Source organism: Canis lupus, chromosome 22 (assembly GCF_048164855.1).
Source record: "Canis lupus baileyi chromosome 22, mCanLup2.hap1, whole genome shotgun sequence".
Taxonomy (NCBI): Eukaryota; Metazoa; Chordata; class Mammalia; order Carnivora; family Canidae; genus Canis; species Canis lupus.
In genome coordinates, this window is record NC_132859.1 from 41,427,004 (window position 1) to 42,580,436 (window position 1,153,433).

Consider the following 1,153,433-nt stretch of genomic DNA (forward strand, 5'->3'; position numbering starts at 1 on the left):
TCTGCATAGGGCTTCCTGTAGGGAGCCTGCCTCTCCCTCTATGTCTCTGCCTTTCTCTTTGTGTCTATAAATAAATAAATAAATAAATAAATAAATAAATAAATAAATAAATAAATAAATAAATAAATAAATAAATAAATAAATAAATAAATAAATAAATAAATAAATAAATAAATAAATAAATAAATAAATAAATAAATAAATAACTTTTTAAAAAAAAACTTTAAAAAGTACAAGTAAAACTGGGGAAATCTGAGTAATAAGATAGGTGGATCGTATCAATGTCGATATTCTAATTGTAATAACATTAAGGTTTTGCGGGATCCCTGGGTGGCGCAGCGGTTTGGCGCCTGCCTTTGGCCCAGGGCGCGATCCTGGAGACCCAGGATTGAATCCCACGTCGGGCTCCCGGTGCATGGAGCCTGCTTCTCCCTCGGCCTGTGTCTCTGCCTCTCTCTCTCTCTCTGTGACTATCATAAATAAAAAAAAAACAAAAACATTAAGGTTTTGCAAAGTGTGATCATTGGGTAAACTGAGTGAAGTATATTATTTCTTATGACTAAAGTAAATCTACAATTATCTCAATAAAAATTTCAGTTACACAGCATCTGGCTGGCTCAGTTGCTAGAGAATGCGACTCTTGATCTCAGGGTTATGAGTTTGAGCCCCACACTGGATGCAACGATTACTTAACACATTTCTTAAATCTTTTAAAAAATTTCAATTACAAAAAACAATCAAGTAAATGCCAAGTAGGAATGTAGAGAAGTACAACCACCTGGGAATATGCAAGAGCAAATGTGCTGGTGCTATCTCCTTGTGGGTTTAGAGTAGACATGGAGCTGTTAGCAACATGTTTCTCTAAGTAAGAAGGAAGGAAGGAAGGAAGGAAGGAAGGAAGGAAGGAAGGAAGGAAGGAAGGAAGGAAGGAAGGAAGGAAGGAAGGAAAGAAAGGAAGGAAGGAAGGAAGGAAGGAAGGAAGGAAGGAAGGAAGGAAGGAAGAAAGAAAGAAAGAAAGAAAGAAAGAAAAATGAAGTATAACTGACAGATCAGATTTCTTCTAATTCTGTAATTTAAGAATCCTAGAGCTGTGGGATCTTTGACATCATCTAGTCCAACCTTCTCATTTTCAGGAAGCCGTGGGCAGAAAAGTGGTACATGACCAAAGGAGCATCAAATTAGTGGTAGACCTATCACTACAATTCTTGTCTGCCGAATATGTCCAATGCTCTTTGCACCTTTACTGGCTACCTGTCACTTTCTATGTCCGTGAGGTCTAGTCAAGGTTGGTGCCAAATTTTAAAGTCATCCATTCATTCATTTTGAATCCCTCACTGTGGTCCCATGGGCACAGGGTCCTGACATCCTGTTTCCAGCACCAGATGACAGACAAGTGCATCCCACTCCTGAGGAGGAGGGGCTGGTTTCCCTCTGGCATTCCCAGCCTGGATGGAGCAGGTGGCAGGCAGGGCCCTTTGAGTGAGCCCCTAGTGGTGGGCCCTGAACTACTTCAGCAGCTGGAGACCTGCTGCTCCTGGAAGTCAAGGGTGCAGCGACCTGGGAGGGAAGCCAGATGGGTATGCAGAAAAGAAAGCACTAATTTCTTGGCAGGTCCCAGCCTTACCTAACATCAGGCACAGGTCTCTATACCAGAAGTGACTCTGGCCTCCCTTGGGGCACAGATAGCCACTGTTATTCTTTCCTTCTGTCAAATCAAATCAGAATCAGCATATGTTCACTGATATCTGCCAAGCCCTGAATAAATAGCTATGAGAAAATACAAAAAAGGAATATCTGATGCCCGCCCTTTAGAAACCTAAAATACAGCCAGGGACCCAAGATGGAAATGTAGAAAATGACCTGACAGGGATGCCTGGGTAGCTCAGTGGTTGAGCTTCTGCCTTTGGTTCAGGTCATGATCCTGAGATCCTGGGATCAAGTCCCATATCAGGTTCTCTGTGAGAAGCCTGCTTCTCCCTCTGCCTGTGTCTCTGCCTCTGTGTGTGTGTGTGTGTGTGTGTGTGTGTGTCTTTCATGAATAAATAAATAAAATCTTTTAAAAAATTTAGAAAGTGACCTGACAAAAGAATTAAAATGCTAGCTTTGTTGGCTTGGGTTCTCCTCAAAAGCAGTGTTAGAGAAGGATTGAAGGGCAAGTACTTTCTTTTGGGAAGTGATCTCATGGAACAGGGGTGGGAAAATGAATCAGGACCAGAAAGAATGAAACAAGGAGGGAGAGAAAACCCATTCAAAGGTGTTTGATCTAGGCAGTCTCCTCTGTGAACAAGTAGAGCTCAGTCCTACTGGGACCCTCTGAGGAATTGCATAGAATCAAGATAGGGTGCACCTGAGGGGTGCAGTCAGTTAAGCATCTGACTCTTGGTTTCAGCTCAGGTTGTGATCTCAGGTTTGTGAGATCAAGTCCTGCATCAGCCTCTGCATTCAGCACAGAGTCTGCTTGGGGTTCTCTCTCCCTCTTCCTCTGCCCCTCCCCTTTGTGCTCTTTCTAAAATAAATCTTTACATCTTTTAAAATTGAATCTTTATTTTAAAAAATCAAGATGGAAGGAGGGAGCATTTAACCACCAGCTCCTAGCTCCCATCAATAAAGTGGGTACTGAGCAAACAAGTGAACTGAAAGGGTATCACAGGGGACATACATATATAAAATACCAGATTCACCAGCAAAAAAAGCAGCCTATTGGCAGATGTTTTTGCTTGCTTTATTCATTGCTTGCATTCCAACACCAACAACAGGGCTTGATTCATAGTAGATGCTCAAACAATAGATACAGAATGTAGAGGAAATTATTAAAAGTATATAAATAAGGGATCAGTTAAGTGTCTGCCTTCAGCTCCGATCATGATCCCAGAGTCCTGGAATGGAGTCTCACATCAGTTTCCTTGCTCAGTGGGGAGCCTGCTTCTCCCTCTGCCTGCCACTTCCTCTGCTTGTGCTCTCTCTCTCTGACAAACAAATGAATAAAATCTTGAAAAAAATAAACGAAAGTATGTAAATAAGTAATTTATCAACAATGTGTGTGTGTGTGTGTGTGTGTGTGTGTGCGCGCGCGCGCACTGGGTATTGGATAGGCTGGAGTGATAGTGAACAGTGATAGTGAAAAAGGTACAGTCTTGGCCCTCTGAACCTTTCAGTCCAGGAGAAGAGTCAGATAATATGCTACACGTGCATATCCAATTAGTTTGTGACACATTCTGGGAAGAAAAGCGTGCAAACACTAGAAATAGATTAAGAGGAGGATTTATGATAGACTAGTTGGTAAGGGAGGATCTAAGAAGGTGACCCAGAGGTGGAACCAGAACCAATCATGCATAGGGCAGGGGGCAGCATCAGAAAAGGACCTAGAAGCAAGAAAGACACTCAGTAGCTGGATCCCTGGGGGTTTTTCAGGGAAGATCTAGGCTATGGCCCCATGTCAGTTTGAGGAGAATCGGAGACCACTTCAGGGTCAGTTGGAGGGCTCACTCACAACCTCCCCCTCCACCACAACCACCACTACTGCCACCAGTAATACTTTAGGAATATGATAAAACTCCAGTGTAACATAAGTGGGCCCCCAAATTGACTGGCGGAGTGTAGCATGGGGTTACAAAACTGAAGGTTAATTAAAATCAATATTTCTAGTAACTATTGCACAGTTACTATGTGAAGAAGGAAAAATTTTTATAAATAAAACATCAGCTTAACTGAACGTAGAGCACCCCCAAATGATCATGGGCTACTCACCTATAAACACCTCCCACACACACATCCTCTAAGAAAAGAGCTGGAACCTGCCACCATTGCAGAACAAGAACAGAAGTCTAATCACATTATATCCACACTTGTGTTGTTACCGATGTCTTATTCCAAGGTCTCAGTTTGTTGTTTTGTTTTAATTAATTTATTTATTTCATAGAGAGAGAGAGAGGCAGGGGGAGAGGAAGAAGAGAAGCCCAAATAAACTCCATGCTCATGCTCTCTCTCTTTCTCTCTCAAATAAGTAAAATATTTTTAAAAATAATAAAATATTGACCAGTTGCTCACAGGTTCCTTAGAAGTAAGAAAAAAAATAGATTACTACCAATACCTTCTTTAATACCTGGTATTAATCCCAAGGCTTTATATGCATGGATAACTTCCAGCTTTATACTTCCAGCCCTGACTCTCCCTCCTGAACTCCAGACTCATGTAAACAAACTGCCTAATTAACACTGTTGTCTGGATGTCTCATAGGCATCTCAATGATGATGCACTTATGATGCACTAACCTGAACTGCTGTCTCGCCCCAAGTAGTTTGACTCTTCTAGTCTTTTCGATTTCAGTTGCCTGGGCCAAAAACCTTATAATCATTTTAACTTCTCTCTTTGTTCCCAACCTATCAAGGACTCTGTTGATTCTACCTTTAAAATAAAATCCAGAATCTACTTCTCACTGCCTTCATTGCTTCCAACCTACTCCAAAACCACCATCATGTCCCCAGGATCCCTGCAAGAATGTCCTTAACCCTTGCTTGCTTGCCTCTTCCTCTATCTTCCCTAGAGTCCATCATCAACACAGGAGCCAATGTCCCTGTAAAATGTGACTCATTTCATGGTCCTTCTCCCTTAAAGCCCTCTAATGGCTCTCCATTTCCCCCAGAAAATAAGCAGAAATCCTTCCAATTGCCTATTAGACCTACATGGTCTGCTCCCTGCTCCCTCACCTCATTTTCCTCTTCTCTCCAACTCACTCACTTCACTGGACAAGCATAACAATCTCCTTGCTATTCCTTGAACATCCACAGATACTCTTACCTCAGCACTGTGCGCTGTTCCCTTCACTCGGAATTCCTTTCTTCCACATGGCCCTTCCCCTCACCTTCCCAGCAAGGCCCTTAGGCACCCCAATTCCCTTTGCCCTCCTCTATTTTCTCTTATTTAGCCCATTATAAAATGTACTCATTACTGTTTATTTTCTGCCTTCTCTCTCTTGATTTACAAGGTAGTTTTATTCCTAGGCGCAATCTTGACACAATGCCTAGAACATAGTAGTTGCTCAATAATTATTTGTCAAAAGGTCAATCCTTCCGAATCTTAACAAAAAGCCATCTGACCCAGTATAATACACTTACTGATTGACATTTTATTGTCTTGTCAGAGGTGGAGAATGTAGTAACTTTTGTTTTTCTTATATCAGTATTAAAAGATCTTGTGAATAAGTCCTGACGATATATCCTTCTCTTCCACAATCCATTATGAAGAGACCATCTTTTTTTAAAATATTTTATTTATTTATTCATGAGAGACAGAGAGAGAGAGGCAGAGACACAGGCAGAGGGAGAAGCAGGCTCCATGCAGGGAGCCTGATGTGGGACTCGATCATGAAGGGACCATCTATAAAAACCCTGCTAGGGCACCTGGCTAGTTCAGTCGGTTAAGCATCTGCCTTCAGTTCAGGTCATGATCCTGGAGTCCCAGGATAGAGTCCCACATCAGGCTCCCTGCTGGGCGGGAAGTCTGCTTCTCCTCCTCCTCCCTCCCCACCCCTACTCATGTGCAATTATGCTCAGGCTCTCTCGCTCTCTTGCTCTCTCTCTCAAATAAAGAAATAAAATCTTAAAAACAAAAACCCTGTGAGATCCTATTTGTTCTCAAGAACTACAGTATTATTCTCAATAAGGAGTGTTCATATTGGCTAATATGAAAATTATCATAAAATAAAGTTGTCATAAAACTTATCTCTAAGTCCTAGGATTCTACATTTCATTGGATGACTCTGTTGACACCAGCTAAACCTCAGGCTTGCATGGTTGCTTATCTAATTCCCTTTCCAAACTAAAGAGTCTCACTCTCAGTTTATCCTGATAGGAAACTACCTCTGCTATTTTAATTCTTTACTTACTTCCATCTGAGTCTTTTCAAATTCATATGCCTTGAAGACTTTCTGGTACATGATATTTTACATGTGGCCAATGTTTTCCTAGTGGTACATATTCATGTTTTGTTTTATTTTCCCCTGAGCATGGATTCTTCATCCCAGGTTCATGGAGGCACAAGGGGGGATATCAGGGAGCGTATTAGTTAGAGTGAGCTAAACTGATGTTATAAGTAAATGTAAAATGTAATGGTTCAACATAGGGGTTTGTCTTTTGCTCAAGTAACAATCTAGAGTAATTCCAGATGGGTAGAGGAGCTCTTTTCCACATATTTCACTAATGGACTGATTGTGGACTGAATGGGCAATGCCATTCAGATGCCATTCTGGCTCTGCCATCTTGGGTCACCCTGGGCATGACCAACTCAGTGAGGAGCTGAGGGATAGAGCATGGAGGAGCCTGTAGGGGAGGTTCCATGAGCCGGGCCTGGCAGGAACACACAAACCACTTCCACTCAAGTTTCACTGGATAGAGGTCTTAGTTACATGGCCATAGTCACTAGAGGGAAGCTGGGAAATGTCTATCTAAGCAACCAGGAAGAAGGGGAGAACAGATTTTGGTGCTCGGCTAGCATTTTCTGCCACAGGGGATCTGAGAAACAGGCACACACACAAAAGATATATTTTTATTCAATTTATTTTGTAAAGGATAAAGAAAAATTGCTTTATCATTCAAATTATAAGCTTATTGTTTTACTTTACTTTATGCTTCAAGAAAAAGCATGAGGTTATCTGATTGGCCCGGCAAGGTCATCTGACTATAGGGAATTAGGGGTGGTGTCTGTTGCCAAGAAAAGATGCCAGTACTTATGGTCAGGCAAGGTACAAGGACCATCACACCATCGCAGCATGTTAGGACATATGAATTAACTTGAGGAAAACCTGTTGTGAGGGACACAGCTGGGACTCTACCTTTATCTCCCGTGGCCTTACAGCCAGTGCCAGCTGCCAGCACCTGCATCTCCTTCACCTCTTCAGGCAACTGAAGGCTGCCCTGCTCAGTACAGTGGCCGGGAAGTTCTGGGGAGTATTGAAGACCTGGTCCCAGAAGTTTCTGCTGCCTTTCCCCTTAGGACAATGTAAATTTTATGCTGGCTGCCCAACTTCCTCCATGTGATTAAGTTCCAGTTCTTTTTGCTTGATAAAAACACCCTTCCTTGGCTATCTTTTCTTTCCCTATCTCACTTATCTGCTCTCCTCCCCATGTCTTGTGGGATCACCAAACAGAGCTTGAAATATCTGGGGCTTCCTTTAGGTGGAGACCAAAACTAAAACCCTTACCCTGCCATGACTGTTATGCATATTGGTCAGTGTTTGTGCTTAGCATATATTCTGTTGGAAACTGTCAAAGCAAAGCAAAGAGCCTCGTTGGAAACTTCTCTAGACACTCTGATTATGTCACACTGGGAATAAGGAGAAGCAGGGTCAGCGGGTTCTGCACTGCCAGGGCTGTGAAAAGAAAACAATAGTAACAATCTCACAGTGCTCAGCATCAGCAAGTAGAACATTTTCCCCCTGCTGTTACTAAATTTATCACGGTTAGCAACATAAAGTCGTTGACCCAGTAAGAACAGGCTCCCGTTCCTCTGACTGGAGCTTCATAATAAAGAAGCTGGTAAGAAATAACCTCCAGGTAGGGTATAAGACCTTGGCACAGATGAAGCCGAGTTAGCTAAGGGAATATGGCAGGGCAGAAACAGTTTACTCTATTCCTCCCAAGCCCACCCAACATGGAACAATTATACTGATGGCATACAGCAGCTCTTAAAAAAATGGTACTCAGTTTGTTAGTTGAGGTGACAAAGAAGGACTTTCAGGAACAGGAATGAAGCTCTCATGGCTTTCGTTTAACTTGAATCATCCAGAGGGACAGGACACAAAGCCTCCCCATACCACATGGGATGACGTTCTTGCGGACAAGAGCAAAAAGGCAAGGGCAGAAGGCAGGAGCAGCCATAGCTCATCATCTTGGATGTGCTGCAGAGAGGGTAGGTCTTCTTCCTGAAAAGGACACAAACTGGAGTCGGCTTCCATTCGGAAGCCTCCTGTGAAGAATGCTTCAGGGTTGCACATCCCAGTGCCAGATGGAAGAAATGGCACACTTTTTTTTTTAAAGATTTTATTTATTCATGAGAGACACAGAGAGAAGCAGAGACATAGGCAGAGGGAAAAGCAGGCTCCCTCTGGGGAGCCTGACGCAGGACTCAATCCCATGACCATGGGATTATGACCTGTGCCAAAGGCAGATGCTCAACCCACTGGGCCACCCAGGCTTCTCCAAATGGCACACAGCTTGAGGAAACCTGATCAAGTCCTTGTTTCCTCTATTCCCCTCCATTTCAAAAGTTTGCTAAGAAGAACACATTTTATTGAGTCTTTTCCTCCCTGTCTCAATTGGTTTGAAAGGTTTTACAGTCTGTTTCTATTTCTTTCAGATTTACCTTTAAAATTTTAAGAGATAGATATTTATTTATTATAAAAAAAAGACATCAATCCTACTTGAGGATGTACTCTAGGAAAACAAACATCAATGCAAATGAAGAAGCTAAAAGATAACATGCAAAACAATAATGATAAAGTGTAATGTGTGTTTGGGGCACCTGAGTACTGCAGTGGGTTAAGTGACGAACTCTTGATTTCAGCTCAGGTCATGATCTCAAGATTGTAGGATTGAGCTGAGCGTAGGGCTCTGTGCTCAGCAGGGAGTCTGCTGGAGATTCTCTCTCCTTCTCCCTCTCCCTCTGCAACCCTATACCCTGCATCCCTGCTCTCTCTGTCTAAAATAAATAAAACTTAAAAAAAGAAAAGAGAACAAAAGGAAAAGAAATGCTCTAAAAACAAAACCAAAAGTGATGGGTTATGTCAATGGGACACAGGGGTCAACTAAAAGAATTCCCAATGGCTAAAGCAAAACAATTTGAGCGAAAAATGAAGTGGTATTGAGTGATTTGGATTATAACCCAAAGTACAAATTAAATATCCATGAATACACACTAACATAAATAAATGATTGAATAAATAAATACATGAAGAGGAAGAGAAAAATCTCCCATGCAGAAGAATTCCAAATAAAGTATATAGATCTCCATTCTCAAGGGGGTGACACAGAACTTCCCACTCTAGAAGTTTGGGTTAAATATAGAAACTTCCTTCCAGAAAGTTCAGTATAGAAAGGGGGAAAAAGAGTCACTTTACAGTGTAGAAACCTGGTAAGCACCACCTCTGCCAGGTGATCAAGGCTTTTGTCAACAGTGACGTCGTGTTGACATCAGGTACCCCTGATATGACGTGATGAGAAGGACACTTCACCTCTGTGGTCCTCCTGCCCCAACCCATAATCCCAGTCTAATAATGAGAAATACATCAGACAAATCTCAATTGAGTGACATTCTAAAAATACCCAACCCATATCTGAATAAAACATGCACGTTAGTTCTGTATCAATATTTGTGACAAGAGGGCCATACTAAGATAAGATGTTAACAGAGAAAAATGGGTATGGGGCATGAGAAGTCTTTGTGCTATCTTGGTAATTTTTCTAACAATCTAAAACAATTCTAAAGTAAGTTTATTTAAAAAATAATGGTAAACATTGAAACTGGCATAAAGTCGAAATAACTTTTAAAAAATATTTTATTTATTTGAGAGAGCTATATTGAGTACACACTCAATAGAGCGCAAGAGAGAGAACCCAATGTGGGGCTCCATCCCAGGACCCTGGGACCACGATCTGAACCTGAGGCAGGTGCTTAACTGACTGAGCTACCCAAGTGCCCCCTTAAGTTGAAATAACTTTTAATAATATGATGAGAATGTTTAATTCACTGGTCATGAACAAAGTATTTAAATATAAATAAAACTAGTAACTTGAAGTGAAAGTGCAATTTCCACAAAATCCCTGCAGAGGAAAGAAGTTGGAGAAGGAAATTAAGTCTGGGGGTTGAGGGTAAGGGAATGGGCAAATGTGTGAAGGGGAGGGGGAGGTGTAGGCTTCCAGTTACTGAATGAAAAAGTCATGGGGATGAACGGTATAGCCCAGGGAATAAAGGCAGTGATACTGTGTGTGTATCAGACACTTATACACACACAATAGTGTGTGGTGACAGACACTTGTGGTGAGCACAGCATAACATATAGAGAAGGTGAATCATCCTGTCATATATGCCTGCAACTAATGAATATCGAATATCAACTATACTACAATAAAAATTTTTTTTAAATTTTACAAAAGAAGGTAAGTCTGAAGATATTGTCTTGGGTAATGTGTGATTTTGATGGAGAGATAGACATATTTGTAGATGTTAGGGCTTATTGCTAAAGGAATTAAAACAGTTGGAGCATAGGCAATATGCTCAATAGAGGGGAACAATGATAAAGCATAATAAAGTCAAACATAGAGCATGACAAGAATAAGGCCAATGTGTAATTGGTGATCATAGGAAGCTTCAAAAAGTTAAATCCTGCTTCAGAAAGAGAAGACTCTCAGACTGGGTAAAAGAAAAGTCTAGTTTACTGGGGTTTACAAAAGACACCCAAAATAATATGATTTTTTAAAAGATTTTATTTATTATTTGAAAGAGTGAGTGTGAAATGGCACAAGCAGAGGGAATGAAAGAGGGAGCTGTAGAAGTAGGCTCTCCACTGAGCAGGGCAACCAACATGAGACTCGAACCCAGGACCCCAGGATCATGACCTAAGCTGAAGGCAGACATTCAACCAACTGAGCCACCCAGGCGCCCAGAACATGATTTTTAAAACACTGAAAGTCATAGGAAGGACAAAAATATAAAAATAGAAGGCACAATAAATTAGGAAAAGAAAGTGTAGACAGAAAGCATAGGTGACACAACTAATAGAGCAGCAGTGTCCTCAATTGTTTGCACGTGCCTTTCTTGGTTCACTCACACCCAGCCTGAGTCCACATCAAACCTGACTACAGGAAGTTCTGACCTTTTCCCTGGTAAATCCGAGTGTTTACATTTTCCAAAAATCTATCCTTGTTGTTCTTGTCATCTCTTGTGCTCAGCCTGCAAATGGTTCACTCAGGCCTCTGGCCTCTGCAGAACTCTCTGGGCAAGGCCACCTGGAGGCCCCCACGTCTGCCTGAGTGCAGCTAATGCAGGGCTGTCATGTTTAATTAGAGTTCACTAAAACCCAAGGATGGTCATTACATGTTAGCCAAGTTCACCAGAAGGAAAAACTGTTGTTGTGATATGTCATTTATCCCCCAAATTAATCAGTCGATTGTATATAACACCAATCAAATGCCAAAGAAATTTTATTTTAAGGAAATGACAGTGTCCTGCAGTTCATATGTAAGGATAAATACATAAGAATACATAAGATGTTTCGGGACGCCTGGGTGGCTCAGTCTGTTAAGCATCTGCCTTCAGCTCAGGTCATGATCTCACTATCCTGAGGTCCAGCCCTGTGTTTGGCTCCCTGCTCAGTGAGGAGTCTGCTTCTCCCTCTCCCTGCTGGTCATGCTCTCTCTCTCTCTTTTTCAAATAGATACATCATATCTTTAAAATAAATAAATAAATAAATAAACAAACAAATAAATAAATTAAATAAATTAAATAAAAAATAAAAAAAATAAAATATAAAAAGAATATGTGAGACAATCGAAAAAACCATCAAGGGGTACAAATTCTGACCAGAAAGCAAAATATGAAGTGACAGTCATTAAAGGGGTTTTTCTGTCCTAGAAATAGGTAAGTACAGGAATTGCACAGAACTGAGGGTTGAAAAACAGAATAATGCACCTGTGAGAATTGAGTTTTTTAGCTGGCAGGACACTGTTTTCCCCTCATTTTAGTAGTAAAAATTCTCTGGGGTCTTGAATAATTAAACAAAAACTGTGCTACTGGAAGAAAACTATAAACTGTTTTATTAGTCACATTGTGTCCACTGTGACAGGGGTTTCAGGTAAAACCTGGAACAATTCAGAGAAAACACTTCTTAAAAAGATTCTCTAAGTATGCCATTTTCTCTAATTTCTTCTTAGTTTCTCTTCCTCTTTTCATATATTTTTATGCTTTTAAAAGGTCTTATTTTTTAAATTATTTTTTAAAGATTTTGTTTATTCATGAGTCACATAGAGAGAGAGGCAGAGACATAGGCGGAGGGAGAAGGGAGCTCCCTGCGGGGAGCCTGATGTGGAACTCCATCCCAGGACTCCGGAATCACGACCTGAGCCAAAGGCAGATGCTCAGTCACTGAGCCACCCAGGTGTCCGAGAAAGTTTTTATTTTTAAGTAATTTCTACATCCAAAGTGGAACTCGAACTCATGACCCAGGGGTCAGGAGTCACATGCTCCACTGACTAAGCCAGCCAGGTCCCCCTCTTCTTCCTCTTTTTAAAGAGATGATCTGGATAATGTGTATCTAGAGGCTGTGCCTCATCCTTTGATATTCCAAGATTAACAGCCATGACCAACATAGTCAGCAGGTTTTTTAAAAGAAACTATAAAAAATTTCAAACATGAAAATAAAATCATATAATGGGCTCCGTTTATTCATCCCCAACTTCAACAATGACCAGAGCAGAGCACATCTATCTCCATCCTCACTCAGTTCCCTCATCCCTTCAATTATCTTGAAGCAAATCCCAATCCCAGACAACATATAATTTCATTCATAAATACTTCAGTGTGTATCTCTAAAAGACAAGAAGGCCTTTTCTGACAAGTTACCTAAAATGTACACGGTTCTGCTATTATGCTAAGTGAAATTAGAGAAAGGCCAACGCCATATGATTTCACTGACATGTAGAATCTAAAAAATAAAGGAAAGAATCAAAGCAGAAACAGACCTATAAATACAGAGAACAAATTGGTGACTGCCAGAGGCGAGGAGGGAGGAGGGATGGGCAAAAAGGGAGGCACAGGCTTCCAGTTATAGAATGAATAAGACACAGAAATAAAAGGCACAGCAGAGGGAGTCTAGTCAATGGTACTGTAATAGTGCTGTGTGGTGACAGGTGGGAGCTACACTTGTGAGCACAGCATAATGAATAGAGTTGTGGAATTACTATGCTGTATACCTGAAACTAATGTAACATGGTGTGCAAACTATACTTCAATTTAAAAGTACATATTATTGGGGCACCTCAGTGACTCAGTTGGTTAAGCATCTGCCTTCAGCTCAGGTCATGATCCTGGGGTTCTGGGATTGAGCCCCGCATCGGGCTCCCTGCTCAGTGGGAAGTCTAGTTCTCCCTCTCCCTCTACTGCCCCGCTGCAATCATGTTCTCTCTCTCAAATGCATAAAATAAAATCTTTACAAAAATTAAAAAGACATATTATTAATGAAGTTGGGTTCCTAAAAATTACCTTGACTTAGCTTTCTGAGGGACTGGGACTCTTTCATAAATTTTTCAATTTCTTTGGTTATTGTTTTATTGAAATTTTTTCTATTTGAAGCTATTGCTATTAGTCTGAATTTTGCTAAAAATAAATCAATTTCATCAAATTTCCTAATTTCTTTTCATGAAATTGTATCTAGCAAGAGAAAAAAATTGGAACATATCAAGTTAATGCTGGAGGGCCAATTGATGATGCAGGAGAGGATGGATCCAGAAAACATGTGTGTGTGTGTGTGTGTGTGTGTGTGTGTGGTGGGGGTGCTGCCCATTCACTGTATAAGAGGGGAGACAGGGTTCATGGATTCAGATAGATGTAAATGGGTTGATTCAGTGCTTCCATTGTGAGTGAGGGTAGTGGTGAGAATATCAGATGTTGCAGGAGAGAGAAACTGAAATAGTTAGCTCAAAGAGGGAAACAGTGAATTATCTAAGAAAATGTAGGATTTCCTGGACGCCTGAGAGACCATTTTAGGAGTGTGGGTTTTAAAATTAAAGCAGGGCTCGATCAGCATGATTGCATATTTTTGGCCAACCACAATCCTCTGCTCCATGTTGGCATAACAGGGAGGAAGAAAGTTGGATTTAACCAGAGTTGGTTTTTCCAGTTGAGTTTAATGAGGAAAGACAGGTAGGTTGAGGGTAGAGTATACACAGGAGAGTATTTTAGTGATTGGGAAAGTAAAAATATGATGAGAGTGGTAGACAATGACAAAAGCATTTGAGGTGTGGGACAAAAAAGTAACCAGGAGAGGGTTGTAGGAGCAGCCAAGTGTTCAGGGAATAGTCAGGGGATTTGGTTGATGACAGACTGTAAGTCCAGAGGGCATAGCAGAAGGACCAAGAGGGGGCACAGTAGAAGAGTGTGTGGGAGACCGTTGCGTTAAATGTATCAGGATAAGATTACGAAAGGAATGATGTCCTAGGAGGCTTTCACTTCTTGTGGCCTTTAGGTACTGCCTGTGAATCCTGTTGCTCTTTACTTCTGGGCCTTTCTCTATCTAGAAAAGTGGATTTGCTATTTAAAAGTTCCCCCACTGAAAAAAAAAAAAAAAAAAAAAAAAAAAAAAAAAATAAAAGTTCCCCCACTGGGAGGATTTCCTTTCATTTAGTTTTCAAAGCCATCTTTCTTTGTCTTTCATATCTATAATGACAAAGCAGTCCACTTTTGGTTGGTTCCAAGAAACCTTGGAAAAAGTTGTAAGCCAGGTTTGACTTTTTCTTCAATAGTCAACTGGTCAAAAGGAGCTCCCCAAGAGGAAAAAGCTGTGGGTTAAAAGGGGGTTTCTACGGGCACCTGGCTGTCTCAGTGGGCAGAGCACTCTTGATCTCAGAGTCACGAGTTTGAGCCCCATATTGGGTATAGAGATTACTTTAAAAAATAAAGCAGTTTCTTTCTTTCTTTAAAAGGAGAGTTTCTATGCATCAAGAGTAGGTGTGTTGGGAGTGTAACCAACCTGCTCAGGCAGCTTGCTAATGCCTTCAGGACACACAATTAACAAGGTGGTAATAACACTGTACACACCCATCTTAATGGTTTGGTGGATTATAAAACTCAGTTCATGATAAGCAGCTCATATCCCAAGGCTACTTAATATCTAATGGTATTTACCAGCAGCTTCTAAGAACTGTTTCTCAAAGGTAGTTACTTGATAAAAAGAGGGTGCCGTGTTTCAAGTTTATGGGTACCACCCCTGAGCTAGTGGTGTCAGGACTGATCACAGGATCCACAAGTATCTGACACAGACACTTAGAGTAGCATTGCATCCATTGGAGTATATGGACCAAATCACAAAGCTTTTTGCTCATTAGCCACTCAAATTTGCCATCCTTTTCATATGATTTAGGAGACTCAGAGTAACACATCTGAATATTTTGCTTAGAAAATACAAAGAGGTCCAGCAAACATTGTGGATCTTTCTTAGTGGTAGAGATACAAGAAATGGTAATTTCCTCTTTGCTTTGAAGTAGGGACCACTGGCTAGTCAGATAATTCAACCAAATAAAAGGTATCTGAATTTTCTTAGGATTTCTTAAATCTTATATCCTATCCTCACAGGGGTAAGTATATATTATTAGGGAATCTAGAGGGCTTGTTACTTCTGTCTTTTCTGATTGTATCAGCATTATGGCCTCAATATAATGAATCTGTGTGATATCCTATAGGATGATGAAAGGGTCAATGTCACCATGAACTAAAGTGGCACAGAGCCAGAGTGGATATAATCCTGGTGCAAAATTTAAAAGTGCGCTAATTACTTTAGGAGGTGAAAAAAAAATGATTTTTTTCCCTTTTATATCCTGAGCTAAAGAAAAATGCATTAGCCAAATAACAAGTTTGTACCAAATGTTGAGGTTGATTTACTCCAATAAGGAAACCACATCTGGAAGAGCAACTGTGATATTTAAGACATCAACTGATGAAGCCTATGGCAATCTGTTGTCATTTTGCAAGATCTCTTGGTCAAATCAGTTTGGGTTTGCTATTTCAAAGCCGGTGCCAAGCATTCCCCTGCCAGTCCAGGAATTTCCCTTTCCCTGGTGCACTGTTTCTATAATCAATGATTTCAAGTCTTTGGAAAATACTAGGAGGAAGATGCAAAGTATGTTTCTGTGCGTGGTGGAAGTATTTTTTCTCACAGGCACTTGGGCCTCCCATTCATTCAAAGACTCCTAATGCGTCTTAGGTGTGGCACTTGGGTGAGGGTCATGATTTTCCATCACCGTGTTTCAAATTATACCTCTGTTTTCCAGACCTAAACTTTTTTGGGGGTGGGTGGGAGGGAAGGGAGTCATACAAATCAAATAGCATCTTAGTACACGGTTATCTATTTTAGTAGTAGATATTACATGATCAATTAGCTCCACTTTAATATCCCTGTGGGGGAGCACATTGTTTATCTCTCCATCCCTGCTGGCTATTATGGTAACCATTCCCATTTTGTTTCTCCCTTAAAGTGAGCTAGATTTCATTGCCGTAGTCCCCAGGCAGACCAGATATCCACTCCACATGTGCTCTGAAATTTTAGGGTCTTTCTTTAGTTTGCATCTATTCTTGGGGACCCGTTTCCACATTAGCCAGGGCTCTTAACTAGAAGCAACAGAAATGGACTTTGATTAAATAAAATGGGACTATATTGATAAGATACAGGGCAGTGCACAGAAATATTGGAAAGACTGGGGATTTGGGCTCAAAAAAAAAAAAAAAAGAACCTCAGGAAAGAATAAAGAGAACTAAAGGACTATGACTAGGGTTAGGGTCAGAGCTATAACTGCAGTTAAGGTTAGGGTTAGGATCAGGGCTCAGATTGGGGCAAAGGATAGGGCTCAAGCTAATCTAGTGCTAGAATTATGTTTGGGATAAGTCTAAAGTCAGGGTTACAATTGGGACTAGGATTAGATTTAGGGCTGATGTAGGTCTAGGGTTGAAACAGTAGATTTAGGGTTTTATGGTTTGGGCTAGGATTTTATGGCTTTTGCTAACTTTAGGACAAAGAAAACTATAGGACTGGAGCTGGGATTACTTCTAGTGCACTAGTTAGAATTACAGGTAAGGCTAGGGTCAGGCTCATTTGGTGAATGTAGTTCATGCTCCTGACTTTTCACCAAGGTTTTCGCTACCTTGCCAGCGTACTCATCCTCCATTTACTTCCTTCTGCTGAAATTGACTCTTATGTGACCAGTAACCACCTTAACCTTGGAAATTAGGCTGCTCATCCCTAGTAGCCTTCCACCAATATTTGACTGCTACTAGCATTCGAAAGTAAGTCATCTTCAAGGTGGAACCAACTCTGGGTTGTGATTTATGGTTCAGAGCTGCCAGTGGGTTCAGGACAGATCTTGTTGCCAGGCAGACTACATCTGCTTAGCCGTTCCTATGCCCTGTTTTAGTTTCCTCACTACCCTCTAGGAACACTTCCCAATAAATCACATGCACAAGAATCCATTCTCCGGTTCTACTTATAGGCAACCTAACCCAAGACAGCAAGCAATACATAACTCAAATATAAGGAGATTCATGTTCTGCCTGCCAAAAATTGACAATCACCCACAATGCATATCTTAAAAGGAAATCAAGATGCATAACCCCCATTGACTATGTATTCTACTATTTTTCTCTCTAGTTCCAGTAGATTCTGTGAGACAGGATGCTACCTTTTTGTTCACTGCTTTGGACTCTGGAGCCAATGTTTTTCTTGACGTACAGTAGACTGAGTATATATTTGTTGAATGAATGCATGGTTAATACATGTGATTCCTCTGATCCTGCTCCCAGACTGCTGTGAACTCCAGAGGGTCACCATGCCAGACTTTTTCTCTCATAATTTGATATTCTGCAGCCACAAGCTGGCTATTAGCATAGCTCAGAGCCTCAACTCTAAATGACTACCCATCACACATGGTGCACTGCCTTGTCTTAATCATCCCCCTCCCTAGGTTCTCATTGTCATCTTGCCCCTTCATTCTCTGCAGGTAATTTTTCTTTCTTTCGTGTTATAAAAATTTAAAACCAAATTATTCAGAATAATCTCCAATTACTTCACAAATAGAGATCTAAAATACATAAGCTAGAAATAGACCTTCATGTGCATATTTTAAAAAAGTGGTCTGGAGGCACCTGGGTGGCTTAGTTGGTTAAGTGCCTTTGGCTCAGGTTATGATCCCAGAGTCCTGGGGTCGAGACCCGCATTGGGCTCCCTGCTCAGTGGAGAGTCTGCTTCTCCCTCTGTCTCTCACCCTGCTTGTGCTCACCCTCTCACTCTCAAATAAAGAAATAAAATCTTAAAAAGAAAAAAAAAAAACTAAACAACATTGGTCTACAATGAAAGAAGCATCACAAGTGCCCGAGGAAAAGGAGAATGTTAGTGCTGGGATAACTGGTTAATTATTCTGAAGCATAATAAACTTAGAACCTAATTCCCCAATGTTCACCAAAATCAATTCCAAATGGACTAAATAATCTGATGCAAAAACTGAACAATTAACAGTAGAAAAATAGGTGAATGGCTAATTTCCACATGGGAAATGTCTTCCTAAGCTTACAAATAATTTTTTACAAATCGCAAAGGAAATGTTAAACATTTGACATCACCCTATCACATGTGAATATATCCTCAGGCAGATAATCAGAGCTGCTTGCTGAGTTGGATGGATAAGAATATTCAGTGTTAACTGTGTACTAGGAAAGAGGAAAGGGAACCAGCCCTTCCCCTTTCAGAGACTGTTAAGGAGGTTGGCTTAATAACTTGGCTTGAGATTTGTTAAGAGAAAACTCAAAATTCAAATAATCTACAGACTCTTTGCATTCCTAAAAGTAACAATCAGAAGCAGACAGTATTTGTTTCAGGAAATTCCTTAACAACCTTCCTGCTGATGAAAGATTAGATCAGTTCCTCCAGAGGACGTGAGTAATGGGTCCATCAGATAAGATGATGGGACTGAGACAATACTCCCCTGAAGACAAAGAAGGAAGAACATCAGTCCTGGACTGAGTAGAAGAGGAGGGAGGGGTAAAATGGAGCTACAGGGAAAGTCTGAGAGAGGAGGGTGGCACATAGCTGGGAGGCTTGCAGAATGCAGATGAGTCACACTCCGTTTTGTCCATTTATGGGGATATGTATATATGTGTGTATGTATAAAACATATGTATATGTTATATATAATTTAAAATATATATTCATTTAAATTATGTGATGTGTGGGTAGAATAGGTAGTACAGTCTTGTGGTTTCAATTTGAACTGTACAAAGTATGCCTCTTCTACCCAGCCCTGCACCCACTCAGGGCCCCTCCAACAGTCAGTCAGTAGCTACTGGCTTCTTGTCTTTCCTTCAAGAGGTGTTGGAGCTATTCCTTGAATATATGGACAAATATCTACATGCATTCTTGTTCCTTTTTTTTCTCTTTACAAATGTTAATATATTATGCTCAACGTTAGGCATCTTTTCTTCTTCACTAACTAGTCTTGGAGTAGTTTTTGTTATCAATACACAAAGAGAAATTCATTTCTAACTTAATCAGTATTTTGCTGATAGACATTTGAGTTATCAGTTTTTAAAAATTATAGATGAGGCTGTACTGAATAGTTTTTTGCATATGTTATTTTTCTTTTTTTTGTAAAAATTTTTATTTATTTATTCATGAGAGACAGAGAGAGGCAGAGACACAGGCAGAGAGAGAAGCAGGCTCCATGCAGGGAGCCCGAAATGGGACTCGATCTTGGGACTCCAGGATCATGCCCTGGGCGTGAAGGCAGGCGCTAAACTGCTGAGCCACACAGGGATCCCTGCATATGTTATTTTTCAAATGTCATAATATATATGATTTGGACAAATTTTTAGAAGCACTGCTGGGCCAGTACAGATGGACATTTGTTATTTCAATATATATGGCCAAACCGCTCTGCCACCAGCAGTGTGCAAGTGCCTGCTTTCTAACACCCTTACTATGACTATATCTAATACTTTTAAGTTATTTCCTTTCAATGTTGTAACCTCTGTTATTGCCACACCATCAGTAAAATATGTTTTACACAGTAACATGGGCTTTGGGGAAGGAAGAAGAAGAAAGCACCATCAGGTGCATGAAGGGGAGCAGGGTCAGAGGTGAATAGGATGTGCTGGAGATAAGATGGTGAGAAAGGAACAATTATTAAGGAATTTGTTGCAAGAAGTGACCAAAAAATGTAATTTCCCTGGAAATCTAGCCCATTCTGGAGTTGCCACAGTATGTGTAATAGACTTTAGAGTGATTACTTTTGTTATTAAAGGGAAAATACATCCCAGGAGGCTAGAAATTTTAAAGACTATATATAGGTTAATATTGGAAGGTTGAAAACCTCCCATACATAAGGGAGGTGGCATCTGGGTTTTTCAGTGTATTTACACTTTTAACCTGGTGCTAGAAGAATGATGATGCTCTCTCCCAGGCCTTCAGAGTGATGGAGTAAACTTCTTAAGGCTCCCAGATTTCAGCTTGGGTCTCCAGGATAGTTGATTCCCTGAGTTGGTAACCTGAGCATGGAACATATCATATCTTAGGGAGAGCTGGAGACCATAGGGCACCAGGGTCAGTTTCTGCGTCTAGTTCTCTGGGGGAAATTACAACCCAGAAGAGAACCACGGAAACCATCTCCCGCCCTCTGAATTTATACCTCCTGGTTAGATTTTTCCCTCCTTCTGTTTCATTCATTTCTGTTTTTATCTTTAATAATGTTTTTTTCTATATTTATTTCCACTGGGATCATTTTGTTGTTATTTTTCTAAGCTCACTGTCCCTGAACAAAACCTAGAAACAATTAATTGCCAAATCCACAATCATAATGAATAACTCCAAAACACCTTTCCCATGAAGTGGCAATCAGGATAAAGCAACATAAAAAGGTGTGGAAGATTCAGACATGTCAGTTAATAAGCTTGAAAATATGCATATGAAATTTTGAACACAACAAACAGATCTTCTTTCCAAACTCCTGTGGAACATTTAAAAATATTAACCATTTATTAGGCCACAAAGGAAATTTCAGTAGCTCCCCGAAACCAAAAACGTGCAGGCCAAAAGTAACAGCAGAATCTATCCAGTTGTTAATTAAACAAAGACCCAACTCTTAAATATCTCTTGGATTAAAGAAAAGAGAATGCAAACTATAGATGCTATACATTATACACTATAATGACATTAATAATTTTTAAGTTTTAGTCTGGTTTCTGTATCAATTGTTTCCTCCAAGTTACTTTCATTGATTTGCTATTTTAATTTCCTTCATGTTAGGGTCTTTCCTCACACATCTTGCTATTTCTGGCTATGTATTCACATGCAAGAGTAAGGCACTAAAAGGCTCATTCGGTGTTTATTGAACATTTTTGGGGATTATTAATCAGTGAAATTTATGTAGTAGAAATAAGGCACTGGGATAGCTCTTTTATTAGGAGATCTTCCTGTCTGCCAGGTATTAGGTAAATCTCTTTCCCCAACAGGAAATCTTGTCCATTATCCCACCAAAGATCAGAACACCAGCTGCAGCCATCATTTTGGGCAGAAAAAGCCACCGATTAGAAGGCATTCTTCATTCTCCACTGCTTTTGGCCTTTTACTTATGTCATTTGGAAAGTACTTCCAGGTTTTATCCTGAAAGCGGAAGCCACTGAGACAGGTTCCTGAGATTGTAAGAAAGGTTAGAACCAAAAAAAAAAAAAAAAAAAAAATTGTGATTCACTTGAGATCAAAGCGATGCACAGGTCCTCTGCATACAGGTTCGCAAAGCACGGTCCCTGATAACATCTACATCACCTGATGGCTTGATAGACTTGCGCAATTTTGGGCCTCATCCAGAGCCACAGAACCAGAAGTTCTCTAGGTGGGGCTCAGAAGTGCGTTTCCACAAGCGTTCCACGCAATTCTGATGCTTCAAGTTTGAGAACCACTGAGCTAACTTGATGGAAGGAAGAGAGGAGCTGCTGTTAATGTGTCTGATGGTTGGAAATTGAGGACTTGGGAGTCTTAAAAGCCATAAGCAATCACCTCGAGATGGAGGATCTGGTCTGTTTTCTTACGTGCAAGAAGCACGGTGATCTATAGTCCTCTTTTCTAAAGGGTGAGGAACTCGAGAAACCCGCTTCTTTCTGAGCCATTAGTTACCCAGACTCCGTCGCCACGTCCTTGAGCTCGGCTAGCTTCAGAAAACGGAAGGAAGGAAACTGGGGACAGTATGGGACGGGGAGAAAGGACAAGGGCCCACGGTTTCAGTGCCTCCAGCTGCGCACCTACCGCCCCCGCTGGTCCCCTCTCCGCCCGCCCCCACACTTCCGGGCCCCAGCCAATAGCAGCCCAAACTGCTCAGCCAGTCAGCGCCGCGCGCTGCTTCCGGCGTTCTGCGTGCTGCCATGGAGACGGGATGGGCAAGTCCAAACGCAGAGGGGTGCTGGACCGCACCACCTGAAACTGCGCCTGCGCATTCCACTCTACTCCGTTGCTTCACCCCTAGCTTTGGCCAGTGGACCTATCCCGAAGGACTAGAGCCCAGGCGCGCGCCGTGGCGGGAGCGGTACCCTGGGTGGGCGGCTTCTTCCCGCTGTGCGTTCAGGTGAGTGGCACTGGCAGTTTTGGGGTCCACGAATTTGGGTTCGTGTCTTTCCGTGCGGGGGACACTATAGGCCTGAAGGGGCGCCATCCACCTGCCCTCCCTCCGTGAGCCCTGTGCCTCTCGCGTCTTGTTTCTTCGGGCTCTGCTTTGTTACCGTGTTACTAAAAACTTTATTATCTCGAGGCTTTGGTTTAGGGCATACGGGACAGCTCTTCGAGGACTTAGGTGTAGGGGGGTCGGGAGGCGCGTTCTATGGACGCCCCAGACTCGGAGTTTCCCCCATAAAACCTTGGCGACGCTTCCCGAGTTCTAAGCCGGCTGTGTAGACAGATGTCGCTGGAGGTAGGGAGGCAGTGAAAGCCGCCAGCTCGCTGGTCTTGAGCCTCTTGGAGTAGGGGAGCCGCGATTCAGCGCCTGGACTTTCGAGGTCAGACTAAGCTGAAAGCCTGTAGTTAATTCAGTTGTTAAGGAGGAGCACCTGTTGAATGCTTGGCACGGTGCCTGCCACCTTTTATGCCCTCGAAAAAGGTTGTTTTGGCCTGTGGTTAGCGAAGTTGGCGTGCACTACCCTTAACTTGAGGGTTAGTTAAACCATAGATTACTGGGCTCTGCTTCCAGAGTTTCTGATTAAATAGATCTGGGCTGGGGCAGCTGCTGCTAGTTGAGTTAATGATCTGAAGGCAGAGTGAAGTGGAGGGAGGGTTCTGGTCTTTATCCGCGTATCTCTAACACCTGGTCAGTTTCAGAGTTTGTTGAATGTAGGCCCGACTCCTGAATATTAGATGCCTCATTTGCTCATATATATGATTCGTTCTGGCTTCTTTGATAATACCTCGGTGAACTTGTAGATTGAAAGAGTCTTAAAAGACGCACCACGCCTTTAGAAGATGTGAAAGACTAAACTGTGGTGCCTGGAAATGCACACCCAATGAGAAAACGATAAAGGAACGCTAGGAAGTGATAACTGTGAAAGTCCGGAGAGTGATTGCTTTTGGAAAGGAGGAGGAGTTGTGATGACCATAGGCTCAGGAAGGGACTTCTGGAGTGGGAGGCAAAGTGATATTCTTCATCTGGGTGGTGATCACAAGGGTGTCCCTCTTAAAATAATTCATTAACCTATACATTTATTTTGTGGGTTTTCCCTGTATTTGTGTTTTATTTCTCAATTGAAGAGGTTATGCATTAAAAAATGCATGTTAATAAGTGTAAGGTGAGAATGGCCTTGGAGTGAGCCAAAAAGAATCTTAAAGTCCTGGAGTTTCAAACTTGAAAGATAACTTAGAAGATCATCTGATCCAGTTCTTATTTTACTCTAAGGAAACTGAGCCGGGTAGAGGGGAAGTGCTTGCAGAGTAAGCTACCCTTATCTAAAGCAGACTTTGTAATTGATGCCTTTTGTTAATTTCAGGCTGTAGGGTCTGCTCAGATGCCACTACTCAGTAAAAGATTGAGGGAAAGAATTTGGCGTGAATCAAATTCAAAATTTGAAGATTTAACTTTTTTCCCTTATGGCTTAAAACTTTATTTTCAAGGAACCAATTATTTATCTTATATAAAAACTTCAACACCTTATCATGGCATAACCTAATGTAGTCAATTAGCGAACATTAATTGTTCGCAATTGTTAATTAAAGGTTTTTGGTTATTTTTTTTTTCTAGCTAGATTGCTTTTCCATCTTAATATATTGTCAATTTAATCTTACTTTGGCTATATTACATACTATGTAATGTAATGTTGACCTGTTGCCCCAAAATTACTGCTGTCTGGGCTGCATTTTGGTGGTCATGGGTCACTATTTTTTAATGAATGGGTTTTAGGAGGAAAGGAACATAGAGGGAACTTAGTAAAAGTGTTCATTAAAGTAAATAGATACTATCTGTGACACTTCTAGGTTTTCACTGATTTAAATTCAGATTTCTCCTGCATCTTTTCTACTTAGAATTCAAAGAATTTCACTGTCAATGATATAAGTTCTTCTGATTTGATAGACTAGGTTTGTTTTTTTAATTTTTTAATTTTTATTTATTTATGATAGTCACAGAGAGAGAGAGAGGGAGAGAGAGAGGCAGAGACACAGACACAGGCAGAGGGAGAAGCAGGCTCCATGCACCGGGAGCCCAACGTGGGACTCGATCCCGGGTCTCCAGGATCGCGCCCTGGGCCAAAGGCAGGCGCCAAACCGCTGCGCCACCCAGGGATCCCCGATAGACTAGGTTTGTAATCCAAATAACTAAGTGTAATTACTAGCCTATACATTTTTATAGTAGAATTTTTCCCATTTTGTAGTAAGTTTTAATTTCTTTGGAAGATGGAATTATAGAATTAGTTATTCCTAGATTCTTACATCACTGGTTCCCTGTACTAGAACAGGACAAACTGCTGCCTATTGGCCAAACTTGGCTTTCAGGCTGTTTTTGTAATAGCCTATGACATAAAATACGTTTTGGGGATCTGATGTAATCATAGTGATTATGCTAAAAAATAATGTATTATGTACTTCAAAGTTATTACACGATTAGATCTTACATATTCTTATCACAAAAATGATAATTATGTGACATAGAGGCATTAACTAATGCTATGATAGTAATCATATTCTTATATATAAATGTATCAAATCACAACATATGCTTTAAACTTAATGTACATGTGAATTATATCAACAAAAATTGAACTATACAGTTCACCCCTTTAAAATGTACAACTGTGATTTTTTAAAAAAAGATTTTATTTATTTGAAAGAGAAAGGGTCAGAGGGAGAGGGAAAAGCAGACTCTCGGCTGAGCAGAGAGCACACAAAGGGTCCATCTCAGGACCCTGAAATCATGACCTGAGCTGAAGGCAGATGCTTAACCAACTGAGCCACCTAGGTGCCCCAGTTCAGTGATTTTCTTTTTTTTTTTAGTGTATTCACAAAGTTGAACAACCATCAGTAATAATTCCTGAACATTTTCATCTGCCCCCAAAGAAATGCCATACTAATTAACTTCTCTTTTACATTCTATTTCAAAGGATTTTTCTTTAGGTTCTAACTTATTGAATACCATGTAGAAACAGCTGCTTTTATTTTTATTTTTTTTAAAGATTGATATATTTATTGAGAGAGAGCGAGAGCAAGAGAGAGAGAGAGAGAGGGGGTGGGGGCAGAGAGGCAGAGACACAGGCAGAGGGAGAAGCAGACTCCACGCAGGAAGCCCGATATGGGACTCGATCCTGGGTCTCCAGGATCACACCCCAGGCTGCAGGCGGCGCTAAACCATTGCACCACCAGGGCTGCCCAAAACAGCTGCTTTGAAAGAGTATATTTTACAACTTACTGGATAATTTTTAGAAAATTTTCTATAGCATGTGAAATCCTTCCAAAGAGATACCAATTTAAAATATATTTTGCCAATCAAATAAATACTTTGATTATATTGTAAATGTATTGTTTAAAATACTGAATCCACTAATGTACTTAAATTCTCAATAAAAAAAAATCTAAATAAAATCTAATTGATAAAAGAGTAACATCAATTCCTAATTAGGACATTGCAATTAGGACATTCTGTTGGCTAAGAAAATGAACTCTCTTAACTGCTTATATCCTGGATGATAAAGTGGTTAAAAGTATTTTTTAAAATTTAAAACAGGAGTTGGCAGACTTTTTCTGTAAAGGGACAGGTAGGAGGTATTTTAGAATATGTGCAGGTATTTTAGAATGTGTGCAGGCCATTACTCTGTCATAACTCTGCAGCTGTAGCCTAAAAGGAGCCTTAGACAATATGTAAATAAATGGGTGTGGCTATGTTCCAGTTAAACTTTACAGAAGCAGGCAGCAGGCTGGATTTGGCCCAGAACCCAGTAGTTTGGTGACAGCTGACTTCATTTACTTATGACAGGCACACAGTGAGAGAGAGAGAGAGGCAGAGACACAGAGGGAGAAGTAGGCTCCATGCACCGGGAGCCCGATGTGGGATTCGATCCCAGATCTCCAGGATCGCGCCCTGGGCCAAAGGCAGGCACTAAACCGCTGCGCCACCCAGGGATCCCTTTTTTTTTTTTTTTTTTTTTTAATTTTTATTTACTTAGACAGCTGACTTCAAATAATATTTGGATTGACTCTTAGAATCTTTGTGGATTAGATGGGAATATTATTATTCCAAATTTGTTTATAACCTATTTTAATTTACATTGTCTCATTTGCTTCTCATAATTTGAGATTTAGGTGGGTCATATATTGCTACATTCTATACAAATGTTGACACAATGTGCCTTTTGTAAGAAGAATGTTAGAAAAGTGCAAACTATGTTAGCGCACATCTCATTCATCCCTCATTTTGTTATATGTGTTGGAAATAGCTGTCATTTTCATCATTTTTGTTGAGATTTTGTTGAAGGAAGTTGAGTATTGGTTTGTCAATTGTTTTATTTTCCCCTTAGCTTTTTTTTTTTTTTTTTCACCCTGCAAAAGGGTGAAAATTCATCTTTCACTTGTAGGTGAATTTTCTGAGTTTATAGAATTACTAGGTTTACATATTAAATATCCTAGGCTAATTATGTAACTAGCTTATATTTATAAGTGTTATTTTTGTTTACCTTTTAGGAGCTAGAAATGCCATTAGGCTGCCCTTTAATCCAATGTGAGAATTCGACCCAGAGATGGAAAACTTCATTCTGTATGAGGAGATTGGCAGAGGAAGCAACACTGTTGTTTATAAAGGGCGTCGGAAGGGAACAATCAATTTTGTAGCTATTCTTTGTACTGATAAGTGCAAAAGGCCTGAAATAACCAATTGGGTAAGTCAATTATATTTCCTTTTCTCTGGGAAAACACAGAGCTATGATCAGGGAGAGGTAGCAGCATATAAACAAGCCGCTGAACTCACTATAGCAAATGCCGTATTTTCAACCTGGAATGGGTGGCCTTCTGTTTGTTTAGTGCCTGCAATTCTGAATAATGCCTAATAAACATACCTAAGTAGCAACTTAGTGTTTTTTTGAGAATGGTCAAGGAAAATATAGTCTATATTAGGTCATTTGCTTTTAAATTTAGTATGTCAAAAAAAATAAATTTAGTATGTCATTTATAAAGCTAGCTGGCCAAAGGAAGAATGTTGAGTGAGACTGCTGACTTGGGTTTGAAATTTATAGCCTAGGCTCCTGGACCAAACTTAGCTCCCCCGCCCCCCACATTGTGGTAAAATACATGTATCAAAAAGTTTACCATCTTAACCATTTTTAAGTGTATAGTTGGTGATATTAAGCCCATTCATTATTGCTGTACGACCATCACCATCTCTAGAATTGATTTTTTTAAAGTTAATGTGTTTTTTTAAAGTAGGCTCTGTGCCCAACATGAAGCCCAATCTGAACTCATGACTCTGAGATGAAGATCTCAGCTGAGATCAAGAGTTGGACACTTAATCAACTGAGCCATCTAGGTGCCCCTAAAAAGTTAATTTTTTAAGAGCAGTTTCAGATTCACAACAAAATCAAAGTGTAGCAATTTCCCATTTATTCTCTGGCCCCATGCATGCATAGTATTCCCCATTGTCAGCATCCCTATCAGAGTGGCACATACATTATAATTGATGATCCCACATTGATCTATCCTAATCATCCAAAAGCCATACTTCATATTAGGATGTATCCTTGGTGTTGGACTTTCCATAGTTGTGGACAAATGAGTAATGACCTGTATCTATCCTAGTAGATACAGTATCACACAGAAGAGTTTCCCTGCTCTAAAAATCCTTTGTGCTCCACCTATTCATCCCTCCCCCTTCCTCTCAACCCTGGGCATCAGCTGACTTTTTTTTTTTTTTTTTAATTTTTATTTATTTATGATAGTCACACAGAGAGAGAGAGAGAGAGAGAGAGAGAGAGAGAGAGAGAGGCAGAGACATAGGCAGAAGGAGAAGCAGGCTCCATGCACCGGGAGCCCGACGTGGGATTCGATCCCGGGTCTCCAGGATCGCGCCCTGGGCCAAAGGCAGGCGCCAAACCGCTGCGCCACCCAGGGATCCCTTTTTTTTGTTTTTTAATTATGTCCATAGTTTGGTCTTTTCTAGAATGTAATATAGTTGGAATTGTATAGAATGTAGCCTTTTCAGATTGACGTCATTAATTTAGCAGTATGTATTTATCTGTGTCTGTTGGTGGCTGATAACTCATTTCTTTTTATTGATGAGCAGCATTGCATAGATGTACCAGTTTGTTTATTCATTGGCCTATTGAAGGGCATCTTGTTTTCAGTTGTGAATAAAGCTGCTATAAACATCTGTACAGATTTTTGTGTGGATGTTAAGTTTTCAACTCTTGGGTAAATACGTGGAGTGCGACTGATAGATTGTTCAGAACTCTTGTCATCTTACAAAACTGAAACTCTTTAGACATTAAACAATAATTCCTCATTTCTCCTTCCCCAGTCCTAGGCAGCCACCATTCTGCTTTGTCTGTGAATAGTACCTTATGCAATTGGAATCGTACCTCTTTTGTCTTTTTTGACTGACTTATTTCACTTAGCATGCTGTCCTCAGAATTCATCTATGTTGTAGCACATGTCAGAATTTCTTTCATAAGACTGTATAATATTCCACTGTATGTATATGCCACATTTTGCTTATCTATTTACCTAAGGACACTTGGGTTGCTTCTACCTTTTGGCTATGTGAATAAAATGCTGCTATGAATATGAGTGTACACATGTATCTTCAGGACGTCTTTTGCTTTAAATCCTTCGGATATATACCCAGAAAGTGGAATTCTATGTTTATTATTATAATTTTTTAAGGAACTGCTGTACTGTTTTCCACAGAGGCTGTACCATTTATTTATTTATTTATTTATTTATTTATTTATTTATTTATTTTTTAATTTTTATTTATTTATGATAGTCACAGAGAGAGAGAGGCAGAGACATAGGCAGAGGGAGAAGCAGGCTCCATGCACCGGGAGCCTGATGTGGGATTCGATCCTGGGTCTCCAGTGTCGCGCCCTGGGCCAAAGGCAGGCGCCAAACCGCTGCGCCACCCAGGGATCCCGAGGCTGTACCATTTAACACTCTACCAGCAGTCCACGAGGGATTCTATTTCCCCACAACTTTGCCAACACTTGTTAGTCTGTTTTTGTTTTTGTTTTGAAGGTAGCTATTCTAATGGGTATGGGGAAGTGTTGGCTTTTGTAAAGAGTGTGGATAGTTCCAGAAAGAGAGGTATATGGGACAAGATGCAGATTTGGTGCTAGGACCACAAGGGATTTTTCTTCCAATGAAGTTTTCTCTGGGATGAGAAGCTAAGTCTTCAGTTAGGAAGTGGTGGGGGGTGTGGGGAAGGCAGTGTTTTAGGCAAGAGGAAAGCAAACGTGTGAATAGTGACTTGGAGGACAGACTGACTGGCTGGGGCCATTTGAGTTTGGGATCCTAAATTGAAGGTGGATCAGTCAGCATGTCTTGTCTGCTTCAGTTGCTTGTATATATGTGGAGTGTGGATGTTTGAACTGAACCAGAATTGAAGTACTAGAGTGAACGAGCTGGAAAGTGCAGGAGTGGTGGTCAAGAGCTAGGATGTATGAAAGAGTTTGGAGATGATGCAGTTCTTAGTCAAAACCTAACAATGCTGTCCACAGAAATGTAAAGGGGGCTTACAAATCTAACTTTAAAGTTCATAGTGGTCACATGGAAATACACTTTGAGTGATAGGGAGTGCAGGAAGCTGGGCTGTGGCCTGATTTCTGTTGGAGTTTCCATACCTTTATTTTGTCATTAGGTCCTCCCCCCCCGCCCCCCGAATCAGTGGGGATCCATTGAAACATGCTCACCCTGTGTCTTCCATTCTCTACTGGCTCTTTATTAAGAGTTTATTACAAGATGCTCCTCAAATTCCCTTTGCCACTCTGATTTTTGTTTTTCTCCTAACCTGTCTTCTAAATTATGTGGATTCACTTCCCTTTCTTTGCATTAGAATATGAGCCCATCTAGTCATTCTGAGCGTGTACCACATATCCATTTTTAAAATAGGGAACTCTATATTATTATGGAGCAATGGGCCCATTAGCCTGTGCTGAGTGTGAGGGATAGTCGAGTGTGTGTGTGTGTGTGTGTCTGTAAGAGAACCGAAACAAGGATCCAAAGCAATTGGGTAATTGTCACCAATTGAGTCTGGAAGGTTTGTTAGTAAAGCACATGTTTTTGGGGTTTTAGTTTCCATATTTAATGGGATTTTGAAGGGAGAAAGCAAAAAAAAAAAAAAAATCCCTAAGACAACTTAGTTTTTTTTTTTTTTTTTTAAAACAGGCTCTTGCATCTTTATTATTGGTTTTTTTTTAAAGTAAACATTTTTTTTTTAAGATTTTATTTATTGATTGATGAGAGACAGAGAGAAAGAAAGAGGTAGAGACAGAGACAGAGGCAGAGGGAGAAGCAGGCTCCAGGCAGGGAGCCCGATGTGGGACTCGATCCCTGGTCTCCAGGATCACGCCCCTGGCTGAAGGTGGCGCTAAACCTCTGAGCCACCGGGGCTGCCCTATTATTGGGTTTTGAATTCACTCTTGTTTTTCTTTTCTTTTTCTTTCTTTCTTTTTTTTTTTTTTGTGCACAGGTATTTTTATCTAATGGAAATGTACATTTTAAGATCAGTGTGTTCACTGTAACGATTCTTCTTTTAATAACCCGAGTGAATTGATATTAGGATTCACTAAGGATATTTTTAAAAAGAAAATTATAGGGATCCCTGGGTGGCGCAGCGGTTTGGCGCCTGCCTTTGGCCCAGGGCGCGATCCTGGAGACCCGGGATCGAGTCCCACGTCGGGCTCCCGGTGCATGGAGCCTGCTTCTCCCTCTGCCTGTGTCTCTGCCTCTCTCTCTCTCTGTGACTATCATAAATAAATAAAAAAAAAAAATTAAAAAAAAAAGAAAATTATAGAATCCTTTGAGCATTCTTTTAAATATTTTAAAAGTAATACATCATCATCATAGAAAACTTAAACATCTAGAAAAATGGGTAGAAGGAAAAAAAAAAGCATTGTTTTATCACCTGAGACATGATGACCTGAGGCAGTCCCTGTTTATCTTTGTTCTAGTCTTTTTTATTATGAATTTTATTTATTTTTTTAAAAAAATATTTATTTATTTATAAATAAATAGAGGCAGAGACACAGGCAGAGGGAGAAGCAGGCTCCATGCAGGGAGCCCGATGTGGGACTCAATCCTGGGTCCCCAGGATCACAACCCAGGTTGCAGGCGGTGCTACACCGCTGCGCCAGGGGCTGCCCATGCTGAGTTTAAAAAAAAAAAAATTTAAGTCACGGTATTACATAATTTTGTTTCTTGCCTTTTTCACTTAACGTCATTATACTGTCATTTTTTATGATACAAAATGAAATGTTTTAATGTTGGGCTAATGTTTTGTCAGTTGATATGTAATTTAGTTATTGTATTATTGAACCTTGAGGTTATTTTTACTTAGTACAGGTTTTTTCTTCCTTGAAAATTATTTCCTTCCTGATTATAAAAGTACTGTGTACTTAATGTAGAAAATAGAAAAAGTAGAAAAAAAATCACTAGCAGTTCTGATCATAACAGCAGCTATTTTGATATATTCCTTTTGTTCATTTTCCTATGAACATTTCTTTTGCAATGTTTACACAAATATACAAAACTGGATTGTGCAAAGTTTTTTTTTTTTTTAAGGATTGTACATTAAATTAGCATTTTCCATGTCACCAGTCTTCATAACCATCACTTTTATTATCTGTATAGAATTCCACTAAATTCCACTATTTTCTTACCCACTTCCCAATTGTGTATTTAGGTTTTTCTTAATAGATGTAGGCATTTTAAGAACTTTCTTTTGGGGATCCCTGGGTGGCTCAGTGGTTTCGCGCCTGCCTTTGGCCCAGGGCGCGATCCTGGAGTCCCGGGATCAAGTCCCACTTCTGGCTCCTGGCATGGAGCCTGCTTCTCCCTCTCCTCTGCCTGTGTCTCTGCCTCTCTCTCTCTCTATGTCTATCATAAATAAATAAAAATAAGTTTTCAAAAAAAAATTTCTTTTGTGTGCGAATGTTGTGTTTTTATAGGTCCGTCTCACCCATGAAATTAAACACAAGAATATCGTAACTTTTCATGAATGGTATGAAACCAGCAATCATCTCTGGCTAGTGGTGGAACTCTGCACAGGTGAGTATGTGCCAGAAGTGCTACAAATATATCCACCTTAAGTAGTTTTGAAGAAGCCTATATTGTAAGTTGTTATTTTCCTTTTGTATTGCAAATATAAGTATTTGATACTATTGACTATGTTCACTTGTAGCAATGTAGTTTGAGGGTTATTAGGATAAAAAAGCAAAGATAGTTGGTAAGAGGAAGACAAGTAAAATTTGGGCTTAACTTTGGTATAAAATATTACTAAATCACCTGCATAAAAATTTAGAAATATTTTTTTAGTGATTAACTTTTCCAACAAGTTTTCCTAGTTAAAAAAAAAAAAAAAAAACCAAGTATTTTTAGGTCAAGTAGCTCTTAGTAAGCTAATTAGTTTATAATGTGAGCATCTTTTTGTTTTTATAAAGAGAATACTTAACAGTTTATAGAAACGTAAGCAATGTGAAAAAGTACAAAGATGAACCAACAATAGGACCATCTGACAATAATTAGAGATAACCTGTTATAGCTCTTGCTTGTTACAACTTTCTGGGACTATATATAGGGAGGAGAATGACTGAATATATTGGTATTTTCTGGGCTTTTAATTTCTGTGTCTTCAGGGAAAAAGTACCACTGTTAGCTTCTATTTATACATTGAGTAATAATAAAGAGTCGTTAAATATTAAGACTCATTGTAATTTCTAACTTTGTAAGTCTTACCCATTATGTTGGCACTTATAATTTATAAAACTGAATCAAGAAAGAAGTTATTTGGAATAATAATTCATTTGCATTTTGTTTTTTTCTGAATCAATAGGAAAGGACTATGGTTTAATTACTTCCACAGTCATACACACTTTTGTGGTGATCGGGGGACTTTCCCTGTGTTACTTTTTGCTTTAGCTGTTATTTCTGCTCCCTGACCATTGTCATAGCCTTACTAATTTATGCCTGTGTTTTGTTTCAATGGATTGGAAACTGCTCCAAATAAACTTCAAAATACCCCCTACTTTTACCATAGTATTCTGATTGAACTTTCAGATGACAGCTAATAGTATCTATTGATTTATTTTAGGAATGAGAGGGTGAGGGTGGGGATGCTGGGGGATGAGGTGGGGCAGAGAGAGAATCTTAAGTAGGCTCCACTCCCAGCACAGAGCCTGCCACAGGGCTCTATCTCACAACCTTGAGATTGTGACCTGAGCTGAAATTAAGAGTAGGGTGCTTAACCGACTAAGCCATCCAGGTGCCCCAAGGTTTTTTTTTTTTTTTTTTTTTTTAAGAGTTTTATTTGAACCCCAGTTAGGACAGCTGCCTGGGACATACAATCTTCAGAAAGAAGAGTGCTCTGAGGAAGGAACATTATGTTTAGGGTTATATGTGTTTCTCTGAACTTTGCTCCTATTGGCTTTTTATAAAGCCAGGATGCTTTATTTTATTTTTTATTTTTTTAAAGAATTTTTTTTAAACATTTTATTTATTCATAGACACACACACACACACACACAGAGGCAGAGACACAGGCAGAGGGAGAAGCAGGCTCCATGCAGGGAGCCCGATGTGGGACTCGATCCCGGGTTTCCTGGATCACGCCCTGGGCTGGAGGCAGCGCTAAACCCGCTGAGCCACCAGGCTGCCCCAAGATGCTTTAAAAACAAAACAAAACTGTTCCTGGCACTTAAGATGGTAGACATGTGACTGGGACTTTATTTAGACTTCAGAAGAGTATAGAAATAGAATTCACAGTATATCTGCTTTTGCTGTTTCATTTCTTCAGTAATGTATACTAAGTTATGATTTTCTCTTAAGAAAAGACCTCTTTTCTGCCATCCAGTACTTTGTAGAATGTGATCTAACTTTGCACAGAGTAAATGTAGCTATACTTCGCATGATGTGTTCAAATGCAGTTTGGATTATTTACCACTAATTTTAGCAGCTGTTCAATTTTTGAGGAATCTGGAGTTAGAAATCCTAGCACCATAGGGATTCTCCTTTCATCCCACCTGCTTGCTTACTGACTAGTCTCTGAGCCTGAGCAGTATTTCTCTGGGAGCTGGCTCTGGAGTGTGCACACAGATTCCTCTTAGAGTGCTTGAATCATTCACATGTGTATTTTCCCTGCCAGGCTGTCTGTGTGTATGGATTTGATAATTTTTTTAAAATTTTTAAAATTTTTTTATTTTTTTAAATTTTTATTTATTTATGATAGTCACAGGGAGAGAAAGAGAGAGAGGTAGAGACATAGGCAGAGGGAGAAGCAGGCTCCATGCACCGGGAGCCTGATGTGGGATTTGATCCCGGGTCTCCAGGATCGCGCCCTGGGCCAAAGGCAGGCGCCAAACCGCTGCGCCACCCAGGGATCCCTGGATTTGATAATTTTTAAAAGCTCAGCATCCCCCAGCATGGAAGGTCCCAGAGGCACTGTGTTATGCTGGTGTGTTAAAATGGGTGATTTTAATCAACTTACAGGTGGTTCCTTGGAAATGGTTATTGCTCAAGATGAAAACCTCCCAGAAGATGTTGTGAGAGAATTTGGGGTTGATATCATTACTGGATTACATCATCTTCATCACCTTGGCATTCTTTTTTGTGACATTTCTCCTGGCAAGGTAATTCATGACAAGTTTGATTTCTTAACTGCTTCTATTTTAAGTTACAATGCGTTCTCACAGGTGTTTCTATTTTTTAGATAAAATTTAGATAAAATATAGAACATCTTGAAAATTTTATTCTTTTACAGAATTAATTTATGAGAGAGAGAGAGAAAGAGAGAGGATGAGAATGAGAGAGTGAGCCAGCACGATCAGGGGAAGGAGTTAGAAGGACAGGGAGAGAGAATTTCCAGCAGATTCTGTGCTGAGCATTGAGCCTATCCCCTGGAGATCATCACCTGCCAAAACCAAGAGTTGACACCCAACTGACTGAGTCACACAGATACCCCTCGAGTTAATATTAAAAAAAATTATATATATATATATATATATATATATATATATATATATATATATAGCTGTATTTTAGCTATCTGCCGAAGTAGCTTTAGAATGAGAAATCTCCCCTTCTTTCAGAGTTTTTGAGTAAGTGTTATTGCTGCTGAGATATATTGTGAATGAGGAGCTTAGTAGATCTATAAAATAAGACTAAGCTCTTAAATTATATGATTATGAGCCATTGTTTTAGTTTGATAATGCCATTTTTGGCTTTATTGTTTGATTACTATCATTATGAGTCAAAGAACTTATTCTTTGATAAAATCAATGGTCCATAAATAGATGTGTTTCAGTGTAGTAGAGGCATGAAACCTGCTTAGTTTCAGAGTTGCAGGTGATACTGACATTTAGAAGTTGTGTGACCCTGGACAAGTTATCCTTTTTCTCTCTGTGCCTTTGCTTCCTTGTCTATGATATGAAGATGGATTCTATACTATATTTAGGTTGAGCTTCTAGGACACTTTCTGGTGTTTTCAATCAATGGTTTCTATTATTTATAAGTACATATTTTTAGAGATTGTACTTATTACTGGTTTGAGTTGCTACTTTGTTAAAGTGTGCATGATGAAATAAAAAGTTGAATATTGTTAAACATTATTATTGTAGGCCCTCCATAGGAGAATATGATTATTTCTAAAAAATCCCATAAAAACTATATAATGAAGAGAAGTTCTTGTTTGAAATATCTCTATACTTGTGCCAAGTCTACAACCATTTCACTGTCATTATAGCCCTGAAAGCAGCTGTAGATAATATGTAAATGCAGGAGTATGGGTTTGTTTCAATAAAGCTTTATAGACCCTAACATATCAGTTTCATATAATTTACACATGTCAAGATACATTTTTATTTTTATTTTTTGAAAAACCATTTAGAAATGTAAAAACCACTCTTCGCTTATGCTTAAATAAAAACAGGTACTGGCTGGGATTTGCCCAAGCGACTGTATGTCTGCCAACTCCTGTGAGGGAGTTGTTTTAAAGAAGTCTAACATTATATGTTTACAATTTAGGAAATTCATGATGATTGTACTATAACCTTTTCTCTTGAAAAGGGGTTGGCAGGGTTGGGCAGCATGACCGTTTCTGTAACTGAAGTTTTATTGAGACACACCTTTTTTATGTATTGTCGATTGGCTGCAGAGTTGAGTCATCAGGACAGAGACCTTATGGCTTGCAAAGTCTAAAATATTTACTAACTTAAAAAAAAATTGCTGGCCCCTGCCAGTGGTTCTCAAAGTGTGTTCCCTAGACCAGGAGTATCAGCACTGCTTGGGACTCATTAGAAATGCAGAGTCTTGGGCCTCACCTAGACCCATTGAATCAGAAACTCGGGGTAGGGACTAGAAGTTTATCTTAACAGAATCCAGGGGATTCTGGTGCTCAAAAATTTTTTTATTTTTATTTTATTTTTTTTTTCAAAAAATTTTTAAAAGTCACTGTTGTAGGTTGTAGACATGCTCAGTATTTGTGACTAGAGATTAAGGGTAAACCTTAAATTGCTTTTATTTTTTTATTTAAAAAAAAAACTTTAAGTTGCTTTTAAAACCAAAGATTCACTTGATACAAAAGTAACAGAAAAGATAATAACTGTGAAAAGATAAAAGTAACAGAACACTGGCAGGGGGTTCAACAATCACCGAATAATAACTTCCAGTCACAAATTCTGTTAACTGACTTGAGCTGGTCATTGTCAAAAGCCCTTTGCATGTATAACCTCAGGTAATCGTATAACAGTCTGCACAGTTCAGTATTATTTTTCTCACTTTATAGGTGAAGAGACTGAGATTTAGAAAAGTTAAGTAAATTCTCCAGGTCAGACTGCCAATAAGTGGTGGACCTAGGGCTAGATCTCTAACTTCAAAACCCTAGTTTTGAACCTGTGAGTAAATTATGCGTTGGACAGGTGGATTTTCAACTTCTCCTTGAGCTGTCACGGAGGATTGGCAAGGAAAGATTGATTGTTCTATATACGTTGTTCTTCATCTTTCCCAGAGGCATGTGGTTTTTATCTGTGGTTATGATGTGTTCATTTTATACCTCTGAGAAAAGACAGTTTTATATTTGATTCTATTATTAAAATGTTGGGTTTATTTTTCTTCAGCTGCTTTTATTTTTTATTTTATTTTATTTTTTTTTTCAGCTGCTTTTAAAAACTTGTATGCATTTAATTTTTTGAGTAGGATGAAGCAAGAAAACCAGTGCTTAGAGTTCTTCAATGGGATTTGAAGAGGTGCTGATGGAAGTGCAAATGGAACTGGTTTCTGAACATGTTTATTTTTGAATCTTCTTAGATACTCTTGGAAGGGCCCGGCACATTGAAATTTAGTAATTTTTGCTTGGCTAAAGTAGAAGGTGAAAATTTGGAGGAATTCTTTGCTTTGGTGGCAGCAGAAGAAGGAGGAGGTGATAGCGGGGAGAATGTACTGAAGAAAACCGTAAAAAGTAGAGTCAAAGGTATGTGGAGAGCTTATAGATCAGAACCCTGCACTGCTCAAGTCATGTGTTTAGGAGATGATAGACCTTATATTTTTGTCAGTCAAAATAATATATTGGAAATAACAGTGAGTAGAAGTCTGGATATGGAGATGGCTTTGTCCATAGCCTAAAGGTTTTTGTATAGATCCAATACTGTGTAAAGTACAGAGCATCTCTAATAAAGCCTGTATTCTATCCTTGCTTTCTATGTCTCTGACTATTCATGAGAACATAAGGATGGCCATTTTGTCCTGCTTCCTTCTGTATCCTCAGCACTTAGAACAGTGCCTGGCACTCATGAGTGGCTCTGTAGATATTTTTTCAACATTGATGAGTTGCTGATATTCTGAAAGTAAGGGAGATTGTTAGGGTGCATTCTTGAAAGGTGGTTTTGCCAGTGAGATGGGGCCTGGGGTGTTAAGAGTCACTGTACTTGAGGGGAGATTGTGAAGTGATACCTTTTTTTGTAATTTTTTAAAAAATATTTATTAATTTTGAGAGAGAAAAAGCACAAGCAAGGGAGAGGGGCATAGGAAGAGGGAGAGTCCTTGCTGAGGGAGCCCAATGTGGGGTTTGATCCCAGGACCCCAGGATCAAGACCTGAGCCAAAGGCAGACACCCCTGTAATATTCTTTAGAGAGAGCGAGCATACAAGTGGGGCTGTGGGCAGGAGGGGCTCAGGGAGAGAGAATCTTAAGCAGGCTCTATGCCCAGTGTGGGGCTCAATCTTAGGTTGCTGAGGTTGTGACCTGAGCTGAAATCAAAAGTTGGATGCTTTAATGACTGAGCCACCCAGGCATCCCTCTTCTGTGATATTCTATGTGTAAATGGATGGTCAAACCTAACATACGTAATCATTTTTCTATGTTGTCTTTTCTGATGCACTTGTGAACATAGGGACATCATATTCATTTGTTCCTTAGGACATTTATTAAATTAATGTAGAAAGAAATAAAGTACAGAAATCAACAGAAATTTAGACATGTTCTAGATACTGGAAATATCGATGTGAACAAAATGCAAAAATCCTTGGCCTAACTGAACTTGCGTTATAATCGGGGAAGACATTCACTTTCAACACCTATCAGTGATATGCCTGGGCAGGGTGCCTGGGCATCTTGCAGGTCTTATTTATGTTTGCTTTCTGAGGATCTGGGAAAGTAAGGCAAATAGGTCCTCTATAAGTGTTTGCTGCATGAGCATGTATGAAATATGATAGTATAGCAAAAATGTCACATAGGAGAACTTTAAAACTTGAGACCACATGAGACTGCCGCTCTGGCTGTAATAGGTCCTGAAGATATTTGCTGGAAAGTTTACCTCAGTGGAATTTTATTTTCCAAATGATTGATGATTACTCCATGAAAAGAACATTCTCATTGGAAGATGGGAGGCTTTTAGGTGGAATTTTGGTGGGTACTCTGCAACTGCTTAGCTGTGTGACTTAGATATTAGGCGACCCTCTAAGGTTTAGTTTAAACAGTAAATAAGAGAACTTGCTAGCTCAAGAATGTGTTGCTACTTTTTCTTTCTTTTTTTTAAAGATTTTATTCATGAGAGAGAGAGAAAGGCAGAGACCTAGGCAGAGGGGGACGCAGGCTCTCTGCAGGGAACCTGATGCGGAACTCGATCCCAGGACCCTGGGCTGAAGGCAGATGCTCAACCACTGAGCCACCCAGAGGTCCCGAGAATGTGCTACTTCTATATAATGTTAAACTTTGTAGAAAGTATATGTAGCACATCTTAGTGCTATTCACTAAATATTTCCTGTTCTTCTGGATTGCATCTTCTCCCGGCCAAAGCTAAGGAAATATGAGCAGAAGTGATGTGAGTTACTTTGAGGTTGGAATTTTCAGAGCCAGTTTACAGTTTACTACGTTTTTACCCCCCTGTCCTGGTGATGGAGGAACCATGAATTGAGATGGGCCCTCGATCAGCCTGGCTCTTTGAGTGACTCTAAGGATCCGGGCCGCTGGGCTAACATGCAGTAGAAGTGTAGTTGGAGTAATAAATAAACCTTTGTTGGTAAGCTGGTGGGAATTTGGGGTATTACTGCTATATAACTTAATCTATTCTAATGAGAATATTATAATCAAAGGTTCTTTTGATTATTTAAATTGTTAAATTAAAAAGAATATACCTAATTGTGCCACACCACTAACTCAATTGGATTTTCAAAACCTGTTTGTATTCATACGTATCCTTGTAAATGAAACCTGAAAATTAAAAAACATTAAAAAATGTGGGGTACAGATGAAGGCATGTATTTATGGGTGTATTTTCCTCCATTCTTTTTTCACCTTACCAGATCCCTCGTAGGTAGATTGTTTTTGGGATTGATACAAATGCCTAACAGAGTTGTTCTTTATACTTTTAGGATCTCTTACATATACAGCGCCAGAAGTTTTGAGGGGTACAGACTTCTCCATCACCAGTGATCTCTGGTCTTTGGGCTGTCTGCTTTATGAAATGTTTTCAGGTAATTACTTTCTGGTACAGTTTAAATTTTTTTTTTTTTTTTTTTTTTTTTTTTTATTTATGATAGTCACAGAGAGAGAGAGAGGCAGAGACACAGGCAGAGGGAGAAGCAGGCTCCATGTACCAGGAGCCCGACGTGGGATTCGATCCTGGGTCTCCAGAATCGCACCCTGGGCCAAAGGCAGGCGCTAAACCGCTGCGCCACCCAGGGATCCCTCTGGTACAGTTTAAAATCAGAGCTGGGCACACACAAACATTAAATTTGTAGTTTGAAAGAATTTTGCCTGGAAAATGTGAAAAAAGCTGCTTTTCTATATTTTTATGTAACTCATTTCATCTTGCTTCCCTCTGTATTCCTCCTGTATGCTTGGTGTCTAGGCATATGTCTAGAACCTTTGACATATAGGACAAGGGACTTTTGACATACAGATATTTTTAATGATCGTTTGCAAAAATGTGGGTACTTATTAAAAAACTGTGATTATTAGTGGAAATTGTTGTAAAGGTACCTTGTGCCTGTGAATTATTCAGATGTGTCCAGCGACTCATGCAACCCTTGGATCATGGTAATGGTCCATATATGCATTAGCAAATTTGTTAGGATGATAAGTTTTAAATTACAGAAATACAAAAATATCCAGTGTGCCTGATCTGGGCACTTAGTAAGAAGTTATTACTATATATTTTTTCCTGTATATTGCATAATTTTATATCTGTAGGTGAGATTTATTTAGAATTATTGGTGATAGCAAGCTATTGTCTAATTTTGCAGTTTTTCTTATGATTTCAGGAAAACCTCCATTCTTCTCAGAAACTTTTTCAGAATTAATTGAAAAGATTTTTTATGAAGATCCTTTGCCACCAATTCCAAAAGGTAGGGTTTTTAAAAATTATAAATGCAGTTAATTTATAATTGATACTAATGGGACACTTTTGTCCAAAGTTTGTTTTTGATTCCTAACTTCCAAATTTAATTTTTATATATAGTCACAGATTGATATTTTTAGAAATGTTAGCTTTCCTTTTGCTTATTTTAAATTGTTTTTTTCAGACCCTGAAATGAAGAACAAAGTACTACTAATAGATTCCCTCATTTAAAAACACAAATTATTTTGTGCTTCTATATCAACAGAAGTCTGGTTTAAAGATTTTAAAAGCTCAAACTTTTGTGTTTTTTTTTCCCCTTGTGTATCTACCACTTCCTACTTTGTACTCATGTTCCTTGTAGTTATTTCTGTTTAGTGTTCAAATAGGGACAAGTCTGGCATTTGTCAGTGCTTATTTTGAATCAGAATGCCCCTGACAAGTTTTTAAACTAAACTAGGCATAGTTCCAGTGTTTTAAAAGTATTGGAACTTTAATCATATGAATTTTAATGAATGTAACAATCTACCACTAACAGCTTTAAGGCAAGGGGAAAAAAAACCCAAAGGTACAAACATAATAAAGTACTTTGTTGTACACCACACACACACAAAAAAGTGAATCTCAAGACACACAAATTAAAACAGGACTTTACCAAGAAAATTTACATTTTTAAAAGAAAAAAAACTTTTAGAAGTAATTAATGGAAGAACTGGAATATAGAATTCCTTTAGGATTTCAAAGTCATCCTAAGTGGGGAAAAAAAACCCAAAACACGGTTTTGAAAATAGTCCATACTTATTAAAATAAAACTGCATTTCTTCCATTAACTTTTATATTAAAAATGATTTCTACAAAAACTATCTTGTCATGATGACTTCTGATTTTTGTTTGGTTTTGAATACTCATAGTATTGATTATTCTTGTGTCCTGTAAGTTAAGGATTTTTATGCAGGGAAGAGAAATATGAAAATGCAGGTGTCAGAGGTATGGTCAGGATACTTTTGGTGGCCCAGGCTTACCTGGGGATCTTCCTTCGACTGTGGCTGTGGTTGCTGTAAAACCTTCTGTGATGTTTTTGTCCATTGCCCTCATGGCCACTTTAACCAAAGACTGATCATTTGGCTATGGTATATTCTAATTAAAAAAAGCCTAACATTTGGAGAATACTGGAATTGACCAATATCATGATATTGTCATGTATATTATTTTCCTGTTAAAAATCTTTAAAATAAAAAAGGAAGAAAAGAAGGATTGCAAGTATTCTTATCATTTTACATTATAAAGTCAAGTTGGTCAAATTAAGAATGCCTCAGAAAATGAGGCATAATTAAAAGTTGAAGACCAGGGGTAGGAGTTTGTCAGGTTGGTGATCTTTACTGGGCTTATTCAGTAAAGAGAAAGTTTAGAGGTAGTCCAGTCTTAGTTTTTGAGATTCATGTTTTTTTATGGTACAGTAAAAATAGTGTACTTTTATGCCCACACCTCACCCCCCATTAAATGGAAGCTGTAATTGTTAATAATGGATTCAGTGTTCTCTTAAAAATTATATGTGCTTTCAAAATACTATTATTCTAAGTGTTTATGAAGAGTATGTATTCATATACTTACCACTGGTTTTTCTTTTGGGAATCTGTATAGATGGTTCTCTTCCTAAAGCTTCTTCAGATTTTATTAATTTGCTTGATGGTTTACTTCAAAAAGATCCTCAGAAAAGGTATGTATGGATAGCGTTTTAATATGAATGAAGAAGAGGAATCTTTTTCTCATTTCATGTATGCTAAAATGGTACTATTCTTAATATACAGAGAGCTAGTCAGATAACTCTTAAAAAAAAAAAAGCTGAGTTTATGTTGAGTGTTTTCTGTCTGTGGGTTTTTTTTTTTAATTCTAATTAGTTAACACACTGTGTAATATTAAAGATTTATCTATTTTAGAGTGAGAGAGGGTAAATGAGAAGAGGAGCAGAGGGAAAGGGAGAGAGAACCAATCCTCAAGCAGGCTCCTTGCTGAGCAGGGAGCCCAATGTGGGGCTTGATCCCAGTACCCTGAAATCATGAACTTGAGCTGAAATCAAGAGGCTGCTGCTTAACCGACTAAGCCACCCAGGGGCCCCTAACATACATGGTGATAATTAGTTTCATATGTGCAGTACAGTGATTGAACAATTCTGTACATCATCTGGTGCTCATCACAGGTGCACTCCTTCATCCCTATCACCCATTTGACCGCTCGCCCTCCCTGCACCCCCCTCTGGTAACCATCAGTTCTCTAGTTAAGAATCTGTTGCTTGGTTTGTCTCTCTTTCTCTTTCTCTCTCTCTGTTTGCAGGGTTTTTAATCATGAGGAAGTGTTAAAGTCCATTTCTCCTTTTATATATTAAATAGTTGCCTAGTAGGTTGACAGATTTTCTTGTAACTCCCGAATCCAAGAGGGGCATTCCCCGACACCCCCCCCCCCCCCCCCGCCATTGGGGATTTTAGGCTAAAACTGTCTTACACTATTGAACTGGGGATGATGCTATCAAGACAGTTAATGTAGTTATACTGAGTGGTATTTTAATGTGCTATGCTTTTTTGATAATCCTGTCGTAATGAGGGTATCAGGTGAGAAGGTAATAGGCGCAGTATGAATTTTCTGGGTTATAGTAATAGCAGAAAGTTAGAAATCACTGGAATGGGATAGCAGAGGGCAGGAGGGAGGTGGGGAGTCTGGAGGGTGTTTCCCTGGAGTGGCGGACAAGAGCAACTGCTCTCTGGTTTGGATTCTGCCACTAGGTAACTGGGAGGTGGGGGAGTTAGGCAAGTGTTTGGGATCTCTGCTTCAGGGTGTAAATTTCATATAGCATATAAAAAAAAACTTCTCTAGCTTCATTAACATAGAGAAAAATTGCAGAAGGAAATGCTAATTCTCATGTAAGTTTTAGGACAAACCCCTTGTGCTTGAAATGGATGCCTTTAGGATCAGTATTATTTTGCTATGTCTTCCAGAAACCTTTTGATGGGATTCAAATATACTTCATTTAGAATTTGCATCCACATTTCTACATATTTACATCCCTGTACTGTATACTTCATTGCATAAATGATACCGCTCTATCACCTAGTTCTTTCTCTATGTCCAAGTCTTTTCAAATGGCTGCAGAATGTACACATGATAACCATAAGCCCAATAAACATTTAAGTGCTTCTTGATTCAGAATATTATATAGGCTGTTACAGTAAAAATCCTTTTGTGTATTTGTTAGTGTCCACTTAAGCAGTTAGCTCCTTTGGAGTTATTTCTGACAGTGGGGTTGGTGGCCAGAGGCTAAGAACATGAAAACAGTTTGATGCATTTGCTACATTCTTGGAATGTGTGCTGGTTTAGCAACCCTAGAGAGCCCTTTTCCTCCCAGTGTTACAATGGATTTTATTGACCTTATAAATATTTGCCAAACTGCCTGACAAAAAAGAAATTCCAATTTTTATTTCTCTGTTAGTGAGTTTTAAGAGCCCTTTATATAAAACGGATATTATAGGTGATTGCAGATTCTTTTTATTAATCATGTTTTAATTTTTATCAAAGTAGTTTTTAATTCTTTTTCTCTTTTCTTTTTTTTAAGTAGGCTCCATGCCCAGCATGGATCTCCACAACTCTGAAATCAAGACCTGAGCTGAGATGGAGAGTCAGATGCTTAACTGATTGAGCCACCCAGGCACCCCAAAGTTGTTTTTATTTCAATAGAGATCTTTTGAATCATCAAATTTTCTCTTTTGTTTTGAAATTTCAGTCAGGCTTAACCATTCTGAGTCTGATGATTATAACTAGAAGCATACTCTATTAGTAGTAAAAACTAATGCATTGAAAGTGTGGGTTTTAGATACAGCCTAAAGTCATTTTAATGTGGACAATCTAGCTAGATAACATTTTAGCTCCTGCACAGAAGTGTGACTCTGTAAAATCATGAGGCTAATTTTCTTATTTCTGAATGAAGTTCTAAAAATGAAGTCCCAAAAATGAAATGTATGAAGCAGGGAAGGTATGTAGACTAAAGGATGACAGAATTATAGATTGATAATATCTGATGTGTTTGCTTTAAAATTTTAAGCTAATTATAGATTCCTTTTATAGGCTACGTTTGAGAACCCAAAATGTTTTCATCAGGCTCTGTGGAATATGAACCCTGAGACTTCTAATATTTAGTTGTCAGACTCTTTAGTTCTGTACCATTTAAGGCTTCTGAATTATTTTTTTGTTGTTGCTAAGAGATTAATTGTATACTAAAATGAAAATAGGGACACTGGGATGACTCAGTTGGTCAAGCATCTGACATTTGGTTTCCGCTTAGGTCATGATCTCAAAGTCGTGGGATCAGGCTCTGAGTGGGTCTCCATGCCCAGTGGATAGTCTGCTTGAGATTCTCTTCCTCATTCTCTGTACCCATACACGCAGTCTCTTTCTCTCTAATAAATAAATTAAAAAGAAAGTATGAAAGAATTGCTGAGGTACATTCATATAGAGAAATTTATAAATCATAAAACCTAGTAGATGTATTTGGGACATGACTTGGCAATTATGCATGGTGAATCATGTTAAAATAGAACTTTAACATTTGTATTTTATTTAGATTAACTTGGGCGGGCCTACTGCAACATTCATTTTGGAAGAGTGCTTTCACTAGGAAAGATCGGGAATCAAGCACCGAGGATTCCAATGTCAGGTAGTATATAAGCTTATCTTTGTGTGGGGGCATGGTTATTAAATGATTGCACTGACTACTGTTCTGTCAATGCAGCATCAATGATATGACTTTCTCTGCTTACTAGGAGAAAATCAAACATTTGATTAAGCATTGCTTAAAGAGTTTATCCATGAATTTGATGTTCTCAATTTTGTTCATTTTCTGATCAGTTGTTTATTATCCAGTGAGTGATTTTAGTATGGTGGTCATTAGCTCTAAAAATGTAACACTTTCCACCTTGCCAAGCACACGGTAGGATCTCATTTACTCCTTTTGAGTTAGGTGTGGTTACACGATTTGCTTTGGCTAATGAAATGTGAACAGAAGTGATGTTCATTCTGTATAAAAAATTTATGAGCCCCTGAGATTTGACACATTTCTTCCTCCTGATGAGGCACCTGCGACGAAAATGTCCAAATGGGGTTGCTGTCAAGCTAGGTCTTCAGTGACTGTGATGAGCGTAGCTTCCCTGCCAAGCCTTCAATGGCTGTGTATGTGATTGCGACAAAGTTAAGAGATTCTAAGCCACTGGGATTTGTGGGTTGTATATTACCAGAGCATACCCTAGTTCCTGTCTGATTCTGACTAATACATCTCATTTTTATTATGAAATCTTCTTAGCCCAGGACACCTACACAAGTGACCATATTAAGAACAAGGTGAGGGGGATCCTTGGGTGGCTCAGCGGTTTAGCGCCTGCCTTTGGCCCAGGGCGCGATCCTGGAGTCCCGGGATCGAGTCCCACATCGGGCTCCCGGCATGGAGCCTACTTCTCCTTCCTCCTTTGTCTCTGCCTCTCTCTCTCTCTCTCTCTCTCTATGTCTATCATAAATAAATAAATGTTAAAAAAAAAAAAAAAGAGCAAGGTGAAAAGTGGTCGAATAAAGTTCTGCTAATTGACTTGGCTCCCCCTCCACTTATTTAGTGGTGAATAGTTGTCTGATTCTTGATTTTGATCTTGGCAAATTCGGTATATAGGAGAGAGAAGTCTGAATTCTATTTAAGGTCTCTCCCAAACTTGGGTTTCTCTGATGCAGTAAGTTTCAGCCCTGTTCTCACCATTGTGTTAGGCTCTGTGGGGACTACAGAAAGCAGGGCTCTGGTCTCACTCCTCCAGCATCAGCAAGTCATAGAACACCTCTGACCTTAGTTTGTCATCTTCCTTTTTAAATCTATATGCCTTTGATTTCTTTTCTTGCCTTATTGCCCTTACTAAGACTTTTTCAGTAAGATGTTGAATGAGGAGTGATGCAAGTGAACATCTTGCCCTGGTTTCTGTGTCTAGGATGAAAGCATTCAGCCTTTCACCATTAAGTATAATGCGCTGGAGGTTTGTGTAGCTGTTCCTTTTCACTTTGTTGTTTTTTTTTTTTTTTAATTTTTTTTTATTTATTTATGATAGTCACAGAGAGAGAGAGAGGCAGAGACACAGGCAGAGGGAGAAGCAGGCTCCATGCACCGGGAGCCCGATGTGGGACTCGATCCCGGGTCTCCAGGATCGCGCCCTGGGCCAAAGGCAGGCGCCAAACCGCTGCGCCACCCAGGGATCCCCTCCTTTTCACTTTGAATGAACATTCAATTTTGTCAAATGCCTTTTTGTATCAGTTGATAAGATCATATTGGTTTTCTTTAGCCTGATTATGGACTCCTACATAAATTGGTGGTATTCAAATATTGAGCCAGCCCTGCAATCCTGCAATAAACCCCACCTAGTCATGCTGTGTTATAATTTTTATGTTTTGCTGCAAGTGTTTGGGGCCAAGTGGCAGGAGGACAGCGAGATAGGAGAAAAAAGAACAACAGGGATTTGCCTCCTGTTCTTGAGATCATAGCTGTTTGATTTTTTTTTTAAGATTTTATTTTTTATTTATTCATAGTGAGAGAGGCAGAGTCACAGGCAGAGGAGAAGCAGGCTCCATGCAGGGAGCCTGACATGGGACTCGATCCTGGGTCTCCAGGATCACACCCCTGGCTGCAGGCGGCGCGAAACCACTGTGCCACCATGGCTGCCCTCATAGCTGTCTGATTAGAGAAGATACCCCTCCCGCAGTTTTAGGCACTGGCTAGAAGCTGCTGCTCTCCTAGCTAGCTGCTGCAGGATTACCTGGAGGCTGGGACAGAGTAAAATGGAAAAAAGAAACAAAAACAAAAACAAAAGCCCCACCCAAACCAGGAGATTTCCCCTGCTTTGACCCTTAGAGATTCCCTTTCCTATTTCTTAGAACAGAAGTAAGTAGGAAGCTTCTCTTGGTGGCTCCTTTGGTCTGTACTTACTGCTTTTGAACTCAGGCCAGGCAATACTCGAAGAGGGGGAGAAAAGGGAGACTCATTGTTGGTTTATTGGTACTTTGAATTCTGGTTTCCTTCTTCAACCTAAGTGCTGCTGTTTATTTTTCAGGGATAAGGTCTATAAATTCAGTAGAATGCCTTAGATATAGTAAGTGCTCATTTTAGCTGCCTAATGACAATACTTTCCAACTCCATGGCTTTGCAAAATGTTATGTGTAATTTAATGATCTTTTCCCACCTCTTGGTCTACATAGAAAATTATAGAAAACTCAAAATAAATTTGACTGTGTTGGTTTTCTCTGGTTGAACAGCAAAAAAGTGATGGAGCATTCTGGGACGCGAGATTCCAAGGAGTTTTTGAAGCCTCCGAGTGGACAAGCCAAGGGGGAGAAGAGTGGTCAGCGACTAAGTCACTCTTTTAGACTAGGTGAGCTCTTGCTGGAGCATGTTTGTGCCCTTTAGGGTGCTGTTTCTGAGTGCTTCTAGTTTTTGTTACCATTCTCTTGAAATTCTGTCTGCATCCTCCTCTGCTCATGATATTTTTTATCCTTTATGGATAATATTTTTCTTTCTTGCCACAGAAAATCCATCTGAATTGCGGCCCAAAAGTACTGTTGGGGGTCAACCGAATGAATCCATGTTTCTACTCAGGTAGGTAAGATGACAGAGCCTAAGGAATCCATGGGACATGACAGCGAGGTCATCCCAAAGCATCTGTTATCCAGGTGCCAAACTATGTTAGAGATGAAGGATAGTGATGTGAATGTCAAATTTCGGGTTCAATCTCTGCTTTCAAAGTTACTGTTAAGTGCTGGCCAATGAAATGTTGATTTGGCTGTGCATTTTTTAAAAGTTTTTAACCAAACCACAATCTTTCCTATTCACAAGGTTTAAAACCTTTTCATTTTATACTTTCCCTTCAAATAGAATTGAATTTGAAATTTTAGCAGTTCAGCTTCTTTATTGGATAAAGACTTACAGGAAAGAGCAGATTATGTTTTTTTTTTTTTTTTACATGTTTTATGTGTAGGCTTAAGTAATATTTGTTTAATGTAGTCATTGAAATAATTTTAAAAAGATCAGAATGGTATTTTAATATGATTAAGGCCAACGTGTTTAAAATTTTAGTAATGTGTGTTGTGTTTATAGTTTTAGTCGTATACACAAATAGTTTTAATGACATAGGGGTTATAACAGTGAACTATAATTTCTTGACTTGTTTTACCCTACTTAAAGTATGTTAAATTTATCTACATAGATTCTAGATGTTTTAAGTTCAGTTTTAAAAAAACCTTTTTATAATCTTTGGCATGTTAAATAAGTACTTGTTCAATGAATGAATAAACAGATAAGTGAGAGGGAAGAATCCTGATATTTAGGAATTTGAAGGAATTCATTGAAAAAGACTCTAATGATCTGAGTCAAAGATTTTTTTTTTTTTTAATGTTAAAAAAAAATCAGAGACCCAAGAGTAATGGATTGACCCACAGAGTATGAGACCATTTTAAAGGGTAGGAGAAATCATTAAAAATAGACGCAGATTGGGAACCCTGGGTGGCGCAGCGGTTTAGCACCTGCCTTTGGCCCGGGGCGTGATCCTGGAGACCCGGGATCGAATCCCACGTCGGGCTCCCGGTGCATGGAGCCTGCTTCTCCCTCTGCCTGTGTCTCTGCCTCTCTCTCTCTCTCTCTGTGTGTGTGACTATCATAAAAAAAAAAAAAAAACATAGACGCAGATTATTACTTGTTTCTTAAATAGGTACCAAGATAATATTCCATTTAAAACGTTTTCTGGGGACACCTGGGTGGCTGAGTGGTTGAGCATCTGCCTTCGGCTCAGGTCATGATCCCGGGGTCCTGGGATAGAGTCCCACATCGGGCTCCCTTTGAGGAGCTTCTTCCTCTGTGTATGTCTCTGCCTCTCTGATTCTCATGATTAAATAAATAAAATCTTAAAAAAAGTTTTCTGAAATAAAATTGTAAATCTTTTCCATCCTTTGTAGAATGTCCAATCTATTTTATTATGTCAATCCTGATACCAGCAGACATTTAAAAAAATAATAAAATCAATGTTTTAAGGTTTCTAGTTAAAATAGAAGGTACTGTATATAACATAGGTTCTATAAATACAAGAAATAATAAATTAGCCAGGAAATTGCTTTAAAGACATTTACTGAAAAAGTGTTGGATAAACACAAATTTAGAGTTTAAATATATGAGATCATGTAGAATCTTTATATTCGACCAGTTTTTCTGTGAGATAGATGTCCGTCCCCCCCCTCCCCCCCCCGCCCCGTAATAGTAAACAGTTTCTAAAATCTGAGTAGTATTGACTGGTCTGTATTTTCCAGTTCTCGTCCAACTCCAAGAACGAGCACTGCAGTGGGATTAAGTCCTGGTGAGGATATGATTCAACATTCACCACAGAAAACTTCTCCTTCAACCAAGGTGAGCAGAGAGGGGATTTTCCCTTTTTTTTTTTTCCCCCACATAAGATATAGAGAGGCAGAAGAATAATTGCCACGTTGATCTCCAAACTATTATTGAAACAACAAATTTTACAATTAAGTCCTCTTTGATCACTGGTTTTTCTGGTAAGTACTCTTAAGAGAGAATTGTTTCATAATTATTTCTTTGATAACAGCTTTCCTGAGATATGATTGACAACCCATGTAATTCACCCATTTGAAGTGTACAATTCAGGGCCTTTGAGCATATTCTGAGTCCTGCAGCCATCACCATGGTCAGTTTGAGAACACTCATCATCCCACAAAGAAACCCCACACCTATGAACAGTCACTCCTGTTTTCCCTCAATTAATTTCTCTTGCCTCTCACCTGGGAACCACTAATCTCTCTGTCTTTATAAATTTGTCTATTCTGGATATTGCATATAAATGAAATAACACAGTATGTGTTCTTTTGTGACTGGCTTTTTTCACCTAACATAATGTTTTCAAGATTCATCGAAATCATAGCATATATCAATCCATGTTCTTTTTTATTGCCAAAAGATAATCTGTTGTATATACTACATTTTATGTTTCCATTCACTGGTTGGTGGACATCTGGGTTGTTTCCACCTTGCGGCTATTGTGAATGGTGCTGCTGGGAATGTTGGTGTACATTATTTTGAGTGGATGTGTGTTTAATTTCTCTTTAACCCTGCAGGAGTGTAATTGGGGCATCCTGTGGTAACTCTGTTTAATCTTTGAAGAACTGCCAAACTGTGTTCCAACATGGCTGGGCCATTTTATATTGTCTCCAGCAGTGTGTGAAGACTCTAGTTTTTATTCATCCCTAACAAGACTTGTTATTGTCTTTTTTCTAATTGTGATAAAATCTAATTTAGGTAAAATTTATCATTTAACTATTTTTAAGTGTACAGTTCTGTGGCATTAAGTGTATTCCCGTTTTTGTGCAGCTGTTACCACCATCCAGAACATTTTCATCATCCCAAACTGAGACTGTGTTTAGTGTACCCACTAAACAATCATTCCCCATATCCCTTTCCTCCCAGCCCCAGTAGCCATGATTCTCCTTTCTGTCTCTGTTTATTTGCCTAGTAGTCTCATAAAAGTGGAACCGTAAAATATTTGCTCTTTTGTGTCTGGCTTATTATACTCAGCATATCTTCAAGGTCTATCCATGTTGTAGCATGTGTCAGAATTTCATTCCTTTTTAAGGCTGAATAATATTCCATTGTGTGTGTAATACCACATTTTGTTTATCCATTCATCCATCTTTGGACATTCTGTTTGCTTTAATGTTTGGGCTGTTGTGAGTAATGCTGCATTATAGCCATACTGGGGTGTGTGAAAATATATCTAGTTTTGATTTGTATTTCTTTTTTTTTTTTTTTTAAATCTTTATTTATTTATGACAGTCACACACACACACAGAGAGGCAGAGACATAGGCAGAGGGAGAAGCAGACTCCATGCACCGGGAGCCCGACGTGGGATTCGATCCCGGGTCTCCAGGATCGCGCCCCGGGCCAAAGGCAGGCGCCAAACCGCTGCGCCACCCAGGGATCCCCTTGATTTGTATTTCTGATGGTTAATTACATTGAGCATCTTTACATATGCTTTCGGACCATTTGTATATTTCCTTTGAAAGAATTCAAATCTTTACCTGGTTTTTGAGTTGTAGGAATTCTTTATGTATTCTGGGTATGTGACTTGGTGGTGGTGTCCTTTGAAGTACAATTTTAATTGTGACGTAGTTCATATTTGTGTGTGCGTGTTTGTTGTTGCATTGTAGTTGTCTTGGCATTCTTGTTGACTAGCAATTTAAAGGTGAGGTTTATTTCTGGATTCTCTAGTCTGTTGATCTATGCATCTTTTCTCATGGTGGTAGTATAGTAACTGGTTAGTTTGTGTGTGTGTGTGTGTGTGTGTGTGTGTGTTTTAAAGAGAGGTCACGAGGAGGGGGAAGGCAGGAGATGGGGGGAGGGTGGAAGGGAGAGAGAGAATCCCAAGCAGGCTTCATGCCCAGCACAGAGTTCAGCGCAGGGCTTGATTTTATAACTCTGAGATCATGACATGAGCTGAAATCAAGAGTTGGACACTTAACCAACTGAGCCACACAGATGCCCTGATAATTTTTTTTAAAAGTAGATTCCACACCCAACATGGAGCCCAATGTGGGGCTTGAACTCATGACCCAGAGATCAAGACCTGAGCTGAGATCAGGAGTCAGGTGCTTAACCAACTGTGCCACTCAGGCACCCCTAGCTAGCCATTCTTGATCCTTGCAGTTTTAAGTAAGTTTTGAAGTTAGGAGGTATGATTCTCCCAACTTTGTTCTTTTTCAAGATGGTTTTGGCCATCCTGGATCCCTTGCATTTCCATGTGAATTTTAGGATCAGTTTGCATGCTTCTGTAAAGAAGCCAATTGGGGATCCCTGGGTGGCGCAGCGGTTTGGCGCCTGCCTTTGGCCCAGGGCGCGATCCTGGAGACCCGGGATCGAATCCCATATCAGGCTCCCGATGCATGGAGCCTGCTTCTCCCTCTGCCTGTGTCTCTGCCTCTCTCTCTCTCTCTCTCTCTGTGACTATCATAAGTAAATAAATAAAAAAATTAAAAAAAAAACTATTAAAAAAAATAAAGAAGCCAATTGGATTGTGATAGCAATGATGTTGAATCTATGGGTCAATTTGAGAGGAGTATTGCTATTTTAACAATGGAAAGTTTTCCTCCATGAATGTGGAATGTCTTTCTATTTGTTTAGGTCTTTAATTTTTTTCAGTCATTTGTTTTTGAATGCAGAGATATTTTGAATTAAAGTTTTTCCAAGTTACTATATTTAGTCTTGAGAGAGAGAATTGCTTTCATTTGTTTCTGTAACTTTTATGTAATGTGAAATGCATTTAGGTTGCATGAAACTTATTTCTGCATTGAAATATAAATGTGTTATAATAAAATCTCATTCTAATTAGTTCTATGTGAGATAGAAAATCAATATAAAAGTAAAAAATGCATTTTGAAATGTTAGAGATATTAAATCTCTTCTGGCACGTGGTTATTGTAGATGAGTGCACTTAATAATTTTATTGAGAATATTCAAGCAGTAATGATAGAAGTACTACATAAGAGTTTATCTTTTATAATTTAAGTGATACCTTTTAATTCAATTACAATTTTTTTTAAAGATTTGACAGCAGAAGCAGGGGCTGGGTGGCAGGCAGGAGGAGAGGGAAAGGGAGAAGCACGCTCTCCATTGAGCAAGGAACCGGAGGTGGGGTTCAATCTCAGGATTATGACCTGAGCTGAAGGCAGATGCTTAACTGAACCACACAGATGCCCTACAGAACTTTTATATTAATTGTAGGAAACTTGGAAACTGTACAAGAGAACAAAAAATAAAAACTACTTCTAATTTAATTACCCAAAGGAACCACTGGTTACTTTTTTTTTTTTTTTTTTTAAGATTTTATGTATTTATTTATGAGAGTCAGAGAGACAGGCAGAGACAAAGGCAGAGGGAGAAGCAGGCTCCATGCAGGGAGCCTGATGCGAGACTCCATCCCAGGACTTCCGGATCGCACCCTGGGCCAAAGGCAGATGCTAAACCGCTGAGCCACCCAGGAATCCCCGTATTTCATTTTTATAATCTGTTATCTATGCATGCATTTTGTTTATATATAGGAAATTAATTTTCACCTATAAATTTCTGATTGGTCTACTTGATTCTTTTTTTGTGTATTTTTTTAATTGGGGTCTACTTGATTCTTATACTAGTTTAATGTAAGAATATAATTTAAGTCATTCATGTTGGCCTTTCTTTGAAGTTTTTCTATCTTGAATATCTATGCCTTTAAGCATTAAAATTTTTCTTTTACAATGTTGCCCTGTACTTTTAATGTATTTTTTCCTATGTCCATTTTCTAAGTTGTGAAGGGGGTGGTCTTGGTTTCCAGGAACTTTATTAGCTAATTATTTTAATCCTTTATTCATGCTTCTGCCTCAGTTTTGGATAATTTCCTCATTTTTTATTTCACTGATTTGTTTTTTTGTTTTGTTCAGTCTGCTGGTCAGTGTTTCAATGGAAATTCCTAATGCATAAATCCGTTTTTTTTTTTTTTTTTTTTTTTTTTTGTCTAATGTGAAATCCTGAGGCATACTACTAGGAATGAGAGTTCTGTTTGCTGTTCAAGTAGAGCACAAAGAAACATCTCAAAGGAGTAACTGATGGTAAATATCTGGTTACTCATTTTCATTATGTGTTAACTCTAGCTTTATAAAGATGGAAGTGTGGAACACTTAGGTAACAGGTTAGTACTTAACCCTGAAATTCTTCTATGGTGTAATTTTAACTTTGTATTGAATATTCTATAAAGGAGAATAAAGGAATGACCAAAACCATGCTGGTAATTGAAAAACCAGTTTGCCTCATCATAGCTTAGAACTCAGACTATAGAAGACCTGTTTTCTGGTTCTACCTGCCCTCTGTGGTAAACACGAATAAGTCAGTTACTTTGAGCTTTGTGTTTTCCTTCTGTAAAAACAGGAATGATGATACATATGACTGAGGATTTTTGTGAAGATCAAAGAAGACTGTGAAAGTGTATCGAATAGCAAAATGAGGTGCACTGATCTAGGTGACCCTTCCAGTACTGTTCTACTCAACATCTTATTATCTCAATTTAATTTAAAAGCTCTTCACTAATCATAGAAACAAAGCCTCATTTTTGTTCTTGTTTCAGATTACAAGTGAACACCTGAGTCAGCAGGACCTGGAATCCCAGATGAGAAAGCTTATCTACATGGACTCTGATCTTGTTGTCACCCCAATTATCGATAACCCAAAGGTGTGGAAAGATGCTCTGACAGATGAGGGCTGAGCTTTAGACTTCGCTGAGAGCCGAAATCCTGATGGTTTTTTTCATTCCAAATCTTCTTTGCTGTTCCTCATGTCTGCTTTTATGTCATTTGTGCCACAGTGTCTACATTTCTCATGCCCATCCTGTCTGCACCCTTCTCCTCTTCCTGCATTGTTTTCTGCTTCACTGAGTGGTGAGTTTCTTCCTCTCCTGCATCAGCTCTGCCTCCTCTCCATGCATGGGCTTCTAGACCTCAGACCTTAGTCCTTAGTCCCTTCGTTTCTTCATACATACTTGAGTGAATTTCTCCAAACACTCTTGTTGTGGATGTGTTATGAAAGCACATGTGAGTGAGGACTGCTCCCCTGGCTGGGGTGGGTAGGCAGGCACACAGAGACCATACCCTCTCACAGTGCTTGCACCACAGGCCAGATGGTGGAGAGACACTGGGAGGTTGGGGAGGCATGATTCACAGGTGCATTTCATATCCAGGGAGATTTTTGTGGCTTCATGTCATTTGGAATGTACTACTGTATTACTAGGGGATGATGAGTAGTCTCTTTAAGAAGAAGTAATTTCTCAGTTCCTCTGTACTACCTATTCTGTATTTTAATTTTCTTTTTTTAAATGTCTTTTTCTGTTTTAAATTATGCCCATTTTTACTCATCTCATTGGGGAACATTACTATAATTTAGAACAAATGGGTTTTTGGATGCATATTTACTAGATAGACAAAATTTTACAATAGATTACCCAGCTATTTTTCATAATGGAGCTAATTCTTTTTATGAGTTCAGATATCTGGCAGAGTAATTGTATATCATGCCAATTTAATGTGTAAACTGTCATTTACCCAGTGGATCTTCTAAGAACAGTTGGTAAGATCTTTTGACCATATTCTTTTCTGTTTCTTTTATGACCATACTTAATTGTTTTAAGGAAGCCTTATTAGAAATTTTTTTTAACTTCTAATTTTAGACCTACAGAGAAGGTTAAAAAATAGTAGAGTTCCTGTATGGTTTTTACCCAGCTTCTCTTAATGTTAGCATCTTATAGGACCATAGAATGGTTAGCAGAGTCAGGGCATTAACACTGGTACAGTGCAATTAACTAAATTACCAAATTTATTGGAATTTTACCAGTTGTACCACTGATGTCCTTTATCTGTTCTAGGGTTTCTTGTTACAGTTTGCTAGTAGGCCTCCTTTTTCTCCTACCAGCTATCCTTTTCTTTCATGGCCTTGTTGTAATTTTTCAGTCTTTTCTTGGCTTTCATGACCTTGACATTTTGAAGAGTACTGGTCAGGTATTCTGGGGAATGTCACTCAAGCTGGGTTTGCTAAGTGTTTCTTATGATTAGTATGTATGAGGTTATGCATTTTTGGCAAGAATACTACTAAGCTTTTTAAAAATGCTCTGTAGAGAGGTTTTGGAGAATTTAGATATAAATATCATAGTTGATCTTTTAAACTAAAAGTCTCAGGATGAAGGTACCCTGGCTGTTCCAAACTTAGGGATCCAACTACCTGTTTTTTTCCCCCACTTTCTTAAAAAAAAAAAAAAAAAAAAAAAAAAACAACAAAACAATTGTGTGCTTTCCTGTTCATGCCTTTTTACAGCTTCCTGAAGTGGTGTGTTTTCTAATTCAACTTGAGTGAAGTTCTTACCATTCTTTCTTTATTTATTTTTTAAAAATTTTTATTTATTTATGATAGAGAGAGAGAGAGAGAGAGAGAGAGAGAGAGAGAGACAGGCAGAGACACAGGCAGAGGGAGAAGCAGGCTCCATGCACCGGGAGCCCGACATGGGACTTGATCCCGGGTCTCCAGGATTGGGCCCTGGGCCAAAGGCAGGCGCTAAACCACTGTGCCACCCAGAGAACCCCCTTACCATTCTTTAAAACTTCAATCTCCTTCTAGCTCTTCTGTAAACCATGTTAGCCTCAAGTGCTTGCCACATTCAAATTTTTTAGAAAAATTTCTCTTTGTAAAATGTTCCATCTATAATTATATCCTGCCCATTTTGTATTGCTCAGTATTGGTGTTTTTGTTTTGCTGTTTAACACCTTTTGTTTTATCTTTCCAACCAGAGTATCAGCTCTCTGACCATTGGATTGTGTCTTATATCTTGGTATTCCCCCTTAGCACTTAGCATACTGCCTCACCCTCTCAGGTATCCAATAAGTATTTGGTAAATGACTAAATTTCTAACCTAGAGATTGGTTAAGGTTAAGAGTAAACCAGGATCCCTGGGTGGCGCAGCGGTTTGGCGCCTGCCTTTGGCTCAGGGCGCGATCCTGGAGACCCGGGATCGAATCCCACGTCGGGCTCCCGGTGCGTGGAGCCTGCTTCTCCCTCTGCCTGTGTCTCTGCCTCTCTCTCTCTCTCTCTGTGACTATCATAAATTAAAAAAAAAAAAAAGTAAACCAAGGTAAAGCGCTGCTGCTTCTTTTTTTTTTTTTTTTTTTTTTTAAGATTTTTATTTATTTGACAGAGAGCGTGAGAGCACAAGCAGGAGGAGCAGCAGGGAGAGGGAGAAGTAGGTTCCCTGCTGAGAAGACAGCCCATGGGGGGTGGGGGGCTTGATCCCAGGACTCTGGGATCATGGCCTGAGCTGAAGGCAGATGCTTAACCAACTAAACCACCCAGGTGCCCCTTTTTCAGGGGTGAAAAAGTGCTTCTTTTTCAATGACACTTTATTTTATTGCAGATATCACTTGAAATTATTTTTTAAAAATTTATTTATTTAAAGTAAACTCTACCCCCAGTGTGGGGTTTGAACTCATGACCCAGAGATCAAGAGTCTGCTTTACTGCCTGAGCCAGCCAGGTGCCCTGAAATGATTTTTATAAATTATTTTCTGTGTTTGTTTGTTTGTTTATTTATTTATTTAGAAAAAATTTTATTTATTTATTTGAGAGAGTGACAGAGCAAGCATGAACAAGGTGGTGGGGAGATGGGCAGAGGGAGAGGGAGAAGCAGACTCCCCTCTGAGCAGGAAGCTGATGCGGGGCTTGATCCCAGGACCCTGGGATCATGACCTGAGCTGAAGGCAGATGCTCAACCACCTGAGCCACCCAGGTGCCCCGAGTGTGTATTTTATTTTATTTTTTAATTTTAACTTTTTAAAACTTTTTTAAAAAAATTTATTTATGATAGAGAGAGAGAGAGAAAGAGAGAGAGAGGCAGAGACATAGGCAGAGGGAGAAGCAGGCTCCACGCACCGGGAGCCCGACGTGGGATTCGATCTCGGGTCTCCAGGATCGCGCCCCGGGCCAAAGGCAGGCACTAAACCACTGCGCCACCCAGGGATCCCTGTTTGTGTATTTTAATCTGAAGGGCAGTGTTTAATTCTTTTTAGTGACAAATTTTCAGTGATTTTTTTTTTTTTTTCTGTCCCAATGGATTTATAATCTGGAAATAGGAAATTTTATCAGGAGATCGGTATCTGTCTCAAAAGGTGTCTTAAAAGATTTTGTTGTTTTTTTCAACCACAGATAATGAAACAACCACCAATTAAATTTGATCCAAAGATACTGCATCTACCGGCACATTCAGGTAGGATTCTAGAAGCCTTGTCAAACACATAGACTCTTGGAAGGTACATACAAATAAGAAATTTAATAGCAAATGGAATATCTCACTTATTGAACAGCTGAGGTCCTGTTTTCTTGCAAATTGGCTATATCCTTGGGGAGGTGCTGTGCACAATATAAATGACCGGTAATCCATTTATGCCAGCCTTTCACCTTAGCTGCGCCTGGGCTGCCCTGTACCCTTAGGGGAGTGAAAGTTCCTGTAAAGCTGGATGGGCTCTTCTCTTGCCCTTCCCCCTTGTAGAGTCCATTGAATTTCCAACATTTATGGTGCTCCTATAGGTAAAGAGGGCTGGAGACCATAATGAAGAAATGAGATTCTACTCCAGGAGTGGGGCAGTTGACATTGGGGGTCAGATGGTTCTTTTGTGGGGATGGTGTGGGAATGGAGACACTTCAAGGATAATTGTTATGTTTCCTTTCGCCTAATGGGAAGTCGTATTTGGGACAAACAGAAATTGTTTTATGCCTTAAATTTTGATGTATTTTCTTTGATAAAATCTATTTTGTGCTGTTAAGCTAGATCCAGAAAAACTTTGTCATCGTAGCTAGACTATAATCTAGGATTTAAAATCAAATCAAAGTAAATTCAAAATAAAATATACTCAAATTTAAACAAACTGTGCCAAGTAGAACCACTATTCATGAAAACCTTAGAGGATTATTTATCTCAAAATAAACTTTCCGATTTTCCCTTTACTTTGAGTTATTTTAGGAAATTATTATTACAGCTTATTTTGTTTAAAGATAGAAATTAGATGAAACTGTTATTTTTGGATGGCATCTCATTGCCCAGTTTTTGTTTTCTATTTGTAGAGGGTTGAACTTGGACCTCCCACATGACTTCAGCTGCCACATTAACCTGTTACACTTAACAATAATTTCATTGGAACCTTTGAACAACTGCATGATTCTTGGCTTTTCCAATATCCTAAGGCTAGATAGCTTTATACAGTGGCTCTCTTGCTTTTTTGTAATATGATTTTATTTAGCTTGATATTTTGTTAGATTCTAGGTTGTAGGCTGATTCTCCTGTAGGCGTCTTTTTTGTGTATAGTATTCCATCACATAGAGAAAAAGTTTCCATGAATAGAAAAAGAGGAATCCAGAAGAGTAAGTAAAAGTAGTGTCATCTTTGGAGGACTTTTTGGTTTTGATGTTGTAAAGTTAGGATTTTCTTTGTCCTCCTCTCAGCTATTGAAATTCTCTGTTCTGTTTTATTTCTTTTGTAATGTTTTTGGCTTTTTTTTTTTTTTTTAACATGATACCCACTTTTAATATTTTCTTTCCTCTCCAGTAGATAAATTAGTATTTCTGAAAGACCAAGATTGGAATGAGTTTTTGCAGCAGGTGTGCTCACAGATTGATTCCACTGAGAAGAGCACGGGGGCCTCTCGAGCCAAGCTGAATCTCCTTTGCTATCTGTGTGTTTTGGCTGGACACCGGGAGGTGGCCACCCGGCTCCTTCATTCCCCACTGGTAGGAAGTTCAGTTGTAAAGTCTCATTTCGTGGTCCTTGCAGCATGCCTTTTGCACGTGACTCTTGTACTTCTGCTGAGATTAGAACATTAGTGCAAAAATACTAATTTGATGTAATTACCGTGGAAAAAAATGTATCAAGATAATAGGTTTACCAAAATTATTCTGTTTAATCCTTGTGTCCAAAAGCAGTTGAGTACACAGTGATTTTGAACTTATTTTGTTGTTTCCTCATAAAGGAGTCACATTTCAGTTGTAGACAGGTCAGATGTGTTAATCACTTTCTATGTCATTTCATGAATGAAATGTACATCTTATTGTTTTATTTTAGTTCCAATTGCTAATCCAGCACTTGCGAATAGCTCCAAACTGGGATATGTAAGTAACATTTATATTTTAATAAATTATTATTTGTTGAATAATTACAACATACATATTTATAAAACACATTATTCTGAATACTTCTATACTTAAATAATAATTACTCTGAGTCTGAGGCAATCAGGCAAGTCATAGGCATCCCAACTGTAAATTTAAAAAGATTTCAAAATAGGCCTTATAGTATTATTATGAATATAAGTCTAGGATTATATAAACTATATCTGGAAACTTTGTTACTGTGCTTCTTTTGAGTATTCTTGACCAAACAATCCCTGTCTTCTAGTTTTGCCTCCTATGTTTTCTCTTGCGATTACTTCTTTCCCTTAGGTGATACTTGAATAAAATAACATCCTTCTGATGTTATTTAAAATCTAATGGGATTATGCTGTGTAAATTCCTGATGGAAGGATGTGTACTTGCTTCTTATACAGGCAGTGTACCATGGTGAAAAGCACATTAGATGAAGTGTTAGAAGGCTCTGGGTGCCAGTGAGACCAGGCCAGAAGATTACTTCTTTTTGAGTCTCAGCTTCCTGGGGAGTCTGTGTAGGATGATAAAATTCAATGGATTTCTGATTCAGACATCTGCCTGCTGGGCAAATTGCCTTAAGTGCTGAGCCTCAGTTTCCTCAACTGTAAAATGGGAATGGTGTATCTACCTCATAGATGTTTGTTAATAAAATTTGAGCAAGATAAGTGTATCAAATACCTGCTTGGTGCCTGATTCTTACTGGTAGGTAGTATATGTTGGGCCAGGGAGATTATAGTGGTTGTACTTGGTATTATCAAGCCTGCTTATCTTGTATTATTGTTAGGGAAGCATATGGCAACATAAAGGTGAAAGGGTTTTTGTGAAATGTGGGAATGGCAATTATTCTTCACTGGCAACATTTGGGAGAAATGAGGTATTCACAAAATGCTCTTTTGAATAATTTTTGTTATAGATCTCCTAAGATATATAATTTTGTTATATATCTTCTTTACTTCCCCAAGATAAAACCTGGCATTGCAAATAGGGTTTTTAAGTAATTTTTGGGCATGTAAAACTTTGAGAAGTTTTATGGTGTGCTCAATAAAAAGAAAGCAACAAAACCTAACACTTCAGCTGGAATTTATATCCTTGAATGGGGTGCCCCCTGCTGACTTGTAAAAATAGATATTTTTAGATTAAAGTTTAACTGTAAAATAGCTTGTGTTTGAGGAAAATGATAAGTAATAAGGTAGACAAATCCTCTGCTTGGAACCTTCTTTTATTGTCTTCTCCATTCAAATACTATTTCTTCCAGTGAGGCCATCTCTGACCCAGGTCATATCATCTTAATAGCATGTAATGGTTCTCAATTTAGCTGGGGGATAGTCACTGTTGAAATTTTTGTTTCTTTTCCCCTTATATGTTTTTAACATGTACTTTAATTTTTTTTTTTTTTTTTTTAGTGGCAGAGGGGGAGGCAGAGGGAAAGGGAGAGGGAGAATCTTAAGCAGGCACTATGTTCAGTGTTGAGCCCGTTGTGAAGCTGGATCTCAACCCTGAGCTGAAATCAAGAATTGAACACTTACCCTACTGAGTCACCCAGGTGCCTCATATGTTATGTATTTTTTAATATCATTAACTGTCCAAAATTTTTTCAAGGTCTGTCTTCTGTACTATGAATGTCTGATTATTTAATTTACCTTGTTCCCTATTTTTGGATAATATTATAACATTGTAAAAATATGCTGATGAACATTTTTGCATTTAAGTCTTGGTTCCTGTTTTTTTCTTTCTCTCCTTAGGGCAGATTCATAGAATTAGAATGAATAAATACAGGCAATAGATAGTTTTGAGACTTCTGTTAAATTGCTAAAACATTCTTTAGAAACATTGTATTTTAACATACATTCTTGTTGGTGTTTATAAAAATGCCCTTTTGTTAGAACTTTAAATAGTGGATATTTATGAAATTTTGTATCTTTTGCCAATCAACTTTATTGAGATGTATAATCCACATGTAATGTGTAATATTTTATTAAGAAATTGTATTAACTGTGGGCATAAATGTAATATGAAATTGACCATTTTAGTAAGTGCACAATTCAGTGTTATCAAGTATATTCACAATGCTGTGCAACCATCACCACTCTGTTTCCAGAACTTTTTTATCATCCCAAACAGAAGCCATTACCCATTAAACTTTAGCTCCCCTCCCCCTTCCTCACAGTCCTGGTAACCTCTATTCTACTTTTTGTTTCTATGAATTTGCCCATTCTATACCTAATATAATTGGTATCATATGATATATGTCTTTTTGCACCTGGCTTAATTCACCTACTGTTTTCACACTTCAGCCATGTTGTAGCATGTATGAGAATGACATCCCTTTTTAAGATTGATTTAATATACCATAGATGTATATGCCACATTTTATCTTTTTATCTGTTGATGGATACTTGGATTGCTTCTAACTTTGGCTATGGCAAATAATGCTGCTGTGAACATTGGTGTACAAATATCTTTTTTTTTAAATTTATTTTTTATCGGTGTTCAATTTACCAACATACAGAATAACCCCCAGTGCCCGTCACCCATTCACTCCCACCCTCCGCCCTCCTCCCCTTCTACCACCCCTAGTTCGTTTCCCAGAGTTAGCAGTCTTTACGTTCTGTCTCCCTTTCTGATATTTCCCACACATTTCTTCTCCCTTCCCTTATATTCCCTTTCACTATTATTTATATTCCCCACATGAATGAGAACATACAATGTTTGTCCTTCTCTGACTGGCTTACTTCACAAAGCATAATACACTCCAGTTCCATCCATGTCAAAGCAAATGGTGGGTATTTGTCATTTCTAATGGCTGAGGAATATTCCATTGTATACATAGACCACATCTTCTTTATCCACTCATCTTTTGATGGACACCGAGGCTCCTTCCACAGTTTGGCTATTGTGGCCATTGCTGCTATAAACATTGGGGTGCAGGTGTCCCGGCGTTTCATTGCATCTGTATCTTTGGGTCGTAGGGCAGGTCTATTTTTAACTCTTTGAGGAACCTCCACACAGTTTTCCAGAGTGGCTGCACCAGTTCACATTCCCACCAACAGTGTAAGAGGGTTCCCATTTCTCTGCATCCTCTCCAACATTTGTGGTTTCCTGCCTTGTTAACTTTCACCATTCTCACTGGTGTCAGGTGGTATCTCATTGTGGTTTTGATTTGTATTTCCCTGATGGCAAGTGATGCAGAGCATTTTCTCATGTGCATGTTGGCCATGTCTATGTCTTCCTCTGTGAGATTTCTCTTCATGTCTTTTGCCCATTTCATGATTGGATTGTTTGTTTCTTTGGTGTTGAGTTTAAGAAGCTCTTTATAGATCTTGGAAACTAGCCCTTTATCTGATAGGTCATTTGCAAATATCTTCTCCCATTCTGTAGGTTGTCTTTGAGTTTTGTTGACTGTATCCTTTGCTGTGCAAAAGCTTCTTATCTTGATGAAGTCCCAATAGTTCATTTTTGCTTTTGTTTCTTTTGCCTTCGTGGATGTATCTTGCAAGAAGTTACTGTGGCCGAGTTCAAAAAGGGTGTTGCCTGTGTTCTCCTCTAGGATTTTGATGGAATCTTGTCTCACATTTAGATCTTTCATCCATTTTGAGTTTATCTTCGTGTATGGTGAAAGAGAGTGGTCTAGTTTCATTCTTCTGCACGTGGATGTCCAATTTTCCCAGCACCATTTATTGAAGAGGCTGTCTTTCTTCCAGTGGATAGTCTTTCCTCCTTTATCGAATATTAGTTGCCCATAAAGTTCAGGGTCCACTTCTGGGTTCTCTATTCTGTTCCACTGATCTATGTGTCTGTTTTTGTGCCAGTACCACACTGTCTTGATGACCACAGCCTTGTAGTACAACCTGAAATCTGGCATTGTGATGCCCCCAGATATGGTTTTCTTTTTTAAAATTCCACTGGCTATTCGGGGTCTTTTCTGATTCCACACAAATCTTAAAATAATTTGTTCTAACTTTCTGAAGAAAGTCCATGGTATTTTGATAGGGATTGCATTAAACGTGTAAATTGTCCTGGGTAACATTGACATTTTCACAATATTAATTCTGCCAATCCATGAGCATGGAATATTTTTCCATCTCTTTGTGTCTTCCTCAATTTCTTTCAGAAGTGTTCTATAGTTTTTAGGGTATAGATCCTTTACCTCTTTGGTTAGGTTTATTCCTAGGTATCTTATGCTTTTGGGTGCAATTGTAAATGGGATTGATTCCTTAATTTCTCTTTCTTCAGTCTCATTGTTAGTGTATAGAAATGCCACTGACTTCTGGGCATTGATTTTGTATCCTGCCACGCTACCGAGTTGCTGTATGAGTTCTAGCAATCTTGGGATGGAGGCTTTTGGGTTTTCTATGTAGAGTATCATGTCATCGGCGAAGAGGGAGAGTTTGACTTCTTCTTTGCCAATTTGAATGCCTTTAATGTCTTTTTGTTGTCTGATTGCTGAGGCTAGGACTTCCAGTACTATGTTGAATAGCAGTGGTGAGAGTGGACATCCCTGTCTTGTTCCTGATCTTAGGGGAAAGGCTCCCAGTGCTTCCCCATTGAGAATGATATTTGCTGTGGGCTTTTCATAGATGGCTTTTAAGATGTCGAGGAATGTTCCCTCTAACCCTACACTCTGAAGAGTTTTGATCAGGAATGGATGCTGTATTTTGTCAAATGCTTTCTCTGCATCTAATGAGAGGATCATATGGTTCTTGGTTTTTCTCTTGCTGATATGATGAATCACATTGATTGTTTTACGAGTGTTGAACCAGCCTTGTGTCCTGGGGATAAATCCTACTTGGTCATGGTGAATAATTTTCTTAATGTACTGTTGGATCCTATTGGCCAGTATCTTGTTGAGAATTTTTGCATCCATGTTTATCAGGGATATTGGTCTGTAATTCTCCTTTTTGGTGGGGTCTTTGTCTGGTTTTGGAATTAAGGTGATGCTGGCCTCCTAGAACGAATTTGGAAGTACTCCATCTCTTTCTATCTTTCCAAACAGCTTTAGGAGAATAGGTATGATTTCTTCTTTAAACGTTTGATAGAATTCCCCTGGGAAGCCATCTGGCCCTGGACTCTTGTGTCTTGGGAGGTTTTTGATGACTGCTTCAATTTCCTCCCTGGTTATTGGCCTGTTCAGGTTTCCTATTTCTTCCTGTTCCAGTTTTGGTAGTTTGTGGCTTTGCAGGAATGCGTCCATTTCTTCTAGATTGCCTAATTTATTGGCGTATAGCTGTTCATAATATGTTTTTAAAATCGTTTGTATTTCCTTGGTGTTGGTAGTGATCTCTCCTTTCTCATTCATGATTTTATTAATTTGAGTCTTCTCTCCCTTCTTTTTCATAAGGCTGGCTAATGGTTTATCTATCTTATTAATTCTTTCAAAGAACCAACTCTTGGTTTTATTAATCTGTTCCACAGTTCTTCTGGTCTCGATTTCGTTGAGTTCTGCTCGAATCTTTATTAACTCTCTTCTTCTGCTGGGTGTAGGATCTATTTGCCGTTTTTTCTCTAGCTCCTTTAGGTGTCAGGTTAGCTTTTGTATTTCAGTTCTTTCCAGTTTTTGAATTGATGCTTGTTGCGATGTATTTTCTCCCTCAGGACTGCTTTTGCTGCATCCCAAAGATTTTGAACGGTTGTATCTTTATTCTCATTAGTTTCCATGAATCTTTTTAATTCTTCCTTAATTTCCTGGTTGACCCTTTCATCTTTTAGCAGGATGGTCCTTCACCTCCACGTGTTTGAGGTCCTTCCAAACTTCTTGTTGTGATTTAGTTCTAATTTCAAGGCATTATGGTCTGAGAATATGCAGGGGACGATCCCAATCTTTTGGTATCGGTTCAGACCCGATTTGTGACCCAGTATGTGGTCTATTCTGGAGAAAGTTCCATGTGCGCTTGAGAAGAATGTGTATTCAGTTGAGTTTGGATGTAAAGTTCTGTAGATATTTGTGAAATCCATCTGGTCCAGTGTATCATTTAAAGCTCTCGTTTCTTTGGAGATGTTGTGCTTAGAAGACCTATCGAGTATAGAAAGAGCTAGATTGAAGTCACCAAGTATAAGTGTATTATTATCTAAGTATTTCTTCACTTTGGTTATTAATTGATTTATATATTTGGAAGCTCCCACATTCGGGGCATATATATTGAAGATTGTTAAGTCCTCTTGTTGGATAGATCCTTTAAGTATGATATAGTGTCCCTCTTCATCTCTCACTACAGTCTTCGGGGTAAATTTTAGTTTATCTGATATAAGGATGGCTACCCCTGCTTTCTTTTGAGGACCATTCGAATGGTAAATGGTTCTCCAACCTTTTATTTTCAGGCTGTAGGTGTCCTTCTGTCTAAAATGAGTCTCTTGTAGACAGCAAATAGATGGGTCCTGCTTTTTTATCCAGTCTGAAACCCTGAGCCTTTTGATGGGGTCATTAAGCCCGTTCACGTTCAGAGTTACTATTGAGAGATATGAGTTTAGTGTCATCATGATATCTATTCAGTCCTTGTTTTTGTGGATTCTTCCACTGAACTTCTTAAAGGGGAATTTTAAGAGTCCCCCTTAAAATTTCTTGCAGAGGTGGTTTGGAGGTCACATATCCTTTCAGTTCCTGCCTGTCTTGGAAACTCTTTATCTCTCCTTCCATTTTGAATGAGAGCCTTGCTGGATAAAGTATTCTTGGTTGCATGTTCTTCTCATTTAGGACCCTGAATATATCCTGCCAGACTTTCTGGCCTGCTAGGTCTCTGTGGAGAGGTCTGCTGTTATCCTAATACTCCTCCCCATAAAAGTCAGGGATTTCTTGTCTCTTGCTGATTTAAGGATCTTCTCTTTATCTTTGGAATTTGCAAGCTTCACTATTAAATGTTGAGGTGTTGAATGGTTTTTATTGATTTTAGGGGGGGATCTCTCTATGTCCTGGATCTGAATGCCTGTTTCCCTTCCCAGATTAGGAAAGTTTTCAGCTATGATTTGTTCAAATACATATTCTGGCCCTCTGTCCCTTTCGGTGCCCTCGGGAACCCCAATTAAACGTAGGTTTTTCTTCCTCGGGCTGTCGTTTATTTCCCTTAATCTATCTTCATGGTCTTTTAATTGTTTGTGTCTTTTTCCCTCAGTTTGCCTCTTTGCCATCAACTTGTCTTCTATGTCACTCAGTCGTTCTTCCACCTTGTTAACCCTCGTCGTTAGGACTTCTAGTTTGGATTGCATCTCATTCAATTGATTTTTAATTTCTGCCTGATTAGCTCTAAATTCTGCAGTCATGAAGTCTCTTGAGTCCTTTATGCTTTTTTCTAGAGCCACCAGTAGCTTTATAATAGTGCTTCTGAATTGGCTTTCCGACATTGAATTGTAATCCAGATTTTGTAACTCTGTGGGAGAGAGGACTGTTTCTGATTCTTTCTTTTGAGGTGAGGTTTTCCTTCTAGTCATTTTGCTTAGTGTAGAGTGGCCAAAAGCGAGTTGTATTGGGAAAAGGAGAAAAAGAAGGAAAGAAAAGAGAAAGAGAAAAAAGAAAAAAGGAAGAAAGAAAGAAAAAAGAGAAAAAGTAAAAGAAAGAAAAAAAAAACGTGGGGAAGGAAACAAATCAAAAAGCAAAGCAAAACGAAACAAAACAAAACAAAAAACAAAACAAAACAAAAACCACGGGAGTATCCTCTGATTCTGTATACTAGAAGTCCCTTGACTTCCCTGGAACTCGTCCGTCTAGCTGGTCTTCTGGGGGAGGGGCCTGTTGTGCTGATTTTCAGGTGTTAGCACTTGGGGGAGCTGCTGTGCCCCTGCCTGGTGCAGGACTCAGGGGGGTTGTTTACCCCGTGAGGCCCCAGGAGGAACAACCGCAGTGGCGGGGCCAGCTCTGGTGCCCTGGAGTCAGCTCCCGCAGTAGCTCGAGAGCTCTCGGTCTGCAGGGCCTGGAGGCTCTGGGGCGGGGCCGCTGATCTGCTCAGCTTTGGGCAGAAGAGTCTTTGCTGTCCTGGGCCCTCCCGGCCTCTGCCTGTCACGGGGGAGGCCGGATCCTGGGCTGTGTCCCGGTGCCTACACTGTTGGATTGGCGCTCCCGCCCCGCAGCCCCCTCCGCGGAGCCGCCCCCGAGCCCCCCTGAGCTGCTCCCGCCCCGCAGCCCCCTCTGCGGAGCCTCCCCCGAGCCCCCCCCAGCTGCTCCCGCCCCGCAGCCCCCTCTGCGGAGCCTCCCCCGAGCCCCCCCCGAGCTGCTCCCGCCCCGCAGCCCCCTCCGCGGAGCCTCCCCCGAGCCCCCCCGAGCTTCTCCCGCCCCGCAGCCCCCTCCGCGGAGCCGCCCCCGAGCCCCCCGAGCTGCTCCCGCCCCGCAGCCCCCTCCGGGGAGCCGCCCCGAGCCCCCCGAGCTGCTCCCGCCCCGCAGCCCCCTCCGCGGAGCCGCCCCCGAGCCCCCCCCGCCCGCAGCCCCCTCCGCGGAGCCTCCCCCGAGCCCCCCCGAGCTTCTCCCGCCCCGCAGCCCCCTCTGCGGAGCCTCCCCCGAGCCCCCCCCGAGCTGCTCCCGCCCCGCAGCCCCCTCCGCGGAGCCGCCCCCGAGCCCCCTGAGCTGCTCCCGCCCCGCAGCCCCCTCCGCGGAGCCTGCCCCGAGCCCCCCCGAGCTTCTCCCGCCCCGCAGCCCCCTCTGCGGAGCCTCCCCCGAGCCCCCCGAGCTGCTCCGGGTCCCGCCGTGCGCGCTGCAGCCCTTAGGGAGCTCGGCGCACTCTCCCGGGGCGCAGGTGTCTGTTAGTGTCCCCGGGAGCCCGAGGGCATCCCCGCCCTCCTGGGTCCTGCTCCACCTCCCCGCGAGCCCCTTTCCGCCGGGAAGGTCGGTGCAGCTCCTGCTCCTCCGGGACGGGGCTCTCCTGTCCTGGGGACACTCGCCCCGGCCTCAGCCCGGCTCCTCGCGGGGCCCCTCCCCCTTGGAGGCCTTTTGTTTCTTTATTTCTTTTTTCCCGTCTTCCTACCTTGATAGAAGCGCGAACTCTTCTCACTGTAGCATTCCAGCTGGTCTCTCTTTAAATCTCAGGCCGAATTCATAGATTTTCAGGATAATTTGAAGGTTGTCTAGGTAATTTGGTGGAGACAGGTGATTTGGGGACCCTACTCTTCCGCCGTCTTGCCCCTCCCCCCGGTGTACAAATATCTGTTCCAAGTCCCTGCTATCAGTTATTTTGGGTATATTCTAGGAGTGGAATTGTTGAATGTTTAGTAATTCTACCTTTTCATTTACTGAGGAGACATCATATTGTTTTCCACAGAGGCTGGACTATTTTACTTTCCCTCTAGCAGAGCATAAAGGTTCCAATGTCTCCACATCCTCTTTATCATTTTTTTAAATAGTAGCTCTTCTCATGGGTGTGAAACTGTGTATCATTGTGATTTTGATTTACTAGTCATTTCACCAATAACTAGTAATGTTGAGCATCTTTTTATGTACTTATTGGCTATTTGTTTACCTTTGGAGAAATGTCCATTCATGTCCTTTGCCTATTTTCTATTTTCTAATTGGGTTATTTTATGTTGTTGATTTGGAAAAGGTTAATATCCAGGAGATATATATATATATATATATATATATATATATATATATATATATATATATATATATATATATATATAAATAAAAATAACTCTTATCAGATTGTATGATTTACAAATATTTTCTCCCATTCTGTGGGTTGCCTTTTCACTCTTGATAGTATCCTTTGAAACTCAGATTTTCCTTTTTTTTTTTCCTTGGTCTGTGCTTTTAATGTTCTATGCAAGAAATCATTGCAAAATTCAATATCTTAAAGCTTTTCATCTCTTCTAAGAGTTTTACAGTTTTATATTTAGGCTTTTGATCCATTTTGAGTTAATTTTTGCATGTAGTGTTAGGTTAGGGTCTAACTCCATTCTTTTGCTTGTGCATATATGCAGTTTTCCTAGCACTGTTTGTTGAAAAGGCTGTTCTTTCCCCATTGAATGGTATTGGCAACCTTGTTGATAATCTTATGATCAGATATGTGAGGGTTAATTTTGGGGCTATCTGTTCTATTCCATTAGTTTAAATATCAGTTTTGATGCCAGTACCACAATGTCTTGATTACCACAGCTTTGTAGTAGTTGAGTTTTACAATCAGAAAGTATGAGACCTCCAACTTGTTTCTCTTCCTCAAGATTATTTTGCCTATTTGGGGGTCCCTTGGGATTCATATAAATTTTAGGAGGGACTTTGCTAATTTTTGGTATAAGTTTGACACTTGAGTAAGGTAAAGTGTTCATCAATTTTTTAAATACAGTGTCTCCACTTGTAAATTCTTTATTTCACCTCTTGGTTGATTTGACTTCGTTTTTTTTCAGTAGTTTTCCTTTTTCTTTTTTTAATTAAAGATCTCTTGGAGGCTCTGCTTCTGTAGTTGTTGCCTCCTCCAGGCTTTCTCTCAGGCTTTAGGGCTCAGGCTTAGGAGGCCGAGTGAGACCTTCTAGGGTCCTCAGGCTGGCTCACCCTGTGCCATGCTTCGGAGTTTGCATACTTTCGTCGTGTCAGCACAGCTCTGGAAGACTTGGAGCCAACTGTCTTTTTCTTCTTCATTTTAAAGATTTTATTTATTTATTCATGTGACACAGAGAGAGAGAGAGAGAGGCAGAGACACAGGCAGAGGGAGAAGCAGGCTCCCTGCAGGAAGCCCTACACGGGACTCGATCCTGGGACTCCAGGATCATGCCCTGGGCCGAAGGCTGGGGCTAAACCGCTGAGCCACCCAGGCTGCCCTTTTTTTCTTCTTTATATGTGACTGGTTTGAGTTTTGCTTTTCAGTGTCTGGATTTTTCTTTTTATCCTCAGCCTGTGAAATTTTACTGTAACGTGCGTAGGTATTTTTTTTTTTTTTTTTTTTTTTACTAATTTGCTTTGGAAAATTAAGTCTGTGAAGTGCTACAGGCTTTCTTTAGCTTCCTTATTTCCTGAGGATCTCTTCCTCAGTGTTTCATCCTTTTTCTGAAAGTCCTATAGAATGGGCATGGGATTTCCTATTTCTCTCTTTTCTAAACATTTATTAGTTAGAGAGCAAGTGAGCAGTAGGGGCAGAGAGAGAAGCAGAGAGAATCTCAAGTAGACTATGCGCTGAGCATGGAGCCTGACGGAGGCTCAATCTCGTGACCCTGAGATCATGACCTGAGCAGAAACCAAGAGTCAGATGCTTAACCGAATGCACCATCGAGGTGCCTTTCCTGTCTCTTGACTTCATTTTCTTTTGCTTTCTCTCTTTTATTGAGATATAACTCACCTATCATAAAATTCACCTTTTCTTTTGGTTTGTATTAATAGTTTATTTTTTGAAGCCGTTTTAAGTTCACAGCAAAATTCAGAGGAAGGTACAGAGATTTCTCCTCTACTTCCCGCTCCCACACAGGCTAGCCTCCCCCATTATTGCCATCCCCTGCCAGAGCAGTATATTTATTACGACTGATAAACCTGCACTGGCACATTATAATCACCCAAAGTTCATAGTGCACACTACAATTCACTCCTGGTTTTATACATTCCATGGATTTAGACAAATCTATAATGACATATATAACCTTTATGGTATCATATAGAGTATTTTCAGTCCTCTAAAGATCTGTGCTCTGTCTTGTCATCCCTCTGACAATCACTGAACTTTTTACTTTCTCCATAGTTTCACCTTTTCCAGAATGCCTTACTTGGAACCCTACAATATTGGAATCCTGTGATATGTAGCCTCCTCAGATTGGCTTCTTTTACTTAGTAATATGTGTTTAAGGTTCCTCTCTCTCTCTTTTCATAGCTTGACAGCTCGTTTCTTTTTAGTGCCACATATCTGATTGTCTGCACGTATCACAGTTTTCACATACTGAAAGACACCCTGGTTGCTTCCAAGTTTAACATTTATGAATAAAAAAAAAAACAAAAAAGCCCGGAGGAGGCAACAACTACAGAAGCAGAACCTCCGAGAGATCTTTAATTAAAAAGAAAAGAAATAAATACCATGTGGACATATGTTTTCACCTCCTTTGGGTAAGTACCAAGGAGCGTGATTGCTGGATCGTGTGGAAAGAATATGTTTAGTTTTATAAGAAACTTCCAAATTGTCTTCCAAAGTGGCTGTGCTATTTTGTATTCACATCAATGATGAATGAGAGTTCCTGTTGCTTCATAGCCTTCCTAACATTTGGTGTTGTCAGTGTTTTGGATTTTGGCCATTCTTATTTGAGTATGGTAGTATATTGTTTTAATTTGCATTTCCCTGATGACATATGATGTGGAGTGTTTTCTTATATGTTTATTTGCCATCTGTTTATCTTTTTTTGCTGAGGTATCTGTTAAGATCTTTGGCTTCTTTTTTCATTGGATTATTTTCTTACTGTTGAGTTTTAAGAGGTCTTTGTGCGTTTTGAAAAACAGTTATATCTGGTATGCCTTTTGCAAATATTTTCTTCAGTCTGTGGCTTGTCTTCTCATTCTCTTGACATTATCTTTCACAGAATAACTTTTATTTCAAAGAATAGCTTATTAATTATTTCTTTCATGGATGTGCCTTTGGTGGTTGTATCTAAAAAGTCAGTGCCACACCCAAGGTTATGTGGGGTTTTTTTTTTTTTTTTTTCCCTATGTTACCTTCTACCAGTTTTAAACCTTGACATCTTACTCTTCAGTCTTTGATCTGTTTGGAATTTTTGTCAAATGAGTAAGAACTGTTTCTAGAGTTTTTTTTTTTATGTGGTTGTGTATTGATGCTAGCACCATTTGTTGAAAAGACCATCTTTGTATTGCCTTTGCTTTTTTTGTCAAAGATCCTTTGAGTATTTTTATGCAAATCTTTCTCTGTTTGGTTTCATTCACCTTTCTATTTATTCTTTTGTTAATAGCACAGTCTTGATTACTATAACTTTAGAGTGAGTCTTGAAGTCAGGTAGCATCAGTCCTCCAACTCTGTTCTTCTCCTTCAGTATTGTGTTGGCTATTCTGGATCTTTCGCCTCTCCATATAAACCTTAGAATCAGGGTGTCAATATCCATGAAATAAGTTGCTGGGATTTTTATTTGGAATTCCATTGAATCTCAAGATCATGTTGGGAAGAACTGACATCTGGATAATAGAGTCACCTTATCCATGAACATGTAATACCTCTCTATTTCCTTAGTTTTTTAATTTCATTAATCATAGTTTTATAGTATCTCATATAGGTCCTTTACATATTTTGTTAGATATATTCCTAAGTATTTCATTTTTGAGTGTTAATGTTAATAGTGTTGTATTTAAATTCCATTTGTTAATTGCTGGTATAAAGGGAAGTGGTTGACTTTTATATGTTTGTATGCTGCACCTTGCCATAATCACTGATTCCTGGAGGATTTTTTTTTTTTTGGGGGGGGGGGGGCGTCAGGGAGTCAATTCTTTAGGATTTTCTATAGTCATGTACTATGTGAACAAAGACAGCTTTCTTTCTTTTTTTTTTTTTTTTTAATCTGTCTACCTCTTGTTTTCTTGTCTTACTGCAATAACTAGAGGTTTAGTATGATACTGAAGAGTGGTGGTGAGAGGCAACAGCCTTGTACCTAATCTTAGTGGGAAATTGAGTTTCTCAATTAAAAAATTAAAAAAGATTTTGAGAAAGAGAGCATAGGCAGAGGGAGGGGGAGAGGGAGAGGCAGACTCCCAACTGAGCAGGAAGCCTGACATGGGCCTTAATCCCAGGACCCTGGGATCATGACCAAAGCCAAAGGCAGACACTTTTTTTTTAAAATTTCTTTTTATTGGAGTTCAATTTGCCAACACATAGCATAACACCCAGTGCTCATCCCATCAAGTGCTCCCCTCAGTGGCCGTCACCGTCCCCCCAACGCCCCACCCACCTCCCTTTCCACCACCCCTTCTTCATTTCCCAGAGTTAGGAGTCTCTCATGTTCTGTCACCCTCTCTGATATTTCCCACTCATTTTCTCTCCTTTCCCCTTTATTCCTTTTCACCATTTTTTATATTCCCCAAATGAATGAGACCATATAATGTTTGTCCTTCTCTGATTGACTTATTTCACTCAGCATGTGAAATTTGCTCCAGGACCTCCAGGTCCGTCCACATAGAAGCGAATGATGGGTATTTGTCATATCTAATGGTTGAGTAACATTCCATTGTATACATATACCACATCTTCTTTATCAAAGGCAGACACTTTAATCAACTGAGCCACTCAGGTGCTCCTGAGTTTCTAATTATTAAGTAGGATGTTGGCTGTAGGTGTTTTCTAGATAGTCTTTATCAAGTTGAATATTTCTGGTTTACTGAGAGTCTTTTTTGTACATGGGTCTAAATTTTGTAAAATGCTTTTTCTTCATCTATTGATAAGATTCTGTGATTTAAGTCTGTAGATGTGATGGAATTCTTTTGAAAAATTTAATGGTTTTAGCATATTCACAAAGTTATGTGACCATCACTACTATATAATTTCAGAACATTTTTTACCACCCAATGAAACCTCATATATATTGCCCCGTCACCTCTGTCTCTGCAAACCACTAATCTACTTTGTCTATAGATTTACCTATTTTGAATATCTCATATAAGTGAAATATACAAAATGTGATTTGTGTGTGTTTGGGTGTGCATGCATGCGCATCTGGTCTCTTCCACTTAGCATAATGTTTTCAGGGTTTATGTTGTAGCATGTATCAGTACTTCATTCTTTTTATGACTGGATAGTATTCCATTGTACAGATAGTACCACATTTTTGTTTATCCATTCTTGTTGAACACTTGAGTTGTTTCCAAATTTGGCTATTATGAATGATGCTGCTGTGAACATTTGTGTGTAAGGTTTTATGTGAAGATATATTTTCATTTCATTTGGATATAAACCTAGTGGAATTGTTGGGTCATGTAGTAATTCTTTGTTCAGTCTTTTGAAGAGCTTCCAGACTTTCAGTGATCTCCCTTAATTTTATCTTTGAGCTTTCAAGTTTGATATCTATCCCTGCTTATTTTATTCTTGAGTATCTCTGTTTTATTTCAACAATCATATTAATCAACTTTTTATGTTCTGATTCTTTAGCTGCCTGAATTTGGTCTATAATGTACTTTTGAATTTGAGGATAAAATGTAGGATTATAAAAATCCTATTTTGGAACAGAATTTAGGGTTATAAATGTTATGACTAAAATTTAGGATTAAACATTAGGATTATACGAGTTCTATTCTTATCTCCTTAGCCTGTGAGTCACTTCTTTTTCATCATGGTCTTGCTTTTTAGGGCTGTTGGTTCCTCAAATTCTTGGTGGTCTTAGGTACTTAATTTATATTATGAATAAATGGTTGAATTGATCAGTTGGCAATACAGATTTCCTGCTTCTCTAAGTCTGTTTCTCCAACTTCTTTAAGGGAAAGGGCTGGCATGTGAATGGTGATGTCTGTTAGCTAGTTGACTTATATGTTGGGAGCTCAGCTGGCTAAAGACCTGGTAGGCAGGCTGGAAGCCTACTCAAGTGTTGCCAGGATGGGTTTTTCTTTGGGATGGAGTTGGGTTTCCTCCATTAACCCCCCTTTTCTACTCTAGTATCTGGTGTGGAGGACCACAGTCTCTGGTCCCCACATCCACATCTGAATCCTGCCTTAGGAAAGATTGCTTACTGTAGGAATAATTTTCCATTTTTATGCTGGAGGCCAGGACTGCAGGGTTTATTTTGCATACCAGGGAGGGAGATAGGAAGGCAGCAAGACCTGGTTGGCTCACTTGTTCATTGTACAGTTCTGTAATCTGGTGGTCATCCAGTGGCTCATCCTCACCTTCTGTTTTAGTTTACTGAGTCTCTATGGGGCTTCCTTGGGAAAATCTGCCTTTATCTTTGGTTCTTAGGGATCTCTTCTGTTCATTTTCTGTCAATATGATTTCATCTATGCTGATCATCTGGGATTTTCTTAAACATTTTGGTCTACTTTCAGCGCTTCTTTCTGTTTCTAGTTATCATTTAATTATAAATTATGTTTTCTTTGAGCAGACCCTTAAGGGAACAGAAAGGTAGATGTCAGTGTCCAGTCTTCTCCATAAAGCAGCAGAATGCTCCTAGGTTGCAACTGGTATTATTTGTGTTGATTGTGGTTGTGACTGATGGACATTTGTATATTTCATGCATCAAATGAAAATTGAAAAAGTACTTCTGAATTTATATATGTTTGTTTTCTTCATTTTTGTTATTTCACTTTTATAATGTAACGTGTTCTATATAATTTCTGCATTTAGGGATTCTGTGCATTTATTTTTGTGGTCCAGTATAAAATCATTTTAAAAAATGTTATTAATGTAGTAAATGATGTAATAATAGCTAACTCCTACAACACATATTAAATGCCAGATGATATGGTAATTGCTTCACATGAATTCTCTTTTGATTCTTTGAACAACTTGTGGAGGTACATATTGTAGTTCTATTTAACATAAAAGTAACCAGGCACACAAAGTATGAGTAACTAGCCAAGGAGCTGTCCCCCCGTCTCTCTTACGGTGGGGACAAAACTGGGCCCAGGATATTTAATTTCAGAGTAATAAATGTTGCCTCTCACTGAGTGAGTGTGGTCACTGTTGGTAGATGGTAGTAAGTTTGGTATATACATCTGTTATTTTGACCTTGCTAATTTTATTATGGGTTTCATTTTGGCCTTCTTACTGTACTTGGAAGAGAAGTAGGTTGAAGTTTCCCACTACTCTTGGTTTTACTTATAATTCTTTGTTATATGATGTATAACAATACCCTTTATTAGGTTATCCTGCTTTTAATTTACGAGGAATCTTTTTCTCATTTAGCGGTGTTAGCCTTAAATTTTTGTTTGAGGTTTATGTTGGAAACCCTGTTCCACATTTGTTTACCTCATGCAATCATATGTTTATCTACTCCTACTGATCATTTAGTTATCTTTTTTTGATGTCAATGTACTGTTCATTCAACAAACATTTATTGAGGGCCTGCTAAATGCAAGGTACTGTCTTGGTTTTTGCATTGTTGAGCACTACCAGGTCTTATATTCATGACCTTCTGGGCCAGTTGGAGGACACAAATTATAAACAGGTAAACACATGAAGAAGGAACTACAACATTTTAGATCTACTCTCATGTGGTAGCCATTAGCTGCATGTGGTTATTAAAATTTAAATTTAGAAGTAATTCCACAAAAAAATTAGTTCTTCACTTGGACCAGCTATATTTTAAGTGCTTGATAGTCACATGTGACTGATGGATATATTCTATATAGCATGAACAATTTAGATTTGGAACATATCTGTCATTGCACAAAGGTTATTGGCCAGTGCAATTTTCTGTGCTGTCATGAATACCTGAATATGTCATATGTCAAGTATATGAATATACTTCTGAGATACAGTGTAAAGGGATATTAGGGGCACCCAAAGTGGTGAAATTTAGTAATTTAGTAAGAAAACTGATAAGCCTGATTTTTGACAGCATCACATATAAGATATAGTTATATGAAGTGTTTGGTATAAACTGAGAAATGTTTTTATTACTTTAAATAGTTTATAATTTAAAACTAGAAGGATGTTAAGATAGTGTGTTTTCTCTTATCCTAAAAAGAATTGTTTCTGATGAGATTCGGGAAATATTAATGATCATGTTATAGTACATGTTTCTAGGCATTATTTGTAGGCATTATTTGTGTAGATTGAAAAAAATAAGGTTTCTTAAGTACTTTGGGCTTGTCCTTGAGCCAAGATAAGTTAGTTTTTGCTTTGCATTCTCTAATTCATTAGTCCAGTTTTTAAACAATTGATTTTTAATTAATTGATTTTAAATTTAATTTTTAAATTTTTAGAGGTAGTTTAGTGATTTATCAATTACATACAATACCCAGTGCTCATTATGAGTGCCCTCCTTAATGCCCATCACCCAGTTACCTCATTCCTTCTACCCCAATCAACTCTCAGTTTGTTTCCTATAGTCTCTTATGGTCTTATGGTTTGCCTCCCTCTGTTTTCCCTTCCCTTCCCCTGTGTTTATCTGTTTTCTTTCTTAAATTCCACATACGAGTGAAATCATATGGTATTTGTCTTTCTCTGATTGACTTATTTTACTTAGCATAATACCCTCTAGTTTCATTCATGTCCTTGCAAATGGTAAGATTTTTTTTTTTTTTTTTGGATGGCCAAGTAATGTTCCATTGTATATATATACACCACATCTTTTTTTTATTCATTCCTCTTGTCAGTGGACATCTGGACTCTTTCCATAGTTTGGCTTGTGGATATTGCTTCTATAAACATTGGGGTGCAGGTGCCCCTTTGAATCACTATGTCTGTATCCTTGGGATAAATACCTAGTAGTGCAATTGCTGGGTGGTAGGGTAGCTCTATTCTCAACTTTTTGAGGAACCTCCCTACTGTTTTCCATAGTGGCTGTACCAGTTTACATACCCACCAGCAGTGTAAGATGGTTCCCCTTAATCTGCATCCTTACCAACATCTATTGTTTCCTGACTTGTTAATTTTAGTCATTCTGTCATTAGTCAGTTTTTGATAATAAGCATTTGTTTCTTCATTGTAAAAAAAAAAAATTAGAAGTTAATCCATCTATCCCTCAAAATTGCACACGTGTGAAAATTGAAACCTAATCAACTTGGCTGTGGTCAGAAAATGAGGTAGTGGCAGAGCAGTGACTAGATGCTTTTTCTTGTAACTTTTGATCCAATGTCCTACCAAATCTTTTTCAAATGGTTACTTTTAAAGTATAATCTTTTTAAGCCTGTCGTTTCAACACACACTGTTGGGAAAACTGGACCACTTCTTACACCATACACATAAATAACCTCAAAATGGATCAAGTGCTTAAATGTGAGACCTGAAACCATGAAAATCCTAAAAGAGAGCACAGGCAGTAATGTCTCTGACATCGGCCATAGCAACATTTTCTTTAGATAGGTGTCCTGAGGCAAAGGGAATCAAAGCCAAAAAAACTTTGGAGACTACATCAAAATAAAAAGCTTCTGCACAGTGAAGGAAGTAATCAACAAAACTAAAAGATAGCCTACTGAATGGGAGAAGATATTTGCAAATGAACTATCAATAAAAGGGTTAGTATCCAAAATATATACAGAACTTTTATATAATTCAACATCCAGAAAACAAATCCAGTTAAAAAGTGGGCAGAAGACATGAACAGACATTTCTCCAAAGAAGACCTCCAGATGGCCAATGATCCTTAAAAAGATGCTTAGCATCAATCATCATTGGGGAAATGCAAATCAGAACTACAATGAGCTATCCCCTCACACCTGTCAGAATGGCTAAAATAAAAACAGAAGAAATAACAAGTATTGGTGAGGATGTGGTGGTGCACTGTTGGTAGAAATACAAACTGGTGTAGCCACTGTGGAAAACAGTGTGGAGCTTCCTCAAAAAATTAAAAATAGAGCTACCCTATGATTCAGTAATTGCACTACTGAGTATTTAATACAAAAAACAGTTCAGAGGGATGCATACACCTTTATGTATTTTGTAGCATTATTTACAATATCCAAACTATGGAAGCAGTCCAAGTGTTCATTGATAGATGATTGGATAAAGAAGATATATATACACAACAGTGGATCATTCAGCCATAAAAAAGAATGGAATCCTGCCATTTGCAACAATCGGGATGGAGCTGGAGAGTATAATATTAAGTACAATAAGTCAGCCGGAGAAAGGCAAAAGCCATATGATTTCACTTTTATGTGGAATTTAAGAAACAAAACAAATAAGCAAAAAAACCAAAAAGGAGCAATGGAAAAAAAAAAAAAAAAAAAAAGAGAGAGAGAGACAAACCAAGGAACAGACTCTTAAAAGAACAAACTGGTTACCAGAGGAAAGGTGGGTGAGAGGATAGGTGTAATAGGTGATAGGGATTAAGGAGGGCACTTGTATAAGCACTGGGTGATGTATGGAAGTGTTGAGTCACTATATTGTACACTTACATAACACTGTACAGTGAATAAACAGTATAATCTTTATTTAGAGGCAAGATGCTAGTCATACAAATGCCTAGGACTTCTTTAACTTGTTGAGAGACTTGAATGGTTAATTCAAGAAGTGTTGAAATCCCTAAGAATTATGTCTGTATGTTAGAGTTCTGACAGCATGAACACTTCCCTATGATACTTCTCTAATTATTTTCCCTCCTGTGTAAATAACTGGAAAAGTAGAGGTCTCTGGCTGATGTACACACTGATTAGCTCAGAGAATATGTAAGCATCAATGAGAATACAGTTCTCAAGGGAAAAAAAATACGGTTCTCATCAACTCATATATTCAATCATTTCCAATTAAATAAAATCTTAGGACCAAACTTATGCAAACCATCTGAAAATGATATTTAATAATTTTTCAACCTTATTTTCTGTTGGATAATGAAACAAATTCCTCACTAAAACTAGTAGTTTTTAGAACAATATTTGTAAGATCTACCATTGTAAAAATTTCTATAAAAGTAGATATGTAAATATATGTTTAACTGTTCTGATATTTTTTACCTTTTATGTATAAAATTACTGGTCTATTAATAAGTAGGACATAACTTTTAGCCAAATAGTGCTGTACTTAGAAGTAAAAGGGTTAAATACATTTTCCTTCTCCTCTTTGGTTAGGCCTTGCCAAAATTTTATTTTGCATTTAATACTAAAGCACAACTTGTTCAACCTTAGTCATTAACAGAGGGTCCTGCAGAGGGCATTGCTGTTCATGTCTCTTCGCGTATGGAAGGACCATATAGGTGGGAGAGTAAATGCTCACCCTGGCACATCTCATTTTTATCTTTTGTTAATGCTCACATTGTGTAACGTAATTAACCAGGGTTGGTTACTTGGGTCCCTAATTTTCCTCTTCAGAGCTTATTTTTCTTCATTTACAGACGGGCCAAGGTTGCTCGGGTGATTGGTTTACTGGCCTTGCATACAACTGAGCTCCAGGAAAATACACCTGTTACCGAGGTAATTCTCTTTTATTACTGAACTGTTACAAATGACAAAAAAATGGTTGTTCCTGATTTTGTAATTTAGAACGTGCAGCGTACATTGACTTTCACTTAAGTTTTCTTTGTGGAATTGTGGCAATTAGAAAATAACCTCAGTAGACCCTTAGGTGTAAACATAGCTGCACATTTACAACGTATTCTGTTATTAAAGGTGATATGGCAGAGTTAAAAGGCTTGTGGGCTCTGTTCAGTATTATTTCAAGAATTTTTGGGTAGGTCTTTTATTATGAGTTTTCTTGTAGTCTAGCAACATTTTATTATACCTAATTTATTTCCTAGTTGAAGCTCAGTTCATACTTCAGATTAAAATCCTTTTCACCTAGAATTTAGTGTTTTCATCCTCACCAATTGTCGGTTATTTCTGACAATGATCCCAGTATTAAATGGCCATGCATGCTTGAAAGATACTTAGAAATATCAGGCATTTTTTTTTTTTTTCAAGTACTGATACTGGGAAGCATTTCCAAGTTAATCAGTACATCTAAGTTCCATCAAGTGAATGCTATCATTGTACTGCCTTTTTGAGTGTCCTTTATCCCTTGGACTAGAGGAGTGTCAGGAGTTGAAATAGGCGAAAAGAACCAAGGCTTTTAGGGGCAAGAGCAAGAACAACTGAAGGAAGGAGAAAGTGGGAAGAAGGGATTTTTGGAGAGCCAGAACCTGTGATGTGGTATTTGGGGCTTTAAGAGGAATCATCTAGCCAAGTATTGCCCAATAGAACTTTATGTAGTGGTGGAAAATATTCTGTAACTCTCAGTATCTCAACCGGTTCCTGGGATGGCATCTCAGTTAGCCCTGGTCTCTCTAAGTGGACATGAAATGGACAGTTAATTTAAGGATTTCCTTTGTTTTTTAACTCTATCCCCATTTCCTACAAACTGAGATTTCTGAGCCACTACAGGAAATGTCACTAAGTCTAACCTTTTTATTGTTTTTTGGACCAAGAAGAGTGAATTGTGGCCTCTGTGACCCCTGGTGGTACCCAATTTGGCTATTGGAGATACATAGATTAGATTTTTTTAAAAGACCCAGCACGTAGGGCAGTGTCACTAAGCAGAGAGGCTTTAGTAGCTCAAAAGTGGGGACTTTTTCCGATGACTCAGAGCAAGATTTTTCAATACAAGTGTGGCTGTCGGAGATAGAAGAAGTTAAAATTCTAAGACCAAGTCCTGACGTTCTAGAGGGCATTCCTAGATAATCAGGAGCAGTGGGCCATGAAGTGAGGCCCTGGAGGTGTAAAGCATGACTGTTGAATTAAAATGTTCAATAGGGGGGGATCCCTGGGTGGCTCAGCGGTTTGGCGACTTCCTTTGACCCAGGCATGATCCTGGAGTCCAGGGATCGAGTCCTGCATCGGGCTCCCTGTGTGGAGCCTGCTTCTCCCTCTGCCCCCCTCTCTCTCTCTCTCTCTCTCTCTCTCTCTGTTTCTCATGAATAAATAAATAAAATCTTAAAAAAAAATGTTCAATAGGCACCATCATGAGTAGGGTAAATATTTTAGGAAGCTAAGTTAGTGGATTTAAAGATCAGCTGGATGCTTTCTCTTAGGATTCAGAAGAAAAGGAAAGGTTAAAAATTATTAAGTAAAAAATAAAAAAGCTTGGAAAAGAGTTCCAGAAGATCTGTTCTGCTGAGCAATATGGCACACACTAGCCCAAAATGGCTATCAAACCTTTGAAAAGCAGATAGTCTGAATTGAGATGAGCTTCAAGTAGAGAACACATATCAGATTTTGAAGACTCCGTATTGGGGGAGAAGAGGAGGAAAGCATCTCACCTGGAAATTTTTTACAGACTACATTTTCAGATGATAATATTTTGGACATATTTGGATATTTTCATTAATTTCACTTTTTATTTTTTTCTATGTGGCTCCTGGAAAATTTTAAATTACCTTTGTGGCTTGAATTGTATTTCTGTTGGACAGCACTTATCTAAGATAAACATAATGGGATTTCAAGAAGGAGAGATCAAAGCAAACATTCATGAAAGAAATAATAGAAGAAAATTTCACCCTGAGCTAAAGAAAGACTCAATCTTTAGATGAAAGGTTTCATCAAATGTCAGGCAAGACATTGAAAAAAATGCACATTCAGACCTATCCTGGTGAAATTTGTAATTACAAGAGAAAAAACCAAAACTCAGATTATAAACAAAGGCAAATTAGACTTGCATATGATTTATTTGTAACACTACAAACTGAGGATACAGAAAACAATAGTAATAGAACATTTAAGGGATCATGTGACCTTGAATTTCTCTGTACAGCCATCCTATTGCCTACTTGTCAGGACAGGAAGAAGACTTGTTCAGAAAATCAGAGACTCAGTCTTAATATCAGTCTTTTTAAAAATTTCTTAATATCAGTCTTAATTTCACCAACTTTTTAAAAAATTTGCGCTTGAGCAAGCTACTTGAGTAGCTGCCTCTAACCAAATTTTCAGGTATCGTAAAGAAGCAAATATAGGGATCCCTGAGTGGTGCAGCGGTTTGGTGCCTGCCTTTGGCCCAGGGCGCGATCCCGGAGACCCGGGATCGAATCCCACATCGGGCTCCCGGTGCATGGAGCTTGCTTCTCCCTCTGCCTGTGTCTCTGCCTCTCTCTCTCTCTCTGTGACTATCATAAGTAAATAAAAAATGAAAAAAAAAAAAAAAAAAGAAGCAAATATAAACAATGAATCCGGGGCACCAGGTGGCTCAGTTGGTTAAGCATCTGCCTTTAGCTTAGGTCATGATCTGAGGGTACTGGAATCAAGCTCCGTGTCAGGCTCTCTCCTCAGTGGGGAGTCTATTTCTATGTTTCCCTCTGCCTCTGCCCCGACTACTCATGCTTGCTTTCACTCACACTATCTCTCAAATAAATAAATAAAATCTTAAAGCAAACAATGAATCCATTAGCATTTAAGTCCAAATAGTAGCTGTTAAATGAAGTATAACCTGGAAAGAATGGATTCGTAAAAAAGAATACATATACTATGAAAAAATTAATGGTAATATGGAAGTAAATTCTGCATTGTTTTAGAAGATCTGGTAGGGTAGGAGAGAAGGGAATAGCAAAGGAAAAGGCAAATTTGTTCTTTTACTAATTGAAGCATTTATTATCTGTTCTGGGCATGGTAGTGTGTTACATGCGGAAAGACCATTATTACTCCAGGCAAATTCTTATCTTGTTCTAGAAGAAATTCATAGATAACATTTTATTTTGTGTATTGATACTCTTTTGTTCCTTAACAAATATGTGTCAGTGGCTGTGTATATACAAGGTATTGTCTTGTACACTGGGGTACAGTGCTGAGCAGAGAGATAAAAATCCCCATTCTGATAGGGTCTATGTTCTAGTGTGAGGAGAGAGCAGATATCTAGTGTGAGGTGGCGATAGATGCAATGAAAAAGATAAAGTAGGCTGGTAGGGTTTGGGAAGGATGAGGTGGTACTATTTTAGCACTATTTTAGATGGGTTGGTCATGGAAAGCCTTAGAGAAGAACCTCTAAGCAGAAACCTGAAGGGAAGGTTTCCTCACTTGGAAGGGTGAGCAGCAGGTGCCAAGGACGGGTGATAGAAGAGTGGTTAGCATGCTTTGAGGAGCAACATGGAGGTAATGTAGCTGGAACTAAATGAGAGAGAGACTCAAGAGGAGAATACAGGAGATGATGTTAGTGAGGTAGCCAGGGCTAGGTCATCGATGCCAAGCTTGTCGTAAGCCCTAGTCAGAATTGGGACTGTATTCTGAATGAGATGGGAAGCCATTGGAGGAATTTGGTCAGAGGAGAGCCTTGATGTGGCTTACATTTGAAGAGGATTACTGTGTTACGAGGACAGGGGCAAAGTAGAGAGACCACTTTAAGAGCCTATGGTATGTGGTAGTTCAGATGAGGGGTGATGGTGACTTGGACCAGGTTTGTAGTGGTAGAGGCAGTAAAAAATTATTTTATTCTGGATATAGGCTTTCTTTCTGGATAGATTTCAAAGTGTTGACAGATTGGCTTATTACTGTTATATTTGAAGGCAGGCTTTAATAACCAGGTCTCGCCAATATAAATTCTAATATTCAATATGGAACATCCTAAGGTATCAGGGAAATGCAAATCAAAACCAAAATGAAATAGCAAAACAGTCACCAGTTTGGCAAAAATGAAGTCTCACAGTCCCAAATGTTAGTGAAAGTACTGAGCAGAAGACAGGCTTGTATGCTGCTGTTGGGAATGGCCCTGGGCACAGCCACACTGGAAAACTGAGCACATCTCTACTCTGTAAGCCGGCATCCCCTACCTTGCAACCTAGTGTACCAAGTGACATGTACAAGACATGTAATGCTGGTGTATCACCAGCATTATCTGCAACAGCCCTATATTTGAAATAACCTGTTTGTGTATCAACAGTAGAATGGATGAAGTGTGTCACAGTCACACAATGGCATACTAAATAGCATTGTGAATGATGAACCCCAGCACAGGGCAGCAAGCCTGAATGAATCACCTGGTTGTCCTAGACATCAGTAGGACATTTCCTGGGAAAGATTGATCTCTATATTTCAGAAGTGTCAGGGCTGTGAAGGCTCTTGTGGGGAGGGTCAGTTCCCTCTTGATGCTGGACATGATGAAGGAGAGGTGGATGTAGGCAGAAGCCATGGAAGGTGTGGAGATAAGAGGTGCCCTGTGTCTGAATCTGGGAAGATGGGCTGGAGGCCAGGGCTGGAACTAAGAGGTTGTCTGAACCCACGGGGTGTCCTTATGTTTGGGGGCTCCGTGTGCTGTGACTGCAGACAGTATATTCTGTTGTCCACTGCTGGAGGAATTCCTGTGGGTCTGGGCAGAAGCCCTCTGGGGACCTGTCAGTCACCCTGAATGACATGCTTAGCTCAGCCCCTGACTCCATGCCCATGGTCTGTCCCCCTGGCAGTTGCTGTTGCTGCTGCCACCGAGTGTGTGTGGTTGGACAGTTCTTGAACCATACTTGTCTCTGTGTGCCCTCCAGTTTGTTTACTACCCAATGCTTCCCTCTGTTCAGAGACTGTGTACCTCCTGTTCTCAAAATACTGCCTAGGTCCTGTTGCTCTTCCTTATGAAACACTGTGTTCTTGATGCTGCCTCCATCAAGGGGGGAGGAATGGGTGTTAATTCCTGAGGTTCTTATGTCCTTCATTCATGCACTGTTGATGTTTTATTTGAAATAAAACTTGGAAAACATTATACTTACTTAAAAAATGCAATAGTGTGTAAGGAGTTATCTGTGGGAACTTCTGAATTATGCATATTGTGAACTAAGTTCCTGTGGAGAATGAGAAATTCACAGAGTAACTTGAAATTGTGCCACGTGTTCCTGATGATTCCATCTTTTATTCCTCACACTCACTCTGAATTCCTATGAACAGTTGGTTGTGATAATTAGGGCAGCCAGTAGAGGGCACTCAAACACTGGAAACAAAGTTTTACAAGTTTAAGAATTTATCTTTCAACTTCAAGAAGCTGGTTTAACAGGTATACAGTACAGTGTTTCATCTTTTCCCAGGTTTTTGGAGTTTTTACTGCATGGCATGTAGTTTTATTCCATTGTCCGTTATTACCATTTGAGATCAACAAACACCGTGGCAGCCTGTACAGAAAAATGCAGTCGTTTCAGGGGATTTGTGAGGCGGGAGTCCATAGATGAATCTTAGCTTCAGATTTTTGGAGACCAGGTTTCTGTAATACTCATAATTGTAAGTGTTCGTAGATAGTTCTTCAGGAAATCATATAAAATTTCAAGTGTGAGATAGGACAGATTTCAATAGTAGGTTTACTACTGGTAGATGAAAAAAAATGTGGTTGAAGATCTTACAGGCATTTAAGGTGTACAACTTTTTTTTTTTTTTTTTTTTTAATAATTTATCTTTGTATCCCACAGTGCCTGGCCAGCAGAGCAATGAGTATTTTAGGTACTGAGTCAGTGTTGAAGGATTTAATAAATGATTAAAAGAATGGTAGGAAAGTATGGCAGTATAATTTGTTACAAAGAGAAGAGATGGAGAAAAAGCTATTTTGCTATCTTGGTATAATTTAAGTCTCTTTCATCTAACTCTTTCACCAGTGCCACAGGAAAGAGCTGTCATGATCTCTTGTATGTATTTAGAAGCATTTATTACATTCTTCATTTTTTTTTCTACAAAAGAGATAGTCAGCTTCTTAAGCCTTTCTTCCTAGACAACATACTTACCACCCTGTAATGATTATGATTCTTATATGTAATAATTTTTAAGAAGTATTCCTGATGTTCTGGCTCATAGATTTGGTTGTACTTTATGAAGTTGAATATAGAATCTAATAGAATCTATTTAGAGCTGGAAGGAAAATTAGCAGACATTCTAGTTTGATCCTTTCATTAAACATTTTTATTGTGGAAAATTTCAACATACATAAAAATAGACCAGAATCAGGGGATACCGTTCACTTCTAGTATTCACCAGCACTTTGCCAATGTTGTCATCTCTCTCTACCTTCTACCCTCCTCCTCCCCATCTCATTCCCTCTCCTTTCCCCCCCTTCCTATGGTAGAATGTTTTTTTGTTTGTTTGTTTGTTTTGTTTGTTTTTTTTCTTTAAATCCCAGATGTCAGGGTACCTGGGTGGCTCAGTGGTTGAATGTCTGCCTTTGGCTCAGATTGTGACCCCAGAGTCCTGAGATTGAGTTCCGCATTGGGCCTGCTTCTCCCTCTGCCTATGTCTTTGCCGCTCCCTGTGTCTGTCATAAATAAATAAATCTTAAAAAAATACCAGATGCCATATTTAATTCATAAACATTTCAGTGTATTTGTCTAACAGAAAAGAATTTAAAAAAAAATCACAACACTGTTATCATGCCCAACAAAATCAGTAGTGTTTTCTGAATATCCTGTCAGTCAGTATTCAGATGGTTTTTTATTTTTTTAATTTTTTTGAAGTAGTAATTAGTAAAAGTTTATTGTGCACATACCAAAGGGATAGTTTGTAAACTAGGAGCACTCAGAACATGGAATGAGGATCAGAAGTAGTCTGTGGTAAAAAGCAGCTTATATACGTGAAGGCAGGGAGTATTTAGTCTTTACGGTGATTGGTTATAATACTGGAATTTTCTTAAAGGGAATTGGTTAGTGGTTACCTCCTACTGATTTTGGAGAACTGTTTACATTTTACTTATAGTATCCAGAAGAAAAGCAAGAAGTGACCTAGGTCAAGTTATCCTTGCTTGTTCTTCAAAATAAGTTAAATTAAGCTTTGTTTGTATGACTAACTGGTTTTATCTGCTCAGGGAGTTTTTAAGTCTGGTCTCTGTGTTTGATTTTAATAATTCCCTCGTTTTGGTCATGCTCTCAGCAGGCCCAAGAATCCCATGTTCACTGTTTTCCATTAAGGGTTGTCAGGCTGGAAGGCCACGTAGTCCCTGTCTTCATCATTTATGTGGTTGTTGTTGATTTTAACCAGTTGTCTGATTTTTCAGGATGTCATTTGGTGTCCATGTGGTTGCCAAGTAGACATTTGAAATCCCGGAGAGTGTACAACCCTGTAAGGAGGTTCATCTGATGACTCTAAGGAGAACAGTGGCCAAGGATTGAAAAATCCCACAGACCAGGGATTCCTAGGAGCCAAAATTTGACCAATTAGATGGATCTATGGAAGATGTGTCACTGCTTTTTTAAAAAAATTTTTTCCATTTGTTTTTATTTCAATTCACTTGCCAATATATAGTATAATACCCAATGCTCATCCCATCAAGTGCCCTCCTTAGTGCCCATCCCCCTACCCACCTCCCCTTCCATAACCCTTTGTTTCCCAGAGTTAGGATTCCTCATGGTTTGTTTCCATCTCTAATTTTTCCCATTCAGTTCCTCTCCTTTTCCTTATAATCCCTTTCCCTATTTTTTTTCTCATTTAAATTTAAAAACTTTAATTCTCTGGGTCTGTTGTAAATTATCCATAGCAGTCTTTCACATTATATGCATAAAGCCTCCTACTTCTTTCTTGGGCATGTTTTATTTCCCCTTTTCAATTGCAGGGTCCCAAATGGACAGAGATCATCTCTTACACAGGACTTATTTTGTACCCCCAATAAAACCGAGGAAGGAAACTAATATGTATAAGCCCTTCCTGTGTGGGAAACACTACTCAGGAAAGAAACAAGAAGACCCACTGAGAAAAGCCATGGTGCTGAGGATGGCCAGCTTTTCCTTGCTTGTCTAGCCAGCCTTGTCTCTATCCATACCCAAAAACAACAGTTTTCTCTCTCCGGGAGTGTCAGTGATTTATGCAGCCCTACAGAAGACAACCTGGTGCTATATCCCTAGGTTATTTCAGGAGCCTGTTATCTTCATGTATCTTCATGGTTTTTTTTTTAAATAATAAATTTATTTTTTAATGGTGTTCAATTTGCCAACATACAGAATAACTCCCAGTGCTCATCCCGTCAAGTGCCCCCCACACACTCACCCCCACCCCCGTCGTCCTCCCCTTCCACCACCCGCAGTTCGTTTCCCAGAGTTAGGAGTCTTTATGTTCTGTCTCCCTTTCTGATATTTCCTACCCATTTCTTCTCCCTTCCCTTCTATTCCCTTTCACTATTATTTATATTCCCCAAATGAATGAGAACATACAATGTTTGTCCTTCTCCGATTGACTTATTTCACTCAGCATAATACCCTCCAGTTCCATCCACGTTGAAAAAATGGTGGGTATTTGTCATTTCTAATGGCTGAGTAATATTCCATTGTATACATAGACCACATCTTCTTTATCCATTCATCTTTCGATGGACACCGAGGCTCCTTCCACAGTTTGGCTATTGTGGACATTGCTGCTAGAAACATCGGGGTGCAGGTGTCCTGGCATTTCACTGCATCTGTATCTTTGGGGTAAATCCCCAGCAGTGCAATTGCTGGGTCGTAGGGCAGGTCTATTTTTAACTCTTTGAGGAACCTCCACACAGTTTTCCAGAGTGGCTGCACCAGTTCACATTCCCACCAACAGTGTAAGAGGGTTCCCCTTTCTCCACATCCTCTCCAACATTTGTTGTTTCCTGCCTTGTTAATTTTCCTCATTCTCACTGGTGTGAGGTGGTATCTCATTGTGGTTTTGATTTGTATTTCCCTGATGGCAAGTGATGCAGAGCATTTTCTCATGTGCGTGTTGGCCATGTCTATGTCTTCCTCTGTGAGATTTCTGTTCATGTCTTTTGCCCATTTCATGATTGGATTGTTTGTTTCTTTGGTGTTGAGTTTAAGAAGTTCTTTATAGATCTTGGAAACTAGCCCTTTGTCTGATACGTCATTTGCAAATATCTTCTCCCATTCTGTAGGTTGTCTTTGAGTTTTGTTGACTGTATCCTTTGCTGTGCAAAAGCTTCTTATCTTGATGAAGTCCCAATAGTTCATTTTTGCTTTTGTTTCTTTTGCCTTCGTGGATGTATCTTGCAAGAAGTTACTGTGGCCGAGTTCAAAAAGGGTGTTGCCTGTGTTCCCTTCTAGGATATAGATCGAATCTTGTCTCACATTTAGATCTTTCATCCATTTTGAGTTTATCTTTGTGTATGGTGCAAGGGAGTGGTCTAGTTTCATTCTTCTGCATGTGGATGTCCAATTTTCCCAGCACCATTTATTGAAGAGGCTGTCTTTCTTCCAGTGGATAGTCTTTCCTCCTTTATCGAATATTAGTTGACCATAAAGTTCAGGGTCCACTTCTGGGTTCTCTATTCTGTTCCATTGATCTATGTGTCTGTTTTTGTGCCAGTACCACACTGTCTTGACCACAGCTTTGTAGTACAACCTGAAAACTGGCATTGTGATGCCCCCAGATATGTTTTTCTTCTTTTTTTTTTTTAATTTTTATTTATTTATGATAGTCACAGAGAGAGAGAGAGAGAGAGAGAGAGAGAGAGAGGCAGAGACACAGGCAGAGGGAGAAGCAGGCTCTATGCACCGGGAGCCCGACGTGGGACTCGATCCCGGGTCTCCAGGATTGCGCCCTGGGCCAAAGGCAGGCGCTAAACCGCTGCGCCACCCAGGGATCCCTATGGTTTTCTTTTTTAAAATTCCCCTGGCTATTCGAGGTCTTTTCTGATTCCACACAAATCTTAAAATAATTTGTTCTAACTCTCTGAAGAAAGTCCATGGTATTTTGATAGGGATTGCATTAAACGTGTATATTGCCCTGGGTAACATTGACATTTTCACAATATTAATTCTGCCAATCCATGAGCATGGAATATTTTTCCATCTCTTTGTGTCTTCCTCAATTTCTTTCAGAAGTGTTCTATAGTTTTTAGGGTATAGATCCTTTACCTCTTTGGTTAGGTTTATTCCTAGGTATCTTATGCTTTTGGGTGCAATTGTCAATGGGATTGACTCCTTAATTTCTCTTTCTTCAGTCTCATTGTTAGTGTATAGAAATGCCACTGACTTCTGGGCATTGATTTTGTATCCTGCCACGCTACCGAGTTGCTGTATGAGTTATAGCAATCTTGGGGTGGAGGCTTTTGGGTTTTCTATGTAGAGTATCATGTCATCGGCGAAGAGGGAGAGTTTGGCTTCTTCTTTGCCAATTTGAATGCCTTTAATGTGTTTTTGTTCCCTATTTGCTGCGGCGAGGACCATGTTGAATAGCAGTGGTGAGAGTGGACATCCCTGTCTTGTTCCTGATCTTAGGGGAAAGGCTCCCAGTGCTTCCCCATTGAGAATGATATTTGCTGTGGGCTTTTTGTAGATGGCTTTTAAGATGTCGAGGAATGTTCCCTCTATCCCTACACTCTGAAGAGTTTTGATCAGGAATGGATGCTGTATTTTGTCAAATGCTTTCTCTGCATCTAATGAGAGGATCATATGGTTCTTGGTTTTTCTCTTGCTGATATGATGAATCACATTGATTGTTTTACGGGTGTTGAACCAGCCTTGTGTCCCGGGGATAAATCCTACTTGGTCATGGTGAATAATTTTCTTAATGTATTGTTGGATCCTATTTGCCAGTATCTTGTTGAGAATTTTTGCATCCATGTTCATCAGGGATATTGGTCTGTAATTCTCCTTTTTGGTGGGGTCTTTGTCTGGTTTTGGAATTAAGGTGATGCTGGCCTCCTAGAACGAATTTGGAAGTACTCCATCTCTTTCTATCTTTCCAAACAGCTTTAGGAGAATAGGTATGGTTTCTTCTTTAAACGTTTGATAGAATTCCCCTGGGAAGCCATCTGGCCCTGGACTCTTGTGTCTTGGGAGGTTTTTGATGACTGCTTCAATTTCCTCCCTGGTTATTGGCCTGTTCAGGTTTCCTATTTCTTCCTGTTCCAGTTTTGGTAGTTTGTGGCTTTGCAGGAATGCGTCCATTTCTTCTAGATTGCCTAATTTATTGGCGTATAGCTGTTCATAATGTTTTTAAAATCATCTGTATTTCCTTGGTGTTGGTAGTGATCTCTCCTTTCTCATTCATGATTTTATTAATTTGAGTCTTCTCTCTCTTCTTTTTAATAAGGCTGGCTAATGGTTTATCTATCTTATTAATTCTTTCAAAGAACCAACTCCTGGTTCTGTTGATCTGTTCCACAGTTTTTCTGGTCTCGATTTCGTTGAGTTCTGCTCAAATCTTTATTAACTCTCTTCTTCTGCTGGATGTAGGATCTATTTGCTGTTTTTTCTCTAGCTCCTTTATGTGTAAGGTTAGCTTTTGTATTTGAGTTCTTTCCAGTTTTTGGATGGATGCTTTTATTGCGATGTATTTCCCCCTTAGGACTGCTTTTGCTTCATCCCAAAGATTTTGAACGGTTGTATCTTCATTCTCATTAGTTTCCATGGATCTTTTTAATTCTTCCTTAATTTCCTGGTTGACCCTTTCATCTTTTAGCAGGATGGTCCTTAACCTCCACGTGTTTGAGGTCCTTCCAAACTTCTTGTTGTGATTTAGTTCTAATTTCAAGGCATTATGGTCTGAGAATATGCAGGGGACGATCCCGATATTTGGTATCGGTTCAGACCTGATTTGTGACCCAGTATGTGGTCTATTCTGGAGAAAGTTCCATGTGCACTTGAGAAGAATGTGTATTCAGTTGAATTTGGATGTAAAGTTATGTAGATATCTGTGAAATCCATCTGGTCCAGTGTATCATTTAAAGCTCTCGTTTCTTTGGAGATGTTGTGTTTAGAAGACCTTCGAGTATAGAAAGAGCTAGATTGAAGTCCCTAAGTATAAGTGTATAATTATCTAAGTATGCCTTAACTTTGGCTATTAATTGATATATTTGGCAGCTCCCACATTTGGGGCATATATATTGAGGATTGTTAAGTCCTCTTGTTGGATAGATTCTTTAAGTATGAGATAGTGTCCCTCTTCATCTCTCACTACAATCTTCGGGGTAAATTTTAGTTTATCTGATATAAGGATGGCTACCCCTGCTTTCTTTTGAGGACCATTCGAATGGTAAATGGTTCTCCAACCTTTTATTTTCAGGCTGTAGGTGTCCTTCTGTGTAAAATGAGTCTCTTGTAGATAGAAAATAGATGGGTCCTGCTTTTTTATCCAGTCTGAAACCCTGAGCCTTTTGATGGGGTCATTAAGCCCGTTCACGTTCAGAGTTACTATTGAGAGATAGGAGTTTAGTGTCATCATGATATCTATTCAGTCCTTGTTTTTGTGGATTGTTCCACTGAACTTCTTCTTAAAGGGGAATTTTAAGAGTCCCCCTTAAAATTTCTTGCAGAGGTGGTTTGGAGGTCACATATCCTTTCAGTTCCTGCCTGTCTTGGAAGCTCTTTATCTCTCCTTCCATTCTGAATGAGAGCCTTGCTGGATAAAGTATTCTTGGTTGCATGTTCTTCTCATTTAGGACCCTGAATATATCCTACCAGCCCTTTCTGGCCTGCCTGGTCTTTGTGGAGAGGTCTGCTGTTACCCTAATACTCCTCCCCATAAAAGTCAGGGATTTCTTGTGTCTTGCTGCTTTAAGGATCTTCTCTTTATCTTTGGAATTTGCAAGCTTAACTATTAAATGTTGAGGTGTTGAACAGTTTTTATTGATTTTAGGGGGGGATCTCTCTATTTCCTGGATCTGAATGCCTGTTTCCCTTCCCAGATTAGGAAAGTTTTCAGCTATGATTTGTTCAAATACATATTCTGGCCCTCTGTCCCTTTCGGCACCCTCGGGAACCCCAATTAAACGTAGGTTTTTCTTCCGCAGGCTTCGTTCATTTCCCTTAATCTATCTTCATGGTCTTTTAATTGTTTGTGTCTTTTTCCTCAGTTTCCCTCTATGCCATCAACTTGTCTTCTATGTCACTCAGTCGTTCTTCCACCTCGTTAACCCTCGTCGTTAGGACTTCTAGTTTGGATTGCATGTCATTCAATTGAGTTTTAATTTCTGCTTGATTAGATCTAAATTCTGCAGTCATGAAGTCTCTTGAGTCCTTTATGCTTTTTTCTAGAGCCACCAGTAGCTTTATAATAGTGCTTCTGAATTGGCTTTCTGACATTGAATTGTAATCCAGATTTTGTAACTCTGTGGGAGAGAGGAGTGTTTCTGATTCTTTCTTTTGAGGTGATGTTTTCCTTCTAGTCATTTTGCTCAGTGCAGAGTGGCCAAAAACTAGTTGTATTGGGAAAAGGAGAAAAAGAGAGGAGAGAAGGAAAGAAAAGAGGACAAAATAAGAAAAGAGATGAAAAAAAGAGAAAGAAAAAGAAAGAAGGGAAAAAGAAGGGTGGGGGAAGCACACAGAAATCAAAAAGCAAAAAAAAAAAACAAAAAACAAAAGAAAACAAGGGAGAGTATCCTCTGATTCTGTATACTGTAAGTCCCTTGATTTCCCCTGGAACTTTCCAGTGCTGCTTGGTCAATAATTTGTTTTTCCCCTGACCGTCTAGCTGGTCTTCTGGGGGAGGGGCCTGTTGTGCTGATTTTCAGGTGTTAGCACTTGGGGGAGCTGCTCCGCCCCCTGCCTGGTGCAGGGCTCAGTGAGTGTTGTTTATCCTGTTTATCCCATGAGGCGACTGTGAGGCTCAGTGGGGGTTGTTTTCCCCTTGAGGCCCCAGGAGGAACAACCACAGTGGCAGTGGACAGCTCTGGAGCCCTGGATTCAGCTCCCGCAGTAACTATGGAGCTCTCGGTCTGCAGGGGCCTGGATGCTCTGGGGGCGGGACCGCTGATCTGCTCAGCTCTGGGCAGGTGCGTCCTTGATGTCCTGGGCCCTCCTGGCCTCTGCCTGTCCTGGGGGGAGGCCAGATCCTGGGCTGTGTCCCCGGTGCCCTGTGCTCCCGGGCCTGCACTGTTGGATTTGCAGTCCTGGCTGGGAAGCCTCATCTCCGCGGAGCCACCACCTGAGCCTCTCCGAGCTGCTCCTGGGGCCGCGCAGCCCCCTGCTGGAATCTTTATTAGCTCTCTTCTTCTGCTGGGTGTAGGATCTATTTGGTTAGCTTTTGTATTGGAGTTCTTTGCAGTTTTTGGATGGATGCTTGTATTGCAGTGTATTTTCCCCTCAGGAGGCAGCTCTATTTTTAACTCTGTGAGGAACCTCCACACAGTTTCCAGAGTGGCTGCACCAGTTCACATTCCCACCAACAGTGCAAGAGGGTTCCCCTTTCTCCACATCCTCTCCAACGTTTGTTGTTTCCTGTCTTGTTAATTTTCGCCATTCTCACTGGTGTGAGGTGGTATCACATTGTGGTTTTAATTTGTATTTCCCTGATGGCAAGTGATGCAGAGCATTTTCTCATGTGCATGTTGGCCATGTCTATGTCTTTGTCTGTGAGATTTATGTTCATGTCTCCTGCCCATTTTATGATTGGATTTTTTGTTTCTTGGGTGTTGAGTTTGATAAGTTCTTTATAGAATTTGGATACTAGCCCTTTATCTGATACGTCATTTGCAAATATCTCCTCCCATTCTGTAGTTTGTGTTTTAGTTTTTTACTGTTTATTTTGCTGTGCAGAAGCATTTTATCTTAAGTCCCAATAGTTCATTTTTCCTTTTGTTTCCCTTGCCTTCATAGATGTATCTTGCAAGAAGTTACTGTGGCCAAGTTCAGAAAGGGTGTTGCCTGGTTCTCCTCTAGGATTTTGATGGAATCTTGTCTCACAACTAGATCTTTCATCCATTTTGAGTTTATCTTTGTGTATGGTGTTAGAGAATGGACTAGTTTCATTCTTCTGCACATGGCTGTCCAATTTTCCCAGCACCATTTATTGAAGAGACTGTCCTTTTTCCAGTGGATATTCTTAAGTGCTTCATTGGATATTAGTTGGCCATAGAATTGAGGGCCCATTTCTGGGTTCTCTGTTCTGTTACATTGATCTATGTGTCTGCTTTTGTGCCAGTACCACACTGTCTTGATGACCACAGCTTTGTAGTAGAGCTTGAAATCCGGTATTGTGATGTCCCCAGCTTTGGTTTTCTTTTTCAATATTCCTCTGGCTATTCGGGGTATTCTCTGAATTCAAATCTCAATATTATTTGTTTCAACCTTGTGAAGAAAGTCTATGATATTTTGATAGGGATTGAGTTGAATGTGCAAATTGCCCTCGGTAGCACAGATATTTTCACAAAATTTATTCTTCCAATCCATGAGCATGGGATGTTTTTTCATCTCCTTGTGTCTTCCTCAAGTTCTTTCAGAAGTGTTCTGTAGTTTTTAGGGTATAGATCCTTTACCTTTTGGTTAGGTTCATTCCTAGGTATCTTATGGTTTTGGGTGCAATTGTAAATGGGACTGATTCCCCAATTTCTCTTTCTTCAGTCTCATTGTTAGTGCATGGAAATGCCACTGATTTCTGTACATTGATTTTGTATCCTGCCACATGCTGAATTCTGTAGGAGTTCTAGCAATCTTGGGGTGGAGTCTTTGGGTTTTCTATATACAGTATCATGTCATCTGCAAAGAGGCAGAGTTTGACTTCTTTGCCAATTTGAATACCTTTTATTTCTTTTGGTTGTCTGATTGCTGAGGCTAGGACTTTCTAGTACTATGTTGAATAGCAGTGGTGAGAGTGGACATCCCTATTGTGTTCCTGATCTTAGGGGAAATGCTCTGTTTTTCCCCATTGAGAATGATATTTGCTGTGGAGTTTTCATAAATGGCTTTTAAGATATTGAGGAATGTTCCTCTATCCCTACAGTTTGAAGAGTTTTAATCAGGAATGGATGCTGTGTTTTGTCAAATGCTTTCTCTGCATCTATTGAGAGGATCATATGGTTCTTGTTTTTTTTCTTGTTGATGTGATCTATCATGCTGATTGTTTTATGAGTGTTGAACCACGCTTGCGTCCCGAGGATAAATCCCACTTGGTCCTGGTGAAAAACCTCTTCATGTACTGTTGGATATTGGCTAGTATCTTGGTGAGAATTTTTGCATCTGTGTTCATCCAGGGATATTGGCGTATAAGTCTCCTTTTTGGTGGGGTCTTTTTCTGGTTTTGGAATTAAGGTGATGCTTGCCTCATAAAACAAGTTTGGAAGTATTCCGTCCCTTTCCATCCTTCAGAACAGCTTTAGTAGAATAGGTATTATTTCTTCTTTAAACGTTTGATAGAATTCCCCAGGGAAGCCATCTGACCCTGGACTTTTGTGTCTTGGGAAGTTTTTGATGACTGCTTCAACTTCCTTGCTGGTTATTGGCCTGTTTAGGTTTTCCATTTCTTCCTGTTCCAGTTTTGGTAATTTGTAGCTTTCCAGAAATGCATCCATTTCTTCTCGATTGCCTAATTTGTTGGCAGCTAGCTGCTCATAATGTTTTTAAAATTGTTTGTATTTCCTTGGTATTTGTTGTGTTTGCTCCTGTTTCTTTTTGTAAATGTATGTATGTATTTTTTATATAAATTCACTTTTATTGGTGTTCAATTTGCCAACATATAGAATAATACCCAGTGCTCATCCCATCAAGTGACCCCTCTGTGCCCTTCACCCAGTCACCCCCACCCCCCACCCACCTCCTCTTCCACCCCCCCTAGTTTGTTTCCCAGAGTTAGGAGCCTCTCATGTTCTGTCTCCCTTTCTGATATTTCTCACTCATTTTTTCTCCTTTCCCCTTTATTCTCTTTCACTACTTTTTATATTCCCCAATGAATGAGGCCATATAATGTTTGTCCTTCTCCAGTGGACTTATTTCACTCAGCACAGTACCCTCCAGTTCCACCATGTCGATGTTTGCTCCTCTTTCATTCGTGATTTTATTAAGTCCTTTTTCTTTTTAATAAAGCTGGCTAGGGATTTATCTATCTTATTAATTTTTTGAAAGAGCGAACTCTCCTGGTTTTGTGGATCTGTTGTACAGTTCTTCTAGTCTCTATTTCATTGAGTTCTGCTCAAATCTTATCTCTCTTCTTCTGCTTGGTGTAGGCTTGACTGTTCTTTCTCCAGTTCCTTTAGGTGTGAGGTTAGCTTGTGTATTTGAGTTTTTTTTCCAGTTTTTTGAGAGTGGTTTGTATTGCAGTGTTTCCCTCTTAGGACTGCTTTTGCTTTATCCCAAAGATTTTGAATGGTTTTATCTTCATTCTGATTAGTTTCCACGAATCTTGTTAATTTTTCTCTAATTTCCTGGTTGACCCATTCATCTTTTAGTAGGATGCTCTTTAACCTCCGTGTGTTTGAGTTTCTTCCAGGTTTCTTCTTGTGATTGAGTTCTAGTTTCAAAGCATTGTGGTCTGAACATATGCAGGGACAATCCCAATCTTTTGGTATCGGTTGAGACCTGATTTGTGACCCAGCATGTGGTCTCTTCTGGAGAAAGTTCCATGTGCACTTGAGAAGAATGTGTATTCAGTTACGTTTGGATGGAAAGTTGTTTATATATCTGTGAAATCTATTTGGTCCAGTGTATCATTTAAGGCCCTTGTTTCTTTGGAGATGTTGTGCTTAGAAGATCTGTCATTTGCTGAAAGTGCCGTGTTGAAGTTTCGTATTAGTGTATTATTAAGTTTCTCTTTACTTTGGTTATTAATTGATTGATCTACTTGGCAGTTCCTACATTAGAGGGATAAATATTTATGATTCTTAGGTGTTCTTGTTGGATAGACCCTTTAAGTATGATATAGTGTCCCTCGTCATCTCTTACTACAGTCTTTGATATGAACTCTGTAATTTATCTGATATGAGGATTGCTATCCCAGCTCTCTTTTGAGGACCATTTGAATAGTAAATGGCTCTCCACTCCATCATTTTCGGCTGGAGGTGTCCTTAGGTCTAAAATGAGTCCCTTGTAGACAGTGTATAGATGGGTCTTGCTTTTTTATCCAGTCTGATAACCTGGCATCTTTTGATGGGATCATTTATCCCTTTCACGTTCAGAGTAACTATTGAAAGATATGAATTTAGTGTCATAATATTACCTATTCAGTCTCTGTTTTTGTGGATTGTTTCTTTGGGCTCCCTCTTTCTTTCTCTCCCACCCTTTCCTATTAAGGGTGCCCCCTTAATACAGAGCTGGTTTCGTGGTCACGTATTCTTTCAGTTTCTACGTATCCTGGAAGCTCTTTATCTCTCTTTCTATTCTGAATGACAGCCACGCTGGATAAAGTATTCTTGGCTGCATGTTCTTTTCATTTAGTACCCTGTATATATTATGCCAGCCCTTTTTGGCCTGCTAGGTCTCTGTGGAGAGGTCTGCTGTTAATCTGCTATTTCTCCCCATATAAGTTAAGAATCTCTTGTCTCACACTGCTTTAAGAATTTTCTCTTTATCCTTGAATTTTGCAAGTTTCACTATTAAATGTTGAGGTGTTGAATTTTTTTTATTGATTTTTCGGGGAGTCTTCTCTATCTCTTGGATCTGAATGCCTGTTTTCTTCCCCAGATTTGGGAAATTCTCAGCTATGATTTGTTCAAACATACTTTGTGGTCCTCTTTTTGTCTCAGCCTATTCTTGAATCCCAATTAGACGTATATTCTTCCTTCTCCAGCTATCATTTATTTCCCTAAGCCTTTCCTCATGGGCTGTTAATTGTTTTTCTCTTTTTTTCCCCTCAGCTTCCTTCCTTTCCATCAACTTGTCTTTTATGTCATTCACTCTCTCTTCTACCTTATTAACCCTAGCAGTTAGAACATCCAGTTTGGATTGCATCTCATTTAATGTATTTTTACTTTCAGCCTGATTAGATCTAAATTCTGAATTAATGAAACCTCTAGAGTCCTTTGTGCTTTTTTCCAGGGCCGCCAATAGCTTTATAATTGTACTTCTGAGTTGAATTTCTGACATTGTATTGAAATCCAGATTCTGTAACTCTGTGGCAGAGAGTACTGTTTCTGGTTCTTTCTTTTGTGGTGAATTCTTCCTTCTAGTCATCTTGTCCAGTGCAGAGTGGTTGAATGAGTGGGTTGAGTCAAAAACACCAACCACGACCTAAGTAAAATATACCCTAGATGATTCTAAAGAGGTCATAGACTAGAAAATAAAAAGAACAGAATAAAATAAAACAAAAGGACCACTAAAGTGAAAAAAAAATTTAAATGAAGTAGTAAAAATAAAAAGCCAAAAACCAAAACAAAGAGAAGAAAAAAGAAAAAGAAAAAGTGGAAAAGGGGAGGATGGTGGTAGTGAGGCACAGTGATGGTGGAGATAGAATGTAGTCTACCTGAGGGGTCCTAGAGGGTAATCTTGGTTTTGAGTATATTTTGTTCTGTATGTTAGAAGATGCTTAATCCAAATTTATATAAACCAGCAATAGTTATAGAAAGCCCCAACATTGACCACCAAAACATAAAGAAGATAAAAGGGGGGGGGGGCACAATAGGAAGGAAGAGATAATATAATCTCACAGAATGAACCAGTAAGGTGTTCGCCTTGATTCTGTATGTATTTTGGTCCTGTTATAGAGGGTACTAATTTCCACTATTGTAAAACAGAATGAGGCAGAAAAAACAAATACCCATATCTTGTATATCTATCAAAATTAAATTATGTTGAAGGGAATCCAGAAGTGAAAAATATATCTGAGACATGTAATTGTAGAATATGAAAGTCAAAAAGGAAAAAAACTTAGAGTTGATATAATATTGTAGTTAAGGTGGAAAAGAGAAAAAATATTGGAAATTTTTAGTTTGTATAAAAACAAGTTGTAATGGAAAAAAAACAAAAAACAAAAAAGGACCATCTAGTTTTATGTACTATTTTCTCTCAGTGCTGGGGCTTTCAAGTGCTGCTTGTTCAATAAACTTGCTTTTCCCCTGTTCTTCCAGGAGTTCTTCTGGGAGAGGGGCCTGTTGTACTGATTCTCAGGTGTCTGTGCCTGGGTGGAGATGCCCTGCCCCTTGCCAGGTTTATCCTGTGAGGCCTTTGTTCCCTAGAGGCCCTGCTTCTCCTAGGCAAAAGGTGAAATAAAGAGGAAAAAAAGTGGTGGTAGCCATGTTCCAGCTCTGGAGTTGAGCTTCCCACAAGTAACTAACCGCATTCTTCCAGTCAACTGTGGCCTAGATGCTCCTGGGGGTAGGCACATGTGCATTGATATGCACAGCTTTTGGGGGCCCAGTGGCAGGAGAGTTCTCGCTGTCTTGTGCTCTCCCCACTTCTGCCTATCCCAGGGGGACTGGAAAATAGACAGCTTTGTCCGCTTAGGCGCCTTGGGATCTGGGGCCCTGTGCCCCTGAACCCATGCTCCCAGGGACTGCCTCTCCCAAAGGGGACAGAGGACAGCCACCTCTGTCTGTGGTTGGGCTGTAACGTAAAGGCCACTCTGGAGCTGGCCCACCTTACTGACTGGTTTCTCCAAAATGCCCGGGAGAGCTGCAGCTGTCAATATTGAACTAAGATTGGCAGTGAGCTTTCCCCCCAGGTGCCCCTCCTCTTCTAGTGACTCCAGGAATCTTGAGGCTTCACTGCCCCTCCTTGATTCTGCTCAATTTCCCTACTAAGCACCTTTCCATCAGGGAAAACTCCAGCTCGGATTTGTAAAGTTCCTGCCTCTTCAGAGCTGGGCTTTTGTGCCCTGGAGACTTTGCCACTCCACTTTAGCCCTGCTAGTTGTGGTCCTCCTCCCCCCCTTTATTCTTTCAGATTTGTTTTTTGCCTTCCTACCTTGTTAGAAGCAGAAGGTTTTCTCTCTCTAGCATTCCAGCTGTTCTCTTTATTTTTTATTTTTATTTTTTTAAAACATTTTATTTATTTATTCATGAGAGACACAGAGAGGCAGAGACACAGGCAGAGGGAGAAGCAGGCTCCATGCAGGGAGCCTGACGTGGGACTTGATCCCGGGTTTCCAGGATCACGCCCTGGGCTGAAGGCGGTGCTAAACCGCTGGGCCACTGGAGCTGTCCTTTTTTTTAAGATTTTGTTTATGTAAAAAAAAAAAAAAGATTTAATTTATGTTCTCTCTTTAAACCTCAGGTCAGATGTTCAGGTTGTTTTGAAAGTTATCTAGGTATGTTTGTGGGATCAGATGAATTGAGGACTCCTACTCTTCCGCTATCTTGCCCAACCCACTGAGATGTCACTTATTTGATGAAAAAATTTTATCTGGTCTTTAGGATCTTTTAGATTTTTGAGTAATAATTCAGGATTTGTTGACAAACATTTCACCCATGACAGGACGTGCACCTCCTTGTTGAGTAGTCAGGGCGTCCGGACCCTCTCATTTTAGAGTACCACTGGTACTCAGTTCATACTGCTTGAGGAGCATTTAGGCTATCATTAAAAACCTTTTTCAATAATTACAGAGAAATTAGTGAGTTTTTTGAATTCATTAACTCCCCAGTTGAAGAAGTATTTTGACAAATCTATAGAAATCAGATCTTTTTCGAATAATAAGATTAGAAGTTTATAGGAAGCTCACCTATAGGAAGCTCAGGAGTTAGTCACTTTATGTATAAATGATCATACATTTCAATCTGGCTGGCATTCAAGGAGTCTTATTTCATCATTTTTGGGTGCAAGATATCCTAACCGGTAGTATACAGACCATTTGGATGGGAAACCTTTGTATATCTTATTATCATAGAGAATGAATAATCTGGTATTACTAAGAGACAGAGCTAGAGTGCACCCCAGAACCCACCAGTCAGGGGCAGTGTGGACATCATAGTTATTTTTTGTCATGTAGGCATCGGCCCGTACCCATCTTGAATGGCTGTGGTTTAAATGTGGAACAAAAAACATTCCTGTGAATTTGGTTTAGCAGTCTGTGTATTGTATATTATTGTTGATAAATGATTGGTTTCCTTTCTAATGGTCCCCTGAATATTCATCTATCCAGTAAGTGAAACTTATTTATTTTATGTAATGGGATTATGGAGACATTCCATTTACCTACAGAGTTTTCATTGAACTAGAACATAGAACAGCTTCACTAATTTCCTTGACAATGTAATTAAAGGTATCCTTGTCATTATGTAATTCAAAATCTATCATATATAGAAGTGCAGTCTCCTCTAAGTCAAACTGGAGGGTTTGATTATAGAGTAAGTCTGGAACATGTCCCAAATCAGGTCTCATACCATTAAGATTCTATCTATTTATTTTTTTTAATTGGAGTTCAATTTGCCAACATATAGCATATCACTCAGTGCTCATCCTGTCAAGTGCCCCCCCTTCAGTGCCTGTCACCCAGTCACCCCCAACCCCCGCCCACCTCCCTTTCCACTACCCTTTGTTCATTTCCCAGAGTTAGGAGTCTCTCATGTTCTGTCACCCTCACTGATATTTCCCACTCATTTTCTCTCCTTTCTCCTTTATTCCCTTTCACTATTTTTTATATTCCCCAAATGAATGAGACCATATAATGTTTGTCCTTCTGATTGACTTATTTCACTCAGCGTAATACCCTCCAGTTCCATCCACGTCCATCCACAAATGGTGGGTATTTGTCGTTTCTAATGGCTGAGTAATATTCCATTGTATACATAGACCACATCTTCTTTATCCATTCACCTTTCGATGGACACCGAGGCTCCTTCCACAGTTTGGCTATTGTGGACATTGCTGCTATAAACATTGGGGTGCAGGTGTCTACCATTAAGATTCTTTATGCACAGGGACAGGTTATCAGCAATGAGGTTTATAGTGGTTATGGGCCACCTCTTGGACTGTAAGGCTTCTTCTCACTCAGATTAATTGCTCCAAGCTCAGCCTGGGCTGAGTGGAGGTGTCCTGGCCTTTGAACATGGGTAGTTTGGGCTGATGGTGCCCTGAGCTTCATGGCGGCCAGAGGACAGGCGCTCCTTTGTGTGCTTCTGCCATTCTAGTTCTTCCCAGGGAGTCATGGGGTAATAGCCACTCCCCAGATTTCCTTGATGGTCCCATACATCTCATTTTGTGACTTTTCATTGAGCCAGGATTGAAATAGGGTCTTGTGTTCCATTTAGATAAGGTAGACTCTTACGTCTTTTAATTTCAAACATTTCCCCATTGTGTTTTAGTGCCATCTATTAAAGATAAATTGTCATTTGTCTTAGCCAAAGCTGGAATGTCAGAAATTCTATTCTACCCTTTTGATGTCATTTAATATAGTCCTTAATCTCCTACATTTCCTGTGAACTGTTGTTTTTGATACAGACCCTTGATTAGATTCAAGTTCAGTTTTTTTGGAGGGGGATAGGAATTCTTCATAATTGTTGCTGTGTATTTCCTATTGCCTCACACGGGGAGGTGGGGAATGTCTGGTTGCCTCACTGGCTCCAAGTGTTGTTAGCCTTGTTGCAAGTTATCTATTGCTCTTTTACTTAGCTATTAGCATCCGTTGATGATCATTGCTTAAATGCCTTACTTTCTCACTTGGAGTTCAGAGTTTTTCTTATTGAAGAACTTTCTTATATCAACTAAATTATTATCCTAAAGTATAGTTTGTTTAGCAAAGGCAGGATAAGTGATTGTTTCCTTTATAGGCCATTTTCCAGAACAATGAGTTGGTACCTTTGAAATCTTGATGCATCCAATGATTTCTTTTGTATTAAGAACTTATGGATTTATATATATATGTTTATATATTTCATTATTTTGAAATAGTAGTCTTTATTGATGCTTAAACTGTAATAAGTCTAATGGGAGCCCTTTTGAGTTTGCCTCTTGCTTTTGAACATGACCCTGCTACTGTCTCTAATAATGTTCTTGCATTTTGTCAACAAGATTTCTCAGGCTTATCTTGGGAATAATCAGCCCTAGTTTCTTCAGGAAACTTTGATTTTAGTTGGAAATGGTACTTAGAGAAGAACACAGTCTGGGAAGGGGTGTTCACTGCTACGGAGATTGTCATTTCTTCTAGAACTTTTCAAGGGTCAGAATTAGGAAGTTTTACTTCCTAAAGTGAAAATAAGTTTGTTCATATGGACACCTCTAATTCAACTTTAAATTCAGAGTTTTTACCTTGCTGATTTAAAATTTTTATTGTTGGGGATGCCTGAGTGGCTCAGCATTTGAGTGTCTGCCTTTGGCTAAGGGCATGATCCTGGGATGCAGGATCAAGTCTCGCATTGGGCTCCTTGCAGGGAACCCGCTTCTGCCTCTGCCTGTGTCTCTGCCTCTCTCTCTCTCTGTGTCTCTTATGAATAAATAAATAAAACGTTTAAAAATAAATTTTTTTCTTTTAAGCTGAAAACCTTGGCTGCTAATTATGCCTTTGAACTACAGTTTAGAATAATAGTTTAAAAATAATACAAATATTATTGCTAACAAAACTGCAAAGTGCAGCTTAAGGTATCTTTGTGCGTTTTATTTTGGTTCTTGGGATATAATTCACTGGATGATATGTATAGCCAAAATACTGAGTTTCTTTACTTCTTACTTCCATCACTGATATGATATAAAAATATAAATTACATAATTAAAAAATGTATTTTTAATATATCATTTTATATATAATTACATATTTTTTCAATTTGTGTTACCTACTTAGGGATATAGGGATTACTTTGTGCTTTTTGAATTAAAAATTATAATGCTTTTTATTTAATTGAAGAGTTACAAATATACAGAAATGTGTACAAAACACATGTGTCATGCTCAATGACTTGTCACAAAATGAAAACCCCAAAACTCCAACTGGGTCAAGAAATAGAACATTATCAGCACAACAGGAGACCCCTTTCCCTATTACTTGTCTCTCTCTTTGCTCTACAGGTGACTACTGTTGTGATATCTAATACAGGATTGTTTTGCCTGCTTTTGAATTGTATTTAAAGTGTATCATATAACCTGTGTTTTTGGCTTATTTTGTTCCATGTTATGTTTGGGAAATCCTTGTTTGTTTAGGTACCTGTAGTTCATTTTCAGTAAATGAATATAGTATACCACTGATGATGGACATTTGGGTAGTTTTCCATATTTGACTGCTATAAGTAATTCTTGGACATGCATTTTGATACATAGATTTAGAATTGCTAGTCACAGTGTTGGCATATGTTCAATTTTAGAGGATTATCTAAAAGATTTTCTAAAGTTGTGTAAAATGAAAATCCTTACACCAATGAAAGAGAATTTTCCATGTTCTGTATTCTCATAAATACTCACTTTTGGTATAAAATCTTGTTAAATAAGGATCTACCAAGTTCTACTTTATTTTTATTATGAATGAGTGTTGAGTTTGGTTATAGGACATGTACAGAGCTAATGGCAAAGTTTTTCTATCTATCTCTATTAACAAGTATTGTTGGTATTACTAAAATTAAGTCACCCTTGTGTTTTTAGAAGAAACTCCACTTGCTTTGTGATGTATTATTACTCTTTGATAATCTGTTGGTTTGTTTTGTGCTAATTCTTGTAGATTTTTTGCCATCCTCCTCCAATGACATCTATTTCTTGAAGAATTCAAGCCACTTGTAGAATGTTCTACATTTTGGATTTGTCTATTCTGTTTTCTTGGTCCTTTAGTCTCTCAATTTCCTGTAAATTGTAAGTTAGGTTGAGAGCCTTGATTAGATTCAGATTAAATTTTGTTTTTGGGTAAGAATTTATCATAGGTAATGGTGGGTACTTCATATTTCATCATACTGAGAAGCATATAGTGTCAGAGTTCCCCTATTGGTTTTACTTGCTTTGATCACTTGATTAAAGAGGTGATACCAAATATCTGCATTGTGGAAGTACATGTTTTTCCTTTGCAGTGTCACTTTAACCACCATGTTAAATATACAATAAGGAAATAATTATATGGATTATAACTTTTGTTTTAACCTTTTTCTAAATTAAAATGCAGTTTTGGTTTATGATCTGTTGATCTATTGTCATTGATTGCTGTTATTTTTTTCTTTTCATTTTTAACATATTCACTAAGTTCATTATGCTCTGCAACATTATTGTCATTGTTTTGAAATTTAATTTTCAAACTTTTTATGGCATAATTTTTTTGGAGGATAATCACATTTTGTGATTTAGTTGCTCAAAAGAATGATAGCTCCTAAGAATTCTTGACTTAGGAATATCAACACTGTTATTCAGCCTCCTACTGAATGGGTTTTAGAATTAAACTTTATGTTAAGCAGTAGATGGAGATTGGAAGCATTATTTAACTTACATAGTTTTCTCTGAACATTGTGTGCTTTTGGAACTCTAGGTAGGGGATGTGATGGACTGCATTCATTTAGAGACAGATCCCATGTATATTTTAGAGATTGTAGTATAGAGTGTATACTTCAAGTGCTTGGTTCAGTATTAAGCTACATAATTGCACCACTTCCTCTGCTGTCCTTGGTGGTGTCAGTACTGTAGCATTTCATTGCTAGCACAACTGCACATAGTCTATTCTGTCATAGGTCTTATTTTCCACAGTCCTAGTATTCAACTTACACCTTTAAAAATTCTTTTTAATTTTATTTTTTAAAAAAGATTTTATTTATTTATTAGAGAATGAGAGGGAGAAGAGACTACCCACTGGGTGGGAGAGCTCAATGTGGACTCAACCCCAAGACCCTGAGATCATGACCTGAGCTGAAAGCAGACACTTGACCAACTGAGCCACCCAGGTGCCCTCCCCCTTTTAAATTTATTTATGAGAGAGAGAGAGTGTGTGTGTGTATGTGCAAGCATAGGCAAGGGGAAGCATAGGCAAGGGAAGGGGGAAGCAGAAGCAGACTCCCCACCGAGCATGAAGTCCAGTGTGGGACTTCATCCCAGGACCCCAGGATCATGGCCTGAGCCCAAAGCAGATGCTTAACTGACTGAGCCACCCAGGCGCCCAACTTAAATTTTTTTATTTTTAATTTTATGTATTTATTAGAGAGAGAGAGAGAGAGAGAGAGAGAGAGAGAGAAGGCAGAGACACAGGCAAAGGGAGAAGCAGGCTCCATGTAGGGAGCCTGATGTGGGACTTGATCCTGGGACTCAGGCAGGGGCTATACCACTGAGCCACCCAGGGATCCCCTAAATTTTTTTTGAAGAACAAATGATACTTGTACTTTTTGGCTGTACTTTTGAGTGTGTTTTATGCATAGATGTGAAATTGTTTTCCCTAGAGTTTTTCCATGTAACATTGATTCTCATTTTTCTCATTATAAAAATATGACCTTCTAAGTATGGCAGTGTAGCTACTTAGATAATCTGAAAATAGTTCAATAGTAAAAAAAAATTTAGAAATGCAGATTAAAATATAACAGAACTTTAAAATACTTAGCTGAATGTACAAGAAGATAAGGGAAATTATGAAAAGTCCAAGAGAAGAACTGAAACCTGAAATGGTAAGATAATAAGGCTGTTTAGGGTAGGTGGGCTGGTGGTTATTGCTATTACGGTTTTGAGATTTAGCACAATTTAGAATAGAAGATGAAATTTGAGGTTTCCCTGAAGCAATTAGTTGGGAATAAGACTCTTGACAGTCTACTGCTACTAGTAAAAGGGACATTTGGAAGAGGGGAAATAAAGAGCAACCTACCTGTCTACACAGGAGGTAACAAGGAAGTTTGTTGATTTTTATTTTTAACTATAGAAAGGAAAAAAGTATCTTCCATATAAATTTATAGCTACATGTAAGAGGGAGGAGCAGAGGGAGAGGGAGAATTTTTTTTTTTCCTTGTGATGCTAGCCAATCTTTTTTTATTAAGGTTTAAGGAATCATCAGCTAGAATGAGTTACAGGTGCACATGGAACACACCTCAAACAGCCAACAATAATCTGCCTTCCCTCTTTGTTCCCAACCCACCGAGTCCCTTCACTCTACAGAATCCAGTATCATCATTCTTTCAGAAGGATCGTTGGATATACAAGCATTGGATGTATGTATCCATTTATTTTAATCAGACTGTTCAGTACTTTGTTTTCACTTGGAGAGAGAGAGAAGCTAAAGCAGGCTCCACACTCAGTGCAGAGCCCGATGCAGGGCTGGATCTACGATCCAAGATCATGACTTGAACTGAAACCAAGAGTTGATGCTTAACTGAGCTGCCCAGGTGCCCCTGTAACCAGTTTTTTGTTTGTTCATGTTTGGAATATACTTCTTCCAAACTGAAACATTAACATAAAAATCAGACTTGGGTTGGAGTTCTGGTTCTGACAATGGTTGAGAAGCTGTATTGGCAAACCCTTTGGCCAATAACAATAACGAATCAGACAGAATATAAGAATAGAAATACATAGAAGCTAATGAAGACACACTATTCAAAAGAAGGAGGCAGTCTAGGGGAGATGTACTTTTAATTGGCTTACTCCTTGTAGGAGCTCCGAATTCATGCAGGGGGACAGAGTTCAGGTAGAACATAATGGTCTTGCTGGGCCAAAGGACTGTGGTTGGAATTTGGCATTACTAGACAGGGTAGAAAAGGAGTAGGGAGGAATCTTTCAAGAGCAAAGTCACAGAATGTGTGTACCAGGTACTCTGCAGTCCTTGGCTAACTTGAAAGCTGTGCATGTGCTGAGTGATATTGCATGGAAATGGGTGGAAAGCAGCAGCTGGGAGATTGAAGAGTTGTGCAGAAGTTTTAGCAATTGCCCAGTGCTGGGAAGATAGATTTTTGGGATCAGGTCCCACTAGGTTAAGAGGGGCTTGATGAAGACCATGGACTTTCCATTGAGGTTTCAGGAGGTCAAAACTAGATCTGAGGATCACGCCTTCATAGGAAGGAGGTTATTGGCCATATTTTAAGTGCTTGACAACAAAACTCCACACTCTGGATTATCTTATTTTCCTGTAAAGTATTCAGAGGAAAAGCTCTTTGTGACCCTCAGAGATTTCTTAGACTTAACGCCAAAAGCATAATCCATAAAAGACAAAAGAAATCAATAAATTGGACTTCATCAAAATGAGAAACTTTTGCTCTGGCAAAGATCCTGTTAAGAGATTATGAAAAAACAAACTGCACATGGAAGGAAAATATTTGCAGACTACATATCTGACAAAGGACTCATATTTACAGTAGTAAAGAACTCTCAAAACTCAGCAGTAAACAAATAAAAAAATTAGAAGATGGGCAAAAGACTTGAGAGACATTTCACCAAAGAGGTTATATATGGTAAATAAGTACATGAAAAGATGGTTAGCATTTTTATTCATTAGAGAAAAGCAACCTAAGACTGCGTCTACACGTATATTAAAACAATCAGCATAATAAGTAGTGACAAGATCACGTGCTTGCAAAGATGCTGATAACTGGATCTTTTTACATTGCTGGTAGGAGTCTAAAATGGTATGTCTAGAAGACGTTTTGGCAGTTTTGTGAAAAATGAAACCTACATTTACCATATGGCTCAGCAGTTTTGCTCTCGGGCTCCCTTTCAGATAAAAGAAATCCTATATTCATACAAAAGTCTATATTTGACTGTCATACCAGCTTTATTTACAATAGCCCAAACCTGAAAATACTAAAATATCCTTCAATTTGTGAGTTATTACACAAATCTTGGTACATCCTTATCATGGAATAGTACTTCACAGTAAAGAGGAAGGAACTACTTATACACATGATAATTTGGGTGGATATCAAGGGTGTTGTGCTGAAAGTCATATGTTATTCTTGAAATGACAAAATGAAATGACAAAATTATAGAGCTAGACAACAGACCACTGGGTTGTTGGGATTAGGGATACTGAGAGTGAGAGTTTTACGGTAAAGGGATAGCAAGATCTTGGTGATATCGAATAGTTCTGTATTACGGTTGTGATGGTGGTTACATGAATCTACACATGTGATATGTCCATATTGTACCAATGCCAAATTTTTGCTTTTTGATACTGTACTATAATTGTGTAGGATATTAATCATTCTGGGAGCCTGGAAGAAGAGAGTATGGGATCTGGGATCTCTCTGTACTACTTTTGTGGCTCCCTGTGAATTTATGATTAAGAAAAAGAATTTTATATTTTCTTACATATTTACCTCTATAGGTTTTTTTTTTTGTTTTTTGTTTTGTTTTTTTTTTTTAGAGAAAGTTGTAGGGGGAGAGAGAATCTTAAGCAGGCTCCATGCTCAGTGCGGAGACTGAGATCATGACCTGAGCTGAAATCAAGAGTTGGATAAGCCACCTGGATGCTCTACTCTATAGCATTTTTTGTTCTTTTTTTAAAAAAATATTTATTTATTCATGAGAGTCACACACACACACACACACAGAGACAGAGAGAGACAGAGAAGCAGAGACACGGGCAGAGGGAGAAGCAGGCTCCATGCAAGGAGCCCGATGTGGGACTTGATTCCAGGACTCCAGGATCGTGCCCTGGGCTGAAGGCAGGTGCTAAACTGCTGAGCCACCCAGGGATCCCGGCATTCTTTATCCACCCCCGCCCCCCCGGCATTCTTTATTCTTAACCCAGGTTTGTATCTAGGCCTATTTCCCTTTAGCCTGAAAGATTTACTTTAACATTTTCTGTTAAATTCTCTGTTTGGAAATGAATTTACCCATTTCCTCTTTATTTCTTTATTTTGGAGAGTCTTTTCGTAGATACAGAGTTCTGAGATAGCTTTTTTTTTTTTTTTCCCCAACACTTTAAAAATATCATTCTAGCATCTAGCATGGATGGTTTCTGATAAGTCAGCATTCATTCATGTGATTGTTTCTTAACATGAAATATATAGTATTTCTCTAATTGCTCTCAAGATTTTCTCTTTAGTTTTGATTTTAAGCAGTTTGAGTATGATATGCCTAGTGTCCTCAATGTATATATATCTTGGTCCAGGTTCAAGATTCTTGGTAGTGTGAGCTGATATCTATCATGAATTTTGGAAAAAAATCTCAACAATTAACAAATATTTCTTCTGTCTCTGTTTTGTGTGTATTATATACATAGTTTATGTTGCACTGTATATGAAAATAGTGTAATGTTGATTTAAGGTGAATTGTGGTAACTTACAATTGCTTTTATAATCTGCAGAGTATCTAGTAAAAAAAATGAAACAGCTGTCACTAAATAGCTAATAGAAGAGATTAAATAGAATACTAAACGAATAGTTCATTCAAAAGAAGTCAGGGAAGAAGGAAGAAAGATCAAATGAGTCAAAGAGAAAGCAAATAGTAAGATGATAGACTTAAACTTCTCCACATTGGTAATTACATTCAATGTCAATGGCTTAAGTTGTCTATTCAAAAGGGGAGAGATTATCATATTAGATAAAGGAGAGAAACCTAGCTGTGTACAGTTTATATGAGACCTCTTTTAGGTATAAAGATAAGCTAAAAAATGTGGGAAAAGATATACCATGGATATCTAATAACAAGAAAGCTTGTGTAGATATATTAATAACAAAGTAGACAGTAAGGAAATTTTGCCAGAGATGGAGATGAGTATTTTAGAGTGAGAGTTTCAGTTCGAGGGGTCTGGGTGGCTTCAGTTGGTTAAGTGTCTGACTCTTGATTTTGGCTCAGGTTGCTGTGTTGGGCTCCACACTCAGTGTGGAGTCTGTTTGAGATTCTTCCCCCTCTCTCTGCTCCTTCTACCTGCTCATTTTCTCATTCTTGTTCTCTCAAATACATGAAATAAAATCTTTAAAAAAAAAAAACCTCATTAAGTAGTATTAACAATCCTTAATTTGTATGTATCAACTAATAGCATTTTAAAATAGATGAAGAAACATTTGCTGGAACTACAGGTAGAAGTAGACCAATTCATTATTGTTGTTGAATATGTTTTAAACAAGGAGACAAAATCAGATCAAAATCAGAGATTTGAATGATACAAATGAAACTGAACTAGTTGATGTTCACAGAACACTAACTCCAACAACTGTAAAACACATTCATTTTAAGTGCACACTGAATATCCACTAAGGCATTTTCAGCCACAAAACATATCTTAACAAAGGATTAAAATAAACGGAATTAATGACATTAATTAAAATTTAGAATAAATTCTCTGACTACAATGGAATTAAATTAGAAATAGATAAGAGGAAATCTGGAAAATCCCTGCAAATATTTGGAAATTAAAAAAAATACTTCTAAGCAACTCATGTGCCAGTGAAGAATGTGCAAGAGGATTAAAGTATTTTAAACTAAATGATAATGAACATCTAATACATCGAAATTTTTGTGATATGCTAAAGGGAGATGATTTCTGATGAATTTAGTCCTTCTCTAAGATAGTGTAGATAGTAGTATACTACTCTACCATGTAGTATATACATTAATATGTTTATATTTATTTACATTTACTTTCATTCAACATCAAGTTTATGTAGCTTTATGAGAAAGTACAAGTAAGGTAGTATGAATGATAACAGCATGGAAGAAGTCTCATGATGTAGTAGGTATAACTAGTGATGATCCAAATCACTTTGCCATTGGGAAGTATGTGACTGAAAGAGATCAAGCTGGATGGGCATAGAACAATTCATTTTGGGGAAATCATAATCTTCAAAGTTAAAGTTTTCTTATTACTGAGCTTTGCTATCTGTATTCCTATTATCCATCCATTTACCAATGCTCACTACTCAGTGATCTGTATCTGTATCTAAATATCTATATCTGAGAGTGCTTTATATATTCTGGATATAAATCCTTTATCAGATGTGGTTTGCAATCCCCCTCAATGCTGTGGCTTGTCATTTTATTCTCTTTATAGTGTTATCTAAAAGTTAATTTTGATCAAGTCAAATTTATCAGATTTTCTCTTTCATGGATCATGCTTTTGATATCTTAAGGGTCCTTGTCTAGTCCAAGGTCACAAAACATTTTTCTTAGGTTTCTTTGTAAAATTTTGCAGTTTTGGATTTTATATTTGGGCCTATGATTTAATTTCATATAAGATATGAGTATGATGATATAAGATAAGGTATGGATAAAGGGATTTTTGGACAAGTAATGGAGTAGGCACTGAATGTACAACAGTGAACAAAAAAGATGTCCCTGTCCTCATGAAGCTTTATAATGGACAAAGGATATTAAATAGAGAAAGAGGAAGTCATAAAGGAGCCTGAAAAGGGAGAGTGGTTAAGTAGAAACTCTCTAGTTGCTTTAGTAGATAGGAAGAGATGACCATGTGTCATCGTCATCATTTTTATTGCTTCTCATTTTTATTGCTGTTAATTTGAAAACAGACATTAGGTTAATTTGAAAACAGGACTTGACAGTTTATTAGTAACTCATAAGAACAGTTTATATGCGGTAGAAGTCAGATGGGAATGATTGTGAGCAAGTGGGACATAGTATCAAGATAAAGAAGTTGCCCAGAAGTGAGCAAGTGGGACATAGTATCAAGATAAAGAAGTTTAGCTACCAGTGTGGAGATTTACTCCAGAGGGAGACCTTGAAGAAAGAGGCTAGTGAGGGGCTAGCTGAAGGTATATAATCCTTTAGATAGGTAGAAGGGAATGTGATGCAGGAGGGTGACTAGCCTTAGGTCAGAGAAGAGACACTTTATCTTCTATAATAGGAAGAGAGGATTAATGAAGGTAAGTGGATCAGGGAGAGCGTTAAGATTGGGTGGTGGGAGGATGTGCAAGATCTTGCATCTGCTGGCTTCTGACAATGGACTATGTCAAGGTCAACATCAGAAAGAGGGGAATGCGTGCCCAGGGGATTTGAAGTAGATAAGTTCAGAAGCTGTCCTCTCCCTGGATGAGAAAGCTGGCTCACTAGGGAAAGAGAACATTCCACAGAAACTAAGCTTGCGATAAAGAATTTAAGGTGAAAGAAACGAGTCTGCCTTCTTGTATGATGTTCTCCAAAAGACCGTTGGGTTTCCAGTCAAAGGAGTGGTTGAGTCCATTGGAGGGAGAGAGTGGCCACTTTCAAACCCTTTTACATAAGATCCTATGGTTTTGAGTCTTATTATACCCCAGGACTCAGTCCACGTAGGGAAGCAAGTAAAGAAGGCTGAAAAGAAGGTAATGTTTGGATGGTATTATTGCATTATTATTGCATTATTGCATTTAAAACATCATCATGGAAAGGTTTTGAGAAAGGATTTTTTTAAAAAAATATAATTTATTTATTCCTGAGAGAGAGAGGCAGAGACACAGGCAGAGGGAGAAGCAGGCTCCTTGTAGTGAGCCCAACGTGGGACTCGATGCCAGGTCTCCAGGATCAGGCTCTGGGCCAAAGGCAGTGCTAAACCTCTGAGCCACCAGGGCTGCCCGAGAAAGGATCTTAAAAAAGATGAGAGTGGAGATTAGAGAGTATTTGAATTTAAGAAGTACTGGAGGTACTGTCAGGGTCCAGGAGATGACTGTGGGTGAGTGGCTGAATTGGGATGGAAACAGGCTAACGAACTGAGCAATGAGAACTATGTGGTTGGGGTTCTGGGTGTGTCTTCCACATGGATGTCCACTTTGCTGAAGATATGGACATGACTGCAGATGGGAAGGAAGGTGAGGAGCAAGGAATCAGTAGAGAGGAGGAGTGAGCCAGGGGGTCAGTAGTCTAGGGCACCCAGGAGGCTGGTGCATTATTATTATGTGAGACTCAGTCAGGGGTCCTTTTTTTTTTTTTTTTCCTAATTTAAATTCAATTTGCCAACGTATAGTATAACATCCAGTGCTCATCCCATCATGTGCCCTCCTTAATGCCCATCATCCAGTTACCCTATCCCCCCACCCGCCTCCCCTTTGCAACCCAGCATTTATTTCCCAGAGTTAAGGATCTCTTATGGTTTGTTTTCCTCTCTAATTCTTCCGCATTTAGTTTCCCCTCCTTCCCTTATGGTTCCTTTTACTATTTCTTATATTCCACATGTGAGTGAAACCATTTGATAATGATCTTTCTCTGATTGACTTATTTCACTCAGCATAATACCTTCCAGTTCCATCTACGTTGATGTAAATGGTAGGTATTCATTCTTTCTGATGGCTGAGTAATATTCCATTGTGTATATATAGACCACATCTTCCTTATCTATTCATTTATTGAAGGACATCCTGGCTCCTTTCACTGTTTGGCTGCTGTGAACATTGCTGCCATGAACATTAGGGTGCAGGTGTCCTGCCATTTCACTACATCTGTATATTTGGGGTGAATACCCAGCAGTGTGATTACTGGGTCATAGGGTAGCTCTATTTATAATTTCTTGAGGAACCTCCATACTGCTTTCCAGAGTGGTGCACCAGCTTCCATTCCCAACAGTACAAGAGGGTTCCCTTTTCAACACATCCTTGCCAACACCTGTTGTTTCCTGTCTTGTTCATTTTAGCCATTCTCACTGGTGTAAAGTGGTATCTCATTGTGGTTTTGACTTGTATTTCCCTGAATGCAAGTGATGTGGAACATTTTTTCATCTGTCTGTTGGCCATGTGTGTGTCTTCAGTGGAGAAATGTCTGTTCATGTCTTCTGCTTGTTTCTTGACTGATTGGTTTTTACCTGTTGAGTTTGAAAAGTTCTTTATAGATCTTGATACTAGCCTTTTATATGTCATTTGCAAATATCTTCTCCCATTCTGTGGGTTGCCGTTTAGTTTTTTAATCGGGTGTCCTTTGGCATGACAAAAAGTTTGGGAATGTTAGCAGGAGTGTGAAGGACACTAGCCTCATCTCACCTCTAGATATACTTTGAGTTAGGTTCAGTATCACCTTTGCTGCATGCCAGGGCAACAGCAAACAGAGAGAGACATAAATTTTTGACCAGGATCTCAGAGAAAATGATTTCTCTCTTCTTCGGATATGATATTTAAATTTGGCCCATCACTGGGACTTGGTTAACAAAAGTGTTGTATGTCTGCCAGTATATGTGTCACAGCTCAAGACATAGTATTATTCAATTGTGGTGGGTGGGAAGAACTTCTAAGAAAAAAAAAATTAGCCATGTTTCTGGTAATACTTTTCTGTCTAAAGCCTGCAGTTAAGCCAGTTCTTCTTGTTGATAGCAATTTGTAAAAATGGTGTTTAGATGCTTTCCTGGGGGGAAAAAAAAAAAAAAAAGACTTCTACCTTGTTGGTAGAAATTTTCCCCCCTTTTGTAGTTATTGAAAAGCCCCACAAAGTGGTTTGTTGTGCCCCATTGTTGTGTCATTGTAGTCTTCTCAGGAGTTTTGTGTTGAGGGCCTGGGAGATGCCATCTTTAACATTAGATACGGTGAAACCATATCTGGCTCCTGTATAGCCCAAGCTGAGACTGTTTTCAATTACTGTGCTCCACATTGTTAGTTTTAGCAACTCTGCCCTGTACCTCCCTGCTAAACAAACCTGTTTTACTGTTACTTTTTAGACAGCATCAGAAACAAATTTGTTAAAAAATGATAAAGAGTTGAATAGTATTCAGGTCTTTGTGTAGGATAAAGTGAAACATTCTGGATTTGTTGTATTAAGCCATGATGCCTAAAGTACATATCATCTGGGGGAATTGCCATATTTGCATCACTTTTGCATTAAACACACATTAAACAGCTCACATCAAAGAATTCTTAAAAGGCATGTTTCCTAATTTCTTATAGTGGTAGAATTCATTTAATTTCTTACCTAACATGTTGTAGAACGATTTTTAGCTTCTGTGTTTTCTGCTGTAATTTTTATGCTCATTTTACATAGGCCATGCATATACCTTTGTTATAATATTTTAAGAGCAGCAATTGTGAGGCTTATATATTTTAATGTGATATAATTTAGTAATCCTTGGGAGCCTAGCAGAGCATCACATTTAATTTTCTATTAGATGAAAGAAACCTGGAAAGAGAATTGGTGATGGAGAGAATTGCACAAAACAAAACTAATCAGAGCTGATCCCTGAGGCAGAAAACTGCAATTTAAAATGAGCTTCCTTTGTATTTGAGGAATGTTGACAGACAACTATTAAGAGCATAGTAACAAGTAAATAATAGTAGTTATATATAGTAAGCTCCAACCACACTATTGAGGTTATATTCTTTGTGCCATAACTTTTAAATTATTCCAGACCCTAAACGACTCAATATTAGTGAAGGACAATGGTAACTTGGTTTCTTAAGAAAACATTTATGTAGCAGGCATAATTGTGTTCTGTTGATCCCAAATAAAAATGTCATTTGACCCTCGATAAAGGTGTGTGTGTGTGTGTGTGTATGTCATCTACACCCTACTCCCTCCTTCATTAGGTACAGAAGAAGGGGTTTACCACGACAGTGTGGCATTACCTGGAATATGTGCCTGGCTTTGCTTTTTCTGTCTAGAATGACTTCTCCTTCCCTCTTGGTCAGATTTAGTTTGTGGTTGCCAGGAGGAGGTGGAGGAGGGTGGAAATAAAGGGTATGTATCTCTTTCCAGTATAGCTACCAAAGAGTCCTGGCTGCAGTACCTGACATTGGTAAGAAAGCACTTGTTAGAACAGCATGACTTTTTTTTGTCATGGTAGGTTGATACTAGATTGAGGCCTCTGGAGACTGCCAATGTCCTACTTTGTTTTACCCTCCCTTAGCCACTGCCACACATTTGCCAATGGTGAACATTGTTGCTTGAGGAGTAGTCAAGAAGCCACATACAGGGGCTGATTCTCTGATACCAAGATGACATATGAATTCAGTGTCCCTGGCAATTCTAACAGTTCCTTTTTTTTTTTAAAATTTGACTAAAACTAACTCAAAACTATAAAATCAATAGTTTGTGAAGGCTTCGAAAGCTATTACTCAAAATGAAACCTGCCAACTTAATTATTGGTCAGTCTAAGTGTATAATAATATTGATATGATTTTCCAAGAAGGAAAATATGAATCTAGCTCATGGGGACAGAGGAAGGTAGGGAATGTCATCATTTTAATGATAATTGGTTTCAGAAACCAATATGGGAAAAACTGGAAAGTGAAGCTTGCAGAGGGAATTATATCATTCATACTTCCTCACACATGGTGCCCTCAAATTGGGATAATTCACTGATGGTTCATTTACAAAGGGATGATTAACTACAAGAGATGGTGCAGTTATCCGGGGTTAGTAATAGCAGGGTTGCTCTTACCTCTTAGTCCAAAGAGAAGAAGGGAGGTACATGCCATTCCTGCCACAACATTTGGGAGTTGCATTGGGAGGCTGACTTAAAGGGGCAGTACTATTGATGGTAGAGATGGCTGAAGTGCAGGGGCAGATATGGTTAATTAATACATGGAATAGGCATCTGTCCCTGTGAGGACAAAACATTCCCTTCATGATCAGAGTTCCAGTGTAATCAGTCTGCCACTGGGTGACCACTTGGGTCCTCTAGAGAATGGAGTTACATCAAGACTCAGTGTTGGCTTTTGTTCATGACAGGTTGGGAACTTGGCAGTGGCAATGGCCAAGTTATCCCTAGTGAGCGGAAGTCCATGTTGTTGGGCTCTTGCATAGCCTCCAGCCTTGGCCTCCATGCTGTTTTGTTTGTACATGGGCTCATTGAGCAAGTACCAAGGAAAATGGTGAAAGATGTTGATTGGCATCCCCAGGTGGTTCTGCTTTTCCAGCTGACTATTGATGCCTGCTGGTGGGGCATTTCTGGAAGTGAATTATGAATGTATTTACAGTCTATTGCCATTCAAGAGGCTTCCATCTATACCTCTCTCCCTACAGTTTAAAGTTTTCTTTTTTTTTTTTTTTCTGTCTCTTTTTTTGGGGGGGGGGCATGATTTTGTTCTTTCTAGGTTTTTGATCCCCTTTAGCTACTGCCTCTGAGTTGGTGTAGATCCATCTCTTAGTCCATCTCTCTTTGTTAATAGGTGTACCACACAAAGTTTTGCAGACTCAGAGTATTTTCTTTCATCATTGTCTTTGTGGGCCGAGTTGAGTGAGGTTACAGTGAAGTGGCCATCCACTTTCTGTTGATGCAGATCCATATGTGAACTGGAGAGGGAGGAAATACAGAACTCCCTAGGAAGTCATGAAAATGGGTCAAGGAAGGGAGAGGCAGCTGAGCAGTGGGAGCAGATAACCATAGGAGTCTGAATCCACCTGCATTTGGAGTGAATGAAACTGCTTGGCTTGGGCCCATTCTTACCACTGTAATTTAAAAATAAAATGCTATTGTGTGCAACCAATGTTACAGTAACATGCAGCTCATGATGGGTAGGTCAGGTCTCCTATTATTCCAGGGTCAGGCATTCAGTCTCCACCAGGGTCCAGCAACAAGCCTGGAGCTGCTTTTCAAATGGAGTGTGATTGTTGACAGACGGCAGGATAAGACCTTATTCCAAAATCCTAGAGGGTCTGTGTTATGATTCTGCTGCTAGGGCTTGCCACAGGCTTTGTATAGCATCCCTATCTGCCACAGTCAGTTCCAAGGGCATTAAGTCTGCTGAGTCTTAAGACTCAGCTGAGGGCAGCCCCGGTGGCTCAGCGGTTTAGCGCTGCCTATGGCCCAGGGTGTGATCTTGGAGACCCGGGATCGAGTCCCATGTCGGGGTCCATGCATGGAGCCTGCTTCTCCCTCTACTTGTGTCTCTGCCTCTCTCTCTATCTCCTCTCTGTGTATTCTCATGAATAAATAAATAAAATCTAAAAAAAAAAAAAAAAGACTCAGCTGACAGAGTAGCTTTTACTTTAGCTTGGACTGGTTGTAGAACCCTTTCTTGGACCCCTCTCAAAACTAGCAGCCTTGTCAATGATCAGTAAATGGGTTGGAGCCTCCAAAATCCAAGCAGACTCACCCATTATTGAGCCTCCTTATTTGGGTGAGTAATGCAAGGTACAGCAATCTTCTCTCTTACTTTAGAGGGAATATTATCACATGCCCCAAGACCGCTGGATTCCTAGGTACTTCACCAGTGTAATAGGCCATGAATTTTTGCAGGACTTATCTCCTACCCTCTGACATACAAATTAGGGTGCTACTTACCAGGTCTATTTAGCATGTCACCAGTATAAAGAAACAGTATGATATCCTGAAGATTATCAAGATGAGGGGGTCCCTCTGGACTATATTATGACAGAGCAGGAGACTTGATATAGGGGCAATTTGGCAAGCAGAAACTGCTTCTGATTTTATTCACTGATTGGAATGGAAAAGAAAGCGGAACAAGTGCCAGGAGCTATGGCTATGTTAATTTACTTCAGCAGAGATACAGTTACAATAGGCATCATCAGCTGATTAAACCTGCAGTCATCTGTATCTGAACCCCTGTGGCTTCTGTACTGGCCTAAAGAGCAAGTTAAATGTGGATGTGTTAGAAGTAACCATCCCTGTGCTTTTCAAGTCTTTGGTGACACTGGTTCCTAATCACTGATCTAGTGGATATGGCTTGCTTTTGGTTTATTGTCATTGGGTGGACAGACAAGGCAGGTGTTGTAGTTCTAGGAGCTTCCACTTTGTCTCTTTGTACTCAGTCTTCAGTCCGCTGGGTGGGAATCCATTGTGGGGATCCTACTAGTTACTATATCTTTTCTCATTGAAGTTCTAGGACTAGGGAAATAACCAAAGATAGGTCCATGGGCCCATTGGACCGATGTGAAATGGATTTAGTAAGATCCTATGTGGCACCAGGCCTCGATGAGCTCTTTCTTGATCTGACTACTGGAGTATATTGGCTTCTTACATCTCCAGAGATCAGCCCAAGTTCAGAGCCAGTATCTAAGAAGTTCAAAGGGTCTGGGAATTTTCCCAGTGCTAAGTCCCATGGTAAAAAAAGTCTGAGGACTTTCTGGGGGAAGGAAAGTGGTGGGGAAGATCCACAGCATTCACTGTGGCCATTTTTTAGAGGTCCTTGTGGAAGGGACCTTTGGCTTAGTGAATGAGCTCTGGATCTTGAACTGTCTTGGGCATTGGATCTGGATGAGAAGCTGTGAATCCTTGGTATGGTTGTGTTTTTTTTTTTTTTTTTTAGGGTTCTGCCCAATAGACCTAGAAATTTTATTATATGTCAAACATCAAATTAGTAGGCTGATTTGATGGCAGTTTACCATTGTCTTGGATTCTAGTGGGTCAGAGTACTTTGATCACCAGATTGCCATGTGACTCACTGTGGCACTTGTGCCTATGGTTAAGTGCTCATCGGCCTCTATCATTGCTAGATTCCATTATTCCCATTGTGACCAGAGAACCCAGTTCTGTTGTATTTTCCACTCTCCCCTCTGGCCTGTCAAGGATAGCCAAGGGCTTCTCAAAGGTGCTGGTGCCCTACTCGCTAACTCATGTTTTTCAGGCCCACCTGGGATTGGTAGTTTAGGGTGGGTGGGCAGGTTGCATTTGTAGAACCATTCCAACATTTTCAGTTCTGAGTGTTCAGACTCTGTTCTCTGTAATTCTGATGTCCAGGCTATGCCCCAGACCAATTAAATTAGACTTTTCTGGGGCTGGATTCAGGTATCTATAGTTTTTAAAGCTCTGCAAATGATTCCAATATGGGGGCAATGTTGAGTCCCACAGTACTGATTTCAGTGTTGTTCTAGACCTTAAGCATCACTGGGCAACTTGTCGGATATACAAATTCTCAGGCCCCCACCCCAGACATACTGAATGAGAAACTCTGGGGGTGGAGTCTAGCACTGTGTTTTTACAAATTCTTTAGTAAAATTGAGAATCACTGTTCTACAGTCTGCTGGGGGAAATCCTAGCATTTTGACCTCATTAACTATAGACTATCATTAAGGTCATGTTATCACTAGTCAGCCTCAAAAACTCCCAGGTATTTGAGTCTTTGGCCTCCCAGGTGAGAGGCAATGTGAATGTGACCTGTAGACATGCTTTTCAGACTTGGTTCAGCTCTCAGGAAGATTTCCCACTGCTTCATTTAGTACCAAGATCTCAGGATTCCTTTCTGTCCTCTCTTGTAGGCTGGTTCATTTTTTATTCCTACATCCTTGGGATTACAACTGAATGTAAATGATCTCCTATATTTGATGCCACACTATGGATAGGGCCTAAGGTTTGTCTTTTGTTCCATTTCAAAAGGTTATTTCAAGGTCACCAAGATTTAGCACATGCCACTGAGGTTAAAGTATCCTTTTTTTTAAAAAAGGTTTATTTATTTTGAGAGAGAGAGCGAGAGAGAAAGGGAGAAAGATCACGTGTGCGCAGGGGGAGAGGGAGAAACTCTCAAGCAGACTCCCTGTTGAGCATGAAGTCCAATATGGGGTTCAATCCCATGACCCTGAAATCAGGATCTGAGGCAAAATCAAGAGTCAGTTGCTTAACTGACAGAGCCACCCAGGTGTCCAGGGTTAAAGTATCTTGAGTGCTTGCTTATTTTTCTGTTTTCTTCTTTTCTATTTTTTGGTCTTTCAGGTTTCCTTAATTTCTTTCCAATTTAGCTGTACATTTTTATTAAGATACTTAAAAATATTTTGCCTGACGTTTCTTTTTATTTTCAATGTAAGGAATATTCAGGATATGTTGTATGCCATCCATCTGAAAGGACAAAAAGTTTTAATGGTTACTCAGATTTCAAACTACAGATTCATTACAGATTTTATTGCATTGTGACATCTAATTTCTTAACTTAATCTGCATAGCAAGATTTATTCATATACTTGTAATACACTGCTTTTTCTGGTGGTTGGTGCTTCGCAGCTGGGGTGCAGATTCATGATATAAATGTTGATGGCAGATCTTAGCTGCCACACAAATGATCTTTCACCCTTAGATATATGTGTGATAGTTTACTGAGTGTTTTTTTAATGATTATTTTAAAGTATGAAAACTCCTTTATTTCTGTGTATAACTCGAGTGGTCTCCTTACATTGAACAAGGGTTCAGTCTCATGATAGACTAGTTTATGTTGTGGTAATGGAGACTATCAACATCTCGGGCTCACCTTTGTTCTTACAGGGCCTACGTGGCTCTGAGGGCAGCTGACCTCTGCCTTCTAAGCTGCTTCTGTCCTATATGGCATCTCCATGCAGTGTAATGCTTTAAAGTTTCCTGGGGCAAGGAAGAGAGACTGGAAAATTGCACATGGGCATATGCACATCATTTCCACTTTTAGCCAGTCACCAGAACTAGTCATATTGCCTCATCCAACTCCAAAGGGGGCTGAGAAATCTTTTTATGTGTCCAGGAAAGAAGAGGTACTGGTCAGCTTGGTACTATCTACTGCTTTTCCAGATTGAGTCTGCCTCATGTAAGCATATGCGTTATTTATTAAGAGGGAATGAGCAAGGTCAGAGGCTCCAAGAAAAAGTTTCAAGCATGGGATCCCTGGGTGGCGCAGCGGTTTGGCGCCTGCCTTTGGCCCGGGGCGCGATCCTGGAGACCTGAGATCTAATCCCATGTCGGGCTCCCTGCATGGAGCCTGCTTCTCCCTCTGCCTGTGTCTCTGCCTCTCTGTCTCTCTCTGTGTGACTATCATGAATAAATAAATAAAATCTTTAAAAAAAAAAAAGTTTCAAGCAGTCGGGATCTGGCAGCTCTAGAAGGCCTTTGGAGCAGGACCCTCTTGGGGTCTTGCTTGTGGCCCCCGCCAGAATGGTGAATGAAGTTCAGTTTCTTTACTCTGTGTCACGCCGCTCAAGATTCAGATTTCTGAGCAAGAACCCTGCTGGTTGAGTTTGAATTGTGGCCTTCCCTTGACAGTACCAGTCCATGGGAGGAAAGATGTTTCTGAAGGGAGTCAGGGACCCTTTCAGGTTCCATATTTGGAGTGTAGAACGTCTGTTTTGTTATCCCACAGACTAAGCGCAGTATAGGAGAGGTACTTCCCCAGAAGGAAGCTGAGGGATGTTAGGAAGAGGGACTGGTGACCAAAAAATGACAAATTTCTTTTGCAGTCTAGAGTTGTTGACACCTAATTTAAAAACAAAACCCCGAAACAACCCTGGGAAGTTGATAAATCTTGTGTGCCTAGTGCTTCTGAACTTACTATAGGACTGTAAAAGACTGTAAGAAATCTACTTATATGTTTTATTTGTTTTTCCTGATAGTTTATTATCTTTAAGAGAAGGAATCCAGTTATAGATTGTTTATTTATATTTAGGCCTCAACAGGGAAGTGACGTGTTAGCAGTCCTTGCCGCATCTTCCCATTATCTGATTTTAGAAGTTAGGTGCCAATTTAAATGCAGTTGCCCAACCAATATACTGAGATTTAGAGATTAAGGGTTACATCCACAGAAGATAATGTGAAAACTTTAATGTCAAGGTGTTGCCAGGAGAGCATCGTGCGGACAATGCTGCTTCATTACAATAACATTTTCAGTTATTAAATACAGAACAGAATCTTATTTTATTCAAACAGGTTTTCTATCTTTCTCTTGCATCATTGGCCTGTCTTTGTGTCAAGACTTCATTCTCTCTCTCACTTTTTTAAACCAGTACTTGTGAAAAAGAGGGTTTGGAGTTTCAAGTCTACAAGTGTGATTTTACTTGGCAAGACTTAATCAGAAATGCAAGATCCAAAGGAATCTAAGATTTAATATGAATAATATTTAAGAAAGGACTATGAGGCTTATCATGTTCTTACTTTATGCTACCCTAGCTATGTTCAGGACATTGAAAGCAGGGTTCTAAGGAAAAAAAAAAAAAACAGCCTGGGCAGATTGGTATCAATTAGAATTCTCTGTTCTCCTGAAATGTTGGGGATACCTCTTACTTCAAAGGTCAGGGGAGAATGCTAAACAATATCTAATTTAAAAGATTATGTTATAGTTGTTAGGATGACTGTTGCTGTATCTCCCACTAGGAGTAGTTACGTAGGACTTAAAAAAGAGGTCTCTTTGGCTTAAAAATGCTGACCAAATAGGAAATGCTAGATATTTTCTGGATCTGGAGTTTCAGTTTCTTTTTGTAGTTGTTAATTGTATACCCTTGAATAGAAACATTTACGAACTATTTTGAGAGTCAGGAGCAAGTAAATTTATTACTGTGCAAGTGTCAGAATATTTTATAACTGTAGAACTTCCATGCTTTGGTATTCTTAATTCATCTTCCTGTCTTTTTGCCTTTGACCTAAGAGACTCAGTCCAGGGTAGGTAAGAGTGACACACATTTGACCATTTAATTCAACCAGGTGACTTCAGAATAAAGCCAAAAGAGGCCTTATTCCACCTTGTCAAAGTAGGTATAAAATAGGTTTGGATTTCAAAGTAGTTTAGGAACTAGTATAATCTTAAGTTATTATTTGTAGTGGTCAACCAATCATGCCTGTGGTTGCAGAAAGATAGTTTCCATTAATGATGGTGTAGATATGCTAAAAGCATAATGATACTGGAAATAAGACTCCTTTCATCTCCTCATTTTTCTTAGGTTTTTTAAAAAATGAATGTAATAGTAGCATAATATTTGAATATCTTATTTTTCTTTTTCTTAAAAAAATTTTTTTTAAAAGAGAGATAGCATGTGTTTGTGGTGGGGGTGGGGGAAAGGGGCAGAGGGAGAGAGAGAGAGAATCTTAAGCATGGAGCCTGACCCAGGGCCCAATCTCATAAGGTAATGACCTGAACTGAAATCAGGAGTTGACCCTTAACCCCAGTGAGCCACTCTGATGCCCAGTATTTTTAGCTCTCTTAGTTTCAGTGTTTACAGAATACAGGAAAATATGCATAAGAACAGTATCTACACATTATTTGGATTTTTGAGTTCGATGAACTAAACAAATGTATTTTTAACTTTTTTGTTCTGTTTCATATCAGCATTTTCCAATGTCCTTGTACCTAGGTCAACAAAAACTTTTCTTCTTGGTGTTTGTCATTTATGTGGCATCTTTGTTTATTAATCTTATGCTTTTCCTTTTTAATATTAAAATTTCTTTCGAAATTTAAAAATAGCAAGTGGAAAAATCTCAAAAAACATTATCTGTTGTGTACTGTTTAGTGCTATCCAAAGTTAGCTTTTGCAAGAGACATGTCAGGTTGCTGTGGTATTACTAGGGTAGATTATATGATGTGTGCCTGTTTACAAGACACCAAGGGCTGAAGCAATTTCTGTTATGCTGCAGGCAGTTCAGACAGTTTTATCTCTTTTAAAGATTTGCAGTGTTGAAATGTTTTTAATTTCAAGTGATACTTACTGATAAAAAATGCCAGTGGATTATAAAATGGAGAAATATTATAAATCCCTGCCACTAACTTTGTGAAGTAGAGAGTGGGATCCAGGTTTCACATTTAGTATAAGGTTGACTTTTTAAAAGAATTAAACCATTTATTTTGAGATTATTTTAGATCGTATGCAGTTATAAAAAATAATACAGAATGCTATGGATGTATACTTCATCCAGTTTTTCACAATGGTAACATCTTGGAGAACAGTGTTACAATATTACAGTCAGGATATTGGCATTGAAACAGTTAAGAAACAAAACAGTTTCATCTCCAGGGATCCCTCATCTTGCTGTTTTATAACCACACATATTTGCTGTATCACATGTCTCATTCCCACCCCAACCACTGACAACCAGTAATTTACTCTATTTCTATACTCGTGTAATTTTGAGAATGCATAAATGCAATCATATGGTATGGAACCTTTTGGGACCGACTTCTAAAATTTAACATAATTCTTTGGAGATTTATCTAGGATGTTGCTTGTGTCAGTTCCTTTTTTTTTTTGCTTATTGGTATTCCATGTTATCAGTTGTATCACAGTTTATTTAACCCCATTTACCCATTGAAAGATACCTGGGTCATTCCAAGTGTTAACAATTATTTGTAAAGCTGCACATTGATGTGCAGGTTTTTGTGTGGATTAAAGTCTTCATTTCTGTGGGATAAGTTCCTAAGATCTGAAGTTAGGTAAAGAGTAAACTTATCACCAAGTCATAGTTTTTCTGGGATATATGGCCAGGGGTACAGTTTTCTGGGTAATCATATGTTTAGTTGAGTTTTTTTTTTTCCCCCCCAGGAACTGCTACCCTATTTTCCAGAGTGGCTATACCATTTTGTAGCCTACCAGCACTGTATGAGTGCTCTAGTTACTTTCCATCCTCAGCAGCAATTGGTGTTGTCACTATTTTGTGCATTTGCCCTTCTGAAAAGTGTATAGTGATCTCCCATTATGGTTTTAATTTGCATTTCCCAAATTGCTTATCATATTGAACATATTTTCCTGTGCTTATTTGTCAACTGCACATCTTGTTTGATACAGCGTCTCTGTGCTTTTGGTGTCAAGTCTACTGTTTTACCTACATCCTATCCCATTCTCCCCCCCACCCCCCAGTTTTATAGTTTCATGTTTTACATTTGAATTCATGGTCTATTTTAAGTTAATGTTTTGTATAAAGTGTTAGACTTAGGTCGAGGCTTACTTTTTCTTTGTCTTTTGTATAGCCAGTTGCTCCAGCATCATTTGTTGAAAAGGCTGACTTTCCTCCATTGGATTGCCTTTGTACCCTTGTTAAAAAATACTAGGCTCTACTTGTGTGGAGCCGTTTTTTGGATTCTCTGTTCCATTGATCAATATGTCTGTCTCTTTGACAGTGCCACACAGTTTTGATTACATATCTATATAATAAGTGTTGAAATCAGGTAGAATAATTTCAACCACTTTTCTTTTTCAAAATTGTTTTGGCTATTCTAATTCTTTTGCCTTTCCACATAAATTTTAGAATAATCTTGTTGATAGCTACAAAAAATTTTGCTGGGATTTTGATAGGAATTGCATTAAACTGGGCTATCAGATTGGGGAAAATTGACATCTTTACTATGTTGTCTTCCTCTCTCTGCACATGGTATATCTCTTGTTTTGTATTTGTTTAGAAGATGGTCAATCAGGACTGGCCACCAGAGGAGACAGAGGGGAGGCTCAGGAAAACAAAGTTTATTATACTCACAGGTCCTAGAGACAGGCAGGGTGTGCCATACAGGGCCACATGGAAGAATAACACAGTGATTAGGAGGCAGAAGATAGCAGCAAGGGGAATGCCTAAGCCGTTGCCTTTATTGGGGTTTCCACAGGAAAGGCAAAGGAAGACAAGGGAAGGGTAAATAGTTTAGTATTGGGTTGTTTGATTGACTTCAGCAGGCTTTGGGATATAGGGGTAGTCTCTAGTTGGATGGTAACTGGCTTTGAGATGATGAAGGCAGAAGAATATTACCTCTTGGAGTGTATGGGCCAGATAGAGGATTGGCTAGTTTGCATATCAAAGAGATAATTATTTGGGTCTTTGATGTCTCTAAGAATTGGCTACCCTTGGGAAGGCCAGTTTCTCCCCAGTCAGAAAGATTTTTTTAAGATGTCAGTACATCATAATTACAGAAAATACAACACACACATACACATGCACACAAATTCATTTTTCCATTTATTTAGATCTTCTTTGATTTCTTTTAAACAATATTGTGTGGTTTTAGCATATAGTTCCTATACATGTTTTATTAGACTTATACCATTTAACATTTGCAGTGATTGTAAATGGCATTTTTAATTTAAGTTTCCATGTGTTCATTACTTATATGAAAAAATGCAGTTAGTTTTTGAATGCTAATATTTTATCCTGTCACCTTGCTAGCCTCATAAGTTGTAAGGAGTTTGTTTCTGTAGATTTTTTGGTATTTTCTGTAAAGACAATCATGTCATTTGCAAATAGCTTTCTATTTCATATTGAGTGAATTGTGATAGTCTGTGTTTTCCAAGGGGTTGGCCCATTTTGTCTAAGTTGCCAAATTTGTATGTGTAATGTCCTTTTGATATGTCTTGTTTTTTGCCCACTTGTTTTATCAATTATTGAGAGGAAGATGTTGGAGTCTACAAGTATAATTCGAGGTTCATTTCTTTTTATAACTTTGTCAGTTTTTGGTTCACATATTTTACAACTGTTTGGTACATGCACATTTAGGATTGGTATATTTCATTGGTGGATTGTCTCTTTTATTATTATGTAATATTTCTCTTGGTCTCCGGTGATTTTCTTTGCTCTGAAATCTGTTGTGTGATATTAACATAGCCATTCCTCTTTTGCTTTGATTACTGCTGTATATATATGTATATATATACACACACACAAACATATATATTTGCTTTCAATTTGTCTATATCACCATCTTTGATATTTCTTGTAGATAGCATAAAGTTGGGTGATATTTTAAATGAACTCTTTAAATTGTTGTATTTAGACCATTTACATTTAATATAATTATATATTTGATACTAAGTCTACCATTTTGCTCTTCTTGTTCTTGCTATTTTTCATTTTTACTTTTATAGGAATTACTGAACATTTTTTATAATTTTGATTTTTTTTATAGTATTTGAGTGTATCTGTATAGATTTTACTGGTTCTAGATATTAGATATACAACATACATATATATGTGTAGACTTTTGCGTACCTGTTGTTTTACCAGTTTAAGTGAAGTATAGAAAACTTACCTCCTTTTCAACCTTTTAATTTCCCTCATTTTAAAAAAATATTTATTTATTCATAAGAGAGACAGAGAGTGAGAGAGGCAGAGACACACAGGCAGAGGGAGAAGCAGGCTCCATGCGGGGAGCCCGGTGGGGACTTGATCCCGGGTCTCCAGGATCACGCTCTGGGCAGAAGGTGGTGCTAAACCACTGAGCCACCCAGGCTGCCCCAATTTCCCTCATTTTTAAATAATTGTAAATATGTCCTCTAAATATTTAGAGCCAAAGCAGACATTATTATAATATTTGCTTCAACCAACAAACATAGTTTAGGAAACCTAAAAAGAGAAGAAAAGCCTGTTATATTTACTTATATTTTTGCTTCTCATGTTCTTGTTTCCTTCTTGATAATTCCAAGGTTCTTTCCTCTATCATTTTTCTCTTTGGAATGCTTCCTCTAGCATTCCTTTGGGGTAGGTATGCTGGTAATGAATTGCTGTTTTTTGTAGGTTACAAAATAAAACCCCCCAAAGTCTGAATATTGTTAATATCAGATAATTTGATGTAATGCTAGTGTATGATTAGTTAAGGTCAAGGAAAAGGAAGACTGTAGAAGTGACCTGGTGCAAGCACTAATGTGATTTTACATGTTTCCCTTTCCTTCTCACTCACTTCACATAGAGGGTTCATTCTGTGTGAGGCAGTAAGTGGTGGGGGATACTCATTGCAATATATCTGTTCAGGGGACTACTGCTCAATAATAAAAAGAACTAACTATCGATATATGCTACAACATGGGTAACTCCCCAAAGCATTATGCTAAGTGAACAGAGCAAGAGCAAAAAGAATACATCGTATATGATCCCATTTACATGAACTCTAGAAAATGTGAATAACAGAAAGTAAATCAATAGCTGTCCAGGGAAAGGAAGAAAGGGAGCAAAATGGAGGGATTACCAAGGGAACTTGAGGTAACATGTGGAGCTATTATCTTGTCTGCGGTGGTGATTTCATAGATGTATACATATGTTAGATGTACCTAATTGTACATTTTAAATATATGTGATTTATTCTGTGTCAGTTATAACTTAATAAAACTGTTTAAAAAATACCACATCTGGGCAGCCCCGGTGGCGCAGTGGTTTAGTGCCGCCTGCAGCCTGGGGTGTGATCCTGGAGACCGGGGATCGAGTCCCACATCGGGCTTCCTGCATGGAGCCTGCTTCTCCCTCTGCCTGTGTCTCTGCCTCTCTCTTCGCTCTCTCTGAATGAATGAATAAATAAATCTTTAAAAAAAAAAAAATACCACATCAACAAGTGTTCCTCCAGTGCATGGCTATTGTGCAGTAATCCCACATGCAGGTCCAACTCATCCACAATCTTGTTTACAGAGTGAGGCCCATGATCACGTGCTTGGAAGTTGTGGCATTGTCAAATTCTTCTGGAAGTTTTTAAATGCTTACTTTCAGTTTCTGTACTTAAATCTTTGTTGACAGTGAGAAACAGTTTTATCTGTGCACTGTACTTTGAATCACACTGTTTAGGGTGCACTATTTTATATACATTTTTTTCCATCTCAGAATGGGGCCATTCTACATGTATCATTTTGAATCTACCTTATTCTACTTTATGGTCACACTGTGATTTGACTAATTTGTGTTCTGGTGTATGAATTCTGGCAATGAGCATATGTATGTGATTTTCTTAGCATGACTCCCATGAACTTAACTGGATCTGATAAAATATCCTGCTGAATTTCAAAGTGGATTATCTCAAAACTTTGGTATAACATTTCCTTCTCTCAGATTTTTAGAAGAATCATTTAAAAGTTTCATGCAGTGTAAGAATTTTTCAAACTGGGGTGTGCTGGAGGATGGTAGGCTCTAGCCTAGTAAAATCTGTGCTCAGATCTTGGCTGTCCAAGTGAACTGGATAGAGACCTGCTGTTTGTCTTTCAGCCTCCCTTTCCTGTCTTTAGAGATGGAGCAATAGTTGCCTTGTAGGATCAGTAATACATTGAAAGTGCTTGGTAACTGAAAAGTGCTATATGTATGTGCCTTCTTTTACTGAAAATATTTTTACCTTCATCTGGGATAGTTACTAATTTTTTTCAGGAATAAGTCTCATTTTGAAAATAATTTGGACACTAGTTCTTAAAAATGGAGGGCAAATTTTGTAGAGTGTCAGGTCTTTTACATACAGGTTAAAGATCTGAGAAATACATGTGAACTAATACACCTTTTTTCCTTTTCAGGCAATTACTGTCTTAACTGAATTAATTAGGGAAAACTTCAGGAATAGCAAACTAAAACAGTGCCTCTTACCAACGCTTGGGGAGCTGATCTACCTTGTAGCCACCCAGGTGAGACCATCTGAGGAACTCTACTGCTGTTTGATGTGTTCTGACATATTCTGGCTGACAAGTGTTAATGTCCTATAAAAGTTGTTTTGACTTTGTCCCTTAGAGCATACCTAATGAACCTTGGGGAAATTTTACCTTTGAAAGAGAAAGGCTTTCAGTGTCTGTCTGTCTGTCTGTCTCCTTGTCTGCCATGGTCCCTCTCCCAGTGCATTCCACAAAGTATAGGAAATTCTCACACCATATTTTAAAACCAATCGACCAAATGTCCCTCAAACTACTTTTTTTTAGGTTGCTGCCATCTTTGACTCTTTGAAGATGAGGCCATTGGTTTTCTGAGTATAAAAGCTTCATTTCAGTTAAAAATACTGCTTTGTGCAAATAGAGCTCAACTTGTCCATGAGAGTTTGTGACTATAGAATTTAACTTCTTATTTCTTAAGTTACAATATGAGGTGCTATCAAATTCAACAAAGAAAAATTAATGTTTCATTAGTGTTTTTATGAATGTTGATAATGATAAATTATAAGATATTTGATACTGAGGGTTTGTTTTTTTAAAAATTAATTTCAGAGGTAGAATTTAGTGACTCATCAATTGGATACAACAACCACTGCTCATGACTTCAAGTGCCCTCCTTATTGCCCAGCACCCAATTATCCTTTCCCTTCACTCACCTCCCCTCCAGCAACCCTCAGTTTGTTTCCTAGAGTTGAGCTTCTCTTATAGTTTCTCTCAATTTTCATCTTTTTTTTTCCTTTTCTTCTTCTATGTTCATGTGTTTTGTTTCTTAAATCCCACATATGAGTGAAATTATATGGTGTTTATCTTTCTGACTTATTTCACTTAGCATAATACCTTCTGGTTTCATCCATGTCATTGCAAATGGCAAGACTTCATTCTTTTTCATGGCTGAGTAATATTCCATTGTATATGTATACTACATCTTTTTTATCTATTCATCTGTCAATGGATACTTGGGTTCTTTCCATGTTTTGGCTCTTGTGTGCATTGCTGCTATAAACATTGGTAATACTGAGTTTTTTTTTTTTAATTTTTATTTATTTATGATAGTCACAGAGAGAGAGAGAGAGAGAGAGAGAGAGGCAGAGACACAGGCAGAGGGAGAAGCAGGCTCAATGCACCCAGGAGCCTGACGTGGGATTCGATCCCGGGTCTCCAGGATTGTGCCCTGGGCCAAAGGCAGGCATTAAACTGCTGCACCACCCAGGGATCCCCGGTAATACTGAGTTTTAAGGAAGTACTGGTAAGTAGTAGTTGATCAGGAAGTTCTCTCACTACATTTGTGATGTTTTGGGTCCTAGATCTTGTTCAAATATTGTATAACCTGAGATTTTGCTCAAATGTTGTGTAATCTGAGTATCCTTAGTATCGAAGCTTAGCTGACTTCCTAGGCAATCATCATTTTAAGGCAATTATCATAATTATTATAAAACATCAGTATTTAAAATCATTTAGCTCCACAATTAATAATGGTAGCTGATACAGCAAACTGTCCTCTTTTTTTTCCCCCCATTATTGTCTTGGCTATTCTTGGCCCTTTGCATGTTGGAATCAGCTTGCCCAATTCCGCAAATCATTTAAAAAATTGCATTGATCTATGCAGATCAAATTGGGAGGTACTGTTACCTCGATAATTTTGAGTCTTCTGCATATTTGGAATTCTACTGAACAAAATAATTATTAGCATGTGCACGGAGGAAGAGCAAAGTGTCAATTAGGAAAGTATCAGTATATTGTTGGTGTTTTGTCCTCCAGTGCACAAAAATGGTATTTCTATATATTTCTATTTTAAGAAATACTTTCATTTGAGTTAGTTCATTCTGTTCATAAAACTTTTGTACATCTAGTTTTGTATGAATTTGTTCTTAGGTAGTTTTATATTTTGAAGAGACTACACATTCAGGAAGCTAGAAAACTAGGAAGTCAAGAAGGGTATATGGGGGACTGTGGCTTTCCTATTTTTGTTCCCTATGTGCCTTATTCCCTGGTAAATAATTGTTCTAATTGCATCCCTACATGTTTCTCCACACACTTGGTAATCTTTCCCTCCCGTCCCTCTTTCTGCTCCCAGGCAAACACTGATTCACTTTCTGTCATATGGATTAGTTTGCATTTTCTAAAATCTTATAAATGGAATCATACAGAATCCTATTTCTATTTGTTTTAAAAAGTAGATCTAGAGAATTGTTTTCTTTGGTATGTGCTTTAATTGATATAAACTAAGGCTACTTTAATAAAGGGATGATTTGTGGCATTTGACTACAACTTAGGATAGCAAACTAGAAAAGGAAGTTATATCCCTGGATCCAAAAAATCAATAACTTTTCATAAGATGAGGGCTTTTGTGGAATTGTCCCTTTGGATATATGTGAACCTTAAGATCTCAGATCAGTGCTGACCTGAAGGGATAATATATACTATGTATAATACAGAGACCTAAGCCCTGTCCTATTGGTTCTCTTTGTGCAAATAGTGCAAAGCCCTGTCCTATTGGTTCTCTTTGTGCAAATAGTGCAAAGGTGACAAGTTTGAGGATGGAAGACCAGAGTAGATTCTACAGAGGACATTAGGAGGCAACATACTACAGTTTATGTATTTCTTTTTTTTTTAATCGAGGATACCTCCTACCTTGAGCCCAGTTATTTCTATTCTGCTTTTTTTTTTTTTTTTTTGTCTAGCTGTTAATGATCTTTCACCTGGACTGTTGTGATGGTCTCCTTGCTTTATTCTTGTGTCCATTACAGAGAGTACAGTGTCCTTCATCAGAGCCCTCCATTGCTTCTTGTCTTGCTTTGGTCACAGCCAAATCCCATCACTTGCATCGTTGGCCTTGTGGGCTGTTGTCCCAGTGCCTACGTGACCTCAGGTCTCACTGCTGTTCTGCCTTCTGCCTCTTCGCACCACACTGACATTCCTCCTCCCTCTCATACTGCACAGTGCAGTATGAGAGGGAGCCACCCTGTCTGTGGCCTTCCTCTAGCTCCTTCCTCTGCTCTGGCTTTCTTTATAGCAGTCCTCACCATCTGGACTGACTTGTCTTGTTTGCTGCTGCTCCTCCTCCTCCTCCTCCTCTACCTACTTCTCTTTCTCCCTTCCCTTCCACTCCTCTTCCTCTTGTTTCTCCACTAAGCATGATTCAAGCAGAATATTTGTCTTACTCAAGGCTCTGTGGCCATTGTTTAGAAGAATTCCTGGTACTTCGCAGGTGCTTTTATAATGTGTTACCCAGCACTAAGACCAGGGGGATGAGACGGAAGTGAGCAAGGGGGCGGGGCTCAATCCCAGGACCCCAAGATCATGACCCCAGGAAAGACTCCTTGACTGAGTCAGTCAGATGTCTTTGTCTTGATGCTGTGAGAAAGGGGAAGTCACAACGGCTCTCAAGAAGGGTAATGATGAATGGATAAAGAAGATATGGTTTATGTATACAATGGAATATTACTCAGCCATTAGAAACGGCAAATACCCACCTTTTGCTTCAACGTGGATGGAACTGGAGGGTATTATGCTGAGTGAAATAAGTCAATTGAAGAAGGACAAACATTATATGGTCTCATTCATTTGGGGAATATAAAAAATAGTGAAAGGAAATAAAGGAGAAAGGAGAAAAAATAAGTGGGAAATATCAGAAAGGGAGACAGAGCATGAAAGACTCCTAACTCTGGGAAAAGAACTAGGGGTGGTGGAAGGGGAGTGGAGGGGGGTGACTGGGTAGCGGGCACTGAGGTGGGCACTTGACGGGATGAGCACTGGATGTTACTCTTTTTTTTTTTTGGGGTGTTATTCTGTACGTTGACAAATTGAATATCAATAAAAAATAAATTTATTAAAAGAGAAAAAAAGGGTAATGATGTCATCTGGTTTAAATGCCAAAAAAGATGACTCTGGTTTAAAGGTGGCAAATACACTGGAGAATGATAAGAAAAGATTCTGAACCTGAATGGGAGTAAGCAAAGTAGGAGCAAAGTTAGGAGTGAGAAGAGGGTGTTTCAGGGAAGAGAAAGCAAGAGGCCGAATATATTTTATGGTCCCTGAAAGAGTATGGAAATGAGCCTGCTGGGTTGAGTGACATGGAAGTCACTGGAAACTCAACAAGAGCTCTTTTTTCTTTTTCTTTATTTTTTTTTTAAAGACTTTAATTATTTTTTCATGAGAGACACACACAGAAAGGCAGAGACATGTAGGACTTGATCCCAGAACCCTGGGATCATGACCTAAGTCAAAGGCAGATGCTCAACCACTAAGCCACCCAGGCATCTCAACAAGAGTTCTTTTATGTACTTATTTACTTAACTTTGAATTGAGTCAGAAGGCATGCTGGACTGTGCTGAGGGTTTAGCAGGAGATGAGGAAGCTGGGAGAGGTGACACGAAGCCAGAATGTTGGTGTAAAATTGTGGAGGCTGTAAGGCCCCTGTTTGGAAGATGGGGATAGTTAGCCTATTCTAATGGAAATGAAAGGGCCCAGTGGGCTTTGAATACGTAGGGGTGGTACAGAATAGTCCCTAACCTAATGACCCTGAAGGATGCAGGTTGGGAATGGGATCCTGAGCCCACATAGAAGGGGTGGAGGAGCCTCTCTGGTTATAACCACTGAGGGTAATCAGCAGATGGGTTCAGGTGTAGGAATGCTGGGAGCTCCGTTCTTAGGACTTCCATGATCTCAGAGGAGGAGGAAGGTAGGTTCAGTGCTGAGAGGATTATAGGTGCGAAGTTGTCCTTTCGAACAGGGAATTGGTCATAGAGGAATGGGAGGCTGCAGAGTGGTATTGAGGGTCCCTGGACTTGGTGATCCTGAGTCATTCATGGTCTCTCTGTGAGCCCAGCTGCCTGAGCACATGCCTAGAGAAAACAAGCCACTGGCGCCCCCCAGGGTTGGTTTACTCCGAGAATGGAAAAGGGCATGTCAGAGAGGAAAGTGTTCAGGCTTTTGGCTGGAGTGACTAAATAATAGACTCTAGGGAGTCTTAAGTGGCTGGAGGGGGAGGGTAGGTGATAAATTACAGAAAGAATGTGATAGAAGTTTTGAATAAGTGAGCTGGGAGGGAGGTAAATTGTGCTTGGAAATTGAATGCTGAATTAGTGATTTTTAAGCTGGAGCAGCAGTTTGGGATAATTTCTAGACTATTACTGTGTGGATTTTTAAAAAGATTTTATTAGCAAGCGAATGAGTGGGGGAGGGGCAGAGGGAGAGGGAAGAGGTTGATTCCCCACCGAGCAGGGAGCCTGACCTGGGGCTCCATCCCAGCGCCCGGAGATTGTGACCTAAGCTGAAGGCAGATGCTTGGCCAACTGATCCACTCAGGGGCCCTGACTGTGTGTAGAATTCTGTGATTAATCAAGGACATGGTTTTAATGGGCCATAATTCTCATCATAGGTGGAAAAAAACATTTGGATCAGTTAAGGTACCAGTTCTAAAATTTAGACAGTCTTAAATATTTCTTTAACAATGGCCAAAACCTAATTTCTTTTGCTGTAAAGAGATTAATTTTTCTCACCTTTCTGTGTGGTACCTGATTTATATTTTGATTTTATTTGATACATTGCAGGAGGGTTTTAGTGGTTATTACTGTAATTTGGTTCTTCTGTGAGAGAATCATTGCCAATATCATTAAAATCAGTGTACCTGCTAATTACATTTGCTTATTTTTATTTAGCATTTTGTCCTACTAGGTAATATGCTCTCTTTCACTTGTACTTATGGGTTATCCTGAGATATTCCCCAGAGCTGTGTATTCTGTGCTTTCAAATCATTTCAGATAATGTACTACCTTTTAGGTAGGAATATCTGTATTATCATCTAAAATTATCAATAGAGTAGTTTCTCTACCAACTGGATCATATTGTCAGTTTTCACTTCTTTTTGTCTGGCTTTTGATGAGGGGGTCTCATGAACATCATAGAATATGATGAGAAAGAGGAGAAATACTTTGTATGTACAATGTAGTAAAAAGACCCCTAACTGGGTCAGAATTGTCAGGTAGTAATACTTTAAATAGAATATTTAGAAGTTTTAGGTAGTTTGTGTATTTGAAACTGTCTTTTTCTTGAACGGGTTAATAATATCTTGTGCTGTTAGCTTCACTGCTTTCTCTTCCACTTCGTTTTAGGAAGAAAAAAAAAAGAACCCTAGAGAATGCTGGGCTGTTCCCTTGGCTGCGTACACAGTGCTAATGAGGTGCCTTCGGGAAGGGGTAAGGCTCCTTTGTTGTCCTCTGTAGACACCCTCAATTGTAATAACCCTTCAGGCACTGTGTGCGGTTTGTAGCCTGCAGCAGTGCAGGAGCTTGTCAACCAAGTATTGCTCCTGAATTTAAATAATCCCGACAAGCCACCATGAGCAAGTGACCTACAATGGAGCAAGTGTAAAAATGAAGTAGCTTTCTCCTTCACTTTTTAAATGTCTTGCCTTTTAAAAGATGATAGCAAACACAAACATAAGTAGCTTTTTAATAGCATATTCTTCATCCTCCCCTGTTTCTAAACTTACTGATATACCAGCTTAGTGAGCAAGGTGTGTGCAGAGGATTTTCTGTGAGCCTCAAAGCCCCATGATTATCTTGTCAGGTTGCCATTTTGTGGTTCAGAAACAGGAAGCTTCCACTAGTATCCATTCATTTTAATATTAAATGGTATTTATTATGTGACTACCCTCCCCCCCCCCCCCCCCCCCCCCAGTTTATTCACAGTCTTTCTCATGCTGAAAACCAGCCAGCTGGCTAACTAACCAACTGGTGTAAGTAGCTCCTGTGTGTTACTATGTAAAGGATGTAGTAGCTGACCTAAAAGGTTTGCAATTTCTGTTTGCTTTAAACCATTTGACATTGTTTCACCCAAGGCAAAGCCATAGGCAAAAGACATTCCTTAAGGAATGAAAAAATATGTCACAATAAACATCTTCCTTTTGAGTTCATTACTTGCTGCGTGGTATGGAAATGGAATGATGTTCCAGGTATAAAAGAGCTCTGCAAGGGTTTCCCCCTAGTGATCCAGAAATGAAGTTTGAACACTTCCTAGCCTGTAGGGTTGAATGCGTTGTCAGCTGTTATTATGGGCTATGAATAAAGCTGGTAAATTGTACTTTACCAATAATCCAAGAATTAAGGCCTGTTTATCTGTAGTCAAAAGACATGTTTCAGTTTATCATTCAAGGCCTCAAGCCAGGCACACTTGGGGGCACAGAGATGAAGAAGGTGACTATTCATATATACATACATCTCACCTATTGTAGGAGATAAGATAAAGATACAAAGTGGAAGATGTCAAGCATTTAAGTGTGAAAGAACAAAATACAGGAGCTCAAGGGAGAAAAGAGTCTTCTAGAAACTTTCTCAACAGTGTAAAGAAATTTTAAAAACTTTGTACTTTAATTTTTAGAAGTTAGCTTAATGTGTAATAAAAGATGATTGATTCTAGACCATCGGTTGTATCCTTGATTGAATATCTTCTTCCTGTCCCCTCCTGTGTTTATCATTGTACATGTAATAGGAAGAAGAATGTCTTTTATCCATGTATATTGTTTGTTTTTTTCCATGTATATTATTATTTTTTAAAGATTTAAAAAATTTATTTATTCATGAGAGACACAGAGAGAGAAGCAGACCCCATGCAGGAAGCCTGATGTGGGAGTCGATCCCAGGACTCCAGGATCATGACCTGAGCCAAAGGCAGATGCTTAACTGCTGAGCCGCCCAGGTGTCCCATGTATATTGTTATTAAATAATTATTTTTAATAATTCTATTTTGTATTTTAGTAGCATGTGTACCTTTTATTGCCTTTGTATGTATGACAGGTCTTGTGTATTTTTCATAAAGAGGGAGGGAAGTCCAGGACTCTCTAATTTATGAAAATTTTGTTGTATATCTGAAAGGCAGTTAAGTATGTGCTTGGACAGCACAAACAGGTGTCCCTCACTTCTTAAAAGTTCACGTTACATCACTTGACTTTTACAAAAGACCCATAGTACTTCCTTTCTCTAATTGAAAGAAATGGGAAGAGTATCTCTGCTTCTACAAAAAAGGGCAAAAAGCAAAAATAGCATTCAGGGTTTGTTTTGCAGTGAGTTGTTACCCAGGCAAGCCTCCCCCTGCCCCTACCAAGGTCCTTCCTTCCCCTGGAACTACTATACTTAGCATCTTAACATCAAGTCACCATGGGTTTCAGTCATATCTTTGAGTGACTGTGCTTTGTCATGATATATTTTCTACATCTGTTAACAAGATGTGTGCTAAGTATCAGAGAAGCTGGAGAGGTTATTTTTGGAGTCTAGGAATGCTCAAAATCTTGACTGTTTAACTTAATGGTAATTGCTCTTTGCTTTACCCGGTTGGGGCTTAGGAAAGGTTTCACAGGAACACGTTACTTTTGGATAGTGGGGGAAACCTGAACTCTAACATTGTTTCTGTAGGACAGATAAATTAGGGGTGATTATATTCCCCCTAAAAAAGGGTTTCTGTCTTTACAAAAATAACTCAGTTGTAGCAGTTCTTTAACATATATGTCTAATGTATTTAGGACATAGTTGAAAGTAAATGATTTTTAAGCCTCTTCAAAAATTAAAAATTTTTTTCCAGGTAGGAAAACTTTTCCCAGCACCTACTGGTATTTCTGAATGTAGGTTCTTTTTTTCGTGAAATTTATGTGTATGCTTATATGTATGGTTAAAAGCACACACTTTGATATACCCACTTTCTTGAAAATAAAAAATAAAAAAGGGGCTGGGGTCTTTGTCTCTCTTGGATTGTAGCTTGCTCTTTCAAGGAGTACCACTATTCTGACTTCATAATAAACATTCCCAAGTTTTTCTTTATTGTGTTTCCATCTTTGTATTTCTAGATATTTCTTCCCTTCCTTCCCCGTTTCCTTTTTGAGAGGACGGGGCAGAGGGAGATGGAGAGAGAGAATCCTAAGCAGGCTCCATGCCCAGCCCAACGTGGAGGTCGACCCAAGATTGTGATCTAAGCTGAAATCAAGAGTTGGATTCTTAACCAACTGAGCTACCCAGGTGCCCCTGTATTGCAAGATATTTCATTGACTGGTTCTTAAGGCTAAACTTCATATAAATAAATGGCACCAAATCCTGTGGAGACTTAATTCTTCTGCTCCAAAGTTAAATTGAAATTGATACATGCTCATTGTGAAAACAGTCATTCATTTATGCTACTGTGTAGTATGTTGTTTCAATATGTGTCAGTACACACAGATACATGTGTATATCAGTACACTCCCAGGAGTAGGGTATGGGAGTACCCCTTAACCTACATCTTGAACATTTAATATGGTCAGACTTTAAATTTTTGTCAATTTCATGGACATTAATTATTTTCTCAATAATGTTAATATTCATTTTTGTTATTACTAATAGGATCACCATCCTTTTCTATTTATCTTTTTTTTTTTTGGTCTTTGTTTCCCATTGCTTTATAGGAATTTGGTACACTGCCTCCCTTATTGTTATAAAATATTTGAAATATTAGAAAAGGAAAGAAAACTATAATGATGACCTTTATTTCCATCAGTTTCAGTAGTTTTTAACATTTTTTTCTCCTTGGTTGTAATATGGCTGTATATATTCATGTTACATACATTTATTATTTACTTATTCCTCTATTTTCTGAACTGTTTGAACAAATTGCAGAGGTCATGGCAGTCCATGCACTGGAATTTTTATGTATCTGGATATTAATCTTCTGTTGTTTATATGTGTTACAGATATTTTGTGATTTGTGGTTGGGCTTTTCATTTTCTTAAAATATATTCTTAAAAAATATATGGGTAATAAGTTCTCCCAGCATTATTTATTTTTTAAGATTTTATTTATTCATGAGAGACTGAGAGAGAGAGAGGCAGAGACATAGGCAGAGGGAGAAGCAGGCTCTCTGTGAGGAGCCTGATGTGGGACTCGATCCCGGGACCTGGGATCACACCCTGAGCCGAAGGCAGACTCTCAACCCCTGAGCCACCAAGGGGCACCAATGCCCCTCTCCCAGCATTATTTAATGAGAAGGGTACCCTCTCCCCACTGCTCTGCAGTGTCCCCTGTCACATCAGTGTCTTTTGGACTCTGTTTGATTCTGTTGGTGTATTATCTGTCTGTGCCATACTATCCAAATTAATACTTTATATTATTTAATGATTTTTTAAGTACATGGGGAGTTTTCCCTTACTAACCTCTTTTTCAAGAGTTTCTTATATATCTTTGTTCCTTTTACTTGTGTATTTTACATTCACCTCTTCAGGTTCACCTATTTGGGTGTTAAGAATACATCTGTAAATAAATTTGAAGAGAATTAGTTCATAGTAATAGAAAATGGAAGGCCTACTCAATGAGAAGACTAATAGAATGACACATTTAATTAAAAAAACTGAATTAAAGTAACAGGTTCTTTTGAATTCTTGGTGACATTCAGCTAATGTATTTATTAAGTTAACTCTTTCAGCTGTAGGTCTCATTCTTTATGAGACATTTATGAAACATATATTATGTACTAGCTGGATACAGGAAAGGTAAAGATGAATTAAGATACTGCCTTCAGTTTTTAGGAGAGATTTTTTTTTTTTAATCCTTTGTTCTTTGAACCAGACTTTTATTGTTGTTTTTGTAACTTCATTTGCTTTGGTTTCATTGTGTAGTCATTAAGACATTTCAGGCTATTAATTTTTCTCTCCCTCTAATGTTAGCTGTATCTCATTAGTTTTGACATGTAGCGTTTCATTGTTGCTATTTCATTGATAATCCCTAGTTCTCGTTTTAAATTTGTCCTGGATCCAGGGTTATGAGATGGTTAAAACTTTTTCAGGTGGGTGGGATTTAATTGCCCTTTTTTCTTTGTTAAAATAACGAAGTTGCATTACCTTATCGTCAAGAATTCGGTTTGTCCTATTTCTCTTTGGATGTTAAAAAAAAAAAAATTTTTTTTTTTTTTTTTTTTGTAAAATACATGTAACATAAAACTTAACCACTTTAACCACTAAGTATATAGTTCTGTGGTATTGAGTATATTCACATTGCTGTGCTATTTCTGTTGTTTTAAATATAGTGAGATGTTGTTTTGCTTTGCCTACTGAATTTTTTTTTCCCCTGCATCAAAACTTAGTAATGTGTCTTGTTGATTTATGGGCCTGGTAAAAACCGGTTTTTACCTCTTTTCTTTCTTTCTCTTAATTTCTGCATTGGGAAGAAAGCAGTACAGATTTTACTTCATTTTAATTTGATATGTAGACTTCTTAGAAGCCAACTTTAGTTTTAAATTATAAACTCTTTTGTTCATTATGTGTAGAAAATTGGCTTTGCCATGAGATACTTATGTTATAAAAATAAAATATTTTCTAGTCAAATATATTGAGACACTGGATTAAACAAGGTTGAACAGGTGTTTATGTGTGTGTGTGTGTGTGTGTGTGTGTGTGTGCGCGCGCTTTTCAGAGCTTGTAACTGTGACTCTACTTGGGGGTGGGGCAGATTGTGTATGCAACATTTTCAAAGTAATTTGCCCACATACCAACCTTATCTTATGCCATGTTGTGGGATGCACTTTGGGAGAAGTTACGGACTTACATGGAGATTGTCAGGAGTTCAAGATAGCTTTTAGTAGGTTTTCTTTTTTTAAAGTTACATAAGGTATGATGACAATGTTTTCTGAACAGTCAGCCTATTTTCTGAACACAGTTTCTGTAACTTTAACAATGTTGATAGAGATGCAAATCAGAGGTTTTTGTCCTTGTTACAGATATCAAAGCTTAGGTGGAGAGAGGGCAAGTATTTAGAGAGTAGGAGACATATGGTGGATCCCCCAAACAGTAGGAAGATCTGGTGTGACTGTTGAAAATGGAGTGTGATAGTATGGAAGAAGAGGTATTTAAGGGGATACTGACATCTGTCAGAATTGGGGCTGGCTTTTCAGAGGCCTTGAACTGGGACCAGAGGATGTGAATTTCAATCCAAATGTGTTATTCTTTCGTGGTTTGGTGTTGGCTAAGGTCTGGGCATCCCCACCTGGTGATATTTCTTATATAGGCGGGTAGTTGTTCTTGATGGTCTTCCATGAGCTTCTCAATTGGGCTCCTCTGAGTCTTTATTAGAAAGAGTGCAGAGAGAGAGCACAAGTGAGGGGAGGGTCAGAGGAAGAGGGAGAAGAAGCCAGGCATCCCCCAAATGGTCTAGTTTCATTCTTCTGCATGTTGGCTGTCCTATTATATTATTTCTAAATAATAGCTTATTCAGTAATTTTGAAGTAACAAAATTAGTTTAAGAAGAAATTTCTTTTTCTTTTTTTTTTCTTTTAAAGATTTTACTTATTTATTTGACAAAGCACAAGCAGAGGGAGTGGCAGGCAGAGGGAGGGGGAGAAGCAGGCTCCCCACTGAGCAAGGAGCCCGATGTGGGGCTCGATCTCCGGACCTTGGGATCATGACTTGATTTGAAGGCAGATGCTTAACCAACTGAGCCACCTAGGTGCCCCTAGGAGAAAATTACATTTTCTTTTTTTTTTTTAATTAGAGCGCGCTCTCTCTTTTTTAAACAAAGAAAACTAGTAGTAAAATTGTTTATGTGTTTAATTAGAAAAGACTGGGATTGAATTAGAAGTACTAGAGATGTTAGCCATATATATTATCTTTGAAATCTTTCAGACAATAGGGTACCTAAAACAAGGAGAAAAAGGAGTTAAAATTCTTGGCTTTTGATAAAAAAATTTAAAATGTACGGTTATATTTTCTGATTTTGTAATTTTAACAGTTTAATTTTAATCTCCTTATTAAGAAATGTGTGTGCTTCAACGTCAGGTTCTTTCTGGGTACTCACTACTAATAGAGGACCAGGTTGGAGGTGGGGACATGGAAGGCCATGTCCGTGAGCTTCTCATTTAGCTCAAGGATGACCTTGCCTATAGCTATTTCAGTGCCAGTAGAAGCAGGAATGATGCTCTGGGCAGCCCCTTGGCCATCATGCCACAGCTTCCCAAGGTCTTCTGGGTAGTAGTGATGGCATGGAGTCATGAATCTCTCCATGATGTCAAAGTTGTCATGGATGACATTGGCTAGAGGGGCTAAGCATTTGGTGGTGCAGGAAGCATTGCTGGCAATCTTCAGGGAATTGCCATACTTCTCATGGTTCATGCCCATCACAAGCTTGGGGGCATCAGTAGAAGGGGGAGGGATGATGACCCTTTTGGCACCACCTTTCAAGTGAGCCTCAGCCTTCTCCGTGATGGTGAAGACTCCTGTGGACTCCACAACATAACCAGCACCAGCATCACTCCATTTGATATTGGCTGGGTCTTCCTCCTAGAAGATGGAGATGGGCTTTCCATTGACGATAAGTTTCCTGTTTCAGCCTTGACTATCCCATTGAATTTGCTGTGGGTGGAATTTTACTGGAACATGTAGACCATGTAGTTGAGGTCAATGGGAGGGTTCACTAATTGGAACAATATCTGTTTTGCCAGTTAAAAGCAGCCCTGGTGACCAGGCATCCAATACTGCCAAATCCATTTACTCTGGCCTTCACCAGAAGGTGAAGTGTCTTGGGAGTGTGGCTAGCACTGTACCAGAAGATGTGACCATCTGTCCAACAGGGAGGAGTAGAGAGCCACTCTCTATAATGTTTTGAATGCTATTCAGTAAGATGCAAAAGGGCATAGTAAGTAAGGATGGAGTTACCTAATATGTCTTAAAGTGAACCTTTGAGAATGGCATGAGGAAGTGATCCTGAGTTAGTATCAAGTGGGACAGACGGCTTTCAGAGATGTGGTGTAGGATAAGAAGCACAAAGCATGGCATTTTCCATGCAAGGGTGAAGTTGCATCTCCTCTCCTCCTGTGGCAGGTAACTTCACAGGGGAGGCTTCAGAGTTTGGCTTTGCTGAATTCAGTATGGAAGAACTGGTGAAATACCATTTATAATACCTTTCAAGGATTTATGTTGGTTTGATTTCTGTGCAAATATTCATATTTGACTTATTTTTATCCCATTACATGTTTTGTACTTTTAAATCCTATAGCTCTTCTGTATCTTACTCGTTTAATGCCTGTGCTTATAGTTTTTCTATTTATCTTTTTTTTTTTCTTAGCTTATGGTATTATGCTTAGAGGAAATGGTGTATGATTTCAGTTCTTTAGAATTTGTGAGACTTTTTTCATGACTCAATATTTGTATACCCAGGGGAAAAAAAAAAAGGCAAACTCTACCATTGTTGGAATAATGTGTTTTTTCCTTTACATTGGGTCAAGCTTGTTAATCTGATAGATAGGGATATAAATCTTCTATATCTATACTGATTGCTTTTTGTCTGTTTATTTTATCAGCTACTGAGATAGATGTTTGAAATGCTTGCTTTCTTTGATATGATTGCAATTTTATATTTTGCTTTTATGTATTTTGAATGTTAGTTATTAGATATATAAAAAAATTAGATCGTATTTTCCTTGCTTATTGAAATTTTGATCATTATGTTGTTACTTTAAAAATTTACCAGTAGGTGCCTGGCTGATTCAGTTGGTAGAGCACATGACTCTTGATCTTGGGGTAGTGAGTTTGAGTCCCATGTGGGGTGTAGAGATTAAATAAATAAAACTTAAAAATCACCAGTAATGCCTTTTTTTTTTTTTTTCAAAGCCTATTCTGTCTTATAATTTAGTTATACCATCCTTTGTTGGGCTAGATATGACTGGTGTATCTTTTTCCATTCTGTTATTTTTAGCTTTTCTAGGTAAATAACTTTATTTAAAAATTTTTTTTAAACGATTTTATGTATTTGAGAGAGAGACACACACAGAGACAGAGCACAGCTGGGACAGCAGCAGGGGCAGCGGCAGCAGAGGGAGAGGGAAAAGCAGCCTCCTTGCTGAGCAGGGAGCCCAGTGTGGGGCTCAGTCCCAGGACCCTGGTTCATGACCAGAGCCAAAGGCAGATGCTTTTTTTTTTTTTTTTTCTCCAAAGGCAGATGCTTAAATGAATGAGCCACTCAGGCACCCCAAATAACTTTATTTTTGATGTTTCTCTTAATATTGTATTAAAAAATTCTGCTTTACAGTTTTTCTGTAGTATTTAGCCCATTTATGTTTTTTGTAGTTGGTGTAGCTGTATTCATAGCTGCTATCTTATTTTGTGCTTTTGTTCTTTGTTTTTTTTTTTTTTTTCTTCATGTCTTTCTGGTTTGATTGCTTTATGAAATAATTCCTTTTAATCTTTTGGTGGTTATTCTGTTGCTGCTCTTATTGTTGAAATCTATTTTTTCCATGAATACAGTTGTAGGTTGAAAGTATTTTTAATAATTAAAGATAGCGTTTTAGTGTCTTCTGATTGCACTTGTGCTGTTAAGAAATTAGCTTGTTAGAACAACTGTGGCTCTTCTGAAGGAGATACTCTGTAAATCAAGTGAGGGACTACTTATACCTTTTGCTTCCCCTCCTGTAATCTCCTCTTCCTAACACACACCTTCATCTCCCAACTCAGATCAATGAGGAGTCAGGGAGATGGGAGAATTACTTTTTGTTCATCTCTATTATACTTGGTTGTAGGCACCGGAAGCTCTGGCTTTAATTGGAGCTGGGTCTTCATCTAACTTCCAATATGTGTGGGCTCTCATCTTCCCTCACATTCCTTTTGTTCATTTTGTTGGACAAATGCTCTCAGGGTGAACATCAGCTTAAGAGCTCTGGGTACCTCTGAGGATTCTTGCCTGACAGTCACTGGCCTAAGAATTTGGTGCTAGTTCATTGATACTTTTAAGGTTTGTTTATTTTCTTATTTTGTATCTAGCATTTTTAGTTGCTTTTAGAGGGAGAGAGTTGTCTAGATATCTAGCCTACTATATTTAAAGAAAGAGAAATCCATTTTCTTGGTTGAATGAGTTACTGAAACAGTAAACCAGACAAACTCCAGGTACCTTGAGATCTTTAGAAGAAAGATTATAGTTTTACTAAATCAACACATGTGAAAATAATGTCAATATTTTAGATGTTAATTTTGGTACTTTTCTTTTTGAAAAGTTGGCACATAGGCTAACATTGGCAGCAAAACTTTTTTGTTAAATCTATCCACAACACATTAGAATTACTTAACACTGTTAAAAAAAATCGTATAACTCTTCATTGATAGCCTAATCATCATAGGCTTATTTTCACAGGATAATTTACTAATCATCATAGCTTTTATCCTCATAATATGATGAAATAGGTCTTTGATTTAAGTGACAGTATTAGTTCAGTCCAGTTATCCCTTCCAAAGAGTTAATTAAGTGGAAAATAGCACCAATCTTATTGCTTGTATCGTGTCCCACAGGGGATTTCAGAGGGACTAGGATAGCTCATTTCAGGTAGTAGCAAGTTGAATTGGCCTGACAGCCTCACTGAGTTTATAGAGCACGGGGATGACACATGGCTCCCTTCCAACCTGTGTGCTAAAGTAGTCGTGGTTTTCCAGTACTGGGAATGAGTTCTCTAGGAATTGACAGACAGTTGTGATGTAAAGCATATGTTAAGGTATTTGAAAAGGTCCTTCCCCCTCTCAAATTGCACTCCCCCCTGCCCTATATGCAGGCCAAAGGTTCAGAACCTAATGAGAAGACACAGAACAAGGCATATGGGACAAAAATGTCATATGTGTATGTACTGAGAGCTAGGGAGGATGGAGGGCATAGCTTAATATTTGTGGGCAAGTAGACTTCCTTATTTTGCACTCCCACATTAATGAATCTTTGTACCACCCAGGTATGACTGTGCTCTCAAGTGGAGTACCCATCTAGGTAAGACTTAAGATGGGGAAATATGGTTGGTTGTGCCTGGGCTCAAAGAGAAAGGGGCAGGAGGTGAGCTGAGCAGTTAGGCATGCTCAGTTTATTCTTTTCAAATTTGCCAACTAGATGGAGCATTTTATTTTCTCTTGGGTAGAATGGATAAAGGAACAGAGAGAGGATGAAAAGATTATATTAATCTTGCCACATAGTAGGAAACATCAGGAATGGGGAGGAAGCATTGAAGAAGTTCAGGTATCTTTAAAACTGTTTTTTTCTAGCAGCCTTACAATTCATACTTTATGATATTAATAATAGGAAGAAAAGCTAACATAAAAAATTTACTACTTAAAAATACTACTTTTTATGACCTAGGTTAAGTGTCCACGTATGTTATTTAATTTCCAAACTGCCTTGTGTTTTATTGTTTTTATAGGTGATAAAACTGAAGCACGGAGGTGAAAAATGCCAAGGATATATAGCTAGTAGAATGTAAAACAATGGCTTGAACCTAGGTCTAACTCAGCTTCTTATTTTTTTTACATTTTCATGAAAAATACATAACTTTTTGATTGAAAAAGTAATGTGTATTTTAACAATGCAAATAATGTAAAAATGTCTGAAGTAGAATTAGTGGACCTCACTCCTCATAACTCAACACCTACTATACTGACTATTAACAAGTGTTGTATCTTTATGACCTTCCTTTACTTATATATTTATATTTCTATATTTTCTTGTTAAACAGACATGGGATATATTCACATAATTTTTAATGTAGTTTTCAATATTTCAACTGACATATAACTTATATAAACTGCTCAGGTATTTAGTGTGTATGTATTTCAAATATTTTTTCCCAATGTAGACACTATGAGGCATAATTGTGTCATTATGAGCAGAAATTTACAATTTTTATGGGGGTTACTTTACCGATTTTTTCCTTTATGCTTAGTGCTCTTTTTCCTAAGAAAGCTTTGCCTACCTCAAAATAGCCAAGATGTTCTTTATGATCTTGTCTAGAAGCTTTTTTATTTTAGCTTTTGCGTTTAAGTCTGTGACTCATCTCAAATTAATTTGTGAATATGGAGTTTCCTGGGCTGTTTTAGGATTCAGAATATAGTCTAACATAGTAATGGTTTGTGTGATCTTGAAAAAGACATTTATTTTGCTTTTGTTGACAAGAATGTTCTATCAGTATCAAAGTTGGTTGATGGTTTTACCTTTTCTTATATTCTTACTAACTTTCTGGCTACTTGTCCTGTCACTTCCTGAGAAAAAATATTGAATTTCCTAGCTAAAATTGTGAATTTGTCTGTTTATTCTCTCAGTTTTATTAATTTTTGCTTTAGATATTTTGAAGTTCTGTTGTTAAGAGGCATAAATAGGATTGTTATATCTTCTGTTTGAATGACTGTGAAGTGACCTTTACCTTTGGAGATACTTTTTGCTCTGGAATCTACTTTCCTGAAGACATATAGCCACTCTGGCTTTCTTTTGATTACATTAGTGTGATACATATTTTCCATTCTTTTAACCTGTGAATTTATTTATACAGGGATTTCCTGTAGATAGTCTGTATGCGAGTCCTGTTTTCTAAAAATCTGAGAATCTCTACCTTTTCATTAGTATGTTTAGGCTTTTATATTTAGTGTGATTGTTGAATAGGTTTAAACTACCATCTTGCAATTTGTGTTCACCCATTGCTTTGTTTCCTTTTTCTTTTTTTCAAATTAATTGACTTTTTTTTTTTTTTTAAATTTTTTTTTTAATTTTTATTTATTTATGATAGTTACAGAGAGAGAGAGAGAGGCAGAGACACAGGCAGAGGGAGAAGCAGGCTCCATGCACCGGGAGCCCGATGTGGGATTCGATCCCGGGTCTCCAGGATCGCGCCCTGGGCCAAAGGCAGGCGCCAAACCGCTGCACCACCCAGGGATCCCAAATTAATTGACTTTTAAATGATTCCATTGTATATCTTTTATTGAGTTATTATGCTTTTTTTTTTTTTTTTTTTTTTTACAATATATACCTCTAACTTATCACAGTTGACCTTCAGGTAATGGCATATAGATTTATACATAATATAGGAGAACTTTTATAAGAACCTTATATCAGAACTTCGTGTATAATGATATACAAACATATACACCCAATACATCTAGTACTGCTTTTCTAGACATTCTATTATTATTGCACAATGTACTTCTACGTGTTTTTTTTTTTTTAAGATTTTATTTTTTATTTGAGAGAGAGAGAGTACATGCATGAGCAGGGGTGCGGTGGGGTGGGGTGAGCGGCAAAGGGAGAGGGAGAAGCAGACTCCCCACTGAGCAGGGAGTCTGACTCTGGTCTTGATCCTAGCATTCTGAGATCATGACCTGAGCCAAAGGCAGACACTTAACTGAGCCACCCAGGCTCCCCTGTTGTTCTGTTTTGTTTTTCATTTTTATTGATGTATGATTCACAAAATTGTAAGATAATTAAATATACAAAGTGATATTTTAATGTGTTTGTGTACACACATACAGTGTGAAAGGATTTCCTTGCTAAGTTAACTAAAACATCAATCACCTCACGTATTTACCTCTCTCCTCTTTTTTGGATGAGAACATTCATATTCTACTCTTTAAGCAAATTTCAATTGTACAGTACAGTGTTATCAAGTCTAGTTACAATATTTTACATTAGATCCTCCAATTTTATTTATTTTATAACTGAAAGTTTGTACCCATCACAAACGTCTCCCTATTTTCCCCACCTTAATCTTTGTTTTTGAAAAGTATTATTGTTGGATATACATTTGTAGATTGAGAGTTCCCAGTCTTTTTTTTTTTTTTCCTTTTAATACTTTAAAGGTATTGCTCCGTTGTCTTCTGGCTTGCATCATTTCTGATGAGAAGTTTCTTGTCATCCTTATCTTTGTTCCCCTCTACATAATGTCTTCTTACTCTAGCTGCTTTTAAATGTTTCTCATTAGTACTGGCTTTTAACAGTTTATGATGTGCCTTAGTGTGATTGATTGATTGATTTCTTTCTTTTTTTGCTTGGTTCCTTTCCATTTGAGGTTCATTGAATTTCTTGAGAATTACTAGTTTTTATGAATTTAAAAATTTTCAGTCAATATTTCAACCTTCCACTGCCCCCCGCCCCACCACCTTTGGGATTTCATTGTGTATACACTAAGTTGTTTGAAGTTTCCCTATAGTTCACTGATGCTTTGATGCCCTATTCTGTCCCCCCACCAGTCTTCCCGTGTTTATTTTATTGCTAATTGCTATGTCTTAAAGTTCAGTAATTATGAAGTCTCCAGAATCTAATCTGTCAACTCAATGTATTTTTCATATAACACTCTGTAATCTCTAGCCTTTTGATTTGAGCCATTTTTATATCTTCTATATCACTTTTTATTGTACTTATGCTTCCTTCTTCCTTCTTAGTGTATAGACAATATTTATAGTAGCCATTTTAATATATTTTTTTCTAAGTCCACCTTCTATGTGTCATTTCTACTGACGGAATTTTCCTTTTAGGAGTCATTATTTTTCTGCTGCTTTGTATGTGTGGCAACATTAAATGGATGCCAGACATTGTGCTTTTTATATTGTTTTGTGCTAGAGTTTTTTTTTTGTTTGTTTGTTTTTTTAATTTTTTTATTTTGAGGGTGCCTGGCTGGCTCAGTTGGAGGAGCATGTGACTCTTGATCTCAGGGTCATGAATTCAAGCCCACATTGGAGCCTACTTAAAAATTTTTTTTTAATTTATAAATTTCTCAAAAATTCACATTCCTTTAAGTACTTTTGTATTTTTTCTTGAACTCACTTAAGTTATGTGGAAACAGTTTGATCTTTTTTGAGGCTATCTTTTAAGCATGGTTAGGACAATCCAGAACAACCTTTAGTGTTAATTTGGTGATGCTGCTCAGGTAATACCTTTCTTGGGACATTGCCTTGTAATTTAGGTGGTGTTTGGCTGATTGGCATGCTAATTATTCCCAGCCCTGAGTGATTCCTAAGGATTGTTCTTCTTGCTCCTTTTGATTTTAAAATCCTCTTCCATTTTTATGTTCTTACTACATATTTTTCAGATTATTTCATCCCTTTAATTTTTTAAGTTTATTTTTCTTTTTCCAGTTTTTATACAAATTCCAGTTGGTTAATATACAGTGTGTTTCAAGTATGGAATTTAGTGAGTCATTACATGTAACATCTAGTGCTTATCACAAGTGCTTTCCTTAATATCGATCATCCATATAACCCATCCCCCCAGCTCTCCTCCAGTTAACCTCAATTTGTTCTAAGAGTTTTTTTTTTATGGTTTGCCTTCTTTTTCCTCCCCATGTTCTTCTGTTTCAGTCCTTAAATTCCATGAGTGAAATCATATAATTGTCTTTCTCTGACTTATTTTACTATTTTATTTATTTCTTTTATTATCTTAAGCATAATACCTGTCATTGCAAATGGCAAGATTTCATTCTTTTTGATGGCTGATTAATATTCCTTGTGTATGTGTGTATACTACATCTTTATGCATTCATCAGTCGATGAACATTTGAGCTCTTTCCATAATTTGGCTGTTATAGATAATGCTGTCCCTTCAAATCAGTATTTTGTATCCTTTAGGTAAATACTTAGTAGTGTAATTGCTAGATCATAGAATAGGTTTTTTTTTTTTTTTTTTTTAAGATTTTATTAATTTGAGAGAGAGCAAGCATGAGAGAGGGGAAGGGCAGAGGGAGAGAGAGAGAAGCGTATTCCTCAATTAGCAGGGAACCTGAGGTGGGACTTGATCCCAGGACCCTGAGATCATGCCCTGAGCTGAAGGCAGGCACATAACCAGCTGAGCCACCCAGACACTCTGTAGTGTAGTTCTGTTTTTAACTTTCTGAGGAACCTCCATACTATTTTCTAGAGTCTGTCATTTTATTTTTATTAAAATATATTAAGATTATGTTATGCTAAGTTTTAGCGATTAAAAGATTAAACTGATTTAGTGATTAAATTGTCATAATTTCATAATGGCCTGAAAGAATGATCACACCTCCTAATTACCTAATGCACACAGGGGCAGATGGTATACTCTTGGTATCAGGCCTTTATTTTCACTGGTTATATGTATGTATTTCTCCTATTAAATAACTACCTTTTACTCTTCTCCCTTTCTCTAGGAAGAGCGTGTTGTGAATCACATGGCAGCAAAGATTATTGAAAACGTCTGCACTACCTTTTCTGCTCAGGCTCAGGGCTTTATTACAGGAGAAATTGGACCCGTTTTATGGTACCTATTCAGACATTCCACTATTGATTCTCTCAGGATAACAGCAATCTCGGTAAGATGGAGCATCTTTTGGGAACATATCTGAGTATATTTAAACACCAAGTTTGAAGAACTGTCCTGGAAATAGAGTAAATTTCATTGGATAAGTAGGACACAGAAATGGTGAGAACAATAATTTTAAGGCAAAATTTTCAAAACTGGGACTGGTAAACCTTGGGATTGTGGGAAATTGTGGTAGGATCTTATGGGACCATACATATCATTTCAGAAATGATTGGGAATTGATAGTGGAAAGCTGTGCTCGTGGGTAGGGTACAGCATTTGGTTTGGTTTATGTTTAGTGTTGCCTGACTTTTTCTTTTAGCTCCTTCTTTCAGATTTTATGCTAAATACACTTATCATGAATTAATTATAAAGTGAATTCACGTTATGTTCAGGCATCTGTGGTTTTGCAGCTTTTGTATTTTGATTGGCTGTCTACTACTTTGCTCACATGGTTATAGTGACTTGGTGTAAAAGATAATTATGTATGAAGATGTGTTAACATGGTTTGTATCCATTTAATACTCTGTTGAACAAATACAACCCTTACTCATATGATTTATTAAAATGGTCTTTTTGATCACTAGTCTCCTCTGTACTCAACATTATATGGCAGCCTTGCTGTCTTTCTTTTGCTTGATCATTCTTGTGCTTCTCCCTTGTCCTTCATTCTCTTTCCTTAAACCTCCAACCTTCATTTTCCTGTTACAGTTGATGAACTGTCCCTTCTGGCAGAGACAAACCTCTCCATGTTTCTTCACATCTTCTTTCTGTTCCCTTCTTGGGAATCTAACTCAAATGGTTACTTTTGCTTTTTCCTGAATCTTTAACCCTTTCTCTACTAGATCCTGCTAATTAGCATTCAAGTATTCTTTACCTCATTAAAAAAAAGAAAAGCACACATGCAACCGTATCAAAGGGTGTCTGGGCTGTACATCCCTCTTCACAGCCATACTTCTTTAAAGAGTTATTGTCACCAGCTGTTACTCCTTTCTGGTCTATTTTCTCTTTAACCTAGTGTAGTATCTGTCCTAAAATGATACTGGAGATGATCTTGCTCAGATCTTCACTGACTTTCATATTGCTAAATCCTGGGGATATTTATTGATATTTTCCACTTTTTTTTTTAAGATTTTATTTATTTATTCATGAGAGACACAGGGAGAGAGAGGCAGAGACACAGGCAGAGGGAAAAGCAGGCTTCCTGCCGGGGAGCCTGATGCAGGCCTCGATCCTAGGACCCTGGGATCATAACCTGAGCCAAAGGCAGATGCTTAACCTCTGAGCGACCCAGGCACCCTTCTTATCTTAAATTTAGCTATGTAATTTTGAAGATCAAGTGCTAACCATTCTGCTTGCTGAATATCATGAAGCAAAGGATATGTAACATCTGTCTCTGTCTCTGTCACATACACGCACACACACACACAAATGCTTCTGGAGCCACATGATTTCAAAGTGGCCAAAAAACCCCCTAATTATGGTGTTAGTAATTCCAGAAAGACTGTCTGGAAGAGTTACAAAGTATACCAGTGACTGTTCTCAAGGAATCTTGGAATTCTATCTTAGAATATCCATTTTATACCACATCTTGTCTATATATAATGGAATATTACTCAGCCATCAAAAAGAATAAAATCTTGCCATTTGCAATGATGTGGTTGGAACTAGAGGGTATTATGCTAAGTGAAGTAAGTCAGAGAAAGACAAATACCATCTGATTTCACTCATGTGGAATTTAAGAAACAAAACAGGTGAAAATAGAGGAAGGAAATGAAAAATAAAATAAGATAAAAACAGGAAGACAAACCATCAGAGACTCTTAACTATAGGAAACAAACTGAGGGTTGTTGGAGGGGATGGGAGAGGGGAGGTGGGTGGGGGTAACTGGGTGATGGACATTAGGAGGCACTTAATGTAATGAGCACTGGGTATTCTCTGCAACTGATGAATTACTAAATTCTACCTCTGAAACTAATAATACAGTGCATGTTAATTAAATTGAATTTAAAAAATTTAAAGAACATCCATTTTAATGCTGGGCCTTTAAAAAAATCTGTCTTGTTTTAATTGGGTTTATGTTATTTTTATCTTTATATTCAAACATGATTTCTTTCCTTGGCAAAGTTTTTTTCCAGTTCCCACCAAAGTTGTGTACCTTTTATCCCTTGCTTCACCTAGCATTAAGCTTTACCCTTTCATCTTGGGGTTTTTATATTTTGTTCTTAGCATTTACCTGAATCATTCATTTTTTACTGAAATTTTGCCCATTGTCCCAAAAAAGTCTCTCCTTTCTTTGCTCCAAAATCCCATTCAGTATCATATGTTCTAGATCGTTTTTCTATTTCTTTAGTTTCCTTCCATTATGAAATAGTTCCTCAGTCTTCCTGTGTAGTTCATGTCCTTTACAATTTTAAAGAATGTAGATCTTTTATTTTGTAGGGAGTCTGTCTGGTGCTTTCTCATGAGATTTTCTTAGCACCTTTGAGGACTCCTGCCTGTAACCAGTCTGTGATGGTAGCCATAGGAGGATCATCTATTTTTATTATTCCTTCTCTATCAGAGGTTGGTAAATGTTTGCTATAAAGGCCCAGGTTATAAACATCTGGGGCCTTGTAGACCATGTGTAGTTTCTGTTGCACATCTTTTTTGTTTCGTTCTCTACTGCCCCCTTTAAAAATGTAAAAAACATTAAAAAAATAATTCATTTATTTGAGAGAGAGAGAAACAGAGTGAGAGCATGCATGAGTGGTGGGGGGTGGGAGGAGAAGGAAAAGCAGACTCTGTTGAGTAGGGAGCCAGATGTGGGACTCCATCCCAGGATCCTGAGATCATGACCTGTGTGGAAGGCAGACACTAAACTGACTGAGCCATTCAAGCACCTCTCTTTTTTCTTTTTTAAAAGATTTTGTTTATTTGAGAGAGTGAGCACAAGTGGAGGTGGGGGGCAGTGTAAGGCAGATGGAGAAGCAGACTCCTTCACTGAATGAGGAGCCAGATGCAGAGTTCAGTCTCAGGACCACGAGGTCATGACTTGAGCCAAAAGCAGATGCTTAACTGACTGAGCCACCCAGGCGCCCCCACAACCATTCTTATTATATACCTCATGAGTTGTGGAAAAATAGGCCTTTGGTATTGCTTGGTATTCTATTGTAAGGAAGCTCTTTCCCTTCTCCCATGTGTATATGTGTATTTATATCATTACTTTGATGAATAATTACTTTGTGCAATGGGTCATAATTTGATATTACTGCCAATATCCTTCTTTGTTGGGATGCCAAAGTCATCCTAGATTTATCCAATGTGGTCCCTTCAAGCTAGCTTCTGTGTTCTGTGGACCTATCTCTATCATGTTTGAGCATTTCATTATTTTCTGACAGCACATGGGTGTTCTGGGTTATTTTGTGCTTTTTCTCTGCCAGCTCTGGAACCAATCATTTCTCTGGGGAACCTTTGGTATTTAGAAGCCAAGATCTGGACATTCTTTGTGCTTATTGCTATGGGGCATCATTGTTTCTAGGCCTTCTTAATATTCAGAGTTAGAAAAAAATATATCCATTCATACACATACATTTATAATTGCTTTTATATATATTATACATATTTGGAACAAAATTCATGCATTCATATCAATACTTCCAATTTTATTTTTTTTATTTTTATTTTTTTTAAATTTTTATTTATTTATGATAGTCATATATATATAGAGAGAGGCAGAGACATAGGCAGAGGGAGAAGCAGGCTCCATGCACTGGGAGCCCGACGTGGAATTCGATCCCGGGTCTCCAGGATCGTGCCCTGGGCCAAAGGCAGGTGCCAAACCGCTGCACCACCCAGGGATCCCAGTACTTCCAATTTTAATTCAATACCTTAAGATTCTTTCAAGCCTTCCCACTTCCCATGTTTGTAAATCCCTTCTCAGGTAGAGACAGACCTGGTTACCATTACTCTCCATACTTCTACTGATTTGTTTAGTCAGTCAAACTTACTTCTTTGTAACAGACTCTGTCAACTCTGGCCACCTCTGCTATGTCATCCTCTGTCTTCCTTGCCATTGCCACTCTTCCTCCTTCACCCCTGTGCTTGGTTCCTCCTCTCCCCAATGCCCCCTTTCCTCAAATGCAGACATATTGACTTTGGGAGAAGGGAAGGTGAGAGGAGATGGATTAAGAAAAATGAAGGGTTAGGTATTCTTTTTTATACATTCTCTTCCCTTAACTTCTCCCACCTCACTGTTCACACTCAGGTACTTAACCTGTCTTGGGAGGCTCATTCCTGAGTGTCTTTCAGGTCTGTCTTACCTCTCTCTGCTATGTTTCTACCTCCACTGTCTAGGAATTGGTGAGCACTTTTTACTTTCAGTGCAATATTATTTAATGCATTTAGCACCTTTTGCTTAGTAAATCAGTTGTATTAGCGTATTATACTATAAATCCTTATTGGTTACAAACTCCTTTAAAACCAAGACACTATATATATACATATAAAGATTTTATTTATTCATGAGAGACAGTCAGAGACACAGGCAGAGGGAGAAGCAGGCTCCACGCAGGGAGCCCGACGTGGCACTTGATCCCGGGACTCCAGGATCATGCCTTGGGCCAAAGGCAGGTGCCAAACCACTGAGCCCGCAAGGGGGATAGTCAGGGATCCCCCCAAGACTATATTTTTTCATCTCTCTCTTTCTCTGTTTGAAGCCAGGTCTTTGATTACAAGTTAGAATTTTTCCTGCAAAGATTGAGAGAGAGGGATCTTTCTGTCCCACATTATGAATGGGGGGGGAGGGATCATGAGTAGTTTAATAACATTTAACATCCCTCATTATTGGGGAGATGAGGAAAAAAATAGTAAATAAAAATAAATAATAAAAAGGTAGGGTGATCATTTTTATTATATAAAATATAAATATATTACATATATTTTATTATGTAAAAGTATGAAATCATTGTTGGGATCCTAAAATAAAGTTATTCTAATCTTAAGAAAATTGTTTCTGTCTTGTAAACAGGTTTACATGAGGATTTATTAAAGATTGAGGTGGCAGAAACTGAAAATAGGCATTCTGAAGACACTTGATGGAAATTCCTAGCAGGGAATGACAATTGCTTCCTCCCTAGCATGCCTTACAGAGCTGAACTTCCTTTTTTTTCTTTTTCCAAATTCTTCTCTCAGGAATGTGTACCAGAGGTTAATGTGCCCATTTGGTGATAAAGATGGGAATTCTTATCACAGCCTTCAAGATCTCAGGTGGTTTGGCACCTGCCTACCTTTTTTATAATGTCTCCTAAAGCTCATTGTCTCACTCTTTGTATTTCAACCACACTTTGTTCTGACATTTTATAGAATTTGCAAGCACTTCCCTGCCTCAGGATTTACCCCCTTATTGTTCCCTATGCCTGGATACTCTTTTCACATGGCTGAGTCTTCATCTTTCAGGTATCAGTTTAAATGTTACCTCCTCTGGTGACATCCCCTGGCTCCTCAAATCTCTTTGTATTTTTGCGCATAGCAACGACCACAGCTCTATTAATATAATGTATATAAGCATGGTTTTCCCTATTCGTGTCAGTTCTAGGAGGGTAGGAGCCCTTTGTCTTGTTCACATCCTAAGCACACATGGTAGGTGTTTGGCAGGTCTCTGTTAACCAGATGAAGTTCTGCATGAGTTCTCCTGGAAAAGAGTGGTGTTCAGAGTGGGGCACTGAGCTGCTTCTTGTTTTGTTTGTAATGGTCTGTGCTGTCTCTGCCATTGATTTCCTGGTCATATCTTGGTCCCATAGATTCCCCTGTATCAGCGTGGTCCTCAGCCCAGCAGCATCAGCAGCACCTGGGAATTTGTTAGACATACCGGTTGTTGGCCCTTGACTTAGACCTGCTGAATTGGAGTCTCTAGGGGAGGGGCTCAGTAATCTGCATGTTAATAAGCCTCCAGCTGATTCTAATACCTGCTGAAGTGGGAGAACCATTGCCCTAGTCCTTGTAGCTTTTGGAAATACTGGCATGGCATGAAGTGAAAGACAGTGAATTTTTCCTTCCCATGTGGTGATGGCTTTATGGCTTATGGATTGGTTTTTGGGAGGAGTGGACCTGATTTAGGAATATACTGGATGAATAAAAGATTACTAGAATTATTAGGATTACAAGGAATCTCTATGAACCATCGTGGGGGACCAGAGAAACCTGTAGAGTTAAATTGAGTAGGATGGTGCCGATGAGGAAGATAAGTGGAGTAAACATAATTGCTGATGGGCTGAGATGAAGGGGATAAAAAGTGAAGAATTTTGCAACATTGTGGTTCCCTCTGGGGTTGGCGAGGAGCCTTTCAAGGAACATTGACTACTACTTCCACTTTACACACCCCCCCCAACCCCTATTCTGATGTATTTTAATATGTCTCAGGAGTCATATGAGAGTGTGTATAATTTAAAAAAGCTCCCAAGGTAATTTTGATAGGATGAAAAAAAAATATTCAAAGGACAAAATACAAATGGTTTTTAAGGTTATTATTCCATGGTGATTCTGTCCATGTTTCTAATAGATATGCGTCCTCCATTTTGACTTAGTCTGTTTCTTAGAAATTGCTTTTGTTATGTAGACCGTCAGGACTTCTGGAGGTAACACAATGTTCTTTTTGAAGCAAATTTTGAAGTGAATTTTAGACTAGAAGTGGGTTTTTTTCCCCCCAGTTTTAAAATGTAGTTTCAAGCTCTTTTTTATTAAGTAAATATTTCAAAACCAGTGCACTGGAGATCTGACTTGAGATTTGATTTTTTTTTTTTTTTTTGGTTCAGAAAATACAAGCCACTAATGTGCTCTTGAGCCTCCATGAAGCTCTCAACTGTTTGATATCCAGAAGTGGGTTAAAGGTTATTTTCTGCATGAGCTTTTTAAAATGGAAAGTCTGTTAGGCTTTTGAGCAGTATTCTGAAGATGAGACACTCCAGTTGCCCTCATATTGGTTTGAACACATTTGGAAGTAGTCTGGACAAATCTTTGATCAAGAAATATCCCTATTACGATCATTATGATCAGGTAGGGATTTTATATTGTTAGAAAGTCAGTTTTGCTGTGAGAGCTGCCCCAACAATTGTTAAAATGCCAACGACAGTGTTTCGCGTCTTGAGGTCACTATTGGAAGAACCCTTAATTTGTTCAAAAAGTTCTTTTTTTTTTTAATTTTTAAAATTTATTTATGATAGTCACACACAGAGAGAGAGAGAGGCAGAGACACAGGCAGAGGGAGAAGCAGGCTCCATGCACCAGGAGCCTGACGTGGGATTCAATCCTGGGTCTCCAGAATCGTGCCCTAGGCCAAAGGCAGGTGCTAAACCGCTGCACCACCCAGGGATCCCTGTTCAAAAAGTTCTGATTGAAGCATGACCTTTAGGGACTCTGTTTAAAATGCTGTTTTTAAAAAAATTTTTTGGATTAAAATAATAATTCTGTTTTGACTTCATACACAGCAATTTTCTTAGATCCACTATAAATGAGGTTTAAAAACTTTCACATTCTAGAATAGAGCTAGCTTTGTTTTTAGTAAATTTATTTTTCATATTCTTATTTTCAGATATTAGTTGCTACTTTTCTACTGAAACATATACAGTTTGGGCATTAGACTTGAAGAATCCTACTTTCATGGTTTCCAAGCCATCATCATCATGTCTAACTTAGCCAACTGTAACTCCCATGGAAGGGAGAGGAGAGACTGAAATAGGATTCTATTCAAAATAGAGCAATATTTTTTTTCCTGTAATTTCATTCTGCTATGGCTATCTAAATGAATAGAGATCCCTGGTGTATGTTTGACACAGAGTCAGTGATTATTGTTATATTTTCTAGCTTTATTGAGATGTCATTGATATAACATTGTGTAAGTTTAAGATGTACTACATGTTGATTTGATACATGTATATATTGCAAAATGATTACTACCACAGTGTTAGGTAACCTCTGCATCATATCACATACTTAACTTTCTTTTTTGTAGTGAGAACATTTACAATTTATTCTCTCAACAACTTTCAAACATCTACTGCAATATTATTAACTATAATCACCATGCTGTACATTAGATTCTTAGAACTTATTCACTATAAAATTGGAAGTTTGTATGCTTTGACCAACATTTACCCATCTCCCTCCCTCATCCCCCCCAGCCTCTGGGAACCACCATTTTAGTTTGTTTCTATGAGCTTAGCTTTTTTAGATTCCACATGTAAGTACTTAGATATCATATAGTATCCGTCTTTCTTAGTCTTATCCCACTTAACATAATGACTTAAAGGTCGACTACCCCATGTTGTTGCAAATAGCTGAGTTTCCTTTTCTCTTGTGGCTGAATAATATTCCATTATGTATATGTGTAACATATATACCACATCTTCTTTATCAATTCATCCATTGATTGACTCTTAAGTTATTTTCATATCTTGGCTATTGTGAATAATGCTGCAGTGAGCATGGGGGTACAGATATATCTTTGAGATCCTATTTTCATTTGTCAGTGACTATTGAGACAAGATTATACATCCCATATGATAATCAGTTCCATGAGGAAAGGGACTCTTTGTTTTGGCAGAAGGGTGTATATGTAGTGCTTTGCAAATGCTTAGTTTTCAGTGTGTTTGTTCAGTAATTTCGGATATGGTAGCAAATATATACACTATTAATAATGTAAATTTTCCTGGGATGCCTGGATGGGCTCATTTGGTGAAGCGTCTGACTCTTGATTTTGGCTCAGATCATGATCTCAGGGTTATAGGTTTGGGCCCCATGTTAGGCTCCACACTCAGCAGATTCTGCTTGATATTCCCTCTCCCTCCCCTTGCTTGCTCTCTCAAATAAATCTTAAAAAAAATAATGTAAATTTTCTTTAAATATTTATTTCCACCTAATTAAAAATGTGTAATATAGTCATGGCATCAGAATGTAATTTAAAAATTATTATAAAAGTGCATTTTTTGAAAACTTTGAACAGGACATATGTAAAAGGGTGAAGACTTCCTTGTCTTTTCTCTACCCCTCACCTTTTGGTCCCACCCCAGGAGACAGCAATTTGAGAGGGTCATTCTAGATTTTCATTGTTACTAGTTGCATTATCTTTTCCTTTTGGGTTATAATAAGGTCACATCAGCATTTTCATAAGGATTGGAACTAAAGTTTTAGCATTGAGTAAATATATGTACTTTAAATGTTCATTTTGGTAGAAGATTGAGTTTATACCAATCAACATTTGTTTTCCTTATTTTATCGATAGGAATAACTTTTAAAGGAAGTTCATCTTTGGAGATAGAAAAAAATATTTAATTTTTTTCCTGAGATTTTTAAGAAGATGAAAATATTTTTTGAAATCTTTATCTTTCCCCTTTCCTTACAATTCTTTTTTCTTTTCTTTTCTTTTCTTTTTTTTTTTTAGAGTACATGCTTATGCTGAGAGGTGGGAGGAGGGGCAGAAGGAGAGGGAGAGACAGTTTTAAGCAGAATTGTACTGAACCAGGAGCCCTGCAGCAGGCTCGATCTCATGACCCCAATATCATGGCCTGATGCAAAATCAATAGTCTGATGCTTAACTGAGCCACCGAGGTGCCCCTTACAATTCATCTTATGTTTGATTGTTTAACTATTGATCAAGGTTATAGATCTGTTAAAAATATAAATCAGAAAGAATGAGGTTATAGGACATTAACTATAATGAATGTTTTTGTAAAACTCTTTCTTTCTTTGTAGTCTCTTATATATGCACAGAATTTGACCATCTCCCATACCCGCCTACCCCCCCCCCCCTTTTTTTTTTTGCTTTAAATCTTTTGAGGTTTTTCCATTGCTTATGGCATAAAATTCAAAAGTCCTGGTTTGGTAGACCAACTGTGGCTCCAGCATATTTCCTACTCTCTGTTTTTCCTCCTACACCTGAAATGTGTTTTCATTGCATCAACTTCCCCTTCTTAAAACATGCTCTTCATCTTCATGTCTTTGTGTGAACACTTGTTCTCTGCTTTCTGGCTGGATTTTTTAAATTCAATTTTTAAAAATTCCAGTATACATTCAATTAACATACAATGTTTTATTAGTTTCAGGTATACAATAGAGTGATTCAGCAATTCTATACATTACTCAGTGCTCATTATAAGTGTATTCTTCCTCCCCTTCACCTGTTTCACCTCATTCCCCCCCACCTACTGCCCCTCTGGTAACCATCAGTTCTCTATTGTTGAGTCTATTTTTTTCATCTTTATTTTAAAAATTCATTTTGTTACTTAAATTTCACATATGAGTGAAATTGTGTACTGTTTTTCTTTGACTGGTTTATTTCACTTAGTATAATATTCTTAGACTTGATCCAGGTTGTTGGAAATGGCAAGATTTCGTCCCCCCAACCCCCATATCTTGGCTGTTTTTTTTCCTTTTTTGTTTTGGAAGTTCAATTTGCCAACATATAGTATAACACCCAGTGCTCATCCATCAAGTGCCCTCCTCAGTGCCCATCACCCAATTACCCCAACCTCCCACCCACCTCCCCTTCTGCAACCCTTTGTTTCCCAGAGTTGGGAGTCTCTCATGGTTTGTCTCCCTCTCTAATTTTTCCCACTCAGTTACCCTCCATTCCCTTAGAATCCCTTTAATATTTCTTATATTCCCCGTATGAGTGAAACCATACCATATAATGATTGTCCTTCACTGATAGACTTATTTCATTCAGCATAATACCCTCCAGTTCCATCCACGTTGAGGCAAGTGGTGGGTACTTGTCGTTTCTGATGGCTGAGTAATATTCCGTTGTGTGTGTGTGTATATATATACATATATACACACCACATCCTTTATCCATTCATCTGTTGAAGGACATTGTGGCTCCTTCTGCAGTTTGGCTATTGTGGACATTGCTGCTGTAAACATTGGGGTGCAGGTGTCCTGGCGTTTCATTACATCTGTATCTTTGGGGTAAATACCCAGTAGTGCAAATGCTGGGTCATAGGGTAGCTCTATTTTTAACTTCTTGAAGAACCTCCACACTGTTTTCCGGAGTGGCTGTACCAGTTTGCACTCCCACCAACAGTGCAAGAGGGTTTCTCTCCAACATTTATTGTTTCCTGTCTTGTTAATTTTCTCCATTCTCACTGGTGTGAGGTGGTATCTCATTGTGGTTTTGATTTGTATTTCCCTGATGGCAAGTGGTGCAGAGCATTTTCTCATGTGCTTGTTGGCCATGTGTAAGTCGTCTTTGGAGAAATTTTTGTTCATGTCTTTTGCCCATTTTATGATTGGATTGTTTGTTTCTTGGGTGTTGAGTTTGATAAGTTCTTTATAGAATTTGGATACTAGTTCTTTATCTGATATGTCATTTGCAAATATCTCCTCCCATTCTGTAGGTTGTATTTTAGTTTTTTTGACTGTTTATTTTGCTGTGCAGAAGCATTTTATCTTAAGTCCCAGTAGTTCATTTTTCCTTTTGTTTCCCTTGCCTTCATAGATGTATCTTGCAAGAAGTTACTGTGGCCAAGTTCAAAAAGGGTGTTGCCTGGTTCTCCTCTAGGATTTTGATGGATTCTTGTCTCACAACTAGATCTTTCATCCATTTTGAGTTTATCTTTGTGTATGGTGTAAGAGAATGGACTAGATTCATTCTTCTGCACATGGCTGTCCAATTTCCCCAGCACCATTTATTGAGGAAACTGTCCTTTTTCTAGTGGATATTCTTTCCTGCTCTGTCAAATATTAGTTGACCATAAGTTGTCTGGATTCTTTATTTTATTCTATTGATCTGTCTGTTTTGTGCCAGTACCATACTGTCTTGATGATCACAGCTTTGTAGTACAGCTTGAAATCTGGCATTGTGATGACCCCAGCATTGGTTTTCTTTTTCAAAATTCCTCTGGGTATTCAAGGTCTTCTCTGATTGAATACAAATCTCAAGATTATTCCAACCTTGGGAAGAAAGTCCATGGTATTTTTATAGGGATTGAGTTGAATGTGTAAATTGCTCTGGGTAGCATAGATATTTTCACAATATTTATTATTCCAATCCATGAACATGGAATGCTTTTCCATCTCTTTGTGTCTTCCTCAAGTTCTTTCAGAAGTGTTCTGTAGTTTTTAGGGTATAGGTCCTTTACCTGTTTGGTTAGGTTTATTCCTAGGTATCTTATGGTTTTGGGAGCAATTGTAAATGGGATTGATTCCCTAACTTCTCTTTCTTCAGTGTCATTGTTAGTGCATAGAAATGCCACTGATTTCTGTACATTGATTTTTGTATACTGCCACATTGCTGAATTGCTGTATGAGTTCTGGCAAACTTGGGGTGGAGTCTTTTGGGTTTTCTATATACAGTATCATGTCATATGCAAAGAGGTAGAGTTTGACTTCTTTGCCAATTTGAATGCTTTTTGTTTCTTTTTGTTGTCTGCTGAGGCTAGGACTTTCTAGTACTATGTTGAATAGCGGTGGAGAGAGTGGACATCCTGATTGTGTTCCTGATCTTAGGGGAAAGGCTCTGTTTTTCCCCATTGAGAATGATATTTGCTGTGGACTTTTCATAAATGGCTTTTAAGATATTGAGGAATGTTCCTCTATCCCTACAGTGTGAAGAGTTTTAATCAGGAATGGATGCTGTATTTCATCAAGTGCTTTCTCTGCATCTATTGAGAGGATCATATGGTTCTTCTTTTTTCCTCTTTGTTGATGTGATCTATCATGCTGATTGTTTTATGAGTGTTGAACCACACTTGCATCCCGGGGATAAATCTCACTTGGTCATGGTGAATAAACTTCTTCATGTTCTGTTGGATATTGACTAGTATCTTTTTTTTTAATTTATTATTTTTTTATTGACTAGTATCTTGGTGAGAATTACTGCATCCATGTTCATCAGGGATATTGGTGTATAAGTCTCCTTTTGGTGGGGTCTTAGTCTGGTTTTGGAATTAAGGTGATGCTGGCCTCATAAAACGAGTTTGGAAGTATTCCATCCCTTTCTATCCTTCAGAACAGTTTTAGTAGAATAGGTATTATTTCTTCTTTAAACGTTTGATAGAATTCCCCTGGGAAGCCATCTGGCCCTGGACTTTTGTGTCTTGGGAAGTTTTTGATGACTGCCTCAATTTCATCACTGGTTATTGGCCTGTTTAGGTATTTCATTTCTTCCTGTTCCACTTTTGTTAATTTGTAGCTTTCCAGAAATGCATCCATTTCTTCTAGATTGCCTAATTTGTTGGCAGATAGCTGCTCATAATATGTTCTTAAAATCGTTTGTATTTCCTTGGTATTGGTTGTGTTTGCTCCTCTTTCATTTGTGATTTTATTAAGTCCTTTTTCTTTTTAATAAAGCTGGCTAGGGATTTATCTATCTTATTTTTTGAAAGAGTGAACTCTCCTGGTTTTATCGGTTGTACAGTTCTTCTAGTCTCTATTTCATTGAGTTCTGCTCAAATCTTATCTCTCTTCTTCTGCTTGGTGTAGGCTTTACTTGCTGTTCTTTCTCCAGTTCCTTTAGGTGTGAGGTTAGCTTGTGTATTTGAGTTTTTTTGAGAGTGGTTTGTATTGCAGTGTTTCCCTCTTAGGACTGCTTTTGCTTTATCCCAAAGATTCTGAACAGTTGTATCTTCATCCTCATTAGTTTCCATGAATCTCTTTAATTCTTCTCTAATTTCCTGGTTGACCCATTCATCTTTTAGGAGGATGCTCTTTAACCTCCATGTGTTTGAGTTTCTTCCAGGTTTCTTCTTGTGATTGAGTTCTAGTTTCAAAGCATTGTGGTCTGAACATATGCAGGGACAATCCCAATCTTTTGGTATCCGTTGAGACCTGATTTGTGACCCAGTATGTGGTCTCTTCTGGAGAAAGTTCCATGTGCACTTGAGAAGAATGTGTATTCAGTTACGTTTGGATGGAAAGTTGTGTATATATCTGTGAAATCTATTTGGTCCAGTGTATCATTTAAGGCCCTTGTTTCTTTGGAGATGTTGTGCTTAGAAGATCTGTCATTTGCTGAAAGTGCCATGTTGAAGTTTTCTATTAGTGTATTATTAAGTTTCTCTTTACTTTGGTTATTAATTGATTGATCTACTTGGCAGTTCCTACGTTAGAGGGATAAATTTTTTTTTTAATTTTTTAATTTTTAATTTTTATTTATTTATGATAGTCACACAGAGAGAGAGGCAGAGACATAGGCAGAGGGAGAAGCAGGCTCCATGCACCGGGAGCCCGACATGGGATTCGATCCCAGGTCTCCAGGATCGTGCCCTGGGCCAAAGGCAGGCGCTAAACCGCTGCGCCACTCAGGGATCCCTAGAGGGATAAATATTTATGATTCTTAGGTGTTCTTGTTGGATAGACCCTTTAAGTATGATGTAGTGTCCCTCGTCATCTCTTACTACAGTCTTTGATATGAACTCTGTAATTTATCTGATATGAGGATTGCTATCCCAGCTCTCTTTTAAGGACCATTTGAATGGTAAATGGCTCTCCACTCCATCATTTTCAGCTGGAGGTGTCCTTAGGTCTAAAATGAGTCCCTTGTAGACAGCGGATAGATGGGTCTTGCTTTTTTATCCAGTCTGATAACCTGGCATCTTTTGATGGGATCATTTATCCCTTTCACGTTCAGAGTAACTATTGAAAGATATGAATTTAGTGTCATAATATTACCTATTCAGTCTCTGTTTTTGTGGATTGTTTCTTTGGGCTCCCTCTTTCTTTCTCTCCCACCCTTTCCTATTAAGGGTGCCCCCTTAATACAGAGCCGGTTTCGTGGTCACGTATTCTTTCAGTTTCTACGTATCCTGGAAGCTCTTTATCTCTCTTTCTATTCTGAATGACAGCCACGCTGGATAAAGTATTCTTGGCTGCATGTTCTTTTCATTTAGTACCCTGTATATATTATGCCAGCCCTTTCTGGCCTGCTAGGTCTCTGTGGAGAGGTCTGCTGTTAATCTGCTATTTCTCCCCATATAAGTTAAGAATCTCTTGTCTCACACTGCTTTAAGAATTTTCTCTTTATCCTTGAATTTTGCAAGTTTCACTATTAAATGTTGAGGTGTTGAATGGTTTTTATTGATTTTTCGGGGGGTCCTCTCTTTCTCTTGGATCTGAATGCCTGTTTCCTTCCCCAGATTTGGGAAATTCTCAGCTAGGATTTGTTCAAACATACTTTGTGGTCCTCTTTTTGTCTCAGCCTTTTCTGGAATCCCAATTAGACATATATTCTTCCTTCTCCAGCTATCATTTATTTCCCTAAGCCTTTCCTCATGGGCTGTTAATTGTTTTTCTCTTTTTTTTCCCTCAGCTTCCTTCCTTTCCATCAACTTGTCTTTTATGTCATTCACTCTCTTTTCTACCTTATTAACCCTAGAAGTTAGAACATCCAGTTTGGATTGCATCTCATTTAGTATATTTTTAATTTTGGCCTGATTAGACTTCAGTACTGCAGTAATGAAACCTCTAGAGTCCTTTGTGCTTTTTTCCAGGGCCGCCAATAGCTTTATAATTGTACTTCTGAGTTGAATTTCTGACATTGTATTGAAATCCAGATTCTGTAACTCTGTGGCAGAGAGTACTGTTTCTGGTTCTTTCTTGTGTGGTGAATTCTTCCTTCTGGTCATTTTTGTCCAGTGCAGAGTGGTTGTATGAGTGGGCTGAGTCAAAAATATCAACCATGACCTAAGTAAAATACACCCTAGGTGACTCTGAAAACGTCAGAGACTAGAAAATAAAAGAAAAAGATGAACAGAACAAAATAAAACATTGACCTCTAAGGTCAAAATCAAATTTTAAAACAAAGTAGTAAAAATAAAAAGCAAAAACTCAAAAACAAAGAAGAAGAAAAAAATATTAGAGAAATAAAGAAAAAAGAAAGAAAAGGTGGGGATGCCTTGGGGGTGAGGCAGTGGTAGTGAAGAGAGAATATCATCTGAGGGATCCTAGAAAGGTGATCTTGGTTCTGAGTGTATTTGCTTCTGTATGTTAGAAGATGCTCAATCTCAAGTTTATGTAAACCAGCAGCACTTATAGACAGCCCCAACATTGACCCCCAAAGCATAAACAAGATAAAAGAGGGAGACAGAATGGGAAGGAAGAGAGAATATAATCTCACAGAATGAACCAGCACAGTGTTCCACTTGATTCTGGGTCTATGTTTGTTATGTTTTAGAAAGTACTAATTTCTTGCATTGTAATACAAAACAAGGCAGAAAAAATAAAAAAAAATACCCATATCTTGAATATGTACGAAAATTAAATTGAATATGTTGAAGGGAATCCAGAAGTGAAAAGTATATCTAAAACATGTAACTGTAGGAATATGAAAGTCAAAAAGGAAAAACTTAAAAATGAAGAGCTGGTAAAATATTGTAGGATATTTATATTAAGGTGGGAAAAGAGAAGATATTGGAAAGTTTTAGTCTGTTATAAAAATGAGTTGTAATGGATAAAGGAAAGAAAAATGAAAAAAAGGACCGTCTAGTTCTATATACTATTTTCCCTCAGTCTTGGAGCTTTCTAGTGCTGCTTTGTCAGTAAACTTGTTCTTCCCATGTTCTTCCAGTAGTTCTTCTGCGGGAGGGGTCTGCTGTGCTGATTGTCAGGTGTCTGTGCCTGGCGGTGATGTCCTGCTCCTTGCCAGGTGTTGGGCTGTGTGTGAGCTGTTTATGCTGTGAGGCCTTCATTTCCTAGAGGCCCTGCCTCTCCCAGGCACAAGGTGACACAAGGAAGAAAACAAAAATGATGGCGGCCAGATTTCCAGCTCTGGAGTCGAGCTCCCGTGAGTAACTAATGCAGTCTCCCAGTCCACGCTGGCCTAGATGTTCCCAAGGGCAGATGGAGGTGCACTGATTGCGCAGCTTGCAAGGCGCCTGGTTGCAGGAGAGTTTTCGCTGTCCTGTGCTCTCTGCGCTTCTGCCTGTCCAGGGGGAACGCAAGATCTCCGGCTTTGTCCGCTTGGGATCTGGGGCCCTGTTCCGCTGGACCAGTGCTCCTGGGGACTGCCTCTCCTGAAGGGAACCGAGCACAGCCAACTCTGTCTGGAGCCCGTCTGACTGGCTTCTCCAAAATGCCGTGGAGGGCTGCGGCGCTCCAGCCCTTTATCGATATTGGACTCTTGTTTTATGGTGAGCTTTCCCCCCAGGCGTCCCTCCTCGTATAGTGACTCCAGGAATCTTGAGGCTTCACTGCTCCTCCTGTGGTTCAGCCCGATTTCCCTGCTAAGTACTTTTCTGTCAGGGAAAACTCCTGCGCAGATTTATGAAGTTCCCGCTTCTCCAGGGCTTGGCTTTCATGGCCTGGAGGCTTTCGCAGCTCCGCTTTAGCCTGGCTACTCCAGGTTCCCTTCCCCTACTTTATTATTTATATATTTTTTTTCACCTTCCTACCTTGTTAGAAGTGAAAACTTTTCTCCCTGTAGCATTCCAGCTGTTCTCTCTTTAAATCTTAGGTCGAATATGTAGGTGTTCAGGATGTTTTGAAAATTATCTAGGTAAGTTATTGGGGCCAGGTGAGTTGAGGACCCCTACTCTTCTACCATCTTGCCCCATCTCCGATTTTGTTCTTTTTTATGACTGAATGATATTCCAGTGTGTGTGTGATATTCCACTATATACACATAAACACGCATATACACGCTCACACACCACCTCTTCTTTATCCATTCATCAGTCAGTGGAAACTTGGGCTGCCTCCATAATTTGGCGTGGTAAATAATCCTGCAATAAACAATAATAAATAAGGGTGCACGTATTCCTTTGAATTAGTGTTTTTGTATTTTTGGAGTAAACACTGAGTTATGATTACTAGATTATAAGTAAACACTGAGTAATATGATTACTAGATTATAAGATAGTTGTCTTTTTAACTTTTCGAGGAACCTCTTTACTTTTTTCCACAGTGGCTGTACCAGTTTGCATTCCTACCAACAGTGCATGAAGGCCCATTTTTCTCTACATCTTCATGAACACTTGTTTCTTCTGTTTTTGACTTTAGCCATTCTTACAGGAATGAGGTGATATCTTATTGTGGTTTTGATTTTCATTTCCATGATGATGAGTGATGTTCAGCATCTTTTGATGTGTCTGTTGGCCATCTGGATGTCTTCTTTGGAGAAATGTCCGTTCATGTCTTCAGCCCATTTTTTAAATTGGATTATTTAGTTTTTGGGTGTTGAGTTGTGAACATTTTTATATATTTCAGATACTAATTCTTACAGAGTTATCATTTGCAAATATCTTTTCCCATTCTGTGCATGGTCATTTTGTTCTGTTGATTGTTTCCTTTTCTGTGCAGAAGCTTTTTGTTTTGGTGTGGTCCCAATAGTTTATTTTTGCTTTTCCCCCCTTGCTTCAGGAGACATATCTAGAAAACAGTTGCCATGTCTGATACGAGATAAATTACTCCCTATGTTATCTTCCAGGATTTTTATAGTTCTAGGTCTCACATTTAGGTCCAGGCTAGAATTTTCTTTACTTACTTTTCTGCCTGTCCACTTCCCACCTTCCCGTCAGCCAGCTCAAGGTCATCTTCCTGTGTTGTTGACGTGCTTTACTTTCTTTTCCAAGCATAATTCAGTGAACTCATTTCTGTTATAACATTTGTTCCATTCTATTACTTTATTAATTATGTTTTATCTCCGATAGTTTGTGAGCAAGTTAGGAAAAGCTCAGATGTCTGATTATCTTGGTTTGAATTCTAGCTTTGCCACTCAGTAGGTATATGCCTTTTGGCAAGTAACTTAAGTATTCTATGACTTAGCTCTATTGTCTATAAAATAGGTTAATACCAATACCTTTTTTATATGTTATTGGGAGAATTAAATGTGATCGTCTTCAGATACTCTGAGATAACATTTTTCACATGCTAAACAGTAAATGTTAGATATTTATTTTTATGGTTGTTTATTCAGTCCTTATTAGTGTCTCCAAAAAAAGAAGACACTTGATGGTTTTTATTACTTAAAGGGAAGTTTTCTATACAGACTTATAAATTAGTTTATCATTTTCGGTAATGCTTTAAAATATTTATGCTTATCACAGAAGTTTTGTTGTCTTTAGTTTTTACTGGTGGCTGGATTGTTTCATTTTTAAATATGCTGAAAATTTCCACCTTTCTTATGCCAAAATAAGTAATTAAGGAGCCAGGTAAGCACCCTCTATTTCTTTACACAGTAATATGTGTTATCTTTCTGAGGCATGGTTAATGCCCTTGGGTTGTCTGACCTTGTTCTTCTGTCTATGCAGGCCTTGTGTCGAATCACCCGTCATTCTCCTACTGCCTTCCAGAATGTTATTGAGAAGGTGGGACTGAACTCAGTAATAAACTCCCTGGCCACAGCCATCTGCAAAGTTCAGCAGTACATGTTGACCTTGTTTACTGCAATGCTGTCTTGTGGGATTCATCTTCAGAGGCTAATCCAAGAAAAGGTTTGACTTAGATTTCACCTATTACTGTACTTTAAAAATTGTTGTTGAGCTACTACAATTGCAGGAGAAAACAAGTAATGCCATTTCTGCAGAATGTAGTTTTCATCAGGGGACCTTTTTGAACTTTGCCAAATGTCTGTACCCCAGGCCATTCATCTGAAGATGTTGTGGAGTCTTTTAGTGATTAAAATAGAAATCCAGTAAATGGCTTTGCTGGCATGTTCCATTTCATTAATGAAAAGTTGGAAGATTTATGAGTCCTTTCTATATGATGATATTCCTTATGCCTCTTCCTCCTCAGCCCCCATCTCAACCCCCATATGCTTTGTCTTTTGTTTGGAGGGTCCCTTTATATTCTCTGCTTACTTGGACTCATTTTTACCCCTTTCCTTGTCTAATATTTGGCTAACACAAAGCACCTTGACAACTCCTTTTCTCTTGTTTTTAATTTAGTTTCCTTCTAATCCTAGGATATTCCTTTATTTTATATATAGTAGAATTTAAAAATATTCAGTTCTGATTACAAAACTTGCACAGCTATGAAGAAGTCTCTGTAGTAGCCTTCCTCAACATTCCTCTCCAGTTGCCTGATAGTGATCTGCAGACGAGAAGCAATGGGTATCACCTGGGAGAGGGTTGGAAATGCATCTTCTTAAGCCCCACCTCGAGCCTGCTGAATCTCAATCTACGTTTTAATGAGATCTCTAGGTGGTTTGTTTGAAGTCTATAATTTGAGAAGCCCTTTCCTAGAGTATTAGTATTGGGTGAGGTGTTGCCAGGTAGAAAAAGTGGACCATGTTTATATATACATGTTTGGAAAGCTATGTGTCAAAGTGAAAGAGATAGTTTTAATTGTACAGCTTTTCCCAGTGTTTTGTATGCTCCTGCATATTATGTATCTTCACTAGGGGAATGTAGTGTGTGGTGTTCTTTAAACTTACTGGACAAGTTATCCTTATTTTAGAGGGGAGATGCCTGTCAAATTGGAGTTTTGAGAACTTGGTTAAGGTAATGCTACTAATAAGTGTAGAATGGAACCACTTTCTTACAGTTTTTGCCTTGGTTCTTCTGTGTTAGGGTCCACACACTAAATTCTGGTTTTTATAATAAAAGTTAACATTTCAGTAATTATGAATAATTTATTTACCTAGTAAACCTGATCTGTCAAACTCAAGATGGAGAGTAAATCATTTCTTGCCTTTACTCTGATTAGTCTGATTTAGACTGCCAAGAAGTTTGAGCCTCAGAGAAACAAATTTTTTCCTCAAAAGTCTGTGTATCTAATTTTTGCTATTAAATTTTCTAAGTCATTAAATATTGTTACATTGTATTAGAAAAAGCACCATTTGAATAGTTTTACGGTATAAATTGTGATAAGAGAGGCTGAGTCTTTTTTTCACCCTCAGAACAGATACAGATTTTGTTCCAATATGGTATTTTACAAAGGGAGTAAAATGAGATGCATTGATTAATATGATTTTTGTAATTGTTTTATAATGTATATTCCATATTAAAATAATAATCGAACGCTGAAAGGTATTGAATAAGTAATCTTTTGATTTTGATTAATATTGGTGCTGAAAAAAATTATGGTAGAAAAGATATACAAAATTTACTATCTTCACCATTTTTAAGTTTATAGTTAGTAGCGGTAAGTTTATTCACATTGTTTTGGGACAGATCTCTAGAACACTTTCATCTTTCGAAACCGACACCCTGTGCCCATTAAACATTTAGGATGCTGTGTTTTAAGGCTTTGGATTTTATTTGAATCTGTTTTAGTAGGCCTCCTCTGACATGGAACTGGCAGAGAAAGGGGGCCTACCTGTGCCTACCATATTGGAGTGGAAGTTCAGGTTCCCCAGTGGGCTTCTGTTGGCGCTCCAGGGGTACAGAGAGCCCCTGTTTACTGCTGTACTGGGGTGGAAGTCCACACTTTCCATAGGCCTCCTTTGATGCCCATCCCCCCCACGCCGGGAGTGGGGAGGGCTCCTCATTTACTATCTCCCCTGGCACCAAAGAGTGGGAGTGGGAGTGTGAGCCTCATCATATCTGGTGGAAGGTGCTCAAGGTGCAGGCTTCCCGCTCGCCTTTTCTGCTGCCATCTTGACAGGGAAAGGAGTCTTATTACTGCTATATATGGACAGTGGCCCAGGCTCTCCATGTGGTCTGTACTGATACCAGAGTTAGGGCGAATGGCTACTGTTACTGCTAGGGTGAGATGTTATTGCCAGCTCTCCACTTGCTTTTTTCTGGTATTGTTCTCATGGGGAGAGTGTCGACAGTTGACTATTGAGGCTAGGAGTCTAGGCTCTCTACTTGCCCTTTGCTGATGGGGCTGGGATCATGATTTTTCCATGATGTTTGGTTGGAGTAGAGTAGCTATGGTTTGAAAGTTTTCAATCTCTCTGAGCTGCCCCTTTCTTGGTCCTTGGCTCTAGAGAGCTGACCTTTCTTGTGTTTTGTTCCTATTGGTGTTCCTAGGTTTCTATCTTATCCAACACTCAATCCAGGATATCTGAGGCAAAACAAACAAACAAACAAAAAAACAAAGCAGTGAGCTCACTGCCAAGTGGATGCTCAGGTGCTGAGGTTCCTACTGGTTCTTCTTCTCTCTACTTTTCAGAGGTGTCTTATATTTGTTTATATCCAATGTCCAGGGTTTTTAGTTGTGCTTAGTGAGAAGAATAGGAAACAGTGCATCATCTTCTCTCTTATCCTTTATTTTTTAAAATGTTTCTATGACAGGTCAATAATATAGAGTGAATTCTCATTTAAAATGGAGGATTCTATTTTTTAATTAAAAAGAATTACAATTTATTGAACATTTACTATGGGAAGTTAGTGACTTGCCATCCTGGGGTTTTCATGGATGAAACTTAGTGTGTTGAGTAATTTTGTCAAGTTCGTGAGGATGTCAGTGCTAGAGCTAATGCTCATGCCAGACAAATGAGGATGCAGAAAAATTTTGGATAGTGTTGATGCTCTGAAGAACAGAAAACAGTAATGTGATAGAGTGCAATAGGCAGTTGTGCAGGGAGTAGAGCCATATATCATTATCTGGGTGGGCAGGGCAGGGTGAATGTCAGGGAAGGCCTCTCTGAGGAGGTGTCATTCCATCTGAGCCCTGAATGACAAGAAGGAGTTTGCCCTGTGAAATCTCTGGAGAAAGAACTTTGTAGTTTAGCTTCCCCTGAGGCATGAGAGATCTTGGGAAGATCTAGAAAGAGAAAAAAGGCCCACAGAACTAAACCTAGTGAGCAAGAGGAAAGAAGCCATTGGGAAGAAGCTGGGATGGGGTGGAGGGAGAGAGACCTAGATCATGTGGGGTTGTGGTCTTCCTCACAGGTTTTATTTTACTTAAAAGTGCATTTAAAAAATATACATGTATGTTTCGGGGGCATGTTTAGCAACCTTCTTATTGCTAAGTTGAGTTACTTTTCTGAGTGTTTGGTTATTGACAGGTTAGAATGAATGGAAGAGGAGAGGACCTAGGAACAAATACCAGGTTTACTCTTTCCTATTGGACAGAAGAAGAACTGCGTGTGTACTTTTGGGGAATCATGGCCTGTATATCATGATCTTTTTAAAATGGAAAATCAGTCCCCTAAAGAAGTTCATGGTATTCCTTTTAAATAAGAGAAATTACTGTTCAGTTCTGAGAAATTAGAAGCTAAAGAATAATACAGAATCAGCTATAATCTTACTGCCCAGAAATAATGACTATTAACACGTGGGTCTGTCTCCTTTTAGTCTTTTGTCTGTGTGTCTATGTATTTTATGCACACATTTATAAAATTAAGATCAAAAGTGTAGGTTTATCTTTTTTTAAGATTTGGAGACAGAGCATGCATATGCATGTGTGTGTGTGTGGGGCAGGCGGGGAAGAAGGGCAGAGGGGTAGGGAGAGGGACAAGCAGACTCTGTACCCAGTGCAGGTCCCATGACCCTGAGACCTCAGACCATGACCCAAGCCTAAACCAAGAGTCAGATGCTCAAGCAACTGAGCCACCCAGGTGCCCCAATGTGTAGAGCTATACACATTGTTCATCCTGATGATATTTTGTCATTAAATATTCCCTAAGAACATTTAAAAATAATATACAATTTTTCATTGTGTGGTACTGCAATAATTTAATTCTTTCACTACTACTGAAGCACTTCTCATTTTTTGATTTCCATGGGTTGATGCAGTGAACATTGTGTTGCATACATCTTTGTGTTCACTCCTAATAGATTACCACAGCTGTTAATAGCAGGTCTGCATGGATACAGCTAGACTATCCTCTAGAAAGATAGATGATGAGAGTACTAGTGACTTGAAATTTGACCAGCAATCATTAAACATGTGCTGTCTCTTATAATGAAACACGGAGTAAGGGATTATTAGCAGCATACTGCATGTTTTCATAGTCACTTGCAGTTAGCAGCTAACCTGGGTCTCCATTGGAACTATGTGACAGTAGCCAGGTTTTCACTTTAAACTACATCATCCCCATTATTATTCCCTTCTGAATCCTGCTCATGTTCTCAAGCTGTAGTGAAGGAATTTGCTCAGTTTGCTTATCACCTGCAGGAGCTACTTGCATGTCAGTGCCCTTCGATGACTGTTACCCAGCACTGATGTGCATCTGTGTTGTTTATTTTGTGTTGTCATCTTTAAAAGGATCTGCTTTCTCATAAATATGCTAAATGGTGGAATATTCCTTTATCCAGAAACAAACGTTAGTTCTATACCCTGGAATGGGAAAAGTGAGTGATAACAGCCATGGTGTCAGGGGACTCTGAGTCACAAATCATGTGTTCTCAATATTCTAGTAACTGGAGAATTGAGCCATACAACAAATGACAAGTTGTCCATTTTCTTCTCTCCAAATACTCAACAGGATACTTTTTGAACCACTGGGAAATGGTACTTTATATGTAATCCTTGTGTCATTGCTAGTTTGGGAATTGATAACTTTCATAGTTCACATACGTGAGTGGTTGTGAATAAAGGGCTTATGGAACATGTGACCAGATGTAAGAGAAAACCATGTAGCTGCGGTGTGAGTTTATTTACTAGTCTTTGTCCTATACTTTTTTTTTTGGGTTTTCGTTGCTGTTTTAGCTTTATTTTTGTGGTTCTTCCAAGCTGTTAATGTGTCCTACAAATATTCAATCTTTAATACTTGGGGCTGGATTAGTTTGGGAGTTTGTAAATGTATTTCCTGTTGTTTTATTGAGGAGAGAGATGTTGGATGAGGTCATTGCAATTTCCCTTAATTATAAGAGCAAGAAACTTAAAGTAGGTAATACTCATCTAATTTATTTTTATCAGGTTATATTTATAACTTTTGTGAACTTTGGAGTTTTCATGTTTAGTACAGAAAATTCAGAATGTACTGAATACAGAAGACCAAAGTGTTTACCTCCTTGAGGTAATCTCTGTAAAAATTGTTATTATATCCCTTTCAAATTCATATTTGCTGTACATGGACACAACATATACACATATACATGTGTATACTTGTGTTTCCATATTCTTACCTCTTTGCTGCCACACACATTTTGTTAGAATCTTTTTGTAGAAATTGGATCAACTTATATATATATTGTTTGGTAATCCATATTTTTCTATTGCATGACATGTGAGGAATGTGTGTCTAAGTCAGTATAACTCTTCTTCTTCTTCTTTTTTTTTTTTTTTTAAGATTTTATTTATTCATTCATGAGAAACAGAGAGAGGCAGAGGTAGAAGCTGGCTCCTCGCAGGGAGCCTGATGCGTGACTTGATCCCTGGACTGAGGATCATGCCCTGAGCCAAAGGCAGACGCTCAACCACTGAGCCACCAAGGCATCCCAGTATAACTCTTCAATATTATTTTTAAAGGGTAATGACATTCCATCACCGTTTATGAAATGCTTCCATGGAAGTATCACCATTTATCCTAGCAGCTCACTATTTATTGCCCCTCTAAGAATTATTTTTGCCATTGTTTTCCCAGGGAGAGCATTCTTATTGCTAAATTCTTTTGCATGGCCATCCTGAATTATTCCTTTAAGCTAAAAGTTTTAAGTAAAATTGGTAGGTTACGTTCATTTTTAGAAAGTTATTTTCCCTTCCTAGTTTGTAGATAAAAAACCACTATGATTGCATATATGTTTGCAAATAGACTCAGTTCCAGTAAAAAGTGTGGAAGCATTGCATCCAGATTATGTGTCTCACATCTGCCAAAATATTTTGGTTTCAGACAGTATTAAATGCATGGCTACAGCCCTATCATCCCATCATCCCTTTCGCTTTACTTTTCTCTATCATTGAAAATTTCAGCCACGATACTTAGATGTCACATGGTAAATTCTTTTTCTTCCTTTTTTTTTTTTTTCCATAATCTTTGTCTTTTATTTCACTGAACCACAGTGAGTTATTTACGGGTTATTGGAAGTTTTGACTTTGGTCAGAAATCATGCTAGTTATGAAATTTATGATGTGATTTGTGATGTCAGGGTGACTGGTAGAAGGTGATTGGTTATGGAATATAGAACATCTGGTGAGAACAAGAACAGATTCTTCTATCTGTTTTTGCCAATATGGCTGAGTAGATACAAACTCTCGCTATAAAAAAACTTGAAAATGCTGGATAGTCCTGGAAGAGATAAGACTTTCAGGAAAATAACAAAGATGAAGAATCTAACAGTGAAGATGAAATGGAAATTGGAAGGGCTACTGTGAGAGTGATGGGGCCAAAGCCTGGTTATCAGTCAGGGCACTGGAGTGTGTGTGTGTGTATAGCATATATGTGTGTGGAGGTGGGGATATGTGTGTTTGTTCAGGGTTTGTGCATATGGGTGGGGTGTGTGTGTTGTGTTTGTGGAGGTATATGTATGGGGTATGGAGTAGGATTTATGTATATGTACAGGGTGTGTGTGCTAGCTGTGTGTGTGGTTTGTGTGTTTATGTGTAGGGTTTGTGTATGTGTACAGGGTGGGGGTGTGTGGGGGGTGGGGGTGTGTGTGGGGTGGGGGTATGTGTGCATTCCTGGGGTTTGTGTGTGGGCAGGGTGTGCAGGTTGTGGGTGGGGGTGTGGGTATATGTGAATGGGTGTGTTCAGTAAGAAGACTGAAACCTAAAAATTGTTGAGAGAACAATGTAATTGGGCCACATTTACCCATCATCCTCATCATCAATTTTCAGTACATGCTAATGTTGCCTCATCTCTGCTCTCTCTTCACTTGTATTTCATGTCTACATGCTTCTCTTACCTCTGAATTGTTTTGAAGTAAAACACAGACATTGTATCATTTGTAATTATTTCAGCTATATCTATAGAAGATAAGCAATATTTTAAAATAGATATATTAATAATATTATTAAACCCCAACCAATTAATAAGCTCTCTGTTTTGTTTTTCTGTTTTAAATAAGTTCCATTCAGAGTTCATTTGGCTTATTAATGATTATTTTCTAGATTATTTGAATCAGGATCAAATCAAGGTCTGTATGTCCCCTTTCTAATTCAGGTTGATTTGTCTTTTCATTGTCTTTAAATCTATAGATTCCCTTATCTTTTAAAAAATATTTATGTATTTAGTCTTTGAAATGAACCTGTTGGGCAGCCCCCGTGGCTCAGTGGTTTAGCGCCGCCTTCAGCCCAGGGTGTGATCCTGGAGACCTAGGAGCAAGTCCCACGTCAGGCTCCCTGCATGGAGCCTGCTTCTCCCTCTGCCTGGGTCTCTGCCCACCCCTCCCCCCCCCCCCCCCGCCCTTTCTCTCTCTCTGTGTCTCTCATGAATAAATAAATAAATATCTTAAAAAAAAATGAAATGAACCTGTTAAGGAAAACAGTCATAGTTCATGGGCCTTTCCATGTTTGGGTTTTGCTGATTGAATCTAGCAAACAACTTAGTGTGGTGTCCTTTAAAATGCTGGTCCTATATTTCTCATACAAGTTTATAGGTTTGATCAGATCCAAATTAGTTTTTTTTCCCCCCTGAAGATGTTTCATTGGTGGTGTATGTGTTTTTTTTTTTTTTTCTTTTAAAGATTTTATTTATTTATTTGACAGAATGAGAAAGCACAAGCTGGTGGAGCAGCAGTGGCAGAGGAGAAGCAGACTCCCTCCTGAGCAAGGGATCCTGATGTGGGACTCGATCCCAGGACTCTGGGATCATGACCTGAGCAGAAGGCAAATGCTTAATTGACTGAGCCACCTAGGTGCCCAGGTGGTGTGTGTTTTTCATAACAGAATACATACACCGATAACTTGACTCTGCCTTTTCCCATACAAAGAGTGAGCAGTGGCTTCAGTTCCAATCTACCATACTGGTTATAAGTTTCCTCATCTGCTCTCCTCGTAGTGGTTTTAGCAGCCATTAACGATAATTGTTGAGATACATTGTTTTGTTATGGGTGAAAATATCCCGATATTTTAATATTATTGTTCTGACCTCCTGTCTTAATCAAAATTGCTCCATTTTCAAAGAACTCTTATCAATTCTGGTTACCCTGAGGAATGGTTTACATAATAAAAGGCAGGGTAGGTGCTTGATTCACTTATTTACTGGTTTTTAGAATCATGAGTTGGTTTTCCTAGCAGTTTCCAAAGACTCTTTAGGATTGGGACTTTAAAGGATACTTTAGTTCCCTTATGAACTCACAGATTTTAATATTCTGATATGTTTCCATTGTGGGTGATGTTTTCTTCAGTACTGAGAGTGTTACTTCTTTAGCCAGTGGAAGCCTCCACAAGTAGCCTCCTGGGGCTTTTTGTCAGAAATCCAACAGTCTTTACCTTCTTGCGTTCTATTTAGGCTTCTCTTCCATGTTCTCTGCTCTGCATCTGGAACCAGTCATCCCTCCAAAGAGCCCCAGTTCCTCTAGTAGGAAATGGTATTTAGAGACTGTGATATAGGATAGGAGTACTTACTGCTACTGGGTTGGATATTGTTTCTAGACATTCCCAGCAGCTTGAGCTAGGAAATAACTATTTTAAAAATTACATCTACTGTTCATACTGGTATTTCCAATTTCACTATTTTGCCTAGCTTATTTTATATTGTAATTTTTTCTCAAGTTGAAAATCTTGTTTTCTATTGACATTAACTTAATTTCTTACTTGTTTTATAATATTTATATGTCTCAGAATAACAGTGATATGATTAACAATATGGTTTCTTTTTTTTTTTTTTTAATATTATGGTTTCTGAATACAACCTAAGACTTTTGCGCAATTGTTTTAGTGCTTAGGGTATGTCCAACTAGATGTATAGTCAGATTAGTACGTTGTAAATTCTTTTCAAATAATTCTTTTTTTGTCTTCTTAAGTCACCAACATGATATACCCTTAAGTATCAGTTTCTTTTTGAATCTTTTTAAAAAAAAATTTTTTTTAATTTATTTATGATAGTTACACAGAGAGAGAGAGAGAGGCAGAGACACTGGCAGAGGGAGAAGCAGGCTCCATGCACCGGGAGCCCGACGTGGGATTCAATCCCGGGTCTCCAGGATCGTGCCCTGGGCCAAAGGCAGGCGCCAAACTGCTGCACCACCCAGGGATCCCCAATCAGTTTCTTTTTGATTTGAAGGGATTGCTTTTGAAAAGTTTAATTTTTTTATTATCATGTAAAATGTCCGTATGATTTTATTTATTTATTTATTTTTTAATTTTTAATTTTTTATTTTTGTTCGTATGGTTTTAATGGCAGTTTACAAAGAATCAATTCAGAGGAAACTATTTTCCATATCTGTCCTCTCTACTTGTTTCTTCCTTCCACACTGAATGCAAACATTTTTATTAGTACCTGTTTAAATCTTCTATTTAAAAAAAATCAAATGTAAACAACTATGTCTCTCTCCCTATATCTGTTTATCTTTATATCCATGTATTATATCTATGTATTTATCCCTCTCTATTTATCTCTGTAAGGTTTTTATTAATGTGTTATTTATTTTATAGATATACTGTTTATATTTATCTCTTCATTTTATCTATCTGCCTTCTCCCCAACCACCCCAATGGTTTACATAATAAACCATATATTTGTCTGTGGGTAAAGGGTTAAGAATTATACTTTCATTTAGCTTTCCAGCTTTGTGTTTCTGGAAACCTAAGACCAACCTGTCACCTGTGAAGTTTTTACAGGAGAAATTGGTGCTTGTGGGGTACGAAGTTTCTAATTCAGAGTGACTCCCATACCCACCCAGTGTGGCTCTTTTCTTAGTATGCCTGAGCTGTGGTCATCAGGCTGCAGCCAGAGCAACATCTGAGGCTGCCTTGCCAGCAAGCTCTGTTCCTGAGCAAACTGGTTGAAAATGTGATCTATGGTCCTCTTTTGCATTGATACATCTAATAGACTCTAATGTGACCTCTGGTGGGTGTTGTAGTAGTCTCTCCCTTCTTTAGACTAAAGGACAGCATATGCCATTTTGCACCTTGTGAGTTTTTTTTTTTTTTAGTAATATATTTCAGAGATCATTTCATTGTTCATAGATGGGTTTTGTACATGCCCCTCTCCCTTTTAAAAACCATACTTTGTAGTGGATGCACCACATTTTAGTCAGCTGTTCTCTTGAAAGATGTTCATGTGTTAGGTCTCTTTTCTTACATTATTAGACTAAAATATGTAAAGGGAAACTTGAACAAATTTTAAAAGAAAATATAAGTGGCTATCTTTGTGATCTTGCTGTAGGGAAAGTTTTCTTAAGGCTTAGTATCCAGCATATAAATAATAGCCTGCGTATAAAAAGGAAAAGACAAGACAAAATGAACATAGGATATAAAGAGTTACTTCATAGAAGAAGAAACTAGAATGGTCAATAATGGAAAAGATGCTCACAATGAATGTTGATGAATCAAATGAAGGTTAAAATCAGTTTCATACATTTCAGGTTGACAGAAATGTAAGTCCGACGGTAAGAATTGTTGGTGGAGGTATACCAGTGGAACCCTCCTAAGTAAAGTGATATAATCACTTTGGAGTACAATTTCATACTTTGTAGTAAGGTTGGTTTGCCTCCTCTGTTTTTATCTTATTTTTCTTTCCCTTTGAAGCTCTATGTTCATGTGTTTTGTTTCTTAAATTCCACACATGAGTGTAATTGTGTGGCATTTGTCTTTCTCTGACTGATTTATTTCACTTAGCATAATACCCTCTAGTTCCATCCAGATCATTGCAAATGGCAAGATTTCATTCTTTTTGATGGCTGAGTAATATTCCTGTGTGTGTGTGTGTGTGTGTGTGTGTGTGTGTGTGTGCGCGCGCGCGCACACACACACACACACACAAAACTTCTTCTTTATCCATTCATCTGTTGATGGACATCTGGGGTCTTTCCATAGTTTGGCTCTTGTGGACATTGCTGCTATAAACGTTGGGGTACATGTGCCCCTTCGAATCACTATGTTTGTATCCTTGTGATAAATACCTAGTAGTACAATTGCTGGGTTGTAGGGTCATACTATTTTTAACTTTTTGAGGAACCTCCATACTGTTTTCCTGAGTGGCTGTACCAGTTTGCATTCCCACCAACAGTGTAAGGGAGTTCCCCTTTCTCTGGATCCTTGCTGACATCTGTTTCCTGTCTTCTGCCCATTTCTTGATTTTTTTTTTTCTTTTTGTTCTTAAAGTTTACAGTCTCAGAATTTAGAGGGTTTTAGGAACCCTATCACCTTATTGAAAATAGTATATGGATTATTAAGTCAACAAACTTTGAACATTACCACCTGTGTTTAATGGAAATATTCTGGCAGGTTGGTAACGTGGTACTTTATGATAGACAAGATAGAACGTGATGTAGGACTTCATGGGAGCCGGGGAGTGAGTATCTTCTCTGGTGACAGGCTATGTTATTAGTTGAATTATTGCTTGTTTTGGATTTAAGAAAAAGTGTTCTTATTCTTTTTTATTCTGTCTTAAACATCCCAAAATTAGTCATCTTCTTCAACTTACAGGCCTTCTTGGATGACTGTAGGCATACTGTTTTAGTTAAGAGGTGATTTTGAAGTTAATTAAAAAAACATTTCTTTAAGGAAGTTTAACTTTCAAAAATAATGTTTGCTATCTAAAAGCCTACCAGATATCCCTCTGCCTTTGATTCAGGAAGTATCATTCTATTAAATTCACATATGAATTACACAACTTTCAGTGACAACGTACTCTAGCATTGGGAAAATTATTCTGATTGGAAAGAGTGCTCTGAAAGAAGAGTTGTATTGCTTATATGGATTATTTGTGGAATTTAACACTGGATCTTTTGGTATACTGATGAGATTGGGAAGTTGGCCATAGCTTTTGTGTACACCTTCTTGTTTGTTTGTTTTTTTAAAGATTATTTATTTATTCAGAGAGGAGGGGGGGCAGAGGCAGGGAGAGACACAGGCAGAGGGAGAAGCAGGCTCCATGTAGGGAGCCCGATGTGGGACTCGATCCCAGGTCTCCAGGATCATAACCTGGGCTGCAGGCGGTGCTAAACCCCACCAGGGCTGCCCATGTTTTGGGCTTTTGGCTGAGGTTCATGTTTTGTACTGATGTTTAGGAAGGCCTTAGTGCTTTATTTTGTGGTATAAAAGATATATCAGATTGCTGGTCATTTTGTGCTTATTCAGAGTGGTGCCAACCTGATGCAAGGAGTAGATTTTTAATAAGAGTGTGTGTGTGTGTGTGTGTGTGTAGTTTTTTTTGACTTAAAGTATTTAGCTAAAAATATTTATATGTTTTTTGGCTTGTCCAGATATTCCATATTTGAAACTGTCATTCTGTGATTGATTTTAGATTATAATGTCTTACTGACAGGATATTCAGATGACAGAATCAACATCATAGCCCCTTGCTTATGAATTTTGTAGAAACAGAAAAACTCAAGGGTAAACAGTATTGGGGTAGATTTGGGGAGGAAGAATGCTGCTGCTGTTGTACAGAATTTTCTACCTACTCAGATCTCCTTAAAAAAGGTTTCAAATTATGCCACAAATGCCAGAATATGAATGGGTGCGGTGAAATTGTGAATGGTGGTGTGGGGTCAGCAGCTGTTTGGGAGGTTGTGGAGAGGAGAAGGTGAATTCTGACAGCCCCAGAAACTGGAGAATCCAAGTACTCACCCTCTAATAGAAAAATTCCCCACTCAAAATAGAAAACCTGGCATGCAGTTCTTAGATTAGTCATTGAAAGTTGGGGAGACTTAGGTTCTATTGTGCAGTTGAATATAGAAAGACTAAGGAGACCAGGATGGGAAGAGTAATGTAAGCCCTTTAAGATATTCAGAAATACCCAGGAAAACTCTGTCCTAGGACAGCACTCCATGCTGGACAGACCAGGACTAGAATGCACATTAAATATGGCAAGAACCCTCAGAGAAAAGATGTGGAGGATATCAGGATCAGGTAAAGCAGATCTGGGGAGGCGCTGTGGAGTTTGCTCCAAGAGGCCATATGTGTGAACATTTCAGTTACAACAGGGGAAAGAGCTCTCACATCACAAAAATAACAGTTATCCTGGCCTATCTTCACTGTCCACAGTAGACTGTCCTTCTCAAAAGTATGAGAAAATCCATATAATTCAGACACCATCAAAGCAAAGAGTTTGTGGTAAAAAAAATCCATGAAAAATATAGTGTTAAGAGAGTGTAAAAATATAAGAATAAATGATAATAATATTCCCCTGAGGATCATTAATAAAAACATGACCACATTAGAGGATCATTAATAAAAACATGACCACAAAGCATATGAAAACTTCAAAACTTGACGTTTTAAAAAACTGAAACATACTAGGAAATTTGGAATGGAGGCTATAGAAGAACTGCACATATCAGAAATAGAGTGGAAAACAGAAATGGGCTATAGGAAAGTACAAAAAGGTGACATTATCTCAGCAAAGATTGCAAAAATAAAAGTAGTCATGAAGGTAGTTGAAGACAATTTATAAAGGAACACAAAGGGAAATAGGTACTAACACTTTTGTCATAAAGATAATAGGAATAGAAAAGAGAAAAGTGGAAAAAACAAATTAAAGATGAAAAGCATCTTGCTGAATGTCTTAGATCTAGAGAAGACAAAGATAATCCAACAAACAAAAAAGTGAAAAAAAATCAAATTAAGGGAAAGATGAAAAGCATCTCACTGAAGGTCTTAGGTCTATAGAATACAAAGATACTCTAACACACAAAGAAGAAAATTAAGTCATCGAAACAGAAAAAAATACTAAAAGCTACAATCCAGACCATGTTTTCTTGAATACAAAGAGTACTTAAATGGACAAATCAAAAGGACACACAGTGTATCTAGGAAAATCATTCTACAATAGCAATCAGATGACATTTGAAAGAAAAGTCATTTGAGCATCTAGGCAAAAGGACCTTATATCTCAGCAAGTCACTTATAAGGAAATGACAATTATACTGGCATCGGACATTCCCATAGTGGTGCCACAATTCAGTGGAGAAAGGTATTTAAGATTTTTAAGAAAAGATATTAACCAAGGATTTTATATTCAGTTACATTGGGTCTTTGTTATAAAAACCACAGATAGATGTATGAACATGGAAGAGATTAGTTCCTGTGAGCTCTTCCTGAGGCTTCCGTCAGAGAATGAACTGCAGACAACCAAACAATGTTTGAATAAGCTAAGGCCAAGTGATGAAATGCAGGCTGATAGAATAGTATGTCATTCTAAACCTGTAGTGACTGTCTGCATCCATCCATATGCACACATATGTGTAACTACATGTCTATGTGTGTATATAAATGCATATAAGGATAAAGGGGAAGTATGTGAAAGTTACAGTAAACTAGACATCTGCTTTGTAAATAAATCACGGCTGTGACTTAAAAAAAAAAAAGAAAAGAAGCTTATCATAAAAATTCAGTGTCGTTGTCAGAAAATTGAAAGCATATAAAATTCCTAGAACTCTACTCTGCTGTATTTCAGCTAATCAAGCTTCGAAAACTCACATCAACTTGTTTAAGCTATATAGGTTCAAACATCCGCCTCAGTTATGTTTTTCCTAAGGTACATGACCTCGAATGTACTTCCTAGCTGGATAATCAGTAATGCATCTTTTGGATTTTATATATACTTTGGGGGTTAAAGATTTACACATTAATTTTTAAAGGCATATCATATTTCACAGGTGAGTTTGTTCATACTCACTGGTAAAGAACAGCTTCCTTCTGAGTGTTATTGATTAGAAATACTGCCTTCTGAAAGTTTTTTGCCTTATTAATTTTGACAATAGCCGCTGCCCATCTTTATTTTAGCAATCCAGTTTGAAGTTGTTGTTTCAGATTTCATGTTTTGCCCAAGTAGTACAATAGCAATTAATAATAAGCCAGAAGCTGTAGACCACTGTTATTTGGAAGTACCAAGAAAGATCACTGAGAAATTTTGTGCATGTAAATTTAGAAAAATTTGAATACTAAGCCTACTCAGGTTTTTTTTCTCCTCAGAGTTACTAGGCATACTAACTCAATGGCCTTTAATTAAGCATTTAAAATATGGTAATTTATGCACATCCGTCAGACCATGAGTTTGTATTGTGATATTTTTAGTCCATCTACATTAATAAATGTATTTTGTGAGACATTTTAGTTAGATTCTTGGCTAAACTTTAAGAAAAGTGTAATTCAAAAAAATTTTGAGATTTAATCAGTACATTTTTAATTTCCATCTCTATCAAACAGGAGAAAATTGCGTCAGTGATTTCTCATTGTTTTCCTTGAGGCTATTATCCATTGATGGCCAGGCTGTCCTCATTGATTTTTTTTTTTTTTTTTTTTTAACCTGTGACAGTTGATTGAAGCAGATCAATTTTCTCTCTTGAGATTTTGCAGGAGATAATTTTGAAGTTCTTGACCTCATCATTATTTTTATTCATTTAATAGTTTTTTGTCTTTATGGGATGTATTAGAGGGATGTTTTATCTTTTTGCTGAATTTTGATGGTTTCATTTTGTTTGCTCTGGAAGCTTCATATATTTGGACCAATTTCTATGTTCTGAATATTTCGTCATCTCATCTTCGTTAGATAGATCTGTCCACTGCGAAATCACTGCCGAATACCATTTGATTGTTGGACATAAACTCGTCATGCTGTGGTTGGTTTATAGACCTACACAGCTTTTGCTTTTTTTCCCCCCCCACATGTAATATTTAGGTATGTTGAGCTGAATGTCAAGATGAATTTAAATCAAAGCTGAATACATAGTGGACTGCAAACTGAAATGACCTGAGGTCATTTTTGGTTCTCTAAAGGTAGTTTTGATTATTCATTCTTGGCACTGAATCTTTGCCTGCAGCCTATAATCTTCCCTCCTCAAGTGTTGTAAGACTAATACTGTTCCAGAGGTATGCTGCATGTTGCTCAAGATTAATTATGAAGTCCTGGGCAATTAGTTGTAGGCAGTTCATTCAGACTGCTCATTTTTTCAGAAATGACTAAATGAGAATTTATTTAGGGCATAAGATGTTTTTAGGCCTAGATCCAAAACTGTAGTCTGTAATATATTGCATCTTCTCAAGGGACTCAGAGTTACTATGTTACAAACAAATCTAGTATACAATTTCTTTTGTTTTTGGTGTTATAGTTTGTCTAGTTTTTTCCCCCCGATTAAAATCATAAATTATTTTAGTTTTGCAAGATTGTCAGTAATGGCTGCATCTACTACATCAAGAAGAAATACAATAGATCTCATCACTTACTTGTGGACGTTTCTCTGTTTTAAAATTATGGCTATTACTGTATGAATTTTTTTTTTGTGCCTGGAAAGTTTCATCTTTCATTATATACTTAAGCCATATTTCACTCATCTTTCCTCTGTAACAAACTACTTCAAAACGTAGTGGCTTACACAAGGACAGTAATTCATTTTGCTCACAAATCTGTAATTCCGGCAAGGCTGTGTTAGCTGGAAAGATTGAGTGGGGTTGGAGAATAAATTTTCCAGATGGCTTATTCATATGAGCAGCAAGTTGGTGCTAGCCATTCAGTGGGCACCCACTGGGGCTGTGGGCTGAGAGCCTCGTTTGCTTTCCATGTGGGCCTCTGAAGGTTGGTTGGGCTTCCTCACAGTGTGGTGGCTGGGTTCCAAGAGTGTTCTGAGAGAGGTGCTTGGGTGGCACAATGGGTTGAACATCCAACTCTTGATTTCAGCTTGGGTTATAATCTTGGGGTCATGGGGTTGAGTGTCATGTTGGACCCTACACCCAACATGGCATCTGCTTGAGTTTCTCCTCTCTCACTCTGCCTGCACCACCCACCCCTAAAATAAATAAAAACAAACAAACATCTCCTGAGAGAACCATGTGGAGGCCACATGGCCTTTTCTGCAGTCAAATGCTCTACCTCAGAGCTATACCCCCTCTCACATTGCCTTTTCTGACCTGGCTCTGGAAGTCATGTAGTACCACTTTTACCACCTCCTCTGCCCGAGCGCATTGCTAGCATTTGCCATGAAAGAAGACGATGAAACTGGATATAGTCTTTGCTACAGTTATGATTTACTTAAGAAATCCCCTGTTTGGGGATGTTACAATTGTTTCTTGTTATTGTGTCAGGTAAACAATACCACCAATGAACATTCTTGTACTTAAAGCTCATTTGTTCATCACTTTGTTAGGATAAACTTTTTGAGTTGTAAGAGTTGTGTCAGAAAAAAGAACATTTTTAAGGGCTTTGAGAAATAACTCACTTTTCTCCCAGTTGAAGTAAAGGTTGAACACTTATTTTCATATGGGCTATATTTAAGGTTTATCCATTTATCCATGACCAACACTAGCTGCCATCCATTTTCATCTTTGCTGGTTTGCTTTGCAATAAAATGGAATCTTATTCTTCTGAAATTTGCATTTCTTTCCCTACTAGTGAGAGTAGATGATTTATTTCTTTGTTAGGCAGATTAGAGTTCTTTTATCAGTTGTTTGCTAGTTCATGTGTTTTTTAACTGGAGTGTTCATGAATTTTTTATTGATAAGTGATTTATACATATTTGACATACTTTTCCAAAGATTATGCATTTATTTTGACAGATGTATAGTATTGTAAGGCTGTTCTCCCCCTTTACTTAAATTTAAATTTTTAATGACACTTTTGGAGTCTTTCTAATGTTAAGTAGAAAAGTAAGAATTTCAATAAATGAATTGTCTGTTCTTTATCTTTTATTTGCTAAAGTCTTAAATATACCTCTGGTTGTTTTTCCCTTTCTATTGTTTTATTTATATTTCCCATACACATTTCAAAAATTTAGTTCTTGCAGCACTTTAGGATATGTTTTAGTAATTGTATGGAAAATACATTTAGTGTTTTTAGTTATTTTAGTATTTTTAAGTGGACAAAAGCCTTCAATCATTGAGTGTAATCATCTCCATTTTATTTTGAAGTTGAGGAAACAGAATCCTAAAGAGGTTATTATGTCAAGGAATGTGGCATTTGTAGTCAGTTTTGTTTGGCTCCAGATTTCAAGTTCTTTCCCAGTTAGTATATTATGCTGCCATTCCAGTTTTTCAAGATTTTTGTTATTACTCAATCAAAAGCTTTGGCTTTCTTTGGTAGGTCATACATTTCTCTCAAGTTTTTTCTTAAATGGTTTGTATTTTTACTGTTCTTTATCAAAGGGTCATGACCTAGTTATTGAAGCTTTTTCATGACCTAGTAGAGTGAAAACTATGGCGTTTTCAGTTTTATCTAGCTCCTTTACTAGGTACTTGGAAAAGAAAAGGAAAACACTAATTAGATTTTTGGCATAATGCTTTTGGATTTGAATGCATAAATGCTAAATCTATGAGTATGCATGGGTGGCTCAGTAGTTGAATGTCTGTCTTCAGCTCAAGGTGTGATCCCTGGGTCCCAGGATCAAGTCCCACATCAGGCTCTCTGCAAGGAGCCTACTTCTCCCTCTGCCTTTGTCTCTGTTTCTCTCTCTGTCTCTCATGAATGAATAAATAAAATCTTTAAAAAAAAAATTAAATGTTTAAAATATAAGGAGATGCATTTTAATATACATAAAAGTCTTTAGGAAGAGTTTTCATCACTTGTAATGTTGTATTTTCTTTAAGTTAATACACATTTTCATTTTCTTGATTTCTTACTATTTATAATAAAGTCTTATGTTATATTCTTTGTCAGGGAGTTAAATCTACCTAAATATAGATTTCCTTTGTTCATTGCCATGAATCCTTTTTAGTTCCTAAAGTTAGAATAAGGGATGTGGTATCTTGTTCCTTTAAGTTAGAATAAGGGATGTGGTATCTTGTTCATAAAACTTTGGATAGCTTTAAAGTAATACTAGACTGTTTAGAAAGGTTCTCCTAAATTGTCATTTGTGTTCATTTTATTTGCTCTAAACTCAGAGTTAGAAATTTAGATACAATGAAAAGATGAATAATAACAAGTGTTGGGAAGGATATGGAAATGCAACTTTCTTTATTAGTGATGAATAAATTAGTACAACCACTGTGGAAAATAATTTAACAGCCTCTATTTAAAGCTAAAGAGGTGCCTAGTTCTTAGCTGTTCTGCTCTCAGGTTCATATCCAAGAGAAGTAGATACGTATGTTATTTGTTCACAAAAAGCCACATGAGAATGTCCATAGCAGCTTTTTAAAAAAATATATTATTTAAAAAAATTTTTTTAAAGATTTTATTTATTCATGAGAGACACACAGAGAGTGAGAGAGGCAGAGAACACAGGCAGAGGGAGGAGCAGGCTCCACGCAGGGAGCCCGATGTGGGACTCGATCCTGGGACTCCTGGGCATGACCGCTGAGTCACCCGGGCTGCCCCCATAGCAGCTTTACTCCAGTAGTCCCAAACGCCAAACAATGTAAATGTTTAACAATAGAATGGATTTGTATATTATTCTGTGTTCACATAGAATATTATACATCAGTAAAATATGAACTGCTACTCAATATGTGCACGTAACACAACTTTTGTACCATCACATCAAAGCCAGGCAATGGGAATTTTTTTACTTTTTTTGTGTATCTTTGCTGTATCCCTTTTTTCTTTATTTTGTTTTTCAGAAAGCCAGCATTTTGACTTATTTATATTTTACCATTTTTCTCAATTTTCTAACTCACTACCCCTCTGCTTGCATCTTTATTCTCTTTGATTTTCTTCATTTTTATTTTTTTTTTGTTCACATATTTTTTGTTCTTTCATTTTCATTTACAAATGTATGTACTGATTGTTATTTTCTTCTGACAACTATTCTAAATGTATCCATCCCATAAGTTCTGATACATAGTGTTTTTAGCATATATTTAAGTTTTTCAATTTTGGCTTATATTTTTCTATTACCTCAGGGCTTTTTAAAATAGTGTTTTAAAAATTTCCAGGTGCAAGGATCTTTTGGATTATTGGTGCTTTTATTAATGTCTAGTTTTATCATGTGATGCTAATAAAAATTACCTTTTCTTCTTGAGCTATTCCAAAAAATAGAGAAAAGAAATTTCCAAATTCATTCTATGAGTTTCAACATTACCCTTAAAACAAAACCGGATAAAAACATTACAAAAAAAGAACTACAGGCCAATATACCTGATGAACATAGATGTAAAAATCTCAACAAAATATTAGCAACTGAATCTAACAATACAATAAAAAAATCATTCCCCACAAACAAATGGGATTTATTCCAGGGATGCAAGGATGGTTTATTATTCACAAATCAATCAACATGATACATCACATTAACAAGAAAAAGGATAAAACCATATGCTCATCTAATAGACACAGAAAAAGCCCTTGACAGAGCATGACATTCATTCATGATTAAAAACCTTCAACAGAATAGATTTAGAAGAAACAGCTCAATATAAAAGCCCTGAGGTATATATGAAAAACCCATGGCTAACATCATACTCAATGGTGAGAAGCCAAGACCTTTTCCTCTAAGATCAGGAACAAGACAGGATGTCACTCTCACCACTTATATTCAGCATAGTACTGGAAATCCTAGCCATAGCAATCAGACAAGCAAAAGAAGTAAAAGACATACAAATCAGTAAGTAAGAAGTAAAACTTTCACTATTGTAGATGACATGGTACTATATATAGAAAACCTCAGGGTTCTACTAAGAAACTACTAGAACTAGTAAATGAACTCAGTAAGGTCACTGGATACAAAATATGCTAATAATAAAGTAGCAGAGAAATTAAGAAAAATCCCATTTTCAGGTGCACTCAAAATCATAAAATACCTAGAAGAAACTTACCTAAAGAGGTAAAAGACTTTCACTTAAAACACAAAGAAATGGAAAGAAAGATATTCCATGCTCATGAATTAGAAGAATTAATATTTTAAAAATGAAGGAGCCTCGGTGTCCATCGAAAGATGAATGGATCAAGAAGATGTGGTCTATGTATACACTGGAATATTCCTCAGCCATTAGAAACGACAAATACCCACCATTTGCTTCAACGTGGATGGAAATGGAGGGTATTATGCTGAGTGAAGTAAGTCAATCGGAGAAGGACAAACATTATATGTTCTCATTCATTTGGGGAATATAAATAATAGTGAAAGGGAATAGAAGGGAAGGGGGAAGAAATGTGTGGGAAATATCAGAAAGGGAGACAGAACATAAAGACTCCTAACTCTGGGAAACGAACTAGGGGTGGTAGAAGGGGAGGAGGGCGAGGGGTGGGGGTGAATGGGTGACGGGCACTGAGGGGGGCACTTGATGGGATGAGCACTGGGTGTTATTTTGTATGTTAGCAAATTGAACACCAATAAAAAATAAATTTATTAAAAAATAATAAAAATGCCCATATTACCCAAAGTAATGCACAGATTTATTGCAATCCATATAAAAATACCAACACACTTTTCACAGAACTAGAACAAATAATCCTAAAATTTGTATGGAATTACAGAAGACCCCCAAAAGCCCAAGGCAATCTTGAAAAAGAAGAACAAAAATGGTGGTATCGCAATCCCAGATTTCAAGATATACTACAAAGCTGTAGTAATCCAACCAGTGTGGTACTGACACAAAAATAAGCACACAGATCAATGGAACAGAATAAAGAGTCCAGAAATAAACTTGTGCTTTCATGGTCAATCTATGACAGCAGAGGCAAGAATATACAATGGGGAAAGAGAGTCTCTAACAAATGGTGCTGGGAAAACTGGAGCACTTTCTTACACCATACACAAAAATAAACTCAAAATGGATTAAGAATCTGTGAGATCTGAAACCATAAGAGTCCTAAAAGAAAACAGTAATTTTTATGATATTGGCCATAGAAACATGCTTTTAAGATCTGTCTCTTCAAACAAGGGAAACAAAAGCAAAGTAAATTATTGGGATTACACCAAAATAAGAAGCTTTTTCACGGCAAAAGATACCATCAACAAAACAAAAAGGCAACTTACTGAATAATGGAAGATATTTGCAAATGTTGTAGTCAGTAAGGGGATAATATAAAAAAATATATAAAGAACTTATGTAACTCAACACCCAAACCTCCAAATCTAATTAAAAATGGCAGAGGACCTAAAAAAGACATTTTTTCAAGGAATACCTACAGATGGCTAACAGTCCCATGAAAAGATGGCTCATTACTCATCATCAGGGAAATGGAAATCAAAACCACGATGAGATATCACCATTTGCCTGTCATAATGACTAGAATAGAAAAGACTAGATAACAAATGTTGGTGGGGATGTGAAGAAAAAGGAATCCTTGTGCACTGTTGGTGAGGATGTAAACTGGAGCAGCCACTGTGGAAAACAGTAAAGAGATTCCTCAAAAAGTTAAATATAAAATTAACATCTCATAATTTCACACCTGGATATTTACCCAAAGAAAATGAAAATACTAATTCAAATGATAATGCATCTTTGTTTATTGAAGCATTTTTTACTACAGCTAAGATATGGGAGCACCCCAAGTATCCATTGATAGATGAATGGATAAAGATGATGTCACACACACAGAAATATTACTCAGCCATAAAAAAGGAATGAGATCTTGCCATTTGTAACAACATGGATGGATTTTAGAGTGAAATAAGTCAGAGAAAGACAAATACCATCTGATTTCACTCATATGTGGAATTTAAGAAAAGAAACAAATGAAGAAACAGACACAAATATTCTTTTTTCTTAATAATTTTTTTTTGGTGTTCAATTTGCCAACATACAGAATAACACCCAGTGCTTGTCAAGAGCCCCCCTCAGTGCCCACCAACCAGTCACCCCCACCCCCCCTGCCCTCCTCCCCTTCCACCACCTCTAGTTCGTTTCCCAGAGTTAGGAGTCTTCCATGTTCTGTCTCCCTTTCTGATATTTCCCGACTCATTTTTTTTCCTTTCCCCTTTATTCCCTTTCACTATTATTTACATTCCCCAAATGAATGAGACCATACAATATTTGTCCTTCTCCGATTGACTTGTTTCACTCAGCATAATACCCTCCAGTTCCATCCACGTCGAAGCAAATGGTGGGTATTTGTCATTTCTAATGGCTGAGGAATATTCCATTGTATACATAGACCACATCTTCTTTATCCATTCATCTTTCGATGGACACCGAGGCTCCTTCCACAGTTTGGCTATTGTGGACATTGCTGCTAGAAACATCGGGGTGCAGGTGTCCCGGCGTTTCATTGCATCTGTATCTTTGGGGTAAATCCCCAGCAGTACAATTGCTGGGTCGTAGGGCAGGTCTATTTTTAACTCTTTGAGGAACTTCCACACAGTTTTCCAGAGTGGCTGCACCAGTTCACATTCCCACCAAAAGTGCAAGAGGGTTCCCCTTTCTCCACATCCTCTCCAACATTTGTGGTTTCCTGCCTTGTTAATTTGCCCCATTCTCATTGGTGTGAGGTGGTATCTCATTGTGGTTTTGATTTGTGTTTCCCTGATGGCAAGTGATGCAGAGCATTTTCTCATGTGCTTGTTGGCCAGAGATACAAATATTCTTAAATATAGAAAACAAACTGGTGGTTGTCAGAGGGGAGGTTGGTGGGGGAGAGGTGAAATCTAGAAACAGTGTATTTTATGGTTTAAAATAATCTGACTTTTTATATGGTCAGTTTAAAGAAGCATTTTATGTTTAAGGAAAAGGTACATTTTCTGTTAGCTAAGTGTAAAGTTGGATATATACCCATAACATCTAATCTGTTGTTTACGTCATTAAGTCTTTTATATTCTCACTTATTTTTGCTCTCTTGACAGTCTTGGGCAGAGAGTCGTGTGATAAACTCTGTTGCTTCTTGCATCTTCTATAGTTACCACTTTGTAAGAGTGGTTATGTTATTTAAGGCATAGCATTCATTATTCATTACTGTCAAGTGTTTGTTTCGAATGGTGGCCTTTAGCATTAAAAAGTATTCCTCCTCTTATTCTTTTTGGCCTAAATTCTGCCTTGTGTATTGGGAAGAGTCATTATCCAATTCTTTGTGTAATAGGAACACAAACACATTTTCTGCTATTTTTATTTGCCTGATATCTCTCTCTCTCTCTGTCTCTGTCTCTCTGTCTCTCACTTTTTATCATTTCTAACATTTATATACAATGCAATTTACATTTTGGAGTACTTCTGTGAATTAACACATGCATAGACCCTTTCACTACCACCACAAGAAGGATACAGAACAGCTGTAGCATCTGAAAAAATAACTTTGTGATACTCCATTTTTATGCAAACCACCTCCCACCCCATTCCCTGGCAATTACTGATGTCTTCTCTGCCCCAAAGCTTTACCTTTTCTAAAATGTTATGTACATAGAACTATATCGTATGTAGTTTTTGAGAGGTCTTTTTTTACTTAATGCTGTTGAAATTCATCCATGTTGTGATTATCAGGTCGTTTGTTTGTTTAAGCTTTTGATGTGATGGGCATTATCATTATCTTTTGAAATTTTATTTTTAATTTTATTTCTTAAAGATTTTATTTATTCATGAGAGACACACAGAGAGAGGCAGAGACCTAGGCAGAGGGAGAAGCAGGCTCCCTGTGGGGAGCCTGACTGGGAACTCAATCCCAGGACCCCAGGATCATGACCTGAGCTGAAGGCAGATGCTCAACCACTGAGCCACCCAGGCGTCCCTTCATGATCTTTTTTTAAAATTTAAATTCAATTAAAATATAATGTATTATTAGCTTCAGAGGTAGGGGTCACTGATTCATCAGTCTTTTTTTTTTATTTTAAAGATTTATTTATTTATTTATGATAGAGAGAGAGAAGCAGAGACACAAGCAGAGGGAGAAGCAGGCTCCATCCTGGGAGCCTGACGTGGGATTCGATCCCGAGTCTCCAGGATTGTGCCCTGGGCCAAAGGCAGGCGCTAAACCGCTGCGCCACCCAGGGATCCCCTCATCAGTCTTATATAACACCTAGTGCTCATTACATCATGTATCCTCCTCATTGCCCATCATCCAGTTATCCCATCTCTCAACCCCGTTCCCTTCAGCAATTCTCAGTTTATTTCCTATGATTAAGAGTCTTTTATGGTTTGTCTTCCTCTCTGATTTTGTCTCGTTTTTCCTTTTTATTTTATTTTATTTTTTTTTAGTCTTTTTTTTCAATTTTCACTTATTTATGATAGAGAGAGAGAGAGAGGCAGAGACACAGGCAGAGGGATAAGCAGGCTCCATGCACCGGGATGCCCGATGTGGGATTCGATCCCGGGTCTCCAGGATCGCGCCCTGGGCCAAAGGCAGGCGCCAAACCGCTGCGCCACCCAGGGATCCCTCGTTTTTCCTTTTTAATACTGAGTACTATTCCATTATGTAGATATACCATGGTGTATATACCCATGTACCCATTCAAGGACATATGGGTCATTTCCATTTCTTGACTGTTATGAAAAATGTTGCTGTCAACTTTCATGTGTAAGTTTTTCTGTGAACATATATTTTTGTTTCGCTAGAATAAATACTTAGAAGTGCAAGTGCAATAGGGATGCCTGGGTGGCTCAGCAGTTAAGTGTCTGCCTTCTGGCTCAGGGTGTGATCCTGGAGTACTGGGATTGAGTCCTACATCGGGCTTCCTGCATGGATCCTGCTTCTCCCTTTGCCTGTGTCTCTGCCTCTCTCTCTCTCTCTCTGTTTTTCATGAATAAATAAATAAAAAAATTTTAAAGTGCAATATCTGCATTATATATGATTAGGTGTGTGTTTAACAATTTTTTATTAAACTGCCAAGCTATTTTCAAGAGTAACTGTACCATTTTCTACCAGCAATGTATATAGAATTCTAGTTCCACACGCTAGTCATTTTTCAGTTAGTCATTCTAATAATTGCGCAGTGTCTCCTTGTGATTTTAATTTGCATTATTGTAATGATTGTGACATTGAGCATCCTCTCGTGTTTATGTAAATCTCTGTATGTGTTCTTTGGTGAAATATTGGTTTAAATATTTTGTCTATTAAAAATATTTTTTCTTAACATTGAGTTTTAAGAATTCTTTGTGTATTCCGGTTACAAATATTTTATGCTACTATCTGGCTTGTCTTTTCTTACATTGTCTTCTATAGAGGATAATTTTAATATTCATGAAGTTCAGTTCACCAGTCATTTCTTTTATTAATTGTGCTTTGGTGTTATATCTAAAACTTTTTCTAACCTAAGGTCATGAAGATTTTCTGTTCTGTTTTCTTTTAAGAACTTTATAGTTTGACATTTTCTATTCAGTTGTATGATTCATTTGTATGATTGTAATTTTTGTATATGGTGCATAGTATGGAATGAAGTAAAAAAAAATTTTTTTATTTGTGGACATCCAGTCATTACAGCACTACTTATGGAAAAGACTGTACTTTATCCTAAGTTCCCTTTGCAACTATTTTGTTTTAAAAGATTTTATTTACTTATTCATAAGAGACACACAGAGAGAGGCAGAGATACAGGCAGAGGGAGAAGCAGACTCCCTGCAGGGAGCCTGATATGGGATTCGATCCCAGGACCCTGGGATCATGACATGAGCCAAAGGCAGATGCTCAACCAGGTTCTACCTCCCCACCCCCCGCCTTTACAGCTTTGTCCTAAACTAATTGACTCTTTCTGAATTCTCTTTCCTTGGTCTTTGTATCTGTCATTTTGTCAATACCACATTGTTTTGATCACTGTAGGTTTTTTAAATGTGTTAAAATAATTGCGTGATTCTATCATCCCTCCCCCTCAAACTGTTTTGCTCATGAGTTCCTTTGTCTTTCCATATAAATTTTATGATCAGCTTGTTTATATCTACAAAAAAATCCTGCTGAGATTTTTTTGATTGGAATTGCATTAAATCTGTAGGTCAGTTTAGGGGAAAATTGGCATATTAACTATCTTGAGTTTTTTAATAGATGAACATGAAATGCCTCCATTTATTTATGTCTTTAATGTTTTTTCTTTTATAATTGTTGTATAGTTTTCAGTTTGCTGATTATCCACAAATTTTATTAGGTTTATACCTGTATTTCTTTTGTTGTTGTTGTTAGAGTTATTGAAAAGTGATACTTAAAAAAAAATTTGTTTTCTAAAATTGTTCCTTGTGGGTGTATAGAAATACACCAGATCTTGCTAAACTTATTTGTAAGATGTAGAAGCCTTTTTGTAGCTTCCTTAGGATTTTCTACATAGATAATCATAACCTCTGAGAATATTTCTTCTATTACAGTATGAATGATTTTTTTCTTATTTTTCTTCCTCAACCATGGCAATGACTTTCGGTCAAATACTGAATTATGAGTCCTGGGAATGGACATGCTTGTTTAATTCCCAGTCTTACTGGGGAAGCATCAAATGTTTCCCTATAGTATGATGTTAGCTGCAATTTTTCTCTAGATAGTCTTTTATAGTTGGAAGTTCCCTTCTATCCTTTGGTGGGTTTTAATCATGAATGGATGTTGGATTTTGTCAAATGCTTTTTCATTATCTATTAATATGATCATGTGTTTTTTTTATTTAATCTGCTGAATTACATTGGTCAATATTGAACCAGTCTTGGATTTCTGCAATAAACTCTACTTGATGGTGATCTTTTTAAAATACTTTTTATGTATTGTTGGACTCAATTTTGGTTAGCTCAAAATTCAGCAGACTTTAATTACATTACTGTCTGTTTTTAGATTGTATTCCAATGCATCAGGTATTCTGTTCATTTTTTTCTCATAAAAGAGTTCTCTGCTGGAGTCTTCTGACCAACTCCATTATGGTTAGGCTCTCTCTGTACTTGGTTATAGCTATCATCTGGAACATGATTCCCTTTATCTCTTTCCTGCGTTCAGTATTTTCTATTTTCTTGGTTTATTTTTTCAGGGTGAGTGTTGGGGGCTATATAGAGGAGTGGTGGTATGATAAGTGATTTTGGAAAGATAATAAATAGCCAGATCATGAAGGGTCTTGTAAGTCATGATAAGGGTTCATTTCAGGGGTTGCAGCAACTACTGAGAATATTTGGTAGGTGAATAACATAATCTTCTTTGCTGTTGGAGAAGATCACTGTGGCTATGACTTGTGGGATAGATAGAAGAAAGCAAAGTGAGCTAAAACATGTTATAGTAATTCTGGGAAAAATATAATGGTGCTTTTAAATATAAGGCAACATTAGTGGGATATTACTTTCACAGTAATTGGGGATCAATTGGACATGGGAGGAGGGAGGAGTCGAGGAAGGTGCTCAGGTTTTTTAAGTTTGGTCTTAAACTGATGATCCTCAGAGGGTGAGTATCATATATATATAGGGTAGGTTCTGAGTTGAGTGTTGGACATGCAGTTGAAAGGCTTGCAATATACCCCTTCACTCACATTTAGCAAATGTTGCATTTTACCATGGTTGATTTATAGTGTCTTTCTTTTATGGTGTGTGTGTGTCCAATTTGAGAAGAGTTTGCAGACCTGATGCCCCTTTACTTTTTTTTTTTTTTATATGCCCCTTTACTTATAATTACTTCACTGAATATTCCCGAAAAAAGCCATGGGTTTAAAAAGCTAACATTTATTTAACATTAGTAATTACTCTACAGACCTTATTCAGGTTTTGCAATTGTCCTGGTAATGTTCTTTTATGTGACACAAAGTTGCCAGATCTTGAATTGCAGTCGGTTATCATGACTTTTTAGTTTTCTGTAATCAGAAAAGTTTCTCAGTCTAAGGCTAGCGGATCTTTGAGTGGTTTTGTAATTACATCTTTGTATGTGTGGTGGTTGGTGTTAGTGTGGGAAACAGATTTGTAATCATCATGGTCCTTGGGTCCAGGGTATAAATTAGAATGGGAATTGATTGTGGAGAAATGGGTTTCTACTGTCTACGTACTGGAAAGGTGGAAACAGATCTATTACTCAAAGATCCTGTAGTGTTGATTCATTTTTTAAAATCCAGGTGATGAATTAGCTTGATAATTTAGTTCCAGGAACTAGATGAGACTCCTGCATAAATGGATGTATATAGATATATCTCCATCCTTAATAAAAAGCATATGCCTGATGATGTAAATTCTTCCTGTTTGGCAACTTAGCACCCAGTGTAAAAGGACTGTGACGTGGCCAAAAATTTGAACTGCTTACATTTGCCTTGAACATAACTGTGTCACTCTTCGGTGCTTGCTTCTCTTAAGGACTGTTGAGAACTTCTACTCTTGCTCTCTGTAGCTATCTTGCTAACAATACAGTTGTCTATTCCTGCCTGCTTACATTCATTGACTCTGTGTGTGTATGTGTATGTGTTGCATTTCCTTTTTGCATATCAATAGGCACCTGAAACAATGTCCAGTCTGTTAGAAGGGAACATAATGCTAATCTTATTATGCATTCCTCTGTGTTGTATTATGCCTCTAGTTAAAGAACGTTATAGAAATATAGGTTTTTCTTTTAAGTCATATTGAGTATTCTTATATCAGTAGACCTTAGATGTGTAAACTAGAGACGTGTTTTCTGTATAATACACAGGTTTGTGCAGAGGTTCATGTGTACCTGCAGTTGTTACTTCCAGTTCCAGTTATTTATTGTCACATTTTAATTGTGACAATAGGTTGTTAGTGGGTTAGGTTGTTGAGTGGTTAAGAAGCAGGCTTTGTTGTTCCACTGACCTTGATTTCAGTCCAACTTTTTGAATTGGTTAACTTTTCAAAATAGTAATAATATTGGGGCTCCTGTGTGGCTCAGCTGATTAAACATCTGCCTTCGGCTCAGGTTGTAATCCTGGGGTTCTGGGATCAAGCTCTTCATCAGGTTCCCTGCTCAGCAAGAAGTCTGCTTCTCCTTCTCCCTCTATACCCACCCCTGCCCCCGTTCATGTGCTCTTTCTCTCAAATGGATGAATAAAATCTTTTAAAAAAGTGAGATAATATTGTCCACTTGTTACAGCTAGTTTTCAGGTTTAAGTGAGATAATACATACTAAATTTTAGTATAGAGTCTGGCACAAATTAAGAATGCAAAGACAGTATCTGGTATTATTATTTTTTTTGCTACCTGTGTAGTTATTATACACGACTAACCCTGATAGTTGACTGCTCTATTCATTTCATGTTTTCTCAAAATATATTTTCATATCTTACAGGATTTTGTCTCTACAATTATCCGTTTACTTGACAGCCCCTCAACTTCCATTAGAGCAAAAGCCTTCCTGGTTCTTTTATATATTTTGATTCATAACCACGAGATGTTGCTGCTCAGCTGCCAAGCAAGGTATGATTTTCTCTGATATGATTTCATCAATAACATCAGTTTGGAACCTGTTTTATTAGTAGTATTTCTTGGCTTCTGTGTACCTAACATTGAAATTTTTTCCCCTAGACTTTTCTAAGGGTTTAATTTTCCACATAAAACCTCAGCTGAGAAGTACTGAGGACCTGGAGAAGACTTCTGGAGCTGAAGCAGGGTAGTGGGAAATAGCCAGAGGTCCCTAGATCTGATGACAGTCCAAGGCAGGGTATTAAAGTTCTGGTTTGCATTCTTTGGGAGGCATTTGGGAGGCATTCTTGACTGGTGGTTTGGCCATAGTTTTCACTTTTGTAAGATTCTGGAATGAGCAGCTAGAAGCCCAGCAGAACAGTCTAGTGAAGTGTAGAGGAAGAAGCAGGGAGAAGTTTCTGGACTGGTTGTAGGTTGGGAAGGTTTCACTCTCCGTGGGTTCCACCTACCTTCTCTAAAAGGAGAAGCTGTCTGACACACCACAGATTCTCTTCATGCTCTGGTGCTTTTGATTAACATCTGGACTGTCTGGTCCATGTGAAATTACAACCCAGAGGAGCCTTGAGTATATGGTTGACTGTCTCTTGATCTAGTTTTTTACTTATTGAAGAATACTGAGGAGACCCTAGAATTGCTGAGATTATCTAGATTACAGATTGGAAGACTTTTTCCTGTAAATAGAGAGTGAATATTTTAGGATTTATGGGTTAAGAGGCAAAATGTGGCTGTTTATACATGTGTAACCAAGAAAAAAACAAATTTCCACAATTTTTTTATTGATGAATGTGCTTCTATAAAGAGAGAAAACAAACATACAGAGTTTTAAAATGACCATAGTAAAAATATACTAATAAATGAGGACTTTTTTTTTTTTTTTTGGTAATACAGGTCTGAAAATGAGAAGAACAGAATTTTTTTTTTCTGAGGGAGAGATAACATTTTGCTTAAATAGGGGTCAAAATTTGTGTCATCCTCATCAAATCAGTTGTAAATGTCTATGTCAGTGCTGATTCCTAGCTTAATTTTGTGTATCTGATCTTTGAAAATGTCTTTTCTTATAGATAGGTACTGTCATATACCAATATTAGTTCATGAGCGTGTGATCTTAGTTGAACATATTCATTACTTGGAAGGCATTTGTGGGATTCTATTAGATTCTTCCTTGATTTTTGCCTTTTAGCATGTCGTTATGTCACAGGCTAATCAGAACTAAGTGAAGGGTATATAGAAGCTCCTACAGAGCCTTCTTTCTTTTCACATCTTAGGGATCATTGTCGAGCTTTGTTTTATATCCAGTGTCTTGAAAACTGATGTTTCATGTATTTTGTAGTTGTGTTTTTTTAGCTTTTTATTTAAATTCTATTTAGTTAACATATAGTGTGTTATTAGTTTCAGGGGTAAAATTTAGTGTTTTATCAGTTGCATACAACACCCAGTGCTCATTACTTAAAGTGCCCTCCGTAGTGCCCATCAGCTAATTCATCCCCCCTCCCCACCCTCCCCTCTAGCAACCTTCAGTTTGTTTCCCAGATTTAAGAGTCTCTGATGATTTGTCTCCATCTCTGTTTTCTTCTTACTTCATTTTTCCTTCCCTTCCCCTATGTTCATGTGTTTTGTTTCTTAAATTCTACATATAAGTGAAATCATATGATATTTGTGTCTCTGACTTATTTCACTTAGCATAATGCCCTCTAGTTCCACCCACATTGTTGCAAATGGCAAGATTTCATTCTTTTTTGATGGTTGAGTAATATTCCATTGTATATAGACACCATGTTTTCTTTATCCATTCATCTGTTGATGGACATCTGGGCTCTTGCCATAGTTTGGCTCTTGTGGATGTTGCTGCTATGAACATTGGGGTACATGTGTGCCTTTGAATCACTACATCTATAACTTTGGGGTAAATGCCCAGTAGAGAAATTGCTGGGTCATAGGGTAGCTCTATTTTTAACTTTCTGAGGAACCTCCACATTGTCTTCCAGACTGGCTGTACCAGCTTACATTTCCACCAACAGCATAAGAGTGTTCCCTTTCTCCACATCCTTGTCAACATCTGTTGTTTTCTGAGTTGTTCATTTTAGCCATTTGACAGGTGTGAGGTGTATCTCTATGTCATTTTTATTTGTATTTCCCTGATGCTGAGGGATGTTGAGCATTTTTTCATGTGTCTGTTGGCCATGTGTAGGTCTTCTTTGGAGAAACGTCTGTTCATGCCTTCTGCCCATTTCTTAATTGGATTGTTTGCTTTCTGGGTGTTGAGTTTGGTAAGTTCTTTATAGATTTTGGATACTAGACCATTATCTGATAAGACATTTGCAAATATCTTTTCCCATTCCATAGGTTGTTTTTTAGTTTTAAAATTGAAATTTAAAAACTTCAATATTACACTGTGTCCTTTGGTGTGCAAAAGCTTTTTACCCTGATGAAGTCTCAAGAATTCATTTTTTACTTTTGTTTCCCTTGCCTTGGGAGATGTGTCTAGCAAGAAGTTGCTGTGGCTGAGTTCAAAGAGGTTGTTGCCTGTGTTCTCCTTTAGGATTTTGAGGGTTCCTGTCTCCCATTTAGGTCTTTTGTTCAGTTTGAGTTTATTTTTGCATATGGTGTAAGAAAGCAGTCCAGTTCTGCTCTTTTACATGTGGCTGTCCAATTTTCCTAACACCATGTGTTTAAGAGACTGTCTTTTCCTATTGGATATTCTCTCCTGCTTTGTTGAAGAATAATTGACCATAGAGTTTTGAGGGTCCGTTTCTGGATTCTCTATGCTGTTCCATTGATCTGTGTGTCTGTTTTTATGCCAGTGCCATACTGTCTTGATGATATATTTTACAGTTGTTTCAAATGGGAGCATGTATCCTGTCCATTAGTCTATTAGAAATGGAAGCAGAAGTTGTTCTTGTCTGTTTGTAAAGGCTTCTCTCCATTCGCTTTGCTGCCTCTACTCTGTGTATCTACCATTATTTTCACCAGGACAAATAATATAGTTTTCTCAACAGATGTTTTTACATCATTTCTTGGACTCATAGTTTGGTCTCCATGTAGCAACTAGAGAATCTCTTACACAGTGTCGATCAGCTTTTGTTTCTTCCCCACTCAGACTCTTCTAAAACATCCTGTCATGTTGAAATGATAGGCTTCCTCTTTACCATGGCCTCCTCTTCCTTACTTCACCTAGCTTCTGCCCACTTTTAGCCTGTCTTCTATGACTCTTGACTTTCACTCCATTCCATCCACATAGTTTTTCTTATTGCTTTTTGAACACAGTAAGCCTACTAGACTCACTTCAGAGCCTTTCCCAAGTACTGTTCCTTGTACCTGTAATGCTCATCCTCCCAGGTGTTTTCATGGCTGGCTTCCTCAGGTCATTCAGGTTTCTGGTCAGTTTAAGGGTCTCTTCTTCTGAGAGCCACTCTGATCATCCTGTCTCAAATACCCCTCTTAACTCCAACTGCAGAAACGGGAAAGAACTAAACCATTCAGACCATCAAAGCTTGGATATAAAATCTTTGGTCCTCCTAGGAAATTGCTGTGATATCTGTGTGTCTGAACGAATATTTAGAAACTTTAGCAGTGGTGGGAAAATGGTGGCCTGAAAGCATACCCTGGCTCTAACTTCTACTGTGGTATCTCTCTGGAGCAATACAGTGAGTAGAATGCATGTAGAGTAGGAGCCTGGAAGATGAGGCCTAGCCTTGCTGGAGAAGTAAGGACAGGCTCCACTCTCCCCATGCTGTGTGGCAGAGTTGACTTGCTATCCTCCAAACCTTGGTGAATAGCAGACCTTGGGACTTCTGCAGGATCTTAGATGCAGATGCTTTCTGGATGTGGTTGATGGGGCCAGCATGCCTGTTTCCAGGAGGTCAGGAGCAAGACTGAAAGGGGGGCAGTCTGCCCCTGGTCAGTGAAGCTGCAGGCAGATGACCTCATTTCTTTGCACTTGAAGAGAACAGCTCTGTCTCACCACCTGCTTCTTTGCCACAACCTGTCCTGGTCCAGTACTGAGTAGGTAAAGTCATGAGTAAGCAGATTTGTCATAGTCCATTGAAAGAGACACGGTACTGGATGGAGGAGGAGAAAGAAGAACAGGCAGCTCTTACTGGGGCAGAACAGATGGGATGGACAGAATTTTAAGAAGTAATGGAAACTATGGAGAGGAAGTATTTTGAAATTCAGCAGAGGAAGAAAAAGAGCATGGCCTCTGCTGAGGATGGTGTTAGTGCTTTGAAAGGCAGTATGAAAGTTCACACCTACCACACAGAACTTATGGCAGAGACCTGGACAGTCCATGTGAAAACAATAGGAAAGATGGAGTATGGTTCTAGGACCCCTCACATGCCCCGAATGCCAGGGGGAGGAAAGGAACTGATGGAAGATTTCTAAATGAAGAAATGTTAGCAATTGTCTTCTGCTTGGACATGTCCTCTTGTGATCCTGTACAGACCTGTGAGTAAAGGAGTGAGAAAGTCACAAAACTATAAAGGCAAAGGGAAAGATGGCTAAAGCTGATGAGCGCTGTCACCTCATCTTTGTATTTTGGAAGCTGGAAAGCTGGTGGGTAAATGCTTGCTCATTTAGCAGAATGGAGATTGCTGACATCCCTTTTTGTCTGCAAGGGGAAAGCTGTGAGGAGACCTGATGACTGTGTGACAGAATTCTGGAAAGGTTGGGAATTTAGGGGTGCCTGCTACCTTTGATGGCGGTGGTGAGGAGGGGAGACTCAAGACAGGATTGATAGGGAACCTGCATGAAGAGTTGATTCCCACCTTCCTCCTCCAACACAAATAGTCAGGAGACTCCACCTCTTCTGCCATAGTGGGAGACTTGAAAATGCATTCTGGATCGTGTGAACTGGAAACGCTGCCAATTTGGGTATTTCCACATATAGATAAGAGGGAGATGAGGTGCCTTGTGAGAAATCTGAGGTTTGTACGCAAGTCTACATACTCTGAAGGGTGAGGACTTCCACCCCCTATCCTACTGCACTTGCAGATTGTTAGCAGCCTGGCTATGTACTGTTGGCCAGAATTTGGAGATTCATCTCTGGGAAGCTGACCAAAACCCAATAAAAGTACCATAGGGGCTGCCATTTGGATGTCCCCTTCTGCAGCTAGTGACACCTTGCCGGACATTCTTGGAGTGGCCTACTCCTGTACACACACCTCCCTTCAGTGCATCATTTAAAAATATAAATGGGCCTCAAGAATCACCAGATATTTAAGGGAAGCCTCTAACATGGGATGTAGAAGCCAAAACTCGTCAACAGATAAAAGGGATGTGGCAGAAACAGAATAAGATTATGAACAGACACTTCATGGAGAGGGGAATGAGGAGGACCTTTAAACCTATGAGTAGATGTGAAAGCTTCCTTGTAAGAGGAATGCACTTCACTACTTATTCTAAGGGAAACCAGCAGAGATAGCATTTCTGGCTCAGTGCATGGGCAGGGTCTGAAAACATATTCTCTTGGTGAGGACATGGGGAAACTGGCCTTGTCATACGTTGCTGGTGGGAATATAAAGTATAGTAGCTACTCTGAAGAGGAATTTGACAATATTTAGAAAAATTACATGTTTTCACCTTTTGCCCAGCCATCTCACTTCTAGGATAGAACGTGCAAAGATCTGTTATTAGCAAAGAAGTGAAGTGACATATCCACTAAGCATTGCTTGTTACGGCAGAAGATTATAAACAATGCAAATATGCAGAAGCAGGAGATTGGCTAGAGAACTGTGGGCAACCTTGTGTTAGTTTTCTTTCTTTCTTTCTTCCTTTCCTTCCTTTCCTTCTTTCTTCCTTCCTTTCCTTCCTTCCTTTCCTTTCCTTCCTTTCCTTCCTTCCCTCCCTCCCTCCCTCCCTCCCTCCCTCCCTCCCTCCCTCCCTCCCTCCCTTCCTTCCTTCCTTCCTTCCTTCCTTCCTTCCTTCCTTCCTTCCTTCCGTTTTCTATTTATGCTGTAACAAATTACTGCAAACTCCATGGTTTGAGACAATGCACATAATTAATCCAGTAGTTTCCCTGGGTCAAGAGTCAGGGCTCTGGGTAGTGAGACTCTCTGCTCATGTCTCACAAGCTTGAAGGGAAGGTGTTGGCTGCTGCTGCAATCTTCATCCGAGGCTCAGGGTCCTCTTCCAAGCTCACTAATTGTTGGTGGAATTTATTTCCTTGCAGCAGTAGGACTGAAGTCCCTGTCTCCTTCATGGCTTTTGGCTGGGGATCGCACTAAGCTTCTAGAGACCGACCTTTCTCTCTGTCAGCAGTTCACAGCAGAGCTGTCTCCTTTCCCCCCTGGATGCCAGCAGGAAGGCTACTTATTCCTTGAATCCCTTCCATCCTCCTCAATGTCTCTGACCTCCCTCTTCTGCCACCAGCCATAAAAAACTCTGCTTTTACTGGTTTCACCTGATTGGGTTAGATGCATAGAGATAATCTGTATTTTTAGCTTAATTGAATTGGGATTTTAATTACTTCTTCAAATTCTCTCCACCCTAGTATCTACATTAGTGTCTGATGCCAGAGGGGTGGGAATCTTGGGAGAGGCACATCTTTAGGATTCTGCCAACAACAATTCCCATAACGGAGGACTTGGCAGCTATGGAAAAGGGACCAGGAGGAACTAGATACACGCACAACCATGGAGTGGTCCCCAAGATATATTATTATCCCGAAAATAAGCAAGGTGCAGAACAGTACTTATAAGAAAGGGGGTGAGAACAGAAAAGATACATGTATTTACTAATATTTTCAAAAAGAGAATGGAAAGATAAATGAAAAATTAAGAAAAAATGACAATTTATAGAGGAAGAGAATAGGGAGAAAGGGTAGGGATGAAAGCTCTTCTCTGAATATAATTGGTTTATGACTTTGATGATTGATTTTAAAGATTGTATTTATTTATTCATGAGAGGCAGAGACATGGGCAGAGAGAGAAGCAGGCCCCATACAGGGAGCCCCATGTGGGACTTGGTTCTAGGACTCCAGGATCACGCCCTGGGCCAAAGGTAGATGCTTAACTACTGAGCCACCCAGGCATCCCTATGAATTAGACTTAAAAACCATGTAAATGTACATGAATAAAAATAAAAATGATAAAAAGAAATTAGTGTGTAAAAATGGAAAAATAACTTTACGGTATAATTCCCCAGAGAAGAGATGTAAACGTGTTTTTAAATCAAAATACTTGGTAGTGTATTTCCATTGGTATATATTTTAGGGACCACAAAACCCCATTATGAAACTTTCAGCTGTATTTTGTTCTTGTTGTTGGTGTTAATAATTATATTGCTGGCTTGAAACTACTGCATATACATACATGTACAGGAAGAGAAAGCTAATAATTATGCCAGTTGTAACAGGAACCAAGATTTTCATCATAAAAGAAAACATACAATTATGAAATAAAAAGTAAAATCCTATCATCCTTAATTTAAATCAAAATTATCAGGATGAACTCATGATTTAGTTTTTTAAAATTTTTGTTTTGTTTATTTGATTTAGTCTCTCTCTCTCTCTCTCTCTTTCTCTATCTTTCTCTCTCTTATTAAGACTTTATTCATGAAAGACAGAGAGAGAGAGGCGGAGACATTGGCAGAGGGAGAGGGATAAGGGCTCCCTAAGGGGACCCAGGAAGCCTAGGATCACAACCTGAGCCAAAGGTGGATGCTCAACCACTGAGCCACCCAGATGTCACTGATTTAGTCTCTTTTGAAAGAAATTACTTATTTTATAGTTTTATATCTACTAAAAATCCATCACAAATTTTAATCCCTAAAATGCTGTTTTCCACTAGAAGGAACCAAGCCTTTTTTGCAAATGGCCTCTGTATTTGGCACAGCTTTACATTCATGCAGGAGATAAGCAAAATAGAGCCCAGGACATGTCATTCCTGAAAGCAAGAAAATTATTAAAAACTGCTTGAGGTCATGTCAAAAGAACATAAGATCCAACTTGAACGACATTCTCTTGGGCCAATATGGCATTTTGAGCATTAAAAAGAATAATCATTGCAATATATTAAAATACTAATGTAAAAAATTTTTTGAGGTCATGATTTTTTTTTTATAAATTTATTTTTTATTGGTGTTCAATTTACCAACATACAGAATAACACCAGTGCTCATCCCGTCAAGTGCCCCCCTCAGTGCCCGTCACTCATTCACCCTCACCCCCACCCTACTCCCCTTCTACCACCCCTAGTTCGTTTCCCAGAGTTAGGAGTCTTTATGTTCTGTCTCCCTCTCTGATATTTCCCACTCATTTTCTCTCCTTTCCCCTTGATTCCCTTTCATTATTTTTTATATTCCCCAAATGAATGAGACCATATAATGTTTGTCCTTCTCCGATTGACTTACTTCACTCAGCATAGTACCCTCCAGTTCTATCCACGTTGAAGCAAATGGTGGGTATTTGTCGTTTCTAATGGCTGAGGAATATTCCATTGTATACATAGACCACAGCTTCTTTATCCATTCATCTTTCGATGGAAACCCAGGCTCCTTCCACAGTTTGGCTATTGTGGCCATTGCTGCTAGAAACATCGGGGTGCAGGTGTCCCGGCGTTTCATTGCATCTGTATCTTTGGGGTAAATCCCCAACAGTGTAATTGCTGGGTTGTAGGACAGGCCTATTTTTAACTCTTTGAGGAACCTCCACACAGTTTTCCAGAGTGGCTGCACCAGTTCACATTCCCACCAACAGTGTAAGAGGGTTCCCTTTTCTCCGCATCCTCTCCAACATTTGTGGTTTCCTGCCTTGTTAATTTTCCCCTTTCTCACTGGTGTGAGGTGGTATCTCATTGTGGTTTTGATTTGTATTTCCCTGATGGCAAGTGATGCAGAACATTTTCTCATATGCATGTTGGCCATGTCTATGTCTTCCTCTGTGAGATTTCTGTTCATGTCTTTTGCCCATTTCATGATTGGATTGTTTGTTTCTTTGGTGTTGAGTTTAAGAAGTTCTTTATAGATCTTGGAAACTAGCCCTTTGTCTGATACGTCATTTGCAAATATCTTCTCCCATTCTGTAGGTTGTCTTTGAGTTTTGTTGACTGTATCCTTTGCTGTGCAAAAGCTTCTTATCTTGATGAAGTCCCAATAGTTCATTTTTGCTTTTGTTTCTTTTGCCTTCGTGGATGTATCTTGCAAGAAGTTACTGTGGCCGAGTTCAAAAAGGGTGTTGCCTGTGTTCTCCTCTAGGATTTTGATGGAATCTTGTCTCACATTTAGATCTTTCATCCATTTTGAGTTTATTTTTGTGTATGGTGCAAGAGAGTGGTCTAGTTTCATTCTTCTGCATGTGGATGTCCAATTATCCCAGCACCATTTATTGAAGAGACTGTCTTTCTTCCAGTGGATAGTCTTTCCTCCTTTGTCGAATATTAGTTGACCATAAAGTTCAGGGTCCACTTCTGGGTTCTCTATTCTGTTCCATTGATCTATGTGTCTGTTTTGTGCCAGTATCACACTGTCTTGATGACCACAGCTTTGTAGTACAACCTGAAATCTGGCATTGTGATGCCCCCAGATATGGTTTTCTTTTTTAAAATTCCCCTGGCTATTCGGGATCTTTTCTGATTCCACACAAATCTTAAAATAATTTGTTCTAACTCTCTGAAGAAAGTCCATGGTTTTTTGATAGGGATTGCATTAAACGTGTAAATTGCCCTGGGTAACATTGACATTTTCACAATATTAATTCTGCCAATCCATGAGCATGGAATATTTTTCCATCTCTTTGTGTCTTCCTCAATTTCTTTCAGAAGTATTCTATAGTTTTTAGGGTATAGATCCTTTACCTCTTTGGTGAGGTTTATTCCTAGGTATCTTATGCTTTTGGGTGCAATTGTAAATGGGATTGACTCCTTAATTTCTCTTTCTTCAGTCATATTGTTAGTGTATAGAAATGCCACTGACTTCTGGGCATTGATTTTGTATCCTGCCACGCTACCAATTTGCTGTATGAGTTCTAGCAATCATGGGGTGGAGGCTTTTGGGTTTTCTATGTAGAGTATCATATCATAGGCGAAGAGGGAGAGTTTGACTTCTTCTTTGCCAATTTGAATGCCTTTAATGTCTTTTTGTTGTCTGATTGCTGAGGCTAGGACTTCCAGTACTATGTTGAATAGCAGTGGTGAGAGTGGACATCCCTGTCTTGTTCCTGATCTTAGGGGAAAGGCTCCCAGTGCTTCCCCATTGAGAATGATATTTGCTGTGGGCTTTTTGTAGATGGCTTTTAAGATGTCGAGGAATGTTCCCTCTATCCCTACACTCTGAAGAGTTTTGATCAGAAATGGATGCTGTATTTTGTCAAATGCTTTCTCTGCATCTAATCAGAGGATCATATGGTTCTTGGTTCTTGCTGATATGATGAATCACATTGATTGTTTTACGAGTGTTGAACCAGCCTTGTGTCCCGGGGATAAATCCTACTTGGTCATGGTGAATAATTTTCTTAATGTATTGTTGGATCCTATTGGCTAGTATCTTGTTGAGAATTTTTGCATCCATGTTCATCAGGGATATTGGTCTATAATTCTCCTTTTTGGGGGGGTCTTTGTCTGGTTTTGGAATTAAGGTGATGCTGGCCTCATAGAACGAATTTGGAAGTACTCCATCTCCTTCTATCTTTCCAAACAGCTTTAGGAGAATAGGTATGATTTCTTCTTTAAACGTTTGATAGAATTCCCCTGGGAAGCCATCTGGCCCTGGCTTTGTGTCTTGGGAGGTTTTTGATGACTGCTTCAATTTCCTCAGGTTTTCTATTTCTTCCTGTTCCGGTTTTGGTAGTTTGTGGCTTTCTAGGAATGCGTCCCATTTCTCCTAGATTGCCTAATTTATTGGCGTATAGCTGTTCATAATATGTTTTTAAAATCGTGTGTATTTCCTTGGTGTTGGTAGTGATCTCTCCTTTCTCATTCATGATTTTATTAATTTGAGTCTTCTCTCTCTTCTTTTTAATAAGGCTGGCTAATGGTTTATCTATCTTATTAATTCTTTCAAAGAACCAACTCCTGGTTCTGTTGATCTGTTCCACAGTTCTTCTGGTCTCAATTTCGTTGAGTTCTGCTCAAATCTATATTAACTCTCTTCTTCTCCTGGATGTAGGATCTATTTGCTGTTTTTTCTCTTGCTCCTTTATGTGTAAGGTTAGCTTTTGTATTTGAGTTCTTTCCAGTTTTTGGATGGATGCTTGTATTGCAATCTATTTCCCCCTTAGGACTGCTTTTGCTGCATTCCAAAGATTTTGAAGGGTTGTATCTTCATTCTCCTTAGTTTCCATGAATCTTTTTAATTCCTCCTTAATTTCCTGGTTGACCCTTTCATCTTTTAGCAGGATGGTCCTTCACCTCCATGTGTTTGAGGTCCTTCCAAACTTCTTGTGATTTAGTTCTAATTTCAAGGCATTATGGTCTGAGAATATGCAGGGGATGATCCCGATCTTTTGGTATCGGTTCAGACCTGATTTGTGACCCAGTATGTGGTCTATTCTGGAGAAAGTTCCATGTGCACTTGAGAAGAATGTATATTCAGTTGAGTTTGGATGTAAAGTTCTGTAGATATCTGTGAAATCCATCTGGTCCAGTGTATCGTTTAAAGCTCTCTTTTCTTTGGAGACGTTGTGCTTAGAAGACCTATCGAGTGTAGAAAGCGCTAGATTGAAGTCACCAAGTATAAGTGTATTATTATCTAAGTATTTCTTCACTTTGGTTATTAGTTAATTGATATATTTGGCAGCTCCCACATTCGGGGCATATATATAGAGGATTGTTAAGTCCTCTTGTTGGATAGATCCTTTAAGTATGAGATAGTGTCCCTCTTCATCTCTCACTACAGTCTTCGGGGTAAATTTTAGTTTATCTGATATAAGGATGGCTACCCCTGCTTTCTTTTGGGGACCATTCGAATGGTAAATGGTTCTCCAACCTTTTATTTTCAGGCTGTGGGTGTCCTTCTGTGTAAAATGAGTCTCTTGTAGACAGCAGATAGATGGGTCCTGCTTTTTTATCCAATCTGTGAAACCCTGCACCTTTTGATGGGGTCATTAAGCCCGTTCACGTTCAGAGTTACTATTGAGAGATATGAGTTTAGTGTCATCATGATATCTATTCAGTCCTTGTTTTTGTGGATTGTTCCACTGGACTTCTTCTTAAAGGGGAATTTTAAGAGTCCCCGTTAAAATTTCTTGCAGAGCTGGTTTGGAGGTCACATATTCTTTCAGTTCCTGCCTGTCTTGGAAGCTCTTTACCTCTCCTTCCATTTTGAATGAGAGCCTTGCTGGATAAAGTATTCTTGGTTGCATGTTCTTCTCATTTAGGACCCTGAATATATCCTGCCAGCCCTTTCTGGCCTGCCAGGTCTCTGTGGAGAGGTCTGCTGTTACCCTAATACTCCTCCCCATAAAAGTCAGGGATTTCTTGTCTCTTGCTGCTTTAAGGATCTTCTCTTTATCTTTGGAATTTGCAAGCTTAACTATTAAATGTCGAGGTGTTGAACAGTTTTTATTGATTTTAGGGGGGGATCTCTCTATTTCCTGGATCTGAATGCCTGTTTCCCTTCCCAGATTAGGAAAGTTTTCAGCTATGATTTGTTCAAATACATATTCTGGCCCTCTGTCCCTTTCGGCACCCTCGGGAACCCCAATTAAACGTAGGTTTTTCGGGATCCCTGGGTGGCGCAGCGGTTTGGCGCCTGCCTTTGGCCCAGGGTGCGATCCTGGAGACCCGGGATCGAATCCCACATCAGGCTCCCGGTGCATGGAGCCTGCTTCTCCCTGTGCCTGTGTCTCTGCCTCTCTCTCTCTCTCTGTGACTATCATAAATAAATAAAAATTAAAAAAAAAAAAAGTAGGTTTTTCTTCCTCAGGCTGTCGTTTATTTCCCTTAATCTATCTTCATGGTCTTTTAATTGTTTGTGTCTTTTTCCTCAGTTTCCCTCTTTGCCATCAACTTGTCTTCTATGTCACTCACTCGTTCCTCCACCTCGTTAACCCTCGTTGTTAGGACTTCTAGTTTGGATTGCATGTCATTCAATTGAGTTTTGATTTCTGCTTGATCTAAATTCTGCAGTCATGAAGTCTCTTGAGTCCTTTATGCTTTTTTCTAGAGCCACCAGTAGCTTTATAATAGTGCTTCTGAATTGGCTTTCTGACATTGAATTGTAATCCAGATTTTGTAAGTCTGTGGGAGAGAGGACCGTTTCTGATTCTTTCTTTTGAGGTGAGGTTTTCCTTCTAGTCATTTTGCTCAGTGCAGAGTGGCCAAAAACAAGTTGTATTGGGAAAAGTTGAAAGAGAGAGAGAAGGAAAGAAAAGAGAAAAAGAAAAAAAAAAAAAGGAAGAAAAAAAAAGGAAAAAAGAGAAGAAAAAGAAAGAAAAAGAAAGGTGAAAAATAAAAAGGGTGGGGGAAGCAATCAGAAATCAAAAAGAAAAAAAAAAAAACCACGGAGGATTATCTTCTGATTCTGTATACGTTAAGTCCCTTGACTTCCCTGGAACTGGTCCGTCTAGCTGGTCTTCTGGGGGAGGGGCCTGTTGTGCTGATTTTCAGGTGTTAGCACTTGGGGGAGCTGCTCTGCCCGCTGCCTGGTGCAGGGCTCAGTGGGGGCTGTTTACCCCGTGAGGCCCCAGGAGGAACAACAGCAGTGGCGGGGCCAGCTCTGCAGCCCTGGAGTCAGCTCCCGCAGTAATCACGGAGCTCTCCGTCTGCAGGGCCTGGAGGCTCCGGGCGGGGCCGGTGATCTGCTCAGCTCGGGGCAGGAGCGTCCTCGCTGCCCTGGGCCCTCCCGTCCTCTGCCTGTCCCGGGGGAGGCCGGGTCCTGGGCTGTGTCCCCGGCGCCCTGTGCTCTGGGGCCTGTGCTGTTGGATTCGCTCCCGCCCCGCAGCCCCCTCCGCGGAGCCGCCCCCGAGCCCCCCGAGCTGCTCCCGCCCCGCAGCCCCCTCCGCGGAGCCGCCCCCGAGCCCCCCCAGCTGCTCCCGCCCCGCAGCCCCCTCCGCTGAGCCGCCCCCGAGCCCCCCCCAGCTGCTCCGGGTCCGCCGTGCGCGCTGCAGCCCTTAGGGAGCTCGGCGCACTCTCCCGGGGCTCAAGTGTCTGTTAGTGTCCCTGGGAGCCCGAGGGCATCCCCGCCCTCCCGGGTCCTGCTCCACCTCCCTGCGAGCCCCTTTCCGCCCGGGAAGGTCAGTGCAGCTCCTGCTCCTCCGGGACGGGGCTCTCCTGTCCTGGGGACACTCGCCCCGGCCTCAGCCCGGCTCCTCGCGGGGCCCCTCCCCCTTGGAGGCCTTTTGTTTCTTTATTTCTTTTTCCCCGTCTTCCCACCTTGATAGAAGCTCGAACTCTTCTCACTGCAGCATTCCAGCTGGTCTCTCTTTAAATCTCAGGCCGCATTCGTAGATTTTCAGGATGATTTGAAGGTCATCTAGGTAATTTGGTGGGGATAGGTGACTTGGGGACCCTACTCTTCCGCCATCCTGCCCCTCCTCCTGAGGTCATGATTATAATAAATAACCTTTATTAGGATGGGTGACCATTATCCTGAAAATTGTTCAGTCAGGGGCCAAAATCAGTATTTACCTAGCATTTAACAGACAGTCATTCAGAATAACCAAATAGTTGATTTGGCAAAGTTTTTCCTTATAAAAGTTTCATAGCTAATCAATATAGGAGAAATGATAGAATTTTTAATTCTATCCTAATTCTATCATTTTGGAAATCTTTATTTTGTAATCCTTTAACTCGTAAATGAATTAACTTAAAAAATGAACATTTTTGGATAAATCTTTGGATATACTTTTTAACATTTCGAGTAACTTTCTAAAAGTGAAATTGCTGGGTCTTATGATTTTTAAAATATATTTTATTTTTATTCATTAGAGAGAGGGGGAGGGAGGGAGAGAAAGAGAGAGGCAGAGACATAGGCAGAGGGAGAGGCATCCTCCCTGCAGGGAGCCTTCTGAGGGACTCAATCCCAGGACCCCAGGATCATGATCTGAGCCAAAGGCAGATGCTCAACCACTGAGTCACCCAGGTGTCCCAGTTGGTCTTATGTTTTTAAGAAATAGACAAGCTATTTTCCAAAGTAATTGCACCGTTTTACATTTTCCCCACAGTGTTTGAAAATTCCAGTTTTTCTGCATCCTTGCCAACAATTCCTTATAATTGGTTAGTTTTTTTTTTTTTTAACATTACCCATTCAACTGGGTGTGTAGTTCTATCTCACTGGGGTTTTTATTTGCATTTCCCTAGTGACTTATGATTTAGAGCACCTTTTCATGTACCTGTTTGCCATTTCTATATCTTCTTTGTTGATCCATCTATGCATATCTTCTATTATAAAATGGGTTATTTTCTTATTTTTAAAATATATATTTATGATAGAATTTATTTATCAGATTGTGATTTGCAAGTATTGTTTCTCCATCAGTGACTTGCCTGTTTAATCTTTTAAGAGTGCCTTTCAAAGAGCAGAAATGTCTAAATGTAAATGGATAAATAAATTGTGGCATATTTATACAAGGGACTCCTTATTTTACAATAACTACTTAGCAATAAATAGTTTTTAAGAACTGAAAGGTTTCATCCTACTTGTAAGCTAATATGTAAACCTGCTGGTTTTCATAGATGCAGGCAGAAGACATAGACTCCTGGGTCAGAGACAGGACTTGATTAACCAAGGCACAGTGGTCAGCGTGAGGATTATATTTGAATTGGTTCCCTCTTGACTCCCAGGTTCCATGCTGGAGGGAACAATGTGCAAGCAGGACCAGGTGGATGCTGTGTGAACCAGGAGGTGGTTTGTATCTTTGCCAAGGAGCTCCAGGATTTGGAAGCCCCCATTTTTTTTTTAAATTTTATTTATTTATACAGAGAGAGAGAGAGAGAGGCAGAGAGAGAAGCTGGCTCCATGCAGGGAGCCCGACGTGGGACTCGATCCAGGGTCTCCAGGATCACCCCTGGGCCACAGGCGACGCCAACCACTGCTCTACCGGGGCTGCCCAGGAAGCCCCTATTTTATGGGGTGCTGCAGACCTGCCCAACTTTTACCCTCAGAAGGAGACAGTATCTTCATTATCCTGATCAGAAAATAAATCTGCCCTCTTCCTGGGTGGACAGTGTGTGTGTGGGCCAGGGGGCATCTCTTGGTCCCCCCCCCCTTTTAAAACAATTTATTTATTTATTCATGAGAAAGAGAGGGAGATGGAAAGGGAGGAGGCAGAGACACAGGCAGAGGGAGAAACAGGCTCCATGGAGGGAGCCTGACGTGGAACTCGATCTCAGGTCTCTAGGATCACACCCTGGGCTGAAGACGGCGCTAAACCACTGGGCCACCGGTGCTGCCCCTCTCTCTTTCTTTCATTTAATACTGGCCTCATAAAGGGAGGGTTGGATATGTTCCTTCCTCCTCTATTTTCTGGAAGAGATTGTATAAAATTGGTGTTAAGTTTCCTTTAAATGTTTAGTAGACTGCTCCAATGGATTCATCTAGGCCTGAAGATTCATTTTAAATATTTTTGGAGCATTTTACCCAAATCCATTTTTTTTAAATTATTGCAGGAACATTCAGATTATTAATTTTGTCTTAGTTGGGTTTTGGTAATTTATGGTGTTTAAAGAATTGGCCCATTTCTTCTAGGTTGTTGAATTAATGAAAATAAAGTTTTTTTTCTGGCATTATTTTTTAACTGCTGAAGGATCTGTAATAATATCCCTTTTTCATTCCTGATACTGGTAATTTGTGCCCTGTTTTTGATCTGTTGTAGTAGAAATTATTGTAAAAGTAACTAGCTTTTTGTTTCATTCATTTTCTTTATTATTTTTCTGTTTTCAATGTCATTACTTCTCTGATTCTTATCATTTCTTTCTTTCCTGCTTATTGTTTTGGTCCTATTTTGCTCTTTTATTTTTTTCATTTCTTAAAGTAGAGACTAAGATTATTGATTTGAGACCTTTCTCTATAAAAGTTCTCATGTAGATCGAGTTTTATAAGTCTCCTTTACAGCAATACTTTTGCTGCTTTTGTACATACTTTATGTTGTTCTTAAAAATTTCTTTGATTCAGTTCTCTGCATCTTTACTTCCTTTAAAACTTCCTCTTTGATCCATGGATTATTTAGAAATGTGTTGTTTAATTTTCACATGCTGAGAGATTTTCTGTTGTTATTTTGTTATTGATTTCTAGTTGGATTTTGTTATGGTCAGAGAAAATAGTCTGAATGATTCCAGTTCTTAAAAATTTGAGGTTTATTTTATAATTTAGTAAGTTATGCATTTTAGTGAATGTTCCATGGGTGCTTAAAACGGTTATGAATTCTGCTACTCGTTGGGTGGAGTGTTCTTTCTGTCTGTTAGATTCTCTTATTTTGTTGTGTTTTTTAGATATTTTGTACTTAAAGTTTTTATTTCTAGCAATACTGAAAATGGAATTATGAAGTCTGCATTATAATTGTGGATATGTCTTTCTCTTTTCAGCTCTAACAATTTTTACTACATGTATTTGGAGACTCCATTGTTTAGTGCATACATACTTAGGGTTATTATGTCTTCCTGGTAGATAGATGCTTTTATCGTTATTTAAGTTCCTCTTTGTCTCTGATAGTTTTATTTTCTGTGACATCTACTTCATTGTGTCAGTAAAGCCACTCTGCCTTTAATATAGGCTAGACTATTATGTATACTCCTGGACTTACTCATTCTGATGTTCTTCTTTACTTTTTTTGATATTCTTAGATTGATATTATAGTTTCCTTTATGTTTAGAGAACTTTCTTAGCCCATTGTTTAAAGATAGGTTTGTTATAAAGGAACTATTACTTTATCTTTTTCTGAGCAATCTTTATTTCTCTTGCATTCCTAAAGCATATTTCTCTGCAGTTAAAACTTTGGTGGATGAATTTTTTAAAGTCACCCCCAAAATATTACACTTCATTCAGATCTTCATAGTTTCATATGAAAATATCTGTTATTATAATTGGTATTCTTTATAGGTAATGGGCCAGTTCTCTCTGGTTGTTTTAAAGATAATTTCTTTGTCTTTTAGGATTTAGAAGTTTAATTATAATTTATCTTTGTGAATTTCTTTGAGTGTCTTCTGTTTTGAGTTTGTTCAGCTCCTTAAATCTGTAGGTATATTTCTTCTACTAAATGTGGGAATTTTCTAAGCCTTATTCCTTCAAATACTTGTTCAGTTCCATTCTTTCTTTCCTCTGAGAATACAAATATAGGTGACCTTAGAGATATTGCACATTCAGTTCCAGACCACTCATAATAAAGCAAATATATACAATATTAGAATCAAGTGAGTCAAATTAATTTTTTATTTCCCAGTGCATATAAAAGTTATGTTTAAACTTTTAAGTCTTAAGTTAAAAGTCTATAAAATGTGAAATAGCATTACTGTGAGAAAAAAAAACCCAATGTACATATCTTAATTTTAAAATACCTTATTGCAAAAAAAAAAATGCTAACCATCATCTGAGCTTTCAGCAAGCTGTAACCTTTTTGTTCATGGAGGGTCTTACCTTGATATTGATGGCCACTGACTGGTCAGGGTGGTAGTTGCTGAAGGGTGCAGTGGCTATACCAATTTCCTAAAGTAATCCAACAATGAAGTTTGCCTCAATGATTGACTTTTCCTTTCATGAATGATTTCTCTGTAGTATGTAATTTTGTTTGATAGCATTTTAACGAAGTAGAACTTCTTTCAAAATTGGAGTCAGTTTTCTCAAATCCTGTTGTATCAGCTAAGTTTATGTAATATTCTAAATGCTTTGTTGTCATTTCAACAATCTTCATAGCATCTTTACCAGAAATAGATTTCCATCTCAAGAAATTGCTTTGTTTGGGCCCATGGGTGGCTCAGTGGTTGAGCATCTGCCTTTGGCTCATGTTGTGATCCTGGGGTCCTGGGACTGAGTCCTACATCAGGCTCCCTCCCTCTGCCTATGTCTCTGCCTCTCTTTGTGTCTCTCATGAATAAATAAATAAAATCTTAAAAAAGAAATTGCTTTGTTTGCTTTCATAAAAGCAACTCCTCATTCACTAAAGTTTTATCATGAGATTGTGGGAATTCAAATATAATAAAGAATATGAAAAAGTTTAAATATTATGAGAATTACCCAAATGTGACAGAGACATCAGTGAGCAAATGCAGTTGAAAAAATGGTACTGATAGACTTGACCTATGCAGACTTGCCACAAAACTTCAATTTGGAAAAATGCAATATCTGCAAGCTCAATAAAATGAGGTATCCTCGTGTAAAGTATTTTGTAATTCTTCTACAAGTCATGAGACTCTGCCTTTTTTTTTTTTTTTTTTTCTTTTGTGGGGGTAGATGAGGAGGAGAGGGAGAGTCTTAGGCAGGCTCCACCCACATCCATCATGGGGCTCAATCTCACAACCCTGAGATCATGATGTGAGTTGAAGTCAAGAGTTGGGTGCTTAACTGGCTGAACCATCTAGGAGCCCTGCTGCTTTTTTTTTTTTTTAAGTATTTTTTAAAATCAGTTTTTCAGATTTTGTAAATATAATTAATCTGTTTGTAATTCCCTGATTATGTTCTCTCTCTCGTGCATTCTATTATTGAGCCCATCCAGTGAGTTTTTTATATTGCTTATTATATTTTTCAGTTCTGTATTTTACATTTTCTTTTATAGCTTTTATTTTCCCTGAAATTTTCAGTTCTTTCATTGGTTTTAAGAGAATTTGAATCATTTTTATTATGACTTTTAAAATTCTTATGAGGTCATTCTGGCATCTGATTCATATTGGTATTAGATCTATTGATTGTCTTTTTGATTCCAGTTGTGTTATTCCTGGTTCTTACTGCCATTAATGATTTTTGATTGTGTCTTGGACATTTTGCCTATTTATCTTAGATTCTGTGTCTTCACCTTACTCTATTATTAAGTCTTGTTGCTTATTAAGAAATGGACACTCAGCTCATCATTGGACCCCACTGACACTAACTAATGGGGGAATCAGATTGCATCCTGCTTCTGCTGGTTGGGGAAGAGAAGAATACCTTCCTGCTGAGATATGCTGATGCTATCCTCTGGGAAATTGGAGAGTGGCTTGCTTTGGTTGAGCAGGGGGTGGAGGATCAGTTGCCTGCTCATCTCAAGGATGCTATTCCCAGGGTGGGGCACTGGGTGGTAGGATCAGATCATTGCTGTCTGCTCCTACCAGGCAGAGGATGGAAGATTAGCTCCCTGTTGGCCTTGTTCACACCTTTCAGTTGGGGAATCAGAGTGGACCACCTGCTGCTTGGGGTGGTCCACTACCTGGCTCCACTGAAACTGTAGAGGAGGGAGAGAGGGCTGTATGCAGTTTTCTGTTGGTGTTTTGCCAAAGTAGGGCAGGTATTCTAAAAAATAAGCAAACAAACAAACAAACAAAAAAAAAACAAACCCCCAAAACCCCCACCAAATTGGCCCTTAGGCCACCATCTTTCTACTGGTGCTTTGGGTAAAGGAAGCAGGCCTTTTCTTTTTCTGGATAGTTCTGGTTTGAAATCTTCTATAGCATCCTTTTCTGAATATGTGAGCAGCAATAAGGAAACTGAAGAGACTCACGGCTGTATTGTTCATCAAGTTCTTTATTCTTTAGGCAACTCGCATATTTTAAAGTCATCTTATGCTTGTTCTTTATATTATGTCCAGGAATTTTTAGTTATAAGAGGGAAGATCTGGGAGGGATGGGGCATAACTCCATCTTGGCATAATTGGAAATCCGAAGTCACTTTTAAGTACTGCTCATGGAAATACAAATTGGTGCAACTTTTTGGAAAGTAATTTAAAAACATCTATGACTGTTAACAATACAGATCACTTTGGTTCTAACAGGCCTGCATTTGGTGTTAGAAATAGAAGTATGAATTATTCAGGATGTATGCCTGCGGGTGCCAATGTAGCATTGTTTCTAGTGGTTAATGTCTGGAAATACAGTTACTCTCCATTGATATTGAAATGATGGTAAAGCTATAATATAAGTAAGTGATTCATTTCATTAACTCAGAGGTATGTTTATTATATATAGATAAGTGGCAAAATGAAAGGGCAGAACCACATATAATGAAGTTATTTTTATAAAACATAAAAATGGCAAAAAGTCTTCTATTTGTATAAAAATTTGTTTTAAGAAAAACCAGTGAAGTATAATACCAAGTGGGTTATATCAGGGGGAAGGGTGTGGGATAGGGAGATTGTTATTTTTATTCAGGAAATTGTTTCTTATTTTTATTCATTTTTATTTTAACCTTATTATAGTAAGAATGTTTCAGTCCTGTAATTAAAATCTAAGGAAGAAAAAAAAAATGTTAGCAATAGGCTCCAGGTGATTTTGAAGGATTAAGGGAATCTTTAAGGTAGTCAAAGCTCAAATTTTGTTTCAACTTTGTAAATTAAGTTTATGAATGTGTTACTCCCAGAAACACAGCCAAAGTATGGAAAATAGTTGGTATTTATTGCTTTGTGCTTTGCAGCCTAGGTATTCTATTAGGGTGTCTATAAAATGCAAGGTTAAATATAAACGTATGCAAAAGGTTAGGTATTAAAATTCTTAGAGATGAGTTTATATGCAAAATTGTTCTTCCTTCCTTACCTGTCGCCTGGAACTCCACTAGCAGCTAGAATTCTGAACTAACCAAGATGCTGCCCATCTGAGAACTGGAAACCTCACATCAAGAACCCATGATAAGGGGGGCACTTGATGGGATGAGCACTGGGTGTCATACTATATGTTGGCAAATCGAACTCCAATAAAAAAATATACAAAAAAGAAATATCCCATGATAACCTTTGCTACATTATGTAGATATTTTTTCCTGCTTACTGTCATCACCATTGGCCTTTTATGGATTAAATATCAGCACATTTTCTATGATGTCAGCTTTCAAATCTATCTAGCATGACAGGCAGTGAAATGAGCTGTCAGGATCAGATGAAAATTATATGATGGCCCCAAACTGTTCACCTATTTCTCCAAATGGTTTCATACTTATATTGAATATGACAGGTGATAAAATAGGGTCTTATGTGTCTCTAGAAATGATAACCCTTTCAGAGGATGAAGAGTCTTGTAAGCTCATTGTATAGATTTGCTCTGTGAGCCTGAAATTTCAGTGGCTCCTGATGGATCATATTTTCTTCAAGGTTTTCTTTTTTTCCCCTCCCCTTTCCTCAGAGCTTACTATTAATATGGTAATTAGTAAAATGAAGAAAAAGTCTACTTTGATCTTGAAGGCTTTTTTTTTTTTTTTTAAAGAAACATTTATTCTGTATAATTGGTTAACTGTGTGGGAAAAATTTTCTTTGCTCACCCCATACAAAAGCCAATTCCAGATGGATTAAAGAATTATATACCAAAAAGGAACTATAAACAGCTGGAAGAAAATATGTTTAAATATGGACAAAAATAACTTCTGAGTAGAAAAGCAATGAAAGAAACCATAAAAGGAAATACTGATGGTTTGACTATATATAGATTAGAAACTTTTATATACTCCCCAAATTACAGATTTTGTTAGCACAAAATTTTATTTATAAATTTTTAAATCTTAAATGCAGCATCATATATAACAAAGAGTTAACCCATATACTGTAAAGAGATTCATAAAGATACAGATAGTTGGCCTCAAGGAATCAAAGAAATACAAATTAAAATGATAACCAAACACTATTTCTACCTATCATAATGTCATATTAAGGGAAAGAATACACCACTGTCTTATATTGAAAGTACAGATTAAAGGACAACTTTTAACCAGTTGTTGAAGCTACCTTTTTGAGGGCATTTAAAATGTGTGTCAGGAATCCCTTTGAATCAGTAGTTACACTGTTATAAATAAGCTTGCATCACAGGTTTGTACTTTTCTGACCATGTCAACTACCTGAAAGATATGAATCCTCAGTGAGCCTACCTTTTCTTGCTTGCTGAGATTTTCATTAACTTTAGTTATTATGGAATTGCCTAGAGGCTCTTTACAGAATCCCCTGGTTCTAGTTGCCCCTGTCTACAATGTAATCATGACCACTCACTTTTAACCAATAGAGTAACCCTCTTTATTACCTAAAATGGATTGTTGTGTCCTCTGGTGGGAACTTTCCTTCTTTGGAACCAATCTAGCAGAGCCTCAGGGTCATAGAGATGAGAAGTAAGAAATCCTGTGAAATGCTGTAAGACAGGACACAGGCTAGCTTGTTTTCTTTTTCTTTCTTTCTTTCTTTCTTTCTTTCTTTCTTTCTTTCTTTCTTTCTTTCTTTCTTTCTTTCTTTCTTCATTCATTCACTCTTTTTTTCTTTTTTTTTTGGTAAAGATTTTATTTATTTGAGATAGCACAAGCTGGGTGAGGAGCAGAGGGAGAAGCAGACTTGCCACTGAGCAGGGAGCCTGATGCAGGTCTTGATCCTGGGACTCTGGGATCACGACCTGAGCTAAAGGCAGACGCTTAACCAACTGAGCCACCCAGGCACCCCCAGAACATAATTTTTTATTGCATTATTTCCCAGCTGCACCATGATGAGTTGCCAGTAGGCCGTTCCTCCTTTTAGCCAAGCCAGGGGCTCCTGGCTAGAGGGGTGCTTGCTGAGATGAGTGAATTAAACTTGAACACATTACCACACTTCTTTTGCTCTTAATAAGTTCCCAGGTCAGATGTAGTATTATATTGATTATCAGTATGGTAAATAAGGCATTTCTTAAATTCATGCTTGGTGCCACTGGCAGACACTTATGGGCAGAGAAAGCAAATCTGTATCCAGGATATGTAACTATTCCATTAAGGAGAGTTCACTGCCTCTGCCATAAACCTACTTGTTGCTAGATGACTGGTTGGTCTCCCCAGGAAATGGGGCCAATCTGGTGGCTGAGCATTGGCTTCTCTTGTTGGCCGGAGTGGCAATATCCAGGTCATGGTTGATGAGGAGCATTTCTTTTGCTGAGCCCATGCATAGCCTCCACTGTTGCCATCTTGGCCATTTTGCATGTGGGCCTTGCATGAGCGAGTCCTGGGGTGGCTGGAGAGTCATGAATGACATTTGCAGAACAAGTTATCTTGTCTACCTGATTATTGAGAGCCTCTTCTGACATGGATGCCCATTGAAGGCATCTACATGGTACAGAGATGTCTTCATGTGTTATGCCTATTCAGAGACATCTCCCCACATACCCCTTTCTCAGCACTTGTTAATCAGTCTTTATATCTTGTTCTAAGTCCCTGACTATCCTCCTAAGCTGTTAGCCAGTGCCTATGAATCAGTGTGCATCTGTACTTGTAGCTATATCTCAATTTAAAAATGTAATACAACAAAATGTATTTGAAGCTCTACCAACTGGGGAGGATTTCCTTTTTAGGAACTCCTGCAATTCGGTTTATAAACTGCAGCAGTGTACTTCAGTTTGGTGCCAGCATGTTGTACCAAACCATTGAGTGGCTCAATGCTTTTTCTCTTCTGTCAGTTGGTCATAGATAATTCTTAATCAAGATTAAGAAGCAGGGGTAAGGCGGGAATCAGAAGAGTGTGTGTCAGAGGAATCTCAGCTACCTAATTATGCAGCTTACTAGTACATTCTGACCCCGTTCCAGCTCAGTCTCTTATACTGATCAATCTACTTGATTACTGCTCTGCATGCCCAACCTAGTGGCTTGGTGTTTCAGGTTAATGATACAGGTAGTGAAAGGTAACTCAGATGACGTGATAATTTGGTGTCAGTAGTCATGCATTCATTCTCTATCAGGAGCTGTTTCTCAAAAGAATAGTAATCTGCAGGTGAGCATGTGGCTTTGCTCTAAAACTCCTTAGTCTGTTTGGGTTGCTATAACAAGATACCAAAGTCTGGGTAGCTTATTAACAACAGAAACATGGTTGTGGAGGCTAGAAGTGTGACAGCAGGGTGCCAGCATGGTTGGATGAGGCTTCCAGTCACAGACTTTGTATCCTCACATGGAGGAAGGAACTAAGGACCTCTTTGGGATCTTTTATAAGGGAATTCCATTCATGAGGGCTCTACCTTCATGACCTAATCACCTCCCAAAGATGACCTAGTCACTTTCTAACACCATCACATTGGGTGTTAGGATTCCAACATGTGTATTTTGGTTGTATACAACCCTTCAGACCATAGAATCCCTAAATATGTGTGTTGTAATCCATGCATATTGTTGGTGCTTCCCTGGGGCTCCCTCTATCACCACTGTGTACCACAGACACTCAGAGTATCACTTGCTGTGTTAGGTCATGAGGCCTGAGTGGCAGAGTAGCTCACACTGCAGGTTGGAAGTGCAGCACAGCCCTTATTCACACCAACCCTGCTCAAAACTAGCAAGTTTTTAAATAGATTGCTCAGAAAATTAGTTATGAAGAACACATTCAAAGATGGTATATTTTGCTTTCTAAGTTCACAAAAGCCCACTCTTTTGGTCATAGTCCGTAGAAGACGCAATAACTTGTTTTTGACTTGGAGGGATTCCCCAACATGCTCTAGACCAGTGAGCCCCAGAAACTTTACTGAGGACTATTAGGCCCATGGATTTTTTATGGGATTTAGCCATCTCTCATATGTCTTACTAAGCCAACAGAAGTCCCTGCTGCTAACTGTTCCTCAGGTCCAATCAGCTTCATGTCCACAAAGTAGCATACAAGTGTGGTGTTGGGTAGACATCAAGATGATCTAGGTCTTTGCAAACTGTTTAATGGCATAACTCAAAGGCAAGGCAGTGAACATTTACTGTTTACTCTGATAAGTAAAAGCAGATGCATGCTGGTGGTTCTTCCACACTGATAACAGAAAAGAGCCTTTGTCAGGGCAGTAGCAACTACAATTCCAGGGCTGTGTTGATTTGTTCCAGGACGGATACTAAATCTTAAATCCCAGCTGCAGCTGGAGTCACAGCCGGTTCATATTTTGGATAACCTTGAGTCATTCAAGATCTATCATAGTCATTTTCTAAGATTCTGCACTGGCCCACTAGGAAGTTTAAATGGGGACATAATAGATTTTATCACCTCTGCACCTTTCAGTTTTTTGCTATTGGTATAATTTCTGTGGTTTGGTTTTCTGCTGGTATGGCTTACTATCTTGTTAGAGGACATGCCAGACACTGCCATGTATCCCTTCTGATCATAATAGCACTCACAGCACAGATCAGATAGCCAGTGAATGGATTCTGCTAGTTGCTGAGTTTGTCCCAGTTATAAATTTAGGAACTGAAGAAATAATCACTGATTAGGTTTGTAGATATGTTTGGTGAATGCAATTTGAATTTGGGCCAAAACACCATTTATTACCTGGCTACCCTAAACTGAGAGACAGTAGCTTTAATTATGAACAGAAGTTTTAAATTGGATGCTTTGCTGAGTGTTCAGACAAGGAGATGGGAGAAAAATGCATCTCCTATTTAAAATACAAATTTTTGCTGTATGGGGGAACATACCAATTATGAGTTCAAGAATGTACAGTATATAGGTAAAAAATGGGCTTAGTGTGTAGTGAAGCAACGTAAAGTGTTTTGGTTCTCTGGAAATACTATACAGCTGCAGCAAGGAACCAATTGTGAAGTTGTCTAGGATGAATCTGAATGAGATGGATATCCCCAGTTTGCAACATATGGCAGTAGTGTGGGAAGATCCACAGTAGAAACAGACAATGGAGCAATGCTTTTGATGGGCACAGTGAATTCAGCAGAACTTGAAGGGAGTGGAGATGTCCCAGGGCTGGGAGGTTCTAAAGATGGTCAGGGAGTGCAGGCATCTTCAAGGAAGGGCATGGATTAAATTAAAACAAGGTGTGTGTCTTCTCCATTTTTAAAACCTATCTAATCACCTTCCCACAGTGTGTAGGTGCCATTCTCTCAGGAATAGATTATGGGAATCTTGTCTCCTATTTGCACCATTTCCAGGCAGTCTGTTCTTCTTGAGTTCCTTTCTGTTTATCTTCCACTCGTACACATGTCACATCTAATTGCCTGTCTGGTTTACTCCCTTTCTCATCCTTCCTGCCACTACCAGATTAATAGTCTTTAATATGCCACTTTTCATCGAGTCATTCCTTTGCTTTAAAAAATTTCCTTCCCACAATCTTGTGCTCCTTCTCCTTTTAGTTAGCATGGCCCTTGTACCAGGTTTGCTGGTATGTGGTTCCTTTAAGAATTGTTCATAGGACATAGCTGATAAACAGTATCCAAGATATAAAAAGAACTAATACAGCTCAAAACAATACCCCCAAAACAAATAATCCAATTAAAAAGTGGATGAAAGACATGAACAGACATTTCTCCAAAGAAGATATCCAAATGAGCAATAGTCACGTGAAAAGATGCTCACCATTGCCCATCATTAGGGAAATGCAATCAAAACTACAGTGAACAAATACTACAATGAACTGTCACTTCACTCCTGTCTGTCAGAATGGCTAAAATCAAGAGCACAATAAACAACAGGTGTTATTGAGAATGTGCAGAAAAAGAAAACTTTGTGCACTGTTGGTGGGGATGCAACCACAGTATAGCCACTGTGGGAAATGGTATGGAGGTTCCTCAAAAAATTAAAAATAGAATTACCCTACAATCGAATAATCACACTACTGGCTATTTACCCAAAAAATGCAAAAACACTGATATGGATGCATGCACCCCCGTATTTATTGTACCATTATTTATAATAGCCAAACTGTGGAAGCAGCCCAAGTGTCCGTCGACTGATGATGGATAAAGATGATGTGGTGTACACACACACACTGGAATATTATTCAGCCATAAAAAGAATGAAGTATCACCATTTGCTACAGTGTAGATGATGCTAGAAAGTATAATGCTGAGTCAAGTCAGCCAGTGAAAGACAAATACCATATGATTTCACTCATGGAATTTAAGAACAACAAAGGAGCAAATTAAAAAAGACAAACCAAGAAACCAGACTCCTAACTATAGAGAACAAACTGCTGGTTACTAGAGGGGAGGGAGGTGGGGAGATGTGGGAAACAGGTGAGCAGGTTAAAGAGTACACTTACCTTGATGGAAAGACAAAGATAAATGTTTCCTTCCTTTTTACAAAACTCTGTGTTCCTTCTCCTTTTAGTTAGCATGGCCTTTGTGCCAAGTTGGCTGGTATGCAGTTCCTTTAAGAGTCATTCATAGGGTTGAGAAACTTACTTCCCCTTGTCAGCCTCTATGTCTTTTTCCCCTGCCATTTAGAATTTAGTGTACTACTGGGGTTTTCCCCACTTCCCCAGGCAGGTTTTCTATTCTGGGCACTTGGGCCTTCCCTTGCTGCACTTGTACCTGCACCATCATCTTTAGGAAATTCTTTCAAGGCTCTGGCTGTGAATGGTGATACAGTTTCCTGTTTTTAGGGCTACAGTGGACTTCCTGTGGGAAGATGAAAACATGGGAAGTAAAATACTTGGGTTCAACTTGCCACCTGGACTTAGAATTTACCTTTGTAGTTATGGAGCTCACAGTATGAACTTAACAGACAATCCTTGTTTTCTTTTCACCTCAGGCTCTCTTAGCTGATTCTCCCCACTCTGCTTCATTCCTGGCCCTCCTTGTTTCCCTCTCATTATTGTCCTGAGGTGATCATCCAATCCAGTGGCTTCAAAACCTTTTATCTGCAGATAGGCACCTTAAATGACCTCTTCCCACTCCCGGCTTATACGATCGCCAAGTGTTCAATGTTCAGTGGCATGCCTAAGAGGAATCTTCAAGTTAATATGTACCAACCAGACCTGCTTTCCAACTCCATCTCCACTCCCAGACTCTACCATCTCAATAACACTCAACACGCTCAGTAGTATTATCTAGTTATTCCATCCCAAATCTCTGAGTAACATATGTTTTTGTTGATATCTACACTTGTCCAGACTTGCAATTCCATTAGTCTCTACCCCTCTCAATAAGTGGCAGCTCTGCTATTCTCAGTTGTTTAATTACATAGAGTTATTCCCAGTTGTTTAGTTACATGGAGTTATTCCTGGCTTCTCTCTTTCACATCTTGCATCTAAGCAATAGCAAGTCTAATTATTTGTACCTTAAAATACCTAGAATCTCATCAATTGACACCATTTATACACTACCATCCCCATAAAAGCCAACACAATTTCTCATTTGAGCAATTACAGTTGCCTCTTAACTGGTATTTCTTCTTTACATTTGAGTAATCTGTCCTTCCCACAGTATCCAGAGCGCTGTCTTTAACCCACAATCAGATAATGCCATTCCTTCTCATTGAGAGTGAAATTCAAGTTTCTTACCATGGCCTCTAATGTCTTACAAGATCTAGAGTCTGTCTCTCTGATCTTTTCTTTCGCTGTACTCCAGCCACATCAGAACACACTAAGCACATGCTTGCTTTTGGGATGTTGCATGTGCCTTCCCAACGGCCTGGAACATTTTGTGCTGGCCTCCATGTTGCTCATTTCTTCACTCCTTCTGCTCTCTGCTTAAATGTCATCCTGTCAGAGACGCCTTCTCTGGCAAGGAACCAATTGTTTTACTCTTCTTTAACTTTCTTTTAGGACTTATCACCTTGTAAAGTATCTTGTAGTTATTTATTTGTTAATTGTCTTCTTCCCACTCAAATGTATATTCCACGATCCATATCCTCACCATCTAGAAAAATGCTGAGCACGTAGTGGACACTGTAATGAATGTGAATAAATTGAATAAATAAATGAATATCATTATCCTTGTACTCATTGAGCTCATTTTACTGAAGGTACTGCACTGATGTAAGTACAGGAGATATGAATGAATTTAGGGCATGTCAAGTTTAGCTATAGAAGCCTAGTGGTACAGCATGAGGCAGATGAGGGAAGCATAAAGGTGGAAGTGTGTGTGGAATGAGCATAAAGATTCCTTGGGAGATGGGAGTAAAATTGTGGTCACATTAGTGGGAATGAATCATAGTGGTAAATAGAAGGAAATGGGGGGCAGGCAGTAGATTGGGAAGCAGACATGTCCTGGGCAGAAATAATTCTATTAAAGGTAGTGGGGGAGGGGAAGAGAAGTGGATCTTACTTATTTGTGGTTTACTTGGATTATAGTTCAGAGTGTTGATCCTTTAAACTTGATCTCTTTGTAGAATGCCTAAGAAATACCATTTACAGTTTTGTTGTAGAGCAACTGTAAAGTGTTTATGGACACTACACTCAAATGTTCCCACATTTTATTTTCTTCATAGAATGTGAATTCTTTTAGGAGCTAATGTTCCATTGTCAGTAAAGTCAGTCTATCCTACTATAGCCTGTGTAAACACATCCTGTAATGGGAAGGCGCTGGGGAGAGCACAAAGAAATGGAGTGTCATTTTAGAGTTAGTTTGATATTGTTATGGATCCCATCAGTTTTTTATTTCTCCCAGCAGAGGGAATGGATATTTTCTTATGTGTTAAAAGTCTGTGCTAGTGTTGAGAAACTATTTGAGTAGTTTTTGCCTTATAAAAAGAGATTTTTCAAGCTATGATAGGTAAAACATAATTACATTTTGTAACAGAATTTAAATGCTGAGGAAAAATCAGTTGCTTACAGACAAGAGTTAATTTGCTTTTTTGATACTCTGTGAATTTTGGCAGGATTTCTTTTTGCTCTCCTGATTTCCAGTAGATAAACATTTATACCTTCTCTGTTTTCTGTCTCTGGACTGCTTGTTATTTATATAAAGGATTTCCTGGAACAAGGAAAGAAGCCCACTTTTGAATCATCTCAATCTCTGAGTGGTTTCAGGTGATCCAGGCTCATTGATACACCAGCTGCCTTCCAGATGCAAGCTTAAATCCTGTCTGGTGAAGTCTAATCCTAGGCCTCAAAATATTCTTCCAGTTTTCATGTATAGAATCTAACTCTCAATAGAAAGTAATCAGGCCTATGAGGAGATAAGATAATATGACAAAAACAAAAAACAAAAACCACAAGATAACAGTGAATAAAAATGGAGATTCCAGAACTGAAAAATAAAATAACTGAAAGTAGGAGCTCAGTGGATTAGGCACAGCTGAAGAGAGAATTAATCTGCTGAAGTGAAGGGGGATCAGGATAGAGAGATAGGATAGAAAACATGGAGAAGAACAGAAGAGATAGGGGGAAGGCAGTGGGAGATGGTTTTTACATAGATGGTGCTGGATTATTTTGGATATCAGTTTATAGAGAGTGTATTAAGTTACACTGTACAAAAATGTCAATTCTGGTAGATTGCATGTATAATATAAAAATGTTACTTAAACAATAAAGCTTCCAATAGATAGCAAATATCTTCATGACCTTGGAGTAGACCAAGATTTTTTAATAGGACACAAAAGCACTATCAGGAAGGAAAACACTGGTAGATTAAATTACCTTAAAATTAGGAACTTCTGTTCATCAAAAGACATCATTAAGAGAATAACAAGATAAGACATAGGGTACAGGGAGGTATTTGTCATACATATAATCAACAATGGGCTCTTTTTTTTTTTTTTTACTTTTTTTTAAATTTATTTTTTATTGGTGTTCAATTTACCAACATACAGAATAACCCCCAGTGCCCGTCACCCATTCACTCCCACCCCCCACCCTCCTCCCCTTCTACCACCCCTAGTTCGTTTCCCAGAGTTAGCAGTCTTTACGTTCTGTCTCCCTTTCTGATATTTCCCACCCATTTCTTCTCCCTTCCCTTATATTCCCTTTCACTATTGTTTATATTCCCCACATGAATGAGAACATATAATGTTTGTCCTTCTCCGACTGACTTCACTCGGCATAATACCCTCCAGTTCCATCCATGTTGAAGCAAATGGTGGGTATTTGTCATTTCTAATAGCTGAGTAATATTCCATTGTATACATAAACCACATCTTCTTTATCCACTCATCTTTCGATGGACACCGAGGCTCCTTCCACAGTTTGGCTATCGTGGCCATTGCTGCTATAAACATCGGGGTGCAGGTGTCCCGGTGTTTCATTGCATCTGAATCTTTGGGGTAAATCCCCAGCAGTGCAATTGCTGGGTCGTAGGGCAGGTCTATTTTTAACTGTTTGAGGAACCTCCACACAGTTTTCCAGAGTGGCTGCACCAGTTCACATTCCCACCAACAGTGTAAGAGAGTTCCCTTTTCTCCGCATCCTCTCCAACATTTGTGGTTTCCTGCCTTGTTAATTTTCCCCTTTCTCACTGGTGTGAGGTGGTATCTCATTGTGGTTTTGATTTATATTTCCCTGATGGCCAGTGATGCGGAGCATTTTCTCATGTGCGTGTTGGCCATGTGTTTGTCTTCCTCTGTGAGATTTCTCTTCATGTCTTTTGCCCATTTCATGATTGGATTATTTGTTTCTTTGGTGTTGAGTTTAATAAGTTCTTTATAGATCTTGGAAACTAGCCCTTTATCTGATACGTCATTTGCTAACAATGAGACTGAAGAAAGAGAAATTAAGGAGTCAATCCCATTTACAATTGCACCCAAAAGCATAAGATACCTAGGAATAAACCTAACCAAAGATGTAAAGGATCTATACCTTCAAAACTATAGAATACTTCTGAAAGAAATTGAGGAAGACACAAAGAGATGGAAAAATATTCCATGCTCATGGATTGGCAGAATTAATATTGTGAAAATGTCAATGTTACCCAGGGCAATATACACGTTTAATGCAATCCCTATCAAAATACCATGGACTTTCTTCAGAGAGTTAGAACAAATTATTTTAAGATTTGTGTGGAATCAGAAAAGACCCCGAATAGCCAGGGGAATTTTAAAAAAGAAAACCATACCTGGGGGCATCACAATGCCAGATTTCCGGTTGTACTACAAAGCTGTGGTCATCAAGACAGTGTGGTACTGGCACAAAAACAGACACATAGATCAATGGAACAGAATAGAGAACCCAGAAGTGGACCCTGAACTTTATGGTCAACTAATATTCGATAAAGGAGGAAAGACTATCCATTGGAAGAAAGACAGTCTCTTCAATAAATGGTGCTGGGAAAATTGGACATCCACATGCAGAAGAATGAAACTAGACCACTCTCTTTCACCATACACAAAGATAAACTCAAAATGGATGAAAGATCTAAATGTGAGACACGAGTCCATCAAAATCCTAGAGAAGAACACAGGCAACACCCTTTTTGAACTCGGCCACAGTAACTTCTTGCAAGATACATCCACGAATGCAAAAGAAACAAAAGCAAAAATGAACTATTGGGACTTCATCAAGATAAGCTTTTGCACAGCAAAGGATACAGTCAACAAAACTAAAAGACAACCTACAGAATGGGAGAAGATATTAACAATGGGCTCTTAATTACAATATCTAAAGAACTGAAAGAGGATTACCCAATAGGAAAATGAACACAGAGGGTACCTGGGTGGCTCAGTTAAGTGTCTGCCTTTGGCTGGGGTAGTGATCTCCACCTGGGATGGAGCCCCACATCACACTCCCTGCTCAGCGGGGAGCCTGCTTCTCCCTCTCCCTCTGATCGTCCTCCCTGCTTGTTTTCTGTCTGTCTCAAATAATAATAAAAAAATCTTTTTAAAAAAAGGGCTCTCTTTTCCGGTTACTGTGGCGTGAGCTACCATGAGCAGCGAAGTCTCCCACGACACCCTGTACAAGGCAGTGCGGGAGGTCCTGCCCGGGAACCAGTGCAAGTGCCGGAAGTTTCTGGAGATGGTGGAGCTGCAGATCAGCCTGAAGAACTATGACCCTCAGAAGGACAAACGCTTCTCAGGCACCGTGAGGCTTAAGTCCACCCCCTGCCCTAAGTTCTCCATGTGTGTTTTGGGGGAGCAGCAGCACTGTGATGAGGCCAAGGCAGTGGATGTTCCCCACATGGACATTGAGGTGCTGAAGAAACTCAACAAGAATAAAAAAAAAAAAAAAAAAAAAAAACTAGTCAAGAAGTTGGCCAGGAAGTATGTTGCCTTTTTGGCTTCAGAATCTCTGATCAAGCAGATCCCACAAATCCTAGGTCCAGGCCTGAATAAATCTGGCAAGTTCTCTTCCTTGCTTACCCACAGTGAGAACATGGTGGCCAAAGTGGATGAAGTGAAGTCCACCATCAAATTCCCGATGAAGAAGGTGCTATGTCTGGCAGTGGCTGTTGGCCACGTGAAGATGATAGATGATGAGCTCATGTACAACATCCACTTAGCTGTCAATTTCCTAGTATCATTGCTCAAGAAGAATTGGCAAAATGTCTGGGCTTTATACATCAAGACCACCATGGGCAAGCCCCAGCACCTTTACTAAGACACAGTTTAATAGATCCTAGTCCTACCGTTAAAAATTAATTAATTAAAATAATAAAATTAAAAAATTAATTTAATTAAAATGAACACAAGACTTAAACAGGAAGTTTACAAAAGTCATTTCCAAGTGGCCGTTTAACACACAAAAAGATGCATAACCTTGTTAGTCATCAGGAAAATTCAGTTGGATTGTGATGACATATCAGTGGATACCCACCAGAATGGCTCTAATTATAGAGCCTGATCATGCAGATTTTGACAAAAATGTAGAGAAACTATAATTCTTATATTTGCCTCTTGGAGTGTAAATTTTCCTAATAATCACTTTGGGAAAACTGATCATCAGCTGTGTCTACTGAACTGAATCTAGGAATGCTTTGTGATCCAGCAATTTTGCTTACAGGTGTAGATACAATAGAAATGCTTACATGTGCCAGCATAAGATATTCTTAGCACTATTCATAAATTAAAACAGCTCCAACATCCATCGGCAATGAATAAATTGTGGTAGGTCCATATACTGGAATACTATACAACAATGAAAAAGAGTACATACAGATGAATATCAGCAAATATATAATGTCAAGCAAAATCATACCTGCAGATAAGTGGCAGTGTTTGGTCTGGTCATAGTTAAGAGTTGAAGGAATGACAGCCTGTTTTAGAAGTTGTCAGTGCATGGACAAATTTTCTTGACTTTGAGTGTCACACTAAGATCATCTGTGTAGGCATTTTTAAATGTGAAACTTCAGCATTAATATTTCTGATATGTTTGTTTTGGGCTAGTTTTGCTAAAGAGCATAAAGAACATTCTAGTCGTCAGCTGGAAAGCAGGGACCTGGCTGACAGAATCCTAGGAGCCTGTTTGTGGAAGGGGGCTGGAAGCCCTAGTGGGAACTCATTTAGTCTCTCCGTTTGCACTTAGGCAGTGGTCTTGTTGCTTTGGTCTACTTTCTCCCAGTCTAGAAATATCCTGTTTTACTTTCTCTGGAGAATAAACCTCCAGATTTCAGTAAGTGCCTGGGTACAAGTTCAGTGACAGTCACCTAGATTCATTGGGTAGGGGAGGTAATTTAGGGATCAGTTGCTTTTGAATCATATTTTGCCACATATTTGTTATTTTACTCTTCCTCTTTCACACTTAGTTTTAGAAGTGCCTTTTTAGTTAGTACCAGGCAAGTGGTTATCTACCTGAAAGAGTAATGGATTTGGATTCCTTCCCAATCCATATGATAAATCAGTTTCCAATGAATTGAAGACTCCAGTGGGAAAGACCAAAAGAAGGAGAAGAAAGAAAAAGAAGAAAAAAGAAGGGGAAGAGGGTAAATCTAAACCATATAAATAATGCCTCTAAGTCAGTAACAAAAGATTGAAAACTCAGTGGGAAAATGAGCAAAACACCTGAACAGGTATTTCACAAAAGAGGAAGTATGAATAAAGAAATACAAAAATATGCTTACTGTGTTAATTAGGATGAAAATTCAAATGAAAACCACAAGATATAGATCGGTAAAGGTGAAATCTGTCACCAGTAGATATCGATGAGCTTGTAACTCAGAGGCAACTCCTACCTGGCTGTTGGGAGTACATTAGGACAGCCACTTTGGGAAGCAGTGGGGCAGTGCAGTGATGTGGAACTTTCATGCTTCTGTTCCTATATACATACCTCAGCTACTCTTGCCCCTGTACTCCAGGAGATAGATGCAGCAGTGTTCACAGCAGAATGGTCTGTAAGAAAAAAAGCTGACAGCAGCCATAATGTCTTTTAGTAAAAGAGTGGGTAAATAAATAGCAGTACGTTCTGTATGTTCATTTAAAACAAAACGGACCTGATAGCTATTTTATTCCTTACAGAAAATGTTTACATTTTTTCTTAGATCAAAAGGAGTAGTAAAGTTTTAATGACCTGTATTTCCACATCTTCTACAGAAAGACAGTACACTCTCTCTTATTGTAATCACTTGAGGCAGGGTTCCAAATGCAGAGGAAGCTAGAGGCAAGATTTTCTAACATGATGATTTGTGAGTAAGGGAGTAGGATGAGTAGTAATTTGCCCTCTGGGTTCCTTCTCTTAAGACCCATGCACTCAAGAAAGCAGTTTTTTGAGTTTGGTGGTAGGGGTAGTAATAATTATTAATATTAGTAATAACAATAATTAGTAGTACTGGCTACCATTTCTTGAGAATTGACTGTGTGTCCTACTCCAGGCTACTAGCTCATTGAATCCTCACAGCAGTCTCTTACAACACAGGCAGTATTATCTTATTTATAATTAAAGAACTGAAGCTTTTAAGAGTTTAATAAATTTGTTGAGGATCACAGTTTTAGATAGTGCTGCAGGGAAATATATACAGGTTTGGGTGATACCTCCATCTTAATATTGTTAGATGAAATAACCCTCCTGAAGGAAAGGAGAAAAAAAATCTAGAAATCATAATGGGCCAGGGACTATAATAAACTTTTGGGGTACTGCTGTGGTACTATTGTTGGTCTACTATTTTAAAAGTTATCTTGATGCTTGGCACTATGAGAAAGCATATCTCTATAGATCTTACCAAGAGGAGTAGTCTCTTTGCCTGTACTTAGCATTATTTATCATTTGGTAGAGTATCTTGTGTATTGAGAATTACATTACCTAAACAACTTTTCTGTCTGTCTGTCTTTTTTTTTTTTTTTTTTTTTTCTGAGTATAGTTGGCAAACAATGTTACATTAGTTTCAGGTAAACGACATAGTGATTCAGTAGCTCTGTACATTATCCTGTGCTCATCACAAGTGTAGCTCCCATCCGTTGCCATACAACACTTTTATGGCATCAGTGGCTATGTTCCCCATGCTGTGCTTTTTATTCCTGTGACTTAAAAAAATGGACTCTGTAGGATAATGATATTACTTCATGTTTTGAGTAGATAACTTGTGTCCATGGTTCAAAAACCAAAAAAAAAAAAAAAAAAAAAATCAAAAGTGAGAGATACATTCCACCTCATGTTCCATAGCCCCAGAGCACCATCATGCAAAATTAAGCATTATTATTAGTTGCTTATGGCTTATGTTTCCTTCCAGAGTAGTTTCTATCCAAGCAAATGTGATGATAGATCTTATTTTTCTCTTTTCACACGCAAAAAAACACTGTTTTGAACTTTGCTTGTTTTACTCAACAATGAATGTATCTTATATGTAGTTCTTTCCCTGTAGTATATAGAGAGCTTCCTTGGCTTTTTTGATAGTTACAGTATAATGATGGACCATATTTTATTCAATCAGCCCTCTTTTGTTTGGCATCTTCCTCCTCAGTATCTTCCTATTAAAGGCAGGAAAATATAAGTGTGTCACATGTATACAAGTATATATGTAATAATTTCTTCCTAGAGGTAGATTTGCTAGATTTTTAATTTTGAAGGTACTACCAACCTGCTCTCTATGGGATTTGTGTTGTTATACTTCCACCAGTAGTAGTACTAGGGTGTTAGTGTTCTCAAGTCTTGATGGTAGTCTTTGCTATCAAACTTTCTGCATTTGGCCATTTGAGGGCAAAAAAAGAGTTATTTTAATATACAGTTGACCCTTGACCAACATGAGTTTGAACTGTATGAGTCCACTTATATGAAGATTTTTTTCAATAAGACTGGAAATTTTTTTTGAGATTTGTGACAACTTGAAAAAACAGATGAAGCACATAGCATAGGAATATTGAAAAAAATTGAGTATGTCATGAATGTATAAAATATATGTAGATACTAGTCTGTTTTATTATTTACTGCCATAAAATACATATAAATCTATCATAAAAAGTAGAAAAATTTGGGGCACTTGGTGGCTTCGTTGGTTAAGTATCCAACTCCAGGTTTTGGTTCAAGTTGTGATCTTGGTCCTAGGATTGAGCTCCTCTTAGAGCTGTGTGCTCAGCAGGGAGTCTGCTTCCCCTTTTCTCCTGCCCTCTGCCCTTCCTCCCACTCATGTGTGCGCTCGCTCGCTCTCTAAAATAAGTAGATAAATATTTTTAAAAATATTAAAATTTATCAAAACTTAGTATACAGATTATACAGGGTGCCATTTGTAGTTGAGAGAAACAAATGTAATGATGCAGTATTAAATCATAGTGACATAAAATTAACTGTAGCACATACTGTATTACTGTAAGAATTTTGTGGCTACTTCCTTTTGCAGTTGCAATGAGTTGAGGTGTTGAGAGTATCTGCTTAATGTCATGTGACACTAGTCTTCCGTGTTTGAGCAGCAGTTCACCTCTGAGGTAAATTGCATATCACAGTAAAGAGTGATTTATTGTGGTTCCAATATTAGTAATTTAGTTTTTTCAGGTGAGGGGATCAAAAATTTTATGTGGATTTTCAACTATGCCAGGGGCACCCCTACCTTGTTCAAAGGCCAACTGTACATTTCTCTTATTATAGGCAAAGTGTAACATCTCTTTGCTTGGGATATTTATATTATTTTCTCTGTGTACTACCTTTTCCTATCCTTCATTTTTTTTCTCTTGGCTACTTTTATTCTAATTGATACCTGGGAGGCATATATATATATATATATATATATATATATATATATATACACACACACACACACACACACACACACATACACACATACATACATACATACATATAGGGATATAGATATATATCTGTATATAGATATATATATCTGTGTGTATGTATGTGTAAAATAGCCTTTTGTGATATGAATTAGAAATATTTTCCCCTAATTTATCTTTTTAAAAGAAATTCAGCTTTATTGAGGTATAAATGACATATAAAATTATATGATATTTAAAGTATAGATTGTGGTAATTTGATACATTGTGAAAGGACTCCCTCATCTAGCTAATTAACACATTCACCACCTCACAGATTTGCCTTTTTTTTTTTGAGAGCATTTAAGTTCTACTCTCTTAGTAAATTTCAGTTATACAAGATAGTGTTCTCAACTATAGTCACCGTGTTTTACATTAGATCCCCTGACCTTATTGCTCTCATAGAGGAAAGCTGGTACCCTCTTACCTACCTCTCCTTATTTCCCCCCACCTCCAGCATCTGGCAACTACATTTTTACTCTCAGTTTCTATGAGTGTGACTTTTTTTTTGTTTTTGTTTTTTTAGATTCCACATAAAAGTGTTACCATGCAGTATTTTCTTTCTCTGTCTGGCTTATTTCACTTAGCACAGTACCCTCAAAATCCATCCATGTTGTCTCAGATGTCAGGATTTCCTTCTTATGCTTCATAATGTTCTATTGTATTTGTATACCACATCTTCTTTATCCATTCATCCTTTGATGAATCAAATGGGAGAATATTTTTCCTTCCTTTGTCTTTTGATTTTACTTATGGTATCTCTTCCTGAGAAAAAGCTCTTCTTAAAAATATTCATTTCCTACTTCTTATGTAAGCCAGCAATATAAATGTCAAACACATCAAACAGTAGAATTAAGAAAAAGATCTTGAGAAAAATAAAGACCAAAGAATTGCTTCAGAGAACTAGGTAAAGTCTTAGAGTACTTTCAACAGCAATATGTGTCTAGTCAGCTTAATACTTATGGGGCACTGATTTCATATCAGGAACTGTGCCTAGAAGTAGAAAGATGTGGTGAGCAAAATCAGATATAGTTCTTGCCCTAAGGTATTTTTGAATTTTCTGGGATGACAAACATTATCAGATAATCAAAAATACATTATAAAATTGTACTTGAGTAAGAGCCTTCATGTATTCTGTGTTCTGAGACTATATTGTTGAGAGATTTAATTTAAGGGAAACATCATTGCAGTGAATAATGAAGTATGTGTAGGAGTTCACTGGCAAGGAGAGAATAGAAGGGCCCTGGAGGCAGAGAGGCAATACCTTGTTGCTGGGGAAGGGGAGAGGGGCTGGAAGAAGACCAGTGTAACTGGAGGGGAAGAAAGTAAGCCAAACCTGGAGATGTAGTCGGGGGCCAGACCTTACAGGTCTTGAAGATCATGATAGAGAGTTGTAAGAACACCCGTGTTAAGGACAGTGGGATTCCATTGAAAGGCTTTACATGCAGGAGCAACTTGATGGGCAAGATCCACATAGATGTAGGGTGTATAAGGGTTAGAAGGATATATGGTAGCTCAGAGGCTACTATAGATGCCCAGGAGAAGGCAGTATGGAAGCTTGCACATGACTGGGAGTGGAATAGTGTAAGGGAGCATTTAATGATTGACTTGGTGTGGGAAGTAAGAGGAAGGGAGGTAATAAGGATGACTCTTAGGTTTCTGGTTTGTTTGATAAGGTAGAGAGTGATGCCTTACATAATGGGACATTATGTTCTGAAAGACAACCAGGTTTGTTGGGATGATCATCATGTTTATCTGGGATATGTAGATTTTGAAATGCCTTTGAGACAAGAGCAAAAGTCAAATCAGCAGTGGGCTATATAAGTCTGTAGCTTAGAGATCAGGTTTAGGCTGCAGATATGTAATTGGAAGATCAAATCATTGGTGGGGATGAGATTACCTGGGTCAAATGGTACTAAGAAAAGAGCAGTGGATCTAGAATTGAATCTTTTTTTTTGTTTGTTTGTTTTTTAGATTTTATTTATTCATTAGAGAGGGAAAGAGGCATAGACATAGGCAGAGGGAGAAGCAGGCTCCCTACGGGGAGCCTGATGTGGGACTCAATCCCAGGACCCCAGGATCATGACCTGAAGCAAAGGCAGATGCTTGACCACTGAGCCGCCCAGGGTCCCATAGAACTGAGTCTTGATAAACTTGAGCATTTAGGAGCATGGGTCAACCAAAGACATAGAGAAGGACCAACTAAAGAAGTTAGAGAAGAAAACTAGGAAAGTATGGTGTCATGATATATGGAGGAACAGGAAGAGTGACAACAGTGTTGAATGTTGTTGACAGGTGTTCCCTGGATTTGATCTCATGGAGGTTGTCAGTGACCTTTAAGCAAGTGATGAGTAGTGCCCTTTTGAGTCAGACTTGGGTGGGTTGAATAATAAGTAGAAGGAGCTATGGAAGTGTTAGGTAGAGATTTCTCTTTAGAGGTTTGATAAGAAGGGGTTTAGAGAGGCAATGAGGAAGTTGCTAGAAGAACATGAAAAGTATTTTGTTAAATGAGAGAGAGTAAATATATAAAAGGGAAAATGAGTAATTGGCAGTTTTAAGGTTCTGAGAGGGTGAGAGAGAATGAAATCTAAAGCCTAGGGGGAAGAAGAGATAGGGCCATTGTTGGAATGGGAGGAAATGTGGTTATGATGGAATGCACAGTAGGCGCACTTATTGAGAATTAGGAAGGAGAGTTCCTTCATGATGCTTTCTATTTTCTTTGTACAATAGGAGGTAAAATCACTCGCTTAGAGTCTCATGAGAGAGTGAACACTTGGGGATTTGAAGAAAAGAAAAATTTGAAAATAGACTGAGAATATATTGACCAATGAAATGTAGTCAGATTGCTGATACTGCTCTGTGCCATTCAGTAGTGGTGCCACACATTTATCGTAGAGTTTAGCTTCAGTAGCCTTCTCTCAGGCATCCAGAAAGCAGATCATTGGATTGATCCAGAGTTCATTTGGCTAGGTGGCTGCAAAGGAAAGAGGACAAAAGAGTAATGAAATGATAGATGATGGGATATAGTCGAAGTTGGAAGTAAGTGAAGAAAAGAGGAAGCTGATGGATTGGAAGAAAATGTCATGGATTCATTTAGAAGTTTCCCTGAAGTTGAGGAATGGTCACAGTGGAAGAATGTGCAAGTAGGATCAAGAGAGATTATGATTAGAGGGTATGTTTGAAATACTCATCTTGGAGAAGACGCCATAATCTTTCACTTCGGAAAAGCTGTTGGACAGATGGTAAGGCTGGGCAGAGAGATGTCAGGCAACCCCTCTTGCTGGCAGAAAAGGAAGATGAGTTTCCCCATCCTTGGTATTTTCAGGTCTCACTCCTTGGATTGGGCTGAGGGAACAGTGCCAAGTAATTAAGAAGTTCTTGGAGTTGCTACTCTTGTCTTGGAAGCTCCCAGCCACAGTGATTGTGTGTTGCCTGTTCCTGGGAGCTCCAGGCTGACTGGCTGAGCAGGCTGCTCCCAGGCATTGTAGCACATCTCCTGAAGCTCTTAGATTCTACTTATCATGAAGTCACGGGGTCTCATTTCTGTGGTTTACTTACCATCAAGAAGTTTTGTGCTGTGAATTCTTTAAGTAGCATTGATACATTTCTGCTACATTGATTCATGAGTATTTTCCCTGCATTTTGATTAGTGCCTTGTATTTGTTAAAGTGTGGCTAGGATGGAAATCAAGGACTTGAACAGAAGATATTAACTGGCTGGTGGAAACCTAAACTTGATTTGGTATTGGCCATGTGTGTTCACTAGTAGAGCTCCAAGTAATAGTGAGTAAAAATAGCAAAATGCATGACCAGATCTACGAAGAGAGCCACATGAATGCTAAGCATTATGATTTCAGTATTCTTTGTGTGTATGTGTGTGTGTGTGTGTGTATATATATATATATATATATTTGTGTGTGTTGTGTGCAAAACCACCTCTTTCCAGTTGAGAGTAGGAGTTGGTTGGAAATCCTGAGAAGTAGGAGTTGTGTGGTATGAGTGAGGCCAATGAAGCTGGGAATGGGAAGAAGGATGATGACATGGGAGATATTAAGGGACTTTTATGTGATGAAATCAGTGAAATCACTGCCCTTTTGAGAATTGAAGTCAGTGGGCATTTGGGAAGGTACCTGGTGGATCCAGTAAAGCAGATGAAATGTGAACCTAAAAGTTTTTGGGCACACCCTCAGTGTCTAGGGTGATGGTCCAATATGTTCCCAGGGTGTGGGCTAGGCACAGTTGGTCAGAGATTGATTTACTGAATGCCAGTGGGTTGAAGAAGTCATGTTTGTTAAATGTCAGAGATCATAAAACTAGGAGACAAAGGGACATGTGAAATCCAGATGTTTCGATATAGTGTGTGCTCTCTGTATCGCTCAGTATTGAAATGAAACTTTTTCTTTGGATTTACGTATACAATTTACCGAAGGAACTGGAATTCATGTGACTTGCCTGAGGTTCCAAGGAAGTTTAGTACTGATGACCAACAGAAGTGCAGACAACTTGTGGTTCTACTTTGAATCTTTGAAACTTGAAGAGCACTCTTCTGCCCAGATGCCTTTTTCTGCCTTTCATCTGTCATCTGAAGAATGTGGTTTCTTTTCACGGGCCAAGGCTAAATGAAATCAGGGCATTATTTTGTAATACACTGGCAGATACATCCAAAGTTGCCTTATTTTCTTACTGCATAAACGTTTAGATTTTTCTAAGGCAGAAATAGATTGTGCCTGACAAATCGCAACAATTCCAAATGTCAGCATGATTGGGACTGTGCCCCCTGGAAACACTTGCCTTGGCGGCATTTTCAGACAGATGCTATCAACTGTTTTATCATGAGAGGTAATCTTTTGCACTTTCCTGTATGTAGACTGGTGATGTACATCGAGAGAGACAGCAGAAAGACCACTCCAGGCAAGGAGCAGCAAAGCAGCAATGAATACCTGTCCAGATGCCTGGACCTTCTCATCCGTCACATCGTGCAGGAACTGCCACGGATCCTGGGTAAATCAGAGGCTCATCCTTAGGCCCCTTGCTGCTTGCCTTTCTGTGCATGGGCTTTTAGGTTTTGCCTCTTTTTTTTTTTCTTGCTTCTTATCACAGGTGAGCATAGTGACACCTTTCCTTGATTGTGTAGTTTTAAGATATCAAGATTTGCTTTATCTGTTTTTGCAATTATTTTGCATCGGTGGCATGACTCAGGCAACAAGCAGGCTAAAGGTTACCCTGAGGTGTTATCTGTGGTGAACTGGCAATTTTGGAAAATAAACACAAGGAAGGCACTCTAAGAGCTTGGAATTGGACTGATGCTTCTTATTTTGGGTAACTTTTCTCAAGATTTCTCTCTGCCTATTCTGAAGAAAAAAATTTTTCCTTCGGGTTACAGCCACACACTTATTTACCGTTAAAAGAGTTTAAAAATGCCATAGGCATTAGAGTTTAAATATTAAAGAATTTTTATATTCAATTCAAAGTTTACACATTGCTTTGGTTTGAAAAAATTTAAATAAAATTTCTAATAATGATTTACAAAAGACATTTATTCCAGATAATCTCTTGTTTTCATTGTTATTTGGAGAAATTAAAATAATCTAAGGAATGCATACATTTTGTTTAAATCCCATTCCATGCTTTTCCAGCAGATGTAGCTATATACCAGAAATGTTAAAAATGTTAAATTTGGTCCAAGCTCTTGTGGTAAAATATCTTTAGACTCAGAAATTTAGAGTATAAATCTGGATAATGAAAATATCTTCATGGCTGATTGACAGTATCTTTTTCCTCCTTACTAATATTTTGAGAGTTTTTTTTGTGTGTGTGTGTGTGTGTGTGTGTGTTAATGATTGAAAATAGAGCTTTTTTTTTTCTTTTCTTTTAATTGTAACCTTTTATAAAACTTTGAATTGAAGGCTACAGTCTGGTCAAATGGTAGTTGAGTTTCTTTGTGCCAGACTCATCCTGTTTTAGGATGTGATGCTAAGATTCAGATGTCTACATCACAAGTTTTATTTATGATTGGACTTATCATCCAGTGGGAAGTTTTGGGAATTGATCTTTGTTTTGCTATCATCCTATTCTATTATTAAAAATTGCAATCTGTAATCTGTTCACTTATAATTTTTTTTTAAAGTAGACTGGAACTATAGTCCAATGTGGGGCTTAAACTCATGATCCTGAGATCAAGATCTGTGCTGAGATTTCAGAGTCGGATGCTTAACCAACTGAGCCACCAAGACACCCCTCACTTATAATTTTTTAAATAACTTTTTTCTGTTTATAGAAATGAGAAGTGCTCGTGGTTAAAATTTGGAAAAGACAAAAAAGGAAAAGGAAGAATAATATCTAAAACCATTACTATCAAATTGATTTAAAATTGCTAGATACTCCATTGCTAGATGGAGGATCCAGCTTGTATTCATTGTGTTCTCAGAGGCCACAGTTTTCTATTATAATCTTTCTGTGAATAAAATAACACAGCCCCTACCCACTTCTTTCATTTGGAGAGTAATTACCACAGCAGTCCCATAAGTGTTCAGGCAGTGACTGGTGGTCCCTAAGTATTTGTGGTCTGTAATCTTCACATATGCTCTGGGATCTGCTTTGCAGGTGACATTCTTAATGCCTTGGCCAATGTTTCTGGTCGTAAACACCCTTCGACGGTCCAAGCAAAACAGCTGAAGATGTATCTACCTCTGATGACTATAGTGCTTCATCTCGTAACTTCTCAGGTACTGTCTTATTAGGAAGAAAAACATATAAATGTGACTACCTTTTTGGTACACTGAATCTAAGAGACATCAACTCAGACAAAACATTTTCTTTCTCTTTATTTTTTTTTCTTTTAAAGATTTATTTATTTATTCATGAGAAAGAGAGAGAGAGAGAGAGAGAGAGAGGCAGAGACACAGGCAGAGGGAGAAGCAGGCTCCATGTAGGGAGCCTGATGCGGGACTTGATCCCGGGACTCCAGGGTCATGCCCTGGGCTGAAGGCAGGGACTAAACCGCTGAGCCACCCAGGGATCCCTCTCAGATAAAACATTTTCATTTTGTTTTCTTATACCTGGCTTTCAGGATTTAATCTATGGAAACTCTCATCACACAGGTATTTCGACCTCAAGTTGTAACAGAAGAATTCCTTTTCAGTTATGGAACTCTCCTTGTGAGTAACACTGAATTTTTCACGTTCTTAATAAAAATGTGGCTGTCTCTGCTGTTTGTGGAATTTGGTGTCAGAATGAAGTAATTTTAAAATCCTTGTGGTATTTATTTGTCTCTAGGGATGTGACCTTTTTATATTTTTATCTGTTGACTGTAATAAAATTTGACATTTGGAGAAAAAATACATTCTCTCCTGATAATGTATTTTGTTCAGATACTGCCCAAGTAGGGTAAATAAGTCCATAGAAAACACTCTCATAGGTTTTGGTACTAAACGTTATGAAAAAATTTAAAATCATAAACCTGTTGAGAATGGAATGCTGGGAATATATTATCATCATTATTTACTTTGGCTTATGTTGTCCAGTTATACGTAGTGTCTCTTTTCGTGGCATTTTCATGGCATTTCTCTCAGTTAAGCTTAATTTAACTTTTTCTTTAATTTTGATGAGATGAGTAGCAATGAAAAACAAATCATTATCCTATCTTTCACTTCATTTTTGCTTGCAAAAAATAATCTCTTTGTGGCTCATGAATTGTATTATTTTTTTCCTTGTCTGGAATAGTTGCACTATATATCATTGATAAAATAGGGTGCTACACAGAGAGGGAGTTAAGACATCTGTCATACGATATCTCCAGTCTTACCTTGATATTAATAACACTTAACTGAGATTTTCAAAACGCCATAGAGGTTTCTAGTTAAGATGAAGTCAACATCTCCATGTTGTTGTAAATGTGGAATACAAAAAAAATGATTGTCCTCCACAAGTGAGAATGTAGTGTTCTAGAAGATTCATCATAGAGTAAAATATGAATTTTTGAAGTACAAATGTTGAGTGGAGGTCACTGATTTTTTAAGAAATGTGTTCAGACAATGCAGTTAGGGTCCTTTTGTATCTCATACCAAATCTTTATCATCCTAAGTGCCTTGAATTCCAAGGTCTGCAAAGTACATAATTTCATTATTGTGCATTCATGGATTTGCAATTAGTAGAATTTCACTTACTACCTTATTTAATTTGCTTTTTAATCTGTTTTTAAGTCCAATATAGGTATCATCTTGGCATGACTGTAATTAATCCACTGCACTAAATTATTGTTGCCTGGAAATGGTAATTTTGCCCTAGTGGCCATCTTGGAATCTTTTGGCACAGTGTTTGTTTTTTTGGGATGTGGATAATTGTCCTTGCTTGTTCTTTTATTTTTTTCTTCTGTGGCGTACTTTCCTCTTCCTACATTAACTGAGTACACTTTAGGTTTTCAAGGAACCAGCAAGTGTCTACAACCAGAAGTCTTTATGGACCTTCAGGAATTATATGTTTGTATTTTAGGGAGAACACATCTGCTCCATCTAATGCAATGCTCTGGACGAGGGAGGAGGCCACATTAAGGGGGAATCTCCTCATCTTCACTCATTGGGCAAACTCTTTGTGAGTGGAGAGGTAGTCTGTAGGGTCTCCTTAATAAGCCCTTTTAGGGAGTGGAAAATAACTTGCCTGATTGAAAGATAATTAGTATATTAAAAAATCTCTAACAGTTTTTTTCCTTGATAATGTCACTCAGGTAGATGGAATTTAGGCAAATAAAATGGAAAATATCTTTTGGCTTTTTTCAGGCTATTTTCCTAGTTTGGATCATGGCCAGTCCCAGAATTTTTTCATTATTTTTCTCATCACATCTGTTATTTGGCCTTAGCTATGTGTGCATTGTTCTTTTACTCAGTGTTGAAGGCTTTGATGAAAAACTAGTAAAAGGAAAGAGGTATTGACTAAAATGAGGAACCTGGATTTAGTTATCTCCAGACTTCTTGTGCATTTATTATCAACTGTTGAGTTGGTTGTACTTCTGTGAATTGATTCGTAATCTATCCAGAAGATGCCAAAGGTATCATGGAAGTCACAGTGCCCTACTGATGCCACCAGGCAAAGTCAACTCATCCAACAGTCTACTGCTTCTTAGAAATTCACAGTGCAGATTGGCATATTAAAGCCTCTTGAGTTTTGTGCTTTGAAATAATCTTTTTAAATTTTGCTTAGGCAAAAGTTTCCTGACCTTATTTGAGAGGGTTTGTTTTGTTTTGGCTTTTTGTGAGGAGAGAAGGGGGCTGCACAGGTCTATGTGTTCTATAGAGCAGTCTAAACAATGGCTTCGTGAAACTGTCCAGAGCACAGGGCACCTTCTATCCTGGTGGCCTGAGAGGCCAGATCATTCTTGTGTATGTATTTACCACTGTGGGCTTTTTTTTTTTTTTTTTTTTAAGATTTACTTTTTATTTATTCATGAGAGACACACACAGAGGGGCAGAGACACAGGCAGAGGGAGAAGCAGGCTCCCTATGGGGAGCTCAATGTAGGACTCAATCCCAGGATTCTGGGATCATGACCTGAGTCAGAGGCAGACACTCAACTGCTGAGTCATCCAGGCGCCCCAGCACTGTGTTTTGAAAGCCTTATTGTTCTATCTGGAGATAAATATTATTTTCAACATTTTTCAAAATGTATCTGGTAGAGTAGCTTAATTTGCCTTAATTTGAGGTATTCAAGTGTGGCTCATCTTTATTTTTTTTTATTTTATTTTTAAAAAACATTTTATTTATTTATTCCTGAGAGAGAGAGAGAGAGAGAGAGAGAAAGAAAGAGAAAGAGAGAGAGAGAAGCAGAGACACAGGCAGAGGGAGGAGCAGGCTCCATGCAGGGAGCCCGACAAGGGACTCAATCCTGGGACCCCAGGGTCACACCCTGGGCCAAAGGTGGCCCTAAACCGCCGAGTCACTCAGGGCTGCCCGTGGCTCATCTTTAATAGTTGTGTACAGTGGCAGCAAGTTGTTGCCCAGAACTTTTTGGGCTTCCTCTACAGTGGCTGTCCGGGAACTGCTGGCCTGCCTTGAACAGGTACGGAGACCATAGGTGGGCTGGTGTGATGGCTGCTCATTAGAAGAGTCCCAAAGAGGCCAGGCTGGAGGGAGCGGTGGAATTGCACTTCCTGTTGGCTTTGCTTTTCAGGCTGGCACTAGGCAATTGTTTGCCAGTTTTGACCCATAGACATCTTTTATATTTTTGGTAGAAAACTTCAGGATACTTCTTACATATGGACACAGGAGTATCAGAATTAACATTTTGTAAACATATTTTTTAACTACCTAAAACAAAATTTTGGTCGTCTTATATTTTAAAGAAGCAAGTATTTGGAAATGATTTAGCAGGGCACCTTTAAACCATTATGAAGCTTTCAAAGGGTCTAGGCAAAAGAGGATTACATAGCTGATAATAGCTATTTTTCCTTCTTATTAACAGAAGCACTGTGTCATCATACTTGCCTCTTTCTCTCCAGTTAAAAAAAAAAAAAGGATCTAGGGATAGTGTGAGCCTCTGGGGAAGCACTATGGGGAAATCCTGCGGTAAATACCATAGTTCTCTGGGGCCTCTGTTGAACTGGGCTGGGAAATAGGAAGCAGTGACATTAAGGAAATACGCTCGGGAACTCGTGATGTGGAATAACCTAATGTTCACTGTGTTTCTTATGTCCTTTTGAAAATGCTCTTGATTAATGAGCTGAGGAAGAGGATTTTGTTGTGTTTTTTTTTTTTTTTTCCTTAAGCCCTGGCCTCATTTAGTTTATTAAAGTGCATTAATGGCAGTGCAATGGCTATATAGTTTTCTACAAAAAAAGACCTCAACGATTTTCATTTTCAAAGGCAAGAAATGATAAAATTATTCTGATAGGTTTGTATACAAAAATGTAATCATAATCTCCATTACTTCATAAATGTTTACTTATCCTGGGCATTGAGATAATTATTTTACAAGGGATGTATTTCCTGCCTTATGCAGATTTTTGTTTTCAGCGAATGTTGGTTTGTGGATAGGTATTGACTTCAGTTGCAGTAGTTACAGCAAAGAGAGTGCACTCTTACATTTTAAAAAATATGATGCTATGTACTTGTTTACTGCCATACAGGTATTCCTGCTATGAGCTCCCCCTTCCTTTTAGGAACAGCAAATTAATTCATATACATAGTTTGCTGTAGGAGCTCATTCCGGACTTCTCTGTAGTATTGAATGATATTGCAGAGCCCTGGCCTGCACTCATGGCACAGCCTCTCCCTCTAGATAGGACCATTTTCTGCCTCACACTCCTCTACCCAGGAAGCCTGGCTGTGGAGCAGGTGGCCATCCTTTCAGCTTCTCTGCTAAAATTTCCAGTGTTGAAGCTTGCACCCTCAGAAGATAGCCTGTGTTACTCCTCTGCTGTGCTCACACAGATTCCTGGATCATTGCCCCTCATTCCTCAGAATTTTCCAGCATTGATCTCATTGTTAGTGTCTCCATGCTGCGTCTGTCCACGTTCTCGGAAAACCAGATTTCACTACGGACCATGCTTCCAGCATCTCAGCCTCTTACCCTCTCCACCACCTCTTTCCTCAGGAGCTTGTAACCCTCTCTCAGCTGCCTGCACCTAAGACATTTCCAGTGCCACAGTTTGGCCACCATCCCCGATTTTCACCTTACTTCCCCTCTGCTCCCCATAGATTCCTCTGAGACTGAAACTGGTCTTAGCACTTTCTGATCACCATCCTGCCCTCCTGAGGGCCAGTGACTTCACTTTTCTCTTCACTCAGCCTCGAGTCCCTATTCAGCTGACATTCTTGCTTGACACAAACCTGTAACTCCCTTTGCTTCCCTCCTTTGGTGTCCTCCTCTGGCAAACCCTAATTCTGGTGCAATATAATTCCCTACTTCTTGCTTTGAGTGGCTGAATATGGAGAGACAAAAACTCAATGAAATAACTGGTCTCACTTTGTTTTTTTTTTTATAACTGGTCTCACTTTAAATTCATGATTGCTCATCTCAAGCGAGACCTCTCTCTGCACACTGGTGCATCTGGCTTCTTTTCCTAATTTATATGCCTTCATGCTTAGTAGAAGAAGAAATGTATCAAAAGATATTAAAATTTGTAAATCAATGAAACATTCAGTAGGGATTTTTTTTAATTAAACAGAAAGTATAAGGAGGAAAATAAGTTAAAAGAAGTCCATAATTTCACTATATAGAGAACCCTTCTTGACATTAAAAAAGGAAAAAATTAATACACATATATGGCTAGAAAATTCCAACAGTGCAAATGGTGCAAAAGCCCACCTCCCAGGCCAGCATTCTGTCTTCCTAAAGAAAACCTCTGCTGGTGGTTTCCTGTGATGTCTTCCTCCAAAATTTTTGTCCTCATCTATGTTTGTGTAATATCTATATTTAAAAATATATACACAGGAAAGATGGTAGTATAAAAACTGTACCTTCTTTCTTTGCTTAGTAATCCATAGATCTTTAAGTAGACTTATTTAAGTCAAAAGACATCTTTCTCTGAATATTTTACTCAACATCAAATCCATATATTTACTCAGTAAAAGTTATGTGCCCATTTTGGAATTTTGTGAAATTATATCAACCAAATTATGACAGGCTTATGTTGCCTTTTTAAAAAATTATTATTTATTACATTTTTTCTTTTTTAGTAATCATAGACTGAAAAAAACGATTTAAAGAGTCTTGTATGTTCAGCTTTCAAAGAATGTATGTCTTTGAGATTTTCTCTTAAACTTGTACTTATTTAAGTTATGAAAATATGCTTATTAAAGAAAATGTAGAAAATTAGATATGAAGAAAAAATCATCCATAACTCCTCTACTCTCAGAAACAACCATGTGTTAACCTATTGTTGTTTACATAGTGTTTTCAATTTGCATATGTGCATTGTGTGTGTAGAAAACTGTGTTTGTAACATATATATACATACGTATAAAACTTATGCTGATGCATGTAGTTGAGATTGAGCTGTATGTGTATATACATATGTATATATATGTATTCTGTGTTTTTTCTATTTAACATTTAAAGATTTTATTAGGGAGAGAGAGACAGCAAGCAGGGGGAGGGGTTCAGGAAGAGGGGAAGTAGACGCACTGCTGAGCACGGAGCTTCACATGAGGCTAGATGACCCTGAGATCACAACCTAAGCCAAAACCAAGAGTCAATGCTTAACTGACTGAGCCACCCAGGCACCCCAATATTTTTCTATTTAACTTTGACTAAGTATTTTCCCATAACTCTACAATTTTCTTTTTTTCCACATTTTAATGGCTATATACTGTCCTGTTTGTATAAACTGTATACAGTTTGATACCATTTCAGTGAAGACCAAAAATACACAAACAGTATACTATTTAGGGACATATGTATATCTAGTAAAACTATTAAAAAATGTCAAGGAAATGATAAATTCATGACAGTAGTTATCTCCAAATAAATGACATGGGGTGGAGGAAACTCATGCAAAAAAAATGGGACTGTCTTAGTTCTTTCTTTCTTTCTTTTTTTTTTTTAAGTAGGCTCCATGCCCAGCATGGAGCCCAGCATGGGGCTTGAACTCAGGATCAAGACCTAAACTGAGATCAAGAGTTGGATGCTCAACTGACTAAGCCACCCAGGTGCCCCTGGAATGTCTTAGTTCTTAAGTCAAATATGGATTTAAGGATTTTCTTTATTCTTTATAGCACAAAAGCCTAAACAGATGTTCACTATATATGTGATATATAGTCATTTATATTTATCAAGTATTTTGAGAAGAACCATTGGGTCATAGTAGACTCATTTTCCCTCTAGATTAATTGCTCACTTTTTTTTTATATACCAGAGTAATCTTACATTTTAATTGCTGCTTGTTATATATAAAATATTATATACGTATTATTTTGTAAGCCAGGAGCCAGAACTCAGTATTGTGCTTCCATACATCACTAACATGGCCATGCTGCTTATTATTATTGTTTCATTCAGCTCATGTTCACAGAATACCTCTTCTGTGTGGTGCATTCAGCTTCAGACTGGGAAATTCACCCAGGGAGCTCATAGCTGTGCTGCTCAGGCCTGCTTCTAAAACAGTGTTGGGAGTCATCTTGCATGGAGGCATGGCGTTGGTGTTGGTGTTGGGGTTAATGGTAGGACATATAGAAGAGGGACTAATAACAGTGGTGAACTTTGAAGGCAGGCCTTGCTTTGCTGCATTCGGATGCAGTGTACACTCAGGGCAGATAAGGCCCAACCTTCCTTTGAGAGGACTGTTTCACCTGATTAGGTGCATCCGTACTAACTTCCAAGGAGTGAGTAAGTGTAGCACATTGGACATGGTTATGTATTAATTGGATTATCTTCACTTTTATAGAGTGACCTTTCTGTGCTTTCATTGCTATTGAATTTATTCCAGTATTAAATCTCATGGATAGTGATCTCTATGTTTAAAAAATGACTATGGTTTATAAGATATATATTATTTCATATCATATTTTAAGACCATGATTATAGTGTTTATAATATGTACGTAGTATTTAATACCTTTCGGGAATTATTTCAGTAAGAATGATAGGTACAGTTTTGGGGAAAACATATTTTCTTTCAGACTTATTTTGAAATCTTCACTTAATACTTTTTATTTTTTACAGAGTCATATTAAATCTGTAGACTCAGGAGAAACTAACATAGATGGAGCCATAGGTGAGTAAATCATGGGACATTTTACGTCTTTGTTTGAGGTACTTTGATATGGTGATTTTGCACATGAAAATAAACACCTATAATAATTAACTGTATTCCTAGGACTGATGGCATCAGAAGAATTTATCAAGATCACGTTGTCGGCTTTTGAAGCAATAATACAGTATCCTATTTTGTTGAAAGACTATTGCTCTACGGTCAGTTCTGGCAGCTTGTGAGAAAGATTTTTTTTGTTTATTCAGTAATTCTATAAGTAAAGAGACTAGTTTGCATATATTTGGTTCATATGTGTTCCTCACATGAAATAACCATTCAGAAAAGCTGGCCCCCCGCCCCCCAAAATGAACATAAGTGTCTTCTCTCCCTGTTGAGTTCTTTGGGATTTCCTTTTAAAAAAGATTTTATTTATTTATTTGACAGTGAGAGAGCGAATACAAGTAGGGGTAATGGCAGAGGGAGAGGGAGAAGCAGATTCCCTGCAGGGCAGGGAGCCTGATGGTGGAACTCGATTCTAGGACCCTGGGATCATGACCTGAGCTGAAGGCAGACACTTAACTGACTGAGCCACCCAGGCACCCTTTTGGGATTTCCTATGCTTGTTATTCTTTTTCCCTTCTGGCCCAAACTTAGCCCAGCTTGCTGCTTCTTTCCTGGTTATTTGTTGTACCCAACCAACTGCATAAACTCTTAGAACGGTGTTTCTCAGTGTTTGCACTATGGGCGTTTAGGGGACAGACCATTCCTTTTTGTGTTGGCTGTCCTGGGCATTGTAAGATGTTTAGCTGTATTCCTGGCCTCTACCCACTAGATATGGGTAGCACCCACTCCTACCTTGCCCCGTGACAAACAGGAAGGTCTTTACACATTGGCACGTGTCTTCTGGGCAGTGAAACTGCATGCATTTCATTCAGGACCTCTGCCTTAAAGCTATCCTTAGGCGAGCTGAGTGCTGACTTTAGAGGAGGGAGGAGAGGCTATGTGATTTCATTCTCAGCCACAGAAAGCCTCAAGAAAAGAAGCCAGGTAAGATGAGTCCCCTAGTTATCACTTTCTATTTTCTCTAATGGTTCTAGGGGTTGACTGAACTCAACAAGGCAGTTTGAACTTGGGATCTTTCAAGTACTTTAGTCAGTGGTGCCTGGGGCTGGAATCATCTGAAGACTCATTCACTCACATATCTGCCTCCAGCTGGGACTCTTCAGGCACCTCTCTCCATCCTCTATGTGGTCTCTCCAGCAGAGTGACTTCAGGGTGGCCTGACTTCTTACATGGCATCTGGGGATTCTGAGGACACATGTTTCAAGAGAGAGAGAATAATTATTTTTTAGGGTTAGAAACTTTCTACCAATTTTTTATGGATATTTTCTTCTCCTCCTCCTCCTCCCCCCCTTTAAAAGTGCCTTAGAACTTGTATAGTTTAACAAATAGTTGCAAAGCCAGTGCTCAAGAAATTGCCACTCAGTTAAAAAACCATGAGTGTAGCTTTGAATTCCCCTCAATCATGATTCCTTTCCTCCTGGGAGAGGGGCCACTATCCTGACTTTCATCGTAATCATTCCTATGCATTCCTTGGTAGGCCTGTCTATGCATTCCTAAACAATATAGATTGGTTTTGCCTGCTTTTGTACTTTGTATCTGTACTCTATGTGTTCATTTGTGACTTGTTTTGCTCAGTGTCTGTAGGACATCCGTGTTGTAAGTATCTCTATGGTTTGTGTTGTAAGTATCTCTATGGTTTAATTTTTCATTAGTGTATTGTATCCTAATGTTGAGTATATGCAGATACCACAATTTACTTATATTTTCTGGATAGACATTAGGCTCTTTCTGGTTTTTGGCATTTACAAAATATTGCTCTGGAGATTCTTGTGAATATATTTTGCACCACATAAACATGCAATCTTTCTAGGATACATACATAGGAATGGAATTAGTGGTTATAGAATATTTATAAACTCATTTTGTCTAGAAAATGCCATAGTGTTTTCCAAAGAGGTGGTACTAGTTTATATTTATACCAGCAGTGCAGTATCTGATTCCCACATCCTTCTCAACTCCTATTATTTCAAGCTTTATAATGAATGAATATATAATGATATTTCACCATAGTTTTAAATGGTAGGATCAAGACTACTAATGTGACTAAGTCATTTTTCAAACATTTATTGGCTGTTTGAGAATTTTTTTAAAAAATTTTTAAATTTATTTATGATAGTCACACAGGGAGAGAGAGAGAGAGGCAGAGACACAGACAGAGGGAGAAGCAGGCTCCATGCACCGGGAGCCCGACGTGGGACTCGATCCTGGGTCTCCAGGATCGCGCCCTGGGCCAAAGGCAGGCGCTAAACCGCTGCGGCACCCAGGGATCCCGAGAATATTTTAAATGAAATGCTTGTCCAGCTGTTTCTGTGATTTTGATTTTGACTTCTGTGTCATTTTTCTATAACTTACTAAGTATGTATAAATCTCCTTTAAGGCAATTATGAATTTATATCGCCCTATATAATTCAGTTTTTGTTTTATGTATTTTGATGCCATGTTATTAGGTGCATGAAAATTTAAAGTTATATCATTTTATGAAACTGATCTTTGTTTCATTGTGAAGTGACCTTTATTTCTAGTAATGCTTTTTACCTTAAGGCCTCTTTTGTCTCATTTAGTATAATCACACATACTATCTTTTGTTTAATATTTGCTGATGTATCTCTTTCATTTTTTTCCTTCCAACATCTCTCTATCCTTATGTTTTAGATCTGTGTCATGTAAATATCATATAGTATTTAAAAAAATCTTATCTGACCCATACTTAACTTTCACTGGAGCATGTACTCCATTTACATTTACTGTAATTGTTAGTATATTGGCTATCATTTTACCGTATTCTTTCAGACTTTGTCATATATATTTTCTCTTTTCCCACATCTAATTTATCTTTCTTCCTAATGACTTACATTTTTTTCATTAATTTTTTCTCTGCAGAAGATTGGCATTTAGGTACTCCTTGTTCTTTTACTGCTTATCCTAAAATTACATTATCCATATTAACTCTTTACAAGCTGAACTTAAAAGAAGTTCTCTTTTCTTTAAGTAAAATACAGACCTTTAAATAAAATACAGATGATAGGTCTGAGATCATAACTTTCCAGGGGAGCCTCCTCAGCAGTTCCCAGGAGTATTAATGTATGTGGAGGGGTTGGTGACTAGATCTGATTGCTCCTTTACTCTGAGAGTGTAATCCTCAGTTCCCAGCCCAGGGTAAGAGACTATACAAAACTGCATCTGCTGGGGAGTCCTGGACTCACATCTCTCTCTCTGGCCCTCGTGGCCTCACTGGAGCTTGTGCTTGTCTTATTGGTAGGCGCCTCCAGGGCACAATCAGGTATGCACTCATGTGTTCTACTCCACTCTGTAGTTAAGGCTTTCATTCAAGAAATTGGTCTGAAAGTTCCCCCACTGTCTTTTTCAGATCTTAAATACTTTTAAGATTTTGTTCTTTTATATTTTATCTGACATTTTGCACTGTTTTCAGTGAGAGGGTTAATTCAAATAACCATACTCACTATTACCAGAAACTGTTGTTATGGTCACTTTCTCAGCAGTGATTTCTCAATTTTTCATTGAGCTCTTACTTGCTCCATTGTTGCTTATTGATATTTTATCCTACTGAACAATAACCCCATGGATAATTTGTTAAGATCCAATATTTTTAAGTATCTGTGCTTATATGTATGCAGACATTTAATTAGTCTATTTACTAAACATGAAATGTCATCATAATAGCTACAGCCCATATTATGATAGGAAAGGCACCACTGCAATTCATGGTCTTCATAAAAAATATTTTTTAATGCTATAACCCATGGGAAATCTTCTAATTACCACTTCCTGAGCATGACTGGAATACATGAAATTGAAGATCCAGCACTCCAAGGAGCATTACATTGTTTGAAATGTTAGCACAAACTGTGTTCAAGGCTGCTGATCAATACTTTATTATATGGAAGTGATTACATGCATTTAATTCTTGATGAGCACAATTGCTAAACTCCGATTCTTTCCGGAGTTTAGACCATTTGGTTCTTTGGAGTTGGAAATCAACAGTGTGGCCTACAGAGCAGTAAAAAATATACAATGATTTGATTGTATAAAGAATTTGTTCCCATTCATGGGGGTTTCAAAAAAATTTACTAATAGCAAAGGGAAAAATAAAAGTGATTATTAGAAAGTTCTGGCAATAATATACATAAGTTGCTAAAATATATTTCAGTTTCTTTAAAAATCTAAACTAAATGGGCATCACTTTTTTAAATGGAGTCCTGCCCTTTTGTAAATTTTTAGGCTAAAGCCTGGAGGCTAATAAATATTGAATAATTTATCTTTAATTAAACCAGATTTTTGAATTAAGAGTTGGTGAGGATGTAAGGTGTGGAACTCTCAAAAACTTCTAGTGGGAATGTAAGTTGGTACAAATACTTTGGAAAACTGGTGGTGGCTATTGAAGCCGAATGTAGTATATACCATGAGTCAGCAATTTCACCTCTAAATTATACATTCAATGGAAATGTGAATGTATGTTCTCTGAAATACACATAGAAGGCTGGTTATAACTCCAAACAGGAAACTATTCAAATGTCCATCATCAACAGTCTAATGGGTAAACAATTTATGGACTAGTCATATGATGGAATGCTATGAAGCAAAGAATATGATTTATAAGTATGCTTAAGAAAATGGATAAATCTCACAAAGTTAATTCTGAGACAAAGATGGCAAATACAAAATATCATAATACAGTTGCATTAAATTTAAAAACAGGGTTGTTTCATCTATTACAAGTTAGGATAGTGGTTATTCCTGGGGCAGGTAGTAACTGGAAGGGGGAGCTATAAGGGAGCTCTGCAATGTTATTACAAAGTCTTTTTTTGATCTGGGTGCTAGTTACATGAGTCTGTCCATCTTGTGAAAGTTAACTGAGACATATGCCTAGAATTAGTATACCTTTATATATGTATGTTATATTGAATAAAAAGGTTGCATAATATAAAAGTATTTTTCAAAAATAAGTTAAAAAGTGTTTAGATCTTGGTAAATATAAGCCTTTTTTTTTTTTTTGCAAAGTAACTGATATGAATTAGCATATCTCTTAATCAGTCACTGGTATGGACTTATATTCTGTATTAGTTTCTTATTGCTTCTGTAACAAATTATCAAAACTTCAGTGACTTAAAACAACACAAATTTATTATGTTGGAGTTTTGGAGGTCAGAAGTACAAAATGGGTCTTTGGGAGTAAAATCAAGGTATCAGCATACCTGTGTTCCTTTTGGAAGCTGTAAGGGAAATATTCTTTTTCTTTGCCTTTTCCAGCTTCTAGGGGCTGCCTGTATTCCTTGGCTTATGGCCCCTTCTTACATCTTCAAAGGTGGCAGTGTAGCTAGCATCTTCAAGTATTCTCTCTCTCTGACTTCTGCTTTTTTTTTTTTTTTTTCTTTTTTCTAGAGAGAATCTTAAGTAGGCTCTATGCCCAGCATGGACTGCAACACGGGGCTTGATCTCACAATCCTGAGATCATGACCTGAGCTGAAATCAAGAGTCGAATGCTTAGCCAACTGAGCTACCCAGCAGCCCCCCTGACCTCTGCTTTTGTCGACACATCTCCTTCTCTGATTCTTACCCTCCTTTCTCCCTCTTAAGGAAATCTTTTTATTATATTCAGCCCATCTGTCTAATCCAGGATAAACATCTCAAGATCCTTGACTTAATCACATCTACAAAACCACTTTGCTGTGTAAGATTAGAAATGATCAGGTTTCAGGGATAAGGATGGTGGGCATTTTTCTGTCTACCATCATTCTGTGTACCACAAATTCCTGTTTTTATCAATGACTTCATTACAGAAATTATTTTGGTGCTCATGTTATACCAGACTTGGTCAGTGTAAAGCCTTTCAAGTTGGCTCCTACGTGCCTGTGCCATTCCCCATCATTTTTTTGAGTTAATTTTTTTTTTTTTAACTTTCTGACATAGCAAGATATTCTTGCCTCAGCTCTTAGCTTCCCTGCTCTGAGCTAGTCATTTCCACGTCAATTCTCTGAGGAACCCTATTCCTTTTCATGGAAAATGACATTAGTTGGTTAGGGCCCTATGTGTGATCCTCCTTCCTAGGATGTCTTAGCTTTTGGGAAATGTCTACATAAAACAGAGCTAGGAAATGGATACATATATATACACATATGAACGACACACTCATATGCATGCTTGCATATGCTTGTATGGACACACACACATATCCATATTTTGAAATCATGAGTTCACATTAATACTTTCAAATCCAGTCCATGTCCACATGATTCTTTCTTGCCTTCCCCCATTTCATATTTGTGTGTCCCTTCTTCCTCTGTAAAAATTCTGGCCTCCAACAGCATCATATTCCCTCATTTGCTTAATTGTATAGTGCATCTAAAATTGTTACAGAATGGCTTTACCCTCGCCAATACAAAAACAAACCTAATGAAGTCAAGGAATCAGGGAGGGAATTCCTCCCTCTCCTCTGCCTCCCAGTTGTCAGCCAGGCATGACTGGGGCTGTGTACTCTGTGCTATGTGCATAAGGTACTTGGATTGGTTCCCTTCCTCCCCTTTTAGAGTAGTTCTAATACTCACCTGCAATGCAGTTGATTTGTTTTCAATCTGCTTTTAATTATAGGTTTTCTTTACCCCTTCCTATCATTTTTTTGGCTTTATTTTTTTGAGTATGTGTAAGATAATAGCGTTAATAGCATTTCCAAAAGCCTAAGCTCTAGAAAAAGATCTGTTCAGAGCAGTGTCACTTTCTTCCCCTGGGTGGATATTCCCTCCACTCACCTCATGGCTCCATCATACCTTCCCTATGCTTACAGGTAGCTGGCTTCATTGTTTTCTGGTTTCTCATTCAGTGTTTCTGTTTTGTGAAGAGGACAGATATCTTATTTCCGCTCTTTCCTGTACAAAAGGTAACATACTATATTTTTTGCACTTTTTCGTTTCATAATGGATGTTAGAAATTACTCCATTTCAGTTCATAGAGCTCTTCCTGTTTCTTCATTGAAGTAGCATAGTGCTTCACTGTGTGTATGTGGGTCATAAGTTATTCAACCCATCTCCTGTGTTGGGATGTTTAGGTAGTAGCTAATATTTTTCAGTTCTAAACAAATAACCTCGTGCATATATGGTTTCCTATGACTAGAGGCGTATCTTCAGGGCCCATTTCCAGAGTGGTGGTTGTAGGATCAAAGGGTAAATGCATAGGGCTCACTATTTTGCCTTCCCCTCAGTAGTGTACGAAGTACACAGTAGTGCCTGTGTCTCCCAGTCCCAGTAACTGCCAATGGCAGGTGCCAGTCTTCTGAAATTTTGCCAATATCTTATGCCTTGGGAATTCTTTACCATCTTTTTAGGTATTTAATGTTGTAAAGAGGATTTAAGCAAGTTGTGTCTAGTTTTCTTAGTCGTTCTCCTCAAAAAGGGTGCTGTGCATGACCCACTCTGCCATTAGCAGAGGTGGAATTCATGTCTTTGGCATGTTTTCCCTGTATGTCCAATATTACTTTGTGTGGAGGAAAGGGGACTGGCAGTTGGTGTGAACATGTTAATTATTGTGCTGTCAGATGTACTAGATTTTCCAAGGCCTGCTGCAATGAAGGAAGTGGTGATTAATTTTCAAATGTAGGATAAGAATTTTAATTGAGTGCCTAGAATAGTAGACTTCACTTTTCAAATGATATACTTTCATCTATAAAATAAAAAATAGGAAAACCACCCCTCTACAGAAATAACAGTATAAAGCATACTTTCATCATAGATGATTATTTCAGAAATATACTTTCCACAGGTTAGATTGTTGCTTTCTTTCTTTGTGAAGAGAAAAAAATCTGAATATGGTTACATGATTATTTAAAACTATTGAACTTAATGTTCTTCATTTCTTAAAATGGAAAATCAGTCTGTTAAATGATGAAGTATCATCTCAGGCATCAGTGGCTTTAAGAACAAACAAAAGTAAGGTTTAGCCATGTGAGTGTTATTTACATATTTCAATGCCTTTGTGCTTGTCTAGCTTATGTGTCCCAGAGCTATCAGCATTTCTAAGTCAAAGACTTTCATTTCTTTTGGGACATTGAGGTTCATTAGCAACAAGCAATATACATACATATGCACACTTAGTTTTTGAGTGGGGGGGTCCAGTTTTTGAGCAAAGAAATAAAAAGTCCCTAGACTTTGGAATGTGCATTTTTTTAAAAAGGTGAACTACAACTCTTTTTTATTTTTTTTTTTTCTGGACATGTCCTTAAATGATTTTTACCACGGATTAATTTCTTTGTTGAAGAAAACAATGCTGCAAGCATCAATTAAATATTAAAATTCCTTGGATTGCTCTATACACAGGTATATTATCCTCACAACTAAAATAAGTAATGAATGATGCAATTTTATGATAGAAATCATTAGTGCAGGGGAGATTGATTAGAGTTGCAATGGTATTTACTTAAATGGTGTCTATGTTGTTTATACATTTTGTGGAAGATTCTAGAAGAGGAAAGCACTGATGAACAAACCATCTAACTTCACAGCAGCAAAAGGTACTCACTATGTATTGTCTCTGATGGTTCAGTTTCTTGTTATTTATTTACTTATTTAAAATTTTATTTATTCATGAGAGATGCACAGAGAAAAAAAAAAGAGATGCACAGAGAGAGGCAGAGACAGAGGCAGAGGGAGAAGCAGGCTCACTCTAGGGAGCCTGATGTGGGACTCGACCTCAGGATCATGCCCTGAGCTAAAGGCAGACACTCAGCCACTAAGCCACCCAGGCATCCCAGTTTCTTGTTTTTAATAGGGAGACCTAGTACCAGTGAGCAAAGCCATGCTAGTCAAAGGTGTATAGGGATGCTTGGGTGGAGTACTGGGATCAAGTCTCACATCGGGTTCCCTGCACAGAGCCTGCTTCTCCCTCTGCCTGTGTCTCTGCCTTTCTCTCTCTCTCATGAGTAAATAAATAAAATCTTTAAAAAAAAAATCAAAGGTGTAGAACACTGTCTTTGTCATATGCAATGTTGGATATTGTCATGGTTTCCTCATTGTGACTTAAAAGTAATTTGATGGGAATCCCTGGGTGGCTCAGCGGTTTAGCACCTGCCTTCGGCCCAGGGCATGATCCTGGAGACTCGGGATCGAGTCCCACATCGGGCTCCCTGTATGGAGCCTGCTTCTTCCTCTGCTTGTCTCTCTCTCTCTCTCTCTCTTTCATGAATAAATAAATAAAATCTTTAAAAAAAATAAAAGTGATTTGATAAAGGGGGTTTTTAGGTTTTTGCCTTTTTTTTTTCTTTATTACTACTTCATTGTTTCCATTTGGATTGGGTTGTCATGAAACACAGATTGAGTTCTATCCTGAGTCAGAGTGCACTCCCCATTTATGATTTTAAAATCAAGAAGCATTCTGTAACATGATTAATCAGCAATCATTCTTTGTGTCAGTATGATACAGGATTTGAATCTCTCTGGGTCTATGGCAACCAGCCCCAAGTTTAGATAAAAATCAAGGGGTGTTATGTATAGAATTGTTGAATCATCATTTCGTACACCTGAAACTAATATGACACTGTATGTTAACAACACTGGAATTAAAATTAAAAACTTAGTAAAAAATTCGTGGGTGTTAAGGAAGAAAATAATGAACGCTGTTTAAAAGTGTATTTGGAAGAGAGAATGGACAGATCTCTGGGAGGGGTGTGGGTCTCAGATTATGTGGAGGAGGACATCCTCTTTGTGTGTCAGGCAGTATGGTCTGCTGGGAGACAGAGAAAACCTGTTTCCTCGAAACATCTTCCTGGCCTTTTTATAACCATTAGGCCATAGATGGATCTGTACTGGACTTATGCTTCCTTTGTAAGTAGGGTTCTAGGTGTGGCCTTGAAGCCTGGATGCACAAAGCGGCCATGGGCAGAGGGGTAGGAAGGATAAGTAAAATTTGTGTAAATAATGAACAGGCATTGGGTGGGGGCAGGTGAGAGGAAAAACAAAGAGGAAAGAAGGCAGGAACAAAGGGGGGGGCCTAGAAGAGGCAGGCAATAGGGCAGGAGCCCCAGAGCTTGTATGGGGAGGTTGATGGGGGGAAAAAAGGTGCAGGTGATTCAAACACAACTAAAAACCAGATGTTTAATGTTTAATTGCAAATTGTTGCTGTTGCTGTTAAACAATCTGCATCACTGCAAACCCTCAGTGAAGTCTGGTGTACGTATTGACAACTTGTGAGATTTTAAATTCCGTCCTTTAAAAGGGACTACTTTCTGTCTCGGTGTTCATATGGTACCTTGAGAAAGTTGGAGATCAGGGAAGACCACCTGAATGACGACAACAGGCAGAAGCTGTTGATTTGGAGCCTGCTGTAGCAAGAAGTCAGCACCATTGCCTGCGTTTGGCAGAGACTCAAAGGCAGGCAGAGGGTGTAAAATCTTCAGTGTTAAAATAAAAAAGGGGGAAGACCTAAAGCCTATTTTTGTTGCCATAGGGGAGCTGCAGACAGACTAATGAGAAACAGGGCCTCCTATGGGATTGGTTAGGGGAGCATAATTGTCATTTGGTGGCCGGTCTTGAGTTGGAAGGGGCAGAGTACAAAAAAGCATGAAGCTGGCAGTCAGCCACCAAACCCTGACCATCCTGAGCTGCTGGCAGCAGGTGGGATTTGGCTTCCCTGCTTGCTTCCTGTAGAGGCTAGGGGACAGAGTCCTAACTGTCATAGACAGTTGGACCACCGTTCATTTGTATAATCAGTTCTGAAGCAAACAGCAATAGAAGGTGAGAAGATAATAAAATCCTAGAGTATATAAAAACGCAGAGTCACCAATGAACCATGGGGAAAGTAAATAAACCACTGCGCCTTCCCAGAAATCTGGGAGAGGACTCGAGATTTCTTATAGTGTGCAGGCCAGAGAATTTTATTTAGAACTGGAAGTTTGGGGTGACCTCAGCTGACAACTAGGATACAAAAGCAAATTAGGTCAGTCTTTCTTTCTTTTCTTTTTTTTTTTTAAGATAAATTGCCATTGTGTAGAACAAATACCTTTTAGGTTTCAAAACTTTTTTTTTTTAATATTTTATTCGTTTATTCATGAGAGACACACACAGAGAGAAAAGCAGAGGGAGAAGCAGCCTCCATGCAAGGAGCCCGATGTGGGACTAGATCCTGGGACTCCAGGATCATGCCCTGGGCCGAAGGCAGGCGCCAAACCACTGAGCCACTCAGGGATCCCTCAAAACTTTTCTTACACCCTATTCATATTAATAAGATGAATAGAGTTATAGCAGTGATATAATGAGTAGACCCCCCAAAATTTTGGGTCTTTGATTTATGTATTTATTACTCACGTATTTTTATAAGTACCTTTTGTAAACCACTTCTTTAGAACAAAGCACTGAGGGGTGCCTGGGTGGCTCAGTCAGTTAAACATCTGCCTTTGGCTCACGTCATGGTCCTGGGGTCCTGGGATCTGGCTACCTGCTCAGTAGACAGCCTGGTTCTCCTGCTCCCTCTGCTCCTAACCACCCTCCCCCAGCCTCTCCTCGTGCATACTCTTGCTCTGCAGTCTTTCTCTCAGATACATAAGATCTTTTAAAAAAACTCAAAAAACCTCACAAAGCACTGAAAATACACTAGTGAGCTGGAATAAGCCCCTGCTCTGAATAGGTTCAGTACTGGTTGGGAGGAAGAAACCAATGTAATAAAGATTGGACCATGCATGGTTTGAAAAGTGCTGTATTGGTGGTTTGCATGGGGTGTAGCCAGGAGCCCTACTCAGTCTGACAGGATCTGGTGATGATTTTTAGGGATGATTTTATTCTTGAATTAAATCTTGAAGACAGGTGGGAATTAACTCCTGATTGGGCTCCTGGGTGAGCCGTGGGGTTTAGAGGCAGATAGAATCTGGTATGCGAAGGGAGAGAAGTGTGAAATAATTTCATGAGTCATTTTAAGGTTTCTCTCCATATTATTTGAGATACTTAGTGTAATTTACTTGAAAATACTTAATCACAGAGGTATAAAATACATGCACCAGTCGGTTTTAATGTCTGCCCTCGGAAAGGTTAGTTTGTATGCTATCAGGAATACATCCTCAAGAGATGGTTGGTTAGCATTTGAAAGACTCTAATCAGAAGTTCACACCTGTGAAGTGTCTTCATCTTGATGCTTTTGTTAGAAGGATTATTTTCTTTGGTGAAATGAGTCCATTTTTAAAGCTCTCTGGATTGACTGGAAATATCGGGCAAGTAGCCCACCCTTGGAAGGGTACAAGAATCCAGTGAGCCCAATGAGATGGTACTCTTGGCAACAGACCATGATTTGTTGCTACGTTTTGTACATTGGAAGCCTTTGGCATTCTGATGAATTCCATAAACTCATTCTCGGAAACATGTTTTTAAATGCATAAGGCAAAATAAACTGCATAGGGATATAGAAGAAATCATTTGTCCTTAAATACAGATATCAAGATACTTTTTTAAAAAAAGAACAAATTTGCCCTGATGCTGGGCCTTAGGTAATCATCAATCCTGTGCTTCTTTCCCCCCTGCCCCGCATGCCCCATGATCTGCTGCCTCACCTTGAGCACCCTCTCTGCCTCTGTGTGTGAGTGACTGTATGATTTCCAGGGATTTGGGGCCAGAGGCTAGAATTTTGCTGAGTTTGTCATCATGAGCCAATCTGCTCTCTCAGTGTAGAGTTACTTTCTCCTCTCTGACTGGTATCTTGTAGTTTATATATCCAGGTAATTGTTTTAAGGTTCATCTGGATGTTTTCAAAATAAATTCAGAGTAAATTACTCTAAATATCTCAAAAAATAGGAAAAAAAAAGGCCTAAGTCCTTCTATAGATGAATCTCAAGGACTTTAACTCTTAGCAGCTAGTTACGTCAAGGACAGTGACAACAATAAAATACATCTCCCTCTCTGCCAGGAAACTCTGGCTCACCCACACATTCCAATTTACATAATGTTAATTATTTCACATTTGTGTCCATTTCCCTTCTATCCCTTAGTTGCTATTAAATTTTGATGGTGGTGGTAAAATCCCCATACCTACCTACTGCGAGCTCATCAAAATCATTTGTGTGTGTGTGTGTGTATGTATATATGTAGGTCTTCTGTAGGTCTACTTACACTTAATATTTGTGTAAATGTTGAGATGTATCAGTTATACAAATTTTTTTCTTGCATTTTTTGAAAGTAGATTTATTAAGCCTTCTGATTTGTATGGGAATATATTGAAATGTTTCACTTTCTTAAATTTCTTTTGTTAAATTTTCTTTGAAATTTCTGCTAAAATTCTACTCCAAGAACTGTTTCTTTGCTCTACACTCCCAAATAACTAACATTTTAAAACTTTAATTTTCATCTGTTCTTTTTTGCTCAAATCATTGTATGTTTAATTCTAAGCGAACATTTTTCCCAAAGATATGTGGTCTTTTTCCTTGTTAGGATTTTAAAACCAGCGATCTTTCCCTGAAAACCATATATTATTTTGATTTATGTAGTTATTGAATAGAATATAATTAAAATGGATGAAATTGTTTTTCAGTTTTTATCTCCCTTGCCTTGCTTGAATTGCTAAGCATCCAGACATTTTCAGTGTAATTTTATTTCTATTTTTCACTCTGTGTTTTTATGGGTAGTTTTCATTTGATAATGTAATCAACAGTCATTGTTCAGCAAAAATATGAATTAAAGGTGAATAGTCGAATAATCTTCTGAATTGTCTTGTAGTCTTCATTTACATATTGTAGCAAGCATTTTATTTCTCCATTACTATCTTGTACCTGTTTACTTCTAAAGGATCATTCTCAGTTGGAAGGATTGAATTTGTATCATCCTGAGATACAACAATAATTGCCTTCAGTCATTCAAAGGAAAACTGTTAATTAAAAAATTAAATGATTTTATAATGAACTAGATTTCTTCTTTTAAAACTGATGAAATATATTTTTATTTTTTTAAGATATTATTTATTCATGAGAGACACAGAGAGAGAGAGGCAGAGACACAGGCAGAGGGAGAAGCAGGCTCCCTCTGGGGAGTCTGATGCGACCCCGGGATCACAATCTGAGCCAAAGGCAGACACTCAACCACTGAGTCACCCAGGTGCCCCATGAAATATATTTTTAATACTGAAATTTACATTTAATATGTATTTAAGGCTATATTGTTTCAGGCTACAGAGTGTCATGCTGTCAGATCTTTTTACAAGTTGATTGCTTTCATGAAATACAATGATAAGAAATTTACACATTCCACTTTTGAACTCTTGAAGTCAGATCTTCAATGAGTATCTTTGAACATGTCACATAGACATGGAATTGCTGGGTTGCAGGGTGTGTTCATCTTCAGCTTTGGTTGTTGTGAAATTCTTTATCCAAGTTATATTGGTTTACTGATTTATTGTGGTATGCGAGTACCTATTTTCCCCTAGTTTTGCAAGTTCTTGATATTAATATGATTTCTTAACTGGGTATATGTATCTCATTGACACGCATTTTCATTTCTCTGACGATTAGTGGGTTTGAGTAGTTTTCACATGTTTGTTTGTTGGCTATTTGTGTATTCTCTTTGGGGAACTACTTGTTCCTATCTTTTATCCAGTTTTGAGAGTTGTCTTTTTCCATTGATTTCTTTTATTCAGCATATTAATCCATTGTCAAATATGGAGATTGTAGAACTTCTTTGAAGTCAGTGGCTTTTCTTCTCATTTTGTTTATGGGGACTCATCTGATACAAATGTTTTTTAAATTTTCGATTGCACTTTTTAAATGTTATTTAAGAAGCCCTTTCCTACTTTATATTACAAAACTATGCTATCATATTTTCCTTTAAAAGCCATTTTTTTTAAACTGGTAGATATTTAATCCTCCTGTAATCTTTTTTTTTTATTTTTATTTATTTATGATAGTCACAGAGAGAGAGAGAGAGAGAGAGGCAGAGACACAGGCAGAGGGAGAAGCAGGCTCCATGCACCGGGAGCCCGACGTGGGATTCGATCCCGGGTCTCCAGGATCACGCCCTGGGCCAAAGGCAGGCGCCAAACCGCTGCGCCACCCAGGGATCCCTAATCTTTTTTTTTTTTTTTAAGTGTTCTCTGGTGGTATTTTTTTTTACCAAACAGATAGCTAATTATACCTATAACTTTAAATGAATAGTCTATATGTTTTTGCACTATATGTTTTTGTTTATGTTGATAATGCTCTTATATGCCTCTTGCTGAGTTCCCATATGTGTCTATTTCTAGGCTCTCTGTTGCATTCCTTAAATCTCTTTATCTAACCCTATGCTTGTACCACTTTATTTCCATCTGTTACGATAAACCTGGAAACTTGGGAGAGTAAATCATTCCTGCCCACAATTTGTTGAAAATTCTTTATTCTTGTTTTTTTTTTTTTTTTTTTCCCATTGTTGAAAACTAACCTCTGTGCTCTAGAGCCAAAATGTAACAGAATGACAGCATTAGGGTATAAAGATGGGAGACACTTTATTACTTTGCCAGGCACGGGAGGCTGTAGCAAGCTAATGGCTCCAAGACTGTAAGCCTACCCAGAGTATGAGACTGAGGGGTTTTATAGGAAGATACAGGGTCTGAATGGTTTTGATAGGAATCTGGTACATGTCCTGCTGGCTGTCTCCATCATGTCTTTAAGGTGTTCTCATGACTAACACTGGTATGGCCATCTGAATCTTGTTAAGTATATATTGAAGTGACATCAGTGAGATGTCGGGGTCAGCTCAATGTCAATATTGATACTGAGTTCCTGGAACCAAGGATTCTACAAAAAAAACAAGTGAGGGGAGGGAGCAGCTTCAAAAATGAGGAAGAGAAAAATTTATTCAAAGTTAAGCCTTGTTCACCCACTAGTGTGTCCCTTTTGATTTACATCCATCTTTCTGTTTCTATAACAGTATCACTACTTTCCAAATACATTGTGGAATCGATATGAAGAGTTTATGAAAACCTCCTTGGAATATACATTAGAATTATGGGTTAATTTGAGGAGAGGTGACCTCTCGGAGTCTTCTCATCAATGACTATGTGTTACCTTCATTTATTCCTTCTCTGATAAGGAAAAATGAGTTTCTGCCCTAATATCATTTTTCTTCTCTGAAGAACTGCCATAAAATTTTTTTTTTATTTTCAAGTAATCTCTATATCCAATGTGGGGCTTGAACTGACAATCCCAAGATCAAGAGTCACATGTTCCTCTGACTGAGCTGGCCAAGTCCCCCTCTCTGAAGACCTTTTTAAAACATCTCTTGCAAGGCAGGTCTCCTGGCAGACTTTGTCTTCTGTTTTTGTTCATGAGAAAATCTTTATTTCTTCCTTTACTTTTGAGGGATAGTTTCACTCAGAATTCTAAGCTGGTGTTTTTCTCTCTCAACACTTTGAATATTTCACTTCCATATGATCTATCAGGTAAAATGAACTGATAAATGAATCATTAGTGTGAGGTTTTACGTGTGTGAAGCTTGAAGCCACATCGTGTTCATGGTTTGCTGAACCTGTGGTTTCAGAGGCTGCAATTCCCTCCAGAGTCCTTGTTTTCATCTCTTCTATTGTTTTGGGTTTCTCTAATAACTCCTTCTGACATAAAGCCCGTGTCTTGCAACTCTCAGTTGTCATCTGTGTTATCATACAGGAGCCATGTCAATGTCATGGTAAGCTGTGGCGGGAGAGGAAGTGTCCCACAGTCCTACAGAATTCTTTCTGTGAGCCTGTGCATTTGACCTCGACAAGTCCTTCTCAATTGTTTCCCTCCACAGGGGAGAGAGGAAGGCTTAGAGGATGCCAGAGTTGGGTCTGTCCTTCCCGTGTCAGTTAGGTTCTGGTAAAATAATGACCCCTGTGTCCAGGCCTTAGTTAAGGAGAAAAGAATGCTCTGAGCATGTTTCACAATGGTTAATTTTTTCCTCCTTCTGCTGGAATCGTGAGAGGTTCGCCTCTGATCTTTACCCTGAGCATCTAGTGAGGATTCTGGAAAGTAAACTCCTGGGTGTGTGGAAGATCCACTAAGACTGGGTTCAGGCTCTGACAATTTCTCAGTGACTTTTGCAGTTCTTGTACCAGTTGCTGGCTCCCGTGACGATTTATGTGCCTACTAAGCTATGATTCTCTGTATTTGCCTGGCTCTTTGGTTTGTAGGACAATTGTTTGTTCCATGACCTCAGTTCTCTGAGGTGTCTGAGAAGAGTTGTTGATTTTGTTTGTTTGGCATTTTTCTTGCTTTAAAGATGATTGTGACAACTCTGAAGCTTTTTTTCAGAAGTCTATCGATGATCATACCTGTAAATGTTTTCTGCATTTTTTCCTGTAAAAGTCATAATATCATAGATTCCTTAGAATTTTATTGTAGTTGTAGATCGTATCTTATTTCTGTTATTTAATTGGTCAATGTAGGCTTATAGGAATACTGATGATTTTTGTCTCTTCATCTTCTCTCTGATGATCTTGCTTTTTGGCCATGCTTAACAGTTTTTCAAACTTGAATTGGAAACTTAGATCACATATCAGTCCTACTTATCCAAAATCTTTAAGATAGGTGTTGATCATGTTAATAGGTGTTAATAGTAGGATACATTTCTTTCCTTGGCATGGTTTTTGCTTTTGATATAACTGCAAGTTTAGAACTGTCCAGATTCCTTAGTGCAGCATGATGTCTATGCTTTGAGTGATGTGACATCACTTAATGGAAGAGGGTAAACAAAACATCTCTAGTTCTTAGGGTTCTTGCATAAATATCTAGATACAATATTATACATAAGCTTATTATATAAGGTGGAGCTAGAATAGGTTGACATTGATGGGCTATTATCCATGTTGTGGAGATCTTTACCTGTGGAGGGCTTCCTTTCATTGGTTTAGACCGCAAGATGGTATTGTTGGGCTGTGATCCGTTTCTCCTGCCCTTTTATCAGTGTAGAGAGAACAAGTACATGTACATATTTCAGGATCAGGAATAAATTCAAATGTAAACAACACGAATTTTGTTTATTGTCACCAAACGTTAAATGGGGGAGTAGGTTTCCAAATCAGACTGTGGAAACAATTTGTCCTTTTTTTATTGTTTATTTTCATCCAGGGGAATAAATTGGTTATTTTAGAGTAGATTTCAAACCATATATGATTGTGCTCTGAGTGAGGAAATCCTAGAAGTAGTTTGTGTAGTAGATTTACATCTTTGAATCTCTTTAGCACCCAAGATTAATTTGTCATGGCTCTTTGATGTATTTAATAAAGCGTGAGGATTGAGTGTCTCCTTTTCCCCCAATATTTTGATTATGTAGTTTAAACTAGAGTAATGATCACCAGCTTATATATATTAATTTGGTGGTTTAATGTCAACCCATGCCAACCAGATTTTGTGTTATATACTAAAGTTCCTTTATAAATTATGAAGGTTTGATGAATTACTGTTTTGATGATCATACTGTCATTTTGACCTGAGGACTTTTTCAGAGTTAAATGAGCTTGGTGGTTTATTAAATGTCATGCAGAACTTAAATCCAGGATAAATTCAGCTATTGATTCTCCCCCCTCTTTTGATTAGTGATTCTGTCAGTGCAAAAAGCACAGATAGTAGTTAATACCAGTGTTGTGATCAGAAAGATTTGAACCAGGTCTTTTACATCTTTTCTTTAAGGTTGTTGACTACATCCTGCCACCCTTGGTCTCCTTGGTTCAGAGCCAAAATGGTAAGTGTGACCATGTCAACAAGAATGCCTTGGGTACACTTCTGTCTTCATTCTGTCTCCACGTACTCACATTCTTAGCATTTTTTTTTTCTTTCAAGTGGAGTGGAGGCTCTTCAGCTTGCGGTTGCTCTCAGAGACCACATCTTTACTCGTGAACCAGGAGGTTGGGGATGGCAAGAAGGAAGCGAATGTCAACTTTGACAGCAGTCTGCTGGCTCTCATTAGAGATGTCTTACTTCCCCAGTAAGTCCCATGTGCTGCATTCATGCAGAGAAGTGTAGGATGTTCAGGATGCTTCCTTCAAACTAGGTCTAATGATGGAATTGGAGGCTCGATGTCCTTATTTTTTTGTACATATGCTTATGTACTCACTGTAAAAGAGGTCCAGAAACAGAAGCAGCAGTGCCTACACTGCATAGAACCCAGGAGAATCCATTTAGAGCCTTACCTGTTTTCCCAAAGGCACATGACTCTGAGGCTATGCAGATTTAAAGGGGTTTGTGGCCAGAGAGGTAAAGTTTATTATTCAGGGTCAACATTACAAGACTACTGGAACATGGAATTGGGATGTTTCCTAGTTCTACTCTGAAATAATAGAGATGGAAAGAAATCTTCCTTCACCCCAAACTCTTGGAATGGAAAAAAAGCTTATTTATAAACAGGATATTTTGGTGGGGCGGGGAGAGTTGGTGGTGGTGCTAGAACACCACATAATAATGACTATTAATTAATACAATGGGATCATATTTTTCCTTGACTCCACTATGCACATACCAAACATTTAGTAGGGTGATGACTGAGAGGACCCAGTCTAAATGCATGAAACTCTAAAATGACATAATTGAAGCACATTGAATTTTTTTCTACCTCACTATGAGTCTTGTCAAACAAAAGTACAGGGCTACCTTGTTTTATTATGCTTTGCTTTATTGTGCTTCAGAAGGTCTGTGGCAACCCTCCATCGAGCAAGTCTATTGGTACCATTTATCCAATAGTATTTGCTCACTTCACGTCTTTAGGTTACATTTTGGTAATTCTCCACAACGTTTCAAACTTTAGTTTTTTAGTAATAAAATTTTTTTAAAATCAACGTATGTGCATTTTTTTAGACCTAATGCTGTTGTACACTTAATAGAGTATACAGTATAGTGCAAATTAACTTTTATATATGAGCTGGAAAACCAAAAAGTTCATTTGACCTGTTCTTATTGCCACATTTGCTTTACCCTGGTGGTCTGGAATGGAACTCAAAAACTTTAATGGAATTAAAGTTGAAAAACGTATGCCAGATATCACTATTAAAGGAAATTTTACAAATGCTGGATTGCATTGCACTGGTGCCTGCCTGATCATGGCTTCCTTCAGGGCCTGGGCTGCAGGTTTTAGGAGTGACAGTTTCGCCAAATGCTCCCCTCAGTTTGTTCAACTTCTCCAGATCACTGGTTCTCTTTAAAAAAAAAAAAATTAATTTCCACAATATGTAACAACCAGATCTTATTATGTTCCAAAGCGCTCATCGTCGGTTTAAGAAGGTTCATTTTATGAAGTGTGTGGCCAGTGTGTATCAGCCCTCCTCCTGGCAGAGGGGACTTGTCTTGACTGATTAGCGCTTGGAACTTGATCTGTGATGGCTCAGTTTATAGAGCCAGACCCTTGTTTCTTTTCATGTCTACACTGCTGCAGTTGGTTTCAGGGAGACTCCTGATAACGAATATATACTATAAGAATACTTCTGATACCCAAAGCAAGAAAGTGGTTATCTCTATGGAACAAAATTTAAAACTTTGTTATGTGGAGCTTTCTCAGTGAGAAACTATCAGTAAATGTATTTTTGGTTCCATTTATTATCTCTGAGTGTGTATGTTTGTACTAATATGGGTAAATATAAGATTAGAACCTTCTCTCTGAGATTAATTCATGCTTTCAGAGCCATCTTACACTTCTAAACTATATGTAATTATATGCATCTTTCTGATAAGAAAATGCCTAAAAATAGATTTTCTTTTTTTTGTGAAAATGTAATTTTTGAGATGTACATTGGATATCTGCTAACAGCTTGTAGGGAAGCATTTCTCAGGACCTGAGAGGTGCCCCCATGGTAGGGACAGGATTTCCTTTAACAGGACTTTACAGTTTACTAATCACTGGTAACACCTATGCAAATTTGAAATAAAATTTCTTATTATCTGAAGTTTGCCCACTTTTGGAGGAGTTTGCAAAATGAAAAATGTTAAATCTATAATCCAGTGCTTTTGTTTTACTTATTTGAGATGGAATAAATAATATGTAGTCCCTGTAATATATATCTTTACCTTTTCCAGTGATGAGGAATTACAGAGGAAAATACAAATGAAACCACATGCAGTTGAAAAATAGAAGTATATGTTTTCCAATCTGTAGAATGGGGACAATAGTATATAATTCAGAAGATACTTGTGGGCAATTAAATGGGATACCACTTGTAAAATAGTATAGTGCATAGGGCATGGCACACTCTTCATAGTAGTAACACTGCTACTATTATTTTTAGGTACATTATTTTCTATTAACCTTTAAAAGGAAGATTGTAATTGTACAAAAGTAGTAGTAATAGTACATCGGAGGTATGAAGTGGCTGTTAAAATAGATATTGCTGATTGTGCCTACCTGGTATATATAGTAAGGGCTCAGTAAATGTTCATAAAACTTAAAAATGAAATCTACCTAATGCATTCATTTAACTTTGATTCTAGAAAACTAGAAATCTTGGCAAGGAGTTTAGTCTTTGGTGATAACTCTTGGTGATTATAAGTTTAGAAATGTTAATCATAAAAAATTCATGTTCTTCTCTGAGTAGGTAAATATATGGTTTAAGAATTATGAGAAATCTTGCCGTTTGGACAATATGAATGGGCCTAGAGGATATTATGCTAAGTGAAATATGGCAGACAGAGAAAGACAAATACCATATGGTTTCACTTATATGTGAAATCTTAAAAAAATACCCAAACAATTAAACAAATGAAACAAAAACAGGCTGGTAGATACAGGAAATAAACTGTTGGTTACCCAAAGGGGGGTGGGGTGGGCAGACAAAATAGGTGAAGGGAGTTAAGAAATACAAACTTGCAGTTATAAAATAAATGAGTTATAGGGATGTCATGTACAGTTTACAGAATGCCAGCAGTGATATTGTAATAACTCTGTGGTGACAGGTAGTAATAATTAGACATCACAGGGATCATTTTGTAATGTATAAAAATACCGAATCTCCATGATGTATTCCTGAAACTAAGAAAATATTGTATGTCAGTTGTACTTTAATAAAAGAATTGTGAAGTTTCTGCAGTTTATAAGAGTGACATGACATTGGCTTTAGTTTGGCAAATATGCATATTAACATCCATACTTTTAATTTTGTTAAAGTTTTAATCTTTCTTTGACTTTAAGCAAGACTTTGGCTAAAGCTGAGAGGTTAGGCTTTTCATGCACATATATATAGTAGGCTTCTCAGTTTTCACTCAAAAGTGTTGTATTAGTTAAAACTATTTTATTTCCAAGTGGTAACACTCAAAACTAATCTGGAAAATAATTATGTGCTCACATTATGAGCTCTGCTGGCATTAAATATAGCTGGATTCAGGGGTGTGAGTGATGCGTACAGTCCTGTGTGTTTGTTGTGTCTTTCTCACCATCTCTGCTTTGCCTGCAGCTATGTGGCATTGTTCTCAGAGAGGCTCTTTTTATTTGGTGGTTAAATAGCTCCTGGGTGTTGATCCTAGGGAAAGAGTGGATGTCTTTTCTAAAAGCTTTAATGAAATTTTCAGGGAGGATAGTAATTTAATCTTGTTAAATACCATGTAATACCTGTGTTCCAGGTGCTTATCAGAACTGCTAGAGATATGAATGAAAACTCAGTTGTAAGAGTAAATATCTTACTAAATATTAGTTATGGGTCTCAGAGAAATAGAACCAATAAGATGGGGACACCTGGGTGGCTCAGAGGTTGAGTGTCTGCCTTTGGCTCAGGGCATGATCCTGGGGTCCTGGGATCAAATCCCACATCAGGCTCCCTGCAGGGAGTCTGCTTCTCACTATGTTTCTGCCTCTCTCTCTGTGTCTCTCATGAATAAATAAATAAAATCTTAAAAAAAAAAAAAGAACCAATAGGGTTATATATAGAGAGAAGGAGATTTACAATAAGGAAATTTGCTCACATGACTATGGAGGTTGAGAAGTCCTGAGATGGATGGTCAGCAAGCTGGAGACCCAGGAGTGCCGATGGGGTAGTTCTGGTTTGAGACTAGAGGCCTGAGAATCAGGACAGCTGATAGAGTACAGAGCAGTCTGAAAACTGACAGGCTGGAGACTCAAGAAGAGCTGGTATTTCCAGCCTGAAGCCAGCCAACGAACAGTGCCCCAGCTCAAGGCAGTAGGACAGAGAAATTCACTTTCACTTGGCCTTTTTGTTTTACTCAGGTCTTGAACGGCTTGGATGAGCCCACCCACCTTCGGAAGGGCAATCTGGTTTACTTAGTCTACTGACTCAAATGTTACCCTCATCCAGACCTAGAATAATGTTTGATCAAGTGTCGCTGTCTCTGCCCCTGTGGCCCTGTTAAGTTAGCACTTAAAATTAACCATAACCTCATCTATCATAAATATCATGGATGGATTGCTTTCTATATAAATTAATAAATTAATGTAAAAGAATTGTCACCTCTTCACAGTATACATGCTTTGCTTTCTGAAGAGATGAACTTTAGTTGTAAGTATTTGTTTAGTGCCTTTTCTATGTGGAGAATTATTACACCGTTGATAGGTGGTATTTCAGTTAGACTTTGAAATGTAGGTAGGGTTGCATAGAAAAGGAGTAGATCTTCTAGGCAAGAATGGGGTAAGCAAAGGTGTGGAAGGGGCAGACTAGTGAACAGTAAACAGGCCAAGTTATTTCCAGGGGATACCTGCATGTGATAGTTACGTGAAGTGAGCTGGGGAGAGAATGTTTTTTCTCCTTTTTTTAAATTTAAATTTAAATTTTATTTATTTTTTTGTTTTTTTCTCTTAACCAGCTTATTTGTTCACCGATCCTAATTGAGTACATCTTACTATATCCACATAGTTTTAGTTTCTGGGGATATAATAATGACCAAGATAGGCACAGCCCTTATGGAACATAAGGCTGTCTGGTAGAGCCAAATATTTCAGAAATTACTATTTTTTAACTGAAGAAGTCTGTAAGTCCTGTAAATAGAAAGGTTTAGTTAAGTATAAATTAAATATTGAAGCCAACTTCCTTCAACAGTGTGCCTGTGTAATGTTCATAAACCTGCCACAGAACACATGTTCTTTCTGAAATGTTCTGTGTGTTTACTATCCCTTGGCTTTTGAATTCCACAATTCACCCATTTAACTTTCTGAAGCTCAGTGTTTCTCAACATTTTATGATGTTGAGACACTATTTCCTATGGCTTATCCTAGTAACATCTCCCAGAACTCTTCTGATCACAGTTTTGAAATACTACTCAAGGGCTTTTCTGTTAAGATCAGGAACAAAAAGATGCTCACCATCAAAACTTTTATGTAACTTTGCATTTTGAGTATTAACAAATATAATAATTATAAGAATATTAAACTCTTAACTGTTCCATTAGATGCATATTGATGCATAATGAATTATCACACACTTAGTGGCTTAAATCAACATGTGCTTAGCTATGTAGGTTGGAAGTCTGACACAGTGTGACTGGGTTCTCTATTCAGGATCTCATGCCACTGAGGTCAGGTGTCTGCTGGTCTGAGTCCTTGCTTGAAGACTATGGGAGGAAGCTGCTTCTAGGCTCAGTCATGTTATTGGCAGAATCAGTTTCTTGTAGTCTGCATCAGTAAGGCTGAATTACCACACACCGACTGGCTTAAAACAACAGAAATTTATTCTTTGACAGTTCAGGAGGTCAGAAGTTCAAAGTCTTGGCAGTGTTGGTTCCTTTGGGAGGCTCTGAGGGAAAAACCATGCCTCTCTTCTGGCTTCTGATGACTGCCTGCATTCTTGGGTTTATAGCAGTGTCCACCCCAATCTCTGTCTTCACATGGCCTTCTCTCCTGTGTCTGCCTCGAATTTGCCTGTAAGGACATCTGTCGTTATGTTTAAGACCTACCCTAAATTATCCACATCTATAAAGCCTCTTCAAAATAAGGTCCCATTCACAGGTCTTGGGGGTTAGGACTTGGACATATATATCACTTGGGGCCATTATTCACCCCAGTACATAATTGTAGGTCCAAAGTTCCTGTTTCTGTGCCACCCTACATCCCATTAGGTGCCTACATATCTTTTCACGGGTCCCTCCATCTTTATATCAGACCTCCCTCATGCTTGCAACCTTTTTGAGTTCCTCTTCTGATACCAGCTTGAGAAAACTCTGCATGCTCAATTTGGTGGTGTTGGCACTTCGCAGTCTGCTTCTTGGGATTAGTATATACTTATAATGAAATCTTGGCTCTGTGGCACTTGGTGCACATGTTCTCACTTCTCCTCTCCTTGCCTCCTTCAGCTTCTCTTCCCTAAGGTAGTTGCAATACCACTAATATAACCAAGTTATCTGGATGATTCATGGGAAAAAGTTTTTTTCTGGAAGATAACCATATATACTCAGGAAATTGCTATGATTTCCTTCAGCAGAGAGACAAAATTTTCTTTGAAAGGTTCATACAGACGAGGCAATGTTTACTGGAACTTAAGTCCAGAGTGATTACATCAATTAAAATTGGCACCTCTCAAAAGTTAAATATCAAAGTCATTATCAATGAACTCGTAGTCTCGAAAGTAGTCTTCTCCTGACTGAATGTTTTTTTTTGGAGACTTGTTTCATAAAGTGAGGGCATTTCTCTTTCCGTATTTAACCATAAGTGGGAACTAGATCCTTCACTTGGGAAAGACACCATTGCTTTCTTGGGAAAGAGGAAATTTTAATATTCATACAAAAGTAAATGATGTCATTTATACTAGATTGTATGACTATGCCTACAAAGTTTAAAGCCCTCCTGCCTTCCCTCTTTCCTTCATTTGTTCCTTCTTTCTTTCAACAAATATATATTGAGTGATCTCCATGTGCCAGGCACTGAGGATTATATGGTGAGCAAGACTGGATCCCTGCCCCTCAGTGCAATTACATTCTAGTGGGTGAGACAAAGCAGTAAGCAGATAAATATGTAAGGTGGATTCAGTTAATTATAAAACGTAAAACAGTGTCAGGGGTTAGAGAATGGTAGTAAGAGGGACATGGAAGGGGTTGATACAGGTAAGATAGTCCAGAAAGGCTTTACGGGAGGTCGTAAGCCATGGAGAAAATCTCTATAGGAATTTGCCTTTGCTAGGCTGGAATTACTTTGCCAACATGTATTTTAGTTTTCATATTTTCTTTTAGCCTTGTGTGTTTTGAAAAGAGATCATGCTGATATAAATGTGCTTACAGTGTTTTTATGACAATATGGCATTTGGCATTTCTCTCCTGGGGAAAATGAGCATTGCCTTTCTTCTTTATAATTCTCTTGTGACCTGTGCAATCATCAGGGCCATAATGACTTCATAAATTATTAAGGCTTTGTTTTTTAGAATCTCAGAGATGGCTATGTTTTTGACAAATTAGAATTGTATTTTCTCTTAGAAATTGGAATTTGTAAGTGAATTCCATTAGTGGCAATACACCATAGAGATGTTTATCTGGCTTTGAAATAATATCCAGTAAAAGTCATGAGTTTGACTACCTGGCTTATATGTTGGTGGCTTAGAGGACATCCAGATGATTCTTTATTGCATCTTTGTACCCCTTAACCACAAATAGCCTATGTTAAAATAGACATGAACTTGGCATTCTCTGATGGAAATCAGGATAGACAGAGTATTTTGACTTTATCTTTTCCTTAGATAATTTTATTTTGCAGATAAATTTAAATCACAAATGTTTTTATATAGCAGAAGCATCATAATGTTTTACTTTGTTCCTTTTATTTGATCATTTTATGATTTGAGTGTCTATCTAAATTAGTACCTTTAAGTACAGATCACTCTTTCTTGTCCAATGTGTATCACTTTTCTGTTTTTTTAATTTATATGTATATTCCTGATCCCACAACACTTAATACTTATTGTGATTTTGTAAAGTAATTCAGCTTTTCATTTAGCTTTTCATTTAGGGATCTTCCTCATTATACTTCCCTCTAAAGTTCCTTGGGAGTTCTAGAATCCTTCTCTCCCTCCCCCCGACCCAAATTCTCAGAGCACACTCCATTGCGATGTAGAAATGTGCATTTGTGGCTAACTCCAAACAGAGTGGACCTCTTCAAGATATGGGCCTCTCCTTTCCCCCAGCAGAATAGATACTTCTTTCCACTTGGCCAGTTCTTTGCTCACTTCCCCAGAGTAGCTTCTCCCAGTAACGCAGAGTTATTTTGATAGCCTGTTTCCACTTCCTGCTAGTTTACCTAACTGGGCACCAGTTTCACTAGGCGCTTAGCAAGATAGGGAGGAGACCATCCCTTCGATTCCTGAATGTGTGGTTTTTAGAAGTTTTCTCTCATTTGGGATAGATGTGGATTGATTGACTACGAATGGTTTTTCCTGCCTGGGTTCTAGCTGTTTGGGACCTGGAAAAGACTCCTTATGTGGGAGGATTCTAGAAGGACAAGAGTGGTGGGGGGCGGGTTATGTTGTCCATGATCTCAGTCTGTATCCTGGCTCAGGGCACTTGGAATGTTCCTCTCCAGCCTCTGTCCATCAGAATGGACCAGTTCTTCCTCTGGTCACTCTCCTTCCAAACCTTTTCAGGAGTCTAGACTTATCACTGTTTTTTTTCCTGCCAAGTCACATTCAAAAGAGTGTGAGATCCAATTAGTATCAGCTCAGCTGCTTTATCTCTGTTCAGAAGACAAGCTTAATAAATCACAGCATTCTTCTGGCTAGTTCTCGCTGACCATTACAAACCTATCTTTGATGAAATGGAAGTATATTCAATATATTCAATATTAGTATTCTAAACATATCTATTATGAATCTTACCCTTTTTTTCAAGGGGGAGAAAAACATAATATTCTTTGGGAAAATCCTCATGCACAGGCTGGTACGGGCTTCATCTTTACATCCCATTTCAAGGTCGGATGATCTCATCCCACAACATTTGAATTTTAGGCAGTTAAGCTTTCATCCGTGTGTTCTTTTTAAATGTAGGTTCTACACATTCCTGTTAATTCTATGTTAAAATATTTTGTATTTTCTCAGTCTTATTGAGATTGTCTATTACATTCCTAACCAGTTGTCCATATTTTTTCTTGTTCTTGACACAAGAAAAGTACAGATTACATAGGAAGCTGTTTAAAATTCTTTTTTTTTTTTTTTTTTGAAGCTGTTTAAAATTCATGTAGGTTTGGGGTCCTTTCCTCTGTGATTTAGCTAAGTCTGGGAATGGAGACAAGGGGTGCCCAGCATCTAGAGTGTGTGTGTATGTGTGACTTGTTGGAAGCCTCCCATCCTCACTTGAATAGAAAGTCTCTGGCTGATAGTTTCTGAATACTGGTAGGCAGCAGAAGAGTGCATCTTTCTCCTATCCAACTCAATGCCTCAGGATGTGTGTCATGAAGAGTTAACTTAGCAAGTGTGGGATGTTTAAGCCCTACATTGTTACAAAGAGACTGGCCCTTAACCTTTTTCTGGGAGATAACTTCTGAGCCTTTGGAATATCCTGCCTGTTAAGAGAGTCTGTATACATGGGGCCTTGAGCCATGCTAGATACTTTATGCTAACAATGTGAATTTTGGTGGGGGCCTTGGGCCATGACATATCAGCTTGACCTCTGGAGGGGCTGGAGGCTCCACACAGACCCTTCCTGCCCATGTGCCTTACCCATAATGAAACTCTGGACACCGGTGCTCCAGGGAGCTTCCCTGGCTGGCAGTATTTACCTGTGTTGTCCACAGTGTTGCTTGGAGGGTAAGCTCTGTCCACATACCTCCGCTGGGAAAGGACAAATGACAGCTTGCTCCGAGTCCTGCCTGGACTCTGCCCTATGTGCCTTTCATATATGCTGATTTTCACTGTAACAAATCTTAATTGTTAGTGTAACAGCTTTTCTGTGAGTCTTTCTAGCAAACCACTAAATTGCCTTGGGTGCCCCAAACTTAGGATATGAGAGCTTTTTATTTTACAAGACTCTTATAGAAAGGAATAATGATATCTGTCTGATATGCTGAGTTGCTCATTTTTTAAAAAGAGTTCAAACTGGATGTTAAAATTTTATGACTACATTTTTATTACCTTTAAAGTTGTTTCCTTGTTTTTTTTTATTCATAAGGTAAAATGTATTGTTTTCCTAAATTTGATTTTTTTTCATTCCTAAAATTAGGCTTAGGTTGTATTGTATTTTTTAACATGACATTCTCTTTGACTCATTAACATTTATGATCTTGTATATGAATGATGGGTATTTTGACTTTTATCTTTGTCATAAGTAGGCAAAACTCTTAATTGCTAAAATTTAAAAATGTTTTATGAGAAACCTTTGTAAAATATGGTGCTTCCTGCCTTCTTAAACAGAGCACTCTACCCAATTTAACATTTTCTTGACTCACTACCCCCATTTTGAGCATTATGGTGTGTAATGGGCCCTGTGGTCCCATTGAGGTATGAACAGCTGCTGCTGCTCTGTTAAATGCTCCCCAGGCTTCTCTCTGTTTGGAGTTCTTGGGTTTGCTTCTTTTTTTTTTTCTTATGCCTTCAAGTCCCACTCTTTCTGTCATAGTCCCTCTCCTCCCTTTACTTGGCTCCTTTTTAATGGCTGTGGGATTAGAGGCTGCATAATTAAGCTTGTTATAGAATGATTTCCAAAATGGGAGTAAGTAGGCTCTGAGTAAGAGCCTGGGGCCCTATTCTCAAGATGAAAAGCATCCGCTTCATGTCATGGATTTTTAAATATACATTTTGGGTTTGGGGGGATATTTTACTCCCTTTTTAGTTGGTGATTGTTCTAGAGTTGAGTCATAAACTCAAATTCGTTTATCTGCTTGTGTGTCCATTTCTCTGTTTGTTCATTCCTTTGCCTGACAGTTGTTTCCTGAGCACCTCCATGGTGCTGTGTACTGGATAGCTGAACCTGAACAGGTTACAACATAGTCTGCCTCACAGATCACATGGGGGGTGCAGTCTGAACTGTGTTGTGGAAAGTTTTAATAATAAAGAACTTTTATTTATTTATTTTTATTCTTTCTGGGAATTTTCTTTTTTAAAAAAAGGATTTTATTTATTTATTAGAGAGAGAGAGAGCGAGAGAGTGAGCACGAGCACACAAGCAGGGGGAGAGGCAGAGGGCGAGGAAGAAGCAGGTTCCCTGTGGAACAGGGAGCCGGGTGCCGGCTGACCTGAGCCAAAGGCAGATGCTTAACCAATTGAGCCCCCAGGGGCCCCAGTGATTTTCGTTTCAGATTTTTAAGTTTTAATTAGAATAATACTGTGCAGAGAAGAGTTCATGGAGCAGGCCTGAGACTGCTCTCCTTAGAAAGGACTGCTTCCTGGGCTATCAGCTGGCCCTTGGCAGGCTGGCATCTTAGAACTTGGTGCCCAGAGTGTTTCCAGACTCCGTTTAACTGCTAAAGGGAGGTCAGGCTACCTGGGCTGTTGTGTAGACAGCAGGGTTGATGCTGAATGCCTGCTTTCTTCCTGGGAGGGGTTTTGATTCCTGTTAGAGGTTGCTGGTGTGTCCAGCCCCAGTAAAAACCATGATCACTTGAGTCTCTCATAGGCAGAAACACCCCATGCATGCACTGCATTTTCATTGCTGGAGAAGATTGTGCTCTGTCTGACCTTGCTCGGGTGGAAGAGAGCCTAAGGAAGCCTGTCCACCCCTCCTCCTTCATGATTCATCTGTATCTGGTGGGGTAGCTCTCCTGAGTCTCCACCATGAGCACCTCTCTGAACTTGAGGGTGCTCTTGGGGACCCTGCCACAAATGCCTAATTTTAATTGGTCTCTTACTATGCGTGCAGCCCAATACCCATCTTTTCCTGGATTGTCTTATTGAATCTTCCCCAAAACAGACCTCTGTGAGGCAGGTCAGTGTCCTCACTGCCATTGTCGGGTGAAGCTCTTTGAAGTTTCAGGACATGAAGCATCCTGTGTGGGTCCTGTACCTTATACATTTATTTCAGTGTCTTTATGTTTGACCATATGGCATATTTCTTCTGTTGTTTGGAGGAAAGGTTCAGTGACAAACCTGTTATTTTTTAAAATCACTTTATCCTTGCAGGTATGAGCACATCCTCACGGAGCCTGACCCAGTACCAGCATATGCTCTGAAGCTGCTAGTTGCCATGACTGAACACAACCCAACTTTTACCAGGTAGTGTAACTCCAGGTTTCTTTTTCTTGTCTTTCATCTATAAAATGAGTTTCATATATTCTAAAAATGTTAAAGATGATGAGATCCTGGGAGACCAAGGTTTGAGTTACCGAAGCAGTTCATTTGTCAAGGTTGGTGACTTGTGCGATCTCATGTTGATGCAATTTTGGGTCTCTATTTGTATCTCTTACTGGACTTTTTGTACTGTGAGACTCATGATTGCTTCAGAATGGTAAAGTCTTTAAAGAGGAAAAAAAAAACCCTCACACACGTACTTTAAGAAATGTCAATTAGTGCTTCCTATTGTACTGAGCAGTTTATTAAATCTGTGTAATGTCTATAGACTTATTTTCTACCATTTTGTTAAGTTGACATAGTTTCATTTAGCAGAGGAGAGCTTTGGCCTCTATTGAAGTTACTATGTGTGATGATCCCAAATATCTTAGAACTAGTTCCTAGGATGCTGGCAATTGCTTTCAGGCAGGTGCAGGATAGTTTGTCAGAGAGAGAGCCCCAGGTCTACAGATGGGGCAAAGAGGAGGCCCTAGGAGAAAGCTAGTTTTAGTTGTTAGGTGATGTCTGAGAACCTTTGGGTTCAGATACCATCTGCAGGTGTAATGCACTTCTGTGGTTGGTCTTTAGGAAAGAACTAAGTCACACAGCCCCAAACCCCTTGTTTTTTCATCTGCTCTGCCACAGAAGGTCTTGCATAATGATGAGCCACCAGCAGTATTACTAGGGAGCAGGAAAGTCTGTTTGTAGATACTCTCTGAATTTAGCTGGGCCAGGGCACAGAGGTATGCCATGACTGAGGTACAGGGGTGCCAAGGTGCTCTTGGGCTTTGGGGCATCTGTAGTGCTGAGGCTGCTGTAGATTCCAGGCCTATTGCCTTCTGCTGTGAGTGGCCTCACTTATTTCTAGAGAGTGACATATAAATGCTACCCTGTACTCTCTGTGCCATGTTGCAAAAGAAATTGGGGACCATTTACCCTTCCTAGTTCTAAATCCTGTGTCTCTCTAGCCTTTTAAAAGTTTGACCAATGAGCTTTCTGCACTCATCACTCAATGGCACTGTTCTCTCTTCCTACAGAAGATATTTCATTCTAAAGAATGTATCTGTATTAGAAGTCAAATATAAAGTCATACAATTACTTCTTTCCTGGAATTTTGATACCAGATGCCAATACTGTATACTGATGATATCCTCTCATTAGATTGGGTAGATTGCATTTACTTTTTTAATGTTGACTCTTGATCAGTCATGTTCATGTTTTCTAGGCTCTTTCTTCTTCTTGCCAACTCTATGAAATTCATCTGAATTGCCTCATACTGAGGGGAAGAACCTAGTGAAATTGATGACCTATATATACAGTCTTTTTATTTTAAAAATGAATACACTTGGGAGACACTTTATTCTTTTTTAATGTTAACACGCAGAATTCAATAAACTAATTTTTTTATAAATATTTTATTTATTAGAGAAAGAGGGAAAACATGAGCACGGGGAGGGGCAGGAGGAGAAGCAGGTTCCCCGTTAAGCAGGATCCCTGGATCATGACCTGAACTGAAGGCAGACGCTTAACTGACTGAGCCACCCAGGCGCCCTTCAATGAACTAATTTTTAAAAATGTTTTTCCTTGCTTTAGTGTGACAAGTCACATCTGAATATATTGTATGTGTATTACAATCCAGCAGTAAAATCAAGTGGTCCTCCAGGCTTCCTCATTTCCCTCCCACACTGCCATACACAGGTCTCTGTCCCAGGGGTAATACTTGCTGTTGCTTTGGTGTGTGTCTCTTCTGAATCTTTTCTGGCTGTTTAAATTCAATATGCATATACAGAAATAAATGGCTTTGCTTTCTGGCTGTTGATTTTTTAAAAAATCGTATAGTATCACTATATTTTTCTGAAATTTGTCTTTTTATTTGTCAAAATTATTGGGAGATTTTTTTATATAAGTATTTATTCATACCTTTGGCAATATCTTTGCCAAAATGAGATTTCATTTTGCATTTACTATCTACTGATAACGTTGAACCTTTTAATATTTATTTACTATATTTAATTTAAAAAAAAAAAAAATTTTAAAAGGTGCACAACCTTCAATCTTCAGTTCTTCTTCAAAGTATCTCTTGTAGAGAAAAACTCCATATATATATATATGCAAAGATTTCTACTTAGGCGAATAGTTTTTAAAATGAGAAAAATAATTTTTGAATTATATAATACAGTGTAACAGTTTGAATGGGCAAGATAAATTTGAGTGCAAAGATATCCAAATAATTTTGTTAATTAAAACTACTTTTGACTCTCCAGCACCCATTTAAAAAGCACCTCTGCTGTATGTAAGGTCTCTTTCTGGATTCATTCTTCTGTTCTCTTTGTTTTCTTTTCCTATGAAAGAGGCAAACAGTCTTGACAGAGGCTCCAGGGATCAAGAACAAAGCATTAAAAGCCTACTGCTGTCTCCCCAACCTCTCCCCACCCCATACTTTAAATGGGAAAGTCCTAGGCCCAGAGGCTGTAGCAACCTATGAGTAGCTTGCAAAGTCTACTCACACGCCTTGGAGGAGGGATGAAGACGGAAAAGTTATATGTAATTAGACCTCAGAGTTTGTATTTATTTCTCTAGCTGGAGTTTAAAAAACAGTGTAACATTTTGGAATTGGCAATAGATTTCCTTGGAGGAAAAAATATAGATAGATAGATAGATAAACAGATACAGATATATCAAAAGATAGATACTGAGAAGTCTTATTCCTCCCTCTATCCATTCTATTTTTCCTTCACTTCCCCATGATCACAAATGGCTAACTACCTTTGTTTATGTAGTGCCCTACTATAAGCTAATGTGAATATGTACTTTTTCCAGTTCTCCCTTTTATGCCCAAGTAGCATATTATGTATGTTTTCCTGACCCTTGTTTTTCTCACTTAACCCCAACATTTGCTTCTGTAGCAATATATAGAGAGCTTATGTTTTACAGTTACAGAATCTTCCATTGTATGGATATACTATAATTTATCTAATTAGTGTCCAGTGGATAGACTTGAGTTCTAATCTTGTGATATTGCAAACAATGAATAATCTTCTGTATCATCTTGTATGTATGCTTGTACATCTTATGGGATGAATTCCTAAAAATGGATTTAGGTTTCAAAGGATAAATGCAGAGGATCCCTGGGTGGCGCAGCGGTTTGGCGCCTGCCTTTGGCCCAGGGCACGATCCTGGAGACCCAGGATCAAATCCTACGTCGGGCTCCCGGTGCATGGAGCCTGCTTCTCCCTCTGCCTGTGTCTCTGCCTCTCTCTCTCTCTCTCTGTGTGTGTGACTATCATAAATAAAGCAAAACAAAACAAAACAAAAAAAAACAAAGGATGAATGCATTTGAAAACTTTTTTTTAGATATGGCCAAATTTTCCAACATAGGGATTTTACCATCTTGCGTCTCCAAGAGACATGTTTGAGGATGCCTGTTTTCCTGCAGCTTTCCCATCAGAATTTGTCATTAAACTTTGGAATTTTTCCAGCATGATGAAATAGATTATTTCAGAGTAATTTTAATTCACATTTCTCTTATCATGAGTGAGGTTAACTAACTCATTTTATTGTTGGGGCATTTGTATTTTTTTCTGCTCACGCTCTTTGCCAACAGTTCCTTGGTCTTGGCAGTGCCACTCCTCAAACTGAATCACTTCCTACTTGGCTTTCCATTGAGCAAATAAACCATAGTCTGCTAATCCATTTTACTTTAAACAACTTTCCTATTTTTTTGCTGTCTTGAATGGTTTGGCAATAAGTTTTCCTTTGAATGTTCCTTGGTGAATCTGTACACGTCTTTTTTGGGCACCGATGCTGGAGTAGAAGTACTAGCTCATAGAGCTTGTGCTTGCCCAGATTGAGTAGATATTGCTGAGGAATTTTCCAGATTCATTGTACCAATTTGCATTCCTACTGGCATTGTTTGGTTGTCATATAAGCTTTAAAAATGTTTTTTTAAAGTCAGGTTTATTGAGGAATAATTTACATAGGCTACAACTTATTCATTTTAGGTATACAGTTTTCTGAGTTTTGAGAAGTGTGTATAATTGTGCAACCACCACCTCTATCAAGATAGAGAATTTTCATCACACCAAAATGTTCTCTCATGCCCCTTTGAATGTTAGCTTATACAGATTCTGTTTGCTTATATAGATTCTGTTTGCTTGGAGAAGGATATGACCAGATTGATTTTATATTTCATTTTAACTTTTAAAATTTATTTTTTAAGAGGTGCCTGGGTAGCTCAGTTGGCTAAGTGTGACTCTTGGTTTCAGCTCAGGTCATGATCTCAGGGTTATGAGAGTGAGAAGATTGTCTCTATTCTTCCCCTTCCCCTACATGCATGTGTGCTGACTTGCATGCTCCCTCTCAAATAAATCTTAAAAAAAAAGAAAAAAATATTTTTTAGGAGTTAATGAATAACATATTACAGATTTCAGTATTTGAAAGAGTATACAGAGAAAGGCATATTTTCACTCAAGGTGAAAGCCACTCTTACCTGTGTGTGTGTGTGTGGTTTTTCATAGAGTTGGTAGTATGCTGAATGCACCATTCTGCACTTCTTTTTAAAAATACATACAACAGCTTATTGGGATATAATTCACATACCATCTGTACTTCTTTTTAACAGATACATAAGAATTGCATTTTATAAATACTCCATATTTATTTAACAAGTTCCATTTTGGTGAACATTTATGTTTTTCTAAACTTCTGATATCATAAAACAAAGCTATGATTAATGACATAGGCCATTCATTGCATGTGTGAATATATATGTGTAGAATAAGTAATGAAAAGTAGAATTACTTAATCAAAGGGTACATAAACCAGTGATTTCCAAATTTATCTGTACATTAGTGTCATCAGGGGAATCCTTTAAAAAAATCTAAAGACTGGCCACATCCCAGGCAAACTTAATAAAAATCTCCAGGGCTAGACACAGGCATAGTAATGTTAACCCTCTCCAAGTAATTACAGTATGCAGACAAGCTTGGGAACTACTAGTCTAACATTTGTATTTTGAAAAATGTTGTTCAATGCCCCCAATCTAGGTTGTGCCAGCTTATTCTCCACCAGCAGTGTATGAGAATATCTATTTGTGCCAAACCTTTACCACATTAATGTGTATCTGTGTTTGAAATTTGCCATTGTGTAGGTGAATATTGCCTCTTTGTTACTAATTTCTAGTTTTATTGCTTTGTGATTAGATAATATTTTTGTTTTTGCTAATTTTTATTTGATTCTATGGTCTAACATGTCAGTTTTTGTGAATGTATTATATTTAGTTGCTTACTGTAACTAAAACAAAGTTAGCTCTAGCCCTAAGAAGAGTGTTACCTATACTTTACTTTGACCTGTGTCTTAGAATGGTAACTCATTAACCTAGGAGGTTGTCCCGTCACCTGGTAGCAGTGACTTTTAGGCAAAATGCTGATCTTAAGTGTATATCAAGAGTAGAATGCCTTAATTTTCATATACAGATTTCTAGTAATATAAAATAAATCATTTATTATAAATCTAACTTCTTAGCTTCATCTGCATCATGTTCTTTGAAATATAGTCAGTGTAGCTTGCATATATAATTAACCCTTAACAATGTAGGAGTTAGAGGCATGGTCAAAACTCTGCATAACTTTTGACTCCCCTAAAACTTAAGTACTAGAAGCCTAGTATTGACTGGAGGTCTTATTGATAACATAAATTTTCGATCAACACATATTTTGTATGTTATATGTATTATATACATACATAAAGTAAGCTAGAGAAAAGAAAATGTTAAGAAGGTTGTAAGGAGAAGAGATGACATTTATAGTATTGTACTATATTTATTTTTTTAAAAATCCTTGTATAAGTAGACCCAAGCAGTTCAAACCAGTGTTGTTCTAGGGTCATCTGCATTAAGAGTTTAGAGTACCAAATAATAACCACTGGAACATTAAATCATTCTATGCCAAGTGCAACATTGTTTCATTGTTTTTTCTTATTTTGTAGGATTCTTAGTGGTAAAGAAGTCTTCAAAAACTTAGAGTACAATTGAGAATTTATTGTTCCTTCAAATAAGGGACAAGAGCATGATCAAATCTGCATTGTATCTGACCAGGATTTTTTTTTTTTTTTTTTTTTTTTTTTTAAAGCACCACTGCCCTGGTAAATCTAGTTTCTTGGGTTTATAACAGAAAGGTAAATTGTTTCCCATGTTGTTCCAATTTTACTATCAGAAGGGATGTGTTAATTCCTCTGAGCTCTGCCCTTTTCTCTCTCAATTTTACAGTAGGTTGCACCAAACCGTTGCTCTTAGGGAGAACAGTAGTAACCAGAAGCTTGTTTTCATTAAGAGCTAATTAGCTTTCAGCAAATCTTCCTTAACAAACAAATTGAATTTTAACTTCTTGAGCTCTTTTGGAACAAAATTTACCTCTTATCTCGAATTGCAAAAGGTGGTTTCTATTGTGTATCTAAGAATTACCATTTTAGTTTGCTCAAAAAATGTTAGAGCTGTTTGTTTTATGACAAGATTCACAGAAATGCCTTTAGAAGAATAAAATTTTAGTGATCTCTTAAATGAAATTCATGGTGAATCCATGCTATAGCTTTCAGTGAAAAATACTCCTGCCTTTATAGTCACCATGCTTCAGCTGACTTCCCTCATTGGTTTTTGGTTCACTTATTCATCCATCCATCCATCCATCCATCCAATCAGCAACTACTGAATGATACAGAAATAAGGGACCCTAAGGTTATAGGAGACCCTAAGGGAATTTAACTCAAATAGTTGTATGATTTTGGCCAAGTTTCTTAACCTGTTTGTACCTAAGTTCCCTCATCTGGAAAATAGGGTTAATATTAGCATCCAGTCCACAGAAAATGCTATGCAAGTATTCCCCTTCTTCCTCCTCCCCCTTCCCCTTTCTCCTTTTCATATGATTAATGGAAGAACTAGTAAAAGAAGTACTCCTAGAGAAGGTATCCTCCTTGAGAGTAGAAAGAAATGTTTCATGACGCTGATCAAAACCAGAGCTCCAATGCCCTACGAAGAATTGGGGGAAAAAATTTTAATAACAGAAACAAATTGCATGCCTTTTGATTTATATTCCTCTTTTTTTGTTTTTTAGATTTCATTTATATGAAGAGAGAGAGAGTGCACTAGTAGGGCAGAGGGGAGGGACAGAGGAGAGGAAGAAGCAGGCTCCCCGCTGAGCAGGGAGCTCAATTCAGGATTCAGGGCCTGGGGCTCAATCCCAGGACTCCAGGATCATGACCTGAGCAGAAGGCAGACATTTAACTGACTGAGCCACCAAGATGCCCCTAATTTATATTAATAAATTAAATAAATATATTTTTTTGCCATATCTGATATATTTTAACTTAAATTTTATAGTTTGATAAAACTAAAAACCCCAATTATGAGAAATATCAGAGAGGTTTGAGAGGTTTCCCTGTAGTTAAAATAAGCCAGTTAGGTGTTTTGGCTCTTCTCAGTTAGCTGAATTTACCCAGCTAAATATTTCCTCTGATGAAATCTGTGAGTAAGATAACTATGTAATCAGTAACACTTTATTGTTAAAATGAGAATGAGTTGATTTCTCCAGAAATAATTGGCTGCTTCTCAAGTTGCCTATGGATATCAAAAAGCATCATCATGAGAAGCAAGTCAATCTGAGTCTTGGCAGCTCCCATTTCCATTCTAGGGTCACTCCTCTGTGGCTTTCCCATTTATTCTTTACTAGCACTCGCAGCATAAAACCCAGGGGTTTTGCAATAGGCACCGAGCCTTTGAGTGTCTATTTTTACCTTATCTTTCCTCCTTCGTGGACATAGCCCATTCCCCAGTGCTCCTAGCCACTTGTTGAAATTGGGTACATCTCTGCACTTCTTACAGAAGTATAGTCATTTCAGGGGATAGAGCAAATATAAAAGATTGAAAATACTGGGCAATTTTGAGTTTCCTCCTTTCATCAGCTCCTTAAACCAAAAACTTTATTTTCCTTTCTCTCCACCTCAATTTGGGATTAGAGTGCTGCACACTTGCGTAACACGCATATTGTTGGTCCTTAAATATTAGTTGAGAAGAATTTGGAAATTAAATGAAAATTACCCTAATGATCAACCTTGCTGGGATATTTTGTGTACTTCCACTGAGATGGTCCCTTTAACAGTTATAAGCATTGTTTTGCTCTTAGCACAGCATTTTACTTTTTTCAGGAAAATTCTTTTTCTTGAACCTCCAGTGGTTGGTAACTGTCTTTGAAAACTGTTAATAGAATAGCGCCTCACAATCAATCGAAGGCCATTTCTAGGTCAGAGTGGATGGTTTCAGTTTACTTTTTTGGTGTGACATTAACATTTAAGGAAAGCACTTAGAGTTTATTGTATACCTTTGCAAATAGTGCTTTCCTGATTGTGTATGGCAGAGGCCTACTCAATCTGAGAGGGAATTCAGTAAAGCTTTTGGTATTTTGCAAGATGTCCTTAGGTCTGTTGGAGAAAACTGGAGAAACAGGAGAAAACTGCCCTGGGAAAGATAGCTTGTTATACTCACAGATCCAAAGAGGAGGTGTGTACTGCACCAAAGGCAGCCCTGTGAAGAAGCAATAGGATTAGTCAAGAGGCAGGGGAAGTGACAGCAAAGTGTAGACAAGAGCCCTTATTGTAGTTTACGAATGAAGGAGGCAGGGAGCAAGTGTAGGCTTGACTAGTTTGAGTAATTTCACTGGATTGTGGGAGTGTAGGGGCTATCTCTGGTCACTTGGTACCTGGCCCCAGGGTGAATAGGGGCCAGCTCTGGTTCAGTACCTGGCCTTGGGGAACATCAGCTTGACCGGGAGTGGCCAAGGAGGCCATTGGGGTTATGGCTCTGGATTGGTTGATCTGCATAAGAAAGGAGAGCTTCAAGAAGAGTTGTTTGCTGTCTCTTGAGAATTAGTCAGCCCTGGGAAGGGCATTCCTTCCAGAATTGGCAAGACCTCAAGATGTGAAAAAAACAAAAATACAGAATAAAAAGGACATGATTAATACCCTGGGCTCAGGTCTTCGTTTTATACATGAGGAAACGAGGCCCCAGAGGGAATTTGTGTACTCCAAAGTTCAAGTCAATTTGAAGAAGATCAGATTTTGGATCAGACTTCCTGGTCCATTGTTCTTTGTACTATGCAGCAGAGCCACTTTTAAAAACAAACCCAAGTGAATATCACAGTGGACTTTGGAGTCTTATTTTTTTTTAAGTTTCATTGCATCACATTTATTGTAAGAGTGGTCCAGTACCTTAACACAGTCATCTTTATTGTCGTGTGGATCTATTAACAGCAAATGCATAATTCTCTGTTGTTTCCCTTCGCAATCATCACTAGGTGCTGGCACCATCTTTCTTTGATTTTTATCAATGTGGCAGCTCCTGGCACCATTCTGGTTAATAATATGATCCTGGTTCCTGGTTCAGTGGAACCTCTTCCTTCTCTTATCCTCCTAGGTTTGGGACACTCCTGTGCTGATGACTTTAAGCACATCAACGGAGTTGAAATCACTCTTTATTATGTTAATCATGCTATAATTCATCGCTGTATCTCCTATGTCGCAAATGTAGGTGTTTACATAAGCACTCATGGAGTAAGTATTAAATTAATTTTCTCATTCCACCCCTGCATTCTGATACTGATAGAGTTACAGAAGGGTATGAGCCTAAAACCTTAGGAACTGATTCAGGGCATTCTCTTTTCCTTAATGACGTGTGAGGAAAATCAACAGCAATTGAAATCTGTTTCGACATTGTGTTTTCAGAAAGGAAAAACTCTTAACAGGTTTTTTGCCTGCTACTGGTAGATGTATATATTTCTGCTTATTTTCTTCTATTATCTTGTTACTATCACAGAGCTTTTCCCTAAGTTCATGGTGAGCTGATAAACATTTCATTGCCTATCCTTACCATATGGTCTTCAGCTGGGTCCATTGAGATAGTTTGGCTCTCTCATCAGAAATAATCTTTGGGGGGGAGGGGGCAAGATGGCGGAGGAGTAGGGTCCCAGAGTCACCTGTCCTCATCAAATTACCTAGATAACTTTCAAATCATCCTGAAAACCAACGAATTCAGCCTGAGATTTAAGAGAGAACAGCTGCAATGCAACAGTGAGAAGAGTTTGCGCTGCTATCAAGTACAACTTGTTTTTGGCCACTCTTCACTGAGCAAAATGACTAGAAGGAAAAACTCACCTCAAAAGAAAGAATCAGAAACAGACCTCTCTCCCACAGAGTTACAAAATTTGGAGTACAATTCAATGTCAGAAAGCCAAATCAGAAGCACAATTATAAAGCTACTGGTGGCTCTAGAAAAAAGCATAAAGGATTCAAGAGACTTCATGACTCTAGAATTTAGATCTAATCAGGCAGAAATTAAAAAATCAATTAAATGAGATGCAATCCAAACTAGAGGTCCTAACAATGAGGGTTAATGAGGTAGAAAAAAGAGCAGGTGACACAGAAGACAAGTTGATGGCAAGGAAGGAAACTGAGGAAAAAAGAGAAAAACAAAAGATCATGAGGAGAGGTTAAGGGAAATAAATGACAGCCTCAGAAGGAAAAATCTACATTTAATTGGGGTTCCTGAGGGCGCCGAAAGGGACAGAGGTCCAGAATATGTATTTGAACAAATCATAGCTGAGAACTTCCCTAACATGGGAAGGGAAACAGGCATTCAGATCCAGGAGATAGAGAGGTTCCCCGCTAAAATCAATAAAAACTGTTCAACACTTCGACATTTAATAGTGAAACTTGCAAATTCCAAAGATAAAGAGAAGATCCTTAAAGCAGTAAGAAACAAGAAATCTCTAACTTTTATGGGGAGAAATAATAGATTAACAGCAGACCTCTCCACAGAGACCTGGCAGGCTAGAAAGGGTTGGGAGGATATATTTAGGGTCCTAAATGAGAAGAACATGAAGCCAATAATACATTATCCAGCAAGGCTCTCATTCAGAATAGAAGGAGAGATAAAGAGCTTCCAAGGTAGGCAAAAACGGAAAGAATATGTGACCACCAAGCCAGCTCTGCAAGAAATACTAAGGGGGATTCTGTAATAGAAAGACGAAGTCCAAGGGAACAATCCACAAAAACAGGGACTGAATAGGTGTCATGATGACACTAAATTCATATCTTTCAATAGTAACTCTGAACGTGAATGGGCTTAATGACCTCATCAAAAGGCGCAGGGTTTCAGACTAGATAAAAAAGCAAGACCCATCTATTTGCTGTCTAAAGAGACTCATTTTAGACATAAGGACATCTACAACCTGAAAATAAAAGGTCAGAGAACCATTTACCATTCAAATGGTCCTCAAAAGAAAGCAGGAGTAGCGATCCTTATATCAGATAAACTAAAGTTTATCCCGAAGACTGTAGTGAGAGATGAAGAGGGACACTATATCATACTTAAAGGATCTATCCAACAAGAAGACCTAACAATCCTCAATATTTATGCCCCGAATGTGGGAGCTGTCAAGTTTACCAATCAATTAATAACCAAAGTTAAGACATACTTAGATAATAATACACTTATACTTGGTGACTTGAATGCAGCACTTTCTACAATTGACAGGTATTCTAAGCACAACATCTCCAAAGAAACAAGAGCTTTAAGTGATACCCTGGACCAGATGGATTTCACAGATATTTACAGTACTTTACATCCAAATGCAACTGAATACACATTATTCTCAAGTGCACATGGAACTTTCTCCATAATAGACCACATACTGGGTCACAAATCAGGTCTTAACCGATACCAAAAGATTGGGATCCTCGGCTGCATATTTTCAGACCATAATGCTTTGAAATAAGAACTAAATTACAAGAAGAAATTTGGAAGGATTTCAAGCATGTGGAGGTTAAGGACCATCCTGCTAAAAGATGAAAGGGTCAACCAGGAAATTAAGGAAGAATTAAAAAGATTCATGGAAACTAATGAGAATGTAGATATAACCATTAAAAATCTTTGGGATACAGCAAAGGCAGTCCGGAGGGGGAAATACATCACAATACAAGCATCCATCCAAAAACTGGAAAGAACTCAAATACAAAAGTTAACCTTGCACCTCAAGGAGCTGGAGAAGAAACAGCAAATAGATCCTACACCCAGCAGAAGAAGAGAGTTAATAAAGATTCGAGCAGAACTCAATGAAATCGAGACCAGAAGAACTGTGGAACAGATAACAAAACCAGGAGTTTGTTCTTTGAAAGAATTAATAAGATAGATAAACCATTAGCCAGCCTTATTAAAAAGAAGAGAGAAAAGACTCAATAAAATCATGAAAGAGAAAGGAGAGATCACCACCAACACCAAGGAAATACAAACAATTTTAAAAACATACTATGAGCAGCTATACGCCAATAAATTAGGCAACCTAGAAGAAATGGACGCATTTCTGGAAAACCACAAACTACCAAAACTGGAACAGGAAGAAATAGAAAACCTGAACAGGCCAATAACCAGGGAGGAAATTGAAACAGTCATCAAAAACCTCTCAAGACACAAAATCCCAGGGCCAGCTGGCTTCCCAGGGGAATTCTATCAAACGATTAAGAAGAAACCATACCTATTCTACTAAAGCTGTTCCAAAAGATAGAAAGAGATGGAGTACTTCCAAACTCGTTCTATGAGGCCAGCATCACCTTAATTCCAAAACCAGACAAAGACCCCACCAAAAAGGAGAATTATAGACCAATATCCCTGATGAACATGGATGCAAAAATTCTCAACAAGATACTAGCCAATAGGATCCAACAACACATTAAGAAGATTATTCATCATGACCAAGTGGGATTTATCCCTGGGATGCAGGGTTGCTTCAACACTCGTAAAGCAATCAATGTGATTGATCATATCAGCAAAAGCAAAAACAAGAACCATATGATCCTCTCAATAGATGCAGAGAAAGCATTTGACAAAATACAGCATCCATTCCTGATCAAAACTCTTCAGAGTGTAGGGATAGAGGGAACATTCCTCAGCATCTTAAAAACCATCTATGGAAAGCTCACAGCAAATATCATTCTCCGTGGGGAAACACTGGGAGCCTTTCCCCTAAGATCAGGAACAAGACAGGGATGTCCACTCTCACCACTGCTATTCAACATAGTACTGGAAGTCCTAGCCTCAGCAATCAGGCAACAAAAAGAAATAAAAGGTATTCAAATTGGCAAAGAGGAAGTCAAACTCTCCCTCTTCGCAGATGACATGATACTGTACATAGAAAACCCAAAAGACTCCACCCCAAGATTGCTGGAACTCATACAGCAATTTGGCAGTGTGGCAGGATACAAAATCACTGCCCAAAAGTCAGTGGCATTTCTATACACTAAAAATGTGACTGAAGAAAGAGAAATTAAGGAGTCAATCCCATTGACAATTGCACCCAAAAGCATAAGATACCTAGGAATAAACCTCACCAAAGAGATAAAGGATCTATACCCGAAAAACTACATAATACTTCTGAAAGAAATTGAGGAAGACACAAAGAGATGGAAAAATATTCCATGCTCATGGATTGGCAGAATTAATATTGTGAAAATGTCAATGTTACCCAGGGCAATGTACACGTTTAATGCAATCCCTATCAAAATACCATCGACTTTCTTCAGAGAGTTAGAACAAATTATTTTAAGATTTGTATGGAATCAGAAAAGACCCTGAATAGCCAGGGGAATATTAAAAAAGAAAACCATATCTGGGGGCATCACAATGCCAGGTTTCAGGTTGTACTACAAAGCTGTGGTCATCAAGACAGTGTGGTACTGGCACAAAAACAGACACATAGATCAAATGGAACAGAATAGAGAATCCAGAAGTGGACCGGACCCTCAACTTTATGGTCAACTAATACTCGACAAAGGAGGAAAGACTCTCCACTGGAGAAAAGACAGTCTCTTCAATAAATGGTGCTGGGAAAATTGGACAGCATGCAGAAGAATGAAACTGGACCATTCTCTTACACCATACACAAAGATAAACTCAAAATGGATGAAAGATCTAAATATGAGACAAGATTCCATCAAAATCCTAGAGGAGAACTCCAGCAACATCCTTTTTGAACTTGGCCACAGCAACTTCTTGCAAGATACATCCATGAAGGCAAGAGAAACAAAAGCAAAAATGAACTATTGGGACTTCATCAAGATAAGAAGCTTTTACAAAGCAAAAGAAAAAGTCAATAAAACTGAAAGAAAACCTACAGAATGGGAGAAGATATTTGCAAATGATGTATCAGATAAAAGACTAATATCCAAAATCTATAAAGAACTTATTAAAGTCAACAGCAAAGAAACAAACAATCCAATCATGAAATGAGCAAAGGCATAAACAGAAATTTCAGAGAGGAAGACATAGACATGGCCAAGAAGCCAATGAGAAAATGCTCCGCATCACTTGCCATCAGGGAAATACAAATCAAAACCACAATGAGATACCACCTCACAACAGTGCGAATGGGGAAAATTAACAAGGCAGGAAACCACAAATGTTGGAGAGGATGTGGAGAAAAGGGAACCCTCTTGAACTGTTGGTGGGGATGTGAACTGGTGCAGCCACTCTGGAAAACTTCGTGGAGTTTCCTCAAAGAGTTAAAAATAGACCTGCCCTACGACCCAGCAATTGCACTGCTGGGGATTTACTCCAAAGATACAGATGCAGTGAAACGCCAGGACACCTGCACCCCGATGTTTAAACAGCAATGTCCACAATAGCCAAACTGTGGAAGGAGCCTCGGTGTCCATCGAAAGATTAATGGCTAAAGAAGATGTGGTCTATGTATACAATGGAATATTCCTCAGCCATTAGAAACGACAAATACCCACCATTTGCTTCGACGTGGATGGAACTGGAGGGTATTATGCTGAGTCAAATAAGTCAATCGGAGAAGGACAAACATTATATGGTCTCATTCATTTGGGGAATATAAAAAATAGTGAAAGGGAATCAAGGGGAAAGGAGAAAAAGTGAGTGGGAAATAGGGAGACAGAACATGAGAGACTCTTAACTCTCGGAAACGAACAAGGGGTGGTGGAAAGGGAGGTGGATGGGGGTGGGGGTGACTGTGACGGGCACTGAGGGGGGCACTTGATGGGATGAGCACTGAGTGTTATGCTATATGTTGGCAAATTGAACTCCAATAAAAAAAAAAAAAGAAATAATCTTTGGGGCTCCTGGGTGGCTCAATTGGCTAAGTGTCTGCCAGGGTCCTAGGATTGAGCCCTGCATCTGGCTGCCTGCTCAGTGGGGAGTCTGCTTCTCCTTCTCCTTCTGCTCCCCCCCCCCCATCAAATAAATAAAATCTTACAAAACAAAACAAAAAACCCAAATTAATCTTCGAACTTTCTCATTGCCTATATGCTTGGTCATTTCAGTTTTTCTCTTTTGACTCCTGTGGGCTCAATGATAGTTTATGGTGTAACAGGCAGTGGCTGGCTAAAAGTCCGACATGGTAATGTCTCTAGCCACATGGTGCCCAGGTTTGAGCCACTCACTGCATGTCATGTCAGAAGCCAGCATTTAGTTGTTTAGTCAGAGTGGCCCTTGGTATTTTGGGGGCTACAATCAACAATAATTCACAGTTCCTTCCTTCTGTGTCTAAATAGATGTTCAGGGATATCACCACCTTTAACAAAATGATACCTAACATTTTCCCCTGAAGTATTTCCTTACTTGCCCACAGGAAAATTCATTTGCTTCTTTTTGGTTCTCCACAGAAGCTCTTGAAGTTTTGCAGTTTATTTCTGTCATAGGATTATGGACCTTCAGAAGAGAGTCAGTTTTGATAGTTTTCTACCTGCAAGAAAAATTAATATTCTTCATTCATTCCTTGCATCACCCCACAAATAGTTGTGTTCACTGAGATAGAACAGACATTTCCCTGGTTTTCATGAAGATTATGATTTCATGGGGATCATAGACAATAAACAAGGAAATTGATTGAAAAAAAACTTAATTTTAGTTAGTGGTGCAAAGAACAGAAAGCAGCATTTGAGAATGGGGAGTGTGAGGTTGAGGCCAGCTATTTTTGAGCCGGTGCTCAGGGCTTCCCTGGGAAAATAGTAGAGTTGACTGGCTGCCTGAATGCTTGCGTCAGAAATAAAGCAGCAAGCCTCTGATTTTCAGGGACTCCCAGAGGAAGGGAATACTCACAATGTTTGATGCTCCTGTGAGTGTCTGTAAGATGAGGATGGAGAAGTAAACATTATTGTGGCAGTAGGAGTAACTTCCTTAGGGGTTATTTTCACTGGCATGTGGGGCAAAAGCTTGGTATAGTTCATTGAGGAGGGAATTATGAGGTGGTGCCTCAGTAATTCTGGAGAAAGTTTGGCTCTAAAGGAGAGCTGAAAATGGGGAGCTGGGAGGAGATAGGGCATTTCTTGTTTCTTTTTAGAATGAGCAATAGTTTAGAGACATTTCTATGTTGATGAGAATGATCTAGTACAGAGGTTGATTAACTACAGTTTATGGGCCGAATCCAGCCCACCTGCTTTTGTAAAGATAATATTATCAGAGCACAACCACATGGATTTGCTTATTGTCTGTAGTTGCTTTTGCATTACAGTGGCACAGCTGAGTAGTTTTGAAAGAGATCATATGGCTTGCAAAGCCAAAAGTATTTACTTTCTGATCCTTTATTAGAAAAGTTGCCCAACTTAATCTTGGAGGAAGGCTAAAACCAATGAAGCAAGAGGGTAAGAAGTGGCTTGCTAGACTGACATCCTGTCTCCCAGGAGGTGTCCCCTGGTAGACTGACATCCTGTCCCCTGCAGTGTTCCCTAATGGAGAAGTGTTGGAACCCCTGCATGCGTGGAAAGATCATTGAGCTGGGATGTTAGGAAGTGGTGTTGTGCCTTTGGGAAGCTTGTAAGTGAGACTTTTGAAGTGAAAGTTGCCATTAGGGCCCTAAAACTGTAGAAACTGGATGCGTGAGGATGGGATAAGAAAAGTGTTTGGAAGCAATGAAGTCAATGAATTGTGAGGTCAAGGTATTGCATTTCTATTTAGATAATTGGAAACTAGATCATAGATTCCCATTTGTAGAATATTTATGAAAACAATACTAACACTGTATGAAAGACTTGTTTATGCATTTCTGTTTGGGACTGTTATCATTTGTTATTATCCATTGTTTCCTATTATAAGACACATAGTAAAAATGGTATTTTGGTCACTGAAAAGTGGTGGTGATTGTGGTGATCATTATTTTTATGAGGTCCTCTTTTTATACTTGCCTTTAAAAATAAGTAATAATTATTTTCCCTGTGGAAAAAAGTATTACATTTTTCTTAATAAACCATTAAAGTATGTTCAGGATTACTGTTATTATTATTATTATTATTACTGTGTACCTAATTACTTCCTAATTACTGTTATTTTTAACCCTTTCAGATAAAACAGAGGGACTCACCTTTTTGGGGGTCTCCGTCTAGAACCCTTCTTAGAGAGGTAGGGCTTAGCCTGGGCATTCTAGGTTTTAGGGGTAGTGGTTTTTATGAGTTGAGGATTGTATAGGTTTTCGGAGCATTCCTACACATTCTCTTTGAACTCCTGCTTAAAGTGAGTGTCATCCAAGTTCCTTGCTACATATATACCTAGAATGTGGGTTAAATCTCAGGTGTGCCATGCCCTTGGTCATATCTTATCACCCACTCATTATTTGCACAGACTTAACACCTTTAGGGCCATACTTTGGGGCTGTGATTCTTCAGGTGTTTACTAGTGAAACTTGGTGGAGCCCTGGACAAGTGGGCAGTGCACTACAGCCCACACATCCCTAATCATCTTCTCATTTCCTCGCTGTCAACGGCCCTAGGCTTGCTGGACCTCCAGACAGAGCCAGCGACTGTTCTGCAAACTCTGGCCATTGTCAAGGCAACATGGAAGCATTGCAAAGATCATAGTGCTCAAGTACCATGGTTACTTGACTGCAGGAGGTCTAACCTGGGTTGTCAGGATGTGATGTAAATTCCAGTGCTAGATCATACACCTGAGCAGTTAAGTGTTGGGCTTAAGTTAAGTGTTCAGTGGCAGGCTCTTCAATTGTGTAGGAATTACTGAGAAATGACTTGAGTTGTATAGAGGAACCTTTCTGTGGGGTTTGTGCAGACATTGTTGTGTTTGTTAGTGAACAGTGAACTTTCCCAGCTAATTTAGTGAAGAGGTGAAAGCTCAAGATGGTCTGTGTGCCAGTAGAAGTGATGGTGCAGGGTGGGAGTGGCAGTGCCCATGAGTAGATGGCTGTTATGGTGGCATTGGGAAAAGCCAACCTTCACAAGCTCTCAAGGCCATTAGCCATCTAAGCATTGTTACCTTCAGTGCAATACTTGGTTTTCATGTACACTTTGGTGTGGCATCAAAGCAATCGACTTTATTTTCTCCCATTATCAACAGGTTTCCTTTTCTCCAGCCACCATCGGCATCGTTATCTTCAGGATTTAAAAGGAATAGTCTTTAAATTACTTGTCTTTTCAATATCAGGCTAACATCTTTATTTTATAGGCTCATTAAGGAATGTGTAGAGATGACAGTTGAACCAATCTATATATAAAGATATATAGATATAAAGATAAATATATATATTTATCTTTACTTGGTGGGAGTTTCCAGCTTTCCTTATTGGCTTCTTTGATTTTTGACTCATCAGTTAATGCCTTTTGGTTATTTTGTACTTGTAAAACAAATTTATTTTGCTTCCAATGGTGTTAAAATGTGCAGCATTGAGAACAGTGGCAAAGAGGGATGATACCGTTGTCTTTCTATAAAGCATTTCTATGGTGCCCTTACATTTTGTGTTTATATGGTTATTGGGTCTCTTTTTGATTCATACAGTTAATTTATAAGCCTTTATTTCTTTGGTTTTTACAGCTAGAAAATGGTATGATCATTGTACCTTCTAAAGTCTGAAAGAATAGATCCTTTGGTACCATTTGGCCGATTTTAGCATCAGAGTTCTTTTTTAATATTTGTACTCTCTTTTGGTGATTTACCAAGAAAATTTACCATTTCAGAAATAGTACAGTACTTTTGCTACAGACTCATTTTTGTTGTTGTTTATCTACTTTTGATAAAGCCATGCATTGTCTGTGAGCATATTGTGTAGACCTGTCACTGTCAACTCCATAGAACAAAGTGAAGCCCAAAGGAATGGAATGTAACATGAAGCATAAAATACAGACTCCCAATTTATTTCTCATGTCTCAACACCATATCCTCCTCCTTATCAAGTCTTCTGATTTTGTGTGATAACAGTTATTGGTCAGAATATATTACAGTGTCTGCTGTCTGCTGTACAGACGGGGCCTCTGTGATATAATTAAAGAGCATGAGAGCTGCCAGACTAAACAGTGGTCTGAGTTTCAAATGTTCTGTGACTTTCCTGGCACAGTTTTATTACCATCTTGAACATGTGTTATCACTTAGGATTCCTTGCCATAGAGTATAACATTGGAAAAAAACCTCAGGCAGTGAAGGAGACTAACCATGGGTCTTCATTGAGGTAAATGCCTCTGAGACACTTCATACCCTCAAAATGTACTATTTTGTGTGTGTGTGTGTGTCTTCTGTCTACTTGCAGTTATAAATTCAACTGTTACAAAGTAAACAAAACCGTCAGCTTTTAGAGACAGACTTCATTAGTTATTTTGAAATTCTAAAGTAGGATAGTCCAAAGGGAAAATGGACAAAGGGTATGAAAAGGGCCTTCCTAACAATAAATATGAAAGAGAGTAACCCTAAATTAGTAATCAAGAAAATTCCATTAAGATAATAAAAATGTCAAATTGGCAGTTTTTTTTTTTTTAACAGCACCTTGTTGAGAAGCTAGTGAAACTTAGTTTTATAAATTAGCACATCTTTTGCGACATGCAAGGTGTCAATATGTGTTAAACTTTAAATGTCCTTTGATTCAACTTCTAGGAATATTTCTTAAGAGAATAGTAAAAGATATGCACAAATATTTGTATATGAGAATGTCCATTAATACATTATTTAAGACAGCAATAAAAGCTGGGGCCCTGGGGTGGCTCGCTCAGTTAAGCATCTGACTCCAGGTTTCAGCTCAGGTCATGGTCTCAGGGTCCTGGGATCGAGCCCTATGTTGAACCCCATGTCAAGCCCCATGTCAGGCTCCACACTGGGAATGGAACCTGCTTCAGATTCTCTTTCCTTCTCCCTCTGCCCCACCCCCTCACTCCCTCTCACACTTTCTCTTTCTCTCTCTCTAATAAAAAACAGCAATCACAATGAAAGTAAAGATAGGTAGTATCTGTCTTCAAAGAGAGCTTAATATGTTCCAGACAGTGTTGTATGCTTCATGCGCACAATCTTACTTACTCTTCAACCTCACAAAATGAAGTAGGCGGTGGTATTACATACAAAGAAAATAAGCTTGTGCTCACCCAGGAGCACAGAGCTAGGACAATTGAGTGAGGATTAGAACTCCTTTGAAGTGATCCCTTAACTACTATGTTTTTTTTTCCTAGTGAGTAATAGTAAAAAGTGGAAAACAAGGATCCCTCAATAGAGGGTTAGCTACCTTATAGGTTAGAAAACTATGAAGGTACAAGAACTCATATTTTAAATGAGTATTTAATGGCATGGGAAAATATTTTTATTTTTATTTTTTTAAATATTTTATTTATTTGTTCATGAGAGAGACAGAGAGAGGCAGAGACACAGGCAGAGGGAGAAGCAGGCTCAATGCAGGGAGCCTGACGTGGAACTAGATCCGGGGTCTCTGGGATCACGCCCTGGGCTGAAGGTGGCGCTAAACCGCTGAGCCACCTGGGCTGCCCAGGAAAATATTTTTAATAAGCCCCAGTATATATGGTATGAGTTGACTGTTTTCTCCCACCCTCTATTCTGATGTAATATAGTTTAAATTAGGCAGATTCCAGTTCTAATTCCAGAATCATTACTGGCTTGTGAGTGGTTGTGAGAAAATTGCTTTACTAGCCTGTGCTTCAGTGTCTTCTTCTATAAGTGTCATTAGACATTAAATGAGATGTGGCTGTGCAAGGGTTAGAGTAACATGCACAAGAAATGGTAGCTGTTATTTTCCAGATGAGGTGGATCCTATGCCTTATATAAATAGAAGACAAGTAAATAATACTTCAGAATTTCCTGATTTTTTTTTAAAGATTTTATTTATTAGAGACAGAACGAGCAAGGTTAGAGACAGGGGGAGAGGGAGAAGCAGACTCCTCTCCCTCCCAACATCGGGCTCAATCCCAGGACCTTGGGAACATGGCCTGAGCCGAGGGCAGATACTTAACCAGCTGAGCCACCCAGCTGATTTTGATTAACAAAATCAATTATTAATGATTTTGTTACAGCCCTGGGATTGTGATATTTTCTTTGTACAGTTTTTCTACTTTTCCCAAAGGCAATATGCTATATTTCATGCTTCTGTATTTCCATATTTTATATAAATAGGTATTACAAAATAAGATTTTTTCTCTCCATCTAATTTGATTTGTCAGAGGTTATAAAGTAATACCATACTCTGTTATATTGCAGTTTTATAATAAACTTTGGTATCTGGTAGAGTATATCTGCCTGCCTTGTTCTTTTTTCATTTGTTTATTTATATTCAATTTATTTAAACTATAAGAAAAAAATCAAAACAGTTCACACATTTCTTCCATACCCACTCAGACCTAGCTTCTAGTAACTATAAGTCTTTCCTTTGTATATGTGAGCTGGATTTTGTTTGGGTTGTTTATTTGTTTTGTTTAGATTCTACATATAAGGGAGATCATATAGTAATTGTCTTTATCTGACTTACTGCACTTACCATAATGCCCTCAGGGTCCATCCGTATTGTCAGAAATGGCAAGGTTTTTAGTTTTTTTTTTTAAATGGCTGCATAATATATCACTCTGTGTGTGTGTATGTGTATGTGTATGTGTATGTGTACATACACCACATCTTCTTTCTCCATCCACTCATCGATGGATGCTTGGGCTTCTTTCTGTATCTTGGCTATAATAAAGAATACTGCAGTGAACATGAGGGTGCCTATGCCTTTTCAAATTAATGTTTTTGTTTTCTTTGGATAAATACCTATAAGTGGAATTGTTGGATCGTATGATAGTCCTGTTTTTAATTTTCAAGGAACCTCCATATTGTTTTCCACAATGGCTGCATTAATTTATATTCTGATCAACAGGGCACAAGGGTGCTCTTTTCTTCTACATATTCACCAACGTTTGTTATTTCTAGTCTTTTCGATAAGTCATTCGAACAGGTATGAAGTGATAACTCATTGTGGTTTTGATTTATGTTTCCATAATGATTAATGATGTTGAGCATCTTTTCATGTACCTGTTGACCATCTGTATGTTTTTTTTTGGAAAAATATCTATTCAGATCTTGCCTATTTTTAGTGTGATTTCTAATAATTATTTTCTATAATCAGGAAAAAACTCTTATTTGTTAAAAACACACCTACTCATTTGGGCTAGTGGTTCTTATCAAACATTAGCATTAATGATAATCCATCACTCATCTTGGTGGTTTTGAGAGTCTGCGAGGTAGCCTGCAGTTCAGTGGCTTCAAGTTAATCATCATTCTATATTGTTTGTTAGTACCATAGTATCACATATTGATCTTAGAAATAACTCCTGAAATAAGCTTGGAGAGTTACTCAGTGTAATACAAGTATAACTTATAGAAAGTGGAACTGAACCTAAGGTCAAAACATCCAGGAGGTTGAGTAGGGTGTTAAGGTGTTCTTTCTAATTTTCTTCCATTCCATTCACTGACATCTTTGCTTCCTGCATTCTGTGAACATTGACACCACTGGGTGTTTTTTTTTTTTTTTTTTCCTGTCAACCCTCTAAATGTTGGTGTGCTTTGGGTTTCTACCCTCAGTCTACTTCTACTTGTCGCTCATTTTTCAGAACTTAATTCATTTTCTAATCCAAAGCAAGTTTACCCTCTATATATTATAGTGCCTTAGAGCAGTTAACATTATGAACTCAGAAATTAATTAGCTATGTTACTTGGATAAGGTTCAATCTTAGTTTCCGTCTCTATAGAACGAGGTGACTCATTCCTACATCATGGTAAGGATTGGGTGAGAGGTAAGGTGCTGATTATACCCAGTGTGTGATGTGTAGTAGTTTCCATGAGATTGCTTGTTGTGATGGGAATTGTTCCGGTGGTGGTCATCGTGGTGGCCCCAGGTAGGACAGATCAAGCACCTGGAGTCATTCTGTATTTCTTGTATCCTCTTTCTCTCCTGCATCCAGTAGATTTTGAAATCCTATTGATACAACCTCATTGATCTCTCTTATTTTTCTTTTCCAATTTACACCTGCTTTGGTGCTTATCTCTTCTTATTTTGAGAGTAGTCATTATCAGCTAACTGATCTTCCTGTTCCCAGTCCTTTTTGTTTCCAGTCCATCCTCCTCACTGTAACCTGAATAACCATTGTAAAAATATAAAACTGGAAATGACCTAATTTTGCCTAATCAGGCTCATAGTAGCAGCTAGTCACCCAGAGTAGGGCTTGGCAAACTTTCTCTAAAAGGCCAGATAGTAAATATTTTAGGCATTGCCGGCCACATGGGCCATGTGGCAACTACTCAGCCCTAGTGTTGCATTGTAAAAGCAGCCTGAGATAATATATAAATGAATGAGCATGGCTGTGTTTTAAGAAAACTTTATGAACACTGAAAATTGAAATTCATGCAGTTTCAAATGTCATGAAACATTCTTTTGATTTTTTTCTGCAAGCATTTAGAAATGTAACAACCATGTGTATGTTTTGGGCCATAGAAATGATGGTGACCAGCAAGATTTGGCTTGCAGGCTGGAGTTGACCAACCCACATCCAGGGGATAAGTTTTAAGCTCCTCAGCATGGCTGACAAGATCTTTTGTGATCTGCTCTGGTTTATTCCTCCAGCCTGATTTTTAATTCTCTTCTCTTCACTCCTTCTACTACTGCAACAAATGTGCCTGTTCACTTGCTTTTCACTTCCTATAATGAGCTCTTTGTTATGCTGTTCTCTTTGCTCAGGGCATAATTCATCCCTACCTGTCCTCCTCCTCTCCCTGCATCTATTCTCTGCCTGTCAATAACCTACTCCTCCTTTAGGGTTCAACTCAAGAAGTACCTGTACTGTGGGGTGTGATCTAAGCCGCCCCGGTCAATATCTCTGCCTACCTCCTTGTCACTTGACCAATTTACTTCCTCGTATCTCAGTTTCTCATGTGAAAAAATTCATCATCATCATCATATTACCTGACTCTTAGGATTTTTTGTTGTTGTTGTTGTTAGGATCCAGTGAGTTACCACATGTACACCTGTGGGAACCAAGTTCCACATGGTAACTGTGTGTACTGTTGTCATTGTTGATTCACTTAGAAGCCTTTGTTAGGCTTCTTAGGCAGAAAAGACTATAGCTGACCCCTGAACAACATGGGTTTGAACTGTGTAGGCCTACTCAGGTGGATTGTTTCCTATAAACACAGTACAGTACTGTAAATGTATTTTTCCATCCTTATGATCTCCTTAACATTTTTTTCTCTAGCTTACTTTATTGTAAGAATGTAGTGTATAATCATATAATATACAAAGTATGTGCTAATGGGCTGTTTATGTTATTGGTAAGGCTTCAGATCAACTGTAGGCTATTAGTAGTTAAGTTTTGGGGGAGTCAGAAGTTACACATGGATTTTTTTTTTTTAACTGCAGGGAGTCAGCGCCCCTACCCCATGTGTTACTCAAGGGTCAGTTGTATTTCTGTTGTCACTCCTGTACTTTTTTTTTTAAAAGATTTTAGGTAATCTCTACACCCATCGTGGGGCTGGAACTTACAACTCCTGATCAAGAGTCGCTTGCTTTACTGACTGAGCCAGCCAGGCGCACCCCTTCTATACCCTTTATAGACATCTCTCCTAGCATTTATAATACCTGATATAACTCTAACTTAGCTTAATGCATGGCACCTAATGGATACTCAGTACATTAATGAGTGTGTGAAAGAAAAGAGAGACAGATCTTAACCTGACTTTAAGTAGATTCCAAAAAAAACCTCTTACATTTCATTAAGTAACAGGACAAAAAAGGACCATGGAAAATAGGTAGGTTCATTAAATTGAAAAGAATTTAAGGACTTTTATACAATTTTTTTTTTCTTTTTTATAGTGCTAGGCTCACATCTGTAGCAGAAAAGAGATGCTGGCCACATGTGAAATCTGGTGGTCCCCTTAGGGACTTGTCTCTGGTTTGTGCCCTTGCCAGTCCTTTATCTCACTTATCTTACTGATAGTGGTTTTTTCGATTAGTCCCCTCCCTGCTCTGGTGCAAGAAGCCACATGCTTCTTATCTGGAGTGCAGATCTAGAGCTATGTGACCAGACAACCATGTCTTGGGAAGAGTGCCAAGGATTCAAAGGATTATTAGAGAAAAGGAACCAGCTGCAGAGCCACAGTCTTCAGAAAGACAAAGGGTCAGGGCCCAGGACCCAGGCAGAGCAGAAAGGATGTGGGGACAAAGGAACCAAAGCCCTGGGCTGGTGAACAAGAATGTTGTTGCCTGTGTGGGGACAGTTAGTGTAAGGCCCTGGACAAACTGTGACCTTCGGGCACTGGTAGCACCTGGAGTTAGAGGGAGGCAGGGAGATTTTTGCACATGGGGTCCACATACCGTGTGGAGGTCCTTTGGGGCACAGCTCTTCCATCTCACCTTCTGTACTTTCTGTGGTGGAGGTAGGCTGGGGCCTTGTTCAACAGATGTGGGGCATCACAGGCTTATATTGTGTATCCACTGAGGTAATGGATGAAAAGCATTTGGCACAGTGGTTGATATAATGTACAGTTTTAAATGTATATAAATCTCCTTTCTATTGGAAAATATTTGCTTTGTGCTTAACCACAGTTTCTTACTGAAATTCCTATCTTTTTCATGCTCTTTGAGGCAATGGGAGGTTCTGCATGTGGGAGGTACATTCTGGAATAGCTTTGTATTTTAACTTAATTTTGAGACTTTCTCAGCAAAAGAAGCAGTCAGCTTTATAAGTTGAATTAAGTTATTTTTATGTTGTAGATGTTTTTTGCCCACTGGGGTATAAACTTCTTCAAGGAAGAGGTATAATGCTTGTCCCTACGAAGGACTCTTTGGGTCTTTGTAAAATGACCAGATCTAAAAATGTTTTGGCCAGAGATGCTAAAATTTCAACCCTGCCCCTTTCTTGTGAAAAATACCTCCTTAGATGTGTACCCTTGGTAAGACTTCTGCAATTCTGTGCAAGAGGATTAGCAAGCATTGCAGGCAAGGGCAAACATTTCAAGGAGAAACATTACAAATATTCCTGCTTTCAGGCTAGACATAATATCATGCCATAGCTACACATTATAAAACCATTTCTTTTTGAAGCTGATTCACTGGACCAATAATTTGAAATTCAGCTTGATGTTAAAGATGGTCTAACATCTTTTTTTTTTTTTTAATTTAAAATGATTGCTGTTGGTCCACTAGGCTGGCAAATTATGTAAGTCATAAGAAATGAAAAAGCTTTGTTTGTAGTCTAGTCCTCAGTTATAAACAAATAGTAACTCTTAAACTCCTAACCAGCATTGTTGAAGTTTTAAAAAGTCCAGCATCTATTTAGGGTTTCTAGATAAGTTGACCAGAAACAGCTTATTCAAAGAACTCAATATGAATTATTCCTTTAAAAAGGAGGTAAGAGGATGCCTGGGTGGCTTTGTGGTTGAGCATCTGTCTTTGGTTCAGGTCATGATCCCAGGATCCTGAGATCGAGTCCCTCAACTCTCTGCCTGTGTCTCTGCCTCTGTGTGTCTCTCATGAATAAATGAATAAAATCTTTAAAAAAAAAAAAAAAAAAAAAAAAAGATGAGGCGAGTGGAATGGATGGAATTTCCAGGTGGCCTTCCAGATTCCCAGAAGGTGTTACTCAGTGGAGCAGTAATTTAGTGCTGCTGTGAAGGAACATTTCAGATGTAATTAAGGTCCCAAACTAATGGACCTTAAAATATGAAGATCATCCAGATGAGCTTACTAATCATAGGAGTGATTAGGAGTGGCCTAGAGGTCAGAGACTGGGGTGTCAAAGAGATTTGAAGCTCAAGGATTTTACATGAAGGAGAGTCCGCTTGCTGGCTTTACAGATGGAAGAATCCATTTACCAAGGAATGTGAGCAGCCTGTAGGGTCTGAGAGGGACCCATGGCTGGTAGCCAACAAGGAAAGACAGCCCACAGTCCTACAGCTGCAAGGAACTGCATTCTGTCAACAAAAGAATGTGATTAAAAACATATCCCATTGTCACCCAGCCTCCAAAGAGGAAGTTGGCATCACTGACACCTTAGTTCCAGATTTATGGTCCTCTGAGCAGGTAACCCAGCCATGCAGAGCTAGATTTCTGACCAACAGGACTTTGAATTAATGAAGGAATGGGTATCACTTCACAACACTGAGTTTGTGCTAATTTGTTATTCAGCAATAGAAAACAAATATGAGGCCTGAGTTATGACTCCTTTGGATTGCTGTAGTAGCCTATTAACTGTTACTATTAACTGTTAACCAGTCTCTCTGGTTCTAAACTAACTTACACTAACTGTGGAGAAGAAACAGTTTTTAAAATTTCATTGTGCTGTGGACCAGTGCTGTGGCAGATTGAGTCTTACAAAAAATGATTACAAAAAAATCTCCCATCCTTCATGCTCTTTGTCTACTTCCCCATCAGGAGATGACTGTTTCTCCTCCACTCCAGGCTGAGCTGACCTTAAAGACTGGCTTGTTAGCCATTTAGAATGCAGTGGAAGTGATACTGTGTGTCCCAAGGCTGAGGGTGAAAAGCCCAGGCAGTTTCCACCTGGTTGTCTAGGAATGCTCCCTCTTGGCACCCAGCTGCTATGCTTGAGAGGCCAGGCCATTTGGAGAGGGTGGCAGCAGGTGGTCTCTGGGCAGAATTAATTGAGCCTTTTCTGAGTCACCCCATATGACATGTGAGCAAAGAAACCTACAGATCAACTGATGAATTACTGAACTCCACATCTGAAACTAATGATGTATTATATGTTGGCTAGTTGAATTTAAATAAATAAAAAAGTCTGCAGATGCCTCCAGCCCCCCTACTGTTCTAGCCAACGCCAACCTTTGTGTCTTCACAGCTGCCATCAGCAAATGAGGACAGGTCATCCTCAGCATGCCCTGTCCAAATCCATGACCCAAATAATTCACTAGCATCATAAAGTAGTCATTGCTTTATGACACTAAGTTTAGAATAGTTTGTTATGCCACAAAAGATAACCAGGAAACATATTTTTATAAAATATTATAAAAGTCAAATCTGAAGAAGATACTCAGAATATAAGCAGAAGTCATACAGTGTCACTTTTGCACTACACTGTTGGTCAAAACCATTACAAACCTGCCCAGCCTCACGGAGAGATGACACAGATCCCACAACTCAGAGAGGGGAGTCAAAGAATTTGGGAGCCATAAAGCAAAACCAAACCAAACCAAACAAAAAGCCCCAAAACAAACAAAAACCAAAACTTTCAATATTGAAATAATTTTATCCCTACAGAAAAGTTATAAAGGTAGTACAAAGAATTTCCATATGCCTTTCACCCTGCTTCCACGAATGTTAACAACTTGTTATCAAAACCAAGAAATTAACATTGATACAATAATATTAACTAAGCTGCAGATCTTATTCTGATTTTGTCAGTTTTCCCACTAATGTCTTTTCTCTAGTCTGGGGTCTGATCTAGGGTTCTACACTGCATTTAGTCTTCTTACCTAATAGGAATCCCTCTGAGTTAGGGACAGCTCCTCATTCTTCCCTTGCCTTTTATAGCATTAACACTGTTGAAGTGCACTGGGTAGTTACTTTGTAAGATGCCGCTCAATTTGAGTTTGGTGGTTTTTTTTTTCATGATTAGATTGAGGTTTGTAGTTTTGGCAAAAGTACCTCCAAAGCAATGGTGTGTCCTCCTCAGTGCATGATATCAGGGTGTGTGTGATGTCATTGTCTTATTTCTGGTGATGTGAAACATGCTCCCTTGGTTAAGATGGTGTCTGCCATGTTTCTCCACTGTAAATTTCTTTGTGGGGAACTATTTTGCAGCTATATGCAAATATCCCATGTTTCATCATATTTTGGTGGAGTCATGTTTTAAACTGCTGCAAAGTTCAAATTTCTTATCATCAGACCCAACAGACAGAAACAATCTTTCCAGTTTGGGTAGTTGTCTTGTCACAGACCTGTGAGAGTGTGCAGGCTGGTTCTGGTCTGCAGACCATCCTTTGAGTAGGAATGTTCTGGACTGTACTCCTTCCCCTGCTCATTTTACACATTACTGTCTGATTGGAGCTTGAACAGTAAATCCTACTGTGTCATTCTCTGCTTAAAATCTTTCATCAGATCCCTGTAACCTGTGGGTAAAACCTAGACTTCTTGGTATGGCTTCCAAGGTTACATCATTCTGCTCCATCTTTCACGTCATCCTTTTACTACTCAGGCTGTGCCATTCCCCTGCTCACCCTCTCAGTATAGGGCCAATTCTTTCAACGCTTGTGAACACCTCTTCTTCCTGGTCTAGGCTTGTTGGTTTTTCTCCGGATTGGTTCCCTTATCACCTGTTATCTCTGCTAGAACTTACTTCTGTTTGTACAGTCTTCAGAGTCTCTTAAGCTATTTGACTCCCAAGTTTGAAGGTATGGATTTTGAGTTTATAAGATTAGCCCATGGCAAATACTTAATAGGGTTAGTAATAGTTTGAGTGCTGAGATAGATTTCAGGAAAAAAAATCTCCAGGGCTAAGTAAGATTTATATGACAACATGAATTGTTGAAATGCAGGGACAGTAGATGGAGAAGCCCTTTGGAGGGATGAACAGTGTCCCCAATGGATAGGGCTGACTGCGGAGATGGAGGATCTTGGTTTCTGGTGCTTGCTTGCTACATGGGCAGGTAAAAACCAGAAGCAGGCAAGCAAACCTGACACTGCAGTGCCATGACCAAACCTGGTGTCTCCTTAGACCCATTTAATCACTGTTGGGGCTGCTTTCCTTGTCTTCCAAACCTGAGCCCAAGGCAGGCAGAGACTTTCCTTTCCCTCCCTGTACCTCCTCCTGGCTCCTCTTTTCCCTGAATAAATAGCAGTATGGTAGCATTTTATTTAGTTATTTTTAATTCTTATTCTTGGTTCAACTCAAGATAGTCTTTATGTTTCAAAGGAAAGTTTAAAAAATGTTAACAGTGGTTTGAAATGAAGCCCAACTCACTTCTGAACAGAAACAGAGGAATCTCCCTGTTCCTACTTTTCCTACCTAAATTGCATCTAGTTATTTGTATCTGTCACTAGATATACTTTATATTTAGACTGAATTATGAAGCATCAGTAAATAAAACTTTTAGAAAGTTTCCCAACACTGGGGCACTTGGGTGGCTCAGTCGGCTAAGCATCTGCCTTCAGCTCAGGTTATTATCCGGGGATCCTGGGACCAGAACTCCTTGTCCTGCTTCCTGCTCAGTGGGGAGCCCGCTTCTCCCTCTCCCTCTGCTCCTTGTCTCCGACCCCGTTCTACTCACTGGTACTTGTTCTCTCTTTCAAATAAATAATTGTTTAAAAAATCTTAAAAAAGAAGTTTCCCAACACTGAGAGCAACGATTACTTTAGGCACAGGAGGGAGTTAGAATGCCAATAGTGTCTCCTAAAGACATTTCTAAGTGTATTCAATTCTAATTCAAACAACACCCTTTTTGTTAATAATATAAACCACAGATATATAAAATCCCAGTGAATCTTATGAATCAAAATTTTGTAAGGAAGACTCCTTAGCAGCATACAATCGATTATTAAATTGTATCATTAAAGGAAAGAAAAAATCAAGACCCCCTCCTGCCAAATGTCAAGTGGTCCTATGTTGGGGAGTGCAGGGTATTTCAGTTTCCATCTGGAATTACTTAAAAACAGTGTGCTTAGATGGCTAACAAAGAATAGTATACTGTGATGTAGTTAATATCTTCATAGTCCTTTGAAGTTGAGGGATAATTTCAGAAAGGTCTCTTGTTGGTTTTGGTTTAAAAAAAAAAATCCAGAAAAATCCAGATAAATCTTTTTACTTCTTGTCCTCAGGCTGTCCATAAACACGTAGACATTTTATATTATTTTAGAGTGTAGGGTATAACAGGCTGATGTAGTAAAATGATGCTGGTGATTTAAAATCATGGTGGCCAGCCACTGAAGAGAGCCCAAAAATAAGATAGTCTTTTGCAAAAGTCTACTCCAATAATTTAAGACTTACTGCCTGAATAATTCCCTGAGACTCAGCCACATCAGCTTTCTTTGGAGGTAAGCCTTGTCCTCCCTGCTCTACAGAGGCCTGAGCACTGGGGCTGCTCTCCAGAGTACAAATCAAAGGAAGAGAGCTCTGAGAAGATTGTTCTGTTACTCAGAGCACATCAAGGGTTTGATCATCGGAAACCCGAGCCACTAATTGGGCCAACTGTGGTATGAGAGGAGGTGGTTAAAAGAAGGAGAGAGATTTTTAAAAATCAAAGTTTAAGAGCATATTGAAGGCAAATATTGTCTCCAAAGCAATCTAAAATTGGGGATTTCAGATATCTTTGACCCATGTAAGAAAAATGCATTTTATATCAGCACCCAGTATGAATCTATAAACCTAAAACCAAAACAAAAATGTCGTGGAACCATACTGCGTGTGACAGGACAGTTTTGGATATTCTCTATTTCATTATTTTAATTAAGAAAATGCTAGTCAATACCCAGTGAATTCATGTCATTGTGCACTTATTGGTCATTTCCCAGTCTGAAAAAACACTGCCTTAACTCATTGTAAACATTTGCAGTTGTCCTTGTACCATACTTGCTTTAGAGGTTGGTTTGTTTGGTTTTTGAATTTGCACTTAGTTTATGAATCATTGAAAATGTCATAGAAATGCTGTTTTTTTTTTTTTTAACTGAAATTGCTTTTACTTAGCTCGAGTTCCCTTTTCATTTACCAGATGTAGTTCTGAATTATGTCCTGTCAAAGGACATTCACAGTTTTAGAAAATTGTGAAGCCTGGCATGCTAGAGCTGAGAGTTGAAGGGGCCTGAAGAGGTAGTCCAAGCCAGCCTGCTCATCATGCAGAAGCCCTGGATAAGGATTAGTTGTAATTCATAAGAATGAATTATAGAAGTTTCTACAGTCATGTCCTAGCAGTAGAGTTTATTTAAAAATACTGTCACGAGGGTGCTGGTGTTGTGAGTGGGTGCTTCTGGATCTGAATGTTGAGGGAGAGTGTAGAAGAAGCAGCTCTCATTTCTAGGTACCATGGGAGAAGAAGTGGAGCCCATGTCCTGGGAACTTTCTTGGCTGGGGTGCCAAGAACTAGGGCAACTCTCAGATGTCATTTCCGTCCGGACCTAGTAAGAGTATATATCGTAAAATTTTAGAGAGCCAATTTAGGGAAAGAGATGGTCAACATCTTGGGAGCTGAGGAAGATGACTGGGAATGTGCTGGCCTGAGCTTGTACTATGTTTTTAGTCTGTACTTTTCTGGTCCTGCCCTAGGCCTGTGGTGTAAGGAGCTTCAGCCTCTCATTTGAACCTTCAAGTTGCCCAGGAAAGTGAGAGACTGTAAATAAATTTAATATTTGTAGTCAAAACCTTATCCCCTAATATATTGGAACTACAGAAATAATCATATTTATTTCTGCTAGATACTGAGGGGCTTTCTAAGCACTCCCTGCAGTCTTTGAGACTTCTTGCCATACCTCACTTTCTCTTAACACATATTTATTAACACTGTGATCTATTTTTGGCAAGTCTCATAGGCTTTTCTTTTATCAGTGTATTATCATAGACAAACAAGCTCTAGAGAGGCCCGATGACAAATTCCCTTCCTATCCATCTGGCATTTTCTGTGAAATAGACAAACTGTACATACCCGCAATGAAGGCAGCATGCTTAAGTGCTATTGTTTATCATACAAAGTAAATGCTAATAAAATGAAGGAATCTGATTTATTTTTAAAACAGACCAGGAATCAGCAAATTATAACTTATGGGTCAGATATAGCACATCCTTGATTTTGTAAATAAAATTTTATTAGAACCACTGCCATGCTTTTCAATTATGTATTATTTATGCCTGCTTTTACAAGGTAGTGACAGAGTTAAGTGGTTGCTGTAGAGACTGTGTAGCCCAGGAAAGCCTAAAATCTTTGCCATCTGACCCTTTACAGAAAAAGGTTTACTGCCCTGGACTGAAAGGATATCTAGGGACTGAAGTATTGTTTTTAGTAAGAATTGTTGAGGCTATTTTCTCTTAAGTTGGATGAAAACAATCTTCTGTCACAATAAATAATAATTCATAACTAATGTGGATGAGAGAAAGTTCCCAAAGTCTATTGGGTGATTGGGGTCTACTGTTTTTTTAAAAATATAAAAGATTAGAAATCATTTTACATTCATTCATTAATACTGAGAAGATAGCTAATGAGGCATATATGAGAGATTACAGTGTGGCACGCTTCTAATTTAACTGTGCAGTGAAGGCTGGTCACATGATTTCAGCTGGCATTGTCTAGTCTCATAGTCTTTATAATAATTGTGAATTTTAATTAATTTTTACATTTATAAATGTCAATCTACTTAAGATTATACTTGCTACAGATCAGTAAGGCTAAGCTAATAGTCACTTGAAAGAGCCCCATATTTCTTGTATTTAATAGATGTAGTTCAGTGTATTAAAAATGAGTATTTAATCATCTGGTTTTTAGTTCACAGAATTTAAGTAATAAAACATGGGGCTGCGGTGCTCCTTGATCAGGGTAGTTTAAAGAGTTATCTAATGTGTGGTTATCTTTTTATTTCTTTTTAACAGACTTGTGGAAGAGAGCAAACTGATCCCACTCATTTTTGAAGTAATTCTGGTAAGAAGGGAAATGTGTATCTGGAATTCAAGTGACACTTAAAAAACTTTAAGGTTTTGACCATGTTGTGGGGTTGGGTTCTAACCCTAACTCTGTCCAGAAGGATTCTGTGCCCTTTATCATCTTACTTCACCTTATCAGGTCCCTGTTTCTCTATCTGAGCTCTCATCCAGCTCTGAAATTGTATAGAAACACTGTTTAATGGCCTGCCCTCTTTTCACAAACTCTTTATCTGAGGTTGGTTTGTGCAGAAGGGCAGAAGGATGACTGCTGCACTTCAGTATGAATTTTCTGATGAAGCCCTCTGACTTGGTAGTCACTGGGTCACATCAGCAGTTTTGTGCTTATGGTCAGAAAGTTATGTTCTTTAGAATGTAGAAGAGCTTAACTTCCATACATCATTTTTTCCCCTATGTATAGAATGCTATGCAATTGAAAACCGTCTGTTAAAGAAAACCTTTCTTCTATGGTTCCTATGTATAGAGGGTAAAATGGGATTGCAGAGTTGACTTTTCTCCCTTCTGATGAATCCCTGCTTATAGCAAAGGCAGGTTTGAGAAGTAGGCTAGAAATTAAGTTGGTATTTAAAGCAACAGAGTGCCCTTAGCTGAAGAACTGTTCTCTTGTACCTGGGTCAGCTATTTCCCTTCACTAAAAGCTTTCTGTATATAGCTAACTTAGAGCACAAGGGACAGAGGAGGGGACACTTCCCCAGCCAGATTGGCCTAACCTACCTTGGTCTTCAGTGGAGCAGTAACCCTAGTCTGATAATTGTACCCATGGAAAATTAGCTTTACTTAATCATCCTGAAATATTATTAATCTACAGGTTGCTTGTGTGTTGATATGGCTAAATGGTGCAGGTGAATCTTTTCCTTCCAGGAGTGTGGGTTGGGTTTGCAGAGCTATATGGTTTGGATGGATGCAGGGGTGGGGGTGGGTGGTATTCCCAAGGCATGCTCTGGTGACAACAAGATGACACAGAGCTGCTGTGCTGGTGAAATGTGCAAGGTTTGAGCCTGGATTGAATTGCTTCAAATAGTAAGGGAATTTTATGAGCAGTATCAGAAGAAGAAATAGAGAAAATGAGAGGAAGACACATGGAGTTGGAGAGCTATCTGATAGGGATTTTCAGCTTTGCCAAGTGGCCTGTGTGTCTCCCCGTTTTCATAGGGTATATGTGACTTGTGACATTGCATTTGTTTTAGAGGACAGTGGGTACAGTAAACTGCCTGGTTTGGGATTGGTTGGGCATGGGGCAAGAGTGAAAGCTGGCCAAACCCAGCCACATCAGGCTTGCATTTGTAGAGACCAGTGCTGAAGACATGGAGAGCACTTGAGCTAGAACAGGCCTTAAGAGGGGGCCCCTTGCTGTGTCGGGGTGTTTTTAACCTATTCAGGTCAGTACAGCTCCTTTTATAACTGATGAAAAATTCTCATCCTACCTTTGGCAATCACCTTGGAGTCTCAAATCTGCATATAGGAAATTCCTTCTTGAGGGTTACCAAGATTCCTCTGTGCTTCATTAATCTTTGTATAATGACTACCTTCATATTTTACAAACCATGGTAAATGTTTAATTTAATTGGTTAATGCCATGATATAGACCTTTGTCATGTGTTGGAGCTGTCAGAGAGAGTGGGTAGAGGTGACAACTACTCTCCAGGTGAGGATCTCAGCCAGTCCTGAGCCCTATGACCTCCCAGGCATGACTGGGATGATACTTGCCCTCTAACCAGAACAGCTCGACACTCAAGTTTCTTGTAGGATAAAATTTTTTTTAAAAAGGTCCTGCTGCAAAAAAAAAAAAAAAAGTTAATAAAACAGTTGGAAATCACTGCTTTTGGGAACAAATCTTTGGTGTCCTTGAAGAACATTATTAAATCCCTTTTCTTCTTTTGTCTTTCTTGAGTTGAATAATCTCAACTTTCCCCTCTGTATAAATACATTTTTTAATCAATTGAATCTGTTATCCTGTGAACAATTACCTTGTCCTTTCTAAATTTTTGTCACTGAGCAAGGCATGAAACAGCATTTTAGTAATTCTGTGATGCACTTTTTTTTTTTTTTTTTTTTTCAGATTTTACCATTTCTGAAACTGGGATGTACTTTTCAAATCACTGGCATTTTACAATTGCTTTCAGCCAGGTGACCTGCTTGTCATTGCCTTAACTGATTCATTTCACTTTTCTTTTTCTTTTTATAAATACCCAAGAGTGATGCATTATAAAAATATATGTCTGAATATGTCTAAAAGGGCTCTTTCAATAAAAATAAAATGAACTTTCTGAGTAACAAGAAATCATGTCATAGTTTAATTGGCAGCATTTTTCTTTCTTAGGGCTTAATAAAATAATGATGCATCTTAGAACTGAAGGATTCCTAGTTTCAGGGAAATACAGTATATACTTCAGTTAGGTTTGGTTCCTATGCTCAAGGCCCTATGTGGTATCTACATACATGTAGCAGCTTCTTGGCAGCAGTTTGATCAGAAAAGACATAATGAAAAGATTGTTCGGGGTCCTGCATATTGGCTACTGCTTGTTTTCTAGCCACCCATTAAAAAAAGCAAAAGCTGGTGGTCCATTGTGATCTCCTGATGACTTTTTTTCTCTCCTCTTAGCCCATAACTGTTTTCCAGCTTCTTTTGATGTACTTAAAGCCTGATATGGGCTTTATAACTTCCTCCTTTTCTAGAGTTCCTCAAAGAATGTTCTCTTACCAGCAGTGCATTCTTTCTTACATGTTTTGCAGTAAGAAAGTAAATGTTTCTCATCTGATGGGTAGGAATTGCAGGCAGCTTCTGTCTTTTCTGTAGGCCTGGAGGGAAGTGAAGCTGTAAGAAGCAGAACTGTGAATTTGATATCCTATTTATATAAAAATAACCATGTGCAAACCTTAAGCATGTAGAGCAAAGAACTTTAAGTATGGATCAAACTGGTCAAGATACTGTACAGAGCTATAGTGATTAGAACAGTATGGTACTGACCTAAGAATAGACAGACAGTACTGATGGAACAGAATAGGAAGCCCTTATAGGGCTTCCTATAAGGATACTCTTATGGTCAATCTATGACAAAGGAGGCAAGAACATACAGTGGGAAAGAAACAATCTCTTCAGTGAATGGCGTTGGGAGAACTGGACAGCTACATGCAAAAGAATGAAACTGGACTACTTTCTCACACCATACACAAAAATAAAATGGAATCAAGACCTGTGAGACTTGAAACCACAAAAGTCTTAGAAGAGAACACAGGCACTAATTTCTTTGACATCAGCCATAGCAACATTTTTCTAGATATGTCTTATCAGGCAAGTGAAACAAAAGCAAAAATAAACTACTGGGACTGTACCAAAATAAAAAGCTTTGCACAGCAAAAGAAACCACCAACAAAACAGAAAGACAAAGCTACTGAAAGGGAGAGTACATCTGAAAACATATATCTGGTAAGCGGTTAATACTCAAAATATGTAAAGAACCCATACAACTCAACACCAAAAACCCAAACAATCCAATTAAAAAAATGAGGAGAAGACCTGAGCAGACATTTCTCCACAGAAGACATACAGATGGCCAACAGACACGTGAAAAGATGCTCAACATCATTAATAATCAGGGAAATGCGAGTGAAAACCACAATGAAATACCACCTCACACCTGTCAGAACAGCGAGAATGAAAAGAAATAACAAGTGTTGGCAAGGATGTGGAGAAAACAGAACCTTCATGCACTCGGTGGAAATGTAAATTGATGCAGCCACTGTGGAAAACAGTATAGAGATTCCTCAAAAAATTAACAATAGAAATACCATATGATCCAGTAATTCCACTAATTGGAATTTACCCAAAGAAAAAGAAAACACTTTGAAAAGATACATGCATCCCTACGTTTATCCAAGTGTTATACAGTAGCCAGGATATGGAAGCAACCCTAGTGATAGATGAATGGATGATGAACATATATAAACACACACACACAGGAATATTAACTATAGAAAGGATAAGATCTTGCCATTTGCAACAACATGGGTGGGGTCTAGACAATATTATGTTAAGTGAGATAAGTTAGAGAAAGACAAAGATCACATGATTTCACTTCTTTGTGGAATCTAGAAAACAAATAGACAAAAAGCCGAATCAGATCTATAAATACAGAAGACAAACTGATAGTTGCCAGGGTTGAGGAGGATGGGCAAAATGGGTAAAGGGATGTGGGTGGTATGGGCTTCCAATTATGGAATGAAAAAGTCATGAGAATAAAAGGCACCGACAGCATAAGGAGTATAGTCCGTGGCATTGCATTGTCATTGTATGGTGAAGAGCAGAGGATAATGTATAGATTGGTCAAATCACTGTGTTGTACACCTGAAACTAACACTGTGTGTCAACTATACTAAAAATTAAAAAACAGAACAACTTGTTAAAGACATAACCAACTGAAAGTAGTTTTTATTATATATAAAAAAAAAATCTCTAGTCATAACCGCCTCTTCAGAAGGCACAGTGCTCCCTCCTGTCTGGATAGCTAACTGGCCCCCTGGATTCATCATGCAGGAAGAGCGATGTACAAGCACATAATTGGACAGGAGTGGTGTGGGAGCTTCAGAGAAGGAGGTTGAGAATGCTGTGGACTCCAGGAGTGGGAGGGAGCCCCTGCTCACTGCAAGGAAAGGAGTCTCCCAAAAGAAGTAACCTTTGAATGTGGCCTTGAGAGAATTGCCATGAGGAGAATGGGCATTCCAGCATGGGGGATGGTGAGTTCTTAGATGTGCCTGGACCAGAGACCATGGAGAATTGCAGGGAGTGAGGCTGGAGCATAGTTTGGGCATGGATCCTACAGGCTTTATATTGTGGTGGTTTCATATTTGTTTGGCTTTGTGAATAATTGATGCTTTTCAAAATCAGATAGTATCTTCCACTTAAAAATCTTTTTGAGCCTCTAGCTCAGGGGCTGTGTGTGCTGAGGAGGTTAGGCTGCTCAGCCAGACGTTGGGACTCATAGAGAATCAGGTTTAGGGTCCTGGGATTATATTGAAAACTTGAGACTGGTTGAGGGCTGGATTCTGTGAGTTCTCTGGAAATCTCCATCAGTGAGGCTTTTGAAATCAGCCATAGGGCGAGGGACATAAAACACAGGGCTGGTCTCAGAGGTTTGATCCAAGGGCCCAGGAGTTCTAACACCACATTCAGGCCAGAAAGCAAGCAGAATGGTTTTAATCCTGAGACCGAGTGGCAAGTGTCCCAGCTCTTGGCAGGCCAAGTGATGAGGAAAGCCAGGTTAGCTGATTGCTTATAAAAAAGGAGCTGTCACAGCAGCTTCCCTGGCAGGGCCCACTTGGTTGAGGGCACTGCCTTTTCCTTCACCTTGCAAGGCAAATGTGTTGGGTGGAGTCTGGAGGCTCAGGTAGTGTGTGCTGGGTTAAGCTGAATGGATTCCTCTGCACAGTCTTCAGGTCTAGCATGCTGAGGCAGTCTGAATCTGTGTTACAAATGCAGGTTCCCAAGAATGGGAACCATCAGAAGGACCCAGTGGCTTGGTTGGGAGTGCAGAGTTGCCTGTGGAGCAGGATAGAAGGCATTCTTCTTCCCCCTTTGCCACTTTCCAAAGTGTAGAAGTTGCTTTTAAATGTGTCTTAAGTATGAATTTGGATGAATCAGCCTTTGGATTTTGCTATAACTCTAATCTCTCTTCATTTTATTTTAGTGGTTTATGCTTTGGCCTACTTCAGTAAATCATTTTGATACCAAGTAATATAGGCAAACTGTATTTTATTGGAAAATAATCTTTATTCATGGCAGATTTTCCAATATGTGCCAAAATATTGCTGTCATGATATTTTATGTGTCTGTTCCAAAACAAACAATTAAAGAGCAATTTGGATGGCAAATGTTAACAATAAAAATGGGATTAACAATACACTAGTTTGACAATTATATTGTTTTAACAATCTTGAGGATAGCAGCCGAAGCAGGCTTGAGTAAATCTTTCAAGTCAATGGTATCTTTAGAAAAGAGTCTCTTTATGGACCCTCGGAGCCTGAAGGATTTAATCATGGAGACACCAACATAGTACAGACTGGCAGCCACATTACATTTAAGGAATGTTTTCAGTCCTGAGCATTCATCAGGCTTTTAAAATTACTTTGCTCTTTTCTAGTTGCAACCCATCTGATGTGAATTGGTTCTTTTAGGTATGTGAAAAAGACAAGTTCTTTATAAGATTAAGAATCTGCACACTTGTGTCCAATATGCCATTAATATAATTCTGCTGTGCACATGGGTGTGAATTTCTAAAGTAGAAGACAAGATTCCATTAAAATTTCAAAATGCTTGACTTAGGAAGAGCCTTTCAAAGTTATACAGAGTACTTGATATAAGAGAAATCTGTTTCTTTAATCTATGTGAATACCTATTCAGGATTTCTGTAGTTCGCAGAATGGAGCTGTATAACCCAACTGCTGTTGTATAAAGATGACTTTACACACTACTCACATACTGTCATTAGAATATGTGCTTTGAGGTGGGTTTTTTGTGTGTGTATGTGAGGGGGAGGAAATAGATATGCATAGATCTGTTCTTGGTAGCTTATGTCATCAATTTGTATTTGTAAAACAGCTCTCTAGGGATGGAGCGTAATCTATTGATGCCAGATTGAATGAAGTTGCCCGTATAGCTACTGAACAAATGGCTGATCTGCTCAGTATCCTGTTACCTGGTTAGCCGAATAAATGGGTCGAAGCTAAACAAAATAAACTTGTATCAGCAAACGTGGCATAAAGCATAACTAGTTTCTGCATAATTAGCCCAACTGGTTTCAAGGAAGATGGACTTTATTAAGATAAAAACCACATATTAGGTCCACTGCAAAAAATGCTAAAGTAGAGCTTAAGATATCTCTGGCCAGTTACAAGGGTACATATTGGGAATGTGTTACATATGGCCTCTCCTGAGCCGGTGGAATCCTGAGTTTTATCATCATTCTTCTTTCTAGTTAGTTCTGCCCTAGGCCCTGGGCTTCACTTTGAGGAAACAGTATTCCTTCTCCCTTCTCTCTGAGGAGACGGTCTAGTTAAAAAGCATAGAAACAGACAAGTGATATATACTTCACAAGGGTGTAGCTTTTAGAGTTTTTGGTTTTTACTCCTAATTGGTTATGGAATTAGACTTGCAAACAGAGGGTAAACTAGGGCACACTGTACTTCTCAGTGTGGTAACCAGTAGCCACGCAGAGCATTGAATTGAGTTGTGTTCTAAGTGTCAAATACCAGATTTCAAAAAAAAAAAAAAAGTGTTAAGTGGGTGACTACTTTTCTTGTATTGATTATATGTTAAAATAATAATTTTCGGGATCCCTGGGTGGTGCAGCGGTTTGGCGCCTGCCTTTGGCCCGGGGCGCGATCCTGGAGATCCGGGATCGAATCCCACGTCGGGCTCCCGGCGCATGGAGCCTGCTTCTCCCTCTGCCTGTGTCTCTGCCTCTCTCTCTCTCTCTCTGTGTGACTATCATAAATAAATAAAAATTTAAAAAACAATAATAATTTTGGCTACATCAGGCTAAGTGAAGTATCATTAAATTAATTTTATCTTTTCATTTATTGCAGCTTCCAGAACATTTAAAACATGTGGTTTGCAATCTTTTTCTTTTGGATGGTGCTGTACTAGGTGATTTGCTACATCTTGTATCCTCAGTGACATTGTGAATTCCACTTAGGGAAGAAACCCTGCTGTGTATAACCTTATTTGTGCCGAGCACATTTCCCTCCTGATTTTTGCCTCTCAGTATGTATTGATTTGTTCATGAACAAGTGAGAGAGGTAAGGCATGGCTGTTATATTTAGATCCTTCTTCCCTAGACTGCAGTCACCAGCCGATCTTTGTCTCCTTGATGGTGGGGGGACGATGAAATAGTAAGATGGGCCAAGTGATGTACCCATGAAAGGTAATTTGGTCATAGCTCCCCTGAATTTTGTTCATGGCTGGTTGATACCATTTGATTTTACTGGTTTCCTTACTCTGGAGTGTCTGGGGATGTCCATTCATTGGCCATTGACCACCTTTGGCTTCAGGCTGTGTTAAAAAATAAAATGCCCATTGTGGTCATCAGGCATTGCCAGTCTCATGACTCCAAAACTTTTGTGTTTCGGCCCCTTTGATAGATGGGAACAGAGTAGAATGACTCGTGGTAAATACAAAGACTCACTGGAAGGACCTAGTGTAAAATCAGTGATTACCCATTCTTCATATGTAACCACTGAATGTTACTTTTTCTTAAACTTCTTTGGTAATGTAGGATTCGATAAAGTTTATTCATGAACAAAACTATTGAGAATACACTTTTTAAGAAAGTAGAAATGTCAGCAAAAAGTTACTAGTTTCAATTAAAGCCACAAATATCTATTAGCATTTGCTTTTGATGCTCTTTTGTGTTTGTTTTCTTGGATGAGCAAGAAAAAGCAGAATTTATATGCTTACCCAGAGCTGCAAAGGATTTTCAGAATGAGCTAGGAAAGCTGATGGACTGAAGCAGTTTACAGATTTATGGGGAAAGGAAAGCTTTTTAAATAGCACTAGCAAGTGAAATTGCATTTTGGATTTATTAAAGGTACCAAATTGGAGAAAGACTGTGAGAAGAAGCCAGTAAGGGCAAATTATTACATAGGATTTTTAGATTTATTTATCTCTGGTAACAAAATCAGTGCCTACTTGTAAAGAGTTCAAATGGTACAAAAATGTCTAACATGGGGGCCTCTGGATGAATCAGTCAGTTAAGCATCTGCCTTCTGTTCAGGTCATGATCTCTGGGTCCTGGGATAGAGCCTTGAGTTGGGCTTTTTGCTCTGCAAGGAATCCGCTTTTCTCTCCTCCCTCTGCCTGTCACTCCCCCTTCTTGTGTACTTGCTTACTTTGTTAAATAATAAAAATAAAATCTTAAAAAAAAATGTCTAACATAGAATGTAAAGATCTTCTATAGTATCACATTGCACTGCACAGCTTAATTCATATTCTTATCTTCCACCCATGTATTATATCTGTATCTTTTTAAAGTATAAAACAGAACCATAATAAATATTCTATTTTGTATCTGCCTTACTGTATAGTGTCCACAACACGTGTGTGTGTGTGTGTGCGCGCGCGTGTGCATGTGCACATATGTATTATTTAGTCTATCTCATGGCCATATAATATTTCATTATTAACACCATTTATTTAGCCAATCTTCACTGATGAATACTTAAAGTTTTTTTCCCTTTACCTTTTTTGCTAATATGAGCAACACCAACAGAAGAATATCTTTGCCATATCTTTGTATCTCTGTGAGTTTCTCTAAATTTTTAACAGTTGAATTAGTGTGCCAAAGTATATGCATCTTTTGTATTTTATATTACTCTCAAAAGTGTTAATATAAAATTTCTCACATAGCAGTAGTATAAAATAGTACCAACTGTGCCATACTTACAATGGGTATCATTCACTTGTCAGTTGTTTTTTCGACCAGTTTGCTTTTTGATATCTGTCAAATACATCTTTTTAAAAAAGATTTTATTTATTTATTTATTTGAGAGAGAGAAAGAGAAAGGCAGAGAGCCCAGGCTAGCACAAGCAGGGGGAGGGACAGAGGGAGAAGCCGACTCCTCACTGAGCGGGGAGCTCCATGGAGGGGGATAGACCCAGGAATTACTACCAGAGCTAAAGGCAGGCACTTTACCAGCTAAGCCACCCAGGCACCCCTCTTTTATATTTTATTTTATTTTTTATTTAAAGCTTCTATGTTTTTCAGCATGCTTGGGCAAGGACTTCTCCTCAACAAGTTTATATGATATTAATCTTGTATTCTGTCCATTTATAGTGTCATGATTACATTTTAAATCTTTGCCCTACGATAACTTTGTTGTATGGAATGAGTTCAAATCCAGCTTTTCTCTTCCCCACACCTCCTTTTCTCTATCACTGAGTTGTTCCGACACTGTTTGCTGTTGTAATTGTCATTATGGTGACTTGAAATATATTTCTCATTCACTCACTGGATCTCCACTTATTGTTTACTGTCTATGGGCATACAATATGCTGTATGTATTTAGAATGCATAATTTGATGGGTTTTTACATATGTATGTGTGATTAGGATAATGAACATTTCCAACATCCCCCTAAAATTTCCATTCTTATTTGTAATCCATCTCTCTAGATGCCTTTCTTGTCCCAGGCAACTATTAATTGGCTTTCAGCCCCTCTAAATTAGCTTTCACATGATAGTTTTGCATATAGAATTTTATATAGATGAGTAATAAGATATGAACTTTTTTTTTTTTTAATGGACTCCTTCTTTCACTGGGCAAACTTATTTTGAATTCATTAGTGATGTAGTACATATCAGTAGTTCATTTGTTTTTGTTGCTGAGTATTGTTCCATTGCAAAGAATAAGAATATGCAGTAAGCTGTGTGGTGTGATATTATGGAAGATAACATTCTATGTTAGACATTTCTGTACCATTTGAACTCTTCACATTGCGTGGAAACTCTTTATCCATTGCATGGATATACTGCAGTTTAGCGATCCATTCATCTGTAGATGGACATTTGGGTTGTTTCCACTTTGGGACTATTATGAATAATGCTATGAATATTGGTCTATAAGTTTTTGTGTGGAAACACTGTAAATGCCTAGGAATGGAGTGGGTGGCATATAGAATAGGTAATGTTTAACCTTTTAAGAAACTGCAAAGCCATTTTGGAACATGGCTTACTCTTTTAAATTCCCATTGCTAAGGAGATGAGAGTTGTGGTTATTCCACATTTTCATTAACACTTGGTATGATTAATCTTTTTTTGTTTTAGACGTTCTAATGGATTTGTAGTAGCATATCAGTGTGGCTTAATTTGTATTCCCCTGATTATTACTTTTGTTGGGCTTATTTTCCATCTGTATATGTATGTATTCAAATCTTCTGCCCTTTGTTTTTATTGTTTGTTTTCTTGTTACTGAGTTGTAAGAGTTCTTTTTTATATCTACCTACAAGTACTTTGTCAGCTGTATATTCTGAGTATTTTTATGGCAGTGTGTTTTGTTTTTTTATTTTCATGGTAGTGTTCTGAATACTTAAAGTTTCTGAAGACTGAAAGTTTTCAATTTTGATGAAGTTCAAGTAGTTTTATTTTTAATACTAGATACTTCTTTGTATCCTACTTAACAAATACTTGCCAAAACCAAGTTCATAAAATTTGATCATGTGCTTTCTTTTACTTTGTTTTTTTTTTTTTTTGTTTTTAAATTCATTTAGTAAACATATAGTGTATTATTAATTTCAGGGTTGAATTTATTGATTTATCAGTTGCATATACCACGCAGTGCTCATCATATCAAGCGCCTTCCTTAAAGCCCATCACACAGGTTACCTCAACCTCCCACCCACCACTTCTCCAGCAACCCTCAGTTTGTTCCCTAGAGTTAAGAGAGTCTCTGATGGTTTGCCTCCCTCTCTGATAGTTTTAGCTCTTACACTGAGATCTGAAATATAGTTGAGTATATGGTGTGAAGTGAGATTTGGGTTTATTTTCTTTCTTGAGGTATCCAATTGTTCCAGCACCATTTGCTGAAAAAAAATTATCTTTTCTCTGTTGAATTACTTTGATACCTTTGGTCAAAAATTAATTGATCATTTATGTGTGACTCTATCTCTGGACTTTCCCTTCTCCATTATTTTACATGTGTAGTCTTCTGCATTTCCATAGATTTTAGTATCAGCTTTTCAATTTCTCTCCCAAAATGCCTGTTGATTTATCGACTCCGTACATGATTTGAGGGAGAACTGACATCTTTATAACTCTGTGTCTTTTGATCCATGAACATGGTATGTTTCTATTATTTGGGTATTCTGTGGTATCTGTCAGCAATGTTTTGTAGTTTTCATTGTATAGAAAGGTAATACACAACCTTTCTCAAATTTAATTCTAGGTATTTAATATTTTTGATGCTCTTGTAAGTGGCATTCTTTAACTTCTGTTTCTGGTTATTTATTGCTAGCATTTAAAAATACAATTGAGGGACACCTGGGTGGCTCACGGATAAAGTGTCTGCCTTCAGCCTAGGGCATGATCCTGAGGTTCCAGATTGAGTCCTACATTGGGCTCCCTGCATGGAGCCTGCTTCTCCCTCTGCCTATGTCTCTGCCTCTCTCTCTGTCTCTCATGAATAAATAAATAAAATATTTAAAAATAAATAAATAAATAAATAAATAAATAAATAAATAAATAAATAAATAAATATAAAATAAAAATACAATTGATTTTTGCATAATGACCTTGTATCCTGCCACCTAACCAAACTTACTTTTTATTTCTAATAGCTTTATGATAGAATCTTTTGAATTTTCTACATAAATGATCATGACATTTATAAATAGAACTATTATTTTTCCTTTTACAATCTGTATGCCTTTTGTTTTCTTTCCCTTTTTGCACTGGCTAGGACCTCCAGTGCAGTATTGTACAGAGTGGTAAAAGCAGATATCCTAGGCTCTTTCCAAATCCTAGGGAGAAAGGATTATGTCTGAAGTGTGTGGTATGTTTTTCATAGAGTCCTTTCATAGGCTGAGAAGTTCTCTTTCATTCCTAATATGCTGAGATTTTACTGTGATGGGTTTTTTTTTCTGCATCTGTTGAAATGATCATATAGTTCTTTAAAAAATTATTTTAATATAGTAAATTTATTGATGTTTATATTAAACCAAACTTGCCACCTAGATCTAAACTACATGTGACTATGCTCTATTAATTTCTTTTATATAATGTTGGCTTTTTATTTAGCAAAAATGTTATGAAGTTTTGTGACTATGTCTATGAAGGATAGTGCTCTGAAATTTTATTTTCTCTTAATCTTTTTCTGATTTTTATAGCAGAGAAATGTTGGACTCAAGGAATGTGTTGAAACGTCTTCTGTTCTCTTTAGTTTTTTGGAATAGATTCTTTTTTTTTTTTTTAATAGAATTGGTGCTATTTTCTGCTTAAATTTTTACTAATCACCAGTGAAACAATTTAGGTCTAGAATTATCTTTATAGCATGGGTTCAAAGTGTAAGTTGATTTTCACTATGTTATTCAGTTTATTTCTTCTTGATATCTTTAAGGAAATTTGTATATTTCATTTACATTGTCAGATTTATTGGCATGAAGTTGTTTATGATATTCCCATAACCCTTTAGTGTCTTAAGAATCTGTAGTGGTGCCCCGTCATTTCCGATGTTGCTTATTTGAACAGCAATGAGAAATTGAGGTTTTATTTTCTTGATCCACTCGAGTTTTACTTAATTTTTTCTGCTTTGAGAACTAGCTTTGGTTTTATTGATTTTTCTTTTTTTCCCCCTATTTCATTAATTTCTGCTCTTATATCCTTCTCTCTCCTTTGGATTTCATTTCTTGCTCTTACTCTCATTTTTTAAGGTAGAAGCTGAAGTTGTTGGTTTATGTCTTGTCTGTTTTTGTAATATAATCATTTGATACTATAAATTTCCCTCTAAGCACTGCTGTAGTTCCGTTCCACAAATTTTGATGTTTTGTTTCCATTTTCATTTAGTTCTCTGTAATTTCTAATTTCCTTTGTGATGTCTTTTTTGATTCATGGATTATTTAGAAGTGTCTTATATAACTGCAGTATTTGGGACTTACTAAATATATTTTTTAATGATTTCAATTTAATTTGATTGTAGCTAGAAAATATACATTGTATGATTTGCATGCTATATAATTTCTTTAGACTTGTTTTATGGCCCAGTATATGGTCTATTTTGGTAAATGGTCCCTGCATACTTGTAAAGATTGTATATTCTGCTGCTGTTGACTGGAGTGTTCTATGAATGTCAGGTCAAGTTAGTTGTTAGTGTTGTTCAGTCTTACATCTTTACTCATTTTTCTGGCTACTGGTCTGTTACTTATTGAGAGAAAGGTAAGAGAGTGTCTTGTGGCTTTGGCTATTTTGCTTTTAGTTATATCAGTTTTGTTTTCTGTTTTGAAGCTCTGTTATTCTATGTAAAAATAAAATTTAAATTATTTGTGATACTGAGGAATAGAACTCTATCATTAGGAGATGCCGCTCTTTCTTCTTGGTAAGGTTATTTATCCTGAGATCTACTTTTTCTGAGGTTACCATCATCACTGTAGCTTTCCATGATCAGTGTTATTAGTAAGGCAGGTGTGCTTTTCTATCCCTTAACTTCTAACGTATCTATGCCTTTATATTTAAAGAGGTGTTTTCTTGAAGGAAGATGTACTTAGGGCTTGCCTTTTTATTCAATCTTATAATATTAGTTTTCCGTTTGAGACGTTTAGAACATTTTCATAAGTGTAATTAGCAATGGTAATATATTTAAATCTATAATATTACTAGTTTTCTATTGTTCCTTCTTTCTTATTTCTGTCTTTTGTAGCCATCTTTTGGATCAATTGAATATTTTCCTTTTAGTGATTGCTGTAGGGTTTTCAGTACACATCTTTGTGTAACCCACTTTGTGTAATTTATATAATGGTCACCTCCGAATGTACTAGTAAACAAAGCAGCCAAGAGTTTATTGGACATAAAAGATCACAGGGCAAATAGAAAAATTCACATCACACAATTTGCTGCGTCAGTTAAGCACACAGTGAGAGCAAGGGCTAAGGTAAATTAACATACTTTAAGTAGAGTACAAGCAAGATGAAATATATACCCAAGTCCCAGGTAAGAGTGTATTCATATCTCACACCTGTCTGTTGCATCAGCCTCCTCAGAGTTGAAATGTGAGAAAGACGGCCCATCAACAGAAAATATCTCAGACCAACAGTATGTATTTGCTGTAGAAGAGGGACACTGAGATGTGTGCAGTTGTCCCTGGCTGTAGTTTTGACAAACTTACAGTCAAAGCTGGATTTTATGTCTCTTATTTGTGTTTTTCAGCAAAGAACACACAGGACTTGAATAGATGTCACCAGTGTGTGGCTTAACTAAAACTGCAGGTTATAGTGAATATTTGGTGCTTCCAAATATGGTTTTGTATTTAGTTTTATATTTAGTGTATCATGAATATTTAGGGTCTGATATCTCATGCATGTTTAATGAATCCTGAATCCTTTGGTGCTCTCATCCATTTCCATTCGTGTTCAGCACATATATTCTCTACCTGTACATGTCACACACATCCCATTTTCTTTTTCTTTTTTTTTTCTGTATCAGAATTAACTACTCTCAAGTGATCCAGAAATATACTTTATGTCGCTTGATGATGTCTTATGTAAGGACAGTCAGCAGTGTACTTCTATTCTTAGTGACTTCCCAGTATGTGTGTCATAAAATCAAACTCCTTCAGAACCCTATGGGATGTGCTATGGCTACTGCATCCACTTCATTTCTTCTCTTTCCCTTCCTGACTTTGCTTTCACCATATTGACCCCTCAGTTTACTGAATAGGCTATGCATAGGGCTACTTTCTCTTACCACAGGACCTTTGCTTTTACTAGTCTCTCCCCAGAATATTCTTCTCCCATCTCTTTGCATGGCAGAGTGCATTCCATCCTGCAGATTTCAGAGAGACCTTTGTTCTCTTCCTCATCTGAAATAGTGCTGTGAGAATAAGAAGCCATACCTCATCAGAAGTCTCTAGCCTCATCTAGCATCTGCCACAAAATAGCCTTAGGTGTTAGGTAGCCACACAAAAAAATCTATTTAACTAGGTAAGGGTATAGTGCATTATTATTCTCAATGTACTTCTGGGTTTTATATGCAGACAACATTTTAGGATTTTTGTACAAGTATTTATAAATAAAATTAATCTCTAGTTTTTATTTCAAGTCCACTACTGATTTTTTTACCTTTATATTTTGAAATATTTATAGTTTTGCAAGGAAATACCAAGAGGTCCCATGCATGTCACCTGGTTTCCTGCAGTGGTTATGTCTTATATAACTATAGTACAGTATCAAAACCAGAAGACCTTCATTGCCACACTGTGTTTGCATAACTCAGTTGATGTGCATTTGGTGAGGTTTGTTTTACATCTCGGGATGGGGTTTCTCTTGGCTTAGGTTCTGTGGACCTCTGAAAGGAATGTGTATTCTGCTCTTACTCCGTGGAGTGTATTGTATAAACGTGATGAAATCTTGTTGGCTGATGGTGTTAAGTTCTCCTATAACCTTACTGATTTTCTCTCCAGTTATACTGTCAACTGCAGAGGTGTGGAAGCCTTCAACTGTAGTTGTAGCTTTGTCATTTCTCTTTTCTTATCTCACAGTTGGTAGTGCTTTGGTGTTTCACAGCTGTGTTGTTTCATTCATGCATATATGGGATGTTCACGACTTCTTGGTGGTTTGCATCATGTAATTTTATCATTATTTATTTATTGTTTATTATTATGTGATATCTCTCAATGTTCCTTCTAATTTTCTTTCCCCTGAAGTCTTTTTTCCTAGTATCAGTACAGCCACACCTGCTTTCTTTTGATAGATTTTTGCATGCATATCTTTTTCCATCCTTTTAAGATTCAACCAACCTTTATCTTTATATCTTAAATAAGTTACTTGTAGATAGCATATAGTTGGGTCCTCCCCCTCATCCACTCTACAAGTCTGTCTTTTCAGTGATGTGTTTATATGTTTAATATTTCATATAACTATTCATGTGTTCATAAGTTTGCCTTTTGTTTTTTCCTTTTTTTTTTTTTTTTTTTGTTTCTCTGTTTTCTTTTTTTCTGCTGTCCTGTGGACTAATTGGACTTTTTTTTAAGAATTCCATTTTGCTTTGTCTATAGTGCTTTTGAGATTATCTCTTTGAATACTTTTGTTAGTGGTTTTACTCTTGGTATCATACATAATTTATATGCATAGCTATAAGTTATAATGATCTAATAGTGTCACTGTCTTTTACTAGTTTGAATAAAGCATAGAAATTTTTTCTCATTCATAAAATTTGTTTATAGAATTCACCTCTGAAGTTGTCTGGTCATGATTCTTTTTTCCCCCCAAGTTTATTTAAATTCTTTTTAGTTAACATATAGTGTAAAATATTAGTTTCAGGAATAGAATATTAGTTTCAGGAATAGAATAGTGTAGTGATTCATCACTTACATATAGCACCCAGTGCTCATCACAACAAGTGCCCTCCTTAATACTTATCACCCATTTAGCCTTCCTCTATCTCCCCTCCCCTCCAGCAACCCTCAGTTGTTTATCTATATTTAAGAGTCTGTTTTATGATTTACCATCTCTTCCTCCCTGTTCATCTGTTTTGTTTCTTAAATTTCACATTCCAGTGAAATCATACGGTGTGTGTCTTTCTCTGACTGATTGATTTCAGTTAGCATATACACTCTAGTTCCATCCACATCATTGCAAATGGCAAGATTTCATTCTTTTTTTATGGCTGAGTAGCATTCCATTACACACACACACACACCCCACATCTTTTTTATCCATTCATCTGTTGATGGACACTTGGGCTGTTTCTGTAATTTGGCTTGTGTTGATAATGCTGCTCTAAAGATCAGGGTTCCCTCTTGCACTGTTGGTGGGAATGTGAACTGGTGCAGCCACTCTGGAAAACTGTGTGGAGGTTCCTCAAAGAGTTAAAAATAGACCTGCCCTACGACCCAGTAATTGCACTGTTGGGGATTTACCCCAAAGATACAGATGCAGTGAAATGCTGGGACACCTGCACCCTGATGTTTCTAGCAGCAATGTCCACAATAGCCAAACTGTGGAAGGAGTCTCGGTGTCCATCGAAAGATGAGTGGATAAAGAAGATGTGGTTTATGTATACAATGGAATATTACTCAGCCATTAGAAACGACAAATACCCTCCATTTGCTTCAACGTGGATGGAACTGGAGGGTATTATGCTGAGTGAAATAAGTCAATCGGAGAAGGACAAACATTATATGGTCTCATTCATTTGGGGAATATAAAAAATAGTGAAAAGGAATAAAGGGGAAAGGAGAGAAAATGAGTAGGAAATACCAGAGAGGGAGACAGAACATGAGAGACTCCTAACTCTGGGATACGAACAAGGGGTAGTGGAAAGGGAGGTGGGCGGTGGGTGGGGGTGAGTGTGTGACGGGCACTGAGGGGGGCACTTGATGGGATGAGCACTGGGTGTTATGCTATATGTTGGCAAATTGAACTCCAATAAAAAAAAATAAAAGACAAAAAAATTAAAAATAAAAAGAATTAAATATCAGGGTTCCTATGTCCCTTCAAATCACTATTTTTGTATCTTTTGAGTAAATACCTAGTAGTACTGTTCTCCAGAATGGCGTTTGCATTTCCATCAACAGTGTAAGAGAGCTGCCCTTTCTCCACATCCTCACCAACATCTCTTGTTTCCTGTGTTGTTAATTTTAGCCATTCTCATAGGTCTGAAATAATATCTCATCATGGTTTTGATTTGTATTTCCCTGATAATGGGTGATGTTGAGCATCTCTGCCTGTGTCTGTTAGCCATTTGTATGTCTTCTTTGGAGAAATGTCTGTTCATGTCTTCTGCCCATTTCTCAACTGGATTATTTGTTTTTTGGGTATTGAGTTTGATAAATTCTTTAGAGGTTTTGGATACTAACTAACCCTTTATCAGGTATGATATTTACAGAAATCTTCTGTCATTCCAAAGGCTGCATTTTAGTTTGTTGATTGTTTCCTTTGCTGTGCAGAAGAAGCTTTTTATCTTGATGAAGTTCTAATAGTTCACTTTTGCTTTTGTTTCCCTTGCCTCTGGAGATGTATCTAGGAAGAAGTTGCTATGGCTAATGTCAAAGAGGTTGCTGCCTGTGTTCTCCTCTAGGACTTTGATGGGTTCCTATCTCACATTTAGGTCTTTCATCCCTTTTGAATTTATTTTTTGTGTATGATGTAAGAAAGTGGTCTAGATTCATTCTTCTGCATGTCACTGTCCAATTCTCCCAACACCATTTGTTGAAGAAACTGTCTTTTTCCACAGGATATTCTTTCCTGCTTTTTGGTGGCGTCTCTGGGTTTTCTACAGAGTATCATGCATTCTGCGAATAGTGAGTTTGACTTCTTCCTTCCTGATTTGGATGCCTTTCATTTCTTCTTCTTGTCTGATTGCTGTGGCTTTGACTTCCAGTACTGTGTTAAATAGCAATGGTAAAAGTGGATATCTGTCTTTTTCATGACAGTAGAGGGAAAAGCTCTCAGTTTCTCCCCATTGAAGATGATATTAGCTGTGGGTCTTTTGTATATGGCCTTTGTGAGGTATGTTCCCTCTGTCCCTACTTTATTGAGGGTTTTTATCACGAATGGATGCTATACTTTGTCAAATGCTTTCTCTGTATTTATTGAGAGGATCATATAGTTCTTATCCTTTCTTTTTATTTTTTTAAAATATTTTATTTATTCATGAGAGACACAGAGAGAGGCAGAGATATAGGCAGAGAGAGAGGCAGGCTCCCTGAGGGGAGCCTGATGTGGGACTTAATCCCAGGACCCTGGGATCATGACCTGAGCCGCCCAGGTACCCTCCTTTTTTTTTTTTTTTTTTATTATTAAGTCTGGTGTATCACATTGATTGATTTGTGAATATTGAACCATCCTTGCAGCCCAGGAATAAATCCCATTTGTATGATTCTTTTAGTGTACTGTTTGATTTGATTTGCTAGTATTTTGCTGAGAACCTTTGTATCCATGTTCATCAGGGATATTGGCCTGTGCTTCTTTTTATTAGTGGGATCTTTGGTTTTGGAATCAAAGTAATGCTGACCTCATAGAATGAGTTTGGAGGTTTTCCTTCCATTTCTGTTTTTTGGAACAGTTTGAGAAGAATAGGTATTAACTCTTCTTGAATTGATTGGTAGAATTCCCCTGGGAAGCCATCTGGCCGTAGATTTTTGTTGGGAGATTTTTGATTACTGATTCAGCTGCTTTGCTGTTTATCAGTCTGTCCAAGTTTTTTATTTCTTCCTGTTTCAATTTTGGTAGTTTTTATGTTTCTAAGAATTTATCCATTTTTTTCAGCTTGCCCAATTTGCTGGCATATAATTTTTCATAATATTCTCCTGTAATTGTATTTTTGTGGTGTTGGTTGTGATCTCTCTTCTGTCATTCATGATTTTATTTATTCAGGTCCTTTCTCTTCTCTTTTGGGTGTGTCTGGCTAGGGGTTTATCAGTTTTATTAATTTTTTCAAAGAACCTGCTTCTGTTTTCATTGATCTGTCCTACTGTTTTTGTTTCTTTCTAGATCATTTATTTCTGCTCAAATCTTTATTATATTCTTTCTTCTACTGACTTTAGGCTTCATTTGTTGTTCTTTTTCTAGCTCCTTTAGGTGTAAGGTTAGGTTGTTTATTTGAGATTTTTCTTGTTTCTTGAGGTAGGCCTGTATTGCTATATACTTACCTCTTATCGCTGCTTTTCTGCATCCCAAAGATTTTGTACTATTGTGTTTTCATTTTCTTTGGTTTCCATGTATTTTTTATTTCTCCTTTAATTTTTTGCTTGAGCCATGTATTCTTTAGTAGGAGGTTGTTTAACCTCTATGTATTTATGATATTTCCAAATTTTTTCTTGTGGTTGACTTCATGTTTCACGGCATTGTGATCTGAAACTATGCCTGGTATGTTCTCAATCTTTTTGTACTCATTGAGACCTGATTTGTGACCTAGTGTGTGATCTCTTCTGGAGAATCCCGTGTACATTCAAAAAGAATATGTATTCTGCTGCTCTAGGATGAAATGTTCTGAATATACCTGTTAAGTCCGTCTACTCCAGCATGTCACTCAAAGCCATTGTTTGTTGTTCATTTTCTGGTGTGTTATTGTATCTAGGGTGTTCAATTCCTCTCTATTACTGTATTATTATCAATGAATTCCTTTATGTTTGTTATTGTTTTATATATTCATGTGCTCCCAAATTGAGGGCATAAATATTTATTATTATTATTATTATATCTTCTTGTTGGATAAATCCTTATATTGTGATATAGTGCCCTACTTTATCTCTTGTTACAGTCTTTGGTTTAAAATCTGGTTTGTCTGATAGAAGTATTGCTACTCCAGCTTTCTTTTGATGTTTATTAGCATGATAAATATTTCTCTATCCCCTCATTTTCAATCTGCAGTTGTCTTTATTTCTAAAATGAGTGTCTTGTATGCAACATGTAGATGGATCTTGCTTTTTTATCCATTCTCACACCCTATGACTTTTGATTGGAGCACTTAGTCCATTTACATTCAGAGTGATTATTGATAAGGTATGAATTTAGTGCCATTTTATTACTTGCACTGTCATTGTTTCTGGAGACTTTCTCTTCTTTTCTAGTCTTTGTTACTTTTGGTCTTTCTTTCTCAAAGAATCCCCTTTAATACATTTTTTAAAGATTTTATTTATTTATTCATGAAAGACTGCATCATGCAGGACTCGATCCCAGGATCCCAGGATCATGACTTGAGTCAAAGGCAGACAGATGCTGAACCACTGAACAACCCAGGTGCCCCCTTGCCCCCCATAACATTTCTTGCAGGGCTTGTTTAGTGGTCATGAACTCCTTTAGTTTTTGGTCGACTGGGAAACTCTTTATCTCTCCTTTTATTCTGAATGACAGTCTTGCTGGATTGAGTATTCTTGGCTGCATATTTTTCCCATTCAGCCCATTGAATATATCTTGCCACTGTCTTCTGGCCTGCCAAGTTTCTATGGAGAGATCTGCTGCTAGCCTTATTTGTCTTCCCTCATAAGTTAGGAGCTTCTTTTGCCTTGCTGCTATTAGGATTTTTTCTTTTTCTCTATATTTTGCAAATTTAATTATGATATGTCTTGGTGTTGGCCTGCTTGTGTTCATTTTGATGAGAGTTCTCTGTGCCCTCTGGATTTGGATGTCTGTTTTCTTCCCCAGATTAGGGCAACTTTCAGCTGTAATTTCCTCGAATAAACGTTCTGCCTCTTTTTCCACTCTCTTCTTCCTCTGGGACTCCTATGATATGAATGTTATTGTGCTTTATGGAGTCACTGAGTTCCCTAAGTCTGTATTTGTGATCCAATATTTTTCTTCCTTCTTATTTTCAGCTTCATTATTTTCCATAATTTTATCTTCTATATCACTTATTTGTTTCTCTGCTTCTTCCATTGTTGTGGTCATTATTATCAAGTTGGTATTGCATTTTGTAGCATTTTTTTCAGCCCCACTAGTTTAGAATTTTTGTCTCTGCAATAAACATCTCCCTGGTGTCTTCTATGCTTTTCTCAAGTCCAGCTAGTGTCCTTATGATTGTTGCTTTCAATTCTGGACTAGGCATATTAGTCATATCTGTTTCAATTAGATCCCTCACCATGACCTTTTCTTCTTCTTTCTTTTGGGATAGATTCTTCCATCTTGGCATTTTATCTAGGTCTCTGCCTTTTCTCTGTATTAGGAAAGCCTGTTACATTTCCTCTTCTTAAGAGTAATGGCTTTATGAAGAAGAGCTCTACACTGTTCAGGGCCTGGCTCTTCAGGAAGTGTTTCTGGTATATGCTGTGTGTATACTCTGCTGCTATCTTTTGACTGCTCTTTCCCTCAGGTCAGTCCTCTGCAGAGTTTCTCCTTGCCTGCTGTGGGGAGTATTTGGAACCTGACCACAGTGTGAGGAGTTTGAACTAGGTGTACTTTGGACTGCTTGTTAAAACAGATCTGATGCTATTTCTCCTATAGCTGAAGCTTTGTAGACCTCTATGGTCAGTAGGCATGGTACATGTGGAGAGGTGGGGATGGTTTTGTGCTGGTCTTCTGGGGGAGGGGCCTGCTGTTCTGGTTCTCTGGCATACTTTCCCAGAAAAGCAGCACCTACAGAGTGCAGGGTAGCAGGGCTTGTTGCAAGCAGTTTAGGCTGCCACTGTTGGTGCTGTGCTGCTTACTGAATTGAGTTTATGCTGAGGGGCAGGGGAGAGAAATGGCAGCAGCCCCTTACCCTACTCCTTAGAGAGGGGAGTTCACACCCACTGCTGTCCAGGAAGCCCTCCCAGAAGAACAGATAATCTCCCCTAATTTGTCTTAGGCATCCCTCAGATCCCTGCTTTTGCCTTGTCAGTGTCTGGGCAGTCTGCATGCCTGGAGCATGGTATACCTGTGTTCTATCCCAGGCAAGTCAGCTGAGTCTTAAACCTACATAAAATTTAGGGCCCTGGCTGGAGTGGACCCACACTGGTCCTCTGGAGGAGGGTGTCACTGTGTCAGGACTGATGCAGGTTTGTTCCAGAATGTGGGTCATGCCCAAGTACAAGGGCATGGAGTTTGGAGTAAAGTGCAGCAAAGAGCCAGTGTCCAGGGTAGCTGCCCTCAGCAGGTGTCTCTGCACCTGTTCTGTAGGGCAAAGGAAGGAGATGGTGCCTACTGGCTTTCTTGTCCCAGGAGAGGCAATGCCACCTCTCCCAGATATTTCTGAGAAGGGGAGACCATCTCTCCCAGTGTGCCTCCTTCCCAGGGGGATCCTCAGATCTGCTCCCAGGTATCTGTCCTTTCTCCACAGGAGCACTGCTCTGCCCACCAGGCTCCATGTTGGCCATGCTGTAGAACTCTAAAACTGGTCTTTGAGCCCCAGTGGTGGTAAAAACTCTAAAAAATCAGCCCCTCTTGTTTTCCCAGTCAGTGGCTTTGCGAAAGTGTTTTCCTTGCATTCCTCTTTCTGTTGCCTCTCTCTCTGATCAAGGCTCCCCCCCGCCCCCCCCATGCAGCATCTGTGATCCGTTTCTCCCCCAAATTAAGCTCCGCACCTCCTACCTCCTACCTTATATGATGTGACCTCCTCTCTGTCTAGTTGTGCATCTTGTTCTGTCAGGTGTCAGATCGATTTCTTGGATATTCAGAATGATCTGATACTTACCTACCTGTATTAGAGGGACAAGGCAAGCTAGGGCCCTCCTCCTATTCCTCCTCCGTCTTAGCTCCTCCCTGGTATGGTTCTTTTTAAGGAGATTCTAGCTCACTGACCACTTTAAAAATAAAACCTTTTTGTCTTAGTGTAGTTTCAGATTTACAGAAATGCTGTGAAGGTAGAACAGAGAGTTCCTTGTACTTACCCCCTTGCAAGTTCTTATCTTACCATGCTACATTTGTCACAGTTAGCAATCCTACACATGACTCAGAGTTCCCTAGCTGTTCATGGTTCCTTTTTCTTTTCTCAGCATCACCCAGTACAATACACTGAGTCTCCTTAATCTCCTCCTCAAACTTCCTTTCTTTTTGATGGCCTTGGTGGTTTTGAGTAGCCCTGGCATTTTGAAAAATGTCTCATAATCTGAATGTGCCCTGTTTTGTTTTTTGTTTTCCTCAGGATAAGACAGTCGTGGGTTTGGGGTAGGAATACCACAGAGGTGAAGTGTTTTTGAATCACATCACATGAAGGGTTCAGGCAGTCAACATGCTCTGTCACTGAGTGTGGCTGAGGTTTATCAGCTTTCTCCTGTGTGATGTTACTCCCCCGCCCCCCACTTCCATGTTTTACTCTTTGGAAGCAGGTCAGATAAAGCTCATCTGACACTCAAAGGACACAGAATTCAGTTCCGTCTTTTCGAGGGCACAGTATCTACATAAATTATTTGTAATTTTGCTATATGGGAGATCTGTCTCTTCATGTATTTTTTTTATTAGTATTTGATGACTTTAACAACTGCTTCCCTAGTTAGTTCCTCTTAACATTTTTTTTTCCTTTATTCTGGAAATGTGAATAATTCTAAAGTATCATCCAAATCCATCATTTTTTGAGAGGAGTTTTATAACTATTTCTTTAGCATATATGGTTATTTACTGGATCATCTTCCTAATTTGGTGTATTTGTGACTATTTCCATTTTGTCTATATTTTGATAGCTAGTGTTTCATGATTTTTTCCTCCTTAAGTCACTAGCTGTTTTACCAACTCTACTGATTTTATCCATTATATTAATTCCCTTTAAAAACATCATTAATCATTCCTTTCTCCTTTCATTAGAATATTTTGTTCACTTCCTTATCTCTTGATTTCAGTGCTGCTCTGCACTTACCGATTGTCCTTGTGAGAAATAATGGGTGCTAACCAGAGTTATGTCTGTTTCGTGAGAGCATCAAGGAGAGACATGGGAAGTGTTATGATGTAGAAGTTGGTGTGTGACTTGTGATGGTCACTGTTATTCATTCGATCAGTCCCATCAGGCACTGCTGGGGGGCTTGGTCTCAGAGAGCTCATGGTTTACTATGGGGGCCAACAGAAATCAGCAGGTTCATTATCATGTAAGTTATAACAGGTAACAGCAGGCCAGCTCTCTGGCTTGGGGTGACTAGAGCCCCTTCCACAAGTGGGGCACACTTGTGAGCAGGAAGTGCTGCAGTTTGCCTGATGGAGTGTGTTGTGCACCAGCAGAAGTGTGTGCTTGCTCTATCCCCTTCCTCCAAGGGTGCATTCCCCCCCACCCCCACCTTCCTTTACCCACATGACTGCTGCTCTCCTGGCAAGGGTAACTTCCAACAGTGCCTCTTGAGCCGCCTCCTGAGGATCATGGGGGCTCTTTGGACCAGGTGAGATGCTTGTCCCAGGTGCTCACAGCACTCCAGACTTCTCTACAGCACTTGTCATTGTTGCAGTTTTATGTTTGCTTTGTGTGATTAGTTGATTAAAGTCTATCACTGAATGCCTGACTTCAGACAGCAGGAGTTGGGTTAGATTTGGTTACTATTCTATCCCTGCACCTCCATCAGGCAATGGCACATGGCAGGTGCTCAGTAAAGGCCTGCATTGAATGAGTGAGGCCTAAGGGGGAGCAGTGGTTGGTGTCAGGTGCATTGGGCCCATACTGTGAAGACCTTTGTCCCTGCCAAAGGGTTCTCCACCCTGTGTCCTCTGATGAGTCTTGGAAGGACATTAAGCAAGGATTTGACATGACTGATTACATTTAATTGAGGAAGATCTGCAGGGAACCATTTATGTGAAAAGTACATTTTAGAATATGTCAGTAAAGCAGTGCTAACAAATAGAGATTTCTTATTTTTGTAGATATTAACCAGTAGTTATTATTCACAATGTTGCCATTTTAAAAAATACCTTTAATGAGTAATCTTTTTTCTGCATTTATGTAGATTCTCTGCTATAGTTAGGAATGTTTTTTAGAGTTTCCACCTGTGGTAAGCAGAATATTGCCTCCACCTACTAAGATGTCCCTGTGTTAATCCCTGAAACCTGTGAATTTTAAGTTGTTTTGCAAGCGGGAAATTAAGGTTGCAGATGGAATTAAGGTTGTTAATCAACTGACCTTAGGGAGATTATCCTGGATTATTCAGGGGACCTAGTGTAATCACAAGTACCTCTAAATGTGGAAGGAGGAGGCACAAGGAGCTCTCAAAGTGGTGGAATGAAATGCAGGAGACTAATTGCTAGCTTTGGCACTGCAAAGGGGCCACAGGCCAAAGCATGCCATGAGGCTCTATAAGCTGGAAAAGGCTGGCCTCCAGAAAGGAATGCAGCCTTACCAACATCTTGGTTTTTAGTTCAATGAGATCCATCTCAGACTTCTGACCTCCAGGACTATAAGGTAATAAATTTCTGTTGTTTTAAGCCACTAAGTTTGTGGTAATTTGTTACAGCAATAATGGGATCTTAACAGAAAACCACTTAACTATATTTTATAATAAGTCTACCAGGGATGCAATCATGAGAACAATACAGAGCAGTCTTTGTAGAAGCAGGAAATGAAATTAACTATGATATTCTGCTTGGGTCTTTTTGTGCTTGTGTATTTGATGGGTGATAAACATACCCACATATATTGGCTGTTTTTTTAGATTAAAATTCACGTTAATATTTCTTGATCTGTATTGGTCAAAGCAGAAATAATGTTCTTTTTTTATTCTGATGCTGCCCCCAATGATTCACATGTGAATAATTCCTGCTGTGCCAAATAACTATGGCAATTTCTATGTCTCATTATAAAAATAATTCATTTTGCTCTCCATGACAGGTTTTCCTTTGAAATATATTACTCATGTGCTCTGGGAGATTGCTCACATATGTCTCTCTCTCTGTCTGGTCTCCTGAGATGCTCTGTGTCTGTTGAAGCACTGGATTTTTATTTTTATTTCACTATAAAATGTTTTATAGTTTTCCATAGCTCCAGTTGAGCCATATTTTAGCAATTAATATTTTAGGGGGTTAGAAGATATGTGTGTTGTAAAGCTGTTTAGATAGATGGCAGGAATGGCAGACTGGAGCAAGGTCAGGTGCTTCCACTCTTGCTTGCAATGGAGCCTGCTCTGGGGGAGTGAGGGACTGGTTGGCTCCAACTTGGATGTCTCTGCATTGGTCAGTTTTGCATATAGGAAATTCTTGTGATGTTCAGTGGGTCCACTCATCTCTAAGGTGCCTTAAAACTCTTGAGGTTTATTAGCTTGAGCCCTTTGGGAAGTCAGGGACTGCCAGTAGTGAAAAGCATGCTTAGAAATGAAATTTTTTAAGATTTTATTTGTTTATGAGAGAGAGAGGGAGAGAGAGAAATAGAGAGAGGAAACATGAGTGGGGGTAGGGAAGTGGCAAGTAGAGGGAGAGAGAGAAGTAGACTCCCCGCTGAGCAGGGAGCCCATGTTAAGAGAACGCAGTGCAGTTGCTGCACTTAGGAGTTTTGTTTTTCACTTTTTTTCCATGTGCTTTGTGATGAATTGTACATTTACCTTGGAGCTCATCTGCTATGCAGAGCTGGTTCCCACCCAAATCTCTAAGTTTGTATTTTGAGGAGTATATCTCTTTCTGGCCTTTAAAAAAATTTGTCCATTGGTAACTCCGTTGGCTCAGGATGGTAATCAGAGATTACCTCTCTGAATGTGGGAGTTACTGCCTCTTTAGGACCTGCCCAGAAACCTGTCCCTTTCCCATGAATACCCTCAATACTCTGTTCCTCTGTGGGGAGTGAGCCCAGACAATAATACAAAGTAGTCCTACACTGAATTCATTGTTTGGTGTTACCAGGGTCTTGATTGTGCAAGATGTTAGACAATCTGCCTAGAACATTCAGCCTGGAGTGTGCTATGAGGGAAGGGGAAGGGAAAGCCACATTTTCTTTAAGATATAAAAGATAAATGCACAATTCACCATGTCCTGATGAATGCAAATCCATACAAGTTTTAAGCCTAAAAAAGAAAAGCCTCTGTGTATCTTCCTTGGTCTACATAGGGAAAAGTTCTTTGGAGCCAGTTCCGTTTCCCCAAGAATCCTTTGGGATGGCCCTGTGTCAAGAGAACATGTAAGAGGTAGCTTTTGGGTTGCCATGTGAATGGCACGTGGGACTTGCCCTGAGACCGTTACATTATGCCCCACTGTGGAGTGGGAAGACAGCAGAATATCTGAGTATCCATTCTGGGTGGGATTTGCCTTCTCAGTTATCTCCATGCTGCATGAGATCACGGTCCTGAGTGGACTTTACCTTGACTGCTGCATGAGGAGTCTGCAGGGCCAGCCTGTTCTCCACCCAAGGGAACTGTAACAGACTCAGAGGAGGATGCTATTTTGGCCTGGAAGGCAGAGGTTAGAGATGTACTAATAAATAGGATGGCCACCACACGAAGGAATTTCCTGGCCCAGAATATTGGTAGCATCTGTGTCGCTCTGGAGTCTGGCACATTCTCCTCCTTTCTATGACTACTGCTGTCCTCATTCTGGGTGACTGCAGTCTTCATGTTGAGGACTGTTTTCACCCGTTTTCTGTTATTCTTTTCCATCACCTGCACAACCTGTCCTCCCTGTGGACACATTTCTGACATTGTCACTCTCATAAGTACATTGCCTTCGCAGTCCATCTTTGAGCAGCCGCCTCTCTGACTGCCCTCCTCTTCTAGCACACCACACCCATAGTAGTTCTCTCAGAAGTTCTTCAAAGGAGTTGTCCAGGTCACTGATCCAGCCACCCTCAGTCAGTCTGCCAGCCTCTTTATGTCATCCCTGCCTTTCCTTGGCTCCATAATCTATCCACCTCCAGCCCTTGAAAGCTCCCATATGCCCTCACCCTGTCACCTGTCCCTTACCTGTCAGACCTCCAGCTTTCATTAAGCCCAGCTGTCTTCCTCTTCTTCACTAGCATCTGATCAATTAAAATCTCCTGGAGAAAAACATGCCATTATACCAACTAGTTTCTCTTTAAATTAACAGATTCAGTCTCAGCTGGGAATCCCTGATGGCAGTCCACGCATGCTTTATGTGTTTGATTCCCACTCTCCAGTTGAAAAACCTTCCTTGTCTTGACATCCTGTTGAAAAATAAAACGAAACCTCTTTACATGGACTTCCAGTGGTCCCCATCATCCGCCCCCTGGACCTCTCTTTCCCCATCTCCTACCACAGGCCCCTTCACCCATGTACTCTGGGCACCCTGGCCGTTCCTGTTGCTCCAGCTTGTCAAACTGGATTCCACTTTGGATCTTCACAGTTTCATTTGCCTAGAATGCCCACTCCTCACCTTGGTATGACTGGTTTTCCTTGTCATTTAACTTAAAATCTCAATCTTAATTCCTTTGGGAGGCCTCTCTCTGCTCCCATTCTAGCTAAAGTACTTACTTACTTGCTATCAGAACACCCAGGTTTATTTTTTAATGTGGCCCTTAACACTTTTTGATGTTTTTCCTGCTTATTTGTCCACTTCATGTCTCTGCTCACTATGATTTTAGCTCCATGAAGGTAGAGCGATACCTGGAATGTGGCATATGGAAGTGGCCTATGTGTAGTGTTGATTAAATAATGAATGAATGAATAAACATCTCTTGAGCCATTTCCTTCTCAAATACATACATGTTTCTGGTTTCAAATTTTTCATTAAAAAATTTAGATGCTGAAATATGAAAGAAGGAAATAAAAATCAACTTTTCCCAACTAGCAAGGGATAGTCATATTAACAGGTGTGTTGCCTTCCAATCTTGCATATGCTCCTATTCTAAGTATTAATACAGTTTTCTAATTTGCATTTATCACACATCTCTTTTACTTTTTAATAAGCATAATTCTATTTCATTGCTTTTAAGCAATCATTGGGCACTTAGCTCTTTTCCATTCTCTTCTCATTTCTCCTAATTTGAAAACTTTGTGAGGGATGAACTATATCTATTTAACTGCTAGATTCACAAAACTTATCTCAACATAGCATTTAATAAATACTTATGAGTGCTTTGAATGAATTTTATTTTTATAGGTGACTATTGATTAAAATATTCATACATTTCTGTCTTTATACATATTCTTAATCTTCAGGAGAAATTTGTAAAGGTAGAATTTCCAAAAGAGGTGTATCAATTTATATCCCTTAGAACAGTTTATAAAATCATCTATTTTCTAGATTCATGCCAATAGTAATAAATGCATACACATGCATTTATAAATCTTTGCTATATAAATCTATATTTTATAGGCAGATCTCATAATTTTCATTTGCAATTCTCTGAATACCAATAAAGTTTTCAGTGAAGACATTTACTAGAAATTTTATTTACTCTTCTGTCAATTGCCTATTTATGGCCATTTTTCTGTATACATGTTTGCCATTTTCTTAGTGATTTATATATATATTTTTAAAGATTTTATTTATTTATTCATGAGAGACACACACAGAGAGAGAGAGAGAGAGAGAGAGAGGCAGACACACAGGCAGAGGAAGAAGCAGGCTCTATGCAGGGAGCCCGATGTGGGACTCGATCCGGGATCTCCAGAATCAGACCCTGGGCCGAAGACAGTGCTAACCCCCTAAGCCACCCGGGCGGCCCGTTCTTAGTGATTTATAGAACTCTTTACATATTACACTAAACTTATTGTATATGACTCCCATATTTTCTTAGTTTGTCATTTGATTTTTAGTTGCATTTATGGTGATTTGAGACAAAGACATTTTTATTAATTTTGAACTCCTTATCTACATGCTTTGTAGATTTGGTCTTTGATATTAATCTTTAACATGCTTTTCCTCCTCCTGATTTGAAAAGCATCTCTCTTTCTCTCTCTCATGATTGTGGTTTTATTTTTTGACATTGAACTTTCAAATCTACTTAAAATTTGCTGTAAATTGTACTTTGACATAAAGATCTAAGTTTGGTTTTCTCTAATATTTACTTTATTTAAAATAAGCTTAGGGTGTTTAGTATATACCAGTTGCTGCTTTATACACACTAACTTGTAATCCCCATAGTGACCTTATGAAGTTTTTCTCCTCCTCCCCTCCCCCATTTTACAGCTGAAGGATGCAGAGGCACAGGGAGGTTAGTAACTTGCTGAGGTCAGGCTGGTAAGAGTTGGTACTGTCTTGATCCAGAGTTGGTACCTTGAACTACTCCAGTCTACTGCCTCTGCTCTTGTTAAGTACTCCTCTCTGCACTGTTTTGTAAATAGCCTATCTGTCCCCATTTTTAACATGATGTGAAGACATATACATGTTTAAATCTCTTTCCAAGCTTCATTGTCTGCTCCATTTAACCTCTGTTCTAGAGAAAGTCCCACATCTTTAAAAATTGTTTTTAATTTCATCTTTTCCTCCTTACTCTTCTTCAAGTGGTTCAGTACTTCTATATATTTTTACCCAAATCCTACTTCTAGAAAAGTAAAGACCTGGATCTTTTCTATTAAGGTGTGTTTCAGTTCCATAAATATTTGATTTATTATAAGGGATGATGTACAGACTCAATGGTTATGAGAATGTTTCCCACCATGATGATGCAACCCTGCAAGCCACTGCACATCCAGTCACTGGGTGTGTGAGAATGTGGGGTGGACAGGAGCACAGTGCTGGGACAGAGTAGATGCTCAGTAAGTGCATATTTATAAACTTAGAAAGGAGGATAATGTGTTGATGTCTACATTCTGTTTTTAGTTTTCATTTGTATCCTCTCTGTCAGGCTTGTATATTTAACAAGTAATAATAATTTTAACTTAAATAAGAGGAGGCTTTGAAATCCCTCCCCTTACCTGTGCCAGTTTCAGTTAGGGAGAAGAAGATGCTGAATTTCCAGTGTCTTCCTTCATTGCCATTGAAGCACTACTGAGATGAATCAAGAGAGGCACCAGGGACTTTCAGAGGATTTGTTTTCACTTTTCATCCTTAGAGCCAAGTGATTTTGGACTACTTGGAAAAAGCCCAACAACATAAACCCACTGTCTGCTCTTTCCTTTCCTCTTGCTTTCCCCCTTCCCTTTCTCTTCCCTTCTTGTAAAATATTTTGCAATGATGACATTGGTTATGATAATCTAGAGAAAATAAAGGTAAATTCAATGCAGTTGTCTGTCTCTATCCCCCACCCCCGAATCCTGTTCTACAGGTGACACATTGACAATCTGAAATAGGAAATTAATTCTTTAGATTTTTATTCTCTAATCCCTAGGTTTTGCTAATTATAGCTAATTTAATATGTTTAAATTTAAGAGAATGTATACTTTTTTCTTAATATTAAGCATTTGAATATAAAGGCAAACCCATTGTTTCTTATAAGAGTTCTTACTGATCACAGGCCATACTTACTGGCTTGGATGATCCTTTGACTATAATGGTCTCACTTCTGAGAGGGATGGAAGCATCCGTTATATTATATTAAATTCTAGTCATTGAAAACCAAAATAAACGGGGGGATAGAAAGAATATCATTGGGTAACTTTTTATTGTGAAATTGACATTTTGTTTTTAAGATTTTTCACTTGGTTTTTTGTTTTCTACAGTTTTGCTATAATATGTTTCTGTGTTTTTTTTTAATCTATTTTGAATTAACTGAGCTTCTTGAATCTGTGGGTTAAGATTTTTTGTTAATTAGAAATATTTTTTAATCAGTTGCAGAAAGTACATGGCTATTACCTCTTTAAATATTTCTTCTGCTTCATTCCTTCATTCTTGCTCATTCCCTCTTCATTCTGGGCTCAAATTACACCTGTTAAATCTTTTGTGTCCTACATGTTTCTTATAGTCTTATTTTCCATCATTTCTTTCCCCTTCTGCTTAGTTTTTACTTTCTTAACCTGTCTTCCAGAACACAAAAGCAAGTGTTGTATGTAAATTACTTTTCAAGCCTATCCATTGTATTGTTAATATATTTAATTGTTCAGTCCTAGAATGCCTGTTTGATATTTTTTAAAATAGATTACAGTGTTCTGTTGAATTTATCCATTATTTCATCTATTTTCTCACTATTTTCTTCATTATTCATAATTATTTTAAAATCTTTTTTTGATAACTCTAGCATTTTTTTCCCTCTTAATATTGGTCAAATTTTCTTGCCTCTTTTCATGTCTAGCAATTTTTCATTGTATATTATGCAAAAACAGTAGAGATTACTGATTGTATATCTTCTATCAGAGAGCAGCCCCACCTTTTTTTTTCTTGGAGAGAGAAAGCGGAGGTGGGAGAGAGGCACAGAGGGAGAGAAGAGAGAATCTTAAGCAGGCTCGGTGTGCGGAGCCTGATGTAGGGCTCACTCTAACAACTCTGAGATCATGACCTGAGCTGAAATCAAGAGGTGGACATTTAACTGACTGAGCCACCCATGTGCCACCACCCCCGCCTTTTTTTCCTTGATCATTTAGGGATAGAGGCTGACCATCTTAATACAATTAGAAATAAGCTGGGTCAGGGCTATTTTATCATGATTTGGCTTTAACTCTGGTATAGTCCTGTTCTTTTGATTTGGCTTTCCTGGACTTTTTATTAACACCTGATAGTTCTGTGTCCCCTCAGCCCTGCAAGACCATGGGATTCAACTCTATATTTCAGAATGTCCCAGCCTCATTCTCAAACTTAATGCCTCATGTACTTTCAGAATCTGACAAATACCTTAAGGGAGAACTATTTGAGTACTTGTATTGGAGTCCTTTTCCTGACTAGCCATCTCTTCTTTCTTTTTTAAATATACTTTTTAAATTGAAGTACAATTAACATACAGTGTTATATTAGTTTCAGGTGTACAATAGAATGATTCAACAATTTTATACATTACTCAGTGCTTATCAAGATAAGTGTGCTTTTTTAAAAAAAGTTTTTATTCAAATCCCAGTTAGTTAAGAGTGCAATATTAGTCTCAGGTGTATAATATAGTGATTCAACACTTCCACACAACACCCAGTGCTCATCACAAGTGCACTCCTTCTTCCCCATCACCTACTTCACCCATCCTCCCCACCCTGCTGCCCCACTGATACCCAGCAGTTCTCTATAGTTAAGAGTCTGTTTCTTTATTTTCTTCTCTTTGTTCCTTTGTTTTGTTTCTTAAATTCCACATAAGTAAAATCACATGGTATTTGTCTTTCTCTGACTGACTTATTTCACTTAGCATAGTACTCTCTAGTTCCATCCATATCATTGCAAATGGCAAAATTTCATTTTTTCCCCAAGGGTGAATGTTATTTCTGTATGTGTGTGTTTGTGTGTATATTACATCTTTTTCCTTTTTCTCAGATCTAGGGTTAGAGTTAGACTTAGGCCTAGAGCTAGGGTTAGAGTCCATGTTAAGATATGTGCCTGGCATCCTGCAGTTCAGAGACCTCTCCAGAGAATAAAACTCCAGTCTTCTGCTGGGGTGAAAATAGATGTAGCCATCTACTGAGTTGAAGCAAGGAAGGACTTGGGGCTCTAAATATTCTTTAAATAGATATTCAATTATTCCTTCTGTTTTTAATCTCTACCTTCAGACCCATTTTCAGAAATATTACCAATTCTTAAATGTTTGGGTCTCCTCCAGAATAACTAAACTGTTTCTCAGATCTTCTTATTTTATGTTCAGGAACCTGCTTTCTCAGACCTAGGTTCAGGGTTGGAGTTAAAGCTTATGCCTGGCATCCTACAGTTCAGAGACCTCCCCAGAGGGTTAGGGTTAGGGGTTAGAACTAGGCTATGTTTAGTGTTCAGGTTAGGGGCATGTGCCTGGTACCTGGCAAGATTTCAGTCTTTATATGGCTGAGTAACATTCTATTGTATATATACATCACATTTTCTTTATCCATTCATCTATGGATGGACACTTGGTTGCTTTTGTGTCTTGGCTATTGTAAGTAATGCTGCAGTAAACATGGGGTTGCATATATCTTTTTGAAATTTTTTTCCTTGGGTAAATACCCAGTAGTGGAATTACTCGATCATATGATATTTCTGTTTTTAATTTTGTGAGGTAACTTCATACTGTTTTCTACAGTGGCTGCACCAATTTACATTCTTACCACCAATGCACAACGGTTCCTATTTCTCTACGTCTTTTTCAACACTTGCTCTTCCTTGTCTTTTTGATTCTAGCCATTCTGACAGGGGTGAGGTGATACCTCATTGTGGTTTTGATTTGAATTTCCCTGATGAGTGATGTTGAGCATCACTTCATGTGTCTGTTGTCCATTTATATGTTATCTTTAGAAAAATGTCTGTTCAGATCTTCTGCCCATTTTTTTTAAAGATTTTATTCATTCATGAGAGACACACACACAGAGGCAGAGACACAGGCAGGGGGAGAAGCAGGCTACATGCGGGGAGCCCAACGTGGGACTCGACCCTGGGTCTCCAGGATCATGCCCTGGGCTGAAGGCGGCACTAAACTACTGAGCCACCCAGTCTGCCCCTTCTGCCCATTTTTAAAATGAATTTTTTCACTCAGCATAATACCCTCCAGTTCCATCCACGTTGAAGCAAATGGTGGGTATTTGTCATCTCTGGGAAACGAACTAGGGGTGGTAGAAGGGGAGGAGGGCGGGGGGTGGGAGTGAATGGGTGACGGGCACTGGGTGTTATTCTGTATGTTAGTAAATTGAACACCAATAAAAAAAAATAATTAAAAAAAAAAAAAGATTCTGATATCAAAAAAAAAAAAATAAAGTTTTATTGGAACACAGCCCCCCAAAAAAAAAAAAAAAAGAATTAACATAAAAAAATCCTTAAATCTTAATTGTTACATTAAAAGTTATGCTATGAATAAAAAGTTATCAATAAAAAAAAAATAAAATGAATTTTTTGGTGTTGTATAAGTTTTTAATGTTTTGGACATTATCCTTATTGGATATATCATTTGCAAATGTCTTCTCCTATTCAATGGGTTGCCTTCCTGTTTTCTTGATGGTTTTCTTTGCTATGCAAGGCTTTTTATTTTGATGCAGTCCGAATAGTTTATTTCCACTTTTATTTCTCTTGCCTCAGGAGACATATCTAGAAAAATGTTGCTAAGGCAACATTGTCAAAGCAATTACTGCTTATGTTTTCTTCTAAGAGTTTTATGGTCATGTCTCACATTTAAGTTTAATTCATTTTTAGTCTGTTTTTGTGTATTGTGTAAGAAAGTGGCCCAGTTTGATTCTTTTGCATTTAACTGTCCGCTTTTGCCAGCACCATTTGTTGAAGAGACTGTCTTTTCCCCATTGTACATTCTTGCCTCCTTTGTCATAGATTAATTAACCCACAAAAGCCTCTTAGGTTAGTATAGGGAGAGCACCCTGCAATGTTGTGTGACTGCAGCCCCAGCAGATGGACTAGGGGCCAGCATTTGATCTGGGTGCTTACATCACCCAACTTTAAGTCTGTGGCAGCCCCAGACAGTCCCCTTGATAGCACAGGGATGAAGCTTTGCTTAGTGTACCCATAGCAGGGAAAGTGAGTCATTACAGCCAATTGTACTGAAGGCAAACATGGCTCAGCCACAACAGCAGGGTATACACAGTCCACATAAGAAGAAACCCCAAGAATGCCTGTTTCACCAGAGGGCATTCTGCTCTGGAGCACCACAGGGCTGCTTTTTTATAAGGATACTACTTTCAGGATGAGGAGACCAGTTGACCTTCCTAAAATGTAGTAACAAACACAGAGAGCTAGACAAAAGGAGGTGACAGAGGAGTATGTTCCAAATGAAAGAAGAGGGCAAAACCACAGCAAAAGCCTGAAATGAAATAAGCAATATGACTGACAGAGAATTCAAAGTTCTGGTCGTAAAGATAGTCACTGCATTGGAGAAAAGAGAGGAGGATTCTCAGTGAGACCTTCAACAAAGAGACAGAAAATATAAAAAAGAACCAGTCAGAGACAAGGAAGTCAGTAACCAAAAAACAAATGAAAAACAAACAAACATACAAAAAAACACTAGATAAAATCGGTAGTGGAATAGAGGTTACAGAAGAACAGATCTGTGAGCTGGAAGACAGCAATGGAAAGTAACCAAAGTGAACAGCCAAAGATAAAAGAAAACTAAAAATGAGAAGCCCATGATATCAAGAATTAACTTTTACACTATAGGGATCTCAGAAACAGAAAAGAGACAGATGGAGGCAGAAAATTCATTTGAAGAAATAATAGCTGAAAACTTCTCTATCTGGTGAAGGAAAGAGACATCTAGATCCAGGAGGCACAGAGATCCCCCTGCAAAGTCAGCTCAAGGAAGTCCACAACAAATCACATAATAATTAAAGTGCCAAAAATAGTGTTAAAAGACATTTTAAAAGTAGGAAGAGAAAAGAAAACCGTTCCATACAAGAGAAACCCCATAAAGGTATCAGCTTATTCTTCAGTGGAACCTTTGCAGGCCAGAAGGGAGTGGCATGCTATATTTAGAGTACTGAAATGAAGAAACCTGTGAACAAGAATACCCTACCTGGCAAGGTACAGAATAGAAGGAGAGAGAGTTTCCTAGACAAACAAAAGTTAAAGAAGGTCATCACCACTAAACCAACCTTACAAGAAATGTTAATGGAAATTCTTTAAGTGGAAAGAAAGGCCATAATTAGGGGTAAAAAAAAAATTGTGGGAGGGAGGAATTCCACAGATAAATGCAAACATATAATAAAAGTTGTAGATTGATTACTTATAAAACCACTATGGTAGTTAAAGCAGAAAAACAGTAAAATCAATTATATCTACAAAAATCAGTCAAGGGATTCAAAGAATAAAAGGATGTAAAGTATCACACCGTATATATAAAATGGAGAGTGGGAGCAAAAAGTCAGTGCTTTTAGAATAGATTTAAACTTAAGCATCCATTAACTTAATATAGTGTTATGTATATAAGATGTTATATACGAACCTATTGGTAACCACACAAAAGAAAGAGAAGAATCTAAGCATGATACTCAGGAAAGTCATAAAGCCACAAGGGAAGAGAGCAAGAAGAAGAACAAAGAAGAATTATGAAAACAACCATGAAACAAGTAACAAATTGAATTAAGTACTTTGTAACCTAACATATCCTAATAGAAGCAGAATTCTCCAGATTGATTAAATTTTGCTTTTATCTTTCTAAATTTCATCCTGTTGCTTGCTTTCACTAACTTCATTTTTTTCTAGAACTTAAAAATTGAATACTTCCTTTATTTTAGTATTTTTATTGTTATATCTAATGCTATATGTTTTCATCTTATAAGCTGCTTTAGCAGTACCTCCTGAATTCTAATGTTTTCATTATATTTATTTTCTTAAAGGTTTTCAATCTTGATCTGTATTTCCCTCAAGAATTTTAAAAGTGCAGTTAATAAAAACTTGTCTGGTTTTAAAATTTATAGTATTGGTACAATGAGTAGATTTCTATTTTGGGGGAAATTTGATGTCTGTATATGCTATGGTACATTTCATGAATTTTCTGTGCATTTGAAAACTGTCTATAGGGTTCAGAATTTGGCATATATATATATATTTGTATCCTGTATGTATAAGATATATCCTACTGATTTTTTTCCTTAATCTTAATTAATTTTCCTTAAATTGAGGGAAGTGAATATAGTGTCCCATTATTAGTATGTCTTTGTGTATTTCTCTTTGCTTCTCCAAATTGGAGGGTTGTCATATTACTGGGTGTAGACATGTCAATAATTATATCCTTGCTTAGTTTAATGGTCTATAGTTGGAATTTGTTTCATAAGTTCATTCTTTATTGCGTTTTGTGTTCTTCAGTCCTTAATATAGAATTACAATAGCAGACAGTCAATACAATAGAATTAGAATAGAAAGTAGGTGTGGACTTATGCCTGGTCATGAGTTGGTGTGATGGGTCTCCCAGCCTTTCCTTCCATAGTTATCATTCCTGCTGAATGTGAATTTTCCCTCCTAAATCCTCTAATTCTTGATAGAAGTCATCAAGATTTGGCCTAGAGACCCCTCTAATTCACAAATTGTGATTCCCAGTTATACTTCATACCTTATTCATCGTTATACTTTTTGGAAGTAAGTGTGCTTTGGAAAAATTTAAAACCCCACCTGCATATTCTGACAGGTGGTTCTGTTCTTTGCCGAGCCTAGAATTAAAGAGCCACTCCTGTTATCCTTTGCTGTGTTCCATGTTTGCCCGTCCCTGGACCAAGTGCCTGATGACTTACAATTCACCATTCTGTGCTTTAGGACTCATATCTAGGTGGCTGTCCTGGGGCATCCTTCTGGAAGCAAACACTCCAGCAGTTCTGGCCAATAGTAACAAAGCACTCCAAACATGATAAAAGTCCATTAAAGAGTGGATGGAGGAAGATGAGCTTGAGGATTAAGTTTTGAGGAGGTGAGATGACCCTCCAGCACAGGAAGTGGGGATGACTCTGGCTCCCTTTCAAGGCTGGTATGGAAGCCAAGGCTGTTGAAGATGGTCCCTCTAGCAGGTGAAACGTTGTCGTTGAATGAGACCCTAATTATAGTGTAATGCTTTCCTCATGGATATAAATATAAAATATTAGACAAAGTATCCATCTCTCTGAATGGCTACTTCCTGATTGCAGAATGGCTAGGATTTTTGATGATCCATCTCTTCTTATTAATCCCACAGGGTTTCATAGTGAAAAATAAATGAGACTTATTTATGCTTGCAAATCAAATTGCCATAAAAGGTTATTTCAATAGACAGAGGCAAAATCATACTAAAATAATTTAGTAAAAATGGGAGCTAAGAGCATGCTTAATGGAACATGATGAGATTTAATTTTCTTACTATTTCCATCATTAAAGCTCCATTATCTTTTCTGAGACTTCATTTAGGTTTTCATCCACATGGCAACTTTGAGGCATTTGTGGGGAGCACACAGAAGCCTGTGAGTTCCATTAAAAAACAAAAACAGCTAATAATATACTGTTCTTTCATTTTTGCTATTTGATATCACTGTCTTACATCCAAAGTATCTTACATTCTCTTCCTAACCTGATCTCTTTAAACTTATAAGTATCATTATCTAAGAGCTTTCATACAAAAGAAGTTTGATTCTAGAGTTGAAAACAAAACTAAGACTTACCGATAAGGGTCTCTGAAGTGCAGAAGCTCTGAGGATTTTTAAGAATTCCTAATAAATTTATAATTTATTTATTTATAAGTTATAATTCCTTTGGCTCCAAGTATATACTCATCCCTCTGTACATACCCAATCTGGCTTTCAGTCATCACCCAGAACCAGCCCCTACAAGGGTGAGATAATTGGCCCTCAAGCATATCCACAGCTAAATCCTATTTGTAGATAGTAACACAATCAGAAACAGTATTAGCTTTTTACAGACTGTACAACTTCATAGGTAGGGATAGGTAAGAATCCATATATCGGAAAAGTCCCTAGAAAGTAGTGCAGCTTCTGTTTGGTATTACTAAAAAGACAGAGTGTTGGTCTTTCCATCCAGAGGTGGACTTTGGTTACTTTAGGTTCTGTCTGAATTCCATCCAATAGGGGCGAGTACAAGCAGAAGATGACACACTGAGGTCAGGTGATGAAGACTGGCCATGGATAAGGTGAGGAGCTGAGAGAAGCTAGCAGGGAGTGGGCCCTGGGGAGCTGACCTAAAAAATGACACAGAGCCACTCCTGCCCACTCTGTGCAGAGGTGATGTAACTGATTTATTCCTGTGAGTTATAGTGACAATGTACTTCCAGCTTTTAGGGATTTTTTAAAAATTTTATTTATTTATTTATTTGAGAATAAGAAAGTGGCAGAGGGAGAGGAAGAAGCAGGCTCCCTGCTGAGTAGGGAATAGGACATGAGGCTTCATCCCAGAACCCTGAGATCATGACCTGAGCCAAAGGCAGATGTTTAACCCACTGAGCCACCCAGGCACCCCTTTAGATTTTTTTCTTAATTGAAGTATATCTAGGTTGTTTTTAACTCCACTGAATCCAAAAGAAATTACTCTCCCAGGCACTTATTATTAGCTGAGATTTAGTATGGATTCCAAAAGTCTTAGACAGCTGTTCAGAGTAGTCAGCTTCAGGGTGCCTTTGGAATGTACCATTTCTGTCAACCTCAGGTTCCCAAGTCCCATGGTTGGTGCCCTTCCTCAAGTCCTAGACCTTTCCAAGCCTGCTGGTTGTTCCTGCCCAGCTCCATTCCCATCTCCCTAAAACCTTTTCTGGTCTTCTTAGCTTGCCAGGGTCTCACGCCCCCTGTATGTAAGCATAGTCAGCACACCATGCTCCCCTCAGCCCATTCTATTTCCTTGCCTTCCCGCTGGATGATCAGCTTCCCAAAGGAAGGTGTCTGGTGTGGGTTGGGGCATGTCATCATGATCTAGGGTGGGCCTGACATGGGCTGGTCTTTAGTAGACCAGGAATTGATATTCAAGGAATGACTAGGAATATCGAAGGAATGACATTCAATTGTGTGCAGTGATCATTCATTTTTTTTACCTTCAAAGTAGTATATACTATTTTCTGTAACACAAAAGGATATCAACTGGGCAAACTACTCAACATAATGAATAGTCAGATTGTTCACATATTTATAAAGGTTTTCAGGTCTGTTTGTGTGTGTGTGTGTGTGTATATATATATTCATATATATGTATATATACATGTATGTATTTGTGTTTTAAAACTTATGCAAATTCACATTCAAACTACTTTAAAAAAATGAGAGCTTACATTCATTCCGTCTGAGGCAGTTCTGTTTTCTGTATTGTAAAATCCTGTGATTAAGAGGATAATAATTCCTAAGCCTTCTTTTCTGCTTCCCTCTCACAATACTTATGTGATGAAGTTGGACTTCATGGTAACTCAGGTGGCATGTAGTATTTAGGATTCTTCTAGGGGCTGAGGAAAGGCAGGATTCTGAGGACATTGTTTCACCCAACAACCTTTTGTTCTTAGGTTGATTAGGTGCTTGTTGAAAAGATGGGGATAGGGGATACCTGTCTTGTGCTAAAACTCATATTTGAGTGATCTTTGCTACAATCCACAAGCAAATATTTGAGACTGCAGAACTGTTCTGTTTGACTATAAGAAAGCATAGAGATTTGATATTATTTAACCTCACTTTGAAATATTCATTTAAAAAGCGTCAGAGACAAAACTTGCGAGCTGCAAAATAAAATATGTGCTTTAATTGGGAGTTTTTGGGATTACAATCCAGGAGACAGAGGTTTGATTGAAATAAAAAATGTGCTGTGGAGAGACAAAGGAGGTTAGAGTTTTTAAAGTGGAAACAGGGATCCCTGGGTGTCTCAGCATTTTGGCGCTGGCCTTTGGCCTAGGGTGGGATCCTGGAGACCCAGGATTGAGTCCCATGTCGGGAGCCTGCTTCTCCCTCTGCCTGTGTCTCTGCCTCTCTCTCTCTCTCTCTCTTTCTCTCTCCCCCTCTCTCTCTACGTCTCATAAATAAATAAATAAATAAAATCTTAAAAAAAAATGGAAACAGAGGAGGTGCTTGGGTGGCTCAGTCTGATAAGTGGCTGACTCCTGATTTTGGCTCAGGTCATGATCTCAGGGTCCTGGGATTGAGCCCCATCTCAGGCTCCCTGCTCATGTGCTCCCTGCTCATGGGCTAGTCCTTCTGCTCCTCTCCCTGCTTGCACCCTATCTCTCTCTCTCTTTCAAATAAATATATAAAATCTTTTTTTTAAAAAAAAGTAAAGTGGAAAGAGAGGATTTACATAAGTTATATTGAAGAAAAGGTGATTGATGCTGATTATCTACAGTTACATTAATCTACATGTGATTGGTTGCTAGGGCTAATGTTAGACAGAAAATCCATTTATGTCCATTATAAACTAAGTAGATTCTTTGACTTTTAGCTGAGTTTAGAGAAAAAGAATCTGAGAATTTGAGACAAGATGTGCATGAGCCCCACCTCCTCAATATCCTCCTGGTTGCATTATAAACAACTCTCAGCAGTGCTTACTCCATTGTCTTCTCTCCATTGCCGGAAGACACAGCATTGGGTTTAGCATGGAAGGATGTTAAAAGAGAGGAGGACCTTGGAGGTCAGCCTGAAACTCCAGCAGGGGACTTCTCACTGGTTGCCCACTTCTGCAGGTGTCAGGGGAAGGGCTTGCCCTTCTGCGTGACCCTGCTAGAACTCTCAACCCTGCATCTGGATGTGGCAGCTTGTGCAAAATAATGAGTTGGGTGCTCTGTCTTGCTCAGTTGCTGGCAGGGAAGGGCTCCCTATCCTCTGTGTGGCTTTAAATGACATTTCCAACTGTCTGAGGTTTTGCCTCTTGCCCTGCCCTTGGACCTGGTGACGATGACTTGGCTCAAAGTCATTGCAGTTGGAGTTGTTCTGATGGAGCAGAGCCTACATTGTGTTGAACTTCAGAGCATAGTGACGTGAAGTATTTCAGAATTGAAGCTGTAGTGATTATTTCTTCTGCTTTTGGTTCACAACTGTCTACAACTCTCTACAACCATGAAACCAACGCTGGTACTAGAAGGGCAGAGAGAGATTAAAGAAACAGGCAGGTCACTCCAGGGTGGAAGGTGGCAATTTAATAAGCAAAGGGAACTTACATACGTGGCTTATCTTGGATGGCAGCAAGGCAGTGGATCTCTGCACCTGTCTGCCAAACATTAAAAGTTTATAAATAGAGGCCTTAACTGGGTTCAGTCATCTATACCGTGCAGGTGTTCTCAACACCACATCACTATCTCGAGGCTATGTCTCTGAAGCAACCTCTGGGAGCTGGGTAGGCCAGCAGAACCCACATTCCAAGGACGGGGAGTTGGTGAGGAGCCTCCAGTTGCCTGGAGTCAACTGGCAGTCACATCTTTATGATGACTTTCCCTAACAGTTTTCAAGGTATGTTTTTGTGTATGTACACGTGTGTGTTTGGTTTGGTTGTTTAATGTGCCACTTGTGCCCTGAGAGATGAAATTCTAAGATTAGCCAATAAGATTGGTGATGAATAGACTCCAGTCCTTCTTGAGTGGCATATGCATGTCTCAGAAACCCAGGGACAGCTCAGGGAAGCTGCCCTAAAGATCAGCTCCCCCTCTCTGTGCACCCCACACAAACAAACTTGACATGCCCATCCATTTTGTCACGCAAGTCAACAGAATGGAGAATCCCATGTCAGCTGGTCTGTGCAAGGGGACTGCACATCTTTTCATTTGCAGCTAATCAAAATTCACACCCAGGAGGGGCTGTGACACTATTATTCCATATACTCATGGGGACTGTTGGGGGGGGGGCTAGGTGAGAGTGTGGCAGCAAGAAAACAATCCTAACACATGTGATCCATGAATTGAGAAATAGCTTGAAGGGCTTGGCATGAAACTGAATCCTTTGTTCCTCTCCTCCCTGTCTGTTGAGAATGGCATGAATTACCTGGGGGCTGATACTAGGCAGTGCTGATAGGCAGGGCCCTGAGTTGTCTCTGTGCATCTCCCATTGACATGTTGGTCAGCATTTATTTGGAGGCACCCAGTGGCCAGATACATACTGGGTCACTTGGCTGACCTTTAGTTCCTATTTGAGGTGACCAGCTGCCCTGTGATGCAGAGACTTTGTGTTTTAGCATCTGGAGACTTGGGCTGGCACCCTGAGCTTATCCTTTCTGGGCTCATTTTTCTTTCTTGAGGAAATCCAGTAGTCCCTCCTTTCTTCCTTCCCATCCTCCCCAGTCTCTCTCCCTTCTATCCTTTGTCCTTCCCTATTTAGCACTCATTCTAATTTCTGATCTTCTCTTTGACCTGCTTGAAGAAAACTTATTGAAGCTATCTTGATATGTAATTTCTTGAGGCTAAAGCTCATTTATTGAGATACAAGAATTAAAAATATGAAAGTCCCATACCCTTCCCTGTCTCTTCCTCCCTTCTCCCTCATTCCTAAACTTAAGGGACTTCCCAGGGACTGGTGGGACTGTTGCTTTGATCCAGAGGCAGTGAGTATGAACAAATGGACACTCCATAGATGAATCTTGGTTGTCCAGCATACAGCCAAGACCCCCATAGAGGTTTGTCCCAGAACAGATGTCAAAGAAGGGTATCTGGTTTCGGCTGATATCTCAAGGTCCTTATGAGATGCCCAGACTGGCTTGGTCTAAGAAATTAATTTAAGCTCTCAGTAGCCCCCTTCTAGGTTCCAAAAATGTAAATGGCTACGTTCTTCCTTGGTCATGCTGGCCAATCTTCTGACTCCTTTGGAATCTCCTTATTTTTCTTGTGTTCCCAGCACATGCCCTGCTGTCTGCTCAGTATCTGTTTTTTTGATCCCTTCTTCCAAACCTTTTTCCAATACAAGACCCCTTTACCCTGCCCATAATTGTCCAGCATGACCCATATTAATACTTTTATACTTGTACTCAGTTTATGCTTGTATTAGAGTATCTTCAATTCCAGTTAATATTTTGGGTCTTTGCTGAAATTTTTTTATTATCTAGGAGATGAAAAATTTCTCAGGTGATTTTTATCCCATTATGACCAATTTATTCCCCAAGATGGTATACTTTCTATCATTGTGTGGCCAAAAATGAGTGTATTGAATATTCCAAATGATTATACAAATATTATACAAATATGATTGTTGTTATCTAAGTAGAGTCTAAGAAAAGGAAAGCTGATTGCCCTCGGTTATAGAGATTGAGAACAGAACTGTGATCATACATAAAATACCAAGTGTACCAAATTCCAGGGTGAGTGACAAAGGTCTAGGCCGCCTTATGCTGCTGGTTTGTAAATATCCAATGTATGTATTTGCAGTTCCCTGACGTCTGATTTGTTACCTGCTCAGAATAATTTATTGGAAAACGGTGTTCCTTTAAAATTTCAACTCAGGTAGTGAGATGGCTAGGCCTTCATTGCCACCTTAGAGACAGCCCTGTGCAACAAAAGCTAGTTGAAATATCCAGTGTGATCCAGACATTGTGTGCTTTTGGAGTGTGGGAGGTCAGTAGGTATTATGTTGAGGCATTCCTATGTCCTCAGAAATAGCCCACCTACCACTAGCAGAGAGATGTTAAAGGCAACTGAATCCATAGCTCCTGGGAACAGTGCCTATATTATTACTCCAGTGTTTGCAACCAGTTTGCAACCATATATATATATGTCATGCTGTATACACACACACACACACATATATATATATATAAGTAAAAAAGTAAAAAATAAAAATCAGTTTTTAAAGTTGCCTACTTGACTCTGCATTCCCTGATGTGATTTTTAGAACTGTGAGGACAAAGTTAGGTGATGGGGAAGGAAGAGGCACTTCTGAGTTGAAGTCCTGGTCTACTCCTCATATTCTCTAATGGGGCCTCAATTTCCTTACCTTTAAAATCAAGAGATTGAACTCGAAAGTTCTCTAAGATTCTTCCAAAGTCTGTTAGTATGATTCTTGCTTCACTTCAGCTTAGCCTACTGGTTTGAGGCAGGCCAAGGGTTCTTACTTTCCTCAGGCTGGTTTCCTTTCTGCTTTACTACGCTATCTGTTTATGTGCACTGAAAACCTGGGTTCAAATAAACTTGCCAATCACCACTGTCTTTCTCCTGCAGACTTTGCTGGTACTCCTTTGAGACAGGAGTCGTGATTACTAATACTTGGTAAACTCCCAGTGTGGGCACATTGCAAACTGCCATTGCAGAAGACAGCTGTTAATTGAAAACTGTCTTGTGATAATTGAATGTATTGATATTATCATTCGCCCTATGTAATATTTTCTTTCTTTAAGATGGGACACTTCTTTATATTCGTGAGCAGTCATTTTTAATGGAGGAGTGCCATTAAAATTGTGTCAGCATCAGGGCACCTCGGTGGCTCAGTCAATTAGGCATCTTGCCTTTTGCTCAGGTCATGGTCTCGGGGTTCTGGGATTTAGCCCTGCATCGGGCTCCCTGCTCAGCAGGGAGTCTGCTTCTCCCTCTGCTCCTCTCTCATCTCGTGCTCTTTATCTCTCAATAAATAAAAAAATCTTATAAAAATTGTGTCAACACCTTTCAGAATTTTTGGAGTATGTATTTTCCATGCTGATGCAAGTGCTTCATGAGTTCTTGACAACTATTTCACATGGGAGAGATTTTATGTATTTTATTTAAAGTAGAAAGGTCTGAATTTATCATTTATTGCAAATATTCAAAAGTAAGTATGTACCTATTAAACTTCTTGAGGAAGATGATTTTTGTTGCTCAAGAAATATTTATCAATTATTTAATTGAAGGCAATTTCTATTCAGTGACAAGTTAATTCCCTGACGGAGAATCCCATGAGCTACCTGTCCCTTCCCCAGCTGTATTCCCCTGAGCAACTCTGAGCCAGTTTGTTTTCCCGTTAATTTACCAGAAGCCTCCACCTATCAGGCACTGCACCTAGCACTGGGGACATGATTAAAAATCTCAGTCCTGCCCTCCAAGGGCTCGGTGTTAGGCAAGGACTGGATGAGCCACCAGTCATGCAGTAGGCTGTGATGAAGTCAGGCACAGGAAGGTGACGATGGCACTTTCCAACAAGAAGGGCAGCCATCCCCACAGCTCCTGGCTTCAGCAAACATCTAGACTGAATTTTTTAAGAGTGAAAATTAGTTTGTCAAGGCTTTATTTTTGTAACATTTTACAATTATCTATTATTTTGTCAGTGCCAGGGATGTGACAGGGGGCGGAAGGAGTTGTGTGTCTGGAGGCACGCTTGTATTTTCTTATCCCCCCCCCACTTCGGGCCTGGGTTAGCTCAGTTGGGGCATTGTGGAGCAGTTGGGCCTGTCAACACCCCCGGCGGGCAAATGACAGGGGCACAGTCTCCCCCTGGGGACACGGGTCCCTGCTGCTTCCCTCCATCCCCATTGCCCGGGCTCTCCTGCTTGAGCAGCATTGGCTTTGACCCAGTGTGCCTGCCTTGAGGCGTAGAGTCTTAACAGGAGCCCAGAGGATAGAAGTTTCCTCTAGAAGCTTTTAAATAATGTGAAAGAGCAGGAGGGCTGAGCAAGCCAAGTGATCACAGTTAACCTGCCAGGAGGGTATCCACAGCACTCTGCCACTGGGGTTGAGTGAGGACTGGAATTCTCAAGCTGAGCTCAGCAAACTGATTGGCAAGTGGTACCATTTGGTCCCACAGCCTCCCTTCTGTGCCAGCTGGAATGTATTGCTAATAGGAACTTGTATTTGCTGCTGCTAGAGGGCCTCTATAATAATCTGTCAGTCAAATTAAAAAATTTAAATTCTTTTCTCTCTTATCTTTAATCAGAAATATGATGACCCAAATAAAAGAAGGGACTTAACTCAATACCTCCAGGCTTTTAGGGCCAGAGTCCCACGTCTTTGGCTACGGATGGGGAAGAGCATGCTTGAGGTGCTCCCTCAGCCTCCAGAGAGCCTGCTAAGGCCCCAGCAGCCCTGACCGCAGGGCAGAGGGGCTATTTGGCTCTTGCACAACTGCTAGAGCAAATGCCCAGTGGTAGTGACTGCAGTACCAACTTCATACCCCAAGCATTCCCCCTTCGGATGCCCAAATCCTGGCCTTGCTCCCCAGGACCCAGGAAATCCCGTGTATATATATATTTATGAGGGAAATGAGAGAAATTGATTTTAAATTTGTGCTCCTTCCAGCTTGTTCTCTTTCCTGTTTCTTACCTCCAGGAGTCAGAATTTGGCTCAATAAGTCACGAGGATATTTCGAAAATCCACGATCCAGAATCCACGATTCTTCTCTGGGATTGAGAGCACTGGAGTTACAGGCCCCTCACTAATGCCATCCCCTGGTTCTGGTGGCCTCCCCACCCTTCCAGCCTTTGAATCCCCCAGGCTCTGGACAAACTGGATGGTGGGAGGCCATGACTCTCCCCCTTGGGCTACAGTGGACTCTAGTATGCTCCTCGGGCCTGCAGGCCCCAGGTTTAGGCCCTAGGAATGGGGATGAGTCCTACCACTTGAGAAATAAGAGCCTGGTTAGCAGTGGAGCACAGGAAGTGAGAAGCAGAGACTCTACTGGGAGCTTGTGGCAGTCCCAGACAAAGATGCCAAGCACCCTATCTTTGGCAGAGGAGAGCTTAAAGAGGGGGGTGGGGGAGAATCAAGGGGCATTTATCGCTGATGGGGTGTGGGAGGCGGGAGAGAGGCGGTAGCTCCAGGTGATTCTAGGATTTATGGCTGCTTGGTCGACAGATGGTAGAGCCCTCATTGAGATCGGAAACCAAAGAGGGATGTGTGACAGGGAAGGACAGGATGAGTTCAGTTTAGATGCTGTTGAGTTTGAGCTGTGTGTGGTACAGCCCTGTGAAAAAAAATCAATAATATGAAAAAGTGTCCTCTTCTCCAATACATTTATTTCATCTAAATGCTCCGAAGCGTCTTTTATGGGCTCCAGATGTCTTGGGATCTAGCTGTATGGGAGAAGGTATAAAAAGGAAAGTGAGTGGACACCCCACTCTGTCCTGGAGCAGCATCTTTGCACCCTGTGAGCACGTGCACAGTACACCAGCATCCTGTAGTACAACGTGCAAACACTTTTTTCCCTGAAATGTGATCTCACTGTGTGTTGAATAGGATAGGCCCGTGTTTCTTCCCAAGAGATTATAAATTTCACGTGCATAACACTGGAATGTGCTTCTGCTTTTCAGCCTCCCCTTGGATTCTAACCTCCCAGGGGACCAGTGATTGTCTTTTAATTTGCTGTCTTTGGAATTCTGACCCCACACCAAGGGCAAGAGAGTGTGACTGTGGTTCATCATTACTTTCAATTGCTAAAGGTGTTTCCTGCCTTGACTCTTGAGACCCCTGCCAATCTGTTGAGTCTGGCCATCTGAAGTCTTCTAGTGCCACTTCCGTCCTCAGATATTAGAATAAAGTATAATGCTTTGTTTACAATGAGACCGCTTTGGGAAGGCTGATCATTCTTCAGTAGTGTTTCCTTGCCTTGCCCTTGGCAGTTCAGAGCTGTCCTCTTTAAGAACTGAAGCAATTAGTTTCGAGAAGGCTGATTCTTCAGGGTCCAGTGCTCCCCTGCCTTTCATTTGCTGAAGCTGTACATTTTAATGAAGTTGTTTCATCTATGTTGCCAAACACTAGAATTTTGCTGCTTCAATTCTAATTATCTCTACTGGCAAACGCTACGTTTTATTAGAACTCTCAAGTGCTCTGTTTATTAAATGTCCATACATGATGGCATTAGGCACACAAATTAGGTCAGCCGTGCTTATTGATGGGTTATGTATAAAGGAGTTAAATACTTTCGTCATAATCCTAAAATGCAGTGGGATTGCCTTTTGTGGCTTTGTGCACCATCAGTGATGCCTTCTCTGATGAGCTCAGCTGCCTTTCTTACCCATCTGCCAGGGCTAATGCTGGTGTCTGAGCAATGGGGCTGTGGTCGGGAGCTTAAGTTACATATTTCCAGCCTTTGGAGTAATATTCTTTTCTTTCTTATAGTTGCCTACCACTTCCATCTTCCTTTGTGGGTTGTAGGTCTTACAACATTGTGGTATATATGGAGGGCTCTCACAAAGCTGGGAGATGCCAGTGGTGGTGGCCCAGAGAGGGCGGTGCTACCATAGCAGCCCCAGCTCAGTATTTCTCTGCTTCTTTCTACCCCCTAACCTGGGCCCCTTTAGATTCCCCCCACCTCACCCTGTGGGTCTTCAGGTGGTATGGGTTTACCTGGGATGCGCTGGTGGCTCTGATACTGTCTCTCCTCCCTTGTAGCCCATCACTGTGGTCACCAGGCAGTGCTGTAGGGTGATTAGGTGCATGGCTTCTGCCATCCCACGGACAGTCTCAGCTTCACTGTCGAAGTGTCGGGTGATTATTGGCAAGTGACACTTCACCTCGCTAACCTCAATATCCTTATCTGTAGATAAAGGAGAACTGTAGCCACTTCAGTGTCTCCCTGAGGATTAAATGAGATGCATTGCAGGTTACGTGCCTGGGATACAGGCCATGGCACAGAGTGCCGATCTACAAATTGTCAGCACTGCCTTGTCACTCGCCTTGGGCCCACATGGCTGCTTTACCCTCAAGGGCCAAGATCAGCACAGAGGCTGCTGGTGCCTAGGCCCCCTGACTCTGTGCCAAAGGTCCTGTTGCAAGTCCTCAGCCACTTCTTTCTCTGCTTGCACTGCTTTACTTGCATGCATTGAGACGCCAGTGGTGTGGACTCCTTTTATTCATAAGCCATGAGGATTAAAAAAAAAAAAAAAGACATCAGGACTTTATCCAGCCTTCTATTACCATCTTTTTACTCTGGAACTCAGTCCTAGCTTTCTGGGCAGAAGGGCTGCCCTAGAGGAGCATCTAATGGGGAATCCAGTGTTTAATCAGGATCATCCCTCCCCTCTGACTCTGACCTAGCATCTTTGAACCAAATTTGAGTTTCCCTTTTGTCTTTACACCAGGCTTGCAGAGTGCCTGAGAACAACCATGGCCCCACATATGTACCCCCCTGTTTTCTCCCTTCCTATAATCCTTTACTCTGACTTTCAGTTACTGTGGTGTTTTCCAATGCATCATTTACCCCTATAGGCTAATAGGGTTGTGAACAGCAAGAACAAATCTTATTAAAGTTGCTAAGAGAAATGAAATAACTCAATTTGATAGAAGTTAATGGAAGTGTGTTTAACTCATTTCTATACCTTCTCAACCACTCTTTGCATGTATTTCATTCTTCCTGGGAGAAATGATGACATGGGCCACAGTAGTAGCTATGTTAGCTCCCCCCCCCCCCCCCCACCTCCCCACCGCTGAGAACTACAGCATCCTCTGGAGCAGGAGCAGGGACTCCTTCTCCCCAGCACTATGGAGGAAGCATATTTATATACAAGAGAGAAGAGTACCTAAATAGAATTCTCTACTCTTTACAAAGCCTTCACTTTATATTAAAGGCCATAGTGGGGATCCCTGGGTGGCGCAGTGGTTTGGCGCCTGCCTTTGGCCCAGGGCGCGATCCTGGAGACCCGGGATCGAATCCCACGTCGGGCTCCCGGTGCATGGAGCCTGCTTCTCCCTCTGCCTGTGTCTCTGCCTCTCTCTCTCTCTGTGTGTGACTATCATAAATAAATAAAGAAAAAAATATTTTAAAAAAGGCCATAGTGTATGAATGGTTTGAAAAACCAACAACAAAAAACAATAATGTTTTTGATAATGGCTAGAAAAGAAAAGAAACCATTTCTCCCAGTCTGGCTATAGGATTATTGGTCTCTTTTTTATTTCTTGCATCAAATATCTTATCCTAGAGACCGTCAATGAATATAGTTCATTTTAATTATCAGAGCACACCTTGGCTTTATGCCCCTCTGCAAACTGAATTGTGGGGCTGGCAGAGGCCTTTATTTTGCAGGGACTCTGGAGTCCAGGAACCTGGTTGGCCAGGGTACAGTCCTGGGTTCATAGTGTTCAGGGGTAGTGAGGATTTGGATAGTTATCTTTCATACTAAAGAAAATGCCTATACCAACAAGTGGTACCCACCCTATGAGTATAAGGGAAAACTGAAGCATTGGCTTCACAAGGAGGCAAAAATATTACCACGAACATCATAGAAAAGGTGCATTTAATTGTAAGAAATGTGTATATCGGAGGAACAATGGATTTCTCGCCAATGAAACTGACCTATATTTGCTGACAGGCTAGTCTTTGAAAAAGGAACATAAGTGTTATTTTATCGAATGGGACCAAAAAAAAGTGAGGAAAAAAAACCCCAAAGATTTATTAGCTTCTCTTTTCTTGACTAGAATAGGTTTCCTATGTATCATTAGTTACTTTATCATGAGTAACATGTTGTGTCATCTTGTGCTTATTAATCACCCTTTCCTTCCAGCCAACTATATGAATAATTAGATGAAATTGATGGCAGACCATTGCTTCCATATTCATCTTCTTAAACTGGTGTCAGTGGACCATTCAGACATTAACATCTACTCTTAAGTGTGTGTTTCTAAAGAAATGTAGAAATTTTTAGGCACCAGTATTTGAAAAGCAAACCCCTTTAATATCAAGCAGACCTAGATGGTGAGACCAGTAACATCAAGTGACTGTCATTACTGGGAGGCACACATTTGGTGGCAGAGCAGCTTCAGAGCTAGATGCAAAGTTGGTGTCTCTGTAAGCTTTGGAAACCATGTGTCCATCAAGGGTCCCCTGGTCACTCTGATGCATGTCATCACTCTGTGACCTGGTAGCTTTATTTTGTAACCTCAGTTACTTTCAGGTGTGGTCTCCTAAGCTCTACCTAGTTGATTCTAGTCACTCTGACTCTTCTGTCACCCATCTAAAGCACAGAGGGCTGTGTGGTTGTCACTTAGCTTGTAGGTAGGGACTGCATGCAGTAGTACTGGTGCTCTGAATGATTCGTGCTGCCTCCCAGCTGACTTAACTCACTGATGGGGAGTGCCTTACCGCAGGAGGATCTGCTTCATTAGAGCGCAGAATGATAATCATTTAACCTTGTGCAAAGAATGAAGGGATGGAGGTCACTTGATCATTTGTCTCTATCATGATGTAATTGCAATTCTGTATAGTTATGATGAAAATTGTGATCTATTGCAGGAGCATCAGGAGAACATCCTGGGTAACACCATGCAAAGTGTGATTGCATTGCTCAACAATCTGGTTGCCTGCAAAGATTCAAATATGAAGCTGCTTTATGAACAAGGTACATGCTTCTTAGAATTCATTTTGAGTCTTGATTTTTGCCTATTTGTTATTTTCCTCATCATACATAGCAGGGACTCGGGAAGTGCTATTCAAAGTTGACAAAGTAGATATTTGAGAATCTATAAATAATATTAATGTTATCAGAAAAAATAGGAAATGTGGTGAGATTGTGGTAGTTTCTCTAAGTTCATTTATTTTCCTTTAGGGCTCAAAGTTTCCTTCCTCCTGTAGGAATGTTATAGATGAGAAACCAAGAAGTATAAGCATGGTAGTTAGGCTTATTGCTATCAATCAGAATAAAAACATATATAGTTAGTCCAAGGCATCTTGGAAAATGAGATTGGAGGAGTTGAAGATGGCATTATGTTGCATCTTATGCATACCTATAACATTAAAATTAAGAATTTTAAAGACTTTATTTTTTTAGACCAGTTTTTTCTAATTTTTTAAAAAAAGATTTTAGTTATTTATTCGTGAGAGATACAGAGAGAGAGAGGCAGAGACATAGATAGAGGGAGAAGCAGGCTCCTCACAGGGAGCCTAATGCAGGACTCGATCCCCAGACCTGGAATCACACCCTGAGCCAAAGGGAGACGATGCTCAACCACTGAGCCACCCAGGAGTCCCAGACCAGTTTTAGTTTTAAAACCACATTGAGAGGGAGAGACAGATTTCCCATGTAACCCTTGCCCCCATTTATGGCCTCTCCTTTTAATTGTCTTTTTATTCTCTATAGTTTTGTCTTTTCCAGAATGGCATAGTCAGAATACTACAGTATGTAGCTTTTTAAGACTGGTGGCTTTCACTTAGCTATATGCATTTCTGGTTCCCGCATGTCTTTTCATGTCTTGTTAGCACATTTCTTTCCAGCACTGAATAATACTCTATTTGTCTGGGTATACCACAGGTTTTTGTTTCGTTTTGTTTTGTTTTTAATCCATCCCCCAGTCGAAGGACATTTTGGTTTCTTCTAGACTTCATAGCAAGGATGTTGTCATCTAAATTAAGTCTAGATATACATGAGACCTGTTGGGGAAATTTTTGTCTGGTGTAGCTCCTTTAATTTTGGTCCTCTCAAACTCAAAGACCTGTGAACTGAGGATGCAAGTTGTCTTCTATGCCACATTTCTAGACTACAATGAGGAGACATGGAAAGAAGGACCATCATAGGAACTCTCATTTAAATGGAAAAACCAAAAGTACATAGCTGTCACTGATGCATGACAGTTCAAATTTTGGGCAGACACATTTCCTGAGTCATCTTTGTTCCACAGCGGGAAAAAAAAATCCCTTGCTTTGAGAGTAGTTCTCCCTGCAAATGCTTCTCTATGGTTCTTGCCTCTAAATTCTGGATTCTGGTTCTTTTTCTATAAGAATGGCTCATATTTGGGCAGCCTGGGTGGCTCAGTGGTTTAAGCGCCTGCCTTTGGCCCAGGGCGTGATCCTGGGGTCCTGGGATCGAGTCCCACATCGGGCTCCTGGCATGGAGCCTGCTTCTCCCTCTGCCTGTGTCTCTGCCTCTCTCTCTCTCTCGCTCTATCGTATATAAATAAATAAAATAAAAAAAAAGATATTTGTAGCTGAGTAAGATTCTAAGCCTGATTCCTATCTGTAGATGTTTGGGGTCCTACAACCTCTTTTCATTCTAAAAGCAATTACCCCTGTTCTTTTTAGTATACATCAGTGGTGCTTCTTACAATATAAGTCTAGCAAAATCTTTGTTAGTTTCTTATAAGCATTTTTTCCAGTTTTATTGAGAAATAATTGGCATAACATCACTGTATAAGTTTAAGGCATATGGCATGCTGGTCTTTTTTTGCATATATTGAGAAATGATTACCATGATAAGTTCAGCTAACATCCATCTTCTACGGATAGGATAAAAAGAAAAGAAAGAAGAAATGCAAATTTTTTTCCTTATAACACAAACTCTTAGCATTTACTCTTAACAATTTTCCTATATATCGTACAGCAGCATTAGCTATAGTCATCAGGTTGTATATTACATCCCTAGTACTTACGGGGGGGGGGGGGGGGCTTGTACCTTTTGACTATCCTCCCCCCAACCTCCACCTTTAAGTAATTGTAAATAATGCTGCAATGAACATGAGGGTACAGCTATCTTTTTCATTTAGTATTTTCATTTCCTTTGGAAATATTCCCAGAAATAGAATTGCTGAATTATATGGTAGGTCCATTTTTAATGTCTTGAGGATCCTTCATCCTATCTTCCATAGTGACTGCACCAATTTACTTTCTCACCAACAGTGTACCAGGGTCCTTTTTCTCATCCATGCCAGCATTTGTTATTCCTTGTCTTTATTGAAGGTGGCCATTCTAATAAGCATTAAGATGGTATCTCATTGTGGTTTTAATTTTCATTTTTCTAATGAGCATCTTTTCACTAACCTTTTGACCTTTTCTGTACCTTCTTTGGAGACATGTGTATTCAGGTCCTTTACTCATTTTTTTATTGGGTTACTTTTTTTGCTATTGAGTTGTATGGTTTCTTTTTATATTTTGGATATTAGCCTCTTATCAGATGTATGGTTTGAAAAAATTTTCTCTCATTTCATATGCCTTTTCACTTTCTTGATGGGTTCTTTTGCTATATAGTTTTTTAGTTTGATGTAATCCCACTTGTTTATTTTTGGTTTTGTTGCCTATGCTTTAGGTATCACATAAAAAAAGTCATAACCAAGACTCATGTCAAGAAGCTTTACTCCTATATTTTCTTGTAGGATTTTCTTGACTTCAAGTCTTAAATTTAAATATCTAATCCATTTTGAATTAATTTTCATGAGAGGTATAAAATATTGGTCCAGTTTCATTCTATCTCTCAAGTATTTTTAGCTTTCTTGTCAAATATTAATTGACTATATGTGCTTGGATTTATTTCTGAGCCCCTCATTCTTTTCCATTGATCTATTTGTCTGGGTTATTTTTGTTAGTATCATAGTGTTTTGATGACAACAGATTTATATTCATGATTGAAATCAGGAACTGTGATGCCTCCTGCTTTATTCTTCTTTCTCAGGATTTCTTTGGGTATTCAGGTTCTTTTATGGGTCCATGTAGATTTTAGGAGTGTTTTTTCTACTTCTGTAAAAAAAAAATGTCATTGGCATCTTGATAGGGATTGCATTGAATATATAGATGGCTTTTGATAGTTTTGACATTTTAACACTATTAATTCTGCCAATCCATGAAGATAGGATACCTTTCCATTTCTTCCTTTCTTCTTCAACTTCTTTTATTAATATCTTGCACTTGTCAGAGTAGAGATCTTTCACTTCCTTACTTAAATTTATTCCTAAGCGTTTTGTTGCTTTTGATGCTATTGGAATTGGGATTGACTTCTTTCTTTTTCAGAAAATTCATTGTTAATATATAGAAATGCTACTGATTTTTAAATTTTGTTTCCTACAATTTTACTGAATTTACTGATTAAATCTGACAGTTTTTCGGTTAAGTCTTTAGAGTTTCCATATATAAAATAATGTCATTTACAGATAGAGATAGTTTTATTTCTTCGTTTGCAATTCCTTTAGTATTTCTTGTAAGGCGGTTCTGACGGTAATGATCTCCTTTTTTTTTTTTTTTTTGAGAAAAGTTTATTCTTCCTTTGTTTCTGAAAGACAGATTTTTTGGATGTAGAATTCTTGATTGACAGCTATTCTCTTTGAATATTTTAAATATGCTATCCCATTCTCTCCTTGCTTAAATGTTTCTGCTTATAAATTCGTCAGTAGTCTTGTGGGGGTGCCCTTGTATGTAACTTCCTTCTTTTACTGTTCTTTATTTCTTTGTGTTTGACTTTTGACTATTAGACTGTGTCTCTGTAATTGTTCAAGTTCAAATGATTTGGTGTCCTATGGGTCTCATGCGTGTAGATATCCATTTTTCTCCCCGTTTTTCTGGACATTTTCAGCCATTGTTGCTTTAAATATACTTCCTATTCCTTTCTCTTCTTATTCTGGAACCTCCATAATGTGAATATTGTTTCTTTTCATAGTGTCCCCCATATTTCATGTAGACTTTTTCACTCTTCTGTCTCTTTTTCTTTTTGCTTCTGTGACTGTGTAATTACCTTGTCCTACACTCCATGTCACTGGTTTGTTCTTCTGTATTGCTGGGTCTACTTTGGAAACTATTGAATTCATCAGTTTGGTTATTGTATATTTCAACTCTAGGATTTCTGTTTTATTGGTTTTTGATGGCTGCTATTTCCTTGTTCAACTTCTTGTTTTGTTCATACTTTGTTTTCCTGATTCATTTACATGCCTGTGTTTTCTTGTAGTTCACTAAGCTTCCTTAAAAGGATTATTCTGAATTCTTTACCAGTATGTAGATCTCCATTTTGGCGGGGTGGGGGTTGGGGCAGCGGTTAGAACTTTATTAGTTTACTTTGGTTGTGTGCTATTTACCTGACTTTTCATGATTCTGATTTTTTTTGGTTGATATCCACACATTTGAGTAATCAAGACCCTCAAGTTTACAGCTTTGCTTTGGCAGAGATGATTCTTCACCAGTTAGCTCAGTTTGGGTTTCTGAGTGTGTCTGCTGGGTTTCTGAGTGTGTCTACCTTGAGCAGGTAGAATGGGCTATTTTGGTCTATTTTGTGGTAAGGCAGCTATTTGTCCCCTGAGGACAGTGATGGAGATGTGCTTGAATAGTTGGATAGGACTGCTGGCTCCGTTCCCTACCTGAGTTGAGGCAGTGGGATGAGCTCCATGGTTGCTTGGGTTCTCTGATTAGGTTTACTAGATGGTTAAGACTGGGTTACTTTATTCAGTAGTAGATTGGAGCTATGAATTAGCTTCCCTGTCCTGGGAGGGCAGCAGGATGGCACAGAGCATCTGTCTAACTCATTTGAGAATGTGAATTAGGTCACAGTGTATACTGAACTCCGTGGTCAGATGAGGCTTCCAGTTTGGCTCTACAGATGGGAGAAACCATAACCTGTGCTCTTTGTTGTATATTGGGTTATTGAATGGGCCATATAATTTCCTGCATGCTCTGGTTAGGTTCCCTGGTCAGATTGGCTGAAGGCTATATTCAGCAATCAGCAGGGCTCTGAATTAGATTTCTTGGGTGGGCACAGTAGGAGAAGCAGCTCTAAAGCTGGTAAAGCTTTTTGTTGTCTTAAGTGAAGCCAACTTACAGTCTGACTTCTCTGACTGAACAGAGCCACTGGATTTGCTCTGCAAACTTTTGGCTCTGCTTGCCCATCTCTTGGCTCAAGTGCCGTCAGGTTGCACAGCTTCTGGGATTTGTCACTAGCTCTTCTGGTCAGATGGGGCCAGATGATACTCTCACGGTGGGTGGAGCTGTGTCGCCACTCCCATGCCTGAATCCCCCTGTTGTGTGTAGTACAGGGATGCTCCATACCCAGTTCTGGCATTCCTCTGGGGGTGATCAGCTCTTCCTGCTCACCTGCCTATTGGCTCAAGTGCTACTGGGCCACACTGCTTCCAGTTTTCCCCAGCCCTTCTGGTCAGATTATGTTGGAATTCACTCTGCATAGCAGCCCAGGCAGTGATTCAGCTTCTTGCTTGGGTGTGGCAAACTGGGCACTAGGGAGGCAAAACTGGTTCAAAGATCCAAATCAGATAGATCTGCACCCTGCACTGAGTCCTCTTGTCACAGTGTACCCCCAACGTGAATCTACAGATGAGAAAGCTATTCATTGAGATTATGACTTGGGCTCCCCAGGTATAAGTCCAGTCTGCCAAGATCCCTGTGCTGGATGTCATTAGCCCCTCCCCACTTCACTGTTAGACATCCAGCCTTTGAGCCCCACAGATTCCCCTTGTGATCCCTGTGGTGCAAGATGAGATTCGGGGCTCCTGCATAGCCACCCACAATGTTGGGGGGTTGCTGGCCATCCCTGTGGGTTCCCTTTTCCCTGCTGGAGGAATTGATGGCTCAGAGGGACTTTCCTTATGGCTGACTGGTGACCTGGGGGAGGGACAATGTGGCCAACACATAGCTGCTTCTCTTATCCTTCTAATGTGGTCTGTCTCAGTGTCTTCCATACAGGGGTATGCTTCAGCATCACCTCTGTGTTCTAGAATTCTCTCAATGGTGTCTGGTTCCTGAGTAGCTGTGACTTGTTTTGAGAGGAGCAAAGTCAGGAACAATCTGTATCACCACCTTGGTGATATCACTTGGTTTCCTGTAAATCTTACTGGCATTTATTCCATTAAACAAAAAGCCCACCCAGGGGGCACCTGGGTGGCTCAATGGTTGAACATCTGCCTTTGGCTCAGGTCAGGATCCTGACCTGGAATCGAGTCCTGCATCAGGCTCACCGCAGGAAGCCTGCTTCTCCCTCTGACAATGTCTCTGCCTCTCTCTGTATGTCTCTCATGAATAAATAAATAAAATGTTTTTTTTTTAAAACCCACCCATGAACCCCTTCAAAGCATTCTAACTTGGACTGAGCATTAGGATACTGTGAAGTAGTGCTTGTAGGATTCTTAGTAGCCCTATTGGCTGGCCGAGAGAGTGGGTAAGGAGTCAAGACGTCTGAAATTGAGATTAGAGAGGTTGCAGCTACGGGTTCGTGAATGCATGGAAATACATGGCTGAGGTGGGATGAAGGACAAAATGCTAGAGGACAGGAACTTAGGGAAATGAGAGATCAGGCATAGAAGGATTGTTTATGAGGTGACCCCGATGGCTACAGAGATTTTGTGTTTAATGGGCTGTTAGAGCCGGAGCACCTGAAGAAGCACAGACAGATTTACCAGGAAGCTAATGAAGCTTATGTGTCAAGGCCCTCTTTCACAGAGGGGAAATTTTACATTTATATATATATTTTTCCCTCTTGTAGTCTGTCCTCACCCCCAACCATATAAGCTTCAGTTCTCATGGTATCTGGCCCCATTCCAGGATTTGTGGAGTGAACTGAAATCACAAAAATAATTATGGCAAGAGTAGCGTTAGTTAATGGTAATAATATTAGTAATGTTTGTGTTAATATTGTGCTCAGGGAATAAGTGGAAGTGATTTAGTGGTCTGAGGGTGTTGGGAGAGAGGAAGCAGGTGGTAGAGACTGTTGATCTGAGATTTAGTGGACTATAGCCTGCTGGCTGGCAGTTTGCTTTTACAAATAAAGTTTTGTTGGAACATAGACATGTCCATTCATTTACATGCATCTTTGGCTGGTTTTGTTATATAATGACAGTGTCTATAGTTGAGATACAGACTGCGTGGCCCCTAAAGCCTGAAATATTTACCATACTGCCATTTAAGAAAAATGTTTGCCAATCTTTGGTCTAGAAGCAGCAGTATGTAATAAGGTGACACCACCCAGATAGAAAGGGGTGGACAATTTGAGAGATTTTGCTGATGAGTCTGTGTTCCAAAGGTCACTGTGGAAGGGGTTTGGGGGTTGAGAATGGGTAGGCTGTTGCCTTTGAAAGATGATGTGCCAAATTGTCTTTCTGTCTTGATGGCAGGAGATCGTGGATGAATGATTTGGGATCATAAGCTGTTTGTGGCAGCTGAAGTAGAAATAGATAGTGGGCCTGGTGAGTCCACACAGTCGTAAGTCTGAGGAGAGGTGTCAGGTAGCAAAGATGGCAGGATGAGGAAGGGTAGTGGAATTCCCAGAGTACAGACTTTGGGAACTCCTTGCCGGCCCCTGCTAGCAGAGGATAGAAAGGAGGGGTAGGAAGGAGCTCCTGTGGCCTGCAGAAGAGTCTGCTTCCAGTCTCTGGAGAGGAGCACCAGGTCTGATTTTCTATCATTGCTCTGCTGCTTTCCAAACTGCTTGGCTACTCAATGTGTGGGTTGATTTTTCCAGGGCTGGGTGAAGACCCGATGCATGTTTGCAAACCCAGAGTGTATTAAGATTCACTGGAGTGTGGCCACATGAAGAGTCATTGGCAACCTGCCACCATACAGCTTTGAATGTACGTGGTTGCTTTGAATTTAGTGTTGGTAATCTTTATTTCAGATCAGTTCTGGCTCAGTTACTGGTTTACATATTTATTACAATTCACACAGAATTAAATTCCCTCTTCCAAACAGAGATGTTTCCAACATTGATCCTTAAAAATCATCTCCATATAAGGTAGAAGAAGAAATAATTATTCTTGCTTTCAAGTGCCTCATATTAGCACTGTATTAGGCCAGTGTCAGCTGAGTTTCATCCTCAGACTGTGCACTTACAATGGTAAGAGTGCTGTGTGGGCATGCTCCGGCTATGCTCTCTTGTATCCGTGCTCTGATGGTACAGAGCGTGTGGAACAAAATGGACATCCATGGTTCTGAGTTGAAAAATGACAAGAGTCCTCCTCCAAAGGGGAAGAACTTTTTAGAAGAACTTAACCAATCAGTTTTACTTATATATTCCTTTTTATATCCATATAAAGGTAATCTGTGAGAAACTCCACATCAGAAGTCTCAGAGCACTTACACTGAGTGTAGGATGGGGTTCTAAGTGATAAAGTGTGTGCCATGATGCAGTTGGCAGCATTTTTTTTTTCTTAGTGGTATATAATAAAAGGTTGTTTCTTCTGATCAGTGGCATCTTAGATTCAAATAAGTATGTAGCGGTACAGTGTCTGCTACTTGGTAGCCATGCCACAAAGCACACAAACTCTGGTAAGTAGAGCCACTACATATCACCAGCATGCAACTGCATTGTGTAATTCAGGGTTTTTTTGCTTAAACATTTTCATTTGTAAATGAACCATTTAGGGGAGAGAATTACAAAATAAAGTAAGACCTTTTGTTTACATTTGAAAAATATCAGAGTTATTAACATTTTAAAACTGGCTGCTAGCTTATCCCTGTGCAGTGACCTTTCAATAATGGATATTAATTCCAGCTCAGTTTTACCAGCAGAGCTGTCAGAAAGATGTATTTACATGACAGACTGCAGCAGCCAAAAAACTGTAGCACCTTGAAAGAAGCATTTAAAGAAATTATGTTTGTCTCCATTGGTTTATGGTGTGTCAGAAATCAAAATATTCATTTCTTACTAGGTTTATTATAAGACTCCCTGGATTGGTGTTTACTTAAGAAACCAGAAAATCACTGAGAGTTGTTTGGGCTTTGAAGGTGTACTTGATAGCTGTCTTATATTCTTCTACTTTTATGACTAAGATTCAAAATAATGTACAGTAGAGGTTGGCAAACATTTCCTATAGGCCCCATAGTCTTTGTCATTACTACTCAGTACTGTTAATATAGCAGGAAATCAGCCTTTGAAATCCATAAATGAGTGGACACGACCTAGTTTCGATAAAATTTTATTTCCAAAATTAGGTGGCCATCCCACTGGCCATGGTTTGCCAACCTCTGTTATACAATAACTAACCCAAAGTTTCTCAAAACTACTCTTAAATCTTTATAAGTCAACATCTATAAAATTTAGTTATTAAGAAATAACAAAAAAGAAATAACAAAAAAAAAAGAAATAACAGAAAATTGGATATAAATTAGTATGTTAAGGAAGAGCCTGCTGCCCTTATAATAGTATGAAGGTATATGAAGAAAAGTAGACATCTGTCCTAAGGGTTTAATCTAAAAATGATAATTAATAAATTTTATAGTCAGTTAGCCTTTGCTAGATAATAAACCACCCCAGAACTAAGTCACTTATAATAAGTCATTTATTTTCTCCCCACCCCGTGGGTTGGCAGCCTGGGCTGGGCTCAATTGTATGCCTGGATCCTCGAGGAGGGCTCCCTCAGGCTTCCTAACAAGGCAGCCACATTCAGGAAGAGCCTGCATGGAAGCTGCAAAGCCCCTCAGAGATCTCATGCCCCCTCCATCACATGCTGTAGGTTGAGGGAAATCACTAAGTCAGGCTGGTTTAGAAGGGAGGTTCCAGGAGCTGCAAAGAACATAGGGCCATCTCAAATCTATTTCAGTTACCTAGACATTTAGAACCACAACTTCATACAGCACCACAACCAGTGCACTAGGGGTCGGCAGACTATTCTAGAAAAGAGCTGGATGGTATCTATTTTGGCTTTGTGGCCACAGCCTCTGTGGCAGCTACTCACTTCCACTCTTAGAGCTCCAAAACAACCATAGACCGTGCATAAAGAAATGAATAGGGTGTTTCAATAAAAATTTATTTACAAAAGCAGATAATTTGATACCCCCTCCCCATCTAGTTCTTTCAGTTTTTCAACAGATACATGCATGCCAGGGATTGTTCTAGTGCAAGGAACACAGCAATGAATAAAACTGATAAATATCTCTGCCTTCCTGAAACTCATGTTCCAGTCGAGAAGATAAACAGCAAATAAATGAAGAGGTTTATGTTAGATAACATTAGATGTTACATGGTGAGGAGTACTGAGGGAAAAATAAAAGGAGGAAAGGGATGGGAAATGCCTGGATCAGTGTGGGATAGAAACTCTACTTTGGGTAGCCAAAGATGGCCTTGCTTTGAAGATGATAAAGTAAAAACGTGAAAGAAGTGAAGAAGTGAGTCCTGCAGGTGACTGGGTGTTGGTGGGCAACTGAACAAGCAAGTGCAGAACCAAAGCGGGTATGTGGTTGGCCTGTCAGAAGAATGGCAGGGAGGTGGACATGGCTGTAGTACAGGGAACACTAGCAAAGAGCAGCAGGAAAAGTCAGCAGAACTGGTTGGTCTGTTTGGGTTGCATAGGGCCGTTATTTTTGTCTAAAGCCATTGAAAGCTATAAAATCAATTGGAAACTTGTGACTAGACTGATGTTCAGTGTTGTATGGTTTTTTTTTTTTAAGATTATTTATTTCAGAGAAAGAGGGAGAGTGCATGAGCAAGCAAGCATGGGAATATAGGGGGTGGGGAAGGAGCAGAGGGAGAAGGAGAAGCAGACTCCCACTGAGCAGGGAACCTGATGGGGTTCCGGGATCATGACCTGAGCCAAAGTCAGAGGCTTCACCCACTGAACCATCCAGGCACCCCTGCAGTTCAGTTTTAATGGAGAATTAAGTAATTGGTTGGTAGACTACCTACCTACCTGCCTCCCTCAGCTAACTTGTAAAGATCAGCCCAGTGTTTTAGGTGAGGCTGATGATGATCCAGTTTAGAAAAAATCCTGCAGTGACTTAGCTCCTATCTGGGGCTGGAATCTCTTATTGGCTGTCACCTTGAGAGATTACTGTGTGAGTGGCTCTGGCATTAGAGAGCCCTTTTTTTTTTGTACAAAGCAGCACACTCCACCTTTGAAAAATTCTAATTGTTAGGAAGATTTTCTTTATATTGAGCTGAAACTGGCTTCTCTGTAATTTCTACCCTAGTTGATTCTAGTTTCCCCTTTCAGAGCTACTCAGACAACATTGATTATTTCAGTTCCCTGCAGGGGGAATACCATACTTGGCCAAATTAAGTGTGCAGGTACAGTTTAGATGATGGTGATATCACAATTTGTTTTATAATATCTCACTGTTTAAGATGCCAGAAATACATTATGATTTTTTTTCACAGCTGTTGAGACCTATTTATTTCTTTACTACCCTGTGTAGCTATTTATAGTAGCCCTTCTTAACGTATCTCTCAAAATGCATGGTGTTCCTTGATTTTGACATTCATTTTACTTCATCCGTTATTGAGAATTTATTCAGTTATACCAATTTATTTTAGATGGTGTTTATTTTCAGGTTCTACTGGCTGTTGTCAGATTACAAACCACCCCATAAATCAGCAAATTAAAACAAAAATCCTGTTATTTTGACTCTTGTGTCCGTAGGTTGGCTGGAGCTCACTCCAGGCTAAGCTGTGCCTTAACATGAACAGATTGCCTAAGTAGCATCAACTCTAATGGACCTGATGATACTGGGGTCTTCTACAGTTCTGGTTAGTTCTGGATGCAGTCCAGCTGGTCCGTCAAGCATTAATGGCCATGCTAGTCTTTCAGGAAACAAAGGGCCCAGTGTGACTCCCTGACTGCTGAGGCCTAATTTCCTTAGTGGCCCAAGCATTCCACCTCAGTTTTCTGAACCCCCAGCTTTCTAAATGCCCTGTTGTACCTAACAGCAGTTTCTGTGCACTTATGCTTAGGGATTCCATGATGTGGGAGGAAAAACTTAGATTTTAAGGATTGATGTGTTAAAGTTTCTCAAGATGGTTCTAAAAAATACTTTAATGTATTTAGTGAAATTTTAGTTGTTTATAGTTTTAAAAATTGAAATCAAATTCATATACCACAAAGTTCAACATTTTAAAATTCCTATTTCAGTGGTTTTAGTATGGTCACAAGTTTATACAACTATATCCACTGTCTAATTCTAGAATGTTGTCATGACTTCAAAAAAACCCCAAAACAAACTCCATGTTCCCCTTCCAGTTATTCCCATTTACTTCTTCTCCAGTCCCCAGAAACCACTGATCTATTTTCTATCTCTATGGATTTACTTATCCGGACATTTCTATAAATGGAATCCTATATATGTGGTCTTTGTGTTTGACGTCTTTCACTTAATATGTAAATGTTAATGTTTAAAAAAACACAAATAATCTAGTTTAAAGTATTGTTATCCAAAAACGTGTATATGTTTAACACTTTTATCAGTGAGAGTGACAGAACGTGAGAGACTCCTAACTCTGGGAAACAAACAAGGGGTGGTGGAAAGGGAGGTGGGTGGGGGGTTGGGGTGACTGGGTGATGGGCACTGAGGGGGGCACTTGACAGGATGGATGAGCGCTGGGTGTTATGCTATATGTTAGCAAATCGAACTCCAGTAAAAAATATATAAATATAAATAAATAAATAACACTTTCATTACATATTTGAATTTTTCTAACTTCTTACTATCTTGATATCACTAAACCTTTTGCATTAACAGATTGCCCTTATTTGCCTCAAAGAGTTTTTAAACATTTCTACATAAATCTAAAGTAAATGCCTATATGAAGAATACATTTAATTCAGTAGCTTTTCTCTGTTAGAAATTACCCTCATCTTAAATGTGCAAAATGGTATTGTAGCAGTGTAAAGAGTGCTTTCAAAAAAAGTTGAAGTTTAACTGGACATAGAATGGGCACTGCTCAAATTGACATGAAATTATTCATTAGGATAATGGTACCAAACTTACGTGAGCTATAAGGTGGATGCTAAACGGGCTTTTCTTTTTCAAAGATGCTTTGACAACCCTTTTCTGTTAAGCTAATATTTGGATAAAGGTAGACTTGTAATAAAACTTGGAGACAACAAAGATCCCAGCTTAAATCTTAGGATATATCTTTTTCTTGGACTAGAACACACTGCAGCCTCAGTTTTCAAAGATGTGTGTGGGGATGAGATAAAAGTAAGTATCTGGAGGGGTGCATGGGTGGCTTAGTCTCTGACTCTTGATTTCAGCACAGGCCATGGTTTTCAGAGTCATGGGATCAAGCCCCGAGTCAGGCTCTGTGTTCAGTGTGGAGTCTGCTTGTCCTCCCTCTGCTCCTCTTCCCACTTGCTGTCATGCTCATTCTCTCTCTAAAATAAATAAAACCTTATAAAAGGAAAAAAAAAACTAAGTATCTGGGAAATCTTTAACTGAGCTTGATCTGTATCGGACAGTATTTTCCTTTAGTGGAATTCTGAGGTAAGTCACAAGGTTCTCTTTCAGCTTATATTGTGACAAAGTTTATCTTTTCTTGCTTTGCCACTCATACTAACCAATAGCTTACTGTACTTAATGAATCAGAGGAAAATCCAGTATTCTCCCCTTTACCCCATTTCCTTGGTTGCCTACTTGTAAGGTGGCAGTCATATTTATCTAGGCATTCTGCAGGTGAATGAATTATAAGAGACTTTTGAAACCCCTCAGGAGAGATGCCTTAGTTAACAAAATACTCCCTGGCCAGAAAGCTATAAAATGAAATTCTTATATATAAATGTCTGTATCTGTAAATTTCCAATGATAAATTCATGTATGCAGTTAGATTGAGGTTCTAACAGAAAACAATAAAAAACACTGACCTGTGGAAGGCAGGATTTTGGAGAGTGGTTTCAGGACATAGGAGTTATTAGGCAAACTCAAGCTTGGACTGTCAAGTCTTTGCTTCTTGAGGGCATGTCTGCCTATGAGCTGTGGCCAGTCCCCTGTCTTACCATGTTATTTATATGTCCAACTCTCAGAGGGAGTACATTATTTGAGCTTTTCTTCCATGAAATGAAAAATCTAGAGATCTGAAATTCCATCATCCTATTCTGTCCTCCCAGTGGGGCCATGAAATTGGTTTTCTCGTTGATAAAGTAGAGCTTAAATCTTCTTTGCAGGGTTGGGAAGATTTAAATGAGATCATGTATGTAAAGCACTTGACAAATAATAGAGTTCCAACAAATAATAGCTATTATTATTACTACATTTTAGTGCTATGCTTGGTAAAAAACTACTTGCTAGATGAATTGCAGATTCGATTTTTTTTTTTTTTTAAGGAACTTCTGAATGTTTCTGGATAATGTAACAGGGGAAAAAAAACACTTAATTTTGTTTCTACATCCCCAAGTCCACATAAAACAGAAGCCCAACTGCATCTTCAGTGGGAAAGAAAAAAACCCTGCAAAACTTCCAGCCAAAACCTTTGAGGCATACCTGCCAAATAACATGAATTCTGTACAAAAATGAGCAGTATACACCTCATTTAGACTTTAAACAAGGTGTATATTTTCCTCAAATATGTGCCACAGCCCTGAATGATACATCTAATGAGTCTGTGACTGGCGTGACAAGATACAAGTCAGCCAGGTGGTGATGTCCCTAAAAAGATAACTGTTCCCAACCACAGGGGCATTAGGGCACCCAGGGGAAGTGGAGGGCTGCAGGGGAGACCACACTCATGTACCATTTCTGTCATCTCTGAACTTGCCTTCCAGCTGAAGGCAGTGACCTCAAAAAACGTGGCAAGGTGGGATGTTGGCAAGAGCTTTGTCCAGATTGACTTAGCCATGGCCACACTGGTCTCTTGAATGTTGAAGAGATGTATATGGAGGCTGCAGACTGACTCCACTCACGCTGCCCACCACACTGGCCATGGCCCTGGCCCTGGCCCTGTCCATATTTCTTCAGCAGGTACCTGTTATTTTTCAAAGCTGAGTAACCTTCAGGAAGGAACCATTCATAAAACCTGGAGGAAGGGAACTTATGTGAAAGGTAAAGAAAGGACACACATTTTCTAAGTCTGAGGGATGTAATAGACTCACTCTAGAAGAAGGACCTCAAGGAGAGATGCAGGAGCTCAGGGGGAGACGTGGAACAGAGAAAGAGATGAACAGCAAACTGGGAGAGCTTGGGAAGAAATGGAAGAAGGGAACTTTAGCCTGTTACACTGGAAATGACCTGTCAACAGACATGAAAGCCACACCAGGAGCTGCAAAAAACCGAGTCAACACAACGGAAAGTATCAGGTAGCAGGAAGTCTTCATAAGGACACAAAAGAAACCGGCGATTTAAAAATACAAGTAGAGGAAGTGGTCAATATCATGGGCAAAGGAGATAGAACATAATAAGGATGATTGGTGCTCTAAAAAGAGAGAGAGAGAGAGAGAGAGAGACCTGGGCAAATTGAACAGATAAATACTTTAAAACTATAGAAAATGCTTCATAAATAAGTAAGTGTGCAGATTAAAAAGGCATGTCATATCTTAGAAAAAATGATGCAGAGTGACCTATTCTGGTTGGTAGGATTAGCCATCAAGAACAAAGAAGAGATTATTTGTGTCTTTTTTATATGACCATCCTAATGGTGTGAAGTGATAGCTCTCATAATTTTTGACATGAATATCCCTCATGGCTAATGATGTTGAGCATTCTTTCTTGGGCTTAGTGACTGTTCTTTGGTACAATGTCTATTCGGGTTGTCTATTTTGAAATTCAGGAATTCTTTTGCTCTGAATTTTAAAATTTCATGTGCCCCTGGGGGGCTCAGTCAGTTAACCGTCCACCTTTGGCTCAGGTTGTGGTCCCTGGGTCCCGGGATGGAGTCCCACATCTGGCTTACTGCAGTGGGGAGCATGCATTTCCCTCTTCCTCTGTCCCTCTGCTCCCTGCTCATGTGTGTGTTTTCTTGTTCTCGCTCTCTCTCTGTCTCAAATACATAAAATCTTAAAAAAAATTTTTTTTTAAATTTCAAATGTTTTAATTGTGTTCCTGACTCCTAAGGATATCAGGTCTGTTTTTCATATAGCAACAGGCAGAATGATCATTTCAAGGGCAGATCTTATATTGCTCCCTACATTAACTTTATGCTGTTTGTAGGAACAAGAATGGAATCATTAACATAGCATAGAGCTCCTCTTCCATCTACTTCATCTCCAGCCACTTTTCCATCTGCCGCCTGTGTTTTGGCTTCCTTCACCCCATCTCAATTTCTGTTGTGTATCATGCTTCTTTCTACCCCACACCTTCCACCTTCCCATGTGCCATTCCACATCCTTCTTCCCTCCTTATTGCCTTCAGATCTCTGTTCAAATACCATTTTCTCAAAGAATCCTTCCCTGATATTCCCTCAGGGAGACTGTTGTGCTTTCTACAGCTTTAATTAAAATAGGAAGTAGCAGTTAATTGCTTAATGTCCCTGTCATCTGCTAGAAAGAAATCCCCATGAAGCCCAGAACCTGCCTTTGCCATGCACGACTGACTTCCCCTCCACAGTTCATGATGCATGGGAGTTGCTAAGTAAATATGCACTGACTGAATGAAAGTGGACCACCTAGTATAGTGCTCATATTCCATTTCTGGAGTAAGGGCTTTGAGACTTTGCTCATGAGCTCAGCCACAGAATGCCCTGACCCTGTGTTTTCCATCTGTTGACCTCATCTGTAGTGATGTACCTTGTATCTTTCTCCCCTCCACATATGTTTACATGAGGCATTGTGTGCTGGATTCTTTTAAGGCCACCAAATTGAATACAATTTGAGCTGCTGACTGATTTTTTTCTTCAGTTCTTATCTAATTCCTCACTTTTGGGATCCTGCTCGCTGATCTCCTAAGGGCAGATCCTTTCTGGAGCACACTGAAAATCACTGGCAGAAGCTGAGACCATAATCTTGGATTTAGCAGAGCAATTTTGAGCAGTGATCTCGTTTTTCATCTTTTATTGTATTTGATTTTAAAATATGGACTAGGTGTTAGATGCAACTGTCCACTTATCTCTCTTTTCAGGTTTCTTTGAATTAGAAGGGCCTGTGCACCATTACTCTCCTTCCCAGGAATATCTTTACCAGCTCTCACTTAGGCTTCGTAATGCCAGAAACACCCAGAAATATCAAAGCCATATTATCATTTATCCAAAAAGTTTTCTTCAGTAAAAGGAAAAAAGACATTTAACAAGTTTTTTGATTGAATGAAATTAAAAATATGTTAAAGAGGAGGGAGGGGCGTATAATAGAAGGTGTGAATCTATAGGCCTCCTCTCAATATTTTTTTTTAAATTTTTTATTGGTGTTCAATTTGCCAACATATAGAATAACACCCAGTGCTCATCCCATCAAGTGCCCCCCTCAGTGCCCGTCACCCAGTCACCCCCACCCCCCGCCCACCTCCTTTTCTACCGCCCCTTGTTCATTTCCCAGAGTTGCCTCCTCTCAATATTTCAAAGCTCTCCTGAGAGATTTTTTGAAACACTTAAAAAAAAAAAAAAAAAAAAAAAAAAGGCAAACCTATTATTTAGGGAAGAATTTGAGAAGTTAGCATGCAAGTAAAAGAGGGTCACATGATATGGCAATTGAAATAGCTGAGTTAGAATCATGAGTCTGTGACTTAATCTGTGAGATACTTTGGGTTTTAATCTCTTTAGGATAATGGTACCTATTTTGTATGTTTGGAGGATTAAATGATAATATATGTAAAACTTTCATGTATAATTAATAAAATTAGCTTAAGTATTTAAAAGTAAGCACTAAAACTAGCTAAGTGTTCCTCACATGGGACCATATAAGCAGATCATTGGAATGAGAGACGTGAAGCCCAAGATAAATTATTTGATTCCAAGACAGTGTCAGCCATTTAAAATAAGTTAAGCTTTATCATTTCAAATAGGTTATAATGCAGTATACTGAAAAATAGCTCCAAGCCATTTTTATTTTTTGTAATTATTTATTTGTGAATTCTTTCTTTTCTTTCTGAGATAATTAACATATAACAGTGTGTAATATCTAAGATGTATAAATGTTTGAATTTAGTATACATATAATGCAGTTATATCAATGATTACCTTTTTTCGTGGTGAGAACATATAAGTTCTATTCTTTTAGCAATTTTCAAGTATACAATACAGGATTGTTAACCATAATCACCATGCTGTGCATTAGATCCCCACACCTTACTCATCTTATAACTGCAAGTTTATATTCAGTCATTGTTCTTAAAAAGTTACAGAGAAATAGGGGTGCTAAGTTCATAGGATGGAAAGTATGTCATTTACAAAAAGAGTAATAGATTTCAGAACTCCAGATAAGTCTGTCTCAACAAAATGATGATGCTGTTAGTTTGTGCTAATTTTAAAAAAAGGAGGGTTGATCAAGGAATGCCTGAGACCATATTTAAGAGGCATTAATGGCCATGTGATCTAGGGGATGGAAATCATGAACTCCTAGATCATACAATCAGGAGGACTGTGAACATTTGGTAAAAGGACTGTGTTGGGTTGGGGAAAAGGAACCAAAATTTTAGTAGATTAATACAAAGGAAGTTCCTCAGTTGTATAAATAGTAGAATACGTGGCCTTTCTGGTAGTGGGTGGCTTTCTTCCATGTGGTGTCCATCTCCTTCCATTTCATAGCTCTATTATTCCCCTGAGACTTAGCGTCTTTCGTTATCCAGCAGACAGAAGAGTAAAACAGTGAAGAAGGCACACCTTCTTAAGAATCCCAGCTTAGAAGTGAAAACACTTGCAAATCATTTATCTGATAAGGGATTAATTTCCAGAATACATAAAGAATGCCTACAACTCAACAACAAAAACACAAACGACCTAATTCAAAAATGGGCAAAGGACGTGAATAGACATTTTTCAAAAGAAGCCATGGAAATAGCCACTAAGCACATGAAAAGATGCACAATATTATTTGTTATTAGGGAACTGCAAATCAAAGCCATAATAAGATACTACTTCACACCTATTAGGATGACAATTAGTTTTGTTTTTTTTTTTTTTTAAGAGGGAAATGTTGATAAGGATATGGAGAAATGGGAATACTTACATTGATGGCAATGTAAAATGGTGCAGCTGCTGTGGAAAACAGTATGGTGATTCCTCACAAAGTTAAACACATGGAATTAACATATGACCTAGCAATCCACCTCTGAGGTGTATGCCCAGAAGAATTGAAAACAAGTACTCAAAGAGATACTTAAACACAAATGTTAGTTGCAGTATTACTCACAATAGCCAAAGGGCAGAAACTACCCATGTGCTCATCAACAGATGAATAGATAACAAAATACGGAGTACCTAACAAAATATACATACAATATAATATTCAGTGATAAAAAGAAATAAAATTCTGATATATACTACAACATGGATGAACTTTGTAAACAACACCCTAAATGAAAGAAGCCAGCACAAGAGGACAAATAACAGTGTGACTCCACTTTATATGTGGTACCTAAAATAGACAAATTCATGGAGTCAGAAAGAATAGCAGTTACCAAGGCCTAGGAAGAAGGGGATGGGGGGTTACTGTTTAATGGATACAAAATCTTTTGGGGATGATATAAGTGGTCTGGATACAGTGACAATGGTTACATGACATTGTAAAAGTATTTAATGTCACTCAGTTGTACACTGTGAGATAAAGGTAGATTTTATGTTATACGTATTTTACCATAACTGAGAAAGAATCCTAACTGGAAGGAACACACATACCCTTGCTCACATTCCATGGGTGAGAGCCAGTGTCACAGCCATGATAGATTTCAGAGAGTTCAGGCAGTGGGGTACAAGACCGAACAGTCACTTCCCAGTGATGATTGCCCAGTTTGGAAAGACAGCCGTGAATATTTTGTGGCCAGCCAGCTACTTTGGACACAAGAGACCAAGTTTCAACATATATTTTTCATATACATGTATTTTGCAAGACAGTAAATCTAGTTTAGAAGCAACTTCTTGAAACTGTAGGATCAAAAGATCCTGAAAATTTCTTACCACACATCAACCAAGTAAAAAGAAATAATTCAAGTTATTATTTTACTAATTATAAGTGTGTGAAATGTTCAAAATGAATAAAATGTTTCTTGTGTTAGTTTCTCATGACGGCAGTTATGAATTTACTCCTATCCATATCTCCCCTACATGGTCATATGTACTTTGAACTCCAAATCCCTACCCCACTGCGTTTCAGTAGGGTCACACTTGATATCTCAGCCTTGGGGCTTCTTGATGTCTCCTGGTGTGAGGAAGAATGTTGAGTTTACTTCTGGATGAAACACTAAAGAAACATTGCAGATGAAACTGGAGGCTGCTTGGCTTAAGGCACCCATGATGGTGAGGCAGTTTTTTCTGGAGTGGAATGATTGGAAGCCGTTCATCCTAAAGAGTGACAGAAGATGCTGGGATGTTGGCTTGTAGGCCTGATGAGCTCCCAGCGCTGTGTTCAGATAGGTGTCCACCTCTGCCATGAAACGTGAGGGGGTTTATTTATTTATTTATTTATTTATTTATTTATTTATTTATTATTATTTTATTTTATTTATTTTATTTATTTTATTTTATTTATTTTACTTTATTTTATTTTATTTTATTTTTTTTCGTGAGGGGTTTATGCTGTGAGTCGCTCCAAAAGGCAGGACCTCGAGCCCTAGTGAAGGTTCCAGGGTACCCACTTCCTGTTCAACATAAGAAAGATCTTTCCAGTGATTTGAAGACCAGTGTGGAGAGGTCAGCTTCTGGGCAAAGTGATTGCCACATGTCTGGAAGGGAGATGAGCCAGAGAAGCGATTCCAACACTAGTGGGAAGCTGGCTTACGGCCTCTAGAGCTTCCTCACCACTCTGAAGAGTCTGTGATTCTTTCCTATCCTTGCCAATGTTTGCAAACATTCCTGCAGTCTCCAAGATGAAAAGCAGAGGAGGAGTTAATGTAATGAAAGGAAGCTATTAAGATGTAAATTGTTTTCTCCCTAAGTGGTTTCACAATGTGCTGAAACACACATTCACTTTTATTTCCTTCTGTCTAGGCTGCAAATGCTCAGAAACTAAAGACAGAAATGTGGAATCAAGCAGGTTATCCCCATACAAAGAGAGACCGCTAACATCTGGCTCTTTCCTTTTTTCCTTTAAAGGACATAATCAGTGTTGCGTGGTGTCTCTAACGCCTGCTCTCTTATATCTTTAGTTTTAGAGGGAGAAAAATCTAATGTCAGGCAGCAATTACTGCAGCACTTCGCTGGCATATTCAGCAAACAGTAGGCCATTTAAACCGAGGACAGTTATTAATGGGATTAGAACAGTAATAAAACTTTATAGAGGAGTTTAATAACTCATTTACAGACCATGAAACGAAGCTAATAGTCAACCTTCATGGGTGAAGTGTTCTATTTGTCCTGTGGTCCACTGCTTTGACTTTTAGTCAAATGTCAAGAGATGACTTAGATTTCAAACATCAGTATATGCATCTTATTGTAAAAGCAGGTAGAATTTTACACGCTTAAAAAAATGAGTCCCCAGAGAGCAATGATGTAACATTAACATTTTTGATAAAATGTAAGGTATCATCTTTTTCCACCTACAGATAATATAAAGGGGTGATTGGCAAACAATAAAGTGATCTTCCGTATATATAAGCACCAAACTTTGGACTTAATCCAGTCTTTTTCTGGGGTATCTCTTGGATATTAGCTATAAATGGCTATCTCCCATTCTCTTAACAACTTGTACCACAAAGGAATCTGTCTAAGCATCATAGTTTGTCCTCACCTCCTTCCTAACACCTATCTTTCACTGCCCCATGCCCAAAAGATCTCCTTTCCGGTTGGACACAGTTGTCTGATTTGGATTTTGTTTCCTTCCATTTCATTCAGTAACCCTTTTTCGAATCCCATTGTCTAGAGTTGGGATATTCCTAAAAGTCACTTATTTGAACCCCTTGTTGTGCAAATGAGGGAAGCAAGGCCAACAAGGTGCAGAAACTTGAGGATGGGACCCCCACAGTGGGAAAGCAGCTGGGATGACCCCAAGATGCAGAGGTTCTAAACCTTAGCTCCCTTTACCCCCTATGCCTTGAGCAATGGCTGGCTCACCTCTGTTTCCAGAACACCAAGTATTTGATACAAAGTGCTTACTACCAACTGTTCAGCACTTTCTGCCTCTCATTTGGAACCAAGATTTTGCTTTAGTTCTGTTTGCTGTGAGAAATGGACTGGAACAGTGCCCTCTGTCTTTGAGGCAAGAATTACTGATGACTTGAGGTCCCTCCTTTGTAGACACGGTGTAGCATCTTCTCGATGTCCCTGGTGGCCAGTGGCTTGCATTTTCTTTCTGTTTGAGACATGGCCAGTGTTTAGAAAAGGCATCTCTGCCTAGGGAATAAAGACATGCATTCCTTTATCTTGGGCTTCCACCAGCTGCACTCTACAGCTAGAAATGGCATTCACTCTGGCATTCTGACAAAGAAAAAAGAAAGGATAATTGTTTGGGCACAAGTCTATCTTATGAAATTGAAGCACTAAACAGATTGGTGACATGACCATTCAGTGTTCAGTCCTCCGAATCATGTCTTGACAGAATGGCCAATCCAGAGGGTTTTACTAAGACCCTAATCAGGTGTTTGATATTGGATAAAAGGATGCTTATCCGGATTTTTTTCTGGTACAACATCAAGCTTGTCATTTTTGTTCTAAATATTTGATTGAATGAAGGAACAAATGAACTTGAAAAATTATATTAATTAAAGATAATTGCATTTGGTATGTGCTTGTGAGGCCATCAGATGAGGAGAGAACAGTTCCTATAATAATAAGAGCAACAGCAGCAGTTGTAAGAAGTAGAATCCCAAATGGCATTCATCTTTCAAAGACGCAGCCATCTAGCATTGAACACTGTCAATGGGGTTTGCCTCTGAGTCTGGCAAGGTGGCTGTCTCTTTAAGGAAAACCAGCCACCCAAATCTGGAGAGCCCACCGAGGTGCTATCAGAATACCAGCATGGAAATAGAAACCCGGTTTTGACCTTGTGGGTTATGTTACTTTAAAGGTGATATGTCTGATATATGTTGCTTATGATGTAGACTCATATATTGTTGAGGGGCAGAAATGTACGTATGTACAGATGAAAACCTCTCACAAGCTGCATCTCAACTGCATAGCAAAGTCCAAATGAAAAAAAACAGAAGAACCAAAAAAAAAAAAAAAAAAACCAAAAAAACAATCTTAAACTTTTCTCCCAAACATGAACTTTCCAGTTAAATGAGTCTAATTCTTGTCTAATTCTTTTCTGGTTGAAAATAGCCTGATTGCAAGTCTATTTATAGTCTCTTCAAAATCTATCTCTCTCTCCTCCCTAAAGCAGAGTCTGGATCTATAGCAGTGTTTTGTGTGTCCTTGTGGAGATGGGGGAAGGCAGGGGCTCTTTGGCTCCCTTTATGATGATACACAAATGAAATAAGGTTTTTTTTTTTAAAACTAATTTTATTTATTTTAATGTGTGAAATACTTTAGTTTTTAATCAGATACGCTTCATCATTTTTGAAAATATGATTTAGCATTTTATTAGAGAGCAGTTTGCAGATTTGGTTTAGTTTATTTTTTCTAAATTAGTAGACTTAAAAAAAAATTTTTTTTAGAAGAGCAGTCTTAGGGGGCACCTGTGTGGTGCAGTTGGTTAAGTGTCGGACTCTTGGTTTCAGCTCAGGTGGTGATCTCAGGGTTACGAGATCCAGCCCCACATCAGGCTCTGCACTCAACACAGAGTCAGCTTGAGACCATCTCTCCTTTTCCTCCTCTCCCTCTCCCCCCTCAAATAAATAAATCTTCGGTGTGCCTAGGTGTCCCAAGTGGTTAAGCATCTGGCTCTTGATTTCAGCTCAGGTCATGATCTGAGTCCTGAGATCAAGCCCCACATTGGGCTCCATGCTCAGTGCAGAGTCTGCTTGAGATTCTCTCTCCCTCTCCCTCTGCTCCTCCCACTCATGCTCTTGCACATGCTCTCTCTCCTCAAATAAATAAACCTTTTTTAAAAACAGTTTTAGGCTTACAGAGAAATTCAACAGAAAATATAGAGAGGCCTCCTGTCTCTCCCCCTTCCTCCGCCCCACCCCCCACAGATTGCACTCTTGTAACACACTAATGTTAATATTTGTTATAATTGGTGAACCAGTATTGATACATTATTATTATTATTATATAGAATTCATAGTTTACTTTAGGGTTCACCTTTTGTATTGTATAATTAATTCTATGGGTTTTGCCAGATGCACATTGTCTTGTATCCACCATTGCAAGATCATATAGAATGGTTCCAGTGCCCTAAAACCTCTTGTGTTCCGTGTATTCATCCTTCATCGCACTCCAAACCCCTGATCTTTTTAATGTCTCTGTAGTCTTACCTTCCCAGATGTCATATATTTGGAATCTTACAGTATGTAGCTTTTTTGTCCTGGCTGCTTTCACCCACAATATACATTTAAGACATTTCTCCATGTCTTTTTGTGGCTTAATAGCTCATTTCTTTTTATTGCTGAATAATATTCCATTGTATTTACCATATATATTCCATTGGATTATCACAGTTTGTGTATCCACTTGAAAGACATCTTGGTTATTTCTAAGTTTTGTCAATTATGAATAAAGTTTTTTCAGCTCATGTGAGTAAATACCAAAGGGCACAATGGATTGTATGGTAAGCCTATGTGTAGTTTTATAAGAAAGTGCAAAACTGTCTTCCAAAGTGACTGTGCCATTTTGCATTCTCACCAGTTGAGAACAACAGTTCTTGTTGCTCCACATCCTCACTAAGCATTTGGTGTCAGCATTTTGAATTCTCACCATTCTAGTAGATTTCATGGTGGTTATCTCATTTAATTCACAATTCCCTAACACCATGTGATGTGGGCCATCTTTTCATAGGCTTATTTGCCATCTATGTATCTTTTTTTAAGATTTTACTTATTTATTCATGAGAGAGAGAGAGGCAGAGACACAGGCAGAGGGAGAAGCAGGCTCCATGCTGGGAACCTGATGTGGGACGCGATCCCGGGTCTCCAGGATCACACCCTGGGCCAAAGGCTAAACCACTGAGCCACCGGGGCTGCCCATCTGTGTATCTTATTTTTTTTTGTGTATCTTCTTTGATGAAGTATGTGTTCAGATCTTTTGCCCGGTTTTTATTTTTTTTAGTTTTTTTTTTTAATTTTTATTTATTTATGATAGTCACACACACAGAGAGAGAGAGAGGCAGAGACACAGGCAGAGGGAGAGGGAGAAGCAGGCTCCATGCACCGGGAGCCCGATATGGGACTCGATCCCGGGTCTCCAGGATCGCGCCCTGGGCCAAAGGCAGGCGCTAAACCGCTGCGCCACCCAGGGATCCCTTTTGCCCGGTTTTTAATTGGATTGTTTATTTTCTTATTGTTGAGCTTTAAAGATTCTTTGTATATTTTGGCTACAGGTCCTTTCTCAGATATGTGTTTTGTAAATATTTATTCCTACTCTGTGACCTCTCTATTTTCTTCTGATTTAGTAATTTTGATACTTGGTTTTAATGGTGGGTATAGCTGAAAAATGAGCCTCATAACAGTGCATAGAGCTGCATGGAGAATGTGCACTATTGACTCTGCTTCCTAAATGAGACCTCTTTTCAAGACCATAAACCGTTTATGCAAAGATTTGTTAATTATTTATTTAGCAAAATATCATTTTTCCAGAACATTGCCTATTCTAACAAACTAATTGAAACATTTTGCATTCTTATATAGATTCAAGACCTACTGTGATTTACTTGGAAAACATTTAAATGGGTATGAAAATAGCTTCAAATTTTTTTGGTCATATTTTATTTACTTCTTATCGAGCTTTAACGGGCAGTAATAAAGTAGGCTAATTTTAAGCATACAGTTTAATGAATTTTTACATATGGATGAACATATGTAAAACATATGTGAAACCAACATCTAGATCCAGAGTTAAGAACATTTTTACTACAGCAGAAAGTTCCTTCAAATTCATTTTCAGTCCACCTTTCACCCAGAGCTAATTAGTATTCTGATTTCTAGAACTATTGATTAGTTTGTCTGCTCTTGAACCTCATATCAAAGAAATACAAAATATATCCACTTTTGGGTCTGGCTACTTTCATAGCATAATTCTTGTTAAAGTCATTCACTTTATTCCTTTTTATAAGTGTTTTTAATTTAAGAAATTGCTATATAGTAACCCATTGTATGACTATATTGCAGTTTCTCTTTTCCTATTTTTTTAAAAGATTTTATTTATTTATTCATGAAAGACACACAGATAGAGGCAAAGACATAGAGGGAGAAGCAGGCTCCCCATGGTAGGTCTGATGCAGGACTCGATCCCAAGACACCAGGATCATACCCTGAGCCAAAGGTAGACGTTCAACCACTGAGCCACCCAGGCATCCTTCTCTTTTCCTATTGATGAGCATTTGGCTTGTTTTCACTTTATGGTTATTATGAATAAAGCTGCTGTTAATATTCTTGTACACGTTTTTGTGGCCATATCCCCTCATTTATTTTGGCTACATACATGCGCGTGCACACACACATATACACATACGCTTACAAGTGGAATTCCTGAGTCTTTTTTTTTTTTTTTTTTTTTTTTGGAATTCCTGAGTCTTAAGGAAGGATGTAGATTAGTCTTCAGTAGATTTTGCCAAACACTTTTCTAAAGTGTGCTTTAGAGAACACATACATATCTTTCACTTATTTCTAACATTGGCTTTTTTGGTGTCTAATTTATAGGATTCTTTATGTATTTTAGATGAGATTCCTTTGTATATTGCAAATACTGTCTTCAATTCTGTAGTGGGCTTTATACTCCTCAATGGCAAATTTAATGAGTAGATGTCACTAATTTAATGATATCTAAACTTTTAACAGTTAATGTTTTATTGTACCTTGTGTAAGAAATTTAGCCAAAGTCACAAAGATATTCTCCTGTGCTTTTTTCTTAAAGCTTTATCATTTACCTTTCATATGTAGATCTATGAAACATCTCAAATTAATTTTTGTATATGGTATGATATAATGGCCGTGGCTCTTAAAAAACACACACACACACAAAAACACCTCCTGCACTATATGTTTAAAGGTTTTTTTCTCTCTCTGATTTTCCTTATGGAATAGACTTGAGATTTTTAGGGAACTATCTTCCTACAGTGCTTTTAGCCACCCAATTCAGATGATGCTGGACACTTTATCAAATATCTTTTTTTTTTTAATGCTCTCTATTAGTAGTTAACGTTTTCACTCAATGTTTAAACTTCTTCACCTTCGAGGAATGGGTGAAGAGTGTGTTAAAGAATGAAGTGTGCATATGTGTGTAAATACCTCCTGGATAGCATACCTAAAACTTCTTTGTTATCAAAGAATCTCAGCAAGTACTTTTTTGTAAAGAAAAAAAAAAAAACTGCATAAATCATCTTCAAGCTTAACAACTTTTGTAGCATCTTAGCCATGAGATAATCAATGAATCCATGTGTTTTTCTGATCATTCTGCATCTTATTACAAAATGTTGTAAAGATCTTGTTTTTCTAAAACTAACCACATCAGTGGCCTAGTGTTTGGATCAGGCACTCTTCAGCTGGGTTGCCTGGGTTCCAGCTCTGGCTATACAACTGACAGCCACTATGACCTTGGGTCCAGTGGCCTCACCTGTGACAGTAGGTTTAATTATAATATCCAGCATAGAGGACTGTTGCAGATGTTACCTGAGAATGAATGTAAAGAAGTCAGAATGTTGTCTTGGACAAAGTTCATATTCCATAAATTATTTATATGCATATAGTCATATGTATGGATATTTATTTTTGTTATTTTTCCTCTAACACATTGTATATTTGTGCTAATCAGTAACCCTACTGCAGCAGTTTGTCAGTGAATGAGGCGAGAAACAAATTTCACTTAAAGTTGTCTTTCCAACCTTATCCTAAGAATAATTTTATAAAAAATTGATATCAAAGCACATATTCTGTGACTTTACTTACACAGGTTTTAATAAAAACATCTCTAGTAAATAAATTATTGACTGTCAAGAATATATCATTTCCAGCTCATTTTTTTCTTTAGTGACTCATAGCAAAAATAATTATTTGACTATTTTTTGGTAGGAGCAGAATCTCCTAAGACTATGACTGAAATAAATCTGAAATAACTTACTGTGATCCACCCTCTCATAATTCAGAATTTGTTCTAATACTTGCTGCTTCAAGTTTTCATCAATATTTTAAAGATATTGCCAACGATATTCATAGATAAAGATTAAATGTTAGGTTCTGTTTTTTCAGTTGGATGTTATTTTAGCCGTTTTTACCATGAGAAGAAAAGTGTCCTTATGGTTTGTGCTTTCTCTGACTTATTGTACAGTGTGAATCCTCATAAGGGCTTCTGTATATTTATCATTACGTTTCATAAAACGTTGAATGGTATTAGAATCACATGAAATACAGAGATTTCTTTTCTCTTTTTTTTTTGAGATTTATTTTCTATTTGGGTGCTTAGTTTTACATTTTCTTGTTAATTTTGACAGATTCATATTTCTAGCTAAAGTATCAATACAAAATACGTAGCAAGTTCATTGTAACAGTAGTAGTTGTCGTTTTTAAAGCTTCTTTTCAGATCCAATTACCTTGTCATTGTTTTTAACATCATGATGTGGTGGAGGAAAACTGTAGGGAGCAAAATCACTCTGGATCTTTGTGTGCCTGTGTATTAGTATTACCTTCAATTTCACTTTTTTGTTGTTGCAGGGATCATTATAAAGCACTTGTCTACTTTTTATTTTGTTAATTTTTAAATTAATTCAAAGTGACATAGTACAGTTGATACATCCATGGAACCAGAGGTACGTGAACTGTTATGATGTCCCAGTGTGGTGAAATTTTACAAAACTCAGTGCCCACTCTGCCTCCCTGGGACTTCCTGTCCCCAGCCTCTTGTCTGGATACTCAAGTACCCCTAGCTTTGTGCAGAAGAAGAATACATCCAGTGAAAAAAATAATTATAACAAGTCCTAAGTTTTTTTTTTTTTTTAACACACTCCAATGGATATATCACTTTGGAGACTTCTAATTAAAAATAAGAAAATACTTGCTTCAGTGCTAGAGAACAGGAGAAGGGTTCATTAATGAAGGACTTGCTTTTCTTGTTGGAAAGCAAGAAAAGAGATCTGAGAGAAAAAATTAACAGGAGGTGATGAAAAATTGGTGGAAAGGTAAAGAAAAATTGTAAAAGACAATTCCAAAAGAGAAGAAGAAAAAGCAGTAGCAAGAGAAAAATGTGACTATAACCCAGGATTTCTGCTATTCTCTTGCTTCTTGCCTTAAAACTTGGAAAAGAAAGTTGTGAATGAATCATTGTCAGCTTCCACTCTCTTCCCTACAGTACGTACTCTATCCACAATTAAGAAACCCATCTAACCATGCTCTCAGCTTGTTTGTATTGCTGGAATAATCATCTCCAGGGCCATAAAATGAGTGGGTAGATGTATATAGCAGCCCAAGTAACTTCTCTTTGGCTTCTGCTTCTGTGCTCTGGAGGCCTGAGATTCTCTTCTGGATTCCTCCCTCCACGTAAATGAATGTTGGGGCCAGCAGTGTAGGATGAAGGAACTATAGTATTGATTAAAAATGTTAATGTGCTCTGTAATCTAATTTTAAGATGATTGCATTAATGTATGTACTGGTTATGTGAGACAGGTATTTCTAGTTTGGTTTCTTGCTACATAGCTAATTAAAAGAATAACACTGCAGAAAATACATTTAACAAATATAACACCTATTTATGATTTTAAAACTATTGGCTTACTAAGATTAGAAGGGAATTACCTTCATTTGATATAGAATATCTCAAAAAAAAAAAAAAACAACCCAAAGCAAAGGTCATATTGAATATCAGAATATCAAAATAATGATAATTTTTCCCTGAGATTGAAAAAAATCAAACATGTCTACCATTACTACTTTTAAACCTGTATTGGAGGTCCTATCCAGTGCAATAGGTACCAGAAAAAAAAAAAAGATGCATAAGAATTAGAAAGAAATAAAAGTACCATTATTTTCAGATGACATGAATGTGAACCTTGAAAATTCAAAAGAATCAATGCACTACTGAATTAATATGCAAATTTATCAAGGTCACCAGTTATAAGGTCACTATAAAATATCACTTAATATGAGATTGATATTAAAAAAAACCCAAGTTTCTGTTAACAATAAAAAAATTGAAGGATGATTCCATATATACTAGTATCCTAAAAATCAAATACTTAGGAATAAATCTAAGGGACAAAACTTACGCACTCAAACCTACAAAACATTGGGAAATATGTACAAGGATGTTGATAGCATAATGTTTGTAATAACAAAATGCTAGAGACTGTTCAAAAACCCATCAACATGAGAATATTTCTATACAATGTGCTGTAGTCACAAATATAGTGCCACATAGCAATACTGCACTGTTAGTGTCATATAGGTGGATCTCATGAACATAACATGTGATTCTAATTGTACAAAATACAAAACCAGCAGCTAATTCTTAATTTTAGAAGTCAGGGTAGTTATGATTTTGGGGGAGGGCGGTAATGTGTGCAGGAGGTACAAGAGGAATCTAGGCACTGGTAATGTTCTCTGTCTTTAGCTGTGGGCTGTTTTACATGTGTTGAGTTTGAGGAAAATTTATCTGTGTGCTTAGGATATTTATACTCTCTTATATATCCACTACACATCAGTGAAAAGGTTCCTTAAAAGAGTCAAGTACTCTTTATATATACAGATAGTGGCTTAACATGGGGTAAATGGGTGCCTTAGATTCAGGTCAGTTAGATTGGATTGTCATTTGACTACTATGTGATAGCTGTGTGACCTTCCTGCACCCAGCCAGTACATGGGTGGACTACTTTTTCATCTGGAAGATAGGGATAATGTCTTTGTTAGTTAGTTATATTGAAAATTTAATATGGCACCTAGATGTCATTGAGAAAAATGCTCGTTTTCTTCCCTTGAAGGGACACTGTGTCTGTTTCTGTGTGTGTATACACATAATATATGTGTGATAGAAAGCAACAGCTCAGTGAATTTTAAATTACAATTCATGATTGGATTCAAAATGATGTATTTACAAACAACTTTAAATATGTTTACAGTTTACATTTATAAGTCAAGTATAACTATACTTTTTTATACATTTATATGGCTGTGTTCAAATATAGAGCAAAGTTCCTTGAAAAATTTTATGGTGACAGTATGGCCATATATTTTTCCCTCTAAAAGCTATTATGTATAATAAAATGTATCATTAGTTACATTTAGGTTGTTATAGACGATAGGTTGGGATCTAATAATGATTTTTCTCCCTTTGGAGGTTGTCAGATTTAATCAGTAGGTAATCAGACATTGATGGAAAATGAAATTCAAAGTTATGCTCTATATTTCCATATTTGCATACATCAGTCTGAAGCCCTGAGCCCTTTTATAGTCCCAAATAACGGAAGTGGCTTTTATTTCCATCCATTTAGTCATTCACATATTCATTTTTTAAAATATTTGATGAGAACGGATTCCAGCCACTATTCTAGGCACTGGTTAGTGGATAAAACAAAGGCTTTTGGTCTTGATAGTGATCCTTTATGGTTTCTCTCCCCCAGAATGCAATCTGTGTGTCAAATATATGTTAGATCATGATGTGACCCACAAGGGGGTAGAACATTGGACATGGGGGTTGTGCACAGGATGACTGAAGAAAGCCTGTCTTTTAAGATGGCATTTGAGCAGAGATGTGAAGGAAGAGTCATACCAGTGTGTGTGTGTGTGTGGCGGGGGTGGGGGTGGGGGGCAGGTGCGAGGGACACATTTTCTACCTGACCAACTGAATATACCCTAGTCTTAATTAAAAATCAAGTCACCAGGGATCCCTGGGTGGTGCAGCGGTTTAGCGCCTGCCTTTGGCCCAGGGCGCGACCCTGGAGACCCGGAATCGAATCCCACGTCGGGCTCCCGGTGCATGGAGCCTGCTTCTCTCTCTGCCTGTGTCTCTGCCTCTCTCTCTCTCTCACTGTGTGCCTATCATAAATAAATAAAAAATTTTTAAAAAATTAAAAAAAATCAAGTCACCAATCAGGTTGTTTTTGTTTTTTGTTTGTTTTGTTTTTAGTGTTGGAATTTAAGAAGCAAAACAAAAGAGACAAAAACACAGACTAAACATACAGAGAACAAGCTGGTGGTTTCCAAAGGGGAGGTGAATGGTAGGATAGGTGAAATAGATGAGGATGAAGAGTACGCTTACGATGATGAACACAGAGTGATGTACAGAATTGTTGAATCCTATACTGTACACCTGAAACTAATATAACACTGCCAATTATACTTCCAGTTTATTTATTTATTTTTTTTATACTTCCAGTTTAAAAAAAAAGCACCCCAAATAACAATCGTAAAATTTTTCATGGAGTGTTTTTGTTGTTTTCTCTTTGCTTTGGTTTTATATCTTTGGACGCAACCAAAATGGCCTTTACTATGGCTGAAATTAAAGCACTGATTCCAATGACTAGTTTTGAATGTTGAAGTACTAGAAGTCAGTGTTTCTAGTTCTAGCTTCTCTTTACATGGCCTTGCTTTTTTGGTGGTGGTAGTGGTATCAGTGATAACATTTTTAAAATTTATTTTCAATTGAAGAGCAGTAGCATACAATATTAGCTTCAGGTGTACAACTTAGACATTCAATGATTATATCCATTATGACGTGCCCAACAAGATAAATGTCACCATCTGTCACCATATGAAGTTAACAGTGTTACTGATTGTATTCCCTATGTTTTACTTTTCGTCCCCCTGACTTATTTATTTTATAACTAGAAGTTTGTACCTCTTAATCCCCTCTACCTATTTCACCCATCCTTCCACCCCCATCCCCTTTGGCAACCACCAGATCTCTGTAGTCGAGTCTTCTGTTTTTTTGTTTGTTTTGTAGATTTTATGTATAAGTGAAATCATATGGTATTTGTCTTTCTCTGTGATCTACTTTACTTAGCATTATACCCTCTAGGTCTATCCATCTTGTCCCAAATGGCAAGATTTCCTTCCTTTTAATGGCCAAATAATATTTCATTGTGTGTGTATATATGTGCATCCTCTTTATGCATCCAGGTATCAATGAACACTCAAGTTGCTTCCCTATCTTGGCTATTGTAAATAATGCTGCAGTAAACATAGGGGCACATGTGTCTTTTTGAATTAGTGCTTTTATTCTCAGTAATGGAATTATTGGATTATAGTATATTTCTACTTTTAATTTTTTCTATTTTTAATTTTTAAATTTTTCTATTTTTAATTTTTGAAAAACCTCTGTACTGTTTTCCATGATGGCTGCATCGATTTACATTTCCACAAATGGTGTAGGGGTTCCTTTTTCTCTATGTCCTCACTAATGCTTGTTTTTCTTGTGTTTTTTTGATACTAGCCATTCTGATTGGTGTGAAGTGATATATCTTTGTGGTATTGACTTGCATTTTCCTGATGGTTAGTGATGTTGAGCATCTCTTCATGTAGGCTATCTGTAGGTCTTCTTTGGAAAAATGTCTGTACAGGTCCTGTGTCTCTGTTTTAATTGAATTGTTTGGGGTTTTTGGTGCAGGAGTTCTTACATATTTTGGATATTAACTCTTTATCAGATATGTCATTTGCAAATATCTTCTCCCATTCAATAGATTGCCTTTCCTTTTTATTGATGGTTTCTTTCCCTGTGCAAAAGCTTTTGTTGTTGTTTTTGGTCCTTGCTGACTATAAAAATCTATTGGCATCCTGAGTAAGATTCAGATTTTTTTTTTTTCAGAAGGACAGAGTGTGTTTTTTTTATTTTCTTTTTTGACGTTTTAGAACAGTAAAATATTAGCTTTTAATCATCAGGTTTCTTCTTTTTTTAAACGATCCCCCCCAAAAAAAAACCCCACATGATGTATAAAGCATGCATACAAATTACATATATGTTATATTTTAAGTTAAACTGAAAGATATACATCATTATTTAGGATAATTTTGCAGCCAGCTCAGAACTCAGTGTTTTTAATATTTTTCAACACTCTAAACTACATAACTGATTAGTAAAGAATTTAGGTATCCTATGGCATTAGCAGTAACTATTTTTGAGAATGTTAGAATGGACGGGACCTTGGGTCGCCTGGGTGGCTCAGTCACTTAAGTGTTTGCCTTCCGCTTAGGGAATGATCCCAGAATCCTGTGATCAAGCCCTGCATCAGGCTCCCTGCTCAGCAGGGGGTCTGTCTATGTCTCCCCCTCTCACTGCCTCTCCCCCTCTGCTCATACTTTGTCTCTAGTTCTCTCTCAAAAAAAAAAAAAAAAAAAAAAAAGAATGGACAGGACCTTGAGAGCTCTTCTCATGTGATTCCTTGTCACTGAAGAAGTCTGGAGGAAGGGAGGATGCCCTACAGGACTTGAGCTGACAACCATGACCTGAAACCTCTAAAACCAAGCCCTCTTCTCTGTTTCCTAGGTCAGCCTTGGATCACAGCATGCTCATATTATAAAGAGGAGCTGATGTCACAATTATTTTTATAGATAATCCTTGGAATGTTTTATGCATATTTGATTTAACAACCAAGTTTTGATCTCTTGTTGGCTTTGTTATTTGCCTCTGTGCTCCCTGTACCAGAAGCAGGAGACATCCACTGATGGCCCTTTGGGACATTAATTAGACCTTAAGAAATGTCCATCTCCCTGAGATAGTTTTGTTGCAGTAATGTGACTTCTTGTGAGAGTTACAATATGGTCAAAAAAACCAAAGGGATTAAAAGATTACTCAGAAATAGAGCCCTACCTTTATTCCATGATGGAAGGGGCTATCCAGATCTCTGGAGAAGTGATGGAGTATTCAGTAAATGCTCCAAGAATGATTATCTCTCAGTATGAGGACAAAACAGAAATTAGACCCCTGCTTGATACCATTCATGAAAACCAAGTCCAGGAGTTTTATATATTTAAATGTGGAAGACTATCCTGTAAAATTTTTGGAAGAAAATGTAGGAGAATGCCTTTATGATCTTAAGATATTTAAAGATTTTTTAAACGCTAATCATAAAAAAGGCTGATTTATTTGAGTACTTTAAATTTTTTTTAAAGATATTATTTATTTATTCGTGAGAGACAGAGAGAGAAAGAGAGAGAGAGAGAAGCAGAGACACAGGCAGAGGGAGAAGCAGGCTCCATGCAGGGAGCCCGATGTGGGACTCTATCCCGGGACTCCAGGATCACGCCTTGGGCCGAAGGCAGGCACCAAACTGCTGAGCTACCCTGGGATCCTGAGTACTTTAAATTTTTAAAAATCTGTTTATCATAAGATACCATCTAAAAGTAAAAAGATGAGGCATAAGTCAAGAGAAGCTATTTTTGACATATGTAACTGACCTAGCATTAACTTCCTGGGTCATGAAGAGCTCCCTGTATTCAGGAAGAACTGACAAAGACAACCCAATAGAAAATTAAGAAGTAGTAGTAAATGGGCATTTATAGAAGATGTAAGTGATAAATAAATATGAAATAATCAATAGAAAAAAGCCTTTTTAATAATAGGGAGATACAAATTAAGTTCTCAATGAGATACCATCTTATACTATTAGATTGGCTCTGGATCTCTGGTGAAGTTATGGATTTAAGTGAACACTGTTTATGGAGGTGTGCATTTATAACTCCACTGTGGATGGTAGACACACTACCTTGTGAAGTTGAACATCTGTATATCCTTTGAGCAATTCCTTTTCTACAAATCTTAGGGAAATTTTTGTGTATGTTGATCAAGGGAAATATACAAAAATACTCAGCATGGAAACAACCCCAGTAAACATCAGTAGAAGAACAGATATATATAATATATATATATATATGGTGAAATTCTACACTAGGATATTTTCTAGCCATGAGATGAATGTATCAAAGCCAAATGCACAAACCATTGAGAAAACAATACAAGCTGCACAATTCCACATGTTTCCATATGTAGTATAATAACCAATTTTATAAAACCCAAGATCAAACAATATATTTAGGGATACATACATATAATAAGACTGTGGAAGCAAAAGCAAGGGAATAAAACACATAAAATGTAGAACAGTGGATGTATCTAGGGAGGATTATCCAGACAGATTAAATGGAATTGGTGATATTTTAATTTTCATGTTGAGTATAACATTTATGGGTGTTCATTTTATTATGCTTCATAATTTATTTATATGTTCTTTTGATTCTATCAAAATATTTAATGAAAAATCAGAACTACAATTACAGATTATTTAGAAAAAGGCTCAGAGAATCTATATGTTATGCTTTCTGTATTTTCAGTTAAACTCTTGGATTAAGTAGGTTTGAATTCTTTTTATTCTAAATAAGAAAAGTGAAGATAAGTGGATCAAATATTCAACTCGGAGTTCAAATGAAAGCAGGAATGGAACAGAAGAATTAATAGATGTTTTAGCAAAATAGTTGAAAGCTTAAAGTGTAAAATTAGAACAAATTTCCGAATTTAACACTTATTACAGGGACAAATAGGGACTATGCAGCAGGTTTAGGCAAGAACAGAATGTCCAGTGAACCTTTGGCCGAGGAGCTCTTATGAAGTACTAAATCCTTATGAGGAATCTTCTTGGCAGAGACAAGGGAAAAAAGCTTGCAGGAGACTCTGGGCCATGGTATGTGGTACATTGTGTGTAGGTTATATAGGCTAGATACATCATGAGGACAGGTGGGCAGGACGGGCATGGTGGGCTTTCTAGGCAGGGAGTCCCCGGCCACAGACAACCTTGTCATTTGCCTCACTGTGCTGAGCAGGTATTATTTTATCATCATCATTTTTGTAAAGCTGGCAAGCTTTTGCAGAATTAATACGGTAATTAAAATTTTAATATGTTAAAAACTTTTTTTTTTGCCACATAGCAAAAGTCCAAAAGTGAAATTGAACAACTGAAAAATCCTCCAGTTTAACTACTTTGTGTAGAAGTGAAAACTTAACTCCCACCCTTTGCATTTTGTGGTAGATTATACCCAAGCTGGGAGCCTACCCATGCATTTTATGCCAGTCAATAAAAATTTGCCCAAGGTGTCCTGCCTTCAGCACCCTACAGTTCAGAAAAAAAGTTGCCACTTTGCCAAGGAATGCTAGGATTCCATTTTGGTGCTTCAGAAGTTTTGCAAATATTTAATTTGGATTTTTCTTTTGAATGTAGTCAACTCTTGATTGTCTAGACCTCCAAAAAAAGGGGAAAGTGGATGGTTGAGAGAAGTTGTTCAAAGGTAGATCACAAGCAACATACCTTTTCTTCATTTCAACAGAGCACCCCTACTCTCATCATCTTGCATATTGGGGATCTTCATGATACATTTGAGCAAAAGAGTTTTCATCAATAAAAATAACTTTGAAAACCAATGTTCAATTGCTCTTTACCTGTAAGAATTGAGTTCCTACCTCAATAAAAGTATTGGCAAGAGAATGACTGATTGAATGAATAAAGTGGATCCAGGGGAAGCACTTAGGGTCCATTTTAATTGAGCATGATATTTAATTTGTCAGCAAACTTGATAAGACAGAAAATAATACAGAGACATGAGATTTAGGGCAGATTTTTTGCTGGATCAGATTTCCCATTTCAGCTTTTGATTTCTTATATTTGTCTTTTATGGTCTTTTCATATAAATGGGATCATTCAATATATCATCTTTTGTATCTGGCTTTTTAAACTTTGATGGCATTTATGAGGTATGCCCATGTTGTAGAATGTATTGATATTTCATTTCCTTTTATTACAAAATAGTATTCTATTGTATTTTTAATTTGTGCTTTTCTTATTCTTCACTTTTATCAATTTATTAATTTTTAAAAGAAGCTGTAATATTTGTCTATTTTGTTTCATTGATTTCTCCTTTTATCTTTATTAGTTCCTTCTATTTACTTTGGGCCTACCTGAAGGGAGAGGATTTCCCCCCTAGATTCCTAGGGTGAGGAATTAGAGAATTGATTTTAAAGCTTTCTTCATTTCTAACATCTAGAACTATAGATCTTCAGCTGAGCCCTGTTGTATTTTCATTATCACCCATTTTGACTTATTTTCTAATTTTCCTTGTGATTTCTTTTTTAACTTGATTGTGTTTTAGAAGTATATTTACTTTTCATACATTTGGGGGCTTTCTAGATACTTTATTGTTACTTATTTCTAATTTCTTTCTAATTATTTTGAAAGAACACACTTTGTATGATTTCAGTTTTTTGGAATTTTTGAGGCTTGCTATTTTGGCCTGGCATTTGGTCTGTCTTTGAAGGTTTCATGTGTACTGGCAAAAAAAATGTGTATTCTGTAATAGTTGTTGGATATAGATATAGTCTGTATATCTGTATAGTCTGTAAAATTTGTTGAACTCAAGGCAATTGTGAGAGCTATTCAGATTTTATTTTTTTATCTAATTTTCTATATACTGATTTCTTTTTCAGTGGTTCTATCATTGAGAGAGAAGTATTTAAAAATTCCAGTGATGACTAGATCTATTTTTTATTAGTTGTATTAGTTTTTGTCTTATGTATTTTGAAACTCTGTTATTAAGTGTTCTTACATTTATGATTGTCACCCTTACATCATTAGGAAATGTCCCTTTTTACTTCTGATATATTTGATTTTCTTGAAAATTTTAAAAAGGATTTTATTTATTTATTCATGAGAACACAGAAAGAAGTCAGAGACACAGGCAGAGGGAGAAGCAGGCTACTCTCAGGGAGCCCAGTGTGGACCTCGATCCCAGAACCCTGGGATCATGACCTGAGCCAAAGGCAAATGCTCAACCACTGAGTCCCACAGGCATCCCTGATTTTCTTTAATTTGACTATTAACTTATCTTGGTATGGTTTTGTTTATAATTTTCCTGCTTGTAGTTTGTTGAGCTCCTTGAATTTGCAAGTTTATGATTTGTTTTGTTTTATCAAATTTGGCTGACCATGAGCTATTATTTTTCCAAATATTTCTTTTCCCCCATTACTTCTCTTTTTCCTCTAGAACTCCAGTTATTATGTATATACTGCATATGTGTGTATATATAATAGTCTATTTGGATTTGTTAGGGTCTCTATTCTATAAAATTTACACTTTTCCTCTTTTCTTCAGATGGGATAATTTGCATATATCTTTTATGTTACAGACACTTTTTTTTTTGCCATCTCTCGTTTTCTCTTGATGCCAACCAGCGAAAACTTCATTTTAGATAGTATGCTTTCTAGTTTTTGAATTTCCATTTTCTTTATTGTTTTCATTTCTTAAGGAGTTCTGATTTTTTAATTCATTATGACCATATTTTCTTCTATATCTTTCAATATGTTTTAATAAGCTGCTTTAAAAACCTGGGTCATCTTGATGTCTCCATTTAATGTATTTTTTTTCTTGGTTATGGGTTACATTTTCTCATTCTCTGATTTTTTGCGATGTATAATAATTTTTTATTGCATGGTAGCAGTTCTGCCGGCACAATAAGGAGTCTGAATTTTGATGTCTTTAGAGAATATTGAGTTCTTTTTTAGCTGTCATTTAACTTACTGGTAGTTCAGCTTGACTCTTTCAAGCCTTGTTTTTAATTTTTGTTCCCATGGGTTTTTTTAATAAGATGTGGCTTTTTTGAGGTCTCAGTTCATTACTCAGAGTATTTAGCATAATTTATTCTCTCTGGATTGCCAGAACTCCTTGTCTCCCAGCTCTGTGCAATTTCAGGCTCTCCCTTTAACCCACATCTTCTAGGGAGCTGTTGTCTATCACACTACCTGGAATCTCATCCAACTGACATCTTGGCATGTGACCCAGGACTTTAGGGTACCACTATGCAGATTTCTAAAAAACTGCTTTTTTGAGCAGCTGCACACTCTGCATTAGTTTACCTGGTAAACTCCAGCTGTTTCAGCAAACCCTAGCTCTAGTCTCCTGCTGTGCAGCAAAGCGAGGCTGCTTTGCTCTGAGTCCTACAACCCCATGCCTTCATCTGGAAAGTACCTCAATATGAGAAATGCCAGGAAAGACAGAAAAAATACCAGGGTGATTATAGGGCTTATTTCATGCATCTCCTCTCTCAGGAAACAGAGTCCTGTACTGTTTGTTATCTAACATCTGAAAAAGGGTTATGTCATATGTTTTGTCTAGGTTTAATCTTATTTATATAGAAGGATGAGTTTGATACCATGTATACTGTCATGGCTAGATATCACAGTCCTCTCTTAGTCTCTCTTTATTTTTTAATTTTTAAAAAACATTTTATTTATTTATTCATGAGACAGAGAGAGGCAGAGACATAGGCAGAGAGAGAAGCAGGCTCCCTGCAGGGATTCTGATGTGGGACTTGATCCCAGGACAGGGATCATGCCCTGAGCTGAAGGCAGACACTCAACTGTTGAGCCACCCAGGCATCCCGGTTTCTTTTTATTTTGAAGTTTACTTATTATGAGCATTTATTCTTTTATGTAAGAGCCATTTGTATTTCCTTCCCTTGGAAATATTCCTCTGTTCATTTTCTTTGACCACTTTTCTCCTGTGTTTCTAGTGTTTTCTTATCAGTTTCTTGGTGTTCTTTACAGGTAAGTGAAAGTTGACTCCTGTGATATGTTGTGCATATATTTACCACTTAGTTATTTGATATTTCATTTTAATAATGTATTTTGCTACAGAAATCAGAGTTTTAGTAAGTAGTATTTAATCTTCTATAGCTTCTGGGTTTTGTATTCTATTAGGAATGCTTTCTTAACTCTAAACTATCCTTAATTTTTTTCTGTTACTTTTATGAATTCAGTTTTGATTATTAAATCATTGATCTACCTGGATCTTATTTGGTTTTAAGTCTTGAAAGTAAGATTTATTATTTGATGGCTCCTCAGTAATACCATTAAATGAATGTTCCATCTTTTCACCATCAATCTGCAATGCCATTGTATTAAATAGCTGTATGTTTTTGTGCAGATTTTTAGACTTTTCATTTTTCTCTTTGATTTTTATTTATTCCCATGTCAGTGCCAAACTCTTAATTTTCATGGTTTTATTATGTAGTTAGACATTCGGTTGGGATAGTTCCTGTTTCTAACTACTTTACCTATCTTAAGAGTTTCCTTGCTATTTTACCTTTTGATTTTTTCCACAATAACTTTGTAATTAGCTTGTCTAGTTTCAAAAAAACATGTTGACTCCTAACGTTTTTGCAATTACTTTTAATTCATAGATTACTTTAGGAAGAATCAACATGTTTATGATTTTGAGTTTTTCTAGTCAATATGGTATGACTCTCCATTTGTCTGTTTCCTTTTTTAAAAGATTTTATTTATTCATGAGAAACAGAAAGAAAGAGAGAGAGAGAGAGAGAGAGAGAGGGGCAGAGACATAGGCAGAGGGAGAAGCAGGCTCCATGCAAGGAACCCAATGCAGGATTTGATCCCAGGACTCCAGGATCATGCCCTGGGCCAAAGGCAGATGCTCAACCACTGAGCCACCCAGGCGTCCCTGTTTGTCTGATTCTTTATCCTTTGGTAATATTTGTTTCTTCATGTGGATCTTAGAGAGTTCTTGGTACATTTATTCTTAAGTATCTCATCTTTTGTTGTTATAAATGACACTTCTACCTTCTAAGCAACTATTACTCTTACACTGAATGTTTTTCCTTTTACAACAAAGTCTAACCTGTGATATTCATAACCTTCACCTAAACATTGTCCCCTTCCTCTGTCTGCTTTTCTCACTGTCATTTACGCAGATTTATTGAGTCCACTGAGATGGGCTCTGGGTAGAATGATGCACAAGATATATTCATACGCTCAAGCGGCAGTGGTCTGAATTAGTCATTTATTTGTTCATTTAAAAAATATTTGCTGAATATCATCTATATTTGAAACAATGATTGACACTGTAGAACTCACAAAAAGCACCTTGTGCAATTCAAATATTGTGTACTCAATATTTCTAAAATACATTTTTTCATTCCGTTATATTTCCTTTCTTGAGGAGCTTGTGGTCTAGTTAGGGAGAAGCATTTTATGTGAAAGGATAAGTAACAATACAGGATAGTATTGCAAAATGGATGGAGTAAACAAGCTTTCAAAGGAGAAAGTGGTGAGTGAAAGTGTGCCAAGTGAGGTGGAGGCTGGAGGCAGGATGGGGAAGAGAGGCTACCTTAGCCAGAAAGAGCAATGGGAGCAGAACACAGAGGCAGGAGTGAAGGACAAGATCACAGAGGACAGGGAATGTACATCTTGACTGGAAAAGTGAGTCTGTGTTGGCAGGCTTGGCTGGAACCAAAGTGTGGAGGGCCTTGAATGCTTGGCCAGATAAGGGATGGCTTGGTCAATACTCAGGTTCTCTCAGTGGTGTGGGGACATTCCAGCATTGATGTTGAGCAAGATTAGGCCACCCTGCTGGCAGGATGGCGATGGAGATTGGGAGCAGATCTTCAGGAGGTGAAAACAGTAATTGTAGGTATGTGGTGATACCTACAAGTTAAACCTGGAATGGAAAAGGAGCTGATGCAGCATACAGAGGTGTGGGAAAAGGGGCGCAACTTGGACTCAGTGTCAGGCATTTGTGTTGAGAGGGAAGAGTTGGCATTGCCAAAAAAGTTTCAGATTTCATGGACAGGAAAAACTCATTATGCCTTTTACCTCTTCCTGAAGATGTCGATTTGGGATTCGGGATTCGTGTCCTCCAAATTGGATTAATAAGTTGGAAAAGTGAAAGAATTCATATGTGAGGATAATCATGGTCATAACCTGTGTATTAACACCCTGTGTTTTAGGCTTTATAATTAGAATCCAGCAATTAGAATTTTGCTAGCCAAGATTGGTGGAAGGTGACATCTGAGAGATTGTCTTTCTGGAGTAGCATCAGTTAAGTAAGTAATCCACAATCGAACTTGTGTTTACTGGCTCTCAGGGTATTGTTAGTGCTGTTAGGTTGAAAACACCACAAGTACATTTCTTATGCTGGGAAGAACTTTGCAGATAGTCTCAGGGGAGATGAAGGTTAGGAGGGAAAATGTCTGTCCCCTTCTACCCAAGTCAGATGAGAGGAAAGGATTGTGCTGGGAAGGGAGATGGTGTTGCTCTTTGCCTCATCAAGTTGTTAGTAGGATTTGGTTGTATTATCAGAGGAGATTCACCCACTGATTGTGAAGCTCTGGGCCAAGCTAGAGAATGAAAGCATAACACCAGGGGCCCTCCAGATGCTCTGGTCTTCAGAAAGATCCTGTTACCATCCCATTGTCCAGTGAAGTATTCTGTGACAAACCAGCTGGTGATGAGCAATAGAGAACCCAGGATAGCAGTGAGAAACAAGTGTTGAGAAGAGATGAAGTGCTTATGGTAAAGTACTTTTTGAAAAATCTAATAGTGGCTTTACTAGCAGAAAAAAATAGAAAGGAAGCAGATTTGTCTACATTGTCAGTAAAAGAAAAATGGATAGGATGGTATTTTCAAGGGGCAGCAAGGCCAGTTGAAGTTTTCCTTTGGAACTGAGAAATTGGCTTAGTTGAAAAAGACAGATGAAGGGAGATATGAGGGAGACTTACATGAGGTGAGTGACTCAGACAGGGAGGCAGGGGGTGGAAGTTTTGTAGAAGGCAGAGGGACCAGGTTGGAGCTTATGGATGAGACTGCTTTTGCTCAGAGACTTCCAGGAAGGATGATGAGAGTGTATCATTTTTTCAGCTCCATTTTCTCTATCCTTGATTTTCACATTATGCCCCTGTGCCGAAGCCATCTAAACAGGCAAAGCCAGCACTTGGATGTCCTACAAGACACTGGGTAGTATTTCTTTCCTTGGTATCAAGCTTCTCATGGCTAAGACTCTTTAGATTCCCTTCAAGGTGGAACAAGCCTCACAAAATTATCAGAATGAGTCCATGGTGTTTCAGAGGCTCAGTCTGAACTCTGAACAGTAGCTTTTAGTCACAGGTCTACAAGTGTCTAAAGTACTCTATCATTTGGGACACCTGGGTGACTCAGCAGTTGAGCATCTACCTTTGGCTCGGGGCATGATCCCAGTATCCAGGATCGAGTCCCACATCAGGCTCCCTATGAGGAGCCTGCTTCTCCCTCTGCTTATGTCTCTGCCTCTCTCTGTGTCTCTCATGAATAAATACATGAAATATTTTTTAAAAAGTATTCTATCATTCATTCTTTTTAATTTTTAGAGATGTGCAATAGCTGTAACTTTTCTGAATATAAAAACAACATGTATTCAATGTAAACATTTCATTAATGCAGAAAGGTATAAAGTTTAAAAGTGACCTTACCTGGGTTGATGAGCTGGGTTCTCCTCATGTACAAGGCTTACCAAGCAGTACTAGGTAATGAGGAAGAATCTGGGTCTGGAGCTGTGCCTCACTTCCATTTCTCTGGAAGGTCCCAACTTTCTCATCTGCAGGGTAGTGAGGATAATTTAGGAGGCCATGGCAGACTGGATGAGATCATGTCTGTAAAACAGCACAGTGCTTAAGAAATAGGACATGTTCAATAAATGACTCTTAAAATGCCTTTTCTAAATGCTGTTATTCTATGTGTATTTCTTCTTAGTTTACCATATTTGATGTGATAAATATATGTATATGTCAATATGTATAGTTCTGCTTCATTTTTTTAATGATTTCAAATCTCATTGATCCCCTCCCTCAGTAGGCTTGTAGAGAAGCCTATTAACTATCAGAGTAGTTAAATATCATTGCCTTGGCTAAATTAGCCAACAGAATTTTGAATGAAGATTGGGAGTGAGCATCCTTTTCCAGTTCCTGGCCTTAGTGGGTATGCCTCCACTACTGAGAGGCTTTATGGAAATGGCCATTGGCCAGTTCATATATGACTAACTCCCAGTCTCTGTAGCACCTAGCCCAGGAAGCCAAATCTGCTCCCTAAACCAATAGTATAACATGCCCTACTTCTAGTCAACCTGCTTCCAGCTTTCCCATACCAACAACCTTGAATCAGTGCATACCCAAAGCCTTCCTGCCTTTTTACTATAAAACTTTCCGACTCCTCTGCCTGCCTTTGAGTCTCTGCCAAATGCAAGTGGTAGTAGCTGACTCCCTTGCTATAGCAAGCTTTGAATAGCCTCCACTTGTTCTCCTTTGGGTGATCTTTGTTTATTTCCATATACTGTTAAGTATGATTTCCCATAGTGGGTTTTCTAATGATTAATCAGCTGTGAATTTCTAGAATGAGCCCTTCTTTGGTCATGTAATGTTAGCTACTCAACACACGTTTCTCAAGAACCTGCTATGAGCCACAGTCTGTGCTAGGCTTAGATAAGATAGGAATAACCCAAACAGATACGTTTTCTGGTCTTGTAGGATTTATGGTCTAGTAGGGAACACAGACATTTATCAGATAAGTACACTTGATTGTGGGGTTTTGGAGAAAAGTGCTCCAGGAAACTGAGAAGGAATGGGCGGGGAGGAAACCTAGAAGAGTAGAGCATCCTATAAGCCAAAAAAAGATGGCAGCATTTCTGAAAGATTAGATGTGATAAGAGCCATCAGAAAGTCAAGTGCAAGGAGGTAAAGAATGAGTGTTATGCTCTTCTGTTTGTTTTTTTTTTTTTTTTTAATGCTCTTCAGCTTTTTAAACCATGTTTCTTCATTTATTTTCCTCTATGGTTATTTCTGCAGGCTTCATTTTTTAGATTCGTATTTAAGTGAGCATTTATAAGTTCCTTTATAGCTTGAATTGATTTCCAATATGACTTCAAATTTTTTTCAGAAACTTGATATGTAGAAAGTACATATCAAATTCTTCCTAACTAATATTTATTTTTTCCACCAGAAGACTGAAAATGAAATGCATTCCCTGCTGATTGTTGTCATTTACTTGACAGCACTGGTGTTGAATATCTAATATTGCTCCATGTCTCCTGCAGCAGCAGCTTGATGGGCTCACTGTGTGAGTGGCACCTGTTAATTAACTAATGCAGAAAGATGTAACTGAAGTAGAAGATTGTCATGGGATAACAGACCTGCTGTGTACAAATGCTAAAATAACTTTTGCAAAATAAGACTTTTAACAAAGCAGATCTATTTTCAAGGCACAGTGTGGCAATTTTCTGTCCCTTCTACTTTTTTACTTATTTTTTAGCCCTTTATATTTCTCTAGTGGTGTGACAGATTCCACTTGGTATGTGCTGCCCTCCCCCTTCCTTTCTTAGCCTTATTTGTTCCTAATTACATCTTTTTAAAACCTGTTGGGTTTTTTTTTTGTATTTTTTAAAAGATTTTATTTATTCATTCATGAGAGACACAGGGAAAGAGAGAGAAAGGCAGAGACACAGGCAGAGGGAGAAGCAGGCTCCATGTTGGGAGCCCGACGTCGGACTCGATCCCAGGTCTCCAGGATCAGGCCCTGGGCTGAAGGCGGCGCCAAGCCGCTGAGCCACCTGGGCTGCCCATTTTTTTGTATTTTTAACAAGATTTATTTATTTACTTATTGAGAGAGGGAGTGTGTGTATGTGTGCACGTGCTCCTGCATGCATGGAGGAGGGGTAGAGGAAGAGGGGGAGAGAGTCTTAAGCAGACTCTCCGCTGATGCAGGAGCCAATGTGGGCCTCCATCTCAAGATTCGGGAATCACAACCTGAGCCAAAACCAAGAACCAGATGTTCAACCTACTGTGTCACCCAGGTGCCCCTGTATTTTGTTTTGTATTCACAAAATAAACTTCACAGATAGTCCTTCTTTTCCTCCTTTTCCATCTGCAGTCATTTCAGTTACAAAAATGCAGTCTTGCAGAGTGAGTAATAACATAGACTGGAGCCAGATGGCTGTGGCAAAGTTACTCATCCTTTCCAAACTTCAGTTTCATCTTCTGTAAAATGGAGTCAAAGGAACTTTTGGTTAGATATCTGTTAAAGCAGTTAAAATAGTACTAGGCACATGGTAAGAGCAATATAGGTGTTTACTATCATCACAGTTTCTCTGCATGGCTTATTCTAATATCTCATTTTTAGCTCTAGAGTATTGATTTATAAATAGTACCGGATTGTTATCTTGTATCTTTATTGATAGTATGTGGAAAGTGTTTTCCCTGTGGAGTTTTAATAGGTTTAGAGTAAATGAATATTATATTCATTTGCCACATTCTGACTTGTCAAACATTAGAGCTAAGAGAAACCTCCAATACCACAGAGTGCTCCTTCTTTTATTTTCTAACAAGGGAATTAAGGCTCAGGAGAATGAAGTGAGTTGACCACAGTCATCCTGTTAGGTTCTGATAGTGCTGAGACATGTGGCTCCTGGTCCAAGGAGTTTCCTGTGCTATAATTTGAATGATATAGTTTCCTTCCCTATTTTTGGCCAACCCAAAATGAGCCACTGCATAGATTTTTCCCATAGAACAAGGTAGTGAATACAGAGCGTCTCCCATATCATCCGACTGGGGTTTTCTAAGTTCTTGGTCCCTCAGCTGAGGTGGACTCGAAAGTGCATCTCAGCATCAGGAAGTGGCTAAGGCCTTCTGGGTCAGGATGGAGGCTCCACACAGGGAATTACTTCTACTTCCTGCTTGTATTTGGCTTCTTCTTCTTTTTTTTTTTTTTTTCCTAAAGATTTTATTTATTTGTTCATGAGAGACAGAGAGAGAGAGGGGCAGAGACACAGGCAGAGAGAGGAGCAGGCTCCATACAGGTAGCCCGACTGGGGACTCCATCCCGGGTCTCCAGGATCACACCCCGGGCTGAAGGTGGCGCTAAACTACTGAGCCACCCGGGCTGCCCTGTATTTGGCTTCTTATTTATGTCGTAACAAAGCCACAAGTTTAGCGGCTTATAACAATACCCAAGTGTATTCTGGTACAGTTCTGGGGGTCAGGAGTCTAAAGTCCAGATGTTGGCAGGCCTCTTTCCTTCTGGAGGCTTCTCTGTTTCCTTGCCTTGGAAACCCAAAACTGCTGCCCGAGTCCTTTGCCTCTCGGCCCGGTGTCACTCCAGCCTCATACTTCTGTGTTTACATCCCCTGTTCACTCTGACCTCCTGCTTCACTCCAAAAGGAACTCTTGTGATTACATTGGACCCCTTTGGATCATCCAGGGTAATCTATCTCAAGATCCTTAACCACATCACATTTGCGAAGTTCCCTTTGCCATATAAAGTGACAGTCACAGTTTCTAGGAATTGGAATATGGATATCTTTGGGGAGGGGGCATTATTCATCCTACCACACTCCCAAAGCACCATTAAAATGAGTCAAGTCTTCAAAGTTATTAACTCTAGAGAAAACATGAAGTTGCCCAGGAAAGAAAAAATAATCATAGTTTTCCATGGGACTTAATTGGGAATAGTGTTTATACAGTCATAACAATGTAATTACTGTCAATCTGATTGGTAGAGATGCCTATAGTGGAGGGATAAGGAGTGGGAGCTGTTTACATGTGAGGTAGGGCATGGGGAAAGAGCTACACTGTCCTCCCTGCATAGGAGGAAGTCAACAGATAATGCCTACAACTCAAAAAATACAAGTGTGTATTATCTAGAGAAATGCAGGGAAATGATAAGTAGGTAAAAGAGTGAAACTAGTTGCCTCTGGGGATAAGAAGGTGACCTGGAACTGCAGGAAGACCTTGACTCTGGAAAAAAAAAAGATGGAAAGAAAGGGAAGGTGAGGGAAGTGGATAATGCATGGAGTCAAGAAAGCATGGTGCTTTTGAACATAAGGAACTTGAAATTTGATACCTGGGAGACTGATACTCTGCCACACAAAAAGAAGATTTAAAAACACAATTAGAACTCACAGTTCCTTGAGCTGGTTAGGACTTTTACCTATGTGTATCAGAAATTCAGATTAGCTATGTTAAAAAAAAAAAAAAGTCTTACCAGTGAGAGCATGTCTGATGGAACTCAGCCCAAGATTAATTCCTGGCCCCCAGAGACAGCTGGAACCAAGGGCCCAAATATGACATTCAGAGCCTCTGGGTCTCCCCAAGTTTCTCTTCCTCTCTCATCATTTTCCTTTCCACCCTCACTACAGCCTAGTGTTCTTGCTCATTGGTCCTTGAAATGAGGCATTGCCACTGCCACTCCCTGTTTCAAATGTTTCAGTGTTTTCCTTAGAGAGGAACTTGCCTTTGCTGCCCCCATTTCTGGAATGAAACAGCTGGTTGTGGCTGGGGACAGTCACTTTGTGTAGAGAGAATGTTACACAATAACCAAGGGGTGCCTGAACTTTACCCCTCCTTCTTGGGATTGTTAGCTGTATCATGGAATTTCATCTTAAAAAGGGACAGTTCCCTTGAGAGAACAGTTCCTTAAAAGAACAAGTTAACACTATATATGTATACTGTGGTAAGATATAGAAGTTTCTGATACATTCTTCAGTGAAAAATAGCAAGCTATAGACTACATTCCACGCATATATGTATGTTTGTATTTGCATGTGTTTTGTATGCCCTCTATAGCAAACCCTTATGTATGATGGGTTTTGAGGAAATAGGATGTCAGGGATATTTGTATTGTCTGTGTCATACTTTTTACATACAAATAATTAATTGCATTTTTACAGAGTATAAGACAAAATGACAAGTGTGAATTGGATCATCACTCCCACTGCCTGATAGCACCAAGCTGTCATTTTATTCCATTATCTGTTTCACACATGGCTATCTTCCCATGGGCCCTGAAGGGAAGGGCCCATTTCTTGAGGTTTTTTCTCATTCCTTCCTTATTGAGCACTATAAAATTTACATTGCAAATGCTCAGCATATTGCAAATGAACTCGGGATTGAAGGAATGATGCGTGTTCTTTCTTGAATGTTTACCTATTATCTCAGATAGACCACAGAGAAGGAAAAAAGGAAGGAGGGAAGATGTGGTATGTCAAACTCCAGAGGATATGCTCTAGCTCAGGGCCCAGCTCATAAAAGCCTCTTCATACTTCAGCAAGTGCTACACTGAAGTCAAAATTCCATTGGACAAAGCTTTCCACACTTTTGGGGCAGATCCCGGAGTGTATTGCTGCTGAGAGGGGTCATACTTCTTCCTGAGAATGTTTCCTTCCCTGCTCTTCCACCCTACTCTCTTCCAGCACTTTCCTGAGCATTGTACATATATGATCAATCGTTTGTTATACCTTCGATTTCCTGGTAGAAATTGGAAAGTTAATAAAATTTACTTTTGAACTAGTCATAAACAGCATTGGATCTTAAGTATTGGATATGAAATTAGCATCCACTTCTACTTTTTTGTGTTCTCCCTTTCAAAAATGGCTCTGGTTATGTTTGTGCAAATTAGTTCTAAGCTACTTTATCTTCAGTGCATAAATCCTTCAAGTGTTAAACTTCTCTTTTCAGTGATTTTGTAATTGAGCTTTTCTATCCAAAACTTTTACCTCCCAAGTATGCATAGAGCAGGGGATATAGAAGTAGGTTTCCACGTTGCTAAAATGCAGTGATTCTCTGCCTCAAACAGAAAAGGGCATTATGGTCTCCTGGGATAGGTGACCAGAATAAATCATATACTTGGAATAATTCAATATGGTGTTCTCCTCTGTGGAGTTAAGTGCTAGACCCATTCTGTTTGAATCTTGGGGGTCCAGGGAACACTGTGGGTTCAGGGGAGCTAGGGCAAGATTGTTTTAAAGATACTCTCATATAGAGTGTCCTTTCAGGTTTTGGGGGCAGGGAGATTTTTTTTTTTAAGATTTTATTTATTTATTCAGAGAGACACAGGGAGAGGCAGAGACACAGGCAGAGGGAGAAGCAGGCTGGGAGCTGGACGTGGGACTTGATGGGGGCAGGGAGAGATTTTTTTTTTTAATTTATTTTTTATTGGTGTTCAATTTACCAACATACAGAATAACACCCAGTGCTCATCCCGTCAAGTGCCCCCCTCAGTGCCTGTCACCCATTCACCCCCACCCCCCGCCCTCCTCCCCTTCCACCACCCCTAGTTCGTTTCCCAGAGTTAGGAGTCTTTATGTTCTGTCTCCCTTTCTGATATTTCCCACACATTTCTTCCCCCTTCCCTTATATTCCCTTTCACTATTTTTTATATTCCCCAAATGAATGAGACCATATAATGTTTGTCCTTCTCCGACTGGCTTACTTCACTCAGCATAATACCCTCCAGTTCCATCCACGTTGAAGCAAATGGTTGGTATTTGTCATTTCTAATAGCTGAGTAATATTCCATTGTATACATAAACCACATCTTCTTTATCCATTCATCTTTCGTTGGACACCGAGGCTCCTTCCACAGTTTGGCTATCGTGGCCATTGCTGCTAGAAACATCGGGGTGCAGGTGTCCCGGCGTTTCATTGCATTTGTATCTTTGGGGTAAATCCCCAACAGTGCAATTGCTGGGTCGTAGGGCAGGTCTATTTTTAACTGTTTGAGGAACCTCCACACAGTTTTCCAGAGTGGCTGCACCAGTTCACATTCCCACCAACAGTGTATGAGGGTTCCCTTTTCTCCGCATCCTCTCCAACATTTGTGGTTTCCTGCCTTGTTAATTTTCCCCATTCTCACTGGGGTGAGGTGGTATCTCATTGTGGTTTTGATTTGTATTTCCCTGATGGCAAGTGAAGATTCCATCAAAATCCTAGAGAAGAACACAGGCAACACCCTTTTTGAACTCGGCCATAGTAACTTCTTGCAAGATACATCCACGAAGGCAAAAGAAACAAAAGCAAAAATGAACTATTGGGACTTCGTCAAGATAAGAAGCTTTTGCACAGCAAAGGATACAGTCAACAAAACTCAAAGACAACCTACAGAATGGGAGAAGATATTTGCAAATGACATATCAGATAAAGGGCTAGTTTCCAAGATCTATAAAGAACTTATCAAACTCAACACCAAAGAAACAAACAATCCAATCATGAAATGGGCAAAAGACATGAACAGAAATCTCACAGAGGAAGACATAGACATGGCCAACATGCACATGAGAAAATGCTCTGCATCACTTGCCATCAGGGAGAGATTTTTAATTAAAACATTAGCCTCGGGCAGCCCCAGTGGCCCAGCGGTTTAGCACCTGCCTTCAGCCCGGGGTGTGATCCTGGAGTCCCCAGATCGAGTCCCGAGTCCCACTTCGGGCTCCCTGCATGGAGCCTGCTCCTCCCTCTGCCTGTGTCTCTGCCTCTCTCTCTCTGTGTCTGTCATGAATAAATAAATAAAATCTTTAAAAAAATAAAAATAAAACATTAGCCTCTGGCATATTTGAGAAATGCCAGCCTCTGACCATGAAGTACTGTCAGTTTTTGGGTTTGGCGGGTTACTTCATTTCATGAATTGGTATGTCCTATGCATCAAGTGAAACTTGTTCAGCATCCCTCTCTGACTGAGGAAAGCTGGCCAGTTTGGGAGTCTGGCCCTGATGCCTGGGCAGGGTGTGAGGGTGAAGGCTTGAAATATAGGGTGAAGCCAAAGCCCCAAGGTGGAGGGCATGCAGAATTGGGGCCACAAATGCACAGGGGAATGGAGACCGGGGCACAATGTGGACACATAGGGTCTCTTAGGAAGGGACTGGAATAACAGAGGCAAAAACCCACACTCAGATGGTTCATAAGTGTTGAGCCTGAGAAACGGGGTCATTTGGGGTCATGTCTTTATGGGTGTGGGTGGCTGCTTCAGCCAGAACAGGTTTTGTATGCTTGGATGCTCCCAACCCTACAATTCACAGACGACTCCATTTACCCTGCCAGTGTGTCCAAGATGGGCATTACCACGTTCACCCTGCATGTTTTTTCTGTTTAAAAGTAGACTTTTAACTCAACTGATTTGCTGTGATTCTGCATTTGGGGTATGGCAGTGATCAGTTTGGGAAAGAATGAGTTTCCCACATCAAATTTCACAGATACTTTTATCTTTTATACTCCTCTTCCAGATTGTCTGTTCAGGGTGACTTTAGTGAACCAGTTCACTAAAGGGGAAGTGGCCACATGTTTTATGATGCAAATATAAAATTATCCACAAGGAAGCCTCAGTTTGGGGAGGTTATGTTTGGATTTAGAATGTTGTGTTTGAATCATTAATGATAGAAATAGAAATTGCTTTCAAAAGCTTGGAGTTTCAAAGTGTGCTCTCATGTTAACTCTCTAACAGATTTTGAAGAAGTAATAATATAATCAGGACACAATGACCGGAGGAGCTGGGAATAGCTCATGCACATTAATATTCCCAGAACATTAAACACTTGAAAATAACTCATGGGGATGACTCCTTTAGAGATTTGCTTATAATTAATACAAAATAATTCTTGGATTTTATTTTTGATGAGTTGGGTGTAATTAATGCAAAGTAATTCTTGGGTTCTGTGGCTTAATGAATTCTGATTTCTTTTGGAAGTGTTAGGATGGAGTATTAAGTTCTTATGGTGGCATTTGACCAGAGGACTGGGAAATGCTAAGGCACCATTTCAGATGCCTTTGTACAGCATCTCTGAGGGAGCTCATAGGCAAGCAAGGCACAGAAATCTTCTTTATTGTGCTGGTCTCCATAAAAGGCTGTGTTTAGCCTTACTTCCTATATTAGGTCCCCCTACTAGAAACAAAGTAGGCTGTGTCTTTCCCTTTGTATTTGCCTTAGTATTGAAATATCAGTCTTGCATCTTAACACTCAAGCAGGAGAACCTCCCTATTTGCTTCACACAGACGTGTACCAGCTTGTGCCAACAGAGGCAGGAGACACAGCAAGGGCTGTACATTTGCCCAGGCTCTGGAACAGAGCTGACTTAAGCCACAGGTAACTACTAAATCTCAGACTGGCTCTGGATGAGAGAAGGGAGAGAGGAAAAAAAAAGAAAACCCAAACAATGAAAGGAATGCCCATGCCTTTTCCAGGGATGGAGGCCTCTGACTATGCTGTATACCAGTATTTTCAGTGGAAGAGTAGAGTGGAAAGAGCCATACACTCATGCCCACTGACAGTTGAATCCTTGGGGGGAATTTTCACTGTGAAGAATACAGCCCTGGCAATGTCCTTGAACTTGACTCTCTCTCTCTCTCTCTCTCTATCTATCTATCTCTCTCTCTCTCGGAGGTGAGGGTATCTTTCTCTTGACTAACACTTCTCTGTGGAGAATAAAAGAACAAATAGGGGAATGTTAACTTCCTTTCCCTCCATTTGCCTCCTTAGATTTATTCCTTCACTTTAGTAGAATGTGTTGTGTTTCAGGTTATTCACAGAGCTTTGCCAATATTCACAATCCCATCCTTGAGTCCCCTGGGGTAAGATGAGGGGAGAAGCAGTGGTCCCTCACTTTTTTCCATAGTGAATGTGGGTAGCTTTATGTTGTCAGCCTATGTGAATGCAGATTCAAGTCCTTCCTTCCAAGAAGCAGTATTCCCTAACTCCCTCTTGGGGAAATTCTGGGCGCAGTGTGGAAGCAAACATGTCAAAGCGTACAGGGTTTATGAGGAAAGTGCACCAAGAAAGATCCAGTAACTTGAAGTTTGACTTCAGGCCAAAGGATTACCAAAGACTGGCATCAATTGCCTGGAAATGACCCAGTCAGTGAACTTTCTTCAGGGTTATGAACTGTGGCAATTAAACAGCCTTGACAGTTTTTTTCTTTTTAAATTCTCATCATTCCTTTTTCTCTATGACATGATGATGATACTATCAGGATGATTTCACTATGAGCACCTTTTCCTTCCTTTCCTCTATAAACCCTGCCCCTGTCTGGGATTTGCTCAGTGCTGCTCATCTTGCTTGTCTGCCTTGACTGTCCTCCGGGAACTCTTCCACTCTCTCTGGTTGTCTTCAGTTTCTGTTTTTCCAGTCTCGACTACCATCCAGTTTCTAGTTTTTAATCTCCAGCTGCCTCTGGGCATTGGCTTTCAGATGTTATCACAGACTCATCATGTCTTAAAAGCTAATTTACAGTGCCTAGAAAACTCACTCCCCATGTCTTCCAGTGCTGACACAGTTCTCCTATTCCTTACCCTTTCTGGCTCCATTCCACTGTTGCCACCAAATAACAAATCACACTTCTTTAGTGATGTGTCTGTCTTTCTCCTTGCTCCCCACCACCACTTGGTTACGGCATGATCACAGTAGCCTACTCATTGGTCTTTTGGTCTCAGTTCCCCACTGGTTGGTCTAAGAGTCTAAGTATATGGACAAAAGTATATGGACTCTGGAGTTATACATGGATTCAAATCACTTCTGTAACTTGTACTTAACAAGAACAGTTCACTTGAATTTGTTATTTGAATAACCTTGACCTTGAATTTGTTATTTGAGTACCTGTTCTGGAGTTTTTTTGTTTTTGTTTTTGTTTTTTTCACTTATATAAAATGGAGATATTAGCATCTGCCTAACAGATCTGTTATAGAATTCAGGTAAGGTATTAAATGTAAAAAGCTTGGGGATCCCTGAATGGCTCAGAGGTTTAGTGCCTGCCTTTGGCCCAGGGAGCGGTCCTGGAGTCCCAGTATCAAGTCCCAAGTTGGGCTCCCTGCGTGGAGCCTGCTTCTCCCTCTGCCTGTGTCTCTGCCTCTCTCTCTCTCTCTGTGTCTCTCTCATGAATAAATAAATAAATAAATCTTTAAAAAATTTTTTAAAAAATGTAAAAAGCCAAGTAGAGGCCCATTGCCAGACATAGAGCAATGCTCAGTAAATGCTGTCATCCCACACAGACTGCTGTGTCAGAGTATGCAAGATTTCCATCACCTTAGAAGGTTCTATCTTGCCCCTTCCCTAGAGCCAACTACTGTTCTGATCTCAGGGTTTTTTTCTGGGGAAAAAAAAAAAAAAGGTTTTTTTTCAGAACCTTATGTAAATGTATTCATACCATTGTGTTTATATACCTGTTTGTAGTGTCTATCTCTCAACATCCTTTTTGAGATTCATCCATGTCCTTGTGGGATTCAGTGGCTCATTTCTTTTTACTGTTGACTAGTATTCCATTGTATGAATATATCTTAATGTGTTCACCCATTCTCCTATTGACACTTAGGCTATACTCTAGTTTGGGGCTATTTTGAACAAAGGTCTAATGAGTCTTTCAGTGGATATAGGTTTTCACTTGGGTAAAAACCTAGGAGTGGAATTGCTAGGTAATATGCTGTTTATTTAAATTAAGAAAAACTGCAACTATTTCTTATCAGCAATGGATGAGTATAGGTCACTCCATATCCTTACCAACATTTGGTGTTGTCAGCTTTTTTCATTATTAATTATTCCTGTTTATGTGTAGTGGTATCTTGTGATTTTAATTTGCATTTTGTTTGTGACTAATGATGTTAAACATTTTGTATGTGCTTAATGACCAACATCTTTAGCAAACTGTTTAAGTCTTTTACCCATCTTTAAAATTGATTATCTTTTTATTATTGAATTATATGAACTGTATTCTGGATATAAGTTCTTTATTAGATATATATGTTGTAAATAATTTTGTGATGAAGTTTAACTTATTCATTTTTAAATGATCCATACTTTTTGAGACCTTAGAAATTTTGCCTGCCTCCTAGTTACAAATATCTTTTCTTATATCTTATTCTAGAACCTTTACAGTTTTAATTCTTGTGTGCAGATCTGTGATTCATGTGAAATTAATTTTGCAAATCATATGATGTAGTAGTCAAGAATCCTTCTCCCCATATGGATACTCAGTTTTTCCACCCCCTTTTTTTGAAAAGAATGTTTTTGTAAAGAATTCACTTGTTGAAATTTGTGTGACCATATAAGTGTGGGCCCATTTCTGGACTCTGAAACTGGAAGTATTTGTATGAAGTCATTGTTTTTCTTTTATGGATGTATACTTCTTTTTTTTTTTTTTTTTGGATGTATACTTCTTATCTCTATCTACTGAATCAATGACATTGTAGCAATGAGCATCCCTGGTCCTCAGACTATGGTTTCTAAATACAGTTTCTTCTTAAAACAAACCAGGATTTTTGGAGAAGTAGCTAATGCCCAGTCTGAGACAGGATTTTTTTATTTTTTAAACTCTTCATAAAGCTTTTTTTTTTTTTCCATAAAGCTTTTTAATTCATTTTATTTAATATCTTTGAGGCAGGAATTCTTGAGATGAAATTGGGACATATTATAGCAAAGGCTAGGACATTTTCAAGGGGCTGTTAATAGCCAAAGATGGAAATAAGTTGAACATTTAAAAAAAAGATTGAATCCATTGAAATCCATAAAATGCATTCTTTAAAAATCCACTGTATTCACAATGATGTTACAAAATGAACTAATTTAGTAACTTTTTGGTATTTTCTCGCTTCCCCATTCACTCCCCCATTTGTCACATTTGGTAATTGCTAATACTCCAAAATCATGGTTCTGAAAACTGGTAAATGATAACAAAGAAACGTTTATCAAACATATATCTTGTCTTTCCTTTACAAACCATATTTTATGATCCCAAACCATTGATAAAAGAAGATTCTTTCTTTCTCTGAAAGAGAGAGGGTGCACCAGTGAATTTAAGAGCTCAGGAGCTGGGGGTGGGGCAGAGGGAAAGGGAGAAGCAGATTCCCTGCTGAGCAGGGATTCCCCCCCCCCCATGTGATGTAGGCTCATGCTAGGACCCCAGGATCATGACCTGAGCCAACGGTAGATGCTTAATGGACTGAGCCACTGAGGCACCCCAAGAAGATTCTTTATAGAAGAAAACCAGCTGAGAAAATACAGAAGGAATGATTGAATTAGAAACTTACTATATAACCGTTGTCTAATGAAATGATGGGACTAGACAGTGGTCATTAGTAGGTAACATTTGATGGGAAACTTTACAATGAATGGGTTAGGTTAACAACTCCTGAACTTGATCAATTTTAACATTGTTAAGTGTGGAACAACTAGACAGTGTATCCTTCCAGATATGATGCAACAGGACATGCAGAGACCCAGCCCCAAGTCTTATTGCCAAAATAATTGAGCCAGAATTAAATGGAGTCTCTGGTCACTACAATTACCATTTTACAGGAAATACAGGGATGGAGGAACCACAAGAATATCTACAGGAAAAAATGATCTAACTTCTCCAAAAATAAATGGCATGAAAATTGCAGGCAGTGGAAAGACTGTTAGACATTAAAGGAGACTTAAGGTCTGCAACCAAATGAAATGTGTGGACCTGGTTTGTATCCTGATTTCAGCAAACTAATCCTAAAAAAGACAATTTTGAGACAGTTGAGTTTTGAACATAGGCTGGGTATCACCCATAGTAAATAAATTTCATTTTATTAAGTCGTAATAATGTTTTTTTAAAAAAGAATCTTTATCTGTTGACTATACAGAAGTATTTACAGGAAAAAATAAGATTATGTCTGGTATTTGCTTTAAAATCATAAGAAAAAAAGTGGAGATAGATTAAACTAAGATGAGCAAAACTATTGATAATTATTGAGGAAAGTGATGGGGATTCCTTTTACAAAACCATCATGTGTCTTTCTTCGTCTCCATAATAAAAAGTTTAAATGAGAAAAACATGTATTTTGACCCTGAAGTGAAAGTTCTGGCCATAAAGAGCACTGAATATATGGCTGAGAATAGACCACTTGACATCATACTAATGAGCTTGCTGGCATTATCACTGCTGTGGAGAAATACTTCATGTCATGCTTCATTTCTAATCTCCTATGAGCACCTTCCCTGACAGCTGGTGACTTGAGTGTGTAAAGTCAGAGCTTGGCAATTGTTGCCTGCTGTTCCACATAGCAGACCGGAAAGACTTTCCATCCCAGTGGGGGTTCGATTGCAGTCATTGTTTGCACTCTTTCCTTGAAGCCTGCATGAAGATTAGGAAGATGGCTCACTGTTGCTCACCAGCTGTTTAGTCTGAATCAAGCAGCAGGTAGCTGGATGTCCAGGTGTCCACCTCTCCTTCGGAAAAGCCACATCCTTCTCTGCTGTTCACATAGCTACACTTCCCCAGTACTCACCCTCTGCACCTTTGACCATCTACATGATGTGTCACAAAGTAATCATAAACCCTCAAAGGAAAACTTCCTGCAACATGTATTTACCAAACACTGTGTTTTTAGCCCTTTTGCCCTACCTGCAGCTCATGAATACCAGTGTGCCGATTCATGGCACGCGAGTGAGTGATGCTGCCTACCTCAGAGGAGAATGCCTTCTGGTGTCATGTGCATGTCATAATAATTGCTTTTCTATACTGTGTGTCATTGATGATATGTGCAAGCAAACCTTGTCATCGAGGGGAGCCTGGCTGGCTCAGTGTGTTAAGCATCTGCCTTCGGCTCAGGTCATGATCCCAGGGTCCTGGGATCGAGCCTCATGTCAGGCTCCCTGCTCAGCAGGAGTCTGCTTCTCCCTCTCCCTCTGCTGCTCTCTCTGCTTATGCTCTCTCTCTCTCTGTCAAATAAATAATCTTAAAAAAAAAAAAAACCTCAAAACTTTGTCATTAATAAAGAAATTTTGCCAATAGTTAATTCTACCTTCTCTTCAAATATATTTATCCTCAGCTTTGTGACTTGTACCAGCCCTTGTCACAAGGAGTGCAATGTTGAATGAGGCCTCTATAATTTTGGTTTCTTTCTGCCTTCAGTGACAAAATTAATTACTTACTTTTTAAATCTAAGAATTACTCTGCATTTGTCTAGGAGAACTAAATTGCTTTCCTGGAAATGACAATGGCCTTGTTTGGAAGAGATACCAAAGCTTGGATGGATGTACTTGGCAGAGTTTTCATCCAATTGATCATCTGAAAACTAGGGACAAATGGATTGCAGGACCAGTAAAGTCCACCTTACAGTATAGCTCCTCACCATGCTTCCCCCCACTATCTGCTGTGTAAAATAGTTATTTTTGAAGATTTAATTTTCTAGAACATTCAGATGATCTACTGATGCCAAAGGTCCTGTTCACCATTTTTGGTTTATAACACTGTGTGTTGTATTTTCACCACATTTACATCTAAATCATTTTTGTGAATTCAAAGAGTAATGCTACATAATAATATCAATAAAAATGTCAATTCCAGTGGAAGCAACAATGCCCCTACTTGTGAAAATGCATTTTTTTGGGATACACTACATCAAACTAAAAGTTGAAGACCACCTGCACTATTAACTTAATATGAGGTTTTCAGAGACAAAATGATAGAACCTAGAAATTTCCAAATGTCAAATTTCTTAAAATCATAGTTGATCTTCATTTCAGTTTTTTTTTTTTTTTTGGAATGCATGTGGAAAAAAATACACTTCATTGCTTTATCCTCTTGGAGTGACCCAATAACTTGTAGATCCTTGGGTTCCCTGGGTTCTCCTGTAAAGCCTGATCCACATCATGAAGAACTGTACCTTCAGAGAACCTGGGGACAGGATGTTCCTATGCAACATGTTTCCTTCTGGTGCCCGGGAGCACTCTCTTTTTGTGAAGCCTGTTCACGTAGGATTGTGTTTCTCAATGTGTAATTTGGGGAACCCTCACATCAAATCACTTGGGGAGCTTATTTAACACATCTCAGGCTCCTGAGCAGACTCTGGGAGTGAGACCTGGAAACCTGCCTTTTTAAAAACCATGCCTGGGGCTATGAGTGCAGTTGAAGGACTGCTTTGAGTTTACACAACGTAGAACGCATATGCCTGCCCCATTAGGTTTCTGAGACACATTATTTTGTGATTTATGAAGCATGTTGTACCCTTCTTTTTTACCCTTAGGACTGGTCCATCACGTCTGTGACCTGTTCACTGAAACTGCCACACTGTGCTTGGATGTGGACAATAAGAACAACAATGAGACAGCGGCTGCGCTGCTCTTCTCCCTGCTTGATATTCTGCACGGGATGCTGACCTATACATCCAGTGTTGTCCGGCTGGCTCTACAGGTACAGGGTCTCTGCTGTGCCTTGAATACCCCTACACCATGTCACACTTCCCCTTCTCTCTCTCCTCTGATCTTCCTCTAATCTGTCTTTATTTTTGAAGAACATATGATTCTGTAGAGACTACCAGATAAGCCATCTTGGGCGTGACCAACTAATGTCATTGGGGTGACCAATGTCAAGGACACATAATGTGATCACACAATCTGTAAACTTTTTTTTTTTTTTAAAGTAGGCTCCACGCAATGCAGCACTTGAACTCAGAACCCTGAGGTCAGGACCTGAGCTAAGATCAACAGCCAAACTTTTTTTTTTTTTAAGAAGTAGAATTTTTTTTTTTAAAGATTTTACTTATTTATTCATGAGAGACACAGAGACAGAGAGAGTCAGAGACAGAGACACAGGCAGAGGTAGAAGCAGGCTCCATGCAGGGAGCCTGACATGGGACTTGATCCCAGGTCTCCAAGATCATGCCCTGGGCTGAAGGCGGCACTAAACCACTGAGCCACCCAGGCTGCCCAACAGCCAAACTTTTAATTGACTGAGCCACCTAGGCGCCCTCCCAGTGATCACACAATCTGAAAGGAAAGCAAGAAAGGACAAAGGAAAGACTAGCCAGGCCCCAGCTGGGGAAGTCTCCTGATGGAGATCGTTTGCCTACAGGCACCCTTGGACCAGCCCAGCCGTGTGCCATCTTTCCAGTGTTGGGATGGCACTCCAGCCTACACTCAATAGGATGCATTAACTTGCTATGGACAATGGATTAAGATTTTAGGTAAACATGCACACACACATACACGTGTTTGTATATGCACAGGTACACACATAGACATACATGTACAACACACAAATTCTCTCACTTCCTTTTATGACCAGTAACATGGAATTGCAAGACAGTTTTTGAGGACCAAGAAGTATAATCAGTATGATCATTGAAAAAGTCAATTTGCCCCAAACTATAACCTGGATTTACTTTGTGTCACACTGTAAGAAAGGAAGGGAATGTGGGTTTGAGTACTTTTTTTTTGTTGAGTATTAGGTGCCCACACATATGTATTTCATTTAACTAAATGAGTCTGCTGGTACTTAGATTATGTGAAAGCACACAGCCAAACTGAGTTCATTGCTATATTTAAAATCCTGGTAAAATTGCAAGAGATATACATCAAATGGTAGTATCCTGGCTTGACTAGATGCAGAAGCTCAAGTTGAAACCAAGCTGTTTTGATACTTTGCCAGGAGTCATAGTAGCAGAGCCAAGAATGATTCCCCAGACTCTGGTTTAGTCTGTAGTATTCATCATTCTGATAAATGGTATCTTTTATCCCAAGTTGAGCCAGTTAAGTGTTTAGCTTTGTCTAGTATGGTTTAATAAATAATTCCAAGATCCCATCAGTAAACATTATAGTTAGTGTTTAACCCAAACTTGTAAAGCTGGTAGGTGGAAGTGGCCTTCAAACAACCCGGTTCTTTTTATTTGCTCATCTATAGTCATTGCAAATGAACAGAGCACTGTTAAGTACTTCTGTAATCCTGAGTCACGGATTTCTCTTCTCTTTTCTTCTAGTGTTTTTTTCAGAGAATGTTGTTTCTTATTTCAGCCTTGACAGTGGTTTTAGGTAATTCTTCAAGGTGCAGTCGATAGGTACTCTTGCAAGATGCTTTGATGATATCAATCTGTAAAAGATTATGTTTTGTAGATTGTAGATAAAAGGGTTCAGAAGTTTTAAAAATTCCAGAACAATAGAAATCCTTTTATTACAAGTGATTAAAGAGAGATTCAAGGATCTTTAAAACTCCTTAATACAAAATATTTTCTTATTCTGTTTTTTTAAAATTTTCTAGTATACTGGTAGATCACTATGTCTTACTTTTTCATTTCTTCCACACCACTGTATGTTTTACTGCTAACATCTTTCTAAATCTTAACCCGTAATACCTGTCACATATTGCTTTTGGCCTTGACTATGACTTTGATCTTCATATACTGGTGTCAGTCTGACAGAGTCTTTGAAATTGAATCAGGGGAAAGAGCTGGAAAAAGAAATGGCATGTGTATCAAAAACACATCCTCCTAGAACACGGAGCTAGAAGTACTTTCCAAACCCAAAGTCACCTCTTCCATTTATAAACATGCTCCACCCTGGGGATTCTTCTGCATTCAAAATGTGATCTACTTCTAACAGGAACTACTGTAAAGTAGAAGAATTGAGGGTTGCCAGTGTTTAAAATGATAAGTGCTTAGATTTTCTTTTTCAGGAAGGAGAGTGATACGATGTAAGAATGTATTCTTGGAAGGTGGGGACCATGGGAAGGCACTGTTAGACTCTCTATCGGAAATTTAGTCCCTGGCACCAACATGCCTTGTTATTCAAAGTCAGCCCTGGTTTAACCTCCTGGGGGTTGTATGGGGGAGATATGGAAGTGGATATACCAGTACATGCTCCAGACTCACTGGTATGCTATGGGCCTTGCAAGTGAAAATGCCTTGGATGCACATCCTACCACACCACCTTCCACCTGTATGACCCTGGGCAAGTTCACCTGCCTAATGTTGATTTCCTCATGTACAGAGTAGAAATGATAAGAAATGCCGTACAGGGTCATTGTATGACTTAAATGAGAGAAGAAAATATATGTGAATATATGTATATAGGTGGTGTCTTGTATATGCCGGGCTCAGGGAAGGGAAGCAGGAAATGACTGCTGCATCATTAACAGCAAGAACACTTCACATTCCTGCTTCCAGAAGGAATCTGCTTCCAGAAGGCTTCCTGTGGACCACTACTTCCTCATGTCTGTGTCCTGGCATGTGGGAGGCTGCTCAGGCCATAGTTCTAAATAGTTCAGAGACTAAACTGACTCCTGACAGGCTTATGAACTAGTGATTTATGGTTTGTTTTTGTACTTATTCACCCAGGACAGGGCTAGGTTCTGAGAATTCAGCAGGGATCTGGAAAGGAAGGCTGTTAGCACTCAGGGGGCTTGCAGTTTCAGAGGGAAGACCGTCACTACACAAATGGCAAGGAAATCATCATCCCATTACATCTCTGAGCAGCAGCTACTGTGAGTTACAGAATGCTGCAGGGTAAACATGGGAAGAGAACCTAGCCGAGTTTTGGGGGTTGGGGAAGCCTTGACTATCATTTGCGAAATGATAGTCCTAGAACATGGACTATTTCTATGCTGGTGCTGCAGACGTGCTGGTGGTGTTGCTCAAAGCCTGGAATGTGGCCATGAGTCCTCCTTTGACTTGCACACACTTAAAGACTATCATTAGTGAGGGCTGTAGTCTGTTTTCCATAGCTCTGGAAATTATCCATTTGGACTCCTCTGTCATGTTCCCCTTGTTGCTCTTGCCCATGAGCTACCCTCTGCCTGGTTGCTGAATGCAAGGGAGGTTTTTCTGCCATTGCCTGTAATCCTCACCATGCCTCTCCCTTCCTTGGCAAACCTCAACGACATCTCATTATCTGAGATGGGCTCTTCATACTTGTTGGTGAGATTGTCAAGGCCTTGTATGATCCAGCCCTAGGGTACCTTCCAGCATGGTCTGCCAGGCCTCTGCGCTGTCCACACCCACACCAAACATTTGGCTCTTCGTATCTCACTCCCTGTGCCTTTCTTCCTACTGTCCCCAGCCCCTGAAACACCGCCCTCCACACTATTCCCCCGTAGACCTCCTTCCCACCATCAAAATGACAAAGTCACATGTCACCCTCTCTTACTTCCCCTCACCCACTCCAACTGGGTCCACCTCTATGTCACTTTTCACACTCTGCCTTCAGCCCAGTCATTGGTAAGCATGCTATCCTTTTGAGCAGACCACAAGACCCTACAGAGTAGGGGCCAAATCATGTCATCTGTGCATTGTGAGTACACATGTGATGATAATTGGGGAGCACGGTGAGTGCTGAACTGGCCTGGGCCCCACCATTGCAGCTTGTCCATTTTGTACTTAAACTGCTAGGGATGTCAGAGAGCAGCTACCTGAGGAACTGACTCTTTCCTGTTCTCTACAACTGCCTTATCTCTGTGTTTCTTTTTTTTTAATTAATTAATTAATTAATTAATTAATTATTTATTTATGATAGTCACAGGGAGAGAGAGAGAGGCAGACACATAGGCAGAGGGAGAAGCAGGCTCCATGCACCGGGAGCCCGACGTGGGATTCGATCCCGGGTCTCCAGGATCGCGCCCTGGGTCAAAGGCAGGCGCTAAACCACTGCGCCACCCAGGGATCCTTTTTTTTTTTTTTTTTTTTAAAGAGATTTTACTTCTTTACTTGACAGAGAGAAAGTAAGGGGGAGGGGCAGAGGGAGAGGAAAAATCAGACTCCCCGCTAAGTGGGAAACCTGATGTGGGTGTCTCGATCCCAGCACCCTGAAATCATGACCTGAGCCGAAGGCAGGTGCTTCGCCAACTGAGCCACCCAGATGCCCACCTCCGTGTTTCATTTAACAACTCTCTTGAGTACCTACTACCTGTCACTAGATTCATGTAGCAGTTAGATAGAATAGAATTATATTTCCCCTGGCCATTTGTTTATTTTTATCTTTTAATGCTATACTCCTTTATCTCATTTTGAGTAATGACATACTGCCATTTAATAATAAAAATGGCTCATAAGTTGACATTCCCAGATTTTATCTGTTTAAGAATATTAAGTTTATATTTCCACCCAGAGTCCTCCCATGAAATTCTTCCTTAGAGATCCAGCAGCTTTCTCAAAAGGATCGCTAAATAGAACACCCCGTTGTCATCTCAAATTCAACATGTCCAAAACTAAATTCAGCATTTGCCTCCCCAAAACATTCTGCTGCCCATAAGGTCAGCCACCTTCCTCCTGCTGTGCATACTAGAAACCTGGGAGTCATCATTAAAATTTTTCTTTTTCATATTCTACATCTAATCTGTTACCACTAATATAGATTTTACCTTAAATATCTAGTAAGTCCAGTCATTTCTCTCAAACCCTGTTGCTTAGGCTCCAGTGCAGTCTACCATCTTCTCTTGCTTAGACTATAACTATATGGGTCAAGAACACTGGATGGCTGGGAGTGGGGCAAGTTACCCTATGGCCATGACAGAGGCAAGTGAGTCGTGGACCAGAGGCAAGGGCAGAGGACCTGAATGGAGAGGACAATAGCTATATCATAGCAGAAAGAGAACTTCCTTGCTGTGGAGAGAGCCCTTTACAAAATGCACACAGTGGGCCATAGATCTGGGTACCAAGAGGTTGCCTCTAGGGAGTGTGACATTAGGGACCTGAGATAGAGAGGGGAGGGGGGCCTAGGCCTCTGAAATTGTTGCTCAGCTTCCATTTTTCTTACTGTGGGAGCCCCTGCCGGGATCCCTCCATGCACAAAGCATCCACTGCAGTCCCATATTTTTGTAAGGAGAGAAGTTTCTCTTGCATTTCTGGTGTGAACTTCTCTGTTGTGTGGAGAGGCAGCATGCTCTTTCCAGAACCCTTGGCAGCTTTGCAAGGAGGTGTTACCTGAATCTTGGTGGGGAGAGTCTGGATGTTTCTTGGGAACAATAAGAAATGACTATGTAGATTTAGAGGATATGGAGGACACTGGATGTCCTGATGGGAAGAGTCCCAAAGGGTCCACTTGTTCTTGTGGCACCATCTGCTTGCTTCCACATGTTTAGGAAGGAAGCAGTGCCATCATGCCCCCCCCCCCCCCCGGCCTAGGTGCTTGTTTGCAAGACTGTCTGATCTTTCCCAAGAGAGAATCCGTTTGCTCTAAAGGATGATGTGTTAATGTGAAAAGGCCAGGATTCTATCTCCCACTGTGCTCCAGAAGGCCGGATCAACAGCCAAGGGTCAGAAGGGTTCAGACCTCTGGGTTGGGATTTCACATTTGTTTTCTGCAAGGAAATCCTACTTTCTGGTAAAGTCAGTTGGGAAGGCCAGAAGTGGGGGTGGGGAGCGGAGAGGGAAGCTCCGTGCTAAGATTATTGTGGTTCCCCTTGGCTATAGAGAGGTGCAGGTTGTTAAAAGGCAGGTGTATGCTTTTTTAATCGAGTCCCTCTGAGCCAGAGAAAGCAAGCAGCTCAAATTTTGTCCAGAAGGAGTTGGGCCTTCATGAGAAGGGTCCTGGAGTCCAGGCTAATAATCCAAGACAGGCAGTCTGCAGCCTGCTCTGAAGGCTCTGGCAGAGATCATTACATACAAGTAGTTCGGTTTCTTCTGAGTAAAATTAGAAACAGAAAGTGTGTGAATGAAATGTGTATATACTGGAGCAAACACAATAGTCTGTGCCTTTTTTTCAATATAAAATTATTCACCCCTCAAAGCAGAGACTAGACCACCTCATAAAACTCCTGGAAGAAGACACACTTATGAGTAGAGCCACTCACTCCTCATTTCCTCTTTCCAATGCAATTTAAGCCCATCCTTCCTAAGCAATGTCAACCTGTGTCTGGGGCCTCCCCGTGTACTGGTTCTAATATTCTAGATGCTATTCAAGCATGCACATGCATACAGAGAAGGCAAGCCTAGCAGAACTATACGATGATGGTATGCATTAGATAGTGTGCATAAAAATGCCCCCGAGAAATGAACATCTGGGATTTGGAGTCTGGCTTTGTGTCTCATTGTCTGTAGGGCCTTTGACAAATTATTTAACTTCTCTAAACTTCAGTTTTCTCACCTGAAAGATGGGGGTGACAGCACCTCATCTCAGCATGGTTGGAAAGATAGAGTCCCCTCCATAGTACATGAACACCAACATTGTTCTTTCAGGGACAGTGTTGGTATTGCTGTGGACTGCCCAGGTCTGCCTGTGTAGCCCGTGCTGGTGGCAGTGGCACTGGGTGTGCTCTTTGTGTCCTGTTACAACAAGGCTGGCTTCTCCTCAGGGGGCCACAGGGCATTGCTTCCTCAGCCCCCTTCCTCTCCTACACTGAGTGGATCTGTCTCCTGTGGCCAAACTGACTAATCTCCAACACCCCTCCCTTTTCTTCTCCCTGCTCAAGGCCCAGAAGTCTGGTTCAGGAGGGAACACTCAGGCTGCGGAGGACCTGCTGCTGCTGAGCAAACCTCTGACAGACCTCATCAGCCTGCTCATTCCTCTGGTAAGAGCTCACCTGTCTGTGCATCCTTCAGAACATTGCTGAGGTGAAAGTAATTTTACTTGAATTTCATGATGCCTTGAATTTCTCTGCCACTTTAGTTCTTTCCAAGCTAGAACCAAAAGAAATTTCAGAAGATTATTTGACCCAGAAATACTAAATTTCTATGTTATTTTATTTTATTTTATTTTAATTTTTTAAAAAGATTTTATTTATTTATTCATGAGAAAGGCAGAGACCTAGGTGGAGGGAGAAGCAGGCTCCCTGTGGGGAGCCGAATGCAAAATTTGATCACAGGACCTGGGAATCACAACTTTAGCCAAAGGCAGACACTCAACCACTAAGCCACTAGAGGCATCCCTAAATTTCTACTTTATTTTAAAACTAGATGGCTTATCACTCGTTTCAATAGGCAGGCATTTAAGGCAGATTCTCAAATCCATCTTAATGGGTGGTAGAAAATTTAAGAAATAAATTCCAAGAAGGAAGAAGAAATCATTATGGAGACCAGTTCTCTCTCACAAAGATATTTTTAGAGTTGAACTTGGCATATAGGACTCCTGAGGAATGCAGAAGCATGCACGTCGACCTAGGACATACTCCCCTAAATCTCTACAGAGATAGTAAATAGGATGACACAAGACCACCAAATATATGGAAAGAGCTTAGCAGAAACTTGGAATTTGGACCAACTAAACAATTTGACCCAAACTTGAAGAGGACCCAGTCCCTAGACTCATGACTCCTACAGAGCAGCCAGTCAGAGGGCAGGTTGTTGAAATTCCATGAAGACTCCTGAAAACCTCTCCAGATTCGGGGATCCAAGGGCTGAGAGTCCCTATAACCCCCTGGGAACTCAGGTCTGGTAGCTTTCAGTCTTGACAGAGATAGTTCCTCAGTTCTGTCAAAGCTACTAGGATTTGTCTTTTTCTGCTCTGTGGCTTTCAAAGGAAGGCAAATGCAGTTTGGATGAATAATTCCTTCGACTTAATTGTATTTAGCAAATAAAGGTTTGGTTCAATGGGGTAAGGAGAAAAAGAGAGGAAAAAAATCCATCAATTCTGGGTTATTTTAAATAATGGCATATGCAGAGTAGAGCACCCACAAAAAAAGTGGCAGTGAGTTCACAATGAAGTGAGGGAACATCCTGCAACCTGAGGGAACATCCCCAAGCCCCAGAGTGGAAGGATATTTGGTGTAAAATATCTTTTGAATGAAACTACATGGAAAATAGAACATGGGAGCTCTAGTTCAGAGTGTGGAGGCTGAACCCAGAAAGGCTAAGGGCAGAAAACAGATGAGGCTCCAATGAACAGAAGAAAGACTAACACAAACTAGACTCTCTTATATAAGAGACTCAAAATGACATGAAATTAAAAAAATATATATGCATATATATATATATATAAACTGATACAATATATGAAACATTGGATAGTAATTATCTTTATAGAGAAAAATATTTAAAAAGACAAATGAAGAAGATATATCTTGAGAAAGACAGATGAAGAGGCACCTGTGTGGCTCAGTCTGTTGAGCTTCTGACTCTTGATTTCAGCTCAAGTCCTGATCTCCAAGTTGTGGGATCAGCCCTGCATTAGGCTCTGCGCTCTGCAGGGAATCTGCTGGAGATATTCTCTCTACCTCTCCCTCTGCCCCTCCAAGCATATGCTCTCTCTCTCTCTCTCTCTCTGTCTCTCTCTCAGTCTCTCTCTCAAATAAATAATCTTTTGAAAAAATAATAAAATATAAAAATTTTAAAAATTGACAAATAGGTAGTGGGCCAGAGTTAGCCCACAGGCCACAGTTTATCAACCCTTGCTCTGCATCATTATTTTTATCTACTTGGTCTGTGAAGCAATGAGAAAGAGGAGTTAAACCTCTCAATACTGCTGAGTTTTTTGAATTTCATCCTGTGTGTTTTTGGTCCTTTTGTTTATATAGTTCCATGCTCTAATATTTGACACAAAAAGGTTCACAGTTTTATCCTCCTGTGAATTTTATTCCTTATCATTGTAGAATCCTTCTCTTGGTTCTGTTAAAAGCTTTTTTTGTACATTAAACCTTACACTTACTATTAAAAATATTTAGAAAGAAAATATAGAATAAGAATACAATTAAGATCAAAGAGAAGTTTGATAATAAATCTAATTGGAATAAACTGACCTATTTAAAGAAAGCAAATCTGAGAATGTAGTAAACACCAAAACCTGGTCTATAATATATGTGTGAAAAAGAGTGTCCTTGAAGTTTTACCTAGAGTGGATTCTGCATTTGTCTGACTGTTTTTTTTTTTTTTTTTTTTAAGATTTTGTTATTTAAAATAACAGAGAGAGGGGGAGAGAGAGAATGCGTGCGCATGCACAGGGAGGAGCAGAGGAGGTTGGGAGAGGGACAAGCAGGTTCCATGCTAAGCAGAGAGCCTGATGGATACAGGGCTGGCTCCCAGGAACACTCAGGTGCCCTCTGCCCCTGCACTGCCTATTTTTGTAAGTAAAGTTTTCTTTTTTTTTTTTTTTTTTTTTAATTTTTACTTATTTATGATAGTCACACAGAGAGAGAGAGAGAGAGAGGCAGAGACACAGGCAGAGGGAGAAGCGGGCTCCATGCACCGGGAGCCCGACGTGGGACTCGATCCCGGGTCTCCAGGATCGCGCCCTGGGCCAAAGGCAGGCGCTAAACCGCTGCGCCACCCAGGGATCCCTGTAAGTAAAGTTTTATTGAATACAGCCACACAGAGCATTTGTTTACATATTGTCTGTGGTTACTTTTGCTCCTTGATAAGAGTTGAGTTACAACACAGACCTTATAGTTCACAAGTCTATATTATTTACTATTTGGCTCCTCACAGAAAAAGTTTGCTGACCCCTGTATAAAGGGTATAAATATTTTAATAAGATTGAGCTAAGAGAAACAGATCCATCTCTGTACCCTGAAAACAGAAACAGTACCTTCTTTTCAGTTTTCCAGAAACATCTTTAAAAAGTTGGCCATAAAAAAATAATAATAAAAAATAAAAAAATAAAAAAATGAAAAGTTGGCCATGCAGTAGCTAAAAGGATATCAATAAATTCTGGTAAGTAGGGATTGTACAGACCACATTCTTTAACCACAATACAGTTAAACTAGAAAGAAAACTAAGAACAATAGAAGATGCACTGTTAGCAAGTACTACCCATGAGTGTAATCAAAGAATAAGTTTTCATTGTGATTATTTCAGTCTGCGCCCAATCAGAAGGCAGAAACCACACAGTGATTTAAATAGGAGAATTTTTTTTTAATAGGAGAATTTTAATATAAAACATTATTAACTATGAAAAAAAGAGTAACCCTAAGATTTAGGAAGAACTCTGTAAGGTGCCCGAAAGCTGAACAAGAGTACTCAACGGAGGGCAGACTTGATCTGGAGCACCCCTACACTGACGCTCTGGGTCAGATCTTATTGGAGAAGTCATGACTGCAACCCGCAGGACAGTGGACAAATTTCCTGGGTTGCCGTGGGGCCAGAGTGGGTCCACTGCCCGGGGAAAGCAGGAAACAACCCTTCAGGGTGCAAATGAATCCTAGGCAATATTGGGACAGGGTGCCACTGTTGGTGGGAGGCCCAGTATTCATGTAAAGAGGACCACAGGAAGCAAAGCTAGGCTTTGGAGTAGGGAGTCAGGTTACCAGCGTACATGGCAGGCTGGAGTGCACAGTTTCCCTTGGGGAGGGCAAGGGAACTATAATCACACGTCAGGCTAGGGCTGAGGGCTGTTGACGGACCACACTTTCTGGGCCGGTGGTTAAGTTGGATCTTCACCAGATGCTTCACATTCACACTTCTGACTGACCAAAACAGCAGGAGAGTCTCTTCTTCCTGCCCTGTGTCATCTGTGAGATTTCCCCCTAGCTCTTTGAGACAGTGAACTCTTGTTACCAGTAACTTGATCACACTTACATTCTAGTATATGGCCAGACGTCTGCCTAACTTGTGTGAGCTGTGTTGTGTATATACACATTGATCACCAGAATCATTGGTTTTAAAAATGGCTTGTGACAAGAACATTGCCATCTATCTTCTCTGGAAAAGATTAACACACATTTATCGCTGTGTATAAAGTGAAGAAAAATAGTAATAAGGCAATTTAGGACCTAAACTAGAGCACATATAGACCAAAGATAAATTTTATAGTGGTTGTTAAAAAATGTAATAGGTTACAGAATGAGGTGCTGGAATTACTTTCCCATAGGGAGAAATAAACAGACTTTCAGTTTTCATCTGACTTGGATAATTTTGGAGGTATTTCGCCTAAAGGCAGGTGGATGAACTTGTTACCTTTTGAGGTTCTTTCCAGATAATGGTCCTACAAAAGTAAACATATCCTTAAGAGAAAAGAAAATCTGTCAACCCCTAATTTATGCTCTATATTTTTACTATATGCTGTAGTAGAATCATACTAGAACATAGCCATAGTGATTCTTAGTCTGTTTTGAATGTCACCTGCTTTAGGAATCTGAGGATTCTAGACCCTCTTCCCAGAAAAATGTGGACACTTTCTTATATGCCAAGGTCTGTGCACAATTCACATTTTCAGGGGGATCTTGGAACCCTCAACTGGAACATAGTATAAGATCTGGCTAATAAAAGGTATAACCGATTGACCATGTCTCCTGAAAAAAAAATAAAGCAAAGTAATTGTTTGAATTAAATATTGTATTTAAGAAGAGGAAACGAGAAGCTAGGCTGTACATCCTACAAGTTTTATAACTAGATAACTGATTGCTCTAAGGAATTATGCTACAGCCTCCTTTTCCCTCAGTTAAAAGTAGGCATTTTCTTTTTTTTTTCTTTTTCTTTTTTTTTTTTTTTTTTGGTAGGCATTTTCAAAGTTAAAGGAGATCACTATTTTTGAAAACTTTTCTTTATTGTATGTCTGAGATGCAGTATGTAGCCTGGTCTATATGTTTCACATTAACCATGGCTTCTTGGCCATTGAGATCATGGCTCTCTGCAGTCGGGTCCGGATGGCAGCCCTCACCGAGCATCAGGATGTGAGCTCCTTCCTGTGCTAGATGAGTAGGGACCTGAGCCATCTCCAAAGCAGTTAAGGATTCTGCCAGTAGCAACATTTTAGTCTGTATCAACATGATACTTACCAATTCGTGTTTCTGACATCACTGTGCAATTTTAAAACTTGTACCCTACTAAGTATGGGGGCGGGGGGAGGTTTCTTTTTTTTTTATTTTCTAATTTCTTTCTCTCAAGAAATAACCAAGTAGATTTTTCTCTTTAAATAGTAATGGGCTTGGACTTGTCTGTTCCTTCTCTTGCATGTTGCCCTCATCATCAGTGGCCTGAAATCTAGGTGATAGTTTATAGTGATTATGGTTTATGGTGATGGAGGCCAGAGGTACTGAGTAGTCCATTTGCAAGTCAAACCCAAGAAGTTGGGCGTCTCGATAGTTCTTTACTAAGCAACTGCTCCAAGGAGTTAGTGCCCTGTTTAATAGGGATATCCCTCTCTCCAATTAACCACTGCCCACCTGCCTGCTGGGAGTTTACACTGGATGCACCATAAGCATCTCAAGACGTAACAGGGTAAAAACAAACCCATAATCACCTCCTTAAAACTGTTTCTCCTCTTGTGTCCTGTGTCAGTGAATGAAATGCACTTCCCCTCAGTTGCCCAGCCAAGACTGCAGGCATCATCTTGGCCTCTCTTCCTTTGCCATCCTGCCCTATTCAGTCAAGCCACTGAAGCTCATCACATCACAACTGTCATTTCTCTTCACTCCCATGGGCAGTGTCATAAAGGCCACCACCGTCTTGTGCTTGCAGGGCCTTGGGGGCCTTCTCCTTGGGATGCCCGTTCTTGCCCTGCCCACTGTCGTCTTCACAGTGGAAGCAGCATGCTTTCTCTAAAATGCAAGACTTGTCACTCATTGGCTTAAAACCTTTCAATGATCCCCCACTCTTCATGGATAAATTTTAACTTCTAATAGGTTCTATAAACATGTATGATTTGACACTTAGTTTCTAGCTTCATCTCTTGTTTCTCTTTGCCCTAATCTGTGTTCTATATCCTCGCTTCCTTCAGTTCTTTTTTTTTTTTAAAGATTTTATTAATTTATTCATGAGAGACACAGAGAGAGGGGCAGAGACACAGACAGAGGGAGAAGCAGGCTCGATGTGAGGCTCGATCCCAGGACCCCAGGATCACGCCTTTTTTTTTTTTTAAAGATTTTATTAATTTATTCATGAGAGACACAGAGAGAGGGGCAGAGACACAGACAGAGGGAGAAGCAGGCTCGATGTGAGGCTCGATCCCAGGACCCCAGGATCACGCCCTGAACCAAAGGCAGATGCTCACCCACTGAGCCTCCAGGCATCCCAGCTTCTTTCAGTTCTTTAAATGTACTTTGATTTCCCATGCCTCTGTCTAGAACATATTCCTTCTCCTTCTACTTGTCTGACTCTTCCTCAGCTTTCAGCTCTTGGCTTAGATGTCCCTTCTTTTCAGCTTTACTTTCATGATTTGATTAATATTTGCATAAGAAAAGGAGCTAATTGCTAACAAATGCAGTATGTTTTCTACCTTTCTTTAGTATAACCAAGAATAGACCGCATCTGGTAGGGCATAGGTTCATGTACAAATTTATCCAGTGAGTTTGTCTGTACCCTTGTTGTCCTGCCCTGGCTAAGCCAGCACCTCCTAGGGAGTGGAAATGATATGGCTTACCAGCTCGTTTGCTTAAAAATTACATCATCTGGATTTCTCTCTAGAGGTTGACCTCTTCTTGGCAGGAGTTGTCCTGACCTTCACTGGGCAGCCTATATTCCTGAAATAACCCATATTGTGCCTCAGATTGACAGGAAAGGATACAAAAGGGCAGGTAGCATTGCTCAAGGACTTCTGTTTCTGGAAATTGCTATACTTGTACTAACTGCAAAATATAAAAACCCAGCCCTAGAATTCCCCACAGCAGTGGTGAGCATAAAAGCTTTTGAGCCATCAAAATATAAGCCACAGCATCATTACTTTCTCTAACAGGAGACCCCTCAGGATCCTGATGTTCAGTGTTTAGACTTGGGTAGCTGTGGGAAAGACTCCCAAAACTGCAGGTGTGTTTTCTGCCATTACTTTTTATACCTTTATCTTGAAGTGTTTGCAATATAGCAATATGGTTTTTTTAAATTAATTTATTCATTTTAGAGAGAGAGAGCAGGGGAGGGTCAGAGAGTGAGGGAGAGAGAATCCTCAAGCAGACTCCCCAGTAAGTGTGGAGCCTGACTCGGGGCTTGATCCCAGGACCCTGAGATCATGACCTGAGCTGAAATCAAGAGTCAGTCATTTAACTGACTGAGCCACCCAAGTGTCCCATGATAGGTTTTTAAATAGCATTTGGTTGTTCTCCAGATCTGCTAGTGCAAAGTTGAATAGGCAAGTGTTCACTTACGTGATGGAGTATGACTGGTGCCAGAAAGCAGCTCCTCTAGAAAATCCTTCTCACCCATGATTACCCAAACTCCCATATTCTTATTGCCCCCTTTACGGGACTTCTTTTAAATAGTAATGCTTTAATATGAAAGCATGTCACTTGTTTCACAAAACAAGACCAGGGTAACAGTACAGATCAATAGAAGAAAATGAGGAAGTAGGAGTTTGAGGGACAGAGAACTGAATATGAAACTATGAAACATGGGTCATGCCAAAATCAAAGTCTAGTTAAATAAAGAATTTTGAGGTGTACTTTATTCTCTGTTCCCAGTACACTTGCTTTGATTTAAAAAAGATTTATAATTAATGGTTGAATTTATGTGCATCACTGAGGTAAGTGAGTGTTAGTAAATGGATTCATAACCAGCTCTAAAAGTTATTAGAACCAGCTAAAAACACATCAGAATTGTGGTGTGAATTTATATTTATGCATTTCACTGATGTAACAAAAGGCAGGAAGGCAAATAATAGCCTGTGATTTTTGGGGTTCCATACTTGTTCATTTTTGAGGCAGTGTCTATAAAGAGATGACTTATAGAAAGAGATCATATAAATCACCTAGAATTGGACAGAGGAACCCAAGAGAAAAGTGGGTAAAGGACTTGAGTGGGCCATTTACAACAACAAAAGTGCAAATGTCCAATGTTAATTTTGCTGAACACATTGAAGCATGCTATGAATAACAGAAAATTAATTTTTAAAAATGTAACACAATCTTCACAGTTGGAAGCTGACTTTGGGGACAAAAAGAGGTAAATAGGGACACCTGAGTGACTGTGGTTGAGTGCCTGCCTTTGGCTCAGGTCATGATCCTGGGGTCCTGGGATCAAGTCCCACATCAGGCTCCCCACAGGAAGCCTGGGTCTCCCTCTGCCTATGTCTCTGCCTTTCTCTGTCTCTCATAAGTAAATAAAATCTTAAAAAAAAAGAGGTAAATAAAAAAATATATAGGTCTGTATCAAAAGCCTTCAAATTATTTACATCCTTTAGTGTAGCCATTCTACTTCTAGAAAATTTATGCATAGGAAATAATCAGAGAAGTACTGAATGACTTCTGTAAACATATTCTCACACCATTAAACTCTCACAGTAGCAAACACTTTGGTAATAATTTATATATTGCTCAATGGGAAATTAATTTCCATTCTTAGGGTAGAAGTCTCTATGCCATTAAATATCCTATTTCCCAAACATATTTAACAGCATGGGAAAATATTTGTAATATAAGGCTAAATAAAATATCAGAATATATATTGATTATAGAATGATGCTAATTTGAAATGTAATAAAAAGTTCAAAGTATATATCATCAAAAATTTATATGTATCCAAAATGTATATATACTTTAAATTAGCATTATTTTTTATAATTCACTTTGTATTTATGATTTAGTTCATCCACAGACAGCAAAGCATGTGGTTATGTTTCTTCCTTGTCTTCTAGTAATAAATCCACGTAGCATTTTACAAAAACTGATAATCAAAAGAGCGAATTGTGCAGCAAAGACAGAAGGGCAACAAAGAAGCTCAAAGCATTAATGTTGGAAGGGAAATTTGAATCTAATGTAAATGGAGTTGCAGAAGAAGCAGCAGAGTTTAGGAATGTTGACAATGATGCCACTGAAGAGGTTCTAGATATGCAGCTGGAGGAATTTAGTGGAAGTGAGATCACCTTTATAAATAAGGAATGTGGTTTTGAAGAAAAGAATGAAGTCTCAGAGGAAGCAATGCAGGCAAAAATAAAAAAAACAAAAAACTCACAACCAAATCAAAACAAAACAAACAAAGCATAAACAAAAACAAAAAACCCTTTACATTAAAGGAATTCTGGGAGGGACACCTGGGTGGCTCAGCAGTTGAGCGTCTGCCTTTGGCTCAGGGTGTGATCCTGGAGTCCCGGGATCGAGTCCCACATCAGGCTCCTGGCATGGAGCCTGCTTCTCCCTCTGCCTGTGTCTCTGCCTCTGTGTGTGTGTGTGTGTGTGTGTGTGTGTCTCATGAATAAATAAATAAAATCTTTTAAAAAATGAATTCTGGGAGATATATTCCAACAGTGAAAGCACAAAAGGATAAAATGTTGGGAGTCGAGCCAGAGTTAGAAAGGAATAAGACAGTTTCCCAAAGGCATAGGAACGATACACTCTCTGTGTAGTGAATTACATGAGGAAAAAGCAGCAAGTACTATTCAAACTACTCTCTCTTTTTTTTAATTTTTAATTTTTTCAGATAGCCGGGGGCGGGTGGGCAGTTAGCAGGAGGGGCAGAGTGTGAGGGAGAGAGAGAATCCCAAGCAGGCTCCATGTCTGTTGTAGAGCCCGAAACCAAGCATCAGACACTCAACTGACTGAGCCACCCAGGTACCCCAAACTACTCTTGTTAAGAAAACAACAAAACAAGATAAAAAATGATCTTAATTCTCAATGTTTCTAGTGTTTTGGGTTATAGCAATAAATACTAGGTTTATTGTTTATTCTCCTGCATATCAGTGTACATTTGTAATTGATATTGAGAAATGAAAAGTTTTAAAGGTCATGGAATAGTTGTAATTTCCCCATTCATTAGGATCATTTTGCATGGTTAAAGTTTGCACGGTCATTTTTATGATTGCCTGCAACTGCAGAGGGGTAGATAGGACAGGCGTATTCCACAGTGCCTGCCGTGGTAGAAGTACATGTGATTTCTGTTTTTGGAACACCCATCTGTGTATTTCAGATTTTATAAATTGAACATTTATTACTTTCATAATCGTAAAAGGTTTTAAGTCCTCATTTCTACCTTTTATAATCCCATTTTCCTCAGCAAAAAAAAATTTATAATACTAAATTTCTACCTTCTCTGTCCTTTCCCAGCTTCCTTCTACCCTCTAGTGAATGAGTGACATCCCTTTTCTGGCAGCCAACAGCTATTCTACGTTAGACTTTTTGAAAATCCCACTGCCACATCTCCCTCCACTATTCATCTCCCATCATGTCCTCTGGACAACTTTTCTTTCACTGAAATGTCTAGCAGCAATTTCAGCGGTAAACCTGCAGCCTCCTGACAACAAATTCTTGAATTACAGAGATCCAGAGTATACTCCTCAGAAAACAGACAGGATCTCCAATAGATCTTCATAAGCATCATGCATAAGGTCAAGGAACAGCTGCAAACTAGCAAATCCATCACCCAATAAAATATAGCAGATCCTGTGATAGGATTGTAGGTGCCATCAGGCCCTGTGGCGGGAACAACTAACTACATGAGTTGGGCCAAGGAGGAAGGGCTGGATGGATTTTTTTCCAATTTTTTTTTTATTGTGGTAAAATATATGTAAAATTTACCATGTGAACCACTTTTTATACAGTTCACTGTTATTAAATATATTCATAATGTTGTACAACCATCACCCCTGTTCATTTCCATAAATTTTTTCATCTTGTGAAACTGCAACTCTATATCCATTCCCTTTCACCCCAACCCCTGGCAACCACCATTCTACTTCGTGTCTCTAGGATTTTGACTACCATAAGTTCTTCATATAAATGGAGTAGCACAGTATTTGTTGTTTTGTGGCTGGCTTATTTCACTTAGCATGACATCCTCAAGGTTCATCCATGTTGTAGCTTGTATCAGAATTTCTGTGCTTTTTAAGGCTAAATAATACTCTGCTGTATCTATGTACCATGTTTTGCTTATCCATTCCTCTGTCAATGATCAGTTGGGTTCCTTCTAACTTTTAGTTGTTGTGGATAATGCTGCTACGGACATAGGTGTATCTTTTTGAGACCCTGCTTTCAGTTCTTTTGAATGTATACCCAGAAATGGAATTGCTAGATCCTCTGATAATTGTTTTTAATTTTTTGAAGAACCACTCTTCTGTTTCCCACGGTAGCCATTCTATTTTACATTGCCATCAACAGTGTGCAAGGGTTCAAATTTCTTTATATCCAAACCAATAACTTGTTGTTTTCCATTTTGTTGATAGTAGGCATCCTAATGGATGTGAGGTGATATCTCATTATGGTTGTGATTTGCATTTCCCTAATTATTAGTAACATTGAACATCTTTTCATGTGTAGATTGTCACTTGCATATCTTCTTTGTAGAAGTATCCAAGTTTTTTGCCCATTTTTATTTTTTAATTTTTTTTAATTTTTTAATTTTTTTATAATGAATTCATTTTTTATTGGTGTTCAATTTACCAACATACAGAATAACACCCAGTGCTCATCCCGTCAAGTGCCCCCCTCAGTGCCCCCTCCTTAATTTCCTGGTTGACCCTTTCATCTTTTAGCAGGATGGTCCTTAACCTCCACGTGTTTGAGGTCCTTCCAAACTTCTTGTTGTGATTTAGTTCTAATTTCAAGGCATTATGGTCTGAGAATATGCAGGGGATGATCCCAATCTTTTGGTATTGGTTCAGACCCGATTTGTGACTCAGTATGTGGTCTATTCTGGAGAAAGTTCCATGTGCACTTGAGAAGAATGTGTATTCGGTTGAGTTTGGATGTAAAGTTCTGTAGATATCTGTGAAATCCATCTGGTCCAGTGTATCATTTAAAGCTCTCGTTTCTTTGGAGATGTTGTGCTTAGAAGACCTATCGAGGGTAGAAAGAGCTAGATTGAAGTCACCAAGTATAAGTGTATTATTATCTAAGTATTTCTTCACTTTGGTTATTAATTGATTTAAATATTTTTTGCCCATTTTTAGAATCTGGTTTTTTTGTTGTTGAATTTTAAAAACTCTGTATATTTTCTGGATATTGACCCATTTTAAATATGTTATTTGAAAACATTTTCTCCCATTCTGTGGGTTGCTTTTTTTAAAATTGTGTCAATAATATCTTTTGATGTACAAAATTTTCATGGCCCAATGTGCCTGTGCAAATTTTTCATTTGTTGCTTATGCCTTTGGTGTCATATTCAAGAAATTGGTGCCAAATCCAGTGTTATGAAGCTTTAATCCAGTATTTCTTCTAAGAATTTTATAGCTTTAGGTCTTATATTTAGATCTTTAATCCATTTTGATCTAATTTTTGTATATGTTAGTTCCAACTTCATTCATTTGAAAGTGGATATCAGTTTTCTCAGCACCATTTGTTGGAAAACTGTCCTTTTTTCCATGGGATGTCCTTGGCACCCTTGTGAAAATTAATTTGACCATATATATGGGAGAGTTTACTTCTGTGCTCTCTATTCTGTTTGTATGTCAGTTTTTATGCCAGGACCACAGTGACTTAATTACTGTAGTTTTATAGTAAGCTTTAAAATCAAGAAGTCTGAGTCCCCCAGTTTTGTTGTTGTTTTACAAAATTGTTTTGGCTACTTACAGTCATTTGAAATTCCATATTAATTTTTAGATGGGGTTTTCTATTTCTTGAAAAAACATAATTGGGATTTTGATAGGGATTGCACTGACTCTGTGTATTGCTTTCAGTAGTATTGTAGTATATTATATTGGTCAAATTTTGTATGTATTATATTAATGGAATTTTTGTATCTTGCATCCCAGGAACAAATCCCACTTGCTCATGGTGTATTGTACTTTTAATATGCTGCTGAATTAGGTTTGCTAGCATTTTTAAGAGGATTTTTGCATCAGTGTTTTTCAGTGATACTGATCTATAGTTTTCTTATACTGTCTTTGTCTGGCTTTAGTATCAGGATAATCCTGGCCTCTCAGAACAAGTTGGGAAATATTTTCTACCATTTTGGGGAAAAGTTTGAAAAAAGGATTAGAACTAGATGTTTTTCAATGTTTGATAGAATTCACCAGTGCAGCCACAGGACCAGGGCTTTTCTTTGTCAGGAGATTTTTGATTACTGAGTTAAACTCTCTACTAATTATAGGTATATTCATATTTTCTATTTCTTTGTGATTTAGTCTTGGTAGGTTTTATATTCCTAGGGATTTACCCATTTCATTTAGAGTATCCAATTTGTTGGCTTACAGTTGTTCAAGTACTCTCTTATAATCCTTTTTAATTCTATAGAATTGGCCATAATATTCTCATTTGTATTTTTGGTTTTAGTAATTTGAATCATCTCTTCTTTTCTCTCTATCTAGTTCAAGGTTTATCCATTTTTTAAAATATTTTATTTATTTATTCATGATAGAGAGAGAGAGAGAGAGAGGCAGAGACACAGGCAGAGGGAGAAGCAGGCTCCATGCCGGAGCCTGATGTGGGACTCGATCCCGGGACTCCAGGATTGCGCCCCGGGCCAAAGGCAGGTGCTAAACCGCTGAGCCACCCAGGGATCCCCAAGGTTTATCCATTTTGTTGATCTTTTCAAAGAACCAAGTTTTGGTTGGTTTCATTGATTTTTCTCTGTTTTTCTATTCTGTTTTATTTATCTTTATTCTAATGTTTTGTTTTTTAATTTCCTTCTTTTAGCTTTGGATTTAGTTTTTTTTTTTTTCTTTTTCTTTCCCCCCCAGTTCCTTGAGTTGTAGATTTAGACCATTGGTTTGAGGCCTTTCTTATTTTTTGATATAAGCATTTATAGCTATAAATTTCCCTTTTAGCATTGCTTTTGCCATGTCTCATAAATTTTGGTGTATTGTGTTTTCATTTTCCGTCATCTGTAAGTATTTTCTACCTTCCCTTATGATTTCTTTGCTCTGTTGGTTGTTTAAGAATGTGTTGTTTAATTTCTATAAATTTGTGAATGACTTAATTTTTGTATTTTCACTGATTTCTAAATTCATCTTGTTGGGCAAGATATTTTGTGTGATATCTATCATTTAAAACCTATTGAGACTTAGGACACTTCTCTTTTGTTGCTTTCAAGATTCTCTTTGTCTTTGGCCTTTGAAATTTTGAGTTTTGTGTGTCTTCATATGGGTAGGATTTTTTTTGTTTTGTTTTTTTTGGGTTTTTTTAGTTGATTTTACTTGGAGCTGATTGAACTTCTTGGATGTTTATATTCAGGTCTTTCATCAAATTTGGGAAGTTTTTAACCAATCTTTCTCCAAATATTATATCTGCCTGCCTCTCTCTCTCTCCCTCTCTCCCTCCCTCCCTCTCCTCTTTCTCAAACCTTCAAAATGTATATGTTGGCCCACTTGATGGTGTCCTACACATCTCTTAGGCTCTGTTCAGTTTTCTTCAATCTATTTCTTTCTGTTCCCTGGAATCAATAATTTTAATTTTCCTGTCTTAATGCTCACTGATTCTTTCCTCATGCTCAAGTATGCCTTTGAATCTCTCTAGTGTACTTTTCCAGTTCATTTATTTTACTTTTTAATCTCCATAATTTCTTTTTAGGTTTTTATTTTTATTTGCATTTCCATTGTGTTTGTACAGTGTTCTCTTGACTTTCTACACAGCTTTTTTTAGTACGTTAGAGCATATCCTATCCTAAAGCATAGGATAGTTGCTTTAAAGTTTTTGTCTATTACATTTACTGTTAGGTTTTTTTCAGGAACAGTTTCTGTTGATGTACTTATCTCTTTTGAATGGGCCACAATTACCTGATTACCTGTTTCTTTGTATGCCTTGATAGTAAAAAAAAAAAAAAAAAAAAAAAAAAAAAAAAGGTTGAAAACTGGACATTTGAATCTAATAGTGGTAACTCTGCAAATAAGATTTTCCCACTATCCCTAGGGTTTGCTAATTTTTTTCTTGTTGTTTGGTTAATTTATGTTTTTGATTGCTGTAGATTGTCTTTGTGCTGAGGACCAGTCTGCCAAATGTAAGGTCTTTCCAGGTCTTTTCTAAGTGTGTGCCTTTCCCTGGGCATGTGGTGGTTACATGTGGTTACTTTTTAATTTTCCTAGTATATGTTACTGCTTTTCAACATCTGGTTCCCCAAAGAGGAAAAATAGTAGGGTGAGGGGAAAGGATGATGTCTCTTTAAATCTGCAAGTCACTGTATCCAGAGGGGGTGTGACTTTCAACAATGAGGTGCAAGAAGAGTGGCTGGCTGCCTTTTTGTCTGCACCTGTAATCAGAAGCAGCAATCAGTACCTAAAGAACTTATTCCTGATATTTGGAGGACTGAGTCTTTTTGGTCTATCTTAGTTCCTGTAAGCTTTGTGTAAGCTGCCCCCCAAACACAGGAATAGCTGCCTGTCATGGGGCTTGGGGTAGGGAATGGGCAACTACTACTGTCCTAAGAGCAGAAATTGACCAAAATTAACCTGTTTACTGTTAAATCTTCTCCTAGAAGTTGTAAGCCTTCAGTAGGTTCCACAATTCCTAGGAAGTTCCACCAGGCAGATTCTGCCCCTGCAATTGTTGTCCAGGTGGAAAGATAGGTTCCCCATGCTTCTTCCTCTTCCCCAAATCCTCCAGGGCTTTTTGAATTTTGTTTGAAGAATGGATGACAATGTACCGAGCAGATATAGTATGGGGGTGGGTGAAGGACTATGGGGTTGTACACCCCAGACAGAGGACATACTCATAGGCGTAAGTTGGAAGTTTGGGGCTCTGATGGTAATGGTGGAATCGGAACTCAGGGTGTTCCAATGTAATGACAAGACGTGTACTTTGAAAAATTGTCAGAGACAGATAGTGAAAAACATATGTAAGCCTTTTCACTAAGGGTAAGTCTTAATTAAATAACCAGTGTCACTTTGCTTTTCTAAGTCAAATGAAATATGGCACTATCAATGGATGCTAAAATTAATGAGTAAAGGTATAATGAGAAATAAATAAAACCTCAAATTACCTCTCCACAAAATACCAAGTAAAAGAAAAATTTTATTTTTTTTTCTTTTTTACAGTTCAGAAAACTGATAGTTACCACCCTAACCAAGTGTACAAAGTTAATACTGCAAGTAATAAGCTAATTGATATCCATCCTATACCTACTGGTATAATGCACTGAAAGGTGTACAATATCACTTCCTGATATTCCTGGCAAAAATGCATTTACCAAAATTAATCATTTGGAAACATCAGTCAAATCAAGGTATCCTACATACTAACTGGTCAGTATTCTTCGAAAGTGTCTAGGTCATTAACATCCAAGAAAAACTTGATGGATTATCACAAATTGTCAGAACCTGAGGAGACATGATAGCTAAATCCTATCTGAATCCCATATTGGATCCTGGACTAGAAAAGGACATTAGTGGAATAACTGACAAAACTTGTCAAAGGTCTATAAATTAGTTAATAGTAATGTCTCAATATTAAATTCTTGTTTGTTGTAACTATACTATGGCATAATAAGATGTTACTATTTAGGGCAGTAAAGTGAGTTCATTTTTACTACTTGTAACTCATGTAGGTCCAAAATTATATCAAAATTAAAAATTAAGCACTTTAAGAAAGGAAGAAATCTGGCCCCCATATGCCATCTACTCCTTTAGTACAAAAGTCTTAGTCCTTCTCCCTGGATTGATTTTCCCCTATAGAATTCTTGAAGATTATCTTGTTTCCCAAGATTGTGGCACTTGAAATTCAATGTCTATAGCACCTGGGCACTAGCTCCCAATGGTCACTTCTAAACCTGCCTTGTATGGCCTGCTTATTGTTTCCCAGTTGTAAACCTTTTTCTGTAGATTGGCCACTTCCCTGTCTCAACTCTTATAGCTTTTTTTTGTCACAGTGAGTGAGCTCTTGGGTTATACTGAAGAATCTACAGGAAACTAAGGCATCATTTCTTCTAATGTCAATCATCCAACATAGTTGTAGTTTCATTCTATGGTAGTAATAGTGCATTTTGGAACAGTTTTAAACAAGAGTATGCTATGAGATTTTTGTTTTAGACTGAAGACCAGGTTGAGATGAAGTTGAGAGGAGGAACAGAACAAGATGACCAGAGTGCCCAGGGCAGAAAGTTGCATAGGGAGAGAATCTCAGAGAACTGCAGAGGGTTTCGCTCAGTTATTCAGCAGAGTACATGTATATGAGGAAACAACCCACGGCCAGGAACAAACAGCCCATGAGGATTGGAGAATAGAGTCAATTATTCACATAAGGCCAAAAATAGTTCTTTTTCCCACCAGGCAGACTGGAAAAAATTCTTAATTCACAGAGCATTGGAAAGGAAGATCTTGTCTCAGTAGTGGGGAATAATTAGTGCTAGACTAAGGACTGCTCCAGACCCACCTAACACATCATAAAAGATCTGAAAGGATGAAACTGTTTCCAATTAACTGCCTCCCAGGAAAAAAATACCTTGTGACTATTTTTAGGAATATATGTATATCAAGCACTCAACAAGATTTTTTTTTAAAGATTTTATTTATTTATTCATGAGAGACACAGAGGGGGTGTGGCACAGAGACATAGGTAGGCAGAGGGAGAAGCAGGCTCCATGCAGGGAGCCCGATGTGGGACTTAATCTCAGGACTCTGGGATCATTCCCTGACCTGAAGGCAGCCACTCAACCACTGAGCCAACCCAGGTGTCCTACACTTAACAAGATTAAATTCAGTTTCTAGCATCTGTCTAAATGATAATTGACCATTTAAACTACAGTAATAGCTACGTGTATTGTGAGGTTTATAAAAGCATGTGTTTATGTAAAATGCAAAATCTGGAAATGAGGAAGTGAAAGTATACTAAGATTCCTATACTAGCATGAAATAAGATCACTTGAGGGTAGATGGTATTATATTAAAGATGATACTGTTAAACCCTAAAGCATCAACTGCACAAAACAAATAGGCATAACTAATAACCAAGGAGATGAATGCAATAATAAACAACAGTTAATTAAAAAGACAGAAGAAGGGTGCCTGGGTGGCTATTGGTTAAGCGTCTACCTTCAGCTCAGCTCTTGATCCCAGGGTTCTGGGATCGAGTCCTGCATCAGACTCCCTGCTCAATGGGAAGTCTGCTTCTCCCTCTACCCTTGCCCCCTGCTCATGATCCCTCTCTCTTTCTGTCTCTCTCTCTCTCTCTCAAATATATAAAATCTTGAAAAGAAGACAGAAAAAGAGAGAAAAGAGACAAAAACTTCTGGAACAAATAGAAAACAAATGACAAGAAGATAGACTTAAACCTAATAGTATCAACAATCACATAAAATGTAAGCAGTCTCAACACCTCATTTAAAAGGCAGAAATTGTCATACTGGGTAAAAAAAACAAGACCCAAGTATATACTGTCTACAAGAAACTTAACTGTACATATAAAGACATAAGTAGGTTCAAAGAAAATGAATGGAAGAAAATGTGCCAAGCTAATACTAGTCAAGAGTAGACTGAAATGCCCATTTTAATAATAAACGAGATGAATTTCAGATCAAAGATTATTACTTTGGAATAAAGAAGGTCATTTTTCTAATGATAAAGTGATCACTTAATCAAGTAGACATAATAGTCCTAAATAAACTAAACAAAACAAAAAAAGTGTTAGAAGTGCAAGGATGGAAAGATAAATCCAGTTTTCACCAGAGATTTCAATATTCTCTCTTGATAATTGATAGAAGAAACTGAAATAAAATCAAGAAAATGGTATACTTAAGTAATACTATCATTTAGTGTGACCTGATTGACATTCATAGAACACCCAGCCAAAGAAAAAACCAAATTCTTTTAGGTGCAGGTTGAACATTTTAGGAAGATAGATTATATTCTGAGCCACAAAGGAAGGCTCAATAAATTAAAAATTGTTCAACTCATATAAAATATTTTCTCCCATCATAATGGAATTAAATTAGAAATCAATAAGAGATACTTGAAATATTTAAAAATATTTGGAACAACATAGTTCTAAATAATCATAGATCAAATTAAAAATAAAAAATTAAATTAGAAAGTATTTTCATTTCGCTAAATGAAAATAAAAACACTCTGTCAGAATTTGGATCCTGTTAAAATGGCATTTAAGGGGAGGGAAGTTTATAACCATAACATTTATGTTAGAAAATAAGAAGGGTTTCAAATCAGTGAGCTCAGCTTCTACCTTAAGATACTAGAAAAAGAACAAATGAAACCCAAAATAAACAGAAGAAAGGAAATAATTATGATCAAAGTAGGAATCAATGAAATAGGAAACAGGAAAATGGTAGAAAAAAAATGAACTATTGGGACTTCATCAAGATAAGAAGCTTTTGTACAGCAAAGGATACAGTCAACAAAACTACAAGACAGCCTACAGAATGGGAGAAGATATTTGCAAATGACCTATCAGATAAAGGGCTAGTTTCCAAGATCTATAAAGAACTTATTAAACTCAACACCAAAGAAACAATACAATCACGAAATGGGCAAAAGACATGAAGAGAAATCTCACAGAGGAAGACATAGACATGGCCAACACGCATATGAGAAAATGCTCTGCATCACTTGCCATCAGGGAAATACAAATCAAAACCACAATGAGATACCACCTCACACCAGTGAGAATGGGGAACATTAACAAGAGAGGAAACCACAAATGTTGGAGAGGATGTGGAGAAAAGGGAACCCTCTTACACTGTTTGTTGGTGGGAATGTGAACTGGTGCAGCCACTCTGGAAAACTGTGTGGAGGTTCCTCAAAGAGTTAAAAATAGACCTGCCCTACGACCCAGCAATTGCACTGTTGGGGATTTACCCCAAAGATACAGATGCAATAAAACACTGGGACACCTGCACCCCGATGTTTATAGCAGCAATGTCCACAATAGCGTCCACTGTGGAAGGAGCCTCGGTGTCCATCGAAAGATGAATGGATAAAGAAGATGTGGTTTATGTATATAATGGAATATTACTCAGCCATTAGAAATGACAAATACCCACCATTTGCTTCGACGTGGATGGAACTGGAGGGTATTATGCTGAGTCAAATGAGTCAATCGGAGAAGGACAAACATATGTTCTCATTCATGTGGGGAATATAAATAATAGTGAAAGGGAATAGAAGGGAAGGGAGAAGAAATGTGTGGGAAATATCAGAAAGGGAGACAGAACATAAAGACTCCTAACTCTGGGAAATGAACTAGGGGTGGTGGAAGGGGAGGAGGGCGGGTGGTGGGGGTGAAGGGGTAACGGAAACTGAGGGGGGCACTTGACAGGATGAGCACTGGGTGTTATTCTGTATGTTGGCAAATTGAACACCAATAAAAAATAAATTTATTATAAAAAAAAGAAAAAAATAAGTGAAACTAAATTCCACTTCTTTGAGAAGATCAACAAAATTACTAAACCCATTGCCAGAATGATAGGGAGAAATGAAAGAAGACACAAATTGCCCATATCAGGAATGAGAGAAATGTGGAGAAATATCACCACAGATTTTACAAATAATAAAAGGAAAATAAGGGAATATTAGAAACTGCTTTATGCTAACTTCAGCAACTTAGATGAAATGGACAAATTCCTTGAGAGAGCCAAACTCTCAAAGCTCAGAAATCTAGCAAGGAAGAAACGGAGGGAGGGAGGAAGAAAGGAAGGAAGAGAAGAGAAAGAAGTAAAGAAGAAAACCTGAATAGTTCTATAGCTATTAACAAAATTGAACTTTTAGAAAAATATTTCCATAAAGAGGACTCCAGACTTGGATAGCTTCAGTAGTAAATTCAAATAAACATTCTGAGAAATACCAAATTTAAGTGAACTTTCCCTGAAAACTGAAAATGGGATACTATTTCCCATTCTGAAACTAGCATTTCCCCAATACCAAAATTCATACAAAGACATTACAAGAAAAGAAAAATTACCAATCAGTATCCCTCATGAACATGTAAAAATTCTAAGTAAAATTTTAAGTTTGAATCCAGCAAATACATTAAATGATAATGCATCATCATCAACTGGGATTTATCCTAGTAATGCAAAGATTGGCTAGAAACATACTAGTATACTTCATTTGCAAACTAAGAAGAAAAACCATATAATCATGTTAATAGATGCAGAGACATCTATAAAGAACCAACATTTAATATCATACTTGATGGTTGAAAGATTTAATGCTTTCTCTCTAAGGTCAGGAACACAGAGATACCTACTTTTACTGTTTCCACTTGCCATTGTACTGTTGTTCTGGCCAGTGCAATCAGACAAGAAAAGAAATAAAAAATTATTTTGATTGGAAAGGATAAAGTAAAACTGTCTCTATTCCCAGATATCTTGATTATCTTTGTCAAAAAAAATCCAATGAAATCTAAAAAATAGCTACTAGAAATAATAGAATTTAGCAGTGTTGCAGGAAACAAGATCAATATACATAAATCTATTTTATTTCTGACAATAAATGTTTGGAAATTGAAATAAATAATGCTATTTACAGTAGCAGAAATATATGAAATACTTATAGGAATAAATCTGACAAAAGATTGAAAACCAAAAAAATTGCTTAGAGAAATAAAAGAATTTATAAATAATGGAGATATACCTTGTTCACAAGTGGCAGACTAAATATTGTTAGGATACCAGTTTTCCCCAAATTGATGTGTAAACTCAATGCAGTTTCAATCAAATTCCCACCTGCCTTTTTTGTAGAAATGGATTGACTGGTTCTAAAGTTTACATGAAGTACAAAGGACATTTGTATAGCCAAAACAACATTGAAAAAGAAAAAATTTGGAGGGTTAACACTAATGATTTCATAGTAAGTCTTTACTGTGAAGCTACTGTAATCAAAATTTGGTCAGATATTGGTGAAAAGATGATTTTGAAGGTTGTGGATAAATATGTTCAGTATCTTGATTGCTGTACACTTTAATTATGTTTGGTTTATTGTATGCCAAGTATGCATCAAGAAAATTGTTAAAAAATAGGAAGTCATTCCTCTACTACTTCTTTATTATTTTCCTCAATTATTTTCATTTCACTCTGAGTTAATACACCTGGTAGTTGTTGTGTTTGGCAGTTCTCTTTTTCCATTTCAGGCTTCCTTCCTACTCAGGCTTTTCAAGAGTGAGAGTTATTTGTGTTTTGTGGTGCTGTTGTTTCTTTTTTGCACCAACTCCTCTCTGTCTAGTGGTACTGCAGTTATCTCAACTCTTCCCTGGGTCCCTCAATCCAGAAAGAGATATGAAGCCGAAATTTCCATCTCATGGTGAAACTGGAGTTTATCATAGATGCAGGCACTGAGCCTGCAGGGTACTTAGCTCAGGTTCAGTTGCTGCTGTTTTCGACAATAGAGGAAACGTCTTTATTAGCTAGAGCCTGAAAGCTAGAGCAGCAGCTTCAGCTTCCTTTTGTGGACAGGGAACCCTAACCCCTGTTTCATACTCTGGATCTGGCTTTTGTCCTTGATCTACATGGGATGGTGATCTCACTTACATTGGAAATTCCATCTCCTGGTTGCTGCTTCTCAGTACTTTTGAGTCTCAGACTTCTTTGTGTTTGTTCTGTTTCTGGTCCATAGAGATATTAATCTATATCTTTAATTTTTTTCTTATTTTCATTATGGTGGAGATAGTGGTGCAAATTTTGAAGTCACACACTGTCTTGACTGGCAGCCACATATCTGTTTAGTTCTCAGCTTTATCCCTGGCACTTTTCAAAGTGCTAAGCCACTGCAAGCTCTTAATAAATAATTGTGGGTTGCATGAATAAGATATACTAAATGCCAAAACAAAATTATATTATGAGCTGACTTATGTTATTCTCAATATATGTTTATATGAAGTGCACAAAGGGAAATGATGGTGGGATTATTTATACTAAGGGTTTAACAGGATATTTGTCAATGTTTTTTGCTTTTTAAAAAATGCCTTTCTGTGTTGTCTCCTTCCCCCTCCTTGTTGTTGTTGTTATAATAAACATGAACTCTGTATACACAGTAGGTATTTTGACCGTGGAAAAAGTAAAATAGTGATCCTGACTCTTAAGATGTCCCCTGACATTGTGGCATTGTCACCCTACCCTCCCATTCCCTAGTCTCAAACCTCATGTCATGTCTGTACATGATTTTCTGTCACTTTTCCCCGTGGCCTTCTCTTCCTCCAGAACCTAACTCTCAGGTACTCTAAAAGGACCAAAAGAGCTTGAAAAAATAAACAGAATCTCTCTCTCACATCCCTTCAAGAAGTCATTCCATCTGCTTGATACTGCTTGAAATTCCCTTAATTAGAGTAAGAAATCAAAGTGGTAGGTTTGGATTGCCTCCTTGGGAAAGTTAACAAACCAGTATGTGCACATTTCTGGCAAATCAGCGATGGCATCCAGATTTTTTCCATTTTCATTTGGGGTGTAGGTGATAAAACAGAAAGGCTTGATGTTCATTGAGGTAGGGCAGGGATGCTTTAAGAGGGCACAGGACAATTGACATTCAACCTCAGCCTCAGAAACCTTTTTCCACTCCAAGAGTGGCCAGAAGGAAGCCACAGAGGCATCTGTTCACTGCATTAGTGAGGACCAAGGGTGCTTTTTGCTCTGCCCAGAGTATAATATGTAAGACATGGAAATCAAGCAAGGCAGCTTACTGCTAGCTTACTGCCAACTCTTTCCCTTCTAAAGATACCTGACATTCTCTCCATCAGATGGAGAGAAATATCTGGAGTGTATTTTAGCTTCAGAATCTTGAGCATTTTTCCTAATATACCTTACCATTTTTAGTAAACAGTGAGTTTGTTCCTAAATATAGGATTGGAAATCCCAGACTCAAATTTGATAGGCAACTTGAAGCTTCTTGGATGATTCAGGAGCACACATCCTTTCCAGCCTCTTGCCAGTGGCCAGCACAGTAAGAAAACTTCATAAATATTTACCAGTTCTGCAAATCTCACAGTAGCTGCTATCAACAGAATTCACTCTAGTTCTGCCAGTAAAGGTCAACATACAGCTCTGTTGAGTGAAAACTAAGAACAGAACTAAAAGTGGCAGTAAATACACTCTGTAGTGCTATGATATATATTTTATGTATATTTTTATCTAAGTACTAGATATGACTTAGCATAAAACTTTAAGTTCTACTTAAAGTAGAACTTTATAGAACATAAAAATGTTCTACTTTCAGACTCAGTAAATTCCTTGTCTTGGGATCTGTGCTATATCCATGAAATGATCAGATTAGTAATTTCTTTTAGAAAAAAGCAGATGAGATTTTGGATCTATATTACTTGTGGTCATTGTGATTTGTAATTAATGTTTGATGACTTTCCTAAAGGAGCTGGATTGTGTCCCTTTGCTACAGAGGACATCACCAATAGCAGCCCCTGGGTCTGCTCTTTAATTACTGTCGAAAGACCATAGCTGCTTGGTCTCTCTTCTCAGGCAGACTGTTTGAGGCAGATAGCCCCTACCATGTCGTTATCCAGTGACCTAGTGAAAACAATTGACACAATGTATAAAGGTAGCATTTTCATCCAGTTCTTTTGAAAGATTGGGAATTATAATGACCATTTCCTACCACCAAGATAATGGTTAGATAAGAAGAACTCTGTGGGCCTCTTGAAGGCATATCATTTTAAAATTCACTTGAGATAATGATAATTTATAAATAAATGGTATAGTGTTTTTAAAAAAAAAAACCAGAAACATTCTTAAAAAAATATTGGTTACCTGCAACATTACATTTTCCTATTCTTACAGTATCCCTTTGGAAGTCCTAGCAACAGTAATCAGAAAATAAAAAAATTAGAGGCATCCATTTGGTAAGGAAGAAGTTAAGCTGTCACTGTTTGCAGACGACATGAAAAAAACCTAAAGACTCCACCAAAAAAAAAAAAAAAGAAAAATCTATTAGAAGTAATCATTGAATTCAATAAATTTGCACAATACAAAATTAATACCCAGAACTAGGTAGCATTTTTATACACTAATTATGAAGTAGCAGAGAGAGATTAAGGAAACAATTCCATTTATAATTATATCAAAAAGAATAAAATACCTAGGAATAAACTTAACTAAGGTCATGAAAGACCTGTACTCTGAAAACTATGAAAGACTGATGAAAGAAATTGATGATGACACAAACAAGAAGAAAGATACTTCATGCTCATGGACTGGAAGAATTGATGTTAAAATGTCCATACTACCCAAAGCAATCTACAGATTCAATGCAATCCCTATCAAATCACCAGTAGCATTTTTCATAGAACTAGAACAAATGATACTGAAATTTGTATGGAACCACAAAAAACCCTGAAGAGCCAAAGCGATCTTGAGAAAGCAGAACAAAGCTGAAATTATCACAATTCCAGATTTCACGATATACTACAAGCTATAATAATCAAAGCAGTATGGTACTGGCACAAAAATCTATCGAACAGAATAGAGAGCCCAGAAACAAACCCATGAGTATATGGTTAATTAACCTATGGCAAAGTAGGCAAGAATATACAAGGAAAAGATAGTCCCTTCAATAAATGGTGTTGGGAAAACTAGATAGCTATATGTAAAAGAATGAAACTTACCACTTTCTGACACCATACATAAAAATAAACTCAAAATAGATTAAAGATCTAAATATGAGACCTGAAGCTATAAAATCCTAGAAGAGAACAAAGACAATAATTTCTCTGATATTGGCCATAGCAACATTTCTCTAAATGTCTCCTAAGACAAGGGAACAAAGGCAAAAATAAACTACTGGGAATACATCAAAATAAAAAGCGTTTGCATAAAAGGAAACTGTCAACAATACAAAAAGGCAACCTACTGAATGAGAGAAGGTATTTGAAATGATTTATCTAATGAGGATTAATTTCCAAAATATATTAAGAGCTTATACAACTAAGCACCACAAAAAGATGTGAACAGAAAATGGGGAAAGGACCTGAATAGAAATTTTTTCCAAAGACATACAAATGGCCAACAGATACATGAAAAGATACTCAATATCACTAATTATCAGGGAAATGCAAATCAAAACCACAATGAGATATCACCCCATACCTGTCAGAATGGCTGAAGTAAAAAAGGCAAGAAATAACAAGTAATGACAAGAATGTGGAGAGAAAAGACCCCTCGTGCACTGCTGGTGGGAATGTAAAGTGGCGTAGCCACTATGGAAAACTGTATGGAGATGCCTCAAAAAGTTAAAAATAGAAATACTATATGATCCAGTAATTACACTGCTGAGTAATTACCCAAAGAAAATGAAAACACTAATTCAGAAAGATATATTCATCCCTGTGTTTATTGCAGCATTATTTACATTAGCCAAAATATGGAAGCACCCTAAATATCCCATCAATAAATGGGACACGCACATACGAATATTATTCAGCCATAAAAAAGAATGAGAGATGTTACCATTTATGACAACATGGACATGGATGGACCTAGAGTGTATTATGCTAGATGAAATAAATCAGGCTGACAAAGACAAATATATGATTTCACTCAAATGTGAAATCTAAGAAATTAAGTAAATGAATAAATAAAAAGCAGAATGAGACCTATAAATACAGAGAACAAACTGATGGTTGCTAGGGTGAAGGGGGTGGGAGGATGGGCAAAATGGGTGAAAAGGAGTGGTAGATACAGGTTACCAGTTATGGAATGAATAATCATGGGAATAAAAGCCCCAGGATAGGAAATCTTAGACATATATTTTATGTGATATTATAATAGCATTGAGATGTGATAGATGGAAGATAAACTTGGGGTGAGCATAGCATAATATATAGAGAAGTTCAGTGTTGTACACCTGAAACTAATAATAACATTTGTATCAATTGTACTCAGTAATAAAATAAAAACGAAGTATCCCTTGGGCCAGAAAGTAATTGTACTCATATTTAGATCAAAGTTATAATTTATTCTCATATAGAATTTTATTTAACAATTTTTGACTTATTTTGGGCCATGCCTTCATGATATGATGAAATAATTGGGAAACATCAACCTCAATCAATTTGACCTCATTAGCATACTCATTAATAATCAGTTTATCATTCTTAAAAAAAAAAGAAACCAGTTTACCATTCTTTAGCGTTATAAACATATGTATGTATCTTCTAATAGGTATTTTTATTTTCACTTTGACTGGATTCCCTGTGGTCTTCAGTAGTTAGGTTACTGTCCTAACTTGTCCCAAGTCTGTCCTTGGGAGTAAGCCATCTTCAAGAACTTTAGTGTGACATCTTTGAAAACGTGGCACATGGAGTTCATTTGCTGTAATCATGCCACCATCACTGACAGGCCTTGTTGGTCTGCACATTTTCAAATATAGCAGACAACCACTCATTTTACAGAGAAGTAAATTTAAGTATACATTGTGTGGCTAAGCTGTTCCTATCTTTCTTTTTGTCAGTGTGAATTGAAGGGTAAAATTTTCAACTCATAACTTATTTTGTAATTATGGCTTAGTACATAATTAAAGATAGACTTGAGGCAAAAAATAGGAAACTCACATTTCATGTAAATGAGACCTCAAAGCTGTTTGGAATGTGGAGACCAAGATAATTACAAAATCCATCATGCAGAAACACTGCAAATACAGAAAATTCAATGTTTAACCCAGTAATCAGTTTCTCTTAATTTATCACTGAGAGTAAAATAAATTGAATATTGAAGAACTAAACTCCTTTTTTTGTGTAATAGTTATTGTTTAATAATTAGTTGGAAACACTTTGAGCATTAATACTGAGCAAATATAAAAGAATATAAAATAATAATAAAGTGAGATATTTTCATGCCGGGGCCTCACATAAATGATTCGGAAAAGGGCAAATGAAAGTGAGTCAGTCATCCTGATGTATGAGCAGAATAGTTCCCTTCTGAGTGTTTAGTGAATATGCATGGTACATTATCTTTAGGTGTGTCTCTGAGGGTGTTTCTGGAAGTAATTGGCATTTCATGGTAGGCTCAGTAAGGCAGATTGTCCTCACCAGCTTGAGCGGGCCTCATCTAATCCCTTGAGGTCTACATAGGACAGAAAAGCAAAGGAAGGGTGAATTTGCTCTGTGCTTAAGACGGGACATCAAATTCTTCTGCCCTCATACAGCAGAGCTCCTGGTTTCTGGATCTTCGGACTCAAAGTAGGTTTATACCATGCCCCCAAGCTCCACCCATCACCTTTGCTTTCTGGCCTTTAGGTTTAGATGAGAACTAGACCACCAGCTTTTCTTGGCCTGCAGCTCACAGGTGGAAGGTTGTGGAACTTCTCAGCCTCCATAATTATGTGAGCCAGTCCTTCATAATAAATCTCTTCCTGCATATCTACATAACCCCTATTGGCTGTGTCCCTGGAGAATTGTTTAATATGCTAAGTGAAAGAGTTATAAATTTTTAATTTTGATATATATTGCCAAATTGTCCTCAAAAGGTAGAGTACCAATTTTCATTCTCAGTAAAATAGAAACTGCTCCTTCCCCCACAGCCCTGCTGATACTGACTTTTTTGTAACATTTTGCCTTTCTGACATATGAAACATTGTAGGTCTTTGATGTTTTGTATTCACTTCATTGTGGGTCTTTTTTCTAGAAATCCCTTTAGTGTAATCTTGGTCCATTTATTTCTACTTAGTTTACCTTTTCCTATTGGTTTTTTAAAGTTCTTTGTATATTAAGTTTCTTTTGTTATAACAAATATGTTTTCATTTTCTCTTTGTATTTTTAGTTTTTATTGGTATTTTAGCCATAAAGATGGTTTCCTGTTAGTAGTGAATTTTTTTAGTGTTTTCCTTCATGCCTTTGAGTTTCCTGTCATGTTTTGAAGGTCTTCCTATTCCAAGGTTATATAAATATATTTGCCATATTTTCTTTTAGTGTTTCTATGCTTTGTTTGACATTTAGATATTTGATTTATTCAGGATTATTGTGTTATAAGGAGTAAGGTGGACATCTATGTGGTGTCATATTTGTAAAAGAGTTCAGACATCGAATACTATTAAGATTTTGTTTCATTGATTCTATGTATCTTCTGTCAGAGAATTATTAGATAAGTGGGAGTAGCACCTGCTACTACTATTTTTATTTTATAAAAATACCATTTCTTTAATATAAGTGGTTATGTTTATTCTTTGCACTATAATGTGATCCTCTAGGGAAAGTAGTATTTTCAGGATTGGTTTCCCCCATGGAAAAACTTCTTTACTGGTTCATCAGAGAGAAACAGTCAGACTCAATTATGCTGTTTCTTTTGGGATTGTCGAAGAAAACTGTTGAAAACTCCATTGATTGAGGCACCTGGTTGGTGTAGTCAGTTAAGTGTCTGACTCTTGATTTCGGCTCACGTGGTGGTCTCAGAGTTGTGGGATTGATCTTGCATTGGGCTTTGCACTCAGCATAGAGTCTGCTAAAGATTCTCTCTCCCTTTCCTCTGTCCACTCACATTCCCCCTTAAGAGAATAAATTAATTGAAAAAAAAAAACTCCTTGATGGATAATGAGTAATTTGCCATGCATTTTATGTGTATATAGATAAATAATATAGATATATTATCTAATATCTATATATTATGTATCTATGTATCTATCTCTCTAAAGAAACCTTGACCTACTTCAAAGTCATACTAATTGCATTTTACTTTGTCAACCTGGTCCTTAAATATCTTGGCCTCCTAAAATGTGTGCTGGGTTTTTGAACTGTAGAAACTGCTGTTGCTTTGTTGTCAGTAGGGTTAATAGCCTGATAGCATTTTTGGAGCTGTGCATTTACAGGAAATAGCAACAAAAAGAGAAATGACTGCATCTTTACAAAGGGAAAACCAAAGAATGTTAACTAATTGATTTGACATTCCGTGTGAGCCTGTTTGGCAAGACATGGTGGCATTTCCATGATTCATTTGGGTCATCTCTGAACATCCACTTACTTACCTGTGGTTAAGTTGGCTTTATCGGTTACCAGAAGAATGACCATGGGGAAGTTAGTAAGTATCCATTTCTACATCAAACAAAAAAAAAAAAAAAAAAAAAAAGAGAAAGTATTAATACCTCATAGGATTGTTGGGAGGACAACCAATGCTTCAGGAACTCCGAGCAAAGTACTTGGCACATAGTAAATTCCCCCCTACCCCCCGTGTTTGTTTTTATCTTTGTTGTATCATTATAGATGCTGGTGTTATCTTTATTACTCAGTAGTACAATAACATGCAGTGAAAAACCCATTATGGCTACAGCCTTGAAATACAATTCCTGGGTGTCTTTAGAAGTGGGCCATATTTAAAATGAGCAGCAAACACTCCGAGTGGGATTTGTTTTATTTTTTCTACCCCCCACCAAAAGTCTTTGATTTTGTTTAAACTCAGAAAGTCTGTCTATGCATCATACTTGAAGCAAGAAAATTATGTGGATATTTAATAGTGCGGGTATTTATCCATAACCGGGATACAGTGAAGTTAGCAGTTTTGATAATGATGTTTGGCTTTTTTGTTTTGTTTAATGCCTGCAAAATTATCCTGCCTATGGCTCCCAGAGGCCTTTACCATACAGCATGTTCTGTAATCATATTACTGATCTAATAAACATCTATCTCATTGTAATAAACTCTCTTTGTGAACAGCCTCATTAATGTGCTGAAATAATGTACCCGGGGGTATTTCCAGCAATTTCATTGTAGCTCTAAAATTAGCTGCCCTAACAGCTCTATTGGTGGGAAAACTGCCACTTCAGCTCCAGTGATCAAGTCTTCGGCAGTGCCTAGCTGATCACGAAGGTACATGGGGGCAGAGATCCCAGTAAAGGTGTTTTGAGGGCAACAGAGTCCTAAAGTGTAAAACTTTAGACAGTCTCAATTTAATTTTAATTCTGGATCAGTCTCTTTGAATAAATGAACCATTAGTTTATAGAGCTGAGACTTTACCTTATGGAATTCATAATAAATGTCTATCTAGATAATAAAACCATAACTATGTGTAACTGATTTTAGAAAATTTTCTTCCTCCAGTTGTAAAAATTGCCTCGTTAGATAAGATTTTACTGTTAAGAAGTGTTTTTTTTTTTTTTTTGGAATGTTATTAGCCTTACAGTTTTATTCTAAAATATCCATTCTTTTAATAGAATAAAAACCCTTTTTATGGATAAATGTATTATCTTTTACTCTCTTTTTCCTTTGGGGGTACATTCTCTAGCTCAAACCTATATTTCCAGAGGAGCTCTTTAGAAAGGAATGGTTTTAATATGAAGAGGACTTCAGGTATTTTTTAATATCCTGCATTCAGTACACAGTAATATTTTTATTTTTATTTTTTAAATTAAATTAAATTTAATTTTTTTATTGGAGTTCAATTTGCCAACATATAGCATAAAACCCAGTGCTCATCCCATCAAGTGCCCCCCTCAGTGCCCGCCACCCAGTCACCCCCACCCCCCGCCCACCTCCCCTTCCACCACCCCTTGTTCGTTTCCCAGAGTTAGGAGTCCCTCATGTTCTGTCTCCCTCTCTGATATTTCCCACTCATTTTCTCTCCTTTCCCCTTTATTCCCTTTCATTATTTTTTATATTCCCCAAATGAATGAGACCATATAATGTTTGTCCTTCTCTGATTGACTTATTTCACTCAGCATAATACCCTCCAGTTCCATCCACATCGAAGCAAATGGTGGGTATTTGTCGTTTCTAATGGCTGAGGAATATTCCATTGTATACATAAACCACATCTTCTTGATCCATTCATCTTTCGATGGACACCGAGGCTCCTTCCACAGTTTGGCTATTGTGGACATTGCTGCTAGAAACATCCGGGTGCAGGTGTCCCGGCGTTTCACTGCATCTGTATCTTTGGGGTAAATCCCCAGCAGTGCAATTGCTGGGTCATAGGGCAGGTCTATTTTTAACTCTTTGAGGAACCTCCACGAAGTTTTCCAGAGTGGCTGCACCAGTTCACATTCCCACCAACAGTGTAAGAGGGTTCCCCTTTCTCCGCATCCTCTCCAACATTTTGTTTCCTGGCTTGTTAATTTTCCCCATTCTCACTGGGGTGAGGTGGTATCTCATTGTGGTTTTGATTTGTATTTCCCTGATGGCAAATGATGCAGAGCATTTTCTCATGTGCGTGTTGGCCATGTCTATGTCTTCCTTTGTGAGATTTCTGTTCATGTCTTTTGCCCATTAAAAGATTTATTTATTTTAGAAAGAGGGAAAGAGAAAGAGAGAGTACTCAAGTGGGAGGAAGGGCAGAGGGAAAGAATCTCCCGCAGACTCCCCGCCAAGCAGGGAGCCTGACATGGGGCTCGATTCCATGACCCATGAGATCATGACCTGAGCCAAAATCAAGAGTCAGACATTTAACAGACTAAGTGTCCCCAGTATACAGTAGTTTTAACAGATTTATAAACTATATAATCTGTAATACGTTTTTGAATCTTATAGCCAAAAAGTAGTATTTGCAAATTGCTTTGTTCATTAATTGATGGTCATATGAAGTGCTAGTCTGTTAGTGGAGCTGTTAAAGATTGGTTTAGCCTTTCACATTTTCTCCAGGCATTATTGTTGGTTATAATAAATCTTTCATTTGCCTCGTGTCAGTACCTGAGGGTCATGACAGAGGGCACCCAGGATATTTACCCTCTTTTAAATTTTAGGGAAAGGAAGACAGATTTATGCCAGATGTTTGTATTTATGTATCTGTGTGTATAGTTAACACTGTTTCAGATTTTTGAGTTAAACAAGGCGGCGTTAAGCACATTATAACAGTTCAAACAGTATAGAAATGGTTAAAGTAAAACTAAAGTCACCCCCTAAAGTAGAACTAAACTGTCCCTTACTGTAACCACTGGGTACATTAGGCATGTGTTCTTGCAGTTCTTTTCACTTTGCTTGCAGTCACATGCACTTGTATCATTGATTTTTTTTGTTGTTTTGTTTTAGGTCTCCTTCCTAACAAAATAGAGCCATAGTATATATACAGATATTTTGTAACTTTTTACTTATCTCCATATTATGGGCATCTTTCAAGTCAATATTTACACATCAATCTTATTCTTTTTAACAGCTGCATGGTATTTCATAGTATAAATGTACTAATATTTATTCAATTCAAACATCTCCTGATGGATGGCCATTCAAGTTGTTTCCATTTATTTTCTATTATAAACATGATACAATACACATCTTTATATGGTTTTTGGTACTTCTACATTTCCATTAATTAGATAAGACCCAGAAGTAAGATGGCTAGGTTAAAAGGTGCTTTCAAATTTCAATAAATATTCATTACCATATAACTTTCCAAAAGATTTTAGCAGTCTATATGCTAATTAAAGATGTAGAAATGTACTTGTTTTCCTACATTGTTACCAGCACCACATCTTCCGAGTCTTTCTAAAATTGCTTTGTCCATTTACAGGTAAAAGTAATGTTTCATATTCTGTGACTGTAGCATTTAGAAAAAGGACACACAGGCACTCACATTTGAAATATGTATCACAGCAAGGCATTAACTTTGGAAATACAAAGAAGTAGATTATATAGCAAATTATAAATTATCAAAATTGGCATCAGAATAGATAAAAATATCAAGCTTCAAAAGTGGTAAAAATTTGATCACTGGTGATGTAAATCTCTTAATCTCATTGTTTAATAGGAATCCACAAAGTCTAATTTGTTTATACCACAAGCAGGTGGAAAAGCGGGATATGCCAATCCAAAAAGAAATCTTACAAGTATGTATTTACCATGTAGAAATTAAAGGTTGTCAATATAAGTATTATCATCAAAGCAAACATTACTAGGTAGAATAACCAATCAGAGTTATTTATGTTTTAAAAGTTAAACATTGATTTCATAGGGCACAATCACCCTTTCTGTTTTACAAGACTTCTTTATTAGAAATTATCTTTTCAAGGACTATTTTATGAACAGAATATAATCTGCTCTTCTGTAGCTGCAGGGAAAGAACATTTTTCTCTTTTAGAAGGGTAAATACTAGAGTTCCACTACTTATCAAAAGAAAAGCTTAAAATATGAAAAAAAAAAACCCACCAGACAACTGGATTGTAGTAATGTGATATTTTGCATCTGTAAGATTATCATTAAAAGATTAGAGGTCTAGGTAGTTATACATGTGAGTTCTAAATTTTCAAGGAACACATCATTCCTGTGCTGTTTAACTCAGAGTATAGAAAAATATGGAAAGCTTTCTGGTTCATTTTCCTAAAGCTATAATGAGTTTAATGCCATAATCTACTTTAAAATAAGAACAATTGCAGATCACTTTTACTTATGGATATAGCTAAGAAAATCTTTAAAAATTAGTCAAATCTAACAATATATTAATGAACCAATATAACCAACTAGCATATGATACAGGAATTCTAGAAAGTTCAAGCACTAGAAAAGCATAATTTAATATTTTAGGCAGTTGAAGGAGATTAAAAACATAGTCATAATCAATGCTAGGAAGTTCAACTAGCCATTCTTCATTTTTTAAAACTATTTAAGACAGTGAATCTTCTGTACACATTGAAAGTTACTTCCTATAAATTAATAGTAAACATTTTATTTATTTTTATTTTTAATAAATTTATTTTTTATTGGTGTTCAATCTACCAACATACAGAATAACACCCAGTGCTCATCCCATCAAGTGCCCCCCTCAGTGCCCATCACCCATTCACCCCACCCCCCCGCCCTCCTCCCCTTCCACCACCCCTATTTCGTTTCCCAGAGTTAGGAGTCTTTATGTTCTGTCTCCCTTTCTGATATTTCCCACACATTTCTTCTCCCTTCCCTTCTATTCCCTTTCACTATTATTTATATTCCCCAAATGAATGAGAACATATAATGTTTGTCCTTCTCCGATTGACTTACTTCACTCAGCATAATACCCTCCAGTTCCATCCACGTTGTAAACATTTTAAATAAAACTGAAGGCATTTTCATTACAATTTTTAAAAGAGGAATACCTTTCTCTACCACTAATAATCAACAGTGATTGGCAAGGAGATGGGGACTTATAGATAATCCTGTGAGATAAGAGAAATATTAAATCTAGAAATGATCATTACTGAAGTTGATACAATTTTTATACCTAAAAAAAGATTGAGGTAAAAAATTTGTTGGAACTAAAAAGCAAAGTTTAGTAAGTTGGTCGATTATAATGTAACACCCAAAAACCAAAAGCTTTTCTTTTTGCTGACATTTGTCTCATAGGAATAGAAATGGGGTGGGGGGGCTTTTACAGAAGTGACTAAAACCATCCCATAGAAAAGGCTGAAAATAAATGTAACAAGAAAATTCAGGGGGTACCTGGTTGGCTCAGTGGTTGAGTATCTGCCTTTAGTTCAGGTCGTGATCCCAGGGTCCTGGGATCGAGTCCCACATCGGGCTCCCCGCAGGGAGACTGCTTCTCCCTCTGCCTGTGTCTCTTTTCTCTTTGTCTCTCATGAATAAATACATAAAGTCTTTTAAAAAAAAAAAGAAAAGAAAATTACATGGTAACTGTAGAACCTTTTGAAAGACATGATATATGACCTAAATCAATGGAGAGACACGCTGGGTACCTGGCAGTAAGACTTAAAAAATATAGATTCTTCCCAAATTCATATTCAAATTTAATTTTTATCCTAATTCCATCCACACTTTTTTAGTTCATCAAAATGATCCTATAGGATAAATGTGAGATTTGCCATGAAAATCTTCCGACAGGATAGCCTCTTTCCACTGTTCTCTCTGGCACACTCATCTCCTATCTCTCACAGGATGCCTTTAAAAGAAAAGTGCAAGAATTCGAAAAGAAGTAACTTATAATGATGCAGAGAAAGGGAAACAGGAATCAGTAGTAAGATCAACATATTTCTGAAGGACAAAAGGAAACCTGTAGCAGGGTTAAACTAGGGCAGAGGAAGCCTCTGGCCTAAAAAAATCCCACGAAGGTGCCAGCATGGTGGCAGGTGTTGGCCTTCTCACTGAAACTCCACAGCACCTCTGGCCTCAGGGGATGATGTAGAACCGGGGCATTTTCCACAGGCTCTATGAACAGCTCCAGATGATTTCTCATATGCTCTTCTCCAACTTTCACATGCAGAAGACCAAGTAGTATAGTATATGCCTTCCAAATTGGTGCCCGGACTTTCCCCTAGAGCAATCGAAGCTGAGAAGTAACCAAACGGGACCACAGGATAAAGCATTCCTGAATTTTCTGAGGAAGGGTGGTGGTAGAACTGACAATGAGGCCTCCCTAAGGCAGAGCTTCCCCAAATCCACACCCATGGTGGGAGGATCGGCTACCACCCAATATAATATCTACTGCCTATAATATCTCCCTAAGAATCTCTCTGCCAGCCAGTGGTGGTTCTGGCAGTGCATGAGGACCTAACTGATGTTCTGTAGGCTCCATGTCCTCTCGCTCTCCTCTCTGCATTGCCTAGCTTCTGGCACATTCACTGCAGTCATACTGTCTCATTGCTCAGGATCTTGTGGATCACCGCCAGGCGTTTAGACTGTATTCTAAATGCAGGGAGAAGTCACTGGAGGTTCTAAGAAGAGTGATACGATCTGATTAAACAACCACTGTGGCTTTTGGGTGAAAAACAGATTGTAAGAAGCACAAGTGGAAACATGAGGGAACATTTGGTTACTTCTCAAGTGGCTTTCTCGAGCATCTTTCTCTGATCCCATGTCAGTGAAATCCACTTAAATCCCTCTGCTGTTTCTGCAGCTTTGCTGCTTCAGTAGAATCATTTAAATCCCTCCTAACTGAATGCCTTCAGTTTTATTTTAAATGTTACAACGTGGATGGAACTGGAGGGTATTATGCGTTGAGTTTTGAAAAGAGCTCTATTTCCCTATTCTGTAGTTACAAGAAAAATGTAAAGTTTTGCTACAAGAGTTGGGCAGGACAGTTAGAGGAACCCTGAGTCAAGGCCAATTTGATCAACCTATGACTTTCAACTTGTTTGGGGATTTTTTTTTCTTTTCTTTTTTTTACTCTAGCACTCTGGTCTATGATATATAGACTTACAACTAAATCAATAATGGTAGTGGCAGGTTTTCTTTCCTTTAAATGTTCACCTTTAGGAATATAATTTGCCCAGGGGTCAATGAGACTAAAAAATATCCTTCTCAAGGGCAAGGGGCAATGTCAAGTCTGTGGACAATAGTGCTTCCTTGGGCTGTGTTATCTGGAATTACCACCATTTATCAGCTTAATGATATTTTCTGCTGCCTCTTTAGCTGAATTTGGGCAGGAGTAATATATTAAAATGAAGAAGAACAGGGATGGATGGTCAAATGTGAAATCTTGTTAAAGAGATCCTAACAATAAGACCGAATCTGTTCTCAAGGTGCTTTTAAACAGCATAAAAATAAAAAATACTGCATTATAAGGGATTTTTCTTTCTTTCTTGGTTAATTTGTTCTCATCTCTGAAAATAAATATTCCTGCGTATTTTTGACAAAGTGCTACCACCAGGAAGTACTTTTAAAATAAAATCTAAAATGAGAACAACTTTCAAATGCATTATTGTATTGTGTAAGTTGAATAAAGGGACACACAACTGTGATTTTTAATTGTTTTAAAATAGTTTTAAGAATTCAAGTATAAGTTTACTTTGAGATATTTCTAAGTTATGTGTGTGTATATACGTATTTATCTCTTCCATTAGCGTTTGAGTTGGCCGATAAGAATGTTTGCAGTAAATTTAGTGTTGACAGTAAAATACAAGATGCCAAATGGACATAGTTACACTAAGAAAAGACTCCTTGTTTATCTTAAATTGTAACTAAATTGGGTGTTCATTTTTTTTTTAAAGTCTGGCAATTCTAAATAAAGTAGAAAACATAAATAACGAAGATGAGATAGGGTGAAGTTTCTATACAGGTATGAAGTCTAACATAATTGCTAAAGTTGAGTCATGGTTTTGGCTTTGAGAATCTTGGTCCCCACACAGAAATGGAAATACAACCATTTAGGAGATGTACTTTGCCCAGAAAGTGGGACAGGTTGGCGGGGAGACAGTTCCTTGGGATCAGGAAATATTTTCTACTCTTTGAGGCTTCTTCATGGGTCTCTTTAAAGAGGGGGACACTGTTTGATGGGGTAAGTGGTGGTAATATCTAACTTATTAAGCATTTTATGAACTAGACAGTGTATTTTAAAGAGAATTTTTAAATTTAGATGAAGTTCATTTTACCTTTTTTCCTTTCGTAAATTATGCTTTTGCAGTCATATCCAAATTCAAGATTTCTCCCAGTGTTCTAAGTTTTATAGCTTTAAGTCTTATATTTTGGTCTATCCGCCACTTTTTTTTTTTTTTTTTTTTAAGAATGAAATGAGTTTCAGCAATTCCTGAGGACTTAGTTTCTTTGATTGAGTATGGATGTTCCCCAGTGATTCTGGGCTGTCTTAGCACTAGAATTCACCTGTGTTATCAACAATTTTGAGTTAATTTCAAGGTATCGGATATACCTTATAAGGTATAAGGTAAAAGGTACAGACTGAAGTTTGTGTTTTGTCATATTGTTTGAGCACCTTTATGATAAGTCTTAAAAGCCAATAATGTTAGTCTTTCAACTTTTGTTCTTTTTCAAATTTGTTTTGGCTATCCTATGTTCTTTCCATTTCCACATGAAACTTAGAATCAACTTATCAGTTTCTACCAAAACAAACAAACAAAAACCAAAAAACTACTAGGATTGTGAATGCAATTGCATGGACTCTGTAGGCTAATTTGGAGAGAATGTCATTTTAAGAAAATTGAACCATCTGACCTAAGAAAAAGGTATATCCCTCCCTTTATTTTGGTCCCTTCTAATTTCTCTTACCAATATTTTGTGTATTTCATTATACAGGTCTTTCATCCTTTGTCTCATCTAAGCTTTTTTCAATTTTTTTAGGTGTTATTATACATAGTATTGTTTAGATCCAATTTCAATTGTTCCTTACATATAAAAATACAGTTGATTTTGTATGTTGCTCTTGAATACTGTAACTTTGTTATACTCATTTATGGGTATAAAAGTAGAGTTTATTTGTAAATTCCATTGGATTTTCTACAGAAAGGATCATGTCTTCTGCAAATAAGCAGTTGTGTCCTCCTTTCCAATCTGGATGCCCCTTTTTTGGGCCTGACTTCTCTGGGCAGAGACTCCCATTTGATGTTGAATGGAAGTGGTGAGAACAGACATCCTGTCTTTGATCTCAGGGTGAAGCATGCCTTTTATCAGGTTGAGGAAGTTTCCTTCTATCTTCATTTGCTGAGTTTTTGTTAGAAATAGATGTTGAGGGACACCTGGGTGGCTCAGTGGTTGAGCATCTGCCTTCAACTCAGGGTGAGATTCCAGCCCAGGGATCGAGTCCCTCATCAGGTTCCCTATGAGGAGCCTGCTTCTCCCTCTGTCTATGTCTCTGCTCTCTCTGTGTGTCTCTCATGAATAAATAAACTAAAAATATTTTTTTAAAAAAAGGTAGATGTTAGGGGATCCCTGGGTGGCTCAGCAGTTTGGCGCCTGCCTTTGGCCCAGGGCATGATCCTGGAGTCCCGGGATCAAGTCTGGCGTCGGGCTCCTGGCATGGAGCCTGCTTCTCCTTCTGCCTGTGTCTCTGCCTCTCTCTCTCTCTCTCTCTCTCTATGTCTATCATGAATAAATAAATAAAACCTTTTAAAAAAAGTAAAAAAATAAAAAAATTAAAAAGGTAGATGTTGAATATTGATAAATACTCTTTCTATTGAGATGATCATATGGCTTTTCTTTTTTACTTATTAATATGATGTTATAGACTGTATCCGTGTTCATAAGAGATATTTAGTAGTTTACTTTTTTCTTATTTTATTATTTTTATTTTTTTTTATATTTTATTATTTTTAATTGAAGTATACTTGATGCACAGTATACTCAATACTGATGTATTATATTAGTTTCAGGTATACAACCTAGTGATTCAACAATTATATACATTATGAGATACCACAGTAGCAGTAGTTAACATTTGTCACCAAAGTTATTACCAGCGTTAATGACTATATTCTCTATGCTGCGTTTTTCATCCCTGTCAGGACTTATTTTATAACTGGAAGTTTGTACTTCTTAATGCCCTTTACCTGTTTCACCTAGCCTCCTACCTCTTTTCCCTCTGGCAACCACCAGTTTGTTCTCTGAATTTACGACTGTTTCTTTTTTGTTGCTCTGTTTTGTTTATTTGTTCATTTGTGTTTTGGAAATCATATGGCATTTGTCTTTCTCTGTTTGACTTATTTCACTTAACATAATACCCTCTAGGTCCATGTTATACCAAACAGCAAGACTTAATTCATTTTTATGGCTGACTAATATCCCACATCTTCTTTTTCCATTCATCCATTGATTGACATTTAGATTGCTTCCATGTCTTGGCAATTGTAAATAATGCTGCAGTGAACATATATCCTTTCAAATTAGTGTTTTTGTTTTTTTCCAGATAAATACCCTGGAGTGAAATTACTAGATTGTATGGTATTTCTATTTTTAATTTTTTGAGGAACGTCAATAATGTTTTCCGTAGTGCCTGTACTAATTTATATTCCCACCACGTGCACAAGAGTTTCCTTGTCTCCATATCCTCACCAAAACTTATTTCTTACCTGTTTGATACTAGCTGCCTGGTGTGAGGTGATATCGCATTTTGGTCTTGATTTGCATTCTGTGATGATGTTGAGCATCTTTTAAGGTGTTCTTTGGCCATCTATAGGTCTTCTTTGAAAAAATGTCTCTCTGCCTACTTCCCAATTGTATTGTTGGTTTTTGTTTTGTTTTGTTTTGTTTTGTTTTTTAGTGCTAAGTTGTATATGTTCTTCATATAGTTTAGGTATTAACCCTTTACCAAACATACCATTTGTACATTCAGTAGGTTGCCTTTTTGTTTTGTTGATGGTTTCCTTTGCTGTTGCAGAGCTTTTTAGTTTGATGTAGTCCTTTGGTTTTGTTTTTGTTTGGTTTTGTTTTTGTTTCCCTTGCCTGGGGATACACATCCAGAAAATAGTGCTAAGGCTGATGTCCAAGAGCTTGCTTTTAATTAGAGTTTTATGGTCTCAGGTCCATAGTTAGGGCTTTAATCCATTTTAATTTTGTTTTGTGTATGGTGTAACAAAGTGGTTCACTTTCATTCTTTTGCATATAACTGTCCAGTTTTCCCACACCGTTTATTAGACCTTTTTTCCCATTGAGTACTCCTGACTCCTTTGTCATGAATTAATTGACTATATAAGCATAGATTTATTTCTGAGCTCTCTATCCTGTTCCATTGATTTATGTATCTGCTTCTGTGCTAGTACCATACTGTTCTGATTACTGTAGTTTTGAAATCAAGAAGCATGATGCCACCAGTTTTGTTCTTTTTCAAGACTCCTTTGTCTGAGCCTTTTATGATGCGGTACAAATTTTAGAATCATTCTAGTTCTGTGAAAAACACAATTGGTATTTTAATAGGGATTGCATTGAATCTGTAGACTGTTTTGTGTGGTATGGAGATTTTAAGAATATTCTTCTAATCCATGAGCATGAAATATCTTTCCATTCCTTTGTGTCATCTTCAGCTTCTTTCATCAATGTCTTGTAGTTTGTAGTGTATAGGTCTTTCACCTTCTTGGTTTTTCTGTGTTTTTAATTATTTTTTTAATTTGTATTTCCCTGATGACTAGTAGTGTGGAGGATCTTGTATTTATTGATGATTTCTCTACCCTTTTTTTGAAAAATGTCTATTTTCTTTGCCCTTTTAGAAATTGGATTTTGTCTTTTTGTTATTGAATTGTCAGAGTTTTTATATATTATATATATACATGCAGTTTTATTGAGGTGTAATTACATACCCAAATCTTTTATTTATTTATTTTAAGTAAACTCTACACCCAATGTAAGGCTCAAACTTAGGATTCCAAGATCAAGAGTCACGTGTTCTACCAACTGAGCCAGACAGGCATTCCTATAATCCTTTTTAATATGTTGCTGGGTACAGTCTAACATTTTGTTGAAAATTTTTTTGTCCATATTCATGAGGGCTACGGGTCTGTGGTTTTCTTTCTTGGAATGTCTTTGGTTTTGGTATCATGGTAATACTGGCCATATAAAATGAATATGAAAGTGTTGTCTTTTCACTTTCTGAAAGAGTTTGTGTAGAACTGGTATTACTTCTTCCTTGAATGTTTGGTAGGATTGACCAGTAGAGCCCTTTGGGCCTGGAGTTTTCTTTATAGGAAGGTCCTTAACTATAAATTGATTTTATCTGATGGATAAATTGCTATCCAGGTTATCTTTCTTTTTGAGTGAGCCTTGCCCTTCTGTCTTTTCTCTGATACTTTGTCCCGTGAGCTCTAGCTGCTTTGGATTTCTGAAACTTTTAATTTATAATGTCTCTTTAATTTAAGGAATGTGCTACAAGAGTAGAACTCACCTCACTTGCTTTCCATCCTTTAGGCATCATTGTCCTGCTTTGCCTAATATCCAGTGTCTTAAAAACCATTTTTCTGTGTTTTTGTCTGCTGGTTTGTTATTGTAGGCAATTGGCTATATACTTCCCCTGTTATTCCAGAGAAGATTGGGGGGATTTTTATACCTTTCACAGTCCTTTTTTTGGGTGAGGGGCACCAAAAATACCCCACAAACACTATGGGATTTACAATTCTCCAAGAAATAAGCCACTTTGAAAATGTTGCTTATGATAAAGTTTCCAATTATTTGAACAATGAAATAAAATTAACTCAAAAATGAAGAAATATTAAAGTAGATTGAAATAGAAGCCAGAATACCTTTGCCTACCTCTCCAAGTACTGACAATCTATAAAAATAGAAGATTAAATATATCTTAAATTTTAGGGAGAACGGAAAGGGAAGCTGTTAATGGAAAAGAAATTTTGTGCAATTACTAGATGATAGAAAGCAGATGGGACTGAAGCAAAATAGTTAAGAAACCTATTACCCAAAACGCACATAGGAGAAAACTAACCAGAAGGTAGGAACAGATGCAGAAGATCTATAAACTGAGAGTGAGGTGAAAAAACTGATAAAGGCCCTGAGGCATTTCCCAGGCTAATTGAAGATTAACATTTAGAACAAGCAGACCAATCAGATGCCACCCCTTATCCATTTTGCTCTGCTTTTTTCCAGCATAATCAGTCAAGAACTGCACTGTAAAAAGGATGACCTATCTCTCTGATGTGATTTCTACTATAGGGTCAGGACCTAGGAATAAGCATTGTAGAATTTGAGGAAACTGAAAAACATAGAGGAAGCCAGCTGAAGAAAGAGATTTATACAAATGAAAACAAAATCCATACCAGCTGCCTATAAAAATTTGCCCTATCTTTCATTCATAAAATAGAAAAGCCAAAGACAGCTAGACATTTGGGAGAGCATAAGTGCAAGAAGCAGAAAAACCAAGGTAAATAAGCAGCTGAGCACAAAAGGAATAAAGTTGGTAGGAAGTGTTATGGGTTGAATTGTGTCACCACCAAAACAATATGTTGAAATCCTAACTCCTGGTACCTCAGAATTTTACCTGATTTGGAAATAGTGTTGTTTCCGATGTAATTAGGATGAGGTCATTGTCGAGGACAGTACGTCCCTAATCCATTATGACGGGTGTCTTTATAAGAAGACAACCATGTGAAGACAGACACACAGGAAGAATGTCACATGTTGACAGAGGCAAAGATTGGAATTATGCAGCTACAAGTGAAGGAATGCCAATGATTGCCAGAAGGTAGCAAGAAGCAAGGGTGGAATCTGCTATGGGTGTCAGAGGAAGTGTGGCCTTGCCCTTTGGTTTCAGACTTCTAGCTTCCAGAACTGTCAGACAGCAAATTTCTGTTGTTTGTGCCACCTGTTTGTGGTACGTTGTTATGGTATCCTAGGAAACTACTACTGAGAATTAAAGTTCTCTTACTCCCATAAAATGAATGTTCAAGTAGCCCACAGGAATGTTTAAAAAGAAAAGAGGCAGGGGGACAGAATAACAAGAAACAGAGGAAATATACAGGAGATGAGGAATAAACTTACATATTGCACTTAAACCCTAGCATCTTAATATTTACCTTAAATGTAAATGGTCTAAAAGCACCAATTGAAAGACAAAGTTAGCTACAATGGGTAATAAAACATGATCCAACAATATGCTGTCTGTAAAAAACTCACTTCAAGTATAATATGGGCAGCTTGAAAGTAAAAGGTTGAAAAGTATGTACGATGCAAATATTAACTTCAGAAAAGCAGAACTGTCTGTGTTAATATCAGATAAAGTAGACTTCTGAGCAAGAAAAATTACTAGAGATGGGGGTATTGGATAATGATAAAAAAGGGCAATGCCATTGAGGTGACAATCATTCCAAATGTAGGTATGCCAAACAAGACCTCAAAGTATATGAAGGAAAAAATGGTAGTGCAAAAAGGATAGACAGATACACAGTTATAATGGATTTCAAAACTCTACTCTCGAGCAATTAGACAGAAAATCATCAAGAATATAGAAAAATTACCCTCCAGTTCCATCCACATCAAAGCAAATGGTGGGTATTTGCCATTTCTAATGGCTGAGTAATATTCCATTGTATACATAAACCACATCTTCTTTATCCATTCATCTTTCGATGGAAATGAGTCAATCGGAGAAAGACAAACATAATATGGTCTCATTCATTTGGGGAAATAAATAATAGTGAAAGGGAATAGAAGGGAAGGGAGAAGAAATAGGTAGGAAATATCAGAAAGGGAGACAGAACATGAAGACTCCTAACTCTGGGAAACGAATTCGGGGTGGTGGAAGGGGAGGAGGGCGGGGGGGTGGGGGTGACTGGGTTGTGGGCACTGAGGGGGGCACTTGATGGGATGAGCACTGGGTGTTATTCTCTATGTTGGCAAATTGAACACCAATAAAAAATTTATTATTAAAAGAATATAGAAAAATTGAACAACAAAATTAACAGGATGTATTGACATATATGGAATACCCTATCCAATAACAACAGAATAGATATTTTTTTCAAGTATCCATGGGACATTCACACATCCTGGGCCATAAAATAAACCTTAACAAATGTAAAATAAAGTATTATGGAAAGGGTTCTCTCACCATAATGAAACCATACTAGAAGTCAGTAAAGACCATAGAAAAATTTCTAACATTTAAAAAGAAAATACCCTTTAAATAATTCATGGGGCAAAAAGAATGTCATGAGGGAAATTTTTTAAACGCATAAAATTAAATGAAAAAGAAAACATCAAAATATGTAGAATGCAGGGGCGCCTGGGCAGCTCAGTTAGTTAAGCAACTAACTCTTGATTTTGGCTCAGGTCATGATCTCAGGGTCCTGGGATTGAGCCCCATGTTGGGCTCCATGCTCTGCAGGGAGTCTGTTTGAAGGTTCTCTCCCTTACCGTTCCCCCCCTTCCCCTGTTCATGCTCGCTCGCTCTCTCCAAAATAAGTAATCTTTAAAAACCTATGTAGAATGCAGCTGAAGTACTACTGAGGAAAATTTATAGTAACAAAATCTTACATTAGAAAAGTAGAAAGATCTTAAATCAATAATCTAAGTTTCCACCTCCAGAAACTAGAAAAAGGCATGATGAACCCAATGCAAGCAAAATGAAGGAAATTATAAGGATAAGACCAGAAATTAGTGAAATTGAAAACGGGAAAACAATACAGAAGAATCAATGAAACAAAAGCCTGATACGCAACGAAACTGAAAAATCTCTAGCAAATTGACAAAGATAAAAATACAAAATTACTAATATAAGGAATGAAGCGGGAAATGTCAATATAGATCTACAATCATTAAAAGGATAATAGCAGAATAGTCTGAATAATTTTATGCTCATAAATTCTGTAACTAGAAGAAATGGACAAATTCTTTAAAAAAATACCAAAACTGGGCAGCCCGGGTGGCTCAGCGGTTTAGCGCTGCCTTCAGCTCAGGTTGTGGTCCTAGGGTCCTGGGATCAAGTCCCACGTCCGGCTTCCTGCATGGAGCCTGCTTCACCCTCTGCCTGTGTCTCTGCCTCTCTCTCTCTCTCTCTCTCTCTCTCTCACTCTCACTCTCTCTCTCTCTCTGTGTGTATTTATTTATTAATAAGTAAAATCTTAAAAAAAAGTACCAAAACTCAGCTAAGATAAGCACCTATCATCATTAATAGTCCTATCATCATTAAAGAAATTGAATTTATAATCTAAAAGTTTCTGAAAAGAACTCTCCTGACTGAGATGATTTCAGTGGAGAATTCTATCTACCAAACATGTGAAGAGTTTTCAATGCCGGTTTTAAGGAGAGTTTTATGAAGATACTACTACCCTCATGCTAAGCTACACAAAACAAAACAAAAACAAAAAACTCTACGGGTAGAGAGCTGATAGACTCGACCGCTCCAGGTGAGGCCATGGGAAAGGACCGAGGTCACTCCCTTCTATCACTTCATCTATAAAACTGAGAAACTGAAAAGGAAAAGGCCCAGATATTTGCTAATTTTTGTAATAAGCGTTCGCCACTTAAAATAAATTTTTATATTTGCATATTTAAAAAGAACTCTACAAAAAAACAACACATAACCTAAACCTACAATATCTCTTATAAACTTAGATACATTTTCTTTTTTTTTTTTTTAATTTTTAATTTATTTATGATAGTCACAGAGAGAGAGAGAGAGAGAGAGAGAGAGAGAGGCAGAGGGAGAAGCAGGCTCCATGCACCGGGAGCCCGACATGGGATTCAATCCCGGGTCTCCAGGATCGCGCCCTGGGCCAAAGGCAGGCGCTAAACCGCTGCGCCACCCAGGGATCCCAAACTTAGATACATTTTCAACAAAATATTAGCAAATTAGATGCACCAATATATAAAAACACAATGACCAAGCAAGATTTATTACATTTGCAAAGCTTATTCAACGTTCAAAAATAAATGTATTCTACCATATAAACAAGTGAAAGAAATACACATGACCATATTATTACAGAAAAGGTGTTTGACAAAATCCAGCACCCATGATCAAAGTTCTCATCAGACTAGAAGTAGAGGGGGAGCTTCCTCAACCTAATAAAGGGCATCTATGCTAAACCTACAGCTAATATCATACTTAATGGTGAAAGACTAAATCCTCTTTTCTATATGATTGAGAACAAAGCAAGGGTGTCAGTCAGCTCCCCCTATTTTTATTCACTATACTACTGGAAGTTCTAGTCAGTGCATTAAGGCAAGAAAAGAAATAAAAGGCATCCTGTTTGGAAAGGAAGAGCTAAAACTATCCCTGTTTGCATGTGACAAAATTGTCTATGTAAAAAACTCAAAGGGTTCTACAAAAACACTCTTAGCATCAATACATGAGTTCAGCAAGACTGGGATTTAAGATCACCAAACGAAAATCAGTTGTATTACTATACCAACATTGAACATGTGGAAACAAATACTAAAATCATCATTTGTAATTTGCGAAGAAAATTAAGTACTAATATATAAATATAACACAATGTATGTAGGACCTATATATATCCTTGAGAATGCAAAATTGTGAGGAAAGAAATGAAAGAAGACATACCTAAATGGAGAGACAGTGTATGTTCCTGCATTAGAAGACTCAACAGACTAAAAATGTCAATTTTCCCCAGTTCCATTGACAGTTTTAAGGCAATCCCTACTAAAATTCCAATAAAAAATTTTAATAAATAGACAAGCTTATTCTAAAATTTATGTAGAAAAATAATAGACCTTAGAATAGCTAAAATAATCTGAAAAAGATGAAGTTGGAGGACACACTCTACTTGGTATTAACACTTATTTCATAGCTACAGTAACAAGACAGTGCATTATTGGTGGAGAGAGAGACACCAAGATCAATGGAATGGAATAGAGAACTCAGAAACAGACTCGCACAAACATGCCCAGCTGATTTTTTAATGAAGTTGTGAAAATAATTCAGTGGAGAAACAAATTTTTAAAAATGATGCTGGAGCAATTGTACATTTGGTGGCAAAAATAAATAAATAGAAGAACCTCTACCTAAACCTCATATGTGATACAAAATTAATTTATTTAAATGTGAATTTTAAAACTTTTAGGAAAAAAAATAGAAAATCTTCAGGACCAAAGGCTAGACAGAGTTTTTAGACTTGCACAATCCCTCTGAAATAAAACCACAAATTGGACCTAATCAAAATTAAAATTTTATTTCTGCAAGAGAATACAGTGGATGGAAAGACAAGCTACGAACTGTGAGAAAAAGTTTGCAAGCCACATATCTGAAAAAGAAGTCATATCTAGAATATTAAAAGAACTTTGAAATATTAAAAATAAAGCCACAAACAATCTAGTTAGCAAAGGACAAAAGACATGAACAGATGAAAAGATATTCACTATCAGTTACCATTAGAGAAATGCAAATTAAAACCACAATGAGTTATCACCACCTGCCTACTAGAGAGGCTAAAATAAAAAATACCAATAACACCAAATGCTGGTAAGGATGCTAAGAAATTGCATCTCTTATACATTGCTTCTAGGAATATAAAATAGTAAAATAGTATAGCCATTCTAGAAAGCAATCTGCTAGCTTCTTAAAAAACTAAACACGAGCCTCCCATTCAACCCAGTAATGTACTCTTGGGCATTTATGTCAATGAGAAATGAAAGTTTATGTTCACGTAAAAACTTACACAAATGTTCTCTTAGTAGTTTTACTTGGGATAGCTCCAAATTGGAAATAATTCAAATTTCCTTTGAGGAGCAAGTAGTTAAAATGTGGTACATCTATACCATGGGATACAACTCTGTAATAAAAAGAAATGAACTGTTGATACTCACAAAAACTTGGATGAATCTCAAAGAAATTATGTTGAGTGAAGAAACTGTGTGTGCTTTCATTTATGTAACTTACTTGAAATGACAAAATGACGAACAGGTTAGTGGTTGCCAGGGATTAGAATTGGAGAAGGGAGAGAGTTGGCCTTTGCTATGAAAAGAATCTTTATGCTAGAACTGTTCCTTATCTTAAGATAGTGGGTATTACCAAATCTACTTGTGTGATAAAATTGCGTAGAACTAAATACATACATATATATATATATATATATATATATATATATATATACATACATAGATACAAACACAAATAAAGCAGTAAAATCTGAATAAGGTCAAAGGATTATATCAAAGTTAATTTCCTGGTTGTGCTATTGTACTTTAGTTATAGATGTTTCCATTGGGGAAAATGGATGGAATATGTATGAGATCTCTCTGTACTGTTTCTTAAAACTACATCCGAACCCACAGATATCTCAAAATAAAAGATTAAGTCACATGCAAAAGAATGAAGTTGGACCCCTGCTAACACATTCAAAATTAACTCAAAATGGATCAAAGACCTAAGTGTAAAAGCCAAAACATTCTTAGAAGAAAAAATAAACATAAGAGCTGAAAGTATAAAAACTCTTAGATGCCTAAATCTCAGGACATTGGAGGAGGTAATGGTTTCTTAGGTATGATACCAAAATCACAAACAATAAAAAAGTAGATACATTTGGATCCATCAAAATAAAATGTTTTGTACTTCAAAGGATACTATCAAGAGAGTGAAAAGACAACCCACAGATTAGAAAACATTTTTGAAAATCTGCTGAGGAACTTGTTTTTAAAATACATAAGGACACTTAGTCTCAATCATCAAGTGGCAGATGGCCCATTTTAAAAGTGGGCAAAGGATCTGAATGGACATTTCTCCAAAGAAGATGTACAAATGTCCAGTAAGCACATAAAAAGATGCACCACATCATCAGTCATCATGGAAGTATAAATGAAAACCACAGTGAGTTACCACTCTGTATCTACCAGGATGGCTGTAATTAAACATACAGATAACAGTAAGTGTTGGTGAGAATGTGGAGAAACTGGAATCCTCCTACATTGCTGATGCTACTGGCAGCTTTGGAAAACAGTCTGATAGTTCCTCAAAAGGTTAAACATAGAGGTATCATATGTTATCATATGACCCAGCAATCATTTCTATACACCCAAGAGAAATGATAACCTACATCTGCACAAAAACTTAGAAATATTCATAACAGTATGTTCATAATAGCCAGGAAGTGAAAACAACTCAAATGTCCATCAACTGATGAATGGATAAACAAAATGTGGCCTGTCCATGCAACAGGGTCTTCTTAGACAATAAAAATAGAAATGAAATACTGTTATGTGCTATAGCAGGGATGAGTCCTGAAAACATCATGCTAAATAAAAGATCCCAGTCAGAAGGGATCATATTTTGTATGATTTCATGTTTTGGGTAATGAAAATTCTAAAATTGATTGTGGTGGTGGCTGTACAACTCTGAATATATGAAAAATCCCTGAATTGTACCTGTTAAACGAGTGAAGTGTATGGCACGGGAATTACATCTCATGCTCTTCCAAATAAAATAAAACTTTAAAAATGAAAAGGTGAAAATGCTTTATAGTATGATTATCATTCATATTATACCTTGTAATACACTACAGAAACAGTGTTTTCTGTCCCACCTGTTTAGGCAATAATTTGAACATGGACAAGTTCAGAATGTTCCTTTATATCTTCGAGGAAGTAGATTTTTCCCAAACAAGTCGAGAGTAAGCAAGAATGGATAGGCTGTGCTCCTGGAAGCTCAAACTCTCCATTCCTCCAAACTCTCTCTCTCTCTCTCTCTCTCTCTCTCACACACACACACACACACACACACACACACACACATATTCTTGTGAATGTACTCACCTATTAGGAAAGCATATAAAATACATGCTGGTCCTCTGCTTGTTACAGGCTTTTCTTTACTTAGATTCAAGAAAGGACTGAGGGGGATCCCTGGGTGGCTCAGCGGTTTAGTGCCTGCCTTTGGCCCAGGGCGTGACCTTCGAGTCCCCGGATCAAGTCCCACATCAGGCTCCCTCCATGAAGCCTGCTTCTCTCTCTGCCTCTCTCTCTCTGTGTCTCTCATGAATAAATAAATAAAATCTTAAAAAAAAGACTGAGGAACTTTCTCCTCATTTTGTGCCATTAACCTTGACTGTTTTTTTTTTTTTTTTTTTTTAGATTTTATTTATTTGTTCATGAGAGACAGAGAGGCAGAGACATAGGCAGTGGGGGGGGTGGGGAGCAGACTCCCCACTGAGCAGGGAACCCGATATGAGGCTCAATCCCAGGACCCCAGGATCATGACCTGAGCCAAAGGCAGATGCTCAGCCATTGAGCCACCCAGGTGCCCCATTGCCTTGAGTTCTTGTATGCATTTTGAAAGAGATTGAAAAAAATTCTGAATTACTCAATCTTTACACTCACTTGGACTGACATTCTCTCCATTGAGCCAAATTTTTCTGTGTTTCTTGAGGAATACCAACACAGTCCTCAATGAATTTAAGTAGTCCTTTCTGTTCATTTGCAGCTTCCAAGTGAGGATCCTGAAATTTTTGAAGTGTCGTCCAAGTGTTTGTCCATACTGGTTCAGCTGTATGGAGGGGAAAACCCAGACAGTCTGTCTCCTGAAAATGCAGAGAACTTCGCTGATTTACTAACATCTAAGGAGGACCCAAAAGAGCAGAAGCTTCTGTTGAAGATTCTCAGAAGAATGGTGAGTCTACACAGGAGCTAGGGTCAGGGTGGGTGGCTTCAGTGGCAGCTGATGGAAGAGAGGACTGATTTTCTTCCACCTGATTTCAGTAAAAGAATCCCTGGTTACCTTTCTCTGCGGTCACCTCTTGATAACGTTTATCACGTTCTGCCTGTTTGTTTATGAGCATAATTTTTTTCTGAAATAAAATTAGAGACTTTTTCTGAGAATAAGTTAGAGACATTGCGCCTTCTCACCCCCTAAGGCATCAAAGGTACATTTTCAAACAAAATGGATGTCCTTTTAACCACAGTAATCAAAATCAAGAAATCTAACACTGATACAGTTCTTTTACTGATGTACTATCCATATTCCCATTCTGACAGGTGGCCCAATGGTGTCTTTCATAGCCTTTTTATTTTCCCCTCTGGTATCCAATCCAGGATCACATATGTTGTTAGACATGTCTTTAATCTGGAATAGTCCTACTGTCTTTCTTTATCTTGCATGATGTTTTTGAAGAATATAGCTGGGCATTTTGTAGGCTGTCATTCAGTTTGGGTCTGTGTGTTGTCTTCTGACGACTAGATTTAGGAAAACTCCAGAAGGGAAACGGTCTTTCTCACTCCATCCCATCCAGAGACTCATGGTGTCTAATTTGCGCCTTCGCTGGTGATGTGAATTTTTATCATTGGGATTATTCAATGGCAGTCATTATATTTAATATTGTAGTGGTTGTAGGATGGAGGTTTTCTAGCTTCCATCATTTCCAACTCCCATTTGTTTTGTTTCAAATTTTATAAATATATAGAGCTGACATTTATTTGAAAGTACTTTTGAAAACTGACTCCTTTTCTTTTTACTGTAAATATTACTCTGCTGGTTTGGGAGCCCATTATACATAGTAGCTGTTGTTGAAATTTATGAAGAAGTGGAGGCTCGGTTGCTCTGCATCGTATTCTGGCTCGTTAGTCTGTGTTTATCTCTAGATTCAGATACCTTGAGGGGGCCCATTGGCAGTGGAGGCTGGGGATGCTCCAGAGACTTATATTCAAGACTACTTTTGTGCCAATTTGATAGACAGCTGTAGGGCATGAAAAGCTAAATCTACAGGGCAGATTATGGATGACAGATTAGAAGGGAGATAGAGATTTACCTTGAAACGATTTCTTTACAGGTTCTGACACATCACATAAAGGGCCAGTTAGATTCTGTTTGTGAAAGAAAAGTGGAATCCAAGTAACTTTGACCTATATATGTGAACACAGAAGTCATTTCTGATGCTGCTTATCCCTTTTCATTTAATTGAGCTATATAGATGTTATATATACTATATATTAATATCATATTAATTAAGTATATAACTAAGTATATAATATGTAATATACAACCAATACATAACATATAACATAACATACATATAGCATATATATATATATAAAACATACACATTAAAATTTACAATCTTAACTAGTTTTAATTATACAGTTCAACGATATTGTATGCATTCTAATTTCTGTCTGTAGGGGAGCCTATGTGGCTCAGTAGGTTAAGCATCTGCCTTCGGCTCAGGTCATGACTTTAGAGTCTGGGGATCAAGCCCCACATCAGGCTTCCTGCTCAGCAGGGGAGTCTGCTACTCCTTCTGCTGCTCACCCTGCTCATGCTCTCTATTTCTTTCTCAAATAAATAAATAAAATCTTAAAAATTTTTCTGTCTTTATAAATTTGTCTACCCTTAGTCACTCATATAAGTAGAAACATACAATATTTGCCTTCTTAGGTCTGGCTTTTTTCACTTCATGTAATATCTGAGATTCATCCATGTTGTAGCATGTGCCAGAATTTTCCCCCTATTTAAGGCTGAGTAATATTCCACTGTATGTATGTGGAACACATATGATATGTATTATGTGTTATATCACATATCAACATCTTTCCATCTGTTGATGGACATTTGGGTTGTTTCTATGTTTTCTTCTCTATTTAATTTTTTTGTCTTTTTATTATTATCATGATAGATTCAATGAATTTTCCTTTCTTCATTGTCTTGTAACCCACTGCTCTCTATTATATGGCCAGTGGGAACCTGTTCTGGATATCTGTGGTGCTTTTGACAGGCCTCCATCATTTTTTTTAAGCACTTCTGTCTTTTTTTTTTTTTTGTAATTACATGTGTACTCTTTTTTTAATTGATGTATAGATGGACAATGTTAATATTAGTTTCAAGTGTACAACATAGTGATGATTCAACAGTTCTTTCTATACATTACACAGCGTTCATCACAGAGTGTAGTTATCTGTCACCTTACAAAGCTATTACAATATTATTAGCTATATCCCCTGTGCTGTGCTTTTTATCCCTAAGATGTATTTATTTTATAAATGGAAGTTTGTACCTCTTAATCCACTTCACCCATTTCACCCATACCCTGCCCTGCTTCCCCCTAGCAACCACCAGTTTGTTCTCTATATTTGAGTCTGTTTCTGTTTTTGTGTGTTGTGTGTTGTAGCTTCCACATATAACTAAAATCATGTGGTATTTTTTTTCTCTGATTTATTTTGCTTAACATAGTACTCTCTAGGTCCATCCATGCTGTTGCAAAAGGCGAGATTTTGTTCTTTCTATGGTAGAGTATATAAATTTGTATAATACTGCATATATATATATTTCATTGTGTATATATAGTGTATATACACACAAAAACACATATGTACAGACACATACATATATACCTCCACATCTTTGTCCATTCATCTATCAGTGAACACTTAGCTTGGTTCCATATCTTGGATATAAACGATGCTGCAATAAACATAGGGGTGCCACATCTTTTCAAATTAGTGTTTTTGTTTTCTTTGGTTAAATACCCATCAGTGGAATTACTGGGTCATATGGTATTTCTGATTTTTTTAAGGGACTTCTATATTGTTTTCCACAGTGGCTGCACCAATTGATGTCCACACCAATAGTGCACAAGGGTTCCCTTTTCTCTACCTCCTCACCAAAACTTGTTATGTTTTGTCTTTATGATTTTAGCCATTGTGACAGGCGTGAGATAACATCTCATTGTGGTTTTGACTTGGATTTCCCTGATGATGAGTGATGTTAAGCATCTTTTCATGTACCTGTTGGCCATCTTTATGACTTCTTTGGAAGTTTGAGTCCTTTGCTCATTAAAAAAAATTTTTTTTATGTTGAGTTAAAGATTTTATTTATTTATTAATGAGAGACACAGAGAGGCAGAGACATAGGCAGAGGGAGAAGCAGGCTCTCTGTAGAGAGCCTGATGTGGGACTCCATTGCAGGACTCTGGGATCACTACGTAAGCCAAAGGCAGATGGTCAACCACTGAGCCACCCAGGTGCCCTGGGGTATTAACCTCTTATTGAATGTATAATTTGCAAATATCTTTCATTTAATAGATTGCCTTTTTGTTTTGTTGATGGCTTCCTGTGCAAAAGCTTTTTAGTTTGATGCAATCCTAATAGTTTATCTTTGCTTTTGCTTCCCTTGCCTCAGGAGATATATCTAGAGAAATGATGCCAGAGACAGTATTGCCTGTGTTCTCTTCTAGGATTTTTATGACTTTAGGTCTCACATTTAGGTCTTTAATCCATTTTGAATTTATTCCTGTGTGTGGTATAAGAAAGTGGTCCAGTTTCATTCTTATGCATGTAGCTGTCCAGTGTTCCCAGCACTCTTTATTGAAGAGACTGACTTTTCCTCATCATGTATTCTTGCCTCCTTTGTTGTAGATTAACTGAACATGTAGGTGTGGGTTTATTTCTGGGCTATTGAGCACTTTCCATCTTAACATGATATTCCAGGTTCGTTTTCTACCTGTTTTCTGCAGCAGCCCTGGAGTTAGCCATTTCTCCAAGGAACCATGAAGCCTCTTCCTGGAGTTTTCTTTTCATTTAGAAAGCAAGATAAAAAATGTTCCATGTTGAAATTATGATGACTGCTTAACAAGAAAAACAGCCTGGACAGTCCAAGACTTATATACCCAGTTTTACTGTCTCATAGAGAAAAGCCCTTCCAGTCACCATCACCCTGATGTCTCTGATTTAGCTATGCAGGAATGCCCATCATTTTTGCAGGCCAGCCATCTATGATATCTGTTTTAAAATCTTAAGCTTTCTAAATTACTCTGGGTCAATCAGCAGTGGGTTCAAGTTGTGTAAAACACGGTTGGAGATTCTGGGGCCCATTCAACTCAGCTGAGGCCTGGAACTTGCCTATCCTGAAACTCAGTTCTATTCATACTTTATACTGAGTTCAGTACATTCAGAGATAAATGGCAGCAGATTACTCAGAATCGTATAAGGCCAGCACCTACTCTGAGACCAATTTAATCCTTCGTCCTGTCTATCCCACTGCTTCCTGTCCTTATCTCTGTGGCAGCCATTTTTCTAACTGTTGGCTTACTTCCGGTTCTCATCTGCATATTACCAGGGCAGTGATGTGGTCTCCTTCACCACTGTATCTTCATCTTGTTACAGTGTCTGGCCCCAAAAAAGTAGTTAGCAGATATTTATAACTCTGTGCTAGTCCCTGTGTTAAGGACTTTTGGTACATTGTCTTGTTTAATGGCAACTCTAGAGGTCAGTCCCAGGGATCATTCCCATTTTACAGGTTCAAAACTAAAATTCAAAGAAGTCAAGTAATGTCCCCAAGGCCACCAAGTAGGAGATGGTAGAGCTGGTATCAGTCCAAGTTAGATTGCCCCTTTCTTGTGCTCTTTCCAAGCAGCTGGCTGCCTTGCAGCTGCTCTGCCCATTACTGACATGGACTGGGTAGGCATTCATTCATCAAGCTGACTTTGATCAAATTTTGATCTAGAAAGCACTTGGGAGGGATCCCTGGGTGGCGCAGCGGTTTGGCGCCTGCCTTTGGCCCAGGGCGCGATCCTGGAGACCCGGGATCGAATCCCACGTCGGGCTCCCGGTGCATGGAGCCTGCTTCTCCCTCTGCCTGTGTCTCTGCCTCTCTCTCTCTCTCTCTCTCTCTGTGACTATCATGAATAAATAAATAAAATCTTTAAAAAAAAAAAAAAAAAAAAAAAAAAAAAAAAAAATAGAAAGCACTTGGGAGATATATTCTTTCATTCATGTAAAAACATTTAGTAGAATTATTCCTATGTGCAATCATGGCACCAAGGATACTAAGATAGTAAAATATGATCTTCCTGTTCCCTGTTCTCCAGGGCCTTTTACTAGAGAAGTAGAAAAATGCCCAGTGTCATTACAAAACAGTGCAATCAGTGCTACAGTGGAGGGACCAATGAAGTTCCACAGGAACAATCCCTTTAGGGATGAAGTTGGCAAGGTCGTCCACAGGTTGGAAGGAGGAAACACATCCTGAGCAAACGGTCTGAAATTTAGGGAGCTAGAATGGGAGACACAAGAAAAGGGCCAGGACACAGCAACTTCTGGCAGGCCACATCTATGAAGGCAAGGGAAACAAAAGCAAAAATGAACTTTTGGGACTTAAGATAAAAAGTTTCTGCACAGCAAAGGAAACAGTCAACAAAACTAAAAGACACCTACAGAATGGAAGAAGATACTTGCAAATGACATATCAGATAAAGGGATAGTATCCAAAATCTATAAAGAACTTATCAAACTCAACACACCCAAGAAACAAACAATCCAGTCATGAAATGAGTAGAAGACATGAACAAACATTTCTCCAAAGACCTACACGTGGCCAAGAAGCACATGAGAAAATGCTCCGCATCACTTGCCATCAGAGAAATACAAATCAAAACCACAATGGGATACCACCTCACACCAGTGAGAATGGGGAAAATTAACAAGGCAGGAAACAACAGATGTTGGTGAGAATGTGGAGAAAGGGGAACCCTTCCGCACTGTTGGTGGGAATGTAAGCTGGTGCACCACTCTGGAAAAGAGTATGGCGGTTCCTCAAGAAGTTAAAAATAGAGCTACCTTATGACCTAGCAATTGCATTGCTGGTTGTTTACTCCAAAGATACAGATGTAATGAAATGTCAGGACACCTGTACCCCAATGTTCATAGCAGCAGTGTCCATAATGGCCAAACTGTGGAAGGAGCCACTATGTCCTTTGACAGATGAATGGATAAAGAAGGTGGTATATATATACACACACATACATACAGTGGAATATTATTCAGCCATCAGAAAAGATGAATACCTACCATTTACTCAATATCGATGGAGCTGGAGGGTAATATGCTGAGTGAAATAAGTCAATTGGAGAAAGACAATTATCATATGATTTCACTCACATGTGGAATACAAGAAGTAGTAAAAGGGACTAAAAGGGAAAATAGGGAAGTTGGTGAGAAATTAGAGAGGAAGACAAACCATGAGAGATTCCTAACTCTGGGAAACAGAGGGTTGCGGAAGGGGAAGAGTGGGGGAGGGGATAAGGTCACTGGGTGATGGGCATTAAGGAGGGCACATGATGAGATGAGTGCTGAGTGTTATACAATATGTTGGCAAATTGAATTTAAACAAAATATATCACAAAAAAAGAGAAAGAAAGAAAATGGTCAGGAAAGACCAGACAGTTCCAGTAGCAATTTTAGTAGCACTTAGAGTTTGGACACTATTTTTCTAGAATTAGGAAATTCTGGCCTCTGAACCAAAAGGGCAGTGGCAGCATCTAATTGAATTGCAATTGTCTGTTCTAGGAAATCTTTCTCATAGTAGTTGGCAGGGAATGGGTATTTAATAGGTATCCAATGAGCTGAGTAAGAAATGCCTATAAAATCTCTGCTTTCATCATTGGCAGTTGTTCATTTTTGCTGTTCACCGTGTGTATTATAAGCTCATTTTAGTGTCTTACAGATGCATAGGTCACACTGAGAGGGACGTCATAAGGCATTTAGTTAGCCCACAGTCTCCTCCACAATATCCCTGCCAAGCTTCTGAGGAGTGGATGAGACTGGGTAGGCAGATGTGTACAGGACAGGAACTTGAAAGATAAAAGAAAGTAAGTAAAGATTTCCTGTGGCTTTCAGGAGGCCAGCTTCGCAGGCTCACCTCACCTCACCGGACTAAAGGAACCAGATATGATAGAGAAGCAGGGACCATTCCAGATTTATTACCTGGTGTCAGTAATTGGATGGAGGAAGCCTGATAGGTGGAGCCTCCTGATTGTAAGGAGTTAAGAAGGAAAAGACAGGCTCCTGAAGATCTTCCTCAAAGGATACTCACCCAAATGTACACTCCCTCCAGGAGCACTTCTCAAAAAGAAGAGTCTTTTTACATCCTGATAGGGGGGTAACTTTCTTTCCCTAAGCCAATTGAGCTTGCTGGTTTCATCCAGAGAGGGTAACATCAAAATACATGTGGCCCCATAGTTTACAAGGCCAGATAATAGCACATCAGTAACAGGTAAACCACAGTCATCAGATAGCTATCTTTGAGCATAACACAACAGATTCCCCCCAGTGTGTCACACAAAAGGCCTGTATTCTTGAAATATCTGTTATAGTCCCAAGCTTGTGACAATTGCTTTCTAAAGTCACAATTTTCAATAACTGATTCAAGATACAGAATGTTTAATTTGTGCTAATGGAGTTGGGATATGTTCTGCCCCTAGGGTGCCCTTCCTTATTTAGTCTGTATTTAGAACCTCCAGAAAATGTTGAATAAACCTAAGAATTTAATTATCTATTGTAATTTACCAGAAAGTTGGGAGGTTTTATAATTATACTTTGTGTTCTAGCTTTAAAAATGCGATAGAACCTTGCAAGGTGCTCCCATGTTTACCTATCCCTTAAACTTGATATCAGTGGCAGTTTTCCCAGGGTAATGATTATAGATTAGCTACTCGTCACTTAATTAAAACTAGCTTATTTCGACACTCAAAATATCGACTACACATAAACCGCCACAGACTTGTTCTGTAAAACTGGCTTAGACATAGACTATTGACTACTTTATGAAAGCAGAGAAGTGCTCTGTGGGAGGGTGATTGTGAAATGCTTGATGTGTCTAACACCTGTCAGCTGCCCACCTGTCTACTTGGTGCAGCAGAGGTGGCAGGAGTACAATTCGGGATTGCTCTCTGAAGAGGGTTAGTATTAAAGATTACTACAGGTATCTATCTTTTGGAGCCCCTTTACCCTATGGCTTTCAGAAAATCTCCCTGTGCTTACAATCATTTTCCTTCCAAATTCTCATGTATGTCCCCTGGTCCTTTCATTCCAGCATGGGAAGAGAGCTGCTCTGTTGCTAAAAATCAGTGTGACAGCACTTCTTCACACCGAGTCTTTAAAGCTTTGAGGACACCACATGAGGAAACTAGAAATTCTGCAGCCATCCTTTGTTTTAGGATGAGCTATAGATTTAGGATCAGAAAGGACCTCATTTCTATTAGAAAGGTAAAGAAATGTTTCTTGAGGTATAACAAAAAGGAAAAATGATTCCTATCTCCCTCCTAGCTTATTTTTTTTGCAGTAAGACCTTCTGTTCTTGCTTTATTCTTTTATTATTATTTTTTGTTTTATTTTCTTGAAGGGAAAAAAAAAGGAAGATTGTGAAGCCAATGAAATTTCTAAGAGAAACACTGTGTAAATGAGTAAAAAGTAAATGTAATAAATTTTTGTGAAATCTGGCCACTTAGAAAATTCTTCTGAAAATCTGAGGGATGCTTTTATAGGTTTGCAAGGGGGATCTTTCCCTGAATGCATACACATCCATTTGTAGTTAGGCTGGACAAGCATTCTCCTCCACCAGTGATTGCCATAGGGTCGCAAGATAATTAGGAACTCGGAATGACTGAATTGTCTCTTTCCAACAGAGAAAAAGCAGTATCTTGCCTAGAATTTGTACTTAACTCCCCGAGGAAGTATTCCTGAGCTTTGGAGCAAGACAGACTCAGAAAGCAAACGGCCAGTGGCATAGAGTGCTTGATAGCCAATCCCTCTCGGGATGGAGACTTCTATCTTGCTGAGAAACAATTGTCCCTCTCAAGAGCCTGAGGGAGCATGCAGCTCTTTGCCAGAGATTTCTTCAGGATGTGCATGTAACAGAAAGCTTCCTTGAAATACACTTTGAACATGTCTCATCCTCCCTCACATTTCCTTCATCTTCCCCCTACATGCACCTGCTCCCTCCTTTCCTTCCCACGTGGAGGCTCCTTGGGACGAGGCTGGTCACCTTCCTGCCTCTCGCACAATCTGTTTGTGTCCCCCGGGCAGCAAAATTGTCTTTCTGTTTTGACTTTTCCTCAAGAGGTTCATCTTCCCTGCCCACTTCCTCAAATTCTTCTGGGGAAAAAAAATTTTCTCTACTTTCTCTAAAGAGATTGCCATTTGTGATACTTTTACCCACCTTGTTATCACAAAAGTTTCAAAACCACAGAAAAGTTGAAAGAACAGTAGAAAGGACACCAGTGTTATCAAGAATTGTTACCATTTTACTGTATTCTCTATTTCTATGTGTCTGTGTTTTCTGAATTATGTGAATGTTGAAGCATCATGACATTTGGCCCCTAACTACAACATTATCACACCTAAGAAAATAATAGTTTCATAATATTGGTAATCTCCAGTTCACATTTGATTTTCCTAGTTGTAAAGAAATGTCTTTCGTAGCTCTTTTTTTTTTTTTTTTTTTTTTTAAAGAACCATTTGATAGTTGGAGCACTGGTGTGGCTCAGTAAGTTGAATGTCTGACTCTTGATTTCAGCTCAGGTCATGATCTCAGGGTCATGAGATCAAGCCCCATGTTGGGCTCCAACTTCAACAGGGAGTCTGCTTGAGGATTCTTTCTCTTCCTCTGCCCCTCCCTCTCTCTCTCTCAAATAAATAAATCTTTAAAAAGAACCATATTCTAGTCAAGGCTCACATACTGAATTTAATTGTTGCTTTCTTTTTCTTTTTCATTCTCTCTCTCTTTCTCTAAGTACCCCCTACCCCTAATGTGGGGCTCAAATAATACAACCCCACGATCAAGAGTCTCATTCTCTTCCAGTGAGCCAGTCAGCCTTCCCTTCGTCTCTTTTAATCTAGAAGAGTTTTTTACTTTTTGTTTTTTTCCCCTAGGAAATTGACGTTTTAAAGAGCCTGAGTCAGTTGACTGGTAGAATGTTCAATATTTTAGAATGTATGATTGTTTCTTTTTGACATTTTTGGTTAGAATATCTCACTGGCAATGATCCCTCATGTTGTATCCCATAGGAAGCATATGATGCCGGCTGCCCCACCTGTGAGCTCAGTTTGATTGCTTATTCAAGGGCCTGTGTGCCATATCTCTCCATCTTGCGGATATGTTTCCTGTTGCAATTGTAAAGCAATCCTTGGAGAGATACTTTGGCACTGTGTGAATATCTGTATTTCTCACAATTTTTTAAACCAAAGGGTAAAAACTATATAAATGGGATGATGTTCATGGAGCAAAAGAAATAGGTTATTTGTAAGCATGAGAGAGGGAACTTTTGAAGTGTGGAAAGGACCAACCTGCCCTCCTTGGCAATAGGTAGAACATCTCTCAGAAAGAGGAAAGACCTGCCAGAGATGCTACTGTCTTCCACAATATTAATTCCCTGAGAATGCACCCAGTGTACATTGTAAATAAGAAGCTAAGAGTCCTTGGAATTGTTTTATGTTCTGTAACATCCTAACAACCAGGGAGGAAAAAAAAATAAGGAAAAAGAAACAAAAAAGAAGCAGCTTACTCGGAAGGATCCTTTATTAATTCAAACCTTGAATATTCCCATTTATAGGGACTTATTATCTGGTTCAAATTATAGTAATTATGCCTAATTCTGAAGTTTTCCTGATTTTTAGTGATCATTCTGACCATCATCAGCCCCACTGTGCAGCAGTTGTTATTCAGAACACCACAGACTCTCTTGGTTATGTGGGATTTCCTTAATGACATGCTTTTAATAAAACCATGTCAAAATAATGAGCATTCAAAGTATGTAAGTATTAGGATGAACGTGTTTGAAAAATACTTCCTTGTGGATGTGAACAGCAAAGAAAACTGTTCTAAGCATCTTTCCCATGTGAACACCTACATTAAATATTTCTAATATTTTTATTTTAAAAATTATCTTACATATAATTTCCTTTTATATAATCTACATTAATTTTAAGTGAATTCCACCAGTTGAAGGAAACAATAGTTAATATCTATATTATGTTCCTAAGAATGTTTCTTTCCTTAAAAAGATTGTTTTCAAGTAGATACACTGTATGTAATGAGGAACGAAAATTTGGTTTCAGATTTTCAGTTTTTAAATAATCATGGAAAAAGCTAAAGATAAAATAAATGATTTTCAATTGATATTTAAATATCTGAGAGAGTATTTATTTTAATATATTTTATTTGATTTTATTTATTTATTTTGGAGAGAAGGAGGAAGGGATAAAGAGGGAGAAAGAGAGAATCTTAAGGAGGTTCCATGCACAGCACAGAGCCCAAGACAGGGCTTAATATCACAACCCTGAGATCATGACCTGAGCTGAAATCAAGGTCAACTGAGCCACCTAGTTGCTCCTGAGTGAATATTTTAAATTGTAGTTTTTAGATAACTTGAATTTAAAAGTATAATATGACCTCTTCTTGTGAGTGGTGGTGATAAGTAATTGATCAACAGAAGTGCTTGACCAAATTTAGGCATATGGTTTTGTAACATAGGAGTTCCTTTTTGTTCCAGAACAGTGATACTGAAAAATAACCACTTGGTGTGAATTCACATAAACTAGCCACCTAACAATTGTGGTAAATAATGTTAGGATATATTTTGGGACTTGATCTAAAAAAAAAAAATTCTGAAATTTATTAAAGTGAGTTGATTTTGTCTTTTAACAAATTATAAAGGCATTCTCCTTTTAAAAAATATTAGAGAGAGAGAGAGATGAAAGAGCACAAGCAGGGGGAGCAGCAGAGGGAGAGGGAGAAGCAGGCTGCCCTCTGAGCAGAAAGCCCGATGTGGAGCCTGATCCCAAGACCCTGGGATTACAACTCAAGCTGAAGGTACACACCCAACCTACTGAGCCATCCAGGTGCCCCTAAAGGCATTCTTATAACGAGTTACTACTTAGTATTTTGTGACACTATGCAGAAAAGGTCTTCACTAAGAGTAGCCACTCAGCAAGTAGTGCCTACTCTGTGGCAGACAGGTTCTAAAGGCTGAGGATGCAGTAGTGAACAACACAGACAAAAATCTCTGTTCTACTGAAGCTTTCTGCGAGAATGAAATGATAACTGGGTAGATATAAATATGACTATGTTATATTTTAGGCAGTAAAAGCACTAAGAGGAAAAATACAGCAGGAAAGAAATAAGTAGAGTGGGACATTTGCAACTTGAGATAACATGGCCAGGGAAGGTCTTACTAGGATGATATCTGAGTGAAGAGTAGACATGTAGGATGCAAGGGAGATAATGTAGAAAGGGTGAGGTGGAGGGAGGAAGTCCTTGCAGCCCTGTAAGCCCTTGTAAAGATTGGCCTTTATCCTGAGAGTTTTGAGCAGGAGCCTAAGATTGACCTGGTTACTAATTCATTGAAGAGGATCGGTGCTAAGAGATGCCAGGAGGTTACTGCAGTCCAGGACATTCCTGATCATGGCTTGCAGTGGTTACATTTTGGACAGATCTTGAAAGGAGAACCAATAGTGTTTGCCAACAGATTGGATATAGGTCAAGACAAAAAGAATAGTCAAAGATGATTCCAATTTTGGTCTAAGCCAAATCCTAGATGGCCAGAACTCAGGGGGAGCTGGTCTGGGGAGCAGGGGGAGTCAGGAGCTCAATTTGGGATATGTTATATATGAGCTGCCAGTCAGACAACCAAGTGGGAGTGTCTGGTTGGCTCTTGGATTCGTAGGTCTGGAATTCCAAGTAGGAGAGGTCTGGGCTGGAGGGAGGAATGATAGGAGGTGGTGATCAGAATATGAGATGCTTGCATATGGATTCTGGAGGGCTGCAGTTAATGATAATGACCAGGTCTAGGGTAAAACCATAGGAGTGAGTGTCTGAATTGTGAAGGAATCCAGGATCATTGGATGAAAAGCCAAAGAACTGAGCGATGGTAGAAGAATCCTCTCTGTGGATGTTGATATTGCCAAGCACTGTGATAAGAACAGTGTTGAAGACAAGGGAAGTGAGCTGTAGACCAAGTGATCCTATATTTGCAACAGGGAAGAGTAGCAGATGGCAATCTCTGGGATATTAGATTTAAAGCTGAGGAAGGGGGAATGGAGGAGGGACAGAGAATTGTCAGCAAGCATCAGTTAGCACCAAGGAGCCACCTCCAGGTCCAGTGGTTCAACAAGTGTGAGTACCTGTAGGAGAGGCAGCATTCTGAGGGAACAGCCCACTTTCAATTAGAGCAACAAAGTGAAGGGAAAATTCTGGGAAGAGATTGAAGATACAAGAGATTTTGCTGGTGACTATTCAAAGGGCACAGTGCACAAAGTTCAAGAGGGATAAACAGGGAGCCCAAGAAAGGTCTGTACAGAGCCTTTTGGGAATGACAATCCATGGGAAGAGGGAGACCTGGCTTTGCATAATGACCAGTGTAAACTAGGATGAAGTGCCTGAGGAGATTGGTCCCAACTGTTCTGGGCAGACAGGATGGGTGAGGCATGAGGGAGAGCCTGCAGAATTCAGGGACTCCTGACTTCAGCCAGGGCAGAGGTGACCCCACCCAGAGTGATCATGTTCCCATGAGAGACAGCAGAGGGCGGGTCTTGCTCTGAGCCTGCCAAGGCAGCCTGTAGCCTGGCCCTTCCACTCCATCACATGGAACTCGACCAGTGATTCTAGACTTTTTTGTGTGTCGTCTTTCACATTACCACAATTGAATGATAGCCTGTGCATTTAACCTTCTTAGCACCATCTTAGAATGTTTTTTTTGCCAGACTATTTATTTATTTTTTATATATATTTATTTATTTATTTATTTATTTATTTTTATAAATTTATTTTTTATTGGTGTTCAATATGCCAACATATAGAATAACACCCAGTGCTCATCCCATCAAGTCCCCCCCTCAGTGCCCGTCACCCAGTCATCCCTACCCCCCTGCCCACTTCCCTTTCCACCACCCCTTGTTCCTTTCACAGAGTTAGGAGTCTCTCATGTTCTGTCTCCCTTTCTGATATTCCCACTCATTTTTTCTCCTTCCCTCCCTATTCCCTTTCACTACTTTTTATATTCCCTAAATGAATGAGATCATATGAGATACCACCTCACACCAGTGAGAATGGGGAAAATTAACAAGGCAGGAAACCACAAATGTTGGAGAGGATGTGGAGAAAGGGGAACCCTCTTGCACTGTTGGTGGGAATGTGAACTGGTGCAGCCACTCTGGAAAACTGTGTGGAGGTTCCTCAGAGAGTTAAAAATAGACCTGCCCTATGACCCAGCAATTGCACTGCTGGAGATTTAATACCCCAAAGATACAGATGCAGTGAAACGCCGGGACACCTGCACCCCGATGTTTCTAGCAGCAATGTCCACAATAGCCAAACTGTGGAAGGAGCCTCGGTGTTCATCGAAAGATGAATGGATCAAGAAGATGTGGTCTATGTATACACTGGAATATTCCTCAGCCATTAGAAATGACAAATACCCTCCATTTGCTTCGACGTGGATGGAACTGGAGGGTATTATGCTGAGTGAAATAAGTCAATCGGAGAAGGACAAACATTATATGGTCTCATTCATTTGCCAGACTATTTAAAGTCTTCATGAATTTTCCATTGCTATTCAAATTAACATTCCCTTTTGAAGTGTCTGTCCTATCTTCACACCTGAAGATATTTGTCCCTTCTTCAGCTGGTGATCATCCAAGATATCTCCTAGATCTTCACTCTTCAAAGGTTTTGGGTAATGAAATCCTGTATGTTTTGCAAGATTTGAATTTCATGTTGCAATTGATTTGTGTATCACAAATACGCTAACTAGTGAAAAACATTTTGCTTAAGCCCAGCTGGGCACTTTTGTGTGTGAGCGCCTGACAGCAAACCACCCATCAGTTTATCAGCTTATATATGCCCCCAAAGACATGTGCTTCCCAGCTCAGTCAGAGTTCATGGAGACTTGGGTTTTGAAAATAAATATTTGGGTAATAAGAACCCTCTGCCATCCTGTAACGACTCTTTTAACTTAATAAATTTGATGATCCCACATGCAGGCATAGTTTGCATTTAAGAATTTGCCTTTAAAGTCAACCATGATAATAAGTGACCCTCCTGATCTATGTCTGTAGACATTTACTTATATTGTAATATTTTGATTCAGGGTTGATGAGTAACGCTGAGCAAACTGCACAGTCTTCTTCCACTCTTTTTCCTTAGAACCTCAGGAGATAGTTGAGGAGGTTAGGTGGCCTACACATGCAGTATGGAAAGATTAAGTCTCATTAGCATCTTAGGGTGTTTAGTCAACATCCTACACCAGCATTCCAGGGGTACCCATGTGATCGTTATTGAGACCTGCCATAACTTTCTGTTTTAGAGATTAGCTTTTCCAATGCCATTGCTAGAGGGAATGTTTTGAAGGTGTTCCTAAGAATTAACCTGTGACATTTTTTGCTTTTTCCTATTGCCACTCTCACGACCTTCCTTGAAGCAGATAATGGTTGGAATTCTCATTTCAAATCATCCTTGCTTCCCCTCTGGATTTATACTTAGGATGTATTTATCCTTTCTTCAAAGAAAGTCTCAAAAGTTCTACACAGTGTATTTTTTCAAGATATTAAGTACTTTTATTTACTATAAACAGGTAGTGCTTGCTTTCTATGAAATCTTCCTAGGAACTTGATAGATTTCATTAGTTGGGACTCCAAAATATTTAGCTTTAAGTATCACAAAAGTTTTGATGCCACTCGCTTTGTTGTTATTGTTGTTCCTTCATTATTATGTCAAGAAACGAAGCCTGTTTATAAACTCCACATGGACTTTTTGTGTAATGGTTATGAGTAGGTTTTAATGAAATTTGAGAGTGTCTCTAGAGATCACAGATACTGGGGCCTTTAACATTGCAGTGTTGCTTAGCAACCTGGAAGTCATTACATTTCCAGGCTCTGTAATAACATGATATACTTTTCTTTGCCAGTCCCTGATGAGAATGTAAGGGAAATAATCTCTTTCTAAAGGTTGCACTCTATGAGTGGGCAGCAAAATAGATTTTTTTTCTCTCCTCACAGTCCGAGCAGGTTTTAAATCAGTGCACAAGTACTGCTTTCTGAATGCTGTATGTGACAGAATGAGATAGATTCTAAGATGACATTCTTGGAAGGAAGATCTACTGTTCTGAAATAATGATTGTAAATACCATAGAAATCAACATATGTGGATACCATCACCATGTTGAAAAGAAGATTTGGCTTATTCGTTGACTACCAGTTAATGCAAGAATGTCTGCTTATTCTGTCCAGGTATTTGCAGGTACCAGGCAGGTTTTAAGAGTATAGGAAAACCATATGTTTTATGGGGGAACGTTTGAATTCTTGACTATCTTTGGAAAGATAACAACTCAAATGTCTGTCACCTGATGAATGGACAAAATAAAATGTGGTATATCCATACGGTGGACTATTATCCAGCCATGAAAGGGAGCAAAGTACTGATATGTGCTACAACAAGGATGAACCTTGAGAGCATTAGTGCTAAGTGAAAGTGAAAGAAGTCAGACACAAAATGCCACATACTGTATAATTCCATTTATGTGAAGCCCTAGAATAGACAAACCTACAGAGACAGAAGCATTAGTGGTTGCCAGGACTCAAAAGGGAGGGGATGAGAGTGACTGCTAACACATATGGGGTTTCGGGGGGTGATGAACATGATCCAAACCAGTTATGATGATGGTTTCACACCTTGGTGAATATAATGAAAACCACTGAATTATACACTTTCAAAATGATGAATTTTATATTATGTGAATTTGTTATAAAGAAAAACTTACAGCATCTAAAAAAAAGGGGGGAGGAAATATATAGCCATGGTAGAAAACTTGAGAAATATATGAGTAAAAAGAAGAAAATCATCCTTAAATTTGTAATCTGTACAATTACCGTGGCTAATGTTTAGTTTTATTCTGGACACACGCAGCCTATATATGTGTATGCATATATACATATGCATAAAAACTACCTATAGACAGGGACCATAAGGGAAAGGAGGGAAACTGAGTGGGGAAAAATTAAAGAGGAAGACAAACCATGAGAGACTCTGAACTCTGGGAAACAGGGTTGCGGAAGGAGCACTGAGGAGGGCACATGATGAAATGAGCACTGGGTGTCATACTATATGTTGGCAAATTGAATTTAAATAAAATATTTAAAAATTAAAACCACACATATTGACACATTTCTAAATGATTTGAGATTTTAAATCACGGTGGTAACAAATTCATGTTTTTACTTTGACTACCTCCACAAATTCCATCAAAATGATCAGTATATGTTTAAAAGTAAACAAATGTAAAAAAATTAAAATAAGCAAAGTGTATAGTCTCACTGAAAACAGGGAAAACAATCAGTACTAGATGTCTAATTTGGGAAACTTCTAGAAGACACCAATTAGTTTAACAAAAAGGGTATTCAGAATTTAGGGGACCTCAGTTCACCACAGGCAAATAAGCAGGTTTATTAAGAAACTTCGGATGAATCCCAGGCTCAGGGGCAGCAGGGGCTCAGAGGGAGAGCAGAGACTGGGCCCTGGCCCCATCCTTGGACCTGTTTAGCACAGGAACTTCTCCAAGATGCCCTGGGGTAGGTACAAGGGTAACTGAATCCTGTGCTGGGCTGCCCCGGCCCCCCAAAGCCACTGCCCTCCACCAAAGTGGATGCTCAACCTTCAGATCCTATTCCTCCTCTAAATTTAAATTGACTCATTTCTCCTTCATTTCTCCCAGGGCAAGGCTGCCCACTGCTCTCAGCAGCCTCTGCTTAAGGGAGATTCCCTAAGGAATCCAAAGTGAGATCTTATAAATTCCTAAGGTGGCTCATCAGGCTACCAGTACTCATATAGATCTCATTTATGAATATGAATAGACAAAGAAGAATCAATTACTGGACACTTGAGGAAAGTCTGTAGCTAAAGAATGGCCACAGGTGAACCAGAAAAGCCAGTGGTTAAAAAATGATAAACAACAACAACAAAATAAGAAACAAGACTTAAAAAAAAAATTCTAATTAGTATCCTCATAAAGACTTGAAAGATTATCGCATTCATAAACAAAACATGGCTTTCAAATTTTAAAACCCAGTGGAGAGATTGAGTAACAGAATACACTCTGACAAAAGCCAACTGAATTATTTATAAAACCAACTCGAAGAGTTCTTTCTGAACTCAGAATGAGAGAAATGTTAGGAACTATGGCAGATGGATCCAGAAAATCCAACAGCCTTTCATGGGCAGTCTATTAGCACTACAGGTCTGGTAATCTGCCTAAATTAATTACCCTCTTGGCAAAGGGAACAGCAAATACTTGACTGTGGTATGTAGACGTTTACCCCACATCCTCCACAGGAGAGCAATTTGCTGATAGGCTATATGTTTAAGTGTATTTGTATACTTACTGTGTATCTTTTTGCAAATTGTTCTCCTGTGGAGCTGTACATATACACAATGGTATGTGTGTGTTTGTATATGTCTCTATGTATGTCAGGTGTGTTTTTTAAAGATATGTGTTTAGGGCATTTCATTTATAGAATCTATTGAACTGGATGCTGATTGTGTAAAATATAAGATGTTACTACTCTTGGAAGTACATATTTTCTAGGGAATTACTATATATTTCCAAAACTATAAATACAAATAAAAGACCATTCCATCCCCTTTCCATTGTATTTAATCTAAATAAACAGTCACCCTCTTTGATGCTGAGCTAATGGGAACCACCAGCAAAGTAATTAGCCCAGGTTCCTTGGGTTTCCATTGAAGTACATATTTTTTTCTCATCTCATATCATTTTTAATTTTCTTAATTGAGATATAATTGATATGTAACATTAATTTCAGATGTACAATTTAATTGGATATATGTATATATTGTGAAATGATCATCACAATAAGTCTGGTTAACATCCATCACCATGTCTCTTGTCTTTAAGGATAGCCATTTAAAAAGATATAAGATGTATTTTAATCTGTATTTTCTTTGTTTTTAATTTAAATTAAAGTTAGTTGACATGTAGTGTATTATTAGGTTCAAGGTAGAGTTTGGTGATTCATCAAGTCTTAAGAGGATTTCAAGAATGGAATTGAACTCATAGGGAAGCCATAAAGCCATTTGACCAGGATTTCTTTTCTGATCCCAAGGACTCTCTACATGGGGTGCCTTAAATACCCAAATGCTGCTTGCTATTTGCTCTGAGAGCATCTCTGGCCTTTGCAATGGTGCCACTGTGACTGTCTGTCTTTTCTGGATTAGCAGATCTAAACTGGGCAACCTTTCAGATGTGTGATTAACTGATAACCCTTTGTTGAGGGAAACAGTGAATCTATCCAAATGGTTTCTTTGCAATATGGAATATTTTATTTAAACCAATTTGATCTATGTCTTTAATCAAGAATATCAATTGTCCTGTTTATTTTTAAAAAGTCTTTAGTTTATTTGATACAGCTTTAGGATGTAGTGTTACATTGAGGTGGGTGAAGTCTGAACTTTGACAAGATGCTTGTTCTGCATTCCCAATGAAAGAGCTCATTCAGCATAGTGGTGAAGAGGCTTGGGGGTTTGGGAAGCCTTGGATTCAAGTCTCACTATTATTTGGTAAATAATTGGCCAAGTAATCTGTTTTCACTGATCTCTGTTTTCTAATATGAAAAATAGAAATAATAATATTTCTACCATAACATTGTTGTGAGGATTGAGCATGTAAGCAACATGCTTAGCATATGCATGGAACATAACTGCTCAGAAATGGTACCTCTTGTTATCATCAACATCCCCATCATCATTTTTATTCCTATATTATATTAATTTCTAGGCTTCAGAATGCCTAGTTGTCTTCTTTCCCAAATACATTTTTCACTCAATAATTGTAAAAACATTAGGGCATGAAAAATGTCTGCTGTTTATTTGAGGCTATTTTGAATTGGTTTCATTCAACTTTCATAGGTTCAGAGCTCAAGGTCATGAGGGCTAGTGCTGTATATTGTCAAAAAATTTTTTAATTGAAATTCAGTTTCATTAACATAGTGTATTATTAGTTTCAGAGCTTACACACAGCAAAGGAAACAGTCAACAAAATTAAAAGGCAAGCTACAGAGTGGGAGAAGATATTTGCAAGTGTACATAAAGGGCTAGTATCAAAAACCTGTAAAGAACTTAATCAAACTCAACACCCAAAAAAATCCAGTCAAATTTTATTTATTCCTTTTTTCTTTCCTTTAAATGAGGCCAGTGTTACTGTTTACTGGGACATAAAGCAGCTCTCACCCAGGGCGTGCCCCAGTAAAAACAACTATTTGCAGACCAGATACTGAGATTACCAATGAAAAGCACTTCTGGATTCTGAATCCAGAGTGTAGTGAACAGGCTGAAATAATACTGTCTCAGGGCTAGTTTGATGGTGTGATGGGGTCCACAGGACCTCCAGCCCCTTGCCATTCAAAACATGGTCCTAGATCTACAGCAGCTTTATTACTTGGAAACACATTTGAATGCAGAGTCTCAAGTCCCACCCCGTGTCTGCTGAATCAGAATTAGCATGTCAGCATGGTCCCCTCAGGAGATTCATGTGTACACTCTGAAAAATACTACTCTAAAAAAAAGAAGAAAAGAAAAACACTACTCTAGGGTCTGCTCCTGAAAATCCAGAGTGGATGGTTACTGAGGTGATAAAAAAAGATCTGGGTCTAAGAGATTCTCTTTTCAGAATCCAGTCTCTCTTAAGCCAGCTGCTTATACTTTCAGCTATGTTTTCAAGGAAGAGGATTGGGACTCTAATCTGTGTGTGTCCACTTTTTTTTAGAAGACCTGCTAACATCTACTTTTGGTAATGTTTTTATTTATTTAAAAAAAATTGAGAGAATGAATGAGAGAGAGAGAGTGCACATGAGCAGGGGCAGAGGGAGAGGGAGAAGTTGACTCCTCTGTTGAGCAGGGAGCCCAATGTGGGGCTCAATCGCAGGACCCTGAGATCATGACCTGGCCTGAAGGCAGACACTTAACCGACTGAGCCACCCAGGCACCCCTTTATTTCTTATTTTAATTTTTCTTATATTTGAACATGATCATAACATTCAAAGCTGACATAACTGTTTATGGTTTCTGTTTCTAAAGCTAGTTTAACTAGTAAAGAATTCACAAGGGGAAAGACTTTCAACAGCACTAGAAGAGAAATACCAGGGAGAGAATATTGATTACAAAATCCCGTGAAACAGGCTAGCAGAAAGTACGAGAGTTTTCCTATCTGCTAAAATGATAATATCCACCTACAAATGCATTAATAATGCAGTAATGTGGACAAAAGGCACAGCTCTCGGTCTGGCAGAGGGCAGGGAGCCAGTGTTGTTGCTGATCGATCAGTTTGAGGGCAGAGGCCATGAAGTGGGAATGGGGAGGGGAGTTACTGAGTGAGCCCTTGTAGTCATCACCAGTGACTGGATTGAGAGAGGACACATGGTTCAGACTTCTCTGTCCCTTACCTGCTGTGTGTCCTTGGACAAGTCATTTGACATCTCAAATCTGAGTACAATTTACCAGAGGGAGCATTTACGTTAGGATTATAGGAGAGAATAGTGCAGCACACAGTTTATCACAGCACAAAGCCATCAATAAAGGCATACATACGCATGTACAGGTGTAGACTTTGGAAATGGCAAGTGTCTTCACAAATACTCAGGACCCAGGTGTCTGTCCCTACCAGGCTGTAGACTTCCAGCACACTGATTTTCTCAGTCAACACCACTGCTGTTTGAGAACACATATTCTTCCTGTCTGTGATAGGCACCTTCTGCCCAGGGCATCGGTGACGGCTCAACTGGAATGCACACTGCGTAATGCATATAGTTTTATTGCTTGCCTTGGAGCTTGGAAGTCAGTTTTATTGCTGTCCCAGTCAGACGTGGCGAAGCAGCAATCCTCTGGCACAGAGGAGGCCTCTGTGGCCTGCTTTCCCCAAATCAGGGATCGGCCGTGCTGGGCCTCGCTCAGGAGAGCTCAGAGCCATCAGCAGAGCTGCTCATGACTTATGCATGAAGCCAGGTGATCCCATCTGGCCTCCCTCAAGGTCTTGACCCTTCCTCGGCCCTTCCCTGCTGCCAACACAGAATCCATAGGCCCTGGGGAACCAGAGGGCTGTTGCCAATTACTGTGGGCATCTCTCTGTGCCCCCCCCCCCAGCAAAAGAGCTCCTTGTGCCTTGTTAGGCTTAATTGGTTGGCCCCTGAGAGCTGGAGTCTATGGTTTGAGTCTCACCAGTGGCCCTGAGGCATTCTGAGGATGGGCAGCATGGTTTTCAGAGTCCACAGTGTAGAGGTGCACAGGCTTACTGCCTCCTTTACCACCCCAAAAGCTGGTGGGTAGCCAGACTGCACGTCAGTGCCATGGCTGCAGCAAATGACACTGGAAACTATGTCACTACACAAAAACTTTCCAGGAACACCGCATCCAGGGTAGGGTGCCTGGATCTTCTGAGCTGTCATGAATGTGGAATATTCTCTGCTGCTAAGTGCAGGGAATTCCAGTTACTCTTGCCAGCTGTTCATCAGATGACACTAAAGATTGGGAAATAGTTTTCCTCAAAGTTACTGTTTTGACCCCCTTCTTAATAATGATGTAAAAGTCAACATGTGTCAAGTGCTCTCTCTGGGCTGTCCACCAAGCTGCGTCATCGACCTGGACAATATAAGAACAGCCCTAGGGGAGCACATATTAATATCTCCATTTTCCCCAGTTGAGGACACTGAAGCATAGGAGGCCAAATGAGTAAGTGGTAGATCTGGGATTTGAACCCACATAATTTACCTTACCATCTTTAACCATTATCATCATCTTGAATAGTGTACGTCATATCATATTTACCCCAAATAAGGAGGAAATTATGCACCTAAAATGGTTAAGATGGTAAATTTTATGTTAGGTTTATTTTATCACAATTTTTTAAAAAATTGGAAAAAAAATTGGCAAAATCGTCCAGGGCCTACTTTTATAAATATGTTTCTAATTTGAATGTTCCTAACTGATCTCTGCTTTCAGTAACCTGAATGTATCAATCTCTAATTCAATTATAAATTCTAGCTTTTCCCTTAAAGTTGTATTTTCTCAAAAAAAAAAAAAAATCCCCAAATAATTTGGTGCCATCTTTCCTGGGAACTTTCAGTATACATGTCAACAGTACTCTCAATGGTGGCATTTTTCATGTTCTTCAATTCCACACGTCTATGCCAGTTTTCAGGTCATACCTGAAATGATTTTACTAGTTCCAACCATCTTTCTTAGTGTTAACCCTCTGCTAGGGCTGAGAAGTGTGTTATTCTGGATAATTGAGGTATCTAATCAATGGTGCCTTAGGAACTAGGCTACAGTAAAACATGCTTATCAGCAAAACTCTTCTAAATAAAAATTGGTCTTTGCTGGACTGTTTTGAACCCCTTTCTTAAAAAAAAGATTTTGAGAGAGAGAATGTGTGTGTTTGAGTGGGGAGGGGCCGAGACGGAGGGAGGAAGAATCTGAGACAGATTTCACTCAGCTCAGAGCCTGACACGAGGCTCGATCCCACGACCATGAAACCATGATCTGAGCCGAAATCAAGAGTCAAATGTTTAACCGACTGAGCCACCCAGGCGCCCCTGAGCTCCTTTCTAAGTACACAGTGACCCATGTGATATGAACAGCTAAAATTTCAAGCATAGCCTTTTTTGATTAGTTTGTTGTTGCTATTTTATTAGCATGGCTGAAGTTCCAACTTCATAATAACATAAAATCAAAAAAGAGCCACTAAAAATAGAGCCACCTTCCTTAGAAACAACACCAAAGCATTAGCATCTATCTTCAAAGATTTTATGGCAGAAACTTGCACTTAATACACCTCCATTATATCAAAATTCAAGTAAGGTGCTGCATTTTATCATCATGATTAATATTACACATTCACAGAAATGTACGGGGAACAAATTAAAACACTCTTGCCCCCAGCACCCACTAAGATGCTCCTTTGAAAAAAGTCTTAGTGAGTCACGCTAGGATATGAAAACTTCTAGTAATGTTGTGATGTAAAATAATCCCCAAATAATGATGTATTTTCAGCAGTATAGCTTTTGAGCTTATAAGCAGTTATACGGAGGATGTGCACCACGTTCTGGTGGATTCGGTCGTCTGCCCCCTCAGGGAATGATCCGTGTCAGTCCTGACCCCTGGAAGAGAGGAGTTTGTGTTCAAGAGCCCTTGGCAAACAGCAAGATAATAAATGAGCACTTTTGATAAATCAGCTTATTTTTTTCCCCGAATTTTATGTCATCCAATCAGTTTTCTCTCGATCAAATCTAAGTCTCCTGTTTTCTAGTTCAAATCTTTTGAAAACTCTCCAAACCCGTTATCCCCCCCCCCCCATCTTCTCTGTTGGCTGATGACTTTTTCTTCATATTTCGCTGAGAAATAGAGGCCTTCGGGAGAGAACTGCCTCCAACTCCTGCCCCAACGTGGCCACCTCCCGGCATCCATGCCGCTCCCCTCCTGGCCTCCCCTTCTGCCCCCGGCCCTCTCTTCCCTCTTGCTCCAGGATGTTTCTCTGACATCCCTCCCGCATTGTCACAGTCCCCTTAGCTGGGTCCTTCCCATCCGAGCACAGTAAGCTGTTACATCACCTGCCTCTTTTCTTTCTTTTCTTTTCTTTTCTTTTCTTTTCTTTTCTTTTCTTTTCTTTTCTTTTCTTTTCTTTTCTTTTCTTTTCTTTTCTTTTCTTTTCTTTTTTCTTTTCTTTTCTTTTCTTTTCTTTTTTCTTTTCTTTCTTTTTTTTCTTTTCTCTTTTTCTTTTCTTTTTTTCTTTTTTTCTTTTCTTTTCTTTCTTCTTCCTTTCCTTTCCTTTCCTTTCCTTTCCTTTCCTTTCCTTTCCTTTCCTTTCCTTTCCTTTCCTTTCCTTTCCTTTCCTTTCCTTTCCTTTCCTTTCCTTTCTTTCCTTCTTTCTCTTCTTTCTTCTCTTCTTTTTCTTTCTTTCTTTCTTTTCTTTCTTTCTTTCTTTCTTTCTTTCTTTCTTTCTTTCTTTCTTTCTTTCTTTCTTCCTTCCTTCCTTCCTTCCTTCCTTCCTTCCTTCCTTCCTTCCTTCCTTCCTTCCTTCCTTCTTTCCTTTCCTTTCCTTTCCTTTCCTTTCCTTTCCTTTCCTTTCTTTTTTTTCTTTCCTTTTCCTTTTTCCTTTTCCTTTTCCTTTTCCTTTTCCTTTTTCTTTCTTCCCTCCCTGGAGTTCAATTTGCCAACATATAGCATAACACCCAGTGCTCATCCCGCCAAGTGCCCCCCTCAGTGCCCGTCACCCAGTCACTCCCACCCCCCGCCCACCTCCCTTTCTACCACCCCTTGTCCCAGAGTTAGGTGTCTCTCATGTTCTGTGACCCTCACTGATATTTCCCACTCATTTTTTCTCCTTTCCCCTTTATTCCCTTTCACTATTTTTTATATTCCCCAAATGAATGAGACCATATAATGTTTGTCCTTCTCCGATTGACTTATTTCACTCAGCATAATACCCTCCAGTTGCCTTTAGAAAGGAGAAAACAACTTCTCCTGCCCCACATCCCTGCCTCAATGCTGCATTTCCTGCCACCCCCCACCCCGCCCCTGTAAAACCCCTTAGGATCCAGCTTGTGAGGCTTTCACCCCCACCCCTCCCTCAGGCAGCCCTCACTGTGGCAGCTGGTGACCCATCAGCCCGCCACCTGCCTTTCACGTGGCCTGTGCCACATGGTAGCTCTACCCTTCGAGAAACTCTCCTCTCTGGGTTTCTGGGATAGCATGTTGTCCTGCTCCATCTACATTCACTCCTCAGGTGGCTCAGCCAGTCCCTTGCCTCTCCAGTCACCTCCGTGTTTACTCCCTCAAGCCCCTGAACTTGAGCCTGATGGCATCCGGCCTGCTCCTTACCGTCACTTGGCTGGCTGTTGTACCTTAGACTTTCCAACCCCCACCCTCCCTCACAGCCTGTTCTCAACACAGCAGCCGGAATAATAACCCCTTTAAGCCCAAAGTGAGATCATGGCTCTCCTTCTCAGATCAAAATCTAGATCTGTTACGACACCTGCTGCAGTAGCCTGAACTAAGTGGCATTCATCAACTCCTCGTCTCCTGTGGGGGAGACCACCTCAGGGAGAGTAGGTGAAGTGTTGGATGGGCAGGCAGCAGACCAATTCCAGAGCCACTTCCATTTCATGTCTGCATTCACCAAATGTGCTGAGCCCTACCCTGTGCCACGCTGCACGCTGGGCGTTGGGCAGGCCAGTCTCTAGCCCCGGGGAACTCTCCACCCTGCTTATGTAGCTATGGGATCTTGGTGTTCCACTCAGAGGAGCTGACATTGAGGGAGGCAGACCAAATACAGTCTGTAGTTTCATCTCACTGGCTCTCACACAGCCTGGAGCTCGGCCTTCCTCCGAGCTCAGTGCTCTGGCACTTGGGGGAGTGGGGTGTGCCCCACATTGCACCGACACATTCTCAGAGGTGGATGCAAACTACTGAGTGGAGCTGCTACTTCTTCCTTCCAAGATAGCATTCACAAGGAGGAAGGTTTCAATTTCAGGTGTAGGTCTAAGTCTCTGCTCTACACTGGGAAACCTTGGCCAAGGTACTTCCTGAAACGTTCTTTTCTTATCAATAAACTAGCGATTTTAGCATCTGCCCTGTAGGTTACTATAAGGATCAGAGCTTCACCCAAATGTTCTCACATATACTAGGCTTTTAGGGTCACCATTTCCTTTAATCACCACGTAAAACAATTGATATGCCATAGGGTCCCAGCACTTCCCCATGGTTGCCGAAGATGCCTGAGAAATAGAAGAGGCTTAGATTCTGTTGGTCACTTGTACCCCAAATCCCTGCTTGCTACTCATGATCACACCTTTTGGTGTTCCTGTCCCTTCTCACCCTGCAGGCTCTGCTTAAAGCCTGCACCTGAGCCTTCTTGTTTCATCCATCAGCATTCCACTTCTCCAGGAATGAGGAGGGAGCATTTTCCACCTGCTACCTGAACTGCCAGGCCTCATTCTGCCTTGCACCTCATTTCCCAGCTGTCCTCACCCCTTCCTTTAGCTCCTGCTCCCTCAGCCTTGGCTCCTACCTGCGACCTGAACCTGCCACTTGCACCTGCTCACCAGGCTCTCGGCTCTAATGGGCTTTGCCTGGTTTCACCTCGCCTTCCACACCAATCCTGTCTTCCTTATGGACCACCTAGACCAGAGAAACATTTTTCCTCCTTAGCTAACAAAATTAAATCTTTATTTTTAGTTTCTGATTGTATAGGTAACATGTGACTTTTAGTCATAACGATTTAAGTGTTACGGAAATTATTTTAAAAATTAAAAATCCCAGAGAAAGGAATCCTATGAAACCTACCGTCTCACGACCACCCTTTTGCACCGGCTTGTATGGCATGGAGTTTTAAATCTGCTTGGTCTACAATTAATAAATAGTGGAGACATAAAGGATATAGTTGCTTCTGTTATGATTTATAATGCTGCCACATCCCTAGAGCTGTAGGAATGATCACATCAGAAAAGAATAGTCAGAATCACTGACAATTCAGAGAAAAGAGAGATGAGCAAGAGACAGGACACTAGACAATATACATCTGACGATAACAAATCAAATATATTCCTGCCAGGCAGCTCCGGGCCTTGTCTGTGTGTCTGACACATCCCGATGACTGTCACATCTCAATCTCATATTCATAGGACCTGATGTTCTTTGAGTGATCCTCTTTCCTTCATAGAAAAATATGGGAAGTCACAGTAGAGCCAATGAGCAGTTGGGCACAGGGAACATAAGGGGACAGGGCCCCTCTGTGGTGGCCTGCAAATATGAACACAAATTCAATTATGAAGGTCATGACCTATTTTTCATCTCACCAAGGTTAGAGTGATAAACAATTTATGCGTAAGGGAAAATGGCTTGATAGTTAAATGAAATACCCAGGTGTTTATCTAAAAGATGCTGTGGGATATCCTTGGGGCTAGCAATCTGGTTTGCATAGAGTGTCTGTTCAGAAGTTTTCTGTTTTGAATTTGATGACATTTTTAAGCTAGCTGTTTCATTTTAGCATACCCAGTAATGAAATAAACAAAGTGTGAATATGAGACAGTGCTAGTTAAACATTTATACCAGCCCTACCCTGTCATTTCTTGAAACTATTAAAATGTAATGTTTTTATATGAAATCATTATAAATTTATAACAAGTGTAATCTGTGGTGATGCACTGTTCCATGGACTGTGAATTATTGTTCTAAATTTCGGGTGGCAGATGCTTTCTCTGAGTGATGGTGCTGGGATGATTAGCTCCTGTGATGCAGTGTAAGAATATGTCTTTAATTTGCATAAAACACAAGTGCTGATTATACAGTTTGATTTGAGATCTTCTACAATATTTTTCCCAAACAACAATCTTGACAATCAGCTCTCTTACAATAAGGAAGTGCTGATTGATTATGAATACTGCCCTGAAGACTTTCTACCCCCAAATCTGCATTAAAAATGTATCCATAGAGACGATGACACTAAAAAACATCACTAAGTCCAGGATGGGTGCAGTAATGAGCTGTAAGCAGAAGTTAGGTTCTGTGAAGCTTTTGCTGAGCCCAAGGGCACGCAGTTTGGAGGTTGGGATTCAACCCAGGATTGGATCCCTCTTCTCAGGGCAAGTCTTAGATGTGGGTAAACCAAAAGCTACCATTTCTCAGGGTGATTGAAGAGGACTAGGAATGCTTTCCACCTCAAAGTATCTCTGTCTTCCCTGAAAGTCATCATCTGTTCCTAAAATTCTACCACCAGAGATCTCTTTTGGGGGAACAGGCTCTCCTTAATAGGTAGGCACTCTTGGAAAGTTGTTTTTGCCATCAGCACAGTCAGTTCATTGGCAAATAAGAGTTTTCTAGCTGCTTTCCAATGTGGTGGCAAGCTGAGAGCAACTCTTTCAAAAATGATGAACATAATAGGAACACATCAATGCTTTGATACATGTATTGGGGGAAGGGAAAGGCAGTGACCCAGATCACTGGGGAAAGGAGATCCACAAGGTAAAAGTGAGGTCAGCTAGCTATTCTGGATTTCCACAGTATAACAGAGGGCAAGTGTTTACCTGGAAAGGCCCGCACAATAGTTCTTATCTACAATTATATGTGCCTGTCATGAAAACAGATTTAGAAATTAAGTTATACTCTAGTAAACAGTTTCTTTGTTGGGCTGGCAGATCTGCCTCAGAGTGGGGTCCTCATTTCCTGAGATTCCAGGAGCCTTGTATAAGCTGGCCTCTGTCAAGCTTTTGCCTGCTTCCTAACTTAGAAGCAGAAAGTACAATAAAGAGTACTTACTATATGGTCTTGACCTCAGAGAGCTCCCTGTCCTAATGAGCAAGAAGCATGTTACCACCCAGTGTTTGTAATTTAGGAGGTAAAATCAAAAACTTTAACAAAAATGAGAATTACCTGCAAATGTGCTCCATAAATGAGATAGGAGAAAATGAAACCATTAAAACTTATTCTCCGTTGAAATCTCTGAAAACAGATTTCAGAGATAGCCAGAGAAGCTTGATTTGTAGTGGATGCAATTTATGAAAATGGCAGCCAGTAATCCTTGGGAAATAAGAGGCCCCTGCCTAGTCACGCCTTTTGGTAAAAGGAAATTGGTCCTCGTTGTCTCATAAGGCCCTCCCTATGAGATCATGATTCTAGCACAGCCTCTCCTCAGGCACTGTGGACTGATGGGAGAAGAAGGGACCACAGAGTGGCCAATGATGCACCCAGCATGGTGCCCACAACGGGATTACATACCCCAGCATCCCTTGCATTCAGATTCTAGCTGCTTGTGGGAACACATATATGTGAGATTCTGGGTTGAGTTTCCTTAGGAGGCAAAGCTGCCTTTTCCTCTCTTTGCCCATTTGCCAGCTGGATACAGAGGGCTCTGAGACCCACCCATGGGACAGTGGAGCCAGAAGGTGGAAGGAGCATGTGTCTCTGAGGTACCAGGTAGCAGGCGCCTTTTGAAGCTTGTGTTGAACCATCTGTTAGAGGAGACAAAAGTAAACTTCTAGGCCCCTGAGATTTGGGTGATGGGAGTGGTTGGGGACTGTTATTTCATCTAGCATCATTCTGGCTAATGTAGTAGGTTAACCCGTGGAAATAAGTTGGAAAATTGTAACACAGTCTTTCCTTGTTTTGCTTTAGTTATTATTGATTTCATGTCCAGTATATAACAGATTGCTCATCAAATACATCAGTACAAATTTGTGCCTGTTTCCCCAGCCCTTTGAGTGAACATTATCTGGTTTATACTCAGCGAGGTAGGTCATTGCTTAGTGGAGCCAAACCCTGCTTGTTCTAACCAATGGGAACTTGATGTCCAGAGAGGGTTCTAAGAGGGGGAGACCCAGGAGCAATGAACACCAAGCTTCAAATTTCACAGAGTAAGCAGGAGGCAGTATCCCTGGAAGAGGCTAGAGTCAAGTTGTTTCTTTGATTCCCAAGCCTAAAGAGGAAGGTTACCATCTACTGCTGACATTGAAAGCAAGTCCAGCAGAGTTAAAAGTATGAGAAAGCAGGGCAAGAGGCAGATTCCAAGTTCCATGGGCACCATTTTGACACCCAGTGGGTAGAAGGTGCTGCAGGTCTAGTTTGCTTGAGATTTGAAAATGGATATGCCCTACTTTCTTTTGAGCTGCCCTTGTCTGACCTCAAAGGCACACACATTTCCCTCTTAATCAGCACCTTAGGTTAGATCCCTTGAGTCATTTGCCTTCCTCCACGACCACCAACCTCCTGCTTGGACTTTGGGCTCTGCAGAGATGAGCCTGGGAACCTAGTCTAAAGGAGTAGGTTAGGTTAAGAGCAGCTAAGCTGCTCTCCTGGCCAAATCAAAAGGGCTCTGTTATTATTGTTAACTATTTTTGGCTGCTTCTTGGTGGTCAAAGTGTCCTAAACCTGGGACCAGAGCATGGGAAAAATGTGCTTATACCTAAAAGAGCGGGGTCCCCAAAATATGAAGGGGCCAGGGAAAGCAGTGGCTAAAAATGGGGACCCCAGTGGCAGGACTAGTGAAGACCTCAGGGGAACACCAAAACTTAATATACAGAGTTTTAGCCTTCTTTTTAAAATGGCAAATTCCTTCTGAAACTCTCAGTGAATACTATTATAAATACTAATCAAGTCAGTGATGCCTTGAGGGAGAAAGGAAGGAAGAACAGTGTGTGCTGTGACCCTCACCATTCCTCGGTGGCTACAGTGATAGTTGGAGCATGGATGGGGGAGGGAGTCAGGGGTCCCTGAATCCAGGTGGTAACCGGAGCCTTGCAGAGATGCCTACAGCCTAGTAAAGAGCACAAGACCACAGCCAGAGAACATGACAGTCCAGAGACACACCAACCCCATTCTTCAAATACACTGGAGTGGTATTTGTCAGTCTTTCATCATTATCATCATCATCATCATCATCGTCATCATCATCATCATGCATCCAAGGGAACCTTTTGAGACACTTTTTTCTAATTGCCTCTTGCTATTAAATTTTAATACTGCAGACATTCTGCCCTTCTGTCTATCTGGTGGTCCCTGGGAGAGCCATAAATCACTGTAATATCTAAGATTTAGTCCTGCCCCTACCAAGAGCCAATTTTCACCTCTTTTGGATCAATATCGCCCTGTTGAGAATGTATGCCCTAGAAGGTGACTCAGAAAGGAGGGAAGGTCAGTTCTTCTACCCAGTGAATGGGGGTGACCCTGGTAGTCACAGTGGACACAACACACAACACACCTATCCCTCTGTTGTGGAGATTCACATGTGGTAGGGAAGATGGCTGTATTTGAAAAGACAGAAGCTTGGGTTTGTCTCCAAGGGAAAGCTTTATGTCTAAGTAGCCAGTAAGGCTCTTATAGCAATGTTGGGGGCAGAGGGAGGACCTGGGGGGGATGGGGGGCATCCATGAGAAGAGAAAGAATGAAGCACTGCCTATCAGACACTACTCTAGAATGCCTGGAGTTTCTAATTTCTAATTATTTCTAAATACATCCTGGAGGAATTGGCAATTATGCCACTTTTCATTAGCGGAAACTGGATGCAATTCTTGGTGTATTTCCAGAAACCAGGCCACAGCTTTTGTCCATCAGATGTGTATTGTTTCAGCTCCTAGTTTGACTCTTTTTGTGAAGAAGAAAGGGCATAAGTCTCTGCCTCCACACACCCTAGCACCAGACCTTCCACCAACAATCCCACGGAAGTATTTCCTGTTGTGCTAACTTGTCTTTTAGGGGAGCCAAGGCCTTGACTCACCAGCTTCTAAAGGGTTTGGTCAAGCTGTGATACAGAGTGTAAAGTTCTCATCTAGTGCCCAGAGTTTATGGGCTTTCCAGAGAATAACTCAGGTGGCTTGACTTGTCATGAGTCCAGAGCACTCTGGTGTGAACTGAAAAGGAATACACCTGAAAACAGCTGAAAAGTAGAAGTTGACCATGGAACACTTAATTTTGGCCATATGAATGAGGAGAATCTTTCATTACCAGGTCCTACAGCTCCTATTCCTGGTGCTCCTGAGAAGTCGTGTGCTCTTTTGACTGAACTTCCATTCTGGAAGAGGAGCCTGCAGGCAGGTGTCCTGCAAACGAATGGCCCAGTGCTGGAGGAAGAGGCCTGGTGGCAAGGTCTCCAAAAGGACCAAGCCTCATTCATTTCTCTGCAATAGGCAATCTGCACACATCTGGAAACAGCAGCCAACACCTTTGGGGGCTTTTCCTGCTCAGACTTTAAAATGGAAATTTGGATTTCTGGATCTTTTCAATGATGACCGAGGCAGTTCCAGTGAGGGGAATCTTGCCAAACTCAGACACTTCTTGAAAGACATAGTGAAGAGTAAATGATGAATTCATTACAAAGAATACAGGATGATTCTGGTGTTACTTGATGCAGGCTTAGCTTTAGTTATACTGTTAAAACACTCCCCTTCCCACCCCACACGCCCACCTGGCTATCCTGCACCAATACCATAATTTCAGTTTCTTACTCAAGCTAAATAACAGCGAGCCTTCAAATTGAAGTTTGTTCTTAAGCAGGATCACTTGTGGGGTTTATATGTTCAATAAGCACATAAAAAAGATAGTGAAAGCTACATAATTCTTTGTAAAGATTATTTCTACATTGTGTTTATATTAAGGAAATAAACTTCCAATGAAATATAATTAGTTCTATGAAAACTTTGTTTCTGCTCATCACATTTTTCTGGAGAAGGGATCTATAACTTTCATTCTTAAAAAGGCCCGGGCCTTGGAATAAAAAACAAGAAAAATAGAATCAAAAACAAAAGATGGAGAACATGTTGCTTCCCTAGAAGGGAGACAGAGATAGCTGAGTTAGAATAGTACAAAATGATTCTTTCAATCTACACTTTTATTATCTTCTCAGGTTAAATATGGGAATGCTAAAGATGATGGATAGTAGGTTTGCCTAAAATATGGAAAAAGATCTGTGTTTGTAAAGAAATGACTTTCACAAATCACATTTATCATAATGTAGCGTTAAATTTTAAAATGTCTACCATGTGCCTGGAAATATACCCATGAAATATCAAAGGAATTTATGCCCATATTAATAATGGCAAGATGGACAAAATAATCTCCATCTTATTTTTCACAAAGATATGTGTGGCCTTGACAGTGGTGCCATGGTGATATTTCCTTCACTTTACAGAGGAAAAAAAAAACACATGAAGAAAAATTATGCTATGGCATTGAAAATGACAAAAAGGAACCTTGGGCCCCACATTCCATAGTGAGACACCTCCAGGGAGAAACTTCTCTGCCTTATATGTGTTCCCAGAGCTCCATGAGGTCATTAGTTTTATGCTCATATTTGATAAACAGAGTAGGGTAGCAAAGATTCCAGTTTTGCCCTCTGAAGTCTGACTTGGCTCCTCCCAGAGTCCAGTTCTACAGGAAGGGTAGGACTTTAGAAGCCACTGCTGCTGCTTACTACTACTACTACTAGCAATCATATTACTGCTGCTCCGACAACTACACCTCCATGTCCCTCTCAATCATATGCCCGTGATGTGCTGGGTGCTAGTGAATGGGCCAGATGCAGGAGGTGGAGGCAGAGGAGGTTGGCTCAAGTCCATCCTGTGTGGAATGGACTTGGAGACAAGCTCTCAGCAACCAACCAAGATAATCAGGCTTCCTTAGGATCATCCCAGAGATCTCCAGTTTCTGAGTAAATATTGTTCAGCAGGTGCTTTTCTTTTTTTGCTCCTGGTCAGATGGCAAGGGTCTGTGACTGCCTTCTAAGGGTTACATTAGATATGGAGGGAGGAAGGATGGGTACTTTTGTTGTTGTGGGAAAAATAAGCTCCATAAATGATACATTGGATGCAGAGGTATATGGACTCAGGAGGAGTTCAGCCTTCCATCTCCTGTGACCATTAGTCTGGCCTTAGCCTTGGAGACCCTCTGGTCTACCAGGTGTGCTAGACTGCAGCCTTGACTGAAGACTTCCACCACTCCATCTCTATGCCATAGAGACCCGTGTCATAGAGACTGATGTGGGGAAATGTGAACCCAGTTTGGTCACAGCTTTATGAGGCGCTTCACTTCCTCAGGTCTTTTGGTTCCAGGTAGGCTTGCAGAAAGTGTTCGCATCTCTGGGGTCTTCCAAAAGCTGAGGACTTAGGGTTCTACTGCACTCTGGCAAGGCTCAGCCAAACCCTATTTGTTCATACCTACTGATTCAGATGATGTTGAATCTAATAGGTGAGTAAATTCATGAGTGTGGACACTAAGAAATATGATGCATTATGCAGATGTGAGGGACCTCTATTGACCTCTTTTGATTTTTTTCCTGCTGTAAAAGTACCCATGCTCAGAAGAGTCTCACAGTTACATTTGCCTTTGTGTTCCTGGGGCTTGTAGTTTATGTGCTGCTATATTTCTTTCTCTTAGAGTATAGTGTTCTTGGGGCAGCATAGGGAGTGGGACATAGAGGCAGAAGGAATTTTAGCAGTTTGGGCCTCTCTGAGCTCACTTAGCCTCTCTGACTCCCCATTCCTCCTCTGTAAAACAGGGATCCTAATACATTCATTCTAGAATTATTTTGAGAAATAAAACAGTGTAGTAAGTAAGGCACTTGTACAAATCCCCTGGCATCTGGCTGACAAACCAAAGTGGTAGCTTTTGCCTTATTCTCTGGGGCACCTTGTTTTGGGCCCTAGAAATGTTGGATTGTGAACACTACTGCTGTACCAAAACTTCATTCATATCCGAGACCTTTATTCTTTTCTGCCTTTTCTCCATGAATTTACTTTTTTTAAAATTAAGTTTTTATTTTAATTCGTTTAGCTAATATTCACAATAATATTAATTTCAGAGGTATAATTCAATGATACATTGTCCACCCATCTCCCCTCTGGTAACCAGCAGTTCCATGTAGATAAGAATCTGTTTATTGGTTTGTTTCTCTCTTTTTTTTCCCTTGGATCATTTGTTTTCTTTCTTAAATTCCACATATGAGTGAAATCATGTAGTGTTTGTCTTTCTCTGACAATGTAGTATTTGTCTTTCTCTTTTGCTTATTTTGCTTGGCATTATACTTTCTGGATCCATCCATGTTGTTGCAAAGGGCAAAATCTCATTCTTTTTTATGGTTGAATAGTATTGCATTGTACATATATTTAACCACCTCTTCTTTATTCATTTATTAATGGAAGTGAACACTTGGATGTTTCCATAATTTGGCTATTATAAATAATGCTGAAATAACATAGGGGTACATGTATGTGGTCTAGTGGTTAAGATTGGTGCCTCCATCCATTTACTTTAAATTTTACTAAATCAACAAACCTTCCTGCTTAAAGCTTGCCAATACCTTACTGCTCATGTAGGGAGCAGGTACTGATGGCTGTTGTAAATCAAGCCATGCCCTGGGGTCACCTTGGATTTACCCTGCCCTCGATGAGCCTAGAGTAGATGGCACATGCCAGCAGTATGCAATTCAATGATTCCATTGGGATGAGAGGCTCCTTTTTTCTGCAGATACTAGGGCAGGTTTCTTAGGTCACATGTGAGATGAGTTCAATACATGTGTAGGATTTGGATATACAGAGGTGGAGGGAAGAACATTCCAGAGATGTGGAATGGCATGAGAAAGAATATGGAAGCAGGAAAGGGAGAGCCATATATAGAGAAGGAAAGGAAGTCTCAGACGGAGTGTTAAATGCATATAAGAAAGGAGGAGGAAGAAATGGAGTTGGCAAGATCAATCAGAGACTGGTCTGGAAGGAGCGTGGCCATCTCTTGATTTTTCAGAGCCAGGGAAAGTACCCATCTTATTCCCTGCAGTGTTTTGAGCTGTCAGGCTTCACCTATTTTTTAGATGAAGTCTAAAAAGTCTATACTGGAAGTCTATACTGGAAATATTCAAAATGAGAATTCTTTATTTTATGATTCACCCAAAAAACGAAGAGACATACTAAAGGCTTGAAAGCAGTTATATACATGGCAAGACTAGTTAGCACGTGTGAGACTTTGGAATGAGTTTCCTATTGGAATGAACTTTTTTTTTTTTTAAAGATTTTATTTATTTATTCATGAGAGACAGAAAGAGGCAGAGACACAGGCAGAGGGAGAAGCAGGCTCCCCTGCAGGGAACCCGATGTGGGACTCGAACCTGTAACTCCGGGATCACGCCCTGAGCTGAAGGCAGATGCTCAACCACTGAGCCATCCAGGTGTCCCTGGGATGAACTTTAAAGCCGATGTACTGTGCCTTTGAACTCAGAACTGCAATGATGGCACTTGTATTTAGTGCCTGTTCTGTTCAGAAAAAAAAAAAAAAAAAGTATAAATCCTTACTTGTGGATTCTGTGATTTTTTTTTCCCTGAATACTTATTCCTATGTTTAAAAGGGGGGATTCTAGTGACTGAATTCTGTAATTGGAGTCCTTTGAAGATAAATCCTGAGTAATGACTCATGTATTATAGGTTATTTTTAAGCCATTAGAAAAGTTGGAAGCTCATCAGAAAAAGCAGTGAGTCTATATGCGACAGAGCCCTCAAATCCAGATGACTGACTTGCATTCTTTTGTCATGTTCAATGTAGTATACTTAAAACTACTTGGAAAATGATTTTTTAAATGAATTATTTTAGAACAAGAGAACTCAAGGATGTAGTAGCCCTACTTGCTGTCATCTTTTTCAATTATTTTACTTTAGATTTCTTTTCTACAGCAAACACACACAAAAGTACTTCTTATTCATTTTGTAATTTATTAAAGAAAGTCATCAATAATGAAAATGAACAGCCAAAAGCCTGAAAATATTAAACTAAGCGTACAAAAATTAAATAGCAGGACTCTTCTCATTGCCCCACTAGCCTCCCTCCTGTCTTCCCTCACTCCTCCTGTGGACTTGCCTCTTGCCCCCGCTGGGCCCCACACCCAGGCCTCCGATAGGAACACTGAGCCGATGTTCACTGCGCTCACCTTGTGCAGAGAAAGAGTACCAAGGACCTCAGTATGTGAGAAATAGAGCACATGCTCTTTGAAAAGGAAGCCTAGTGTTCCCTGTGAGACATGAGCAAGAAGACGCTAGGAACTCTCAAGAGACAAATAAAATGAAGTCCTGACAGTCATGATGTGTCCACCCAAGAACAGTGGGCCATATAAGTGGCAGGAAAGTGCATCCCAGTGAAAGTATATGCCATGTCCTCAGGAAATGTTTATTGAGCACCTGGGGGAAGCATCATACTGCTCAGCTTAAGCCCATCGGCAAGTTCCCACTGCCTCTCCATCCTCCCTCCCTGTACTCTCACTGCGGCCACTCTGGCCACCATCAGCTCTCCTCCTTGGCCATACTTTGGCTTGTCTTTGAGTTATCCCCTCCACCTGGAACATTTTTCCCTCCCAGCCCTACCCCCTGTCCTCCCTTCTTGCCCCAGCACATCACTGCTATCTCTGCAGGTCTCCACTTACAGTTCTGACTATAGGGAGGTAACATCCTGTCCTTACCCCATTGTAACATTTCATGTCATTGTCATGTTTGGCTCCTGCATGCAGACCGCATGGTTTTTGGGCAACTGTCTTGTTCACACCCCACTAGCAGTTAACAGAGTGCATGAAACAGACATAGAGGACATTCAACCATCCAGAAGAAGGGAAGACAGGACAAGGGGAAAGACAGAGGCAGGAAGAAGGAGGAGAAAGAATTGAAATCCTGCATGCGATTGAGCCAGGCACAGGAAGTAAAATTTATATAAAAATTCCCTCGGCCACAGAAGCTCAAAGCCTAGTGGGAAAGAGAGACTTGTACTAAATTATTAAAGATGCAGTATGAGAAAGCATTGGTGCACACCAAGTGTCCTGTCCCCGCAGGATGGCTTCTGAGTATGAGTGAGACCTTGCTGTGGATCTCAGGATAGTGGGCCCTGGAGGTCAGGCAATGAAATTGCCCTGGATGGAAGATTGGCCACCAAGGTTGCCAACCTTGGTATGGCCCCAGGTGTCCACAGGACCCTCCTTGCTTCCAGGGGGGAAGCAAGCCCTGGGGGGCTGGATCAAGCTTTGTATAGGGACACTGAGGCTCTCTGGGCTTACCTGCCCTAATTCATGGGGAAGCACAAGGGGCCACCACCTCCTGATTCCTGCAGATACTATCTCTTGCTTGCACATGGAGGGGCTCCCAGCTTTCGCGTGGTTCTGATGAGCTGCTTGAGGCCAGAGGGTGTACCTTCTACCCAGAGCTTGCCCAGCTTCTACTGTTGGTGTGATGCTGCTAGGAGAACGCTCTGGGCAAATAAAGAAAAGCTTATCAAACCTAGGCATTAACAGATGTGATCTTCTTTAAAGTGTTTAAAAATAAAAGGCTAATATAAGGTGCCCCAAGTGCTGTCCAAGGCAGTAGCTGTTCTTCCTGTGAACTGTGTAAAAGCACAGAGATAAGCATACCAGCTCTGCTGTGGGTCCTCACTCTTATCTTGTCCTGGGTAATCTCCTCCCCGGCTGGGGTGGGAAAGAAAAAAGCTATTGAGCATGAGGCTGTGGGAGAAGCTTCCATGGCGGCAGAGGGTTATTCATTGTTCTGTACAATTTATATGACCATAGGAACTAGTGAGGGTTCAAATTAAAACAAGACTACAGCCTGTTGGAGGTTTGCTTTTTTGTCCATTTGGCTCTTTACTAGGCAGGAGTTGCTTGCATATTTCTTATATGACTTTAGGTCTAATGACAGTAGCAACAATCCTAATTATTAGGAGCCCCTAAATCAGCTTTAACTGCAACATAGATGAGGGAGATCTAGTAGAAACGTCACGCTCTATAGGGATGCAACATGAGAGCATTAGATTGTAGCACAGTAGGTCAGCTTTGTGGGCAGGCCTCTTCCTGTCCCATCTGCTCTCTTGCCCTTGGATGTGAAGTGGCTGTGGCTGTGCACTTCTGATATGGCTGCGTGTTGTAACCTGGCCCCGTGCACAAGAAGTCAGGTAGGGAAGTTTGCTTCTGAACCCTCAGCTCATTAATGCACGCTCCCCATATACTTCTGTACTCACCGTTGACCTAGCACTTCAACGGCAGGAAGGAAACTCACTAATCCATGATGGCAGTTTATTCTCCTTCCCCCACATCTCAGCACAAACCACATTGAAAGTATTTTTTTTCTCCTAACGTCACCTAATTTAACACCTCAGCTAAAAATTCCATGCTTGCCTGGCTTTTACTATAGCAAAATTTGTTTATAAATAGTTCAGGGAATGTTCTGATATTAGAGATAGTTCTACAGATGCTTCAGGTTCCATTTCATTTCCAAAACAAAATGAGCCAACTCTCAAGTACATTGTTACAATTCATCTAGTTATTTGTGTTGATCTTCTGAGAGACAAGCATCATCCTTTACAGGGAAGTAAAATGTGGGGATGCTTAGCAGTGCTTCCTCTCATGGAGCCTGCAGGACTGCCATCAGTCAGTAGTCCTGGTTTCTTGACTGTGGCCCCCAGCCCTTCATTGGTCTAGTCCTTCTTTTTTCTAGCCTCACCACAGGGACTAGTCAACGCCCTACCACCGATTCTCAGGAAGAGTAGCCCAGAGGCCAAGGCACAGACATGAGAGGTCTTGTCCACTACACTGTAAGCAGGCCAAAGAGTGAGGTGGGGTGAGGAGAGTAGCTCATGTATCTCTGTGGGTCTGTCCTCCTGTACCAGACCCTGCTACAAGCTGGTGGTTTTCTGCCTAAACCTCTCTGATGATAACATAAGTGGGAGAGAAGAGAGAAAATGAAGATCTTGAGGGATGAGGTTATTTTCAGAATTTCCCCTTTCCCTCAGAATTATAGGGCCTAAAAAAATTGACAGGAGAGGCAAATTATGTGCTTGGTGACGATTGCTTGGGCACATATGTCTTCCATGAAATCAGTTATGATATAATGATAGAGCTGGTTGCAACATCCATGCTTCTCTTTTTGAGTTGCTGTTCTGGTCTGGGCATGTTTCTGTAGTAAGGGAAGCTCTCACAGGTGGAACGGTGGTGGTCAGAACCCACCTGGTCTGTCTTCATCATGCTTGATGTGGTGTTGCCAGGCTAGCTCCTCAAAAGAGATTAGTCACTAAATAAAATCACAGCTTCACACCATGTCCTTTCCCTGAACTCGGCCTATCCCTCCCCTCTCGCACCATCAGCTATTGCCACAATAATGCACAGTAATATAACAAACTACCCAGAGCTCCACAGCATCGCACCAATAAGCATTTCTTTCTGGATCATATGTTGTGGGTCACTTGAGTTCTGCTGATCCAGGCTTTGGCCCGGCCCACAAGTTGGATCCAGCTCTTCTCTGTTCCTCAAGGCCAGTGGACTAGTCAGAGCTGGGTCCTTTCAGGCAAGCGGCAGAAGCACAGAAATCTAAATCATGTGAGTACATTATAGGCTTCTGCCTGTGTCATGTCCACTAACACCCCCCATTGGCTAAATCAGGTCACATGCTCAGGCCCAAAATCAAGGAGATGGGAAGCATCTCTACCCCATGAAGCCAAATCAAGTCACATGGCCAAACCCAAGTGAATATTTGCTGAACAATAACATAAACTCTCATATCATCACCAGGCCTGGCCACATAAGGTAAATCCCATATCAGTCATCCTATTTCTGTCTTGTTGCTTATACTGAAACATAACCCTGCCTATGTCAACACCTTGATGGTATAACCACAGGATTGGTAGGAGAATGAAGAGCTCACATGTTGGAGAACATGATCTAGATGTAACAGCAGTTATAATGCTGGCCTGGGATATTCCCAGCAGTGGGCTGGTATAACAGACAGGCTTCCATTTGGAAATTGGAGGAGGTTGGTCCTATACTCAGCTGAGGAACCATCCTTAGCTCCACTCAGTAAATTGTCTGTACTCATGCCTGTCTCCTCCTGGGAGGCTCTGATTGCCTTCCAGAGGAGAAACCTGCCCCTTTGTCTCCCATGTTTGCCACTCATCCCCACCCAGTTCCATGAAAGCCTCCCAGCAAACACCTATAAAATGGCAGAGGCTTCAGCTTTGTGCCGCAGGTGGTTTCAAGTATGAACTCAGGCTTCTTGTTACATCACTTTAATTGTAGCACATTAGAGATGGAGATACCCTTAGAGATCATCTAGTTCAACACTGTCCTGTAGAACTTTCTACAATTGGAAATGTTGTAGATTAGTACTATCCAGCCTAGCAGCCATTGTCGTAGGTGGCTGCTGAGCACATCAGATGTGTCTGGTGGAACTGAGGAACTGAATTTTAACTTTATTTAAATTTAGATTTACATTTAAATGGCCATACATGGCTCATTACTACCATATTAGACGGTTTCCCTCATTGGCCCAGAGTAGACATCAATAGATGGTTCTTGAATGAACGAAAAGGAGAGAAATGACTCCTACCTGACATCATCAGCAAACTGGTGGCAAGACCCTGCGACATGGACAGACTGGCCTGGATGTGTCCCCCACACTCCACTGCCTCTCTGAAGCCTGTATCTGTTCGCAATTATTTGGCCTTACTTCTCTACCTGTAACCATCTCACAACATCTGCACACCTCGTGGTCAGGTAGGGTGGAGTGGAGGATGGAAACACTCAACCTATTTTTCTCTCTTTAGTAATTTGAAGACTGAGCATCAAAAACTCAATAAAACATCAAATAATTTTTACACAGTAGAAGTAATATATACTTTCCATCCAAATTAAAACACAGACTCCCAGCAATTTAATTATGCAAATGTGATATAAGCAGCAGCAAAACAGTGTTAAAGGGGAAGAATGAAGATGGATAAGTTAAAATTTCTGGTGACATTTTCCTTTCTACTTTCCTCTTTTGGTTAATATTATGCTGATTTTCATGCACTGCTTAGGTGGATACTTTATTTCTTTGTGATAAGTGCTTCTGCAAATTTATGCAAATACCACTAATCACTGTTGAGAAAACCAGCAGCCATTACAAGCCCTACTGCCCACATGTGTTAGGCAGTGGCACTAGATGAGTCCTTAGCCATGAATTTGATTAAATACACTGGTAAGCAAAGTTGTATGTCAGAAAGGACTGTTTTCCTCTAGCTGCAAGGAGAATTCTAGATTCTAAAGTATAGTTCCCACCTTTGTTCTTTGGAGGCCCAACACGAAAATTGAAGAGTAGATATAGACTGTTGTGCTCCCGCCTCCTAAGAGGAGCCCCATTCCCAGGTCCCTTCCAGTCAGAACCTGTCTTAGGGTGGGTCCTTCAGAAATCGACTCGCAGGTGAGGATTTGGGTTCAGTTAGTTTATTAAGGAAGTGCTCTCGGGAGAAACCTGTGAGGAAGGTGGAAGCATGAGACATAGAAGGAAAGAAAGGCAAACAAGCTTGGGATCTCAGGCAGAGTCCCATGGTGGGTGGTTTCACCCTGATTCCACAAGGGCCACTGGATGGCCCCTGAGACCAGGGGACTGGGCTCCATATATGCACTCCATGTCACTCAGGTGCAAGAGTCATCCTGAGGCACTTGCTGCTCCCTGGGAGTATGGGTAGAGCAGATGTAGGTCAAGGGCAGACTTCTGACGGGAGCCTCGGGGCCAGGACTGTGGATGGACACACACAGACCAGAGGGGATGGGCAGAGTGTTGGCTGTATCCACCAGAAGCTTACCCCAGGTTCCTGCCCACAGCTGGCACCCCTACCTCATGCATGGCTCTTTCTCCAAAGCACATGGTGTCTCTTCCCTGGAGTTCCCCTTGGTCACTTGAGAGCTTCCTGGTACATTATGTCCAGGCAACTGGGATTTGTTGCATAATGGTTTTTGTTCTATCCGATCACATTGGTATTTTTATAGCAGTCTTCAGGGTTTTATACAGAAGGTCAGCAGAGGAGGGAGTCTGTAGCAAGCCCAGTGCAGAAAAGTGTTCCACTTGAGAACTATTCATGGGCAAGGCCAGCTAGTAAGGACCCCACATAAGCCAGGAATTAAGTTTTGGTTTTTTTCTTGGCACCTGGGAATTTCCTGGGCATGCTGCAGGGAATGCCCCCTTGTCATGCTGAGACCTTTGGGGCTGGACCTCTGAGCAGCAGAGACAGCATCCAGCAGGAACTTCCTGCTGTATCTGCAGCAGCCTCCCCATACCTGTGTCACTGTTGGGGAGCAGGGGGCAAATCCCAAGTACCAGGCACCCTTATACTGAAGCACTCAGATCCTATTGGAGAAAAATTGGAGCCCTCGATACTTTCTTCTTATTTACCTTCTTTCAAGGAAGGTGTTCTCTTTTTGGCTTTGTGCAAAGCAGAAATGCTATTTTGAAGGTGAACATAAAAGCTCTCTTGGCAAAGAAATTGCTTTGTTCCATTTGAGAAAGCTCTCTGCCTTTGAGAGAAGAAAAGGTGTGGGGCTCTGAGAACTTGATTAGCTCTCATCATCTTTCCCTCTGGTTTCCAGGGACGAGGCTAGACAGAAAGACTCACACATTCTCCCCGTGGGTCTCTATGTCCCCTCATCTCAGAGCTTCAAGGGCCACCACATCCAGAGCTGCCTGAGACTGGGATTCCTATTTAGATGGCAGACCCAGAGGGCTGAGCCTCTGGTTCATGCAGGGCAAGAGGAACTGTGTTTGCACTTACTGTCTGTGTTTGAGGCTGGTTTGGCTGCAAAGTGGCTTTGAAAATCCCACCTTAGGAAATGAGGCTGGCAGCGCCTCAGCACATCATGCAAAGAGCATTGTGAACTATAAAGCGGTGAGCAGTTTCATTTGGTAGTGATGCTGATGAACTCTGGGCCACAGGGCCTCAAGATACTATGTGTATGTGTGTACGAGTTTGCGCTTGTGCACACATGCATGCCTGTGTGTATGTTTGCATGTGCTTTGTCCTCTTCTAGCAGAGAGTGTTTGGTGGCAACATGCCCCTCGGGTGCCTGCCCTTCCCTCACCCCACCCAGCAGAACAGGGGAATTGGGGAACTCCCTCCTCCACACAGGCCCTTGACTACAGTAGTGACGGGGGTGATGACAGTGGCTCCTATGCCTGAACTTGTCCCTACCTGCCCCCCAGCCCATGCAAAGAGTCTGTGAGAATAATGTCAATTTTATTTTACCAAATTTTTTTAAGATTATATTCATTAATTTGAGAGAGTGTGTGTGTGAGAGAGAGTGAGAGAGTGAGCGAGAGAGAGAGAGAGAGAGAGAGCAAGTGGGAGGAGAAGCAGTCTCCCTGCTGAGCCAGGAGCCCTACCCACGACTCTATCCCAGGACCCTGAGATCATGACCTGAGCCAAAGGCTTAACCATCTGAGCTACCCAGGTGCCCCCAAAATTGCCTACTCTTAAATATGCATAAAAATACATACTATATGGTAGCACTTTACAGGCCAGACATGTAAAGCTGGAGCCTTATTAGGATTTTGAGTAAGAAGAAGTGGATTGGCAGTTGACTCATTATGTACACGTATTCTCTCTGAGCCTCAGTTTACCCGTCTAGAAACAGGACTAAGGCCTGGGTAGAAAGATTGTTTGATGGTCCAACAAGATGATATTTGATAAGCATGAGCTGTAGAGCACTTGTCATATGGAGTTAATATCGTCCGCGGCCTCAGCAAGGTGGTTTGTAGCCACAGTGCAGCCCCTTCCCCTGTCTCCTGGATGAGGAAGCAGAGGACCAGACTCCTCCACACCGCCCCCCCCCCAGCAAGTGACGGTGGGGTTGCAACCCCATGGCTTCCTGTGCAGGGATCCCACATGCTGCAGGTGGACGCAGGGGTGGCTGGCCACCCAGAGCCCAGTCCTGCTGGGTGCCAGTCGATGCCAGGCTCTGTAACTGCCAGTGCTAGAGACCCACCTGAGGGCTTTAGTGACGTAGTCACAGGAGGGACAGACCGTGGATGTTTGTAAAGAAGAGTGGACATGGATTGGGGTGAAATTTCTCCCGCACCTTTGAGCCAGCCCCACGCCCGCCTGTACCATCAAGTTCTCTCCTTAAACCTCTAGAGTGTTGACTCCCTATCCTTGAAACCTGGTGAGAAGAAACTGACCCCAGTAACACTGGAGGAAGTTTCAGAGGGGTTTGAAGTTCTACCACCATAATTTCCTGTTGCATTTCCTTACAGGCTTGAAACTTCATATGGGGGCACCTTTAGTGCATGCTAATTTCTGAGAGCCTTTTCTGGCTGTTCTCTTTGGTACAGAAAGTGTTTTCCTCCAGAGGCAACTTCATTAGTGTGGAGGTTTTCCAGGTAATAGTACTGGGATCCTGCTGGGAGTGCCTGAGGCTGGGACTGGTGAACTGAGGGAGCCCTGATTCCCCCACTTACCCTCCAACGAGCTGAGAAAATCTGGGTGGAAGCTGTGCTCCTGTGCTGGGTGGCAGAGACTGTATCTGCATTCAGCTGACAGAGCTGCTTCCTTCTGCCTGCCCTCCCTCTGCATTTCTCCCTCTCTTTCTCTCTCTCCCCCTCTCTTGTTCTTAAAGAAGCCTTGTCCTCAAAGAAGTTTGCAGTTTTTCCTGTTCTCAAGTTAAGTATTTCTTTATAAGCAATTTGGAGCATTTTTTATTTGAGTGACCTCATGTTGATATGTTCCTTTCCATTGATTGATTACATATTCCCCAAAAGCCTTGGGCTAGACAACTCTTAAATATCTAAGATAAGAAATAATGTGAGATGAGAAGGTCAGTGAGGTTCAAAGACCACTACATCTTTTCTTTCGGTCCTCACTCTCTGACATCCAACTCCCTTAAATCTTATGCTTCCAGGACACACCTGTTTTGCAAGGACCAATTTCTGTAGCGTAGGCTAGCATTACACTAGCATTCTTTGCTTATACTCATCACAGGCCATAATTTTCTTAAATCTTGTGGCATTAGTGGTTGTAACTTTTTTTGCAAGAGGGAAAAAGTCTTTCATTTTGTCTTACCATCTCTTGAATTTTTAGTGTGTTCCCAAGAAACTATCAGCTACCATCAAGCCATATTTTAATAATTTCCAATCTCATTAAACTTGATGATACAAAGATGAAGATTTTCTTACCAAACTTGTTAGGGATTCATTAAATAAGTGACAATAGAGATAGATAAATATTCAAAGTTGCTGATTACTTTTGTCACCAGTTTTTAAGTCCTAGGTCATGAAATCTGCTGCTTTACCCTCAGATCATCTTACCATGAAGTTAGCCAGCATTAAAGGCCTGAGCCTTAGGTCCTAACTCAAATTAAGCTAACTTACAACTGCACGCTTAATGAGCATGTGTAATAGTGCTGTTTCATGATTTAATTATCCACTCTACTTGTCTTGCAAGGAATACTATTATGAAGAAGGAATTGGGTGCCATTGTTAAAAATACCTTTTAAAAATCATGTGACAACTGTCCAAGTTTTGTTTCTCATGTTTGTATAACCAGCAGTTTCCTATCAGTATCAATTTCCCTATATTGCCCTTTTTCTCTGTCACCTTCAGTATTAGAAATTTTCATCCTGCCTTAAATTCTTGGTCCCAAGGAAATGAGCCATCATTTTGATTGGCCCTTTCCCCTCTAGCTATGACATTCCAGAGCCCTGTTCAGTTTTTCCTCCCTGCTCTGTCTGAATCTTCTTTATTTCTACTCCTTCAAAGGATGAATGAAAACAAAAATTAATTAGACGTGAAACTCTTTTTTTTTTATGATTTGTAGTTAATTCTTTTCCATAAGTCTTCAAATCCATTCTCGTTTTTAATACATTCATCTCAGATATCTATCCTTAGGCAGTAAACTTCAAAGACCCAGAACTGGTTCTTTGTTTAAATGGTATGTGACCACACAAAGGGACTTCCTGCCACCCCTTTGGAACATGTGTGGAAGTGGAGGGGTGGCAACAGAAGAGGGCCCAGAGAAGCATCTGCAGAGCTGAATCCGTGTCGCTGCCCACAGCTCACCATACCATGCATTTATGGACAAGCACGGAACCTCTAAAGATGGGTAAACCAGGTGTCTCTATACATTTGTTTATATGTGTATATTTTCATACCCTACTCAGAAAAATAAACTGTAAAAAAATCCCCCAAAGTAATTGCAGAGGTCCAGAAATGTAGAGCTCGAAGGAACCCAGAATAGGTGAGATATCTTCTGTGTTAGCCAGAGCTTGGGATCCCCCCAACATGACAGGGGGAAACAAAGAACCAGGTGGCCAATAGGACCTCAACATACTCAACAGGCCTCCACCTGAGAGTAGATGAGGCAGCCTCTCAACCCTATTCACAAAAATAATTTTAGCGAAGGTTTCTGTAAGTTAAGCCTTCTCCAATTTGCAATACCTTTCACAGACCTCCCATGTTCCGCCCTCTTCCCATCACCATAGCAACACATTTCTAATAAAGGAGGAGAGGGGAAGAAGCAATTTTGCAACAGTGACCTTCCCCTACTCTCAGTTTTGCCAATGCATGTGGGGTTTTCCTTAGTTGTCCTGTCCTGTGAACTTATATTCTCCTTTCAAGATCTTATGATCTTATAATAAATAGTCCCCGTCCACTAAAATAGGAAAGCCAGGCCTGGAAGCTTTAGTAACTTGGCATTCATGGTGTATTTTACGCTATACCTGTCCTAAATAGCCAGCATCCCAGCCCTCTCTGTCCTGTGCAGCAAACAATGGAAAGTGAAATAGCTCCTGCATGGATGACAAAAGGGAACCATTTTGTTTTAGACAAAAATGAAGGTTATCATAAGATGGCAATCTCCTTCATTACCCTAGGTAAGGTAGGAAAGATTTCTGAATTTAAAAAAAAGTGCTGGACACCAAGACAAAGAAAAAGGAATGTAGGCTAAGGCGGGTGGAGACATCTACTGATTTCACCTCTTTCCTCAAGCACAGGCCCGGCATAGAGCCCCCATTTCTGATTGGGTATCTAAGTTCTCTGCACTAATTTTTTTTTTTTTTTTTGGGGGGGGGGGGCACATCTCCATTGAAAAGGATGTGGAAAGTCTCACAGTCATAGACAGAAATGAGCAGCAACTGTAAACTGATTCCTGTCTGTGAATGCATGTATGTTGAGGCCATGTACATTGTTGAGTTTTGCTCTTATAACATTAACTTCTGTAGATCCCACTGGCAGTCAGTTTGCAGTTTGAAATGATCCAGGTTATACTTGTCTGCATGATTCTGTTCAGTGCATTGATCTGAAACATATCTTTCTGGATGATGTCCTCACAGTTTATTCTGATTGATACAGTCTAAGATGGAACCTTCCGGAAAGATTCTTTCTTGCGTTGTCTGGATTAGGCATGGCCATGCACAAGTTATTCAGAAGTGTGTTATCATCCTGCCCTGTGGATCTCAACACACAATGCTTTGCTTGAAAAGAAAATGGTTTCAGAAATTCCACATGAGATGACTAGAAAGTATATTTAAAGATTGATTAAAGTTGGTTTAAAGGTTGATGCCAACCTTGCTAAAGAAAGGATCTTAAACGATTTTTCCTGCCACACCATCTGGCCATCCAAGCAGCAAAGGTGCAAGCTTAGTCGTAGTCTATTGAGCAGCCAAGATTTCTAGCTTCCAACTAAGACTTGTCACTGGGAAGATGGGAAGCTCTAAATATTGTCCTTTTGTACCACTAGTGTCATTGATCATGATGAAATCAAGTTGATTCTTGCTCGGGCTTGACTGTTTTCCAGAATTTTCTTGAAATCATGTGAATGTTTGATTGGAATTCACAAATGGTGATAAGGCCCCCAGATTTGCTTTATAATGGATTCCTTTAGGACAGATCATCTTTGAAAGGGAAATGTAGTCTGTTGGTTTATGTTTTATTTGTTTCCTATTGGCTGGAGAATTTCTGCTTTCTGGAGGAACAGGCCCACAGGCCATACAGTGGTCATGCTCAGATTTCTAGCAGCTACTAAGGAAACAACCAGGAGATTCTAAGACCCCAAATCCCGAGATCTTATTTCACTTAATTATGATCTTGTACTTCTAGGACAGGTACATTTTCACATTGTATTTTATTTTTAAAGACTATTTGTTTTAGCTTATAGAAAATTTGGAAAGACATTTAAGAGGAAAGAAAAATTATACCATACTCCCAGATAAATTTGTTATAATTTTGGTGTATTTTCTTCTAGTAATATGTCTACTTGTTCCATATTAATGAATATTTATCACTTGCTTTTTAAAGGCAGATTATAAGGAATAATCTGAGGTTATTAACAGTCAGTCAGAGATCAGTGGAGTTACTGGGGAACTCTCATTAAATTCCAAATGGAGAAAACAAAGTACTAAGAAATCTATCTCCAACAACTTTCAAGAGTCTACAAATCTGGCCTGGTTGGGAATGAAGAGGAAGGTGGATTGCAGAGAAAAAGTTTATTTTTCCTTTGAGTTTATAAAATAGTTAAGAAAACGTATAGGTAAATATAGAAAAGGAGGAATCCTAAAGGACACTGTGACATTTTTGTTACCCTGGGATTGGGAGTGTGGACAGGAAACAAAAAGCATTAAGAATAATCTTAGGTACACATTTTTCTTCGTGTTTTTCCTTTTTTTTTTTTTTTTTTTTTTTAAGATAAGAGCAAGGAATGAATGTTAAACAGGTTTTATTCTATAATTGCACACATTATTAGCCCAAGAACACTCCATTTTCTTTAGGTAATTGGAGCAGATTAGCTGTCAAGAACCCAGGAGCACATGCCCAGTTTGAATTGATTTGCCCAATTGTTCTGCTCTCTTGACGAGTCCCTTACGTGTATCACTGCTGTGCCATTTCCTCAACTGTTGGCCCCAAGGAGACAGTCCTGCCTGACTCAGTCAGGATAAACGAGATCTCTTACCCTAATGAATGGTTGCAGGCCTGACCCATAGAGCTAACCCATACCTAAGTTTGTCTGAAGGCAACTCCCTTCTTTTACCCAAATGGCTGCTGTGACTGAAAGAGTTCATTAGAAAGTTAAATGAAAGCCAGAGAGCAGGGACCTGAGGCTGCTTCTGTATTTTTATGAGAGGGATTTATGCGTGTGTGTGTGTGCGCGCGCGTGTGTTTTTGTTACATGAGCAAACCCTTTCATCTTTGGGAAACTACCATGCCAAATGCTAAGCTCCAGATCTTGGGGACCACCCTTGCCCCCAGAGATGGGCAGAGTTGGGCCTCTCCTCCTGGCTTCCTGTTGCACCCTTGCCTCTTTTCTTTCTAGTCTCTGTAGCCACTGTGAGCATTAGCAGCAGGGCTTAGCAAAAGCCCAGAACCTCAGACTCCTTCCATGGCCATGGCTGGACTGCTTCCAGGCTTAGTTAGCTCTGTTGCCTGGAACTACTCCGCAGTGAAATTGTGGGCATCGAAGTACTTTAAGCCACAAAGTGCTGGAGGCAGAAGATTCTTTGGAACATTTAGATGACTTAGGGGTCAACAGACCTCTTAGTCCATGGTTTGGCTCTGAGCCTCTCACTCTGCACTCTTCACCTTGATGATGCACCTGCTTCTTGTAGCATCATTGCTTTTCCACTTACAACTCGGGTCCCTGCAGCCTCATTCCTGGATGAGTTTGTAGAACAGTAGGAGAATAGTTAGACCCAACCTGACTGGTTTTGCCTATAAGAACTGCCAAGGTAAGCATTGCCTGAGGAGTGGGGATAGTACGTGAGCAGTGGCCAGCCTTGGGAGATGACCAAATGTGCTCTGATTGCCAGATAATTTGTAAGACTTGTAAAAAGTAGTCACTATGGGGTCCATTTCCTTGCAAAAGCAAAATCAAGACACTTGGGGAGAGAGATAAGCTGGCAGAAGTTGATTGAATGGAACAAGGGGGAAATAGGCATGCTAGGGATTAGAGACACAGTCCTTGTGCTGGCCAGTTCTAATCTCTGACATTGACTCTAGTGCACCAAGTCCAGAAAGCTCAGTGACAGCAGGATTGCAAAATCTGTGGCAGGAAACAGCTCTTAGCCTCAGGGCATTTAACTGTCCAGAGAGGAAACACTGGTCTTGTGGAGTTAAGGCCAATTAATGTGATATTAATCTGAAACATCTTCATGCTCACACAAATTAGGGAACTTGAATTCTGGCACTTATATTTTAATAATCCTGTATGTTTCTATATTTTTAGTCCCCAGTGCAATACCATTTGTCAAATCTAATATGCTTTTCCAACAAATACCCCTTTTTTTGGGAAGAGATTTATTTTTTATTCAAATGGTTTAAAATCCTAACAGATATATAAATAAAGGTGTTTATTGCTATATTGTCTTAATGAAAACTTGGAAATATCTAAATGTTCATCCATAGGGACCTATTATGTAAATGTTGGCCCATCTATATGATAGAAAACTATCCTGTTCTTAAAAATAATATGGTGCAACTATATGTATTGATAGAAAAAGATGCATATGGCATTTGGTTGCACAGGTGTATTTATAATAAGATTTCATTTTTATAAATATTGACTATCTATGACTAGATAAGGTTAGAAATGAGTCCATAGGAATAGGCATCAAACCATTAATAGTGTGTCCCGATAAAAGTGTAAGTTGTAGAGGCAAAATTTCATTTTCTTATTCATACTTATGTGTATTCATCCATAGCATTTAAGTTTTTTATAGTGATGTGGGCTTTGGGGCTTTTTTTAGAATTTAGATTTTCTTTAAAATAAGCACCAGTGGAAAGAAAAAGATCCATGAGAGCCACCAGATACTATAATTTCCTTAAACTAGATTCACTGCTCCCCAGGTAGAGCCAAGAATTTTAGAACATCTGAAAAAAACAGAGATTTTAAAGTAGCCAAAGTAGCCATTTGAGGTCCCTCATTACCCTCTATTTAAGAATTGGGACTGTTGATACATACAACTTGGTTGGATTTCAGAGACGTTGTGCTGAATCAAAGAAGCCAGTGTCAAGAATAGGATTCCATTTATCTGACACTCTCAAAACACCATCACTCTAGGGACAGAGAAAGAGAAGAGATCAGTGGTTACCAGGGTTTGGGAATGGGGGCAGCAGAGGGAGATTGTTTCTGCCAATGGAACCGTTCTGGATCGTGATTGTGGCAGTGGTAAATGCAATTTTCATGCCAGAAACCATAGAACTATATACGGAAAAGTCCATTTTATTCCATGCTAATTAAAAAAATTTTCTTAGGCAATGAAATAAAGGAACAGGCAACTGAGGAGGATCACATGTCTGACCCCATGTAGGAACGTGGCCATGGTTTTGTCATTGTTGTCACCCGCATATTTGCCACTTTGTGGGACTTGCTTTCCTTGGCTGAGTCTCAGAGGCAGCCTCCCCTCACCTCTGTGCTTAGGGCACCAGTTCCTCCACCCCAACAACTATAACAGATTGTCCAGTTTATGTCTAAGCAAATGTGTATGCCTTCTATGGAACTTCTTCCCTGCAGTTTCCAAAATTAGATGAATCTAATTTTGCTCTCTGACAATAAAATAAGGCCAACCCAGATACATCTGTTTATCGCAGTCAGATCTCTGCTCTCTCAGTGTCCCACATCTCTTGCTATGCTCCGGGTTTCGAGACCCTCCAGCTTTCTGGTCTCTTTTGTCTGAAACCACATTGGCCAGAAGTGAGTGTGCTCTGTCTGTGGGCTGGCAGTAGAGGACGGAGCTGGCCAGCTCTCTTGCCCATCCTAACTCAGGTCTTTGGTCAGTGGCACTGATGATCACATCACTGTCTATGGAAACCATATGGCGCTGTGGACGCAATGTGCAAACACCATCTTTTCACACCTGCTGCTGCAAAGCCTTATCTCCCTGCGGTATTCACAAGTAGGTTCTTCGTCTTTTGCTGCTGAATTGCACATTTATCCTGTTCAGTTATATTATCCTAGGATGACCACCCTGAACTATCCAGACTCCTGTGGGTGCTAACATCTGGCATACCCACCATCCTTCCCAGCCCCAGGCTCAGATATGCCAAGTCTTCATCTCTGTCAGTGTCACCCCTCTTTCTAGAAGACTTGAGGAAGGAAGACGCCAGAGCTTCATTCTGCCCTCCCGGTCAGCTGTGACTCACTGGGAGAGCTTGTTCCATGGGAAGAGAAAAGCCATGTGCCCTTAAGGTTTCTTCTGCCCGTATTCCCTTCTGAAAAGATCCTTGGTGTTCCCAATATTGTCACTCCTTATATGTGACTGTTAATTGTATGCCTTGATGCACTAGTTTAGGCTGGTGGGGCAGGATGGCGCCACATAAATACAAGTTATCGTCCTAATTGGCATCACTGCATACTTAAGCGGGTTTGAAACCTTGAGGCCTTCTCTGGCACTACATGGGTGTGTAGTTATTATGAAATTACTACGCATCTGGATGTCTTATTTCCATAATTGCTTCACTTGAAAGGTGACTAGTGGCCTGTTCTAGAATGAGAAGGTGTTAATTATGTTAATAATCAGGAATTCTGAAGCAGCTTCTCTGAGTGAGTGCTGGACTGGTGTGGGTTCCAGACGGTACAGAGAAAATAGGCAGCCAGTGACCTGATGCCAGTGTCAAAGCAAATGAGACACTATAAAGAAATGTGAGAAAAAGGTCTAAAGGAAAAGCAGGTTATCAGTGGCCATTGAGGCAATTTTTTGGTCTGACTAAAAAATACACATGATATAATGAGCTAAATTAAATAGATGAGAGATTTGGTGCAGTTTGCTTCAGAACAAAGCGTTCTATGGACTTTGTCTATCAAAATACCTTCTTCCAGAACATTGCTTAAGATGTGAAGGTAAATGGAGAGAGTGCTAGATGTTCTGTTTTCTCCCTGCCCGCCCCCCCAAAAACCAGCAGTTTATTTCCAAACCCTTTAAAAAAAATCTCATTTCACCAAAAAATAAACAAAATAACTCAGCCCAAAGTACTTATCAAGAACTTGGAAACACCAAGATGGAGATCCTAACATATAAATGCAATGTTACCAAACACTGACCTCACTGTGGTCAGGTAGTCAGGTCAGTAGTTACTCCTAAACTGCTTGATCAAGACACTGCATTCAATTCAGAGTCCTTACATAAAACATTTGCCACCATGTTCTACAGATCCTGCTCTCAATGGGGTGAGAGGGGGATCTGCCTTCTGAGTTGGTGATCCCTCAGATTGTTAGTCTGGCCAGTGTATCCACTGTGTACCGCCAAAGCCCCAGACATTATCAAAGAGAACCATTTCTAAAGGACCTTGAAATAGCTAAACTGTCCATTCCCACCAATCAGGGTCATGTGACTTAGGGAGAGAAAAAAGAAACTTCATTAAAAACAGCTCAGAGCATCTATAAAGCAGACTTTACATACAAGCCCCAAAATACGCATTTTGTGTGAGCTTTTTCTCTTATTTCCAAAACTCTCCAACCTGTGTCCTGTTGACTCTAAGCTTCATTTGCCTTAAGTCTACCATTGACCTAATATATTTATTTTTACCCTTTTTAAACAGAGGAGGTAGTATGTAATACTATTCTACCATATGAATCGCCCTATGTGTATACAAGCATGTAAATATCACTTTCTTTAACTTGCAGTTAATACATTTTCCAACAAATGTAGAGTAATCTAATTGAAGAGGAGAATTGGGGATTGTAGCAAGCAGGCGTTTCAATCACAGATTCTAAATTGCACTTCAGTTAATAATGAAATTCTTGCAGGAATTAGCTGCAGACTTGTAGTCAAGAATCGAATTTGAAGAGTTGTCCATATCGATTTGTGAAATGTAATGATACTTCTTCTCGTGATCAGAATGCTATGGATTTGCTGTCTGCAGAGAGAATGGGAGAACAGATCAGAGCAGTCTGTCCTTGGGGAGCCCAAGCTGTGCTGAAGCAAATTGCCCCCACTAATGACCAGTGGCGGATACAGGAATCCAGTCATTGTGTATACTGTATGATAAAGGCCTGGCTTTATTTTATGTATGCATTTATATATATAAATGCATACATCTATGCAGACATATTCATATATACATATGTGTCAGTATTTACAGAATTTTGTATATACATTTACAATATGTATTTTCCATACATATATATATACACACATATACATACACATGTGTTATAAAATCCATTCTTTTATTAAAAACAGTTTTTCAGTTCCAGAGGCTTCTCACATGCAATTTCTATGTCTCTCAAAACCATTTTCAACCAAGACAACATAAATTCTAGAATTTACTGAATGGATAAGTATTTGAATTGAAAGTATTTGCTTTATGTAATAACATAAAATCTGATTTCTTTTTTGTATTTGATTAGAGTTTAACTCATCTTTCGTCTAAGAAACCAGTGAATAGGGAGGGGTACCTGGGTGGCTCAGTCACTTAATCATCTGGCTCTTGGTTTCAGCTCAGGTCATGATCTCATGGGTTGTGGGATTGAGCTCCATGTCGGGCTCCATGCTCAGAGGGGAGTCTGCTTTGGATCTTCTCCTTCTTCTCCTCCTCCCATGCATGCATGTACTCTCTCTCTAAAATAAATAAATAGGGACGCCTGGGTGGCTCAGTGGTTGAGCATCTGCCTTTGGCTCAAGTTGTAATCCTGGAGTCCTGGGATCAAGTCCCATATCAGGTTCTCTGGAGGGAGTCTGCTTCTCCCTATGCCTATGTCTCTGCTTCTCCGTGTTTCTCATGAATAGATAAATAAAATCTTTTAAAATAATAAAATAAATAAATCTTTTTTTTAAAAAAAAGCCAATGAATAGCTTATACTTAAATATAAATATTTTTTGAGGGGATCCCTGCGTGGCTCAGTGGTTTAGTGCCTGCCTTTGGCCCAGGGCGTTATCCTGGAGTCTGGGGATCGAGTCCCATGTCAGGCTCCCTGCATGGAGCCTGCTTCTCCCTCTGCCTGTGTCTCTCATGAATAAATAAATAAATAAAATCTTTTAAAATATATATATATATATTTTTTTTTTGAAAAGTTGTGTCAGTCCCTAGTCTGTTAACTTGTACTTCATTGTAATTCTTCAAAGTCCCCAGGACACTCCTACCTCCTGGGCTTCTTTCGGATGTCCTAATTTTTCTGAGCAACTAAAGTGAAACTGTCACTTTTAGAAAAGAGGGCATTACCTTGGTGATTCTTAGGAGAATATTGCCATTATACTCATCTAACGGTCACTAAGGACTGAGTCAATAGTGTCAAGATGGACTTAAATGAAAAGTGTTATCACCTAAACCATCAGAAAACTGTAGGTTGCACTGCACAGACATGAGGGGCATGAGGGGCAGTCTCCCACTGTATGTAACAAGCCTGATGGTTCCCTCCTAGTGCAGTCATCTCATTTGGCTAGGCAATTACCTTGTTTGATCATTTTTCTCTTGTGTTGCTAATTTTTTTCCAGTCTAATATTTTAGTACAGTGCTTCCTCCATGCAAGAGTGAAATGTGTATAGTTAGTCACAAGACGCTGAGAATCAAGAAAAGCAAAGGAAACCCTCCTATGATCACAGTGTACAAGGTGAAAGAGGGAAATGCCCTTATATGGCCTTTAATGAAATAGAAGAGAAAAATGATGGCAGGTTAGTCCCAGAGAGAGAGGATGCCCTCCACCTCTAGCCTTTGCCTTTGCTTTCATCTTCCCTCATTGTACTTTCCACTTGTCCAAACCCTGTTTCCCTGTGTCTAAGTTAACCCCTTGCATGCTGCCTGCACACAGAGCTGTCACCCCCCAAATGGGCACTTAATCCTCTGTACATAGTAGCTGCACCTGAGCCTGTTTTCTATATTCTTGAGTTCCTATTAAACTTTTCCCATCTACTCTCCCTGCTGCATTAAGTCAGGGTTGTTATCTCTGCTACATGCCTTTGTAGACACTTAATAAATGCACTGAATTTAATAAAGGATCTTCTAAATGAAACAGATGTTTAGCAGTCCCCTCGCTCAGTGTAGCTTTCTTATTCAGCAGAGAATTGGTTAATGACTATGGAATAATAGGTGGTATAGTGACAAGAGCTTGATGTCTCCTCCCCAGGGGCCAGGCCTGTATCTTCCTGTGTCCCTGCTCTGTCCCTAACCCAGGCCTAGCACACCAGAGATTCTCAGAACCAGCTTACTGAATGGAAAAGCAGAGAAAAGGCTACCTTCTTAATGCTTCAGCCTCAGTTTAAGTAGCCATCTCAGTACCTGAGCTAAGGCTGGCCTGGCTTCCTGCTGGGCCAGACCTGTAGCCACAGTCAGAATTCCTCAAAGCAACACAACCAAATTGTTGCTGAATCATGAAACAGTGCAAGATAACCAGGTGCAAGCTCCACTACCCTAACACATAGGAATGCTGGGAGGTAGCTAACCTCCACCACCCATAAGAAAGAGGAAATGTTTCAAATCTACTTTTTTTTTTTTTTTCTATTTTTGTTTTTAATCTTCAGGTCTTTCTGTTCCTGGGGCTCTTGAACTGCAGTAATTTTGCTTGTTAGTTTTTCTTGACTTGATACCTATCCCCCCAGGAACATCCTGGTGGATCTGCCTTTTTCACCATCTGCAAGTGGGATTGGACTGGGGGAGGGGCACACTCGGGATCTTGTAGGCATCCTTACTACCAGCCATGCCCCCTGTGGAGTAGGCCAGGTCACATGCTTGGGTGCAGGATTCCTGGATGTGGGCTCCTGGCTTGCTGACAAATTAACTTCCTGTAAATACAGCAGTGAGACCACTACTGTATTTAGCAGATACTGTTAACTCCTAGTTAAGAAAAATGTTCATTCTTTGCCTTATATCTGAATTTAAAGTTTCTTTCCCTCGATGTACCATGCCCACTGTTATGTTGTTGTAATTCAGCCATAAGCTATTTTGTTTTCTTCTGCCTCAGTATCCACTTGCAGAGAGCTCTTTTATATTTGTATGCATGTATGTTTAATTTACACAAGTGATACTGTTCTTATTCAAGGGATCATGTTCCTTCTTTTGTTTTGTTTTACAGTTTTTACCTAACACTATACTCAAAAACCCCATTCATGTTACTTTATGTTCATGTAGTGAACAAAATATAGCATATGTCTATCACTTCTGAGTCATATTAAGTTGTGAGAAACTTTTGTATCTATCTAGACAAAGAAATCACTGTGGAATGAATATATAAAAGTTTGGGTTCTACATTTATTATTCAGGGACTCCAGCTCTTCTTTGCATCCAGAATAGAGAGCTGGGGATGGACTTGCTGGACCATACTGGGGCATCTTTTCTTTCAGTAAGTCCTGACAGATTGTTTGACAGGGCAGCTGCAGCGGGCTAAGCCCCCACAGTGGTCCATGAGCATTCTTGACTCTTATACATCCTTGTCAACATTCATTATTACCTGCCTTACTGTTTGCCAGGCACTTCTATCCATTCTAATGTGTGCAAGGTAGTATTTCACTGTAAATTCATTTTGCATTTCTCTGCAAATTGGTGCTTTTGTGAAATTCCTGTTCATATCCTTTGCCCATGCTTCTGTTGGTATTCCTGGCTGATATGCGGATATTGCTGATATATTCTAGATATTTATATGCAGATCTAAAGATGGAAAATATAACCTCCATGCTGTCGTGTTTGTTGACTGTCGTGTCCTTCACTGACCAGAAAATTATCAACTTGTCTTTGGTTTGTACATTGTGAGCTTTGCTTAAGAAGCCTTTCCCTAATTCCCAGTCATAAAGATAACCTACAATGTGTCCCTTTCACTTCATTTTCGAAATGTCATCCTGTAAATCTTTGGCACACATTTATTTCAGTTTCTTTAGTTTTAATTTTGAGTCAAGCACAAATCTTGAATATAGATTTAATATATTTGCGATGTAGCCTAGCAAGCAATACATGCTGAGCATTGGATAATTTGGCCAGAAGTAAGTCAGCATCCATCATTTCTTTTACCAGTGGTTCTCAAACTTCAGTGTTTATGGGAATTACCTAGGAGCTTTGTAGAAACGCAGATTCTTGATCCCTGCCAAAGGTCCTAGTTCATTAGGCCTGGAGTGGGGCTCTGGAATAGGCTTTTTATCCAGTTCGAGATGATTCTGAAGCAGATGGTCTCTAGCTTGAGGGAAACTACCTTATAGTCCAGTTAGGGTAGGTGCATCACTTGAAAAAAAAACACTGTCCACAACAATCCAAATAAGAGACTAAGGACACCTGGGTGGCTCAGTGGTTGAATGTCTGTCTGCCTTCAGCTCAGGGCATGATCCTGGGGTCCTGGGATTGAGTCCCACATTGGGTTCCCCACAGGGAGCCTGCTTCTCTCACTGCCTGTGTCTCTACCTCTCTGTGTGTCTCTCATAAATGAATAAATAAAATCTTTAAAAAAAAAAAAAAAAGAGAGAGAGACTTTGAGCAAAGGGAATGGAATGGAAATTTTACCTGCAACCCCAGTCCAGCCTCTGGGCGCTGTAGTCATTGGAGTGGGGGTGGCACTGGGTATGAGGAAGTAAGGCTTCTATCCCCAAGAGTTGTTGAATATTTTATACCCCTAGCCCGTTTCACACTAATGCTGACTTTCTAAAGGGCACTGGAGACCAGGAATGGTTTTTTAGAGGCCATAACCACCCTAATTAACACCTCTCCTCTTCTTTTAAAGGTGCCCCCTGAAGTAGTAATGGAAATGTGAGATCTTGGGAGAAAGCACCTTCCCAGAGTCCCACTTTGCTGCATTATAAAGGGAAAAAAGTAAGAACCAGAAAGACCTGGCAATTAAGATCCATGAACAGTTTCCAGGCTTTAAAAAAATGGCAGTAAGATATAATTGCATTAAATTGCTGAATGCAAAACTTGCTCCAGAGTGCAGCCGACATGGCGTCTTTCAAGGCTGGGCCTCTCAGGATCAATTCAGGAGCATATTCCCCCTTGAGAAGGATTCTTTTCCAGGACAGGAAAAGGCACTGAGCAACTGTGCTCAGCTCCCAGCCTGGGTTGTTGAGACTGGGCAAAATTCATGCATGGTTCCCTCAGTCCCAGCGACCCTGGAGGAATTTATATTTATGTATATGAGGTTCCGGGGGACCTAGTCACTCTCTTGTTCTTATAGAATGTGCTTTGATTCCAACAGTTGACTTGTATTAACACGTTCATCATCGTTACCAGGGTGGTAATAGCGATACCTTCTGATTCATATGGCATGGTTTACACAGGACTTTCCCCTAGATTATCTCCTAATAATAACCGCTGCTTTTTGTCAAGTGCTCACAATGAGATGGATGCTTTACATATATTATCTTTAATCCCCCCAAGAAATCTGTGCTTTTATAGTTGGGGGGACAGAGACTCAAAACCACTCAAATTTCCTTTAAGCCACATAAGCAGTAAGCAGCAGAGCTGGAGGTAGCAGATTCTCCAGTCATGTGCTGTGTATACAGTAATTTAAAGAAAGTGCAAGCTTATATTTGTCTCAAACCATAAACACTCAAAATATAGCATATGTCTATCACATCTGAGTCATATTAAGTTATGAGAAACTTTTGTATCTATCTAGACAAAGAAATCACTGTGGAATGAATACATAAAAGCTTGGGCTCTATGTTTATTATTCAGGGACTCCAGCTCTTCCAGTTCCTAATTCAGTGATTTTAAGGGAGTTATTTAACCTCTCTGACTTCAGTTTCCAGATCTATTAATTGGACAAAATAGCAAAGCTTATTTCGTGTAGTTCTTAGGAGGCTTGCATGGCATGATCATACAAAGGGTTTAGAAAGTGTCAGGCATATGGTAAACACCCAATAGTGTTAGATGTTTAAGAAACAAATATGGTGATATGATGGCATTTGCTGTAGCAGATTGGAGATGTGCTTGCTTTAACCATGTTCCAGGATTTAGTCTAATAAAACAATATGTGCAAATATTTCTTCTTCTTTACTAGAACCTAGCTTTTGAGAGAGCCACAGCCTTGCAGGTTCTCAATCCATTTTGATCTGGCCTCTCCCAGAACTGACAACCGTTAAACACCTTGCTCATTCTGATGAGTTACAATAACCATGCACCTACGACATGAAAAGTACTTTTAAGTCTTTTGACCCATTGAGATCTCAGTGGAAATAAGGTGGCCTGCAGCTCTTATGGTGGAAACCACCTGGTTGGCGAGGAAAGTTGCAGTCATGAGCACTCACATGCACCTGCCCACAGCACCCCCTCCACCCCCCAGAGGAGATGCCCACAGATGTGTGGGAGAAACAGCCTGCACATCCATTTCCAGGGCTGCCTGAGTGTTCACACAGCCATTTCAGATTGTCTCCAGGGCCATCTTGTACTAGCTTTACTATTCCATTTAAGTGAAAGAAGGACCCCATTTCATTAAAGGATGTAAGACATATCTAAACTCATTTTCATAGACCTGCTACAGCTAATGATACCTTTTCAGACCCAGTCCTTTACTCCTTAGACTCTGCCATCCTCTAATCAGTGGTACGGATTCCTCCAGAGTTTTGTTTAGAACAAAATTAACATTTTCTGGGAGTAAATTTTTTAAATGGATCTGTCTTCTTTTACCAGTTATGGTAGAAGGTTAATCACTGATTAAGAGCACTTCACCCAAATGCCGCCCATTTTCTTTATAAACAATCACTGGATACATGGTATCCAAACTGTAGTTCTAGATTTCTCTCACCTCACAGAATACCCTGCTGATTGCCTGCTGCTGTCACTCTGAGGTGACTCAGGTGGCTGGCTGACCCTGTGCAGCAGGATTTCCCTCAGGACACATTACAAGCCCAGGACTTTTCTTCCTACCAGCACGCTGCATAGTACCCTTATTATATAGAAGACTCTGAATAAAATGTTTTAGGATAGTGGTAGCTACACTCCAAAACAAAAGATTTGTTTGTAGTGTTTCTTTCCAGCTCTCTGCCTTTCAGTACTATTATGTTTGCATTTAAGAAATTAAAGTTTTGAACTAGAAACTAAATACAATAATATGCCAACTTACTGAATTTAAAACCAAACTCAAATATCAATTTTTATTCAAATATAAAATAGCCATTTTTTAAAACTAGCCTAACAACACAGTTCAAACCCACGTGGACTTCTTAGAGTATCACACTTCTACAAAGTGCAATTTTGAGACCCAAATTTTTAAAAATATCTTCTCAATTCTCTGTGCCAGAGAAAATTCCACCTATTATTATTCATTGCCATTTACCAGTCATGAAATGGAAGAATGGAAACAAAGGGATTTTTTTTTCTGTCATGTTTTCTTTATATTTGCCTCCATTAGGATTTTCTCAAGAGGTACGATAAAGAGTTGAGAACAATTTTTTCCTTTAGACTCATTAATATTGTACATTAATCCCTGGGACAATGGTATCGGATACACCCATTAGCTAAAGGGTCAATAAAACTGCATCAATAGGAGGGGGGGGTGTTGCTTGATTCCCTGCAGCATTTGTGAGTTAACAGTAAACAGATATCAAAGGAAAGGAGTTTGGCAGCAACTTTCCCAACCTGAGGACCAGAGAGTAAATCTTTCCTGTCTATAACCACAGAAAGTTATTCTAGAGGGTGCCAGAGCCCTGGTTTGTGGTTTAGGTAGCACTGTGGAATAAATCAGAACATTCTAGAATATTCTGGTAAATTTCTCCATCAGAATTCCAATTCTGTTCAGCATCAGCCATTTATGGTGAGGTTCCCACTATAATAAAATTGATGGAATATATATTTGACCAACAAAAAAATATTTGTAATTTGGTAAATGCGTGTGGGGGTGGGGGAGGGACCAGCAGGCTGGAGCTGAACTGGGTTATCTTTTCTTCCATCATAGAAACTTCTCAAATCCTAATGTTGGATATTTACCTTTATAAATAGTCAGCTGTGCGGGGTGAAAACTTAAAAAGTAAAGTGGTAATGTTTCCAAATCAGAAGAAATGAATTTGATTTGCTAAGAAAATAGACGTGTGACTATCTATTACATTAAAATATTCAATCATTCAAGCATTAAAATGTTTAATGAGAGTACTAACGTTTTCAGAAAATGACTGTTACAATATTAACTTAGAAAATTGTACAAGAGTTGGGGAGCCTGGGAGGCTCAGTCAGGTAAGCCTCAGACTCTTGATTTTGACTCAGGTCATGATGTCAGGGTTGTGGGATGGAGCCTTGAGTCAGGTTCTGTGCTCAGCAGGAATCTGCTTGAGATTCTTTCCCTCTCCCTCTGCTCCTTCCTCTCTGCTCATGTGCTCTCACTCTCAAAGGAAAAAAGGAAGGAAGGAAAGGAGGGAAGGGAGAGAGGGAGGAAGCAGAAAATTGCATAGAGAAATGTATGGGCTAACTGCAAAAGATAGGGGTGCCTGGGTGGCTCAGTGGTTGAGTGTCTACACCTTTGGCTCAGTTTGTGATCCCCAAGTCCTGGGATTGAGTCCTGCATTGGGCTCCCCTTGGGGAGCCTGCTTCTCCCTCTGCTTATGTCTCTGCCTCTCTCTCTGTTTATTCTCTCTCATGAATAAATAAATTAAATCTTTAAAAAAATGCAAAACATATTCCAAGATGTTAACTCACTTAAGATTTGAATGCCTATTACATGCAAGATGCTATTGTAGATGCTGACATACATGGTAAATGGAAATGTTCCTGCCTTCATGGAGCTTCACACATGAGGGAAGGGGGCACCACATACTAGTTTTTGTTTTTTTATAACAGCTTTGTTGAGATATAATTCATATAGCTCATTTAAAGTATGCAAATCAATGTTGGATTGTATATCCACAATTGAGCATCCATCTCTGCAGTTTTATCACCCCCGAAGCAACCTAATACCCATTAGCAAACACTTCCCATTTGCCCTCTTTCTCTAGCTTCTGGCAATCACCAACTTTTCTCTCTATAAAGTTTTGTCTTCTCTGGGCCTTTCATATAAATGGAATCACACACTATGTGGTGTGGCCTTTTGTGTCTGACTTTTTTCACTGAGTTTTGTGCTTTCAGAGTTCATCTATATTATAGCACGTGTCAGTATTTCATTCCTTTTTTTCTGCCAAATAATTACATTCTATTATATCCATTGTATCCATTCATCAGTTGATGGTCATTTGGGTTTTCTCTACCTTTTGCTAATATGAATAATACTGCTATAAAAGTTCACGTATAAGTTTTATTTTTTTTTAAGATTTTATTTATTCATGAGAGACACAGAGGGGCAGAGACATGGGCGGAGGGAGAAGCAGGTTCCCCACAGGGAGCCCGATATGGGACTTGATCCCAGGACCCCAGGATCATGACCTGAACCAAAGGCAGATGCTCAACTACTCAGCCACCCAGGTGCCCCTCATGTACAAGTTTTAGTATAGACCTTTGTTTCACTTGGGTATGGAATTGCTGGTCCATATGGTAAATCTATGTTTAATCATTTGAGGAATTCCTAGAGTCTCTTCCAAAGTGGCTGTATCATTTTATATTCTCACCAGTGGCGTATGAGAGCTCTGATTTGTCCACATCCTTAACATTATCATCACTTGCTATGTTGTCTTTTCAGTAAAAGTCATCCTAGTGGGTATGAAGTGGTGTCTTGTGGTTTTGATTTGTATTTCCCTGATGGTTGACGATATTGTACATCTCTTCATGTGCTTGTTGGCCATTTCTTTGAGAGATGTTTATTCAGTATTTAGCCCATTTATTAGTTGAGAAAGACTAGGGAAGGGTTCGTCAGGGAGGCCTCCCTGGTAGCCAAGACCTGAGTGCTGAGTAGGAGCTGGTCATGTAGAAGAGAATATTCTAGGCCTATAGAACACCAGGTAAACCTATGGTAAGTGAATTTGACTTGCTTAAGGAAAAGATAGGACAGTGAGGCCAAAATGCAGTAGGTGAGAGGGGATGGTGTAGGAGAGATGACTGGATACCAGAATAAGTGTTAGTTTGGTGCAGGTGCTGCTGTGGGAATAAAGGATTGGGGTGGGCAGGAGTTAAAGCAGAGTACTAGTTAAGAGATTCCTGCATTTATTAAGTACAGATACAGGTGATGATGATGCACTGCTATAAAGGGATTTGAAGTGTACTTTCAAGGTAGTGCCTTCAGGACTAGCTCTTGTGTTGGATGTAGTGTGTGAGGGAACAAGATAATACAGAGGACCACTAGATTTTGCCTGGATAGTTGGTGAGATGATGACCCACAATTGAAGTGAGAAGTAAGTTCAGCTTCAATTTCAGAGAAGATTTCTACTTTATTATTGTCAAGTTGGAGAGCTTCTTGGATGTGCAGATTGCTTCTCATCAGATTTGTAAAATTTTCAGCCATTATTTCTTTGAATATTTTTTCCGCCCCTGTCTCTCCTCTCCTGATACTCCCATTGTACATGTACTGTACATTTCATGGTGTCTCATTTCTTAAGACTCCCTTCATTTTTCTTCATCATTGCTTTCTCTCTGTGCTTTGGATTGCATAATCTCTACTGATATATCTTAACTTTGCTGATTCTTTTTTTCTGCCTATTCAAATCTGTTGGGAGTCTCTAGTGAGCTTATTTCATTTATTGTACTTTTCAAAATCAGAATTCATATTTAAAAATTTTTCTCTTTATCAATATTCTGTATTTGATGAACATTGTCATCACACTTTACTTCTTTATACATGATTTCCATGAGGTCTTTGAGGATATTTCTGATACTGCTTTGAAGTTCATGTCTGTTAAATCCAACATCTGGGTCTATCGCAGTTGTTTCCTGTTTTTTTTTTTACTGTATGGATCATATTTTTCTGTTTCTTTGTATAGTCCTAATTTCTTGTTGGAAACCAGATATTTTAGATAATATATTGTAGCAGTTCTGGTTACTGGTTCCCCTTCCCCCAGAGTTTGTTATTATTATTTGTTCATTAATTTGTTCCATGACTAACAATATTACTGTAGTAGAGTCTATTTTTTTCCACCCTCCCCACAGTATAGAGCCTCTTGTGAAGCCTTCTCAAGAGTTCTGCCTTGGGCATTTGCACAGTCACCCTGGGATGATCATGGTTTTACTAGGCTGTCTATGTCTTTCCCTGATCTCTCTGTTAAGCTGTCTGCCTCTTTGGTATCACATCTAGCTGTAAACTTCTATTAATTACTGATTGCTGTAATTGTTTATGAGAATGCTGTAGGGTAAAAATTGCTCTGCATTCTGGTCCAAATAAATGTGGACCCCTTTGCAGGGGAATTTTTTGAGACCAGTCCTCAACTTTTGTTCTGACCCCAGGAGGGTTCTCTTTTGGGCTCCTTTCATGGTTCTCTCTGATAAGAAGCTGGCCTGCAACTTAGCCTGCTACTATGATGAAGCTACTAGCCTTCCCTTACTTGCTTACCACCAAAAGCTTCTTTGTTTTTAGAACATCCTTGGGCTCGAATTTCATCACACTCTGTTCCAATAAAGTCAATTCCTTTGGGGACAGCTTTGGAGTTCTTTGTTCTTATGGCCTGCCTCTTCCTTGTACAAAATCTCTGAGCCACAACTCTGGAGCTGGGGGAGGGCACAGTGGCCAATTTCTCTCAGAGTGACACCTCTGCTTTATGAGCGGGATAGGATAGAGGTGGCAACCTCTGGCCATGTCAGCTTATCTCTTTCAGCATGGAACCTCTGCCCTATGAACTTCCTGGGGTGAGGGCAACCAGGGCACCAGCATTCTCAGTGTGCCACACCTGACAGAGAACATCTGCTGTCTGTATGGGAACTGGGTGAAGGAAGGGAGCTTCCAGTTTCTCAGCTGTACTTACCCAGAATTTAGCCTCTTCAACACATAGTTGGGCAGGATGAAAAATGTTGGTGTCTTGCCCCTCTTGGAGGTGTATCATAGGCCCTAACTTGGAATTGGCAGGAATGGGAGCCCTGTATTCTTTGCTACACCAGTTTACAATGGAGTTTTCATCATGCTGAGCTGGAAGGGAATGGAGAGGATTGTGGTTGACCTGCCATAGACTTTCACTGTTATCATTGTGTGTGTTAGTAGATTTTTCTTGAATAAGTATTTCTTCATTTGCTGTATGCCATTCAGACAATTTTAGACACCATTTTAAAAAGTTTTCTACTAATTTTGCTTGTTTTACTGGGATGTGGGTCTGTGGAGCTCCTCACATTGCCATTCCAGAATCCCGTAACACCATTTTTACTCAAAAGAACAACTACTAACAAATAATGGTTAGATTGAAGCAGTTAGCAAGTATTTTTCTCATAAAATGAAGTCTGTCACTTCAGGGAAAACAACTAACAGCAGTTCTTGCCATAAAATAGAGTTTTCAAGCAAAAATTAGAATTTTAGGGATACATAATAGTCACCACTGAGAGTTTGACAGTGTTCCAATAGGTAAAGACTTTTCTGGTGAGATCAGTGGTGATAATAATTAATGTGATTTTTTTTTTTTATATTCTATCACAAAATATATCAACATTTTCGGCAGATCCCTACAATTCAGTAGATGAGTATTTTTGAGATGACAAAACACAGGAGATTACAGAATTTTGTATGGTTAATGACCTACTCCAAGTGCAAGATAAACCAACGGATTTTCATGTAAAAAGGGCTTGGGAAGTTTACTGATCTGGTTTCCAGTCCACATCACAATTATCCTTAAGAAACTTCACTTGTCGACTTCTGGTGTAGCATCGAAGAAGAATATTCACAATCATCTGAAAAGAATATGATACTTCTCCACTTCCCAGTTACATATCTGTGTGCGGCTGAGTTTTCTTTGTATATTTCATTCAGAACAATATGTCCCAGCAGATTGAATGCAGAAACAAATTTGTGAATCCAGTTGTCTTTTAATATATCAGACATTAAAGAATTTGCAAAAATGTAAAATAATTACACTCTTGCTCTGAAATTTTCTTTCTTAGGAAAAATATTTTTTAAATATTAAAAACATTTGCTGATATGAATAGTTTTGTTATTTTAAAATGAATTTATAAATATTTTTAAATGTCTCATTTTTTATTTCTAATACAATAAATATTGATAAATAGTCCCCGCATGAACAGATGATCTTCAGGGTTTTCATTTCCTTTAAAGGTAAAGGGTTCTGAGAATAAAACATTTGAAAACCACTTACCTATGGGAGACCCATATATAATGTCTATTAGATAAGTGTTTTCATGTATGCATGTGTGTATCTACATATGCACACATATACATATATAATGAAAGCCTGCACTGAACAAAGATGTATTCTTTACAAAGACACATGGAAATTTAGAAGTTATCTCAAAGTTTCTTAACCAATTTAAAATAAATTATATACTCAGACCACATCTCTAACCACAGTCAAATTAAATTAGAAATGATTAATAAGCTATCCCATCACCATTACCATTACCACCACTACCATTTTGGGGCATGGGGAACTGTGGCATATACCTACTCTTGAATAATAATGGCTTTAAGAGAATTTGATGATGTTCAAACTGAAAATATTTAGAACTATTCTGGTCATCTATTTCCATAAAACAAACCACACTGAAACTTACTGGCCTAAAAAAATTTTATCTGCTGACAGATCTGTAGTTTGGCTTGGACTCAGTAAAGCCAACTTGTCTCTGCTCCTCTGCACGATGGGGCATCAGCTGGCACATCCCAAAGGCTGGGGGCTAGAATCATCTGAAGGCTTACTCTTAAGTCTGTTATCTCTTTACACGGCCTCTTCACGTAGCCTGGGCTTCCCCAGAACATGGTGGCTACTTCTAAGGATGACCATCTCTAGAGAACCTTGTGGAAACTGCATTGCCTTTTATAACCCACCTTCAGAAGTCACTCCGTATCACTTATGTCTGCTCCAGGTCAAGTCAGTAGGCTGAGGGAAGCAGGAAATTACACTTCATCTTTTGATAGGAGGATTGTCAGAGAACCCCTGGGCTTTAAAACCACTATAGAATTGAAGTAATAAAATTAAATAGCTTGACTTAGGCAGCACATCAGAACTTTGGCTAGAGGGACATTTTTAGTGTTAAAAACAAGAAACGTTGAAAAGAAATGTGTTGATTATTCAACCAAAGAAGCCTGTAAAAGAGTAACAGATTAAACCGGGAGAAATCAGAAGGAAGAAAATGCTAGATATAAGAGTAGAAATTAATGAAATAGGAAGTAATGCAAAACCAAAAGCTGATCTTATAAAATGCTAATAAAATAATCCAACTAGCTAAGGGGAAACGAACAAATAATTACACACCAACAATAGCAGCAACAACCAACATTTAGTGAGCACTAGATGTATTACTTTTCACTTTTATTGCCAAGGATTCATCTAGGCATATTACATCCATTAACCAGTTTAATTTTCCCGACAATTAGATGAAACTGGCACGTTAGATAACCCTAATTTACAGATGATGAAGCCAAAGCATTGTAGAGGTTAAATAATTTGCCCATGGGACACATAGCCGCTAAGTGCCCTAATACTTTTCATCTTTGCTGCATCTGTGTTGATGCCCGTCTTTTCATTCCTAATAGTGTTTTGTGTCCTCTCTCTTCCTGAGCAACCTTGCTAGAGGTTCATCTACTCTCTTGGTCTTTAACAACCATCTCTTGACTTTGTTGATTATATTGTGTGCACTCATTTCTCTTTCATTCATCTTTGTTCCTGTAGCAAGTTCTAGTTACCTTAGATTTATTCTGCTTTTCTTTTTTTTTTCTAATTAATTTGCATAATAAGCTCATGAGTTTTTAGCCTTTCTTCCTTTCTGATATAAGCATTTAGGGCTACAAATATCTCTCCTTGGTCCACTTGTGCTGTGTTCCACAAGTTTTGACATATAGTGTTTTTTATTACGTCTCAGACCTAACTTTTAAAAACCATTTCATCATCCCATCTTTGAATCATAAGTTATTTCTTTTTTTTTTGTCATAAGTTATTTCTAAGTGTGGTTTTAGATTCCCAAACCTGTGAATTGTTTTTTTGTGATTAACTTCTGATGGGATGGTGTATGGTCAAGAAACATGATCTCTGTAGATTCTGGTTCTTCAGATTTTTTGAGACTTGCTTTATGGCCTGATATATTATCTTTTTTTATGAATGTTCCATGTGTGCATTAGAAGAATATACATCCTTCAGTTGTTAGGTGTAAAGCTCTCTCTCTCTCTCTTTTTCCATTACACTGAGGTTGTTAATTATCTTGTTCAAATATTCCATATCTACTTAAATTTTCTATATGCCTGATTATCAGCCAGGTGGTAAATTTGTGATTTCTCCCTAGAGTTCTATCAGTTTTTGCTTCCTATATTTTGACACTATTTTACTAGATATATTGGAGTTTAGAATTGTTGTGTCATACTGATGATTTGAAACTTTTAATATTTTGTAGTAACTTTCTCTGTCCCTGTTTATGGTTTTTATATTAAGGTCTATTTTTTTTGTTTAGATTAATATGGTTATGCCCAGTTTCTTTAAGCATTACTCCCCTGGTTGGTCTTTTTCCACATATTTACTTTCAACCTTCCTATATATCCTTTTGCTTTTTTAGAAGTGGCTCTTACAAAGAGCATGGAGCTGGATTCTGGTATTTTGCTATTCTTTGCATAACTTTCTCAGTTACACTTTTAACTCAGTTTTCTCAATTGTTCTCTTTTATTGTAAAATATCTTTCATACAGAAGGGTAAACATATTTGCATGATTTAAAGAATAATTATAATGCAGACCAGATGAGTGACTGTGATATAGTTTAGGATGCACAATTGCCAGTCCCTCCCCTCCGACATTCTGCTCAGACCCCTCCTAAATGTAACCACTTCTCACCTGTATGATGGTCATTCTCTTCCATTATAACTTTAAAATTTCTCTTATTTTCTAATAAAAGCACTTACGACTTTGTCCTTGCAGTAGACCTTTAATTAAAAAGTAGAAATTTCAATATGTAGCCCTTTTATTCTTTTCTTAGTTCTAAATAGGTTCTGTGTCCCTTTGTGCTTCATTTGTTCTCTCTTGTGGCATTAGCAGTATGTTTTAAATATTCAAAATTAGGGGGGCACTTGACGGGATGAGCACTGGGTGTTATACTATATGTTGGCAAATAGAACTCCCATAAAAAAATACAAATAAATAAATAAATATTCAAAATTCATGAGGTTTTTAAAAACTTACTTTTTTTCTATTTTAATTGCATTATAGGTCAGAAAATGCCATCTATATGATGTCAGTTCTTAGCTATTGAAACTATTTGTAGCCTAATAATGTGTTTGGTTTTTTGCACTTTTTCAGGTTTGAAAAAAAATGTATATTTTAGTTTTACAGTACAGGATTCCATGTATAGCCATTATGTTGATTTTACTAGTTGTGTTACATTCCTATCTCTAAGATCTCCCTGATGTTTTGGGCCACTTGATAGACCAATCAATGAGGGATGTGACACATCTCTCACTATGATTATTGATTTCAATATTTCCTTATAATTTGTTCATTTCTACTTCATATATTTTAGGATTGTGGTATTTATATGTATACAACATAGGAATTGTTAGTTTCCTGGCAGCTTCATAGAGAATTCTTCTCTTAACACTGTGTTTGGGCCTTCATCTTCATTTATAAATAATGCTTTTTGCCTTAAGATCTGTTAGATCTGTTTTACCTTTCTTTTGCTTGTATTAGTCCGGGTTCTCCAGAGAAACAGAACTAACAGTGTGTGGATGGGGAGAGTTATACTAGATTTCCATATATATGTATATGGATAAAGAGATTTACTTTAAGGAATTGTCTCACATAATTGTGAAGGCTTGGTGAGCCCCAAATCTACAGAGTAGGCCAGCAGGCCGGAGACCCAGGGTAGCATTGCAGTTCAAATCCAAATCCAAAGGCACTCTGCTGGCAGAATTCCCATCTTCTTGGGTCAGGGGTAGTGAGAGGTGTGGGTGGTATCAGCCTTTTTCTATTGAAGCCTTCATCTGATTGGACGAGGCCCACCGCAATATGGAGGTAACCTACTTTATTTAAAGTCTACCAGTTAAAAGTTAATCTTCTCAAAAAAAAAAAAAAAATGCTGGGCAGCCCCAGTGGCGCAGCTGTTTAGCGCCGCCTGCAGCCTAGGGTATGATCCTGGAGACCCTGGATCGAGTCCCACGTAGGCTCCCTGCATGGTGCCTGCTTCTCCCTCTGCCTGTGTCTCTGCCCCCGCCCCCGTGTGTGTCTCTATGAATAAATAAATAAATAATCTTTAAAAAAATGCTTTCACAGAAACATCTAAAATAGTGTTTGGCAAAATATCTGGGTACCATGGCTTAGCCAAGTTGAAACATAAAATTAACTGTCACACTTGTTATTTCCTTTTCCATCTTTTTACCCCAAGCCATACTCCCTCTTTTATGCCTTAGGTAAGTGTCATATAAATAGCATCAAGTTAGATTTTGTTGTTTTTATCTGATCTGACAATCTCTGTCTTTTAACTGGTCTGTTTATTCCATTTGCACTTATTGTGATCCTATATGGAGTTAGTTTTTTTTCTATTGTTTTGTGTATTTCTGATTTATTCCCCTTCTGTTTTTTCCTGGCTTCTAATAAACTGATTGTAATGTAAATAAATACATACCTTTTTTCCTGTTCTACTGGTTTGAAAGATATATGTTCTTTCCCTTTTATTTAGCAATGATCTTTGAAAAGTTAGCAGGTATAATTGATTTAACAAAATCTAGAAGCAGTGCTTCTCAAAGTGTGAACCACAGATTGGTGCCAGTCCAAGAATTTATTCTGGTACTAGTTCACAATGAGATTAATATATAGATTGAGTTTCCACAGCACATAAGGACAGAAATTGAGACCTTGGATAAATTTGAGAAAGGAACTGGAAATTCAAGTTGTGGGGTACCAAAATAAGCATGTTCCAAGGCAGCCACACCAGCAAACACAGCCACATGTTTTAATTTCTTCCTCATGTTTTCCTGATGGGGATTTACCTTATTTCCTTGCTAGCTCAGCTGTATGTTTAACAGAATATTTTATCAGCACATGTGGCTTTTATAATGTGAGATTTTCTAGTCTATCCAGGTCTTAATGTTCTATTGTAGGGATGGAAGTTTCTCACGATGCATCTTTATCAATATTGATATGTATTTATTTAAAAGGGAGAAAACACTCAGCTTTACAAAGGGCTGGAATTTCCTTTCTCCAGGTATAAATCTTCCCCCTCCAGGCCTGACCATCATTTTGGTGGCTCAGTGTGTGTACCCATCTCCATAAAAAGGGAATGTTTCCGACCTTATAATTCTTGGCAGGAAACAAAGACCATCTCTAATGATAATACTATGTACTTGCTATTCCTGGCTCCCTTGCAACTGAGCCACAGACAAGTGATTTCAGCCATTTGTGTCAGACCCCCTCATTGCAAAGTTTGACGTAGGAGCTAGTGACATAAGCAAGGGATGGTGAGTTTGCTATCTGGAGAAGTGATGGGATCTCACTTTGCCAGATTGACTTCCTGGCACTTCAGAGCAAAAACAGGACTGCTGCCAGTCATGACTGTCTTATGATGGCCTTTCCAATCAGAACTGGCCCTGCTGCAAGCTGGAATACCTTGTATCAGAGGTGGTGATTGGTGTGAGCTTTGTCCCTGGAAGCTTAGCCTCAAATTTTTCAGCTCCCCCCAAAATTGTGAGCCCCCAGTAGCTTTCTCTGCTTAGAGCAGCCAGGGCTGATCTCTGCAGCTTGCTACTAAAAACCATGATCCCAAGTGTTATATTTATCTACGTTAAGTTTCTGATTCTACTGCGCCAACAAATTCATGTTCTCTTGAAGAAGGAAATGTCTGAGATGGCTCACTATCTTACACGTGATACTGAGTACCTTCACTCCTGCAACTTTCCAAACCTTCTAATGTGTCCCTTCCTTTAGTATCCATATACCAGTGGTAACAGTCACTTGGCATGGCTAAAGGCTCTCTATTCCTTTTCCAGGAGATCTTTGAACACCACTTGGTTGTCCCCTCTCACTGCACACTCTACCATGTATCTCCCCGATTTAATCCTGGGCACTTCTACAGGCTGCTGCCCTTCCCAATGTGGCTTACCTCAGAGCACAGGTATATCTGCAGGGCTTGCTACCCAAGATGACCCTGAGTTACAGACTCAAGCAGGTCAGAAGAAAACAACAATGCAGAAGACAGACTTACAGCTGGGCTCTAAAAGATCATATTACCTGGCCCAGAGAACCCCTTATCTCAGAGAACACTGCTAGACATGTATCCAGATTCCCTTCCATTTGTTGAATAATCAGAAGTCAGTCGTCTGCATTTTACTGTGTGAAGAAGTAAATTCGGGAGAAGTCAATCAAGCTGAGACCTCACTAACCTCTCTGGCTCTGCAGAGACATTTGCGTTGTTACTCTGAATGTGCTCAAATAGAAATGTGGTAGCACACTCCTGCAGTCACAAGATCTTAATTTTAATGAATATACCTCTTCTCTCGTTTTCTTTGGAAAGTGAAATTAACATTTCAGCATGAACTACAAATGCTAAATTGTTAATAGCCTCCCTAGAGTTACTTCTTGCTATGACACCTTCAATGATCATCTTGATTTAAGCAGAGTCAAATATCGGTGTAGGCTCCTGAACTGGAAGCTCTTTAAATGCTCCTCAAGAAGAATGAAGTCTTTTCTCCCAAACCCTGGGAAGAAGACAATACCAAGTAATTATTATCAGAAGCAGTGCTGTAATTTTTTAAAATCATTATGTCTAAATAATAATTATAATATTTGTTCATTTGTATTTGAATGTTTGATGTTTTATGAATTTTGAATATGATATTGATTTTGTTCTGACGTAAATACACAATTCTGTCTTCCAGTCTTTGGCTGCAGGCTGTTGTAATATTTTCATATTAAGAAAAAATTCACTTATTCTTGAATATTATGAAATTTTCTATATCAAATTAGGGAATAAATTATTTTGATTTTTTAAATATTTAACCAAACATATTTATCTAAATTTGATAGATATGGAATCAAAGATAACTGCTCTGCTAACATTAGATCACTTGAAATGTTTGTGATTCCCTGTACTTCCTCAACAGACATTCATTGTGAATTTCTTATTTAGAATCAGAGCTTTTTATCATTTCCCTTCATTTTAAAATGATCTGTTCACTTTAAATAAGGACCATTTTGCAACTTGAAATCTGAACTTTTGGGAGAGTAATTGGAAGTAAATAAACAGGGCTGCAACTGGGCAATATTCTAAATATTTCAAGAACTTTGAAAATAGTTAAAAGAAATGGCTTCTTACAACATGCTGCGTTTCCACAAAAATACTTCTTTTGATCATTGACTTGAGCATCCAAAAAACAATCTTTCATGGCTTTGTTCTCATCAGCCTTCCACCTTTTTATTCTTCCTTCAAAAGGCCACCAGATGTGTGAGAGCCAAGACGGTGGTGTTAGCGTCTACTGTCATCCACGTCCTCTCTCCTTCTGGACCCCAGACATATGAAAAGCTCGATTTACTGACTTGCTTAAACAATTTTAATAAGTCTTAATTCAGATCTTATTTTGTTTCCACTCAATAATAAATTGAAGAAAACTCCATTTATCTCTGAAAGTTAAACACATTTAAAACTGATAGTTGGATTCTTTAACTATGTCTGTGCAAGTCTCCACTAGCCACACATTCTTTACAGTGCTTAGATATATAAAAGTAGTTTCCTGTGAGGTATGAAATGCCCACTTTCTTCACCCAAGTGCTTCAAATGATTCTCATTTTCCCATGCTCTTGCTCTGACTCTGACATCCTCAGCATGACCATTCATCACCAGTTAGGCCTGGGATTCAGTGACCTTCGTAAATAGAAGCTGTTAAATTTATTAATATCATAAAAATATTGTATTAATCATGAAGCGAAGATGGTTTTAAAACCTTAAACTGAGTTTTACTATAATGATCAACATCAAATAACTCTTAGAAATAGAGTTCCTCTTCCCAAATGGTGTTACATCCATCAGGGATTCAAACTAATTTTTCACAAACAAGTATTTTGATACTTTACAGATATTTGGATTGTGAAATTTGTTAATGATGACATATCTGATACTGAGCATTCAGTGCCAACCAAATTTTTATTTCGTGTTTATGTCCTGTCATATCTCTTCATTTATATTAATAGATACTTAAATGTTTTTACTCAGATGCATTCCTTTGCCATACTGTAAACATAGCCTGTTTCTGTAGAAAACTGTGATCAACCAGCCGTTCTACCCAGTGTTTAAGTTGTTAATTAATGAAAAGTTAAATAAATGAAGATTAGTTGAAATCTTTTTCAGCTGGCTGTATACCATTAAATAAGTTAGTGCTCACATGTTATATCCATTCCTGGCATGTAACTTAGAGCTAATTAGAAGTTATCTTGAGGCCTGGGAAGCCTCAGTCCATTGTATTCAACATTGTTATGTTGAAATGCACATTTCCCCTCATCTTAAAAGATTGAATAGCATTTCATTTAAACATGAAATAAAATGCCAGCTGGTTAAGAGAGAAAAAAATGTAGTTAGTATAATATTTTTTGCATGAATGGCACCATCCCTGCAGGGTACTGATTTCTCCCCATCTCACTCAGTGCTCAGGCTTGACTAATGAAAGCGGCAAGCAGTGTGGATGATCCCCGGGCAAAAAATGACTCAGAAATCACACCTTTTCATTCTGGACTGAAATACAACAGCGCCCTTTGACTCTTTCTGGATCTGATCTATCCGTGTGGCTGCACTATCTTGAACAAGTCCCTGAGCTTGAGGGATTCTATCCTACTAGACCCCCTATTATGATCATCCTTCTCAATCTGGATTCGGCTTCCTCCCCACCAGGACTTCGGGTCCTGATTATTCTAGATCAGAAAAAAGCCCCCAAAACCTGTGAAATGGTCACAAGTTTGGGGGGCTGTGATAAAAGATTTAATTTTATTGGGTCCAGAAATTGTTCAGTCTGTATTGCAGGATCTGAGCTCATGAACCTTCCTTGGGACTGATGTTTGGTTATTTGTTTAAAGTGTCCTGGTGCTTCTAGCTTATCTATAGCATAACTGAGGCAGGAATGCCAGCCCTGGTGAAGGAAGCACTGGTTTGCAGAAATATTAGTAACAATATTATTAGTGAGTAATAATAATGTCTTATTTGTTATGGCTCCAAATTAATGTGACCTTTTTTGGAGTTGGGGGGTTTCATAATTGTGCTCTTTCTTATCTCTGATTCTGGGTCTAAAATTAAGAGGAAGGAAAAAGTCAATTCGACAAATGCTTACCTGCTATGGACCAGACTTTGTTCCAAGATCTGGGGATGTGTCAGTGAAGCAAAACAGACATAAATCCCTCTTGTGGACTTTACATTCTTATGGAGGGAAGTAGACAGTAAATGAGGGAATGATAGAGGATATCAGAAAGTAACAAGTCCTAGGGGGAAATTCACAAAGGTATGGGCAGGCAAGGCATGAAGGGTTGTGGTAGCAATTGAGAGGTGACATTTGTGTAAAGACTTGAAAGAGGTGGGGGAGTGAGTACTGTAGGAGAGTTTAGGACAAGAACATTGCAGGCAGAGGAAACAGTAGGTGCAAAGGCCCTGAGATAGGAATGTGCCTAACCTAATGACAGCCAGGCATGGCAGATTCAAGGAGCAGCAGCAAGGCCACCAGTGTGGAGAGAATGGGGGGCGGGGGTGGGGGGAGGAGACCAGCAGAAGATCAAGGACAGGTTACTTACTGCAATACCAGGGACAGAGATAACTGTGGCTTGGCCCAGGGTGGTAGCAGTTTGGGTGGTGAGAAGGGGTCACATTTTAGATCCACTGTGGAGAGAGACCTGACAGATTTCCTGACAGTTTGGATATGGGCACAAAATAGGAAAGGGAATCAAGAATGACTACAGGAGGGGCACCTGGGTGGCTCAGTCAGTTAGGCATCTGTCTTCAGCTCAGGTCATGATCCCAGGGTCCTGGGATGGAGCCCTGAGTGGGGCTCTCTGCTCAGCAAATCCTCTTCTCCCTCTCCCTCTGCACTTCTCCTGCTTGTGCTCTCACTTGCTCTCTTTCTCTCTCTCAAATGAATAAATAAAAAACTTTTAAAAATGTTAATTAAAAAAAGAATGACTGCAGGAAGAGTTGATTTTTGAGGACAAGATTGATCCTCAGTTCCGTTCACTTTAGGACATGTTGAATTTGAGATGCCTACTAGACGTACGAGATTATGCCCCTGGCATAATCTGACTTTTTCTTCCAGTCTTGGGGTTGACCTGGTCTTGGCTAGGCTTGCACAAGGGCTCAGAAGCTTGTGGAATCTCCTTGTTTCTGCATGGATATGATATGCTGAACATTAGGCCCAGTTTCTAGAGCATTATAACCCCACCTGTTTGTTTGCTATGCAAACCTACCAGAATGTGAGAAATGGGGCATAACATTTCAAGCTAGAACTTGTCTCCTGCAAAGAGAAAATTAACTCTCTTTTATAAATGTCAGTGCTTTAACTGCTATTAGCCACACATCACCTGTATCATGCCTGGGAGGGTGTTCCCCCCACCCCTAGCTGGAACCTACGTGGTGCTTCTCATGACTACCTGGGTGGGCTGTGGAAGTGTACTGGAGCCTCATCAGACTGGCATGGGGCAGTATTTGTATATTGTTAGGCCTTGATTAAGACAAAGCTTCTCCCAGGCCTATTCGTATTATTTGGGAAGTGTTCTGCAACCAAAGAATAATTTTAATACAGAGATCAATGAAAACTGAGATCCCATAGGGTTTATTCATTGTCAATTTATCATTATTATCTCCTCAATATAATTGTGTTAAATAATACCCATTGTAGACACACATTTAGAGGAAAGTTGTACACAAATACTGTCTCTGTAGAAATGAGGGTTCCTCCTTTGAAAACTCTTTTTAGAAAAGCAGATAAATACCCTCCAGTTTTCACAATTTAGAGCTGCTGTAAATGTTCCAGAAATAAATATCTGAGTCACATTTACCTCTTCCTGAGTTTTCTACATCTTCAAAATTTTATGCCAACTTCATTTATCCAGTGGTATATAAATCAGACAGCTCTATGGTTGCCCCAGGCTTTCATCCAGTCAAAGAAATGTGACCAAAGCTCTTTTTCAATTTTTCATCCACTAAATTTGTACCTCCCCAAAATAAATCCAGCACTGGCAATGTGTGATGAAACCAGTGGCCGTTCCCTGCTGGTGTCAGGAAACATGCAGCCCCTATGGAAAGTATCGGCTGGCGTGTTTCTGGAGCCATATATAATTAATGATCTTGACTCAGTAATTCTGTGCCTAAGAGTTTATCCTAAAGAAATCACCAGAAACATGGGCAATGGTAGATGTGGGAAATTATTTATAGTTCAGAAATTGTAGTGAATCTAAAAATCCACCAACATGAGCATGATCAGGGAAATTATATTTTACTCTCTCAGTGGAATATTTTATGGTCATTAGTAATTATTGTAATAGAAATTACAGTTTGCAATGTGGAAAATATATGGGCTATTATGGTTGGAAGTAAAGCAACACAAAAATAATCTGTTCACTGGGTTTACAAATTACTCCTCTTGAGCAGAGGATCACAGAACACAAGTGTCTCCCCATCCAAATTTCTAGGAGACCTCCAGTTATACTCACTAAATATTGCTACATTAACCAATCACCCTGAAACTTGTGAACTTAAAACAAGAGCCACTTTAATGTCTCACAATTTTGCAGGTCGGCCATTTAGTTTGGAATGCTGGCCATTCTTTTACTGGTCTTGACTGGGCTATCGCATTCATTGTTGGTCAGCTACCAGTCAAGTAGGTAGCTGTGCAAGTCTGCTGGGCTGTCTCACATATATGGGGTCTTGGCTGGGCCAGTTCATCCCATATAGCTTCTCATTCTCCAGCAGGCTAGGCGAGGGCTTGTTCTCCTAGACAGAAGTCCAAAAGGGTAAATGGAAGTGTGCATTGAGTCCTAGGCTTGGAACTGATGCATTACTTTCATCACATCCTGTTGGCCAAAGCAAGTCACAAGATCAGCTGTGGGAAATAGAGCCCACCTCTTGATGGGAGGAGTTGCATGGCTATATCGTCAAAGCTGTGACTATATTGGAGGAGAATAATTGGCAGCCATTTTTACTGAATTGTTGAGGTTCTTTAGAGTCAGTGATTTTCCAGAGTTTGGGTATTCCAAACCTGCTGTTTTATCCCAGGCTGAGATCTATCCTGAACATTCCAGTGTGTACCACGTGAGATTGGCCATGGTGTCCATTCTGGTTGTTCAGTCCCATGCCATGTCAATTCTTAAGTATTTTGAATATTTCTTCTATTTGACCCTGATTCCAGGATCCTCTATATGCAGGAAAGTTTACAGCCTGTCCAGGGTTACCCCTCTTCTGATACACAGTTTAGAGAAAGAGAACATAACTCTCAAGTGAGTTAATCTTCAATAACAGCTGGTGTAATTATGGTAGCTGGGACCCTTGTTTCTTTTTCTTTTAAGACTTATTTATTTATTTGAGAGAGTGCATGAGTAGGAGGGTAAGAGGGAGAGAGAATCTCAAGCTGACTCCATGCTGAGCATGGAGCCCAGCGTAGGGTGCAATCCCATGACCCTGAGATCATGACCTAAGCCAAAACTGAGTCAGATGCTTAACCGGCTGTACCACTCAGGCACCCCTGGGATTCTAATTTTTATTTTTAGATTAAAATCTTGTTTCCTTTTTGATTTAAAGGAGAAAAATTAGACTAGGAAGATCTAAATATTTTTAAACAGCACTAATTCTGGTTAACTTATTTGTTTATTTTAAAGACGGAAAAATACCATGAGCACACAGGGATAATTATGGCATAGTGTTAAAGTTACACATCACTTTGGGGACTGACCAATATGGGATTGAATAGTGAGCCTTAAACTCTTAGGATAAGCCAGCACTTTTGCCCATGAGTCCCAATGCTATCTCTCCTTATTGACAGAAAACCTCAAATAACTTATCCATCAGAGAGCCCAAACGCCAGTTTGTAGGAGTGTTTTGGTAGTTTTCTGGTATAAGTTTGTGTCTTAACCTTGTAAGCAATTATTACTGTCCTTCTAGTGCATTTTAAACTGAATGTCAGTTGCCATATGTGGTATATGGTATTACTTGGGCGTCTGATTCTTCCGTTCATTGGCAGAGTCAAATGATAGATGCAGTCTCTTCGGTGGAGATAGGCAGCTTTTCATCTACTGTAAACTCCTAAGGCAAAGTGAGGCCTAGTCAGCTGTTGACCGTGGACGTGTTGATTTGTGTTAGGCCTTTGACCTATAGGTCCGAAAAGTGTGGGTATGACATCGGCACGCAGGAGGCCATCCTTCATTTCCTTTCCCGCCTGGGACACTGAGCTGATGCGCATGCCCGTCTGCAACACGAGAGTGCATCAGCCCATCAAAAGACTACTGACAGCCTCGCCATCCTCAGCCTCTCACTGCGAGGGCGGCTACGTTGGCTAAGGCAGTTTGCTTTGGAAAGCATCACTGTGGCCCATTGGAAAGAACAGAAATCAAATCCGTTAATAGTATGAGGTTTTCTTTGGTTTCAGTTGATTTCATTGGCTCTTAACCTATGGAACTTTATTTTTTTGAAACTTTTTAGAAGATTTTATTTATTTATTTATTTATTTATTTATTTATTTATTTATTTGAGAGTGAGAAAGAGCGGAGGGAGCAGCAGACCCCCTGCTGAGCAGGGAGCCTGATGTGGGGCTCGATCCTAGGACCCTGAGATCATGACCTGAGCTAAAGGCAGACAATCAACTGAGCCACCCTGGCGCCCCAACCTACGGAACTTTAAAGAGAGCTTGCCCAGAGCCCCTGAGGATTCTGACTTGCTGGGTCTAGAGGGGCCTAGAAATCTCTGTGTTTCAAAGCTGTAGACATGATTCTGATGTGTATTAAGGGTCAAGACCCCTCAGATTAGGTCTGTGTTTCAAGGAAGAAAGGTCTGCCCATCCTTCAAACAGGGTTCATTGTCAGCATCCTTTTGTCTCCTTCTTTGCCACTGTGATATGCTGAAAGCGTTCACGTGGCCTTCGGACTGTATGGCAACAGTCTCAAAATCAAAAAGCCAGGCACTCCCTCTGCTCTGTTTTCAAAGTGTTTATAGTAGAAAGAACCTTCCCCCTCTCTACCCCGCCCCCTGCAGGCACCAGGCATCAGTGATTACAGAGAGGCAGAAGTTAGGGTTCCAGAAGGAATCCAGGATCACAAAGCTCCTATACAGGGAAACGAAACAGTGAATAAGCAATGACCAGGCCAGCAGGCAGCACAGCAGGCCCTCGTAGAGGCATGAGAGGGAGAGAAACTTCAGGAGACATGAGGTTCCTGAAGGATGGATGGACTCTTAAAAGGAGGGAGCACATTCCTGGCCCTGGGGTGGCACATCACAGCACCCGGGGCTCTGTTTGCAGAGGTCTGAAATGTCACAGGCCTCTGCTCCCCTCATCAACTTCCAGCCACAGGGACAGAGCACCCTGTGTCCAGGCCCCTTGCTATCTAGACATTAGGCCTGGAGTTGCCTCTGCTCACTGTGCTCCGCCCTTCCTCGGGCTCCTTGTGTGGCTACTCCCTCTATACTTTAGGGCTTAGCACAAATGTCACCCCTCACCAAAGGCCTCTGATGTCTCACCAATAATTCGTTTTCCATCAGTGACTAATAGCCAGCAGCTTCTTCACATGGTCCTCAGCTGGTGGACAGTTCCCCATACCTGCAGCACAAGCCAGACAGATCTTCTTGACTCCCAGCCTCAGCTGGGAAGCTCAGCTCTGGTTTGGCAAGTCTGGAGCCTGTGGCCTCCAGCATGCAGCAGGCTGATGCTACAGCCTGTCCCTGTAATGGCTACCCTGGTCAAGTTCCCCAGAGGCTTTGGCTTCCTGCCCTGCTTTCCACTACTCTCTAGGGATCCCTTTCTTTCTGACTGAGTTATGTGTTTCCTTGGCATTTGGATTGTGTGCCTCTCGACATTTCAGTGTGTTTGGATGAAAGTGGGGGACTTCTCACATCACTGTCACTGTCCATATTTTCTCAAAGTCACATTATCATTATAAAACAAGTCTGATCACTTCCTTTCCAAAAAAAAATCTCTCACGATTTCCTCTACTGACAGAATAAAATATAAGCTCATTAGCATGACCCAGAAAACCCATTACAACTGGCCCTGTACATTCTCTCCACCTGCCTTTCAGCATCCTCCATGGCAAACCACCAGTGACACTGATACCGCTCCCATACTGGGGCCCTGGACTCATTACGCTCTTCACACCTTCCTGCCTTGGTTCACACCATCTTCTCTACAGGGAGTCATTCTCCTTCCTCTCCACTCTGCAAATTGGGTCTAATCCTTCAGGATACAGAGGAAACATTACCTCTGCCACGAAGCCTACCTTATATCTGCCATCTGCAAATCCTTCAGTGACTGTCTGCGGGGCCTCCAGTGAATATTGACTTCTCTTTGCCTACCTTCCCAAGTTCAGGTGATTGATCTCACCAGCAAAATCTAATGTGGCACCTGCTGGCAAAGGAGTCTGGGAATTGTAGTTTCTAGGGCTCCTGTGTAGAGGCAAGAGCTTAGAAGGGTAGCAGTGGTCCTGAGTATCAAGAGATAGTAGTCAGGATACATGTGCCATAGCCCTTGTCCACAGGGAATTCATGACTTAGAGGAGTCCAGACAATTTGGGGCAGAACCTGGAACATACCTTGTAAGCACCTTAGGAACACAGCTCAGTCCAATTACTTGGGTCTCCTTGAACCCCTCCCCAGTGCAAGCCCATGAGTCAATGAGAAGACCACAGCGCTAAAAAGAGCTCACTGAGGAGTGGAAGCCAGTCGAAGATGACAAATGCCTAGAAGGGAAGCAGTGTAACCTAAAGAGTAAGAGCAGAGCCTTTGAGGCCAGACTGGGAGGGTTCAAATCCCAGCTATTCCACTCTCCAGTTGAGTGAAAGGCACTTAACTTCTGCCGTAATTTCTCTGTTAAATGGAGGTAGTAACAGTATCTTCCTTGTCCAGCTGTTGTATATTAAATGAGTGAATCCATGCAAAGTGATGGCAAACAGTAAATCGTCAGTGAACTTAGCTGTCTTCATCATCATTGATGTTGCCATCATCATCCTCCCTGTGATGTCATAGGGCAGAGACCTTACCAGATCTTCTTTTTTTTTTTTTTAAGATTTTATTTATTCATGAGAGACAGAGAAAGGCAGAGACACAGGCAGAGGGAGAAGCAGGCTCCATGCAGGGAGCCCGACGTGGGACTCGATCCCAGGTCTCCAGGATCATGCCCTGGGTTGAAGGCAGCACTAAACCACTGAGCCACCCAGGCTGCCCTTACCAGATCTTATACTGAAGTAAGGTTGCTCTAATGGAGAAGATGAGGGGCACGTCCAGTCTCCAGCTAGACTGACTCGCTCCCTCCTTTGAGCTTCCACCCTCTAGCCCTGAGCCTTTGGTTCCTCCGTACAATGAGGAGAGGCGGGGTAAATATGCCCTGGGATTCCTCCTGCTATGTCGACCTTGGACTCTGCAGCCACCATCAGCCTGAGATTCTGTGGGATGTCAGAGGATCCTGCTCAGGCTTTCATCCTGCAAAAGTTCCCCTCAGCTTTGGCCCTTTGTCAGCATAAAATGTTTGGGTCCAGACAGCAAAATCATATTCCACTCACCTTGTATTTTGTGGGTGTCCTCAGTAATGCTAAATTTCTGAGGGGGGGGGCACCTGGGTGGCTCAGTGGTTGAGCATCTCCCTTTGGCTCAGGTCATGATCCCTGGGTCCTGGGATCAAGTACCGTATCAGACTCCCCTCAGGGAGCCTGATTCTCCCTCTCCCTCTCCCTCTGCCTATGTCTCTGCCTATGTCTCTGCCTCTGTGTGTGTGTGTGTGTGTGTGTGTGTCTCATGAATAAAGAAATTAAAACTTTTTTAAAAATCTGAGGGAGTTTTGTGACGGTATTTACAATTATTTTAAGGAGGTGTTGGGTCCAGGTGCCTGTAAAATATAATTAAGAATTCAGAGGATAGAGTCATCCATGGGGATTTAATCATATATTTCAGTCATTTTCATGCAGTCTTCTCCCTCCCATACCTGGAACCATAAGCTCAGTCATAGCCATGATTTTAAAATGGTTGGTGCACTCAGATGATGGTGTGATATTCCAAAATTAGGAACATTTTAAGTACATGGTATATGATTTCCATAACAACAGCCAGAATAGAACAACTTAAATAGGTTAACTAAAAAGTTTTAAATGTATGGGAGATGCAGCTATGATAGAAAAAGCTGGAAAGCCCCAGGAGTTGCCCAGATGCTTCAGAGGCACCCCCAACAGCGCTGTCAGTGGAGCTCCCTCCCCACCACAGTGTGCTTGCTGCTATACATCCCTGACAGCTGGCGGGAGTACCTGCTCTGTTGTGAATGTGAACAAAGAAGGACCCAAAGGTTCACCATCTTTGACCGTCACATTTCAAGACTAGGTTGGAAACTGGCCATTCAAAGAATTACCTCCAGGAGGGTTTGTTCTCTGAGTAAACACCACCACCAGGCAGGTCCATGTTGGGTTTGGCAGGTGTTTGCTTATCCACTGGGGTATAATAAGGTCCCTTGAAGCATTCTTAGGTCATGTATTATCACTTTTGTCATCAGCAAATTATAAAAACTCTGAGTCAAACTGGTGTAAGCATGGTACATCTTATAGAAGGAATCCAGAGGTACAGGGGGTCCCAGGGCTTTGCCTGCTTCTTATTTTTGAATTGCCTTCCTCCTTACATGAGCTGTTTTCTTGGACTGGAGCAGGCCATTGGCGGCAGTTCCAGACATCACAGCAAGATAGACCCAACAAGGTGCTCCAGGTCCTACCTAGGTCTTGGAGAGGAAGACTTCTCAAGAAGCTCCCAGCAGATTTCCCCTAAAGTCTCCTTGACCAACTTAGGATCAGTGCCTTGGCTGGAATTCTGTTTACCAGGATTGGCTCAGATTCATTAGAAATAACCTCTGGGGCTGCGGTGGGCTCAACTTCCCTGAGGCAAGCCATGAGGAGAAGCACATACCCGAACAAAATTGGGATTCAGATAAGAAGCAAAAAGTGGGAGATGGGATTTCTGTGGCCACAGAGATGTCCACTACATACTATATTTCATCTTTTGTTTGTTTGTGAAATTACTGGAAGTTTAGTTTCCCCACAAAACTATATACAAAGGATAAGTTAGAAGCAAACTGAATTTTTGGATAATTCTCTTCATCAAAGAAGTCACTATGTTCCCTTTGGGTCTGCTCACACCCATCTTAGACTCAAAAAGATCTGGAAGTAACTCTGAAGACATTTAACCCAATCACCTTGTATTTATACCCAAGCACATGGGATCACAATCCAAAAAAGTTTCAACTCTAGTTTAAGAAAACCAGCTGTGTAGACCCTGTCTTCAAATGTACATCCCTGGCCAATAGTAAGATTTACTGGACTAAGTGTTATGAACAAACATGATGTCAACCTCAGTGCAGTACTTTGCAGAATGACTCTATTTCCTATATTTGGACTCTGGCGAATGTTGTCATCCTAGGTGGGTTTGAGGCTCTTAACTGTGGGGATTTGGTTGAGAGAAGAACACTGCTTCCACGGACTCAAATCTCTAGCCAGAGGCGTTTGAAGAAGGCTCAAACCCTTAGAGAGTTTCAGTGTCTCAGGGGTGAAAGGAGAAAGAAGCTATAATGTGTCCTCCCTTGGCCACGGCTCCACGTCCTGTCCTTTGCGGAGCGAAATTGCACAACTAGATTTCACCCCACAGGGCCCCCATTTGCTCTGCTTTTGTTTCTGAATTTTGGACCAAGAAAAGTCAATATAAAGATAAGCATCATATTCCACTCACAGCCGAAACCCATATCCCAGGGGCAGAAAGAGGAAGCTGCCTTGTTTTTCTCTTCACATCCTTTTAGTCCTTAAGCCAGCAGGAAACTGTATCCCACTCTGCTGCTTGGTCTGATTTTCCTTCCTTCCACCAAGTTAAACAGGAACAACTTTCTACCCTCGTGCTTGTTAGAAAACCAAGTCTCCGGCCCTTTGCTTAGTATTCCTCAACCCCCAGCCACGCCTGCTGGGTGGCCTTCCTCCTCTCTGCTCTGTGCACCCTCCTTATCGCCCCCACATTCAGCCCCACCCTGGCCTTGCCATTCATCATGGAGTGTTTTTTTTAAGACCTCTTTATTGGGCACCTGGGTGGCTCAGTGGTTGAGCGCCTGCCTTCAGTTCAGGGTGTGATTCCAGGATTGAGTCCCACATCAGGCCCCCCACAGGGAGCCTGCTTCTCCCTCAGCCTGTGTCTCTGCCTCTCAGTGTCTCTCATGAATAAATAAATAAAATCTTAAAAAAAAATAAAGAGAATGGAGAGGGAATGATCACCCCTCCCCACCTTTCTCCAGCCATCAAATTCTCCTCTCTGAAGGCAGCCAGTGCTTTCCCGTCTACCAGTCCACACGTGCTTTATCCGTCTATTAGAAAGGCCTGCATGTCCCCTCTCCTTCCTGACACACAGCTGACACAAGTGGCAGCTTTCTCTACGGACATCTTTCCCACTCCCTCCTTGGCTGCTTCATCTCTGCCAGGCAGTAGGTGGAAATGATATTTTGCTGTGGTTGTAATTTGTTTTTTCCTTACTGCAAGCAGGATTTAGTGCAATTTGCTGTCCAAAACCATCTGAATTTCTTTTCTTGTGGGCTCTTGTTTTGCCCTTTAGGTTTTGTTTTTTTTTTGTTTTTGTTTTTGTTTTTAGTTGATCTTATACCTATTGATTTGTAGCTCTTTGCCAGGGAAAGGAGCCCTCTGTGATCCATGTCCCCACTGTTTTCCCAGTTTATGGGTTACCTCTTGGTTCTGTTCATGTTGGTTTCCACACAGACCGTGATTTTATGTAATCACACTTGTGTCCTCAACTGTGAAAAGAAGGAACAAAGACAAAGAGCTCTTGACTCTGAGGGTTGCCTCTTAGTCTGTTCTGAGCCTTGATTCTTTTTCTGTCATCTGTTGTTATCCTCTGACCTCCCCACTCAGCCAAAAGAAGGGTACAAGGGCTGGGGCTTTGACTGGGATGGTGCAGAGCAGCAAGGGACCGTCCAAAATGTTCAGTCTTAGGGCACATTAAAATGTGTATGGACGCATTTTAATGGACACATGGCATCACTCTGGACCCTGCAGATGGTAGGAAGGGTTCTGAGCAAGTTCACCAGCAGCTGAGTTGTTCTCTCCTGAGTGTTCAAACTTCTAATGGATGCACCAGCTTGTCGGGACTAGTAGCTGAGAGGTTTGCTCTGAATGCCATTACTGATTTTTCCCCACCCTTTATCATCTCTCCACCCTTCGGCCATTCTCTTAAAGTCAGATTCTCATCTTTCTTTGAAAAGAATATTTCTCAAAAGAAAAGTTTTCTCCCTCTGCTAGACACTCCTGGAGCAAGAGAGGATGAACAAGAGGCTTTGATCTTGTAGGCATTCTTTTTAAGTTTGATCTTTTGATCTAATGTTTTGTTTCTATGTACTTAATGGTTTGCTTCAAAATCACCTAAATATCAGGTCAAATAAGACAAATACTTTCAAAAGCAAAACCCATACCAATGCTTTATTGTAACCCCTAACAAAGTGCTGTTAAACTGTCCTTTGCAATTAGCAAATTGTTTCTAACTGGGCAGGAGGTAAAGAGAAGAACTTCCCAGGTCTCTTCTGTAACGGGATTACCAACCTCATGATCCCCAAAGCCCACATAGCAAATCACATATATGTAGCTCTGCTTGTTCTCATTGCTGTCATATGATTCTTTATAGGAAGTAATAAATGAGTGACATCTTCTAGGGCATTCCCTAAGCACTGCAGGCTGTACACAATCACCCACATCTTTTCCATGAAGGCTGTGGGAATACCTGGCTCGCTCTACTGTGGTCCCACTGGACTGTCGGCCTCTGAGCCAGTGTGGTGAATAGTGCAGGACACACACATCTCAGGTGTTCTCACATACAACTGGTCAGTGGACCAGCTACTGCATCTGGGTTGCCAGATTGGGTAGCTAAGATGGCGGCATCTTTTCCCTTCACCCTTTACCTTTCCTGCCACCACATAGATAGAAGTCCTAGACACATGAGGTCATGAGATTTAGGACACAAAGAGACCCAACAGATTGTAGCACATCTCTTTGGGATGTAATAGACCGCACTGCCTATTGAGGTTTCAGAAACCTAAATGAACTACAGTGAATGGACCCGGCAGAATTTGTATTCTGGATTGATATGGTTATAGTTGTGTATTCTGGGCCAAGGCCTATAATTAATTTGGCTATTTCTGTGCCCAAATATTCTTACAAATAAGAATTTGAGATTCTGTGGTTACCACCCATCTTTAAACCCATGAGTCAGCACAAGGTCTTTTATTTTTCTTAATGCAATTTATGCCTTCTGAGGAAAAATATCACCACTGTGACTGAATATCAATGCATCATTGGCTGTCCGTGTGGCTGTCTGATCTTAAAATATACTACAAACTAATGCATGTGCCCAAAAAAGGAAAAGCTAGAAACATTTCAGGTACCCACCAATAGAGAAATGGTTAGAAAAATTTTGAACATGAAAGCATTACAAATTAATACATGAGGACTTCTGCTTCAGGGCAGGATGGAGTAAGAGGGCACAGATTTACCCTCCAGCCTGAAACAAAAACAACCACCAAACTGAAATAAATAAACAAACAAACAATGGTTTTTAAGACAGGCCATAAAAGATAAAGATAGTGGTCCCTGAGAGATGATGTCTATTACTGCTTCAGCTCAAGAGTTTGCAGGCCACAGTATATGGTGGGGAAACTGAGCTAGAGGCAAGATCTCTTGATCTCCTGGACACAGAGCTGAGAGTCCAGGGAGACCAGAGCAGCTAGAGATCACAGGACACTGCACTAGAGAGGAGAGGTCTGCATACAGAGGAACCTCAGAGACCTAAAGCTGGTCCCTCTTGAATAGTCCACAGAGTAATAATCAGTGCCTATGTGTGAGGCCAGTGAAAGATCTATCCAAAGGGATTAACAGGAACAGAGCCCAGTGCTCATAGAGAGCCAGGAATAGCTTTCCCACCAGCCTACCTGGAAAACCTCAAGATTCATGAGGCATAGGATAGAATATACAGTAAAGAATAGAATCCCCAGTAGCAGGGGATAATTAGCCCCAAATTGAGAAGTGCTCCTGACTTCCTAACAAATCAAAAAAAGCAAGACTCAAAAGCATCAAAATATTTCCAGTAATTCAGCTGCATCCATAAACAAAAACAAAGAATATTTATGAAAATACAAAAATATCAAGCAACAGGGTAAATTGCATAATATCTGGCATCAAAGATTACAAGGTATACAATGAAGCAGAAAAATACAATCCATCAAAAATCCGGAACTGACACAGATGTTAGAATTAGCAGACAAGGATGTTAAAAGTTATTATAACTGTATTCTGCAACTTAAAAACTTAAGCAGAGACATAAATAAGTGCTTCTTTTTAAGAAGATCTAAAATAGAACTCTTAGAGATGAAACATACATGGATAGAAATCGACAGATTAGATGTTGTAGAAAAAAGGTACTAAGTTTGAACACATAGTTATGGACACTATCCAAAATGGGACACAGAAAAAATAATAAGAAGATAAAGAGCACAGTGAGCTTTTGGGTAAATTCAAGTAGCCTAACATATGTGTCATTGGAGTCCCTGAAAAAAGAGGTAGGGGAAGGGCAGGAAAACTTATTCAAAGAAATAGTAGTTGGAATTTTTCTAGATTTGATGAAAGCTATAATCCCACAGATCCAATATGTTCAGTGAACCCCAAACACAAGAAACATGAAGAAAAGTAAAGGTACATTACAATCAAATTGCTCAAACCCAGTGATAAAGAAAAAATCAGGTAGTCAGAGGAAAAAGAAACACCCAGAGGAACAGAGATGAAGATAACAGCCCATTTCTCTTTGGAAACAGTGCAAGAGAGAAGACAATGAGGGTACACCTTTGAAATAGTGAATGGAAAAACTGCCAACTTAGAATTCTATATCCAGCAAAAAATATCTTTCAAAACCGAAGGCAAAAAGAAAAAGAAAAAAAAAAAAAGACACTTTCAGAAATAGAAAAGCTGAAAGAATTCATTACCAGCAGACAGACCTGCACTACAAGAAGCCCTTCAGTTGGAAGGAAGAGAGTACCAGATTGAAATCTGTACCTACACAAAGGAATGAAGGTCATTAGAAGTGGTAATGACATTCTCACCAGCAGAATATGTGGGTTCATAGTAACTCCACTTGTAATAGCCCAAAGCTGGAAACAATCCAAAGTCAATCAGTAAGTGATCAGATAAACAACCTTGTATATCCATCCATACAATGGAGTACCACTCAGCTATAAAAAGGAATGAATTATTGATACATTCTACAACATGGATGAGTCTCAACGTAGATATATTGAGTGAAGGTAGCTAGGCAATATACTGATTCCATCTACATAAAATTTTATGAAATGCAAAATAGTATATAAGACAGAAGGCAGATCAGTGGTTGCCTGGACATGGAAATGGGAGCAGAGAGAAGGGAGAGATTACAAATAGAGGACACTTTGAGGATGGTGGATATATTCACGTTCTGGAGTATGGTGTTGGTTTCATGTATGTATACAATTGTATGTATACATACAATTTAGCAGATTGTATAATTTCTTTGTAGTTTTTCATGTCAATTAAGCCTAAATAAGGCTATTAAAATTATTAATCCATTAAGAAAAAATGAATGTGAGAAGGAAATAGAACAAGAACATAGAAAAATGTAAAAAGCACAATTTTAGAAGCCCTGCATCAACTAGGTAAAAACTACATGTGATATAGATGGTTAAAAAGAAATAATTTAGAAAGATATCATGTTTATAGAAGAAGTTGTTGTAATAGTTTTTGCCACTTGTTTTAATACAAAAAAATGCACTTTATTCTCAGATTTCATCATTTTATGGATTTGAATTTCAGTGTTGCTTTTTAATAGCTTCCTTCAAAATGTAACCTTTCTGTGCCACAGTCTCTTCATATATGAAATGGGAACATTAACAGGGTATAACGCTCAGGAGCTCAAAAGAGCTAATTCATCTCTGCGTGCCTAGAACAGTACCTGGCCTGCAGTTAAGCATTTAGTACACATTATTAGTAGGACTAGTTCAAGGTCTCATGGCCACCTTGGATCCAAGCATGAGAGGCTGAGGTTGAACTTTGGACGAGTGTTGATTCCTCCCATCTCCATACACTCAGGGAAAACAACAAAATCTGAAAAAGAGATCTAGAGGAAGGGAAAGGCTTTAAGATCTTTGTACTTCCTAACTCTGAGACTGAGACCCTATGACAGTACAGAGTGATTCTTTGAGTTTCCTGGGTAGAGGAGTAGGCAGTATGGACATGGGGTCAGTCAGGGGCTTGCTTCAAGGTCATGGACCCTCAGCTGGGTGGAGTGAGTACCTTACCTGGATGTCTAGTCTTGACTCCCAGACCCTCTCTTGGTTGGGCATTTGTAGCCACCCAATCTGAATGTGTCCATCCTCCTCTTTTCTCTGAACTTTGGGCCCCCTATTTGAGCAGGTAGTTTTTACTGTATATTACAGATCATCTTTTCTCTGAGTGATCTATCTCTTGGTCTCCAACCTAAGATAACAGTCTTGTCTGTCATTATCCTGGGCTGCTTATGTGATGCATGTACATGTGCTTTTTTCTAATATATACATTAGAATATACATATATATTCCAATTAATACAGAAAACAGTCTGTAATTTTCACACATAACAGTTCATACTAATAAATAGTACTTTCATTGTACCTTCACACTGAAGGTTGAGTCACACAAAGTATTGAGGGTGGAAAAAACATGAGCCACCAAAGAGTCAAGGACTTTCCCCAGAACCCTTTCAACTATAGTAATGTTCAAGTACTTTATTGTACACTTCTCTTTTATTAAGTAATTTAATTTTATAGGAAACTGTAAAACCAAATGTTTTATCATTTGAGTAACTTAAAGACTCATGGAGATTGCACTGTTTAAAGGAATCCTATGAAGGTCCATTAAGTGATAATCTGCATAAGAATTTGTTTTTCATAAAGTTGCATTTCTTTAAAATAGTCCCAGAATTCCTATAATCTTAACTCTTGTTTCAGTGTCATGAACTAGAGCATCTCATCAAAGTAGCAACTGAATCATGGTGGCATTTTGTTGTGGGGTGAAATGGATGGTAGCCTCATAATATCCCCAATTAAGGGAGCTTTTGGAATACACTACTGTCTCCTGAAACCACCTCATTCATATGCTGGAATACTGTGCATTTGCACAGAACCGTCAATTCCTAGAACTTACTTACCTATCCTAGGCCCAATATTTGTTTCTAGGATTTTCTATAAAAGGACATGTCAGCTGATATGTAATATTTCCAGTCTGTGGCCTTTATTCTTTTCATGGATGTACATTGAAATTATTAGTGAAGCTAATGGAGGAAGATGAAATTATCCATTGCCAAGGGATATCTTGGAATGATGATTGAGTAATTGTACTCTAAATACAAAATAAGGGTGTCATGCTTATCACACTTTAATTTTCCCAGAATCCCGATCTGTTCTAAAACTCTTGTGGAACTAATTTCAGAAGACTGTAATAAAGCTTGCTTTAAATTTTCACTCAATTGGGTCATGTGGAAAAAAGGAACTAGTCAGTGACAGTTGAGTGCCAGTTTGGTCTGGATATAAAATATCTCCCCTAGGTTGATTGAGTCTGTGTAACTGGTAAGCACTTTGGTCCACAGAGCAGAGGAGGGGCTGGCCTGAGAGCTGCATTGCAAATGCTGCTCCTCTGCTGGCTCTGCAGCATCCGTGTGTGAAAGCTTTATTTTCTGGAGCCACATGCAGGGATAGTTGAGTGTGGGGGCCTTTAAGGATGCTCCACAGGACTTCTTGGCCTTGGGAAGCTCAGAAGGCCCTTACAGCACAAGTTTGTCCTAAGGTGGGATACATCGCATGATCGTCACAGACCCACAGACCCCAGAAGGAAGGGTATTGTGCATCAAAGGCTAGTCATGACTTAACTTCACACAGAAAAATAGGGCAGGGGGAGCCAGCCTCCTGAATTTCCCCAGATGTCCTAATATACCATGAGAAGACTACAACATAACTTGCCTGAGCAAGGATCTGGTGGCTAACCCAGGGATTGTCAACCTCAGCACTATTAACATTGGAGTCAGATAATTCTCTATTTTGGAGCTGTCCTGGGCATCTTGGATGTATAGCAGCATCCCTGGCCTCTACCTACCAGACGCCAGTAGCATGTCCCCTTACCCCTAGTGGTGACAACCAAAAATGTCTCCAGACATGGCCAAATGTCCTCTGGGGGACAAACCACCCCTACCTGAGAAACACAGCTGTGGAACAATGGACTGTGTTATGAAGCCAGCAGACCACCTGTAATCACAGCTGGATGACTATTTCCCAGGCCATCTGGATCTTGTAGACATCACGCCTCACACTCCTGACTTGGCCCCTTTTTCTCTCAGTGCCACTTGATTTGTCTTGGCTCCCAGACCCTCTCTTGGTTGGACATTTGTAGCCACCCCATTCTCACCCTTGAGACCAGGGGTCCTGAATCAAGAAGACCTTGGTTAGCCACTTTGCCTCTTGAGATGGCAGTTTCCTCATTTGGGAAATGAGAATAGCAGCAGGACCCCCTCACTTTGAGGTTGGTTGGGGTAATGCAGGGGAAGGCCTTCTCACTATGGCTCTTGCCACATTAAGGACCTAAAAGTCCTGCAGAGGTCACCACGTTAAAGTATGTAGGATTTCTACCTTTTTGCTGTCCGTTGTGTTCATCATTTCAAGGCAAATGAGTCTATCTAAGGAAAGTGTTTTAGAGCCTTAAAACATCCCCTCCCAGCACATTTATATACATACACACACAAACACACACACACACAGGACCACATTCTCTACTTAAAAGATGTGAGGCATCCCTGCCCTCCTGTTAGCATTGCCTTTGCTTTAAGTCAGTTCTGAGCAGAGTGGTTTTGAGGGACTAGAGGTAAGATGAAGCTTTTGGGGGAAGGGTATTGCAGCACTGCAGTTAGAAGGAGGAGTAGAAGAGTGCCCTGTCCCCTCTAGGGACAGAAATCCTTTTCTCAATCTCTCTCCCTGCCTTGTTCAGCGAATACCTCCTAGGGATACTTCTGCATTTGACCTGGGCCTCATGAAGCACATGTAAGTTGTATATGTCCCACCTCATCTGAAAGCATGGAAAGCTTTTCATCTTGGATAATACTCTTAGACTTCCAAGAGTCTTGACCTTGTCCTGTGAGCCATTAAGGACAATGTGGGAAAACAATGATCTAGCCTGTTGATGGCCAAACCACCTATTCCTGAGCATTCCCCCATGGTACCTGGCCTAGCTTGAGCTGGAGTCCCTGTCAGTTTCAGAGCTCTGGGCCCTCAACTCTGCAAGGCCTCTTAGTGTCCCACTCTGGCCTACTAAGATGTGTGAGCAGAGTCTGAAGCAAACCCAAGGCTTTTCTAGAGGCTCTGACCCACCAATTAGAGATTCCCTTGACCAAAGCTCCGGCATCTCTATTAAAGTGCCCTGGGTGGCCCAAGGGGAAGAGTGATTGCCATAGAGTAGCCACAACTCCCTTGATTCTAGGACCCTGAACCCTGTCCAGTCACCAGCAACAGCCATGCTTCCCCGTCCCGAGCCCTATGAGTTCCCCACAATGATGAGGGATAGAGGCCTGTAGAGGTTGGTCAACTCAGCCTGCCAGAGCCTTTTACAGAGGAAGACCTAGGCTCCTTGATGTTGTCCTAGTCTCTGAGACTTTGCTACAATTAATTTTATCCCAAAGCCAGTTTGATCATTGTCTGGGAAGTTGTTTTCTGTGGATACCAATTTTGCTCAGCACTGCGTGGGTCACCAGGTTCACCCCCAAAGTAGAACAGGCTTCTCCTGGGAGTTTCCCAGGCCCACCCACCTTCACCACACACACAGCTAGCGCCTTGTCACCAGCTAGCTACTACATAATGGATGCTCCAGGGTCAGCTGATAGCTGACCTGCCTCTCTGAGGTGAAATCCAGGGATGTCACAACTCCCCTCTTTCTCTGGAGCCAGGCTTTCTCAAGGCCTCACAAAGAATGTCCTCATGCTGTGGTCTGCCCAAGGGAGGGGAGGACAAGATGCTCACAAGGGCTGCTCATTTTCTCAAAATGGTCATTATTAAAATGCTTCCAAATGGAATCTCTTGGTATTTGATTAAGTCTTTTAACAAAACTAACTGAGCCACCATGGGAATTTTCAGCTGTCCGGCAGCCAATATCTGGCCTATATTTTGACTAATTGGTGCCTTATGGCTTTAATCATGTAAACCAAATGTGCTTTAATTTTTCTTCCCAGTTTTATCAATTTGAGGAAATTTCAGCAGCCCCCAATTGTTCGAGAATCCCAGAAGTACAAGGTGAAGTTTAGAGGACAGTGCAAGGCAGAAGAAGAAATGAGTCAACCCTTGCCTTAGGCATGCCCACCAGCTCTGCTTGCTGGTGTCTGGCCTTGTCCTGACACATGCTGAGGGAGCTGCTGAGGTGATGGTGAGCCTCATGGAAGCCACCTGCCTCTGAGTCCCGGGAAAACCTGCTTCCACACTGCTGCTGGCTGTGGGTCTGCCCACCAGGCCAAAAGTCTTCCTTCACTTGCCTTCCTGACTGGAGACCCAGAGCCCAGCCCACACTGAGGATCCTGGGGTGTTAGCTCAGTCTCTAGATCCTGCTGCCTCAACCTCTCATGTCCCTCAGTCCCTGGGGCCCTCTGTCCAAACCTAACAAATCCCAACTTGATGCCTTGTAGTCCTTTGTCATGGCCTCCCTGGAGCCAGTGGGGACAAGTGACTAGGCCCCAGTCCCATGTCATCTCCTCCCTGTACTGGCAAATGCAGTGACTTCACAGCAGCAAAGGTGTTTCTGTTCATGGAGCATGTTACTACAAGCAGAATTCATGGCCTGCCATAACCAACTTTTTCCTCAGTCATGTGTTTCAGGAGGAGATTGAAGACTTCACTAATTTAGCTAATAGTTTCACCATTTATCATAAAGTAGTCACCAAAAGCCAAAACTCTCATCTAATAAGTCTGTTTAAAAGATTATTAGTAATTGTGGATGAGTTTATCTCCCTTCCACTCTGAGAATGAGTATGGGATCATGTCACCCATTTCAAATGTAAGGTCTCTATGTCCAGCTTTTCCTCCTCTTTGAAGAGTCCTGATAGAAACCTTAAGGGTTCTGTTTCCACATCACAAAGTCTAGGATGTAGACTTTGTCCTCCCCAAAAGGGACTGTGTATACACTTGACCTACAATAAGGGGTTGGCTCATTTGGCACACTCACCCCCCCTAGTTCCCTGCTGCCTCACACCTTTACCAGGGAAGGTTCTGTCTCTGCCACTGAGGACAAAGGTCCAGGCAGCGTCTCGTCTTTGCTTAATTGAAGGCTCAGTGGGAGGAAAAACAGGAGGGGTCAAGTCAGCATGGTTGGGGATCCAGGACTGGCAGGTGAGCTCTTGGATGTGGTCCCTGTGGCCGCCCCCTGGACCATTTGCACAGTCTCTCCCAGCTGTCTCCCTGCTTCTGCTGCCCCCAGTATCCACAGCATCATTCCCACCTCAAGGCCTGTGTGGCTGCTGCTCTTGCCTTTGCAGAATACAGGTCCCTGCACTGTTCTCATGGCTCGCGCTCTCACCATTCTGTTCTCAGGGAGACCGTCCCCCCCAACCACACACACTTCCTCCTTTCCTCCTGCTCTAGTTTCTTCATGGTACCTACTGCTATCTTAAATTACTCTGTTTACTTTCTCATTGCTTCTCACAGCCATAGCTCTGACTTGACACCACTAGATCCCCAGACTCCAAATAGGGTCTGGCACATAGTAGGTGTTCAATACATCTTGAGTATTGAACTCCAAATAGGGTCTGGCTCATAGTAGGTGTTCAATCATCTTGAGTACAGAATCATACTAATGCGTGTAGGACCTTTTATAGTTGCCAGAAGAGCTTTTCATGTGTCATCTCGGGTACGCTTGTGGTTTATTTCTGCCCGCTTCTAACTAAACTGAGGGCCTTGGGAATGAGGATGTGTAATTCTCTTATAACACCACAGACTTCAAACTTAGGCTATACCCATTTTATATAATTGCAGTCGTGTTCGCCGTATATATTTGTTTTGTGTTTTTTACTTTACATTGAAAGCATTTTCCTAATTGTCCTTATGTATAATGGCTGAATCATAGCATCACAGCACATAGGACACATAGCTGACAGTGTCCTTATTTGGTGGAGTGAGAAATTGAGGAAAGAAAGAAGTTGTGGGGGCTTATTTAGACTTGTTGCCCTGACATCGACATCGCTCTACTTTGTCTCCCTATCCACTGGAAGGTTCAGAGAAAGAGCTGGAAACGGGTGCTTTAATTAAGCCACTTCTGGGATGCCTGGGTGGCTCAGCAGTTGAGCATCTGCCTTCGGCTCAGGGCATGATCTCGGAGTCCCGGGATCCCTGCATGGAGCCTGCTTCTCCCTCTGCCTATGTCTCTGCTTCTCTGTGTGTGTGTGTGTGTGTGTGTGTGTGTGTGTGTGTGTGTGTGTCATGAATAAATAAATAAAATCTTAAAATAATTAAGCCACTTCTATCTGCTTCTTTCCCACCTCAAAGCCCCACCCTTACACACACACTCCATACCACAAATGAGGGATCCTTTTTTTTTTTTTTTTTTTTTTGACCTCCAGATCTAATACAACTAAGAGCTCTGCACAGGTGTTTTAAGAGGGCTTTGACCTTTCTCCCAATGTTCTCTGCTCACTGAAGTCAGCTTGTTTTTGTTTCTGTAGCCTCTGTATCTGTTTTCTGAGATGCTAAGAGGACTTCACGTGCCCGTTTCCTTCGCAGCCTCTCAGCATTTGTGATCATCATGGGATGCAGAGGGAAAAAGCCAGAAAGACCCAGAAGCCTTGCCACAGGCTTAGAGAGATGGGCCCCACAGCCAATCCAATGCCGGATCCACTCTAGGTTGAGAGCAATGATTTTCTCCCCGTGACTGTTGGGCAGTGGATTATAGGAGCCCAGCTGCTCCACGAAATGGCCATCCCGGGGCCACTTGTTGTGAGCAGCCACAAAGCGGTAGAAAGGCCGGTTGGTACAGCCACTCAGGGCAAGGCGGATGGTTAAGTGGCCCCCATGGTAGGCCTTGCGCAGGACAGGAGTGAGCTGGACCATGGTGCAGCCGGCAGATTAGTATATAGATACCTCAGTATGACCATATAGTTTCCTAAGGATGAGCTGGAACTTTCTTGGGTCAAGTTCAAATTCTATCTACTTACATAGTTCCTCACTTCCTGTGACCCAAGTTCTCACACTTTCCAAATCACCTGATGATTGCTACCTTGAGTGTTTTCTCTTGTGAGGAAATGATTCCAGCCTCCTGTGGTTGACATCCTAACACCACTGCCTTGGAAATACATTCTCTCATATTAGCCTTTCTAAGCACTTGGATGAGGTCCTCTGGGGAAAATAGCATGTACTGATCCTGTATTTCACTAGAGCTTTTTCTGGGCCATCCTCTAGTCTATCCTTATATCCACACAAGGTCCACAATTATAATTCTTTGCCAATTAAAACTGCTTTTTCCTCACATATTTTGGACCTGGTTGTTGTAGCTAGTGAGTTGGATTAGGCCTAAAAGATTTCCCAAACCAGCTATATTATATTCAACACTTTAAGCTACTAGACTTAATGGCCAGAAACTGATTTAATTATGTACAGTTTTAAGCAATAAGGGCATTTTGACTGCCCCATAGAGAGGTGAGAGAATTGGCTGGCCTAAAATGAGGGAGGTAGATAGAGATAATTGTCTTCTAGAAAATAATCGTGTCTTATGGGATGAAAAGGAAAAACATTCAAATCCTCAGCATATTATTTCCATGTCCCCTGGATTTAGCAGGTGCCCACAGGTGCAGGCAGGAGTTTGGGCAGGAGAGGAGAATGAAGGTGTCAGGCTAGACTGGAGAGCATAAGGACCCCGAGAGGAGGAAAGAAAGGTCAAGAGAAAGAAGAAAATCCTCCCACACTGGTGTGTTCTCACTAAAGTCCATACAATTTGATAATTCACCTGTTTGCCTACCTCTCATCCTCCTTTGCTGGGTGCTTTTCCAAATCTGGAAATATCCATTGAGAGGAGAGCGTTCACCACATTGACCCTAGCTCTAGAGGCCCTGGTCCTACCTTCCTTGGTCAGATGCTGGCTCTGGCTCTGTATCCAGTGTTCCTACATCCAGACCCTGAATAGGGGAGGCAGAGGGCAGCATGATGATTTAGGGCAAGAGGAGCAATGCAGTCAGCCATATCTGATCTCCATCTCAGCTCCACTACTAACCAGTAACCTCAGCCCATCTTAACATGGGATCATAGAAGACCTTCCTCATAGGGTCATTGTGAGGAGAACAACAAATAATAGTCCACAATGGCAGCCCAGAAAACTTATAACTCACTTCCCATCATTAGCAAGGACAAACCTCCACCCATGGATGCAAAGAGGGATGCACAAAGCCTTCTGGTAGCCAGATGCTGAAGGATATCACCAAATGAGTTGTGGTCCCCATATCAGGAACCGTTCAGCAGACAGTACATATGATGACCCACAGAGTTCTTCGGTCAGCACCTGGAAAACCAAGTTCTGTCTAGAAGAGAAATCCTGTGGTCCCTGCTCCCAGTGGAAATGATGGGAGTCGACAACAATGGTGGGGAGCAAAGGGTACCATATGATTTGCAAGGGGCAGGGTGCACAGTGGCACAGAGGATACAGAGCCAGAGCCAGCATCTGACCAAGGAGAGTATTTATCAGCTCACCAGCCAACCCCAGCTGTACAGGGGGTGCAGCAGCTGATGTGAGAATGTAATGATCTCTTAGAACAGGGAGGGGTCTTAAAGTTGGGGAGACTGGGTCCTATCTCAGTGCCAGTGCTTGCCGGCCTGCAAACTTTGGCAAAGCACAGAAGCCTTGTTAGCCTCCATTTCTTCTGGGAAGTGAGCATTCTAGTATTTATTTTTCAAGGTTGTCAAAGTGTTCATTTCCTTTCTTGACCCAAATTCCAAGGCCTTTTTACTCCTAGGCCTTATAGCTCAATTAGTCTTACAAAGGTGGATCCCAACAGTTCCTACCTGAAACCTAGGATTTGTTAGCCTTGCCTGTTAGCCTTAGCATTGCACACCTGCTAATGCTCTGTGCACACTCCCCTGCCGCCCAATTCTTATTGAGAACTCAACACAGAAACTCATGGGTGCTCTTGAACAAGAGGTGGTAGCCAGTTTCTTCCTCTTCTGCCCCAGCCTTCTTCAACTTGAGGAATCAATATATTCCAGCTACCACCATTTCTCTGGACCTCAATGCTGTTCAACTGCAAATGAAAGCTAAGCTGTGCTGTTTGTAGAGCGTAGAAGAATCCCTCCATAGTGGTCAGTGTGGACACAGAGATGGTGCTATGCATGCCCTAGTACCATTCAGGCTTAGTGTAAGATCTCGGGCTCCCTCCAGAGAGCCTGAGTTCGTGGGAATCTGGGCCAAATCTAGGTGAGCAAGGCTTTGCAATGGGGCCTAGCTCCTCTGCAAGCCCTGTCTATTCCCTGTCTCTTCCCTTCTCTTCCCTAGAACCTAGTGTAGGTTCTAGCTGGAACCCCTCACTGCTTAGTGACCAATCAGCAGATCCGCTGACAGCAATCAGGGATACCTCTAGATTTCTTTCCAGTCATCCCCCTGCTTACTAGTTCTGGTCGGAAGGGGCCTCACTTACTTTTGTTGAAGAACATAAAGGTTTCTTTTCTTAACATTTTATTTATTGATTCATATGAGAGAGAGAGAGAGAGAGAGAGAGAGGCAGAGACACAGGCAGAGGAAGAAGCAGGCTCCATGCAGGGAGCCCAACGTGGGACTCGATCCCAGGTCTCCAGGATCAGGCTCTGGGCCGAAGGCGGTGCTAAACCACTGAGCCACCCAGGCTGCCCAAGAACATAGTTTTTAAATGGACTCCAGGGAAGGCATGGATGCCCTGAGGCCATTGAAAGCTGTATGAGAATTGCTCCATTTTACCCCACATGTGCTCAGCATCCTCGAAGGCATGATGAGCAAGCATACTGGCCTGGATGCAGAGCAGTGTATGTTAATATTGCCTTGCTTTGATGTCAGTGTGGGAGGTAGGACCCTGGCAACAGCTCAAGAAATTTCTGGAGAGGCCCACAGTGAGCACTGCAACACCAGGCAGAGGGTGGGGGAGGAACTTCCTAATCCCATCTCACCTTCCAGAGGTTCTTCCCCAGATTCCATCCTGGCATCTCATGGCAAGGGGATAGATGACATGTTTCGATATGCGTTTGGTAAAATGGCTTTGAAGTCACCTAAAAACCTCAGCTGAGAGAAGACAGAGTATATGTTAAGAGAACAAAATAAAGGGGCCCGGTGGATGGGTTTTATTTTTTTTTAATTTAAACTCTCTGAAGTAGAGTTGTCATAGTTACCTGCCTGTTTTTACTTGTATTTGTGAGATCTGAGGGCCATGGAATTAAAACAAACCTCCGCTGTGTGAAGCGTGTGTCTGTAATAACAAGCACCAGGGAACACCTGGGCTGGCTCCCTGTTGCCTGTTTCATCTCCTGGATTTTTGTAGTCTCAGTGTTGCCTGGACCTGTCTGGAGGCCTCTCTGGTTAGAAAGCTGAAGCGACCTAGGCTTAATTTTGCCACACACATTCAGGATCACTGAAAACACAGGCAGATGTTATTACACACTCATAAACAAACCCCACAGGCTGCCCAGGCCTGACTTGGTTGGAGCCATGTATCTCTCCATTCCCCAAACCATTTCTAAACAGAGAAACTCACACTGGAACGTTTTATGAGCTTCATAAGGACAATGCTGTGAGTCATATTTATGAGGATGAATTCATGTTATACCACAGATAGAAAATTAAAATACATTCTTATTCACACCTTTTTTATGGTCTTAGATAAGGAGTGTAGGCACCAGTCCTGGCTTTGTCCCTCAGTGGCCACCATGACCTGGATAAGCCACTGTCCTCCCTGTTGTCACAGCCTCACCTGCTAACTGAAGGAGCTCACCAACTTCAATGTCCTGCCATTGCAGGGGATAGAAGATGATTTTTTTGTGAGTTTGCCTTTGGGAAAGTGAAATCCAGAAAGGAGCCAACCCCAACTGTCCTGTAGGGTGTGCATATAAAGTCACTACCTTACAATTTGTGAGCCAGGCAGAGAATTTGAAGATTGATTCTGCAGGACACCTGCCTCTCCTTGCAGTGTTTTGGTTTTTTTTTTTTTTAAACATTTTTTTAAATTTTTTTATTTATTTATGATAGCCACAGAGAGAGAGAGAGAGAGAGAGAGAGAGAGAGAGAGAGGCAGAGACAGACAGAGGGAGAAGCAGGCTCCATGCATCGGGAGCCCGATGTGGGATTCGATCCCAGGTCTCCAGGATCGTGCCTAACTGCTGCGCCACCCAGGGATCCCAGTGTTTTGGTTTTACCCAGTGATGCATGAATGCTGGTTGACATGCACCATATTCAAGCCACAGTAGCAGGTTGAATAAGTTGTATATTTGCCCAAAGTATACAATCTGTTTTTAATATATCCTCAATTAAACAGCACTGGAGGAACAATCTTTCTAAGATGATCTTGGTTCTAAGCTCCAATTCCCAACTTTTTATCTGATCTTTTTCTTGAACACCCCATGTTTTTAGTGATCCTGTCTACCAAAGGAACTGCATGTATTTAGTATAATTCATGTTTCCATTTTGATTGATTTTAGCCACACAGCTACGAGACAGATGTCTCAGGGCGAGATAATGACAACCACACCTGATAAATTTGATATATTTTTATTATAATGAGGAGGAATGTGAGGCAGGCATGACTCTTTTCACAGGAAATGGACGTTTTGAAATAATGAAATCCACTCATGGACCCTTAGAGGTCCAGGACCCTCTGCTATAGAACATTATTGGAAAACCAAATTGAGTTTGTTTGTCTTGGCTTATGGGAATTAACTGAGAGCTAGTAATGAAAATAGTAATTGCAGGAAGAAGTATGATGTTCATACTTTTTGCCAGTCCACTCTTACATTATTTATTTTCTTAAAGAGTCCCTGCAATTCTCTTTCTTGACTACTCTAATCACAGTCATGAGAAGTTCTCCAATAGTTGCTGAACCAGAAATTCAATATCACAGTGGACAAGTGTCACTTCTACTTCATTGACCTTCTTCTGTGGGTCCCAGTGTGCCCCAAACATTCTCTTATTTCCATAGCACAAAAGGGATAGGTAGGATGGCCTTGGAGCAGACCCACAATTTGGTTTTCAAAAAAGTTTAAGTACCGAGAAAATAGAAGGTTCTAGGCCACACTATGTGGTTGGTAGATACAGTGGGATGTTTCTAAAATTAGGTTGGTTCCCATCTTAATTAATTAATTTATTTTTAAAGATTTTATTTATTTATTCATGAGAGAGGCAGAGACATAGGCAGAGGGAGAAGCAGACTCCCCACAGGGAGTCCCTGATGTGGGACTCCATTCCAGGACCCTGGGATCATGACCTGAGCCAAAGGCAGATGTTCAACCACTGAGCCACCCAAGTGCTCCCCCATCTTAATTTATAACCTTCAGTGGCTAGAGAGGAGCCCCAACTCTGGGAGAACAGAGTAATTCTCTCCTCAGGGTCATTTCAAAGTCACTGGAAATCCTAATATTTTTAGTTTGACTAATTATAAGAAATCGGTATCATGGGCAGCCCACGTGGCTCAGCAGTTTAGCGCTGCCTTCCGCCCAGGGCCTGATCCTGGAGACCCAGGATCGAGTCCCACGTCAGGCTCCCTGCATGGAGTCTGCTTCTCCCTCTGCCTGTGTTTCTGCCTCTCTCTCTCTCTCTTTTTTTTTCTCTCTTTCTGGGTCTCTCATGAATGAATGAATGAATAAATAAATAAATAAATAAATAAATAAATAAATAAGAAATCGGTATCACAGGACAAAATAACTTAGCAAGGTAAACTAAACTCTTATCTTCTTGAGAATCATCCAGACTTTACTGATTTGTCATTCTAAAATCCCAATCAGACCTATATCCCAAGTAATGCATGAAAGGTGTCTCCACTGTTTTTTTCATTTACCTGTTGAAGGACATCTTGGTTCCTTTCACTTTTTAGTGACTGAAGCTGCTAGATACAGACTTTTGTGCAGACCTAAGTTTTCAGTGTACTTGGGTGAATACCTAAGAGTGCAATTGCTGGGCCACATGATAAGACCATGTTTAATTTTATAAGAAAGTGCCAAAATGTCTTACAAAGTGCTGTACCATTTTGCAGTCCAGCTTAGCAAGCAATGAGAGTTTCTGCTACTCTGCTTCCCGGCAGGCTTTTGTTTGTTTTCTGAATGTTAGCCATTCAAATAGGTATGTAGTGGAATTGCATTGCAGTTTAAATTGGTATTTCTCTAATGACAAATGGCATTGAGTACCTTTTCATGTGCTCACTTGCCACCCATACTTTCTTTGGTGAAGTGTCTATGTAGATTTTCTGCCCATTTGAATAGTCAGATGGTTTGTTCTCCTGTTGAATTTTAAGAGTTCTTTTTACATTGTGGGTAAAAGTCCTTTATCAGGTATGTGATTTGCCAATATTTTCTCTCAGTCTGTGCTTATCTTACTCTTATCAATATTTTACAAAGAGCAAAGTTTTTAATATTGGTAAAATCCAATTTTTCAATTTTTTTTTCAGGGACTGTGCTTTTGTTATGTATCTAAAAACTCATCAACAAAGCTAAGGTCACATAGATTCTCTTCTATATTTGCTTCTAGAAGTTTTATAGATTTAGATTTTATGCATTCAGATCCATGATTCATTTTGAATAATATTTTGTTTAAGGTATAAGATATGTGGGTAAGTTCATGTTTTTGCATATAGGCACCCTTTGTTGTAGCACTATTTGTTCAAAAGGCTGTCTTTCCCCCATTCAGTTACCTTTGTGCATTTGTCAAAATGTTTTGTTTTTTTTTTTTTTTAATTATTTATGATAGTCACACAGAGAGATAGAGAGAGACAGAGATACAGGCAGAGAGAGAAGCAGGCTCCATGCACTGGGAGCCCGACGTGGGATCCGATCCCGGGTCTCCAGGATCGCGCCCTGGGCCAAATGCAGGCGCTAAACCGCTGCGCCACCCAGGGATCCCCATTTGTCAAAATGTTGATAGTATTTGTGTGGGCCTATTTCTGGGCTACCAATTCTATGCGACTGATCTGTATGTCTGTCTCTCTGCCAATACCATGCCATCATGGTTACTGTAGCTATATAGTAAATCTTAAAATTTTGTAGTGTGGTTCCTCCAACTTTATTCTGCTTTTTTCAAAATTATTTTAGTTATTCTTGTTCCTTTGCCTTTCCATACAAATTCAGAATCAGCTATTCTATATCTACATAAAATCCTGGGAGGGGTACCTGGGTGGCTCAGTTGGTTAAGCATCTTGATTTCAGCTCAGATCATGACCTCAGGGTTCTGGGATCAAGATCTACATCAGGCTCCACACTTAGAATGGAGTCTGCTTAGGATTCTCTTTCTCCCTTTCCCTTTCCCCCCTCACCCCACTTGCATGCTCTCTCTCTTAAAAAAGAAAAAAAACTTTCTGGGAATCTGATAGGAAATGCATTAAACCTGTATTTTGGGGAATTAATAACTGTACTATATTGAGTCTTCCAATTCATGAACATAGTATATCCATTTATTTAGGGATTTTTTCTTTCATCAGCATTCTATATAATTTTTAGCATATAGATCCTGACCCATTTTGCTGGATTAATACCTTTGAAATTTGTCAAAACTTGCTTTATAACCCAGCATGTGCTATATTTTGAAAACTTCCCATGTACCTTTGAAAAGAATATATATGCTGAAGTTGTTAGATGAATTTTTCTTTATGTGTTAATTAGGTCAGGTTTGTTCATCTTGTAGTATAAAACTTCTGCATCCCTTCTGATTGCATATTGCTGAGAGATTGAAAAGTATCCCACATAATTATAGTGCTGCTTTAGCAGCATCCCACAGATTTTGATATATCATTTTTTACTAAGTTAAAATGCTTTATTAAATTTTATTAAATAAAAATATAAATAAAGCTTAATAAAATATTTTCTGATTTCCTTGGGAAAATGATCTTTCAATTATTTAGGAGTAAGTTGATGAATTTCCACGGGATTTGGGATATTCCTATCATCTTTATTGATTTCTAGTTTATGATTAAAAAATATAATTTATATGGCTTCAGTCCTTTTATATTAGTTGAGTTGTTTTATGATCCAGGATATTGTATATGTTGGTGAACGTTCCTGGGTTCTTGGGAAAAAATGTGTATTCTATTACTGATGGGTTTAGTGCTCTGCAAAAGCCATTGAGATCCAGTTAGCTGACGATGTGATTCAACTCTTCTGTATCCTTGCTGATTATTTTTTTCCGCTCATCCTATTACTGTGAGAGTAGTTTGAAGCCTCCAGCTGCAGTTGTAGATTTATCTGTTTTTCCTTTCAGTTGTATCAGTTTTTGCTTTGTGTATTTTTAATTTCTATTGCTGAGTGTACGTTTACTGTTATATCTTCTCAATAACAAAATCTTTTTATTAAAATGTATGTCCCTATTTGTCCTTGGCAAATTTTTTGTTCTGAAGTCTTCTTTGCCTGATATTAATGTAGCTACTCGAGCTTTCTTTAGATTCATGTTTGTATGGTATACATGTTTTCATCCTTTTACTTTTAACCAACCTGTCTTACTCTATTTGAATTAAGATTCTTGTAGACAGTATATAGTTGGGTCAATTTTTTTGTCATGTTGAAAAATCTGTTTAATTTGCTGAATTTGGATCATTTACATTTAATGTAATTCTTGTGTTAGGATATAGTCTACCTTTTTATTTAGGTTTATCCTCTTTGTTTTCATTTTCTTGCTTGTATCTCTCCTGACTTATTTAACATTTTTTACGAGTACAGGTTGTCTATAGTAATTTTTACTAAGTTTTTTTTTTTTTTTTAGGGATTCCTATTGGGATTATAAAAGACTTTACTTTTGGAGCACTTGGGTGGCTCAGGCAGTTGGTTGTCTGCCTTCTGCTCAGGTCATGATCCCGGGGCCCTGGGATTGAGCTGCATGTCAGGCTCCCTGCTCAAGAAGGAGTCTGATTCTCCCTCTCCCTATGCCCCTCCTCTTCAGTGCTTGTGTGCTTGCTCTCTTTCTCTCTCTCTTTCTCTCAAATAAGATCTTAAAAAAGATAAAAGACTTTGCTTTTCACAGTCTACTTATAATCGGTATTTTACAATTTCAGTTACAATATAGAAACCTTACCACCTTATAAGTTCCTCTGCCCTTCCCCCAGTTCCAGTTCTCTTTTATCTACATGTGTTTAAAACCCCATCAGACAGTATTATATGTTTGCTTTTCTACCATCAAATGTATTTTAAAGAAAGGGAATAGTATGTTATGTTTACCCAGATATTTACCATTTCTGTTGCTCTTCCTTCATTCCTAATAGTCCAGGTTTCCTTCTGGTGTTATTTCCTTTCTTTATCAAGAGTTTTTTTTTTTTTTTTAAGTTTATTTTGTATTTTTAAGTAATCTCTACCCCAATGTGGGGCTCAAACTCATGATTCTGAGATCAAGAGTTGCATGCTCTTCCAACTGACTCATCCAGGTGCTCCTGAAGAGTTTCCTTTAGTAATTCTTTTAGGGAAATTCTGCTTCTATTGGTTTTCCTTCATCTGAGAATGTCTTTATTTCACCTAAATACCTGAATTAAATTTTTGCTAGAATAAAATGCTAGTTTGATACTTCTTTTAGCACTTTAAAAGTGTGTCACTCTCTTCTGGCCTCAATGTGATAAGAAAATCACAATAATTCAAATCAGTGTTCCCCTATACATAACTTGTATTGTCTTTTTTTTTTTTTTTTTTTGCCTGCATCCACAATTCTTTTTTGTCCTGAGCAAATTTGATTATGATGTATTTGGATATGGATTCTTTGGGTTTATCTTGTTTGAGTCTCTCTCACATTTTGAATCTATAGATTTATATCTTTCATCACACTTGGAATAGTTTTAATTATGATTTTTCAATACTTTTTATCCATTCATGCTCTGCCCTCTCATTCTGGAACTCCAGTGATACAGACCTTTTGTTATTGTCCTACAGGTCCCTGAGGTTCTATTTGTGTTTTCAGACTTTATCTTTGGTTGCTCAGATTGGATCATTTCTATTGATCTATCTTCAAGTTCACTTCTTCTTTCCATTATACTAATGAATCCATTTGCCATGGTTTTTAAAATTTGGGGGTTATATTTTTAGTTCTAAATTTTCATTGGTCCTCCTTTATAACTTCTAATTTTTCACATCCTATTCTAATACTTGATTCTATTCTATTCTATTTTTTAAAGATTTTATTTATTTATTTATTCATGAGAAACACACAGAGAGAGAGAGAGAGAGAGAGAGAGGCAGAGGCATAGGCAGTGGGAGAAGCAGGCTCCATGCAGGGAACCTGATATGGGACTCGATCCCAGGACTCCAGTATCACACTTTGAGCCAAAGGCAGACACTCAACCGCTGAGCCACCCAGGCGTCTCTTGATTCTATTTTAATACCCCTCTCCTCTAATACTTGTTTTAAGAGTGTTACATTACATTTTAATACTTGTTTCAAGAGCATTAGTGATTGCTTGTTTTAGTATTTTTACAAGACTTTAAAGTCTTTGTCAGATAATTCCAACATCTGTGTCATCTTGTTGTTTATTGTCATTTATGATCTATGCTGAGCAATGTTGGATTTTATCTTGGTTACTTTAAATATTATATTATGAGACACTGTGCCTAATTGAAACCCCACAAGAATATTGATACTTTTATTTGAACAAGTAATTATGTTGGTTATGATCAGGATGCAGGTTGGAATAGTAATTTCAATGTCCTGTCAGTTTCTAAGCATTTGCAATGCTATTTGGGTCTATCTTGTGTGTCCATCTTCTAGGTGTCAGTCGGGGATGTGGACAGAGGTTTATTAGCTCAGTTCGCTAAGTTTTTGGTATGCCATTTGGATCAGTTCCATGCATACACAGGTTGAGGGTGAGCCTAGGAATTTATAAACAATTTTATGCAGTTTCTCAAGCTCTTCTGATCTGTTATCTCCCCAGTGTTTTCCTGGTTTCTTGCATCTCCCATTTTCTGTCTGGCCATAAACTGCTCACTTCCACAACTGCCATGTCTGGGCCAAACATTGGTGACAACAGAGCAGGTGGGAGGGGGGTAGTTTTAGGCTGGGCTCCTGTGCTGGCTGCTGTCGCTGCTGCCACCACAGAATTGCCTGGGGCCTGGGACAAGAAAACTGAGAAAAAGGGTGGGGTGGGGGGTTACCTAGAAGATATTATCTCCTCTCTGTGAGCTTTTGGGAGTTTCCTTTCCCATTTCTCAAGCCTGGTTTCTCCTGGAGCTCTCTCTTCTGCCCCACAGTGCTGACTTCAAGCCAAGCTATTCTGCATTCACCACCAATTTACTGGTGCTTTGAATCTGGTGCCTTTCCCCAGTCTGCCTGTTGCTGTTCACTTTTCAGTATTCTTAAATAGCTGTGCTGTGCATTCTGTTCAGGTTTTATAACTGCATTTAGAGGGAAAGGGTAGCATGTGTTTTCTCTGTCTTACCCAGAACTGAAATCTTTGATTGATATTAAAATATTTATTTTCTAATTAACTCATCTTTATATACAGCAACTTATATACAATAACTGATGTTTCAATTGAGTTCTGTTAAGGGGAGCCTCGGTGGCTTGGTTGGGGATCTGACTCTTAGTGTTGGTTCAGGTGGTGATCTCAGGGTCATTGAGATGGAACCCCATGAGGAGTTCTCACTCAGTGGGGAGTCTGCCGGAGATTCTCTCCTTTTGCCCTTCTTCCTACTCACACACACTTTCGCTCTTTCTCTAAATAAGTCATTTTAAAAAATAAAAATAAAATAGAGTTAAGTGGCCAAAGCACATAGTTTTCAATGACTTCTTTTGGCTTCATTTATGGCTACAGACATCAGCTGCACATGATGCTGTTTTGATCTCTTCCTTTGATCACCTCATTCTCACTGTAGTTTTCTATTTGCACCTTCTAACTTGCCTTGTGAGCAAATGTAGTCTTGTTATTTCTTTGCAAGTTGTGGGGTAATTGCCTCGGAGCACAGCCTCTACACACAATCCCATGATAGGGCTGCTAAGGGCAGTGATTCTGGACATAGCTCAACCAAGCTGGATGTGGAACAGTTTTGAGAAAAATCAGGTAGGAATCCTCTCTGAAGACCACTGTAGTGTACATTTGTGCTTACTTCAGACATAATTGAACTACAGCTGACGTTTTCAAATAGCAGCCTTTGAACTCATCAAGTTGGGTGTAATTTCAGAAGAAATTTACATGCAGCTCTTTTAAGATGCAAATCTTTGCAGAAATCACACCTGATGCAGTTGAGCTGGCAGCTGGTCGCTGGCACACTCAGAAGGTAGGATAGGATCTCAGTGGAGGTGCAAATTCACTCACATGTAATTTAGAGTCTGCACTAAGGTCTTTTTACCCCCCATGACCATCCTATCACCACAAGTGATTAAGAAATGTTCGCCCTATTCTTGAGAACCTGGGAGATGATAATCCAACCCTGGCCACTATGATCAAATGGAAAGACAGAGAACACTTGAATGGTGGGGCGGCAGCTGAGGCCAGTCTGGTTCCAGCTTCATGTGGGGTTAGGATCAGGCTCCACATGTACCTCTCTTGTGGCTCCTTAATCTTGCCAAGCCGCCATTACCTTATCATCTATAAAGCATGCTACATGCTTACCTTGCAAGGTGAATAAATAAAAAGAATAGATGAGGCAATTGACAGGAGGCTGCAGTGCCTTCTGAAAGGTAAAGTGCCATGCAAATGTTTATTATAAAGTATTTTTTTAATAATGAAGACAAAAATAGGACACAAAGATTGAATTAAGAGGAGCAAGTCTGGGACACCTGGGTGGCTCAATGGTTGTGCGCCTTTGGCTCAGGGCGTGATCTCAGGGTCCTGGGATCGAGTTCTGCTTCGGGCTCCCTGTAGGGAGCCTGCTTCTCCCTCTGCCTATGTCTCTGCCTCGTTCTGTGTCTCTCATGAATAAATAAATGAAATTTTAAAAAAAGAAAAAGAGGAACAAGTATAATACTAGGATCAAAGTTCATTCTTAAGGCCTTCTCTCCTTGCCTCACAGACATGGACTTTTATGGAGGGGTTTATGAGGAGGTCTCCAGAAGCCGGGATTGGATCCTCTCCCATTCAGGCCTTTCCAGCCCTGAGAGTATATGATTCAGCTCATAGGCGCTACAGAGTCAGAGATTCTCATGTTGTTCCTGTTCCTCCCAGGACTGTGGCAAAGAGCAAGGGCCCACTCCCAGGGTACTCTGGAAGGGGTTTGGTTATCAGTGTTTCTTTCCTCAGGCCCCCCAGGTCTCCACACATCCAGAACTGTGATTCTTTTGTCCATATGAGGTTGCATTGGCCTCAGGGCCCAAAGGAGTCCTGGCTCTAACAACTGAATAAGTTCATTCACCATCATTTGTTCTAACTCAGAAGTTCAAGCTTTCAGGACGCAAATCCTCCTCAGGGACCCACCAGAGGCACCCCACCCTGAACTCATGCTCACTCCCCAGGGGCCATACTGTCTGCCTCTAATGGTCAGCAGTGCCCTGGAGGGATGGGTCTCGGGGTATTCCCCCTAATGCCACGGTAGCCTGAGACTCGGGGTACCCTTCCAATGGGACCTGAGTCAGGGATAGGCCATCCAACCACTTTCTTCTCCCTCCCTTGCAGGTCACATCCAATGAGAAGCACCTGGAGAGTCTCAAGGATGCAGGCAGCCTCCTGCGGGCTCTGGAGTGGCTTGCCCCAGCTGGAGGGTAAGTAGGCTCAGGAGGGGCAGTGCAGCCTACTGGGCTCAGCAAACACTCAAGCATTTCTCATAAAGAAGGCCACCCTGCACGCGCACAGCCTCATCACCACCCCATCGCGGGGGTTTGGGCAGGGCTGCGCCCCGGATGGACAGCTCAGTGTGCTCTACAGCACCGGGCTGTCTTCTCTGGCCACGTCTGCAGGGAAAACTTGGAAGCTGCAAAACAGACTGTGTGTCCCCAGAAGCTGACACTGTGCGGTTAGTCAGCCTCCTAGTTCTCTGCTCTATGCTCCATATGTGCAATGTAGGGAAGTGAGCTCCACAGTCTGGGCTGCCCAGTCACCCAGGCTTGTGTCACACGCTGTAAAGGTACGAACTGCTAGGTGGGCATCCCCACAGTGATGCTGATGCTCGGTGAAATTAGGGCCACAGGGAAGGGTCATCCCACAACACCCTCCCCCCCGCCACACACACGCTCTGAGCTTGAGAGGTGGTGACAGATGGGGGGTAGGGCTTACACATTGTTATACTCTTATCTGAACTGTTAATGCCAAATGACCAAAGAAAAATCATCGGGGAGTAAGAAGGTTGCCACCCTTTTGGTCAGATGGTGCTGTGCTGTACAGGGGCTGTGTGTGACAGTGCCAGAGCCGGCCTGCAGTCGGGCCATTGTCCCAAGCTGAGGGAGCCTGTGGGGGCCACAGCCCCCCCAAGCTTCAGCTGCTCTCCCGGTCCTGGGGAGAAGAAGGACCCACCTCGTAAGGGGTTCCCGGCCTTCACTGGGTGCACAAGACATGGAATGGGTGCTAGCGTTTCCTGGTGGTTTGTTTTCAGAACCACAGGGTTCTCTAAGTTCTGCAACCTGGTGTTTTGGGTTCAGTGTTCATCTGAAGAAAAATATGTAGCTGGGGCGTTGCTGGAAGTCTGTGGAGAAGGGGTGCCATTAGACTAACCCAGTGCCTCTCAAGCGTAAGCCAGAGAGGTAGGCTCTCTGTGTTTTCTGTGAGGTGCATGGGGAAGAACAGGCCGGCTGTCGCAGGGGACGGGCCCTCCTCACCCTGCTGGTCCCCGTGGTTTAAGGCGTGGACAGTGACTCCCTAGGCTGGGCCGCGGGCCTCCGGCTGCACTGCTGTGAGGAGCATGCACCATCTGTCCCCAGGGACTGGACTTGTGCGTGAAGCCCCTCTGAGCAGGTGTGCCAGAGAGGGCACGGGAGAGCCCCCAGCAGACAGGAGTTGAGCGTAGAGCACCCAAACCCCTTCCTCTGCAGTGCCTGGCTTTGCGGGAGCCCTCATCCAGCAGGGGCCTCCATCTGCCTTAGGCCGAAGCCGGCACCTAACGGAGCTGGACCCAGACTGGGACCAAATGTGTCAAAACATGGCTCGGGCTCCACAACGCTGGTAGCCTCTCCTGCAGCCCCGCTCAGCACCCCAGCGGTGAAAGGCCTACGCCGGGCAGACCTGGGCTGGGGAGGGTGCTGCTATGAAGTGGTCTTGTTTGGGCTTTATTCAGAGGTCTGAAGACCTCTGCTCCAATGTGGCTCTGCCAGGGGTCGGCGTACCCTCCTGCCGCTGGGGCCTCTGGGCTGCCCTGTTGCAGGTGGGCAGCAGGACTCCACCAGCTTAGCTTTGACGCATCTGGGATCCGGCTGAGTTCAAACACACTCTTGCCAGCCCTTGGGCCCTCTGATGTGCAGAGCAGGAATGCACGGCACCGTCTCTCAACCACAGCCCTGTCCACTGCGACCCGCCTCTTACGCAGCACCCCCACCCCGGGTTATTTGGCAACAGCCCTGTTTCTGTGTAGTCAAGTGTGCCATGAGCTAATTTTATACTTCAGGGCAGTGCTATATGTCCCTCTTTTCCTTGCTAACAGTTGTTAAGGCACAGGTTTAAATGTGTCTCAATTTGTTCCAGTAACAAATTTTCCATTTTAAGCTCTTATTTGGGCATCCACACCTGTAAGAGTAAGAAACCCAAAGCCTTCCGGCTCACTGGCCAGGAAGTAGCAGTATGGATCAGGGAGAGCCACCAGCTGACGCAGGCCTGGCATCATGGCCCGGACACCCAAGTCAGCCGCAGGCCGGCTCTGGGCAGGCCTGTTGCAGGACCTGGGCTCAGCACGTCAGGCTGCCGTCTGACTCGCCCGTAGAGCTCAGCATCAGCGTACCTGGCCAAAGTGGCTCTGATGATTGGGGCCCAGGAGCTCAGGCCTAGTTTAGGGGTGCCAGCATGGCCAGCTCTGAGCCCCCCTGGGACTGTGGGCCGACTGAGGTCCCAGAGCCTGAGTATCCTGTTTCTGCACCTCAAGATGACGAAGGGGCAGTTTTACGAAGTAGCCGGTCCATCAGATACTCAGGTACAAAAAGTCCAGCCTCTTTGAAACAGGGGGCATTTTGCCCTGGAGATGGCTAAGGTGTTTCTATTTTGGTTTTTCTCACAGTTCGTCTGCTGACAGTGTGGTGGCTTCCCTGGCCCTGGAAATCCTGCAAGCTGTTGGACACTAGGCAAGAAGGCACTTAGCACAAGCCTGCTCTGCAGTAAGCCCTCGGCTACACGGGGTCACCACATACGTCACCACTGTAGCTCTATCTGGACCTAATAAAGTCAGCTAAACCCAGAACCTTCTGGCCGAGGTGTTCTAACTCTGGGCCCTAGGAAACCCACTCAGAATAGAGTGGATGCTTCATTCTGCAGGATGCATCTGGGAACCATGGGTCTGCTGGCTGTTCTGAGAATGTTCTTTCCCTGTGTGTGCTAGGTAGAAAGCCTGTCTGCTAATCACGTAGATGAGAAGCCACAGTCCTCAGCCTGTGGCATGTGAGCAGCTCTCCCCTCCAGAGATTTAATAGACAGGAGTAAGCATGAATGTTCAACTAGCCGCAGCTCCAGAGCAAGCTTTTGGAAACTGGTTTTAGCCTCATCTTCCTCTCACTTCTACCTCTCTGGTTTTTCTTCATTTCAGGGACAAACCGATTCTAAGAATTCTGGGGAGGGCTGGGCAAGGCTCCACCAACAGGCAAATGGTGCAGTTTGCCTAAAGGATGCAAAATGCTTGAGGAACCCTGGCCTCTGGGAAGGTCTGCCCATCTAAATGGCGGGGGGCGGGGGGCTTCTACTTTGATGCCAAGTCCTACTGTTTACCCCCTTAAATCCTTAGAACCTTTCCAGTTTCTTCCTATGTTCCCTCACATGCCCTTAAACCTCCTACATGAAAATATTTGGTGGACGTTGCAGAAAGTTGCTGGGAATGTGGTACTGAGGAAGGCTTACTCTTGAATCTGGACTGCATCCTGTGCAGCTTGGACCACATGAGCAAGTCCAGGCCCTTCCTCAGCCTCTCTGGGGCCCATGTCCCATCTGTAAAGTGAAAGGGCAAGTCTAGACTAGATCAATAGCTGCCACCCCCTCCCAGCTCCCATGCTCTGTGCCTTTTAGAAAGAGGGGATTTGCCCCACTACCAGACACTGTCCCCAGCCCAGAGAAGCACAAGTGGGCACACAGGTAGCCTTGTCTAATTGCATCACGAGAAGCTGGTCACACTGTCACCAACAGCCCCAGTGATCTGGGTAGTTTGCCAGCTTCCATGTGGCTTAGTCATGAAAACAGCAGCTCTATGCCCAACTCCATCAAGAACATATGTCTGTTACCTTATTTACTCGTCACCACAACCTACAAAGCAGGTCGCCTTAGCTTTGATTCCCGAGAGAAAACAGGCTCAGAGGAGGCAGACCGCTTGCCCAAGGCCACAGAGTCTGGTTGAACTGAAGGACCCCAACTCCATAACCTGTGTGTGCCCCTCAGTGGGGTAGCCAGAGCTTGAGCTGTGAGCAGTTAGGTAGCAAGAGTGGCCCAGCCGGAAGCAGGCAGTCTCCTTCCACCTCTCCCAGCCTACTCACTGCCAGTGGTGAGGAGGCTCCAGGACAAGTCCTGTTGGGGGATGTGCCCCACCTCAGGCTGTGTACCCATGTGGCCCCTGGCCCCACTGATTTTGCTTGAACTCCTGGCGGGGTGGGGGGCTGAGCAGCAAGAGGCCTGGCCCTTGGTTCCAGTTACCTTGCCTGCTGGGTCCAGGGACAGGCACACGTCTCCCTATTTTCGTAGGAAATAAATCTGTTCTCTCCCGTCCTTCAGTTCTTGGGTGAACTGCTCTGGAATTCCATGCCTGGTCTTCCCAGAAGGTATTTCAGAGCACTGAAGATTCTTCTTTACCTTTTTTTAGCTGAGCAGGAAAGAGTCTTTGCTATTTGAGGGAAAACGAGAAAGTATTAACATTCCAGAATGGTTTTGTTGAGTGGACCATTCTTGGCCTTAAGTCCCGCTACATTGCCTTTTTCAGGAAAGATGTATCTGAGTGGGCAAAGGGCAAGCAGGCCTGGAGTGCACAGCCCACGGTGCCGGGGCTCTGAGGCAAGCCCATGCCAAGCTTCAGACTGATGGGAGGTTGGCATCCTGGAGTTAGATCCTTTTGATTATTCTCATAAACGTGCCATGTGGAAAGCAGCACCCATGGTCCCACTGAGCTCAGGCACAGGACACATGAACAGGCTTGGCTGGGTGAGCAGGAGGTGGCCTAACCCTTCCTCTCGGCCTCCCCATGTGAGGCCCAGACCCTCACATTTGGCTTCCCAGGCTGGCTCCAGTTCTAAGAGAAAGCTGGCCCTGGGCTCCCGGCCCATTAGAGCTCTTGGAATTCTGGCAGTGGCAAGGGGCCCAGAACGACACCCACTGGCCCTCATTCCCCCTACCTTCATGGTTCAGCTATTTGCTCTTTAACTGGCTACAACCACGGGTCAAGCCTCTCCAGACATGATGTCACATGTTGCAGAGGTAGGACGCCAGAGGGTAAATTAGGGAGGAGACCAGGCAAATGGCCGCACAGAACTCTCTTTCCCATTAACAGCAGGTCCAAAGCTTCAAGACCTCCCATCCTTACAGCCTGAGAGCAGGTGCCCAGAGGAGGGGTCTGTCCCTCTGAAGAGCCACACTGCGGCCACAGGTGTCCTGAGAGGAGGGAACAATCATCAGGGCAACTAAGGCTATGGTTTTGTAGGTCGCAGCGACAGAATTTGCTCTTACCGTTGTTTTCATCTAGCTCTTCCTGGTTCCCACAGTACCCCAAGGCTTTTCAGATGACCTCACGAGATTCTCAGGTCAGTTCTGTGACCACAGACAGGTTTATCCCTGTGACACAGCTCAGGAAGGGGAAACTCTGGGGGCTACTAAAGCTCTTGGCCAAGGAGAGAGGAACTGGGTCTCTCCTATCTCGGCTTGAAGATCCGCTTTTCTCCCCCCGCCCCCCCCCACTCCCCCCCCCCACTCCCGTGACAGAAAAAAATAGTGGCAGAATCTATGGCTATATGCAGGAGCTGAGATAGGAGCTCCAGGAAGGAACTGGGAGGGATGTGGGGCAAGGACAAGACCACCCAAAGTTCAGGAGGCCCTGAAAACCTCATACTTCAATGGGGCTGAGGAAGGAATACAGAAGATGTCACAGCCTCGAAGGAGGACCAGGGAAGTATGAAGTCCTGAAGTGACCATCTCAGTCCCTTCCGTACAGGTGAGAGAGGTGGCCTGTCACTTGCCCCTAGCTTACTTTTTGGGGTGGGGAGGGCAAAGGAACCCCCCCCCCCAGCCCGCCCACAGAGGAGGAACAAGCAGCATGATCCTCTTGGCCTTGCCTCTCAACTCTGCAATTGCAGCTGGTGGGGGAATTCACTCAAGGTAAGGCCGTCTTAAATTCTAAGAGGACAGAACAATGGCCATCAACAGGGCACTCTCAGCACTTTATAAACCAAACAGCATGATTCAGACCTGTTTTTATTACAGAAATCAAAACAAAAATTAAAAAGCATTTTTATCTTAAGATCTTTCACCATCAAGGATTCAAATAACCAGATTGAAGCCTCAAGTCTAGAACATCTGTTCCAACACAGAAGAGCTTCTTTCTTCAGCTAAGTGGTGGACACTGCAATGGGATCAATTGTCAGGTGCCCCCTGTCCTCAGGTAACCACTACTCTGATTTCTGTAGTAGCTTGCTTTTGTTTTTACCATCCATGGGTGATGTCCTCTAGTTTGTCCTTTAATTTAATCAACGAAGTCCTACAGCATGCATTTATGACTTGCTTTTGGTCAGTATGTTTGCAGGATCCACACACTGCTGTGTGAAGCTGTAGTTCTCTACTGCAGGACAGCCATTCTCTTGTATGAACATAGCAATTATTGGACACCTGGGCAGTCATGCAGTAATCTCCCAAGCCACAATAATGGAGTTTGAGGCAAAAGAAAAATCATTAATACTGATCCTACTTGTCTTTATATGGAGTTTTTTTTTCCCTGCATTTTTTCCAAACGGTCACCAATTTTTCCATCCTTTACTAAAAAGCCCCTTTCGCACTGACCTCCAGTACGACCTCTAAAGTACTATGTTCACATCTTCCATTCTCCCCTTATTCCATATTTGCCTCTGTACCAACCAATGTTAACTACCTCTACACTCCTAGTTAGGCAGTGACCACTGGTAGAGCAAGCCTTGCCCTCTCCTTTTTCCCAAATGTCTTGGCCTTTGTATTATGGAATACTTGCAGAATCACCTTGTTGAATCAGATGAACTTTACTTTTTTTTTTTTTTTTAAGATTTTATTTATTTATTCATAGACGCAGAGACACAGACAGAGGGAGAAGCAGGCTCCATGCAGGGAGCCCGATGTGGGACTCGATCCTGGGTCACCAGGATCACACCCCAGGCTGCAAGCGGTGCCAAACCGCTGCGCCACCGGGGCTACCCTGAACTTTACATTCTTTTTTTTTTTTTAAATAAATTTTTTATTGGTGTTCAATTTACCAACATACAGAATAACAGTGTTCATCCCGTCAAGTGCCCCCCTCAGTGTCCGTCACCCATTCACCCCCACCCTCCTCCCCTTCCACCACCCCTAGAGTTCATTTCCCAGAGTTAGGAGTCTTTATGTTCTGTCTCCTTTTCTGATATTTCCCACACATTTCTTCTCCCTTCCCTTATATTCCCTTTCACTGTTATTTATATTCCCCAAATGAATGAGAACATACAATGTTTGTCCTTCTCTGATTGACTTACTTCACTCAGCATAATACCCTCCAGTTCCATCCACGTTGAAGCAAATGGTGGGTATTTGTAGTTTCTAATGAACTTTACATTCTTAAGTGGAACTTCAAAACTATAAAGAATTTAGGCAAAGCTCTGAAAATGTTTTCTGATTTTTGAAGTTCTTTAAGTGAAACGCCATGCTGGGGTACCTTATATGAAGTGAAGCTTCTGGTTATGCTGGCATGGTTCTGTCATGCACTGGAAGGAACCTAAAACCAACCACTTCACCAGGTACAGGCTCTCGTCTCCAATCCCAATTACACTTTAGACCACAGGTGCTTTCATAGAACTTCAACCAAAAGAAAGTGAACATGTTTATCTAATAGTCATGATCTTAATCAAATAGTAATGCCTGATAACTCAAACTGCTCCCCCTAAGCACAAAACAGTGTCACTTTCTAAAGACCAAAACACAAGTCACAACAGGTCTACTGACTCTGTCCTTAGGGATGAACTAAGCTTGTCAGATCTAGCACCAGGATGACAGGATTACCTGGCAGACAGGTAGAAGAAGGCTCATTCTGGTCTGATTACGTTCAAGATAAACATCACTTAAACCATCTTAGTTTTCAGTTCAAAGTGGAGCTGAAGGAATTCCCCTCTCCAAATAAGTCACATTTATGTGAAGGTGCTTGAAATCCAAATCCAGGTAGTTATAATTCTTCATTATTACCTTAATGGAAAGGTACCTTCTGATGGTGTCTGAAGTGGGGGAAGCCTATCTGGCTTTCAGCTGGGTTCTACGTAGCCCAAAGACCACATTACATGCCTCTGAATTGAGGTTTCTGGTGCAATTTAACCCAGGGCCCACTGTTAAAGTTGGCAAACAATCCCATCTAGAGGTAAGGGGCTCTCTCTCATTACAACTTCAACTTTTTCACTCTGTGTGTTTTCCTCAGGATTGAAGTATCCTCACAAACCATTTAATGAAAAGGAGAAAAAGGTGACACAATCGAATGAATTAAAAGTTTAATTCTGAACCATTTTTATAACCGCATTTTCTCTTGAAGCATCGTATCACAGCAGGTTACAACAACTTTGGGATAAAAGGCAAATGGTAAACTGTCCAAAACAAGGTTCCAAATAACACCTCTTACTGATTTACCCTACCCATACATATCCCAAATAAAGTTTTTGATCAAAAACATGAAATAGATCCACCTGCTTATTTTAAGCATATTAAAAAGGAAACTAATTGGACCATTTCTATTTGTCTATTTTATACAAAAAGGCTACACAATGTTACACTTTATTCAGATTACAATTAGAGTGATTATGAATTAGTGTTCTACACCATTACTCAATTCTTAAAAATTAGAAATTGCTGTAGCAGTATTCACTATAACTTAACACTACGAGAGACTTAAAAAACTAACAGTTACTGCAAAAAAATTAAAGAGCTACTTCAAAGCAAGCAAAGTCAGTACCATTACAGATATTTAAAAAAAAAATTTAACAAGCAAGGCTAGAGTTTGATAAATTCCATATCCTGTGATCCATTCTTGTGCATTCTTCACTTCTTGAGTCACTCCCAAAATCCATTTGTATTGTTACTCCTCGACCAAAAAGGACCAGAACAAAAAGTTTACTTCAATTGTTCCCATAGGAAACTCAGCTTGGTTAGTGTGTCAGGCACTTTCTGAGATACCAGCCCACCCCTCGAGCCCTCTCAGCAACTCTACAGGCCAATCACAATGCAAGTTCAGACAATACAGCTGTATAAAGAGAGAAAGGCTGCTATTAATGTTTAAAACAGCAAATGTTACTCATTTGAGTATTAAGTTGCAAAAGCTGTGGCAAAAAACATTAAAGTTAATAACTTCCACACATGACCACTTAACAACCAGAAATCTGAGAACATTCAAATGTTCTAAGACATCTCCTTTCAAAGTACGTATCTGTTTTGGTGGCAGATTTACAAATAGGCCTAAACCACTCCCACCCTACCAACCAAGTCTCTCTCAAGTTCTGTAGGCAGAGTAAAAGTATTTTACCCAAACTGGCTTTTTTTAACTTCTTACCTAAAGGATGATTTACAGGTCAGTATCAAACCAGGCCAGCTGATTGCTGTCGCCTGGAGGCAGCCCATCCATGAGGTCCTGGGCATGCCCCAGATCTGGCAGCCCATCAACTGGATAGTCAGCACCAGGGTGGTGGCCACCCATCTCATGCTCCATCATGGGGTCCATACCCAAGGCATCCTGGCCATATCCACCAGAGTGAAAAGAACGATAGCTGGGATCTAGAAGAGTCGGGGTGGCAACAAAAAGGGTCAAAGGACAGAGGGAAAGAAGAGAAAGACATATAAAGTTACCACTGAGGTGTAACCTCAACGGCAGTGTAACCTCAACGGCAGTGAACTTGTCTCAGAAAGCAGGCCTTTCTAGCCTTCTTCAACCAAGTCATTACTCAGTGCCAGGCCACCCACGAGGCTATACAAAGTCTGTTTCCATCAGAGGCAGATCTGTAGGTTCTAACCACACCATCCATTTTACCACTGAACATTCTGTGTTTGCTTAGGTAGAGAAACAAAATCCCTGAGGAAGGGCAGCAAGCAGTCTACTGTGTGTATGATGCTCAGGGATCAACAAGTCATGGGCAAGAGATGAAAGAAAAAGCAAGGCGGTCTGACAGATGTAATCTATCTGTTACAAAGTCCAGTGACAGAAAAGTACTGAGAAAATTCAAGCTGCTGTTTCCAATGAAACCTTTACATTAAGGGTTGACATTTATGTATCTGTCACATAAGACAGCTCTATGAGATGCAGTAGGAAAACCCACATGAGATTATAAACATAAGGGGAATAGTTGCATTTGTTCACGGTCTACCCCCTGCTCCATCTCTATTACCCAGAGTTGAATGAGCTTTTCTAACACCCTGATAATAGAACTGTGTAGACCCAACCCAGATCTGAGCCTGGGCCTGAGTTTCCCATCCTCTCACTTCCTGGGTGGGCGGCAGGCACAGATATTACAGCATATCTGACCAAAAAAGGGAACACAAAAGCAACTTGTAATATCCTAAGCTGCAGAAGCCCCGTAGTCATGACTCGTATTTGTTGGTGTGATCCTGCTGCCAGCTCAGTGTGCGGCCCAGAATTCCCTAGGCTCCACAAGAGCTACTGCTGCTGACTCTGGAATTTCAGACGTGCCTTTAACTGCTGCCACTACTCTCCTGCCAACACTGGTTTCCCAGATGAGCAAACCAGCTCTTCTGATAAAGCTTTGGGAGCTTGGGCTTGACCTGGAATTAATCAAGAAATCTGAGACACATACCATCCTGGCGATATCCAAGGGGTTCTCCCTGGGCACCAATATCAAGTCCAAGATCAGCAGTCTAGATAAACAGGTACAAGGTAAGGAAACAAAACAAAAATGAAAATTCTCAAGTATACTCTCTAACATTCTGAAAACTTATTTTCAGATTATAGAGGGAACAAAGAACTCACAGAAATACTTCAAACTCCACCCCTCAAAGATTAACTCCTGATACCCAGAGCAACATGTTTTGTCATTATACACAGTATTAAAAATATTCACTAATTTCTTTCAACAAATGTAATAGTCAACAAAACAGGCAAGGTGTCTCTCTCCAACAGGAGTTGCTGACAAACAGGATATGTTCTATGAAAGAAGACTTTAAGCCTGAGCAACTAGATGGGAAGACTGGGAGAGGAACAGGTTTGGGGAAGTACACAGCCCAAGCTGGAACATGTTAACACTGCCCATTAAAAACCCAATTAACACATTACTCACTGTTTGACAATCTGCTTTTCTTTTCACCTAACAATCTACAGGATCTCTTTCCATTCATATAATCCACTGTATGACTATGTAGCATAACTGAATGAACTTTCAGCGTGGTTCTAATGTTTAAAGAACAATTCTTTTTAATATTTATTCATGAGAGACACAGAGAGAGAGGCAGAGACATAGGCAGAGGGAGAAGTAGGCTCCCTGCGAGAAGCCTGATGCAGGACTTGATACCAGGACCCTAGGATCATGCCCTGAGCTGAAGGCAGATGCTCAACTACTGAGCCACCTAGGTGTCCATCAAGAACAATTCTGTACTGAGGACAAATTCACAGAATTTCAAATAGAAAAGTAGATGAAAAACTGAAAATTTAAAGAGACCACATCAATAAATTGACCTCCAGCTAACAGAATAGAGTGCCTCTTTCCTTAAAAGGAAACATATTTCCCTTTTGGAAAAGCATCTCTTTAGAAAGAGAAGCTTTAAGCTGATATTTTTTCCACCCATGTCCCTCACAAATTCTAATGTTAAGCAGCATTATTTATTCTGAATAGTCTGTTTAAAGCTGTGGTTCTGGGCAGCCCCGGTGGCCCAGCAGTTTAGCCCTGCCTTCAGCCCAGGGCGTGATCCTGGAGACCCAGGATCGAGCCCCCCGTTGGGATCCCTGCATGGAGCCTGCTTCTCCCTTTGCCTGTGTCTCTGCCTCTCTCTCTTTCTCTCTTGCTCTCTGTGTCTCTCATGAATAATTTTTTTTTTTTTTTTAAATAAAGCTGTGGTTCTTTCTCACAGCGGCTGCTAAAGTAGCAGAAAGGACAGATATTCAAGCCAGGGACACAATGCAAATAAATGTGTGCGAGCATTTGGAGGGGAAACCACACGCTACCAAATAAACATGTCCATATGGCCTACCTCATTCCAAGCCATTGGCTCCGTTCTGAAGAGAGAACTGGTCAGCTCAACCGAAAGCCGTTTCTTGTAATCCTGTGGCTTGTCCTCAGACATTCGGAACAAAACAGCAGCTGCATATGTTGCTGGGAGAGGACAGGAAAAAAAGCCCCTGAGGAAAAGCTGAGGCTTTCCTGTATATATGAGCTAAAGGTTCTGGCTCTTCTACTTACCTACACCTTCGTTCCTAGAGTGAAGTAACTCTGTCAGAGGAGCTGTGGCTCCCTCCGCTTCAATGGCTTCTGCAGCCTCCTTGTCCTGAGCAAGTTCACAGAGGACCCCTGCAGCTACTCTTTGGATATTTTCAATGGGAGAATAAAGCAGCTAAGGAGAAAAACACAAACAAAACCTAATTAAATCTAAGGAAGAAACAGCAAGCACCCCATTATGGTGCAAACATTCCCAATTCAGAGAAAACAAGGCATTTATAGTATTTGCATTAAATCATGTTCTCGAACTTTATGTTCTCAGGTATTTGATGCTCTTGAACACAGCTTTTCTAGACCATTTTTGGCTACAAACCCTTTCTTCAGTTTTAGTTGAGCTTGGATTTGGCAAAACAGGAAGTGGCTGGAGGCCTGTCTCTGGCAACCCGTATCAGCTCTCCGAGCTCCAAAACTCAGTACCCCAAAAAACAGACTATGACGTATCCTCCTTCTTCAGGCTCTAGTCCCAATGCTTCTCCTACTGCCCCAAAAAACAAAGGGACTTTTCATAAAATTAAATGTACTCAACAAAAAGAGCAAACACTACAGAGATTCCATTTGTCATTCATTGGCAGGGGGCATATGAGCAGAGTGTTGTCATTATAAATGGAGATAGATGAAAAACTGCCCTTACCTTGGTCCCCAATTTTCTGAAATTTTATTTATAGACTCATAAAATCTAGAACACTTCACATGAAATCAACATACCTGCACAAACAATGGAATGGTATTTAGTCCTCTGATTACGATTCGGTTGTGAACATCCCGAGCTAGGATATGAAGGGCTCCAGTACAACCTTCAACAATTTCTTCCATACGGACCCCCTCCTACCAAAAGAAACATGGTTAACAAATAGGGTATTCTCTTCTCTAAAGTCAATAAATGAAAAGGTTTTCTTTTGGAGTAACATTACCTAGACTAGTTATTCACATTATACACCCAAGATTCCCTCAGAATTTGCAAATGGGTTAGGAATGAAAGAGGATTCCATGACTGAACATTATGGACATGGGGGGGGCCTCATGATGGCACTGATTTCAAGCTGCACCCCTCCCCCACACCCATACTGAACACAGGAAATACAGCTTTGAAATACTCAGAATCCCAAATATAACTTTCTTACAGTCAAGACACCAACCACTTTAGGTAAAAGGAATATATATAAGATACACAAGGATGGGAAATTAATGCACAGACTGACAAATGCTTTTCTTCCATATGTTCCCTCTATTTTTGTGTATCTATGTGTATTGGGTGCAAGCCAAGGAAAGTTTTATCACCAACCGCTAAAATTCTATTGAGCTGTCAAGTGGAAGACCCACTCCTCACAACCTCCAAAACTATCTGACGGGTAGTCTACATGAGAGAAGGAAGTTAGTTTTTGCAAAATGTAGGTACTATCCGTTTTCCCTGTTCCTGAGTTTTAAAAAAGGTTATGATTCTGCTTCTAGTGGCTTTTTGATTTTCATAAAGACACAAAACTTGATTTTTATAAAGACACAAATACTCCTTTCTTCCTAGACAAAACACTGAAAATAAAAGGTATCTTTTGCATTCTTGTAAGCCACCTCCTGGAGACAGGCCAATACCAAAAGGAACAAATAGAGAAAGGCAAAGCCCTATGATGAGGGCATACACATAACTAGCAATAGGAGACGGCCAAAATCTGTTCTGGTAGGCTCCTGTTTTCTAAAGTAACCTAATTAAATAAGAGAAAACTCTTTGAAGACCTGAATCTTCAAAAATAAATTCTAAGGAATAAATTTCTCTTTAGATACTTGTAACGACGCTTTTTAAAGACTGCAAAGCTGACATCAAAACTTTAGGCTGAGATTATCAATCTGGGTAAAGATTCCAGAAATGCTACTTATTCTCGAAATTTATTAGTATCCTTAGGTCTGTGAAAATGGTTTAAACCATTTCTGGAAGACATAGTAAAAAAGTGTGTTACATACTTACAGGCAAAATTCGTGTTCTAATGGGGAATAAGGGCTCTGAAATCAGATGGACTTGGATTCAAATTATGGTTCTGCTACTTCCTAAGAAGGTGAACCTCTGTATGGATTAGATGAAAACACTGTATGAAGTGCCTAACCCCACAGCAGTACGTAACACCCATGCTTTCTTTGTAAGACTGATGACTTAATGGAGAGGTCAAAATCAACATCACTAAGAGCCACATTATTCCTTTATCTTTTCTGCAGCTACAGAAACAAGTCAGTTTTTTTTTTTTTTTAAATCATTAGCAAACAGCCCTGCAGGCAGGAAGATGGAGGGAACCAATGACCAAAGAATTCAGGATCCTATGAATTTATGCATTCCTCTTAAATAGCCAGGTGTCACTATTCAGATTTACCTACCACAAACTGCTGCTGTGTTCCACCCATAGATGTACGGCGCTGGGTATCCTGATGGGCACGAACCAGCAACTGAACTAGTCGTGGAATGGCACCCTGCTCACGCAGAGGTGCATGATTTGCTGGACAAAGGGCAAGATTTCGAATCAATCCAACAGTAGCCTGTAGATAAGGAGAATAAAGGATGGGCATGTAACTCAACAAAATCATCTTCTTAGCTTAAAATTCCCACCACACTACTGGTATCACCTAAAAGTAGCACAGACTTTGAAAATACTTCAGAACCCCACCCCAGCCATACTTCCTATTTACTAAGGAATAGGATTCGTACTTGCTAATCCCTTATGCCTAGACAGCCATCCAATAGCTAGAGGTGGATCATTTTCAATTCTGCAACCTATTTTTGATTGACAGTTTACCTTTATTAGAGGCCAATGGGATGGTGGGTGCAGGAGTTTAACCACAACTGGCAGTCCATAGTGAAGGCGAACAGCATTCTGGGCCATCTCTGCTTCCTGGTGTCGGCTGGTCAGATGACGAAGAGCACAGATGGCAGGCTCAGTAATGTCCTCCCTGTCACCAGCACGAAGGACAGTACGCACAAGAGCCTCTATACCACCCACTTGGCAGACCATCATCTTGTTCTTATAATTATTGCAAGTGAGATTAGAAAGAATTCCAGCTGCACACGTGACCACATTTATATCATCTGAGCCCAGAAGCTGAACAAGAGTCCCAAGAAGACCTTCCATCCCTTCCTATGGACATAAAAACAAATGCTCAGTACATATTCATCTTAATTCTATCACCAAGGCACTGGCATACTCAAAATTTACCTGTTTAGTTGCAGCATCTGATAGATTCCTTAGAGTCCAAAGACAATTCTGAACAAGACGTTGACTTGGATCTGTCAGGTGAAGCCCTAAAGCCTGCATTCCACCTAAGATATGAAAAAAGATCTAAGGTGATGGCCGTTAGCTGGCAAGTCCTATCAGCACTGTCTTCTCTAGTCTTAGAGAATGTCCCTTGTTACTGCCAAAGTTTACCCCCTCCATCTAAGTCCTTTATTTCATTTGTTAGGCTGTTGCTCAGTTTCCCTTTCTTTTCTAATTCACCTCAACTAGTGACAACTTATCGAGTACTGTTCCTCCCTATGTGGAAAAAGCCTCTGTTATCTCCACTGTCCTCCTTAGGTAATATTCGTATTATTTCCTTTCATCCATTCAATCATCCCAAAAATACTGACCAATACCAGGCCCTGTTTTGAGTTGGAGCTGTACCAATGGGCAAAATATTCTAAGGTCCCTACTCTCGTGGAGCTCACAGTCTAGCTGGAGGCAGACAATAAACAAATACAGTTAATAAACTGAAACTCCATAGTATGCCAGATGATGTTAAGTGCTATGGAAAAAAAAACAACACAAGAGGGTGGGGGCTACAATTTCAAGTAGTGTAATGAGGGCACCTCAGTGACATCTGAGCAAAGCAGCAAAGACCTGAGGAAACTATGTAAGACCAACTCAACAAGGCATGGGAACACTTATTACCAAGGATTACATGAAAGATGCTGACTCTAAAACACATGTCAGGAAGGTTTAGGACCCTAAGAAAAGACCTTTATATTGATTGAGAAGTCTAAATGGAAGCTTAATTCCCCACATAATGGGTTAACTTCACCCATCTCTCTCCTACGAAATCACTTCTGAATGTAGTGAGATACTTTCCTTGTCTCCCTGTTCATCTTTTCAGGTCTGTTTTATTTTTTATCTTATTATTATTTTAATCTTAAGTAGGCTCCACAGACAACGTGGGGCTTGAACTCATGAACCTGGAGATGAAGAGTCACATGCTCTACCAACTGAGCCAGTCAAGTACCCCTTTTCAGTCTGTTTTAAAATTAAGTCACCTCTTCTACAAGACAAGGATCATCCCTATCTGGTTCCTTCCTCATAGCACCTCCAGCTACTAACACAGGGACCTGCATAAGGCTAATGCTCAACATTCGTTAAATGACTAGATTCCCCTCAACCTTCTTTCCCCTCACAGATTTCATTCCCTCCCTTTACTATTCACTCTAACAGGGTGGATGATCTCAACCCCAAACTGCTTATCAGAATAGCCCATAGACTTTGAAAACACACAGTGATTCAGCAGGCCTAAGGTTAAGATAAGAGTCCTGTGCAGATGCCTCTGGGGCACACACCCCCTTTCCACCTACACTGACAGGTCAACTCCCAAATTTCTAGCCTAGTCTTCCCCTGCATTTTATAGTCACTCTGAATATTTTCACATCTTAAATTACCTTGTTCCAAATATTAACCAACCTATCCTGGTAGTTCCATTTAGTAACTTCTCATCTTCTATAAAACAAAGGCCACATTCTTTAGCGTAACATTAAGGAACCCTTTAGAATTTGGATCCCACCTGACACTACAAACTGAACTAAATATTCTACATCTGTGGTTCTAAAGCTGAAATACGGCAGGAATGAACATCTTACAGGCCTAGAAAGTCCTGCAAATATGGTCCTTGCCTAGCCCATCAACCTCATTCTGGGCTACTCACTCATTACTCATTAAATTCTAGTTACACACTCTTCCTCTTTAGCACTTAGAGATCAACAGGCTCTTTCTTACCTTTAGGACACAGCACATGTTTTTCTCTGCCTGGAAGGCATCTAATCCCCACTTCTCATATAACTAACAAGTGTTTTCTCATCCAGCAATCCCACTGTACATCCCTTTCTCAGGGAAGCTCCCTCCTTCCTCCCTCCCTGTTAATTCTGTATCCATATTTGCTGTTCCTTTCTCCCCTACAGAATTCATTCTTGGTTGTAATGCCCCCATCTTTTACATATTTTTGTCACTCTCACAGAATGGAAGAATAAATGCAGGGGCCCTATCTGCTTGGTTAGCCAATGCAGACCACGTGCTTATTCCAGTGCTTGAAACACAGGTGCTGAATATCTTCAGAACACACAAATGAACAGCAGAATAACCTAGCTAACTTCTTAAAATGGAGACACCTAGGTCCCCAGTCCCATACACATTTCCAGCTATCTACTGACGTTATCACTTCACTCCAAGGATTCCAATTAAATCCAAAACTCTGCATTTTTCTGCAAGCACTCCTCGTATTTCTGGAATAGCTGGCAGAATTTCATCCCCTTATTGAATATGAATGCAGCCACACCTGTCTGTCTCAGTGCCAGCTGCTATCCTGGGTAATCATAATGCCCCTCTCTCCCACAAATTCTCAAATTACTCTAGACAAGTGAGAAAAATAGGTGTTACCAACCCTACACTTTATTCCCAGTATTTTCTTCTAATAAATGCTTTCATATTTCTCCTCTTCCAATTTTGATATGAAACTTGGTTTCAGAGTCCAGGTAAATACTATTAAGTGGGTTAAGAAAGAACTGATGCTAGGTAGCTAAAGAGTAACTATCTTTATGATAAAAAAACAAAAGGCCCTGGTTGGTCCACCTATTCCTTTCCTCTGCTACTAACACGCACATAACATAGAGTGCCAAGTAATCAGCCATCATTTTTGATGGCTAACAAGAACTCTATCTAAATGAGGCTTAAACAGCACCAATGCAAGGTGTCAAGTAGCACATATATTTTGAATGTGATCTTGGCTGCAAACTGGTTCTATTCAGTTTCAGCCCATTAAGGTCAAGTTGTATTACCCTTTTCCTAAGACAAGTAATCTAATTAGAACTATAATATGCTATACACATGACACTCAGAATACTTACCTGCTTCTACAATAGCTGGTTTATTACTAGAGCAGACAGACAGCACCTTCAATACTCTGCTTGTGGTCCACAGGAGTTTCTCGTAAGTGTAGGTCCTCATTATATTTACTAAAGCTTGAGGTCCACCACTAGCCAGAATGATCAGCTAAAAAGATGTGTATATAATATTGTTAGTCTTGGAATATTCACCATATGCCCAAGAAAAGCCACACTACTTGGAACATTCACCATATGCCCAAGAAAAGCCACATTACCAACCCATTTTTATCATACAAGAATTTCAGCCAGCTTGCCATTGACCTAAATATATCCCTGAACCCCATTACCCCAGATTCCCATACTGGGACCACGTTTAGCCCCTCTTACACCATTCCACTCAAATTCAGGCATCCCAGTACTCCCAAGAATATCTCAACTTTTCCCCAATATTCTTCCTCTCACACTGATCAGAACAAAAGAAACAGAAACCATGTTGGTATGCAACAGTACTGTCCATATATCAATGGTATATCAAAGCAGATTTCTTGAAAATTTGAGCCAGAACAGGTGCTTAGAACTCCTAATGATTTGGCTCTTGGCTTTTCCTAATCATTATTCACCTACTTAAAATGAAGTATCATAAAATAATTACTCATTCTTGCCCTTTACTTTCCTGCAGACCCCTACTTCCAAACTATCCTGATTTTCTAAAAACAAATCTCCTCACTTCATGCCTCTGCTGATACTGAACTGCTTTCCATTACTTTTTAAAAACATATTCTACAAGGCCCTGAAGGACCTGCCCTGCTAATCTCAATACTCTCATCTCAAACCTTTCCTCTTCTTTACTCTGTAAATTCATCCCTCTCCTCTCTCAGTAGGACTTTCAAAGGTGTCAATTCCTCTCTCTCACCTTCACCTAGTCAGTCTTTCCTCATCCTTGTGAACTGAACTCCACTATCACTTCCTTCCACTGGTCTCTCTAAACCTTCCAAGCAGGGTGTGGTTCACGTATATGCTATCACAGCCCCTCTACTTCTTCCAGATACATGAATTAAATAGTAATTAGGTTATTATCTCTAATTAGTACCTATCTTCCACCTAAGTATGAAAGCTCTAAGTATGCCCACTATATCCTTATCACCTAGCCTTATATAAACAAATATTTAAAGAAAAAGAGATGTCCAGCTTTTTTTCTAGGATACACACAAAGGGTGAGGCATACAAAGAATGTGCAAGAGTCCACAGAAGGACATGACACTGGATTCCCCAATGCTCCATGAGCCATACTCAGAAAAATTCTTTTACCTTGCTTTCTTGATTCCCGTAAGCTAAAATCTGAAGGCAGTCTGTTGTAATAGCCAAGAATTTAACATTTGTTTTGTTGAGCAAGGCAACCATTTTCTGCAGTCCACCAGCTAAACGCACTGCCATTTTAGCTCCTTCTTGATGTAATAAAAGGTTGTGGAGAGTTGTAATGGCATAAAATAATACAGAATCCACTGGTGAACTGGGAAGAAAAAAAAAGCCTCATCAGAAAGGCTGTGATGGCACCCTTCTCCTCCTTAGCTTCAAGCATCCTAACCATGTTTTCTTACCCAAGCATCTTCACCAGGGCAGGAATGCCCCCAGACTTAAAGATGGCCAGCAAGCCCTCACGATGATGAGAAAGATTGTGCAAGGTCCCAGCAGTACAGCGAGCTGTTTCCACATCATTTGTATTCTGCATGGTGCGTACAATAGCAGACACCATCTGAGGAGAACGCATGATGGCGTGTCTGGAAGCTTCCTTTTTAGAAAGCTGATGGACCATAACTGCAGCCTTATTAACCACCACCTATAATGTATAGGAATTAAGAGACAGAATTATGATTTTCAAATACTGATACCGGATAAACATTCTGAGGCTCCTTAAGAGTTTCCTTTAAAGCAGATTAAAAGCTAGCCATGTCCTTACTTACCTGGTCCTCATCATTTAGCAGTTTTGTCAGTTCAGGGATTGCACGTGTGGCAAGTTCTGCATCATCTTGATAGTTAATCAAATTTACAACTGCATGTTTCAGCATCTGTGATGGTTCAGCCAAACGCTGGACATTAGTAGGATGGGCAGCATCGAACTGTGTAGATGGGATCTGCATGCCTTCATCTAATGTCTCAGGGAACATAGCAGCCCGCACCCTCTGAGCTCGAGTCATTGCATACTGACCATCAATATCTGGAAAAAATAAATTCAACACTCACTGTCCATAATTCAGCATTCACCTGAATTTGTGCTACCCTAAGTGGTAAAGGTAACATTACAATCACTCCATGTTTTCTTTACCACACCATTTTATTTAAGCTATTACATACTAACTTTTTAAAGAATCATTCTTAAAATTGCCTTCTAACTTTTATTAAGGCAATAAAATACTTACCAGCTACTTGTTCTTGAGTGAAGGATTGAGAAAAGCCCTGTTCCCACTCATACAGGACTTGGGTGGTATCCACATCTTCTTCCTCGGGATTGCCTTTACCACTGAGAGAAGGAGCTGTGGTAGTGGCACCAGAATGGATTCCAGAATCCAGGTAAGACTGTTGCTGCCAGTGACTAACAGCTGCTTTTCTGTCTGGCTCCATGGCCATGTCCAGCTCCATCAAATCAGCTATAAAAATCAAACAATATTAGCATTACCACCATGGAGATGTTATATTCATTAAAATATCTGTGATGACCCATTGAAATATTGTTAGAAATAGTCAAATCTGAAAGTCAGCCAAGAATAAACAACGATAGCCAGGATTAGCTCAGTGATGAAATATCTATACTCTTAAGGGACCACCTAACAGTTACTCACTGAATTAGTGGAAGAATGGTACTGCATCCAGGCTCCAGAAGCAGTCATCCAGACTAGATTCCTGCTGGTGGCTTGTTTGCTATTTCACCAAGCCATTAGGAGGAGTGAGCAGAAAATGGAGCAAAAGGTAGCCTGACAAGTAAGCAGGGAGAGAGTAAAGCAGGGGGATCTGAGCCAGACTGGGTTAATGGCAATGAAGCAGAGCCCCGATTCAGTAACTAAAGACTTTTGATACAAACCTTGGGTAGCCATTCCCCACACAGGATTTTCAAAACCGTTGTATGGTGTGCTTCAGGTACCCTAAAAGAGTTAATCAAGTCATTAGGATTTAAAATTAGTTTTTAGTACTTTTAAGTCACTAGGATGACCTGCTAAACATCATGGATTATATCCACAAAAAGCCCCCAAATCCCCCTTTACCATGTGAGAGTGAAAGCCAGACTCCATGGTCTCCTTAATACACTCCCCACAGCTCCACCACTGCTGAACCTCTTTTAGTAAACACCTCTTTTTAGGTAGAAATACAAATTACAGTTATTCAGGATGTCAGAAAGCTTAATTATTGTTGAGGAGGAAGAAAATTTATAGTGAAAGCCAAGGTAGGAAATAACTCCTCGAATTCCCAAAATACCTCTCCCCTCTCTTTTTAACTTCTTTCACTGAAAAATTCAGAGATCTTTCTGGTGAGACTGGACATGGACTTTAAAAAAAAACTAGATTTTCACTAATGGTTTTTCTTTCCTGATAGAATACAAAGACATCTAAAATACAAAGTAGGTTTTGCTGACTGGATCAGAACACTGGGTTTGAGATCTGTTACTAACTAAAATTACTTTTCAAATGTAAATCTGCAACACAATAATCACCCTTTTAGTAAAATCTGTCTAGTTCAAATTTATAGTATGGATGTATTATAAATACAACTATTACTGACCAGAATGCTGTTTTGATCATTACAAAAAATATATATATATTACAAAAGTACTATATATATAAATACATAATTTATATATATGTAAATCCTAGCATCTATGTTTACATTTTGGCCTCACTGTGTAATAGGAAAACACTGAATCACATAGGAAACTACTTGCAAATTAGAACTGTGGGTCTTGTAAAGGCTCACAACCACCAGATATTCCTAATAATAACATTTCCTTTATCACAAAGTATTCCCGTAAACAAGTTTATCTTACACTACAACTTAACATATTGGTTTACCAATATGTAAAGATATGGACTAAAATATTTAAGCATGAAGTGAGTACTCTATCCATGTAAAAAGGAGTTTAAATGTTTAAAGAAGTTGGAAACTACACTCTGAAGTCCTATGTGCTCTATGTAAAGGAAGCATGTGTTAATTATTCCTAAAATTGCTCTTGCAGTACTAGATTTTTATAGCCACAAAGGTCACTTGATATATAAAGATAACAAGAGTTATGGATACAATTGTTTAGTGTCCACAGTAGAAACACACTGATGATCTTTTTTTACATGACAAAATGAAGGTCAGAAAATAATAAAGGTGATTCCTGTCAATAAGAATCTTTTAAGATACCAAGTGGGATTACGTGTTTAATGTTTTGATTCAACAGGACTAGAGTGGGGCATAGAAACCTAAATTTTTAATGAAGATTTCTACAGACCACACTTTAAGAAATACCCATGTTCTCTACTCACTGAAGCTGCATTTTAGCTTTTATTTTTCCACCTCTCTGGAAACTGAGAGCTCCACTCCAGCTCCCAGGTATATTTCCCGGAAAGGCGACTTAAAAAAAATATGTTCTATCTTGGGCTCCTCCTTTGGCTAATGCCACCGGGCTCAGAAACCAGTCACTATGATATACATACAAAATATGCATTACTCAACTGTTTATGTTATTGGTAAGGCTTCTGGTCAACAGTCAGCTATCAGTTAAGTTTTTGGCAAGTAAAAAGTTACACGCAGATTTCAGACTGTGCAGGGGTTGTGCCCCTAACTGCTACATTGTTCAAGATTCAAGTGAATATGGTTTTAAGGAAAAAAAAAAATTATAGTATTGTTTCCTTGTTGATGTAAATACAAGACATTTAACCATGTTACTGGGTAAAATCTGTTTATGGGGACTGACCTATATATTTTGACCATAATTTATAATGATTCAATGGAAAAAAAAAAGCAAGTTCCTATTACAAACTTACGATATCAATTTATATGTTGGGGTCTTGTAAATACTATTATTTTTATAGTACTTTAAAATTTATGGAGCATACATAAAAATTATTCTTGCTCTTCACTACAATTCTATGTAGTGAGGGAAGCCAAGTGTCATTCCAACGGGTTGAGAAATAGAAATAAGCAGGAAGGAAAATGGGGATCTACATAATTAACAGTATATACCAACTCACTCCCACATTATTCTGCAGACAAATCCAACTTACCAAAAATATGAGAACTATTCACTTTAGAAATTTCTTTAGAAATTGAATATACTGTCCAAAGAGAAGTAGGCCAGAATCTTGCCCAAAAAGAAAGCCTTCTTCATTCTTCCTATGGACAGCACTTTCACCTCAAGGGCTGGCTCCTCTCCACCACACCCTCCCAATCATCAGGGGCCCATTCCTAGAGCTCCCAATTAACCAAGGCTTACCAAATACATCAGGAAAACCTTCAAAATCAAAGGAAAAAGTTCAAGAAAAACCAACAGAAAAACTGACTCCAGAGTAACACAGAACTTTAAAATAGGAGTAAGGGTGGGGAAGGAAACACATTCGTTCCAATTACCCTCAAAAAGACTGGAGATAATAAAAGTTCACTAGATAACCAAAGTTGAGGAAAAAAAACTCCTAGAGCATAAAGGAGAAAGATGCTCAATATAAAAAGAAACAAGATGATTGATCTAGGGGATCTAAGCTCCACCTAATAGGCATTTCAGAAAGAATTAGGGGAAACAAAAATGGGGAGAAGTCCATTACATACCAGCTTAAGATAAAGGGGGGGAAGATGCTAACGAATCATGATGTACTAAATGTTCCTAGATACAAGTGATCACTAAGTACAAACTACATTAGAATCCTCTGGGTCTTGCCAGCTTTATCCCCACCAAGTGGTGCTTTTACAAAGAAAGAGGGTGATCAGGATTGCCCATTTATCCAATTTAGTGAGGTAATGGATACATACATCCTTCCTTTTTCTTTATGTTATTTAAACATGTATTCTTTCCAGTTACCTCAAAATTATTTTTTTTATTTAAAAATCTATAAAGGTTTAACAAGATATGGGATAGAAAAAATATATATCCTCTATATATAATAATAATTTCTACTTAGGTGAAAAGTTCAACCTGATCCATACCTTTATTCAAAGTATTACTTATGAGTAATTTTTCCTTCAGCTTTTCTAACATGACTACTTAAGCATTCTAGGTTTTTCTTTTTCATTAGGAAAAATTTCAAATATGCAGGAAAGTAGACACAATTATCTAATGAACACTCACATCACCTTAATGACCATTAATAATATGTAATATTTGTGCCCTCCTACAGAATAATTATAATTAATTACATAATTAATTCATTACGTGGCTACAAAAAGGATGGTGTTTCTTGCAAACACCACTTTTATAAAAGACTAGCCTTACTAGCTGCTACTCAATTTCACAAGGAGTGAACTGGAGCCTCTACTTCACCTAGTGTACTTGAAACAGCCTTCTGTCAGTCTACGTGAGAATTCTTGACATGATACATGTTTTACACTAAAGTTTACTTCTCCAGTTTCCATTAGGACAAATTATATTACCTTATATGTCACAAAATTCAAGTATTACTAACTAGGAGTGACTTTGCTATGTAAAAATAAAGCAGCGATGCCTGGGTGGCTCAGTGGTTGAGTGTCTGCCTTTGGCACAGGGCATGATCCCAGGATCCAGAATCCGGGATCGAGTCCCATATCGGGTTCCTTGAGGGGAGCCTGCTTATGTTCTCTGCCTCTCTCTCTCTCTCTCTCTGTAGGTCTCTCACAAATAAATAAATCTTTAAAAAAAATAATAAAGCAGATCTATTATAAAGTCACAGTTTTATACTGGCAGTTCATACCAACAATTCACTTTCCAATATCCTGCACTAGAAGAACCAAAGCCAATCACTAACTGTTTTCAAGTAAGAAAGCACAACTCTATTCAGGAGCATGATAAATTTATGAAAAATCCTCAGGGATTAAAAACAGTTCTAAGTAAAACTTGCTTTGTAAATCTAAAAGCACATACATACACATTTTTATTAACTGTCACTACTAAAACCTTGCCTGTTAAAAAATGTATAATCTCAAATCTTCTTGTTTGGGCACTTTTCATTCATCACTAACAATTCTAAATCACAACTCAACTCTAATTTCCTTCCTACTTTTACTCCTCAGCTATGTCTTTGTGTATTCAGAGAGGAGTCCTCCTACACCGGCCAATAAAAAACAAAGTTCTAATGCCACTTTTGCTCCTCCAAAAGTCCTAACATTAATGCCCTTTGTAGTAGCTTTAAATACATAGGTGTAAAAATGGCTATGAGAAAAAATATGAACTGCCTGTGACTAGGAAAAATTAAGACATTTCTCAAATGATCTCTTTTCTTCATTTTATTGTCTTCTCTATTCTCTACCCTACCTATAAAGTAATATATACACTTAGCATAAAGTAATGTTTTTGTCATTCCCATAATAATGATACTCACGGTTAATGACATTCTGGTAAATTCAGTATTTTACTAAACTTACTATTAGGTATACTTTCAATATAAACATAGGAAACTCCTAGTATTTTAGACCCTTAAAATATTTTCATCTGCACTGTATAATGTATCTGTGCTGTAATTTAACCTTATCTTCCATTTTCTTGAATATTTAAGTTTGTCCTCCCCCATTTAGTTTGCTATTCAAACAATGCTGAACAAACATGTTTCCATATAAATGATTCTCTTTGTTTCTTGCACTTCTCTTCCACATTAGGATTGCTCCAACTACTGGGTTAAAAGTTAAAGAACTTACAAGGCATTTGATACATAGCTCCATAATACTGATGGAGCATAAGCAGGCAATTTTCACAGAAGGCCCTGTATGAGTGGCCAGCCTACCAAGATGTGAGCAGCATCAACCATTACCTCAGGATAGTCTGTAATAGCCACATCCAACCATCTAATGTACACCCCACCCCACCTAGAAAGTTCTAAATTCTGAAGTTAAATGCTTAATTTTTTTATTTGCCAACATGTAGCCTTTCTAACTTGCCACATTCTTAATGCAATTCTTTTATATTTTTATAGAGTACATGTATACCTTGTATGTAAGAAACTCCTTGAATAATCATTGATAGCATATTTAGGCCTCCTGTGTCTGATAATATGACTTTACTATTTAAAATAATTCAACTATGGTAATTTCTTTTGCACTTCTCATATATCCTCAATCTCACCAATGAGGAGCTTCACACAGCATCTTTGATGAGTAACAATCCTAAAATAGTCTTGATCCTTTAGAAAAAAAGAAAATGATTTAAAACACACTTTCACTTTATCCACTCTAAGAACAAATCACTACTACAAAAAGCAGATAGTTTTTCTCCAGCCCATATTAATATAGGCAACCAAAAAGATATTTTAAAACAGTTATTTCAAAGTACATAAGAAATAGCCTTTACCTACACCCACATTTTTATAGTTAACCAAATATAATTTTATGTCAGCTAAGTTAAAGAAACAAAATGTTTAATACTGTTTATGCAGTAAAAGTACAAAGGTGACATGCTAGCTCTTTAATACCTGGATGCAAAGGAAATCAGGAAGGAAGGGTATTAAAGATGGCTTCAACTTTTCAGCATTTTTTTTTTAATCAAATAAATACAGCAAAATTACATAGGTCTCTTAATCTGAGTCACCATGATTACATGGCTGTTTGTTAAATGTAACATTTAACATATTCTGCATAGCAAAAATAACTGATTGAAAATAAAATAGGGAAATAGCTCTTACTGGCATTTGAGATAAACTCCAAATATGATTTTAAAATAAGAAAATCTTTGTACTTTAATCTTTTCAATTAACTGTCCAAAAAAAGACACAAGTATTTCATGTATACTTTTGTTAAACTAGCTAATAAACCTTACAAACTCAAGTCTCAAAGATGAGAATAAAATAAATATTCCTGTTTCCTTACAGAGGCAGCAGTCACAAAAGCTTAAACAGGCTACAAGTCTATTTTAGAAGGCTAAAAACTATAAGCTCTGCAGGAGGGTCTGTTCCCATTACTGAAAATCCTATTTTTCTCCAGTTCACAAAAACGATGATTAGCTAAATACTTTTAAACTTGAGGACGTTCTTTGTTAAGACTCTAGAGACCCCTTTTACACTCATTTTAAGTTACAGTGTGATAAGGCTGCACAGAAAATGGTTAGGCTAAGTTTTTAATAAAAGGGGCCATTATACACAAATTCCTATATACAAAGAGATTAGAAAAACATTAATCGCAAAAAGATCTCATTCATAAAAGCAACTATAAAAACAAAGTACACACAAGAGGTAAACTTTTGTATTATACAAAGACACTGTTGGTTTTCTCTTACTTAGTTTACAAATTTAATGCATCCCCCCCAAATTCTCAGATTTCTTCAGCAGTGAAAATGAATGATTCTTAAGTTCATTTGGAATTGAAGTATAAAGATAATAATAAAAAAAAAAGACTGAAATAACTATCAGATACTAAAATACATTATAAATCAACAGCCACAGCAATTAAAGATCTGTGTATTTGGGATATGAATGGCTAAGAGAGTACTGTGATCAAACACCAAGATATAATATGGTAATTTAATAAATGAAAGGGGGTAATACTTCAAGTAATGGGAGGCAGGATTATGTATTAGGTGGGCTTATCTTCTAAAAAAATTTCTTTTATCCTGTTTTCATCTATTTTTATTTCACTATATTAAAATTAAACCTACATTCATCAAATATTTACATGTAGGAAATAAAGCAATGAGATAAAACAAGATATATAAGCAAGGGCAGTATATACAGAAATAAACAATGGTAAGAAGCCAAATATAAGCATGACTTGAAACTCTGAAACCAGAAGGATCATTTGTGTACATAAAATGTTTAAATTCTACGCAAAAAACCCACTGCATACAAAGTCATTTAAAAAATGACATGCTGATCACAAGACAGGTGAATATGATTAAAGACATTAGTAGTATACAAAAAACTAAGGAAAATTATTAAGAAAATAAAAATCAGAGGAAGAGCAGGAACCATCGTTTCAAAGGAAAAATAGAAAATAAGCAATAAATATACACATATAATTGAAACTAATTTTTTTGCTTATCCAACTGGCAAAGATTGAAAAGATTAATACCCACTGCTAAGAATATACAGTTGACCCTTGAACAACAAGGATTGGAACTGCATGGTCCACTTACATATGATTTTTTTTTTTTTTAATCTTGATGCATGTACTCTTTAACCCTCACCTCCAATTTCACCCATCCCCACCCCCCACTCTGATAACGATCAGTTTGTTTTCTATGGTTAAGAGTGTTCCTTGGTTTGTCTTTTTTTTCCCTTTGCTCATTTGTTTTTTCAAATTCCACATGAGTGAGATCATATGGTATATCGTTCTCTTATTTCACCTAGCATTATGCTCTTTAGCTCTCTCCATGTTGTTGCAGATGGCAAGATTTAATTCTTTTTAGGGCTCAATAATATTCCATTATATATATAAACTACATCTTTATCCAGTATCTATCAATGGACACTTGGTCTGCTTCCATTGTTTGGCTATTGTAAATAATGCTGCTATAAACATAGGGGTGCATATATCTTCTCAAATTTGTATTTCTGTATTCTTTGGGTAAATACCCAGTACTGGAATTACTAGATCATATGGTAGTTCTATTTTTAATTTTTTGAGGAAACTCCATACTGCTTTCCACAGTGGCTATACCAGTTTGCATTTCCACCAACAGCGCAAGGGGGTTCCTTTTTCTCCACATCCTTGCCAACATTTGTTTCTTGTATACATGGATTTTTTTAATAGTACAGTACTGTAATAAATGTGTTTCCTCTTAGGATTTTCTTCACATTTTCTTTCCCGTAGCTTACTTTATGGTAAGAATACAATATATAATACATACAACAAACTTTTAATCATCTGTTTATATTATTGGTAAGGCTTTTGTTTGTTTGTTTCTATAAACAGTAGGCTATTAGCAAGCTAAGCTTTGGAGGAATCAAAGTTATACAGAGACTTTGGACTGCATGGGGTCTGATGTCCCTAATTCCCACATTATTCAAGAGTTAACTGTAGTTAAACTGGCAGAAACTTTTTGGAAGTTGGCACTACCCATTATATATAAACACCCTCTCACTCTGAAATTCCATTTTTATATATTTTTTAAGTTTTTAATTTTTAAAAAAGATTTTATTTATTTATTCATGAGAGATAGAGAGAGAGAGAGAGAGAAAGAGAGAGGCAGAGACACAGGCAGAGGCAGAAGCAGACTCCATGCAGGGAGCTTGACGTGGGACTTGACCCTGGGTCTCCAGGATCATGCCCCAGGGCCAAAGGCAGGCGCTAAACCTCTGAGCCACCTGGGCTGCCCGCATTTTTAAAATATAAATGTAATCTGCAGGAATATTCACAGAAGCATGCCAAGAGGTCTACACAGTGAAGCATTCATAGAAATTGCTGGAAATTACCCAAATGCTCATCAACAAGGGAATAAATAAAAATAATTTATCCATTAAATGAAATATATTTTAATAACTGAACAAATTTAACACCTTTCATGTTACTGGCATTGCAATAACAGTGACGAAGAGTCACAGAATCAAGCTCATACATCTAGTAAAGCTTGCATTATTAGAAATTTAAGCAATAAAAACAAAACTTAAAGAGAACCGTTGTGAAGGAAATAAAGAAGGTGAGAACAGTGACTGGTTGAGGAGAAGGGCAACTCTAGGTAAGAGTGAGGTATGATGGAGGAACATTTGAGCAGAAGAGGAGTTGCAGCCAGCCAACTAAAGAAGGGGAAGAACACTTCATGCAGAGAAAATGTGTAAAGAAAGGTATGAACTTTGGGAAAGGTACTACAGATCACCAGCATAATGAGAAGTGAGGGAACTATGAAACGAGGAAAAGACCAGATGAATAAGGATGTTGAATGAAATCCAAAGTGCACTAGGAAGCCACTGGAGGTGAATGTACTGTGATTTAGGCCTTTTACAGTTCACTCTAGTGTCTGTATGTTAAAAAGATGGTAGGGGACCTGGGTGGCTCAGTCAGTTAAGTACCTGACTCTTGGTGTCAGCTCAGGTCATGTTATCAGGGTATTGAGATCAAGCCCTGCATCAGGCTCTGCACTTAGCAGAGTCTGCTTGAGATTCTCTCTCTCCCTCACCTTTTGCCCTTCCCCCTGCTCTCATTTTCTTTCTAAAATAAGTAAATGAAAATCCTTTAAAAAGAAAAAAAAAAGATGAGAGACCAAAAGAAAAGCAGGGAAGCCAATCAGGAAGCCACTAGAAATTGTACATCATCCAAGTGAGAAGGGGTAGTGGATAACTATGTAGCCATTAGAAAGAATGAAAAAAAGATACATAGGGAAAAAAATCAACACATATTTAATATGCACAGCATTTGCAAATTTTAAGATATCTTTGAATACACTCCCAGAATTAAATTTATATAAAGAAAACATTAGTATTAGAAATGATGCCTGCCCAAGAAAACTTATCATTTAGCCCCATTATGTGTTAACCAGTGATAGCATTAAGGAAATGTTTTTAAGCATAAAAGGTAAGTGGCCTATAAAAAAGACTTTCTGCTAAAGAAATGTAGAACCTTCTCAGGCAACCATTAGTAAAGGCAAAACAACAACAAAACCAAAAAACTTAAATCAAACTTACTGCATTTCAAAATATTTTGACAAATGAAATTTAATTTTATCAATAATTTTCCTATTTTCAGTAATTTAATACAGATTTTCATTCAGTTCTTTTTCTATCAAAATGGCACTATTCTAAGCATCACAATGTAATGACAGATTTGACGGACTTATTTTAAATATATTTTACAACATAATTTTAGGATATTGCCTTGTAGTATCTGGTAAACATCTAATTCTGCCCTTGACATATTTAATATTGTATCATATTTAAATGCTTAATAATTTTAGTTCTGAATCTAATGTTACCTCACTGAATCTTCCTAGAAACCTTATAATGTCTACATCATTTGCCAAATTATCAGATTAAAAGCCTGACTAGCAGCAGTTAATTTCAGAGTATAACTAATAAACAGCTCAGTATTTCACAATGTTGCAGATCAATGCAAGAGAAAGGTTAGGAAAAAATACATTCTTCCAATAGAGATTACAAGAAAAAGAAATACATCTAAGATGTGAATCATTATATGCTTCATACTTTGACTCTGTGCCTAGCTAGATAGCACTACTGCTGATAAAAAAATGAAAAATTTTCAAACATGAGTATATTATGCCAAGGAGATAGGAGTTTCTTTCAAGAAAGAATTTATTTCTAGATGTTAATCTCTAGGTTCAGGTTATAGACAGAATTAATGGCAGGGACTCACTGACTTCTAGAAGTAATTAATGCATTGCTTTATATTCCTTAGCAATAACCTTCCTCTTTTTCACTTGTTATAAGTTTCCCACCATACAGCACACAGGCCTTAAAAAAAAAGTTCAATGTGTGAACTCTGTGAGGGCTAGGGCTGTATCTTTAGTTTCTCATTGTATCTAACAAGTGCTTAGCACATAGTAAGTTTTTAAATATTTGATGGACTGAATGTGCCCATAAGAAAATGTTTAAAAACTAAGCTTAGGAAAAATGAAATGTAATATAAGGCTATAGCCAACAATTATGTATAACCTATGACACTTCGTAAATACCTTTAGGAACATGAATTTATGAAAAGTGTATCTTATCTGAAACAGGTCAGCAAACTTTTTCTGTAAAGGGCCAGATAGTAATTATTATAGGCTTTGTAGACCATAAAACTGGACTACACCAAAATAAAAAGCTTTGGGCAGCAAAGGAAACCACCAACAAAATGAAAAGGCAACCTACTAAATGGTAGAAAATGTTTTGCAAATGATACATCCAATAAAGGCTTAGTATCCAAAATATACAAAGAACTTACACAACTCAAGACTAAAAAAGCCCCCAAACGTCTAATTAAAAACTAGACAGAGGACCTGAACAAATATTTTTCCAAAGAAGACCTACAGATAGCCAACAGACACATGAAAAGATGCTCAACATCATTAATCATCAGGGAAATGCAAATCAAAACCACAATGTGTATCACCTCACACAAACCAGAATGGCTAATATCAAAAAGACAAACAATAAGTGCTGGCAAGAATATAGAGAAAAGGAAACCCTTGTTCACTGTTGGTGGCAGTGGAAATTGGTGCAACCACTGTGGAAAACAGTATAGAAGATTCCTCAAATAATTACAAATAGAAATATCATATGATCCAGTAACTCTACAACCAGATAGGTATTCAAGGAAAACAAAAACACTACTTGGAAAAGATACATGCACCCCATGTTCACTGCAGCATTATTTACAATAGTCAAGATGTGGGAGCAACCTAAATGTCCATCCACAGGTGAATGGATAAAGATGTGGTATATACACAAACACAATCGAATATTAACTCAGCCATTAAAAAAAAAAAAAAAAAAAAAAGGAATCTTGCCATTCCTAACGACATGGATGCACCTTGCAGGAAGTATGCCAAGTGAACTAATTCAGACAAAGAAAAATACCGTATGATTTCACTTTTATGTGGAATCTAAAAAACAAATGAACAAAAAAACAAACACTCATAAATAAGGGGAACTAGTGGTTGCCAGAGAGAGGGAAGGAGTGGGGGATGGGTGAAATAGTTGAAGTGGATTAAGTAACAAATTCCCAGTTATATATTTGTATTTTTTTCTCAGTTATAAAATAAATACAACCCAGAGATGAAAAGTATAGCATTGGAAACACAGTTGATAATATTGTCATAGTGTTGTATGGTGTCAAACAGTGATTAGGCTTATCATCATGAGCAGTAATGTACAGAACTGTCAAATCACTATGTTGTACACATGAAACACAACACTATATGTCAACTATACCTCAACAATAAGAATGTTTTTTTAAAAAAGATCTTTGTTGCAACTACTCAACTATTACAGTGTGAAAACAGTCACAGACAATATGCACAGTAACAAGCATGGCTGTATTCCAATAAAACTTTACTCATGGAACTGCAAATTTGCAATGTCATGTAGTTTCACATGTCATAAGATCTTGTCCTTCTTTTGACTTTTTAATCAGCCCTTAAAAAACATAAAAATTATTCTTAGTTCTCAGGCCATACAAAAACAGGTGGAAGACAGTAGCTGCCCATTCTCATCTATTTATTACATATTTTCACTGAGAATAAAAAATGAGTTTATATTTTAATTAACTATGTTAAACCTAACGTGAAGACAAGTAACAGAAAGTGGTTTTAAGTAAGTGAATAGGTTACTGAGGTCATATACTGCCTCTGCCTGTATCTTCAGAAACAGGTTATATGAAAAACTAAACTGGTACAAATGACATATGAACACCACATCAAGACCATTTATTTGGGAAAAACATCTCAGGCTATTAAAACCAGCACGGACTAAACCAGAATTTGGCTTCAATATATGTATGGCTCTTAATTTTTTTTTTTTTTTCTATGAAGACCTCCAAGTTTGTTTGAAGGACCTTTTAAACTGGCTACCAGATCCTTCCAAAGGTTTCAACCTGGAAATTTAAAAAATAGAGAGGACTCTGAGCCATCCCCATGGTTCTCTAACCCAGGAGAGCTGGGACAGGACTCTGGCATTGCATTTTTAAATCTGTTAAAAATGCCATACATGTTGCTCACACTGCAAAGGGCTACCACTGCAGAAGAAGCATATGATCTAACTCTTATGTATATATTAGTCAGCAACTCAACTTAAGTATAAAACGAATGTGACTTCACAGAGTAACCACTCGATGAGCTCCTTAAGAAACACCTCATCAAAAAAATAAAAAAATAAAAATAAACACCTCATCATTAAGACAACACAGATTCTTACTGTAATCTGCTTTTTTAAAAAGATTTTATTTATTGAGAAAGAGTGGAAGCGAGTGCACAAGCAGGGGAGAGGCAGAGGGTAAGGGAGAGAGAGAATCTCAAGCATATTCTAGGCTAAGCACCAGAGCCCCCCATAAGGCTCGATCAATCTCAGGACCCTGAGGATCATGACCTGAGCTAAAATCAAGAGTTGTATGTTTAACTGACAGCCACCCAGGAACCCTGATTCTTACTTCATCTTTAGCAATCTTCTATACCCCACCATGCACATGAAGTTTATGTCACTCTCTCAAACAAAGAACAGTTTTGCTGCCTGTGACAGCCTTACCATAGTAACAGGTTTCATAATCATGAGGCTCTCATATTTAGAAAGAGTAGCAAATTACAGAAAGTAGAGTGAGCTAGAAAGCTTTTACTTCCAAAATGTGACTACTTTTATTATCTCAATACAAAAAAAAAAAAAAAAATTTCAAGGAATAGCTCTAAATCTCTGTTCTATTTTTAGTCCAAAAATACACCAGTATGAGTCATAACCTGGAGGTATACAGAATGCCTCACTGGTATATTATCTTGTTTTCTTGATTTGCCAACTCGTGATGTTAATCACGAATTTTCTGTTCCACAAGTTTCCCAACAATTCCTTCATTTTCTCAACAGTTCAAGAACATTATAATATCAAGGGCATAAATATAATATATGTATAAATTTCATTTATTCAACAAATGTTTATGCAAATGCTACAAGCAAGGAGGTGTAATAGATTCTGGGTAGACAGGGGCAATTAAAACACACATGGTCCTTGAATCCTTGATAGGGAGACAGATAATAACTGAATAAACAACTGCAAAGAGCTATAGGTGTATAACTAAGCAACAAGTGGGAGAAGGGAGTAGAATGACACGAGGAAAGTGGAAGGTTCCTACTTAAGAGTGGCCAAAGGCTTCTTGACGGTAACCTTCAAAAGCAGAGACCTGAAAAAGGATGTAAAACACAGCATGTAAGGAATAGAGCAGAACATTCCAGAAACAAGAAATAACATGTGAAGAAGCCCAGAATCATGAAGACCTGATCACTTTTAAGAACAAAACCTTGAAACCAGTGTGTTTAATTATAGTGGAAAAGTGGGTACAATGAGATGAGGCTGAAAATAGCCAAATCATGTAGGGCTCTCTTGCCTTTCATAAGGAATTCATTTTTTTCCCCTAAGTGCTACTGAAAGTCCATGAAAGGTTGCAAGCTGGTAAATAAGAAAATCCCATGGAGTTTTTAAAGATTTTATTTTACTTGAGAGAGTGAGCACGTGCACGGGAAGGAGAAAAAGGGGAGGATGGGGAAAGAATCTCAAGCAGACTCCTGCTGATCTCAGAGCTTGAGGTAGGTCTCAATCCCAGGACCCTGAGATCATCACCTGAGCTGAAACCAAGTGTGTATGTGAATGCTTAATTGACTGAGCCACCCAGATGCCCCAAGATCCACTGAGTTTTTAAAAACTGATTTTGGTTATAATGGAAAAAACTGAAAGGGGACAAGAAATAAAGAAAGGAAACCTATAAAGAAACTATAACAAATAGTCCAGGTGATAGATGGTGGTGGCTTAGGGTAGTCACACAAAGCACAAAAAATACCTACACTGAAGACATACTCTAAAGTATGTCTCTAGTACTAGTACTAGATAGAGTACTAGTACTCTATCTAAAGATAGATTACAATAGGCTGGTTATAATAAATGAGAGAAATTAAAGTAGTATAAGAGGCATTAAAGAAGAATCTTGGGGATGCCTGGGTGGCTCAGTGGTTGAGTGTCTGCCTTAAGCTCAGGGTGTGATCCTGGAGTCCTAGGATCGAGTCCCACATCAGGCTCCCTGCATGGAGCCTGCTTCTCCCTCTGCCTATGTCTCTGCCTCTGTCTCTCTGTGTGTCTCTCAAGAATAAATAAATAAAATCTTTAAAAAAAAAAAAAGAATCATCATCTTGGGTTGCACAATTAGGTTGTGATACTGAGTTTATCGCTAAAGGGGAAGAGAAGGAGGAATATTTCTAGAACTCCACTGTCCAATACGTTACCTACTTGTCACATGTGGTTATTTACATTTACATCTTATTTTATTAAAAAAATGTAGTTTCTTCAGATTACCATATTTCAAATGCTCAATAGCCACATACTGGACAACCACCACAGAAAATTCAACTGGTGAGTGCTGTCATAGAAGGAAAAACGAAAAAATAAATTAAAAAAAAGATACCAAATGCTAAGCAGTCCAGCAAGACTAAAGCTAAAAAGCATTCACATAGTTGGGTCAACACGCAGGTCCAATAGGGAGCTCTATGGAGCATATTTACTGGAATAACGATAGCAGAACATGAACTAGAATGGGAGATGAAAAGTGGAGACAAATCCATAGGGACACACTGTGAAATGGAGCAGTGAAATAAATGGGGCATTAGCTGGAGGAAAATAAAGGGTGTCCAATTCTAGAACATTCCCCCAGCCAACAAACCTTTATTGAACACCTGTAACTTCCAGACACTCTTCTGGGTACCAGGGACACAAAATTAAGACAAGACCAGGAGAGGAAGAAAGAACAAACAATGTTACTTCAGAGTATAATTAAATGCCACAAACCAAATAAAAGAATATGATGAAATGAAAACGAGTGAACAGAAAGACCTAATGTGGAAGTGATATCTGAACATGAGCCATAAATGACAAGAAGGAACCATCTCTGCAAAGGTCTGGAATATCCAAATGAGGTAATGATTCACTCAGCACTCATTTACCAAGTAACTACTATGTAGTATGACTTTAGGCATTGGGAAGGAACAGTCAAGGGCACAGACAAAAATCCGTCTTTCTGGAGCTTACATTCTGGTAGGCTAAGAAAAAAGAAAACAAAAATAAAATGTGTTATCTATTATGTTACAGAGTGATAAAAGATAAGAAGAAACATAAAGCAAGAAAGGAGATAGGAAGTTAGGGAAGGACTATAATTTCAGACAGGACGGCAAGAAAAAGCCTGAAAGAGGTGACGAAGGGAACCAAGCTTGACCAGTTGGAGGAAAAAACTAAGCACAGAAGAGGAGGGGGGAAGTAGTAGGTGATAGTGCTGAAAAGAGGGGCTTGTGCCTTTCCTGAATGAGATGGTAAGCACCTGGAGGTTTCTGGACAGAAAAGTTACATGATCTATTGCTTTAAAAGGATTACTCTGGCTACTGTGTTCCTCTACATTTTAGAGGAACAAAGGTGTAAGCAGGGAGACCTGTGAGAAAGCATGTGCAGTAATCCAGGCAAATGATTACAATGGCATGGCTATGGTAAGAAATGATGAGGTTTGGGATATTTTCAAAGGGAGAACACACAAGATTTGCAGACAGGGTTTAGTTATACTGTGTGAGTCAAGGACAATCAGGTTAGAAGCTTGAGTAACCAGAAAGAATCCGTTGCATTTAGGAACCAAGAGAAGCAGCCTTAGGGGAAACTGGGAACTCAGTTTTAGATACGTTAAGTTTGTGATGTCTCTTAGACACCCCTAATTTTTTTCAAAATAGTTAGGTATTAGCATTAGAGTTCAGGGGAGAAACCCATTCTAGGGATATAAATTTGTAAGTTATCAGCAAAATAATGTTATCTGTTTAAAGCTGTGAAACTAGGTTTTTTTTTTTTTTTTTTTTAAGGTGGTCCTAAAACAAACTCTTAGCCACATAAACAAAGAGGTCGGAGAGAGAACAGAAAAAGTAAAGGAGACTAAGAAGGAACTGACAATGAAGTACAAAAAAAACCTGCTAGCAGACACGGTGGCCTAGAAGCCAAAGAAAAAGTGTTTCAAGCAACTATGCCAAATGTTACTCATAGAATAAATGAAATGAGGACTAAAATTCTTTAATAATGGTTGCTGGTAGCAGTTCAAAAGAAAAGTGTATATAAGCAAATTTTTTCAAGGTATTTTGTGTAGGTGGTGTGTGAATAGGGAGACAGGAAGAAAAATGTTTTAAAATGAGATAAACACTACAGTTCATCCACAGTGACAGAGAAAGTAAAGGGAACAGTCACAGATATGGGAACATGCAGGAATCCTTTCAATTATTCAATATGCTTAGTGAAATAGAAAACAAGGGCATTAGATGAGTGAGAACAGGGGAGGAGGTACTGGGATGTTTGAGAAAAAAAGAAATACAGTCATAAAAGAGGGTGAACTAACAGAACAGAGACCATTGGGCATGAAGCCAGAAAGGGATGAAGTTGTTGAGAGTATGTACAAGTAAGTGATTATGATTCAACATGAAATTTCAGCTAGATATAAGTGAGGGTGAAGGATACGGAAAAGCTTGGATAGATTATAGGTTCTGGTGGAGCCGAAGGACTGTTAGAATTCAAAGTATTTACCAGAGGAATAAGACAGCAGGACACTTGAAATGAGATTGGGGAGGCAAGGTATTCTAAGACCTGACAATGGCAACATGTGGACACGATTTAGAGTGAAAAATAAGATCACTGGAGAAGAAACCAAGGAACTAATAAATAGGCCAGAATATTGGAAGAATCTTTTTTATCAAGCCAGACCAGGACACCATAAGCAGCTTGTGCCAGATTATAAATCAACACACTGTTTCCTTTGTGGGGAAAAAAAAAAAAAAAAAAGACTTGCTACGAAAAAAGTCAACTGCACTCAACTAGTGAATTTGGTGACAGGTGATTTATATTCTGGCACAAACCCCTTATCATAATCCATACTAGTAACAAACAGTTCAGACCAGATGACATTTTGAGTATCACTGCTCTACATGAACACTGATATCACCAAGAATTATGACAGAAATAAAGACGACAGTGAGCCAAGCTAATAAAGTGTTCAAGGAAGGAGAGAAAGGACCCTCACTTTTTCTTCTTCTCAAACATCCCAACACTTCCCTAGGAAGTTGGTAGATGACTGAAATAAAGAGTGGTAGTGAGTAGTATAATTTGATGGCATGAGAGTCAAAGTTTGGAGTTCTGGAAAATAATGGTTAAGACGTGACAATGAGAAATAAAAACACTTTCTCTACCTCTTGGTTTAGTAGTAAAAGGTGTGTAAAAAAGGTACTGGGAGAGCTGTAAGCTCAGGGGAGAAGCCAGGTTACAGTGGGAGTAAAAAAGAGAAGGGAACATTCCCAAAATATGCTGAAAATAAAAGGGGTTTGCTGATGACTAGGAGTTATAGAAGGCACACTGAGTGAATTTCAGGAGAATGATAAAAGGTGGCAGATGGGAGACCAAAAAAGCAATGGGATTAGAATCTGGAGGGACAAGGCTAACACAGAAAAGTCAGGTATAACTAAAAGAACAAAATCCTTGAAAAGGCATGGGTCAGGACTGGCCTCTAACCAAGATATACTATTTCCTCCTTTTTAAAGATGGACACTTGATGCAGATTGACAGAGTGGTGAAGGAGTTCCTGCTTAGCTTCAGATGGGCGAGATGGGACTCACATAGAGTGGAGAAGGTTAAATAGTCTTCCTGTCTTAGAGCTTTCTAGAGAAATGTAATATGATCTGGGGTATAAGGCAGAGGGAGAAACCCGAGGCCCTTCAGCATAAAGCCAGGGTAGTCTTCAAGCATAATTAGTAAGTATTCTTAAAAAAAAAAAAAAAAATCAAATTTTCATATTTCCCAGCTTCCACTTTTGGAATACCAATTTAACTATCATTACTCTGCCTCACAACTGACCCCCAATCTTCAGATATTCCAAGACTTTTAATCTCTTAAACTTTCTAACCCCTCACTTCTTATTCAATGGGAAATAGAATCAGATTGGCACTGATTCAGGACCCAGGAAAAATGACAGCAGAATTAAGGTAGGAAATAATGACATACAGGACAACTATCAGATACAGAATAACAGTTTTACTACATGAATGGATCACAGAAATATTCATAATTAGAAAAACAATATAAACTTAATTTCACAGTCTCATGTGGCTTTTCCAACAGAATATCTTCTATATAAAAAAATAACTAGAGTTGCCAGAATAGAGACTAAACTTACTAACCTATCCAAAGAGTTCTATGTTCACACATACTAGGTTTCCTGTAACATTTAATGTCTTCTCTTGCATCTAACTCAACTATTAAGTAGATTGAAGTAATGTCTGACACTGCTGCAATCTTTCAGCAGCTCAGAAGAGAATTTAACTGTCTAAGCCAACACTTTCTACATAGCGGAATGGAATACAACTTGGGAATCTCCAGTTAGATAGAAAAATGTTTCCAAGACGCCCTTGTTCCTGTTTTACACATATGGCATTCATCTGGTATCTGGGAAAACTCAAAGACAGACTCACTCCCTACATCCTTACCCCCAAACCACTTAATTATTCTTAAAAAAAAAAAAAAAAAAAAAAAAAAGCTTGTAACAACTACCCCTCAGTGTAGCAAATTACTACAATCATTTAAGATCATCTTCAAACTGCATTCCCATGAAATTCTGCAATAAATCTAACTTCTCACACTTTTACATGAAAAACGTACAATAAAATGTATGTATGTATGCACACATACATCACAGCTATTTCAGCTATCCTAAAATCCTTTTAATAAAAGCAGCTTTACAGGCATTTTTAAAAATATCTCCCCCCCCATTTTTAAAATAATTATTAAACCTGTTACAAATCAGTTAAAAGGAAACTATCAGTACAGCAATGTGTGAATTATGAAAACAAAACTGTGGGAACATTAATGAAGAAATGGACAGAAAGAAATAGGGGAGAAAATGGGAAGAGCTATGAAGCATTTTCACCCCAGCATTATCCAGCTGTTCACACTATTCAAACTGCTTTGGAGGCAGAGGGGGTAGCCTTTTCAACAAGTTAAAGAGGTAGGAAATTTCTAGAATATTACAAGAGAAATTTTACAGTAAAGTTATATAGGAATAGTGGGAGAGGCCAAGGAGTAAGCATCCCTGAGATAGCTGCTCTGTGAAAACTCCACTGATCAGTTTTGTTTGTATTCTATACCGTATCATATACATACACAACTGTAGCATTATTTTCAGATACTGCATTTTCCCTATGCACTGCATTTTCAGCCCAGACACAGTTTGATTTAAAGACATAGTTTGCAGACTAAACACTCAACTTTTCTAATTCTGGAAATGAAAAACTTCATCTTAGCAACAAAAGATTTAACCAAAATCTATTGAACTGCCTGCATAAACGTATTCTGAGTAGTAGTATGCATTAATTTAAGTAAAGCTTACATTCAATTAACCTTTCATTATCTAAACTTTGCTCTGAAGTTTTGGATTTGGTCTGATAATAGTTTATGTTAAAAGTGTAGACTTCAGATAAAAACCAGGACATGATTTAAAGACATCAATAAAACTTCAGGCTGACAGGACTACGTACACGTAGCTAGAATATGTCCAGCATTTTTAATATCATCACAGATTAAAGTTTTGGTATCTCTTTTAAAAATGCACTTTAAAAAACTATAATTAAGAAGATCGAGTTGTTAGTTCTCCTTTTCCTTGACCAAAACTATAATTCCTAAATTCAAGTGAGTTTCCCAGATTTCACGAACGAGTTAATACAAAAGTGCTTTTAAGTTCCTAATGATAGAAGGCATTTTCCAAGGACCTAAACATGGCCCTAATAGTTTAATAGTCTTATTTCCTGTTATATGAATCCACAGATTTGTATTATCCTCAGTCATTTAGTAGAATCATTACCATAAGGAACTTACTCTAAATGGGACTACTGAAGATGTTACAAACTGGCAGTAGGTATATTTAATTTGTGCTTAATAGTGTCTTAAAACATGAATTTCACTCACCAACATGTGCAAATCAAAGGATGCACATTATTCTGCAACAACAACAACAACAACACAGATGATGTGGCAACATGAACTATAGTCCACACACACAAGCTGGAACTGAAGACTGGCTACTTAGACTGGACTTACACTCTCCAATTTATTGTATTCCACAAGGTCTCAGTTACCCTATATGGTCTGATCCTAGAAACATGAGTAGCCATTCCCACTAGAATAGAAAACCAATCCTTTATGGCTTTATGAAAGCAATCTTACTTTAGTCACCTATTTGAATGTCAAAATGTTGTATATTATAGTAATGAAGACAAGCAGCCAATTTCAAGAGATAAATTTAGTTCCTAATAGAATCTTTAAGTAAGCTGTATGTACAAACTTTTTAAAAGAACTTCTACATCCATATCTCATGAAAGTCTTGGAAAACTGGAACAGCAGCTATTCGACCTTAAGAAACAATAAATGATGCAAATACTAAGAAGCAACTTGAACATTAATTCCAAAAATGATCCTTTATGAAAAAACACAATCTATTTTCAATAATTTACATAAAACAAGGCATTCTTGCTGTGTTAAAAAAAAACTCATAATAATGTATTTCTTGAATAGTAAAAAATCATCAATGTTTTCAAAAAATTAAATTTCAAAGGCAAATGGAGCACGTGATGTCATATTACTTCTCCACAGTCAAGTTTTCGATTTCACTTCAAACAGGCAACATTTTAAAGTTTTTCTAAACTGATTTTCCATAAAATTAATATCTGACTTTCAATTTCAAACTGGATCAGAATCCAGTTTGAAACAAGGATATTTATAAAATAATATTAATAGAAACATAAGAATTTTAATACAGGAATAGGGAGAAAGGTTTTCACTGAAAAATTTAAAGGGCAAAATACTGGCATAGTACATCCCGACCCACAACCTTAGACAATAAGAGCCTATAGTATAACTAGGGCATTATAGTCTAGAGTTGACATACACTGAGCTAGTTTGGTTTCTATTTCTTAACAGAAATATTCCTTGATAATATAACTGAGTTGAGCACTTATTCATGTTTTACTGTGTAACTGATTTTAGACAAATTGACAATTTTTTCTGAGTATTTTAGTTTCTGTAATTCTTTAAGATGACAAAACACATGATCTTTTACCGCCAAATTATTATAGTGAGTTTTTAATTTTATCACCATGATATATTCAACCTACTTAAAGTGGCCTACACTAAATGTAATCCCTAATTTAACTTTGATCTTTCTCCTACAAATATTGGTTGAGATGACATTTTCTCAAGCCAATCTTTTAATTACCAGTATTGATATAGATAAGTCACTCTAGAATTCAAGAGGTTTTTTGATTGATGCTTTCTCATCAGAACTATTCAAAAATATATTCCACACAAACTTGATGGGGGGGGGGGGGAATCACAAGCATTACATTATATCCACTGGAGGGCACTCAACATGACCAAAGCATGCAATGAAAACATGCCCTAACACTACTCTCACTCAGCTGCTGCCTCAGATTTGAAGGAGACTCTAGGGGTGGGTAATGACTCTTAAAAGAAGAGGTGCCCACAACTAACAAATTCACAAAGGCAGTTGAACTCTAAAAAGGGGTTCCTAATGTGACTTTCTCTGTTAAGAGCATCTTTTTCTTTAGAGAAAGTAGACTTTATGCATACTTTTTGTTCAGACCTCCGCAGATGGATCTAGGTTTCAAACTCAAGTCAAGCTGTCTCGCATGAAACCCAAAAACAGAAGCAGCATTCTTAAGTAAACAGAGGAAATAAAGAACTTTCTCCTGAGTTTAAATGATGAAAAACTATATGAGTTAGTTCCTGCTCATTTCAAGCAACACAAATCATGTATTTTCCCTTCATGGAACCTAAGTATATACTTATTTTAGCCTAGTTCTCTATCACACAATTAGAACAGTATTACATAAACGATGGTCTGTTAAATAATGAGAACGGATTCTGCAAATCAGTATCCTCTATATAAGGGTACAGGAGGCAACAGCTACATGCTCTGGAATAATCAGAAGCAGTTCCTAGGCTATGTTTACTACTTACTTTTACGGTATAAAAATGTTTTTAGTCGAGCCTATTTCAACAAAAGATATATCCCCAACAATTCCCAGCAAGAGAGCTACTGTAACAAAACAAAGTTAATACAACTAATGTTTTCATAAACGATGTCACAAGTCAGTATGTAGCACTACACAAGAATTTTAAGGCTTTATTAGAAGTTTGTCCTACACAAAAATCATTCAAGCTGGGTTAGCAGTTAAGCATACTTCCAACCAAGCTCAAAAGCTACCACCTACCTGTCTGCAATTATTGATTATCAACAACTAGTAAACCATGAAAGGTTAACAAATTCATGTTATAACTGGACAGATTATGTTCTTTCATTTCAATAACACAAAAGTTTCATTTGACTAAATATACTTAGTCCATTTTTGGCGATTGTAATTTCACTGCTACTTGTAACCATAAAAAAGATATTCAAACTTTTGAGTGATCCACATCCCTAGCTAGATCAACGATAGTTATGCTCCTCTTCCTACCCTCCCAACAATACAAAAGGATATCTACACAGTTTCCTTAAGTGCTACATCTTCAAATACCCTTTGAGAAATCTGCCTACTTCACGTCTTCCCTTCCTATTTGGGGAGGCAAGTACCTATTAAAACAGGCACACAAAACTTTATTTATATGAACAATTTTTATTCAAGTCATAACTAGTAGCAGAAGGAAGCTCAATTCAGCTAGGTAAGTTTTAATATTTGGAGTATACATGCATTCTACATAATCATCTTAGCAAAAGACGAAGATTAACAATTAGTTCAAAAGAAGGAAAACTACAATACTTCTTGACACTTGACGACCAGTGAATGTTTTACTTTATTAACACCTTATTTTTAAAGCTTAGCTTTCTCTGAAAGCTATTTAAAATGACTTCCAGCCTCTGAAAGAGTTGCAAGCTTAGTACTCCACACAAGGGAGGGCTCTAAGTTGCATGCTATACTAAACTTCCTAGTGCATTTTATTTCCCCTTCAAGGACTTCAGACTTGAATAGTTTCAGCATTCCTTTAATCCTATAGAACAGTCTTCTGCAAGTTTTTCAAGTTACTGTTGCAATCACTTTAGGGCCTTGGCCTTGTACATGGCCTTCGGAACAAAGACTGGGTCAAAGTAATGAATACTGGGTGCAAATTAAGCAAATTTTGAGAAACGATATTCTCAAGTAAACCTTAATGGTACTCTTTGTCTTAAATCTAGAGATTGTGTGGGTTTAAATGTTAAAGTAAAATAAACACTGCAGCAGCCCTGGTTTGGACCCAAAACAAAGCCTCCAAAATAGAAATTTATGTCACTAATTTAAGCAGATACCTAACGGCAGCGTTTTGTACATTTCAAGCTACTCTACTCTTGTAGCGCGAAGACGAGGTAACACGAAGATACCTAAGGGTACTCCATGTTCACCAACTGACAATAATGCAAGAGCTTCCTAAATTCCACACAAAATACTTCATAACTTCAGCGATCTGAAAAACATTAGCCTAGACTTTATCAAAGGATAGCCGTCTCTTCAAGTTGATGTCTAGTCTAAGCCACCACTATTCATGACACAAAGCTCTCATTTCATTAAAACCACTCCTCGATTTCCTTTTGCCGACCTCTGCATACCAGCAGGCCAGTCTCTCTTCATTCACGACTCACAAACTCGGGGGGGGGGGGGGGAGGCCACAGATGTCTGGAAGATAGAAAGTATGGAGACAATGCTCCCTCCAAAAGGGAACAGAAAACCAAGGAAACAACTACACCCAACTGCCGAAGCTTTTTAAGTTTCGCGGATCCAGGAGCAGGCTTTTTGAGAAGTTCCTAAGTCTCGGTTCAAAATCCTCTCCCCCGAAACAAAACACTCAAAGAAGTTGCAACACTTGAATTCTATGTGGTCGATTTCGCAGCGGGGGTGGGGGTGGGGGGTGGAACTCACCCTGCTGGAAAGAATAGTGCCCTAAAAATCATGTTTAGCTGCCATAATAAAAGTATTTGAATCAATCGTTTTCTACCAACGAGATCCCGAGGCACTCCGAAGCCGAATCCCGCCCTTCCCTTGGCAAGAGCCAGTAAGCCAGGCGCCCCGGCCCCCGCCCGTTCCTACCAGGGTCTCACGCCCACCGCCAGGAACCCCAGCGACCCGGGGTGCGTGGCCCGCCGCTTTCACTCACCTGGCGCGGAACGAGAAAACACACGCGCAGGGCACGGGTCTGTGTGTGCAAGCCTCACTGACGCATCGCGCCGTCTGCGCTAGTAGTTTGGTTCCTCTAAGGTTTAAAGTTGCCTGGATCTAAACAGGCACCAGCGCCAAACTCACGGAGGCAGGGGATAGGAAAACAGTAACAATCCTCTCAAGAATTCCCTTCCTTCGCCCCTTTAAGATCGAGACGAAGGAATCCGAGCAGCAAGTCCACTGGCCCTACCGAGCCGGCAGACGGGACCCGGGCGGCGTCCCAGGCCCGGCGCCCGGACCCCAACTCCCCGCGGCGGCCGGGAAGGCGGAGCCCCCGACCCGCGCCCCCACCCCGCCCCCGCCCCCGCCCCCGCCCCTCGCCCCGGCCCGGAGCATCCCGAGGCGCAGGGTCCCTCCCCCAAACTCGGCCGCGGCCCGAGCCCCCGGACGGAAGCCACAGCCGCCCCGCGCCCGCGCCCGCCCCCGCCGGCCCTCCAGCTCCCGGACGCGCCCTCGCGTCGCCCCCTCCCCGCGGCGGCGCCCCCGGGGCCCCGAAGAGCCGCGCGACCGGAACCCGGGCCCGGCCGCCGCCCGCCGCCCGCCGCCCGCCGCCCCCCGCCCCCCGGGCGCGGCCCGCCCCCGCCGCCTCCCCGGCGCCCCCAGCCCGCGGCCCCCGCGGCCCACCCCGGGCCTCCGCGCCGCGCAGGGCCCGGCTCCCCGCCGCCGCCGGGACCGCGCGCCCGCGACGAAGTTTGGCTCGGAAGAGGCAGCGGGAGCAGCCGCGGAAGCGAAGCGAAGCGAAGCGAAGGGAAGGGAAGGGAAAGGAAGGGGCGCCCAAGCACCTCAGGGGGACGGGCTCCTCCCGCCGCTGGCGTCCGACCGTCCTCGGCCTGCGGTGGCGGCTCGGCGGGGGCTGGAGCTGCGCCGCGGACCTTCCTCCGTCTCCGCCTCCCCCTGCGCTGCGCTCCCAGGGCCGGGCCGGCGCGGCTGCCACAGACCGAGAGGCTTAAAATGGCGCCGCACAAGGAGCTCTTATAAGTCGCGCAGGGGCCGCTGTATCCTGCCGCCGCCGGCGCAGCGCGGAGCGTTCCGCCGCGCGAGGACAAGGGGCGGGGCGCCGAGAGCGGCCGAAAGTAGTCCCCGCGCCGCCCCGCCCCGCGCCGCCCCGCCCCGCCCCGCCCCGCCCCGCGCCGCCCCGCGCTCGCCGCCGTCCCGCCGCCCGGGGCCGAGGCGGGGCGCCCGCGCGCTCCCCGGCCGCAACCCGCCGCTCCCCGGCCGCCCCCCGGCGCTCCCCGCGGGACGGGCGGGACACGCGCGAGGTCGCCCGGCGGCGCGGCTCCGTGGGACGGCGGGCGAGGGCGCCGGGGGCCGTGGGGGCGGACGCCCGCTTGCCTCGCGCTGCCCGCTGCCCGCTGCCCGCTGCCCGCTGCCCGCGGGAGGCGGCCTCTCGGCGCTGGCGCTCGGGGGCGGGGGAGCGCGGCTCGGGCGGCCTGGGCCTCGCGCTCCCCGAGCCGTGCGCCGCCGCGCGGCCCCCCAGGGTCCGGGCCGTGGACCCCGCGCCCCGGCGGGAAGTGAGCCCGGGGCCGGGCCGCCCGCGACCCCCTCCCCGAGGCCGTGGACTCTCCGGGGAACGGGCGCCCCGTCCGCCGCTCAACAAGTCGCACCCGAGCCAACGACTGGCGGGGACGGATGCGCTCCAGAGCCCCGTCAGTTAGCTTAATTCTTACAGATTCCATTTCTATCTGGCTCCACGGTGCTACTAGCAATAGATTTATTCGTGCGGATGTTTCTTTGGAGGAAATGCATTTCGAAGGTGATACTTTTGAGACATCGATGATGTTGTTTATGGAAGGAGTCATCAATTAGGCAGCTTGTGATTTTTTTTATTTTTGACTAATTTTCGACTCCTCAAAAACACTTCCTAATTCGTCTTAATAGGCCGAAGTTGAGTCCTCATTTCCCTTGGAAAGGTCTCGATTGTCATCCAGCAAGATTGGCATTGATTAAAGCTGAAACAATTATGATCGATCCACTTTGTCTATTGTTGATGCTTATTTTTCCTCCAAAGCAATGGAGAGTGCAAAAAGCAACAGTGAAAGTTGTCTGGAGGCTTTTATCCCTGTAATTAATGCGTGCAAACAATAGGTCTCTATACATAGGTAAGAGCAGAAAACCTACTTATTCACCCCTGGAGTAGCATATGTAGTTTTAGGCAAGCTAACGTTTCAGGGCCAACATGTTCTTTAAATAATTTAAATACATAGTTTCTTCCCCCGTGTTAAAGATATTTTACTACATACACTGGTAACGCTTAACTGCTATGACCACACTAGTGCAAAAAGTACACGCACTGAGATGATTTTTGGTGAGATCCATTGTCTGGAATTACTTCCTCATTTGTCTCTTTGCTAGTAATTCTGTAGCATTAAATAAGCCAGTGGCGATGAGCTCTGCTAGTCGGAATCCAAACACATTATACAGAAAAAGTTATTTCGTCAAAGCGGTGTTTCTCGTATAAACTCGAATTGTAAATAGCACTTCCAGGCACTGATCCCCCCAATTTTAATCCTCACATATAGTATTAAGGAATATGCAGTTGATTTGACTAGAGTCAGACATTTAAAATCAGATGACTGATTAATCAATAGTTGAAGAATTTTTTTATGGATGTCTCCTTTTTCTATATTCAGTTTCTGTGGTGTTTTTGCTTTTGTTTCTTTGCACTCTCTTAAAACTGGTTAAGACACATTTGCACCATTCGAGCATCTAAGGGATAAACTCTTGTATGTTTGTATTTTTCTTTATTCGGATGCCGAGATAATTGAAGCGTTTTCTATCACTTAGATATCTTGATCTAAATTTGGAATTAAGATTTTTAAATCCCTGCTAATGCTGTAAGCAAACACAATGTTATTAAAGGAAATGTAAAATTTGCAACAATACAGTAAGCTGTCTTTCCCATCAAATTGAAGTGTACTGAAGAATTAGTGGGTAACTAGCATTTAGAAAAATTTGTTGAATGTAACAGATTGCTCAGAATTTTTATTTGCTTCTCTCAAACAACAGAAATTGTCCCAATTGTCTCACCAAAGATATGACATGAATAACTTCTGTGAAATGAAGACAAATGCTAACATTAAGCCAAGGAGAAACAGAAGCATCAAAATACCTGATGAGCTGGTGAAATAAGTGGTTTTGTCAAATTGCTTTTTTCAAAATTGACCTTGGGCAATATGTTTCATAAAAACACTTGGTTATCTTTTTACACCTTTTTCTTCTAGAGCTGGCCATTGGGGTTTGACATAAATTAATCCATTTTAATGCAAAAGACTGCATTAAACAACAACAGCAACAACAACAACAACAAAAATGCAGAAGACAAATGGTTCTAAATTTCAGGCTCTGTGCCTAGAAACCCAAAGTGTCTCCAGCTGGTTTAACAGAGGAAGTATTACTTGTCATGATATTAGACCATTGGCATATCAAGCAGTGACTACATGGAACCTGAAATGTAAAAGCGCCCCTTCACTAAAGCATACACTTTTGAATCACCTTTAGGCACAGAAAAAATGCTCAGATTGTGCGCTTCCAACAGAAACATTAGTCAAGTCAGCACTGGAAAGGAGGCCCATTCACTTTTTGGATAGTTAACTATCAAATCCACTAATTAAACATTTATTGAGCACTAAGACAATGAGCTTCCTTTAGAGAGGGGAGTGAGTGACTGGCTTCTTTTGATTAGGTCCCTTAAATTAATGTATAATTGTGGCTGTTAATCAATCCAACTTAAACGTAAACAGAGACAGTAGAAAATAAGCTGTGAAACGAGGGTGTGGTCTCCTCTGGACTCTATATCCGAATCTCCTTGGGAAGAAACCTCTCCCAGCAGAAAGGTAAGACTAAATAATATTCCATGCATTTATGAATAGTAAGTCCCAATTTCCCTAAGAAGTTCTGTTAAAAATATTTCTTCCTGACAACGTGAGAACACTGGACAATAATCAGATCAGCTTTTCATTTAGCAGCTCATCAAGTGGCTATTTATGGATTGGGACTTTTGATTTGCAATACATCATCTCAGGATTCAGTGTTATCTTTTGATTTCTTTCCAGCTGAACAGGCTAAGTAGTTGTAAATACCTCTTGTCAGACTACATGGTTGGCTATTCTCGCACACAGAAGTAATCTAGGAACCCACTGGGCAAATTCGGGCGGAGAGCCACTGTGGAAAGCTTGCATCGGGTGTGCACTGCAGAGCGAGGGAGGGGCGGTGAAGGTGGTGGGAGGCGATGGCCATGGTGGTGGCCGTGGCAGCAGCAGTGGTAGCTGTGATCATGGCGGCTTCAGTTATGCCAGGAACACGCTTCCTGCTTGGAGTTGCATGTCCTCGAGGCCTTCCTTGGTTTGACACAACAGTCCTTGCCATACTAAGGAAGCACATTTAATGGCTACCATAGAAAGTGTGAAGGAAAAGCAATGGAGACATCATCCATGATATTTAAAGAGCACAAAGGTATATGTTTCTCAGTGTTTCTAAGAAATAAGATAAATACCGCTGCATTGCAAGGAAATCACGCTTTGGAGACATACACACCCCCCCCCACCCACCCACCCCCCACACCCCTCTATTAAAAATTTCAAAATGGTTGCAGATATCTCATTCACAAGAAGGTTAAAGGCGTTTCCCATCGCAAGAAGGATTAACTTACCGGAGGATTCTGGGACTGCAGATGTATACTGCGGCAAAATCCTAAATTCATCGAAAAAAATCATTTCTGGACTCCAGCTGCTAAAAATAATAGAATTATAGTAAATCATGGATAAGATTAAAACAAGCCATTTTCACATTCCAGAGCGTTCGGAAAAAAATGATTCTTTTCTTTTAACTCATTTCTTAAACAATGCAAATTTTAAAGTAGCCTTTCTTTCCAGAGCACGCAGCGCCATGAAATCGATAATTTTTGATCTTTCGGTTAGTAGGCAACATGGTGAGCTATTGCAGGGACTGCAGGCAGCAGACATGTTCTTGTCAGCTAAAAATTTTCATATTGTTTTTGAATCCATTGAGATTTGTAGATGTGATATCACCGGTGTTTTTTGTTTTAGCCTGCACTGGGCTATGGGGACGCAAACTCTCAGTTTATCGACATATACGTGTCTATTGCTTTATATATATTAAAAACAGGGAGTCTTACTGGATCTTAAACAAAAAATTATGTAAAAGGAGTGGCTGGTGTGATTATAATCCCATCATGCAGGGTCCACGGTTCCCATTTAGTGAAATTTCGCAGAGGGCAACTTCTTAAGAACATCCCTGCTGTGCAGAGTGAAAAGCATGAACAAACCAAAGACAGAATTCATCTGTGTTTATATTTTACAAACAATGAAAAACCTACTCTTTGTATGCCTCTTTTCCCCCACCTTATTATTTCATGAAAACTGCAGCATTTTCCCCGCCCCCATCCAAACACTCACCACCCCAGCATTGCAGTGTTCCGTCCCTCTTTTGCTTCTCCTTCGTCTTCTTTTTCGCTTTCACAAATTCTGCACGCGCCATCTTTGTGTGGGGTGATTCTTTGCTAATTTCAGTGACCCATTCTCTTACAAATCGGTTCAGAAATAGAAAATTATAGTGCGCTTTGGGGCTTAATTTGCCTAAATTTCTTTCAGTCTTCCCTTCTGACATAGAAAAATGGAAACGACAGGGGGGGAAGCCCCCCAAAAAAGAGATATTTCTATTATTTCCATAACCTGTTGTATACAGTGGTGATAAAAAATATTATTAACATAATAGCAACAGCTGCAGCCTAAATAGAAGCTATGAGATAATTAATGTGCTACAACAAATTAATTTGCTGCAGGTGCCTCTGCTGTGAACTGAGTAACCCATGCCATATAAAGTCTAAATACAATTATGATTCCCCCCACACACTAAAGCAAAATACGGAGCAAAATGTCTTGTTCGGTAAATATATGCATGCCTATTGTAAAAAAAATAAAATCCTCCCCAGCCCTTTTCCCCCTTGGCCCCCATCAAGCCATCTCAAATGGTTTAGTCATCAGTGGATAAGTGTGGAGTTGGATCGGGCGTTATGCGTATGTACAGAGGTGGAGGGGATGGCATTTTTAAGCATGTGGAGGTTTTGTCCTAAGTCTTAGTTGGAAAACGTATGGACCAGCTACAGATTTCTTTTAAAAAAAATTAGAGATAGTTTATAAAATTTAAGAGCTCGATTGGTTTTATAACAAAAATTAGGTAGATTCATGTGTACAGCTAAATGAAAAATAACAGTGTTGAGCAGTTGTCCATCTGAATTAATTTTTAAAAAAATCATCTATCCTATAAAAGAAATGTGTTTGTGGTGTGGCACTCTTCATTGATGCAGAAGAGAATTCTTTTTTTTTTTTTTTTTTACTCTCACTTGCTGTCAAGTTGAGCATTTATGGATAATGGTTGCTGGTTATATCACAAGTATAATTTAAGAGCTCGATTGGTTTTATAACAAAAATTAGGTAGATTCATGTGTACAGCTAAATGAAAAATAACAGTGTTGAGCAGTTGTCCATCTGAATTAATTTTTAAAAAAATCATCTATCCTATAAAAGAAATGTGTTTGTGGTGTGGCACTCTTCATTGATGCAGAAGAGAATTCTTTTTTTTTTTTTTTTTTACTCTCACTTGCTGTCAAGTTGAGCATTTATGGATAATGGTTGCTGGTTATATCACAAGTATAATTTAAGAGCTCGATTGGTTTTATAACAAAAATTAGGTAGATTCATGTGTACAGCTAAATGAAAAATAACAGTGTTGAGCAGTTGTCCATCTGAATTAATTTTTAAAAAAATCATCTATCCTATAAAAGAAATGTGTTTGTGGTGTGGCACTCTTCATTGATGCAGAAGAGAATTCTTTTTTTTTTTTTTTTTTTTTACTCTCACTTGCTGTCAAGTTGAGCATTTATGGATAATGGTTGCTGGTTATATCACAAGTATGTGCCAGAAATACACTGCGTCAAAGCAGCTCGGACAGGGACCTGGGGAAGGTCACAATGCCAGAAGCAAATGTCCGTTTTCTGTTTTGCACCACTCAGCAAAAAAATACCTTTGGGCCTAGGAAGGTGGAGGAACATACAGATTGAAACTTTTTTAACTTCCTGACTAAAAAATGCTCTTTTGGAGTAAGGACCTAGTCATTTCTGACTTTTCTTCCAGGAATGCCACTGAAAGAGATGACATTTTGTTTTCATTGCAGCCTTGGTTTGTTGTCTGTTAAAAGCAAGAAACTATATATTTTTATCATGGTCTAAGTATTCAAGGCTCTTGGTTATTGGAATCTATTTTATTGGATGATCTTACATTTCAATTCTAAATCTTGGAATAAATTCAATTAATTTCTTAAATAATGGACAGAGTTCTATAGTATTTTGATTTGACTTTGCAGAAATTTTAGTTCTGGGAGACAATATAAGATTATTCAAACAGAACACTATTCCAACTATCCCTAGAAGGGACACTGCATGTGCACAAGTTTTCTTTAAAATAGATTTTATTTCTCATATTTCTTTTGGGTGGACAAGAGGTACTTGTCACTATCATTCTGATGCGGAGGTGCCGTACATTTGTCCTACCATTTCTCATGCAGTGACGGGCATGCATTTTACTCCATCTTTCTTTTGTTTATACCAAAGCCATCTTCACATCTGCTCATATTTTGAATTTACAATTAGAGAATTTGAGTTGGTGGAGGGAAAGAAAAAGAAACAAAGACTCCTGGTTTTCTTTTAAAATGAGAAGAAAGAAATTCCTTGGTAAAAATGAGAAAAGTTGACAAGTATGCAATATATACATCTCCTCCAGGGTTTTCCAGTAATTTTATGTCAGCTGACTGTGTCATTCCACACAAATGTAACTCTCTGAAATCATATCGTTCTATAAAATTGTGATTTTGAAATCAATTAGGGAAAAGAAAAAAACTGCTTTTATTTTTGTGGCTTCAACTGATTGTCCATTCAAAATATTTTTCCTCCCACTATAAATTGTATTCAAATATAAGCTGTAAGAAATCAAGATAGTAAATGTCTAACATGTATTTCTCTTTCCCATTCGTGTTCTCTTTTCATAGCGTAAACCATCCCTGGTCTCTCAGCCCTGTCTCATATGACTTAGTTTTCGGAACCTGTATTATTAGATTGTCAGGATTAGTGACACTGTGCAGGTTCTCAGAAAAAAAAAAAAAAAAAAGGAAAGAAAGAAAGAAAGAAAAGAAAAAAAAATGTTGTTGAAAGCCAACTCATTTTGGGGTGGTTTGTTACACAAGCTAATTAATATATCTAAGATGATTCCATTTTTGGCTTGTTTTTACCAATCACTAACTGATCATTAGGATCCATTTACTAATGTTGATCCTGAGCTGGTTGTCTTCTAAAACAAAAATTTCTAAAGATTTTGCATTGAGCAATCTTCTTTGTAAAACAATTCTGAATATGCACCTTCAGATGTCTATTTATTTAAATTATACACATGTACTGCTATCAGTGCATACATGAAATATTAGTGATGCTTGGCTTTTTTTTTTTTTTAGATAAAAAGTAAATAAAGGAATTGCAGTATTTTATTTTTTCATCCCAATGAATCCTCATGTGCACTTTCTGGGTTTTATTCACTCCACTCAGGACCGCTTATTAAAATTCCGAAATCTTTCACATAATCTGCTTATTTAAAGCATTATTTCACCCAATTTGAAGGGTGTGCTTCATTTTTTAAAACTAAACTCAGAGCTTTATTTATTATAGCTGCTGATTATTGCAGAATCCTTTAGGAAATTACACATTGATCTTTTCTATTAACTGACTTTAAATAAACCCTCTGGTAAAAACTGCCATTCACGTTTCTAGCAAATGTACCTAGAATATATACTGGTTGATGGAGTCTCTTGTATCACCGTTTTCTCTGAATATTTAACTCTTTTGTGTGTGGGGTCTCCCACGTCTTTCCCTTCTTTAGGGAAGGTGTTAACCTTTTCAATAAAGAGGATGAGGGTGCCTTTTCAATGTCAAAAGATTCTGAGAAAGCTCAGGTAATAGTTGTACTTTTAGTGTAGATTGAGAATCCACATAGTGATAAAAACCTCCTATAAAGTCAGTAATGCTTTTAAACGAATTTATGTTTTATTAATCCCAGTGGAATCGACATGAATTTGAATACTAATCACAAACATATGGGAAAGACTCATTTTTCAGTGCACAGACAATTCTTAGTACCCAAATGGATTTTTGAAGCTCTTGCTTAACTTGGTGGTGAGAAAACCTTCGTGGTAAGGAAAAGAGGAGACGCGATTCCTACTCTGCTGTGCCCTAGCCATGTGACCTGGAGAGGCTCTCTAATCTGAGTCTTGGCGTCTGCTCTGTGGTGGCAGTCCCAGGAGTCCAAATGGTGGCTTCCATTTGTTGAGCTTCTGCCAAATTTGAAGCCTTGCCTTTGACAACCCAGTGAACTTCACCTTTTCACCTATAAGACCTCTTTAAACCATCACAGATAGTGGGGTAGGGAAACATTATTTTTTCCCATTTCCCATTTGGAGAACTTCAGATTTAGGGAAATTAAAGAGTTTGCTCAGGTTATAGGCTAGATAAACGTACTAGAATTAGAACTCCAGACCTGTGTTGTCTGGTACAGTAGCCATTAGCTGCATGTGGCCATTTTAATTCAAACAGAAATAAATTAAAATTAAATAAAAGTAATATTCGGTTCCCCAGCCTCATTAGTACATTTTAAGCACTCAGTAACCATACGTGGGCTACCATATTGCAAGGCACAGATAAAGAACCATCATCATGGTGAGTTCCACTTGACAAGGCTGAGCTATGAACTAGACTGATGAGTTGCAAAGCCCATACATTTATCAGTGGACTTAACTCTTCCTTACCCATTCATTCCTTTGCTCATTGAATCATTGAACTAACATTTACTGAATACTTAGCACATGCCAGGCACTGTGTTGGACCCTAGAGAGTTTTCTCATTGTCTTGGTGTCCAGAGCAAATGCAATTAACATTAAAGAGCTTCTTAGGCTTGTAAGGTTCTAGATAAAAGTGAGATACTTTTGTGTTGTCCTTGCTATAATGTAGTGAGACTCCACTTCACTGAGGGCAGAGTCTATGCCACTCTTTTTTAGAATCCTTTCCTCCGTTCCTCACCCCTCTGGCACTCAGCAAGGTGCAATACCCAACAAAAGTGAATGCAGAGCTTCCCTGTAGAGGGCATGTATATCAGTTTCATCTAAACCCTTTTCCTAAATTTAGCGAATTCATCAAGTAGAGTATCGTGAGCAACATGGTGCCTGGAGCATGGGCTCGAGATCTCAGTTTATCAATCGGATGCTTCTGCTTGGGACTTTGAAACAGGAGCAAGTGAGCTGAAGAAGCTAGAGTAGATTTAATGTTCAATCGCTATACTACTGTCACTTCACTGACCTTGTGATGGGCACCCCTACAAGCAACTTTTTGCTTACCCCACCTGACACCTCCTTAAGCCTCCAGCATGGGAGTGGATTTGCCATTACCAGTGGAAGCCATATGAGATGAATGTCCATGACCTTCTTGGTCTCTGCCAGGTAACAAAGTCCTGTGGTCATTAACTTGCAAAACACAGTCTCGGTTTATCTGTGTATACTTCTATCTCCAGCTGAAGGTAAAAATTCTCCTCCCCATCCCAGCTAGGACTATGAAGAGGATGGGTTGACTCCTTCTTCTCCCCATCACATCCTCCCCACTGCCCAGCTGCTATTATTAACCTGTCTGGCGTTAGGGCTAAGAGGAAAGAGGCATTTCCTCACAGACTGGTTACTGTCGTAAACTGGCTTTTTGCTCTGTGGGTCTGACCAATGTTGAAAGGTGGCCCTGTTATGGGCATTTTTGTGGGTGTGTTGGCAATTCCCCTGCTGGAATGCTCTATCACTCTCTTGGGCATGGTGGGACTCCACAATCTTAGGGTCCTCTTCAAAGGTCTGCCTCCAATCTCAGTCTCTCGTCCCTTTGATGTCCTCACTATACCCAGTTCTGGGCCATCTGCTTTCACATTTCTGCCGAGTGACCTGCCTCATACCCTGACATCTGGAAGCTGCCACATCTTGGGCTCAATTGAAATTTCTGGTCTGACTTCCCGTTCCCTAAAGATGGCAGAAGGAACTCGGTCCAGTGGAGCCATGGCCACAGTGTAGTCATCTGATGGTTCTGCTTTTATTTCGCATACATTGCTTCTGCCTTCCTGGGGATTCAATGAAATATCCAACACCCTTCCAATGAATTATTTTTCCCCTTTAGCCACAGCCGGTTGATTTTTATTCTTTACCTAGTCCAATAAAATTTTCCATTTTGATTATTTTCAACCATTGTCTGTCTACTTATCTTCCTCGTTTGTACTTACTAGTTATATGTACTATTTTTTATATTGCCACTTAGTACATGTACCACATAAAACATTCAGAGAAATCAGAAATATGTAACAGAATGAAAAAGTGCTACATAATTCCATTACCTCCCCCCGATACCCACATCCATTGGTATTTCTAAGTTTAATTTTTGAATTAAATAATGTATTCACAATTTTATATATATTTCACCCTATCTACCAGTTATACCACTACAACCCTCACCTTTGTATTGTTGTTAATTTCTTCTGTATCTTGCCAGCATAGAGAATATGCATATATAAGTCAACATGAGTTTGGGTTACTTTGCCTCCACCACCCTTCTTATATTAAAAAACAAACAAACAAACAATATAATCTTGCCCTTTACTTTCGTCACTTACCAACATATCTTGGAAATCTCACTACATCACTACTTCCAGAGTAGTGCCTCATTTGTTTATATAGCTGTGTGGCATTCCACAGCACCTTAATTTATTTAGCTAGCCCCTTCCCATTGATGGACATTAGGCTGTTTCCAAGAGTTTGTTGTTGCAAATAGTGCTGCATAAATAATCTCACTCATGTGCCATTTGCTAAATGTGCATATCTTAACTGTAGAATAAATTCCTAAAATAAATAAATGCTGAGTCAAAGGGTATATATTTACCAGGAGAACAGAGTCAGTATTAGGTATTGCCAGATTGCCAATAATTCTTTGGCACTCCCAATTACCATAGATGTCATAACAATTTTCCATTCTCACTAGCAACGTACCAGAGTGCCTGTTCCCTAGCAGCCTCATCAATGGAAGAGGAGGATGTCGTGCCCTAGCCATGCCTTCTAGACTGTCATCTCTATGCTAGGACTTTTTTTCTGGCTTCAGGAAGCAAGCTTGGTCTGTATGAGTGTGGGAGACAGAGAAGAAATGTCTGAGAGTTAATTCCCCGTGAGCAGCCATCAAAAGTGATGGTCAAGCAGTTGGTAGATAAACACCTTGCTTTCTCACTTTTTGAGGGGATAACTCTGACATGTGTTTTGCACTATCTCCTTATTTCCCAGCTGAGCTCCAGATACCCATCTTGGCAATTGGCCTGATAACACAGCTTGTCATAACTTCTTTCCCTTCTCCTCACTTCCCTGCTGGCAATTGCAGTGATCACCTCCCAAGTGGGATCACTACTTACAAGTAAACTATTTGTCTCAAGGTCTGCTTCTGGGAAAACCTAATATAGTAGTCAGTCATCAAACAGTTGCAATTTTAGAAATATCTCAATGTAATTTGAATTTGCATTTCTCTTATAAGTGAAGTTGATATTTTCATGTATCTGAGCTATTTTTGTTTTTAATTCAATGAAATGATGGTCATATCTTTTGCCTAGCGGCCTCTTCAATTTATATAAAATTGACAGGAAAATTAGCTGTTTGTCTATGATATGAATATTTTTTCCAGTTTGTTCTTTGTCTTTAAGGGGTTTGTAAAATGTTGTTTTATTTTCTTCACTCTTTCTCTTCCTCCTCCTCCTCTTCTTTTTTTTTTTTTAATGTAGACAAATTAATCAATCTTTTCTTTTGTCTCTTCTGAATTTGGAGTCATGGTAAAATGCTTCCATTTTAAGTTATAGAGGAAGAAATTCATGTCTTCTAGTAACACTTAAAAAAATGTTTAGATTTAATTATATCTTTAATCCATTTGGAATTTATCCTAGTAAATGTTCATCAACTTTTACCTTTGTTGGACTTTTTCTTCACTACAGTCTCTCCCAGGATCACCCACTGCTCTGAAAATGCCCTTGGGTTACTTTGAGCAAAGTGTCATATTTCACTGCCCCAACCTATTTCCTCTTGCAGATGACTACTGGTTGCTTCTCTTTCCTCTTAATTTGGCCTGTACTACCTTTACTAGCAGAAGAGTTTCCCACTATAGTATTTCTCTATCTAGAATAGCCTCCCTATATCTTTCACTTTACTGAGCCCATATTTTATCTCATCTTAAAAGTGAATATTTTTTCCTTTCCCACATCTCTGCATTTTTTCTCTTATTCTGTTCAAAAGCGCAGAGCAACTTGTGTACCATTTTCATATGGAATTGGAACCAATCTCTCTTAAGATTGCAACATGTTTTTAATTGCAAGTGCAAAATAATAATAATAATAATAGTAATAATAATAATAATAATAATAGAAAGGATTGAGAGGGCCACTAACAATTTTGTAAATCCACAGGATCCTTCTGCAACTCAGCACATTGCTGCGTACATTTAAAATTTACTTTTGTCTTGACAGTTCACTCTTAGGGAGAAAAACACAAAAAACAAAACAAACCAACTAGATAGATAGATAGATATATCAATAGATCTGATCTGTATTCATCTGTAGAATGCTAAACAAGTCATGCAAATCATATCTGCACATGAACTTGATTAAATTTTATTGTTTTGGCCAAAGCAGACAAACTGGAAGAATTAAACCTTTTCTGATTTATTGCTGCCTATCTCTTTGGCCATTTCTTAGATGTGCTTCTAAAAACATTGCTCTTGCAGTTCTGGTGCCTCTTTTTGTGATATTGCAAGCCAGTTCTACCCTCCAAATTGTGGTCAAATCATACACACTGATCTTCGACTTTCTTTTAGTTGAATAACACCCATTGAGGCATAGTCTCTTCTTAGAAGGAAAGAAACTCATCATGCTCTATTGGTCTGGTTAACTGGCCTACCATTGAGTCAGAGACCCTACTGAACATGAGGAAAGGATACCAGCTTTCATTCCTTCCTCCCATGGGTGTGTTACACTCCCTTTGACCTCAAAGGATACAAAGAAAATGCATCATCTCCACCTGTTTACTCAACTGTGTATGATCCTGCTTGCTGTACCTGGGAAGAGAATAATGCAACTGGAATAATGCAAGATCTCCTTTCATGGATACCCTCCAGGGCCCTTCTGATTTTTCTTGCAGGAGACCAGGGGAAAGGAACTGGGTGGTGAAATGCCTGTCTCCCTACCTGTCCTCCAATCTCTCTACGGGTTTTCAGTGTAGCCTCTGTGGAAACTTCCATCACAGACATCTCCCCCCCGGTACCCCCACCCTCCTCATCAGAATACTCCTCCCCTGAGTGTCACTAGCTGTGGGATTGTAAGACTCCATTATAATAAAGGTGACAATGACAGATCTCAAGGAAGTAGAGCTCCAAAGTGAGGGAGGGAGGCACATCAGAGAGAACGGGCTCCGGGAGCCTGATAATGAGCATGGAGAGGACTTTTTCTGCTTATGGGTGAAAAAGACAGGGAAGTCTCTGTTTGAAGACAAAGCACATAATAATGTGATCACAGAGCTCTCCTAATGGGGCCGATGTGATGTTCAGAAAATGTATTCTTTTCACTGCCTTATTCTTACGTTCCAGTGGGAAAGGTCTTCAAATGAGTGTTTACTTAATGTATCTAACTCAGTAATACCACACTCTAGCCAAGATTTTTATACAGCAAACTTTCACACACACATATGTGTTTAATTGATTTAATGACCTTAGGTCTCATAGATTATTTTTTCTAAACTCTTTGCCTCAGTTGGAAGAATAAAAAAAAAAATGGTCAGACAGAATCTCTTAGTGGTGTTGTCAATTTATTTCTAAAGGATTTTCTAACATGCTTAGCTGGATGTTCCCTTGCCTTTCCCTTCTCCTTAAAAGAAAAGTAGTTTTTTTTTTTTTTTTTTTTTTTTTTTTTTTTTTTTTAACAGAAGTGCATAAATTGGTTCAACCAGCATCGCCAGCTTCCTGTGTAGGGAATGCTCTGTTTTCCCCAAGCTTCAATTTGGAGAAGTGGAGCCTGTGTAGGGAATGACCTGACATCGCCTTGGTGTTCAGGAAGGAAACAGGCCACACCTCTGCCTCGTGTGCCAGAGGCGACTGCTGCCCTCAGGATAGCTGCGTAGGCAAACACTCACATTTCTCTTGGACTGTGACACTGGGCCAGATTCATTAGCTTGGCTCGATTGAGTTGATATGGCCTCTCCTTTACTTTCTTTCTGTTGATTTGCCAGTCACTGAGGCTGGGGATCAGAAAGGCACTCTAAACTTAAGACTCCCAAGCACATGTAGATAATTGAGGGACTTTCCAGAACTATGCTTTCCCATTGGGCTTTCTGGATGGTTCCTGAGATATGGAACAAGAGGAATGGTCCACCAGCCCTTCCTACTGTTTTGCTTAGCACTGGAGTTTTGGAGTGAGGAACAAGAATGACTGCTAATGGGTATGGGGTTTCTTTTTGGAGTAATGAAAATCTCCTAAAATTGATTGTGGTGATGGTTGTACTACTTGACTCTACTAAAAATGACTGAAATAGGGATACCTGGGTGGCTCAGTGGTTGAGTGACTGCCTTTGGCTCAGGGCATGATCCCGGGGTCCTGGGATCAAGTCCCCCATTGGGATCCCAGCAGGAAACCTGCTTCTCCCTCTGCCTATGTCTCTGCCTCTCTCTGTGTGTCTCTCATGAATAAATAAATAAAATATTTTTAAAAAATTAAAAAATAAAAATGACTGAAACATACACTGTAAATAGGGAAATTATATGGTATATGAATTATACTTCAACAAAACTGTAATAAAAATTTATCCATATATCTTATTGTTAATAATTAACTTGTTCTCCCAGGATCCCATCCTTAATGAAGCAAATGATAAGCATCTCTCAAGAGCAGTATGTAGTCACCCATGACTAAGTGCAGGTGTCAAAAGATATGAGCAGACCTTGTACAAAGTTTGTTCCTGTGAAAGACTCAGCAGCTCACACAGTTCCTGCAAACGTTGGTAGGCAATTCATTCATTTCAAAATAGGGAATATGAATTTTGGATTATATGCTCAGATAGCCTAAGATTAATTTTTTGAAATGTTAGGTACATAAAAGCTCAGAAATAGATAGAATCTCGCAGTCACTCTTGGCCTGTCACCTAGTATTTCCTGATTCATTGGCTGAAGCCATCACACAAGAACATTCCCAGTGGGACTTCAGGGTCATGTACTTCAGCATTTTATGAGAGCTACTTCAGGCAGAGTCAGTATGCTAATGTCACAGAACTGGGGCGTGTGCTCTGCCCACATCACAGAAAGGCTGTACCATTTGGGGACCCTTCTTCCACACTTTAGTGTTCATCTCCAACAGGTAGCATCTGCATTTCTTTTTAGAAGATTGTCCTCAGTCTATTGGGATGCGAATTGTCTATACACATAGAGACTCAGCAGTGCCTGGGAATTTATGTGCCCACCCACATTGGAAGTGGCTTTAATCAATGACTGAGGGATGCAGATGGGGAGAGTAGAAATGCGATCTTCCTTGTCTGAGGTCTGGATAACTGTCAGATGTAACTTTTTTTTAAGATTTTATTAAAAATTTTATTTATTTATTTATTCATGAGAGACAGAGACAGAGACACAGGAAGAGGGAGAAGCAGGCTCCATGCAGAGAGCCTGACGGGGGACTTGATCCCAGGTCTCCAGGATCAGGGCTTGGGCTGAAGGCGGCGCTAAACCGCTGAACCACTCAGGCTGCCCTCAGATGTAACTTAAACTCCAGAGCTCTTCATGGCATCAAGTGAGGCCACCCTCCGAGGTATCACACTCCTGCTTAGCTTCCTCTCTTTCCTTGTTCCACTTCCCTGTGTCCTTACAGGTCTCACCTGGCAGCACTTCCTTTACAAATCACCTGCACACTAATCTTTTTCTCAGAAGCAGCTTTTGGGGGCCTGACCTAAGCCTGCCAACATCTAGGCTAATCAGAGTACTTATGGTAAGCATGCCCAGGCACGCTGTGGGTACAACTGGCCTGAGTCTCATTTGGCTGTTTGTATGAATCCAGACAGGCCTTTCTCTCTAGAATGTTGGAGTGCAAGTGCAGGCATGGGATCAGTTGGGACTTGGTGGAACCAAGAGCTAGAGAAGAAAGACACTGGGGGCCTGGCGACATTGTTTGAGCCCCTGGCAGGGCCACCTTTAAGGGCATGCAATCTATGCAGTCACAAAAGGCTCTGAGCTTAGAAGGACCTTGAGCTAGTTTTAATGCTCTTACATGGTCATCTTGAAATTCTTAACAAGTTTTGAAAAAGGTCCTTGTACTTTCATTTTGTGCTGAGCCCTGCAAATTATATAGCTGGCTGTGTTGCCTGGATCTAACAATACCTGAAGCCACATTTCTCCTGGATTATTTCAATTTCACAGCTCAGCAAATTTCCTTTGGGCTTCTGTCATTTGCAGCTTATAGAGAGCTTGGATCACAGTCTGGGTTCCCCTGGTTTCAAACATCAGAAACTCAGCCAGCTTAGCAGGACAAGAATTTGTTCAAGAGTATTAGATAACTCACAGAATCTCTGAGAGGTTTAGGGGAACAAAGCTGAAGGCCCACTGATAAAGAACCATGGCCAGATTCTATCACAAACAGAATACACCTCTGGACACAAGTATCGCATCCGTGCCCACGACTCTGGTGCTTGGGACCTGTGTCCCTGGTAGCTGAAGACTCTGCTGCTCTGCTCAGCAGTGTGGACTCTGTGTGCCACCACAACCTCTAGGGCACTGGCTTCCTGCTCAGAGTCTCTGAGTGGATGTGTCAGATTGGTGGACCCCAAACCTGCCACCTGCAACTCAGTGGCAAGAACAGCTGGGCAAAAGAAATCCCAGCTTTTATCTTGAGGAGGCATGGGGGTCTTAAGCCAGGGAATTTCTCCCAAAGTAAGAAAGGGATTTAAAGACGGTGAGAATCGTCCCAATACCTTCTGCTTACATACATCTGACTTCTGCTGAGGGCTGTACATATGGGAAGTGCTTCATAAATATGGTTGATGCACACACTTTCAGCTGCTCTCAATGATTCTTGGGTCGCCCAAGGTGCCACCCCAACCAATCCTTGGGACATCCTATCCATCCTTGCCTTTTTAGGGGCTGCCCTGGGCCTGACTTCTGGCCCTACCTCCTTGGTAATCTACTATTTCCCACCTGCCTGGAATCACAACCAGGACAAGATGGGTACGTTTCTGTAAAGCAAAATATAGCCCAGCCTTAAGTTACAAGGTATTTGTTTACCTGGAGGCAGATGGAAAGGTGTCTGCTAGATTTTGTTTGCTGCCACAAAGCAAGTCCCACATACTTACTGCAGCTGGCAGGTAATAAACCTATTGCTATGCAAAAAAGATCTCTTTATTGTTAATAATTTTATGCCAATGTCCAGCTTGTTCAGAAGGAATATTTCTCAGAATCAGGGGTCAATAAAATAATGAACAAAATAAAATGTATAAAGTTAGTGATTATCAGTTTCCTTTGATGAATCAGCCCCAGCGTTTGTTATCACATCTGACGTAAAAATTAAATAGAAGAAAAAAGAGTGCCTTGGGCAGGGGCATGAAATCAGCATTTAAAAACAACTTTCATCCATTTTGTACCTTTGTATTGAATACATTGATTTCGAAGGAGAGGCTGGAATATAGAAGAGGGAATGGGCAGAGGGGCTGCTGCGGACATCATGATCCCCTCAAGGCGGGCTTCCTGGCTGTTCTGCAAGAGGCTCCAGGTGAGCTCTCCTAAAAAATTAGAACTCCTTGTTGTCAGAGCGGTGAGGTTGGGCAGACATCAGCAGGACCAGATTCATGTCCAATGCGTGTGTGACTGTGCCAGAGACTTAGAACTGAGAAAGAGCAAAGAGAAGTTGCTTGTCTAAACCTCTGTCCTGGGTCAGCTCTTGGACTTGGTTTTTCTGAGGCTGCACTAATAGTTGAGGAGGGGTTGGCATGAATCGGGGCCCCTCTGAGATGCCACTCTCTCTCCCCTGGCTGGAAGAATTGACAAATAGGCCTTCATTCTCCCGGAGAGGCATTGCAGGATCCTTTGGAGTGTCCTTGAGGGTGTGTGGCCCTGAACTCTGTTTATCTGGAAATCAGCTGGCAGTGTGTGATGGGTGCTCAGGAAACATTTGCTACCTTGTTCACTTTAAACCTTAATCTCTGCTATTTCCACTACCTAGAGTATTCTTTCCCTTTCCTTGCTTCCCATCAGTCACTATAGTATCCTGGAATTTTGACAGAAAGCATTAAAACATAAAATAAAGTCATAAATCTTAAGAAAGCAGTGTTTTCCTGAGTGCCAGGAGTACACATGCACCCAGCAGACTGCCCTTTGGTCAGATTCACCTCCAAATCTCAAGCATCGCTCTCCCGTACAGCACAGGGAGTGTGGATAACCTGTGTTGAATTCTGTGTTACCTCTTTGAAGGAAGAAGCCACGTCCTCAGAACCAGCTCCCGAATAACCTATGCTGTATGTTTTCACTGACTTTGAAGCCCAAACAAAATAGATGAACAGTCACAAGGATGAGAAAGGAAAGTTGAGGATCCAGTTTTTAAGGAAGTCTTAGCTCTGCTCCCAAGTGCAAGTCTTCACAACTGATACAACTCTTTTTGTGCGATTCAGCAGAGACTCTCCCTGCCCAGGATCTTTTGGGCTGTGGTCTCACCTCCTGTCATCCATGGGAAGTGATAAGGATTTTCTCCATATTGGAGGGGAGATACAGAACCCACATAACTCAGCTACTGTCTCTGAGATGCCAGAGCACTCTCTCCCATACCTAGCAGAGCCCTTGCAATGGGTTTAAATTCATAAACTCATTTCTGGGCATTTTTGGATGAGAAGTCACCTCCTGAACTGAGGTTCTATGCTTACAGCCTCTGGAATCAGAGTGACCAAGTAGAGCGTCTTCCTTTCCCCCCCAAATTTGGCCAAGACAAATTCTTCACGACTGGTAGGCCAAGCTGCAACTCACCACCAAAATGCTTCTGAATCCTCTCTATTAAAAAGGATGCATAAATTCTCAAAGGTGGCGAAAACATTTTTTCAGAAGAAAACACATGCTGGAAGGACACACACAAAACACACTGTAGAGTGCCCTCCCCATTTTGAACTTTAAAGCAACCCTGGGTTCCTGAACCCAGGAAACAATATGGTCTCCTGGTGCAGGGCATGCTTGTGGTTATGAACTCCAGCTCTGCCACTTTCCATCGTGGGATCTTAGGCAAGCTACTTGACCTCTGGATCTCAAGTTGGTCATCTGCAAAATGGGGCTAATTATTATACAGTCTCATAGGGATGCGGTGGAGATTAACGAGACAGGCAGGTGGTGGACTTAGCATGGTACCTGGAACATACAGTAGGAGCTCAAAGCACCTACTGTCCGTCAGATGTGATTGTGGGAGAGGCATGGCCTGGCAGGAGTCTGGAATACTGAGAGAGGCTCTCTTGAGGGGTGTAGGACCATGAACAGGGGTTGGGGCCAGCAGTGGATGCCGTTGCTCTGTAGAATCTGAGCCAGGAGGCTTCAACTCTGGCTTCTCTAGCATAGATGGCTTCCTCTGCATGAATGACCTTGAAAATAGATAAACTATGAGGCCAAAAAGTTTTGCCCTCTGTGACTAACTCGTCTAATTATTACTCCCTGGGGTTTGACTGGTCAAAGATGAGCTCAAGGGAAAAGGGGTCAGATTCCAATAGGACTTCTATCCACTACATAGGAATTTGGAGTTTTCTGGAAACTAGAACATACCTTCCAAGGATTTTAAGCAGAAGGGTGGAAGGAAACATCATCAGAATGATGTTTCTGGAAAAAAAAAAAAGTCACAAGGGAAGATGTTGTACATCCATGTGTCCATAGAAGGCCATACAGTCAGGTAGGAGGTAGAAAGTGAGGGACACCAGCTGGGGACCCTCCAGTCATTCAGGTAAGAGATGACTCATGTAGAAAAAGACCAGGCAATGGGAATGGAGGAGGGGGAGTGAGGAGAGAATGGACATGAGAGAGAGCAAAGGGTAAAATTAGCTGTGTCTGGTGAGTGGTTGGGTGCAGGAGCCGGGCAGGATGGAGTGTGGCTCTCAAGTTTCTAGCTTCAACACATTGCCCAAGGCAGGAGGAAGGGCAGGTTTAGGGGAAGATGAACTTGCAGACAAGCTGAATTTGGGGTAATTGTGGGAGGCTCCAGTGGTGGTTGCTCCCCATAGATGCAGGCCCAGAGCGTGGTGCAGTCTGCCCCAGGTGTTAGCTCCAGCTGTGGATGAGCTGCCCAAGAGGGCAAACTGACCACAAACAGCAACAGCTTCAGTGTCAAACCAGTCCCAGCTGAGTAACCAACCAGCATGATCTCAGCATAGCTATATATACTGCCTACCTCAAGGGTACAGGCTACACCTCCCAAGGCTGCTGCTTTTGGAGAAGCAATAGGGAGAAGCAATAGGGAGACTCCAGGTCAGGACAGAGGCTGGGGACATGAGCAGTCTCGGAGGAGTGTTAGCCCTCCCCTCTGTTCCCTGGCCTTACGTACAGCTGCCCTACTCTCCTCACGCTTCACATATGCCACCATCGAGTGGGAGGAAAGCCTGCCCCTATGAGAATTCTTCACCTGCCCTGAATCCCTGGGGATGCCTGCCAAGAGCACTGGGACTCTGGGGAGCTTTGCTTTCTTGCCTCTGAAGCTCTGCAGAGCCCTAGCTGTCAGCAGGAAACAGGAGGGCAGATTCCCTGAGGCTTGGCATTACTGTGGAGGAAGCACATTAGCTCCAGGAGCCTCCACTCTGGCCAAGGAGGAGGCGAGTGTGGCGGCTGTGCCTGGTAGCAGGTTCCCAGGTGAGTATTGGAAGGTGCAATCGACAGCTGCCAACGAAAGAAAGAACACACCAAGTAAAGCAAAGAACCAAGTAAAGCAAAGATGAGTAAAACGACTCCGTCTCCCTGAGAGCCTGCCCGAAGCACAAAATTGACCGCTGGGTCCTCTATAATTAGGGATGTTATTGATTTACTTATTGTAGACCTTGTGGATGCACTGTGCAAAACAGCATCTCTTAACTGTATCACACAATGCTGTCTCTCTACAGTTTGATGGTGCAGAAGCATCTTTACCTAATTTCCAGGATTTCGACTATGTGATATTAGAGCTTTATCTGTGTTCTAGAATCAGTGACCGAAGTTGCTGAGAAGAGCCTTGGTGTTAATGATGATCTGATTTGAGCCTGGGGAAGCAAGGCTGAAATTTTTTTTCTCCTGGTCTGGAATTCAGGACCAGTACAGTCCATGTTGCTAACTCCTTTCCTCTTGGCTTCAACGCAAGCCTCCACTTTGGTGTTGTGGTTAATTGTGTCCTAAAGCAGAGTTTCTCAACCTCAGCATTATTGACATTCTGGGGCCTGAAAATTCTTTGTTTTTCAGGGATGTCCTGTGCATGGTAGGATTTAGCAGCATCCCTGGCATCTAGGTGCTAGTAGCAGTCCCTCAAATTGATAACCAAAAATATTTCCAGACATTGCTAAATATCCTTTGGTGGCAAAATCACCTGTACTTGAAAATCACTGGTCAGAAGGAGGGCCTCTGGTTAGAAGCAGTATCTGCCTCTAATATAAAGTATGTGGAGCCCAATTCTGCCCTGAGATTTGCCCCTGAGAAAAGGGAGGAGGGTATGGACATGCGACTATAAACATCATTCCGAATAAGGAGATAGCCTCCTTGTCACATCCCTTGGGTGAGCCAGGTTTTAAACTCTGGTACCTACCTCACTGGGGATTTCTGATGGATCATAGATGCAGCTTTAGAAAATGTTGAATTGAAAGCACAAAGCTTGTTTTCTTGCTAAGTTTCTTTTAGACACACCAAAATCTCAAATTGGTGCTAGCCTCTTATCCACCTCAGCAACATACCTTTGCTATTTTTCCTCTTTTTCTTCCATTTTCTCTCTCATATTAGCTTTTCTGCTGTGTTTCACAGTATCATTGTTTTAGTTGTTACTCTAGAAATTATAAAGTGTGTCTTTAACTTATTGTAGTCTATCTTAAATCAGTATTTTTACCACATCCTGAATAGCACAAGACCCTTACAACAGTTTAAATCCATGTATCTCTGTCCTGCCTTTCACTCTCATTGTCATATATTTTACTTCTACGTATGTCATGTTATTATTACTCTTGGTCTAAACAGTCCATAGTTTTTTATATTTAACTTTTTAGTTTCACTACCTTTCTTCCTGTACTTCCTTCCTTCTAACTGGGATCAGTTTCTATCCACATAAAGAAGTTTCTTTAGTTATTTCTTCTCTTTTGACCCAGGGAGAGCAGGCCTCAGGAAAAGAACATTTCTCAGACATTAATATCTGAATTTAGTCAAAACAGTTTTGATTCCCCTATGTTTATTGCAGTTCTCCTTTATTAAAAAAACTGATTATTTTTTCCATTTAATTTATCAAAGTAATACATTGGGTTGATTTAAAGAAAAATATTGAGCAAATAATTGTCCAGATGGTACAGATCAAAAACTGAGAAGGTGGTACGGAGGTTTTCAAAAGTTGGTGCTGATAGCTTATGAGTTTCAGGTATTTGTATAGCTCTAGGTTGCTTACAGTTACCTTGTAGTTATTCTTTGATAACCGCCATTTACAGCATAAACACTAGGTGTTAGGCAATGTGCTAAAGACCCATACTAACCACAGGTCAGGTTTTTATAATTATGATCAACTGATATCCCATTTTTCTTTAATTACCAAATTTCCCATACTTGTCAGCTTTATTCATTTACTCAGTAAATGGTATCAGGCATCTTCTCTGTGCTGGTCCTGGGTTTGGTGCTCAGCATTATGTGGAGACCAAAAGCTCTCCTATAGCTGTGCTTACTGCAGAAGGCAGACATCAATCTAAAAATCCCCAAAGCTATTATGTAATTGCAAACTAGCTGAGAGCTAGAAAGAGGAACAATGCACTACCAGGGGTTCTGGCACGGTCTGAGAGATTAGGGGGGAACTCTCTGAGGTTACTCAGCTAAGAGACTCTCCTCTTGCCCCCATTTGTTTCACCTGGTCCCTCTCCCAGACCCTTTCGGTCTCCACTTATTTCCCCAGAGCTCTTCTCTGATCTCTGCATCCAGTTAGATAGTTAGGCAGCCTGGAACCTAGTGAACACTCTAGCCTTTTCCTTTTAGGGAATGTCACATCATTATAATCACAGTTGGCCCTTGAATAGCATGGGCTTGAATTGCATGGATCCATTTACCCGTGGATTTTTTTTACAGCACAGTACTGTAAATGTACTTTTTCTTTCTCATGATTTTCTTTTTTCTCTGGTTCGCTTTAAGAATAAAGAATATAATACATATAATACACAAAATATGTGTTAATCAACTGTTATTGTCTTTTTAATTTAAAGATTTTATTTATTTATTTATGAGAGACACAGAGAGAGGCAGAGACATAGGCAGAAGGAGAAGCAGGATCCCCTCAGGGAGCCTGATGCGGGACTTGATCCTAGGACCTCGGGATCATGCCCTTAGCTGAAGGCAGATGCTCAACCACTGAGCCACTCAGATGATCCCCAAATATTTATGTTATCAGTAAGGCTTCCTGGCAATAGTATATTATTATACACAGATTTTCAACTGTGCAGAGGAGAGGGGTGGTGCCTCTAACTCCTGTGTTATCAAGGGTCAACCGTACATAATTATTTGGGTCATCATTTGTTCAGTATCTGAGAGCTCATTGGACTCTAAGTTTCACAAAGGCTGAGAATATGTTTATCATGTTTGCTGCTATGTAACCTGTTCCTAGTACACAGTAGGCTCTCAGCAACATGGATGAAGCAAACCAAACCTCTCCTGACCTCAGGTTCATCTATAAAAATGAGTATAATGGTATTGAACTCACTAGCATTTGTTTTCGTTTTTGTATTTTGTAAAAACAAAATAAATGTGTGAAGTACAAGATATGTAGATAGCTTTATATGTTATTCCCTGCCTCTTTTTTTTTTTTTTTTGCTTACCCACCAGAAGATGCCTGCTTCCTTGTTTTTTTGTTGTTGTTTTTGTTTAAATTTCTTCCCTGCAATTCTACATTAGCCCATTCTCAGAGCTCCACATTCTTCTCCCCTCTGCATCATAAGTCGTCACCCAGGCAGGCTTCCAGTTTTCCCCTGTAGTTAGGGAAGACTTCTCCCCAGCCTGTGGTCTCTGGCAAACATTTGCTCAATCATGAACAGATTTACAACTTAATTACAGGTCACTGACGCTGGCCCCAGTCAGACTGGGGATGCTCCAAAACTCACCTTTGATGGGGAGAAGGATTAATTAAATCCCTTAATAAAATCCTTTATCCCCACCAAAAAGAAAACAGAAATAGTTCTTGTGCACTTTTAGGAAGAGTAAACACATAGCCCATTGTCACCAAGCTGAGAAGGCCGTGGAGCACATCAGAACAAGTGCTCCATTTCACAGGTTAGGAAACTGAGGACCAAGGAGCATAGCTAGTTACTGGCCGAATTCAAACCGGCGTCAGGACCAAGACTTTTGATGTTGTCCTTTAGCAGCCACTGGCTTAAATGATATATCGTTTCCCTTCTTGCCCACATTTAACAAATGAACATTTTTCTGGGCAACTAGACTGTTTCTTTATGTCATGAAAGGGGAGTAATCAATTAATTCAACAACATTTTCTGTATACCAACTCTGGGCCAGATACTGGGCCAGGGATAGGGTAAGCAAAGATAATAGGGTAAGTTCACCAAGCCTCACCCAGGAGAATGGTTGAATTCTGGGACATCTATACATAGGCAAATTCTGGGTTGAATGTTCAGTCCAATTCCTTCCACATCTTTATTCTTGGCTTCTTTTCATCAAGAGAAAAAACAAGATTAAGGGCTTGCTAGAAAGAATTACTTAAGTGACTTTGTTTTTCTTTGTGGGTTTTAAAATTTTTTTTAATTTTTTAAATTTATTTATTTATTTATTTATTTATTTATTTATTTATTTTTGAGAGAGAGAGAGAAGGGGCAGAAGGAGAAGGGGACAGAAAATCCCAAGCAGGCAGGATGCCCAATATGGAGTCCAACACCTGGCCCGATCCCATGACCTCAAGACCAGGACGCAAGCTGAAACCAAGAGTTGGACACTCAACCAACTGACATGTCCAGATGCTCTGATTTTGTTTTTCTTTATCTCTGCTTCTCCCCTGACAAGTTTGTACTCAAAAGTATGAGGGCTCCCCTGGAAAAGAGAAGGTGCAGGGCAAATCTACACTTGTTCTTAGCTGCTGTGTTCCTCACTCCAGCCTTCTATTCCTATTTACCCCTTCCCACTGGCTGGACTTTGGTTCCTGCCTGGGAAGAGGCAGGCAGTCCAGTGGGATCCCCAAAACTTACCTCATTTGTCTTCCGAGGTTTCTGTAGAAATTCTGATCTCTGCCGGTTGGCCTTGTCATCTGGCATTTGGTCCTTTCTGCTTCTTATTTGCATTGCTTTGATTACTAACATGCTGTTGGGTCAGTCTGCGTGTACTTTTGGTTTCTATTAAACTGCTCTATAGAACTTACTGTGATGAAGGAAATGCTCTATAATCTGTGCCTTCCAAACAGTAATCACTAGCTAGTGTAGCTAGTGAGAACTTGAAATGTGGCTAATATGACTGAGGAATTGAATTTTTAACTTTGTTTACTTTTAATTCATTTAAATTTAAAAAGCCACAAATAGTGGCTACACAAGCCAGACAGTGCAGGTCTAAAAAGAGACTGCCTGGCCTGGATCAGTAACATATCTTTGGGCTTTCATATTCATGGACCACCTACACTCTTGACATTATCCACCTACTCATCCATCTATCAATCCATCCCAGAGATTGCCACTTGTGCCACACTCCCAGATGTAGGTTGAGAACACAGAGGTGAATCACACTGAACCTTAACCCCTAGGAAATCCATAGCCAGGGAGAGGGAGAGAGATAAATGAACATGGCCACCATTACATCCTTCCTGGTATGATTAATAGACTTCAGAACAATGGTAGGGACACAAAAATGGATGTGATCAGTTCTACTTAGGTTTGGGCAGGTGGCCGGTCAGAGAGGGCATAGCTTTTGTGATTAGTCTTGTAAGAAAGGAAGAGGAATATTTAGCAATATGCTATTTTGTGTATCTCTAGCACCTTTCTGAAATCCTATGAGTTAATCTTTTGTACCTTGAACTAAAGACCAAACTGGAGGTCTCAGGGGTGGAGGTGGATTGAAGAGTAATTGATTCTTTTTAATGTCCTGCTTAGATATTTGGATACTAGTTATGATTAACTTTTCCAGATATTTCAAGATACAAATAAGTGAACTAAATTCCACTGAAAGGAAAATTAGCTTTTTTCCAGGTGCCCTGGTTGTTGTCCAAGGAAAGAAAAGAGATGGCCAGACAGTTTTCCTTTTCTTTTTCTTTTTTCCTGCCAATGGGCCTTTATAACTTTTGGGAAAATAAAGAAATTGTTACCATTCATATTTATTCTCTTTCATAATCACGTGATTCTGTTTTAAAAAAAAAAGGGAGGGTTTTTTGTTTTTTTGGGTTTTTTTTTTTTTTTGGTTGAAAGAGAGATCAAGTATGTATACCAGAATTATGGTAGGGGGAGAGGAGTAGAGGGAGAGATAGAATCCTAAGCAGGCTCCATGCCCAGCACAAAGCCTGACACGTAGCTTAATTTCACAACCCCAGATCATGACCTTAGCTGGATGCTTAACTGACTGAACTACCCAGGCACCCCTGTTAAAGAGTTTTTAAAAACCCCTGATGATTTAAACTATCTTTTAGAAGTGTGTAGAAAGATAAGAATTCCAAGATGTCAGAAAGAATGAAAGCCCTTCTTCCTTAAGACACATGTTGGTGTCACATAGGACATCAGTAGTATTTTGTCTGTTCCAACACTCTCCTTCCTTGGTCTGGGGGATTGCACATCTCTAGCTTCAAACATGATGGGTGGGGGCAGGCAGTCAGGAGACTCTCTGATCCCTTCATAGGGAGTCATGTGACCCAAGTAAGACCAATCAGGGTCCTTCTCAGATTTTTCAGTTGGTGTTGGAGAAGGGCCCTATCCCTGGGGTTATGGATCAATAAGGAATTGGAGAATGCTGGCCTTCTTCCTAGCCACCCAGAGAAAGTCTGTCTGCTAAGAGAAAATAAGCCACACAGAAGCAAAGAAGAGCTTTGAACTGTTCAACAGGATTAGAGAAAATGGGTCAATTAAGAGAATCCAAATGTAAGTGGTTCATTGAGAACACTCAGTGTGGTAGAGATATAAACACAAGATTTTTTTTTCCTACTCATTGCTGTGCTCTGTAATATCTACTTCTTTGATCTCTAATTTATCTTGGCAGATTCCATAACTTTCTGGCCACGTCCAGTGATTAAACACAACCAGGTCCCATTAAAAGCACCAATTTTCTATCCAATGCCATTTCTCCTCTGCCACTGCTGTCTAGACTTGTGGCTCAGAGAACTTATATGGATGAAAAACATGGTCTTCTTTTCCCTTATTCCCCCTCCCTCTGTTTCTAGCTTTCTGCACTGAGGCAGTGGGGGAAGAATGGGAAGAAGGGGCCAACTTATATGACTCTTATGTGGTGAGGTGGTCTTGGTTTTTCTCTGGTTCAATCCGGTTCTGTCAGAAGCTTGAGGTCTTTTTGGATATGGCCATCTCTGAATAGAGTATGTGGTTTTCCTGGGAGCAATACTCAGTTTTGTTCCATCTCTTTCTACTGCTAAAGACTCTTCAGAGGTGACCATGTCTCCCCACAGGCAGTTCAGGTCCAAATATCCTTTCAGAAGGAATGTCTCCTCTCTTGCCTGGGGGACACTCGGGCAGCCCCATACTTCCTGCCTCCCCTTTTACCTCTGTGTTTCTTCTGTTGAAGTGAAGATGCCCCCTTTTTTTTTCTTCCTGGGAACTGTTATGAGTCTTTTCTTCAAATAAGATGAAGATGTTCACATGTACTCTTCACCTTCAGGAGACATTTACAAATTCCCTGAGCACTCTCCAAACATGTTCCTCTCTGCCTGTTGTCAGCGCTAGAGAAAGCCAGGGAGGAGATGAAATCTTTTCTTCTTATAGATATCCCAAATATCCATGAGTGATTTTCCTGATCCATTCTGCCCACTGGTGTGAAGAGAAATTTCTCCTATCTCCCCATCATTAGTGGGGAGGCATGTCATTTAGTCTTGACAGGGACACTGTGCTTACCAAAAAGCCACACAGAACTCTCCATTGGTCCCCACTTCCTTTCTTCTCCCCAGTGTTTCCATATAGGTACTACCCAGGGGCAGGGCTGATGATTGATTATAGAATGAACACTGCTGCTGCCTCTTAGGAAGCCATGAGGGAGGTGCCATCTTTTTAGAATGTGGAGGTCATTAGCACTAAGGGCATGAGTGTCAATTCTATGTTGATAAGAAGGCCCAGTCAGAGCATGTTACAATCATTGGTAAAGGGTCTTCCCACTAGAACAAAAGACACAAAGTAAGAATCCATTATTCAATGGCCTCAGGTAATTTTTCCTGATGAGTTTGGATTTCAGACAGGCTATGAATGTTTATGCAGATATCCATAGGTGGGGAGGACTAAAAACCTGCAAAATGCCGAATAAGATGCTTACCCTAGGATGGGTACCTTACCAACAGGCCAGTGTACAAATATACTTGAAGAGAGATTCCATAGGTTGGAAAATATATCCTCATCTATAAAACTGCCACTAATATGAAAAGATGTCTGCTTCATCCACTGACTACCTGTGTGACCCAAGGCAATCACTTTTGCTTTTCTCAATTTCATTTTCCTCATCTGCAAGGTGGACACTACTATTGACCTTGTTGTGTGAAATAGAGAACCACCATGAGTCCTGTAAGCAGTACATTTTAGTCTGTTTCTGTTCCTATTCTTTATAACAAAGATGACATCAGGGCTTTACTTCTCAAAATGAATAGGTTTAGTAGATTTCTTCCCACCAAGAGGGATGGAGTTGGATTGGTGAGGGGGAAATATCTAGGAGCTAATGTAGATACTATGGGTATAGCTGCTCAGCTCCCAGCAGTTGCTGTAGGGCCTTGTCTTTGCTATACCTCTAGTCTCTTCAGGGAATGGCTCTTCCTCCAACTGATACCTAAAGTTGCATGAGGTTTTAGTAAAGACTGTCATTCCTGGGAACCCATGCTCTTGACCTGATGTGGCCAGTCACAGTGCTTCAGCCCCTGACAACAGTGATTGGTCTTGGGTTGGAGACATAAGGGTCTTTTCTGGGATTTATCTAATTGGAGATTTCTTCTTTGATGATGAAGTTGGCACACGTTCTAGAGTTCCAGGGAACCATGGTTTCATTTCATGAAAGGAAATGCAGCCTCCTAACAGAGAGCAGAGGAAAAAGATGAGGTGGGGGAATTGGACTGCCATTGTGTCCCTGGTTCCAGGTGGTCTTGCCTTCTTATGCTGTGGTTCTAATAGATAGTAATTTTTGCCTCTTTTGCTGAAGCTATTTTGAAATGAGTTTCTGTCACTGAGAACCAAGTGAGCCCTGACCAGTATAGATCTCTTCCCCTTGAGATTAAATATTGATACCAGGTTCATTGCTGATGGGTTTAGAAATACTCTGCTGGGCTAGTTGCTTTCTGAAGAGATTCAAATGATAGGTCAAGGGTGACTTTAAATTGGGAGTACTTCTAGGGTGAGCCTACTAGAATTGCCATATAAATATTTTCTTCAAATGGGTCCCTCTGAATTGTCTCCAGTGGCCTCCTAGGTATAAAGCAAGTCTCCACAGACTTTGTCTTGGTCTTAATCTGGCTCCTGTTTTCCTGGGAAAAGAGAGTGCTTTCCCATCTGTCCCCAAAGGTTCCTGACCTGGCTGTAGACTGTTCTGCTCTATTGCCTTTATAGATTATACCTTGCCCTCCGCCCCCCAGGCTAGAGTCTTTATGAGAAATTGTAACTCTTGAAAATCCATATGGGTTCCTTGAAGCTTCTTCAGGTGGTTCTTTTTTTTTTTTTTTTTCAGACATTTTATTTATTCGTGAGAGGCACACGGAGAGAGGCAGAGACATAGGCAGAGGGAGAAGCAGGCTCCTTGTGGGGAGCCTGATGCCGGACTCGATCCCAGGACCCTGGGATCACGCCCTGAGCCGAAGGCAGATGCTTAACCATTGAGCCACCCAGGCATCCTTTCGGCTGATTCTTAAAGCTGGTTCCACTCTATGGAAATGCTTGGTTCCTTTGCTTCTTCTCCTGTCTGAGCTCTGGGGCCTGAGCTTACAGGGACAATGTGGCCTCAATGGCAGCTTCCAGTGCCTGTTTGTAACACTTCTATTCTGCTGCTGCTCTACTCCCTGTCATTTCCTTTTTTAATTTTTTTTTAAATTTTTATTTATTTATGATAGTCACAGAGAGAGAGAGAGAGAGAGAGAGAGAGAGAGGCAGAGACACAGGCAGACGGAGAAGCAGGCTCCATGCACCGGGAGCCCGAAGTGGGACTCGATTCCGGGTCTCCAGGATCGCGCCCTGGGCCAAAGGCAGGCGCCAAACCGCTGCGCCACCCAGGGATCCCCTCCCTGTCGTTTCCAATGAAGGGAAGGGACCTTGGAATCACAAAGAACTGGGTCTAACCCTTGGCCCTATTATTTTCTAGCTGGGTAAATTTGGGCACAAACTTCATCTTGCTGAACCTTGGGCTATTCATTCATAAAATGGTAATATTAATCGTACCTCCCTCATGGGGTCACTGACCCTCTAACCAAGCCCCCTCCCTTCAGTTGTATATTTGAAATAGGAACTGCCCAAAGGAAAGGCACAGAGTGCTAGACAGATGAAGCACTGATGTTCTTGTGACCCCAAATGTCTTTACTAATGGCAAGGCTCGTGGCACACTTTTCTGGAATGTGCTGTCATCTGTTAATACTTTAACATGCAATCACTTGGGCCTGTCTGAGTCAACACCTGAGCTGCTGCTGCCTCTGTTCTAGCTTAGATCATTGGTGATTTCTAGAGGACTGAAGGCTGTGTTCATCCATGAAGGTTGTAATACATCATTGTTTTTTTAAGCACCAAAAATTCTCTCTGGTCAGCTTGTAAAATATTTTCAACAATTTGCCTCAATCCAATGCCTCTTAGGGAAAAGCTATACATTTTAGGATTATAACTCCCAGAAGAGTGCCTAGTTTCACCCAAGAATGGTTGCTCACATGAGCAATTCTGAATATTCTATTTATATGAGATGATGGATGTTAACTCAACCTATTGCTGTAATAATTTCATGACATATGTAAATCAAGCTATCATGCTATATACCTTAAACTTACATGGTGATATATATAATTATTTCTTCAATAAAACTGGAAAAAAATAAAGAAACCACCAAGCTCAGGATGGGCAGAGAAAATGTTGAAGAAATAAGAAGTTAAAATGTAAAAGAAAAATCTGTATCTAGTTCCCAATATCCATAGGCATCTTAATTTGCAAGCAAGTATGCTCTTTGAACGAGTGCTTTCTGTGACTTGATCCCTATTTTCCCAAGTTTGAGATGGAGAATAATGATGACTTTAATTTAAGGAACCTATTCAGCACAGACAACAGATTGGGTACTGAGTGGCACCAAGGACACAAAAATGATCAAAAGACACCATTCTTACCTGATGACATTGCAAATGTTTGTAGTATACTATGATAAATGTGGTGCTTGAGATGTGTATAGGATGAGGAGCAGCTTGGCCAACTCAGAAGAGATCGCAAGTGGATCTTACAGTCATGCACCAGGAAACCAACCATGAGCTGGGCAAGCATTATGCACTTCCTGCTGTTCTCAAAACATATCTTAGCATGCTTTTACTACAGAGCCTTTGCACATTTGATTTTTTTTTTGTCCAGATTACCTTTTCTGCAAATATCCTAATGGATCACTCTCTTACTTTATCCAACATCCACATTCAAATGCTATTTTATCAGAGTAGGCCTTCCCCTGACCATCCCAAATAAACGACTACCCTCAACACATTTAGTTTCTATTTCATACCTGGCTCTATTTTTCTTCATTGTATTTATCACCACTAACATATTATATGTTTGTTTTTATCTGTCATCTTTTGACACACACACACACACACACACACACACACAACTGTTAAAATTAAGAAAGCAGGGACCTAGTATTTTTTTCCTACTTCTGTGTCCCCAATACTTAAAACAGTGTTTGCCACAGAGCATATGCTCAGTAAATACAAATTATAAATGGGAGAAGAGACTAAGATGCCAGGATGGTTCAAACTTGATCTCTTCATTAGTATTGTGCAGTTTGCTTGGGGAAAAGAATAGTCCAACAAAATAGAAAAAAACAAACAAACATGGTTGCTGGTTTAATTAAAATGTGTGTAAAATGCTAGTAAAACTTAGAGGAAAAAGCTATTCATTTCTTCTTTGTGGAGAGACAGTGAAGAAGGAGGTGATATCTCAGAGAAGGTCACATTTCACCTGGGTCCTGAAACATAAATGCAAGTTTGCCAGGCAAAATGGGGATTAAGAATAGTAGCAGTGTCGGTGGGTGCACTACCCATATTCCTGAGCTCACTGTCCACTGTATGGTACAGCTGCTTACTGAATGCACGTACAGCTCTTGGCCTGAGGCTTTCTCTTGGAAGTGTGCTAGGCAGGCTGTAGAAGTGCTGATGAGCTAGGACCCAGAAACAGCCCTCAGCCTGTGGTGGATGGGCATTGGAGGAGAGGTGCCCCAACATTTTGCCCCTCCAGTGGAACAGCTTGGAAGTGCACATTATGCTGTTTGTATGAAGCCTCTGAGGGGGCTGGGTCTCTCTCATTCACAGTAATAGGTTTGATAACACATTCTTTATTGACTTTCTTTCCTTCCCCACCTCACTTCCTCACTCCCCTTCAGTGTTTCCTGAGGTCACTTCTCAAACAATTTCCTTTTGAATTCTTGCCTCAAGACTACTGCCAGGAGAACCACCTAAGGCAGCCATGGTCACAGAAGCAGCAGGGACATGGACAAAGGGGGCTGGACTGCACCCTGCAAGCCTGGCAGATGGAGAGACCAGAGCAAGAGCTACAACTGTGGCTGGTCAGCAGCTCAACTGTGAGATGTCTCTACACATCAGGTTGAATAGCAACAAGATTATGCTGACAAGCACATGGAACATTAGCTTGGAGCCAGCATTTCCTCCTTTCTCAGCTATAGCTTTTTAGATGCTGAATTAAATTTTTACTTTTTCATCATTCTGTTTGCTACCCTTTCATTCCAGATCTTTTCTTCTCTCTTAGTCATTGGAAGAGAAATGATAGCTCTGCTGCAGGACCCAAACCTCTCTTGTGTGAAGTGGGCCTTGGGAAATGTCACTGGGACCTCTCTCTGGGCAGAAAGTGCCCAACATAGAAATGCTACCTGGTAGTAAGCACATCATGGCCCCAGAGCAGATACCCACAGGCGGGCAGGTATGACAAATGGGTGGCCTAGGCAAAGGGAAGGAAGATGGATACAGGAAATGGGGGACATAGTGTGGGATTATTTGTTCCTTTGGAATTGTACATTCACATCAGGCATCATCATCTTTTCAGTGAAGTCTCCTTGTCTGAGTGATCAATTGTTCTGAGAGATCATTAAATAGTATTCAAGGCAGGGACACTCGAAGAAGGGCTGCTTCTGAATGGGGATGACAAGAGTAGCAAGTGTTTTGAGATATAAATCCATTCCCATTATGGCTGTAAATCTTGCAAAGAAGGGGATGCTGAGACCTGGTGGTGCAAGTTCTTATGGCTCCCAGTGTGCTTTCCCTAGATAAGTGACCAGGGGACCTTTGTATGATCCAGTAGGCTGAGAGGAAATTGAGCTGCCAAGCCATATGAAGCTCCTGCTAGAGATTTGGAGGAAGATGAATGGTACTTAAGCAACAAGAAGAGCGTGAAATCAAACCATTAAAAAAACAATTTCAAGTCCAGTCAACTTCCCTCACCTTCTTTTCACTGTGATAAAGCCCCTAAAAGTCATTGGATCGTTCCTTTGATCTTGCTCAAGTTGGTGTGTTGACTTTCTCACCATTTTCCGTTGGGACCTACAGGTACTCCTTGCATTGGGGAAATGCTGCCTCTGGGAAAGTATGGGGAGAGGAGAGGCTCTTCCATACCCTACCCCCCATTTCTCTCATTGTTTTCTCATTTCTCTGGGGATGAAGCTGGGGTTCTTGGAGTTGAAGTCACTAAGGTTGTCTGCAGGCATACCTAGGAGAGAGTCTCACTAGGCTTATTCTCTTATTTTTAAAAAGTTCTTTTATCCCATCTGAGATATCTGTCACTTTCTACCCCAGAAAATGTGAGGTCCTGAATGGACAGATGTGGCTTTTCAGCCCATAGAACAGGGTGCCTTTAAATCTGGTGGCTGTGACAGTGGTGGGTATCACCTAGGACGACACAAATCCTTCCTTCTGCTCACAAAACCCAACTTCTATTTTTTGGTTTTTAATTTAAAAATTAATTATATAAATTATAGAGAAATGAATTATCCTTGTGAGAAATTAAATCAGAATCCTTCGGATAAGACTAAAGGCCACTTTGACCAACAGTGCCCCACCTCCTCAAAGAGGTAACAGCTATCATACCCTTCTTGTCCTTTTTCTACTCATTAACATATACGTTAATGTACTTATATCCCCACAGAAAACATAAAGAATATGTGCTTAAATATATTAAAGCCATCATATTTTATATGCTATACTGCAACTTATTTTTCCATTTGACAGTCCTTCAGGCTGGTAGGATTGAACTCAGAAGCTACCTTTCTGGTCACACAGCTGGGAGGGCATGAAGGAGGCTGAAACTCAGCCCATCTCTGCTAGCTTAGCCCAAAGGGAGGGCTGCTTTTCCCTAACTTGTTTACCCAGATGGGGTATCTTTCTCTAATTCATGCAAAGGTATGGTATATAAGTAGGATATGGTGGCCCTGATGGATCTTCTATGCTCTATTTAATTGATGGTAGTATTCCATAGTGTGGATCGATTGCGTTATATGTATTCATCCCCATGGTTAGACACTTAAGTTGTTCTAATTTCTCACCATTGTAGGCAATACTGCCACAAACAGTCTTATATATGTCTCTGTGTCCACTCATGTAGCTGTTTCTCTAGAGAAGTATTGGGATTACTGAGTCATAGGAATGCACATTTTAAATTATACTAGACCATGAAAACTTGTCTTCTGAAGGTCCCTTCCAACATGCAGTCCCATATAAGAGTGCCCATTTCCATCAACCTTACCAACATTTAATGCTGCCCAACTTGGATATTTCCTAATTTTCTTCCTCTTCTTAACATACATCTGGTCAACCCAACTGTCCTGGGGTTGTTCCAAATCTATTGTCTTATTTTGCCCTGGTTTCTTCATTAGCTGGATTTCAATTTTGGTTCTCTGGCCATCTGAGCTTTACGCTCCTTGGTCCATCTACTCTGACAAGGAGCATTTGTCTCATTTGGTCTGAATTCCAGGTGGCAGATAGGCAGAACAACTCTGCTTCAACCTAACTGTGGTACATGGGCCAGTTGCTTGTCTGGGCCTCAGTTTCCCCATCTGTACCAGAAAGGAACTAGGTTACAGAAGCTCCAGGATCCTACCTCTCAAGTTTTGGCCTGAATAAGATTTTAAAATTTCACTTTAAAAAGGCACTTTTGCCCCCATCAGAGTTAGCCACTGTTTGGTCTGGTTGAAATGCTTACTATGAATGCACACAGTCAGACATGAAGCATTTGAAGAGGTAATGGGTAGGTACACATTTTATTGCTCCAATGATTTATATCACCATTCATCTCTGTTTTTCATGGGTGGGGATGGTGATGGAGAAAGAATTTTCTGGTCTGTGCAAGCTGTCAACCAGGTAGTGAATATTTCTCAGGTAAATCAGTTCCACTTTTGCCTCTATAGTCACTTTCTTCTTGGTCTTCAGGCCACAGCTTCCTCATTCATTCAAATATTTATTGAGCTTCCTTATTCATACTCAAATATTTATTGAGTACCTAAATGTCCTTTGCTTCATGGTTACTTTTGGAAGGAGTGAGAGTAGAAGATGCAAGATAATGGAAAGCACTTGTGTGAGCTCTCATGGTTTTGTTCAGTGTTGTTTAATAGAACAGTTTGAGATAGCAGAAAAGTTCTGTAAAATCTATGCTGTCCAATATGGACCAACTCCTAAATGCCTTGGAGGAAGCAATACAATGCTGGGGACTTTGCAGCAAGTACTCTAAAATTCAGTCCTCTCAATCTTTTCTTTGATGCCTCAATCTCTTAATTTGTAGAGAATTGTTTTGAGGATCAAAGGATGTAGAATGTCTATACCTGGCACAGAGCCTGGCCCGTTGTAGATTCCAATTCCCCTCTGTGTGTTATCTTGGTTCTCAGGATTCCTAATACGCTTTAAACAAGTAAAAGTTTCCACTCAGAGAGCAGAGACTATGCTTCTGGGAAGGGTAGGCTGAAGAGGCCACCTCCCCTTTCAGAGGCTTCCCAAGCCTCAGACTCAGAATCACCCAGGTGAGTTGCACAACTTTATGGGCACCACAAGTTGTATCACTCTCATTGTAGGGATTTTCAATGGTGGGAATTCACCTCCCCACTACTGCCTACCTAGACAGGTGCTAGAACGTAATATGTGCTCAGTAAACAATTGTGGGTGGATTAATCACCAAAGTCATTATAGTTGAGTGGAAGCCAGGAGCTATGAGTTTTGGACAGCCTACTTGCCTCCCCTGGTTCAGCTCTGCCCCTCCAGGAAAATGCAAGGACTCCAGTGTTGCAAGCTACAATTTGACTCTCAGCTTTGCTGCTGCCTGGCTCTATGATCCTGGCAAGTACTGACTCTGTTTGGTGTCTTGGTTTCCTTATTTGTCCCTGGGTGCCCTCGAATTCTGTGACCTGATTACATATGGGCTGCTTTTGCTAGATAGGTCCTGAGGCTGGCATAAGGGTTCAATACACATTTCTCCTCAGGTTGGGGTTTATCTAGGCTGGTCACTATCTTGCCATCTCTCCTATCACCCCTGTCTCCTCTCCATACAGCGGGAGCTTGTGGTTGGCTTCCTGCCACACCAACAACAGGCAGGCAGTGTTCTCCTTCCTTTCCCTGACCTCACCCAGCAAGCACTCCAGAGGCGGTCAAAGCAAACAGGACTTGCTCGACCTGGCCAGGAAATCCAGAACAAAAGAGGGCTTCTTTAATCAGCTGTTTCCTTTGGTCAGAAGATAAGTTGTGAGCTATAACCTTTAAAAAAAAACTGGAACAGAAGAGAAATAAAGTGTCAGACAAACTTTGATGAAATTAAGGCATTCATTATTTTTCATTCAACTAGCATGTGAGTATTATGAGAGGTATGTGGAGCTGTGGCTGTGTGATGGTGCACTGGACATGGAGCATGACCTAGGAGGGGTCACGGTTTAGTGGAAATTAGTAGTAGGAACCAGGGCAGATTACTGTGTAGTATGACTAGGGGTTACTGACTTTGCCCTTTTCATTACTATGTCCCCACTGTTTAGATTTCAGCTAGATGGTGATATGTATTCTTTGTATATTGTGTCACAAATGTTTATATGTATATAGTGATAAATCAAATTGGGTTAATGGTCAGAAAATATTCACTCTTTGGTGTTTACGTTTGTGTGTGTGCACATATTTCTTCATGTACATGGTTGGTGATTAATAATGATTTGTTGAGTGAATGAATGAGTGAATAAGGATGGGATGTTTGGAAGCTCCTAGAAGGCGGCCCAAATCCTGTATCCAAGAAATGACAGAGAGGCCAAAAGTCTTGAAGAAAGGGTAGAAGTGAGTAAGGGAGAGGAAGCCAGAGTGGGGTAGGTAGTGGAAAGATGGGGGTTGAGAAGGGGTTGGGGCTTGCAGGTTGGGGAGCAGCACACAGCTGAGGATGAGGGCTTTAGGTATGTTCAACCACATAAAATTGACAATAACTGACCATTTTTGACTAAGAAAAACAACAACCTCCTAGAGTTGAACCAGTTGCTTCAAACGTCGTTGAACAGTTAGGGACAAGATCGTATGGGGCCTAATGAGTTATGTAAAGAGACTGAATTTTCTCCTGAGGGCATGGAGACGCAATGAGGTTTTACTTTTTCTTTTCCTTAAAATAAGACCATTTTTTTCTGGTATAGCTGTATAACTTATATTTGTCATTATTTTTAAAAATTCATATTAGAGCAACAGTAAAAAGAAATAGGATAGTAATCGTCTTTGCTCTCACTAACCAGATAACCATAGTTAGTTTGAACTGACATGTCAGTCATTAACAATTTGGAATACCTTTTCTGGACTGTTGTTTTTTTGTTTTTTTTTTCTCTCAAGTTGTATATGTGAAGAGGAATAGGGCATGAAGCTGCTATTTAAAAGTTGCCAGTGGCCTTTGTGTCTAACGGAGCAGGTTATAGGTTACCATGGAAAAATTCGTTTTTGTTTTGTAGAGGATTCAGAGTGGGAGAAAGGCGTAGCTGGACTTTTTGGGCCTAGCTGCTGTATCCTTTCATATATGCCTCTTGTGAGGTTGCTAGGGACAAGCTGGGCACATTTCTACAAGGCTCAAGGAGTTCCCTGGGATGCAGGGCATGGAGATCTAACATCTTCTCTAAGAAACCAATCCAAAACGCAAACCATTAGAAATTCAAAAAATAGAGAAAAAAATCCCAAAGTGAAAATGATCATCTTTAGTCCTGTGCAGAATCTCATTATTGATATTTTTGGTATATTTGTCCCCTCTTTTTTCTTTATATAGTTCATATATATAGTGATAAATCAAATTGGAGTAATGGTCAGCAAATATTCACTTTTTGATATTTGCATATGTGTGTACACATAAATATATATATGAAACATGCATATATAAATATATGTATATGTTCATATATACATATAAAGTTTTGTATATACACCCACACAAAATAAGCAGTATTGTTTTGTATTTCTCTCCCTCTTGCCACTTTATTTTAGAATTCTAGCCTGGAAATTCCTGAAGGGATCTTGTTATCCTGAAATAATCCTTCACAACTCTTTGATGATATGCCCTTAACTCTGAGGAAGTCTCTCTTTCCCTAAGGTGGGCTGAAGCTACTTTTGGTATCTCCTCAGAACCGGAGTCTCCTCCTTTTTGTGGGGTTATGTTTCTTACCTAATTTACCAAGGGTAGGCATATCTGATATTTGTCAAGCAACAAGTCAAGTTCTGTGGCTTTTAGAAATGGTTAGTGGGACACAGACAGCTTCTCTCTGCCTCTGTGGCTGGCTTTCATGGAATGTGGGTGCATGGCCAGGATGTCCACACAGAGCCCAGCTCTGCTGCCTAGAGTGGAGCGTGAACACCTGAAACTAATCGAGCTGGTGTTTGTTCATTTGAGGGCCCTTGCATCCCTCCCATCATAGCACCATAGCCTCTTTCTTCCCTGAGTCTCCTCCCCCACATTCCAGGCTGACTCCATCTTGGGGTGGGAAAGCTTCTGTCACAGGCTGTACATTCCAAATCCAAATTCTGGGTGAAGCTCTCGGTTGGCCAGGAGGGCCAAAGTAATGGAGACTTGTGACATTTCACTGATGCACTGAGCACTGAATCCATTTTATCTTGGCTTCCATGTTTCTCTTGGGGACATATTTCAGCTACTGGAGACTATTTCAGTACAAGATGGTATAGCCCTTCTTTAAATCTCCTTTGATCTTCTAACTTTCTCCAAGTGTCTTTAACTTTTGCAATTCTAGAAAGTGTTTCTCTTTCTGAAGCTACTCATTTTGCATATGCTCCAATCCCCTAATGCCACCAGCACCTCCTTTCTGGCGTGTCCCCAGAAGTGCAGCAGTTGCATCTTCAGTTTCAGGGCTCACTGCCCAGCCACCAGAATTCTATAGGTTTCCTTGAAACACCCTCAGTTACTGTGTGTTCATTTTTTCTTTGCTTGGGCCTCAAACTCTTCCTCTGTCTTCTCACATCCATTTTATTAACTGGAAGAAATTCAGTATTCCCTGTCATCTGGCAATTGAAACTAGAATCTTGATAATGACACCTTCTTTGTTTATTGTTTTTTTCTTTTTTTCTCTACTACTTTCCATAAGACACCTTCCAGGCTCATGACAAAGACCTTTTCCTCTTCTGATATAATATTAATGACCACTCAAGATCATAATAAAACAACAACAATACCAGCTTATGTTTATTGGGTGCTTACCATGTACCAGGTCCTGTTTCATGTGCATTGCAGATATGATCTCCTTTGACCCTAATGACAATCCTCACTCTACAGATGAGAAAAATCAGGCACGGAAAATTTAAGTAACTTACAAAAGTGCTAGCACCAATGTATGAAGGCATTTAGTAACCTAGATTAAGAGCCATAGGAAAATACCGTGTTTAGATATATCAGCATATCTCATTGGCCTCCTTCCCAAAGTCCTACTTAAGTGGTCCTGGACATTCAGATACTGTTACTGAAACACTGTTTGTCTTGAGGACATGAATTGTCACACGTGCCCTCTTGAAGGCTCTGTGTCGAGACTCTTTTTTGGGTGTTAGTGTTTACACTGTCTGCAGCTATTCCCATGTGTCTCAGGTTTGTGTTTTATTGGGATTCAGTGTCCCCTCCTCAGGCCCTAGCCACACTTTCTGAGACACATTTCTGACTGTATCCCCTCCAACTGTATTCCTGATGCCTTCACTTAGTCTTTGCATGATTCTCTGACATGCTCAGGGCTCAGGCTTACGGGAGGAACCTGCATGCATCAGCCAGGGACTGACCTTCTGCTTCAAAGTCACATTTGTAAGACAGACATGGCCATCAATGTGCAGATACCTGGGGCAGCTATGATGGTCCCTAGTCCTGGACATCAGTGTCCTGTTCCTGCTGGCCTATCTTGCCCCTGGGTACTTCCTCCAAGATGCTCCCTTGACTCGGTATGCCTGGGTTTCCTATAGCCTTTTTGACCCTAGTGATATGACAGTCAGGCTGGTAGGCTCGATCTGCCTGAATGACCCTATCTATAATTTCATGGTCATTTTGGCTGATATAAATGACAATGGTGGAAACAAATAATCCTATTTGCAGGATGGCTCTGGTGGGTAGGTTGGCCTCAGTGGCAGAGGCATGGGTTATGGTTTGTGTGAAGCTTCAGTGGAATTTACACTGACTCAGCACCCTGTGTCAGAGTCCTAGGCTCCAGGAAACAAGAGGATTTCCTAAAGTAACAGTATTACCAGGGGGCCTGTGTCTGCTGTGGGACCACTCCTTCTTCCCTCCTTCAGTAGCTAGATGGGTTAGAAAAGAGTAGTGTCCCACCTGCTGGAAGTGGAAACCAGAGATGAGAAACTCCCACTGATGGTGGAGTAAGAGCTGATATGATGCCTTGGGCCAGTGGTCCCTGAAGGGGATGTGAAGACATGATGAGCAGCGCGGCCCGGGGCCTCACCTATGGGAGCGGGGCCAAGGCTTAGACAACAGCTGACATGCTACATCAGAAGGCCTTCAAATGGTCAGGTAGCTTGGGCAAAGTGCCTCACCTCACTTAAGATTCTTGAAAACCAGATTAGCAAAGATGAAAACAACTTATGAAAATGATAGTCTCATAGTCTGCTGGGGGATGCATGAATTAAGACGTCCACAATCCTTTACCTGAAACCTATGGGGCCAGAAAAATGTTGGAATTTAGAATTTTTCAGATTTTTGAAAAACAGTGTGATGTATAAATTGTATATTATATAACACTCCCTCAGGAACCAGGGTGATACACACATTTATGTGTCTGCCCGAAATGCACGAATATTCATACTTAGTGAGATAAAAAAAAGACTATAAATAGCCTTGTGTCCATTCAGATCAGGGTCTGACACCAAATAAGCTTAGATATTCAACTTGTGAAAGCATTCTCAGTTTTCAGAGTTTTGTGGATAAGGGATTAGAGACCTTGCAACCTTTCTGCAGGGCACTTTGACAATATGTATTAAAAGTCTTAAAGTATACACGACCTTTCACCCCACAACTTTACTTCTAGGACTTAGTTCTAAGGGAATAATCATGATTACAAGCAACACCCTAGCAATAAGGATGTTCATAACTGCATGGTTTTTGTTTGAAAAAGAATGAAAGAAGAGGAGAAACAATCTAAATGTCTACCAATAGGGGATTGGTTTTTTTCTTAAAGATTTATTTATTTCTTAGAGAGAGAAAGAGTACATGAGAGAGTTGGGGGGGGTGGTGATAGGGGCAGGAGAGAGAATCTTAAGCAAACTCAGTGCTGAGTGGGGAACCCAAGGGGCTCCATCTTTCAACCCTTAGATCACAACCTGAGCTAAAACCAGGAGTCAGATACTTAACCGACTATACCACCCAGGCGCCCTAGGGGAAATGTTTAAGTAAATATAGTACATGCATGCAATGGAATATGAGGTGGTCCCTAAAACTGTAATGCTTGCTTGTTGACTTGGAAAGATGTGCACGATCTATTATTTAGAGACAAATCTTAGCTATGAGTAGTCTTATTTGCAAACAAAACCTGGAAGAGTAGACACACACCAGAAGAGTTATCTCCAGGGTTTTGCGGAGTTTTTATTTATTTATTGGTAATGTGGATTTTCTCATTTCTCTATTCTAAGTTCGAAAAACAATACTTTCAAACTTTCAAAGGATTCAGATATATCTAAGCTAATACAGACTGCTCCTCTCACCCTTTCCTATCCCCTTGAAGGTAACCAATATTCAAGGGTGGGTATCTTTCCAGACCCTCTTCTCTGTAAATGCATAAAAACTTTTAAAGTAATTTTTCCACCCGTGGAGTCATACCATGGATATTGTTCTCTGCCTTCCTCTTTCACTGGACTCTGTCATTAACTTCTTTCCATGATGCAAGGATGTAGTTTTTTCTTTTATTGAAGTATAGTTGGCACAAAATGTTACATTAGTTTCAGGTATACAACATAGTGACTCAAGAACTCTATACATTACGCTGTGCTCACCACAAGTGTAGCTACCCCTTGCTATCATACAACACGATTACAATATCATTGACTGGATTCTCTAAGCTGTGCCTTTCATCCTATTTACTCAACCTTTTCCATCCCATTGGACATTTAAGTACTTTCTTTTATTTACTATTTAAGCATTTGTTTACTATTTTGAACAGCATTGCAAAGAACATTCTTTTGTGTGTGCTTTTGTGGACATGTGCATGCATTTATGTAGAAGAGTTTTTAGTTTTCATTTTCCTGCAATGAACATGTGTTATTTCGATTATTAAAATTTTTAACATATTAAAAGATTCCATAAGACTGTTTCTAATAGCCTGAAGGCACTCAGTTGGCCCATTTTTTCCCCCTCAGGATAAATGAGCTATTCACTAGCACCACCTTGTAAATAAATACCACATATTTTTGGGCTGTGCATATATTTTTTTTACAGATTCATCTTCCCCCAGGAGTATCTGGTCCAGGATAGCAGACAGGAGTCAGGGGAGGTGGCTGCAGTTGCCAAACCTTGAGGAAGAGTGTGGGTGGATTGTCCTTGGATGGCTCTAGGTGTCTACTTTCCACAGACTGTCTGGTGACTGCCTTTCTGTGGTAGTCAGTGGTCACTGACCACTCTGGGAAGACTTTAGTCATTGATCCCATAGGCTGATGGCCTCCTGGAGGGTGAGGAGGAGTATAGGGGGTAGGCTGGCTTCTCTGGAGCTTGGGCCTGATGGATTTTCTATAGGTACATTTTCTTGGGCTGATGGCTCCAGAGTAGAGCTCCTAGTGTGTGTGTGTATGTGTGTGTGTGTGTGTGTGTGTGTGTGTGTGTGTTTGGGGTGGGAAGGCAAATTGGGTCCTCATTCTGGACCCAAACCCTGCAGCCTTTCTTTTCCTCTTGTGCTTGCGAAATAGACACCACATTTCCTCAATGTTCAGATACCTACTGTTCTTTTACATTTTAGTGTTCCTGCAATGGGGGGTAGATGTTGAATGTGGGAGTGTCCCTCCCCTGGCTCTTTCTGAAGCCTATTATTAAATAGGGGGTGTATTGTCCTACAGTTTGTGGGGTCCTGGATATAGATACAGAGATGCTCCCCTTCTATTCTGCTTCATGTCCAGCCCCATCACCAATATAGCTCTCCTGGCTCCCTAGATGAGGGATTGCAAAATTCCACTCCTTGTATGTAGAGAATGAAGGAAAGAGCTGTTAAAATCTTTTCTTGAATTCAGACTGGACCCAGGTGCAAAGCAAAAGCCAAGCTTGTCATCTTTCTCCTGCACTGCTCAGTGCCCATCCCTTCCCATAATGCTGCCTGAACCCTCCTGTGTAATTAGTGGGGGCATAATTAATACATGAGAAGATGCTTTCTAACAGATCTTAGCCAGTGTGTCCTCTTAAAATGGGATGGGAGGCAGAAACTTACAGGCTTCTACATGTCCACCTGAAATGTCTAGTCAGACAATCCCATCATTGTCTCCAGCCACGTGCATTTATATGCTTCTGGGATGGACCAGCCCATGGAGGAAATCATGGGGTGAAGTTGAGTTCTGGGTGCCTAGAGGGGGTGGGCTTCAGTAATGAGCCAGGAAAACCATGATAGTGTTACTTGTCTCAATAGGAGTATCTTCGCAAGGTGGGTAATTGTATCTTCATAATAAATGTGAAGTATCTGCATAAAGTAGACAATTGGCCAGTGAGACTGACTAGAGGAAGACGCTGAATTTTAAGCAAGTATTTATGAAGCACCTACTGTGTGTCAGGCACTGAGCTGCTATTTCACTTAACTCCTGAGTTGTGTATCAAGAACTTCTCATTTACAGGTTGCAACAGGGTTCTGCGGTGGTGAGGTGGCCAGCTGAAGGCCATGGTTACAGACTCAGGTTCGTCTGGCTCCGGAGGCTTAAGGGAAAATCATTCTTATGACAATCTAAAATTTCCTTGCTCTTTTCTTCAGTGTTTCCCAATAGTCTACCCAGCACAGAACCACTTGGTTAAACTTTCTAGGAAGAGTCTTGGTGCCAACCATTTCCTCCACAACCTGGCTCATCCCTACCTCTGCAACCTCATTGTCTGTAGATGGAAATGTGCTCCCCTTTCAAGGCTTTGCCCAGCTGACATGAAGATATTGGTCTCCATGTTCTCTGAAGTTGCTTCTAGGCCTACTGGTCAGGGTCTTATGGTTGGAAGAGCCAACTCTCTCTTAAATGTTTTCCTAATTAATTTTATATGCTTCTGACCACAAGTAGGCACACAGAAGCATCCTTGTCCCCAAATTTGTTTTACTTCTTAAACCCCTTCGATGACTCCCTCATGCCCTCAAACTCCTTAACATAACTTACGAGGACTTCATCATCTGGCCACTGTTATCTCTCCAGCTTTGTTTCCCTCTTCCCTCTTCCCACTTTTCTTGTGCCACTATATACCTAGTCATGTGAACCACTTAGAGCTCCACAAAAATACTTGTGTGTTGGGGGAGAGTGGTGAGTATTTACATAGTCACTGAGCTCAGCTGTGGAAAAAATGAAACTTAATTTTTCTATAACTGACTCAAATTATTACATGTCCTCTTTTCTGCTCAGCAGTAGAGAAAAGTAATCTTGCAAAAAAAAAAAAAAAAAGAAAAGTAATCTTGCCAATTCAAGGTAACTTGATTAATGCTGCTTTTTAAAAAAGTATCTTTTTTATTGTGATAAAATATATATAACAAATGTACCATTTTAAGGGTGCCTGCGTGGCTGAGTCAGTTAAACATCTGCCTTCGGCTCAGGTGATGATCCTAGGGTCCTGGGATGGAGGCTGGAGTCAGGCTCCCTGCTTGGTGAAGTGTCTGCTTTTCCCTCTCTCTCTGCCTGCCATTCCCCTGCTTATGCTCTCTCTCTCTCAAATAAATAAAATCATTAACAAAAAATAAATAAAGTGAACCATTTTAACCAGTTTTTTAAAAAGATTTATTTATTTGAGAGAGAGAGAGAGCACAAGCCAGGAGAGGGACAGAGGGAGGGGGAAATTCGACTCCCTGCTAAACATGGATGTGGGGCTCCATGGATGTGGGACCCCATAGATGTGGGGCTCAATACTAGGACCTTGAGATCATGACCTGAGCCAAAGGCAGACACCTAACCAACTAAGCCATCCAGACACCCTCCCCCCATTTTAACCAGCTTTAAGTGTATAGTTTAGTGGCAATGAGTTGTTCACATTGTTGTGCAACCATCAATATTACTCACCTCTAGAACTTTTTCATTATCCCAAACAGAAACTCCATATCCATCAAATAAATCTCCCTGCCCTCAGTGCCTGACAACTACCATTTCACTTCTTGTCTCTGTGAATTGCACTGGTCAATACTCAATGTCTTGGTGACTACTTGGTAACTCAGGGTTCTTCCCTGTTCCTTCTCCCCTGTGTCTGGAAAGATTTACGTTTCTAGGGAGATTCACAGCCTTGCTATTCTGTTGGCATGAATCTTGTCTATAGTTTATGTCCTTGGTCCTGCTATGGCTACTGGTTGACCTGTCCACATACCATCCATGTGTTCACACAGGTCTTGCCAGTCCACTGGCCCTCTCAGCCCTCTACACACTGCCCCAGCTCCAAGAGTTCCAGATGCACACCCAATCCTCACCTCAAACCCTACTTCGAGGGCTAGTTCCCAGGGGCCTGAATCACCGTTTCCTGTCTTGGGCACTTGGATCTTTTCCAGGACTCTTCCAGCAACTCTGGGTTATACCAGGAAGGCCAAAGGTCATTCATCTGCCCCTTGAATACCCTCTTCCTATCTGAGAAATCCATCACTCCCACCCCATTCTCAGAATATCAATCAGGGGTCAGGTAGTAGCTGAGCTAGCTGATTCTCTTACTGCTAGCTGTGAATCCTCTCCATTTGGGCAGAAGAAAGCTATTTCCTTCCAACCTATGGCATACATTTTCTCCTTCTATTTCAGGGCTCTTAACCTTTTGAGAACTCAGAACTTTTTTTTCTCTAGTTCTTACCATGGAAAATTTGAGTTCTCAAGACGATGTTTCTGCTAAGGATTTCTACATTTATTCATTTTTAGAACAACAATTTGTTGAGCATTTACTATGTCCCAGGCAACTTTCTAATCCTAGTGAATAAAAGAGACAAAGATATCTGTCCTCCCCATATAGTCCAGTGGAGAAAGATTGAGAATAAACAAGTTAAGTGAAATAAATGTCAGGTGGTGGTAAATGCTAAGGAGAAAAATAAAGCTGAGGAGAGGGACAGGGAGTATTTTTGTGGAGTTTGGAAGAAGGAAGTCAGAAAAGATCTCACTGAGGGGTGTTACCTGAGTAAAGGAAAGGCAGAGGTGAGGGAAACAGCCCTATCCGCAAACAGCAGATAGCTGGGGGAAGAATTTTCCAAGTTGAGAGCATGGGACGTGCAATGGTTCTGAGCGTTTAGTGGGGTTAATGCATTTGGGGTACAATAGAAAGGACGGTATGATTGCCTTGGGTGTAAGTAAATAGAATGTGAAGTCCAAGAGACAGTGGGGATTAGGGGGAGGGGAGCAGATGATGCAGAACTTTCTAGGTCATTGTAAGGCATGGGATTTTACTCAGTGAGAGGGAAAGCCTTTGTAGGGTATGAGTACAGCAGAGGAGTGGGCCAACAAGTCTTAGATGGAGGGTTACCTACCATACTCAGCCACACTTTCTCTTACCAGGAGACCTTTGCTTCCTCTCAGCCTTGAACCTTCTTCTTTCCCTCCTGGGTGGTCTCACTTTGGCTGGCACTTCTTTCAAGATGCCTTGGAGCCATTTGACCCTCAGTTTGGGATTGGGAGCCCCTCCTATGAGTTCCCATGCAGAATGACCTAGCTCATAGGGCTATTCTGTGACGTTCATGAGTTAGCATGTGTAAAGGTGATTTTAATCTATAAAGTACCATTCAAGCATATCTCCTGCTTTTCCCTCCTTCTTGTTCTTCTTGCTGTTCTTTCTTATTTTCAAACTTCTCTCTCTTCCTTATTTAGCAGAGGTCCTTCATCTGAGGGCCAGTGGAAGGGTAGGCAGCATTTCCTGTGTTTGGGTGTATATGTTCTGGGGGACAAGCTCCAGAGCGTTCATCAGTGTCTCAGGAGTACTTGACCCAAAAGAGGTTAAGAATGACTATAAATTTTCTTGACACAAAAGCAAAATAAGATGGAGGAGATTTTATTCTTTAGCTCTTCATCATTCTCTCTGCCCTGTTTAGTATTTCTAGAACACAGATACAACCTTAAGATGTTAAACCAAACTTTCAAATCTAGATTGAGGCAATATTTGAAATCTAAAGTTCAACCTCAAATCAATCTCTTCTCTCAGAGTTGTTTGTCCCCAGGAAGGCAGCTCCATTACACAGGGCCTCCTTTAAATGCTGGGCAGAGTGAAAGGCCAGGTCCTCTGTGCGGCTCCACTTTCCATAGGGGAGCAGTTGAGGCAAGAAGGTGCTGAGCAGGATTTGCACCAAGGACCAGAAGCACTGTCCCTACAGTCCCTGGAGAACTACCTCCTTGCCTTGTCAGCTGCTCTGCTCAGCATTTCCAACTGCTCTGTCCCAGTGAGAGCTGAGCCTCCTGTGAGAAGTGATCACTATCACTCAGTTTAATTCCCATTTAATATAGCGTCAAGATAAAGACTGAGGATTCGTGAATCCAGCCTGTAATGGGACAGAGCAAATGTGTGAGAATAAAACATCTCCTGACCTTGCCATCAGAGACCACGGTTTTATTTATTTTCTTAGGAGTGGAGTGTCTGGTGGGGTTTTCTGCCCATTCCCCCTTTCTTTGGTGGTGGTTGTTGTAGCTCAGTGGGGCATTAAATTTAGGGAGCTGTCTGATCTGTCATAGCCGGGCTGGCGGGACTGTGGATGATGTGACCCAGAGATATAGGCCTATGAGCTTTGTTATAAATTCTTCAGTCTGCATCTGGAGCCCTGAGGGAGGGCTCCAACCCTAGCATACCCTGAACAAGTGTGGAGTCGTAAAAGCAGTGTCATAATAACACTCACAGAGTGCATTTTGAGGCCTTGACTGCATTTGGGTATCCCCCTTAAAGCAGGTCCCAGGAAGCATCATTGGCTTAGGGAAGTGAGACTGGGAAGGAAAGAAAGCAGATCCAATGTGAGTTAATGAGCAGGTCTCTGTGGGCAAGTTGGGGTTCAGTCCACAGGGGTCCTTGAGAGACGGTGCTCTGGGAAAGGGAAGAAGATGGGATATGTATTCATAAACTATCATGTCTCACTAGTGGGGGGTTGTTCCCTGGGTCGTTTTTAGCTTCTCTGACACCCCACTCTGCTATATCTCCATTGGTTTTCAGTCTACTTTTTGGGCTCCTCCTTACAATATCCATCATTAAATCTAAAAGTGCTTTAGGCTTGGTCTCCCTATTTCCTTAGTTATCTATACCATCATCTTACACTATCTTTTTTTTTTGTTTTGTTTTGTTTTTTTGTTTTTTTTTTTTTTCATCTTACACTATCTTATCTGCTCCCTTGGCTTTATTTCCACCTGTACACTCATGACTATAATTGCTGGCTTGGGGAGACCACTAGCAGGCCCCCAGACCTGTTTCCCTTTCTTCCATCTTTATTCAGTTGCAGCCAGCCCCTGAGCTTCCTAGCTAGATGCAACATTCTCTACCAGTCTTGTGGCTGGCTATGGCCAACTCTGAGGTTTGACCAAGTTTGAGCCAGTTGGTTGAGAGCAGAAGTGATGTGGTTAAGTCTCAACTTTTGGTTAAGTCCAACTTAAAAACAAGTCATTTGCCTTGGACCTTCCCTCCTCCTTCCTTCCCATGGGCTGGGATGCAGACAAAGCAGTAACCTAGCTTTGTCAATCCCAGTGAGGGCACACTCTGGGGATGGTGGAGGGAATAGATAGAAGAGCCTGGGCCCCTGAATTACCTTGTGGAGCAGAGTCATACCATACTAAAATTTTATTTTATTAAACATCTGTATTTCGAGCTTTGTTACAGCAGGTTAGCCTGTAAATGAAATAATAAACTAGACCAGACTTCTCTTCTGAAGTCCTGACCCATTTAAGCAAATTCAACTCCACATTTCTACTTGGATGACCCTTGATCCCTCAATTAAAACGGAATTCTTGGGGTGGCTAGATGGTGCAGTCAGTTAAGCATCTGACTACATTTTAAAGATTATTTATTTATTTATTCGAGAGAGAGAGAGAGAGAGAGAGAGAGGCAGAGACACAGGCAGCGGGAAAAGCAGGCTCCATGCAGGAAGCCTGATGTGAGACTTGATCCCAGAAGCCCAGGATCACACCCTGAGCCAAAGGCAGATGCTTAACTGCTGAGCCACCCAGGCATCCCAAGCATCTGACTCTTGGTTTTAGCTTGGGTCATGATCTCAGGGTTGTGAGATTAACCCTTGCATCGGGCTCCATGCTCAGCATGGAGTCTGCTCAAGTTTCTCTCCCTCCCCTTCTGCCCTTCCTGCACATGCTGTCTCTCTCTTTCTCAAATATATAAATACATCATTAAAAACACTAAACTCTTAGTTTTCACTCCCTTCCTCCTGTAATGTCCCTCTCCAACATTCTCCTTTTCTGTCAGCATCATGTAGGCTGATTTTCTATATTACCAGGATGTTGGTGTTTATTTTTAATCCCTCCCTTTTTCTAAACTCCACTTCCAATCTATAACACAGTTCCCATTGATTCTATTTTCAAGATATATCACACATTCACTCACTTATATCTTTTCTCCCATAGACATTCTGATGTTTGGTACCTTGAAATAGGTATGTATATATCTTCAAAAAGCACATAGTATTTTTGTATGCAGTTGTTTTGGTTTATAATAGAGATCTCATTCTAACTTTTGTAATCAATATAAAGCTTTCTTAGATTTTATCTACATTACCATATGAACCTCTAGTTCATTATGTCTGTTGCTTCTGTGTGTTTTGTAATGAGTTGGCATCATATTTTGCTTATCCATTCCCCTAATTATGCATGTCTCAGTTATCACAAAACCTCTGCTAGAAAAAAAAATGTTACAAAAAAAAAATCCTCACACATATTCCTTCATGGACCTGAAGGGTGTGAACTCTTCTTGGATGTGTACCTAAGTGGGATTTCTGGGTCACAGACTATAAGCATACTTAAAGAGTACTAGGTTGCTTTCAGGATGGCTGCACCGTTTTTTGTTTTTTTTTTACCTTTAGTCAATAAATGTTCCTTCCCCCAAATATTTGTCCATTATGCTCAAGATATTGGTACTGTCTGACTTTTTAATTTTGCCAATTTCATGGATATATAGTGGTATCTCATAATCATTTTAATTCCATTAATTAGACTGTTAAACAGTTAAGTAAACTAAATCAGTGATTTGGTTAATTGTGTCAGTGTGAGCATCAATTCTCATGCTTATTGGCCATTCAACCTCTACTTCTTTGAATTGACTGTTTCTATTTTTTTTTAAACATTTTTTCCTATTGGGTTTCCTGTCTTATTCTTGTGTATTTGAAGGGAGGCGTTCCTTTTGTCATGGGAACTATCCCAACCAAGTACTGTTCCTGTTTATATTTATGTTTATGAGGATGTTGGTAAAGCTCAAACAAACCATAGGAATGAAGGACTTGCAGTAGTTAATATAGGAGAAGGAGGTGGGAGGAACGAGTCATACAGAAGTGTACCACTTCTCAGAGCCTGCGCTGTGGCCATTAGAACCATAGTCACAGCACAGGGCTGTGCTACATGGACCACCTCTTTGTACAAACCAACCTTCAACAGTTCATTAACAATAAGGGTGTTAGTAATTGTGCACTGAAGAAGTTTTCATTAAATGGTGCTTTAAAATTTTCAGCACTCTATTTGGGAATGCACCATTAAATTGATTGGCCCATTAAAAATCAGTGGTTAAAAATGAGTTCATTGTTAAAACGGAAAAATAATGATAATGATACTGACAGTGACTGAAACAATGGACCATCCTGCTCAAAATCAAAAGAAGCAAGCCATTAACATGTGAAATGTAAGACGTGCAAATGAATTTTCCCACTGTTAGGTCCAATGTTGATGATTTACTTTGAACAAAACAACATCATTAATCATGCTAAAGAAATGTGGTTAGTTTCCATTTCATTCACTTTGGAATTTTTGCTTGTGTTTATAATTTGCAAAATGGTTTTTATAGGTTTTTTTTTTTTTTTAGATTTTGTAACCATGAGAATTTTATAACTATTTTTATGTTTCTACAGTTTAAATAACATTGTAATAAAACTAATTTTGACAAATACTGGAGGTCTGTAATAATTTTTCCATTAAAGTTTGAGAAATGCTGTGTACACTTAGTGTACTGAAATGTTCATGTGTAGATTATAGACTATTAACTGTTTGACAGAGTTAGGGGAATGGTGGTTACCAAAATGAATTAAAAAATATTAGGCACCACAGACAATTCAATTATGTGTGAATTTGAGGGGCAGACCAGAGCAAGGTTAACATATATATAGATTTGTGGCAGCCATTCCACTCTTTTTATAGAGTCTTCCTGTAGAGGCTGGAATGCCAAGAACTATATTTCCTGATTCCCCTACAGGTCAAGTTCTAGATACGATCTAGACTTAGCCTATCAGGTGCATTCACATGAGTGTAGGAAGGCTGAAGCGAGCAAATGTCTAGCTATTGTTCTTTCGGTTGTCAGCATACTTATGGAGCCATATTGGTCTCAGGGTCCAGTCATTGTCTCTAAGGGTGTCAAAAGGCAGGGTGCCGTGGGGCATGCTTCCAATGGTATAGATCATGGCAGATGTGATGGTCTTTTGACTATGGGACTGATGAAGTCCCCAGTGCTCCCTAACTGTAAAAGACAGTTGCTTTTTGGTGGCTCGGCTATTCCCATGATTTTGAGAGTCATTTGGGAAAGTTCAACTTGTTTGTTGAGTACTTCCAGTTATCTTTTAAGCTGTGGGTATCCTATAATAATTCATTCCAGCATAACCTGGCTAGAATAGCTTCTCTTCTTTGCATATAAGACTAAGTGATAAAAAGTCAGACCCCTGTAGAGTGAGATTTTTCTGGTTATTAAAACCAATTTCTGCATAGGGTGTGATCACCTTTTTTGTGCAGAGGGTATGATTTTTCATCTTTGCCACCAGGTAGCCAGAGACTGTGTGTACTCAGTGGCACATGAATAGCACAAGCTGTGGTCCCTGAGTTCAGGGATGGATGAGATGTGGTGGTAGTATCTGTGGCTGGCCAGGGAAGCTTCATGGAAAAGATGGAATCAGAATTGAACTTTTTTTTTTAAAGATTTTATTCATTCATTCATGAGAGACACAGAGAGAGAAGCAGAGACAGAGGGAGAAGCAGGCTTCAGGCGGGGAACCCAAGGTGGGACTCGATCCTGGGACTCTGGGATCACGCCCTGAGCTAAAGGCAGATGCTTAACCACTGAGCCACCCAGGTGCCCCTGAGTTGAACTTAATTAAGGAGTTGAGTCTAGAGAGGAGGCAGGCAGGAAGAGAGAGGACATGGGAGGAGGGGAGAACAGCAGATACAGCATGCAGATGTGGAGGGACAACTTTTGGCCAGATATTGGAAAACCTTGAATACCAGGAAGATGTAATAACACTTCATTGTCTAAACATTGGAGAGCCATTTCAGGTTTTGAGTGGAAGTGATGTGATTGAAGCTGTGCTTCTCACCACAATTCCTTCCCTCAGCCTTCTCTTGGGCATAAAGAAAATGTTTATATGATAAGCTTTTGGAATGAATGGTTATATTTTATGGGGTGAGATTGGGACTGAGATATTCTTATGTGGCCCATTTATTTGGAACTTCAGAAAGTGGGACCCATGGGAAACTTAGCATTGGATAAATCTTACCTGGAAGGAAGGGCAACATCATTCCCAGCAAGCAGCTAGCCCATGTGGTAGCTACTAAAGGAGAAACCAAGCTTCCACACAGGTTCCAAAGAGCTATATCTCAGCTTTGGGCTATGTAAAATAAAAATAAATAAATAAATAAATAAATAAATACATACATACATACATAAATAAAAGAAAAACAAACACCTCTGCAAAGGATGTTGTGCAACTTTAATTTCTCCAAGAGACAACGTGGGAGAGATTTGATTGTAGGACTATACTTTCTCTGAGAAAACAATGGAGGGCGGATGACATTTTTGGAAATTTTGTATTTTCTAAGAATTTTATTTAATTTTTGTGTGGAAACTTTGTGATGGTCTGATGAAAATTAATTTCATTTTTATCTTACTGGTTTGGGGTTCAGCTCTTTGCATCACATTCTCTGATGAACTAGATTGGATGATGTAGCTGGGATACAGAATGGGGGAAAATTCTTAGGTAGTAGGCTTGGGAGTTAAATGAGTGGCCTTTCTTGACCCACTTCAGAGATTTCTCGGGGCAATGCAAATGAAGCATTGTTTATGGAGTGAAAGTAAAGAAGAGAGACCACAAGAATGAAGGAAGAGGTATTCCTGATACTCTGGATTTTCTCCCCTGAGTCAGTTCAGATTTGACTAACAATAGACCTGACTATTAAGCCCAGTGGTTGGGAAAAGTAAAAAAGCGTGGGTAGCTTTCTTTCTTTCTTTCTTTCTTTCTTTCTTTCTTTCTTTCTTTCTTTCTTTCTTTTTTTAAGATTTTATTCATTTATTCATGAGACACACACACACACACACACACACACAGTGGCAGAGACACAGACAGAAGGAAAAACAGGCTCCATGCAAGGAGCCCAACGTGGGCCTCGATCCTGGGACTCCAGGATCACACCCTAGGCTGAAGGCAGGTGCCAAACCGCTGAGCCACCCAAGGATTCCCCATTGTGGGTATGTTTCTAAATGGAGAAATATACTCATGGCCTAATCTCTCACCCATTTTCATTCCTTCTTGGAGGAGGAAACATCAGCCTAACTCGTTAGGTGAGGGTGATCAGTATGGATGCGTGGACAAGGATTTCCTTGCTCCCTCTTGACTCCACCAAGTATCTATGCCACCCTGGATGATCCCACTTCTAGATTCACACTAGACTTGTGCATCTCCCTCCAGGTATCACTGTGTCATGATAACACAGGGAGAAGTTTGACTTCCCAGGGTACCTTATTTTGTTCTATGTAGTCCTTTCTTGGTGACAACTTGATAATTTTCTTTCAATGCATGCACAAATAATGTTAAGCTTCTGTGATATCCAAACTACATGACTAGATTTAACTCCTTCCATTTTTCCTTAAAGATGCCACTAATGCAAAACTAAACTACCTATATATATTTTCTACTGTCCTTGTAATTTTGATTTTGTCTTTTTTGGTGTCAGCCCATTTTGCCTCAGATTATTTATTGTCTACTTTTTTCACAAATATCTTTTTAACCTGAGCATACAGATGCATTTTATAGACATTTTCTTCCCCCTCATTATTGTCTCCAACATCCAGTTTGGAAGGAGGCTCCCTTGTCTTATTTCTTTCAGTGCTCTGTTTTCTTCCTCTTGTTTCCTGGCAGCTGAAAGAGTAAGCACATACATTTCTCTATTCTGCAGTCATATGCACATGTGTGTCCTCTCTTCAGTCTTGGGTCCTGGGCCATGGAGAGTTTTGTCTTGAGCTGAGGGGAAAGACATCTTCCTTGTCCTTGGTACTCAGACATGCTCTCTAGTCTTTTTTTTTCTACAAAGTCCTACATTAGGATTTTAATCCTGAAAATATGAAAACAGTACCTTGTTTTTCACTTGCCCCTGTGTATAAGGGTAAACTCATATCAGAAGCTCACTGAGACAAAGGTAAAATTTGGCATTTCTGGGTTCCCTAACCAGATGTCAGTTAAATCCCATCATGTGTCTGGCAGATGATATTCCTGGGGATGGACTATGGTGGCAAGGGGCAGGAGGCTGCTGGCAATCACTGAGGCACGCAGTGATGAAGTCTCCACTGAAGGTGGTAGTGTGAGAGGAACAGTGGGTATGGGTGTGAGAGACAGTGGGGAAGAATTCGAAGGGCTTCAAATTGGTGATAAAAATTGGTCCTAAGGATGAGCAAGCAAAAATATCAGGAATAGGGAGCAAAAGGATAACTGAAAAGATGAATGACACAGATAACAAAAAAAGGAAAAGATGAAATAAAAATTATGGTTATAGGATAGCAAGAATTTAAGAAAATATATACAAAGATGTTAAAAACAGTTCTGTGGATAAGATTTTAGAACTCTACTTGCTCATGCAACTTCTCTTCAATTGGCACTCCCCAGGTAGATGTGGGGGCTGACACAGGTGTAGGGAAAGTCAACACTAGTTAGTCCAAAAGGGGGAGGCTTTTGAAAGGAGCTAGGCCAATGTTTCCAAATGTCTTCACTGCAGACCAGGTCAGTTGCTCTGAGATTACTATGCTTTCTGAGATCTCTGTGCCCTAATCTATTCTGAAGTAATGTGCAGCTTCAACCTTGTTGTCCTGGTGATGCCTTCCCTGATTCCTCCTGTCTTGTGTTCACCTGAAAGCAGAGCCTGAGCTAAGGGCTCAGGGAGTGACTGCTGGAAGCAGGAGTGAGGGACAGGGAAGAGGAGAAGCTGGTATACAGATGCTTTATGGAGATCTCGCTCCTGGGACTGTGGAGAAGGACCATTCACTGAAAAAGGAGGCAAGTGTCTCTCCAGCCTATCTCTTCCCTTCCTTACCACTGGTTGAGGGCTGCCTTAGGGAATGTCAGTGCCCTTCATTTCTGGATTGAGCTGGAGTGTGTTGACAGCTCTGGGGCAGAAAATGGAAAGACAGTGGTGCTTGAGATAGGTAGGACACAGTCAGCTTGTGGAACTGTCCACTGTAGCTGTGGTTGAAGTCATAAGTGGGATAAAGGGACATGGCAGGGCATCCAACCATATGCCCAGCTAATAACCTCCTCCTCTAGGCCCACCCTTGGCTTGCACCAACCATACCATATTGTACCAGTGCTGGTACTCAACTGATTGGCAAACACAGGTGTCCAAACACAGAACTGAGAACCCTACTCCCTAACCCCATGCCAGCCCTCAGCCTCTCTCTGAAATCTGTGGATGATCTCATAATCTAGCAAATAAAAGTTTAATTTCTGACTAGGTAGGTCCCTGTTCTGTTCTGACTGGTCAGGGACTTGTACCCCATTGGCTGTAAAACATTGTGAATATCACCTCTGATTGTAATCATCTGCCACATGTCTGTCTCTTTCATCAGATTGTGTGCCTTCCTGGAAGGACTGTTTTATTTATTTTTATATTCTCATCACCCAGTAAAGGGCATGCCACATTTGGCAACTCAATACTATAAACAGGAATGGTATCAAAATAAAAAATATCCATTTAATACCAAGGTTACCCAAGGCTTGGCTTAAGTCAGATAATGACTATTGTGCATGTGGCTTATGACTACATTGAACAGTGAATATTTCGAGTCTTACTTTAACCTTGGGCATAATCTTATTCTAAACTGTAACCTAAATCCATTATAAAGCTGGGTTTTCAAGATAATGTCTTGCAAACTTTGGTTCTTTGAGAGTGGATTTGATGTTTAGAAATGACCCAGATTTGCTCAGAGATAAGTCTGGCAAATTCCAGTAGTTTTTCAAAGTGAGAAAGACCTTTTTGGATTATAAATAAGGTATATGACTCTGAAGTAATGAGGTTTTTTTTCTTTTGTTGTTCTAAGCTTCATGGGAATGCATTTCTAAAGAATGAAGTTCAAAAATATTTTCAGCAATGGCAGATTTGTTCAAAATAAGTGCATAGCCACAATGAGATGCCACCTTCAACCCATTAGGATGGCTAAGATATTAAAAAACAACACAACAGAAAGTGACAAGTGTTGGTGAGGATGTTGAGAACTTGGAATCCTTGTACACTGTTGGTGAGAATACAAATGGTGTAGGCACTGTGGAAAACAGTATGGGGGCTCCTCAAAAAACTAAAAATAGAATTACTCTATGATTCAATGATTCCACTTCTGAGTATAGACTCATAGGAATTAAAAGCAGGAACTTGAAGAGATATTTGTATACTATGTTCATAGCAGCATTATTCATGATAGCCAAAAGATGGAAAATAAACCCAAGTGTCTATTGAGGGATGAATGGCTAAACCAAATATGATAAATACATACATTGATGTATGATTCAGCCTTAAAAATTAAAAGAATTCTGACACATGCTACAACATAGATGAACACTGTGGACATTATTCTAAGTGAAGTAGTCACAAAAAAACAAATATTGCATCATTCTGCTTACATGAGGTCCCTAAAGTAGCTTCATAGAGACAGAAAGTAGAATGGTGGTTGCCAGAGGCAATGGCAGGAATGAGTTATTATTTCATGTGTCCAGAGTATCCATTTTGCAAGATGAAATGAGGCTTGTGGATGGATGGTGGTGATGGTTGCACAACAGTGTGAATGACTTAATGCCACTGACTGTACACTTAAACATGGCTAAGATAATAGATTTTATATAATGTGTATTTTTTCACAACTTAAAGAAAAGATATACTTGAAAAATATAGGTGTACAGCTTCCCAAGGTGACTACTTTGAAAGGAAACACATGTTTGGATGTTTAAGTACGTTTAGTACGATCAGTCATAGGAAATTATGGCCACAATTCATCTATAGGTGAACACATACCACATTCCCAAATGCTGAGACACATCATTATTTTCGATGCTTAAGAAGCTATAGACTAGCAAGTGAAGAAAGCAGACCATGATGGCAACATATCCTACTATCCATTTTCTTGCCTTAAAAGTTGCTAAATATCACTTACTACTGTTCATTTCTTCCCTTGAGAAGGTGGTTTGGTATCTTCTCTGGTGCAAGAATGTCATAAGTCAGTGGGTGATTATCACTCCAGAATGTAGAATGACTCAGTAAATCCAACCAGTACATGCTGCTAAAATCAAGAAAAGAGCCAGCTGTACTTCGTGAAGATAAAAACTAGCCACCTAAAATTCAGTTTTCACTGTTAATTTGCATTTGGGTTGCGTGAAAGTAGGCAGAGTCCCTGCTCCTCTGCCTTCTATCCTCTTGGACATTTAGCTTGGTTGGAGACTTATTCCTTAAAATCAAGATTTCTCAAGCTCAGCACTATTGACACTTGGGGTTGGATCATTGTAATAGTGGGCTGCCCTGTGCATTGTAGGATGTTTAGCAGCATCCCTGGCTTCTACTTCCTGGACACCAGTAACAATGTCCCCACCCCCATCCTGTGACAAACAAAACTGTCTCTGGACATTGTTAAATGTCCCCGAGGAGCATCCCCACTCCCACCCACATTGAAAACCACTGCTTAAATGGAGGACAAACCACTCAGCACCTCTTTGAGAATAACATGACTTAAGTGGCAGAGAGCTTTGCCACGTCTACTGTGGCAGTGGAGAGCATTCTGCAAATGGTGTGGTTTTGTCAGATGCTGGAGGGAAACCCAGGCCTTTTACCCGAAGGCCATCCATGCCTCTTGTGGTGAGGAGGCAGCTGTTAGCTGAAGTTTCCTACTCTTCTGTGACTTTAGTGTGGTTTAAGGATGGAGCACAGATTTCAGGGCCATATGGTTCTGGGCTCAGATCCTGCTCTATGGGTAAGTTGCAATCCATCTGAGTGTGGGATTTCTCTATATAAATGGGGATTTCAAGCCCCACCTCATGGAAGAGCTGGGGGCAAAATGATGCATGAGGATATACTAATGACAAATCCTTACTTCTCCATCTTCTCCCCAAACCACCTGAGTCAGTTGTAGCAGACAGACAGTCCTCTGCTCAGGTCCTTTTGAATCCCTTTTACATTTCCATATACCCCTTCCCTAACATTTGTGTGCTTTGCTTTACACAGCAGCTCATGTGACTCTTCAGAGGATTGCCCTTGGGCTATAGGAGCCACTTTGTGTCATGTAGAGAGATAGGAAAGTGTTTGGTTATTCACACCTCTATGTCTCTCTGTGGGCACCAGCAAATTATTCACAGGTGTAGAAATAGGAAGGCTCCATTCCTTCTTTCAAGTTGGGTCAAACTCTCAGGCATAAACTCTAGCACTCATCTCTGGATTCAGGGTAAGGCTAGAACTTTGCCTCAAATCACCCCTGCTGGTCTTCTTCCTGTTTCCTGATGTGCTCCCCATTCTCTTACTCAGTTTCTCCTGGGAGCACTTCTTGTGTCAGTTGCTTGTACAAGAATCATCAACTCAAGGCCTCTTCTGGGGAACTGGGTAGTCTCCAAAAATGGCCTCCATCATTTCCTTCCTTCCCTATGCATGTTTTTCCTTACATTAAGAGGTAGATTCTAATTTCCCTCCCTTGAATCTGGGCAGGACTTATGACCTGCTTACCCAATGGCAAGCAGCAGAATGATGATCTGAGCCTGCTGAGACTAGAGGCCCAGCAGCTGCTACATGGGTCTCTTGCGCCCTGTTTGAACCCAGCCTCCATGCTGTGAAAACCCAAGCCATATGAAGAGGACACTTGTAGGTACCCCAGTCATGGGCTCCATTTGAGCTTCCCACCTGTAGCCACCATTGATCACCAGCCATTAGGGAGACATCTTGGATGACCAGCCCAGCTGAGCCTTCAGACAGCTCCAGCTGCCATCTGACTATCACTGCATGATGGACATCAAGTGAGAGCTACCCAGCTGAGCCCAGCTAACTCACAGACTCATAAGAGATCATAATAAACTGCTTTAAGCCATTAGTTCTCTGGATGTTTGTTTCACACCAATAGATACCTATAACAGGAACTGGACAGAAGACTCCAGTTAGAAGGATATTCTGCCAGAGGACATAAGATTGAGTAGGGATGTGCTCACCTGCCCCACTGGGCTAAGAACATTCTCAGGGCAGCTCTGCACGGGTGAAAGGGAGCGGGAAAGTTGCCAGCTACCTTAGAGATGTTGTGATGTACAGGTAGGATGGGTCCTAGTCTATTGTTTCCTCCCTGCAGGAAGGAGTAGGAAGTGAGACACTGTGTTCCTTGTGTGTTTCTCTCTGCTGAATCTCCCAGCAAGATGTTTATGTGTAGCTCCTTCCACAGCTCAGCTAATTAGCTGCTATGGAGTCTGATTAACTACTTGCTTTCTAAAAATGGGTCTGTGAAAATGATACTTCCCTGTTCAAGAGTTTTATTGGCTTTGTGAGATGCTAGCACTTCATGACAATCTCAGGCCCAAACCCCAATGATGCAAAGATAAATATTCTCCCAAAATGAGGTGTTGTTAGCTATGCTGGACAATCAATCTGCACAAGTCACTTGCTCAAGCTGCTGTCTCTCTGCCTGTGTCCAGGGGTGATGCAAAGTGAGTTAAGTTTTAAGCTGCTATTTACAATGTAGTCAGGGATCTGATCAGAAAGTAGGCAAATAGAGTAGAGGAGTGGATATGAGAGGGGGTCCTCCTAGGTGAGGTTTTGGGGACCAGGGAAGATGACTCACTTGACCTTGACTAATCTTGTGTGTGTGTGTGTGTGTGTGTGTGTGTGTGTGTGTTATGTGTCAGGGGTTGGGGTGGATGTGTGGGTGTGTAACAAAACAACAAGAAGTAATGAAAAACTGCAACAAAAAGAGTTTCTCTTCACTCTTTCATACCTACTAATGGCAGGACATATGCTATAGGATCAGAGGAATGGAGGCTCACTCTTTCTCTTCCCAGTCCAAAGAGCCAAGCAACTCAGATTTGTCATTGGTAGAGATGGTGCTGGCTCATTCCATTGTCCTCTGGCTTCTGAAATCACAGGTCTTGGGAAGAAGATAATGAGTGAGGGGAATTGGAGATCAGATTGAACTTCTCCCTCACCTCAGGTTCTCCATCAAAGTGCACCTCAACCCCCAGACCAACTTTGTCACAACCTAGTAAGGAAAATGAGAACTTGAACCAGAAGTGCTTAGCTTTGCTCATACACCAGGATGAGATTAAGTCTAACTGAGCCTCCAGGGGTAGAAGGTAATATAGTCATTACACTTCACAATTCAAAGAGCATTATAATAATCCATGTGAACTGTAGTTAGGCAGTACACAACTTGTGCAGCTATGCTTAGTGGCCCAGGTAGAAAAGGAAGCAGTATGGACTTCTGTAAATGGCGCTGAGCTAGGGCCTAGAAGTTGGTTCCTAATATTCCTCAAAACTGCTTGATCATGCCACTGTACTACCAAATAGCTTCTTTTTTTAAAAAGATTTTATTTATTCACTCATGAAAGACACAGAGAGAGGTAGAGACACAGGCAGAGGGAGAAACAGGCTCCACATAGGGAGCCCGATGTGGGACTCGATCCCAGGTCTCCAGGATCACACCCTAGGCTGAAGGTGGCACCAAACCACTGAGCCACCTGGGCTGCCCTACCAAATAGCTTCTTAACAAAAATTCTTAATAGAATTGCTTCATGTTCTATTACTTAAAAATTCTTAATAGTGCTTCATGTCCATATTACTTCTGTATTCATCCCCAAAGTTTCATCACTTACCCTGCTCCAGTCACACTGGCCTTCATGCTGCTTTTCAAATATATCAAGTGTCTGTCTTTCTTGGGGCTGTTTCCCTTCTACCTAGAATGCTCTTCCCACAGGTGTCTGCATGGACACTTTATTCTCGTCCTGTGCTCAAATATCAGCTCTTCAAAGAGGCCCTTTCTTTATCACCCTGTCCAAAACATTGTCCCAGGCACTCTCCACTTCCACCCCAGCTTGGGTTTATATCACAGCACTTATCATCATTAGAGAATATCCTGCATTCTCTTTGTGAAGGGCAGAGTCTTTGCTCTGTCTTTATCTTTAATCCTGAGAACAGTGCCAGGAATAGAATAGAGGTCCTCAAAATATATTGGATAAATAAGTGAGAAAATGTTCCTCAGGTCTGCCAATTGTGTGCTGCAACGAGTCATTTGGTCCCTTTGAGTAGCCCATCTGTTCCGTGAGGAGATAACAGGACCTTCTGCCTCTGCAGTCATGGCTGGGCACTTTGCTTCTCCTCTTTTTGGGGCAAAGGACAATACAAAGATACTAGACCCTGCATAGGATGTATGGAAGGATCTAGGAGTGGAGGAAAGAAACAGCAGGAATAAAGAGATGGAGAGTGAGGGATGATGTAGAAAATGCTGGCTCAAGCTGAATTCCAGGCCAGATGGCATAAAAATGTCCTCCATGTTGGCTGTCAAAAGCAGGCAGAAAAATCTCACCAGGAAGTGTGGAATCCAGCTTGGGCATGAAGGGAGGTTCAAAGGCTCCAGAATGACCAAGGTGGTGGACAGTTGCACATGGATTCCACAGATCCAGTACTGAATAACACTGAATCACATTATGATAATTATGTCCTTATCAGTACTCCCACTGATACGTGAAGGAGAAAGTCTCCATCAGACAGTGGTAAGCTTTATTCTCTCTTTTTAATCTCCCTTTGCAGTGAAGAGGCCATGAGCCTTTGGCTCAGAGCCTGAAGCAGGCAACATTTCCAGATAGAGTTTAGTAATTCTGTTTGCTTGTAATTATTTTTTGTAATTACCATCCATTTATGGCAAATGATACTGAATCCCACTTCTCTTGGAAAGCTGAAAGGTCTGGCAAGCCCAGATCTTCTTTCCCTCACAGCCACAATTTACTGGGATGAGGAGCGGCCCCCCACTTTTGTTGGACAGTTCTCCAGAATCACCCCCACCCACAGCTACCACCTCATTCACTTTATAGAGAAACAAAGGCTGAGATTAAGGGTTGGCCCCAGTCATATAGAATAGAATATGTCTGGGATTAGAGCTCAGGTTTGCTGTCATCCATTAGAGGAGGGATTATTAATTATGCATGGGCATCAGCATCACTAGAGTAGTTTTTTAAAAAATGCATATCTAAATTGTTTAGAAGCCCTCCAGGTGTTTCTGATAAGCACTGCTTGATTGGTTTATATTGTATTGGCCTGTAATAAAGAGATGTCAAGGTTTGGCTACTCACTGGTACCATTTCTTTATGGACCTGTTAGGTTTCTCTGATAGTAAGCAACAGAAAGTAACATTTATTAGTTTAATTAAAAAAATAACTCATTGGAAGGATGTTGGGTAGTTGATAGAATCACAGAAAAAGCTGATCAAATGGGCCATGGGAATCAGCAGGGCCAGGAGAATCAGCAGATCCATGAAAATCTTAGTAAAAACTGGTGAGCTCTCTTCTTTGGGATCTTTCCATGAGATGTCTCTATCTCTCCGCTCAAAATTCTAATTTCTAGAAGAACCTCAATGTTCTCAGTTGAGCTATGTTCCTATCTCTTGGCCAAATGAGGTGGTGGGACATTTTGACCCATCAGGACCCCAGAAGAAAAACTGAGTTCTGTTAGCAAGGAAAGAGGGAGAGATGCTGGGAAGATGTAAACAGTAAGTGCCTACCACATTTTGTGAGGATCTCCTCAGATACAACTGAAATTATGTAACAGTTTCCATTTGGCTTGTTTTAGGAGCTCAGGATGGAGGGTTAATTTCCTATCTACAGATGGAAGCTTGAGTCTTTGAGATGATGAGATATAATTAGATTTTCAGGGGGGAATCCTTGATTGACATTTTAATGGAACCTAAGTTTCTTGACTTTTCTCTGACTTTGGAACTGATTTTCTTGTAGGTTGAGGAGACAGAACCAATCACTCCATTTGGAAGTTTTAGTTTTTTGAGCCTCAGGTAAGGAGATTTTTATTTTGAGCCTTGCTATGGTTCTCAGAACCTGTGCTAAACCAGTAACAGAATTGTATATTTCAGGGGATGAGCCCTTAGCTGGTGGGCCCAGATGCTTCCTGAATTAGGAATAGCCTACTTTTGGGGATGAGAAATGGATCTAAGCATTTTCAAGTTGAGTTTTGTGTGTGATGCTGGATCTTGATTTTGGCACATCATTTACAACTAAACCTATGTGACTAATCTTGTTTCCTTTTTCGCTTAGGCTGCCAGGATATCTTCAATTATACCAACTGGGCAGGACTTTGTTGAGATTTTTTTCTTCTCAGTTCTTATATCCTGTCCTAATTCCTATGTTTTCCTGTTTCTGTTGCTTATTGCACTATTTTATTATGTGCATTTACTACTACCACCTTCATTCCCTTTGTGGAGAAAAACTGAGTAGAAATATCATGACTCTCATCTGATGGTTAATAGCTGGGCGTTCTCAGGAAAGACATTCAAAATCTTTACACTTCAATTGTCTATAAAACACCCTGCCAACCTCACTGGGCAGTTTTAAGGGTCAAGTGAGTTGATGTGTATGAGAAGGGTTTGTTCTGCAATATAATCCTACAAAGTATTATTAGGCGTTGTAGCAGCAGCATGATTAAGGGTAATATTTGGCTGAGGCACATGCAGATTTTACTTCAGTTCTGAAGTTCAGCCAAGCAAAAGGAAAGAAAAAACCAAGGGGCAGTATGTGCTATTTCTAAAATTGAGAGAGATGGGGGCCTTCAGCTCTGGGCCTTTCTGAATTCACCTCACCCTTGGTTGGCTCTGGCTGCTGCAAAGCTACTTTGGATCAACCTTTTCTGCTGTGAGTGCTAGTCTCATGGTATACCATGTGGGGTTCCTGAGCTGAGGAATTAGTTTTCATAGCAATGTGTCTGCCCCTGCCCTGGGAATGCAGGAGGCCTATGAGATGGACTGCAGGCTTCTCTTGCACACCAGGTCAGAGAAGGGGGAGGCTGAGTCATTGATCTAGGAGTTGGCCAACTCAGCATCCCTCTGTCATCCTACTGTCCTGCTGGTAATCTAAACAAATGCCTGGGAATGAAAGAAGACATTTTAAGGGCCTCTTTGCTTCCACAGAATCTGTCCCATTCCATCTAAGAAAACATCCCATCTTTACTATGTATGAAAGTATTGGAGAGCACATCTTTTCACCTGTAAAAATTATTTGCATTTTCCCAGGAATATGAATATCGTGTTTGTCTTTTAGGTAACTTTTGGGGGTTAGAGTTTTCTCCTTTAATTGGGTTTGACACAGTTTCAATACTTTTGAAATAAACTCTTCCTCTTGGCCTGGGCTGATTTGGAAGATGTGCTTCCATCAGTATGGATACTTCCCAAGCCTGCTGTGGGTCACTGTCAGCCATAGTATATCTAAGGGCAGGAGGGTGCTGGTGAGTCTGGAGAAGTGCCAGTGATGAGCTGGTAGGGGGTGGTAGTCTGCCCTCACTGATGAACCACAAATTTCAATATCACAATTCCTAATTCTGCTTTCCCTCTCTTCAGTTAAAACTAGCCTTTGCTGGTTGAAGTGGAACATAGCTGCTGGCACCCTGGCCTGACTGTCCCCTTAGCTGCCTTTTAGACTAGTTTTCTTAAGGATCTGTTCAATGTTTGTAGCAGGGGTAGGGAGGTATTGATTTCCTAATAATAAAGGTCCTACATAGTGACAGATGCATTTACGCATTACCACTGGATCAAGAGTTTGAAGAAATTAAACAAAAATATTTCCTTTGTAAAGGAATTAATTTAAATTTCTTGCAAGTAAATTCTGCATGTTGAAAAAATCAATAGGTTGAAAAAAATCAAATAGGACTATAAGACTTAAAATATAAAACAGGAATATCCTTCTTGGCTCCTCTGCCCTTCCATGACCCCAAATACCCAAAGGTTTTCACCTCTTTTTTTTTACCTCCCTAAATAATATATATTATTGTATGTATTAAGCTATTGTACTATTTCTTTAAAAAAATTTAATTCTTCCTCTTTAAAACTGAGATGTAATTGACATAAAACACTGTATTAGTTTTAGGTATACAACATGATTTGATATATGTATGTATTGATGACATGATTACTGCAATTGACATCCATCACTACAAATAGTGACAAATATTTTTCTTCTGATGAGAAGTTTTAAGATCTACTTTCTTAGCAACTTTCAAATATACAATACAATGTCATTAACTATAAGCACCATGTTATACATTACATCCCTGGAACTTATTTATCTTATAACTGGAAGTTTGTACCTTTTGACTTCCTTTTGTATGCTTGACTAAATATTGTACTATATCTTGATGTGTCAGTTTGTACGCTATTTGACTTCCCTTATGATGGTTGAGAATTTAACATCCCTCCACCACTTGCACTGTTCCTTTCTCTCAATCTCAACACCATAACGTTGATTAACAAGGTTAATCAAATCCTTGTTTCCATTAAAACTATAAAACTATTGCTCACTAATGGATCAAGTAGTATAATATGATCATGTTTCAATGCTTGAAAAAGTGCTCTTTTTCACTCTGCTTAATTGTCTATATATCCAAGGCGATTCCTCCATCCCCAGTGCATACCCAGTACCTCTGCAGATCTGTCAATCTTATCAATATTTCTCTCAAATCCATCAACTAACCTGTCATTCCCCTCCCACCCCCACACTGTTGCTGTCTTACCTGTGTGCACACCCTACCCATCACAACTACTTTCTAGGATGGCACAGATCCTTTATCCTGGCATATCTTGTCACTCTCTGCTCTGATTTACTGCTGTTCCTTCTCTCTCTCTCTCTCTCCTTTTTAAAGATTTATTTATTTATGAGAGAGAGAGAGTGTCAGAGCACAAGAGGCAGAGAGGAGGGAGGGGGAATCTCAAGCAGATTCCAAGCTGAGCCTGGAGCCAATGTGGGGCTTAATCTCTCGACCCTGAGATCATGACCTGAGCTAAAAATCAAAAGTCGGATGCTTAAGTGACTGAGCCACTCAGGCACCCCTGCAATTCTTCTCTTTATGGGTTTATGTTTTTGTCTTGCTAAAACACATTTTCTAGAGGCTTCCTAAAAAAGGATACATGGCAGATTTTTTTTTTTGAGTCATTGTATGTGACCATGTCTTCATTCTGCCCTCATACTTGATTATTTGTCTGGATATAGAATCAGCTGAATGTTCTCACCATTCTCACCTTTGTAGCCCTGGAGCCTAATACAGTGTCTGGTACATGGCTGCCCCTCAAATCCTGCTGAGATGCCTGAAGGGAGAGCTTGGAATTCCAGTCTGGCACTGTAGACCTCAGAGCCAATCTGCTTACGTGCTTCGCTGCCTCTGCTGAGGTGGACAGCTAGATGTTTTAGAAGTTCCTGGCTTCTTCATCAGCTGTGGCCCCTTTGCTGATGTCAAAAAATTCTAGGAAGTGTGGTTTAGTCAAGGAGAGATCAGTAGCCTTCAAGCAGCCATGGCTATGAGCAAACTTGTTGAGAATATAGAGACAGGGTGGGGTTAGTAAGATGTCTGTCTTACTAACAGACGTAGACTCTAGAGATGAATTGTCTAGGTTGGCACCCTAGGTCTGTCCCATCCTAGCTTCACAGCATCAGAAAATTTCTTAACCTTTCTGTGCCTCAGTGTCCTCATCTGTAAGTGGGGAAAATAGTGGTGTCAAACTTAGGAGGTTACCATGAAGATGAGATGAAAAAATTCATGAAAAACACTCAGAGCAAGACCAAGCAGATAACAACTGCTTGATAAATTAGGTAGTTGATATCTGTTCTCACATGTCCTGTCCTTCCTGTCCATCTGAGGCCCCATCCTTTTGTTCCTGGTTTCACCACTCAGGCCAACTGGTCAGGTAGCAAACATTTGGAATTTGGGATCAGAGAGTTTGAGCAGCTCGTCAACAGTGTGGCTGTAGACAAGTCACAGGACCTCTTGGAATCTCTCTTTCCTCACTGGGAAATGGTGAACTCCTTCCTCAGCTGCCATCACAGGTTCCAGCTCCTAGGGAAGATATCAGTATCCTTTAGAATCATCACTGCTGCCTTAGTCACATTGAGGGGCCTGTGTGGCCACTGGGAATCCCTGCTATACTCCTAGCCTGCCCTACTCCAGGGTGGTCTGCTGGACTGATTCCCAACTGCCAGAAGTTCTATTTCTTTTCCTGAAGGTTTCATCTGGCCACCAAAGTCCACATGACAGATCCACATTAAAGAATGGACATGCTAGGAATTAACACCCCCCATTTCTCCTTCCTCCCTCCCCAACTGGTTCATCTTCAAATCAAGACTGCAGGAATTGGTGTAAAAATGCCCCAGCTAATGTGCAAATAATGTACGTGAGCTCCCAGTTTTCTCAGGGGGTTAAACTCTAGTGAGCCTGTAGCCAACTTGCCAACATGGCATTGTTTATTCCCTAACATCCCCAGTCTCTCTCATTCCAAATAAACTGCTTGCACTTGAATCCTTATCTCAGGAGCTACTTTGTGGGGAGCCCATGTCTGATATAATTTACTAGATGATGCTTCTCAGCTTCTTGGAGGGACTTACATTATAAACGGTGGCTTGAGAAAACTCTGTCTCCCTGGGAAAAGTTTGCTCCAGCCCTGTAGGAGGAAACGAATTTCAGCTTTAGGCCTACTGCATGGGTATTTCTGATTAAAGACAGGATATGGCTCCATGTGGGCAGGTATGGGTAATAACTTCTCCCACCAACCCATAAGACCTGGACTACATGAAGAAGGGCCTTATTCCAAGAGGTATTGAAGGTTGGCACAAATTGGAACCATCCTAGAGCCTTCTGTCAGGGACCAGTCTTGGCACTCCTCATGCCCACCTGTCCACTGGCAAGCCCCTGAAAGCAGATGGGCCTCCCAAGAGCTGCAGCCCTTGACCTTCCAGCTCATGCTGGGCCCTTCACAATGGCCTTAAGGGGCAGGACAGCTCAGGCTCAGGAGTAGGAGGTCATCATTGTACAATTGATCACGAGGGGTGGAGTATTCTTTATTGGCTCCTTCATGGTTAATCATGGGAGTTAACAAGAGGGTATGTGGCTGAGAGCCCTGTTGTTGATTTTAATAACTGTCTTACATCTTGAGGGTTAAAACAGAGAAAGAGTTGAGTTGGGCTGGACTCTACTCAAGCTTAGCTTTAAGCCAAGTGTAGCCCATGGCATTCTGGGGAACTCGGTGGGCAGCACGGAGGCGGCCTGGGCTAGTGTGGGAAGGAGTCTCAGGTAAGGCAGGATGGGCAAGTAATTCCTGCTATCAAGATGACCTATGTCAAGGAAAGCCTCCTCTGTGTAGTCTATTGCCTGCCTAACAAGAAATCCTGACTATCACATATCTTTTGACTATTTTGCTCCTTTTTTCTGCAAAATAAGTTTCTATTCCTGCAGCATCCTACCAGCAGAATGCATGACAAGTTGTTACTCAATTCAAATATTGGGACAGTCTGATATTCGATGAATATTGCTTTCTTATGATCTGTGCAGCTGGGCTGTGTTGTTCTCAGCTCTGATGGCCAGTTCTTGGAAAAATCAGAGTTCTCATGCTGTGAGGAGCAGAGCCATTTTGTCTGTTCCGAGGGCAAGAAGGCACTTCCTGAAGTAGAAACAACCTGTCACCTTGGGTGGGAAGTGTGCCTGTGTCCTCAGTAGGTAAAGACAGAGTGTTCCACTCAGTGACCCGTGCTGAATCCTGACCAAGGAGACAGAAAAGAGTAAATATCCAGTTTTTCTCTCATAGCATCCAGAATAGGGGGACCTTTGAAGTGTTAAAAAAATGATTGAAGACAATTTAGGTGATACAGATTTTATTTAACACTTCTTGAAGAGGACAGTCTCCTCTCAGAGAACTGCAAAATGGGGCGGAGGGCAGGGTAAAAGCCTCCATGGGCTGCACGAGGCCCAGAGAGTCAGCAGGCTGGGCTGAGTTCAGCACACTGGAGAAGTGCATCCCAAAGGGCTTTCAGAGAGAAGAGGAGGGAAACATGGGCAGCCAAAGGGCTGGCATGGGTGAGGCAGGAGGGTGCGTCGGGGCTGCTGGAAGTACACGTGGCAGGCTCGGCAGGCACCAGCCACGGAATCTCCAGAGCTGGAGGCACCTCCTAGAAGCTGGGAACAGGTGGGCAAGATTCCCAAGGGATGGGAAAAGTGCATTAATATTAAAATTGCAGCTTAATCCCCAGCAGGAGTGCTTTGGTTGGACACTCATGTTTTCGGGGCCCAGCATGGTACAGTGTGAGGACAAGGCTTGTGTGTGTGCGGGTGGGTGGGGGAGTTGATAAGTAGTGCAAGGGGAAATTTGAGGTTTTAGATAGAGTCAGGCTACATATGTTCATAGAAGCCATAACTGTTGTGTGCTGTAGCTGTTCTCTCAAATGAGAAGCTTGGTCATTGTTTCTGTTGAAATAACTTTCTAGGACTGAGATAGAGCTTGTCGTGCCTGGGGTGCCATGTCAGCCAATATGGGGTTAGTCAAATAACTCATGTTTCTAACAATGCTCTGCTTGACCAGAAATAGAGTCTGTCTGGTCAGCCAACCCCCAACCCTAAGCCAACTCTGGGCCTTCTCACCCCAAAGTGGACCATGTGGCCCCAGCCCATCAGATATTTTCAATTTTTCTCTTCCTCATTCTTTATTCTTTATCCTATAAAAGTGTCCTGCCCTTCAAAACCCTCTGCTTCCCTTGCCCCAGCAGCGACTGGTATACTGATGACCTCTTACTAAGGAATTGTCTAGCTGATCTTGCCTGTGCTTTGCTTCCTCAACCAGTGAAATTTCTTTGCAAAGATTCCTTTTCCTTTTGGGAAGAGGTGTCCAAATTATCTTACTTAGGAGAGGAGATCTCTCTGGTATTATTTCAATTGGGTCTTGTCTTTGTTTAAAACAAGGGTCCACGTCTTTGCATTTGTCTATCTGAGGCAAAGAGAGGATAATACTATTGGTCCTTGAGCTTAGGGCTATGGGAGATACAAGATATGGAGATATATCAGATATATATTGCTACCTATATCAGTTATCCAATGCTGGATAATAAACAGTGCAAAGACTTGGTGATTTAAAACAACAACCGTTTGTCTAGCTCATGGTGCTATGAGTCAGGAATTCGGGCAAGGCTCAGTTGGGTGGTTCTTCTGGTTTAGTTGGGCTCACTCATGAGTCTGTGGTCAGTTGGCAAGCCTGCAGATCAAGTATGGTTTCGTGCACACTTCTGGTTTTGGCTGGCAATTGGCTTGTTCTTGCACCACAGGACCTGTCATCTTCCAGCAGCTAGCTTGGGTTTCTTCACCTGGTGAGGGGGCAGGATTCCAGGATGATGAGCAAAAACATGCAAGGCCTCTTGTAGCTTGGTTCAAACCTGGTTCATTGTCTCTTCTGCTGCTTGTTGGTCAGAGCAAGTATGAAGCCAGCACTGATTCCAGGTGGGGAATAGGATCGGAAAGATTCAGTACAAAGGGATAAGGGAGGAGTGGAGCAATCTACGTATCACACTACCAGTGCATTGCCTTTTCTCTTCATAAAAGGCATGATGATGTTTAAGCAGCACTGCTTAATAAATCCAGAATTTTTTCGATAGCTCCCTTTGTACCTCCTAGCAATGGTCCCCAAATGCACAGAGTGGGTGTTGGAGGAGGGAATGATATGAAACTTTGGAGCACTGGCATCACAAGGATCCCAGAAAGAATTAGACAGTTCCTGGAGAGGCTTGCAGGGATGCAAATAAACAAAACAAATATTCTAGAACAATCCCTCAGGTGTTGTGATAACGTGAGGTTAAGATAGAGCAGAATTTTCCCCCCATATATTTTTGACATTGTTTTGAAATAATTTCAGACTTAAAGTTGCTGAACAGTACACAGAGATTCTGTCTACTGTTCACTTAGCTTCCCTTCATGTTAACGTCTTACATCACCTAGTACAATGATCAAAGCCAAGAAATTAACACTGATATAGCTCTATTAACCAATCTAGAGGCTTTGTTCATATTTTACCAGTTGTCCCACTAATACCCTTTTTCATTCCAAGAGTCTGCATTGTCTGCCCACATTTAGCTGTCCTGTAAGCCTCCTCTAACCTGGGATATTTCATCAGTCTTTCCTTGCCTTTTAGGACTGTCGTGATTTTGAAGAATGCTAGCTATTTCTTTTATAGAATGTGTCTTACTACAGGATTTGTACGATATATTCTCACAATTAGACTGAAGTTATGCATTTTTGGCAGCAAAAGCACAGAAGTGATATTATGTCCTTCTTAGTACATAATGTCAGGAGGTGCATGATGTCATCTTGTCTTATCATTGGTGATATTGACTTTGATCACTTGGTAGAGGTGATGTCTGCCAGGTGTCTCCACCACAAAGTTGCTATTCTTCCCTTTGTAATTAATGTATTCTTTGTAAGGATGAGACTAAGCCAAGTCTGTGAGACTATGCAAACATCCTGTTTCTTAGAAGACAGTAGCCCACTAATTTTAGTATTGGCATTTGATTCTTACCTACAGCCATTATTAATGTGGTCATTGCCAAATGGTGATTTCCTACTTGCATGACCTCTTGTTCAGGTATTAATTAGAATTCTAGTGTAAGAAAGAGCTATCCGTTCTCTGCCACTCATTTATTCACATGTTTATTTATATGAGTGTAAACTCCTGAATATTTAGTTTATGTTAGAATCTACTAGTGTCATTATTTCACCAGGGCAGACCCTTTCAAATGATCAGGAATCTCACAGTGTCCTAACGATCTGTAATGTGCTGATTACTTCCTCCAGAGTGTGTGACCTGCATGTCCCAGGCCACAGGCCTTGCCCGGTGTGCTGAGTGAGTGAATGAATGAATGAATGAATGAATAAATGATTAAATAATTTTAATGCTTGTAAGTAGAGGCAATAATAAGAACTCTAGAGGTCCCAAGCTCCAAAAAGGTTGATGACAACTTTCTCCAAGCTTGATGAGCCAAAACAAAACAAAACCATAACCAAAAATAAAATTTATAAGGAAGGCCAAACCAGATCAGAGCATTTTGCATATTGGCTACTTGGCTGTCTTTGTTTTTTAGAAATATCAAAACTGTTTAAAAAGAGCTATTGGTTGTCTTTGTTTGCTGGTCCCTCAGACACTTGCTAGGTCTGCTTATTTGATCATCTTGCACCTCTTAGAGGATTTGGAAATGACTTCATGGAGGAGGGGACTTTGGAGATGAGTCTAAAGGATTACAGTAGCCCTTTAACAGACAGAGGAAAGTGGAAGAGTGTTCCAGGCAGAGGAAGTAGCACATGCAAAGCCCATCAGAGTGAAAAATGGTGACATCTTGACCAAATGGTCAATAGCCATGGAGAGGAATGTTAAACATGAACCTTGGGTGGGAAATCAGGGTAGAAAATTGTAAAGAGCCTTGAATATATAAGGGGATTTAGACCTGATAAAATAAGTCTTGGAGTAGCCAAAGAATTTCTCAATTAGGCACTGAGGACCTTCATTTAGTCATTCATTGGAGAAAGGCTCCTTGACAATCTGCCACTTAGGTCCTACGACTGCCATTCTGGAAAAGGCTTAGGCCTGACCACATGGAACCAGGATGGAGGGAGGGTGTCAGGAGACATGTCGTATAATATTAAGTGTTTCTACAAGAGCTGCATGTTTTGGGAAGAGACTCTGACATGAGGGGAGCCCTGGTGGGGAGGCAGGGAGGGAGTGACTCATCTCCTTCCTCCTTAATGCTCTGTTTTGCTTGGACATAACTCTAGGTCTACAGGTGCCAAGGGAAGGGGAAAGAATTTCTCAGCTTCAGAAAGCCCCGCAGGCGATCTAGGGTAAGGACAAGACTTCATGTCCAGGCACCTCGTTCTGCAAAAGGAGGAGAAAACTTTCCTCTAGGAAAAATTCCAAAGACTATGCTATTGGGGCAAAGACTTCCAAACCCAATGTGACTTGTTGCCTAGAAACCCAGGAGGCACCCAATGAAAAGAGGTGTGGCATGCTAAAGGCAACGTTCATCCGTCTAATTTCAATTCCCACTCTTTATTTTGAAGCGCTAGCCCCAAACATGAATGATACAGGTCACTGATATTTGCCGTGGGTGCTGACTCTCTCACTCACCATTGCAGTGTACTTCCAACAGTTAGCACCTGCATGTCTTCGCTGGAGGTGTCCTGTGCAGCCAGTGTGCACAAGCTCGGAGTGCCAGAGAATTTAACACCCTCCCTCCTGTAGCCCTCAGCCAAGGACTGGCTGGAGTCAGTAGACAAATACTCCAGGTTCTTCACCTTCAGGTGTGGTAACTCTGAGGTGCATGTTCTGCACTGTCTCTCTGACTTGTGCAGGGGGTCCCAGGTGCCCACAGAGGTCATTTGCTGGATGTTATGGTCCTTACTGGCTGTCTGGCCCTTCCTTCTCACCTCCTACCTCCCTGCAGGTGTTTCCTGGGTTCCCCTCCCAGATAAACTGCCCTCGGTGGAATCCTGGGCTCAGACTCTGCCTAGAGGAACCTACATGGAGCTAGCAGGCCACACATGTAGTTTAGAGGAAGAATCTTATCATTCACATTTACAGTCTGGCTCACCTCCTCCTCTGAGGAGGGCACAGGCAGCCGGGGTGGGGACACCCAAACTCTCTCCGCCTCCACTTCCTGATGCTGCTGCAGCCCTTGAGATCTGTCTCATGCCGCTCTCTCTGCTCCCTGACTCTGGAGATGGAGGAAGGTAAAGATCACATCACAGAACGAGCTCAGGCAGGGTCTGCTTAAAACTGGCCAGACTGACGGCAAAGGAATCCATGTCTCATCCTTTTCAGTCATTTCCCTATAAATAGCAACGAGCACCTTCGATTTTTTCTTTCTCTCTCTCTCTCTTTTTTTTTTTTTTTTGGCAGTCTAATCACTAAGAACTCCCCTCTGGTGGGTACTTTTTTTAGAGCATAATAGAAGGTGTGATATCTTGTGAGAGGCGCCAGAGTCACTTGGAGAATGGCAGCTCAGGGATTGAAGTTTCTGAGAATATTAAAGATTAACACCAAATACTTTGTTGCTATTTAACTCTCTGCCGATTCATGTTCCTGGAGCAGAAACAGAACATTTCTTTCCCTCCCTTCTGTTTATTCCTTCCCTTCTCTGTTCTGGGGATTCAGAAGCTGTCGATGTCAGATGCCAACTCCTTAAGGGCTGAAATGGTTTTATATAATAACAGAGAGGGGGAGCCTACAAAATGAAGAAAGAATCTAATTCAGCGCTTGGGCTGAAATGGGAACTGGAAACGAGGGGGGAGCCTTCTTAAAAATAGCTAACTCAGAGGGAAGAATGCAGCTTGTCTCAAGGCAGGCAGGCAGGCGCAACCCTTGGGTGAATTATAGGAACCCACTGTAGGGCTTGTGCGTTCGCTTTTGAAATGTTGATCATGGCTAAGAGGAGGAGGGCGAATGGAGGGCTGCTGGTGGCTGAGGCTGGGAGCTGTCCTCGCAATGGCAATGGACAAGGCTGTCAGGCCTCCCGCTGCCTGGGCATGCCGCTGGGACGCTGGGACGTGCATGCCCTGTGCCCCCCAGTGCCCGTCCCTGGTGATTTAGGCAGCCCCATCACTGAAACTCCAGACCTGCCCGGAGGGGTGCACAAGTCTCTAGGAGGAGGGGGAAGGGGCTCAGGGGAGCCCGAGGAGAGGGGAAGAGGTGCAGAGAGAATGAAGAGAGAGGTCTGACAGGAGATGATGAGCACCTTAGAGACCCAGTGGCTCAGAGAGAGAGAGAGAGAGAGAAGCTAAACGGGGACAGGAGTCCACAGCGGGAAGAAGAGAGATGCCAGGCACGTACAGAGATGAAGGCAAGGAGGGGGATCAGCCAGGGCAAGGAAAGGAAGCAGTGGATCTCTTAGTGGATAATGAAAAGGAAGGGAGCAGCACAGCACCCTCCCCCAGGCTACAAATGATCCATCCTTCCTATGCCCCAGCTCCTCTCTCTGACTACAGGAGGAGCCATGACTGGTCTTTTTTTGTGGTCCTCTTTGCTTCTAAGAGACAGCTACCAGGAAGAGCATGCAAATTCCACAATTACTGCAAGCTTTGACTGCAGTCCTCCAGCTTGGCAAGTGGTCACCGAGGCCTTAGTGTCTGTGCCTGGTGCATTAAGGGATCTCTGGGTCTGCCCTCTTTTCTCTCTGGAAGGTCTGCCTTTGATGGATGACAAGTCCAAGTACCTCAGCTACATCCCCTCAGAACTCTCCAAAACTGGGAAGTGACACCCAGTTCCTTCTTCCCTACCTGAGATGCCTGAGAAGGTGCAGACAGACAAAGTGACCTAGAGCCCATGCTGTAGTATCATCCAAATCACAGCCCATAAGGAGGGAGAGGGGAACGAGCCCAAGAGCTCTGTCCCACAGTGGTGGTACCTGACACGGCCCCATTGTGAGGAGCACCCGCCTGTATCCCCCTGGTACTCACCATTTCCAGGCCTACTATCAGGCTCTGATTCGGGCATGTGTGTCTCTCTCTGCCTGAGGATTTTGGTCACAGGGTTTGGCTTGTCTGGGACAGACCTAAACCAACGACTGGTGGATAAACACTGCATCTTCTTTAGCACAGACTCTGGGCCATGTCCTACTGTTTCCTAGAGAGCCTCAGGTGCCCCCAGAAGTAGCCTGCTCAGGAACATCCCCTATATTCTCTTCCTCTCCTTCCCCATGTCACATGGCCTGCTGCTGCTCTGGAGTTTTCACTGTGGGTCTCCTAGATAAACCATGTACCTGCTTTTCTGTTCTAATCTCTCCAGGGGAACTTAGCCCAAGACAGGCACTGTGTGGTTCTAGCAGCTTCTCCCCAGCTCCTGTGAGCTGCAGGAATGTAGAGGGCTGTGTCATCACAGTACAAAGCAGCACACGATTCTTGTCTGGGTTTCCTGGAGACCACCCAGGGAACCTGCTGGAGCCCAAGTGTGTCTCTCCAAGGACCGCCAGGCAGAAGCTGCCATAATTAAGAAACAACAGAAAAACAAGAAAATCGTGGAAAAACAATAAGCACAGTAACTTCTGAACTTTGGCAGACATACTTTGAGAATTAACAACCCAAATCAAATAGAATGTTCTTGAAGCAAACCATGAGCTTGGAGTGAGCTGACCGGGCCTCCCTTGGGCTTCTCAAACTCTGGTTGCCAGTGGTCATCAGGAGGTGGGTGTAGGCAGTGGGAATGTGGGCTGTGGCCACTGTTGCCTTGTCCTTCAGGAATGATCCTGGGGAGAATGAACCTCCCAGGAGACGGGTGGAGGTGTCTGGGAAGAGTCTGAATCCTGGAAGAGTCGGACTGGAGTTTGGACTTTGCTCCATCATGTTATAGCTGTGTTATCCTCCAAGAAAGATTTAACCTCTCTGAGCCTCAGTTTCCCCACCTGCAAACTGGGGGCCCTGACACCTCACAGAAAACAACCTAACACATGTCCAGCAGCTGATATTAAGTATAGCTCCCGCTTGCCTTCTCTTCTCCCTTCTCAAGGGAGCCACATCCTTGGCCTGGCAGAGGGTAGGCTGAGGGTAAAAGGAAGCGTGTCCTGAGAGGGCCCCTGCCACACGGCCAGGCACTGAGACGGCTGGCCACCACAGTCCCCACATGCAGCCAGTCTGCATCCGTGGGCGTGGGAAAGAGACATAAACGCTGACGGGCATTAAACACGAGTTAGACATGCCATTCCGCGCCACCAACACATTTCAAAAGTGCACATCACAAGGCTCTTGTTGAAGCCCTGGCGGCCAGCCAGGGTCAGACCACAAAAGGAAGCTGTTTCCCTGCTGGAGCTGCCGGGTGGCCGGGCGTGGCCAGGGCCTCACGTCACTGCAGAGTGTGGGGGCTCTGCTGGGATTTCCTGCCCTGGCATCCGCTCTTTCTCCTGTGGGCTCTGCTGCGAACATCCCAGGTGACGATGCCCCACCATGGGGGAAAGCCAGCTTTCACCTGAGCCTTCCCCCTGTCACCAGAAAGGCCTGCTTGATGATGCTTACACAGGGCCCCTGGGGTGGCCCTGCAGCCTTCTGGAGACCCACCTGGCATTTTTCTCCCCTCTGAGTGCCATGGAAAATTTTCTCCACGGTGGGTAGAAGTCGCATTCCATCTGCAGCATCAAGGTTGAAAGGCGATCGCAGGTCGAGGGGTGGCCGAAGATGTGGGATGCAGCTGGCCTAAGGCAGGCCTCCCTCCTGGCAGACGATCCGCAAATATTTATTGAGGGTCTGCCCTGGACCAGCTCTGTGCCCAGGTCTGCGGGGCACACAGAGGCGCCCTGTGTGACACAAGGAGCCTATGTTCTGACTGAGAAGCCAGGCGGACACACGGGAAATGGGGGGTCCTGTTGACCCCCTGAGCTATGCTTTCATGCTTGGATGTGTGGGAAGGCGCAGACTGAATGCACAGGTGCTGGTCTTACTCCGGGTGAGGTGGCATGCTGTCGGAACCCGGAGAAGGCTGTAGAACTATTGGTTTTTGGCCCGTGGGCTCTCCTTGCTCTCTGTCAAGCAGCGCTAACTGCATTTAACTCTCAGATGGGTCCTCTTACGGACTCTGGACTCTCTCCCCACTCCCAGTAGTCTTTTTACCCTACACGGTTTTATTCCTTCAAACTAAGCAGGCAAACATCCACAAAATGTTTGCTTTTATGTCAGCCTTTGCAAATACCTGGGGCGGGGGGAGGTGTCCTGCTCTTTCCCCTTTGCAGAGGAAGGAGCTGAGGCTGGGTGATGGGTATGCCCAGGATCATATGGAGAGTTAAGCTTCTGTCCTGTGTGGTCCCTGACCCATAGGGTCCCCCATAGAAGGGATAAGCCTGATGTAGTGTGCAAAAGATAATGCTGGCAGACCCAGCTCTGTTCTTAGGCTTGCAGAAATGTTGGTCCTTGGGAGCAGGCTCCTTTAAATGTCACATAAACAGACTCTACATCCTCCCCATCTGCCATAGGTTCCTATTTGAATAAACACTTACACATATTTTCCTATGCATAGAGCCACAATGCCTGAAATGATGGATCAGTAGGGACATGTTTGTTCATTTTGCCCCAAGTCATTTGAACCCTCATTGGCCAGACTGTGTGATTGGCTTTGCTGAGGGCCTATGACTGGCCTAACTCTTTGAAGCCTACCTTTAGCCTCCAAGAGACTCCACCCGTTCTCCATTCCTGCTCAGCATGAAACAATGTCTTTTGTTGAGATTGGAGGAGGCCCAATAAACAGTGCGTCTCTTCTCGCTTGAATGCTGAGCCACTGAGGCAGGCTGAGGAACCTCTGGGTTGGCAGTGAAATATCGGCTTCTTCACAAGCCAGGCTGATGGCGGAAAGCATGGCTTAGGTGTACTGCCACTGTGGTGAATGCCACATAGGACAGAATGAATGCCCTATAGGACAGACTTACCTCCCAACACATTCCACTGTCCCATGTTGGGGTCTGACCTTGCACTGGGGAGCAATGTGGGTTTCCTGCAAGCAACCAAAGTCTCAAGATGGGCTTCTTTCAATCAGTCAGACTTGGGGAGAGGTCATGGTTATTAAGTGGGTACAGCTCCTCCTGCTTGACACTGCAAACCCATACCATAGCTACACAAATGTTGGAGTCCCTCTCTGTAAGGATGCCCTTTTAGTTCCATGTCTCTCAACTCCAGCTGTCTTGGAGACATATCATGAGTTCAGGGGTTGAAGGCTAACTTACTGGTAGCTGCCTGGGTTGTTCTTTGGACAGGGATAAGAAGGTGGAGAGAGGGACCTTGAGAGTCTGTTACAACATTTTCTTGCGCTGAGAGGCTTAGTAATATGCTGATTAAGGGCATGGCATCTTGGAGTCAGCCCTGGCTCTCTTCCTAATTTCCTTATCTGCAAAATAGAGATAGTATTTATACTTATTGTTTTTGTGGATTAAATAAAATTACAACACAAGGTTTGGCACAGTCTCTGGCCCATAATAACTGCTAAATAGATATTTGCTTTTTTATAGCAAATGGGACACTTTAAACTAACATTGTCATGCTCTTGTAGAACACCATTGGCTCTATTTTCTTGTTTGCACAGTGATGACTTGGTTCACATCTAGCCTTCCCTGGTCAAGGGACTTGGGCAAGGTGCTGGGCACATGGTAGCTATCAGTGTGTGTTAATTCCACCAGTGAGTTCCCTCTAGGCTCAGAGCTAAGCTCCCTGTGCTAAGGAGATGAGTATTTGATTAGGGGAAGCAGGAAATAGTAGAGTTGAGTCTCAGTCATGCGGGTGGGGAGAACCTGGTGCCCTGGAAGAAGGGAGAGGTGGCCCTAGAAGAATGGTGAACCATTCTTCACCACCTGAACCAGGTGGCCCTAGTTCATTCAGTCAGAGATGAACATGGAAGGGAGATGGGGGTAACCAAAAATAAGCTACTCATCTACTTCTACCTTTCTCCATGCAGAAGTAATTCCTAGGATCCAGGGGGTTCATGGACAGCCCCACCCTGGTCATTGCATTGGGTGGCTCATGGGAATCCTCTCCTCTTTTTCTTTCTCAATCTCTCTCTCCCCCTCCACCTTACTTTCCCATCCTTCCTCCCTCTCTCCTATTTTCCAGCCCTCTTCTGTCTCTGCCTCTCAAACTCCCAAACCTCCTGCTCTCTCTAATTATATTAGGCTTCAGCCTTATATCTGGCACCTGCATTTTTCAGGCAAGGAGAGCAGGCCCTGACAATGTTGTGATGTTCTTTTCGACAAAACTGCCTTTTAGGTAAATACTTTTTGGGCCAATCTCGCTGAATTAACTATCTGGGTCATTTGAATTTCTTCTCCGGGAAATAATTATGGCCTTTGGGAAATGTAAAGTATACTGCAGTCCTGTGAGTGGAAAGAAAATACCAGCCTCCCTCTTCCTGTGCCACCTCCTTCCATTTCTCTGCGACCCGGGGAATCAAATTAGCAGTGACTCCCATCTCTGGGGTCCAGTGTTGCCTTGGATCTCTCTGGGGAAGTCCCTTAGGCATTCAGGGTAGCTCTGCACGTGAGGGAGATTATCTTCATGTTACTTTTCTTGTGTGAGAGCAATGGCTTCCTTCCGGGCAGCTAAAATTTTTCGAAAAATAACATTCTATAGATGCCCTCTCCAATTCTGAAGGGTAAAATAGAGAAGTAAAGGGTGTTACCAGGCTACAGCCTCGGGAGGACCAACGCTTGCTTCACAGTGCCAGGCAAGAACAGAAGCTCTTAGACCTCAGCTGGGGAGTGGGTTGCTGGTGGGGGTAGCTGAGTAGCTTTGACTTTGGTGATAGAACAGTTGTCGTGGAAGAATGTGCCAGCCCCTTCTCTGGCTGGGGGATGTAGGAAGCCATCTTCAACCTGAGAAGGGTTTCTCTTCATCATGAGAATATAAGATAAGGAGGTCTCAGCTGTCCTAGGGGAACAAGGCTGGCTCTTCCTTCTACCATTTGGGAGGCAGAGCCGACAGGAGGGAAGATGGTGGGGAAGTTTACAAGGGATGTTCTCCTCATTTGCTAGGACCACCACAACAACATACCACAGACGAGGTGGCTTAAGCAACAGAAATTTATTTCCTCACAGTTCTAGAGGCCCAAAAGGCTGAAATCAAGGTGTTGGTAGAGTTGCCTTCCTCTGAGACCCCTCTCCTTGGCTTGGAGGTGGCCACCTCTCCCCGTGTTCTCCGTGATCTTTCCTCTGTACCAGTCAGTGTTCTGCTCTTCTCAGAAAGACACCAGTCCTACTGGGGCAGGGCTCACTCAATGACCTCATTTTACCTGAGAAACTCCATCTACAAATAAGGTCATATTCTGAGGTACAGGGGTTTTGGATTTTAGCATGTGGATTTTGAGGAGGACACAGTTCAGCCCCTAACAGGCCTACCTGGGAGGCCAGGTAAGAAGGTGGGCACTGAGTGAGTTAGGAACAGAGGGGAAATGACTGGTGTACCCTAAAGCTGCCAATGTTCAGAGACATTAATATCTCCCTGGTCATCCTGACCGAGGCATCCTGGCCAGAGGACATCAAGAGTCCCAATGGTGAGGTTGCTGAGGAGGAAGGGAGGTCTAGGTTGGTGACCCGGGCTCACCAGCAGGGTCTAGAGCCAGAGTGTGTTGGTTTGGGGAGTGGGGGGAGGTGAGGGTCCATGTGGAGAGCAGAGCTGGGGCTGGACGATCCTCTGATTGTACCCATGGAACCAGCTGGATACTGAATGCAAATCTAAAGAACTGCAACCCCAACACCCAAGTGAGGGCACCACAGGCAGTGAGGGGCTTGCACAAGCAAAGCCACTGTGCACAGTTGTGCAAGCAGTACACTCAATTCTGACATCTTGTGTCATAGGGCAGTGAATGGGAATAGCATCCCTGGAGTGGGACTGTAGCCTGCATGGCTGGACACTGTGGCTCTGACTTCAGTGCAGGAGCATGCATCCAATTCAAAGGACCAGTTTTCAACAGTGGTCCCATGTGGCAGCAACAGAAGCCATAGCAGGGGTATGTCTGGGCAGAGTCTTATTCTTTCTCTACCAGGCAGTTAAAAGCAGGACTGGCCTCTTCATTCTGAGCAAGGCGCAGGAAGGTCCGGAGATGAAGAAAAAGAAGGTCCAAAAAAGGAATCTTCTAGATAAAGGTGGGAAGGGGGAAGTTGAACTATTGAACACAAGAAATATAACTGGTTTCTACCAACCAGCACCAGTCAAATTAAGATCTCTCTGGGGAGAGTGGATACCTTTTTTGAGTGAGACGTTAAAAATCTGCATTTGGGGATTTGGGTTTAAAGTTTGACTGTACGTTTGAACACACATGTTTTATTTTATTTATTTATTTATTATTATTTTTTAAGGATTTAATTTATTTATTCATGAAAGACACACACACACAGAGAAGCAGAGACACAGGCAGAGGGAGAAGCAGGGTCCATGCAGGGAGCCCCACGTGGGACTCGATCCCGGGTCTCCAGGATCACACCCTGGGCCGAACACAGGCGCTAAACCGTTGAGCCACCCAGGGATCCCACACACGTTTTATCAGTCCATGCTCATCAATAGGGCAAAGACTTATGAGCCAGGCACTCTGGTGGACAAGGAGAAAGGGATTGGCCTCAAGTAATTTATTAGTGGAGAAGAGAACCAAAGGTCATTCAGTCAGCTGTGTCCCAGACACAAGTTGGCTGCCTTCAGTGAGGAAATGTTCTGTCTTGGGGGTTTCTTGTCTTGGAAGCAAGCCCTGGGTTGAGGATCTGTGGGAAACTGATTTCTTGGGAGGTGCTTTCAAAGAAAATGATGAAGGGATGGAGGAGCAGGGCAGGGTGGAAGCCAAGCAAGGCTATGAGCTCGGGCAGAGTCTCAGCTTCCACAGGGCCCACCAGATGCTCTGGAGCATGTCCCATCTTAGAGGCTGTCCTGACTCGAGGCAACCAAGCTAGGCGTTCATAGCCTTGAAACAGTCAGTCATTGGCTAAGGGCCACCTGGGAGGTCAGAAACTTCTAGGTACTGCCAGCTTTTTGCTCATGTGAGCGGAGTGCGGTGGGAGCCCTTAGACAATCCTCTTGAGGGAGAGGCTGGGGTGGCTGTTGGCAGGGGAGGGACACAGCCCTGGGGCAGAGGTGCACAGAGAGGACAAAAGGAATCCCTCTGGGGACTGGCATTCTCTACAGAGCTGATCACTGCCTTGTGTTGGCTCCTTCTCCCAGGAACTGTTTGAAGACTTGATTCAGTGGAGCGTGAAACTTGGGCCAGCACCACCACCGAGGCTCAAGGCAATTCTTTAACTCACCAGCTTTGTGACCTTGAGCGAATGACTCTGACCTTCGCACTCCTCTTTGGCATGGTGGGAATGGTAATTCCTTTCTCATAGGACAGTCGCAGAGATAAAAGAGGCAGTGCGTGCTGAGTGCCTAGCTCCCTGCTTGGCTCGCAGCAGGAATTTGTGAAATGCCAACTCCCTTCCTCAACTACTTTTCCTCCCCCTCCTCAGGGAAGAACATTACCCATGAGCACAGGGCTGCCGAAAGGTCCCTGTGAGCCGCTCATTTTGTTTATGTACCGTCCCACAGAAGATAACAATTTAGATGGCAAATTATATTGCCAGAGTTGGGGAGTTGGTGTATTAATTCCTGACTATTTACTGTGACAGATTTAAAGCCCAATATCTCAGGGAGTGCTGGGGTTCCCACTCCACAACATACAGAATTGCATGGATGTACCTTGCTGCTTTCTGGCAATACCAAGCATCTCCTCTGTGCAGGGGGTGAAGTGGGGGGTAAGTGGCTGGGAGTAAGTTACTGAGAGAACCCAAAGGGCTGACTTCATCCTCTCCCGGCAAGTCCTGGTGACTCACCAGCTCCAGGCCTAATGGGTGTTAGGGAAAGCCACCCTTTCTTTCTCAAAAGAACACAGATAGCCCTTCCTCAATGCTGTGTAGCCCTGTAGCAGTTGGCCAGAGAGTACAAGTGCCACCTCAATGGCTCTGTTGGTGCCCATCTCTGTTAGGCCACAAAGACATGCAGCCTGGGGGTGACCTGGGAGGCAGCATTGTAAAACACTTGTATCTCTTCAATGCAGGCCTCAAGCACATATCTGTGTTAAGTGGCACTGTCTCCAAACTGTAGGCCAGCATACTGAGGCTTGAGCAACCTCTCACAGCCAGCAAGAGGTCAACTCCAGCATTTTACTGACATCTTTCTGACTTTCTGGGAGACACTGGCCCATGATGCCTCTCCTTTCTCCTTGAACTGCTGTCCCCAGGCCTGTATGTGAGGCTTCTTACATCACAGGACACTTTTCTAAGAGACTGAGGAGCTTCACACATGTTGCACGCTCACACTTTCCTAGTCCTACCCTTTCCTGTCCTCTGCTGGCTCCCTCGCAGAGAAACAAATGACCACAGAGTGATTCAATCAGCACCTCGAATTCCTTGGGCATAATCTTGGAGACTCACCCTCTATCCTAAGCACTGTCATAAAGCGTTTCTTCCCAACAAATTACTTTTAATGAATGGGATAGCATTTTTGCCCCTACTGGAATTTCTCATTTGAAATAGTTTAAATGAGATATGGGGTTGAGGGGAAGTGGCTGTGTGTAGCAGAGTGCCTGGCACATAGTAAATCCTTGGTTGCTGTTTGTGATTATTATCACTTCTGGCTTCTTTTGGTAGGGTGCTCCTTTGTGTGTTCAGTAAGTAGGAAGATATACTTCATTCTAAATCTGAATTTATTTCTGGAAAGATAATACGAAACAAAGGTCCTCTGTGATAGCTGCGTGTGAAGAGAAATTGCTTAACCAGTACAGTCCAATAGAACATTCTGTGATTATGGAAAATTTCTGCAATCCACACCATTCAACAGAGTAGCCAGTGGCCATATGGAACTACTGAGCACTTGAAGTGTGGTGAGTGCAAACGAGAACTTGAATTTTTTGTTGTTGTTGCATTTTTAATTTTAGCTAATTTAAATTTAGGGGGCCACACATATGGCAAGTGTCTACTGGTTTGAACAGTACATGTTTAGCCTTAATGTTACAAAAAAGCTATAAAAACTTTAACCATAGCACATGCAAATGCTCTAAAACAATTTATTGCTAAAATATACATCCTAATGAAGCTAAGAACTATGACAGTAGGTAATAAAGGATTTGTTGATTATTCCTTGGCAGTGATATACCTAAGACAAACACTGATAAATGATTCTTGACTTGCAGGTTGATTAAGGAGTCCTGCAGGGAGGACCATGATGGTTACACCTGCTTAAGTCAAAGCTGATAATCTTCTCAGCCTTGCATTGAAGTGGGAGTGAACACTTTTGGGTCTTTTTTGAATCCAAATACTATAGGTAAGTCTTTGCAGATGTTTCTTATAAACGCATTCAAACTGTGCTTTTAAAAAAATACACTATATACAATATTCTTCTCTTTTAGATCAGTAACCTCATTTCTAGGATTTCATCCTGAAAAAAGTACCCCCCTCATAAGGAAATAATATTGTATGCACAAAAATGTTAATTACAGTGATACTTACACTAGTAAGCCCTTGGAAACAAGTCTCATGTTCATTAAAAGGAACTACACAATAAAATATTGGAAACAATTCAAATGGTCAAGAAGAAAATGACTCAGAAATTGCATGTTATCAATATAATGGAATATTCTGTGCCCATTAAAATCATATTTATAGTATAAGCTGAAATTTAAAAAGCATAATTGTATGTACAGAAAGTTTTCAGTTTTAAAAGCATAGAAAAAAGATTGAAGGAAATTAATGGAAAGTGTTCCATTAGAGTTCTGTTTCTGGGAAGGTAGAGTGGACATAGTTCTATTTCATCTACCTCTAAGTACAACTAAAAACGCTAGATATTATATGTGAAACAAACATAAGGACTCTCAAAGGTGGAGAGAAGCAGTTAGGAACTTCAGGACCAAAGGAATGATATGTTTGTAAGTTTTCTGAGTTTTCTTTGTGCCTTATATACACCAAACTTGGATCTGAAGAAGCCAGCAGCTTCCAAATACCAACAGATACAGATGTTAAAAGCTCTGAAAAAAGCCTGTTCTTTTGAGCCAAAGGACAAGGAAAGAGGCAGATTAACAAAGCAGAAAACTTTTAGACAATGACTGCTCTACTCCAGCCAAACACCGTAGAAAAATATGTGCCTCTCTTCTACCCATGCCACTAAAGATCCAACTGGGATCTTAGACCTCCAGCCTCCCAAAGGCTGTAGAAAGGCATCTCAACACCCCCCCAGGGGTGATGTCAGAGAAGGCCATTTAGGGAGCCAATGCTTTCATCCCACAGGTCAGTGATGAGGGCCTCTCACTCCTAATCCAACTGTAGCAGAAAGCTTAAATGAAAATTGGACTTATAAAATGAATATGTCCTGGTGTCAATAGAAAATCACTTGTAATGCCAAGAACCAGGGACATCTCAACCAAATGAAAAAAAAAGATAATCAAGAGATGCTAACAAAGTCAACCAACCACAGGATCTAATAGACATTTATGGAACACTTCACCCAAACAACAAACTATAGTCTTTTCAAGTGCTTGTGGAACATGTACCAGATAGACTATATTCTGGGTCAGTAAAACCCCAACAAAGTGAAAATAATTGAAGTCTTACATAGTGTATTCTCTAACCACAATGAAATCAAATTAGAAATCAATAATAGAAAGATAACTGAAAAATCTCCAAGTACTTGGAAACTAAACAATGCACTTTTAAATAATCCATAGGTTAAAGAAGAAGTATCAGGGGAAATAAAATCATATATTAGACTGAATGAAAATGAAAATTCAACATTTCAAAACTGTGGGACACAGCTACAGCAGTGCTAACAGGAAATTTGTAGCACTAAACATATACACTAGAAAAGTGGGAAAGTCTCAAGTCAGTAATAGAGCTCTCAAGTATGAGGATCTTGAAAAGGAAGAGCAAAATAAACCCAAAGCCAATAGCAGGAAAGAAATCATAAAGATAAGAGCAGAAATAAATGAAATTGAAAATAGAAACAATAGAGAAAATCAATGGAATAAAGAGATGATCCTTTGAAAAAAAATCAATAAAATTGATAGACCTCCAGCAAGACTGACAAAAGGACAAAGAGAAGAGATATCAATTACCAATATTAAGAAAGAAACAGGAGCCATCTACAGACCCTAAAGGCATCAAAAAGATAATAAGGCAACACTGTAAGCAACTCTCACACACAAATTTGACAATTGGAGGAAATGGATCACCTTGCTGAAAAACACAAACTATCACATCTTATTCAACGTGAAATACATAATTTTCAACAGCCTTTAACTATTAAGGAAATTGAATTTCTAATTTTAAAGCTCTTCAAAATGAAATCTCCAGGCCCAGATGGTTTCACTGGAGAATTTTACTAAGCATTTAAATCAATTCAACACAAATTTCTTCCAGAAAATAGAAAAGGAGGGAACAGTTCCCAATTCATTCTATGAAGCTGGTATTATCCTGATACCAAATGAAAACATTACAAAAAAGAAAACTATAGACCTATATATTCATGAATACAGATTTAAAAATCTATAACTAAATATTAGCAAAAGGAATTTAGCAGTATATTAAAATTATATACCAAGATGGAATGGAGTTTATTCCAAGGATGGAATGATGATTCAATATGCAAAAATCAATCTGTGTAATCCATCACATTAACAGGTTAAAGAAAAAATTACATGATCATATCAATTAATGCAGAGAACTTGACAAATTCCAAGTTCATTTATGATTAATAAAATTCTGAGAAAACTAGGAACAGAGGGAATCTTCTCAATTTGATAAAGAGCATCTACAAAACCCCTACGACTAACCTTATACTTTTTGGTGAAAGACTGAATGCTTTATCCCTAGGATCAGAAGGCAAAGATGTCTACTTTGCCACTCTAAAACAACACTGTATTAGAATTCTAGCCAGCATAATAAAGCAAGTAAAGGAAATAAAAGGCATACATATTGAGAAGGAAGAAATAAAGCTGTTCCTATTTGCAGATGACATGATTGTCTATGTAGAAAATCCTAAGGAATCTACCAGAAAAAGAAAGAAAAAAAATCTCCTAAGTTTAATCAGTGAGTTAAGTAATAGGATACAAGATGAGCATATGGAGAAAACAGCTATATTTTTATACACAAGCAGTAACCATGTGACTCTTGAAATTAAAAATACAATATCATTTATGATCACTAAGTAAAAAAAATGAAATATGTAAGTGTAAATTTAACAAAACCTGTACAGGACTTGTATGCTGAAAACTATAAAACTCTAATGAAATAAATCAAAGAGAATCTAAGTAAGTAGAGAGGCATATCAGATTCATGGATTAGAAGACTCAACACAATAAATATATCAGTTCTCTACAAATTAATTCTATGGGTTTAACATATTTCCAATCAAAATCCCAGGATGATTAGTTTTTTAGATACAGAAGATTATTCTAAAATTTTTATGGAAATGCAAATAAACTTACACTAGCTAAAAGAATGTTCAAAAAGAAGAATAGTGTGTTAGGAGTAAGTCTACCCAATGTCTTTTTTTTTTAATATTTTATTTATTCATGAGAGACAGAGAGAGAGAGAGAGAGAGAGAGAGAGAGAGGCAGAAACACAGGCAGAGGGAGAAGCAGGCTCCAGGCAGGGAGCCTGATGTGGGACTCCATCCTGGGACTCCAGAATCACGCCCTGGGCCGAAGGAAGGCGCTTAACCACTGAGCCACCCAGGGATCCCCAAGTCTATCCAATTTCAAGACTTACTGAGTAATTATACTAATAAAGCCTGTCTGGGAATGGTGGGGGGATAGACACAAAGATCAACGGAACAGAATGAAGAATCTAGAAATAGACCTACACAAACATGCCTAACTGATTTTTGACAGAGGTGTAAAAATGATCCCATGGAGGATAGATAGCCTTTACAACAAATTGTTTTGGAGCAACTAGGCAACTATAAGCAACAAAATAAAACAAAACCTTAACATAAGTCTCACACCTTATAAAAAAATTCAAAAATGGATCACAAACTTAATATATAATGTGAAACTATAAAGCTTTTGAAACTAGAAAAAAAAAACAAGGAAAACTAGTTGGAGTTAGATTTCTGATCCTGGTAATTTAAAGGTCTTGACTAATATTCTTGAACAAAAACAGGCGTGGTTTTATGGCAATGATACTGCTTCTCTTCAATGCCTTGTAAATGGTCTCAGAAGGTCACCCCAGGAGGTTTCTCAAAACATCTCCAGCAATGGCATTGGCCAGACATAAGTTGTGTGTGGTTTTCCAGAGTGATGCTTTTGGGGGACAGAGTTCATTTGGGTGTAGAAGTCCTATGACCTTAAAAACAAGAGAGCCTTTCTCCTTTATAATCCAGTTTGTATAATTTTGCACTTTGGTGGTATTTGTCCTGCAATCTTGAGAGCCTCAGGCATTTTACCCTTTAAAAACCCAGAAGGGCAGGAAAATCTCTGAGGTGTTGTCTTTCCTGAGGATGAGAGGACCCCTCCCCAAGAAGGTTCTCTGGGGAACTCAAACACCTCATGAGGCTGGTTTGGCCTCAGAGGACTTATGTGGGTGCAGGAAGGAATGTCACTCTCTGTCCCATGCATGAGCTGACTTTTCCTTCCATTGGATGATACCATGTGAAATCTTTCTCCCTCTTTCTCTCTCTCTTTTTTTTTTTTTTTTTTTTTGGTGGATACTCCTTGTCAAGTATCTATAGGCGCAGGAGGTTTCCAGGCCAATTCTGGTCCTCAGGCTAGAGGAAATTAAGCAGCTCTTTCCCTGTCCCAGCCCCTGCTCTGGTCGCTCTTTCACTCTTGCAACTGGGGGACGCTGCCTATGCCCCACCCTTACAGAGGGGCTCAGCATCGCCCTTGCTCTTGTCTGCCCCTTTCCCCAGCCCAGATAAAGCTATCTGTTCTCAGGAGTGAAGCCCCAGGCTCTGACTCAGCTCCTGACTCTAAGCTCACTTAGCAGGGCCCAGCCACATACTGGGGCTATCTTGCTTTCTTCATGCCCTGGCTGTCTTAGTATTTATTGCCTTATGTGGTAGCTTCTTATTGCCCCTGGCTGATACCTCCTGCCAGGCACCCCACTTTCCCCAGTCATAGTTCGGTTAGTCAGATGGCTCTGGAGCACTCCTAGAAGCAGCTCGGTTTGCTGGGTCATAGGGTACAACTTTTGTTGTAACTAACTTTTGTTGAGCTAACTCTCCTCCTACACTAAGGTACTAGATTATAGCCAGGCTTTATTCCAAGGAATTCTATGGAGGAGCCATTGACCCTCTAGAAATTAGAAAAGAATCAGGCCTAGAACTGGACATGGCTGAGGGTAATGGTAGGGAAGTCTCCTCAGGCTCTGTGTTCTACTCCAGGGACCAGACTAGCTCTTAGAGGGTCTATTCAAACCCCAGGTGTCTGCCTAGGTGGATACAGGAACCCTGGGAAGATAGTATAGTCTGGGGTCAGTATCAGTGCCTCTGAAGACCATGGCCAAAGGCCCACAGCCCCAGGAGTGCTCTGATGCCCTGGACCAAGTCCACCTGTGAACTGTGTGCAGCTGGTTCACTAGGTGAGTAACATCCTGCAGCCAGACCAGGGAAGGGGGTAAGTTCCACATCTGCCCCAACTTTTCTCTCTCCTAAGTGGAACTTGTTCAGCAAGCAAGGCATACCTTGCTCTGTGCTTGAGTCTGAGTAGTCACACTGGAGTTTCCTGGTGCCTGATAGTGTAGACCTGAGCTCAGTCTTCCCACAGGAGGGACCCCCAGCCCTCATTCTCAGGCAATCCTACTGCATTCCCTAAGAGCCAAGAAGGCAGGCTTTCTGATGAATGCTAGCCAAGGGGTTCCTGGCTGATTGCCAGGGATGAATTCATTTCAGAATGGCAAATCTTCTGGGGTAGGTTGGAAAAGCCAATTCCTATCTCTATTTTTGAGACTTCTTTGTCAAACCTGTTAAAAATACCAAGAGGATTCTTCAGCCAGGAGGCTGGATAATCTTGTCTCTACCCTAAAATCAATCCATAAGAGGAATCTTTTAGAAATCTGAATAGCCAGAGACATTTTTGAGAGCAAGTGCTCAGAAAGTGGTATGTTTGATGACACAGTGACAGATGACTCAGTAAAGTGACCTGCATCATAGAAACTGCTAGTGCTGTGCACACTGTCCTTTATCATGTGGCCAGGGAGCTTGAACAAACCGGCCTAGTAAATGATCCTGGCAGCAGACAGGGAGGAGCAGCAGGGAAGAGGTGCTTTGGGAACCAGGCAGGGAGGGACAGCAGAAGGGTGGCATTGACCCAGGCAAGCATCGGAGCATGGCAAGAGGAGACAACTGGCCAGTTCATATGTTCCAATTCTCCCAGTCTCTTGAATGAAAAACTGATCTTTACATTAAAAAGGGCTTTCCCATGAACAATTTAGGGAAATTCTGACAGTTACAGTCTTGTTGGGAAGGCATTACATGTGCAAACCCAGTCTTGTATGCAGGGACACAAGACATCAGGGCCAATAGAGAGCCTGACTTCAGCCAATAGTCACAGAGTATGGGCTGCACCCCAGCACCGTCACATAGATCAATTTCCCTGGTTACCTGTCCTTGAATCACTTAGCACACTACAAACATCTCAGCCCTTCCAACAAACATCCATTGCTACCTAGATTTCCAAAAGACTTCTCTGGATCACCTCACCTACTGACTTAATCCTGGCCATGTGTTAGCAGGGTTTGACTCAGGAACCTCAAGGAAGTAGATAGGAGTGGGTTGGAGAGATAGTGGTGAGAGGGGCATGGCTGTCTTCTGGTGGCTCGTGACAGAGCGAGGGAGAGAGGTACGCGTGACCAACAATTATAACACCATGTGGTGAGGTTTAAATGAAGCTGAACCCTGTGTGTCTGGCACCCACAAGTAAGGCTGACCAACTGGGGGGCAGGAGGCAGAAGGCAGGATAAGGAGAGGCGGGTTGTGGAGTTGCAGCAGCTTGGCTGGTCTTATAAAATAAGTAGTAGGCATAGGGCAAGGAAAGCTGGGCTTTCTGGAGAGGGCGCAGAAGGACGGGTGCAGAGATCAGCGAGCCATGGTCTATCTGTGGGAGAAGGGGAGCACTGTGGTTCTGGGGGTGTTGCAATCCTGGGAGCCGATGCTGCAGAGGGAGGTGGGAATGGGATCACGAAGGGTCTCGTGTGCCAACGGAAGGAGGCCAAGCTCTCCTGTAGGTTATTGGGAAAAAGCAGAGGGCTTTGAAGAGGAAGTTTTGTAATTAGCTTTGCTTTTTAGGACTAGAACTGGGTATTCTTTCTTCCTTGCCAGCCTGTGGGGATAAATGAAGTTACAGTGATCGGGAGGTCATGTTTTGCTCCCATAATTTCATTTTCTCCTCCCAACTACTGAACCGAAGGACCCTATCCCAGCGGCGATATCTCAGGGAGGCCCTGAGGGGGAGGCTCCTCCTGGGTCTAACTCTGAGGTCTGCGGCTGCCAGCCTCAGGCTGAAGTTGGCCTCCCTGCCTCCTACCAGCTCTCCTGCCCCCATCCACACCATCCATGCTCCCCTCTTCTGAAGGTAGGGTGTTCTTTCTTCTCTGTGTTCTGTCTTGTCACGGGGCCCCACGGCAGGGTTACCGAGGCCCAGGGGTATCACAGGACTTTTGTCAACCTTCTTCTTTTTGTTTTTAAGACTTTATTTTCTATTTATCTATAAATATTTTATTTTTTATTTATTTTTTAAAAATATTTTATTTATTTATTCATGAGAGACCAGAGAGAGAGGCAGAGACACAGGCAGAGGGAGAAGCAGACTCCACGCAGGGAGCCCGACGTGGGACTCGATCCGGGTCTCCAGGATCACACCCTGGGCTGAAGGCGGCGCTAAACCACTGAGCCACTGGGGCTGTATAAAAATATTTTATATATAAATAAATAAAATATGTATATATGTACATAATAAAGATGAAGATTAAGGTTTACCATTAAACTTTTACTTTGAGACTCATCACTTTTTTCCCAGAGCACAGGGGTGGGGGTGGATTTGAGGCTCACTTTTAAAGAAACGTTTGCCTGTTTGGCCTTTTGCTGGGATGCTTTTCAGCCTCCCCTGAGGCAGGTCATCAGTGCAAGTTTACAGTTGTGTTTAAGTGAATTCCTAGCAACTCAGAAATATTTTAGGAGGCCAATTGAATTTTGGAAGCTTCTCTGTGGTTAATGCAGTGCTTCTTTTGTTGAGGGTCAAAGTCATGTAGAGGAAAGCAGAAGACACTGTGGAGGTAGGTAGGTCCAGAATTAGACCAAAGAAGCTCAAGCCCTGATCCTGCCACTTACCGTGTGACCTTGGACAGGTTACTTAGCTTTGTTCTGCCTCAGTTTTGTCATCTATAAAATAGGGATGCTAACAGTATCTACGACATAAAATTGTGATGATTAGTTGAATGAAGCATAGAACTGTGCCTTTAGTACTTCTGATGTGCAGCCGTTTTTTGCTTTGAGGGACAAGGAGGGGGGCAATGTGATTGGTGAAGTTGCAATGGTGTAGGAGCGGTTACATTAGTGGCACTTTCAGATGGCCAAGCTGTGGGACACTGCTTTGCCTTGCAAATTAGCATAGTCCTAGAAGGTTGGAGACTATTTTTCTCTGGAGAAGATTCAGGTGACTGCTGCCAACTGTTTTTATGGGGGATTTAAAGTGTTGCTTTGCCCAGAGTCAGGGGAATAGATAATCTGACCCTGATGTGTATGGTCTCTGTGAGATTCTGTGGCTCCCATTGTGCAGTGTGGAAGAGTTTGGAAAAGTAAGCTGTTAAAAAAGACAAGTTGCAAGAGGAAAAAAAATATGCCCCTTGGACTCTTGCACTCAGGGGGGTTCTGAGACCAAGGTACGGTGGCTCAGAGACTAATTGAATAATTGCTAGAAGCCCCCAGCTCCCCGTCAGCAGAAGAGGCTCCAGGGGCAGAAGTTAACTGAGCTGCTCACGAAGGAAGTCTGGGTCTTCCCACTCTGGCCGCAGAGCCTTGGGCTGCTGCTCACTGCTTAGCCGGGAAGGCAGGAAGTGTCCTCATGAAGTTCATTGTCTCAAGCTGTTCTTCTTGTTGATAGGCAGGAAATGCTGTATGACTGCTGAAAGCCCAAGAGGCTGCACAAACCCAGTGTCACAGCAGTTTTTTGCCCCAGACTTAGTAGGTGGGACAGATGGAGTGCTCACTGTGGCCAGGCGAGATGGCACTCTGTGCAGGGGGCTTGCATCCCCATGTTCTTTGGCGATTTCTGGTGCTAGTGGATTTTATGGGGCGGACCAACCACCAAGAGAAGGGATGTCTTTTCTCCACACTCCAACCCTCCATTTTTGTGTAAAAATAATTGTCTGTTTTCAAAAGCTTATTAATATTAAAACTTTAGGGATCCCTGAGTGGCGCAGCGGTTTGGCGCCTGCCTTTGGCCCAGGGCGTGATCCTGGAGACCCGGGATTGAATCCCATGTCGGGCTCCCGGTGCATGGAGCCTGCTTCTCCCTCTGCCTGTGTCTCTGCCTCTCTTTCTCTCTCTGTGTGTGTGACTATCATATATAAATAAAAATTTAAAAAAAATATTAAAGCTTTAGTGATTAAATAAAGTTGATTTTAGAAAAGAAAAAAAATCCCCTTTCCACCAAAATCATTTTTGCACATTTCCTTCAGACATAGCCTTGTTGTGAATATAATTTTAAAGATTTGCAACTATTAGTCAACTATATATAGTTTGGTCTTCACTCAACATTGTGTCGTAAACATCATTAGTATTGCTATATGATTTCATGATTATTCTTTAGAGTTTTATGACAAATATTCCACTGAGTTACTAGATCATCATTTATTTAGTCATTTCCTATTAGTGAACATTTAGATCATTTTTGACTTTGGCTATGATGGTGACTGCTGTGAGAGCATCTTTGTATTAATAGTTGGTTTCTTCTATTAAATCCTTCCTCTGGGTAAAATACAGGTAATAGGCTTACTGAGTTAATTGTTATGAACATTTTTTTTATTCTCCTTACTACACCTAATTTTCCAAAAGGGTTGAACCAATTTGTAATGTTACCAGCTATATACGCTACTACCATTTTCTGTTCAACTTTACTCACATTGCCTGTTGCCATTAAAACTTGTGTTATTAATTTTTATAGCTAAGACAGTACCCCACATCTGCTTCAATTGCATTTCTTGGATTATTACTGTCTTCCCTTTATCTGACCCTTTTGTCCAGGAACCCTTACCAATCCACCCACCCTGCTGGCCTTAATCTTCTATATATTCTATATGAATCTGTTTTCACTGATTCTTAAACCCGGGGAGGATCCCCCTGCCTGCCCCGGCTCCTGCCAGATTTGATCCTCTTCCAGGTTCTTCTAGTGTGCACGTTCTCTGTCGAGCCAACTCCTCCAGTTGTTTCAATTAAGGAATTACTGTTTCATGCTCTCTGGACAGCATTCCTCCCTCTCCTGATGGAAGGCACTAATTTAGACAATTAGTACAAGTGGGGAAGAGCATTTCCTCATACATTTGATGAGAATGTTTTCTCTTGGGGGAGTTGCCATATCCTTCCTTCATTTATTCATTCATTGCAAAAAATATTACTGAGTGCCTAAGATACTCTGGATAGTAGAGCTATGAAGGTGAAGTTATAGTCTCTGCCCTCATCCAACTCAAATTTTACTGGGGCACACACACCCACTATTAATAAGCAAGTGAGTGAATGAATAATATATCATGTGATAGGGACAAAATAACCAAATAGGTAAAGGGAGAGAATGCTGGGGAAATGTGGGCAATGGTAACCTGCAGCTACCTTGTACCAGCTCTTGAAAACTGTGTGCATCCCTCCTCCCAGCCTTCGTTCAGTGACCTCATGTTTGCAGCTAGAAATTGGTCGTGGTGAAATTATTTATATCACACATGTAAAATGCTACAATTCAAGGGCAGCTGGTGTTAAGCTTTTATCAGCACACAGCTGGATATAGGGTGGCCACTTTGCGTGGATGAATTAGGGAAGATCTCAGTGAGCAGGTGGCATTTGACAAGGAGGATATGAGGGCAGGAAACATCTGGGTTTTTTGGGGAAGAGCACTCTGGTTAGAGGGAACAGCCAGTGTGAAGTCCTTGGGGTTAGGTGTGATTGGAATGTTTTAGAAACAGCAAGGATCCAAGTGTAGCTATAGCATATTTGGAAGGAGTGGGGAGCAGAAGAAGGGTGACAAGTGATGGGGCCCAGGGGGAGACTGGTAGGAGATAAGATCAGATGTAGTCTTTGTAGGTTTTTGTAAATATTTTGTATTTTACTCCTATTTGAGATGGAAGTCATTGGAGGATTTTGAGCTGAGAAGTGACAAGTTCTGATTTATGTTTTAAGGGATTACTCTGGCTGCTGTGTTGAGTATGGAACTGTAGGAGGACAGAATTCGCATCATTAGCAGGCTATTGAAATAAGCCAGGAGAGAGTTGATGATTGTTTTGATTGGTACTGGAAGTGAAGAATGGTTACATTCTGAATACACAGTGGAGGAAGAACCCACAGTATTTGCTGATGGATCAGATATGCTGTGTGTGGGAAAGGAGCCAAGGATGACCCCTTGCTATTAAGGCCTTTTCTTATATTAACTTTAAAAAGAATGTCTTAGTTTAGAAAGATTTGAGGCATAGCAGCAGAGTCTATCATTTACCTCTTTGGCGTTTCTTTCTTTCTTTTACACAAATTTTATTCTGAGGAAAGATTTCTTTTTAACTCTGTTTGATTTTGAGCAGTCCAGTCCTAAGTAAGTCAATCAAGCACAACTGTGGGGAGAGTGCTAGAGGTTCACAAAAATCCATTCTCCTCCTTTCTCATACACAGCAGTAGGACTGACATTGGGCATGAGCACCAAGATGCATCTCTGGGACCAAGTGTGGGCCAAGGGGAAGGAGTGAAAGTATCAATTCCAGGTGATCCCCACACACAAAAGAAGACATCTTTCATCTTTTGAGCTCATAAGCTGAAACACAGATGTCAACATGCTGATGACTTGGCTTTGATGATAGAACCAAGAACCATGGAGTAATAGGATGGAGAAAACCGAGGTTTTGAGATGACCATGAAGAGCAGAGCTGCTGCCCCTCATTTGCCTCAAGACTGCTATGTGAGAGAGAAAACGCAATCTTTTTAAAGTCACAAATTTACTGGAGGTATTTTCGGCACAGCAGCTTAACCTTTACCCTAATATAAGAGCCCATTCCAAAACAAATGAATCAATCAACAGAAAATCAGAAATTTGGAAGCAACATAATTCAGGTGAGGAGTGAACCTGCAGGATCATAACCTTTAGGTGAGTATTAAATGAAGGGAGACCAAGGGCAGAGACCATCCAGGAGCTGGGAATACCTACAGAAGGCTGGCCATGATTTTGGTGGCAATAGTGAGAACATTTTTATACTGGAAACAGTGAGGAGAAAGATATTGGGTGAAGGGGAGGATAGAATGCTGTCATTTCAATGCAAGAAGATTTTCCCATCATGAGACCTGCGTGTACTGGAAGTGGGGGCTGAAGTCAATAGCGTAGAGGGGAAGTTGTTCTGTTGTGAAGAAGGCAAAACATGAGAAATCGTCCTGGGAGAAGACGTCTTTGCAGTCACTGAGGAGGAGGGTAGGAATGATCCAGTAGGTCTTTTGGAAAATATGTCTTTTATTGGTCATGCACTAACCTTGATCTATGCTAAGGGAGGGGGAAATAGACACCTAACAACCTTCCACATTAAAGTTAATAGGGAATCTCCTATAAAGTCTAAGGGCAGAATATGGCATGATGAATCTGTATGATTATTTCATGAAGCTTCCCAAAGATAAATAAGGCTCTTAAGAGACGTGTTTATTGGTGAACAATTTATATCGGTGTACGTAGCATCAGCTGGAATGTAATACACAATTGCTGAGGATAAGGCAGGAAACGATTACCAAGTTTGGCTCCAGCTGGCGCTGCCCCCGTGGGAATGCAGTAAATAACTGCCGAATCACAATGAAGATAAATTGGTGCACTGGGTGAACACTTCCAGAGAGCCCGCACGTACCTCTTTCCTCTCTTTAAGGAGCTGGTATTGCCTGGCCCTTGGGGGAAGCAGCAAGGCTTCCCTCGAAGACCAGTCTAGAGGCCAGGTCATCATCTTTGGCAGGAGGAAAGGAGCCATGCCCCAATTCTCCAGGGTCCTATCCAGGCACCTGTGCAAGCCTGTTTCACTGGAGGGACTGGGCTTCCATCTTCTCCATAGCCCTGTGGGTGCCCACAGCTGGAAAAGATCCGTCCACTTTTCTTCTCTCTGCATCTTCCATGTTCTGTCATTCCACAGGGACATTCCTATGGTTTTATTCTTCACCCCCCTCCAAATATGTCTCTGTCTTCTGTGGTTTGGCTTTTACTCCCCGACTCTGCAGAGGCTGCTGTTGTTATCAATGCCCAGTGTGGTGGTCAATAAACATATGGGCTGGGAAGTGGGCCTGCTTGGGTAGATATCTTGGTCATGCCATGTGAGGACTTCAGTGTCAATAGATACCCAGAGAACAGAACACTCAAGGTTATGGATAGTTTCCAATGCATTCCCATGAGATGAAGGCTGGAAAAAGTGCCCAATTGATTTGGTGTTTTGGGAGGTAATCAATTACTTTAATTAACAATGGAAAACAGTTATCCAATGTTTCTGCATCTTAGACATCAAGCTAAGCTTTGTATTTATGTTTTTCAGGTAATCTTTAAAACACCTCTTCAATTAATAATACCTAACATTTATTGAGTGATTAACATGTGTCATGGGTCAGCTAACTCAATCCTCAGCTCTTTATGTCTACTTATCTCACTATGAACTCCATGAGGGCAGAAATTGACTCTAGCTTTTTCCTTATATTCCGACATGCTAGAACACTATAGGTATATTACAGGTACCCAATAAATTCTTTTTCAAAAGAATGGGTACATGAAAAAATGGATTGGGATCCAGCTGAGATTAGGTCCTAAGAGGCAATGGGTTTTTCCACCCTCATTATTTGGGTGCGTGTGCAGGGGTCTGTCTTCTTAGGTGAAAGTTTCTAGAAGAATTAAAAAAGACTATGAGATACAAGATACAGAAAATGGGGTGAAAAAATGAGTGTTAGCCTCTACCTGGTTAGGATTCTTCAAGGTAACCTGAATTGAAGAGGGTGGGGCAGGAGCAAGGACCATTTTGGGGAAGCCAGAAGTAGATACTACTAGGACTTATGTTAAACCAGTTGTGGTATATTATTTGTCACAACAATTATTCCTCAACCATGCCTCTTTGCAATATGACTTTGCCGGTCTTCCCTTCAGGAGGTGAAGTCTCTCTACTTCTTGAATCTGAGTTGGCCTTCTGACTTACTTTAGCCAATAGAAATTGGCAGAAGTGACACCCTTCCAGTTCTGAGCCTATGACTCAAAAGGCTTTTTTCTCTTGAAAACCTGTACAGTCATGTGAACAAGCCCCAGGCTAGCTTGCTGGATGAAGACAGACCAAGTAGACCAGAGGAGCTAAGTCAGCCCAGCTGTCGGGGCAGGCCTCAGAGACATGAGAGTACAGGAAATGTCAACAAAGCCAACCAACAGCTGACCCATGTCTGCCTGCAGGTGCATGAGGCAGCTAAGCCAAGAACAGAAGGACCACCTGCTGAGCCCAGTCCCAGTTGCCAGGACACAGTATCATGAGCTGGATTAATGGTATGGTTTTAGGCCACTTAGTTTGGGGTTGTTTGTTATACAGGTATAGATAACTAATACATCATTTAACAAAATTTGGGTGGAGGGTGGGAATCTGAGTATCAGAGTAAGCAGTGTGTGTCCCTTACTCCACACTCAACTTTCACTGCAAACAAATGCCATTATTTGTTTACACTTAACTTGCCCAGGTGTTGCTGGAAAAGATTTCTTTTTTCTTCTTTTTTAAAGATTTATTTATTTGAGAGAGAGAGAGAGTACAAATGGAGAGAGGGGCAGAGGGGAAGAATTTCCAGCAGACTCCACACTGAGCATGGAACAAAATGAAGGGCTCAATCCCACAATGCACAAGATCATGACCTGAGCTGAAACCAAGAGTCGGCACTCAGCTGACTGAGCCACTCAGGCACCCCATAGGGGAATATATCTGGCTAATGTCTAGTCAGTGGCAGAGCCAATAAATCAGTTCATCTACAACCTGTCTGCAAAGGCTTAGTTCCGGAGCTCCCTGCATCTTTGGACATTAGCCCCAAGGAAATCCAGCATCCATGGCTACAGTGCCCACAAAGGATATTTGTCAGTTCCTGCTGCTAGCTCTCTGGAGGTGTGCAGTGATGGGTGGGCACCATAAGGTAAAGACTGTGGCACTGACTAACTATGGGACTTAAAGTCCTAGAGCCTCAGTTTCTTCATCAGTAAAATAGGGACAGTCCCGCTTGCCTCCTAGGGATTACTAGTAGGATGAAATGAAATAGTACATGTGTGGAGCCTATCTCATTATAGGATTGGGGTGAGTAGTGAGGGAAATCATGCAAGGGTGAGACCTAGCATAACTGACCTTGGGAAAGATGTCTTCCCCCACATGAATGAGGAGATAATCCTGGTGCGCCCTTGCCGGCCATAAGCCTAATGTACAATGATCTCTGAGCCATTGGAGGAGGCCTGGGGCAGGGGGGACTTCCCCTTTGCCTCAGAAATCATGTGCCTTGCAGTGGAGCCCTCCTTTAAAGACTTAGCTGACGCCCCGATCAGGACGGGGCTGTACTCTTGGCAAAACTTCTCTGTTCTTTGTGCTAGCAATGTAGTGTTTAGTGAATTTCTTCCTGTTTTTGAGCCCAGAAGTGATTGTGTTGGTGGCCAGGGCACGTGTTTTCCTCACAAGAGAACATGGGAGTGGGAATGGTTTGCTCATTTGCAGCCAGTTCCCTCCTGCCCCCCTCAGTCTGCACCTCCACCCATCAGCATTGCTCCAATTCCTATGGGTCAGCAGGCTGGGCCCAGGGGTATAGATTTATGTCTATCAGAAGTTTGATTGAGGGCTAGCAAGAGTCATTTGAGATGTGATGACAATCACAGGGCCAGACCCTACAGTTGTGGCTGCTGTTTCTTTTCACAGACTTTTCTCAGGGGCCTTCTGTCTTAAGCAGTTGCCAATACTTGCTAAAAAGCTTCATATTTCCCCATAGCCCTAGGAAACTTTTTTTTAAAGGATTTTACTTATTTATTTATTCATGAGAGACACAGAGAGAGAGAGAGAGGCACAGACACAGGCAGAGGGAGAAGCAGGCTCCATGCAGGGAGCCTGATATGGGACTTGATCCCAGGTCTTCAGGATCACATAGCCCTAGGACACTCTAAAGGAGAAAACATTCAAGCTTTGGGTCATCTACTTTTTTTGTCACCCCTTCGCATTCCATATTCTTCCAGAATTTTTGTACACACACACAGGCCACACTGATATACATGCATACATACATATATGTATGTAGTTCTCCAAATTCATGTGTGGGTATACATATGACAAGACAATACATGTATGCAAATGCATACATACATGTATATATGTAAAATGGATTGGACTGATTAGTGGCGTCTTGTTTTCACTTAATATATCAAAACATCTTTTCTGATCAGTAAACCTTTAGTAAAAGATGACAACCTGGTGCCATGGAGGGGAAGTCTTGCTTGACATTATCTTTTTCTTTTTTTAAAGATTCTATTAACTTATTCATGAGAGGCACAGAAAGAGAGAGGCAGAGACATAGGCAGAAGGAGAAGCAGGCTCCATGCAGGGAGCCTGATGTGGGACTCGATTCCTGGATTCCAGGATCATGCCCTGAGCCGAAGACAGATGCTCAACTGCTAAGCCAGCCATCCAGGCGTCCCTACAGTATCTTTTCAAGAACTGAATTTGAATGTCTTAGGAAGGGGCATGTCTCCTTCGGTCCCTGACTGGCCCTGAGGGTGTTTGAGATGGCCATCTCAAGTTTGATTTCCTTATTGATGATTATTAGTATCCTACCATATCAATCGTTATTTCTCAGTAGTAACTGGCATTTGGGATCAGGCAATTCCCTGTTTTCCTGGACTATTTTGTATATTGAAGGACACTTAGCATCTCTGACTTCTACTGACTCATGCCAGGAGTGCCCCTAGGTCAGTGTGACAACCCAAACTGACCCTGTGCATGGCCAAACAGTACCATCTATTACTATGGATTGTCCTTCATAGATATGTCTGAGTATAAAGATCATGCATTGTAGTTTATCTGGGGGCAGTCCCAGGCACTCTTGTAGTCCAGATGTACTTATTAATAGTACCGCTTTCCTCTATGAAATGTCCTTGTTTGGGTGATAAACCATTGGTCACTCTAAGACTGTATTTTGGAATTGGTTAGATTTGTCAGAGTTCTGGACAGGAGATGTTAGACATGCTACATGTGTTCAGTATGTCTTCCCAGAATTAACCCATTTGTCTGATGGTGGATGGCTTCCACTGGGCAGTGCCATGGACATATTCAATCCCTGCTCCAGGGCTCAACATCAGGGCATTCAGTGACAAGGGCACATTAAAAAAAAAAAAAAAAAGAGTGAATAGATAATTGGCTTAAAGCCAGAACTAGACTGGAGAAACAGGATGTCTGGTGATCCCTTGGATTCAAGAAGACCCGGAACTTGCAAGGAGGGACAACTTCTTTTATCCACCCTCTGTGAAACCCCAAACAATGAGACAGGCTGTGAATATGTTATTAATCTTTATGTTATGCACTGTGTGGATATCTGTGCTTTACATGTAAAGATTAATAATTTCTCACTGAAGCAACTTTTGCCTCTGTAGGGGTAAAACCACTCCTGTTGAGAAGGCATGGCCTAGAGAGTTCAGCTCAGGACTGACGTTTTATAGACTAAATCCAGAGAAAGGAAGGGGAGTAGGACCTCAGTGTGTCAAGGGTTTCAGGGCCCTCTCACCCTCTCCACCTTGGAAACTGGCATTTTCCCTGAGCCCATCCACAGGTGGAAGGTCAGCTTTGTTTGCAACCCCCAGCCATGGGTTATAGAGATCACTCAGGCCAGAGCCAGAACTCAGGGTTCCCAAGTCTTGGGCTAGAGCTCACCACTTTAGTCTCTTCTGTCTCTCTCTGGATTTCTTCCTAAGATGCTTAAACCTCCATTCCCATTTACATCTCAAAGATGGAATAGGTTTGTTTGGAAGGACCAAATATCTCAGAGAGAAGGCTCCCAGAAGCTTCAGGATGTGTGTTCAATAGTCACATACAAGGCAAACATGGTGGAGTGAGACTCTTTCTATGGGCTGGTTGGAGAGATAGATTCCATCGTATTTGACTTTAGAAACTTTGTAATTGACCTCCTCATGAGAGGACACATGCTTCACTCACGGTGGGCTCCAGAAAGGTTTTCCCCAGGAGTCATGCCTGGGAGCAGCTGGTTATCTGGGATATGGAAGAGGATTCACCCCAAACATCCTGAATGTAAAGGAGCTGGGTTCTCAACATGGAAGATAGCTGGAGCTGACCTGGCTGCAGACCCTGCTTCTGCCTAATGCTGTTTCCAGCTGGATCCTTAAGCATTTAAAGCCAGCCCCATGCAGGAAATGTGTCTTGTGTTGAAAGCTGAGGTTCTTGCTATTGTTCATTCTTATTTATGGCCTTTTATGGAATTGGTGCTCCTTTAAAGAGACCTGTCAGCTATTCCTTGTGGGCAGCTCTGTTTATTGACACACAATATGCTCTGTGTTAGTTATGCATGAATCATCGGCATTACTACAATCTGGAAGACCACAAAATTTTATAAGAGGTGGTGCCTTTCCTTCTCTCAGGTTTCTCATATGTCCCCTTAGAACTTGCTCATCTGACCTCACTTTGGATTCATGCTTTTCACTAGGAATGGTGTATTGCTACTGGATTTTAAAAATTAAAACTATTCTGAATATATGTGGTAAGAAATATTTTAGGGACCATTTACATGTTAGTATCAATAGTAATCTACATAATATTATTTATTGGTTTCCATGGGCCAGATCTATGCTGAGCATTTCCATGAACAAACTCATTTAATCCTCATAGCTATATTGTGATATATGAATTCCCTCCATGATAAAACCGAGGCTCAAAGAAGTGAAGTAACTTGATCATGAGTACACAGCTGCTGAATGCCAGAGTATTATACTGGCTTAGAGAACTCAGAGGAAGAGTGCCCCATTTACCTGTTCTTTCTGAGATGGAAAGAACTTTTAGCATGTCTGCTTACCAGGAATGCAGCATGAGGTCGCAAAGTCAGATCTGGATGTGAGTAGCAGCACCTACCCTGCCTATATTAAGTATATAAAGATTGAATCTACAATCTGCATGACTAAGGTCTTTTTAATTGTAGGTTGTGATGGCTTTTATAAAAGATGGCCTAACATATATACATACCTCTCCCTACATGTCTATATACAACACACACATACATACACATGCACACATGCAGTGTTGATAGGCTTATATCAGGTTGCTCACAGTTGGACAAGCTGTTTTGGGGATTAGGATTTCTGGATTGGAAGAGGCCTAAGAGATCACCACATTTACAAATGAGGACAACAAAGTTTGGTGAGAGAGTTCTTTGTTACTTTCCCCAGGGCCAGCGAAATGACAGTGAGGTTAGGTAGAAACCAAAAGAGTTGTAACATGCAAATGTGATGTTAGAAACTTGGATCATCTGCGAGAGGAACACAGTCCAGACTGGGAGAGGAGCAGACTGGAACCAGAGAGATAATCATGATGGTGGGAGGAGTGGGAAGGGATTGTTCAGGGGGCTGCACAGTGCTATCTGAAAGGCAGGGTATTCAGAAAGCTTTACACCTGAGTTGACCTGATGCCGTTTCTTCTTCGTGTGTCCTCATTTTTCTTTCCATAGGCAATGTATAGTGCCCCATGGCTGCATATCTATGGGTAATTTGGTTTCGCTGTGTTCAGGGAGGCTGGCTTAAGAGTATGCACTTGACATCTTGCCAGGACGCTGAATTTTGAAGTGTATTAGAAGGTATCTCCAAGGGGAAGTCAACTTTCAAGACTAAAAGTGGCCTGCACTGAGTTCACCAAGTCTCAGGTAAGATGAGAGTGAAGGGTTTGATTCCCAAAGGAGGTCAGGGCCTGTTGGTCTTTATAGAGATGACTTCAGGAGCCAAATTCTATACTAATCTCACCCACAATCCTCCCACACTCCACATCGTCTACCCATTCTTCCCTCAGATGCTGAGTTGACCCCATACTCATCTTTCCCCATCTTCCTGCAAATGCCTGGTCCCAGTCCAAACTAGATGAAAGAGTACTAACAAATAATCCAAGTCCACAGCTGACAAAACAACCCACAGCACACGTCCTGTGCCCAGATGGGGACTGGGGTCAACTGTGTCATCTGTCTTTATGGAAGAGAGCATGTTATTATGCTAATTACAGTGTACTGGGCTTTACTGGGAACCAAAAATAGAGATATGTGGCTTCTAGGGACAGGCACCAACATTCCTTTGGCTTCCTTTGCTATGTGATTTTTGAAAGAAATCTTTGCCATGATTAGAAAAGGTGGGGAGGGGGCTTCCAGAAGATATGCTGCCTTAGGCATTTTGGGAAGGGCAGGTGCATATGACCTATGCCACTGTCACATTTTGCCCTCTTCATGATGCTGTTCCCTGTGGTCATGTGTGATTGCAAAAGAAATAAAACAGGCAACCCCACTCTGTCTTCTACTCCAGCCTTTCGATTTCCAGGCTCTTCACATCTCTTAATGAGGAGTTGCACACCACAACCCAGCTTGGGTGGGCCCCAGAGACGTTTTCCCTGGAGAAGAAATTGGAGAGAGTTTCATGCTGACTCTGCAACAGGATAAGAGAAGGAATTAGCATTTATTGAGCTCCCGCTGTGTGCTCTTCTGCGCCAGATGCTTTTGCTGAACACCGCAAAATCTCTGGAAGGTAAATGAAGAATTGAAAGCTCTGGATAAAGAAGCCAAGGGTGGAGCTGGATTCTGGGGCCAAGTCTGTTCACTCCAAGCTCAAGTTCTTCCTGTGTATATCCACTGCAGAAAGAACAGACTTCTTAGTGGCTTAGCTGCCTGTGTGATATCTCTTGGGAGATACAGTGGAAGTGCAATGGGACAGGACAGGAAACATTCTTACTATTTCTGTTCTTAGATAGACATAATCAACTGATGTTCACAAACTCAAATGCCTTTGGTGGCTTGGTGAGATGCGTAAATGTGAGTGAAGTATGGTGAATAGGGAGTTGGGGGGACAGATCTATAATGGAACCAGGGCACAGACGTCCCATCAGAAGACATCAGCATTCACATTTTTAAAAACATTGTTGGCCAAACCAAACATGTCTGTGAACCAGTCAGGACCAAGGACTGCCATTTCAGGACTGCTAATTCAGATGCCCCTCTAAGTGTCAAAGGCATTGTGTAATGTTTGATTTCTTAATTTTTTTTTAAAGGAGAATAAATTTGTTACCTACACAAATTAAAAACTATATATGCATACATGCAGAAATACACATGTGTATGTGTGTATTATATATTTATATATATCTTGAGTGGAAGGAATATGATGAGTGTTACATTATTATTTGTACTTTCTCTTCAAATTCCTTTTACATGTTAAAAGAAAATATAGCATGTGAGAACTAAAAGCAACCTTAGTGCTTTAATCTAACTTCCTCATTTTATAGATTAAAAGAACTGAGGTCCAGAGAGAAAGAATCTTCTCAGTTTCACGTAGCTGCTGGGAGAGCCAGACCTGGGCCCCTGAGTCCTTGTCCATCATCCCTTTCACTACAGGCTCATCCATGCAGAAGTGTGTGTGCTAGACAGGAGTCAAAACAACATGAATGGATATATTTGCAGCAATGGTTTACACTGCTTTAAGGTCAAGTCTAGGTAGCGTGACTATGTCCAGTTGGCAGAGGAGGACCAACAGAATTTGCTTTGAGGCCTCCTGGCTAAGTGCACTGTATGAGGGAGTAAAGATGTGAGCCTGGTGTTCTAACACAAATCCACTTGGCTTGGGTTATTTCTCTGCTATGAGAGTCTAAGTGGAGCAACCGTAAGGAGGATGTCCTTGGTCTGAGAATGGAGCAGTGGAGTCTTTTCTCTGAATGGAGCAAGAGGTTCTGAGTGGACAAGTGAAGGGAGAATTTTCTTTAAACGAAATTTAAAACCCCACATCCACTGGGCTGAAATTTGTTCTGACTCTAGATGAAAGGTGCTTTGAATTCCTTGGGAAAAGAATCAGAATATTAGAGCTGGAAAGAACTATGAAGAATAACCAGTCAAATTCCTCATTACCAATGGGGAAAGGTGCAAGAAAGGAAGACATGATCATCCTTAGAGCGTGTGAGTTTTGGGAAAATAGTTCATGCAGGGTCCCTGTCTATATAAAAAATTTGAAACAATAATAAGAAAGTATAATTTTAAAATAATATAATACATATTATAATAATAATAAAATTATAATTAGGAAATAAAATCATTTTCTAATAAGGATATTATAAAATTCATGGACCCATATAAGGCATAGTAATTTATCAGTGAAGATTTGGAATAATGAGTATAGAAGAGGCACATGTGTATTTGTTTGTTGTCCTGTCAGTGCATGTGAATATTCCTTGTGGACTCCAGGCATTGTATCTTCCTTTTTTGGTTCATAAACCATCTCTTCACATTCTTTATTGTGAAATACACCTGGGTAATTTAATATCTCCTACTATGAGAAAAATATAGCAACACTCATAGTGCTATGTCTCCTTGGAACCTCTTTGTATTGAAACAAAATAGATCTTCTTGCTTCTGTGGTTCCTTAATGCCATCTATTTAATGCTGGTCTTATCATTACTCATGGCATTGCATCATGTTCTGCGCTACTTGTGAATAATGGCTTCCAGTGACTCTCTCAGAGATTGTGACTGTGCTTCATTGATGATGATCACTGTATCAGTCAGGGTCAAAGAAACAGAATCAGTAGGATATGTATACATTAAGAAATTTATTGTAAGAAATCAGTTATGCAATTGTGAGACCTGGATAAGCAAGTATGAACTCCATCGGGAAGACTGTTGGGAAGGTGGGCTGGAACTTGTAGGCATGAAACAACACTCCTATTCACAGGTAGAATTTCTTCTTCAGGAAAGCCTCAGTTCTGCACTTAAAGCCTTTCAACTGATTGGATGAGGCCCATTTGGATGTCAGGATAATCTTCACATGAAGTGAATTTATTAGAGATGTTTATCATATCTATTTAGATTAATATTTACTTGAGAATGTGGGACTGTTGCCATGTCAAGATGGCACATAAAACTGACCATCGCAATTATAAATGCGAATTTTACCTAGAATATTCTGGAAAATATGAATGATACCTCATTTTCTGGTCATGTTAAATTTCCTGTTTAGAATTTTATAGCATAAATGTAGAATAACATATCCTCCAACTATATCTTCTACTGAATTCTCTAGGCTGTAATCACTGCATTTCTAAACTGTTATCACTCTCAATGTTGATTGTACCCCTGCTTTCCACACTAGCAGGTAGGCCAAGGCTCATTCATGGAGCTATTAGCACAAGGTATAGTCATCTGTTCTCCAGCATCATTTAACACTGACCTGAAAAGACACAATGTCACTACATTGATTGATGGGAAGAAAGGACATTGATCCAATACACCTATTGGCTTTGTGGAGTAACAGCTTGAAACTCTTGGAAGAGATAGGTGCAGCCAACTGTAGAGGGAGCAAAGCCTGCGGTAGGTAAGGGGCAGCTGTCCTATGTACCCATGGCAGAGGGTTCACAAAGTAAAATATCTCTGCTACCCTCGGGAACTATAGACTAGACATGGCACTGTGGTCAGAACACAACTGAGTTAGAGCCCAGGGGCACATACACAGGGCCCAGAGCCAAGAGTTGATGGTGAGCTATTGTAAGCCCAGAGCCCTGACCTCATCTTGTGTCTGATGTGATGAGAATCACCTCAAATCAGCATATCAGCACCATTCTGGCAGCCCAATCTCATGCAATGCCTCAATAGAAATACCACGTCAGCCAGCAGGGGCAGTCTGCTTATCAGGTCACCCTAGAACAACCTCATATATATGAGTCCTAATGTCCCTCAGGGCATTAAGTCAACACTATCCATGGGATAGGTCAGAGGGCATTTTGACAGGAGAAATGGGGATGAGGCCCACATGGATCCCAATCTGTGCTTAGGATACCTTGCTGAAATAGTAGTGTTGGCCCTGGCTGGTTCCAAGTACATAAGTGTTCTTAGGAATGCTTTGAGAAAGATATTCCAAAGCAAGGGGAGCAGAGTGGGGTGCCAAGGCATAGGGATTGGAGTAGGGACTCCACTTGCTTGCCCAGATCTGAGAGTGGTGCTAGAGGAAGAAAATTGTTTAGGATCACACAGCTGGTTGCTGGCAAACCTGTGGTGTCGGTGAGGTGTGACCAAGAAAGTTGCTACTAGTAATTATTAAGGAACTGAAGCTTATAAATGCTTCACTAAAAAAGTAGGACAGATGTAATCCCTATGAAATCCCCACTGTTACTTGTATTGGTATGCTTTCTTGAGACTCAGAAAATGAGGGCTAGCCCAATGGGAATGTAATCCGGCTATATCTATGAAGGTTTTCTAGAGCTAGGTAAGGAAGGAGTGGCCCATTGGGCATACTGGCCTAGAATGTCAGTCTACAGAGGGTGCTAAGACACTAAACCATCACCAAAGTGTAACATAATGGAGAAAGCTGCAGTTTCCAGAGTTCCTGCAGGGCCAACAGTCCATATGTGCTCCAGGGATGGAGGTGTAGAAGTGGTGAAGAGTTCAAGGGGCAAGCAAAACAAATACATACAAAATCCAGAAAACATCAAGGTTGTTGAAAATATAGAGCACCTGATATTCTCAAACACTGCTGATGGAAGTATGACTTGGCACAATCTTCTTTTCTCTGCCTCTTGAGAAGGTGCCTTCTTGAGAGTCAGAGAGAATAAGGACCAAGGGAACGTGAGTTACCTGGATATCTGTCTTCATAGTCTAACAAGAGAAACTTGCAGAAACATCCATTTCATTTATTTTCTGTGTTGCTCATCTGTATAGCACCAATTTCTCTCATGTTTTAGGCATTGTCATATTATAAAACAGTGATGGGAGACCCCTTCCTGTGGTGTTCCACACAGATCCATGCCCATTCTGTTATGCTAATCTGATTATGCTATAGCCCTAAGACCTTCTACATCTCTAGTCTAGGATTAGATGTAGTTTCCTGTGCCTGGTGTCCAAGGCCACATATGGCCTGTTCTGGCTCTTTTTCCAGCTACATTTACCATTGTTGCTAGGTGATGGACTTCATGTGGAAAGCAGGAGTATACTAGACACCTGGTGCTATAAAGATGAGCATGATAAAGTGTCAGTCTAGGTGGTGGACTAATAAGCAAACTGACAACTCAATGTGCAGGGTATCAGAGAAGAAGCAGGACTATTTAAGTGCTCAAGGGGAGGGTGAGCTAGTGGTAGAAATTTAAAACATTGACTATGAACAGAGAGAATGGAGAGACCTGATCTTGGAGTCTTACAGAGCCTGGGGCTTAGGGTTACTAGCTGAATGCCACTTTCTGAGTCTTGTTCTCTATTTTTTCAAATGAGGAAATGTATTCTTGTTCTATTCCCTTCACAGAACGATTTTGTAGGATTTAGATGACAAGCAATAAGCATTCTAGAAATGGAAAGCATTATTGAGGGTAGGGAGCTGGCAGGCTCTGCCTTTAGGAAATCTGACCTAAGAAGGTGGAAATCCAGTTCCATTTGTGCATAGAATCACATGACTCTAGTTAGGCTCTGCTACCTTGTTATGCAAAATCACCATAAAGATGGAGATAATACTAGTGGGTGCATAGTTTTAGCCCTTGACACCCAGAATGCAACAGATGATTTAAGGGGTAAACAGCGTGGCCTATCTGCAGAGGTTGGCTGGCATCCTGTTTTGTTTGTGGTTCCCCTGTAACCTCAGGATGAAGGGCCGCTGCAACAATCAGAGCCCAGTATTGATTGTGTTTGTATTTAAACACTTAGAGACTAAGGAATTGACTGCTGGATGTTTCCTGATGCTTTATGACAGGTGTGGCTCAGGGACCACTCCTTCAAGGCTGGGAGCATCATCTACTGCTGTAAAACAGCTCAATCATTTCTCATCCCTGACATCCTCACTGCTCTACTGGCTCCTCTCTCCCTCCTCTCTTACACACTAGTGCTGCCAGGAATGGCTCTCAATACCGTGAGCCTTAGGCTGCCAGAGTCAGAGTTAAGAATAGCACCGACATTTATGGGATGTCTTTTAGAGTACTAGCATGGTTATCTCATTACCAACTTTTCAAAATAGATATTATTGGTCCCATCTTACAGATGAATATGCTGAAGCTGAGGGTAACCACGTGGGGGACCCAAGTCAGCCTCACTTCACTCCCTACAGAATGGGCTAGAAGGAGAGGGGGAAGGGGATAGAAAATAGAACTGCTCTTGGAGTGGAATAAATTAGAGGCTGGGAACAATGTTTCAGGGGTCCACAAGCCCGTACTTGAGATGACTCAAGATGCAATAAGTGGAAAGAAGGGGTAAGAAGAGAGTAGGTAGTTTTTTCCTAAGCTGCTTTAAAACAAAGGCCCTGGAGAACCGACATAAAAGAGTCTGCATACATCTACCTCATCTATATACATATCACCTGTAGGTTACTATGTGGAATTCTTTGATTTCCTTGGGGATGGCAGAGCTGGCTATGTCTCTAAAAAGGCCCTGGACATATTCAAGATACTTCAGAAAAAGAGCTGAGTAGCCTGGATCTCGGCAAGTCAGGAAGAGGGTCCAGAGTTCTGGGTCTCTGGTCCAGGGCCACTTATACCTGTCCCTTCAAGCCCTGTCACACACTTAGTCCTTCTTGGGCATTCTAGCAGTTGGATTCTACTCTCTCTTAGTCTGAAGATGATCAGATAGTCCCAGGCTCATGGGTTAAGGAGCCTTTGTGGGTAGGGGCTGGCAGGGCTCACCGACCGTGGGGAAGAAAAAGAGTGGGAGCATCCCCAAAGGGATTTGGACAGGCTTTCAACAATTTTGCTGTGTGGTAAGCATGAGCTTACACAGGATTCCACCTCATTTTGTTGGCTTAGATTAAGCCAAATTCACAAACACTGGATACGTGACCCTAGGCTATAATGGCCAAGATGAACAAGACATGCTCACCAGTAACCATCGGGCACTGCAGAACAGCATAAAAACTCAGAAAAAGATCCTAACAAAGGACTGAGGGAATCTGAGGGAGGAAATGGGTCAACATAACAATTGCTCCTTCAGTAATTCAGCAGACATTGGCCAAATCTTACCCTTCTCTAGTTGCTGAGGAAATCAATATAAAAGACACATCCTTGTCATCAGGGAATCACAGTGTATGCTTACAAAGACACAGACCACTATCAAGGAGTTAGAAAAATTTGAGAATAGATGCATGCCCAGGGGACTCTAATACCTAATTCATATGAGGAAGAGGAGGCTCCTTGGAGGGTGTGACCTTTGAACTAAGTCTTGATGGACCAAGAATGAGTAGACCCTAGTGCTTGACATGTCCTGTGAGCTACAAGCAATGAGACATGGTGTGTCTGTACAGTGGGTGTTTACGTGTTGGGGACAGAGGCTGGGTGGGGAAAGGAGATGCAACTGAGAAGCGATCAGAACGTAGCATAGATGTATCGCGTCCCCTAGTGCTTTGAAGACTCGGAGGAGCCAGTGAAGGAAAAGGTGGTGGATTCCACATGCATTCCAGCAGTGTTGCTCTGACTAGAATGGAGCCTGGGCTGGGGGAAGGCAGTAAAGCAGGCAAGAAGCCATGAGGGCCTCATGAGTCATGGCTTGCACTGGCCTCAGATTTAGAAATATAGGACTGCAGGTGACTCGAGGAGGCACTCGTAGGGAGAGGCCTTGTGAGCTCCAGGCCGTGGCTTGATTCCATTGCAATGTGGTCGTATCAGTCATAGTTCTTAGCTATAAGCTTCAGAAGCCAACCTTTGCTGATTGAGGCAGAAGAGAATTTGATGAAAAGGACACCAGGTGCCTAGAGAATTAATACAGAGACAAATGACCGAGCTGGAGAATAACAGCCTGGAGCAACACTCACAGTCACACGGCAGAAGGAATCTGGAGAAGCTTCTACTCCTTGTGGCCATTGAACCCTCAGTGGCATTGCTACCACTCCCATGCTGCAAAATTGAACCTGCAGCAGAGGAAGAGAAAGAAGTCCACCATCCTTGCTTCCAGCTTCTGGGTCAAAGCCCAGCATGGGCACAGGGTTGGTGGGTCCTGGAGCTGGTCTATGCCCTGGCTGCAGAGACTGCTGCAATTTCTGTCGTTGCCAGCATCTACAATGGCAGGTTGACACTGAAGGCCATGAAGGCCCATAAAGTGGGGAGTTTTCAAAATACAACAGGAGTTCAGGTAGTTGGACAACCAAATAAAATGATCAATATTCGCAGTTGTAGCCTTAGCTGAAAATTGAGAAGCTGTGGGCAGGGTCAGGGTGCTGATGGTAATAATGTTCTCTAGTGGGTTTTACTCTATGTGCTAAGTGGTGTAAATGCAGAATTTCATTTAATCCTCCTGACAGATCCCCTGGCAATTACTAATATTGTACCTATTTTACAAAAAAGGCAAATGTATTATAGATATGTCCTAGGTACGTTAGTAGGTGGCCAAGCTGAGATTCTAGCTTAGGCAGCCTGTCTTCAGAAACCATGGTCACAAAAAAAAAAAAAAAAAAAAAAAAAAGAAACCATGGTCACACTTCCATGAGTGAGGCTGGGAGGTGAGGAACTGTAGGTATCTTTGTCTAAGTTACAGCCTTGTAACAAGCTATCTCTAAGCCTTACCATTCATGAGGACAAATTATACCACATTAATTGTTCATAGGAACTCTAGTTTTTTGCAAGCCCCATCTCAAGGTGATTCTGGGAGTCTCCAAGAACAGCTTATGGGGGCTTCTGAATCAGAGCAGGTTATTGGTGGCCACTGTGTTGTCATTATCCCCTGCCCAGCCTGGGCTTTCCATGGGGGCTGCTGGCCATGCTGAGAAATGCCAGCTCTCCTAACTAGGCTGCTGGTGGGCAGCCACTCTCCTGCAGCCCTTCTTGGCAGCACCAGGGGTCCTGCCCACTTTTCTCTCATCTCCAGACTGAGCCACCTGATGCTACATGGCCCTGGAATCTGCCACAACTGCCCAACAAGTCAGAGACCCTCTGAGACTGCCAGCCCTCACCCAGGCAAAGTCTTCAGGAGCAGGTCTCTGCAGCTTATTATAGACACTGAGGTTCTCAGCCCTTGGGGTGCCTGACTCCCCAGAGGGCAGAAGAGGATAGTTCCTTTTGACTGCAATCTGTGATGGGGCAAGTTTGGCAAGGCTACTCGGGCCCCCAGGAGCCTCAGATTTCAGGAGGAGGCAAGTTGAGTTGCTCCTACAAACCACACACGTTCTGCCTCGGGGACCGGATAGATGTCTGCACAGTGAGGTCAGGACACCCTCAGTCCCAGGGGCACAAACCACACTGATGATCCCACCTTTCCTTTTTGGTATTTGGCTCAAACCATTCTTCTGCCCCAGCCTCACATTCATTAACCTACTTGGTCAACAGCAAATATTCATTGTGGACCAATTACCTATAAAATAAAAAAATCTATATAATAATAGTATCTGTCTGTCTTGGTTTGGGTCTCTGACAAAGTTGAGACTAGGACTTGGGTAGAGTTTGTACATTTGGAAAGTGACCCCAGGAAACAGAAGTGAGAGAGTAGGTGGATGAGCAGGGAAGGAGGGAAGCATGGATGCCTTAGCAGGGTCAATGCTCCTACAGTGGGAGCCCCATTGCACTGGGGCCTCTGAAAAGTGTGCAGGGTTCCCCAGGATTGTCCTTGTGAAGAAAGAGCAGGAACATTTATTCATAACTAACAGCTCTGCTTGATGGAAAGCTGCCTCGAGTTGGGGCCCAGCACCAGGTGTTACCCACCTTGCCTTTCAGAGGACTGAGCTGGCTTCTGCAGTTTCAGTGATTTTGTGAGTCATGAGGCAGGCCATAGGTACATACCTGGGGGCCCTGTCCTAGGAGGGAGCTCCCCATTGAAGCTGAATTAAAATCGAGGATTAGATGAGGTATCATGATGTGGGACCCAAAACATAAGCTACACTTTCCCATGAGGTTGTTATGATTGAGTTAATTTGTGAAATGCCTAGAATAAAACCTGGTCCTGTAAGGTTATCTATGTGTTTATTATTATTATTTGTGACAACTGCAATGTGCCTAGCGCTTCTCTGGGCCCTGTAGGTATGTCCTCATGGGACCTACCTCCAATCCACAAAACATGTTTATGTGTCAGAACTCTGATTACTGACACTGTTCAAGTCCTTTTGCCATGAGGTTCTTGGGCCCCATGTAAATGGGTTGTTTGGGGATAGGCAGGTGACATGGTCCTGCCTGCCTGTTAACCTAGTCTGTATCTCTGTTCCACTGTGGGCCCTGCTACTCAGGATCCAAACAGGTTTGAGAGCTAAGGTTTGAGTCCTAGATGTGAAACAATCAAACCCGAGTTGTCCACCTTCTGAATTATACCCTGCTGGGAAGAGAAGACTGCTGGAGACCAAAGTCACTTAACTTTTTAATAATTGATGGATAAGAGATTGCAGCATGTTCAAAAACACACCTTCTAGATATACCACTAAGTGGTTCAGAAAAAAGAAACCACTCTGCCATCCCCTGAGTCCTGACATTCCCTCACTAATCTGATGACCTAATCCTTTCATGTGGGGGAGGACCAGAGCCTCTGTGTCCAGAAAACGAATGCACCTTTTCACTGGAGCCTTTTGGAGGGAAGTCCAGCTCAGCCACTGTTTGTCTGTCCAGGCCAGTTGACCTGCCTGTGGTGCCTATGCCAGTGCCAAATAGGAATGTCTGGTCCTCTTGCCTTGTTCCCAGCCTAAGCCTTGACCATACCATTCCCATACTTGTCCCTAAGATATGACACTTCATTTTTCTCTTTGAGGACTGCCTTGGCCACCTTCTTGCTGGCTGGCTACTGAGGTTCCAGCAGTTTCTAGCATTCAACTGTATGATATATAACATAAATGATCATAAGACTCAAGCCCAGCCCAGGCACTGAGGGGCTGAGGCTTTCTCTAGCCCCACCTCGGCTCTCACAAATGGGTACTGGTGAGGTCTCACCTAGGATGAGAGCCAGGATTCACTTACTTTTTGAAATGTTAATGTATTGGTATGAAAACATTCCTCTATTGTTTAATTCTTTATCCACAATCTCAAGATCCAAAAAGCTCTGAAAGCCAGAAGTTAATTATAATCTAAGTAGCAGCAAAATCTGATCTGACTTATCTCATTTGCCAGAAATATCTGACCTGCACTAAGGGGAGGCTATTTATAGCCTTTATTGATCTCACTTGGTGTGAATATGTATACATGCTGCTGCAAAAATATTAATGCCATTGACTAGGAGAGGTCCCAAAGCCCTTTGGGGGTGTTGTAGAAGATGTGGGATGTGCACCAAATCCACCTTTCTGAAATACATTCTACATTCTGAAACCCCTTTGGTCCTCAAGGTTTAGGATGAGTGACTGAAGCCTCTGTCAGGATTGTCCCAGGTAAGGCTATGATCTGAGAAAGGTGATCATGCAGGGAACAGGGTTAGCTGCAGCCTGAGTTAAATATCACTCGGTTCTTTGGTATAATTATAGTGCCAGGACTTCTTAAGGACAGTCATACTGACATCTCCTCCATTAAAAAGATAAGAAAAAATGTGCTTTCTGTAATCTACACCTATTAGTGCAGCATCCCCTTCGATGGCTGAAACCCCCTCAGAACGACCAGAGCCTTTTGTAGATAATATATTGGAGTCTTTGACTTTCCTTGTCCTCTCTTTTCTTTGCTCCACCTCTGAAATGCCCCCCACCCCGTTTGTTTTTGTTTGTAAGAGAACAGCTCCCTTAACTTACATGAGAGTAAACTCCTTAGATAATCAAACAGAAATGAGAAGCCTGAATTACAAATGAGAGGTCACCTTGCTCTGCTTGCTTCTAGTTCTGCTTCTACTGAGAATGTGATTCTGAGGCAAGAAGGAGAAGGAGCCAATGCATGTAAAGGGCTTACTAGGTATACTGGGCATTTCCACATGGAGTGGTCAGAGAGGATGTTTGGGACGCAAACTTGATGTCTCTCCTCCAGATCATTTAGTCCCGTCATGTCTGGGCTACAAGAGAAGACAGGGCTATAGTCTTAGCTTGTGTTCTTTCAAAATCAGACCCTAAGATGAGGATTCTGGGAAGGTAGGGCGGTGAAGTGAGCCAGGAGGTACCTAGAGTTTAAATATGTGAGGAAATCTGCGAAACAGTGTAGAACACACACCTCAGAGTTATCTGCACTCCTCTCACCCCTCCTGCCACTACTCCAGGTGTGAGGGAGCTGAGGCATTTATACACCATCTCTGAGAATCATGGGTTGAGGACTTCTGGGGGCTGAGATGATAATGCCCTGGCACTTCTGGCCTGCTTCCTGAAGACAAAGCAGCTTTCCCAGGTTCTGGATAAGGGCTTCAAGCCCAAGATACAAACGCTTGGGTTTGAAGTTGTTTGTCACACAGTGTAATAATAAAGTCCAAGAAATACTGGCAGGGCACTGCCTGCCTCTGTTACGATTCCTTTTTTGTAAGATTTTTTTTTTTTTACTCATTCATGAGAGAGACAGGGAGGGAGAGAGAGAGAGAGAGAGAGAGAGAAAGAGAGAGAGAGGCGTAGACATAGGCAGAGGGAGAAGGCAGGCTCCATGCAGGGAGCCCCATGTGGGACTCGATCCTGGGACTTCAGATCATGCCCGGAGCCAAAGGCAAATGCTTAACCACTAAGCCACTCAGGCATCCCTGCTAAAATTCTTTTCACTAAAAATTTAAAGGAATTTTTGTATTACTTTATTAGATTTACAGAAGAGGGAAAAGTTATCCCCCCCATTTTGTTGGGAGAGCCTGCAGAGCCTGGAGGAGCAGTCACAATACTTGAAAAAGGGTCATTTGTGCCCTTTTTGATTGGTTAAGTGATTGGTTAAGTGTATGTAGTCCTCTCCTGGCTAATGAGATACAAGGGAAAGCCTGTGTGCAATGGAGGAGGCAGCGTGCCAGGAAGGTTTATGCTCTCCTAAGAAGGAAACTCAGAGAGAGATAGTACCTCTTCTTCCTGTGGACTTTGTCATGAGTGCCTGGTATTGATGTGTCATTTTGCTATCACCCATAGGACAGGCCAGCATCCAAGATGGTTGAGTAGTAGAATGGAAAATTCCTAGATCTCTAAGGAGTATCACCTGGCTGTTTATCTGTATCCACTTTTAGATTATATTGCTTCTTGATTTGCTTATTGTTGAAGCCAACTGTGCATTGGAATCTTCTGTTCCTTGCATCCAAAAGCATCCTAACTGATACAGTTAAGGTCATGTCCTTGAGACAAGAGCACCTGCTAAGATGGGAAATAAGGGAAGAGCACACAGTGTGCAGTGGGGGGCTTGACACTTAATAGGTTGGTGTGAAACACACTTTGTACTCCACCTGGAACATCCCCAAGAATCTGTATTAATTAACTCGCCATGAGCTTGTATCAGGCACATGCCACACGGGCAGTACAGGGACAGGTCTTTCTGGGAATAAAGGAGTCATATAAAGCACCGTCCTTGTCTTCAAGCATCATAAAATTTAGTTGGTAGAGACAAGACTAGAAATAAAACAAAATAAATGGTTTAGAGAAGGACATGATCAGTGCACACTAGAGTAGGTAAGAGCTTTGTAGAGATGGGGAAAGCTGAGCTGGATCTCAATCAGGGAGAAGGATGAAGGTAAGGACACTAACAGCAACATGCTCCAGATTACACTGCTGGAGAGTAGCAGGGCTGAGGTCCAAATCCAGGTGTGACTCTTTCCAATACCTGAGCCAGTAACTACTACAGTTGTGCCCCCAAGATGGACATGTAAGCCTGGAATGCTGATTTACTAATACAGAAATGGAACTGGCTAGATTATAATCCAAAGTTTGGGAAGCCAAGTTATATTCAGAAGGTCCCTGAAGGAGCTTGAAGCAGCTCAACACACAGGATACCCCTGACACCCAGATGGGGTCACATGTCTACAAGGGCTGGACCTTGTCTTCCTGGCTAGCTATGATAAGAGAACGACCAATTCTCAGGCCTCCTGTTTCAATGCCAGGCTTTTTATATAGTTCTTTTCCAGACACAGTCAAGCTCAACTGGCCAGGCCTCTACCTATTAACTATATTTCTATTCAATAGTAGACTAGTAGTAAATGCTTTTTCTTTAGGAAAACAAAATGAAACAAAACAAATCAAAAACACCTGATACATAGTATTTGCCAAGTTCCATGGTATAAATACACCCACCAAGATTGATTTCAGGCTACCAGTGGGTAGAACTGTGTACAGTGGCACAATGAGCTGGTGTAGGCAGGCTCTGGCACTCTGCCGTGATAATGTCCAGATGCCCTAAGGGAATTCTGTGGTGTGCCCAGACTTCTCAGTAGCACATTTTACCAAATTAGTCACAGCCATTGTATGTGAAATTTCTCAGTTTCATTCTTGGGGAAAGGCCTCATTTCCAAGTTCTTGGAAAACATTTTTTTTAATTTAAATTTGATTTGCCAACATATAGTATAACACCCAGTGCTCATCCCATCACGTGCCTTCCTTAATGCCAGTCACCCAGTCACCCCATCCTCCACCCACCTCTTCTGCAGCCCTTTGTTTGTTTCCCAGAGTTATAAGTCTCTCATGGTTTTGTATTTCTCTCTAATTTTTCCCCATTCAATTTCCCCTCCTTCCCTTATGGTCCTTTTCACTATTTCTTATATTCCACATATGAGTGAAACCATATGATAATTGTCTTTCTCTGATTGACTACTTTCACGCAGCATAATGCCCTCCAGTTCCAACCTTGTTGATGTAAATGGTAGGTTGTCCTTTCCGATGGTTGAGTAATATCATGGAGAACATCTTATTTTTGCTCCCATACACTACCAACTAACACAGGTGTAAGGTATCCATTAAGTGACTGGAAACTTGATGGCTTTAAGAAACCCAAGATAGATTTCCTTTTTGTGTTGCCAAAAGTCAAATTTTATGGAAAAAAAATTGTAAAGAGTGGGGTATGGGGTCTGTGGTGGACTAACACCATGGGTAGCAATAGCAACATTAGTACAGAAGAAGCTTCTGGAACCCCACCCTCCACTCCACCCCACTTTGCTGTTCTGCTCAATATAAAATGACAGAAAAAAAAAACCACCTCTGTTGCTTAGTAACAGCTCAGGGTGCAGTGGGGGGAGACCAGTCAATACAATTCTGAATTAAGGCAACATCAACCCACAAAAAAATCCATCTTGAGGATTTATAGGAAAACCAAAGCATACTTATAGTCTCATTGTTGGTGGGGGAAGTCCCATTAGCTCTGGTATTGGATTATTTAAGGTGAAATATCTGGGATATGGATGTTTTTTTCTGGGAAGAGTAACTACTCTGAGGCCTTCAAAATCAATAGGCCACTTTGAAGGCTGACTCAAGCTGTTATTGGTAATGTTTTGGTTGTGTTTGCAAATCAATTCAGCAAAAAATAGGACCATTTAGTAGTTCCCACGGAGGCCTTATCTGTCAATCTTGTAAGGAAGCCTCTCCATGCTTTGAAAATGCCAGCATCTCCCAAGGCCTGTGGGGAGCCTGTAGGGAGCCAGAAAGCTGAAACCAGCATGAAGAATTGAGGGTAGATCTTCTAGAGTGGCAACTGTTCCAGTTCACTTGGGACTGAAGGTTTTCCTGGGATGCTGGACTTTTAGCACTAAAACCAGGATACTTCTGGGCAAACTGGGATGGTTGGTCACTCTAGATCCATGGTTCTCAATGGGGGGTAATTTTGCTTCCAAGGTGGAGGTGATTTTGTCCCCCCAAAAGAATATTTTTTAGTATAAATATGTCCCAAATATAATAAACTGATTCCTTGCTTATCTGAAATTCAAATTCAACTAGGCATCTTTTTAATTTTTTATTTTCTAAATCTGGCACCCCTACTCCCAGACGATACCTGGCAATGATTGGAGACATTTTGGGTTGTCACAACCACAACCTGTGTGTCAGGGGAGCAGTGCCACGAGGCTTTAGTGGGTAGAGACCCAGGATGTTTCTAAACTTTCTACAGGATGCACAACAGTCTCTCAGCAAAGAATTATCTGGCTCCAGATGTGAGTAGTGCAGAGGGCAGAGGTGGAAAAAGCTTACCCTAGATCTCATGTAAGCAAGCGGGACAGCCAACTAGCTCCATCTCCCTTGGGAGAACACTAGAGGACTGATGTGGGTGTCTCTGCTTCACACACACACACACACACACACACACACACACACACACACACACAAGATATAACAGTCCTGACCCTTAATGCCATCTAGTCACCTAGAGTCAAACAGCCAATGGGAGCTTAAGAAGTATCTGGCAAAAGGTTTTCCCCTTGCAAGGCTGCCCCTTCCACACTCAGGGAGAGCCAGGCAAGGTGTGCCAGGGAACAATAGTGCAGAGAAAAGCTGAATCATTGTGGTCTGCAGGGGGCCCTCATCTCCTCAGACTTTTGTGGTGACATTTCCTTGCACTCCTGAAGCTTGTTCTTGGCTTAGAAAACAGAGCTTCAGAATGTCTTCATTGTTTTGCACACACCAGCACTGACCGCGCCTGGAGTTCTCCTGAAGGAAACTAGCAGCAGGAATTTTGTGTAATGCTATAATAAGGGGGCTTTATCCTTTCAAAAATACATCCTTTCTCCTTGTTGCCAGCTCTCCCACAGCCCTCTGCAAAAATGCGACTCAGAAGTTACTGAGGCGTTTTTATGTTTTTCCTGTCTCTCTATAGTTCATATCAAGCAGCACAGGACAACTACTCTGTAGTTTGCACCTAGGCATGCTAGCTTGATTGAATACATGAGTGAATCAGTGAATCAAGGTGTCAATTCTGTACCCATTTCCCTCTTATTTAAGAAATTAAATGTAAAAAAAATGACATCTGCTTAAAGGAATTGGTGAATTTGACTATTGTAGGTACCCATATGTATGGAATTCATGTGTAATGGGGAAAATGAAGGCGTTCTGGACATGGTGATGGCTCCACATCAGCATGGACATATTTAATGCCACAGAACTGTACACTTGTAGTGGTTAAAAGGGCACATTTTGTGTTACGTATATTTAACCATAGTAAAAAAACCAACAAAGGACTGGTGAAATGATATTCATCCAGGCATACAGTAAGTAATCAATAAATGTTTACTGATTGATTACTTACCTCAGGTTGATCTGGATCTGTTTGCATATTTCCCCCTACTACACTTGACAACCACCTTGTCATCCTGTGTTGTTGTTCTCAGAGGGGTGGGGGCATTGCTTGTGCCCTCTGCTTTCTATTCTTCACTCCAGCAATTACTTGAAGATAGGAATGTTTTCTGTTTGGAAATTACTCTTAATTTTCCACAGTCAGATCCTGTTGAGTCTTCATCTCTTCCAAATATGTATGTGATACTTGGGGACCTCTTGTCTTTCCCCAGAGTGTGTAGGGAAGGTATATGCCTTTCCAGTCGGAATTTGGGAGCGCTGATCAATCACAAGAACACTAAGTCTACATCAATTGACAGTCCAGTGTGGTAACACTGTTCCACACAGATGATCCTAAAAGGAACTCATTTGAAAAAAAATATTTATTTACTTGAGAGATAGAGATAGAGAGCACAAGTGGGGGAAGGAGCAGAGGAAGAGGAAGAGGGAGAGAGAAATCCTCTAGCAAATTCCCTGCTGAGCAGGGAGGCCAATGCAGAGCTCTATCTCATGATAGATAGAGATATGACCCAAGATCCCGAGATCATGACCCAAGCCAAAGCCAAAAGTCTGATGCCTAACCAACTGAGCCACCCAGGTGCCCTGCTAAAAGAAAGTCTTATATTCCCAAAATATATGCTCTCCTTTCCATTGTAGCCTCCCAGGAAGTAGGCAGAACTGGGAATTCTCTTCCCTGTTTTACATGGGAGGAGATGGAGACCTGGGAACATAAAGTATCTGTCCCAAGATCGCATCCTGACTCAGGCAGAGCTGGTGCTCTCTCTCTGACCCTTCTCTATTTCAGGCTTACTGCGCTTACTCCCTTCTCTATTTCAGGCTTTTCAAGGGAAGAGGGATTTCTCAGAGATACTGAACTCAGTATTCCCTTTCCTACGTGATTCTGGATCTCTACAAAGTATTTGACCATCAAATAGAGAGGGAGGAAAGCTGTTGTCTGACCAGCCCCCACACCCAACACATACACATACTATGAATCCACACAAACATTTATATGCAAACACACACGAACACACATGCACATATACAAATGCACATGTATAGGGGCACCTGGGTGGCTCAGTGGTTGAGCATCTGCCTTGCATGCTCAGGTCATGATCCTGGGGTCCTGGGATCGAGTCCTGCATCAAGCTCCCCACAGAGAGCCTGTTTCTCCCTCTGCCACAGGGGCTGTTTCAGAGTCAATGCCATGCCAGCCAACTACACAGGATTTGAAGTAATTTCTGCTCAACTGCTGGCTGGCATCCCTCCCATCACTGCTCCATACATCATTTAAAAAGCAGTCTTTCTTTTCTTTTCTTTTCTTTTTTTTTTAAGCAGTCTTTCTAAACCTGAATTTAACCATGCTGCTCTCTCTCCACTACCTGCATTAGCACCTTCAAGGTGCAGTTCAGGCCTGAAGCCAGCATGAAGACCTGGCCAGGTGCCCACTGCCTGCCAGCAGGAAGAGGCAGTTCTGGCCCAATGCTCCCCTGCTCTCCAGCCATGCAGAGTGACCTGCCCCTCCCCTCGCTGAGACCTCTGCACCCTTGGATCATTCTCTTTGCAGCAGCCTCTCCCTCACCTTCCCCTTTAGGTTGAAACTGGTATTCTTGCCTCCAGGACTGTCCTGACTCCTCCTGTCTTTAAGATCATCTCATTCTACATTTTTATGGTCGAATTTCTTACTTCCATTTCTCCTCAATGGGCCCAATCACTGCAGGATGAGGACAGTATGCAAGTCCCTTCTGACTCCCTACTTCCTAGCCCAGGCCTGGCTCCAGTAGGCACCCTTGTAAGCTTACTGAATAAATGAAAGAATGAATGGATGGCTTGGAGCTCTGAAGGCCTCTCTCTACAGATCCGATGTTGAAAATGACTATGTTCTCAGTAGGCTACTGGCCAGGGCTGACCCCTGACCCCTGTAAAACTGCAACAGACTGGCTCTTCTACCCTCATGGAGAGGCAGCAAGCAGCAAGGTTGGGGCCTTGACCTCAGCTCCCGGGGCAGACTTGATTGGGTGGCAAGTCATCCCAAGGACCTGGCCTGTGATTGGTTTAGGAATGGTGGGCATCCCATTTTGGGCCAATGAGACTCAAGGAGGGAGTGGCTGGAGGTTTTAAGAAAGTGCTTAGAGGAGGTGGATGACCAGTGGCTTCTGACACCTATCTCAAGAACAGAGAGGGTGCAGGTATAAGATGAAGCTCGCTGGGTATAAGATGAAGCTTGCTCTGTAGAGGGCAGAGAGGAAAGACAGAGAGAACTTGGGTCTCTTGGGAACTATTGGATCAATCTCTCAGACTGTCCACTTTTGACTTCCAGTATATGCACCAGTGAGATTTCTGCTTTTGGGAGCTGCTATATGCTGAGTTTTCTGTTACCTGCAGCTGGCAGCAGGGCTGATCTCTGTAAACCAAAGAAACATAAGTTTTATGTTTATTGAGGTTGTTTTACTCACACATGCCTCTTCCAAGATCCCAGGAGGACCTCACAAAGTGCTTCCAGGGTGACATGTTTTTGTAGAATTTGCAAAGCCATGGTAGTTTACCACAATCCATCAAACACACCTCTTCCCTCTCCCACATCCCCTCTGTCATCCTGCCCCAGGGTGGGGTGCTATTGAGGCAGCCAAAGGCAATTTGAGGATTGGGCCCAGAGAGAGATGAGTTGGTCACTCATTCAGTTGGGTGTGGAAGGACACCGTTCATGGTCACTTTGGGGTTTAGCTTAGGTCATGCTGGATGATCCCATGTGGAAAGGACTTCCAAGAATCTGTTAACACTCACAGAGCTGACTCATTGGGCACCGGATCTCAAAGGTGCAGAGCTGCAGATTGTCACATGATGTGCAACACAGATCAAGGTACATAGTCCGGAACTGTGTGGAGTGTAGAGGAGAAGAAGATTTGGAATGTAGTCTGAGGAAACTTCTTCCATTTGCCAGATACATGTAAGTGAAAGACTCAGTTCTCTGCAATGTCTCATCAAAACAGAAGCTATCTTGTGTCAGATGTGATGGCATGAACCTCCCAGTAGACCACTCTGGTGACAGTGTGGGTGACAGACTTATTAATGAGTGTCTCCAACTCAGAGCATAAAGATGAGCCACTGCTTAAAAAAACTTGAGGGTCACCTGGGTGGCTCAGTCGGTTCAGCATCTGCCTTCAGCTCAGGCCATGATCTTGGGGTGCTGGGATAGAGCTCTGCATTGGGCTTCCTGCTCAGGGGGAGTCTGCTTCTCCCCCTCTCTCCACCTCTTCCTTACCCTGCTTGCTCTCTCTCTCTTTCTCAAATAAAAAAATAAAATCTTTAAAAAACAAAAAACCCCAAAACAACAACACAAAACAACAAAAAAAAAGAAAACCTGAAATGCTCTGGCTGGAAGAACTTCCAGCTTAGAAAAGACTCCCCAACTTTGACAATAATCCTGAAGATATCTATGACCTTACCAGTAATGGGTTGTGAAGCTACAAGAAAACTTGATAAACTATTGATAATTAAAAAAAAATATCTGCTCAACCATGCTAGAGAAAAAACTTAATTATCTTTCTGTTGGCTCTGTATAAAATAGTATAAAATTGTTGTCATGTTATGAAGCAATCAAAGAGAAAGCAGATAAATAAATGCAGGGAAAAATATTTTAGACAAGAGATAGGCAGTTATTTAATAAAAATAATATGCTATTTTTCTGAATTTTGTGATATTTGCATTGTCAGCTTTTAATATTTATAATTTGTTGTCATTTCTTTTCTCATTTGAGTTATTTGTTGTCATACTTGATTTTATATTAGTAATTTTGTATTGTTTCCTAAAGAGAGGATCCTGAGCTGTGGGAGCCTAGGCCCCACCAGAATGAGGCACAGCCTGCATCCCTCCACTATGAGGTTTTAAAAAAGATTTTATTTATCTATTTGAGAGAGAGAGAGAGACATAGTGAGAGAGAATGCATGAGTGGGGGTGGGGAGAGGGAGAAGCAGACTCCTCACTGACTAGGGAGCCTGATGTGGAGCTTGATTCCAGAACCCTGAGATTATAACCTGAGCCAAAGGCAGACACTTAACTGAGGCACTCAGGCACCCTCCACTATGAGTTTTGCCAGAGGAATCTGTCTGGGGAATCAGAGCCATCACTGGCTGTGGCCTCTTGTAGCCACTCTAGCCACAGAAAGACCAGGTGACAGACCATCCCCACAGACAAGCTCTCTGGAGCCCAGGAGATGCTAATATGGTGATGTTCCTATTGTGTAAGGAATGTTCCTAAGGGTTAGCATGAGAACAATCCCGTGTTCTAGAAGCAGGGAGAGCATGGAACATGCATTCAACTCTGCCCCCAGGCTATAGAGAAGCAGCTCTCAGGGTGGTGTTCCAAGGTTGCTGGCATGGACAGCAGGGGTTCTTAACCTAGGTTCCACAGACACCTCCCCTCAAGGGCCCAAGGGTAGAAGTCAGTGGGTCTGTGAATTTGGCTAGGTGAACCATTACATCTTTATTTCTACTAACCTCTAGATAAAATGTAGCATTTCCATCAATTATAAACATAGGCAACAAACTGTGGTATCAGCAGGACTGTCACCAAGAAAAATCATGGATGTTTTTCTATTCCTTTAATGTTTTTGAAGTTATCTTAAAATATCATTAAGTTCACTATTTAAATAGTAGTTATTACAAGACCTGCTGGTAGACTTTATTTAATGTGTTAATATAGAAGCTATACAGTACTGCATCGGAAATTATATTTTACATTTTAATAATGATTTCAATGTAATTAGCTTTCTTTATAATCTGTTATTTTATTTAATTCACCTGAAGACATTAAGAAGGGGTCTATGGGACCGGACTGCCACAGGGGTCCACAACACTGAGAAGATTAAGAATTCCTGTGGTAAAGGAAGTTGCAGGTATAGAGAGACAGAGTAGTAGATGGGATAAGGAAAAGAAGAACAAAGTATTGCCTACATTGCTAGCTTTTGGCTCTGAGTTGAATTTCAACTCTACGTAGTCATGCATTCATTCAAAGAACTCCCAATGAGTATCTACTATGTGGTAAGTTAATCTAACCCAGTACTCCTTTTATGAGGCAAGCAGCATTATAAAACCCATTTTACAGATGGTGCAAGGAAGGCTTAGGGAGGTTAACCTACTTGCCCAGATTCGCATGACGGCTAAGTGGGAGAGCAGGATTTTGGTGAGGTGGGCATCTGTGGAGAAGATGGAGAAGGTTACCTGGAGAAGGCAATAGTGGCACTGCATTTTAATACTTGAATAAGAGTTGGCAGGTGCTTAGAACGCAGCTTGAGGGCAGAGGCAGGCTGGAGAAAGGGGGTGGGAGAAGGAAGAGGGGTGTTAAGGAAGAGGTGTCAGATCTAGGAGTTAGGGAGCATCTTGGACTCCTCCTCTAACACCTCAGAGTCTGGAACTTGTTCTAGCCACATGGTGGGGGAGGAAGTTTTCTGAGTTAGGGCCTAGGGTTCTCTCTAGGCCACTTGGGGTGATTGGCCATCCAAGTTTGTTTGGGCTGAGGTGTTTCCTGGGACATGAGACTTTCAACATGAAAACTGGAAAAGTCCTGGCAAATCAGGATGAATTGGTCACCCTGAAAAGCAGGAAAGACAGCTTCTGGCAAGGGAAATACTGCTCTCCTCTCTTCAAGGCCAGGCAGAAGAGGTGATGTCCATTCTCAGCTCCTGGGTTTGCAGAGACAAGAGGTACTCGGAGATGGTGGCTGTTCAGCTTCTCCCTTGTTCTCCCACTTAACTCTGTTCTTGGATTAGAAAAGATCAAAGCTCCACCAACCCTGGCCACAACCCCGTGTTTCCTCCAGAATACACTGCAGATTCTGCACCCCAAAACTAATTGCTGATGGCATGAGTGGGATCATTGCCTTTGGGATGGCAGCCTCTTGAGCTATAAAAACCAAGTAGGCATATCATATGAGGTGTCAGTTCAAGCTTTGTGGAAGACGCAGGCAAATCAAGGTAGCCACAACCCCTTTAAGTTCATTCTCTCCTTCTCTTTCTTTTCTTTTTTTTTTGAATTATTTATTTATTCATGAGAGACACACAGAGAGAGAGAGAGGCAGAAAAATAAGTAGAGGCAGAAGTAGGCTGTCTGTGGGGAGCCTGAGGCAGGACTCAATCCTGGGACCCTGGAATCATGACCTGGGCCAAAGCCAGACACTCAACCACTGAGCCACCCAGGTGTCCCTCTCTCTTTCTTTTTTCAAGCCAAGACCACACCAGCCTTCTCAAACATCACTGGGTTGCTTATGAAAATGCAGATCCCTAGGCCTATACCCCTAGAGATATGAGTTCAACATGTTAAGGTGTGGTCCAAGGAGTTGCAATTGACACAAGCGCAGGAGCACTCAGAAACTGGAAAAGAGAATTTGGAATGCACCCAGAAATTCTACTTTTTGGATTTTATCCTAAGGGCAAGTACACAAAAATGAATTTAAGAGAATTATTATTTCAATGTGGTTAAAACAGAAAAACTTGAGGGAAAAACTAGATATTGATTAAATAAAATTTGGTATGTCTATACAATGAAATGCTATTTAGTCATCAAAAATGTTACTATAAACCTCTATTGCACTGGAAAGATGTCCAGCATTGATTTTTTTAAGACTTTTTATTTTGAAATAAGTTTATATTTACAGAAAAGCTGCAAATACAGTGCAGAGGGTGCTAGTATACCTTTCACAGAAGCTTCCCTGGATGTTAGCATTTAATATAACCATGGCCTATGTATCAAAGCTAAGAAACCAATCAGCATCCATATAGTCTGACTTACTAAACTATCTGCTTCATTCAATTTTACTACTTTTCTGCTAAGACTCTTTTTCTGTTCCAAGATCTAAGCTAGACCAATATGTTGCATTTAGCTGTCGTGTGTCCTTAGTTTTCTCCAATCTGTGACAGTTTCTCAGTCTTGTTTTTCAAGACCTTGACACTTTCGAAGAGAACCCTCAGAGAGGTCTCACCCCATGACAAGTGAGAATTGGGGGATAGCTGCCTAGCCTCCTATCCTTGAGGAATTGCTGACAGTATGCCTTATGTGGTCTCCCAGAATTCCCTGGGATGGTTGGGCTTTTGGCTGTCCACAGTGATAATTTGTGGCCACTCTGCATTGGCTGTTTTTCCTTCCTTCCTACTGGTATCTCCTGGGACCATCTCCCAGATAAACTCCATGCACTCCAGTCCGAGTCCCAAAACCTACTGCTTCGAGGAAGAAGGGTCCAGCTAATCCAGTACCATCGTTTCTGCACCCTGTGTTCACATCATCCACAGGAGGGGGCTGTCATGATCTAAGTCTTGCACACCTTGTTAGAGGGCTCACAACCAGACTAACCAGAGATGTTTAACTCCAGGAAGATTTTGAAGAGGTGGGCAAAGTGTCTTCAAATGCCCAGAGGCGTTTCATAAAAGGAGGATATGTTCTCTCCTCTCCAGAAAGGGGCACTTATGAGAATTCCATAAGTCATAATCAATGACTCCACCAAGCTATTAGCTTCCTTGGTCAGGGATTGGGTTTTATTTGACTTGCCATCCTCAGTAACGAATATGGTGGCTGGCACAAAGCAGAGATGTGTAAAAGACATCTGTGGCTTCCTCTTCAGGATCTGTTCCCCCCTCTACTGCCAACAGTATCCTTACTTTCCTTTAGAGAATATATTCCTCCCCCATTTCAGGGTTTTGGTTTGAGTTGGATGGACAATTCCCCCTTCCCACCCAAACTCCATATCTCATCTCTCTAGCTGCAGTGATTGGTCCAAGAGAAGGATATCTGTCTCAATTAAACTTCCTTTTTTTTCCAGGTATAACTTACATATAACATTATATTGGTTTCAGGTGTATAACATAGTGATTCAGTATTTGTGTACATCGTGCAATGATCGCCACAATAAATCTAGTTAACATCCATACATGACTTGATTTGAGCTAACAAGAGTGAGTCTTAGGACTTTGAGAAAGCTAGCCAAAGAGTTGCTTCTGGTTCTTCTGGAGGATTAGATAAGAGGCCTGGAACCACAGCATCCATTTTGCTAATATGAAGCATATAACCCAGGAGTTACTATGATTGCTTGCAGATTCATGGGGCAATAATATGGCAGACAAATTGGAATGAAAGCCCCACCAGGTCCTTTGTGGCATTTTTAAACTCCGAGATAAGCCTCACTTGAAACTATTTTTTTAAATGCCTTTGGGGGGGGCTAATTTGGGGTTTCTGTCACTTGTAAAATTATGTCATGCAAAATGAATGTATACTAACACAAGTTTGCTGATGGATGAATGATATAAAAATGAAGTGGGTTTCTGGAAGGTTTAAAGAGGGCTTACTAAAACTCAGAGCTCTGAAATATAGAGCAGAATGCCCCCCTGAGGTAATATGTTTCATGTTTCTAAAAGTATATGGATAGGCTGCATCACCATTCTGTCAGGGGTACTGAAGAAGGAATCCCCGTGGGAGGAGATGGGTCTATATGAATGCAGAAATAGTACCTCTTCCACTCTTAACATTCTGTCAGTGTGTAAAAGCAGCAAGACCCCACAGCAGATGGAAAGCTGAGAAGTGTTTCTCAAAGAGGCTCCACAAATGAGGGTGATAATGCAGTATAAAATTATGCCTGAAGAGCAGATTTGGGGCCCAGCCTGTCCCTCTTACTCCGTACTCCTGGAGCATTCCAGCCTGGGGGTGGTAGGGGAAGAATTCTGAGTGTCAGTGAAGAGAATGTCACATGAAACTAGAGCCGGGTGACAACGGGCCCATAGGTTCCATGGCTGAGTAGGACTCGGTGGGGGAGGCTGGCCACTAGCAGCAAGACCCATGTGAAGGTGTGGGCAGCTCAAGGCCCCGGTCAACTTTTTGCTTGCTGACAGGTGTACAGCAGGTCTTAGAGGAGGCCTGTTCTGACCTCAACATACTCATCAGGAGGAGAGTTTGCTCTTGAGAATTGATTATAAATTAAAGGGCGTGTGAAAGAGTAGACATCTACTAACATTTGCTACTGATTGATTTTTTTCCCTTTCTTTTCAACTGGTTTCAAAACTTATAAATGATTGATGGTGGAATTAGTTGGGTTTTTTTCTTATTTCATGGAGTTTTATTTTCTTACAACCTGGTATATGCACGTATATGAAACTAAGCTTATAGACAAGGGCTTGGGGACACTGGGCTCTGCTAGATTCACACTTTCACAAGTTCTGGCTCTGCTGCTGGCCCCTGGTGTGATTGTTGGCAACATATTTACCTCTTTTAGCACTACTTTTCTCATCCATAAAACTGAACCCATCTCACAGAACCACCATAAGGATAAAATACGAAAGTTATACAAAAATCTTGGCACACCCTAAGTGCTCAAATGGTGAGAGACATAAAATATTGGATCTTGAGGGGCCTCACTGATGCTTAAAAGGATGACACAATTCATCTAAAGCTTCATTCCATGGATTCTAGAAGGCCAAAGTCTTTTTCAAATTCCCTGGGGCCTTCTGCCTTTTCCAAGTGTCAGTCAAGGAGAGGCCAGAAAGACAGATGAGTTGGAGCTGAACAGAGAACAGTATGGTGATAGAGGGTGACAAGAGGGAAAGGTGTGGAGTGTGGCAAAAGGGAAAGGGCAGGCCCTGCCAAAGACAGCCGCTGCTCTCAGCTCCAGCCAGTGGTTGCCAGACAGTGGGGGTTGAATGATGTCAGTATGGCTTAAAAGAAAAGCCAGAAAGTCAGATGAGTTTTTTTTCCTAAATTCTTTTGCTTTTAGAAGTCTTCCAGCAATTAAAAAAAAAAAATTAAAATCTGCATAGACAAAACAAAACAGAAGCCAGGGTTGAATTTGGCACATACCATCAGTTTCCTACATTTGCTTTGAAGTCTGGAGGTCAGCCTGTGAGCTCCAAATGTTAAGGCCACCTGGCTTCTAGCCCTGCTCTCTATGCCCATGAATCTCTATCCATCCTCTTCAATAGTGCAAGGCAGAGACAAATACTTCCGCATGTCAACAGCTGAAGACATGATATGAAAACCATCAAGGGCAAGAGAAACAAGAGCAAGCAGGAAGATCAAAGTTTCTGAAACCCTCCTCCTCCTTGCAGACATTCTGTTGTGTTGGAGGCTGAAAGTCAGCCTGCTTCCACTCCATTCACTTCAATTAAATTTCCTCAATATTACCACATGACAAGCACTAAATTAGGCCTTGGGGATTTTTTTTGTCCCGCCTACTGTGTGCTTGGGACAGTTAGATATTTTAACTACCTTGGCTCACAACAACCTTGAGAAGTAGAAATTATCTTCTCCATTTTATGTGGAGAAAAATAAAGGCTCAAGAGTGGTGAGCCACTTGCCTAAGGCCACCTTGCTAGCCAGTGACAAAGCAGGGTTTCAAACCCTGATCTGTGGGTCTCCAGATTCCTTGTTGACTTCATCCCACCACTGTTTTTTTGGACACAAAAATTCAAGTGTGAAAATTGCAGCAAATGCAATAAGCATTCCAGTGGAGGTGAGCCAGTGGTGTGGTAGGAGGAGAGAGAAGAGAAGCATCTGCCCCAGCAGTCTTGTGCTTCAGAATGTACATGGATCACCCTGGGAGCTTGTGAGACTGGGTTCTGGGTCAGTAGCTCTGGGGCAGGGCTCCAGGGTCTGCCTTCCAAAGGAGTGCCCAGGTGATGCAAATGCTGCTGCTCCATCTGCCACACTTTGGGAAGCAAGGCTCCATTCCATGATCTCAGCCTTTTGAGAAGAGCTACTTAACTAGGAATTGTGGAAAGGCAAGGGTGTGGCTGGTCTGGGTGAATCCACCTCTCTTCCTGGCAAAGCAACCCTGCCTACTTTCTGCCTGTTTTCCTGTGAGGTCAGGAGAGTGGGACATGTACACACATGGTATGGTTATGAGCCTGTGGGGATAGGGCACCCATTAGTGTCTTGCTGTGATGCAGCTCAGGATGGCACCAAAGTCAAGATGAGGCAGATGTGCTTCTGAACCAGCTGAGCAAGGTGTTTTATTGCTGGAAGCACTAAAAAGAAGTAAAGCAATGGTGAATGGTGAATACTGGTGGTCCCTACATGAATCCTCTTCACCCAGGGGGTGCCCATCCCTACCTGCTATCCACACTGTTTCCAAGGTGTTCATAGCTGCTTCCTCCAGAGAATTATTCTCAGCAGAATGGGAGCCATCTCTCCCAGAAGACTTCCCCATCAGGCTTCCCTTCCCTCTCTACTTATAGACAGCCTGTAGACAACAACTGATTGATGAAGGTATGAAAGTCTATTGCCCTTGGCTTCTAGGAAGGACCAAGTCTGTGGTGCCGACTGTGGTCTGTAATGCTCCAGAACTCCTAATGGGATAAAGCTAAAGCTGGGACCACTTCCTTGGTTAGTAGAATCCCCAATGCCATCTTGTTTCCCTTGTTCCCCTTCTCCTAAGGGCATTCCTCTAACAAACAACGTATACCCAAATCCCTGTCTCAGGCTCTGCCTCTGCCTCTGGGGAACCTCATCTAAGGCAGAAACTCATGCAGGTAGATACTGCTGTCCTCACAAAGACAGCATGAGATGGGTGTCCTTGTCCCAATTTGACAGATGAACAAACTGAGACTCAAAGAGAAGTCACTGGATGAGTACCCACAGCTGGTAAGAATGAAGCCAGGACTGGCATCTAGGTGTGTGCTCATGTGTTTTGCCCTTGGACTCACTGACAGTGCCTCTTTATATTTTGTCTTTGACCCTTTGGAGGCAGGGACCCCTTGGAGTTGGGCTTCTCTGTGGCCCAGCCCTTGGGCCATCCATACAGGTAAAGCTGTGGGGGCTCTTAGAAGGCCCAAGGGAGTGGGGACAGTGGGTGGGGAGGGGGAGACTCTGCCTCCAAACTAATTCCTGCACTCAGAGCTGATTCCCTTCAAAAAGGTACTTTATTTATTTATTTTTTTACCTTTACCTCGTTTCTTTTATCCAAATTACATTTCCTCCCTTCCAGTTCTTCCCTGGGGAACATCCTTGCTAGAGGGAACCATGCCTAGATTTTGCTACACACTCTGGAAGGAACCAGAACACTTGGGTGAGACAAGACAAAGAGCCAGAGTGCACAGACACCACCTTCTGATGTGTAGGAGCTCATGGTTGCCAAGAACTTCAGGGCTACTGTCCAATTTGATTCTCAGTTACCATTACACACATTTTACAGATGGGGCTTAGGACTCTAGGGTCTACCAATTCCAAGATTCCCGATTCCAGACAAGGGAAGTGGGTGTAAGCTGCAGCAGGGAGCACCCAGTGCAGTAAACAGTGGCAGGAGCACAGCCCCAGACCCCAGTCAAAGGGGACAGAGACAGTGGGGGAGGGGGTGAGGTGAATGATTTGGGAAGCCTGGGCTCCAGTGGCAGGCTTCCAAAAGCAGGATCTTGGCAAGCTTCCCAGGCTAGATTTTACCCGTGAAGGTCCAGGTCAGGAACCTCACTCTTCAGCCAGAGGAACTGTCTGAGTTAGAAGCTTCTCCAGTGGAACCCTCCAGACTCAGAGCCCTGGCCCTGTGACCATCTTGTTTACAGTTGCTTGAGCTTGCTTGCTCTGTGACATCCTGACCCAGGCAGTGGCCTTTCCCAGATGCCAAACAGTGACATGAAGGTTACTCTAAGACTTGCCTGCTAGTTTTATATCTCTCATCAGTGAGAAAGTTTCAGGAGATTTCAAGGCCAAGATAGGCAGGCATTTAGGGTGAAAGGAAGCATTTGGGACTTTGGGATTAAGTTCTTGGATCCATTGTTGTGATAGGTATGTGTGCATGATCACCCTGGGACCCTAGCAATGAGTCTTTTAGGACTGCCAGATTCCTGTAACTCTAGCTTTCTGAGCCACCTTACAAACTTGGTCATTAGCCATCTCTGCATTATTCTCTGTGGACAGTGGAGGAAGAGGGTTTACTGCCTCCTAGTCAGGGCCTATGTAAGGGACAAGATCTGGTCATCTCTGCAATTCTGGGTTTGAAAAGACACAAGTAATAGCGGAAATCCTGTGTGAGCATAGTTCTATTGGAAAAATAAGCATGTGCTACTTCTTCCAACCCCCCTGAGTTACTAAAACTGTGGCCTTCTGCCCTAATGAGAACCCCAATGGTGTAGACATCTCCCCTGGCCTTGTTGGAACTGACTTTGAAGGCAGAAGAGGTTAAAAATGTATTTTAAGGTTCAGGCAATTAGAGCAACCTTGCAGAACCCCTGACACCAAGAGGATTTATATTGGATTTTTTCTAATATTAACATGATCAAATGCAGTTGAGCACTGGGGCACCTGATTCTCCAGGAAAGAATATTCTGGTTTGGGACTCGGAGAAGACAATGTGATGCTTAGGGCCCAGACCTTGCCAGGAAAATATTACGAGGAAATGAAAGAGCCCAAGAATTAGAGCCTTGTGCTTCTATTTTAAAAACATGCCTCGAAGGCAGGCTTTAAATAGAGAGCGGGCTCACAGAGAACTTTATTTGCAGGAGGCCCTGAAGAAGAGGGCAGACCCCAGCAGTCCCTGGCAGGGCAGAGAGCCTGGAGATCTTGGTGGTCAACAAGAGCAGTGGATCTTCCAGGGTCATCCAGGGCCAGCTACATCAGCATCTTTGGGAACTCGCTAGACAGGCACCTGTCTGGCTTCCACGCCACCACTGCTGGCTCAGAGACTCTGGGGGTGGAGGCCAGTGTACCTGTTTTATTAAGTTCTGTGGCAAACCGTGATGCCTACTTGTGTCTGAGAACCACTATTCTACATCTGAGGGGAATGGATCCAACCTGCAGATGCATTTTTATTGACTGGTACAGCATTTGAAATTGTTTGAACCGGTTTCCAATGTTTCAAACGGGTATTTTTATATGAAAATCCACATTTCTGGCTTTTCTTGGAGAAAAAAAAATCAGATCTAGCCACAGGGGACTCACGTACCTGCTTGGCAATAATTGTCTGGAGCTGAGAAGAGGCTAGTGCTCTTAGAAAGGGCACCAGCCCTCCTGGGAGCAGCGGCCCCTCATTACCCATCTCTCTTCACTCAATCCTGTCTGGAGGTTTTTGAGCTGTTGGCCCGTGACCTATATAATGTCTAGTGTCATCTCAGGCTGAAATTCATTCCACACGCATTTGCTGACCACTTACCTGATAGGATGGACTTTTCTGTTGTCCTTAGAACCTCCCTGACCCTTACCATTTCCTCCCACCTCCAGCACAGACACACCCATCCTCAGCTACCTGCACTTTTTTTGCTAAGATGGGGGAAAAAAAGGAAAGGCTTGGTTAGCATAACACCCAGAATGCAGCCATACAAGTCAGTTAATACCAGAAAAAAAAATAGATTTCTTTGTTTCACCTACACCATTCTCTGACCTCACTGTTGAGAAAATAAGCTTATTATCATGTTCAGAAAAGAAGGGACACTGTCCTTTTGTTAGGCTTGAGGGGGTTTTTATCTATGGCTTGGGGGTCATCAAAGGTGGACAAGTTCATTCAGTGGCTGGGATGGCCTGGGACAGTTGACGGTCTTCTCTGTGCCCAACACTGAGCTGGGTTCTGAGATAACAGTGAGGTCCTGGGCTGGGGTGTGGATGGTCACTTCTGAACTATGTCAACCCCACTTACTTCCCAGGGCCACTTCCCTCTGCTCCATGCTGACCTTCCTCCTCAGTCTATGCCTGTCCTCCCTCCAATTCTACCCTGAACCAATTTTTGTGTGAATGGCAGACTTCATCAAAGTCTGGTGGTGGCAGTTGGTATTTTATTACAGATGACTTAAACTATTACTGGATATTCCTGATCGCAACAACCCTGTCTTCATCAGATCAACCCACAACCTTCTCCTTCCATCTCTGCTTCTCATCTTTACCTGCTCACCTGATTCTCTCCCAGCCCCACACACTTCTGGAAACTTTTTTGTGCAGAGCATATTAGCTGCCACCTTGTTTCACTGTGTGCTTATAAGCTATTCTCCAGGTGTGGGCGACTCACCTAGAGTGGCCCATCACAATAGTTTCCTGGACAAATACAGCAAAGGGATGTTGGTGCCAGTCAAAATAGCAACTTTTTTCACCCTGCCAAGACTATTTCACAGCTGAAGCCTCAATCCCAGAACTTAAGCAACCTGGCCAGACATACCTTCTGGTCCACCTGGCTCCTGCTCCAACCCTTCCAGGAAAGGGGTAGACTGAGCAGACCTGGCCTCAGCTGATGAGTAGATGAGTGGGGTCCTGTCCTGTCCTGCTATTCCCTCTTCAGGATACAAGGCTCCTCTCCTTTCAGGGCTCCCTCTTTTAAAGCAAGGTCATGGAGAGAAGGCTCCTACGCGGCTGGCATCCCATTAATTTGTTCTTTGGGGAGAATGGCCATAGGTGTTGGGTAGGGCCAAAGTGCCGGCTGTCAGCTGAGTCCATCTCCAAGGCAGTATAGCCAGCCCAGCATACCTTTCTCAGTTTAACACACCACCGGGTACATTGTACCTCATAGCTCAGAATCAATAAAGTCAAGGCAATTTCCTTAACATGCCATCAATAAGAGATTATGGAAGGGGGAGGGTTTTCCTTAGAAGCTAATGCCTTACTAAAGTTCAAATGAGGCAATATATAGTAAAATAAATTCCAGCTCTATTTTCACTCCTTGCAATTTTAGTGGAGACTAAATGAAATGGAACTGTGTTGATCCTAACCCGTTCAATATATCTTCACTTCCTAAGAACCAAGGTCATTTTTACCTTCATGGGAAGGGAGGCAAAATATAAAATACTCACCCATACCGAACAGAAATGCATTTGCAGGTTTTTGAAAGCCAGGTAGATGACTGATATATTATGTAATTCATTTCATGGCATAGCTGAATGTGTTTTATAGATAGTGTTTAACCTTGCCAATTCTGCTCTGAGATAATCCCCCTTCTGAGGATAAAAATCATATATTTAACATAAAAGGAAAGGTTGGGAGAGGAAAGCAGCATAATGTGTTCTGTTCAACAGATAACCAGAAGTTGCTTACACAGAAAGATGATCAGAGCAAGTTCATTACTGCTTTGCCTTATTAGCTAATCATCATGTTGCTACTAATCAGAAGTGAGGGGATAACCACTTGAGTGGCATTGTGCTACTCAATGACAAAATATATCCAGTGTTGTGTGGCAAGGCGGTGTGTGAGCGGTGGCTTTGACAGACCCTAGATTGATCCTCTGTGTTATCACATACCTGTTCTGTTAACCTTAGGTAGTTTGCTTAATGCCTTTGAGCTTCAGTCTCCTTGTTTGTAAATGGGCATAAGAATAATCACTGCAGTATTTAATGGTTATCCATTACACATTTCTCTTCCTCCTCCTTTCCAATAGAACCCTGATTTTACTCAGGTTTCTTAACCTCTAATTCCATAGAGGAATCTTGACTTATCCCAAGCAGCCCCAGCAGTCCCTTCCTGGGGAATGTTATTAGTTAGGGAAAGGCCCATGGCTCCTATTGGTCCAATCAGACTGGAGGAGAGGTATTTTAACTTTCTCTTGGTGTATGAATAAGGAAGCACATTTTCCCCAAAGGCCACTGGCTGCCATCTTATAGCCACATGAGGAACTAGATTGATGTAAAGGTGGTAGTGAGAATGGCAAAGCATTGAGACAGAAGGAGCCTGGGTCTTTGGCAACATATTGATTGGGCTGTGCCTGGAAACACACTTCTTCTGGTCTCCAAGCAGAAATAAATTCATTATTTATTTTAAAATTATTATTTAAAAAACAAATAAAATTATTTGTTTTTAAAGTCATTTTGAGCCTAGGTTTTCTGTTACAGGCAGTCCACTGCATTCTAACTTATAAATGTTTCAGGCGATTATTGTAAGGATTATAGGGGAAAGAGTCTATATATAGGTATGTCCAGTGAAAATTTCTGTGATGGTGGAGATGTTCTATATCTACATTCTTCCACTAGCCACATGGCTGTTCAGCATTTGAAATGTGACCAGAGCAACTGAGAAATAAATTTCAAATTTTAATTAATTTTAATTAATGAAAATTAAACATTTAAATAGTTACACGTGGCTAGTGACTACTGTGTTGTACAGCATAGATCTATAAAATCATTTGGCACAACATCTAGAATCCAGTAGGGGTCCATGGATGTTGACTTCTCTTCCTGTGTCCCCTGCAACCCCTCAGTCCCCCTCTGAAAATTCATTCGGTCACCAGAATTTGAACAGGTAGCAAGAAGAGCAGGAGGTGTTCATTTCAGGGGTAAAGAAAGCCAAAGGTTGGAAAAGGACCCAGATTTAAGGGGCAGACCTAAATAACAGTGTTTGAACTGTGTTCCTACCTAGTTACCTAGTAAAGCCAGACCTCCATGTTGTTGGAAACCCAAGAAAAAGCTGGCCCTCCTAATGTATGCATTTGGACAAGATTAGATGTCAATGTATAGACTTACCAGAACTTACCAGACTTACCAGGACACTGCCAGACAATTTAACAGTACAGTAACTATGGTAATGGTTTCCTAAGGTCCCTGGTCTTCTGAGACCTGATGTCTACAAAGCACCTAAGCATTAGGTATATGTTCCATGCTGTGACCACTGTTATCTCCCATATTGACAGATAACATCACATCACAGAATGGCCTTTAGAAGGAATCCTGCGCTGCAAGAGCTGGGATCCTTCATTGAGTGACTGAGAGCAAGGCTTGTTTTCTATAAATCTTGGTCATTGTCATTTGTTGTCGCCTAATCCCACCCTACACCTTTATTCCTATATCAACCCTTGCCTTCCCTCTACCTCCAACTTGGCCACCACCTGGAAACTATTTCATTGACAGAAGGCAAATATTAGGGTCCCTCTAACCCAGGCCAGTGAACTATCAATGCCCAGCGTAGTAAAGGAAAAAAAATCTTACTAAAACTCCTAATCCTACCAATGCCAAGTGTGGTGCCCCCAAAGACTGGCTATGGACTCTGTAGGGGAAGTATGCTATTATTGGCTTCCAAGTAGGCAGGCATATTGGATTCAGAATTTCCTGCATTTTTTTTTTTGGTGTTTACTCATTTACATTTTTTTTAAGTTGAGGTGTAATATAAAATAAGGTACAGAAACTCAAATATCCATTTTGGTGAATCTTTTTATATATACACACATGTGACTCCCACTTAGAGCAAGGGATCTTAATCCATATCTTCCTGAAAAAGCAATCACTTTTCTGATTTCTATCAGTATAGACTGGTTTTGCCTGTTCAACAACTTTACATTTACAGAATCCTAGAGCTTCTCTTGCTCAATATTATGTCTATGAGTTGCACCCAGATGGTTGCGTGCAGCAGAGTGTATTTTTTTCCATTCCTGTGTAGTATTCCATTGTATTAAATGTACAGGATTTATTTATCCATTTTACTGTTGCTGGGCATTTGACCATTTTCCAACTTGTGACTATTATGAATAAATTCACTATAAACATCCTTATATATATGTTTTGGTGCATATATACATTTATTTTGGTTGGATTTATATCCAAAAAGTGGAATTCTTGGATTGTAGGCCATGTAGGTTTAGCTGTAGTAGGGACTGTCAATGTTTTTCCAAGTGATTACACTAATTTATACCCCCACTAGCAATGTGTTAAAGTTCCAGTTTATCCATTACCTCATCAAAATTTGATAGTGCCAATTCTTTTAAGTTTAGTCAGTCTTGTATGTTTGGTAATTCTGGTGGAAGTATATTGCCAGATTTTGAAGCTCAGAGTCAGAGGTTGGCAAATAAGGCCTGCAGGCCAAATCCAGCCCACCATCTGTTTTTGTAAATAAAGTTTTATTGAAACACAACCATACTCCTTCATTTCTGTGTGTCTCTGACTATTTTAGCACTTAAATAGCCAAGCTGAACAGTTGCAACAGAGAATGCATGGCCGACAAATCCCATAATAGCTGGTCAGTTATGGAAGAAATGTGCTGATCCCCGTTTAAAGCAAGTGGGTCATGGGAAAATTCATTTTGGTAATCACTGTAAGCAGTGGGGACAGGTGCCCATTTGGTATCTGGCAGTGGGGACAGGTGCCCACTTGGTATGGTGCCGTAGTGCCTAGGTACTGGGATGGTTACAGAAAGCTGGCATGTTGATCCCTTCAGCCCTCAGGGCAGCTGGACAGGGAATAGGGCAGTTGGAATTCCTGGGCAGGTCTTTTGTTATTTTGAGTGACCTTAGTGGTTTGTCTCAATATGTTGTATAATAATTATCTGTGTGTGCCATGACTTGTAAAAAGTTGGGACACAGTCAGACAGGAGTTCATACCAGCCATCTTCATTATCTTGAGCCTATACCCTAACACCCTGCCAATTGGCTTCTACTCTATCTCTGCTCAGGGAAATCACAAATCCAGGGTTTTTTTTCCCCTTAAGTCCTCATTTTTCTTTATCTCCCTATGGCATTGGACACCCTTTGCTGCCCTGCTTCCAAACACTAGCTAGCCTTGCCTGTATAACAATTATAATAATGTTGATTAGCATTCACTGACTTCCTCCTCTGGAACGTAAAATTTACCCAGAGCATTTTAACTGTTTCTCACAACTGACAGATGTGGTAAGTCGTGTCACCCCAGATTTACGTTAGAGGAAAGAGCTTCGGCAAGTCTCAGTTCCCAGCTAGGAAGTGGAGGCAGGGCTTCGAACCTTGGTGTGGGGTACCTGAGTGCCAATATTCCCCAATACTCATGCTACCTCTGACTACATGATGCTATTGGTTTTCCTCAGACCTTAAGGCTCTTTCTTTTTTTTGTGTCTTTTGCTCTTTCTGCTGTCCCTTCACTGTTGTTTTCCCCAAGGTTCAGGCCTTAATCTCTTCTTTTTACCACATACTCTTTTCTCTCATGGTCTGGCTCATGGTTTCAATGTTAACTTTGATCCTGAATGTGAATTAAGATTGATTTTTTCCAAGAGTGCTCCAGGGACTTTACATAGGGTATCTCATTAAATCCTCAGCATAACCCTGAAAGGTCAATGCTGTACCCACTTTGAAGTTGAAAGAAGTCCATTGACCTGGCTGAGGCCACTCAGTTGGAAGATGATGAGAGTGGGCAGCTTAAACCCAGCTCTGTGATGATATTAAAGTTCATGAGTGTCTAAGGTGGCCCCTTCCCCCCACATGAATGCCAGGTTGGGACCCCCAACCACCTAAAAGCTGTGTCTGCTTATATACTTCATTAAGACTTTAAACACTACACGTCTAAAACCAAACTCACTTTTTCTTCATCCTCCTCTATGCCTTCTTTGCCTTATAGATTCTCTACATGTTGACATCTACAAGTGACCTGAGATTCCAGATGCCTCATTCTGTACCTATATGCTGCCAGCCAACCCCAAGCCCCAGTAGTGCTTTCTATCCTCTGACACCATGCCCAGCCATCTAGATCACAGACCCTTCCTCTGAGTTCCCATCTCTCCTCGTCTGCCCTGTTCCTTCTGCGACCCAGTGCAATGCCCATGTGTAATGTCACACACCTGCTTTCATCTGTCTGCCCTGGATCCACTTGGGCTTCTACGTATCCCATCAGGGTAGGTAGACCATTCAGTGTTATCTTTCACTGTAGTCCTCAAACTGGCCTGAGCCTTAGAATCAATTGCAGTTTTTTTGTTTGTTTGTTTGTTTGTTTTAATTCCCAAGTGGGTTCCTGACTGGAGCATCTAATTCGATGAATCTGGAGTAAGGTTGAGAACTTGGATTTTTAGCAAGAGCCTCTGGGATTGCAATGTGGGAGCCCTCTGTGTTAGTATGAGAAACACTAGTCTGCTGCAACTCTTCCTCCATAGTTGGGAGGTGCAGTCCAGAGGGAGTGGGCTGGTGGGACAACTGGCTAGAGAACCATATGCTTCTGGCACTCGAGCTAATCTCTTGCCCTCCTCTGTGCCTCCTCCAACACTTTCTTTGCATAAATTGAGGACTCAGTGATTGTAGAATGAATGAATGAATGAATAAATGAATGAATGAATGAATGAATGAATGAATGAGATAGTTTTAAAGGCCTTTTCCCTAACACCTCAGTTATTTTCTGGTTGTAAAGTCAAGAGATGCCCATGGAAGTTGCATAAATCCTGCCTTCCAGTAAGATTTTGTAGGTACCAAGTGGTGAAGCTGAGGGAGAGTCTACAAAATATCTGAGGAGCACTCCTCAAAACTATCAAGGTCATCAAAACTAGGGAAAGTCTGAGAAACTGTCATAGCCAAGGGGAACCTAAACAGACAAGGCAAATCCAAATAATGTGGTATCCTAGATGGGATCCTGGGACATAAAAAGAACCAAATAATGTGGTATCCTAGATGGGATCCTGGGACATAAAAAGAACATTAAATAAATCTAAACTTTAGTTTTAAAAAAGTGATCTTGCTTCCCTTCAGCATTCAGGGAGGGTCACTAGCATTCAGTCACAACATCTAGTGTCAACATTTCATTCATAAAGTTCATGATGGATGTGTTTACAAGAATTGACATTAGCCCATTGAGTGCCCTATTCCCTCCCCTGACTCATTTTTTGGAATGGGTGCCCATGAAGATCTGGCTGGTCTGACTGCCTTGACGACATAGGCAGGTTACTGAGAGGTAGGTGGAAGAGAAACATGATAATTTCAACAGAACCAGGCACCAAACCTAGCCCTGACATCCATCAGCTATGGGACTTTAGGTGTGTTACTTTTTCTCCTCAGAAGTGGAGTGGTGATGATGTTGCCCTCCTCACAGACCTCCAGGAAGCATTTCATGAATAGAGAGCCAGGGACACTGTAGACATTCGACATCTGGAAGATGGTATATTATTTAAGACATCCTTCGGTTAGGCACTGGGTATTTCAGGCTTGGTAAGACAACAATTCCGGGACCTCTCAAACTTCTGCTGAACTCATTTCCCAAGTTGGGTTCCCTTTTACCCCTGCAGTGCCAGATGTACATCTCCTCCCAGAAGCCTCCCCACCCTAGCACACTCAGCTGGGCACCCCCAGCCATAACTCAGACTTCTAGTTCTCTATAAATAGAACAAACATTCATCTGCCCTGGTCCCAGATGTCATTTTTATTGGTGTCTAAAAATAAAAATAATAGTAATTTGCTACATGGTAATAGCCTGACCCAACTAGCTTGCTCTCTCTTCCTCCAGGCACACTGTGAAAGCCATCGACACCACTTCCAGATTGCAGACCTCTGACCTGTCACCAGTCTGTCAGTGTCAGTAAGGCCAGGTAGAGGACACAGGCCAGCAGTCCAACGAGGAAGCTTCCAGCCTGTGCCCAGGGCGCAGTCTCCAGCCTGGGATTCTTCACCTCTCAGCCACCCTTTCAGCACTATTTAAAGGCCCTGGGGAAAGAAGGAGGGAAAATGGAGAAGAGAGTCAGGGAGAAAGAAGAGAAAGAGAGAAAGAAGACTGATAGCTCAAAGTTGAAAGAGGTAGTTTTGGCAGATAAGTAACAAATGTGGTTTCCTCCTGCATGAACCATCTATGCAGCTGATTAGATTTAGCATCACCCACTATCATCTCTGATGTACTCCATGCCACATGAGGTGGAGGGGGAAGATTTACAAGTGCAATTCTCAGAGACGCTGTACTGGGGAGTTATGGCATCTCTGTATAGTACAGCCAGGGAGGCCAGGAAAGTCTCATGCAATTTAAAACACTCCATAGATCTTTCTAGACACCTTTCTGATGTATCACTGGGCTATTAGCTATTCCAACAGAGATAGGGAATGGGAGTAGGCCAGGGGTGGCAGATACCTTCTGGATGGAACGTTACTGTGTAGTCATGGTCCCCACTCTAAAGGTTTTGGGTTCAGCTGAGATGCTGCGGATCCTCCTTGAGAAAAGTCAGTCTCAATCGAAGGGCCTGTATATGTCTTAAATTTTCTTAATTACATAAGTAACACCTGTATGTGTTCTCCTTGTAAAAGGAAAAATATAGCAATATACACAATCTGAAGTCCTATTCACTATTACTTCCTAACTTCCTCCCTCCACCCCAAGCAATAACTATTGTTGCCATTTGAGTGGGCTTTTCCCAGAACTTTTCAATGCATAGAAAAATACATGTTTTTATGTACAAGTTTCCCTCTTTCCTTCCTTTATTTTTCTTTTTCTCTGTCTTTAAAAAAATATTAATTCAGGTAGGCATGTACTTGTTTGTTTACTTGCATAAATGGTATCTTAGTGTATGCATTGTCCTGCAATTTGCTGTTTTCACTCCTCAATAAGTGTGTCAGTTCGGGGTCCTCTAGGAAAGAGACACTGAGAGCGGTTAGAAGTAGAAGAGATTAATTGGAGGCGATACCTGGAAAGATAGGGGGGACAAGCTGGGGAGGGACAGCACAGAGACGGGGATCTCACATTGGGAAGCTCAGAGACTGCCCCCTAGAGGAGCGCCTTATTTGGCAGAAATGGCTTAGGCCTTACAACCCCACCATGCTCTGTCATTGGCTGGGGGACACCCAGGAAAATCATGGCCTTAACACAAATGCTGCAGTAAATCCCCAGAGCTCTGCAGCTGGAGGCCATCAGCTTACTGCACTCCTCATAGCCACTGGTAACGCCTCTTTTACAGCCCCACAGCTGCCTCATTGGTCTCAGAATCTTTTCATGAGGGGTATGTGTGCTTTTTGTTTGAGAATGTTCCCCAAGTATGGGTTGATTACAATGGACTTAGCTATTCCCCTCTTGATGGACTCTTAGATTACCCTCTCTTTGCTATTATGGACAGTGTGGCAATCATCATCCTTGAACAACACTCCATCCACAGCAGGAAACTGATGAGGGCTTCTCTGGAGTAAAGATGAAAAGGAGAAATTTCTGACTAAGGATGTCCATTTTGAATTCACAGATTCAGGCCAATTCTCTGCTCAATGGGCTCTGGATGACCCTCTCCTCTGGATGGGACAACCTGCACTTTCCCATACCCCCAAGACATCTGGATTTGATGCCTCTGAGATTGGCCCACCTCCACCAGGTCCCTGACTCTGTTTGTCCAGACTTTGCCTCCTGATGCTCCTGCAACATCCTCAGAAGATCCCTTCACCTAAACTTTTGTCCTGTTTGCTTGGCTGGCCCTTGGTCGTCTGAGGTGGCAAATGTAGGATTTATGATTATAGACTCTGGAAACAACTGATGAGCTTCAATCCCAGCTCCACTAGTTCCTAACTGTGATACCAAGCCAGTTTCTGAAGCTCTTTTTGTATCTCATTTTCCTCATCTGTACAATGAGGCTGTTGAGATAAAATGAGTTATCATGTGTAGCACCCTGCCACCAACTCAATAAATATTAACTTTTGCTATTATCTGACCCCCAGGCTGGGATTCCAGCCCCTTGACATTCATAAGGCGAGTATTCTGGTGCTAATTTCTCATTTGCCAAGTGCCCCATACTTGCAAGTGGATTCCTCAAGATCTGGACCTGCTTCTGTTTTGGTCTGGAGAACACTCTCATACCATTGTCTCCCTTGAGCAGGGCTACTCTCAGCCTGGGGTTCTCCCTCTTCTGAATTCAGCTTGCCAAATATATAGCAAAACCCCATAATTCAAATCTTGATCCTACAACTTGTAAACCTTAGCTCTCTCATCCATAAAAGGCAGTTGGCAATGTGACCTACTCACAGGGCTGTCGTGAAGATAAGTAGAGATATCACTTACCAAGAACTTAGAACCATGCTCAGCAAGTGGAATTAACATGATTATCTCCTCAGAAATGGATCTTTTTAGACCCTATTCACTTGTACCTCCTGGTTGACTGAGGATCTGGTATGTCCATCAATCAGGATGTGATTAATACAATCTGATTAATACAAGACAATTTGACTTGTGTTGAGTTAGGTCTGTGATAACAGGGCCTGGTGCAAAGAGATGGAACCCTGAACAAAAGCAAAAGCAAAGAAACAGGACTATCACCAGCAGTGATGACTTTCCAGTCCGTCTTCATCACAATGTCTACATAGGTATGCACATCTTATTCTTCATGTTGCAAGGGCCCCTCCCTACAAAGAAATGTGAAAGTGTCCCCATCTAAATGGCACCACCCAGCTACCAGTCACCATTACCTTTCGGTATCTTGGGCCCAGCCTTGTCAAATTCAGTTTTCAGAAAAAAAAAACAAGCAATGGAAGTTGGGATTTTTATGTAAAAACTCTCAATTTTATGACTTTGACAACTAATCCAAATGAATCTGGCCAACCAGTTTATGCCTCTGCTTTAGGGCATTTCTGCACAGTTTCTCCATAACTAGCTATTTCACCTGAAATGTGATGGTGTCTCTCCCTCTCTCTAAAGCATGTGGTAGCTTCAATGGTTGATAACATTTACATGGCAATTATGGACACTTTGGGATTCCAGTGGTCTGCATTAAACACTTTCTCTTTTGAGTTGCCAGGTTTTATTTCTCCTGGGTTCCTGCTTGGCTTCTGTTCATTATGGCCTTTCTTCCTACCCTTCCCCTCCCTCACCTTTCTACAAGGGCAGGTGATCAAGTAGACTGCCTGGCACATAATATTTGTTGAATGATTGTGAAGTTAGGAATCCAGGCACTTCTTTCCCCCAGCAACTCTTTTAGTTTGTATCTTTTTCCTCTTGGAATGAAATTAAAGTGATTTTTCAGGAACCTGTTTAACCAGATAGAGAGCAAGGCTTCTCTGGGACCACAAATCTCCCTTTGGGCCTCTTTGTATCTGGGGGGTGCATTTTTCACTTCTAAGGGCTTTATTTACTGGCCACCAAAGCTCCCTTCTTTCAGTTGTCCTTGGTTTATGTCTGGGCACCATCTTATTGCTATGCACTGAATGGTGAAGTATGTTTTATGAATACTTATTCTTAGGACCTTCCACAGAATACTGTGACAATGTAGTCAGAGCTGTTGAGGCTTAGGGTCTTCAGTTTTGTGGGGTGTATGGGAGACAGGAGGGACGGTGTGCATCAAGGGCTGGGATTGCTGCTACCCTAGCGTAGGGTAGATGACTTCTCTCATGGGTACCATGCTTAATTATCATCTTGATTTACTCTGTTCCCTTTGCACATGGAGAGGTTGAAGAGCCATTGTAAGATGATTTTCAAACTTCTGTTTAGCAGGGAAAGCTTTTTCTTAAGTGACATTGTATAACAAGACAGGAAACAACAAATGGAGAGGATGTGGGGAAAGAGGAACCGTCTTGCACTGTTGGGAATGTGAACTGGTACAGCCACTCTGGAAAACTGTGTGTCTCAAGTTCTCCTCAATCCTGAATGTCTCTCCCATAGGCCTCTGTACTTCCTAGGAAGATGGCATCCTGTCTTCAGCTGGTCTTCAGTGAGCTTCTTCACATGTACAATGGGGCTTATCCACCGATGGCTTTGGGAACAACTGTCTGCTTGGGCCCACAGCAGCACCTCTCTTCTGGGTGATTTATTTCAGGAAAGGACAACTCACTGGCCAGCATTTGACTTATCTGAGACTTTGTTGTCTTGGAAACATGGGGCCAAGAGACTGAGGAGCAAAGAGGGCCCAAGTTAAAGATGGGTGGTACCTGGGATCCTTTTCCTGGAGTAGGAGGAACAGCACCCTTTCATGTGGCCACTGACCCTTTCAAAATCTGATGCTGATTAGAGTTTGGGGATGTGCCTTTCAATCCTTTGATTAATAGTTTCCTTGATGAATCCAAATTAAGGCCCATGTCCTTTCCCCATCTCTACTGCTCCAAAGAGCATAATAGAAAATTGCTTCCCCCTGCCCTCAGCTGCTTGGCGTTAACATCTCCTGTGTCTTTCTGATTGGACAAAGTGGGGAGGGATACAAGTAAGGTAGGTATTACCTTTGGAAACCAAATGCCTTTCTTGACAGCCTCAAGACTGGCCTGGGCCCCTCCAGTGTGTTCCCACAGAGTCCTACTACATCATTTCACGCACTATTTTGTAATTGCCTTTTACATGTCTAGTTGATGAAGTTGAATGAAAACCTCTAGGTCTGAGAGTTTGAAGTCATCGAATAATAATATTTAAAAGCAAATCATGGTGCCTTAATCAAGTGGTAAATTTGTACTTGCTGGCCTTGCCTACTTGGCAACAAAGGAACGGCCCCAGGGTGAACATCAGAATGTAATTTGCAGATGGAAGAAAATAGGTCACTCTTCATACTCTAGACTGTATTTTTAAATTAAAAAAAAAAATGAAAAAAATGAAAAACGAAAAGGAAAAGGAAAAGAAAGCCAGGGCCCAAGCTGTCCTGAGTACTTATGGTAACAATGGGAGAAAATGGTTGTAAATCCAGAATGCAGTGCCCCTGTTGTCAGGCAGGCTGTGCCTAAGCTAATAGCCCCTTAGCTCTCAGTCCCAACCTTGGTCTTACCCCCCACATTCATCAAGGTGATGGAAATGAGGCCACTTCCCATCCTAGGTCCTCCTGGGTAATCATCCTAGTGCCCCATAGTTCATTGAGCTTCTCACTTCTCATGACTATCCCCTCCCCTCCATGCCTATGGCAGCCCCTGAATTTGCCAACCTGGAGCTGCTGGCTGCTCTGTGTCTCTCTCTGAGCTCTGCCTCTTGTCCACCCAGGCTTCCTGACCCCCAATTCCTACCACATCCACTCTTGGACTCCATGTGCCTTCATCCCTCTCTAGGCTTCCCTAATCTCAGAGGGCATCCCATCATCCTTTCTTTGGCTAACTCTCCTGCCCTCAGCCTGCCCCATACTACAGAAACCACATCCACCCTTTTCACACCTGTCTGGCCTGTTAAAGAGAACTGAGCCAGACTGAGGTTAAAGCAGGAAAAACAGACTTTATCCAGGAACTATTGCAACATAAGGAAAGAGGCCTCAGTATAGAACTGGGCTCAGTTCTGAACAGAGTAAGAACAAGTGAGAGTTTATAGCTGAGGAGCAGTTTGAGAGAGTCGGTGGATGGAAATTATACTAGAGGAGGCATCAGGGGTAAGGGAGGAGGAATTCTTGCTAAGCTGACCTAACAGGATTCTTGCTGAAGGTAGGCCAGGGTGATCAGGTGTCACTGGGGGATGGTGGGGAGTGGGGGTGGGGAGGAATTTGATCAGATATCAAGGGTGGGGGAGGGGATTCTCTCTAAACTGACTTAGCAGGCTTCTTGCCAAAACTGGGCTATGCAACAGCAAGGAGGAGGCCAAGGTTGAAGGTTGAGAAGAGGGCTTACAGGACCCTGACTAAAGTTTGATTAAGATGAGGATTTTTTCAAGCCTATGAGTGCTGCCATGGGGCAATTACACATCTCTGTTCCCTGTGTCCTAGACACCACTCAGCATCTCTTTGATGTCCCAGCCCCTTCTTCCCTTCCTCTGTAGCTGCTCCAAACCCATTCTCAAGCCTCAAAAAGACTGTGCCAGCACAGAAGGAAAGAGAATCCTGGTGTGAATTCCTCCACTCCCTTCCTCATTTGCTGTACCTTGTCTCCTCTTTTTCCCTCTTTTACCTCCCTGCTGCCTATCCTCTGTCTATACATACTAGGGCTAGGACTAGACATCACTTGTTACAGGAAGTCTTCCTTGGATCCTCCAACCCCCACTGGCCAACATTAGGTTAGAGTCCCTTTCTGTGGGTTTCTACACAGTCCTGATTTTAGCTCCATCACACCACACAGTAGTGGTTGAGTCACTGTTCATCTCGCCTTCTAGACTATGAGCTCCTGGGAGGCAGAAATAGTGTTTTGCTTGTTTTTTTTTTTATATCCTCAATACTTGGCAGACTGTCTGACACATAGTAGGTGTTTGGTGTGTGTTGAATGAATGAATTCCCTTTCTGAACAAAAATTACTCCTTTCACCTGCATTCTGGACCCTTTTTCTTCCTGCCTTCTCCTGCCATCAATTGTTCTGTCTCCTCATGGTGTTTTGCATTCTACTGTCATTATTGGAATTAATAATAATAATATTATAGTGGCTATTTGCTGGATACTTACTAAGTTTCAGGCACTTTGCTGAATACCCTTAAATACGTGCTCTAGTTTAATCCTTATAATAGTCCTACGCGGGCACTATTATTATCCCACTTTCCAGATGACATTTAAATATAGTCTCCTTTATTTAAAGCATTGCCCTTCCTAGATGCTGTATTCCCTTCCACCTAATGCCGTTATGCTCTTTCATTACATTCAAAGTGCCATCTGTACCAGCTGCCTGCACACTCTGACCTCTCTGTCATTCCTATCTCACTGGAACAGAGCCTTGCCTGACTGTAAAAGCTCCCACTGACGTCACCAGTGACCTCCAGGAGGCCAGTACAGTGCCCGCTTTCACGCTCTATCGCCCCAGTTTCTCAGTAGCAGATGACACTGATGGCTCCTACCCCCCCTCCGAGCCTCTCCTTCCTTTCCAGTTTGAGTTTCCTCTGGCCCTGTAAACTGTGTGTTGCCCAGGGCTCCATTCTCTGCTTTTTCCTTTCTTCCTTCGGGCTCCACATTCTTTGCCTCAGCTTCACTAAAAGTCCCTCTCTGCAGCCCAGACCCTCTTCCTCCAACCCACCTCACCCCACTGCTCCCCCACCCCCTGGCTGCCACCCCAGTACCAAATGACCAGGACTTGTTTCCCCAAGGGTTTGTTCTCCCCCTCCCACCATAGAGGCCACACCCACCTGCTTACTTGCTGTCTCCATCCAAACCTGTCTCAGCACCTGCTGGTCCCCTCAAGTTAAGTATTCCTTAACTTGGCCAACTAACTCTTCCTATCACCCACCTCGAGGCCCAAGTAAACACATCTTCAAGAGTCCTGACTCTTTCCCTTCTCTTCCAGCCACCAGATCACATTGATTATTTATAACAGACTTCTCTCATATCTGCTTTTCTTCCCTTGTATCTTCATTGATGCTGCCCCAACAATACTGAGCCAGGTGCCCCCAGAAGAATTAGCCATGCTCTCTCTTGCCCCTGAACCTTTTTTTTTTTACTTAAAAAATTACACATATTTAAGGTGTGCAACTTGATAATTGTACATTGCTAAATAATCATCACAACTGAGGTAATTAACATATCTATCACCTCACATAGTCACCGTATGTGGGGTGTGTGTGTGTGTGTGTGTGATAACACTCAGAGCCTACTCTCTTAGCAAATTTTGGATGTTCAGTACAGTGTGGTTACCTATAGTCACCACACTGTAACTTAGATCTCCAGAACTTATTCATCTTGCATGACTCAGACTTTGTACCCTTTGACCAACATCTTCCCATTTCCCTTACCCTGAGCCCCTGCTAATCATTCTACTTTCTGGTTCTCTTGACAATTTTAGATCACAAATATAAGTAAAATTATATAGCATTTGTCCTTTTGCATTTGGCTTCTTTCATCTAGAACACTGTTCTCTAGGTCCATCTATGCTGTTGCAAATGGCAGGATTTTTTTTTTCTTTCTCATAGTTGAATGCTACTCCATTGTATGAATGTACCACATTCTCTTTCTCCATTCATCTGTCAATGGACATTTAGGTTGTTTCCCTATCTTGGCTATTGTGAAGAACAGTTCAATAAATACAGGCATGCAGGTATTTTCTTGAGATCCTGATTCTGATTCAATTCCTTTGGATAAGTACTTGGAAATGGAATTGCTGGATCAGAGGATGTTTCTATTTCTAATATTTTGAGGAACCTCCATACTGTTTTCCATAGTTGCTGCACTAGTTTACATCCCCACCAACAGTACATCAGGATTCTTTTCACATCTTCACCAATATTTACTATCTTGTCTTTTAATATACTTGTTAGCCATTCCAGCAGTTGTGAGGTGATATCTGATTGTGGTTTCAATTTGTATTTCCCTGATGATGACTTCTGTAGAGCATCTTTTCATGTGGCCAACTGGATGTCTTCTTTGAAAAAATATCTATTCAGGTCCTCTGCCCATTTTTAAATTGGATTATATATGTTTTTACTTTTGAGTTTTATGAGTTTCTCATATTTTTTTGGATATTAAACTCTTATCAGATATATAGTTTTCAAGTATTTTCTTCCATTCCATAGGTTGTCTTTTCATTTGATGATTCTCACCTCTGAGTCTTTACCCCTACTCTCTTCCTGCTTCATGACTGGTCCTCCTCCCCCTTTGCTCCTAGTTTGGCATACTTCATTATAGAAGTTATCTTTTTGCTATAAAAATACTAGAATATCTGTTTGTAGTCTCTACTAGACTATGAGTATAGAGAAGTCCAAGATTTTGCCTCTCTATTTTTGTAATGCCAGTGCCAGTACTGGGATTAGCATGGCTAGGATGTAACTCGATTTTTTTTCCTCTATGCTCATCATTTAAGTGAATCATCAATTCTTGGAGTCAGAGGCAGAAAATGCAATTCCAAAACCCAATTGTATGTGACACTTTGGGCTTCAGACCAGAGATACCAGCAAAGGGCATTCTTGATGCTCCTTTCCCCCTGCCTACCTTCCGAAGACAGGCTCAGGCACTGTGAAAAATCATGGGGATGGTGTCTGAGAAGAAAGGGATGGAGTGGTATATTTGAGGGACATTTTCATATTTTGCTATACTAAATATCTCAAAATCTGTAGATCTTTGGATTTAGCTGAGGAGTAGAGGTCGCCAGCCATGAAGGTAGACCTGAATGTTAATATCCAGTATTTGTAGGTGGCCTCTTTATTTGACGGCTCAAATTTTTGGTTCTATTTTTTCCATCTCCTCCAAACAACCCTTGATGTTGAATTCTCTTAGGAAGGAGAATCCTAATCACAGTGCATATGAATAACTGAGAGCAACTGCTCTCACCAGCAGGATGAAATGTGCTGCCATTACCTGGGCTTGAATGAAAATTATTTTCTGTCTTCCAAGCTCTCCTGGTCTCCCAAAGGGATAGAATTACAGGTTGTTTCAGAGTCTGGGGATAGAGGTGAGCAGGAACATCCAAAATCTGTGTAACATATTGCAGGGGAATCTGATTGAAGAAGATCTTTAGGCCCCTCAAGATATATGCCCCTTTGAACAAGACCTTTGTCTTGCAGGTATAAACGTCTACCACTCAACCCTGTCATGGAGCCTTCTAGACCAGACTCTTACAATGCAACAGCTGTTTACATTTACCATTCTATCTCCTAGCTGGGCCAGAGCAAATTCCTGTGATTCTCAGGGGTGAGTTTCCTCATTGGCAACAAAGACAAAAAGGAGAGTTGGACTAGATGATTCTGAGGAGCTAGGAATCCGTGGTATGCGTGACAACCTCTGCTAACCATAAGCTTGTCTAGAGACGTTGTACAGGACAGTAAATTATAGGGTGGGGTTTCTTCTTTCTCTTTACTTGAGAAGTTAATTCTTGGAAATGGCCTGTTAACCATCTTGTATAGGTGCCACCACCACGTGAACATGCCCAGGCTAGCCAGCTGCAGGATAAAAGACATGTGTCCCAGCCACCCCTGTTACCCAGTTGATAGCAAGCCCATCCTGCAAAGCAGAACCACAGGCATGCCTTGGGACTGTCTGCAGGCCCACAAGGGAGCCCAGCTGAGGAGAAAATAACTGCCCAGCCAAGCCCAATGAAGGGCCTTCACAATGCCTGAGCTAAATAAATAGCCATTATTTTAAGTCCATAGGTTTGGGGATAGTTTGCTTTGCAGTAAAACTGGATTATGGGCAAAATGGGCCAGTAGTATTCCTGCTCCTGACCTTCATGCACACATCAGCAGACAAGGAGGTGGGAGTGGTAAATAAATGCGCAAAAACAACAGGGAATGGAGCCAGGTTTCTTGGTCATAGGTCACCCAACAAGAGGAGTGGGGAGGATGGAGGAATGGATGGTGTCACCAGTGAGTTCAGAGCTGATTGGAGCTGACAGGCAGCTATTGGTGTGCCTGCAAAGCCCCAATCCCACCTGGTTTTCTTGCTGGGCAGATAGGTATCTCCTTGACTCTTATTCTGGGCAAAACAACAAACAGAGTTTTGTTTTTCAGGCAGAAAGGAACTTAATGTTTTATAAGACAGCTGCTGAATCTTACCACAGGGGTGCCTAACTTCTGGAGTTTCGGGGCCAAGTGAGAACAATGACAAAGGGAAGAAAAGCATCTTTGGAGAGAAGCTACTCAGAGTTGCCAATGCCCTCTAGCTCTGAAAGGCACCCCATGAGAAGTAGGAATTTGGTCTGGCCCAGCCAGGAGATGGAATGGTAAATGTAAACAGCTGTTGCTTTGTAAGGGTCTAGTCTCCATGACGGAGATGAATGGTGGAAGTTTACATCTGCAAAGGGTCTTAAAGGTTGTCTTGTGAGAAATTTTTGTCCTCCATTTGAAAGCTTTGTTTTATTGTTAGAGTTATTGTTTTTATGGATACAAGCAAAACCTGAATCTATTCTCTTTGGAAAGTAGTCATACAGAAGTGGCATTGCCTCTTCATGCCACCCTTGCAAAGGAAGCCACTGTCAGCATACTCTCAACCCCTTACTCTCAACCCCTCTCTCTTTACATTCACATAAAAATGGATATATATTCACAAATCTACTTTTCTATTGCTACATTATGGTATCATACCAAACACAATGTTTTTTAATTTGATTTTCTCACTGACCAGTATGTTTTGGAGGTCTTTTTGTCTTCATATATGTGGAGGTCAAATTCAATTTTTTAAAGGCTGCATAGTATTCCATCATAAGGATATCCATGCTCCCTTGATTACTTCATGATTGATGAGAAATGTAGATTGCTTCTACTTCGTTGGCTATAATAAACCTCAAAGTCAGAAACACTTTTGTGCACAACTCTTTGAGCATATATGAGTGTTTCTTTAGGGCAGATACCTAGAAATGGAATTACTAGAACAGAGGGCACATGTATTTCTCAGGTATGGCATAATTTGCTTTTAAACCATCTCCACTTGCTGCTTGCTCTAGGGAAGTTATTCAATTAACTTTTCATTTCTTCTGCAATTGATATTGGTCTATTCAGGTTTGGCCTCTTCTTTAGTAAGTTTTTAAGATTTGTTTTTCTCCCTGGAAATCATCTATTACATTTGAATTTTCACATTTGCTGGTAATTATGCTATTTATATTTAGCCTTTTAAAGATTAATTTTATTATTTTATTTGACAGGAGAGAGACAGAGAGAGAGAACATGAGACAGGGAAGGGGCAGACAGAGAGGGAGAAGCAAACTGCTGCTGAGCAGGAAGCCTGATATGAGGTTTGATCCCAGGACCTGAGATCATGATCCAAGCCAAAAGCAGAGGCTTAACTGACTGAGCCACCCTGGTGCTCCATATATTTAGCCTTTTTAAATTTATAACAATCTCCTCTTTTACCCACATCTCTTTTTGTCATTAATATTGTTTGTGTCTTCTGTATTTTTTTCTTAAAGATTTATTTATTTATTTATTTATTTATTTATTTATTTAGAATGTGAGCAGGGGTGGGGGGGCAGTGGAAGAGAGAGAATCTTAAGCACACTCTGCATTGAGCATGGAGCCTGACGTGGGGCCTGGTCTCACCACCCTGAGATCACGACTGGAGCAGAAATCAAGAGTTGGATGATTAACCAACTGAGGCACCCAGGTGCCCCATTCTGTGTTTTCTCTTGATCAGGTTTGCCAGAGGTTTATCTGTTGATCTTTTCAAAGAATGAATTTAGTTCTTATTGGTTATTCTTGCTTTGGTTTTTTGGCCCATTAATTTCTTTTATCTTTATTAAATGCTCCTACATCTTTGAAACTGCTCTGTAGAGCTTTTGTATAATTTTTCTGGTAGTATGTTTAATTCATTTAAAGATTTTTAGTTTTCTAATATATGCATTTAAAATTTAAACTTTTCCCGTGAGAACTACTTTTGGTGTATTCTCATTTTTGTTCACTTTTGAATAGTAATAATTTCCATTTTATTTTTGTTATCCAAAAATTATTTTGGAAAAATTTTTAAGTTTTTATTTAAGTTCCAGGTAGTTAACATACAATATAATATTAGTTTTAGGTGTACAATACACTGATTCAATACTTACATACAATACTTGATGCTCATCACAAGTACACTCCTTAATCCCCATCACCTATTTCACACATACCCCCACCCACCTCCTTTCTGGTAACCAGCAGTTTGTTCTCTATAGTTAGGAATCTGTTTCTTGGTTTTCCCCCCTCTTCCTCCCCACCTTTCTTGTTTGTTTTGTTTCTTAAATTCTACATAGTAGAATTCATAATAGTGAAATCATTCAGTATTTGTCTTTCTTATATTTAGAAATATTTTAATATTTCTAAGCAGACAATCTTTTTGGCTATCCTTTTGATGCTGATTTCTTAGTTTTTAGCATTGTGGTCTGAAAATATACCTGTATGATTTCTGCTTCACGGAAAATTTTTTCTAGATTTTATTTCTAGATTCTCTCTCTCATCAAGTTTATTATTATGGTATTCAAAGTCTCTATGTCTTGAAGGTTTGGGTTATTTAATGAGAGGGATGGACAAATCCTCCCTTCTTTCCCACTCCTCCTTTAGCTTTATTGAGATATATTGACATAGTCTTGGGTAAGTTCAAGGTGTATAGTTTCATTTGATATGATATACTTACACATTTGATATACTTATATATTGCAAAATGATTACCATAATAGCATTAACGAACACCGCCATCATTTTACATAATTATCTTTTTTCTGTGGTGAGAATATTTAAGATCTAGTCACTTAGCAACTTTCAAGTATATAATACAGTATCATTAGCCATAATCACCATGCTGTACATCAGAGCCCCAGAACTCGTTAATTTTATACCCGCAAGTTTATACCCTTTGGCCAGTATCATCCCATTTCCCCACTCCTGTCCATGGTCATTATTCTACTTTCTGTATCTATGAGTTTGGCTGTTTTAGATTACACATATAAATGAGATCATACAGTATTTGTCTTTCCCTATATCGTTCATCTCACTTAGCATAATGCCCTCAAGTTTCATCCAAGTTGTTGCAAATGGCAGGATTTCCTCCTTTCTCATGGTTGAATACTAACTATTCCCTCACATATCATATCTTCTTTATCTATTCACCCATTGGCACTTAGGTTATTCCCAAACTTTGGCTATTGTGAGTAATACTGCATTGAACACAGGGGCACAGACATCTCTTTGAGATTCTGTTTTCATTTCTTTTGGATATATACCTAGAAGTGGAGCTGCTGGATCATAGAGTGGTTCTATTTTTAATTTTCTTTCTTTTTTTTTTTAATTTTATTTATTTATTTATTTATGATAGTCACAGAGAGAGAGAGAGGTGCAGAGACACAGGCAGAGGGAGAAGCAGGCTCCATGCACCGGGAGCCCGATGTGGGATTCGATCCCGGGTCTCCAGGATCGCGCCCTGGGCCAAAGGCAGGCGCCAAACCGCTGCGCCACCCAGGGATCCCTATTTTTAATTTTCTGAGGAGACTTCATACTGTTTTCCTAGTGGCTGTACCAACTTACATTCCCACCAACAGTGCACAAGGACTCCCTTTATTCCACATCTTTGCCAACATTTGCTATCTCGTCTCTTTCTTGATGATGGCCATTCTAATAGTTGTAAAGTGATAGATATCTCATTGTGGTTTTGATTTACATTTCCGTAGCTATGAAGTGATGTTGAATACCTTTTCATGTACCTATTGGCCATTTGTGTATCTTCTTCAGGAAAACGTCTGTTCAAGTCTTTTGCCCATTTTTTAAAAAAGATTTTATTTTATTTATTCATGAGAGACACAGAGAGAGGCAGAGACATAGGCAGAGGGAGAAGCAGGCTCCATGCAGGGAGCCTGATGTGGGACTGGATCCCCGGACTCTGGGATCATGCCCTGAGCCAAAGGCAGACGCCTAACTGCTGAGCCACCCAGGCATCCTCCTTTGTCCGTTTTTAAGTTGGATTGTTTAGGTTTCTTTGCTATTGAGTTGTGTAAATTCTTTATATATTTTGAATATTAGCTCTTTATCAGATACATGATTTACAAATGTTTTTCCCATTCCACTAGTTGCCTTTTCAATTTTTGATCATTTCTTTTGCTAGACAGAAGCTTGATGCAGTTCCACTTACCATTAACTCTTGGACAAGGTGGGAGTTATGGGCACCAATTCCCATGCAGTCGAATACCTATGTATAAAGTGACTACCCTGAAACTTAACTATTAGTAGTTTACTGTGGACCAGAAGCCTTACTGAAACATTATAATTAATACATATTTTGTATGCCATATTTATTATATACTGTATTCTTACAATAAAGTAAGCTAGAGAAAAGAAAATATTTTTTTAGAAAATCATAAGGAAGAGAAAATACACTTACAGTATTGTAGGTATATTTATTGAAAAAAATGTCTGCACATAGGAAGGCCAGGCTGGCATTGGAATGGTAGGCAGCAATAGGCCAGGCCCCTGGGAGACAATGTTCTGAAGTCTGGTGGCTTTGGTTTATTAGTGGCAGCCACCAACCAGGCTGTGGCTGGTGACAGTAGCTTGGAGGTACAGTATAGCTGCTCCATCTGCCCAGAGGTGTAGCCAGTTAATGTGGCATATCTCATTTTTGTTTTATGTATGTTGTGTATCCCTGCTTCTTAGGGATAAATCCCACTTAATCAAGGTGTATGCTACTTTTACTGTATGTTGGATTTGATTTGCTGATATTTTGTTGGGAATTTTTGCATCCATTATTCATCGGGGATATTGGTCTGTAGATTTCCTTCCTCGTAGTATCTTCATCTGACTTTGGATTCAGGATAATACTGGCCTTATAATGAGTTTGGGAGTGTTCCGTCCTCTTCAATTTTTTGGAAGAGTTTGAGAAGTATTGACATTAATTCTTTTTTAAATGTTTGGTAGAATTCACCGGGGGGAAGAAAAAAGAATTCACCAGGGAAACCATCCAGTTCTGGGCTTTTCTATGTTGTGAGGTCTTAGATCACTGATTCAATTCAGTCTCTTTATCTGTTATTGGTCTATTCAGATTTTCTATTTCTTGAAGATTCAGTCTTGCTAAGTTGTATATTTCTTTGAATGTATCCATTTCTTCTAATTTAATCAGGTTGTTGGTGTATAACTACTCATAATATAATGGCAATAATTAAATATTTTGCCCATTTTAAAATTGGGTTGAATATTTTCTAACTGCTTCTACTAGGTCGGTATTCCCCTAATACCAAAAGCAGACCAAGACATTGCAAGAAAAATAAGACTATCAATCACTATCTATTATGAATATAGACACAAAAATCCTCAATAAAATATTAGCAAATTGAATCCAGCAACATATAAAAAGAATTATATACCATGAGTAAATAGGATGTATCCTGGGAACATAAGACTGGTTTAACATCCAAAAAATCTATTAATGTAATATACCAACCATATAGACAGACTACAGGACACAACCACATGATCATCTCAGTAGATGTAGAAATGATATTTGATAAAATTCAAGACACTTTTATAGATTACACATATAACATCAACAACAAAAACTATCAAAGTAAGAATAGAAGAGAACTTTCTCAACCTGGTAAAGGGTATCTGTGAAAATCCCACAACTAACAATACTTAATGGTAAAGGCCTGAAAGCTTTTCCTCTATGATCGAAAACAAGACAAGGATGTCCGCTCTTGCTTCAATATTGTACTGGAGCTTTTGATGGACAATTAGGCAAGAATATGGATTGTGGGGAAGGGCATCTAGATTGGAAAGAGAGAAGTAAAATTATCTTTCTTTGAAGATGACATGATCTTATATATAAAATCCTAAGGAATCCTCTGAAGAACTATTAGAATGAATAAACAAATTGAACAAGATTGCAAGTTGTAAGATCAAAATTTTAAAAATCAATTCTTTTCTTATATACTTGCAATGAATAATCCAAAAATAAAATGAAGAAAACAATTCCGTTTACAGTAACATCAAATGAATTTAAAACTATGAAATACAGTTGAAATAATTAAAATTGGGTTTTCTGTCTTTTATTATTGAGTTGTAAGTGTTCTTTACATATTCTGAATAAAAGTTTTGATCAGATATATGATTCACAAATATCTTCTCTTGATCTGTGGGTTGTCTTTTCGTTTTCTTAATAGTGTCTTTGAAGTGCAAAAGTTTTTCATGTTGATGGAGTCAAATTTATACTTTAAAAAAATGGAGAGTTCTTTTGGTATCATATCTAAGTAATCTTGCCTAATCTAAAGTCATGAACATTTTCTCTTATGCTTTTTCTAAAAGTTTTATAGTTTTAGCTCTTACATTTAGGTCAATGATTTATCTTGTGTTAATTTTGTTTATGGTTTAGAATAAGGATCTAAAATCATCTTTTTGCATTGGATGTCCAATTGTCCCAGAATCATGTTTAAAAAGCTATTCATTACTTTGACAAATCATCCAAATATCAACTGACCATAAATGTAAGAGCTCGTTTTTGCATGCTTAATTCTGTTTATGTCTACTCCTAAGTTTATACTATCCTATTCTATACTATACCTCACTGTAGCTTAATAGTAAGTTTTAAAACTGAGACTTGAAACCCCTTCAATTTTATTCTTCTCCTTTAAGATCCTTTTGATTATTCTAAGTAATTTGCATTTTCATATAAATTTTAGGATTATCTTGACAATTTCTGCAAAAGAACAGCTAAAATTTTGACAGGACTTACACTGAATCTATAAATTAATTTGGGGAGAGTTACTATCATTTTTGAGTCTTTCAGTCCATGAATCAAACATAAATATTTATTTATTTAGATTTTTTTAAGTTTCTCTGAGCAATGTTTTGTAGTTTTCCATGCACAAATCTTGTACTTCTTTTGTTAATTTTATTTCTAAGTTTGTAATGCTTTTTGATGTTATTGTACATGGAATTGTTTTCTTAATTTTATTCTTGAACTGTTCATCGTGAATTTGTAGAAGTATGATTTTTATATATTTAACTTGTTATTAGTCACTGAACTTGTTTATTAGTTCTATTATTTTGATTTCCTACTTATAGGATTACATTATCTGTGAATAAAAACATTTTTAGTTCTATTTTCCAACTGGGATGCTTTTAATTTCTTTTTTCTTGTCTGATTGCACTAACTAAAACTTCTAGTACAAGGTTGAATGGATGTGGCGAGAGCAGACATCCTTGTTTTTTCCAATCTTAGGGGGAAAATGTAGTCACTTATCATTAAGTATGGTATTGGTTGTAGGTTTTTTATAATGCACTTCATCAGGCTGAAGAAATTTCTTTCTATTCTGAGTTTGCTGAGAGTTTTATCATTCATGGGTGCCAGATTTTGTCAAATGTTTTTTCTGCATCTGTTGAAATGGCCAATAGTTTTGGTCTTTTGTTCTATTAACATAGTGTATTACTTTAATTGTGTTTTTTTGTGTGTGTGTTAAACCAGCCTTGAAATATTGGATAAATTGCATTTGGTCATGCTATATAATTGTTTTATATGTTGCTGGATTCAGTTTGCTAATAATTTCCTGAGAACTTTTTGCATATATATTCATAAGAGATATTGATTTTAGTATCAGGGAAATCTTAGCCTGAGAGAATGAATTGGAAAGTTTTTTCCCTTCCTTTATTTTCTGTAAGAGTTTCTGAAGGATTGGTGTTAATTCTTCTTTAAGTATTTGGTAGAATTCATCAGTGAAGCCATCTGGGCTAGTACTTTTCTGTGTTGGAAAATTTTTAATTACTAATTCAATGCTTTTACTTCTTTAAGTCTAGTCAATTTTTTAAAACTTCTTGAGTCATTTTCTTAAAATTTTTCCTTTCCAGGAACTTCTCCATTTCATCTAAGTTGTCTAATTTGCTGGCATAAAAGTCTTCATAGCATAGTATTCCCTTATATATCTCTTTTTAAAGTTAATAACATCCTGGACATGGAAGTTTTGCCTTCTTTTCTTTTTTTCTTTTTTGAAAGCCAAATAATTTTAAAAATATTTTATTAAAAAATATTTTATTTAAATTCAATTTACCAACATATAGTATAATACCCAGTGCTCATCTCATCAAGTGCCCTCCTTAGTGCCTGTCACACAGTCACCCCAGCCGCCTATCCATCTTCCCTTCTGCAGCCCTTTGTTTGTTTCCCAGACTTAGGAGTCTCTCGTGGTTTGTCTTCCTCTCTAATTTTTCCCTACTCAGTTTCCCTACTTTCCCTATGGTCCCTTTCATTATTTCTTATATTCCACATATAAATGAAACCATATGATAATTGTCTTTCTCTGATTGACTTATTTCACTCAGCATAATATCCTCCAGTTCCATCCACATCGAAGCAAATGGTAGATATTTGTCCTTTTGATGGCTGAGTAATATTCCATTGTGTATATATAGTTTTTGCCTTATGTTGCAAATAACATCAATCCCTTTCAGTAGGAGAGCTGCCAGTCTTGTGACCTGCCCCATGAAGATAGAAACCCTTTGCTATAGAGGTGGGGTTGGGGAAAATGGAAATTGCTGCAAACTAAAATGTCACAGACTCCTCCCATTTTATAAGCACATCCAATTTGTTGTATGCTTTAGCCAATCTTCAGAATCTTTAAAGGGTTTTTTATTAAAATTTTTCTCAGTTTTATTACTTCTTTTTTTGTTAAAGGATTTTCCAAGTTTGTCTTTCAGCTATTTCAGAAGTCTTCCCTCCTACCTCCACCATTTGCATTTATTGCAGTTAATTTATACAAATCAAAGTTATTCCTGCCATCTTATTGTAGTTTTATATTTACCATATTTTATGTTCTCATTCCCCTCATGTTGCCTTTTAGTGAACTGATTGCATTTTCTTTAATCTTTTTTCTTCTTAATGACTTAATAATTTAGATACTATTTCTTGTCTTCCTGCAGTTACCTTTAATTTTTAAATAAATACATGTAAACACATTTTTTCTACCCATACTTAAAGTTAATAAGTGTTTATATCCCCTCTCCAAATAAAACATGACTTTGGTATGTTTTTATTTTTCTAGTCTCTCTCATTTCCCTTTTCCCCCACTGCAGTATCTTCCCATGTTGAGACCATTTGCATTTTATCTTTAATCTTAATTTTTATTCTTTTTGTTAAGTAATTAATGTCTTTTTAGGTAGCTGTGAGTTTTTTTTTTTTTAATTTTTTTTTTTAACTTTTATTTATTTATGATAGTCACAGAGAGAGAGAGAGGCGCAGAGACAGAGGCAGAGGGAGAAGCAGGCTCCATGCACCGGGAGCCCGATGTGGGATTCGATCCCGGGTCTCCAGGATCGCGCCCTGGGCCAAAGGCAGGCGCCAAACCGCTGCGCCACCCAGGGATCCCGGTAGCTGTGAGTTTTGTTGATTCTTTTGTCACCATTCTTTCTTCATTGCCCTTTAGCCATCACTCACATGGGCACTGTATAGTCTAGACTTTCCCATCCATAATAAACGAATCAGGACCTAATTCTCCATTTTAAAATATCCCACTATCTGACTATCATTGCCTTTCCTTCTAGCTCATTACTCTGGTCCTGTCATGGCAGAAGATATCTGACTTTATTGAAGCTTCCAAATTTTTGACTTTATCTTTGATCACCATCCTTCACTGTCTATTTCCCTCTTTACCCCTTTTAGGTTATGTAGACAATGCAATATAACTGTCTCCTTGTAAACACCCTTTGCCCCTCGTAATTACTCCTGGGAAAACAACCCGGTTAAACCCTAGTTTTCTGCTTACTCCATGTTTGTGCCCAAGAAGCTGAATAATACTTGGGAAAATGACGTTAAATCACCTCAAATTTGTAGATCTCACAAGAGCACTCAACACTTTCAGACATGTCTACTACTCTCTTCCAATAAATTTATCCTCTCTCAGTTATTTTACTTCTCTTTTACTCATAAGCATCTAATATCCTCTCACCTCTTAATCTCAGCTATGATCTCAACTCCAATTTCACAGAGAAAAAAAACAACTTAATGAGAAGGAGAATGAACTTGTCCTTCTACCTTTCATCTGCCTTTCTGCCTGCCTTTGTATCCCAATTTATAATGGAAGATTTGCTCCATGTCCTGTCTGAGCCCTGCTTTCACCCTGGTTCCCTCTCCCTTCAACTCAAGGATTCCCTACTGCCATTATCTCCTTCCTGTCCTGTATTAACACTTTTTCCCTTTCAACTAGGTCATCTTATACATATATACTTTAACATCTCCCACCTTAAATAAAACACTCTTCATCCAGTATCCCCTTCCAGATTTCCCATTTCCCTGTTCCCAGTCATGACTAAATTCATCAAAATATTTAAGTATAAGCAAATCTTTCAAATTTCTTGCCTTTCATTTTCATCCCAGTCACTCCAGACACATTCAATCCATACTGATAGGGCTTTAAAAAAAAAAAAAAAAGTTGCCTTTGCCCTACATCTTGACAAAGCTGAAGGTCAAGTTTCTGTCCTCATCTGACTTTTTAGTGGCATATGATCCAATTGACCTTTCCCATCTTTGAAACACTACTTCATCTGATTCTAAGATAACACATTTTTCTTTTTTCCCTGCCTCAATGCCCATGATTCTCAGACTCTTCAGTTTGCTGCTGCTTCTCTTCCAGATCTTGAAATGTTATAATGCCCAAGGCTCTTTCCTTGGCTCGCTTCTCTATTTAGACTCTACAGGTGATCTCCTATAGTCTTGGATACATAAAAAACATGTATGTGTTGATGACTCAAATTTTAATTAGCAGACGAGATCTTTCCTCTGAGTTTTAGACTCATATATTCAACCATCTACACAACATTTTCACTTGTTTGCCTATCAAACATCTCAAACTTCATATACTTAAAGAGATCTAATGGTTATTACATCCTTCCCCATCCTAGCCCAAAATCATTCCCTCTAGGTCATCCCCATAGTACTACATGTCACCTCCCTTTATCATTTTAGTCCAGTTTACTTTCCTGTCTCCCTTGAGCAACTTTAATAACTTCCTAAATGATCTTATTGTCTCACTTTTGCCACTATAATGGTCAGAATAAAATATAAACTGTGAAATATTTTAGATCTAGATAAAAGTACAAAGAATAGCATAATAAACCACATATCCATAATCCAACATAAGAAATAAAATACTATTGGGGTGCCTGAGTGCCTCAGTTGGTTAAACGTCTGCCTTTGGCTCAAATCATGATCCCAGGGTCCTGGGATCAAACCCTGCACCAGGCTCCCAGCTTTATGGGGAGACTGCTTCTCCTTCTCTCTGCCTGCTTGTGCTCTCTCTCTCTCTCTCTCTGTCAAATAAATAAATAAATAAATAATCTTAAAAAGAAAGAAAAGAAATAAAATACTATTGATAAGTTAAAGTCTCGATGAGATCCTCCCTCTCTTTCCCATCTTGGAGGTTAGTGTCCTTTTTAATCTGGTAGTTATTATTCCCACATGTGTCTTTATATCTTTGTGCTATAAATATATATATATCCCTAAACAATATGTACTTTTGTTTTTCATGCTTTATAACTCTATAGAAACATTAGATGCCTAGAAAATAAGAATAGACTTTACTTCTGAAAATAATGCTCTGACTTGGGAGGCTTCTAAACTGCCAAGCTCAGGCCACTGTGTGAAACTTCTCATCCCTTGGCTTGATATTTTTTTCTTAGGGATGCCTGTAACATTTCCAAATGACTACAATTCCATTATCTGACCTCAAGGTGACAGGATCCCAGTTTGAGCAATTTGCATATGAACTTTTTATGGACTGACTCACCCCCTGGCTTATTTTGATTTTTCCTTTGTCCCCACTTATCACTGACGTTATTTGAAATCATGTCTATATTTGTGTAAATGACTACAAAACTTTTTCTAATAATTGGGCAAGGCCTAGGTAAGTAAATATATAAGTAAATTCGACACATCCCAGAAGAAACAGAAGAGTTTGATATAAACTCCTTGCATGGTTGTGGTAGTAAGCCCTCTTTTTTTGCATTCAGGATTTTGTGACCAACCAGGTCACCTTGTTTTATCACAGAGGCTAATCTGATGTTTTAATAACATTTCAGGATTAACTGCATTATTCAAAACTGTATTGTAAAGCACCACAAGCCATAAACCAGCTGCTCAAACACCTTATCATGAAATGTCAACATAATGACATCCCAAGTCTCCATTGGCATTGGAATAGGGAGGTGGAAGAAGGATGTAGGAAGTTTCTCTTAGAATTCATATTTATAATATATTTAAGGTCACCTCCATTAAAATCTTATGTTTCTTTGAAACAATTTTACTGTTCACTTTCTAGGAGAATTGTGTACCAATGTAGGTATTTTTGCTGAAGGTGAGTCTGTAGGATGACAAGGAACATGACAATTTTCTTCAGATCTGAAAATGACTATCACAGGGGAGAAGGACCAGACTTTTTCTGTGTGGCCCCAAGAGGCAGAAGCAAGCCAGAGGGTTGGGATCAGTAACAGAGAGAAACTTTCTCGTGGTCAAGACCTATCAAAAATGGAATGGCTTAAACTGTTTGTTGTTATTTTAGGCCTTGAGATTTTCATATTTATTGTTAAATAAATTATTGTTAAATGTGTACCTTATCTTTCAGTAATCTGGAATTCTGGCAGTCTTATTTTAAAAGCAATATTTCATAGCAAGCATTAATACTTGTGAATTTGAATTCCATATTCTAACTTGCCTTTCACCCTTTGCACATGTCCAGTGGCTTCAGCTTCCTCCTTGGTCAGTGATGGCCAAGGGTGTTGGAAAAACATGGAAGCTGCTCATCTCAGTGCCACTGTGCATCTCTCCTGTCTGCCTCGAGTCAGCCTGGAGCATCTGCTCAGCCATTCTGATTTCCACTGTCCAGAATATCCCACGGGGAAACCCTTGACCATTAGGGACAGAAGCTGGCTTTCTCTTTCTCCACTTTGCCTTTCCTAGCAGTCTACTCCTGTTACTTAGAGTCGTTTCCCAAAGTGTGCAACTGGCAGGCAAGCCCCGGTCCCAGGATCTCCTTTTGGAAATAAACTAGGTGAAGGTAACCACCAATTTGTTTTATTTGCAGGCAAGTTTCTTTCATTTGCTGGACTCTTATTTCCTCTTCATTGAAATGAGAGAATTTGGCTTGTTGATTCTTTCCAGTTGTAAAAGCCTATTAAATAGAGGAAAATTGTCAAGAATTCCAGGAAATCCCATCTTGCTCAATAATTCTTTTATCGACATTCAAGTGATTTAACCACAGTTCAGATAAGGTTTCCATAGCTTTAAATACTTCCATTCTTCCTTATGTGTGGGTGCCACAACAACTATTTTATGGCTTTTTATCTCCCTAGACCTCAGACCTTATCCTATAATAGCAAGAAAAAGCTTTTAGGGACCTTCACAATGCCAAAGGCTATAGGTCCACTCTTACTACTTTCCTACCTTTCCCAATTACTGCTCACCAGGAAAGCTTGGAATGGGGTTGGGTCTCCCTAAGTGACTACACATTGCTGAGCCTAATAGTCATGAAGGGCAAAGACAGAGATGATAGGCTGTCAGCAAACACTGGCCTCGATTACATGAAGCAATGAAGGAATGAAGATGATTAAGCAGCTCTCCACTCAGAAATTTCACCCTGAGGGTCCAGACCTAGAAAAATTAGAATGAACACACTTTAGGAAATAGCAGATTCCCACTCAGAACAAATTTTAAGGAATTTAAGTTGAAACAAAATATTTAGTACTAATAAAGTAATTTGTTGCTTATTGATTAGTTGTTCCTGCTTTGAGTAGCAGACTTCAGGACAAAGGTAGATTGTGGTTAGAGGTCAGATTTTTTTTGTGCTCAGATGAAAGGGGGCAGTCTCGTGGCACCAGGACACTGGGACAAACTTCCAGCTTCTAGGGAGTGTGGTCCACAGCTGATCACTTGTGCAGGAAGACACTTTTGCAGGAGTTTGTAGGGGTGAGGTGATAAAGATGCCATCCATTGGAGGTTCCCATAAGGTTCTTCGTCACAATTTCCAAATCTAGCCACTTTCCTTAGCTCTCTGGTGAATGACCTTCTGATTGGTCTTCATGTTCCCACTTTGACTTAGTGCCCTTCCTCCTCCATCGTTCCTGCACATAACAGCCAGTATATTCTTTAAAATGTAAGTCACATCCTGTCTGCCTCTGCCCAAAATCCCTCTAGGGATTCTTACTGCATTAGAGCAAACTACAAAGTCCTACGTGATCTGCCCTTGCTCTTCAAACCCACCTCCTTCTTCACTCCCATGCTCCAACCATGCTGACCTTCTCTCTCTCCCTGAAGCATTCAAAGAGTCTTCCCTCCTCTGGGACTTTGTGCTGGTGACATGCTCTGCTTTGCCATGGGGTTTCCGTGTGACTGGCTCCTTCTCACTATTCAGGTACCAATTCAAATGTCACCTCTTCATGAAACTGTTCCTTGACCCTTTGAAATCCTGTATCACATCACCTTGTTTAATTGACTTTAACAGCATTGTCACACTATCTAGAAATATCTTATTTATTGACACATTTGTTTTTTCTCCTCACCTAGTAGAATGTGTACTCTATGAGAGCAGGGGCCTCTGTGTTTTGTTGGCCACAGGGTCCTCAGCAGTATGGATGGGATTTGGGATTTATAAGGTGCTAAATAAATCAAGATTGAATTTGCTGACTCCCAAATGTCCTCAAGGGTCATCAGTTGTGTTCAGAACAAATCCTCTTGAGAAAGGATACTCCCCATGTCCAAAGGGGTGCATCAAAAGGAACTCAAAAGATGAAAATCTGACTGAGGTTGGAGATGAGGAGGTATTATCCTCAGTAATTCATTCTGATGAAGGTTCTGAAGTCTGCTTTCAGCAGCAGACTTCAGGAGAAAGGTAGATTGTGGTTTGAGGTCAGATTTTTTTGTGCTCAGATGGAAGGGGGCAGTCTCGTGGCACCATTGTGTAGTGAGAAGTCATGAAAACAGGAAGCCAAGCTCTTTGTTTGTATTTGGTACTCTCAATATATAGTCTATCCTATCAGTATGGGTTTGTAGAAGAACTTTTGCCATCAGGCTGCTCTGAGGCTGAATACCTGGCAGACTGTGTGCTGTTAGGCATGTCCTGAAGATGTATGGTGTTCTCTACTTCCAATTCCCAGATATTTCCAACACATCACCCTGGGGGGGGGGGGTGGTCAGGAGGAGAATGACAATCAGCTGGACATTGGGTTTGTCCTCAGAGGTTGAGTGAGGGAAGTGACCATGTAGCTTGCCCCACCACCCCTTTTTAGGCTGGATGGAGCTGGCCTTGGGGTCAGCTGTGAGGCAGAATGTGTTACAGCAATAAGTTGGTAGCCCAGCTTTTAATTTGGATCCATGAGAGGGTTGGAGTGATTGATGTCGAGGAAGTGGAGCTTGAAGAGTGGTGCAGACACCCAGGTGTGCTGGTCCTTTCATCTTCACATCAAATGCTACCTGGTGAGTTACAGAGCACAGACTGGGGGAGGGAGGGGCGACGAGGGTAGGCAGCTGCTGCTCAAAGCAGAGATGGGGCCCCCGTGGCTGAAGATAGATCCTGGCTTCCTGTCAGACAGCTGGCTGTAAATAACAGGCTGCAATTTCCTGGGAGGGGCAGACAGGTAAGAGTCTCTTAGTAGATGAAAGAGATGGAGATGATGATATACATAACAAATTTAATAAATTAATTTTTCATTCATTCATTCATTCATTCATTCAACAAGGATCTATATAGCTTTGCTCCTAAAACTGGGCTATGGCCCACAGTGTCAGAATCAGCTGTGGGAGCTTGTCAGAAATGCTGATCTTGGGCTCCACCTCAACCCTGCTGAACTAGAATCTGCATTTGAATAAAACTGCCAAAGGATTCTTAACCATAGACAAGTCAGAAGGCCTGATTTACAGGATAACTATAATGGGCTACTATGGGGTAGGGCCCTGCAGGGATGCTGGGAGGGTGCATCTGGCAAACATCACGCCTCTACTGTGAGGTGCTTGGAGGGGGAGCTCCTCCTGCAGGTGTTACTTCTGAGAAGACATTCCACACCTGGTTTATGCCTTTCCAAAGTCTCTATAACATCTGTCCTCTTTAACAGGTTAAGTGATGATAGCTCACAGCAGTGACAATACACAAAGTAAGGTATGAGTGCCTTTTCTTGATGGGGTTTGAGATAAAGTCACTTCGGGGCCCAGTCCCTTCTCTGGGATCCTCTCCCCACCCCACTGAAATTCCCAAGATCCTCCTACCAAAGCAAACCTGGCCTTTCTGAATGAGAGTCTGTCAGGAATCACTTACAGCTCTGTGTGAATTTAAATCAATGAGAATTTGCATTTCTACACTCCAGATGACTGTTACAGCTACTATGCTGGAGCCAACAAACATGGGGTAGGTAGGCATTTGGGGGAAGAAAAATTACACTGTTCAGGTAAGTTCTGTCATTTTAGAATGCAGGTCCTCAAAATGACCCTTCCAACATAGAAATCGGAAAATCACTTTACAGTTTACAAAAGTATTTTTTTCCTCATACACCTTTTCTGTATTGAAGAAACTGAAGTTCAAAGAGGTTGTCACTTGCCCAAAGCAGGAAGTGGTAAAATTGAGATGCCCACCTGCCTCTTCAACTAGAAAATTTATATTCTTTATGGACTATTAGGCTCCTTCTACAGGCAGGAGCATTCTTGGTTATCCAGGCAACCCAGGTCCCTCATTTCTTTCCATCTCCCATTAATTCACACAAAAAGAAATTTATCAAGCACCTTCTTCATGCTGAGGAAAGAGGGCAGCTACAAGAATAACATCTATCTATCTATCTATCTATCTATCTATCTATCATCTATCATCTATCTATCATCTATCTATCATCTATTCATCCATCCATCCATTTATCTATCTATGTATCCAGTTGCTGCCTTCAGCCTCAAGACACTTACAGACCCAATAAAGAAGAAAAAACATACTGAGAAATTATATCACATCCAGGCCCTTTTGGTAGGAACTAAACTTGCTTCAACACCCAATTTCTTGGCCCCATAAAGTCTCATGTCCTCTCAGCGATGAATGCCAATTCTAGAGTTCACCCTCTCTTGAGGCTCTTTATTGCCAGCTCCTGAATCAAGTGTGCTAATAACATTTCATTCTGTGCCAGTGGACACATGGAACTAAGCCATTTAGCACAGTCCAGCAGAAAAATCTACTCATGCATTTTGTGAGCCTTGATAACACCTTGCTAGTGGAAAGTCACAGAGTAGCAGTGGCGTTGTGCGATTGCTACTGCCCCCAGCCCCGTCTCTCTGCCCCACACCCCTTTGTCACTCAGGAAAACTCCAGGGCTTCTCTTCCTCCTTTCGGGTGAGTCATTCACACAGCTCCTAATCCCAAAGCTGTACAACTGAATGCATCATAGTGCTCAGAGGAAAAAATGACTCTCTTTGCCACCAGGTTGCCATGCGGTTGATAGTTTATCTTTAAATAAACTCTTTTATTGACAGACAACATTCATGCAGAGTGTACACATTAGAAGCATACCTTTTGATAAATTTGCACAAAGGAAACACACCTGCATAACTAGAGTCCAGACCAAGGAACAAAACAAAAGCAACATCTCAGAGCCCCTAAGACAGTTGGTAATTTAAATAGCAAATTTTTCCTTCCTATTACAAACACAAGAGGAACATGGAAAGTGCCATGAAGGGGGAACAATGTTCTACCAAAAACAGAGGACACTTTGTTCTTACAGGAAGGAGAAAAGGAGGCTTCAGAATTGGGCCCGCAAGATGAGTGGTGTTCAGTTAAACAAAGAAAGGGGCAAGTGTGTGAAGGTGGCCAGGATCCCTTGAGAGTAAGAAAGGCCCTGGAGGGTTTTAGCAAGGAGCCCCATCTGGTCTGTGCTTAAAGATGAGAGTAGGTGGGGAGAGTGCTTGAGAACCTCAGGCTGAGACCGCCTGTAGTGTAGAATGGCAGAACAAGTGGCTGTTGTGGGATTTTAGGTATATCTTTTAAGACTCCATGTTGCAACTGGAAAAAAAAAAAAAAAAAGCCAGATCTCTTTAAGCAAAATAAATAAAAAGCAACATATTTCTTCAGACATTGCTAGATCTCCAGTCCAAATAATAGCTAAGAAGAGATTTTTCCCCTTCTGTTATTTTATCTCTGTCCTTAAAATTGTCACCTTTTAATTTGGATTCCCCCAAAGTGGCAAGGATTTGACTAAAACTTGGGAAATGCAGGAAGTACCAGTGGGGGTGTGGGGAAATGAGACAGGAAAGGGAAGCAGCTGGGACATCTCCATGCCCCAAGCTTGATTCCACTATGAAACTCTGGGAAACCATGTAAGCATAGGCATCGGTGCTCCCTGCTCCAGGGGTGAAGAAGCTGGGGTGACAACTCTCACCAGTCACTGGTAGAGAGCTGCTCATAGGGAGAAGTAATTCCTAGGCACTTCCAGCTGCTGTGCTCTCAGGGAGCACAGTCTTCTGATATTTTTGAGAAAACCCATAGGCAGAAATGCAGTTGGGAGGGGCTCGTACTTCAGAAGGGGTAAAAGCCCCATGAATAATAACAGGGTCCTGACAGCACCTGCCTCATTTCCATTCTTAGCAGACTCTGCCTTCCCACTCACAAGTGACAATCATTTCTTGGGGCTGGAAAAGAAGATATTTTTCTCCCCAGTGAACAGAAGACTTGATCTTGGCTTTCAATTAATCTAACTCGGGCCACTTGAATTAATCCCTGAGGCTGGGGGAGATGATATCTTAGAAGAGAATCCCCATACCATTAGTTGAAAGAAAAGGAGAGAGGAGAAGCAAGTTCCCTCTCAAATGAGGAGGCTGGTGGAGATGTGATGGAGGTATCCTGCAGGCAGCTGGGGCGTGGTCTGGGAGCCAGAGAAAGAGCTTGATTGAAAATGTTTACATGGGCATCTGTCTTCATTTGGGTCTCCTCAAAGCATACTCTGAGAGAGAACCTGGAGGCAGGTGGAGGAAAAGAAGAAAATTCGAAGAGCGTTAGTGAGCATGTCACTTCTGCGAGCACAGGGACTCAATCCCACTGGGTCTCTGAGAACCAGAGAACATACTTCAGAATTTCTCACCAGTGTGTGAGGAAACCGCAGTCTCTGCTCACTAACTCCCATCCCTCATTGGCTGGGAGACATTCTGAGGCATTTTACTCCCCAGTTCTTCCAGCCTGACCAGTATGTGGACACAGCATGTGCCTGTAGCCAGAGAATGCCCTCAGGCCAAGAGACCCGGGCAGCCATCAACAGTGCTGGTATCAGCTGGCTACAGGAACCCTCTAGGGCTATCTGGGGGGATGTGGCTGGGATACTACTAGCATGTGCTACTGGGTCTTTCTGTTCTGCTGCCCCAGCTCTTGGTACCCATCCCTTTCCAGTCTTCTAATTCCCTGCTCTGTTCCCAGGCAGCCACAGAGCCCCCTTCACCTGGAATCCCACTATCTGTACTTTCACACCTGCTCTGGATGTGAGTGTACTAGATGGAAAATGTGGTTCTTTGATAAACTCCTACATTAAAGAGAACCAAGGAATAAAGGCTAGCAGTGGGAATGTCAAATGTTAATCCAAAATTGTCCCTGGGAATGGATTTGGCAGTCATGTGGGCAGGAAGAAAATTATGTAACCTTGGCCCATATCTATTAGTTTAATTGGATCAGGGATTCTCAAGTGGCCTGGAGGGGGCTTTAGGATTTCTGAGGAGCTTCTTTCCAACCAGACACCCTCCTCTGAATAGGATATGTCCCCCTGCAGAGGGTTGGGAGTGGAGATAGGGCCTCTTTCTGCCTCCCTGGTGAAATTCCTGTGGGAATCTAGGAAATACTGATGGGCAAGCCTTAGAACGCAGGTGATGTGGAGGCTGAGGGAAGGCTGGGAACCACTGGTTTGAAATATAACCCTGGATCCCCAAGTGCAGTAGAGTGGGAGGGGCTCATGGGAAGAAGAGGTGGGACTGAATTCAGAACTGACTAGCATGTGCTTGCTTTGGCAGCACATATACTAAAATCAGAACTGACTAGCCACTGAGTTTCTTTGTACCTATTTCACCATCTGTAAAATGGTAATAAAAATGCAAGTTGCATGGGAGTGTTGTGGTAATTAACAGAGTTTCTGGTACATTGTTTTGTTGCAAACTTCCTTATGACTTATTTTGGCATCTACCTTCTGAGTTGTCTTTAATTCAGAGACACTCAGTGAGATTATGGGATAGCAGTCTCCTGGGCCCCTCCCTCCTGCCCATAATACTGACCCTCCTGCTGGGGTCCTGGTTAGCGTCTGCCCGTGGAGCTTGAGCTCCTCCACAGTTGCCAAGAACTCTTTGGTGTGGGGGGATTGGGGTTGTTTTCCCTCATCTCTTGCAGAGCCACCTCATTTTTTTGTCTGGTAGGCTCAGGAGAGTAGGGGTGCTCTGGAGGCTGGTTCAGATGTCCTAGAGGGCTACAAAAGAGTATGGATAGGTCTGCTTGTGAGCCTTGAGACAAAAGGTGGATATTTAACAAGAAAATCAGGAAATGGAGGGTGAACATTCTCCCTGGCAGATACAGGGGAAGTGAGAACCATGACAACATCACCTCCTCAGAGACACTTTCTGGACCCTCCACCTTTCCTCCCTAGGTGAAACTGAAGGCATCCCCTTCTTCCCTTTGAGCTCTACAGGGCACAACTTCACCAAAGAACTGCCAATCTCATCTATTACATGCATGTGTCTGCATGACTATTTCTGCCTTTCTTATGTGTCTTTCATTAGTACTAAAATCATTGCTCTCAAGTATTCAACATAGGGATGTCTGGCTGACTCAGTCCAAAGAGCATGAAACTCTTGGTCTCAGGATCATGAGTTCAAGTCCTATATTGGGTATGGAGATTACAGAAATAAGTTTTTTAATTCAACATAATATTTTTTTAAAATATGATAAAGAAAATAGCATACACACAAAATAGCACATAAAAGAAAATTTCATTTGCATTCCTAAAAAGTTGCTGGTTGTTGTGCATTCTCCAAGAAGCCTGAGTGAGTTGACAATTTATCCTAAACCAAATGCAAACATAAATGCTGTCAGAGTGAAAAGACACTTGCTACCATTTGGAGGGGAGGAAGTGGGTGGAAATTCCCAGGAATTCCCTGGGTGACTCCTGCAGAGGCATTGCCTCAAGGAGACTGACCCCAAATATAGCAGGTGCAGCTGGCCCCAGGCTGGAAAAGCATTCCTCTGCTATTCTTCACCCTTAGCCAGGAGGGGCTCTGCCCAATATCATGCTTTCCTTTTTAGCCTCCTGGATTAGTGTGACATGTTCTGAGACTTTTTTTTTCCCTTACAGCTCCATATGGCAAAATGAAAAGAAAAAATTGCTGGCCCCTCCTCCTTTCCCTACTTGCTTTACCCAATGACAGCCAAGGACACATTTTTGGCTCTTTTTCTGTGCCTGTTCCATGCACATACTGAATGCACTAGGAGCCCAAGCAGAAAGCTCTTAAAGCTAGAGCCTGCCTAATTAAAAGTCTGACCAGTGTGGGGCCTCTGAGAATGCTTGATGCACAAGAGCTCTGCCAACAAGATGAAGATAATGCAAAATCAGTCCCTCTAGTATATTCCACTGGTCACTTCTAATACTGAAAGAATGGCACAACCCTATGCACAATCCCACCTGGAATCATGCGAGAAATAAATGAAGAAATAATTACACAATGTTAGTTACATATTAATATATTTAGTGTTTGTATATGGAGTATATTTTCATAATAGTTTGCAAATATTCCACATTCAAGGATTCACGTGTGTTATATATATACATATTTGAATCTTTCTGTAATAGCATTCGCTGAAGAATAAATGACTAGACCATTCAATAAATTTTAATATCAATTAAAAAGAAATGATATTATACTTCTACATTATATCATACACATAAATACATTCAAAGAGCATTAAGAAGTTAACAATAAATGTTTAAGGGTATTAGAATAAAACAGGATAGTTCATGTAAAAAAATGTTTGGATGTGGGCTTAAGTCAGAAACAAAAGAATGTAAGTGGAGAATTAAGAAATGTTATGTCATAAAAATGAAAAACTTATGAACAACAGTAAAAAAAATACCATAAGCAAAGTTAGATGGAAAGTTACAGGCAGAAGAAATATTTGCAGTATATTTAATACAAAGGGATTATAAGCTAGAATGGAGTCTGTGTATATTACAAATCAATAAGAAAAGCTGTTATGATGGAAAAAGACAAGAGATATGAATGGGCACTTTAGATGCAGGTATACAAATGGTCAAATATATATATGAAAACGTTCTAGACTGCAGTCATAATTAAACAATAAAGATGAGTACCATTTGACACACGTAGAACTGTAAAAATTTTAAAGATGTATCTATCAGTAGAGGTTCTTAGTTGCCAAGAGAATTCAATCTAAGGATTTTAAGCAGGAAAGATATTCCTGGGAGGGAATTTCTCCGAGATCTAGAGATAATTTTGTAGGATGCAATGCTGGAACACTAGACCACACTATGGAGGCCATTCTAGCTAAAATATCCCTCCTTCCCACATTTGATTTAGACTTTGCAATTTGCACCAGTGATGTTAGGCACTGGACACCAATTCTGCCTCTGAAACTCCTGTAGATCTAGACACTTTCACAACCAACCTTCTCAAGGATTTTATGTTCACCTATTTATTCCTATTTCCCACTTCTGAACAGAAGGTGTTTGGTGAAACCTATGTCACATGCCAGCAGCTTAGATACAATGAGTCTGAGGAAGCAACATTTGATTTCTATAATGGAACAAAAGACTCATTATATCTTCAAACACAAGAAGGATAATCCAAGGATGGTGAGGTTCTAAATTTCCACTTTGAGAAACTAGAAAGAGTAGTGCAAACTAAACCCAAGACAAGCAGAAGAAAAGAAAAATAAAGATAAAAACAGAAATCAATGAAATTGAGAACAGAAAAATAAAAGAAAAAAGCCAATGGAACTAAAATTTGTCTCTTTAAACAGCTTAATAACACTGATAAACATCTAACCAGACTGATCAAGAAAAACCCAGAAGACATAAATTACAAATATCAGGAAAAGAAGAGGTGATATCACTACAGACTCTGCAAACATTCAAAGGCCAATTAGAGAATACTACGAATAGCTTTCTGCCCATAAAAATTTGACAGCTTAGATGAAATAGACAAATTCTTTGAAAGCAGAAATTGCCAAAGTAAACTCAAAATGAAATAGATAACCTGAACAGTCCTATATCTTATTTAAAAATTGAATTAGTAATTAAAGGCCTCCAGACCTACATATCTTCACTGGTGAGTTCTACCAAACGTTTAAGAAAGAAAAAATATCAACTATACAAAAATGTTTAGAGAACATAGAAGAGGAAGGAATACTTCCCAACTTATTTTATGAGGCCAGTATTATGCTGAATACCAAACTGGAAAAAGATTTTATAAGAAAAGATCATTATAGACCAATATCCCTTGTGAACATCGGTACAAAAATCCTCAACAAAGTATAAGTAAAATAAACCCAGGAATATATAAAACAATAATACATTATATCTAATGAGGATTCATCCTAGGAATGCAAGTTTTGTTCAACATTTAAAAATCAGTCACTGTAATTTACCATGTCAACAGACTAAAGAAGAATTGCTGTATGATAACCTCTACAGATGCAAGAAAAGCATTTAACAAAATTCAATGAGGATTCACAGGCAAGAGCTTTCAGCAAACTAGGAATTACTTCAATCTGATCAAAGACATCTGCAAAAAAACCTTTTAGCTAATATATACTCACTGTAAAGACTGAATATTTTCCCCCAAGTTTGGAAAAAGACAAATATTTCAGCTCTCACCACTCCCATTCTCCATTGTATTGGAGATCCTAGCCAGTACAACAGTCATCTCTGGGAAAGGAGAAATGATAAACTGTCTCCACTGACAGATGGCATGATTGTCTACATAGAATATCTAAAATAATCTACAAAAAGCTGCTAGAGATAGTAAGTGAGCTTAGCAGTATTGCAGAACACAAGGTTAATTTAAAAAAATCAATCATATTTCCATATGCTAGCAATGAACAATTGAAATATGGAATTTAAAAAGTATGCTGATAGCACCCAAAAATATGAAATACTTATGTACAAATTTTACAGAATGTGTTCAGAATAGGTGTGCTGAAGAGTACAAAACACTGATGGAAGATATAGAAGCAAAAGAAGGCAAAAAAAAAAAAAGGCCTAAATAAATAGAGTCATATTATGTTTGTGAATTAGAAGGGTTAGATCTTCAAGCTGACTTATAGGTACTTGGAGAGACAGATAGAGTCAATGCAATTCTGACCAAAATCCCAGCAAGATTTTTTTAGACACTGGCAAAGGAACTAGAAAAACCAAACTAATTTTGGAAAAGAACAAGTTTGGAAAACTCATACTGCTGGATTTCAAGTCTTATTATAAAGCTACAGTGATAAAGAGAGCATGTTATTTGTAAAAGTATAGACACAAAGATCAATGAAATAGAATAGAAAGTGTAGAAATTGATCCATGTATATGCTTGTTTCATTTTGACCAAATTTGCAAAGGCAATTTATGGAAGCAAAAATAATCCTTTCAATAATTGGACATTCACATGCAAACAAATAAGAAACAAAGAAACCTCGGCCGAGTTTAAAATAGATACAAGAATTGAACGGATGCTTTACTAAAGAAATTTATAAACAACAAATATGCACATGAAAGGATGCTCCATATTATTAGTTACTACAGAAATAAAACTTAAAATCACGAGATATTCCTACTCACCAATCAGAAGGGGAAAAAATAAGAAAGAAGGAAAAAGAAGAGACACCATTAATACCAAGTGCTGATGAAGGAAGGTATGAAGAAACTGAAACCCCTTTGTTTTCCATCAGGGAATGCAAAGTGGTAGAGCTACTTCAGAAAATAGTTTGACAATTTCTTATAAAGTTAAATACCATATGACCAGCAATATCACTCACAGATGTTTACCCAAGTGAAATGAAAGCTATGTTGACCTCTACACAGATGTTTATTCATAATCATCAAAACCAGAAAGAACACACATATTCTTCACTGGGTGAACAGATAAACTGTAGTACTTCCAATTCAGCAATAAAAAAAAAAAAATGAACTGTTGATACCCAATAACACGGATGAAAGTCAAATGCCTTAGGCTGCATTTAAAAAGCTAGATTCAAAAAGTTACATATCCTGATTTCATGGCAACTTGGAAGAGACAAAACTATAGACATGAAAATGTACTAATGGTTGTCAGAGGCTGGGTGGGGGGTGGGAAGGATTGAGTACAAAGGGATGTGTGTGTATTGTTGGGGGTGATGGAACTGTTTTTTGTCTTAATCATAGTGGTAGTTACATGACTGTACACATGTGTTAAATTTCACAGAACTGTTCGATAACTTTATATGGAATAAATTTCACTCTTCCTCCAAAAAGGTTGAAGACCACAAATCGACCAATTTCACTGTAATAGGGAACACCAGGATCCCACATAGCATTCCGATATGCAGTTAGCTGGAGTATCAGTTGGTGAACACTTCTTGGAGTGCAATTTAGCAGTATATCTTAAAATTAGGAAATGTGCACTCCTTTAAACAGGCGTTTCTGCCTGAGAATGTATCCTACAGATATCCATGGATATGTGCCCACTAATAGAGTAAGGCCTATGGGAAATGCAGTCTACTTGGTCTCTTCAGCTTGAGGACAATCAAGAAGTGCCATAGACAGATGTTGTGACCACTCTACTCATCTTCTCTGGGGTCTTACTATTTTAATGCGCACCAGCCAGCCTTCCAGTTGCTCAAGGGCTTGCACTGGCCTGAAGACCCCTACCCCTAACAGCCCTCAAATAATCACTTCTGGGAGTTGGTATATAAATACCCCTTTTCTCTCAGAGGTGTCATTCCTACATTGATTTCCAGAATTCCTCATTGGAATTAACCTTCAATTGTCAAAGATAATGACTGGCTTGGTAACATATCTGTTATTAACTTACTTCTCTTCCCTGCTTGTGTTATGTCTCAAATAAGGGATTATGTCTGGGATTATGTCCCAAATAAGGCAACTCTGCTCAAATCCTTGCCTTGTGGTTTCCTTCAGGTGGAAACCAAACTAAGACAATGGGGTCCTTCTGGAAGAAAGGCAGTAGTGGCATCACCCTTGGGTGGCTTCCTGATTGATGAGCACCAATGAAGGGACCAGACAATGAAAGGACAACCTTTCATGAGCATATTGGGACCCTTGCAGTTTGGAGGAGCAAAGGATTGGAGGAGCAGAGGATGGGCAGATTTTGCATGAGTTGTAGGCTTATGCCACTGAAATGTAAGTTATTACTGTGGTTATAGCCCTGCTTTGCCACATTGCCATCGGTGGGACAGCTCCACATGCCATATGAGAGTTTCTCACAGTCCCTGCTTTAAATTAGACTAGGACAGCTGAACTTGTGGCTTACTGAAGAGGCACTTTTCCCAAGCACATCAGTCACTGCTCAGAGATTTAAATTTCACAAATGGAATCTGTAGCCTGTGAACTACTGCTGTTTAAGTTGGATATTAATAATTTGTGCCCCTTCTACTACCAAGAAAGAGTTTTGAAAAATGACTGCTTACATTGTGAATTTTAGAATATCCTGGGTCAATTTATCTTCTAAAGTTAACTGGTCAAAGCAGCTGCTGTTCACAACATCAAAGATTAAGTTTTTCATAATCCACAGTGGACTGGCTCCAAAGACAAGTTTAAAGCCTATCTGGTGATGTTTGATTCAGATCATTTTCTTTCACAAATAACAATCATCACTGAATAGTTCAAGTCAACTGGACTTCTTATGAAGACCAGGCTCTCTGGAAGGTGATATAAGGTCAAAAAAGTCTGTGAAGACACATAGTCTCTGTCAGTGCACTGCATTCTTACTATTGGCAATATCAAGTATGGGGCATTATGGAGGTCAACTAGGATCAAATGTCATTGAGCCACCTGCCATGCTGGTCCCATATTACACTGGGCTACCTTCCCTAAAACACAGCCTACAGGATGATCAATTAATGCCATTAACTGTGTGACTTGACAACATAGACTCTGTTAATTGACAGGTACCTTTACAGGTGTGGGGGGGTGACAAGTAATGAAATTTGTCTCGGTTCATTTATAAGCTGTAGAAACTACTTATGTTCTGAAAAAAAAATGACTTGTAAGGGAAGACCCTGTATTACTATAGAAGACAATTTTTTTGTGATATGTGGACCCTATAACTCACTCAAGTACTGCTCATCTGATTATACTGCCAGGTGGTTTGGAATAGATCCTAACATTTAGCATGACTGGTCAAAAAATTTTGATGAGAAATCCACATAGATTTCTGCAAAATGAATGCAAGGGAAGAATTTCTTGATGTAAATTTATCTTGATAAAAATCAATATATATTTAGCCAACTACTTAGAGAAAGGATGTTAAGTTCTTACTAACAGTAGTCTTAAATATTTAGAGCTATAAAATTTGACAGTGTATATGACGAATGTTTTGCACAAACCAAAACTTTCAGAAAGACTCAAACCCTTAAGAAAGGTTGTTCAGTGGCTGGGTCAGCTAGAACAGAGGGAAGCAGATGGTTGCCTAATCCTGCAAGCTCTCCTTTGAAAGATAACCTTTTGTTTTCCCTTAATTGTAAGTTCTTTTTGCTTATGAAAATCTGAATGTGATTTTGTCCCTGTATATCACCCAGCTCGGATGCAGAGCAGCTCGGATGCAGAGCAGGGTGAGGTGGTTAGGTGCCCACTTGTAAAAATTCAGACAGGCTTGGGGTGGGATGCATGAAGACCTCGGAAACACAAGCCTGTAGAAGACAGAGAAAGCCATGGGAAGACTGAGGGCTGAGGTGAAGGATAGGACTCTAGGGCAGAGGCTTCCAGGGTGACCAAACTTTGGCAGATGTTAGGAGGGTCCCAAACAGCAGAAGCAGTAAGTGGTCCTCTCAGCAGCGCTGAGCCCACTTGGAAATTAGTCCACTAACCAGATTAATGGACCCCTGATGAAGCCACAGTGGGCCATCTGGTTCTCCTCTGCAGTGAGGATATGGTGTGGGCCTTCAGCAGCTTCAAGGCTCAGGCCAAGAAGACTGAAGCTTAACACCAGGCTTGTGAACAAGAGAGGGCAGGAAGCTGGCCGACACTGTGGGTATGAGTGAGAGGTTGATGCAAGGAGCCCTTTGGTAGCCCGAGGACTCATCATAGCAGGTATCAGGCTTACATGCTGGGGCTGGGCTGCTGAGATGCAGTTTGCTAAAAGTTATGTTGCTGAGTTGGCCTTACATCTTGAATGATGCAGCCTTCCCATAAGAAGCCCGAGTACTGTCCAGATGCACATAGGAATGTCTGATGAAGCAAGCACAGCACAACATGCTAGCTCTCAGAACTTGTCCTACCCCTGCTCTGCTCCCTCATGCAACCTCAGGCACATCTGCCTCTTTGTTTTTCCTTTGGAAGTCCATCACCTTCCTGCCTCAGGGCTTTCTACTTGCCATCCCTTCTTGGACTGCTTTTCCTCCACACACCCTCTTGGCTCACATCCCCACTCTATTCTGGTTTCTGGTCAAATGGACTTAAGAAAGGTATTTCCAGACCATTTTTATTAAATAGCACTTTTTCCTTTCTCTAGCCTCTTACCCTGGATTTGTTTATTTTTCTTCATACCAGTTATAATTCTTTGATATTATATATCAACTTATTGTACACTGTCTCCCCACTATAATAAAAACCTTATGGGAGTAGAACTAACTGTGTCATCATATCTTCAATGTGTAGAATGAGATTCTGTACAGAGAGGTGCTCAAATGATATTTGTTGAATGAGTGAATGAATGAATATATGAACGAATGAGCTGTACTAGTGCCCATTATATGGAATGACTGGCAGTGATGCTCACCATCAGCCAGCCTGTGGCATGGTGAACACAGTTAATTAAACTGGGCTGCCTAAAGTTGTCAGTGGTCCTAAGAAAGGACTGCAGGACTCCAGAAAACTTAGGTTGCTGAAGTGTTGTGAAGAGAAGCTTTCAGCTCACAGTGAATCTTCCCACCGCCTACTCCTCTCCCCAGCAGGTTCTCCCTGTCTCCTGTGGACAATGGCAGCCCTGACTGACACAAGACCTCCTGCAGGGGCTGGAAACTGCCTGCTTCTGGGCAAGTCACAACCTTGGGAGCAACCTGGGAACAGGAGACAAGTCCTCCTAATTTGTATTCTCAGCAAGATTCAAGATGACATGGCACTGATGAAAAGGGAGAAATTTGAAATCAGGATAGATTGCTTTCTGATGAAAACATGAATTCCCTAATTTAGAAAACCATCTTGGACAGCATGAATAACATAGTGGATAAGGGAGAAAAGAGACTCATTGATTTTGAAGGATGGTTTGATAAATTATCTGATTATTCAGAAATGTAAAAAGATTTCCTATAAGTGTAGAAAGATTGAGATCATGAGCAAAAGATAAGAGTCATGAAAAATTGATTCAGGAGGTGTTATAAAAGCTATTTTCCAGAGCTGAAAAGGCTAAAATCTTTAGATTAAAAGGGCTTACCAAGTATCAAAGAAATTAATATAAAGAATGAGTACACACTTAAGAATCCCCTGGAAATTTTTTTAAAATTTAAGAATAAGGGGGCAAAAATCTTATAAGCAGCCATATAAATAAAATGAACAAAATGATCAAGTTCACGGTTCACATTTTTTCTGCAACTCTAAAGATCAGAAAGAAATGGGTGATGTTATAGATGGCAATTGAACAAATTTGAGGCAAGGAAAATAGAGAAGACCCAGACAGACGAAGTCTCAGGGGGAATGCAACAACTCATGTCTCTTCTGCATTCTGCTTTCCTAAAAAGTTGTCCAGTGATCCTAAGAACAAATCACAATATAGAACCCCAGTATGAGGCAAACATAATATGAAAGAAATGAGTGAGCAATGATAGAGGTTAAAGTAAAGTTATTCTCTAAATAATTAATTAAAAATATAAATGTAAAATTGAATATAAATCATTATATTCTTAATTTTGTAAGGAAATAATGTAAAAATAATCATGAAAAGAAAAATATTGACAATTAAACAATATTATTAACTTGGGTTTAAAAACCAAAATTATATATATAAAAAAAAAAACCTTGGAAAGTTAGAGGTGGACATGGGTGGGAAAGAAAGTATACTAGGTCATCCACTGTCTGTGGAGATGACCAATTGGTCCTGTCTCATTCTTGACACTGATAAAAGAATACAGGATCAACTATTTTTGAAATGTAAGGGTAATCATAACCCAGGAAAAATAGAATTCACAACGTTCAAGTCACTGGGCAAAAAAAGAACAAACAAACAAAAAAAGATAGGAAACAAAGAAGCAAAGAGGCATAAAAATTCCAAACAGTTTGCAGAAACTACAATGAAAGAAATAAGACTACCTATATTAATCTTTGAAACAAATAAAAGCAAAGATTCTCAGATTAGATCTAATTGTGGATTATTTCTAAAAAAAAAACATATCTAAGACAATAACAGAGAAATTAAAATAAGTTAGGAAGTAAATAAATAGATAAATAAATAGACAAATAAGTAAAGGCACAAGAATACACCAGGGCTGACACATAAATAAAATAATCTGTTTAAAATATAAAGTAGGGGAAGGAAGTCTTGTTATTCCTCATATTTCTTTTTTTTAAAGATTTTATTTATTTATTTATTTATTTATTTATTTATTTGAGAGAGAGAGAGAGAGAAAGTACACACAGTTTAGAGCAGGGAAAGGGGCAGAGGGAGAAGGAGAGGATGAAAATCCTCAAGCAGACTCTGCATTGTGCTAAGAGCCTGGCTTGACACTCAGTCTCAGGACTCTGAGATCATAACCTGAGCCAAAACCAAGAGTTGAATGCTTAACCAACTGAGACACCCAGGTGCCCCACTCCATAGTTCCTTTATAAAGAGCATCACTTTTATGTGGAAGAAATATAATGATGAGCCACTGGGATGGTGCTGGGAGACAAAGGGCAAGCTTGGGCCTCAGAAAATGCTCACTAAACTGTTGTGCAAGACCTTGCAGAGGACTTAACAGTGATCCTGAGACACAGGTCGAGAAAGAAGGCGAGGAACCAGCAGGCTGGCAGTGGGCTATGCTCCAAACAAGGTCAGTTAGGGCAGCTGAATCAAACCCTGGACACCTGTGGGCTCTTTGTGGAAATAGGTAAAGGAGCTTGTTTTTCCCCACTCAGTGGAAGGGTGAGATACTTAAAGCAAACTCCAGCTTCATGGAGGGACCATAAGCAGGTCCCCAGTATTTGCAGCAACAGTAAGGAAGCCTTCATGGTTTTTCATGGGGCACAGTTTTGGGGGTTTGACTTGGATTCCCTGACAGGAGGCTTATACCAGTGAATGCACTATTGTGGAGATTTGGGAGACCCAAATCTAGAGACCCAGACTAGAGCAGAAGCTAAGGACTGGAACATAACAAACACATGCGCAAAGCTTGATCACAACACTGGTTCCCAGAGACAGTGGGGTAAAGAGCCACAGATGAGGAGCTTGTGTCACTGGTAGCTGTGCTGCACATGGAAGTCCCCATAAGTGACTGGGGTTCAGGTTGAGCCTGTGCCCTCTGATGAAATAAGTGTGTGGCACCCAGTGTCAGCGCTTGGCCCAGATCCCTTCAGATCCCTTTCTACCCCTTCTGTGTGCTCCTACCTGTGTGCTTCTACCACTTCTGTGCCTTCCCTGTGGTTCCTCTGCCCACAGCCAGAGCATGCAGTGATTTCCCGAGGACACCCTTAGGCAACTGGAGCGCACCCTGTGCACTGGGAGCCCCAAGGAACTTACTTCTCCATCATTACCTATAGCTAATGACTAATGGGTGTAGGAGGATTCAAATCCATTCCCTATTTGGAGGTATAATTTGTACTCCAGAGCAAAACTTATACTTCAAAGTTCCCCTGGGGTCAGGCTAAAAGTGTTTTTGGTGGGACCTTGCCTGAAATCTCCCTCTGCTTGGTTTCCTGCCCTTCTGGGTCTTGCACTCCCCAACTCTCTTGTCATATTCTCATCTCAACAGGTACTTCTGGGACTCCAACTAAAACAGGTGTGCCCACCTCAGGCAGCTCTGGCTATTTCTACCACCCAACTTCTTTCCTTTGCTTTGGCTTCCTGCAAGAAAGCAACCTCATGACTTGTTTCCCAGGTAGATCCTCTGACAAGGAATGAGTGAATTAACCTATGAACACCAGCATGATGGTAGTTCTCACCTTAGGACCTTGCTCTTAGGGGACGTGTTAAAGAACATCCCCATCAGAATTTTGAAAACCTGTAAATGTGCTATTGAGGCTTTTAGCTGTTGGAGTCTCTCTTCACTGATACCCAGTTTGTCCTCTTTGAGACAGATAATTTTTGTTTTAGGGAACTGTGTTATGCTTATAGGATGTTTAGAGTATTCTTGGTCCTCTATCCAGTAGATGCCAATAGCATGCTCCTCTCTCCTCAAGTTGTGATAATGGAAAATCTCTCAGACATCACCAAATATTCCTTGGGAGGAAAACTTCCCCTGGATGAGAATCACCCATCTACACTGGCCCCTGGTGCTGTGGCTGGTGCCACTACCACACTCACTGGAATAAGGACCCACTTCTCCCTCTTTTGTGGCCAGGTTTATTAATGATGTGAGGTAGGCATGTTTTGCTTTGAAAATACAAGAGACTTCAAAACCTCAATCTCTAAGCCAGCCCATTAAGCTGGCATTTTTGGACTTGGCTTTCTCTGAATTCAGTAGCTCTCTCATATATCCTAACCAAGGTTCAAAATCTTTGTAATTGCTGCAGAGAGTGTGCTCTGAATAGTCTCAACTGTCATTTTCCATTTCTTTAGTAATAGGAAGGGTGATTTATCCAAGGAGTTCCATATTGTTGAGGACCACCCACTGGGCTGGTGTGAATGGGCTTCTAATTTTGCAGATGGATCCCCAGATGCACTCACTAATTTAGCTTTTTCCCTCAAGGAATGTGACTCCTCCATGCTGAGGAACCAGAATTAGGAACAGGAGAGAACCTCTTTCATGAGCAAGATTTATAACATACCTGATAGAAAATGTGGTCCAAGCCAATATGGCTATTTGTCATTTCCATTCCACCTGAAGCTGTTCAGAGTGTTCTGTGTAATTCTCCTTGGCCATGCAGGGAATGTAAAAAGCACATAGAATTGCTGCTAATGGATTATGACAGCTATGTGACTCTGGAGAAGTTTCTTAACCTTTTTGAATCTACATTCCTTTATCTAAAAATGGGTCCCTATTCATGGGTAACTTGGTATTTTATTTTTTAATGAAAATGAGGTAACATATGCAAAATCACCTGGTAAAATACTTAGTAGAAAGATGTCAGTCAACAGAAGACAATTACTCTGTTATTTCTGACCCTGGTTCATTCATGATTTTTTTCATTTGTAAAATGGAAATGATAATACCAATCTCATTGGGTCCTATGGAGATGAAGTAACAATTTTTAGAACCATAGAGTTTTATAAAAGTATGATTACTTCCACTACATAACCACTATGAATAACACTGGAGCTTATGACATGGTGAGCACTGGTAGATTGGCTATAAGTTCTGGTGCCAGCATGGGGTAGTTGTGCTCTCTGACCACCTCAGGGCACCTTGTCTTCTCACTTTAATATTAATTCAAGTATTGATGGTTCCCAGCAAGCACCGGGTCTGAGTGAAGCTTCCAACGTACTCCACCCTGAATCAAGGGGCCGTCCTCTGGTTCAGAATCCTGAACAGTTTAGCTCTTCTGAAGGGGAGAAAGGTCCTACAGTGTAAAATATCTTTCTTTGATGCTTAGTAAGAGCTAACATTTTTAGAGTGCTCATTCTGCGTCAGTCATTGTGTTGCACTAACATATTATGTGAATTATTTTATGTGATCTTCACATGATCCTCTAAAGTGAGCACTCTTATTATCCTTCATATATAGATGAGTTCATTGAGGCTCAGAGTGGTAGCTCAAGTGTGGGAGCTGGAACTCTAATCCAATAGTCTAACTCATATAACTGGCAACTTTCTAATTTCAAATACCAAAAATATTGTCATTCTAGAGCTTAGATTAGGACTTGGTTGGGGGGGTACTTTTCCCTCAAAATAAAATATTTTATCAACCAGAGTTGTCCCAAATGAAACATGGCACCTTTAAGTATGAGGGCTCATATCACTGCAGATATTCAAGAATAATCTGAACAAATAGCCATCAGAGATATGGAAGGAAAATTTCTGCTTGGCTAGGATTTTGGTTGTACAAGAATGTAAATGTGCCAGAAACATCAGGTCTGGGATTCTGGTAAGACACAAAACATATGTAGAATATGGCCTGTTTGGGAATGGTATTATAAGTAGGAAGTCAGGATCTCTCTCAAAAAGAAAATAAGATTGAATATAATGGATCATGAATAGAATCAAATCTAATACCAAAAGGTCCGAGATGATTAAGGAAATGGGGGAATTAAGGCAGACAAAAATGGGAGCTAAAATAAGCACCCAGAAATTAAAAAGAGCTAGATAAGTCTGAGCAGGCAAGCAGCATTTCCAATGCAGGATATCAACTCAGATATGTAGGCTTATGTTAACTCTCCAAGGGTGGGCAGGAGCCAGATCCTATCTTGTATGTTAGGCCATGAAATCCAAGCTTTGCCAGCAAAAAGGAACCACAAAAAGGCTGTATATAGGTTGTCTCATTTTGATAAAGTTGGGGGGTGATCAGAGAAGGTCTGATCCTTTGGCCAAGCAGCAATGCTTAAGAGATTGGTCACAAGATTTCTACCTGACCTTTCATAGACTCTTCAATCATAGACCAGAATGGGTTCTTCCTCCACAAAGCCACTGATCTGCTTCTGTCAAGTTCATCAATAGGTTTCATCCTGAAAAACTACAGGTAATTTTCTGTCTCCAACTACTTCTCAGCATCATTCTACACAGTAGCACTCTCCTAGCTTGGTTTCCATGATACCATACTCTCTAGGGCACTTTTATTTTTTATATTACAATATCTTAAACATACAAAAAGCATAGAAAATTTTCACACCCATATACACTCACTACCAAGACCAAATAAATGTTTACATTTTATCATATTAATTCCAACTCTATTGCTTCTTTTTTTCCTTCTGGATTCAATTTTCTTCATCCTAAGTGCATCCTTCATTCTGGCACATTCTTTTTTTTTTTTTTTTATAAATTTATTTTTTATTGGTGTTCAATTTGTCAACATACAGAATAACACCCAGTGCTCATCCCGTCAAGTGCCCCCCTCAGTGCCCGCCACCCAGTCACCCCCACCCCCCACCCTCCTCCCCTTCCACCACCCCTAGTTCATTTCCCAGAGTTAGGAGTCTTCCATGTTCTGTCTCCCTTTCTGAAATTCCCACTTATTTTTTCTCCTTTCCCCTTTATTCCCTTTCACTATTTTTTATATTCCCCAAATGAATGAGACCATATAATTTTTGTCCTTCTCCGATTGACTTATTTCACTCAGCATAATACCCTCCAGTTCCATCCACGTCGAAGCAAATGGTGGGTATTTGTCGTTTCTAATAGCTGAGTAATATTCCATTGTATACATAAACCACATCTTCTTTATCCATTCATCTTTCGATGGACACCGAGGCTCCTCCCTTCCTCCCTCACCGCTCCATGTGCGTCCCTCCCAAAGCTGCGCGCTCTGTCGAAGAGGAGGACCTTCCCCAATAGAGGAGGACCGTTCTTTGGTCAAGGGTATACGAGTAGCTGCGCTCCCCTGCTAGAACCTCCAAACAAGCTCTCTCAAATATTCTTTTGGTTTTGGTCTGAATATGTCATTTTTGGCCTTTACTCTTGAGTGATATTTAGCTGAGTATAAATTTTAAATTAAGAGTGAACTTTCCCTTAGTTATTTCCTCATATAATGCCAATCCTCTATTACTGTGAAAAGGTTTATTGTCATAATAAACCCTCCTCATGAACACTGTTTCAGAAAACAAACAGCAAGATGATAGACTGAAAACTAATAACAACAATGATCAATTAAATGTAAATGGCTTAAACCCTCCCATTAAAGGCAGAGATTTTTGGTTTGGATAATAAAAAAAGAAGATGCAACTAAATGCTGCTTAAAATAAATGCATTTTAAGGGTGCCTGGGTGACTCAGTCAGTTAAGCAGCTGCCTTCAGCTTTGTCATGATCTCAGGGTCCTCAAGCCCCCTGTGGGGCTACCTGCTTGGCAAGGAGTCTGCTTTGCCCTCTCCTCTGCCCCTCCCTCTCCTGCCCATGCTCTCTCTTTCTCCTCTCAAACAAATAAATAAAATCTTTTTTAAAAATGCACTTTAAATCAAAGATACAAATAGGTTAAAAATAAAAGAGAGTAAAAATTTACACCATATTAACACCACTTCTCCATCTCCCCTCAAAAAGATTGGAATAGCTATATTAAATGTTAGACAAAGTCAAATTCAGACCAAAGACTATTTCATACTGATAAAGCAGTCATTCATTCATAAAGGTGATTCACAAACCTAAATGTTTATGCTCCTTACATACATGCACCCAAATACATGAGGCAAAAATTGATAGAATTTCAAGTATATAAAAGATAAAATTCCCCATAACAGTTGGAGATCTCAGTAACAAGTAATTGATAAAACAAATGGAAAATTAGTAGGATATAGGAGAGCTGAACAACTACCAACATCTTGACCTAATTGACATTTATAGAACATTCCACTTAACAACATAAAACATACATTATTTTCAAGTACACACAGAGAATTTATAAGATGGCCAGTATTCTGGGCCATAAAAGAAGTTTCATTAAATTTTAAAAGATTCAAAGCAAGCGTAGTATTTTCTTATCACAATAAAATTAAATTAGAAATCAGTAACAGAAAGATATCTGGAAAAATTTGGAAACTAAGTAACACACATCTAAATAACCTATGGGTAAAAGAAGGAACCAAAAGGGAAATTAAAAGGCATTTTAAGTTGAATGAAATTGAAAAAAAAAAATGACATACCAAAATTTGTGGGAGGCCACTAAAGCCATTCTTAGAGAGAAATTTATACACTACATGCCTATGTATGCAAAGAAAAAACATTTTAAATTAATGATCTTAGTTTCCACATTAAGAAACTAGAAAAATAAGAGCAAGTTGAAACCCAAAGTAAGCAGAAGAAAAGATGGAGTGGAAATTTATGAAGCAGAAAACATTTAAAAAATAGAGATCAATTAAATATTAGTTTGAATTACCAATAGTAAAAATGAGGGAGGTGCCATCACTTAAGATTCTACAGATATTAAAGTATAATACATAAATATTATAATTCACTTTATGCTGAAATGTTTGACAACTTAGATTAAATGAACAAAGGATAAAACAACCAAAACTTGTTCAGGAAGAAATACATATTACTAGCCCTAAATATATTAAATTTATACTTGAAAATATTTCCCCGAAGAAAACTCCTAAGCCAGATGGATTCACTAGTGATTCTACCACACATATAAGGAAGAAACTGTACCAATTTATACAAACTCTTTCAAAAAAATGCAGAGGATGGAATACTTTGTAACTGACTCTATGGAGCCAGCCTTACTATAAAACCAAAATAAGATAAAAACTTTCAAGAAAAGAAAATTACAAATCAATATCTCTCATGAGCATACTAGCAAAAACCCTCAAAAGAATACTAACAAATTAAATCTAGCAACATATAAAAAAGATCATCCATCACAAACAAAAGATGCTTCTTTCACTTGTTATTGTCTCTCAACACTGTTATTCAACATCTGAAAACTTTAAGGCTTCTCCCACACCATATGTGCCCTTGAACTTTATTTGTGCAAACCGGTCTTTCTATGACTTCTTACAACCTTTCCTCCTCTTTGCAATACTGTTGGGTTATTAGACTTGGACACTTGGCATTTGCTGAGGAATCTATCTTGAGTACATCCTTTGGTTCTTTCCAAGTCTGGATACTTAAATTCAGAGTCAAAGACCACCAGCCTCAAGCCCCAAACTCAGCCAACTAGAGTCTCATCCGTATCCAGCCTGTAAGGGAGTTTTAGACAGGAATAAGACCATACTAATTTACAAATGCAGGGCTTTATAAGCAATATATATAAAACACCTAGCACATGGAAGACCCCCAAGGAACACCACTTTTCTTTTTGTCTTCTAGGGGAAAGGTCTGGATGAGGCAAGCTGCCTATTATGTTAAGCTTCCAACTCTATGTTGCAAATCTAGAGACAGGCAGCCCCTTGCTCTTCTTAAACATCAGGATTTCTGGATAAAGTTGCAAAGTGCTGTTTGGGCTGTGCTGGAAGATGAAGACTATTTTCAGGGAAGAGGAATTTAATCTCATTACTACCAGCAGTCCAGTTAGGGCTGATGACTGCCATTAGATTTCAGACCCTATCAACAAGATAAGGTGCATCATTTCCAGGAGATGTAGGATTGCCACTGCAAAATTATTTTTAGGAAGCTGCTTTTTTTTTTCCCCCAGAACATCCACCTGAAAATAGCTCTGAACATTGTGGAGGCAGCACCTTGCAGAGTACTGAACTGAAAGTTCAAGCTTAAAGATTTATGGAGCAGATTTTACCTCTAATTCCAGATTTTGTGATGATACAAAACATGTTGATAATAAATAGCAGCCATAAGAGGCTTGAGAATATGATCCAAATTCAATTCACTGTTTGCCTTTTATCCAGAAAGACTAAGTATCCTGTTCCTCAAGGCAGGGGGGAAGCAATGACTATTTCTTCCTTTCTCTCTTAATAGTAAATCTTTCTATTGTATTCCACCCACAGGTTGCTTTCCTTTTCTTCCTTGCTAACAGAATCCTAATTTTGTTCATGCAACAAGTCATGACAACCAGTTTTGGCAATCCCATTCCTTTTTGCCGATCTAGGGAGCCAAGGAGCCAGCATGGGAGCCAAGGCTGGGAAAGGAGATGGAAGGAGAAGCTTCTAGGGACTTCTGCAGGAATACAAAAGAAAAGTAGTATGAGAGGGAACCCTGGGTGGCGCAGCGGTTTAGCGCCTGCCTTTGGCCCGGGGCGCGATCCTGGAGACCGGGGATCGAATCCGACGTCGGGGTCCCAGTGCATGGAGTCTGCTTCTCCCTCTGCCTGTGTCTCTGCCTCTCTCTCTCTCTCTCTCTCTCTCTCTCTCTCTATCATAAATAAATAAAAATAAAAAAGAAAAGTAGTATGAGAAGAAAGCCCTCCCTTGCCATCTCCTGAGTGCTACTTTTGGAGCAGGATAGGGATTTGATGCTTGAGGCTGCGGCAGCTATCTTGCCACCAGAAGATGACAGCCTGGGGAAATAAGAGGCAGAGGGGAAGCATGGATGCTAGGCTTGGACTACCTGCCTTTGGATTTCTTGATGATTAAGGAATGAAAGTCCTGGTGACCTAAACTACTGAAGACTGGGTTTTTGCTATTTTTGGCTAACAATCCTAAGACATGCACAGCCACTGGTTTCCCCTCAATATGTCTTCTCCCCATCTCCTTTAGTAAATAGAACACCCCTCACCACCACCATTTTCATCTGTATATGGCCACCTGGATTAATGTTCCATTTCCCAGCCTCCATTACAACTAAGTGTGCCTGTGTGACCAATGAGATATTAGCAGATTGTGTCAGGTAGCAGCTGTTGGGAACCATCCTTAAAGAGAATTGGTTCATACATTTCACTCCTTTTTCTTCATCCCCTTCTTTATGCAGGCACCTGGAATGAGAATGTGATGGCTGGAGCTTCAGTCACCATATTGGTCTGTGAAGATGAAAGCCTCATCCTAGGGATAAAAAGTAGAAAGGTGAAAGAATGGGGTCCTTGAGGGGTTTGTAGGCAAGAACAGCCCTAGATTTGCCCACCTCCAGACTTTTGTACAAGAGACAAATCAGTCTCTATCATGTTTAAGTAATTTTGAATTTTAGTTCTCTGTTCACGTAGCTGAATTTAATTCTGGCTGACACACTAAATGGGTAGCTATTAGAGGACCCCATAGCCATTGTACACATACCCTGGAGTCTACAGCAGCTTTCTAGTTTCTGAAAGAAGAGGAAAGCATTAACAGTGAATTGCAGTTACTCAACTCTGGTGTTGTAGCATGAAAGCAGCCAGAGATAATAAGTTAAACAAAAGGGGTGGCTGTATCTTAATAAAACTTTATTTATAAAAACCGGCAAGTTGGTTAGATTGGGCCTGTGGCCAGCTGTGTTAGATGCCAAGCATTGTTAGATACTCATTTATCAAGCATCTACAATGTGCCTGACATTGTCCAGATGTTTCAAAACACTGCCCCTCGTTATTCTGATCAGATTCTGAAAATCTTATGCACTGACCACTGGAGATGGTGGCCACATAGCTGGACTCGTGGTCAATAACAGTACTAGGATGTGGACCCAGACCTGGTCTCTAAAATCCATATCCATTTGAATATGTTACTTTTATATTCTTTTCTGCAAATGAAATTTCTCTTCTAGTAACTCTTTGCATTATTATGCCTGTGAGACTGTTAGTGGGCAAACCTGACCACATTTCAGATGCTCCCCTAGGACCAGAACAGAGGAACATGCCAGCAAAGCTCGTGGAAGGAGGCGCAAACACAAACATTGTTTCATTTAACACATTTCCTGCAGACAGAACAGTCAGCTTCAGTGAAAGGGAAAATAAGGGAAGGGAGAAGAAATGTGTGGGAAATATCAGAAAGGGAGACAGAACATAAAGACTGCTAACTCTGGGAAACGAACTAGGGGTGGTAGAAGGGGAGGAGGGCGGGGGGTGGGAGTGAATGGGTGACGGGCACTGGGTGTTATTCTGTATGTTAGTAAATTGAACACCAATAAAAAAATAAATTAAAAAAAAAAAAAAAAAAAAAAAAAAAAAAAAAAAGAACAGTCAGCTTCAAATCGTGGGTGGGAGAGGAAGAGACAGACAATAGAAGGAAAAAAAGAGAAGCACGAGGCTCTAAGGAATTCCACAGCAGAATAGCCTAATTATAGTGCCTCCTCCCTGAGGCCTGAGAACCCAGAGGGCAGGAAGTTGGAAATACCAAACCTACCAACAGGGACCTACCACGTGCTGACCCCTTTATTAAGGTTTTTCTTTCTGTAGTCTTATTTAATCCCCGCAAAAAAAAAAAACCCATGAAGTTGACTCCAGGACCCCCTTAATGGTATCAAAGCCTCAAAGAGTTCTTAGCTGTAACAGAGGCTCAGAGAGTTGAGTACATGGCACAAGGCCACTCAGCTTGTGAGGGGCAAAGCCATGAATTACATAGGCATCCATATCACTCCAAAGCCTGTCTTCTCTGCTGTCCCATGGCTTTCCAGGGGCACTCTTGCAGTGGAAGAGCAACAAGGGCTACTCTGGGAGTGGCTTGTCTGTCCAGCCACACCCTCTGATCAGAGCATGGGCAAGTCAAGTCCTGGTTCCCTCTGCTCCTTTCTCTTTGGGCAGAGCAGCAAAATATGCAGGAATGGAGAGAGTAGTGGCTTCAGAGGAGGGAGCTACATCAATTCCTGGCCCTTCCACGATGAACCATATGAAGGTACCTCAACTCTTAGAATCTTGATCCTCCTTCTGCAAAAATGAGAATAATAAAGACCTACCTCAAGGTTGTTGTGGGAATAAATATGAATGTGAACAGAAACACTGGGCACAGTGCTTGGTTCATACATAGGGACTTAAGTGCTTGGCTGAATCTCAAAATACATTGAATACCTGTGAACACTTGAGAGATAGTGTTGCGTGTTGGTTATGGCATCCAGTCCACGGAAAGTCACCAACTCACCAAGCCTTGATTTTCTTCCTTGTAAAATGGAGCAAATGCTAATAACTGTATTATGGGGTTCTATAGAGGACTAGATGGGAAAGTAAAGGACTGTACCCAACAAATTACAAAAGCCCCATTAATATCATTATTATTATGTCATAGAATATGATGATTACATATGGGCTTATCTACTAAAATAATAAAGGAGGGAAGGGGTGTGGCTCATGACCCAGGGGAGGGATTTGCCTTGCTTCTCTGAGTTGCCTGACAAGCATATGCATCCTGACACATTAAATTGAGGATAGTCAGAGACTGGAGGGGAGAAGGCCAGAAGCTTTTTTGAGAGAACAAATTAGTTTGTTCTGTTTTAAAATTTATTCGTTCATTCAGCCACTACTTATGACCACATTTTTATGCACCAGATACTGGGCTGGCTCTCAGGATACAGGGGGTAAACAGAGCAACAGGATCTCTGTCCTCATGAAGCTTAGAGTTCAGCAGGAGAGTCAAGCATCAAAGAAGTAAACCACATACGTACATAATAGCAGATCCTGATATTTGCTAGGAAATAAAACACCTGGGTGCTCTCTGAGAGACAATAACAGGAAAAGGACCTTCTTTTGATTGAGAGTTCTAGAAAGGGCTCTGGGAGGTCTCAGGTAGCACTTATCCTGAGATTGAATGTATAAGAAGGAGCGGCCATAGCAAAGGTGGTAAAGAGGGAAGAATTCCAGACAGAGGGAATACCACATTTTGAAGACCTTGAATTGAAAAAGGATTTGGTCCCTTAGAGGAGCTAAATGCACCAGAGTGTGGAAAGGTGGGGGAAGAGGGCTTTGAGGTGAAGCTGGTGATGTAGCTGCACCATTTGAGTTTAGATTCTGCTCTGAAGCCATTGAAGGGTTTTTGAGCCAAGGAATGATGATCTCCTTCACGTTCTGGCAAAATCATTCCTGCTACTCTGCAGTGACAGAGATTCAGTGGGAAGGCCACTAAGGGTGTGAATTGAATGATTTGAGTAGGAGGTGGTGGGGGTTAGGCCCTGGGAGCCAGCCTTGAAGATGAAAAGAAGTGGATAGATGTGGGGGCCCAATAGCACATATAGCACATAGTATTGGGCTGAATGTAGGAGCAAGGGGGAGAAATTCAGGGATGATGCCCAGAGCCTGGCTTGTCCCCCATGAAAGGAACAGGTTACAAATTCCATTTTAAACAAGCTTGAGATTTCAATGACACATCCAAATGTGTAATATCAATTAATGACTCTAGAGCTAGGAAGTAGAGCCTAGGCTAGAAATACACATTTGAGAGTTGTTGGCATTTGCATAAGGCTTAAAACTATGAGCAGCTTTGGAGTCCCAGCCTCCAATCAATGCCCCATCTTTAGGCTCCCATCCTTGTGCTGACCGGCTCCAAATCTTGGTAGAGCCTGGCTGTCTGGAGACCCCAGAATACCATTGTGCTGCCTCTGCAACTGCCTACTACAGTGGGTTGGACCTGGGAGCAAATCCAACCACCTCTGTTCCACAAAAGTCTTGGTCAGCAGGGGCAGTCCAACATGGCCAACATTAGAGTCCTGAGCTAGGACAGTCTTTCTCTTTAGAAAGACCCCAGGCACCGAGCTCTGTCCATGAGGACTAAGGGCTGGAAAGGCAAGGCCAGAGTTGGGTGAGTGTGAGGGTAGAGCGCCTAGTGCAGCACATGGATCTTTGTGCCAGATGCTTTCTGCCCCACTCCCACCCCTCCCTTCTTGACCCTTGACCTTATGTCCTTGTCTCCTCCTAGCTCTGGAAGAGCCCTCATCTTCTTGATTTTCTTTTCCCAGCTATAGTCTTGCTTGTTCAATGGCCCTTAAGCAATGCTCAACTCCCTCACATTTTCTAACTTCATCTAAACATACACCTGAAACGTTCTTCCAGATGTTAAACAGAGGTATGAACCAGACTCTCTTTGAGGATGCAGCTGCTATTTCTCTAAGCTGCACACTATCTGTGACAGTCATCCACATGCTGGGACTAAGGGGGAAGCATCTCTGCTCGAGAGACAGAGGGAGCGTCAGGGAGGGTGAAAGTGACCACCTGGTGGGGGTTTACCACAGAACCTGAGACACAGTCTTGTTTAGGCTCAGACAACCCGAGTTCAGCACTGGGATCCACCTGGTTGGAAGTAGGGCATGTCCCTCAACCTTAGTGTGCCTCAGTTTCTGCATCTGTAAATAGTGATAATAATTCCAAGATTGCTGTTAAATTATAGGGAATATAGGGAAGGTGATTTGCACATGGTAAATAGAATTACAAATGTAATATGTGATTTCCTGCTCACAACACTTAGCAATTTGGGTAATTAGAGTCCTACATTTCTGTAGCGGGCAACACTTTTGGTGGTAAACATCCCAAGGACTAGATCAGACAAGTCCAGGCAGCTGCTAAAGGCTGTGAGGGGCACGGGGTTGTAGCAGTTTCTGTTCAAATATCCTCGTTACTCTGGGTTTTTGTGTTTTAAAGGAGAAGCAGTCAACTTTTTTTTTTTTAATTTTTCTTGATTCATATAGTGATGTTAATTGGTACATATTCTGTGTAATGGGCAAATATTAGGATTGTCAATATGTCAGAATAAGGAGAGAGGATGTAGGGAACAGAAAAAGGAGGGAAAATTCACAGTTTATCAAAGTATGAATACTCACATCTTGGATTGTTTTTTTAACCCAACAAATAAATAAGACAAAGAGCCCATGTGAAATGGTCCTAACTTGGGGACTTTACAACCTATTCTTGACCGCCACCTAGATCACTTCAAGCTGAAGGGATTATAGCTGCATGCACTTGTAAGTGTCCAGGAGTCTGCGGCTCCGTGTGCCCTTTGGCCTGAGAGGGTTGCAGAAGCTTCCGGAAGCCTCCTCCACGTCTGTGTTGACTGTGTTTCTCTGGCTTTTCTCAGCCTGTTTCCTGTTCACCTCTGTCCTCGGCTGTCTGGTAGGCCTGACTCATAGGAAACCACAGCCAAGTCACCTGGTGGTCTGAGTCACTGGCTCTTGGAGCATCTCTTTCTTAAAAAATAATAAAGGCAAAAGTAAGGGCCTAAGTAACTATTGTGTTTTGCAAGAGATTTCATCTAAGCAGTGCTTCCAATGGTTAGTTCTGGGAAGTCCCCACATGTGACAGATGAATTCTCTTTGGTAACTGTGATATGAGCAAATCATAGGGATGTCTCGCAGCAACAGACTTCCCTCCTCCTTCCCTTTTGCCTCTGCAAGTATTTGCAGAGAAGCTGTGTCCTGAGCACTGCACAAGGTCTTAAATGGAGAAATGAAGGCATGGTGTGCTGCTCCATAAGTTCTTGGTGTACACGGGGGACAGACTAGTAGACCCAGGAAGGCATGTGGAACAACTTCACTAATAAGGGGCAGCATCGGGCACAGAACTTGGCCTGGGGATTGTCCTGGTCACAGGGACACATGTGAAAAGGCTGGGTGAGTTGCTCAGGGGAGGCATCCTAGGCAGGGTCAGATGATTCTTTGCCACTCTCTTTTGTGGCCAAGTGAAATGCTCCCTTAAACAGCAGCTTTGCTTTACCCCTGGGACCCACTGAGGCTACACTACTCCTCACAGTCCCATAAAAGTGCTCTGTGGAAGGGATCATGGACAAATGTATAGATAGGTTGGAGGGAAGATAGAGGAGGACCATCCTTTTCTCAGGGGTCCCACACCCATAGGGGTGACTAATAACAGTGCCCTTCCATGCCAGTGTGGTTGGGACTAGACTAATTAGTCTTCTTTTAGATGACCCCCATAGACACAGTGCGCAACAGTAGATGCAGAAGAGACAATATGCTTACAGATAATGGCTTTGGCACCCTGTGACACATCCCTTCGGCTCACCTATGAATTCAGCCATAGTTCTGGTGGTAAATTGGGTGTGGGCTCACATGACAATATCCACCTGAAACATGAGGTGAGCCTTCCTGTTTTTCTCCCTCAGAGCCTTTTATTTCTGAGGCTAGGAGCCTACTCAGCCCTCACATAAGCATAACATGGAAGTGTGAGGAGGTAACACCCCAGGGGCCACCATCAACTAGTGGAGAATGAGAACCAGTAGACAAACGCCCAGCCTCTCATCCTTTGGATGGAACATTCTGGAAGAAATTTTCTACACTTGCCAGAGATCCCAGAATTGAGATCCTGTTGCACACAGCAACAACCATGATAATGCACACAGAGCAGCTTTTCTTCCTTCATGGGCCTGCTCACCCCCTTTCCCTATACACCTACTTCCTGGGATCTCCTCCTAAGTAAACCAGTCCTTTCTCAGGCTCTGCTTCTGGGGAAGTCCAAACTAAGACAGAAATGGCATTAACATCTGAGGATTTGAAATTAAAGGCATTTGAAAGTCTAGAATCAGCCTCCTGGGAATGTCATCTCTTACCTTTTGGTATTGCCATTTATACCTAAACTAGAGAGGAAGAGAGTTCCAAAACTGGCTTTGAAACCTCTCTGCCCCACAGGAAATGGATGTTGTCAAGTTGAGCTGTGCAAACAATTTAGTGATACAGAATGCTCAGAGGATCTGGTAGGGGAGATCAGTGGGGTGACTCAGTTTAGCATGTGACAAAAAATTCTAGTTATTATTCTTTCCTCAGTCATAATGGGTTCATTTTTAAAAACCCCACACTTCTAGAAGGATGAATGGCTGAGAAAAGACTAGGGAGGGCAGCCTGGGTGGCTCAGCAGTTTAGCGCCGCCTTCAGCCTAGGGCATGATCCTGGAGACCAGGAATCAAGTCCCACGTCAGGTTCCCTGCATAGAGCCTGCTTCTCCCTCTGCCTGTGTCTCTGCCTCTCTCTCTCTCTCTCTCTCTCTCTCTGTGTCTCTCATGAATAAAAAATTAAAAAAAAAAAAACTAGGGAGAGTGAAGTTGTACGTGAACCTAAAAACTCTTATAAATATTTTTACGTTCGTAAAAAGCACATTACATTAGGAAAATAACAATGGAATTTAAACCTCAAAAATTGAAAATAAAAGTTAACAGATAGTTTTTCATGTCTTTAATCTCAAGATAATATACTGAGGTAATGATGGGCTGAGGTATGGAGAAAGATTATTTTGGGAAGAAGGCATTCTTAAGAATGCTTTTATCCTCTGAGTCACTTTTGATCTTCATATACCCTATTGAAATTCTTTCTATTGTAGAAAGTAAATACATCACAGATGGAGAGAAACTCATGTATTTGGTAAGGTGTGGTAACTCCCACCCAAATATTTCCTTTCATTTTGCTCTGCTCATGAAAGAGCCAGCTAACATGTTAAGTGTGCTTTGTGTGCTGAAGACCAGGTGACATTTCTACGGTATTCACATTTTGCAAGAAACTATCAACACAACTCTGAAAGTATGTGATATTGTCCAGTTTTATAGACAAGAAAGCTGAGACTCTGTTAGGCATGCACTAAGATCTGATTGGCTTTAAAACTTTGAAAGGTTTTTCATGTGGATCTATTCATACACTGGGGAAGAAAACTTATCAGACCATATGAATTGCCTTTTGGTTAAAATCACGATCATTTTAAAGCATTGGAATAAATGCTGTTAAAAAACCGACTTCAATGTCATGTTTGAGAAGGTAGTATTTATTCTCAGGGAGAAAATGATTCTTTCCTTCAAGGAAATGCTTTAATGGCTCTTTGGTTATAAATACGCTCCCTGGTTCTTGTCAAGACAAAAAGAGGGAAATGACTTTGCTTAGATCGCTTAATATTAAGAGATTTAAAATTTTCCCCTGATGAGCTCAAGTCAGAAGTTAGAGTGCCAGCAGTAAGATACACCTAAGGCAGGGATGGTCAGTTTTAGGTTGTTTTTTGTCTTGTGCAATAATTCCCCTTTGTTATTCTCAAATCTTTGGTGTATCCTATTACCCACAAAACACTATATTAGCAGTGTCTTAGGAAATGAGTGGAGAGAAAGCAGCCACGTCAGCGTCTGGGCAAAGCAATGCCAAGAGAACACAATAGCAGCAGAAGCAGAAAGTAGACAGTCAGAAGTCAGTAAGACAAAGCTGGAAGCAGTTTACAGTGAGAGGAGGCATCTGTAATTCTCCACCTGTAGAAATACTCAGGAAGCGGTTGAATTTCTTACAGAGTGAGTCCGGATGAGGTTTCAGTTTTCCTTGTTTGTTTGCTTTTTCCTGAAGACTATAAGAAACAGAGACTTAGTGAGGTCATAAGGATTATAAAGGGAGTATGAGCCAGTTGATTCAATCCCCTAAAAACGGTAGATTTTTGTGGGGACTTCCTGTGCTCACTCATCTTCTGCATTGCCTGATAGCCCATTAATTGGGTGGTATTTTTATAGTCAAGTTTATTAGATAAATGGAATTGAAATTTGATTTTACTTCTTTTCTTATTCATCACCTTTGTTAACTAACTGTATAACTGATGACTTCCAATGATAATTGCCCAACCTAAATTATTAGTAAATGTGTTCTAATTTTTCAAACTCCCTCAGACAATTTATTAAAATTACTGGAAGTATGCGACTGAAAGTATGTGACTGGATGTAAATGGAGTTCTTGGAGCTTGTGCACAGTGTTCCATTAAAACTGAGACCCTTGGAATCCCCATCTCAAGGCATTAGCCACGCTGTGAATGCACCAGCACCATGAAGCAATTTATATGGGGGTTCCAAGAGTGCTAGAAATGCCAGTTTTTAAAATCTGGGGGGTGGGATCCCTGGGTGGCGCAGCGGTTTGGTGCCTGCCTTTGGCCCAGGGCGCGATCCTGGAGACCCGGGATCGAATCCCACGTCAGGCTCCCGGTGCATGGAGCCTGCTTCTCCCTCTGCCTGTGTCTCTGCCTCTCTCTCTCTCTGTAACTATCATAAATAAATAAAAATTAAAAAAAATAAAAATATTTAAAAAAAAAATAAATAAATAAAATCTGGGGGGAAGGTTTTTGGAAAGATGGAGCAGATGTGTTTTGTTATATTCCTCCTGCTATGCCTAGCAGAATATCTGGCATTACATATAAAAGAAATGTAAGGAAACTGAAAGGGGGACCCTGGCTGGGGACCTCAAGATCCCAGGAATGATGAAGTGAAGTTTCCCTGGGTGTTCTTTGGGCCTTATAAATGCCAGACTTGGAACAAAGGAAGCCAGCAACTCAGAAATGCCATTGGTTGCAGGCAAAAAGAAGCCCCAAGAAAAGCTTATTTTCTCTAGCCAAAGAACCATAAAGGGGCAGTTGTAAAGACAGAAAACTTTTAGGCAACAACTGCACTGCTCCAGCCAAACATCACAGTAGCCCCACCCCACTCCTTCTAGCAAAAGCCAAGTGGAGAGTCTAGATTTCTACCCTCACCCGGCTGTGACAAGGCGCTTCAACCCTCCTGACAGAGTGGTGTCACAGAAGGTAGGGAGCTGCGACTTTCATCTCTGAGGTAAAGACATGGCCCGCTCCCACCCTCTGTCAGTGGAGATCATTCAAGAAGCCTAGACTTCCAATTCCACTGGGTGATAATGAGGTACCCCTTCCTCTATCACTGGGGGGTGTCAGAGAAAACCTGGTGGAGAGTTAGGACTTCTGCCACTGCTCAGCAGTAATGAGCTCACCCCTGCACATTGGGAGATGATGGGGAGCAGTAACAAAGTGCCACCCCCATCCCCTCAGCCAGGAGACTAACAGCAGAGATCCAGTGGGGAGACTGAACTCCTACTCCTGCCCAGGAGCAAAAAAGAGCTTATTCTCTCCTCCTGTTTTGACTTCCATCCCCACTGGCAGTATTGAAGTAATGTCCCCCTTCCCACCATGAGAGCAGTGTGAGAAGAATCTTTCTAAAATGCAAAATTTAAATAAGATCTAGTGACTTATAGTACACCAAATGTCCAGGTTTCAACAGAAAATCAGCTGTCATACCAAGAATAAGATGATTCAACTTGAATGATGAAAGCAAATCAATAAACAACTATTACACCAAAAACCAAATACAAATACCAACATCAAGATGAAGCGTTAGAATTATCTGACACAAATTTGAAAACAGACAATATAAACATGCTTAAGTGAGAAATTATGACTATACTTGAACAAACTAAAAATTAGGAAATCTTAGCTAACAAATAGAAGATATAAAAAAGAACTGAATGAAAATTTTGGAATTAAAATATACGATAACCAGAATAAAAACTCAATGGATAAGTTCAACAGCAGAATGGAAAAGACAGAGAAAAGGATCAATAAACTGAAAGGTAAAACAATAGAAATTAAGAATCTGAAAGAGAAAAATTAGACTGACGAAATATAGGACAATATACACACAATCATCTCAGCAGATGCAGAAAAGGCAGCTGAAGGAATTCAACACCTCATGAAAAAACACTTAACAAAGAATAGAAGGGAACTTTCTCAACCTGATAAAGGGCATCTATGGAAAACCCACAACTAACATACTTAATGGTGAAAGAGTGAATGCTTTCCTCCTAAAATCAAGAACAAGATAAGTGGTGCTTACCACTGCTATTCAACATTGTACTGGAGGTTCTAGCCAGGACAATGAGACGTGGACAAGAAATAAAAGGCATCCTTAGGGAAGGAAAGAAGTAAAACTATTTTATTTGCAAATGAATAATCTTGCATACAGAAAATCCTGAGGAATCTAGTAAAAAACAAAGCCTCAGGACATGTGGGACTAAGACAAAATAAAAAGCCTGGGTGGCTCAGTGGTTGAGCATCTGCCTTCAGCCCAGGGCATGATCCTGGAGTCCTGGGATTGAGTCTCACATCGGGCTCCCTGCAGGGAGCCTGCTTCTCCCTCTGCCTGTGTCTCTGCTTCTTTTTCTCTCTCTTTCTCTCTCTATGTCTCTCATGAATAAATAAATAAATAAAATCTTTTTAAAAAATAATAAAAAATAAAAAGCTAGTATTTGCAGTATTGGAGCCCAAGAAGGAGAGGAGAAAAGGAGTGGAGCTGGAAAAGTATTTGAAAAAAGTAACAACTGAAAATTTCCAAATTTTAGCAAAAAACAAATCTATATAATCAAGAAGTGAGCAAGTCTCTAATAGGATAAACCCAAGAAATCTGTGCCAAGATTTCTGAAAAGTTAAAGACAAAAGAATCTTGAAAGCAGCCAGAGTGAAATGAGGTGTTACCTGGAGGGGAAACAATTCAAATGACAGTGGTTTTATCATCAGAAACCATGGATGTCAGAAGAAAGTGGCACAATATTTTTCAAGTGCTGAAAGAAAAGAACTGCCACCACTGAATTTTATATTCAGAGAAAAAAGCCTTTAAGAATGAAGAGGAAATCAAGACATTCTCAGATGAGGGAAAACTAAGGGAATTTGTCATCAGCAGACCTACTTTAACAGAATGGCTAAATGTAGTTCCATAAAAAAAAGAAAGAAAGAAAGAAAGAAAGAAAGAAAGAAAGAAAGAAAGAAAGAAAGAAAACAATTAAAAAAAAGGAATCTTGGAACATCAGGAGGGAAGGAATAACATAATAAAAAAATATCAGTAAAGAGGCTTCCCTTCTCCTCTTAAGTTTTCTAAATTATCTTTGATGGTTGAAGCAAAAGTTATAACATCATCTAATGTAGTTCTCAAAAGATTTAGATGAAATATTTGAGGAAATTATAATACAAATGGGAGAGAGTAAAGGGACATAAAGTAAGGAATACGTTTTATACATACACTTCACTTGAACCGGCAAAGTGTCAACATCAGCAGACTGTGACAGTTATGAATATATAATGTAATACTTAGAGCAATCACCCAAAAAAAGTTATGCAGAGAGACACACTCAAAAACACTACAGAAAAATCAAAATGAAATTCTAAAGAAATGCTCAATTATACCTCAGGATGGCAAGAAAAATAAAAAGAGCAACAGAAAAACAGAATAAACAGAAAACAAAAACAAGGTAGGGTTAGATCCAACATAGTAATAGTTACATTAAATGTAAATGAACAAGGACACCTGGAGGGCTCAGTCAGTTAAGAGTCTGATTCTTCATTTCAGCTCAGGTCATGACCTCAGGGTTGTGAGATCAAGCCCTGCATGGGGCTCCACACTCAGAATAGAGTCTGCCTGAAATTCTTTCCTCTACCTTTTCCCTCCTTCTCTGCTCTTCCCCCTGCTTGCATTCTTTCTTCCTCTCATAAATAAATAAATAAATAAATAAATAAATAAATAAATAAATTCTTCAAAAATGTAAATGAACATATATACCAATTAAAAGAATTTGATGGAGTAGATTCTTTTTAAATTGCTGAATTACTATACACTATAAGAAGCTTGCTTCAAATATAATGGTATAGGTATACTGAAAGGATGGAAAAAGATATGCCATGCAAACATTAATTGAAAGAAATCAGGAATGGTTATATAAATTTACCCAAAAAAAAGTAGACTTCACAACAAAGATAATTATTATAGATAGAGAAGGATATTATATAATGATAAGTCAATCTACCAAAAATATAGACCAATTCTAAATGTGTATGCATCAAACACCTAAGCTACCAAATATATAAAGCAAAAGCTGATGGAACCAAAAGGGGAAATAGATAAATCCATAATTTTAGTCAGAGACTTCAACCCTCCTCTCTCAACAATGATAGAAAAACCACACATAAAATCAGCAAGAATATAAGACTCAACAGAAGCATCAACCAACTGGATTTAATTGACATGTATAAAACACTTCATCCAACAAAACCAGAATGCACATTTTATGCTCAGAGAACACATACCAAAAAAGACCATACTGTGAGCCATAAAACATAAAATAAACCTGAGATTATGCCATTTGGGACAGCATGGATGGGCATAGGGGGTATTATGGTAAATGAAATAGTAAGTCAGAGATAAATACCACATAATTTCACTTATATGTGGAATCTAAAAAAACAAAACAAACAAACAAAAAAACAGAAACAAACTCATAAATACAGAGAACAAACTAGTGGTTGCCAGAAGGGAAGGAGTTGGAGGGATGAGTGAAATAGGTGAAGGGGTTTAAGAGGTATAAACTTCCAGTTATAAAATAAATAAGTCACAGTAATAAAAAGTAAACTTCAAAAAATTTCTAAAACCAGAAATAATAGAGAGTATATTTTCTGGCCTCAGTGGATCCGCACTTCAATTCAAGGCCAAAGAGGAAATGCTAAGAGAAATTTTAAAATCCGTTGAACTGAATGAAAATGAAAATACAACATTTTAATACTTACAGCTAAAGCTATACTGTGAGGGAAATTTGTAGCACTAAATGCTTACATTAAATAAGCGAAGTCTCAGATCAATAATTTTTATCCCCACCATAAGAAATGAAAAAGAGCAAATAAACCTAAAGGTAGCAGAAGGATGGAAAAGAAAAGGTAAGAGCAAAAATCAGTGAAACTGAAAGCAGAAAAACAATAGAAAAAAATCAATGGGACAAAAATCTAGGTCTTTGAAAAGATCAATAAAATTGATTGATCTCTAGCAAGAAAGACACAGGAAAAAAAAGAGGGAAGATATAAGTTACTAATAAAGGAATGAAATAGGGGCTATTACTGTAGACCCTGGAGACATAGAAGAATGACAAGGGAATGCTATGAACATATCTATATACATGAATTTGGCAAATTAGATGAAACAAATCAGTTCCTTGAAAAGTACAGATTCACCAAGTATGAAATAGATTATTTGAACGGCCCATAACAATTACAACAGTTATGAAAATTAAATTCATAATTTTAAAATGCACAAAAAAGGGGCACCTGGGTGGCTTGGTTGGTTAAGTATCTGCCTTTGGCTCAGGTCATGATTTTAGGGTCCTGGGATTGACCCAGCATTTGGCTCCCTGCTCAGCGAGGAGTCCTCTTGATCCTCTCCCTCTTCACTTACACCTGCTTGTGCTCTCACACAAACACTCTCTCTCAAATAAAAAAATAAAATCTTTTTAAAATACCCCAAAAAGAAATCTTCAGGCTCAAAAACATTCAGTGGAGACTTCAACAAGATGTTTAAAGAAGAATTGACACTAATTCCATACAATCTCTTCCAGAAGATAGAAGCAATCTCTTTCCATGTCAATTCATGGGAAAGCCAACACTACCCTGATAGCAAACCAAAGATAATATCAAAAGAAGAAAAATACAGACCAATATCCCTTATGAATATATATGCAAAAATTCTAAACAAAATGGCAGCAAATAGAATTCAGCAATATATAATGAGAATTATATACCGTGGCCACATTAGGTTTATTCCAAGGATGACAGGCTGACTTAATATTAGAAAATCAGTCAATTATAATCTACCACATTAAAAAGTAGAAGAAAAATCACATGATCATATCAATTGCTGTAGAAAAGGAATTTGCTAAAATTAAACATCAATTATGATAAAAACTCTCAGAAACCAGGAATAGTGGAGAACTTCCTCAACTTAGTCAAGAACATCTCCTAAAACCACAACTAAGATTGTGCTTAATCATAAAATTCTGAATGCTTTTCCTCTAAGATCAGGCATAAGACAAGGATGTTCACTTTCACCACTTCATTTAACACAGTACTAGAAACTCTACCATAGGCAAGAAAAGGAAATAAAATGCACACAAATGAGAAAGGAAGAAATAAAACTGTCCCTACCTGCAGATAACATGATTCTTCACCTAAAAAGTCCCAATGAGTTTACAAGATAACTCCTAGAACTAATGATTCTGTAAGGTAATAGAATATAAGAACATATAAAAGTCTATTTTATTTCTAGGGGCTCCTGGGTGGGCTGTGTGCTCAACAGGGAGTCTTCTTCTTTTTTTAAGACTTTTTAATTTATTTACTCATGAGAGACACAAAGAGAGAGGTAGAGACATAGGCAGAAGGAGAAGCAGGCTCCATGTAGGGATCCCAATGTGGGACTTGAACCCAGGACCCTGAGATCATGCCCTGAGTGGAAGGCAGACACTCAATGAACCACTAAGCCACCCAAGCATCCCCAGTGGGGAGTCTTCTTAAAGATTCTCTCCCTCTACCTTTCCCCCCTACTCACATGTGTGCTCTCTCACTCTCTCTCTAAAATAAATAAATAAATCTATAAAAACCTTTTTTAAAAAATCAATTGTATTTCTATACACTAGTAAGGAACACATAAAAACTGAAATAAAAAATACAATGCCTTTTAAGTTGTTCAAAAAAATGAAAACAGGTATAAATCTAATAAAACATATATAGAACTTATTTGCTGAAAAATACCAAACATCAGAGAGAAATTCAAGAAGATCTAAGTAAATGAAAAGTCATATTGTGTTCATGAATTGAGAGGTTCAGCAGAATAAAGATGCCAATGTTCCCAAATTGGTATGCAGGTATGATTCTTTTTTCTAGATATTGACGAAATTATTCAAAGCTTTATATGGAAAGGTGAAGGAACTAGACAGCTAAACCATTTTTTTCATTTGTTCTGACAAATTCTTTTTAAAAATTTTTTAAATTTAAATTCAATTTATTAACATACAAGTTTCAGGGGTAGAATTCAGTGATTCACCATTGCATATAATGCCCAGTGCCTTTCTTAATGCCCATCACCCAATTACTCCATCCCCCCTTCCACCTCCCCTCCAGCACACCTCACTAATCTCTACATTTTTGTCATTAGGGAATAATATATAAATGGAGACATACAATATGTAGTATTTTGAGGTTGGCTCTTTTTATTCCGCATAATGCTCTTGAGATTCGCCCTGGTTGCTGTGTGTAATAATATTTTATCCCTTTTTATTGATGATGGGTTGATTGTTGTGGTTGTTTACCACAGTTAACTGCTCCCTTGTTGAGGGACATTTTGGTTGTTTCTTGTTTTTGACTATTACAAATAAATAGCTATGTTATGAACCATCAAGTAGAGGATTTTGTATAGACATAAGCTATCATTTCTCTGGAAGTGCAATTTCTAGTAAGTGCATGTTTAGTTTTTTAAGACACTTTCAAACTATTTTCCTGAATGATAATAGTTCCATTTCACATTCCCAGGAGCCATGTATGAGATCCAGTGTCTCTCCACATCTTTGCTGACATCTGGTATTGTCACCAATTTTTGGTTTACCTAGTTCAATTTCTGTGTACCGATAAATCATCATGTTCTTAATATGCATTTCCCTAATGGTTAATGATAACACAGACCACGGGGTCTCAGCCAAATGCTTGCTACCAGACTGACCACTGGAGCAGCAGGTTATGCCCTCACTGCTCATTGTTTGCAATGAACTTGGCTCACCATAGCCCACTCTCCAGCCAAATCAGCCCACTTCCAGTTCTTCAAAGCTTCAAACTACTCCTCGCCCTTTGTTTGGCACAGGGGTAAGGAACCATGGAAGGTAGGGTGAGGGTGACTATACAGGGAAGTAGGAGGGCGATCTTTGTAGGGATGGAAAGTTCTGTATCTTGATTGTGGTGGTGGTTATAGAAATCTATGTGGGTGATCAAATGACATAGGACTGTACATATACATTGTACAAATGTCTTTCCTGGTTTTGACATTGTACTACAATTACATAAGATGTAACCCTTGAGGAAAATGGGTGAAGGGTACACAGCACCTCTCTGTACTACCTTTGCAACATCCTGTAAATCCATAATTATTTCATAAAAGGTTAAAAAAAAAAAAAAGACCACTCAAACTTAAAGGAAATCAACTCTACAAGAAATCCGAAGGGGTTGGTATTCTGAGCCTGAGTGCTATGTTTGCAATGTCTCTTCCCCATTGGAATGGAGTGTGGTGCCTTGTAAAAGTGTCAGGGACTTAAAATTAAATGTTTTGTTTGTGTTCCTAAGAATCCCAGCAGCTTTGAAGTGTTTGGTCTCCAGCGGGTCCGAAGTTCAGCATACCGCTGCCTCATAGCGCCACACCTGTCTGCACACACAGGGGCAGGCTGGCTCGCCTCTTGGGAACCCTCCTGTTTAGGAAATTCTTCGTGTAGGAGAAGAATAATTTCCAGTAGGACAAGAACCTAAAAAAGTGAAGGCGTGACTGCAGTTTCATTGAACAATGTCTCCCAGTGGAAATAAGCACTGCCTTCCAGCCTCTGGCCACATTCCACCGCCTATACTCGGGGAATTCTCTCATAGGTGCACCTGGTTCAGATAAGCTGTACAGAGTTTCTCCTTAGGTTCCTGCAAACCACACCTTGGTGTGTCACACCCTGTAAACTTGGTGTTCTGTTGGCTCTAGGTGAGTAACAAGTTGGCTGCCCCACGCTGGTTAAAGGGCATAGGACACTTTAAGACCTTTAACTGAAATAGAGAATAAATTGAGAATTGAGGATTGTGAATATCTGGTGCTACTGCTGACTAGGTTACTCAGTTCTACTCAGTCCCCATACTGGCAGGCCCTGTGCTAGGCACTGGGATGCAGAAGTGAATAAAGCACTTGTTGTCCCGCCTTCATAGAACTCGGTAGGGAAAACAGACATTAAACAAATAAACACAGAGAAATATGTAGCAGCCCATGCCTTCCGGAATTTACTGCCAAGAGAGTGGTAGCAGAAAAAAATAAACCAGGCAAGTTCCAAGGATATTGGGAAAAGCTTGTCTGGAGGTATCCTTGCAGTGGAGAGAGCCGAGATGGATGCAGGAGGCTGGAAATGTGATCCAGGTGGAGAACCAATGTGTGCCAAACAAAGGGCGAGGAGTAGTTTGAAGCTTTGAAGAACTGGAAGTGGGCTGATTTGGCTGGAGAGTGGGCTATGGTGAGCCAAGTTCATTGCAAACAATGAGCAGTGAGGGCATAACCTGCTGCTCCAGTGGTCAGTCTGGTAGCAAGCATTTGGCTGAGACCCCGTGGTCTGAGTTACACCTTTGGTTGGGTGCAGAATAAGATTTGGGCCTCCCCCTAAGGAATTTCCAAGCCCCATGTGAAAAGAAAAATGTACTTCAAGGAGATGTGTTGTTTTCAATCTACGAAAGGATAAGCTGGTGTTGGCAGACTGGAAATATCACCAAAAGGTCTGACCATCATCTGCAGCTGTTCTACATTACTGAGGTACAAAGGTCTGGCCTTGAATGTCTTATTTTTTTCTCTCCCAATATTCTTGCTTTAAAATAGAGGGTAAAAGAACCCAACAACAACAAAAACAACAAAAAAACCCCAACTTAAAACAGTCTTGTTTACTTTATCCAAGATTAAAGAGCTTGCACTGACTTGGATGGTCTAAATGGATTTTTAAGTGCTTTATGGGCAAGTACTCCTAATTGCTAAAATGCTAGACTGAGCTTCCATGACTCTGTGCAGTGCTTGTGTTGTCTGGGTTTGATTATTTACTCTCCTTGTTAGAGGTCAAAAGCTAAATCTCAGAATAGAAGATTTTAATTTCTGAAGCTGAGGATTGAAACAAATTCTCCAGAAATGTGTCACACTTAACTTTTCTTCCTTGAGTCAGTTAGTCTGAGGCCTGACAACATCTCCAAACCAACATTTGACCCATGAGAAACCAGTGCAGTGGTGAAGTGCAGGAGAGAGACATATCACAGTCTGTATGTTTGCAAATATGGAACCACCATAGACAAGTGCAGGAATGGGGTCAACTAAAACCTCTAGCCTCTCCTGCTTCCTTTCGCCCATCTTGGAAGCAGCCTGGGATAGTGGACTCCCAGTTCTGAGTCTCAATCCTAATGCTGGTGCTAAGGGACTATGTGATGGTGGGTGGGATGCTTTACCTCTTTGAGTCTCATGTTCCTCACTTGCCTCAGTGCTCGTTTACCAAATCTAAATCATGGCTGTGAGAGCTCTTGGCAGTCCTGAAGCTCTCAGAGTCAACAGAGTTCTTATGAGAGTTCCTTCCTGAGAGAAATAGGTCCCAGATGGCTGGTTCTGTTGGAAGCTGGAGTCACCCACCAGATGAGGCAGCCATTCACTCTGGCTGTCCAGGCAGTGATTCTTGAGCAATTTCACTGATGAATGACCCAGAGTTCATTGTTCTCTGGAGAATAGAGCCAAGACCTATTCTAGAAAGCTGTAGAGGACACAAAGGGAGCCAAAAGCCAAACTAAGAAGCAAGCGTGGCTTTGTCAGGTAGAAGTCAGGGGTGTATGTATTGGGGGGGGTGGGCAGTGCTTCCAGCCCTCCAGAGGGATTCAGTCTAGCAAAAAGGCAGACGTTGACTCTAATCAGAATGTGGGGTGTGCTATAGGAGCAAGGTCAGCAGGAGACTCATTCCAAAAACCAGAATGAGCAGGAGTTGCTGAGGATACAGTCTGAGCCAGGCCTGGAGGATAAGTGAACCCAAGAGAATTTCAGAAGAGGGGTAGGGGATGCAGCCCTAAGCTGAGGCAGCTTCATGTCCAGGTGTACAGAGGTGTGCAGACAGATGTGTCTGGGGCAGCAAGTTCTGTGTGAACAAACTGTGAGTATTGCAGGTATGACCCAGAACGAAATGGGGATTGAATGGCCTGTATTTTGTGTGTAGGCGCTGGTTGGACATTTTTCCATCATCAGGCTAACTCAACTCAGTAAAACTGGCAGAACACATATTGTTATGGATCTCTTTGCATTTTTTTCATTTATTTAAAATGTGGCATGGTAAATGCCTTCAACCTTTGTGTTTAGATCAGGAGAAATCATGAATGTTGCCTTTAGTTAGGAGTTCAATTTTTGCCTTGGTTTTCTGACCCAGGGAAAGCAATAATTCTCACCATGGATTTTTAGTCTTGGATAGCTACCACCTCTCTTAGCATTTTCATCTCTTCTCTTAACTCTGTGTTTTGAAAGCACTTGCCAAACATGTCTTCCACATCATGGATCTGATTTTCTGCAGTGTGGGCTTATACGGCTGCATTGGGGATGGAGGAGCGAGCTGTGAAGGGACAGCAGGGCAGAAGTTCTGGAGAGCTTTTTCTTTTTTTTGCAAGTAGGAATACTGGGACTTGTACCAACTCCCACCCCAAAAGGCATTTCTGATCACAAGACAATTTCTCAGGTTTACTCTCAACATCACTGATCTCATATTCCATAGTGCTTGATTGTGTCTTACTTTCCTATTCTTCTGTTTCCTTGGAGACTCTTTGAGTCTCCTCAGACCCCAAATCTGGCAGTGGGTTAATAATGACAACTCATAAACTGGTGGTTCTCAATCTTGACCACATACTATGTTGGCCTGCATTTACCATGGAAGTAATGTTCATCCTCAACCCAGACTCTGCTGGGGTGGGGCCTAGGCACTGGTATATTTTCAGCAATTATAGAGTATTGCTGGGATTAAGGAGAGACAGTGTACATGAAACACGGCCCCCTTCAGTCCCAGCCAATCCCCACCGGCAGTATTTCACCTCAATGGAGTGTTTCATGATAGAGCCCTCTCTGTCTTCTCTACAGACACCAACACCACTCTTTCCACTTTTCCACTCAGCTGTTCTTGAGGATTCTCCATCTCCTTAAGCAGAATATAATAAAGTGGGGACAAAAGTCTCTTAAATGACTGTATAGTCATTAAGGGGACCACATCTCACTTTCCTGAGCACTGTGTTTTTGATGAGAATCTCACAATGTTAGAAACACAAATATTTTTGTTGGCAGCATTTATTGATGCCTTTTTATACAGCATTCTGTATTCACAAATGCTCCTCTTTTCTTACAAACTTGTTTGGTCGCACTTGAACAATTGTAGGTGTGTCACAGATTTCGTATCCATGCCAGTATCTATGAGCAATCTGGAGAAGGTCATCATATTCATGTTCAATATTGACCATCACCCCTCACAGAGTGCTCTAGCTGAATATTCATGTTAGGAAGATGATTTTGCCAAAATTATTATGTCTAGTTCCCCAAAATCTTTGAGCTTATAAAAGTTTAGCCTTCTGCACTCTCCTTACTTTTCAGCTACATGATATCATTTTAATTTTTGTTCCCTTTCTATTAATTTCTAACTACTCATTTCAGAAAAGACTTACTGGCCACTAAATCATGCAGGGCACCATGGGCGATATCTAGCAGTATCAACAATATATCTGCTTTCAAAGATTTCCAGGTTTCTTTAGGAATATACACCCAAACACATAGAACACACAGGTACTACACTTACTTACCAGCAGGGTATGGTATGCCTTGTGCACCTGTCTCTCTCTATGCCATGTCACAAATGTGAGTTTTGGCTATGTGGGTATGGGAGCACCACAGCTACGTGGTTAGTTTTCTGGGACTGTGGTCTCACTGCCACAGAGCCATTCGGGTAGACATTGGAAGAGTAGGTTAGAGGTAAGAGAGTTGCAGCAGGGCATCCATCTTTAACACTTCTAATTAGGAAATTCTAATGTTTTCTTTTCTTCTTCCTTCTTATTAAGAATGTATGTCTGTATTCCAAAGATTCAATGTAGTCTATGCTAGAAGTCATTGAGCCATCTATTTCTTTTTACCTCAGTGGAGTGTTTGATGATAGAACCCTCCCTGCCCTCAAGAAGAGAGAAAATTATTTTTGTTTGCTAATGATCTGAGATGTGGTCTTAATAGCTCTTCAAGGTTTATTGTAGAAGTAACAGACAACCTTGCGCATGTGGAGAAGAAAGTGCAGAAGATGAGCAAGAACAGAGCTTTAGACATGGGCTATGATGGTTGACAGTTGTCTCTGAAGGAAGAGACTTTGTTTGGGGTTCCTTAACAATCTCTTGCCAGCACATCTATCAGCTCTCCTGAGAGCCTATGCCTCTTAATGGTGGACATAGAGTCTTGTGCATGCTAGGCGATTTGGAGGGTCTGCACCAATGAGATGAAGTTTCCTAGGCCTTGAGATGCAAGATGAATTTTGCCTACCTGCTTATACCAACAGAAATCAGGGAACAGACAGATGTTTCCCTACACAGTGGCAAACACCTGACATTTCCCTAGCTCATTTCCTGTTGAGCCACTGAAATAACTCTTCATGGTCTTCCTCCTCCTGTGGGCCTTCAGCCTGACCTTGGATGGCTGCTTAAGGGAGCTCACATGCAAGAGTGGCAAATACATAATGCCCAACCATAGAGGACTCTAGAACTTGAGGAAAGGACACCAAGTTGACCATCACAACAGGTGGTTCCTATTGAGTCAAACTAACTAAAGAGACAGAAAGAACTTAATTTTACCTAAAAAGTAGTAAACACTCTCAAAGAGATAAACATATAGAATATTAAAGGCCTGAAATAGAAAGACATAATTTCTTTAATATTTCTTTAAGATATGATTAAAACCTTCATAAAGAAACTAAATGCTAACCATGAGTTGTGGACTGAATCGTGTGCCCTCGGAATTCACATGTTGAAGCTCAGACCTCAATGTGACTATATTTGGAGATGGGCCTTTATGGAAGCGATTAAGTTTAAGTGAAGTCATAAAGATGAAACCCTAATCCAATAGGACTGGTGTCCTAAGAAGAGGTAGAGGCATCAGAGAGCTCTTTGTTGGCACACACAGAGAAGGAGCCATCCAAGGAAACAGTGAGAGGGTGCCATCTACAAGCTGAGGAAAGAGGTCTCACCAGAAATCTACTCTGCTGGCACTTTAATCTTGAAATTCTAACCCCCAGAACAGTGAGAAAATAAATGTCAATTGCATAAGCCACGCAGCCTGTATTTTACTATGGCAGCCCACAATATATATACCACCATCCCTGAGAATTATCTTCAAAATCTTCGTTTTGAAGATCCAAATGAAGAAATATCTTACCACACTGAGAAATAATACAAGGAAATAAAGTGATGGAGGAAAAATACATGAGGAGAGTAAATATAGGCAACCTAACATTTACATAACTGGATATGTGAAGGGATGTGGAGGAAGAGTAATAATAATTAGAGAAATAATAGAAGAAAACTTCTCTGAGATTACTTCTTCAAATTTTAAACACTTGCTGAATAAAAAGCAAAATTTAAAAAAATTCATGTCAAAACTAATGTAAACAACAACAAAAATGAGCCCTAGAAGCCTAAATGTATCTATCTAAGGACAAAGAATCTCATAAACTTCTTTAAAAAGGAAAGATAATCAGATTAGGAGCCGACTTCTAATCTGTAGCACTGGGAACCATAACTACATTTCTAGCTCACAAAGGAACCTCATTGAGAGAAAAGGACACTAATATAAAAGCTGGACACAGATTCAAGATAGCATTACTATTTCAGGGCAAAAGAAAAACATTTTGAAATACCCAAAGTCTCAGAGAGTATACTACCCAAGTAATTCATGACAGAAGAATGCAAATCAAATGAGATCCAAGAATTGCAGAGGAAATAGAAGTGAGATTCTAACTTCTAATGCACTGAGTACAGTCTAAATGGATGGACTTCCAATCAAAGTTGACCACATCTTTACTGTTTCTCTTTCCTATAACCTCATTCAAAGGATTATAAATGAATTTTATTTATTTATTTATTTATTTATTTATTTATTTATTTATTTATTTATTTATGATAGTCACAGAGAGAGAGAGAGAGAGGCAGAGACACAGGCAGAGGGAGAAGCAGGCTCCATGCACCGGGAGCCCGACGTGGGATTCGATCCCGGGTCTCCAGGATCGCGCCCTGGGCCAAAGGCAGGAGCCAAACCGCTGCGCTACCCAGGGATCCCCTATAAATGAAAGGAAAAGGAAAGCCCCACAGGTCCAAAAGACAGTAGAAGAAATAGCAGCAGATGAGACAGCTCAGTAGATATTTGGAAATCAAAAAGTGGGTAGAACATGTAGAGCCAATTCACTCCACAGAGTGGACTTAAAGGCATCAGGGGCAGCATTTGGAGCTGGAACCAGGTGGACTGGTTAAAGCCATCTCTGCCTCAGCTGTAATCTCCTCTATCCCAAGTGTCAGGAGGAAGCCCAGGAAATTGACTTGGAAAGACTTAGAATGCAGAGGACACCAGAGACAGCCAAGGGTGGGAGGTAATAACTGAAGCTTAAGTAGAGGAATTAAGTGAAAGTTTGCATCCTGCACAGAAGGACCCTCCTCTCCCCTCTGACCCCACCCCCGCCACAGCCTTCCTCAGGAGGCTAGTGGTCAATCACCAGCTCCTTAGGAGAGACTGGAGTAATAATCTCTGATGAGGATAAATAGCTCCAGACTATATAGTCTCTTACCTCTAACCTACTCTTGCTCCAGGCCAAATAGATTGGCCTCACAATTCCATACTTCAAGTTGTATTACAAAGCTTTGGCAATCAAAACAGTATGGCATTGGCACAAAAATAGACACATAGGTCAATGGAACAGAATAGAGAGCCCAGAAGTAAACCCTGAATTATATGATTAATTGATCTTTGACAAAGGAGGCAAGAATATGTAATGGGAAAAAGTCTCTTCAACAAATGGTGTTGGCAAAACTGGATAACAATGTGCAAAAGAATGAAACTGAACCATTTTCTTACAACGTACAGAAAAATAAACTCAAAATGGACTAAGGACCTAAATGTGAAATCATAAAAAAGCACAGGCAGTAATGTCTCTGATGTCTGCTGTAGCAACATTTTTCTAGATATGTCTCCTAAGGCAAGGGAAACAAAAGCAAAGATGAACTATTGGGACTACATCAAAATAAAAATCCTTTGCACAACAAAGGAAACAACCAAAAAAATCTAAAATACAACCTACCGAATGGGAGAAGATATTTTCAAAAGACATATCTGATAAAGGGTTAGTATCCAAAATATATAAAGAACTTATACAGCTCAACACCAAAAAACCCACAAATAATCCAATTAAAAAATCAGCAGATGGGGATCCCTGGGTGGCTCAGCAATTTAGTGCCTGCCTTCGGCCCAGGGCTTGATCCTGGAGTCCCGGGATCAAGTCCCACATCAGGCTCCCTGAATGGAGCCTGCTTCTCCCTCTGCCTGTTTCTCTACCTCTCTCTCTCTGTCTCTCATGAATAAATACATAAAATCTTTTTAAAAAATCAGCAGAAGACATGGATAGACAGTTCTCCAAAAAAGACATACAGATGGCCAACAGACACGTGAAAAGATGTTCAACATCACTGATCATCAGGAAAATGAATATCAAAACCACAATGAGGTATCACCTCACACCTGCCAGAATGGCTAAAATCAAACACACACACACACACAAACAAACAACAACAACAAAAAAAAAACACAAGTATTAGGTTGCAGAAGAAAGGGACCCTTGCTCACCATTGGTGGAAATGCAAACTAGTGCAGCCACTGTGGAAAACAGTATGAAGTTTCCTCAAAAAAACTAAAAATGGACCTACTATATCATCCAGTAATGGCATTATTGGGCATTTACCCAAAGAATATGAAAACACTAATGCACAATGTATACACACACACACACACACACACACACACACACACTGGAATGTTATTCATCCATAAAAAAGAATGAAAACTTGTGCCATTTGCAACAACATGGATCAATCTAGAGAGTATAATACTAAGTGAAATAAACCAGTCAGAAAAAGGCAAATACCATATGATTTTACTCATATTTGGGATTTAAGAAACCAAACAGGGATGTCTGGGTGGCTCAGCGGTTAAGCGTCTGCCTGCGGCTCAGGGCATGATCCTGGAGTCCTGGGGTCGAGTCCCATATCGGGCTCCCTGCATGGAGCCTGCTTCTCCCTCTGTCTATGTCTCTGCCTTTGTCTCTCTTTCTCTCTCTTTCTCATGAATAAATAAAATCTTAAAAAAAAAAAAAAGAAAGAAACCAAACAAAAGAACAAGGAGAAACAAATAGACAACCCAGAAAACAGACTCTTAACTATAGAGAAGAAATTGATGTTTACCAAGGTGAGATGAGTGGGGGAGGGTAATATAGGTGATGGGAATTAAAAAGTACACTTATCATGATGAGCACTGAGTAATGTATAGAATTGCTGAATCACTATGTTGTATACCTGAAAATATGACACAGTATGTTAACTACATTAGAATAAAAGGAAAGAGGGGATCCCTGGGTGGCTCAGTGGTTTGGAGCCTGCCTTTGGCCCTAGGCGCGATCCTGGAATCCCGGGCTCGAGTCCCCGCATTGGGCTCCCGGCATGGAGCCTGCTTCTCCCTCTGCCTGTGTCTCTGCCTCTCTCTTTATGTCTATCATGAATAAATAAATAAAAATTAAAAAAAAGAAAGAAAGAGTTTTAAATACTTGTTTTAAATAATGTGATTTTTAAGTTGAAACATTTGAGACAACTTTAGATTCAATCAGAATTATAAATTTAATATTTTAGATATAAAAATTATTTATGTGTTCAGGGAAGCATTGTTTGTTCAGGAAAATTAAACATTTGAATTGTATATGCATTTAAAAATATTTGAAAGTATCTAATGAATGATGTTTATAAATGGGCCCAAACATCATTCAAAAATTCCTTAGAGGTGATTTTTAAGATCTGTAAGATTTATAAATAGAATAATAACATTTGTAAATACAAGTCAAAAGTTTAAGAATGAGATTTCAGAAATTATAACTTTAATAAACTTAATATTAATTCTTAACAAAAGTGAAAACAAATCTCCAAATAATATTTTCTGTGAGTAAAAGCCATTCTTAGGTGCCTGGATGGCTCAGTCAGTTGAGTGACTGACTCTTGATTTTAGCTCAGGTCATGATCTCAGCTTCGTGAGATAGAGCCTCAAGTCTGTCTTCATGTTCAGCACAGAGTCCGCTTGAGATTCTCTCTCTCCCTTTCTCTCTGCCCCTACCCACCCCCATGCACTCTCTCTCTCTTTCTCTCAAATAAATAAATCTTAAAAAAAGTCATTCTCAAGGACACTAGAAAACTAACAGCAACCTGCTAACGTTTGGCAGACTTTGTCAGAATTGTCAGGTTATTCAACTGATCTACAGGGAAGTTCTCCAGTTAACAATCCTGCACATGGACAATCAGACTTTTAGTGTTTTACTTCTAAGTGTAAAGTCAGCAAATGATCACTAGACACTACCAGTTGCTACCACTCATTCTCCCTTCTTTGATAAGAAGGTTCTGTTTGGGCAGCAATGTGCCTACACTCCCCTCCCTAGACTTCCCGCTATTAGAGTTGGTCATAAGGCACATGCTTAATAAATGACATACAACAGCACATTTTCCTGCATGGGGCTTCTGGGAAAGCTCTTTGAAAGTACATATATTAACTACTTCCACATTTTGCTTTTTAATCTTTCTTCTGTTCTATCTCTATCTGGAATGTGGGTGTGATAACTGGGGGTAAAGCAGACATCTTGCAGCCTAGTTGTGTGGAGCAGGCAGTTAGAAGGAGCCTGGATGCTTGATCATCTCTTGGAGAAGATGCGAATCTTTAAGACTGTCTTGTGTGAGACCCTACTTATTTAAATCACTATAGGTGGCTTTCTGTTGCTTTCAGCCAAACCCAACTCTGACTCAATTTCCTACATGAAGAAAGGTACCAAATGAAATCAACATATAAACAGCATTCTGGAGATCAAAGATAGTGCCAGGAATGGAGGAAAATTCCAAAATAATTCAAATAACTAGATCACCCCCAGAGGTTCATTCATTAACCAATCTTTATAGAATGCCTTTTAAGTGCCTATTATAAAAAACTGGATAAAAGATCAAAGTGTTGCAGCTACAAAACAAGAATAGAACATTGTGAAAAGAGAGGATAAGAAAAATATAACAAAAAATAAGAGGTCTAAAAGATCAATTTAAGACATTTAGCAGCAAAATTATGAGTTCCAGAAAGAAAATGGTTGAACGTAAAATGTCCAAAGAATACTTCAATGAAATTTCCCAAACATGCTAATACACAAGTTTCCATATTGAAAGAGTACATACACCAGAAGTGAAAAAAGATCCTACCCAAAGCAAAACATGAAATTTCAGAGCTCCTGAACTCTTCCAGAGGGAAACAAATACAGAGAGATTAAAAGTCAGACTGGCGTGGATCTTCTGAAGAGCACTGCTACGTGCTTGTGACAGGAGAACCACCTTCACAAATCTAAGAGGAAGTAACACACTGCCTAGGATTCTATTGCTAGTTGAAGTCTTATTCAGGTGTGAAGGAGAAAATCAAGACATGGGCTGAAAAACATCCTGCAAACCACCCTTTCATAGGAAACAACTGATGGATGAGCTCCAGCAAAATAAGGGAGTCAACCAAAGAAGAGGAAGAAGAAGCGTAGGGTCTAACAAATGTGCTCCAATTGAGAAGAGTCTCTGGCTGAGGATTTTGTAGCAGGTCCAGGGAGCTGGATTGGAGAAGAACATAGGCTACAAAAGAGAGAACCAAAGAGAATAAAGGGAACTATTGACACAAAGCTTATCTGATATGAAGGAGCACTCCAAAAAAAAAAAAAAATACTGCTTGCCATATGGTAGGTAGATCAGATGCCAAATGTGGATAAGATATAGGTACATGAAAACGAGACGACCATTAATTTCGGAAAAATGAAAAAAATTGTGCAGGGTAAAAATATAACTTCCTCTTTGCCACCACAATGAACATTATTGTTATAGCCACAATAAGGTAAACATTGACTTTTACCAAACAAACAAAAAACAATTTTGTAAACGTTTTTGGAAGGATGAGAACAGGAGAATGGGTTTTCATGGCATTACAACGAAATATTGACAGGATATTTTAGCAGGATATTAATAGATAAGTTCTAAAAACTGATAAATAAGAAACTAGTGATATGAAAGTATTTAGAAACCTGCAGGCTAATATCGGGAAAAAGCAGTTCAGGATATCGGGAGCAGGATTGAGGAAGGGTTGGGGTCGGAGGGGTAATTCTTCTAAATCTTTTAGTATAATGGGATTGTGTAATGATTTGCAGGTACCACTTGCATTGTAAGCCCTCTATGCACTGCTTCAGATGGTCCCAACCTCACCTGTCTGTTACCTGAATCTCGGCTGCTGGAAGGGGTCCAACAGAGGACCTGGCCAGCTTCCTGCACATACTGCCTGACAGTAGCTGGCCTTGGGCCCATGCCTATGCTCCTTACTTCCTGCCCTTGGGCTTCTTTGTGAAGGCCCAGACAGGAGCCACCTCCCTTCTGATGTATGTCCAATCTGGAAATGGAATGGAGTTAATACCCCGAGTCATATCTTTGACTTAATTGGTGGTGGAAGGCAGATCCTGAGCTGGTGGAGGCATGCTTCCCTCTTTCTTCCCACAGGGGGACAGTGCCGAGACATATTCATGTAGCTATCCAGGCTGTCCCCCTGATAGAACAACCAGTCACCTGCAGTAGTAAAGAAATATTCTAAAATTTCCTTCACCATGGGGGCTAAGCTGGTAAAATGTCTTGTAGGGACCGACTGGCCATTATTTAATTTCATGCAGCCCTGGGATATAGAGGACTAAATATAATATTTACCCACCATCAGAATAGAGAAGCACAATAACAGCTGTAGATGAATGAGGCAAGAGAGTAAGAATAGGAAAAAAAAAAAAAAAAATTGGCCAGGCCACATACTAGAAAAAAAAGTAGATAAATCAGGTCCAACAATTATAATGAATAAAAAAATTTTTTAAAAAGAATTAAAAATAAATATCATTTAAGCCAATAATTATCAAGGGGCTCAATTCTCACTTTAAAAAAATAGACCCTCGGGTTAAAAAAACAAAATGAAATTTTCATCTACTTGCAGTTTCTAAGAGATATCTCTAAATACTAATGAGGAAATGTTGATTTTAACACTCAACACTATACCAGGAAAATATAAACCACTAAAAAATAAGAAAGATGGTATTTCAATGTAAGGATAATTCAAGGCCTGAACCCTTAAATGAAGAAAAGAATTATATTTTTCTCATTAAATATGCAGTCCTTGAGGAGGATGAAAACAGCCACAGACCTTTGTGCAATGAAAATCATAGCAGCAAAATACATAAAACAAAAGTGCTTAGAAATATAAGGAGGAATTGACAAAATCACTGTGGTAGTAGGTTTGACTACATCTCTTTCTTTATTTGGTGGACCAAGAAGTATTTCAATATCATAACCAACAAGTTTATTTATTTATTTATTTTAAAGATAGATTTATTCATGAGAGAGAGAGAGAGAGAGAGGCAGAGACACAGCAGAGGGAGAAGCAGGCTTCCCGCAGGGAGCCTGATGTGGGACTAGATCCCAGATCCCAGGAGATCAGGTCCCAAGCAGAAGGCAGACACTCAATCACTGAGCCACCCAGGCATCCCAACAAGTTCATTTAAATATCGTATCCAACAAGTTCATTCATAATGGCTCTATATGAGTGTTTTCTCTACCTTGGAAAGCATGTTTAAAAATCAACATTTACATCCTCTCCATTTGTTCTTTTTTGTCTTGTTAATTTTCCCCATTCTCACTGGTGTGAGGTGGTATCTCATTGTGAATGTGGAGAAGGGGAAACCCTTTTGCATTGTTGGTGGGAATGTGAACTGGTGCAGCCACTCTGGAAAACAGTGTGGAGTTTCCTCAAGAAGTTAAAAATAGAGCTACCCTATGAGCCAGCAATTGCATTACTGTGTATTTACCCCAAAGATACAGATATAGAGAAACGCCGGGACACCTGCACCCCAATGTTTATGGCAGCGATGTCCACAGTAGCCAAATTGTGGAAGAAACCATGATGACCTTCAACAGATGAATGGATCAAGAAGATGTGGTCTGTATATACAATGGAATATTACTCAGCCATCAGAAGAGACGAATACCCACCATTTGCTTCAATGTGGATGCAACTGGAGGGTATTATGCTGAGAGAAATAAGTCAGTTGGAGAAGGACAGTCATCATATGGTTTCACTCATATGTGGAATATAAGAAACAGTGAAAGGATTATAAGGGAAAGGAGGGAAACTGAGTGGGGAAAAATTAGAGAGGGTGACAAACCATGAGAGACTCCTAACTCTGGGAAACAAAGGGTTGCGGTAGGGAGATAGGGTGACTGGGTGACAGGCATTGAGGCGGCACTTGATGGGATGAGCACTGGATGTTATACTATATGTTGGCAAATCAAACTTAAAAACAAACGTAAAAAAATAATAAAAATTTTAAAATTTAAAATTTAAAAAATAAAACCTAAATTAAAAAAATCAACATTTACTTGACCTCGAAGAAAATATTGTCTCCAATAAGGGATTTCACAGGTCTCCTTTTGGATCCACACCCTACACCCCTTGAAGACAGGCCATTTTTGTCCTTCCCCTTCTGGCACCGAGTGGGTGCATGGATCAAGCCTCAGTGTGGTACTGATCAGGGGCAGAGCTGGGGGTGGAGCAAAATGAACTGGTGCTTCCAGTGCCTACCACGTGCTGACATGTCTGTGTGTCCCTAGCTTTTTCTGTATTTTCTCCTTCAATTCTGAGCACAGCACTATAGTGGCATTGACAGCCATTTTGGGAGTGATGGATGGTTATCATCACCATTCCCTGTTTGCATTACCAGATCCCTATCAACTGCAGCAAGCAAGGTCCCTGCCCTTCATTGGAAAGAGGAGCTGTACCCTGTGCCTCAGATTCGAGGTCCCTTTTCCATCTCTGGATGGCTCTTTTTCACCTCCGTGGTAATATACGGACTGTCACACTGACCCACTTCCCAGCAGGGCTGTGAGATGTAAGGACTAATTACAAAGCTAATAAAATATTTACAGAGCCTATGGCACACTTTGGATGTGCAAGGGCTTACTTAATGAAAACATTGACAGTGCTGGATAAACACTGCATAGAGCCTAGTGCCACTCCGGAGAAGAGTAAACAACTTGCCAGGGTAATTTCAAGCTCTATTAGACACTTGCAGCAAATATTACTGTTATCCAAGAGGAGAGAAAATCTCTGCCACACAGGAAATCTTGACTGAAGGCCACAGCCCAGCCATGCAGAGCAATGTGGTTTGATTAAAATGAGCAATGACCTTTTGTGCAAACACTGGTATCTCTGGGCTTTTTCAGAATTCAGGACCGTAGAAGTGAGTTAGCTGTGTACAACTGTGGGCTCAAGCTCCAGAGCCTGGCCTGCTTTGTAAAGAAACGCCTCTCCAGGAATCTGAAGCAAAGGCTTCTCTGGGCTGGCCAGGCCCCGATAGGGAGGATGTCTTGGTGAAAAGTGTAGCAGCACTTTGGATTTTTGCAAGAGAACAGTAGAAAGAGGAAATAGCATGGCCCATTTAGGTAACAAAAAGAAAGCCAACGTATCAGGGGCACAGACAGGAAGACTGAGCACATGCCATGAAGTTGGTGCCAAGGAATAAAGTTAAGAAAGCTGAAAGAATACCTGGGAGACAGTGGGATCTACCCTGGGCTGGGGAAACAAGGGTAGTGGCAATGGTGTTGCTAGAGTCCAGATGTGATCTGGACCCACCAGTAAGGTGCAATCACCACCAGAGACATGACTCAAAGCAGAGAAGGGAGAGGAGAAATCCTAGTATGTGTAGTTTGCACAGAGCAAACTGGCACAGAGCAGAGCAGGGAGGGCTCTGCGGGCCAAGGTCAGGTGCCCAGCACAGAGCAGAGTAGTGGAAGGTAGGGCCAAATAAGGTGGACTAAGCCAGATAGGATGCTAGACTCTCACTGAAGGACAATGGGAAATATTTGCTGGTTTTCAAACCAGGACTAACTTTCCCCCATCACACATACTGGCCAAATAGCAGATCAGAAGCAGAGCTCTGGCCTTCCAACTTCCAGTCTAGCTCATGAGTTGTTTTCTGGTGAGCCCCATGCCTGCAGCACCCACTCTCCATGAGAACCAGTCTATGGGCCAAGGGATAGGACTCTGATCACTTAACACAAGTTATAAACTCCCAAGGCTGGTGGCCTCTGGGAGCAGGTGAGGGCTCTCTCTGAATTTGAACTCAAGCTTTTTACTGCTTCAAAGACCAGGGGCAACCTAGTTCTAAATGGTTAACCAAATTCTCATACCATGTAGCCATGGAATTCCAGCTCCAGAAAGTCACTTTCACTTCCGCCACAAATTACTAAGCTGACAATAGGGTCAGTGAACAGGGCAATGTGTTTAAAACATCAGAGTATGTGAATCAGTCAGGTGACCCCAGGAAGCAATCTAGAAAGTTCCAGACAAACCCTCCTTTAGTTTTTCCTCTGTAAGAATGATGTTTAAAATTGTAAACTGTCTTACGAATCAAGTAAAGAGAGGTAAGTTCATGGAGTGTTAATTTAATGGCTCACTTGGGCTTTGACTAATTTTGTTCTGTGACAGCATGATAATTTTAGAAACTTCAAACTGGGAAGTGAAAAATAATTCATTCCCATTTACTCTGTGTCAACAGAACTGAATTGCTAGGAAGTGAGTGTTTAGGCGGGTAGGGAGATGGGTGTTCAAAAACTTGCAGAGTATCAGAGATAATTTACAGAAGCTTGTCTGATTTGTTGGTAGCAGAACTGGAGCCCAGAATCTAGGACTCAGGCCAGAGGTTGTGCCTGGGACATGGGGAGGCCTATTTGGTTAATAGTGCCCTCCCTCTATCCTCACATTCTGTTCTGAAGCTCCTTTTCTTTCCAAAAAGCTTGACAAGTATATTTCTTCCTGCAGAACCCCCACCATGGACGCAACACTTACTTTTGTTTCTGGAGCTCCAGGAGTTTTGAGATCTGACTCTTAGCCAGGAGAGGCTTGCATGACTCAATTATTTTATCTGAGGGTAAAACAAGGGAATGCATGTCCCGGTGCCTAGCACAGGGTCTGGCGCACAGGAGGAGCTCAACGATGCACTCTTCTTTCATGGTGATGTTGTTCATCAGCCATTGTGCTGGATGGTCTCCATTTCTTCTTCCCAGCAGGTAGACCCTAATGAACTATAGCAGGGATCCCTGTTATCTCTGTTTTCTGTTTGGTTTGGCCATGAGGAGCACTGGCAGATGCGGGGGCAGAAGAAGGTCCCTAGCCCTGGAACAAAAAGTAGATGTGATCCAAACCTGCTGTGTGACAGTTTTCAGGCCAACTCTTAGAGCTATTACAAATTATCCTCATGATCATAATTCCTGCAGATAAACAGGACTATACCAGTGAGTATCTGAAACTCTTGCCCAGACTCCCCACCCCATCCAACTAAAGCAGCCATTTCTGTGGGTGCTTAGGAACAGATCTACTGAATTACACCGGAACAAACTAATAAATCAGGGACCTTCAGAAAGTTGAATCTTACCCTTGGCTATTTTCCTGTGCTTGCTAGAATAAGCACCAGAAACTTTGAGTCAGGTTGACAGTCTTCAGTCTGATAAGCTTGATCAGTCTAGGGCCCTTTTGTAACAGCGGCTGTTTGTGATGTTCTAGACTTTCTTTTCAGAAGAATGTTGTATTAGTTAGGATGCTCCAGAGAAACAGAACCAATGGAATATATATGTGAGGTGCGAGGGAGGGATAGAGAGGAGAGATTTATTTTAAGGAATTGTCTCATGCGATTATGGGAGCTGGCACATTCAAAGTTTGTAGGACACACTGTCAGGCTGGAAATTCAGGCAAGAGTTAATGTTGCAGCCTTGAATCCAAAGCCTGGAAACAGGCAACATTTCTACATTGTGCAGTCTTTTTTTTTTTTTAAGATTTTATTTATTTATTCATGAGAAGCCCAGAGAGAGAAGCAGAGACATAGGCAGAGGGAGAAGCAGGCTCCCTGTGGTGATCCTGATGTGGGACTCGATCCCAGGACTCTGGGATCACACCCTGAGCTGAAGGCAGCTGCTCAACTGCTGAGCCACCCAGGTGTCCTTATATTGTGCAGTCTTGAGGGGAATGCCTTCTTTTCTCAGGGACCTCAGTCTTCACTCATAAATCCTTCAACTAACTAGACAAAGCCCACCCACATTATGGAGGACAATGTGTTTTCCTCAATGTCTACTGATGTAGGGCTCTGGGTGGCTGAGTTGGTTAAGCATCTGACTCTTGATTTTGGTTCAGGTCGTGATCTCATGGTCATGAGATTGAGCCCTGCACTGGGCTCTGTGCTTAGCAGGAGTCTGCTTGAGATTCTCTTCCTCTGCCCACCCTCCCCACTCTCTTTCTTTAAAAATAAATCTTTTTTTTAAAGTCTACTGATTTAAATATTAATCTTTACTCAAAATCAAATGATTGTCAATGTTAATCACATCTAAAAAATACTTTCAAAGCAATGTCTAGACTGATGTTTGACCAAACAACTAGGCACCATAGCCTAGCCAAGCTAATACATAATATGAACCATATTATTTGACACAGATCTTCCCAAATAGGTGTTAATTCCAACAGATATGTCCTCTTTACAGAAAATAGTCATTCTGAAGAGAGATGACAGAAGGAGATATACACGAGAGCATAAGAAAGAGCAATGTGTACATCCTAGCATGATCTGGGTCTTAGTGCCCCATTTTGTTTTCTATTAATTAAAGTCAGAGTTCATTGGAACTCAGGGGATGAGTTTCTTGCATGCTACAATTGGTAGTACCTCTTTTTTTTTAAAAGATTTATTTATTTATCTATTTATTTATGATAGACAGAGAGAGAGAGAGAGGCAGAGACACAACACAGGAGGAGGGAGAAGCAGGCTCCATGCTGGGAGCCTGATGTGGGACTCGATCCCGGGACTCCAGGATCACGCCCTGGGCCAAAGGCAGGAGCTAAACCGCTGAGCCACCCAGGGATCCCGGTAGTACCTCTTAAGCCCTAGAGTTCCCTCCAATTTTGTCCTTGCTCCATACACCCTCTCCCCAGGGAGGAAAAGCATACCAGCTACGCTGTGTTCTCTAACAAGTGAGGTCACTGTGCCTTAAAAGGTGAAGAACATAGGTGGCGTTTCTTCTCTCACAACCATGACAAAAAACAGGGACCCTTTTCCCATGCATATATACATCATAATGTTAAGTAAATCACGTGTTTTCTTTCCTGAGTTATCTTTAACTTTTCTACTTAGAACCAACATATGCAAAGTCATTCAGGTTGGCCCACTATATTCATCTAGGATCTAAACAAACCAAGACTATCTTTTCTGACATTTTTAATAAAGCAGTAAGGCTCTAAATAAAGTCCCATCATGTAGGCCAATCAAGAGCACCCAGGTGCATTAAATCTGGGGCTCACGTATATTATTATATTTTATTTTTTATTTCTTGGTCCTTCAATCAATGCTCTTTTGTATGTAATTCATATTATTTTACAGATTCATATTCACTTTTCAATTAAAATGAAGGCCTTGATTCAAAAATGTTAACAAAAGCAGATAGTAGATATTTATACATTGATTCTAATTTGAATAGATTATAGTAGTTTTTGCTTTATAAGATAATATCACAGTGTATAACATTAAAATTTGAAGTATTCAATTATGTTATTGTCAAATGCCATCATTTTTTAATGACAAGCTTCCCTGCATTTTCTTACATTGTATAATTATATGTAAACAGATAACCTGCATTCAAATTAAAAATCTTAACTCTTTGCTGATCACTAACCTATAAAGCCATGGCAGTTGCTCTTTATGAAACAGCAATAGTGATCTCCTCAAACCAGAAATTTTGTTGTTTTTAAACAAATTTCATATTAAAATGTAATATAAGTACAGAGAAATACACATATCCTGTGTGTAACTTGATGGATGTTGGTTTTTATTTTAGTATTTAATTTTAAGTGATTTCAGGGTTGCAAATTATTCTAGTGCATCTTTCTAAAGCACCATAGAGTTAGACCATATTTTGCTTATTCAAAAATATAGGATGATGTGTATCAAAAAATTGCTTTATCATATATTACCTGTGTGTCTTAACTTTTACTGGCTGGGAATTAGAAAATTCTAGAGGACACCTGCTGGCTGCCTAGGATCACTCACCCTGGACTGTTATGCATCTGAGAAGTGACCTTTTATTGTGTTTCAACTGTTACATGTTTTTTGTTCCATTGGTTACAGCAGTTAGCATTATTGTAATATATAGGTCATGCCACAGAGTTTTGATTTTCCTCTCAAAATTTTATTTCGAATTCTATTTTGCTCTAAAGTATAGTGGAAAGTTGCCAAAGGATTTTAAGCAGGGAGATGACATGACCCTATTTTCACTGTAAAATGATTACTCTGCCTCAACAAATTGGGAGGTCTAAAATTCTGTAGTAAACAAGACAAGATATGATGATGGCTAAGATTAGTGGTTGCAGTCAAGAAAGAGGAATTTGGGTGTGTGGGATCACCAGGACTCAATGATGGTGGGTGGGAGAGAGAGAGATGTTGAATGTATGTTATGACTGGAGCATATGGATGCTCTGATGGTGAACTCTGGGAAGAATCCTGGCTGGGGTGGGAACAGGGAAGGTCAGAGTGAGTAGTGCAGAAGCAGGGGTACATCTGTGGCACACCATCTTTGACCCTCTTGGTCTTCACTGTGGGGCTAATCTTTATGGGATCCTGCAGTCACATTACCAGATGAAGTCTTTGGTTTGCATGGCATGGGGATCTTTCCATCCTAAGTAGCCAACATATCCCATTATTTACTCAACCAGGCACTGGGCTGGGGGCACTGTCCTGCTCTTGAGGAACTCAGAGTCCTCACATTCTCGGTCTTTAATTATTTATGCAAATCTTTCACATGGAATTAATAGCCAGAAATAGGTGGCCAAAGAAACTGACAGTAATGAAAATACTGGTTCTGATATGGAGAGAGTGTTGTGAGGGACAAGCGTGGAAAGAGAGCAGATCTGAAAGCAGAGAGGGCAAGAAAGGATAGTTTCCTCTAGAAATCTATAGGGTTTCCACCTATGCAACTTTACAGGATGCTTATAATATAAGAGGGAAAAATCAAGGCCCAGATGCACATGGAACCCTCTCCCCAAATACTACAACTAGAACAGTTTTGACTCAAGGTCCATTCACTTATCACTGCACACCACCATGATGCTTTCCTGGAATGGAAGAAGGGCTGTTTACAAGTGGTCAGAGAAAAATGGTAGAATGTGGGGATTAGAAGAGGCTGCACCTCAGGGGGATGGAGTGACACCTCTTCACCTGAACAGTTGCTCAAAGCTGCCTGGCTGTCTACATTGTCCCAATGGCTCAACTTATTTGTTGGGTTTCCAGGATTGAGCAAGAAGGTCACTGCAGGCTGTGGAGCCTGATGGCTAAATTCTGTCTCCAAGTCAGAGAGGAGAGTGTTGGGCTGAAAACAAGGACGTGCTGACAAGGTCAGAAGATGGACAGGCAACAAATGAGTGGTGTGTGGGAATACAACTGGTTCCCAGACCGCAGGGCCTGAGTGGATGTATTATTAGAGCCTGTTTAGATCCAGTCAGAAACAATGTCATTTCATCAGAGCCATGAGAGCTTAGAAAGGTAATCTTGGATGTAAGTCAATCGGAGAAGGACAAACATTATATGTTCTCATTCATTTGGGGAATATAAATAATAGTGAAAGGGAATATAAAGGAAGGGAGAAGAAATGTGGGGAAATATCAGAAAGGGAGACAGAACATAAAGACTCCTAACTCTGGGAAACGAACTAGGGGTGGTGGAAGGGGAGGAGGGCGGGGGGTGCGGGTGAATGGGTGACGGGCACTGAGGGGGGCACTTGACGGGATGAGCACTGGGTGTTATTCTGTATGTTGGTAAATTGAACACCAATAAAAAAATTTATTATAAAAAATAAATAAATAAATAAAAATGAAAAATGAAAAAAAAAGAAAGGTAATATTGGAATGTCTGTGTTTATATGTGTACATGTGTGTGTTTGTATGTATGTGTGCCCATGATCACATGTGCATGCTCATATATGTATACATGCTCAGGGCATATTCCATGCTGATGTGCAATTGGGGATGGGTAGAATGAAAACAAGATTATTGGAAAGAGAAAATAGACTTACCACTGAGAGAGCTAGCCTGGGAAAGCACTTGTTTCTGCCCCAGCTGGCTCTGTCTACTTCACTAAGTCTTTCTGTTTTGTTCCCAAGATTCATCACATGCAGTTCTTTCTTACACTAGTCTTGCGACTAAGGAGGTATATTGAAAACTTGGGGTTGCTTTCAGCTTTCCCCAAGATAGAAAGGGCCCCTTAAGCCTTTGCTAGAAGGAATCAGGGGCAAAAACAGATACTGTGCTAATATCAAACACTTGGATTCTCTCTGTGAAGGGTGATCTGTTAAGTACAAATAGGCTTTAATGGTTCCACTTTCTGTAAGAGTTTTCATGAACATATGCTTATAAATCAGGAAAGCTCTGCTTATATATTCAGTGCCTTGATTTTCAAATTGGAGAAGGGGGTGTCTCAACCCATAATGAATTCCTTAAAGATTATATATAATTTAACAACCAAATGCTATAATGTGCCAACCACTTAAAAAATATTCTTTTATCCCTCTAACAACCCCACCAGGTAGGAACTATTTTCATTAGATGAGGCCACTGAGGCTCAGTGAGATCAGATAACTTGCTCAAGGTCACACAATGGGATGTGGCTCAGGCAGGATTTGAATCCAGGCTACTGGGTTCCAGGGGCCTTGCTCCTAACTGCACCTCTCCTTCCAGGAGCAGTTTCCTGCACTAAATGGGGACCTCAAAACCGAAGTTGTTTCCCATTTCTCTTCATTCCTCTAGCCAGGGGGCACAGAGGCTGTTTGGCATGTAAAGGAAGCCCACTGAGGCTTATTACCTGTTTGTTGTTGGGCCTGAGAAGGCCTGCCAAAGTGATTTGACCCTTTCCCTTGTCCTTTACATCATTGTCTGGGATTCTGCATATAGCAACCATGCCCATTCCTCCTCATCCCCATGATGGCTTTTCTTCCATAATCTAGTCCCTTCTACATGAGCTCCCCTGGCATACCAAGTCTTGGTTCATGACTATGGGCATCTGTCACTTCTGTGCAGGGCCAACAGGAAATGTGCCACATCACTGAATAGTAAACAATTCTGAGTCTCAGCCACATTGTATCTGGGCTGGGCACCAAAGCAGGCTACTATGGTCTCTTGTCACCTCCACAATAAAACTCCCTCTAGTTCCAACAATGATTTATTAAGTGAGCCCTCTGCTGGGTCTACTGTGTTCCTTTTGTTTGGGGGACACAACAGGTAAAATCTACTGGTGAGGCAGAATGTCAGATTGGACTTAAAGATTTGGACAGAGACACCTCCCTGAAAGGGAAGAAATATTCCTTTTTTTTGGGGGGGGGTGGGAAGAAATATTCCATGCTGTTTGGGTTTCCTCCAGAATATAGGCCTGAGGCCTAATCTAAACAAGAAAAATAGATCAGACTTTTCCATTTCACTAATAAACTTGGAAGAGAAGAGAATTTCATCATCAGGTCCTAACCACATTTTCAAAATGGCAGATCTTTTATCTGACTAAAAGATAGAAGAGGGTAAATGACATTTATTGACCTCCTATTTTGTGCCAGACTTTTGCATATCCTCCTTTGAAAGTCACAATAATTTTACAAAGTGATTGTTTCAAGGCACAGTTAGGGAGGAGACTGACATTCAAAGTTTATGTGACTTGTCCAAAGTCACATGTTTAGTTGGTCACAGAATCTGAATTTGAACCCAGGTGTCTGTGATCCTAAACCTTATGGTGTTCACACCACACAGAACTACTACAGGCCTTTATTGAGCCACTTAAAAAGAGTGATTTTTCTAGATCACTGCAATAGATGTCTCTAACCTTTAAAAACAGCACAAGCTTACAAAGAAAATCTAATATTGTGGACACTTCACATCTGTTCCACGATTTATATGATAAATAGCATAGTAGTATTTTGTTTTTTGAAATATCATATTTTTGAAAAGCTATCCTGACCTAACTTAACAAAAATAATCTGTACCAAGTAAAGGTGAAGAAAGGTAAATGTTCAAACAGTTCCATCCCATGTTTCAGAATCTTTCTTTCTGATCAAAGCTAACAAGCAATGTAGTCAAACAAGGAGATGAAGTTAACTATTAACTTTGGGGTGAAAAGTCAATGTACATTCTTTGTACTACCCTGCCCACACTCCAGCAAATATTAACATATATGGGCAAGAACACTTTCCTGTGACTATACAAGTGTGTTGTATACATTTGAGAAACACCTGCAGTGAAGGTGTTGTCCAGGGCTAGGTCCTTCTGTTACAGAGGCCCGGAAAAGTAACCTGCTTAAGGTCACTTGGCCAGTTACAACTAAGAGCACAGAGGAGAGTGGTTCCTGGCATTCCCATCCTTGTGTGATGGTTGGATAGTTGCACATCCTAATTGGACAGAATTGCAGTATACGAAATGATTGCTTTCACTTATAAAAGAGTGATGAGCTCATCATCCTCTTAGATCTAACACCATACCGGAAATGAAAACCAAATCTCACAGACCCCTCTGACCTTTTGCCTCCAGTGGTATGGTCTGGGGGCCAATAGGTGGATAACCATTGATGTCTCTACTTTCTAGGCTTGAGTTTACAGTTTGGTTTTCTAGAAGCAGCATGGTGTAGTAGAAAAAGCATGGATTGGGACACCTGGGTGACTCAGCAGTTGAGTGTTTGCCTTTGGCTCAGGGTGTGATCCCAGGATCCAGGATCAAGTCCCACATCGGGCTCCTTGTAGGGAACCTGCTTCTCCCTCTGCCTGTATCTCTGCCTCTCTGTCTCTCCCTGTGTCTCTCATGAATAAATAAATAAAATCTTAAAAAAAAACAAACCCAAAACATGGATTTGACAACAGACTGCTCTGAGCCTACAACTTAGCTCTACCAGTGGACAGGTGAGTGACAGAGCGAGGGGTCCCCCCTCCTAGATCTCAGCTGTCCCACTGATAAAATGGAAACAATATTATGTATAATCCCCATGTGTAGTGGGTTTAATACTGCCCCCTCTCAAATTCATGTCCATTCAAGACCTCAGAATGTGATCTTATTTGGAAATAGGGTTTATGCAAATGCAATTATTTAACAATGATTATACTAGATTAAAGTGCACCCTAATTTCAATGACTGATATTCTTTTTTAAAAAATTTTTTTTATTGGAGTTCAATTTGCCAACATATAGCATAACACCCAGTGCTCATACCATCAAGTGCTCCCCTCAGTGCCTGTCACCCAGTCACCCCAACCCCCTGCCCATCTCCCTTTCCACCACCCCTTGTTCATTTCCCAGAGTTAGAAGTCTCTCATGTTCTGTCACCCTCACTGATATTTCCCACTCATTTTCTCTCCTTTCCCCTTTTTCCCTTTCACTATTTTTTATATTCCCCAAATGAATGAGACCATACAATGTTTGTCCTTCTCCGATTGACTTACTTCACTCAGCATAATACCCTCCAGTTCCACCCACGTTGAAGCAAATGGTGGGTATTTGTCATTTCTAATGGCTGAGGAATATTCCATTGTATACATAGACCACATCTTCTTGATCCACTCATCTTTCGATGGACACCGAGGCTCCTTCCACAGTTTGGCTACTGTGGACATTGCTGCTAGAAACATTGGGGTGCAGGTGTCCCAGCATTTCACTCCATCTGTATCTTTGGGGTAAATCCCCAGCAGTGCAATTGATGGGTCGTAGGGCAGGTCTATTTTTAACTCTTTGAGGAACCTCCACACAGTTTTCCAGAGTAGCTGTACCAGTTCACATCCCCACCAACAGTTTAAGAGGGTTCCCCTTTCTTCACATCCTCTCCAACATTTGTTGTTTCCTGTCTTGTTAATTTTCGCCATTCTCACTGGTGTGAGGTGGTATCTCATTGTGGTTTTGATTTGTATTTCCCTGATGGCCAGTGATGCGGAGCATTTTCTCATGTGCTTGTTGGCCATGTCTATGGCTTCCTCTGTGAGATTTCTGTTCATGTGTTTTGCCCATTTCATGATTGGATTGTTTGTTTCTTGGCTGTTGAGTTTAATAAGTTCTTTATAGATCTTGGATACTAGCCCTTTGTCTGATAGGTCATTTGCAAATATCTTCTCCCATTCTGTAGGTTGTTTTTTAGTTTTGTTGACTGTTTCTTTTGCTGTGCAGAAGCTTTATATCTTGATTAAGTCCCAATAATTCATTTTTGCTTTTGTTTCCCTTGCCTTCATAGATGTATCTTACAAGAAGTTGCTGTGGCCAAGTTCAAAAAGGGTGTTGCCTGTGTTCTTCTCTAGTATTTTGATGGATTCTTGTATCACATTTAGATCTTTCGTCCATTTTGAGTTTATCTTTGTATATGGTGTAAGAGAATGGTCTAGTTTCATTCTTCTGCATGTGGCTGTCCAATTTTTCCAGCACCATTTATTGAAGAGACTGTCCTTTATCCAGTGTATTCAATGACTGATATTCTTCTTAGAAGAAGAGAGGGCACAGAGAGACAGATGAAGTCCACATGGAGGCAGAGGCTGGCATTATGCTACCACAAGCAAAGGAATGCCAGGAGCCACCAGAAGCTGGAAGAGTCAAGGGTGGATCCTGCTCTACAGCCTTTAGAGGAACCATGGCCCTTCTAACCCCTTGATTTTGAACTTCTGGCCTCCAGAACCATAAGAGAATAGAATTCTATTATTTGATACCACGGAGTTTGTGATCATTTGTTATGGCAAGCCAAGAAAGCTAATACACTATGCAGAGGGGTCAACAGAGGGCTTATCACATAGAAAATAATTGAAAATGCTACCAACAATTATTAGTCATAATAATAATGTTTAATCAGCTATTAGGGTACTCTGCAGTAAGTGGCAGAAGTGTCACGATCTCAAAGTCTAAATGAGCAAGACTAGAATCACTGGTTTGATTGATTGAGAATCTCCATGTTTTTTTATTCTTTTTTTACCAAACCACTAAAAATAGAAATAATTTTTTTCTTTAAATAACTAAATTTAACCATATAATCTGATATCAAATTTTGTAAGAATCTATGACAGTGCAAAATTCTAAAGATATAGACATGTAGGTCCTAAAGCTTAAGTCACCTGGTTGTAATTCCCAGATTTCCTTATAAAATGTCTTTTTTGCCCTGAGAAAAGACAAGATAGTGGATAATACAAGTGGGGGGAACTGCCTGCATCAGAAAAGCAACAAGTAGAAAGATCATGTTTGAGAAGTTGAGGATAGCATTTCTAAAGGGGCAAATAAACAGACCACACAGTAAAGGGAGGGTAAAGACAAGAGCCATTAAATATAACCCCAAAAGGTATAACATGGCCCACCTGGCAGTGGTGGAAAAAGTTGGACTATGTTTCTCAGGCCTCAAAGCCTTAAAGCTTAGAATTTTCCCAGAGTCCATAGCTTACATTGTTTAAAAAATCAATTCCAGGGATCCCTGGGTGGCGCAGCAGTTTGGCGCCTGCCTTTGGCCCAGGGCGTGATCCTGGAGACCTGGGATCGAATCCCACGTCGGGCTCCCGGTGCATGGAGCCTGCTTCTCCCTCTGCCTGTGTCTCTGCCTCTCTCTCTCTGTGTGTGACTATGACTATCATAAATAAAAAAAAAAAAAAAAAAAAAAAAAAAAAAAAATTTAAAAAAATCAATTCCATCAACATCAAGTAGGCTCGAGGGTCTGGGCCCCTCAAGGTGGTGATATTAGAACTGAAGACCCACCCAATATGAGCCAATCGATGAATGGCTACAGCAAACCTTCTGGAGAAAGGGGGAGTTCCCTCCTTCAATAACTCCACCTCCTGCCCTGGTCATCACCCTGATCCTACCTATGGAAATGGGCCATGGCTCTATCTGCACTTTCACTTTCTTCTTCCCTTAACTGTTATTCATACATCCACATGTAAATGCTTTACCCAAGCTGAGCCAATCAGAGACTCTGTCCTGGGAATTTGAGATCTGGAATATACACAAATATGAACTGGCAGTCTTTCAAGCAGTCACATTTAATGGTAGACACTTAAAGAGGTAGCTCCTTAAACTCCAGACTTATGTTGCTATGTAACCCCATGTAGCTCTGATCTCAGCCTTCCTGGAGCCAGGGCTTTCCCCTGTTTCTTAGATTCCATGAGCCAGTTTAGCATTCTTCCAGTAAATTCTCATAATTCATTAATTAATGGTTTCCATTGCCTGTGCTCATACCATAGTCTATAGATCACACCCAAAGTGTGAGTTGTATGGATGGCCTTCCATCACCAGGCAAAGGGTATACCTGGAGGGAGTGCTGGCAGTAAGCCAATAAAGAAATGGGGAGGGTGGGAGTATCTTAGCAGCTGGCACAGAATTTCAGGTAACACATGGGTGAATATCACTAATGAAACACATAGGGTAATATTATCTTAGTAGCTGGCACCAAACTTCTCTTAATTAGAGAACTATCTTTGTTTTTAAAAACAAAACAAAACTTTCATAAGGGCCCAGGGAAAATTTTTTTAAAGTCCTTTGAAGTTCAGAGTGTCTGGTAGATAAGTTTGCTGAGAGCTGCCTAACAGAAGGAGAAAGTCTTTGAGTTCCTAGGACATTCTTAAAGTTACTCGTGGTGGTAAGATATGGGAGGGGGAGACAGAAGAAAGCAATAAAGTGTTTGAATTCTGTGTGAAGTGGGGTGAGACCCCCTTTTTGAAATCTGCTCTCCCCAGCTTTTAGCGAAATTCACCAAATACACACATGCTAGGTGTCAACAATTGTTTGTTGTTGGAACCAAACCAGAACTTGAGTTTCTTATTGGGATTGATGTGTTATAAAATATCCCACGAAGCTAGAGCCTGTGAGGCAGTGGACCCAGGAGAACAGAAACTCCTAAGAATTAACAGAAGTCTAGGAGAAGGTTCCAGGCTTTTTGTGGCAGTGGAATTGGCCTGGAGGAGATGGGAAGACAGTTTCAAATTTCCCCAGACCTCCAGGTGTAAATAGGACCTCAGATGCCAGCTGGGATTTAGCTGAGCCAGCTGACTTTTAATTTCATTCCCTGGAGCATGTGGAGTTATTCCTTTGGCTTTCTTATTCCTCATGTACCCTTTTCTGAGAAGAATGTGATGCAGAAATAAAAGTCTTCCTGAAACTATGTGTCCCTGAAGGTAAAAAAAAAAAAAAAAAATAAACTCTTACAACACTTATTTCTCTCAGGGGGGAAAGCAAGTGTGATTGAGTGGAATCAAGATGGGAATTTCCTGGCTCTTTCCTCAGCATTTGGCGATGAGCTGGCTAAATGGCTTCCTGTGAGCTACAAGAACAAGAATTGAGATGAAAACCTTTGCCTCCAGATAGAAAAACGTGGTTGTTGGAAACTATACCAGATGTCTCTAGTGGCCCAGGTCACAGCTGCCAGCCACAGCTACACAGTTCTGGGCAGGCTCAAACTCACTTGAGCTGACAACATCTTGCCAAATCCTATGTCCTTCTGCTTTCTGCCTTAAGGCTTCTCCCAGGCCAGGTTCATTTTCCCTGCCTGCATCTAAGTGTGCAATTAGCCCTGTAAGGACAACCCCCAAAGAGGGGGAAGCTTGTGGATAAAAGCCTGCCTGGATAAACATCCATCCTTTGGATGGACAGTTCCAGGAGATATTATTATGACTCTTTGGAGGTCTCACTAGAACTGAGCCCAATTGCGCACAGTGGTGCCTCACTTCTTAATGCCCCTTTCTTGGCTTTTCCTCTTCCCCAGTCTGTCTCCCCACTCTCTTCCTTCTGCCTCCTGGGGTCACCTCCCAATTAAATATTCTTAAGTTCTCCTCTTAGGCTCTGCTTTTAGGGAAGCTTCAACTAAAACAGAAATATTAGGTCACTTTGGTAAGATAGGAGGCCAATGGATTTGTTCTGACATCAGAGGAAGAAGGAAGGTGTCAAATGTTCTGATGTCATATGACATTACCAGTCAAATGTCCCAGAAACCATGAAAATAGGAGGCCCCAACTTCAGAACTCCACACTCCTCAACAAAGAAGACATACACAATTCTGAATCCATTCCAACCCTATAATGGTTACCCTGTAATTGCTACCCACTCATGGGTAGACTCACTCCTTTGTTTTAGATGGCAAGTGGAGCTGCCTCACTCCACTCATGACCAATGTCTTGCCACATGAGAAATGCAGTGGAGAAGTAAAGGTGTAAGTAATTTTTAAGGGTTCTAAAGTAATATATAGCTCTTAGAATGCAAACTCTGGGAGAAGCCAGCTATCATGTAAGATCTCCAGTGAGACTGGAGATCTAAGACTGCTATGGGTGGAAAAGCCTGAGCTAGCCATATAGAAAGATGCTGAGAAGCCTCCTCTTCCAGTTATCCTAGCTGAGTCTCTGAGCATGTTAGTGACTAAGCCATCTTGATGCAGTCAAATCTTTGGATGACTTTGACTCCAGCCTCCATGTGACTACAACTACATGAGAGAGCACAAGTGAGAACTGCCCAGCCAACCTGCACGGTTCTGAGAGGTAATGATAAATTGTTGCTTTGAGCCACGTAAAAAAGTGATTTAAAGTTTTTGTTTTTGTTTTTTGTTTTGGTCTCTCATTGCCATGAGAACACGCCTTGGCTAGCCTGCTGGAGAATGAAAGGTAGTTGGTACAGAAGCAAGTTGTGCCAGCCAAGATCATCCTGATCAGCCAACACTCAGTTGCCTGTACTAATGTGAAAGATAGAAAAAGTACCAAATGGAATTTTGCACATGTCTAAAGGATCTCTAGGCAGAATGTTGAAAGTGTCAGCTGTCTCTTAACTGGTTAGGTATAGTAACCTACTGTAAGAAGAAATGGACTCTCTTTTGAGTTTGCAGGCCAGCTTTAGAGGGAATATAGCAATACTTGATTTGAAAAATAAAAACTCGGGGGGTCCCTGGGTGGCTCAGCGGTTTGGTGCCTGCCTTTGGCCCAGGGTGCAATCCTGGAGTCCCGGGATCGAGTCCAGCGTCAGGCTCCCGGCACGGAGCCTGCTTCTCCCTCCTCCTGAATCTCTGCCTCTCTTTCTCTCTATGCCTATCATAAATAAATAAATACATCTTTAAAAAAAAGAAAAGAAAAAGAAAAACTCTCATCTCTATCCTCTTGAGTGAGGAAAAGATGACCAAATTAAGACAGGACATCAAGGTAATATTGAATCAATGATGTGGTTATGACAAGCTGAAAGAGGGATCCCTGGGTGGCGCAGCGGTTTGGCGCCTGCCTTTGGCCCAGGATGCGATCCTGGAGACCCGGGATCGAGTCCCACGACCAGCTCCCGGTGCATGGAACTTGCTTCTCCCTCTGCCTGTGTCTCTGCCTCTCTCTCTCTCTCTCACTATCATAAATAAATAAAAATTTTAAAAAATTTTTAAAAAATGACAAGCTGAAAGAAGTAAGGTAGTTCCCGATAAGTCCACTCAGTTAAACAGAAGACTTCCAGGAGCTTTAAGGGTGATGTCTTACAACAAATTATGTCCCAAAATAGCAGTGATTAACTCTATATAGAGAGACTCATCTTGAAAAGGATTATGGATATGACCTTATTTATTCTGATTACTCTGTAAACAAATAGCACCTGGCACACAGTACATATTTGTACAGTGAATGAGTGAATTAATGAATGACCTTGAAGGAGAAAAGTTTAGTATAAACAGTACATCTACTAGGATTCATTCATTCATTCATTTGCTCATTATGAATATATATATATTGTTTGCCTAATATGTACCAGATACCATTCAATTTGTTGGGGACACAGCAGGGCACAAAACTCCTGACTTCTTGGAGCTTACATTCTAAGTGGAAGAAACAGACATACACATGTAAACAGCAAAAAAATGAGATTTCATAGAGTTGTAAGTGCTATGAAGAAAAAAAAAGAGAAATTGAGCAGGTTAAGAGGGTGGTGGTTTGTATTACATAGTCTGGTTAGGAAAAACCTCTCTGAGGAGGTGACATTCAAGCAGAACCTTGAATGATGAGAGGAGGGAGCTAGGCTCTTAGAGCAGTGGCGGCAGGGAGGGTCATGGAGAATTTTCAGGTAGAGGGAATGGCAGGTCTAAATGCCCTGAGGTGGGAGCAAGGATGAGACTTGCAGTTTATCTGTTACAGAGGTAAAGTCAATTCTGGATTATCTATTTTCCAGAAGTTGATAAGGACCATCCTGTTATCTGAATTCTTTGCAATATATTTCAATATAGTCAGCTTTCCTTTGGTGAGTGATGGTGGCTTTTGGCAGGAGAAGAGGAGGAGAGAGGAGAATAAAGGAGGAATTTATAGGATAGGGGAACTGAGAAAGTTGTTGCATGTGTTTAGGTTATAATTCCAATATGAATAGCTGGGGGTTTTTAGATTACCAACTTGGTTTGGGATTACTTAAGCTTCAACTTCCTTCCACTAAAGCAGACATTTAAGAGTAGCTGGTTTACATCTTCAAGGATCTGGTCTGAGAGAAGTACCCAGCAGAACTGGCTATGCTTCCCACTTTAAAGATGAGGAACTCGATGAGGTTTGTTTGTTTGTTTGTTTTTAATTTAAATTCAACCTAGTTAACATATAGTGTATTATTAGTTTCAGGGGTAGAATTTAGTGATTCATCAGTTGCATATGACACCTAGTCATCTAATTATCCCCCCATATATATGTATATATATTTATACATGTTAAATATGTATATTTTTTATGTTTGCTGCCATAAACATTGGGGTGCATTTGCCCCTTTGAATCACTATTTTTGTATCCTTTGGATAAGTTCCTAGAAGTGCAATTGCTGGGTCATAAGGTAGTTCTATTTTAACTTTTCTTAAGGACCCTCCATACTGTTTTCCAGAGTGGCTGCACCAGTTTGCATTCCCACCAATAGTGTAAGGTGATGGTTGTAGGGGGACTGGATGTTTCAATTGGCATCCTGAGAATAACTAGAGATGTTAGGAATGGAATTCAGCCACTGGAGAATCTCCTCCATATGAAAGCCAACCTCCAAGATGGCCCCATTGTTACTCATACCCCTCATGTGGTACCTCCCTAATGAATCAAGGCTGGCCTATATGACCAGAAGATTATGGGGAAATGACAGGCTGTGACTTTTGAAGCTAAGTCACAAAAGGTATTGCAGCTTCTGCCTTGGGAGCATTCACTCTAGATGAAGCCAGCCCCCATGTTGTGAGGACTCTTAGGCAGTCCTATAGAGAGGCCCTCATGCTAGGGTAGGCAGATTTAGCAAATAAAAATATAATTTGGGACATAGCTATACTAAAATTTTTCTTCGTTTATCTTAAATTCAAATTTAATGGAGTATCCTGTATTTATCTGGCAACTGTACCTCATGGAAATGAACAAAGACCCTCCCCCATCAACAGCCAGCCTCCAGCGGGCAGCCATATAGGTGAATCATCTTAGAAGCGGATCCTCCAGCTGCAGTCAAGCCTTTGGGTGATCTAGTCAAGGCTGGAGACTTGATGGCAACTTCTAGAGAGACCTCCACTCAGCTAAGCCACTCCCAAATTCCTGGTCCACAGAGACTGTGAGAGATAATAAATGATTATATTGTCTTAAGCCCCTAAATTCCAGAGTGATTTATTTTATAACATGAGATAAACAATATATTCCACAAAACTTTATTAAGCCTTAGTCCATTCAGGCTACTGTTACAGAATATCATAGACCTTATAAACAACAGAAATTTACTTTGTCACAGTCTGGAGACTGGGAAGTCTAAAATCAAGGCACCTGCAGAGTCAGTGTCTGCTGAGAGCCTGCTTCCGGGTTCATAGAGAGCTGACTTTCTACTGTGTCCTCACATGGTGGAAGGGGTGATGGAGCTCTTCAGGATCTCTTTTATAAAGGCTCTAATCCCACTCCTGAGGGCTCTGCCCTCATGATCTAATTACTGCCCCCAAACCCCTGCCTCCAAATACCACCACACTGGAGGTTAGGAATCAACATATGAATGGGGGGGGACACGTGGGGGACACAAACTTTTCCCTGTAGCAGAGCCCTTCTTCAGTGTGAGGGACAGTGTCCATAAAGGTGACTAAGGCACAGTTTCTGGCTTTGAATTGCTTAGAGTCAGGTGGGGAAGACAAACGTGGACAGGATTTGTTTACACTATCCTGTGATAAAGGTGCAACAAACAGCCTGCAGGACAGTATGACTCCTTCTGTCAGGCTTATCAGGGAGGTTATCTAAAGAGATGTGTTTTGAGGTAAATCTTTCAGGAAATCCTAGTTCCCCAGGCAGATGGGAGAAGGGTAAGGAAGCCAGAGGGTCATGCTAGGCAGAAAAACAGGGAACTATAGCAAGTTAGTTTCACTGAAACACAGAGTGTATGAATGGGAGCCCTGGCAGCAAGACTGCAATGGGGAAGTAACACCAGACCATCAGAGTCAAATAGGCTATTCCTAGAGGGAGAGCAGATTAGTGGATGGTCTGTTAGGTGGCTGTTGTCATGGACTGATGCAAGAGAGTGGTGTTGCAGGCTTTGGCAGTAACTCTGGGATGGAGAGGAGACAGGATAGAACTGACAGGTCTTATTTGCCTGGTCCTTGGCAATAGCAGCTGCTCAACTGAGTTGTTTGTTGAGTGAGTGACAGATGGGTGTGTGTGGGTTGACTCAAGCAGGGCTATCTGTGTCTTGATTTGAGTGACTGTGGCTGGTTATTCCCTGAAATAGGAATTAGAGGTGGATTTTTGTATCATGCATGAGGGACTGTAAACCAAGAAACTCAAATAACTGTAATCCCTGGGGTTTGAAACCTATCTTCCATCCAGAAGGCATAACCTATGACTCTGGCAGTGGCCCTCAATGTTTTCAATGAGGACCCAAATGGAATGGCACATAGGAGAACTGCAGAGCTGCAGCCTCCTAGGGAATGACTCATCCTTTTGCAGTTCAAGTACTGGACAAATAGCCTCTGGATGCCATCAGAGGTCTCAGACCCTTGGTGGGAGGAAGGGACAAGGGAGACATTGGGATTGAATTCACAGTTCCCATCACAGTCTCTGGACCTTCATTCCTGCTGAAGTGTAATCGGTTAAGAGAAGTAAATTTCCTTGTAAAAGGGATGGGTGTGTATGTTTGTGCACATGTGTGTATGTGTGTGCATGCACACATGCCTGCGTGCAATTTTGGGGGGAACTGGACTTGACATAGAGGCAAATGGGATCTTTCTTTAGAAGCCTGGAGATTGATTCTGTACAGAGTGAACCAAGACAAAACAGAGAATGAGACAGAGGTTTCATGGAGCTATCCTTCAAACAAAAGGAAGCTAACATTTATTAAATATTTCCAAGGGGAGCGATGGGTTGGCAATGTCAGAAGAGCATGCAACTCTTGATCTCAGGGTCATGAGTTTGAGCTCCACATTAGATGTAGAGATTACTAAAAATAAATAAATGAATAAATAAATAAATAAATAAACAAACTTAAAAAAATAAATAAAATGTGGGAATAAAAAAAAAATTCTCCAGAGCTGTCCACATACTATCCACATATGATCTCATTTAATCCTCACAGTAATTCCCAAGTTAGGGATGAGCCTCTCCATTTCTCAAGGTTACACAAGGTAGATATGATTGAACTGAAATCTGAACCTAGGATTCCAACTCCATAGCTTGGATGTTGTCATGATTCCTCGGGGATGGGCTTTTGAAGGATTTAGAATCCCCTTGCAGCCTCTTCCATTCACAGCCAGAGACCTTCCCAGGCCAGGAGGGCCATCTCTTTATGGCCCTGAGCCAATGTGGTTGGTCAGGGTGGGACACAAGGGAAGCCAGATGGCTGGAAGGAGACCAGAGCTGAAGTATTTTCATGCATAAGCTCCATTCTTTTTCCTCAAGGCCCCAGCCTCCTGGAGGTTAGCACCTTTGCCTGGATTCACTTATGGAGACTCTTTCATGTGTTGGGCAACATTGCCTCAGAGCTCTGGAATTACAAGAACCAGTATTTATTGAACCATTACTATTTGCTACACTATGACCAACAAGCTACCTGCATCATCCCACTAACTAACGCTCTGAGGTTGTTACCTTTGATCCTTCTATTTTATAGATCAGGCAACAAGGCTCAAGAGATGGAAGAAGTTCGAGTTCAGAGCTTGAACTCGAACCTGAGGCAGGCTGAACCCAGCACCCAACCTCTTAAGCTCTGAGCTCAGCTGCCCCAGAGGGAAAGGGAAATGGGCCATTCTTTCCTGGGCAGAACGGTTTCTCCTCCACTTCCTTTCCTGATTCTCCCAGAAGACAGCAGACCCAGTGCTCACAAGCAGTGGTGCCAAGTGTTTGCAAAGAGAGAATGAGCTCCCCCGGAGTGCCAAGCTCTGTAGCCTCCGTGTGGGCCTGTCCTACATCAACCCATCAGCCCTGGGGGGTCCTTCCTCTCTGAGCAGTGTGGGCCAGGCTGACCTCTGCTGGCTGGGAGCTTCTGCAGGGGGAAGGGGGTGTGTGTAACAGAAGTCCTCAAGCCTTCCTTCCACCTACCCTTCTGCCAGCTGCCCTGCCTCTCTGGGGTACCAGAGGGCTCCCTGAGCCTTTGCACAGTGGCAGTCATGTGGCCCACTGCCATTCTCTTTCCTTCAGGAGCACTCACTGAGCTTTGCCAAGAGGTGAGAAATCTCAGGGGCCCAGAATGGTGACCAGCTTTCAGAAGGTCACAGAGCATGAACAACAGTAACGTGTGGGGGTTTCACACCTCTTTTTCCTGGTTCCAGATGAACCAATAGCCCTGTGTGTCTTTCTTCCATGGGAGACAATTTACCCCAAGCCCCACTGGGCCTCATTACCCAGAACCAGGCCCCACCCCCTAAATAGCCTCCTTGTCAGCCTGCCCTGCCTTCAAGCTGCTGAAGTTTAATAAGGCCAAGCATGTGTCTCTGCTAGGGGATTTTCCATCTCTTGAGCCTGCCACCCTGACTCTCCTGGAGTTGAGACCCCTCCCTAGCCCCTGCACCTGGCATGGCGCCAGGGAAATGACTGTGGCTCAGGAGGCTGGGAGTCTGCTCGAGTTCCCTCCTGGGACACCCACCTGACTCCAGCCAAAGGCAAGAACAAAGGCCCAGGTCCACTCTCATTCCACACAAGCCTGAGCCTCAGTGCGCGGCATTAAAAGCCTGAATCTTTGATAGATTGAAACCATTCCTCTGTCATCACAGCCTCTTGGCTCTATTTTTACAATCCTTGCTTCGGATCTCCTCGAGGCAAGGCTCTCCTGGGAGCTTGCTGAGTCAGAGGGTCCCCAAGGGAAGCCAAGGGGATGCTGGCCAGACAAAGCCACCAGTGAGGCCCTTCCTAGTGGGCCCTATGGTCATCCACGCCTCCTCCATGCTTCCTGGAGACATGGGGTGGGGGAGGCGGGCAGCTCTGGCCCTTCCAGGGCCATGGTCAAGAATCCTGACCCTTCAGTGATCCTGGATTCAGCTAACTCCACATATTGGGGCCTGAAGGGCTTCCTGAGGACCCTAAGTAGCTGATGCAAAGCCTGGCCTTGACAGGTGAAGAAACTGAGGCCAGGACAGAGCCCAGGTCTCCACTGGCCACAGTGACCCTTCTTGCCTCACAATGTCCCATGCAGGAGGCTCACAGTTGTTCTGCACTATCTCTTTCCTCTTCTCTCAGCTCCAATTTCCCTTGTTATTTTATTCAATTTTTTATTTTTTATTTTTTGGTAGAGATTGATGTGGAGCCAAACTCTGTTGGCTACGTTTAATTTGTGTTTTATTTATGTGGAAAGCTGCCCTGGCTGTGTATCCCAGAGAAGAATTCTGGGCTTGGTCCTCAGGACCTGCTCCTGTTAGCAGCCACTTTCTGGACTTCTGAAGGAGCAGGGCCTTCGCCCTTTAGCACCAGCATGCAGGGGTGAGTAGACCTCGGGGTGTTGGCTGTTTTTGAGGCTCAAAGGCCCCTAGGACCAAGCCAGGGAGAAGGGACTTGGGATGGTTTCAGAGTCAGGAGTCCCCAGGCTGCTGGACACCCATCCCATCCCATCCCATCCCAGAGGGTGTAATCACTTCTGCTTGGTGTGAGGGGAAGTTTTAACTGAAGAGAACTGTCAGGTCAGTGTGAACAGCTCACAAATCACAACAGGAAGTACATTACACCGTTGGGAACAAATGCTGTGGAAATTTTCTTCACAGAAAAGGGAGGGAGAATGTTACATCCTGCCAGACATTTGTACCAAATGGTTAGATGTGGAAATAATTAGCTAATTTATTTTTCTTTCAAGTTTCAAGTTTTGTATTTGTTTGTTTTCCATTTATTTTAATGTAATTCTCTTTAGTATAATGGCATGGTATGTATATATAAATGTGCCTGCAAGCCTGTAGTCTAGAAGGAGATCCTCCCCTCAGAGGTTTTTCTTTTATTCTGCAACCAGCAGGCAGTGATGTGTCCGACTGAGCCTTGTGATTGTTTGGCCTCCCTCCAGAATCTCGTCATAGCCCTCCCTGCCAAGGGAATATGATCCCTGTGCTTGGCCGAGGGACCTTCTCGGACACTCTTGATGCCATTTTCAGCCAAACATATTGAATTTGCACTATTTTTGACAGTTGCTGTTTCATTTAGCATCTTCCCAAAAGGGGTGAGGGAAAACAGAAGGGTTGTTAACAAATTTATTTATTTTAATTTATTTTATTTCTCTTTTGGTTTGGGTTCTACTGAAAACAGAGCCTAAGACAAGGACCTGCATAAGGATGCCTGCAGTTTTTTGCAATGTGATTTCAGGAACTAACATATGGAAATGGGGGAGTGAGATAAGAGAAAGAAGAAAAGCCAGTAAGTGGTGAGTTCTTAAAGGTAAATAAAAACTAGTTGTTTCCATGGGCACCTGAGCATAATTTGGGGGTGAGGAGGAAGAGGTCCCTAAGGAATAGTGAGAATGCTCCTCAAAAGAGTCCATTTTATACTAATCCCCCTCCTCCTTTGATAGAGGGTTTCTCCGGGGGATGTCAGTCTCTACAACCCTCTGGGCTGTGCTTGTGTGGACTGAGTAAGTAAGCCCTGGTGGCTTTGGAGATGCTCCGAGGCAGAGAACCCAAGAAGTTCAGTGAGTAGGCTTGCTGTTGCACAGAAGTATTAGTCTATCATAGCTATAAGCCGAAGCTGGAGAGTCTGAACATAGCTACTGCAATTCTTCCCATTCAAAAGAAAAAAAAAAACAGATTTTCAGTGGTGTACAAAAATACCTAAAGTTCAAGACATAAAAGATGCGAATAAATTGGGCAATGAAGGGAGGAAAAAACAGAACACGTTTTCCCTCAGGTCTTCCTAACAACCAGTGTGAGGAGGGAAGCTGATCAGTTATATAATTTACAGTGTCCATGAATCAAGCAAATCTCAGGCAAAGTTAATCCTCCTCCATGGCCCTCCGAGTAAAGGCAGGACACACAAAGGTGACGCTGACACCATAATGGTAAATGCAATGGCTAATCTTCTCTCTTTATAGTCTAATGGATGAAGAGTCCACCCTCAAAACAACAAAGAGCGTAATAGTCTGGAACACATTGTTTGGAAAGGATTCTTTCAATTAAGCAGGAGCCCAACTTAAAATTAACCTTAGTAGGTAGTAGTGTTTGCTGGCTTGTGAGCTTCGAAAGTCAGGAGTGGACTGACTTTAGGCAAAGCTAGATCCAGGCACTCAAATTTTCATCAAAACTCAGTCTCTGTCTACCTATTCATTGGTCCTACTTTCCTGAGTATGGCTTCATTTTCCAGATGTTATCTTTCTGTGGATGGCAAGCTGGTCCTTGGCAGCTCTAGGCTTACATGATCCTTGAGAAGCTCACTCTCTCAGCATCCATATATGAAATATCATTAAAGGATTCTGATTGACCCTGCTGGAGGCCCATGAACATTTAATCACCATAAGAGTGCTATGATCAGCCTGTCCTGACCATGTGTCCAGCTCTGCAGCTGTAAGACAGGCAGGTTTATGTGATCTACAGACCCTTCCATATAACTTCTCAGAGTCCAGGTTGACTTCAATATGCTAGGGGAAAGAGTGATATGATATGGTTCTCACCGTGCATGATGATGGGGGATGATTTTTGAAATCATCCAAGTGATATAATAAAAACTTACTGCTTGCTTATGAAAATGGATGAAATCCCCATCTAGTAAGAAGAGGGGTGTAGCAGAGCCATTGGTTCTCCATGCATAACCCCTTGGTGTTACCATCCCCATACATGTTGACAGTCCCTGCAATTATTCTGAAGGCTGTCTCTCACCACAGGATTGTGTTTGACTTGCTCATGGCAGTGTAGGTAGTTAATGTTCCCAGAAACATAAATCAATAAATTGGGAGTTGAAAGATAAATGCCCCATTTTAAGGACACCAAAGCAGTCTATTCTGTCTCCTGGAGGACCTTAGAAGATTGAACCACAGTTGATTATAGCTGTAAGCCATACTTCCTACATTGGCTTCCTTCCCTTCTCTCTCACCTGCTCACCCCATACTGGTGCTTCCTGGGATCACCTCCTATATAAACTATTTGTATTAAAATCTTTGTTTCCAGATCTGTTTCCAGAGGAGCCCATCATAAGTACATGTTATCTTATTTATTCCCCTCACTGCCAGGATCATTAGTTTCTCTCCCCCATTTACTCCCCAGTTCTCCAAGATTAACAAAGTCCACATTCTGATTTAGCAGCTTTGTGTTGTCTGTTTAGAGATGAACTAGGTCACCCAAAGGTAGGAAGAGGTCAAGATTATCCTTCTTAGATTTGGAAACTGCCAACAGGAGCAGATTCCTGAAAAAGACAGAAAGATTGACGGACCACCTTTAGCAAACATACCTCCCGTTACAGCTTGAGGTCTTTTTCTGCTCCCTGTCCAATTATAGCAGCAAGACTTATTGCTTAGTTTAAACTGCTATCGGTTATTTTAGAGACAGCACAGCCAAAGAAAGAGTGGTAGCCAGCCCTCAGCAAAGGTTTGCAACCTGAATTGGTAGCCAACAGACCAAGTCGGCACTATGTTCTGAAGGCACGGGGAATGGCAGGTTTGTAATAATTTCCAATGGAGTCCAGACATGTTATATTACAAGAATGAAGATAACTCCCCTGCCTGAAACATATGGATTTATTTTGAGGCATACCTCTGTCTGGTTTAAGTAGGACCTTCATTTAAATGTAAATGTGAGTTTTCAATATGCTCCTAGAGAAAGGAAAATACTGAAACTGCTGACATCCAGGACCTGGGGGAAGGATGCTCAGGGTAGCTCCTATGAACTCAGGGGGAGAAGGTGCACACTGGCAAGAGGTGGAAAAGGTGAATAAAATGGAAATGGAGGGAGACTTGAGTGGCTCAGTGGTTGAGCATCTGCCTTGACTCAGGTCATGATCCTGGGGTCCTGGGATTGAGTCCTGAATTGGGGTCCCCTCAAGGAGCCCGCTTCTTCTTCTGCCTATGTCTCTGCCTCTCTGTCTGTCTCTCATGAATAAATAATAAAATAAAATAAAATAAAATAAAATAAAATAAAATAAAATAAAATGGAAAAGAAGCAGATAAACTGAGGCTTGGACAGCAAGATGACTTGCTATGGGACAGAGAGGCTGCAGGGGCCAAGGGGAGTTCCCAGTCTGACTAAAATAGCATTGTCCCTTAGAACTTCCTGTGATGACAATGTTCTCAGTGTTGTTTTGCTCACAAGTGGCTATGGTGCACTTAAAATGTGTTACTGATGAAGTTTTAACATCACTTAATTATAATTAATTTAAATTTGAATAGCCATGGATGCTTAGAGGCCATATTGGACAGCAGAGGACTAGAAGCTGAAGTTTAAGGAAGGCTTGAAAACAGATAGCTGTCTACTCTGAGATATCAGTCCTGGTGATTCTTCATGTAGCTGGAGAGGGGCAGATCAGAATTACATGACCTTTTCCAACAACACATACTTGCTGCTATTCTGATAAGCACCACCTCCCACCAAGGGAAGAAGGACCCCGCAAAGTTCTGCAATGAGCTATCATTATCTAAGACACTGTTTATCCCTCAAGGTGTGAGAACAGGAAAAAAAAAAAAAAGGTTTGAGAACTCCTGGCTCACTGGGCCAGAAAAATAGAAGTTTTCCTACCCTTATGTGTCTCTCAGGGACTGGAAAGAAGTAATCTTATTTAGAGTTGATCTTGGTCTGGAGGATTCTTAATGATCAATTTCATTTTTCTGTAAGACAGATGGGAAGCTGTATATATATTCATCCGGTTGACATTATTCCCATGCAGAGGACGTTGAAGGCCTATTGTTTGCCCAGCTCTGTGTTAGGCACATAGCTTGTCATGGAAGGGGGTGGGGAGGAAGTAAGGCAAGCCCTCTGGCCCTGGCTACATATTCAAGAAGGTCCTCAAATTGACACTTATGATTTAATCTTATTTGTAAATTCAGGAATTCTTCTGGGAATGCACCATCATTTTATTTTTATTTCCATGAGTTAACATAATCTGGTAAATATAAACACTGAAATTTTATCAAAATATTTGTGAACCTCAACTCGACATTTCTTCTCATTTTGGTCAGACTTGGGTGATCTTGGGTGGTCTCACTCATACCTGTTGTCAGCTGGCAGGTTGCCTGGAGCTGACTTTGCTCATCTTGGCTGTGCTCTCTTAAATGTCTGGTACCTGTTCTGGGATGACTGGGTTGACTCTGCCCCATGCTGTCATTCATTCTCCAGTTGGCTAGCCTGCACTTATTCCCATGCAGAAGACAAGAAGCCCCAGGGAGCAAGCAGAAGCCACACAAGGTTTACCAAGTTCTAGGCTTGAAACTCCCACATATTACTTCTGCCATATTGTATTAGTCAAAGAAAGTCATGTGGCCAGTTCAGCTTCTGGGAGTGGAGGAATAATTCCACTTCTTGATTGGAGGAGCAACTAAGTCAATCTGGAAAGAGCTATGGATATGAAAAGGGGAATAATATTGGACTTTTTATGCAACGTTTTATCCATAAGTTTCAGTGGAGCTCATTCATATGGGAGTTGAAGGTGATCTAGGGAAGTGGTAATATTTGAAGTTTTAATAGGAAATTTGCTTTCAGAAGAGAGACGATACCCTTGCGCAGAAATGTACATTTTAGCTGGAAAGGAAAGCAAGTACATATGACAAACATTACCATTGACCCTACCATCATCAGGAGAGAATACATGGAAGTTTTTCTTGATAGAGGGGAGGGTTAAAGCTAATCCAGCCTTGCATTTCTTCCTGTCTCCTTTTTGAGCACCGGTACAAATTTAGATTTTTGCAAGACAGCTGGCTATGGTTTAGATTTTCCTAGACAACTTTGGAATAGAAAGAATTGATAATATATTTGGAAACTAAAGTCTCCTAAGGTCCTAAAGACTTAGCTCTTGTTAATTTCCTCTTGTTTTAATGGCTTTTTGGTTGCTCCCATGTGAATCATCATATCTATGTATTTTTGGTTTTTATTAAAGTTTTAGCTCATTGGTCCTCTTTTCTGTGTATTAATAGGATATACATAAATAAACTAACATAATATTAAGAAAGTTGAGTAGGTATGGTAGAGTAAGGCTACAAAGTTGAAAAGAAGAGCTTATGTTTAATTCAATTAGAAATAAGAAGCTGGGGGTGCTCAGTAGAAGTGAGCATCAGTCAGTGTCTTTGACACTTGGCACCCTGTAGCCCTCTGTGACTTCCAGTTGCTTTACCCAGCTGTGGAGTGGCGATCTCTTGCTCAGATGACTCACAGGCACTCTCCCTTTAGTTTCTTAGAGAGAAAGCATGTTTAAAGTGTGGAGTTCTCCTTTGAGTGAGGCACCTAAAAGAAACAGAAGGGAATGGCCTTGGCTGATCTCTGGGTTTTGAATGACATCAACTCTACCCAGATTTCTGGGGAAATAGCAGAACCATTTCCTCAGCAGGTTTTAAGGGAATTTGTTTAGACAGATCCAGGAAATACAATTTGATAACCCAGGGTTTATCTCATCCTCCACTGTCAAATTGGAATCTTTCCTAGAGCGAGAAATGCAGTCAAGAATTGCAGTGTGAGTTAAAATGTATAACTGCACAGGAAGGAATCATTGACTTCATTTTTCATTGGCTGTCAGGGAGCAGGTGCTCTGAGACTGGAGATAGAAGAAAACAGAGGGATCCCTGGGTGGCGCAGCGGTTTGGCGCCTGCCTTTGGCCCAGGGCGCGATCCTGGAGACCCAGGATCGAATCCCACGTCAGGCTCCCGGTGCATGGAGCCTGCTTCTCCCTCTGCCTGTGTCTCTGCCTCTGTCTCTCTCTCTGTGTGACTATCATAAATAAATAAAATTAAAAAAAAAAAAAAAAAAAAAAAAAAAAAAAAAAAGAAGAAAACAGAGAGGAGAGGAACCCCTTCTCAGTCCCTCTCACATTGTGTTTGAGATATGAGCTTACACTGGGTGATGGAGACTCTCTTTCTCAGATATGGTGTACAGAAGTATTTTGTTTTCATATCACTAGACCCTTGCTTTTAGGTGGGACCCATGAATCAGCAATAGTAGCATCACCGAGAAGCTTGTTAGAAATGCAGACCTTGGACTCCACCTTATACCTGCTGAATCAGAACTCACCTTTTAATGAGATGTTCTAGTGATGAGCATACACATTAAAGTTTGAGAAGCCCTGATCTAGAGAATAATTCTAGAACAGGTTTGACATTGACTCGGGTTTGAGCCATGTCACTGCCCATCACTAGCTCCATAACCTTGAACACATTTCTTTCTTCTGGACACTGGAGCAGGCAGTGGGATGCCTTAGCATGCTTAAAATAGCCCTTCTATTCAAGGAGCTTATAATCAGGAAGTAAATGGATGATTAGAAGTCATAACGATGAGTGTCATGATAAGAGGAAAAGTCAAATGTTATGGGAGCACAGACGAAAGGTATGTTATCCAGTCTTAAGGGCAGAGATGGCTTCCCAGAAGTGATATTTAAGCAGAGGCCTGACTGGGAAGCTGTAATTTTTTAGTTAAGGAGTATGATAGTGGGTGGCAAGGGGAGTGATGCACACTTAGCTGTGATTGGAACATTGGAAGCTTCATTGACAGTTGAGGAACAAACGGGAGATGAAGAAGTGGAAAGCACTTAGAGTCAAACCTTTTTAAATGTTTGCTCTGAGGATTAGCTAGAGAGAACATGGGTTATGGGAGGATTTTTTTTCACATGGAAGAAATCTGATGGGGAGAAACAAATAGGTGGAATGGAGAAGAGGTAATTGAAGGAGATCCCAGAAATTGGAAGGGGGGAGACCCAGAGCCCAGGAGTTGGGACTGGTCTCAGGCAGGAGATGAGTTCCTTCCTTTCAATTAGAAGGAAGGAGAAAAAGATGAGAGTGGATGCAGGTATGTTTATAACTTCAGTAGCAGGAAGTCAAAAGAGTCCTTCTCAGATGCATTCCATCTCTTCTATAAGGAAGAACAAGTAAGAATATTTCCCAAGAGGAAAGAGGTTTGAGGAGAGTAGAAAGAGATTGAAATAGACACTGTGAAAAAGAGAAAAGGGCTGTTTCAGGGCAAATAGAGGACTCTCTGGGTCCCTCTGATGATGAAGAACTTGCTATGGCACAAGTTTGTGTAGTGGGGTGGTTTTCTTTAAAAATGATCTGCAGCGTAAGTATAGGTGAAGACACCGAGACTAATATAAATGTTGGGGTTTTTATTCCCCTCAAGTATGTGATGAAAAGACAATGATACAGGAGTTGGGGATTCTGGCAAGAAAATGATAGACAATCGTATGAGAAAAATTAGTCATTCTCTTCCTTCCTGCTTCCCCATATGGTGGGCATATTGATTGCTGTCGGCTGACTTGGGCCCCCTAAGTCATATGCTGAAGCCCTAACTCTCAGTATGACTCAGAATGTGGCTGTATTTGGAGATAGGGCCTTTAAAGAGGTAATTGAGTTAAAATGGGGTCACTAGGGTGGGCCCTAATTTTATATGACAGTTGTCCTTATAAGAATATTAGGGAAAACAAATAAAAAGAAGATTAGGATATAGACAACACAGACTGGGGGACAACCACATTAGGACAAAGCAGGAAGGCAGCCATCTGCAAGCCACGGAAAGCAGCCTCAGAAGAAACCAAACCTACCAACACTTAGATCTCAGACTTCCTTCCAGCCTCCAGAACTGTGAAAAAATTAATTTCTGATGTTTAAGCCAATCAGTCTGTGGTACTTTGTTGTGGTAGACCAAGCAGGCTGTTTTGTAGTGAGTATGTGTTGTTGGATGACTTCGATCATGTGGTCTTACCTCCTCATTAGAGCTATTGGTGGGAGACAGAGGGGGCACTTCACCCAACTGATGCCTAGCTGTAGGCCAATCATCAAGCCATGGCATGCCAGGTGAGGCATCAGAAACTCTACCTCGGGAATTCGAACCAAAAGACATGGACACATGGATGTTGTTTGTGCTGAACACTAGGAATCCCAATAGACCTTGGTCTGGAATGGTCATTTAGGCGCCATGAGCAAATTAATAAGATGGTTAAAGAAGGTGATCTGCAGACAGAGGAGGAAACAAGTAGGTAGAAAGAAGAAGAAGTGAGGAAACAGTACCTAAGATATGGAGAGAGCAGCCCCAACTCTTAAAGACTTCAATCTCCACAGCTCTAACTTAGTTTCCCAACTTCGGATTTAATAGAACCCCTCTATAACTCTATAATAACTGTCCCTGGAGTGAGCATCAAGTCCTCAACTGATGGAAAAGGAAAAGATTATTTACAGCAAGAAAGTGGAGAAATCAAGTTCCTGATGAGGTTGAGGAACAGGAGTGGGGTAACTGAGTGACATGTTCTTTCTATCAAACCTGACAACTCTAACATCTGTTCATGTTAATGGATTCATTGGCCCATTATGAATCCAATGTACTATTCCTTACAAAGGTATCATTTTTTATAGGACAAATATTTTATTCCAAAAGAGGCAAGTCCGAGAAATATTTTAGAATGAAGAATTGTCTGGTCTCAAAATCAGGCCAAATAGACCACCATCCTTTCTTCTTTTATATACATAGCATTCATCTTGTCTACACTTCCTGGTACCAATAAACCAGTTTCTAGGGAGAGTCTTCTGGATCCTTATAGTATCCACAGAGAGATCTCCATCCTGCACAGGTGTTGCTTGTATGGAAAGCCTGCAGCACTACCAGGGACAGCCCTGCAGTACGGCTCACATCAAATGCATAGGGGGAGCATGGTGGTTGGGTCGGGGCATCAGGGTGATGTGCCATCCCCGGACCCTTGAAACTGATGCCTGTATCATATTCTCTCATGCTTAACACCTTGCGCTTTATATTTTATAGTTAGTTGAATACAACCTGGCTATGTAACCAGATTGCAAGCTCCTTGACGACAAGACATCTCTCACTGTCACTCTAGCTCATTTACTGAGGTCATGGGACTTTGCCTGGAGCAGGCGCTCCATAAATATTTGTTGGCATAAAATGGAATGCCCCATTCCCCACCACTGGCCAGAGAAACCAGTTGTCTGACTCCTTACACGACAGTTGTCAGGACATCATTCTCTTCTCTTTAGCGTGTTCCCTAGCCTCTGTTCAATGCATTCCTCTCAGGTTTGGAATAAACAGTGGCACCCACAATTTGTTTATCTGCTCTGAAACATGAAGGTACTTTGTGGTTATGAGGCAGTAACTTTGCCATTGTTTTTATTGGAAATAGTGACAAGAAGGCAGTGATTAACTCTCATTGCTGCCCCCAGGATTTCATGATCGATGGTATGACTGCTTTTCCTGTCACTATCAAATGTTGCTTGGCCTTCCACTCAGCCAACTGGCAGTATGAAGCAAGGAAGGGCATGTCTAAGGTTACCTGGATTTATCAATCTGGTTTTCCAGCAGGAAAATGTTTGGGTTTCATGATCAGTGAGAGATTATTTCCCCCATGGCCCCTGCCATGTTCAGGTGGCTTCTAAATGCCAATATGGGATCCAGAGAAGGCACAGTGAGTCACAAAGGCATGCCATAATAGGATGTTGGCTAATTGGTGATGCTGAACTTCCACTTGGGAAAAAGATTAGCTATAGAAAATAGAATTACCTTTGGACCCCTCAGTTCTGCAAATTTGTATAAAATCTCACGGGACTGGGGTGGTTTGTCTTCATGATAGCTAGGAAGGAAAGGTTTGCTAGCAAAACAAATCGATGAAACAAAATTGCAGGTGGCATGTTCAGACATCTTAGGAAATCATTTTTCAAGCCTTTAGCAAAGACGCTATGTAAATCAACAATCAGTTGGAATATTTACTTATTAAAGCAGTTGGTTTTCAACTTTCTTTTTTTAGACAGGGAAAATTTTTAAGTCTTAGATGGAGCAGGAAAAAAAGGGGAGTTCTGTGAGGTGAAGACGGGCTGTGGGACCCTGCAAGCTCAGATGTCCTCTTCCATCCTATCCCTCTTTCACAGCCAGGGTTGGCCCCTAAAACACCTCTGCAGAGACCTGGGATGCCAGGGAGACCAATTTAAAAGCCAGAAATTCAAAAGGTAAGACCTTTTGCAGTTGTTTGATAAGCAGTTAGAGGTACTGTGCATACTTTTCAGAAACAAGATTGTGTCTGAACAAAGCATTCTCTATCCATGGATTTTCTTTCACCAGAGACCTGTTCTCATTCAAATATCTTTTGCAATTAGCCTGAACAATCATTTGGAGTTCTTCAAATAAAACAGGTACGGAGGAGGGGTGGGAGACAACAATAATCTGCACGTAGGTGATTGCGGGTTCTTGGAAGAGCAACAAAGAGAAGGACAAGGTTGTCTGGGTCTGTGTCCATGACAGGAAAGGAGGAAGGAAGGGAACAGGGCATAGAGTTAAGAGATTCCACAATGGTTATTCCCAGAAACCAACGTGAATACATTTTCAAATCACTCAGCCAACTGGCAGTATGAAGCAATGTCACCAGGAAAGGCAGCTTCCAGCATGCATCTACTATATGTCTCCTGGAGGCTATCCATATTTTATGGTCCCAGGGCCAGTGACTGAAGCCCAGCAAGGAAGTACCTGTGGCCAAGGAGCTATAGTTCCATAGTACCCATGCTCGATTCAGCCCCCTAAGCCAAAGTACCTGGCAGCAAAGACCAGCATCGTTGGTCTGGTTGTTGTGACTCCAACTAACAAATCAGAAAGGTTGTTATGCAGGGCAGCCTGACCAGCATTCCCAAACATCTGTCTATGGCCAAAGTCCCCAGACCCTTTGAAGACTGCTAACTCTTCCATCTTCACACCACCATGTGGCTGCCATAATTTTCCACTGATATATCATGGAAGATTGGTGGATTGAGTGGCCAAGGATGCTTAGTGGTTTGTATTGTTAAACAGATTATCCTCTAATCCTCCCTGTGTTAGTGTATTCACTTGTCAAGAGCAGGGCATATGCTTTATTCATTCTGTTTTTTCAGGAAACATTATAGTGAATATTCAATACATGTTTGAAGGTAAATGGAAGAGAGGATGAGAAGTGAGTAGAGACAACGGTCTTTATGATTCCAGTCTTTAAGCCATGATCAACCTGTGGGCCACCTTCAGTATACAAACTTGCCCAGCTGTCACATGTACCAGCAGCCTCCAACCACTTCAGTTTTGCTGCTTTGAACAACCCCTGCTCCCATCACAAAGTAAGGCAGCAGCAAGCTTTCAAGACTCCCTTGATGGAAAGCTGCATCTCTCCATCACTTTCTTTCTGTTTATTTGGAAACATATTCCAGAAAGTTTTAATGTACAACAAAGTAGAGAGAAGAGTATGCTGAAATCTCATTACTCAATTATCAACATTTATCAGTGTTTTGCTAATTTTGTTTCACCTATATACACTTTTTTTCCTAAGATATTTCAAAGCAATACTCATACACACACACAGATAAGAAGTTTTGTTTTTTTAACATATCCATAGTGTATTATCACCAACTGGATTATATAATAACCTTTCTTCGTTCAAATTTTCCAGAATATCTCAAAAGACTTTTGAGATTTGATATCTCAATTGATTTGATAAAATCAGGATCCAAACTGGGTCCACACATTGTTTTTTATTTTTTTTTCCTGTTTCTTTTAATCTGTAACAGTCTCTCCTCTCTTGTATTTTCTTTTCTTTTCTTTTTTTTTTAAGATTTTACTTATTTATTCATGAGAGACACAGAGAGAGGCAGAGACACAGGCAGAGGGAGAAGCAGATCCCATGCAGGGACCCGGATGTGGGTTTCGATCCTAGGACTCCAGGATCACACCCTGAGCCAAAGGCAGACGCTCAACCGCTGAGCCACCCAGGTGCCCCCTCTCCTGTATTTTCAAAGTCATTTGTACATTCAAGGAATCAAGTCCTTTGTCCTATAGAATTTCCCATTTCCTGGACTCCACAACAGGCTCTACACTCAGCAGGGAATCTACTTGAGACTCCCTCCCTCTGCTCCTCCCTGCTCTCTCTTTCTCTCTCTCAGATTTATTTGTTTATATTGAGCCCCAGATGTGGGGTTCTATCTCACGACCCAGGAAATCATGACCTGAGCCAAAATCAAGAGTTGGACGCTTCACTGAGCCACCCAGGTGACCCAAAAAAGATTTTATTTTTAAGCAATCTCTACACTCAGCATGGGTCTCAAACTCACAACCCTAAGATCCAGAGTCCCATGCTGTATCAACTGAGCCAGCCAGGTACCCCTTCATTTTTCTTAAACTTAGTATCCTTTTCTTGAATCACAATTTGAACCCACTTGTAAGTTCTTACCACTGGCTTTTGTTATCAGCCCTTGTGGTTCATCAGGAACCACAGGGTACACGCAACAAATAAACTCTTTGGAGATCAGCAGGTATGGTGGAGGGGACTATTCTTGAAGTTTCATTTATTGTCCACATTTATCATTATACCCTGATGTTGATTTTTAACCTCTCAAAACAATGATGAAGTTCTGCTTGGAATGGAATAGTGCATGGCATTGAGCGAGATGTTTGTGTTACACACTCATTCTCAGAGCCCTAGGGAGTTGAGCATGTTATTAATAAAAAAGCAACCATAGTCACAGATATAAGTGATTGATAGCAATAAATAATTTGTAAGTTTGCATGCATCAGTTCACAAAAATTCCCACTTACATCTAAATAAGCTTGCATAAATTAATAAATTACGATCCGTGGTAATACTTTATTATTGTCCTGGAGCTCAAAATTATAGTTTTAGGAATTAGATCCAAAAGCGTCCTTCATCCTGCAAAGATTTTCGTTGCTGTCTCCAGAAATTCTGGCAGATACTTGAAGGCTATATGGTATCTCAAAACATAATGCTTCTGCAACCACAAAGAACAAGACAAATGTGAGATTAACCCAGGCTCTGCCTGTATTCTTTCTTTCCTACCTAGGAACCAGGGAGGTAATTTTCATTTGTTAGGGAAAGTTAACCCACCACTCAAATTAATTGGATGCAACTCTGACAATCAGGGGGTTAGAATCCACGTGTAGCCTCAAATAGTCTATTGTGCAGATGTGTCTTAATGGAGACATGATCCATTTACAGAGGAGATGGGATCCTTCTTCTGGGTGAACTTTTGAATCCTATGACGATTTCCTTGGGAATCTGGAGCCACCAAGGAAATCGGTCTGTCAGGCACTGGAAGGAAATATTTGCCAATCATACCCAAGTTAGATGATCTTTGCACAAGAAATTGGTAGTGTTCATTGTACTCATAGAGTCCTACCTAATTTGGGTTCTGAACTTTGCTTTGGTTGAACACATTCTTGGGTGTGCATTGGGAGGCTGAATCCAGAGCAAACTTCTGGAGGAGAGCCATGCTATCACAATCAGCTGATTAATCCCCAAGCGGGTTTTCAGGGCCCTCCTCCAGGTCCTGGGGCAAGTTATCTTTGTGTCTGTTTTTCCACTATCACAGGAGAAACAGCAGCCTACTTTGGAGGGCAAAAATGATGGGAAAAGCAAAGTGAGAGTGTTTACTAACACATCACTCATAATTCCATAAGCCTTGGGGCGCCCATCCACCATAGAGAGAAGTTTTATTTGCCCTTCCATGTTAGGCAAACACTCACCCCAGTGACTTTGCCAGCTCCCTACCTTCCAGACTGCATCAAACTGCACTGGCGGGAAGTTACTAGGGAAGGCAGCTGTGCACGGTGAACAAATGTCTTTGTGAGAGAGGAAGGCCATCGTCCTGGGCAGTGGCTAACGGGCCCTGCTCAGTGGAATTTCTCTCCCTTTTTAACCAGACTGAGCCTTGCTCCTTTCTGGCAGGCAGACAGGCCTACTCTTCCAAGTACGCAGGAAAGTTCTGTTTTGACAAGCACACACATTCTTTTTCAGAAAGCCACAGAGGCAAACGCCTTTGTTGCAGACAGACCAACTCCCTTCCAGTCCAGGAGGTGAAAGCCTTTCATGAGCCACATAATGGGAGCAACAGTGGCGCTGGCCGATTCAGTCCCCCAAAAGTACATAACTTTCATTATGTGGCTTCCACATACGGAATGTACTTCCCCTCTCAAATCCAAACGCTGGCAGGGCTGTTTGTCCGGCACTGGGACTGGCAGGGAGCAGGGGTTGGCAGGAGTCATGAGGCATTTTTCTGTAGGCTTTGGTTTCCTGGCCAGTTGAACCTAGTCCAATTATTGTCCCAAGGTTCTGCCAGATAAAACAAGGAGAGAGCTTTTGTAGATGCCTAGTGACTAAAAGATGGAGGAGGGAAGGCGCAAGCTGAATGGGGGGTGGGGCGTCCCAAGTTCCAGCAAAGGCCATGGCTCAGGAGACTCCTCCCCAAGCAAGAGCTCTGACTCTGCCCTATGGAATGTGCAGTGGCCTCCAGAGACCTTGCCCTTCAGGCAAATGCCTGGCACTCTGGCCTTTCTCACCCTGGCATGAGGCTCCAATCTTAGCACCCTTTGTGACACAAAGTCAAATTCCCTGGAACATAGGGTTAGCATTTTCAGCAAACGAATCCTGTTGGTGATATTTAGTACTCTGAGCAGAGCAGCCCATACCCACAAATGGTCTAGAAAGTTGCTATCTTGAGATAGTATCAAGAATGCTCTAAGATACTATCCACTTCCAAAGTACCTCCCTGAACTGTCCGCCCACCATGCTTGAACTTCCTACAGGTGGAGGCGTTAATTGGGAGTCATTAAAAGATCACCTCCAGAAAGTTCTATTTAAAATGCACATATTAAAAAATAAACTAAAATGCACATATTAAACTAATCATGACCTAATTAAAATGCAAATTAAAAAATATATGTAGGCTTAACTCCCCTGGCATTCTAGTGGCTAGTCCCCATCCCTCCTTCCTAAGGCTGCATCTTTTTGAGAGGGAAGGCTAAAGACCAGTGTCTACTCTGGGATCTCCTCTTCTCATATTGTCCTGGTTCAACGTTCATCTCACTTCCTTCAACAACCCATGAAGAGCTTCCTTCCACATTGGTCTAAACAAACTCACATTGGATTGACCATTTTCTAGTGTCTGAGCTGAGGTACTAAATGCAGAAGTAGCTCAATGTCCAGTATTCAAAATATAGAGACTTTCCATCTTGGTTACAATTCAGCAATTCTATTTCTGCTGCTCTGTTATTTTTGTACCTCAGTGCAATTGCATAGATCTGTGAAATGTTGAAAACCCAGGAGGAGCTCATGTCCCCTAAAATATAAGGACTCTGTGATATTGCTTCTTGCAAAATGTCTTTGAAGGCCTATCAAGTGCCTGTGCTCAGCCGTGTAGAGGTGGGACCTCCTTGGTGATGGGTAGGACATGAGACATTATCCAGGCTGCTGGTTGTCAAAAGGATTCTGATGACTCAAGACACACTTTCCCCTGTGGTCACTTTAGGTCTCCTGCTATCGAATGCCCCTCTGGCTCTGGCATTTGTCCTCTGACCACAAAGTATAGCTTTGCCAATGCTTGGTGTTTAATTATTTTAATTTAATTAAGTCTCGGTCACTCATATTGTCTTGCTTTCTCCCAGTTCTATCAAACCCAACCTGAAGAGAACTGGAGACCCAAGGCTTAGGATCAATGTGGAGAGGAAAATCCAGGCTTCAAAGCTATTCTCACTGCTAGATAAATGTGTAAAAGAAGATGAAGAAGAAGGAGAAGAAGAAGAAGAAAGAAGAAGAAGAAGAAGAAGAAGAAGAAGAAGAAGAAGAAGAAGAAGAAGAACAGGAGGGGGAGCAGGAGGGGGAGCAGGAGAAGAAGAAGAAGAAACTAACAAAAACACTATATATTGGAGGGATCCCTGGGTGGTGCAGTGGTTTGGCGCCTGCCTTTGGCCCAGGGCACGATCCTGGAGACCCAGGATCAAATCCCACGTCGGGCTCCCAGTGCATGGAGCCTGCTTCTCCCTTTGCCTGTGTCTCTGCCTCTCTCTCTCTCTCTCTCTGTGACTATCATAAATAAATAAAATTTTAAAAAAACACTATATATTGGAAAGCTTTAGGTTTCCTACTGGTTTCTGCCTTTTTTTTTTTTTTTAATGAAGAATGGGTAGTGAAGTGAGGATGAGGGGCAGCAGAGAGGAATGGGACAAGCAGGAAAGCTATACCAGGTTAGGCCAGAGCCACTGGAACTCATGGTCTTGTAGGAGCAGAGCTGAATGTCTCCCACATTGGCTAGAGTATAGCCAAACCTTCTGAGCCCTGTTGGACCACATTGGCAGCTCCAGCCAGTTCGCCCCTGAGATCAGGCCAAAGATGCCCTCGGGGAGTGACCAAGTGCAAAATGAAGCTCCTTGATGTGGTTATAAGTCCCAGAGGCAGGAGCAGAGATCAAAATGACAGATATAGACAAGGAAGTGGAAATAAGACAAGTAGAATCCTGGCAATGGACATTCCGGGCAGATAAACTTCTCTTTATCATTTGTTAGCTAGAATGTGGATGGTAAGATGTTGAGACATCTTAGGGGTTAGGGTTAGAGGAAGGGAAAAAACAACCATATTCTCTTAGAGCTGTGCACAGATGAGGGTTTCAGGTAATGCTTTATGAATGAATTAACATTTGAAGACTAATATTTTTAGCCCTTTGTGGCTTTGGGGATATGTGTGCCACTGTGTTCTGCAGCTCTAACATGACTACTTGGCCCAGACCCATCCCTGAGCCAGATAAAGATAGTGACTGTGAATGTGATAGGAAGTTACCCACTGGCATACATGCTACATCTTTGGTGCCCATGGGGGTAGGAGGGAGAGAAGGGCTATTCCTCTAGCTGGGCTCTGTCTTTCTCCTCCTCTGCCTTGTTTCCAGACCTCACTCATTTATTCAGTAAATGACTATGAAATAATTACTCTATGCCTTGCACCATGCTAGGAATGGGCTATACGGTAGGGAATGAGACAGAATTGGTCTCTATCCTCACAGACCTTAGAGTCTGGTGGAGATTTCAGACAATAATTACAGAGCCACACATAATCTATATACATAATACATACATATTTACGTGTATTTGTAGAAAACCACAATGGCACTGCTCTGTTTTTATTACCATCATTTGGTTACATTCATCTGAGGCTGTATATGTTTGAATCCGTGGATTCAAATTCAAAGATGTGAGAGACCCTCACTATCAGGAACTGATCACAAGGTGACAAGGTGATATGACCCTGGATTGGTTCCACTCTGGTCTTGCTTTCATCTCCCTGCACAGCACTTCAGGAAAGTATGACCAAATCTCACACTTTCCCAGCTCCCCAAAGTTAACGCATTCACTGGCTCAATTCGTCCTTCTTATGGCTCGTAATTCCTTACTTATATATCAATTATCCGTGGTCATGATAATGCTGTATAACAGACAGTTTCAAAATCCAGAATAATAAGCATCTATTTAGTTTATGGGTCAATATGCTGGCAATTTAGGCAAAATTGGCTAACCTGCTCTGGTCTCAGAACTCACTCACATATCTGATAATTGTCTGACTACTGGCCCTCTTGGCTAGGTTGACTGATGATTCAGCTCTGCTCCCATGTTCATGTCCCATCCCCCCACAGGCTAGCTGGGGCACGTTGTCATGGTGGTGACAGAAGGCAAGAACAGAAATGCAAATGGAAACATGTAAGTGATCTTTCAAGCATCTGCTTATGTCTCATCTACTAACATCCCATTGGATAAAGCAAGTCACACAGCTATGCAGAGAGAGTAGGAAGTCATCAGAGGTCAGGCTAAAAGAAGGGGTGAGGAACTGAGGTCATTGATGTGATCACTCTACCACACCTACCATCTTCTTCTTTTGCCTTTTGGGTCAATAAAGAGAGCTCATCTGATTAAGAAGTTTGCTTGACTTTAATATTGGAGCATCACTGACAATTTTGGTCTTTATATTTTTAAATCTTTAAATAGTAAAATTTACTATTTTGGTTATATAATTCTATGATTCTTAACACTTGAAAGATTTGTATAATGACAAATAAGATACAGAACAGTTCTGTCACCTCCCAGAATTTCCACAGGTCACTGGTGTTTTGAGAGCTCATGTCTGGATGCAACTTCCCAAACAGAACCGGTAGATTTGTATGAAGAAATTTAAAGCTTTAGCAATACCTCTTGGGTATTTTGTAGACAAAACCTGAAGTGTCACTGGGTAAAATAAACTAGTCAAAAGAGTCAGCCATCAGATGGAATGCCTTGTGAAGATTTTGGTAATAAAAATTTTAAAAAGCTTCAAGCCAGAGGGATCGGAACTTGAAGAGACCCCTACCTCACGATTATACAAAAAAAAAATCCCCAAGGGGCTTGGGGGGTTGAGTGCATTTTCAAATGGGGAGAGAATGGGGAGAGAGAAAGAAAGAGAGAGAAAGTAAGAACCCACACCTCTTGCTTAGTGTTATTTCTCTTGCTCAAAGCTTCTCTTGTTTGCCCCTCACCTCTGCCACAATGTCCATCTCTGTCCATTGACTTAATTTTCCTACCATCTCTGGCCCAGTGAGAATGGACTGGTCCATCAGTGCTCCATTGTCTTAATTCTTCTTGTAGAAGCTGAAGGCATTGTTTTTCCCCAAGAAAGCCTATTTGGTGCTAACTCATTTGAGGTGCTTCCCTTAAGTTTGCAGAGGGAGCAAGGCTTCAGTTCCTGGAAAATTTAATGCACAGTTTGATCTTTGCTAGTCTACTGGACCCCTGAGTTCCCTTTCCTTATCTCATAGATCTCCCAGCTGCCAGGGAACTTGATCCGGATTTGTCTTATCAGTTCTACGGTAACAAGCAGGTGATGAATGAAGGGCTGGGAAGGCAGCTGTCTCTTCTTCGAGGCCACTGGCATTTTGAAAGTGACTGTGTGCATGTGGCAGTTGCTAGAAATGGAGGTAAAACTTACTCCCATGCTTCTTAGTCCAAGGTCTGTCTTTTGTCTCTTCTCCTTCCAAACAATTTAGAGGTGACTCTTTCTTTTTAAGGGTTCTTGGCATTCATGGGGCTTTGCAGTGGCCTGGTCATTGTGGTTCTCTTTCCAGAGGACAGAATTTCCCTAGCATGACCTTGATTGATCTTAAAACAATAGCTCATATTTATAAATCATGTTCAGAGCCTCGAACTGAGTATGAAATGGTGTAGCAGGTGGATTATTCAACCTTCCAGAAAAGAAGCCCTGCTGGTACCATGGCGGTGCTGCCCCAGGTAACCTGGCTAGGTCCTGAGCTTCAGATGTGAGATTAAAGAATCAAGGAGAAGCTGTTGAGTCATGCCATCTGACCCACTTAAACCCGTTATGCTCTTTTCAAAAATCTGATATGTCCTTTGAGAGGAACCGCCTGTGAGTTCTTCTGCCTGGCTGCAGGAAGAAAGCCCTTTATTTCTCCTGGAATAAAAATGTAAGCAGGGAAGATAGAATCTAGACTAGTGGACATCCAGCCCCAGCTGGACAAAGCCCTATGATGATGAACCCACTGGGCTGACTCTATAGGACACTGTTGCCACCATGTCCTAAATAGAAATGTACCCAGCCCACCTACCTGACACTTCAGCATTTCTGTGCCTTGGGGATATGATGTCACAAAACAAGTCAACCATCATTTAGGGGAGTCATTTCAAGGTTTCCTATCTCTGCTCTCCAGCTCACTTTCCCTCTGCTCCTGTCAACCAGGATTTCAGCACCCAAATTAGTGCAAGGCCCCAACCCAAGGAAGCATCAACTGAATTGTCAGCCCAATGAATGACCCACCCTGGGGACATGCTGTTATAGCCCTGCCTCAGCTGTCACCTTCCTGTGGCCTTCCACTTTTCCTCAGCATGAAGAGCTGCCAAAAACAGCAGTCAAATTCTCCCTGAGGAAGAAGAAGCTGTGTTCAAGGTCAGGTAAACACAGGGCCTGAGAAAGCTTTCCCCTCCCCCACTCCATTTATACTATGTCTTATCCTCACTCCAAGCTAAGGACCTCTAAATCCAGCCACGATACTAATCCTGGAATGGCAGGAAAATGTTCAACCCAGAAACCACATCCTCTGCAGTGCCACAGCCAGCACCAGTGAAGGACATGAAGTTAAATCGAAATAGAATTTGAATGACAAAGTGACATGATGTCCATCTCCCTAATGATGGGACAAGTTGGTCTTCCGTCACTGGCAAGCAAAACTGCCAGGCCCAGATCTGGTTTTAAAAGCTATTTTGCATGGTTTTAAGTCACCAACTCTGCTCAATATCTAAAACAAAGAGAATGAATTATGGAACAGGACGAAGGGAGCTTGTTAATTTTCCCACTGATGCACTGTGAAATGAAAGCTTTATTCTAAGAATGGTATATCCTCAGGGCTCTCTCTGGAGAGACGCTGACAAATCCAAATGTCCTTACGGTTTCCTTTACCCCCTGCTTTATGGCTTTTCTATACACATTTACAAAATATGTATATTTCATGGTATGTCTGTATCTATAGGATTCAGCGAGTTCAAGTCTGTGATTCTCTCTAGGGCTTCTTTGACAATAAAGAGTGCTCGGGTGATGTTATTGATGAACACACACACATACACACACACACACACACACACATTTCATTGCATATAGCCTGTCTGTATATATTATAGAAATGTCCTTGCAGCCTGCTAGCTATTGTCCATACTAGTGAGCTATAGCCCATCTCCAATTGGAACCCAATGAAATAATCATGATAATTTTGCCTTCGTGTATCACCTTTCATCAGGCAGGATGAAAGGGCTTCACAAACTCTGGGTTCCTCTTTGATCCAGGCTACTATCTGGTGTACCAATCTCCACTGTGTATTCTGTGCTCACCCCGCAGATGGGCCTCCCATTGACAGTAATTGAACTTCCATATGCAGAGCACCAGCCTGGCCGGAGAGCCTCCTGTCAGCTGCCAGGAGGGGGAGGGCTGCTTCAGTAAGGGCTTCGGTTGCTATTCCACATTTGCAGCAGGGCAAGGGTTATAAGCAGGGGGAAAGAGGAAAGGAATTCTCAAGCTGCAACTTCAGTTTTGAGAGAGAGGTGCTTAATGGCAGGTGGAAGAACATTCTAAGCAGTAATAGAACAAATATTCAGAAAGTAGGTGTTGCCTAAGGCTCTGCTCTTAGCTTCTCATCCACACCCAGGACTCTAGCTATTAGCTCTATGGGAAGGACTCCAAAATATATATCCCAGGCTCAGACTCTCCCTTGGGTCTAGCCAGGCATCTCCAGCTGTCTCCGGGGCATTTCCATCCACATATTTCCCCAGAACGTCAAATTCAACTTCTACCAAATATACCGTACGATTCTTCCTTCTTCGCTTCCAAATAGCTCCCTTCCCTGACTTTCCTATGTGTGGTTGCTGGAGTCATAGCCATGAGTAAGTTAGTCAAGATCTGTGTTCTCGTGGAGCTTGTATTTGCAAAGGAGAAGAGTGTCATAAACAGGTAATAGAGATAACAGGTGGTAATGTATTGGGTGGTAATAGGTTAGGGGTATAGACCTTATTAGACAGAGTGATCGTCACTGGATTCTCCAGGGAGATGATAAGCGAGAAAGCACTCCAGGTGGGGAGCACAGCAAACACCAAGACCCCAAGGCAGCAACTATATCTGGCCTTCTGTGGAACAGAAGAGATGCTGGGCTGCTGGACCATGAGAGGGCAAATGGGAGGAGATGAGCCAAGAGAGGTGGGCAGAGACCAGGTGAGGTGAGGTTTGCACATGGGGTACAGAGTTTGGATTTTCATCCAAGTGCCACTTAAAGCGGGGGCTGGGGGGGAGAGTTTTTAGCAGGGACTGTGGGAGCTAATGCCCATTACTGGCAACTCTCCACTGTGGCTGTGAGTCACTTTGACTGCTCCAGTATACACCCCTCTTGCTTTCCACATGGGCAGTGTCTAGCAGAAAGCAAAAGCAAGCTTTTGGTCATCCTCCAAATCCCTGCATCTCCCCTCCAGAGTCTCGGACAGAGTCTCCTGTGTTCAAGAGCACTGGCAGCCAAAGGAAAACAAAGCATCCCTTTTGTGATCACTGGGAAAGCACCAGATATCCCTAAGGCCGTGAACATGGCTTAGGCTTGCAGACCAAAGCCTAGATTTCTCATATTCTGAGAGTCTAAATCTTGGCATCCACTGGCTCAGGCGTGCCTGTTGGGGGAGGGGCTGAAAGGTGGGTGGTCAGATGGAGACTGGTTGGTGAAGCCACCCTCAGGGCTGTGAGTGTCATCTGCTAAGGAGTCACAGTTGCTATTCCAGAGAATTGTTCTTAGAGGTTTTACACCTCCCCTGCCAGGGGCAGCAGGCAGCCCATGACTGACCAGCATGGGGGTGCAAAACGCCAACCCCTTACTGCTGGTGAGACAAGCCTGTGGTACCATTCATGCTCCTGACTCCCTGTGGGATCAGGCCAAGGCCAAGCAGTCTCCAGCTAAGACCCCATGTCCTCTTCTCCATCTGGCTTCCCTCCCTCTTTCCCCTTCTCCTGAGAGCATTCTGTCAGCAAACCATGCACACTCAATCACCTTCGCGGCTGCGTTTATAGGGAAGGTAACCTAAAACAAATGGAGATAGAGCCCGACCTTATAAGGATACCTGACTCAAGTCAAGCCCTTTGTGAAATTTTTCATCCACTTTTCTCTTTTAAATCCATTCATTTATTCAACAAATATGTTGAAGTAGGTTTCATACACTCTAGCACATACGAAACCAGCTGGGCACAGCCCATGCCCTCAGAGAGCTTTCTAACCAGAAGAAAGGTACATATTAGACCAGTACATGCATCCATTTGGGTACATTACGGCTGGACGGTTTTCCTCATTGTAATGGGATTATTTGCCCCCAACGCCATATTTTCCAGACAGTGGAGGAGCACAAGGGAGCCCAGGCAGGAACATGGCCACCAGGACTTTTCTTCTGCTTTGAGAGCCTGCGGACACGCAGAAGCTGGTTCCTGTCAAAGAATTCTTTATGTCCAGGGACTCTGGCCAAATTGTTGGGAGGAGATTTTCTTGTGTCCACAGGCTCTCCTAGAGCTTCAGCTGGCACTAATCATCCTCTGTGCCTCAGTTTCTAGTTGGAGAAGGAAGAGGAGAATGGTAGGCTGAGATTTGTTCTAATCACTCCAAGGGTGCAGCCTAAGGAAGGTCTCTGAGAATGGCAGCCAGACTCCAGAATCCTCCATTAGTGCTTGCTAATAGAGGGCCTAAGCTGACATCAGAGCTAGTGTTGTGTTGTGCGTACCTCCTGCAGTTACACAGGGCTTCTCACTTGGAAGGTCCTTAGGCTTGATTTGGTGCCCTGCTCTTGCTGTCTCGAATTTCTTAATAATTCTCAAACAATGACCACTGCCTTTTCATCTTTTCTTGGGCCCCACAAATTATGTAGCCAGTCCTGACTGGGGTCCCATATCAAGAGTTGTTTGGGGTTGCCTGCCAAGAGGCAGAGGAAAAGTGAAATTTTGGGGGGATATCCTTCACTCTGGGGTGCTGGTGAGTCCCACAGGTTCTACAGTTTTCTCCCGTTAGGCAGTGCCTCAGGGAGGCTGTATTTGCAGTACGAAACCATCAGACTGTGCAGAGGCCAACATGGTGGACAATTCCTGACCCCACAGGGTAGTCAACAGTGGAAGAATAAAGGAGAAGAGGGACAGGAAAAATCCTGCTTGGCTGAGAACAAAACCGGATCTATCCTCTCATATTCTGGCAGATGTTTGGAGCTGCTTTCCTCAGGGAGCTTGTGTGGGCTCCTTGGAGGTTTCCTGCTGGCTCTTCACTGGGCGTTCCCTTCTTTCAGACAGATGTGTCTCTGTTCCAGGAGTTAGTTGGGCTCTTTCCACAGTCTCTAGAGATCTAGCCTTCCTGTCAGCTCCTGGCGCTTCTGTAGAGATGAATACAGGCAAACCCAACCCTGCTCCCCTTTTCTACAGAGCACACCTGCATCTAGCTCCATCCCTTCAACCTTGCTGCTATGGTCTGCTTTGTCTCCATGTGTCTTGCAGGAAGACATTGATCTCTTCTTCCACACTTCTAATGCAGCTTACATTTGTCACAGCTCTCTGAGCAGTCTAATGGCAACCCCCTCCCTAAATCTGAGGCCAAAGTAGTACTCCATACCATTTCCCTGAGGTAGAGTGAGAAATCCCTTGGCATAGCAATTATTTTGTCAATAAATACATAAATAACACACACCTCTTCAAATTTCTCTCTCTCACTACTATTTTTGTATATTTTGTATACAAAGTAGAGTGGCTGACAGAAGATTCAAGAGTCATGAAACCAGTTCTTGACAATTTTCTTTGTAATTTTTACATTAGGGATCTGGCATTGGAATTTCACACTATTGTGTCTCATTGTCTTGGTGGAAACTTCAATATTAACACCTTGTTACAGGTACAAAACCCTGGATTAGGTGCCACAAACTGAATAACATATTATTTACCCAGCCCTGTCAAATTTATGAAGCATCTCAAATAACTGTCCTCATTTGTTTCTCCCAACTGCCCTGTCATAGACATTATTACATTCTCACTTTATGGGTAAATCTTTTGAGATTCAGTTGGCTGTGTGCTTGCCCTTGTAACTCAGTTCATAAACTGAATGGCTGCAGTGGAGATTCCCCCCCCCCCCCCCAGGTCTCCTCATTCCCAACTGTTTGTTCTGCCCTGGTGTCTCTGCCCAGGAAACAAACATGGCTGCTGGTGACTATGACATAGAGCAGCCTCTAGTTAGCTCTCTACCAGGTAGGGAGGAAAACACATCACGAACTATAAAACAAAGGACTAACAGAATGTGTTACTATTTCTGTGGTTACTACTTTTCACTCCTGGGCCAACTGGGTTGACTGTTCAGGGTACCCAAGTTCACAGTCACCTATTACTGTCACCCCACTGCTGGACTTTGGATAACTCAGAACACCATCTATCCTTCTCTTTGCATTATGTGCTCTCATTGCTTTGGGTATTTTGGGGGCCAGTTATACCTTCCCTGGACACAACTGAAGTTTACTTTTCTTGCCTCCCTGTTCTTCAGGCCTCTGCTCATTCTTTCACCAAACTACCTTGCCTTCACAAAGGTGAGAAGGTGACACAAGCCCTCAAATGCCATGTGGGTGACCAATCATCATCCTTTCAGTGGCTGTTAACAGACCTACCAAGTCCCACCCTAGTCATGCAATCCCAAAGAGTGTCTGACATGGACACTCTGACAAGGTGGGCAAGAAGACAGAAGTATGGAATCAAGGCTGGAGAAATGGGTGTGGGGCAAGATCTTACATCTTCAGAATCTTACATCAGGTGAGCATCTACACAAAAGACCCCCCTGGCCTTGAGTGAAGCAGCTTTGTACTTGCTGAAGACATTGTGAATAATCTAGAAAAGTTACCAAAAGGCAGAGGAACTCAAGGTAAGGGAGCACTGGCTAAGAACAATAGTTAGTACATACTGTATTTTGTACATGCTAAGCATTTTTGTACTAATTTTTTAAATATTTTCTTTATTTCATAGAGAGAACACGTGAGCATAAGCAGGGGGAGCAGCAGAGGAAGGAAGAGAAGTAGGCTCCTTGCTGAGCAGGAAGCCCAACTTGAGGCTCTATCCCAGGGTCCTGGGATAATGACCTGAGCCAAAGGCAGATGTTTAACCAACTGAGCCACCCAGGTACTCCTGCATTTATTTTAAAGATTTATTTATTTATTCATTTATTTATTTATTTATTTATTTATTTATTTATTTATTGAGAGAGAATGAGTGGGAGGGGCAAAGGAAGAGGGAGAGAGAATCTCAAGCAGACTCCAAGCTGAATGCAGAGCTGAGGCATGGCTCAATCTCATGACCCTGAGATCATGACTTGAGCCAAAACCAAGAGTCAGACACTTAACTGAATGTGCCAACTGGGTGCCCCTGTGCATTATTTTTTATACTAACACTAAATTCATAGATCTATGAACCCATGAATAATTATCCTCATTCAAGAAATAAGGAAGCCATGCAGTAGGGAGATAAACAACTTGCCCAAGGTCGCACATAAGTGGTAGACCTAGGATTCCAGCCCAGATCTTTCTGAGTTTCAAGATCATGCTATTAATTGTTATGTTGTGTGTAATCTGACCTCTTGAGGACTGTAGAGAGGAATATTGCAGATCAATGTGGGTAAAACCATAAGAAAGAATAAAGCACATTTGTTCCAAAGTTCTACCTATAAATATGCCATGAAAATTTGTGATTCCCCTAGATTTTTTCTTTTTAAAAAAGATTTATTTATTTATCTGAGAGAAAGAAAGTGGAGGGAAAGGGTGATGTAGAGAGAGAGAGAGAATCTCAAGCAGACTCCTTGCTGAGTGAAGAGTCCAACACAGGGTTTGATCCCATTGGGTTTGATCCCATGACCCTAGATCATGACCTGGGACAAAATCACAAGTCAGATGCTTAACAAACTAAGTCACCTCTCTAGATTCTTTTCTTCCAGAGTGTCCCAAGCACTCTGCCTTGGATCATAATGTAAATAATGGCTCTTCACGTGAAGTTTTGCAAGCTAAACATCTTTACAGAACTCTGGGTATGTTACAGAAACATGGCTCTCCAAAAATATGGGTTCCTTTAAAATTGCATTTGGAGGGGCTATCATGAAACCTGCTCTCCTCATGGCCAAATCCACCACATTAAAGCAAATGAAACCCTAACTCAGATCATTAATTAATATAAATTAATTTTTCCATAACCTTCTATATTATAAAAGTACTTTGCCCTGCTATTGTTGGTCTGTATAAACTAAGTGATTCAGCCAGCCAGAACACCAAGAAAAAAGATCTCACTAGACCTAGATTGAATTAAACCATCCATTAATTTTTGATCATTGCTAAAGTTTTCATATGAAATTAAAACAAGAGAGCCTACCTCTCTAACATCTCTGTAAGAAAATAATTGGTGGTGGGCCTTTTTGCCCTCTCTGCCGAGTGAAGCACCATGCCTTCCCATGTGGTTGCAAGGTAGCCTGTTTGAGACCTTTGTCCCAAAATACAAGATAACAAAGAGAGTAGGTCTTTAGCTTGAATTGTTCCAGCAGCAGACCCTGAGACAAGAAATTGGGTGTAAATGGTTTATTGGAGAGGGGATCCAGGAAATCTGAGTAGGGAAGTGAAGAATTGAAAGGGAAGGGAAGTCAACAAAAGGTACACTATCAAAGAAGTTACATTTTGGGAGACTAGAGATTAATCCTGCCTGGGTCCTCTGGGAGTCAATGAAGAACATGTGCCTCTGAGTTTCTGGCAGGAGGAGTGAGGAACTAGGGTTTTTACACATCATCTCCCATTACATACTATTTAAGAGTTGCTAAATAAGGAAATCCCCAATGATTCCAGCTTTAGGCAAAGTGCTCCAGGCACTAGCCCTGAGAAGATGGGCCAACATGCATGGAAATGGTAAATGCCAGAGCAGGCTGCACCTTGCGGGAGAGCAGTGAGGAAGAAGAGAAAAGAGCAGAGGCAGAGCTAACTCATTCATTAGGCACAACATCTGGGACTCACAAAAATATTTTAATTTTAGTTTCTTTTAAGATCAGAAGAAAGAATGGATATAATAATGAACATATAAAAATAAATCCAGCCTGGATTATATTTGTCTTTTACCAGCACAGTTATAAAATAAAATTTTAAAACATTTTTTAATGAAAGAAGGCATCCATATAGACCCATAAAAGTCACACTGAATCCCTGAAGAGATTTATTTATTTATTTATTTATTTATTTATTTATTTATTTATTTATGATTGTTGGCATATTGTCTCATTTCAGGTGGCTCACACCAGCCAAACCACCCTGCTCTTGTTTTCATTTCTTTCCCTTTTTCCTTTGTTTTCCTTCTGTTTCCATGTTCTGCTGTCTTTCCTCCTATATTTCTTTTTCTGTATCAGTAGTAGATACGTATTATATTTGTCTGCCCAGCACCCAGTCTAAAATCTTCTGATAAAAGCCCCTGAATTTGTTTTTAAGAAGCCAGTCTTCTCTACCTATCCCTAACCAAGAGATGTGCACCTGACATAAATCAGATAGTCACTTTTTGGAATTTGAGTTCCAAAGAGAATAATATAAAAACTACATTACTTCCTGCTCCCCAGATTCCTGGAGTGCCCTAGCTCCTGTCCTTTTCTGATACCTGGCTCTTCAGCTATTCCTACTATTCTGCAATATATAGGGTATATGTGTAATGTGTATGAGATGCATAAATATACCTATATGCATATATATACATATACACAGGAAAAGCATACCATGTTAATAGATTACAACCCTCAATATGTAAAAACCGTACATTCTTGTTGAATTGATAACCCAAACAAAATATGAATAGGTTTTTCTTTCTGTAAAAACTAATAAGTTCTTTCTAGAATTTCTATTAAAGTGAAAAGAACAAAAAATAACCAAGACATTCTTGAAGATGTAACACAAAGTATGATGACTTGCTCTACCAGGCAACAAAAATTACTAGTATAAATCTCTAATAATTGAGACACAGTTAACTAAGGTAAAGATCTAGACAAATATACCAATGTTACAGAAGATAGTTGAGAAACAAATCTATACATGTAGAGATACTTGATTTACAACAAAGGTGGCATTGCAGAAAACAGGAAAAAGACTTTTCAATAAATGGTGCCAGGACAATGAGGTAGCAATATATTAATACTGAATCTCTACTACATACTGTACACAAAAATCAATTCCAAGTGGTTTTTAAACCTAAACATGAAAGGTGCAACAGCAAATCTTTAGAAGATAATATATGAAAATATCTTCATTATCTTGGAGAAAGGAAATAATACAGAAATATAATAATTAATGAAATAGAAACATATTAAGACAGTAGACCATATGTTAAGTGTTCTTATGAAAAATAAAGGAAGTAAGAAAACTTTAGAGGTAATGGTTCAGTTTATAGCAGTGTGTATGGTGAAAATTTGATGAGTATATACTCATCTTCCTACTTAAGTTTCAAAACTCAATATCAAGTTGTGGGAAAGTCTTCACCTCCTTGACCAACCACTCTCTTATGAACTTTGCACATTTCTTGTGTTAAACAAGGCATAAGAAATACTGACTGGACATTTAACAAGATTACTAAACTGGGACACCTCGTGTGTTTAGTGTTTAGTTTAGTGTTTAGTGTTTAGTTAGTGGTGGTTTAGTGGATGAATGTCTGCCTTCGGCTCAGGTCGTGATCCAGGGGTCTCCAGATGGAGTCCCACATCAGGCTCCCCATGGGGAGTTTGCATCTCTCTCTGCCTATGTCTCTACCTCTCTCTGTGTGTCTCTCATGAAAAAATACATAAATTTAAAAAAAAAGATTACTAAACTGGACTCAAAATTAAGAACTTCTGTTCACAAAAATCACCTTTAAGGGCATGAAATTACCTTTAAGCATGAAAACACACCCGCTGAGTGGGATAAAATACTTGGAAGACATAACTGACAGAGGACTTGTATCTTGAGTATAAAGACTGCAAATCAATAAGAAAAAAAAAAAAAACCATACAACCCAATGAAAATATAGGCAAGGGACTTGAACAGATCACTTAGGTTTTCCTAATGGTTTTCCAAATGGCCATAAATATATGAAAAGCTGATTGATTTCATTGTACTGAGGGCAGTGTACATTGCAACCACAATGAGATACTAATGAATGTTTCTGACGAGGGATACCAGTGTCTTTGAGGTTAAGAGGAAATTTGCTTTTTTCTTATAAATCCTTTTGCATTGAGTTTATTTTATGTTTTCCTTGTATTTCTTTAAATTAAAAGAAGGAAATAAAATTACTTATAAATTAGAGAAGGAAAACAATAAAGCAAAGAACAGAAGTGACAAAACAGACTCTATGTTTTTGCTGTAGATCGGTGATAGGCATTAGCTGATTGATGTTCTTGAGCTCTGACTACTACACAAAGATAAATTAATGACCGAGGAATCAATTGATGGAGCAGTCCAACAGGTAATTTCAGGCTCCCTGGTCACTTTTCTTTTTTAATAGAAGACTGGTTTAGTAAGAAAATCTGGTTTTCTTTAACTTCCAAAGGGTCATATTTGCTGGGATTATATCTCACTGACTTGAAATAAAACTCCTTTGAAATAGAGCTGTTTTAACTGAAGTACTAATTTTTCTATCTTGATGGTCCATTCATTCACCTACTATGTGCCAGGCTTGTTTTAGATAATGAGAATATAAAAATGAAGGAAGTAGACAAATTGTCTGCCCTCTTGAAGCTAACATCCTAGGAGAAACAGAAAATAAGCAAATATACAGAATGACGCCATAAATAATATATGCAATGAAGAAAAGTAGAGTTAGAAGTGTTGAGGATAAGGATACATGGATGGCTCAGTGGTTGAGCATCTGCCTTTGGCTCACGTTGTGATCCCAGGGTCCTGGGATGGAGTGCCGCATCCGGGTCCCCGCAGGGAGCCTGCTTCTCCCTCTGCCAATGTCTCTGCCTCTCTCTCTGTGTCTCTCCTGAATGAATGAATGAATGAATGAATGAATAAATAAATAAATAAATAAATAAATATTTTTTTTAAAAATGAAGAAGAAGCATTGAGGATGATGTTATTTCAGATAGGGTGGCTACGGAAAGCCTCTCTGAAGAAGTGATATTTCCGCAGACAGTGGAATGAAATGAGAGGGCATCACACATTCTAGGCAAAGGGAACAACAAGAGCCAGAAGCCTAGGGTGGTTTGCATATTAATGGATTCTACTTAGGTTATTTTTTCATGGGATTGGATATAATTTTCTTGTGCTGTTTCCTTTAAAAAGGTAAAGTTACAAGTGGGTTTAATGTCTGTGGTTTGTCTGGATGCACTCCTCCAGACAAGCCTGTGCATGCAAGGCTGGAAGTAGATGTTGTCAGCAACTGGCTATGAAAGAACAGATTGTCTCCCTTGGTGACATGGCTATGCTACTCATACCCTAGAATGGCTAATGAAGTGCTATCTTTTGGTGTAAAATTAGTTTCTAGGGATTTTCAGACTAACTCCATAAAGTGTTTAATAAAGGGGGCATAACTAGCCACTATCACAAGCTGGAGGTCTTGAGATCCCTCCCACCTCCCCTCTAGGTGTTCAAAGGGCACATCCTGAGCTTCCAGGCCCCATCCAGGACCCCTTGCTTGCTCCTATTCCCACAGTCTTCCTTTGGGTTCTGATCTACACTCCTGTTTCTTTGTACAAAAGCCCTATTTCCCTTTCTTTTCACAATTAACTTTGACTCATTAAAACCCAGAGCTCAAATATTTAGCGACCAAAAAACTAGTTTCCCTTTCTTTGAGGGCAGTGAGGGCTTGCCCTTCAAACTCTGCCAGCTAGTGAGGAGACAATCACAGTCCGTCCTGGTAGGTGGGAAGTGCCCTCCTCTCAAAATGGCTTGTGTATCACTAATGGGACAAAAGAAAGAGGAGGAACAGTTGTCAACAAGTAAAACCAGGTTGAATGATCAGTTCCTGGCACAATTTCTCCTGCCTGTGATCTGTTTGTGCATCCCAGTGTCCCTAGGACAGGCTTCCTTTCATTAGGCAGACATACCACCTACCACTGTGGGAGGGACTCTGGCTTCTCTGGGTGTATGCATTAGCCTGGCCCCTAGGTGAATTGCTTACCTCCTTTATGCTTTGTTTCCAAGGGTGTGATTTCCACACTGTTCTGTGTTTTGTCCACCTCTGAGCCATCCCTGTATGTGCTATAAGGTTTAAAAAACATCATGCAGGTATAAAATGAAGCTGTAAGGAAGTCTTTGCCTCCCTGGCACCCTGAAACCACCCCTCTCTGTAGCTGTGTCCATCTTCTTCCAACTCATACTTGACTTTCCAGCTACAGTCCTTGGGTAATCCATCATCAGACCCACCTTCTAAGAAAATGCTCCTCAACCCCTCTCCCACGAAATGAGCCACCTGTACTTGAACTTTGCATGTAATGAGACAGTTTTCCCATCATCTCCCTTGAAAAAAATAACCAGGTTATTTCTAATCTGAGCCACCTTGGTATGCCCTCCTTCACTTTTCCCCTATATTCATAAAGGGTAAGTCTTACATTAGACATACTTTTCAATAGAGATACTTTTCAGTAATGCCCTTTCTGTTCCTTAACATACTGTCCTCCATTTTGTACCTCAGTTGGTCCCCTTCTTGCAGCTTCTGGCACCCAGTTGTGGCACCATAATTTAGTCAGGTCCCTGTTATGCAGAGCTAACTGGTACTCTTCCTGTAACTTGGCTCTTAGGCCCTTGATCCAGCAGCTCACCTCTTTCACTTATCCTCAGGCAGAGGATGATTGGCAAGCAACGTTGCCAGCCAAACCTAATAGCATCTTTCCTGTTGGATTAGACATGTTGTAAAAGCACCACACAAAGTATCTATTGCTTCTTCTGCTCAGGGGAAAGTGTTCCTGTGTACAGAATGAGAGGAGGGTGGGGCAGACAATGAAAAAGGTGATTTCCATCCTGAAAGCAGAAAAATATCTGCTGTCCTATGATGTTCCTAGTCCAGTATGACCAGGGCAGTGGAGCTCAACATAGAGAATTCATCCAAACCCTTAAGGATCTAGTAAAACTCAGACTTCAGGGAACCTCTGAAGACACACTAACACATAGAGATTAAGTAACATGCCCAAAATTTTACAGTGAGCTAAATTCTGTATTATACTGTTTCTATTTAATTCTCTTAGGATATTTATTTTATATTCTGAATTTGATATATTCTTTTATCATCTGAAGTTCTTGGGAGTCTAAACCTCCTGTTGGTTGATTCTCCTGATTCTGACCCATGGCATTTTTGTTTCAGCATGTGTTTTATAATTCGAAATTGTAAGTTCATGTAGGGTGGGCTCTATCTGTGAGTATCCTGTAGAGACGGGTTAAATGGGAGGAGTCTCTCCCAAAGGGTTTTAGTTTTGCTTTTTTCCAGGTGCCCTAAAGATGTTGCCTATCCAAGGACTGCTTTTTTATTAATTTCTAGGTTCAGAGTGTCCTGGGATAAGTTTCAACCTGGAACCCATATGAAACAACCCTGCAAAGAAGAATCTTTTTCCATTCAGAGGAAGATTGAAAGAGATTCAAATTTGTCAGTTACTTTTCTTTGATAATGAATAGGTTTTCCTTAGTTCATTATTTGTATCAGGGTTCTCCAGAGAAACAGAGCCACCAGGATGGGATGTGAATATAGATATGCACAGGATGTGAATATAGATACATAAATAGATATGAGAGAGAGAGAGAGAGAGAGAGAGAGATTGATTTTAAGGAATTGGCTCACATGATTGTTGAGACTTGATAAATCCAAAATCTGTAGAGTAGAACAGCATGCTGGAGACCCAGGAAAGAATTCCAGTTTGAGTTCAAAGGTGGTCTGCTGGCAGAATTTCTTCTTGCTTGAGGAAGTCAATCTTTGTTCTTAAATTAATGTCTTCAACTGATCGGATGAGGCCCACCCAGATTGTGGTCTTGCTATTTAATCTCCACTGATTTAAAAGTTAATCTCATTGAAAAATATGTTCACAGAAACATCCAGAACAATATTGAAACAATTATCTGGGCACTGTGGCCCAGCCAAGTTGACATAAAAATAACCAGCAAATTATTTAATGAGAGTGGGGTATTTGAGTATCCTGGCTTTGTGCAAGGGTCTCAGTTCCCACTTTCTGCCTCTGTCTTTTACCCCTCATGGAATTAATCTATTTTTAGGCCCAGGTTTCTGAGTTCCATTCAGGATGACCTAATTCTCAAAACTTGAATTTTCATTTGGAAGCCTATTATTGTTCTCATTAAATTATTCTTCTCACCTGATGTTCTTGAGAAAACCAGCTCTTTAATGATGTGTAGGGACTGTGGTAGTATATTCCCTTGGCCCACAGATCTCAGACCGAGTGATTTGGTAATAGATTTTAGCACCTGCAATTCACACAGTCTTCACTTGATATATTAAAGGAAATTCAAGTTAAAATGTTGTCAGCTTAGAAAGCAATTATGATCTGAGCCCAGTTGATTTAGGTGCCAGAGATTATTCTAGAACCTACTTTAGAGTATAAATACCATTGTCATTGAAAAGGACTCAATGGATAAATCTTGTAGTTATATTTAAACTAATGATGATGATAAAACCAGCATTTATGAAGCACTTAGTATATACACTAGACACTCTGCTTATTATTTTACATGCTATTTCCTTTGAAACTCATGGAACCAGGAGCTCCAAGGAGCCAGGACATGCAAGAAGTAGGTTACTGTTGTTTCCATTTTACAAATGGAAAACAACCAAAGCTTGGAGAGTTTGCCTTAATACCTAGGTTTGTATTACAGTATTGTTGTGTAACAAACAATCCCCAAATCTCAGTGGATTTCAACAATTAACATTTATCTGTTACTTGTAAGTCTGTATCAGCTGCATGTCAGGTGGGCTCAGCTCCAGACTCCAGGCTTCAAGTTGCCTATTCTCTTATATCAGGACCCCAAATACAGGCCCAATAGTTTTGGGGAGGTTTTTCCTGTGGTGAAGGGTAGAGACTCCAAGATGGAGAAGGAATGGTATATGATGCCTTTTAAGGCCTCAGTTCCAAATTGGCACCCTGTCCCCTCTGCTCACATTTCACTGGCCAGGGCAAATTCCACATCCAGGCTCCAAGTCAATGGGAAGAGGAAGTAAGCTGCACCACACAGAGAACAGGAATAGAATAATGATTCATAGAAAAATAATACTACCTACCATGTCAGTCATTAAATGACTACAACATGGTCCTCTCTCAGGATATTTTTGAAAGAAAGAATGAACATATTTATGAACATATTTATTGATCTTGCTAGTGTTGTAGGGCAGATCAATCAAATTAAGGCATGCTCTCTGCCCTTTATTCAGCTATAGTAATCAACACATCCCTAGGGCCCAGTCCATCGTAGATGCTCAGTAAATATGTGTTGAGTGAATGAATAAGACAACAAAATAAGAAATCCATGAGGTTCATGTAAAATATTTGATTTCCCTAAAGGTCCTTTGTTTGAGAACTTGGCACAGACATTCACATCTCTAGATGCAAGTCACCTCCTCAGAGAGCATACAGCAAGATAGCTACTGAGTCATGCAAAACCATCCCTGGGGCCCAGGAAATGACGTGGTCTCCGGGGTACTGCCTTATGGTGAGGACATAGGAAAACATGTCTCCATATATAGGAAGACAATTCAGCTGAAAGGTGAGGCATGAATTGCTTTACCAGCTGATGTAAAAGGGGCTTGAAGCTCAAACACAGTAATTAATCCATTCACTTTTACTCATACAACCTACAGATGAGAGGGTAAACATAGCAAACATAATAGCTTAGTGTGGGGGTGGGGAGTGATGATAGAGAGGATAATGATATAGGAGTCATTCACAGAGCATGTCTAAAAGCAATGAGTGGGGAAGGGGACACTTCTTCCACCAACACCAAGATTAGATAGAGAATATCGCTTTCCACTAAAGACTGGGACATTTATCAATCCATTTGTCTATAATAATGCAGAGGCCCAGTGGCAATCCTGAGCTATTTGCAGTCTTATTTATAAAATTAGAGGTGAGGGGTGCCTGGATGGCTCAGTCAGTTGAGCATCAGACTCTTGATTTTGGCTTAGGTCTTGATCCCAGGGTCATGAGTTCAAGCCCCATGTTGAGCTCCATGCTAGGCATGGAGCCTACTTAAAAAAAAAAAATTAGAGGTGAGTCCCCACTCCAACATTTGCAATGAATAGTGTAGCACCAAGTAAGATCCAAGACAACAAGAAATGTGGATACGGAGTCAATAAAGATACTGTAACACAAATCCTGGGGTAAGAATTTTGAGAAAAAGAGACTGCAGAATTCTCTGCAGTTCATATACCAACAATCAGGCTACAGGAAGTGACCAGCCCAGGATCAACCAACTCCAGACACAAAGAAGGATTCAAAGCAGATATATGTTTAAGAAGGGAGGAGAAGAGAAATAGCCCAGAGGCTTTTCCAGTCTCTCTCTGTTAATGGCTTCCCTAGTGGCTTACAGAGGATGGATGGGGAGTTGGCACATAATTCACCCCAGGTGAATATGTGTTACTTGTAGTTTTACCCTATATTATACTAGGCATTTGCCTATTTGGCCTTAGATCTTGTCTCTGCCTTTCTTCTGTTCTGCTCTATGTGGCATCAGCCCCCTGAAAATTACATTTCCCAGGCTTCCTTGTCCACTGGCTTCCTGTTAGGTTTGCCAATGGGAAACTGAGAGCAGGTATGACCATACCTCTCAATGGTTCCAGCTCCCATTGGGCAGCTTCTCTCATGTTAGCAACACCAAGGTTCAGCTCCACCTAGGCAGCCCTGGCTCCTATATTCTGGTAACACCATCTCTTCCCTTTGTTCTTCTAGACCAAAGAGTGGTCACATCTTTCTAACCTTCAATTTGTACCTCTCATTTTCAGCTCTTCCAAAACTTCTGTAACCTAGGTTCCCTTTTGAAATTGCCTCAGTTGAACTGCTTAGCATGGGTTCTGTTTTCTGGACTTCCATGGTTATGGTTACATTTCTTAGAGCCAAACTAAGCATGCAGAATGGGGCACAGGTGAGTTAACCCTCAGGAGCCTGGAAGCAGTTCAGTCCAGTCGGGCAGGTTATGCCAGCTGTTCTCATGGGGTAAGGTGCTTGGTCCTAATGGGAAGTTGCTCATTCTCTGTCCAAGGTAAATCAGCAATTCTTGGTCTGGCAGATAAAGGTTGGCCAGTGTGTGCTATTCCCCAGAGCAAGGCAGGATCTTATAAACGCTTCTGGTTGGCAACTCCAACTAAAACTCTAGGCCTTTGAGGTGGGGGGGAGGGTGGGGGGGTGAGGAGGGGGGGGAGGGTGGGGGGAGGGACCACATCTCTCACAGGCCTTTAACTCTCTGAGCCGCTTGTTTCCACCTCTGCAAATTAGGGAACCATGACTGAGTTCATAGGTGGGGCGTCTCTGTGAAAAGCTATATATGCCACATGCCTACATGATATTTAGCTGGTGATGGGTACTCCATTAGTCTCTAGTCTTCACATACTTCTATCACATTTTCTCCCACAGGAAGCACTGCCCTCTTTTCCTGGGAATGAACTACAAGAGTCTGTACCAGGTATGCCTCCCTAGGAGTTCCTGGGCTTCCCCAACACCAACTGTATTTTCTTAGCACCCACCCGATGTGCATGGTCTTATTATAAACTAACAAGCAATGCTTTCATCTGTTGCTTACCCATTGCTTATGTGTATGCCCTCTCCCTACCCTGTGGTGCTATGCCATTCACCCATGGGCAGACACCCCTGCCCCTGCCCAGTCTGACACCTGAGTGTTAGAGCCAGTCCCTGGGATGAACTAAACCAGCCCATCTTGACATCTTGAGCTGGGACAATGGTTAACATTTCCATTATTCTCCCAATAAAAGGAAAGACTTTGTACTCTCTTCTAAATTTGTGCAAATTTGGAATTTCAGAGTAAGCTGATTGAATACAGATTCAAAATCTTTTATCTTTTATCTCAAGTCCAACCCTCAAAGTCCAATTGAAAAGTTCATCTGACATGGTTTGATTTTCATGACAGAAGGGTGTCTTGGAGATATTTGCCAAAGAAATGCTCTGAGAGCCCAAGAGTTAAACACTGCCGGCACAGCCACTCCTCCACTCCTATGTAGCATTATCCTCCTCTGCCCTTGAACAGATGATTATATGGAAAGTGGGGGAAGAGAGGAAGATAATACGGTCACCTTTTTGAAATCAGCCTTATTTTGGCTATGAGAACCAAAGACTATGAACATCAGAGTAAGTCCATATTCCAAGTCTTCAATGGACCATGTCCTTTGAACATGAAAGCCCCAACTTAGGCTCCCCAAGGCATGGAATCACTTAAGCGATGGTCAATAGGCTCAGGTCCAGCTGTGAATAAAGTCAGAGATTTCAAGGCTCAAATCTTTATGAGAATGGGACATTAACTGTACCATATATTTCCAAAAATACACTGAAGTCTGGAAGTGGGAGGAGACCTAAAGGCTTTGGTTTTTCTCCAGATACAATCCAGGGCTGTGTTGAGAGAGCTATGCCCTTGCATCCTTGTTGTCCATTGTAGGACTAACTGGGCAATGTCAGTCCAATAAAAAAGGACCCCAGATCTTAGATCTTTTTGCTACTATTTCTCAATTTTTAAACAGTGTTTTGGAAATCAATGTTTTAGAAACCTTTATGCATCTACTCAACTGTCTTGGGTTTCCTTTCCTTTCCCTCTGGATGAAATAGTTCTGGGTACAATTTATAGAAGAACAAGACCCATATGCCTTCTTGCCCCTGCAGTCTTTCCAAAATGACTAGAGCTACTATCATCACCTCTAGACACTCCTTTTTAAATCCTAAGGTAGTTAATGCGGTGTTAGGCCAGGTGTTCTGTTTTGTCCAAACAAGACATGCTGGGCTTCTATCCATCCCTTGTGCCAGGGCATCCCTTTGGGTTTTTTGTTTTGTATTGCTTTGTTTTTGTTTTTTGGAATGAAGCTAATGTTTTACACTCCACTTCTAGCAGTTTGGCTTTGACTTTCTTTTTTCCACCTGCCTTGGCTCCTACAAGAACTTTCTCATTCTTACCCAGCCGGGGTCATCTTTCTGATACCATCCTGCCTTCCCATATTTCTCGCATTTGGCCTCCTGCCAACATAGCTTTCTCTTCATTTACCCTCCTCCCGGACACTGTCATTCTACCTCCTATCCAGGCTCTATGTGGGATCTTTTGGGGCCTTTCTGGGTCACTGTCAGTCTTGTGATCTATTTCTAGTGCCTATAATGTCCCAATAGTCTGCCCTGCCAGTCCCTGAGATCTGGTTAAATAAGAGGCTCTGACTGAGCCTTGATGAATCCATCACATCTTGGTATTCTGGATTAAGAACTGCAAATATGGGCCTGGAACTTTGGCCACTTTTTGATGAAGTTATGGTCCTGGATTTACCAGAAATACAATGGCTATGGAGGACCTGGCAACACCTCTAATCTTCAGGGTCATTCTGACCAAATCTCTTCCTCTTACTTTCCTTAGCTGTGAAATAAAAGTTGAAGAAAGAGAATCCCTGAAGATCTACCAACTTTAAGTGCTTTGATTCCTGTACATTTTTGTCAGAGGCAGTTCTGCTTTCAATGATGCATGAGTTCCTTATGAAACCCATCAGTTTGGGTAGACAGAGCTGATATCTTATACTTGGTCTTCATCTAAAACTTGGTCACTTCACCATCATCTTTTCCCAAGGCCATTTTAATTTGTGGTTTTCCTTAGCATCTCATCAAGTCAATTCAACAAATGCCCGTTATATGTTGGTGTAAAGGAAGGATGATTCTGGTACTGAGATGAGAAACTGACATACATGTGTTTTCCTCCTTAAAGGAAATGCTACCACCAAAACTGCAGTCTGGGGACCACCCCAAAGTAGCCAGAAGTCCCAGATGCCACCATTGCTCCTTTGCCAGTCATAAAGCCAGGACTGGCACTTTTATGAGCCTCCCCAGATATGCATTTTCTCTCCTGACAGATGAAGAAAATAAAATCAACCTAGAACTTGGGAAAGGTCACAAGACCAAGGTCTTCAAATGAGTAACTTGGAGCTTATCCAATCAAGACATCCACCTTGTTTGAGCTCTAAAAAAACTCTGTGCAACAAATACATATGTTCTTATTCCCATTTTTCAGATGAGAACATTGAGGCTCAGAAGGATTGCTTTGATCTATCCTCTCTCTTTCATACCTAATCTTTTTTATTTGAGAACATGCACCTGCACAGCCATAGCCTGAGCCTTGCAGTGATGACCAAAGAACCTCTTCAGACTTCACAGATCATTTTCAGGCAGCTATGAAGAGGAAAATAAACACAGTCTTATTTATCTGGGTAGAGGAGCAAGCAAGATATGGTATTTTATCTGGTCATGGAGCCTGAAGCCCAGGATCCAATCCTCCTGGTGGTATGACAGATGACTTCATAGCTCCAAAAATATTTTCACTCAGTTTCTCATAAGCTGCAGTTGTCTAAAGCTTCCAGAAGCATTTATGAGGTGGGGAGAGAGGTGGCAACACTGGTGCTTTTTGCTTCTTTGCTTTAAACAGAATTACAAAATGAGACTGTTAATTTGCCTGCTTCACCAGCAGCTCTACCAGCACATGTGGGTGGATTAATAAGGTTTTCCTTTCCTCTCCTCTCCTTTTTAATAGAAGAGTCATTCTTGGGGTGAACCAGATGCTGCAGTTACGTGGCAGAAAAAAAAAAGGAGGGGGCCAGCCACATATCTAAATACTAAGCCAGCCCTACATGAGTGTTTCTAACAAGAGGGTCCTGTGTATGGGGTGGGGCAAAGTCCACAGGCACTCACAGACCCACCCATGCAATGCTCCTCCCAGGAGGACCCTGAGGAGAGCTCTCCAAGTGGACATGACAAGGCTGAACCTTTAAGAGTTTGAGGGACAGAATGGTCCTCCCCAACAAGGCAATCTGCTGACCAGAAAACACTCCCTGGTCTTAGCATGTCAGAGGAGGGCGGACCCCTGAAGAGCCCTGCTGCAGAACTCTGGTAGTAATGAGAGGAAACCAGAGACCAGAGCAAAGCAGCATGCCCAGGGGCAGGGTGGACGCAGCCATGAGTGGCTGGTCATGCCTTCCCTCCCAAGGCAGGCCCACCAAGCAGCATAGACCTCCAGAGCCTCTGCACCTGCTGTGAGTCTGAGAAAGGGGAAGCATTCCAAAGATGCCTGTGTCCCTTTTGTGCTGGGGACACAGGCAGGGTAAAAAGGAATGCAGGAAGAGACAGGGCAGACTGCACGGGAACACAAACAACACTCAGCTGGTCCTCACAGCCTCTATTCTAAGAAAGAGAGAGCTATCCAGGCTGACTCTTAACTAACGAGGAAACCCAAGGGAAATAAGAACAGGGCTTGGCTTGCTGATAGAGGCAGCATGCTGTGAGGCCTGTCAGCCATGAGTATGTATGCGTGTGTGAGTATATGTGCAGCAGCGTGCACGCGCGTGTGTGCGTGCGTGTGTGTGTGTGTGTGCCCGCGCACCTTCACAAAGGCAGGCAGACTGTCCCAGGATGCAGGGACAGAAACTACAGGCGACTCCACACGGCCATGAGTGCTTTGCCGGAATCTTTGCTGCTATGGTTGGAAAGGGTCATAATGTGTGCAGGGCAACTTTTGCAAGTTGTTTTGGCTTCCCCAAACATTTTAAAGTTCCTTAGAAACCACTGTTACAACTCATAGTCTCTGCTAAAGGAATTTTATAGAAGGGCTACCTCGAGACCTTGCTGCTAGGATGGGTCCTGCTGATCACTGTCGCTACAGGCAGAGCTCCTTTCACCACAACCTGATTACATGAGGGATTTTTTTCTCTTTTTTTCTGCTGTCCTGAATGGGTTCGTATTTCAATTAGGTTTCATTGGTCTTTCTTTGAAACATATGACATGCTTCTCTTGTGTTTTTGTCCCCAACATGGCTTTTGGCTTTAGCAAAATTAGGATCCTGAAAAATAAGACATAAAACCTGGAAACCCTCTTACCTCCAATTTAAAAAATCTCAGAGTTGTACATATAAAGCCAAGTCTTTGGTTTTAATTAGATCAGAAGGACAGACTTAGTTGCTGAACAGACTTGTAGTCAAATCCTGTCTTTGCTATTCCCTTCCAGGTTACTTAGGACAAGGTCCACAACCTCTCTGCATTGCAGTTTTCTCATCTGTAAAGCAGAGATGATTGTGCCATCCTTACTAGGTTGCCTAAGGATTAAATCAGTCTGTCATTTACAACAAGCAGCACATGGTAGCTGTTCAACAAATGCTACTTCCTTCTCCAGCTGTCCCCTTGTCCTCTCTGTCACTGTCAGCAGTTGTCATTCCCAGACATGGTTCACATGGCCACAATCCGTCTACATTAAAAGCCTTACATGGGGATTTCTTTTAGGGAAACATGAAGGGATGGGTGGTCAGGAGCTATGAGCATCTGTTAATCCAAGCATTTTAACAGGTATCTTTTGAGCAGAGGACACCCCTATCATATACTGTGTGGGGCTTTTCATTTTCTGTGGAGAAGCATGAGCACATTTTGGCGAAGTGATGAGGTTTTAGAATCAGGCAGGTCTGGGACCATGCACCAGCTCAGCCATGTCACAGTTAGCTGTGTAATATTGGGCAGATCATGTAATTTTTAAAGTTTCCATTTCCTTATTTGTGAAATGGAGCAGGGTGGGGGGAGGGTGCTGGGCAGATTGTTCCACACCAAGTTGGTTGTTATATTTATTAAATGAAATAATACTTATGAAGCATAGTTCCAGTTATTGGCTACTACACAACTTAGTGACTTAGAGCAACAGTCTGTGATGTCACAACCCTGCCATCTAGCCTGTGCTCAGCTGCTGGTTCTTCTGCTCCATATGGGGTCTGTTGGGCTGAAACATCCAAGATGGTTTGTTGGTGCACACATCTTCCTCCTCATTTGGGATGGCTAGAACAGCTAGGAGCCAGCAGCACTCTCCCTCTCTGTCTCTCTGTGGCCTCTCTATGTAGAAACTTGGGCTACCTTACAGCATGGTAGTCTAGAGTAGTTGCACTTCTTATTTGGCAATTGGCTCCCAAAAGAGAAAAGATGCAGAAGCTGCCAGACCTCCTGAAGTTTAAGCTTAGAACTGGCATGATGTCATTGCCACCACATTGTGATAGTCAGAACAAACCAAAGAGCCAGCCCAGATTCAAGGGAAGTAGAAATACACTCCATCTCTTCAAGTGAGGAAAAATGTGTGCATGCAGTTGATGGCAGTCATATCTGGAGACCAGCTGATATAAGGCTTTAGTCCAATGCCTGGATCAGTAGGAGTCATTATTTTTTTAATGACTTGGTTGAAATTAGATTAAGGTTTCTGCACATAGAAAATGAAACACAGAAGATCTTGGATCCTTAGGATGGATGAACAAGAAATCATTCCAAGCAGGTATTCCCAACCAAAGCCCTAAGAATGCCATGTCCCTCCTCACTTGTACATCCATGTCATGTAAATGGCAGTGCAGAGGTCCTACTTGCCATGGGATTAACACAAATTCATGCAAAGAACCATGAGAACAGGTGGTTCTTGTAATGCAGAGCAGAATGTAGAACTCATTTTAAAGGAGACTTATGGCCAAAGATATGTCAGAGTAACTACAAAAAACCCATTTGGGTGAGAGATTTCTGCTACAATAAGGAATGATTTTGTGTGTCTATCATTCTGTCAGCCATTAGACAGTGATGGATATGGAGGAGGATTTTGCTGCAGCAAGTCGCAGGTGGAGAGAACGCGGATATTTTCATTAATCGGACTTCAGAGCAAATGGTGCAGGCAAAACCTTCATAAAAGCCAGGTCAGATCTGCTCTTGTGAAAGAATCTGGTTTTTCCTCCCGCCACTCCCATCCCCCTACAGTTGGCAAAGTTGTGTAACTTTCTTTTAAATAAGAATGGAATACAGGATAAAGCAAGGAAAGGAGTGGTTGGTGTGCTCAAAGCCCAAAGATGATGCAACTAAGAAAAATTGCATTAATTTTGAATAAATTGTTTGAGAAAACAGACAGAGCTGCTAGATGAAATTACCAAGTTTTACTCCCACAGTTTTCACCAGTATATTTAATTGCAGGAGGAAATTGAGACGATATAAAATCCTGCCTTTTGAAGTTAGGCAAGATCTAAAGTTTGTAGCAACAGGGAAGAGATTTTGTCGTGTTACATGCTCTGTGTTTGGACCCTGAGCAGATTTAAATGTGTTGGATGACACAGCCTGTGGTCAGGGTGTGATTGTGAAGCTGGCAAACTTTTCTTGGACCTCTTTCTCCCCCTTTTTAATCACTAGTCTTGCTTCTGAATTGGTGTTTGTTTCTTCCTACTCCTGAGTGCCTGATGCTCTCATGAGGCAAGGCCTCATCTCCAGTAAGTATCACAACAATTTATATTAGAAGAGCAAAAAAATATATATATTTTTTATTTGCTAGTCATAGAATTTCTGTGTGTGTCTTTGTATGGAAAATACCTTGATAGGTTGCTAGAGGATGGAAGGGTACACTCTGAGGGCACAATCTAGGGGAAGTAAGTTAACACATGATGACTCAAGTGTTCTGTACTGGAAGCAATCCGGAGCTGGAAAATAGGGACCCAGCATAGAAAAGAGACTAAAACGCTGACCCCTATGGCCAGGAGCTGGCATCTACATTGAAAGAAATGTCCCATTGACTTTTTTCAACAGCTTAACTGCTACAACAGCAATTTCCAAACTTTCGTGGTTCACAGCACCCTTAGTGTTTGTGATTTTTTTCATGACGCCCCCTAGACCAAAAGAAATACCTAATGGTTCTTTTACTAAAGTGGTAAACTCAAAGAGCTTAATGTGTCCTAACAACTTAGGAAAATTTAAATTAAAAAATATTTTATTTTCTTGTTAAATAACCACAATGATTTACCAATCAGATGAGTGCACCTTGGGTGTGTGCACTTCTCAACTTTGGAATTGAATTAGACACTTCCACCCTCATTTCCTATTCCATATTGATTTTCACTCTATGCTTGCTTTTAATCTCAGCAACCTTGATCATCCAAGATTCACAAAGATATCATTGAAAGGAATGTGGTGCAATCTACTGATGAAACAGTGAACTACTTTGAACTAGTAACTTGTGTGGTACCCAACAGACATTGACTATCACTTTGTTTCCTTTGAAAACATAAACTCACTTATAGCTGCACTATGAGTTTGCTTTAGCACCCTGGGGTTCCTTAGTACACAGTTTGGGAACCATGGATAGTGTTCGCTTGAAGTTGCCAGTGTCATCCAGTGTCCCCCAACTTTCAGCAAGTTCTAACACACCTGAAGGGAACTTGTGTAATATCAGCAAGTGGATGAGTATCAAAGATGACTCTGTGAGGTAGGCTGGAGACAGCAAGCACAGGAAGGAAGAAGAGCTGAGAACAGAACTAGTTCAGCAAAGGCTCGGCTCTCTGAGGGGTGGCCCACAAACATGACTTCGGGGATCGTGTAGAAATCTCAGGCTGGCATTGCACTTTCTGCAAGATTTGGATTAGAATTTGACCTAATCTCTGGATAGAATGACACCAGTTGGCATTTTTAAAAAGTTGAACATCTATTATCTTAGTTGTTGGCAAGGTTTATAGAGTTTTTAATGTAAATTACTGCTATTGCTTAGCCTAAAATCGGAAATGTGTGTCACGGGAACAAAAAAAAAAAAAAATCCTTCTGTAGAATATATTTTCGATTACAAAGATGTTAAGGTAGAGACCAATCTTGAAGCTTGCCATTTCACATTAATCATGCCTATCTAGTGCCATGCCTATCTAGTAATTTGCCCTACTTTTGCAAAATCAATTGCTGCGACTCACTTCCCTTATCCTGTATGTCCTGTTCATATGTTGTCCTGTGAAAGATAATAAGAATTAGCTCATATTTAGTGATCCTCTGAGTCCATATTCCCAATACCCAGGTCAGGGTCAGGTCCAAATCATAGATGGGCAAACTTTTTCTGTAAAGAGCTCATGAGTAAATATTTTAGGCTTTGCAAGCCATACAATCTCTGTTGCAGCTACTTAGCTCAACTGTAACATCAGGAAAGCAGCCACGGATGATATGTAATGGAATGAGTATGGCTGTGTTCCCATAAAACTTTATTTGCAAAAATAAGCAGTGGGCCAGATTTGGCCCATGAGCTGATGTCTGCAAACTTCTCTGGTTCAGGAAGTGAAAATCTGTTTAAAACAAAGCAAAACATGTCTTTGAGAGGGGTTGTGATGAAATACATAGCCGGAATTGGTTTGCCAAACTCAAGGTTAAGGACACGGTTCTCCACAAAACTACCAAAACTACCAAGATTTAGACACCAGCCTCAAGTTTGGAGGTCCTTGGGGCCACCTTCACTTCTGACCAGGTGAAAAATTCCAAGATCTCTACAGATTCCCTTCTATTTGATCATTTTCTCAAATTATACATGGAACTCAAGAAAGTGCTATATTTATAATTAAAGTCTTATTACAGCAAAAGGATTTAAATCAGAACCAGCTAAGGGAAGAGACAGACATAGCAAGATTGGGATGGAGGGGCAAATGCAAAGCTTTCATTGTCTTCTCTCACGGATCCTGACTATAACATGTGACAGTACTCATACCAATCCTGCTAACCAAGCACCAGAGTCCAGAGCTTTCACTAGGGCTCCATCACACACTGACCACACACTGAGGCTGAGCTTTAGTCTCCAGCCCCTTCCAAGGGTCAACCTAAACCCTTTGTTTTCTAGTTCTTCTAGGGTTCAGAAGTGATATGGCATGTTCCAGAGCCCCCATTATAAATCACGTTATGAGACTGTCAGTGGTCAAAGCAAACAAAGACATTCCTATGAGGCAGGACATTACAGGGAACTAAAGATCAGCTTCCAGAAGCCAAAAGCAAAGGCCAGAATTTGCTTTGAGTAAAGATAATTCTTCATTATATAATAATATGTAACAGCTTGAAAATATCTTAATTTGTCCACTTATTCATTTGTTCCTTCATTCATTCTATTAGTCTTCTAAATGTCTCCTTGCTTCCATCCTCCCCCGAATTAAAGGGATCCCCTTAAAACCTAAGTCAGATCTTGTCACTTCTCTGCTCAGGACCTTCAATGGTTCCTCTCCCAGACAAAAGCCAGAGTCTTACAATGGCATACAAAGCCCAGTGATACGGCTCCCATCTGAACCACCACTATCACCTTCTCTTTTATTCCACTCCTGTTCCATTGGTCTCCTTATTGCACCAGATCTGTTCCTCTGTGTTGGCTGTCTTCTCTGCTTAGAATACAAGTATCCTCCAGATATCCAGATGGCCATCCCCTTCCTTCTTTCAAATCTTTGCTGTAATGTTACTTTTTCAATGAGGCCTATTGTTTTCAGTCTGTTTGGGCTGCTGCAACAAATTACCATCCACTAGATGGCTTAAACAACAAACAGTTATTTTTCATAGTTCTGGAGGCTGGGAAATCCAAGATCAAGGTGTCCACAGGTCCAGTGTCTGGTGAGAGCCCACTTCCTGGTTTGCAGATGACTATCTTGCTGTGTCCTCAACATGGTGGGGAGAAAGAGATCTCTTCCTTTCTTATAATCCTGTCATGATGATTCCACCTTCATGACCTAAACACCTCCCAAAGTCTCTACCCCCTAATGCCCTCACACTGGGGGTTGGGATTTCAACATATGAATGGGGGAGCACAAACATTCAGTCTATAGCACCTATGCTAGTCACATCATTGAAAGTGAAATTCCCCCCAACCTGCTTTATCCTCCTGTATTTTTCAAATTATTTTTTATTGTGGTGAAAAATGCATAGCATAAAACTTACCAAATAAATAAAATCTTTAAAAAAAAAAACAACTTACCATTGTAATCATTTCTAAGTGTACAGTTGAGTGGTGTGAGGTATATTTACAGAATTGTGCAACCAACCTCCAGAACTTTTTCATCTTGCAAACCTGAAATTTTGTACCCATTAAACAACAGCCCCTTCATCCCTTAGTCTTTGGCAACTACCATTCTATTTCTGTCTCTATGAATTTGACTATTTTAGATACCTCATATAAGTGGAATCATACAGTATTTGTCTCATGACTGCCTTATTTTATTTAACACAATTTCTTCATAGTTTATCCACATTGTACCATGTGTTAGAATTTCCTTCCCTTTTAAGGCTGAATAATATTCCATTGTATATATGTACCACATTTTGTTTATCCATTCAACCATCGATGGACACTTGGGTTGCTTCCACCTCTTGGTTATTGTGAATAGTACTGCCATGAATGTAGGTTTGTACTCTCCTCTGTTGTTTTTTTTTTTTTCATTGCATTTATCACTTTATCCAATATTATAAAATTTACTTATTTAGTATGTTTGCCATTCACTGTCTGTTTACCCTCACTAGAATGGAAACTTGATGAGGATAGGAGACTCTAGCTTGTCTGTTCTGTGATGTATCACAAGCAGAACAGGGGGGGATCCCTGGGTGGCGCAGCGGTGTGGCGCCTGCCTTTGGCCCAGGGCGCGATCCTGGAGACCCGGGATCGAATCCCACGTCGGGCTCCCGGTGCATGGAGCCTGCTTCTCCCTCTGCCTGTGTCTCTGCCTCTCTCTCTCTCTCTCTGTGACTATCATAAATAAATAAAAATTAAAAAAAAAAAAAAAGCAGAACAGGGTCTGGCATATAATAGACACTCACTAAATAGTGCTATTAAGAAAATTAGTAACAAGCGCCTACTATGTAGCAATGTTGCAGGCCCTGTGCTAGGTCTTGAGGAAGCACCAGCAAATAAGACATGGAATCTACAGTTTGGCAGTAGAGCTAAATAAAGTTAATTATTAGGTTCAAACGCAGTAAAGCAAGCTTACTTACAGGTAAGTAAGTTGTACAGCTCATTTTTTCTTCACATGGCTCCTCTTGTGCATTGCAATGTCTGTTACATATATGTCCTAATGAGTATAACTTATTTCTGTCTCTTCATTTAAGTTCTACAGGATACGGCGATTCTTGAATAATTTAAATTGTGATTAAATTATAATTCTATTTTTATGTTATCCCTACTGGAACACTTCCACTCATCAATCTGGCTTAATGAAAGGTATATTGCAGAATTGTCCTAAACACTCTTCATTTAATGTTAACATCCACATGAAGAAAAGCTTTGAATGTTTTTTTCATCACACCTCCACAGAATTTCTTGGAATATCTTTACAAGGGAATTTTCTGATTTCCAAAATTCCAGTAGTAGCTATTGTTTTTTAATCAATACTTTTACTTGAACAAAATCCCAGTGTTCTTTAAAACAAGTGTGTGCCCTGGTGGGTTGGGGTCCTGGGAGGAATTCTGCTCCATTTTCTAGACGTATGTGGCCAGTGTGCTTGATTCTCCCTTCTGCTTCTGCCTGATCTGATTTTTCTTTAATTTATCTTTATTTTTATTATTTTTAATCCTAGTATAATTAACGTACAGTGTTATAGTAGTTTCAGTCATACAATGTAATGATTCAACAAATCTATACATCATAGATAGATAGATAGATAGATAGATAGATAGATAGATAGATAGATGATAGGTAGGTAATAGATAATAGTTGATAGATGATAGATAGATAATAGATGATGGATAGATGATAGATGACAGATAATAGATGGATAGATGATAGATAATAGCTGATAGATAGATGATAGATGATAGATAATAGTAGATAGATAGATAGATAGATAATAGGTAGATGATAGATAAAAAATAGAACTTCAATCTTTAGTCAATCATCTATCAATGGGCCGTGCTTCCATATCTTAGCTAATGTGAATAATGCTGCAATAAACACAGGGATGCACATATCCTTTTGAATTAGTGTTTTTGTATTGTTTGGGTAAAAATCCAGTAGTGGAATTACTAGATCATGGGATAGCTTTATTTTTAATTTTTTGAGGAACCTCCATACTGTTTTCCTCACTGTTTTACTGTCTGCCTGCTCTGGTATTAAAATTACTCTTTTTACTCCTTTCTCTCTGTAAATAAAAACATTTCTTTGGTTATTTTTCTATGAAAAATAGTAATACACAATTATTTCAGGAGACACACTAACATAAAGAGCATACCAGACACTAATTATTCCAACTGTTATTAGAACTTGAATATGAGTATAGATTTTTGCTGTCCACATCAGTAGCCACTATTCCCACATGGCTGCTGAGCACATGAAATATGGTTAGCCCAAATTAAGATGTGTTGGAAGGGAAAATATACATTAGATATTAAAGATTTAACACACACACACACACAAAGATGTAAAATACCTCAATAAGGGATCCCTGGGTGGCGCAGCGGTTTGGCGCCTGCCTTTGGCCCAGGGCGCGATCCTGGAGACCCGGGATCGAGTCCCACATCGGGCTCCCGGTGCATGGAGCCTGCTTCTCCCTCTGCCTGTGTCTCTGCCTCTCTCTCAATCTGTGACTATCATAAATAAATAAAAATTAAAAAATAAATAAATAAATAAATGAAAAAAAATACCTCAATAATTTTTATACTGATTACATGTTGAAATTATAATATTGTTAATATATTGGGTCAAATAGAACATATTATCAGTTACATTAGTGTCTTTTTACCTTTTGTGATGTGGTTGCTAGAAAATGTAAGGTTACATGTGAGGTTTCCATTATATTTCTGTTGGACAGTGTTGTTCGGATGATCACTTTCTGTGCATCTCTATACATATAGGCATATTGTAAGAGCAAGAGCATGGTACTTTTTAGTTCATAATCCACATTCATCACTTATTAATATGTTGTTGGCATATTTCTATGTCCAGAGACATATTTCTTCAAAATTATATATAATATCCAGTATTCCATTTTAAAAATGAACCATAATTTCTTGAACCAATATCCTATTGCTGAACAGTAGAATGTTTCCAGTGTCCAATATTAAAAACGTATTGTAATAAATATCCTTGAACTCACATCTCTACCTACATGAGTGACTATTTCATTACATTAAATTTCCAAAAGTGAAATTGCTAAATCAAAACAGATGCACATTTTTAGGACTTTTGTTACAAACTAAAAACAATCAAGTCACTCTCTAAATATGTGGTGCTAATTTGAACTCCATCAGTAGATATACCTGGTTTAAATTCCTTATAGCCTTTTTTTTTTTTTTTTTACTGATTGTTATACTTTAAAGAAAAATCCATTGTCTTCTACTACTACTGTTTTACTACTTCTATTGTAAGTAGAATGAAAGTTTCTCATATTTTTATTAGCACTTTGTAATTTATCTTTTGTACAGTAACTGTTCGTGTCTGTAGCCCATTTGTCTTTTGGAGAATTCGTATTTTGTCTTGATTTACAAGGATTTTTTTAAAGGATTAATTATATTAATTCTTGGTCACACATGTTTCATATTTTTTCTTAGTTTATTTGCCTTTAATCTTTTATGTTACTTTTTGATGTTCAGAGGTTTTAATCGTTACATAATTTTCTTTTAAGATAACTGCCCTTGAGCTTATGTTAAGGAATTCCTTTAATATTTTAAAATTACGTTGTTACTCAAGTGTAACATCTTCTGGTATAACCTTGGTGCAATTTTTTACATTTATTCCCTTACACCATATGGAATCTATTTTCATTAAAAAATTACAAGGCTTTTCTTTTCGAAATATTTCAGATTTATTAACAATCTGTCTTTTCTTTGTTGGTTTAAAAGTGAGCTAATGGGGAACGATCAAGTGCATACTAGGTCAAGTCCATGGAAATTTGGAGAAGTAGGAAGAGAGAGGCATGTACTTGGGTCTAGAATACAGGTGGGCAGTGCTGAGGATAAATCAGAGAGACCAGCAAGAAGGGCACAGCCTGCCAGCCTTCTGCACTGTTCCCAGACATAGGTGACCTTACTTGGGCTTATGATTTTAACCTGTTCAGAATCGTGTACCACTTAAAAAATCTGAGTAACATTAAGGTATCTTGCCCCAGAAAAATGCACAAATACACCCAACTTTGTACATAATTGCATGAGATTTACAGACACTCTCTAGGACATCCATTAGATCTATAGGGATACAAGGTTCTCAACATGAAGATCCCTTTTCCTTATGGAAAGAAAATCAAAGACCCAGAGTCATACTCCAGGCAAAGACAGGTACTGGAGCTTTCTGCAGTCACAGTGAGATACTTACCAGTCCCCAAACTCAGACCATACTTCTCAGTCTCTGTTCCTGCTGACACTTTGTCTTACATGCCATTTTCTGCAGCAGTGGATACTGCTGATTACTTCTCCAGCATCTTTTCTCCACCCTGAAATTCCTACCAGTGCCCTATGTTTTCTTTAGTTATCCACTTTTCCTCTCCAGACCTCACCCCACCCCTCCAGCAAGAGAGGTGGGTCCTGGTTGATTCAGACCAACCAGGACACTATCTCCTTTGACTTCAACCCTTTGAACCAGGAGTGGACATGTGACCTAAACCATTCACTCAGAGAGAATTGAGGTCTCTTGCTTGGGCAGGAGTTGGGACAAAACACTGTCTCTCCCTTTGGACACAAAAGGGAAAGTGAGGGCATCATCTGCTGCTGTCAGCTATCAACCAGCCAGCCTTAGAACAAAGACAACACCATAGAAGGCAGCGTGGTGAGTAGAGGAAATTCCTTAGTGTGATGGTTGAGCCACCTGATCCATCAACTTTGAGGACTGCTATGACTTGGGACTTCCATTACTTGGGCCAGTAAATTCCCTTGTAGTTTAAGCTACTTTGAGTTTTGCTTTCTGTTCTATGGCCATAAGATTCCTAGTTGACACACCCTAGCTTGAGAGCCTGGCTTAGAAATTACCTTCTTCATGACTTCCACAGTCAAGCCAGCTAGACAGATGCCTGCTCCTCCCTCTGCCCCTCACTGGATTGTACACAACTGGTAAGTCAGGAACCATAGCTTGAGACCTTTTGTGTCTTCACAACACTTAGCTGTTAGCTGGTGTTCAATGACTCTTTGAAATCTACACTCAAAGATTGCCTCACTCCATGACTAGGTCTGTCTTCTTTTATCACTAAAGTATTTAAAAAGTTTTTTAAAAGGGCTGTAGAAAGATTAACAAGAGTCTCCCAGATGCCCAGAGGACCTGTGAGTGGTACAGACTGAATGAATCTCAATCCTCACTGCACTTTCTCAATCACCTGGGGAGTCTTTTAAAATAGATTTTTTTTTTTGGCTGGCTCATGGTGGTGGAGTGACCTCACATATCTACCACTAAATGACAGAAAAGTAATTAGAAGATGATATGCTAAATAAAGGAGTGGAAATGGTGGAGGAAACCAGAGACCTTGCTGAATCTCTGGAATGGTGGAATGATTTGAAAGAATAAATCAGAGCAGGGGGAATTACAGTCAGAGGACATGGAGAGGAACTTGGGGAAAATGCTGGCTTCTGATTGGTAGGTAAAAAGAGTGGGAACAGCAGAAGGTCCCAAACTGAAATGACTCCTGCCCCTAGGGTATCAGAGTTTGACCTTAGGAGAGGAATTCTGAATAAATGAATAGCATGTCTGGACATCTGATGAAAGGGCCATACTTTTGGGCTGGAGTCTTTCTGTCCTACCATTTGAGGAGCATCAAGTGAAGCTCACTGGTCAATTTGTCTGGTTCACTTACACAGAGCTTACAGACAGCCTATGAAGAAAATGGACTTTCAAAAGGGTGGAGAAAATCCCAGCTACTTGCCCATATTAATTGCCATAGTTATTCTTTCATATATAAGATGGAACAAGATTCACTAGCTGTTGAAGTAACAAGCAGAACAAAAAAGATGGACCAATATGAACAGAGAACAGTGGCCCCAGGAGGGCTGAAATAACTTTTGGAGGAGAGAACTTTAAAGAAATGTAATTTCTCCCCAGAGAAAGTTGAGTGGCTACTGCATCTGTTAAAATAGAACATATATCTATAAAAAGGAGCAATAAAAGAATAAGAAAGTTCATAAATTTTATATATCTATACATACAAAATTTTATACATAATTATTTTATATATGTAATAATTATATGCATATGTATGTAATATAATTTAAACTCTAGTTTGCCTCACTAGAATGTAAGCCCTAGAAGTCCAGGGACTTTGTCTATTTTGTTGTTGTTGTTGCTGTATTCTCACTGCCTAAAATTGGACAAAAATAGATAAAATAAAAATAAAAATATACCAATCCAAATCTAAAGTAATAGAAGTGAGTAGAAGAGATAATCTAGATGAACTAAAATTCTTGCCTTTCCAAGTAGAGAGTCAACAGATATTTTTTAAAGTTGATAAATCAAGAAAAATATAACAAGACTTCCAAGTCAAGATGGTAGATTAACCACATGAATAGAATACATTTTTTTCCAGGCAGCCCAGGCGGCTCAGCAGTTTAGCGCCACCTTCAGCCCAGGGTGATTAGGACTCCTTGTGAGGAGCCTACTTCTCCCTCTGCCTGTGTCTCTACCTCTCTTTCTCTCTGTGTCTCTCATGAATAAATAAATAAAATCTTTTAAAAAAAAAAAAAACATATTTTTTCTTGGTCTAAAAACTCTAATGAAAAAGTAGGAAAGGGAGGGGCTTTTTGAAAGATATAGTCTATAAGAAGAAAGAGAAAGAGTGAAATAAGATGTCTGAAAAGTTCTGGAAGCTCTAGAGCTTGAATGAGGACTAATTCTCTTACCTGATCTAGGCCACCTGAATTCCAGGCTGGCAGGAAGGAAAATTGTGGGAGCTCCATTGGCAGGAGATGGGGTGCAAAGGGTGCAAAAGTAATACAAAAGAGGCTGAACCTGCATCCTCTGAAGAGGGAAGACAATAGACACCAAAAAGTTGAAAAGCAAAGATATAGCTATAGATATATAGATATAGATCAATAGATCAATAGATCGATCAATAGATACAGATACAGATATAAATGAAGCTTGCTGATTGATTCAACTAGTCTACTGACACAGAACTTCATTATATTTGCAGAGTTATATATACATATATATATAAACATAGACATACACACATACATAGGTATTATAGATATACGTATTATATAGATAGGTAGATGTAGATATTATAGATGTATCTAGATATATTTGGGTTTGGCCACTTGACTTGTGATGTCCAATGGTGTATAAAATAACTCAGTAATATGGAGGTAATTACCCCAAGAACTAACTAAAAGTGGTTGCCTCTGGAGTGTAAGATTATGATGGAGGGGGTAGAGTAAATCACAGAAACATTTTCACACCTTTAAGTACTGTTGGAACTTTTATCTCCATGTGTGTTCAGTAAATATCTATATCTACTTATATAAACAGATAGATTTGTTACCAAAATGGCCACAATAATTGTCTTCTTTATGTCCATGTCTGTGTGATAGTCCTCCTCTAGGTTTATCTCTGGCTTAGGCCACTTGTGATGGCCAAAAGGACAGTAGCAAATATAATACAAGTGTGATGAATGCTTGGAAAAGTAATGTGCTTTGGGGCTTGCCCTCTCTTGCTGCTCTTGGGACCCTTGACCCTGCCACCGCGTGAAAAAACCCTGGCTAGCCTGATGATGGGCAAGAGACCAAGTGGAACAGATACCAGTTGTTCCAGCAGAGGCTACCTTAAGACCAGCAAATCCTCAGTCAGCTCGGCAGCTGACCACCAAGGAATGAGCCCAGGAAGACCAGAAGAAAAGCCACCCAGCTGAGATCCATCCAAATTTCCTTCAGAATCATGAACTAAATAAAAGTTTGTATTAAACTTTTAAATTTGGGACAATTTATTATATATCAAAAATTAATAGATATAGGTACAGATATAGAAATAAAATTAAAATTTTAAATATATAAAATAGGATATCTGGATCCCAACCCAGATTTATGAGATCATGCTAGATAGTGAATCCTCGGAATTTATGATTAAAAATCTCCACAATGGGGGTGCCTAGGTGGCTCAGTTGGTTAAGCATCTGCCATTGGCTCAGATCATGATCTCAGGATCCTAGGATCAAGCCCGGAATCAGGCTTCCTGCTCAGTGAAGAGTCTACTTTTCTCTCTCTCTCTCTCTTTCTCTTTCTTTCTCTCTCTCTCTCTCTCTCTCTCTCTCTCTCTCTCTCTCTCAAATAAGTATAAGATTTTAAAAAAAAATCTCCACAATGATTCTAACACAACCTGGACAAGCATTTGTCAATCATTGCTATACAGCAAAGATCAAGGGGTGTAAATTCTAAGCCAGATTCTTCTACTTACTAATTTTTTAATCTTGGGCAAGTTCTTTAACTTCTCCAAGCCTTCATTTTCTTCTCAGGAAGATAGAGGAAAGTCATTTCAGTGATTAAGTAGGCTGGTATATGGAAAGTGTCCAGCATCATACACGAAATTTCTTCCCTTTCTTCCTCTAAAACCCTAATGGGCCCTCACAGAGGAAGCCAAGTCAGTGTATAATTCTAGAAAGCCTGCAGGTGGTTTGGCTATAATATTGGATTCTTATTGTCCTTTCTATCTTTAATAAAGCCCAGGACAGAGAGATAGAGGTTGATGGAAAGCAACCCTCAGAGGGTTTTATTTTCCTCATTTGTCAGGGCGACTTTAATAAAATTATTATGGTATGAAATGAGAAGCTTCCAGGAAAGAATGGAACAGGCCAAAAGGGAGAAAAAATAGGGCTGTTAGCAGAGTCACAAATTTGAGCTAATGATTTGGAAAATTTCAAATACAGGACCAGAAGTTTCCAATAAGGAGAGAAGAAATCTTAGAGGCAGAACCAATAGTATGACAGCAACTTCCCAATGTCAAATCACCACCCCTTGTTGGAGTCTGTAGTGTGAATTGGGACACTTGGGAGCAAGCTCTGTGGTTTCCTAGAACTCATGTCACCTCTGTGGACCTTAGTTTTCCTATCTGTAAAATGACAGCCTTGGGACGTCTGGGTGGCTCAACGGTTGAGCGTCTGCCTTTGGCGCAGGGCGTAATCCTGGAGTCCTGGGATTGAGTCCCACATGGGGTTCCCTGTGTGGAGCCTGCTTCTCTCTCTGCCTATGTCTCTGCCTCTCTCTCTGTCTCTCTCTCTCTCTCTCTCTCTCGTCTCTCATGAATAAATAAAATCTTTTTAAAAAATGACAGCCTTATGTTAATTGACCTCTGAGTTTGCTTTCAACACTTACATTTCATTAATTTAAAATCAGGTCTTTTCTCCCCTTGCCTAACTGTACTTTCAACCTTCCATTTTGAAAGGAATTTAGGCAACCAACAGAAAACAAACAGTTGTCTCTAGGTGTGGATTTGATGCCTAATCTTGATTTGACTTTTATTCACTATCCAAAAAGAAGAAAAAGCACATTAGTGACCTATCATCTGTGTTTGTGTTCTTATCACTTTTTTTCACTTTGTAGCACCTCACTATCCAAAGAACTATATGTGTTGCCTCAGTTTTCCCCAGGTGACCAGCATATGGGAGAACAAAAATAAAATGGCTTGGGTAATGTCAAGAAACCAAACCAAACAAAGAACAAATGTAATGACTGGCCACTCTTGTTTATAAATGGTGGATTGCTTCCATGTTTTCCAGAACACAGGCATGAACCCAGAATGTTTGCTTGGATTTTATTGCTAATTACATCATCTGTTTATGTCAGAAAGAGAATATATACTCTGCATGGGCTCCTAGTGACCAGAGTCCCAGGCTTTAGTCCTGGTTTTTGTTACTCAAGCTTGTGTGTCTCTGAGCTTGGGGACCCTGCCTGAGATGTGGTTTTCAGAGCCTCTGTCCAGGAGGGGTTATCATGCAAGAAAATTGGGATTGGATGTAGTCAAACAAGCTTCAGCTGTTCTGGACTTAGAGAATCTGGTTGAAGCAATCTACTCTAAGAATACCTGAAATATGAAACTATTTAGACTCTTTTTTAAAATTCTATGAGAGATCAATGACATTTTTTAAAGTTAGAGTGAACATTTTAATATTAATATTTGATTATCTTTCCTACTGTGATCATATAAACCATGCATGGAAAATACAGTCATGAACATAGACACATGCATACTGCAAACTCAAGGCACAGGCAGGGTGGCTCTCTACCCTTGGAAGAGCCAGTACATTATCAGCCAGGCCAGCAATAGCCCAGCTGAGCAGGAAAAAGGCAGTGGACACTACCCCCATATCAATGATTAGCACCTTGCTGTTCCCAGTGTAGTCTGCAAGCCATTGGCACCAGCATCATCTGAGAACATGCTAGAAATACAGATACACAAGCCAAACTACACCAGACCTAAGGAATCAGAATCTGCCTCATAACAAGCTCCACAGATGATTTGGGCATAGGTGCGAAGAGCACTCCAGCAGAGCATTTCCCTTGTTTGGGTAGGATTCTTTCTCACTGTGAGACAGACTGTAGAGGCTGGCCAAAGGTTCCTGCCTCTTCTGTTTGCATGCCCTTTTGCTCCACCATCAAGAGGCAGTCTTTTTCTACTCCTTTGAACCTGGATGCTTTGTGTCCTGCTTTGAACAACGGATTGCAATACAAGTGATGATGTTGGAGATCCAAGTGTGGGCCCTGATGGCCTTGCAGCTTCTGCTTTCACCCTCTTGGAACCCCAAGAACACTACATGAAGGAGCCCAAGCTAGCTAGCCAGAGCATGAAGAGACCATGGAGAGTGAGGCTAAGCCAAGAGCCATACCAGTAGCCAGTCATGTGTTTCAGAGTGTCCTCTGAAAGACCAGAAGAACTGCTTCACTGAGCCCAGCCCAAATTGTTGACCTACAGAATTATGAGGGAAAAAAGTAGTTATCGTATTAAACCACCAAATTATATAGGTGGTTTCTTATGCATCAATAGATAAATAATATACTCCTGAAATTTTTAATGAGGGCCACCTGGGTTTCCTGAGAACAAATCCATCTCCATCTTGATAAGAGAAATCACCTTTCTGATGTGAAACTAAGGATTGGGCAATTTATTCTTGGGGAAGCCCCCTTATTGATAGGCCCAAAGGTGATAGAGCAAGGGAGCTATTCATGCTGGGTGATTGACATAGCCTCTGTGTCAGTGAACACTCTTCCTAGCTCTCTAGATGGATGCTGTGAAAAAACAAAAGCCATGATCAAAATTTCCCAACATCTGCTTGCCAATTTACGCAGAGACTCTGGCCTGCTTCTGGCTACTCTCTCTCCTGTGCCTTGACCCAGACTCCTGATAGTTTCTACTCTGATCCAGCTACCACCCAAGGCAATGATCCATGAATCTTTGGTGAGCGGGGTAGAACTGAGAAGAGGCTAAGCTTTGGGATCACCTGAATTGAATTTCAATCCTGGCCCCACCATTTACTAGTTAGGCGATTGAGCAAATCACCTGACTTTCCCGAGATTTGGGTTTCTCATCTATCAATTGAGATTAAGAATCTCTATTAAAATTACTAAGATTAGTATAAAAAAGGCGATGGCATATAATGAATGAAAGAATGCTCGGTAGATGTATTCTGCATAAATGAGACTAAAAGCATGAAAGGTATAAAGCCCTTGACGTGTCTAATTATGAAAAAGAGACAAATCCACCAGCTTCCCCCTCAATCCCTGCCCACCCTTTGAGAGTAGCAGACTTCTAAGTGGCTGGACACTCCAACTATGGTCTGGTCTGTTTATCTGCTGCTTGCTTGGCAGCTATTCTACTCACAGCCATTGGAAGGAGGGGGGAGCAGGGTGATCAGCATTCATCTCTGGGTCACCAGGTCAAGTGGGTACTAATCAGGAAAAATGTTTGGCTATTAAATGCTCCATTGAGTCCTTTAAATATCACCTGATGTGTCATAAATTTGGATTAGCCGTAGAAAATCAATCTTCTCCATATGCAAATGAGAAATGAAACGAGATTCTCCTTGTCCCCCAGCACACCAGTCATTTCAACTTTATTTAACTGGTCCAAATTTCTTTTCCATTTTGCTTCATTGTGTGGCTTGAAGCCCATTATCCCCTAGACCATTTATGGTCCGAGAGCTCTGATCACAGACACAGCCTTCAGAAGGCTCCTGCCTGTGTCTGTCCACTTTGTTTCCTCACCTCCCCTGTGTAGACTCAGCTGCCACTGGGATGAGCCTGGCTGGGCTGGCATTGGCCCGGAGACCCTCTCCCCAAAACTGACATCCATCTCGGTAATGACGCATATGATGCATGTACTCGTGTGCCTGTGCATGTAAATATGCATTCTAAGAGTATATTCAGGAAGTCAAAGGCTCCATTAAAATATAAAACACCATACTTATTCATTGCTCTTCCTGATTCCATGTTGCAGGGAAGCCTTGGCAGACTTCTCAGAGCTAGATTGAATTTTTGGGTCTGTGAGGGCAGAAAACAGGCAAGTTTTTACCACTCCCCAAACTGCTCTGTTCCAGCCCGTAACATCACTGTAGCATATAATACAGGGAGGGAAATGGAGCAAAAGCACTGGCGACTTCCCAAGGGAATAAAATGCCTGCTTTGCGTCCCAGCAGCCGCTGGCTACCCAGAAACTTATTAATGTTCTGCCTTTGTGTTCAGCAAGCTTGAGATAGGATGCGGCTAATTAGCCTGTCTGGGAACCAACTGGTGTGGATTGGAATGGGATGGAATGGAATGATTAATGATAATAAACTCAGTACACTACTTCATAGTTTGCTACAAACTTGTAATAAATTGTCTCACTTGATGTTCTCAACAATCATGTGGGGTTGATATTGTTATTATCCCATTTTACAATACGGAAACTGAGGTGCATAGAGATGCAATTACATATAAAAAAAAAAACCTTAAAAACGTTCATGCCTTCTGACAAGTAATTCCATTAGGAATTACCTTGGGGAAATAATAAGAAATCCAACAATAAAGAGATTTATTGACGGGTACATACAAGGAAGTTACTTATAATAGTAATTAAGTGAAAACCACCTGCATGTCCAAATATAAGGAATCTCTTTGATAAATTGCAATTTAACGTAAGGGTACACTTCAGCTCTAAAAAACAGGTTCTCAAATACAATTTAAAGGAAATAAGTTTACTACAGAACCGTAAGTTTTAAAAAGGCAGATTGCCTCCTCTAAGTGTGGTATTATTCCAATTATGTTGCATCTCTGCATAGATGGAAAACAAGATGGAAGAAATATCCTCAAATATTTGTAGTGGATATATCTGTTCAATAAGATTTAATCCCGACTTTTTCCCTCTTTTCTCTTTTTTCCATTTTCATTCTTCTCTATAATACATAACTCTCGTAATCAAAAATGATGAATAATAATAAGTAAAACAATGGTGACATGTGAAATTATTTTTTTCATGTTCATTTGTTCATAAGGAGCTAGTGAAAACCAGAAAACTAAAACAGATGAATGACTTGAAGTGCTTTTGAAGGTCAGAGCAAACATATGCCAAATACAGTTATTTTATCAAAACCATTTTGCCCTTTTCTAACTAATTTATCATTAACAAGATAAACAAGAATTTGCGAGGGTCTGGTAATGATCCATCTGTGAAGTTACTGGATGTTTGGTTCATCCCTGCAATTTTCTATACTTATCTTACTTATCCTTCACAGAGCACTGTCAGTGTTTGGAAAATGGTTCTGTGAAACTTGGTAAATTGCTAGGTAAAATATTTCCTCGGATCATGGTGTAAAACTCTCCGAGTTATTAGATCTCAGATGGAGGAGGTCAGATAATGTCTCTGGAGATGGTTCCTATTAGGGGAGCTTTGGGTGCTGTAAAATATGAGGCAGGGGCAGAGGGAAATGGCAAGCTGCAACTGCAGAATTCTAAACAGATATTTTGAAGGAATTTCCAAACAAGAGGCAAAGCCCCTGCTTCTATCAGAATGGAGGGAAGCAAATTGATTCTGCAAGGGAAAAGTCTGGCCTTCGTGAGGAGACTTCTAATGATACCCAAATTCCATTTCTTACCTTTTTTTGTTGTTAAAATGCATATAAAGCTATAACTTTAGCATTTTTGATTTGGGAGCATTTAAATATCAATCTATGTGTTTTGCAAAATCATTAAACTCATTTGGAATGTAGTGATACATTTTTCTGTGTAATTCTATAATTCACCTGGAATGTACTCTCCCTTTTTGACATAATATCCTTAATCCACTGAGAGTGAATATTGGTGACTTTATTAATAATCATCCCCACTGCCATTCATCAGTACTTGTTATCCGCTCCGAATTGTGCTAGATCCTTTCCTACAAGCTGGCATACGTCACTTGCTGTGAACCTCACAATACTCTGCAGATCTGGGAACTGAGCCTCACAGAGGTTGAGCAGGGAGACAGCCAGCAACCTAAACCTTCTGACTCCCAAATCTTAAGCCCTCTGCTGTGATGCCACCTGCATCACAGACCAAATTGTCACATGGAGCATGGGCCTTTTGTGCAGTCTCTGTTTGGCTTCATTGCTCTGCCTGTCCATTGCTGCATCTTCCCATTTAAGTACCTTGATAGGACAAGTTCTCCTGGTGAGTCTACATAATCAAAACTAATCTTGACTATTCTTACCCATACATCCTCCCAAAATTCTTTTAAAATAATTTTTGTAAAAAAAATAAAATAAAATAAAATAAAATATTTTTTGTGTTTTAAATGTCCAAGTAATACATGTTGATTACTGAATGCTTCGGCAATGCGCATAAGCAAAAATAAAAGAAAAATTAAAATCACTTATGAACTTAACCACCAAGAGATGATCACTGTGATAAAAAATGTTCACGTTCATCTTGTTTATTTATGATCTGTCTCCCTTCATTAGAATATAATCTCCATGAAGCCAGGATTTTGTCTCTTGATCATTGTTATATCCCTGGAATCTATGCAGTGAATGACATGGTCTGCTGCCCAAATCACAAGTTCAAGGCTGAGATTCTCATTAGCCAGTCTGCTCAGAGTGCTGGCTCACAGATCAGCCCTTCTGCAGGAATAACCTTCAACCAAGGGAAGTGCCTCTTCCAAGTTTACATTCTTCCACAGAGGTAGCCCACATTAGCAACCTATATGTTTGGGGATACAAAGGCCCAGCCCCCTTGCCCCAACTTGGAACAACTCCAAAGGGCCATCTATTCCATTTGCAGAGCTCCCCATGGGACTGGCTAAGACCCATGATGTGACTGCAGCATGGTTCACTTCCCTCTGCCCAGTCCTGCCTTCTTAACTCCCTCACTGGCAGGCTAATTGCTGCCACACAGCCTGTTTTCAAGGAACATAACCTAAAATAATGTGGAACAGCACTTGACACTTGTTTGGCTTGATAATATTTGTTGATGAGTAGGTGCAAAACTCCCTAGGGCTCCTCCTTCATTCCCAGTGCATCTCCCTCAGCAATGAAGAAGAAATACCACTGGGGCCCCCATGAAATCGGAAGTCTTTTTTTTTTAATGCCCACATATCAACACTATTGCAGCATCTTCCCATTATTGCCTCCTCTACTCCTGGTGATGCCAGGGGCCCCACCCACTGCTTATTCACAGCCCAACAGTCCCCAGAGACAAGATCCCTATTAGGCCACCAGATCTAGGTGTCTCTGCATTTGACTTCCATGAATTCTGACAAATCCTAAGGCTTTTTATCAATGCTTACTGAAGCCAGAGAACCTACAGAGATCCCAGCCCTGTGAGCCTGCATTCCTGCATTCTTCTGCCCAGCTTACAGGGGTCCCAGAGGGGTGAAAAGTATGCTCCTGCCTGTGTTTTGTTCAGATAAGGGTTCTCTGTGATGGAAGTGACCTGGCCTTTCCAATTTCAGATCCTGGGTTCCTTCACATGGCTGCTTTCTCAGAGCATGAATGACCCCACCAGGATGACCAAGTGGGATTACCAGGGCAGACCTGGAAGCCAACACATGCCCCGACTCTGGTCAACTCATCATCTCCTCTCCCAATAAAATCTCTCTCTGCTTCTGAGGTCAGGATACGCAGGACAGAGCCTGAAATTGGGTGTTCTTGGCCAATTAATTAATTGAAGAGCACTCTCAGGAGAAGGGAGGGAAGCAGCACCCAGCAGGGGAGGAGCTAAGCAAGGATGTGGTCTTGGCTGAGTGTGCTTCTGCGTGATCCCATGGGGAGCTCTGGAGCAAGAATAGCACCCCTGAGTTGACCCACCTGGGAGTAAAGGGATCCAACTTTTCATACCTTATGCCAGATGCCTCCTGGCTCTGGGCTGTCTCCAAGGGAGGAGTGGGGAGCATGACCTTCTAGGCAAGGCAGCTTTTGTCAGCTGAGGGCAATTCTCTGAAGAAGAGGGCAGCTGTGAACCATTAGCAGACAACACCCAGCAGCCGGGAATGTGGTTACCTGTGCTCACCACAGGGGTCTTGCACCCTTTCCTAGCAGGGGGCCTCCACAGAGTGATCCCATCCTCAGATAAATTTTAATACCTTTGCCAAAAAAGGGAAAATGTTAGCCCTCTGTTATATTTCCCTAGACAGTCCTCCTGTATATATATATTCATGGGTACAAATAGAGAAGCAGATGGAGGTACTCTGCCCACCTACCCTCTCATCCTCTTCCCCCAACAAGATCCAAATTCCAAATACTCAAGGAACATCTGCTTTGAAAGCTTGGGCCCATAATGAGGAGTGAGCTGGTAAATTTTTAACAACTGGCTCTCCAAGGAAAAAAAGCCCTGATATGTGGCATTCGCCGATTTCTGTGACATACATGCTCCCCCAATGGCCAATTTCAAGATACTATAGTGATGTCACTCAACACAGAGTTGGGGAGAGATATGCATGAACACATATTTATATAATTCTTCACCATAAAATACAATACACATAAATAACCTCAAAAACATCAAAATAATAAAATGTAATACAATACAAAGTGATGAATTATATGTGATAACTTTTGTCTTTATTATTTTTTAATTGACACACTGTAAAATTGACAGTTTTATGAATTTCAATACATGTACAACTTTGTGCAACCATCACTACAATCAAGATTCAGAAAAACTGGTGCGAGCTAGTTCTAACATGCCACTGCTCGTGCCCTAGCTCACTGAAAATTGCCTTTTTTTAAAGATTTTATTTATTCATGAGAGACATAGAGAGAGAGGCAGAGACATAAGCAGAGGGAGAAGCAGGCTCCTTATGGGAAACCTGATGAAGGACTCAATCCCAGGACCCTGGGATCATGACCTGAGCCAAAGGCTTAACTACCAAGTTACCCAGGTACCCCTGAAAACTGTCTTATAGTATGTGCATGTATGTGTGTCTTTTCTCCAAAATATTTTTTTAATTCTTTCAAGGATATGCTGAGTGCTCAGGTAAATAATAAGTACAAGCAGACTAATTTCTGCCTTTATGGAAATAACCATTAATCATATAATCACACAAATAAATATATCATTAAAATTGATTTAAAATAACAACAACAAGGCAAGTGTTATGAAGGAAAAGCACAAAAAAAATTCCTAAAAGTGGAATTATTGAGTCAAAGAGTATGCACACTTGCAAGCCATTCAGCATTTGTTGCCAAATTGCCCTCCAGGAAAATCATTCCATTTACATTTTTATAAACATTACATAAGTGATGTACATTTCCTCTCACCCTTGTGAAAGCTAGATAGTATCTTTCTCTCTCTCTCTCTCTCTTTTTTAAGCCCTTTTCATTTTGGGAGGTTAAAAATATTTGGGTTTTTTATTTTGCATATTTAATTACATTTTTCATCTTCCTTTTACAACTAGTCTTTTCATTTGGGGAAACTTCTCATTAAGTTATTTACCTTCATCTTACAGAATTGAGAAAGCTTTGTATAATTTGAGGTGGTGATCTTTTTTAAGCTATTTGTATAATATGCTTTTGAAAATGTTAGGTGTACTTCTCTCAAAGAAGTTTAAAAAAATGTGTGTGGTCTCTAAGCCTCATCCCTGGTTGTCAGGAGGTCCTTATTTTCTGCACTGCACTCACTGCCTCTTCAGTCTGCAAAAGCTCCATTGGCTTATTCAGTTGTATAATTTGTACGCGTAGATTATTTAGTTTTCTCTAGATTTAAACTGGTTTCATACCTGAAATCTTACTTTTTCATCTTCTCTTGTTTGATTGAACTAATAGTTTCTACAAGAAGAATACATGGATTGGATCTATTTTGAAGGATCTCTTTATCTGGTAAAGTCATGTGCCTTTGCACATGAGAGACGCTTTATGGAGTATGAAACTCATGGATCACTTTTTTTTCTTTTCAAAGCCTTACACATGGTGCTTCTAAATTTTATGAATCTGAGCACCGAAAAGATGAGCTCTGTTGGGTTTGTTGTTGTTGCTGTTGTTCTGCATGACCCTTTACAGGATTTTTATATTTTCTTAAGGAAAGTGAATAATCTTTGTATTATTACTCTATATTTATCATCTTTTCTTTTCTTCAGTGTCACTTTTTGTCTATTTCATCTGCATTCTGGGACAGTATCTTAGGCTTATCCAACACTCTACTATTCATCTTTCCTTTGACATAGCTTCTTTATACATGACAGAGCTTCTAATTTCAGTGGAGATTGCAGTTTGGGTGCTTAAATTTTGGTTTTCATACAAATGTTCCTTCTCATGCATTTCTCTTTTATTTTTTCTCTTCCAATTGCTTTACCAGGTTAGCCTGTTCTCTTCATAACTATGCTACTCATTCATAGACTTTGTACATAGTACTCCATTAAGTATGCTAAATAATTTCTCATTGTTTTGCTTCTGGATCCTGTAATAGATCATCGTCAGAGGGAAGCTCTTCCTCTGAACATTTTATGTGTGATTCCATTCCTTTATTCTTCAGCATTTTTTTTCCCAAAGCCCACAAATCAGTATTCTTCTTTCTTATCCTCAGAATAGATCCAAACTAGATGATGCTGAATGATCTCTTTGGTTTCTCTCCAATTTTTTCTCAAATCTCTATCTGAAGAGCAAGTTAATATCAACACTAGTCATTGCATTTTCCAATTTTAGATAACTTGTCATGCCCTTGCTCTACCTGACCTGTTATCTGTGTCCTAAATAATGCACCACATGAAAAACTATAATGCTCTGTGTGGACTTCTATTCTCTGTTCTCCATATGGCAATAGTGCTTCTTTGGTGGATATTATACCTGTCAGAACCAATTACATCATTTCCACTATGAACTTCGTCACCACCACCATCTCCTCAGCCATCACATCTGTAGTTAGTGTCTTAAATCTTCAATCTCTGCCTGGATGTGGAAGGATGGGGCTGCAGAAGCAGGGTGAGGACAGAATAGAGAGAATGAAAGAGAAAGATACAAAATGAAGAAAAAAATTTTTGCTTCATGGAAAAGCACACAAGGAGGCCAGTGGGCTATGGCCCAAGAATTCAGCCAGAAGTAGATCATATATTTATATTAAGTGTTTACTAACCTTTTCTTAGGCTGTCCCCATTTTATGAGAAAAGTATAAAAAATACCTTTATGGTCAAGGAGGATTTCTTCAACAAGATTTAATACCCCCAAAACCACACAAACACAAATCAGGACAAAAATAGAGAAGAAAAAAAGATGAAGGAAAGAAAGAAGTACTGATAAATTTTATTGCCACATAAAAGGCAAAACTTTTGTATAATACAATTATAATCACTATAATTAAAGTGAAAGGTAAGCTACAGACTCGGAAAAGATATTTGCAATACACATACCTGACAAATATAAAGAACTTCTGAGTGTTATTTAGAAAGAGATTGTCCACTCAATAGGAAAACAGACAATATGAGCAAGCAATTCACAGAAAACAACTAAATTGTCAAAAAGCCAAGGGTAAGGTGCTTAACTTCACTCGTTAGTAGAGAAATGCAAACTAAAACTATGAAGGACTGTTTCACACTTATAGGTTTGACATTTGGAAAGTTTTATAACACCAAGTGATTGCAGGACTTTTGTACAGATGACCAAAACAATTCTTATACCACTAAAGAAAGTATAAATTGGCAGCGACCTTAGGAGAACATATTGGTAACATCCTATATTTTTTTTAAAGGTGCACTTACCCTACAATCCACTGATTCCACGTCAAAAGCAGTCTTCCCAAACCAGACCATCTGTCAGAATCACCTGGAAGTTTATTAGAACACAGATTGCTGGGACCCAGCCTTACAGTTCCTGATTTAGTAGGTCTGGAGCAGACCCTGAGAATTTGGATCACTTACTAGTTCCCAGATGATACTGTTGCTGCACACTTTGAGAATTACTGCTCTAGCATATGCATAAGGCCTATGTGCCGTAATGTTCATTGTAGTATTATTTGTTGTGGCCAAAAAACAGGAAACAATCTATATGTCTACCAAGAAGAGAACAGATGAACACACTGTGATATGTTTACATGCTGGAAGAAAGAATCCTACAGTAAAATGAATGGACTAGATCTCCATGCAAATTTAGAACCACAATTTTGTTGAGTGCCTTTGGGATTCATTATTTATTAATTCATTATTTCAGCCTTTTTGGTCAGAATATTTTCTATTTCATTGTTTTTCTTTTTTTAAAGAAGCAGCTTTCAGAGGTATTTATCAGCTCTGCTGCTTTTCTGCTTACTAATTAATTAATTTCTGCATTTTATCATCATTAATTTCTTTCCTCCATTTGATGTTCTTTATATAACTTACTGAATGGAATCAGAAGCTCGTTTATTTTAATTCTGTTTATTAATGACAGAATTTAAGGCTACTGATTTCCCATTTGGTAAAGCTTCAAGACCCAGTCCAAAAGTGTTGCTATGGTATATAACTACAGTTTTGATTTTCTTTTCAACCCAAGAGTTATTTAGGAAAGCACTTTAATTCCCAAATGTTTAGAGGGGTTTTTTTAATAAATTTATTTTGGGGGGATCCCTGGGTAGCTCAGCGGTTTAGCGCCTGCCTTTGGCCCGGGGCGTGATCTTGGGGTTCCGGGATCGACTCCCGCGTCAGACTCCCGGCATGGAGCCTGCTTCTCCATCCTCCTGTGTCTCTGCCTCTCTATCATAAATAAATAGATAAATCTTTTTAAAAAATAAAATAAATTTATTTTTTATTGGTGTTCAATTTGCCAACATCTAGAATAACACCCAGTGCTCATCCCATCAAGTGCCCCCCTCAGTGCCCGTCACCCAGTCACCCCCATCCCCCGCCCACCTCCCCTTCCACCACCCCTAGATCGTTTCCCAGAGTTAGGAGTCTTTCATGTTCTGTCTCCCTTTCTGATATTTCCCACTCACTTTTTCTCCTTTCCCCTTTATTCCCTTTCACTATTTTTTATATTCCCCAAATGAATGAGAACCATATAATGTTTGTCCTTCTCCGACTGACTTGTTTCACATGTTTAAAGGGTTTTTGTTATTATTTTCAACTTTCATGATATTGTGAACAAAGAGGATAGAATAGTGTGTGCGTGTGTGCGTGCATGCACTCTATAAGCAATAAAAAAAGAATATATATCCTCTACTGAAAGAACACAAAGTTCCTTGGATGCTTATTAAATAAACTTTATTGATTTTATTATTCAAATTGTCTCTACCAAATCAATGATTTGTCACAACAAAAGATCGGGAGACACTAATTATAGTTTTTCACCATAAAAAGGACAGATAGACACACACCTAGTTACTTAGATACTTTATCTTGACTGTACCTTGCATTATTACATTGGTTAAATTATCTTATTGGTCCTTTTCAGTATATTTTTCATCTACAGTCATATTTTTTTCTGAGATGAATGTTGTAAACCCTGGTTTCTTTTCATTTTGCACTTGGATGACATAGATGTGCCCAATCTTTTAATTTCAATCTTTTTCTTGTACATATTTTTTACATGTAATTCTTACAGTTAGCATATAGCTAGGTTTTCTTCATGGGATCCATTTGAGAGTTTGAATAATTAAATGATAGTATAACTACTGATATTTTTTGAAGTGACCTCCTTTCTCGTTGGATCTCATTTCTGCTTTCTTCTCCACAGGCTCTGAGTGCCTGTGGGTGCCAATGAGGACCACTGTTATGGATTGAACTATGTCTCCCTAAAATTCAAATTTGTTGAAGTCCTAACCCCCAAAGTAACTATATTGGGGGAAAGAGCTTTAAGAAGGTGATTAAAGTTAATTGATGTCATAAGGGTGTGGTTCTAATCCAATAGGACTAGTGCCCTTATATGAAGAGGAAGAGACACCAGATTTCTCTCTCTCTCTCTCTCTCTCTCTCTCTCCCTGTGTACTAACAAAGGAAAGGTGGGCACACAGTGAGAAGTAAGCCATTTGTAAGCCAAGAGAGGCTTCAGAAGAAATCAGTCCTGCCAGCACCTTGATCTTGGATTTCCAGCCTCCAGAACTGTAAGAAAATTAATTTCTATTGTTTAAGCCACTCAATCTTTGTTATTATGTTATGCCAACCCAAACAGGTGAACACAGCCACACTAACATCAACAACCAAAATTTGCTGGTGCTTGACCATAATTGTTTCTTGAAGACCTTAATTTCCTTTCTAAAGGCCTTCTACCCATCTCATATTTCTAAGAGTCACCAGGAAGCATCACATGGGCTCATTTTCTTTAGGTACTGTACAATCTCTCCGTGGGCACAAGAGTTTCCCACCAACTATTGCTGTTGCCCTAGCCTCTGGAGGGACACTGTCAGCCCCTGGTGGTTGTCTCTTTTCTACCTCTGGCCCTGGAGCACAGAAATCCCTAAAATGCCCAGGCTTTTGTGTAGTTTGTGGATATTAACCATTTTGTAGAGAACCAACTCAGGACATAGGCATATGAAATCAAATATAATAATAATATACTATATGATATATAATAATATACTTATTTTCTACTTTAATGTAAAGATATGAAAATAAATGTTTATTTAAAATATTTTATGCCATATTGCTTACTTTTCTGTTACATATTATTAAACAAAACAATAGAACTTGGTAACAGTGACAATTAGTACCAATCAATAACAGCATAAATAAAATAAATATGAATGAGAAATAATATTTTATATGTTTCTTTCTGTCCTCATAGAGCAAGTTACTTAAGCTATTTTAAAAAGAATACTTTTGGGATGCCTGGGTGGCTCAGCGGTTGAGCACCTGCCTTCAGCTCTGGGCAGGATCCCAGACTCCTGGGATCGAGTTCCACATCGGTCTCCCTGCATGGAGCCTTCTTCTCCCTCTGTGTCTTTGCTTCTCTCTGTGTGTCTCTCATGAATAAATAAATAAAATGTCAAAAAATTATTTAAAAAACCTTTTTAATTGGTATTTAAACTTCATAGGCTATATTATTACATATTTTTAAGATACGTAAATGTAAGACTTAAAAGAACATAACACAATACAACTAGTTAAATACTGCCTGTATTTATTTTTTTTTTAAAGATTTATTTCTTTATTCATGAGAGAGAGAAGCAGAGACATAGGCAGAGGGAAGAAGCAGGGTCCCCACAGAGAGCCTGATGTGGAGCTCGATCCTGGGAATCTGGGATCACACATTGAGCCGAAGTCAGATGCTCAACTGCTCAGCCACCCAGGCATCCCGATATTACCTGCATTTAATATGAGATAATAATAACACGTTTCTTTTTGTCCCATGATAAAAATAGGATATTTTTTACTCTTTGTGTTTCCTTTTTCAATAATGTTTCTCTGAACTGTCTGCAACCTTTAGGATATCTTTCTTTTATTTTATGTAGTGGTAAAACAATACAATCAAATACAATACAATCAAATGTAAAATTTATTTTAACTTGAAGTTCTCTCTTATCAAATGCACATTACATTGATTCCTGGTATCAATGCAATGTGATGACATCAAGTCAAATATACCCTCAAGTCTCAACATAAATGGTTGACATGAAACACTTAGTATTTTAATAGCAACAGGAAGGAGGGTTTTAGACTTATAAGAATTAGGTTCCAGTTCTCCAAGACACGCTTGTGTTACAAAATGGATAGACATTTTTGAAGAACTAGAAACAAATTCCTGTAAGTTGTCATTGTCATCTTTTGTGATAAAATGCATTCCTTCATACACTGTAGAAAGTATTATAGTTTATAAAATCTAACAAATCCACACTAGACTATAAGGGGCTAATACATCTGTTATCAAAATTTCCCCCTTGTATGGGGAGATGGGCAAAATGAGTGAGGGATTGTGGAAGGTACAGACTTCCAGTTATAGAATAAATAAGTCAAGGTACAGCATAGGGAATGTGGTGAATGGTATTTTAATAGTGTTGTATGGTGACAGGTGGGAGCTACACCTGTGAGCATAGCGCAATGAATAGAATTGTCAGATCACTGTTGTAATCCTGAAACTAATGTAGTATTGTGTCTCAACTATACTTCAATTTAAAAACAGGTCCCTTTGGTTCACCCACAGGGCATGTTCACTGCAATCTCCAAATCAGGAAACAAAATTTCATTCAATTTCATCAAGTGCTGAAGGGAACAACATGATAACGTGTGTTTGTGTGGTATGCCCAAGTCAATTCAGCAGATGTTCTTTTCAAGTATGCGTTTTGCATTGTTTGGAGATGAAGAGACATTTGATGGACTGAGAAGCATTTGTTTGTCTCATCCCATACTTGAGACATCTGACTCCATCTGTGTTTTCATATCCCCTTCTCTACCATGCCCAGTCCAAAATTCTTTCTACATATTGGGTAGTATGGTATGTTTTGATTTTTTTACGTCCCTAATCCAGATAGATGTGTCTTTACATGTACCATTAAAATTACATAGTCAACTAGCCTACTTTTCAGATGATATCTGAGTTTTACTGGCATTTATACTATAATTGTTCCCATTTTACTATCTGAACTCCTAGAAAACATGGCCACACTACTCACAATGTTACCAATTAAAGTAGGTGAGACTTCCAGACTGCCTAAGCAAGGACCTCCATAAATCTGTTCCTCAGAAAACAATTAAAACAATGGCAAAAAAAATAAAATCAAAATTTTCATAATTCTGTAGATTAACCAAAGCCTTGCAACATTGGACAAATTCCTAGAAAGACACAAACTACCAAAATTGACTTCAGAAGAAACACGAAATCTGAGTAGATCTGTAACAAGTAGAGATTGGGTTGATAACTTTAGAATTTTCCACAAAGAAAGGCCCAGATCCAGGTTGTTTTATTGGTGAATTCTACCAAATATTTGAAAAAGAATTAATACCAATGTTTCACAAAATCTTTCCAAAAAATAGAAGAAGAGTGTCTGAGTGGCTCAGTCAGTTAAGCATATGACTTGATTTCAGCTCAGGTGGTGATCTCAGGTTCATGAGATGGAGCCCTGCACTGGGCTCCGTGGTCAGCGCAGAGTCTGCTTGTCTCTCTCCCGCTGTTTCTCCCCTGCTCTCTGTCACACACATTCTCTCTCTCAAATAAATAAGTAAACAAAATCTTTTTAAAAATAGAAGAGGAGTGAATAATACTTCCCAAATCATGCAATGGGACAGCATTCCACCAATACCAAAACAAGGCAATTACTCCATAAGAAAATAAAACTACAGACAAATATTCTTCATAAATACAGATGAAGATGTCTTTAAAAACTTAGCAAAACAGAATCTAGCAACATGGAAATGTGACAAAGTGGAATTTATCTCAGGAATACAAATTTATTTTAACATCCAAAAATCAGGAGACACCTGGTGGCTCAGCGGTTGAGTGCCTGCCTTAGGCCCAGGGCGTGATCCTGGAGTCCCAGGATTAAGTCTCACATAGGGCTCCCTGCATGGAGCCTGTTTCTCTCTCTGCCTATGTCTCGACCTCTCTCTGTGTGTCTCTCATAAATAAATAAATAAAATCTTTAAAAAAAATTTAAAAAATCAAACTAAGTAATCAATTAAGCATACATTAATAGAATGAAGACCAAAACCCCATGATCATTTCAATAAATAAATAGAGAAAAAACATTTGACAAAATCCAACATCACTTCATGATTTCTTTTTTAAATCATCAAACTACAAAAAAAGGAAATTCCTCAACCTGATAAAGGGCATCTTTTAAAAAAGTCACAATTAACATCATATGTAATGTAAAAGACTGAATTATCTCCTTTTAAGATCAGGAACAAAGCAAAGATATTCACTCTTGCCACTACTATTCAGCACTGTACTGGAGGTTCCAGCAATTAAGCAAGAAAATGAAATAAATGGTATCTAGATTAGAAAGGAAGAAGCTAAGTTATTTCTATTTTTAAATGACATTATGCTGCATCCAGAAAATCAGAAGGAATCCACAAAAAAACACTACTAGTACCAATAAATAAGTTCAACAAGACTGTAGGATATAAGATCAATATACAAAAATCAATTGTATTTGTATATACTTGCAATAAAAACATCTGAAAATGAAATTAAGAATACAATTTTAATTGTAGCATCAAAATGAATAAAATACTTTGGAATAAATTCAATAAAAGAAGTGCAAGATTTGTCCACTGAAACCTATAAAATATTATCAAAAGAAATTAAAGATCTAAATGCATCCATTTTCATGAGTCAAAAGATTTAATATTGTTACTATGACCATTTCCCCAGATTGATCTGCAGATTTAGTGTAATCCCTATAAAAATACCAGATGACTTTATGCAGAAATTGACAAGAAAATCCTGAAATTTATAGGTAATGGACTTATATGCAATGGATTCATACGAACTAAAACAATCTTGAATAGAAAGAATGAAGTTGTAGAACTTGCCCATTCAGATTTCAAAACTTACTATAAAGCTATAATTAAGACATATTTGTACTGCTATAAGAATAGACATATAAGTCAATACAATAAAATTGAGAGTCTATAAATAAACCTTACATTTGCAGTAAATTGATTTTAAACACGAGTGCCAAGACAATTCAAAGGGGAAATAATGGTCTTTTCAACAAATGGTATTGAGACAACTGGAATCCATATGAAAAATGTGAAACCTGGACTTCTATCTCACACCACATATAAAATTAACTCAAAGTGTATCATAGACCTAAATATAAGAGCTAAAACTATAAAACTCTTACAAGAAAACTTAGGAGTAAATCTTCATGACCTAAGGTTAGACTATGGTTTAGTAAGTATGACACCAAAAGTGACAAAGAAAAGATAAATCAGACTTTGTAAATATTAAAAATTTCTTTCGAAGGACTATCAAGAGAATTTTTTTTAATCCATAGAATGAGAAAAAATATTTGCAAACCATACTTCTGATAAGATATTTGTGTCCAAAAATAAAGAATGTTTACAATTCAGCAATAAAAAACAAATAACCCAATTGAAAATCAGGCAAGGGATCCAGTTGGTCATTTCTCCAAAGATCTACAAATGGCTAATAAACCCTTGAAAAGATGCTCAACATCTTAGCCATCAGGGAAATGCAAATCAAAATCACAGGGAGATACCACCTCATACCCACTGGGACAGCTATAACCAAAAAGTCAAAAAATAGCAAGTGTTGATAAGGATGAGGAAAACCCCATTCTTACCTTGAAGCCCCCATACATACTGATAGGGATGCAAAATGTTACAACTACTTTGAAAAACATTCTGTATTCCCTTAAGAGTAAAATTCCTAGCAATTCCCCTTATAGGTATTTACCCAAGAGAAAAGAAAACAAATGTCCTCTCAAAAACAGCAGCATTCACAGTAGCATTATTCACAATAGCCAAAAAGTAAAAATAACTTAAACATCACTAATGAATGGTGAACTACAATATGGTATATCCATACAATGGGATATTATTCAGCATAAGGAGTGAAGTCTTGATAAATGCTAGAAAATGGATAAACTTTGAAAACATTATGCTAAGTGAAATAAGGTAGTCATAAAAGTCACATAGTGTATGATCTTTTTTATATAAAGTGTTCAAACCAGGCAAATCCATGGAGACAGAAAGTAGTTGAGTGTTTGCTTGTGGTGTATAGGGGTCGGGGGGAAAAATGAGTGCTAATGAATAAGGATCTTTTCTGGGGTGACGAAAGTATTTCAAAATTAGATTGTGGTGATGGCTACACAACTCTATCAATATAGCAAAAAACACTGAATTACATGGTTTAAACAGGCCAATTTTATGGTGTGTGAATTATATCTCCATAATGTTGTTTAAAATAAACCTAGCACTATCACTCTCCAATCCCCAAGAGTTAACCCACAGGCAAATTAAAGACAAACTATTAATGCTTACAACTGCAATGCACCTAAATGGCATGCTTAAGTCCCTTCACTTCGATAGATGGAACAATAAATTTTCGGTTACTGTGAACAGCAAACATGGCTGTTAACACCAGTGTTCAGGGGAAAAAATACCAACAGCAACTACAGAAAGGTGGATCGGCCTTTTTTTTTTTTTTTTAAGATTTTGTTTATTTATTTATGAGAGACACAGAGAAACAGACACAGAGGCAGAGGGAGAAGCAGGCTCCCAGAAGGGAGCCCAGTACGGGACTCGACTCCAGAACCCCAGGATCATGACCTGAGCCAAAGGCAGATGTTCAACCAATGAGTCAAAGCACCCCAAAGTGTATCCTGTTGACACTAAATACAATGTTGCTTTCAATTCTTATTTTGGGGGTCCCCATATAGATTTTGCATTTTTTCCTCCAACCTTTACACCCACTGTCAAAATCAGGCCATTTCATGTTCTAGGGAGGGGTTTCCTGCAAAACCAGAACAGTCCTAGACAAACCAGGATGGCTGGTCACTCAATCTCTGGACAAATAAGGTAGAAAAAGACTTTTCTTTTCCATATCATGATCCATGTAAAGGCATCAAACTGGACTATTCGAACCCTAGGATCCTGCAGAATTTCTATTGCTGAAGTATCTCATCTTCTTTGTTGTTCTTATGAATGAGACATTTCTTTATATTATCTGTCATTATTTGTGAATAGAAAGGCTAATGACTTTATATATTTTTAAACTACTTTTCTGAATTTGCTTATTATCTCTAATAGTTTTTCAGTTGATTCTTCTGGGTCCTGCCTCCCTTCCCCAACCCATTGTTTAATCCCTTACTTATAAACTGCTTTATTTGTAAAGGCTGAAACTTCCAGAAAACCACAACAGTCAATTCAGAAGGCACATCAGATCACTTGCTTTAATGGCAATACTGTTATGAAGCTTTTCACTATGAATGTGACCACCTGACTTTGGGGTGGAGACAACCTTCTCATACTGAGGTGTGTCTATATATTTGTTTTATCCAGAGATCTTATCAGGAATGAATATTGACTTTTTTTCAGATGATGTTTCTGAATGCTTGAGAGGACCATACAGTTTTTCTCCTCTACCTGTTATTGGGGTGATGACTTCCTAACATACTGTCGTCCCCAGCTTTACTGAATGAAAATGGATCTCACTGAGCCTTCATTCATAATTTTTGCTAATATACTGCTCAGTACTGGTTGCTAACTTTTATTACGACTTTCACATCAGTGTTCATAAATGAGCTTGAGTGTCTTCCTTGTGCTCTGATTCAAGTACCTGTGTTATTTTGGCTTCCTGTGGAAATACTTCTCTTGCTGTGCTCGAACACAATTTAAATGTTGGATTTCTATCTTCCTTAAACATTTGAACTCATTTACCTGAGAAACCATCTGGGGCTGGTGATTAGGGGATGTGGCATTCTTAATTTCCTCTCTGATTATTGGTCTGTTTAGAATTCTTATCTCTTCTAGAGTAAATTTTAGTAATTTCTACATTCTCTCAACAATTAATCATTTCATCCAGATTCATTCCCTGACATTTTTTAATGTCCTCTAATACCTCTAGTTAAGTTTCCTTTATAATTTTTAATTTTTTCTAACATAAGTGGTTTTGTCAAAGAAACAGCAGATTTTTACATTTATTAATTATTTCTCCTACTTTGTAATTTATTAATTTCTGCTTTCCGTTTTTTATCTTGATTTTTTCCTAAATTCTTTTTTTTCATTAAATTTTCCTAAATTCTTGAATGCCTGTTTAAAAGGTTTTTTTCACTTGCAGTTTCTAATGTCTATGGCTTTATTTTCCTATGAAACTAGCTTTGGCCACCTTTCCTGAATTTTGAAGTGCTGTATTTCATTATGAAGAATATTACTAGTTATTATTACTAATTTCTAGGACTTGCAATTACTAATTTCTAGAATTTGCAATTTTAACTCCAATTTTCTCATTGATCGAAAAATTGTCTAAGATGACAAGTAAGAGTTTTTTCCCACATTATTACGTGATCAAATAACTGAATTACCCTAATAAATATGTTGCTTATCGGTTTATAATAAATATTATTCATTATGCCACCTGTGTTAGTCAAAGTCCTGGCAATAAGCAGATGGCACACTGGAAAGAATGAACTAAATAGAATTGATTGAGGAAACTAAGCATGGAGACAGACATGGGCTGCGTTGAAGGAACCACCAAAAAGATGATCAGATGACCAGAAACAAGCAGCAGTGGGAATACTTGACTAACTCTTGGCCTCAGGTGACAGGGCAGGGGAATATAGCACTGGAGTCATGGAGGAATCACAGCGACTCCCAGAACTACAGGGCAGTGGATAGCAATGCAGAGAATAGTTATTCAAACCTCTCTTTCTCTACCTACCAGTCTTCTGTGGACACCATCCCGGGATCCCAGGAGATGTAGTCTGTAGAGATGCATGACACACAATAAGAAAGGGAGGAGAAAGAAAATCTGGGAGCAAGAAGTGGGGAAAACCAGTATCTCAAGTAAATATCTTTCTACTCTCATTTAAATATCAGGAAAAGAGATTATTTCCATCAATGCTTTGTGGTCCGCTGATGTGATGAATTCTACTTATGGTTTATCTGATTTCAGAGCATCATTGCATTCCCAGAACCCTTGATGTATATTCTTTTCACTATATTTTTGAGCTGTAACCTCTCTATTTAGAATTTTTATAACTATATTATAAATTAGATTTGTCTATGATTTTCTTTCTCGAATGGCAATTGTTGTAGTTTAGTATCAGGGTTATACTTGCCTTGTGAAATGAATCAGAGGAGCTTTTAACATTTTTAAGTTCTGGAATGATTTATATAGCAAAGGAATTGTGTATTTGGTAAAAGTTTTTTAAGAATCATTCAATCATTTCCTATCAGAAAACTGGGATTTTTCTTTCAGGTGATTCTTGGTTCATTTTTCAGTCTTCCCTAATTATTGATCCGTATGGTTTTTCTATTCTTTGAGTCAATTCTGGTCAATTCTAATATCCTAAGAAATGATGCTCTCATGGAGAGATTCATTTTCTTCTTCTAGATCATGTTTTATTCTCCCAACTTTAGGGATTTGATGGTCTTGCTAAAGGGCCTTTGCATCTCCTGGGGAAGCCACGGGGTTGCTGGGGCTGCAGTACAGAGCAATCCTCAAACGTTGGTTAAAACAGTAAAACTCTTAAGAGAGGTTTCATCTTACAGACAGGATTGTCCAGGCTTCTCTGCAGCTGTTGACAAATGCCGCACCCCGTGGAGCTGACCACAGGAGAATGTGCTTGAAGTGACCTTCCAGAGCCATTCGCCAGGCAGTTGTATGACCTTAGCACCTGCTTTCCCTGGAAACAAACCTCTGCAAGCTGTGGTTGTGATTTCACCCTCCAGCTTAGCAAAAGCAATAAGTACATGTGTGTGAGCAAGAGATGGGAGGATGGGAGGGAGCCCTGAGTGGCCCTGCTCTAGTGATGGGCTTTCCTCCTGCCCTCGGCTCTGCCACTTTGGATATGTCCCTGTGACTAACCTCACTAGGCTTCAGTGGCTTAATTAGAGAAATGACAGGCTCCAAGGCCTTCACAGATTTATGATTCTATTAACAGATTCCCCCCTTCCCCCAGGAGTAAGCTTACCACAAACAGGTTCATGTCACATTTCCAGTGTGCGCTCTCTCAATCTCTCTCAAAAGGAAAAGGATGTTCCTGCCTAAGTAACAGTGTCTGAGACCCACTTCAGGGGGGACAAAAGAATCTTTCTGTTCCCCATTTATCTCCCCTCCAGCCTACCTTGCACTCAAAGGTCCCACATGCTCCCTCAACAGCCTGAAGGAGAACACTGTCATGGAAAAGCAAACTTTTGAATACTGAACACCTTTGGATACACTAATGTAACCACTAAGCAAGGTTCTGGGGCAACAGGAAGTACCAATAGGGAAGGAGGGATCTAATACATGGAATGTGGCAGGGGAACGCCAGCGTAGAATGACAACCACAGTGGCAAGGGATGGGTGGGGAGGGATGCAATTAGCAGGCAGGAGACAACATGGTGGCTTTGGGCCTCCTGGAGGTAAAGGTGGAATGCAACACAAATTGGCCTGCAGGAGTTTGAGGAATGAGGAGCATGGAAAACTCTGGCAATGTTAGCATGAACAGCGTGATCTTTGGACAGCAGCCAAGTTGGGTTTCCATCCCAGTTCTACCACTCACTACTGAGTTACTAAACCTCTGTGAGCCCCTCTCCTCTTCTCCAAAATGGGAACAATAATGCCTATGATTAGAGCCAATGGGAAAGTTAGGTGAGATAATATTTAAAAAGTACTTCAAGGGATGCCTGGGTGGCTCAGTGGTTGAGTATCTGCCTTCAGCTCAGGATGTGATCCCAGAGTCCCGGGATCGAGTCCCTTATCGGGCTCCCGACGGGGAGCCTGATTCTCCCCCGCCTGTGTCTCTGCCTCTATCTCTGTGTTTCTCATGAATAAATAAATAAAATATTTAAAAATAAATAAATAAATAAAAATAAAAAGTACTTCAATACAATGACTGGTATGAGTGAGAATTCAATCTATATGTCTGTTATTACAGTAATTCCCAATTTTGCCACCATCCTTCTCTAGAAGACATTTTAATTAATGTAATTAATCACGTTTTCACTCTTGCCAAACACTGTGTTAGTCACTCGTGTGTTGCAAGGAAGAGTGTGGCACATTCCCTGCCCTCCAATAGCTTCTAGTCCAGTGGAATAGACAAATTTGTACACAACCAAGTGAGCTATAAAGCAAAGCATGCATAGGAACCAAACAGAAGCACCCCAGCACAGTACCATATGCCAATCACTGTCAAGCTTGACTTTTTAAACCTCACTATATCCCCATGAGATGTGAGTTCTTGCCATCCCCATTTTACAGATGAAGAAACCGGAGCACAGAGAGGTAAAGAACATGTCCAGGGTCACATAGCAAAAATCTGACCCCATGCTATCCTCTCTGGAGCCATCACGGCTGCCTCTCTCAATGGCAAAGCTGGAAGTTAAGTATCTGCTCCACAATTTAAAGCCCTGTGCTTTCCCATTCTCTCACACAGCTACTTTTCAGAGAAAGAACTTTTCAGAACATGAAGAATTCTGGTTGAGATTTCCAGGCTGAGGACAGAGCAAGAGCATAAGGACAGGATCTGAAGCACTGTGTTCTGGGAAGAATGTGAGGGTTCTCACAGTAAAAGAGCAGATTAATTAATAAATGACAGTAGTTTGGCTTCCTGCACTGTGAAATGCCTCAAACCTCAGGAAAGGAAGAAGCCAGAACAGCAACACTTAATCCACCTTAGACGTAAGGGCTGGCAAAGAGAGGCCACTCCAGCAACAGGAAATATCATGGAGTATCACTGATTCCCTGTAGATATAAAGCAAATTTTTGCCGCAAACCTGCTGCTTGCCTTAGATTCTCTACTTCTGCAGATGTCCCCATCATCTAGCCTCTTGCTGGTCAGAAACTGGGGAGTCATCTCCAACTCATCCTTCTCCTTCCTTCATAGCTCTATTTCCTAGATATTTAAAACATATTTAAAGTGTTTTAACCTTGCAACTGCCTCTTTAGTTAGTCTAGGCTCTTCAAGAAACTGACACCAAGGATTTCAATGAAGGAGGATGTCTATGAGAGGAAACGTGGAAGAGCCGGGGAAAGTCAGGAGAGTCATCAAATCACAATGCCGTCTGACCCTGAGTGAAGGGGAAGGCAAGGAAGGCCCCACCCTGCCCCACCCTGTTCTGTAGTGTAAAGAAGTTTCCACAAAGCCATTGGGCATTCAGGGTCTCTCAGAATATTCCTGAATATTTATTACAGCTGCCCTCAACAGTTGGTGGAGAGCAGTCCATGGGAAGCATGGTGTAACACATGCATGGATTTCCGAACCCCATAGCTGGGCCCATGGTCAATTATGTTCCCTGTAATTGGAGATTTGTGAGGCCAGACACCCGGCTCTTCAGTAATTCTACTATCCTGGCCCAGTTCTGACCCTTCCATTCCCTGGAGGATTGCAGTAGGCCTAGCTGGCCTCCCTGGTGCTAATCTTTATCCCTCCCAAGCCTTTTTCCACATCGCAATCAGAAAAGACCTTTCTAGAACACAAATCTAATATGCCAGTCCTCTACTTAGAGCCTTTGATAATGATTTTGCCAATTCCCTTGAAATCTATAAGTGGAGCTCTTGCTTTGAATAAGAGATTGATTGAACATCTAATCAAACAAGATGCCCTTGAACTAGTAACACATGCATTATCCCAGCACTCAGACCTCTGGGTGAGGTAAGGTTCTATGGAGACTAAAAATAAAATCCAACCTAGACACTTAGGCATCACTTTTATTATAGTCAGTGAATCTCTTGTTGATCTTGCTGGGGAATTAAAATCTTTGTAAAATGTGACTTTTCCAGGCTTATCAATGGCTGGTTATTAATATTAATATTACAGCAAAACACAATCAAACTTGAGAAACTACATTTGGAGTTCTTATTTTAGAATTTCAACAACCTTGACATTTTCCAGCACTTTATGGCCATCTAGAATTCAGAGGTGGTACCATCTTTTAAAAATGGTATTCATTGATCCCACTTAATCATGAGGTAAATAATAATTAGCCATGGAAGACTAGAGGAAGCTGTTGCCACAAAACATGAGACTGACAGTGTGGCTTTCATTATTCACTTCTTAGGAACACAATGTAAACATGTTATATATAACATCTCATAGTTATATATATTTATATTCTATTGTTTCTGATCCTCTGGAGAACCCTGACTAATACACAGGCCAAGAAGTTTCCTTGGTATTTCTCTCAGACCTACAGCTGGGGAAAAGGGAAAGATAAACCCAAAAGAAACAGACCCACTGGGGGAGTTTGTGTCTCACTAGGGCCCATACCTAATCTGCCTACACTCACACACTAAGGCTGGGCCAGGACAGAGGGACTTTCCCAAGCAGGCATTTGACCATGAAGTGTTTGCAACCCTGAGTGCTGTGGCCTATTTGATACTAGACCCACTTTACCCAGATTCCCAGACTCACTAAGATGTCCTGTGCTGGATATTCTCCATTTGACCCTTTAGATCCAATCTCCTCCTGTCTACACTAGCCCCAAGAAGCTGACCTTTTTAAGCCACATTGACAGGCTGTCTCTTCCAGGATGCCAGTTGGGTTCAGCCTCTCACACAAAGGTCATTGCTCATTAGGTAACCCTACACATGGAGCTTCTGTCTCTAGGTTCTGAAACCACTCCCTTTCCTTGCTCATTTAGGAGTTGTAACCATACTTTCCTATTTCTAACTCCAGAGTACAACCCCCTATCATCCTTTGTGGTCTTCTGGGACTGTCTGCACCTTTGTAATTAATATCTTCTTGAAACTCTTCAAATTCCTCAATTTAAGTGTGTCATCTCTTCTCTGACAAAACCCTAGTTGCTCTACTACCTTCATTAAGATTGCCAGATTCAACAAAACAAAAACACAGGATTCTCAGCTGAAATTGAATTTCAGATACATAACAATTTTTTTTAATATAAGCAGGTAAAATTTTCATTGTTTATCTGAATTTCAATTTTAACTGAGCATCCCGTATTTTAACAGACAACTCTAGCCTTCATAATGAACTATGAAAATATCTTGGGGATCCTGGTGAACTTCAGCTAATCCTTGAAAGAAACAAGGTTAATGACAGCCTCAGAATATTAATACTTATGATGGAGATATGGTCCTAATTTGCAGGACTGATCCCTGAATTGTGTGTGTATGCGTGCACACACACGTGTGTGTATATATGGAAAGAGAGAACAAGGGAAAATAATAGGAAATAACCCTGGAGGGGAAGGATGGGGCTGGTTAACCGAGAACTTAAATCCAATGAAGACAACCTAGAGCCTCATCACTCTGACTTTCTCAAACCCTCATACACTCCATAAGAGTTCAGATCCTCCTCAACATTATCCAGATTTTCTTACATATCTTTTATGGTTGAATCTAATGAATCTGGCTCTTCAAGTTTGCTTTGTTTTTTAAAAAAATCTCCTGAGATTTATATCAAAGGATAAAATTGGACTCTGGGAATCTTACTAGTCCTACTAACTTTAAGCCACATTTGGATATTATTTCATGTTCGATTTGCAGAACAGATTCTGGATAATAAGATGAGTTTTAAAAGACTCAGTTTAATTCCCCTTTTCTTATAGTTTTCTTGCAAAGACAAAAAGAAAGAAAACGAGAGTAAGAAGGCGAGTATAAGGAGTTTTGAAAGCTCAAATTAAGCGCACTGGAAAAAAATTGAAAAGTTGTGGCTCTAGTAATCTATGGTGGAAAAAAATAGAAACATTATGTAATCACCAAAGAAATTATTATTTTTCACAGCCTCCAGCTATTATAATTTCACTGGATACCTTATAAGCAATTATTGTTCTGGGAGATACTCCAAGGCTTGTTCCGGGATTTCACAAAGCAAAAAGTTGCCACAAGTCTGAAAAGCGTTTGATGAAGTCTTATTGTAACTGCCTTTTCAGTCTTTGACCAGGGGAGGCAAATGTGTGGGTGTGTGGGAAAAGGGAGAGTGACTGTCACGTGGGCAACAAGCATAAACAGCTCTTTGTGCTTTTTGAGTTGGAATTAAAAAGAAAACAACTTAATTTTTCTGTCTTCCATGGCTGTCAAACAGAGAGGGCTGATCGTTCTCAGCAGGGTTTAGGCAGGATCTTCTGGCTTCAGTGTAGCTGAAGGCAGACACCATAGTCAACCCTTCTTAACCCAAATCCTAGAAATGATGGAAAATGTAAGAAGAATATGCTACATTTCTATATAAACACTCTCAAAAATAAGAAGAAGGGCTCTCAATGGACAAAAAGCTGTGAGAAACTCATAACAATGGAAAACAGGCAGGATCACTTTGAGCAGGAAGAGGCAACGAGGGGCATGTGAGACAGTGTGGCCTTGGAAAGGGATCCCAGCAGTGAGGACCCGCGTGCATGCCGGAATTCAGGAGCAGCAGAGGGCCCTGGGCAACCAATGGCATCACTAGTTGGGGTCCTGCAGTGGAGCAAGTATATATGGTGTACCCCAGGCACCCTTCACCACTAGGCAGCTCAGAACTGCCTGGAGTGTGAGTGCAACCGCTCAGAGTAGACCATCAGACACCTAGGCCATCGTTACCAGAGGTGGCCCCCAACATGACATAGGTTCTTGTGTGTGCTTATCTGGCCCCTATCTCAAAGCACCCAGAGATTCCCCCAGGGTGGGTCCCTCAACCGGTGCGTGAACACTGGTTTGTCTGTGAAGTCCGATGCCTCATAATAATCTTGAATCTCTATGTATCAAAATACCTTTTGTATGCCTCTAGCTTTATGCAAGCTACATCAGGGGGGTTCAAAACAATGTTCACCAAACCCAGGCTAAAGGCAGAGCCTGTTGTTAATTCACTAGAAACCAACCTTTCTCCAGGTTGACACGGAGGCGTGAATCAGTGCTTTCTGAGCTTCACTGTCCTTTTCCACCTGTACAGGATTAATATCGGGACCAAATAGGAGAACATGCCTTGCACAGTGATCAGGATGTAGAAGGCAATCAATAAAAGTTCAGTTTTGTTTTGTTTTGTTTTCAGCATTTGGTGCAGCCAAGGGTTTTCCTGGCATTTAGCCTTCCTGAGGTCCTCCTGGCCCTTATCTGACTTTTATCATAGTCCCTGATTGTGCCCACTTTTCTTAGAGTACAATTTATATGAGAGCCTCATTACTAGCACATTCCTCTCTAGAAATACCTTCTTCTTGGATTATTATAATCTTGTTTTTAAAGTCCCTATTTTGTCTTACGTTATATCACCATTCAGATATTCTAGCCATAGGATGGTACCTATTTTTTGTGGCATTTTAGAAATCTGCCTTCTGATGTCTAAAATCCATTTTCTTACCATCCCTGATATTTCAGTGATGAATCCCAGGGTAAAATAGTTGCTTTATACAAAGCTTTTATCTCCTCCATTTTTCTGGCTAGTTTGGTGGTAGTGGTCAGACCCATTCCAGAATAATTGTTCTCCCCTGCAGCTTTCCCGGGCTTGCTGGGAGTTGAAATTATCAGCAGGGCACATTAGGTATGTGCTGTGCTTTCAGCAAAATGGGGCTCGCTGCAGAAATCTGGAGAGCTGACCCTCCAGCCCAGCCCCATCACTATAACCCCTGACACGAAACAGATTGTACTTCCCAGCTTCTAGTCTAACTGGAATATTCTCTGCTGAGCTTCTTCACTTGGATCTGTGAGTTTCTGGGTCACCCTATTCTGCGGTTTGATTCTGTTGCCTTTCTTTTGAACATGGCACCCTTCTGTTTTTATTTCAGATAGGTTATTTACCAGTGTGCATTGAAACTATCGTCCCCTTCTTGTGTTAAAATTCTTGTTGACTTTGGTTTTATTCTTCCCTCCCTCTGTCAAGACTCATCAAGTTCCCTCTTCATCAAGGAATCAAGTTGTATAACCTTCCTTCTTTTCTTCATGAAGTGCCTTCCATTCCTAGCCAGGAATCCTCCACCTTGCCATCAGAGGCCACAGTCCAGGAAAAATCACTTTCTCCTTGATGGTGTGCAGCAATTTTTCACACCCCACACCCTCCACTTATTCCTTAGGTCCAACAGTGAAAGCAGAATTGAAAATGCTGAGTCTTCAACCTTGCAGTTATCCAGATTCCAAGGCACAGCCCACATTAAGTCTGAGAGGACCCACATGAATCTGCAGAATGGGGACAGCCTGTCTTTTTGGCAGACCTCCCATTAAATCATCCTTACCAGACCCTATGGGGCCACCATATTGCCTCAAAATTCACCATTGTCCTACACGCTGATGGCTTCTTACTGGGGACACCTGCAACTCTTTCCCTGAGGACTTTGATCAGGCCATGTGGCAATAGGCTAGAAGTGCTTGGAACCTCCATGGGGAGCCATTGACCAACAACAGGCCCCAGCTTCCCTGCTCCTTGGACAGAACATCTCTGAAGCCTGCTCCACACTGTTTACCAAAGATCCCAAGATAAACTCACCCTCAATTGCCCACAGCAGTAACTTGTTCAGAAAGAATAACTTTATTTGCCTCCCTGTCTTCTCCACTTTTCTACATTTCCAAATCAACAACTTGAATTCAAATCAGTTTCAGGGTCTGCTTCTGGGAAACCCAGCCAAAGATACAAGCCCACATGTGACATGACTTCACATCTGCTTTGGTGCACACCAAGCACGTTTAAACAGTCGTATACCCTATTAGTTTCCTATTTCTGGTATAACAAATCACCATAAACTTACTAGTTTAGGATAGCACAAATTATTATCTTATAGTTTTGTAGGTCTGAGATCTCACTGGGCTAAACACAAGGTGTTGTCAGGGCTATTTGCCTTTTGGAGGCTCTAGGAAAAGAATCCATTTACTTGCCTTTTCCAACTTCCAAAGGTTGTCTGCATTCTTTGGCTCAGGGGCCCTTCTTCCACCAGCAAAGCTAGCACCATAGCATATTCAAATCTCTTTCTGTGTGTGTGTGTGTGTGTGTGTGTGTGTGTGTGTGTGTGTCCCTTCCTCCTTTCTCTGAAAAGCTTGCCTCTTTTTTCATAAGGTCTCTTGTCATTACATTGGGCCCATCCAGATAATCTAGGATAATAGTTTCACCTCAAGGTCCTTAACTTAATCACATCTACAAAATCTCTTGGCCATATAAGGTATCATATTTACAGATTTGGGGGATTAGGACATGGATACTTTTGGGAACATTATTTGGTTATTACAGATATTCAAAAGCCCAAATTATAATTCTGAATCAGAAACTACTGTCATCACAGTCCATGTGAAATGTAGGATATATGAATGAGTTTGACATAGAAAAGTAGTTTCAATTAGGCTTTCTACCTGAAAATGGATTTAAATCTTGTCTTTCTAGGAGCACCTGAATGGCTCAGTTGGTTAAGCATCTGCCTTTGGCTCAGGTCATGATCTCAAGGTCCTGGGATCAAGCCCAGCATTAGGCTCTCTGCTCAGCAGTGAGTCTGTTTCTCCCTCGGCTCTCACTCTTTTCCAATAAATAAAACCTTTTTAAAAAATAAAATAAAATAAATCTTGTCTTTCTAGACTTTCAGAGATTTAAAAAAAAGAAGAAAAGAAAAGAAAAACCTTGGAGATAATGGGATCCAAGCACTTGGTTTCGATAATGAGTTCTCAAGGTATGATGATAGCCCAGTTCCCCTGAAATTGGAGCACAGGACTCTAGTACCTGAGCCTGGCACCTGCACAGTTTTTCGGGAAACAATGTAATGAAGACGAGGGCCAGGTCAAGTCCCTCCTGCTCTTCCCACCTGCCTTCTCAGAACTTACAGATGGGCACAGGTAAAGCACCCTTGCTCTAGGCCTCTGGGGAGGAGAATCAAAGCCTTCTCTTTATGCCTTTACCAGAAAGAGAGTTAGGCAGAAGGGATCATTCCTCCCCAGCTCCCAGCCTGGCAGTGGCATGAACAAAAACCAGCACCAGTTTACAGCTTGGAAAGAGAGGCAGAGGTGAGAGGCTGGGGGAGGGGAGACATGCAGTCTCAGCAGGGAGAGGGAGTAGTGCTGAAAACCTGCTCAGTCTTCAATAATTCAAATTCTCCTGCAATCTGTCTTCTCAAGAGCCAGCAGCGTTTAATCCTGTGCTGTTGTTTTGAGCCCCCTGTCACTCTAGGCCTCCTTTCCTCTCTCCCCAGTCAGTTATACAGTGGCCTCTGTCTATATATGAGGCCTTGCAGCAAGTGTTGAGGGCAGGATGATCTACTACCTCTTCAGTAGCAAAGGATCACAAAGAACCACCCCCTTCCTAGCCCCTGACACATGGCTCTTGCCTAGCTCATGCCAGAAACATGCACGTCTTAGTGCATTAGTGCCCCAGACCCAGATCTTCACCTAAATCCTCATCTACAAGTGGCAGATGGGGACTGTATTCCAACTTGTCCAGAATAAAGCTGGCCTGGCTTGGTAAAGGTCAGTTTACCACTTAAGTTTTCTGAGGCTCAATCTTCTCAGCTAAAAACAAAACGATCCAGTCTATTTTGTAGGGTTGTTGAAACGTTTAAATAAAATGATATAGCCAAAAATTCCCTTGATAAGCTCTTTTCACCTCTTGAAACTATATGTTTATTTTGACTGGCTCTGCATTTCTAAAGCGGTAGAAAAACAAAAATGCATTATGTACATAATTTAGGCTCAGGAAATTGACCTTTGCCTCAATTAGCTGTTCTAGACTTTAGGGATGCTAGGATAACCTATCTAATTGCCACACTCTCTCTTTTGCAGGTGCCCCTCAGAGGATTTAAAAACAATTCTGTCTTCCTGGTTGGTGACTCTGCATCTCCTCTTAGAGGAGAATTAACTTCACTAACTGAGTCAGGAACTTAGAACAATGGGGACTTGTATGCAGCAGTCATGTAGCAAGGCAGAAGAGAGATCCAATTAGGATCTTCAAGCATGTGAAGGGATGTAACCCAGAAGATGAAAAAGATTGCTCACCTTAGCACCTCATAGTCTTCTTGACTGACTGCATCAAGGACACAGATTTACTACTCTCTCTGGCCCAATGCACAGAATTGGGACCTACAGGGGGAAATGGCAGGAAGACAGGTATCAGTATGGCCCAAGGAAAGATTTTCTAGCATCTAAAGCTATCTTATAATGGAGGGCTTCCTTTGCAAAGTGATGGTTGGCCTTCCACATTACTAGGACTGTTCACTCAACAGTAGTTTGAACATCCAAACCTTGCCAGCCCCCACAGTCTTTTCTAGGTGATGCTATTATACCAGCTCTACTATATTTTGATTGTTGTTTTAAGCCACTAAGTTTTGAGGTCATTCGATACATAGCAAAGCTAACTGATAGGGTTTCCAAATAATTGATAATTGATCATTTCAGCACCCATTACCAAGTTAGCAATGTAATCCCTGTCCATGCTCAGGACTTGAGGAATTTTAAACTTGATTATGCCCATTTCTGAACCCAACATCTATCCTCCAAGTTTTGAACTCACATGGAATAAATTATACCTGTTCTTTTTTGGCATTGAAACCTTCACATCCTCCCATCCTTCCATTCTCATCCCAGACATTCTCACCCTGCGTTCTGTCGGCCTCGTAAAGCTCTAGAGGATTAAAAGCCCGATTTTTCCTCCTGGAAGCCAGGTGGCGGATGTCTGCGCTACGCCCCTGGTCCTCTGGCCCGGTCACGGGGCTCCACCCGGTGTGCACCACCTCCTGCAGTGAGTCCAACCCGCACCGAGTCGTTGGGTCTCCGAGCGGGGACTGAGCCTTCCTAGAACTCTGTCCTGACCGTCGACCGAGCGCACCCAAACGAGCGTGGCCCACACCCGGCTCGCAGCCGAATCAGGCCAGCGCATGCGCCCCGAGGCTGTGGGTTCGGATCCAGCCCCTGATCTGCAGCCTCAGCGGCGGGTTTCCTTAACGCTCAGTTCTGCCTCTTTGTATATCTGAGGTCTTGGCCCGCCTGGGGGGGGGGGGCGGGGGGCGGAGGGGGATAGGGGAACCTCTGGAATCCACCTTATGCGAAGGAGAAAAAAATCCCAGGTCCAGAATGCGGGAAAAAAAAAAAAAAAGTATAAAACTACCAAATGACATTGACATTGGAAACTGTTCCTCCCACCTCCCAAGACCAATCAGCATCATCATATGCTTTGTAGGGGCAGAGAGCAGGGGTGGTTGGGTTGATTCAAGATAGGGGCAGGAGGTTCAGGTAGATCAGAAACATACTGAGGATGCTGTCAAAAGGCATGCAATGAGCAATGAGCTTCAGGTCTAGATTTCATAGCTTCATGGCTTTCTTCTCTATGAAATCTAGACCTGAAGCTCATTGCTCATTGCATGCCTTTTGACAGCATCCTCAGTATGTTTCTGATCTACCTGAACCTCCTGCCCCTATCTTGAATCAACCCAACCACCCCTGCTCTCTGCCCCTACAAAGCATATGATGATGCTGATTGGTCTTGGGAGGTGGGAGGAACAGTTTCCAATGTCAATGTCATTTGGTAGTTTCATACTTTTTTTGAACCTCGATAGTGGTATTTCTGTCTCAGCAGAAATTTTTTTAATAAACAACCATCTTAAAGCTATCTGACTTTAACTTCCTTGACTTCCTTCACTCAAACTTAGAAGTTGACCTCATCTGTAACACCTGAAAACCACAAGGAAGAAATTTTCCCTCTGCACCTCAAGGATAATATCTACACTTAGGCTCTTATAAAAATATAGCTTGTATTGTTCTTTGTACTAATTACAGAAGAAATCCATGTTCTTTTAGCTGTAACCTTGCTCCTGAAAAAAACAGCATATCAGAATGCACAGCAAGGAGATCTGATGTTTTAGAAATAGCATGGAACCCATTCTAATTTGTAACAAAAAGTCAGTCAGAAATTCAGAAATTTTAGTTATTATCCATAATAAATTAACCCCAGCTCCATGCCTGAGATCATTGCTTTGAAGGATAAGGAGTGAATACAGAGCTCCTTTGAGAAGATATACATACCAGAGTGACTCAAGGAGCTGAACGCTTGAGATGAATGAATATCACAGCAAGAAGATGATGGTGAATGTGAGGGAGTGAAAGAGAAAGAAGAGGAAGAAGAAAAGGAAGAGGAGGAGAGCTAAGAGGAAAACAATAAAGGAAAAGTTCAAGATAGAAATGTGGTAAGTCCTTAAGCAATTTTACTAATTCGTGTGTTTGGAAAACAATGCAAAATAACACAAATATGTTCTTTTTCCCCTCTAACTCAATTGTTAAAGTGCAAATTTTTATCATTGCATAATAAATTAAAATCTCCCTTAAGACCAAAGAAAACTATCTCCCTGCTCTAAATGAATTAACCTGTAGAGTAGTGGTTACAGTATTCCTTTAAGAATCTCAAATCCACTTTGGATTCCCTTTGTTAGAATGAAAGATCCCAGAGTCCTGAAAGAAATAGACATGAAAAAAGGTGGTTTCCACAGAAAGTCTAAAACGTGGGCCCTTCCCAAGAGTTGATTAATCAACAGAATGTCCCTTAGGTGGGTAACCCTAGGAGGAAAACCTGAGACAGGAATTCAAAAGCACACAATTCACTGAAAAAAAGGTCTTCAGAGAAGGGAACAGATGGGGAAGGAAGCTCAGCTTGGAGGTGGTCTCTGCTGGAGACAGGCCTTAGCCTCATCCCACAGCATGCTTGGAGGATTCATTCCAACATAAAGTTAGTTCCACTTTAAAGGCAGGAGCTGGCTTTTTGTACCCCTGTATCAGTTAGTCATGGGCTGCTCTGGAGGGTGAGATGTGTAATCTGAGTTCAGCCAAGGGCAATCCTCTGGAGACGGGAAGAATGATGAGCCAATAGCAGCCAACACCCACAGTAGCTGGGGGGTGTACACACCAGAGGAAGTCAAGTGGGATTTCGGTAATATTTACAAATCGGGTACATTCATGGGTTAATAGGTATTCATTCAAGGACACTTACCATTATGAAGGCAAACATGAACATTTTTACAAGTTTCTGTATGCTTTTACTTGTCTGGACAGCAGCAAGGACCCTGTCCTTGGTCATCCCCCACCCCCGCCCACCGACTAGCATTTGAGTAAGGTGTTTTAAAATGGCAATAAACCAGTTTCTAATTTCAAAAACTCTACCCTGCCTGTGAATTGAGTGAGGAATGGTGGAATCTGTCTAAGGAGCTCAACAGTTTAATGCATTTTGCCATGGAGATTACAGCTATTGCAGCATGGGGAACGAGGCTGGCTTGAAAAGGGACGGGTGCTCATTGAGCATTCTGTTCAGGCAACCACCCATTATCCAGGGGGTGGATGATCCAGTTTGGGGATTTTTCATGCCTCTGGCTTCTCCTCCCTTCTACTGTCTGCCCTTTGGCCACATTACAGATCAAATTAGCATGTCTTTGAGAGGATAGAAGGGGAAGAGACAGGTAGAATTCAAATTGGTCAGTTTTGCAGCTTGTCCACTGTTCTAATACATGAGATCAAAACCAAAGGCTAACGTGGGGTTTTGGACTATCAGTGGGTTAGACTGAATCGACACCAGACCTCCTCTCCGCAGCCAGACAAAGTGGAGTCTGATGAGAACTCACCGTATTTCATATGGACGTCAAGGCTCAGCGTACAGCAGCTTGTCCAGAATCCCTAACACATTCATGTCAGAAAGTTAGAGCTGAAAGGGGCCTCCAAGATGATTCAGCCTTGGAAAATCAAGGCTTGGGGATTTGAAGTTCAGTGCCCAAGGTCACAAATGAGATGACTGCCAGTGGCTAGTGGACAACTTGCAAGGGGAGCAGAAACCAGTTAACTTCAAAATGACAGAACCGTGGCTGATTGATATGTGAAATATTGATGAAATGGGTTTTCTTTTGACTCTCCCCCCCCCCCATAACTCTTTGTTGGGTCTGTCTGGCGACTGGACACTAAAAGACACTAAAAGACCATGTATTGTTGCAGAGAGACCCCCAGCACTGGGAGCAAAACCCCTAACCCCAAAGTTGCTAAAGAACACGGCTCCCAGATTGAGAATGAAAGTACTGCTGCCAGGGGACAAAAGTAGGTTCTCCCTCTGCCTGAAGAGAGGATAGCAGAGTTTAAAGATGCAGAATGAGAAGCCATGTATCCCACTGGGTATATACACACTCATCACCGTTGTCATCATCATCACCACCGTCAGAGTAAGGAGCAAGATATAGAAGTTTGGGGAATCCTGAGAGAAGAGAAAGGTCTTTTTTTCTCTCTCTTTTGGAGGTTTCCAAAGGTGACAGTCTCACTCAGCTAGTTGGCTGGAGCCAACAGAATGGAAGAGAGCCGATGTCGGAAGAGGAAGGTGACCAGCAGCAATTTCCTCAGCCACAGTGTGGTGTGGAGAAAGATTTTGATGGGCCCATATGCCCCAGTGGAAAGAGCCAGCATGCTGCCTTGGAAGTTGCCTGTCAAGGAGGTCATTCAAGGAGACATACAGCTAAAGGGGATGCAGCTTGCATGGTGAGGGCCAAAGGGAAGCATGGCTGATGTGATTCTAAGGGAGGTTTTTGGAGACCAGACCACCTTCTGGCCACACCCAGAGTATGAATTACATGAGTAACTTGCCTTGGAAGGGCTGCCTGTACCCTGTGCACCTGTACAGAGCAGCTGGCCACCACCCTCCAGAGAGGCACCCCAGGCAAGAGAGAACGGGTGGCTGCTCCCTCTAAACACGTGGCCGTCACCACAGAACCCCACCCACTGCCCACTCCCACGAGCTTAGTCAGAACTGGAAAGGGCAAGAAATCCCACAGTATCATTTGGACTGTGCTGTGACCAAACTGCAAACTGCAGATCCTGAGTTGACCCTAGAAATGACTGGAGTCATGGCAATGAACTAGATGAAGTTTCCCACCGCCCAGTGGCCCTGGGGCCTAATGCATGGAGGGAAAGACATGGGGTTCCTTTGCTGTACTTGGTTCCCTGGGAGGGGGGTGCGTTGAAACTGTGATATTCTATGTTCATAACGTTCTCCGTGGAGCTCAAGTTATAGCTGAAAGAATGGTGGTACCACCCAAGAGGCCCCCAGGGACAAACAGGTGAGGGTCAACTGGTGCTGAGTGAGCACCTATGATGTCCCCACCCAGGGGTTCACACCTCCACCATCCTTTGCCTCCCTGTCCTCAGAAAGTCTCCAAAAGGAGGAAACTCACATTTTATTTCAGAGAAGCAGCTAGTATGTAGGAACATTTACATGGCACATCTCCAAGATGCCGGCGGCCCTTCCTCTCAAGCCAAGCTCCCTCCTGGCAGAGCTATCAGAGAAGCTGAGAAGGATCCTCAGTCCCAGGCCTCATCCCTCCTTCTCACAGCCCCTCCCCACCGGTGCCTTGAGAGCAGGACAGTCAGCAGCAAAGCACCCAGATGCAGCCTTGTCCGGGAACAGGGAGCCCACGGAGGATGCAGCCGTGGCCTTTGGAAGGGTCAGTGACAACTACGGAATCGGGGAAGAGCCTTGTCCAGTTGGAAGTCCAGCCTCCCTTTGACCTACACACAATCCCCACCCCCAGCACCCCGAGTCTGGGTGGCGTTTTTCCCTTGGCAAATCACACCATCCCACTGGGAGGCAGCTTGCTGAGTGTGGCAGTGTTGACGCAGCAGTCCTGGACACGTTCCGGGAAAGCAGGCCCCAGCATGCGAGATGAATTTTCTCTGAACTGTGCGGTTTCCAGTGTGTCAGAAAAACAAACTTGGAGAGGCCTGTGTGGCTTGTGTGCATGTGTAGACCCCTTCCGGAGTTGAAAACGCAGCTGGCCTCCGCCCCAAAACAGAAAGTCCTTCCTGCTGTCTGGCTCCCTGAAACCTGAGGCTTGCACAATAGCTGCTCTTTCAAGTGGCGGCCCCGCGGGCCCTGTGACCGCGCCTCTGCGCCCAGCTCCAGCGAGCCAGGCCGGGAGCTGCTCTGCTCCGCGTCGCCCATCCGTCGGCGTCTCCCCTGGCCCGTCTGCCTCCAGGCCCTTGGCTTCCCCTCTTCCACCCAAACAGCCGAGTTCCTGTTCCCAAAATAGCTTCTCGGAGGAAACCGCGGGGACAGGGGCCTGGGCCTGGGCGGGGCTGCACCGTCCGCGCGCCCCGGGCCGCAGGGGCGTGGCCCGCCGCCCCTCGGGCTCCTCCCCCGAAGCTCCGCCCCTCGCTCGCGCCGTCCCGGCTTCTCCCCTGGGGAAGGCGCCTTCGCTTCCAGGCGGTTGGCCCCCGAGGAACTGACCGCAGAGCCCTCCCTTCGTAGCAGGACCGGGCTACCCAACCCGGGGACGAGGGCAGCACCGCAGCTGGAACTCCCCGGCCCCCGCCTCCCACCTTCCCATCCTAGGAAGCTAAAGAAACCCCCTCTCGGTTTGCTGCCAGAGAAAGTGGTCTCGGCTCCTTCCTGCTGGAGGGCAGCCAGGAGGAGGCCGGGCCGGAGTCCAGTCCTGTGCTCTGGGGATGGGCCTCAGCAAGTAGGCCGCCTCCTCCTCGTCCCGTTAGCGTCACGTAAAGTGGAATGAACCAAAGCTCTGAGCGGTGATTCTCAGCTCCAGCTGCACCCTGGGGTCCCCTGGGCACCTCCTAATAGTCGTTCCCCCCAAGGCCCCCAGACCTAGGAAATCAGCCTCTCTAGGAGGTGGGACCAGGACATTGGTGTTTGTTTGTTTGTTTGTTTGTTTGTTTGTTTTTACCAATGTTCCAGCGTGCAGCCAAGTTTGAGAACCACTCGTTTAGCGTTCCTTCTCAAACTCTAACATAGAAGAACCACCTGGGGGATCCCTGGGTGGCGCAGCGGTTTGGCGCCTGCCTTTGGCCCAGGGCACGATCCTGGAGACCCGGGATCGAATCCCACGTCGGGCTCCCTGCATGGAGCCTGCTTCTCCCTCTGCCTGTGTCTCTGCCTCTCTGTCTCTCTCTCTCTGTGTGACTATCATGAATAAATAAATAAAATCTTTAAAAAAAAAAAAAAAAAAAAAAAAAAAGAACCACCTGGAATCTTGTTTAAAAAAAAAAAAATCCCATTCAGCAGGTTCTGGAGCTGTGACAAGGGATGCTGCGCCACTGGTCCATAAAAAACACTTCTAGTAGCCAAGCTTTAGGAGACCTAAGGAGTCTCTAATAACAACCTATACTTCTCCCCGGCTGATTTGACAGGAGCAATGGGATGAGATGGGGGAGTCAATAGACTTTCAGACTGCTAGGTCAGAGAGGGACTGCTGGGCTGGAAGCCACATCTATGCATCTGGAAAATCTCAGGGGAGGAGAGAACTGACAGGAAGTTGGAGTGTGCCTGAATTTGGGGTGGAGTAAAATATAAAGGTAAGCCTCAACTCTAAGCTGGGATGAGAGAAATGGTGGGGTCGGGTCACCTCCTACGTGCCACCCTGCACCTGAGACTGATAGTGGTGAACCCTTGTCTCAACACTGACACAGCTGAGTGACAGAAGCCTCGGTGGGGACCATGAAAAGCCATCTGGCTGAGCTAGGCGATGGGGTCCCAGCTTGCTTAAGCAATGGGAGGGATGAGGCCGAGGGGTCTGCCTGGCTCGAGGTCTCGGTATCTCAGATAGCGCTGGCATCTCTACCAACAACAGGGAAAGCCTCTCCGCTGCCTGTTCCCCTTTGGATTCCGAGTCAGAGGTTGCCTTAGGAAGTAAAAGTAGCATCAGAACCCTGTAAGAGGCTTCTCCAAGTTACACAGCTACAACATGCAGGACCTTTGAGTGTTGCCTAACTCAACCCCTGGAGCAATAGGTGGCAACACAGGTGGGATTTGGGACTCCCCAAACTTCACTTCCCATTGGCAAAATGAGAGTAACAAAAGCATCCACCTTGCTGAGTTATCATGAAAATTATATGAGATAGTATATGTTAAAGCACATAGTACGTGCTAATCAATGCTAACTGCTATTAAAATAATAGTTTTTATCAAAATAATACCATTCACCTCATAGGATATGAAAACACCTATCATAATGTTTCACGTACATCAGGTGTGCAATAAACACTTGCTAAATCTAAGCAGAAGCTAGGTAAGTTTTTCCTCTATGCTCCCCTTCTTCTTTTTTAGGGTAATCCATCAGCTTTTAGCCAGTGTCCATCTACCGCACAGCCATAAACCTGCTCCCTAATCCCCATCCAGATGCACAGAGAAGGTTTGGAATGCATGTTTTCCCTGAAGAAGTGTGGCCAGGCAGGTCTGCCTGCTTCCCAGAGGGGAGATCTTACTAGCGGGAGTCGGAGGAAAGGTAGATGTGGGAAGGGAACACTTACATACAGAGAACCCACCAGTGAAGGACTCCGCACCAGGCACTCTGCAGGCGCTATTCCATCATTGCCAGAATCCTTCCTTCCTTAATGACACAGGAAAATGGAGGAAGGAGTCATCCCCACCTTAAGATGAAACTATCTCCATGAGTCACATCCTTACCCTCAGAGAATGGTTTTAGGAATCACTCCTTCGTTGCTGGAAGTTTCTGCCTTTCTTAGGACTCAGAGGACTAAGTCTAGGGGGACTTGAGCATCCATCAGGCTCATGGTGTCCCCCTTGAATTTAAATGCAGAGGGAGACACTAGAGAGAGGATAGGGCTAAGGAAGAGCCATGTCCAGCAAGGAAGAGCCATGACAGCACAGAGCACAGGGCATGCAGAGTTCCCACTCAGATAAGTGCTTGCAGGAGGGATTGGCTTTCTGCCAAGCTCCATCTCTGTCTGGGTCAAGACATTCAGGGGTGGGAAGTAAGGGGGCAGACTTCTGGAGACCACAAAACCTTGAGGGAGGGAAGCCATCTGAAGGGCAGTCAGCTTGGCTTTGGGTGTTAGAAGGGAGTGAAGTGGGGCACAGTGTGGGGACTTTCCCCAGGATTTGTCCCAGTCAGCCCCATGGACTCAAGTCTCTCCTGGCAGACAGGGCACCATCAGTGAAGGGGAAAGTGCTGTTGACTGAGGAGTTGGGAGGTGCTGAGGCCAGAGCAGCCCAGATCCCGCAATCCCTGGCTCCGTTTGAGTTAGCATGAGACACCCCCCTCTCCTCCATGGTGCATTTTGTGCATGCAGAGGCTTTACCATTTTCTTTGTCTAGGCTGGCAGTTCCCAGTGTGGGGCAGAAGCACAGACTGGCAGGGATGGAGATGTCCAGCAGGCATGGCCATGCCCAGGACAAGCAGCAGTGACCCATGGGAGGGAAGGACAGAGGTGCCCACATGCATCAGAGTGTCCTCTGGATGCAGGAGCTGTGACCAGAGAAACCCCAGTGCCCACTGAGACAGAAGGACAGAGGTGCCCCACAGAGTCAGCATTTGGAGCCAAGGGCCAGCAAAAGAGGCTCGGAGCCTAGAGACACCATGTGGTGGCTGAATGGACTTGGGCTTAAGCTCCTAGAGGGTTCCCAGAAACAGGTACAGAAGGCTCTGCCAGGAGCTGAAGACTTGCACTGGCTGGTGGTGAGTGGACTGACTGCTGTCCAAGTCATCTGGGTTTTAACCTAGCCTGCCCAAGGAATGCTGGGATATTTGTCAATATCCTAATATCATTGGGATAAAGCCTGCTTTGACACATGCCTTGAGCACTCATCTCTCTCTCTCTCCCTCTCCCTCTCTCTTTTTCCTCTCTCTCTCCTGTCTCTCTGTCTCTGTCTCTGTCTCTCTGGGGTTTTGTCTATCTCTGTCTTTGTCTCTATCTCTCCATCTCCATGTGTGTCTCTGTCTGTCTTATTCTCCCTGCCTCCATTCCCACACAATGCCTGACTCATTCTGGGCATTTGACAAATATTTTTTAACTTCATATTATGTAAAATTTCACACACACACAAAAGCAGCAGAATAATATAAGGACCCCTCCTGTCCACATCACACAGTTTTAATGATCATGGACATCTTCACCCACTATCACCCCCCAAAAAATAATCTATTTTGAAACAAGCTCAGACATCACCCATAAATATTTCAGATGCCTCTAAACAATAAGGACTCTGTAAAAACCATAACCACAATTCCACTAGCACAGTCATAAAATCTAGCATTAATTCCTTAAATCAGCATCTAAATACAATCCATAGGTCATGTTTGTTAATGTGTCTTAACTCTCTAAAATCCCTGTTAAGCTGTAGTCAACAAATGTTTTGGGGCTGACCACATCTCTTTCGGTTTCTTTCTGTTTTTCTCTTTCTCTTATTTATTTATCTTGCTGTCCACCAGTTTGGTTTGTCTGTCTGTGTATGTCTCTCTCTCTCTTTTTTTTTTTAAGATTTTATTTATTTGAGAGAGAGAGAGAACATGAGCAGGGAAAGGAGCAGAGGGAGAAACAGGCTCCTCACTGAACAGGGAGCCTCATGCGGAACTCGATCCCAGGACCCTGAAATCATGACCTGAGCCACAGGCAGATGCTTAACCAACTGAGCCACGCAGGGGTCCCTGTGTAGGTCTGTTTCAATGTAATGTTATTTCTGTGAATATTTCTCTCTGTGTACCTTTATCTGTAGCTTTCTCTCTCTCTGTCTGCCTCCTTCCCAGGCCCTGTCTCTCTGTCACACACACCAAGCACATGCACGTGCAGGCTCATGCTCCCAGGAAGGGAGGAAGGGAGCCCTGTGCGTACTATTGACTGAAAGTATATGAAGTTGGGTCTGACGGATGAAACAAACCTCTGGCCAAAATGTTAGAGCAGCTTCACCAAAGCACCTTCTACTCTTTCCTGCTGTACCCATTCCACTGGCCCTCTTGAGACCTTCCAGTTACTGAGCCCTCCTTCAGCAGTCTACGTGGAGGAGGCAGGCAGCTAGAACCAGAGCAGATTATCGGTCTGAAGGCTGAAGGGTGATGCACACGTGTGCATAGCTTTTGTTACTTTCTTGTTCCAAATAAAACTTCTGAAGGCTCAAGCATTGGTGAATTCCTAAAGCACTATCTGTAAAGAAAGCTGTAGAATGCTTGCTGGCCAAGTGCTACTTTACATCAATCGCAGGGACGGTGTTCCATTTTGAAAGAAATCTTTTACCGAGTCTTAAATTATTTGCTAGAGCTGGAGGCAACAAACCCAGGCTTTTTCCATTCTTTTTATCAATGGAATTCTTTTTTTTTTAATAAAATCTTACATAAACCCCAAATATATAAAGTGAATAAAAACAGAACTTGGAATGTGTGGGGGTGGAGGGAGAATGCTATAGAAAAATAACTAAAAAAAAAGAAGAAGAAGGAAAAAAAAAAGAAAAAAGACCTTGACTGAACAACTTATTTTCTAAAGGAGTAAACTGTGTCCCAGAGTGGGGACCATGACCCACACAAGGCCAACAGCAGCCTCCAGCATCTGATAAATCCCTCCTGCCTTACTCCTTACAGACCCGTTCAGAATTTCAGGGAGGCTCTGTGTCACAGGGTTGTTGTTGTTGTTGTTGTTGTTGTTGTTGTTGTTGTTGTTGTTTTTTCCAGGTAGTTATTTTGGCAAATGTATTGAGCTGAGCAGTGATCTGGGAGATTTCATATCCCAGACACCACTTGAACTATGGCGTTTTCGTTTCCTGGGACAAAACCTGCCGGTTGACTCTTTAGCAAATGACTAATGGCAGAATGACTTGAGAGTCTGGTCACCAAGGTCAGAATTATAGAATGTGAGGCTGCCTCTTATGGGAGTGACCCTGTGCTTATGGGAAGGTGAGTCCCAGTGTTTGGCTAACAGAGCTGGAGAGACAAACAGTGACCCTCCTTGATTAAAAACACTTTCTGTGAACCAGTTTCAAATGGAATTGCTGAGTGACGGGTAGGAGCCTGCGGGATGCAAGCAGGTGCCTTAGCTGCCTGGGCCCCAGCTGCCACATAGGAACTCAGCAAAGCCACAGACAGCATAACTGTGAATCTAGAAGAAACTCAAAGGTCTTGCTAGCTGGATGTGTGCATCTCCAGTAGCAGCTGGCAGCAAAAGCTGATAGTCTCCTATAAATACAGGGGCCCGAGGGGAGGGGCAGAATGGGTGAAGAGGAGAGGGAGATACAGGCTTCCAGTTATGGAGTGAATAAGTCCCAGGAATTAAAGGCACAGCACAGAGAATATAGTCAATGATACTGAGATAGTGCTGTATGGTGACAGATGGAGCGACACTTGTGGTGACACAGCATAACATATAGACTTGGCAAATCACTAAGTTGTACGCTTGAAATTAACGTAACATGTATGTCAATTATACTCAAACTTTTTTAAAAAGCTGCTATTCTCTCAGTTCATGATGAAGATTGATTATGGGCAAGCTTAGTGGAGAATTATGTTATTCTGTTCAGCTCAGAGACTTGAAAATGTGCCTGGGTGCTACTCATTTTGGGGGACCATTGGGGCATAGTAGAAAACACCTGAGCCTCAGCACCAGAACGACGGAATAGAAGCTCCAGCTCGACCACATTCTAGCTGAGTAATTCTGGAGTGGCACCTTGCCCACTAAGCTTCTGTTTCCTCATCTACGAATCAGGATAATGCCACCCTGCTAGCTCACAGTATACTATCCCACCATGCATCTCTCAGCAACTTTGCGAAGCTGATACCGGGATGCTCACTTTACCGAAGAGGAAACCAAGCCCCAGGAAGAGGCACCTGCAGCCCCACGTACCTGGTGAGAGTCTCATTTAACAGGTGCTCACTGGGTTGCTGGGCTGTGTGCTTTCCATCACCCCTGATGACTATTGTCTGATCTCCAGTTGGACAAATGCGAACACAGAAGCTGAGAAATACTGCATTCCCAAACAGCCAGATTCAAATTTAGGGTGAAAGAAAGTAGACTAACTAGTAGTTGCCTCGGGCCAGAGTAGAAACAGAGATGAAGTGTAAATCAGCAGAAGAGATCTTATTGGGGTAGGGTGTAGATGCTGTACTAACTTCTGAGTCATGGCAATGATTGCATAACTCTGCAAATTTCCTAAAAAGCATATGAATTGTATACTTGGAATGGGTGAATTTTTATGTAAAATGTACCTCAATAAAGCTGTTAATAAGAAGCCAAGATTATAAAATATTTACATTCTTAGACAGAATTGTCTATTTTACCACTCATATATATGGAAGCAATTGGTATTAATTTATTTCCTTTAAAATGTATTTCTTATAATTATTGATTTGAAAAAATAGAAGGATCCTCCTTTGCTCTGTAGTAGCCACTAGCAACACAGTTAATATCTGCTTTGTTTTATTCTTCCGGCTGTGCAACCATGGGCTGGGAGCCATGCAATCAGCCAACACTGGAAGTAACTAACACATGTAAGCAGCTGGCACAGGGGCGGCACACTGCAAGCTCTCATAAATGGCAGGATGAGAGACCTAGAAATCCCTCTATACCTACCCTTACAGGGACGCTAGTTAGCAGTGTGCCAGGCTCTAGTGACAATCAGCAACCTGTAGAAGAATACCTACACCTGTCCTGGTACTCAATAAATCAAGGCAATTAGCATTTTTATTCCCACTCAGACCTATTAAATCCACTGGACCTCAGTTATGTAGCAGAAACCCTCCCCATGTCCCCAGTCTGGCTGGACAAATCCTGACCCTTTAGAAAGCTGAGTTCCAAAAAAAAAAAAAAAAAAAAAAAAAAGAAAGCTGAGTTCCTGTCCGCGGTGCCGACAGCAACACAAAGGAGTTGTCCATCACCAATTCTTGCCTACAGAGGAAAAAGATGGGAAAAATTCCAACAAGGTTGTATTTTAAGAAAGGGTGGAGCCCTGCGGGACTGCAAATGTAGTATCTATACTTAGTGTTTTGTGGGGTGGCTAATACTACTCCATTTGATTAGAACCAAAGTGGAAAGAGCAGCTCTTGGCTGCTGTCGTTTAAAGGAAGTGCTCTCTGTGGTTTGGTGACACTAGTACATTTTTCGGAGTAGTGTGGCTACACACTGGCAGTAGTTGGTGCCTGGGTGGGAACAAGCCAGTTTACATATTGGTATGCAGGATGGGACTTATTAAGGGCTTTGCATCCCCCCCGCCCCCATGCTGTGTGCAGAACCAGCAGTGGTTATTAGAAAGAGAAAAGACACCTCAGAGGTGTCAGGGCCCCTTTGTACCAGCGTCTTTGCTGGGCCCTGGGGGAAACAGGGAGCAAGGGTTTGAGTGCAAGCATCTCATCATTTGGAGCCCATCTCAGAAAGCATCAGTAGGGGAGTGGGGAGAGAGGCAGAGAAGTGAGGGGAGACCAAGCAAGCCATGTTAATAAGCAGCCTTCCAAGGCTTTGAGGGAGGAAGCTCTAGGAGACTATAGAATAGAACCTCAGACCTGAGCGCACATCAGAATCACCTTGTGGGCTTGTTGAAACAATTGCTGGGCTTCCAAACTCAGAGTTTCTGATTCTGTAGGTCTGAAGTGGGTAGGGCCTGAGAATTTGCATTCCTATCAAGTCCCCAGGTGATGTTGATGCTGCTGGTCCTGGCATGATACTTTGAGAATAACAGTGAAGAATATGCTTCAGAGTGGTCAGAGTCAGGGATGAGGAGTAGGGAGGGGTATTTATCTACCAATTCCGAGGTCTTGTTGCTGAAGGCTTCTCCTGGGATGGTTAACTGCCTGGTACCATATGTACCAGCAACAAGACCCCACAGCCAGAGAAGGCTTGCAGGCTGAGAGTAACAAGTGCTTGCTATAACAAAGCTATAGGGCTATATGGGAACAGAGTGCTGGACATCCAGAAGGCCAGCCACATCACCTACAGGAACAGTATATCTCTGCAGTAAAAAACACAGTTCCCTGAATTAGATGGAGAGAGTATTACAACATAGTGGCACAAGAAAGAATCAGGGCCCCAGCGACTTGTATAGTCACAGCCGTGTGACCTTGAGCAAATCTCTTACCTTCTCTGTGCCCCAACTGGAAGATTTTCAAGGCTCCACCTGTCTCAAAAATTCCTGGATTTTCTGACAACTAGATCCAAGTGACCATGCTCAACCACAGCCTGTGAAAACATTCAGCCCTGAGACAGCTCCAAGAAAGCACAGACATTTACATCTGTTGCCCTTGCCCACCCTTCCCCAAGGATGCAACCTTTGTTCAAGCAGGTGCTGTCCCCAGAGGCCAAGGCAGTGTACTCAAAAGCCCTCAGGCTTTCTAGGGTGGGCATCCTGTGTGGGTCTCTCAGGCTCCTGGTCCCCAGGCACAAGGCTCACTGCCTTTCCCTTTGCATCCTTGGCAGGTGTATCAAGCATTAATAAGGTACTTTATCTCAGTCAAAAAGACTATAAGACTATGCATTTTCTTTTAATGAGTTATACAGTTAAAATAATAAGCTGCTTAATCTTTTCATTTGGGGTAGAGTGATATATTATGGCAGACTCAATTGCTCCCCCACTTGCCTCCCTTTTCCCAGACAGTCTGGCAATGGCACTGCCTAGTGGTTGCACTTTTGGGGCACCTGAATGTAACAGGCAAGGCTGGGATTCCCAGGGAACCAGAAAGGGCAGTCTGGGCTTTCCAGTGTCAGCGAAACTCAAGGCACCTGCACCCAAGTGTAGAGGAAGCACTTAGATTCAGATAGACTAGCAGAGTGAACGTCTATGGCTTTTGTCTTCTAAGCAATCAGATCCCCTTTTGTCAGAAACAGCTCCCCAGTTCTCCATGGAAATCCACATTTCCCATTCTTAATTTCAATAGTTTAGGATATTAAAATATACCTGGTTCCCCAGGTGAGCCAATCAGTATATTTCATAATGCTGGCCCAGTGAGGATCAGGAAAATGGTAACCAGTGAGGATGCAAGTCCATTAAGGGATCTCCTGCTTCCAGTGGCAGAAAATTCCAGGACCAAGATTCTGGGTCTATTCACAATTCCCTGAGTTAGACAGAAAGAGTACTAAAACACAGTGGCACAAAAAATTGTTAGTGCCCAGCTGTTCTTGCACTCATAGCAGTGTGACCTCAAATCTCACTCTCTCTGGGCCCCCGATTAGAATATTTCTGAGGCTCCACCTGTCTTGAATATTCCCTGATTCTCTGGCCAGAAAAGCCCTGTAACTTGACAATTATATCCAAGTTACCATGCTTAACTACTACCTGTGAAACATTTTCTTGGTACAGCCCCTGTCTCTGGGAGGACCACATCATCACCATGCTTGACTCCTGAAAACCTAGAGTGGTTTAGAAAAGTCTCATAGCAACCTCTTCCATCATCAAGATTCCTCTTGCATCCCTGGGTATGAAATCTCATGCTGTCATAAATACCTGTTACTGTTTGACCTGGCTTCAAGTCATAGAGTTGAGGACCCAAGCAGTAGCAAGACCTGAGAAAAATATTTCAGTGAATCAGTCATTGGAAGGCTCAGACCTTCACTGACCATCTTTGTAAGAGGAGAGCAGGGTGCTGAAGGATTTTGCCTTGCACATCTCCCTGCAAGGACTATCCCTCCTACTCCCCCAAGCACCAACGTCCTTCCCCCTTCAAGGGTCACTCCCAGGTAGGCCCCTTTCTGAAGCCCCTCAAGGCCCTCCTAGGCACAGCCAGGTGCCCTCTCTATTGGAGCTTTTCTTCCTTTTCCTCTAGAGTCCAGAGAGTGAGTAGGAGGCCTAGGGAGGCCCAAACCTTCATGGTCACCCATTACCCAGCCACCATCTTTGTGTTTTCTTGGTCTCAAGGAAGAATTGACTTACTCCAGGGGAGGCTACTTGTATGTGCACTCAGACAGGCACATATGTGGATATGACTCTTCTTGCTAAGAGATCTGAGCAGGGTGCCCAAAGACCTTCTCACACAGTCCCAGGGTTAGGGAACTACCTGGGAGTGACCCTTGAAGGGGGGAGGACGTTGGTGCTTGGGGGAAGAATAAGTGGTAACCTTGCTTCTTATAAAAGTATCTACCTTTTATAGGATCTTGTTGGCTGCCACTGGTATGGGGAGTTACTTTTTCCTGCCTGCCCCATGGGAGTGGCTGAAAGCTGTTGCTTGACACCCGACCTGCTGCCAAACTCTTTTGGACCTCCTGAGTTTTCAGATGACCAATCTTAGGGACAGGTCATCCTGGTCCACTTCCTCTCCATTCAAGCATGTATGCAGGAAGGCACCCCAGGTCACACTCCCTTCTTCAACTATGAATCAGGCTAATCATATGGAGTACTGATGGAGATCAGGTTTGAATATTTTTTATCCAAGTTCTAATTGGTTTCAAGTCCTAATTAATGAGTAACTAATATATGGACTCTTATAGACCCTCAAACTCACTTTTCCCACCTTGTACCTTGACCTTTAGTCTCTTTTCTCTAAGCCTTGAAAAGATCTGATACATTCATGTGAAACTAATTTGGTCTACTCAATAATGATTTGTTCCTCCCTTTTGTTTTTGGTTGCCTGGTATCCCAACCTCATTTTCCTATGTTTAGAGTCTTCTCCATGAATCTTGCCTCCCATCACAGAGGTCAAAGACACCATGTAGGTAGGGCATAGGAAAGTGGTCTAGGCTTGGAACTAGGCCAATCACACCTACCCTCCCAAGACTTCTAGTTGGAAGTTAGTGACCCAAAGAAGCAAGGACAGAGGAGATTTCCTCCTACTGCTGATGGGGGCACTGTAGTCATAGCATCCAGAGTCCAGCAGTCAGCTGAGCAGGAGCATCCCCACCAGTCTGCATCTGTGGCACAACACTGGCTGTGGTTCTTTCAGTGAAGCCTCCCTCTCTTCACTTCCAACCCCCACACCTCATTCTCCAGATATCCTAGGGATATCACAGGCTTCCCAATACCCTTTTAGGGAATTCCTCTCTCTGACAGCATCATCTAGTCAATCCACATTCAACAAAGAACCCCAGTCATGAGCCTGCTACCTTCTCTCTTCTCTTGTCTCCCTCAACTAAAAGCTGCTTCTGTCTATTGCTGGCATAGCCTGTGATGGCCTGGCCCATCTCTTATAAGGCGTCTAATCATCTCCTCTGAGGACCCACCACACTCTGATGGATCTCGCACCACACTGAACTAGGAGCACTTATCTTCCTGGGCTTTTTGTTTGTTTGTTTTATTTCATTTTGTGCTACAAATATCACCCAAGCAAGTCACTAAAAGAAGGATGCTTCGAGCCCTATGCTGACCCTTCAACCTGCCCTTCTAGACTAGACTTTCTAGACATTTTCTGTGGAGCTGACCCAAAGGCAGCTAGGCATTTGCCTCAAGGTCTGTGGAGTTACCTGCACTGTATAGCAACCCAAAGGAAAGCAGTAGTGGCTTGGTGCACAGACCTGGCAACTTTGCCTGGAGGGTCCTCGCATCCTGAGATGGATCCAATTTACTCACAACTCAATAATCTTTGAGTTACAGGGGTCCCAACAGACCTTCTCATCATATCTAGGGGGTAAATTAAGGCCTACAGGTAAAGTGGTTTACTCTGAGTCATATGTCAAGTTAGCAGCTGCTAATACTAGATACCTGGTAAACTTCAACCCAACTAGTCAAGTGTTTGCAACAGCCTACCAGTCTTTCTTTCACTTCAAGCCTTTATTTTCCCCTATTTCAGCAGATATATCAATTAAGTTCTCTTCTTCAGGGGTCAAACATGCATGTCTTCACAAAAATAATTTTTAATTTAAAAAATGTATAGCAGGGATCATTTTATGTGATTTTTGTCTTTCCAGCCTTTGCTTATTTTTCCAGGGCCTGACCAAAAGCTTCAGCTTTTCAGTGAAAGGATCAAGAAATAGGTTCTTTGTATCAGTCAAGATTTTCCAGAAAAACAGAACCAATGGGATAGGTAGGTAGATAGATGAATAGATAGATAGATAGATAGATAGATAGATAGATAGATAGATAGATAGACAGAAGAGGAGAATTATTATGGGAATTGGCTCATGTAGTTATGGATGCCAAAAAGTCCCACAACCTGCCATCTGTAAGTTAGATAAGCAGGAAAGCTAATGGTACAATTCAGTCTAAGTCTGAAGGCCTGACAGCCAGAGGAACTGTTAGTGTAAGTCTCAAAGTCCAAGAACCAGGTGCTGTGATGTCCAAGGGCAGGAGAAGATAGATGTCCCAGCTCAAGAAGAGAGAAGAATTCACCCCTCCATTGTATTTTTGTTCCTTTCAGACCCCCAATGGATTAGATGATGCTGCCCACATTGGTGAGGGCCAGTCTCTCCACTCAATCTACTGAATCACATGTTACTCTCTTCCAGAAACATCTTATAGATACATCCAGAAATAATGTATCACCAGCCACCCAGGCATCTCATAGGCCAGTCAATTTGACACATAAAATTAACCATCATAAGTCTACCGCATGTCAATTTGGCACCTATACATATCTCCTTAAACCATACATCATTGTCTGGATAAAAATAATAAGAAGGTTATAATTCCACCGAACTATTCTGCATACAACCCAGAAAAAACCTTTCCCTAGAAAAAGAGATAAACTCCTTGAGTGCACGTTATCCTTCTCTTTGATATCCTATGGATTAAATACTATGATGTAAGGTAAATAATACTTAAATACTTATATAAAGACAATTTATCCTATGTTACATGATAAGAAAGTAAGAAAAGAAAGAAAACAATGATATTTGCTTAGTATATGTATATATACACACAAACATTCATAAAACAAGAAGGACATACTGCTGACAATTACAGCCTTGTTTCTGTAACTGGTCACATGGTCAGGATTTATAACTACCTTCTTCTACTATCCACTATGTATTCTCTTTGCCTTCAGGAAGCACCCCAGTTGATCATGCTTCTTTACCTGGTGAAGTGACTCAAACCCATTCCTGAAGAGTTTCAGCCATTACTAGTTCTGTCTGAATTAGGTTTTTATAGTTTTCCATTGACCTTAATCACAGGGCATGGCGATACTAAGAGATACCCTGAGGGATATCCTGTATTCAAGATATACTCCTCCTTCCTCCATGGTAGAAAAGCAGTCCAATTTCCCCTTGGAATTCAGGATCAATACCCCAGCTAACACCGTAACACCCTTCTTTGCCTGGTGACTAGAAGCACATGGACCCCAAAGTGGCCTGGTGGCAGTCTCAAATTCCAATTCAGTGGAATCCTTGTGTCTCCTGGTGGCACCATTCCCCTCTCAAGCACTAAGACCTCCAGGCCAGCAGAGTGTAAAGTCATGGGAACAGAAAGAAAATTTTGCTGGTGTGTCACTAGGGGTAATAGTGAGTAGAGCCACTTCCATTTCTAGCCCTTGATTCCTGGACCTGTGAATCCTGGCTATGGGAGAAACAGCACCCTATATTGAATGCTGACTCAGAGCATAAGCACCTTCTAGAAAACCTTACAGTAGCCCTGCAAGGTATGGTCACCTAGCTAGCACTGTAGATGAGTCTTCAAAAGACTATTCCACCATTTTATCAAGGCAGCCACTTCATGATGTTGGGAAACATGGCAAGATCAATGAATTCCATGAACGTGTGCCAATTACTGCACTTCTTTTGCTATGAAGTGAGTTCTTTGGTCTGAAGCAATGTTGTGTGGAATACCATGATGGTGGATTCCATGGATGGCAGTTTTGACAGAAGCACTGAATGCGAGAAAGACAAGTTCGTATCCAGAATAAGTTCCTATACAAAATGCTGTCCCTTTCATGATGGAATTGGTCCAACATAATCAAATTTCTTTTTCTTCTAGCCCAATTGCCTTGGAGCTGGAAAGAGTGTCCACCAGCCAAGGTCAGTAACCTTTATAAGTTGTTTCCAGTTTTGTTTTTTATTTTCTTTTTTGGACACTGTAAGCAATACTTCAATATCTACAATGCATTGTCAAGAAAGAAAAGCCAAAAGCAGAGACATTCATTGACTCCATTTAAACACACACACACACACACAAACACAATTACATAAATGTTTATGTATCTGTGTCTGTTTGTATGACCTGGAGAACTATGTGGAAGGAAACATTGAGTTTGCCAGCATTTGTTATCAGATAGAATTAGGTTTTGTCGCAAGTAACAGAAACTAGGGGAAAAATGTAATTTAAGATAGAAGTTCATTTCTCCCATATATCAAAGAAGCCTAAAGGTAGGCAGTCCAAAATGACCGTTCTACAAAGTCACCAGAGAGAGAATGGTTTCTTCTGGGTCACTTCTACACTGTTTCACGGTATGGCCCTTGGTCTCATGGTCCAAAAAGATTGCTGGAGTTCTAGCCAACATATCCATATTCAAGAGCTCAAGAAAGAGGAAGAAAAGAGGGAAAGAAAAACTTGCTCTTAAAGGAGGCCTCTGAGAAGTCTCTTTCACCTGACAATTCCACTTACATCTGGTTGGCCAGAATTTAGATATGTGCCCACATATTGTTGCAAAGGGAGCTAGAAAATGTAATCTTATAGCTAGGAAGCAATGCAATACCCAAAAGCTGAGGTTTGTTAAACTGAGCTAAGCAGGCAGAATGGATACTGAGTAGCCTTCAGCAGTCTCTCCAACAGCAAACTTGAGGATGAGGAAGTGAGGTATCAGGAAAGGAAGGAGTGGAAGGACTTATAGGTAGAAATGGCTACATGTATATATGTGTTCATATATAACTTTGTATTATTTCATTAGTTGTATTGCATTAATTCTTAAAAAGTAATTTTGGAAGAATTTAAAAGCATTCTTAATAAGCATGATAAGGGAAATTTCCCCCTATGTCTTTATAATAAAATTCTTGAACAGACCAACAGCTTCATCAGATTTTTTTAAAAGGTAAAAGAGCCAAAATGAGAGACCTTGGTGGACAGTGTGGGGTCCCTTTTGGGGGGTCTTCCACTGAGGCACGAATGCAGACTGTCTGATGGGAGCTGGAGTCTAGCAGAAGCAGGATGCAGGAAGGGAGAGATGGCTGCTCAGAATCTGAACTCAGGACTCTCTGGACTCCTCGAGCCTGACCAGGGCAAAAGCAATCCGTTAAGACCTCAACTGGAAAATCTGAGGTGGGCCTTCTTGGGCTTGAGAAAGTTGTGGTACCAGGTACAGAGCCCATCCCCAAAGTCCGCTATGTCCCAGAGAAAACACGGTAAACTGGTGTGTTCCAACTAATCCCTGGAGGCAGACTCCAGATTAGAACTCAGGCAGCCTCGTTCCCGGGCAGAGCTCTGCTCTCTGTTTGTCCCCACAGCCTTTTCCCCTCACAACCCCACAACCTTGCCATGAAACGAAGCAAGAACTCATTCTTTCTTGGGTTCTCGTTCTTGGAATTCAGACCCCCATTGGGGTGTAGGAGGCCCAAAGTGGAGATACCAATTAACTTGCTTCTCTTCTTGCTTCTTGTTTAGGCACTTGGTTCCCCAAAGCATGAAGGGCACACAGTAGCCTGGGTTTCCAGAAACAACCCTGTATTAATTTCCTAGTGCTGCCATAAAGTGTTATGAATTGGGTACTCAAAATAATAGAAATCAATTCTCCCAAGGTTGTGGAGGCTAGAAGTCTGAGATCAAGGTGCCAGTCAGGCCACACTCCCTGAGACTGGATAGACTCCTTGGTTGCCCCTTCCAGCTTCTGGTGGTGGCAGTCGGTCCCTGGCTTCCTCTGCTTTGCTGCTGTCTCATCCCAGCTTTTGCCTCTGTCATCACCTGGCGTTCTTCCTGTGTGTCTGTCTTCTCCCCTCTTGGAAGGACACTTTCATAGTGGGCTGAGGGCTTGTCCCCCGATTGCATGTTCTCACCGTAATTTACATATAAGTGCATTTGCAAAGACTCTAGTCCTAAGGAAGGTCACCTTCACAGGTACTGGGGTTAGGAATTCAACATTTGGGGGTGGAGTGGGCAAACCCCTTCAAGGTCTTTCTTAGAAGCCTGCAGAGCCCTCAGCATCTCAGCCAGGCTGTGGCCACCTAGAGGTTCACATTTGAAAGGAGGCCGCTGTGGACATGATTACAAACAGAAATACTTTGAAGATAGACTTTAATGATAAAGAAAAGAAAAATGGAGTGCTCCACAGAGTCCCCCCCTCCCAAGCATGGGAACCGAGGGCAGTCACCCAGGGATAGGCTTGACTCATGGTTGTAAAAGCAGCAACAATGGCTTTTTTCCATCCTGTGAACAGAATCCCTGTAGCTGTCTTGGTACAGATATCAAGCACCCGCTTCCCAGCCCTGGAAACCCTGGGGGTGAAAAGGAAATGAGCTTAGATCTTGGCAGAGAAGATTCCCCCATGCACCCCAGCATATAGGTTTATGGGCCAGAGCGAGTGCTTCCCATGCTCAGCATCTCAGCTGCTAAGTAAATCTGTCGAGGTGGGTTTGCTCCCAGCCCAGCCCGGACACTGGGCCTTGATTTTCTTGTCTTTCAATAAAGGAGTTTGATGTCTAAGTTCCCTTCCAAACTCAACAGTTCTGAGCTCAGAGTGAAAGCGGAAGTCTCTTGGAGGATGTCTTAGCTGGGTTCTCCTAGAAGCAGAGCCTGAGACAAGGATTCAGCTCATGGAGGGAGTGAAACAGGACAAGGAAGGGGAGGGGCAGACATGTCTGAGCTTAAAAGTTTAGCCTTGGCCTGAAATTAATGGGGGCTCTGGAGCAGAAATACTATGACAGAGTTGCCTCCCCTCAAAGCAGCTAAGGGCATTGTACCCTGTTATCAGTAAGTCAGTGTCTATGGGCTGCTTTGGATGGGGATACTCATAATTTCTGGACAAGGTGGGCTCTAAGGGTTATTCTCCAAAAAAGAGAGGCTGCTGTGAGCTGTAGCAGCCCTCCGCAGCAGCTGGGGGTGGGGTGAACCACCACCACCAATGCCCAGGGAAATACAAACGTTAATTCTCTCATACCTCTACACAGAAAAGACTTGCTGAGAACAGAAACAAAATCCAGCTTTCTGTAAAGTCCTCCCCATTCATTCAACTAGTATTATTGAATTCCTGCTACCTTCCAGGCACTATGCTGGGTATTGGAACATGAAGCTTAGTATCCAAAAAATGACACCGAATATCCTGGTTATGGTCCCATCTCAAGAAGGGCTGGATCTCTGCTCCAGGAGACCTTGCCCAAGGGATTGCTAACAGCCAGCAGCTAGCAGGCATCCTCTGGGCTGGGGAGGATGAGAGGAGGAGCAGCGCAGGCTGGCACAGATTTGCTTTTGAAAAGCCTGTGGCATATTCAAGCAGAGATATAGTAGCCGCACTGGTACAATTTGGAGGCGAGTCTGGCCCCACTCTCCAGGAGTTTCTGGCCAGAATGCCTGCTGTGCAGCCGACTAGATCCTCCATATGTTTGAGCACATTCCACTTGGCAGGTGGAGAGTGAACATTTGTTGGGCAGCCAGTCCTTCCCATTCAAAATCCACTCACCTTCCCCCTTACTTTTCAACTTGCATCTGTGCTCATCTCTCAGCCCTACCTCTGTGGGATCCTCTTCCTAGGGCCCCAAGGGCCAGAGTGTTCACACGGGCCAGCCCGGGATCAGCTTTCACAGCCCAGCCATGAGGGGATGATTTGTAGTGGAGGAGGTAAACCTAAGAAGCTGGGCCTGATCTGGGCACCTGCCAGGAGACCCATGGCAGTGCAGGGGGGGCAGCAAGGAGGAAGGGGTCCTGGGTCCCCAGCCCTGTGAAGCCAGGGGGAAGTTAAAACAGGCTGTTTGGTGATCTTTTTTCAAGTTTGAAGTCCTCTCTGTTCATGGAATAAGAAAGAGGATGTTCTGAGAAGTGAAAGGGGCCAAAGGCCTGTAGCATGCTAATGAGGGGGATCAGGCTTGGGGCTGCTTGAAAGGAGGTCCCTGAAGAGCACCTACAGATCCTCAAAACACCAGATTGTATCTGGGGTGTTCATGCATGGCAACAACTCCAATTGCCAACTGAATCTGTTGATGGCTCTAAGCCAAAGTACTCACCACAGCCAGCTACCACGGAGTTCATAGTCTCCCTTTGTGTCTCTGTCTCTCTCTGTCTCTCTGTATCTATTTACATATATATATAATATGTGTGTATGTATATGCATATGTTTTTGTATATGTGTGTATTTATATGTGTGTATATATATTTATTTATATATGTATAAGTAAATACAGATATAGATATTTCTCTAAAATACAGATCAGACCACTTCTCAGCTTTTGGAGAAAAGCCCTACAGCAAGTCATTTAGGTGGCACTAGTCTGTAACACATGTTCATAATTTTAGGATTATTGTGTCATTCCAAGGAAAAATAAAAGACACAACAGAAAAAGGATATGGTATTGAACCAAACCGCTAACATTTACTAAATCCTTAAGGTTCTACGTGAAGCCCTTGTCTTGCATGATCTCACTCCCACAACAGCCCTAGGTGGAAGGATCATGAGTACTCCCTCTTTTTTTTTTTTAAGATTTTATTTATTTATTCAAGAGAGACACAGAGAGAGGCAGAGACATAGGCAGAGAGAGAAGCAGGCTCCCTATGGGGAGCCCAATGCGGGACCCGATCCCAGGACCCTACGATCACAACCCGAGCCAAAGGCAGACACTCAACCACTGAGCCACCCAGGTACTCCCTCTTTTACAGACAATGAATCTGGAGCACAGAAAAAAGCACTCACTTGTCCAATCTCACACGGCTAGCACATGGGCAGGGGGTGGGAGGCTCCAGAACCCAACTCCTAACCGCTTTACTATAGAAAGACCCAGACACCAACGTAGCTTGGCATCATACCAAAATCCTTCAAAAGTGGTATCAGAAATCTATAAGTGGGGATCCCTGGGTGGCGCAGCGGTTTGGCGCCTGCCTTTGGCCCAGGGCGCGATCCTGGAGACCCGGGATCGAGTCCCACATCGGGCTCCCGGTGCATGGAGCCTGCTTCTCCCTCTGCCTGTGTCTCTGCCTCTCTCTCTCTCTCTCTGTGACTATCGTAAATAAATAAATTAAAAAAAAAAAAAGAAATCTATAAGTGAAGTCCAGTAGGAAATACAAGAGAAGGGCTGGGGAAGCAAGGGTAGGGTGGGGAATAAGGATGGAGAGGGCAGAGAGAGAAAATCGCCACACAGAAGGATGAAGCCAGTGGGAGGGATGGCACCAGACCAGACCACTTAGCCCTGGCCATCCTGGGAAGTGAGGCAGAAGATAAGTAGGGGTGGCACTGCTCTCACCTATGAGCAACTCAATCCCTCTGGTCAGATGAGACTTTCCCAGCCCTAAGTTCTCCTGAAATCCCAGGATTTGTCCCAAAATTTTTCTTATTTGAAGGACAAGATTCAGGATGGTTGTTATTGTTGCTGTTGAGGAGGAGAAGAACCTCTGTCATTATGGTTGGTATTTGTTAGAAAAGTCTACTCTGCTTCAGGTGTCTCTGTAAATGGTTGGGGAGTGGGGAGGGACCACTGATCAAGGCTGCAGCTGTGAGTGCTAAAAAAGCAGCTCCACATCCAGGTGTGTGTCTTCCATCTGAATAAGGAGATCTTGACCTTCTCCCACATCCCCTTCACCTCTCTCCGCTCTCCCTTTTCTCCACCAGATTATACACTTTAACGTGTCACCTACTTAGGTGACAATAAATTGGAATCAGTTATTTGTTCACCCTTATCGCGTCCACATCTCATGGCTTCCTCCAGGAGACACCTTCTCAAGGGTCTCTACGTGCATGCGTCTGACACCATGTATCCTTGAGAATGTCTTTCTTCCTATTCATATTTCAGTGATGATTTCGATGTATATAAAATTCTAGGTATGAAGGTATTTTCTTCCCACTCTGCAGACATTACTGTCTATTCTTCCTGCATCTCAAGTGGCAGTTGAGAGGTTTGATGTCTGTTTGAAATGAACTCATCTGTAGAGATCTGTTTTCTTAGGAATCTTTTCTCTGTTTTTGATGTATTTAAATTTCATTCTACAGTGTTTGATGTGTGTGTGCATGAATCTACCCTGTTTGGCACACCATGTGTCCATCCATCAGAGGACTGGATTCTTTCATTAAATCTAGAAAATCCTCGGGATGCCTGGGTGGCTCAGTGCCTGAGCATCTGCCTTTGGCTTAAGTTGTGATTGCAGGGTCCTGGGATGGAGTCCCACATTGAGTTCCCCGCAGGGAGCCTGCTTCTCCCTCTGTCTATGTCTCTACCTCTCTCTGTGTGTCTTTCATGAGTGAATAAATAAAATCTTTTTTAAAAATCTAGAAAATTCTCAGTCATTCATTCTTCAGAGACTTATTTTCTCTCCTCCATTTACTCATTTGTCAACCCTCATTAACTCTGGCCTCCGTATTGATTTCTCTCGTCCTTTCCATCTCTCCCCCTTTCTAACAGCTGTCAGAGGGTTGACCCAAATGTCCCTCTCAATAACTCATGTTGTAGCGGACTCTCCAATGTTCCTCAACCGACCCATTGGGTGCTCTCATTTAACAAATCTATTTTTCATGCCTGTTATCTCTAATTAGTTTTCTTCATAAATGTTTATTCCTACTTCCTGATCTCCCGGAGGATATTTATTATGCTTATTTTAAATTCTTGTTCCATCAGCATTGCTCCTCCTGAACAAGTTGCTCCATTTGTTGGGTTTGCTAATAGCACATGCACTTCTCAGAGGTCTTCTAACCCTTCCCTCAGAGTGCTCACTCCAACTCCTTGAGATAGTCAGCTGTCATAGCCAGTATATCCACTTGGTTGGAGATGAAGGGCTCCCACTGTGCTCCCCCAGAAGCACCTTTCAGGACAGAGCCCTTAGATAGCACTCTGGGCTCACCCCATTGCAGGAGGAAGACTGCCAAACCACCTGCACATGTTACCATCTGCATTTCCCTCTGCCATCTGGACCTCTCTCAGCTGGGACTTCCTCCTGCCCTGTGAAAAATGACCCAGAGGGCCATCAGCCTCTCAAGGCAATGTGGGAGAGAAAAGGCACAGCTGGAAAGCCAGCTGTGGCCCCTGCCATGCCACCATCACCTCACCCTGGGATCCTACCATCTTCACAGTCCCAGAGTTTTTTCTAGTTTCTATGTTAGTTGCTGAGATACAGCCACCTTCCTTATATGCCTGTGGCATTTCTGGTTTTGAAAATGAAGACAGAGCAGCCAGCATGGGTTGCCATTTTGTTTCAGAAACTTCCTTCCATTTCTGAGTCTCCAGTCCCTGCTTGCCCTGCCCTTCTCAGGGAGCACCACCTCCCACTGCCGGCCACTGCCTAACCCAGGACCCTTCAGAACAAAAGACATTTACAGAAGGAAGCCAGAATTTCTTCAGGGCTTCTGAGATCTTTGAATGAAGCCAGGCTACCAGAAAGCTGATCTTGCCCCACCTCCCCACCATGCATTGACCTCCAAAGATTGCTCTGGAAAGTGACTATCCACCACCTAACAATCCACAACTCCTGTGGAATCTCCTCCAGGCATGAGAGGACAATAAGTCCCTAAAGGCTTCATTTCTCCTACAGATATGGAAAATATTGCTGGGCTGCCTAGGATCATACTTCATCCTCCCTCTTATCAAGGCTCTATGGAAATGCAAGTAGGTAAAAGGCTACATGGAAATGGGTAAGAAACAATTACCCTTTGGGCACCAGAAAAATCACTCTTTGGGGAGTTAAATCAGGCCAGGCAGCTGCTCCATGCTAACTATGCAGAGTCTATAGGTCCTTTTTCAAATGAAGTGTCATCCTCCTCAAGGCTTAGGTTAGCAAAGGCACTACAAAGAGGCCATGGGTACTCAGGCAGGAGTGTAGGGTCAGTGTATTCTAGGCTCAGATTCACCCCCATTCAGTGCCCTTTGTCTGATCCATTTATCTCTCTGTGCCTCTCTTTTTCCTATCTGTGAAACAGAGATTATAACCCCTGTATATGCAGGGTTTGAGACTTGGGAGAGATGGTGAAGTATCCTATGCTTCTCAAAAGAGATCCATAAATATAAATCATCCTCATTGCTTTAAATGAGTAATAAGGGAGGTATAAATAAAATCCCATGGAAACAGAACTGCTCATCAAATTCTGAACAAACTTGGTACCCAAGGACAGCTCCCTGCAGTAGGAACTGCTTCATACCTTGGAGAATACTTCTGAAATATAATAATTTACACTTTATTGCTCTGTTATGCTAGTTTACAATTTGATACAATGGTTATCCTTAAAGACAGGCAGATGATAGGCTGTACTTGCAGGAGGACTTGGATCCATAGAGTATCACTGAAACACAGTGTGGATCTGTGTGCTTTGGTGGTTAAGTGTTCAGAATCTGAGAGCAACTAGATCTAGGCTCAAACCCCAGTTCTGCCTCTTTCTAGCTGAGCTTCAGGTTTTATATCTGTAAAGCGGGAATAATATCCACCACATAAGGCTGTTAGTGAGAATTAAGGGAAATAATGCAAGAAAAGTTCTTCAGACAGTGTCAGGCCTATGATATAGTGCTCTGCAAATGATGGCAGGAGGATTATTGTTGGAGCATGAAGGCCCCCTGCCACCTCTCTTTTTTTATCTTTCTGTCTCTGTCTATCTCTATCTCTGTCTCTGTCTCTCTCTCTCTAACACACACACACACACACACACACACACACACACACACACACACACCAGGGCCAGGATTAGTGGAGGGCAAGCTGAGAGTCTAGGGTGCAAAATTTAAGGAGGAACTTACTCACAGGTCTGTGCAACTATGAGTGATGCCTTAAATTTTACAACCTAAGCACCTCATTTGCCTTACTCTAGTCTTGACTCTGACACTCACACACTCGCACATCAAATGAAAAAATCAAGACCTAAAAAACCTGGATCTCATAGGTTGTGTGTATTGCTGGAGATTCCAAGGTAGATCTTCTCCCCCTGCCATGCTCTGTCCTCCCGGGGCTGAGTAGAGAGATTCAGAAACAGGGCAACAACTCCAGGTAATCTGAGCATGTTCCTGTAATTATGGTGTAATTTACAGAAGAGGGAGTGACAACTTCCTGTGTACTGAGAAAACTGTATCCCACCTAATTTTTCTTCCGCTGCCTATAAACTGACTTCCTTTGGAAACGGACCCTATCTTACCCTTAACAGGACTGGTACTTAAGAGGAGGGCTTTCTGGTTACTCACACTAAGGCTGTTTTGATTGGTCAGTGACTGTGTGTCACTGGTAGTTAAATGCTTTAATATTAACCTATGTAAAAAGAGCCCACAGAGCAATGACTTGCCCTCAGTAAGGTCACAAAGTCCAGTTTAGTAGGCAAAGGTGTTTTGGCATCTTTATTTCTCCTTAGATCTTCTGTTCTTGGGACGCGTGGGTGGCTCAGTGGTTAAGTGCCTGCCTTCAGTTTAGGGTGTGATCCTGGAGTCCTGGGATGGAGTCCCACATCAGGCTCCCTGCATGGAGCCTGCTTCTCCCTCTGCCTGTGTCTCTGCCTCTCTCTCTCTCTCTCTCTCTCTCTCTGTCTCTCATGAATAAATAAATAAAATCTTTTTTAAAAAAAGATCTTCTGTTCTTGACTCAAACCTGCAACCCTAGCACCATTGCTCACCCTACTTCCCATCCTGGAGAACCCAGCTATCCAGCTGACAGGCCTTTTGAAAAGCTAACATCGGGCAGCCCCGGTGGCTCAGTGGTTTAGCGCTGCCTTCAGCCCAGGGCCTGGAGGCAGGGGATCCTGGAGACCCGGGATCGAGTCCCATGTCGGGCTCCCAGCATGGCGCCTGCTTCTCCCTCTGACTGTGTCTCTGCCTCTCTCTCTCTGTCTCTGTGTCTCTAATAAATAAATAAAATCTAAAAAAAAAAAAACTGACATCCAGGAGTGCCTGGGTGCTACCCATTTCCAGCTATGCTCAGCACAGGGCAAGGAGGTCTCATCACTGGCTCCAGAGTAAGACCTGATCAAGGCGGAGATGTGTGAAAAACTCCAGACTGCCAGCTGGTGGCATCAGGAATTAGTCTAGCTGCCCTGAGATCTACAAACTATAATCTTCCCCTAACCAAAACCTTGACTACCCAGTCCATAGCTAGCTTCCTACCTTTATTTCCTGAGATACTTCCATCATCAGACTAGATTTGAGTTCTGTTTGGAGCAGCCTCTACCCCTAACTCCCTCTTCCCTATCAGACACATACACAGCCGTGGCTTATGATAACTGCTTTTCCTCAAGACTGGATCTTGATTTCAGATTCTGGCTGGGTCTATCGCAAACTGAATGTCTTGCTTTGATTTCCACCAAAAGCCAACCCTGAGTTGAGGACCTGGGTGAAGGGAGCTTGTTTGGCAGATAATCCAAGGAAACATAGTGAGGGAGTGAGGAAAGGAGGCAAGAATGGAAGAAACCCAAAAAAGGTTGGGCACATGAACAGGTTACAACTGCAGACACCTGGAACTCAATCCTGCCAGGACCCATTTGAGAGACAGTATAGAACCTAGACTTCACAACTGACCCAGCAAGGGGTGAAGAGGCTGAGATATTCATTCACTGACTCCCAACTGCCCTGTATTGATTTTAGGAGAATGAATTCTCCAGCACTTCTGCCCTTTCTGAAATGTGCTAGCTGGAAACTTCTGTGGCCAGGAAAATCCAAAAGCAGAGAATGGTATAGGGCCTCAAGGGAGGAAGGCATGGAGGTGTTCAGAAACCATCCACTGAAGCTGCCCATGACCTTCAGGGCTGCATAAATTATATGGCTTCAGAACCAGCAGTGTCTGCTGCCAGCAACTCATTTCCTGAAATAGCAAAGTTTTCCATAGGCTTTTAAGGGCACTGTCTATCTAGAACTTTATAATACTAAGTTTTCACATCCACTCTCCCTCCCACCACCCTGGCCTTGATTTTCTCTCTGAGAGGGAAACTGAAAAAAATGAGAAAGAAGAAAGTATGAAAGTCAACACAATAATGGTCTGTAATCTTCCCTCCCATACTTCACTCACTCTACTTGCATATGTTAGGCTTCTGTCCTAGGCTGGGTTCCCAGAAGAGACCCTGAGGTGGAAAATGGTGTGTACTAGTGACTTATTAGAGAAATGCTTTCAGGGGAAACTCATATGGAAGTTGGAGAAGCCAGACCTGGGAGTGTGGAAAGCCAAGGAAAGGTGTGATTAGCAGAGTGGCCTTGAACTGAAGCCTGATCCCACAGGGACCTCTGGAGTGTAAGTTACATCTCAGAGTCACTGTGACCTGTGGCAAGGGAGCTAGGCTCTCATCTTCCTGTACTGCTGATGGATCATTGGTAAGGACCACTCCAGAAAGTTATGGATTTCTGGATTTCCCACCAGTATGGGCAAAGAGGACTCTGTGAGTCCAGAAGCAGTACTAGCCAGTGGAAATGAAAGTGTATCTAAGTCATGGGAAGCGGATTTAAGGGGATCTGGATAGGGCCCCAACACTAACTGCTACAACTTCCAGAAACCTTGCATTTGAGTAGGTTCTGCTGCTCAAAAAAGGTTTGATGCCACTGGACTACAGTATCTCTGAATGTTTTTTGTTTGGGTTTTGTTTACTTCCTGGCTCTGAAAGTCTATAATTCTTCAACACAGAGCTGCAGACCACATGGTTTTGGGGACTGGATACTAAATTTTCCCATTAGGATTGGAAATAGTTCCTAAATCACACCCTAAGAGTGCCTGAAGCAAAGGCCCAAACATAGCTGGTGGCAGCAATTTTCAGCTCCAAAAAATCTAGTCACAAAAATGTAAGAATTACTGAGCCTTACCCATCAGAGATGACACAGAGTAAAGAAGGCCTTGTGGCTCTCCCCCACCCCCACCCCCATCCCTGTTTCCTTCTGCTCTGTGGGTTTTGGCTAATAATAGAAAGTGAGTAGGTGCTAGTTCCCATGTCCTAAATTTTTCATTATTGATGGTACATAATGGCATTTCATTTCCCTTTAGTGATTCTTCAGAATAAACCTTAAGATATGCAAAATGAGAAATGAAGATGAAATTGTAATACAATAAAAGTATCTTAGAAAGGATATCTCTAGCCCTTTCCCCTCTGGTTACAATTTGAGGTTAAATTTTCTTTTTTTAAAAAAATTTTTTGATTCTTAAAAAAATAAATTAGAAAAAGAAAGTATGATGGAGTCCTCTAGACTATCAAAATGTTTATCTTAGCATGTAAAATAGCGAGTTCACCATCTCATACAGGTTAACCCCTAAGGTGCTGTCATAGCCCATGACACCATCATATTTCTTTAAAAAACACAACTTTGGAGCCTACGCTGGAAATATTTGTGTTTCTCATTCTCTGGAAACATTTCATCACTGATAAATAGAATGATGTTAGTGGAATTTGTTCGTTTTGACTGTGCATGAAAAGGTAAACCTGTTCTTCCTTAATTGCCAACAGGTGGAAATACACAAAATATCCAATGGAACGTCAAAACAAATTAAATTCCTGCACCTGCTTGTAAATACTTTGTGTAACTAACAGCTAAAACTCTTGAAGAGTGAGATCATAGTGATACTAATGCCACTTACCCATTCAGCAAGTAATTACTGAGTGTCTTCTGTATATCAGCATTGTCCTGGATGCTGGGGACACCGCAGTGAACTAATCTCCAAGATGCCTTTAAACATTGAAATATTAGCCCCATCATTTACTGAGCTTCGCTTCTGTATTGGAAAGATGTTTCCATTTTTAAATCTCTGTCTGCTGCTCTGATAAATAATGCTCTCCCAGGTTCCCAAAAGGAGAATTAATTTGGCGAAACAAATCAGTTGTTGTTTCACTCATTGTTATGGTAATAGAGAAATTAGGTTTTTAATTAAGGCTGAGGAAGGATGGAAAAGTGTAGGCAAATAAACGCCCTCCCAATTTGAGGCCCAAGGGACAAGCAAGACAAGCCTCCTTTTTGCTGTAGTGTGGAAAATTCTCTCCCTTGGAGTAGCTTCGACGGGTTAAGGCATTTCATCCAGGGAGACCCCAGCTACACTCATTTCCTGGGGTGGAAATATGTTAGCAGCCACCAAGTTGGCATGAATGACAATTTACTATCAACCACTTTTAAAGGGATACACTGCAGGTATTGCTGTTTTGAAAATGAGTAAGCTGAAGCTCTGAGAAGGTAAGCAACACGCTCCAGGTCACACAAATGTGAGATGCTGTCATGATTCCAATGCAAGCAGTTTGATTCCAGGATGCTCTGAGCTTTTAACCTGTATTAACTTTTAACACATAAGAAAGGGGTCTGGAAGCGTCCAAAACACTTATTATCCATCTTGATTTTTTAAAAATCACTATGATATTTTAAATTACACAAAGAGGTGGTTGAGCCTCTCTGCCTTTGGCTCAGGTCGTGATCCTGGGGTCCTGGGGTGGAATCCCTCATCGGGCTCCCCGCAGGGAGCCTGCTTCTCCCTCTGCCTATGTCTCTACCTCTCTCTCTATCTCTCCCATGAATAAATAAATAAGTTTTTTTAAATAAATTACAGAAGAAATGCATGTTAATTGGGAGAAGTAAAGGAAGGAGGAGAAAGAGAACAGAAAGAAATAAAAGGGAAAGTAAAGGAAAATATGAAACACAAAGAAAAATCTGCATTTTTCTACTGTCCATAAACCATCCATTCTCAATGGGCATGATATGGCCCCTAAGAGGACAAAAACTGGTCTCAAAAAGAGAAAAGCTTATTCTTTTATAATGTACAAACAGTCATACAATACACACATAGATAGATAGACAGTATATCTGGAGTATTAAAATCGCGTTGGGGAACAAAATTTGGGGGGAAGGTTTAAAAAGGTTAAAAAGGTTTAAAAAGACTCTGGAGGAAGGTTATTTTGAAAAAGTTGAGAAATACTGCTATAGATGTGGATTTTAATATATTGGTAGCTATCTGGACAGATTTTTCTATGTATTGTATCTGTTTCATTTTTTTACAAAAATAAGACTGTATATACATGCTGTACCTTTCCATGTCCATGAAAATTCTTTCTAATAATATGTTACATCATTCACAAAGCGCTTTTGCATTTGGTATTTTATTTGATCCTTACAGTTACTGTGCGATGGTAAATGCTTTTATTATCTATACCCATTTTACAATTGAGGAAACTGAGGTATAAAGAGGTGAATTAACCTGTCCCAAACTCTTTGCCAATATAAATAGCAGAGCTAAGATTTGAATCTTCTTTCTTAAGATCTTTGGGTTAATCTTGCTATTTTTTCCAGCCTTTTGAGTCGAAATTTTAGTTCACTTACTGTAAATCATTTTTAGTTTTCTAATAAAAGCTATAAAATTTCCTCAGAGGTCACTAGAGTTTCAGTTCAAGTATTGTATAGTTTCTCCATCATTAAAGATCTCCAGACATGGGAAGATCTTCCCTGTCCTTGCGAACATATCACCAGTTTCCAGTGCGATGCTCTTGAAGGAAAGGACTTCCTGAAGCTTGATTACCATGCAACCTTGTAGCTTGTTAGAGGATGTTGGCTATCTGTCCCTAAACAGGCCTTAAGGAGATTTCCAGCCCTTGTGCTGGCATCAGGAGACCATAGGAAGCATGCCCTCTTAGGTGAATTCCTTTACCTTCTTCACCTTGTTCTACACCCTGTACCCAGTCTCCACCATACTCAGGGTCCCGCTCATGGAAGGCATGTGGTGGGAACTGAGCTACCTGTTGGGTTAAGTCAGTAGCTGCTGCAGTAAGCAGCAAGTAGGCCTGGAGAAGCAATGATAGTAAAAAACATTGGTCTATTTTTTTACCATGAATTTTTTTTTTTTTACCAAAAATTTTATTAGAGAATATTTTAGTTTGGATTTTTCGAGAAGTTGGAGATGGAGGTTTTGTGTCCAGCTCAAGCCCTGCCAGCCATAATGTGGAGAGAGAGTACATGTGGGCAGGTTGGCACTTGGGTACCAGCAGTTGAGGTTCTACACAGAGCCATCCTTGCCTCCTGGAGCCCTGCCTCCTGCTGGGTCCGCAGAGGGGGTTCCCTGTACATTCCAACCTTTGCCTGGTGAGCCACTCCAAATACAAGGGCAGGCTTTCTCCCCTAAGGCTCCACCTGGAGTTGATCTGATGTCTTTGAGGGGCCTTTTCTCACTTACCTGGCTGCAGGCCACTCTTTGAGCCATCTTCACCCAATCCTGCCTCTGTTCCTCCAGTGAGAACAGTGCAGGAAAATATTCTGGTGTCTCCTCTGGTAAAACTCGTTCAGCTAGGAACGTGGCTACAAGGGTTGCTATGGCAACCAAAGCAGGAGATTAGGGGGAAAGCCTGCTTCCTGCTGGAGTGTGGGTTGTGTGTTTGTGTGTGCACATGAGTGCAGGGAGCACAGGGGAAAGGAATACTACTAAGAAAGGCTTAGCCACTCCATGCAAGACCGTGGGATTGTCCCAGAAACCACGTCCCTTACTCCTAGTCAAGTGGACCTGGACTCAACCACGACTGCAACTTCAAGGCAGCATGAAGCCATGAAGCCAATCCTTTTCAAACCGTCCAGATTAGTTCTGTGCTTGTGAAAATCTTCCCCCCAAATGTGTTTCTATCAAATTTCATTGGGGTCTAATTTCTTTGTAGTCTCTCAAACCAATGGACCTGCTGGTATCCATGGATGGGTGGACACCATGCCTGTCAACTTGGAAATGTTAATGGCAGGTGACTGGTACACTGTGAATCGGATACATCTCTGAATGGTTCCTTACTTAACCTTTTGGAAATTAAGTCTACAATTTCACAAGGTGTATGACTCAACATGATTTACAGAGTTCGAATTTCATGCAGTGCTCTCAGAGTGTGTAAGAATTTCTGCATCCCCACTACCTAATGTAATTTGTGTAATTGAAGAATGTTATACGTTAGTTGTAGTACTTACTTAATAATTTAAACTGTCAAGTGCAAAACATCTGAATCATATGTAACTGAAAAAAATGTGGAAGAAATGCTGTAATTAGAGATTTTAAGAAGTGGAGACAAAGTGAAACTCTATACAGATCCCTCTCCTCTCAGATGTTAATAAGAACAAAAGATTTACTGGGCACTTATTATGTACCAGGCTCTGTTTTAAGTATTTTGTACATTCTTACTAGTTGAATCCTAACAATAACACCATAAAGTAGATATTGTTATCTCTACCTTCCAGGAAAGGAAGTGCAGGCACAGAAGTAAATTGCCTAAATCACAAGGCAGTGATGATGAAATTGGGGTGCGGGCTGGGTGATCAGGCTCCACTACCCTGTCTGATAACCCTGGCAGCCCAGAGTCCTCCCCAGACGGGGGAAGTGGGAAAGGAGGGAGAGCCCTGCTCAGATCCCAGCCTAGCCTTTCTCCAGCTCTTTGACTCTCCCCTCTTCATCCCTCCTACAGATCTTATTTCCTTCTGGGTAGGAAAACAAGCTCTTCCATCATCATTCACTCCTTCAGAAACTATTGTTTAGGGAATAAACTTTGGGCTTCTGGTATTCAAGCAGTCTAGAATTTAAAAAGTCTTATCTCTCAAAGTTATTGCCTCTGCCATGAGCTTCAAAAGTCTGTTTCAAAATCCAAAGCTGAACACTGGCTCATTTCTATCTCCACATTTCAGTCCGCTCCTGAGGAGATAAGGCTCAGCCTCACAGTCTAATTTTAGCAGAGGAAGGGCTGTAGATTAAAATAAATTAGCAAGAACGAAGATGCTTCAATTAAAATTTCAAAATATTGTTCCTCTACACATTGTGTCTGGGAATAAAAAATTATTAATTGCATTTGTGAGAAATCTCTGAATAAGTAAATAAAATGTGTTAACATTTTAACAATTCAGATCTGCTACGATGGTTTATGTTATTCAAAGAAAAACTGTGTCAGAGTATTGTGTCTCAACATCCACTCTTTCTTTTAGAACAAAATCACCCCCAAATTTTAGCCATGTAGCTGGAGGCCACATTTCCCAGCCTCCTTGAGATAGGTATGGCCATTTGACCAAATTCTGGTTCAGGGCACTTCTGCTTACTGGTCTTGTGAGCTTGAACAGGTCATAGAGTCTCAATCCAGATCATAAACACCAGGAAAAAACCATAAAGATAAACCACCTGAAGACAGAGGAAGGACGGAAGACTAGGGTTGTGAAGTGAGATGCCCAGGCTCCCCATCAGCATCAGAAGGGCTGGGGCTTGAACCCCCTTGTCTGCTGGCTGCAGACCGTTTTTTTTTACACTACCCTTCTGTTCCCTAAGCTTCAGCTTCCTCTACAATGTGAGAGTGATAATAGCACACATGCAGTGGGCGTAGTGGATGACCTCCCAAATTCCACTGCACTCTTCCCACTATTGAGTAGTGCCAAAGTGGTTAGCAAATTTGACACACACTCCAGAGGTAGACTAGGATTAGTCTCAGCCAATAATAACCGATTTCCCTTGCCAAGATTGATTCAGCAGCCCAGGCCTAAGTTAATTGTCACTCGGCAATTATTGGACAAACCATGGGCACATTATCTAGGATAAACCAATCAGAATCAAGGAAAAGATTTTTGTCTGTTGCCAAGGAAGAGGCCTTTTCTCTTCCCAGTCCTCCTTTCCCTCCCCGTCCCTCTTTCAGAATGTCAAGGAGAAAGCTTATAGGGAAGGCTGGGACCACTGGCCTACTACAACATAAATTACCCCTGTCCTGGATTGTAAGCTGAAATGAGGCAGAATGAGGCTGTCAAGGTAAAGCACTTTGTATGGTACCGGGCCCATCATAAGTCCTCAAATAAGAGGACCCACGCAAGGTCAATCTGTCCATATTGCCCTGGCTCATAAGGTCCTTACCATCTGGTTCCATTCTTTCTACCTTGACCAAGGAATAAGATTTATCTTTACTGTGCATTCCATGAAAATAGTTCAAACTCCACACCATAGTTGAGATGAGTTTCAGAGGGTTCTGGCAGATTGTGTCCCAGCTACAGATTAGTGGAGGTCCACACTTCCAGAGAAGTGGGCATAGCTCCTTCCCACCCCATTCCTCATCCTAAAGACAAGAGGATCTTCTCCCCTTACTCTGAGTATTCACAGTTCATACCTTCCTCCACAGTCTGCCTTCTCCTTCTCTGTCTACTAGCCCCAGCCTTACGTGGTTTGTGAGAGCAGAAAATCTTGCTCTGCAGGAGGTAACCTAACTTTTCCCTTGGTCACTGTGGCCTATATCTTCCTTAGGTCTTTGTCTCTGCCTCATTACGGGGAAAAGTACTTTTTAGGGAAAAGTATTTTAAGAGAAAAGATTTTCAAGATATCTATGAGAAGAGCAGAAAAAAAAAAAATACCAGGAGACTTATGGGTAGATTCTCCATGCTTTTGGGGGGAATAAATGCATTCGCCCATTTGAAACATCGAGTCTCAGCATCTGGCCCATTTCAAGGACCTAAGTTGTAATAGCTGTTTTTATTTGTGAGAGATTCATTGCAAAAATGGCTCCAATACCTCTTCTCATGTCCTTACTCTTTGTAATGTGACACTGCAACACCTCATATCAAGAACTAGAAACTACTTTCCCACCTTTGGAATCTGAACCAGCTGGTAACTCACTTTGGCCAATAAGATACATTGGAAAGGATGGTGTGCCGGTGCTGAGTGAGGCCTTCAGATGGTCTGGCATATTTTCTCTCCCTCTTAGAAGTCTGCCCATCGGCCATGAAAACAAACCCAAACCAGCCTCCTAGAGGATAAGATTTCACATGGAGAAAAGATAAGCCATCCCAGTGACTACAGATGCATGAGTGAGCCCAGATGGTCCCAATAGACCTTGGGCCAAGATTAGCAGAACTGGCTAGCCAATCCAGAGATTCATGACCTGAGATAAATATTTATTGCTGAATGCCACTAAGGTGTTTCTGGTTGTTGTTTTTTTAATACAATATAATTGTAGCAAGAGCTAAATGATATGTTGTTATTTTTTTTAAGAGTTTATTTATTTATCCATAAGAGACAGAGAGAGAGAGAGAGAGAGGCAGAGACACAGGCAGAGGGAGAAGCAGGCTCCATGCAGGGAGCCTGACATGGGACTCTATCCTGGGTCTCCAGGATCCAGGATCACACTCTGAGCTGAAGGCAGCACTAAACCGCTGAGCCATCTGAGCTGCCCTATTTTTATTTTTTATTTTTTAATTTTTTTTAATTTTTATTTATTTATGATAGTTACAGAGAGAGAGAGAGGCAGAGACACAGGCAGAGGGAGAAGCAGGCTCCATGCACCGGGAGCCCGACGTGGGATTCGATCCTGGGTCTCCAGGATCGCGCCCCGGGCCAAAGGCAGGCGCCAAACCGCTGCGCCACCCAGGGATCCCCCTATTTTTATTTTTAATGGACAATGGCTAAAGAGAAAATTCTTGGGGCAAGGCTGGTTGAAGGCTGCTCAAGCACAGAGTTCCCTGGTCCAATTGGGCATGGACAGGGGAGGTGGAGAGGGTGGGATCAGGAGGAGAAACAGCACCTTCTGTCTTTGTAACCATGGCCTTTCCTTAGCTCAGTGGTCCCCACATTTTCACTTACATGCACATATCAAAAACGATTTTGAAAAATAATGTGTCTCATTGCATATTTTTAAGTTCACATGTAAGAATTTTGATATAAGTTTCTTTGTACTGCAAATATTGAGATTTAAACATAAAACTTAAATAAATAAATAAATAAACATAAAACTATCAGTCTTTTAAAATATTAAAGGGATCCGGAACTCATAATAATTTCATACTCACATCACCAATCTAAAGTATATGAATAAGCTCTTCTTCACTATTGAGAAATTTTATATCTTTCAGTTTTCTCCTTGAATTCACATTTCTTTCCTACTTACTTCATACACCTTTAACATAATTTAGCATACTTTAAAACTGAAAATCTTTTATTGATTACCCTATCACACATTAAAAGTACATTTAACATATATTTTTTAATACATTAAAATATTTTATTCCTATGACCTTAAAGCTCTTAATGATTCTGGACTGAATTGTCACACAACTGATCAAAACTACAAAAAAAATTATTAATTTTGATCATTATTAAACATAAAAAGTTAAATACAATTGGAAATGCATCTCCTAATGAGATAAAATAGGATCTAACTTGTCATATGCATTTAATGAAAGAGAAAGGTATATTCAGCTGAAAATTAATCATCCCAGAAGCTAGAATAATATTACTCTTTTAATAGAAGGTAAAAAGATCAAATATCTTATATGGTAGAATAAAATAAGCATTAGCTATCATTGGATTATTTCATGATATGATTTCATAAAAAGGGCTTTAAATTGCCCTACTGAATAGGATACACTGCATCCAAAATCCAAAACAAATCACCTAAAAATTTTATCTGTGGGTTTTATTTGATGTATCTTGAGAATTGTGAATGTCTTGCAAGGCTTTCAGGCTGCATTTAAATGAGTCAGTGTCACTAAGCTACATGCTTGGGCTGTGCTATTGTGCTCTTCCTTTCAGCTGAAGACTTGACCTGGGATTAGTACTTAGTGTAGTTGGAAAGTATTGCTTATAGTTAAATTTATTCTTAAAAACCAAGTTCTTTTTTCTTTAGCATTCAGTGTTTCTGATGGTCTCTGCTTCACTGTCATTGTCCTCACCTTCAAGAAGGGAAATGATCTTGACTCCCACCACTCAGGCTACCATATGTCTATTTTCAAAGCATCCTAACATGGTCAAAACACTGTTTCTTAGACCGTCTCTCCCTTCAACATAAAATGTATAAGATGGGAAAATATGAGAGTCCAGGGGGTAATGGAAACTTGATTTAGCAATAAAGGAATCCTTTCCTATCATACCCCACTCTTCCTGAGGATTTCATACCCTGTGGCAATGTACCATAGTCACTTGGGGTGAGGGCAATGCATTTTTGCCTTTCCTTAATAATAAAGTAAAACTTTTTCATTTTGTAAAACAAATTAAAAAAATTGAGAACACATTTGGTCATTTCAGAGCTATTCTCATGCAAAGGAAACCATAAAAGTGTGTGTATGGAAATTAAGGATCAAGAAAATCATTCCCTTAAAACAACCCATGTTCAGTACCCCTTGGAACTTTTTCACAGATCCCTAGCAGCTACTGCCTTATTTCACTAGGTGCTAGAATTTTCAACTTAAAAAATCAGAGTGTTTGGGGCACCTGGTGGCTCAATTGGTTAAATGTCTGCCTTCGGCTCAGGTCACGATCACACGGTCCTGGAATAGAGCCCCATGTTGGGCTCCATGTTCAGCCGAAAGTTTGCTTCTCCCTTTCCCCCTGCCTCTCCCTCCTGCTCATTCTCTCTCTCTCTCTCTCTCTCTTTAGATTAAATAAAATATTTTTCAAAAAACAACCGGAGTGTTTAATGTCTTAACTAGGTAACACTTTCAAATATCAAAAATTCTAGAAAAGTATAATGTATAGAGTAAAAATTCTTGTCCCTTCCCTCTCTTCAGTTCTCCTCCATAACCATGGCCTTTTGGGAGAGCACATATACAAACAAATACCATTTTATTATCACATCCCCCTTTTGTTACACAAATGGTGACATAAAATGCATTTTTCTGCTCCTGGATTTATTCTCTTCAAACTGTAACTTGGTGGAGATCTTTCCATACTCATATGCAGAGTGCTTCCTCAGCCACATTTTTTTAATAGTACAACTGCAGGGTATTCTGTTGAATATATGTACCATACTTTGTTTAATGAGTGCCCTTTTGATGGACATTTAGGTTATTTCCTATTTTAGCTATTTCACACAATATAGCAATGACTAACCTTGCATATGTATTGCCTTGCATGTCTGAGAATATATGTATGACAAATGCCGAGAAGCGGGATTGCTAGTTGTGATATATGTGAGCTAATTTTCTTCCATGGGAGTTATATCAATTTTTATTCTTGTTTGCGATGTATGAAACTGCCCATTTCTCCATAGCCATGTCAACACAGAGTGCTATCAAACTCTAAAGATTATTACCAATCTGAAAAGTTAAAAATGGCAGCTGAGGTAGTTTTAATTTTCAGTATTTTTTATCTTTGGGTTGGAAGATACCAAATGTTTGCCAAGCTGTCAGGAAGGGACCCAGGCTGTGAGGAGCCATACCTCAGCTATGTGGAGAAGGCTGGCTTGGGAGAAGGTCAACTGCAGCTCATGAGAAGTGAAGCTGAGAGACCAAAAAGACATAATGGAGGGCCTTTTGCTCCAGACACGCTGGACTCCATTAACTAATGACTCCCCTCTTGATTTAAACTGTTTCAAGCTTGGGTTCTGTTGACCTTCATCCAAATGAAGGATACACAAACAGCCCCTTCAGACTCCCATGATCTGGTTGCCAGCTGGCCCGCCAGCTGCCTGGTCAAGAACCAGAATACTTGTAAAAAGCTGCTGTAGGTACACTACAGCTACTTTGGGAAACTGGTTTTTAATAAAGTTAAACATACATCTGACCTATGTGCCAGTGATTCTACTCTTAGATATGTACCGTGGGGAAATGACTACATGTGTCCCCAAAAAGACATAGTTGCTTTGGTCATAATAGATGAACCCTGTAAACTACCCAAATGTCCATCAATAGGAGAATGAAACACAAACAAATGGAGGCATTTCTTCTGATGAAGAACCACTCAGCAATGAAAATGAATAAACTACCAATACACAACAACATGGAAGAAACTCATAGACATCATGTTAAGCAGAGATCAGACATAAGAGTCCATCTTATATGGTTCTATTTTTGTGAAGTTCAAGAAAGGGCAAAACTAAACTGTAGTGAAGAGGTTAGAATCATTGTTGCCCCTGCAGGGGGCATGTCTGAGAAGGGGGCTGAAGTTATTTTCTGGGGTAATGAAAATATTCCATAACTTGATTGGCATGGTAGTTGCATTAGGTGCTTGCAACAGTCAGAATTAATCAAGATATACAATTTCTGTTATATCTCAAATAAAAGAAGAAGAATACTATCCACAACAAAACAAACCGTTGTAGGGGACAGAAACCATTGCAGGGGGTCATTTCCACCAACAGGGGGTCATTTCCACCAGCAGATTCACCCTGAATCTGTCTTAGTTGGCATGACAGCCCCTGTGAAAAGGAAGAGATGTCTCTGCTTTTAGCACCCTACACTCAGCTGTGGAGCTCAGCTCTCTGAGAGCCTCCCTCAGAGGCAGCCTCTTTTTACACTGTTCTGCTGCTTAGATATTTTCCCTCACCTTCTAGACAGGGAAAAGCTGGGAGGTAGGGCTAGTATCTACCAAGCTCATGGCTAGGGATGAGAGAGATCCACATCCCCATCCTGGCTGACCCCCTGAGCCCATTTGAAAGGAATAATGACAGTTCTCATGCAGAAGCATTATGGGGTTTCCAGATGTCAGGAGACAGAGTCTGATGTCATCCTCTCTGCATACCGGGCAGCTACTTTATTATTTGCTAACAGAAGCTGTGCTGACTGTGGCCTGGCTTGCAGGGGTAAGGGAGGGGCTGTGGCCAAGGACAGGGAAGTTTTGTGCTCACCAGGCTGAGTCCTTGAATATTATATACCAGGATTAAGTAAAGCTCTGCAGCAGAATTCATTATGATTGGCTCCCACCCGCTCCCAGCAATTAGAGGATAATTTGGAAAAGTAGATTTGCATTGGAAGCCTCCTTCACACTGCCCTGCAAAAGCCTTTAATCCATCCCCTTACATTCTAAGAGAGTAATCTGGAGGGCATCCAGGAGAGCTTGGGGAGAAACTGGAAGGAGTGGAGCCTGCCCAGAACAACCATTAGGGACCACAGAGTCAAAGAGAGGTGGGGGGAGGTGTCCAGAGCTCCTGAGGAGAGAGGAAAAACAGCAGATACCAGGTAGCCTATTCCACAGTTTGAGTGATGGCTATGCTTGGAGCAAGAACCTTAAGACTGCAATGCATAGGATGATGGCCAAAAGCCCCTTGGAGCTAATGAGCACTTAAATGGGGCTAGTGCTACAGAACTTGACTTTTAATATTATTTAATTTTTTAAATTGTTTTAAATTCAATTAACATATAGTGTATTATTAGCTTCAGAGGTAGAGGTCAGTGATTCATCAGTTACATATAACACCCAGTGCTCATTACATCACACGCCCTCCTTAATGCCCATCACGCAGTTACCCCTCCCCCCACCACCTCCTCTCCAGCAACCCTGTTTCTTAGAGTTAAGACTGTCAATACTAGGAAGAAATTTATAAAGGTAAAAGCTATTCCAAGAAAACTGGGTGCAATGTGCTTGGGAATTTTGCATATTATAAAGATTTGTAAATCAAGAAGGAGAGATGTATTATTGAACAAATGATGTTGGGGAAAATGGCCAATTTTAAGTAGTCTCTACCCTCAATGTGGGACTCAAACTCATAACCCAGAGATCAAGAGTGGTATGTTCCATCAACTGAACCAGCCAGGTGCCAATTTTGGGAGGGATATAAAAATCAGCTCTAGTCCAGACTTCACAGTGAACAAAAATTTAGACGAGTTAAATACATACTAAAGATTTTTGTAAAGAATGTAAAAACATACATTAAAATATTACTGATACTTAAAATTTTTCAGAATGGAGAAAGGGCTTCTATGAATAAAAACAAAAGATTTCAGATAGAAAGATATAATTATATAAAATTTCAAATATTTATTAAAACCAATAATAACAAAAAGACAAATTGTAAATTAGGAAAGAAATATGAAAAATATAAAGGTTGGGGCACCTGGGTGGCTCAGTGGTTGAGCGTCTGCCTTTGACTCAGAACACGATCCCCGGGGGGGGGGGGGGTGTTCTGGGATTGAGTTCCACATCGGGCTTCCCACAGGGAGCCTCCTTCTCCCTTTGCCTATGTCTCTGTCCCTCTGTCTGTCTCTCATGTATAAATAAATTAAATCTTTAAAAGAAAAATGTAAAGGTTATTTTGAGTCATAAAAAGTTATTATAAGTTAATTTTAAAAACATTGTCACATGAATTGGGGGGAAAAGGGAGCCAAGAAAATGTAAAATTAAATCACAAAAGAATGAGGGGCACCTGGGTGCCCTTGGTTGAGCATCGGACTCTTGGTTTGAGCTCCGGTCATGATGTCAGGGTCTTGAGATTGGCCCTTGCATAATGTTCAGTGTGGAGTCTGCTTGTCCCTCTCCCTCTGCTTCTCCCTGCAATAAATAAATAAATAAATAAATAAATAAATAAATAAATAAATAAATAAATAAATAAAATATCTTTAAATAAATAACAAAAGAATTAATATAAATTACAATTATGAGCACATGATAAAAGACACGACACCTGTATTTCAGGGAAATTGAAAACAAAACAATGGCAGATGTCTTTTTTAAATTATAAAGTTGACAGGTTTTTAAAATGATAGAGTAGGTGATGTTTCATTGAAAGAGACTCTCTTATATTGAAAAAAATTAAAAATAAAGGGGTGTGTTTTTGCAGTGGTAAACTTCATCCCCAGAAGAAATTAAAGAGAAGCTGACTACTAGCCCTTGGAGAAGGGGTGATGCAGATTCCAGGCTGCAGGGGGAGGACGGAACTAGTAAGTGCCATGCTCCCCTCTCCTTCTGCGGGCTTTCAGTGCTGTGTCTCAGGGCTGGACTTCCACACAGCTGCCTTAATAGGGGAGACTTTCCAGAAGACTATGGTTCTCCAGGACCTTACTGGCTACATTTCTTTATTAATGCATCGGGTGCTTGGAGGTAGAAACTGGAGTGGACACTATCCTCACAGCACTAGCAGATGGGTGGGTATGCCAACAATCGAATTGAGGACAAGCCTAGTTGTCCAAGGGGATATGATGCAGTACATACCCATCCCCCCAAATGTTGTAAGTCTGCTTGCATTCTCTCTGGTCAGCCCTTTTGTGAGGGAGGATTTAGCAAATGCCACCCAGTGCAAGGGTAGTCGCCTTAGTTGAGAAGCAGCTATTGCTCTGCAAACCAGAACCAGGTGATCAGCAGGTTGACTGGAGAAAGAAAGCATTGATCCTGAATTACTGATCTTTTCTGAAAAATAAAACAAGTCTCCTCCTCTCACACCCTCTCCACTGTCTTCCTCTCTGTCTCTCTGTCAATATACACTCATATCTATCACATACACAAGTATGAATGTCAGGGGGAAATGTTTAAAATGGGTGCAACCATCTAATTGATTTGGCTCTAGGCCATCATTGAGCCACAGTGGCTGCTGAGATTCACTATGATATTCATCCCCAATATGATGATAACCTTTTCTCCTCCACCTCAAGGTCAACATCACTTTTCAACTCCATCTAAAAATACTACCATTTTAAATGCCTTAGAAATGAGTGGCCACCTTTGCTATTGCAGAAGTACTAGTCCCTCTAGGATCTCCCCCGGGAGTTAAGGCACATATTTCACTGAGCTCCATGAGCATCTGAACTCCTCTGAGTGCCGGGAAGATGAATGTTCTGGCTATCCCTTATGGGGGTGGGGAGGCGTAGAGGGTGACAGGGCCTCTAGGGGCACCCTTGAGGGCCTTTCTTTCTCTTACACACTCAATGCCTAGGCTCACTTGTCCTCTAAACTCAGTCAGCCAGCAGACCCAGGAGCCCCATGCAACAGCACCAGTCTGCAGAGCTACCCAACTTCTCACTGAATGGAGACCTGGTCAAGATTTTCAAGAAGCTCTAAGCATTGAAACTATTATGATGTCACATATCTAAATCAAAAATATTAAACACTAAAATACATTTAATGAAGTTCTGATTTTTTTCATGCAACTTCTTTGATTAAAAAAACCAACAAATATTTTCTAGTATTAAATCATTCTATTAAGCCATTCCTATTATTAAGTCATCCATGTTCTTGGACCAGACTCCACTGGTTATGGTATATCTTTCTATCAAAATGCTCTTGGATTTATTAGGATTTTTTGCATCAGTGTAAGTGAGATTGAATGGTGATTTTCTTTTTTGCACAGTCTTATGGAGACTCACATTAATATTATGCTTGCTTCACGAAAAAAATTGAAAGCTTTTCTCTTTTTTTCTATGCCTTAAAACAGTTTAATGCACTAGAATGATTTATTCTTGAAAGATTTGGGAGAATTGCTCTTGAAACCATCTGGACCTGGTCTACTCTTTGACAGCTTTCTCCATTTCTTTCACAGTGCCTGGTTTATTAAGATTTCCTATCCTCCCAATTCAATTTTGGTAAAAGATACTAGAATGTTATACCTTGTACGTAAGTGTTCAGATATATTTACAAACTGTTGAACAAAGCAGCATCTTGTGATTCATTAATTTCCTCTATAACTTTTGTTTTTTCTTTAAAATTTTTTTAGATTTATTTATTTATTTATTTGAGAGAGAGAGAGAGAGCAGGAGGTGGACAGTGCACAGGAAGAGAGAGAACCCCCAAGTAGACCTCCCACTGAGCTGGAAGCCTGACACAGGGCTTGATCTCAGGACCCTGAGATCACGACCTGAACTGAAACCAAGAGTCTGAGTCTTAACCAATTGAGCCACCCAGGTGCCCCTCCTTTAATTTTTAAACAAATTTATTTGTGTATTTTTGCATTATCTCTCCTTTTTTTAGAATAAGATAACTAATGCATTATATTTCTCATCAATTTTGTCAAAGAATCAGAACCTAGATATATTTAATTCATCTTGTAGCTTTCTGCTTTGTAATTCATAATTTCTCCTCTTATTTCTTCCTTCCTTCTACTCTTCTTCCTTTATTTTGTTATTTTTTTCAAACCAAGTTAGATCCTAAATTCTTTTGTTCTAATTCTTTTTTATTGATATTCATGTTTAAAAAGATAATTTTTCTCTGAACATCACTTAAATGGTAATATGCAATATTTTATTTCTTTAGACTTTCTAAACTTTCAGATTGTAAAGGAAAGGAGGAAGAAATCCTGGTTTTATGATGCCATTTTCAAAATTCCTTTTAAAAAATTATATTATTTTTGCCTTCGTGGATGTATCTTGCAAGAAGTTACTATGGCCGAGATCAAAAAGGGTGTTGCCTGTGTTCTTCTCTAGGATTTTGATGGAATCTTGTCTCACATTTAGATCTTTCATCCATTTTGAGTTTATCTTTGTGTATGGTGAAAGAGAGTGGTCTAGTTTCATTCTTCTGCATGTGGATGTCCAATATTCCCAGCACCATTTATTGAAGAGACTGTCTTTCTTCCAATGGATAGTCTTTCCTCCTTTATCGAATATTAGTTGACCATAAAGTTCAGGGTCCACTTCTGGATTCTCTATTCTGTTCCACTGATCTATGTGTCTGTTTTTGTGCCAGTACCACACTGTCTTGATGACCACAGCTTTGTAGTACAACCTGAAATCTGGCATTGTGATGCCCCCAGATATGGTTTTCTTTTTTAAAATTCCCCTGGCTATTCGGGGTCTTTTCTGATTCCACACAAATCTTAAAATAATTTGTTCTAACTCTCTGAAGAAAGTCCATGGTATTTTGATAGGGATTGCATTAAGCAAAAATGAACTATTGGGACTTCATCAAGATAAGAAGCTTTTGCACAGCAAAGGATACAGTCAACAAAACTAAAAGACAACCTACAGAATGGGAGAAGATATTTGCAAAAGACATATCAGATAAACGGCTAGTTTCCAAGATCTATAAAGAACTTACTAAACTCAACACCAAAGAAACAAACAATCCAATCATGAAATGGGCAAAAGACATGAACAGAAATCTCACAGAGGAAGACATAGACATGGCCAACATGCATATGAGAAAATGCTCTGCATCACTTGCCATCAGGGAAATACAAATCAAAACCACAATGAGATACCACCTCACACCAGCGAGAATGGGGCAAATTAACAAGGCAGGAAACAACAAATGTTGGAGAGGATGCGGAGAAAAGGGAACCCTCTTACACTGTTGGTGGGAATGTGAACTGGTGCAGCCACTCTGGAAAACTGTGTGGAGGTTCCTCAAACAGTTAAAAATAGACCTGCCCTACGACCCAGCAATTGCACTGTTGGGGATTTACCCCAAAGATACAAATGCAGTGAAACGCCAGGACACCTGCACCCCGATGTTTATAGCAGCAATGGCCACGATAGCCAAACTGTGGAAGGAGCCTCAGTGTCCAACGAAAGATGAATGGATAAAGAAGATGTGGTTTATGTATACAATAGAATATTACTCAGCTATTAGAAATGACAAATACCCACCATTTGCTTCAACGTGGATGGAACTAGAGGGTATTATGCTGAGTGAAGTAAGTCAGTCGGAGAAGGACAAACATTATATGTTCTCATTCATTTGGGGAATATAAATAATAGTGAAAGGGAATATAAAGGAAGGGAGAAGAAATGTGCGGGAAATATCAGAAAGGGAGACAGAACGTAAAGACTGCTAACTCTGGGAAACGAACTAGGGGTGGTAGAAGGAGAGAAGGGCGGGGGGTGGGAGTGAATGGGTGACAGGCACTGGGGGTTATTCTGTATGTTAGTAAATTGAACACCAATAAAAAATAAATTTAAAAAAAATAATAAATAAAAAAATAAATAAATAAATAAAAATAAAAAATTATATTATATATTTCCTTTACATTATTTCCACCATTGAACCTGCTTTCTCTGAAAGTAAAAAGTCCTTCTTTGGGACAGATACTATGAAAGAAGGAGTCTAAAACTATCATACTGTTTCCTTTTCAATCATCTGATGATAGTAAGTGGAACTGAGAGGTAAAACCCAGGTGGGCAGCAGCATGAAAATCTCTCTCCCCCTCTCTCTTTACTCCCTCCTTGTGCTCTGTGCTCCCCTCTCCCTCTCTCCCTCCTCCCCTCTCTCTCTCTCTCTCTTCCTCATTGCCCCACTCCAGTATATTTTACTGAAGGAGGGAATAACACTGACCCAGAGCCTGATTTGACAACGTGCTGGTTATGTTAGGACCTATTTCTACTTAAACTTTGTCAGCTATACCGGGTTATCTGGTATATTCACTCTTTCCTTTTGTTATCTATTACTCAGTAGAGTCCTAAAACTCCAGCCAGTGTCAATTATCATAGAAAACCAACTCATACAGTCACTGATTCAATGAATATTTATCAAGTATTTACTACAGCCCTCTGCTAAGTACCAGGGACCTGGTGATGAGCAGGAACAGGGCTTTTCCCTAATAAAGCTAACAGTCCAGAGGGGTTTGGGCTAGATGACTATTTAGAGGTTGGGCTAGTGGTGACAATGAGATGAGCCCCTGTACCACTACCGGGGAAGCCACTCTTTGTACAAACTGTCTCATGCAATGCTGTGATTTTGATAGACGGGGTACAAGACACTATAGGATAGATAGGAGGGGCATTTAATCTAACTTGTGACAGGAAGGCTTCAGAAAGAAGTGACACGTAAGATGAGGCTTGAAGGATGTTTACCAGTGATCTGCCCAACATGATGGGAAAGGATAATGGAGGTCCAGAAGTCTCAGAGGGAGGAAGGGACAGCATGGTGGCAGAGGAAATGAAAGTTGGCAGGTGATGCAACCATGGGAAACAAGGCAGGGGCTTGCTAATGTCCCCAACAAGTTGTATCTTAAAGAGGAGCAGAAAGAGTACATTGGGCGAATGGTCTTGGGGAAGGAAAGAAAGAAGGGAGGGAGGATCCAGAGGAAGGAAAGGAAAAGAAACAGACTCAAGAAGAATGCTTCTTGAGTGATGAAACCATGTTTTATATTCAGAAAAAGGAGATAAAAAACCACGCAAAGAGATGATAGGAAAGGAAAAATAACACGTGCCAGATCACGACAGTTCCTGTTTATCAAGTCTTCCCAGCTGCTGGGGATGCAGAACAACCTAAAGCACACACAGACCATTCCAAGCTGGCCTAGCAGAGCCCACTGGATTTTCCAGTAGACCTGAAGCTGGATGCAGAGCACCTGAGGTTGGAGGTTTTTTTCACCTCCTCCTTCCCTTTATCTTACTCAGCTAAAGCTGAAAGTAGTGTCTGAGAAATTGGTTTGGCCAGAACTCTTGTTTCTGCCACAGTTGGTGGAGGAAGATCTGAAGCCACTGCCAAATTTAAAAGAAAATTAATTGTGATCACCAAAGTTCTGGCCCAATCAGCAGGTCTCTGGGATGGTCAGTGCTGTCACTGAACTACTCTGGACTGTGCACAATGGCCGAGCCTTTTGGGAAAGGCAGATAGTCACATAGAGAGCTAGCAGGTCACATATCTGTCAGGGAAGAGCCAAGCTATTCAAACTCTCAAATGCCCCAGGGCTGCAGCTCCCAATGATGAACTTGAACTCCAGCTCTGGGACGGGAGAGGAGAAGGGAACAGAAACCAGGCTGGGAGGGGTTGTGAGGAATAGCCAAGCGTGGGCTGAGGTGCAGCAATATTTCCAAAAGCATGTTACCCTTGAAAGGAGCACCACAATTTTCAGTAATCATGGATTAAAAAGTGTAAAATAATCATGAATTTATTTTAATGCATGTTTCGAAAAATCAGCATATAACCTCCATAATTTGGGGATCCCTGGGTGGCTCAGCAGTTTAGCGCCTGCCTTTGGCCCAGGGCGCGATCCTGGAGTCTCAGGATTGAGTCTCTCATCGGCTCCCGGCATGGAGCCTTTTCTCCCTCTGCCTGTGTCTCTGCCTCTCTCTCTCCCTCTATGTCTATCATGAATAAATAAATAAAATCTTTTTAAAAAATTCCATAACTTAATTTGTGTGGGATAAGATTAGAATGCAGGTCAATTTAAAGAAAAATATTAAATCCTCTTATACAAACAGGCAAGCCTCGTGAGGATGAAGCCCAAATGACTGAAGTCTAGAAACTTTAGAAAGTTTAGGAGACAATCAGCAAGCATTTATTGAATGATCACTCTGACCCAAATGCTGTCCCACGTAGTAGACATTGGTGATAAGAGGAAGGAGTAAGTGTCCCTGCCTTCAAAGAGCTGACATTTTGGTGAGGAGCCAGAGGCATTAAATGTGGGAAGAAATAAGTTGACAGCAGGTGTCAGGGAATACAGCAGAGGACAGAACTGAGCTGGATGGAGGGCAATGGGAGGGTTGCACCCCCGGGTGTGGGGAGGCCTCTGACAAAGGGATGACTCCACTGGAACTTAAGTGACAAGAAGACAGCCAAGTGACAACTTAGGCAAGAGTATCTCAGGGAGATGAAGAGCAAGTGCCAGACCCTGAGAGGACAATGTGCATGGCATGGCTCATGCCCAGAAGAGCCAGCATGAAGGGAACGTGGAGGAAAAAGGCAAGTGATAGAGGCAATGTCAGAAGATGGGAGAGGAGGGAACAAGGCTATGGCCCTGAACTTTTTATTGTATTTCCCTTTCACTTAAATGTGAAGAGCTTGCATGACTATCAGCTGCATGCTGGTGGGCATAATAGCACTGGAGGGCAGGCTCTGGGCCCTCAGAGAACAGGAAGGAGGTGGGTTTCAGGTGACAGGAGTGGTGTCAGGTCTGGATATGTTTGTCACATGCCTGAGAGTGTGGACAAGCAGGCAGGGGGCCAAGGGGAAAAAAGCTCCTGGACCTCCAAGGAGCTTCATGGAGATGGCTGTCTTAGTAAAAGGCTGGGGGACACCCTGACTGTGTGGGAACACTTTGGTGGAGTGTTCTTCAGAGGCTACTCAAGGAATGTAGCAAGCTCCCTTAGTGGAGGGTAGGAAGCACCCCTATTTCTGCACTACTTACAAGACAAGATCCTAGGTTATCCCAAGTCTCCAAGATCCAAGTCTCCCCATGACTCCATCTAATCTACTCCTGCCTGCAGTCCTGTGAGATCCTTGAAAACACCCAGCACTAATAGGGTTTTTTAAAGATTATTTCTTATTTTATTCTCCTTTACAAGGGAGTAATGTCACATCAACGTTTATTAGATCTGTATCAAGGTAAATAGGGTTGAGCCGAAAGAGATCATAGGGAAGAGATACAAGAATGTCCTTGTGTCCATATAAGATAAACAATATATTACTCTACTAATGATCTACTAATAATACATTATTCTACCAAATCTACCCAGTGGTTTGTTGTGATCAGTGTCAACCCTGATTACAATGACTGAAATCAGAACTGATTGCTAAAGTAGCCCATCCAGGGTGCACTACCAGGTGGGATTCAAACTCAGGAGTGCCCATGGCAACCCTCAGGCCTCAGGACAAAGTGAACACCATTTGTCCATTGGTCAAGGATGTTATGGGTTCTCCCTGCAGGTCAGGGGCCTATAAGTCATCCCCTAGTGGGCTCTCAATGCAGAGAGTTCTCTGCACTGCTCACCCTGTAGCTCATGCATCTCCTTATTGTCCTTTCCTCCTCCTACATGTAGCACCTGCCTGGGTCCATAGGTCCCTGGTGACCCCCTGTCACCAGCACAAGTGTAGCCAAGGTCCCAGGTTCCACCAAAGAGTATGAAGAAAGAGTCAAGTGGTCCCTGATCATTCAGTCCAGACATGGGCTCTGACTACAGAAAATTAGCCTCAGCCATGAGCAAAACCCACTGGAATGAGGGTCAATGTACCCCATTTAACTCCCCTTGGCCTTGATTTCCCCATGAAAAATGAAGGAACAAGATTAGTCCTTTATTCTGTCTGAGCTCAAACCTGACTCTGCCCTTTCAGCTATGGCCTTTGGGCCAGCCCCTTCCCTGCTCCTGAGCCTCACACCCCTCACCAGGATCTGAGCAGCAGGTAGGGAGATTAAACAAAAGGGCACATGGAAGGTACAGGCAAAGAGCCATGGGGAAGTGAGTGGCTATTCTTCCAGAATCTGGTTTTATTTGACTCATACTGTTTCTCCCAGCCACCATGGCATTTTGGCAGCACAGCTTAGTGGTTCAGGAGTGTCGCTCAGGAGCCAGACAGCTGAGTTGAATCTTGGCTCTGCTAATCACCAGCAGTGGGATCTGGGCAAGTAGCTCAGCCTTCATGGTCCCCTGTGTCCTCTCCCATAAATGGGTCATTAATAGAATCATCTCAGTTGTCATGGTGGGAAGTCAGTGAGTTACTACATTTAACAGCTTCAAAGTGTCCCCAGTAATAATCCCTGCCCTCCAAAGATGCCACAGTGTGACTCTTGTGGTGGGAATAGTGACCAGGGAAGCATCTGGGTGCAGGGAATATGCTGATTCCTGATCCGGGTGCTAGTTTCACAGGCATGTTCTATATATATAAAAATTTATCAAGCTGTGTGTGGAAGATATGCACTCTACCTGTGTTACACCTCCAAAAAGGTGTCTTCTTTTAATTAGTGCTCAGGAAGTAGCAAAATTCCTAGGAGAACTCCAGACTTTCAAAGTCTATGGAATTGCTGGGTCTAAGCCAAATGTGCAAGGGAAATACTAGGTACTGGTACCCAGGTAATGTCTGGATTAGAGATAGAATAAATAGAAAATGCACTAAGATATAGATGGGATATGAAGCTAGGACAGGCCTGACAGTAGGAAGCAAGGAAGGGGGTGGTATCCAGACACCCAGGAGGGCAATGGGACCTCTTAGGCTGGATGGCAGGTGTAGGGCTCTGTATTCTTCGCCCCCACCCCCAGGAATCCTTTGTGACTGCTTCACTGCTCTGTGATGCAGGCTCGGAATTCTCTGGAACACAGCACACACCTCAAGGCCCATTGGCTGAGGTAGCAGGGAGCTTCAGACCTCAGATGTTGGAGGCACATCTCCTTTCTGAAGAGACTGAGGGAGACATGAGTGTGGTTGGGCTCCTTCCTCTTCATCCTTCCTCCTACAGGGAAAGATTGCTACCTGCCTTCAGAATAAAGAAAACATCAGCCAGGTAAGGGGAGCCCCAGCTGAAGCTTGACATTTTGTTTTCCTGTTCCTCCTCCCACTTTTCTAAATCAATTTATTGACTCAGAGAGACACACATGGGACAGGAAACCTCTGGAAAGAAAAGAATATCATCCCAGGGCATCTGAGTGGCTGAGTCAGTTAAGTGTCCAACTCTTGATTTCAGCTCAGGTCATGATCTCAGAGTCATGATATCAAGCCCCAGGTCAGACTCCATGCTCAGAGTGGAGTCTGCTTTTCTCCTCCTCCCTCTGCCCCTCTCCCTACTCTCTCTAAAATAAATAAATAATTCTTCAAAAAATATATCACCCTGAACACAGGGATTCAGTGGTCACCAACTGGGTTATTAATGGAGTTCAGGATACCTGAAGAATGTTTGTGTGTCAGTCCTTCCCAAGATGAGCCTCTTTTCTGTGTCAGGCCTTACCTAGAGAGCAGCAATGAGCTTTGGAGAGCCTTGTCCTTGACAGAGCCCTCAGCTTCCTTGGGGAGCAGGATCCTAGCCCATGGAGTACCCAGCAAGTGTGGGTCTGAGACTTGGTGCTATCTTCAGCTGAGGGCTACCAACCAAAATACCAGTTGAAGATATGATCATTAATTGAGTAGTAAGTAAAACCACCTTCTCTTTAGTGTTTCAGTGTTAGAAAAATAGAAAATATTGCTATCTGCTTTAAAAGTAATAAGCATGGAAATAACACAGCTCTGTTGATTCAGTGTAGAATGGTGTATTATCTATGCTTGCTACATTCACAACTTGCCCAGAAAAAGTGGTTAGACAGCCCCAGTCTCTTGCTCAAGTCTTTCAGTACCAACATAGTCCTTTGGGGGCACAAGGGATGATAATGGGTCAGCCTGGAGCCTGGCCACAACAACTGAGGTGGCTTAGGATCTGATTTCTCTTCAGAAAAAGTTGATCATGTCTTTCCCTTCTTTCCTGTACCCTATGATCTTCTCCAACCTAGATTAGGGCCTGAGACATATCTTTCCTTGGAACCCGAAATGAGATACAGTCCCTCACCCTGAATGTAATTTAATACCTGAAGTGACACTGGTTGCAGAAGTAGCTGGAAGTTTGTAGGTTCACCCTCCTTTTTCCAAAGATCTTGGGAAGTCTTAGGCTCTTGGGTGCTCAGACATGTGGCCAGACTCTATATTTTCTGAAAGATCTCCTGTCAGCAATGAGATCCAAGGGCAACAGGAGCACTCTAGTTCAAGAGGGCTCATCTGATTCCAGTGGGTCTTAGCCCTCAAAGTACAAGTCTCTGGCATGGATGTAGCCTCAGAGAAAATAACCAGGATTTCTCAACCAAAGGGCAAACCATGGACTTGCACCATGCCATGAGTGTAAAGGCCAAAGCAACAAGGCCCCGAGTGGCAGGACCTGCAGATGGAAGTCCCAGAAAGCTACTGTGTGGAGGGCCCACCCAGCTCAGGAGGAACCTGAGGAAACTCTTCCCAGAAAGAGGTCAGCGGCTGGCTGAGGAGGAAGCTGAGAACCACTTTGTGAATCCATCAGGAAATGGCTTATTAAAGGTCCCAAGGGAAATCAAAAAACTGGAAAATGCTCCAAAGACCTACTGGGCAAGAAGCTGGATCAGACTAGTCAGGGTCCTTGCTAAGTCAGTTGTGAGTGGTCCTTGGATGGCTGCGTACTCTACATTGCCCCTCTTGGGAAGTTCCATATGGCTTAGAAACCAGAAATTGGGTGCATTTTGTGGGTTAGGAACACACCTAAATACCTCTTAAAGATTATCTTCCTGGGGAGCCTCACTGGCTCAGTCAGGTAAGTATCTGCCTTTGGCTCAGGTCATGATCCTGGGGTCCTCGAATCAAGTCCTGCATCAGGTTCTCTGCTCAGTGGGCAACCTGCTTCTCCTTCTCCCTCTGCCTACCACTCTCCCTACTTGTGCTCTCTCTCTCTCAAAGAAATAAAATCTTTAAAAAAAATTATCTTCCTCATTCAGAAGTCAATAGGGTCTTAGATGGTCATATTTTACAGTTTTGTTTGTGGCAGAGGCCAGACTCTCCTTTCAAGGTCCTTGAATCCATTAAAGTATTAAAATTGAGAGATGTCCAATCCTGGCCTCTTCTATTTAGTTTTCCCTCCTTGGGTGCCCATGTTCCAGTGTAGGACTCCATAGCCTAGGTTACCAGGCAGTCCAGGGAAACAAGGTCAAACAACCCCTGTCTCTGTCCCAGCATCTGTGAGTATGGAAGTCCAGAGCACCTTGAGATCCATCCCTCTGATAGTGACCATGGGCTTACACAGAGCCCTCAGACTGGAAGATGGCAAACAGACCTACCTTTCAGTCCCTCATACCCAGCATCATGGAAGCAATGTGGCACAGTGAAGCTGTGGATGCAGCCCAAAACCAACATAGGTGGGGTAACAGCAGGAAATGAGCCAAGGGACAGGGTGACCAAACCTTCTCAGCTTGCCTAGGAGGGAGGGGCTCCCAGGGACACTAGACTTTCTGTGCTAAAACCAGTAGATGAGGTTAGGTTGTTTCCTGATACTCCTGCCACAGAATAGCAATGCCCCTGAGGCAGAGAATAGAGGGAAGAGAAGGTCCTGAGGGAGAAGATCCGGATGGAAGAAGCTCACCAGAGAAAAAGAGCATCTTCTCTAAGATGAGTTTCCATCTTAAGAAAAAGATACTAGAAATTAATTTAGGAATCCCTTAAGGGGTTGAAGATTTTAGGGAAATAGTCAAGGTTAAAGGGTCCCTCACTCCTGAGCCAAACCAGGAGACCATCCCAGAGACAGTGAATTGTGAAACTCCCCAATTAAGGTCTTCTGTGACTGAGGGATGTCTTTAAAGGATTGATTTCTGGTCCATTAACATCAAAGAAAGAGCCACAGTGTCAACCCTCAGGACCATCCCATTGACAGGTCCTTTGCCTCAGCTTGGCTTCTAAGGTCTCATAGTTCTGTGCCCAAAGCATTGTATATCTACAATGTACTCTTCAATTTTAACTGAAAAGGTGTCCTATTTTAAGATACATATTTTTTCTTCAATCTTCTTTCTCTCACATTTTCATTTTTTTAAGATTTTATTTATCCATTCATGAGAGATAGAGATAGAGACACAGGCAGAGGGAGAAGTAGTGTCCCTGCAGGGAGCCCAACACAGGTCTCAATCCCTGAGCCCCTTTCGCCCACATTTTCACTAACAATGAATATAAATATATAATATAAATAAATAATATTTATTGACCTTATCCATTTTTGTCAACCAAATAGGTATCAGAGTGTGGCTAGATAGATACACAGATTCTTTTTGCCTTTTATATGTTAGTTATTGTATTAGTCATTGTCCAGTTGAGAAAATAGAAATGATGCTCATTATCTTAACAGAGAATATGATATAGGTAATTGGGTAAACCTGTTGGAAGCCTGGAAAAGTCAGAGGTAAGACAAAGGTAGCACCTGCTGGCAGCATGTTCACCCCCAAGGCTGGGAAAACAAAGGGTGAGAAGGTCACATGGACAGGGCATAGACTACAGAACAGAGCTCATTGCCTGGGTGGTATGGACATCTCAGGAGTTTGGAGAAGGTGTGTCCAAGAGCTGGACTCCAAGCACAGAGAAGAAACCCTTCCTGGATGCCAGGGGCACCTCAAAGGTATGCAATGAGGGGCACCTGGATGGCTCAGTCGGTTAAGCATCTGCCTTTGCCTCATGTCATGGTCCCAGGTCCAGAGGTGGAGCCTTGCATCTGACTCCCTGCTCAGCGGGGAGCCTGCTTTTCTCTCTCTTTCTCTCTCTCTCTCTCTCTCTCTCTCTCTCTCTCTCAAATAAATACAATCTTTTTTTAAAAAAATTAAGAATGCAATGAGCTTGTCTCAGGGAGGAAAGCATCTGGGAATAGGAACCAAAACCAGCTATGCTATTCCTGAGGTGACTTTGGGAGAAACAAGAGATATAGAAGGAAGGGAAGCTCCCTTCTCCCTGACTACTCCTCCTTTCAGTGCTTCTGGGAGAACCTAACAAGGAGCCAGCTAGCAGAGCAAGGCAGTTCATGGAATCTCAGCCCCAGAGTCACCAGCAGAGCAGAGTGGATTTGGAGCTCACACAGTGCACTGGTGAAGTTGAGATTCCCAATTTTTATTAATCTTTCATGTTTCTTTGGACTTCCCATTATATCCACTTCCCATTTTTCTTAAATGTAACAATATATTGATTTGTATGAATCTTCTACACATTGTGATAATCCTTTGTTACATACACACACACACACCATATGCATTTCAGAAATATATAGCTTAATAAGATGCATGCACTGTGCCTATATACTCATATATATGAAGAATATATAGGAATATTTGTAGCTAAATGCCAAAGCAGAAAGTAATAAGAGAGCATCTGGAATGCTACTGTTTTTTGTCTGTTTTCCTCTTGATCAATATTTGTGGAGAGAATGTTCATTTAACCTTCACCTGATCCACCTCCAGTTACTGTTCCAGGCAGGCTACAGGCTCCCATGGAAATCACAGGCATTGTGCCCCTTGACCCCACTTTCTAGTCCCAAAGATCCCTGAGTAGTTGGATCCTGTGCTTCCAAATGTCTTCACTTCATGTTTACCTTCCCTCTCAAGCAGGGCTGCCTCACTTCAGTTGCTTATACTCTCAGCAGGACCCCTGCAGTGAGCACCTCCCTGTGGTCCAAGCTCCTCCCCCATGTCTGCCCTTTATCCTTTGCATTGACTCCATCTCTCTCTCTCTCTCTCTCTCTCTTTCTCTCTCTGGTGTGCACATGCACACACATATACACACATATACACAGAGATGAACACCCTCCTTCAGCCAGGATCAGCCTTCCTATTCTTAAAATAAGAAGCTAAAATTTCCTTTCTGTTGATCACAGAGTCTCAAGATTGCATATCTTTTATGTGGCACATTAATTCTCAACCCTAGCTTCATAGTTGAATAATCTGAGTAGCTCTCCAAAACTATAGGGGTCCTAGGTCCCACACTTTATTAATTAAAGGAGAAAATCTGCATGTGCCTAGGTATCAGTACTTTTAAAAACTATCCAGGTGATCTCCTTGTGACATCAATTAAAAAGATGCAGGAACTCTCAGAGATAGCATCCCTGTTTCACTCAGAAATGTTCTTTCAGCACTTGCTCCTTAGAGGACTCACCTTTCTGTGCAGCTTCTCAAGTGGATCTAAAACCCACATTTTATTCTTTCCTTCTGTTTCTGTTTCCTGCCTATGGACACAAAGCTATCCAGACACAGGTGGCAATAAGGCACAGGGCAAGGACATAGTGCCAACCTCTCTCTAGGGGCAGCCTTGACCAACATCTCGCAGGCAAAAAATAAACTCTTCAGAAATCAATAAAGACCTAAGTTAATGGAAGAATTTACCATGTTCATGAATGGAAACTTCAATATTATTAAGATGTCAGTTTATCCCAAAATGATCTGTAGATTCAGTGCAATCTCAACAAACTTCTAGAAGATTTTTCTTTGGAAATCATACATTTCCTAAGGCTGCTATAACAAATCACCACAAAGTTGGTGGCTTAAAGCAATAAAAATCTAATTTCTCACAGTTCTAGAGGCCAGAAGTCTAAAATCAGTATCATTGGGCAAAAATCAAGGTGTCAGCAGGATCTCACTGCCTTTAGAGACTCGCGGGAGAATCTGTTCATTGCTTCTCAGCTTCTGATGGCTACCAGTATTCCTTGGCTTGTGGCTACACCACACTAATCTTGAAGGCCACCATCTTGGAAGCTTTCTACTCCATATCACCTTTTCTTTGTGCAGTCAAATCACTCTACCTCTCTTTATATGGAAACATATGGTACATTTAGGACTCACCTGGATAATCTAGGATAATTCCCAATCTCAAGATCCTTAACTAATTTTTTTTCCGTATAAAGTAGTAATCACTGGATCTGAATCATAGAGATTAGGACATGGATATCTTCTGGGGGCAATTTTTGAGTCCGTCTCAGAAATTGATATGCTGATCCTAAATATATATGGAAATGCAAAGGAGTAAAAATAGCCAAAGCAATTTTGAAAAAGAATGAACCTGGAAGATGCAAAATAACAAATACCTAGCACTGTTGTGAGGCTATGACAAAGTATTAGAACAAAGATTTAAAAATAGACTCTTTAGAAGGGATTCTAGCAACAGGTTCACACACACATGATCAAGTGATTCATTCAATTTAGTGGGGAAAGAATTACTTTCCAATAAATGTTGCTGGATGAGTTAACTAACCACACAACCCCTAACTCACATTACACTAAACAGTGTTTTAAGAAGGTTCACAGACCTAAATATGAAGGCAGAAATTATCAATATTCTAGAGGAAACATAGCAATTTATCTTTTTGATATGACATTTATGATCTTGAGTCAGCAAAGATTTCTTAAATGGGACACATAAAAAAAGTTTAAAAAAAAGTGAACTAAGCAGTCAAAAAGCTAGAAAAGCAACAGCAAACAAAATCAGTATTAGCCTTAATTTAAAAATTAAAAGGTAGTGGTGTTAAAATACTACTGCTACCATTAATAAAAACTATTTACAAAGCAGATGGGAGGTTGATGCATGGCTGATGTAAATCCAGGTGTTCCACTCCCTGGCCCTGACCTCACTGTCACCTTCCCACTCTGCTGGTGCCCTTGTCAACAGGACTCCTGGAGGGCAGGTGAAGATCATAGGAAACCCGGAGTCAACTGCCATGCCTGAGAAATATCTTTATGCATATAGATGTGTACAAATCTCGACTCTGCACAAGTGTTTATAGGGGAGATTTTCTGAACAAGCCAAGTGGGGTCCAATCACTCCCAGTTAGTGTTTCTTCCCTGGGAAGACAAGACTGGAGCTGATACTAAAGAAATAATTACATTTGAAATTGAAAAACTAAAATGGGAAAAGCAGCAGAAGTAATAAGGAGTTATTTCTTGCCTTACAAAAAGATGTTAGGATTTCTTAGAATAAAATTGATCAGGGGACTCCTGGGAGGCTAAGTGATTGAGCAACTGCCTTTGGCTCAGGGCACGACCCCAGGGTCCTAGGATCAAGTCCTGCATCGGGTTCCCGGTAGGGAGCCTGATTCTCTCTCTGCCTATGTCTCTGCCTCTCTCTGTGGGTCTCTCATGAATAAATAAATAAAATCTTTAAAAAAAAAAAAAAGAATAAAACTGATCAAGGGCTCCTGGGTGGCTCAGTTGGTGAAGCATCTGACTTCAGCTCAGGTCATGACCTTAGAGTCCTAGGATAGAGCCCCACTTCAGAATCCCCACTTAGCAGGGAGTCTGCTGCTTTGTCCCCCTCAGCCCCTACCCCCGTCCCGCTTGCGCTCTCTCTCAATGAATGAAATCTTTAAAAAAAAGAAAGAAAGAATTGATCAAGGAAACCAGTAATGTGTCCTATAGACATTGGTAACCACCAAGAGGGGCTTGAACCCCTGAGCAAGCCCTAGCAGAGCCATGTACAGGTCACCCATTTGCTGGGAGCATGGGTGAACTTGGATAGGAATGTGCTAGACTTTCTCCAGTAAAATGTATTCTTCACAAGGTATTTGTGGAAAACAACATCTCAGGGCTCTGGAATTTTTGTTTATACGACTCAAGACAAAAGAGAGGAAGAAAGTCCCTACAGTTTGCCAAGAATCCTTTCATTCCCTCTGAGAATTTTATCTGGATCCTCCTCAAGGAAAGCAGGAGAGAAGAAAAGCACCAAAAATGCAACTCCTCCTGCATGGGTCATAAAAGTCAACCTCATGTCCACAAAAAGCCAAGGACTCCAAAAATTCTACCTCAGACAACTGAAGTAGCAAAATAGCTGAAGATTGAAGTAGCAAAATAGCTGAAGAAAGAAAAATAAAAGAGTGAGGAGGGATCCTCAGAAAAAACAAGAGAAGAAACAGACCACCCAGAACCCAGCCAGAATGAAGCTGCTAAGCAAAGACGGAGCCTAGATTCCAAAATCTCCTATAAATAAAACAATACACAATCTATGCATAAATAGAAGGGCACTTCTATTTCTGAAAATAGTGAGGTTGGAGAAAATCATAGTGCTGAAAAATCCTGGCAATATAATAAGTACAGGTTTCCATGATGTTTTCCCACTATGATATGCCAACTATTTAGCCAAATGTGAGTAAGAGGGAAAAAATCAGTACACGATTTACTCCCAAAGAACAAAATTAGGTCAAATTCTAAAGATTTGGCCATTTCTTGGTGACTTTTTTTAAAGACATTCTGTTGGTTTTGGGTTTTGTTTTGGATGACAAAACAATATTTAATCAAGTCTCTAAATGAATGTAATTACATATGCTTTAAAAAACAAAACAAAACAAGATCAAGGAACTCTGGGAGCCAGAGGGGAGGTCAGAAGGCGAAAAGGGGAAAAGACTAGCATAAATATCATCCATTCCTTGAAAGTCCAAGACCAGAGCTTAGCCATGAGCTTCGGGAAAGGTTGAGACCACAGCAGTGGTGTTCCAAGCCTGGTCTTTTTTATTATTATTATTTTTTAAGATTTTATTTATTTATTTATTCATGAGAGACATCGAGAGGGGCAGAAACACAGCAGCGGGAGAAGCAGGCTCTCCTGTGTGAAGCAGGCTCCACACGATGCAGGCCTCTATCCCAGGATCATGACCTGAGACAAAGGCAGATGCTCAACCACTGAGGCACCTAGGTGCTCCCCAAGCCTAGTCTTCTAAGCCTGATGCCCAAATGTGACCCATAAGAGTGTAGGAGGAAAATGTTAGCTCTTTCATTTCTCTTTATTTTTGTCCACCAAAAAAAAGACAAATTAAGATTTTAAACTACTTAATATGTGGTTGACAGTGGGGCCCTCGTTCAGAGAGTCCTGTCACAGGGGCACTATGGCTCAATTTCTTCACAATGTAAAGAGGTCACCAGTAAGGGCACCTGGGTGGCTCAGTGGTTGAACATCTGCCTTTGGCTCAGGTCATGATCCCGGGGCCCTAGGATCCAGTCCCACATTGGGCTCTCCGCAGGGAGCCTGCTTCTCCCTCTGGCTGTCTCTGCCTCTCTTTGGGTGTCTCTCATGAATAAATAAATAAATAGATAGATAGATAGATAGATAGATAGATAGATAGATAGATGATAGATAAAATCTTTTAAATTAAAAAAAAAAAAGAGGTCACCAGTAGAACCCTTTGATCATTTCATTGTCCTCCAGTGTGGCCAGTTAAATGGCTAGACAAAGTATATTGTGTAGTTCTAAATATTTGTAAAATAGGCAAATGACTTAAAACATCACTGCAGAGAAAGTTAGTGAAGAAAATTCTAAGTATGGAAATAACAAGTGAACAAGAAAATGTTCTAGAGAAACTTCTGGACATGTGACAGGCACAAGCTCTATGCAGATGTTGAGCACTTGAAATGTTTCTTAGCATAAACAAGAAACCACAGTTTCGTTTTTTTCATTTTAATGAACCTAAATTTGTATTTAAAATCTGGTACTCGATTCCATTACTGGAAACCTTTTAGTTTAGTTCTGGCCAACCAGGAAGTTCTGAAATCGAAACATGGATCAGGAGCTTTCAGTGAATTTATAGCAGTGGAATCGAGACATGCTGTTAATGTAAAATACACACTGGGCTTCAAAGACATGGTGTGAAAAACATGTAAAGTATCTCATTCATAATTTTTAGGTGATGTGTTAAAAGATGATATGTTTAATACACAGGGATTAAAAATATATATTACTAAAATTAATTTCACCTTTTAAAAAGTTTTCCAATGTGACTAGAAGACAATTTAAAATTCTATGAATGACTCACATGAAGTTCCTACTGGATAGACTTTAGATGTTAAGATGATACATCATCTTCCTGAACCAGATTACCCATCTTTGGTGGCCCTCGTGGGTCTTGCAAAATGTTCAATGGTGTCTACTTCCCTTGAAGTTCTTTGTTTCATAGCAAGTTCACCAACCATAAAAAAAGAAGAAAGAAAAACCCATACGGGCAGGAAAAACTGCTAGGGTCATTTACTCCGTGCCAGATGTGGGGTTGCCAAGGCCATCATTCAAATGGCAAAGCTCTTCAAACTTTAAAAGAAAATGTAAGTAATTACTCTCACCCTACCTCTACCCTCCTCACCTCATGGAGCTATTATGTGACGCTAAGTGAGAAGCCGTCTGTGAAAATGCTGTGACATCTGTCCAAGGCCTGATTAGAATAACAGCCAAGTAAGCACTTTTCCACGTGTTCTGTAATCTTCACAACACTAAGTGGGTAGACGCTATCCCCATTTAATAGAAAACCATCTCTAGCCAAGTCACGGAGCTCATACACAATGAAGCTGGTACCTGGGCGGCTACTCTGAACTGTCAGGGAGTTCGTGAACACTGGCCAAGTGGACAAGGGATCTCACTGTCTAGCAACAATTCTCAAATGAGTAACTGAGGCTGGAGGTCTCTCTGCCCCTCTGATCCACAGGCTGCTCTTCCCGGTGCTTGGAGGACAGCCATTCTCTGTGGGAGCAACAGATTTCATGACAGCAGGGAAAAGGTAGAGAAATTTCCTAAATGCACTCAGTCTTTCCAGATCTTTTCTGGACAAAGGCTGGTTCTATATATATTTTTTATTGGTGTTCAATTTGCCAACATATAGCATAACACCCAGTGCTCATCCTGTCAAGTGCCCCCATCAGTGCCCATCACCCAGTCACCCCAACCCCCTGCCCACCTCTCTTTCCGATACCCCTTGTTCGTTTCCCAGAGTTAGGAGTCTCTCATGTTCTGTCTCCCTCACTGATATTTCCCACTCATTTTCTCTCCTTTCCCCTTTATTCCCTTTCACTATTTTTTATATTACCCAAATGAATGAGACCATATAATGTTTGTCCTTCTCCAATTGACTTATTTCACTCATAAAGGCTGGTTCTTTAAAAATAGGACCTCATCCTTGGGCTGGGTCTGCACTCAGGTATGCACTCAGGTGGCATCAGTATGGCCAAAAAGTGCTCATTTGTCCAAAGCAACAGTTGACTCTCCAGGGCTGCTTGAACCTCTGGCTGTGAAGCTGTCCTCACCCTTATGCCCACAGCCCTCAGCAGCCTCCTACTATCTCCAGCCCTGAATGCCTGTTTTTTTTTTTCCCTCCTCAGTCATTACCCAAGGCAGGCCTGGCATGGGCATTGGAGGAGGACAGCATCAGTGGTGGTACACAGGGCCAGCCCCAAGCCATGGATTCCAGGCCTTGACTTCTCTTTTGAAAGGTGGTAGTTTAACTTGGAATGAGATGTGCCTGCACCTGCCAAGTTCAATACGCAGTGGAGACAAACACAGCTCTATCCCTGAGAGGCCCCGCCTAAGGCAAGACCCAGACAGGGCAGTTCAACTGGCGAACAGGGCAAGGGGGGAGGCCCAGGCTCCAGAGCAGCTGGATGGAAGTGGGGAAAGAGTAGTTGGAGGGCTGAGTGGCTGAAAAATGAGGAGGCAGTGGTTGACTTTCCATCTCCTTTCTCCAGCTAGCTACTTTCCCTTCGGCCTTAAAATAACCCTATAAGGTTTGATTTAATGCCTTTTGTTGTTTTAACTGGTCCTCCTTAGGGAGGGTTTCCAGCATTTCCAGGAGCCAGCGCAGCCTCAGAGCAAAGCAAGCTCTGCCACACTCGTCCCTTCCTCGGAGTGCAGGCCAGCACCCTGCACTCCAGCTCAGACGAGGTCGTCCTCCCCTTCCCTGGCTTTCTCCCCCTCTCTGCTACTATTCACAGGGGTGGAGGGGAGAGGTTGGGTGGTGGTGGGAGCACCAAGTTTAAAATAGATTCAGCCCAAACCAAAGGGAGCCCTGGAATGCAGAAAAAAAGCCCTGCTAGCTCTGAGTGGTGTGACGTGGAGAAAAGGGAGGACAGAGCCGGTTGCAGATACACCACTTCTGGATGGTTCCTACCCCAAGTATGGATCAATTGCTCTGGCTTCCTTGAAGAGCTGTTTCAAGGTCTCCACATGAGCTGATGTGAATTTTAGCTGCTGTTCTGTAACAGAGATGAATAAAAGACCCCAGGTAATTGCCTACCTGGATACCAGAAAGGGTCTGTAGGGCCCATTTCTAGATTCAGCTGAAGCTGATCTGAAACACTAAGTGGCTGAATAGTTACAGTTGAACTTCAGTAATTATTACAGAATTACCAGTTATACCAGTCCTGACACTTCTAATAGCAACTTAATGGTTGTTTATTAAACTCTCCCCAGTTATGGCTGCTTAGCATATCAAAAGGCTGGGAAAACACCCCCCAGATAACCTTGGGAAGAGAGACAGGCACAACTCTAATGTGACTTTGCTAGGCTTAACAAAGATCTCAGGAGGAGAACAAATTCCAGCATAGATGAAAGCCATCCTTTAAATAAACCATAGATTGAAAAAAGTGCTAAAACATAGACATACAGAGGACCCCACTGTACAATATTCAACAACTCTCTTCTAAGTAATTTTTAATACTGGAACATATGTTCTGCCCTTGGACTCAGTATTATATAATTCCCACTGTGATGGCAAACAAACTCTCATATGTACATATTATTTATTAGATTATAAACAAAACCTTGTGTACTGTACCCTCTGGGCAAGTAAAGTGATTTTAATCCCTAACATTCACCAAGCTTGATTCTTAACTTTACTGTCTTTAGAATGTAAACAGTTGAACAGAGAGGGGGGGTTTCTCACTGAGCTACCAATAATATCTGCATTGAGATTTTACTGTGTCTCAAATGCTTTGTGAACATATTCATCTAATCTTTAGAATAGCTCTTGGGTTTTATCCCCATTTTACAGATGAGGCACCAGAGATTGAAAGGGCTTATGCAACACACCAACAGTATATAGAGCTTATAAATGTCCAAAGCCAGGATTTAACCAACAGGCATCAAACTCCAGATCCCATGGCTTGACCACCATGCCATACTTCCCTAATTTGATAGTCAACTAATATGTTGACTACTGATTTAAAGTTTTAGCTATGTAATTTAGTTTTCTGATTTGAAGGGAGCAGAAACTGTTGAGGCACCACCAGGATCATGTCTCAGATGTTTTTATGATTTCTATGTCCACCCCCACACCAGCTTCAGTGAACCTTTGCTTTTGTATTCATTTGCCACAAATTTGCAACAGGTTTTACAACAAATTCTCCCAAACTTGGTGGTTTAAAACAGCATACATTTATCATCTTAACCGTTCTGGAAGTCATAAATCCAAAATAGGTCTTGTGGGACTAAAATCAAGGTGCTGCAGGGTTCTATTCTTTCCGGAGGCTCTAGGGGAGAATTTACTTCTTGTCTTTTCTGGTTTCTAGAGGCTTCCTACATTCATTGGCCAGTAGCCCCCTCCATGTGTAAAGCCAGCAATGGCATCATTCTGAGTTCTATATCCTCCATCACATCTGTGACTCTGCTGCCTCCCTCTTTCAATGATAAGGATCTTTGTGATGACATTGAGCCCCCAGGATATTCCAGGATAACCTCCCCATCTCAAGATCCTTACCTTAATCACACCTGTCTCTTTTATTACCTAAGAGAAGATATTCACAGGTTCAAGGGTTTAGGATCTGGACATCTTTGGGGTTCATTATTCTACCCACCACAGGTTCTAATGGATGCAACTGTTTCTTTTCCAAGGACTTCCCTTGGGCTACTGAAGCCACTTTGCCCCAAAGTATAGAGAGATGGAAGTTCCTGATAGTGTTGCCAACTGTCCTGGTCTGCCCCATCATAAGACTTTTACTGCTAAAACCAAGACAGTTCTGGACCAACTAGGGTGGTTGGTTGCCCTACCCCACAGCCAGCGACTGACAATGCTAGATTATGAAAACCCAACTCCTTGCCTCAAGTATGGACAAATTCTGAGGGATAATTTAAACTCCGGAGTTCCCCTAGAGGATTAGGCTTAGACTTCTGACCACATAAAATTATATCCTTGCCTGATTTCTGTCTCTTCCCTATCCATCTTCCCCAATCCCTTAGTAAATTCTACTGCAAGCAGTTCCTTGGCAAACCATCTGCACACCAATCTTCATCTCAAGACCTACCATTGTGGTGAAATAATAAGTTTTGTTTACATTTATTCAGCAAACAATACTGAAATCCTATAATGTATCAAGTCCTGCATTTGGGATGAAAAAATCCCTACCTCGGTGTCTCAGTCAGTTAAGAATTTGACTCTTTCAGCTCAGGTCATGATCTCAGGGTCATGAGACATATCAGGCTCCACACTTAGTGGGGAGTCCACTTGAGAGTCTCTCCCTCTCCCCTTGCCCCTTCCCCTCCACTCTCTGTTTCTCTTTCTAAAATAAAATTAAATGTCACATAAAAGCCAAACCTAGTCCTCAGGAAGCTCACAAGAAAAGCAGAGAGACAACTGAGTAGAACCAGCAACACAATGTGATGAGCACAGAGAGAGACATTCAAAGAAGATCACAGAAAAGCAAAGGAAGGGTGCAAACTACAAGGAAAGAGGGGTGGTCAGGGGTCAATCATTAAAGAAACTTGGACATTTTGAAAGCCACTCAAAGCCATTAAAGGAGACACACATTTTAACCAATTTTTGTAAGAGGTAAAAATCTCTCTGAAGGTGTAAGATGGAAAGATAGGAAATATGAGAGAAAAGAAAATTAGAGCATCATACATACCAGCCTGTCCCACATCTGAATGACAGAAGTTACAGAAAAAGAACACAGAAAACAGGAAAAGTTTTTCAATGAGATAAGGAAATTATCAAAATTGAAAAATAAGCCAAAAAGTAAAAGAACCACCAACAGCCTAGAATAAGTCAAGAAAGACTCAGTACAAGGTATATCATTGAATAATTTCAGAATCTCAAGAATAACAAAAGACTCCAAAGCTTTCAGAGAGAATATAAACAGGTATATATGAAGGTCACATTGAAATCTTCTAGACGGGGTGCCTGGGTGGCTTAGTTGGTTAAGCATCCAACTCTGGGTTTCACCCCAGGCCATGATCTCAAGGTTATGACATTGAGCCCCACATTGGGCTTCACACTCAGTGCAGAACCTGCTTGAGGATACTCTCCCTCTCCCTCTGCCCTCCCATCTGCTATGCTGTCTCTCCAAAATAAACTTTAAAAAAAAAAAAAAAAGGAAATCTTGTAGATATGAGTGGTATATGCCTTCAAACATCTCAGGAATAAATATTCTCAACCTAGAACTCTATGCCCACAAACTATCAATCATGTGTGAGTATAAAATATACTTTAATGCATGCAGGAAGCCTAAAAAGTTATATCTCATGCCTTTTCTTAGAAAGCTACTGCTTATGTGTTCCAGAAAAAAAATAAAGAAGAAAATGAAGAGAAAGGAAAACCTGGAACCGAAGAAAGAACCCAAAGGAGGAATGACAGCTACCTCGCAGGTTTAAAGAGTGACCAATTCAGAAGAAGCAGACTGGTGGAATAGTGTTTGGGGCTTTTATTAATATACTTTTAACTACCTAAAAAGCATAGATCTGCTTTTATCTGATTAAAGCATCTAAGAAAAAATTTAATGATAGGTAGGTACACAGGTTATCAGTTGAATTAATGACTGGGGACAATTATTAAAACTAGAAAAAAAATTTTAAAGGAAATATAATTATAGTACCTTCCTGTACTCCGCAATATCAATGTTTGCACAAAACTAATGATGAATGATGGAAACTATCAAATAAACCAAAAGTTTTATAAAAACATAGAGGAATAGGTGCAGTTGGTGTTATATGCTAAATGGTATCCTAAATTCGTATGTTAAAGTTCTAAACCCTGGTAGTTACAAATGTGACTGTATTTGAAGATAGAGTTTTTAAAGAGGTAATTAAAGTTAAATGAAGTCATTAAGGTGGGGCCTAATTCAATATGACTGGTGTCTTTATAAGAAAAGGAAATTAAGACGCAGATATGTACAAAGGGAAGACCATGTGAAGACACCAGGAAAAAAATGACTATCTACAAGCCGAGAAGAGAAGCATTGGGAGAAACCAACCCTGCTGATACCTTGATCTTGGATTTCCAGCCTCCAGAATTGTGAGGAAATAAATTTCTGTTGTTTAAACTGACAAATCTGTGATACTTGGTTATGGCAGCCCTAGCAGTCTAAGATAGTTGAGAAACATATAAGTCAAGTCTTTATAAATTATAATAGATAGTCAATGTGCAAAAATATCCAAAACTGACAAGTCAAGAAATTTAAAATATGAATATAAATATAATTTTTAAAAAGCACTTGTTAGCATTTAATATGAACCTACTTCCACTTGGCTTCAATCTACAAGGATATAGGCCGCACCCTGCTGACCCCCTCAATATCCTTAATCTCTTCAGGGCAGCCCGGGTGGCTCAGCAGTTTAGCACTGCCTTCAGCCCAGGGCGTGATCCTGGAGACCCAGATCAAGTCCCACATTGGCCTCCCTACAAGGAGCCTGCTTCTCCCTCTACCTGTGTGTCTACCTGTCTCTGTCTCTCTCTGTGTCTCTCATGAATAAATAAATAAAATCTTTAAAAAAAATTGCCTTAACAAAAAAAAAAATCTTCTCTTTGTTTTTTTTTTTTTCTTTTTAATTTTTACTTATGATAGGCACACAGTGAGAGAGAGAGAGAGGCAGAGACACAGGCAGAGGGAGAAGCAGGCTCCATGCACCGGGAGCCCGACGTGGGATTCGATCCCGGGTCTCCAGGATCGTGCCCTGGGCCAAAGGCAGGCGCTAAACCGCTGCACCACCCAGGGATCCCTTCTCTTTGGTTCTTCTACTGAAAAATTTGGCCTTCAGGATGACAGGCTGTTTTGGGAGCTTTCCTTTCCCCAATCTTTGTAGTAGCCCAATCACACCATATCAATGATAGGAGCAGCTCCAGTTCTACTTTTGGCAGCATTTACCCACATCTGCTTGCTGACCAAGGTCCACAGTTTCTCAAGGTTGACAAAGCTTGGGCAGAAGTTCTAGTTCCTCTTTAAGTGGTAATGCCTCATACCAACTTTTCCAAAGTAAGCTGGATGATATTGTGATACAGCATGCCACCAGCATTAAACCAGCCATCTGGGTGCTTCTGGTGTTTGCCCATGCAGCTGTGGTCCATGTGGCCCTGAAGCTTCCGGGCCTTTCTCAGTCTGGATGGCATGTCAGCAGCCCACACAAAAGAGCTAATGGTTAAAAGCTAACGGAATTTAAAGAGTTGTCTCTGAAGAATGAGATGGGGCCCCCCACTCCATCTTGAATCCTTAAAATAGGATGTATTTCACAATTCAGGTATTTTCTGATTTTTAAAAGATAATATGCATATTATATCATAAACACACAATTACATGCACATAATTATGGGCAGCACCCCATAATTAATATTTTGTTTGAAACAGAGTACAACAAAAGGGGCAGAGACAATCCCAAGCAGGCTCCATGCCCAGCATGAAGCCCAACACAGGGCTCAGTCTCACAATCCTGAAATCATGACTCCAGCCGAAATCAAGAGTCAGGTGTTTAACCGTGTCACCTAAGCACTCCAACCCAATATTTTTGCAAAATCATTTTGAAAAGGTGACTCTTGCAGAAGTGTGAAAGGAGATTTGGGGGCATGGGAGTATACTAGAGACAAGATTAGAGTCAGAGGCTGATGAGCAGGCCAACATGACAAAGAAGACCAGATTTAAGGAGAAGGCAGCAATGATAGGTAAAAAAGAGAGAGAGAGAGAAAAAAAAATGATGGATCAGGAGACCTTATGAACAAATCAAATGGAATGGGTAAAAGAGAAGGCACAATCATAGGAAAAACTCAAACTCTTGATTTGGAAACCTGCATGGAGGTGTCATGCATTGAATGGGGAAGGTAGAAGGAAAGGACATTTGGAGGACAAGGAGACAGGTGAGGTTGGGCCTGTGAGATTTTCATGAGGAGATATTTTGGAGGCATCTGGGCAAATATATATCTGACATACCTGACAACAGAGTTCCTAGGGGATGAGGAGCAAGGAGGGCAAAGTAGGGACAGGATTTAAGCACTCAACCTCCTTCCTGCTTTCTTTTCTCAATGATGTCTTGTCGTGGAGGAAAAATGACAAGCCTTAAAGTCAGTCCACTAAGTTCCCATGCCTCACACCTAGGAGGCAGCTCACAGGGCCATAGACACCCCAAAAGTCCTCTCATAAGACAAGGAAATTGCTCCTCAGAAAAGCCAATTCTAGGTTCAGTTAATGGCTGAAGTGATAATTGACAACTCCCTTTGATAAGAGAAGCTGAAAATAATTCATCTTCTATCTCCCAAATCAAAATTAGGGAAATGGTCAGAAAGAAACTACTTCTCAAAAAATGCCAGTTTTAAATTGTTTCAGGGATGAGCTATTTCAAAATCAAACCTCATATGCTATTTAGGACATATCAAAGGACAAGAAAAGAAGGAAAATATCTCCATTCTTTTAGAGACACCAACAGAGCTTATATCATCAGATCTTGCCCAGAATAATTGCTTTAAAAACCACTCCAATATATGTAAATATACCTGAAAAGTCTAAATATAATAGCAATAGAATCTAAGAGTATTATAAAATTAATTCAAGTTGGATTTATTTCAGGAAGGTAGGCACAGCTAAAAATTAGGAAATCTAAGTGTAATACATTTCTTCAAAATATTTGATCCATAATGGATCAAAGGAAGAAATCATGTGATGATCATGAGAAATTTCCAAAAAGCATAAGACCTTGATTTATTTTTTAGAAATTCAATAAAATTAATAATATATACATACACAAAACTAACAGCTGGTATTCTCCTTAATGGTGAAGCATAAGCATTCCAATTTAAATCCCAAACAGTATACAGTTAACCTTTTGACCTTCACAGGGGTTAAGAATACTGACCCATGCAGTTGAAAATTCTCATATAATTTTGACTCCCTAAAACCATAACTACTAATAGCCTACTATTGGCCAGAAGCCTACCTGTAATAGACAGTTGATTAATACCTATTTTGTATATTATATGTATTACATACTATATTCTTAAAGTAAGCTAGAGAAAAGAAAATGTTATTAAGAAAATCAAAAGAAAGAGAGAACAAATTTACAGGACTGTACTGTATTTTTCTAAAAAATCTGCATGTATATGAACATATGCAGTTCAAATCCATGTTGTTCAAGAGTCAACTGTAAGCATGTTAAACAATAAAATAATTTAAAAAGTAAAACAAGTGCATTAATATTCTAAACAAGAGGCCAAGTATCCCATATTTGTAGATCTTGTCATTACATTCCTCAAAAACCCGAGAAAATCGATTGGAAATTATCAGAGATAATCAGCAAATTCAAAAAAGTGATTAATTACAAAATAAATGCAGAAAATCAATAGGTTTCTTGTACATCAAAAAAATAAAAATCTAATTCACTTAAAAAATTCAATACAGGGGCACCTAGGTGTGGCTCAGTGGTTGAGCATCTGCCTTTGGCTCAGGGTGTGATTCCCGGGGTCCTTGGATGGAGTCCCTCAGCAGGCTCTCCCCCAGGGAGTCTACTTCTCCCTTTGCTTATGTCTCTACCTCTCTCTGTGTGTCTCTCATGAATAAATAAATAAAACCTTTAAAAAAAAAAGAAAATTCAATACAAAAATAGATCCCATTCTCTTTTCAAGCAGGTCAAATTTGAGTAATACCTACCTATGGGAGTTGAAGATCCAGAAAATGACTTCCTTAAACTCACCATACTCTAGTACTACCTGTAAAGTCCTCATGCAGTTCCATTGATTTTTATATCCAACTTTGAAGATCACTTTTCTAATGGGGGGGGGGGGCTAGAATCAGCAGATAAAGTGTAACAAGATAATTAAAACTCTCTAAACACACACACAAACAGATCCCACTCACATTAATATAAGATTTACCTGAATAGATAGTGGGTGGCTCATTCAGTTAAGCATCTGCCTTCGGCTCAAGTCATGATCTCAGGGTCCTGGGATTAAGCCCTGAGTTAAGCTCCCTGCTCAGGAAGAAGTCTGCTTGAGATTCTTTCTCTCCCTCTCCCTCTTCCTCCCCCTGCTCACACGCTGTCTCTAAAATGAATGTATAGATCTTTTAAAAAAAGAAAGAGAATAAAAAAAAAAAAAGAAAGAGAAGAAAATGAAAATGAAAAAGAAAACAAGGAGACAAGGGTTTTGAGTGACACACTGGACCAGATGGATTTAACAGATATATTCTGAACATTTTGTCCTAAGACAGCAGAATACACATTCTTTTCAAGTCCACATGGAACATTCTCCAGAATAGATCACGTTAGACCACAAAACAAGCCTAAACAAATACAAGAAGACTGAAGTCATAGCATGCACCTTTTCTGACCACAATACTATGAAACTAGAAGCCAACCATAAGAAAAAGTCTGGAAAGACCACAAATACATGGAAGGTAAACAACATGCTACTAAACAATAAATGTGTCCACCAGGAAATAAAAGAAGAAATTTTTTAAAAAATACATGGAAACAAATGAAAATGAAATGCGACAGTCCAAAGCCTTTGAGACACAGCAAAAGTGGTTCTATGAGAGAAGTTTATAGCAATACATGCCTACCTCAAGCAAGAAAAGTCTCAAATAAACAACCTAACCTTACACTTAAAATAGCTAGAAAATGCACAACAAACAAAGCCTACAGCCAGCAGAGGGAGAGAAATAACAAAAATTAGAGCAGAAATAAATGATATAGAAACTGAAAAATATATATGTAACAATCAATGAAACCAGGAGCTGGTTCTTTTAAAAAATTAATAAAATTTATAACCTCCAGCCAGACGTATCAAAAAGAAATGAGAAAGGACTCAAACAAATAAAATCACAAACAAGAGAGGAGAAATAACAACCTTCACCACAGAAACACAATTATAGGAGAATATTATGAAAAATTATATGCCAACAAATTGGACAACCTAGAAGAAATGGAAAAAGTCCTAGAAATATAGAAATTACCAAAATTGAAACAGAAAGAAACAGAAAACTTGAACAGACCAAAAACTAGCAAAGAAATTTAATCAGTAATCAAAAGCTCCCAACAGAAGTTCAGGATCAGATGACTTCACAGGTGAATTCTATCAAACATTTAAAGAAGAATCAATATTTATTCTCAATCTATTCCAAAAAAATAAAAAAAAGAAAGGAAAACTTTCAAATACATTCCATGAGGCCAGCATTGCCTGCTACCAAAACCAGACAAAGACACCACTTAAAAAGAGAACTACAGGCCATGTCTATGTCTTCCTCTGTGAGATTTCTGTTCATGTCTTTTGCCCATTTCATGATTGGATTGTTTGTTTCTTTGGTGTTGAGTTTAATAAGTTCTTTATAGATCTTGGAAACTAGCCCTTTATCTGATATGTCATTTGCAAATATCTTCTCCCATTCTGTAGGTTGTCTTTGAGTTTTGTTGACTGTATCCTTTGCTGTGCAAAAGCTTCTTATCTTGATGAAGTCCCAATAGTTCATTTTTGCTTTTGTTTCTTTTGCCTTCGTGGATGTATCTTGCAAGAAGTTACTGTGGCCGAGTTCAAAAAGGGTGTTGCCTGTGTTCTTCTCTAGGATTTTGATGGAATCTTGTCTCACATTTAGATCTTTTATCCATTTTGAGTTTATCTTTGTGTATGGTGAAAGAGAGTGGTCTAGTTTCATTCTCCTGCATGTGGATGTCCAATTTTCCCAGCACCATTTATTGAAGAGACTGTCTTTCTTCCAGTGGATAGTCTTTCCTCCTTTATCGAATATTAGTTGACCATAAAGTTCAGGGTCCACTTCTGGGTCCTCTATTCTGTTCCACTGATCTATGTGTCTGTTTTTGTGCCAGTACCACACTGTCTTGATGGTTTATGTATACAATGGAATATTACTCAGCTATTAGAAATGACAAATACCTACCATTTGCTTCAACGTGGATGGAACTGGAGGGTATTATGCTGAGTGAAGTAAGTCAGTCGGAGAAGGACAAACATTATATGTTCTCATTCATTTGGGGAATATAAATAATAGTGAAAGGGAATATAAGGGAAGGGAGAAGAAATGTGTGGGAAATATCAGAAAGGGAGACAAAACGTAAAGACTGCTAACTCTGGGAAACGAACTAGGGGTGGTAGAAGGGGAGGAGGGCGGGGGGTGCGAGTGAATGGGTGACGGGCACTGGGGGTTATTCTGTATGTTAGTAAATTGAACACCAATAAAAAATTAAAAAAAAAAAAGAGAACTACAGGCCAATATCTCTGATGTGAAAATCCTCAACAAAATACTGGAAAACTGAATCCAACAATACATTTAAAAAATCATTCACCATGATCAAGTGGAATCTAATCCTGTGTTGCAAGGGTGGTTCAATATTCACAGATCAATCAATGTGATATATCACATTAATAAAAGAAAGGATAAGAACCATATGATCATTTCAATGATGCAGAAAAAGCCTCTGACAAAATACAATACCCACTTGTGATAAAAACCCACAACAAAATTGGTTTAGGAAACATATCTAAACATAATAAAGGCCATAGATGAAAAATCCACAGCTAATATCATAAGTGGATATTTAAGTAGGTAGGTAGATAATATCCTAAAACTCTCAAATTTTCCTCTATCAGGAAGAAGACAGGGATGTCTACTCTTACCACTTTTATTTAGCATGGTACTGGAAGTCCTAGTCATAGCAATTAAACAACAGAAAAATAAAAGGCATCCAAAATGGGAAGGAAGAAGTAAAACTTTCAATGTTTGTATACAACATGACACTATATACAGAAAACCCAAAAGACTCCACAAAAAAACTGCTAGAACTGATAAACAAATCAATGTACAGAAATCTGTTGCATTTCTATACCCAATAATGAAGCAGCAGAAAGAGAAATTAAGGAATAAATCCCATTTACAATTGCACCAAAACCAATTAGGTATCTAGGAATAGGGCAGCCTGGGTGGCTCAGCAGTTTAGTGCCACCTTCAGCCCAGGGAGTCCCACATTGGGCTCCCTGCATGGAGCCTGCTTCTCCCTCTGCCTTTCTCTGCCTCTCTCTCTCTCTCTCTCTCTCTCTGTGTGTCTCTCATGAATAAATAAATAAAATCTTAAAAAAAAAAAAGATATCTAGGAATATACCCAACCAAAGAGGTAAAAGACCTACACTGTGAAAACTGTAAAACACTGATGAAAGAAATTGAAGATGACATAAAGAAATGGAAAGACATTCCATGTTCATGGACTGGAAGGACAAATATTGCTAAAATCTCAATACTATCCAAAGTAATTTACATATCTAGTGCAATCCTTAGCAAAATACCAACAACATTTCTCACAGAGCTAGAACACACAATCCTAAAATAGTATGGAACCACAAAATACCTCAGAAAGCCAAAGCCATCTTTTTTTTTTTTTTTCCAAAGCCATCTTTAAAAAGAAATGCAAAGCTGGAGGCATAACAATTCTGGACTTCAAGTTATATCACAAAGCTGTAGTGATCAAAACACTACGGTACTGGCACAAAATAGACACATAGATCAGTAGAAGAGAACAGAAAGGCCAGAAATCAAACCACAATCATATGATCAATTAATCTCCAACAAAGTAGAAAAAGAATATCCAATGGAAAAAGATGGTCTCTTCAATAAATGGTGTTGGGAAAACTGGACAGCAACATGCAAAAGAATGAAACTGGATCACTTTCTTATATCACACACAAAAAATGAATTCAAAATGGATGGGTTTGCCTGGGTGACTCAGTTGGTTAAGCTTCCAACTCTGGATTTCAACTCAGGTCATGATCTCAGGGTGGTGAGATCAAGCTCTGTATCTGGCTCCATGCTGGGAGTGGAGCCTGCTTAAGATTCTCTCTCTCCTTCCTCCTCTGCCCCTCCCCACCCCACTCATGCTCTCTCTCTAAAAAATAAAATAAAATAAAAAGCAAAAATGAACTATTGGGACTTAATCAAGATAAAAAGCTTCTGCATAGCAAAAGAAACAGTCAACAAAACTAAAAGACAACCTACAGAATGGGAGAAGATATTTGCAAATGACCTATCAGATAAAGGGCTAGTATCCAAGATCTATAAAGAACTTATCAAACTCAACACCTAAGAAACAAACAATCCAATCATGAAATGGGCAAAAGACATGAACAGAAATCTCACAGAGGAAGACATACACATGGCCAACAAGCACATGAGAAAATGCTCCGCATCACTGGCCATCAGGGAAATACAAATCAAAACCACAATGAGATACCACCTCACACCAGTGAGAATGGGGAAAATTAATAAGACAGGAAATAACAAATGTTGGAGAGGATGCGGAGAAAGGGGAACCCTCTTGCACTGTTGGTGGGAATGTGAACTGGTGCAGCTACTCTGGAAAACTGTGTGGAGGTTTCTCAAAGAGTTAAAAAACAGAGCTACCCTACGACCCAGCAGTTGCACTACTAGGGATTTATCCCAAAGATACAGATGCCGTGAAAAGCCAAGACACCTGCACCCCGATGTTCATAGCAGCAATGTCCACAATAGCCAAACTACGGAAGGAGCCTCTATGTCCTTCGACAGATGAATGGATCAAGAAGATGTGGTATGTATACATACAATGGAATATTACTCAGCCGTTAGAAACAATGAATACCCACCATTTGCCTCAATGTGGATGGAACTGGAGGGTATTATGCTGAGTGAAGTAAGTCAATCAGAGAAGGACAATCATTATATGGTTTCACTCATGTGGGGAAATAAAAAAATAGTGAAAGGGATTATAGGGGAAAGAAGAGAAAATGAGTGGGAAAAATCAGAAAGAGTGACAGAACACATGAGAGACTCCTAACTCTGGGAAATGAACAAGGGGTGGTGGAAAGGGAGGTGGGCAGGGGGAATGGGTGACTGGGTGACGGGCACTGAGGGGGGCGCTTGACGGGATGAGCACTGGATGTTATACTATATGTTGGCAAATCAAACCCCAATAAAAATATATACATATTTTTAAATGATTTAAATTTTCAAAAAAATTTTAAAAATAAAATAAAAAATTAATAAAAATTCAAAATCAATGAAGATCTAAATGTGAGACCTGCAGTCATAAAACTCCTAGAAAAGAACACAGAGAGTGACTTCTTTGACACTAGCCATTGCAACTTATTTCTAGATATGTCTTCTGAGGCAAGAGAAACAAAAGCAAAAATAAACTCTTGGGACTACATCAACATAAAAAGTTTCTGCACAATGAGGGAAATAATCAACAAAACTAAAAGACAACCTACAGAAAGGGAGAAGATATTTGCAAAAAACATATCCAATAAAGGGCTAGTATCCACAATATATAAAAACCTTACACAACTCAATACCCAAAAAACAAATAATTCAACTGAAAAATGGGCAGAAGGCATGAATAGGCATTTTCCCAAAGAACACACCCAATAGCCAATTGACACATAAAAAGATGCTCAACATCACTTATCATTGGGGAAAGGCAAATACAAACTACAATGAGCTATCACCTCACACCTGTCAGAATGGCTAAAATCAACAACATCAACAACAGGTTTTGGCGAGGATGTAGATAAAGGGGAACCTTTGTTCACTGTTGGTAGGAATGCAAACTGGTACAGCCATTATGGAAAACGGAATGGAGGTTCCTCAAAAAGTTAAAAATAGAACAACTAAAAATAAAAAATAAAAATAAAAAACTAAAAATAAAAAATAAAAATAGAACAACTAATACAATACAGAAATTGCACTACTAGGTATTTACCCAAAGAATACAAAAATACTGGGACACCTGGGTGGCTCAGAGGTTGAGCGTCTGCCTTCAGCTCAGGGCGTGATCCCAGAGTACCAGGATCGAGTCCCACATCAGGCTCCCTGCATGGAGCCTACTTCCCCCTCTGCCTGTGTCGCTGCCTCTCTCTGTGTCTCTCATGAATAAATAAATAAAATATTTTTTTTAAAAAAGAATACAAAAATACTACTTCAAAGGGATACATGACCCCAACGTTTATAGCAGCATTATATACAATAGTCAAATTACGGAAGCAGCCTCTGTCCACCAATTGACAAATGTGTAAAGATGTGATATGAATATATCACAATGGAATATGACTCAGCCATAAAAAAGGAATGAACTCTCTTTGCAATGACATGGATGGAGCTAGTGTATTATGCTAAGCAAAATAAATCAGATTTTTACTCACATGTGGAATTTAAGACACAAAACAAATGAGCAAAAGGAAAAAAGAGAGAAAGAGGCAAATCAAGAAAAAGACTTAATTATGGAGAACAAACTGATGAGGAGGAGGTAGGTGAGGGGTTAGATGAAATAGATGAGGAGGGTTAAGGCGTGCACTTGTGATGAGCAGTGGGTGTTGTAGGGAAGTGTTGAATCACTATATTGTACACCTGAAATGAATATAACACTGTATGTTAACTAGTTAACTAGGTAGGAAAAAATTTCAACCCTACTACAAAAAAAGAGAGAAAGAAAGAAAGAAAGAAAGAAAGAAAGAAAGAAAGAAAGAAAGAAAGAAAGAAAGAAAGAAGAAAAGAAAAAAAGAAAAGAAAAGAAAAGAAAGGAAAAGACAAAACACCAGTTTTAAAATCCTCTGACCATACATTCTCCACTAGAGAATATTAGGTCCTTTACTCAACTCAAAGTTCAAACTGCCCTCTCTGCCTACCCACTCATCCAGTATCATCATTAAGCAAATGTATAAGTCCAGAGTTCTGCACGCCATCCAATAGCCCCACCAGATTAATCACCTCCCATGAAGTCTTTAAAGATTATACCACTAGGCCTCCTCCTATGTAACTCACCCCTAACAATGCACTTGTCACACTAGAATCTAAGGGTTTTTCTGCTTGTATGGTAATGGGCTCTCTGAGAACAGAACTCAAGACGTCTGGCCTTTGGTAGGTATTTAATGTTTGCTGAATAAATCAGTGAATGAATGATGACAAATGATTAAGGCATTACTTTTCAGACTAGACCAAAACAGAAGCCAAAGCCCAGAGAGCACACTTGACTATGGTGTGGTCACTTGCCTAGGGCAACTTTCCATTCATAGAAGACTGGAGAGCTTCTCTGTTACATCCATCTATTATCACAACACAATGTTCCAGATATATTTTTTACATGTATTTTTTCACATACCAACCTTTGGCTCCTTCTCAGAAGGGACTAAGGCTTTGTGCACATTTGGACCTCTGCCAGCTGGACCAAAATCTAGAGCAAAGTAGGAGTTCACTACTTGCTGCTTCAATGCATGAATTGACTATTGATCGAGTTGTATTCTCCTATCAGAAATCCAAACACGAGAGCCAAGCTGACAGTTTTCTGCAAGAGCCAATGATCAGGGACCCGTGCATTTTCTGCAGTTGACTTGGCCTGAGGTTCCCCCTCATCTCCCCTTTGGGAGGTCTAGGGCCACTAAACAGTGGTTTATGAGCACTGAGGGAGAATCTTGGTTAGACTTGACAAGTGGGGCAGCCACGGTGGATCTGGCCCAGGTAGCATACTCTAAACATACTTCATGTCCCATTGGCCACTGAGCATTGCAGTCAACAAAGGAAATAAGGCTGTACTGAGAGGAAAAACAAAGAGAAACAAAGCTTAAGCTTGCAGCTAAGCTGCAAGAATACTTTCTTCTTAAACAGGAAGCTGGAGCAATGGGCATGACACCAGCCTTCAGAGGTGTAGATGCCATATCAGAGTGACCATCTGGAGAGTTCCCCACTCCAAGCTTTGCTGTTAGTCTGAGGAGGCCAGAGTGCAACCAGAGGATGGGAAAGAATTATTCTTGAGCCTTTCAGAGAAATTTAACATTATAATTATAGTGTTGCTATTATTTAATCTTGAAGTTTAAAATTGTCCTAGGCCTTTATTAGACCTTTGAGAAACACAGGCCTTCCTTTGTTAATAATAACCTAAGACAATTGTGGAATTAATTTGGAGTTGTGTTCTGTTCATATTTTATCTGCATAAAATTCCCCAAGAAATTCATTAACCAGGATTTTTGTTATAGCAAAAGAACACTTATATTTAAAAAAAAAAAAAAAAAAAAAAAAGGAGGTAAAAGCTACTCATAGACCTTTCTCTATAACCTAGGGAGCAGGTAACAGCTAAGTTGGTCTCAAAAGACCCTTGCTTATGACTAATTTAAATCCTTTATATCAAATATAAAGCCCTGAGAGCAGATCTAAAACCCCCAACTATCAGAGTGCTCTCACTTTGTCGTCTACGACTACTGGAATTGAGATGAGTCTATGCCCAAATCAATGTAAACACAACTTGAGATGTATCACACTATTCTTTGTGTGTACAGACACATATAACACATGCATACACACAATTTTTTTATCTCCTTAGTAATATCAATTTGCCCTAAAGAGATTTCTTTATCTCTATTGTCTCATATAAAAGTCTATATGTCTGATATTAACAGCTAAAATTCCAGCTTCTTTGCAGTTGCTGTTCTCATGCTATACCTTTTCCCATCCTTTTGTTTTCAATCTGTTTGTATCTTTGAACCTAAAATGTGTCTCCTGTAGACAGAATATAGTTGGATTTTGTTTCTTTTTCCAATCTGGAAATCTCTGAACTTGATTGGATTTTTAAACCATATACACTTAATGTTATTATTGATACAGTTGGATTTACAACTGCCATCTATTTGTTTTCTATACATCTTCTTTTTTGCTCCTCTATTTCTTTTACTTTCTTTTTTGTCTGTTTTTTAATTGTTGAAATAAGATCAACATACAATTTTATATTAGTTTCAGGTGTACAACATGGTGAATTGACAATTCTGTGCGTTATTCAGCACTCACCATCATAAATGTAGTCACCATCTGTCACTATACAGAACTATTACAATATTTTTTACTATATTCCCTATGCTGTACTTTTCATTTTCACGACTTACTTGTTTTATAACTGAGAGTTTGGAATTCTCAATTCCCTTCATCTATTTCACACATCCTCCCATCCATCTCCTCTCTAGAAACCACCAATTTGTTCTTTGTATTTAAGTTTGTTTTGTTTTCTAGACCCTTCATACATGTGAAATGATATGGTATTTGCCTTTCTCTGTCTGACTTATTTCATTTAGCACAGTACCCTCTAGATCTATTCATGTTGTCACAGATGGCAAGATCTCATTCTTATGACTCAGTAATTAATATATTAATTAATTCATTCTTATGACTCAGTAATTAATATATTAATTAATATATTAACATATTCTGTTAATACCACCTCTTCTTTATCCATTAATCTATTGATGGATTCTAGGTTGCTTCCATATTTTGGTTATTGTAAATATGCTGCAATAAACATTGGAGTGCATATATCTTTTCAAATTAGCATTTCTGTTTTCTTTGGGTAAATACTCAGCAGTGGAATTACTGGAATTTCTCTTCTGATACCAACTAATACTGGATCCTTTAGCCTTCTTTTCCAGGCATTCTCCAATTCACTGATCAGTTTGTGTTTCCCCTAAACCAATGACAAGTTCTCTTTAAATCTATAACTACCAAACCTCACACTGAAAAATATTTCAAACCACTCACTATAGCCACAAATATAAAGGGAGAGGCAAGATAACCAGATATTTAATCGGATTTCTCATCAGTGCTTTGGAAACATGCAAAACATTTACCTAACCATCCATAAATACCGAGTGTCCTCTTTCATGTCTATGCTCCAGAGCATGAGGCATCACCATAAATGAAATCTCACTCTTCATTTCTTGCCTAAGATATTTTCTTTTCTGCTAGTACATTAGTTAACTGCACACCAATTCTGGATCTGTCTTGGCTCCTTGAGGTACAAAAAATAAGATGCAGTGCTTACTCTTCAAAAAATAGTCAAAAAGGAGATAAAGACATGCAAATTAAAAGCTGCATGATGAAAAGAACAATAAATACCATTATTGAGTATTTACTACATGCTGGCTAGTCATGAAGCTATAAGCATACCTCCTACAGTCTTTTGCCACAGCCTTATGATCTTATAAATGAGGAGACCAGGGCTTGGAGAGACCAGGTCCTATAACCAGGTGGTTGAAAGAGCATGTTGCAGCAAAGAGGGGAGGGTCAGTTCAGCCTGGGCAATGCAAGAAAGACTTCAAAGGTGGAAAGTCTTCAGTTGAAGAATGAGAGGAGGCTTCTAAGTCAAAAACATTTGCCTGGCTGTGAATTTAAAACAAATAAGGTTGCAGGTCAAATTTCTAAAAGGGCTTTTTTTTTAAATATTTATTTTTTTGAGAGAGTGAGCGACAGAGAGCATGAGCAGAGGAAGCTACACCAGGAGAGGGGGAGGCAGGCTCCCTGCTGATTAGGGAGCCCAATGTGGGGCTCTATCCTGGGACCCTGGAATCATGACCTGAGCCGAAGTCAGACCCTTAACTGACTGAGCCACCCAGGCACCCTTTAAAAGGGCTTTTAGAGCCAATAATTGGAACTTTTTTAGTGTTTTCCTACTTAGCCCTAATAAAGTCACAAGATCACTAAAAAACTAAATGATATGAAATAAGGTACACATGGATGATCCTCTTCAAACATCTGTCCACCCCACTGGATCTTCCCCTCCTCCTAAAATGCTACAATTAGAGATTCATTCTTTTGGTAAGGTATCTGGTCTGCTCTCTGGCAGTTCCCTATTAAATGCTCAGATGAGACACGTGCTAGTTACTATCCATTAACACTATAGCATGAGTCAGTATATCCATTCAATGCTAGGCCTAGAGTTTGACCATCAGTTACTATCTGGGTGATCTTAGGCAATTTCCTGAACTATAAAACAGGGATGGTAATGATAGTATCTACTGGTATGATTATTGCAAGGATAAAATATATGCAAAGCACTTAGCACAGTGCCTAGCACTTTTTGTAAGCACTCAGTAAATATCAGTAATCTTATTTATAATATATTTAACAAGAGCTGGAGGAGAGGAAGATTAGAGGGGAAATGTGTAGATGAGGGAAGGCCAGGGGGAGATTGTCTCTCTGGAGCTGAGAGTCAGACACTGACATTGGAGACAAAAAGGCAGAGATTGGGCAAGTGGAGATGGAGGTTGCCATCCCTGGTATGGTACTGTTTAAGGCTCATATGGTTACATATTAGTTTCCCCATAAACTTCACCAGTCTCATTCACCACTGTATCCTGCATTTCCCACAAAGGTGCTCCATAAGTATTTGTTGAATGACTGAATGAACAAAATGGATTGCCTTTGAATTTCATAATACATATCATATACATAGAACATATTTCACAATAGTCATTGTAGTCATACTGGGTTCACAAGTTAGCAGATTACTTTTTGTCTTTATACATCTCTGTATTTTTTGTTTCTGAATTTTCTGCACCAGTCTTTAGTTTTATAATTTGGAGGGGGAAAAGTTCAGACAGTTCTTGGTTTTCTGGACAACAGCGATTAGACTGCTCTCATGTTTCCCTCATAAAAGAGGGAGTTTTTATGAAACAGAGCTTCTCAAATTCTAATGTGCTTACAAATTGTGTGAGAATCTAGTTAAATGCAGATGCAAATTCAGCAAGTCTAGGGCAGGCACCTGAGTGTCTGAGTTTCCAGCGAGCTCCCAGGCAATGCTGACAGTGTTCGTCTATGCACCACACTGTGAGAAACCAGGTTGTAGTCTAATCTGGTTGGATAAAATAAATCCAACCCAAACATACGTACCAAGAAACCAAAAGCAAGAAGAGAATATGTACAATGGGGAGACGGCACCTCATCCTGAAGCCAACATGACTTCAAGGCATTTATCTCTTAGGTTGTGCATTCTTGAGGATTCTATTCTGCTCACTGGGTCCATTGGGAGGCTGTCTTGTTCAAAAGAAGGGATTCGAGTCTGTGAAAGCATCCAAGATTCTCATATTTTCACAACAAAAGGAAAGGCTCATTTTTTTACTCAGTCTTCCATTAAACACTGCCACTGTGGCTGTCAGTTGTGTTCTCTTTAGATTAATGTCTCCTAAATTAATTTTGTGTTCAATAAACCTCCATAAATGTTTGTTCAGCAGACCAAATTGGACCCTTCAATTTAACTAAGGGTAGAAGCAGAGCCACACAGCTCTTGTCCCCATTCACATGCTGTTGGCCCTTCTTTCATTAGTCACTGTCACTGCTGGTGTTCACCGGTCCCTGCTAAGCTCCTCCATATAATCAAATGTTGCTCCTATTGAAATATAATCCTCCCAGAGCATAGAGGGGCATTTTCTAAATTGGCTGAAGAGGATTACAAAGCACTGGAGAAGAAAATAAGTACAAGTGGAAGCAATCCATAATTTAAGATTCTTTGACAGCAGCAAATCTTTACTTTTTTTTTTTTTTTACTCTTCATTTTCTCATAGAATTTTTAATACACTCCCCTCCCACCCACCTTGTCCTGTTAAGTTCCCATAGTCGATACTGACTCTGCTAAATCCCAATATTACAGATTTTGGAGTTGGTCGAGACTCCTCATTTTGCAGATTAGGAATCTGAAGCCCAGTGAGGCTGGACAACTTTTCCCAAGCCCTGTATTGTGACCAAGACACCAGGACTCCTCCATGACCCCAAGCTGTCTTCCTTAGCTTAATTGTTTTGAGAGCTTGGGAGTGGACAAACCACGTTGGTTGCTATTTTGCTATCAGGGTAAGTCCTAGTAAACACCTTCAAAATCCAAATGTTGGGGGGAGGGGCAAGATGGCGGAAGAGTAGGGTCTCCAAATCACCTGTCCCCACCAAATTACCTAGAAAACCTTCAAATTATCCTGAAAATCTATGAAATCGGCCTGAGATTTAAAGAGAGACCAGCTGGAATGCTACAGTGAGAAGAGTTCGCGCTTCTATCGAGGTAGGAAGACGGGGAAAAAGAAATAAAGGAACAAAGGCCTCCAAGGGGGAGGGGCCCCGCGAGGAGCCGGGCTGAGGCCGGGGCGAGTGTCCCCAGGACAGGAGAGCCCCGTCCCGGAGGAGCAGGAGCTGCACCGACCTTCCCGGGCGGAAAGGGGCCCGCAGGGAGGTGGAGCAGGACCCAGGAGGGCGGGGATGCCCTCGGGCTCCCGGGGACACTAACAGACACCTGCGCCCCGGGAGAGTGCGCCGAGCTCCCTAAGGGCTGCAGCGCACACGGGGGACCCGGAGCAGCTCGGGGGGCTCGCGGGCGGCTCCGCGGAGGGGGCTGCGGGGCGGGAGCAGCTCGGGGGGCTCGGGGGCGGCTCCGCGGAGGGGGCTGCGGGGCGGGAGCAGCTCGGGGGGCTCGGGGGCGGCTCCGCGGAGGGGGCTGCGGGGGGGAGCAGCTCGGGGGGCTCGGGGGCGGCTCCGCGGAGGGGGCTGCGGGGCGGGAGCAGCTCGAAGGGGCTCGGGGGCGGCTCCGCGGAGGGGGCTGCGAGGCGGGAGCGCGAATCCAACAGCGCAGGCCCCGGAGCACAGGGCGCCGGGACACAGCCCGGGATCCGGCCTCCCCCGGGACAGGCAGAGGCCGGGAGGGCCCAGGGCAGCGAGGACGCTCCTGCCCCGAGCTGAGCAGATCAGTGGCCCCGCCCCGGAGCCTCCAGGCCCTGCAGACGGAGACCTCCGGAGTTCCTGCCAGAGCTGAATCCAGATTTCCAGAACTGCCCCAGCCACTGGGGTTGTTCCTCCAGGGGCCTCACGGGGTAAACAACCCCCACTGAGCCCTGCACCAGGCAGGGGCACAGCAGCTCCCCCAAATGCTAACACCTGAAAATCAGCACAACAGGCCCCTCCCCCAGAAGACCAGCTAGACGGACAAGTTCCAGGGGAAGTCTAGGGACTTAAAGTATACAGAATCAGAAGATACTCCCCCGTGGTTCTTTTGTTTTGTTTTGTTTTGTTTTGCTTTGCTTTGCTTTTTGATTTGTTTCCTTCCTACACCCCCCTTTTTTCTCCTTTCTTTTTTTCTTCTTTTTTTTCGTTTTTTTCTTCCTTTTTTTTCTCTTTCTCTTTTCTTTCCTTCTTTCTCTCCTCTCTTTTCTCCTTTTCCCAATACAACTTGCTTTTGGCCACTCTACACTGAGCAAAATGACTAGAAGGAAAACCTCACCTCAAAAGAAAGAATCAGACACAGTCCTCTCTCCCACAGACTTACAAAATCTGGATTACAATTCAATGTCAGAAAGCCAATTCAGAAGCACTATTATATAGCTACTGGTGGCTCTAGAAAAAAGCATAAAGGACTCAAGAGACTTCATGACTGCAGAATTTAGAGCTAATCAGGCAGAAATAAAAAATCAATTGAATGAGATGCAATCCAAACTAGAAGTCCTAACGACGAGGGTGAACGAGGTGGAAGAACGAGTGAGTGACATAGAAGACAAGTTGATAGCAAAGAGGGAAACTGAGGAAAAAAGAGACAAACAATTAAAGGACCATGAAGATAGATTAAGGGAAATAAACGACAGCCTGAGGAAGAAAAACTTACGTTTAATTGGTGTTCCCGAGGGCGCCGAAAGGGACAGAGGGCCAGAATATGTATTTGAACAAATTCTAGCTGAAAACTTTCCTAATCTGGGAAGGGAAACAGGTATTCAGATCCAGGAAATAGAGAGATCCCCCCCTAAAATCAATGAAAACCGTTCAACACCTCTACATTTAATAGTGAAGCTTACAAATTCCAAAGATAAAGAGAAGATCCTTAAAGCAGCAAGAGACAAGAAATCCCTGACTTTTATGGGGAGGAGTATTAGGGTAACAGCAGACCTCTCCACAGAGACCTGGGAGGCCAGAAAGGGCAGGCAGGATATATTCAGGGTCCTAAATGAGAAGAACATGCAACCAAGAATACTTTATCAAGCAAGGCTCTCATTCAAAATGGAAGGAGAGATAAAGAGCTTCCAAGACAGGCAGCAACTAAAAGAATATGTGACCTCCAAACCAGCTCTGCAAGAAATTTTAAGGGGGACTCTTAAAATTCCCCTTTAAGAAGAAGTTCAGTGGAACAATCCACAAAAACAAGGACTGAATAGATATCATGGTGACACTAAACTCATATCTCTCAATAGTAACTCTGAACGTGAACGGGCTTAATGACCCCATCAAAAGGCTCAGGGTTTCAGACTGGATAAAAAAGCAGGACCCATCTATTTGCTGTCTACAAGAGACTCATTTTAGACAGAAGGACACCTACAGCCTGAAAATAAAAGGTTGGAGAACCATTTACCATTCGAATGGTCCTCAAAAGAAAGCAGGGGTAGCCATCCTTATATCAGATAAACTAAAATTTACCGCGAAGACTGTAGTGAGAGATGAAGAGGGACACTGTATCATACTTAAAGATCTATTCAACAAGAGGACTTAACAATCCTCAATATATATGCCCCGAATGTGGGAGCTGCCAAATATATAAATCAATTAATAACCAAAGTGAAGAAATACTTAGATAATAATACACTTATACTTGGTGACTTCAATCTAGCTCTTTCTATACTCGATAGGTCTTCTAAGCACAACATCTCCAAAGAAACGAGAGCTTTAAATGATACACTGGACCAGATGGATTTCACAGATATCTACAGAACTTTACATCCAAACTCAACTGAATACACATTCTTCTCAAGTACACATGGAACTTTCTCCAGAATAGACCACATATTGGGTCACAAATCGGGTCTGAACCGATACCAAAAGATTGGGATAGTCCCCTGCATATTCTCAGACCATAATGTCTTGAAATTAGAACTAAATCACAAGAAGTTTGGAAGGACCTCAAACACATGGAGGTTAAGGACCATCCTGCTAAAAGATGAAAGGGTCAACCAGGAAATTAAGGAAGAATTAAAAAGATTCATGGAAACTAATGAGAATGAAGATACAACCATTCAAAATCTTTGGGATGAAGCAAAAGCAGTCCTAAGGGGGAAATACATCGCAATACAAGCATCCATTCAAAAACTGGAAAGAACTCAAATACAAAAGCTAACCTTACACATAAAGGAGCTAGAGAAAAAACAGCAAATAGATCCTACACCCAGGAAAAGAAGGGAGTTAGTAAAGATTCGAGCAGAACTCAACGAAATCGAGACCAGAAGAACTGTGGAACAGATCAACAGAACCAGGAGTTGGTTCTTTGAAAGAATTAATAAGATAGATAAACCATTAGCCAGCCTTATTAAAAAGAAGAGAGAGAAGACTCAAATTAATAAAATCATGAATGAGAAAGGAGAGATCACTACCAACACCAAGGAAATACAAATGATTTTAAAAACATATTATGAACAGCTATACGCCAATAAATTAGGCAGTCTAGAAGAAATGGACGCATTCCTGGAAAGCCACAAACTACCAAAACTGGAACAGGAAGAAATAGAAAACCTGAACAGGCCAATAACCAGGGAGGAAATTGAAGCAGTCATCAAAAACCTCCCAAGACACAAGAGTCCAGGGCCAGATGGCTTCCCAGGGGAATTTTATCAAACCTTTAAAGAAGAAACCATACCTATTCTCCTAAAGCTGTTTGGAAAGATAGAAAGAGATGGAGTACTTCCAAATTCATTCTATGAGGCCAGCATCACCTTAATTCCAAAACCAGAGAAAGACCCCACCAAAAAGGAGAATTACAGACCAATATCCCTGATGAACATGGATGCAAAAATTCTCAACAAATTACTGGCCAATAGGATCCAACAATACATTAAGAAAATTATTCACCATGACCAAGTAGGATTTATCCCCAGGACACAAGGCTGGTTCAACACCTGTAAAACAATCAATGTGATTCATCATATCAGCAAGAGAAAAACCAAGAACCATATGATCCTCTCATTAGATGCAGAGAAAGCATTTGACAAAATACAGCATCCATTTCTGATCCAAACTCTTCAGAGTGTAGGGATAGAGGGAACATTTCTCAACATCTTAAAAGCCATCTATGAAAAGCCCACAGCAAATATCATTCTCAATGGGGAAGCACTGGGAGCCTTTCCCCTAAGATCAGGAACAAGACAGGGATGTCCACTCTCACCACTGCTGTTCAACATAGTACTGGAAGTCCTAGCCTGAGCAATCAGACAACAAAAAGACATTAAAGGCATTCAAATTGGCAAAGAAGTCAAACTCTCCCTCTTCGCCGATGACATGATACTCTACATAGAAAACCCAAAAGTCTCCACCCCAAGATTGCTAGAACTCATACAGCAATTCGGTAGCGTGGCAGGATACAAAATCAATGCCCAGAAATCAGTGCCATTTCTATACACTAACAATGAGACTGAAGAAAGAGAAATTAAGGAGTCAATCCCATTGACAATTGCACCCAAAAGCATAAGATACCTAGGAATAAACCTAACCAAAGATGTAAAGGATCTATACCCTCAAAACTATAGAACACTTCTGAAAGAAATTGAGGAAGACACAAAGAGATGGAAAAATATTCCATGCTCATGGATTGGAAGAATTAATATTGTGAAAATGTCAATGTTACCCAGGGCAATATACACGTTTAATGCAATCCCTATCAAAATACCATGGACTTTCTTCAGAGAGTTAGAACAAATTATTTTAAGATTTGTGTGGAATCAGAAAAGACCCCGAATAGCCAGGGGAATTTTAAAAAAGAAAACCATATCTGAGGGCATCACAATGCCAGATTTCAGGTTGTACTACAAAGCTGTGGTCCTCAAGACAGTGTGGTACTGGCACAAAAACAGACACATAGATCAGTGGAACAGAATAGAGACCCAGAAGTGGACCCTGAACTTTATGGTCAACTAATATTCGATAAAGGAGGAAAGACTATCCACTGGAAGAAAGACAGTCTCTTCAATAAATGGTGCTGGGAAAATTGGACATCCACATGCAGAAGAATGAAACTAGACCACTCTCTTTCACCATACACAAAGATAAACTCAAAATGGATGAAAGATCTAAATGTGAGACAAGATTCCTTCAAAATCCTAGAGAAGAACACAGGCAACACCCTTTTTGAACTCGGCCACAGTAACTTCTTGCAAGATACATCCACGAAGGCAAAAGAAACAAAAGCAAAAATGAACTATTGGGACTTCATCAAGATAAGAACCCTTGCACAGCAAAGGATACAGTCAACAAAACTAAAAGACAACCTACAGAATGGGAGAAGATATTTGCAAATGACAGATCAGATAAAGGGCTAGTTTCCAAGATCTATAAAGAACTTATTAAACTCAGCACCAAAGAAACAAACAATCCAATCATGAAATGGGCAAAAGACATGAACAGAAATCTCACAGAGGAAGACATAGACATGGCCAACATACATATGAGAAAATGCTCTGCATCACTTGCCATCAGGGAAATACAAATCAAAACCACAATGAGATACCACCTCACACCAATGAGAATGGGGCAAATTAACAAGGCAGAAAACAACAAATGTTGGAGAGGATGCGGAGAAAAGGGAACCCTCTTACACTTTTGGTGGGAATGTGAACTGGTGCAGCCACTCTGGAAAACTGTGTGGAGGTTCCTCAAAGAGTTAAAAATAGACCTGCCCTATGACCCAGCAATTGCACTGTTGGGGATTTACCCCAAAGATACAAATGCAATGAAACGCCGGGACACCTGCATCCCGATGTTTATAGCAGCAATGGCCACGATAGCCAAACTGTGGAAGGAGCCTCGGTGTCCAACGAAAGATGAATGGATAAAGAAGATGTGGTCTATGTATACAATGGAATATTACTCAGCTATTAGAAATGACAAATACCCACCATTTGCTTCAACGTGGATGGAACTGGAGGGTATTATGCTGAGTGAAGTAAGTCAGTCGGAGAAGGACAAACATTATATGTTCTCATTCATTTGGGGAATATAAATAATAGTGAAAGGGAATATAAGGGAAGGGAGAAGAAATGTGTGGGAAATATCAGAAAGGGAGACAGAACGTAAAGACTGCTAACTCTGGGAAACTAGGGGTGGTAGAAGGAGAGGAGGGTGGGGGGTGGGAGTGAATGGGTGACGGGCACTGGGGGTTATTCTGTATGTTAGTAAATTGAACACCAATAAAAAATAAATTTAAAAAAATTAAAAAAAAATAAAATAAAATAAAAAATAAAAAAACAAAACAAAAAACAAAATCCAAATGGTGCTTTGATAGTTATAGCAACAACTAGAGCAGTAGCCCTTGATTTTACTTTTCAATTACAGAAATTTTCAAAAATACTCCAAAGCAGAGAGAATGCTATGATGTATTTCCATTTGCCTGACATCCAGTTTCAGTGATTATCAACATTTGGCCATTCTTGTTTGATATACTCACTATTTCTTCATTTTGGCTTAAGCAGTTCTTTTTAATACTTCTGATTATTTTTTCCAGGCTTTACCAATGTGTCTCCAAATGGTATGCACTTGCTGTTATCTCCAGATTTATCAATTTTAGGTATCACCTATTGACATACCTCTCTTCCCCAGCCCAATATTCTATCCTCTGGTTCAATTTCTCCAAAGATTAAGTTCTCAGCCTCCTGCAGAAGTGGAATGAGAACCTGATATTTAACAACTGCTTACACCAACTTTCAAGTAGCTGCTTCACTATCTCCAGGGCTGCACCTTACCCAGCGTTTGAAAGTTCCTGTGGCACCCCCATATTGGAGCCTTTCCTGTATTCTGCATGACAAAAGCAATCAAACAGAGCATGTGTGCATGCACACTCATACACATACACCTCTACTCACACTCACTCATACACACACCTTGCAAACAATTTTAAGCTTCATCCTCTCAATCTGTGAACTTTTCTTCCCTCCTCTCTCTGGCTTGATGTTTTGTGATTCAGAGTTCCAAATGTTTCATAATTTTTTTTATAAAAAAAGATTTTATCTACCTATTTGAGAGCGAATGAGAGAGAGAGCACAAGTAGGGGAGAGGGGCAGAGGGAGAAGGAGAAGCAGACTCCCCACTAAGCAGGAAGCCTGATGTGGGATTCCATCCCAGGACCCTGGGATCAGGACCTGAGCTGAAGGCAAATGCTCAACCAACTGAGCCACCCAGGTGCCCCTCAAATGTTTTGTAATTTTCTATTCCTTGTTCTTGTGGTTGATTTTGGATAATTTGGGGGGTGGGTAATGAGAGAAACATCCCTACTATATCATCTTCCAGAATATTTACTAAGATGAAACCAGCTCCATCACTTACTAGCTATGACATTTTGAAAAAGAGACTTATCTTTTCTGAATCTCAGTTTTCTCAGCTTCTCCAATAATCTACCCTCCCAGGTGGCTGGATTGAATGAACCTGATGCCTGCAACCCAGAGGAGTCCTGTTATATCAAGGGACGGACAATGGTCACCACAAAAGGCAGTGCTAGGACTCCCCCCCAGGGGGTTGGATGGCAGAGCAGGTTCCAGGAATAACTTGGTACCCTGCTTGGCACCACTACAGATAATTTATTTGCCTGCATTTCTGAGTCAGCTCATTGCCCAAAGACCATGCAAGGGCTGGGGGGACAAGCAGAAGGCTCATCTTTCAAATCTCCACAGCAACCATACACTGAGGAAGAACCAAGGGGTCAAAATTCATGGTCATCCTCATAGAATTGAAATTCTGCATTCTGCCTTAGTGTTTCATTCATTGTGCTTTGTTTTCTAACAAATCAAAAGCCATCTGTCTACCTATAAAAATTATGTTTGATTCCCACTTCTAGGAATCTATCCCAAAGATACACAGGCAAAAATAAGAAGAGATATGTACATATGGCATTTTACTGTTGTGTTATTATATATTAATAGAACACTGGAAAAATGTAAATGCCAATCAATATAAAAGTGAGTGAATAAAATATAATATATAATAAGTGTATATATAAAATATAATATAAACACAGTGGAGTGCTATACGCCTGTCAAAAGATGTACAGTGTAAGGAAGTAGTTGCTAGGATAAATAGTAAACATTTTAATGCAGTGAAGTTTGTATAGTTCCTAAAAAGTGGTAAATATAAAAATATGCATTTATGGAAGGATGAACCACACAACTCTTTAAATGGTTACCTATAATCAGAGGAGAATAAAAGGAATAAAATCCTAGCTTCTCAGAATATAACTGGTTTTGAGGATTTGACTTGAAACCATACAAATAACTTACATAATTTCAAAATAAAATTAAATTTTTAAAGTGCAATCCCTAAAATCAAAAGAACAAATGAACATAAACATAAATACCTTGGTAACACAATCCCAAGAAAAAATATTCTAAGTGACTCTAAAGTAATTACCTGTATATATCTAATAGCTTATACCTTTAAAGAAAGAAAGAAATGCAAAATTCTTGTTTTCAGTAACTACATTGTTGAGAGGAGTATTTACATTATTATACAAGAGATTTTACTGGCAGTGTTTAAAAAAAAAAAAAAAACATGTACTTATGATGATGTCATTGAAAGTCAGGTTTTTCCATGCAAGGGAAGATGACACATATGTCAGATCAGTAAAATTTACTCTATAATCCTAAATTTGAATAGAGAGTATCAATGTAAACTTATAAGGTATTTTTTTATTTTTTAAATTTTTTTTTAAGATTTATTTATTCCAAAGAAAATGCAGGGGGTGGGGGTGGGAAGAGGCAGAGGACGAGAGAGGGAACAAAGTCTACTCCAAGCCTGGAGCCTGATGCAGGGCTAGATCTCACAATCCCAAGATCATGACCTGAGCAGAAACCAAGAGTCAGATGCTTAACCAACTATGCCACTCAGGCACCCCTTAACTGTTTATTTTGAGGTAATTATAGATTCACAGGAAGTTGCAAAAATAGAGGTACTATGAACCCTTCACCCAGTTTCCCCTAATGGTTACTTGCTACATAATATGGTACAATATCAAAACCAGGAAACTGACGTTGGTACAATGTGTGAATACAATTCTATGTTATTTTACCACTTGTATCAATTTTTATAACCACCACTACAATCAACATACGGTTATTCTATCATCACAAAGATCTCCCTCATGGTAACCCTTCATAATCATACCCACTTCCTCCCACTCATCACCCTAACCCCTGCCAACCACTTATCTGTTTCCATATCTATAATTTTGCCATTTCAACAATGTTACATAAATGGAATCATAGAGTATGTTACCCTTTGAGATTGGCTTTTTTCATTCAGCAAAATGCCCTTGAGACCCATCCAAGTTCTGTATATCAATGGTTTGTTCCTTTTTATTATATTCCGTGGTGTGGATGTACCACATTTTGCTTAGCCATTCACTCATTTAAAGATATTTTGGTAGTTTCCTATTTGGGACTATTGCAAATAAAGCTGCTACAAATATTTGTGTTCTGGTTTTTGTATAGACATAAGTTTCATTTCTCCAGGGTAAATGTCCAAGAGTGTGTGATACGGGGTCATTCCATAAGTCTATGTTTCATTTATAAGAAATTGTCAAACAATTTTCCAGAGTGGCAGTACATTTTACATTCCCACCAGCAGTTTGAGAGAACTGGTTTCTCTGCATCCTTGACAACGTTTGATATGGTACATTTTATTATTTTAGCTGTTCAAATAGTCATATAGTGATATTTCATCATGGCCTTAATTTGCATTTTCCTAATGACTAGTGGTATTCAACATGTTTTCATGTGCTTATTTGCCATCTGTATATCCTTCTTAGTGAAATATCTCTTCATGACTATTGTCCATCTTTAGCTGGACAGTTGTTGAATTTTGAGAGTTCTGCATGTACATATGCCCTTTGTCATATATGTGGTTTAAAAATATTTTCTCCATGTAGCTTGTTTTTTCATCTTCTTAACAAAGTCTTTCACAAAGCACAAGTTTAAATTTTGGTGGGATCCAATTTAGCAATTTTTTTTCTTTTATGAATTTAGGTTTTCTATCTAAGAACTCTTCACCAAGCTATAGGTCCCAAATATTTTTGCTATGTATTCTTCTAAAAATTTTATAGTTTTGTGTTGTACATTGAAATCTATGACCTATTTTGTTTTTTTGTTTTTTTAAACTCTTTTTTTTTTTTAATTTTTATTTATTCATGATAGGCACACAGTGAGAGAGAGAGAGGCAGAGACACAGGCAGAGGGAGAAGCAGGCTCCATGCACCGGGAGCCTGACGTGGGATTTGATCCCGGATCTCCAGGATCGCGCCTTGGGCCAAAGGCAGGCGCCAAACCGCTGCGCCACCCAAGGATCCCTATGACCTATTTTGAGTTACATTTGATATAAGTTGTGAAGTTTAGGTTGAAGTTTGGTTTCGGGGGTTTTTTGTTTTTGTTTTGACCTATGAATATGCAAATGCTCCAACACCATTTGTTCAAAAAGATAGTCTTTCCTCCACTGAAGTACTTTTGAATCATTATCAAAAGCCATTGTGGTTTATACCTGGGTTTGTTTATTTTGTTCTATTGATCTGTATGTCTTCATACCTGCTCCAGTAATACTTGCCTTAGTTATTGTAGTCATATAGTAAATTTTAAAATCAGGTGGACTGATTTTTCTCACTTCTTTTTAAGAATTCTTTTAGCTATTCTTGATCCTTTACATTTCCATATACATTTTAGAATAAACTTACCTGTTTCTATAAATAAATCTTGCTGAGATTTTAATAGGAATTGTGTTGATCTATAGATTAATTTGGGGAAAACAGACACCTTTTTTATGTTGAGTCTTTCAATCCATGAACATGATATGTTTCTCCATTTATTTAAATCTTCAATTTCTTTCATTAACATCTGGTACTTTTCAGCATATAAGTCTTTACAACTTCTGATAGATTTATACCTAAATATTTCCTTTTTAAGTAGGCATAAATGGCATGTTTGTTATTTCACTTTGTATATTCCTTACCAGCATAAAGAAATATAATTTACTTTTGTTTGTTTTTTTTTGGGGGGGGGTTCTTTGTTTTTTTTATAATAAATTTATTTTTTATTGGTGTTCAATTTGCCAACATACAGAATAACACCCAGTGCTCATCCCATCAAGTGCCCCCCTCAGTGTCCATCACCCATTCACCCACACGTCCCGCCCTCCTCCCCTTCTACCACCCCTAGTTCGATTCCCAGAGTTAGGAGTCTTTATGTTCTGTCTCCCTTTCTGATATTTCCCACACATTTCTTCTCCCTTCCCTTATATTCCCTTTCACTATTATTTATATTCCCCAAATGAATGAGAACATATAATGTTTGTCCTTCTCCGATTGACTTATTTCACTCAGCATAATACCTTCCAGTTCCATCCATGTTGAAGCAAATGGTCGGTATTTGTCATTTCTAATGGCTGAGTAATATTCCATTGTATACATAGACCACATCTTCTTTATCCATTCATCTTTCGTTGGACACCGAGGCTCCTTCCACAGTCTGGCTATTGTGGACATTGCTGCTATAAACATCGGGGTGCAGGTTTCCCGGCTTTTCATTGCATCTATATCTTTGGTGTAAATCCCCAGCAGGGCAATTGCTGGGTCGTAGGGCAGGTCTATTTTTAACTCTTTGAAGAACCTCCACACAGTTTTCCAGAGTGGCTGCACCAGTTCACATTCCCACCAACAGTGCAAGAGGGTTCCCTTTTCTTCACATCCTCTCCAACATTTGTGGTTTCTTGCCTTGTTAATTTTCCCCACTCTCACTGGGGTGAGGTGGTATCTCATTGTGGTTTTGATTTGCATTTCCCTGATGGCAAGTGATGCAGAGCATTTTCTCATGTGCATGTTGGCCATTTCTATGTCTTCCTCTGTGAGATTTCTCTTCATGTCTTTTGCCCATTTCATGATTGGATTGTTTGTTTCTTTGGTGTTGAGTTTAATAAGTTCCTTATAGATCTTGGAAACTAGCCCTTTATCTGATAGGTCAGAAAATTAAGAATTAAAAAGATTCATGGAAACTAATGAGAATGAAGATACAACCATTCAAAATCTTTGGGATGAAGCAAAAGCAGCCCTAAGGGGGAAATACATCACAATACAATCATCCATCCAAAAACTGGAAGAACTCAAATACAAAAGCTAACCTTACACATAAAGGAGCTAGAGAAAAAACACCAAATAGATCCTACACCCAGCAGAAGAAGAGAGTTAATAAAGATTCGAGCAGAACTCAACAAAATCGAGACCAGAAGAACTGTGGAACAGATCAACAGAACCAGGAGTTGGTTCTTTGAAAGAATTAATAAGATAGATAAACCATTAGCCAGCCTTATTAAAAAGAAGAGAGAGAAGACTCAAATTAATAAAATCATGAATGAGAAAGGAGAGATCACTACCAACACCAAGGAAATACAAACGATTTTAAAAACATATTATGAACAGCTATACGCCAATAAATTAGGCAATCTAGAAGAAATGGATGCATTCCTGGAAAGCCACAAACTACCAAAACTGGAACAGGAAGAAATAGAAAACCTGAACAGGCCAATAACCAGGGAGGAAATTGAAGCAGTCATCAAAAACCTCCCAAGACACAAGAGTCCAAGGCCAGATAGCTTCCCTGGGGAATTCTATCAAATGTTTAAAGAAGAAACTATACCTATTCTACTAAAGCTATTTGGAAAGATAGAAAGAGATGGAGTACTTCCAAATTCGTTCTATGAGGCCAGCATCACCTTAATTCCAAAACCAGACAAAGACCCCACCAAAAAGGAGAATTACAGACCAATATCCCTGATGAAGATGGATGCAAAAATTCTCAACAAGATACTAGCCAATAGGATCCAACAGTACATTAAGAAAATTATTCACCATGACCAAGTAGGATTTATTCCCAGGACATAAGGCTGGTTCAACACTCGTAAAACAATCAATGTGATTCATCATATCAGCAAGAGAAAAACCAAGAACCATATGATCCTCTCATTAGATGCAGAGAAAGCATTTGACAAAATACAGCATCCATTCCTGATCCAAACTCTTCAGAGTGTAGGAATAGAGGGAACATTCCTCGACATCTTAAAAGCCATCTACAAAAAGCTCACAGCAAATATAATTCTCAATGGGGAAGCACTGGGAACCTTTCCCCTAAAATCAGGAACAAAACAGGGATGTCCACTCTCACCACTGCTATTCAACATAGTACTGGAAGTCCTAGCCTCAGCAATCAGACAACAAAAAGACATTAAAGGCATTCAAATTGGCAAAGAAGTCAAACTCTCCCTCTTCCCTGATGACATGATACTCTACGTAGAAAACCCAAAAGCCTCCACCCCAAGATTGCTAGAACTCATACAGCAATTTGGTAGCATGGCAGGATACAAAATCAATGCCCAGAAATCAGTGGCATTTCTATACACTAACAATATGACTGAAGAAAGAGAAATTAAGGAGTCAATCCCATTTACAATTGCACCCAAAAGCATAAGATACCTAGGAATAAACCTAACCAAAGAGGTAAAGGATCTATACCCTAAAAACTATAGAACACTTCTGAAAGAAATTGAGGAAGACACAAAGAGATGGAAAAATATTCCATGCTCATGGATTGGCAGAATTAATATTGTGAAAATGTCAATGTTACCCAGGGCAATTTACACGTTTAATGCAATCCCTATCAAAATACCATGGACTTTCTTCAGAAAGTTAGAACAAATTATTTTAAGATTTGTGTGGAATCAGAAAAGACCCCGAATAGCCAGGGGAATTTTAAAAAAGAAAACCATATCTGGGGGCATCACAATGCCAGATTTCAGGTTGTACTACAAAGCTGTGGTCATCAAGACAGTGTGGTACTGGCACAAAAACAGACACATTGATCAATGGAACAGAATAGAGAACCCAGAAGTGGACCCTGTACAATTTACTTTTGTATGTTGATCTACCTACAGCCTTATTCGGTTCATGAGTTAGTTCTAGAAATTTTTATGTAGATTTATGGGGATTTTCTACATAGGTCATCATGTCATCTGCAAATAGTTTTATTCTTCTAATATGCATGCCTTCTATTTCCTTTTCTTACCTTAATGCACTGTCTAGGGCTTGAGTATTAGTTGCATAAGAGTGGTGGGAACGCCAGATGAGTCCAGAAGCCAGGCTGCTCACTCAGTCTTTGCTAGGCGTGAGGAAGAGGTATGTTTTATTTAACTGGATGAGGATAATTATCAAAGCATTTTCTATCCTTCCAGACTGTACCTTTCACGGTCCTTTGGCTAGGGAGAGAAGGCTTTTCTTGGGCCTATTTTTGTCTGTGTCCATTGGCATTTTTGATTACCAGCTTCTGAGCAGGTGAACTGGGTTGCAGTCAGTCTGAAATATAATGAGGAAAAGAAAACCCAGGGAATTCACAGCCATATCTTTCCTCAAGTCATGAAATCTCCAGCTGACCCACATCCTTCTCTATACCTTTCAGAGTCTTCATATGTTTAGAATGTCCAGAAATTTGCAGTTGTATTTAGTAGAAAGAGTGGGGAGAAATGCATCTAGTCCATCTTGTCTGGAACAAGACTTTTCCTTTTTGAAAAACTCAAAGAAGTGTTTTCTGAACATGATAACTCAATTGATATTTGAATTGGTGATCTTTAGCTGAAGGGAAGCGCAAAGTCTCAGGCCTATAATTGCTTAATGCTCCATCAGATAGAATTCTGCTCCTTAAGAGAGAGGGAACTCTGACATCTCTCCTGAGGCTTTCAGAAGTTCAACATTGCTCCTGAGATTGTCCCTAACACAAAGGGAACAGTTATTCCAAAGACACCAAAGATAGGAAGGCAGCTGGTGCATAAATGTCAGGATATAACCATTCTCCTTCATGTGTCCTGAACTCTCTTAGTCAAATTTTTGGTAGCTGAATCACTGAGTTTGGGATTTTACCCGAGAGCCCTCAATCAGAGGGAGAATGATGGTTTGTGATATGTAAAACCCTAGTCCCCATTCTAAACCATTCCCACATGATAGTTTCAGTCTCTCAGTGTTATCATGTCAGATGTCCCTTGGTGCCAACAGAATTCATTTCAAATGTGGAAAGAGAAACAAGAAAATCAAAAGTCAGTCTCAGTGGATCTGAGTCTTGACTCCCTTACCTTATCAATGTCTCCTTTATTCTGTAGATAGATAGCAATTGGCTCCCAGAGGAAGAAGAATGATATGGGGAGGAGCTCAACCACACCTTGAAAATAAAAACTGGAATTGAGCCCTACCTTGTCATGTACCATCAATAAAGTATACTGTACCCAGCTTAAAAAAAAAAAACAAAACCTGGAATTGAAGCCACACATCTCGCTAAGTCTCCTCAGATAGTTTTTCATCATCTGAAGCACACTGCTGCTTTAGGCAATGAGCACTGAGATGTGTGCTCTGTTCTAGAGTGTTCCATGCCTACATCACAGAGAGACAAAATAGTCACAAACTGTTCCCAAGGGTACGGGAGGGGAGTCCATGCCTACCACAGAACCTAAGAGGTCCTACCACCCTTTGGGCTCCTAGATCCCTCCCAACTTTTCTGGGACTTCCTATTTGCTAGCCTTGTCCTATCTTCACATCACATCTATACCTTAGTGTAGTTTTCTATTTATTCAATCTACAATCCAGACAAGCTGGGCTCCTATAACCTAGGAAGCCCTTTACTGCTTAGATATTTGGCTTGTACCACACCGGTTCCACAGCCTGTGAGAGTCTGGAGTTTTCCTAAGAATTTTGCTAATTCCTAAGCACCAAACACACACACACCTTTGTGGAGGCATGATGTAGAGAAAGTGTACATATCTTCCACACACAGCTCTATGAGTTTTTATATCAGAATATACCTGTGAAACTAGCACCCAGATCAGGAATCAGCATATTCTCTGCACTTGGATGCCTCCCTGGTCACTATTCCTACCTTTTCCCCACACCACTGCTAGAGTCACATTGAGCATCTTTTGAGGGCTGAGATTACTACTGGGGACACTTTGAAGCCATTATGTATAGTAACTCACTGACTCCCCACCATTACCACTGAGATTATTCTATTACTGACCCATTTATGGGAGAGAACTCCAGGGGACATGCAGGATAAGCTACTTGCCCAGATCCCACTGCTGGTGATTAGCAGAGCCAAGATTCAACACAGCTGTCTGGATCCTGAGCCACACTCCTGAACCACTAATGGTTCATGACCATGCCAAAATGTCATGGTGGCTGGGAGAAACAATGTGAGTCAAATAAAACCAGATTCTGGAAGAATAGCCACTCACCTCCACATGGCTCTTGGCTTGTAGCTTCCGTGTGCCCTTTTGCTTACATCTCCTTATCTGCTACTCAGAGACCAGTGAAGGGTATGAGACTCAGAGCAAGGAAGGGGCTGACCTAAAGGTCACAGCTGAAAGGGCAGAGTCAGGTTTGAGCCCAGACCAGATTAAGAACCATTCTTGTTCCATTTTCCACGAGGAAACTGAGGCCAGAAGGAGTCAATTACACTATCCTTCACTCCTTCCAGTGGGTTTTGCTTGTGGCTGGTGCTAATTTTCCTCAGTCAGGGCCCATGTCTGGACTGAATGATTAGAGGCCACTTGATTCTTTTTTCAGACTCTTTGTTGGAGCCTGGGACCTTGAGCTGCACTTGTGCTGTGACAGGGACCCATGGACCCAGGCAGCTGCTGTAGGAGGAAGAGAAGACAATAAGGAGATGAGTGCAGCACAGGATGATCAGGGTAGGGAAGTCGCATTGAGAGCCCACTAGAGGATGACTTATAGGCCCCTGACCCGCAGGGACAGCCCACAACAGCCTTGATGGCATAATGGTATCAAGGTGTCAGTTAGGCAGCATTCCATTATGGAACTCAGAGTCTTCTTCCAAGCTTATATGGTGCCTGGTAGCAGAATTCACCTGCCTGTGGGTGTAGAATTGAGGACCCCTGATTTTGCTAGCTGTTATCCAGGGACTGGAGGTCACCTCCAGGTCCTTGCCACATAGCCTTTCCGTGGGACCTCGTACAATATAGCAATTTTCTTCATTTCAAGGCCAGCAAAAGAAATTTCTACCATCCCTTGAATTTGTTCTGCCAGGGAAGGCTCAGGTTTCCTTCCTTAAGAAGGATTCAATCCTAAGGACTTAATATTGATTTTCCCGGCCCATCTAAATAATCTCCCTTTTGATCAACTCAAGGCTGACCAATTAGGGACCTTAATTACATATGGAAAATCCCTTCCTTTTATTAACATAATCATAGAATTGATATCTTACTATATTTAGAAGTCCCACTCACACTCACAGGAGGGAATTATGGACAGCATATACACCAGGGAGTCAGGAATATCAGGGCTATCTTAGAATTCTGCTTATCACATCAGGCGATGATATTAATTTTGTTCCAGTGACTTTATTTGAGAACCACTACTTTAATAGAGCTACTAAATAAATATGAACATTGGGGCACCTGGCTGGCTCAGCAGTTGAGCATCTGCCTTCGGCTCAGGGCATGATCCTGGTCCGGGGATCGAGTTCCGCACTGGGCTCCCTGCAAGGAGCCTGCTTCTCCCTCTGCCTGTGTCTCTGCCTCTCTGTGTGTCTCTCATGAATAAATACATACATACATACGATGGTGAAACAATGAGTACAGAAAAGCAATGATTATATATTTCTGGATAAAGATTTCCAATTAAAATGGCAGCAAGAGTTCAAGTGGAAACCCACTCACTACACTGAGTACCTATTGATACTGGGTCTATTTCTTTTCATTGTGAAAATACACTTAAAAAGAGAGAAGAAGAATAAGAAATTGGACATAAGTATGCAGTGGTGAGTGGGGGCTAAAACCTTTGGCTACTGGACTCTGGAGTTATAGGCATATGGAATTGAGTTCAGCTCTCTTGGAGCTCTTAGGAGCATTTGGAACTGTTGACTATGCCCTCTCAGTTCCATGACACATTTCCCTAAGCACAAGCAGCTCCAGTGCTTCCTGATTTCCCTTTGGCCCTCTGCACATTTCTTCTCAGTCTCCTTTGCATGTTTCTCTTTCTCTCACCTTCAGGTTGTTGCTCAAGAATCTATCTTGCAACTTCTTTTCTTCTCAAGTGATATGCTTCCCTGGAATACTCCAACAAGGACCATTCCTTGTTGATAGTTCTCAGCCTTTATCTCCCTCCAGGTCTCTTTTCCTGAAAAACTGATACATATATCCACCCACTTCCAAGATAGCACCACCTATAGTTCTCTCAGCCCTTCAAACTCCATGTATTCAAATTTGAACACATCACCTTTCCTGTCCCCAATCCCTCCACCAAAAAATAAAAATGCAAAAATAAATAAATAAATAAATAAATAAATAAATAAATAAATAAATAATAAAATGCTGCTTCTTCCATATTTCTTATCTCAGTAAAAGACACCATCATCCACCAAGATGTTTTAAGCAGACCTGGAATTCTCCCTTGATCTATCACTCCTCACCTGCCCACTTAATCAGTCATCACCACCTATCAATTTCACCTACCAAATAATCCCTCCATCCATCCACTTCCCTCCATTTCCATAGATGCACCCATAGTCCAGGTCTGCATCATAGAAATGAGTTCCTAACTAATGTCTCTGCTTCTGCTGTTATTTCCTTCCAATCCATGCTCTACTTCTTGGCCAGAGGGAGCCTACTAAAATGCAAATCTCATCATACTACTCCTCTACTAAAGGGCTCATTGGCTTCCCATTGCTCCTTATGGCAAATTCCATACCACGGCTACAAACTTCTCCATTACTTGGCTCCCCAATTCTGGCCTTGCCAATCCTCACTGCACCCTCTATAACGCAGCCATACTGAACTTTAGGTCATTCTTCCTGTACTCTACCCTCTCCCCTTTTTAAACTTCTATTCAATTGTCAGGTCTTGGCTTATACATCCTAACCTCCAGGAAGCCTTTTCTGACTCCCTTGACAAGGCTAGGGCCCCTACCAAATATACCATAGCATCCTGTACTTCTCCATCATAATATTTATCATACATTATTGTATGTGCTGAAAGTTCCTTGAACAAAGACACAGTGATGGCCATCATTCAGTCCTCCTCTGTATTCTCAGTGCAGCCAATGAAGCAGTGGGTAAACTATGTCCTTCCAGAAATGGTAAGTGGCTGAATGTCCCAGAGGCATTTCCTTGCTAGATTTACCATGGGAGATGTCACAAGTACTGAATTCCCTCAGGAATAGAGGCATAGTCACTAGGACTCAAGCAAACAGAGAGGTTTTTCCCTGAATAAAATATGATTTTAATTTGCACAATATGCACATTTATAATAATAATAGCTGCATGAGACATGCAATAATAAGTTCCTAATGCTAACCTGGGGCAAAATATCTAATACAAATTAAATTGGCTCTGTTCCTAGGAATTTTAGTATATTGCATTGTGGATTTTTAGCCAAAATTGTGCAGAGCATAGCTGATTAATATTCTAATTAAAGTCAGAATGGAACTATAGGAAATTGTTGGGTTTCCCCAGTAATGAATAAATAAATGCCTTCGTAATAAAAGTAGGCTCCCAGTAGACATTAATATGGACTTGGCTGTCTTCTGTGGGTACCACATACGTCACTTCAAGTTATGAGATCTTGAAATGCTGATGTTTCCAGAATCTGCCCCATGAATGCCCTCTTGACTCTAGAATCATTTTTGACTTTTGGAGGAATTCTAGATATATGTGCAAATCATTTTCTTCTCTTTTATACCTCAACATGGAGAAACAGTCCCATTCAAAATTTTGAAGGGGCAACTCATTACACAATTTGATTTTGCCTTTGGCCACAGATGGTTGAAACAGATGTGGACACTTATACCAAAATGGGTCAATCTGAAAGGCATATGAACATATGGAGCTGAGCTGGAAAGCCAAGTGGTCTTGGGGTCTGAGAAAACTCCTCGAGGGCAGCCATGACAAACTCACTGTGAGCCTCAAATGAGCACAAACCCAAGTCTACATGGGCTGACAGATGCAGCATTCACTGTAGCAGGAATAGGAAACCATGAGGATCCAGATGGCAGGGAGAAATTAGAGTACATGCAATTTCCCAGAGTGCTTAAAATAAACCCTCCTTCTCTTACACTACTTTGAGTCACATTCTCTCCTTGCTATCCAGCAACTCCTAAGATAAAAGGAAGTAGTGGCACCAGTCACATGATTTCCTGCCCTGATTTTTAACTTCATTCCTGATTAAGAACTGTACCAGTGGTGGCCCAGTAGTTGAGCATATGCCTTTGGCTTAGGTTATCAATCCCTGGGATCAAGTCCCCCATCAGGTTCCCCTCAGGGATCCTGATTCTCCCTTTGCCTATGCATCTGCCTCTCTCTTTGTGTCTTTCGTGAACAAATAAGTAAATAATCTGGAAGAACAAGAACAAGAAGAACAAGAACAAGAAGAAGAACAAGAAGAACAAGAAAAAGAACAAGAAAAAGAACTATAGTACAAGTGTCTTGGATGAGGACAGAGATAGGGTCCTGAGGAAAATGGTGAGGAGTGTGAAGCTGGACAGAGTAGCAAAAGTAAGGTGAAAGAATCAGGAGCCAAAAGAACTCCAGTAACTGAAACTAGGTAAATCTAACAAGAAAAGGGTTGATATGGGAGAATGCAAAACCCACACTTAGACTGGAAAAAAATCAACTGGTCAAGAATGAGTGGTGGAAGTGGAGAACAGATGTAACAGTAATGTACATTGAAATGACTGAGGGAGATTGTTGACAAACATGTCTGACATGTCCATGCTCATGAATGTAAAGCTACTCTATGCACATACTATAAGGCAGGCACTCTATTAGGTACTCTACATCCACGTTTCACAAATTTTACTGTGGTCTTCCTAATATCTAATAAACATAGAAGGCCTCACTTTCAGCAAAGTGGTTGAGGAAAAAGAAGAGATTCAAAAGAGTCTTAAATGCACCAGTTTCAGTGGTTGCCCCTTTTAACTTTGTCGAGTCTCTCTTTCACAGCTATAGTGGACATCAATCCCTATTTCCTCTGAAGCTTCCTCTTTATCCTTTCAATAGATGTTTTAATTTAGATTTCCCTAAAACAGGTCCTGACATAAAGGTTCTAGTGCAAACAGTTGATTCAGGAGGTGGTCTGGGGAATACTAGCTGAGTGGAGGAAGTGAGGCAAGAAAGGGAAGGCAGCCAACATATTATCCAACAAGTTCCTCCTAATACAGTTGCAGCTCAGGCTTGATGAGACCTCCAGGAGCCAGTGTAGGACACAAACATTAGAGTTATCTTTCCCAATACATGAGAATCTGGGGTATTTATCCATCAACTACTAAAATGATTAGTTGAATGCTTCTTCCATGACACTGATCTTTTGGCTTGTCTTGCAGACTATGTGCTCTATTGGGCAGAGAGTCACAGATACCACAGTAGCAGCCTTTGTATTACAGAGGTAAATTCTGAGGGGCAGGATGGGGCACAGATAACTACAAAACCCAAGTTTTCTTCAGGATTCATTATATTTCTCCACTGCTATGCTTTTTGGCTTCATATGTGGCTCAAAAGATGAGCTGGTTCTTTTACAGCAAGCAGAAAATGGCAGGACCAGGAACCCATGAGAAAGGAAGAGGCTAGAGAGTGTTATACAAGATTCTCACCGTCGTGTTGCAGGACAAACTTGTCTGAAATAATCCTAAAGTGCACCTATTCACTACATGCACACACAAGTGTCCCAGGGTCTGAGCATCTAAAAACTCCCATTGCAGAAAATTGGACAGCCACGTGCAGAAGAATGAAACTAGACCATTCTCTTACACCATACACAAAGATAAACTCAAAATGGATAAAAGATCTAAATGTGAGACAAGAATCCATCAAAATCCTGAGGAGAACACAGGCAACACCCTTTTTGAAATTGGCCACAGCAACTTCTTGCAAGATACATCTATGAAGGCAAGGGAAACAAAAGCAAAAATGAATATTGGGACTCAGTCAAGATAAAAAGCTTCTGCACAGCAAAAGAAACAGTCAACAAAACTAAAAGACAACCTACAGAATGGGAGAAGATATTTGCAAATGACCTATCAGATAAAGGGCTAGTATCCAAGATCTATAAAGAATTTATCAAACTCAACAGCCAAGAAACAAACAATCCAATCACAAAATGGGCAAAAGACATGAAGAGAAATCTCACAGAGGAAGACATAGACATGGCCAACAAGCACACGAGAAAATGCTCCGCATCACTTGCCATCAGGGAAATACAAATCAAAACCACAATAAGATACCACCTCACACCAGTGAGAATGGTGAAAGTTAACAAGGCAGGAAACCACAAATGTTGGAGAGGATGTGGAGAAAGGGGAACCCTCTTGCACTGTTGGTGGGAATGTGAACTGGTGCAGCCACTCTGGAAACTGTGTGGAGGTTCCTCAAAGAGTTAAAAATAGAGCTACCCAGGACCCATCAATTGCACTGCTGGGGATTTACCCCAAAGATACAGATGCAGTGAAATGCTGGGACACCTGCACCTCAATGTTTCTAGCAGCAATGTCCACAATAGCCAAACTGTAGAAGGAGCCTCTGTGTCCATCGAAAGATGAATGGATAAAGAAGATGTGGTAGGGCAGCCCGGGTGGCTTAGCGATTTAGCGCCTGCCTTCAGCCCAGGGTGTGATCCTAGAGACCCAGGATTGAGTTCCACGTCAGGCTCCCTGCATGGAGACTGCTTCTCCCTCTACCTCTCTCTGCCTCTCTCTCTCTCTCTCTGTGTGTGTGTGTGTGTGTGTGTCATGAATAAATAAAACCTCTTTAAAAAAAAAAAGATGTGGTCTATGTATACAATGGAATATTACTCAGCCATTAGAAATGATGAATACCCACAATTTGCTTCAACATGGATAGAACTGGAGGGTATTATGCTGAGTGAAGTAAGTCAATCGGAGAAGGACAATCATCATATGGTTTCACTTATATGGGGAATATAAGAAATAGTGAAAGGGATTATAGGGGAAAGGAAAGAAAATGAGTGGGAAAAATCAGAGAGGGTGACAGAACATGAGAGACTCCTAACTCTGGGAAACAAACAACGGGTAGTGAACGGGGAGGTGAGCGGGGGGATGGAGTGACTGGAATGACAGGCACTGAGGGGGGCACCTGATGGGATGAGCACTGAATGTTACACTATATGTTGGCAAATCAAACTCCAATAAAAAATATACAAAAAATAATAAATAAATAAAATGAAATAAATAAATAAATAAAAACTCCCATTGTAGCTGCAAATCCTAAGCAAGCTGTTTATTTTCTAATATGACCCAATAAGTCAAGGGGGCCCTAAGACACTGAATAAATTGGCTGAAAGCTAAATTCTTCTTGTTTCTTCATAAAGTCCTTGACTTTGTTCTCTCTTATACTTGAAATTGGAAATACATTGAGATTTTCAAAAATAAAAGGGGAGAGTAGTGATTTTTCACCTGAGCTGGTGAAAAATTTCACTAGCATACAATACATGTAAATATTACACTAAAGTCTTCCTAGTGTGTAGATCTTTTACTAAATTTTGTATTTTAATTCCAGTATTGTTAACATACAGTGTTATATTAGTTTCAGGTGTACAATATAGTGATTCAACAATTCCATACATTACTCAGAGCTCATCATGATAGGTGTACTCTTAATCCCCATACCCTATTTCACCCATCCCCTCACTCTCCTCCCTTCATTGGTTCTCTATGATTAAAAATCTGTTTCTTGAACACAGGCAACACCCTTTTTGAACTCGGCCATAGTAACTTCTTGCAAGATACATCCACGAAGGCAAAAGAAACAAAAGCAAAAATGAACTATTGGGACTTCATCAAGATAAGAAGCTTTTGCACAGCAAAGGATACAGTCAACAAAACTCAAAGACAACCTACAGAATGGGAGAAGATATTTGCAAATGACATATCAGATAAAGGGCTAGTTTCCAAGATCTATAAAGAACTTATTAAACTCAACACCAAAGAAACAAACAATCCAATCATGAAATGGGCAAAAGACATGAACAGAAATCTCACAGAGGAAGACATAGACATGGCCAACATGCACATGAGAAAATGCTCTGCATCACTTGCCATCAGGGAAATACAAATCAAAACCACAATGAGATACCACCTCACACCAGTGAGAATGGGGAAAATTAACAAGGCAGGAAACAACAAATGTTGGAGAGGATGCGGAGAAAAGGGAACCCTCATACACTGTTGGTGGGAATGTGAACTGGTGCAGCCACTCTGGAAAACTGTGTGGAGGTTCCTCAAACAGTTAAAAATAGACCTGCCCTACGACCCAGCAATTGCACTGCTGGGGATTTACCCCAAAGATACAGATGCAGTTAAACGCCGGGACACCTGCACCCCGATGTTTATAGCAGCAATGGCCACGATAGCCAAACTGTGGAAGGAGCCTCGGTGTCCAACGAAAGATGAATGGATAAAGAAGATGTGGTTTATGTATACAATGGAATATTACTCAGCTATTAGAAATGACAAATACCCACCATTTGCTTCAACGTGGATGGAACTGGAGGGTATTATGCTGAGTGAAGTAAGCCAGTTGGAGAAGGACAAATATTATATGTTCTCATTCATTTGAGGAATATAAATAATAGTGAAAGGGAATATAAGGGAAGGGGGAAGAAATGTGTGGGAAATACCAGAAAGGGAGACAGAACGTAAAGACTGCTAACTCTGGGAAACGAACTAGGGGTGTTGGAAGGGGAGGAGGGCGGGGGGTGGGAGTGAATGGGTGACGGGCACTGGGGGTTATTCTGTATGTTAGTAAATTGAACACCAATAAAAAAAAAAATCTGTTTCTTGGTTTGTCTTTTGCTTGTTTGTTTTGTTTCTTAAATTCCACATATGAGTGAAATTATATGATATTTGTCTCTCTCTTATTTATTTCACTTATATTCACCAGCTCCACCCATATTGTTGCAAATGGCAAAATTCATTATTTTTATAGCTAAATAATATTCCATTACATATATCAGATCTTCTTTATCCATTCATCAGTTGATGGACACTTGGGCTGCATTCCTACCTTGGCTATTACAAATCAGGGTGCATGTATCCCTTTGAATTAGTATTTTTGTGTTCTTTGAGTAAATACTGGATTTACCCAAATCCCGTGGTGTCATTGCTGGATCATAGGGTGTTTCCATTTACAACTTTTTGAGGAACATCCACACTATTTTCCATAATGGCTGCACCAGTTTTCATTCCTTCCAACAGTGAATGAGGATTCCTTTTTCTCTACATCCTCATCAACACTTGTTTCTTCTGTTTTTAATTTTAGCTATTCTGATGGGTATAAGATGATATCTTATTATAGTTTAGACATGCATTTACCCCTAGCATGTAGATTTTTAAATCAGTTGGGGCATTAAAAATGAGGTAGTAATCTATTTTTTGGAATAATTGTCTTTATATCAAAAGAAATGCTCCAGGTTTTTTTTTAATATGGAAGGAAACACTCTTAGGAAAAAGTCTCTTTCCCTGAAAATATTACTTTTCTTCTTTTCTTTCATTCATTTCTGACACCAGCTCACCTGGCAGCTTCCCTTCATGATGAATCAGCTTGTAAACATAGGCCTCATTCATGATAACTTTCCAGAGTGAAAAGCAATGTGACAGCTACCAATCTCTTCCTATCTAAATTTGAAACACCAATCCTTGCTTTACACACTTTTTCACATATACTATTCCAGCATTCCATGAATGTGACTAACTCATTTTACAGTTGTCTATATATCTTTTTCAAGTCTACATTGTTGGCCTACACTTAATATCCCCCAAGGAAAGACTCTCAGCTATCTTATCCATTTAAAACAGTGGCATATGCCACCAGCATGGCTGCCATGTTGCACAGCTCCAGGGGACACCATTCATGTAGAATACTGTAGGAATCCTGGAATTATAAATTTATTGGTGCTGGTCATCATCAATCCAAGATTAATGTTCAATGGTGACCTTGACAATGAAGTCACTTTTCCATAGCAATTATGACAAATCCACTCACAACAAGGAAAGAATATGGGTTTGCAGGTGAGGTAAAATTTAAAAATAAGATCAGAACTAGACAAGAATTCAAAAATCAACTAGTGCAACCCCTTCATTTGACCCCAAGCTGTTCAAAGCCAGAATGGTTAACACAGCTTGGAAATGTTGAGCTCGTTCTAGAATATTCTACAATATGTCTTCTGCTACATCACTCATCATCCCTCACATCCCTACCTTCTCCTCCACTTCTACGCTCTACCACACACCTTACCATTACTCACAGAGAATCTACATCAAAGGTATCAAACTCAAATGGCTAAGGGGCTAGGCAGAGAAAATAAATTAAGTGAACGAAATGGGGATTGTGGTGACTTCAGGAGGGTTCCCCTTACCTGAGAGAAGAGCCATTACTCAGCCAAGAGTACCAGACAATTGATGTTCTTTGAGAAACACCCAAAGCCTAGATTTTTATGTGAAATTTCCTGGATTTTAAATATAATATGTTACCTCGGGTTGTTTGTAAGCACTGTATCCCAAACAAGCTAGATCTGGCCCACTGTTTGTAGTATATGTCCTTGATGATGGACCCCATGAAGAAATCAACATCTCTTTATCACTCACAGCTGGGTGATCTGTTATGCATCAGTATCTCTGAGCCTTGGTTTCCTCACCCATAAAATGAGAGATTGACCTTATGGGATTTTGTGAGAGCTAAGCTTATATAGGTAAGAACATAGCACAACTGGCTGGCACAGTCAATTCTCAATAAGAGATGGCTGTTCACTTCCCTTTGTAGCAGAGACATGTGCATGCAGCTATTGGTAGAATTCACCACAGCCTTCCACCTGTTCCTTTCCCTACTGCTAGGGGAAAATCCCCAATACTGAATGCAGTAGGGGAGGTTGGTCTTTAATCAGTCATCTTTATCCTAAATCAGGGTTTTTACAAATCAAAAAATTTGGTTTTGCATGCTTTCTAGCCTAAGGACAGTAAGAACAAACAAATAATAAAAATAAAAGAGACTATATACTTATATTTTCCATTTAAACAGAAAACATAATAGTTATAAATATGAAGGTAGGATGCTCACTTCCTGACACATTCGCTGAAGATCACACTATATCATGTGTGCTTGGATCCAATTTACCAAGTCCTGCTGGGCAGCCAAGGGCAGAAGTCAGCTGTTAGCTAAGAATACACTGATGTCATCTCTCAAAAAGTGAGTGGGCCACTACCTTCAAAAGGACTGAGCTAGGGGGTGCCTGGGTGGCTCAGTCAGTTAAGCATCTGACTCTTGGTTTTGGCTCAAGTCATGATCTCAGGGTTGTGAGAGAGCACTCCATGCTCAGGAGGGACTCCGCTTGTCCCTCTCCCTCTGCTTCTCCCCAGCTCCCCTGAGCTGGTCTGTGTTTAACTGTTGACAACATAATAACAGGAAATGGGACCAGGGCTTAGGGTCAGGGCAGAAGTCACTGGAACTGGGCAAGTCCCTGGAGCACCAGGCTGGTTCACTCCCTTTCTATTCCCCTCCTCACAGAGATACGGGATGTCCAATGACAGTAAGATGTTTGAACTCAGACTCAATGCCTGAATTACCAGTCGGACTTCCTGTGTTTCCCTCTCATTCCTATTTGGTGATGATTTTCATACCTGGATCATAATAGGCAAAAGATATGCAAAGCTGCATTTTGTAAAGGCAGTATGGATTCTGGAGCAAAGTTGTTATAAAGTCAGAAAACTTGTGACATCTCAGTTCCTGCCAAGCTAAAATATCCTCTAATTTAACATTAAATAAGCAATATAGAGATTTAGTGACCCCTATATGCCCACCAGCCCCTCACACTAGGCTTTCACACTGTAAGTACTGATTAGTGAATAGAACCAACTCTTGGTAGAGGAAATAATAACCCATGAAGTAAAGTCAATAGTGAAATGAAAACTGATAATCTCCAAAAGCATGGATTTACTTCTTCATTCTATTTCCTACTAACAGGCTTTATCCATTGGTTCATTCACTCATTCATTCATTCATTCAATATTTATTGAGCACTTAACACACTTAAGAGTTGAATTTTGAATTAAGAAACAAAACAGATGAACATAGGGAAGGGAAGGAAAAATAAGATAAGATGAAAATTGAGAGGGTGGCAAACCATAAGAGACACCGAACTCTAGGAAACAAACCGAGGGTTGTTGGAAGGGAGACAGGTGGGAGAAAATATAATAGATAATTGGATGATGGGCATTAAAGAGGGAGCTTGATGTGATGAGCACTGGGTATTATATGCAACTGACGAATCACTAAATTCTACCTATGAAACTAATCTAAAAAACATTTTAAAAAGTTAAATTTTGAGGATAAAAAGCTGATCATCACTTAAGACCTAAGGTATATCTACTCTGTGAAAACTACATGGCCCCAGAACATAATTGCACCAGATCATCCATTGTGGATATCAATTTATAAGGCCCATCTATCTAAGTCAGCATATACGTTAAAAGCTTTTTTGCCCATGAGGCACCTGGGTGAATCAGTCAGTCAAGTATCCAGCTCTTGTTCAGCTCAGGTCTTGATCTCAGAGTCCTGAGTTCAAGCCCCATATTGGTCTCCATGCTGAGTGTGGAGCCTACTTAATAAAAAATAATAATTAAAATAATTTTTAAAAAGTTTTTAAACTGTTTTGCCCTCAATTTTCCTCTGTGTTACACTGACAGCATGAATGTCACTTGGTTTGGCCAAATTGAAAAGCAGCTTAAAAGACAGAAGGGACATTTGCTTATAAATTTATCATTATTTTGGACTATGAGTTTATTTCATGTTGGAGCTGATGACTCTCAAAGCCTTCACTTGAAATATACCAAAACTGTCCTAGATCTGTCTGTTATCAAAGAGTTGATCAGAGAGGTGGATGTGACAAGAACTAGGAACTTTCTGGTGACCTATAAACATCATTTAACCACAATTCACATGAAGAGAATTATAAGACTAGGTATGATGCCAATTGAAAGAACAAATCATGCTTGCTGATTCATCCATGTCATTTAGCACATATTGAGTACTTTTTGCCATTTACTATGCACAATGTTTTAGTTAATCTTCTAGAATACTCACAAAAGCTCTGTTAGTATCTTTCCCATTTTATAGCTGAAGAAATTCAGGTCTTTTCAAGGAGTTAAACACTCGCCCAAGGTCACAAAGTTAAGAAAAGATGGAACCAGGAATCAAACCCAAATAATCTGAGTCCAGAGCCCCAGTTCTGAATCACACAGTTTCTGCAGCTCTGTCGTATACATCACTTCACTTGTGTGCCGCCACCAACCTATGGTAGCCAGAGAGCCTCTATTCTCCATTTGAAAGATGTCAGACTACAGTTTAGAACTCACAGCTTTACCTCTGTGGGTTACAAGAGAACAGAGCACAGATACACCACCTATGGCTTGCAGAGACTCGAGGAATCTGGAAGGTCTATAGCTCCTACTTGGCGTATTCTAAGATACTGCACCAAGACTGTGCTCTCGGCACGTTCTCTCAGATCAATGACTGGTGACAGGAGACTCTAGAGAAATGAAAGCCCAAGTACCAACCTGAATGTGTCCTTACCCTCCCAGAAATCAGATTCAAAGGGGAAGAACAAATATCCACGCAAGTTATAAATGCATTTACCTCTTGACCCAATGACCTCTCTTCTAGAAATGTGTTCCATTGATATTCCTGCACTCGTGAAAAGATCATTCTTTGCTGCACTATCTGTAACAAGAGTAGAAACAACTCAAGCATCTATCAGGAGGGAACTTGTTAATTATGGTAAAGCCTTTTAGTGGAATACTACAGAGTTGTGAAAAAGAATGAAGAAGTTCTCCATGTACTGATACAGAAAGGTGTCGAAGATATAAAATACAGAAGAGCATGACATATCAGATAAAGGGCTAGTATCCAAGATCTATAAAGAACTTATTAAACTCAACAGTAAAGAAACAAACAATCCAATCATGAAATGGGCAAAAGACATGAACAGAAATTTCACAGAGGAAGACATAGACAGGGCCAACAAGCACATGGGAAGATGCTCCGCATCACTAGCAATCAGGGAAATACAAATCAAAACCACAATGAGATACCAGAGGATTTTCACCATTCTCACACCAGTGAGAAATAACCAGTGAAAATTAACAAGACAAGAAACAACAAATGTTGGAGAGGATGTGGAGAAAGAGGAACCCTCTTCCACTGTTGGTGGGAATGTGAACTGGTGCAGCCACTCTGGAAAACTGTGTGGAGGTTCCTCAAAGAGTTAAAAATAGACCTGCCCTACGACCCAACAATTGCATTGCTGGGGATTTACCCAAAGATATATATGCAGTGAAATGGCAGGACACCTGCACTCCAATGTTTATAGCAGCAATGTCCACAATAGCCAAACTGTGGAAGGAGCCTCAGCGTCCATCAAAAGGTGAACAGATAAAGAAGATGTGGTCTATATATACAATGGAATATTACTCAGCCATTAAAAATGACAAATGCCCACGATTTGCTTCAACGTGGATGGACCTGGAGGGTATTATGCTGAGTGAAATAAGTCAGTCGGAGAAGGACAAACATTATATGGTCTCATTCATTTGGGAAATATAAAAAATAGTGAAAGGGAATAAAGGGGAAAGGAGAGAAAATGAGTAGGAAAAATCAGAGAGAGTTACAGACATGAAAGACACCTAACTCTGGGAATCAAACGCCAATAAAAAAAATGTACATAAATAAATAAAAATAAAATACAGAAGAGCATTTTTGTATGCTATTTTGTGTAAGAAATGATATATATATGTGCTTATGTTTATATATTCAATATATTTTTGTATACATTGACATTAACTCTAGAAGAATACACAGGAAGCTAATAAAGATGGTGATCCCTGGGATACCTGAGTCGGTCAGTTGTTGAGTGTCTGCCTTCAGCTCAGGGCATGATCCCAGGGTCCAGGATCGAGTCCCACATCAGGCTCCCTGAAAGGAGCCTGCTTTTCCCTCTGCCTATGTCTCTGCCTCTCTCTGTGTCTTTCATGAATAAATAAATAAAATCTTAAAAAAAAAATATGGTGATCCCTTTGCATGCCAAGGGAGCACAGTAGATAGCACAGAGGGGGCAGAAATGGGAGTGAGTTCTATATATCCTTTCATAACATTTGCTTTATAAACCATGTAAATAAATTACCTGTTCAAAAAGGATGACCATCTTGAGCCCAGCTAAAGATTATTTGAACCTTTATGGAGAGTCAGCTGCTGAGTCTGGTCATGAAGAACAAGTGTGTGTTGGAATATATACACAGATTTGCAAACATCTTCTCTACCCTGACACTTCATTGGCTCAAACTTGGAGTAGACCAAGATTCTGTAATAAATGGATCCAAACACGGACCTTATTTCTTGCTCATGTACCTGGGAGGGGCTTTGAGTCTGCAGCAACTCCCTTCCACATGGTCATTCAGACACCAGGAATCTTCCATCTGGCATCCACCCCTCTCATTCCCTAAGACCTCATTATTATATATATAAAACTGACAGAAGGGAAACAGGTGTAGGAGGGCACATATTCTCACATGCTCCTTTTATTAAAGTGATACACATCATTTCCTCTCATATTCTATTGGTGAGAACAAGTCTCATGACCACAACCAAGTACAAGGCATGCTGAGAATGCAGTCTCTAGCTGGACAACCTCTTTACATCTCAACATTTACTATGGAAGGGGAGAATAGACAGTTACCCATCTCTGACACCATTATTATCTCTATTACTGAAGGAATTCTGGGAGGATTGCTAGGCATCATTCATCCAGCTAACCTTTCCAAGGAACCCCTGTGCCAATTCCTGCTGATATAAAGGAAACTTTGATGTGGTTTGTGGTTTGTGGAGATGAAGCTTATCTTCAGTTGGAATGATGAAAAGAGGGCCACAGGAACTGGTTGAAGACCTCATTTACCCTGAACCTCCATATGGCCCAGTATGGGAATCAGAATCACTATCTCTTTCCATCACCCATCTCTGATTCTGTCATTAATCTTTCTTTCTTCCCCTGTAGATTTTCTCCACATCTCTTATCATCTATGGTAAGAAGGCCTTTCAATGACCAGTGTGTGCTCTCTTCTTGACCCACCTGACTCCAATTCTACCTTTCATTTCCATAAGCATGACTTCTTTATTCCCCAGGAGATCACCCTCCCAACCCTGTCTACCCAATGCCTTTACATGTGCTTGTACTTATGTGCACACACATGGATATATGTATATGGCTGTGTGCACACAAGCGCATACACTGAAGCTGTGATGTAGCTTTTATTGTGCCCAACCCCAGGGAAGAACAAGCAGGATGATGAAGGCATAAACTTGCCCACAGCCCTGTAGGAAGGAAGAGAGAAACACATGGACAAGTATCCAAGGGGCAACAATTAGTGATAGATTCTGAGCTGAAATACCTCTGCCAAGGACCTAAAGCAACGCAAGTGTGATCTAGTCCACAGAATACAGCAGGTGGAAGCAACAGATGCAGATTTTGAAGGCTTCCATATTAAACTAGAGTAAACAAAAGCAAAATTCAACCAGACGATGTAACTCCAGGAATTGCTTTTTCACCACCAAGGGCCTGTTTTAATTATTTATATACATCACATCAGCTTGTGTTTGCAGAGATTTTCCTTCCAGAGAAATTGCATTTATTAGATAGCAAGTTCTTTATTTCCCCTGTGTCTTATTAAGCAAAGACATGTGCAGGTACCAAGCAGGGTTTCTGATCATTCATTTGTTCATTCAACAAACATTTACTAAAACTTTACCATGTGCCAGGCACTGGGGATATGGTGGAGAACACAGAAGACAAGGTCCTTGCCCTCCTGTTCTTACTGCAGATCATCAAAAGATCATAAGTACATAAATACAAATTATAAAAGAGAATAAAGGATGCCATGAGAAAGCATGAGATGAGATTTGCGTGGGACTTCAAGAAAGACATCTCTGCCTAAGGGACACCTGAGCAGAGACCAGATTCTCAAAAGGTGTGACTGCCCTAAATTCAGTAATTCCCTCCAAAAGAGATGAAAACACTGAACTTAAAAAGGAAGCTGATAATGTCTACATGTCTTCTCTGTGCCAGATACAGGGCTGAGCTGTTTCTCAGGACTATTGCTTCTCCTCCCTTGCCCAGGGCTTCTAGGTGGGTGACCTGCTCCCCAGTTTTTACATATTAAGAACCAAGCTCCAAAAGTTTCACTAGCCTGATTGTACCTCTTGGTTAGTAAATGGCAGATCAGAGAGTCAGACCTGGATCAAAGCCCTAAGGAACCAGTACCAGAAGACAGGGATGCTTGGAGGGACCCTGTTTCAGTACTGCAAGGAAAGCCACCAAGAGGCACCTGCCCCTGCTGTGAAGGAAGCATTCAGATGCTTAAACTCCTATAGGGAGACTGCAAGAAACCATAACCACACAGGCCCCTAGAGCCCTCGGACCACCACCTCCTAGGCTGTGCAAACAGGTGGCCCATGGATGCAGCCCAGCCGATGAGAGAGTTGTCTTTTTGTACAGATTTCTATAAATGAAATCTGGGCTCTAACAAATTTGACCTCTCATGCTGAGTCCTTTGCAGGTCCCATCATCATTCCTGGCAGGACTCCCAATCCCTCATAAAAAGGAATGTGTGACCTATTTTAAAATTCCTCTAGGGAAAGAGTCAGCATGTTGCCTTGGCAACTGATGAGAACCCTTCTAGGAGTCCTGCTTGGCTCTTCCTTCAGTCTAACGGTACTTCCGCCCTGATGTGATTCAAAGCCTATGCTGACCTCCCAGGGGTGGAAGAGAGGACAGAAGTGATTCTCTGCAACCATACCCTCCCACCTTGCTCCATGAGAGTGTAGGGGACAGAGAAAGGAAGCAGAAGACAAAGGAGCATGGGAAGAGGGAAGAGGATGACAAAGGAGGACCCTTCTACCCAGGGATGGAGGCATGGCTTGCAAGGCCTGGGCAGTCTCTAGTCTCAAAACTTTGAACTGATTCCCTCACAGAGTTGTTGACATGCCCATCTGCCTTCTCCTCCACTGACTAACCTCCTGACCCAGAGCTTTAAGAAGCCTTCCTTTCTACCAGCCTTGCTGCCCTCCTCAAGCTCCCACAACGCTGACTGACCAGGTCTCCCATCAGGGCTTGCACTGTGGACTTGTGTCTTTAGCTTTGCTCATGCATACATCCCATCACCCTTTCTCAAAGCCCGAAGTTCCTGGGGTAAAGAGCCTATGTCTGATATTGCTTTTCAACCATCACTTCAGTGCACTGTAATATTTGTTTCTACTGACTTCAAAGAGAGTTATAGACTTCTTTCCCTCTCACCATGCTGTCGAGCAGATACTGACTTCTCCTTCAGCCATTCTCCTTGTGGAGGAGACTACCTGCACCAACAGGCACCCAGACCTTCATGGGACCATCACAAAGCAAAGTCCTTCTGCCTGGCCCTGATTAGAAAGTGGGAAGCAGAGCTTTGAAGAAAGAAGTGAGGGATTGGCACAAATGCTTTCCAGGACTATTTTGGTTGTAAATGACAAAAGCTCAAGTCAAACTGGCCTAAGCAAACACAAATGAGAAAAAAAAATGTGTCGACTCATTTAACTGAAAATCAGGCTGAATCCAGTGGCTATGACAATGTGGACTCCAACCCTTAAATTTATTTTGTCTTGGCTTTATTCTCAGCAGGTTTGCCAACATGGTGACAAATATGGTCACCAGCAGAACCAGATAACTGCCCTACCAGGGTTGAACTCCAGCAGAAAAAAGATGCCACCTCTCCCAGAGTTCAAACCAAGTCTCAGGACTGAGTCTAGATCATGTGTCCAGCCCTGAATCATTCTCCCTGGAAGGGCTTGAGTCGTGTTTCTGCTTCCTGGAGTTGGGTGGAGTCTCCCCCACAAACCTTGTGACCTTGAAGAGGGGAGAGGTGATACCCTGTGCAAAATCAAAGTGCTGGTAGTAGAAGAAGACACGGACGCTGGGCTGACAAGCACAACAGATGTCCACGGCCACCTGCATCCTTTCTCTTCTCTTTTTCTTGTTCAGAATAATAAGATGTGGAGTTGGAAGTGTCTCCTCCTTGAGAAACATCTTTAGCTCTAAAGGATTGGGCAGGGCCCAAGAAGAACTGAATTGGAGGGGGGAAAAGTGAGTCACCTAAAATTGGCGCTGACCCTAAGTTTACAGAGAGAGAAGTGAATGGGGGTCATATTTATTCATTTTCTCATTGAAATCCCCAGCTCTGTTTCATGTTGAGGCCTTTCCCATTGGCTGTTCATTGCCAGCAGGACTTTGCAGACATCAGAACAGTTTCCTTAATTATATGTCTGTATTTTAAAAAATAAATAGTGGTGCTTATCACTCTGCCTGCACATGGGGACCTGGATGAGCCCACTGACGCAAAGCAGTTTCTAAGCAACTTGTGGAGCTGGTGCCTAATGCAACAGCCATGAGATTTGGAGGAAAAATAAAATAAAGCCCATGGACACTCAATGTGGAGCCAATTGTGATTGGTTCAAAAAGGCTGCCCAGGGTCCTTTGGGAGGTTAATTCCATCTCAGGCTGACAGAAAGGGGCTTGTTTCTGGAAAGCCAGGATCTCTCTGGTGTGGGACGCTTGATAAGTGGGCTTCTGGAGGATTCCAATAAGCACTCTGTCCCAGGGAGCCCTGGTGCTGATAATGTGATAATAGAATTGCTGATGTTCGGAACTGAGAGAGGCTCTGAGCAGTGCAAGCAAGTCCAGGGAAGAAGGTGAGGACAGGGAGAAGGCAGGGCCAGGTTTCCTTGTGTCTCCCCCACCTCCTCACCTCTCAGACAGTGTAGCACTACTGCCCAACAGAGAGGGGGAGGTGTTCTGAGTGAGGAGAAGAGATTCCTGGCCACAGAACTGACCTTACAGAACACACAAAGTGAACTATGGCCAGCAAATGGATGTCATGAATAAGTAAGACCAGCATTTGCATCTGGCTACAACACTCACATCTGCATGACACTGGGAGAATCATTTTTACCTCTCTTTGCCTAAGTTTTCTTGTTTTTTTAGGTGGAAATCATAACAGGATCATCCTAAGGATTAAAGATTTATGGAACACACAGCATTCCCTCTGCCATAAAAGGTTCATACCAGGCCTCCATGGTGACTGCACTAAGATTCTGGAGATCCTATTGGTCATTTCCACAATAGACTAACTATATCCATTAACTTTTTTTTTAAGACTCTATTTTTATAAGTAATTTTAGGTTCTCAGGAAAACTGAAAGGAAGGTATAGAGTTCCCATACATGCACACTCTCCCATTATCAACATCCCACACACACACAGTGGTGTATTTGTTACAATTGATGAGCCTACATTAATCCATCATAACCACTCAAATTCCCTATTTTACTTTAGGGTTCACTTTTGGTGGTATACATTCTATGTATTTTATCTGTTAACTTCTGCCATGTAACAAACCACCCAAAACTTAGTGACTTCAAACAACAATTTATTTAGTTTATGATTCTGTGGGTTGACAGTTTGAGCTGGGCTCAAATGGATGGTTCTTCTGGTCCCAACTCACTCATGCCTCTGCAGTCAGCTGCCAGGCCATCTGGGAACTGACTGATCTAGAATGCCTTCAACCAAGATGGTTTGTCTCTACTCAACATGACCTCCATCCGCTGTCTTGCTAGCCTGGGTATGTCACATGATGGCTGGTCATGCTCTGGACAGGCACAATGTCCTTTGTACCCCATTCTACTGGTCAAATTAAGTTACACAACCATCTCAGAAGGTGAGGAAACAGATGCCACATCTTCATGAGAGATGCTGCAAAGTCCCATAGTAAAGGGATGTAACTACAGGGAAGGGAATAATAATGGCCCTGTTTGCCATCCACCATAGCTCTGTCCAGAGAATCTTTGAAGGGGGGAAAAATGGTTCACATCCATGTCTAGGCTTCTTGGGAATAGCTCTTGGTGATGTTGCTGACCAAGGACAGCTTCCTGCCAGAAAAAGCCATGAAACTGCCCCCACATTTCCTGATATCCAAACCCAGTATCTATCTATACAGCTAAAATAAACCAAGGAGACCTGAGGGATGACAAAATAAGGTATAATTTATGGAGAAATTTGCTAATAATAAAAATCACTGACTCTCAGAGTTAGAATTGGCCTTAGAGGTAATTTAATCTAATGGTTTTTAAACTCATGTGACATGGAACTATGGGGGTTTCAAGAAGGTAATTCATGAAAGTCAATGTAGGAAATGACTCTGGGCCCCTCACCCCTACTTCAAGGCATCCATAATTTTCTGTAATGAAAAAGCTACTAGCCACTTTATTGCAAAGATTCTTCTACTCCTTGCACAATATTTCTCCTAGAATTGCCTGTGGTTACTTGGATTCATCAGATTTTTACTATCCAACATCTTTCAGGGAACTAATATATGTTGAGGACGTACTACACACAAAACATCATGTTAGGTCCTTCAGTATTGAGTCTGACTTTCTCTGCCATGCAGGTCTTAGGGTCTTTCAAATGTCTTCTTCATGTCTGCCTTTATTCTGGGCAGCTGCTCGTCGATTCACTTTCTGAGTCAAGCTTTTGTTCCAGCCAAGTTCCCAGTCTCTATCACTGCCACATTCAAGAGTTCTTTCCTGCTGTAGAGAACATCAACCTGCTTTCTAAATCCAAGCACCACAAGTTCTATGCTGTCTCAGTCAGCTCCAGCCCACCCAGGTGTCCAAGAACAATCCAGTATGAGTGGCAGGAGATCCTCAGTAAACCCCCGTGCTCCCGCTTTCCACCTACATCCATGGCCCTTCTCTGCTAACACTTCCCCCAAGCCAAACTGGTATTAACAACATATCTAACATATCTAGCCAGGAATCAGGTCCATTCCTATTCAAGTCTTTGACTCACATGACACCATCTCATTTCTGCAAATCCATTGCTAAATGATAAATTTAAAAATATATTAATAGGAAATGACTGAAATTTTTATTTTGAGGCAAAAAATCCCACATGTACCTTTTCCATGTTTCCAATTATATGATGTACCTGAAGTAGTCAGTCATAAAAACGGAAAGTAAAATGGTGGTTACTAGAGCTAGGAAGATGGAAATGGGGAGTTGTTCAATGAACAGAGTTCCAGTTATGCAAGACAAAAAAGTTTTAGAGCTCTTCATTACAACCCTGGACTGAGAGTTAACAATGCTGTACTATATACTTAAAATTTTGTGAAGAAGGTCTACCTCATGTTATATGTTTTTTACTGCAATAAAAAAGAATAATAACAACAACTATCTCCTACCTTCCCATTGTTGGATGGTAAAGATATTTCATGTGAAAATGGTTTCGAAACAGATCAAGTACTATGCAAATGTAAGGGATTATTACTTTGATTATTATGGTACCCCATCCCATTCTTTTTCTATTTCAGAATGCAAGATTATCTTCTAATTAAATCCAAATTGGAAGAAGAAGCTACACTTTACACAAGTCCCTCCAGTAGTCTTCTGGTGCCAAACACCAGGCAGGGCAGCAACACAAGTGAGCCCAAGCAGGCAAGACTCCTTAACCATAGACAGAGAGATTGCTGATGGGCAAAGTTGAGAAAAAATTGCTTTGTGATGCTTGTATATGATATCTAAAGGCAGAGCTGTCCTCTCCAGCCAGGAAATCAATTTGCACCCTGACCAGAGATGTTTCAAAGAGGGAGTCAGAGAAACAATCATTAAAAAAGAGAGAGAGACAAAAAAAAAAAAAAAAAAGAGCATCTCCAGCTTAAAAGTAAAAAAAATTCCGAAAGCTAGCACAGTGCCCAGTATATTGTATTCACCAGCCAAGATACACAGAAAATATTGGTTGGATGGAAGATGGATGGATATGTAGGTAGATGGAAGAAAGGAGTAAAAATCAATGAACAAGCATAAAAATGCTCCCAAGTTGGGCTTCTACCTTTAGGAAGAGATGTCTGCCCACCAAAATGATCAGAAACTGCTATTTCAACAAATACTAAGGCAGGTTTTCATCATGAGCAGCTTTTCATGACCCAATGTTAGCCACATTGCCATTGTTAGCTTGAAGGATGACTTCCCACAAAATTACAAAAATGATCCCCTCTTGGAGAGAGATTAGGAAAAGGCACCTGCTCTGGGCTGGCACAGCCAGGGCCCACACCTTGGATTCTAGTGTCTGTTCATTCCCTCTGTTAGATATTTCTGTGCAATACACAAAATGAACATCTGCACTAAGTGGCTTTGATTAGTTGCATGATGAAGCAAAAGCTAATAACTTGGGAGGAGACAGATTGTGGCTCTGTGGTTTGCCAAGCTCCCTTCTCCGGCCTCCTTTTGGGCTAGAATCAGGGTTTGACAGCCAGTGGCCTTAGGTGAGCACACACAGAACTGTTTTGGCAAAGAGCCAGAGAAAAGACATCCTGTCTAATCTTTACCCAGGTCAAGGTAAACAATACTTCCATTACCCACTGGGACTTCTCTCCTGCCCCTTTCCAGTCAACTTCTTCAACCCTAGCTCCCTTGACAACCACTATTAAGACCACTATCACTATATATCAATTTTGTCTGTTCTTTCATAAAAATATAATCATATCATATATTCTCTTTTGTGTCTGGCTTCTTTAACATAATATGCTTGAAATTAGTCCATTATTGTGAGTAGCAGTAACTCATTCCTTTCTTGCTGAGGAATATATTCAAATGGCCAAATCACATATAAAAGGGTATTTAAGGGCAGCCCTGGTGGCTCAGCGGTTTAGCGTTGCCTTCAGCCCAGGGCGTGATCCTGGAGTCCTGGGATTGAGTTTCACGTCGGGCTCCCTGCTTCTCCCTCTGCCTGTGTCTCTGCCTCTGTGTGTGTGTGTGTGTCTCATGAATAAATAAATTTAAAAAACAATTTTTAAAAAGGGTATTCAAAGTTATTAGTCTCATCAAGGAAATACAAATTAAACCCACAGTGAGATACCTCTACACCTTCACAGGACTAGCTGAAAACAAAGACTGACGATATCAAGAGTTGATGAGGATATGTAGAATCTGGAACTCTTGGACACCACTTTTAGGCATGTACACTAGTAAAATCACTCTGGAAAATCCTTTGGCTTTCTAATAAACTTAAACATACACATCTTCTATGACCCAGTGATTCTACCCCCAGATATTTACTCAAGAGAAAAGAAAACATAAATCCACAAAATGACCTGTACAAGAATATTCCAGTAGCTTTGTTTATAAAAATCCCAAGTGGAAACAGCTGAGATGTCCATCACCAAGAAAAAGGATAAATAAACTGTGGTATGCCCACAAAATGGACATGTCACTCTTAAATCTCTGGGGCTTCATTCTATGGGAAGAATAATATACCATATAGAGAATTGTTAGAAGAATAATGTGGAAAAAAAAAAGAATAATGTGGAAAGTGGCTAACAAATACAGGATTTATCTTCGGTTTTGTCGCTACATAAGTAAGAAAAAGACAAAGAAAAAGTAGGTGAAAAAAAGACACAAACCAACATGCTATTGGTTGGCAACTCCTAAAACTACTTAAATATCTCATCTCCCATGGATCCAGCTGCCATTTTTCTGACTTGCAAGCAAAAAATAGTCATGAAATGAAACCATTTGGCCAAAACCAAAACAAGGTAACCAGATGGGTTTGTCTTAGAGCCTTAACCTTTAAAAAAAAAACACCCAAATTTCCTGCACATGTTTAATCTGCTTAACTTAGAAATCTCAAAACATCTGCTTCTGCATCCTTTCCAACATATTGATTTTGTTTTATTATTAAATGCTTCATCTTTTATTCTGTTTTAATCAGAAAACCACCTCAAACTCTGGAAACAAGCAGCAAAATAATCACATGCACACACACATACACTCAGACACAGGTACACACATATGTTGCCTTCTCCATCTATGTATATATGGAGGTCTTCATGTTCTCTACATCTACATATGATAAAGCAATGAGTCACTTGATAGCAAACTTGCCAGAACATATACATATCTGCATGAAGTCCCCCAAAGTGGACAGTTTTTATCCTTATTCCCACAACGCTGTTCTTGCTCAAAACATTTTTAGATCTTTGGAAGCTATGTTATATAAAGAACTGTGAAAACAACAACTGGGAGAAGAAAAGCCTACCCTTAAATATTTAAAGAGGCATTTTACAAAAGAAGGAATACATATTTTATATTTTATAGTCATTGTACACATGAGGAAACAGGTTCTGTCACGTGTCCACAGTCACACAGCCAATAAGGGTGCTGACTTGATGTGAGCTCAGACAGTCTGCCTCTGATCTGCTTTACCACCAGCCTCTCAGAATAGAATGGAGCAGACTAATGATGAAGACTGATCTTGTGCCCGGGTATTCTGGTGGAAGAGGGCTAGAATAACAGTGGGTGCTTCGGGGGAGAGTTCTCAATCAGCCCCAAGGACTGGGGGTGTGGTAATAAGTGCCAGGAAAGACTTCATGGAAGAGCTGCCATTCACAAGGAAGGGGCTTTAAAAAGCTGATTCAACTCCTTGCAGACTGGTGGGTTCTTATGTTCTCACCTTTTCCCAAGGTTGGATCAGGAAAAGCCAAGTAGGACATATAACATCACATACCTCGTCACTATCCTTATGCTTGTCTGGTCCTCAAAGAGCATTTGAACTCTCTCCTGCAGATAAGGATCTTGAGACAGCTTTGGAAAATGGGGCCACTGTGGGGATATAAGTGACCTGCCAATGCCTTCTCCCCTCTGCCTCCCAGACTCCAGAAATTCATCATTGGATCTTTCTTTAGCAGTCAGGTAGTGGTCCAAGGAGTTTGTGTGTGCAAATACGTGCGTGCGTGCATGTGCATGCATGTATGGGTGGGTGTGTTGGAAGGGAGGGAGGGGGCTGCCTTTCTCCCAGCCCCAGAGCATCCAGACTCTGCAAATGCAAAGCTGAAGCTGCCTGGCCCTTTGATCAGGACCCCATGCTGTGCCTTGTTCAGGGAGTTTTTAAATTCTCTTTCATTTTATTGAGCGGCTTTGCTCCCCACCTCCCATCCCAGAGTCAGGTCTCAGGATTATTGGGTCCTTCTCATTGATTTGTTTTCCTGACCTTTGTAGTAGATACTGAAATATATGGATGGAACAAGAAAGGGAAAGGGAGAGAGCTCGGGTAGCCTCTGGAAGGGAGGGCTCCTGGTGAGGATCTTGGGTCTGGTCATGTTTTACAGAAAAGAGATAAGTCAGGTGGCAGTTGACGGGTGCCCCAGAAGAGGAAGTACCTGGTTATGGGGGCCAACTACTGAAGACCAGGCTGAGGTCGCAGCTCTGTGTCACCCACAGGACCAGGAACTAATGCTGGACCTCTGTATCTCTATCCATTTGTCTTCTGTTGAAAAAACTCCTATGTCATCTCCTTCTTTCATTCTTTTGGAAAATCCGCACTCCACTCCTCTCAAGGCTCTGTACTAGGAAAACATGCGTGCTCTTCTTTCCTCTGTGAGTCCCAGTTTTGTATTAAACTCATGTTCTCAGATCAGCCACAGATACAGATTCCATCATTGACATTGAGAAGGAATAAATGAATATCTGTGGAGTATCCACTGCCCAGCATTGTAAGAGGTGTTTTATTTGTATTATGGGTGACTAGGCCAGAATTTTCCCACTCTTCTAGAAATGAAGGTAGGACCCACAGTGGAGCCACCAACTGGAAGGCAGTGCTGGATTGAAGACATGTGGTTCCTTCTCATGAGTGTGAGTGCCATTCCCACTTCAAAGCCAAGTGGGAAGGCTTCAAGAGTCAGCAATAAAAATCTGGGATTCCTGCAAGATATAGAGTCTGGACCCTCTTACCCAGGGAGGCACTGTGTCCACCTGAGCAGAAGACATGTCTGAAGAGGAGGCACAAGGCAGAAGGGGAGAGCCCAGAGCAGCCCGTTCCTCAGTATTTGGTGAGGCTAATGATAGGAGTGCCCCTAAAGGTCAAGTGTCAAAGTGACTGGACTTTGTCTTTCCTGTACTCCACTCAGGTGGGCTGCCCACTACACACAGGGAGGCAGGAGGAAGAGGAGGTCGTGTGGTAGACTCCATAGTGATTGCTGAGTGGGAGGTGGGAGATGTTAGCCTCCATCAGGGAGTTACCACAGGGCCTTCAAAGACCCAGACATGTACCCTGCAAGAAAGCCTCACCTTTGGACTCGTGTCACAGAGAGTATCAACAACCAGTCAGTGTTGGCCTAAGAAATATCAACAGCTTCCAAAGGAAGTACCAGAGATGGGCACAGTTATATAAAGAGATGCTTGTCCTTTTCCTCTTCCTTCTACCAGAGAGACCATTCTGGAAAAACTAGATTCTGAAGGAGTAGATGCTCCAAGCTACCTAGAGGGAGGGAGGTCATGTAAATGAGATTGAAATGGAGTTTGAGAGTTAGCAGGCCCTGTATACCCCTACCAATATCTCCTCATCTTTACCTTTGGGTAGTTGGAAGAGGGGCAAGATGGCGGAAGAGTAGGGGTCCTCAACTCACCTGGTCCCACCGACTTCTCTAGATAACTTTCAAAACATCCTGAACACCTACAAATTAGACCTGAGATTTAAAGAGAGGACACCTGGAATGCTACAGAGAGAAAGTTTTCACTTCTAACAAGGTAGGAAGGCAGAAAAAAAATAAATAAAAGAGAATAAAGTTGGGGAGGGGCACTGTGATCTTTACCTTTGGGTTCACACAGGCCTGACTTCTGACTGCCAGAACCTGCATCTCTTTGCCTACAAGCTTTTCTCTGGCCGCTGAGGCCCTTTCTGCCCACAAATAAGTGCTGGGGAGTTGACACCATCCTAGAGGCAGCCCTTATCCACTGACAGGTGGGATTTGGTGTACAAAAACCAAATTTGTACTAGCTCCTTCATCGGAGTCACTTGTTCTACACTGTATTAGTTATCAATTGCTGTATGACAATTTCTCCCCAAAACATAGCAGCTGGAGACAACAATGAATATGTATTACCTCACAATTTCTGTTGGTCAGGAATTCAAAAAAAGCTCGAATAGGTGGTTCCAGCTTCAGGGTGCTCATGATTTTTCAGTCAAGATGTCTGCTGGGGCTGCAATCAGTTGAAGGCTAGACTGGGGCTGAATGACGTGTTTCTAAGCTACCTCATCAGCACTGCTGACTGTTGGCAAGCTTCAGTACATCACACTTAATACTTCTTCATGATCTGTGGCTGGCTTCCCCTGGGGTTCTAATCCAAAGAACTGAGAGACCAAAGTGAGAACAGAAAAGGTCGTCTTTTTTACGACCCAGCCTCAGAAGTCAAATACCGTATTAATTATTGATGGCTAGATAACAAATTACCCCAATACTAGCAGCCTTAAAAAAATATATTCACTCACAATGTCTATTGGTCAAGAATCTGGGCACAGTTTAGCTGGGTGCCTTTTGACGCCTATGACTCAGAATTCCTCACCAGGCTCCTCCCCCATGTGGGCCTCTCCATAGGGTAGCTCACAACATGGTTTTTTTTCTCAGAACTAGTGAAGGAGAGAGTAAGAGAACACAAGTAAGGCAAAAGCCAGAGTATATTTGTGACATAATCTCAGAAATGACATCCATCACCTTTGTTATATGCTATGGTTAGAACTGCGTCACTTCTTATATGGTTATAAATGGCCTACACTCTAGGGAGAGGATTGTACAAGGTCACGAATACCAGCAGGTAGAAAGAATTGGGGCCATTTCAGAGGCTGCCTATCATGGAATAGCACCACTTCTACCATATTCTCCTGGATACACAGGCCACACACATAGTTCAATGTGAGAAGGCATTACACAAAGGCACGAATACCTGAAGGTGAGGAATACTGGGGCAGGCTAGAGGGATGACCCCCACAAAAACTGTTTCCAGAGTTCCCTAGTGAGATTATGCATTTGCTGATAATGCATTTTCAAGTGCCTTCCTTCCTTCCCCTGGATCACTTCCTCTACTCCCCTGCTGGTCTTTTCTGACATCTCCCAAATAAACCCCTTGCACATGAATTCTTATTTCAAGGTCTACTTCTGAGAAAACCCAAACTAAGACAAAGGGTGACCTATTAAATTAGACTTATATAAAAGTGGGTTTGTGTGTGTGTGTGGGTGGGTGGGTGGGTGTGTGTGTGTTAGGAACTGATGCAAAATTCATTTCTTACTATGAGACACAGCAAAATTTTTGAAAACCATTGTAGGAAGCACCACAGGATTTCAGGGCACAATGGTTTCATTTAACCCTGATGAAATCTAGAAAGACTAGATCTTAAGAGGACTCAAAGGGGATAGAAAGAAGACAAAGGAACATGAAAAATTGGAAAGTGCATTGTACATCCAGAAACAGTGACATGTAAAACTGGGCTGTTACTTCTGGAGTTTATTCCCCACTTGTCTGTCGGAGTTTTGTTTCTATCCGCTTATCACTTTACCTCAATGGAGGCCTTGTGTCAAGATGCCCATATCCAGTCTGAGCTCCAGCCAAGCCTCATGCCTAGCAAATATTCCATACTTTCATGAAGGAGAATTGCTCTGTAACCAAATTGTAGAGATGAAATGCAAAAAAACTTCATAGCATTTAGTGGAGAGGAGGGAGGTTCCCAGGAGTAAGCTAAGTCACTTGAAGCAACTGTATATTTTCATACATTTTTCAAAACTCTCTTTGAGACTGACTTTAGATAGATAGGTACCAAATGACTCTTGACCTCTATGTACCCAAAAAATGCCCAAGAGAAATCAAGGCCTTCCAAAGCACTCAGCTATAGGCCTATCAAGGGCTGGCTAGAGGAGCTTAAATCCAAATTAATTACCCAGATATCTCTAGTTCAGAAGTTGGGCCACAGACAAACTCATCAGCATGCAGTAGCTGCACCAGTCCCACGATGAGAAGAAAAGGAAGCAGGATAATGAGGACAGTAGATAAAAGGGATACCATGGAGGAGGATCTTAATTGTATCTTAATTGAGTCACACACTTTCTCCTTCATGCAGATCCCAGACCTCAAGTCAGAGAGTGGCCTCTCTGTTTGGGTATTTCCTGTGTCCCAACCATGACTGGTCAAGATCCAAGATCAACATATTGTGGCATTCCATGAAAAAACAAGTGTATCAGTTAACTGTTGCTGCAATAATGCTATATAATAAACCACCTCAAATCTTAGTAATAATCACTTACGTCACCCACATATCTGCAGTCTCTGGGTCTGCAAGCCAGCTGGAAGTTGGCTGATTCAAGCTGGGATTGACCAGGAACTCTGCCTCAAGCTTTGGATATAACTCATCTTGGCCCTCACTGAGACTTGGCTCATATCTGCTCCATAAGTGTTAGTTTCAAGGCCCAAAAATCTAGAAGGTCTTCTCTGACACACAGGAAAAAAGCAGAAAATCCAAGGCCTCTTAAGACCTGAGCCTGGAACTGGAAACCTCTCACTGGCATCCATATATCACTTGCTCAATGATGTCACATGGCAGTACCCAAAGTCAAGAAGGGGTGAGGGCCACACTCCACCACAGTGAAATCATGGCAAGGGTCAGGACATAAGGCAGAGGGATAGACACAGAGACAACAATTCCATCTACCAAAGCCTCTGTCTTCCTCCAAACTCCAACTGAAGCCATGATCATTGATAGAGACTCTGGAATTCTAATCCATCGGCTGCATTTATGATACCTAGGAAGGACGAAGATGAGAATGACAAGCTCATGCACCAGGCCACCACAAAAACTGGAGGACAGCGATAGAGTATGTCCCCCACTTCATTTGCACTTTGGGAGTAGTTGGTGCAGACCATTGCACTCACGGGCCTAGATTGTCAGCACTGGTTATTACTTACTATCCAAAGAGGTTTGGTGTTTCCTCTGACATTGGAATATAAGGGTAATTGCAGGTTATGTGGTCATTCCCAGGAAGAGAAGGAGGTCTTTCTTCTAAGAGAGATGCTCTACAATCATGAATGTTTCATAATAATCTCATTCTTTCTACATTGGCTCTGGCCTATATGGTTGGCTGGCAAGGCTACTTCTGGGAAGGAAAAAAAAGAATCCCATTCCTTTTCTGAAAGTGGAATCCAAAGAAACCCAGCTCTTTTGCCTTGGATTGACAAAAACAGAAAACTATCCCAGACTACTCCAACCTGCAGAGCTTGGAGTCAGCTGTGACGAAACGCATTCCCAGGCCTTGTGAGTCACTACCTGGGTGGGCACAGAGTCACAGCACTCAGATCTGCAGCTTGACCCTGCACAAAGGTGCCCACCCAAGGAGCGGGCGCCCACCCAATTCAGCGGGGCTGAATTCCACTCCGGTTTCCACTGCCAAGTCAAGCACCCAGACCAGGGGCTGCATAATCCCAAAGGAAGAGGCAACTTTGATAAGTAATCTGCCCACAAAGGGCACATTTTGGTAATCCACAGAAAGATGACTTAACACCAAAGGAGAATTTATCTCTTTGGCAGTCAGATGTTTGGCTCTCCCAGATTGCCCAGAGGCTACCCACTAGCACAGTATTTTACTTTGGATCACTCTCCAACTCTTCACTACTCCCACCACAGCATCTGCATCCACATCCTTTGCCATGTAAATCTGCAATGCCCCACCACTGGAAGAGGCAGGAAATACATCCCCATCCCATGATGGGCTTGACCATGTGACCTGCTTTGCCCAGTAGAATGTGAGTGGATGTGAAGTGAGCAGAGACTTTAAAAGTACTTGCTTTGTCTAGGTTGGCCTTTCAAGCCTCCACCATCTGCCATAAACTGGTAACAGAGGGAGGAGTCCCATGATGACCCAGTCTGAAACAGAGCCACTTTCACTGCCTCACAAATCAATAAGCAAAACAATAGATGTGTGCTGTTTGTTATGAGATAAAACCTGACCAATACACATGTTGTGCAAATCATGGAACAGGACAAACTCTCCTCTCAAAGCAAGAAGCCTAGGTCATCTAGTTGAAAGAAAGCATGGGAATGATGCCTAGCCAGATTCTGGAGCTGAGCTTCCAGGACTTTCCATTGCATGCCTGAGGTTTCCGTTGTGAGTAAGGAGGAGGGGCTGTGAGGAATTCTGACTGTGCCCAGGTACTGTGATGTCCATTTAGGTGGCTCCAACCCAAGTGCTGCCTGCTGGAGCAAAGGCCAGCATTCTGGGCAGAGTTGTCTGCTCTGGTGCCCACACCTTGCTTTCCTCAAGGAAAGCTGCAAACGCTCCAAGTTCAACCCTCTGGGGAGGGCAGACGTTTTGCCTGCAGAAGCCTTTCTACTGAGTCAGCCAGTTTTTAATGAGGGCTGTACACCAGACAGTGCTGCCACCTCGCCACTCTTATTAAACCTTGATCGCAGCTCTACCCAGCTGCAGTTGATTTGGCTTTTGCAAATGCAGATGCATTTCTCACCACTCGCCATAATAAACTGAAGAACAGTCAGGTTTATTGACTTGTGGGAAGAGATTTTGGTAAGGAGAAAGGAAGGGAATTCCTCTTCTATGCTGTTTCCAGCCCCAAAACAAATACCAAAGTCAAATGCTTAATTCTCAGAGGTCAGTTGAGGAAATGAGCCCGTGTGCAACATGTGTCATGCTTAGATAGAAAGAGACACAAGATGGCCATCCTCTCTGTGGCCTCCTCTCCAGGTGTAATGGTGCCAAACTCCAGGAGGACAATGATATCTGGGTTCCTCCCATCTACATCCGTTTAGAACAGTATCCAGAAGAAATATCTTTGCTGAGAACTCTTTGAATAAGAAAATATCCTGTTAAGAATAAGCCAACCAACCAAGGGGCACCTGGGTGGCTCAGTTTGTTAAGATCCGACTCTTGATTTCGGTTCAGGTCATGATCTCAGGGTTCTGAGATCGAACCACATATCAGGCTCTGTGCTGGGTGTGGAGCCCGCTTGGGATTCTCTCTTGCCCTCTTCCTCTGCCCCTCCTGACCCCCACCCCCAACCTATGCATGCACGCACTCTCTTTCTCTCTCTCTCTCAAAAATAATAATAATAATAATGATAATGATAATAATAAGCCAACCAACACCATGTAAAGAAAATTAAGGTTTAGTGAACAAACACATGTTGAAAAGCACATGGGTGCTTTCCCATGAATCATTGCTAATCCCTCAACAACTCTTTAGGGCAAGTGTCATCATTCCTGGTTTGACACATGCAGGAAGGAAGATCAGAGATATGGCATGATTAACTCACAGTCACCCAACAACTAAGAGATAGGACCTGAATTCAAACTTAATGCTGGTCAGACTCCAAAATTTGTATTCTTTCCATCATACCAGACTGACATAGTTAACCTTAATATTTTATGTAAAGCAGATATAAAATCTCAATCTACAAACACTGTTGTCTAACAAATATAACTTTCTTTAGTTTTATTTTCTTTAAGATTTTATTTATTTATTCATGAGAGACACAGAAAGAGAGGCAGAGACATGGGCAGAGGGAGAAGAAGCAGGCTTCATGCAAGGAGCTCGATGTGGGACTTGATCTGGGGAATCTGGGATCATGCCTTGAACCAAAGGCAGATGCTCAACCGCTAAGCCACCCAAGTGTCTCCCTTTCTTTAGTTTTCTATTATTCAATTTAATTTCTCTTTCGAGCTCATTCCACCAGGGGGGCAGTAATTTAAACTCAAGCAATTGCCTGCCCCTGCCCTTCCCAGGTTTGTGCAGTAGGTCCCTGGGATGCATCACACCACATCCCCCTGGGACAGGTCCACATAGGACTGTACACACTGCCAGTACCCAGGTTAAGCACACACCACCATATCTCTCTTCTCTGCTGCTTCAGTGGGGAGGTGACCAGCCTCTTTGTCCTGTTAAAAAGAAAACCACACACCCAAAATGGCATCACTTAGGCCAAATCACTAAGCTGGAGCTTAATACCTAATCTAATTGCAGTTCCAACTTCCCCCAGAAATGTGTTAACTACTCAGTCAGGAATTTTCTGATCAACATCAATGAGAAACTCTGTCACATGGGCCCTCTCCATCCCCCAGGAAGATGAGGTAATCTGCAAGATAAGATCCCTTGCCCTTTCCCCTAAGGACAAATGACTTTGCCTGAAATAATCCTTTTCTTTTGCCAAGAACTTTCTTGCCCCACCCTCCTTTCTATAAAAACCTTCCATTTTATACAACTCCTTGGAGCTGCCCTCTAGCTGCCAGATGGGATGCTGCCCAATTCATGGATCAATTAATAAAGCCAGTTAGATATGCAAATTTATGTGGTTGAATTTTGTTTTTCAACAGTCCTCTGGGAAGACAATTTTGAGGCTTGTTCTTCACTGGGTCCCCTGAGAAACTGAGCCCCAGGTGCTTATAGCAGTAACCTGATCTTTAATGCCCTCCTTATTAGTTCCTCCTCACTTCTCCCACCCACTCACTTCTGCTTCCTGGGATCTCCTCCCAAATAAGCTACTTATACATGAATCCTTGTCTCAGGCTCTGCTTTCAGGGAACTCAAACTAACATTCTATAAATCCAAGTCCCTGGGACTTCCACAGGGCCAAGGCATAACAAGGGCAGAGTGGGATGAAACAAATAATCAGTACATCACCTGCCCCTTTGGTAGCAGCTAAGCCAACCTCATCTTATCATTCCCTGTCACCAGGCTACACAAATTGCTGCTGAGTTGTCCTTGTTCCCATCCTCTAGCTGCCTGAGGCCCAGTATCTCTCATCCCTATTTCTATACCATACCATTAGGAGGTGATGGAATTCCTCTACCAGGCTGTCATAGCCATTCCTACCTTTGCAGGGCTCTACCCAAGAACAGAACATAGAACCCACTCTTGGGTCTTATTTACCTGTGTTGGCTTTGGCTGTTTCTTTGACACTCCACTGAGAAACCAGAACGTGGTCCCTCTCTCTAGGACCATCAATCAGAGTCTGAGCTTTCATCTCTTTCCTTCTGGCTGCCTTCTTTCCCAAGCCTAGAAGAAGCTGTCTCTTCTCAACACTCTGCTCTCCCTTGTGCTGTGTCCCCTGAGTATTCTATCTATGTCAGAATCCCCTTCATCACCTGAGGGTTCTGAGGAATTCTCTCAGAATGGTATCCTAGTTCCCTGAAAGGTGGGGAGTGGGGGGACCATTGTGATAAAAAGGACAGAACTGAAAATATAAACTTCAGTTTATATCTTTCTCAACCTCATTCTTCCACATTTATAAGACATATTAAGAATAATCCATAGGACAGTGTGATCCTGGTATGGAATCCCAGTATTTCCTTACCCAGTAATTAGAAGAAACCCCTTCATTTCCTCCAAATCTTTCCAATGTCCCCTACCATTCTAGGCTGGCTTCCTCATTTCCTGATGTTGGGGTGTCTGTACTATGAAAAAGGGCTTCCCCTTAACCACAATTCTGAAGAGATTCGCTTTCCCTCTCAACAGCCTTTCTGTAAAATGACTGTGATAACAGCTACTTGCCCCAGAACCATCTCCTCTCCCTCTGTTCCTTCTGTTTTTGCTCCAGAGGGCATTGTGATAGGAACGTACATTTGGCTCCTGTGGCAGCTGTCCCCATGCCTTACCTGTCATTCTTGTCCCCAAACTCTACCAGGCCCAGAAGAGTACACAGCTCGTCCCTGCCCACATTCTCTTTTCAGGCTTGTGTCCAGACCAAGAAGATAACAATTCCATCAGTTCTCAGGGGAAACTGAGGCAAAGTCCCTATTGGACCTGATTTTCAAATTCACAGAATCACTGACTACTTAAGGGCTTTGACTGTCTTGAAAAGTAGAATCCAAAGGAGGGGCAAGATGGCAGAAGAGTAGGGTCCCCAAATCACCTGTCCCCACCAAATTACCTAGATAACCTTCAAAATGTCCTGAAAATCTACGAAATCGGCCTGAGATTTAAAGAGAGACCAGCTGGAATGCTACAGTGAGAAGAGTTCACGCTTCCATCAAGGTAGGAAGACGGGGAAAAAGAAATAAAGAAACAAAAGGCCTCCAAGGGGGAGGGGCCCGCGAGGAGCCAGGCTGAGGCCGGGGCGAGTGTCCCCAGGACAGGAGAGCCCCGTCCCGGAGGAGCAGGAGCTGCACCAACCTTCCCGGGCGGAAAGGGGCTCGCAGGGAGTTAGAGCAGGACCCAGGAGGGCGGGGATGCCCTCGGGCTCCCGGGGACACTAACAGACACCTGCGCCCCGGGGGAGTGCGCCGAGCTCGCTAAGGGCTGCAGCGCGCACGGCGGGACGCGGAGCAGCTCGGGGGTGCTTGGGGGCGGCTCCGCGGAGGGGGCTGCGGGGCGGGAGCAGCTCGGGGGGCTCGGGCAGAGGAAGAGGCTCCATGGAGGGGGCTGCGGGGCGGGAGCGCGAATCCAACAGCGCAGGCCCTGGAGCACAGGGCTCCGGGACACAGCCCAGGATCCGGCCTCCCCCCGGGACAGGCAGAGGCCGGGAGGGCCCAGGACAGCAAGGACGCTCCTGCCCCGAGCTGAGCAGATCAGCGGCCCCACCCCGAGCCTCCAGGCCCTGCAGACCGAGAGCTCCGGAGTTACTGCGGGAGCTGACTCCAGGGCTCCAGAGCTGGCCCCACCACTGCGGTTGTTCCTCCTGGGGCCTCACAGGGTAAACAACCCCCACTGAGCCCTGCACCAGGCAGGGGGCAGAGCAGCTCCCCCAAGTGCTAACACCTGAAAATCAGCACAACAGGCCCCTCCCCCAGAAGACCAGCTAGACGGACAAGTTCCAGGGGAAGTCAAGGGACTTAGTATACAGAATCAGAAGATACATCCCCGTGTTTGTTTTTTGTTTTTTGTTTTTTGTTTTTTGTTTTTTGTTTTGCTTTTTGATTTGTTTCCTTCCCCAACCCTTTTTTTCTTTCTTTCTTTCTTTCTTTCTTTCTTTCTTTCTTTCTTTCTTTCTTTCTTTCTTTCTTTCTTTCTTTCTTTCTTTCTTTCTTTCTTTCTTTCCTTCTTTCTTTTTCTTTCTTTCTTTCTTCTTTCTTTTTTCCTTCTTTTTTTTCTTTTTTTCTTCCTTTTTTCTTTTTTCTTTTTCTCTTTTCTTTCCTTCTCTCCTCTCTTTTTCTCCTTTTCCCAATACAACTTGCTTTTGGCCACTCTGCACTGAGCAAAATGACTAGAAGGAAAATCTCACCTCAAAAGAAAGAATCAGACACAGTCCTCTCTCCCACAGAGTTACAAAATCTGGATTACAATTCAATGTCAGAAAGCCAATTCAGAAGCACTATTATACAGCTACTGGTGGCTCTAGAAAAAAGCATAAAAGACTTCATGACTGCACAATTTAGAGCTAATCAGGCAGAAATTAAAAATCAATTGAATGAGATGCAATCCAAACTAGAAGTCCTAACGACAAGGGTTAACGAGGTGGAAGAACGAGTGAGTGACATGGAAGACAAGTTGATGGCAAAGAGGGAAACTGAGGAAAAAAGAGACAAACAATTAAAAGGCCATGAAGATAGATTAAGGGAAATAAACGACAGCCTGAGGAAGAAAAACCTACATTTAATTGGGGTTCCCGAGGGCGCCAAAAGGGACAGAGGACCAGAATATGTATTTGAACAAATCCTAGCTGAAAACTTCCCTAATCTGGGAAGGGAAAAAGGTATTCAGATCCAGGAAATAGAGAGATCCCCCCCTAAAATCAATAAAAACCATTCAACACCTCGACATTTAATAGTGAAGCTTGCAAATTCCAGAGATAAAGAGAAGATCCTTACAGCAGCAAGAGACAAGAAATCCCTGACTTTTATGGGGAGGAGTATTAGGGTAATAGCAGACCTCTCCACAGAGACCTGGAAGGCCAGAAAGGGCTGGCAGGATATATTCAGGGTCCTAAATGAGAAGAACATGCAACCAAGAATACTTTATCCAGCAAGGCTCTCATTCAAAATGGAAGGAGAGATAAAGATCTTCCAAGACAGGCAGGAACTGAAAGATGTGACCTCCAAACCAGCTCTGCAAGAAATTTTAAGGGGGACTCTTAAAATTCCCCTTTAAGAAGAAGTTCAGTGGAACAATCCACAAAAACAAGGACTGAATAGATATCATGGTGACACTAAACTCATATCTCTCAAAAGTAACTCTGAACGTGAACGGACTTAATGACCCCATCAAAAGGCGCAGGGTTTCAGATTGGATAAAAAAGCAGGACCCATCTATTTGCTGTCTACAAGAGACTCATTTTAGAAGGACACCTACAGCCTGAAAATAAAAGGTTGGAGAACCATTTACCATTCGAATGGTCCTCAAAAGAAAGCAGGGGTAGCCATCCTTATATCAGATAAACTAAAATTTACCCCGAAGACTGTAGTGAGAGATGAAGAGGGACACTATACCATACTTAAAGGATCTATCCAACAAGAAAACTTAACAATCCTCAATACATATGCCCGAATGTGGGAGCTGCCAAATATATAAATCAATTAATAACCAAAGTGAAGAAATACTTAGATAATAATACACTTATACTTGGTGACTTCAATCTAGCTCTTTCTATACTCGATAGGTCTTCTAAGCACAATATCTCCAAAGAAACGAGAGCTTTAAACGATACACTGGACCAGATGGATTTCACAGATATCTACAGAACTTTACATCCAAACTCAACTGAATACACATTCTTCTCAAGTGCACATGGAACTTTCTCCAGAATAGACCACATACTGGGTCACAAATCGGGTCTGAACCGATACCAAAAGATTGGGATAGTCCCCTGCATATTCTCAGATCATAATGCCTTGAAATCAGAACTAAATCACAACAAGAAGTTTGGAAGGACCTCAAACATGTGGAGGTTAAGGACCATCCTGCTAAAAGATGAAAGGGTCAACCAGGAAATAAAGGAAGAATTAAAAAGATTTATGGAAACTAATGAGAATGAAGATACAACCATTCAAAATCTTTGGGATGCAGCAAAAGCAGTCCTAAGGGGGAAATACATCGCAATACAAGCATCCATTCAAAAACTGGAAAGAACTCAAATACAAAAGCTAACCTTACACATAAAGGAGCTAGAGAAAAAACACCAAATAGATCCTACATCCAGCAGAAGAAGAGAGTTAATAAAGATTCGAGCAGAACTCAACAAAATCGAGACCAGAAGAACTGTGGAACAGATCAACAGAACCAGGAGTTGGTTCTTTGAAAGAATTAATAAGATAGATAAACCATTAGCCAGCCTTATTAAAAAGAAGAGAGAGAATACTCAAATTAATAAAATCATGAATGAGAAAGGAGAGATCACTACCAACACCAAGGAAATATAAACAATTTTAAAAACATATTATGAACAGCTATACGCCAATAAATTAGGCAATCTAGAAGAAATGGACGCATTCCTGGAAAGCCACAAACTACCAAAACTGGAACAGGAAGAAATAGGAAACCTGAACAGGCCAATAACCAGGGAGGAAATTGAAGCAGTCATCAAAAACCTCCCAAGACACAAGAGTCCAGGGCCAGATGGCTTCCTAGGGGAATTCTATCAAACGTTTAAAGAAGAAATCATACCTATTCTACTAAAGCTGTTTGGAAAGATAGAAAGAGATGGAGTACTTCCAAATTCGTTCTAGGAGGCCAGCATCACCTTAATTCCAAAACCAGACAAAGACCCCACCAAAAAGGAGAATTACAGACCAATATCCCTCATGAACATGGATGCAAAAATTCTCAACAAGATACTAGCCAATAGGATCCAACAGCACATTAAGAATTATTCACCATGACCAAGTAGGATTTATCCCCGGGACACAAGGCTGGTTCAACACTCGTAAAACAATCAATGTGATTCATCATATCAGCAAGAGAAAAACCAAGAACCATATGATCCTCTCATTAGATGCAGAGAAAGCATTTGACAAAATACAGCATCCATTCCTGATCAAAACTCTTCAGAGTGTAGGGATAGAGAGAACTTTCCTCGACATCTTAAAAGCCATCTACGAAAAGCCCACAGCAAATATCATTCTCAATGGGGAAGCACTGGGAGCCTTTTCCCTAAGATCAGGAACAAGACAGGGATGTCCACTCTCACCACTGCTATTCAACATAGTACTGGAAGTCCTAGCCTCAGCAATCAGACAACAAAAAGACATTAAAGGCATTCAAATTGGCAAAGAAGAAGCCAAACTCTCCCTTTTCGCTGATGACATGATACTCTACATAGAAAACCCAAAAGCCTCCACCCCAAGATTGCTAGAACTCATACAGCAATTTGGCAGCGTGGCAGGATACAAAATCAATGCCCAGAAATCAATGGCATTTCTATACACTAACAATGAGACTGAAGAAAGAGAAATTAAGGAGTCAATCCCAATGACAATTGCACCCAAAAGCATAAGATACCTAGGAATAAACCTAACCAAAGAGGTAAAGGATCTATACCCTAAAAACTATAGAACACTTCTGAAAGAAATTGAGGAAGACACAAAGAGATGGAAAAATATTCCATGCTCATGGATTGGAAGAATTAATATTGTGAAAATGTCAATGTTACCCAGGGCAATTTACACGTTTAATGCAATCCCTATCAAAATACCATGGACTTTCTTCAGAGAGTTAGAACAAATTATTTTAAGATTTGTGTGGAAACAGAAAAGACCCCGAATAGCCAAGGGGAATTTTAAAAAAGAAAACCATATCTGAGGGCATCACAATGCCAGATTTCAGGTTGTACTACAAAGCTGTGGTCATCAAGACAGTGTGGTACTGGCACAAAAACAGACACATAGATCAATGGAACAGAGTAGAGAACCCAGAAGTGGACCCTGAACTTTATGGTCAACTAATATTCGATAAAGGAGGAAAGACTATCCACTGGAAGAAAGACAGTCTCTTCAATAAATGGTGCTGGGAAAATTGGACATCCACATGCAGAAGAATGAAACTAGACCACTCTCTTTCACCATACACAAAGATAAACTCAAAATGGATGAAAGATCTAAATGTGAGACAAGATTCCATCAAAATCCTAGAGAAGAACACAGGCAACACCCTTTTTGAACTCGGCCACAGTAACTTCTTACAAGATACATCCACGAAGGCAAAAGAAACAAAAGCAAAAATCCCACCATTTGCTTCAACGTGGATGGAACTGGAGGGTATTATGCTGAGTGAAGTAAGTCAGTCGGAGAAGGACAAACATTATATGTTCTCATTCATTTGGGGAATATAAATAATAGTGAAAGGGAATATAAGGGAAGGGAGAAGAAATGTGTGGGAAATATCAGAAAGGGAGACAGAACGTAAAGACTGCTAACTCTGGGAAACGAACTAGGGGTGGTAGAAGGGGAGGAGGGCGGGGGGTGGGAGTGAATGGGTGACGGGCACTGGGAGTTATTCTGTATGTTAGTAAATTGAACACCAATAAAAAATAAATTAAAAAAAAAGAAACAAAAGCAAAAATGAACTATTGGGACTTCATCAAGATAAGAAGCTTTTGCACAGCAAATGATACAGTCAACAAAACTAAAAGACAACCTACAGAATGGGAGAAGATATTTGCAAATGACGTATCAGACAAAGGGCTAGTTTCCAAGATCTATGAAGAACTTCTTAAACTCAACACCAAAGAAACAAACAATCCAATCATGAAATGGGCAAAAGACATGAAGAGAAATCTCACAGAGGAAGACATAGACATGGCCAACACGCACATGAGAAAATGCTCTGCATCACTTGCCATCAGGGAAATACAAATCAAAACCACAATGAGATCCCACTTCACCCCAGTGAGAATGGGGAAAATTAACAAGGCAGGAAACAACAAATGTTGGAGAGGATGCGGAGAAAAGGGAACCCTCTTACACTGTTGGTGGGAATGTGAACTGGTGCAGCCACTCTGGAAAACTGTGTGGAGGTTCCTCAAAGAGTTAAAAATAGACCTGCCCTACGACCCATCAATTGCACTGCTGGGGATTTACCCCAAAGATTCAGATGCAATGAAACGCCGGGAAACCTGCACCCCGATGTTTCTAGCAGCAATGTCCACAATAGCCAAACTGTGGAAGGAGCCTCAGTGTCCATCGAAAGATGAGTGGATAAAGAAGCTGTGGTCTATGTATACAATGGAATATTCCTCAGCCATTAGAAACGACAAATACCCACCATTTGCTTCAACGTGGATGGAACTGGAGGGTATTATGCTGAGTGAAGTAAGTCAATCGGAGAAGGACAAACAGTGTATGTTCTCATTCATTTGGGGAATATAAATAATAGTGAAAGGGAATATAAGGGAATGGAGAAGAAATGTGTGGGAAATATCAGAAAGGGAGACAGAACATAGAGACTCCTAACTCTGGGAAACGAACTGGGGGTGATGGAAGGGGAGGAGGGCGGGGGGGGCGGTGAGTGGGTGACGGGCACTGAGGGGGACAGTTGACGGGATGAGCACTGGGTGTTATTCTGTATGTTGGTAAATTGAACACCAATAAAAAATTAATTTATTAAAAAAAAAAAAGTAGAATCCCTGGTCAAGAGGAAACATTGCCTCTGCCTCTTCAAGTGCCCTGACCTTGCACCACAGTTAGGGTTGGTGAGTGGTTTGTGGTTTCTGCTTTTAAGTGCAATTCAAACCCTCTTCTTTTAGAACCTTTCCCTCATTCTGGCTTTGGGAATGAGAAAGATCACCACTTGTACTGAGCATTACAACCTGGTCTCTTGTATAACTACCAGCCTTGATCTGGAGACCTGGGGGAAGCTGTGACCCATGCTATAATAACAGAGGCCCCAAGGGCTACTGTATCCAGTATTACACACCCTGCACCACCACCCCACACCCACCAGCCCCAATGAATACTCCAGTGCCTTCTGCTGAGGAAATGTACTCACCAACCTGACACTCTCTCTCCTCTTGGCTCCTCAGGTTGAAAAATCTCTCAGACTAACAGCTGTCGTGCTCATTCCCATCCATCCTCTTGATGATCGGGTCCCTGGAACAGGGCCCCTTTGCTCTAAATGATGCTCTTTCTGCCCACCTGGAGTGACAGTCCTTTGAAGTAATGAGTTTCAGATGGCCGGAACTGGAAAGATAAAAGTACTGGCCATTGATGAAAGTCTTATGTTGGGTTAAAGCATCCTTTTGGGAATATTGCCACCCCTCCCCTTCCCCATGGCAGGAAGTCTCCCCTCCACTCACTGCCTTCCTAGTTCTTTCCCACCCCCCAGGGAAGAGCAGATGCTTGGTCAGAACCAGGGTTGCAGAATGGACACCATTGCTACTGTGATTGAGCAAGGTCTTAGGCTCCACTGGCTCCTATTCAGTCTCCCACTAGTAACCTCTCATGCTGTCATGCCCAATCCCAAGTGACCTAGAGAATAAGAGAACCAGGGCCTTAAAGAACCTGTCTCTCCACAGCAGCCTCAAGCACTTGAGAACCACAATTAACATTCAGGGACATCAAGAAGTCCTAAAAGTCATGGGTTGAATGGATCTCTTCAAAAGATGCATCCACTTGAAACCTGGGACTGTGACCTTACTTGAATAAAAGGTCTTTGCAGATGTAACCAAGTTAGAGATCTCAAAATGAGATCATCCAGGATTACCTGAGCCCTAAGTCCAGTGGCAAGTTTCCTTAGAAGAGTCAGAAAAGGAGGAGATACAGATGCAGAGAAGAAAGACCTATGAAGAACAGAGGAGAAGACCATGTGGAAAGGGAGGCAGACACTGGAGGGATGTGGCTGCAAGTCTAGGAACTCCTGAAGCCACTGGAAGCTGGAAGATGCCAGAAAGGGTTTTCCCCCAGAGCCTTCAGAGGAGTGTGGCCTTACCCACACCTTTTCTTATGTTTAAGTTTTAAGAAAGTCCAGCCTAATTTAATAGCAAAACTTTAAAGTTTCTCCCTCTTCTCCAACTTAAACCTGACTTAGGGCCAGAATCCTATAAACCTCCAAAGTAGAGTAGGAGAAAGAATTTAAGGAACAAAGTCTTACTCGACAATGCCTACATGATGGTGGCATTTCAGCCTTCCAAGCTCAAGGCTTCGGTGGGGGGGGGAGTGCAGGACCAGACCCACCATGGAAAAACAACCTTCCAAGGAGCTCAGTGGTGGGGAGACTGTGAAAATGTAATGCTCCAGAGATGGTGTGGACAAGGTGAACTAACCCTCAATCCACTTCAACTTATCCCTGCCAGGTATGCCTAGTACTAGGGTCAGTGAAAAAAAATCAGATATGAATTTCAGACCTGGGACAACCCATGGAGATCTTCTAGTTGCCCCCTTCTTCAATTTTACAGATGGGAAATAGAGACCCAGAGAAGTTAAATGTGCCCAAGTTCATGTAGTAGGTTCATTCCTAAAATTCCTGTTACCCCTGCCCTTTATTTGTATGCTTTTGTTGTTTAGCTTCATCACACTGCTTTGGGGTACATGACATATCCCCAAGAGATTCAGCATAGGTGATACTGGCACAGAGATACTTGCACAGGTGCTCAGTAAGTGTGCCCTGGATTGAGATGTTGAGACTTTGCTGTGGCACAGAACACCTATGCACTCTGTCATCACCCCAGCTGGGTACAGCTGAGCTGGGAGTGGGTTTGGGCAGAGAATGCTCTGAGGACAAGCTAGCCCAGGGGTAGACTCCTCCATTTGGGGTCATACCAGCAGGGCACAGGCAGCTTCCATGGGCCCTGCATCCTCCTGGGCAAGTCAGCAGGGACCTACATTCCCTGCCTTCTATCAGCTTCTCAGTTGTGGGAGGCCTTCTCCTTCTCTGATCTTCAACATCCTCTCAGCCCTCTTCCTACTGCTTCCCATGTGCTGTTTCTTAACTGGAGTTCCCTCAAAACCAATCCCTGAAACAAAGACCAGCATACAGATACAGGTAGTTTATTAGGGAAGGGAGCCCCAGAGAGTAAGGGTAAGAGGACAATGAAAGCACAACACAGGGGAGGGAGAAAATCTAGTAAAGGATGTATTCTTGAACAGTACTGGGACTTAGTCATGCTAGGGGTCTTCTGGAATACGAAGGATGTGCCTCTGAATCACAAGGCTGGGGCATTTACACTGACCGCATCTTCATTGGTCATGGGCATCTGAAGGGCATAGCTCCCTCCAGGCAGGGTGAAGTGCCCTGAAGGGGTATTTCGCACTATGTGCCTGGCTCCCAACAAGGTTGATGTTGAGCCTTACAGAAATTACACCTTCAGCGCCACCAAAAGATACAACAATAAAGGAATCTCTTCCTTTTTGAAGGCCTTCTTATTTCCAAAGCCCTTTCACACATGTCATTCTATGTGGTCTTCATAGCAACCCAAAGAAAAAGGTATCATCATCCCAATTTTACACATGGGGAAACGGAGGCCCAGTAGGGCTTCCTGCCAGGAAGTAGCCCAACTGCAATAGAAAGATCAAGGTTGAGGGCACCTGGGTGGCTCAGTGGTTGAGTGTCTGCCTTTGGCTCAGGTCATGATCCCAGGGTCCTGGGATCAAGTCCTACATGACTATGTCATGTCTATGACATATGTCTGTCTATGTTTATGTCTCTGTCTTTGTCTCTGCCTCTCTCTGTGTATCTCTCATAAATATATAAATAAAATCTTCTTTAAAAAAAAAAAGGAAGAAAGATCAAGGTTGTTCTTGCCAATCCAAGATTGGCAACACATAGTCCCACTTCCATTTTTCCCTCCTCTGGAGACAAAAATGTGCCATCAATATGTCCCAATTTTAGTATATGTGCTGCCGAAGCAAGCACCCATCAATGTGTCCCATTGCCATTTGCCTGACTCCTGGGATGGTGACAAAGCCTTCCTAGAGGAGGCCAATTTGGATAAGGAGGAGAGGCGAGAAAGAAGACACCTGAAAACAGCATCCTAACAACTACTGGGAATCACACCTGGTCAAAATCACTGTGCACCAGGGACTTCCAGATGCTTTGCCTCACTAGGCAAGTCAGCTCATCTTTCCAGGTATCTCATCTACCTCCCCTAAGCAAAAGGCTTGGTAGGAAGGAAGTGGGCCCAGCAAGCCAGTCCCTGGAGATGAGAGGAAGCAGGAATGTCAGGTTTATATACTTGAGAGCAAAAGGTAACAGGGGAAGGAATATGCTAAGCTCGACAGCAAATGAGTTAACAGTGCACAGGGGACCAGTTTGGAAGCTTCAAGTAGGATCAAAGGGGGCTTGAGGAAAAAGGACTCAATAATTTATCCTTAAAGCACAGAATCAGAGAAGGGGATGGAGGTCTCTGCCAGTTTCACCTTCTCCAAGATTCGGGTCTTACAGCCGTAACTGGGTTTTCACCCTCCCCAGATATGTAGGTACAAGTTCTATGTGCCACTTAGAGGCCCCAGCATGGGATAACCAGGGGCCCCACCTCTTCCTTTGCTCATTGAAAAGGGATTACCGGACCAGTCTTTTACAAACTGTACCTGTCAAGCCTGGTGGAACTGGGGCCTGTTGGAGGTGAGCAAGGGAATAGGTGGGTGCGATGGGACCCCAAGGGGGGGCCTGGATCCCCCATCAAATTCCACAGGAGAAGCACTCCATTTTATTTGACAAAGCTGTTGGGCATCATTCTCTTTAAGAAAGAGTCCTGAGGTTTAAAATGCTCGAAACCAAGGAGTTATGCAACCTTTAAGAATTGTTCTGACTCAAAAAAAAAAAAAAAAAAAAAAAGAATTGTTCTGACTCAAATGCACTAGTAGGTATCTATCCAAAGGATACAAACATAGTGATTTGAAGGGGCACATGTACCCCAATGTTTATAGCAGCAATAGCCACGATAGCCAAAATATGGAAAGAGCCCAGATGTCCATCAACAGATGAATGGATAAAGAAGATGTGGTACACACACACACACACACCAGGAATATTACTCAGTCATCAAAAAGAATGAAATCTTGCCATTTGCAACCATGTGGATGGAACTAGAGGGTATTTTGCTAAGTGGAATAAGTCAGTCAGAGAAAGACAAAAACCATATGATTTCACTCATATGTGGAATTTAAGAAACAAAACAGATGAACACAGGGGAAGAGAAGGAAAAATAAAATAAGACAAAAATAGAGAGGGAGACAAACCATAAAAGACTCAACTCTAGGAAACAGAGTTGCTGGAGGGGAGGGTGGTGGGGCGAGGGAGTAACAAGATGATGGGCACTGGGGACAGCACTTGTAGTAATGAGCACTGGATGTTGTATGCAACTGATGAATCACTATATGCTACCTCTGAAACTAATACACTCACTATATGTTAATTAAATTAAATTGAATTTAAATTTAAATCCCTCCCCCCCAAAAAAGAATCATTCTGACTCTAAAACCCAGTCTGTTTTTGAAAAACAAACAAGGTAGTCTTGCTACTATAGAATCAAAGGGTTTGCTTCTCTCCTGATGAAAAGGATTTACTTGGGAATCATTTTGTTTCCATCCTTGTTGGCATCTTGGTGTCATTTGGATTGGTCTGAATTTGACTTCGGTATTTGTAGAATATAACACGAGTGACTTCAGGGACTGGGGCTCTGATTTGGTGATCTCAGGCAGGTTCTGAAGGACACAAATTGCCTTCTTTCCCAGAGGGTCTGCTGTTATGCAAGAATAGTAGTCACCCACATGTCAAGCTCTGAAGCCCTTTTTCCAAAACTAGAAGTCACATTTAACCCTCAAAGCTATACTGAGAGATAGGTACTACCAACCCTATCTTCTAGATGTGGAAAATAAATCTCCAAAAGTTTGAATGACTCAAACTCACTCAAGGTCACCAACCAGTAGGAGAAGAATTAGGAATAGATTCTGCTTTGTTGGCACCACATCAATGTCAATGGCACTTTTTGAGTATAGAGATTAGTCAGGAAACTTTGGCCTCCAGTTGAGTGGCAACCGACTGTTGGTACCCCAGCCACATCCCTTTCTCTTTCTATTTCAGTGCTCACTTGCCCAACTTCTAGCATCTCTTTGGCTGAGATCTGCTTTCTCTGGCCACTTCAACCTGCCCGCCCAGAGAAGCAGACCAGAAGTGCAGGGGAATTTAACACCCCCAGCTTCCATAAACAACCAGCCAGTTGCCAATGGCTGGCAGAAACTGGCATATAAATATACCAGCTCATCCCCACTCTCCTACAGGTGTTACCTGTGATCGCCTCCCAGATAAGCCACCCACACTGAAATCCTGGAATCAGGATCTGCCTTGGGCCAGACAGTCTACCCTATGGTCAAGACAGGCTACCCTATAGTCAAGACAGGCTACCCTATAGTCAAGACAGGCTACCCTATGGTCTAAAGTAAGGCTTACAAAAAATCATCTGTCTCCCTTTTCCCAGGGGTTGTTGCAGATTTCTGAGGCAGAATTCTGAAAGTCTGAGAAGAGAAAGGTGCCTGATTAGGAGCAGACATGAGCTTTATCCGAAACCCATGAAACATGCTACATCTCATACAACACATACTGCACAGCCATTTTAAAAAATGAGGAAGATCTCAATACATTGATATGAAACTATAACCAAGATATATTGCATCATGAAGAAAACAAGTGACAGAGCAGTGTGTTTACCACCATTTGTGGATTTTAAAGGGATTTATACACATATGTATGCAAGAATATCTCCGGGAAGATACATAAAAACACAAAAATGTAGGAGTCCCTGCAGAGGAAGCCTGGGGACTAGGGACCATGCCTCCTTTTCATTATTTGAACCAGCCTCATCATATCCCATATCACATTACTTTTAAAGGGGGGAAAGATAAAGGAAGCACGCTATTAAATTAAACAAAGAGGCTCATGAGAAGTAACTATGTGCACCATATTTACGTGAAGAACTCATAGAAACTGGCAGCTCCAACTGGTCAGGGGATTCTAGAATCTGCATTTCCAATCCCGTGTCGGTGGACTGTGCCCTGAGAAACCCTGCCACGAAATAGTAGCGCATCACCGGGCTACAGTGCAAGCTGTGGAGCCTCTGGAGGAACTGCTGGGTTGGAGACGGGCAGTGCAGGGGGGGCATCTATGCACCGCCCAGAGCTGTCCCTGCTCCCATGACACGACACTTCATAATAAAGGGAAGTACACGCCACTGCCTTTCCCCGGCTCACCTCTCAGGTCCAGGGCAACCATCTCTATCTAGATGACATACCTGGCAGCAGGTCACTTTGCTTCCTCCTTTTCCTTTGTAAAGGAAGCTCTCCTAACCTAACCAGTGAGCAAAATTAAATGCATTTTAATTTAAAGGGAAAGGGGAGAATGAAAATCACAAGCTGCATGAGAATAAACTTGAGCCTAGTAGACCCTTGTAGCAATCTACAATAAACCCAGAGACTGAAGAGAAGGCAATAGCAAATGATCTCCAAAACTATTTAGAATTAACTGGATACAGGGCGCCTGGGTGGCTCAGTCATTGAAGCGTCTGACTTTGGCTCATGACCCTGGGTCCTGGGATGGAGTGCCCCATCGGGCTGCCTGCTCAGCACGGAGTCTGCTTTTCCTTTTCCCTCTCCCTCACCCCACATGTTCTTTCTCACTCTCTCAAATAAATAAATAAAAATATTTTAAAAACAAACAAGTAATAAAATTAACTGGATAACCTGAAACCACTGATGTGACATGTTACCTAACTAGAATTTAAATAAAAACTTGAAACAAAAACAAATATTATAAGTAAATAAAATAGGGGGCCTCAGTGGCTCATTCGGTTAAACCAACTCTTGGTTTCAGCTCAGGTGGTGATCTCAGGGTTGTGAGATGGAACCTCGTGTTGAGTTCCACGCTCAGTGGAATCTCAATCTCTGCTTGAGATTCTCTCCCTTTCCCTCTGGCCTTTCCTGCCCTGGCTTATGAGCTCACTCTCACTCTTGCTCTCTGTGTCTCTCTCTCTCCCCTTCTCTCTCTAAAATAAATAAAATAAGTCCAGAACGAAAGAAAGAACACAACTAACTGGCTATCTGGTCATAAAGTGAGAGTCACCAGAAGCCCAAACTTGAGGTGATAGTGGACTTTTAATGAATCCTGGGGACTTATAAAATTAATTACAGAGATAACTGGGGAATGAAGATGCTCCCATGAAAGTGGCTGTG

At 40.4% G+C, this 1,153,433-nt stretch overlaps 3 protein-coding genes, 7 long non-coding RNA genes and 3 pseudogenes across 30 annotated transcripts; 5 read left to right on the plus strand and 8 right to left on the minus strand.

Moving 5' to 3' along the window:
- Nucleotides 1-21,112: 21,112 nt before the first annotated feature.
- Nucleotides 21,113-22,068, minus strand: LOC140614206 (uncharacterized). Its single transcript, XR_012015114.1, has 2 exons — nucleotides 21,569-22,068; nucleotides 21,113-21,435 (listed from the first exon to the last, which is right to left on the minus strand). It is a non-coding gene; the product is annotated as an uncharacterized lncRNA (long non-coding RNA).
- A 190-nt stretch (nucleotides 22,069-22,258) lies between these two features.
- On the plus strand, nucleotides 22,259-613,966 carry ULK4 (unc-51 like kinase 4). Of its 6 annotated transcripts, none has more exons than XM_072793220.1 (38): nucleotides 22,259-22,361; nucleotides 26,948-27,141; nucleotides 32,419-32,518; nucleotides 34,955-35,094; nucleotides 37,769-37,931; nucleotides 40,330-40,431; nucleotides 41,221-41,304; nucleotides 42,936-43,011; nucleotides 45,904-45,996; nucleotides 48,618-48,733; nucleotides 48,888-48,957; nucleotides 50,658-50,754; nucleotides 55,513-55,617; nucleotides 59,126-59,186; nucleotides 60,522-60,703; nucleotides 61,035-61,081; nucleotides 81,980-82,058; nucleotides 110,131-110,199; nucleotides 133,739-133,846; nucleotides 139,978-140,061; nucleotides 155,768-155,929; nucleotides 175,137-175,319; nucleotides 205,793-205,920; nucleotides 249,578-249,711; nucleotides 251,314-251,435; nucleotides 251,811-251,867; nucleotides 259,362-259,413; nucleotides 259,516-259,610; nucleotides 278,126-278,177; nucleotides 278,276-278,420; nucleotides 290,449-290,541; nucleotides 324,478-324,526; nucleotides 378,087-378,192; nucleotides 438,942-439,108; nucleotides 446,093-446,191; nucleotides 497,727-497,912; nucleotides 611,266-611,351; nucleotides 613,787-613,966. In XM_072793220.1, exons 2-38 carry the CDS (start codon nucleotides 27,004-27,006, stop codon nucleotides 613,848-613,850), a joined length of 3,894 nt encoding a protein of 1,297 aa, XP_072649321.1. In that variant the 5' UTR covers nucleotides 22,259-22,361; nucleotides 26,948-27,003; the 3' UTR covers nucleotides 613,851-613,966. The 6 variants fall into 6 exon arrangements, with proteins under 6 accessions (XP_072649321.1, XP_072649323.1, XP_072649325.1 ...); XM_072793222.1 differs by having other exon boundaries at nucleotides 60,525-60,703; XM_072793221.1 differs by lacking the exon at nucleotides 22,259-22,361 and adding an exon at nucleotides 24,438-24,575.
- On the plus strand, nucleotides 239,419-240,122 carry LOC140614497 (large ribosomal subunit protein uL1 pseudogene; annotated as a pseudogene).
- On the minus strand, nucleotides 521,604-551,821 carry LOC140614208 (uncharacterized). Of its 5 annotated transcripts, none has more exons than XR_012015120.1 (4): nucleotides 551,363-551,821; nucleotides 550,311-550,405; nucleotides 525,405-525,464; nucleotides 521,604-522,220 (listed from the first exon to the last, which is right to left on the minus strand). It is a non-coding gene; the product is annotated as an uncharacterized lncRNA (long non-coding RNA). The 5 variants fall into 5 exon arrangements; XR_012015119.1 differs by having other exon boundaries at nucleotides 525,405-525,542; XR_012015117.1 differs by lacking the exons at nucleotides 521,604-522,220; nucleotides 525,405-525,464 and adding exons at nucleotides 525,551-525,860; nucleotides 527,835-528,067.
- On the minus strand, nucleotides 597,098-597,599 carry LOC140614498 (small ribosomal subunit protein bS16m pseudogene; annotated as a pseudogene).
- A 5,458-nt stretch (nucleotides 613,967-619,424) lies between the features above and the next one.
- CTNNB1 (catenin beta 1) lies at nucleotides 619,425-658,608 on the minus strand. 6 transcript variants are annotated; one of them, XM_072793231.1, is made up of 16 exons: nucleotides 658,342-658,603; nucleotides 632,549-632,609; nucleotides 631,890-632,117; nucleotides 631,434-631,687; nucleotides 631,071-631,309; nucleotides 630,781-630,982; nucleotides 629,494-629,638; nucleotides 626,570-626,673; nucleotides 626,153-626,491; nucleotides 625,737-625,895; nucleotides 624,084-624,203; nucleotides 623,343-623,493; nucleotides 623,134-623,255; nucleotides 621,747-621,807; nucleotides 620,492-620,712; nucleotides 619,425-620,026 (listed from the first exon to the last, which is right to left on the minus strand). In XM_072793231.1, the coding sequence occupies exons 2-15, from the start codon at nucleotides 632,559-632,561 to the stop codon at nucleotides 620,504-620,506; spliced, it is 2,346 nt and encodes a 781-aa protein (XP_072649332.1). In that variant the 5' UTR covers nucleotides 632,562-632,609; nucleotides 658,342-658,603; the 3' UTR covers nucleotides 619,425-620,026; nucleotides 620,492-620,503. The 6 variants fall into 6 exon arrangements, with proteins under 6 accessions (XP_072649332.1, XP_072649331.1, XP_072649330.1 ...); XM_072793230.1 differs by having other exon boundaries at nucleotides 619,425-620,185; XM_072793229.1 differs by adding an exon at nucleotides 637,748-637,805 and having other exon boundaries at nucleotides 619,425-620,712; nucleotides 658,342-658,507.
- Nucleotides 658,609-659,897: 1,289 nt separating this feature from the next.
- On the minus strand, nucleotides 659,898-663,167 carry LOC140614499 (uncharacterized). Its single transcript, XR_012015352.1, has 3 exons — nucleotides 662,974-663,167; nucleotides 662,208-662,287; nucleotides 659,898-661,946 (listed from the first exon to the last, which is right to left on the minus strand). It is a non-coding gene; the product is annotated as an uncharacterized lncRNA (long non-coding RNA).
- Nucleotides 663,168-685,793: 22,626 nt separating this feature from the next.
- LOC140614500 (uncharacterized) lies at nucleotides 685,794-767,209 on the plus strand. Of its 3 annotated transcripts, XR_012015353.1 has the most exons (7): nucleotides 685,794-685,963; nucleotides 723,288-723,343; nucleotides 744,480-744,712; nucleotides 745,022-745,152; nucleotides 759,298-759,544; nucleotides 764,737-764,928; nucleotides 765,572-767,209. It is a non-coding gene; the product is annotated as an uncharacterized lncRNA (long non-coding RNA). The 3 variants fall into 3 exon arrangements; XR_012015354.1 differs by lacking the exon at nucleotides 723,288-723,343; XR_012015355.1 differs by lacking the exons at nucleotides 723,288-723,343; nucleotides 744,480-744,712 and having other exon boundaries at nucleotides 765,572-767,208.
- A 17,919-nt stretch (nucleotides 767,210-785,128) lies between these two features.
- On the plus strand, nucleotides 785,129-806,543 carry LOC140614501 (uncharacterized). Of its 2 annotated transcripts, none has more exons than XR_012015357.1 (3): nucleotides 785,129-785,230; nucleotides 804,377-804,663; nucleotides 806,085-806,543. It is a non-coding gene; the product is annotated as an uncharacterized lncRNA (long non-coding RNA). The 2 variants fall into 2 exon arrangements; XR_012015356.1 differs by lacking the exon at nucleotides 785,129-785,230 and adding an exon at nucleotides 802,553-802,784.
- Nucleotides 806,544-909,294: 102,751 nt separating this feature from the next.
- LOC140614502 (uncharacterized) lies at nucleotides 909,295-925,928 on the plus strand. The gene is made up of 4 exons (XR_012015358.1): nucleotides 909,295-909,438; nucleotides 910,246-910,374; nucleotides 919,980-920,057; nucleotides 925,519-925,928. It is a non-coding gene; the product is annotated as an uncharacterized lncRNA (long non-coding RNA).
- Nucleotides 925,929-993,898: 67,970 nt separating this feature from the next.
- On the minus strand, nucleotides 993,899-1,035,013 carry LOC140614389 (uncharacterized). The gene is made up of 5 exons (XM_072793639.1): nucleotides 1,034,987-1,035,013; nucleotides 1,034,465-1,034,597; nucleotides 1,004,376-1,005,651; nucleotides 999,184-999,267; nucleotides 993,899-994,435 (listed from the first exon to the last, which is right to left on the minus strand). Exons 1-3 carry the CDS (start codon nucleotides 1,035,011-1,035,013, stop codon nucleotides 1,004,657-1,004,659), a joined length of 1,155 nt encoding a protein of 384 aa, XP_072649740.1. The 3' UTR covers nucleotides 993,899-994,435; nucleotides 999,184-999,267; nucleotides 1,004,376-1,004,656.
- A 9,451-nt stretch (nucleotides 1,035,014-1,044,464) lies between these two features.
- Nucleotides 1,044,465-1,138,452, minus strand: LOC140614213 (uncharacterized). 4 transcript variants are annotated; one of them, XR_012015124.1, is made up of 8 exons: nucleotides 1,138,276-1,138,452; nucleotides 1,103,668-1,104,069; nucleotides 1,102,691-1,102,810; nucleotides 1,102,516-1,102,601; nucleotides 1,101,632-1,101,745; nucleotides 1,101,459-1,101,551; nucleotides 1,045,658-1,045,812; nucleotides 1,044,465-1,044,997 (listed from the first exon to the last, which is right to left on the minus strand). It is a non-coding gene; the product is annotated as an uncharacterized lncRNA (long non-coding RNA). The 4 variants fall into 4 exon arrangements; XR_012015121.1 differs by lacking the exon at nucleotides 1,138,276-1,138,452 and having other exon boundaries at nucleotides 1,103,668-1,104,198; XR_012015123.1 differs by lacking the exons at nucleotides 1,045,658-1,045,812; nucleotides 1,138,276-1,138,452 and having other exon boundaries at nucleotides 1,103,668-1,104,198.
- On the minus strand, nucleotides 1,071,299-1,071,874 carry LOC140613732 (large ribosomal subunit protein uL15 pseudogene; annotated as a pseudogene).
- Nucleotides 1,138,453-1,153,433: the final 14,981 nt, after the last annotated feature.

What these genes read in the sequence shown, in the direction of transcription:
- CTNNB1 (XM_072793227.1), bottom strand. An exon ending in CACTCAAGAACAAGTAGCTG is followed by an intron (nt 631,688 to 631,889) that starts GTAAGTATTTTA and finishes TATTTTTTCCAG; the next exon opens with ATATTGATGGTCAGTATGCA. An exon ending in ACCAGCTATTGTAGAAGCAG is followed by an intron (nt 626,674 to 629,493) that starts GTAAGTATTCTG and finishes TTCATATCTTAG; the next exon opens with GTGGAATGCAGGCTTTAGGG.
- ULK4 (XM_072793220.1), top strand. Translation starts at nt 27,004, where the DNA reads ATGGAAAACTTCATTCTGTATGAGGAGATTGGCAGAGGAAGCAACACT. An exon ending in GCTTTATGAAATGTTTTCAG is followed by an intron (nt 40,432 to 41,220) that starts GTAATTACTTTC and finishes TTATGATTTCAG; the next exon opens with GAAAACCTCCATTCTTCTCA. An exon ending in TCTACCTTGTAGCCACCCAG is followed by an intron (nt 133,847 to 139,977) that starts GTGAGACCATCT and finishes ACTTCGTTTTAG; the next exon opens with GAAGAAAAAAAAAAGAACCC.
- LOC140614389 (XM_072793639.1), bottom strand. Translation starts at nt 1,035,013, where the DNA reads ATGGCTCAAAGAGTGGCCTGCAGCCAG. An exon ending in AAAGAGTGGCCTGCAGCCAG is followed by an intron (nt 1,034,598 to 1,034,986) that starts GTAAGTGAGAAA and finishes TTGCTTCTCCAG; the next exon opens with GCCTACTTGCTGCTTACTGC. An exon ending in TGTAGAACAAGGTGAAGAAG is followed by an intron (nt 1,005,652 to 1,034,464) that starts GTAAAGGAATTC and finishes CTACTTGCTGAG; the next exon opens with GCCCATCCCCAGAGCACAGG.